The 1,153,433-nt window shown below is 33.1% G+C and overlaps 16 protein-coding genes, 1 long non-coding RNA gene and 1 other non-coding gene across 31 annotated transcripts; 11 read left to right on the top strand and 7 right to left on the bottom strand.

Annotated features, from left to right (window-relative positions):
* Positions 1-7,140: 7,140 nt before the first annotated feature.
* LOC128202370 (limbic system-associated membrane protein-like) lies at positions 7,141-80,642 on the top strand. Of its 2 annotated transcripts, none has more exons than XM_052902507.1 (10): positions 7,141-7,374; positions 9,139-9,365; positions 20,506-20,633; positions 39,866-40,073; positions 56,680-56,853; positions 65,352-65,480; positions 69,695-69,833; positions 77,782-77,930; positions 78,634-78,690; positions 80,270-80,642. In XM_052902507.1, exons 2-10 carry the CDS (start codon positions 9,293-9,295, stop codon positions 80,368-80,370), a joined length of 1,158 nt encoding a protein of 385 aa, XP_052758467.1. In that variant the 5' UTR covers positions 7,141-7,374; positions 9,139-9,292; the 3' UTR covers positions 80,371-80,642. The 2 variants fall into 2 exon arrangements, with proteins under 2 accessions (XP_052758467.1, XP_052758468.1); XM_052902508.1 differs by having other exon boundaries at positions 9,066-9,365.
* A 119,875-nt stretch (positions 80,643-200,517) lies between these two features.
* LOC128202374 (uncharacterized) lies at positions 200,518-202,682 on the bottom strand. Its single transcript, XR_008253743.1, has 3 exons — positions 202,546-202,682; positions 201,213-201,410; positions 200,518-200,776 (listed from the first exon to the last, which is right to left on the bottom strand). It is a non-coding gene; the product is annotated as an uncharacterized LOC128202374 (long non-coding RNA).
* Positions 202,683-229,507: 26,825 nt separating this feature from the next.
* Positions 229,508-440,210, bottom strand: LOC113510775 (protein CEPU-1-like). Of its 3 annotated transcripts, none has more exons than XM_052902493.1 (10): positions 440,122-440,210; positions 340,087-340,270; positions 266,965-267,092; positions 246,295-246,502; positions 243,946-244,119; positions 241,099-241,227; positions 233,544-233,682; positions 233,031-233,179; positions 232,303-232,353; positions 229,508-231,202 (listed from the first exon to the last, which is right to left on the bottom strand). In XM_052902493.1, the coding sequence occupies exons 2-10, from the start codon at positions 340,157-340,159 to the stop codon at positions 231,090-231,092; spliced, it is 1,164 nt and encodes a 387-aa protein (XP_052758453.1). In that variant the 5' UTR covers positions 340,160-340,270; positions 440,122-440,210; the 3' UTR covers positions 229,508-231,089. The 3 variants fall into 3 exon arrangements, with proteins under 3 accessions (XP_052758453.1, XP_052758454.1, XP_052758451.1); XM_052902494.1 differs by lacking the exon at positions 440,122-440,210 and adding an exon at positions 417,135-417,145; XM_052902491.1 differs by lacking the exon at positions 440,122-440,210 and adding an exon at positions 396,672-396,916.
* On the top strand, positions 422,186-445,990 carry LOC113510776 (organic cation transporter protein-like). Its single transcript, XM_052902488.1, has 6 exons — positions 422,186-422,638; positions 431,186-431,405; positions 437,084-437,339; positions 438,078-438,734; positions 441,991-442,172; positions 442,841-445,990. The coding sequence occupies exons 1-6, from the start codon at positions 422,475-422,477 to the stop codon at positions 443,000-443,002; spliced, it is 1,641 nt and encodes a 546-aa protein (XP_052758448.1). The 5' UTR covers positions 422,186-422,474; the 3' UTR covers positions 443,003-445,990.
* On the top strand, positions 429,515-429,707 carry LOC113510884 (U2 spliceosomal RNA). The gene has a single exon (XR_003402097.2). It is a non-coding gene; the product is annotated as a U2 spliceosomal RNA (small nuclear RNA).
* Positions 436,009-607,778, top strand: LOC113513327 (60S ribosomal protein L36). 2 transcript variants are annotated; one of them, XM_052902496.1, is made up of 4 exons: positions 436,009-436,012; positions 605,498-605,621; positions 606,184-606,276; positions 607,601-607,778. In XM_052902496.1, the coding sequence occupies exons 2-4, from the start codon at positions 605,499-605,501 to the stop codon at positions 607,751-607,753; spliced, it is 369 nt and encodes a 122-aa protein (XP_052758456.1). In that variant the 5' UTR covers positions 436,009-436,012; position 605,498; the 3' UTR covers positions 607,754-607,778. The 2 variants fall into 2 exon arrangements, with proteins under 2 accessions (XP_052758456.1, XP_052758455.1); XM_052902495.1 differs by lacking the exon at positions 436,009-436,012 and adding an exon at positions 605,202-605,343.
* On the top strand, positions 452,088-465,809 carry LOC113510667 (organic cation transporter protein-like). Its single transcript, XM_026894155.3, has 6 exons — positions 452,088-452,650; positions 456,871-457,090; positions 460,856-461,111; positions 461,445-462,101; positions 463,420-463,601; positions 465,327-465,809. The coding sequence occupies exons 1-6, from the start codon at positions 452,427-452,429 to the stop codon at positions 465,501-465,503; spliced, it is 1,716 nt and encodes a 571-aa protein (XP_026749956.2). The 5' UTR covers positions 452,088-452,426; the 3' UTR covers positions 465,504-465,809.
* On the top strand, positions 477,572-523,978 carry LOC113509217 (solute carrier family 22 member 1-like). 2 transcript variants are annotated; one of them, XM_052902489.1, is made up of 7 exons: positions 477,577-477,878; positions 501,152-501,389; positions 504,207-504,420; positions 506,785-507,040; positions 509,055-509,675; positions 517,278-517,456; positions 519,681-523,978. In XM_052902489.1, the coding sequence occupies exons 2-7, from the start codon at positions 501,226-501,228 to the stop codon at positions 519,852-519,854; spliced, it is 1,608 nt and encodes a 535-aa protein (XP_052758449.1). In that variant the 5' UTR covers positions 477,577-477,878; positions 501,152-501,225; the 3' UTR covers positions 519,855-523,978. The 2 variants fall into 2 exon arrangements, with proteins under 2 accessions (XP_052758450.1, XP_052758449.1); XM_052902490.1 differs by lacking the exon at positions 519,681-523,978 and having other exon boundaries at positions 477,572-477,878; positions 517,258-517,445.
* LOC113509302 (organic cation transporter protein-like) lies at positions 546,514-587,561 on the top strand. The gene is made up of 6 exons (XM_031907211.2): positions 546,514-546,798; positions 555,931-556,144; positions 563,357-563,612; positions 580,123-580,755; positions 583,943-584,121; positions 585,591-587,561. The coding sequence occupies exons 1-6, from the start codon at positions 546,629-546,631 to the stop codon at positions 585,777-585,779; spliced, it is 1,641 nt and encodes a 546-aa protein (XP_031763071.1). The 5' UTR covers positions 546,514-546,628; the 3' UTR covers positions 585,780-587,561.
* On the bottom strand, positions 601,795-604,783 carry LOC113513326 (MATH and LRR domain-containing protein PFE0570w-like). The gene is made up of 3 exons (XM_026897319.3): positions 604,489-604,783; positions 603,647-603,808; positions 601,795-603,126 (listed from the first exon to the last, which is right to left on the bottom strand). Exons 1-3 carry the CDS (start codon positions 604,525-604,527, stop codon positions 601,858-601,860), a joined length of 1,470 nt encoding a protein of 489 aa, XP_026753120.2. The 5' UTR covers positions 604,528-604,783; the 3' UTR covers positions 601,795-601,857.
* Positions 607,779-617,793: 10,015 nt separating the features above from the next.
* Positions 617,794-619,146, bottom strand: LOC113513339 (ribose-phosphate pyrophosphokinase 2). Its single transcript, XM_026897331.3, has one exon. The coding sequence runs from the start codon at positions 618,860-618,862 to the stop codon at positions 617,834-617,836; it is 1,029 nt and encodes a 342-aa protein (XP_026753132.1). The 5' UTR covers positions 618,863-619,146; the 3' UTR covers positions 617,794-617,833.
* Positions 619,147-620,376: 1,230 nt separating this feature from the next.
* LOC113513338 (histone H4 transcription factor) lies at positions 620,377-632,067 on the top strand. Its single transcript, XM_026897330.3, has 8 exons — positions 620,377-620,807; positions 623,293-623,437; positions 624,790-625,031; positions 625,907-626,110; positions 628,027-628,247; positions 629,231-629,551; positions 630,574-630,929; positions 631,886-632,067. Exons 1-7 carry the CDS (start codon positions 620,550-620,552, stop codon positions 630,926-630,928), a joined length of 1,746 nt encoding a protein of 581 aa, XP_026753131.2. The 5' UTR covers positions 620,377-620,549; the 3' UTR covers position 630,929; positions 631,886-632,067.
* Positions 632,068-639,207: 7,140 nt separating this feature from the next.
* On the bottom strand, positions 639,208-677,958 carry LOC113522231 (spermine oxidase-like). 2 transcript variants are annotated; one of them, XM_052902451.1, is made up of 7 exons: positions 677,938-677,958; positions 645,555-645,725; positions 644,202-644,414; positions 643,128-643,340; positions 641,690-641,881; positions 640,391-640,762; positions 639,208-639,519 (listed from the first exon to the last, which is right to left on the bottom strand). In XM_052902451.1, the coding sequence occupies exons 2-7, from the start codon at positions 645,716-645,718 to the stop codon at positions 639,270-639,272; spliced, it is 1,404 nt and encodes a 467-aa protein (XP_052758411.1). In that variant the 5' UTR covers positions 645,719-645,725; positions 677,938-677,958; the 3' UTR covers positions 639,208-639,269. The 2 variants fall into 2 exon arrangements, with proteins under 2 accessions (XP_052758411.1, XP_052758410.1); XM_052902450.1 differs by lacking the exon at positions 677,938-677,958 and adding an exon at positions 648,868-648,989.
* LOC113513111 (uncharacterized) lies at positions 656,182-688,602 on the top strand. The gene is made up of 4 exons (XM_031907110.2): positions 656,182-656,839; positions 683,078-683,163; positions 685,030-685,369; positions 686,394-688,602. The coding sequence occupies exons 1-4, from the start codon at positions 656,280-656,282 to the stop codon at positions 686,494-686,496; spliced, it is 1,089 nt and encodes a 362-aa protein (XP_031762970.1). The 5' UTR covers positions 656,182-656,279; the 3' UTR covers positions 686,497-688,602.
* On the bottom strand, positions 687,901-693,677 carry LOC113513110 (survival motor neuron protein). The gene is made up of 7 exons (XM_026897088.3): positions 693,504-693,677; positions 693,011-693,155; positions 691,671-691,859; positions 691,065-691,259; positions 690,360-690,481; positions 689,288-689,439; positions 687,901-688,665 (listed from the first exon to the last, which is right to left on the bottom strand). The coding sequence occupies exons 1-7, from the start codon at positions 693,543-693,545 to the stop codon at positions 688,638-688,640; spliced, it is 873 nt and encodes a 290-aa protein (XP_026752889.2). The 5' UTR covers positions 693,546-693,677; the 3' UTR covers positions 687,901-688,637.
* Positions 693,678-703,085: 9,408 nt separating this feature from the next.
* On the top strand, positions 703,086-716,440 carry LOC113510960 (collagen alpha-1(I) chain-like). 3 transcript variants are annotated; one of them, XR_008253740.1, is made up of 9 exons: positions 703,086-703,702; positions 704,876-704,936; positions 705,491-705,626; positions 708,322-708,450; positions 708,778-711,219; positions 712,301-712,436; positions 713,553-713,616; positions 714,376-714,434; positions 714,790-716,440. XR_008253740.1 is itself a non-coding variant. In XM_052902478.1 (8 exons), exons 1-7 carry the CDS (start codon positions 703,510-703,512, stop codon positions 713,606-713,608), a joined length of 3,147 nt encoding a protein of 1,048 aa, XP_052758438.1. In that variant the 5' UTR covers positions 703,086-703,509; the 3' UTR covers positions 713,609-713,616; positions 714,376-716,440. The 3 variants fall into 3 exon arrangements, 2 of the variants coding, with proteins under 2 accessions (XP_052758438.1, XP_052758436.1); XM_052902478.1 differs by having other exon boundaries at positions 703,086-703,696; positions 714,376-716,440; XM_052902476.1 differs by having other exon boundaries at positions 703,087-703,702; positions 714,376-716,440.
* A 50,973-nt stretch (positions 716,441-767,413) lies between these two features.
* On the top strand, positions 767,414-990,961 carry LOC128202366 (uncharacterized protein K02A2.6-like). 3 transcript variants are annotated; one of them, XR_008253739.1, is made up of 2 exons: positions 767,414-768,289; positions 768,806-768,895. XR_008253739.1 is itself a non-coding variant. In XM_052902452.1 (2 exons), the coding sequence occupies exon 2, from the start codon at positions 988,373-988,375 to the stop codon at positions 990,155-990,157; it is 1,785 nt and encodes a 594-aa protein (XP_052758412.1). In that variant the 5' UTR covers positions 768,271-768,289; positions 987,400-988,372; the 3' UTR covers positions 990,158-990,950. The 3 variants fall into 3 exon arrangements, 2 of the variants coding, with proteins under 2 accessions (XP_052758412.1, XP_052758413.1); XM_052902452.1 differs by lacking the exon at positions 768,806-768,895 and adding an exon at positions 987,400-990,950 and having other exon boundaries at positions 768,271-768,289; XM_052902453.1 differs by lacking the exons at positions 767,414-768,289; positions 768,806-768,895 and adding exons at positions 985,949-987,025; positions 987,400-990,961.
* On the bottom strand, positions 966,833-1,144,503 carry LOC113510740 (uncharacterized). 4 transcript variants are annotated; one of them, XM_052902454.1, is made up of 10 exons: positions 1,144,281-1,144,503; positions 1,127,152-1,127,182; positions 1,124,399-1,124,459; positions 1,051,417-1,051,487; positions 1,007,192-1,007,290; positions 1,004,565-1,004,926; positions 999,130-999,349; positions 994,529-994,703; positions 976,231-976,367; positions 966,833-967,319 (listed from the first exon to the last, which is right to left on the bottom strand). In XM_052902454.1, the coding sequence occupies exons 4-10, from the start codon at positions 1,051,424-1,051,426 to the stop codon at positions 967,117-967,119; spliced, it is 1,206 nt and encodes a 401-aa protein (XP_052758414.1). In that variant the 5' UTR covers positions 1,051,427-1,051,487; positions 1,124,399-1,124,459; positions 1,127,152-1,127,182; positions 1,144,281-1,144,503; the 3' UTR covers positions 966,833-967,116. The 4 variants fall into 4 exon arrangements, with proteins under 4 accessions (XP_052758414.1, XP_052758416.1, XP_031763058.1 ...); XM_052902455.1 differs by having other exon boundaries at positions 966,836-967,316; XM_052902456.1 differs by lacking the exons at positions 1,051,417-1,051,487; positions 1,124,399-1,124,459.
* Positions 1,144,504-1,153,433: the final 8,930 nt, after the last annotated feature.

The following is a 1,153,433-nucleotide window of genomic DNA, read 5'->3' as shown; positions in this document are numbered from 1 at the left end:
GGGGGATCAAGTTTAACTGGACTGCTATACATAACCCACAAAAGGGGATTTCGATACACATTATACGATATTTCAATACCGTATTTATATTTCCTATGGGAACGATATTAAATCTGAGATGATATGTGTGTTGTATTGTTTTCGAATTGACGTTTTCTTTGGAAATATTTTCACTGTGTTTGCATCAGTTTGCATTGACGGTAAGCCGTTCTGTTAATCAATAAACAAATCAAAATAATTATAACAAGAGATAAAATTAACAAAATATATAAAATAAATTCTCATTACTGCATATCCCTATATAAGCTAAAGTTCTATTCTGATCATCTCTTTTTGTTTTCTTTATACAACTTAGAATGGCAAACAAGCTGACGGCCCACCTGATGGAAAGTGGTAACCGTCGCCTATAGACATGAGCAGTACCATGGACATAACAGAGTATACTGTTTCGCCCATGATACCCCCCATGCGTTGCCATTCCAGAGGACTCAGGTGTTATTCCTCTGTACCCAGTAAATTCACGCCATATCCCACCCTTCAAACCGAAACACAGCCATGCAAACACAACTGCTTCACGGTTGAAACACGAATGGGACAGAGGAACCTAAGCAATCGATTTTTGTACAAAGTCTCCCTCTGGTGATAGTAAGTATTTATATGGAGACATTCTATCCATATAATCTAAATATATAACATATAATTTATAGATTAAGGATAGTAACTGTAGAATGCAGTGAAGTGTAGTGTAGGGCGATCCCCGCGACATAGAGTGATGATCTCAAAAATGTTGCAGGTGGTCAACAAAGGGAAGTGTAAATGACTTGTAATTTAAAAAAATAACAAATAAATACTGCATGTTTTAATTAAAATAAAAAATCATTAAAAATGTAATAATATTAAGATATACTCGTAGATATTTATAAATTGCAGATTTATATAAATATATAATAACAATAATAATAAACTTTTATTAACAAATACAGGGTTGCACTGTTACATATTTTTTTGCCCCGACTTACAAATTAAGGTAACCTGTGCCTTGTGAGCCAGTTCCTTCCAACAGACAAGAACTAATACTATATATTTGTATCTATCTATCTATTCATTTAAGAGCTGCGCTCTTGTCGGTGGAGCTCTTGCCACTCACTACGATTTTCAGCGAGTCTCTTCACCTCTTGATACGACACGACACCAACTCCTTCCTTGAACTGCCTGATGTAACTATGTCTCGGTCTCCCTCTCCCCCTTCTTCCTTCTATCTTACCTTCTATTATAATGTTCATAAGTTCGTCGTGTCGTATCAAGTGTCCTAACATTTTTTCCCTTCTGTCCTCAATAGTTTTAATAATTTGTCGTTTTTCCTTAACCCTAAGCAGGACCTCCTCATTGCTAATTCGATCCCTCCAGCTAATTTTCTCCATCCTTCTCCAGCATAATTAATAATATATATATATGCAGAATTAATAATATTAAGTTATGATATAAACATAATAAACAGATAAAAAAAAGTTTAACTAGAAAATTACAGTTAATAAATTTTTTAAATCTGTAACGTTCAATATGAAAAAGTATAGTATTAACTTAATGTATAGACTTATTTTGTCATATATTTGTAATATCTATTTTAATTCAATAATAATTTTTCGGATTGATACCTGCTGCTGATTTTCACCACCGTACAACCCGCCATAAACTAAAGTTTCATCCCAATCATCTGAACGAGTGGCGGTCTTCAACCGTGCGTTTTTCAAGGTACTTTTTTCCACGTACAACCACTCTTTGGAATCAACTCCAAGCAGCAGTATTTCCGAACCGATACGACATCATAACCTTCAAGAAAAGAGTATATTCCTTTTTAAAAGGCAAACAGCACACCTACAATGCCGTTGGTGTTGTGGGTGATCATGGGCGGCGGTAGTCACTTACTATCAAGTGAGCCGCATGCTCGTTTGCTCCCTGTGTCGTAAAAAATAAATAAAAAATGTATGAAACTAACTCTTTTAATATAACCTTAACACATTTCATTCATTAATGACTCTTGTGAGTTCCACTATGGTATAATTTTTTTTTTCTGTAGTATTAAAAGACGTGGGCATCAAATATCTCATCGATAAACCGATAGCAGTCATCTCATCAAAGAGGGTGTATTAAATGCGAGCATTCCCCTCTGAAATACACCGCCCTTCATGAGGGAAGGTACCTATCAATTCGTTGCAAGAAAATTGATGAAATAAAAAATGCTGTGGATATTCCGGAGGATATAAATGATTTGTAGCTTCCTCATTGCTATATTTACGTAAAAATGAATTGTTATTAATATTTTCTTATTATTATTATTTATGTTTACATCGGTGCGTTAAGTAAATTTACTTGTGTCTGTTGTTATTTCATGTTATAACAATATCGTGGAGTGGCAATGTGTATATTTCATCTTTCTGATCGCAATATTTTAAGATCGGGGGGAAAGGGATTGTTAGCAATGGAGTTTGACAGCCCCATTGTTAGCAATATGCCCTATTAGGTCGACCTCCACGTGGTTTCCCCCGGAAACCATCGTGAACAATTCTTATTGAATTCGTCACGATGGGCTAACTGACCTGCTTCATACTCACCTATCATCTTTCACTGGTGCCCTGCCGGTGTATACCGATGGGGCACCAGTGAAGGCGCGGGTGGGGTTACGATTCCATTATCATCCATTTAAAAAAAAGTACGTTAATAATTGATTAATATAAACCTATGATGATTTTTAAATAAATGATTTTTAGGATTCCGTATCCACAAAGGAAAAAACTAAACCCCTATAGGATCACTTCACTATTCGTCTATCCGTTTGTCCAGACCTTTTTTTTTTAGGAACGCGTGGCGGTATCAAGTTAAAATTAATGTTATGATATTAATACTCAGGTCTGCAATGTCTTAAAGCAGTGAAAAGATCATGCTTCTAAATCGATGCGATCTGCGATCTTACTGCCATTTATGTTTCATTTATATCGCATATTTTGACATTCGCAAAGGGAATCAAAACCTATAAGGTATTCACCGTTGACCTAGAATCATTAAATTTGGCATGTAGCACAAGTAATAAAAAAATTGAAAACCGTAAATTTGTAGTTATTTCATAAAAATTTAAACTTAATGATTTTGTACGCAACCCTTGTTGCGCGAGTCCGACTCGCACTTGACTGGATTTTTATTTATTTATCACGTCTACGTGTATGGCACGAATAGAATAATTAAAGTAAAAAAAAAAAGCTACTACTATTATCCAGCTGTTGTAAAAATATTTACGTTAGGCGATAAAATGTATTTAGATTAATATCCAATTCATAAAACTATTGCAATAAAGAGTGCAAAAGTAAACGTGTAGCGAAAGGCTTCAATGAAACTTGTTTTGACATAATAGCCCGAAGTTCGGCAGTTAGCGAGGCTAGATATTTAGTAATGAGTACAAGACATAAGAGTGAGCGATTTTAATAATGAAAATTATTTATTATTTCCTTTATACTTTTGTATAAATATTGGTTATTGAAAAAAAAAACCTTTAATTATTATTACATTTTTATAGAAGTTATTATATTATATTACTAGTTTTCATCCGTAACATCGTCACTTTCATATTAGTAACTACTAATACATTTGTAAAAAAATTAATATTTCCCTTGGAAATGATATTAGGTTTCAATTTGCTGCAATCACGATAGATCTATATTTGATATACAACAGAACACAAGCAGTTAAATAATTAGAATAAAATTAAATATCAGCAAATTAAATGACCTTGTTAACATTTTTGTACACATATAGACCCTTTAGCTAAATATTATTGGAAATGCTCGCGCGGTTGACTGGAAAATATTTTTATTTGGAACTGGCCTTTTGCATGCTATTTTGTATATGTGGATTTTAGAAGTAGGAAAACTAATAAAGATTACGTTTCGATGACATGTAAAATGCAACACAAACCAGATTTTAAATTAAACCTTCAGAAACATCACTGTACAAACCGCATCTTAATTGGTGCAGCAATTTTTGTGTGATACCGAAACAAGTAGAATGATAGATAATATTAAAATAAATTACTCTATTGGCATCTGTCGGTCTTACCTTTGAGAGATTGTACCACCCTTCCCCCATATTAACTTTTCTTTGACATTTTCCATATAAAGACATTGTCTGGTTACAATTTTACTATATAAGTAAGATAAGTCCGCTTAGGTACATTAGTTACACCTTTTATGTACTTATTTTATGCCTGACATTTTTTTATATATGTTTCTATAACATAATAAAGAAATTTATAGATAAAAATAAGTAAATATGTATATAATTTAACAGCCATCCTCTTGTGACTTGTGCCCAAACGGGTGGTCCCACCTGGCAGTATCTGGCATACATAACGGGCTCCCGCACTTACTGGCCTTGTCCTAATGACCAAAGTTTTCAGTGTTACCAACTTAATACACACGAAATTGCCTTAACAGGTATAGCAAACCAGTTTAATGGCATATGTGGGCTTTAAAGTGTATCGATTGGGAACTTCAAGTTTCGTGTTGTTAGTTGTTTTCTCTGTATAACATTGTTTATCTATATACGTATCTGTATTATAATTAAACTGTAACTAGACAGTTAGAAAGAGAGCCGTGTGGTTCCGGCATAGAGTGGGCCACCCATTTCTTTCCCGTGGGTGTCGTAAGATGCAATTTTTTTGTATTGGATCAGCCGTTAACTGTCCACTGCTAAAATATAGTCTTCCCCTCTAAGGACGGTTTAATCCGTACTTGTCATGTTCGGCAAGTTGATTGGCAACCACAATTTGGGTTTTTCAAGCGACCGTAGCTCCCTTAGTCTCTTACGTCATTCACGAGAAAGAAAGAGGTGGCCTATTCTATTCCGGAACGCACATAATTGGGGAGGCCTAGGTTCAGCAGTGGACAGTTAATGGCTGATGTGATGATGATGATGAAGTAAATAGTGTTTTGTATATATATATATATATATATAACAGAGTATACTGTTCCGCCCATGATACCCCCCATGCGTTGCCATTCCTGAGGACTCAGGTGTTATTCCTCCGTACCCAGTAAATTCACATCATATCCCACTCTTCAAACCGAAACACAGCTGAAACACGAATGGGACAGAGGTAACCAAGCAATCAACTTTTGTACAAAGTCTCCCTCTGGAGAATAATTCGGTTTTTGGTATATGAAATACTAACAACAATATGAGAAAAATATGTGTAACTACTTTTTACTCGCGACTTCGTTCATTGACTGGGATAAAGAGTTACCTATATCCTTCTCTATATATGTCAAATTTTACAGTGATTAGTTAAGGCGTTAGGCGATAACAAACAAACAAAGTGAATGTGAGTTTCACATTTAACTAAACTAATATTATTTGTATGTGTTTTTTATTAATCCAATACAAAAAGATTAATGAATAATTTCAAAAACTACTCAACCGATTTTAAAAATCTTTTCACCTATAGAAAGCTGCATTATTAAATAAAGGAGATGAGCTGAGCAATAAAGGTTACACTTTATTAAAAAAAAAAAAAACTGTGCGAATCCGGGCCTAGACGCTGGTTATATTTATGTCATGAGATGTATTATAGTCATGAGATTCAAAATGGTAGACATCAGAAATTTGAAGAAAATTATTGCAATTTTTAATTACAATCGTTTCGTAAATTAAATATTAAATTATAATTAATAGTTTAATAAACGTATCCCATTAACTGATACACACTTAATTACCTTAAAATTGGTGGATATATATATATATATATATATATATATATATATATATATATATATATATATATATATATATATATATATATACATGCAGGTCTTCCTGAAATGTGGATAAAGATTTTAAAAAATTATTTAGTGTTGTTTCAAGGTGAAATTAAACATTCACGTCTTAATTAACTATATAATATTATTATATAATATTCTAAAGTAGCAATGGAATGGTCACATAGCTCGAAGAACTGACAACCGATGGGGAAGAATAGTTCTTGATTGGCGATCCTGTACGGACAAACGCAGTGTGACACTACTAGATACTAGATGGAGTGACGATCTCAAATGTATTGCAGGGAGTCAGTGGATGCAGGTGGCTCAGGACCGTTCTTTATGGCAGTCTATGGGGAGGCCTATATCCAGCAGTGGACAGGTAACATGACGATGATATGGTATATGATATGATAATATTATTTTTTTTAATAATAATTGCCATAATTAATTCACAAAACAAATAAAATAAAATATAATTTACGAAAAGGAGTATATAAGAATAGAATAGTGATTTATTAATAAAATAGATAAGGAAAAGAGATTTTAATAAAAAAAAAATCATGCAGGTTTTTATCTTATTTCAAATAAAAACATAGGAAAAATATAACTGGTAAAAGCTATCTCTTGATAATAGTATACACGGCATCTATTTATATTTTACTAACTATATCCTGGGACTTTAAACGCGTGAATCAGTATATATAGTATTCTATACATTAAGTTAGGTTATAACCTACCTCTGTACAAAGTTTAATTATCAGCGCGATTTTAAAGATGTTTCCTTCTACGAACTCTCAGTTTAAGGAATGAGCTCCCTGTCGAGATTTTTCCAAGAGACTACAACATCGGGTTCTTTAAGTAGAGGTAAAGAGATTATTTCAGGAACGACAATACGCGCGTAGTACCCCTGATATTACAAGAATTTATAAGCTATGGTAACTGATTACCATCAGGCGAGCCATATATCTGTTCGCCACTTCAGTCATATACATACAAAAAAATAACAGTTTTTCCGTGAAAGAGTAATAGTCATACATCCACTTATCCATCATTACAAACTTTCGTATTTTTCATATTATTAGAATTTATTAAACAAAAATATATATAATACAAATAAAAAAGACTTAATGCTATTTCCCCAAACAATCTGTAAAAAAAAACAAATAAGAAATCTATAAATGGCCAGTAATAAAAAAGACATTAAAAAACAAAGTATGCGTTTTCATATTTAAAGATAGAACAAAAGTTGATAAACACTTTTAATAAAATATCGCATGCAAAAAGTGGCAAACGTCACAAGCCCATAACGCGCAGCCTTCGGCGTGTTCGTAGCTACTACAGGACTTCAGGATTCAGTCAGTGTGCTACGAAACGCGGCGCGGAGCGGTCGAGTGCCACAAGCGTATTCGTTATAATCTATCGCGAAATATCGGGACTATAAATATTGAGATTACTTGCGATTTTAAATAAACACAAGTCGCTGTATACAGATTGTTCAGTGCTTGTAACATATTCAAATATCAAGAGAAACCTTTCATGAAGTTTTCTTTGTTTTGAACTGTGATAGGTCTGTAATTGTATTGAATGGACTTTGTTTTCGAATGTTTTTTCGTTTTGTGAATAATTATTCCCTCGTTGTGCCATGGATTTCAATTTAACACGACGACAAAATAATTTGAGTTATTTTTTTCTAAAACGTTTGTATGCCTGTCCAGTATTAAATTTTACAATTCGCTGCTGTAACTTTAGGATATAAATAAAAAAAGTTGCCTCTTATATTTTACAAAACTGTAAATATTAAAAAAGACTTATGTATTTTTTTTCTGTATCTTTTTCTTATAATTCATAAAATCCTCTTTAGTGTATTATTAAATTAAAACTTAATATAGGCGTAAAGTAATAAAATATATAGTGATTTGAAATAAAATAGAAAATGACAAAGTATAAATATAACAGATACATGTCAAAATCTAAACCATTAATAAATAATTAGATAGAAGAAAAAAAAATTTTGATAATCATGCATATACTAAAAACATGCTTCACTAATTTTAGTAATACCTTCATCTATAGATAGCTATATTATCGGTTATTAACATGGACTCATGGTATTTTATTCCGAAAATATGAAAAATAGAGATTTAGCATTTATATCGTTTTGATAACATCTCTGTATGAGTAGTATGAATAAAATAAAAATTATTTTCCCTCTAAGTAAAATTATAAAAAATAATTGTGGCACGCTAATGTTCTGATCTGATGTTTCAAAATCTATTAAAATATTGACCTACGTTCATGCGGACGAAGTCGCGGGTAAAAACTAGTTTTAAATACATTTTGAATTATCCGGCTATCTATGTATAATATAGGAATACTGTCATATCTTTGCTGGCGAGACAGTTATATAAATTTAGTATATAATATAATCTTGATTTAATCTACATATAATTTTTTATACACTATATACAATAAGTAATATAATTGATTATACAAAAAATAGCAATCAATACTGTTTAAAATATATCAAGACTCTTTTTTTACAAAATAAAATATACAGTAATAAAATGTTAACATTGTTGTTTGAGTCAAACACTCCAATTAATACAGGTCCTCAGTAAACAACAAGGAAATAGCTTCATTTTAATTGACAAATAACTGTGAACGAATTGTTTCCCATAAAAATACTGCGTAAAATTATTCGTGCTCTTTAATCTAAAATTGTTAAAAGTTTCAGAAGTACACGTTATATAATTTTATTGCGAAAAATGATAACCGGTGTATTTAAGGTGTATTTTGTTGAGAATTCTTGATTAGTGTATTATTGCATTTGTGTACTAAATTAAATTCGAATCTAATATACCTATTTATTATTAATATTATTATTCAAACTTGTGGTGCAAATTAATCTATTTTCTCTCTCTTCCTCTCTTTCTCAAATTACAGTTTAAATATTTACATGTCTTTGTTCGCGTGACTAGGATATATTTGTTTACCGAAATATAAAGTTACCTATATCCTTATGAGATCTTAATGATAAAGGAATTGACAGCAGCGTCCCTCTTAAAACATTACCAGAGGCTAACTGCGGTTGTCGACCCGCCTATCATATGTGGCACCTATTAGCATAATCTAAGAGGTTTATAAAGGAGGTCTGTGTTCAGCAGTGGACAGTTAAAGGCTGATAAGATGACGACGATACATTTTTATTTAGAAAATTAAAAGAAATCAAAATAAAGTCCATTTAATACTAATCAACAGTCAACATAAAATATTGTAAACATATTATAAATAAATCATGCATTAAATAATTTATATGACACATCACACGTAGTAATATAAAACAAAATGGGGGAATAAAATAAAAAAGAGAGAGAGAAAAAAAAACAAATAAACTGGCAGTGAACGTAATGAATGTACGAAACGACTCTGTTCGAATGAAATGTACTGTTTTGGGTGATATAAGGTGAATTGTTCATGAGGGCGGTATGAGGAACGAAAGGACATGCATCTGGTCGTTGCTTCAGGCTCTCGTGCTTTTACCCACTTTGGCAGTCAAAGGTAAGTTACCTGATAATGATAATATTTTTTATACAACTTAGAACAACTGTTTTTTTCTATTACCTTCACTTCTGAGGCCTTACGATTTTGGAATGCGCTACCCATTGACATAAAAAAAGTGTCCAACAAATTTGCTTTTAAAAATATCTGCGGATCACTTATGAAGAAGCAGCGCAAGCAGTTAATCATCGTCGTCATCATCATCATTATCACGTTTGATCTCTATCGTTGTATATTTTTATTTGTATGTATATTTTTAGGACATATTTATTTATTTAAACTTAAATGAACAGTGAATTTTTTTATACAACTTAGAATGACAAACAAGCTGACGGCCCACCTGATGGAAAATGGTAACTGTCGTCTATAGACATAAGCAGTACCATGGACTTAACAGAGTATACTGTTTAACCCATGGTACCTCCCATGCGTTGCCATTCTTGAGGACTCAGATGTTATTCCTCTTTACCCTGTAAATTCACGCAATATCCCACCCTTCAAACCGAAACACAGCCATGCAAACACAACTGCTTCACGGTTGAAACACGAATGGGACAGAGGTACCCAAGCAAACGACTTTTTTATAAACATTGGTGTATTTAGGATTATTTTTAAAAGGAGGGATGGATTTTTTTTTGAATTTTATTTAATGTTTTTGCGCTAATGATATACGCTGGCGAAGCACCAATGAAGGATGATGAAGAGAATGCAAAGGCTATTATAATTAGCTCATCGTAATGAATAAATACACCTGAAACCATGGTTTCCACATGGAGGAACTGCGGGGAAGTTGACCTGACAGGGTATATTGCCAACAATGAGGCTGTTAGTCTGCTTTACTAACAATCCCCCCGGGAAGGGATGTTCTGACCCCTGAAAAAGGGATCATACATATCCTTGTGTATAGCTAAAAGGACCGCTCGTATTCTTGTTTAGGCACAGATCATTCTAGGATGATTACCAGGGCTGGGCATGAATGTATTTTAGAATGGTTATTATAATTTTATTGTATAATTGACTTGTGTGTATTTTTATCGAAAGTAACTTAAATACTTGTATCAGTGGACAAGACTCAAGCAAGATTCTGACTGATCAATCAAAATATTTTTATAATTCTTATTAATGTTATAAATTTTATTACAAATACAACGTATATATATTAAAAAAAATATTCTTTATTGTAACAAAAGTATATTTGTGTTTATTTGTAAGTTAATTTATACAAAATCTGTTTAATTTCGGATTAGAATACCCGATTATACAAAATAACAGTATATAAAGGCAATGTATAAAATACTTACTGTAATATTATTTATTTTATACTTTGCCTAAATATTTTACACAATACCGAATACAGAGCCGGTAATGTGTGTAAAAGATGAGGGCAGGAAAGGGATACCGTTGATTTATTGGCGATCAACGGTGTAAATTATGGTTAGGAGACATAAAAAATTCAAAGACAGCCGAAAAATAGATCGGTTGAGACATTATGTTATTGCTAATAATAGAAGTATAATTATATGATTATAGCGATATATTACATTTAAGACATACAAAAAAGAAGCAATGAACAAATTAATTTTTACATTTACCAGAGTGAGACTTTGTACAAAAGTCGTTTGCTTGGATCTGTTCCATTCGGGTTTCTACCGTAAAACAATTGTGTTTGTATAGCTGTGTTTCAGTTTGAAGGGTAGGATATGGAGTGCATTTACAAGATGTAGAGGAATAACACCTGAGTCCTCAAGAATGACAACGCATGGGGAGTATCATAGTCGAAACAGTATGCTCTGTTATGTCCATGGTACTGCTCATATCTATAGGCGACGGTTACCACTTTCCATCAGGTGGGCCGTTAGCTTGTTTGTCATTCTAAGTGGCATATAATAAACATTTATAATATTAGTAAGGGTTATAGAAAAAAGCGATATAATATTTTCAGCGAGTTCAGTTTTTAGATCAAAATAACTATTTTAACTATTTGATAAAACTGAACTACTAAACAGATTGACATAAAATTTCTGTGCAATCAATCTCTAAGTATATCTTTTTAGACAAAAAGATAATTTTCCAAATTGGTATCCTTTCAGGTAAAAAAAGAATTTTCCAAACTGACTGCCTTTTAAGGTAACAAAAAAAAATTTAACCTAATTGAAAACCTCCTTATTTATGAAGTCGATTGAAAACAGAACTTTATATGTACGAATTCGATATTTATCAATATTTTACATAAATTTACTATATCTCATTTATATTATTGATTAATCCAAATATATTTACGTTAATTGAAAAATATGTGATATAAAGATAGGAAATGGCTACTAAAATCGTTTAGTTAGGCATTGACACGCGATGATAAATATTTCTCTACAATATACATATATGCAGTTATTAGGACTATTAATTATTTACAGATTATTGTAATATCTGTATATTTAGATATACTAATGATTCTATTATTGTTTATAATTACTCCTCTCCATCCAAAGGTTGCCTGGAAGAGATCGCTCTTAGCGATAAGGTCGCCCATTGTTTTCTCATTGTGATTATTTCTTGTAATTATTTATATTTATATTAATTTTACTATTGTAATCTTTTGGAGGAAACAATAAAGAGTATCTATCTATCTATCTATCTATTAATATTATAAATTAGAAAATTTGTAACAATGGATGAAGGTGTAGATGGAAGAATGTTTGTTATTCTTTCACGCAAAAACTATTTAATTGATTTAAGTGAAATTAGTTATACGGATAGGTTATATCCTAACTTAGCAAATATATTAAATTTATGTACTTCACGCGGATGAAGACATAAGATAGAGTTAGTATATAATAAATTCATAAAACGAAACAACTATATATATTTTTTGGAAATGGATTTCTTGAGATATTTTTTGTCAGTTTAACTCGAGAGATCCTTATTAATATTATAAATTATTTTCCTATTTTGAAGAGCATATGAGAATTCATTGTTACAAAGCGAGCCTACTTTCAACATTCATATTTATTTCTTTGAATGTAGATTTTTAATTTTCTGTCTTTCACATTCTTGTCCGATTTTCTTAGTAGCTGGAAAAAAAAATATTTCGAAAGAATTCCTAATTTGAATATCGAAGTGTTTAAAGTCAGAACGAACTGCCAAAATTATATAAGAGCCTCCATACACGAGTATATTCACTTTAATAAAGTGCTAGTCATCCGCTCCACGAGTTTGATAAACACGAATTTCTATCTGTAATAGCTGGAAATCTCTCCCGTATAACGAGCTGGTTCAGCGTAATCACACCGATACGACCTGACCATTTCCCCGGCCCTTTGTACGTGCCCCGATACGATTGAAACTTTTGGCTTAAAAGAATTATTTTGTATAATAATTTTATTTTCTATTTTATTTAACATTGTAGGGAAAAAATATTAAATGCACTCCTTGATATTTTAGTGGATAAAGGTGATGTTAAGACAGAAGGAAAGGTTTTTTATCCTTATTTTTTAACGCTCAAAAGGGTAAACCCTCATACCATACAGCTTAAATGGTCGCGTACAATGTGGTTTTAGAGATGTTTTCTCCCACGAACACTCAGGTTATGGAATGAGCTCCCTGCCGAGATTTCCCTAGGAGACTACAGAATAGGGTTCTTCAAAAGAGAGGTAAAGAGGTTTCTTCAAGGTCGGCAACACTCGCGTAATACCTTTGGTATTGTACATGTTACGGTAGAGTTACCGTACCATACCGTACCCGCTTACCATCAGGCGAGTCGTATGCTTGTTTGCCACCTCAAGTCTGTTTTTATAAAGATAATTTTAATTTTGAATTTTGACACGAAAATGATTGTGATAATAAATTTGCGAGTAATAATAAGCAGCGTACAGTAAGCAAGCTAAGTTATTTGACTTGAAAATTAAATCAGTTAAGCACTTTAAGTAGCCTGCCGATGGCAAGCTAATTAAACTTAGTATATCGCTTAAGGTAGTTTTGTGATGAAATAATTATAAAATCTAAAACAATCTTATTAGTTAGTTAGTTAAGTTCTTACTGTATTAATTATATATTAACAACTAGCTATGTCCTGCAGTTTTACACGCATTAATCAGTACACAAAGTGTAATTTGGGTTAAGTTATAACCTATTCGTATAATGTTGCAAAGAACATGTAAAAATTCTAATCCTTGACTTGAAAGCGAACTTTAGAAAGAGAGGTTGCAGTGTTATAGGTTTTTCTTCATGAATATTTCTCAATAATAATAAATCCGTGTATTAAATTTCAATCGGTTCAGTGGTTTTTGTGTGAAAAAGTGACAAACATATATCCTCACAAACTTTTGAATTTGTACTAGTATTACCGCGTGACTAGATTTTTTTTTAATGGATGATAATGAAATGGTAACCCCGCTTGTGCTATTGGTATACACCGGCAGATCACCAGTGAAAGATGATAAGTAAAAATGAAACAGCAGGTCAGTTAGCCCATCGTGAAAAATACACCTGGAATTCAGTACGACGGTTTCCAGGGGTAACCGCGTGGAGGTCGATCTGACAGGGTATATTGCTAGCAATAGAACTGGTAGTCCGCATTACTGATAACCCCCCTTAACGTTACTGGATTAGGTTGACATTCAGGCCAGGATTAAAAGAACCCTTTTTTTTCAACAAGTCTACTTATAACTTACTAAATAATTACTTGTTGGAAAAAAAAAAGTTTCTCTCAAAATCCCTAACAATCCCTTTCTCCCTGGTACTATGCTGTATTATTTTCTGTAACGTCCTTGATACTGTTTATGTCTATACAACGGGTACCATATTCCACCAGGCGAGCCAACAATTGTTTGCCATTGTGAGTTGTATAAAAATCTTTCTAAAAAGTTTATTTTTTAATAATCTATTGCGTTATAAGATTATTGACTGCATAGAACACCTGCATTACCATTTGGTGACAGGTAGAAGCCACCCCCGATTGACCTCGTGTGATATTTTTCGACGTTTTACCCTCTGTTTCTGTTTTCTTTTTTTTATGTCAGTTGTTTTATTGCAGTTTTAAGGCTGTTTCGTTTTATGGTATGGATTATTGGCATATTTGCGCATTATGTTGAAGCAACACACTCCATTCTCTATCTTGACTCACGCAAATGAATTGTTTTATTTTATTGTGCTCGTGTTTTTAACTTTTATTTTTATTATCTTCTGTGTATACTTAGGTTATATAGATTTAGAGTATATATAGTTTTAGAGGCATCGAGCCTCAAAAACAGGTAATTTTTTTGACAATTAGCTGACTTTGTTTTTTTTTTTAAATAATGTTCTATATACTTACGCAATGTATTTTGACGTATCGGTATTTAACTATTTAATAAATAAAATGAGTTTTTTTTTCGCATTAAAAAGCTACAGAATTTATGAGACAAAATAAATATAGAAGTTATGGAGGAATCGCTTGTAACTATTTTTTATGCAAAAATTGTATAAAAAAAATTGATCCGGTTTTCTCGAAGAATTTGTATGCAGATACTCTGTGTATTATATAATCTAAGTATGTATGTTTATAAAGGACTAATACACTTGAAATTCTCCTATAAATAGCTGACATTAAGGTTTGGTAGATAAATACCTTGGCAGAGAATTATAAATTTTGCCCACCCCCATAAAAAAACTTCAAGTGTGACAAAATTTGTTATTTTGATCTAAAAACTAAATTACTGAACTGATTTTGATAAAATTTCTATGGAAACAAACTGTAAGTATACCCTTTCAGACAAAAAAGAATTTTTCCAATCGGTTTAGAACAGAAGGAGTTATAAGGTAACAAACGTAAAAAAAAATACAACTGTATGGAAATCTGTCTTGCACTACTACTGCCCACTCACTACTTCCTATGCCACAGCGTTAGGTTGACTGGAAGAGATCTCTTTTAGAGATAAGTTCGCCTTTGCTAACATTGTTATTAACTTATTGTTGTTACTGTATGTTTTAGTGCAATAAAGAATATATATAAAATCTCTTTTTGTAGTCGGTTGATAATGGATGCAGGATCAAAATGAGCAAAATCAATTCTGCTACTAAATTTGCCAGACACGAGATTGTCGCCAATGCGTAAATTTTTCTTTGCAAAAAAAAAACTAGCAATCATTATGTAATACGAGATATTCGATTTTAATATTTTTATTCCAGCCGTTAACTGATGAATATAAGCCTTCCCCATAATGGAAGTTTTGGCAGTAGTTGCCACGCTTGGCAGGCAGGTTGGCAACCGCAGTTAGGCTTTTACAGATGTTTTAAGAGGGACACTGCTGCCTACGGTAAAAGAACGGGTGATCCATTCTATGCCGGGACCTACACGGCGATTACTGTTGCCAAATAATGATTGATATCGATATTTCGATTGGAGTTATATTCGATTATTATTAATAAATCGAATATAATTAACTAAAATACTATCAATTAATGTACATAAAGGATTTATTATTAGCAACCGATTACATTATTTTGAACTAGCCATCAATATAATCGATGGTATTGCTTGATTATTGGAATATTGCTTAAAACTTTGTGTAATTTTTTTTTTGCATTACTTTATATTTCTTATTTATTTTTCTTCTCTCTTCATACTATAGATTAATTTGAGAATATTGATATTAAACGTTAATTATATTGTTATGAGTGAAAACAACGAGTATCGATTAATTATGATCGATACCATCGTTTCTCTGTTAATCGATTTAGTATCTAGTGACGTGCAATGGAAATAGTACATGTAATGTTTGATTACCGATAATTTTGAAACACACGGAAAAACTTTTTAATGGATTTTAAATTGTGGACTGTAATGTCATTAGGTCAAACATAGTCAATCATGATACAAAGTATCACAGATATCCTCAACCTATAAAGAGTATAAATGTAGTAAAAACAAGTATTACTAATATTATAAACTAGTTGTATTTCTCTGCTTTACTTGTATAAATCGACATATAAAGTATCTTATGTGCTAAGTTAGGATATAACCTACTTGTATATAAAATTTTATGCAAATTCGTTTTGTAGTTTTTGCGTGAAATAGTAACAAATGTCCAGGCATCGATCAGTACAATCTTTCACATTTATTTTATTAATGCTAAACACTATAACAGCTTAAATAATCACTATAAAATTTGGCATATATGGGATTTCTACTATATGTACTATTTACTTATCGGATTTAGAAGAAATTTGGCTAATATTTTATCCTGGTCAGTGAATATACCCTGATGGCGGAAACTAGTAATTTATAACTTCCAATTATTTATATTTAACCGTAATAATTTGTTTATTACTTTTTAGTACTTTAAAGGTCCGACTCATTATAACGAAATTTGGTATACGTATAGCATTCGTGATGGAAAAAGATTTAGAGTACTTATCTTCATTACATAAACAGATATATAATTAATTTGCATCTCTTACAGTACATAAATAACATTAGATATTGGTACATATTTTAAAAAAAAAAAATAAAAGAATACATATATAAAAAAAAAAACAAAAAGAAAGTAAATAAAAGAGGTAACATAATTTTTCGCAAATGTGACAGAGTAACACAAAATGATCACAACTCATTTTATTGCTTTGCCCTCAAAAGAGCAAAACACTGACATTCTGTTGTGGCCAAAAGCCAGCTGGGCAAATTCTTGACAAAAAATAAATAAATAAATGATTTAAACTAATTAAGTGTGTCAATTATGAATCACTAATTATTATTTTAATTTCAATTTATAAATTAATAAATAAGAAATACCATTAGAAATAGAGTAGTCATTAATAAATTCCGTTCTAACAGAAGAAGTTGCGTTTAAAAATTAGTAACAGATAAGACCAGCGATCCAAGTCCACTATCACTGGCCAACTTACTAAATACCTGTCAAGTACTTAGTAACATACCTTTCAACTTTAAAACTTGATAATAACAAAAGGGAGTAAAGTTATCGGGTAGCTATCACCAGCGCAACTTTGAACTTTGTTACGAAGTTGTTACAGAAGGAAATTAATTGAATTATACTAATTTACATCCGACATACTACGCTCCGAGTAGATTCACAATCAATAAAGTAAATTATGGTATGCAATGACATTATGAAAATTTAAAATGAAGAACTTCCCATAAAAGAAATAATAATGTAAAAGTATAACTCTACCTAGTACCTACTATTCTGATTCATAGAATATAATGGAAAGGTCACCTAGTTTATATTTTTTTTATTTATCATACAAACATTCTCTTTAACTTTTGGATAATCATATATTAATGTTTCAATAATCTTCGTTTTTTTTTTATACAACTTAGAATGGCAAACAAGCTGACGGCCCACCTGATGGAAAGTGGTAACCGTCGCCTATAGACATGAGTAGTACCATGAACATAACAGAGTATACTGTTTCGTCCGTGATACCCCCCATGCGTTGCCATTCCTAAGGATTCAGGTGTTATTCCTATGTACCCAGTAAATTCATGCCATATCCCACCCTTCAAACTGAAACACAACCATGCAAACACAACTGCTTCACGGATGAAACACGAATGGTACAGAGGTACCCAAGCAATCGACATTTGTACAAAGTCTTCGTTGTACAAAACGGGCACGTTGCTTTGCGATAAGGAGTTTTCGGGTTCGATTCTTAGTCGGATCAACTTAGGAAACGAACATTTGTGAATTAGCTCGCATCTCGATGTTCAGGATGGTGCTCCCAAATGTCTAATACCTGACTCCCTTGAGGATCAGGCTATTGTTGTGGTTTTAGGCACTTTTAAAAATACAAAAATAAATGCTGTTCTCATTTCAATATTTTTCTTTGTTCCTATATATATATATATATATTCTTTCTTACACTTGTAAAAAAAGATACAACAAGTAGTTTGCAAGGGCAAGCTCATCTCTGAAGAGGTCTCTTCTAGCCAAATTAATGCAGTGAGAGATAAAATGATTAGCTGGCAATCTAGTATATATATATATATATATATATATATATATATATATATATATATATATATATATAGAACAACAAGCAGTACAAGGATAGATTATGTAATATATTATTATAGTCCTATAGATTTATTACTTACATAGATTATAATATAATACAATTATTTTCTAATTATTCTTGATTTAATAATGATTAAAGTTTAATATTAAATGGAAGGCTAGTGTAAGTTAGTTAAAAACAAACATAATCTTGAATTCATTGCTCGACTTAAAAATTACATTTCTATATGCAAATGGAACTATGCTTTCAGAAGACTGTCTAAACACCAGACGGCTCTAACATTCATTAACTGCGAATTTCATTATAGTTATGCTAATGATTAAACTAACAACTCACGGAACAGGAAATTGTATGAAAATTATACAATTTTCCTTAAATAACTTGTTGGAGTAGTTGCCATACTAATACAATTATTAGGTTTTATTTTTTTATTTTTACGTATGTATATTTTTTGTACCACTGTGGTGGTAAACAAGCATACGCTCCACCTGATGGTAAGCGGTTACCGTAGCCACAGATAATATAATACTATCTGTAGCCTATGAATGCCTACAATACCAGAGGCATTTTGCTCGTGTTAGATATTTATTTTAAATTATATTAATTTTCTTAAACATCTTGTGATAAAATGTGTACCTACATTTATCAATAAAAATCAGACTAACTACTTTAAATATAATAAAACGTTAAAATTGGTATTATACCAAAGTTGGTAATAAATTATTCTTGTAATGTATATAGAATACTAATTTATATTTTAATTAATTTTATAATTATTTATTGTCATGATACTTGAATAAAAAGTAATGAAATTGTAAGAACATGTGGTCTCGCTGCCTGTTCACTCGAATTCGGCCCTGTAGATATAAAAGGTCATTCCATGAGTATTTGTTTTTATAGAAGCTAGTCAAAGTGACCACGTCCCAGGTGATGGTAAGCAGATTATTTAGTCTAAACGTGAAGGTCGCCATCATAACAATTTATACTGTGTTGATGATAGTCATCTTGATAGCACACAAATGCAAATGAGGGGTCTTAATAAGACCAATAGGTGCCAAAATATTTTTTATAATTTTTGTCTAACAGTATGAATGTATGTTTATTCTGATATCACCCAAAAACCGCCGAACCAACTTGGATGCGATTTTTACGGTTATATTCTTGAAGCCCTAATTTGAACTTTGGTATATGCTTTATTTTGATACTCTATCTAGAAGTGGTTAAATTCATTGGTTTTCTTGCATCTGAAATGGTCGCTTACGAAATAGCACGCAAAAGCAAGTGCTATATAAAATTAACATAAAATTCGAGAGCGTATTGGACATGATTTAATAGTCTGTGCTTTATGAGTTAACATTTTAATTATGTATGTGATATAAGATAATGTTCTACTAAAAATAATTACAATCTTGACAAAATTAGTAGGGAACCAGTAGAAGAGTAATTAATAAAAAAAAAAAATTATCGTATTAGCCTCATAGTATCTTTGTCAGCTTTTTGATTAAAAAACGAGTGGCGTTCAGTATGCGTACAAAAAATAGAATATTTACATCATTATCGTTCTCAATTCAGGCATTATCTGTTCACTGCCGAATATAGGCATCCCTTATAAGAAACAGTCCTGAACCACCTGCATCCACTGACTCTCTGCAGTGCATTTGAGATCGTCACTCCAGTTAGTGGGGGATCGTCCTTCATTATATTACCCGTACGGGATCGCCACTAAGGAATCTCTCTTATCCATTATTTATATTTACTTTTTTTTAAATTGATTAATATCTAAAGCAATAATGATAATTAAAATTAGTTACATTAATAAGACATCATTTTGAAAGATAAAAGTTATTAACATCATAAAAAATTCAGCCTGAGTATTATTATAAAAATAAGAACTTTATTCTCGTGGTATTTGCTGTAAATCTTTATTGCACATACTTTACATTGGACACATAAAAAAAGATTTTACATACAATGGCGGACTTATCCCATAGAGGGATCTTTTACAGTCAACTTTTCAGATTGAAAGGAATCCATAGGATATTTGAAGGAGAAAATTATTACTCAAACATTTTTTTCTGATATTGTTGTCTATCCTACGTAGAACTTAATGAGGTACTCTTTGTTCCAGACTCTCAAATGACAACGAAGAAGTTTTCGGAAGAGCCCGAATTTGAACGCCCAATCGGAAATCACACTTTCTTCTTAGGCAGAGAAGCAGTGCTTGGTTGTGCTGTTTCCAATCTTGGAAAGCATAAAGTAAGTATTCGCAGATGCTTAAGTTTATTGATGTTAGAGCTATAACTTTTACTGCATTGTGTATGCAGTAAAATCATAGATCTAATGTGAAGAATAACTGTTTTCCAAGGACTTTTTATGCATATATATATACACACACATATATATATCAATCTGTATTTATATGTTACTGTATTTCACTTGAATTATTTAATTGTCATTGTATATTTTTATGTTTCTGGTGCAATAAAGAGTTAATTAAATAAAATAATAAATAACTCTCTATTTCTGATAACGTGGTCAATATCAGATGATGACAATTCTCATCACTTCTTCTCATTACCATATCATCATAAAGCATACTAAATCAGTAAAAGATAAATAATAAATTAAAAATCCTATCAATTTCATAAATTGGCATTCTTTATTTATGTATTTATATAATTATTTATTTTATGATAATTTGTTTTCCTTGTACCTATATTTATATATGTCCTAGTATTAGGTACATACGTTATTTAACATATATGTACAGGATTATATATTGTAATATAGTTTATAATTTTATTTTTTAATTCGATAAAGGTACTTTTTTAATTATACAGTACTATCATACCTACTTGTACAACAATTAGTCAATTACCCTAAGGTTGTCTTGGAAAGATCAATAAGACCGCCTTACTGTACTCATACAATTATATCGTTGTATTTGTAAATTGTCTTGCTTATTTCCTATATTGTATAATGCGAATAGAGTATACTCATTCACTCATTCACCCAAACAGTAGTACTAATATTCTCTTCTGATAAAGAAGGTGATATAGCCAGTAGTCAGGTGTTATATGTAATGAAGAAGTTCAAGGTGAGACATATCTTCCGCATTGAAGTTTCATCGATATCAAGTTAAAAAGTGGAGACTGTTCTCGAATGGCACAGACTAATAATTGATTAATAGGCCTGGATACTAAATTATTTACACGCTTAATTATTCCATCATTAGCTAATTATTCTGTTGACTTTGCCAGGTCAAAAGTACATAGTTTAAGTTTATTGAAAATCAATCTTTTGTAGTGATAATTGAGTCCGTGATGTTTAGGTATTCTGACCTCTTTAGGGTTCAAGGAGGGGACAAGGAGAAAGTTGGAGTAATTCGAATCGTGGTACGATATTGTTTGTCCATCCATCTTCAGCTATTATTATCATATCAGCCACTGGCCACTGCTGAACATAGTCCTTCCCTATAAGGGAGTGTTCAACAGTATTTTCCACGCTTGGCAGGTGTATTGGCACTTGCAGTTTTTTTTTGATGGGTGAAAATGGTATGGTTACCCCGCCTGCGCTAACGGGATACGCTGGCGGAGCACCAGTGAAGGATGATAGATGAGAATGAAAACAGGCCAGTTAGCCCATCATGATGAATTCATCAGGAATTAACCATTATAGTTTCCAGGGAGAACCGCGAGAAGGTCGACCTGGTTGGGTATATTGCTAGCAATGGGATTCTCAGTCTCCATTACTAACAGTCCTTTTCTCCCCGGCACTTGCAATTAGGCATACGTCTAACTAAAAAAGCTATCAATTTGAGATTTGGTATACCAAATTTCAAAAATTGTACTTTTACATATAGTTGGCCCACACAATTTGCAATGGAAATAAATAAAAAATATTTTGAATTTTTTCATTAGAAGGTCTAAAAAAAGTACTCAAAATTTCAGAATCGATCTAATAGTCTAAATCGGATATTATAGAAAAGGCTCATTTATGTAACACAAGTTAACAAAAACATAAAGGAAAAAAATATCTCGTCATAGTCGTAGAATACTGACGGATCTGACAAATATTACATATAAAGATCATACATATAAATACATATAAAAAGATCCGTCAGTATTCTACGGCAATGACGATCTGTGGACCAAATATCCTTCATCAGTTCAGACTAAAAGTATGAGTACTACTAGTTTACGATGTACAAACAAATACACAAAATACAATCTCTTTTTTATATAAACAAAATTGATTGCTTCAATAAGAAAATATATCTATATATATGTCTATATATATGTATAATGGGAATTGTATGAACTTACTAAGTTTGCGTTTCGACTTCAATTGTTTCGACTTCATCCAGAAGTCTTCTTCGGGAAAAGAACGATGCTTTACGTCACAACGTGTCGTCTCGTTCTCTTTCCTTCTTTCTCGTCTCTCCTCAAAAAGACTTCCGGAGGAAGTCAAAACAAATTTATCGAAAATGACAAACATAATAATTTCACAGAATTCCCATTATACATATAAATTTCGTTAAAAAATGAACATAACATTTAAAAATAAAAAAAATAAAATACATGTAACTTTTTATTATTTACACTACATAGGTTTCCGCTTCATAAAATCACAGTCATTTCCCTGAAATTCTATATGTAACAACAAATTGAAACTGTCTTCAAATAAAAAATCAATTCCTACCTGTTTACAATTCTGAGCTTTATCACAATACGAATAGAATTCATTGACTACAAAATTTTAAACAACCAACAAAGCTATTATAAAATAAAGTTAATATTTCCATTGGATACCTTTAAATTTATTAATATGAAATTATAAACACGGCGAACAATGAATATTGCCTTAATGGATAGTCAAAATTAACGTACGGTCACATTGTATGGGCTTAATGACCAATAACCTGATAGGAGCCATTACTTGGAGGTAATAGAAAACGATTTTCAGTCCAAGCATTTACGACATTAGTGGGATAGAATGTTTTTACATTACTATTAGCAAGAAGTAATGTACCGATATCCTTTACAGATTTTTTTTATACAACTTACAATGGCAAACAAGCTGACGGCCCACCTGATGGAAAGTGGTAATCGTCGCCTATAGACATGAGCAGTACTATGGACATAATAGAGTATACTTTTTCGCCCATGATACTCTTCATGCGTTGCCATTCCTGAGGACTCACGTGTTATTCATTACGTCATTGCTAGTTTTTACCTGTGACTTAATTTGTGTAATCATAAAATGTTTAATGTTTAATATTTATCAAATACAAGGCATGTTGTAGTTGCCTATAAATGTAAGAACAGTTACATCTAATCTACCAGTGTATTGTATTGAAATGTAATATCTTATGTTGGTAATCATATAAATAAATAAATGTTCAGTGACTGGAACAAAAAGTATCCTATATTGTCTCCTTAAATTTTCATTATAGAGTCTCAAAACGGGTCAGCTTTTTGTCAGCTAATTATTTCATTTTTTATCAATATTTCTATTGGCAGACGAGAAAAGTAGCAGTAAATAGCTAGTTATTATTAGATATATTATTAGCGTTATTTTAAGAGAGTATTACACTGGTGAAACTAAATACTTACATACAGAACTCACTTTCATTAGTAGAATACTTAATTAAAACGACGCCATTATTTCTATTTCACTACATGTATATATATATATATATCAATGATATCTCTTCTCTCTAACTACATTCAAACAAACTATAATTAACTACTAGTTTTGGTTCGTTACTGAACTACTATACTATACTATAATAATGAAAGTTAAAAACTTTCTTTAAAATTAATTTTTACTTACCAGAATTTGTTTTCATTGTTAGCTTTTGTAATGTCTATATATGTCACTAAACAAATTATTTTTCTTTCTTTCTTTCAAAATACTCGCAAGATTGAATATAAGAGTTCTATTTGGAATAAGTTCTATGTATTTCGCCATATGGTCCCGGCATAATTGTAGCCAATCCTTCCTTTCCTGCAGGTGTCGTAAGAGGGGACTAAGAGAACATAATGGTTGAGGGATAGGTAGCAGTGCCCCTCTTAAAACATCACCAAAGCCTAACAGTGGTTGTCAACTCGACTGCTAAGCATGACAACTACTAGCAAAACCCGTTTATGCGAAAGATATTTACAGCAGTGGACAGTTAACAACTGATATGATGACGGTGATATGTTTTACTTTATATAATAAATTCCTCTCTTTGTGTTATATAATAATTTTAAACAAAATGAATGGGTCCATTACTGCTATGAACGTTAACAAGTAAACATTACTTGATGTCGAAGAAATCGATGTTTTAAGAAAATGTTGTATGCATCTGTAATTGGTATATATGACAGTATATGCAAGCACTGTATATCAATTAAAATTTATGTTTGTATTTACACTGTCGATGTATTTTAAAATAAATAAACAGATAGAGTAAATATTTAAAAAAAAAACGAATAATTTCAGTGACAAACTTTTTGGTCTTAAAAATGTTAATAAGCAATGCACAATATCGCGTAATGTTTCAATTTACATATTAATAAGCAACAATATTAATTAAATGCCCCAATAAAACCCCCTTTTTACGACAATGATACGAATCAAAATAAAAGTCAGACATAATTCACGTTGATAAATTATTTTTTAACATCGCAAATTGTTGGTTTTCTGTTAAAACACGTTTATTGTATGCGAGTTAATAAAACCATTTTATGATTTCAGTTCCAAAGTCCACAACCGAGCTCACATAAAAATATTATGAATAGGTTAATTGTATAAAAGTTAAACAGCGCTTGAATCACCAAATTCTAGGTATTTCCTTTTAAAATCAAAAGATAGACGAATTTTAATAATAATAATTATACTAGTTCTTGTATGTTAAAAAGAACCGGCTTTCAATACATAGTTCACCCTAATCTGAAAGCCAAGATAAAATACGAATATGTAATAGTACAACCATGTATTTGTTAAGAAAGATTTGTTGAAATTTATTGCCATTCATCATCTTCCTACCCTTATCTCAAATATTATTTGGGGTCGGCGTAATATGGTTTTATCCATATTACTAAAGGATTTGGCGTATAGTTTTGCGACCAGCCGCCTGCCTGACGTCAACCCTCTTTGGGAATGCATTTGTTGGTGGTTTCTGCTACCTACGGTTTGGAGAAAAGGATTGCGGAAAAAAGGAAAGGAACGTTGGAAATGCGTAAAGGAAATTATTTAATGAGAGGAATAAGGGACTTATGTGAGAAAGGAAAGGGGAGATACTGCAGTTGCAGAAAAGACTGGGACACTGCAGCGGCCCGGGAGGCCGGGGTTATTCTTGACAATTGAAATTTATTGCTATTGTTGAAACAAAACTCCGACCGATTGTGCTTCTGCTGGGAGTTCATTAACCATCTCTACTCTTGAAGAGGCGTAACGTGAATATTGAAAATAATAATAAGTATCTTACAATCGTACTGATTGCCTGATTCTCGAGCTAGGATAACCTTTCTTATGAGGAACAAGGCAATAAACGTCCCGGAATACCCTGTCCCGAAAAGTTCAGAAAATACCAGAATTTTTTTAATAATAATAGTCTTTCAATGGTCACTTTTTGTCTACATTCCGAAATGCACAGATTCTTAATCTATTCTATTTATTTAAATTTAATGCATAGTGGAACTCTATATGCATGTGGTGGATTTAATTCCAGACAGTGTTTTCTACCAGTCAACTATTGTAAACCGAGAAATAAGTAGGTAGTGCATTATTGAATTGAGGAAGTACAAAAAGTAATAGTATACTTCATATAGTCATATATTATAGACATATAAATAGACTAATATAAACGTACGCGTAATATGTTAAATAAATAAATATATACATATATAAATATTACTACAACAAACAAATTATTGTATTAGAAGAACAAATGAAACAGTCCATGACTCAAACAGAGTAACTAGCAAGGTTAAGTTTAAAGGAAAAGAGAAAAAAAGATCATGAAGTTTATAAATTGGCCTTTTTTAAGAAATAGGAGTGCAATTTATCTGTATATTTATTTCGGAATAATTTAAATTTTAAGATTGAAGCTGTTTTAGTATATTAGAAGCTATTTTCTTTTTGAAACAAAAACACTGCTCGATGCGAAGCTAAGCATCGAATAGTGTAATAGCATGAAACAGCTACACTACCAGGATGATGACGAGTAAACTATGACGTCATTATATAATTAAATTCCACTTTCAAAGTATCGCTACACTACAATGTCTCACTCGCTTTAGTATGTTCAAATTTCTGAAACACATCTCTAACTTTAATACAGGTTGCTCTAAACAAAAGTTTATGCTAATAATTTAACCTGAACAAACATTGTGCCTTAGATAGTAGGATGTGGTTGGAATATAATATTACATGCTGTATACAAAATTGTAAGTATTCAATGTTGGTTATTATAATTGAAATAAATAAATATTATAACATACATAGGGTGAATAAATAAAAATTAAAAAGATACGTCACCTGTTTGGAAAGCAACTGAAAAAAAGTTTTAAACACAGTAACAAAATATAAAAGCATTTCACCGTATTTGTGACATATTGGAAAATAATTGGAGTAATTCTAGCATAGCATGGGTAACACCTTCCTTTCCCGTGGGTTTCGTAACAGGCGATTAAAGGAACTTGATGGTCGAGAGATTGGCAGCAGCGCCTCTCTTAAAACGTCACCAAAGCCAAACTGCAGTTGCCAACTCGCCTTCCAAGCGTGGAAACTACTGGCAAAACTCTATTGAGAAGGTTTATATTCAGCAATGGACAGTTAACAGCTGATATGGTATGGTAATTGGAATGACTAAAACAATAAGAATATATATAACCTATTAAGTAGGTTATAGACTTTAATACGCCTAGAAAGTGACAGAACGGACTTAACACCATATGGCGTTATCTACCAGCCGATACCTATCAGTAGACAGAAATAAAAGAAAATATAATTGACGGTGCAACGTAATGAACAATATTAAATTAAAACAGTAATTTATTATATACATATATTTATATCTACGCTTTTCCTTTTCAATCGACTTAAAGTAGGTTCTGAATTAAGTTACATTTATGTACGTTTGTTACCTCATAACTCTGTCAGTTTTTTTTTAATGGGTGAAAATGGATTGGTAACTCCGCCCGCGCTATTGGTATATACCGACGAGGCACCAGTGGAAGATGATAGGTGAGAATGAATGCAGGTTAGTTGGCCCACCATGATGAATTCGACAAGTATTAAACATGATGGTTTCCAGAGGGAACCGCGTGGAGATCAACCTGAGAGGGTATATTGCCAGTAATGGGGCTATTAGACCCCATTACTAACAATCCCTTTCCCCCAACTCTGTCAGTTGTAAACCGATTTGGAAAATTCTCATTTTATTTGAAGGGTATTCTTACAGATTGTTCCCATAGAAATGTTACTAAAATCGATTTAGTAGTTTTTCAAATTCAAATCATCTTTATTCAAATAGATTTGTTTTCTGAAACTCTTAATTAAAAAATTAGCTCTTTTAAATCGTCCTTTTTTAATCTTGTAGATAGTTTAGTTTCTAAATCAAAATATTTTATTATGGAACACAGTTTAATTATATCAGATAAAATTAAATAAAAGCATTATATACAAGACGAGACAAAAATAATACCTTACAAAAACCTTTAATTACCGAAACTAAATTAGATTTTATTATAAACAATAAGGAAAATCCTCAGCGCCCGTAGGGAAAAACCGTCTCTGAAATGAGGAAAACAAAAGATTCGCACCAATGTACATATATTATGTGGCTATTTGAATGATGTTAAGGCTATATTATTTCAGAGCTTTTTCTTAATATAAATAATTACATAATAAACTGTTATACGCGGTTTCGCGTGCTTGACGTCGTGTTTCCATTTTTAGCTAAAATTTACAATAACCATATTTTAGCGAATGATTCGTAAGAGAGAAAATGTTAGGACATTTGCTACAATAACACTTATGATTATTATAATAGAAGGTAAGATAGAAGGAAAGAGGGAAAGGGGAGACCAAGCCATAATTACATCAGGCAGATCAAGGAAAAAGTTGGCGTCGTGTCGTATCAAGAGGTGAAGAGACTCGTTGAAAATCACAGTAACGGACAAGAGTTCCACCGACAAGAGCACAGTTCTTAAATAGGAATGGAATGGAGCGAATGATAACGTTATAAAAATGAACCTACGCTCCAAATTTAAGGTTTCTAGACTTTATAATTTTGGCTGTATGTTAATAGTCAATCAGGATAAACAATTTTATAAATATAGATATAGCGGTCTATTTTGAGTAACTAATATGGAAGAAAGTAATAAAAATATTACTTATTAAGGAGATTGTGAGTGAATAAAAGTTGCTAGTGCTACAACTAACGTACGTGTAGTAAGTAATGATGAAATGTCTTATTTTCTTTTGATTTTTAATAGGATTAGAATTGAAGTACGCGCATCTCGATTTACAATTACTAAGATTTGGTAAATAGTTATTTACACGTACTTTGTCTTCCAAATTTTTTTGATCACTCGAACTTTATCAAACTGTACTGACTTTCCGTCTCTTACAGATTACTTACTAGAGAAAGAGATAGAATGTAATATTCTTAAGGAATAGAATATCAGCCTACTTCAATCTATTGTCGAATTTAGACCTCAATGCCTTCCAACCAATGCACTTTCTGCCTTTTACATCTCTTTTATTCCAGCTATCTTGCGTAAATCATCAGTCCCTTTGGAGAGAGGTCAACCCACAGACGTTTTCTTGTATGCGGTCTTCATTTTAATAGTTAATTTAAATGAGTAGTTACAGTATAAAATAATACTACCAACGATAAAATCTTAATTGTATCACAGTGTGACACAATCCTATGTTTCGTAGTTTCGCATATAGCAGTATTAAAATTCACAATGTGTCCCGTAAAGAAAGGTGCAGCTTGATTTTTGTGCATTGTTATGCTGTAGGCGGTGGGCCGGGGTGGATATACTGCATGAATTTAAATAAGATGCATTTGGTGAAAAGTAGCATTACAGTACGAGTATAGTACAAATAGTATTATAATTGATATTTATTTACATAAGATTGTATGCAATAGTGTAATTACGAGATAAGAAGGCATAAATTCTAAATTATCTGAACTGGCAACACGTGAGAGATATTGTGATCATCATAGAGTTTACTGTGGTATCCATGTTCTTTCCCATGAGGCCAGATATCTATTTCGTATGTATTTGTCATTTTATTTTACATTAATAAATAAAAATAAATCATTTTCCCAGCTTGGGTGCCGAACGGTTAATACTTAATTCCGAGCAGCGATCTAATAATTTACCTAAATATGTCTACTTTAGAGGACTTACGATTAAAACATGTACAGCAAAACGTGCGTGAACAAAATGGCAGTCGGAGGTTGATAACCAATATGGAAGGTTGTGGAACTTTTAACAGTAATAGTGGTGGTTTATCATCGAGTTTGAACCATCACATACATAGGTGGCGGAATTAAACAAAATAATGCTAATCAAATAATTAGTTATGTTTTTATAACTTACGTTTAGAAATTAGATATCATTAATAACTATGTAAATGTACTTATAAAGTTTATTTTATCTAACATAATGTAACTTTATTAGCATAAGAATTACTTAACGTCTCAAAACTGTAATATGGGTAATATCATCACCATAAGAAGAAGTAAATGGCCTTGAACCTTAATTTAAATATGAAGGCTTCTTTTTCAACATACGGATAAACAAGATATTTAATTTAATACTAATTACTTAATTAATTTCTCAAATGAAACACATTAATATGTTTGGTACAGCGTGATTTTAACACGTAATTACACAGTGGTTTTGAAACGAATCTCCTAGGTGCTCGCTCCCACTGCTCATTTTAAATTCCGCCCGCGGTTTCGTTCATTTTATTTTCACCCGGATGTACATACCCCTTTCCCGGGTAAACCGGACACATGGCAACCCCCCACCCGTATTTCCAGATTCGAGGATTCTAAATGAAAGTTAATCGGTGAGAATTTTTGTGGCACTAATTACAAGCGGACAAAGGAAGAGATTTTCCCTTTTGTATTTGTTTTTATAGAAAGTCTGCTTACTGCATTGTTTGTATACGCATCTAATATGGTATCCTAATTGGTAGCTAGGGAGTTTTATGTCTGTACACAATTTAGATAGCAAGAGTGTAAATGATAGATTTTTTTATTTAAAAAAAAATTTGTACAATGTGCCCTTTATCTCATCCACCTTTGACAGCAACAAAGGTGGGTCACAGCTTACTTTGTTTTGATTCCAAGAGTGAAATATAGGAGTTAAATTACTAGTAGTATGTTAATAAAAAAATTTATAACATAAGGATCGGTGAAACACACATACATACATATCTCATCATCATCATCATTTCAGCCATAATCCGTCCACTGTTAGACATAAACCTCCCCCATAGACTGTCATATAGAATGGTCCTGAGCTACCTGCATCCACTGACTTCCTCTAATGCATTTCATGTCGTCACTCCATTTAGCGGGGGTCGTCCTACACTGTGTTTGCCCGTACGCGGTCGCCACTCAAGAACCTTTTTTTCCATCGGTTGTCGGTTCTTCGAGCTATGTGACCAGCCTATACATATCTGTTACGATATAATAGATAACCTAAAGGCATTTTATAACACGTAATAATAAACTTATACAAACTATATTTATATATATTTCCCACAATATATCATTATATAAGTATTTTATTTATTTTATTTATTTACACTTTATTGCACCAAGTAAAAAGAGAAATAACAAATACAGTAAATATTAATGAGAAGTGATACAAAAGGCGGCCTTATCGCTAAGCAATCTCTATAATATATAGTATAATAGATAAGTATAATAGATCTATTACTTTTGTTTTTATTAATTGTTGGACTCACGTGTGTGTGCTTCGGATACGCCTCGGCCCACATTTGCACTATAACTATCACAAACAGTGCCTCTAATAAAATGCGCTCAAACTTTATATGCGTTAAAATACAATTCTTTACACACGAAATACAAGGGGACAACCTGATTTGAACCATTAGCATTGGGATTTTCAAATACCCATATACATTAAAAAAAAACATATCTATTACGCCTGTCTTCCATTAGGGAAGCAATTATTGCAAATTAAATGTGGTCAGAAAGAGGTAAAAAATATTGTTTCCCTATTAATATTTTTCAAAGAAATAATATTAGGCGAAAGATTGTAATAACGAATGGATGTTTGTTACTCTGTTACGCAAAAACTACTGAACGGATTTGAATGAACTTTCATACACGGGTAGGACATATCCTAATTTAGCATGTAAGATATTTTATGTACTGATTTACGTAGAAAATTCCGCAAAATATATAGCTAGTATAATATTTGACTTTATAAATATAATTATCATCTCCATTAGGATTTTTCCCATTATTCCGGGTGGACTTATAAAATTACCACCATCATTATAACAACCTATTAACGTCATTACATTACTGGGGACGGCTCTCCCGCTATAAGAGAGGATATTAACCTACTATTAGCTGCCATACTGGCCCGGGCGACGTGGTGAGATTTTTGTTTAGAGTTTTCCTCTGCTAGATTTTTTTTATCCAACTTAGAATGGCAAACAAGCTAACGGCCACCTGATGGAAAGTGGTAACCGTCGCCTATAGACATAAGCAGTACCATGGACATAACAGAGTATACTGTTTTGCCGATGATACCCACTATGCGTTGCTATACTTGAGGACTCAGATGTTATTCCTCTGTACCCATTAAATTCACGCCATATCCCACCCTTCAAACCGAAACACAGCCATGCAAACACAACTGCTTCACGGTTGAAACACGAATGGAACAGAGGTACCCAAGCAATCGACTTTTGTACAAAGTCTCCCTCTGGTAAAAGAATTAACAAAGGAGGATATGCTTTGATTTCCTAGCTGTTTCTTATTTTTATGTTATTTATTTAAATAACTTTATTGACCTAAGAAAATATGGTACAAAATGCGGAATTAATTCTAGTAGCATTCTCTACCAGACAACCTTTGGAATGAACAGAGAATCACGAATGCGGTAGTTTATTATTGGGATAGGTAAAGAGAATAATAACTTATAATGTTTACTTATATATAATAAATATTATATACAGAAATATCTTAGGGATAAAAAAAAAATCTAAACAATAAGGGTATTCTTAACTCATCAATATATCAGAGGGAGATTTTGTACAAAAGTCGTTTGCTTGGGGACCTTTGGCCTATTTGTGTTTCTACCGTGAAGCAGTTGTGTTTGCATGGCTGTTTCGACTTAAAGGGTAGTGAATTTACAAGGTACAGAGGAATAACACCTGAGTCATCAGGAATGGCAACGCATGGGGAGTATCATGGGCAAAATATGATACTCTGTTATGTCCGTGGTACTGCACATATCTATAGACGACAGTTACCACTTTCCAACAGGAGGGAAGTCAGCTTGTTTGCTAAAAAAAATTTGCAGAAACCTTATACTTATTACTTAAATTATTATAGATAGAGCATCGAGCTTCAAAACAGGGTCAACTTTTTGTCAGCTAATTATCAAATTAGCTGACTCGTTTTTTTTTTTATCAGTGTTATATGTGTACGCGCAAAATGTATCTTGACATATTATTTAATAAACAAAATGAATGTTTACGCGTTAAAAAGATGCAATAATTACATACATACATACATATCTGTCACGCCTGTCTCCCATTAGGGTAGGCAGAAACAATGGAACGCCAAATGCTTCGATTCAAACAAACCTCTTTCGCTTCTTCCACATTCATCAATCTTGTCATACACGCTCGTCGGTTACGGGTACTTTTAATTTGGCCCTTCTTCAGCACATCGCCTATTTGGTCGACATACGTCCGTCTAGGGCGGCCCCTACCGACATCTCCATTCATTCTTGCTCGATAAATCTCTTTCGTAATTCTTCTTTCATCCATCCTCTCCAAATGACCAAACCAACGCAACATTCCTTTTTCAATTTTTGTCACTACATCGTCTTTCAGTCCACACTTCTCTCTAACCACACTGTTTCTTACTCTATCTTTTAAAGTAATACCACACATACTTCTCAAAGCTCTCATCTGTACAGCATTTATCTTACTTTCATGCTTCTTCTGCCATACCCACGATTCGCTTCCATACATGAGTGTTGGTGTCAGTACTCCTTGAATTATAGCAAGGCGAGCTTTGCTCGATACATTTTTACTTGACATAATCGAGAGCAGTGCACCGTTAACACTGTTTCCCGCTTTTACTCTCCTCTCAATATCTCTATCACACTTCCCATCCCTCGTAAACAAAGAACCTAAATATAGAAACTCACTCACTTGCTCCACTTTTTCATCTCCTATCATAATCTGGCATGCCGTTAAACTTTCATTCCTCTCAAAAACCATTACCTTCGTCTTCTTCGCATTTATTTTCATACCTTTTCTTGCATACGCTTCATTCATTATAGTCACCATTTGTTGTAATTCATACTCCGACGATGCAAAAAGTACTTGGTCGTCGGCGTATAAAAGAGTCTTAAACAGAGACTCATTCATCCTGAATCCACAATTAGATCCTTTCAAATCGGTCAAGCAACTGTCCATAAATAGGTTGAACAGCCAAGGAGACGCTACACAGCCCTGTCTAACACCGCGTTCAATGCCAAACCAGTCTGTATAGACTCCATTTATTCTGACACAGGCATTTGAATCCTTATATAAAGATTTGAATGCCCGTATCAAATGGTTGCTCACCCCATACATTGCCAGTGTTGACCACAGTTCATTCCTCTCCACTCTATCATAAGCCTTTTCAAGGTCAATGAAGGCGCAGAAAACCTTCTGATGTTGAGCTAAGGTTTTCTCTGTTATGCACCTTAAGGAAAAGACTTGATCCGTACATCCCATACCCTTTCGAAACCCTGCTTGCACATCCCAAATTTTACTTTCCGTCTCATTCATCACTCTTTTAATCAAAATCCTAGCATACAATTTGCCTACAACACTAAGAAGGCTTATTCCGCGGAAATTTTTGCACTCCTGCTGTGACCCGCTGCCTTTATATAGTGGCACAATAACAGCTTTGCTCCAGTCACCTGGAACACAACCGGACCGCCAACATTTATTGAACAGCAGACACAGAAGGTTTACAATGATTTCTCCACCTTCTTTAAGCATTTCGGCAGATATTCTATCGAATCCCGCTGCTTTACCAAATTTCATAATCTTCATTGCATTCATTACTTCATCCATACTTATATCACTTTCACTGTCAACTTCTTCGTCCATTATTTCATTTTCAACATTCTTTCTTTCACTTCCACGTTCAAATAAACTTTCAAAATATCTCTTCCAATGATCTAAGACTTCCTTTTGTTCCGTGATAACATTACCATCCATATCCCTTATCACGCCCATTTTCGGATCTCTCTTTTTACCTCTAGCTGTTCGAACTAAATGCCAGAAAAGCTTTTGATTAGCTCGAAAATTTCTAGAGAATTTCCTTTCATACTCATCCTTACATTCCTCTTTCTTTTTGCTTACTAATTCTTTAACTTTCTTTTTCATTACATCATACTTCTCTTTTGCAATTTTTTCAATGTCACTTACATTACCTTGCATTCTCTTATTAGCTCTGGTAGCTAACAAATCCATCCATGCCTTTTTCTTTAGAACCACCATTTCTTTCACTTCGCCATCCCACCATACATTCATTCTCATCTTAACATCCTTCCTCTTACTTACACCACAAACTTGAGTAGCTATATCAAAGATTCCGCATTTAAATTCCTTCCAAAATTCTTCTATCTCATAGTTATCTTTCTTCAGTAGCTCTCTAAATCTTTCATTCAATCTTTCTTGATACTGATTTCGAACCTGTTCTTCTGTCAGTCTCTCTACTCTTACTCTTTCTATTTCTGACATACGAACACGTGGACGATGTCGCCATTTATTGAATAAGCCACCTATTCTCGATATCACCAAAAAGTGATCGGTTAGAAACGTCCGACATTCGTACCACGATAGACTCTTGTATCCTTCACTTTCGCTCTCAATCGTTCATCCACAACTACAAAATCAATCATACTTCTCTCAGTTTGCCTTTGCCATGTATACATATGAATCAGTTTGTGACTAAACAAAGTATTAGTCACCACCAGATTTCTCTCCAGGCATACTTCTAATAAACTTTCACCATTTTCATTCACTCTTTTATCTCCAAACATTCCTAAATTCCTTTCATATCCATCGCGACGGATTCCCACCCAGCCATTAAAATCACCTATCAAAATAATTCTTTCATTCTCCTTACATTTAGTCATAATCTCTCTTACACTATCCCAGAAATCCTCTCTGACCTTTGGTGGCTTGGACATATCTGGGGCATAAGCGCAAAGGAGAAAAATACGGGTCAAACCAACTTTCAGTCGTATCCAGAGGAGTCTAGGACTTACAAATTCAAATTCTTTAACAGATGCATTCATTCTCTCTGACAAAATAACTCCCACTCCTTGGCTGCTTCTTTCAGAGTCATTAACTCCAGACCAGTACCCAGTATATCGGTCATAAGTAGTAATAGAGCAGCCTTTCTTTTTTGTTTCACTTACTCCTAATACATCAATTCTTCTTTCACTCATCATCTCACATACTTCGTCTATTTTACTATCCATACCTCCACAAACATTCATCGTTGCAATTTGGCATTCCTTTGCCCTCTTTTTGCCATTTGGGGAAACAGGGGAGACATGACGTGACCCGTGGCATAACGCATCGCCGTCGATGAGAAATTTGTCCCCCCAGATACGATGGGACTGCCTGAGTTGCACTCAGGGACGGATTCTCCGGCAGTGCCGGTACCCTCCTGGGGTAGTTGCGTTTTAATTTCTCTTATCATTTTGAAAAAGAACTGCTCTTCTTAACATCGGATAGGGAAAGGAAATAGGTTACATTGGGAAAGGAATAGGTTATAAGGAAAGGAGGTGATAAGTGGAAAGGAACTATAGGATAATTTTATGAAAAATGGGGGATACTACAGCTACGGAGAGGACATAGGTTTTGTAACTGTAGTAGCTATGGAGGCCGGGGTTGCGTACCCGTATGCCCTTACTCCACAATCGGACAGATTAATAGAGAGGACATCCCATGACCAAATAATCTTAATTAATAAGATGTATTTTGAGTATGTGCCAGAGGGAGACATTGTACAAAAGTCGTTTGCTTGGGTACCTCTGTCCCATTCGTGTTCAACCGTAAAGCAGTGTTTGCATGGCTGTGTTTCGGTTTGAAGGGTGGGATATGCCGTGAATTTACAGGGTACAGAGGAATAACATCTGAGTCCTCAGGAATGGCAACGCATGGGGGGTATCATGGGCGAAACAGTATACTCTGTTATGTCCATGGTACTGCTCATGTCTATAGGCGATGGTTACCACTTTCCATTAGCCGTGTAGGCTGTCAGCTTGTTTACCATTCTAAGTTGTATAAAAAAAATAGTAATGCCATATGTACACAAATTCTTAATATTTTGTTATAATTATTATGGCAATGCTCTATCTATAAACTGTTTGTCTAATAAATAATGGAGCAAAATCTTAATTGACTTAACCCTAGAAATGGGAAACAAAATAGAAGTCGACAATGCAAAAAATGGCAGGATGAACTGAAACAAATTGTTGGTTACAATCAGAAAAGAGTTAGACAGAAAGTAATGGAAGTCGTTTATCAAGAGGCACACCGAACTTCGAGACATATTATAATAAATAAAAATAAATTTTAATATAAATCACACATACATATTGAATATTATTTGAAAGGAGTTTCAGGATATAAAGGCTATTGTATCATATTGTACTGTCTAATAAATAAATATTTATTGAATATATTTAACAAATTTTTCATCTTATTTCTCAATAGTAAAATTCATAATAAAATAAAAAAAAAAAGTAATTTACATTAATAAAGTCAGTGAGCAATTCAATAACGAGTGCTTTGCAATTTTTATAAAGTACCTAATTATCTTCCTGCCTTAACCCTATATCTATTGGATCATCATATTCTTTCTTCTATTATTCCTCTCTATTTGCAGTTATTTCAGTACAAATCACATTAATTTACAACACTGTTTTCATCTCTTTAAAATTAAATTAAATGAATCCATCCATTTACCAGGGAAACTTGTACAAAGTCAATTGCTTGTACCTCTGTGCTATTCATGTTTCAACCGTGAAGCAGTTGTATTTGTATGGCTGTTTCAGTTTGAAGGATAGGATATAGCAGTGAATTTACAGGGTACAGAGGTATAACACCTTAGTCCTGAGGAATGCAATGCATGGGTGAAATAGCAGTTGGGCGCAGCTGGCATCAGTAAAGCTGGATCTTCACTGGATGTGATCTGATATGATGTGTAAAATGTAATATGATTTTTTATTACTATATCAGAACATATAAATGTAAAGAAGTCTTTATTCCATGCTATATCAAAAATTAATTACTAATAATTAATATTAAAATATAAATTTTTTAAAAATTAATTTTATATACTGAATATTAAAAGCCAAATTGTAATATCTTATTATGCATTGTTTCTGACAAATATGATGCATCATCATCAAATGACATAAATATTTTTTTTTTTACTAATGAAGAATTCCACAATGGATAACAATATCACCTGATGGTAAGTGATGATGTATTTTGAGACGGAGCTCAAATATAATATTACAACAATACCTTTCATTTCTCAAAATATAATAAATAGATTTAACAATATATCCACCAAATTTTATTGTTCATTCATTAATTTTTACTCTGATGAGGATGAAGGTGCATTCAACTGTATTGTATATGCAATAATTATAAGACAAAATAAATATAGAAGTTATAAAGGAATTACTCTTAATTATTTATCATTCAAAATTGTATGAAAATGTTAAACCGTTTTTCTCGAAGCATTTCTATCTAGTTACTCTATCTAAATAATCCAAGATTTAATAATTATAATGAATGTGAAAATGAGTTAGTTTGTTACCTCTTAACGCTTTAATAGCTTAACCTTCTACTATGAAATTTGGTATACATACTATATGGAAGGACAAGGACTTAGTCTAATTTTTATCTTGATCAGTAAACATATCTTAATCATCCGTACGAAGTCGCGGGCAAAAGTTAGTTTAAAATATACGAGTAACTAAAATTCTAGTGTTTGGCACTAATTTCCACCCATAAGAAAAGAATGTTAGCATTTATACTGATCAAGTGGCTTTTTGAGTATTTTTTTGAGTATTTTTTCTCCTGCATTTGCTTATTTATTTAAACTTTATTGCCCAATAAAACGTGGTATAAAAGGCGGGCTCAATGCTAATGGCAGTCTCTACCAGCCAACCTTTGGGAAGTGCAGAAATATCTGAAGGCGGTTTAGTATAGAAAAATAAAACAATAGAAGGAAAATAACAATGAAAGGAAATCATCGTCGTGATCATCATTTCAGTCATTATCCGTCCACTGCTGGACAAACGTCTCCCCCATAGACTGCCATAAAAATAAGTTATATATATATTAATAAAATATTTTACAAATTAACTTTCTTTATAATCATCATCATCATCGTTATCATCAACTTGTTTGTTCTATGAGAGACTAAAAGTAGACTCGGTAGAAAGTGCAAGATGTTCTCAAGTAATGCATACAACTTAATACAAATTTCCCTAATCGACTGTTGTGATATTCAAGAGAAAATACCAGCCAAGTGTGAGTTGGACTTGTGCGTACAAATTATAATTGAAAAAAAAATTGCAAATAAACATGCAATTCGCAGAACTTAGACTATTTAGTATTAAGTAATCATAATAACAAATATTGTTAATAAATAAGTCTAGTACAAAATCCTCCATTCGTGCTTGTGCTATCAAGAAGCTGTATTTAAATTATAGTGTAATGATTTGAAGGATGGGATATCATAGTGAAATCACAAAGTATGAAATATAGAGAATTATACCTTATTTCCTAGAAAATACAATCCACAATGGATTGCCTTCCCATTATTTCTATCATCATCATCATCATCATCATATCAGCATTTAACTGTCCACTGCTGAATATTAGCCTCCCCTTGGGGGATTTTGCCAGTAGTTGCCATGCTTGGCAGGCGGATTGGCAAACGGAGTTAGGCTTTGGAGATGTTTTAAGAGGGACACTGCTGCCCATCCCTTAGTCGCCTCTTACGACACCCACGGGAATAGAAGGAGTGTCTTATTCTATGCCGGGACCACACGACCACTATATCTATGGACGACAATTATTATTTTTCTTTAAATGAGCTGTCAACTTGTTTGCCATTTCGAGTTACGTAAAAGAAAACTCTTTAAATTAAATATTTTTTACAGGTGGGATGGCTAAGAGCAGAAGATCAAACTGTCCTGACGATGCACGAGAGAACAGTGTTAGGTGCAAGGTACTCAGTGAACTTGGACGCGCCGATGACTTGGCAGTTAAGGATTAGACCGCTCAGGGCAGAAGACAGAGGCTGTTACATGTGCCAGATTAATACCCAACCCAGTATGAAGTGGCAGATTGGGTGTATAGATGTTTATGGTGAGTTTTTAAACTGTAGACTTGTTTTTTTATACCACTTAAGTGGCAAACAAGTATACGACCTACAGCATAGTAAGCAGTTACTGTAGCCTATGAACGCCTGCAATACCAAGGGTGTTACGCGCACGTTGCCGATCCTGAAGAGACCCTAGTTTAGCTCGCGACTTTGGTTTGAGGTAGCTTCGTTTAAAATAATATAGTTACTACTGCTGTATGTTAAAGTTTCAATATTGGTTGATTGGTTTGGTTGATATTCCTTATCCAAACCTCTGTAAATTTGGATAAACAATAACACACAAATATATAAATATCGTTTTTAATTTAGGAATCATATTCCTCCTCAATCCGTAATACTATCCCTCAAAGCATTAATCCTCATCAAACCTCAACATTCTCTTAAATGCTACTAAACCTTCCATCTATTTAGGTCTCATAAAAAGGTTATTAAGCAACAAATCCACTGTTCCATGCTGGTAACAAGTCAATCTCATAAAGAAGAAGAATATAGCCAATTATTGCCAAGTTAATCAGGCCTTATTCTATATAGTTTTCAGTTTTTATTCTTTAGTTCTTTTGTTTTCTTTTTTTAGTTCAAAAAATAGGACTCGTCACTTTATGAAGACTTATTCTAAATTTAAACTTTACGATTAAAGTTTAAATTTAGAATAAATCTTCATAACATCACGATTAAAATGTAAATTAAATCATAAAGTTTTATATAAAATATAACACGGAACGTGAAATAGTTTTGTGTGCTTATAACTAATTCAAGCATTACAAAATTAAATATTTACACGTGAATATGTTCAGGAACCAATTTTATGCGTATACTTTTGTAATGTAAATTAGACTTTACACAATTCAGTTATTACACACGTAGTCAGGATCATTTCTCAGCGTATTTCCATATCAACTATTTGGATTGGTTTTATCACAGATATAGCTTTAAATAGATGTCGCTACTGCATATAGTTTTTTAAATATAAAGTATGTTTAATGGAGCCTATATAGAATATTTGACTGTCAAAATAAAGACTAGCAGTTTCTATATGAAATGTATATCGAAATAGGTTTTTAGAATTACGTTTTATTTTTAGCCTCATTTTTTTTTTATTCCGGATACATTAATATCGAAAAAGTTTAAAGCCACCAGATGTTACTTTTAACACAACTTAAAGCACGTGGCGTACGTTATAAATACATTTTATAGCTATTTTAATATCGTGCCAAGGTTTTTTTTTTAATAAATTATAATGGAATGGTAGCCCCGCTTGCGCTATCGGTATACACTAACGGGGCACCAGTGAGGGATGATAGGTGAGGATGAAGCAGGCTAGCTTGGCTCATCGTGATGAATTCAAGAAAAAATCAGTTACGATAATTTCCAGTGGGAACAGCGAACAGGTCGACCTAATAGAGTATATTGCTAGCAATGGGGTTGCTAATGTTAAGTGACAAATGATATTAAAATATTGATGAATTTTTATAAACGACGAATTTTATGAGACATACATAAATTAATAATTATATAAATATTACTCTCTCTCTTTAAATATGATTATTTATTCTTTATTGATGACATTACAAAAAATGTCTGTTATAAAAGGCGGACTGAATGCTATATAGCATTTTCTCCCAAAATCAACCTTTAGCAAAACAAAAATTTTATTATGCGGTAAAAAATTGAAAACTGTTGTAGATAAACAATTACACGTACGTATCCATATAGAATTACAAATCATAACACGTACAATGTAGAACTAACTTTGTGTGTGTGTAACAGACGCTAAGAGTTGTATTATTTCTACATAAATACAAATAAGTAGGCATAAACTAGTATAAATTGAAAACTTCATACTCAAATCATAGCAGACGCTAACAGTCGCATTATTTTTATATAAGTACAAATAACTAGGTATAAATTAGAATAAATAGAAAACTTCATACTCAAATCTTAGCAGACGTTAAGTGTCGTATTATTTCTACATAAGTACAAATAAGTAAGAATAAACCAGAATAAATAGAAAACTTCATACTCAAATTATAGCAAACACTACCAGTCGTATTATTTTTATATAAGTACAAATAACTAGGTATAAACTAGAATAAATAGAAAACTTCATACTCAAATCATAGAAGACGCTAACAGTCGCATTATATTTATATAAGTATAAAAAAATAGGCATAAATTAGAATAAAGAAAAACTTCATATTCAAATCGTAGCAGACGCTAATAGTCGTATTATATCTACATAAGTAAAATATAAATCAGAATAAATAGAAAACTTCGTACTCAAATCATAGCAGATGCTAATAGTCGTATTATTTCTATATAAATACAATAAGTGGTATATCCACTAATAGTGGTATTATTTTTATATATTATAGTAGACGCTAATAGTCGCATTATTTTTATGTAAGAACAAATAACTAGGTATAAACTAGAACAAATTAAAAACTTCATACTCAAATCATAGCAGACGCTAAGAGTCGTATTATTTCAAAACGCAACACCGGTGCCGTATCGTTTATTGGTGTACGAGACGAAACAAGCCCCGCCGTCAACATTCATGCATTCATGCCGTAACCTCCCAAGGGAATAACCGTGAAGATATATGATTATTACGGTAGGAGCAGGCTTAGATTACGAGGTACCGCGCCCTTTCCATTCGCCTTTCTGGGGCATGTTGGCCGTTGATCGATCGGTTAGCCGGTACATGTGGGCTCCGATTTCATATTCTATTATAATATTAATGTATTCTAATGTGTTATTTTATTGGTTTTTAGGGTAGGGTAAAAGCACTTGTTTACGTTTGTCTGTGTTTTATACTATAGTAATATAGTAGATGGTCGGTGGGTTATAAAAGTTTATTATTGATGGTTGCTCTAAATGTAATAATAGGACACATTATGAACATATACAGCGCCACCTAGTTCCAAAATAAGTAGAGCTTGTAATATTGGTACTAAGACAATTGATAGTAATTAAAAAAAAAAAAAAACTACCACATATTATACATAGAAAACTTCCAAATTAATATAAACAGTTATATTTACGAATCAAGTTATTTTTACTGTACGAGGATCGAACCCATGACCTTCGGAAGGCGAAGCGCTGTATTAAAGCATTATATTACCAAGGTCGTAAGAAATGTAATTTTTCAGTGTTCATTGATGCATGATTGTTCGTTTCTTTATTACCTCATATCTTGAAAATGGTTGGATGGATTTTAATAACTGATGTAGCGAAAGATTGGATATAGCAGCCTGCGTATCATAGAATATGTACGAGTAATATACATTAAAAGTGAATATAGCGGTCGTAAAATGCTATAAAATTCGGAGTAAAAAAAAAAGTAAAATTGCATTATGGTTAAAAATGAAAAAGGCCACGTCATAGTATTTAGTAACAGTAATTAAATTTTCCATATTTAATAGAAATAATGCAATAAATATAAATAATAATTGTTAATAATTCATTAATTATATTTTAAATTTGTTTATTTTATTAAAAATAAGTCGTGTTTACATTACGTTTAGTTCTTAGGTAACTAGAAAATGTTAAACTACTTAGTTTCCAAAGAAGCCTCACCTATCAAGCAGTGACCTCCATAGCAGATTGTACTCCACTTAATCTTATCGGATTAACTTGCCCCAGCCAACCCTTAGCCTTAAAGCTGGAAAGACAACTTCTGGAAGCAATATATCCACATACACATAGGTATATTTAGCACCGTTTGATATCCCAACTACCACAGGTATGTAACATTATATACGTACAGTTCTACTAAACCTATTATACGAACTGCGGTCTTCCATAGTACATATAATAAGATATATTAACACTTTTAAATGACAATTATGTAATCTTTAAGATTGTATTAGATAAAAAAAAGAGTTCGATTGTGACGAAATAAGCTATTTGATTTAAAAATTAAAAGATGCCTTTAATTTTTTGAAAATAGAATTCCACGTTAACATAAAACTGATGAATTTATGAATCCGTTTTCTCAAAGTTGGTTGAAAACTACAAATCTTTAAAACAGCTGCGTAATTAGCTTTTGTGATAGATAGGTTTCTAGAACATTTAGATTTTTAGAATTCTGTATTAAAGGTACAAAGGGTATAATCGTAACTAATATTATTACTACTTAGCAACTACTAATGCCATAGATTTAAAATTTGGAATACTTTCAAATATTATTGACACATCGTTCATGACCGTTTATATTATAATGAGCAGTATATTTGCTAATTTAGCAATTAAATTTATTGTGTTCCATTAAACTTTTATTTTTTATGTTTTATGAGAGATTTTCTATCTCGCGATATTAATGCGATTATTTAGGTAAACTATGATTATTTACCTGAATTATCTTGATGTTTCGACCACGTTACATCGTCCGTGTTCACGAACAGACTGATTTGTCGTTGTCAGATATCCGCTTTCGAGACATAACTATTTTCTTCTACCCACTTATTGTCCACATTATATAATTGTGTCATTATACTATAATGCTGAGTGGCCACGGCATAGAATGGGTCACCCCTTCCTTTTTCGTCTGTGAAGTAAGAGGTGACTAAGGAAACTTTATGGTCGAGGAATGGGCAGCAGAGTCTCTCTTAAAACATCACTAAAAACCTTACTGCGGCTTTAAACCTGCCCGCCAAGCGTGGCAACTACCGGAAAAACTGCACTTTTTTTTTTTTTTTTTTACAACACAGGGGGCAAACGAGCATGCGGCTCACCTGATGGTAAGTGACTACCGCCGCCCATGATCACCAGCGGCATTGCAGGTGTGCTGCCGGCCTTTTAAAAAGGAATATACTCTTTTCTTGAAGGTTATGTTGTCGTATCGGTTCGGAAATACTGCTGCTGGAAGTTGATTCCAAAGAATGGTTGTGCGTGGAAGAAAGTGCCTTGAAAAACGCACGGTGGAAGACCGCCACTCGTCCAGATGATTGGGATGAAACTTTAGTTTGTGGCGGGTTGTACGGTGGTGAAAATCAGCAGCAGGTATCAATCCGAACAATTCCTCAGAATACTCCCCATGATAAATTCGGTAGAAGATGCACAGAGATGCAACATCTCTGCGCAGTTTCAGTGGATCAAGTCGGACAGTAAGGTGTTGACTATCGATAATTCGATATTGGGAAGACTTTCAGCAGTGGACAGTTAACGGCTGATGTGATGATAATGCTGATGATTTCAATCCATGTAAAATATTTACTTTACATGCCAAATGATCGTTTGAAATACCCTTTTTTTTAACATAAAACATACAGCGCGAAAGTTTAAACGTATAAAATCATTTATTTTTGGCACTTTTTACGACTACGATTGTAAGAAACCTTTTGATGTTCGAGTAAATCCGTGGATGCCTTTAATAAGTTATCCATGTAGGTATACATTGAGAATGCTAAACATGTTTGCTCAGGAATACAACGTGGAGCCTGTAATTAATTACCCTACAAAAGACGAGGTAGATTTTTATCCGGCTTTAAAAAGAAACCAGTTCTCAATTCGAACATATTTATTTTGATTGATTGAGATGAAATATAGCCTATGTTTTTTTATACAACTTAGAATGTCAAACAAGGTGACAGCCCACCTGATGAGCAGTACCATGGACAAAACAGAGTATGCAAACAATGGGAACAAATAACGAATCGGACAGAGGTACCCAAGCAAACGACTTTTGTACAAAGTCTCCCTCTGATATATAACCTATGTCCTTCCTACCCCAATTCAAATTAAAAATATCAAGACGATTAATTGAGCCGATAAGCGTTAAGAGGTAACAAACTCTTTTTATAATCATAATGCTAGTATAGATTTCGAAAATGATTATAATTTAATGATTATATTTATTATAAATGATTATGATGATGATTGCTAGGGTACCTCTGTCCCATTCGTGTTTCTACCGTGAAGCAGTTGTGTTTGCATGGCTGTGTTTCGATTTGAAGGGTGGGATATGGCGTAAATTTACTGGGTACGGAGGAATAACACCTGAGTCCTCAGGAATGGCAACGCATGGGCGAAACAGTATACTCTGTTATGTTCATGGTACTGCTCATGTCTATAGGCGACGGTTACCACTTTCCATCAGGTGGGCCGTCAGCTTGTTTATCATTTTAAGTTGTATAAAAAAAAAAAAAAAACTGTCTACTGCTAAGCATAGGCCTCCTCCATAGACATCTGGAAATTTTACCCGTAGTTATCATGTTTGGTAGGCGGATTAGATACCGCAGTTAGGCTTTGGTGACGCTATAAGAGAGACGCTGCTACACATCCTTCGATTTTAAAGTTCCATTAGTCGCCTTTTACGACACCTACGGGTAAGAGAGGAGTGGCCCATTCTATGCCGGGACCACACGGCGAAAGTTACATGGCTCTCATACTAGAATTAAAATTCCTTTTTCAGATTTTGTGTGAAAAATTGCTTTTAGTAATAAAACAGCATTACATAAATGCATATTTTGTAACAATATTCCAATAATACTTCTACTTTGAGCGCAATAAAAAGTAAAGTCCTTCAAAATGTACCACTTCCATAAGAAGTTGCAAAAGTTGGAAACGATGGCGGTCCATATTCCTTTATTTTCTTTTGGGTTGATGTTAAAATCTCCAAAATTATGGAAAATTTATTCGAACTTTGAGAATACTTTAAAGCAAAATCGATTAACTTTTCATGTTAAAACAAAACTGCTGTCTAATATAATTATGTTTCTTTACAAAGACTATTATGGTCTTCTTATCACATTTATAATATAAATGTGAAAGGGAGTTTGCTTGTTTGTTAACATATAGCGACTTAACGGTTTAATCAATAACTATGATATTTGGTATACACATACCATATAGGATGGAGAAGTTTATGGGCTATTATTATCCTAGTCGGTAAAACAAATCCCTGTCATGCAGACGAAGTCGCAGTTAAAGATATAGCTTAAGCACAATATTTCATGCATAAATTACAAAAAACGATTGATTCGCCTCGGCTTCGCACTGGTAGATAGTAAAGGTAATCGTTGAGTATCGATTATTAATCGGTAATTCGATTGTAACCACAAATAATTCAGTAATTGATAACAGTGCCAGTATATAGATTGTATCAATTTAATGGATAGTATCGTTTTGAATTGTTGGTAGTGTTGTATGAATTAAAATCAATTAGAAATATTATTAAAATATGAAAATTATAATCGTATAATCAATTAGTGTAGTAAATTGCCAAGAACAAAAATGTTTATGAACGATTAAATTAAGTAAATTTTCATATCGATACTATCGATGGGTCAACTGATATTTGGATTGTTCTGGTTTAATATTATTGATTAATTTTTTTATTTTTTTTTATTTGGTCTCCTATCAATTGTTACACTAATAAGATTCAATATTAAAATTACTGTCTATTTATACTTAGTGTACAATCACTTTAAAGGAAACACAGCATGCTAATTAACAAATAAACAATAATATGGTATAACAATCTCTTGACGTATTTGGCATAGGTATAATTTTTTAAATTCAATAGATGATTGCTTCACATAAGTTTTAGCTATTCAAATTAACTGCAATGCTTTCCCATAGAAATCTCCTTCTGTACCGAATCGAATGTGTATGTAATTTATAATCGATTATTAAGTATTTCTACACCGAAGTTTTCGTAAACAACCAGGATTGTATACTCTATGGTTAATTTATGAAATTCCAAAATCTATAACCTCCGAAGAGTTTAGCAATTTCGTAGTCGCGGTATTTGCATGCGCCGGGACTGGCCGTTGAGATTTCTTTTCCAATTTCAAACTTGTTCTGTTCTTTATTGGAGCGGGTGTCACACGGTGCGACATGACCGGCGAATTTTGTAACCGGTATTTGCGTTACAGAACCTTTTTAGTGGGGGAAGAGTGACAGATTGTTTAATTCGCTCTCTTTTCATCCGACTTCAATAGGAAGGAGATTCTCAATTGAGTTCTGTCGATTTTATCTGTTTACCTAAAATAGGAGTGCATGCTTTTTCTGGTAACTATGTATATAGGTTAAATCTTTTGTGCAATTTATATCCTAGATGGAAAACAAATTTTAATTATCTCAAAGTGTCCAGTATTTATTTAATTATAATGCAAATATATCCAAAAACTTAAAATTTAGCAGGAGTATTTCCCTATTTAGTAAACGGAATTCTCCATTTAAAAATATATAATAAAATTAGATATTGTTGAAATATTTATAAACAGAAATTTAGTGCTAATTTATTAGTATCATACTAATTTTGTCAATACTGAAGTAATTGTTTTTTATTGGCTTCAAAATGTTGTGTGTGTGACGATTGCAACTACATGACAAGTAAATAAAAGAATTGGCATTCTACATTTAAAAATTTTGAATCCAGTGTGTTTATGAAATATCTCGTTTACTATTTGTGTGTTTTATTAATTTTAAAATAAGAATATTGAAATCAGTCAATAGTAACATTTATAATGGAACACAAAATGCTAAAAAAGCTGACAGCACATCCGATAAGAAGTGGTAAGTGTCACCTAAAGACATAATTAGTATCGTAAACATTACAGAATATACAGAGATACCCATGATATCCCGAAATGATATCCAGACATTTCTGACAACTAAAGTGTTATGACTCTATATCACTGCTATGTTCCTTTAAATCGAATTCTGTCACAATTTTGCTCATTTATATGTATCCCAGTCAATATATTCCATCCACGCAGACGAAGTAACAGACTCAAGTAGTAATTTAATATTTGCAAGATGGTAACGGCAAAATTAAAATGCCAGTGAGGTGAATCTGAAAATTCTCACAACCAGAACACATGTGACGCATATTGCATTTTAAAATGAAATTCTTAAGGAAAACGCTGGGAACATCTTTGAAATATAAATAAAAATCCACATGACGGCATGTTGGGCGTAAATAAAGTTTACTCCGCTCAACACACGAGATGGCCTGGTTTGGGTGTGGAGTAATGCAGATTGAATTGATTTAGATTCGTAACATATGATTGGTTTAAACAATTTCAAAAGTAGATTTCGTTTCTCGATAACAAATATATACAAAGGCAAGATCACGAATTGATCCTGAAATCGATCGATCGATCTTTCTCGATCTAATTACACGTAAGTTAAACCGATAGGTATTAAATTAAAATACAAGGTTAAGAATCAAAATTACCAAAATAAAAATAAATACCACAGAACATACATGTCAGTTTAAAGGACCTTAGTTAACAATATGTTAAGATCAGTAAATACGAGCAACTGTCAGCCACATAGGTTCGTATTCTTAGAAATTTATAATCACTTTGTATGTAGCATGCTAAAAATAAACGCCAATTTCCTGTTTTATATTTCATCTAATTTAATACACGTCATGCTGTATAACATCCTTAATTATAGCAGTAATTGAGAAATTATAACGTTTAAAACACTTACTTTTATCTTAAAATTTTACATTCCGTTTTATTTACCTATCTTTTATATGGGAATGCTGAACCAAAGTATTAAAAACATATTAAAAATGTTTGTACCGAAAAATTATTTAGTATAATTATTATATAATTATATAAATATTTATGTAATTTGTTTTGTCTTGTATTTTTAATGAGTTAATAAGATACTGTACAATTTGACTGGGCCAACTATGACAAAAAAATAAATCTTTTTCTTGGTATTGGGCCCTAAAATGTATTTACGCGTAGTAAATTACGCTGTAGTTCAATACGTTTACACAAAAGGAAGTTCGGACAATCTGACAGCGTCGATATAAAATATTTTATGTCGGCAACCGCGAAACGTTGAAAGTTTAGCAATTTACTTTTTATTTGTGCCTACGATTTGCATGACTCGGGAGGAAATGTCGCGATTCCTTTTCCAATTTCGAACTTGTTCCTTCGACGGCAGGTCGAGGTGACTCTGTAATCTGGACGATTAGATTTTTTTTTATATATATATATATATAATATAAAGTTGCGACTTCGAGGGGAGGTTTTATTAAATTGTAACTCTTCGAGATGCAATATTCGCGTATGTTTGCGAATAATAGGATTCTCCTGCAAGGAATTCATGTTCCTTCTAACATATTTGATTTTGCCGCTGAATATGATAATGAATTGAATTTTATTTATGTCGGCTTTATTCACATTTCAAATTCGGGGATGCCTGTCTAGTTTCGAGTTTAATACGAGCCTTTATACATAAACACGGATCACGGTGGTGTCGCGATCAGTACTGCGCGACCAGCGCGCTGTTTGTTGCTACCATGAGCAGGCTCCACTACCATGCACTTGACTTCTATGTCCACACGTTGAATAATCGTGCAATATATTTATATGATTCAAAGTACATTGCTAATAAACTCTACCTTATGATTTTACTGAACTAGTTATTATCTTGCGGAAGTCCATATCACTGATAATTTGTGTGTGACTCGAAGACTGACCACCACTATTACTACCAAAAGATACCACACACATATCAATGATAGCGGATTTGAATAAAATGATTGTATTCAAATAACCAATCTACTATATCAAACAGGTACTGGAAAATAATGGATTTTTGTTTATACCACTGGGGTGGCAAACTAGCATACGGCCCACCTGATGGTAAGCGGTTACCGTAGCCTATGAACACCTGCAATACCAGAGGTATTACGCGTGCGTTGCCGACCCTGAAGAAACCTCTTTACCCCCTTTTTGAAGAACCCCCTGCTGTAGTCTCTTGGGAAAACCTCGGCAGGGAGCTCATTCCACAACCTGAGTGTTCGTGGGAGGAAACGTCTCTGAAACCGCGCAGGACGCGACCATTGAGGCATGAGGATACAACAGGCGTTAATGTACTTGACTGATGAACGTATTAAGTCGTATATAGCAAGCAACCGCGTAACTGACTCCAGTATTATCATACATTAAAGGAGTAATTGATAAGATTGGACACTTGTTACGTTGAAATTAGAACATCAGGACAATATCTTATTCACCTGGACAACTGCCACGACTGCTACGTTCATCAAAGAACAGAGATATATTATAGCCGTTCCCGGAGAATACACGATACCGTTTTTTTTTATACGACTTAGAATGGCAAACAAGCTGGCGGCCCACCTGATGGAAAGTGGTAACCGTCGCCTATAGACATGAGCAGTACCATGGACATAACAGTACACACACATGCTGTTTCGTCCGTAATACCCCCCATGCGTTGCCATTCCTGAGGACTCAGGTGTTATTTCTCTGTACCATGTAAATTCACGCCATATCCCACCCTTCAAACCGAAACACAACCATGCAAATACAACTACTTCACGGTAGAAACACGAATGGGACAGAGGTACCCAAGCAATCGACTTTTGTACAAAGTCTCCCTCTGGTAAAACCGTGCGACTGTGAGTGAAGTTGAGGAAATTCGTTATATTGCAATTAGGTTCAAAGAGCACACACGAAGTGTCAAGAATCTTTTCTTGCGTTTCAGCAGTAGCAGAACATGTTTGCAACACGAATACGGTCCATTAGATCCGTGCTGGCGAGAGAGAAATAATTCATTTTTATTTCTTTTTGTTCTCTTTATTTATTTTATGATATTAATGTTGAGTTTCAACCTATTTCTAGACGGAAAAGGTTCTTAATTCGTACAATTTTTTTTTTGTAACAATGTTACGCCATATGTAAACTATTTTTAGTAATCATTTTTGGAATTCATTAATTTCACATGAAGTTTTAGAAAAATCGATAGGTTAGTTCCATATTAATTTAAAAATGATTAAAGCTGTTGTATTTTTTTGCACAGATAAAAACTTTTTGTTATGAAGTAAAATTTACTTGTAGACTTTGATATTCACATTTGCAGTCATTTTTTTTTTTTGTGGATATACTAAAAAAGTTATAATGATATTACCTTTTGGAAGGCACATTACATTGAATGAAGTTGAATGGAAGACAGACTTTTGAATGGCAATTCAGTATGAGCAAACACAGTGTAGGACAACCACCCCACTTATTATATAACCAACACACATTAGATGGAGTCACGGTTTCAAATGCATTGCAGGAAGTCAATGAACACAGGTGGCTTAGGACCGTTCATTATGACAGTTTATAGGGGAATCCTATGTTCAGCAGATTCAGATGTTCATGATGATATATGTTGATGAATATATACTGAGTCCTCAGGAATGGCAACGCATAGGGGGTATCATGGGCGAAAGAGTCTACTCTGTTATGTCCATGGTACTGCTCATGTTTATAGGCAACGGCGCCAATGTATGTTGTATAAAAAATAAATATATATATATATACTGAATATAGTTTACAATGCAAATATAAATATTAAAGAAAAACTCAATTTCAGTATCCCAAATAAAATACATTAAACAGAATTTTCATCGTGCCTGCGATAAAACTGTTTATAATTACTCCTCTCCGTCCAAAGGTTGCCTGGAAGAGATTGCTTTTAGCGATAAGGTCACTCATTGTTTTTTCATTGTGATTATTTCTTGTAATTATTTATATTTATAATAAGTTTACTATTGTAATTTTTTGGAGTTAACAATAAAGAGTATCTATCTGTCTATTAAATACTGTATCAAAACTTCATTAAAATACAAACTATATAAATATTAGATGCTTTTTTACATCGAAAACAGGTATTTTTCGATACAAATTATCGTCAAAGTGACGGCCTCTGTTGAAGTGTCAATAAACGCTTAATTTCTTCGTCCATACAGTTAAATCCGCCATGATTGATTGACGCGTATTTGGAAACGGTTTTATATTAAAATATATAAAGATCCATGGATCATTGATCAAACGTTGATAGATCCTCAACATTTTGATAAGTGGTTGACACGATCTAAATAAAGTGAACATGTTTTTTTTATATTATATAGTTCTTTATATTTATGATTATATTTTTTTAAGGTTAAATTCATATATCGTGTAATCTATAAGTTATGTGAGATAATAACTATAACCTATTTGAATTTAATATCAAATCTGTCTAGTAGTTTTTAGTAGTAGTTAGTAATTTAGTAAAAAACATCCAAATATTTTTATGTTTATTTCATTCATGGGATCCATGAGATACATTTTTTAAAGATACATTTGCAGTTATATATTGTGGTTGCAATATCTAAGCATATATTGGCCCAATACCAAGTATATTAGGTATCGATTATCCAATATCGAATATCGATCCTTCAATATCATGAATTTGAATCAAATAAGTATTAAGTATTATTAACGTACGTTTACCTATTTTAAACGTGTTCTATCTTAGACCTTTTCATCACTTACTATCACATGAGATAAAATCAATCGAAATCGTACCTAGCGAGAATTATTATAAATGAGTATACTTTATTTATAATAATACTAATAAATACATAGCCGTGTGGTTCCGCCATAGAATAGGCCACACTTTTCTTTTCCGTGGTATTATAAGAGAGAACTAATTAATTAATAAATTGATTAATGGTCGAGAAATGGACAAAAGTGTCCCTCTTAAAATTTCATAGGCTAACCTAACAGCGGTTGCCAATCAGCCTGTCAAGCGTGGCAAAACACTTCTCTTATGGAGAAGACTTATGTTCATCAGGTCACTAGGTGACGTTTATTATTGTCCATGGGAGATACATATAAAAAAAAATAATACGAAGAGTCTAAATTAATGTAATAAAAAATATTTGTTTTGGCTAAATGCCAATTTTGTCTCTGTCCGTATGTTTCATCTGGTATCACACAAAAACTACTTCACCAAATTGGATACGGTAATCACGAGTTTGTTTTATCTTGATATTACTATTAGATTTCTACTTTACTAGATTTCTTATTTCTAAAATTCACACATACAAAGTAACGGATGAAAAGTCAGTAAGTAACTTAACATAAATAATAGATACACTTGTATAAGTACGATAAGGAGGGCCGAAAGCAATCTACTCAAAACAAGCTTAGGGTAAGGGGTTTAATCATGTATTTATTTATTTATAGAAACACCAACAGCGTACTGCAACGTGACATTCATAGCAAAACATTAAATAACATATCTAAACATTCTTACTAATATTATAAACGTTCAAGTGAGTTTTTTTTTTAATGGATAATATTTTTTTTAATGGGTGATAATGGAATGGTATCCTCGCCCGCGCTATCGGTATACACTGGCGGGGCACCAATTGTTAGGGAAGCTACATTAAACTTATAAGAAGTAGCGAGTAACATAAGCTCTAATTTAATTTTATAAAAACTATTCCCATCATTTACTTTGTTAAATAAGAAAGTATGTGTAATATATATACAAATAGGGCTCCAGAGATTCCTAGAAACAATTTACTAGAAAAGAGAACTAGAAGATTCCACAGGATTAAATAAATATTGCAGTTGCCAAGAAATTTATTATTTGAAAGTACATATACAGAGTAGAGTATCTTAACAGTAGTGCTTATGTATGTACTCTCCACCTACTAATAATTATTTATTAAACTAGGTTTCATCATCATCATTATCATATCAGCCGTTAACTGTCCATTGCTGAACATAAGCCTCCCCTACTGACGTTTTGCCAATAGTTACCACGCTTGGCAGGCGGGTTAACAACCACCATTAGTCTTTGATGATGTTTTAAGGAGGACGTTGCTGTCTATCCACCGACCAGTAACTTCCTATAGTCGTCTTATACGATATCCACAGGAAAGGAATTGACCCATTCTATATCGGGGCCATATGGCAATGTAGATGTACATGATATTATTAAGCCGTTATACGTTAATAACGTCATCAATACATCGCAGTATCCAACTGTATTAATTAATAAACCAGAATGAAATAGAATATCATGATAAATGTAAAAATAACAATACCACTAACTACCCTTATTAACTACAGCCTAAAATAAACGAAGCCGTAATTGCGCGTTACTAAATGCGTGTGTTACCGTCTGACAGCTCACGGCTCGCACGAGTCTTATCATTCCTCGAACAACGCTCATCGCATCGCGTGCTCGTCTTCACCTTAATTTTAGCTCAACAATTTTAATTAATACTATAAATCAAACAAAAATCAAATATCACCGACAAAGGTAAAACACGAAACAAGAATAAAGAGGGCCATAACGAAATTTAAGTTCCAGCCTTGAATGCAAATGGAGCTTGCCACGTATAACGGGAATGGTGAAGGAGCAAAAAGTTCCATGTTGTTCGGAGCAAGGGACGATAAATCATAGCAATATTGTGAAAATTTACTTTTTCCCCTCTCGATGTAGTAGGTGTCTGGTGAGAGAAGTTTGCTCGTTAAAAAATTGGCGGGCCCTTTGCGGCGATTCGTGCTTCTGCGTCGTTCACATTATTTTTATCGCGCAACTCTTTGGTCTGAGGCCTCCAGCGAAGTTTCAGAAGATTGTATAAGCGTTCTCATTTCCCCGTAGTCTTTACTTGGTAAATGCGTTTACGATTTTGTCTCTTTATAAAGAGGGCGACACTTCGTAGAATTTCATTTAATATTTAGTTAAATGTACAGTAAAATGACCTTTTACATTACGTGCACGAGTATATAGTGTTAGTGTGTTATACATAGAAACATTTATTATTATACATTTTTGATGGCAATTAAATTATTGAGTATAAAGGCATAAAAACTTTAAACCTCAGGAATGTTACCATTCCTTCCATGAAAGTTAGATATCATGGGTAATTCAGTATACTGTGTTATATCCTTGGTATTGGACTCATGGTCCACATTTACAGGCGACGGTTACTGATTTCCATCAGGTGGGCCGACAACTTGTTTGCCATTGGAAGTTGCATAGAAAAAATTACGAAATCTGATATTTCAAATAAATGTTTTAAAAAACAGATGTTTATATTAACCACATATCTGGATTTCCAAAACTTGCAGATGCAACATTAAAGGCTTGATTGGCATGGACAGTAAGAATGTAGGTCACGCAATTATACCAATTGGTTGCTCTTTATTGTCAGATACCCTTTAATTGAAACCAGAAAATGAGCGTCTGCGTAGATAAGTATTCTGGGTTGCGACCCCTATAACCCAAAATGCCCATCTGATTTAGAAAAGTCCCTTTCCTGAATTCCGACTGAGGATTGTACTCGGTGCTTCAAAAAATAGTAACTTTAGTGTATTTCAATAAAGTTTAGTGACAAAGTAACGGAGTTTTGTTGAAGTTATCACAGTAACACTCTCTTTAAACTAGTATAAAGTTGAAATGTTTAATCAGTTGTTAGATTTTTGTTTTTTTTTCTACTATTGGACATTTTTAAGTTATCGGTCGATTTTCCTTTAAACAAAGGTTTCCTGTAAGAAATTGCCTTAATGATAAGACCGCCTTTTGTACCTTTATGCACAGATTTCAATCTGTAACTTATGCAAATAAATTTTCTGTTATTATAGATTAATAATATAAATAAATAAGTTCTATTAAAACTATTCTAGAAGTTGGCTATCTAAAAACTTTTAAATACATAATTTATTTCACTGTTACTGCAATCACATCTTCAAGTTCAAAACGAAGATAATGTAAATAAATGGAAGCTTTATGACTTTTTTTAAAGTAACGTCTCTCTTACAGTTCCCCCAGATATCGTGAGCGATGACACATCTTCAGATGTATCGGTCCAAGAGTTGGAGAATGCAACACTGACTTGCAAAGCTACAGGACATCCTCCACCAAAGATTACTTGGAGGAGAGAAGATCACGAACCAATACTGCTAAAGAAACCCCTTTCAAGAGACTTCGACAAAGGTGAGAGTCTTTGCCTATACATATTAAACTTGTTTATGTAAATTTACTTAAATTTTAATTAGGTTTTAAACAACTTCCAAAAGGAGCTGGTTTGATCTCTATTTTTTTTTTTTGGTATATTTTAATATTTTTACTTATTATTGTATTAGCCATTAGCTGTCCACTGCTAAAGATAGGTCTTCACCACAAGGAGAGATTTGCCAGTAATTACCACACTTGGTAGACAGGTTGGCAATTGCAATTAGGCTTTGGTAATGTTTTAAAAGGGATGTTGCTGTCTATCTCTCAACCATTAAGTTCCTTTAGTTGCCTCTTACGATACCTATGTTCAGTATTGAACTGTTAACGTCTGATATAATGATGATGATTATCGTTTTTGCCATAATTGAAGATTCTATTCTTATAAAGAGTAAAATGAGTACGTTTGTTTGGAATTTGTTTGAATAATATTCGATCGAGGCAACACTCTATACAAGGGATGATCGACCGGTCGATCGCGACTATTAGTCCAGTTGAAAAATATAATATTTTGCTAATCTAGCGAAAGATGCACAGACGCAATGCTCACACTAATATAAATAAGTAGTTACTAATTGTAAGAACAATTTTCAGTTTTTTTTTTTATTTTTCCGTTTATTAAAACATAACATACTACAATACTACATAATTGTATACTGAACTATGTTGTTTCATTTGAGATTTCAAGAAGTATGTGATTTGGTAGATCGCACAGGGTTTCGTCAGTAAACAGTACATCTTGGGCCTAGTCAAGTCGGCGACCCCTGCTCTATGCCTTAAGTAAAGAAAAGATATATTTAACTAGTGATTGATTGAACGACTTGTGTGTTCTAAATATAAATATAGAACGTAACGATGCAGCAATCCATTATTATTCATTATCTACTCAAAAGATCTATCAAATAACACCCCAAAGGAATAGATAGTCCCCCTTCATATTTTCATATATGATTACCCGTTATTAAAATATAGTCTATCACTTCGTTGCTTTTAAAAGCTTAAAATAAATTATAATTTATTAAAAAAATTTAAAAAAAAAAATAAAAAAAAAAATTATTTCGTAACAAAATTGTTACAATACTAAGATCGTTGTTGTGACCTTCTAGTAAGTGTTATCACCTGTATCAGAAGGTCACGCTCCTCCATAACCATGCAAATACAAACCATAGTACCATAAAATTAAGACATAAATTATCTAATATTAGTACTAAGTATATCTAATTTATGTTCTAATAAATTTATTGTTCCTTAGGTGTCGTAAGAAGCGACCAAGGAAACTTTATGGTCGTGGATAGGCAGCAGCATCCTTCTTAAAAAATCACGTGAATGGCATAAAACATGGCGTGAATTTACTGGGTACAGAGGAATAACACTTGAGTCCTCAGGTATCATGGGCGAAAATACTCTGTTATGTCCATAGTACTGCTCATGTCTATAGGCGACGGTTACCACTTTCCATCAGGTGGGCCGTCAGCTTGTTTGCCATTCTAAGTTGTATAAAAAAAATATCACCAAAGCCTGACTGCAATTGTCAATCCGCTTACTAAGCGTCGCAACTACTGGCAAAACCACTTTATGAGAGAGGCTTATGTTCTGCAGTGGACAGTTAATGGCCAATATGAAATGCGTTATGAATAAATTATAATATCGAAGTAATAGTAAGTAACTAATAACGCAACTTTTAAAATATTTGTAGTCTAGTTTTATTTAATTCCTTATAATTGTAACTTCATTTCATATTGTATAATTATGTTAAAGTAAATGCAGTGAATACCCTTAATAGGCATGTGCATTAATATTGTATTGTATTTAATGTTTGTTATATGTGTTATAATGCAATATGCTGTTGGTGTTCCTTAAAATAAATAAATAAAGTAAAATATGTTTTTTGAGATCACAGTGACTCAAATAAATATTAAGTAATTTAGTCTAAACATTTTTTTTTTAATAAACATTAACAAATGGAAACCCCGTCTATGCTATCGGTATACGCAGGGCGTATTGACCTAACATCATTCATTGAAAGGATGATAGTTCAGAATGAAAACGTTCCTAGTAGGCCATAGATTGATTCCATTTTCGAAGCTAATTCTGTTTTCAAATTTCAAAATAACGTCTTAATACCCTCACGAGCCGGCTTACGTGTTCTAATACTATCGAGCTTACCTCCTCAACGGAGCGAGTAATGGCTAAGAGCAAGAACCGCGTCGTCCCAGCCTCCCCCGGGCGAGCAATTTGTAAACACACCTGTGTCTACATTTTGTGTTCCACATGCGAGTTTAGGTTAAACTTACTCATTAGAGATTAAAAAATTGGGGAATTGTTTTGTTTGAACAAGGTTTGTCAACAGTATTAATGACATTATTTGCATAAAAAAAAAAAATGAAAAGTAAAAAGAACTTTATTTTAAAATAAGCTTTTATTTAAATGCGTTAAAAAGATATAATTTTTCCTTTAAAAGCTTTACTTATAACGTAATTAAACAATTTATTTGATATAAAACTTTATTGCGAGATTTATGTACTCGTATTTATTTCGTTTAAAAATTTCATAATTTTTATCAATCAGATCACGTTTTGTCATTTACTTGTTTATCTGCACAGGTAAACCAGAGGGAGACTTTGTACAAAAGTCGTTTGCTTGGGTAACTCTGTCCCATTCGTGTTTCAACCATAAAGCAGTTGTGTTTGCATGGCTGTGTTTTGGTTTGAAGGGTGTGATATGGCGTGAATTTACAGGGTACAGAGGAATAACACCTGAGTCCTCAGGAATGGCAACGCATGGGGGGTATATTGGTCGAAAGAGTATACTCTGTTATGTCCATGGTACTGCTCATGTCTATAAGCGACGGTTACCACTTTCTGTCAGGTGGGCCGTCCGCTTGTTTGCCATTCTAAGTTGTACAAAAAAAATGTAAAATCTTCATTTTTCATTTATTTCACCTTTAATTTAAAAATAAAAGGTAACAAGTTAACTATCCACTGCTGAATATAGGTCTCCACCTATTGAAGTATTTTGCTAGCAGATGAGTTGGCAATCGCAGTCAGATTTTGCTGGTATTTTAAGAGAAATGCTGTTGCTCATCCCTTTATATGAAAGAAAATTTAAGATATATATAAAAAGGACTCTCTGTACAAAAGCATTTTATAAAATAAAATAAATGAATCTAAATGAAAAAAATGTATAGCTTTGAATATAGTATTAATGTGATTTGTATTGTAATTGTAATAATTGTATTTTTTTTTTAATTAATATTATTTTATATAGTAATTATTACAACTATAAAGTAACGTATCATAAGAATAAAGATAATTGATTGAATGATTGATTATCATCTGAATGATTTGATGACATTAAGTATAGACGTACTATATGGCAAGAAGGTTATTGGTTACTTCTATCAGAGTCAGTGACCAGATTCAGATTACGCGTACAAAATAGCGGGTAAAAGCTAGTAAAGATTAATTTGTATATTGTCTATTTTTCAATTATATTACCAAAACCTTTCAATAGAATCCAATGTTTTTACAACGCAAAATTTTAAAATATATACAATTTTATTACATTACATAAATTGTAAATTATTATGTTAGCGTTATTATTCCTTATAGCTTAGTGTAAATATAAATAATATTATATAAGATAATGGTAAAGATATGAAGTAACACCAAATGCTTCATCTCTTAAAATATTACAAGCTCTCTGCGCGCCCCTTATTCTATACCCCTTCTTAATTTAGGGTAAAATGAGGTACGGCAGCATCTACGTTATATGACGGTTAATGGATTTAGGCAGTATATCTACGTAGATAAAACTCTTCTTGACTCTTCTGTAAATCGTTTGTGTACTTACCAACTCTATTCCATAAACATTGTTTGAGTATACATGCAACATCTTTGTTTGTATTTATTATTTTTTGAGAAAGAAAACATGCGCGCATTTTTCGTGTAGTATTTAAGTAGGTAGTTACTACCAATTAGTTCTTTCGTATCCCTATTCACGCATACACTGACAAATCATGTGAGTCACTCATTCTAAAACTAATAGAAACCGGCCAAGTGCGAATTGGTCTCATGCATCCAGGGATCTGTACAATGATATTAATAATAGTTAAAATTGAAAAAAATTGCAAAAAAGTTCTTTTTTAACTACACGTTTGTAGTTTTCGGATTTTCCTCTTTACTGACCCACCTTTGTGCGTTTTATTTCAAATGTCATATTTCAGTGTATATTGTTAGTGTGTATAATGATGTACTCGTATATATAAAAATGGATTGTGCTCAGAGGAATTGTTCAATATGATGCCCACAGCCACTTTCTACTATCGTACGGCTCGCCATCGACAGGAAGTTCATCCTCATGTCCTACAGCCTCAATGGTCGCGTACTGCGCGGTTTCAGAGATATTTTCTCCCACGACCACTCAGGTTGTGGAATGAGCTCCCTGCCGAGGTTTTCCCAAGAGACTACAGCATGGGGTTCTTCAAAAGGGGGGTAAAGAGGTTTCTTCAGGGTCAGCAACGCACGCGTAATACCTCTGGTATTGCAGGTGTTTATAGGCTACGGTAAACACCTACCATCAGGTGGGCCGTATGTTTGTTTGCCACCTCAGTGGTATAAAAAAAAAGTGAATAAACTATATATTAATACGTGAAGCAAAAACTTTGTACATCTTTTTACGAAGGATGGAAGAGTATTAAATTTGGCACACATATAGAAGGAGTGCAGAATGCTATTTTTTTTAATAATGCATAAAAAATACATTAAATCAATAAAGGAACATTACACACACTACCTTGCATTTGACACACACACGCATATATACTCTTTTGTTTACTGTTCAAGTCTGTGGTCAAATTGAGAATAGATTAATATTGTTTGTCTTTAATATTATTTGTCTATAGTCTTTCTGAATGTCAACCATAACCATAATAAATTCATTTATTATATTTTATGGTTGAATTTCGACCACTTAGCGACTACTAGTAAAAATAAATATTAAAAAAAAAACTTCTCCATTCACCAAATCAAAACAAATTATTGAATTGATATTTCGTTAATTAACTGAAAATATCACAATTTTAAAGGTCACATGTACCTATTTATGATAATCACGTATCTTCTGCAGACAGGTGACTGCTGTATAAATTATTCCGAAGCTAAGGCCGCCCTGACTATCGTATTAAAATCGATAGTAACTACTAGGGTGGGGATTCCATACCAATTTTACCAATACACTACATTGTCCTTATAAAATTATAAACAATTTTGTTATATATATATATATATATATATATATATATATATATATATATATATATATATATATATATATATATATATATATATATATATATTTTTATTTTTAATGAATGATAATGGTATTGTAGTCCCGCCTGCGATATAGGTGTATACCTACACTGACGGGGCACCAGTGGTAGATGACCGATTAGGATGAAAGCATGTCAGTTAGCCCATTCTGACGATATCAACTAGAATTAGCCACGATGGTTTCCAGGAAGAACCTGTCAGAGTATCTGTCAGGTCGACCTCCAAATGCTCCATTGCTAGTAATGGGGCTATTTGACTCCATTACTAACAATTTCTTTCCCCCCTGACAAGGCAAGTCTGTTAGCCTCTCGTGATGAATACACCTGGAATTCAGCACAATGGTTTCCAGGGAGCACCACGTGGAGGTCGACCTGATAGAGTATATCAATAGCAATGAGACTGGTAGTCCGCATTACTAACAATCCCTTTCCTCCCTAAATATATCAAAATTATGGATATTAAAATGCTCAATGTCAATATTCAAAAGGGGGGTAAAGAGGTTTCTTCAGGGTCGGCAACGCGCGCGTAATACCTATGGTAGTGCATGCGTTCATAGGCTACGGTAACCGCTTACCATCAGGTGGGCGGTATGCTTGTTTGCCACTTCAGTGGTATATAAAAAAATTAAAAACACCGACCGTGTCATTTATCATTATAAAATTAAAAAAAAAAAAACAATAGATTTGTTTATGGAAACTATTTTTTTTTCCTAAGGACTCAGGTGTTATTCCTCTGTACCCAGTAAATTCACGCCATATCCCACTTTTCAAACCGAAACACAGCCATGCAAACACAACTGTTTCACGGTTGAAACACGAATGGGACAGAGGTACCGAATCAATTGACTTTTGTACAAAGTCTCCCTCTGGTAAATATAATCTGATGATTGAAAGTCTCCTTTCTTTTTAGTTCCTAAAAAAATTCTAAGTACTCTACAATAATCCCACTAAATTAATTTTTATCATACAGTACCGATATATTAAACATCATTTATCATGGGGAGTGCTCTGAAGAATTGTTCGGATTGATACCTGCTACAGATTTTCACCATCGTACAACCCGCCATAAACTAAAATTTCATCCCAACCATCTGGACGAGTGGCGGTCCTCCACCGTGCGTTTTTCAAGGCACTTTCTCCCACGCACAACCACTCTTTGGAATCAACTTCCAGCAGCAGTATTTCCGAACCGATACGACAACATAACCTTCAAGAAAAGAGCATATTCCTTTTTAAAAGGCCGGCAGCACACCTGCAATGCCGTAAGTGTTGTGGGTGACGATGGGCGGCGGTAGTCACTTACCATCAGGTAAACCGCATGCTCGTTTGCCCCCTGTGTTGTAAAAAAAAAATCTGATTAAAAAATCCTGCAACCATCATGTTTATTAAAAAAAAGAATTTTTATAAAAAGGTGAGTTCTTTTAAAAGTAACTTTCATTTTTCTTACTATACCTACTACCAATTCTGAAATAATTTTTCTAATTCTTTTTAGAATCTAAGAAATTTACTGCCGCGTCGTAAAATAATTTATAAATTCAATTATGAAAATAATAAATATCAACGAACAATAATTATTAAGACATGATCATAAATATTGTAACAAAAAAAATATGAAAGTAAATAAAATATGAGCATGATTCATTCATAACTGTATGATAATAGAAGATTATAAAATAATGGGTAGGATTTGTTTAATCTACTTGAAATAATATAAATGACAATCGTCACGCACTGTGATTATTAATATATCTATATTTATTAATGTCTGATATAATAGACGAATGATAAGGAAATAATAGACGTCCCTAAGGAACAGATCTATCTTTTACGTTGATCGTAAAAAATTGTTTCAGTTTTAAAAGCGTTTAAACGCTTTTGCCTATCCAAGCATGGCATCGTATTCATCTTTCAATTAAAGACAATTTAATCTTTCATTGTTTCTAATCGAATATTCAAAAACTAAAACATTTATTAACTAATTATTTAATTAGACATGCATTAATTTATTAATTAATGACATGCATGTATAATTTTACAATAACAACTTGAACTTCAATGTGGCTTTAGTAATATGACTTCTAATTAATACTTGATTGTTAATAATACATATAAAATGTTGCATGCCAAGCTGGCTGAATGTTAAGGTTACACAAAATGTATAATATTACCTAAACTTACCACATTCATCGCAATAAATTTCATTTCATTTCATAGAAAGTACATTGCATTTACATATGTATGGAGTAGTTTCTTATCTAATTTTGAGACCAACCGCCAATAGACAAAAACAAGTGCATCGTTTTATTTATTACATACGTTATGTCGTTATATGAGACGTTAACTGTCCACTGCACACACACACGTCCACACAATCCCATAAAGGGAGTTTTGTCGGTGCCACTCTTGGCAGGCTAGTTGGCAACCATAGTTTGGCTTTTGGTGATGTTTTAAGAGGGAGGCTGCTGCCCATCCCTCGACTATTAAGTTCCTTTAGTCGTCTCTTACGACACCAATGGGAAAGGAAGGGATGGCCTATTCTATGCCGGGACCTACACGGCTATTACGTACATTATACTTGAACAAGACTTGTAACAATTTTGTTAATGTAACTTAGAACGGTAGATAAACCAGCTGACAACTCACCTGATGGAAAGCGGCAGTCGTCTCTCATAGACAAGAACAGTACCATAGACATAATGCTCTTTCGCCCATGATACTCCCATACGTTGTCATTCCTGAAGACTCGGGTGTTATTTCTCTGTAGGGTACAGAGGAATTAATAGGGTAAATTCACTGCCATATCCCTTCAAACCGAAATACAGCCATGCAAACACGTTTGTTATTAATTATAAACGCCACTGTGTTTGTATGTACATTGTTAGAAACGAAAAGAGTAAAAACAGAATTTCAGATTCGTCTTCCTTGATTATGCCTCTTCTACTTCTTAATAATATCAACTAACTTTTGTTCGCCACTTCATATGCGTAAATTTTGTGACAAATTTTCACCAGATTCAAAATAAACAAAAGATACTGATTCTATTGCTTTAAGACCGCTTAATATCTATTCTTCTTAAATATCTCCCATCTACCAACATCGTTTAGTTACTTGTACTTACTTATATATTCTAATATTTATTGTCTTTATATAGTGGAGAGTTACGTGGGCAGCTCGCTCCCGCTGTGGCGCGTGGACCGACGGCAGATGGGCGCCTTCCTCTGCATCGCGTCCAACGATGTGCCGCCAGCAGTCAGCAAGCGGATCATTCTTCTAGTAAACTGTAAGTATAATTATTCTTCCGCCGTGTTTGTCTCGGCATATAATGAGCTACCCCTTCCTTTTCCGTGGATGGGTAAGAGGCGAATAAGGAAGAGCGAGGCTATCCTTCCGATGGACAGCAGCAATTGCGCAATATACTAGTATTTACCGAATAAAAATCAGACAAATCTAGAAACCATCTTGTTTTAGAAGTCGCTTAAAATAATATAAGATTACTATAGTCTAAATAAATACTCGTATGCTTTTTAAATTATCTATGTTTAATCTAGTCTTAAGAAAAATCTTCTAAAAGATAAAAGAACTATATTTCTTTAGCAACAATAGTACCTTAAAAACTTATGCTCATTTCTAACCACAATATATAATTTATAGGTATTTAATATGTTTGTCTGAAAAAGGCTTTTTGGATGAAATTGAAATAATTGTCAGAAAAGAAAAACTTAGTTTATTAAATTTATTTCATTATCCAGTTATATAGTAAACAGTATGTTCCTCTTATACCTATTTTGAAAATTTAAATATAACCAACAATTTGTCCTACATCAAACCATTTCCACCAAAGCTTAAATGTGATCACCAACCACATTTAAAGCATGACAACTACTGGTAAAACCTCCAATAAGGTAAGGCCTATGTTAATCAGTTTAGTTAACGGCTGATATAGTATGATAAACCATTTTCACAACTCATTCAGTACTATAATATTTTTTAATATTTTTGCTGAGTTCTTCAAACATTTTATCTCTCGTTCCAATGTTCTTCCCATACAATAACCATTTGAGAGAACGTCCTGATTTTCCTTTTATTGGCGTTTCCACTAGTTTTTACTCTTTCCATTTATAGCTAACAAGCGCTTCACAATCACGTGAAATGCATACAAAGAGGAACGCTTAAGGAGTCTATACACAAATGCGCGCGAAATAAATAAACGGTATTGTTTTAAAGAAACACAGGCCACTTATATACCTAGGTAACTTCTGACATAATATTTGAGATATAGTTGACAGTGATTTCGATTTTGTACCGTAAGAGGCGACTAAATGAAGTTAATGGTCGAGGGATGGACGGACTCTTAAAACTTTGTACAAAAGTCGATTGCTTGGGTACCTCTGTCCCATTCGTGTTTCTACCATGAAGCAGTTGTGTTTGCATGGCTGTGTTTCAGTTTGAAGGGTGGGATATAGCGTGAATTTACAGGGTACTGAGGAATAACACCCGAGTCCTCAGCAATGGCAACGCATGGGGGGTATCTTGGGCGAAACAGTACACTCTGTTATGTCCATGGTACTGCTCATGTCTATAGGCAACGGTTACCACTTTCCATCAGGTGGGCCGTCAGCTTGTTTGCCATTCTAAGTTGTATAAAAAAATGCCAAGGGTTAACTGCGGTTGTCAATCCGCCTGCCAAGCATGGCAACTAATAGCAGATCTCCCAATAGAGTAAATCCTATGTTCAGCAATAGATAATTAACAGATGGTATTATATAATAGACTTCGTATTCTTTAATTTTACTGAACACTACTTTATCGCAAAGATAAATAAATACATAGTCTTTTTTCTATTTTTTTTTTATATACTTATCACATACCGCGTATCCGTGTAAGTACTCCCTTATTATTGCTACGCTATGCTTGTGGCTCTTTCAGATTATTTTATTATTCTAAGAGCTTAGCAGCTTTCCACGAACGACTGGAAAATTCAAAAGTACATTAAGTTATCTCATCGGAATGACTCGCTTCATCTCGAGACAATGGCGTAGATGTTGACCCAGTTCCGCAAAGTTTTAGATTACCAGTGAATTAGTTGGTTTTGTTCACTATTATTTATTGATAGGTATAACTTATTTTCATTTTCAAGCAAATATGACGTCAAATGTTACATTCAAAATGTCTGTCCCGTAAAGGAATGTAGTCGTGAACCTTTTTTTAATTATATTAATTTTAATCATTAACTTTTTTAATCATTAATTATATTATTATACCAAGATTCTCCAGTTGCGACCACGTATAGTCAAAGAGAGTGCGTGTGTGCGTGTTTTATATGCGTGCGTGCGTGCGTGCGTGCATGCGTGCGTGCGTACGTACGTGCGTACGTGCGTGCGTGTATGTGTGCTAAAATGTTATAAACAAGTAAACTTACTGTAACATCTATAATATTAGCAAAAATTATATTGATTATTCGTTATCTCATAACCTCATAATAAAATTTTATGTCCAAATTATTCCATTTCATAGAATTATAACTCATCAGTCTCATTATACAATTTGAGAGAATGAAAAATTCAATGACTAAACTTTAGGCAAATTATCTTTGAAAAAAAGTTTCTTTTTATGAATAAGATTTCTAGAAAAAGTCTTTGTCAAATCAATTTCTTGACGCCAGGGAAAACTTACTTTTTGGAATTGCGCTAAAATTTCAAGTAGGCACCGATTCGTTTAAATAAAACAGTTTGTTGGTCTTATTCATTTTCGTTTATTTATTCTTTTGTACACTAAGGGAATCTTATAAAGGGCGGACTTAATGCCTGATGGCATTCTCTGCCATTGAACCGTACCGTTGAACACAGAGAATAGAACAGGCGGTCCATGGAAGTATCTGTCAAACATAATAAATAGAATATTATATTAAACTAGCGACCCGCCCCGGGTCTGCACAGTTTTTTTTAAGTAAGATATTCCATATGACTATGTTACTCACTGATAATGTAGATTTCTATAAATGTAAGAAGTTTTAGAATCGGTTCAGTATTTTTTTAATTATCCATTGAAGAAACAATACATTCTTCTTCTTTTAATAATATTAGTTTAGACTAGTTTTTGCTCGCGACATCTTACGTGTAGATTTAGAAACCAAAAAAAGTAACGAATAATATAGACCGCAATGGACTGGACTAGATAGACTGGAATGGCAACGTATAGAGGATATCATGGGCGAAACAGTATACTCTGTTATGTTCATGGTACTGCTCATGTCTATAGGCGACGGTTTCCACTTTCCATCAGGTAGGCCGACATCTTACTTGCCATTCTAAGTCGCATAAAAAAATCACTTTTAGATATCAAGATGAAACATACATCAGACTTTAAGTTATACCTTCAGGGAAATTGCAGTAGTTTTTTTTGTGATGCCGAAACAAATTTACAGACATAAAAAAATTTCTAACAATAATTATTTTGATATCTAATGGTCTTATTGAGACTTCACTCATTATTTTTTAAATATCTCCCATGTACAGATGTCGTTCATTTACAATTTTATTATATTAGGATGATTTTATATACTAGTTTTTACCTGCGACTTTGTCTACGTGATCAGGATATATTCAATGACTGGAATAAAAAGTAGCCTATGCCCTTCCCATATATGTATGTGTATACCAAATTTTATAGTGATCGTTTAAGCCATTAAAGTGCCAAAAGTTAACAAACAAACATACATGCAAACTAAATTTTTACATTTACAATATTAGTAGGAATAAGGATTTAGAATTGATTAAATTGCTGAAGAACAATTTCTTTCTTTCAATTTCAATCTTTCTTTTGTTGACTGTGATTCTTCTTCTTTATAAATTAATATTATTCCCTGACCTATATTCAATCTGAGTTCATGGATTTAAAAGTTACTCAACACTATCTTTTCACAGAGAGAGCTGTGGTCATTTTTCAAACTACTTTGTACTAAGTGTAAACTTTTGAAGTTTCTTTAAAGAAATGAGTTTCTAGTTGGACGAAACTACGATGCATCCGACGCGAGTGTAGAAGCATGTAATACACTTTTTAAGCGACCCCCGAAAGGAGAAGTTTGTCAATTCATCTGTATTTTTATGTACCTACTAGATATATTTGTTTGTTTAAATAAACCAGAGGGAGACATTGTACAAAAGTCGACTGCTTGGGTACCTCTGTCCCATTCGTGTTTCTACCGTGAAGCAGTTGTGTTTGTATGGCTGTGTTTCGGTGTGAAGGGTGGGATATGGTGTGAATTTACAGGGTACAGAGGAATAACACCTGAGTCCTCAGGAATGGCAACGCATGGGGGGTATCATGGTCGAAACAGTATACTTTGTTATGTCCATGGTACTGCTCATGTATATAGGCGATGGTTACCACTTTACATCAGGTGGACCGTCAGTTTGTTTATGTATATAAGTTGTATAAAAAATAATATTATATTATCTGTGACAACACTAATTGTATCTGTTATTCTCCCTACAGTCGCTCCTACAGTGAAAGTGCCAAATCAGTTGCTAGGAGCTCCTCTCGGTACGGACGTGAAGTTAAAATGCTACGTGGAGGCTTACCCTAACACCATTAACTACTGGATCAAGAATCGAGGGGAAATGTTACTAGATGGGTAAGATTTTTTTTTCTTTTTCTAGTCTGCTAATTGGCAATCTGTTCCTTATAGAACAATAATCGAATCTGCTGTTTGGATGTCAGGTTTAAATCTTGTTAATATATGATGTGGCCAATCTATTAACCGGCTCTCAATCTCTGTAAATCTTCCTACCAGTCCTTGGATGCAGTGTCTTTTTAATTGAGAGAAACTAATGCTTCCCGATCCCTGTAATTGAGCGGCCAATTCATTTCTATGCCTATTCAATCTGGACTGATAGCTGGTAAGAATATTATTTATTTATTTATTGTATATATACATCTTGTATATTTGACTTCCACGAGGTAGACAGGCTTTGCCTAGTGTCAAGTCATATTTATATTGTACCTTTGTTTAAGGAAATAAATTTTACTATTATTTTAAAAATTTTTATTATTATTATTTATGACTAGCGACCCGCCCCGACTTCGCACAGGTGCAATGCTGATACTAAATATACTACAGAATACAATTTCGAATATATATTTTTTTTTATTTTATCATAACGTTTATTTTATAAATACGATAAAATTTTTAGTGTTTCTCTACTATATTATGCATGTTTTATACATATAAACTTCCTCTTGAATTACTCTATCTCTTAAAAAAACCGCATCAAAATTCGTTGCGTAGTTTTAGAGATCTAATCATACATAGGGACAGACAGACGGGAAACGACTTTGTTTTATACTATGTAGTGATATCATATCTTCTAATGAGCAGATATACAGATTGTCACATTCGATTTGTTATTGATGTTTTTGACGTAGACGGGAGTCTTGAAGTAAATCATATTCACAATAATGTTCACACCGGTGGGCAACGTGGCCCCACCACTCCCACCCATTAGGCTCCCTATAATACGGTTGAACACAATAATGACTGGTTCATTCGTCATACTCGTAAACGGTTGCTTCTTGTAAGAACTGGTCTGTTCAATAATATTGTGATTGATTGTAGTTTCCCTCAACATGAAGTTTGTGATGATCATTGTTTCCATTCGCATTTTTTTTAGTTTTACAAAGTTAGCTTACATTTTTTTTATACAACTTAGAATGGCAAACAAGCTAACAGCCTACCTGATGGAAAGTGGTAACCGTCGCCTATAGACATGAGCAGTACCATGGACATAACAGAGTATACTGTTTCGCCCATGATACCCCCATGCGTTGCTATTTCTGAGGACTCGGACGTTATTCCTCTGTACCCTGTAAATTCACGCCATATCCCACCCTTCAAACCGAAACACAGCCATGCAAACATAACTGCTTCACGGTAGAAACACGAATGGGACAGAGGTACCCAAGAAATCGACTTTTGTACAAAGTCTCCCTCTGATAATAAATACATAATATCTGAGCTCCTTGGTTGTTTTCCACAACTGGGCAATTAAAACATTCGAAACTGGGCAGTAAGTGGGATATCCTCCAAACAGTAACACAATCATGCAAGTACGATTATTATTGGAATAGGATTTGAAAGCAAATAGAGTTCTATCAGTAAATATATTCTTCTATCACAGAATAATGATAGAAGAAGCTGCACTTCATTGAATTCTCGAATACCTACTGTATACCAAGAGCAAGAATGTTGAGCATCCACAGCACTCCCCAAACAATATCAAATGTTATAAATGTGTAATATCGTACTGAATTATAAAGGGGGGAGGGGGGGGGGGCACTTCTAAAATGATTGAAGTGAGAACGGAATTCAGCACTGTACGTTATTATGTTTCTCTAAAAGAAATTTCTTCATTTCTTAAAGGAATTTTCATAAGACTTCGTTGTATATTTATTTTATATATTGTATGAGAAATTTCGAAATGAATTTATTTATATATATATATATATATATATATATATATATATATATATATATATATATATATATATATATATATATATATATATATATATATATATATATATATATATATGTTCTTTTAGATGAATATGTTACAGGAATTTCGTAATTGAAGTGATCTCGAATTTTCTGTTCTTTTCTGATTATTTTGTCAACAGACTTCAAAAAGGAGAAGGGTTTTCAATTCGGTTTAATATTTTTTGTATTTGTTACCTCATGGTCCGTTAGTGCATGGTAGGCCTTCAGTTTAGAACTGTAGTTGTAAACTGAAGGCCTACCATGAAATGTTTTCCGAAATTTCGGGTCCGAACGAAACACAAATTTCATGTTAAAATTACATGATAGATACCGTTTAAAAATGCTAAAGTATCATTCCTTTGGACTTTTATGGTAGGATTTATGACAAACGAAATGTTAAGCTCCATTTACTGGGTCGATTTCGGTATGAACAAAAACACGAAATTGATTCCGAAAGTTCGGAATTTCATTTCATGGTAGACCCCCTGTTTCGGACAATTTTTTTTTATCTAAAAGGATATACTTATAGATTGGTCCTGTAGATATTTTATCAATTATATTATTTTTAGTTTTTAAACAAAAATAACAGATTTTGCCACTAATTGTTTCTTTTTTCTTTCTAAACACGATTTAATTATCATAAAGTGATTATTTTGCGACCGGCTGATTCAAACTTCTTAAATTTTATTTACCTTATACTTTTTTATATAGATTTACTTTTAGAATATTTTAAAACATAATTTCTACTTCGTATCTTTTGACTTTTGTCTTTTATGTTTAGTCGCTGTACAATATATTTTATTTCTCTGCTAAAATCCATGTTTTCATCATTTATTACCTCATCACAATCCACCGCTTTGTAGTACTGGCAGTGACATAAAAACATACTTATAGTTTTAATAGTAAACAGTCACCATAGCTTATGGACGTCTGCACCATCAGATTTATCACGTGTGCATCGTCAACCCTCAAGAAATGTTATTACGTCCTTTTAGAGAAACAAACATAAGCTGCAGTCTCTAAGGAAAACCCGACAGGAAGCACATTTCACAGCATGTATGTTCGCGGGAGGAAACTCCTCTAAAATGTGGTTTCGTATGCGATGGTTCATTCACAGAAATCAGTTCTGTTTTTATTTAATTAAATAAATATTCTATCTATTAATCTCATTTTCGTGTACAATATTATTTATTTATTCTCTATTGCAAAATAATACTTTGTACAAGTGGCGAGTTTAATACCATATGGTATTCTCTACCAGCTAACTATTAGGTAAAAACAGAAAGCGTATGAAGGGCAGATGTGGTGAAAAATATGTGACATAATTATAGTAACACATTGAAATAATTATATATATTACATAAGAAATGCACGTATAATACATAATCATAATATGCATATATATATATATATATATATATATATATATATATATATATATATATATATATATATATATATATATATATATATATATATATATATATATATATATATATATATATATATATATTATACCACTGAGGTGGCAAACAAGCATACGGTCCACCTAATGGTAAGTGGTTACCGTAGCCTATAAACACCTGAAATACCAGAGGTATTACGCGTGCGTTGCCGACCCTGAAGAAACCTCTTTACCCCCCTTTTGAAGAACCCCGTGCTGTAGTCTATTGGGAAAACCTCGGCAGGGAGCTCATTCCACAACCTGAGTGTTCGTGGGAGGAAACATCTCTGTAACCGCGCAGTACGCGATCATTGAGGCTGTAGGACATGAGGATGAACTCCCTGTCGATGGCGAGCCGTACGATGGTAGAAAGTGGCTGTGGGCATCATATTGAACAATTCCTCTGAGCACAATACATTGTACAGGCGGTAGAACACGCAGACTCACTCTGCGTGTTCTACCGCCAAAAACCGTGCAAAACCTTTTCTAAGACTCAAGGGTTCGCTATACCGCTTGTGAGCCTGGGATCATCGACAATTCTCATAGCTCGTCGTTGCGACAAGTAGAAAGGTTCAAGCTAGTATTTATGTGCTCCGGCCCATGTTGTTTGAGAATAGAATTCGTGACCATTGTATATCTTACAGGCGATAACTTAAACTGTTTTACCAGCACGGTGGTCTTATAAATTTATTTATATTTTTAATTTTATGAATGATTAATTTTACGGCTTTACCCCATATTCTATTCCATATCGAGTTAATAAGAAAATACAATGTATTAATTAATGTAACCCATTCCTATAAACTAGTTTCAGTTTCTTTCAGATAAAAAAAAATATGTAACCAAAAACTGAAAATATAAATTAAAATTCTCGAAAAAAGAACAACCTGTATCTGTGTCAACGGCACTACATAGTACAAGATAATATGTACATGTATTTTACTGTGTAGGTAATAGGTTAGGTAATAATAATTTACCAGAGGGAGACTTTGTACAAAAGTCGATTGCTTGGGTACCTCTGTCCCATTCGTGTTTCAACCGTGAAGCAGTTGTGTTTGCATGGCTGTGTTTCGGTTTGAAGGGTGGGATATGGCGTGAATTTACTGGGTACAGAGGAATAACACCTGAGTCCTCAGGAATGGCAACGCATGGGGGGTATCATGGGCGAAACAGTATACTCTGTTATGTCCATGGTACTGCTCATGTCTATAGGCGACGGTTACCACTTTCCATCAGGTGGGCCGTCAGCTTGTTTGCCATTCTAAGTTTTATAAAAAAAAAAAAAAAAAGGTAAATACCTATTTTATGCAATACCGCTGGTAACAGATACAGGTTGTTCTTTTTTCAATTTTTTTTAGTTATATAAAATTTTTTGTAAGAAAATTATATATTTTTTAAGCCTCTATTATATTAATAAACACACAGTATATCGATTTATTAGAATTATGATCGCTTATCGTTTGTTACTTACAACGGGACCGGCTAAAATTAATATAGGAAACATAATGTAGCGTAAAAGATGTGGGTAACGTTTCCTAATGATTCGTACTAACTTTGCCTTTTCTGATACTTCTTATATGAAATAACTGAGACTTAATGTTCGTTTGTTTTCTTCCATCTAACTACACTAGATATATTTACCGCACTGTTATGCTCTTGTAGATTGGGTTTCTGCAACTTCGCACGAGATTGTACGATACAAAACTAGGTCACATGGCAGACAAGAGATTCCTTATAAAATTAAATACTTGACTATTGAAAATAATACTTTATTCTATTGTATCTAATATATAAAATTCTCGTGTCACGGTGTTTGTTACCAAACTCTTCCGAAATGGCTTTACCGATTTTTATGAAATTTTGTGTGCATATTGGGTAGGTCCGAGAATCGGCCAACATCTATTTTTCACACCCCTCAGTGATAGGGGTGACCCACCCCCAAATATTTATTTTTTATTTTTTGAACAATTTATTTTATTTTTATTTTATTATGATTTAGCATTGAAAAATACATAAAAATTCAAATTTTCACGCTTTTACGATCAACCCCTGTCGTTTAATCGCAATTTTTATATGCCGCAATATGGTTACGCGCACATGCACACGTATAGGTATGCTTTATGCGCGCAGACAAAACATGAGTATCTTATTTATTTATTTATTTACACTTTATTGCACCAAGTAAAAAGAGAAATAACAAATACGGTAAATATTAATGAGAAGTGATACAAAAGGTGGCCTTATCGCTAAGCAATCTCCTGTGTACTATATTAGGATATAATCTATCCATATATCAAATTTCGTTCAAATTCATTTATTAATACAATATTTGCATAAAAGAGTCACAAATATCCATATATCCATCCATACAAACTTTTGCTTTTAAATATTAATAGGATTTGCTGTAACTAGTTAACATTTATGAAGCACTTTCTTTGTTCCCTTATAATAGTTAAATAATATAATAAAAAAGTTAAATAAAATGTCAATATAGGAAATGTAGCAGCCGTTTTTACTGTGACCTTCGAAGAACGTAATTAATGTAGCATTATTTCAATACAGAAATAGAATAACCTTGTAATAACAATACTAAATTAAATTCTTTGATATTTTTTGAAATTATTTTATGCATAATTAAGATGTCGTAATTTAAATTAAAAATATATATCACTATAGTAATATATATATATATATATATATATATATATATATATATATATATATATATATATATATACAACTTAGAATGGCAAACAAGCTGACGGTCCACCTGATGGAAAGTGATAACCGTCGCCTATAGACATGAGCAGTAGCATGGACATAACAGAGTATACTGTTTCGCCCATGATACCCCCCCATGCGTTGCCATTCCTGAGGACTCAGGTATTATTCCTCTGTACCCAGTAAATTCACGCCATATCCCACCCTTCAAACCGAAACACAGCCATGCAAACACAACTGCTTCACGGTAGAAACACGAATGGGACAGAGGTACCCAAGCAATCGACTTTTGTACAAAGTCCCCCTCTGGTATATATATATATATATATATATATATATATATATATATATATATATACCACTAAAGTCTATGAAATATAATTTAACATCAATGTCATCAACTTATCAGTCTTTAACTGTCCACTGCTGAACATAAGCTTCTCCTTGTGGAGTTTTACCAGTAGCTGCCACGCTTGACAGGCGGTTGACAATCGATTGGCAATCACAGTTAGCCTTAGAAGATGTTTAAAGAGGGACGCTGCTGCCCATTCTTCGCCCTCCCTTAGTCGACTCCCCCAAAAAAGGAAGGAGTGTCCTATTCTATGCCGGGACCACACGGCTAAATCTACCATACCATGCAACAGTTAAATTAGATTATAGTCAAGTGTATTTAGGCAATTGATATATATTCTTTATTGCACTTGTAAATTACAATGTTAATGCATTTATAAATGTTGTGAGCAAAGGTGGACTTATCTCTGACAGAGATCTCTTCCAGTCAACCCAATGCAGTTAGAAAACATGTTGCTAGCGGGCAGCTGAAGTGCTACAACTATTAATATTTAGTATACATAAACAAATATACAGTTAAATAAAATATTAAGATACATAATAAAATATTACATAAATACATATACTATAAATAAATATAATATCTACCTACTTATACAGTGGATGTTAAAATAAATGAATATACTACCTAGAATAGAAATTTAGTTCAATGATTTTAAAGTTTGATACATACATACATACGCCTGAGTCATCAGGAATGGGGTGTATTATGGACGAAACAGTATATTCTGTTATGGTACTGCTCATGTCTATAGGCGACGGTTACCACTTTTCTTCAGCTTGTTTGCCATTCTAAGTTGCATAAAAAAAGAAAATAAAATGTATGATTCTTCAGATACAAGGTAGAACTATATAACAGTGGTTTAAGTTGTATCTGTGTTAAGTATAAACATGTTATAACTATGTAATAAATAAATAGTAAACGTAGAGTAACTTCAACATCTAAATACAATATTTTTAGAGCTAAATTAATAAATCTATTGTTATTTAGAAGGACCTCTAAGGAACTCATTACCCAGTGGGCTTTTAAAACAAACATTAAGTTTGTTTTAGTGCGTGCAGTGCAGAATAAAAGTAAATTGCTTAACAGAATCGTTATTAAATATTATTTTAGGATCTTTCAATGTATATTATTATTATTTCGGACACTTACTGCCCTGTTACTGTTGGACATATACCTCCTCCATTAGGGTACCTCTCTTGCCAATTGTTGTCACGCTTATCAGGCAGTTTGGCAATAACTGTTCAGTTTTGTTAAGGTTTTAGGAGGGGCTCTAATGCCCATCTTTCGACCATTAAACTTAGTAACCTCTAACGACACCTATGAGATAGAAAGGGGTGACTCATTCTATGCCGAGACCACATGGCACTTCTAACATATATATTTATTTATTATTTATTACACTTTTAATAAAATAAAGAAACACTAAAATTGTTTACAAAATGGCCGCTTTAATATTCAGTAAACGTAATTGTGGATATCTGTACTTGTAGAATTAAATTAATAATCATGTATTTTCTTTGTTTTAGGCCTAAATACATAATAAGAGAAGAGAAATCATCATACAAAGTATCCATGTGGCTCACCATTAGACAGTTCTCCAAAAACGACATTGGTACATATAATTGTGTCAGTACCAACTCTCTGGGGAAGAGTGAGGGTACGCTTAGACTGTATGGTAAGTTATTAATTTTTTTGCAATTGTAAATATTAAGGGTAGCTAATATATAGCAATATCTATATATTGTAGTTAGAGTATCTATACATTATACATTGACTCAATAACAAATACGAGTACATTATCTATCAGTTATTCGCTATATAATATCGAAAAAAGAACCCGTTCGTAATGAATATAGATATCCGACTGGTATTGGCGATATCGCAATGGGTGGTTATCAATGTCCAGAAGAACTTAATACATAGAATCAGATATTACGCATCTCTAGTAGATATAACAGATTTATGGTAATGAAGGCCAAAATAAGCTCAACATGATTTGTGAAAATTTAATTTTGGAAAATATTTGTCATCTTTTTTTTTTTGTTATTTTCAATTGTCTTCAAAAAAGAAGGGTCTCAATTCCTTAATCACCTCTTACATCACTCACAGGAAAGAAAGAAGGTGGCCAATTCTGTGTTATATCTATTAAATCATAAAAACAAAATTGTTTACCAAGATTTCTTATTTCAACATTCTTCACATTTAATTTGTTTATTTATATTTAACCGAAATCACATTTCGTTTAATTTAAAAATTAAAATACTTATCACAGTTTTCAAAATGTCTGAATATTCTTGTTACAAGTGCACTTGAAACTTATTAATTTTCCATTTGTGAAATTTGTTTCTTCAATTCTAATTTTCTTCTAACGTTTACAGAAATAAAACTCAATTCTCACACAGAGGACTTCAGCAATCAAATCAGTGTCGCTGGAGGTAAGAATAAAAAGTTTTCACTTCGAATACTTACATTTATTTTAGCAAATGAAAATTAAATCCCACTGGATACCTTTTCTTTCTCTCTCAGAAACAAAGCTGAAGTGTATTAAATTTTGAAATTTTGAGGAGAATTAAAAAGTACTGCGGTTTCTAAACTTTATAGTCAGATAAATTAATGTAATTTGTTAATAAATCAATTTTTTTTTAAGCAACTTAGAATGTCAAACAAGCTGACGACCCACCTGATGGAAAGTGGTAACCACCGCCTATAGATATGAGCAGTACCATGGACATAACAGAGTATACTGTTTCGCCCATGATACCCCCCATGCGTTGCTATTCCTGAGGACTCAAGTATTATTCCTCTATACCATGTAAATTCTCTGCCATATTCCACCCTTCAAACCAAAACACAGGCATGCAAACAATGGGAACAAACAACGAATGGGACAGATGTAGCCAAGTAAAAGATTTTTGTACAAAATCTCCCTGTGGTAATTAACAATTAATTTCTAATTATAAATATTGTACAGTTATATAGTGAATATATGATAATGCTAATTATAAAAAGAGTAATTTCTTTGTATCGCGAAGGTAGAAACAAGCATACAGCCCGTCTGATGCTAATCAGTCACTGTAGTCTATGGATGCCTGTAACATTACGGATTTGTCATTATAACATAATATAAGACAACATCGTCGATCCTGAAGATACCTTAATACACCCAATAATTTATTTATGTATTTTACATTACATGTAAAGTTATGGGATAATAATAAAGTTCTCCGAATTCCTTTTTTTATTTTCATTATTAACAAACTTTAAATTTATGTCTTAATAATCATAAATTCCAATTCTGATAATTTATATTTTATTTATATTCAATTATAAATATCAAAATAAGAAAATTAGAGAAACATTATCATTGAATATTCTTTTTATTATTTATTCTATTTTAAATTAAACTGTAAAATATTAAAGTCATTTAAGAAGGTCATTAGCTATAAAATAACAAAGATGGCAGATAAATTGACAAGGACAGTGAAAAATAAGAGGAAAGAAATAAAAAAAGGGAAGCAAGGAAGAGAATATATGTGATGTTTAATGGTAGGCGACGATGCAGAAAATGAAGAAAATATATCACCATAAAATTAAGGAAGCAAATTCAAGATTATAGAATTATAAAAGTTATTGAAACAAGAGCCTGTTTCAATAGAAATTAATGAAAAAATAATCAATTGTTATTAAAATTATAATAAAAATTACTCTTTAAACGAGATTAACAACAAATTGTTTACCATTAGATGGGTTGTATGCTTATTTGCCACTTTTGTGATACAAAAAAAAAAACATTGAAATTTATCAATAGATTATCACATATTCGGATCATGTAATAGTTTACATTTTCATTAAATTACATTTAAATGGACTATATGTAAAGATAGACACTCTCGATAGGCATTCCTTGTGAGATAAGCGTATTTTCCCTCTTGTACCTCGTTTAAAATTCAAAGAATAATAGAAAATAGAATCTGTAAGTTCGGAATTCTATTAAAGCGATTTCTCCTCCCGCAGGTCTCACAGAAGCGGCAAAGGGGAATACTTGTAAGAAAATACATTTAGAATGGACGTTGTTGATTATATTCTGTTATATAAATCTATATATGTTAACATAGTTATTGTAAATAAACTGTTAAATTAACATTTTATGCTTTAAAGGTGAAACGTAATTCAATTACATGTTTCAATTTTTGTAAATATTAATTTGTAAGGACTAATATTTATTGTAAAAAAAAAACACATTACACAACGACGACTATACTCAGTAATTAGATCGTGTATCCAAAGATTCGCTTAGTACCGCCAAAATTGAACTGTTTACATCTAATTGTGTAAACTCATCGCTCGATTATAAGACTGTTTACAAAACAAAAAAAAATAAAGAATAATGAATCAATATATGTTTTATTTAATTTTTCCTCAAAACGAAATAGTACTGTAGTTTTTTTTAAGGAATAAAAATGAATTAGTAACTCCACCTATGCTATCAGTAAACGTTGACGGTATACTAGTGAATGATGATTGGGGATAATGATGTTTTTCAGGTTTTTATTTAGGGATGATAATGAAGTGATCCCGCCTATGCTATCGGTACACGGATGTGGAGCTCCAGTTAGGAATGATAAGTGAGAATGAAAGGAGGCTATCGTGACAAATTCATAAAAAATTAACCGCGATGATTCCACTTTGGATGTTGCTGGAAGAAAACTCTATTAGAGTTAATTTCGTTTTTGTACTTTTGATTACCTCTGTCATATTCTTATAACTATTGTGTACAGTAAAGAATTAAATAAATTATTTCCAGTAAGTGGAGGTAACCTAATAGAGTATATTGCTAGCAATTATTATTAATAATCCCTACTCTGCAATACAATTTCTCTGTTATAATTTGCGAATATGGAAACAGAGTACTAAAAGTAGTAAGATTCTAAATAAAATCCTACTCAAAATTAAATAAATAAAAAGAAAATTCACACTTGTCTTGTGTTGTGAGTCGTAATCCTCTTTATCTGAGTATGCAGGGTAACTTCTTTCATTCGCTCTTGTCTAGTAATCGTGCTCATTATGTAGTAAAGTCTCATGATATCTCGTCATTTTTCTCTAGTAACTGCCATTCTAGAATATTCGTGGAAAGCACCTAAACCTAGCAGCTTTATGATTACGCATCTAACCTTTTTCTAGATTTTTATATTCATGATAAAATGGCTGTATTCCATTTATTTCTTTTTCCATTCAATATGCTCTTGTCAGCGGTCGTGGTCATTATGTAGTAGAGTCTCACGATATTCCGCCATTTTCTCTATTGGCCGCCATTCAGGCACGATAGTAGAGAGGATTGTCTACCCCTAAGCCTAATTGCGTTTATATAGTTTGTCTAATCTTTTTCTCCCATAAGTAACTAAACCTGTTATCATCCTTAATAATATTATGGAATAGTAAATTTATTTTTTTGTTTGTTATCTCTTTGGTGCTTTATTGCCACGACATTTGGCATACATTTGGACAAAGAAGACTGCTTATGTTCCAGCCAATTATATATATTTCGGACTCCCGTATTATGTTTCGAGTTAAGACTATATATTTAATAATTGGAAATGGAATATTTCAAAATACAGTATTTTAGATAGATAGATAGATACTCTTTATTGTTTCCTCCGAAAGATTACAATAGTAAACTTATTATAAATATAAATAATTACAAGAAATAATCACAATGAGAAAACAATGGGCGACCTTATCGCTAAGAGCGATCTCTTCCAGGCAACCTTTGGATGGAGAGGAGTAATTATAAACAATTTGGTGGGAGGCACGATGAAAAATTTTGTTAGTTCTAAATATGGGAGATGTGATACATATAATAATATAAATATTATCCCTACTCATTAATTTATTTTTTTATTACATTAGTATTTTAGTCATTTATAAGTTCCATATTTCTAAATTTCATGCAAGAAAAATCTGTACAAAGATTTTGCTTATACAAAATAATGAAATGTGTATACAATTATTGTTATTTCTATACTATATCGTATGGGTAACACTTACTCGGCATACAATATTAAATTTGCCGTTTTTTTTTTACTCAGAAAATCCATTAGGGCTTCCATCAGATTGAAAGTTATATTATACTGAAACTTTTGACATGCGCACCTTTTGAAATCAATGAATGGAAAAATAATGTGATCGCTTATAAAGTTCAGTTTGGATCACACATAAAAGAAGTGGGAGCCTATTGAAGTATTATTAGAATTTAAAGTGCCATTCATATTTTAATAGATGATAATGGAATGGAAACCCCGCCTGCGCCGGTATATACTGGCGGGGCACCAATGAGGGATGATTGGCGAGGATAAAAAGCAGGTCAGTTAGCCCATCGTGACGAATTCAACGATAAGTTAGTCACGATAGTTTCCAGGAGGAAACGCGTGGAGATCGACTTGGTATAGAGACTAACCTCCCCATGATTAACAATCCTTTCTCCCCTTGCTTTTAATGAGGTAAGTACGGATAATAAAAATAGTGTTCATATCGCATTTCACTGGAGTGAAACAATATCACAGTTGTCAATTAAAAAAAATATATTGAACATTTTCAATAATTTTTATTGAGTATTTTATTAGTTTTCTAATAGATTATAAAAATGTTAATTATTCAATAAGATTTTGATTACACCATCACTGAAAATTTTCATTTTGATGGCAAAGAATTATTCGAAAATAACAAAAGCAAATTTATACTCTATCATTGTAGACGCAAAAATTTTAGTACCAGATTAAAGTACAATTTATTTTATTTAGTAAATAATTTTAGTACTACAATAAAACTGATTATTTGAATATAATTACTTTGTTTAATTCCGCTACCATTAGTATCACTATCACTATCAGAAGTCCCACTATCTAGTGGTCAATCATTGAGTGCTGACAGTCGCACACATATTAATGGTAGCGAAATAAAATAAAATAATTATGTTCAAATAACCATTAATATGGACTTCTGCAATATTACATAGTTCAGTAAAATATTGACGATAAATCTGGTCATTAAAATGCAATTCATCCTGCTAGACAAGTACCAATGAATTCATCGGTAGATACGTTTTCGATTCCATATGTATGAGACAGGACAATATAACGACGCCCAATGTAATGTTTATTCCCCAACATGTAGCAACAAAAATGTATTAATTAATATGTTTGCCTGCTTCTTGTTTAGTGGGCCACGTGTTACACAACCAAAAAGTAACAGAATAGTCGATTTAAAAGGCATCGTGTTTAACTAAAATTTTACGTTTTTATTTTTAAAGTAACAAACATTATATTATTCATACAAACAATGTATCAAATGGGTAAGTAAAACAAAACATTCCTACCATTTTAGAGTTGTGAAAATGACATTCGCTCGCGAATAATTCGGCTATTTATTTCCAGTCCGTCGAGGCAGGTACGCTTACACCAAAAACGAAGGTTGCATTTGATAAAATATTCAGATGGTCCATTTTTGTTCCGGCTTCCGCTGCTATATAAAATTATGCAACTGTGGTGGTATGCACTCCAGTCGCTGACTTTGATTTAGCGCAAACAGCGCGACGTTTTATAATTTAAATGTTCAGAATATTTGAAACAAAAATTCTCTGGAATATCCGCTTTTGTCAGCTCTAGTCCGACATTGTTTACATAAAAGCTGTTTAAATTGAAAATGTTAGCAAATGTTATTATGATATAGTTCGAAACAGCCCAGCCCAGGATAAGCAAGCTGAAATGGCAATGGGCTGGTCACATTGCCTGAAGAACCAACAACCGATGGGTAAGAAAGGTTCTTGAGTGGCGACCCTATATGCGCAAATGTAGTTTAGGATGATCCCCCACTAGATGGAGTGACGACTTCAAATGCATTGCACTAAATCAATGGATGCAGGTGGCTTAGAACCATTCCTTATGGCATATGATGAAGACTAGGCACTGCTGAACAGTGGACAGATAACAGCTGATATGATACTTTTCAACCTGAAATACTGCCATAGACTTAAGCAGCCACCAACTTAATTACCTATTCAGATTAGTACCGATGTCGTTCGTACAGCATTCGTACATTTTAGCTGCCCACTTGCTCACATGCTTTCTCACTGTATTGGATTGGCTGGAAGAGATCTCTTACAGAGATAAGTCCACCCTTGCTTACAATATTTATAAATTTATTATCTATGTAATTTACATGTGCAATAAAGAATGTGTACTCTTACTTTTTGAAGATTGGTTTAAGCTTTACGATGTTAGTGACATTCGCTTTTTTGAACATTTGATTACCTCTGTCATATTTGTATGTATTATTCGTGTGTAGTGTGTGCGTGTGTAGTGTGTGTGTGCGCGTGTGTGTGTGTGTGCGTGTTTGTGTGTGAGCGCGCGTGTGTGTGTGTGCGCGCGTGTGTGTGTACGCGCGCGCGTGTGTGTGTATGCCTGTGTGTAATAGCAAAAACAAATACACTAATATTTGTAAAATGTGTTTTTTTATTTTCTTTTCTTTTTGTATTCTGTTTACGCATACATTTCATACGATATTCAAATTTGGGCGATCACGTATACGACCATAATGCACTGTACTATAATATTCACTATACTGAATTTACGATATTGATATAATATCAAATATCTATTCCTATGTTACGAATGCTTGGCTGTTACAATACACATATTTAGGGTATGTATGTATATCTAACTAAAATAGGGATAACCAGCAATATCGTATTCCATACTGTTTATTTATCAATTCTGAATAATTTATTTATTTTTAATACACATATTTAGCAAATAATATAGGCAAGCTCAGATCCTTCTTTATAAATCTTGTTAGGATTATAAAAACAATAATCAAAATTCGGATCAGAATTGGCGAGAATACAAACAATAAAAACATAGATAAATAAATAACAAATACCTACCCACCATTTTGTAGTCATTTAAATAAGATTTTATTACACAAAAAAACCGAATCAATTGTGACTGAACTACTGAATTAATTTTAATGAAATTTCTACGGGTACAATAGAAATTTCATAAAAATTTTGATGCTTTTACTATAAGTAAGCAAGTAAGTACATCCTTTCAGATAAAAAAAGAATTCTTCATTTCGGTTTCTAACTGATGGAGTTGTGAGACAACAAACATAAAAAAATACAATCCATTTAAGAACCTCACTTTTTTTAAAGTCGGTTGAAAACTACTTCAATATTGACAAAACTAGTTTAAAATCGACCTGATTAAATAATAACTAAGTATGAGTTATATTGTATTGCAATTAATATAGTATCATGGGCGAAACAGTATACTCTGTTATGTCCATGGTACTGCTAATGTCTATAGGCGACGGTTACCACTTTTCATCAGGTGGGCCGATAGCTTGTTTGCCATTCTAAGTTGTAGAAAAAAAAAAAAAATTATATGCGTTATTAAATCCCTATTGAGTTCGAAACTAGTCGAGACAGTCCCGAATTTAAAACGTGAATAAAGCCGATATAAAAAATTATGAACAAAAATATAAACAACTTAGTTCTTTTTTAGCGACCCAATCGAATAGAGACTCGTTGACAATTAAATATATCTCCAATGTACTAAGAGTATATTCCTTTTTAAAAGGCCGGCAGCACACCTGAAATGCCGCTGGTGTTGTGGGTGATCATGGGCGGCGGTAGTCACTTACCATCAGGTGAGCCGCATGCTCGTTTGCCCCCTGTGTTGTAAAAAAAAAAAAAAAAAAAAAATAATATACTAGTGTACTTGTGTACTAACTAAACGTACTGGTTATATTATTGATGTATTAGTAATGCCTTTAAATTTACCTTGAAAATATAAGCAAAAACATAAAAAAAATCTAAATCATTTAAATCGCCGTGTGGTTTTGGCTTAGAATGGGCCACCCGTTCCTTTCCTGTAAGTATCGTAAGATGCAACAAAAGGAACTTGACGATAGCAAAAGTGTAATTACGGTTGCCAACCTTCCTGCCAAGTATGGCAATTGCTAGAAAAACTCTCCTTATGAAGAAGGCTTTCCAGCAATGGACATAACGGATTAAATGTGAATGGACTCAAAATTATAGGCAAATACGTAAATTAGTAACAAACCTAATCTAACAAACCATTTAATAATTAGGTGCAATTGTAAATATGCCACTGTGAATGCAAAATATTGCTGATCGTGAAACAGATCTTGTATGATTTGTTATATTCCCATGCGAATGGAATGAAATAGTAATCCGCTAACTGGGCTGATCCCCAAACCGTTACGCTCTGTTACGCCTCGTGTTATCGTATATCAAGCAATTTTTAATCCTAAATTCTCAATCCCTGATTATTCCTAACTCGACAGTTGTTCTTTAGTTTTTCATAAATACAACAGAATAAAAAAAATGTTGCTTTAAAGTGAGGAACTTATTTCAATTTTGTTGCGATAATACATGAATTTCCGTGTGGTTCCAGCATAGAATAGGCCACCCCTTCCTTTCCTGTGGGCGTCGTTCTTATGACAATAACGTAACTAAGGGAGGGCGAGAGATAATAAGTAGCGTTCTTTTTAAAACATCTCTAACGCCTAACTGCGGTTGCCAAGCATGGTAACTACTAGCAAAGACCCCCAAGGGGAGCCTTACATATGACTCATCGGGAAAATAGGCATCTCCTTATTTAAAAAACTAATAATATTTATATAGAGAAAACATTTGATTTTCCTTTTCTAATAAATAAACTCAAAAAATGGATAATCAATTTTAAGAATTCATTAATCCATATAAAGTTACATTATCAGCGAGTAACATGTGTTATATTTTATTTAGAAAAAATCACGCGAACCTGGATCGTGTTACTAGTATTAGCACGAGTATATATTGGAATTATCCCCTTTGTAATTCAACTTCTAATAGGACGAGATGAGAAAATGTAATCACAATCTTCCCCAATTTATTTCCAGTAAAACGTCTAGGTCTTAAGTAAAGTTCCTTAATTTATATTCAGTGGAATTGTAAAAGCCTGTGTAAGTATTTCTAATTAACTAATTGGAATTGTAAGTCCGTGCTACGAGAATAGCTGAACTTCGATTTCGTATATAAAATAATAGGCGGCTTTATATTACACTAGTTTTTAAACGCGACTTCGTCTACATGACTGAGGTATCTTGATAGACTAAGACAAAAGTAGTAGTACAAGAGATAAAAAGTAAATGAACAAATTTACATTCATATTTATAATATTAGTAAGGATGTAGGGATCGTTTTAAAATGTTATTCTTTGATTTTGTATCTAAAGGTGCAAGGTAAAGGTATCAAGAAACCATTATATCTAGAATCAACATAAACTGAATTTTTATAATTATTGATTTAAATATAAAGTAATACTTGAATGTCAATATTTGTTTATTTATTCATTTTTCAGTATAATTTTTCTTTCATAGGAACCTTATTCTGACAGTTACAAACAAAAAAAATTAGCAAATAGGTACAGGCGTTCTGAAGTACGCTTACATAGTTTTAGCAATTGATATTCATTTCTATAGATATAATAATGTGTTAAGATTTATATATATATATATATATATATATATATATATATATATATATATATATATATATATATATATATATATATTGAAATTTGCTGCAATACTGGTCGTGTGGTCCCAGCATAGAATGAATATTCTTTTCTGTGAGTATTGTGAAAGGCGACTTTAATAAGTAAGTAAACGGGCATTTAATAGTCAGGGGATAGGCAGTCCTTTTGAACATCGCCAAAACCTAGCTGCGGTTACTAACCCGCCTGCCAAGTGTGGAAACTACCGGCAAAACCTCTCAACAGAGGGAGGGCTGTGTTCAGCAGTGGACAAAGTTAACGGTTGATACGATAATGTAATGATGATACTGGATTTAATAATAATTTTATTCAAGTGAGATACAATTACATAAAGTACAATTTACAATTTATATTGAACGAGAAAAAAATCTGCATTACCATCAGTCCCCAAACTAGGTCAGACCTGTATCTTGGCGACTATGAGTACGGTTACCTAATATTTAGTACACTTTATTTAAACAAAATAAATAAATAAATAAGGAAAACTATGTATGTAATAATTTACACAATACTTTAGTACGAATTACCACAGGCAAAGCAGCGAAATATAGCTAGTAATGAAACTAATCCATTATCATTTTGTGATTTTAGTTTTAAGATTAGAAATGGAACTTTGAAATTTAACTAATTATGACGAAGTCAGAGCCGTTTTCTTCGATGGATTAATAATTATGAAAATTGAAATGGTAACCCCGTCTGCGATATTAGTTTATGCTGGCGGCATATTAGTGAGAAATGATAGGTGAATATTAAATCTTATTTAATGAACGACAATGGAATTGTATCGCGCTAACGGTATACGCTAGCGGCGTGAATTTACTGGGTACAGAGGAATAACACCTGAGTCCTCAGGAATAGCAACGCATGGGGGGTATCATGGGCGAAACAGTATACTCTGTTATGTCCATGGTACTGCTCATGTCTATAGGCGACGGTTACCACTTTCCATCAGGTGGACCGTCAGTTTGTTTGCCATTTTAAGTTGTATAAAAAAAAAAACGCTAGCGGAACACCAGTGAGAAATGATAGGTGAGAATGAAATAGCAGGTCAGTCAGCTCATCTTGAAGAATACACCTGGAATTTAACATAACGGTCTCCACGTGGAGGTCTACTTGATTGGGCATACTGCTCATTCAGCAGTGGGGCATTTAGTTTCCATTACTAATAATCCTTATTCCTGCCCCTGAATATAACATTAGATCTATAGATCCATGGTGGTGATTCATCACCGTCATTCTGGTTTCCATTTACTATATTATATTACATCTTACGTATTTACACCCATGTGCAAATACGGGGCGGGTTGCTAATTTTACTATAAAATCGATATCATATGAATATGGAACCTCGCGCCATACCGTATTTTAAATTATTGCCTCGTTGCTGTATGATAATAGCGCGGAAATGATGCATTATATATATATATATATATATATATATATATATATATATATATATATATATATATATATATATTGAATATAAAAGAGGATGCTGATTGACCAGACAGATCAATATGTTGATACATATATTGATAGTTAATAATACTTTTGACTGAAATGTTGTTACAGTTGTTGTTAAAACTACTTTTGACGAAGAGCGTCACTCAAACGTACTAATAACCAATAATTTTCAGTCAAAACCACTTTTGACCAACCTGTGATTTTGCTAGTCAGTAGTACTTTTGACTGGTTAAGAGTTTTCACTGCTACATAGTCATATAGTCTCGCGTTATTATTGCGAAATTGCTCATTTGTCAACTTTAGTCGCCTCGACTCGTATTATATTTGTCGTACTCTTGTTATTTAGAACAAAGCAGGAGAAAGGTCACATTTAATTACGAGTGTAACGTTGACGAAATCGCGAGTAAAAACAAGTATTTTAAATGACGGTATCGAACATTAAGTCTAAGGCGAGACTTTGCCTCCCTTTGTGTGTTCTACCGCTTGTATAACGGATTGTGTTCTGAGAAATTGTTTGAAATGATGCCTGCAGTCACCTTTTATCATCACATCGCTTGTCATCGACAGAGAATTCATCCTCACACGCTTGAACCTAAATGGTCACGTTTAATGCGATTCCAGATAAATTTTCTCCCACGAACGCTTAAGCGGTGGAACGAGCTTCCTGTTGAGGTTTTTCCAGTAAACTACATGCATGGGGTTCTTCAAAAAAGGGTAGATTAAGGTTTTTTAGTTTAGTTCAGGGTCAGTAATGCGCAAGTGACACCTAATGACACAGGGGGGAAAGGGATTGTTAGTAATGGAGACTGAGAATCCCATTGCTAGTAATATACCCAACCAGGTCGACCTCCTCGCGATTCCCCCTGGAAACTATCATGGTTAATTCCTGATGAATTCATCATGATGGGCTAACTGGCTTGTTTTCATTCTCATCTATCACCCTTCACTGGTGCTCCGCCAGCGTATCCCGTTAGCGCAGGCGGGGCTACCATACCATTTTCACCCATCAAAAAAAAAAACCTAATGACACAACACTAGGGTTGCAGGCGTCCATAGGCTACAGTAATAGTTTACCATCAGACGGGCTGCAGGCTTGTATGCAACATTTAAAAAAATAATTATAAATTATAAACACTTAAAACTTTTTTTTTATTTTACATTTATACATTGGAATATAAACCCTTACCAATATTATAAATGTAAAAATATGTTTGTTTGTTTGCTAATTTACAGCGCCTTAATGGCTTAACCAATCACTAAGAAATTTGAATGAAGAAAGCTTCTTTTTATCTTGGCCAGTGATATCCCGATCACGCGAACGAGGTCACGACAAAAGCTAGTAAATAATAAAATATAAGTTACCAATTGTAAGAGCGGTGTCCACAAACTGTAAAGTTAGCAAATACTACTGAAAATATAACTATTGGAGCCCTTACTTTCTCCGGGGAAAAGCTTACCTCGAACATTTTACAGCGGCGGCTAGAACTCCGGCGATAAAGGAAACTGGGGTTATTCGCTGTCCACACAATAAAGCGCTGCCTCGACGTTCTTATTGCAGAATTGTACGGAACCTATCTACTTAGTTGCAGTGGACCGTGTGGGCGTTTCACACCGCGATGTGAAACGCCCAAGGGTTTTTTGCTGGGACCTTTCGTAGAATTGTGTTTTTCATTTGTATAATTAAACTTTTTGAAAAAAAAAAACAACAGCTGAGTTTCTTTCCCGTTCCTTTTGGCTGAAATTGCGTTTCGAATGGGCGGTAATGAAAGAAATGGCTATTTGAAAATGCTTAAATCTAAGTTTACTTGAATAAAATATTTTTTTCTTTCTTTCTTTCTTTCAGCCGACTTCAATAAATGGAGAGGAATTTTCAATTCACTTGAACTTTTTAATTTTTGCTACCTAAGAATCCCGTCGTTCTGATTTTTTTATTTTTATCTAAAGAGAATACATTTTTATTTTGTTTCATATATTTTTTTTGTCAAAGTATTTTTTTTAAACGGAGGTTGAAGGTTTGTATGTAATTTCGTCTAGAAGTTAGAACGTGAAATTGTTTTTTGATGGATTCATCCATAAAGGAGCAAAATAGGGAGTAAAAGTTAATATGGGAGCGAGCGAAGCCGCGGGCAAAAGCTAGTAATAGCCTATTTTTGTGTTTCCTAAATGAATACATTTTTATTCTATTTTATATTTACCTGTTCTTCTGATGTCTAACAAACACTTTTTCATCAAAAAGGGTATATTTGTATCTCTTTAGAGTCGGCAACGCGTAGGTGACACCCATAGGCGTCACCTACGCGTCCATAGGCTACGTAACCGTTTACAATCAGACGGACTAGATGCTCGTTTCCCACTTTCGTGCTATAAAAAAATAGTGTTGTGTTTGTGGCTATTATTTGTTTATTTAACTCTTTATTGCGCCATAAACAAAAATATACAATGACAAGTAAATGATTTAAGTGAAATACAGTAACATTAAAACAGATTGACATATACACGAAACGGTACAAAAGGCGGTCCTATCGCTAGGGCAATATCTTACAGAAAACCTTTGCTACAGATATGGTTACCACTTTCCTCAGGAGAGATATCGGTTTATTTGCCATTACAATTTGTATGAAGAATGCGTAGTTAACTCGTACAGAATGTGGGTCTAAAGGCCCCATTGAAAGATTACACTGAGACTACCACAGAAGTTGGATATGAATGTGGTGTGAAACGCCCCAAGACTCTGCAGCAGGCTTTATTTCGCTCAATATAATTTTGTTTATGTCACAGTATATTATATATATATATATATATATATATATATATATATATATATATATATATATATATATATATATATATATATATATATATATATATATATATATAATATATTCATATGAATAGTGTTGATGATTTTCACGTCGGTTACAATTACTGTAAAAATACTTTTAAACTCTGGAAATATTAAGATTCTTGCCTAGTTTACTTCTGCCTAGCAACTCGCTCCGGCTTCACACGGATAGAGACAAAATAATATATAGCCTTTTTTTTTTCATTATTTATTTCAGCTAACTGTCCACTGCTGAATATAAGCCAAAGGGGAGTTTTGCCAATAGTTGCCACGTTTGGCAGGCGGGATGGCAACCGCAGTTAGACTTTGGTGTTATTAAAAGAGGGACGCTGTTGCTCATCTCTTTATCATTAAGTTACCTTGGTCGCCTCTTAAGACACCCATAGGACAGGAAGGGGGGGTCTTTCTATACTAGGACTATATGACAATGCATGCATGACTTTCATGACGTTTCAGTGAAATTACTGAATGCAGAGATATAACACATTAGTCCACAGAAATGGCAACGCATGAGGGGTAGGTACTGTGGGATACATTATGGTGTCTATGCTACTATTTATGTCTAAAGTAATGGTTAACCATTTCCATCAGGGGGGAAAGAGATTGTTAGTAACGGAGACTAAGAATCTCATTGCTTGCAATATACCTAATCAGGTCGAGCACCACGCGGTTCCCCCTGGAAACTGTCATGGTTAATTCCTGATGGGCATCATGATGGGCTAACTGGCCTGTTTTCATTCTCATCGATCACCCTTCACTGGTGCCCCGTTAGCGAACACCGTTAGCAGAGTCGGGGTGACCTATTTATTTTCATCTATAAAAAAAAACCATTTCCATCACATCACCCGTTAATTATTAGCCATTCCGAGTCTCCCAAACGTATTGATTGGTATAATTCGAAACAAAAAATATCAATAAATCATAATCCCCTTCGCGCATCGCAACTATAGGTACAACAAGCAAAAATTGCATCCATAAATCAGAGAATGTTGCGTCATCATTCAATTTCCACGTTCATTTGTTCCGCGAGGGAATCCCCGCTAATCCTGTGGAACGTTAATTGTGTGAGCTGGGACATGTTTACTTTACTCGGCCTATCGTCTTCATCAATCTTGTTCAGGTTGATGTATATAATTGAAACTACTGCGGTCTTATTTTTGACACGATAATTGTTACCTAGTATCATGCACAGTAGAGAAACAGGATTTAATCATTTTTTTGTTCATGTGAATCCGACATAGAATAGAATGGGGTACCTCTGTCCCATTTGTGCTTCTACTGTGAAGCAGTTGTGTTTACTGAGCTGTGTTTCGGTTTGAAGGGTGGGATATGGCGTGAATTTACAGGGTACAGAGGAATAACATCTGAGTCCTCAGGAATGGCAACGCATGGGGGGTATCATGGGCGAAACAGTATGCTCTGTTATGTCTATGGTACTGCTCATGTCTATAGGCGACGGTTACCACTTTCAATCAGGTGGGCCGTCAGCTTGTTTGCCATTCTAAGTTGTATAAAAAAAGGGCGAATAAGGGAGAGCGAGGGATAAGCAGCAGCGTTCCTCTAAAAACATGTCTAAAGCCTAACTGTGGTTGCCAGGGGAGAAAGGGATTGCTAGTAATTTACCAGTTCCATTACTAGCAATATACCCTATCAGGTCGATCTCTGCGTGATTCCCCGTAAAAATTATCGTGCTTAATTCTTGTGGAATTTATTACGATGTACTAACAGACCTGCTTTCATTCTCACCTATCATCCCTCACTGGTGTTCCCCAGCGTATACCGATAGCGCAGACGGGGTTGTCATTCCATTTTTATCTATTAAAAAAAACTGTGGTTGCCAATCCGCGTACCAAGCATGGCAACTACTGGCAAAACCCTTTAAGATGGTGGCTTATGTTCAGCAGTGGGCAATCAAAAGCTGATACGACGATGATGATGACTACAGTCTTATCATTGACACGATAATTGTTACCTACTATCACGTACAGTAGACAAACTGCAAGAGACAGGATTTATTTATTCTTTATTGACCATATAAAAAAAAAGTGGTACAAAAGGTAGACTTAATACTATGTTATATAGCATTATCTCCCAGTCAATAAGGATTGTGACTGTATTTCGCACTGCTAGTATTATATTATCTGTGGCAAAGGTTTCGCTTTAACTAACGCCACGCTACGGCCACGAGAAATAAAGAATGGCATTTTAACAAAGAGCTAATGTAATTTACTTGAAGTTACAATTAAGTAATGAGTAAATTAAAAAGCGTCTTCAATCTTACTAATGGAATAAAATTGTAAAAAAATAATGTCTGTACATGGGAGACATTTAAAAAAAATATAAGGGATCTTAATAATACTAATAGTTGGGAAAACATATTTTTTAGAAATTTTATCTGTCTGTCTATATGTTTATTTGTCTGTCTATATGTATGTTTATTCTGGCATCACGTAAAAACTACTGCATCGAATAAGATGCGGTTTTAACAGTTATACTTCTGAAAGTCTAAATGTGGTGTAATGTTATCTAGAAGTAGTTTACGTAATTATTTTTCCTATTTCTGAAATTCACACGTATGAAATAGCAGGATAAAAGCTAGTTTTGATTAAGATATAACAGATACGTCGATAAACGTAATAATGTTTTTTTTAACCAACTTAGAATGACGAACATGCTGACGGTCCACCTGATAAAAAGTAATAACCTGTAGACACGAGCAGTACCACGGACATAACAGAGTATACTGTTTCGCCCATGATATTCCCCATGTATTGCCATTCCTGAGGACTAAGGTGTTACGCCTCTGTACCTTGTAAATTCACTGCCATATGCCACCCCTTAAACCGAAACTCAGCTACGCAAACAACTGCTTCACGGTAGAAACACGAATGGAACGGAGTTATTCAAGCAAGGTTTATAGATATATTAAAAATATTTGAATTGAAAACAGCGTTGAATAGCGTTTACAAGCAGATTTCACTATGTTCTTGCTTTATACATAAAAAGCGTAGTTTCAGATGACGCAAAATTAATATGAGACTATTAATTACAAAAAAAAAAAAACAGAAATCTCTTCAAAAGTCGTGTCATAATTGCGTAACATAGTCGCAGAAAAATTGAGACAAACTGAGTAACTCTATCTTTTGGAAGGCTCTTAAAAAATTGTAGATAACAAGTTGTAGCTTTGTAGAAGGCATCTATAATCACGATTACGGCTGCCTTCGCTTTAATTAGGGCTATTACAGCGGCTGCGGGGTTACTCTCCAAATTATAACTCCTTTCGGGACATTAATTATTTAATGTATCAAGGAAAGAAATATAGATATAGATAATATAATAAAAAATATTTTTGAAAAAAGACTACCTACTTATATAATTAAAAAAATTAGACACAATGATGGTAAACAAGCATACAGCTCATCTGATGATGAACGGTCACTGTAACCTATGGACGCCTGCAACACTAAGGGTGTCAATTGCGCGTTGCCGACCCTGAAGAAATCTTAATATATCCTTTTTGAAGAAACCTGTATTGTGAGTATCTAGGGAAAACCTCAGCAGGGAGTTCCTTTCATAGCCTGAGCGTTCGTGGGAGAAAATTTCTTTGAAGTCGCACTGTCTGTGATCAGTAAATTCACTAACAATAGTGATGGTATCTTCTATTTTTTTTTATACAACTTAGAATGGCAAACAAGCTGACGGCCCACCTGATGGAAAGTGGTAACCGTCGCCTACAGACATAACAGAGTATACTGTTTCGCCCATGATACCCCCCATGCGTTGCCATTCCTGGGGAGTCAGGTGTTATTCCTCTATACCCAGTAAATTCAAGCTATATCCCACCCTTCAAACCGAAACACAGCTCTGCAAACACAACTGCATCACGGTTGAAACACGAATGGCATAGAGGTGTACAAGCAATCGACTTTATACCACTATGTAATGGCTGAAGGACTTGTATCCAAAATAAACTCCAAATAAAAAAATTGTTGTAATTGACATAGAATAAATAATGTTTAATTTATTCTTTTTTATTATCGACTGCTGTAACAGTTCTTAAGAATTGTTATACTATCAACATGCCAGAAACAGCTGTAATTAAAGGAAAATAAGGTCTTTTTTTCTATATTCTTATTTATAATGTGTTAGTTATTTATTTGTGATTAGTCAAATAAATTTAATTAACTTATTTAATTTAATATATTTATTTAATTTAAGAACGTAATTAAATGAATAAAAAATAATTAATTTGATTTTCGTTGATTTTTGTTAGCTATTTATCTTTCTTTTTTTTATCTATTTACTTTACTTAATTAAATAGGTGGACACGAATATATTACATCGGACATACTTTTAAGAGGATTTTATAATTTTGTTCATTAAATTATATTATTGAGAATAGAATAATATTTTATTTTTGTTCTAAAAAAGCTTTATGAGAAACTGTTTTTGTAATTTATTCTGACACGATATGTGGCACAGCTGAGTACGATTTCGAGACATAAAATATTCAAGATTGCGTCTCTTAATTTGACTTGGAACAAGTTCACCGTGACACAGGGATATATGCCTTTATTTTTTCTTTTATTACACAGTAATGTTATTTTAAATATATATGTATCGATATTGCATATCACAAAAGTATAACAATAATAAACCATAGAACCAAATAAGAAAAGATATAGTATTTACACTAATATTATTAAACTTAAAAACTCAACTAATTTTAAAAATTGTTTCATATGTATCAAATTGCATTATCAGAGAGTAAAATAGACTGTATATTATTTTCGAAAATTTGTCTACTCGTGCAAAGTTGGGCTAAAATACTAGAAATTTATAAATTTTATTAGTATTTTGTTATGAAATAATTCACAGTTAAGGGGTCAGAGATTAAAAAAATACATTTTGGTGTTTTCAAATCTCATACTCAGACATTAATAGGTCTTTTATAGAAATGGGCATTAAATGTTATAAGATACCGAAGAATATTTTGGATCTACATTTTAATTAATTTAAAACTGTTATTAATATATACTTACAGAACAAAGCCATTAAACGATTACTCGTATTTGAATTATAAACGTGCATGTTAGTTGACCATGTACCAATAAATGACCATGTTATTTTAAACATAGCACATTTAAATAAACATAAATGTTATTAACTGAGATTTAAAAGAGTAATTATTGAGTTTTTTACAGATTCTTCTCAATAGATTCCGAACTCAGTAATAGAATTATAAATGACGATTAAAGGGAGCTTGTAAACGAGTCTATTTATTTAAAAAATATTTTGAATTTTAATTCATACTAAAGGCACATAAAACAAAATTCAAACAGCATAAACAAGTAAAAAGTATGGAGCTAAAATGTGACTGAAAACGATACGAAACTATCGCAAAAGATTCAAACTCGCGCGTTCAGTTATTCATGTTAAGGACACTATTGCTGTCAATATTTTTCCTTTTGTGTCTCTCTTTCAGAGTGGAAATTTTAAAATGGTTTTATCGTGATTTTTCCTAGATTTACGTTCAATATATGATACATTTGATACGTGACTTGCAACGGGAACAATCTGGAGAAATATTATTTTGTTGCTTCCTATATAAGTATTTATTGTGAACGGCCATTTTCAACGAAATTTAAAAAAGGAAGCGTTTTGCTCAATACACTGCATCTTGGCTTGTTTTCGATTGCTTTCTATTGATAATTAATATAACTATTTTTGTTGTTATCAATAAAAAATGTTTTCTTTCTTTCTTTCTTTCTTTCTTTCTTTCTTTCCTTCTTTCTTTCTTTCTTTCTTTCCTTCTTACTTTCTTTCTTTCTTCCTTTCTTTGGCTTGTCTTCATTATCATCGTATCAGCCTTTAACTGTCCGATACTGTCGTACATTACAGAAGTTGTAATTTATCAGACATTATAGATATTCTCCAGACAATTTGTAAAATTACTACCAACTTACTACCAAATCAAATTTGCCATAATGCTCGATAATCTTACAATATATATAGTGGTCAGACATATAAACAAGTATAAATAAGTAATTTATTAATTCATCGCCATAATCAGCCTTCGACAGTCCAATGCTGGACATAGGCCTTTCCCAAGCCACGCCGTTGAGCACGATCTACAGTTCTTCGTTTACCAGCTACTCTACGTTGCTCCACCTAGCCAGATCGTTCGATACCACATTTGCCGATACGCGGATTCTAATCCAGAATACATATATATATACCCTTAAGTCTTAGGAGAGATTTTGCCTCACTCTGCGTGTTCTACCGCTTATACAACGGATTGTGCTCAGAGGAATTATTCAATATGATACCTGCGGCCACTTTCTATCATCGTACGGCTCACCATAGACAGGGAGTTCACCCTCATACCTTACAGCCTAAATGGTCGCGGTTTCAGAGATGTTTTCTCCCACGAACACTCAGGTTATGGAATGAGCTCCCTGCCGAGGTTTTCCCAAGAGACTACAGCATGAGGTTCTTCAAAAGGGGGGTAAAGAGGTTTCTTCAGGGTCGGCAACGCGCGCGTAATACCTCTGGTATTGCAGGCGTTCATAGGCTACAGTAACCTTAGGTAGGCTTACCAGGGTACGTAGGGTAGGCTTACCATCAGGTGGACCGTATGCTTGTTTGCCACCTCAGTGGTATAAAAAAAAATACTTCAAATATCTATTGATCGAACAAGATAGCTTGAATTGATTTATAATTATTCATATTACCCGGACATTGTGAACAATGCCCTCATTAATCACTCAGAGAATAACTTAAACACTACTCAAATAGAGAACTTAAATCCAAGTTAAAACAAAACTTCACAAAATCAAATAACAGTATACGCTACTTGAATGAAACATAAGGCAAAGCTAGTTCTGAGGATTTAGATTTCCAACCTACATAGTGGAATTATCGCTTACATAGGTCAAGGGGGCGTCTAATCCACGCGCTGGCATTTCGTGTTAGTATGGAGCTATTTCCTCTTGGAACCAGCTAGGGAAGTTATTATTTAAGTCGACGCTTGTCTTTGACGGGTTTTGTATGGTGCAAACAGTAAGAGAGACGAAATAAATCGTTAAGGTCACCTGCATTATATTATTAAGCAATTACATCCATGATTACATTGTTATGATTGTATTAAAATTAAAAAATATTTCTTCAATGGCAGTTTTTAGACAAGATGACATAAAAAAACAAATGTGCTGTATAACCAACTGGCTGTACATAAATATTTGAATTTCGAATGTTGCATTTATTACAGAATTATTGGGTGGATGACGTTTGTCAAATATTATTTTTCTTTTTTATTTATTTATGACTAATAAAAAAATTTAATAATAAATTGCAATTGCCATTCATTTGTAATGAAGGTTGTTTATAAATATTTGAATTCAGAATGTTTTATTTTTTATAAAATGTATTTTATTCAAAAAAACATCACGAGAAGCTGAAACTAGTGACAATATTAAATATTTTGTTTTCCTTTACAAATATTTTAATATATATTCTGTACCGCTATTCTACGATAGAAAGTGACGATTTATATTATTAAGTGAACATTTAACGGTCCTGATCTTGCAACTCATTTAAAATACAAATACTAAAAAGGTATTTTAAAGTCAACAAATAACTTCTCTAATTCTGAAACTCTTACAAATTGTTAAAATCATTGAATCCTATCATAACAGTTGGTAATTGAAGTTGTTGCAACAAAGTTTTTTAAGCTTACTCGTTAATTTAAATGAAAATATTTACTATTTGTCCCTTTGCATTCCTTTTAGTATTTATTATTCGTAAATTAAAATAAAAGTCGTGGATATGCTAATATTAGAAACTAGTTTTGACTCGCGACTTCGTCTGCGTAACCGGGACAAAAAGTAGCCTATTTCTTTTCCGCCCCATATACCCTGTCAGGTCGACCTCCACGCTGTTCCTCCTGGAAACTGTCGTGTTTAATTTGTCGTTAAATTCGTCACGATGAAATAACTGACCTGCCTTTTCATCCACATTTATCACCTCTCACTGGTACCCCGCCAGTGTATACCGATAGCGCAGGCGAGGTTATCATGTCATTTTCACCTGCTAAAAAAACTCACTTTCAAATCCGTAATATTTGCAAGAATAGAAATATAAAAAAAGCAAGCAAGGAAATATAATGTATGGAAAAATATAAAAACATTTTATAATAAATATATCAACAAATTTGCTATTTGTTGCTAGTTCGTCTGTGTTACATATTTCATTCAAATATATTGATAGAATAACGAATATTCAAACCACAAGTTTATAAAAAAATATATTTATAAAATTATTAAAATATAATAAGAAAAACCAACATTTTTTTACACAACAATTAACTATTAATTTATTTGTCCATTCATTATTATATAAATTAATTCATACATAACTTAAAACGTAAACAATCTCTTAAAATTGTAGTTTTTCCAAAAAAAAAAAAAAAAATGGTATTTTTTTTTATTTATGCTTAAATACTTGATAATTTAATAAATGCAAATTAATGTAAAAATATTCTTAAAATATGAATTATTAATATTTCAATAATTATTAAATGATTGAAAAATGTTGTAAGCGGACGAAACATTGAAGTTAGGTATGAATTTTTTATCTAAAACTAATTGTAACACTTACAGGGTAGCAAAATAAAAAATGTCACTATAACTGTGGTGTATAAGTTCCATGAAGTTTTCTCATTAGAATTTCCTATCAAAGCCTTTACAAGTACTTTTACATTAGTTTATAGTTAATAAAATTTTGTTACAATAGTTTTCATTGCAGTTGACTCTGGTTCTTGGACTAGGTTAAACTTATTCAGAAGTCTGCTATAGGATTTCGTGGATAAATTTTCACTACGATATATAGGCGGAACAAAGAAGCACGACATAAAAATACCTTTGTCATCCTGGTAATAGAAGAGAGGTTAGGATTGCTGGTAACAGGAACATGCAGTTCTATTTTCACTATAACATCCTATAAGGTCGACCTTTGTGCAATTCGCCCTCAAGAAACTGTCAGGAATCACCTGATTCGCTCATCAGAATAGATGTACCCTTGTTACCCTTTACTAGAACTCAATCGACACCAAGAGAACGGTTCGAAAAACCGGGGATTGGTTGTAACTGTTCCATCAATTTATCTAAGGATATAACATAAAGCTACATAAAAATATTGTGATGTATATATGTGTTGTCCCTCCTGGAAACCATCGTGATGAATTAAAATGATGACTATGAAATTGAACACTTTTTTTTGCCAGAATAATATGGGGCCGAAAATGATAAAAAAATAAAGTCTTCCATACTAATTTTACAACTAGAAACGCCAGCACGTATGCGAGGCACAAATTTCCTATCGTTTTTCGACTTAAATTTCTTTATAAAATGATTTTGGAATTCTGATTTTAATATGTTCTGTTCTTATTTTAGTATGTAATGGTTTTGTTATCATCTTGTATAACTAAATTATAAATAAATACATAATAATGCTCACATTCGTATATACATATATTCATAGAAGAAAAGAGTACAAGTAAATATGGTTATTCTTCAAGTTAAACAACTAATTGTGTGAGATTTATCCTCTTTGCCATAAACTCAGTCCTACATGCAAATTATGATACCTCTCGTTTCACCGAACACACATATTTGTGCAGCCAGCTGTACTCTGCAACTGGTATCTAATTGAGAGTTTCATTTGCAACTGTATTTGTACAATCAAACAAATATTTAACTACAGGCGTTGCTCGCCTGGGGCAGAGTATAGTGGTGTTTTTGACGTGAACTTCGATCATCAATATTACTAAATGTACACCTAGTAGACAATACCACAAAGGATTTACCGTAAATATATCGTCATAGTCGTAGAATACTGACGGATCTGACAAATATTACATATATAGATCCGTCAGTATTCTACGACTATGACGATATGGTGAATTCTTATCGAAAATTAGTTTACTTTAAAGAAAATTTCACTTCAGCATTCATAACTACGTTTTAGTTTGCATTAAAATATATATAACTTAAACAAGAATTTTTTTTTTTTATTTTGGTTCACAATTGTTATCGTATTAGTAAAAATGTCATAGTTCTTATTTTAAACGATAAAATAATTTAAAAAAATTAAGAATTAAATATTGCTGGCCACTAAGTAACTTTTCCTTCTTGTTTATAAATAAAATAACTGAGTAAAATAAATGTTTTTCTTAGAATAGAGGAAAAAAAAAACTCAATCATAACAAGACCGTTTTCTCAAAGCGTAAGCAAACAAATGTTACTGGATTAGATAAATATTCAGTTGAAATTATTATACGTTCGTGTTCAGAAGTGAAGTTGTGATATGAAATCGCAGAACCATAAGTAATATCGATGGGGTAGGAATGGGTGTTTGCGTAAGAGGGTGGTATGTAGGCGTCATAGACACACATACAAAATAGACGACGCATGTATTTCGAATTATATTAAAATGAAGCGAAACTACTTACCGTGATGTTACAAAAGTAATTTATTATTAACTAGCCCCATTTCGCGACTAAGCCTATGATAATGGCCGTATCTTTATTAATATTATAAATGTGAAAGTAAGTCAGCTTGTTTATTTGTTGCTTTTTTGTGCCTTAATAGATTAACTAATTATTATCAAATTTAGTATACAGATGCTATAAGGAATAAAGAAGGACATAGGCATATATTATATTTTTATCTCAATCGATGAACATAACCCAGTTACGTGGACGAAGTCGAGGGTAAATGCTAGTATAAACCAATACTGTGTTTCTTAATTTTTTAATTTGTTTTTACATAGACTTTACATGGAGAGGCTAAATACAATAATGAATGCAATAATAAATAAATAAATAAATATAAATTAAATATCTGCCCTGAAAAAATGTAAGTATAACATTATTTGATATACAAATTGGGGATTTGTACGGTATAAATATATTGTATTTTAATTATTCTAATAAGTTCGACATTTACACTATCTTAATTATTATATGTATTAAAGTTTAATAAATTAATTAATAAGATGTTGATTCCAGATATAATAATAAAATAAAATGAAAAATAGAAGTCAAGTAAACTATTGTACATCATTTAGAGTACACATAGACATAATGTGCAGTTGCGGCTTCTATGTACTCATAAATCTATGTCTGTGACATTTAAATGAATCCATACATACATGGTAGATATCTAGTTACTTCAATAACGTACTTCTAATTAAAATGAGGTAAATTTCAAGGTAAAGAGTAAGGAGTAAGGTAACATTACAAAATAAGAGATCGATTCCTAATGATTATTTTGTGAATAATTACTTGAATTATTTTAATGAAAATAAAAAGATTATTTCTTTTGTAATATTATATATTTCTCTCATTGGCATAGTTGATACTCGTATATTACATAGCGCCAAATTAAACCAGTCCAATCTAAATAATATTTGTAGAACAGGCATTAAATATACTTATATATTTTTGTAAATACATACATTATATACTATTAATATACATTCTTTATTGCACTTGTAAGTTACATATAAAATAATGTATTTATAAATGTTGTGAGCAAGGGTGGACTTATCTCTGATAAAGATCTCTTCCAGTCAACCCAATACAGTGAGAAAGCATTTCGTTAGCGGGCAACTAAAGTGCTACAACTATTAATCTATTAATCAAAATCTACTGAACAGGTTTTAATGAAATTTGGTACACGTGTAGGTTATATCCAATCTTAGTACATAGATAGTTTATATACTGATTCACAGTATCACTGTCCACTGCCTATAAGCCGCCTCCTTAGGGGGTTTTGCCAGTAGTTGCTACAGGCAGGCGGATTGGCGACCGCAGTTAGGCTTTGGAAGTGTTTTAAGAAGGACACTGCTCCCCATTCCTTGCCCTTCCTTAGTCGCCTTTTACAACACCCACGGGAAAGGAAGGGGTGGCCTATTCAATACCAGGACTGGTATAATGGACTCACGGCCATTAATTTACATGCTAGTTAGTATATACTCATATATATATATATATATATATATATATATATATATATATATATATATATATATATAGTATATATACTTAGTAACCCAGACCAAAAGTATGAACATGTGGAAAAGTGAAATATACGTTGCTAAGCATACATGAGGTCATGGATTCGATTATCAGCTTATAAATTGATTACTAAAACAATCAAAATAGTATTTTATGCCTGAAATCCTACTAATAGAATAAAAATGCAACAAAATCGTCGTCATCATCATTTCAGCTATTTATTACCCACTACCGAACATAGGCCTCCCCCATACACTGCCATAAGGAACGACCCTAATCTACCAGCGTCTACTGACTTCCTACAATGCATTTGAGGTCATCTCTCCATCCAGTATGTAGTTATCGTACACTGTGCTTGCCTGTACGGGTCATTAACTACTCCATATTTAAATGTAAATAATTTATATAATATACATTCGAAATTTGAAATAGAACAAAATGCATATTGTTTTCCTTTCAAATTTAGAATACTCAGGTTACTACAGCGAAGTCGCTGTGTTTCCATGGCGAAAAGTATTTTTACACCGACATTCTCTATCCAACTGGCTTTTGCACTATTGTATCACGAATGGGGTCTGCCAGTCTTTTATAATTACAGCCTTTTATAATTCTTTAACAACAATAAAACAGTATTAACACAAAAACCCGACTGAAAGCTAAAAGCCCGCCATACACGTGCGCCGAACGTTCAATGAAGTTTTATAAAAAAGGAAATAAAAGTAGGCCAGTTTGAATAAAAGGTAAACGAACTCGCCGACTGTGTTTGCGAATGTAAAATATCCACAAACCTGTGTACAGGTTGTAAAAAATCAGTGAAAAAAAAATTAAAGCCATTATAAAAAGTTTTAAGGTAAATACCTCGCATGGGAGCGTACGTCAGCTTTTTGTTCTAGAAAAAAAAAAAACAGTCTCGCTTCAGGTCAGCATCCAACGTATTTGCTATTCTGTTCATTCAAAATGTATTGATGTTGCATTCTAGATTTTTTTTTATACAACTTAGAATGGCAAACAAGCTGACGGCCCACCTGATGGAAAGTGGTAACCGTCGCCTATAGACATGAGCAGTACCATGGACATATCAGAGTATACTCTTTCGGCCATGATACCCCCCATGCGTTGCCATTCCTGAGGACTCAGGTGTTATTCCTCTGTACCCTGTAAATTCAGATTTTTGGATAATGCATTATAGAGTTATTTAGTTGTTTTTTTTTACCTAACCTAATGATTTATCACACCAGCCTTTAACTGTCCACTGCTGAACATAAGTCTTCCTCCACCATATTAAATTCCGTTCAGTCGTTTTTGCCTGAAAGAGCAACAAGCATCCATCTAACTATCCGTCGATCCATCGTTACAAACTTTCCCTAGGGGGGATTTTGCCAGTAGTTGCCATGCTTGGCAGACGGATTGTTAACCGCAGTTAGGCTTTGGAGATGTTTTAAGAAAAACGATCACTAAGTTCCCTTAGTTATCTCTTACGACACCCACGGGAAAGTAAGGGGTAGCCCATTTATTTACACTTTATTGCACCATTTATAAAATACTAAATACATTTAACTGTAATAAGAAATTATACAAAAGGCGGCCTTATCGCTAAGCAATCTCTTCCAGACAACCTTTGGGTAGAGAACATTGAGAAAAGAAAGAAAAACAAAGGGTAGATGGCGCACTATTATATATAAACAAATATATACAAAGATATATACATATATATGCATATATGTATATATATACATAAACAAATACATACATAAACATACACAAACTTAAAAGTACGAGTACACATATGTGCAACAGGAGAGAGTGACACTGGAAGATGAAGATAGAACATGGGAAAATTGTTACAGAGTTAAAGAGAGAGATAATGGACTCATTCTATGCCCGGACCACACAGGACCTAATGATTACATAGAATTAAATATAATAGATATAGATGATGACAATAATAGTTAAAAAAAATTTATATAGAAAAAAAAATGTCAAAATTTTAATTACTTTAAGATCAAGATAAGAACAAAACATATTGAATAGGTTTTTAAAATCGATTTGAAGTTGATGATAAAGTGTGTAATACACTTACTTGTACGTGGAGTTAAACTGAGAACCTCTTTTTTATTTTTTAAGTCGGTTAAACTGATAAGAAAACTAATTTCAAATTCCTCTCACAGTGCTTTTAATATTACTGTCGTGTCTGTAACCATAGATAAGTGGCATATGTAACTGTCGGTAGATACATTTTCGTTAACACTAACAGCATTCAACAAATAAAATTCTGAATACTACTGTTTGCTCACACATCCGTTAATAACAACATAAATATTGACAGATTCATTTATTACTTCTCTACTCTTCTTTATTATTATTCCTTAGAACTTAAGAAAAATCTCTGTCATATCCAAATTATTTTTATTTTTTGGAAACTTGTTCTTTTACTAATTTTATATAAAAAAAATGTATTAGTTCGTAGCTTAGTATAAATGCTAACTAACCAGGGACACCACAATTTGCATTCATATTAACTGCTTACTGAGACTAGTCCAGAAGACTTTTAAAGATTCTAAATATAAGTTCAGTTTGTTCTAATAAGCTCCACAAAGGAACTTGAAGTACATTCTTCATGTTTGCCAAGCTCGCGTGCTGGAGATATTATTGCTTTACCAGTAGGCGAGTAATAAAACCAGGTAACTAACATTTTGTGTAACATTTAAAATGCTTCATTTGATAAGATTTGTCTATGATGATCCGATCCAGCTTCACACAGGTGCAAATTTGGATGTATTTATTTATGTATGTATGCGAGTATTTCAAATTTTTATGTAAATTCTTCCCGTTAAAAATAATTAAATAATAGTAAAATGCGTCTCAATAAGTATGTAGTATACTATTTAGAAATATATATTTTTTTTATAACAAGTTATTTGTTTACTACTCCGTATACGTGGATTTCAACAGCAGAGGGAATAAATGATTTAAAATTTCTGTTATTTTCGTGTCTCTTAGTCTTATTGAGGCCCCTCTAATTATTCTTTTTAAATAATTTTCATATACAGACATCATCTATGTAGTTACAACTTTATTATTAGTTATTACTTTATTTATTACTTTATTTTATTTTAGTAAGATAATAATTATAACAGGTATCATAAGAGTTAAGCAAAATTGTCTAATTCTGACATATAACCAGAATAGAATAAGAAGAATAAAACTGCCTTAGGGGTAGGTTTATATTATTTGCAACTTGACAATGCACAATTTATAATGTATGAAATATTGTAATACTTTACAAAAGTAATTCTGATTTATTTAGAACTATAAACAAAGTAATGAAGCGACTCAAGCGATAGATAAATCGCCTCAGGTTTTTGTTGACTGGCTGTGAAAATTCTAATGTAAACAACATCGATGTATAAATTTATTTTTATTATTAGAATATTGTTTTTAAATTCAAAACTAAGTCATATTGAAATATTCGATCAATATTTTGATTAGAAACAATTATGTGAATATGTTTACATTATAAGTTATTAGACAAAACAATTTATATAATTTCATTTATAGATAAACGTAAATATTATGATTATTTAATCTTAATTGTACATAATTAAATTGTAATTTTCTATTATTAAAGTAAAATAAAAATATATATTTTATAGCTAATATCAGATACCATGTTTTTGATGTGAATCATACATCAGCGTCTAGTCCAATCTAACCGGATATTACGAGCTTGTCTCCAGTAACTCTGTGGATGTAAGTATGGATAAAAAATCGAGACTGAGTACATAAAGGTGGAATTAAAGTAGAATAAAGTAGTAGGTTTTAATTTGAAAGGACATGGTACAAAATTGTTACTATGTCTACAATTATGTGGTCGTTAAAAGCCCGTGCATAATCGACTAACATCATGCACATTCGTCATTCAAATAATCGTTTAGTGTGTAATAAGCTTTGTTCAGTAAGTGTTTTTTTTTTTATAGCAGTTTTAAACTTATTAAGAGAAGAATATAAAATATCCTTCATTTATGCTCATTCCCATAAAAGAGCTATTAACTTTTTCTAAACGATACTTTGTAACAGCGAGTTTGTATTTGTATCTAGTGTTAAGATTATTAAGATCCCTGTTTTTACGAAACAGTTAAAGATTCCTGCATATATACAACATGTTTGTGTGTATATATTGTGAAGCTAAGATGAGAATATAGGTATGTTTCTTTACGAATGATCTCGATGATTCATTAGTGATTACTGATTTTTACAATCCATCACCAATCCTCCATTTAAGGATGTCTAAAAGTTAATGTTTGGTAAACGGTGAACTGTATGCAAAAAAGTTGTTTTTAATACTTTTTATAATAATGCTCCAATTATATACCATAGAAAAAAAATCAAAAACTAAAAAAGGCATTGAAAATAGAGTAAATGAATCAATCAAATTGTGAACTCATTTCTAACCACTCAACGACGTCTGCAGCCAAACGTACTGAAGCATTTATACAAAAAATACGATGTCTAGACTCGAAGTTACATATTTACGACGAATAGTAAATTGTGTTCATCTCCTGTCTTACAATAACTACATATTTCTTTCAATTTCATTTTAGGACACTATTTGGTAAATAATGTTCGCCATGTCGCTCCCGGCATAGCAAGAGGTGACTAAGGGACCGGTTGAGAGAAGGGCAAGAGCGTCCCTCTTAAAACGTCCACAAAGGCCTAACTGCGGTTGTCATCCAATCTGCCAAGCATGGCAACTAATGGCAAAACTCCCCTTATAAGGAAGGCTTATGTCCAGCAGTGGATAGCTAATGGCTGAAATATGATTTGGTAAATAACTTCAACTCTGGTAAATGGTCATCCTTGTATAAACTTGTGAATTCATATAACGCTTTTTTTAATGATATTGATATTATTAAAGAACGCCCAAATAGGTGTTTTTAAAAAACAAATCTCTGATGGACTCACACAATTTTTACTGTTGTTTTTTTTATGTTCAGACTATTTATATTATATAATTGAAACGAAACTGTGGTAAACGATGTTGGTGGTAACTTTACTTAACATTTTCCTTTATTAATGTTTTGTAAATTTTCTTTAATTTGTTATTGTTAGTTTATCCAAATAAGTAAAAAAAAAAACTTAATAAACTAACTTACTGACATTTTCTTTATGGAGGATTTTTTATGGGCATGTGAATCTAGAGTTAATAAACCTATGTGTGACTGTAACATTGGAACTTCAAATTGAAAAAATAACTTTATTGTTTATAAAATTCTTCTATGCCGAGTTCACATGACGTTGTGATATAATTAGCACTATAGATTTAGTATAAAAACTTAGTCTGTTAGTACCATTAAATTTACCATGAACGCTACAGTCTATTCTGCGATATCTGTGGTACTGTTCGTGTACGTAATGGTTATCATTTTCTAGCATGTGAGTTCTTTTTTTCTATTTCCACTTACATAGGAAAAAAAAAAAGATTTTTTTGTAGACTTATGGTGTTAGTGTGATGTAATACTCGACATAGCCGCATTTTCCTGAACACATTCAAATCCGTCTGACAAAGAGTAAGCCCACCACCGTAAATAGAGTTCGGTATAGAAAATTTATGTTATTGTGACAAATCGGGGAACGCCTGACTTTCGACTCGAGATATATATGTATAAATTTATAGTGTACGCAAAGCTATCTGTCCCAATTTTCTAACCAAATCCACTTCTTTTAGTAAATATATAAAATAGCACTTGAATCTACTATAAATGCTGTTTACTGCAAGTACAGAGTGTCAAAGACAATAGTTTTAAAGTAAAAATTATAAGGAGACTATTTACGAAAGTCAGAATAGATACTCCATATTGTATAATAATTATTATAAAAATGGCCGAATTTTATGTTTTTTTTTTTTAATACACAATATTATAACTGTATACTGCTTTGTCTTAATATCATACTCATACATTAGCGTTCTTCAAAAAATTCACTAGTGTAGTCCACGTTAACCTTATATATAATTAAAAATTTTGTTTTGTTTTAAACTATGGAAGTCATTAGGTTATTGAAAAGGAAGATTGATAGTTAAATATGTATATCTAGTGGGGGAGAAAGGGATTGTTAGTAATGAGATGTAATGGCCCCATTGCTAGCAATGTGTCCAATAAGGTCGACTTCCAAGCGGTTCCCCCTGGAAACCATTGTGACTAAGTCTTGCTGAATTCATCACGATGGGCTAACTGACTCGCTTTCATTCTCACTTATCATCTTTTACTGGTATCCCGCCAACGTATACCGATAGCGCAGGCGAGGTTACCATTCCATTTTCACCTATAAAAAATCTAATAATAATTCACTGCCATTTTATTATTGTTTGTTTTTTTTAGCTAGCGACATCAAAGGATTTTTTTATAGTTTATACGGCAGTGGCTTCTAGTCTTTTACACTCTGTCTCCAATTGTAAGTCGTCAATATGTTGCCGATTTTATATATATAATTTAGTTTTTTTTATATTCATAAAATACAACCTGTTTTTTGTTATAGTAGTTTTTGACACTTTTTTTTTTTAAAACAAAAAAAGAAGTAATGAAAACTAGTAATGTTATAAAACAGTCCACCGACAATCCGGAACGTGTAATACTTTTGTAGAAGCTGGCAAAATTTATGTAGCGCGGTGAAACGTAGCCTTCTGCCGTGTCGAGTACGGAGGGGGGGAGGTGCACGGAATAGCATACTGCCATATAAAGCTAAAATGGAAATAAAAAGGGAGGGAAATAGTGCTCTGTCTCTTTCATACTTCCTTTTAATATTTTAAAGTAGATACCTAACGTGTAACTATCAAATAAATCTAGTATGTACGAATAGGTATATGTTAAAAAAAAGTATTTAAGTATTTCTAGTTATTGCCTTATATCTGTTATACAAGCTCTGCTTAGTCTGAAAATAGATGGCGCTGTCTAATATGACCAGAATTTTTATCAATTTATTTAAAAGCAAAATCTCTTATGTACAGATATCATCTAGCAATTTATTATATGTGTAACATTGAATTGGTTTCTAGCTGTAACCTCTTTACCGTGGTTTTACTTGCCTGAATTAAAAAGAAAGTATTCAATATATCAATGCAGGATATGTCCATTTATGTACCAGGTTCCATTCAAATCCGTCGAGCCGTTTATACATGATAGAGTAACAAAGATCCAAATATCTGTACAACCTTTCACAGTTATGTTATACTTGCAACCCGTATCTGTGTAATTATTATAAAACATTGAATTAATCTATTTATACAGAAGTTTAATTAGGATCATACAGAACATAAAACCTTCCTTAGAAAAAAAAAAAACGAGTACATCGAAATAACGGGAACTTTTTTCCTTTTTGGTGTGGTTTAAAAAAAGTAAGTGAAGAAACAGGCACGTGCTGCCAGTAACTTTTTTATACTATTTGCAGAAGTGATATTATAATGATACGATTAATTTTATACGAGTACTGTACTATAAATTCAAATATGGAATAAATCTTATTAAAATTTTAATAACACACTTTTTTAATATACGTAAAAACATTGCATGTTGAAGTTTAAAAAAAAACATTTTTTTTAGAATGCCAGAAGTTTCAAGCGAGTTTTTTTTTTGTTATTATTCTCCTTCTATTTAATACCTATTTTGTAATTATAAATACTAGGTATCCTATTATTATTTTAGGACTTAAATATTTCATATTCCTATAAAAATATAGCAGGCATCTAAACATGAAAATTTTATAGCTCCACAAACCGATAACCATCAAAGGAATCCAAACATCAGCTAAACGATGTGAAACATTCGAAAAATAGCTACGCCGAAGATGATAAGTTGCTTTCTGAAATTGCAAAGGGATTACTACTGGTTCACGCGTAGATACTACTCGATTAAATCGTCCTATATTTTTTTTTGATGGGTGAAAATGGTATGGTAGCCCCGCCTGCGCTAACGGGATACGCTAGCGGAGCACCAATGAAGGGTGATATATGAGAATGAAAACAGGCCAGTTAGCCCATCAAGATGAATTCATCAGGAATTAACCATGATAGTTTCCAGGGGGAAACCGCGAGGAGGTCGACCTAGTTGGGTATATTGCTAGCAATGGGATTCTCAGTCTCCATTACTAACAATCCCTTTCCCTATCGTCCTATATTAAGAAGTAATTTAATAAATATTATTTGAAGAGACTGCATACACTTCTGTGTGCATATTATGTAAGTAATACCTCCTTTGTTAATTCTTCTTGCAATCTATATTGATAATACTATATTGTGTGAAACAATATCGTAAATTATAACCTTTATAAGCCTTTCTCACAGTCTATATTCACTTGTAATTTCAAAAACTATGTCAACGTAAACTTTATTAAAAATATAAATTAGCGATTGCCAATCAAGGTGCATAGTATTATTTTACAACTTCATATACATATATAGATATCGTGATTTTGCATAAATCTAGAAGTGTAATATTTTTTTTTTATTTTATTTATAAGTTTACAAATACAAATACATACTATAACATGCAAGTACATTAATGTATTGTTCAGCTAAATTTGCCACAACATGTGCACAACAAAGCCGTAAAAAGGTAATATAATTCAACAGTCTCACGGTCCAGTTCACTAAAATGTAACAAGAATCTACATTACTAATTTGTATTAATTACTCATATACATACTAGCGAATAGTTATCGAGTTTCGAGTGAGAACAGTCTACACGACAACCGTTAGTACTAGTCAGGTCTAAGCCGAGGCGAGAGCATGAATCAACCCGGATACGCCTCCATACATCAGACGCTTGAGATCTCGCTTAATCCACTTCCCCGTTAAATATATGTGTGAGATATGACGTCATTCGTCACAGCCACTGTCTCCCCTGATATTGTCTGTGACGATTCCGTTAATAGGTACAATTTGACAGGAATGTCAAAAGAGTATATAAAGATTGTAGTTTAATAAAACACATTAGACTATATTGGATCAAGTCTGCCTTTTACACTATGTATATTAAAGTTTCGTTGCCGTGTAGACCTGGCATAGAATGGGCCACACCTTTCTTTCCCGTAGGTGTAGTAAGAGGCGATCAAGGGAACATAATGATCAAGGGATGGGTAGCAGCGTCTCTCTGTGAAGAAAGGGATTGTTAGCAATGGAGTTTGACAACCCCAGTGCTAGTAATATCAGGTTGACCTCCACGTGGTTCCCCCTGGAAACCATTGTGAACAATTCTTTTTGAATTTGTCACGATGGGCTAACTGACCTGCTTCACCTTCATATATCATCCTTCACTGGTGCCCTGCCGGTGTATATAGAGAGCGCGGATGGGGTTACTATTTTATTATCACCCATAAAAAAAAGCAGCGTCCCTCTAAAAGCATTATCAAAAGTCTAATCGCGGTTGCCAATCCGCCTACCTAACGTGGCAACTACTAGCAAAACTAACCTTAAGGGAAAGATCTTCGTTCAGCAGTGGACAATTAATGGCTGATATAAAAAAAATCAATAAATAAATATCTATATTACACCTCTGTGACTGTATAACACCTAAGTCCTCAGGACTCAAGTGTTATTCCTCTGTACCCAGTAAATTCACGCCATATCCTATTCTTCAAACCGAAACACAGCCATGCAAACACAACTGCTTCACGGTTGAAACACGAATAGAACAGTGGGTCTACCATGAAATGATATTCCGAAATTTCAGACTCAATTTCGTGTTTTTGTTTATACCAAATTCAGACCAATAAATGGAGTTTAACATTTCGTTCGTCATACATCCTATTATAAACATCGAAAGGAACAATATTTTAACATTTTTAATATTTCCAAACGTCATGTATTATGTTTTTACCAGAGGGAGACTTTGTACAAAAGTCGATTGCTTGGGTACCTCTGTCCCATTCGTGTTTCAACCGTGAAGCAGTTGTGTTTGCATGGCTGTGTTTCGGTTTGAAGGGTGGGATATGGCGTGAATTTACTGGGTACAGAGGAATAACACCTGAGTCCTCAGGAATGGCAACGCATGGGGGTATCATGGGCGAAACAGTATACTCTGTTATGTCCATGGTACTGCTCATGTCTATAGGCGACGGATACCACTTTCCATCAGGTGGGCCGTCAGCTTGTTTGCCATTCTAAGTTCTATAAAAAAAAAAAAAAAAAAAAAAAAAAAATGTAATTTTAAGATCAAATTTGTGTTTCGTTCGGACCCGAAATTTCGGAAAACATTTCATGGCAGGCCCTCAGAGGTACCAAAGCAATCGACTTTTGTACAAAGTTTCCCTCTAGTAACTGGTACTATTGTCCTATATGTATTTCTACCGCAAAATTTAGCTGGAAATATGTAGCTGAACTTAATCAATCATTTTTAAAATTGATGTCTGTCTTCCTGTTACCACTTTACAAGATATCAACTGAACTAATATAAAATTCATTTAAAACCATTCGGTCATTTCAGCGTAACAGAGTGACAAACAATCAAACACCTTTAAATTTTTTTACATTTAAGTAGTATCAATGTGTATATAACAAAGACGGCCTAAGAACACTTAATACTAGAGGGCGGCACTATCACCTGAGTAGAATTGTTCCAATATCATTCATAACATAGTTTACTATACTTTATGCTAAATAAATAAGCTTATATCCATAATATAAATCGCTATATTTTTCTTTAAAAATTAAAATATTGAGTCGAGTTTGTGAGCGGCTAAAACTTCCGGAGCACGGACATTAATAAATAATTAATCTTCAGCTCACGTAAGCTAGTTAAATACGATGGAAACGGCTGAAACACGCATTTAGCCTAGTTGTAAATATATACATATACACTATATACATATATATTTATTTATTTATTTAACACTTTATTGCACCAACATAACAGGATTTGTTGAACAATTTTCAATACCTATAGTGTAGTACAAAAGGCGGTCTTATTGCTAAGCAATCTCTTCCAGATAACTTTTGGGTAGAAGGAATTAAAGCATAAATAGGTAGGTGGCGCGTTAAAAAAAATAGATCTGTAAAAAATAACTACTAAAATAATACCTATAATTATATATTTTGATATTCGTCAATAAATGTATAAATAAATGAAAGAAAGAATTATTAAAAGACAAATTCAAATTATGAATGGATTGGTTTAATCAATAACTTTACTCGACGGACATATTGATTCATGTAACAATTACTTCAGTCAGCTGTAGTGTAATAAGGTTTCAGATAGTAGACAGAAATCCATCAAGCCTTGTTACTGAACTGTGTTAAATATTTCTATAATATACCAACGTGAATAAATAGAAATAACGTTACGATCCTTATATGGGAAATGAAATAAAAAAATAATTATGTGGAAGTATTTTCATTATTTGAGTGGCGACCCCGTATGGGCAAACGTAGTGTAGGACGACCTTCCATAAGATGATGTGACGACCTCAAATGCTCTGCAGGGAGTCACTGTTTGCAGGTGGCTCAGGACAATCCCTTATGGCAGTCTAAGAGAGAAGCCTATGTTTAACAGTGAACAGATAATGGCTGAATTGATGATTATGATTTTCATTATCGAATTCATTTTTTTTTATGACAGAATAACAAACAAGCTGACGGCCCAACTGATGGAAAGTGGTAACGTCATGCTACATGAACACACTATTTCCCCCATGCTATCCCTCATGCGTTGCCATTACTGAGGACTAAGATATATGCAGCTATTGCAGGATATCTAAAAGTTGCTTCGTGTCAGAAATAGGAGCGGGACAGAGGTATCAATGCCGACGACTTTGTACAAAGTCTCTCTGTAATTAATTAACTTCCATAACACTATGAATGTCTACTATTCCCTGTAATGATCCTCCATATCGCATGTGACAGATACACAATCCCATTCTCAAGGAGGATTAACATCAGACCGGCGGACGATCATAAAACCAAAGTCTAGCATAATATTGGTACAAACATATAAAGACTCCTGCCTTTATTCTTACATAGCATACCATCATATTCCTATTTGATGATCTACTATGTAAACATATAAGCTTCATACAATCATACTTACTGGTCTATTGCCTGATCCTCAAAGTAGAACGCCATCTGTTGTGAAAAATTATGTAACCAACATCAAAGAGCATAACCAAGCTAATTTAGAAAAGTTCCATTCCTAAATTGATTCGAGAATCGATCCGAGACCTCACAAAACAACGTACTTTCAACTAAGAATGGAGGTCGTCGAAATGTATTAATTAATCTTATTAAATTTCAACAATTATTTAATTATATTTTATAAAGAGTATAATAAATACTAAACTGTATAGCACAAAGGTATTTATACAGTTTAATATTTCCAATTCTCGACCTAAATTAAGAGGTAATTTACGCGAGAGCTAACCTCGTGGTCGATGCTCCAAACAAGGCTGTTTCGGACTAGACGGATGGGTCAAGTTCAAAGTTCACAGAAGGGCTGTAATTCAAAATGGTTGGAACGGTTTAGGGCCGTTTCCTATGGGACCACCCGCAAATAGTTATAGGCGTGAATGTAGGCTTACCTTGCGTGGTTAGAGTTGATTTATTGCGATAATATTATTGTTTCATATGCATAATAGGACCGTGGTTAGGAATGGAAGTTTTATCTGTTTTATTACATACTATTAAGAGACCTTTAATAATAGTAATATATCTTACTTAAATGTTTTCATCAATATAATTATATCAGCCTTTAATTGTCCCCTGGTAAACACCAGAGGGAGACTCTGTACAAAAGTCGATTGCTTGGGTACCTCTGTCCTATTCGTGTTTCAACGGTAAAGCAGTTGTATTTGCATAGCTCTGTTTCGGTTTGAAGGGTGGGATATGGCGTGAATTTACTGGGTACGGAGGAATAACACCTGAGTCCTCAGGAATGGCAACGCATGGGGGTATCGTGGGCAAAACAGTATACTCTGTTATGTCCATAGTACTGCTAATGTCTACAGGCGACGGTTACCACTTTCCATCAAGTGGGCCGTCAGCTTGTTTGCCATTCTAAGTTGTATAAAAAAAACATAAGTCTACCCCTTTGGGGGATTTTTCTAGTATTTGCCATACTTGGCAGGCGGATTCCCAATCGCAGTTAAGCTCTAGTGATGTTTTAAGAGGTTGTTGCCCATCCCTCGCCCTCTCTTAGTCGACTCTTACTCCACCCTCGGGAAAGGAAGGGGTGGCCTATTCTATGTAGGGACCACACGGCCACCATCATAATATCAGGCGTTAACTGTCTACCAATGAACGAAGGCTTCCATCATAGACTGCCTTTGTCATTGAGAAATTTTGGCAGTAGTTACCACGCTTGGCAAGCGGGTTGACAACTGCAGTTAGGCTTTGATGATGTTTTTAAAAGAACGCTGCTGTCTATCTCTCGATCATTAAATTCACTTATGTAGTTCCTCTTATGACATCCACGGGAAAGAAAAAGGGTGGGCACTAAATAATTCTGGGTTGGTCATGGCCTATTTAGTCCCCTTTAAATACACTTATGGTTAAAAGTCGTTTTAAAACCACTTTCTTTTGGAAGTTTCCTATACAATTAAAGAATATCACTACTTGAGACATTAAACATTTCAAATCACATTATCACAATTTTGCTTAGCCGAAACAACCGGTACAATGAACAACGAAATCAGAATTGAATCAAGAATTTGTATCGCACTTAGAATTATCAGCATCATACATCATACCACATTACGAGTATACTACAGGAGCCGTATCAAAGGAAATAATTAATGTTCGGAATCGTTAATCTGTAACAACCATTTATCAAAACCCATTAGGTAGATAGTGCCAAGAACTCCCCGGGGTTATCACGTCTTTATAATAAACTTGCTAATGTAATCCATGTGTTTGTCAATGATCGATGTTTGGGTGTATTGCAGTTTGCTATTAGATGAATTGCGTATCTAGATTTATATTAACTGAATCTGAATTTGGATATCTTAATTAAATATTTTTAAAACTTATATTCATTTTTTAATGAGAGGTATATCATCGTCATATCAGCATTTAACTGTTTACTGCCGAACATAAGCCTTCCCATTCGTGGATTTTGCCAGTAGTTGCCACGCTTGACAGGCGGATTGGCAACCGCAGTTAGGGTTAGAGATGTTTCAAGAGGGACGTTGCTGACTATCTCTCGCTGTTTCCTACGACATCTACGGGAAAGGAAGGACTAGCCTATTTTATGCCGAACCATGTATATATACATGTATAATGGGAAATTAATAACTGATTCAAGGATATCGCATGTCGTAAATTTTGCATTAAAATCATATTCGGCCCCCTCGCACGAATCCGAGAGTTACTACATCTTCTAAAAGACAAAGATCCACTAAGAGACCCTAGTGTCTACATGATTTCATGCGATTGTGGCATGCTACATAGGTGAGACAAGGAGTAACGCGCCGAGTAAGATCGGCACCTTAGAAAAGAAACCTTTTCACTCCTTTTAAACCCCATACGAGTATTTTAGACTCAATTTATTTTCAATCGAATTCAGAAAAAGAAGTTCGGTTTGATTCGGTTGTTTTTTTTTTTAATATATATTATCTCATAACTTCTTCATTTGTAAACAGATTTAGAAAATTATTTCTTATACCTGAAAGGATATACTTTCGGATCTGTCTTCACTGATTCGACTTCATACGGAAGTCTTCTTCAGGATTTTTAAAATCAATTTTTTATTCAACCAAACAGACAATTAAATCTTTCCTTTTTATATTAATAGGTTTAGATACATCAGAAAAGCGATGTAAATCACAACATGATTACCACTGCAGCATAAATTTGTTTACTTCCCGATTATCACGATTTGTATTTGGCGGAACTGGAGCGTAACAAACATAATTTAAATTAATTACACGCAGTATTAGACTGCATTAGCATGTGGCATTAGTTCAAACAAACTGTTGTCTATCGAGCAGGGAATTTGTTTATTTTGTTCAAATGTGTGTTAATTTAAATGTTTCTAATAAAAATATGGATTTTGATTAAATTAATTTTTTACTGTGTGTATTTTATGCATTGACTTTATATATTTCACCTTTACGGTGTTATTGGTCATACACAGTATTATCGTCTGATGATTGCGGGTTCTATTATCTTGTTTTCTATGTACAATATAATATTCGGTATATATTTATAAAAAAAAAAAAAACTAGCGATCTCTCCCGGATTCGCACAGATTAATAGAAATTACAAAAATAATATATAGTTTATGTTATTCGTTGATAATGTAGCTTTCTAAAGGTGAAAGAATTTTTAAAGTCGGTTGAGTAATTTTGAATTTATCTATTAAAAACATTGTCATTTGTCAGTTTTCTAATACCATTATTACAATATCTGCTAACTTTGGAACTAGATTTAATTAACTTAATGCTAAATGTATTCTCTCCCAGTCAACCTTATTTACCGTCTGCTGTTGAACATAGGTCTCCCTATCTTACGTCCCAAAATACGATTCTGCGGCATTTGAATCCAGCCCTTGCTCTTGAGATCGTCACTCTATCTCGCGGAGGGTCGTCCTACACTACATTTGGCTGCATATGGTCGCTACTCGAGAAGACTACGGAATGGGGTACTTCAAAAAAAGTTAAGGTTTCTTTGGGGTCGTCAACGCGTGCGTAATTCCCCTGGTATCGCATCGTAAGCTACGATAACCACTTACTATCAGGTGGGCCTTATGTTTGTTTGCCACCTCAGCGGTAAAAAATAATCTTTTTTTCCTAACGGTTTTCCATTCTACATGGCCGGAACGTATTACTATGTACAAATGTATTTTTTTTACAATCCATAGTATTATTTTATTCCATTTTTTATACCTATCAAATATTATGGTATATCTGATATCTCTGAATCCTTTCCTCAAATATATTTTATTCATCTAAGAGAGAAAAGTAAAATTTATTATAGGTCACATTACAGCAGATTTCAACTGTATGTGACGTCAAATAAAACCTAACTTCGCAATCCTCTAGAGAAATTCCGTGCAGGTAAAGGGATTTCATAGTATCCACAGAGCGGTGATTACTCTGTGAAGGTTTTTAGTTTTATGGTCAGGAAACTTCAGTGTGTTTCGTTGTTATTTTATACACTTCGGATTCTTGATACATCGACCAGTATCTAGTTCTTGAACTGAAATTAATGCTTCCAAGTATCCGTACCAAAGTAACGCTCCATTATTTGATATTTTTAACAAACGTTTTTCAATATTATTAATATTATAGTTAACTTTTTGCCTGCTATTTAGTACGAGAGGGCAGAAAGGAGATTCCTAGTAATTAGGATTAGTAGCCCCATTGCTAGCGATACGGGTATATTGCTATCTATCAAGTCGACATCCTCGTGGTCCCCCTGGAAACCATTTATTGTTATTATTTTAACTCTTAACTGTCCACTGTTAAAAATAAGCCTTCCCCATAAGGGGAGTTTTGCTAGTAATTGAGTTACCTTCACCATAAGCTTCCTTAGTCGTCTCTTACGACATCTACGGGAAAGGAAGGGGTGGCCCATTCTATGCCGGGACCGACACAGCGACACCTGGAAACCATTGTGATTGATTTACTGTTAGATTTTGTCATAGTGGGCTAACTTACCTGCTTCATATTCACTCATCATCCCTCACTGGTGTGCCACCAATGTATACCGATACTGTATGCGGGGTTACTATTCCATTATCATTAAAAAAAAAAAAAAACTTTAAACGAGATTTTAGAAGTAAGAAAACTAATAAATTAAATCAATTCTAGATGACATATCAATATAAAAAAATACACTAGAATTTAGGTTATACTTTCAGGAATACAACTGTGTAAACTGCATTAAATTTAGTGCAGTTTTTGTTTGATGCCGGAACAAATATATAGATAGATAAAATTTCTAAAAAATATTGTTTTGGCATCTATTGGTCTTGATATTATTATTAGGTAATATTAAGACCTCTCATAGCAATTTTCTTGTAACAATTTTATTGCTCTTCTTTTTGTACCGACTTCAAAAAGAAGGGAGTTCTTAATTTGGTTGTATTTTTTATATTTGTCATCTCACAAACCGTTTTGGATTTTTTTTATATACGTACAAATTGGTCCTATAGAAATTTTATCAAAATCAGTTTAGTAGTTTAGTTTTAAAATCAAAATAACTGCCTGAGCCACAGTTGATATTTATTTATTTTGTGAAATAATGTTATAGGTGATTTCCTTCGAAACGAATCTTTACGGATAAATTAATAAGACCTTGTCGGTTTTAGATAAAGAAAATAGTAATTTCAAACGTTTCTTTTAAAATTCACATAAATTCAACAATTGATTACCAAGTTCTCAGTCAACAAAAAGCGTTTGTTACTTTGATGTAAGCCCATTTCTAGTTTCCAGCTAAAATATGATGATTAGATTTTTCATTTTATAGCAAGTTTAAAGTCGAGGATCCTGCAAGATGGCAACGCTGTTTGCAAATTGCATTTATGAGAACTTAGAACTTCTTTTGCTGTAAATATGAGATTTAATATCTTTTATATGAAAAATGAATCACGCGTAATATTAATATATCATTTTACATAGTCACGAGACACAAAGAGAATAAAATCTAATATTTTCGAATGAATTAAATGATGAATAGGTTCTTTAATATGCAACTTAGAATGGCCAATAAGCTAATGACCAATCTTGTGGAAAATAGTTACCTCTAGTAATTGCGACTATAGATATTTTGGGATGGGAAAATTGAAGAGGAATAAATTAGGGATTATAGTTGCAAACTTCTTAGCTTTTTGTTCTTTACTTCGCACAGGCGGATTTCAGAAGTAATAAAACCAGACCCAGTTGTCTACCATTCTAAGTATCTTCTTCTTCTTCAAGTTCCACTCCTATCGTAGGCTGGATAACATAATGACTATCCAGATTTTTGAAGCTGCCGCTCTAAAGAGCGAGGTGCAACAGCCCAACTACTCCCGTAGGCTTCAACTAGGTATAACGCCTTTTTCCAGCACTTTCATTCTAAGTATCACAAAAAAAAAATGAAAATAACTTTACATGAGACGGTCAGAATTATATTCTAACACATAGTAAATGGAAGCGAGCATTTCCTATCAGGTACGCGGTGTCCCCACACTTCATAATGATATGTAGGTCCCAAACGTGTGTCGCCGTATATTTGGAATAGAACCGAGCTGAACATATGGTACACTAGAATCGATTCTCCATTTCCCTCATCGTTTTTCACTGTCTCGCGTGACATGAAAATCTTTACGATACACCATCGCACTATATCGGTACATGTTCCCACTCTAAGCCCGGGTATACATAACTGCGTCACGCAGGTCATGAAGCGCAATGCAGCAAGGTAGGAACTCTAATATATATTAAAAAATCATATATATCATACCATATCAGCCGTTGATTGTCTACTGTTGAATAGGCTCCCTTTATTAGGGGGTTTTGCTAGTACTAGCCACGTTTGACTGGAGGATTAACAATCGCACTTAGGCTTTGGTGATCTTTTAAGAGGAACGCTGCTACCCATCCCTCGACCATAAAGTTCCCTTAGTCGCCTCTTACGATACCCACAGGAAAGAAAGGAGTGAGTTATTCTATGCTGGGACTACACGACTAAATAAATAATTACATTAATACTTACTAATAATTATCCTAAACTAGATTTACCCGTGACTCACTTACGCAGATGAGTAACTGGAATAAACAGTAGCCATGTTTTTCTTTATGCCAAATAGTAAATGTTTATTAAATTTCTAGATCACTAGTTGATATATTAAGGACTGCTAGTCTTGATAAGAGCTTTCGACTAAATACATCTACTAGTTACAGAAGCTCATGCACTATAGTTAAGTAGAACTATAGTGCATGAGCTTCTGTGTATGCACTGTATGCATATTACGACCTATCTGTGGTGTAAAACAGTTGCTTAGGATCAGAAACATGAGTTAAACAGAAGCAACCATGCAAGCGGGGAGAAGTGATTTGGTAGTAAGGAAGTTTAATATTCCTATTGCTAGAAATTTACCTTATCAAGTTATTATTAACCCCTTTGCAGTCCTCCTTATCTAAAGTATCGTGGTTAATTCCTGATGAATTAATCACGATGGGCTAACTGAGCGATCTTCTTTTTTATCTATCATCCCTTACCTTCCTTGCCCCGCCAGTATACGCAGTTCGATTTTGTATAGTTCCATTTTTTGGGGGAAAGGATTTGTTAGTAATGGGATCTAACAGCACCATTGCTAGCAAAAACCCAATCAGATCGTTTACCTTAGAAATCTTAGCGGTTACTTCTCAGGAAATTTTTCACGACGGGCTTATTAACCTACTGTTATCCTCACCTATTATCCTTCATTGGTGCTCTTCCAGCGTATACCAGTATCGCAGACAGGATTACCATTCCATATTCATCCATTAATAGACTATTCTATTTTCATTGCATTAAAAAGAAATCGCTCAAATAATTTCTATACAAAATATCCCTCTGATGAATTTCCATCAAAATGTGCACTTTCATTTGAAAAGGTGAACTACCAACACTTGCCTGCCCATACTGCGTCGTTTATGCCTAAGTGTGTACCAGGACTAAGAGCTGCGCAAAGTTCTCGAAAGTTCCCGTGAATTGTTAGCGCAGAGATCTCTGCTAACTGCGGGCCATACGTCGCGGACTCGCCACCGTGACGGAACACTTTAAAGACACGCCACTTGGTTTCCTAATGCATGGATTGTTTTGCCGGTTCGAGCTCGTTTTTTCCCTTTTAAGGAAGTTCAAACAGTAATTTGTTATGGGGCAGTTTGGTTGACTTTTCGGTTAAAGGAAACCGGAGCAGTGATTAATGGCATCACTATACATTAAACATGAACTTTACAGGATGAGGTTCTGAAGTTTTGGGGGTTAATCGGTTATGTTATGTACTGTTATGGTTATAGTTGGGCTATATATTCTCGATTTGCTTTTATCACTACATTGTACTAGAAATATTAACAAATCTTCTTTCTAATGTAATAACTACCGGTTTAACTTACATATAATTAGATCGAGAAAGTGCTGTGAAGTAATGAATAAGAATAAGAATAAGAGTTACGAATTGATCCCGAAACTAGTCCAGCTTTCTCGGTCTAATTACACGTAAATTAATTTAGTAGTTATTGCATTAAATATAGATATTAATTAATTAATTAAAAATAAAATATAGCCTATGTTACTGACTGATAATGTAGTTTTCTCTAGATAAAAGAATTTTTAAAATTTATAAAGTATTTTTTGAGTTTATTCAAAAAAATAAAATAACATTCCGATTTTATTATATCAGTTTATATAAAATAAATCTCTATAATTATGTTATTTAATACACTGAAAAGTGGTTTATGAAAAACATTTTGGAAACTGTAGCAGTAGTAGTTCGGGACCATTCGGGACCCTTAATATAATGTGTATATACGAATATTTTGTTATCTATCTACCAGAAACTAAGGCGGGTCACTCGTAACATATGTAATTTTTATTAATATACAACTGCATGACTGTATCTTACACCACAAAATCTCTACGTCAGCAGTTTCAGTAAATATGTAGGTTTATTTCCTATATAATATAACGACTGCATTGAATAAACTATAGAATTTATGTAAACCGACCTTATTTCATGATATCCTAGTACCGGTATCAATATGAGAAATAAAAGCATGTATAAATCGAGTCCAATAAAATGTCTGAAATACGAACTGTATGGACTAATATACAAGATGGAATCAATAACACTGAGTTTATTAGTCGCTGTGATATCGCAATATCACAATAACTAGAGCAAAATAAACATAATAAATGGAATGTTATTTTTTGTATTCAGCGAATAACCTAATAAGAAATATCACTACGTGATATAGTGTTATAACCATAATAGTATAAATGCTTTTAGCTAGCTAGCTAGTGTTAATTTAATCTGCTGATCAAATTAACGCCCTTCAGATGCAGATAAAATTATTTTTAGGTTTCCATAGCGAAATGAAAAAAATTGAATTTTTACATCATCATTTGTTAATTATCTATGCAATGTAATACAATAATACTATCTATGGTAATTGACATTATTAATATGTTGGCAACATTCTTAATTAATGTTGTCTGAATTGTTACTCTCTTTTTATATACTCTTTTGTTATGGATAATATTGAGCTGCTTTAATAAAAATATATTTTTTCAAACATGCTTGGAAATGTGAGCATTATTTTGACAATCTTCTTAGAGATAAATAAAAATTGCCGTACTGGCCAGATACATGCAGGCAGCGGCCGGCAAAAGCTGTATGTAAATTCATATCTGTCGTGCTTTGCGGCCAAATAAATTACTATGTAAACTCATATCTGTCCTGTAATTTAAAAATGGAGAGACCTTTTACTTCGAAACATGGCTACCAAGGAGGTAACTAATAAAAGGTTTTATTTAAATTTCGAACTGGCTTGCAAATAGAAAGCTGTTTATTGAAAAAAAAAAAAACAAAGAAACATTATGGCACGTGAAAAATTATTATTGTTCGTTATTCGTCATTGAACTTAAAAAGTAAAATTGTGTTTTTGATTTCCGCGCATTGTTTGAGAAAAGTACTATACAAGCCTTGGCCACAACTAGGTATTGATGGACTCACGTATGTGTGCCTCGGCTACGCCTCAGCCCACATTTGCACGTTCGTCCATCAATGCCTCAGTTGCTGGCAGCTGCAGTAATATACTATTTCTTTCGTTATTAATCTGAGTATTTCAATAATATCTGCATCAAATATAATATATAAAATTGACATGACAGTGAATAGAAAGGATTTTATTTTATATTTATTCTTATTTTTTTTCTTGATAATTTTTTTCCCTTTATAATTTTTTCTTTGTTTTTAATTAATGTGTCTTCCATAAAATATAATTCCAAATATCGACAAGTTTATATTTTTAACTAAGTGAATGAGAAATTTGGACATATCACTCGATTTAATGTACATTTACATCTAAGGAAAATAATGTTTTATAGAAAAAATATCTTTATGTAATGAGTCGATGAGGATGCGAGGTACTAATAAATTAATGTAACTAGTTTTAGTATTTCATTTGCAGGACTACTCCCACTGGTCTCCGGGAAGGTCGTAACGACCAGTTACCTTCTTGTTGCGGTTGCCCTTGGTCGTACCTAATAGACTTGCAAAGCCGCAACCAACTAAAATACGCTATATGATTTGTTACTTTATTATAAGCTTCAATTAGTAGTAGTAATCGAAGAAAACAAAGTTATGAAGTTATGTCTACTTAGTATATAAAAATAGAGTATCTCCATACAGATGTAAATTTTTTCATACAATTTTGCGTCATAAATAGTTATGAATGATTCCTTTATAACATCTATATTTATTTTGTCTTATGATTTTTGCATCTTTTTAATGCCTAAATACCCATTTTATTTATTAAATAATACGTCAAGATACATTGTATGTGTAAGTATATAGACCACTGATAAAAAACGCTTAGCAGGCGAGTTGGGAACTACAGTTAGGCTTTGGTGTGGTGGTGTTTTAAGAGGGACGCTGGACGCTCATCCCTCAACCGTTAAATTTTCTGAGTGTCGTAAGAGGGACTTACGACACTCACGGGAAAGGTGGGGGTGGCCCTTCTATGTCGGGGCCACACGGTAAAGAATGGGTAATCACAATTATCATTTTTATTTATGTATTATTATTATTTATATATGTATTATTTATTATTACATTACTATTATTACTTTAATATAGGCATGGAAAAGTATATTGTATTTTAACTAGATACTATTAAGTTTTACCTTCGAATATTCTAGAGTTTTCTTTCAACTTCTCAAAGGTTAACTGTAAGAGATCTCTTTATGGGATTTTTTCCATTTATTTGGGTAAACTAAAACAAAGATTTTAGAATGCATATTTTACAATATGACTGTGAAGGAAACAAAGTATTACATCATATATATATATATATATATATATATATATATATGGAATCTCACCATTGTTCCATCCTGAAATTCATAATATAACTGAATACAATTTCCCATGAAAAAATATTAGTAAAAACAATAACAGAGCATGAAACTGGTCAATTTCGGACGAAACTTTGAAAATGTCGTATTTACAGTGTGAATACGAGATTGTTTGCATCCGTTGAACATTTCCACCAAAAAGACATGGGTCGAAAAATTAAACTTTTAAACTAGCCGTACTAACGGTGCATTCGACTGATAAGTAAGTTCTGGAAGCACAAATTTGTTGTCGTCTTCAACCTACTTCAAAAAGAAAGAAGGTTCTATTTTTTACATAACTTCATCATTTATATACCGATTTGGTTTACTTTTTTTTTATCTGAAAGGAATCTCAGGTTATGGAATGAGCTCTCTGCCGAGGTTTTCTCAAGTGACTACAGCATAGAGTTCTTCAAACAGTGTTCTTCAGAGTCGGCAACGCGCGCGTAATACCCCTGGTATTGCAGGCGTTCATAGGCTACGGTAACCACGTACCATCAGGTGGGCCGTACGCTTGATTGCCACCTCAGTGGTATAAAAAAATCTGAAAGGATATATACTTACAGATTGGTCTCGTAGAAATTTTATCAAGCTTAGTTTAGTAGTTTACTTTTTAAATCAATGTAACTGGTTTTTCCACAATTGAAATATTTTTTTTTCATGGAACACGATCTATAATTATTTGATACACGAATTTTGTGGATATATTTTAATTGACTGGATTTTTTTAATGAATGATAATGGAATAGTAATCCCGCCTAACGCCGCTAACGGTAGGTATATACTGGCGGGGCACCAGTGAAAGATGATAGGTGAGGATGAAAGCAGGTTAGTTGGCCCATAGTGATGAATTCATATAAAAAACAATCGAGATAGTTTCTAGGAGGAACCGCGTGGAGATCGACCTGATATTGTTAGCAATGGGATCTCTAGTCCCATTACTAACAATCCTTTTCCCCCCTATATGACTGGATTAAACTAATAAAGTTTAATATGTTGTTGATGATTTCACCGCAATATGTAACCACGGGGGGGAGAAGGAATTGTTAGTAATGAGGATTAGTAGCCCCCATTGCTAGCAATATACCCTATCAGGTCGACCTCCTCGTGGTTCCCCCTGGAAACCATCGTGATTGATTTATTATTATATTCGTCACAGTGGGCTAACTGACCTGCTTCATCCTCACCTATCATCCCTCACTGGTGCCCCGCCGGTGTATAGCGATAACGCAGGCGGGGTTACTATTCCATTATCATTTATTAAAAAAAAATGTAACCACATTCGTCTATACATAAGAAATGACATTATTTCGTTAAACAAGGCAAACAGGATCTTTGGGCAGCCATCCAACTCTTGTTATACAGATGTTTGTAACATTATACATTTGATCTTTGCTAACGACACAAAATATTGTAGAACAAAATGGCGGGCAATAAGATATTCAAGTTGCTTCGTTTGTAATCAGAGTAATTCACTTTGTAATGTTATTATTATTTGATTTCCTGGAACAACAGACGTATATATGTACATTTTTTATACTGATGATTTTATTATTTTTTCAAAATGGTAAAATAGTTACACCTTGAAAACAAAATGATTAAAAGGAAAATTTTGTATGAAAAATTATATACATGTCACAGGATGATACGGCTCATAGCCACTTGTCAACGTCATCACTGCCTTTTCCATCAAGTAGGTTAATTTAATTGTACACAGATATTTCACCTCTTTCCTTCAGACTGGTCGTACAGACATGACAGCGACGTTTACTTCTTCCATTCATTTCTGCTGTCATTCTCTCTATCTCGATCGCTCTCCTCTTGCAGTTCTAATTTCCGATTTCATATATTATTTTTTACATATCCCTTTGTTATTTTTTTTATACGACTTATAATGGCAAACAAGCTAACGGCCCACCTGGTGGAAAGTGGTCACCGTCGCCTATAGACATGAGTAGTACCATATAATATAGAAACCGTGCCGTAATAAGCTCTTATAATAAAGAAATTACGTAATACAGACGTCATGATCAGAATAATCAATATCTATAAATAATTCCTTATGTAGGATAATTAACCCTTATTCAGGTGTGATATTACAGGCCAAATAAAGAATGATTACACATCTTTATAAAGGTACAAGGCGAAATTTTGACTCCATCATCATCATCATCGTCATCATCATCATCATCATCATCATCATATCAGCTGTTATCTGTCCACTGCTGAACATAGGTTTCCCCTTTTTTTTATAAAACTTACAGTGACTAGCAAGCTGACGGCCTCTTCATGAAAAGTGGTAACCGTCGCTTGTAAATATGACATAAAGAACGGGGCTGTATTTTATGACAGCTTAGTATTGGGGTGATTTTGCCAGTAGTTGCCACGCTTGGCAGACGAGTTGGTAATCGCAGTTAGACTTTCGGTAATCCTTTAAGAGGGACTCTGCTTAGTCGTCTCTTACGACATCCACGAGAAAGGAAGGGGTGACTTACTCTATGCTGGGCTTACACAGCCCCTTCCTAGAATCTTCCATATTAGCCCTCAGTTTTCGACTGCCATTTTATCCATGCAGGTTTTGCGACATATATTTCATCTCTAAATAAGGCAAAAGAAGCATTTATCATTATAAATTTAAAAATAAGTTTGTTTTTTTTTTTTTGTGAAATTTGGCATACACGTAGTATATAGGGTGGAAAAGGATATAGGGTACTTTTTATTTTAATCAATAAACAAATCGCGGACAAGGTCGCGTGCTAGTAATTTATTATAACTGCATATTAAATCATTTATAAAATCTCCGATTCTGAATAATGAAAGAACTAGCATTTTCCACAAATATTGTACTCGATAAATTTTTATTCGTTTATGTTCATGATCGGAAAACAGTAATCCCATTTTATATACTTTCACCTTAAATTATCTTCCGAGACGATGGACCCCATCAAATATTTACGATTTCGACGAAGTGTTTAATCAATACGTTACCTTCCTTTTTTACTAACTCGCTTCTGAATTAGGCAAGACATGGCGTAATACACACAAAAAGAAAAAAAAATATGAATAATTTTACGAATTCTGATTTTTTTGAGACAAAGAATATCATTTTTAAAATATAAATTATTTCATTAGAATTATTTTGTTCAATTCACGTAATATTAGTATGTGTGTGACTGCCAACACTCGAAGATTTACCATCATTATTACTACTAGAAGTTCTACATCCTTCCATATTAGCCCTCAATCTCCGACCATCATTTCATCTACGCACGTTTTGCAACACGTGTTTCACCTCTAAACAAAGCATCTTCAAACAAATAAATAGATCATTGTTCGAAGCCTAGTGTTAGTCTTTTGTAGTTTGATTAATATATAACCAATGATGTAGACTCTTGGAGGATAGTACCTATTACAGTAAAATACAAAGAATATATATGTAAAAAACTATCATGCTTCTAAAAACGTCTGTAAATGCTTGCAATTGGTCAACAATATACTAAATAGCTACTGAAGCTGAGCTAGCTGTAAGATTTCCTTTTACTGTAATGAAAATCAGAGTATATATTGCTGTAAAAATAAAACGACTTCAATCGTGAATACATCGATAAACAACAAGATGTTTCTATGTAGGTAACATTGCCTTACATTACTATATGTGTATAAATATTAGTAAGGCGAGGGGAAAGGGATTATTAGCGATATATATTCGAAATGTGGTACAAATGATCTTAAATAATAATGATTTACACATTTCGCCTTATTTAGATAAGGCACATGCTAATTACTTTTTAGTGGCTTACGTATATTAATAGTCTAATAGGAGTCAATCTATAAATATTGGCAGTCGCACACGTACCAATGATAGCAGAACTAAACAAATACAATCAGGTCGACCTCCACGTCGCCCTTGGAAACAGTCGTGGTTACTTCTCGTGGTATTATTCACGATGGGTTGACTGACCCGCTTTCATCCTCATCTGTCATCCCTTACTGGTGCCCCGTCAGCGTATACCGTTAGCGCAGGCGAGGTTACTATTTCATTATCACCCATTAAAAAAAAAAATAGTGTGATTTACTATATTATGAATAATAAAAATGTCGTGAGGTCCTGTAGGTGTCATAGAGGTGAGTAAGGGGGCTTAATGGTCAAGAGATGGACAGCAGCGTCCCTTTTAAAACATCACCAAAGCCTAACTGCGGTTGCCAAGCGTAGCAACTACTGGCAAAACCCTCCTTATGGGAGAGGCCTATGTTCAGCAGTGAACAGTAAATGATTGATATGATGACAATGATAACTCTAAATTGTAAATATTGCGTATTTACATTTTTTTAACCTACTTAGAATGACCAACAAGCTGACGGCCCACCTGATAGAAAGTGGTAACCATCGCCTATGGACATGACATTACCGTGGACATAAAAGTATACTATTTCGCCCATGATACCCCCCATGCGTTGCCATTTTTGAAGACTCAGGTGTTATTCTTCTGTAAATTCACAATATTGATTATGTTATAAAATAAGCTGTTTTTTTTTTGTATAAAAACGGCAAATTTAATTGTCGCAAAACTGAAATGGGACCAATGGAACCAACATGGTAGTAAGCTCTATTAATTATAAAATAATAACTGTGGAAATCTATTCAGAATTGGCGTCGAATATTTTCGCGTAATAACTTATAAAATGAATTCAGACTAAGAACCTGCTTGTTTTGCAAGTTGCTTGATGCAAGTAGATTTTTCGCCACATAAAAAAGTCCCTCTACCATCTTGGGAAAACTCCATTACTGAACCAATTTTTATAAAATTTCTATAGAACTAATCTGAAGGTATATATATTCTTTTAGAAAAAAAATATAAATCGTTTTACAAATGATGGAGTTCTGAGGGGTAATAGAACATAAAAATGCTTGATTTAATTTATATTTTATATAGTGTATGAAATTATTGTATCTACTATAACATTCAAATACAAATTTTTGTTTATGAATAAATAAAATAAAAAATAAAAATAAAAAAAAAAAATACAACCAAATTGAGATTCTGCTCCTTTTTTAAAGGTCGGTTAAATATAAAATACATTGAAGCGAACAGAGAACTTTCTTTTTTAATTTACTTATAAAATAGGTTATTATTGTATAGTATGGTATTATGTGGTAAATATACGAAAATACATAGGTAAGGGGCATTTTAGTCACGAGCAAGGAAATGGGACGTCATGGGGATAACGGCTGTGATGGAAGACGCCCTTTAGACTGTCTGATTTATAAATTCACTTCGTCTAATAACACGTAAAAGGTATACCTTTTACGTGTATTTGGACAGTCATGGGATTTAAGATTCTATTTTTAAATAAATTCATCACATTCTAAAAGTATCATTAATTACTTGCCAGTTATGTATAAGATTTCTTAATAAACGGTAAAAATCATATAAATATATATACATATATGTTTTTTTTTAATAAGGAATCTGCTTTTTTTAACATAAATAATGTTCAAGTAAAACGTTACGATATTGTAAGTTAAAAAAAATCGATATAAATTAAATGCAATATTTACGATCATTACAAAAAATTATACTGAAAATAGAGTAACCAAATTATGCAATAATTTGTAACGATTGTTATATAACATGTGTGATGTTTAAAATTATTTAATTTTGATTTTACATAATAAATGACAAACTATTGCAATAGATGCTCTTGTATCTCTTACAATAATTTGTCATCTTTTAACACGACCTTAATGCCGTAACTAGTACATGTTGAAGTGTTCTTACAAATTTTATAAATTATGATTTTCTTAAACAAAATCCCATATTTTGAAAAGGATTATAAATTTTGTACTATTTAAGATTACTGATTATATAAATATTGAAATTATGTGCAAACTATTTGTTTGCTTGTTCTTGATCCTTTAACATCTTTTAATATACGTAAATTAGTAACAAACCTAATCACGCTTAAACGGATGAATTAATTTGCATGAAATTTGCTATCTATATGGATTATATCTTAGGTTAATATAAGAATTATTTTTATTTCATAAATAAATGTCTTTATATACTTTTACTATAAAATAAGTGTTATAATATGTTCTATATTTAAAAATCTTCCCGAAACGAATAGTGTGTAAAAGAACCGTTATAATGTATTACCTTTGTCCCTTGCCCTTGAATGTTCCCTCACCTTCCTAAAGGCCAATAACGTTCATAATGGTTCATGAATCAATGGAATTACCCGAATATTGTAATATTTCTGCCCCGCCGTGCGTAGATTATAATAGATTTAAAATGGGGAATCTACAGAGTGTCTGTTATATCAATGTGTGTATGAAGTATCATTGTATACTAGCTGTCACACGTGGTTTTACTTGCTAAAATCAGAATTATTAATAATAAAAAGAAAGGTACCATTTTTATTGAAATTTATTTAGCCTCAGAAATCTTTCACGAAATTTCTCTTTTTTTTCTTTCAAATAAATGTAACAAATATGGCCGTGTGGTCCCGGCATAGAATAGGCCACCCTTTCCATTCCCGTGAGTGTTGTAAGAGGCGACTAAAAAAGGGCCAGGGTTGGGCAGAAGCGTCCCTCTTAAAACATCACTAAAGCTTAACTGCAGTTAGCAATTCGCCTGCCAAAAGTGACAGCTCGTGGTGAAACCCGCCAAAGGGAAGACTTATGTTCAGCAGTGGACAGTTAAAGGCTGTTACGATGATGATGAAATAACAAATGATGATGATAACAAGTAACCAATGAAAATTTTGTCTCCATACAAATTGGTTACAGAACACTTAAGAATTTAATCTATTTGTATAATATAATCAATGTTTTAATCAATGCTAATATTATTAATATGAAAGTGAGTTTGTTTGTTTGTTACCTCTTGGTGCCATAACGGCTTAACCAATCGTCATGAAATTTAGTGTATACGTAGTATTGAAGTTAGAGATAAAATAGAGAAGGACATGAACTAATTGTTATACCAATCAAGTGACCAATTATGGAAAAAAACCAAAATAATTAATAATATAATTGTTCTTAAAACACCAATAATTAGGTAATTACATAATAGTTTACAAATTAAGCAATCAAATTACAAACAGTATGCCGTTTACTTATTTACACGCAAAGATTACGGCCAGAAGTCACAATTAACCTAGGGGTTACTCAAATAATATGGCGGAGTCACCGAAATTAAATTTAATTAAATAGCAAGTTGGGCGGTGGTAAGAAAATACTACAAAAGCATTTATTCCCTTCGGCAAATTGTAAAGAAGATCGGCATTCATAATTACAGGATACAAAAATGGTCACGGTAGCACGGTTATTGCAGCCATTTTGACCGAATTCGAAAAGAAGAGTATTCCTAATTGCTAATGTGTTTTTTTGATTAGTTTTTTCTGCTAAGAGTGGCAACTACCGGCAAAATGCTCCTAGGGGGAGAGTTATCTTCAGCAGTGGACAGTTAAAGGCTGATATGATGATAATGATGATGAATGGTTTTTTTTTTAATTCTTTTATCAATAGTATTTATGCCTATATAAATACGAAATGGTAGTTAGAATAAACATACAGTCAGATATATAGATAAAAAATTACGGTTAGGTTTGAATTGCTCTTGTTGTAAAGTAACTGTCGTGAGTCACACTGTATTGTAATTATATCAACTCTACTCACGTTTTAAATTCCGAGATGCTCGTCTAATTTCAAACTCAATAGCAGCCCTTATTCGTGACCACCTTTTCCTTTCCCGTGGATGTGTAAAAGACGACGAAGAGAGGGCGAAGGATGGGCAACAACGTCTCCTTTAAAACAACTTTAAACTCTAACGGCGGTTACCAATTCGCCTGCTAAATGTGGCAACTACTGGCAAAACCTTCTAAGAGGAGGCTTATGTTATATATATATATATATATAATATAATAAAAAAGTTAAATAAAATGTCAATATAGGAAATGTAGCAGCCGTTTTTACTGTGACCTTCGAAGAACGTAATTAATGTAGCATTATTTCAATACAAAAATAGAATAACTTTGTAATAACAATACTAAATTCTTTGATATTTTTTGAAATTATTTCATGCATAATTAAGATGTCGTAAATTAAATTAAAAATATATATCACTATAGTAATATATATATATATATATATATATATATATATATATATATATAATACATTAGTACTTTTAGACACTTTCCAATATTCTACAAAATTGCGAATTGAAATACTATTATTAAAATATAAAATAGGTATTATAATAACTACAGAGTGATTGAAGAATTTTCCAAGCTAGCCGGATTTTTTAATCACTCAACAGTTATTGGAATATGATGTTCATATTTTAATAATAGGTATTTCTCAAATAAAATTTTCTTTTACATTTTTATTAATTGTAATATAATGGACGTTCTACCACGATTCACTTGAAGGTTAGAAGCCTTTGTATAATTTCAGTCCCTAGCAAGTTATTATCTCTGTTTCACGGTGACCTTTCGGTGTTAATTTTGGTAAATGAAATATTTACATGTTTGGTACAACGAGTTCAATTACCCACTGTTATTATTTCCATAATCCAATGGGAATTACATTTTTAGGTTGTTATAAAAACAATTAATTATTTTGTGATAATAAAGTGATTCTCTGGGGATTTTCACCTGGATTTCATTACTCCAAGGGTAAACAATTATATTTATTTATTTAAAAATTAATGCACAGTGAAGTTATGGACATATATATGGCGGAGTTAACACCGGACGGTGTTCTCTACCAGTCAACCATTGGGCAAATTAAGAAGTAAGTAGGCGGTGCATTATTGAATTGAAAAAATGTAAAAAGTAATGTATATACACGTATATATATGCTCATTATTGAAATATATCTATTCATTTTTGGAACTACCGAGGTCTTGATGACTATCTGGATTAATTTCCAGTAAATTCGCAACGATGGATCAACTAATCTTTCACTGATACCTTACCTTTCTAAACCATTATTACGAGCTGGTGGTCTACCTGCTAATAATAATTTTATTCTATGTTGCATAAAAAATAACATTCTATTGTTTTCTTTCAACTTTTCAAAGGTTGGCTGTAAGAGATCCCTTTATATTATGGCTTTTAATGCGTCCAATGCAAATTACGTACAATAAAGATTTTTTTATTTATAAAATTATTTTTACGACTTATTTTCGTATTTGTTATAATTTATAGGCACTATGAGATTCATAGTAAATGAGAAATCTAATATCTACTACTCCATTTTTAACCTCTTGTGACTTTAAAGAGGCGGTGATAGCCGCTTTTCATAGCGAACATTGAGCAGTTAAGAGGCAAGTTCAAGAAAAATATCTTGAACAAAAGAAGTACATTTTACTCAGTAAAAAAATGTAATGAAATCGTGATAAAATACAGTAGCTAATATTCTTTCGTAGATACATTAATTTGAGAATTATAATTCTTTTACAATTCCGCATTCTAAATATTTGTATTTATATTCGTATATATAGTCGTAATATGTATTATTTCCTTGTTTGTAATGAATAAGATTATATTTCATATAAAAAAGACGCCTATATACAGATGATGGTAGTGAAATTCATCATCATTTTGATCACCATATCAGCCAATATCTGTCCACTGCTGAACATAAGCCTCCCCCTTGTTGGATTCTCGTTTTTTGTAAAACACAATTTCTTAATCGCTTTTTGAGTGAATTCTGAGGCAACAGACATAAAAAAAAATTTACTTGAATTGAGAACCTCCTTAGTTTTGTAGTCAATTGATAAATTATTTCAAATTCGATAAAACTCGTTTAACTTGTTAGCTTCTCCTTTTTTGAAGTCGGTTAAAGATGGATTCAAAATTCGTAACTTAATCATGTCACCTAAAAAAAATTGTGAAATTGCGTAAATTACAAACAACAATATTTCTCATTATAACAAAATATATAAAACGTAATTCTATCCACTTTTCCATTGGAATTTTGCAAAGGAAATTTCCGGAAATTTGTTACTATATAATTCTTAAATGTCAACCATGATATTGAGGGGATGGGACGTATAAAGAGAAAACCTAACAGCACCGTGGGACTGAAAGTTACAACGAGTACAATGCATAGACACTAAGTGCGTACAGCCAAACGGACAAGTCAATTTAAAAAAAAATATATCATACAGTTATGCAACAGGACTTTTTATGATAACATGTTACTAAACTAAGTATTCAGGACTGCATGGTCCATGAATAAGAATCGCTATGTTGCTCCTATCTATTTTATATGAAATTCTTTTAAATCAGTTCCATGAATCATTGATCGTAATTCATTTTTTTTTCTCATAATAAGAAGACATTATGTTACTATCACCATAATAGTCCGATAGGGTTTAATATAAAATTTTACTTTTCCTATACTAATATGTCGTACCTTATTCTTTGTTATATAATTATCGGCAGTAAGGAACAAGTGTTATATTTAATCCTTGCCCCGTCACTACGGGGGAGAAGGGATTGTCAGTAATGGAGCCTAGTAGCTCCGTTGCTAGCAATATGCTCTGCTAAGTTAACCTCCGCGCGGTCTCTCTGGAAACCGTCGTGGTTAATCTTGTTGAATTCTATAGGTATACGATAGGTCAACTAACCTGCTTTAATCCTCACCTATCCTTCACTAATTATCTGTCAACTATCACCAATAGCACCAGCGGAGTTACCATTCCACGATCAACCACAAAAGGTACTCCGTCACTACTCGAAAAATGTCTTAATTAATGACAAGTAGGTATGAAAACTTGTCGTGTAGTCTCGGCATAGAATAGGCCACGCTTTCCTTTCTCATGGATGTCGAAAGAGGCAAGTAAGGGAATTTATTGGCCGAGGGATGGGCAGCAGCGTCCTTCTTGAAACATTATCAAAGGCTTGAATAAGATAACAGTGCTGTGGTAGTAAATAAACTGCCATAGCATAATACTAAATTCTGATGCTGATAAGATGATGATGTACATCATCATCTTCCTACCCTTATTCCAATGATTATTTCGGGTCGGCGTAATATGTTTTTATCCATATAACAATAAGATTTGGCTTTTAGTTTTACGACCGGTCGCCTGCCTGACGTCAACCCTCTATGGGAAATTGTTACACTACATATACATATTATGTTTTTTTTGTTTTGTAAATACATAAATAAGTGAGTTGTTCATAAAGATTTCTTGCTTTCTTTCCAAGTGTGGCAACTACAGGTAAAACCCGCCAATAGGGGGAGACTTAGTGAATAACTATGGTAATATGATATGCTGATGATGAAATATGAAGAATATGAAAATACATAGTCAAATATTAAATTACTACATTTCATTGTTTGTTAAAGAAAAAGATTGAATAATCAATATACAGGTAAATCTATTGGATCTACAACCATTTAATTTCGCTCAAAGATAGACTAGAAATATTCAATTTCATGTAGATTAAAAAGTACTAAGCAGGAACATCCCGAAATTCGCATGGGGGGTATCATGGGCGAAACAGTATACTCTGTTATGTCCATGGTACTGCTCATGTCTATAGGCGACGGTTACCACTTTCCATCAGGTGGGCCGTCAGCTTGTTTGCCATTCTAAATTTGTATAAAAAAAATATTCACACAAGAACAGGACTAGTCTTGTATGAGTATGTGTGAAGTCTATTTACATTTTTATTTCCATGTATATTTGTTGCCTTTATTATGAATATTTTTAACAAAAATAGTTTTGTAATTATTTATACATCGGCTTTACTCACGTATTCATCGTAAATTCGGGGATGCACCACTAGTTTCGAACTAAATAAGGGCTCCTATTGAGTTTGAAACTAATCGGGCATCCCCGAATTTAATACGTGAGTAATGCCAACACTAATAGTTACTATACAGTATGACTCACAATAGTTATTATACAGAAATTTGCATTCCAGCAGCAATATTTCCGAACCGACACGATTCGTACAAATTCCTTATTAAAAGGCCGGCAGCACACCTGCAATGCCTCTAGTGTTGTGGGTGCTCATGGGCGGCGGTAGTCACTTACCATCAGATGAGCTGCATGCTCGTTTGCTCCCTGTATTATAAAAAATATATATAGAACAGCAATGTATTTTTTCCAATGCTCGTTTCTTTTTTATTCACCTATACCGTCCCGCTAAAATATTAACATAGACTCCTGAGCAAATCTCTACTCGAGCGTACAAAGTTTCAACGTGACAGGATATAAAAAGTATTAAAGAATCCTCCAGAGTTTAGATAGCTGAAAAGTGAAACTTATTTCATTATGCGCGACTTACGCTCAACTTGGGCGTATGGAGTACATAGAAGCTTCACGTAATACCGAGCTTGTTTAATGTGGGGGGGACTTAGAAAATTATTTTCCAGTTTGAACATTCACTTAGATGTCTTTTGAAAATTTTCACTTTATTAAAAATATGTTAAAATTTTTAATAGAATAAAATGTTGGAATGTTTTCATGTTTAGTATTACCAATAAAATAAGAAGATTTGGAATTTTTAAAAACGAATTTTAAATAACCTATTAACATCTTAATATTGAAAATGAGTTTCTTAGCATAAAAGAAGTATATAGGATAGTTAGAAGACATGAGGATGTTGACTGGGCGAGAATGTAGGATTTTTTCCATTTTCCTTCTCTCGCACAGTCTATTTTGCTTTATTCACTTACGAACATTCTAGGAATAAAGGGAAGTAATGGGTGACTGTATTCTGTTACTGTTCGAATAATGATAATAATGCTTATTCGCTCTATTATTATAAATGCAAAAGCTCGTGAGTGTTAGATGAATATTTGTTACAATTTTGTATAAAAACTAGTAAATGCATAGGATTAAATATGATGCATGAATAGGTTATATTTAATATTTGTACAAAGAATACTTTATATACTTATTTACACGAGGTAAACTGCGGAATACAGCTAGTTATATTTAAATAAGTGATTAAGTTTAGCGATACGACACGACACGATTTTATTGTTATTTTAGCGTATCGCCACTAATGTTCTATAAGTTCAATGAGGATTAAAAACAACATATACATAAGAGGATACAAAATCAAAAAGAATTTACCGAAATATTCTTAATATTTCAACGGGCCCGTTTATTTGTTAACCTCGGTGCTTTATAATAAAAAAAAACTAATGCCATGTACTCGTATATAGTAATTTATCTGAGTTCTATGTCTACCTCTTTTTCAAACATTAATATGAACTCTATACAATAAACCAAATAATAACAACTATTTAAATATGGAACTCATAAAAAATGAAGTATTTAAATATGGAACTCATAAAAAGTGTAATTCAAAACGTTTTTATTATATAATGAAATGACCTCTTTTATACATTTCCTTTACAAACGAATATGCTTCGAATAGTTGTATTTACATAATCTCAAGTTAATCTTTTTGCCATTTTTCCGAAACAAATAAAATTTTATGACTATTTTATAGGTGGTCCCTCAACTTTTATAACAGATTCCTTACTCCTACGACCTAAAGACATATTTACAACTATCTTGTTGAAGAAAATCTGTGGGGATTTTAGTTAAGGTTTGTTTAATACGAAAACTAGTGTACGTTTTATATGACAAGATTTTTATTACCTAGTTAATTTTTTTATGCGATTGTCTATGAAATGTTAGTAATATTTTGGGAGTGTATATATGTATGTATAATCTTTGATAATTCTGCACTAATTTTGTTAATTCTACTAAAATTACAGATAAGAAAGTTAGTTAAGCCGTTTGGTAATTATTCAATTACTGAACGAAATTAACTTAAATTTAGTGCACGAACAGAATCATACAGGAAATTTTATTTTACACTAATTAATATGAGCAAAGATGCATTGTAAATTGATATAAAATAAAAATAATCTTGATTGGAATTATTTCGAGTTTTTTTTTCTCCTCTACTGATGTAATGTTACTTGTTCTTTGGACGGTTCAGAAAAGAAATATCGAGCAAGTAGCTGATTTTAAAAATGTCCGCTGCTACTAGATAAGAGATGGCGTTAGTTATTAGTTTCTCCTACAAAAACATTATTAAAGTAAAAGTAACACTATATTGTGTTACAATGTTACCATACGGAGAATATAGTACCAACAAGCCCATTAAATATCATTACTAAGATCATCATCATCATCATAATCTCAGCCATTATTTGTCCACTTCTGAACATAGGCTTACTACTAAGACACAGTATAAAAATTGTATACATAAATCGAAAATCAACTATTGCAAACAAATTGCTAATGCCTTGTTTTACGCTAAACATAATGTTTATCCACGGTACGTTATTAAGCACATTACACATAAAGCCAATTGCATTATACACCGGGAATATTATGCAAATTCGCGCGGTCCATCGACTACCGGGGAACATTCAGCTATTCTCGTAAATTACAAATTTTATAACCAGTAAAAGCATCCGACCACTCCCATGTTTCACATCCATACCTATTTTGAAAAGGTGTAAAAGTTTTATGCGCAATAAAATTCAGACCTATGCTTAGATTCTAGTATGGATGATTTTATTTGATGCGCCTTTTTAATCCGATGTAAAACGCGATTTTTGTGACAGCATAAAATCTTGTATTGTCATGGCGATTTCGTTAGATGGCCCTTTTATTCTTTAATCAGACGAAATCGTGCGTAAAGAGGCGTATATTTTCAGATAATATTTTCCATTCTGAACACATTATTATGATAAATATTCAAAATAATATAAAATGTAATTTAGCACTCACAAATTATGTTGACAGACAAGTAAATATAAGATTCATTTGTGTTTTCAACACATACGTAATGACATAAATAAAATAAATATGCCTAGAGAAGAAAGAATATAAAAATGAGTTTGTCGCCCAGATTTTTTTTTAATTAAATCGTGTGTACATCAGAATTTAACAAAGTGGTCTCTGTTTAGTTTACTGTGTTGCCCTCAAAAAGAAAAATACTAATTTCTAGTTTTTTTTTTTTATAACACACAGAGTAAAAGGCATCCGACTCACCAAATAGTAACAACCGTCGCCCATGAGCGCCCGCAACTTTTCCAGAAGAGGATTTGAAAATCTGTTGCCCGTCTTTTAAAAAGAAATTTAGTCTTTTTTTGAAAGTTACGATATTGTATCGGTTCAGAAATACTGCTACTGTAAATGGATTCCAAAGCGTGGTTGTATGTAGAAGAAAGCGCAGTAGTCTAGTGACAATACTCTCAAATATAGTCTTATTTGCTAATATTTGTCAAAGATATCGATATATATAATATAAATAAGTATGATTGTATTCGTATCTACGATTTAGTTCGACGATATCTACTATTTAGTTGTATTAGTAGAACAGAACGGATTTTTCAAACCGTTCTGTTCTACCAGTAGAACAAAATGAACTTAAAGCCTTAGTTCTATTAGTATTAAAAAAGAACGGACGATGGATATTATATTAATTTGAATCTGGATTGTTTAACGATTTATTTCCACTATTTTTTTTATTATAAGGTAAGAAACCTGTTTGCGTTTCAAAAGTTATATACATATATGTGTATGTAATTTCAATTAAGAAAGAAATACTTTATAGTGACCAAACATCTGTACCTAATAAAGCATTGACATAATAGTAAAAACCATTTTATTAATAACACCTGAGTCCTCAGGAATGGCAACGCATGGGGGGTATCATGGGCGAAACAGTATACTCTGTTATGTCCATGGTATTGCTCATGTCTATAGGTGACGGTTACCACTTTCCATCAGGTAGGCTGTCAGCTTGTTTGCCATTCCAAGTTGTATAAAAAAATAAAATTAAATATGAAATCTAACAAATTGTAAATGCATTGTATTCAGTAGTACATAGTAGGTTAGTTAAGTTATGGAGTACAAATCCATAGTACCATAGTCTTTATAAATGACAACAAATGAATATTACATTATACATTTAAAGTACACTTAAATAAATGGACATAATGTTAACAGAGATTTAAAAGGGTAATTTTTGAGTTTCTTGCGGGCTCTTCTCAACAGATAACAATTTTCCGAACCCTGCAGTAGATTTAAAAAAAAATAACGATTTAAAAGTATTTGTATACAAGTTTTTATGAATAAAAATGTTTGGAATTTAATTGAATATATTATCTGAACCACTTTATATCAGATAGTTTATTCTAATGCTATTTTAGCTTCCGTTTATTCTTACAAAAACTGTAGGTACAATATGTATACTCAAAACTAAGAATACAAAGTGTTTTATTGTAAACAGGTAATGATATTATTTACAAGTTTATATTTATATGGTATTTTTCACTAAATTAAGCTGTCAAAACCGTCCATCTCTTACATTTTTTCTTAGAATACACAATAAATTGGATACGTATTTTTCTTTTCCGATACCTTCTTAGTTATCGTAGATAGTTTTTCTACTACTCAGTGTAATGAAAATGTTGTATTAATCATCGGATTATACTGTAATCACAAAAACTATCCCCAATATTTTCTGTCTTGATATAAATCATGAGATTTTAGCTAATACTCAATAATTATATTGTATTAATTAGGTACCTGATATATTATTGTTTCTTTTTTCTATTTTTACACCAAATTCCTTGGGATATAGATAGAGAGAAATCCAAAGCCATTAGAGTGCCGGTTCTATTTTTACATACATCTCCTGCCTCCCGCACTTTATTTGTTCTTCTATCTAGATATAGCAAGTATAAAAAATATAGGCTACTCTTTTACATTCTGGACAATCAATTAATACAGTCCCGGTTACATGGATGAAGTCACGATTAAATACTATTGAGCCATATAAAAAATACTAAACAAGTTAACTGTATAGTATAAAATATCACACAATGGGCACACAGTAGTGTGCTATTGTGGAATGCCCTCGCTCGGCCGTGAGCAGAAGTAGAGGGAGACACATTGCGAGACCTTCAGTCGCGAAGAAGAGCGTCATCGACCGTTCACTATATTCATGAAAACTACCACTACTCTGTTAAGAGCGTACTACTGAAGAGAGAGAGAGAGAGAGAGAATGAAAGAGAGAGAAAATACCAAGTTTAAAAACAGTACATTGAAATGTCCAGGAATCCAGTACGCCAACGATTACAAGCAAAGTTTTGCAGCTTAAATTTATAGGGAGGACGCTCAGTTATTTTTCAATTTGCTAGATCTCCGAAACTCGCTTCAAGGTAGGTAGTTTAAGCGGCGATTACGGATGGAATGCGAAACTTTGTTATTGGAATAAAAAGTACAAAATACGTTCATTGCTCCACGAAATAAACGTAGGTACTCTTCTCGCGATTTCGCGTTAATTACTTTTGTTTTCGAAAACGGATAAACTAACTACTACAATATAAGTATGTTCATAAATTTGAATTCTAGTTTTTAGAATACAACTGTTACTGTTCTCTGTAATATAGAGTAAACCTGATACCCATGACACGGGTACTCCTATTTATCTGTACGGGTATTATGAATGTTAATTTACTATTTTATCTTATCTGCCTAAAAAAAAATAATAATATATAATGCACACAATCTCCAAAAAACAATAGCTGAAAAATAAAACAAATACGCTGAACTTAAAGATGAAATCACAAGAATCTGGAAACAGGAAAAAGTTTATGTCGTACCGATAGTTCTCTCATCTACAGGTGTCATTCTCAACCATTTACACCTTAGTCTAAAACAAATAGGTCTACGAACAAATCTCTACATCTCCCTACAAAAGGCTGCCATATTAAATAGTTGCAGAATAGTCAGACAATTTTTAGATATAGATGAGGATGAAGTAGCCACCCGTTATACACAAGCATAACCTTCCATACAAACATACATACTGCACTTACTTGGTCACGTACCCGTAAGTGTAGTATAATTACCAACGCTAAAAGCTGAGAAATAAACAAATAAATGTAAATAATAATATTAATTTAATTTAATCATATTATCCTTGAATTGTAAATTATATATTATTAAATTGTAAAAATTGTAAATTGTATTTTATGCAATTTGATCTCACTTGAATTATCTAATTAACATTGTATATATTTATGTTTGTTGTGCAATAAAGAATTATTATTATTAAAAAAAAAGAAATTATTATTATTAGAATCCTTATGGAAGTAAATATTTTTTCTAAAAAATTGGATGAACAAGTGGCAAAATAAATTATACTCAGCTAACTAAATATATGAATAGGCACGCCGTGTTAAACACAAAATTGTTTTACCGTGTTTTGATTCATATTTCTTAGGGAAAATTGTTCGGTTTCGTTTATAGACTGTTAACATAAAAAATATTTCAATAATTTTCATTTTTAATAATGATTAATACTGAGTATAATGATTTAATTATATTATTATATGTATCACATCTTCCATATTTAGAACTAACAAAATTTTTCATCGTGCCTCCCACCAAACTGTTTATAATTACTCCTCTCCATCCAAAGGTTGCCTGGAAGAGATCGCTCTTAGCGATAAGGCCGCCCATTGTTTTCTCATTGTGATTATTTCTTGTAATTATTTATATTTATAATAAGTTTACTATTGTAATCTTTCGGAGGAAACAATAAAGAGTATCTATCTATCTATCTAATTAGTTTCAATATAAATTACGTTTAAGTTCCACAATAAAAAAAAAACTCATTTCAATCGTGGCAATATCAGTAATTTTAATTTCAAAACTGAACGACTAAACCGATTTCGATAAAATTTCTATGGAATAAATCTATAGGCATGTCCTTTTCGATAGACAAAAGATTTTTTTTAAATCGATTTATAATTCGTTTCTAACCATCAGACAAGCTGTATGCTTATTTGTCATCTTCATGGTATAAAAGAAACTCAAGTTATGAGGTAATAAACATGAAAAGTACACAACGGAATTTAGAACTTTCTTCTTTTTTAAGTAGGTTAAAAATTAAATACAGCAATTCGCCAAGATATCTGAAACATTAATGAAAGCTATCTATATATTATCATACCTACGTAAATATACAATACATACAAGCTATATATATCATCATAGTCGTAGAATACTGACGGATCTGACAAATATTACATATATAGATCCGTCAGTATTCTACGACTATGACGATATAAAACATACAACTGAAAATCATTATCACCTTTCTTCCGTCAGTCGGATAAACAGAAAATAATTAAAAAAGATATACACAACCTGATACGTATAAAAATATTTTATCCGACGCAGTTAACTAAACGGAAACCAATATTTTTAAGCCAGAACGCATAAAATCTAATGGGGATATGCTACACGTCTCTCCAGCGATATTTCGATATTTTATTTTCATGAATAAAGATAAAAATACTTTAATTAATAATTCCAGCCGTTGCAAGTTTAGTTTCAACTATCCATATAATAGCATAAAAATCTTATATATTTATGTATATATATATATATATATATATATATATATATATATATATATATATATATATATATGGTAATAACATTAGACAACCCATCATTTTCTATCAACATATAAGTAAGAGATAAGTAATAGGATATATCTTGCTATAGCTCGCCGTGTATGTCCTGGTATAGAATAGGCTACCCCTTTCTTGCCTGTGAATGTCATAAGCAACTAAGGGAACTTATGGCCGAGAGATGAGCAGCGTCCCTCTTAAAACATCACCAAAGATCAAACAATGGTTGCCAACCCGTCTGCCAAGCGTGGCAACTACTGACAGATCCTCCCAATTATAGGGGAGGCCTATGTTCAGAAGTGGGCAATTAATGGCTGATATGGTATATTTTGTTATTATATAGAGTTCACGATGCCACAATTGACTACCTTATCATATATCTGAACATAAGACTCCTTACCTAGGAGTCTTATGTTCAGATATATGATGAACGAGATATATGATATGAACTCAACTTGTTGAGAATTATTGAACATAGGCCTCCTAGATAGGCTCAACTCGTCAACTCTTGTTGAACATAGGCCTTTTCTATATACGGGATTTGCCAAATCAAATTTCTCGACTATTTCTATCGACTATAATACTTTTTCTTTCTTGTTCAATAATCATTTCTGAATACAGAAAAAACTAAACTAAACCTCACTTGCCTTTAGGCAAGAACTGAAATGGCGAGCTCCGGAAAAACTTTTTTAATTTTGACCATTTTTTGCAAGTTGTGATCACATTTTGTTTGCAAAATACCTGCTCAATGTATGACTTACACAGAACAGAAAAAAAAAAACAAAAGCAAAAGTCGCCCATAATAAGGCCCGTTTATTCCCCGTTAAGGGTCAAGGCACACCTGGAGTAAATTGAATTCTATGAATAAATTTCTCCTGTGAACTGCTACTCTAAGTAACGAGCTGAAGCGATAATGGCGCTGATAGATGGCGCTGAAATTGTTAAAAGATGTTTCTTAATTTGTGAAGTTCTTTCAACTGCAACAAGACTTTAACTAATAAAAAAAAATAAACTAATAAATAAACATGAAATCTACTCGTATTATTATGATAATTTTTTATTTCGTTTCGTTTTGTGAACTAAGAATCTTGTGTAAGTGAAAATATTGACAATGAATTCTGTAGCTTGTTACTTTCATAAGTTCGTTTACATGCTTCAACTTCATAAATTTTATAAAAAGTAGCAATGGTAAAACAAACTAGAGATTTAAAAAATTTTTTTCGTATTTTAGTTAAACTGAAACAAAAGATTTCTTATGAGCGCATGTGTTTTACGAAAATGTGAAATAGATATAGCTAGATAAGTAAATAGATAAATACTTTATTTGAGCCATTCATGACACACGTAAATTTACATCTGAATTCATAACATCAATTTGTTTAATAGATAAACATAAAATATAAAAATATGTTTTCGTTGGTTTTGTATGAAATATAATATAAAATGTAATGTTTGTATAATATAAACATGGTTTGGTAAAGGGATTGTTAGTAATAGGCTCTAACTGTCCCATTACTAGCAATATTATTTTATATCAGGTCGACCTTCACGCAATTCACCCTGGAAACTATCGTGGTTCATTTAAAAAATATGATATTGTAATATATCTATATAGTAATAAAATTTTTATATAAATAAAAATTAATCATCATTCATTAGTTTTACTGAAAGTCAAAAAATGACTTGACCGATCTAAATAATGATACTTTTTTCGTTTCATTCATGGTAACACAGAAGTGATTTAAAAGCAAAAAAAGTAAAAAAAGAAATGCAAAAGTTCAGTTGAAAAATTAAAATTGAAAATTTTGTACGACCTTTTTTTATCGTTCGCTTATAACTTGGAACTAGTCAAGCCCAGTTCGCTGGTAACATTTCATCGGAAACAAGAACTTATTGCCCTCCGGCCCGTAAATAACTTAATATTATTAGATTACAAATCAAACGTGAGTTTGTGTTGCTCTGATCGTATCACTAACCTTAATTTAGAATTTGAAATTTGTGGCTCGGTGTATGTGAAAGTTCTGATTGATGGCTCTTTGTACAAAAATTCAATCAAACAAAGGAGTCAAATAGAATTCAGTTTTTGAATTCTGTTTTGTAAATGTCATATGTCATTATTTGTATTTCTGAAGCATGCCATCTGCGGCCAATAGCAATTACAGCACGAAAAAAGAAATGTCTGCATGAATGAATGTTGAGTATCGTAACTCCCAAACGGATAGGATAATGCGGTGTTTTTTTTTTAATGGATGGAAATGTAATCGTAACCCCGCTTGCGCTATCGGTATATGTTGGCGGGGCACTAGCAAGAGATGACAAGTAAAGATGAAGTAGGTCAGTTCATCCATCGTGACAATTCCAAGAAGAATCAACCATGATGATTTCTAGGGAGAACCGAGTGGAGGTCGACCTGATATTGCTAGCAATGGGACTGTCAAACTCCATTGATAACAATCAGTTTCCCCCCTTTATTTGTTATTAATGGATGGAAAAGAAATCGTAACCCCGTTTGCGCTATCGGTATATGTTGGTGGGGCACCAGTAAGAGATGACAGGCAAGGATGAAGCAGGTCATCGTGACAATTCCAAGAAGAATTAACCATGATGATTTCTAGAGAGAACCGCGTGGAGGTCGATCTAATAACATACAGTACTAGCGATAGGATTGTTTTTTCTGGCAAAAATGGAATGGTTTTTCTACTTGAGCTATCGGTATATGCAAGAATCAGTGAGATATTATAGATAAGGATAAAAGCAGGTCAGAAGGCCTACGGTGATAAATTTAACACGAATTAACCACGATGGTTTGGATGGATGGTTAGGAAACCACCAACCTAATACTAAGTCCTTTTCCCCAACAAGAGGATTGTTAGACACCATTACTAAAAGTTCTTCCTCCCTCCCCCGGTGCTTTTATTTATGGCTAAAAAGTAGATGGCGTCCCTTTATTGTTAAAAAACATCTACACTGCGCTTTCCCATGTGATATCACTATTCATGAATCCTTCTTCCCCATCAGTTCTCGGTTCTACACACAAGTATTGTTACTTCAGCTTGTTTACCCTTTGGGTTATGACACTATGGTCAGTTTAGTTTTTTTACGAATACCCTCATTTCGTATTCTATCACCCAAAACAAACTCCGAACATCACTTCACGCACGCACAACAAAAATACTGTCATACTGCAAACCTCCGCCATTTTGATTTCACTTGAACAGTTTTGTAACATTTCCACGTTACAAAAATAGGCAGTAAACTATTTCTATACAATTACGATTGACAATTAGCGAGTCGTGTAAATATTAATTTGCTGTAGTCTATTTTAATATCTGTTTAAATAGAAACTAATGAAACTGGTAGATCTGTAATACGAGGTCTGTCCGGAAAGTTCGTATAAAAGTGTTCTGGAATGCGAGAAAGAGGAGTGGGGAGGCCAGGTAAGCGCAGGACCCCTTCCTTATGTCCCTAACAATGCTTCAGTTCTGGTCTGACCGCCGTGCGGTGCGAACTGGCTTGTCACGCCATCTGTGAAGTTACCTCTTAACGAAACCCCGTCGGCATGGAGCCCGCTTCCGTTGAAGAGCAGCGCGTCGTAATCAAGTTTCTCTCGAAACTCGGCAAGAATGGCCGTGAAAGCAAAGAGTGGAAGACATCCGGGGAACCACGAACAAAAAAATCAAGAAAATCCCGCTCAAATGTCAAGACAATGTTGATTGTTTTTTTCGATGTTCGGGGGATTGTCCATCAAGAATTCGTCCCTCCAGGCCAGACAGTTGATGGAAAATTCTACGTCGATGTGCTCAGACGCCTCAAAGCTCGTGTGGCACGAGTTCGTCCAGAATTGGCGCGAGAGGGGCGTTGGATTCTTCACCACGACAATGCCCCTGCCCACACCTCTCTTGTTGTCCGTGAGTTTTTGAGTAAAAATTCCATTACGGTGACCGAACACCCCCCTATTCGCCGGATTTGGCCCCGTGTGACTTCTTCTTGTTCCCAAAAACCAAATTGGTACTTCGGGGGCGGCATTTGGGGGACATAAATGAGATAAAAAAAGCTACGACGGGGCAGCTGAGAAACCTACAACCAGAGGACTTTCAAGGAGCCTTCTCACAGTGGAAACGGCGTTGGCACAAGTGCATTATGTCACAGGGGGAGTACTTTGAAGGGGATAAAATTGATTTACCTGAATAATTGTAAAATAAAATTTTTAAAAAACTTTTATACGTACTTTCCGGACAAACCTCGTATATTCTATTTTCGTAATCCCGACTAATATAAAAAACTATCTGACTCGATAAATTTCGTACCTCCTTACAGTCTAAAATGTCTATTTTTTCTATGTAAATCTTTCCGATATTTTAGTATGGAATTGAATAGAAAACATGTATTGCCAGTAAACACACAATCATAACATAAAATATAGAAAATATATACACAACAAGTGTCCCATACTAGGCAAAAGGAACCGGCTCAGCTGATGCTGTGAGTGTCCCAGCGCAATGTGAACAGCTGCACAGTGCCAGTTTTCAGCCAGTCCCTCTCCCAACAAAACACAACAAAAATGCAGAGTACCACTATAATTGATCTTACAAGAATTATTTCCTAAATAATATACTATGGTAAATAAAAAGGATGTTTTAAAGTAAAAAATATAAGTATAAAATATTATAATAATATAAAATAAAAATAAAATATTTTAATAGTTATTCTGCTATTCGGCGCGGAGACGAATCTAACAAATCATAGGACGTCAAAATCCGTCCAGCCGTTCTAGTGAATGTGTGAAAATGATGTATCTTACCCGATTTCCTTTCATTTATACATATGTGAAAGTGATAGAGAGATAGATACTATTTTTTGTTTCCTCCATAAGATTACAATAGTAAATTTATTATTAATATAAACAATTACAAGAAAATAATACACTTAAAAAAGGAAATAAGTTTGTTATCCTATAGCGACTGCTTAACTGAAACTTGGTTTATACGTGCCATACAGAATGGATGGACATAGGTAACTTTATATTCCAATTAGTAACATATTCTGGTCACGAGGACGAAGTTGCAAGCAAAAGCTAGTAAATATTTGTTTAAACAATACAACATTATCAGAATAAAATATTTTATTTAATTAAATTTACAGTTGCAGGACGCTTTGCTTGACTTTATTGTTTCCGAATCTTATTTTAAAATGAATAAGTAAAAATAAAATAAGTAAAAGAAATTTACTGTAGAAGAGACATAACAATGATGAAAATAATGTAGTGAAAGCTAAAAAATAATTAGGCAAGTACCAGTTTTTAGTAATCATACCACTTTTCTCATAGTCTTACAAATAAATCAAACGATTTATAATTTTTTTTCTATTTTTATTTGATTAAAAACAATTGGAGTCACTACTACGGTACACATAATAATACAGTAATAAGGTACACATGATCCTGGCATTATAGCAAAATGGCTAATATCAGGGATTTTTAGAATCTCATAGAAGTCACAAAGTTGTCTACTTGGAGACCTCTGTACCATTTGTATTTCTGCTGTTGAAGCTGTATTTTTTTTATACAACTTAGAATGGCAAACAAGCTGTTGGCGCACCTGATGGAAAGTGGTAACCGTCGCCTATAGACATGAGCGGTACCATGGACATAACAGAGTATACTGTTTCGCTCATGATACCCCCCATGCGTTGCCATTCCTGAGGACTCAGGTGTTATTCCTCTGTACCCAGTAAATTCACGCCAAAATGTATGTAGCAATTGTGTTTGCATGGCCGTGTTTTAGTTTGAAAAGTGAGATACAGAGGTATAACAAATTAATTCTCAACAATGTCAATGCATTAGCGGTGTCATGGGCGATACAGTATACTCTGTTATGTGCATGGTACTGTTCATGTCTATAGGCGACGGTTAACACTTTCCATCAGGTGGGCTTACCGTACTAAGTTGTATAAAAGAAATAAATAATAATTTCTTTTAAATGAATATTTATTTATTTAAATCACGTAATACCACTGGTATTGCAGGGATTCATACACTCCGGTAACTGGTTACCATCATGTGGGCCGTAGGCTTGTTTGCCACCTCTTCTTTTTCTAACTTTCCCCCATATAATAAAAAAGGTTATGGCACCCTTATGCATAAATTTATTGTAGTAATTAGTATCTTCAGCTATAAAAAAAAAAAAAAAAAAAAAAAAAAAAAAAAAAAAAAAGAAACAAATAAAAAAAAAAAAAAAAAAAAAAGTGGAGGTGCGTGTTGAAGTGCTTAAAGATTTAAAATTATTTTTTCGAATATATATCGTATTACTCGCCACATATAGATTATAAAAACAACCATCAAGATTAAAGTTAAACAAATTACATAAAACAGTGCAAAATAAAGTGAGACATAACTAAATATAGCTGAAAACTAATACGAAAGGTTACGAATTTCATAAATCTAATTATACACAAATGTGGGTATCAAAATAAAAATCGACTTTGGTATCTCATCTGATAGTAAGTGCTACAAACATTATAAAAAGATCTCCATAGACAATACTTCCATAGACAATACTTCCATAGACAATACTTTCATAGACAATACTTCCATAGACAATACTTCCATAGACAATACTTCCATAGACAATACTTCCATAGATAATGCTTCCATAGACTAGTACATAGAAATACAAGTTTGGAGCTAACTCTTGAACGATAACTAATTTTTTTGTCTAACTATATATACGGCCTTTTGACTAACTATATATATTAATTATTTTCGAATACTTATTGACTACTCTGATTCAGCAAGTGACTGCCATTTATATCGAATCAAGAAGTTGTGGATCACTACTGCAAAGGGATTGATATAGATTTAGAGGAATACTGATAATTAATATAAATTTACGTAATCAACTAATATTGAAATATAAGAATAAAAATTATATTACATATTTAAATAAATTTCAATATATAAAAAAATGGAAATTGGGAGGGATTCATTCTAGCTCATATGAATCTCTTCCTAATCTAGAAACTTCATCTCCATTGTCATCTTCATCAAATAGACTCTATAGTCTCCCAGACATATCCACTGTATGCTATAATGAACTAGAAGAATTAAAAAATATTATAGAAGATTTAAAATTACAACTAAGTGGTGCACACGAGGAAATTGATAAATTAATACTTAATAATAACAATCTACAACAAATTATCAAAAGCAAAGATCTAAAAATCAGTAAGCTGCTACATTTAAGTTCTCCTTCAACACATAGAAAAGAACATATTAAAACACCAAAACAGAAAAGCTTGACTAAGAAACAAATTGATTTCTTAGATTTAGATATACACTCATCACCATTTATAAACAATCCAATAAAAAAAGTTTATAAAAACACGGAGGAGTTTATACAAACAAGTGATAATAATGTAAGTGACTCTTGTAAGACATCAAGAATCGATTCGACGAACACAAACATACACTCAAAAGAAAAAGAAATAACAATATTAAGTACACAACAGGGTACAGGACTTGCCAGTGCTCTGACCTACTCGCGATGGAATAACAAATACGAAAAATACAAAATATCTGGATTAACGAAGCCCTATGCATCAACTAAAGAAGTTCTGAAAGAATGTCACAATTTAAAATTAACCTCTGCCGATAAAATTGTGCTAATTATAGGCGAAAATGACATTAATCCTTGCAGTATACTTATTGAATTAACAATTGCTTTAAAAACTCTACAAAACTGTTCTGTAATATTGTTGAATATATTTGAAAATAAGCACCTGAATGTAAAACTATTGAATAAAAAGATTCATTTACTGTGTAACAATTTTCGGAATTGCCACTACTTAGAAGTAAAATTAAAATCTAATGCTTATATCTGTAATAAATTAAATTTTACAATCGACTCTTTAGATTATAATGATAAATACTTACCATTTTTAAAACACAGTAATAAATGCTTGATGCCATCAGAAAATCAAGTCAAAAAAATAATACATAATACAAATTCACTTGATGAGTTAAGACGTTCTAGAACTACAGTACAGACTACTTTATTAGATTATTTCCCAAGGTCTTTATATACCCGTAAAGCTAAATTAAATAAATATCCTGCATCAGAGGTGACACGTACAGATATTTTACAAATTGACGAGAATAGTTACGTTGATGGTGCTAGGTTAACCCTGACACCACGACTGCGCAATACATCGGAAGTTCGTAATGATAAGACTTTCTTTCGAGATTAATAGTGACAATGAAAATAATATTGTAATAATGCACCAAAATATTGCTGGTATATTAAATAAACAAGAAATATTTCAAATAACTCTAGATGAATTGAAAACAAATGGCACATCTGTAGAAGTTATATGCCTTAGTGAAACTTTTCTAAAGTCCAATGATGAAAAAAACTTACACATACAGGGTTATTGTTTAGCAGATTTTTATTCCAGACCAAATCAACGACGAGGTGGTGTATGCATACTATGTAAAGACCATTACAGTTTTAACAAAATATCCATGCTTTCTGAATATGCTACTGAACGCACTTTTGAGTGTTGTGGTATTAGTATTCCACAAATGAAGTTCTTTATTATATGTATATACAGAATTCCTAAATCTGACCCGCAGTTATTTTTGAATAAACTCGAAACTTTATTAGACAAACTACGATACAAAAAAAATTATAAAATTATAATAGCAGGAGACTTTAATATAAACATTTTAAAAGATAGCAATATTCAGACTGATTATATAAGAATAATCCAAAATTATGGATTTACAATACATATCAATGAACCAACAAGACAACATGCTTGTCTCGATCAAATCATTAGTAATGTTTTCAATGTTATAGGACATACACACAAGGTAGGATTATCAGATCATGAGACATGCCAAACGATCCATGTTCCAATTCTAAAAGAACAAAAGCCGAAGAAGATGTGGTTTAAATTTAAGCGTGACCATAACGAAGACAATATGAATAAATTTGTGCAATGTTTGAATGGTTTCTCTTGGATGGAGGTTTTTGAAGCAACTAAATTAAATGACGCATTTAATTTTTTTTACGAAAATCTTATTCTTTTTTATAAATTATGCTTTCCTATGTGTAAAATAAAAATAACAAGCAAATCTAAGAATTCTGAATGGATTACGAAGGGATTAAGAAAATCATGTGTCACAAAAAGAAAATTGCGGTTCAAATATTACAAGAAGAAAAATCAAGAAAGTAGGACCCAGTATCGTAAATATGCTGAATCTTTAAAGCAATGTATATATGTAGCACAAAAACTAAATAATAAAAAATATCTAACTAAAGCAAAGAATATAAATAAGGCCACTTGGAACCTTATAAACAAACAAGATCAACTTTATAGGCGAGATAAATATATACATCGACTATATCATGACAATAAGATTATAACCAATTGTAATGACATATGTAACATTTTTAATGACTTTTATATAAATATAGTAAAAAAAATTCATAATGACAAAATAAAACCGACTAAACTTACTCAAATAAATTATCAGAAAAACAGTATGTTTCTATCACCAACAACATGCGATGAAATATATAAAATCATCATATCTTTAAATAATACAGAATCCGTTGGATATGATGAGTTTCCAACAAAGTTATTAAAAACCTGTGCACATATAATATCTCCAATTTTAAGTTATTTAATAAACTTATCTTTCATAGAAGGGACATTTCCAGATTTACTTAAAATTTCAGTAATAAAACCAATTTATAAGAAATATGACAAACAGTTAGTAGATAATTACAGACCTATTTCCTTGATACCAATAATAGCAAAGGTGTTTGAAAAGGCAATATATACAAGAATCGTTGCTTTTCTAGACAAATTCAAAATTTTAAAAGATGACCAACATGGTTTTCGTAAAGGAAAATCTACTTCTTTAGCTGCATTTAAGCTTATAAAGACAATAACTGAAAATATTGACAAGAACATTGACACAGTTGCAGTTTTCTTTGATATGAGCAAAGCATTTGATTGTGTATCCCATGACATTCTTCTCAAAAAATGTGAAAAATATGGTCTACGAGGACTTGTATTACAATGGCTAACTAGTTACCTAGAAAATCGCCGTCAATATGTCGAAATTAGTGGAATTAATGATCATGCTGAAGAAATACATTATAAATCCAAAACCTCTGTTAATGATGTGGGAGTTCCCCAAGGAACAATTTTAGGACCCCTGTTATTTATAATATATATAAATGACCTACCAAATGTAACTAAACACCAATGCACCTTATTTGCGGACGATTTTTCAGTAGTAATATCACAAACTCCACAAACAGATTTCAATACTGATATCTGTGATACTATTGCTAATGTTGTGGAATGGCTCGACTCAAATTGCTTAGAAATTAATATTGAAAAAACGAAATATATGAGATTTTATAATAAAAGACCAAAAAGTGACCAATTAATAATTACAATTCGTAAAAAATTAATAAATGAAATAAAAGAAATTTCATTTCTTGGTATTACTATTGATAACCAATGCTCGTGGAAAAACCACGTAATAAAAATATGTAATAAATTAAACAGATTTGTCTATGCTCTCTGGAAATTAACCAAATTAGTAGATCAAAAAGCAGCAGTCATGGCATATCATGGACATGTGGCATCAAACCTTAAATATGGTATACTATTATGGGGAAATTCGGTAAATATTAACAGAGCGTTTATAACTCAGAAACAATGTATCCGTGCCATCTGTAATAAGCGACCTATGACACCTTGTACGCCACTATTTAAGCAGCTGAAAGTACTCACGGTTCCATCAATATACATATTGGAGTGTTGCCTCTTTGTGAAAAAACATTCTTATTTATTTGTAAAAAAAGATGACTACTATAAATTTACTATTAGACATCCTGGAAGGCTTAAGCTACCAAACATAAAAACACGTCTATATCATAGTAACAGTTACTCATCGTGTATAAGAATTTACAATAAATTACCAAATTCACTTACTGATCTGTGTTTAAAAAGGTTTAAAGTCATTTTATGTAAATGGTTAATAACAAAATGTTTTTATACACTGAAAGATTATTTTGCAAGTAAAATGGACGACATTATATAATTGAATCTAGAATGTAGAATATTGTATGCAACACATATTTGTAAATGTATGACGGACGTAACCTACTGAAAAATAATGACATGCATGTATAATTTTACAATAATAATTTGAACTTCAATGTGGCTTTAGTAATATGACTTCTAATTAATAGTTGATTATTAATAATACATATAAAATGTTGCATGCCAAGCTGGCTGAATGTCATGGTTACACAAAATGTATAATGTTATCTAAACTTACCACATTCATCGCAATAAATTTCATTTCATTTCATAAATAAGTTAATCAATGTCGTAGCAAACAAGGACGTGACTCCTGCAATCAGAATGCATCATGAGATTTAGCTCAAACAATCACAGCTTTGAAATGTACCGTAATATCATGCATACTGTATTTATGAGACAGTGCAGTTTGAATTCAGATGTATGTGTATATTATTTATATATTTATGTTTCAGCTTGCAACTCTATTCTAGTAGTTATAGTAAGTAGTTTATTTATTTATTTATTTAACACTTTATTGCACCAACATAACATGATTTGTTTAATAAATTATATGTATTTGATATTTTTGTGCATTACATGTTTTTGTATTTTATGCACGAAAATTATTACTTCACTCTTGCGCCACCTGCCCATTTCTATCTGTTCTCCTTTAACTAAAGGTTGTCTGTAAGAGATCGCCCTAGCGATAAGACCGCCTTTTGTACCTTTATGTGTATATTTCAATCTGTATTTATGTTACTGTATTTCACTTGAATTATTCACTTGTCATTGTATATTTTTATTTATGGTGCAATAAAGAGTTAAATAAATAGATAAATAAATAGATATATTAAACTAGCTGATGCCCGTGACTTTTTCTGCGTGCTATTTGTTATATATATGGATATACCTATCTATTTATTATGTCTAGGAATACTGGACTAAAATTAACAAATGACGTGTAGTTCTCACTCTTTGCCTTAGATTAAAATGACTTTATTTAAGTAGGTTGTGTCCTATGCTGTATAAGTTACTATAGCTTTTTAACTATCGCACGGGAACTCTTTAATTTTCCATGATTAAAAGTTTCTAAATTGTTGACTAGGGATATATGGTGTCACCATGCAAAATTTCTTTTAAACCGGCCCAACAGTTTCGGAGATTAGCCCGTACAAACAAACAGACAGAGAAACAAAAAATTAGGAAATATCTGGATATGTACTATTTTACTTTTAACATTCCTCTGACACAGTTTTTAGCGTCTTTTTTTTTATATGTACATAGACATTCGAGATTTATATGTAAACATTCGACCTTTACAGTTTTATTATACGAATAGATTTCCAATTATAGAGTCCTGCTTACTAAAACGGTGAATGGTGAGCCGGGTCATCCTTACTAATACAATAAATGTGAAAGTGAGTTTGTTACCTTTTGGCGCGTTAATGCAATTACATTCGATTACACGTAACTACATAAGTTGGTGAAGGACATAGACAATTTTTCAGGTCAGGTCAGGTCAGTGAACATACATATCTCAGTCAGATGAACGAAGTTGGGAGACAAATCTAGTTGTCAATAAATTAAGGTTAAATACAAATATATATTGTTCATCCGTCATACTCGTGAACGTATACAACTCATAGATTTTATTCTGCTCTAGTTAATACTGTTTTATATGTATATATATATATTTTTTAATTATATTTGATTTATATTAGATACTAGTGATCGGACACGGGTTTGCACCGATCGATAGACTTAGTAAAATATGAATGAATAAATGAAATAATGAATAAAAATCTATTTCAATAATCCACAACGCTTACATATACTTAAATTCAAATTAATAACAACATTAAAAATATATATATAAAAAAAAGATTACATCACTACATAATATAAAATAAAGTCGCTGTCTGTCCATCCCTATGTATGCTTAAATCTTTAAAACTAGGCAACGAATTGTGATGCGATTTTTTATACTAGATAGAGTGATTCAAGAGGAAGCTATAATACATGCATAATATTGTAGAGAAACACTGGTAATTTTAAAGGTTCCTAATGTGATGTGATATAATGTGCACCCGTGCGAAGCCGGGGCGGCTCGCTAGTTTTATATAAAGTGTAGTGGAAATCAGTCAATGATATGAAAATAAAAAAGGATGCCAATTCTGCTTAAACTTCCTGCAGAAGCAGAAACGCTGATTTTCAATTAGCACCTCATCACCTAGCCCAGTCCATCAAGGTCTTAAATTAACATTAAGAGTAACATCTTAAATTAACACAAGAGTAACACAAACATGCGCAAACAATAGGTAAAAAACAGAAAATATCAGTAAAAACAATAATAACAGAAGAAGAAAAGAGCATAAAAAATTTTTACCCTATGTGTAGAATAAAACAAGTATCCAAGCCTTGACAATGGCCGTACGATAATTCACTTAATCTTCATTAATTGAGGACAAAAATTTAAAACTCAAATAAAACATCCTCCAAATATTCTTTACATATATTACACCATATACAATATATATACATATATATATACAAATATTTATAAGATATACACATATATACATCACAATATTTTTATGTAGCTTTATGTTATATCCTTAGATAGATTGGTGGAAAACTCAATGCAAATAATATAGCCCATGTCACCCGCCGATAATTTAAATTTCTATAGACTTTTTTTTTTAAATCGAATCAGTTTTTTTGAGTTTATTCATTACAAATAAGCAAATAAATAATCAAGTTTTTCCTCCTTATAATTTTAGTATAGATTAAGCCAATGTCTCCTTAGTTGCTTATTTGCGTTCTTCTTAAAAACTGTCAAAGCCTAACTGCTGTTGTCAATCCGCCTGTTAAGCATGGCAAGTATTGGCAACACCCCTCCGATAGGGGAAGCTGAGATGACAATAATATTAAAGTTGCTGTCTCAGACATAGCATGTTAAACACTATGTCTTCATCATCACCATCATATCAGCATTTAACTATCCACTGGTGAACACAAGCCTCTCCATAAGGAGAGTTTTGGCAGTAGTTACCACGCTTGGTAGGCTGATTGGCAACTGCAGTTAGGCTTTAGAGATATTTTAAGAAGGACGCCACTGTCCATTCCTTGTCCTCTCTTTATAACCTCTTAGGACATCGACGGAAAAGTAAGGGATGGTCCATTCTATGCCGGGACCATACGGCGTATACGCTATATTATCTTAGTTAAAACAGAGAGTAAAACGTAACCCAAGTGAATCACACAAAACTTTACCATTAGCGAAGACGAGTGTAACGATCACCACAACGGTGATAAATGATTATAAAGTTACTGCACTGTGTAAAATAAATAGTGCATTATTTTACTCTATGTAAAATAATTAAATGCAAGTCTTATGTATTTTCTTATTAAATACTAGTGTTCTTTATAATACTTAGTCTTACTAAGTCTGCACCTAAGAACCTTTTCCACGAAGCGAAAGATACGCAATTATAATATTTATTTATTTAATACTTTATTATACCTACATAAAATATGGCAAAGGTAATCAAATTTACTAAGGCGAGCTTAACACTAAAAGAGAATACAAACTCTATAATAGAGATTAGAGAATAGAGGGAGACTTTGTACAAAATGTAGGGTAATGAAAGGCTTACATACATATAATATAATTTTGTTCAACACAGATTGAAAAAACAAATATAACCTTTGATAAATAAAATCACATTACATACCCACAGATATTTTGCTTAGTGTAAACGATTCTTAAAAACTTTTAGCATAATCAAATGAACTTATTATACTAATGTATCCAAACAGACACCAGCAAGTTCTTGCACATTTCTATTCGGTACCAAGTATTATGATGTTTCTTGTTGAATTGAGCAATTTGGGAATGGTTCTTATGATATTAAAGTCTGCAGTCTTTAGTATTTAGTTTCAGCTAAGAACATAATAAAATAACTATCCGCAGACATATCGTTCATACAACTTCATTTTAACAAGTAACTGTAACAGACTTTGCTTGCAAGAACGAGGATAAAAGTGTCTTATGTCATACCTAATAGTCAATAGATGGGCAACAGCGTCTCTCTTAAAACACCACTAAAAGCCTAATTTGCCTCTCAAGCGTGGTAAATACTGACACAACTCCCCGTCTAGGGAAGGCTTATGTTCATCAATAGACAGTGGCTGATATGATGATGATGATGCGATTGTCTATAATGAAGATTGTGAACACAAAAAATTGCTGAATTTAATTATAGTAAAGTCAGTTATTTTTGATTTAATTATTTAATATTTATTTATTTAAACTAGTGGACCGATTTTACAATTTTTTTTTATACAACTTAGAATGGCAAACAAACTAACGGCCCACCTGATGGAAAGTGGTAACCGTCGCCTATAGATATGAGCAGTACCATGGACATAACAGAGTATACTGTTTCGCCCATGATACCCCCCATGCGTTGCCATTCCTGAGGACTTAGGTGTTATTCCTCTGTACCCAGTAAATTCACGCCATATCTCACCCTTCAAACCGAAACACAGCCATGCAAACACAGCTGCTTCACAGTTGAAACACGAATAGGACAGAGGTATCCAAGCAATCAACTTTTGTACATTCTTCCTCTGGTAAATCTGTTAATTCTGTAAGTAATTAAAAGTCTGGTAATTCTGTGGGTATAATCTCTAAATATATTCTTTCAGATAAAAAAGTCCAAAGCGGTTTACAACTTAGGTAGTTATGTATAAGCAAAAATACAACCGAATAGATTATCTCCTTCTTTTGAAGTCAGTTAAAAATATGGTCTGTCTAGTTAACGGCTCATTATGAGCAAATAAAATGTGATAGTTTTACAGATAATTTAGCTTTTTTTTTACAACACAGGGGGCAAACGAGCATGCGGCTCACCTGATGGTAAGTGAACACCGCCGCCCATGATCACCCACAACACCTACGGCATTGCAGGTGTGCTGCCGGCCTTTTAAAAAGGAATATGCTCTTTTCTTGAAGGTTATGTTGTCGTTGCTGCCTACAAATTAGAAAACAAGCCAAAGAGTGCAGTAAAGTTTATGTAATTTCGTGACCCGTTTAAGTGTTTATCATAATTTTAATTTAATTCCAAAGATTTCAACCGTGACGGTATTCTCGGTTAGCAAAGTGTTAAGGTAATTTTAGTTAAGTATTTCCATAAAGTGTAGTTTTATAAGAGATGAATGAAAACAATGTTATAAGAATATTTTAACTTTTTTTTTCGTTTTTATTGTGTATCAAATTTAAACACGACTAGAACATGTTCTCTGACTGTGACAGGTCAATGAATTAGACTAATGAGTCGCTCCCACACCAACTTATCTAAAGGAGGGAGTTGTAATTATTGCCCCATTAAAGATTCAACACACGTACAATTTTAATTAAGCTTACAAACTTTTCATGTACTTTACAGACACGTTGTACTTATCTACATACAATGAAATCGACGAGACAAAATTTTCTAAGAAGATACTTTTTTTTTATATATATTTTTCAATAAATTAAGTTCTTACTAATTTTAAATATGAAAGTGAGCATTTTTGTTATCTTTTTACGCCATTAAGAGATTACAAACAAACGCTAACATATTTAATTACTATAAAATTTGGTATACACTTACTATCTTTTTCTCTTTTCATTTAAGAGTTTCCTCTTGTCGGTGCAACTAATTCATGCATCTTCTTCCAGCCACCTCTATCCCAGGCCATATCCTTTACCTCCCTATACGACATGACACCTAGTGTTTTATTTATCTGTTCCATATAGTTATTCCTATTACTGTATGGGACGGAAAAGGACATAGGCTTCATATCCTGTACTTTTCACGCGAATGAAGTCACGGGCAAAAGGTAAAAAGTAAAAAATAGAAATGAAAAATTTTCTGCTCTGCAAATTTGTATATTTGTGCATAGCTAGTTTTAAATTATATTATATTTTTATTACGTCCAATTGAAAATTAGTAAGATAACTGCGAAATTGATATGTGAGTTAAATTATTAGAAATAATTATAATTTATAAATAATTTTTAAATAATTATACAATATTATCATACCTACTTGTACAACAATTAGTCCATTACCCTAAGGTTGTCTTGAAAAGATTACTTTCAGCAATAAGACCGCCTTACTGTACTTATACAATTGTATCATTATATTTATTAATATTTAATTTATTAATTATGTATTGTTTATTTTCTACATTGTATAATGAAAATTTATTATTATTATTTCAGCAGTGAATTGCCCACTGCTGGACATAAGTTTTTTTCCATAAGAGAAGTTTCGCCAGTAGTTGCCACGCTTGGCATGAAGATTGGCAGCCGCAGTTAGGCTTTTAGAGATGTTTTAAGAGGGACGCTCCTACCCATCCCTCGCCCTTTCTTAGTCACCACTAGTTACAACACTCACGAGAAAGGAAGGAATGGCCCATTCTATTCCGGGGCACACACGGCGAATAATGCAAATAAAGTATACTTATTAATTCATTATAAATAAGTAAATTTTTTAGTATCTTTTATTTATATTCCAACCTACGGAACCCGGAAAGTGCCTCGGTTTAATTACATCGCGTGTTGTATTAACGAATTGGCGTATTATTCAAATGTGCCAGAAGGCAGTTGGATGCAGGAGCTCGTTTGCACTCTCGCAAGAAATGGTACCTTCCGCAAGAAAGGTAATGGAATAATAATTGTGAAGCGAATTTCATGCAAATAACTTATAAAACTGGCAATATAGCAAATATGTTCATTATTGTACTAATTAACTAACAAACAGTAGGAGTATTTCTCAACTTTTTTATTTTTTGGAATTCTGAAATTTATTTATTTATTCTTTATTGTACACAAAAAATTACAAACGTTTAATATATATTAAATAAAGATGTACAACAGGCGAGTTTAACTCTGTAAGAGTTCTCTTCCAGAGGGAGACTTTGTACAAAAGTCGATTGCTTGGGTACCTCTGTCCCATTCGTGTTTCAACCGTGAAGCAGTTGTGTTTGCATGGCTGTGTTTCAGTTTGAAGGGTGGGATATGGCGTGAATTTACTGGATACAGAGGAATAACACCTGAGTCCTCAGTATCATGGGCGAAACAGTATAGTCTGTTATTTCCATGGTACTGCTCATGTCTATAGGCGACGGTTACCACTTTCCATCAGGTGGGCCGTCAGGTTGCCATTCTAAGTTGTATAAAAAAAAAAACCCTGAGTGGAAAGGAACATTAATTACCAGTTCTGAAAGGAGTTCTAAATTTGTTTTGATATATATTTTTTAGCCAATAATTTCTCGTGTTTTAGTGATAGTATCATGATATGTAAGTAGCTCTAAAAAATTTATTTTTATTTTAAAGATTATTTTCTTAGTGATTACTATCAGGTAACATTAATATGGGCTTCTTACGAAACTTACTAGACGACTTTTCTCACCTCCAAAGCATGAATCATTCAAATTTGGAATCATTTAAAAATTATTGTATTATAGATTCAGTTTTATATTAACAATTAGTACTTTTATATTTTAATCTTAGGAATTACTAAAGCAATAAGATAAAAGTACAAAAAACTAAAGTTTTTGTTTTATGGTAACATAGAGATATTTTTAACTATTTTATTTATTTTAATTATTTTTTGACATTTACAATACCAGGATAATTTTTACCTTAAATATATTTATACCTATTATTAAATACCAAATTAATATTGCGCTTATTCAACTTTTTAATATTAAGCTGACCCTAAATCAAAAATTTTTAAACAACTCTGTAAATTTTTGAAGACCATTCATTTCTCTTTTTCTTAGCGTAGACAAAATAAATAAAATGTTATCTGTGGATTTTATAATATTGTTAAGCACCCTGTAATTAAAAATATTATTAAATTAAAAAAAAATTAAATGACGCACACAAAGATTACATTATTATAAATTATTCGGAGCAAAGGCGTACAGCAGGCAAGCTTAACTTTTTAAGACTTCTCTTCCAGCAAACTCAGAGTGGAAAAGCGCTTTAATACTAATAGTGAGTAAGTAGTATACCAACTTATAATATTCAAGTACACTTACATTCTTTATTATTAAAAATCAATACGGAACCCTCGGAATTCGGATATATTAATCAGGGGAAATATACAGGGGTCGTCACCCAGCTGCATCCAAGTGCTCGAATCTGCTTATATTTGAATAATGCTGTGTTCAAACCCGCGGAGGGAAAGCTTGCCAACGGCTGGCTTATTGTGAAAGTTGTCTCTTGATAGTTTAAATTTTTAACTTCCTATATCCTTCCTTCCTATAAACACGATATATATATTTGTCTATACTTTTTTAATGAAATAATTATACTATATAAATGTCATATTTGGATCATTTATAATTTATCTTCACTTGTTTCGAGCTTTAAAGTGCAAATTAAGTCGTCCGGTAAATCTAATAAGATGATGAGGATGCAGCCTAAAAATTATTACACTAGATGGCAACACTTTCACATGAGTAGTAGTATTTTTTGCGATTGTAATTTTTTTAATTAATTTTTTTAAATCTTAAAATAAATTTTGGAATCATTTAAAAATTATTGTAAAGTTACAATAATTTTTATAATTTGTGCTTAACAATATTATAAAATCCACAGATAACATTTTATTTATTTTGTCTACGCTAAGAAAAAGAGAAATGAATGGTCTTCAAAAATTTACAGAGTTGTTTAAAAATTTTTGATTTAGGGTCAGCTTAATATTAAAAAGTTGAATAAGCGCAATATTAATTTGGTATTTAATAATAGGTATAAATATATTTAAGGTAAAAATTATCCTGGTATTGTAAATGTCAAAAAATAATTAAAATAAATAAAATAGTTAAAAATATCTCTATGTTACCATAAAACAAAAACTTTAGTTTTTTGTACTTTTATCTTATTGCTTTAGTAATTCCTAAGATTAAAATATAAAAGTACTAATTGTTAATATAAAACTGAATCTTTGAAAATAATACGTAAGGTATTTGTGAAAATAGGTTATATAAATATTAGATCAAACAATGGTTCTAATTTGAGACGAGCCGATGAAATCTCAGGATTCTAATAGAACTGCTACACCCAACTAACAAAGAGCAAGGGGCAATAGTTTTAGAACTAAAACAAGTAAGTTTAGGATTAAAGAGCAAAGACCACCGACATGAGTTAGAGTAAGTTGCTTTGTATATTTATTTAAATATATATATTATCAGGCACCTTACTTTGTACTACGTACATACAGTACTTACTTGTAATTAAGATTATTAGAAACATGTTTAAATTAAAAAAGCATTAAAAATAATATAAATAAGAAAATACTAAGGATTTAATGCGAAAACACATTGTAAATTTGAAATTTGCTTAGACTTTTTTGATGTGTATATATGTGTGTGTGTGTGTGTGTGTGTGTGCGTGTGTACATGTGTGCGTGTGTGCATATGTGCGTGTGTGCGTGTGCGTGTGCGTGTGCGTGTGCGTGTGCGTGTGCGTGTGCGTGTACGTGTGCGTGTGCGTGCGTGTGTGTGTATAGGTTGTCCAAGTAAGAATGGATAATCCGGAGACACCTCATAATAGGGCTATTGGGGATTCAAAATATAAAATAAAAAAGGTATTTCTCAGGTAGTACCCAAGTTAGGTATTTTTAAAAAAACAGCTACGAATCAAATGAATCCATAGGGTCCATCCATAACTTTTTTGATTTATAGCAATATCTATGTATATATTTTAGTTTCAATAGTTATATATTTTTTTTTTATACAACTTAGAATGGCAAACAAGCTGACGGCCTACCTGATGGAAAGTGGTAACCGTCGCCTATAGACATGAGCAGTACCATGGACATAACAGAATATACTGTTTCGCACATGATACCCCCCATGCGTTGCCATTCCTGAGGACTCAGGTGTTATTCCTCTGTACCCAGTAAATTCACGTTATATTCCACCCTTCAAACCGAAACACAGCCATGCAAACACAACTGCTTCACGGTTGAAACACGAATGGGATACCAGCTTTTAACTATCCACTGCTGAACATAAGCCTTCCACTTGGGGGGGTTTGCCAGTATTTACCACGCTTGACAGATGGATTGGCAACCACAGTTAGGCTTTAGAGATGTTTTAAGGGGGACAGGATGGAACGGGACTGCTGCTGCTCATCCCTCACCTTCCCTTAGTTCCCTCTTACGACACCAAAGGAAAGGAAAGGGTGGCCTACTCTATGCCACATGGCAATAATTTGACTATACGTCATCTATTATTGACTAGAATCAAAATTCTGTTTTCGATAACAGTGGTGGACGGTGATAACTTTTTTTTGATGGATGATAATAGTATGATAACCCCACCGGCGCTCCGCAATTGTATCCCGCTTGCGGAGCACCAGTGAAGGGTGATAGATGAGAATGAAAACAGGCCAGTTAGCCCATCATGATGAATTCATCTGGAATTAACCATGATAGTTTCCAGGGGGAACCGCGAGGAGGTCGACCTGGTTGAGTATATTGCTAGCAATGGGATTCTCAGTCTCCATTACTAACAATCCCTTTCCCCCGGACGGTGATAGTTACCATACTATAATATTATAATTACCTCATAATATTTTATGAGGTGGGCCCTTAACTTATTTGTCATTCCAGGACATCTCATAAACTTATCTTCCAATACTTATAACGTAATTTCGAAAAAGTTTGTGAATAATTAAATCCTGTTATCAAAAATCCAGGAACGTAGGAGCGTTCACTTGTTTGTTTTGAAAAAAATCTTTCTATGTTAATTCTCTTTGCTTTAAATATTCAATGAAACCGGTGTCGTTGTCAACGAATCCTCGAATATAAATTATTCTTTTGGTCGCGTGTATTAATCTTGCTGATATGTGAAATTAAATAACATTCGAAATGAACGTTTTAAACGAAATAATAAGAATTGTTTTTATAATTACATTTTTTATGCGGTTCGATTGGCACTCAAGCTATCTGTCCACTCGATAGAGAGTGATAACGGTTGAGGTCCACCATGATCAATCAATCAATCAAGTCTTCTTACCTGCCTAGAATGGCAGGTGAGGTGGGGCTATCGGGGCGAACCCCACTACCCCGGCTTCAACTCCGGAGGCCACAACCTCCGGGTCACTGGGTATAAGCCGACATAGGATGGTAAATACTCGTATATTGGCTTGGCGTCTTCTACACTACTATGATTATCGAAAGGTAGAATATTGACTATACTCAACTATAGATGGCGGAGGGGGGGGGGGGGAGAAGGGATTGTTCGTAATAGAGATTAGCAACTAACACCATTGCTAGCAATAAACCTTATCAGGTCGACCTCCTCGTGATTTCCTCTGGAAACCATCATGATTGATTTATTGTTGAATCTGTCACGATGGGCCAACTGACCTGCTTCATCCTCACCTATCATCCATCCCTTGCCACGTTTGGCAGGCGGACTGGTAATCGCAGTTAGGTTTTGGTGTCGTTTTAAGAGAGATGCTACTGGCCCATCGCTAGATCATTAAGTTTCCTTAGACACCTTTTATGACACCCACGGGAAAGGAAGATGCGACCTATTCTATGTCGGGAGCACACGTCAAATAAATGCAATACTACAGAACAATCGGAAGAATTCAACACAGTCCAGAAATACAACACGGTGCAACGCGGAAACAAAAATCACGCGACGCGTAAAAAAGCATCGTGTACCGATACAAATTTCTACGTAATTATTTCTATAATTTGGCAACTTGTGCCAGTCACACCGAGTCGCGGAACGTCAAGAAGATTAATGCTGCTCGCCTAATTAGAAAAGTTTCTAACAGCTATTTAATGACCGTTCGCAAACTAGGAACCGAACGGCTAAGTGTGACATCGTTTGCACACTACTTACTATATGTCGCTTTATGGTGGTTCATAGTTAAAAAATATATATGTTATAATTATTAAAGAGGTTTGCTGGAAGAGAACTCTTGTAGAGTTAAGTTCGCTCGTTTAAATTTCCTGCTCTCTGTCATTTATTTATTTATTCTTCATTGACCACATTATAAAAAATTATCGATACAAAAGGCGGTCTTAATGCTATATATTCCCTCTGTCATATTTTTTTATGTATTATTAGTGTATATAATAAAATATAAATAAATAGATATAGAGCAAAGAACACGAGCTAGGATATAACAATGCACTTTGTTTTACAACTGACCTCAAACAGAAAGATGTTCTCTATTCCATTGTATTGTTTTTTTTAAATTGTTACCTTATAACTTAGCCAGTTATAAACTGATTTAGAAAAATAGTTTTTTTTTTTGTTATTTGAAGGAATATTATAAATTGGCCTCGGAGAAATTTTATCAAAATTGGATTACCACAATTGAAGACGGTTTTTTTTGTAGAATACAATTTTCTTAAATGGTTTTTTTTTGATGGGTGAAAATGGTATGGTAACCCCGCCTGCGTTAACGGGATACGCTGGCGGAGCACCAATAAAGGGTGATAGATGAGAAAGAAAACAGGCCAGTTAGCCCATCATGATGGATTCATCAGGAATTAACCACAATGCTTTCATGGGAGAACCGCGAGGAGGTCGACCTGGTTGGGTATATTGCTAACAATGGGATTTTCAGTCTCCATTACTAACAATCTTTTTCCCCCTTTTTTCTTAAATGGTTGATAGTGTAATGACAACCTCACCTGTGCCAGGTTAGGCTAGCAGGGTACCAGTGAAGGATGACAGATGAGAACGATGGCAGGCCAGTTATCACTGAATCAAAATTGTTTAAAATAAAATTTAATACATTCTATACAGAAAACGACTTTACTATTCTATACTAGTAAATTCAAATAATCTTTATTCAAATATACTTGTTTACAAGTACCTTTAAATCGTCATTCTTGTATGAATGCAGAGTTCGGAAAGTTGTTATACTCGTATGTTGAAAAGAGTCTGCAATAAACTCAATGGCTATTCTTTTAAATCTCTACTAACTTTATGTGTATTTATTTAAATATACTATGTCTGAAATTACATGGTTGTTAAAAGCCTTTGCATGATCGTCATGCACATTTGTTATTCAAGTTTACTGTGTAATAGGTTGTCGCATAACATACGCACAAAAAACTTAACCTGAGACTTAAACAGAACTTCTAATTTTTTGCTTCAAATGAAATTAGTACCTAATATTATAATTATATATTATAATATTAAAATATATTATAATTATTAGCTATTCTATTATTACCTATTCTTCTAATACCTATTCTACAATATTTCGGCCTCAACAAAATAAAAACCGTTCAATATATTCATACAGTAATAAATATTCCCTTTGTGTCTATGAAGACATCATAAAATCAAATTAATATTATAATAAAAATGCTTTCATTACAAAGGCTTTAGATATTCACATTTTTGTACAATCTTTTCCTTTTCCATCAAAAGTCATCTTGTTATTTGTTTTCTTTTTTTTTATCATAAAGAGGCTTTATTTTGTACGTAAATTTTAATTTTGTCACTGAATAATTCAACAATTTTCATAATTTTTTTAAGTAACATTATTTAAAAAATATATATATAAATAATTTGTACGAGAATATGATTACGAACCAATAAACTTACAAAAGTCACTATTTAGATTCAAACAATGGTCAAATGACTTATCCTTTTATATGCTAAAATTTCTTTAACTGTCTTATAATATACTCAGATCGCTCAGTTCCTAACTACTGAGATTACCTCGTAAATGTTATAAATAATAAGGGCTTTGATCTTGAATTCTCCTACAGATATTCAAATCCTGAAGTGTCCTTTTAGCGACAAAATAACTAACATCGATATTAAAAGGATTGTAGAACTAAATTCGTCACCTTTCAAATATTTAAAAACGACAACGATAAAATTTTATATTTATGTTTTAAAAAACAGCTAAACATTTTTTTCTTTCTACCTTCAATGATTGATTTATTGCCACATACGAGAATAAAATGTTCCTATCAACTATCAAGACTGTTGTCATGCAATTATTACATCTAAAGTGAACATAAATAAAGATCAAGTATTGAAGGGCAGGCCGTATTTTCCATAAAGACACAGTGACACTACTGTCTATTAGATAGCTTGTTAAAGAAAAAGAAAGAGTTTTTTTAATATCAAGTAGGTACTGTTTTCTGTAAATCTTGATCAATCTAATTATATCTCTATTTTACGTTAGCCCTATTTACTATATTTTTGGCGATTTTGCGTCATCCCTGGTCTAAAGCATCTTATTGGATTGTTCGAACCGAAGTGGTCAGCATTTTCGGTAAGTATATTTCAAAATAATTTAATAAAAATGTAACAATTTTATTAAAAATGTCACATAAGCACTTTAAATAATTAATAACAAATCAAAATATTTAATCATTTAGATTTGTATTGTATTTAGCTTTTAAATTTGTATTAGTATTGTATGTACATCAGCGAACTTTTTTATGATCAGCCATTCCACCATGAAATGAAATTCCGAAATTTCGGACTCAATTTCGTGTTTTTGTTTATACAAAAATCGGATCGATAAATGGAGTGTAACATTTTGTTCGTCATACATTCTATCCTAAAAGTCCAAATGAACAATATTTTAACATTTTTAATATTTCCAAACGGCATGTATTATGTAATTTTAACATCAAATTTCTGTTTCGTTTGGCTCCGAAATTTCGGAAAACATTTCATGGTAGGCCCTCAGGTCTATTATCGGTTTATTTAACTTTTCATTAAGTTTTATTGAAGTATATTAAACTATGATGTAGTATAATCCATTCAAAAAATAAAATAGCACTTTCTAACTTAGACCTATATGCTGGGCCTCTTGTCCTCCTGGATACATCCATGGACTTATGCACTCTGATTAGTAGTGCTGACCAAATCGCATACTCACACCTACATCAAGATGGTATGAGAAGCGTAAATTCATTTATACCATCAAAAAAAGAGATTGCCGCGGGCTCTATAAATATGTTACAAACTTCTTTGTTGAAAAGGGCCCATATTTAAATAAGGTGAACATGTTTTTATTGACTTTCCCTAAAATATGTACAAACTTTTAGTAAACAACAGAAAGCAAACAGTACAAATCCATTTTCGTTTATATACTCGTAGGTACAAATATAGGGAGAGTCCATTTACGGAAAGTGGTTTTTTCACAGTTATAACGTAGTTAATTATGCACCAGCACTTTATTTGGATAACTAATAAAGCACTAAACCGACTTATTGTTCGTTTATTTATAGTCGTTAGTGTTTCCAAATGACTAGTTGCTATTCATATACAGGGCCGGATTATCCATTAGTGTAGGCAATTGCCTAGAGGGCCCCTATCGACTAGGGGCCCCACGCATTAATATATTTTTTTTTTTAAATTTATATATAACAAATCCTTAAGAAAATTTAAGTGCTTTGTTTTTCTTTTTTATATATCACATCGTCATTAAAAGAGTGAGAAACAGAGTGATTAGAGAGAAGAGTAATCCGAAAGATGATGTAGTGATAAAAATCGAAAAGGGAATGTTGCATCGGTTTGGTCATTTGGAGGGGATGGGTGAAAGAAGAATTATAAAAGACATTAATGAGCAAGAATGAATGGATATGTCGGTAGTATCCGCACTAGACGGATTTATGTTGACCAAATAGGCGACGTGCTGAAGAAGGGCCAAATTAAAAGTACCCGTAACCGGCGAGCTTTATTTGAATCGAATTGTTTCTGCCTACCCTAATTGGAGACAGGCGTGACAGGTAAGTATGTATGTATGTATCATCATATTTCAATTTATTTTGTAACAAATTTCAAATTATTATACGTGGAATACTGTATAGCAATTTTCCTGTAAGCGAGAGGTGCATTGTCTAGTGGCCCCGATATTGTTAAGCCGGCCCTGTATGAAATCGGTTTTGATGGATTTATTTTTATCAATACTTTCACGTGTAAATCTCTAATTTTCTAATGCTACGTGCATTAATAACATATATATATCCAAAACTGTCTAATGTACTCAACTATTTTTATATGTACATAAATAAATAATTTGCTTCCCCACGGCTTTGCCAAAGTAAAGTAAGATTTTATATCTTGATAGATCCCTACGACTCTGAATTCTCACCCATCCCTCACTCTTCCCGTCCCTAGACGGGGTGCGAAGTGTGGTGGCCTAAGCCTAGGTCCGAGCTGGCCTAGCGCCCTTGGACGCACACCGCAGTCCATAAGTAAGAGTCGACACCTCTGTCGCTCCCCTCTCGCGGGCTTGGAGTGCCATCTGCACTCGCCCCTGCATACGCGTTTGGTGAAAAAATATAAATTCCTTTCCTATAAAGTCCACCACAGCCAACAGTAAACACAGTCTTTTTTTTAATGGATGATAATGGAATGGTAAACCCACCCGCGCTATCGTTATACACCGGCGGGACACCAGTGGAATGATAGGATGATAGATGAGGATGAAGTAGGTCAGTTAGCTCATCGTGATGAATTTAACAAGAATTGTTCACGATGGTTTCTAGAAGGAACCACGTGGAGGTCGAACTAATAAAGCATATTGCTAGCAATGGGACTGTCAAACTCCATTGCTAACAATCCCTTTCCCCCCAGTGAACACAGTCAGAAAAAAAAGATCAATACATAGAGTATTTATCTGCGCTTGGGTCTATGGACTAAATGTCATTTGTATTTCGCAAGTTCAATCTCCTAGGTGTGATGGGGTGATATATGATAGGATGGATGAAACATGCATACATCATCACGGCGATGTCTTTGACGATCTTCTTAGTGCACTCTAAATTGGCACACGAGTGTCCCCGTATTAATATTTATTCTACATAATTCTATATTTCGATTTGGTTGGTAGGTTACTATGAGAAATCACAGGGTACAGAGACGTAAAATTTTACTCTTTATAAATGGTAACGTATGGGGGGAACCCATAGTGTCATTCGTAAATGTAGATAACGATTTTTTTTAATACTCATTAAAATGGCATGGTAACCCCGCCTGCGCTATCGGTATACACAGGCGGGGTACTAGTGAGAGGTGATAGGTGAGGATGAAAAAGCAGGTCAGTTAGCCCATCGTGACGAATTTAACGATAAATTTGTCACGATAATTTCCAGGGGGAACAGCGTGGAGGTTGACCTGATAGGGTATATTGTAATGTGGACTATAACCTCCCCATTACTAACCATCCCTTCCCCCTGTAGATGACGATTATCACTTACCAACATTCACATCAACATTCACATACCAACTTATTTGTCATTAGGAGTTGCATAAAGGAAATCGTAACTTTCAATAAAATAGAATATTCTTTTTTAAATGACCGGCAACAGTAACGCAATTTCTCTGATATTGCAGGCCCCTATGGGCGCCGGTAATCCCTACGTTATAGAAGACCCGTATATTATAAAAAACAATAATTATACACTCGTTATTCTTACTCTCTCTCTCTCTCTCTTCAGTCGTACACTCTTGGCAGAGTGGTCGTGGTTTTCACAATGACGGTGGATCGTCGGTGAGGCTCTCCTTCGCGATGGAGGTCCTCGCAATATGTCTCCATCTATTTCTGTTCGCTGCCGAGCGTGAGCATTCCACAATAGATTGCTGTGTGGCCGTTTTGATGAAGTCAGTCCATCGCGTTGGCGATCTACCCCGAGAACGTTTGCCTTTTACCACTCCTTGGACAATTAAACGTTCCATACAACCTTCATTCCGGATGATATGGCCTATTCTTATATACAGATATTCTTACTAGGTGATATTATAAATAGGAAAATAACTTTATTATTGCGACTAATAGTTCAACCAATTGTTGCATTACAAATATAAATGCGTTTGAAATATAAATGGAAATAGGCTTTTTTTTCTATACAACTTAGAATGGCAAACAGCTACTTTTTATTTCAGTTAATCGATGTATCCTGGTCACAGATGAAGACGTAGATAAAACATACAGTTTATTTATAAAAAAATATTGAATTTTACATATAATATAATCACCTACCTAAACGTATCAGGCATTGTAATAATATATCCTATTTCAATAATACGCTTTTCAAGCTATTTTCGGATAAATATTTTTACTCAGTTCCTAAATTATATATATAATATATGTTTATTATTTATGGAGAAAGACCTAATATTTATTGTAAAAATGTACCATTACCTGACACATAGCATAGACGTCTTAACGCCTTCAAAATAACCATTCGGGAGCTTTTCAAATAGATATTTCCCTTGTCACTGTTTATTTAGAAGACACTCATATGTTGAAGAGACCTTGTTATTTCAGGGATCCCTAGGAAGTAAGCCATCTAACTGTGACTAGTATTAGAACACAGAATAGTCTTTTTTTTTTATACAACTTAGAATGGCAAACAAGCTGACGGCTCACCTACTGGAAAGTGGTAACCGTCCCCTATAGACATGAGCAGTACCATGGACATAACTGAGTATACTGTTTTGCCCGTGATACCTCCCATGCGTTGCCATTCAGCACTGAGGACTCAGGTTTATTCCTCTGTACCCAGTAAATTCACGCCATATCCCACCCTTCAAACCGAAATATAGCCATGCAAACACAACTGCTTCACGGTATAGACGAGAATGGGATAGGAATGCCCAAGCAAAAGACTTTTGTGCAAAATCTCCCTCTGGTGTTATAAGTGTTCTTTTTCGTTACTGGCATAATATTATGATATTTTTTTTTAATAAATACTTACAAAACATAGATCAGCGTCATCTAATCTTAAATTAAGCAGAACTGCTATATTAGTATGTATATATATATATATATATATATATATATATATATATATATATATATATATATATATATATATATATATATATATATATATATATATAGTATTTAGTACATGAGTACTAAAAAAATGGTCACCCCGCTTACGCTATCGGTATACACTGACGGGGTACTAGTGATGTATGATGATGAAGCATGCCAGTTGGACTATCGTGACGAATTCAGCAATAAATCAATCACGATACTTTCCAGGGAAACTGCGTGGAGATCGACCTAATAGACTACATTGCTAGCAAATGGATTGCTCTGCTCTATTACTAACACTAGAGAATATATTTATATACTTTGCATTTTCTAAATAGAATACAGTAAGACCAATCCAAACATCTCATGAATACAAATGTTTGCATTGTACGGGGATCGTACCTGCGACTATTGGACGAAGACGCCGCTCACTTCGGCCCTGTCGTGACCGCGACGTGGTGCAATCTACATCGAAACGTCGTCAATAAAGAAACAGGTATGTAGATACTATTTAGTTGCAACTTTTTCATCAGATTAAGTTCCGATAGTGTATTTAAAGCAAGTGATTTGTAATTTAAATTATAATAAACATTACAGATATTATTGTCATTGGATAAAACTTTTTCAAATGATGCCCACAGCCACCTTTTAACGTTGCAATGCTCGCCGTCGACAGGGAATTCATCCTCATATGCTAAAACATAAATGGACGCATATAATGCAGTTTCAGAGGAGTTTTCTTCCGCGAACACTCAGGCTGTAGAATGAGCTCCCTGCCGAAGTTTTCTCGAGAGACTACAGTATGGGTGTTCTTTAAAAAGGGTGTATTGGGGGTAAAAGGGTTTCTTCGGGGTCGGTAACTCACATGTGATACTTCTAGTGTTATAGGTGTTCATAGGCTACAGTGATCATTTACCGTCGAACGAGTTTGCTTGTTTGCCACCTTTATTATAATGGTATAAAGAAAATCGATTTCAAATAGATTTCATTCTGGTAGTATTATAAATTCGAAGGTTTATAAGAATGGATGGATGAATAGATAGATAAATGGATGAATCTTTTACATAAAAACTACTGAACAAATTTGAATGAAATTTGGTGCACGAGGAGGTTATATATATATAGTATATAGGACGCTTTATATACAGATCCACGCAGGCAACGTCGCGGGATACACATATTTGAAAATAATATTATTGTACTATCGATTGTAATAAATATACAAAACCCTTGGCGAATTCCTCATTCGACGCGTTACTTTCTCAAAAGGTTTTGCGGTTGACAGATGTAATAAAGTGTCATTTTTTGTTAGCGAGGAAGGAGCGCTCTCAATTCTTATCTCATTCAAACCAATCATTGTGTTTCAATATTTTTAGAACAGACTTATTTCAATATGTTGGTGATCATACTATTACTTTTGTATTTTTATTATATTATATTATAAGTACTAGCTTTTACACGCGACTTCGTCCGTCACCGGGATATATTTACCGACCGAGATAAGAAGTAGTCTATATATATCCTCCAATGATTACCAACGCGATGGATTGACCTCATCAAAACAGCCACACAGCAGTCTTTTGTGGAATGTTCTCGGTCGGCTGTAAGTAGAAGTAGCTGGAGACGAGGATCTCAATCGCGAAGGGGAGCCTCATCAACGATCCACTATCATTATAAAAACCACGACCACTCTGACAAGAGTGTACGACTGAAGAGAGATATATATCTTACTCTATCTCATATAGTACATGTATACCAAATCTCATAGTGGTTAGTTTTTATTTTATGCAACATAGAATGGCAAACAAGCTGACGGCTCACCTGATGGAAAGTGGTAACCGTCACCCATAGACATGAGCAGTACCATGGACATAACAGAGTATACTATTCCACCTATGACAACCCTTATGCGTTGCCATTCCTGACTTAGGTGTTAATCCTCTGTACCCTGTAAATTTACTGCCGTATCTCACCCTTCAAACCGAAACACAGCCATGCAAACACAACTGCTTCACAGTAGAAACACGAATGGGACAGAGATGCCCAAGCAAACAACTTTTGTACAAAGTCTTCCTCTGGTGATTAAGTTGTTAATGCGCTATAAGGTATCAAACAAACTGTTTATATTTATAATAAGGATAATAATTTATAATTATAATAAGGATTATACTAGTTACTATAATAGGTCATCCCTTTCTCTCGTTGGTGTTGTAAAAGGCGACTTAATGATCGAGGAATGGGCGGCAGCGTCCCTCTTAAAATATTAGCCGTTAACTGTCTATCTCCCCCCTGGGAAGTTTTGCCTATAGTTGCCACACTTAGCAAGCGATTTGGCAACCGCAGTACGGCTTTGGTGATGTTTTAAGTGAGACACTGCTGCCCATTCTTCGACCATTAAATATCCTTAGTAGCCTCTTACGACACCCACGACAAAAGAAGGGGCGGACCATTCTATGTTGAAATCACACGACATAATATTTAGAGAAGCATGCTAGAGGAGCATTATATAATATTATTATTATATTATTTACAGGCTTATAATATTCTTAGCAATGCTACTGAAATAGTGTACTCATATTTTGATAAAAGTTATTAATTTAAAAAAAAAAGAGCATTTACCATAGGGAGATTTTGTACAAAAGTCGATTGCTTGGGTACCTCGCCCCATTCGTGTTTAAACCGTGAAGCAGTTGTGTTTGCATGGCTGTGTTTCGGTTTGAAGGGTGGGATATAGCGTGAATTTAACTGGGTACAGAGAAATAATACCTTAGTCTTCAGGAATGGCAACGCATGGGGAGTATCATGGGCGAAACAGTATACTCGTGTTATGTCCATGATATTGCTCATGTCTATAGGCGACGATTACCACTTTCCATCAGGTGGGCCGTCAGCTTGATTGCCATTTTAAGTTGCATAAAAATCTGCATTATTAGCCAGTAACATAGGTTACATATTATTTTCGAAAATTCGGTTACCACTTTCCATCAGGCGGGCCATTAGCTTGTTTACCATTTTAACTTGCATAAAAAAGCTGAATTATTAGCCAGTATACACGTCATATATTATTTTTGAAAGTTCTATCTACCCGTGCGAAGCCGGATCGGATCGCTAGTCTGTGATAAATAAAAATTTAATATTGATACCTAACTTAAAATGAAAATAAATGTAATAAAAGAATAAATAATACACTTTTTGTTTTCCATTATTTAAAATTCAATTTCAATTATTATTAAATTGATTTGAATTCCAAGAAGTGAGGTTGGCTTGATATTGGAAAGTTGGTGGAGCAAGAGTGGGGTTAGGATTTGGAATTGGGATTTTAAACGAACATCGAATGATAAAAGTTTTATTATATAATACTTAAATAAAATCCTTAATTGAAATTATTCCACAATTGTTTATTTATACTACTATTATAAGTGTAAAAGTATATAATTGTTTAGCTGTGTGTTTATGTTTTGATCATGCTGTGTACGCAAATTTTTGGAGGGTAAGCTTGAACAAAATATTATTATACTGCATAAATTAAAGTAACATTGTTAATTCTCTGTAATGTGTACCTATTAATAAAAAATAAAAAATAAAAGTATGTTTGTCTCATAAAATTTGATACACACACGGTATTTACGAGAAAGCCACAAGCTACTTCACTCTTTTTTTTTATACAACTCAGAATGGCAAACAAGCTGACGGCCCACTTGATGGAAAGTGATAACCGTCGCCTATAGACATGAGCAGTACCATGGACATAACAGAGTATACTGTTTTGCCCATGATAACCCCCTACGTTGTCATTCCTGAAGACTCAGGTGTTATTCCTCTGTACCCAGTAAATTCAAGCTATATCCCACCCTTCAAACTGAAACACAACTCTGCAAACACAACTGCTTCACGGTAGAAGCACGAATGGGACAGAGGTACCCAAGCAATCAACTTTTGTACAAAGTCTCCCTCTGAAACATTCTATAGAAACTATAACAAAATTCGGTAGAGTAGTTAAGTTTTTTAATCATAATAACAGGTTTTGCAAACAAATAAAGTAGTTTTCTTTTATGAAATACGATATAATTATTTTGTGAAGCAAAATGGACTGTGTTAAGAGTGTAATTACTGTTATTACTCGGGCCAATTTATACTTCTTATTTATATTTATTTAACCCCTATTGATATATGTAGGAGTAATTATGTCCTGATATCCGTATCCCTATCCGCGGATATCCGAGGGAGAAGAAAGATCCGTGTCTGTATCCGTTACTTTTTACGCGGAGCTTTTACGGATCTTTTACCTTATTAATTTTCAATTTATAAGATAAAATTCTATATATAAATAATTAGGTAGATTTAATAATCTATTAAATTCCATATTCAGAGTGTACTTTATTTTTAAAATTAAAATAATTGGCATATATATGTATAAATATTGCAAACATTTATCGTAGTAAGTTACCATATCAATAGTGCATAACTCAAAGGTACTAAATAAACTATCTGTATAACGTTATCAATATTATAGAATGTTATACCACGACTTTTATAAATATAAGAAAATGAAAAAAGGAAATATAAAAGTAATACCTGCGCAATGCAAGTCGAAACGTGTCCTGCTTGTCGTTGAGGCCGTCCGGACGTCAACTATTGTTTCAAAGTCTCACGCGCCGATACCGATTGAATAAGAAAATAAAAATCCGTATCAGTATCCACGGATCTTGACAGCAAATATCCGTATTCGGATCCGGTCCGACGCATCACTAGTGAGATGTGTCCGATAGAGTAATATACAAAATATATCAATAAAATATAGAATATATTAGTAGTAATTACTTTAATTATAATCAGACAAAATCAGTGTTATCTATAATTGGGAGAGGATACATTTGTCCGACCACAATCCGACCGCGCCGGCTTGTTTGTAATTGGAGGTTAATTGATGAATAATTTGCGGGGTTTGGAATTACAAACTGTCACTATTCTAAACACCTATTATGTATTTTCACGATGTACACCTGACGGGGTAGACAGGGAGAATTGCAGATATATTTCTTGTTTCGTATATGTCACATTATGATTAAACGTAATGAACTGGTCTGTTCTAAATAATTACAAGGTCTGTGTGGTACCAATATAGAATAAACCACCCCTTTATTTCCCGTGGGTGTCGTAAGAGGCGACTATGGGATGGCGAGGGATAGGCAGCAGTCCGCCCGCCGAGCATGGCAACTACTGGAAAAACCCCCTAAGGGGGATGCTTATATTCAGCAGTGGACAGTTAAGGGCTGATATCATGATGAGGCAAAACACCTTAGTCCTCAGGAATATCAATGCATGAAAAGTACAGAGCATACTCTGTTATCACCATGATGCTGTTCATATCTACAGGTGACGGTTATCACTTTCGTTGGACTCACGTAGCATAAAAAAATTGGCAGAATTGAAAATCTCCTTTTTGAAGTCGATTGAAAACAGCTTAAGTATTACAGTTTTTACCAATTCGCACGACAAGTCCTTATACAAATTATTTCACATAATATACAAGAATTTTTATACTATATTTTATTAAATAAACTAAAACAAAAATCGTTTCCAACTTGGAGCCTATCGTACCTTGGAATTGAACATCAAACGAAATGAAACTCCAAACAACAATGTATTCAATGTAAAAGGAGAACTCCAATCGAAATCACAATTTGCCATTCCATTGTAAAAATCGACACGTTTCAAATGGAAACCACATGGTGTGGTGGGAAATAATATAGTTTTATACATTCCGCGGCCGCGCATTCAACCTCTTCTGAGACAGGAAAAGGAAATAAACATCACTGACACATACAAACATTAAGTTCCAGATACACCCGCGGAAACAGTTGGCCAGGGCCGGAGTAGTGTCGATATAAATTTCGATAAAAGATAAACATTAAATTATAAAGTACTATAACATTTATTTATTTAAACCTTATTTACCATTCTTTATTTATCATTATTATTTATTTACGTTTAACTATAAGAAGTGTGACAATTTAGTTACCATTATATTGACATATATTACCTAATTTATAATGTTAACGGTAATGAATTTGTAATGTTATTTTTATTTTATGATTTAAATGTTATTATCATTGTTATTATTTATTTTATTAATTTCAAAATTATAATGTAAATATTGACTTGCCATTATGTGACGAAAACTGTTACATTGGTTAATAAAGAAATAAGAATATATGAATACCAATAAAATATGGTATTAATATAATATGGGTAATGGATTACTTAGTAATCAAGATAAAATACTTATATGTATAACATAAAACGGATTACATCTTAGAATTATCGGTAAAACAAAATATAATATATATACCTGTAATTCAAAGTAGATTTCTTCCTACAAATAAATAAATGAGATCAGTCATCTTACGATTAACGTAAGGCAATCTATTGTTGACTTTTTGGTCTTGCTTCTTATTTTTATATAAAGAGAAAGTAAATAATAATACAAGGAAAAAATATTTTGTTTAAACTGGTAATTAATCTATTATAAGACTGTTTGGAGAATCCAGGAGTTACTTTAAAAAAAAAATCTTTATTAAAGTAAATATTTCTAGAGAAAAGCTATAATTTTTTAGTATTTACTGTTTGATATTCAATTATTTTTTATTTATTTTGGTAATGTGATTATTGATCAATAAATAAATAACATATCGACGGTTTATAGTATAATAGTTTTTCTAAACTATTAAATTAAAATTGTAAATTTAGGGACAAGTCTCAGAAATAGTAATTCAATATCGACCCCAATATCGATAAAACTTATACCAAGTCCAATCCTGTTTCCAACCTTACCACTTACTCTAATCTCGCGTTAAACTCACCCTGTTACTAGAATATTAGTATAAGATTTTATGTCACAATACTGTGATCATTTTCATCATCATCATCATTGCCGTAATTTCTTGTCCGCCACTAAATATAGCCTCACCCAAATGACTGCTATAATATTACTATTATTTGAGAGAGGGTTTTAAGACCTTGCCAGAAGGTTGTTTACGACGAAGTACGAAGCAAAGTATTTGATATCTATCTAGTTATTGCACCTAGGTATACTTTTATTTTTGGATTATATTTTGTTTTACCGATAATTCTAATATGTTATCCGTTTTATATTATACATATAAGTATTTTATCATGATAACTAAATAATTTATCATTCATTGCTTAATATAGATCACTCTATATTTAGCTGTAAAACTCAAAGCTAAAACTCTAAAATTCACTTACACAGTTAGGTTGTTACTATAAAAAACATAAAAAATATATATAATACTACATCTATGTATAATATAATACCATGTCTTGAAAGAGAAAATCTTCGTTGTTCCCTTATACTTTCCCTTGACCTAATTATGTAAGTACATGTACAAGGTTTCTTGCAAAATAAATTATTTGATTAATTAATTATTCCACCGGTAAACGTACGACAAGACAAAGCTAACTAATTAATCTCCGGTACGAAAAATCTATGGAAAGTATTTTAAGGGTTTGCATTTTAAACGATTTAAAATAATTACTTAAATTTTAATCCGTAATATAATGTCTTAATTAATAATTAAATATATGATTGTTAAATATCTAATAAATAAATTAAATACAAAATTAATATATGTTCAATGTGAAGTATGTACGATAAAGATTTTACAATATAATACATTTATACATGTCCACGTGCACAAACGCACGCAGCCACGCACGCACCTATGCATGCTCTAATTTTCAATGTATGCATTGAAAACATTTGTATTTATAACGTATAATTGCATATCTATAAGTTTGTTTTATAAGCAACAGTTTTTTTTTTCTTATAGCCTGAGATCCAACCGTTGACATCTGAAGGTATAATACTTTTTAATACAACTTGATAAAAATATACTACAATGCATTTGGGTTGCTAACTCTCTGTTAGCCGTAACCTAATTTTACCACATGGCAACCCTTACTTGCGGCCATTTTTTTATAGGCATCCCTTTGTTGTAATAATATAATTATAGACTTTTATTTTGTGTAAATTTTATCAAAAAACATGATTGAGACACTAAACTTATTACCGATAAAAATTCATCTGACAAATCTAGATTATAGTTGAGAGCAGGCAATGAATGCATTGTACTATATTTTTGCTCATTTTTCATTTAAATTAAATTTCATTAAAAAGTTTTATACTTACTGAAATCAGAAATGAAATTTTAGAAGGCTTTAATCCCTACAAAAATAATATGGAACCAAGGAGGAAAAATGCAAAAAAAAATTGTGAAATCGATCCATAATTAGTAACGTAATCGCATAACTTGACCAAAAAAAATCATGCCAATTAAGACCATAAGATAGAACGAGATAGCGATATCCAGTGTCTTATTCCAATTTATGAACTCGCTAAAGATAACTATTCCATCGGTGGATTCCTTTGCCATTTGTCTAGGGAGCCCTAAATCTATTCAAAATCGCTTGAAAAGCAAATGGTAAGGGCGGGCTTTCTTTTTGTGTCAGTCCCAACAAAATGTCTCCTGTGAATCATGCCCACCGCACCTGACACTTACTGCTTACTGCCTGATACGATGCGATGAACTCTTAGATAATCGAGATAGTAGATTAGATTTTTTTATACAACTTAGAATGGCAAACAAGCTGACGGCCCACCTGATGGAAAGTGGTAACCGTCGCCTATAGACATGAGCAGTACCATGGACATAGCATTTGTGTTTGCATGGCTGTGTTTCGGTTTGAAGGGTGGGATATAGCTTGAATTTATTGGGTTCCAAAGAATAACACCTGAGTCCTCAGGAATAGCAACGCATGGGGGTATCATGGGCGAAACAGTCTCAGTCAGATACTCTATTATGTCCATAGTACTGCTCATGTATATAGGCGACGGTTACCACTTACCATCAGGTAGGCCGTCAGCTTGTTTGCCATTCTAATTTGTATAAAAAAAGGTAAGATATGTGACTAGGTAGCATAGAAGTTACCTTAAAACATCTAGATAGGTCCATTTTCAAAAGTCATTATTACTGTCATCATATGAGCCATTTATCTTTTCATTGCTGAACAGTCCCGAGCTACCTGCATCCAGGGACTCCCTGCAATATATTTGAGGTTGTGCTACATTTAGTGGGGAATCATCCTACACCGCGTTTGCCTGTACGGGATCGCTACTCAAGAATCTTTCTTCCCTATCGGTTGTCGGTTCTTCGGGCATTGTTCACAAAAGTGACCATTAACAGGAGCTATAAAAGCGACATGAGGTAACAGTCAAATAAATACATTCGCATTTTTATAATTCATGTGAGGACTTATCCATAAATTTTCAATTAATCCATATTTAAATGTGGCATAAATAATGTAGGCAAAAGCCTATAGCAATTCCATGAAGTTCAAATTTAATATTTATTAAAGGGATTCGTGACACAAAGTTTTTTACTGCATTATAAAAGTGTTTGGAAGAATTTTCATTATTCCAGGTAAAATTTATTTCAATCCTAATATTAACCGTCGCCTTTTCGCCGTCATAAAATCTTGGGAACTTTATAAATGCATAAATAAACGAGTTGGCTTAGTATCATGTAATTAATGATAAAAATCTTCTTTATTATGCAATAAATGTTTAATCATATTTTATCTTGTTCTTGTATCATCCGTTAACTATCCACTGCTGAACGTAGCCTTCCCCATAAGGGTTTTGCCAGTAGTTGCCATACTTGGCAGACGGGTTGACAACTGCAGTTTAGCTTTTGGTGATGTTTTAAGAGGGACGCTGCTGCTCTGTCTACTTATACAATAAATGTTAAATGAATATACTACCTACATTAGAAATTTTGTTTACTAATTTTAAGAAATGATTATTAAATTTGAAAAAAGAAAAATAAAGATTAAGAATCGAAAAAAAGAAAGTTTACTCTCAACTTTTTTTTGAAAGAGGTAATAGAAAAACTCTCTTGTATGTGGGAAGGGAGTTTACATCATAATTGGGCAGCTCGATACGAGCATGTTTCCAATAAAATGTATCCTATACAAAGGAAGTTCAATCATCTTGGACTAATCTTGACAGAATGTATATTTCGTATATTAAAAGACTTTATACCTAAGTCAACTTGTTTGCCATTCTAAGTTGTATAAAAAAAAAATCATGAAATCTGGCATACAAGGACTATTTGCGTTAGAGTGATGTACATGTGGTAACGTATGCCAATAACGTGGATGAAGTCATAGGTAGACACTAGTTTACAATATAAATAAGATTTCAAAGCAAAATTTCTTTCGATATAATTTTTCATTGCCTACAGCTTATCTTATACTTTATCAATAAATATCATACCAATTAATTATCAATTTTAATTAATTTAAAAAATAATACAAAAGATGAATGAAGTTTATTTAAGAAATAGATTTAGAGAACGCTTCAGAATTTACCTCCCGTGTTTACTTAATAAATATATTTAGCATCGGCATAATGTAAAATACGTTTAAACTTAATCTGAGACCTTTATCTTGTAGAAACTATTGTTGGTTATTTGTTGCACAACGACAGACGCGCTGTGTCTGAAAAAGCAATTTAAACTATTCCGGAGTTACTTTATAGCCCAATGTATAAGCGGAAGCGATATATTTTGCATTTATTAATCTTTTTTTTTCGAAAAATAAATTAATAGACAAATTGTTTCTTTGTATCAACAAAAAGATACGTAGATTAATAAAGTACATATAAGTAATCAAATTGATAGATAAGCAAATTTCATATTATAGATAGTTGTAATGAAAACAGAAAAATAGAAAAACTAATATATAAAGGAATATTAACATTTTATACATTAAATTGAGCATTATTTTGTGAAAATTGACATCAATAGTTGTTAGATTAGTGTTTATTATTCTCACGATTTCTAACTATAGAAAATCGATCGAAATAAACAAATTCAATAAGGAATAAATTATATAAAAAAAAAATACATATAGAAACGTATCTAACAACTTAACGTAATTAAAACATTTTTTTTTAATCAATTGATGTGCATTTGTTACAAAAAAATAAATTAATGTCGATATTGTCAAACTAAAATTAATCAGGTATATATTTTTCACTTACTGTTTGTTGTTTGTCTTTAAAAATCATAAAATAAAAACTTAATATGAAATTTTTTTATTTGATTAAAATTATATAAGACCAGATGAGACAGATTTATTAACAAGTTCTATTTAATTAGATTTAAAATTGTAAAGTAATATTTCTATAATAATTATGGTCAGAAAAAAGTAGTGACATAAATAAAACAAAAATAAAAATTATAAGACCATATAATTCTTTCTGCGTTCAACGCTCTAAGATAGCAAAAATAATTATTAATCGAGTCGGAATTAGAAAAAAATATTTCATAATATGCACCAAAAAATATAGACAAATTTAAAACATCTTTTTTTTAAACGGCTTAAAATAAATAAAACCGACCATTATCTCATACCTTGCACCACATTTTCACAACCTACAATACAGTGTGACACAAAGAAAGTGTAGTTTTATAAATCTCGCTTACTTGAGAGGTAAGAAACTTTATACGATGTTTGATTCCATTATTACTTTTTTTTTCAGTTAATCTTGCAAGCAAGTGATTGTAAACATTGCAACAGCATATATTCCGTAAGGCTTTTGAGGAAACCACTATAATCTGCGGAAGCAAGGGATAAAGGAACACTGAATATAAATAGCTTCTGGTAGTAAGCTACCTATCGTGAATTTATTTTCTAACCGCTTCACAGCCAGAACTAAGCACCTAGGTGAATACGTTATATTTACATTAGAAATGTTATATCTAGGATAGAATTTTCATAAACCTATACAAATGGAGGGAAAGGGATTGTTAGGTCTAGGATCAGATCAATCTCCTTAATTAATTACAGTGGAATTTATCGTGATGGGCTAACTGACTTGCCTTTTCATCTTTGCCTATCATCCTTCTCTGGTGCCCCGCCAGCGTATACCAATACGCAGGCGGGGCTACCATTTCATTATTACACATTTAAAAATAAAACCTATACAAATATGATAAAGAGTATATTTGAATGCGCTAATCTTTGAAACTACTATTCGGATTTCAAAAAATGTCTTTGTGTTTGATAGCTCATCTCTTGAGGTAGGTTATAGGTATTAGACATCACAACACGAATACAAGAGAAGCTGCGGGATACAGCTAGTATGTAAATAAATAGACTAATTTTTATTTTTATTTTTTAATTCTTCTTTCAGAATAAAGAAAATTTTACTACTTAATACCATGCCCTCCTAGTAGTGCTGAGGGTACTTCAAACATGCAAAAAGGTAATCTGAGACAATTGAAACTACTTCTTAATACTCCTAGTAGCTGGAATCTCGAAACCTTGGGAGGTGGAAGAGGGTATACAGTAAATAGATTAAAAATAAAGCGAATATCACAAGAGTGGGATGTGTTTGTTTACCAACAAACCGGCCGCAGCTAACTCCATCTAGTTGAAAGAACTCTAATTAATTTTTATAGGTGTTCTAACAAAACGGTATGCGTAAAATCTGATCTGGCCCATTTTATTATGGCTGTAGGCATGCTCCGACAATCCGTGAACACACTTCTATTTATCAAATGGTCCGTTTTCTTTCCCTTACCCACTCGTTACTTTTTATTGTACCGTTTTTTGGCGACAGCGTTGATAACGATAACAGTAACAGAACATTTCGTGATGTTACACTGTCTGAATAAAATGGCCGCCGTTGTGGGTGTACCCACCCACCTCTGTTGTTTATGGTATTTTTAAATTTTAATAATATCTGAAATTTAAAAAAAATCTGGATTCTATTTTTTGTTCATCTCTATTATGACGCCATAACTTGAAGTAGATGTATTCCGCGGTTTTGTCCGCATGAATTAATGAATACATAAAGTATCTTGTGTACTAAATTAGGATTTTTTTTATACAACTTAGAATGACAAACAAGCTGACGGTCCAGCTGATGGAAAGTGGTAACCGTCGCCTATAGTCATGAGCAGTACCATGGACATAACAGAGTATACTGTTTCGTCCATGATACCCCCATGATGATGATGATGATAATAAGTAAAAATAAATAACAATTGGATATCAGATGGTCAACAGTAAAAATAAGATGTACTAATAAAAATAAAGAACTCAATAAGTAGGATATGTCACAAATATAACGATAATACGTACAAATCTCCACCCTTTGAATCCGACATAAAATCCCTAACAGAGTATTATCTAAATGTATATCATGAGTTTATAGATTGATGTTGCATAAACTCTATGTACATAATAATTAATGTTTATTTTCGAACAATATTCTTCAAATTCTTCTCAGACATGAATAACGACCTCATATATCTATCCAGAGAGGTTCACTCTTCCTGAGTTGTTAGGTATATAATAATAATTTGGTCAAGCCGTTTATTCGTTCCATCCCTAATTCCAAGTTGAATGGAGGCTTTGACGCTGCCAGGGTGATGGTTATCTCATGGGAATGAGTTCTATAGAGTGCCGACTGTTATTATGAGGAGATTCGTTGACCCGTTCTAATCTTGTAATAACGCTGGGACCTTTATTTTTGGTCATTTCTTTGAAACTCAATGGAGAATATATCTAATTTGTTGAGCATAACTAATTTATTTTCCAAGTAAAATATGAATATGTTTATGTTTTATTTACGGTCTTACCACAAGAATAATGTAAAACACAATGTTGAGATACGACATAATGAAATTATATGTAAGATAAGCTAAACTAATTATTTATTAGTGTAATAAAATGATATTGACAGAGTGTAATAAAATTTTTGTTCGTTTGTAATATGTTAAGATAGACTTTATTTTGTTTAGAGATAAACAGATGTTAGATTCGTTTTTGTATTAAGACTTCTAAACATGTGTTTAATGCAAGTTTAACTTTTTTGAACTTTTTTGTGGTCAGTTAATTTTTATTACTAGTTTTTATTAACAACTGATCTGATTTTTAGAAATAAAAAGTAGCCTATACCTTTATCCACTCCATACAATATTATCTGTAATATCAAATTTTATAATGATTTAGTTATTAATACACCAAAGACTAATAAACAATTGAGCAAACAAACTTCCTTTCAAGATTATTTCATTCACTATTAGTAAATACACTTAATCAAGTCTAAAAATAGGCCAGAAGGTATAATTTTTTCAGAGAAAATGGTTTGTTTTCTTCGAATTAAGGATAACATAAATTAGCGTAACACACAGTACATTGGATCGAGAAGCGTTCACGAGATCCATCCTCCAAGACAACCTTTGCGTATGAAGAAAAATTAAGTATTGAGAGACCGTATATATATACAGTGAGTGTAGAAAGTATTCGTACACCTAGGGTTGTAATAAAAAAAATACGAATTTGATAGACTTTCTTTTATTTATCTAATTTAAATCAATACTATTAAATATTTTAACATTCCCGCACTTTGTTTATGATAATTTTTGTTTTTTAATAAAAAAAATTATACAACATAAAAATATTTTTACGTTAACTAAGCAAATAATGACAAACAAAAAGTATTCGTACACTTATAAAATTTGTAAGTAAATTAATATTAAAAAAATATTAATACTTTGTTGGACCACCGTTAGCATTGATGATAGCTTGTCTCTGCGGCATCGAATCAACTAGTTTGAAAATATAAGAAGACGGTAACAATGCCCATTCTTCGCGAAGCGCAATTTTTAGTGTTTCTTTACTTGAAATTGGTCGATTTCGAATTTTATTATCGAGATAATCCCACACATGCTCTATAATATTAATATCAGGTGATTGAGGAGGAATCTCTAGGTATTTTGGAGCGTTAAACAGGGTCCATGCTTTAGTATTCCATGCTTTATGTTTAGGGTCATTATCTTGTAAAAATATCCAATTATTGTTAAAATCCATTTGAGCTGCACTAGAGAGAAGATTCTCTTTTAAAATATTAATATACGTTTTGTGATCCCTAATTCCATCAATAAATGCAAGTTTTCCCACCCCAAAAGCACTCATGCAACCCCATACAAATACTGACCCACCACCGTGTTTTACCGTTGGACATAAATTTTCTTTCTTATATTCCATATTAGGTTTTCTCCATACCATATGATGTCCATCCGATATGAAAATATTATATTTCGATTCATCTGAGTAAATAACAGTTTGCCAAAAATGATTTTTTTCATTAATATATTTTTTTGCGAATTCTAATCTTTTTTTCTATTAATATCATTTACCCAATACTTTTTACGCGCAGTTCTTCCATGATAATCGTTACTACGTAATACGTTCCGAACGGTACTGACAGAAATATGGCAATCATTGATATTATTAATTTCTTGTAACTCTCGGGGGGCACTAATTTTTGGATTTTTTTTACACAATTTAAAATTTTCCGATCCAATCGAGGCGTGATTTTTGATGGACGCCCCACCTCTGGGTTTGTTTTTTAGTGTTTTAGTAATAGAAAACCGATCAATTACAGTCTGTACGGTTGAACGTGGTCTATTGACAAATTTTGCAATTTCACATAATGATTTGCATTGATTATGCAAATTAATAATTATTTTTCTCTCCTCTTCACTCGTTTCTTTTGCTTTACGACCCATTTTTGTAACTAAACACGTCTATACTTGTCACGAGTGCAACTAAAACGTCTAATATCTATACCTACGTATTAAAAATGACCTTGGCATTGTAGGCATATGAAAAATTCGATTGAATAAATGATTTATACAGAATTTCATTTAAAAAAGAATGAATGTACGAATACTTTTTGTTTGTCATTATTTGCTTAGTTAACGTAAAAATATTTTTATGTTGTATAATTTTTTTTTTAAAAAACAAAAATTATCATAAACAAAGTGCGGGAATGTTAAACTATTTAACAGTATTGATTTAAATTAGATAAATAAAAGAAAGTCTATCAAATTCGTATTTTTTTTATAATAACCCTAGGTGTACGAATACTTTTTACACTCACTATATATATATATATATATATATATATATATATATATATATATATATATATATATATATATATATATATATATATATATATATATATATATGGTCTCTCAATACTTCAAAGGTTGCCTGGAAGAGATCGCTCTTAGCGATAAGGTCGCCCATTGTTTTCTCATTGTGATTATTTCTTGTGATTATTTATAATAAATTTACTATTGTAATCTTTTGGAGGAAACAATAAAGAGTATCTATATCTAACTATCTATATTATATATATATATATATATATATATATATATATATATATATATATATATATATATATATATATATATATATATATACATGGCTAATCACTGAAGTAGACCTGGATATAATAGGGTATGACTGTTAAGAAGAAAATCCCATAATAATTCCAACAAACTTATCGTATATAAACCCACATTAGTGACAACACTCACTCTGAATGAGCCTTTTTCAAAAATTCTTTAGCAGAATCGACCAATGTCCTTTTATTTTCCCTAACACTACTTACAAGTTTATACAAGTTTCGACCGTTTTCACGAGTTTGAGAGTGTAGCCGAGCGAGATTCGCCGTTGAATCCAATGGATGGATGACTATTACACCGTTTCCTATCATATCTAACTTGTATTAATATATTTCTTATACAAGATATTATAAGATACATATGAATTCGAAAGTATATAGATATTTCAAGAGAGTGTTTTATAGGTACAATGATTTTATTTCTTAAAAAATATGAGGAAAAATATCAAAAAATAGTGTTCTGGGCATTTTAACTTGACAGATAAAAAAGCATAAAAAAAAACTGGAAAAACTTTTTTTTTGCATTTTGTTAAAGATTATGATCATTTAAAGTCAAAATTTTGATCCTTTAACTTTTTCAAAAATTCGATGGAGTAAAACAAAAAAACTTTGTGGGATTTTTATGGGCATATTGAACTGTAAATAGCACACTCAACATTACTGGTTTTCTCGGTATTTCCATCTTAGCGCCTGATTATCCCAAAAGACATCAAAAGCCTGTGGTGCATCGTTAAATGCAATGCCCATTTTCTCTTGATATTTCAAATTAATGTAAAGAATAATTTTTTTTTTTTTTCAAAAAACCATAGCTAATTTTTGTCGGAAATTTATTCAAGATTTCAAAATCCTCCTTAGATTCCTTATGCGATCAGCGGTTGCTGAGATATTTATAGTTAAAGATAAAAAGATCTTTTTTCATTCAAAGTTTGATATCTCAGTGAGAAGTAGTCATATTGAACTTTGCAAAAAGCAAATTAAAGCTAAATGAACAAGCTATCCGATCCATATAGTAGTTAAGTTGGAAAAAATTTTTCCAAGTTCGTAGACCAAAAAAAAAGAACCGAAAATATTTTGAAAAAAAATTTGTTTCTGTATTCATTAGGATTGTGCAAAACACGTTACTTAAAAAAATGTTTCATCATAAGATCTCAAAACTAGAAACTTTGAACTTTAAAATTCTGTTTTTTAAATTCCAATACGACCATTTTTAAGGGAAATACTTGAAAAACCTCAAAAAATTAAAAATTTTTTTTTGATCCCTTAATTTTTTCCTCTATTCTTAATATTATAACTAATATTACACATTGGTGTAAAAGAAAATAATCTTAAAAGATAACCCCGCCGCTGCCGCGTCGCCCCTTTGCACGCAGCTCCATCAGTTACTCCCCTCTTCACAAACTTTAATATAGTTTCACTTGTTGATGAATTCTGTAGGAAAGTATGTTCCCCAGCGAACGGTCTTTTATACAACTTTCTAGATTAATGGTACGTAATGTTTTTATGTCTTCATACTAATATAATGTAATTCAAATCTAGTAGGTACATACAAAATTTATAATTTTTGATGCGCTTTCGTATCTTTGATTCGAGATATTTAAAATAAAGTTTAATTATATCAAAATTAATGTTTGACGAAAATGAACAATTAAACTAAATGGATTGTAAAACTTATCAATATCGGAAATAAATCAGTGAAAATACAGCTTAACCAAGAGCAAAAAAATGCAAGCGAGTTGAAAACAGCTATCTTTAGGAAGTCACTTAAAAATCCAGCTACTATAATAATTTCCATGAATTTGACACATTATTGTCGCCATATTTTTTTTTTGTTATCAAAATGTATAATACTATAGCTTTTTATATATAATTATCTGTATATCGCGACTTCACTCGCATAAACTAGTATATAAAGAATATCTTAAGTTAGGATATAACCTATCCGTATACTAAACATTCAAATCCAATCATATCCAATAGAATTTTCGTGACAGAATAACAAACATCCATCCATCCACTCACCCATCATTACAAAATTTGGCATTTATAATATAAATAGAATTAATCCTTTTTTATTTATAATGCGACATCTTACGGTAAATACCCGAATACTCACTTATTGGGGCAAAAGAAAAAAAAATCGAAATATTTTCAATTTTAAATATTTCGATTTTTAAAATTGTAATATTTAAAAAAAAAATTTAAAATCGAATAGTTTCTCGGTATAAATAATTAACATTAATCATTTTTTTTAAATCTATCAAGTTGGTAAATTTACATTTTGCACTAAAAAAATATATATCTCTCTTTTTCAGCAACTTCTCTTTTTCAGCAATAGGAAGGAAAAGAAAGAAAATATTGAAAATAGTCCGTTCCTCGCTGCGCCGTTTATCTTGAGAGATGTACAACGTTGTATTTTACAAAATTCCCGCACAGATTCGCGAAAATTGAAACGCAAATTGCTTTTAGAAATTTTCAAACAAGCGACTGTTTTAAATTACCTGTCCTTATCAATAAACTCTCTCTCTCAGAAGCACTCACAAGTATAATACACGAGTTTAGAGCTTTGTTGAAATCATTAAGCGAATTTCTAAAGGAGAAACTTTTAAATTTGTCTGTATTTTTTTTTGTGTGTCGGTTACACGATCACGTTGCCAATTTTCTTTTGGCAATAGATAGGGTGTGTACGTTGTTGTAAGCGCGTAATAATTCTTATTATAATAATCTATGTATTTAGGTTATTACAAATAAATATCATTACACTAATAATATTTAACAATTAATACATACTTTTGTTAAATACTGTTTAGATATTTGATTAACATTATTTTGTTTCCGTTCAGCACCCAAACTGATTCGCAATTTGGATGCCGAACGGTTAACACTAGACTCTGAGCTGAATAGTGGCAAGTAAGAATAAGAAATGTTTGCAGAACAGAAACTATATATTTGTTTTTAAAATAGAAATTATAAATTAAAAGTTAATCATAATTTGCTTGCAATTAATACAGCGGTTTCTGTTTTTGGAGCGCAAATTATAAATAAATAAACAGATTTTTGAGATGAATAAACACTTATACATGACAAATAAACAGTATATTTAAAAACTTATAGGAAATTAAACTATAAATTTATTTAGAATTAAAATATAACAAAACAAACGCACAGTGGAAATGTCACGCCCAGTAAACAATAGCAGTTGTTTACATTCACGTCGCTGTTTAATTTGACATTGTGCATGAAAAGTGAATTAAGCACCGCTGACGAGGCCAATTGATTCGCGATCGTGACCAGAAATTAAACAACTATCATTTCAATTTTAAACTTTAACTCTGTTATCATAAAAAAAAGATAAACTTGCAACGGACAGGTGTTAATCACAGTTTAGACACCTTACTACCTTACTTCTGTTTATGTCTAAATATAAGAAGGTCTTATTAAAATTAAAAGAAGTTATTATAAGAATTTAACTTTTTAAATGTTATTATAACAATCTATAATTTTTTGGCACTCAAAATTACAAATAAATATTTTTATTTAAACCTTAAATTTATTTTAACACTGTTTAGATAAGGAAATTTTATATTATTTTATAGTAAAATCCTAATTTGTGTAAGGAAATCCAAAAAGTTATCCTAAAAGTCCGTAAGTACAGAGAATTTTCTTTTTTCACGAAAAATAGCTGTTTCAAATCCGCCGAGCTTTTCTAAGAATATTTGCTATCACGTTACATATTGTAGTGGCAATCATATTTTTTGTTAATATCAAATTTAAATAAGATTTTCAATTTTATACACATTTGTTTTTTACTTATTTATTCTTTATTGACCACACTACAAAAAAACTTTTGATATAAAAGGCGGACTTAATGCATAGCATTCTCTTTCAGTTTACCTTTCGAAAAACAGAAATATAGTCGTGGGTGAAACATATTAAAAATGTAGTGGGTAAATAGTTACAGACGCATCTATATTGACTCAAAAATATTTTTCGATTGCTATTTTGATTAATCTTTTTAAAATCAATAAGATGGTCTCGTGATGGTCCCGGGACTCTCGGGATAGATGTTATAATAAAATAAATATATAACAATACAACATATTATTATATATTTATTTTATTACGTATATTATGTTATCTTATATTATAAACGGAGGCAGTTCCTATCTAAATCGTCATAGGACACTAAAAATTGAATTATAACGCAACGTTACACTGGTAGCGTAAAGCGAAATCTAATTTCATGTCGAGTATTTTTTATGTCACCACAGTATAAAATAACACATAGTATTAATTTACAGGCGTCCAAAGACTACGGTAACCCCGTTTCCATCAGACGGTTCGTATGTTTTCATCCGCGCATACATAGTAACGTAAAACCTAGTAGTTTATACAACATTTTATTTTTCATAAGTAGATTTAATTCAAATAGGTGACGTGCTGAAGAAGGGCCAAATTAAAAGTACCCGTAACCGGCGAGCGTGTATGAAAAGATTGATGAATATGGAAGAAGCGAAAGAGGTTTGTTTGAATCGAACCATTTGGCATTCTATTGTTTCTGTCTACCCTAATGAGAAACAGGCGTGACAAATATGTATTTATTTAATTCCAATAAAAAACACCATTTTCTATCATTCAATGCATATCCAGATATTTTAGTTTAACTATCAAATTCTGGATCGATTTTAATAAAATTTCTATGGAACCAATCTCGAAATACGAGTAAATTTTTTTCAGATAATAAATAGAGAATTTTCCAAGTCGGTTTATAAATGGCGGAGTTCTAAGTTAACAGACATAAAAATACAACTGAATTTAAAAACCTCTTTAATAGTTGTTTAAAAATATACTATTATATACTAAACCACGAGTAAAAATTCAGCCTCTGATATTATTCAACTTCGGTAGTTTCCGATCTTCCGATAAAGGCTTTTCATTGACTATCTTTTACACTTACAACACAAACGGCAATGAAGTTAAACTACTGCATAAATTATAAATATCACTATTCTGTGGCAACATAAAGGGCATTTCATAATACCATTCCAGAGCTTGTCTGTTGTCTATAGAATATTGCATTTAGGTGAACATTCATAGGGAGTAACGTGTAAAAGTGCTTTTTGCATCGCATGCTCCATTTTACACATACTTAGTTTGTTTTTTGACTTTCATACTATCTGATCTGTATTTTATTTGCTAGATTTTCTAACCGTACAGTTTAGTTTAGTATTTACGTATTTTGTTAATGAATTTTTCAAATCAATAAAGTGTATCTATCTATTTATCTATATTAAAAATATTACTAATCTAAAGCTTGTTTATTCTAGATACATATGATATATGCATGATTATGTGTTGCCATATAAATAAACAGAAAGGAAAACAGTATATAAATAGAAATATTTTTCTCTGCACTCATTTTTTTTGTGTTATTTTGTCATAAACGAAACAAAAAATGCAGACAGTCGACAAAATATATGACATTCCGTTGCCAAATCTCATAACGAAGTAACCAACACCCCAACGTTGTTTATGTATCGAAATATTGCCATAATTAAGTTTATTGTGCGAACATAACTGCCTACTCCCTTATTTATCGCTTCCATTTCCGATCTCCTTTATTTTTTTGTTTGTTCGCCGCTTCTTCATTAAAATATTCCGTTATAGCATTTATTGTTATTTGTATATACGGAAATTGTGTGTAAACCTGAACAAATGTTGAATTTTTTAAAATATTTTGTTGTTATTTTTAAATATTTATTGTATATACAGGGATATGTGGGGAAGAATATACGAGTACAATGGCGAACTACCAAAAACAGGTGTATCGAAGATTATTTATTAGTATTTGAATTTGCTAGCTATTTTATTATTACATTTATTAAAATTGAGATGCAATAAAAATATTTAACTGCTCCTTATTAAATTTCAACATTGCCTATTTGGTCGGCGCCAAAGTATCTTGGCACTTAGCCTCTTGGAGTAAACTCTGCAAATTTACTGCCTCAATAGAGCTCTATTGGGATTCTGGAGGTAGACGCAATTTACAGCAGTAGTCATCGCAGGACTTTAAGAGGTAATTCAGGGTGTGAGTGCTATACTTACTGTTTAAGAAATGTATTTTTAAATCGAAAATTTAGTTTGAAAACAGATACTAGATGGCGTTGTTGACAATGTAAGATTCGCTGTTAAGGTCTTCCTATGGTTTGATGACCTGCCCTTAGAGAATTAATGAAACGATCCTATCATTCCTACTGTATTGTGATTGTTTCATTCGACACCATCGGTAGCAGATTTTTGACTCACGGTACCTAGTTGTTCACTTTCTGTATAAAATAGTTGTCTTACTTATAGTTTAGTTTTATACAATAATATTCTCTATAACAATATATATTTATAATAGAAAAATGAATCGCCAAATGTGTTGCTAAGAGCAAATCTCGAGAACAGCTGTACCGATTTCGCTATTTCCTTTTTAGAATAATCCTTGAAGTATGTACATGGCTGGTTCGTACGAAGAAAAAAAATTAAAAATTGCCTGATAAAGTCTAAAAAAAATCTTTTTTTATACTTCCATACAAACGATTCGTAATAATACTTAAAAGTCAATTTGAACTTTAATACCATACCATAGAGTTCAAGTATTAGTGGAGAGGTTCCGGGAAGGCAAAACAATGGAGTGACGTGGCACGGCGTGTTTTATAATTTTAATTTTTTGATATAATGTAATTGTTGACTTATTAACTTTATTTTTTCTTTTTTTTTTATATCTTACTAGCTGACCCAGCGTCCCGAATAGCGGAATAAGTATTAAAAAAAAAATAAAAAAATTAAGAATCGACTGTTGGGTGGTACGAAGTTTGCAGGGTCAGCTAGTATGTACATAATATTTTCTTTTTTTATCTTATTAGCTGACCCGACGTCCCGAATAGTAATAATAAGTATTAAAAAAATAAAAAAAAATATTACGACTTTTAGGCGGTACAAAGTTCATGGGGTCAGCTAGTTTATTATAATTATCTTTAAGAGTATATTTATTACAAACTTTTAAAGTAAATATATCACTTTTTTATAGATAAAAATATACACAGGCAGACTTATACCTTAAAGGAATTTCTTCCAGTCAACCTTGAGAATTTAAAAGGAAAAAGTATGCATAGGATTTATATATAAACAATATTTATGGTGTAAAAATAACATGATAAATTATAAATTGTTTTATTAGTAGCTATGTTAAATACATGGATACAGTTTATTTCGTACAATTAAAATTTAATTAACACGGACACTACTATTATTTTTATATTGTGATTATATGTATGGCAACATTAATAATAGACAATAGTTTAAAGTATAGATTATAGAGTAGAAAAAAAAACAAAATGGATAAAAAATAGTGTTTGAGAAAAAAAAGGCGGGAAACTCGAATAAGAACAAGCGGGTTTTTTAAATTTTTTTTATTAATTTATTAAAACTATCTCTATCAATTCTTATTATTGAATAAAATATTATATTTTCACTAAATTCAGCGACAGTAATATAATTAGCATTCATGGGGAAGCGGAGTTGTAGAAAAAGGAAAAAAAAAGATGACGATTCAGGTGATGTAGACCATGAACCTTGTAATGACAAGGATATATATTCGGAAGATACTTCTACTGACTCAGAATCTGAAATTGATAAGGCCGATAAGTATAAACCTTACTACGTCACAGATTATATTAGAAGATATCCCGAGGAATCCCCTGGGACAGAATTTGTTGTCTTTGTAGAATCCTCAGATAGTCAGAAAACCATTGGATCCAGAGACTTGCTCTCACTCTCCTCCTGTTTAAAACGATTTAATAAAGGGGTAACTTATCTTAGATCTATAAATAAATTCAAAATCGGAGTATACTTTCAAAAGCCAGACTTAGCCAATGCTTTTTTAAATAATAAAACTTTTTTAAATGACTACCATTTTAAGGCCAGTATTCCTGCTTCTTCAACAGAAGTTACAGGCGTTATTAGAAATGTACCTACAAATATATCTAATAAAAAAATATATACTATGATATCGAGTTCTAAGAAAATTATTGCTATTAAAAGAATTTTAAGAAAAAATACCTTGACTCATGGATATGTGTTACAGCCAACTCTAACCGTGACAATTACTTTTGCTGCATCTGTATTACCTGAATATCTGGATATTGGAGGTTGGCGCCACAATGTCACTCCATATATACCACCAGTTAAACAATGCTACCGGTGCTTGAGGTATGGACATTTAGCTAAATTCTGTAAGAATTCTGAGCGTTGCAGCATCTGCAAAGGTGAGCATAATTATAAAACTTGTACAACTGGAATGGAAAACGCTATTTGTGTACACTGCAATGGAAATCACACAAGTGTATCACCGCAATGCCCTGTTAAACAAAAGAAAATTGCTGAAAATAGATCTAAATTCAGACCTGCTTCTTTTGGAGATATACTTAGCACTGAAATATTTCCTAAACTGGGTAACAAACCTAAAAAAAATGTAGACCTAATTTCAATTCTAAATTCTGATAACAAGAGTTTATCACTTTTAATAGAAAGCATAATCAAACTTATTTCACTACATAACACAAAGAACACATCTATTAACACTAAAAGTGTTTTGAATGTGTTATATGATACTTTTGGTAATAGACCTATTTCACAAAATTCAATCGAGACCAATTAACTATCATACAGTGGAACGCTCAGAGCCTACTGAGCAATCGACATATTTTTACACAATTTTTAAATGAACATCATATTCACATTGCTCTCATCTCAGAAACTTGGCTAAAACCACATTACAAATTAAAAATTAAAGATTATTGTATAGAACGAAATGATTGTGGTAATAACCACAATGGAGTAGCGATTATTATACATAATAGTATTAGATATAAAAAACTTCACTCTTTTTTCGACAATTCTTTGCAAACTATAGCTATTAGTATTGAAGTTAATAATTCTTGGTATTCAGTTGTCAGTATTTACTGTCCTACCAATAGTACACCTAGTTTTACTAAAGCCAAATTTAAGTTCTTTTTGGAGTCTCTTCCTAAACCCACTATCATATCTGGAGATTTAAATGCACATCATACTATATGGGGTTGTACCTCCACTAATACAAGAGGTAAAGACATTCTTGATTGTTTAGATGAATGTAATTTGGTACTATTAAATGATAAGCAAGTTACTACTGTTGGCTCTCATATTTGGAGACCCAATGGCCTTGATTTAACTATGGTATCCCCATCCATATCATTAAAATGCGAGTGGTCGGTTCATGATGATCCGTTAGGAAGTTATCACCTGCCGACTTTTACTAAAATAAACACAAAGAACTCTTCATCAACTCCGTCAGGTGAACAACATGCTCCTATAGATGAAGTTAATAAACTTTTGTTAAATCGTATAAACCTACGTCTCGTTAATTGGGATCTTTATTCTGAAACTGTTAATCAATTACTTTTGGATTTCGAGTATGATGTCAATGAACCCTTAAACAATTACAATAGATTCTGTAAAATTATTTTGACAGCTGTGGAACGTTCCGTTCCACGTAGGAACTTATCAAATAGAGGTGCAAATACTTCAAAGAGGCACAAACATATTGCAGTACCTTGGTGGAATAACAGGTGTGCGACAGCTGTCAATGATAGTAAAGCGGCTTACCTTAGGTTTAAACAAAATCCAACTCTCGATAATTACATAAATTTTAAAAGAGTTCAAGCTGTTAAAAAGTTAGTAATTAAGCAAGTAAGACAACAGGAGTGGCAGGAATTTTGTTCCAAATTTAATAGATTAACACCAATTTCCACTGTTTGGCAAAATATGAGAAAACTAAATTCAAAACATCGTCAAAATCATTTTAAAGATATATCATGGGTCAATGATTTTTTACGCAAATATACTCCTGATTTTGTACACTCACCTTTTGATGACAAACAGTTTAATTCTGTTAATTCATGCCCAAAATTTCTCACTGACCCATTCTCAATTGATGAAATATCCAGTGCAGTAAAATCTAGAAAAGATACAGCTAGTGGCCTTGATCGCTTAACATACAATATGTTTCGATTGCTGAATAAAATAAACCTTACTAAACTCTTACAAATTTTTAACGATTTATGGAAGGACTGTATTATCCCACCAGAATGGAAAATGGATTGTTTGATTCCAGTAATTAAACCCGGTAAAGATCCTACAAATTTCGACTCCTATAGACCTATAACATTGACGTCCTGTGCAGGCAAATTATTCGAACAATTAATTAAACAGCGTTTAGAGTTCTTTATTGAAAGTAATAGTATATTACCATCGAATCAATTTGGTTTTCGCCGTGGATATTCAGCGCGCGAAAGTTTAGCGAACTTCTATGTCGACCTTAGTACTGCTTTGAATAACGATGAATATGTTCTATCTGTTTTTTTAGATGTCGTAGGAGCTTTTAACAATGTAAATTTAACAGTTCTATCTTCGATTTTATCCTCATTTCTTCCAATGAAACTTATCGAATGGATTTATAATTTTCTTAGTAATAGAGAAGTGTATGTTAAAGTAAATAGTAAATTAATAGGACCTAGGTTAAGCTCTAAAGGAGTATGTCAAGGTGGTATTCTAAGCCCGCTACTATATATTTTATATATCTATAAACTTAATTCAATTTTAGGAAACAGTGTGAACAACTTGCAATTTGCCGATGATTTATTAATTTATATAAAAGGAAAGAATATTATTGATATGCAATTAGTGTTAAATGAGTCATTAAAAAGACTTGAGAAATATTTTTCTCTTCTTTCCCTCGATATTAGTTTAACCAAAAGTAAAGTAGTTGTTTTTCATCAAGTTCATAAATATGTTCCATTAATGAATATTATATATAATAATCAAACTCTTCCAACAGACTGTAGCGTTAAATTTCTGGGGGTAATTTTTCATCAAAATTTAAAATGGGATCTATACGTTGATTGCTTAGTAGATCGTGCTTTAAGAGCCACTAATATAATAAGATCTGTAATTGGTCGTAACTGGGGAGCTGATCCTAAAATTATCCTTTTACTTTACAAATCTCTTGTTAGAAGTAATTTTGATTACGCTTTCTTTTGTTATGCCTCAGAACATAAATTAGTAGAAAAACTCGAAAAAATTCAAAATATGAATTTAAGACTTATTTTAGGTGCTATGTATACTTCTCCAATTATCTCAATGCAAGTAGAATGTAATTTGCCTCCTATCCTTCTTCGTTTACCTTCCTAAAACTCAAATTTCTCTTCAAAGTTTTTTCAGTTTCCAATAACCCACTCATACTCAAATTATTAAATTGCCCCATTTCTATGTTTTTGAATAAAACTATTGTCAATGATTTGAATTTACGAGATGAATATAACATCTATAGTAGTAAGATACTTCCTTGTTATAATGGCCTTTATGAGAGTAAGTTCTGTAAAATCAAAATTGTTATACGTAAAGACATAAAAGAAAAGCACGATATGTATGAGACTTTATCAGAATTTATTGACTACAGGCAGATATATACAGATGGTTCCAAAAATGCACTTAGCACTTCAGTGGCTTTTTACGATTTGTCAAATAGATTTGGTCACGGTTATAAAATTTCAACTTTGGCTAGTATTTACACAGCAGAAGCAAAAGCTATATTTTTAGCATTAGAATACATAGAAAAACAGGTACTATATTCGAAATGGATTATAATTACAGATAGTATGAGTGTTCTTATGGCATTAAAAAATAACACATTCATTTCATCATCAAACTACTTAATTCAAGAAATTCGTAATAAATATTATCATCTCTGTACTATATATGGAAAAGATATTATCTTCATCTGGACCCCTTCACATATTGGAGTGTTTGGGAATGAACAAGTAGACACTTTGGCTAAAATTATTAATTCAAGTGCTGCTCGTGTTCAAGATTTACCCCTTTGTTACTCAGATTGTAGTATTGGAATACATAAAATCGTTACAACTAAATGGGAGGAGCATTGGACTCAAATATTACAGACTAAAGGCAAATGGTACCGCAAAATTAATTGGCGTATTGGAAAACCGTGGTTCTGCAAAGGAAAGGACACAAACAGAAAATTTTACACCAATATTTGTAGATTACGAATCGGCCACGGACATTTCAACGAACACCTGCACCGAATGGGCATGATCGCTTCCCCATCATGCACATGGTGTAACTCAAATACAGCCCAATCTCTACATCACCTTTTTTTGATTGCTCTGAATTTGTCATTCAAAGACACATTATGTTTGACGAACTTAGGATTATCTTCAAAAAACCCGAAAATATCCCGCACTCAATCCCGATTCTCTTAAGATTTCCTTCTTGTTTCAAAGCTATTTTCACTTATATTACTACAACATTCAAGGAGCTATAAGAATACTTTTATTGAATTGCAAGACAATGATTTTTTATAATTATTTATTTTTAATTTGATAAATCCACTGGTTTAAGAAAACTCAAGAAAAGATATTTATGAAAATGTACTTACCGGATTTGACAAATGAAATATTGAAGATTATGACAATAATTGAAGCGACATTAGAAAAATAAAATTCCAGACAAATTATCTTTCTGAAGACTAGGCAGCATGGTCTCCGACCTTAGCCTGTTCCAAACGGAACAAACGTACTAAAAAAAAAAAAATAGTGTTTGAATATTGATATTCTTAATATAGATGTATCTACTGGAATAAAATTAAATAAAAATTTAATAATAGAATGTGTAAAACGTAAATATTACATAAGTGATTTTTTTTTATACAACTTAGAATGGCAAACAAGCTGATGGCCTACCTGATGAAAAGTGGTAACCGTCGCCTATAGACATGAGCAGTACCATGGACATAACAGAGTATACTGTTTCGCCCATGATACCCCCATGCATTGCCATTCTTGAGGACTCAGGTGTTATTCCTCTGTACCCAGTAAATTCTCGCCATATCCCACCCTTCAAACTGAAACACAGCCATGCAAACACAAATGCTTCACGGTTGAAACACGAATGGGACAGATGTACCCAAGCAATCGTATTTTGTACAAAGTCTAGAATATAGAAGAGTACATAATACAAGCCACCTTTCTTTCCTGTAAGTATCATAAGAGGTAACTAAAGGAACTTAATGGTAGAGGAATAGGCAGCAGCGTCCCTTTTAAAACATTTCTTAAAGCCAAACTACAGTTGCCAATCCATCTGCCAAGCGTGGTAACTACTGGCAAAACTCCCCTTATGAGGAAGGCTTAAGACTTGAAGACTTAGCAGTGAACAATCAATGGCTGAAATGAAAGTGTAGACCACTGTGACAAAGAAATTCCAAATTAATACTGCTACACAGTTTATTAGCAAATTTTTAAAAATGAAACAAAAGACTGCACGAGATAATTATATTATCTCCACTCGTTCAAATTATAACAAACAAATAATATATACAAATTAACAAAGAAGCAAGATCCAAATGCAATTTCGATAATGATTCGTACACCTTTCAATAGCCGACAGTTTCACATAATGATTGTACAATTTTTCACCAAACAAAAGCGACCCGGGCGGGGAAAAGAAAAAAAAATACGGATACGAATTGAAAACAATTACGAAGAAGCAAGTTTCGCGTGATAACGACCCGGCCGACTTTGTCAACGAAAAAGGAGGAATTTTAAGCTTTTTTTTTTCCGTTGAATGGGACCGTTGCAAAGATCTTTGTGTCAAGATTAGACGGAGTTTCAAACTATTGGATTTTCTCGTTTTGAAAATATGTGCAATAAAGTGTAAAAAGCTCTATTGAACTCTTTTTCGTTCTTCGGTGTCGATCACAGAAGGAATATCACCTGATATCATAATGAGTTACGCAACAGTTATTTATCACTAGCTGTATCCCGCGGCTTCACTCGCGTACATCTATGAGCTAAATTAGGATATAAATAGAAAACGGGGTACCAAATTTCATTCAAATCTGTTGAGTAGTCTTTGCGTAAGAACGACAAAGATCCATCTAGCCGTCCATCGTCACAAGCTTTCGTATTTATTAAATTAATAGGGTTTACGCGAAAAAAAACATATGACACAGCTAATTTAAAATACGAAACTTCTGTTTTACATCACAGAGAAATACCCATTTCCCTGTGATGTAAAACATCCATATATTTCATTTGCAGTTTTTAAAAAGGATTTTAAGCTACGAAATATTTATTTGGATTAAAAAAAAGGAGAAGAACAAAATACAATGCGTCCAACGGTGTCAACCATAGAGTACTGTTCAAAATAAATTATATAACTGCCATAATATTCAATGTACTGCTAGGGCGAGACAGTCTTGTCAATTTTAATGAGACATGCTAAAACAACCATTCAGTCTGATCCCTTGCATTCAATATAAAATGTTGGACGTTCAGATTCTGTTCATCTGATGAATTTATTTATTTATTAGTAATATTTACTTAGTTTAAAACCGCATGACTGTGTTTTAGTCTCGAAGGAATGACATAAAAACTTAGTTTTCAGGAATGGAAACGTATGAGAGATGTTGGAGTCGATTCTGATGCGCCATTTCTCTGAATCCATCACAAAATTTTGAATGTAAACTTGATAATAATGAAATCTTTATTTTAATGACAAATATGAACTAAATCTAATAGATTTAAGTTAAAATTATTATAAGTGTCGTAAGAGACGACTAAGGGAGGGCAAGGGATGGGCAGCAGCGTCCCACTTAAAACATCTCCAAAGCCTAACTGCGGTTGCCAATCTACCTACTTACTATCTTGCCTACCAAATATGGCGACACTGGCAAAATCCCCCTAAAAGAAGGCTCATGATTGGCAAATGATTAAGTGAGTTGTTAACTTTTTTTTTTGTTGGATGAAAATGGATTGGTAACTCCGCCCGCACTAACGGGATACGTTGGCGGAGCACCAGTGAAGGGTGATCGATGAGAATGAAAACAGGCCAGTTAGCCTAACATGATGAATTCATCATGAAGAATCAATCATGATAGTTTCCAAGGGGAACCGCTTGGACGTCGATCTGGTTAGGTATATTGCTAGCAATGGGATTTTTAGTCTTCATTACTAACAATCCCTTTCCCCCCTTTTAACTTATTTGTTATTGTAAATTACATAAAAAAAAAATTACGAGAGAGAACACAATTAAGAGGGGAGGAATTATTGTACAAATACTAAATACTATGACAATGGCCCCAATATGTACTCCCAGAAATTGTCTCAGCAATTAAATATAATTTTATTAATGATAAATCAATTGATATGATCGTACATTCTAAAATTAAAATCAAATAATGGTATTTTACATTATTAATATATTGAACATCGAATATGTATTAGACAGGAATATATATAGTACAGGGATTTCTTATCTATATACATTATGCCATGTTGATGGAGTCCAAAATACATTTACTCATTAATATAGTGCACGACAGTGTGAAAGCCAAGTTTTATTTTTCAGAACTAATCTTGATGAAATTTTTTGTTAAACCATTTTCAATTAAAACAGTTTCGACTGCGGCTCAAAATCCCTTTTGAGAAATTCCCATTGGGAAATGTACTGGGATATCTAATTTATATATAATACTACAATACTCTTTGAGTGAAAATATCTAAACATTACGATGAAAAAATTACGACTTAAAACGGATATTAATTATTAAATTATATATGCAAGAATATTTTTTTAAAACAAATTATTTAAATCTAAATGTAACAAATAGAAGAATAACCAAAAAACGAATAAATAAAGATGATGGAACAGTTCATACAATAGTTGTAAATAGTTTTTCTCTATTAAATATCAAATTGTCTGGGTACGTTTGTCCCATTTGTGTTTCTGAAGTGAAGCAGTTGTATTTGCATGACTGTATTTCTGTTTGAAAGATGGAATATAACTGCGATTTTACAAGCTACAGATGCATAGTTCTCTTATCCTCATAAATGGCAACGCATGAAAGGTATCATGGACAACACAGTTTACACTGTTATGTCAATAGTATTGTTTATTTCTATAGGCGACGATCATCATTTTCTATAGATGGGTCCTTAGCGTATTTGCTATTCTAAATAGTATAAAAAAATCAGTACCAATTTTCAAAAGTTGACATATTATTAGGTTAAATATAGTCTAGCGTTCAGTATTAGAAAATTACATATTTTTTTAATATTATCATAAAAAAATTAGAATGATGAAAATTTCCAATAATATCCATCATTAGAATTATTATCAAAATACCGCATAATTTCAATATAACCATACACTAATTATTAACAATGAAGTACGAGTATTTCCCATGGAGCTCATTATTAAACCTTGAATTGATAGATTTTTATTCCATTGAAATAACATTTTCCTCATTGTACATTAATTATTTATGCTATATTAGACAACTTGGCCCATTTTTTAATGTTTTTCATTAGAATTGATTTATATACAAATCAACTGGAAGTGCTCGCAACGCCTATTCAAGTAAGCAAACGTTATTTCCTACGCATGACAAATCTATAACATCGCTTCGTTCAAACTCATGAATTATTTAGTTTTCAGGACAAATATGTATTTTATACTTACTCCTATTGTTTGCTTGCTAACGGTGTGTTTTTAACTATTCTTTTTATAAACTTACATTTACGTTATTTATTTAAACTTCAATACAAAATTATATAATTTAGGTAAGTGTATATATGGCAGACTTAACAGCTAATACCATTCTCTACCAGCCAACTATGACGTAAGCTACTAATTATAGGCGGTGCATTTACTACTAAAATATGTATAAATATTGTTACTAAATATTACATACATACATTCCCTATATATATATATATATATATATATATATATATATATATATATATATATATATATATATATATATATATATATAGAAAACCATAATTCTAATGATAATAAATAAGAAAAGCAGATAAATTAAAATAATGAATAAAGACGTTACCTAAAAAAAATACAGTCAGCAATTTTCATATATGGTAATGTATAAATGGATACTTTCAGTTTTACGAATGAATTAATTAAAACTGAAGGTAAGAAAAACACAGACAAATATTCAAATACTTTCAGGCATATTCAGATATAAATGTTTCTGTTTCAATGGTTGTCTCGAAGAAATCGCCTTAGCAATAGGACCTCCTTTTGTACTTATGTATTTAATGTTTTTTTTTTTATTTGTATTATTTTCCCTATTTGTATTATTATCAAAGAAATTGAAAAGATATTTCGAGTCTTATATATATGTTACCTATATTTACTATTATTTATAATTTAACTGTGGATTCCTTTTCTAAAGACAGGAATTGTCATACAATTAAAGCATTCAGCCTTAAGGCGAAGGCTCGAAGTCTTCCGGTAAACGCTTTTTCACTATATAACAAAAGGTAAAAAAGCGATAACGATCATGCGATAGTGACGAGGGGTCTGAAGGTCTATAGCCATTGTTCACAACATAAGCATTAAATCCATTCAATACTGAACAGAGATTTAGTAGAACCTACGAAGGATTTTAAGGTAAAACAAATCTGTTAAAAAACTTTTTTTTTAATAAACAAGCTTTTGTTGACAGCCATACAATGTAGTTCACCATTGTATGGCTGTCAACATTTTAAAATTCTATCATTTATTTTAACATTGTCTACTCTTCAAGCTCTTTTATTTGATACCCATGTTAAAAGGGTTGACAAAATATATGCCATCCGCCATCTTGTGGTAGCGGCCATTTTGAATAATTACGATATTGAACACAGCATATTATAATGTAGGATTGTATTATCATCAAAACGAAGTACGTTAAATTTCAGATTGTTAAAAAGTGGTAGTAAATAATCTTGCTAGATTTGATTTGATCTAAAAAACAAACTAACACAAATTATAAGCTTAGATTATAATTGATATATAAGTTAAATAAAAGCCTCCAAATAATATAATATGTTGTGACTGTTTTAACGCAACTAGATTTAATTAAAACTTATTTTTGTACATATTGATTCCTGTATCGTCAAACTTAGTATAATATACATATATACTTCTAAATAAAATATATTAACTATATCAATATATGAAGCATGAAAAAGTGGGTAAATAGTGAATGTAAGTAACTTTAATATTAATGATAAAATAATTTTACTAAAAGGAAATTTTCCATATTTTTTAGTTAGTACCGACTTTTTATATTGACTAGTAAAGTAGCAGCGTCGCTCTTAAAACATCTCTAAAGGCTAACTGCGGTTGCCAAGCGTGGCAACTACTGGTAAAACTTACTAAAGGAGAGGTTTTTGTTCAGCAATGGCCAGTAAAGGCTGATATGATGATTAATTATAATAATAGAAAAATATTACAAACAATATAAATTAAATAAATTTATATACACTACTTCGGTCGCTTAACAGGAATACATATTGATTGAATAGAATTAATAGCAGCTTATGTCCTTCTCTATCTCAATTATTACGCGTGAACTAAATGTCATGATTATTGGTTAAGGCATCCATAGGTAACAAATAAACAAACAAAATGGGGTGAATTTACAGGGTACAGAAGAATAACATCTGAGTCCTCAGGAATGGCAACGCATGGCGGGTATCATGGGCGAAACAGTATACTCTGTTATGTCCATGGTACTGCTCATGTCTATAGGCGATGGTTACTACTTTCTATCAGGTGGACCGTCAGCTTGTTTGCCATTCTAAGTTGTATAAAAAAAATTACTTTCATTGTTTATTCTATTAGTAAGAATAAGTAATTATAACAGAAATTAATACAAACCTTATTTAGAAGAACAAACATTTATGTAACCTTCGCCAAGAGGTCACTCAACTTATCGGCAAAGGTCTTCAAAACAAATACGTTACAAACATTTATCCTAATATGAATATCATAACTTCAGCCCCAATCTTGTCCTAAGCATACAAATGTTTTCCAAAAACAAACCGACCTACTCCCTTTTTTCTATTGAGATAATGTGAAAAACAAACTTGATTGTTTTTTTTATTATCGTGGTCCATCGGATCAAATATTTGTATGTGTTTACATAAAATATTTATTTATTTATTTTATGCTACAAAGGTGAAAATCAAGCATACAACCCGTCTGATGGTAAACGGTCACTGTAGCTTGTGAACGTCTTCAATACTAGGGGTGTTACGTGCGCGTTGCCGACCCTAACGAAACCTTACTATTATTTATTTATTCTTCAATATTTATTTATATATATTATGATGTACACGAATATTGCCAATCCGCCTGTCAAGCGTGGCAACTATTGGCAATGCCCCCTAATAGTGGGAGGCCGTCAGCAATGGACAGTTAACAGCTGATGTGATGATATACCTATATATACTTAGACATCGTATACATACGTAAACATATGTATCTCTTTTTCGACTTCTGTAGTAACCAACATATTATAAAACAAATTTCCCTGCCGCGTCTATCTGTCTGTATGTTCACAATAATCTGAAAAACCTACTGGACAGATTTTAATGCGGTTTTCATTTATTGACAAAAAGATTCCTGAGTAAGCTAAAAGTGTATAATTCGCTAAAAAAAATTTTATGTTATATCTTAACAAAATATTAAATTAAATTATTTTTTAAATATGACGGTAATTGGCGATTATGTCGGAAAATATCGAAAACACTGCCTAATCCATTTGAGATATAACAAAACAATGTATGGTAAGATTTTTTTCTTTTATAGATCTATAAAAAGACTACGACAGCATATGTCTATCTTTTAAGGATAGATATATGCTATCGTATCACTATACTCATCTAATCCATATTAGACGATATTTTTACCAGAGGGAGACTTTGTACAAAAGTCGATCGCTTGGGTACCTCTGTCCCATTCATGTTTCAACCGTTAAGCAGTTGTGTTTGCATGGCTGTGTTTCGGTTTGAAGGGTGGGATATGGCGTGAATTTACTGAGTAAAGAGGAATAACACCTGAGTCCTCAGGAATGGCAACGCATGAAGGGTATCATGGGCGAAACAGTATACTCTGTTATGTCCATGGTACTGCTCATGTCTATAGGTAACGGTTACCACTTTCCATCAGGTGGGCCGTCTACTTGTTTGCATTGCTAAGTTGTATAAAAAAAAAGACGCAACAAGCTGATGTGAAAAATGTAAACGTATATGCTCTACCCGTGCAAACTCGGGTCTCCAGTATAAGTATAAGAAGTGAAAGTATCACAGACAAACATGTGTAGAAATGTAACATTAAATATTTAACAACAATTGTTTCCCACTGAAATGTCAGTCTAAATATCAAAGGTCTTATATCAACAACCTGACCATGGCATTATAAAGCATCGCTGTGACAATTTTAAACGTAATACTTGTGGTAAGTAGACAAAAACTTATTTTCTTGTCCTTTTTCCTTACGCCTACACTACACCTGTACGTTCAACTATGCAGTATTTTTAATTACTTTATAACTGACTTTTGTCTTTAAGTTCGATTCTATTTTAAATCAATTCAATAATTTCTCATAATAAGTGAATTATTACCATTGCATATTTACTTTAAAAAAATGTAAATCAATGTGAGACCAAGATTAGAGTAGGTAAATTTTGTTGATTGCAAAAATAATTACCTATTTTTTATGAATAAAATATTCAAGACTATATATATATATATATATATATATATATATATATATATATATATATATATATATATATATATATATATATATATATATATATATATATATATAAGCCAAAGTAGTATTTTTTAGAAATTTTATCTGTCTGTCTGTATATTTATTACAATATCACGCACATCTACTGCACCAAATTAGATGCACTTTCTCAATTATATTCTTGAAGTTCTAATTTCAAATCTGGTGTATTTGATACGCCTGTTTTATCTTACCATCTAGAAGTGATCTATCTTTGGTTTTCTTACTTCTGAATTCATGCGTACGAAATAGCGGGCGGAAAACAAGTTTTTTTATGTTAACGGTTGACTAGTGATATGGTAGGAAGTGAGGGTAGTAGTGTATTAACTCACAGATGCACCTTTGATTTCGCTCACGTTTCGACTTTATAGCCCACCACCGAAGTTATATAAGATTAAAGGCAATTCAATACAAAAGTAACAGCCAGCCGAGATTCCTAATCAGGTGAAAGTTCCACGACTTTCTGTACGCACTACAAGTTTGGATTAATTTCACGTGTCTTCACTAATATTGTAAATGCGACAGTCAGTTTGTTTGTTAGTTTCCTCTTAATAATTCAGTGGCTTGACCCATCGGTATGATACTTTTACATGAGTGCAGTTTAGAAGAGTTTAATGTTATTTTTTTTTATGGGTAAAAATGAAATTTCAACCTCCTGCATTATTAGTATATACTGGTAGGGCATCGGTGAGAGGTGATAGGCGAGAATGAAGTAGGTCAGTTAGCTTTCGTGACAAGTTTAAGAATTAACCACAATGGCAAATTGCTAGCAATAGAACTATTAAATCCCATTACTAATAATCCCTTTCCCACAGGTTATCTTCACCAAATTTGAATCAATTTTGACCATTCTTTTTGCAATCGTTAGAGTTTACTCCTTTATCGATGGCAATATTAATTTTGTGTCGTTAGAAGAAATTGTTTTTTTTTTGCAAAACAATATTTAGTATATACTCGTATATAATCAGTCAACCAAAAATTAATCTTTATTTTTTATTTAAGAGTTTCCTCTTGTCAGTTTACTAATCCATGTATTCTCGTCCAGTCAACTATATTCCAGGCCATATCTTTGACCTACCTATTTGACATGACTTCTAGTATTCCCTTAACTGTCCCATATAGTTATTTCTCGATCTTCTCCTTCCTCTTTTACTCTCTATTTTTCCTTCTAGTACACTCTTTATAAACAACAAACTTTCTTATTATTTTTTCTTTTATATTAAATTCTTGAGTGTATCTAAAAGTATTCAAGTTACTCGTGTACTTGCCTTTTTGAACAAGTTAAGCCTTTACTTTATTTCTTAGATTTATGAAGTTTTATACAGGGGGGCAAACGAGCATATTGTTCACCTGTAAGTGACTACCGTCTCCCATAGGTATCTGCAATACCAGAGGCATTACAAATGTGCTGCCAACCTTTCAAAAAGAAATAAGGCTCTTTTCTTAAAAGTTTCATTTAAGTGTTTTATTTTACTAAACTATATGTTATTTTGTCGAAATCCATATCACTGGTTAGTTGATTTGAATTATTTTCTTTAATTCCTGCTAGTAAAAAAAAACTATAAAAAAGTTTATCAAGTGTTACCGGTCGATAAATGCCTCTAATTATCATTAAAAAGTATATGGTAGTTTCGAGCATATTTGCGTTATTGTTTCGTAAAATGTTAAATGAACCCCAACCAAAGTCGCTCGTGTGCACTGCCTTAATAATACTGACCTGCCTGTTTCACCAAGATAGTGATGTTGCAAAGGCGCTATTCACCTCTGATTAACTTTGTTGTAAGTTTATCAGTTTGGGAAACAGTGGAAGTTTGCTTGTGTTTGATAATGGTCAACTGGAGATTAATTTAATTAAAAATTAATTTCTTGATCAACTACTCCGTTCGTACTCAGTAAATACACTTTAATAATTCATTACTGTTCCACTACTGGGCACGTCACTGTCCTGCAAAGAAGAGGCTGTTACTAAACTAGGTATGTATTTTGCCATTACTGTAAAAGACAATTTTCCATGTTTGTCCACTGTTGAACATACGTCTACCACATAGACTGCCATAAGGAACGATCCTGAGCCACTTGCATCCACTGACTCCTTGCGATGTATTTGAGGTGGTTCATCCATCTGGGGGGGGGGGGGGAGTCGTCCTACACTGCATTTGCACGTACAGGGTCGTTACTTAAAAACCTTTCTTCCTCATCGATTGTCGGTTTTTCGAGCTGTGTGACCAGCCCATTGCCACTTCAACTTGCTTACCCTTTGAACTATGTCGTTTAATTTGGTTCTTTTGCAGATACCCTCATTTCATATTCTATCACGCAATGAAACTCCGAGAATAACCTTTGTAACAACAGACCACCAGAGGGAGACTGTACAAAAGTCGATTGCTTGGGTACCTCTATCCCATTCGTGTTTCAACCGTGAAGCAGTTGTGTTTGCATGGCTGTGTTTCGGTTTGAAGAGTGGGATATGGCGTGAATTTACTGGGTACAGAGGAATAACATCTGAATCTGAATATATATGTATATATATATAACAAGTAAACATTTATAATAAATAAAATGAAGTAAAAATAATCCTTCATAAACTTTTACATTAATAATATTATTGGGATATTAAACGTATTATACATATTTACTTTGATATTTAGTTTTTTATTAGTTTTATACATGCAATATCTTTATCCGTGGGTCTGTAATCATCGAAATATTTGGCCGGAAAAAAACAAAATATTACGCATTCCGACCTCAAACAAGCGAAGCATATTTTTTGCTAAATTGGGTTAGATCTTTTTACTGCTTAGACCGGCTCCGATCTAAATTATTAATAAGGTCTTAAAAAAATTCTGGTACATCTTGAAAGAATATTAGTGAAATCTTTTTAATTAACCATAAATCTTAATATTCACGGTTAACCCAATTTAAGTGTGTAATAAATTTTTTAGCTACTTTTAAGATGAAGAGTTTTTTAATTATTTTTTGTGGCTGTGATATGTGATGACGTCACTAATACTGAACCTGTTTTAATGATTTTTTGTAATTGTAATTTGCTCCTATAGGACATTATTGAATTACCTTCTACATCTTTGTTGTAAATTCGAATCTAATATGTCTACTTAATATCTTGTCATTCATTATAGCATTGTGTTGTAATTCAAACCTGTTTTTTACAATAATAGTTATATTTTGCAATTTTGTTACTTTATATTTTTATAATCTAATTTTGTAATTAAAAATATATTTGTAATTAGATTATACTAGCGACCCGCCCCGGCTTCGCACGGATGTAATGCTGAAACTATTCGTAAATAGCGCCGCCGGCCCCCCATTATATTTCGACATCACATTAAAAATCTCTAAAAATATCAGTGTTTCTCCACTATATTATGCATGTAATATACATATAAACCTTCCTTTTGAATCCCTTTATTTATTAAAAAAAAACGCTTCAAAATCCGTTGCGTAGTTTTAAAGATTTAAGCATACATAGGGACAGACAGATAGCGACAGTGACTTTGTTTTATACTATATAGTGGTGATATAAATTTGATTAGTCCAAAAATTCGAAAATCCCAAGCTCTCATTATAGGTAGTCATCGTAATTATAAAATGCTTGATCATGATGCTTTGCCTCCTGTTTACTATGAAAATGAGTTAATTGCATATGCTAAGAAAGCAAAAAACCTAGGTGTTATAATTGATTGCAATTTATCCTGGAATGAACACATTAATGGGGTCAGCAAAAAGCTATGTTTTTCATTTCATTCTTTTAAACGAATGCAAAAATTCTTACCATTTAAGACAAGGCTTACTTTGGCACAAGCTCTACTGTTATCTCTTTTTGATTATGCCGACATATCCTACCTTGATGCAACTGAAGAGCTTTTAAACAAATTAGAGAGATTACAGAATTTGTGTATACGTTTCATATATGGTCTGCGTAAATATGATCATGTCTCCGCTTATAGAACAAAATTGAATTGGCTGCCAATTCGAAGGCGTCGAGACTTTCATATAATGTCGTTTTTATATTCCGTTCTATATAACCCTACTTTTCCCTCCTATCTTCGTGAACGTTTTGATTTTCTAGTTCCCCATGACGTGTCCTCCCGTTCGACGAAATCTCTTATCCTCAAACTCCCTTCACACTCATCTACGCGCTATAGTAGATCTTTTACCGTCCATGCTGCTAGATTGTGGAATTCTCTTCCCATATCTATCCGTGAGAGTCAATCCCTAAATATTTTTAAGAGTAGACTTAAAGAGCATCTTCTATCTCTATGAACATATATTTATTTATCTATATGTGTAGGTATATTGTATGTATATGTGTATGTATATGTAGGTTTATGCATAGATGTAGGTATATATTTATGTATATGTATGTGTGTATTTGTACTATATAATATAATCTAATTAATTTAATTTTGGCTATTTAAAAATTGTACACTGCTGTATCCGCTGACATTGATGCTCCTTTCCACTTTGGGTTTGCTGGAAGAATACTCTATCAGAGTTAAGCTCGCCTTTGTACTTTTGTTTACCTCTGTCATATTTTTATAACTAATGTGTACAATAAAGTATTAAATAAATAAATAAATTAGTTAATGCCCTACTATAGTATATCAACATATATAATTTATATATTGTAGATTTTTTATTTAAGTGGAGACCAAAAATAACGTGGATTTTATTACAAATTGGTGTATAATTAGAAATACCCCATATTAAATTGTGAAGTATTTTTAGGTGTTGTAAATATTTGACGCAGATAAAGCCACATACCATAGTTAGTTAAAATTAAGACCACAATACTTAATGTTTCTAATAATACACGAAATATATATGTTGTTAATATACTATGCCAATATAAATTATACGCACATTTCCCCTGTCCTAAAACAATGTTATCCCTAAATTGAGGTCAACATGATAATTTGAAACTGGTTCACGTTTTCTTTTTAACTTTAGTAAATAATTGCATTCAATAATACAAAGCCCGTTATTTTCCCACTGTTCAATATATCGTCATAGTCGTAGAATGCTGACGGATCTGACAAATATTATATAGATCCGTCAGTATTCTACGACTATGACGATATATTTCTCCTTTAAGGGGAAATTACTATTAACATACTAGCTAAGTGACATAGCGTAGGGATTTATTTCAATTTTTGTCTTGTACTTTTGCGAGATTAGAAGAAGTTATAACGGTATTCTTGTTTCATCACCATCTGAATATACCTACATTAAATAATATTATGCGAAACATAATCAATAATTTTTAAACATTTACTTAATTAGATCCAATTTATATAAATTAAACGTATTTATAATATTAGAGTATAAAAATTCAAGCCTCAGACAACGACACGTCCGTCCGCCACGATTGTAGGGTAGTAAAAAAGAACAAGAACATTTATTTTATGAAACTTAGAATCCTTATTAATATTTCAAATATATATAAATTAGTTTGTTAATTTCTCTCTCACTCTCTCTCTCTCTCTCTCTCTATTTTCGTCCACTTCATAGGTCGTGTTCTTGAAAGGTGTCTGTTGCCTCTCTTATGATGTTACTCCATTTCGCACGGTCTTCAACCTCTCGCGGGGCAGCTGTAATTGACAGTCCCTTAAAAGCGTCGTTAATTTATTTATTTACTATTTTTGAGCTTCTAAATGGCTGAACGAATTACGAAGACGAAGCCCATCTGATGGAAAATGTTAATTAATCGTCACCAGTAGACATGAACAGTTCCATGGACATCATAGTATGCACTGTGATACTCATTCCACTATCTATCTATCTATCCTATTTAAGAGCCGCGCTCTTGTCGGTGGAGCTCTTGCCGCTCACTACGATTTTCAGCAAGTCTCTTCACCTCTTGATACGACACGACACCAACTCCTTCCTTGATCTGCCTGATGTAACTATGTCTCGGTCTTCCTCTCCCCTCCTTCCTTCTATCTTACCTTCTATTATAATGTTCATAAGTTCGTCGTGTCGTATCAAGTGTTCCAACATTTTTTCCCTTCTGTCCTCAATAGTTCTAATAATTTGTCTTTTTTCATTCCACTAGACATGGAAAATATTGCTACGCTTAATTCATTATTTTTTAATAAAATAATTATTTTTATTCACAATGATATCTACAGTGACAAATCACAAAAAGTGATTTTCGTTCACAATGATTTAATGCCGCAATCGTTACTATTGGCTATTGGAAGTGAAATATAAATTATGTTTTTTTATGATAAGATCGAAGAAATAAAGACTTTAATGCAGTGTGATTAGGTCTCCACTCGCTCGCTCTGTACGGTCCAGTAGGCTGTCTACTGCGATTTCACTTCACGGAAGAGATACTTCATCGAGCGTAGCCGATGAGTCACGAATAAACTCGAAACCAACGATTGTCTGTAACGTAGCTGAAATAACATATAAAATTTCACTTGTGACATGTGAAATACCCCAAGTCACATTGAACCCTTCATTGTTATTCCTTAGAATAAAGGTGTTGTGCCTTGTGCCATGGTACCCTGTAATTTTACTGCCATATCGAAGGAACCGAAATATATTTACAAGAGTTCCTTCTTCGAATAATACTAAGAGTATTGAAGGCAAAAATACAGTCATTATGCAGATTTTAAATGTTTCTTTTTACTAAATTATCACGCGTGACATCTCTAGTAATTACGCGCGTCCATAGACTAACGTAATAATTTACCAGCAGACGGGTCATGTGCTTACTAACCTAGTAGTATTAAAAATAATCTACCTACCAACCTCTGGTGTACTTAATCATTAAAATCAGACACAAATATTCTTTCCTATCTATTAGTATAAAATAAAAACATCTACAATGAAGTGAAAAATCGGCGTAACGCTAAGGAGTCAAGCCAAGACTAACAAAGTACAAACAAGGTTTACAGAAAAGCTCGTTTCTTTAAGCATTTCCATTGAAAAATATAAAAGTAACAAAAGCCGTTCATAAATCTTTTCCGGTAAAGGAAAGAATGCGGTTGTTTTAAACGTGTTTTGAGGGTATTATTATATTATTATGCATTATTGAAGCTTAACCGTTGCAGTGGTTAAGTTATTTTGCACCATGTCTAGTATTTTTAAAGAGTGATGATGGAATGATAACCCCGCCTGCGGTATTGGTATATGCTGGCGGAGTACCAATGAATGATGATAGGTGACGATGAAGTCAGATCTGTTGGCACATCATGACGAATTCACTAAGAATTAACCACGACAATTTCTAGGAGCGCTGGCAGTGAGGGGGGGGGGGGTTGTGTGGAGATTGACCTGATAGGATATATTGCTGGCAATGAATCTATCAATTCCCGTTGCCAACAATCTCTTCCAACTCTAGTATTAGGTATACTGAACTATATCAATTTGGGATAGGGGGGGGGGAGGATTGTTAATATGGTAGACTACCAGTCCCATTGCTAGCAATATATTCCGTCAAAACGGCCTCCATATGGCCCCCCTGAAAACTATCATGCTGAATTCCTGGTGTATTCATCACGACGGGCTAACTGATCTGCCCTTTCATTCTCACCTATTATCCCTCACTAGTGCCCCGTTAGCGTATACCTTACCTTTAGCGCAGACGGGGTTGCCATTACATTAATAAATAAATAAAAATAAAAAATAAAACAACATGTATCAACTATTAATTGTTCTGTGGCTGTATTCCCAGAAACATGTATAGTTTACTATAATATATGGTTTTTTAATAGAATAGCTATAGGATTAATTTAAGATTTCGTTCCATTAAAAAATAGTAATTTATATAAATTAGTATGAAATCTACATAGAAGTAAATATATTCGATTTAAAAAATAATTATCAAAATTTGTAAAAAAATGGGCAAAGATACAGAAAACTGAAAGAAAACAACGATGTATATATGTATTGATGTGTTTTCTGTGTTTTCTCTGATTCCTAAAGAATACTATTTCAATATATATATATATATATATATATATATATATATATATATATATATATATATATATATATATATATATATATATATATATATATATATATATATATATATATATATATATATATATATATATATATATATATATATTTATAACAAAACAGCAATAAACAGCAAAAAATAAATAAATAGATATTATAATCTTTAATTTTATTATTTTTATTAGAAGATCCGCGAACTATGTCCTCATATTTTATTTACTCATTTTTTCTTCGTGGTCCAGCCCCTACTACTTGCACTTCTATAATATGATTATAATAAACTTCATTTTTAAAGAATATTCATTTATAAAGAACAAATTAATAAAAAACATTTTTATTTTATCAATGATTAAATAAAACATTTTTATAGATACAGATTTAAATAATATTCATCATCATCATCATCCTCATATCAACTGTTATCTGCCCACTACAGAATATAGGCCTCCCCATAGACTAATACGATCCCAAGTTGCCTGTATTCACTGACTCCCTGCAATCCATTTGAGATCGTTACTCCATCTAATAGGTAGTACTCCTAATACCTTTGCCTGTACGGGGTGGCCACTAAAGAACTTTCCCAAAGGTTGTCGTTTTTTTTAGTGACCAGCACATTGCTACTACAGCTTGCATATCCTTCGGGATATATATATATATATATATATATATATATATATATATATATATATATATATATATATATATATATATATATAATTTCATTAAACAACGATATTTAATAATAATAATTTTTATTTTTTATTTGAATTCAGAAAGCGGGCTTGTAGATCTACAAGCAGTTAATAGTTGAATATAATTAAAAAAAAAATACAATTGAACTGCGAACTTCTTCCTTTCGGAAGCATTTTATAAAAGTACACATTTTTTTCTAATAATAAATTAAGCGAAAACTGCTGTAGTTATTTAAATGCAACGAAGGTGGAAGTGACTAGCAGATTCTATTACCTTGGCCTGTGGACAGCTAACGTAATTTTTTTATGACAATGACATTTAAATAAGCATAGGGGGAGCGCCAACACCGAGACACTGATTAATAATAGCAAGTGGGTCCCATAAATTTAAAATATTCACTTTCTGACAGTGACCGGTTCAAACCTTGTATAATACAAACATTTTTATTCCTAAGCACCTCTCTTAGTATCGGTTTGGGCATTTTATATGAACCTAAGCATCTATTTAAAAATATATACAAGTGTACACTTATTTGCTATAGTACAAACTATATTTATTTTATAACTAGATGGCGCTATATCTTAGAGTTATTTATTAAATTCAATAATTTGCCAGTATTCCCATTCCTGTAACATGATCTACTATCCACCTACACACTGAATCCAGGAAATGCCAATAAATTAATTCATCTTTCTCGAATATCACAGTTACTCGAAAATTACTCTATTTTCAAAGGTGCCATTTGAACAAATGGTACGGTTAGTTATTCCAATAGTTACACGCATAGACGAATCTAAGAAAATATGAAGAATATTGTGAACGAAATAAAGGGTCGGGTCAAAGTAACTTACGCGCAGAAAGTTTATTTTTATCTTGGCCTGGACCCTTGGAAAACAAATTTCATGAATAAATTTTTCCTTTGTAAACAAATCGAGCGGGCCATATTAAATTAAGGCCCTCTTGTGACGGAGAATGCAATAAAAAGGCGAGTTTTAGCCGATGTACGTGTTTACACGTCGCTTTGGCTAACTTTGAGAATATTAACGTTGATCGAGCGAAACAATTTCCAATATAACCCATATGGAATCTGATAACTTTATTTCTATGCGCTGCAAACTATTGGAAATGTGGTTTTCAAAGTTCAATAAGAAAAACGAACACTAATATTGTATTTTGAAATAAATTTATAAAATCTATCGCCTATTTAAATTATTTTTAAATCAAATATTAATCGTAAAAATAAATTTGTTTTATTGTATAAATCTTACCGTAATTGTTTACTAAAAATTTTTTTTAGATTCTGTCACTGTCAATTTATTACCCAACAACACACTTCAAACCATAAGGAGATGAAAACATTACTTCTAAGGACATCTTAAAATGTATCCATGAGATGAACTTACAAAAGTGATTAAACAAGAAATGTCAAGACAGGATCGAGATTTTCGATAGAGGATTTTATCACTTAATTCTGTCTGCCTATATCTAAAGGACCTAACGTAAAAATATAATTGCATTTATTAACAATTCAATTAAATATCAAAACTGATATGTCTGTAATACATCACATTCAATGTACAGATTTATTTCTGTTGAATCTGTTTTCTTTTCAATTTATGTGTTACGTAGAATTCAAAGTACCTATACACATGTTGGGTTGCATTTTTCAATTAAAATAAAATTGTTTAAATTTAAACGAAACTGAAATGTGTTTCACTAACAAAACTAAATTGCTACCAGTTCGTTTTAACATTGTTCAATATTTCACTGGTCCGCGCAAATAAACAATAAATTGTACAAATGTTTCAGTCAAATCAGTGACGTAAAGCGATGATAGCTATTCAGTAGAACACGAATGTTCCAAGATGTTGTAATTATAATTCTACAACGAAACTTGAAGTTTTAAAATTCATATTTGGATTATTAATAGCTGCGCTGAGTCTCTATCGCCGATTTCAAGTAAGTTGACTTCTATTATATCTTATTTTTATTTTTTTATGAAACTTAGAATGGCAAACAAACTGACGGCCCACCTCATTGAAAGTGGTAATCATCGCCTACAGACAGGACATGGACATAACAGAGTATATTGTATCACCCATGATAATCCCCATTCGTTGCCATTCCTGAGAACTCAGGTGTTATTCCTCTGTACCCTCTAAATTCACTGTCATATCCTTTTAGCTTTGCACTTTGAAAGTACAAAGTTTCAAAGTTTAAATAAATATGTACAAAAAATCGTTTATAAAAACCTCCTGTATATAATTTCACTAATACCACTCACGAATTAAATCGCAGTAGAATTAAAAACTCGGCATATTGCACCATCTTTTTCTGATTAGTATCATCAAAAAGAGATAGAACGCCCGTCTAAATAGCAACGCTAAGCTTCTTATATTATCGCAGCCTCCCAACTCAGGAATAATCCCTCTTGTAACTGCTTTTTTATTCTTTTCCACGTAATCGCTAATGAGGAATAATAGAATGCTAAGGAGATATTTTCTGCTTTCTTTGCCTCCTTACAACAATTAAAAGTCGTTCCTGGGAATATAAATTTAATTACAATTACACGGCAGTATCTGGACCATATCGGATTGCTTTGGTTATTCTGTACAATTCTTGTTACCGATTCTAACGAAATTTGTTTTAAAGTGTATCTATCTATATACATGTATATCTATTTAATTAATTCAAATATAGAGCAGTATTGTAATCCAATCCTGCCATTTAAAATGAAGGTAGGTAAACTTTTTTAATTTTGTACCTACTCGTGTTTCTGTCGAGAAGTAAACTTCGTTGCATGGCTGTATTTGACGGCCAAATTACAGGATACAGAGGCATAACGTCTTTGTACTCAGTAATGGCAATACACGAGGGTTATCACAGGCGTCACAGTTTATTCTTTGATGTCAATAGTATTGCACATGTTTATAATTGACAGTTGCCACTTTCCATCAAATAGACCGTCAGATTTTTTGCCATTGTACGTATTAAAAATAATAATATCTGATATCGTGGTGATGGATCGGGCACTTTCGAGTGTGTTTTTGGTGGATGTCACCATGCCGCATAACGAGATCCTCGTGAAAGCCGAAACCGAGAAAAAGAGAAAATATTTCGACTTGGCTCACGAGGTGACCGAAATGTGGAGGGTGACGTCCACCGAAATCATTCCAATCGTTTTGTTAGTAAACGGTCTTATCTTAACTAGTTTGGAACAACATCTCAGACGGTTGGGATTCCGAGGCGGCTCACTCCCGGGAGAGATGCAGAAAGCGGTGCTCTTAGATACTGCCCGCATTGTACGCCAGTTTCTCTCCCCGGGGCCCTGAACCCTGACTGTGCTTCTGTCGGGGGTTAGTTGCCATCTCCTTTCCTTAAGACGGGAGATGTGAATTTTTGTAAAAATTAAAAAATAATAATAAAAGTGCTTGTGAATTATTATAGTAATAAAAGGAAAAAAAAATCATATTAACAAAACAAGAAAACACTTGATTAATATAAAATTAATTCCAATATGTTAATTCTGTTTTAATTATATGATAGCGAATTAATGAAATTAATTTGTTGGTACAGTAATTACTAGAACGTGTTTAATAACGACGCAGTAACGAACCGAGTTTCATTTATGATTAAAATTAAAATGTAATATCTCGATTAGATATTTCTATCTTAATGTTGTAATTATCTTAAACCACTTCAAGAGAGATATTGAAATGAGAGATGTTCAACTCGATATTTTAACTTCGGACGAGATTCGAACATACACCATAATAATATGATCTTTAAAAGTAATAAGATATGAGGATAACATAAGCATCATAGTGTATGCTGCAATATCTATAGATGATGATTTTGCTAACATTTTTTTTCTAACCATAAGTGCTGCTGACCAAAAATGGCCTTTACAGCTTCACCGGACGCGTGTACAGAGGCAAGTGTAGACGGCACTCCAAGCCCGCGAGAGGGGACCGACAAAGCGCCAGCTCTTTCTTATGGACTGCGGTGTGTGTCTAAAAACGCCAGAGTGGCTCGCACCTCGGCTTTTTTTATTGGATGAAAGATTGGATTAATGAAACAACTAGAAATAAAGCTAAGGCTAAATAAATTCGAATCAATCACCAGAGGGAGACTTTGTACAAAAGTCGATTGCTTGGGTACCTCTGTCCCATTCGTGTTTCAACCGTTGTGTTTGTATGGCTGTGTTTCGGTTTGAAGGGTGGGATATGGCGTGAATTTACAGGGTACAGAGGAATAACATCTGAGTCCTCAGGAATGGCAAAGCATGGGGGGTATCGTGGGCGAAACAGTATACTCTGTTGTCTATGGTACTGCTCATGTCTATAGGCGACGGTTACCACTTTTCATCAGGTGGGCCGTCAGCTTGTATGCCATTCTAAATTATATAAAAAAAATAGCTAAGAACATTTTCTTCCAGACTATCAAGGATGAAAAAATTAAAATCTAAACATCGATTTGGAGCTAGGATCACAAACGGACATATATTTTACGTAAACATATTCTAACTCTCAATTGAAGTAAGGGGTTGAAAGTACGCTAATGACTTCGATTTTACCCACTATAGTCCTTCAGTGGGTCACTGAGTACACACTTGGCCCGGAAAACTGAGAATGGCAATTATTAATCCTTTAGGATCGAACTGTTAGACATTTCTTTTTGTTATATTTTGAATTACATGCTAAGAAAGAGTTCAGATTAACACCTGCTACTGAATTTCTTCATAGTTGCTATGTGGTCCTGACATAGAATGGACCACCTCTTTCTTTTCCGTGGATGTCGTAAGAGGCGACTAAGAGAACTCAATGATAGAGAAATGGGCAGTAGTATTTAGTTTAAAGATATCAATTTGAATAAAAAAAAAACAAAATAATTTAAAAAATATTCAAATCAACTTTTATACTTATCCGAGTAGTAAGCATTATTTACTACTCTCATTTTCATATATAATAGAGTTAGTATGTCTTAAATACTATACAATTAATTCGAGTAATTGAACTTTTCTTCAGATATCAAAAAATTTTATAACTTTGTGTATGTGTTTATATGCATGCATGTATGTATATACACATGTATATGTATGTGTGTATGTATATATACATGTATATGTATGTGTGTATGTATATATGTATATGTGTATATAAATAATAGCATATAAGTGTATATAATGAGTAGGAATATATGTATGTACATTATTACTCCTCTCCATCCGAAGGTTACCTGGAAGAGATCGCTTTTAGTGATAAGGTCGCCCATTGTTTTTTCATTGTGATTATTTCTTGTAATTGTTTATATTGATAATAAATTTACTATTATAATATTTTGGAGGTAACAATAAAGAGTATCTATTTATCTATCTAACTTCATCACTTCTCTTCCCTAATCCTGACTGGGAGAGGATGCTTTTGGCATTGATATTACCTTGTACATAGGTATTTTAGTAAACAATAAATAAATACAATCTACTAAACAACGCACAATACATTAGCAGACTGGAAATAAAAATAAATTCATAACCTCAAACGGTTAGGCTTACAAGGCAGTAAAGCGCAACTACACGACGCAGTAAAGAATTATCTTCAAAGATAAAGAACTTAGTGGCATGTTATGTCCGGTTTTACTGCTTTCTCTCAGTTTAAGGCTGTAGTTACAATCTACGGAAAGGATTAGGGGATGTTTTGTGATAGCCACATAATGTTTTACGGACACACCGGTATGAGCGTCGTAAAATACAATTACAATGTATTTTGTGTTTTAAATTAAACATTAAAAGTACATTGTTTAAACTTCATTGATTAGGTGGTCTGTTTATATTGATATACAATAAAATGCACGATTAGGTCTTAAATAGAGCGTATTAAATAAATTAAAAAAAAAAGGAATTAAATGTATTCAGTAAGAAATTATTTTAAAACAATTTGTTTTTATGCAACTTAGAATGACAAACAAACTGACGGTTCGCCTGATAGAAAGTGGTAACCGTCACCTATAGACATGAACAGTATCATGGACATAACAGACTATACCGTTTCAACCATGATACCTCCCCATGCGTTGCCATTCCTGAGGATTCAGGTGTTTTTCCTCTGTACCCTGTAAACTCGCCGTTATATCCCACTCATCAAACCGAAACATAGCCATGCAAACACAACTGCTTTACTCTCCCTCTGATAATAATTGCTTCTTTAAATTGTTCTCTTAAAGATTCTCGACTAATAGAATAAATCATGTGACAGTCTCTTTATGTGTTGCCATTCACAAGAGCTAAGATAAATTTCCTGTAATCTTCAAATCAAAATACAGCCTTGTAATCATAATTGGTTGGCAACAAAAACGCTAACAGGTGAATAAAACAAAGAAGTACATTAAATGAATCCTTCTAATTGTACATGAAAATGAAACCATGTAATTTTATATTTGCGCATTTCAGATGAAATTTCTCATCAAATTTCCAATAACCAATTATTTGAAATGAGTAGGTACAAGCTTGATTCTCAAGTATCATATTTCTAGATTCATTAATTTGGTATTTTTCGATCCTTGTCACCCTTTAGTCTCAAATATTTCTACACTGCGATCTTTGTACATAATGGCCTTTGACGTTTTGTTACCCCAAAAAAATGTTACTTGTCATTCGAAGTTTGAAAGAATTTTAAAAGATCCAAATGTGATTTTTAAAACTTATGTTCATTTTTAACAATGTCTATATATATACATATATATACAACGGGATATATGTATACTTACTTTGTCTGTCATTCTGGACAATTTTTGCGTAAGTCTTCTTCAGAGGGTGTACGGTGCTTTGTGTCACAGCGTCTCTTCTCGCAGTGCAATTTGTAGCTCGCAGAGCCCGTGCCGTTAGGGGCACAAATAAAACAACAATTTGATAAATTAATTTTTTAATTCATTATTTTTTCATACTGTTTCATATTTTATATTATATCGGATATGCAATTATTTATGTAGAGTGTGCTTATTATATAATTCACTGATATAATAATATTTAAAGTATAAAAACGGGAAAGCAATTTAATGATTTCTGTAAATTACAATTTGGAATTCATAATGCAAATACTTTACAATAATGAGATAATAAAAATAAAAGAACCGAATTAAAGTACACTAATTAATAATATATATTTATATTAATCACTTATTATAATATTTTTTATAATATAATCCAGCATTATTATTAAATACTACATAATAAATATTACTATTTACATTGTTGAGCAATCTCATGAAATACCTATTTAATAGTAATAGTAATAATTTCAATACAGTCTTACTTGATTATTGGAATAATAAAATTATTAAAACATAAACAAAATATAAATAAAAAGCGAGTTTCGTAAATAGGACTAATTATTTCATATACCAATATGAAAAATTAAACAAGTATTCTAATGTGTATAACATCTATAAACAAAAGTGCCAGATTATGTTACAAAAAAATCGACTGAAATGTAGGTTCATCAAAGTTTCTGATCATATCAGATAATATAATATTTATACATAGAGTGAGAAGCAAAGCACATATTGTCATCATAGAAATGCTTTGCCTATTAAGATGGTGTTCCGAAAAAAAAACGACTTCAATTGTGCCAAAACCAGTAATTTTTATTTAAAAACTAAACTCTTGCAACGATTCTGATAAAATTTCTATTCTTTAGATAAATAAAAAAATTCCAAATCGATTTACATAACTGATATTATGAGATAATAAACATAAAAAATATATATAACCGAATTCAGGTTCTCTTCTTTTTTTTTTAAATTAATTTAAAAGATGTTTAATTTAAAAGAAGTAAAATTTTTATCTTTTTTTTTTGTTAACTTTTTAACTTATATCGGCAATGACAATCTATTTACCACTTTTTATCAGATGAACCGTGTTTATCATTATAACTTGCATAAGAAACCCTCTCTTACTTTTATAAATTGGAGTAGTAAAGCAACAAGGAATTAAAGAGACCTATGATAACAAAGTAACATATATTTACAAAAGCAGTTTAAACTCTCTATTGCGTTTATGATTATTCTAAAATTGACTATTTACGTACATTTTTCTTTTTTTTTTTTAAAGTTAGGGAGTATTATTATTCTTTTAAATTTGAGTTCACATTTCATTAATTTGAAATTCAAGGGTGAAATTATTAGATATTTACTTATGATGATTATAGTATTTTATAATTCTGAGGGATACGGGAAGGTATTGGTATTTTATACAGAGTAAATTACTTTGAATCCATAACCCAAATTATAAAAACTAGTTATATTTAGATTAAAAAAATAACAGCTAGAACTAATGTTATAAGTATTCCAAATTATATAGTAAATTTAAACTTGGAACTGCAGAAATAAAATGTAAAAAGAAATAATTAATAATAAATTACAACGAATATATAAGAATGAAACCGGAATACATTATCATTAATTACATTGGATGGAGACAATAAAATTATATATTAAAATTGTACATTTTAATTTAAAATCATATGAATATTTACACGCGTTTTCACTGATATGTTAATTTAACACAAAAATAACATTTATAATAAATAACACAGTGATAGTCCTCGCATTGTTTTTATTTGAATCACTATGAGCTGTTTTTTGTTTAACAGCACCTTCCGTTAGACCTGTAATCAAATAGTTATTTGTTTAGGTATTTTCAAATGTATATAAAAATTAACTATCGTGAATCGTACTGTATTGTAATTATTTATGTTGATTTTACTTACATTTTAAATTCGGGAATACCTGACTAGTTACGAACTCAGTAGGAACCCTTATTATTGCGTTTAGTGACTCTTGACTCAACCGTACACCGCGCTTCTATATAAGAGCAATTGAGTACGAATCTAGTCGAGTATTCCCGAATTTGAAACGTAAGCAAAGCCGACACAAATGGTTACAATATTATATTCATAATCAAAATGATTTCTTTTTTCATTATAATATATTTCTTTTCCCTATAAATGCTTCATTCCTCTTTTACCAACTTTCTTTATTTACTCCCAACGTTCCCCTCCTTTTTCATCAATCCATATCGTAGGAGATGGATATCACCAAACAATGCATTCCTAAAGAGGGTTGACGTCAAGCAGACGGCCGATCGTAAAACCGAAAACTAAAACTTTGGGTATTATGAATAAAATCATATTACGTCGATCCCAAATAATTTGGACAAGGCCAGAAAGATTATATCATTATTAGCAAACTTGCCATTATATTTAAAATTAATTAGTATGTCATTAAAGCAAATCCCTACTAATTCTCTAACATGGTAATCTTTCAAAATTGCTTTTAACAAGATGGTATAAAATAAAAAAGATTTTCAAAAGTTTATAAATTTTAAAAAGATTTTTAAAAGATCTATAGGCGACGGTTACCACTTCCCATCAGGTGGGCCGTCAGCTAGTTTGCCATTCTAAGTTATATAAAAAAAATACATTTTGATTATACATTTTCTACTACTAAAACAACTAATACATTTGATTTTTTTGTAAACTAAGTAACAATACGAATAATTCGATAAAGTTTCTCTTAAACAATGTTCTTATTTTAAACGTGCTTAAAAATACAAATTGCTTAGTATAAACAAAGTATTCTATTTTAGATTCTACGTTAAAAACACAAGGATTGATTCACTTCGCCATAACAAAGCAAATTACAGATTGTAGTAGAGAAATGTTTGCCACATGCCTAGAGAGATATTGGTAAAATATTAATTACTTACCGCCCACATTTACTTCTGCAGCGGATTGTAAGCTGGGATACAGCTTTATTTCTGGAAAATATAAAGTAACAATGTATCTCTACTATCTATACGAATATTATAAAGAGAAAAGATTTGTTTGTAATGAATTGTTTGGAATGAAGTCAAATACTACTTTATTGATTTTAAAAATTCTTTCACGTATAGAAAGCTACTTTATCAGCCAGTAATATAAGGTATATATTACAAGGTTAAATTGCTAGCATAATATAAAATCGAAATATTCATCATTATTTTAAAACAGTAAGCACTGAGAAACATAAGTACAATACAAGAGAAAAAAATTAAATATGTTATACTAATTTTATAGCTCATCTAGACACGCCTTGTTAATATAGAAGGCTCAAAACTATGTTTTTGATGAATTTTAATTTCAAATTGGCTAAAACAGGTTTAAGAGAGGTTTGACGTTTTTATGAATAAGTGTGTTAAAGTGTCTGAAAATGATTTTCTATATAATATGTAAGTAATAATGTAGAAGATATTCTCACAATCTAAGGATTAAAAATATATATGTAACATTTTTTGTACGCAATTTCGATAAGTGCAGTATACTAAATAGACTAATATATATTTCAATATTATCAATTGCGTATAAACAGTCTGTTTAAAATTCTGTAAAAACATAGTCTTTGTTATATAGAGATCGATATTTACAGTTCAAAATGTTAATACATAAAATCACGTACCATAAAGTCTTAGTGTTCCCTCGCCTTTCCCAAGCGAGTTTGTACTCACACAGTTGTATGTGCCTATATCACTCTTAACGAACTGACAAATGGTCAGCTTCATCACCACTTTGTATGATGACCTCTCCTCGTATATGATATATTTTGGCCTGGAAAAAGTAAATAGTATTAATATCGTTTTAAATTTAAATCAATTTAGCATATTATAAACAACTATTGCCGTGTGGTCCCGATATAGAATTGGCTAAGCCTTCCTTTCCCGTGGGTGTCGTAAGAGGTGACTAAGGAAACTTACTGTTCGAGGGCTGACAGCCGTGTTCCTCCACTGTATATTACAAAAACCTAACGCAAAAACTACTAAACGGATTTGAATGAATTTAGGCACAAAGACACATTATATCCTATTTTAGTGCATAATATTATTTATATATATTGATTCATGCCTAGTCGTCCATGCAAAAACTGTTTTTGGCAGTTAGGTAAAAAGTACTATAAAATATGCTTTTAATTTACCCATCAAGAAGCATCTCTCCCCTATTCTTGAGCCAGTAGTTGATGGTATTGGGGTATGCCTCCACAGTACACTCCAGCACCACATCGGTACCCAAAGGAGCGCCCAGGAGCTGATTAGGTACTATCACTGTTGGGGGAACTGTGAACAAAAGAAGCCATTATTTCTTCCTATACCTTTATTTGAAAGAAAGTACATATATAAGGTAAAATCAAAGTTAATATAGATAAAGACAGAAACATGCTCTTTCTGTCTTTATCCTGATTACGTGAACGAAGTCGTGGATAAAAGTGTATTTCCTATCAGCCTCTAACTGTCCACTGCTGAACATAAACCTCCTCCCTTCGGACATTTTGTTAGTAGTTATTACGCTTGGCAAGCGGATTGGCAATTGCAGTTAGGCTTTGGAGATGTTTTAAGAGGGACGCTGCTGCCTATCTCTCGCCCTCCACCAATCGCCTCTTACGACTTTCACGAGAAAGGAAGTAGTGGCCTATTCTATAAGAGCCCATACAGCTATCAGTATAACACGGATAAAAGTGTATATCTTCAAGAAGGCAAAAGTTCAACACTTTCTCTGGTGAGCCGTCAACTTGTTTGCCATTTTAAGTTGCATAGAATAAATAAAAAAAAAATTTGTCCCTCAAAAATTGCAATTTCGATCGCTAAAAAAGGAATTCTGTTTTTATCCCTAGAGAGGAACATACATCTTATTAATATAATAATTCTAACGAAACGATTTCTATACATGACAGGTATTTAAGAAAAAGTAGTATAAAAGGTTCTTAATAATACAAACTAAATTTTAGCAATTTAACTTTTTTGTCTGTCTGTTTGTTCCGATACACGCAAAAATTATTGTACCAAATTAGATATATTTTTCACAAATGTATTGCTGAAGGTTTTAAAATCTAGTATATATTTCATATTGACAAGTCTTTTAGAAGTGGTATATTTTTGGTATTGGTTTTTCTATTACTAAACTTTATGGGTACGAGTGGCAAGCAAAAGTTACTTATGATGAAGTAAGTTTTTATTTGTTTAATATCTCTTAGCGCCATAAAGAATCAAGCAATAGGAAATTTGGTACATAAAAATTTTATACAGTAAGTAATATGAAGATCACTATAAGTTCTTAACTGATGAGTCGGGTCATTGAGTTCCCCTGAAATATGGTTGAGCGCAATGACGGCTAGTTCATCCGTCATACTAGTGAACGGGTGCTGTTTATGAGGACTGGCCTGCTTACATTTACTTATTTACTTTCCATTGAATAACACACATACAAGTAAATAGAACTCAATGATAATTACAATCACAGTACCCATACAAATGTAAAATATAGATAGATAGATAGGTAGATACTCTTTATTGTTTCCTCCAAAAGATTACAATAGTAAACTTATTATAAATATAAATAATTACAAGAAATAATCACAATGAGAAAACAATGGGCGACCTTATCGCTAAGAGCGATCTCTTCCAGGCAACCTTTGGATGGAGAGGAGTAATTATAAACAATTTGGTGGGAGGCACGATGAAAATATACTTGTACATAATAATTTGAAAAGAGTAAATGTTGAGTTTCTTACGAATTCTTCTCAGTAGATAACAACATTCCAAACCCAGTTGTACAATCATAAAAAATAACAATTTAAAAGAGCTTGTAAACAAGTCTATTTGAACAAAAATATTTCTACTGTATTCTATTTCATTTTTGCCACTTGACTAAGCAGTTCTAAAAATATATAGCTTATTGAGCAAGCACATAACTCCCTAGTCTATTTGTCATGACTCGCGAGACGACAGACAGTCGCAAATCTGGTTTTCTCTTGCCAAAACAAACCTCAAACTACAATTTACAATTTAAACTAGGTACATACTATACAACCTACATGCTACACAGCTGAAGGGTTACGATTTAATTGTTGACGAAGCTTATATAAGCCCTTTACTTACAAGCCTGCTTTCTCTGCTAATTGATCCGAATTGTATTGGTTTGATTAGTTTATTGTTATTTAAATTTATATAATTTATTTTTCTATCTGTTCTCCTTCAACCAAAGGTTGTCTGTAAGAGATTGCTCTAATAATAAGACCGCCTTTTGTACCTTTATGAATATATTTTAATCTGTACTTTATACTACTGTATTTAACTTCAATTGTTTAATTGTCATTGTATTTTTTTTATGTTTCTAGTGCAATAAAGAGTTAAATAAACAAATAATTAAATAGATTTTTATATAAAACCGATTTCGATATTTCTTTTTAAAATTAATAGGGTTCACTCCGATCAATATTAATTTTGTCGGAATTTAAGTCACTGTTAGACATGCTTTTAGATCTTTTCGTGAATTCATAAAAATAATATTTAATTCTTGTTTATACTATTTATGAACCCAATGCTTCGCTCGCGTGAATCAGTATATAAAGTATCCTATATCCCAAGTTCTAAGATTCTTGAGTAGCGACCCTGTACGAACAAACGCAGTTTAGGACGACCTTCCACTAGATGGAGTGACGACCTCAGATGTATTGCGGGGAGTCAGTGGATGCAGATGCCTCAGGACCGTTCCTTATGGCACTGTATAGGGGAAGCTATATTCAGTAGTGGACAGATATGAGATGATAATGATGATGATGATGTGCCATGTTAGTATATATCTTAAATCCAAGTTATAACGTATAGGTATACCAAATTTCATTCAAATCCGTTCAGTGATTGCTACGTGAAAGCGAAACAAACATCCATCCCTCCACCCATCGCATTAAAATATTATTAATTAATATTTAATTTTGAATACTTTAATAATGCCAATAGCAATAAATTAATTTAATAAAGCAAAAAATAAAAAAAACGTTGTAAAATGCAAAATAACTTAATTACTTTTTTTTTATTGTACAGACCTTAAAACAACATAAATATTACAAATAAAAATAACATATCGGCTATATCTTCAAGAACAATTTATACCTAAAAAAATTTATTATTCTTTAATAAAATAATTATAATTTATAGTTATTAATACAATTAATTTAATTATTATATATTTACGAGCATATAATTAAAAAAAAATAAAAGTTGAAATTAAAATATATTATTATTTTGTAATGATGAGCCAAAAGAACGTTGCTAATAGCCCAATAATTATAAAGCTCAATCTCCGACATTCCGAAGCAGTAACGAGATTGCTTTCCGATCACGAAAACGAGAAGATTCCACGAACGGCACCGATCCGACAAATCATGATTATTGGATCGATCAAAAAACCAGTCTAAATGCATTAAAATGGAACACTCAACTTAAATGATCCGGGGTTCTCCGAATAAAATTGGCCAATCCGATGAGTGGGGATTTGGTGGCAGTTAGTGTACGGAAGGCAATGTTCTGATAAACTTGGGATTGATCCCGGTGGCGGGTTTCGGGGTTCGGGAACCAGGACGGCCGAAGAGCCGTGAAATGCGCTCTCCGTCGTTTCGCGTTAACAGGAATTCGAATTTCAATTTCTTGTTTTTGCAATTTTCATTTTTATTGTAATTGAGAATTGTACGGTTCTTTCGTTCTAAATTCAAATTATACGAATTATTTACGTAAACTTATATTAAGTCGCCAGTATCAGTATTGTTCATTCTTTTTTGTAAATTGAGTCTGTCGTCATATATCTTTCTTCATGATGTGTATGTTATTTAAGGTACTAAGTATCAAAGAACTATGATTTTCTCTTAATTAGTATTGTTAGACAATTTCTTCTTTCTAGTTAACAAGATAAACTGAAAGAAATTTCTTTAATAAGCCTACCCTTATACGTCGTACAAATATAATTTATGTATATATAACTCGCTATCTCTTCAAACTTTATCCCCCCCCCCTCCCAATTAGAATTTTTTTCTTGTAATAAAAATGTAATCCTGGTAGGTATACTGGGCCCATTTTTTTTCATAAATTTTTCAACCTTAGTATAAAATATAAATTTTCATCATTATGTAAACTATTATACAATATAATGATTGTACATTGACTTTTTAACCCCTCGGGTATCTGATTTTACATTAATTAATACAAGCATCTAATATAGGCCTAATAATAAGATCATTGTAATTAATTATACATAATATATTGAACTTTGATAAATAATGTAACTTATAGCTGATAAGATATATGGTTATTATGGTAATACACTGTACAAAGGCATTCTGCATGGATAATTAATTAATTTGTCGCCAATCAGTTTGCTCGGAAGCTGTGTTGCGCCCTCTGATTATGTATATCGCAAACACTTTATGATAAACTAAAATCCATATTTGTTATAAATCTTAATGTTTGACATATTTTGTATTACCTAATAGCAATTAGTAGGTGAATACTGGTGTTTATTTTCTCCTATTAATTGTCACCACCCTAAGCGAACACAGAGACATAGTCGACGAATAAGACCAACCAAAAAGAAGACATTCCACTCTTGACGGTTGGCCGCACTATTTATTTATTTATTACATCAATTGGATGAGCTTTACAGTATCCAAATACGATAACTAAGGAAAGCATCAGTACAATAACATACATAAAAAGAAATAAATAAAACAATAAATAAATAAAAAAAGGTAAAATAAAAAGTATAATATAAAAAAGATTTAACTAGAAATGACGTTTGAGCCTAAATCTCTGAACACAAACACTCTGTGGTCATCCGACGAAACTCCAGCTAGTTGAAGGCACTATGGCGGCTTACTAGTGTTTTTTATGATACATTTGAAGGATCCGATGTTATAGAATAAAGAAAACAGATCACGTTACCTCTGCATAACGATTTAGAAACTAAAACTACTATGAGTTAGTTTTATCTAAATAGCGGTGTTTATATATAGTTTATAGAAAAAAATATAGTTAACCCATCTAGTATATTTATTCTTTACGCATAATGCTAAACATCTTTGCTTATAATGAACCAGTTTGAATCCTTTTTGCACACATTTAGTTGCTGTTTTATACAGAATATTATGTTTAAAAATGTTTTCAAATTTTTTATTTTTAAGTATTTCTGTGTGGTATACATATCATACCGACACGAAGAACTTATGAACATTATAATAAAAGGTAAGATAGAAGGAAAAAGGGGGAGATGGAGACCGAGACATAGTTACATCAGGCAGATCAAGGAAGGAGTTGGCGTCGTGTCGTATCAAGAGCGGAAGAGACTCGCAGAAAATCGTAGTGAGTGGTAAGAACTCAACCAACGAGAGGGCTGTTCTTAAATAAGATAGATAGATACACATATCTATAACTGTTTTACTTCATCAAACATTACATTAAATCTTCATACAATCCACTTTACATTACATCCCATCAAACAAACATAATATAAAACTTTTGAAAGTTGGTTGAAAATAGTACCACAGTCAAAGCCGTAAACAAAGATTGTCATAAACCAAGCTAACCACTAAAATATTCCGCATATATGAGGTCTCTAAACCAGCTTACGGAACGCCTCAGTCAATGGCAAGGAAGAGTCAATTATACGGTAGGGCGGCTTACAAGAGGGAGATCAATTCGGGTTTATCGCGATTCGATGCTGGTATAAGTGTTAAGCGAATCGACAACTTATTTTGTCAATATAAATATATATACTAGCGGCCCGTCCCGGCTTCGCACAGGTGAACATTTTTACATTTTAAATAACAAATAAATAAACAATAACCACTATTGTGACATAACGATAGTAGTTGGACATTAATAAAGCGAAGTTTTTTGTAGTTATTGATATTTTCTTCAATGTTGTAGAACATACTTTTGTTCTATCACCAATAGTTTCAGCAGCGCACGCGACGAAAGATATTTTATATTATTTTTTTACACCTTGAGTTACGTTACTAAAGTTTTATTAAGGATTTTTTCTATCTTAATCTTTTTTAGCAATAAATACAGCCTATGTTACTCAGGGTGAATGTAGCTTTCTAACGGTGAATGAATTTATGAAATCGGCAAAGTAGTTTTTTAATTTATTCATTACAAACATACATACACACAAAAATACAAATATTTCCTCTTTATAATATTAGTGTAGATATATGTTTATTTTCAAAGACAAAATAATTATTCATTTTTATCAACAAATAATGTTTGATGCCTGAATCATAGACAAGAGAGTTCCCACAAGTCGAGAATCTCACTTTTCATTGATTCATGTTTTTAATACCAATATTAAGCGAATAAACAACTTATTTATATATATATATAATAGTATGAATAATTAAATATACGAAAGTATCTAATCCATTATTTGGAATCGTAACTTTTTTATTTCTATGCGTAGAAATTAGTTTGGTGATTTTTTTTTTGTAAACTCTTGTTTGTATTAAATTTTCAATTCGCGGCCATCTTATAAATTAAACCTGTACATTAGTTATATTATATCGATGTTAACTAGATGATAGTTTAATTCTATAGATGGCAAAGGTAAGATTAATTTTATTTACGTATTAGCTATGCTTAAGTATATTCATCCGCATAGTAAGTTATTATGGTAGACAGACGAAGACAGTATTATGTGTAGGGTACTATATGTACTGATACATAAGGAAATGATTCTCCATTAGCTTGAGTGTATGTTACCGATTTTGATAATTCTTTTTGCTATCGATAACATTTATTCCCGTGTTGGTCTTGAATTTATTTTTCTGGTTAATTTACCTTGTATACAATGATAGATAAAAAAAGTATTTTTGGCCTTTTTCGGGATACTTGGAATGACAATAAATGATTTTACTGTGTCCCTACATAATTAAATATTAGTTTTTTTTTATGGAACTCAGAATGACAAACAAACTGACGGCCCATTTGATGAAAAATGGTAACTTCCACCTATAGGCATAAACAACACTATGGACAAAAACACAAAATGCACTGCAACGTTCATAGTAACCTTCGTACGTCATTGTTTTTGAGAACTAAAGTGTTATGCACTGGCATACTGATACACTATAATTTCACCAATCATTCGATAAGGCAAAAACTTCATTTCATTCCATCTTGTTTACTTCATACTTTTCATTTAAATTCATCTTAATTCATCTCTTTCATCCCTTTTATGCCATTTCGTTCCATTTCTGCCGTTTCATCCTATTTAATTTAATTTCAAACCGAAACACAACAATGCAAGTACCAATGCAAAAACAGAAGTATCTGAACGGATAATTTCAGTGTAAAGACACCCTTTGATAATTAAATTACTAATTACTGATAATTATAGTTAATAGATGCGATCCTGTTACCCCCTTTGATAAACTAATCACTGATAATGGGAGAAAGGGATTGTTAGTAATGGAGACTAAGTGCTCTATTGCTAGCAATATACCCAACTAGGTCGCCCTCCCCGTGGTTCCCCTGGAAACCATCGTGCTAAATTCCAAGTATATAATTATCACGATGGGCTACTGACCTGCCTTTTTTTCATTCTTACCTATCATCCCTCACTGGTGCCCCGCCAGCGTATACCGTTAGCGCAGGCAGGTAACATTCAGTTATCATCCATTAAAAAAAATCACTGATAATGTTACTTACAGTTAACATTAAGTGTGATCCGCTTGCTGACTGCTGGCGGCACATCGTTGGACGCGATGCAGAGGAAGGCGCCCATCTGCCGTCGGTCCACGCGCCACAGCGGGAGCGAGCTGCCCACGTAACTCTCCACTGTACAAACAAACATCTCGTTGTAACAATCGAGGATAAATTACAAATTTGAATATGCTCCATAAAATACGGACTTGTTGAGTATTACTGTCTTTTTATGTTAAAGTTAATAGTCAACAAAGCCCCTGATTTGATATCCCCTTCCTATCCCGGGGGTGTCGTAAGAGCCGACTAAGGTACGGAAAGGGATGGGCAGCAGTATTCCTCTTAAAATATCTCTAAAACCCTGACTGCGGTTGCCAATCCGCCTGCCAAGCGTGGCAACTACTGGCAAAACCCCTTAAGGGAGAGGCTTATGTTCAGCAGTGGACAGTTAAAGGCTGATATAATGAATACCGCTGATTGCCTCATTAGAGAGTATAAAAACTAAAAAAAATATATCAATTTTTTTTTTGTATACAACTTTACTAACTATAATACTTTTTTCCGTGACAGAAATAGATAGATAGATAGATGGATAAACTTTTTGTTTGAGCCATATAACACACGTAAATTTACAAATGAGTTTATACAATCAAATTATTTGCACTTTTTAAAATAGTTCTTTGACTGAGATAAAAAGTGGTCTATGTCGTCATCTTGTATAGTTTTTTTTTATACCACTGAGGTGGCAAAGAAGCATACGGCCCACCTGATGGTAAGTGGTTACCGTAGCCTATGAACACCTGCAATACCACAGGTATTACGCGTGCGTTACCGACTGAGTGTTTGTGGGAGGAAACATCTCTGAAACCGCGCAGTACGCGACCATTGAGGCTGTAGGACATGAGGATGAACTTCCTGTCGATGGCGAGCCGTACGATGGTAGAAAGTGGCTGTGAGCATCATATTAATCAGTTAAGCCGTTAATGTGCTTAGAAACACAAATAAACTCACTGTCAGATTTATAATAATAGTAAGGATGTTGATTTTGTGTTAATAGACAAAATTTGTTTAATTTATCTGCCCAATTTAATATTAGTGAAAAACATGTAGATGGAGAATACTTAAGAAAATCAAATTGAAATTATTGCATTCATATAAAAGACTATCTTAGATATGTAGTATATAGATGTCAAATACAAGTAAGTTTAGTAATAAATAATATATCAATATTTGTACCAAATCTATTTTTACGTTCCTTTTCATTTTCCTAAAGAGATATCTTCTTGATAAAATGATAAATTTTGTTTCAAATAAACTCTGACAGTTCTCTTTTATTTTCAATATCTGGTTATGTTAAATGTCTCAAAGATTTGTATTTCTATTTTTGAATTCGTTGATGAATTTATATCCTTTGATCAGTGGCTCAATATTTCAAAACATTAAAATAATATTCTAAATTAAATGCTGAATTCTGATAAAATATATCAAATAACGTTTACAAATTCGAGCCAGAATCGTGTTTCTACCTTGAAACAGCTGTGTTTGCATGGCTGTGTTTCGGTTTGAAGGTTGGGATATGGCGGTGAATTTACAGGGTATAGAGGAATAACACCGGAGTCCTCAGGAATAGCAACGCATGGGAGGTATCATGGGCGAAACAGTATTCTCTGTTATGTCCATAGTACTGCTCATGTCTATAGGCGACGGTTACCACTTTCCATTAGGGAAACCGTCAGTTTGTTTGCCATTCTAAGTTGTATAATTAAAAAAGAAATAAAACACATGAATAATGAAGAGACGGTCTCCTCTTCGTTTGTGTGGTATTACAAACCCTTCAGTGTACAAACTAATTTTTTATAATTTCATCTTCCTATGATTTTTTAATTTTATCTAGTGTTCTTAATACAACAAACCAACAAGAATCACCAAGAATGAGCGTCTTATCAGCCGTATTAAATAACTGCACGCCATACACAAGTTGTGCGTGGTAATTAAAAAAAAAATACTAGATAATGTACACAATATTCTTTTTAAAAATGCAAGCATTTTGAATTCGTTGTCTATGCAAGGCATAAGGTTATGTTCAACAATAGACCTTAAATAAATACTACAATATTTATGAGGTCATCGCTCCTTATAATGAAGGGTTTCTGTTTGTTTATAAGACTCTTCCTATCTATAATCTAAATATTTCTATCGATCATCGATTCCTTGACTAAGTGGCTGACCCAATTGGCTCTTCAACTATTGATCTTTCAGACTACTTCGGTTATTATTCTAGTTCTATTAAGATTGATTTCTGTGACACTTGAATATATAATAACAATAGCCTCAGTTAATTTGTTTTCCATAATAAATCTTATTATAAACATAATAATACAAACTTTTACTTAAAAAACGTTCATAACAAATTATCGCAACATCGTAATTATGTATCAATATTCAAAAACAATCGAAATTTTCTATCTTTTTGATTGATTATTTAAAAAGCAAAAATTATGAACGCTCTAACTTGCTTTTAGTATTTTTAGTTCAAGTTTTGCAAACTACATTATGACCAATTCTTCATAAGCAATGTCATTGATATTTTTCATACCTTTATTTCTAATGACAATCTAATATGCAATACTCAGTAATGTAATAGTTACAAAATGGCCGCCGCCACAAAATGGCGGATGGTGTATATTTTATTAATCCTGTTAATTTGGGTATCAAATTAATAAAAGAACTTAAAGAGTGGGCAGCGATAAAATCATTGATGCCTTTTACTTGAACGACCGCTGCCAAACAAAATAATTCATGTAAAAAATATTGTTAAACAGATCTGTTTTGTGACATATTACAAATGCTTACCTTTATAAAAGTCCCTTGCTCCCACTTTCTTCAACAGCATTAATTCGTGGTCTTCTCTCTTCCACGTTATTTTTGGAGGTGGATGTCCTGTCGCCTTACATATCAGCGTTATGTTATCCATCTCGTGGGCTGACACGTCCGCTGATGTCTCTTCATTTATTATATCAGGAGGAACTGTTATAAAATAACGTTAGTTGCCTTTTATAAAATTACTTTATTTATTGCGTCGACTTTTTTTCTTTATTTATAAACAAAAATTATACTGTTTGTAACAGAATTCATAAGAACATTATATATGTTATGCTTTATATAAAAACCCTATAGATACCTTCTCTTTACGGGTTCTCAAGGTTGACTGCATGAAATCCCTTTAGGGGTTAAGTCATTTTCGTAATAACCTAATATTGTAAGTGAAAAGTATAAGTAAATAATATTTACATATATTTGAGTAGTATAAGTTTTGTAGTTTTATGTTTAATTTAAATATATGTTTCTAAAATATATTTCTTTTCATTATCGATAAAAATAGGTATTCTATTTGTATCAAGAGATGATAATTTCGAATTTTTATTTGATAAGCCATCAACTTATTTGGCAATAGTAGTAAAAATCTACTTTCTTTTTATTTGGGTGATCAAGAAGATATTTACCATGATTTAAAAATTGGTTTAAAAACAAATAAGTTTGAAATTTTATGTAGTTTTTTTCACTTAGTTATTGATTCCATAAAGTGTTTTAGAAACTTAGGTACATTTAAAATAATAAAAATTTTAAATTAATTACATTTATTTTAATTTGATTTTATTTAGCAATGTCATAATTTAACTGAATGTACTTAAAGGTGTCTCATAAAAAGCAGTTCAGAAATACCTCATTAAGAGTAAAATAGGAAATGTAACATACTTAGAGGACTACGTAACAAGAGGAGTGAGGATTTAATGAGACGCCATGTTGAATGCAACAGATTTTATAAGCAACAGCATCTACATTTTAGCAGCTGACACAGTATAGCGGTTTTACGAGTACTCGAGCGTATCACCCTTGTCGTTTGTTCGGATCAGTGCTATTTACATAAACGAAGGGAGTATAGGGGATGTGGCACAAGTGCTACTGGGTTTTATTGGCTTTTAACTTTGTGGCCTTTTGATGTTAGTACATCGTCGGCAACTTAAATAATATTGAATCTAACAACTTCTACATAATTTATGTGGACTTTACACTATCAACATTGAAATTTTACAACGTGCACGCTCCTACATTGAGGAATATATCATTTTTATTAAATCTCTCAGTTCGCCAAGTTACAGCGCCACCTCGAAGATATAGTAAAAATTCAATATTGAAATCCATACTTCAAAACTCGGGGAGTAAAAAAAGAATAACCTCCGAACTAATTTGAGGAGTAAGCGATAAAAGTTGCCTCCCCCCGATGGTTGGGAAGTAACGCTGTGATTTATTTTTCCCGACAAAAATACTTTCCCACTGTTTCCATTCGGGACGTTTCATTGATATTGAGTTTTGTTCTAAGTTCGACGTAAGTACTTTGAAATGTTTTGAAGCTTGAGATCGGTCCTATCCTTAATAAGCTTAAAGACTTCCCTCCGTTTTATTTTTACCTATTATGCGTTTAAAGAAATCGTTCGTTTGAAGTTTCTTTTGAGAACGTTCACGGTTGAATACACCTTCATAAAGTTTCTAATTCGGTTTGTTGCTTTCTAATTTACTTAAATTCTCTTTAGGCTCACTTAAGAAATATATCTGTTTACCAATTGTAAAGCACCGTTTTCATGATAATTATTTATTTATGATTTCATACTATTAGATGTTTTTATTACTATGACCGACGAATCCAACTCGACTGGGCAGCGTTCGAAAAACTACGCCATATCTTTTCATCCAAAATACCTCAAACTTTGAAGACGAAGGTTTTTAAGCAGTGCGTATTGCTAGTATAGTGCGTATTGACTTATGGAACCGAAACATGGTCCTACATGATTGCCTGTATGCAAAACTTCAAATTATTCGGCGGACTATGGAGAGGGTTATGCTTGAAGTTTCTTTGCATGATAGAATCTGAAACGAGGATATCCGCAAAAGAACCAAAGTAACTGACATAGTCCGAAGAATAAGTAAGCTGAAAAGGTAATAGGCTGGCCACATAGCTCGAAGATCCAACAATCGATGAGGAAGAAAGGTTCACGCTAGATGGAGTGACGACCTCAAATGCATTGCAGGATTTATGGGGAAGCCTATGTCCACCAGTAAACGAATAATGGCTGAAATGATGATGATCGCGCTATGATATTAATAATATAGAGATTACGGTTTTCTTTTTTTTGGATTTCTTACCATATACATCTATACAACCAATCTGCCACTTCATGCTTGGTTGAGTATTAATTTGACACATATAGCAACCCCGGTCTTCAGCCTTCAGGGGTCGAATTCGTAGCTGCCACGTACTGGGGGTATCCAAGCTGACTGAGTACCGAGGACCGAGGACAACTCTCTCGTGCAATGATAGTACTGTTTGATCTTCAGCTCGAAGCCACCCCACCTGTTAAATAATGTTTGAAATTTAAATATAATTTGGTAAATTTGATATAAAAATTTAAATTATTTGAATAAATTAAAAATATTAATAGTAAAAAAATACCCTCGCGTAAAAATACTGTAATCCCAAATGGAGTAGTCGAGGTTATTACTAATATGACGTATTATGCGACGTACCGATATTTTGCGGGATATACTATTTTTTTATAATTAAAACAGCAATTTTCTTTGCAGAACAAAATCCTGCGTATCGTATTACTTATCTCGCGTCATATAGTTTCATGCAATACCAATTTCTAAATTCAAATATTGTATATTAGATACTAATAAACAATCGTAAGCACACAAAAAAAATATTTGGTCATTTTTAAAAATAAATTTATTAAGATTGTTCACTAAATAAACAATATAAAAAAGAAAAACTTTCAACAGAGTATTTTCTTTTTATTTTTTAATATGAAAAATGTTGAAAGGCCAAAGGATATACCGTACAATCAATTGTTAAAGAAATGATTCTATGAACGTAGGAGGTATTTATTTAACAGGTGAAATATGGCTTATGTAAGCCTCAAAATTTTTGTTATGGGGATCACAAGTTGTTATTAACTCTTTCATTGGGTCTAAAATATATATAAATTATTTACCAAATATGTGAAGTATAAAAAATATTGATTTTTTTATTTAGAGAACGCACAAAAGTCAAAGCAGGCAGTGTATAATAAAATAATTTATTTATTATAGAACTTATTCTAAGAATGAAATTCCAAATGAGAAAGACATTGTCCTTAATCGAATGTAAAAATTGTTTAAGTTGTTTTTACTAAGATAAAAATACCAAAATTGTTTAATAAAATATCCCAAAACTATTTTTAAAACTTATATTCCTTTTTTAATAATATATAAATGGATAACGGGAAAATAATGAATATACTACTTATCATTTGCGACAATTGTTTCGATTTCCTCTACAAATCTTCTTCAGAAAAGGCTGAGTACAATGTTTACATCGCGAGACGCAACGTTGAAAGCACCATACTATAATTATCGGATACGACATAGTTCATTAAATTCCTTTTATCCAATTATATGTTACCCTATAGCTATCACTACGCAATGGTAATTGCATCTGTGTTATGTATAAGCATGTTATAACTATATAATAAATAAATAAAATAAATATTTTATACGTAGTAAATGTATAAAGGTCAAAGAAGTCAGCGCACATATAATTAATTAATTATTATACAGACTTATTCTAATTACGAAATACAGAAAGAGAAATATAACACTCATAATTGAATGCAGAAGTTGTTATGACTTATCCCAATAGGTAGTTGCAGGAATATTAACATCTCGACCTACTAACAGCAACTTTATATTTAGCCTAGGTCACCATTTAATAAATAAATAAAATAAATAATTAATTTTCATTTAGGAAACGTATAAAGGTCAATGAAGTCAGCATGCATATAATCAATTAATTACCATAGAACTTATTCTAAGTACAAAATACAGAAAGAGAAATATAACACACATAATTGAAAGCAGAAATTGTAACTTGTCCCAATATGTACTTGCACTTGGAATATTTACATCTCGTCCATGAACAGCAAATTTGTATTAATTTAGTTTACCGTTTAGTAAATAAATAAAATAAATAACAAATTTTTACGTAGTAAGTGTATAAAGGTCAAAGAAGTCAGCATACATATAATTAATTAATTATCATAGAACTTATTCTAAGTACAAATACAGAAAGAGAAATATAACACTCATAATTGAATGCAGAAGTTGTTTTGACTTGCCCCAATAGGTAGTTGCAGGAATATTTACATCTCGACCCACGAACAGCGACTTTGTATTTAATTTAGTTCTCCGCAGTCGAGGTTATATCATAAGCTCTCTGAATTTTAAACAGTCAGTCTTAAGTACTTAAGTATTAAACTATACGGTATGATAATAAATGTATTTATTTATCAATTTACTTATCAATTTCTCGTATCTGTAAGATGGAATGATCAATCTTCTGTGTAGTGACGGAGGAAAATTTGTTATTGGCATACGAAGACGGGTACTAAGTATAATATATTTTTTTTATACAATTTAGAATGGCAAACAAGCTGACGGTAGGTCCTGATGGAAAGTGGTAACCGTTGTCTATAGACATGAGCAGTACCATGGATATAACAGAGTATACTGTTTCGCCCATGATACCCCCTATGCCCCCATTCCTGAGGACTCAGGTTTTATTCCTCTGTACCCTGTAAATTCACGCCATATCCCACCCTTTAAACCGAAACATAGCCATGCAAATACAACTACTTTACGGTTGAAACACGAATGGGACAGGGCATAGCAGAATAAGAGAAGATAGCATTTAAAATAATTTTTCTATCCATTTAAAAAGACGCATATTATATATTACCATTCAAAGTTGCATAAAAAAATCTCTAATATGTCTTTGTCCATAACTAAAAGCTCCGTTCGTATCCTAAAAGCCCCTTTTATATATACGAATATACGATAATATAAAATAGAAAATAAATAATATAGGCCCCCAGCTACTCTCCAAAAGGTTAAAGGATTATTAATAATGAGGTGCAACATATTATTGCTAGCAATATATCCTATCAGATCGAACTCTACATGTTTTCCCTTGGAAACCATCGTGGTTAATTCTTGTTGTCGTTACTATGGGTCAAATGATCTAATTTTATCTTCACCTGTCTTCTCTCACTGAGTCTTCCAGTATATACTGATAACACAGGTAGGGTTACCATTCTATTTTCACCCATAAAAAAATCAGTCCATTCTGGGATGAGCACTGTTCGAATTTTAGCTTTATTAAAACATGTAATAAATTTATTACATGTTTTAAATCGAAATAAATAAAATCCAGGCAACATGGTATAGAAACATGTCGCCGGTAGGTAAAAATAGGCTAATATTCTCATTTTATGGATATAAAAAAACGGATGTTGAGATGTCACTGATCAGTAAACCACTGATATGAAATAGATTATATATAGTAATAAAAATTAATAGTTTATAATTACAGGCGTCATTTTTCGAATTATATTTCTTTCGTTAAAATATTAAACTTTGCTAGAAAATTCTAAAACAATTCCTTTAAATAGTTAATGATTTGAATTTTATTCTGTAATATAGATAAATAGGAGGGACCCATGCCCAGTAGGGAAATAAAACGTAAATGAGTTGTTGTGGTAATGATAAAACTTATCTATAATTTAGGAGGGTGCCGTGACCTATTTAGTGGGAACTACCCCGCGATAGACCTCGAATGTAGAAGGTAAACTTTGTTAATTTAAATTCTCTACCAACTCTTCATTGATAGTAAACACCGTTGAGCACCTAGGCCCTGGTTTCTCATAACTTGAAAGCAATTAATGCGCTAAATGTTTATTGCTGCTGTTATTAAATTATTAATAAAAATTAAATACCTAAATATTTTAATTAAAATTACTAAAAAATATAACAATATCTCTCTCTCTCTCTCTCTCTCTCTCTCTTTATTTCGTTATGAGCGCGTGTGTGCGTGTGTGCATGTGTACGTGTGTATATGTATGTGTGTGTGTATGTACATATTTGTGTGTGTGTGTGTGTGTGTGTGTGTGTGTGTGTGTGTGTGTGAGAGTGTGTGTGAGAGAGAAAGAGTGCATGAGTTCGTGCTTATGTGTACCTATAATAATTGTATTCGTACACAAGTAATATATGTACTTGTATTAAAGTATTACAGGAAAAAATATTTGTGTCCTGTAAACAATGTTGTTGCCTTTTAATTATTCTAGTCTATTATAACTTAATTATAATTTAATGCATTATTGCAGCTACAATATAAAATAAAATTAATTATGCTTGAAATTTTAATAGAAATTAAATAGTATCAAATATTATGTTAGGGCACAAAATTTAGCGTGAAATTTCTATTTTGTTTGTGAAAATTAATGGATCGCTAAAATTAATTTTTGCTCAGCGAGACCTTTATCTGTAACAAATATTGTTTGAAATAATAATTAATTTTGATTTTAATGGCAACATAAGGCTTTCTGTGAACGAGAAAATAATTCTTAATTACAATTAAAATAAAGAAATTCACTTATATTTATTTATTTTAATGTCAATGAAATAAAATTACACTACACTTAAATATAAGTACACTAGATACTTAGATATAAGTAAATAATACGTTTCGTGATATATTCGAAAAACAGTGCTACCACACTTTTTCATTATTGTTGCAAGCACAGATTAATTAGTTTATTTTTATTTATTTATATTAGCATACAATCATAATTAGCCCGAAATATAAACAAGCTGAAATCAATTGAAGATAATAAATCTCGAAGAATCGACAACCGATCGGAAAGAAAGTTTCTTGAGTGGTGACCTCGTACTGGCAACCGCAGTGGAGAACAACTCCTCACTAGATAGAGCGACGACCTTAAATGTACTGTGGAGAGCCAATGGATGCAGGTGGTTAAGAACCATTCGTTATGGCAATCTATAGAGTTATGACCACGTTCAGCAATATATATATATACTTTAGTTATGATATATAGTATAGTATATATCAATGATACACAAGACACAAGATAGCCGTGAACCGCACTCATGAATAAGGACTCCTAGCGGTTCGAAACTAGTACGGCATCCCCGAATTTAAAACGAGAGTAAAGTTGATATAAATAATTAGAATACAGTATGATTTACGATGATTATTATTTGACTTGAATTGTAATAAAGTTTATGGAACTCTTTGCTTGATTAGCATTTAATTGATACTCCTTTACAGATACAAGTACAACCAACCAACATTGTAAAAAAGTCGTTTGCTTGGGTACCTCTATCCTATTCGTGTTTTAACCGTAAAGCAGTTATGTTTGCATGGCTGTGTTTCGGTTTGAAGGGTGGGACATGGCGTGAATTTACTGGGTACAGAGGAATAATAACACATGAGTCCTCAGGAATGGCAACGCATGGGGGGTATCATGGGTGAAACAGTATACTCTGCATAATGAATTAGTTGCACCGACAAGAGGAAACTCTTAAATGTATAGCCAGTGTACATGTATATTTCTTTGATATCTAAAATTCGTACTGACAAACAGACACGCATTCGTTATTTTTTTATATAATTAATGAAAATTTTACAAGTCAATTTATACCCCAACTCTAACAGTACTTTACTGCAATCAGGCACATTTTATCGCGGGCGGCATTACACCGCGTGGTTATAGGACAAATTAATGGCTCCTGTCAAATTCCTCTCACAAAATATGGGGGAATAAAGGATTTTGAATGGGTGTAAGTGATGTTACTTGTTCCGTGGGGCAGATGGAGACATATCTATATAATGCGGTGTAGTTGAAAGGGTATATGAGATTCAGCGATATAGTACCCATGAGAGGGAACAGTATTTTTTTTTCGACATACAGAGAATGAGATATGAGTACAATTTTTTTAATATTATGAACGGGTTTTTTTTTAATAATCAATTTTGGAATTATGATTTGTGTTCCAAAAAGAACCCAAATCAATTATGGATGATTTTTTTCAGTCTCCATCTAATCTATATCTTTTCAATTTTCCAAAAAACTGAATTATGAGGTTCACACGGAAACCAAAAACATGACAGTCAATACAAACCATATAGATTTTATTTATTATTTTGACCAGCTAACTGTTTTTTAATTCTGAGATTGAATTATTACTTTTTTTTGATTTTCTATAAAAATAGTATAATGTGTAATAATAATAAAATCGTTGTAAAGCGGATGAATGATAACAAATATATAATTTTTATTTTTAACCTGTCTATAATTTAATTAAGATTAAATTTTTATCATATTTAAAAACAAAATTTAAATATCTTCTAGAAATTTTATAACATTTTTTTGATACAAAAATAAACAAGTTTGTCATGAATTAAAATTGATAAAACTGTTAATTTCAGATAGTTTCTATAGATAAACCTTATAAAATATAAATATGTACAATATAAAATAACAGTAGAAAAAGGCTTGTCATGTATTTCCAAGCAGCCTAAAATACAATAAAATGTTTAAACATTATGGCTAGCTGGCTTTACTTACCACATTAATCATAGGGCTCAGACAAAACCTTTAACATTAAAACACCGGCAAGAAAACCCAGAGGGAGACTTTATATAAAAATCGTTTGCTTAGGCACCCATATCCCATTCGTGTTTCAACCATAAAGCAGTTGTGTTTGCATGGCTGTGTTTCGGTTTGAAGGGTGGAATATAACGTGAATTTACTGGGTACAGAGGAATAACACCTGAGTCCTCAGGAATGGCAACGCATGGGGAGTATCATGGGCGAAACAGTATACTCTGTTATATCCATAGTACTGCTCATGTCTATAGGCTACGATTACCACTTTCCATCAGGTGGGCCGTCAGCTTGTTTGCCATTCTAAGTTGTATAAAAAAAAACATAGGGATTTACGGTCTGCTGTTGAACATTAGCCTCCTCCTATTAGGAGGTTGTGGCAATAATTGCCATGTTTGGCAAGCGAGTTGGTAACCACAGTTAAGCTTATGGTGACGCTTTAAGAGGGACCCTGCTGCTCCTCTTTCGACAATTAACTTAGTCATATAGACTATAAAAACATTAACAGTACAACTAAGTAAATAATATACTTATATTAACGTAACATCAGTGATAAACTATGTAAGTGAAAATTGGTGCAAGAGAAACTTTATACCGGGCGGTGGATAGAATTAAGCTGTCAACGATGTATTTAGTACCTGTTACTGCAAATTGAACTTTGGACTCGAGCGAATGAAATTTCGTACATAACAAGTCACCAATAAATTACGTTGTTACATCGAAAATGGTGTATGGTTAGAGAAGATAATAACCATTACGTATAGAAATCGTATATCACGATAATGTATATCTCTATCCGACTGTCCTCCCACTATCCCACAGTTGTATTCCGCAATACGTAATGTGCACACGCGTAAATATCGGGCAACATAACAAATGACGAATGTATCACAGCGTGAAACGGGCTGTTATCTCGTGACGTACATTGCGGGGCGGCCGTTCCCCTTTATTTCTTGTACATTTTATTGCTCCATTGTTGGTACAAGTGAATGATGGCCGCTTTGCCAGGGCTCCGCTTTTGTATACAACCTTCACGTCTCGAGGAGCGTTTTCAACAAATTCTGACAGGTATCATTAATTTAATACGCCGCGGGATGGTACAATTTCTTATGATAACGTTTAACAAATATTATTTTTAGTTTTCCCCATGTAGATTTGGCATGAATTTGATATGTTTGATTCGATTTATTGTTACTTGCTCGTACTTTGTTCTTTATTTCAAAATTAAATGTTCTATAGCATTTAAATTAACGAATGCAATAATTAGAGCACTTTTAATATTAGCATCAATGTATAGCAGTTCTGAAGATGTCTCACATTTGTAAGTAAATCTGAATGTGTTCCTTGTAAGAAGTACTATTTCATGTACTGGTGCAGTGGTGTATTATTGAAGCAAATTGGACCACCCGCGATATGATGACAAGCATTTATATTTGTAGAAAGGTTCCCAAGTACGACGGATTATCCACGATTAATAAATTTGTCTTCAGAATCTCTTGTGAAATACGACGATTTGTTATCTTTTTTTTTTTGTTTCCTATTCCTTTATAGGCTCTGTAAACAACGTCTTTAATTGCAAAATGCATTATTCTTTTACTATTTTCCTCTTCAGATTGTTTTTTTTTTTCTGTTCTAATACTGAATTGTTTCTGATGAGTGTTCTATTGATTTTCTCCTTCTATTGAAATTTTACCTCAGATATGTCTGATATAGCTTATTTTTTTTTTATTTTTTAGTACACCTACTCCTACTATATTTTTACTGTGGGGAAAGGGATTGTTAGCAATGGAGTTTGATAGCCCCATTGTTAGCAATATGCCCTATTAGGTCGACCTCCACGTGATTCCCCCTGGAAACCATCGTGAACAATTCTTATTGAATTTGTCACGATAGGCTAACTGACCTACTTCATCCTCACCTATCATCGTTCACTAATGCCCCGCCGGTCTATACCGATAGCGCGGGTGGGGTTACCATTCCATTATCACCCATTAAAAAACTTTATTTTTACTGAATTTCCTACTAATATGACTACCCAACTGATAACTTTTCTTTCCTTTTTATTTAATATATTATCTAAGAAATAATTTTTGTAACAAGCATGCAATGTTACCCATTTGCATTTTTGTTGTTTTTTGTTAAGAGAGCGACTGGCTGAAAACTAGCGCTGTGCAGCTGTACACATTTCACTGGGACACGCACAGCATCAGCTGAGCGAGTTCCTTTTGTCTAATATGAGACACTTCTTACATATATAATATTTTTGTATTTTCTATTGTAATTGTGATTTTCTGGCAATAAATATTTTCTATTCTATTCTTTTCTGTTATTATAAACCTGAATGTTAAGGGATAGTTGTTTGTTACTCTATCACGCTAAACGGTTGAACTAATATACATGAAATTTTAATTCATTGACAAAGCATACGTATACGTAAGGTCATACATAGCTTCAAGAAACAATTGTACATAAAAGAATTCAATATATATATATATATATATATATATATATATATATATATATATATATATATATATATATATATTTGAATGCTATATATATATATATATATATATATATATATATATATATATATATATATATATATATATATATATATATATATATATATATATATATATATATATACGAACCAATTAAAAGTTATGTGTATAATTATGAGCAATTAATTTAATTTCAGTCCAGTCCAACAAGTAGGTAAATACTGTAAAAACTGTTTTGTTCCTACTTGTTGGACTGACTTTTTTAATATATATATATATATATATAATATATATATATATATATATATATATATATATATATATATATATATATATATATATATATATATATATATATATATATATATATATATATATATATATATATATATAATAAAAATACCATCACAGTGTGTTTTATAAAGTCTACAACGCTTTTTAGATTTATAGAAGAAGATATCTTTTAGATTCTCACTTTGCATGGTTTATGTATTTTACATTTGTAGGAGACGGAAATTACCGCGATAATTTAGGTGAACTATGACACAAATAATATAATACTTTGATTAAGATAATATCATGATTTTTCGACAAGGTTACACCGGCAGACAACCGAAGACATGACAGCGTCTCCTTAAAACTAGTAGAGAACGATAATCATTTTCCATCGTGTGATCTGTCAGCTTGTCAAATATCTATGTAGTTTATTGATTTTTTACGTGCTAATTCCATAATTATTATATTCCATACATTCAAACTTCCTCAAACAATGGTTACAAACGTCGAGCATTCCCGTACATTGACCCTTACATTAATATAGTTTATAAACGATTCTAATTTATCAGATTTTAATAAAGAAGGCCCTATGTAAACGTGCAAAATTACCGCTAAAACGTGGGATGGTCTTAATAACTGTTTGTTTGAGATGATAATCATATTTCCTCTCTCATATTAAGGGTTATATGACCCTATAAAGATATATTAAGCGGGTGGAAGTGGCAAGATACTTTATTAGATTATATTTACGTTTCATTAAGCGCTTTTACGTGCTGATTACGGCATAGGACGAAGGGGAATTAATTAAGAAAATACACCTATAGAAAAACTTATCTATTTGTAATAAAATATTATAATTACCTATATATAAATATATGTTACTATGTTAATCGTGTACATCGTGTCAGCCGTTAACTGTCCAATGCTGAACTTAGGTCTTCCCCTTGGAGTGTTTCGCCAGTAGTTGCCATGCTTGGTAGGTGGTTTAGTAACCTCAGTTAGGCTTTTGGTGATATTATAAGAAGAAAGCTGCTGCCCATCCCTCGAACATTAAGTTTCCTTAATCACTTCTTACGACATTCACAGGAAAGGAAGCGGTGACCCATTCTATGCTGGGACCACACGACCCTGTTATTACTAATACATAGGATATTTTTTTATACAATTTAGAATGGCAAACAAGCTGACGGCCCCCCTGATGGAAATTGATAACCGTTACCTATAGACATGACCAGTACTATGGACATAACAGAGTATACTGTTCCGCCCATGATACCGCCCATGCGTTGCCATTCCTGAGGATTCAGGTGTTATTGCTTTGTACCCTGTAAACTCACGCCATATTCCACACTTAAAACTGAAACACAGCCGTGCAAACAACTGCTTTACGGTTGAAACACGAATGGGACAGAGGTACCCAAGAAAACGATTTATACTAATTCTAGTTCTTTACAGTGAAAATACTGAAGGATAAATAACATTAGAGCCATGTAATAAGCGTCACATAGTTATCAAGTATGTTTGTATGTAAATTAGTTGAATAGGAACTTGCACGTTGATTTATAGACCGGAGATGCCAGTTCTTCGAGTTCCTTTACTGGGAATAGCCCACTTTGTCATACTATGTCTGTCCATAATAATTTCTAAGTTCAGCTTAGAAATTCAAAGCGAAAATTAATGTTCACATATAAAAATTATGATAATTATATATAATGTAATTGATTTAATTTTTTCTGTTTAGAAATTGTCACAATATTGTACATTCCGCTGACATTGATGTTTTCCACTTTCTTTGTTGGAAGAAAACTCTGAGTTAAGCGCCTTTGTACTTTGTTTATTTATATTCTTATAACTATTGTGTACAATAAAGAATAAAATAAAATAAAAAAAATAATTGCTATTTAGCTACTAAGATCAGCATACAAATGCACTACAATATATATATATATATATATATATATATATATATATATATATATATATATATATATATATATATATATATATATATATATTATATTAAGCTTTAAAGCACTAAAACATACAGTAGCAATATATGTAAATATATAAATATATGTTAATAACAATGTTAGCAAAGGCGAACTTATCTCTAAAAGAGATTTCTTCCAGTCAAGCTAACACAGTGGCATAGTAGTAATGAGCGGGCAATATAATATAATGTGCAAAAAAAAAATTATATAAATAAAACATATATATATATATATATATATATATATATATATATATATATATATATATATATATATATATATATATATATATATATTTGATAAATAATATGTACTTATCAAGTGGGTGTCATCATTATCAGTGATCTGTATAAGTTATTCAATTTCACTCGAATTTCTACCACTATTAGATGTGCTTGCGTGGGGGTTTTACTGATTGAAATATTCGTCAACATCATATCAGCCATATCATTAGCTTATCGACCGTTAATTGTCCTCTGCCTCCCTTAGAGTATATTGCCATTAGTGACCATGCCTTGCAGGCAGGTTCTTCAAAAGGGGGGTAAAGAGGTTTCTTCAGGGGCGTAATACCTCTGGTATTGCAGGTGTTCATAGGCTACGGTAACCACTTACCATCAGGTGGGCCGTATGCTTGTTTGCCACCTCAGTGGTATAAGAAAAAAGATGCAATTGCGCTTTGATGACATTTCAAGAAGGATTCTGCTGCTTAATAAGTTCCTTTAGTCTCCTCTTACGATATGCACGGGAAAGGAAGGGGTGACCCATTCTACACCAACACCAATTTGTATTTCTACCGTGAAGCAATTGTGCTTGCATGACTGTATTTCAGTTTGATGGGTGGGATATGAAAGTGAAATCACAGGGTACAGAGACATAACACCTTAGTCCTCAGAAATGGCAACACGTGATGCTATGGTACTGTTCATGTCTGTAGGCGACGGTTACTAATTTTCATCAGGTGATCCTGCAGCTCGTCTGGTATTTTAAAGTGTATAAAAAAAAATATTAGGATGACTGTATATATATATATATATATATATATATATATATATATATATATATATATATATATATTTATATTATGCAATATTAGAATGGCAATCAATTTGATAGCCCATCTGATGGAAAGTGGTAACCGTCCAAATCGAAACACAACCATACAAATACAACTGCTTCACGGTAGAAACACGAATAGGACATAAGTGACCAAGCAAACGACTTTTATACAAAGTATCCCTCTGGTAAAATTATTCTTCTATTCAATAAGATAGATAATTAAAGTGCTGTTGGGGCTACCTCGCTTTTGTAGCGCCTTCAGCATATTTGCTCAATATCGCGTAGATGACTACTACGCTATAAGGAGAAAGAGAACTGCATCATTGCTACATAGGGTTAGGACAAGCATCAACAACATTCTAAAAGTAATAGGCGATAAATATAACTCGTCTATAATTGGGCGTTTCATTCAGATGCTGTTCTAGTCGGCTGGCTCACATCTGAGTGAACTGCTTTAATTCATTTGCTTTTCTTTTTTACTAACATAGTTTGTAAGAAAACTGTTACTAACAAAATGGACCAAATTGTAGTCTGAGTAATAAAGTATATTATTATTATTAATAATATTCATCAATCCTCACAAAAGTGTATCGTAATAGTAGAATATTAATAAGGATTTTAGCAATACCTATCTCAATAGAGGTTGGGGAGCGTCTACAATTTTCAAGTAAGTATTACATTACATAACATTACCCCGGACTATTGCTATTCGGGGCCGTTGTAACTTTTGGCCCACAATAAAACAGCGCGTGACTAAGGATTTAAATGCAGCATTTAGCGCCAAATCAATTTGGAGATCGCGCGTGATTCAAATTCCTCATTTCCTTTTTTGAAATGAAAACCATTTTCTTAGATTGGGTTTGATATTCGGTGAACGCTATTGATATCATTTCTTTTAATATTTTATGAATTACTAACTGTATCCCACAGGTTCTTCCGCACGAATCTGTGTTCTTACTTAATATAATGAAACTTTTATATTTAATAGTAGCAGCAGTTATATAAAAAAAGCCGTCGCAAATTATTCATTCAGTGATTTTAATAATGTTTAGCTAGTGTTTGCCCACACATTAATTATCTAGACTGTACCTGTACCTACTATCAATTTTCGTTACCACTTCCCATCAAGTGAGTGGTCAGCTGACTTGTCATTCTAAGTTGCATAAAAAAAAACTTATTTCAAACATTCCATATATTTTTATTTATACCAAAAACCAAAAAAAGAATATTATAATAATATAATAATGGAATAATAATAATAAAAAAACTAATTATACCATAAAAATAAATATTAAAAATGCAGTATTGCGTAATTTGTTACCGCTCTGCAAAACTGAGATGAAATTTTGACATGTTCATGTCGCATTACCATATTATAACTGTTGTTATATATATTTAATTACTAATTGTAGCTATAACCAGAGGGAGACTTTGTACAAAAGTCGATTGCTTGGGTACCTCTGTCTCATTCGTGTTTCAACCGTGAAGCACTTGTGTTTGTATGGCTGTGTTTTGGTTTGAAGGGTGGGATATGGCGTGAATTTACAGGGTACAGAGGAATAACACCTGAGTCCTCAGGAATGGCAACGCATGGGGGGTATCATGAGCGAAACAGTATACTCTGTTATGTCCATGGTACTGCTCATGTCTATAGGCGACGGTTACCACTTTCCATCAGGTGGACCGTCAGCTTGTTTGCCATTCTAAGTCGTATAAAAAAAATATAAGATTCCTTAGAAAATAAAAATAAATATAATATAATATAATTTTAGTTATTTCAGCTTAGAGATGTGACGTGTATGTTAGCCAAAATTTCTATCTGTGTTAACCTTTTACTGTCTAAACATTATAAAGTAAATATTAGCTTTGTTTGTTGATTTCTTAGCTGACCGTCATCATGAAATTTGACATACACGTGGGTAGCATTTTGTATGGCGAAGGACATAGGGCAATCAGAAGAAGCCGTGGGCATATTTACCTTATTTATACCTTTATATATACAGTGTCTTATGTATAGTTGTGCTATAGCAATATTCATTTAATTCCAAAGACTATAACTGGCGATATATTTCCTTTAAAAAGTACTCGTATAATATTATTTTTTATAATGGAGTGAAAATTAAAATAAAATCCTTCTGTACTATACACTAGGAAGATACCAGTGAGTGATCACAGACAAGTATGAAGTCAGGTTTGATAGTTCATCATGGTGAACTTATTTGGAATTAACCACGGTAGTTTACAAGGGTTCCACGTCCAATTAAGAAGGAAGACTAACCGCTACATTACTAACAATCCCCCCCCTCCTCCAAATACACTATTTATCCTGAGGAGTTAAAGAATATCCCTGTAAATGAAGATCGTTTCAAAATTATTAACACTGACAGGAGCAGGCAGCGGATTACAAGAAACAGTAACTACAATAGATTTAAAAAGTCCGCATTGCCGTCGGTTGTAGCTTGTAATAGGTGAATTTACTGGGTACAGAGGAATAACACCTGAGTCCTCAGGAATGGCAACGCATGGGGGATATCATGGGCGAAACAGTCTACTCTGTTATGTTCATGGTACTGCTCGTGTCTATAGGCGACGGTTACCACTTTCCATCAGGTGGGCCGTCAGCTTGATTGCCATTCTAAGTTGTATAAAAAAAAATCAAAAGCATTCATCAGAACAGCTGTTGACAGTTCCCCGCAGAATATAAGCCTTCCTCATCAAAAGAGTTTTGCCAGTAGCTGCCACGCTTGGCAGATGGGTTAACAATCGCAGTTAGAATTTTAGAAGTGTCTTAAGAAGGCTGCTGCTGCCTATCCTGCTACCATTAATTACCCTGAGTCGTCTCTTACGACACCCACGGGAAAGGAAGGGATGGGTTATTCTATGCCGGGACCACACGGCCAAAATCAAAAGCAACAATGTACAAGTGAATTTATTTGTTTGTTATCTCTTGACGTTTTCATGGATGTGCCAATCGTTAATACTATTTGGGATGGTGAACATAAGTTACTGTTTATCCCGGATAATCAAGAAATCATGAGATTAAAATCACGGGCAATTATACTCGTAAGTAATAAATGAATAAAATCATGTCCAGCAGTAAGCATTGCATTACTAAAATGATGATAACTTCATTTGAATTTAAAGCAAAAATTATTCTAATTAATGTACATTTAACATAAACATTTCGGGAGCATTCAATTTATAAATTAAACCGATTACAAAATTAATTTGGAAACGAAGCGATATTGAAAGCGGATTTCAATGTGCAATAATTAACATTAACAATATATGTGTTTCATTTCATTTCAACCATTGTTATTATGCAATTATAATAATAATAAATTGAAATATTTTTTAAATTAATATATAGTTTTTGAAAGCCTCTTAATAAATGTAATTTATTTATTTTTTAAATTACGAGATGCATTTACGCTTTATCTCACCTCACCTGATGATATGTGATGTTAATATCTAGGATGGGGGGAAGGGATTGTTAGTAATAAGGAAGTTAATCCCCATTGCTATCAATATATCCTATCAGGGCCTCTAGACAAGTGGCAAGCGAATTCGTCGATGGAATCGACATCGCTAGCCAGTCCGTGAGATAGAATGAGATAGCAACGCCGGGTGACTCATTCCAACTCACGGACTCGCTAGCGATGTCGATTCCATCGACGAATTCGCTTGCCATTTGTCTAGAGGCCCAGATCGACTTTCACGCGGTTCCCCCCTGGAAACGATCGTGATTAATTTATCGTTGAATTCGCCGCGATGAGCTAACTGACCTGCCTTTTCATCCTCACTAGTCACCCCTCATTGGTGCCCCTCCAGTGTATTCCGATTTTGCAGGTGGAGTTACCATTTCATTACTATTTATTAAAAAAATATCTAAAACGGAGCAAAATCTTAATATAATTAAGAATAATACATAGTGTAACCATACGGTTTGGCGCATGACTACTAGGAGAGCAGACCCCAAATGTACTGGGACAACAACCAGAAGAAAGAAGAAGAGCTACGTAGCTAGTCTTACGTAATTCTAGCAATTACGAGTGAATGTAACGGTTTGTAAAGACTTATTTGTTTATTACTTAATTACACATAAACAGCTGAACAATATGATATATAATTTAGTACATAAATAGACCATAATATCTTAACACACAAACTACTTCCTCCAATTTGCATGCAAATGCGTATAAATAAAACTAGTTATACTCTAACATAGGCTGGTTGATAATACTGAATCTAAAATATTCAAAAAATATCGCTTCTCTTTTTTCGACAGTCGGGTAAAAATAAATGACTAAGTAATTATTCAGCATATCGGATAATGTTATTTCCGTTCACTGAATTTAATGATACTGAATTTTTTACATTTTTACAGCTTTTACGGATAGTCTGCCTGTAATAGTTTCGATTTTTCCTATTTAGGATATTTTAGTAAAGAGAAAAAAATTTCAGGCAGACAAAATATTATATCAGGTACATTTAGTGATATTTATTAATATCAATATATTTATTTAATACTAATTTTTAACAAAGAGACTTCGTTCGCATGATGTAGACAATAGAAGAATTATTTTGTTTAACACTCGAACATTGACTATCTTTACGTTGCAAAATGTGCGTGGACTAAATAGCGATCGGAGACTGATGGGAACGAAATGTAAAATGCCATACACAAAGCCTAAGAGATTTTTTTTGTATATACATATTTGAATGATAATTAAATAAAATAAAAATAAATAAATGTACTATGTACAACGCTGTTTCTATTTGTTCATATAACGTGTACATTACCAATCCATGTAATGGCACATGAATTATTGAAGTAGCCATACAATTGAGATTAATGTCTACTCTTTAATTAGAACAGTAGTTCGGACACAACAAATAAACATTAATGGCTTAGTTTTTTTATTATGGCCGTGGTTTTTGTTGCTGTTTATACGTTCGGAGATAACTTTTTGTAGACCAACATAAATATGTACTAACTAGCCCTTTTTACAGTAAGTTTTTTTATACAACTTAGAATGGCAAACAAGCTAACGGCCCACCTTATGGAAAGTGGTAACTGTTGCCTATAGACATGAGCAGTACTATAGACATAACAGAGTATACTGTTTCGCCCATGGTACCCCCCATTCGTTGCCATTCCTGAGGACTCAGGTGTTATTACTCTGTACCTTGTAAATTCACTGCCATTTGCCCTTGAAACTGAAACACAACCATGCAAACACAACTGCTTCACGGTAGAAACACGAATGGGACAGAGGGGCCTAAGCTAACGACTTTTGCACAAAGTCTCCCTCTGGTATAATAAAGTAAAGCACTGTCTTATTATTTTTATGTGATTTAGAATGAAAATAAGCTTATGTTACACTGATGGAAATTAATAACTGACTTTAATTGAACTTGAACAAGTACCAGGGATATATAAACTGTTATTATAAAAGGAAAGATTTTATTTCTAAATAGCTGTATCCCGCGCCTTTACCCGTGTAAATAAGTATATAAAATCGTCATAGTCCTAGAATACTGACGGATCTGACAAAGTTTACATATAAAGATTCGTCAGTATTCTACGACTATGACGAAATATCCTATGTGCTAAGTGTAAGTTAGTCGTGTACCAAATTTCTTTCAAATCCATTCTATAGTTTTAGAGTAAAAGAGCAACAAACTATCAATCCATCCATCGTTCAAATTTATATTTTATTAAAAAAAAATTAGTCATCTTCTAACTATGCGATGCCGGGGCGGGATGCTAGGCAAAAATATCATTTACATGGAATTTTTAACAATTCAATTTTACACTGAATATCAAAAAGGAGTAGTTTCAGTTTTTCTTAAATATCTCGCATATATAGGTATAATCTAATTATAATTTTATTATTTTAGTAAGATAATAATAATAGCCTATAGCATTTAATTTTTGCAATATAATATTGTCCAATCTTGTAAATTTAACTGTAATAAATTAATTGTAAAGTAGAGCGTTATAAATCCATGAACGCTCTAGTTATAGAATAAACTCACTGTCAAGCTTTTTCTAAGTGACTACAGCATGGAGTTCTTTATAAAATCAAAGAGAGAAAGGTGAAGATATTTCTTTAGGGTCGGCAATGCACGTGTAATGTCTCTGATATTGCAGGAGTTCATAGGCTACGATAACCGTCTACCATCAGGTAAGTTATATGCTTATTTGCCACCTTCAGTCATATAAAAAATATCCCATCCATTTTTAATATTTAATTCCTATTTTACTAAATGATACAAAACGAAACAAATTCCCTTACAACATTATGTTGCGGTACGAAACTATGATATACGAAAATTATGGACACCGCAAACAATTTTCGATCGTAAAATTCGAAGTACATTATAGTTTATTACTTGCCCATCATTTAACACCCGACCCATTTGCTGGAAACTACTATTGGTTCGGGGCCCACGGTACTCCACGGAATTGGGTAGCCCACTAAAACATGGGCATCAAAGCAAGAAAGCTATAACATGTGAATATTGAAGATAGTAGGTACTATTTTACACCGAACTAAAGTAAGTAAAGAAACGTTATGGCTGTGCAATATTCTTATACGAGCTGTACACCGCGGTTTACATAAAGTTTTCTGTATGCGAAGTTAGAATGTAAACTATCTATGTACGAAATTTTATTCAAATCCGTTTAGTAGTTTTTGCGTGATAGCGTAACAAATATCCATCCATCGTTACAAACTTTCATGATTATGATGAGTTCATAGAATCATTAAAAATTACTATTAAAAAATGCTTGTAATTATTTTATTTTATTTATTTATTTCAAGTAAACAGTTACATAGACAGTATATATTCTTAAGGCTGCGAAACTGCATTGCAGTTTGTCTGCAGCTTTGCGCCCTAGTACATACAGCTTTTTAAACAATTATAAACTTATATCCTAATTCTATATACTAAACTTATATCTTTATACATACATATACACAGATATGCATGTATACACATATATACACATACATATACATACAGACACACATACATATACTAATACTAAGTGGATGTTTATGTATAAATAATTATTAAAAATCTATTATTATATCAATAGTTAACTGTCCACTGCTGAACAGAAGCCTTTACCATAAGGGGGGTTTTGCCAATAGTTGCCACGCTTGGTAATTAAGTTTACTTGAACAAAAAATGTTCTTATACTTTTTCTTTCGTATTTATACTATTAGTATAAAACTTACTAAAATTTTAATTGTGAAAGTATGATAATTTGTTACTTCTTGACACCATACCAGCTCAACCAATCATTTATGGGATGGACAAGGACATAGACTACTATTTATCCTTGTCTATCAACAGATCTCGGTTACGCGGAAAAAGATGCGATAAAAATTATTATAAATATAATGTACATATAATAGAGTAATTAGAGGAATTATTAAAATAATTAAAGCCATAATAATGCCACTTTTATAAAGATTTTTTTACAAAAGTTTTAGTACTTTTGTCCCATTGTGTTTGTGCTGTTTTGAAATATCTTTTCTTATGCCTGTGTTTCAGTTTGAAGGGCCTTGAAATTACAAGATACGAATGCATCTACCTTCATCTTTAGAAGTCACTACCCATAAGGAATAGAAGCATCACTATGGGTTCTTTAATATCTATGGTGCAACAGTTATCAACTTTTTTAAAAATTATACTTCTTTTTTATTAATTGAAGACAATTTATAACTGGCGTTTAAAAGGTTATTCTATTTTAATATCAAGTACACAGTTCTATGTTTTGCCATCAGTATACAGGTGAACATTACGTCAAAGTTAATGGCCGCCGTAATTCGAGTAACTAGGCAATAAACAACGAGTAATTACGGTTCTCAACGTATTAATGCCGCATCCGTTGAGACGGGCCAATTAAAGTTTTAGCTCCTTGTAAGGTTCTCCCTTGATTGCACAAAAGAAACATTAGAGGATATTTTAAAAAGTTTTCTTTTATTCTAAATTTAACTTTAGGTAGTTATATTACAAAAGTGGATATAGTAAGAGATGTTTGATATTTGATCCTTACATATATCTACGACTGGCCACCTAATAGACGACTCATATAGACTATGGACATAACAGAGTATACTGCACCGCCCATGATACCTCTAATGCGTTGTTAGTCCTGAGGAATAAGCTGTTACTGCTCTGTACCCTGTAATTTTATTGCCATACCATATACACTACTTCACGCAGAAAAATGAATGGGTCAGAGGTGTCTAAGCAGAAGACTTTTTACAAAGTCTGTCTCTGGTAAAATTAAATCTTTCTGCCTACCAAACGAGAAGAGATATATTAGTACTAAACTGTAGCTATATAATACACTCAAGTGAAGGTTTATGAAAAATACCATAAGTTTTAGACAAATCGCTACTATCTTTTTAAGGAAATTCAATGAGATCGTTAAGAAACGAAACCTATATCACCTATGAAACTTACTTTGTGTTTCCCCAAATTGATCACGGAACAGCCGAGGACTGCTTCTCGGCCGATGTGAAAGGTGTGATTGCCAATTGGACGCTCGAACTGCGGCACGTCCACCAGTTTACGATTCGTCACATGGGAATCTGCAAACAAATGGAAAATAATATATTAAATTAAGTAAAATTAAAACAAAACTACTAATAATATAACTTATTACCAAATACACCTATCACAAATATTTTTATTAAAATATTTTACGTTTTAATTTATATTTGTTTGTGGTGAGAAATAAATAATTAATAAAAAATATATCATATTATTTTTGCACCAAATACGTTATGCTTTATATACAATTCTCCTTTCAGGTTCTCAACGTTGACTGGAACAAATCCCTTTAAGGGATAAGTCCGCCTGTGTACGTTTTTAAGTGAATGCATATAAGCGTATAAATAAACAAGATATCAAATAGTAGAACAGAGTAAATTTAAAAAAAAAAAAATTTTTTCAATTTATTTATTATATATAAATGTGTGTTTGGTGAGTCTTACATATTTTCCAATACACTTACGAAGAACCACAAAAACATAAGTAGTACATCAACACCAGAGGGAGACTTTGTACAAAAGTCGATTGCTTGGGTACCTCTGTCCCATTCATGTTTCAACCGTGAATCAGTTGTATTTGCATGGCTGTGTTTCGGTTTGAAGGGTGGGATATGGCGTGAATTTACTGGCTACAGAGGAATAACACCCAAGTCCTCAGGAATGGCAACGCATGGGGGGTATCATGGGCGAAACAGTATACTCTGTTATGTCCATGGTACTGCTCATGTCTATAGGCGATGGTTACCACTTTCCATCAGGTGAACCGTCAGCTTGTTTGCCTTTCTAAGTTGTACAAAAAAAAAAGTTTTTATAATTATATTATGTACTGTCAAAATTAACAATTTTTATAGTTTGTAACGATCAATGGATAAATGTTTATTACTCTTTCACGCAAAAACTACAGTACGGATTTGAATGAAGTTTGGTACACGGGCAGATTATATCCTAACTTAGCACATAGGATCTTTTACTGATTTACATGAGCAAAGCCGCAGGATACAGTTAATATTAAATAAACACTAACATTGTAGTTCTGTGTAATTTGTTACCGATCTGCAAAACTCTATGGCAATACAGTGAAACAAGTCCAGCTGTAAAATTGCAACTACCTCATATATCATAATATCGCTGTAATTATCAGTAATTTAATAAATTACTGACTCAGACAAAACAATTGGTTTATTAAACTAGTTATTACCCGCGACTTCATTCGTGTGACCGCGATAAAATTTAACTTATGTCCTCCTCAATTCCTAAGTTTATTATTATAATCTTATGAAGGAAATAATAATGAAATAAACAATAAATTTACTAAAGGGAGACTTTTCAAAAGTCGTTTGCTTGAACACCTCTATCCCATTCGTGTTTCTACCGTGAAGCTGTTGTGTTTACATAGCTGTGTTTTAGTTTAAAGGGTGACAGTGAATTTACAGGGTACAGAGGTATAACATCTGAGTCCTCAGAAAGCGGGGTATAATGGGCGATACAATATACTTTGTTATATCTATGATACTGCTCACGTCTATAGGTGACGGTTACCACTTTCCATCAGGTGGGCCGTCAGCTTGTTTGCCACTGTAAGTTGCATAAAAAAAGAGTATTTATCTATCTATTACAAAATTAAAATATAAATAAAAAAAAGCCATACAAAATTATTAAACACACTTTTATTTATTTATTGGAAAACCAATAGCTTACAATTTATAGCTTAAAACAACAACAACAAAAAAATATACACTATAAGGAATCAGCGTCGCATGCAAATAGTAAAGTAAAATCATAAAACATCCGAAAGAGTGTGTACACTGCAGCGGCGGAAGAGTGCATACGAATACGCGCTTGTCCGCTTGCCTGTACTTACGACACATCCTATACTACCTCTATCAGATTATAGGAGTGCTACATACGAAGTGGACAAGCTATAATCTGTGGCGTATTTAAAATTAATGAAAGGAAACCGTACGCTGACACAGCTGGCGTGTTATATGAATATTTTAAGAAGTAAGAATGCAATCGCTTGGCTTCCTATTTAGAACTATCGATCCGATTTGTGGGTTCAGCTTATGAGTGAGTTGTACAACATGTGATATACATACATATACCTACTAAAAATTATATTAAATTATAATACATAGTATGAATAGGAATATATATATTTTTTTATTTTTTTTACTATTGGGTATATATTTTACATATATATACAGGGTTATATATTATATAGTATATCTACATATAGTATTCTGTAAGACGGGTAATCCTAGTACCGACACCAGTTAGGCTGTAAGGTATGAGGGTGAACTCCCTGTCGATGGCGAGCCGTACGATGATAGAAAGTAGCCGCAGGCATCATATTGAATAATTCCTCTGAGCACAATCCGTTGTATAAGCGGTAGAACACACAGTGTGAGGCAAAATCTCTCCTAAGACTTAAGGGTTCGATACCGCTTGCAAGCCTGGGGTCATCGACAATTCTCATAGCTCGCCGCTGCACTGAGTCGAAGGGTTCAAGCTGGTATCTAGGTGCTCATAAGTAACAGCAATACTTCATATGGGGCCGGATTTGAGATTTGTAAAGCATTAATCGCTGATCCGGCGTGAAGTAATGTAACCTATATAGCTGTAAACTTTATTATGTTGTCATTTCGTGAGAGAAATAAAATAAATAAATATAGTTAAAAATCTTTTTTTTTATTTGATAAATAAAATACTTATAATAATTTTCCTTAATGTTTTACATTTTTAACTTCCCTAATTATGCAAAACTATCATACCTACATGTACAACAATTAGTCCGTTACTCTCAGCAATAAGACCCCCTTACTGTAATTATTGTATCGTTATATTTTTTTATTGTCTTATTTATTTCCTACTAGCTGTTGCCCGCGACTTCGTCCGCGTTTCCGTCGTTTTTCGTAAAATAAGTAGCCTATGTCCTTCCTCACGGTTCAGTGGTTTTAATGTAACAGACACGTTTCCCTTCACTGCTCTGCTCCTATTGATCGTAGCGTGATGAAAAGTATACTATAACATGCCCAGAGCATGAAGAATAATTGTACCAAGTTTCATTAAAATCCGTCGAGTAGTTTTTGTTTCTACAACGAACATACAGACAGACAGACAAAAATTTTACTGATTGCATTTTTGGCATCAGTATCGATCACTAATCACCCCCTGATAGTTATTTTGGAAATATATTTCATGTACAGAATTGATCTCTCTACAGATTTATTATAAGTATAGATATAGATAATACAAATACAAATAAAGTATACTTCATTCATTCATTCATTCATTTACTAAAGTATTTTCAATCAAAAAAACTAACACATACAATTGTTTCACAATTACTAATAACCATAACACTAGAGTTATATATTAAAATAGCTAATATAATACCGCATTACCAAAGAGAATTAATAAACACAAAATTGTCTAAAATCGTGCTAAATAACTATGAACCAAACACTTTCAGAACAAAGGGTCTGGTGCAGCTGATAAAGGGCTGGATAGTAATTACCAAGGGTCGTTCCCCTAGCTTTGTAATTACAAGCTCTTATTGCGCTATTGATCTTGTAACGATTACTGGCGAATGTAGATATATAGATAGATACTTTATAAAGTTTTATCAGAGGGAGACTTTATACAAAAGTAGTTTGATTGGGTACCTCTGTCCCATTCGTGTTTCAACCGCAAAACAGTTGTATTTGTATGGCTGTGTTTCGATTTGAAGGGTGGGATATGGCGTGAATTTACAGAGTACAGAGGAATAACATTTGAGTCCTTAGGAATGGCAACGCATGAGGGGTATCATGGACGAAACAATATACTCTGTTATGTCCATGGTAGTGCTCGTGTCTATAGGCGACGGTTACCACTTTTCATCAGGTGGGCCGTTAGCTTGTTTGCCATTCTAAGTTGTATAAAAAAAAGTAATATAACTGAAGATGATTGCAGTCCGAAAATCCAAAACTTGAATCTCCGCATAAGGATATGAATTCTTAAAATCATATTTGGAAGATTTAGAAAGTATTCAGTGCTGAAAGCCGTGTCTGAAGCATTTGTGTAGAATAAAGGTAGCTTAAAAATAGTTTTAATGCGAAACGATAAAATCTACCTGATCGAACTGCCTATTTAAAAACTGAAAAAGGTTTTTTTTTAAGTAAATGTTACTAAAGTCACTGTTAGCTAATCAACCGAAAACAGTCATTTTGGCTTGTTTTTTGATACTCAATGACCTGTCTTGATGTATTTGTGAGATTTTTACATACATACCGATTCTAGAGATGTACCCCTTTCATTCATAAAAACTAAGACGTCCTACAAACCTATTATAGCTACTGAAGTGTTTTGTTACCTTCTTTCAAATTGAAAATTTAGCGCAAAATAAAAGACAAAACACTTCGATAGCTAAAATTGATTTTTGAATGTTTTGACGTTTTTATGAATAAGAAGTTAATATAGATCTCTCTAAGAAGGAGGTAAAAGGAATTATTGGTAACAAGCACTACTAGTTCAATTGCTAGCTACATACCTTCTCAAGTTGATTTCCACGCACCTTGGAAACCATCGTGTTTGAATTCTCGTTTAATTCAACTGGCATATCTTTATCCTAACCTGCTACATTTCACTTGCACACAAGTAATGTAAACCAGATACGAATATCATTATGTAATTTAAAATTATTACATTTAATTTATTATCATTTAGTGGCGTTATTTTTCATTCACAGTGATATTCCTTGTGACAAGTCACAAAGAGTGATTTTTACTCGTAATAACTTAATGTCAGACTCGCTACTGTTTAGTATTGAAAGTGAAATATTAATGTCAGATTATGTTAATTTTGGGTCTAATATGAAATGACATTTTGTCAGTGATTCTTTTGCCTACCTATATCAAATCTTTTTTTTTATACAACTTAGAATGGCAAACAAGCTGACGGCCCACCTGATGGAAAGTGGTAACCGTCGCCTATAGACATGAGCACTACCATGGATATAACAGAGTATACTGTTTCGCCCATGATACCCCCCCATGCGTTGCCATTCCTGAGGACTCAGGTGTTATTCCTCTATACCCAGTAAATTCTCGCCATATCCCACCCTTCAAACCGAAACACAGACATGCAAACACAACTGCTTCACGGTTAAAACACGAATGGGACAGAGGTACCCAAGCAATCGACTTTTGTACAAAGTCTCCCTCTGGTAAACTCTCACTGTTTACATGGAATATGTTTAAAAATATATATTAATTAATGAATCTAAATTACTTTATAAATATTACATTTTTTATTTAATTATTGTATATACCTTTTTGAATATTATTAATTTATTTTCATTATAATTAATGTATTTACAAAATAACTACTCGTCGTTGAACGACTAATAAACAACGTAGTAATCAATGAATATAAAAATGTCGATACCCTTTTGGAAAGGGCAGTTGAGTTCAGAAAGTGTACGCGAATGGATCTGTAAAATACAATACTATTAAAACGAGCAGACTGTTATTTTATATCGATCACTCTAGAATCAATTATATTTTTTTTTTTTTTAATAAGAGCGAGCAAATAAATTTTGCAGTGTGATAAAGTATTTATCTCTCACTATATAAGATACAGTCGACTGTCTGACATGGATTCACTTCGCTGCTATGTACATACAACTGATTACAGAATATCAGTGTTTTGCTCTTTTTAGGGCAAAGCAAAAAGCTGAGTTGTGGCCATTTTGTATTACTGTGGCACACGCTTGAAGAAAAAAAAAAAAATTTTTTTATTTTTTTTATTTTTTGTACATGTATCTTTTTTTATCTATTTTCACTTTGCATTTGTGTCTGTTGCTGTTTGTGTGCTGTAAGTGATGCAAATAAATTATTTAACTATCTATCTATCTATTACTCACGATTAAATCCAAACGCAATAACTTTTATTCATAAAATATATTAATCTTCTGGTTACATAATACAATTAAATAAATCTTTAAAATAATTAATATACGGTATTAACAAGTTATTTGAAGGTTACGATTTAGTATAATTTATTAAATACCAACATATTTGCAAACGATTAAAACACGATGTCAAAAACCACAACCCACAACCAAATTTCAGATATAATTTAATTTGTACTCGGTTAATTTTATAGTAGGTATCCATTGTTCTCAAATTCTTAGTCAAGTCGATTGAATATTGAATAGTTATGGAATTGCTTGAATTATATGTATCTATCTATACAGGATGAAATTGGAATAATTAACATTCTTTTAGTGAAATTAAATATTCACCACCATTCATCAGCCCTTAATTGTCCACTGCTGAACAAAAACCTCCTCCATAAAGAAGGGTTCCGCAAGTCTTTACTATCCTTGGCAAGAGGATTGGCAATTACAGGCAAGGTTTTTGATGATATTTTAAGAGAGACGCTATTACTCCTAATTTCAATTATGGTTTCTTCCCATATCGGCCTTATACTAATTTTGTAATGCAGCCTCTGTTTCTATTTGTCAATAGATTTAATTTTTCATCTTAAAGGACATTCTTACAGATTGATCCCATAGAAATTTTATAAAAAATGATTCAGTGGTTTAGTTTTTAAATAGAAATAACCATTCAATGAACATATCCCAGGCACGCAAACAAAGCCGCAGGTAAAAATTAGTATATAATAAATTATTCAAAGCAAGTTGATGTCGATTTTGTCAAGTCACAACATGGCCAATCAAGGTTATTTCTTAGTAATCCTCACTCGTTTCAGTAAAGATATCTCGGTCACGTGACAGATAAAAAAGTTTTTTAAAATTAATTTACTCAAAATATATCATTACGTAAACACTGTTGTAGGGTTAAAATATTACGTGCCGCTTGCACGTAATATTTCAACCCTACATCCCTATACATCGTTCATATCAAATTAACTTCGATTCAGAATTACAAAGTGCGAACGGTTACAACACTTACAGCGGGCAATAAACAAATTAAATATAAATCATATTAAAACTTTTCATGTTACATCGGTTTTCAGTAGATTACATTGTTGGGAGCGTCCAGTTGGGGATGAACTACCTCACCCCTCACTCCGGAGGTGGAATCATCTGTAACAGAATAGATGTATACATGAACAGAGCTCCACATAAATTGGTCCTCGTAGTTGGCCCCTGAGCAAACAATTAGCGAAAGTTAAACATAGATTCGACCCAAACTCGAACTATGGCGATTCCTCATTTGGCTTTGATGGGTTGTGGATAGATAAACGTAAAACCCGTATCATTTTGTTTACCTTCCATGAATTTTACTAGGAGAATGAAAAAAGTTAATAAACCAAATTGTAATGTTTGTATCAAATTAAATAATTTTCAACATATGATATCTGAATGTCAAACAATGGAAAACAAACGGCCTTGAAATAGAAATATAGTCCTAATAGACAAGACATTGAATTATTTTTAAATATACTTAAAAAATAAAATACTTACATTAATATTAATATACTCAAGCAGAAGGGCGAAAAGTAATTGTTAGCAATGGAGTTTGACAGCCCCATTGCTAGCAATATGCCCTATTAGGTCGACCTCCACGTGGTTCCCCCTGGAAACCATCGTGAACAATTCTTGTTGATTTCGTCACGATGGACTAACTGACCTGCTTCATTTTCATTTATCATCCATCACTGGTAACTCGCTAGTGTATACCGATAGCACAGGCGGGGTAACCATTCCAATTTCACCCATTAAATATAAATATATATATATACTCGCAGATTCACATTCCGAAATGGCAAAATCTTTAATTGCTATATTTTTGTATTATGTATTCCCTCTATTAAAATAAACTACTAAAGTATTGGCTATATGATCCCGGCATAAATTAGGCCACTCTTTCTTTTCCCATGGGTGTCCTAAGAACCGACTAAGGGGGGGCGAGAGATAGGCCGCAGCATCCCTTTTAAAACATCTCTAAAGCCTAACTGCGGTTGCCAATCCCCTTGACAAGCATGACAACTACTGGCAGAACTGCATTATAATTATTCATTTGAACAGTGAAATATTATTTATATTTCAAAGTAAAGAAATAACAAGCAATTAGATAAACAAACAAATTTTCGCATTTTTCGCATGTACAAGCATAATAATTAGTAAAATTTCATGCGAGCAAAGTTGCGGAACACAGCTAGTAGTTTATAAACAAACTGATACGAAACTTTCTAAGTTTTTGACATTTTATGGCCGCCATATTTTATAAAATTGTCCTTTTGTAGTCTACAATGGGACCGTTCTCACAATTAAGATAAATATAAAGTTATTCTATTACTTTATTGTCTATTGTTTGTTATTTAATGAATAATTTAAAAAAAAAAATATACCTACATTATTATTAAAATCCACGAAGCTTCCCAGAAATCAGTACTAACGTTTTCTACGAAAATTCTTTAGCAGGCTTTAGTAAAATTTTTGAATTCATTATATGTCTTATCTTCAAAAATAGTTCAAAGTTTTACTGAAATGAGTACTCAACGTAGATAAATAATTAAACTTGAATAAATAAATTTCTAATATCATTGTGATGGACAGTCTTGGTAGTGTAGTGATTTAATATTCCACCTTATTTTCAGTTCAGTTTGATACAAATCACAAATCTTTGTATTTATGAGCACGACGTATTTTTTTAATGCATAATAAATTAAATGATAACCCCGCCTTCGCTAACGGTATACGCTGGCGGGGCACCCGTGTAGTGTGATAGGTGAGAATGAAAAGACAGGTCAGTTAGCCCATCGTGATGAATACGCCTGTAATTCAGTACGATGGTTTCCAAGAGCGACTACGTGAAGGTCGATCTGACAGGGTTTTACAAATTGCTAGTAATGGGACTGGTAGTCCGTATTACTAACAATCCCTTCCTCCCGACTGTTCGTATTAGGATGGGAGTTATATATATACCATCTGTCTACTGGTGAACACAGCCCTCTCTCATAAGGATGGTTTAGCCAGTAGTTGCCGCGCTTGGCAGGCGGGTTGGCAACCGAAGTTAAGCTTTGGTGACCTTTTAAGAGTGGCGATGCTGCCCAAGACTGGACTTTTAAATTTCCTTAGCAACCTCTTACCACAACCACGAGAAAGGAGGAAACAGACCATTCTATGTTGAGGCTACATGACTAACAAACATAAAAAATATACTCAAATTGAAAACCTTCTTATTTTTTAAAAAAACTTTATCAAATACAAATTTCCAATCATGTCTAAATGCAGAAATATTCGGACAAATCAAGTAGCTAACTATAAGTAAATGAAAAACATTCTCAAATACAAGGTTAAATACTAATATTCCAGTACAAACCAACTAACTAGCTATGAGTAAATTAAAAACGCACTTAGACGCAATATTCTAATCATAAGCCTAAATGCAGAAATCTCCGGATAAGTCAACTGACTAACTATGAGTAAATGAAAAACACTCTCAGACGCAATGTTCTAATCATAAGTCTAAATGCAAAAATCCCCGGATAAGTCAACTGACTAACTATGAGTAAATGAAAAACACTCTCAGACGCAAAGTTTCTAATCAAAAGTCTAAATGCAGAAATCCCCGGATAAGTCAACTGACTAACTATGAGTAAATGAAAAACACTCTCAGACGCAAAGTTTTAATCAAAAGTCTAAATGCAGAAATCCTCGGATAAGTCAACTGACTAACTATGAGTAAATGAAAAACACTCTCAGACGCAAAGTTCTAATCAAAAGTCTAAATGCAGAAATCCCCAGATAATTCAACTAACTAACTATAAGTAAATTAAAAACACTTAAAATTTTAATCAAAAGTCTAAATGCAGAAATCCCCGAATAAGTCAACTGACTAACTATGAATAAATGAAAAACACTCTCAGACGCAAAGTTTTAATCAAAAGTCTAAAGGCAGAAATGCCCGGACAAACAAAACACTATCAGACACAAAGTTCCAATAACAATATTAAATGCATAAATTCCGGTACGAACCAACTAGCTAACAATGAGTAAATGAAGAAACACGTCAAAATCCGATAACATTTGAATTTCATAAAACAGATTTAAAGTGAAAGTTCCTGCGAGTTTACAGCCGAAATGCGATTTAATGTAGGCAATCAAAAGCCTAACATAATAATTAACGTCGACACTAAAATGAGGAATGTAATTGCATTCCAGCTACGTTTCGTACCGCGGAACTGTTCGCTAAGTCACGCCACTAGCTTAGCATACTCGTTTCCATTATAATACGAGATCAATTGAGGTCGAACGTTAATTTAATTGCGAGTTATTAAAGTTTAAAGAGAATTAATATATTTTATAATTTGCTGTTTGTATTGTTATCTCTTAAGGGAACATTATTATATATAGTATTTAAAACACTTGTACTTTATCCCACTATTTTTATTAATACATAAGTGTTTAATAAAAATGTAATTTTGAATTTTAATAAATACGTATGAGAATGAAATTTCGAAAACAGTAAATAAAGTACAAGTATTTTAAATAATATATATTATATAGTCAACAATATATTTTAATCAATAAAATGACTATTTTAGGGCTAGTTCGTCTTTTTTTTTATGTCTGCATATGTGAAAAATTAATGCAATTGATATGAATGAACTTTTATATTTTCGTACGTGATCACGATATTATCGTGTGAAATTTTTAAAATGCCTGTATAATTATAATTGCATACTTTTTGCTCTCCTATCACATCATAATAATGAAATTTTAATCATAAGTGTTAGGGTAAATTATAAAAGTACCTAATTATGCCTATGCTATACTATGTTATGCGCCTAAACTATGAGTTAACTTAGAAACCTCAATATCTCCAAATCAAATTTCACATGTTACTATTGATTGCGAAGATTGAAATCTGCTAACATTATTTAATGTCAAGTCGACCTCCACACGACCTCTCCTAGAAACAGCAACGTGGCTTATTCTTGTGACGATGTAACGATGGTTCAAATAAGCTAAATTCATCCTCACCTCATATCTTTCATTGATACCTCGTGAGTGTAAATCAATACCATGGGCGATATTACCGTTCTATTTTCAAGCATTTAAATAAGTCTAGCATGACGTGTGACAATGGAAACAGTAGTTCGCGCCCGTGACAGCCACCTCCTGTCACGGTGACCGAGTCAGCACCTCCTGTTAAGCCTTCCAATGCCTTAAACGTGGATATAATTGTAACTAAATTAACGTTTTCGCCTTCCGTTTTTCACGAAATTAGAATTTCACATTCCAAGTGGAACTGTACTTTTGTTGGTTTGATTAATAGTTGGGAAAGTTTTTAATTTGTTTACATGACCTTCATATAAACGGGTCGCAGACTATTATAGAAAAGAGGGTAGTGTTACCAGAGGGAGTCTTTGTATAAAAGTCGATTGCTTGAGTACCTTTGTCCCATTCGTGTTTCAACCGTGAAGCAGCTGTATTTGCATGGCTGTGTTTTGGTTTGAAGGGTGGGATATGGCGTAAATTTACTGGTACACCTGAGTCCTCAGAAATGGCAACGCATGGGGGGTATCATGGGCGAAACAGTATACTGTGTTATGTCCATGGTACTGCTCATGTCTATAGGCGACGGTTACCACTTTCCATCAGTTGGGCCGTCAGCTTGTTTGCTATTCTAAGTTGTATAAAAAAAAAAGTGTATTGCGCAATGTGCAGAATGTGCAGTCTCAGGTGTTATTCCTCTGTACCCAGTAAATTTACGCCATATCCCACCTTTCAAACCGAAACACAGCCATAAAAACACAGCTGCTTCACGGTTGAAACACGAATAGGACAGAGGTACCTAAGCAATCGACTTTTGTACTAAGTCTCCCTCTGGTACTAGGATAGTAGGAATAAAAGTACTTCCATATTACAAATGTTATCATAAACAAATAATAAAAAACCTCATAATAATCATTTTTTTATATTACTTTTTTTTATAAAACTCCTATTTGGTAATAATATTTATTATTATTATTTTTTTTAAAAACTAGAGATATTTTTGATTCACATAATCAACAACCGTGATAAAAAAATCGTCAGCGTTTACCGTTTCTCGTTAAAAACTGGTTTGATAAATAAAAACCCCAGTAAACGGGTGGCGCAGGTGAAGCGCGCTTCATTCATAAAAAATATATATATTACACGTCATCCTGCACATTCCCCTGATAAAAAGTTTCGCTTTGATAATATATGGCTACAGGGATACTTCGTGAAGGTACCTAATCTGCCACTTATTTTCTCTAAGATAAAAAAAATCTTTTAAAATATTTTAGATGTTTCATTTATTTGTCCAACAAATGGTTAAAAATAGAAGAAAATATGTAAAATTTTACGTTTACTAATAAAAAATCAACATATTGTAAAAAAAATTATAATTGCCATGTAGTCCTGGCATGGAATGAGCCACCCATTTTTATCCCGTGGGAGTCGTAAGAATCGACTAAGGGAACTCAAGGTTAAGAGATGGCAGCAATATCCCTCTTAAAACATACCAAAGCCTAAATACGGTTGTCAACCCGCCTGCCTAGCGTGGCAACTACTGGCAAAACCTCCCTTATGGGGTAGGTCTGTGTTCAGCAGAAAAGAGTTTACTGCTAATATGGTGATGATGACTATATAAAGTCATTTGCACTGTATAAATATTTGCAAAAACATACATACCTACATACATATCTGTCACACCTGTCTCCCGTTAGGGTAGGCAGAAACAATGGAACACCAAATGCTTCGATTCAAACAAACCACTTTGTTCTTCCACATTCATCAATATTTTATTACACGCTCGCGGTTACGGGTACTTTTAATTTGGCCCTTTTTCAGCACGTCGTCTATTTGGTCAACATACGTCCATCTAGGACGGTCCCTACCGACATCTCCATTCATTCTTGCTCCATAAATCTCTTTCGTGATTCTTCTTTCATCCATCCTCTCCAAATGACCAAAACAAAACAATAGACAAAAAATCACAATATAAATAAAAGTGAACGTAAGTTAAAACAGTCAAAATAGCTAAAACAACCAAAACAGCTATTTTAATAAGGGAAAAATATGTATAGAAAAACATATATAATAAATTTATTATGCTAAATTTGAAACAGATAACTTTTAATTACAATTAGACGCATTTTGTTTGTTTTAAAATCAGAACTATATTTGTGTTTCATAAATAAACAGGTCTAGAATGTAGACTTTACTCCTAAACAGAAACTTAAATTCTTTATTTCTTTTTCGTCTGTCAGAAAAATTAATATGAGACTAAAATATAAATTAGAAAAAATATCTACACTTGTTTTTACTATCCAATACTCTAGATTCAGTGAAACATATTCATCTATAATATATAATAATTATTTCTTTTGTACTTTATTATAATTTTTGTTGCACAATACATAAACAAACAAATATATACGATTTGAATATCTAAAGTCACTTATAATTAAAAATTGTATTTCACAAAAAAAAAATACTTCTATTGTGACAATATCAATTATTTTGACTTCAAAATTAACATCTGGACCGATTTTTTATAAAATCTCTATGGAACCCATCTGCAGGTATGCCCTTTCAGATAAAAAAAGAATTTTCCAAATCGGCTTACAACTGACGGAGTTATGCGGTAACAAACATAAAGAAAAAATACGAGTACAACAGAATCTAGAACCACCTTTCTTACGACGTTAGTTAAAAATAAAAAAAAATCTTTCGCCTATCCTAAACATTTCTTTAAAAAGAAACTCATCATTATTGATACGCTATAACAAACTCCTAGTTTGATGCTTCACTTACAGAGGTTCGTAGGCTTTAAAATGGATACTAGAAGACCCCATGGGTCTGTGTAACTAATAGCTAGTGTATCTTCCCTTGCAGGGACAGGTCAAACTCATTACAGTACCTTTTTGCATTGAATATTTTATTTCTATTGTATACCCTGACAGAGTTACTCCCACATTAAGTGGGATGTCGTAACTCTGTCCCTTTCTACAGTTTATTGTGTATTCTAGTCGTGAAATTTTGATTTTCATAACCGTGGGTGGCTATAAGTCGTAAACAGTCTTGGATATCTTATATATAGTAATATAAAAAAAGTTATAAATAATCTACTTTTTAGTATCACATTTAGTATAAGATTTTATCTTTTGATCCCATTCTGGTATATAAGCAACGGGTATCGCTTTCTATCAGGTGAACCATCAGCTTGTTTACTAATCTATGTTTTATATAAAAAAAAAAAAATAAAGCAATATTATTTTCAGTCACACCCATAACTCAGGGTAATAAGGTTGAAAATGAGAATTTCAAATTATGCCAATCCCGTTACGTGACGCATAAATAGGGAAGTAGGCAGTTCCATAATGGCATTTTAATTTATTACAAGAGAGTGATTTTCAAGTTTCTTACTTCTAAATCATTTTAGTAGAGTGATAATTTTTTATTTATTTTCATGATTTCCCTGATTGGGCTTACTTTGCAGGACGGTAAATATGAAATCAAATTAATGAATGACTGTATATTTATATATCAAGAAATGAGTGTTTTATAATTTCATATATAGTTGACTATATAAATGTTCTCATTCTAATTGTTGTATTTTTAATTAACGAAAATATTTTTTTAAACAAATGGTTTTTAAATAAAATGTTTACTTTCAAAATTATCCCACTAATTTACTAAGGTTAATCTTTTTATTAATTTAAAATTTAATTTAAAGTTTCTTATTTAATATTTCAGCCGTCAACTGTCCACTGCTAAACATAAGCCTTCCCTATAAGGGGAGTTCTGCCAGTTGTTGCCACACTTAGCAGGCGGGTTGGCAACTGCAGTTAGGCTTTTAGAGATGTTTTAAGAGGGACGCTGCTGCCTTCCTCGACTATAAGTTTTCTTAGTCGCCTGATATACATGGTATAATTATTAAAAATATTTCACACTTTGTAAAGAAGAAAATAATAAAGTATTTAATAATATATTTTTAGTCATAGTCACCAAATTGTTTCTTTTTAAAAAAAAATATAGCCTGTATCACTGAGTCACAAGATAATATAAGACATTCAATGATGTGTCATACATCCAAGTCTATTTAAGCATTCATAAGTTATAGCGGGATAAAGAAACATGAACATTGAAAACATTGCACTCCTTTTTTTGGGGATACATGTAAAAATAAACTGGTTAAATGAAGTAAAAGATTCCCACTCGAAAATCCACAGGAAAAATCCTCATTACAATATCCTCCTCACGTATGATCGAGTATTCTCCATACTCTCAATTTCCTGCACTCGAGCGAATAAAGCTGTGTTAAGTACTGCACTAGAGAAGATTAAACAATTTCCACGAAGCTTGTTTGCAGTTCTGTACCGAGTTGTATGTGGTTAATTAAGAAATATCGGTAACATGTAACGCACTTACAGATGTTTTATTGTATACTTATTATGTTTCTCGCTCGTTTCTCACTTATCACAATATCTCAGTATATAGATTGTTACGCATCACGCACGGGCGCTTATTTAGTTTTGTATTTAGTTGTGGGTGTTTAATTGTGGTATTGGTATTTATACCTTGAAGTTACAATGTCATATATAATCGTACATATATTTATTAATTATTTTGAAGACTTGGCAAGTTTCTCATTACATATGAACAGGAAACCATATTGGTCGCCGATATGGTTGTCAACATGGTAATTTCCTCAGCTCTATTAAAATGTTATGTCGGAGTTTTTTTTTTAAATGATACCTAGATTTGAATTACAGTATTTTCTATTACAGTATTATTTGTATTATTAATGTTGCATTAAAGCATTGGGCAAATCTATAAGAATCACCAAAGAGATGTACACATTATAAATAAATAAATTTTCTCTCAGATCTTATTAAAAAAGTTCGTGACCATTATATTTTATATATTTTTTTCAATAAGTAAAATGACTTGAGATGAACAAAGAATTAAATAAACGGTTAAAGTACAAAAGTATCCACGACGGTAATTATTAGTGGTACAGTCAGAAGTCACTGACAACTTTTGCCGTTGTGGACATTCACCATAATGGCAAATATAGACAGACAGACAAATAGTAACAATCGATATGTCGTCGATTTATTCTGTGTTATTGTCGTAGAAAGGAAAAAATATAAAAATGCTTGAGGCATTCGAAATCTAGATATGGAGGAGAATGTAAAGAATAAGCTGGACTGAAGAAATAATGGACGAGGAAGTCTTAAAAAGGGCGAATTTTAACAGAACATTAATAAAAATAATAAAGAATAGAAAAAGCAACCTTTTATGACATGACGATTTTTTAAAGAGTATACTAGAAGATAAAATAGAGAGAAGAAAAGGAAGGAGAAGACTGAGAAATAACTACATGGAACAGATAAAGAAAACACTTAGGAAATATTGTCATATTGTATAGGGAGATCAAAGATATGGCCAGGTATAGAGCTGACTGAAAAAGAATATATAAATTAATTGGTTTGACAATATGAAATTTTAAAATAAAAAAAAATCGTCGTAGAAAATTAAAAGCGTCTCCATACATTTGCATATTTTGCTCTCCTATTATATCATAACGAAAAATAATACGAATGTCATACTACGATACATACAAATATATACTATTTTAGGGCAAATAATAGAAGCGCCTGTAGGATGCTAGGTCCCATGTTCCTTAATATATTCGAAGTGACTACGCTCCAAATACGTTAGGTGCACTCTGTTAATAATAGGCTTGTGTTCATTGTCTAACCGTCTACTTGAGATCTTCTGCAGAATTAGAATGGTTTCTATATTTACACAGACATTCACCTTAGATCAAGATAAAATAATTATACTAACTTGTTTTATTTTGTTCCTCTAATGTCATGTGGAGTTAAGCAGCAAAAACCGAAAACGTAAAGTATCTTACAAACCTATTTTGGCTATTGAAGTAAAATGCTTATTATATTTAAGTAAAAATCTTTAATTCATTTATTTTATATCAAATTTTTAATAAAAAAATATTGGAAAATTAACATTTTCAAACTATTATTGTTATAAGAATTTAGCATAAAAATTTAATAATAAAAATTAATTTCACTTTACGAACAAAATATGCTTTGCATTGAACTAAATGGTTTATCTTAAAATCAAATACAGTTTTTAATTTTTTCTCGCTTTCACATTTATTTTATTTATTTATTATTTCTTTTTATATACTTTTTATATTATAAACGCGATAGATTGAACGGACTTGTACTGAAAGGATTTTAATGAAATTTGGTACATGAGTAGGTTATATCCTAACTTAGTATACAGAATACTTTATGTACCGATTCACGTGGGCAAAGTCATGGGATACAGCTAGTGTCCATAAAAAAATAACCTAATCGCATTTCCTCGTATTTCACAAAATATTTTTTTACTAAACTAAAAATAACATTACAATTCGGAGCCAATATTCATGTCCGTCATGTACATAGATTAGGTATGTTCGCGTGAAACTACATAGATAAGCGGTTTTACTCACACTCTAATTATAGTCGCCATTTACGAGGGTTAATGGATATGCCACTGCGCGATTCCGACCAAGTTCTATATTGGTAGTTTCATTTGAGTTGTCCAGGTGCGTCGTCAGATAAAGGATTAGAATAGCCCATAGTCTCACTACAAATTGCCATAGACAGTCATTATCCTTAACAATTTTATGGAAATAGCAATCGTGCTACTAATTCCTGCTGGTATGATACCCTACCACAATTATGGTCAATAAACTTCCATAATTAACTTGTGTTAAAAAAAAAACCTACTTCAATTGTGTTAAAACCAGTTATTTTAATTAAAAAACTAAACTACTAAACCAATTCTGATAAAACTTCTATGGTACCAATTTGTAAGCATATCCTTTTAAGTATAAAAATAATTTTCCAAATCGGTTTGCAGCTGACGGAGTTATGAGGTAACAAATATTAAAAAAGAATTGTAACCAAATTGAGTACTTCCTTTTTAAAGTCAGTTTTCAATTGAACGTTGTTTTTTGTGTATGTGGATATTAACGTATGTATGTATACTAGTTAATATCCATGCCTCATTCAAGCACTCTAATACTTCCCTAAGATTTACTGGGAAAGAATGCTTTTAACATTAAATCCGCCTTGTACACATATCTTTATTAAGGAATGAGCTGCCTGACGAGATTTTTCCAACAGACTATAACATGGGCTTCTTCAAAAAAGGAATAAAGAGGTTTTATCAGGGTCGACAAGTAATGCTCCTGGTATTGTAGGCGTTCATAGGTTACGGTAACTGCTTATCATCAGGTGAGTCGTATGCTTGTTTATTATTACCACCTTAGTGGTTTAAAATAAAAATATTACGGGGTATCTTAGCTGATGGTATTAGTTTTTTTTATGTGTGTATGTAATCTAATATGGCACATCAGATTAAATTTGTATGAAGAATTTTATTAGTTGATTTACGTTATTGTGGCTATGTTACGCAATTACGTAGCCAGTTCTGAACTTAAACTGAAATTTTAATAATTATTTTTACAATGTTTGCTTCCGTGTTGGATCCATTTACATTTTATGATGTATAAATCGCTGTTTTATTTCTCGCAGCAAAAAGTGTTTGTTGTGAAGCAATATTTACACATGATATCCCGTACTAAAAGCAAATATTTTTAATGTATCTACATAATATCAAATTGCTCATTAGTGTTTTGTCACGTCAATATTAATTATGTCACGACTTAAAATTTACATACGATTCTGCATTCTAAATTCAAATATTTTCAATTTAATGTATCTACATAACATTTCATTGTTCATTAGTGTTTTGTCACATCAGTAGTGATTATGTCACGAATAAAAAAATATACATACGATTCTGTATTCTAAATTCAAATATTTTAGTTTAATGTATCATAGAAATATATTGTCATTCACCAGTATCTACGTTTTATTCCGACAATTATGATTATGTGGCGAACCAAAATTTACAAACAATTCTGCATTCTAAATTTAAATATTTTCAATTCAATGTATTTGTTCAGATATGTTTTGTTACACCTGAATTTGTTCATTTTTTACGAAGTAAAATGTTAAAAGGTTCAAATTATTAAACATTTAGGTATGGATGTTGTAAAGGATTCATACGTTTTATAAATGTGTAGGCAAATGTTATTTCCTTGCCAACACCAAGCCCTCTGTATGACACTGCATGATTAATGGCCGAGTACCGCTTTAAAACAAATTTAAATAACATTTTTACAATTCATGAATTATTTATTGCCGTCATGAAATTCAAATTTTGCTTTTATACGTGTTTTGTTACTGAAGTGTCTTGTATTATCGATTACGTATTTATAAAATTCATGAGGTATTATGTACTTTTATATGATTTATTTTATATAAAAATGCTGAAGAATAATTACAATATAATGAGACAGGTCGACTTCATACTTTTTTATTTAGATTAATTAAATAAATATTTTATTATTGTTTTATTATTGCACTGACCTCAAATACTCGTAGTCAATTTAATGTAATAGGCAATGATTATTACTTATAAAAATCTTACGAGGAATCTTTGTTTATATTGTCAAAGAGGTAAACGAGCTAACAGCCAAATAAAGGGTTCACTTCTTATCAGGTAACCACTTCGTGAATCGTAAGACACCGGCCTCTTAATAACTTATAGGTGTGTTTTTTTCAAGATCTTTATATTGTAGCGGATTTCTAATATAAAATTATTGTAATAAATACATGTAAGTAAATTTTAAACTTTCGCGTTATTTATACATATTTTAAATACGACGTTTCGACGTAGATTTTACCACGTGATCAGGACAGATTTCTTCATCTTGTTAAATATGTGACAATTACTTTTAATTAAAAAAAAGGAGATTTTAAATTTGTTTATATTTTTTTATGTTTATGTTTAACTTATAACTTCGTTAGTTAAAAACCGATTTGGAAAACTTTTTTTATTTGGATTACTACAGATTGGTCTCTTGGAAAATTTATCAAAATCTGTGTAGTAGTCAGTGAAATCGAAACAACTGCTTTTGTCACAACATTAGTTTGAAAATTCAATTCATGTATTTAGAATTATAATAATTTTAATATTGTGGCATGAATGAAATAAATAGATTTATACGTACGTATGTAAATACCTGCCTACTTCAATTATAACGAAATACGCCGATTGAATACAAGATGTGCCGCAGACATATTAGATTGATAATATTTGTGGGAAATTTTGATATTCATAAATAAGAACGCGAAATTGTATGTCTGCAAATAACTTTGCATTGCTTTGCTTTGTAATAAGCAGTTTTTTTAATAGCACAAAGGGCAAACGATCATGCAGCTCGGTAAGTGGCTACCGCCGCCCATAAGCACCCTCAACACCAGAGACATTGCAGGTGTGCTGCCAACCTAATAGTATATGCTCTTTTCTTGAAAGATACGATATAAAGATTTTTCCTGCAAAGAAATTGGAAGTTAAGTATTTAATTTGATTGCTCTATGAATCTCGAATCGATTTCAATTGCAAAAAGAAATATTGAATTCGATTCACAATCGACGCTGTAATCACTATGTGAATGCATTATTAACTATAAATCGAATTAGCCTATAAAAATATTAAATTGTATTTTTATTAGCTATAAAAACCTGTTTTTTTCTGAACTGGCTAAAAAGGGAATATTCAGAACCTATTTCTCTGAAATCCATCGAAAAATATTAAATTTACTTCATCACGAAACCCGTTAAAATATTATGTTTCCATGTATTTCTTTACTTTGTTTCAATGGGGTAACCCAGAACCATTTATCATAAGCCAAGCGCGATGATATTGACATTGGAACAACAATGCTTTTAACCTATATCTCGTATGGAAACAAGGATGATGAAGCACTCCCGTGAAACAATGGGCGTGATGAAGATGCTTTTCGGAAAAGAGTACTTTTGAACATGGTTTTAAACCGACTTTTGGAAAGAAGGAGACTCTCAATTTGGGTGTAATTTTTATGTTTGTTACCTTTTTTTTATAGAACTTAGAATGGCAAACAAGCTGACAGTCCACCTGATGGAAATGGAAAGTAACCGTCGCCTATAGACATGAACAGTCCCATGGACATAACAGAGTATACTGTTTCGCCCATGATACCCCCCCATGCATTGCCATTCCTGAGGACTCAGGTGTTAATTCTCTGAACCCAGTAAATTCACGCCTAAATACCATACCTAAATACTTCGTCAGTTGTAAACCGATTTTGGAAAATTCTTCTTTTATCTGAAAAGATGTACTTACAGATTGATACCAAAGAAATTTTATCAAAATAAGTTCAATAAAGTTTTTAAGTCAAAATAGTTCGTTTTACCATAATTGTCCTTCAAGTTTCTTTTTTTTATGAAACAAAATCTTAATTATAATGAACAGTGACCACTCAGCAGAACAGCCTTTACTGTATAGTCCAGAAATCTTACAAAACTTTTGAATTTACAATACATTACTATCTCTTATTTGGGTTTGTGCTTTGGATGACGCTTAAAGCTGTCGTACGGTAAGCTACGTCGGGGACTTTGATGTGTGTTCGGAACGAAAATGGACTAAAAAGATAGAGAGAGAGAGATTTGAGACCAAAGGGTAACACTTTTACATAACTATTAATATTAAAACACATGATTTAAATATTAAAATATACAAAATTTTAAAACATCATAATTTCAGCCTGTATCCTTTTCCAATGTCTTCCGACATACGGGATCATCTGCTTTTCGCCACTCTAGGTTCTTTTCATTGTGGGGCTAAGTCATCAAGGTAGGCCAGCGTGACTACGTATTATTGTTATTTATCTCAATTCTTTAAAGAATTAACTTAAAGTATAGTCTATTTGTAAATAATAAATTACATGTCCTCGCTAATATTATAAATATAAAACTGAGTTTGTTTATTTGACAATCTTTAGAGTTTGGAATCAGAATATCGTGTAGGATTTCATTTATTCCTAAGGAACATTGATAAAACTTTCTAAAATAGACCTAATAGGGCAGAATCTTGGGGGAAAAGGATTGTTAGTAATGGAGTCAAATAGCCCCATTACTAGCAATATATCCTGTCAGGTCGACCTCCACGTGGTTCCCCCTGGAAACCATCGTGAACAATTCTTGTTGAATTTGTCACGATGGGCTAACTGACCTACTTCATCCTCACCTATCATCCCTCACTGGTGTCCCGCCGGTGTATACCGATAGCGCGGGTGGGATTACCATTCCATTATCACCCATTAAAAAAATAGGGCAGAATCGTGCAACTACAACAATAATATTAAAAAAAAACTTAATAAGCGACTTCCTAAGAAATCTTTGGAGTGCTCTAGAAATTTTTTTGCTAAAACTCGCTCCACGACGTTAGTACTTCGAAAGCATCCACTAAGTAATTACCGGTCACGAGCAAATTACTCACGGAGGACCCCAGTCCATTGTTTAACTTTGCCAATTACATGGCGGCTATAAACTGACGGTAGGTAAGCGTTTATGTGCCGGATTTGTTGCCGAATTTTTGGGCTCGTCACCGTGAAATTGCGGATTAGCAAAATATTTGACGGCGCTCCGACCTAATTTATTGGGAGGCATCAATATTACTTTATTGAATAATTGATAAATCTTGTCCATAATTCTGGGTGCCTAATACTCAGTGAATGACGATTATGTACTCGCAACTCTGTATAGGCGACAAGTTTAATTTTAACTGTCCCAGTAACCTGTCCCAGCTTCGCACGGTAATGTAGGGGATATGCTTATACTCTTTGCATCAGCTTGTGGCGTCATGAATTGGATTTAAATGTACCATGTAATAATACCAATAAATAATATTACCAAACAAAAAAAAATCCGCCTTTTGTATTGTACAAACTTTTGGACTTAATGCTAGTAGCATTCTCTACCAGTCAACCTTTGGGATGAACAGTGAAACATGGACACGGACACACTTTACTTTATTATTAGGATAGGTAAAGATAATAAAAGCTAATAATGTATACCTATACACAATAAATAAAAATTTGCATAAATAACATAAAATGATGATTATAATATACAAACATATATATAAATATATAAATGCATATATAAAATATAAATTATATATAAATAAAATTAACTGTATCTGTCTGAATAGTTTATATGGTACACATAGCATAATGAGTATATACTTAATAGATGAACATACGCTATTGCGTACTTTTTTTAAACCTATAAAAGAGAAATAATCCTACTATACATTGTTTTGTTATATCAAAGACAAGCAGTATTTTCGATAACCAATAGCCTTCCAACCAAAAGCTTAACTGCAGTTACCAATACACTGCCAAGCATGGCAACTACTGGCAAAATCCCCCAATAAAGGGAGGCCTATGTTCAGCCGTGGAAAGTGAACGGGTGATATGATGATGATGATGATCTTTCTTCATCTTAGTAAATTAAGTGTTCACCAAATTTTATGAGTATTAATTAATCTGTTAAGCAGTGATGACAAACAAACAAACTCGCTTTCTCATTTATAATATTTGTAAAGAATCACGCGGGCGAAGTCGCATGTTATTATTATATTAGCTAGTCATATGTAAATTCTAGCTTCGAACAAAGCTTATCACCGTGTAACAAAACCCCTCCAACACATTTACCCGAAATCTAATTGAAAACCCAAAACTGCTTGCATACGGAACTCCTTAAATCTGAAACACAACTTCAAGTTTCATGATAATTACTTAAGTTAAACAACAGAAGGTCGCAAATTGGTGACACTATTTAATGCGAAGTAATTTTCGTGGCCGGGAAATCAACATTTTGATTCAGGGTATTTATTTAGACAAATGCCGTGTAGTCCCACGGGAAAGGAGTGGTGGGCCATTCCTTTCCCGTAAGTGTTGTAAGAAGCAATTAAGGAAACATAATGGTCGAGGGATGGGCAGCGGCGTCCCTCTTAAAACATCGCCATTTAAGATTTACCAGATCTTATCTGGTATCTTATATGATATCAGATTTATCTGGATTTACCAAAGGGAGAGTTTGTACAAAAGTCAAATACTTGGGTACCTTTGTCCCATTCGTGTTTCTACCGTGAAGCAGCTATGTTTCAGTTTGAAGGCATGAATGGCAACGCATGGGGGGTATCGTGGGCGAAACAGTATACTCTGTTATGTCTATGGCGACGGTTACCACTTTCCATCAGGTGGACCGTCAGCTTGTTTGCCATTCTAAGTTGTTACCAAAACTTAATTGCGGTTGCCAATAGGCCTGTCAAGCATGGCAACTACTGGCTACCCCCCCCCCCCTCTTAATAGTCTTAATAGTCACACTGATAATTTATTTACTTAGATTAAGAAAAAGTACATCAATTTCGTAAAATCTAATATTATGCTTTGAAGGGTGGAATATGGCAATAAAACTACCGGGTACTGTAAGGTATAATATCTATTTATTAAAAAATGTCTAACCTCTAATAAACCACACAAATTCACACACAAAAAGTGACAAAACAATGTAATAATTAAAGTAGATTCGTAGAATTATTCACTTTTTTGAACGAGGGCGGTAATTCTTGGGAATAGCAACGCATAAGGGGTGCAATGGGCGTCACTTTGTATGCTAGGTTGTTCATGCTGCTGTTCATATCTATAGGTGACAGTTACCACTTTCCATCAGGTCACCGTAAACTTGTATATTCTCCTGATATTATATTAATAAAAAAGGGTATATTTTCAAATAATTTTTAAACAGAAGGAGGTATTTAATTCGCTTGTATTTTTTATATCTATTTGTTACTTTACAATTTCGTCATTTATAAATAGATTTGGAAAGTTCTTTCCTTATTTTTTTTTAAGGAACGCTTACATCTATCGTAACTTAATAACTAAATATATACAATAACAATAAGCCAAGTAAAAGTAACCACATAAAGTTACCGAAAATTGAATTAGTTACAGTCTAGATAATTAATGTGTGGTCAAACACATATTAAACATTATTAAAATCACTGAGTGAATCATTTACGATGTTTTTTTTTATGTGAAAGCATAGAATAGAAATTTTACAAAAATCGGTTTAGTAATTTAAGTTTAAAATCAAAATAACTATTAACATAATTGGAATAATTATTTTTTGGCGTGAATTTACAGGGTACAGAGGAATAACACCTGAGTTCTCAGGAATGGCAACGCCTGGGGGGTATCATGGGCGAAACAGTATACTCTGTTATGTCTATGGTACTGCTCAAGTCTATAGGCGACGGTTATCACTTTCCATCAGGTGGGTCGTCAGCTTGTTTGCCATTCTAAATTGTATAAAAAAAATACCAGAATTTTTTTAATAAGATTTGCTCGTTGTTTCATTGTATTGTTATTTATACCTTTATTCTTCATTTGAATGCTTGATAAATGAGTAATATGTAATAAATACAAAGTAATTATAACAGAATGTAGTTGGTAAGCCCTACTTGACCCAGCCAAGTGTCGGTCGCAAACCTTATTACCGTGTTTAATCCTCTTAGAAATACGCTCTCCTTGACTTCACTCTTATAGAGGTTACTGGGTCTTTCCATTTAAGAGAAATATAATTACTGATCTCTAAATGTTTGCATTATAAATTAAACGACAACTTAAATTGACTTTTAGTACAGATTACAATATTAATTTAATGAACGGTGTGTATTTGGACTAGCGACCCGCCCCGACTTCGCACGTTGTATTATTTTGATATATTTCTTATTATATTTTTTATTTTTCATAATTTATAATAAGTTTACTATTGTAATCTTTTGGAGGAAACAATAAAGAGTATCTATCTATCTATCTATTTCTTGGTTTAGCGACATTAATTATGAAAATCTAGTTTTTGTTAACTTGGTTAAAAATATTGAAGCCTGTATAAAAATTATCATGTAAAAAATAAAAGGTTTAGAAGAAAAACATAATTATAGTACAATGAGTACTGTTCTTGTTAAATAAGGAAAAATAAGTATTATAATACTGAAGATTCTAAAAAATACATACATATAACAACAAATAAATACATAAAATAATTTTTCAAATAGTCTTTTTTTTAATCAAAACAAAACGCGCTCTTTTCAGTGTTGCAAGTAATTGGAATAAACATTTCCTAGAATAGTTCGATTTTTAAATTTGAATTTGGAATTAATTTTTCGGATATATTTAACTATTAATAACAGAACAAAAAAAAAGTTTTGTACTACAGATCATAGAGGTTCTATTCTTTTTTTTTTATTTACTAAATTAATCTTATTATATATTTTGAACTGGAGCACAACACTTCAGGTAAATCTTAAATGAACTAGTGTATCTACCATGAGATAACAAAAAGCCCCAATGGAAAGTTCAAATATTTCGTACTACGCACGTCATTAGGTATGGTCGCTCCATATGGACTTTACCTTCGGACTGACTGATTTGTATTTGAAATGTAATATTGTAAGTCCTTTAGACAAATTCGATTCGACCAATAAATTAAATTATATAAATCAATACAAACTTGGATACATGTATCGTTGGTATACAAAAATCTTGAATTATAATTTCAAATTTGAAATAGGCCTACAGTTATTAATATTAATGTTACAAACTTAAGGGATCTTAAAACCGCAGTTGATTCTTTTCTCATTCGATGTTCGATTATTTTCTTGGATTGTACTAACAATATTATTTTCATTAATTTTATTATTGAATTTAAACGAAAATAAACACTTCGATATTCAGTTTCAACAAATTAATAATTTTATTTATTTATTTTAATATTAATGTTACATCTGGAATCAACAATTTATATCTAGAATATTTATATGTTATGATTGTATGATGAACCAATGATGAACCAAACAATGTTATGATTATTTTTGAGGGTATTTTTGAGATATATGTAAAATAAATTCGATGGAGATACTTTTTTTTTTTTTTTTTTTATGCGGCTCACCTGATGGTAACGTCACCCACAACACCAGCGGCATTGCACTGGAAGGAATATCTCGCTTGAAGGTATGTTGTCGTATCGGTTCGGAAATACTGCTGCTGGAAGTTGATTCTTATACTTATTTGAAACGTCGCATCACTGGAAATTCTCGCAATAATTAGTATAATAGGGTTTTGTTAGTAGTGCGGACTACTAGTTCCATTGCTAGAAATATACCCTGGCATGTCGACCTCCAAGTGGTCCCACCTGGAAACCATCGTGCTGAATTCCAGTTGAGAGATATCACGATGAGACTGACCTACTCTTTTATTTTCACTTATCATCCCTCACTGGTGCCGCGCTGTTGTAAACCGATATCGAGAGCCGATTTACCATTCAATTATAATCCATTAAAAGAAAAAAAATAGTGTAATAAAAATAATTAAAAATTAAAATTTTACCAGCAACTTTATCAGTTTGACCGGGATTTTTGCACTGATAAAAAGTAGCCTGTATCTTCATTTTATATAATACATGTAGTGAAAATTTCATAGTGATTAATTAAGCCGTTAAGGTGTTGTAAAGTAACATACGAACAAACTCACATTCAAAATTATACTATTAGTAAGAATTTTTTTGAACGCCACTAAAACTAATTTTGGGTATAAATATTTAACAATAACAACATTGAAATAGCCATTTTATGTTACAGTATAAAAGTTCAAATTCATATGACACGAAATAGGTAAAAATAAGAACGATTGAGAAATTTTATGCATTCGAAGAGCCACGGTGACGGTACATTAGACGCAATCAGTTTCATATTTATCGGTCCAGCGGACTGTAATAGGCTTGAGAAATGTAAAAAATATTTCTTATTCCCGAAAACTGTCTAGTTTCCATCGTATTTTCATATATTTTACATTTGATACCCGTTGAGCTTAGATGTACAAATAGTTTTGTTTATATCCATAAATTCGAACGTTATTTTTTATTTATTACACACACACAGCTAACTACTGACTTACTTACTGTTTGTAAACGGATATCGTGGGTTGTGGTTAACAGTTTTAAATAACAGCAGTTATTATATTTTCCTTAGAACAATAATATTATAAATTGAATTTATAATCTGAATGAATTTATATATTGAAATTATAATCTGAAAAAGATCTCTTCCAGTCAACCTAATCTAGTTGAAAAGCTAGTTGTTAGCGGGCAACTGAACTGCACGAGTGCTGTACGAACAACAATTTATATTCCGAATAATGAAGTATTAATTTATTATATATGTATAAATAATATAATTATTAATACTAATCAATATATAAGCTACAAATAAACATTTAAAAGAAATATCATAATATTGTATCTATTACATCCGTCCGCGTGGTCCCGGCATAGAATAGGCCACCACTTCCTTTCTCGTAGGTGTCGTAAGAGGCGGCTAAGAGAGGGCGAGGGATGGGCAGCAGTATCCCTCTTAAAAGATTTCTAAAACCTAACTGCAATTGCCAATCTGCCTGCCAAGTGTGGCAACTTTTGGCAAAACCCCCCAAGGGAGATTATGTTCAGTAGACAGTAAAGGCTGATATGATGATTCTTATAAACTTTTTTCTCCCTCTTAGGCCCCTCTTTAGGGGGTCTAAAGGGGAGGCTTATGTTTAGCAGTGGACAGTTAAGAGCTGATATGATGTACCTATTACATAAGAAATAAATAAATTAAATATGACACGCACAATATATTTTATATAGACAAGGCCATAGACAAATGTCTATGGCTTTATCTAGGCTATGTCTGTGGAAATCCACAAATAGTGAAAATTTAATTTTCGAACACTAAACTGTCTGCGATGTTCAGAATAGAAAATTTAAAATACCTATTCCAGTACCAGGTCAGTACCTAGCTACCTAGTATATACCTATTCCCGGTGGCACGATAACGAGGTGACCGCGTCCCAACCGCACATTCAGCAATTCGATCAATTCCAGAGTGCTTGAATATTATCCAGTGTAGATACCTACTGCAATTAAAAATTTATATCCTACTGTATCTATAACGAGCATCTATTATCTATAAAACTAAAGAGTAACTAGATTTATTATCTATTTCTTCCAAAAAACATATGCAGTTATAATGGAATTTTACCGGGGGGTAAGGGGTTGTTAGTAATGGAGACTGAAAATCCTATTGCTAGCAATATACCCAACCAGGTCGACCTGGAAACTATCATGGTTAATTCCTGATGAATTCATCATGATGGGCTAACTGGCCTGTTTTCATTCTTATCTATCACCCTTCACTAGTGCACCGCCAGCGTATCCCGTTGGCGCAGGCGAGGTTACCATACCATTTTCACCCATCAAAAAAAAAATGGAATTTTATCTTAGCTATATTGGCCGTGTGGTCCCGGCGTAGAATGATCCACCCCTTCCCTTCCCGTAAGTGCCATAAAAGACGAATAAAAAATACAAGTGAATTGATAACCTCCTAGTTTTTTATATTATCTACTAGTTTATCCATGACTTTGAAGCCTTTAATGACCGGGAACGACCAGGAGGTATTTATTGACCGGCATAAAATGTAGCATGTATGCTTCGTCATCCCAAATATTGTTTATTAAATTTTATTTCTATGAGTTTAACCGTTAAGATGTCAAGAAGTAGCTGCGGCGTCTGTAAATATATATTCTTATTTATTATAAATGTGAAATTGATTTTGTTTGTTACCTTATAATGCCTTAGCAACTTAACCGATCACTATGGAATTTACTATAAGCATACTATATGGATAAAAGGAGACTTTTTTATTCCGATCAGTAAACATATTCCGGTCATGCGGATAAAGTCGCAAGTAAAAGCTAACTCATTGCTTCATATTTTAAAGTAACTACCGGTTTAACTTGCATGTCTCATGACTAATAATCACGTATTGATTCCGAAACTAGTCAAGCTTTTACACGTAACGATACGTACGATCTAATTACACGTAAGTTAAACCGATAGTTATTACATTAAAATATAATATGTGCTTACGAAACTTTTAACAATTAAGTCATTACTTCATTTTTCATCAAGTCGGTTAATTAAATTGTACGTAGTTATTTCATCGCATTCTCTCAGATTAGCCGCTCATCTCGGCAGTGACTCTCTCTTATATATTTTTACTGTCATTCTTATTATTTCTTGGGCGTACACCGCAATCCATCGGTAAGAGTCGACACTTTGTCGCACCCCTATCGGGCTTGAATACTGTCTGTACACGCCCCTGCACTCGCACGCGGTGAAGCTGTAAAAGAGATCTCTGACCAACAGCTATTACAGCACGAAAAAATCTTTCTATCTCAATCGCCTTTTTCACTCCTTATTAGAAACTCATTAATTATATCTTTTTTTATACAACTTAGAATAGCATACACGCTTACGACCCACCTGACCATACGTGGTAACCGTCGCCTATAAACATGAACAGTACCATGGACATAACAGAGTATACTGTATCGCCTATGATACCCCCCACACCATGCGTTATATCTCTGTATCCTTTAAATTCACTGCCATATCCTTTCAAACTGAAACACAGCCATGCAAATGACTGCTTCACGGTTGAAACTCTAATGGGATAGAGGTACCCAAACAAGCGACTTTTGAACAAAATCTCCCTCTTTTTTTTATATACAACTTAGAATGGCAAACAAGCTCACGGCCCACCTGATGGAAAGTGGTAGCCGTCGCCTAGAGACATGACAGTACTATGGACATAACAGAGTATACTGTTTTGCCCATGATACCCCCCATGCGTTGCCATTCCTAAGGACTCAGGTGTTATTCCTCTGTACCCTGTAAATTCACGCCATATCCTACCCTTCAAACCGAAATACAGCCATGCAAACACAAATGCTTCACGGTAGAAACATGAATGGGACAGAGGTACCCAAGGAATCAACTTTTGTATAAAGTTTCCATTTGTTTCTCGTATATATAGTCGTAATATGTATTATTTCCTTGATTGTAATGAATAAAATTATATTTCACATAAAAAAGATGGCTATATATAGATGATGGTAGTGAAATTCATCATCATTATGATCACCATATCCAGCCCAAGCAATCGACTTTTGTACAGTCTCCCTCTGGTACTTTCTACTTATTATCTATACTTCATCCTTTAATTACTGTTAATTCCTTTATGTATAACATGTACATATATGAAGCAAGTTCTTTTAATAATTATTTAGCCCAAACAGCTATATAACAAAGTAATAATGTCCATAAGAATTTAACCCTTCTTTGCATGATTTTTTTTAATGGTGAAATAAATCAAGGTGATATAACTCATGTTCAAAATTAAAGGAAAAATGGTTAAGAAAATAAATTTGACAGCTATGGTTTTTTTCTGCAATGGACATTAAAAAGATATCCATACATGATCAACTTAAAGTGAAATTGTTCTTTTATGTAATTTTTGAGCATTCAATGTTATGAAGGAAATTTCCACCAGTATGCAAAGAAGGGTTAAATAATGCCTACATTTATTGCAAAGGCTTGGAATGGAATTCTATATTAAGGTTTTCAAACCACAGTAGGACAAGTCCAACGTCTAAGCATATTCCGATTTAAACTCACCTTTTCGGTCTGTCTTAATTTTAAGATTACACAGATATAGACATAAATAAATACAAACATTTTGTAATCAATACAAACGTATTGATCTGAGTGGTACAGCAAATTTCAGGGTATTTCTGAGTGTCGATTCAGTTTTAGAATCATCGTAGAGAGAGCCATTGGTTTGAAAAAAAAATCGGGGTCATTTCTACGAAATACTCTATCTGTATACAATTGATCAAAGCATACGACCCAAGCAAGTTAAATAAAAACTCGTGAAAACGTAGCGGGCAAAATTCAATTTCCTCTACATTAGCAAATAAGAGTATTAACAAACGATCCATCGATAAGACATACACCCGCAACTGGGTCTTCGCCATGATAACGAGTTGTATTCGTGCCAAGCCCACGTCTTCGGCAATTTACTCAAGCCTTGGAAACAACCATGTACATACGTGCCCACAATACTACCGAGCCATATCTAGAATCTAGACATTTTATTTACAATTCCATGTTTATTTTCAACTCGCTTCAAAAAAGAATATTCTTAATTCGCTTGTATTTTTCTGATGTTTGTTACCTCAGAATATTTATATTTATGAAACAATTTAAAAAATTATGTTTTATCTGAAATTACATAAGTAGGTTCAAGTGTCCCTGCTAGTGGGGAGACTTGGCACATATTTAAATTTTAATTAAAATGATAATAAAATTTTACCTGCCTACCTAAATATTAAAAATTTAATTATGCACAAATGTGCCTACTAAAGTAAGGTATCTCAAAAATGTATAATCGATTCTCAAAAACCAATGAACAAGAAATTATAATATTATATATAAAAAGCGGTTCCACTCTCCCGCACTTCCTCTATATCCTTTCAAATTAGTCACATAAAAATTTTATCATAATTTATTTATTACTTTAGTTTTTAAATCAATAAAACTGGTTTTGGCGCGATGGAAATCAATTTTTATTGTGTATTTATATATTTATTTATATGAATTTGTACATTCACTTTAGAAATATTAGGTCAAAACAAAAATATACACAGGCAGACTTAACATTTAAAGAATTTCTTCCAGTCAACTTTGAACGTTTGTAAAATTAATCTTAAATTTTATAACTAATCAGAAATGAGTATGGGCTACAAATTTCGAAATGAAAGTATATTTTGTATACAGTGATTTTAGGTACACTCGTAAACCCTCATTTATAAAAAGCCATAGCTTTGTTCAACTAAACAAAACTTACTAGTATTCAGTCAAACACTTGGACCAAAATTTCAAAAAAAGTCACTTGTTTGCATACCTCTGTCCCACTCGTATTTCTGATACGAAGCAGCTATTATTTTATAGCTATGTTTTAGTTTGAAAAGTGGAATATAGCAGTGAAATGACAAGGTACAGAGAAATAGCATCGGAGTCCTCAGAAACTGCAACCATGAATATCACATGTCCTCCATTTTATTTATGTTTTTAAACAACAGTTGCCACTTACTATCTGGTGGCTTGATTGCCATTCTATGGTACCATATAAAAATTAAGACTATTGTAAAATGAAAAGACAAATCATGTTCAGAGTCATAATTATAAAAATAATATTAAAAATTTATTTTATCAGGTGGTTCGTACGCTTGTTTGCCACCTCAGTGGTATAAAAAAATCGGTTGAAAATACGTCCTCGTAGTATCAGTTCATCCCGCAACGTTAGATATTTGATGTTTTTATGATTAAGGGAGTAAATGTATCATTAAACAATAAAATTTTAGGATACGGGTCCAAGTCATAACATCTTAGTCGTCAGGAATTGGTAACACGTGAAAGTCCACATGTCTTTATAGACGACGGTTACCACTTACCGTTTGGTAGGATGACAGCTTGTTCGTTATTGTCATCGTTTCTCCTATTAGATTTAAATTGATATTCCTGGTTTCCTTTGCGGCCCCCATATTTTTTTTTTTACAACTTAGAATGCCAAACAAGCTGACGGCCCACCTGTTGGAAAGTGGTAACCGTCGCCCAGAGTATACTGTTTCGCCCATGGTACCCCCCATGCGTTGCCATTCCTGAGGACTCAGGTGTTATTCCTCTGTACCCAGTAAATTCACGTCATATCGCACCCTTCAAACCGAAACACAGCCATGCAAACACAACTGCTTCACGGTTGAAACACGAATGAGACAGAGGTACCCAAGCAATCGACTTTTGTACATAAATATATAGTTCTTGAGTTTAGTTTCGAAATCAAAACAACTACTAATTTTGCTACGATTGAAGACGGTTTTTTTTAGAACACAATCTTTAATTTTTTTTCTTATTTTACGAAGTAACTTAATTTATTGTAATAAATTACCCCTCAAACGTCGAAGGTAATTGATGGATGCAGGTGCCTCTGTATCACTCGTCGTGGTAGTCTATATTCATCAGCGGAAGAGAATGGACAGAAATAATATTATTGTTTTGTGCAAAGGCAAAAATCGCTTCTTATACTTAGTTGCATTAAAATATTATTTCGTCATACTCGTAGAATACTGACGGATCTGACAAAGATTACATATAAAGATCCATCAGTATTCTACGACTATGACGATTAACAATAAAACAATTAATAATTATTTATATTTATTTACAGATATCATCATCATCATATCAATATTTAATTGCCTTTATTTGTCCACTACTGGACATAAGCCTCCTCCTTGGGAGGTTTTGCCAATAGTTGTCACGCTCGACAGGCGGGTTGGCATCCGCAGTTAAGCTTTAGAGATGTTTTAAGAGGGACAATGCTGTCCATCCCTCGCCCTCCCTTAGTCGATTTTTACGACACCTACGGGAAAACAAGGGGTGGCCCATTCTATACCGAGACCACACTGATATACATATATAAAATAATATAATTATTTATTGATATTTATAATTAGTTATGTGACGACGTTATTATAGTATGTAAATAATATTTAATTAATTTCATTATCCATTAACTATCCACTGCTGAGTATAAGCCTTCCCCATAAGGAAAGTTTTGTCAGCAGTTACTACGCTTGAGATATCGCCTGATATTATTATAAGGCAGTTAGAATTTTAGAGATGTATGAATTGAAGAAAATGAATTAAGAGGGACTCTGCTCTGTCCATTCCTTTATCATTAAGTACCAGAGGAGACTATACAAAAGTCTTTTGTTTGGATACCTCTGTCCCATTCGTATTTCAACCGTGTAGCAGTTGTGTTTGCATGGCTGTGTTTCGGTTTGAAAGGTGGGATATAGCGTGAATTTACAGGGTACAAAGGAATAACACCTGAGTCCTCAGGAATGGCACGCATGGAGGGTATCATGGGCGAAATAGTATACTCTGCTATGTCCATGATACTGTTCATGTCTATAGGCGACAGTTACCATTTTCCAACAGGTGAGTTATCAGATTGTTTGTCATTCAAAGTTGCATAAAAAAAGGAAAAGAAGTAATATATAGATAGTGAGTTCATATTTTATTGTAAATTTTTTATTGTATTGTATATACTTTACATTGAATACATTGAAAAAACTAATATACAATAGGGGACTTATCCCATAGAGGAATTAGGTTTTTATACACGTACTATGTGGGATAGAGAAGGATATAGACTACTTTTTATCCGGGTCAGTAAATATAGACGCGGGTAAAAACTAGTTGAATATAATTTTAACTTTTATTTTACATAATACATATTCATATCTAAAAATAATATCCGCCGGATATAATGTAGATTATAGAGGTTAATTATGTTTAATTAAAGTCCCCGAAGTCCTAATGATACGAAATTATCTCTCGTAATATTTACTGAAACGTTTACGAGGGGAAAATTAAATTAAATTCAAATTTGGAATGCGGATTTTTATTAAAAACGATATCAAAGAAAATTTAAAAAAATATACAAATAAAACTTGATTAGAAACAATTCTGAATCGTTTTTTTTTTTTTTTAAATAAAGAATAAGTGATCCAATGCCTTTGACATGCTCCTAATGATTACGAATATATGGTAATTCGGGATGCATTAATTTGTATAGACTAAATTAGTGTCCGTTAGAGAAATAGTTGGAAAAAGCTTTTTAAAACTTTTCCAATATTATACATACATATATACTAACAAATATAAACTTAGTAACATTAATATAAATTCAAAATAATAAAGCAATAGTATTAAAAATATTTAAAAACTATTAAAAGTTATATTTAAAAAATAAATGTCATTAATACCCTAATGATTATTAAAAAAAAATAAAGAGAAAATCGTTAAAAATTATTAAAAACATATATCAAAGACAGTGCCCTGTAATTGAATAAAAATTTAGTCACTGAATTTTCGTTAACGACTCTTTTAATAGTCATTTTTAGATAATCGAAAGATAAAAAATTATCGAGCAATACAAATTAAACTTAATATCAATAAAGAACAGTAATGTTCTATATTAAAAATCTTTCGTAACAAATTTATGATCACTTCGCTTCGTCATGTTATGTAATACGTATTTGAAAGTACCTAAATATTAATACGCTAACGCTTTATTGAATTTTAAATTTTATTAATTTTAATCTCTAACTTTTCTAATTTTATATTTAAATTTTTTAAACTCTAAATTAAAAATTATATTTGTTCAATATAAAAGTTACATTTATATTCAGATTTATTAATTTAAAATTATTCTTTTGTTTCATAAAAAAAATACAGTCTGAAATGAACGTTATTAATAATACAATAAGGGTGTTTATTATGTTATATACTGAAATTATTCTAAACATTGACAATTTATGCTTGAGATGTAACAAGTCTAGTTTAAGTTTTGACATATAATTGATATAAATAAAGACAGATGAGTTCACTGAAGTATCACAATATATGGCTGTTTAATTATAATTTTGAACACAATATATTAATATTGGAAAGTGAACATAATCTGTACATACATATATACAACCTTAATGTTTTTTTTTAATTGGTGATAATGGAATGGTAACTTTGCCTTGCACTAACGGTATATGCTGACAGGACACCAGCTAGGGGTGGTAGGCGAGATTAAAAGGCAGGTCAGTTAGCCCATCGTAATGAATATACCAGGAATTCAGCGTGATGATTTCCAGGGAGGATCACGTTGAGGTCGACCTGATAGGGTGTATTGTTAGCAATGGGTTATTTAGTCCCCATTACTAATAACACCTATAGCCCTAACCTCAATGACTAGGTTATAAAGTCATCATCGTCATCATCATCATCATATCAGCTGTTAACTCTCCACTGCTGAACATAGGCCTCCCTCACAAGAGGGAGGTTTTGCCAGAATGAAGTGACTAGTAAATCAATGGAACAAATGCTATTACATACATACATTAGGTACACACCCATTAATGTTACTTAATAATCGATTATCAATCACTCGATAGTCTTCACTCATAATAATGTAAATATCAATTACTTTATCGATAGTATCGTTACTATTGATTAAATCGATATTAAGTTTGTACAATTAAATCGAATATAATCTAGCAATAATATCAACAGTATTCCTATTAGTAGCTAGATCAACAGAAAGTGTTGTAGTATTTGCTATCACTACTATCAACTAATTGATAGCATCTTAGTCGATTATAATTGATTATTTCTTAGCAATCGATTATTTGTCCTTTTATGTCCTGGCATAGAATGAGCCTAAGGACTTAGGATGGGCGAAGGATGGGCAGCAGCGTCCCTCTTAAAACATCTCCACAAGCCTAACTACTGTTGCCAACCCGCCCGCCAAGTATGTCAAATACTGGCAAAACTCCCCTTATGAACGCTTATGTCCAATGACAATTAACGACTGAAATAATAATAATATTCGATTATTCAAATGTTTCATTATATCAATCGATTGATATTATTTTAATCGATTATAATTGTCATCAATTGATTATATCAGATTATAAGATATTTGAGACTCCAATCGAATCGCCGATTAATAATCGATACCATTCGATTGTAAGGCAACAATGAACATCCATTTATACCGGAAGTCTTGTCTCGTGACGCGGCCTGTTCCTCAATTATTCACCAGTAAATTAGGAGTAATTGGTCAAGGGAAGCCTTGATGCAATCTAGATAAAAGCACCGCACTTAGATCAACATTGCCAACGAATGCTCGAACTTTACTGCTTCAATTATAATATAGGTACTATATCTACCATATAAGTATATAATCCTTAAGTACAGGATTTACCTATTTAGGGAGCAGGCTTTCACCTATATTTAAAAATATTTGTAACATTTATTTTGAAATAAACTTATTATTATTATATTCTTTTTTTTTTTGTGTTTTTGCATGTGTGAATGAGTACATCATGAATTTTCTGATATGTTAGTATATAAACTATTCCTGTACAAAATTTCAATTAAATCTTTTCACCAGTTTTCGCATGATTTAGCAACAAACATACAAATATTCAAACATCCAATTATACAAACACTTTATTTTTAATTTACTAACTATTTACGTATAATTAGATCGAAAGAGTTAGACTAGTTTCAGAATCAATTCGTTTTCCTTAGTCATATGTGATTGAGACGCGAGGACGAGCCTGACACCTTGTCTAGGCCCTTAGTAAAATCGGTAGTTATTAAAATAAAAAAAATGTGTGCTCACCAAACTTTTAACAATATAATCCAATCACATTCACAAACTTTCACATTTATAAAATTAATGGGTAGAACAGTAGTATTACTAATAATATAAAAGTGACGGTAAGATTTTGTGTTTGTTTGTTCTTGAAACTTTAACGAATATTAATCAAGCGTAAAAAATGTAGATATAATATATTAATAGGTTACATTTTGTCGTGTTCTATGCTATGTAATTCTGGCATAGAATGGGCGTTACACGAACGAAATAATCTTAGATTACTACTCCTGTTTCTTCTTTAGAAACATTATGAGTTTGGAGAAGAGTTCATTTTCCACCTCTTCCGACCTTAATAGCTCATCTAAAAATTATGAAATTTGTTTTTTACGCGACAACTGGAACTGAGAAAAAGACGAGCTATATTCAATCCCAATCACAGGGGGGAAGGAATTATTAGTAATAGAGACTAAGGGTCCCATTGCTAGCAATATAACCAACTTAGTCGATCTCCCCGTGGTCCCCCCTGGAACCCATCGTGCTAAATTCTAAGCGTATTCATCACGATGAGCTATATAACTGACCCGCCTTTTTATTCTCACTAGTGTTCCGCCAGCGTATACCATCAGCGCAGGCGGGGTTACCATTCCATTTTCAAACATTAAAAAAAAACCTAATCGTACGAACGAAAACGCAAGTACAAACAAGTAAAACATAAAAAAGGATCACATAAATAAATATTGAGACGTCTGCAAATCAAACACGTATACAAACGTCCCTGTCCACAAAACCATATATTCAAATTCAGGCACGATAAATGTATACGAAATACGTGCTGCGGCCCACTGAGAGCAGATCAATCTTTCTTACAAACATTAGTCGGTGACACATCAAGCGCGCATCAATCACACGATTTGATCCCGAGAATATTTCAAGAAAACACAAGGTGCGAGGGGAAAAAAATGTAATAGGTATCGTGATGACAGATAGAATAGGTAATTTGTCGTCCACAGATGGGGGACAGATATCCTTCTTGCGAACGGTGCACGAATAAAAACAAACACGAGCCGAAATACCGTATTTCGTGGTTGGATTATGCGTTATAGTATTTCGATTTAACTGTCCGTGCGCCGTCGTTTATCGACGATACGTTATAATAAATTGTCTGGAGACTACACGTCATAAGTAGATATTATTTCGAATGAAACAACATATAAAACGTGACATAACAAAATTACGTGTAATTTTAGACTTTACTATACTTATTTAAAAAAAAATGTTTTTATTGTTACCTGCAATTTACAAATGATTAAATTTCGACACACTACAGGTAATTATAATTTTTGTACATGTCAAATTATTTACAACATTTAATATCAGTAATTAATTAATTAATGAGTAGCATTTATTTGCATTACACAATATAGGAAATAAGCAAGAGAATTAATAAAATATAACGATACAATTGTATAAGTACAGTAAGGCGGTCTTATTGCTGAGAGCAATCTTTTCATGACAATCATAGGGTAATGGACTAATTGTTGTACAAGTAGGTATGATAATACTGTGTAATTAGGAAAGTTAACAGTGTAAAATATTAAGGAAAATAATTATAAGTACCCCCAACATTAAACAAAAAATTTTTTTATCTATATACAATATCCTCGCGGTTCCCCCTGGAAACTATATTGGTTAATTCCTGATGAATTCATCATGATGGGCTAACTGGCCTGTTTTCATTCTCATCTATCACCCTTCACTGGTGCTCCGCCAGCGTATCCCGTTAGCGCAGGCGGTGTTACCATACCATTTTCACCCATAAAAAAAAACTATATACAATATATAATTCTATACATATATGTTGGACATGTACCTAATACTAGAGCAAATATAAATTTGTAGCCACAAGGAAAACAATGTAACATAAAATAAATATTTAAATAAAGAATGCTAATTTATCACATGAAGAACCAGTCAGATAGAGAGAAGACAATCTTTTACTTGTCGCTTGAAAGCATCGATAAATTTTGCACTTCTAATGACAACAGGTAATGGATTCCATAACTGAATGCTGGAAATAGTAAAGGAACTGTGATAAAATTTAGTGGAATAAAAAAGTGTCATAAGAGAAAGGTTTTCAGAAGAGCGTATTGTATATATATATATATATATATATATATATTGTATATATATGTAATGGTATTTCTCTCTCTATCTGTATCTACTGCCTCTATTAAAAATTTGATTTCGCCCCATCCATCCTCCTGCAATACGTTTACTTGTACGGGATTTCCACTTAATAACCTTTCTTCCCCATTAGTTCTCTGTTCTTCAAGCTATAAACTTATCTAACCTATTGTCACTTCAGTTTGCTTATCCTTTGGTCTATATTTGTCAATAATTGATTTGTAATAATCCTATGATTACAATAAATGCGAGAGCTTGTAATGATGGATGAATGCATGTTTATTACTCTTTTCATGCAAAAACTACTAAACGGATTTCAATGAAATTTGGCACACAGGTAGATTGTATACTAACTCAGTACTAACGATCCTTTATGTACTGATTCACGTAAGGAGAGCCCCGGGTTTTTTTTTATACAACTTAGAATGGTAAACAAGCTGACGGCCCACTTGATGGAAAGTAGTAACCGTCGCCTATAGACATGAGCAGTACTATGGACATAACAGAGTATTTATAGACTGTTTAGCCCATGATACACCCCATGCGTTGCCATTCCTGAGGACTCGGGTGTTATTCCTCTGTACCCTGTAAATTCACTCCATATCCCACCCTTTAAATCGAAACACAGCCATACAAACACAGCTGCTTCATGGTTGAAACACGAATAGGACAGAAAAATAAAAATATAATATTGTGGCCACCAGTTAATATAGTCTCCGCAATATATGGAAATGAACGGTACGGTTCAGCCGAATTTTATGAACTGATAGTCAACCTTCACTAGTACTAGTCACTAGTACAGTACCAGAGGGAGACTGTACAAAAGTCGATTGCTAGGGTACCTCTGTTCCATTCGTGTTTCTACCGTGAAGCAGGTGTGTTTGCATGGCTATGTTTCGGTTTGAAGGGTGGGATATGGCGTGAATTTACTGGGTACAGAGGAATAACACCTGAGTCTTCAGGAATGGCAACGCATGGGGTTATCATGGACGAAACAGTATACTCTGTTATGTCCATGGTACTGCTCATGTCTATAGGCGACGGTTACCACTTTCCATTAGGTGGACTCTTAGCTTGTTTGCCATTCTAAGTTGTATAAAAAAAAAGTTGGAGGGACTATAAAAAGAAGAAGAAACCAATACAGTGAGAGCATATAAATTTTGAAGAAATTTTGGAATAAAATGAATGTATTAAGTTGATCTTACTAATTATTTCTTAATTTACTATTAATTATTAAATTTATAACTATAATACTAGATACATAGAATACTATATATAGAAAAACACATCGTTACAACAGAAAATACAGAAATATTATATATAAATAGTGTCTCATAGTAAACAAAAGGAACTAGCTCATCTGATGCTGCGAGTGTCCCAGTGCAATGTGTACAGCTGCACAGCGCTGGTTTTCAGCCAGTCGCTCTCTTAACAAAATGCAATAAAAATACAAGCGAGTACAACTGCAATTGTATGTTACAAGAATGTACCATTATATATATATATATGATAATATCGTATACCTCTTATTGTAACGTCCTACTTTTTAGCGATAAGGTCGCCCATTGTTTTCTCATTGTGATTATTTCTTGTAATTGTTTATATTTATAATAAATTTACTATTGTAATCTTTTGGAGGAAACAATATAGAGTATCTATCTATCTATCTGACGTTATAGCAGTTTAAAAATTTTCTTTTGTCGTCTTACGATGGATAAATAAAAGTTTAATTTCATATTAATTAAAAAAAAATGCATATCTATCAGTTCTCTAACAGTCTAAAAAAACGAGAAAAGGGATAGTATTGAAGTCTAACAACCCCACTGCCTATCAGATCGACCTCCACGCAGTTCCCTCTGGAAACCATCGTCACGATGGGCTAGCTTACTTGCTTCAACTTCAACTATTATCTCTCACTGGTGCTCTTCCATTATATACTAATAACGCAGGTGGGCTCATTATTTCATTTTGACGCATTAAAAAGTAGCTTTAAATTCACATTACAAGCTCCACTTAGTTGGAGGGAAAGTGATCAATAAGTGCCCCAATGTTAGCAATATACCTTATCAGGTCGAGTTTCACGCCGTTCCCTCTGGAAACCATCGTCAGAAACTATCATCGAAAACTAATAGACCTGCATTCATCCTCACCTATCATCATAAACTAGCGCTACTATAGCTACTACCATGGTACTCTACCAGCATATACCGATAGCACAGGCGAGGTCACAATTCCATTTACACTCATCAAAAAAATTCTCCACTTCTTAATTTTAAGTAAAAAATATACATTTTAATATAAATTCAGTAAAATATCAGCATAACACGTCGGGGACTAAAACTAAAGTTTCTTGTGTACGTCACTAACAATTGGAACTAAAAGCTAATATTTTAATACTTGTAAACGCAACTCACACGTTGTAATTTATTGTGGCAATTAATTCCCTTCTACAATTCGTTCGTTGTAACCACTGACATTAAATTTAATGAATCAACACCCAGCCTTCATTCGCAGCCAGGGTTGTCAACTTGCAAGCTCGTTATTTTAATATTCATGTTATTAATTTGGATTATTATTGCCAAATATACTTCATTTTCTGTTTTAATATTAAATTACTGTCTGATATTTTTTATGAAACTTACGAATACAATGGTATATAAGCTAATGGCCTATCCAATGGAAAATAATAATCGTCGGCTAAATTACGCAAACTTATTATACGTAATAGAGTGCAAAAGAGAAAGGAGAAGACCGAGAAATAACTACATGGGACAAATAAAGGAAACAATTGGTGTCTTAGTGGATAATATAATGAAATGATAACCTGGTGGGCGCGAGGGAAGGGAGGGAAAGAGATTGTTCGCAATAGGGTCTAACTGACCTATTGCTAGTAATGCACCCTATCAGGTCAACCTCCACGCGATCTCCCCTGGAAACCATCGTAGTTAAATCTAGTAGAATTCGTTACAATGGACTAACTGACCTGCTTCCATCATCAAAAATATGGCCTGGAATAAAGCTGGATAAGAGGAAACTCTTAAATAAAAAATGCGCTTTACTGCTAAATAAGTATATCTTATTTTATCACGCTGCCCAGGTGGCTTGGAATACTTATTTTGAGTTATCTTTCTCTTAAAATGTTATGTCTGGGAACGAAAAGGAATGATGACAAATTGTATGCTGACTTCATAACTGCAAAGTTATGGGGTAGTCTGTAACGTTATCAGGAATGACAACGTATTTGACGTATCGTTAGACCATGGTACTCTATGTTTATATTTTCAACCGATTTCAAAAAAAGGGAGGTTATTCTCAATTCCGTTATCCTTTTTACAGTTTGTTGCCTCAAATCTCTGTCACTTATAAACCGTTTTAGAAAATTTTTGTTTTATCCCAAAGGATATACTTACAGATTGATCCAATAGACATTTTATCAAAATCGGTTTAGTTGTTTAGTTTTTAAATCAAAATAACTAGTTTTGCCACAATTGAAGTAAGTTTTTTGTAGAACACAACATTAATTATCCGGTATTATATTATTTCTAACTGCGATTGCCAATTCGTCTGCCAAACGTGGTAACTACTGGCAAATCCTTCCATCCTTAATAAAAAGTTATATTAATCTAAAAAATGGCATATAAAATACCATAAAATAACCGATCGGTTGAATTTTTGTCGAAACTTTATAAAGATATTAGGCACGTAATTATCATTTAAGTATATAATATAATATAAGACCGGATTCATGAAGAGTTCCAATGAAAATTATATACGGGAACTACATAGTTAGAAGCGGGTAACGCCGCGGGAAACGACTAGTAGCTAAATAGAATTTAATATAACTTGGTACATAAATAGACAATAATTTTATTATCCTAAATTAAATTACTGCATAACCATTTATCTTATTTATTTTATTTAACGTGGGCGAAGCCGTCGGACATGGCTAGTTGAATAATATTATACAATGTAGGGCAAGGTTACTGACAGAGACATTAAGTTATGACGTCATGTATATTCCGTTATAGCACGATGCGTGTGACAGACCAATAAAACCATGGATAAAAAAAAACTTACAGATTCGTCGTAACATAGAAAATATCTGTTTTATTTATTATATTGACATTCGAAACCAAAAACCTTTCTCAATGGAATGGTAACCCCGCCTAATCGATATACACTGGCGGGGTACCAGTGAGGAATGATAGGTGAGGACGAAACGGCTCAACTGGCCCATCGTAACGAATTCTACAATAAATCAATCACAGTGGTTTCCAGGCGGAACCATGAAGAGGTCGATCTGACAAAGTATATTGCTAGAAATGTGGCAGTTAATATTATTAGAGAGTTAGTCCCAAAATAAAAATACAGTTTTTATTGTCGAACAGATTTGAACTCCTGACATTTACATTCTACTGCTCACAACTGGACATAAAAACTCTCCTACCATAAAAGAAAATAAATTTATGATCGAAGCATACTTAATCCGTAATTAATCTCAAAACTGTACCATAACTTCTCCTGAGTGGATTCTTTTGGATAAAAGTAATCCATTTTTTGACTGAATAATGAAAGCTAATAAATTGTTTAAATCAGATCACGTTAAGAGCTAACCCTGGACGAGAAAGACAAAGAGAGACAAATCTTAATCTATCCTTGTCGCACACAGAATTAACCTCGTTTTATTATCTTATCTAATATAAGAAAATGATAACAAGACGACGTCTGTAAAAAGGCGTTATTTCTGAAAATAATTAAAAAGCTTTTGATATCTATTGTTATTTTTAAGATTAATAAATAAGATCTATAGAAATTTAAACTACCATATTTAGATTTTTTATCAGTCTATTTGTTTGTATATTTGCTTGAACATCATGCAAACACTGCATCTACTAAATTACGGTTTTGACAGTTGTATTCTTAAAGATTTAACTTGAAATCTGGTGTATGTTTTAATTATATAAGTCATTCAGGTTACCAAAATCACGAATGAAGTAGCTGTCAAAAACTTGTATTATTATAAAATATTTCTTATATAGTTTCGTGCCTCTAGTCACACTTTTTATGATTACTCTTCTCCATCCAAATGTTTTTTTTAATGGGTGATAATGGAATGGTAACCCCACGCGCGCTAACGGTATACATCGGCGGGGCACCAGTGAAGGATGATAGGTGACGATGAAGCAGGTCAGTTAGCCCATCGTGACGATTTCAATAAGAATTGTTCACGATGGTTTCCAGGGAGAACCACGTGGAGGTCGACCTAATAGGGCAAATTGCTAACAATGGGGTTACCAAACTCCATTGCTAACAATTCTTTTCCCCCCCATCCAAATGTTGCCTGGAAGAGATCACTCTTAGCGATAAGGCTGTCTGTTTTCTCAGTGTAATATTTTCTTGTAATTGTTTGTATTTATAATAAGTTTACTATTGTAATTTTATGGAGGAAACAAAGAATAACTATCTGTATATCTATTCTATTTTCAAATCTACCCTTTGTCTACTTTAATCTATTACTCACTAAGCCCACCATTTCAAATGATTACTTTGAACGAATTATTAATTTGAAATTGTAAGTTCATAATCTGTTATCTATGTTCGCTTTATAATTTCAAATTATAATCTATGGAAGCCCCTCATGTATTTCTTATTACCCATTAGCCGTACTCCATTCCAATCTACCTAATGGAATTCCTATCCTACAGATGCGATTTCCGTAATCTTGCGTGATTTTCTACTGAATGAAGTCATTTGGCTAATTCGCTCGGTTGGTAGCGCTTCGAATAAAAAAATCTTAACGTTCCTCCCTTAACAGTATCTCATTTTCCTTTTGATCAATTTGAATAAGGATTCCTGTCTCATTTTTATGTATGTAAAATTTTATCTATGTGATAACGGAGGAATACGATCACTTTTTTTTTCGTCAAGCATTATACTGTGAGTGGCGACTAGAAAATAAAATCCTAAATTCCGAATGACAAAAGTAACGGGCATTTATACATACAGCTATAGTAATTATATATAATTTTAATCTATTTCTTTTTTTTTTTTTTATGCAACTTAGAATGGCAAACAAACTGACGGCCCACCTGATGGAAAGTGGTAACTGTCGCCTATAGACATGAGCAGTACCATGGACTTAACAGGGTATACTGTTTCGATGACCCCCCCCCCCATTGCTATTTCTGAACATTGCTATTCCTTTTTGAGGACTTTATGTCATTGAAATATGAATATATTAAAAACTAAAAACTATATTATTATTACTAATTCTCTATATTCTTCTATATTACAATATATTCTATATTATAATATAATAAATAATTATTTTATATTAAAATATATTAGTTTTGAATAATTTAATTATTTGACGTAAAAAATAGAATTATATATTATTATAGCTACATATATAAAGGTCCTTTATATTGCCTTGGTTACTCGAGAGCCCGGGATTATATTTTCTAGTAATAACTGTTGAAGAAAAAACATGGAATAAAATGCTATACTTACACCTTTTGGCCAATTTTTTTTATGCAACTTAGAATGGCAAACAAGCTGACGGTCCATTTAATAGAAAATCGTAACCGTCGCCTATAGACATGAGCAGTACTATGGACATAACAGAATATACTGTTTCGCCCATAATACCTCCCATGCGTTGCCATTCCTGAGGACTCAGATGTTATTCCTCTGTACCCTGTAAATTGACTCTATATAGGACATATATGGGATAGAGCAGGACATAAGCTATTTTTATTGCGATTAGTAAACATATGTATTATCACGGTCTTGCGGACGAAGTCACGGGTAAAAACTAGTAATATTATAAAATTAACGAGGAAAATAATTGCTGAGACTCATACATTAATTGGTTTAAAGTTAACACCGTTTAATTCAATACTGATATTGTTTTCGCCGGCGGAGTTATTTTACTGTCGCTTGTTTCAAACGAAGAGTGACAAGCGTAAAAATAAGCTTAAAGAATGAAAATTTCATTATTTTGTCGTGTTTTATCACAAACTTGTCTGTTTGAGATTATTGCTACTAATGGCCTTCACAGATAAGCGACAATTTTTTAATTAATGATATTGGAACGGCAACCACGCCTGCACTACCGGTATACGTTAGCAGGGCATCAGTGAAGGATGATAGGTAAGGATGAAACAATAGGAATTTACCATAATAGTTTCCAGAGAAGACCGCGTGGGGTCGACCTGACATGATATGTGTATTACTGTGTATCCTGAATAAAAAGTAGCCTATGTCTTTCCCCATTCCATATAGTGCATGCACCTATACCAAATTTCGAAATGAATAATTTAAGACGCTAACAGGTAACAAACTCACTTTCATATATATAACACTTAGCCTTTCCCGCGACTTCGCCCGCATGGCCGGGATATGTTGACTAACTGAAATAAATGACAGCCTAGTTTTTCACGCCTTATAACATATTTATACACAAATTCAAAGTGACTCCATTATGGCGCTAAGAGGTAACAAAATAAACTCACTTTCACAATTAGAACATTAATAAGAACTATCTTTTAAACGCGACTTCATCCATGTAACCTGAACCTGGTATCTGCGATTTTCTAATATAAAATTCCCCTTGACCAAACTAAGTTTACCATCCTCAATGATTGTAGAGTGGAGATCATTAATTTCAACAATCCACAGATAGTCTGACCTTACTCCGTATCTCTGTGAACTATTTGTCACAGAGTATTATCTTAGAGAAGGCCGGGGCACGCACTGGCTTAGCCCTTCGCTTGCAATGAATTAATTGCCGTGCCTAGATCAAAAGATTTATGTCATAAAGTGATTAATGGACGTTTGCGCAGATGATGCGATTTCCTGAAAATAATTTAAGTTCTTTACTTTACAATTTAAAAAGCGATCACTGTTTTGAAAATAATCAAACAATTTTTAATGTTTAATAAAAGTTAATATATAATACTGGGATATGGCGTGAATTTACTGGGTGCAGAGGAATAACACCTGAGTCCTCAGGAATCGCAACGCATGGGGGGTATCATGGGCGAAACAGTATACTGTTATGTCCATGGTACTGCTCATGTCTATAGGCGACGGTTACCACTTTCCATCAGGTGGGCCGTCAGTTTGTTTGCCATTCTAAGTTGTATAAAAAAAACTCAACGAAATATTTAAATTTAAATGATGATGATGAAGATGATGATGATGATGATGATGATGATCTCTGGTAGAAATTTTTTTGGCAGAAAAAACTTTAGTTTATTCTGTCTTCTTAGCCGAACCAAACCAAATCATAAAACTATCTTTACATCAGTCATATCATATAAACATAATACTTTTATCGAGATGTTCAAAACTCCGAAAGAACAATCATGACAAAATAGGTAAATGTTAATGGTTATGCTAACATATATAAATATACAACAGATTTTATAATTATACATATAACATATATGTGTATAACAAGATATATACAATTTTAAAAGCGATCACCGTTTTGAAAATTAATCAGTTTTTAATTTTCAATAAAAGTTAGTAATCATATTATTATTTATATATATGCAATGAAATATTTAAATTTGAATGATGATGATAATGATCTATAGTCGAAATTACTTTACACTAAACAGAGTTTTATTCTTCGAAGAAAAAACAGCTGTTCTAATCATTACAACTTGAATATGGAAGCAACATTACCATGTTGATATATAAGTAAAACGGCCCTATTGGTTACAAAAACAATTATTAAAATTCGAATCGTATTCATGTAGTATAAAATATACATACAAAAAAACATTTATGATTTGATAAGTTCCTGTTTTAGGAAATCACTTAAAACATTTAAATCATATCAAATAAACTATTCGTATTAATTAACAAATTATTATTTTTATATAACTCTGTTAAAAAATCCAAAAATGCTATTTAATTAAATAATTAAATTACTTGAACAAAATACGTATATAGTTCCACAAAACAGTTACTACCACCGGAGGACACAGTAAAGCACTAACAAAGAGAGTAAAAAAGGGGCAAACTTAAAACCCATTCGGGGCGGAACTTTAACGCAAACAACCGCTCGCTTCCGAGCCGGTTCGGAACTTACGCGATCACGTCCGCGGAAATGGAATTTTAAATCCGCACATTCTGCTTAGTGTTGCTTTAGTTTGCGGCCTACACGCTGCTGTTCACCGGTATTGTACTGAGAGCAATTTCGTTTCTAAATTTAAATAGTAGACACTGCAATGTAATGAATATTACAAATTAATATTTTATACAGTTATTTATCAGTATCTTAGAGCTTAGACTTTAGAGCTGTAAATTTAGTTTTTGATTTCACTTCGCTTTTGAACGACTCAATTGATCGGCGTAAAACACACTACACATAGTATTTAGGACGGAATAGAACATAGGTCACGTATTGGAACCTAATAGTATGGATGAAGTCGAGAGTTAAAATTAGTATTGTAACTGTAGAAGCTTATAAAGATCATCATCATCATCATACCAGCCTTTAACTGTCCACTACTACACGGCCTACACGGCCTAAACTTATAAAGATATTTACTAATCATTGTAATTAAAATTTTGAAAAACAGGCACTATCACCTATTCGGGGCGGAACTTTAACGCAAACAACCGCTCGCTTCCGGGTTCGGAATGTCCGAAATGGAATTTAAATCCGCACATTCTGCTTAGTGTTGCTTTAGTTTGCAGCCTACACGCTGCTGTTCACCGGTATTGTACTGAGAGCAATTTTATTTCTAAAATTAAATGTACACTATAAAATAATGCATACAACAAATCAATAATTTGTAATTTAAAAATGTATAAAACCCCAGTACCATGAAATACATAGTTTCTCCTAAAACCATCGAGTAGAAAAATATTTTCATCGTCTCCTTTACAGTAACAAAGGCCGATACAACTGTTCCAAATTTCAAATAAATGGTTAACAGTTAATGGTTTACGGTTAGTGAATACTGGACACCGATTAGTAATTAGTGGTTACACGTATATGGATATACAAACGTAAATTCACCATGCTTGTTTATTACCATTATAATACGGAACCCTATGCTAACGACAATTTTGAAATTGGAACTAGAGTGAAAAATTAATAATTTCAATAAATCGAAGATAATAAGCTATAAAGTACCTTAGTGTACCATCAACCCAGTGGCTTCCCGCCTTACGAATGAAACAGAGCGTACACTTAGTGCGCGTAAAATTGAATACGCAACGAAAATACGTCGCCATTCATCCTGCCGCGCGTAAAATATTTATGGCGTACGCCATTACGAGCCAGTGACCGGTTTTATAGATGTACTAATGCAGCTTCAGTGATGAATATCTCCTTGTATTAACTTAGCACTGTTTGAAGCTGGTAAGCAGTTGAATTATTATGTTAATCTTTGTTTTCTAGAGATAACATGTCAGAGAACACTTGAATCTACAGTCTCAGGGTTCTTCAGCACTGATGGCCGTATTACAATTTTTTTTATTTTTTTTATGTAAATTTTATGATGATTAAAAACAAATTCAAATCTAAGAAATTCAATTTATATTGAATACTAGCTTTTATTCACGTTACCTGAATATGTTTATTGACCTGAATAAAAAGTAGCTTTTATCCTTCGTCAATTCACATAAAACGTGTTCACCAAATTTTATAGTCATTGCCTAATAAGTAACAAAGAAACTTAGTTTTATATTAATAATAGGTATTAGTAAGGATCATGTACATTATCATATACTATACATATACTATACATATATAAAGGACTAATTATAATTTAAAAATATCCCAATATTGAATAAATATTAGAATTATATAAGAAAAATCGCTTATCGTTTTACTTATTTCAAATCACTTTTTTAACATTTACATGTACAATACATGTATAACAGTATCCTCCCGTACGCGCTCTATTACATCCTAAAATTCCACTAAAGACTCGAAGACTCCACGATCAGACAGTGCGAATGTCCCGGATAATTTTCTCGGCGTCTTAATTTGGGCTGGCCGTAATTAAAGAGCAAGCCGGAGCACGTCAAATTAATTACATCTATTCAAGATAATCACACTGCAGAATAAAGAAGGGTGTTTTTTTTTTTTTATTTCCCTTGCCAGGAATAACAAGCTTAAATTAAAAAAAAAAAATCTTTAAAATCTCGTAACTTGATAAGCTAAAAGCCATTTAAATGCTTACTCAGTAATTAGAGATAAAATAGGCTAAAGAGGTACGTAATCTAATTTGAGGAAATAAAGCTTGATAAGAAGAAATCGGGATGGGTCGAGGGATATTTGCCAACTTTGATTTTAAGAAGGTGTCCTAGTAAAAGGCGAGTCGAATCAGTGACCTTGTGGCAAGGTTCTTGTCTTGTTTTCTTTAGTGTGTCAAGTCACATGACCTCTAGATGCACATTTGCTGCTGTATTATAAGATCTCAGTAACATTATAAATTAGCCAATGTATCCCCGATGACCATAAACAAGCCGACCATGTTGTCACTAGTCTTTCAATATGCATGATGTAGCTTCGCCACTGGAGAGTAGAAACTTGACAACTTATTGGCAACTTGGCCAGACAACCGTTTTATATTTTGTATTTTTATAAAATGCATATTCTATTTGATCCACTAAAATATTCGTAGAAACATTCGCTTTACTCACAATGGTTGTTCGTGAATCTTCAGATTAATTAATACGCATATCGTTTTTTAAACAAAAAATAGTAACTTCAATCATAACAAAAACAATTACAAATGACAAGATATTTATCTAGATATGTATCGCGTTGTAGTGACCATTTTCATAATCATATCAGTCATTAACTATCCACTGCTGAATATAGGCCTCCCCTTATTGGATACTAGTAGTTACCACGCTTGGCAGGGGGAATAACAACTGCAGTTAGGCTTTGGTGATGTTTAAAGAATGACACTGTCACCACAACTCTGTCGCCATTCCTCGAACTTGAAACCGCAAAAAGAAAGTAATTTAAAAGATCTTCTACATGTAATATAATACTTTATACACCTTTATAACACGAGAGAACTGAAAAAAGAGAGGGTTGAAATATATAAAAAGTTGATGTAAAAGCATTAAGAGATTTAATAAGCCCGCTCGCTTTACGTTGTACTCGTACTTTACGAGCTACACCTATTTCATACAATGGGAAGGTACGAAAAAAATCACGTGCCGTTATCAACGCCGTTTAGCGGGCTCGCACACCAAAATATTTCATTTATCCTTTGACGTAATGAAAACAGGAGTTTCCAACTTTCCATCCCTATTCAACGAGAAGGAAACGCAAAGATTTATGAAATTCGTGGCTGAAATCCTCGAGGCGGGCCCGTCGCTGCAAACATTGTAAATGGTTGTATGTGGAATGTATGGTGTTGCATGAAATATTTTGGCACGTCTGATACCCATGGGAATGTATATAGAATTATTAAAAGCGGGATGATAGCGTGACAGATCTGTTTACCCCATAAGGGTCTGGAGTAAAGGAATATGGATGGCGTGACTTTATAATATTCGGTGACTTTATGATATAAATAAATAAATAATAGTTTATTCAGCAAATTTTTTCTAATACATGATAATGGAATGAGGGTTATCATTACATTATCTGTCTTAAAAAAAGATAAATAACTGTAGGGTAATAGACTTATATAATAATTTAATTACGTAATCCTAACTTTATATATACATGATATATTCTTTAGCAAGGTTGTAAGCCTTTTAGTGATAAATAGAAATTAAGCACAAGTACTTATAGTTCATTTTATTTAGATATCATACTATTAAATCATATATTTACTTATTTTACTTTGTATTTGATATATAACAAATAATATAACATAAATACCCAACTTCTGTTAATCCATTGACACTTATTTAAATATAGCTTCTTTAGGACTTCCATCAACAATAATTGTGATATATTTTATATAATGACCACGTGGTTTACTATACTTGTTCACTCTTGATACATCAGGGAGCTCCGCTCTGTTCAATGGTTGGACAAGAAGTGTCTCCCCACCTAAATAACAATCTTTTATATCTACAAGGCCATATTCAATGATTTTATCATTTATATATTCTTACAGTTTCATTACTTTTTTTTAAGTATCATGATTATAAATAATTATAAAAACAATTAAAATATAAATTAGTGTTCTATATACATTACAAGAATAATTCATTACAAAAATTGGTATAATAACAATTTTAATATTTTATAATATTTAAAGTAATTAGTCTGATTTTTATTAATAAATGTAGGTACACATTTTGACACAAAATGTTTAAGAAAATTGATATAATTTAAAATAAATATAATATCTAACAATGCGCATCAATGAGGGGCATATTCGAAAGATAACAGTTTTAATATATTCGAAAATATATATCTGACCGATGAGGGCGATATCGAAATGGATGATGACCTTTTTCTACCATTAATCTCCAGAAAAACCCAATATATAGATATCAAGTCGGTATTCATATTACCCATGCCTACTTCACATCGAAAAACTGTAGCTTCAATTATGGCAAAATTATCATCAGTTCGACACGAGAGTAAATATTATCAAGTATAAAAATTAAAATCAGTTTAGAATTGATATTGTAATTGCTTAACATTGGCACAAAAAATTAGATAAGTTAAGAATCACCTGTTGGAAAGACACGACCTTAAACAAACGTCACTAATATTACAAATGTGAAAGTGAGTTTATTTGTTTGTTATCTTAACGATTCAACTAAACAAATGAAATCTAGTGCACATAGTATAAGGAAGAAGGCAACTTCTTATACCAATTAGTATTACGATCACGCGGACTAAGTCGCGGATAATAACTAGTAACTAAAAATAAAACTAGTAAATAAAAAAGAAGGAAAAAAAAATATTGGATTCATGGTGACCCCATATAAACAAAGAGTATTGAACTACTCCCCCACTAGAGGAAACGACGATTTCAAATGTATTGCAGAGTCAATGGATGAAAGTGGCTCAGGACCGTTCCTTGTGGCAGCCCATGTGGGAAACTAATGTTCAACAGTGGACTGATAACGTTTGATATAGCAATTATGACAAATAAGGAAAACGACGCGACGAGGAAGTAAAACTACGGCCGATACCACCTCGAACATTCCAACAATGCGTATAAAAAGCGATACCAACAAAATTAATTAACACAAAACCATCAAATGTGGAAAGTCCAATGGAATTGAAACATTAAATCTGTCGGCTGCGGACAATTTACAACTTTTCCTAGCACGCGTAACGACTAAGGTTTTGTTCATTAATGCGTCATTTACGAATATTTAATAGGGCCTTTACATTCCGCTCGCAAAGTTCAGCTGTTTTACAGCTAATCAAAATTCAACTATGCTAATTTCAAAACTGTAACACTATTACCCCAGTCGGCGGTTTCACATGTACGGGAAGCATTTGGGTTATTAAATTGTTGTACCCGGTTCGCATATTTTGACAATTGATACATTGTCCCACACGTCGATTGGCGTATGTTGAATTGTGAATCCAATATTCTACGCGTTAATTCATATTTTCGATTGACATTTCGTAATAAGTAAATCAGTAATTAATTATCAAAATATGTCATCGGCATCACTTGAATTATTTGTTGTCCTTTGAAATTTAAAATAATAATATTCAAATTTATTATACTATGTACATGTATAATATACAATAAATAAATATTTATTTATTTACTAATTTATTACAATGATGTCACTACAGGTTCTGGCCTAATATGAACTCTTACCTAAGCAGAATACGATAATAAAAATGTGCGATAGATAGTTCTGTTAATAATAAATATATATATATATATATATATATATATATATATATATATATATATTTTTATTAGTACTTAACAAACAACAATCCTTATTTGTATACTCTCATTAATGAGGCCACACCAATAGAACTCACAGACTTTATAGTGCCTAAAGTTAGAATCATGGAGCAACAAAAGGCAGTGGTCGCTTTATTTCACTTAATATTTAACTCCGACATAATGTCTTAGATTTAGCACTCACATTGTTATTTCTGTAGTTATTTCTGCCAAATCTAGTCTACAATATAATATGTTAGTCTGTCGATTTATATTCCAATAAGGATATGATTTAATACATATATAAAAGACCACCGCTGCCCATGATCACTCATAACACCAGAGGCATCACAGGTGTGCTGCCGTCCTTTTAAAAAGGAATATTCTCTTTTCTTGAAGATTATGTTGTCATATCGGTTCGGAAATACAGCTGCTGGAAGTTAATTCCAAAGAACGCGTGGGAGAAAGAGCCTTGAAAAACGCACTGTGGAAGACCACCACTCGTCCAGATGGTTGGGATGAAACTTTAGTTTGTAACTACAAATATATAGAACATTAAGGCATTGATAAAATATTATATTATTAAAATTTGACGAATATATTAGCAACTCCTTAATTCGTAATTTCTTATAACTTGAAGTTTAAAACTATGTAGGTAGTCTGAATCTATTTCTGGCAATTTCTTTAGAGGCATAAATATCGTTATATCAATAATAACGCTGAAAACATTCAAAGGAAATAATTTTCGTTAGACAAACTAAAATTCTTATTAATATTATAAATGTGAAAGTGAGTTTATTTGTTTGTTACCTTATAGCGTCTTAAAGGCTCTATCAATCACTATGAAATTTGGTATACGCATTCTATATTTTTTTTTATCCAACTTAGAATGGCAAAACAAGCTGTCGGTCCACCTGATGGAAAGTGGTAACCGTCGCCTATAGACATGTGTCCAGTACCATGGACATAACAGAGTATACTGTTTCGCCCATGATACCCCCCAATGCCTTGCCATTCCTGAGGACTCAGGTGTTATTCCTCTGTACCCAATAATTTCACGCTCGGGTTGGAGAAGGATATAAACTACTAGTAACTTGGTCGATTGCTTGGGTAGTAAACATTGTGTTTGCATGGCTGTGTTTCTACAGAGGAATAACACCTAAGTCCTCAGGAATGGCAACGCATGGGGGTATCATGGGCGAAACAGTATACTCTGTTAACGTATGAATTAATAGGCGACGGTAAATCAGGTGTGTGCTTGTTTGCCATTCTAAGTTCTATAAAAAAAAAAAAAAAAAAAAAAATACTAGTAACTTGGCCAGTAAACATTCTGTTTTCTAAAAGGCTGAGTCTCAGCCTAATATATGAATTAATGCTAAACTGTGTGCCTAATTAACTTATACATACATATTTTGATTATAAATACATTGTTACATTTTTCGATTTTACATTAATACATTCCGATCGCCGTATGGTCTCGGAATAGAATGGGCCTACTCCTAACTTTCCCGTGGGTCTCGTAAGAAGAGAATAAGAGATGGCAGCAGCGTCTTATCGTAAAACATCACCAAAGCCTTACTACAGTTGCCAACCTGCCAGCCAAGTTAGCAACTACTGACAAAACCTCCCAATAGTAGGTGTTCTATATTCAATAGTGGACAGTTACCGGAGGGAGACTTTGTACAAAAGTCGTTTGCTTGGGCGCCTCTGTCCAATTCGTGTTTCTATCGTGAAGCAGTTGTGTTTGCACGGCTGTGTTTCGGTTTGAAGGGTGGGATGTGGCAGTGAATTTACATGATACAGAGGAATAACACCTGAGTCTTCAGGAATGGCAACGCATAGTGAATATCATGGCAAAACAGTGTCTCTCATGTCTATAGGGGGTGGGCCGTCAGCATGTTCGCCATTGAAAGTTGCATAAAAAAAAATTACGGCTGATCTGATGATATCCCGATCACACAGACGAAGTCGCATTATAAAAGCTGTATAATATTATTAAATATACTTTTTATTACCGCTTCCTACCATTTTAATCCAACACAAACTCCGACTACAGTATATGACAGGTTAATAACAACTAAACAACTTTACGGCTTATGGTAACTTTATAGCAGCTACAAATGTCACATAGAGTTATTATATGCATTAGCCGCTAAATTATGTTTGTACTTCAGAATTATAAATAATAACTATTAAAATATGCACTCTTCAGAACATTTTGGACTATTCATTTGTGTACCAGAGCATCATAAGTAAGGAGGTTTTTCATTTAATTTCAAACTAATCCTGTGTATACATATACAGTTTACAATGTCCCATTTTGATTTGTTCAAAAATAAAGAAGACTTTCCTAGTAAATACACTAGAAGACATTGTAGTAAATTTGTATTACCAACAAAAAAGACATCTTTATGTAGTTCCAATTGTTATTCCATGGCAGTCAGGATATATAACAAACTGCCAACAAATCTTAAAAACTTAAATTATAATAAATTTTAATAAAAGAACCACATAAATGGCTAGTAATATAAGTGTTGCTATAGTGTCCAGCAATATTTACAAAATATACAATATGGACACATTATAAAAGATTGACATTTCTGTATTGCAATTGTTATTATATCTGTACAATTAACGTTTAAAAATTTGACATGTTATTTTATTATATTATTACATATTAAAAAATTATTTTGGCATAACTTAAGTAATGATTGTTGCACGTCAGTAATGACAAAATGTATGAAACCATTATAAAACTAGCATAATGACCTTATTGTACCACATTTTTTGCAATAAAATTCATTCATTCATTCATTCATTCATACATAAATAGTGATCTCGCCCGAATTTGCATAGGTAAATGGAATTTTTCAAAATAATATATACTCTGTATTATTCGCTGATAATATAGCTTTTTACAGGTGAAAGAATGTTTAAAATCGATTGAGAAGTTTCTGAATTTATTCATTACAAACATACAATCAGGGGGGAAAGGGAGTGTTAGTGATGGAGACAGAATCCCATTGGTAGCAATATACCCAACCAGGTCGACCTCCTCGTGGTTCCCCCTGAAAACTATCATGGTTAATTCCTGATGAATTCATCATGATGGGCTAACTGGCCTGTTTTCATTCTCATCTATCACCCTTCACTGGTGCTCCGCCAGCGTATCTCGTTAGCGCAGGCGTGGTTACCATACCATTTTCTTTACTCTTTTTAATATCTATACTGATATAGATATAACTATAGATAAAAACATTTCAATAAAACCAGTGAAACAAAGTAAAAAATGTTTGAAGAGTCCTTACTATTTTTACTAATTGCCATCTGGGTCTAGCATAGAATAGCCCACCCTTTGCTTTCCCGTGGGCATCGTAAGAGGCAATTAAAGAAACTTAAGGTTTTTTTTATACAACTTAGAATGGCAAACAAGCTGACGGCCCACCTGATGGAAAGTGGTAACCGTCGCCTATAGACATGAGCAGTATCATGGTGAGAACTCAGGTGTTTTTGCTCTGTACTCTGTATATTCACAGCCATATCCCACCCTTCAAACCAGAACACAGGCATGCAAACACAACTGCTTCACAATAGAAACACGAATTGGACAGAGGTGTCCAAGGAAACGACTTTTGTACAAAGTCTCCCTCTGGTCTAAAAGATGGACCGCAGCATCCCTATTGCAAAGCAAAATCTATTTATCTACTTGTAAACATAATAAAATTGTCTACAAAACATCTCATTATCATCGACGTGTTTTGGCACGATTAAAGTTATACACTCGAAACATATTATACTCCTTCCGTGTACAGTAGGGCAAATATGAAGTCCACTAGCCAATTAAGCAAATTAAATATTTACGTTTTCAATTAGTATAATGCAGTCCTTACAGAAGGGTAAAGTATATAACCAAAGGCAGAATTAAATTGGTTTGCGAGGGAACCCGGGAAGTTCGCGGATTGTTCTGAACTGAACTTGGGAACTGTCAGTTCATTTGGCTAAATGAGCTGTGTCGGTTACTAAAACTATGTTTTACAAAGGAAATTGCCTATACATAGTACTCAAAGTATAAACTCGGAGTATATATGTCGCTGCGAAATGTGGATATTAGTTATTTCAAGAAATGCCTAGAGATATTACGAAATCCCGAACGATCTTAAATAATTTTAATCTATTTCACTTTTTTTGCTGGAAATAATCTGTATATGTATTTAAAAATTATAAAATTTTCATCATGCCTCCGATCAAACTGTTTATAACAACTCCTGTCCATCCGAAGGTTGCCTGGAAGAGATATTTTTTAGCGTAAAGGCCATTCATTGATTTTTTTTTTCAGTGTAAACATTTCTTGTGATAGTTTGTATCTATCTGTAATAAGTTTTTTTTAATGGGTGAAAATGGAATGGTTACCCCGCCAGCATAATCGGTATACACTAGCAGGGCACCAGTGTTGAATAATAAGTAAGGATGAAGGCAGATGGTTCGGCTCACCATAAAAAATTCAACAAGAATTAACCACGATGGTTTCTAGGGAGAACCACGTGGAAGTCGACCTGATAGGGTATATTACTAGCAATAGAGCTGCTAGAACCCATTATTAACAATCCCTTTTCCCACATCCATAATATGTTTACAACTGCAATCTTTTGAAAAAAACAATAAAGAGTATCTTACTATCTTTTTTGTTTTTTTATACAACTAAGAATGGCAAACAAGCTGACGGTCCACCTGATGGAAAGTGGTAACCGTCGCCTATAGACATAAGCAGTACCATGGACATAACAGAGTATACTGTTTCGCTCATGATACCCCCCATGCGTTGCCATTCCTGAGGACTTAGGTGTTATTCCTCTGTACCCAGTAAATTCACGCCATATCCCACCCTTCAAACCAAAACACAGCCATGCAAACACAGCTGCTTCACGGTTGAAATACGAATGGGACAGAGGTACCCAAGCAATCGACTTTTGTACAAAGTCTCCCTAAAAATACATAATATATCCAGCACTGTTGTATTGTATAACATGAATAAATAATAATATTAAATGATACAATGAAATGAAATACCCACGTACCCTTCCCTTTGTATGGATATGACAAAATATTGTAATAACAAACTTCTTTTGTATAATATGATTTATATAATATTTTCCTACTATAAACGTAAAGGTTTGTGAGGATATATGGATGAATATTTTTTACTATTTCATGTAAAAACTACTTAACGTATACGAATGAAATTTAGTACACGAATAGGTTATATCCTAACTTTACACATAGAATACTTTATCTTCTGATACATAGGAACAAAGCTGCCGGATTAGTATAGAATTTAATAAATTAATCATTGTTATTATTTTTTCCAGATATAAATTAATTAACATTTAAAATTGCAAATACTATTGAAAATGTATATAAATTTTCCCTTTTACTAGATTTAGCTTAATAAAATAATATACTAGTGAACATATTCATCATCATCATCATCATATCAGCTTTAAACTGCTCACTGCTAAACATATCTGCCTTGGAGGATTTTTCCCAGATTTTGTTAGTTGCCATGTTTAGTAGGCGAACTGTCAACCGCAGTTAGGCTTTAGAGATGTTTTAAGAGGGAACATATAATATTATAGATTTTGTAACATCATTATGTTTTCGAAAAAAGATATGTAATAAAATAGAACAGTCACAGTCTTTCGTGATTTCGTGAAATTTCTAGATATTTCAAAGATCTCCACTATCCTCGTTTTCGCTGCAACATCAACAATATTGCTGTGGATTCTTGATTGATGACTTTGTACCAGCGGAATCTGCTAGTAGATTATAACATGTTTACAACATAATATCCTCAGACTAGTCATTGTCAGTGGTTTTGCTCACGTTAATCTCTTGACGAATGATAACTAACGACTAGTTTTTTCCTGCGGCTTCGCCCGCCTGAGAAAGCATATAAAGTATTCTATGTGTAAAATTAGGATATAACTTACCCGGGTATCAAATTTCATGCAAATCCATACGGTACTTTTAGCCTGAAAAAGTATCATCCATCCATCATCGCAATCTTTCGCATTTATTATATTAATAGAATTATTATAGGGGTCCTTAAAAAAGAGGTAAAGAGGTTTTTTCAGGGTCGGCAACGCGCTCGTAATACCCCTGGTATTGCAGGTGTTCATAGGCTACGATAACCGCTTACTATCGGGTGGGGTGTATGTTTGTTTGCACCTTAATAAAATAAAATAAATTATTGTATTATATATATTTATAAATTTAAATAAATTTCAATGCACAAATATATTTATATATGGCAAACTTAATACCTAAAGGCATTTTCTACCAGTTAGCCGTAAAACAAACAAAGAATTATTATTACATATGGGGTTAAGACTTATTAGTAACTTATATTATTATCGCTACTATTATACAAAATCAGGTCGACCTCCACGCGGTCTTCTTAGAAGAGAATATAATTGCGCACCTTAGATGGATTGACTCGGCTGCTTTTATCACAGGAAAGTTAATAACAAAAAATTTATTTCATTTTTTGGTGTAGATCAGATACGAACATACAAACCTTGCGGTCCATGAATCGAAGGTCTGCATCACTAAGCTACGATAATGTCGATATTCGTAAAAAAATATTAACCTATTATACTATATTACCTTTGTCCCGTTCGTGTTTCTACTGTCAAGCAGTTATATTTGCATGGCCGTGTTTCGGTTTGAAGGGAATACGGCAGTGAAATTACAGAGGAATAACACCTGAGTCCTCAGGAATGGCAACGCATGGGGGTATCATGGGCGAAACAGTATACTCTGTTATGTCCATGGTACCGCTCATGTCTATAGGCGACGGTTACCACTTTCCATCAGGTGGGCCGTCAGTTTGCATAAAAATTCATTCATCATCATCATCATTCATCCATTCTAAATTGCATAAAAAAAAACTTCGCCACGGTCTCCCCCACAAGATAGATTGCCAGTAGTTGCCATGCTTAGCAGCCAAGTTGACAACTGCAGTTAGGCATCAGTGATGTTTTAATAAAGTAAAAAGATATTGATAGGAAATAATTCGACGATAGTTCGACTGGTATTTCTCTATTAAACTCACATTTTGTACGTGCGACGTTATATGTATCTCGATACCTTCATATAAGCGTTCCATAACATATTACAATTTACTGAATATCAACATATGATTCATTTCTCTGAAAAAGTTTCACTTCACGCATAATAAAGATACCCTTTGATTTTTACACGTATCTACGGTATGGCATCTTATAACAACACATTTTTAACATTCGACACAAAAAGATGTGTGTTATTAGTTTGACAAGTTTATATATATATTATGTGTCTATGCCATCGTAACTCCTAAACGAATGGCCCGATTATAATGCTGTTATTATCTATTTTACCGAATTAGGTGTTATTTTGAGGGAGTCCATATTACGGGTTATTTGACTAGAATTATTTAGTTTAATTCCGGTACCGTTAGTACGTGTGTTACTGCCAACACTCGAAGATTGACCACCACTGTTACATCTAGAAGTTCCACAATCTTCCATATTACTCATCTATATCCGACTGCCATTTTGTTCACACACTTTTTGTTTACTATTTACCTGTAAAAGTTTTATCATTGCGATATGTACCGATAGTGTTTTTGAAATAGCTGGGCCAATGACGTAATTTTTTAATTTAATCAATTTTTTATTTAAAGAAAAAAGCTTAATTAAAGATTTTGGTAATGGGAAAAGAAATTAGAATTGATGATTTTGTGACTGAAGGAACAATAAAATAGTATATTAACATAAACTTTTTGCTACAAACAAAAAAAGGTATCAAAAATATATAGCAAAAAGACAAAGAATAATATAAAAATACAAATCCTTACCATCATTATAAATATGAAAGTGAGTTTCTCTGTTTATTACCTTATAGCGCCTTAACAACTTGACTAATTACTATGAAATTTTTTATCCCGGCCAGGAAACATATCCGGATCACGCGTACGAAGTCGCGGGTAAGAGCTAGTAAATATATAACAAAGCCCGACTTACCATGCCAGAGACAGATTTCTTGTCAAATTAGCCGGTTTTCTACAAAATCCTTTTTTAAATCACGCTGAGAAAATTAGATTCCCAATATTTACAAACAAAAAATACAGATTTTTTTTTAAATCTGTAAAAAGGTAGGTAGATCCGTGACTTCACTCGTGGTTATTATTTACTCTAATAGAAATTTATTATATAATACTTTTGGCTATTATATGTTATATGTATAAGAAGTTAATGTAAATAAAATTCAATTACGACAACATTAGCTTGCTATATCGGAAACATATACCGGGAACTAAGTTACAAGTTAGTGGCAATGATCCAAAGGTTGCCAACAGCTGGCGTACACCATACATTATTATTGTTTTCATATCTACTAAACATTCGATTTGCAGTACATATTATGAGAGTCTGTACATAAAGAACTAACCTACAATCACAATCCACCTTAGTCCATGCATTGTCATTCCTGACACGCATGGCCACGCATGAAAGTTCTGTTATGACTGTTCATGTCTATAGGTGACGCTTACACTAAGATATTATATTAGATAATAATTATATATATATATACGGATTTTGGCGGTTTATTTTAATAGATAGAGTGATTCAAGAGAAAGGTTTTTATGTATAATACATGCATAATATAATAGAGAATAAATACTATAATAGATAATACATGCATAATTACCAGAGGGAGACTTTGTACAAAAGTCGATTGCTTGGGTACCTCTGTCATTCATGTTTCTACCATGAAGCAGTTGTGTTTGCATGGCTGTGTTTCGATTTGAAGGATGAGATATGGCGTGAATTTACTGGGTACAGAGGAATAACACCTAAGTCCTCAGGAATGGCAACGCATGGGGGGTATCATGGGCGAAACAGTATACTCTGTTATGTCCATGGTACTGCTCATGTCTATAGGCAACGGTTACCACTTTCCATCAGGTGGGCCGTCAGCTTGTTTGCAATTCTAAGTTGTATAAAAAAAATGTATATTATAAACTCTAAATGTGCCACCGAATACACAAACATGACAGCTCCCAAACCGACATCGAAATCTCATTTGCAAAGCAGTGAGCCTGGTCCCTGCCACCTTATCACGGAGGTCGTTAATCAAATTGTCTAATAAAATGGGAGACACCAATTATAGACGGAAAATGTTGGTGCAAAAATAGGAGTGCTTATTGTTAAAGAGAAATCCGAGCCGATCCAAAGCGCGGTTTACTTAAACGCCCCGTCATTTCCTCACGGTCCGACTTAATTTGCGAAATGAAAAAGTCGACCGTTTCCTTTTTTTTTCTAATCTTGAGAAATCTGCTTTAAATAAATTAGAAACGAGCACGCTCTGTGGAAAAACTTTGTTTTAATTTCCCCTTCGGAAAATATAGGAGACTTTTGTGATAACATAATATAGTATAGATTGGTACTTCGACGGTGCGCCCGGGACGTTTTGATTGACCGGGATAAAAATGGTCCTATATATATATATATATATATATATATATATATATATATATATATATAGGAATATATGTATGAACATATCCCGGTCAAAACCGTGTGATGCCAGGGTAAATTGCTAGTACTAAATAATTATTTCCTTATACTTGCCTATATTTACCATGTGGTTCCAGCATAGAATAAACCTCCCCTTCCTTTTCCGTGGATATCCGTAATAGGCGACTAAAGGAACTTAATGGTCAAGAGATAGGCAGCAGCGTCCTTCCTAAAACAGTACTAAAGTCTAACTACAATTCTCAACCCGCCTGATTAAATAAATAATAGTGTACATTGTTTATTAAAATTTGCATTATTTTTAATTACTTAGTAATATTTTGTAGTCTATCGTTTTGAAAGGATTTGCTGATTATTTGTTTAGAATTATTTTGTTTAATTCTGCTATATTTAGTATGTGTATGAGTAAAGCCAACACTCGAAGATTGACTTCCATAAATAAACAGTGACACACATTCTAATGTTAGCGGAATTAAACAAAATAATTCTAATCAAATAACCAATGATCTGAACTTCTCCAAGATAACAGCTAAGTAGTATATGTATGTGTGTCTGTATGTATATGTATGTGTACACATGCATATCTGTGTATATGTATGTATAAAGATACAAGTTTTTAGAATTAGGATATAAGTTTATAATTGTTTAAAAAGCTGTATGTACAAGAGCGCAAAGCTGCAGACAAACTGCAATGCAGTTTCGCGGCACTAAGAATATATACTGTCTATGTAACTGTTTACTTGAAATAAATAAAAAAAAATCTAATAATTAATATTTAATTATATATTTTTTTATTTTATTTTGTTTTTATATAAAAATATATTATCTGGATAGAAAATTCCATATTTATTCTAAATACGTTTATTTGACTATACTAGTGCTATAATAAAAAATATCTTCTAATTTGAATTCGCTAGTTTTATATGGTCTATGAATCGTGGGTTTCTTGCATATCAATGGTCTAGAAGCTTATTATTTTACTCAAGGATGTCTCAAAACTAAAAATATCCTAGTAATTTAGAAGAAAAATGATAAATACGATTCGTGACGTCACAGGAGAAATATTAAACCAGCTTTGTGAAGCAACTTAAATTGCTCCACCGATTTATGTTACCTAATATTTTTCCCCCTCCGCCAGTTTTAATGAGTATTCTGTTTTGTTAAGATCTTTTCTTTTATTTCATTCGAATTGAAACGACAATAGCCACGGCCATTTTATGGTTTTATTACTAAAGTTTGGTGACTAAGTATTCGTTTATTAGTATTGTTACTGTTATTTGATTATAATTCCATTCATATCGTAACATCAAATCGCATTTGAAATTGTGTAGCAATTTTAAAAGCAATTTGATTTTGTGTTATATAATTGTACGGTAATGGAATCTGTCTATTAATATTATTATATTTAAATAGATATTAGGACAGGTTGTTCTACATACAGATAGACTCGGACAGTCCCCTGTCTTCGGGTTTCGGTGACACGTCATTATTTATCAAAATCCCAAATTTATAAAATGATTTTAAAACGCACTTCCTGTTACTGTCAACAGTTTTTTTTTTCTTTTTATTTTATTATTTGTTTTTTTTTTTTTATTTTATAAATATAGATCTATCAAATGGGAAAGAAATAAAATCATTAAAACGAAGAAACCGAAGTTTTCGCTCAGATTAAATTTTATCCTCAACTCCATCCAATTATAAATGAAAGTTATATTGAATCAAAGCTCTAAATTTAGATATGAAACTCTATAGATCATCTTTCATTATTTTCCAAAATTATCTTGCAAAATAATAATAATTTTCCAGTCAATTTCTGTCGTTCGGTAAATTCGAAATTAAATTCTAATTATATTGTATTTACGGCGACGTTTAAACGAGAACAAGTTCTCAATTTGACCGTATATTTGATTCCACTTCTAAAATGAGACTAATGTTTTATATATTAAATGAAAATGTTTGTAAAGAAGTTGCTGAATTACAGATAAATATATGAATACACTTTATTGACTACTAGCTCTGTTCCCGTATTTTTATATGCGAGGATTTTAGAAGTAGGTAACTATTCCTAGATGGTGTATCATATATATTTTATATGTAGGTACCAGATCTTAAGTTAGACATTCAGAAAAACATTCAACTTGCACACAGACAAAAATTATATAAAGATTGTTTTAGACTTAACTTCTCATATTTTTTTTAAATATATCTTATAAAGATATCTTTTAGCTACAAATTAGTATATTAGAATTAATAAGATAAAATAATGAGTGTGTAAATTAAGACTACCATGGATATCATAGCGTATTCTGCGGTTTCTATAATGCATTTTCTGTCTATACGACGGTTACCACTTTCCTGTGCCGTCAGCTTGTTTTAAAATAAAAATTACATCCCAATATTTTAATATAAAATAAGTAAATATAGGGACTTAGATAAGCATATAAAATATATTTGCTATTCTAAGTTGCATAAAAAAAATTAAATTGCGAACAAAGCCTCAAATTTTAGCTAGTATAATAATTGTCTAAATTTGTAGTCCCCGAACACTGAATTTATTAAGCCCACTAAGTGATATTGATTGACGTCTAGTGACGTCAGCACGAAGTCTGTAGTTTTGGCGTCAAGCCAGCATGGGTGTCAAAGCTAACCCATTGACTATTAGGAGACACAGGACATGACTTACTAAGCTCTATGAGCTATAATCTCCATTGAAAATGTTTGAAAATATGTTAGATAGATAAATTCCCCATAAATTAATGTTCCCTCAAAGAATACAGTAGTAAATCTGGCAAAAAGAAATAAAATAAAAAGCATTAGGCGATTGCTAAAGTCACTCGATTACTGTGTGGTCCCGGCATAAAATGGGCAACCCCTTTCTTTTCCACGGGAGTCGTAAAATGCTAGTAAAGGAATATAATGGTAGAGGGATGAGAAGCAGCGTCCCTCTTAATTATCTTCTTCTTAAGGTGCCATCTCCTACCGGAGATTTACGTTCATCATGGTGATCTTGACCTTATCCACTGCCATCCTGAAAAGGGATCTGGTGCTCATTCCGAACAACTGCCTTAATTTTTTTTAACCAGGAGATTCGGCATATACCTGATCTTCGGCAACTTTGGACCTTTCCCTGTATAAATCTGTCTGCAGAAAACTGTATTTTCTATTTCGCATTATGTACCCTACGTACAGAAATTTCGCCGTTTTATAATGTAAAATTATCACCAAAGACTAACTGCAGTTGTCAACCCGCCTGCCAAGCATGACAATTAGTGGCAAAAACCCCCTTATGGGGGAGACTGAACATAGTTCAGCAGTGGACAGTTAACGGTTGACATGGTGATGGTAAGTCAATATATGACCAAGTTAGCTGAGTAATTACCTAATTACTATACCTATAGGATTGAGTTTCCAGTATCTTCCTTATCTTGCGCTTGTATTTTTTTTATACAACTTAGAATGGCAAACGAGCTGACGGTCCACCTGATGAAAAGTGGTAACCGCCTATAGACATGAGCAGTACCATGGACATAACAGAGTATACTGTTTCGCCTATGATACCCCCCATGCGTTGTCATTCCTCAGGACTCAGATGTTATTCCTCTGTACCCTGTAAATTCACGCCCCACCCTTCAAACCGAAACACAGCAATACAAACATAACTGCTTTACGGTTGAAACACATGAATGCCCAAGCAAACGACTTTCGTACAAAGTCTCCCTCTGGTATTGTGATCCTTTAAAACATGGTGTCATATATTTAAATACACTATTGAGATTTAACTCGAGTTCAAATCCTGCCAATAATAGAGGGTTATATTTTTCAATTTAAATACATATAATATATAAAGAAAATCAATTACGATATATTGGTATCAGTAAGAAGTATTGAGGTTAGTAACATATAGCTTTAAAGAAACAATTACCAAAATAGCCCAACAACAACAAAAGAACAAAGTAAAAGTATACAGTACTTGTATATTTAAACCCATTTATTAAACCAATTTTGGTTTCTATTAAATAGGTAACGGAGTATTTGCATAGGACTAGAATAACAAGTGAGTAGTTCATCAAATTAATTTTCAGAAATTAATTACACTGGGCCTGTCACAACACAAATCAGATCGTTTAAAATCAACTCGGGCTTCTTTAATAAATCTTTCTAATTATTATATACATATGTACCAGAAAAAGACTGTACAAGACTCTTCATGGATAACTCTGTCCCATTTGTGTTTTTGGAGGGAATCATGCTATTATTATTTCTATTCTTGCATGGCTATGTTTCAGTTTTTTATACCACTGCCTATTTGCCACATACTGCCTACCTGGTAAGCGGTTACCGTAGCAATGAACGCCTGCAATATCAGAGGCAATACGCGTGCGCTGCCGATCCTGAAGAAACCTTTTTATCCCTTTTTTTAAGAACTCCATGCTGTAGTTTCTTGGTAAAACTTCGACAGATAGCTCATTTGTTAACCTGGGCGTTCGTAGGAGGTTTAGTTTTAAGGGTAAGATATGGTAGTAAAATTACATTATTCGGTGGGATAACACCTAAGTCCTTAGAATAACAACGCATGAGGGGTACCTTGCGCATCACAGTATATACTGCGATGTCCGAAATGCTATTCATGTATATAGGTGACGTTCGCCACTCTTAATTAGATAGGCAGTCGGCTTATTCGCCATTCTAACCTTAATTGCACAAATCGGGGTTTCATGTCAGGCTCCCCGTTTAGATTACCGAACCAAGGAGCCAGAAGTCAATTCCAAATAATAGAACGCTGCACCGCATACTCACGATTCCGTGCATTCTGTTTAGAAACCTAACGACTAGTCAGACAGTAAGAGTGAGATAAATTGTATAAAAAACTGTTTAAATACAAAATAAGATAGTGCTCTATAATAAAATCAACTTCATCGTGGCGTTTTGCCTGTTATTTTAATTTTAAAACTAAACTACGATACAGATTTTGATAAAATTTCTAAGAGACCAGTCTATAAGTATATCTTTTAAGATAAAAAGAATTTTCACAATCAATTTACAACTGACGAAATTATGAGGTGACAAATATAAAAAACACAACCGAATTGAGTATCCTTCTTTTTTAAGTCGGTTGAAAAGCAACTTCAACCGTGATCATTATGGGCAACATATAGTAGGAAAGGATTCTTAGTAATGGTGACTAGCGTCCCCGTTTATTAACGGGGACGCTAAATTAAATAAAAAGAATTATTACAAGTGGTTGATAAACAAATGCTTTTATCATTATCATATCAACCTTTAACTGTCCACTGCTGAACATAAGCCTCCCCCTTAGGGGGTTTTGCCAGTAGTTGCCATCCTTGGCAGGCGGGTTGGCAACCGGAGTTAGGCTTTTACAAATGTTACGCTTTTACAGAGGAACGCTCCTGCCCATCCTTCCACCATAAGCTCTTTAGTCACCTCTTACGACACCCACGGGACAAGTTGGAGAGGCCCATTCTATGCTGGGATCGACGAACGATACTTATTGTTTGACATTAATTAATAGATCAGATTATTTATAATTTTATTACTACTGTGTATTGTGCTTTTTAATATTAATAGATTTATAATTAAATCCATTATTTCAATAACAAGTAATTTTGTATATAATTCAATTTTGTATGAAAAAACTGGCTAAATATGTAGTGCATATTATATATATATATATATATATATATTGAAATATATATATATATATATATATATATATATATATATATATATATATTTCCACATTTATTGCAAATAAATATTATTATTATAATATATCGTATCAAGTGTACACATGGTTACTCCTGGAAATAAAGAAGTATATTTTTGATAAAAGTGCCAGAATCCGAAACGAAAATATCTGCGAAAAAATTAATCGACTGAAGCTGAAGTGCCAATAGGCTAGTTGTATAGCTTGAAAAACTGACAACCGTGAGGAAGAAAAGTTCTTGATTAGTAACCCTGCACGTGCAAACGCAGTGTAGGATGACCTCCTCCTCTCCACTAGATAGAGCGACGATCTTAAATACATTGCAAAGAGTAAGTGAATGCAGGTGGCTTAGGACCGTTCCTTATGGCAGTCTGTGGGGGAGGCCTATATTCATCACTGAACAGATAATGGCTGAGGCAATGATTTTTTGATGAATTCATCAAGATGGGACACTAATCAGCTTTTAATCTCGCCTATCATCCTCCACTGGTGCTACACCAGCGTATACCGATAGCATAAATAAATTGTCAAGTTCAAATATTTATTCAAATATACTTGTTTACAAGCACTTTTAAACCGTAATTTTTATGAATGCAGAATTCGAAGAAGATCCTGCAAGAACTTCAACAGTTACTCTTTTAATTTCATATTATCCATTATAAAAAAAAAAAGGTTCATTTATGCTGTTAAAATTTACTATAAAGCAAACCGTTATTACCATTTCAAGTCAAATAAAAAAAGTATTCATATGAAATAATTTCAATAAGAAAATATAATAAAAATCAAGTCCAATAAATAAGTATGACAAAATGGATTCACCGTTATGTAGGTACATACCTATGAAAGATTCTTTCCGATCTAGTCAACTGATAAATTACATAAATAATTTCCCTTTACACATCGTTAAGCGAAACGTGCCATTTTATATCACTGAACATATAATAAAATTAGAAAAGACATATTACAGATTTTTTTCGAGATATCGTAATAAGAACACAATTTTGTATAAAAAACTTGCCTTTTCTCACGTGCATAGCAAGCAATATACATTATGTATTACGTTAGGATTTAACCTACATGTATGCCAAAATGTATTCAAATCCGTACAACCGTTTAAGCGTGATTAAGTAACAAATATACACACATCGCTTTCACCGATTGAAGCATTGTCAAAAATGTATTTACCATATATACAAAACAGTATACTCTGTTATGTCCATGGTACTTGTCTATAGGCGATGGTTACAACTGTCAATCAGGTGGGCCGTCAGCTCGTTTGCTATTCTAAGTTGTATAAAAAAAAACTATTAAAATATGAACAGTAACAACATGCATTATATTGAAATTAGTATATCAAATATGTACATATTTTATGTTCTATTTTCAGGGTGTCACCTCTACAACTTATAAGCTTATCTTTTTTTATACAACTTCTAAATTGACTAAAAGAAAAACATTTTTAGAATCTTTGTCTATCTATGTATCTGTTATGGGGGCATGTAAAAACAGCTGCATCAAGTTGTGTACGTTAATAGTTAAACATTAAAGTCGAACTTCATGTAAACGTATGTTTTATGTTGATGCTCCGTCTCGAAGTGATCTATTTTATGAGAAATTTTATACTATAAGACAATTATGATGAATTAACAATCAAGCTATGAAATTAGCTGCATGTGACCCTTCCTTTATACAAAACAATACGCGCACAATACACTTTTTTTTACACCACATGACATTTTTTCTTTGTAAACCACATTCACGCAACACTACACACACAAATAATACACACTTTTACACTAATTATTGCTGAACTTCCAGTGATGCGACGTTTCAAATAAGTATCTCCATAGATTTTATTTTTATATTTTACTAGCTGATCCCGTAAACGTTGTTTTACCACTTATTACGAAATATAAAAATCGCAATTAAAATACAGGGGTTGATCGTAAAACGATGAAAATTTTAAGTTGTATGTATTTTTCAATGCTAAATCATAATAAAATAAAAATGGAAAAATTTGTCAAAAAAATAAAACAAAAATATTTTGAGGAGGGTCACCCTTATCATTGACGGGTATGAAAAACAGATGTTGGCCGATTCTCAGATCTATCCAATATGCACACAAAATTTCATAAAAATCGGTAAAGCCGTTTCGGAGGAGTTTGGTAACAAACACCGTGACACGAGAATTTTATATATAAGATTTTCTATTTAATTTAACCTACCCTCCAAAAATAAGCGTAATATTGTCTGGTATACAAATTGGAAATCTGTAATTGGCTAATGTATGGTGTAAATTTAATATTTTTAAATTACTCTAGATATAAGCTGTTAATTCCAGATGTAATATTAAAATAAATTTCATTAGGTTTCCTTACTTCCAAAATTCGCACGTACGAAAACGCGAGCAAAAGTCAGTTACAATATATAATAATAATAATATAATATACAGTATGTAATAATATAATACAATAGAAAAAAACCTTACCTCTCGTAGCGATGGTTGGTAACAGCACGAAACCTTGGAGCACGGCCCAGAATAATTTCTTATACATCTCCATATTCCGATTCGTGTTCACGGGCACATTTCCACATTATTGGTTTATATTTCTCTCCTTACGTCCCAACACATTCGTAACAACCTTTACACTTTCACTTTGGCTGCATCGCATCTGAAACCAAATAACATTATTTTGCCAAGCTTTTATTTAACTTGCTTACAAATAGATTTTGTTCGACGAAATTTAATTAATTTTTCTTAACATAAAACTGTTTGTTGGGAAGCAAAAAAATACATATTCTTTATTTCAATTTAAAAAAAAGCATATAGCGTTTAGTAAACTTGTTAATGAGGGTGGACTTATCTCTGAAAGAGTTCTCTTCCAGCCAACCCAGTGGAGTGAGAGAGAAAATGATTAGCAGGTAATCTAGCGCAGGAAAGGTTCAGTAAAGTCGTTTGAGCCAGTGATATGAGAAGTGCATACGTTTATATATATATATATATATATATATATATATATATATATATATATATATATATATATATATATGTGTGTGTGTGTGTGTATGTATGTATGTATAAATAATATGAAAAATAGCATTATTTTGATTAAAATGTAACATCGTCGCTTTGAGCAAAGCTAAATCAAAAGCTGTGATTAATCTCTTTAAACATAGACCCGGCACCTTTATGTCCTTAATATTGGTATTGCATGTGTAACTAAATCAGACAATGACTATTTGTTAGGTCGTGACCGCTACATTTTAACACACATAGGTACGCGGTTTGTTTTTTGATGGGTGAGAATGGTATGGTAACCCCCCCTGCGCTAACGGGGTACACTGGCGGAGCACCAGTGAAGGGTGATCGATGAGAATGAAGACAGGCCAGTTAGCCCATCATGATCAATTCATCAGGAATTAACCATGATAGTTTCCAGGGAGAACCACAAGGTCGACCTGGTTGGGTATATTGCTAGCAATGGGATTCTCAGTCTCCATTACTAACAATCCCTTTCCCCCTTTATAGGTACGCAGTTAGTACTAGAATAAATAAATGTGATAAACAATATCTACTCTTAGATATCTATTAGATTTTCGTGCATGGTTTACTATTTATAAGAGAAAGCAATGCTTACACTAATGAGAGAGAGGCGTGATAGATATGCATGGATGTATGAGTTAATGTATCATTTAGAAAATATAGAAACATGAAGATCTAACCCCAAAAATTTATGTATATTTTATCTTCATACACTATCTGGAAGTGATGTGTTTCATTAGTTTCCCGACTTCTGAAAATTACGTATACAAAAAGCTATTTAATCTCTATAAATATAAGAGCGATAACTGTTCAATAGAACAACGCTTAACAGCATTTTGAAGATCGTAATATCAAATATCACTTCTTATTATTTTTTTAATCTATGTTCGAACAATTTAAAATAATTGTCACCTGATAATTGTTTATAGTTCGGAGGACACGCAAAGTGGTTATCCGGTAAGTCGTACAGTAACTTTTGACACTAGAGAGCGCCACCAGCAGTAGTAGTAATCTATATTAAAGCTAGGCAAATGCAAAGATACATAATATATAAGTTACATATTCGTCATGATATTTCTACTGCCAGCAAACTCATTACATATGTCGGACTAGATATAGTATGAATTTTTTACCCGCCTCCCGGTCAAAGTCGACATATGATGCTATACGTACGTATACGTACGATCATATATTTAGCATAAACTTATAGTAGCAGATTTTTTTTTAATGGATGATATTGGAATGGTAACCCCACCCGCGCTATCGGTATACACCGGCGGGGCACCAGTGAAGAGTGATAGATAATATAATTGATCTGTAACATATAATTAATATGCAAAAGAAATAAAATCGAAGATAATACACAGCTTTTTTTTTTTTAATGGATGATAATGGAATGGTAACCCCACCCTCGCTATCGGTATACATCGGCGAGGCACCAGTGAAGTCAGTTAGCCCATCATGACGAATTCAACAAGAATTGTTCGCGATAGTTTCCAGGGGGAACTACGTGGAGGTCGACCTAATAAGGTATATTGCTAGCAATGGGGCTGTCAAACTCCATTACTAACAATCCCTTTCCCCCCAGCTGAAATTTATTAAAAGAATAAGCTATAAGATGTACGTGATCTATGTGAATTGATAAGTTTCGTGAGTAAAAATTTCATCTTTTACGTTGTTAACACAAATAAACAATTTACATTTCAAAAACAAAAGGTGCTTTCAAATGGTTTTTATTTATATTATATTCACAATCATTTGACTTAAGCTCCCATAGCATTGAATTGTATCAAAGGTTTGAAACGTTCAATGAACTCTTACAGAAATAATTATTCGGTAAAGATCTTTGACTATTGAATGAATAGAGATTACTGAATAGAAGCAAAGACAACATTCAAATGTAATATCTTAGTTTGAATACAAAATATTTTTGTGGTATTAATCTAAAATGTCTATATAATTTACTAAGCTTAAAGGAAGACTGTTTTATCATCTGTCGTTATCTATTTCGTTTTAATCATTAACCGTTGTACAAATACAAGTACATTTTCAAATAATATTAAAAACAACTACAAAATAAACCGATTTTTTCACCAGAGGGAGACTTTGTACAAAAATCGATTGCTTGGGTACCTCCGTCCCATTCGCATTTCAACCGTAAAGCAGTTGTGTTTGCATGGCTGTGTTTCGGTTTGAAGGGTGGAATATGGCGTGAATTTACTGGGTACTGAGGAATAACACCTGAGTCCTCAGGAATGGCAACGCATAAAGGGTATCATGGGCGAAACAGTATACTCTGTTATGTCCATGGTACTGCTCATGTCTATAGGCGACGGTTACCACTTTCTATCAGATGGGCCGTCAGCTTGTTTGCCATTCTAAGTTGTATAAAAAAAATCTTTTTGTACTTGTTTTTAATATTGAAATATATGAAAAAAGATACAAAATAAACCGATGACATTCATTCGTAGACACGTTAGATTGAAGATATTAAATACTTTTATAAAATATGTTTGTTTTTAGAATGCGAAATCAACTGTTGAACATAGGCCTCTCACATAGATTGCCATAAGGATCGGTCTGAGCTGCCTACATCCACTGACTTTCTACAATGCACTTGAAGTCGTCACTCCATTCAGTAAGGGGGAGGGGATTACCCTACACCACCATAAATAATGATATCATTGTATCCATATTCCAAGAAAATAATCACCAGTTTAATTAATACAGAAATGTAATCGAAACTTCTAATTATTATAAGATACTCTAATAAGCTTTATTGTACTTAAGAATGATTATTGTAACGGTACATTTCGTCAAAATCCATTTGGATAATCCGTAATTCATTGAACATTCAAGCATTTAAGCATAAATTAAAACTGAAAATAGATTTCAGAATAAAAGATAAGCAAGATAAAATACTCATTTTAATTAATCGTGTGATAAACGAAAATTCTTAGGTTGGTTTTCTGAAAGATTGATCCCAAAAGGTAATCTTTGGATATTGAGAGAAAATATGTACTTGAAAAACGTAGTAACGTGTTCAGCAACGTTGTGGTGTATTCGAAAATATAGTTTAATAATATTCAGAAAATATAGTCATAAAGATATGTACATTGTATTTTCAACCAACTACAAAAAAGAAAGTATCATTTTAGTTGAATTTTTATTATAGGTTGTGTAATTTTAAGTTTATACATTACAAACAAACAAACAAATCTTTCCTCTTTATACTATTAATATGACAATGTGAAAGTGAGTTTGTTCGTTTGTTACGTCTTAATAGCTTAACCAATTACTATAAAATTTAGTATTCTTTTATAAGAACTTTTTTTTGCAACACAGGAGGCAAACGAGCATGCGGCTCACCTGATGGTAAGTGACTACCGCCGCCCATGTTCACTCACAACACCAACGACATTGCAGATGTGCTGCCGGCCTTTTAAAAAGGAATATGTTTTTTTCTTGAAGGTTATGTTGTCGTATCGTTTCGGAAATACTGCTGCTGGAAGTTGATTCCAAATAGTGGTTGTGCGTGAAAAAAAAAGTGCCTTGAAAAACACACAGTGGAAAACCGCCACTTGTCCATATGCTATAAGCTACTTTTTACCTCAATCGTTGAACATATCTCGGTAATGCGATCGAAATCATGGATAAAAACTAGTAATCTATATGTGTAATAATTCTTGTTTAATCCCCTACTTTTACAGTAACTAAAGCAAAGCACAAGCAACTTCTCTCGTGTTGCAGGTGATCGTGGGCGACGGTAGCCGCTTTCTATTCGGTGGGCCGACTGCTCGTTTGCTTCCCTAACAATAAAAAAAAACTAATTAATGATAAACCGGATAAACTCTTTTAATTAATACTCTGCTCGTTTTGGAACTAGATGGCGCTGTGCCGGAAAAATTAACGAAAACGCCGGATAAATTAAAAAATTAATAATATAAAATCAATTGCAATTTAATCCCAAGTAATAAATTAGAGTATTAAATCCATCACAATTAGATCTCCTTCATAAATATGTCAGACAATTGAAGCTAATTACTCCATTGAAGAGGAAAGTTATACTGAAAATTACTCCAAGGAAATTGTCGGCCAAAACGGAAAGGGGCCAGGCGCTGCATTTAATATAAAAACATAATTAATGATGCCACTTTTTTCCACTCTTATTTTTAATTACGACAAAAGAGATTATTTCCAACTGTACCCTTTCATTTGAACACAATGCAAACGAGGATGATATTTCTTCACTTATTACTTTATTCATTATATTTAGGATTCCGTCTAAGAAATTGTTATTGGATGTAATCATTTTCTTTTTGACGATCTCTCCTTTTAATACCGGAAAATGACAAATTTTATTGCAACCCCTTTTCTTATTAGATTATTATGAGAAGAATTAACCAGAGGGAGACTTTGTACAAAAGTTGATTGCTTGGGTACCTCTGCCCCATTCGTGTTTCTATACTGAAGCAGTTGTGTTTGCATGGCTGTGTTTCGGTTTGAAGGGTGGGATATGGCGTGAATTTACTGGGTACAGAGGAATAACACCTGAGTCCTCAGGAATGGCAACGCATGGTCCCCCATGCGTTGCCATTCCTGCCATAGGCGACTGTTACCACTTTCCATCATACTGTTTTGATGTTACCATTTCAAAGTTTTTTAAATCTTTTTAAATTATATTATAAAAGAATGTTAAGGCACAGATATAAATTTATAATGCTATACCATGTTACGTCAGTACCTGTCATTGATCATCGATTCTGTAATATACAGTAAATGGGCTGTGTTAATAAATTTCTTTTTATTTGCGATGCGCGTTAAACAATCAGTTAATCACGTTACCTTCTAATAAATAGTGGGTTTGCGTGCAACTGTAACTAACACTTACCTCGAGGTTTATTAACTGGAAATAGAGTTATTTTTAGACTCAAGATTACGGCTCTAGTATAAACACAAAAGTTCATTTTTTTCTTCATATCAATAAATATTACTTTACTATTGTAGTTGTAACTTTGAAATAAGTCTACTAAGATTTTTTATATTATAAATGTGACAAGTACATTTTACTTTATAATAAAGCTATTCTATTACCTATTTATTTTCTACTAGTTTCTCGGCTTTGTCTGCGTGACCTGAATATGTTATTTAACCAGAATAAAAAAGTACCCTATGTCCTTCTTAGGGTTCCGCACTCAAAATGTACAAAGGAACCCTAATGGTGCATCTTTGTCCGTCCATCTGTCCGTCTGTCATAGCGTTATATCTTAGCAATTACTAACACTGTCGATTTTAAATTTGGAATAGATATACACATATTACAATAGAAATAATTAGAAATAATAATAATTTTTTTCGGTAGGGAGTCCCAAATGGATACTTAAAATTTCAAATTAAGCTACTATCCAAGTAGGATACTATAAGAAAGGGCTTCATTTTTATATCTATAAGATAATGATTAATACGTAATTTACTTATTCACTCGAAACGGGCGATTTACAAAACGTTAACCGTGAAATACGCGACTTGCGGTCCCGACGCAATCTGTGGTCGCTGAGACCCCAAACCGTAACAATTTAACACGCTGTCGCTTCGGTAAACAAGACAAGTTATCGTTCGGTTTTATGGTTTAAAAGTTTGTTCACAACAGTATTAAATAAATAAAATAAATACAATTAGATTAATTCATGATTATCATATCAGCCTTTAACTGTCCACTGCTGAAAGCCTCCCCCTTGGGGAGGTTTGCCAGTAGTTACCACGTTTGGCAGGCGGATTGGCACTAGATATTTTAAGGGATATTATTATAAATAATATAGACAATGGAGATATTTTGAGAGGGACGCTGCTACCCATCCCTCGCCCTTCTTCAGTCGCCTTTTACGACACCCACGAAAAAGAAATTGGTGGCCTTTTCTATCCGAGAACCACACGGCCGTATCAACCCTTAACAGTACTCGCTTTTTTTAAATTACTCATCTAAATGCGTGCGTCATCACATACGTTTACCCAATATTCGGTTGTATTTTTTATGTTTGTTACCTCATAATTCGGTCAATTGTAAACCGATTTGGAAAATTCTTTTTTATCTAAAAGGATATACTTACAGATTGATTCCATAGAAATTTTATCAAAATCGATTGAGTAGTTTAGTTTTTAAAACTAAATAACTAATTTTAACACAATTGAAGTTGGTTTTTTGTGTGGGACATCTTCATTCATTATTTATTATTTAACAGCTAGTAGCATAAATAGATTTATAGATACTCTTTACTGTTCCTCCAAAAGATTACAATAGTTAACTTATTAAATATAAACAATTACAAGAAATAATCACAATAAGAAAACAATAGGCGACCTTATCGCTAAAAGCGATAAGTAATTTACTTTTATTACAAAATACTCAATGTTTTACTATTTTTTTTTTTAGTTATAACTTAATAAAAGACAATAAAAATAATCGGTCGACAACTATGGTTTGTACAGCGTCCAAATCAGATTATTTTTTTTAATAAAACCGCCTTTTAATTTTTAAGTAAAAATATAAAAAAAATTTTTACTTACGTCTGACTTTTCATCATTTAACAGACTTTTTATCGGTTGGAGTTAAGATTTAATATTTTTACTCATAGCGCACTATAAACTCAAAATAAAACATTTTTTATGCAACTTAGAATCGCAAACAAGCTGACGGCCCACCTGATGAGAAGTGGTAACCGTCGCCTATAGACATGAACAGTACCATGGGCATAATAGAGTATACTGTTTCGCCCATGATATCCCCCAGCATTGCCATTTCTGAGAGCTGAGATGTTATACCTCTGTACCTTGAAAATTCACTGCCATATCTCAGCCATCAAACCGAAACACAGTCATGCAAACATAACTGTTTCAAGGTAGAAACACGAATGAAAGAGAGGTACCCAAGCAAACAACTTTTCTCCCTTACTATTACTAAACTATTCAAATGACTTGGTACAGTGGTTAATTTTATTTTTTCTAACATTGATATATTATTATATTTCACAATATTCTAAGAGAGAAAAGGTAAAGAAAAACATTTTTAGTTATTCACTTCAACAATACAGAGCTAGAGTTTCAATTAGCAGTGGTTTTAGAATCCTGGAAGGATAACTAAAGTTACCATATTTGATAAGTTATTGTATTATGTATGTTAGACGTATAAATAATATTTTCTGGTAAAAATAATTATTAAAAAAAGTATATACTTACGTAAATACTTGTAATATATCATTGAGTCCTGATGTAAATGGCGATTCAAAAACTTGACGGTAAGTATTCACGTATTTATTATAGAGAATTAGATATATGAGGCACATCGAGCCGTATACAATATTATACACGTAAACGCGGGACGATACCAGAGAGAATAGAGGTGTGTCATAGACCAACAAGGCAATAGACAATTGTATATCTAACCGTAGGAAACCTAGGTTTTTTTTAATGGGTGATAATGGAATGGCAACCCCACCCGCGCTATCAGTATACACTGGCGGGGCACTAGTGAAGGATGATAGGTAAGGATGAAGTAGGTCAGTTAGCCCATCGTGACGAATTCAACAAGAATTGTTCACGATGGTTTCCAGGGGGAGCTACGTAGCGGTCGACCTAATAAGGCATAGTGCTAGCAATGGGGCTGTCAAACTCCGTTGCTAACAATTCCTCTCCCCCCAGGAGACCTACGTTCCCCAGCGCCTCGTATCCCATTATCTATTTACAATATCCCGGTCCAATTAGACTCTTCGCGAGGTCTCTATTAGCTTTGGGAATACATGGATAATCGACAGTCTTACATTTAAATTAATAGAAATATTTTGAAAAATATACGTAGTGGGAAACCTTACTCCTGCACGAGTATTTTTAAGGGCATGACCTAATCTCAAACCAAGGTGAACTTTTTTTTTATTTATAAAAATGGAATTGTTCCACAACTTTTGTAAAAAAACTTTGGATGTTTACTAAAAAAATGGAATTTCAATAATGTTCGTAGATGTCACCGTGAATATTTTGTTTGCTTGAAGTATTGTCTACAAGATTCCCTAGGCTGTATATTAAAGATTGCTCGTATACTTTTCTTTTTTGGTGCTTTGTTAATAAACGTGGAGATACCTCATAATAAAATGCCATATCTAAGTATAGAATCTATAACAATTTTATTGTTTTATCTTTGTCAATAGTTTGATCTCGATATTTTATATTTAAAGTTTTGGTAGCCGTTGGTAAAGTTTGGTAGGTAAGAGTATTTTTATTTTTATATCAGCCATTAACTGTCCACTGCTGAAAATAGGCCTCGTCCTATTGGCGGATTTTTCCAGTAGTTGCTACGTTTGGCAGGCGGATTGGCAACCGCAGTTAGGCTTTGACGCTGCTGCCCATCCCTCGACCACTAAGTTCCCTTAGTCACCTCTTACGACACGCACGGGAAAGGAAGGTGTGGCATATTCTATGCCGAGACCACATGGCGAATAAAACAATTTTGTTTAACAAGTGTTTTATTAATTTATTAACGATAAAATAAATATACGTATGTATATATTCCCAGATTCTCCGAATATTTCCCACCAAAATATCCTAATTAGTTTCCGAAAACCAGTTAACTGTTCTAAATCTTAAAAAAAATATTGAAATTTCAAAAATGGAATGATTTTAAAAAGCAAAAATAAGACCAACAACATCATGAGCATTTAGAGGGACAGACGGCTCTCAAAAAACTGGCCATTAGCCGCTACAAAAAGGTTAATCACATGGATTAACGCAAATGGGGAGTCGCGTGCCTGTAATTGGCTTTTGGAGAAGGCTTTTCGTTGTAGTTTAAAAGAGTCAGTAGGTCAACATCTCCCAGAAATGCCATTTTTCTCTTAAGTGTCACTTTAGTTACCCCGAAATGCATTGTAAGCCGCTGAAGTATTTTGCCGTTATTTGAAATTATTTACCATACGCTACTTAAGTACCTTTATAAGTTATCCATTATACTATACTTAAATTAGGTCAAGTTAATAGTGAATAAATCTCATAAAAAAATTACGAATCTCCGATATGTGAGTAAATATATAAAGGAATCGTATGAACCTGGCACAGATTTTTCACTCCTTCCTTTTCCATGCGTGTCGTAAGAGGTAAGGGAATTTAGTAGTCGAGGAATGGACAGCAGCGCCCAGCGTCCCTCTTAAAACATCAAAGCCTAACTGCGGCTGCCAACCCACCTGCCAAGCGTAACAACTACTGGCAAAACCTCTTAGAATGGAGGGGGCCCGTATTTAGCAATGAAACAATTAACAGCTGAAATGGTGATGATGATATAAATCGGCATTATAACTAACCTTATAATGTTTAAATTACAACAGGAAAATTTTCTACTATTTTATTTTAACTATTTTTTAAACTAAAACTACTTTAATTAATAAGGCAGAGAAATTACATTTCTTACTAATAAATATGAAAGTGAGTTTGTCTGTTTGTAACCAATCAGCACCTTAACAGTCTAACTAGTCACTTTAAAATTTGGTTTACACGTAACATATGGGATGGAAAAGAATATAGGCTACGTTTTGTCCTATTCATACAGACGAAGTCGTGGAGGAAACATGACATTGTTTGGTGTATAAATTGGGAATCTGTAAGTGGTAAATATACCATATATTAAATGTTAATATGATTTTTTTTAAACCATCGAGGTCGCAAACAAGTATAGGTCCGACCTGATGGTAAGCGGTTACCGTAGCCTATGAACACCTGCAATACCAGGGACAATACGCGCGCGTTGCTGACCCTGAAGAAACCTCTACCACTTTTCTGAAGAAGAAAGAATATTTTAATTATTCTATTAATCCAAATGTAATAATAAAATAAATAAATAAATATAAGATAATAAAAAAAGAAATATTTTTTTAAGTGTAACCATCTAATTCCGACAATAATCAAGTGGGAGACTGCAGAAAAGTCGTTTGCTTGAGTACCTCTGTCCCATTCGTGTTTCAACCGTGAAGCAATTGTGTTTGCATGGCTGTGTTTCGTTTGAAAGGTTGGATATCATGGGTTAAACAGTATACTCTGTTATGTCCATGGTGCTTATGTCTATGTGGGCCCGTTTGCCATTCTAACAGTAAGCAAACATTGTTCTATACTAACTAACACTGATATCTTACACATACTATCGTATATTTTTTGTCAATACATGCATATACCAGAAAACAGCCACATTGATATAGCTATGACTGGGGGGAGAAGCGATTGTTAGTAATAGAGACTAAGAGCTCTGTTGCCAGCAATATCCCCTGCCAGGTCGACATCACCGTGGTCCCTCTGAAAGCCATCGTGCTGAATTCTAAGTGTATTCTGACCTGCCTTTTTTCACTGGTGCCCCGTTAGCGCCGACAGGGTTACCATTCCATTATCATCCATTAAATATATATATATATATATATATATATATATATATATATATATATATATATATATATATATATATATATATGTGACTATGAATATACACATGTTTGTATTGTGTGGCTTTCGAAACCGAAACAATCGAAAGGTAAGGTGGTACTGCTACAACCTAGTGTTAGCCATTTTGTGCCCAAATAGTGAGAAAAATGTATTAGTTTGGACTAGACATGTATATTTGACATTTGAGTAAGAATCAAAAAAGCACCTGTCAACCCTGCTTACCAGGGGAAAGGGATTGTTAGTAATGGGATCTAACTGACCCATCGCCAATACACTCTATCAGGTCGACTTCCACGTGGTTCTCCCTGGAAAGCATCACAGTTAATTTTAGTGGAATTCGTCAGGATGGGCTAACTGCTCTGCTTTCATCGTCGCCTATCATCCCTCGCTGGTGTCTTGCCAGCATATACCGATAACGCAGACAGGGTTACCATTTCATTATCACCCATTAAAAAAAGCCTATATAGCCTATATAGAGAAAATATTAAAATTTTCTACTGTAATTTTTTACCATCAGGTGAGTCGTATGGTCGTTTGCCACTGTGCTGTAAAAAAACTGTGTCAGTCACTTAAGGGAAGAACTTTAGAGAACTTTTTTCATCAAGTCAAATCTATCGCAATCACAAGAAAAAAAAAACCTACCGCTACATTTACACTATGACGTTGTTCTATTCCTTCTGGTTAACAGTAAATTCAGTCATGTCATCGACGTCATATGGACTTAAATGGGTCTTACAATTTAATTAATGGTCTTTTTAGGGATCCGGCGAATAATTTGCACGATTTTTTCGATGCTATTTTTTTTAATATAACACATTAAATAAATTACGAAAATAAATATAGGGCATTCAGATACATTCGTCTTAATTGTAATTATGATAAACTAGCTGCCCAATCTGGCTTCGCGCGGATCTATTAATGAATAAAATGAATTCAAACTTCGCTCACTCACTTTTATATAAAGAGATTTTTTAATCTGAATTTCTCAATTTCTGTTAATACATTATTCAAACAACAAAAAAGATTAAAGTAAATTGGTTCAATCATTCTGAAGTGACGTGCTTACAAACTTTCGGCAATTGATTTCTATTTATATAGAATTACTAGCTGACCCCGTAAACGTTGTTTTACCACTTATTGCGAAATATAAAAATCGCGATTAAAAGACAGGGGTTGATCGTAAAACGATAAAAATTTAAAGTTGTGTGTATTTTTCAATACTAAATCATAATAAAATATAAAAATGGAAAAATTTGTTAAAAAAATAAAAAAAAAATCATTTGGGGAGGGTCACCCTTGTCATTGAGGGGTATGAAAAATAGATGTTGGCCGATTCTCAGATCTACCCAATATGCACACAAAATTTCATAAAAATCGGTAAAGCCGTTTCGGAGAAATTTAGTAACAAACACCGTGACACGAGAATTTTATATATAAGATATTTGATATCAGTTTGTTTTAATTATTTTCACCCTTAACATGTCGTAAGAGGAGGTTGCGGAAATCAATCAGAGCAAAAAAATCGAAACAAGACCCCTAAAGCATGCCCAACAGTGGGCCTTTAATGGATTGTAGGAATGGATGGAAATATTATTAGTGATTCATGAAGCAATAATCATTTCACATACAAAATAGTCGTGACAAAATTAATATCGATAAAAAAAATACCAAAACCGGTTTAAATTTAACAAAAATATCGCATAACACACACAAACAATAACAGGATTGTTACTAAAGGGAATGTTAGTCCCCATTGCTAGCAATATGCCCTGTTAGGCCGCCCTCCATGCAGTCCCTGTAGGAACTATCGTGATTTATTTATTATGAATTTACTGCGATGGGATAACTAAGCTTCATCGTTCCCCTCGTTTCATCCTCTACTAATGCCTCGCTACTACTCGCTACTATACACTGTTAGTACAGACGGAACTACCATCTCATCTTAGTCAGTTAAAAAAATTATCAAAAATCTTCAAACTAAGAAATCATCACCTTTTTAACAATTCTGGTGAATGTATAACGAGAACTTTTCCATTTATACTCAGATACTCTTTAAATCGTAACATAAGCTTTAAAACATTTTACAACCGTTTCCATTTTCTCACTCATCAGTTGGAAAAGTTTTATTTCTTTATGCATTAAAGTTCTAAAGTTACTAATATAATGTATTGCTGTTCAGTAACGAACGGTCGATGAAACTTTAAACGGACGTTTACGAGTTTTATTGTTTTCTAAACATTTCCTTTTCCTGTCTTGTTTCATGAAGTAACGTTCTACTCTACGATTTAACTGCTATGAATGTTGAATTGGTATTGTTTTCAACCTTTTTTAAAAAACAGATTTGAAATTTAACTGTAGAATTATCCGATATCTTCGTTAATTGAAAATTTACTTTATTTTTTTTTTCCGGTCTCAAATGGATTTGTCCCCGTGTTGTTTTTTTTATAACACGGAAGGACAAGTGAGCATGCGGTTAACTTGATAGTAAGTAACTACTGCCGCCTATGAGCACCCACAACACCAAAAACATTACATGTGTATTGCCGATCCTTTAGATAGACTATGCTCTTTTCTTAAAGGTTGCGATGTCCTATCGGTTCGAAAATACTGCTGCTAGAAGTTCATTCCAAAAAGTACGTGGAAGAAAGTGACTTGAAAAATACATGATAGAGGACCGCCGCTCATCCAGATGGTTGACATGGAACTTTAGTTTGTAATGGGTTATACGATGGTGGTAATCAGCAGAAAGTTCGTCGTCCGCATAGCAATGAATATAATTGATTTGTAACATATAATTAATATGCAGAAGAAACAGAGTCGAAGATAATACACAGCTTTGCGGGACACCAGTATTCACAGGTTTTAAATCTGAGCATGTTATGTTGACTACAACCTTCATGCTTCGATCCTAATGTCTTATACGTTTGCCCCATATTAACTTTGTTCTGACTAAAGACTACTTATTTATATTAAACAAAATGTTAAATTATTTACATAATTGAATGTGTTTACTTCTTTAATTTTCTCCACAATAAATTTTGACATAAATCAATATCTATTATACTGCATATACACAGTTAACTAATACATAATAAAAAAATATATAATTCTCATTATTGATCTTCTAAGAAAAACATTTTGAAATTAATAACCTCTCAGCCTACTCTTTAAAGAACTATGGCCTTAAGTACAAATACATAATTATCAATACGATTACGTAATTCAATTTAATTATATTGCAAGCTTAACTACGTTATCAACTTATATTTTATGAGACTCGGTGCACAAAATTTGAAAATAATTTACCCGTCTATGTGGTAAATGTAACTTCATTTTCATACGTATTAAGTCGCGAATAACACATATATTACGGGGGAAAACCCTAATCCTTTCGAATGAATGAAAAAAAGAGTCGTTCGCCGCAGTTGTGACGTCATAATAGTAAGCGATAAAATACTCAAGGAAAACTCATGCTTAAACGGCATGAAAAATAGCCTATTAGGAAAATCCGGCAAAACGTGGCGCAAAGAGAAAAAGTACGAACAAAAACTATTCTTTCCCATTTCACGGCTCCGTGTTCGTGAGAGCGTTTTTAGTGTGATTTAGTTATTTTGATTAATCAAAGGATTACGTGTGAATATAAATATTATAAATAAACTAAATAATAATAATAAAAGAAGAGGAAATATCCCGACTTGGCACGAGGTAACCGAAATATGGGGGTTACATATACTGAAATCTTCCCAATCATTCTGTCGGTGAACGGTTTTATTTTTTTATTTTTTTTTTCATTTATTTAAGAAAACTAACAGTGACAAAATAAAGAATAATACATAATATTAATCAAAAAAAACATTTAGTAAATTTGCCACCAACACCATTTACCACAGTTTCAAATATAATACAAATAGCTTAAGCAAAGAAGAACAGTTAAAAATTACGTGAATCTTTTACAGATTAGCTTTATAAAAGTGCTTGGGCGTTCATTAATAATATCAACATCATCAAATAAAGCGTTATATAAATTCACAAGTCTATACAAAGGTGACCGTTTTCCAAAATTTGTACAACAGCGGCTAGTGGCAAAAAGACTATTTAGATAACGACAATGCACTCTAGTAAGTATTCTATAACACAACTTATTAAATCCCAACAAGTCTGGAACAACACCTTATACGGTTGGAATTATGAAGCGGCTCACTCCCAAGAAAAATGCAGAAAGCAGTGTTTTTAGATACTATCGTCATAGTACACCGATTTCTACCCCTGAAGCCCTGAATCCTGACCGACTACGCTTCTGCCGGAGGTTAGTTTGCCATCTCCTCTCCTTAAGAAGGAAGATGTGGAATTTTTATTTAAATAATAACAATCATAACACAGCACCGTTTAATCCACTAAAGAGAGCTCGCACTATAAGTACAACAGATACACATAAATAAATAAATAAAATACGAATATAATTTGATAAAATAAAGAACCCACCCACGTCAAAGTTAAAAAAATATAAGGTGGTTGCAAGCAAGTTATTTTAATACAGATACAAACATTGAGAGTGAAACTTTTTTCGAAAGTCATTTAAAAAATAATATTAGCCCAACAAAGGAGTAAACCACATCAATTATATATGTATTATTTAAATTACTTCAGAAATAACAACAATTTATCGTTTAAAGCTTTCATAACTTTAGCTGTCAATTTTCAAAAAGAATTATATTTAATTTTTAAATGATTATTATAAAAAATATCTATTTCGTAGAACTAAAACGTTAACAATGTAATAATATTTTAATTTTATTAGCAAAAGAGTATATGAAAAATTTCAAAGCAAAATATGAATTAGATGCAAAGTTTTTAGTGATAGATTGGTATATTATTATGAAAAAGTATTCTATGAGTGTAGTATTAGTTCATAGTCAGAGCATTTTTAAGCAGTATTTTTTATTGTTAAACTTGCACTTTTAACAGAATTTAAAACTTCCTTTTCTTTCATTATTATTAAAAAAAGAAAATTGTTCTATATTTAAAAACGAATAAATACCGGTGAATTCAGAAACTCCTTTTTTTAGATGTCGTTTAAAAAATCGTGTTCTATATTTGAAAACGAACGGTTGTAAATGTGGGTCATCTGTGAAATATATGTTAGCATCATCTACGAAGTCTAGAGCCTAGACACGACGACGAAATTGGCTGTCCTATCCACGAAATATATTGGTATATCGCAAACTTATGTATACGGCTAAAATACACCTTATTACTGGGAGGTAAGTGCCAAATTTGTTTACTATACAGTCAGTTGTATTTGTCAACTGTATAACCGTTGCAAACATACCAGCACTTGGAACGATGGTGCTAGAATAGTACAAATAAATTACACTATAATAGTTCGTACGCTTTGAACTAGGCACACAGTTATGCCTTGTAGATACTCGTATAAATATGCCCATATCTACATGTAAAGTTTAAGCGCATCTTTGACATTTCAATTTTCAATCGAATAAATTAATGGTTACCGCTTTCTATCAAGTAGGGAGGCAGGAGTCAGCTCAAGTTCAGTCATTGGCGTACGAAAATATCTTGTAATTTTTTTTTAGATAGATATAGATAGATACTCTTTATTGTTTCCTCCAAAAGATTACAATAGTAAACTTATTATAAATATAAATAATTACAAGAAATAATCACAATGAGAAAACAATGGGCGACCTTATCGCTAAGAGCGATCTCTTCCAGGCAACCTTTTTTACCTTAGCATGACAGGCCACACCATCCTGAGCAAACATAGAGACGACATGGTGTGATGGTCCCCCCCTTTGCCTATGTGTACCCCTTTATATATTAACTACCCTCTAAACTAAACCTACACATGGAAAACCTACAAAGCCTAAGAAAAGCCTACGAAGGCTTTACCTAATGAAATCTATGAAAATATAATGAAAATCTACCCTAAAGAATGGCCTAACACCCTCAATATAACCCCATACCTATATTGCCTTATACACCCCAAACATCCTATGAATCATATAAACTCTTACAATAAACACTTAATATTGAACAGATCTTATAGTAGAACACTTGATCATTTGGCCAGATAAATAAAAGTGTGATCGTCTAGTAATGTAGGACCCGTTGTGTGTGTAATAACCAAAAGGTTCTTTAATTGGTATATGATAGGAGTTAAATAATGAAGATGATTTATAAATCTTTAAGGATTAAGAATAATTAATGAATTATACTCATAATTCATGTAACTAGGAAGTTATGTTAATTTAATAGTAAATTACAGAATAACTGTAATAATAAAAAAATGGGGGAGCGGTCGGGCCCCTCACACGCCCGGACCAGTGGAAGACTTTCCAACTATCTATAACTCTTCCTCCTAAAAGGTAGGGAAGGGTATTACTATTTATTAATGCACTCTGATGGTAATAAGGGAATGAGTATTCTCAGTTCCAAACCAAACATATGTACATTTACTTCAACATTACAGTGGCTCCACTAGCCCCACGATGCTTCCAGTATAAATTGGTGTTTGCCAGAGGCAAAAGGATCGGAACTGAAATCCCAGGATCACTCCGACACGAGAGCTTACTCATGGGCGATGACCCTTTCAGTCCTATATGGCGACATAGAGATCACCCACTAACAGTACGAAACTGTTTCCCAGCGTCACCCTGTTACGAGCTTACTCAATGGGGGTTTCCCTTCGGCTCCACAAGAGATCAGACCAAGAAGCGAGATCACCCAGACACCAGAACTTACTTTGTTGGGACATAACCCTTCGGCCCTATAATGTGACATTAGAGATCACCTGTGAAGACAGTCCGATAGAGATGAAGATTTGTGTGATAGGGGATACCTTCCACACCCTGGAATTGGCCAAGCCATATAATGTTGATAATTGCTATATCATAACATAGCATTGTCAATTTAATATTATTTACTTAATACCAAGAATACTCAAGGTTCAAGTTAAATCTGTTGATTAGGCCGGAGCCTAAGAACGAGTAGTCCAACCCATAGGTCGAGAGCTACTAAAAGTAATGAGTGCTATTGAATGAACTATAAGTCCAGTCAATTATATATAATATTATTGTTGATTAACCACATTGTGAATTAACCAATTATTTATTCAGAGAGATATATCTAAAGGAACTATAAGTCCTTTAAAAGACACTGATTAATCACAAGTTAACAACGTCTCGTGAAATAACCAGTTGGGTTTTCTATAAGTTTGAGGACACTAAGTCCAACAAGCTATTATTGTGTTGAGAGTAATAGAGATCTTTTGTAATATTTGTAGAGGTTTGATTAATCACATTGTGAAATAATCAGATTAAATAATTATGTAGCTTTATAGAGAGGACTATAAGTCCTAATTGGTTGTTGTCATAAGTACTGATAAATTACACATTAAAGTGCCAGGTCAATTATTATATATAGGTATATAGGAAGGACAATAAGTCCTATTTGTGTATGTTGTAGTAGTAGAGGCAATATTTTGCATAATTATAATGTGAAAGATATAGATTAAATATATATTTGTATAGAAAGGACAGTAAGTCCCATACAATTATTGTAGCTGTATTATAGTTATACTATATCTACTTCCTTTTGGTGTCTTAGTAAAATCTATTTACTAAGAGGATTTCTTAGATAAACAAATGTTCTAGTTTTAAATCATTATGATTAAATCCCTAAGAAATTAGGTCTTTAAATAATTATCATATCATTTAAGTGAAATTTCTCATATAAATAATTCCAATATTTCCCCCACAGTTATTATAAAATAACAGAAAATTATATAAATTTTCTATAGACTTAGATATAGAATCATAACGTGTATAATCTCCTTTTGTTTGACATCTGTCACATTAATGACGTATTGAATGACGTATTGATGTATTGAATTGAATTTTGATTATCTATCACAACTGTCAACGTAACAAATACTAGCAAGTTTGTTTATTTGTATTTGTTTAATATAATTAAATATAAAATCATCATATATCAACCGTAATATATAACTAAAATATCAGTGATATAAATAATCATGGTTTACACCAGTAATAATTAATAGTATCCAGCAATACTGCAGTTTTATATTCACATCAGTAGCCAAGCCAACTCTCAATTTCAAGAATGAACAGAAGATTAGAAGTTTAACATTCTTATTGCAATTGTACTTGCAATAACATATACACACAGTACCAATTATCAAGAACATTCCTCAAATACATGTGTGGTGAAGATTTTCCCAATATGCTATCTATTTGATTTCTAACCTCTAATGTAAATTTATTAAAGAAGTGAATAATCAGTGTTAGTGTTTGCTTCATTAATATTTAAAGTAATTGTCCTAACTTGATATTAATAGGATAATATCTCCTTGGATACAGTCCGACAAACATATAACTCAATAATTAAATTTATAAAATACTAATATTATATTTTACTACTTGTATATCTCCATACTATTCCCATAAACTATTCAAACATGTATATTAAATATAAATCCAGTAAATATTCACTAATATTAACCCTGTCTGAACTTGTCTAGTCAATATAACATGAACAAACAACACACACAAACCTTATCGCCAGGACAACTTCCTTTCTAAATATGAGTAAAATACATAACTCATACTTGTCATTTAGTACTAATTTTATACTGTACCTCATACCTAGTTAAGAGTAACTATAGTCAGAGAATCTTTTAATACTTTTATTACCATTAGGAAATAAATCCCCACCTATAATATCAGCACAATCAAATATTATTAGTAATCAGTAATACACACAGAGTTGTTATTATCAGCTTGCTTACTACAACAAAATCAATATTAAAGTTTATAATAAATCAAGACAAAATATCTATTTAAACAATATAGGCTTGTTTACCATAAACATCCCACCTTTACATGAATTTATCTACTAACACAATAATGTATTAAAAGTAATACATTCACATAAAATCACTTGCAACAGTTAAGCTGTTTCTCTGTATATCTGGTGTAAAACAAATCCCCACATGTAGTCATGGATAATCAAATATAGACTAAGAATCATTAATCTGGTCGACCGAGTAATGGTATAAAAACACTTCACCATGAAGCGTTAAGTATGAACAGATATTCCAAACCAACACTGTAATAGTGTAATAAATACAAATAATTCATCATCATCATCGTCTCAACCATCACTAACCCACGACTGAACACAGGCAATTTCCACCGACTGACACAAGGAACAGCCCCACAATACACATAAAACAGTCACTCCAAACAATGGAGGTAGCCCACACCGCACTTGCATCCACAGGGCCGCCACTCAATAACCCCTCTCTCTCATCAACGGCCGTTTCCCCAGCAATGAGACCAGACCATAGTCACTTTAGTCTATTATCCTCAATAAATAAATACTTTATAATAACTAGATATGAAACTAGTTAGTATTGTAATAGTTCAATAGTTGATTCAATAAGTATTTTCCAAAACTGGACAATTAGAACATTGAATCAAATTGATGAAGTTCTATCAAACGACCATATAATTGGATTTTGTATATGAGTAGAATAACGTAAGTACTTAAATTATATTGATGTAAACTTTGTTCAAATGTGATTGCATTTAACGATATACGCATTACCTAAAGGTATATGGACTCGACTAAATACGTATTTTAATAGTTGTTGGGAAAATATTAAGTATAGACTTTGTCTGTGATCACAGTCAAAAATCTAACTACGTAGTAATAAATGGAACAAGCTCACCGGATTCTCCAGTCTTCTATTGATTAATTTCACACACTTAATCCATAGTGATACACTAAGATCTCAAACCCCTTCATTGAACCAGTCCCTCCTAGATCTATATCCTAGTTATTTTTTTTATTTTCTTGCGCAGTTCCTTAAAACACGACTCCCGCGCCATTTGCCGTCCTTTTTTTTTTTTTTTTTTTACTGCGCAATTCCTAAAAAGCGACTCCCGCGCGCCCGCCGATCTGCCGGCTCTCCCTTTTTTCCTTTTTTTTTTTTCTCTTCATCTAGTATCGTCATAGATTATCTCACCGAAGAGTAGATATTTCAATAATCGGATTTAGCCTATTATTCGAACTGAACTTTTCTTTAAATTCAATTTAATTATATGTTAACGTATTTTGGTATTTCCTATTAAATTGATTATCGAATTTATAAAACTTTAAAGGCTCTCATAAACCTTATTAAACTGTGTTGTATGCATCCTTTTTACACCTGATGAGAAAAAGGTAAACTATAATTTGGTTAATATAAAATATAATATATTTTTGTTTAATGTATTTAATTTTCTTGTGACGTCCACTACATTTTGGAAACACATCAAAGGAGTTTCCCTTCTGTGTCAATATTTCATATATGGTAACGTCTTCTCTGTATACTATTGTGAACCTTGACTTTAAAGTTTGTTTATATTAAATAGCTCAGCTTTCGCAGCGGTCACCCATAGGAACCCCTGTTTCTTTTCTATGTACTTATGGTATTAAACCTATTGTACTATAGGCGAACCGTCACAATGGTCCATAAATTTTTCATGATACTGTCATTGTAAAGTGCGATAATTTATTCAGAGTTTGTTCTTTTCAGTTTTAGTTGTAAGGTTTTATGTATTTGTTGTTAAGCGTGTTGAGTCTCTCATCCGAGAAATAGGTATTGGCGACCCGCGCGCATGCTAAAGGTTAAGGAGTTAAGGGGCCGCCTGAAAATCACCGCCATATAGGTACATCTCGCTGGAGATGTACATATGTAGCAACAGCTGAGGCGGCTCCTATTACCAGCAAAATTCATTGTTTGTTTTTTTTTTCTTTTTTTTTGTTTTAATTTTTTATTTTCTTAATACTGGTAATAAAGGTTATCTATCTACTCGTATCTATCTAAATATGACCAAGCGAAAAGAGAACGTCCCGCTTTCAACGGTTGAACGCATTATGCCGGCTCACTAAGTGCTTTTTCACGTATATGGTATGTGCCATCATTATCGTCATCGTATTAGCCAGTTGTCCACTGTTGAACATAGGCCTTCCCCATAGACTGTCATACTGAACAGGCTTCCTTATGGCAATCCATCGTTATCCAATCGTTGCCACGCTTGGCAAATGGGTTGGCAAACGCAGTTAGGCTTTTGGTGATATTTTAAGAGAGACAGACGCTGCTGCTCATCCCTCGACCATTAAATTCCCTTAGTCATCTATTACGATAGCCGCGGGAAAGGAATGGGCAACCCATTCTATGTCAGAACTACACGGCATGTTATATATAATGGTCATAAAGTACTAAATATTTTAAAGTATTATTTAGAACAACACTAGTATTTACTAGTGACTTCGTCCGAATTATGTTAATATTTTTTTATACAACTTAGAATGGCAAACAAGCTGACAGCCCACCTGATGGAAAGTGGTAACCGTCGCCTATAGACATGAGCAGTACCATGGACATAACAGAGTATACTGTTTCGCCCATGATAACCCCCATGCGTTGCCATTCCTGAGGATTCAGGTGTTATTCCTCTATACCCTGTAGATTCACGCCATATCCCACCCTTCAAACCGAAACACAGCCATGCAAACACAACTGCTTCATGGTAGAAACACGAATGAGACAGATGTACCCAAGCAATCAACTTTGCAACCCGTGCGAAGCCGGGGCGGGTCGCTAGTAATTTCTGAAGAGTCAACCTGTAATGCCTTACCATCAGGTGACCCGCATACTCGTTTGCCCCTGTGTTATAAAAAAAATACCCATATAGTGGGTAATCTAACAACAAAATAAAACAAAGTATAATACAAGCATCTATTCAGTACGGTACCAATTATAAGCAGGAACCCATTTCCCTGGGATTGACAATAAAAACATCTGGCATCGGGAGCGGAAATCGCGGAGACTAAATAATTGGACTGTCAACCCTGCAAAAACATTGATATTGTTACCTCAAGCTGAACGTCTGCAATCTGCATTGTGCCGGAGTCCCGGTGTTTTCGATGAACTAAAATAAAAGAGTACTATGATTCTTATAGAAACTGTTGTTAATCCTTACAAATTTTATAAATCTATGATTATAGATAGATACATAGATATATAGATACTCCTTATTGTTTCCTCCAAAAGATTACAATAGTAAACTTATTATAAATATAAACAATTACAATTATTTATCGCTAAAATCTCTTCCAGGCAAGCTTTGGATGGAGAGGAGTAATTATAAACAGTTTGATCGGAGGCACAATGAAATTCTAATATTTCTTAATATAGAGATATATTACATGTAATAATGTAAAGTATATATCCCTACTCATTATATACACTTATATACTATTATATATATATACACACATACATATATATGTATATATGTATGAAGCTTTTGGAGGAAACAATAAAGAGTATCTATCTATCTACATAGATAGATACTCTTTATGGTTTCCTCCAAAAGATTACAATAGTAAACTTATTATAAATATAAATAATTACAAAAAATAATCACAATGAGAAAACAATGGGCGACCTTATCACTAAGAGCGATCTCTTCCAGGCAACCTTTGGATGGAGAGGAGTAGACATAAATAATTTGGTGGGAGGCACAATGAAAAATTTTGTCAGTTCTGAATATGAAAGATGTGATACATATAGTTATATAAATATTATCTCTACTCATTATTATACATACACACATACATATACACATATTATTACAGTTATGATATATAGTATATGATTATAGTTCTTGAGTGTTGGAAGGAACTGGCTTACAAGACACAGGTTACCTTAGTTTGTAAGGCAGGAAAAAAAAATGTGTAACAATGTAGTCCTGTATTTGTTAATAAAGGTTTATTATTATTATTATATTACTATTATTATTATGAATGCAGGCGGCTCAAGGCCGTCCTTGTGGCAGTCTATGGGGAAGGCCTATGTTCAGCAGTGGACAGATAATGGCTAAGATGATGACGATGGTAATTATAAATCCACAATTCACAATTATTTTTATATTATTTCAAAATGTATATAGACCTATTTGATTTATTTAAATGGTAAAATTGTACAAGAACCGGACTGTAAATGGCAATAAATATGTACTTATTTAATTAGTCACTCATTGATTACCACGAAACAAGCCTGCGTGCCTAGTGATTAATAAATCAATGATACGTGAATTGTGTACATGCATTTTTGTTTGAATAAAGTGAATTTATATATATATATTCTTTATTACACTTGTAAGTTACATATAAAATAATGTATTTATAAATATTGTGAGCAAGGGTGGACTTATCTCTGACAGAGATCTCTTCCAGTCAACCCAGTACAGTAAGAAAGCATTTCGTTAGCGGGCAGGTGAAGTGCTACAACTATTAATACATAAACAAATATACAGTTAAATAAAATATTGAAATATATAATAAAATATTACATAAATACATACACTATAAATACATATAATACCTACCTACTTATATAATAAATGTTAAAATAAATTATTATACTACTTACATTAGAAATTTCGTTTAATGATTTTAAGATTTGACAGTTCAATTTATAATTATTATTAAATGTGAAAGAGATACTGCTTATTTGTTTGTTGCTTATTAACGCCTTAACGACTTAACCTATCATAATGAAATTAAGTACAGAAAAAAGAAAAAGGCATAAGCTATTTTTTATATCAATGAAAATATCCTGCTCATACAAACAAAGTCGCAGGGGGGAAGGGATTGTTAGAAATGAGGTTAGTCCCCATTGGTATCATATATATTAGCAATATACCTTATCAGGTCAACCTCCACGCGGTTCACCCTGGTAGCCATCGTGACTAATTTATCGTTAAATTCGTCACGATGGGCTAATTGACCTGTCTGTTTACCTTCACCAATCATCCCTCACTGGTGCCCCGCCAATGTATACCGATAGCGTAAGCGTTACCATTCCATTATCATCCATAAAAAACGAACTAGTACTTGCAGTTTTCAAGTTTTTACCTGCTCCTTAACCCGAATGATGGGGATATCTTTATAGACAGGAATAAAACTAACCTATGATTTCTCCATCACAAACGCCACGTGAATACTAATGTTCGTGACGATTGAATGATACGTTCAAACAAACAAACTTACGCTAGTTTTTTTTACAACACAGGGGCAAACGAGTATGCAGCTCACCTGATAGTAAGTGACTACCGATGCCCATGATCACCCACAACACCAACGGCATTGCAGGTGTGCTGCCGGCCTTTTAAAAAGGAATATGCTCATTTCTTGATGATTATGATGTCGTATCGGTTCGGAAATACTGCTGCTGTAAGTTGATTTCAAAGAGTGGTTGTGCGTGAAAGAAAGTGCCTTGAAAAACGCACGGTGAAAGACTGCAACTCGTCCAGATGATTGGGATGAAACTTTAGTTTATGGCGGTCTACGGTGGTGAAAATCATGTACATGTACTGTATTTTTTTTTTTAATGGGTGAAAATGGTATGGTAATCCCGCCTGCGCTAACGGGATACGCTGGCGGCGCACCAGTGAAGGGTGATAGATGAGAATGAAAACAGGCCAGTTAGTCCATCATGATGAATTCATCAGGAATTAACCATGATAGTTTCCAGGGAGAACCGCGAGAAGGTTGACCTGGTTGGGTATATTGCTAGCAATGGGATTCTCAGCCTCCATTACTAACAATCCCTTTCCCCCATACATGTACTCTATTAATAAGGATAATATAACGTTAACAACTCAACCAGTCATTATGAATTCTAAAATTGTTATTACGAGTACAAACACTTATAGAACAAAGCCTATTACACATTAAACGATTACTTGAATGACAACCGTGCATGGTGTTCGATCGATCATGCATGGGCTTTTCGTCCAAGTCAGTGAATATATCCCGAAGTCGCGAGTAAAAGCTAGCAATCTATATATACAATTCGTCTTTTTTTTACAACACAGGGGGCAAACGAGCATGCGGCTCACCTGATGGTAAGTGACTACCGCCGCCCATGGTCACCCACAACACCAACGGCATTGCAGGAATGCTGCTAGCCTTTTAAAAAGGAATATGCTCTTTTCTTGAAGGTTATGTTGTCGTATCAGTTCGGAAATACTGCTGCTGGAAGTTGATTCCAAAGAGTGGTTGTGCGTGGGAGAAAGTGCCTTGCAAAACGCACGGTGGAGAACCGCTACTCGTCCAGATGGTTGGAATGAAATTTTAGTTTATGGCAGGTTGTACGATGGTGAAAATCAGCATGTCTAATAGTAAATCGGTTACCTAAACCTGTGTTTCTCCTAAAAGCATTGTGCTGTGCTTGAGTTGCATTGAGTTCAGATATTTGACACCTCAGACCTCAGAAATAGCATACAATTTTTAAGCATTAGTTGCTACGATGCACAATCATTTCTTTCTTTACTGAAACTTTATTGACCAATAAAATGTGGTACAAAAAGCGGACTTAATGCTATAGGCATTCTCTACCAGTCAACCTTTATCATGTGAGCTATCTACTGCTTATTTGCCATAAGGGAAATTTTACTAGTAGTTACCATGCTTGGTAGGCGGGTTGGTAACAGTAGTTAGGCTTTTAGAGATATTTTAAAAGGGACGCTGCTACCCATCCCTATACCATTAAGTTCCCTTAGTCGCCTCTAACGACAAACACGGGAAAGGAAGGGGTGGCCTATTCTATGCCGGGACCATATGGCAATTATTTGTCATCAAAGTTAAAATTTGATGAATACAATCTTTTCGAATTAAAAAAATAATAAAATTGTAATCTAAAAAAAACTACTTCGATTATGGCAAAACCTTAAAAAATTATATTGATTTAAAAACTATTAAATCGATTTTGATAAAATATCTATGGGTTCATTCTGTAAATTTATATCTGAAAACCGATTTAAAACTGACAGCAGTTATAAACCGGTTTTTGAGAACTAAATATTATATAACTCTGTAGTTAGGAAGTAACAGACATGAAAAAATACAAGCGAATTAAGTACCTCCCTCTTTTTGAAGTCGCTCGAAGAGAAAATCACAAAAAAATATTTTGTATCTCAAAATAGATAAGTCAGAATACAATGGACGGTAATATTCTCTTGACATTGATGTAAGTTTTTATTTCGAAATTTCGACAGTTATAAATCATAAAAATGTATTTTTTTTTTCTTTATTATCCGTACATTCCCAATATGTCATGCCTTTAGAATTTGACGGAGTGGTAACATTTCGACAAACGGTACACGCAGTAATGTTAGATAATATTTCTTACCTTTTTATAACACACTTTTTTGATAATATTAGCTATATTTGTGCTAACACATATACGAGTATGATATGGCATTTAATTTACAGGGTACAGAGGAATAACACCTGAGTCCTCAGGAATGGCAACGCAGGGGGGTATCATGGGTGAAACAGTATAATGTTCATGGTACTGCACATGTCTATAGACGACCTTTCCATCAGGTGGGCGGTCAGCTTGTTTGCCATTCCAAGTTCCTTAAAAAAATAACATATTTATGAAAAAAAAATTGAACAATCTTGCTACAAAACACGGATCGAAAAAACGATAACATATTAAGCCTTCTATAATAACTTAGTATAGGGGACTCTAAATTATTCTATAAAGATTTCTTTTTATAAGTATTCGGTTTCATTAGGAGAAATGATTCCAAATATTATTATTTCACCTAATATACAAATATCTAACTTCTTTTATATAAATAAAAACAAATTGTCAAATGTAAGCGTATCACTTTAATTCTTCTTTTATTGTCTTTATAAATATTTAGACAAGATTCGTACGAAAGAAAATGTTTGAAAAATCATCCGGAAAAGTTAAAAATTGGATTTAAAAATTTCCATATAAAAAAGTTTGTGAGTGAATGAGATAGAAAACATTGCAGAGATCTCCACAACCGTGCAAAGCCGCGACAGCGGAAAATCACAAAGATTTATCTTTCATCTAGTTTGAAGAACTTATAAACAAATAAATAGATAGATAGACACTTTTTACTTTTTCTCTCCAAGAGATTACTTAGGGAAAACAATTCAAGAATAAAAATTGTGATTGCAGGATTTAGAAAGGATCAATTTTGTTCATACTTTCTTCAGCAACGCTGTCGACTGTTTTATTATCGCCAGATTTAAAATTATTGAACCGTTTCGGTTTTACCCCACTACTATTATAGATTTCCGTTACTCTTTCATGCAAAAACTACTAAATGGTTTTAAATGAAATTTGACACACAGGTTATATTCTAAAGTAACATATAAGATACTTTATATACTGATTCGGATAAGAATAGTTAAGGATAGAAGATAATAAAAGACTGAAGAAGTTCTTTGTCATCGGACAAGAAAGGGGCGACAAAACAACTACTGATTGAATATTAATTTTATTGTTAAATTGCTTGTTATGTTACTTTTTTTAATAAAGGCTTATATTATTATTTTACGTATCGATATATGCGAGCGAAACCGTGGGATACAGCTAGTTCCAAGTGAAGTCAATTATTTATTTACATAAACATAGGTATCTAATTACATGTTTTTATATATAAAAATAGTAAGCATCTTTGTTCCATAATTATTGGACATACAAATATTATAAAATCCTTCACCAAAATTATTAAATACAATACTAATTATCAATTTAAAAAATATAAATCCAATTATTATATATTGCTTAAATTAGACATTCAACATTCAATCAATGTCACAGTCATGAAAAGTGATAAAAAAAACAAATACACTAAAATTGATGAAAATACGTTTCAAATTCATTTTATATCAAGCAATAGAAAACTATAATAATTAAATTAGATTTTCCTATCCATGTAAATACAAATTCAAATACTAGTAGTAATCACAGATTCTAAACAAGTAGTAACTTGTACCCGCCGTATTAAGCACAGTAACATCCAACAAATCTGCGTTGGTCGCGTTTAGGCTAGACTTAACGAGCGCCAACCGTAACTTGGTAACTTGTAACTTCTCAACTTATACCCTGAAGGGCATTTCGCGCAACAGTTACGTAACATAGCAAATATGAATATTTTACTCTGCCTTTGTAACCGTTTATAGCAGGCACCCTCATTCGAGTTTAGCAGTCTTGGATATTTCACGTAACTTTACGCTTACTAGAAATACAATTCCGAAATATATATTAGGTATATTTTGCTGAATTAGTAGGTATATTGTCTGTGTCAATATAGATTCATGAAAATGTAAAAAAACGAATAATTGGCCTAAACATAAAACAAACTGCTAAACTCGAATAAGGTTCATTTGAGTTTGGCAGCCTTAGATGTTTCACGTACTTGTAACGGTATGCTTACTAGAGATACAGTTACAAAATATATACTAGATATATTTTACTGAATTAATAAGTATATTGTATGCTTCAATATATATTATATAATAGAAAATATAAATAAACGAATAATAACTTGAACATAGGACAGATTATTAAACTCGAATGAGGATCATTAGAGTTTGGCAGTTTTAGAATTTTCACGTAACTATATGCTTACTAGAGATACATTTTCAAAATGTATACTAGGTATATTTTACTGAATTTGAATATTGTCTGCTTCAATGAAATGATTCATGACAATGTAAATAAACGAATAATTGGCTAACTGCTAAACTCGAATGAGTTTGGCAGTTTTAGATGTTTCACGTAACTATATGCTTACCAGAGATACAATTCGAAAACATATTATGTATATATATATATATATTACTAAATTAGTAAATATATTGTATGCTTCAATATAAATAATCGTTTCAAACATAAGACACTTTGCTAATATTTGATAGGAGTATGTTAGGAGAAGGACAAATAAAAAATATTATTGACTATATATATATATATATATATATTATATATATATATATATATATATATATATATATATATATATATATATATATATATATATATATATATATATATATATAAAATTGTTAACTTTTTATTAAATCCATGTCACTGGTAAGATCATTGGAATTTCGAAAATCATTTAAAAAAAAATAAGTAAGTAATATTTTAAAGTAGCTATAGATGGAAATAATGTTACCTACCATTTATAAGACTAAGAATTAACGGAAAAAAGTATCCTTGGCTTTCTTATCAGGAATCTTCACGGCTCGACGTCCTTTCATGGGAGGTAATGGTTCAGTAGGTCCGAACAACAAGAATGGCCCTTACATTTCTTATCTGCGTGTCTTTAAACTTCGTTCTTAACGACTTACTTACTTACTAACTTAAGGCGCCTTACATTTGTTTTATTCTTGTCAAATGTAGAGTAAATTTTAGTGAGATATTTATATTTTAAAATGAAGATATTTTATGGCCTATATGTTTAGATAATCACTTAATTTCGTTTAGACTGAATGCAGTTGTATAGGATTTCGTGAATGGATAAATCATCTTAGATTAATTTCTTTATTCTTTTTTGTACACAAATATAATGTTAAGAACAATTAATTTTAAACATAATGTACAAAGGCGATTTGTTTTTGATTTTTATCGTACTATTAAAAAATGGATGAATTATATAAATGCCCCAAAGGAATTTATATTCGCGAATAAAGTCCTAAATTTATTTTTTACTAATCACCTAAATTTATTTGTTACCAATCTGAGTAGAACCCATAATAAATTTAACAATTACTCTTTTAAATCTCTGTTAACATACGTATATTATAAGTACACATATATTTATTTAAATGAAAAATATATAGAAAAATATATATCTAACATGGTCATTAAAAAGCCCGTGCATGATCGACTAACACCATGCACGTTTATCATTCAAGTAATCGTCTAGTGTGTAATAGGCTTTGTTCAATAAGTGTTTTTAAGAGCAATTTCCAAAATATTCTTCGGTATCTTATTAAATATATTAGTAACTTAAAATATAAATTTATATATCCACATTATTGTACGTATATATGTTTCTATATGTGTTTAAAAAACGAACAGAGTTTCGTGCCTTTAATCAAACAGTTTTACTCATCTCCATCCAAAAATTGCCTGGAAGAGATCGCTCTTAGCGATAAGACCGCCCATTGTTTTTTTAGTGCAATATTTTCTTGTAATTGTTTGTATTTATAATAAGTTTACTATTGTAATCTTAGGAATTCTGGAGGAAACAATAAAGAGTATCTATCTATCTATAACATTTAACGCCCATCTCATAAAAGACCTATTAAATTTTTCTAAACGATACTTTGAAACAGCAAGTTTGTATTTATATCTAGTGTTAAGATTACGAAACATTTGAAGATTAAATGAAAGTCATATACTTTTGTTTTTCCTTAAATACGAATATAACTGTAACATAGTTCGAGTCGTCCACTAATGTATAGTAAAACGAGATCGTTATTTGAAACGGTACACTCTGAGTGAATACCAATGAATTCTCAGTAGGCATTCACCCAGCCGATAGCTTGTAAAAGAGCGAACATGCGGCCGTGTGGGAGCGCGGCCATATTTCATAGGGATTCGTGATTTATATCCGAATGTTCCGGTTAGTCGGCTAAACAAATTGATTCAATATTTCTTTGTGAACTATTTACTGGTATGCATAACAATTATGATGGCAATTCGAGGAGTTGTGCACAGCCATTGTTGTAAGATTATTTAATAGCTGTATCCTGCGACTTCACCAGTGTGTGTCAGTACATAAAGTAATACATAATACACATAACCTATCCGTGTACTAAATTTAATTTCAATCTGTTCAATAGTTTTTCCTTGAAAGAGTCATAAACATCCTTCTATTCTCATAAACATTCACATTTATTTACCAGAGGGAGACTTTGTACAAAAGTCGATTGCTTGGGTACCTCTGTCCCATTCGTGTTTCAACCGTGAAGCAGTTGTGTTTGCATAGCTGTGTTTCGGTTTGAAGGGTAGGATATAGCATGAATTTACTGGGTACAGAGGAATAACACCTGAGTCCGCAGGAATGGCAACGCATGGGGGATATCATGGGCGAAACAGTATACTCTGTTATGTCCATGGTACTGCTCATGTCTATAGGCGACGGTTACCACTTTTCATCAGGTGGGCCGTCAGCTTGTTTGCCATTCTAACTTGTATAAAAAAAAATTATAAAGTGGGAATTCAACTTTTCTCTAAAAAAATTAATTTAATTCGTAAATATACACACAACTATGAACAGTGAGATGTCTGAGAGATGATGATGAGAGAGAGAGGCTCGAGGCTCTACCTATATAATTTAAGATTACAGGAATTTATGGGTAGTACAACTACTATTTACCATATTGCGGAGAAGGTAAGGTTTTAGGTCTCCAGCGACAGTACAGACCAGCGTTGAATGGTCCATAATACAAAACCTAGTGAATAATAGTAAATCCAAGTAAAATGGAACCTGATTCCATTGAAAGTGATACTAACGAGTAAAATGTATGCGCATACATTTCGCAATGTTGCTGTGTGACGTGCTAGTCGTGGTTATATTATAGCTACTTGTATCGTATATATTTTATATTAGAAACTTTGTACAAAATTCGTTTGCTTTGACACCTCTGTCCCATTCGTGTTTCAACCGTGAAGCAGTTGTGTTTGCATAGCTGTGTTTCGGTTTGAAGGGTGGGATATGACAGTGAATTTACGGGGTACAGAAGAATAACACCTGAGTCCTCAGGCATGACAAAGCATGGGTGGTATCATGGGCGAAACAGTATACTCTGTTATGTCTATGGTACTGCTAATATGTATAGGCGACGGTTACCACTTCCCATCAGGTGCGCCGTCAGTTTGTTTGCCATTCTAAGTTGCATAAAAAAAATATTCGCAAATTCTATTTATCCATGTAAAGCCAGGCCGGATAACTTGTTAAATATAAATAGAACTTATATACTTATACCCACTTTTATACATAATATATATATATATATATATAATAAGTTAAACCCATGAATTATGTAATTTACGTAATGAAAGGACTTACAGGAACGGTACTCTATCGAAAATACGCAATAATATCGATGCTACGGAATTACGTTGAAAATATACGGCTATTTATTACGTTCTTGCCCCAACTGTGGAAGTTAAGAACTAACAAGTTATTGAGTTATTAGATATATAATTATGGAGTATAGTTAATTGATTAACGATATATTGTTTTTATAAGCGCATATTATCATGTATTGTATTATATATTTATATATTGTGTCTATAGTCTGAATTATGATTAATTGTCTTGCTTATTTCGTATTATTATATTGTAATATGCAAATAAAATATACTCATTCATTCATTCATTCATTCAATTAGTGATTATATTAATGATTATTATCATCGTCATCATCATTTTATATCGTTAAACACACAGGTTTCCTCCATAAGGAGAGTTTTGCCAGTAGTTGCTTGACAGACAGGTAGGCAATCGTAGTAAGGCTTTGATGATGTTTTAAAAGTGACTCTACTGTCTTTCCCGCGATTCTTAGTTATCTCTTATGACATACATGAGAAAAGAGATGGCTCATTCTACGCTGGGACCACATGGCAATATATAGGGTATAACACCTGAGTCCTCAGGAATGACAAGGCATGTGCATGGCAATGTATATTAAAATATTATAACTAGTGCATTTGGGCTGAAGATATACCCAAACCAGATTTTGGTTTATAAAAACTAAAATTTTATACTTTTTTTTTATTTTCAAATAAACACAGAACTATCATAAAGAAATATCGGTACCAACATGGTGTACGAACTGTCTACATGACAATGTTCATAAAATCCTTTCTGCTAAACTACGTCCAATCGCCTAATCACTTCATCACCGTGTTAAATCAATGGCTCACTAAAATCATGGGCGACATAGTTATACTCTGTTATGCTTATAGTACTGTTCATGTCTATAGGCGACGGTTCCAACTTTCCATCAGCTAGGCCGTCAGCTTGTTTACCATTCTAAGTTGCATAAAAGAAATCCTTAACGGGAAGTCTAATTTTACAACATAGAAAAAGATTGTGTCCTACATAAAAAGGGACTTTAATTGTGACGAACCTAGATATTATGGTATTAAACTAAAGTACTGATTGATAAAATTTCTATAAGTATATTCTTTCAGGAAAAAAACAATTTTCCGCATTAGTTTAGAACTGACTTAGAAGTAGTTAGGAGGTAACAAATTTAAAAAAATAGAACCGGATTGAGCACCACCTTATTTGAAATCGGTTAAAAAGAAAAAATAATATATGTTCGATATTTCATATATTAATACAGAATAAAAAACTTCTAGTAGTAGTATTTCCGAATCAATACGACATCATAATCTTCAAGAAAAGAGCATATTCCTTTTTAAAAGGCCGGCAATACACCTGCAATGTTATTGGTGTTGCGAGTGATCGTGGGCGGGAGACACTTACCATCAGACAAGCCACATGCTCGTTTGCGCTCTGCATTATAAGAAATAAATAAATAACAAAAACACGTACTTCAGTGAATAGCCAATGGGACTCTCACTCAGTACATACTGTGGTATTTTTAAATACCACGACGCTGATTTTCAATGAGGCCACCAAACCTGAGACAGCGTTCATTTACTCAGGAAATAAGATGAATAGCGAAAACAGTAAATAAGAATATAAATTCGTATGTTTCCACCGTGAACCGGAATATACCCGGAAAGTTCCGATCTACGCGTAAAAATGTGCGTAAAAGTTTGATGAGATCGCACTTACCAGGATAACCGGTTGAGATACGGCGTCCTGTATTATTAGTGCCTTTTTACAAAATACGATACTCCACAGCTCTACTCACGCGTTTAAAGATTAATTTATTAAAAATATTAAAGCACCTGTTTCACAAAGCGATTATATTCTGATTTATAAAAAAAAATAGTTATATCTATTTTACTTATTTTATCTATATTACTGTATTTAACATAAATTCATTGTATATTTTTATGTTTCCAATGCAATAAAGAGTTAAATAAATATTTATTACATAGTTATGCAGCGTAGTTTTACCGTGTATTTCAATTAAATTCAATTCAATCATTTATTGCTATTACATGTTGTAACAATACGAGTATAGGTCTTAAGTTATTAAAAGTAAAGAATCAACATGAACCCTGGAAGGGCACAGAAATTACACTACGAAATTACATTTGAAAAGTGTAATTTCGTAGAGATATCGGCCATTTAACCACGAAAAAGTTAAACTTGCAATAGACAGGTAATCAAGACATGTTTAAACATCTTACTATAAACGCGTATCTAACATCAGTTTACGTCTAAACAAAAAAAAATTTTGTTAAACACATGTTTTAAATATAATTTAATTTTAGCTTTAAAACCATTAGAATGTACCACACCCTGTTCCTATTATGTACCTTCATATATATAAACAAACAACAAAAAAACACACAATTACAATAAAACAAAATAAAGATGTTGTACCAATATACTCACATTACAAAACTGTTCGTAACCACTAATCGTATCGGCGAATGTGTTTACGTAACTTCCTGCGCAAACCGTTCACCGTTTCCGTTACGTTTGTCGTAATTATTTACCGCCTCTGAACGGAACGCGTGTACCTGGGTCACGTAAATCTGTACTATAATAAAATCGGCTAGGTCGAAATGTCTGTACGTTGAATGATTATGAAATGAAAGGGGCAAAGAGGTTTTTTTTTATGGAGAAAATGGAACTATGTTCTATAATAAGCATTCGTAAAAAATTTTACACCTCTGATACTACTGCTGTCTCGCGGCTTTTCCCACGTAAATTACTATAAAACATATCCTATGGCGGTGTGGTATCGGCATACACTAGGCCACCACTTCTTTTCCTGTGGATGGCGTAAGAGGCGATTTCAATTGTGCCAAAACCATTTATTTTGATATAAAAACTAAACCTAAAAAAGGTGTATTAAGGTTTCTTCATTGTCGGCATAGTCCTAGTGCTGCAGGCGTCCATAGACTATAGTGGCCGTTTACCATCAGACTGGCTGTATGCTTGTTAGACACTTTTGTGGTATAACAAAAATTACTGAACCGATTTTCATAAAATTTCTATCAGACCAATCTGTAAGTAATATCCTTTCAGATAAAGGAAGAGTTTTCCAAATCGATTTACATCTGACGGAGTAATAATAATATAATAAATCAATCTCTTTATTTTCAGGTATATACCCATACTTTACAATTACATTATTAATTATATAAACTATTATTTTTTTTTTAAATACACATTAATTATAAAATACTAATTTAAATTATTCCATTATAAAATCTTTCGTCGTCAGGTATGTAGTAAGGAATACAGTCTTTACAGTATGATTACTTGTTGTCATTAAGTAATCTTTGATGAAATTTTGCCTTATAATAATAATGTGGTTGCAAACAAAAACAATACAACCGAATTGAGAACGCTCTTCTTTTTGAAGTTGGTTAAGAATACTTTTTATTGAATTTTTTTAACTTTATTATCATTATTATCGCTCAATTAAAAAAAGGAGATTCAGCCAAAAATTATGAGTTGAAAACTTAGCTGTTACTCTTTTTTTCAACCGCCTTTCAAAAAAGAGGATATTTTTTTATGTTTGTTACCTTATAATTTCATCAACTTTTATAGAAAATCCTTTTTTGATTAAAGCAACTGGTTTTGCCACAGCTGATATCAGGTTTTTTTTTTTTTTATAAAACAAACCTAAATTCGTCATGGTCGTAGAATACTGACGGATCTTTATATGTAATATTCATCAGATCCGTCAGTATTCTACGACCATGACGAAATATTTTTTTCTAAAGAAACTCTAAAACATCAGAAGTAAAATTTTTACATGTTTGTAATTTGCTGTATATATAACCCGGTTACACAGATAAAGTCGCGGACAATACTAGCTGTACTCATAGAAGAAAATATCGTCTGAATATACCGCAGGACCCTTTTATTGTTACATTATGTACAAAGGCCGATATGAGGGTATAATTGATATGTTGTCATGGTACGTTATATTATTTCTTATTCCATAAAAATATAAGGAAAATCAGCCAACTAATATTTGTTATTTATACAATACTATGTGTGTATACAATTTCGACGCTGTGTAGTCCCAGCATAGAATGGGCTGCCCCCTTCTTTCCCGTGGGTGTCGTAAGAAAGGAATTTAATAGGATACGTAGTAGCATCAGGGATGTCCTTCTCTAGAAAATTGTCTGATTCTAGAATACGGGTATGCGACCCCGGCCTCCGGAACCGCTGCAATGTCCCAGTCCTTTCCGTAACTGCAGTGTACCCCCCTTTCCATTCCCACATAAGTCCCTTATACCTCTTATTTACCAATTTCCTTTACTCATTTCCAGCGTTCCCTTCCTTTTTTCCTTAATCCTTTCATTCATACCGTAGATGGCGGAAACCAGTAACAAATGCATTCCCAAGGAGGGTTGACGTCAAGCAGGCGGCCTGTCGTAAAACTGTAAGGCGAATCTTTTTCTAATATGGATAAAGAACATATTACGCCAACCACAAATGATAATTGGGAGAACGATAGGAGGATGATGATGATGAGATGACCTACCTTTTCATTCTTACCTGTTATCTCTCACTCTTGCCCCGCCAGTGTATACCGTTAATAAAGGCAGGGTTTCTATTCCAATATGATCCATAAATAAAATCGTCATGGAATTTGGAGAAGAACATGGGCTACTATTGATTACGATCAATCGACATGCCCCGATCACGTGGACGAAGTCACGAGCAAAAGTTAGTGAATAAATAAAGAAGTTACATACTTCTATTCCAATACATAAAACTACGAGACATATATAGTAATATAATAAAGCTAGGAAATATTATATTTTCATAGATTTTTCCTCCCAAGGGCATTAATAAGCTGCATTGCGCCTTATAACACATTTTCTGACTAGTTATAGTAAAAGAAATATTGATTTCCATACATCGTCAAAGGCACGACAATATCCACTTTCTGTTCTAGTTATAAATACACAGTTGCTATTAGCGTGTGACATGCAGAGTTTATTTACATGAGTTTAGTTACTAATATGTAGTACTTGCCACTTGACGCGTAAATATGTCGAATAAGAACTTCATTAGTACGAAATACTATAATCAGTGCATGTTGTCAGTGATAACTTGCGGAACCGAAACATGGTCTTCTGTTAGCCCTATACAAAAGCTTGAACTTGTTTAGTGTGCTATGAAGGAGGCTATACTCGAAGTAAAATGTATTGCGTATAATCCGAGATAAGAATCTCCACAAAAAAAAAACCGAAATGACAGATATTGTCCATGGGTTAAGCAAACTGAAACAGCAGTGAACCGGTTACATAGCTCAAAGAATTGTCAATCAATAAGGAGGCAAGGTTCTCAGGTGGCGACCCCATAGACAAACGAAGTGTAAAATCGTTTCCTACTAAATGTGGCGACAAATCACTGACAAACTAAAAAGGTAAGTGAATGCCCGTGTTTCTGTTTATTTTATAATTATGGCGATTACAAGTGGTTTTTTTAATGGAGGATAATGATGTGGTAATCCCGCTTATGATAACGGTATACGTTGGCGGGGCAAGTCAGTAAACCTATCGTAATGAAATCACTTGGAACTGAGCACGATGGTTTCCGGGATGAACCTCGAGGAGGTTGACCTGACAGCTAACTAGCTAGCAAGGCGGTTACTAATCCCCATTATTACCAATCCCTTCTACACTCAATTAAAAAGGTTAATTTCGAAAGGATCGCCACTGATACCTATCAATACCATGTGTAACAATTCGCCGTGTATGCCTCAGCATAGAATGGACCACCCCTTCCTTTCCCGTGAGTGTCGTAAGAGACTATTAAAAGAGGGCGAGCGATGGGCAGTAGCGTCCCACTTAAAGTACCTCTAAAAGCCTAACTGCGGCTGCCAATCCACCTGCTAAGTGTGTCAACTACTAGCAAAACTTCCCTTATGGGGAAGACTTATGTTCAGCAGCGGGGAGTTAACAGGTCAAATACGAGTAATAATAATAATATCTATCAATACCAACGATTCCACTTGCCACTTACCATAAAGTAGTCAAGTAAGCTAGGCGAAATACTAATGACAAGCGCTAAGCTCGTGTAAACAAGACATCGTGGATTTACAGCGCAAAGCAATTTGTCGCGAGAAGTCGCGCCCCCTATTTCTAGCACGTTATATTATTTCAATATTTATAATGGGGGCAATTTTTCAACTGTCGCTGTACCGCTCAAATTTCGCTCCATCACGTGCGCTCCATTTATCTCAGCAAAAAAAAACTCAGTCATGAAATTATAAAAACTGAATAAATTATATCTTCTATCATTTGTATTAAACTTATGTACTGTCATTTAATATTATAATAAATCTGTTGGAAACACTAAACTTAATATTACACTATGACAACTCAAAAATTGCCTTCGCTCTCTTCCGTTACAACAATATAAATTGGCTAGGCCAAATAAATATCTTCTATTTAATAAAAAGCGTTTCAGAAAAAATTAGGCCATTTTTCAGCTATTAACAGAATGCAGTTACAGTGTAGTCAGTTGTCACGATTGTCTAATATTAATATTGATGTTAACACGACCTTAAACAAATTCAAATCCACTTTGTATAGATTCTTTAGTTTAATCAGCTTAATAACAGCATGGCATGTATCATTGCACATATGTATGTATAGATTATAAGTGTACAAATCTTTCAAATCCAAAGTATTACTGTAGTCTAACTATTTATTGTATAACTACGAGTAGTATTATAGTTTTTATAAATTTTCATCCTAATAATAATATATTATGAATACGCGTGTCGTGGCGGCCTTTAATTGAGGCAGCATTTTATAATGTAACCTTATTATAATGTATTTTAAGTACATATAAGTATATGCTTTGTTGGTTGTCCTTAAATAAATAAATAAACAATCGTCCAAAGTCTTTGTGGAAAATATAATTAAAATAAATATATATTGTGAATTTAAAAGGTGGTTTTGCAATATAAAGTACAAATTCCAACAAAATCTATTCTAATATTATTTATTGTTATTCATTCATACAAACAAATACATATATAGAGCAGTGACTTAAGATATTTACGGAACTCAGTCACCAACTTTGCTTGCAGAAAGATTCTGATAAATCTTGCAGTTGAAGGACAAAAGGAAGCAAGTCAGCAAACGATAATACCATTAAAACAGAATTTAGTGTTATACATTTGATAGGATCGGAAAGACAGAAAGAGTGAAGTAAGTAAAGCTGAACTAACACGTCACATTTTTTTTATCGATGCAAAGTTAAGAGTCTTAAAATTAAAGTGACACAACATTTGATGGAGCGGTTTAAAAGAGTTAGTGGAACAGCCCCCCCCCCCCCCCCTCTCCCAAATACATTGTTCTCTAATTCCTAAATAATGAAAGCTTGTACTAATTGATACTAGGCACTTAATAGGAATCAAGATCAGATCGATTAGAATAACAAAGAAGCAAGAAGAAGAAGCAAGCTGAAGTGGTAATTGGCTGTTCACATAGCTCGAAAAACCGACAACCGATGGGAAGAAAGGTAACTAAAATGATGATGATGATGAGATGAATTAGGTTAAAAATTTAACCTCTTGATAGCTCGATCCAGGAAGGTGGGAAATAGTAGTAATGGAATTTGTCACGATGAGCTATTCATCCTGAGTTCATTCTCACCAATCATCTCTCACTGGTGCCCCGGCAGCTTACACCGATATCGCAGGCGGGGTTACCAGCCCATTTTCATCTCATTGCAGATAGCTCGATATGACGGGATTCGAACGTAACATTTTGCAACCCATTATTTTAAAATGCATGCAATGCACACTGCTTTTGCAATTTTAAAATGCTGTACAGCTTTTAAAAATATTTTCAACTAGACTGTGCACGCGACTTCGTCCACGTGCAGGGCCGTGCCTGACGGGCGTTCATTGCGTGCACCGCACGCAGGCGGCCGAAATTAAGAGGCGGCCAAATCGTTACAAGTTGTTTACTGGGCCGATTTCGGTTAACCAAAAACTGATTTTTTTCCCGGTTTGATGCCCTGTGTATAATAATAAACATTAAAAATTAAAGTAGTTTTTTTTAATGTTATCCTGGGGGCGGCCATACAGACTGGCACGCAGGCGGCCATATACCCAGGCACGGCCCTGTCCACGTGAACCATATATTTATATTGGCCGAGACTAAAAGTAGCCTATATGCTTCGCCATCCCATATAATATATACTGTACATCAAATTTCATACTGATTGGTCAGGCCGTTAAGGTACTAAGAGCTTATACAAATAAACAAATTTGTACAATTATTATTTTATATATATGACTTTAATATTACAAACTAGATATATCTCACGGTTTTACCCACGAGAATCAATATATAATTTATTATATGTGCTAAGTTGGGATATAGCTTATTCACTATCCAAATTTTCTTCAAATTCGTTTAGTAGTTTTTGCGTGAAAGAGTAACACACATACATCAATCCGTCCTTTGGTATTTATGATTGTAAATGCAAAACTTTTTACATTAATCGGTCCGAATGTAAAAAGTTAATAGAATGTAAAGAGAGTTTGCTTGTTTGTTTGTTCGTTTGTTTGTTACCTTTTAATGCTTTAACAATTTAATCAATCACCATGACATTTGATATATACATGCTATATGGGATAGAGAAGGATAAGATAAATAGGTAGCTATCCCCGTCAGTGAACATATCCCGATCATACAGATGAAGTTGCGGGTAAAAACTAGTATACGAGTAAATACAACTTGTTCTTATTATTGCGCGTCATATATACATGCACTATAGTACGTAGCCTCTTACGTAGGCGGATGTAGCTGTAATCTCCACGCTTGCCAGCCATGTTAGAGATTGCAACGTTAGATTTATGAACAGGCGTAGGTATATTTTTTGGTGTAAGACATATCTACAACATATATAGGTCTACATACGACAGAAAATGTTCTACCAAAATAGATATAAATTTAAAAATAAACTTATATTTTTAGTACGCTATATTTTACTATTATAAGACTTAAAAACATTTTTATTATATAATTTCTCTTAAATTATGTTTTTTTTTAATAATAATAATTACAGTAATAAATAATTTATTTCAATTCAAGTATAATTATCAATCATTCATAAAAAAATATTATAATAAAAACTAAAAAAAGCTAAACTTCTTCAAAACAGGGATAAGTGGTTTCTTCAGGGTTGGCAACGCGCGCGTAATGCCTCTGGTATTGCAGACGTTCATAGGCTACGGTAACCGCTTACCATCAGATGGACTGTATGCTTGTTTGCCACTTTAGTGGTATAAAAAAGGCAAAAATGTAGTAATATGCAATATCATACTATTACATTTAATACTGACATTATTATTAATTTATTAATATTTCTAATTATTTCAGATTAAATTAATTCTAGTAAAAAGGAAATTTAATTTTCATTCATGTATATAGAAGAAGACTAATAAAAACATACTTCGAATGCATATTATAAAATCCACAGCTTCAATATTAATCGGTATTAAATTCGAACACTGCTTGTAGGAGATGCTGTCTAGTATGTAAGTATTTAAGCTGGTATCAGCTTAATGGGAGCCTGTTGGCCAACTAAAAGTTATACTCCAATCTTTATCCTTATTAAGCTCTGTATCCTTTTGCATTATTAATTTTTTATTAAACGAGACGATAAAACATGGCGGCTCATAAGTATAAAATTGTGAGAACGTACGCTGTACACTCGAGAAACAATTGAAAACATAATTAAAAATTGTGTCCCAAAGCCGACTTTAAATGTAACCAGTTATTTTTATCTGAAAACTAAACCACTGAACCGATTTTGATAAAATTGAAACCTTTCAGATGACAAAATATTTTTTTCAAAACGGTTTACCAACTAACAGAGTTATTAAATAACAAACATTAAAAAAAAATGCAATCGAATTGAATACCTCTTTTTTCTTAAAATTGATTGAATATATTTTGAGCACAGCAATAATAAATATAGGTGTTTATATATTTCATCATCATTGTGACAAATAATTGAATTGAGTGAAAAATATATTGTTATTTAATCGTAAATTATTAAATAATAAATAATTTGCGTTACACAGAAAATAAACTGACTTTAGTCGTGGCAAAACTAATTATTTTGACTTCAAAATTAAAATACTAAACCGATTTTTATACAATTTCTGTAGAACCAATCTGAAAATATAATAATAACCTTATAGATTAAATTGTGAGAGTTGTGGGGATACCTTACTAACTAAAAGCTAACATAAAACCCACCGTATTGTGAAGCTGCTCCTTTTCGTAAGTCGATTGAAAAATATAAGTGAGATTAGCACTAATCCAACAATTATCCCGCGGGATTGTGAATAGCTCTCGCAATCTGTCGTGCCAATGATTACGTTATGAATGTTCAACATTAAATTATTTCGTTAATTCGAGCTGTCGACTGTAAAATCACTCAGTCGAGATTTCACGAAATCCCAAGCGATTTGAATCGCGGTAAATTACAATCAGTATTTCTATTGATCTAGAAGTATCTTTATGCTTTAAAGTGTAGCTTAATTGAATTATAACAAATAAATATGAATGAATGAAAACTCTTATACACTTATCACTATTTTACATATATTATAATATATATATATATATATATATATATATATATATATATATATATATATATATATATATATATACATATATATATATATATATATATATATATATATATATATATATATATACATATGTATGGATGTATGTACACACACATAACATAAAGGCAAGATAAAGAGGCAAATATATGTATTTGTATTTTAATTAATATTATGGGCAAAGTTTATAATTTAAATTTATGTTTCACATATTGCCCAGTTAATACATACAGGCCACATATTAATATCATATCAGCCGTTAACTGTCCACTGCTGAACATAGGCCTTCCCCTATTGGTGGGTTTTAGTAGTTTCCACGTTTGACAGGTGAGTTGATAACCGCAGGCCTTGATGATGCTTAGAGAGGAACGCTACTGCCCGTGCATCGAACATTAAGCTCCCTTATTCACCTCTTACAACACCCACAGGAAAGAAAGGGATAGCCTATTCTACACCGGGACCGCATGGCCATAAATACAGATATTTGAATATAATTTAAAATCGTGTATAAATGTACAAACAATCCAATTGTAATCATTGTAGGTTGACATATAGTCCATTAAAGGAAATAATTGCACGCGTGGGACTAAATGCAAATGATAGTGCTCGGCTATACACAACGATAGATGTCGTGCCAATATTTTAAAATGGCGTAAATCTATTAAACTGCTTTATAAAAAGAAATCTGTTGACAATGTTTTTTCTACCAACCATATGCACATTCTATCAATATTATAAACGTTTAAGCTTATATGAATCTACTGAATTCAATTCAATTCAAAATATCTTTATTCATGTAGATCTATTAGAGAGGGAGACTTTGTACAAAAGTCGATTACTTGGGTACCTCTGTCCCATTCGTGTTTCAACCGTGAAACAGTTATGTTTGCATGACTGTGTTTCGGTTTGAAGGGTGGGATATGGCGTGAATTTACTGGGTACAGAGAAATAACACCTGAGTCCTCAGGAATGGCAACGCATGGGGGGTATCATGGGCGAAACAGTATACTCTGTTATGTCCATGGTACTGCTTATGTCTATAGGCGACGGTTACCACTTTCCATCAGGTAGGCCGTCAACTTGTTTCCCATTCTAAGTTGTATAAAAAAAAAGACTTATGATATGTCAAATCTACCGTCAGTTCGGAATGATTTCGAAATAAGAAAAACTGACAAGTAACTCAGCTCGTATTCTTTTCAAATAAATATTATATATGTTTACAATAATACAGATTCATTTTTAAATTCAAATTTGGTAGAATAGAGTGACCACCAGCATATGCTATTGCAAAAGCAAATAGTCAGTGTTCGTAACCGAATATATTTAGAAGAAATTTGCTACACGAGTAAGTTATATCTCAACTTAGCACATAGAATACATTATATACTGATTATAATAAGAGCAAAACCAGGAAATACAGCAAGTATTTAGTCTTAGGATTCACTCGTGTGCTCAGGATATTTTAATTGACTGCGCTATGAACTATATTATTATCTTATTTTATCAGATCAACAATTCGTTTCATCTGAAAAATACTTAAAACAAAATAATCAGTAATCATCATTTCAGCTATTATCTGTCCACTGCTAGAGATAGGCCTACCCCATAAACTGCCATAAGAAACGGTCCTGATCCACCCGCATCCACTCACTGCCTACAAATGCATTTGAGGTCGTCACTTCATCTAGTGGGGGGTCCTCCTATACTGCGTTTACCCGTAAGGGGTCGTCACTCTAGAAACCTTTCTTCAAAGCAAAATAATATGTAAATAAATTTTATATTATAAATTCTAAGTGAATTTATGTTATGCTAATTTTCGAAATTGAGATCGCGGAACCTACCGAGCTTTCAAAACCGAACAGCGATACGAAACAATGTCTTACAAATTGATAAAATGAAAAATTCCATTTGTATTCTAATAAGGCATGAAAAATATATACAGTAGAAAAAGATACAAGCAAAATTTATACCATTTCAAAAAACATGAACACAAATCTTAATTTCCTTTCACCATACATGTATTCTATACAAAGGCGAGTAATCCACTCTCGCAAAACCATATGGGATTTTAAAAGATTTCTAAGCATCACTCCAAAGAGTATGACAAAATACATCATTCAACAACGGAAAACCTAAGGGTCTAAGGGTCCCTTTCATTCCAATAGAGTAATTACATCAAGGGAGGTTTTTCTGTGAACAGTCCTAATTTCAGCAAATGAAAATACTCAGAGAGGCCCCTTGGCATCCATTTGTGGCTCCTAAGTCAACATTTTAATCAGATCTTTATATTTTCTTGCGGAATATTTTCACTAAATGTACACTCGCAGAAAAATCATCCAGGTACGGAATTTTACACAAAATTGAAAGTAAAATGTGAGAGGCGACCGTATGTGCTTATTTTTTATTTTATTTGAGAGTAGTTTAGGATTCCGTAGCCAATTGGCTATGTCGGATCCTTTATAATTATGATATTTTTCCACTTTAGTTCTTTATACTAATATTATCACAACTATAAAAAAATATACATAGTTCATTATTATTGCATCATCATCATCATCTTTATCATCACTTGAACCGTTACTGCTGAATATAAGCTTTCCCCATAGACTACCATGAGAAGCGGTGCTGAACTACCTGTATCCATTGATTCCCTGCAATACATTCAAGGTAGACACAAAATCTATTAGGGAATCGTCCTACACTTACGTTTATACAATGTTTCCAATCAAACACTTTTCTTCCCTATCGATTATTGGTTCTTCGAGCATTATAAATGTGCTGGAAATAAACTATAATGGCTAGTGTATAACTAGTAACAAATCTGCTAATTCCTGTTATAACAAGCCTCAATAATATTCTATATGAAAAAGAAAACATTGGTCTATCGCTACAGCACAACTATAAGGGTTAATAAATTCAGACGATTTTCATCTTCAAAATACATTTGTCACTTTAATTGACCAAACTATTGTGTTAGTTTAACGAATAAAAATAAACATAATTCTCCATCGAAAACATGTTATATGCTTACACGAGTTCGTGAATAACTTGATTTGATCAAAGGTTGGTGAATAATTGAGTTTTCGCTAGCTTTGTCGTCGAGAAATTGTAATGAATGAGTAAAATTTGGTATTGCCTTCTTCTTGTCAGTGGTAAAATTAACGAGGTGGGGGTCGTTCACCCCTGATAACGTACTAGTACTAACGCATAGCAATAACTAGATAAAAAATGTAAGTTCAAAAACTAAAAGCCGATTATTAGAAAATCACTCCCTAAAAAGTATGAAACAAAATGCTTATTCTCATCTGAAATTTATATGTACTAACTATATAATACTATACAATATAAAAAAAAATACAAATCGGTTTATAACTGACGAAATTATAACTATATGACGGAAATATAATTATAGTAACAAACATGAAAAAATAACCACTGAATTCAGAACCTCCCACTTTTTAAAATCGGTTGAAGATGCTACTCTTAGAAATTGATGCACATAAATCTACCCGTAAATATTTTTCTACTATCTCACCCCTCATCTTTTGCATTAAATTATAAAAAACTTAAATTTTGAAAGTCGAAATTATTTTATACGTTATTAGTAATCAAATTTGATAATATACAAGAATGTTTCTGTCGAGAATTTACAAATTTTACACTTAAATATAGAAGGAATAGGATCTGATAGAAAAATATATTCACAGAAAATACAGTGAATGCCTTTATCAATCCTCGATAAGTCATAATACAGCGAATATCTGAGGGACAATAGTAATTGTGCAGTGTACCCTAACAAAACGGCCAACAATGGACCACAAGCAACTGACTAACTTGTATGAAAGCGGATAAGATGCTTCACTGCTTCAGATATATTTGAAGTGTTCAGTAGATATTGGCGTTAGATCTTCGAGAGAGTTCCATGGTAATTCTATTGAGAAACTGACAAACTAATAATTTACTCTTTATTAGTACAAGTATATAGTGAGATGGCCCGGTACACTACACTCAATTATTATTTATTGGCTCCCCATAAGGGGAGTTTGCCTGTAGTTGCCACGTTTGGCAGGTAGAATGACAATCTTAAGCTCTTAGAGATGTTTAGAGGGAAGCTACTACCCATCTCTACCGTTAAGTTACCTTAGTCTTACGATACCCATTAGAAAGGAAGAGATGTTCTATTCTATACTGAGACATTACTGGAAGTGTGATCCCAGTAGCTTCTCTCTTAAAACATTACCAAAGCCTAATTATAGTTGCCAATCTGCCTGCTAAGCGAAATAAGCTTTTTTTTATACAACTTAAAATGGCAAACAAGTGACGGCCCACCTGATGGAAAGTGGTAACCGTCGCCTATAGACATGAGTATACTGTTTCGCCCATGATACCCCCCATGCATTGCCATTCCTGAGGACTCAGACGTTATTCCTCTGTACCCTGTAAATTCACGCTATATCCCACCCTTCTAACCAAAACACAGCCATGCAAACACAGCTGCTTCACGGTAGAAATACAAATGGGACAGAGGTAGCCATGCAATCGACTTTTGTACAAAGTCTCCCTCTGGTATGATAAAAATGTAACAATTAATATAACTATTATCATTATTTGAAGTTTTACATTCATCATATAGTAATAGTAGAACTAGTACCTCTGACTACTCCATACAGGATTGAAGTCGTACCTATATTTATATATTTAGTTGGAATATATTTTATTGGCTATAATAAATGTCTTTATATTTGCCATATTGTCATATGGTCGTGTGATCCCGGCATAGAATAGGCCAACCTTTCCTATCCCGTGGATGTCGTAAGAGCCGACAAGGGAGGGCGAGGGATGAGAAGCAGCGTTCCTCTTAAAATATGTCTAAAGCCTGACTGCGTTTGCCAATCCGCTTGTCAAGCGTAGCAACTACTGGCAAAACTCCCCAACGGGGAAACTTATGTTTAGCAATGGACAGTTAAGGGCTGACAAGATAATGATGATTTGTCATATTTGAATATCTTAAAATGCCATTTTTTAATCTTATATATATATATATATATATATATATATATATATATATATATATATATATATATATATATATATAATATATATATATAATTATGTATATATATATATATATATATATATATATATATATATCACGCTGGAGGTGTACATATATAGCAACAGCTGAGGCGGCTCCTCAAACTACTACTACCAGCACAAATTATTTTTTTTTTCTTTTTATTATTGTTTTTTTTTTAAACTGGTAATAAAGATCATCTGTCTAAATGTATTCTTTCAGATAAAAAAGAATTTTCCAAATCGGTTTAGAACCGACGAAGTTATTAGGTAACGAACATAAATATAATCGAACTAAGAACCATTCGGAAATTGGTCGATAAATAGACATGCCAATATTGTTTACTGAAACAATACAAGATGTAAATTATAAAAAAAGCAGATTATACATTAAAATTTCTATTATTTATTTATAAAAGCTAATAATACAAAAGCTGAAAAGCTCTAGTGGAATTGTGAAAATTTCCTTTTGTCGGACGCGCTAATGAAATGGGAGTGATCCGAACATTTACGGCATGATTCAGCCATAAAATTAAGCATTTTAAATTGCACAACGGAAATAATATTTAGTCCGTTCATTGAATAATGAATAACTATAAAATAAGCAAGAGATATTTTTTTTTATTTGTTTTAATAAAAAACTGTTAAAGAGAGAACAAGTTTTTCAACTGATCCTTGAATAACCCGTAAAAAAGCCAAAAAGAAAAATAATTTCAAAGGCAAATAATTTTTGGTCTTATAAATTGATTGTAATTTTTTTTAACTGTCGCTAACTGTCGCTGTAGCCTTAGATATGTCACACAAAATTATGTAATCTATGGCTATTACTATTACACAAAAAATCAAATAATTCAAATGAAAAAAAAAAAATTGAATAAAGTTATTACGACACACATAAGCTGGAAAAATGTTGGGACACTTGATACGATACGACGAACTTATGAACATTATAATAGAAGGTAAGATAGAAGGAAGAAAGGGAAGAGGGAGACCGAGACATAGTTACATCAGGCAGATCAAGGAAGGAATTTGTGTCGTGTCGTATCAAGAGGTGAAGAGACTCGCTGAAAATCGTAGTGAGTGGCAAGAGCTCCACCGACAAGAGCGCAGCTCTTAAATAGGAAAGATAGATAGATAAGCTGAATGACCAGGGTGCTTTAACTTTCTTTTTGAAATAAACAGATCCGAGGTTTTCCCAAGAGCCTACAGTATGGGGTTCTTCAAAATGGGGGTAAAGAGGTTTCTTCAGGGTCGGAAGTTTGAATGATCAAACTTCTAGATGCTTCTTACATAAAGACACTATAAACTCAGTTTAGTTTATAGAGGGTTGGACAACGTACCTTTTGACTAGCAGTAAATGTTATTTATAAATATTTCAAATTTGATATTTAGTAACTTTTATTCTGACTACGAAATCGAATACTTACTTATCTGATACAGTCTTGCCATGTTTTTTTTTTACTACCTTCCAATGACTGATCAATCCACATTTAATTAGTGAAATTTAATATTTGTCTCGAAATAGTTAGTACATTAGAGTAATAAATTTACCAGTATATTTATTTATTTATTTAGCTTCTTATAGACCATTCGTTATTTATTTATTAGATGGACAAGACGGCTTTACAACAAAACATCTAACGACATCAATACAAACGGATTAATATCATGCCAAGTTGCAAGGCCAGATATAACTGCATACAGTATGATAGGTAAATCTTATACATATTTAAATATCAGTACATGATTAAATACTTATTTATTTATTTATCTTTATTGCACAATAAAATTATTTACAAGTGGAGGGCTTAATGCCATATGTCATTCTCTACCAGCTAACAACTGGGTAAAAATGGAAAGCGTATGAAGGGCAGATGTGGTGAAAAATATGTAACATAATTATATTAACTTACTGAAATAATTACATATAATAATACATAAAAAATACATAATTACTACTTATAAACATTATTTAAATTTTAAATAAAAACTGAACATATAAAAATGATATTATAATTATACGATATTTTAGTGAAAAAAAAAATTATACATCATCATATATCATATCACCATCATGTGAAGTGTTCACTGCTGAACACAGGCCTCCTCCATAAGAGAGGTTTTGGCAGTATTTGCCACGCTTGGCAGGCAGGTTCAGAGGGAGATTTTGTACAAAAGTCGATTGCTTGGATATCTCTCTCCCATTTGTGTTTCAACCGTGAAGCAGTTAATTGTGTTTCGGTTTGAAGGGTGGGATATGGCGTGAATTTACTGGGTACAGAGGAATAACACCTGAATCCTCAGGAATGGCAACGCATGGGGGGTATCATGGGCGAAACAGTATACTCTATTATGTCCATGGTACTGCTCATGTCTATAGGCGACGGTTACCACTTTCCATCAGGTGGGCCGTCAGCTTGTTTGCCATTCTAAGTTGTATAAAAAAAAAAAAAAATGGTGGACTTTGTACAAAAGTCGATTGCTTGGGTATCTCTCTCCCATTCGTGTTTTAACCGTGAAGCAGTTGTGTTTGCATGGCTGTGTTTCAGTTTATTATGTCCATGGTACTGCTCATGTCTATAGGCGACGGTTACCACTTTACATCAGGTGGGCCGTCAGCTTGTTTGCCATTCTGAGTTGTATAAAAAAAAAAGGTTGACAACTGCAGCTAGGCTTTAGAGACATTTTAACAGTTATATCTACAATCGTTACATATATACATTCAAATAATATAAAGCTCTTTCATTGAGATTTGATTAAAAAGTCTTGTTCAACTTTTAGTTGACATGAAAAAGTTAAATATAAAAAGTTGACGAGTTTTGTAACATTTTCTCGGCGAAAGTTTTATAATAATCATTATAACGGTTCTTGAACAGTATTATACAAAAAAATATAGGTGTCTTATTTGATATTCTGTAATTATTTGAATAATAAATAAGATAAGCGACAAGGAAACAGTAATTTGAAAGATTAAAATAAAACTATTTTAAATATTCAGTATATTTGTATTTCAATTTATTAGACGGTCTATGAGTGGTCCCGTAAGATTGACGATTTTTACAATATCTATCTGTTAGACAACTGCTAGTAAGAAACATTTTTATACTACGATAGAACTGTATGTATCCACCAGAAGTCCAAATAGTCATATATATCTGTGTGTGTGTTTGTGAGTGTGCGTGCGTGTGTGCGTGCGTGCGTGCGTGCGTGCGCGCGCGCGCGCGCGTGTGTGTGTGTGTGTGTGTGTGTGTGTGTGTGTGTGTGTGTGTGTGTGTGTGTGTGTGTGTGTGTGTGTGTGTGTGTGTGTGTGTGTGTGTGTGTGTGTGTGTGTGTGTTCTGAATAGATTTAGTCAGAATATTAGATACAGAATATTAGAATAAGCTATAAAGATTTGGACAATAATTATCCTGTGGTGATGGAATCATAATGTAATATGTCACCGCTCATTTTCTTCTCAAAATATCGTAAGAAGTAGGCATAAGTAACATAGATACCGATCTACATATTGAGTTTCTCTCGACATTGATGGCAGAAAAAACCCATTTCCATCTCGATATCGCCCATTTCGATATCGCCCATCAGGTCAGATATCAATTTCGAATGTGTTAAAAGTCTATTATCCAATATTATTTTTTGAATAACAGACTTTTAACATATTCGATATTAGATCAGTATGTAAATATTATAACTAAAATATATAGATACTAAAGGTGGGTAATATATAAATATCACCCACCATTAGTAAGAAAAGGCAAAGTGAACAGAACAATACATACGTAACTGTGTGCGTGCTGCGTCATTCAATCGCATTAAGATAATGTAATCTGTTTCCAAAGAACTTAAAGAAAAAATAAACAAGTTCTCTCGAAATTATCGTACAAACACAAGTAAAGTATTAAATAACAAATCAAAACGTTCAATAAATGAATCGAGTCTTGAGTGGTACTACTATATATACTATAGATCAGATACTTGTTGGAGACTTTGCATGGCTGTGTTTCGGTTTGAAGGGTGGGATATGGCGTGAATTTACTGGGTACAGAGGAATAGCACCTGGGTCCTCAGGAATGGCAACGCATGAGGGGTTATAAAGCTCATAATCTTATTATTTTTCAATTACAAATTAATATTTCCCCAATTTTTTTATTTAATTGAACATCCATCAGTAAAGCAACAATTTATATATATTCAGTTTTTCTATATGACTAATGATGTAGGTACACTAATGCCTATTATTTAACCAAAGTATTGGATACATAATTTTGTTTATTTCTCCGATCCTTTCCCATAGTTTCAATGAAACTTAAATTTAAATTCCACGATACTAACTTGAGGCAACGCATGAGGGGTATCGTGGGCGAAACAGTATACTCTGTTATGTCCATGGTACTGCTCATGTCTATAGGCGACGGTTACCGCTTTCCATCAGGTGAGCCGTCAGCTTGTTTGCCAATCAAGTTGAATAAAAAATAAAAAAAAAACTTTGTACAAAAGTCGTCTGTATGGGAATCCCTGTTCCCTTTGTGTTTCTGCATGAAGCAGCTATCTTTTGCGTGACTATGTTTTGGTTTCAAGGGCAAGATATGGTAGTGAAATTATAAGGTACGGAAACATACTCGTAATATCTTAGCCCTCAAGAATAGCAATTTTTTTTTTACAACACAGGGGGCAAACGAGCATGCGGCTCACCTGATGGTAAGCGACTACCGCCGCCCATGATCACCCACAACACCAGCGGCATTGCAGGTGTGCTGCCGGCCTTTTAAAAAGGAATATACTATGAGAAAGTCTCATACCATGGTTGTCACAAAATATCCTGCGACGTCCATGGTGCTGTTCTTGTCTATAAGCGACAGTTAGCTTGCTTGCATTTCTAAGTTTCATAAAAAAGTGTTTGTTGTTTACATTTTTTATTATGTTCTATTAAAATAGACTGTATCATCTATTTCGATATTTACATAAATATTTTAATACGTTAACTAGCTTAGTATTTCACTCAACTTTTATTTTTTTTATACAACTGAGATGGCAAACAAGCATACGGCTCACCTGATGGTAAGTGGTTACCGTAGCCTATGAACACCTGCAATACCAGGGGTATTACATGTGCGTTGCCGACCCTGAAGAAACCTCTTTACCCCCCTTTTGAAGAACCCCATGCTGTAGTCTCTTGGGAAAACCTCGGCAGGGAGCTTATTCCACAACCTGAGTGTTCGTAGGAGGAAACATCTCTAAAACCGCGCAGCACGCGACCATTGAGGCTGTAGGACATGAGGATGAACTCCCTGTCGATGGCGAGCCGTACGATGTTAGAAAGTGGCTGTGGGCATCATATTGAACAATTCCTCTGAGCACAATCCATTGTACAGGCGGTAGAACACGCAGAGTGAGGCAAAATCTCTCCTAAGACTCAAGGGTTCGATACCGCTTGTGAGCCTGGGATCATAGATTGTATGCATATCTGTTCTAAGAAAAACTCGAAATAAAATCCCACACCATGCCGTCTGATCAGCGTGGATAATAGTAAAGTATTCCTCTTATTCATAAAATTGCCAAACCTCTCGCAAACCTATTTTAGCTATTTAACTATTTTGTCTCTTTCTTTTATACTATATTCCCAATTAGAAAGACACCGATAAAAAATAGATAGATAGATAAATAGTGTATTTGCATTACTTACAGCACACAAACAGCAAAAGACACAAATGCAAAGGAAAAAAGATAAAAAAGATACATGTAAAAAAATAAAAAAAATAACAAAAACAAAATCAGAATGCATAAAATTAGTAACAATTTTTTTTCTTCATGCGTGTGCCACAGTAATACAAAATGGCCACAACTCAGCTTTTTGCTTTGCCCTTAAAAGAGCAAAACACTGATATTCTGTTGTGACCAAAGGTGAGCCGCGAAATACCACTGAAATACTTCAGTAGTTAAAATTGATTTATGAATATCACTTACTACTACTGCTGGGGGAAGGAATTGTTAGTAATGCAGACCACCAGTCCCAATGCAAGCTATATACCCTGTCAGGTCATCCCCCACATGGTCCTCCCCTGGAAACCATCGTGCTAAATTAAAGGTGTATTCATCACGATAGGCTAACTGACCTGCCTTTTCATTCTCACCTATCATCCCTCATTGGTGCCCCGCCAGTACATACCGATAACGCAGGCAAGTATACCATTCCATTATCATTTATTAACAATAACTACTGCTATGCCAAAAAATATGTATGACCTTAATAATGACAATGTCTCTAGAATCAACTGATTTCGAATACACTAGTACTCTCCCCCTTCCAGAGCAAAATAGAATAAAAAACATACTTCTATTTCACGGTAGAAAGAGGCAATGCAATGCGTAGGTATATATACCCAAGGGGAGCGCGCAAAACTTTACCACTATTCTCATTTCCCCGGTATAAATGTAACCTAGTGGAATATAAGCTTTATTACGTTTCCTTACGAGATAGACAGACAAACAAAATAACCATAGTGCTGTATTATATGAATTTACCCTGTAAAAAATTTTCTATTAAAAAATAACATTAATAGAAAATTAAATTAACAACTTCTAAAATCAGAAAAAAGATAATTCATTTTTTTATGTAACTTAAAATGGCAAACAAGCTAGCGGTGCACCTGATGGAAAGTGGTAACCGTCGCCTATAGACATGAACAATACTATGAACATAACAGAGTATATTGTTTCGCCCATGATACCCCCCATGCGTTGCCATTCCTGAGGACTCAGCTGTTATTCTTCTGTACCCTGTAAATTCACTACCATATCCCACCATTCAAACTGAATCGCGGTACAAACAACTGCTTCACAGTAAAAACACGAATGGAACAGAGCTGGCTAAGTAAACGACTTTTGTACAAAGTCTCCCTCTGGTAAAACTTAATATAAAAACTGTACTGTCCTAACTATTTATATGCACCAATGAAAGATTGTGTTTCATAAAATAAAAAAAAAATACAGTTGTGGCTAAACCGGTTGATTTAAAAACTAAACTACTGATTTTGATAAACTTTCTATGGGACCAATCAGTAAGCATATCCTTTCAAATAAAGAAATATTTTTTCACATCAGATTACAACTGACGAAGTTATGAGGTTAACAAACATAAAAAAGCAACCGAATTAAGTACCTCCCTTTTTTGGAATCGATTGAGAATAAAAAGCAACACTGAAAAAAAAACAAACATATTGTATTTTGCGTAATCATTATTGCAACGGTCAGTTGTACAGTTTAAAACATTTTAAATTCATAAATAGAATACATCAAATAAAAGTATATAATAATTATATTTTAACAAGGAAATGTTCTATCTCACTCATACAAACTAATTTTTAATACGAGAGAAAGGGAAAGCACTTACTAATATAGATTAAATCCGTTTATCGAGTCTTTTATAAATAATATAGCAACTCTACGTAGCGATAAGACATATTAACAATTTACAACGCAACGCTCCACTTCTCTATTAATAATATCAATTGTACCACAAAAATATAACGTACATTGTATTTAAAAGTTAATTATTATATTATTCGACGACTTTATTACTCATTCATGGACTTACAGACTAATCTAGAACTCATTTATCAAAATTAAATCCAAAGCTTTTTATTTTATTGTAGGTACAATAGGTTGGTGAATGTAATTACAGTTTACTTATTCAAGTGCTTCAATAATAAATAATGTTAGTTATTTGTATGTTTATTGTTATATTATTTGACAGGAAACAGGAACTTACCTTCAATATATACGGTTTAATAAACGTAAACCGTTATTGTAACCACAAATCACAAATACCACAATAAAATTATCACTATTCTTCGGCAATTTATACCATATATATATAATATTTTATATGCTATACATAAAATGGTATTGCAATTCTATTAATTATTAATAATATAATATGTATGTTTATATTAAAACCGGCGTTTTTGACGTAAAACCGCGTACAGCCTTCGTAGACTCGTATCGACGCTACGAAGGGTCGTAGCAGACTGTTTGAAACATTCACAGCTAACGAGAGCTGCATGTTTTGTTTTTAATATATTATTACGTATGTTTGTAACTTTATTTTTAAAGTTTGAATTGTAGTTATTGGTGATTGTTAATAAATATATAGAGTTTTGAAGTAAAGAATTGATTGTGCATACCAGTAACGCCATCTATTGATTTTTTAGGAAATGAGAATTTATATACTTTATCCGAATATTATAAAAATGATGTTAATATATTTCCGGGTTATTTATGTACATATGTGTATATTAAGATTTAAAATACAACATATAGGTAAAACGGCTCGACAGATTGTAAGAAATGAAGCGTCGTTAGGAAGACTTTTAACATTTATTATATCTGTGTATACAAAAATTATGCTGAGTAACTAACCCATATATAACGCACAGCCGAAAACACTGAATCTAGAAATTTGAAATTTTACTGATAATTAGTTCTTTATATAGCGTAGACGTAGAATAAGAACGGAATTTTGTAAATTCAGCTCCTAAGGGAGTGAAACGGGGGTTGAAAGTTTGTATGGAATTTCGTCATTACTTTGTAGAAGTTAGACACTTGAAGTTTTAGATTTATGATCTTGTTTTAAAAAATTAATATGTTTATTGGTTTTGAATATAATTCAAATACCGAAAAATAGAAATATGGGTGTAAATTTTATATAGGAGTTATGTAATAATTGAAAGCTATAAGTACAAAACTTTAATTTTAGACTTTTGATCAAAATGTGACCACTAAGCGAAAAAGTAATTTCTGCGAGAAATCAAATACTATAAGCGAGCGAATCCGCGGGCAAAAGCTAGTGTATATGTAATTTATAAAATATTTCTTTTTTATATTGTCACGTTATACAGAAAATGCCGTAATGTATTAAAATACCAAGTTCTGATAACGTATAAAAAACTATCCCGTATAAAATTACAATACTCTGTAATCAGTGACTAAATCCGTACAAAAACGGTTTATATTTACGCAAAATGTCATATTTACTTAACCTTTTAAAGGTTTTTTTTTTATAAAAAGCTATTATTTTAACAGACTCAACGACTTTGATAGTCTAGTGGGTGGACACATCGTTTTATCTTCGGTCGCTGGTTCGATCCCCATATCGTACCATACCGTATCAGCCGTAACTGTCCACTGCTGAACATAAGCCTTCCCCTATTGGGGGGTTTTACCATAGATGTCATAAAAGGAGACTAAGGGAGGGCGAAAGATGAAAGAGGGCAGCAGCGTCCCTCTTAAAAGATTTCTAAAGCCTAAATGCGGTTGCCTATCCGCCTGCAAGGCATGGCAACTACTAGCAAAACCCCCCAAGGGGGAGACTTATAATCAGCAGGGGACCATTAAGGGCTGATATGATGATGATGATGATGATGATAATATTGAAATAACTATATACAATAATAATGTGGACGCTTAAAAAACTCAACTTTCTATACCTACTTACTTGTTCATGCCTATAGGCAACGGTTATTACTTTACATCGTGTGTCCAATTAGCTTATTTGCCATTTTAAGTAACATAAAAAAGGCTAAATATTTTCATTACTAAATGCCTATGATCCTAGTAATTTAAATTCTTCTCTATCTCTTATAAGATTGTTTCAATTTATCAAACTTTAAAGGTAAAAGATTAACAGATAAATATGACTCCCTAACTTTTGGGATAAGGTGGATACCCTTGGGACGTTAACGATTTAAGTACTTGCCGATTTCAAGTTTAGTAGGTATGTTGAAGTAACGTACATTGAAAAAGTTTGCCTGTAGACGTTTCTTGTGGATATTATGTTACAAATATTATAAATAAGAAAGTTTTCTGTCAAGGTTTTTCCCAAAGATTACAGCTTGGGTTTCTTCAAAAAAAGGTAATGAGGTTTCTTCAAGGTCAGCAACATAGGCTATGGTAAGAACACCACCAAAAGCCAAACTGCGGTTGCCAACCCGCCTGCTAAACGTGGCAACTACGGACTAAACCCCCACGAGGAAGGCTATATTCAGTGGACAGCTGATATTATAATAGACTATGGTAACCGTTTACCATCAGGTGATCCGTATGCTCGTTTGTCACCTCATTGCTATAAAAAAAAAGCTTGTAAAGATGTTTAAATTGTATTCCTGTTACACCGAAATAAAAATTCTTTTTTTTTATTTAAAATAATATACTTACAGATTGGTTCTATAAAAAATTTAATTTTTAGACCAAAATAACTGGTTTTGTCATATTTGAGGTCGGGTTTTTTGGGACATAATCTTTAATAATTTATAATTTATGTATATATTTATTTTAATTTCTATTTAGCACTACTACTGCCCACTCACTACTTCCTATGCCATGATGCCAGATGTATGTTTTAGTGCAATTAAGTATATATATATATATATATATATATATATATATATATATATATATATATATATATATATATATATATATATATATATATATATATATAATATATTTGAATATTTATTACTCGATCATGCTTCAATAGCTGAATAGATATGATTGAAATTTGTTTCATAGATGGACTATGTACTGGACTAACACAGAGTAATTATCATCTCAGCTGCTGACAGTCCACTGCTGAACATAAGCCTCCCCCATAGACTGCCATAAGGAACGATCCTGAGCCATCTACATCCACTAACTCCCTGCAATGCATTTAAAGTCGCCAATACATCTAGTAGGAGTCGTCCTACACTACGTTTGTCCATATAGGGTCGTCACTCAAGCACCTTTCTTTCCCATCGGTCGTCGGTCCTCCGATTATTATAATTCATATGAGCAAAACCGAAGGAAATAATAAAGTTTTATATCACGTTTCTAATACCAAGGTTTTTGGCTGTCACTCAATCAAATGTCTTTTCATACAGCTATTTTCCTTAACTTCGCCCACATGTACCCATGTGGGCGAAGTAAATCCTTTTCCCGTGGGAATTTAAAAATTCCCTGTCTAGTTGCTCACTTAGTTATATAAGATGGTAGAGGGTGCCATCTATATATAAATAGTTGTAGTTTTTATTTATTTATTTAAGGCAAACAAACAGCTAAAAAAATACATAATTATAATACTTAAATAGTAATTTGTTAGTCACTAGAATTTGCACGAAATAAAATACAAGTAAACGAAACACAAAATTAGACAATACTAAATTAAACAAATATAAACAAAATTAAACAAACAAATACGATTGAAAACTACAGGAACATTGTCAATAATAATGCTCAGAAGTTAATAAAACATTTTTTCAGTTTTAGTAATTTTTACACTATTGGTAATAGTTTTCATCCTTAGAAACTAGAGTTAGTATTAATTAACAGAGTATCAGAAAAAAATCATAAGAATAACCAAAAAATTCCAAAAGAGTTTCTGCCGGAAAAAGGATTGTTAGTAATGCGAAATACAAGTGCCATTGCTAGCAATATACTCTGTCAGGTCGACCTCCCCATAATCCTCTCTGAACACCATCGTGCTGAATTCCAAGCGTGTATTCATCATGGGCTAACTGACCTAGCTTTTTCCCTCACTAGTACCCCATCAACGTATCCTCTTAACGCAGGCAAGTTACTTCTAGTTTATCGTTAATTAAAAACCACTTTCCATCAAGTGGCCCGTCAGATTGTTAGCCATTTTAAGTTGCGTTTAAAAGATTAATTAAAATTTTTGGAACGAAAACACAACTGGCCCTCTAGACAAGTGGCAAGCGAATTCGTCGATGAAATCATCATCGCTAGTGAGTCCGTGAGTTTTTTTTTTTATGGGTGAAAATGGAATGGTAGTTCCACCTGCGCTAACGGAATACGCTGGCGGAGCTCCAGTGAAGGGTGATAGAGAAGATTGAAAACAGGCCAGTTAGCCCATCATGACGAATTAATCAGGAATCAACCATGATAGTTTCCAGGGGGAACCGCGAGGAGGTCGAACTGGTTGGGTATATTACTGACAATGGGATTCTCAATTTCCATCACTAACGATTTTCCCCAGTCCGTGAGTTGGAATGAGTCACCCGGCGTTGCTATCTCATTCTATCTCACGAGCTCGCTAGCGATGTCGATTCCATTGACGAATTCGCTTGCCACTTGTTTAAAGGCTCTATACTTGTATCTATACCAACCAGAGCAGTGAAGGGAAATGTTAAAAATGTCCACACGTGCGACGCCGGGACGGGCCGCTAGTCATAAATAATATTATAAAAACCAGAAAGAAACTTTACTATCAATTTTCTTGTTATAGTTCTGCCAATAAAACCAAGGACAAACATTTTCCTTGGTTAGTATATGTCGAAATCCACAAAGGAATTCTATTTTTAATAATATAAATATAATAACTAGCTTTTACCCGCGACTTCGTCCGCCTGTCCGGAATGTGCTTTTATATTCTTCTCCATCCCATATAGTATACGTTTATACCAAATTTCATAATGATCGATTAAGTCGTTAAGCCGCTGTAAGGTAACAAACTAACAAATAAACTCACTTTTACTTTTATAATATTAGTAAGAATTACTAAGTGCCACACTATATAAAATGATTAATCAAAATTGGTTAATTTTATTACAAAATTTATGTGAACAATTGGATCGATAAAACATTAATTTTAGAGTAAATAAACCTGCAGAGACAGGTCAGCAAAAAGCAGACGATAGGACCATTCACGTACAGATTTCAAAATGGTCTCGAATGGCAAACTCGACTTTAGTTCACTAACGAATCTCTTTGTTACACCTGCTAAACATGGATATAGGAATGAGATACGCTATTGGTGGATTCGGTTGTCTATAGTTTCAACTTAGTAAGGATGATCTGTAATACAGTGTTAGGGCCGCAATATCAATCTACTAAACTACAGTTAACTTGAACCATAACAAGATGTTATGTATCGATTAAACTATTTTCTTAACATCAAAACTTTAACAGTTTATTTATCTTGAATTAATTTATTATTAATTTACAGTACCAAAGTTAAAGCGTAAATTTTACATCTCAAAAAAACTAGCAATTTCTCACATGTCAATAGTAATATTGACGAATGATGATTAATGATGATTATTCTTATTTTAAAATAAATAAAATATACATATTAATGACGAGGTAACGATCATAAAAATAATTAAACTCTTTGAATTTCTAAAACAAAATCGATATCTTCGTTGATGCTATATATCGTGAAAATTCTTTTTGCAAATTTAAAGATATATGTAGATCATAGCAGTTTATGGCAGTCTATAGGGAAACCTATGTTCAGCAATGGACAGATAAAGGCTGAGATGAGGATAGGATTTATTTCCATCTTCATTCCAAATTAATTTAATCAAGATTAGTCACTTTTTTTCACAAAGTCTTAAATTATGTAGAACTAATGAACTAATTAGTTATTTCCTGCCTTGCAAAAATAGTAGTGAGTGTTAATTAAAAAACGTGTAATTTTTCTATTTAATATCAAATTAAACCAAAGTATATAAGTTAACTGTCCATGATATTATAATTCGAATGAGTCTAAACTTAAATTTACCATGAGATTATATATTGACTTCTATTGACATTAGTCAATGGAAATTTAACTGTAGAAGTACATGTTGATACATGTAATATAAGAAAATTGTGTGTGGTTTAAACCAAAACTGATGGCACGGACCTAGATCCCTGATGTGTATTCTAGGCAGATAGAGCCCTGTTTGAATTCGCAGTGATTGTATACTGTACGTTGTATGTTGTCGATGGTATATTGAGATCTATTATTATTATTATTATAACGGAGTGCAGTTATGCAAAAAGTATGTAAATATTTCTTTTTTTTATGCAATTTAGAATGGCAAACAAGCTGACGGCCCACCTGATGGAAAGTCGTGAACATCGCCCATAGACATGAGTAGTACCATGGACATAACAGAGCATACTGTTTCGCCCATGATACCTCCATGCGTTGCTATTCCTAAGAACTCGGGTGTTATTCCTCTGTACCGTGTAAATTCAATGCCATATTCATGCCTTCAAACCGAAACACAGCCATGCAAATACAACTGCTTCACGGTAGAAACACGAATGGGACAGAGGAACCCAAGCAAACGACTTTTGTACAAAGTCTCCTTCTGGTATTTTACATTTTTAAGCGACTTCAAAAGAAAAAGTTTCTCAATTTGTCTGTACTTTTTGTAGCTATTTTACGTGATTACGTCACCAATTCTGAACTGATTCTGTTAATTATTTTTGCAGTTAATAAGATTTTCACCATAGAGAGAGTTAATACAAAATTTGTCTGCTTAGATACCTCTTTCCCATCCGTGTTTCAGCCGTAAAGCAGCATAACATCTTCATCAGCAGGAATAGTGACGTATGAGGAGTACCACGAGCATCACAGTGTATTCCGCGATATCTATATCTATCTATCTATCTGTACCACACGTATCTGTAGGCGTCCACTTTCTATCAGATGATACTGCTCAAGTCTATAGGCGACGGTTACTACTTTTTATCAAATGGGCCGTCAGCTTGTTTGCCATTCTAAACAATATAAAAAAAAAAAAATACTTCCATTTTTGAAACAAAATATACAGGTCATAAACGCCTCATTTCCCATTCTTTATTACGTAAAGTTTAGAATATTTAAACGACTTACAAAAGAAGACCACTTACCTACTAACATAACAATAAAGATTTGCTTTGATTTGAAAAAGATTCTTAATTCATTTGATTTTTTTTTTATAAATAAGTAATATTTAGTTTCAAATTCTATCCATACTGGTTTAGCGACAATTAAAATTGGCATCTCCAATAAAAAAAAATTACTTATTGCGAATCAAAATTTTCTTCTAAACACGTCTAAACACATGATTCCAAATTGAAAATTCTCAGAAAAAATTAAATTGTAAAAACTTATATTGATTTTTTAAAGGAATTTAATTTGGCAATTTTAATCAACTCGTTAGCGACTTCACGTAAAAATGATAAAATGATTTAAAAAAAAATCTAAGAACAGTCATATCCGAGTATTTCTAGCTTCGCGAATGGTGTTAAAGTTTGAACGTGGCCATTATTTTAGGCTTTGCTGACCGTCCCCTCGTTACCTGAGATTTATAAAAAGGCCGCTGTAAAACCACGACTGAATTTTAGTCACCAAAATACATGCTGTTTTTACAAAGATTTTATTGCAAATAGCTAAGATTCTAGTTAGCGGTAGAGGACATGGAATTTTTTTAACTTGTTTTGAAAGAAGAAAGAATTGTTAGTAACTATAATTGTTAAAATCAGTGAATTCGACACTTAAAGTATAGTATTTAAAGTCAACTTTCAAGCGGTGTTTACTTGAAATCATAGTGATTAATCCTTTATGAATTCGTCTCGATAAGCAATTGTCATGACCTCATTCATATCTGTTATCTCTCATTGATGTCTTACCAACGTAACTTAATACCACAAATGGTATTTTGATTTCACTTTCATTCATAAAAAAGTCGACTTCAAAAGTACCTACTACTTCAAAAATACTGTTAAGTCTCTGGTATACCTCGAGTATTAAATAATTAATCAAGCATATTCACATACAGTGTATTTTGACGTAATATTTAATAAATAAAATGAGTTTTTATGCATTATAAAAATGCAGATAATATGAGACAAAATAAATATAGAAGTTATAAAGGAATGACATGACTTTTTATCACATAAAATTGTATGAAAAAGTTTACCCGCTTTTGTCGAAACATTTGTATGGAGACACTCTATCTATATAGACATCTTGAAGGTTTAAACTTTAGATTATATAATTTAAACCTTACCACAGGGAGACTTTGTACAAAAGTCGATTGCGTGGGTACCTCTGTCCCATTCGTGTTTCTACCGTGAAATAGTTGTGTTTGCATGGCTGTGTTTCGGTTTAAAGGGCGGGATATGGCGTGAATTTACAAGGTACAGAGGAATAACATCTGAGCTCTCAGGAATGGCAACGCATGGGGGGTATCATGGGCGAAACGGTATACTCTGTTATGTCCATGGTACTGCTCATGTCTATAAGCAACGGTTACCACTTTCCATCAGGTGGGCCGTCAGCTTGTTTGCCATTCTAAGTTGTATAAAAAACAAACCTTCAAGAAAATACACTTATAATTTCTCTGATGTTGTAAGTGCCTATGGGCGGCTGTAATCACTTACCATTTGGTGAGCCGTAAACTCGTTTGCCCCCTATGTTATAAAAAAAGATCGTGCCCATAACTTGCAATAAGATCGGAATATAGGCGAGCTTGAAACAAATAAATATATTGTAATCAGATCTGGTTATTATGTATATGAAATACTAGTACTGACACTGAGAAATATTATGTCATCGTGTTTAGAAATTTCACTGCCTTTTCACTAAAATTTCACCCTTCTAACTGAAATACAGCCATGCAATCATGCGATCCATTTATAATTCATAAAAGGGCCTAATTGAATAAAAAAAAGATACAAACGGAAAATAAACTCGTTGACTTAACACCGTCGCGAGTCGAATCAATATTGACAAAATTTTTCACTCCTGAGACGGTCTTTATCCCGGCTGATCTTAACCAAACAACTGGCAACACCTAATCGATGTCTTAAAGATTTAAATGCGTCACGTATCCCTCTGGCGGGACTGACTCGCCCCTAAGCACGGAGGGTTGAAACTTCTTGACGGGCCCCTACTACGGGATTAACGTTGAGATTTTCAATGATAATGTTTAACAGCTACTTTTGTATGGAAGTGTAGATACTACAAACTCATTTTTATATATTTATAGCCATGTAAATAAAACAGAATACAAATCAATACATTAATAATATAAATAATACATAACACAACATTAAATTTGTACTCCAATAACTACACTGCATAGTATTTAGCTTTGCAACAAGTAGTTATTGTTAAAAAAGGCAGTTTCAATCGTCATAAAATGAATGTAGGGCCTCCATGGAAGTAAATCCCATCAATAGCAAAATGAATTGTAAAAATTAATTCAAAATTAGTGACGTAATCACTTAATATAACTCCACAGTGTAAGTAGTAGATTTTATACTACAATGAGTTCAAAAAATAGACAAATTGAGTAAATTTAACCATCCTTTTGGGAAGTTGATGAAAATTTTGTTTTATTACTTCCTCTAAATACCTATCTATACTTAAGCAATTGTAATGAACATTGTTGTATAGGTTGGTAGTATTTGAGATAAATAAGAACAAAGTAAAGAATAAATATTAGTATTATTATAATTAATAAACAAGTGTACAACTTATTAAAATATTGTGTAGGTATGTTCAAACCAATTAGTGTAGAAACAGAGGTCTTAGCCTACACCCCGAAACTCTGTATTTTAACGTAACATTATCTCATGGCACATTTTGTAATCTCATTAGCTGCAGCTTTTACTTCTAAATCGTGTCACAACCAATTAACAAACACTTAGTAGGGGCCGGCGATAAACTTCGGAACTCGTTCCGAAACTAACTTTCTCGAATAAATGTACCAGAAACCTTTGAAGGTTTAATCGAAATTCGCGAGCCCCGAGGACCGCGTCCGCCAGATAAAGCGCAAATTTTAAACAAGTGAGAGAATGTGATTAAATATATTGGAGTACCTAAGAATGAGATTATTATATTTGCAATTTGTATTAAAAAGTTAGACTCGTCTAACATTTGGGCGGACTTGATGGAATATTTTCTTAGAATATTATATAAGTTTAATAAAATTTGATAATTTATTTTTGGAAGACTTTTTGGAAACTTGCGTGATTGTGTTTTGTAGAATTTTTAATATGTTTATATATAATTAGAATGATTACTTCTTATAATATAACTTTTGTTCTGCCAATGCTTCATAATTAGTTTTGATAAATTTTTAGATATTGTCAATCCAATCTTTGCAAAAAGAGACCACAAAAATCTTTGCAAAAAGTATTGTATTTCCAATTTTGTATATTTGTAAATTTAGCGAAATTAAATTTAAAATGTGTACAAAAATTGAACATAGTAAGATTTTTGTACAACTTGCATTTATTTTATTGTAATAAGAAGAGCAACATAAACTGCGTCCGTTACCTCTAATATATAATGCACGAGAGATGTACCATACAAAATATAGTTTTTATAAAAATTTAAGTACCTACATATTTATATTTGAATAACAAAAATTTCAAAGATAAGCAGAATTGTGACAGTATTATAAGAGGCCCTTTTGTTTTTTTAACATATATATGTTATATACATATGTTTATAATATTATTGTTCTACGTGAAATTGCACCCGATACCTTTTTATCTTCCCGATTAAAAGCATTCTATATACAACGAATAAATTTAATCGTTCTAAAGTTAAAGGAATGTAAAAGGCGAAAATAATCATGTATTTCTCGAAGCTTTTCGCTTGGAAAAATTCAAACTGGAATTACTCTCATGAGAGAAGATAAGATAAAGTTGTTACAGGAATTCTAGCTTTGTTCAAATATATTCTTTATTTGTACTAAAATGTTTATCAACATAAAATTGAAATACAGGTACCTATATAAGTAAAGCGTTGTAATAACGGTTTGGTAGTCCGTAAACCAACTTTTTTTTGAAGTCGGTCGAAAAGAATAGTACTCTTTAAAAGCCAATATTTACAAAATAATTTCGAAACGTTGTCTTCTCGAAATTATTTTCTACTTAAAAAAAGTTGGTTGTCAATTGTCTTATATTTTTTTTTTTTGTTTGTGACCTTATAACTCCGTCAGTTCTAAACCGATTTGATAAATTTTTGTTTTATCTGATAGGATATACTTATAAACTGATTGATTTATTGATTGATTTATTAAAATATCTATATTTTATCAAAATCGGTTCAATACTTTAGTGCTCTAAAGTGTGCTAGTAAATCACAAAAATTGGTTCTAAAATCGGTTTTTTTATGTAGGTCGCAATGTTTAATATTTAATATTTTTTTTAATATTGACGTTTTTTAAAAGAGTTTAGTAAAAGACATTCTCAAAATTTGAAGTGAGTTTGATCATCTTTTTGGCAATTCATTAATTCATATCAGCCGACTGTCCACTGCTGAATATAGGCGTCCCCCATAAGGAAGATTTTGCCAATAGTTGCTACGCTTGGCAAGAGGGTTGACAACCGTAGATAGGAAAGGGTTTTTTTAGTATCGCGGACTACCAATCCCTTGCCCTACCAGGTCGACCTCCGCTTGGTTCACTCTGGAAACCATCGTGTTAAATTGAAAGTGTATTCATTATGATGGGCTAACTGACCTGCGTTTTCATTCTCACTTATCATCATTCACTGGTGCACCGTCAGCGTATACTGTTAACGCAGACGGGGTTACCATTCCATTGTCATCCTTTAAAAAAAAACCATAGACTGTTAGTGATGTGTTAAGAGGTACATTGCTGCCCATCTCTCGACTATTGCTTAGCTTTGAATAGCTTTGGAGATATATTTGAGTTTATTCTTGTCTCATTCTCATTTATATAAATAAAAATCAACTGCCAAATATATGTAAGCATATCATTTCAGAACAACTTACACCTATTTGTCTATTTTTTTTGTTTTTTGTAATTGTCAGGACAAATTTTGTTTGAAAGAAAAAGTGTATTCGTGCGAAGCCAAATTGGGCATCTAATTTAACATTTTTTTTTTATTTTGACTCTCTCTTTTGAAGTAAGAACATTAATTTTATGTATTGCATATATTGCCATATGAACATATTGTAATGGCTTATTAATAATGCCTTGATACGAAATCAGTAAGGCAAATTTTAATGGTCAGTTGATTAGAAGTATTTTTTATTAACACTATGGGGACTTAACCCAATGACAAATACAATTTACGAGTACCTGCAAAAATATGAATTACCTGCAATTTTACATCGCATTAATTCGCGATAGTATATTTAAAATATCACCAACGCGAAAGTTTTGAATTATTTTGTTTAATTCCACTACTATTTCTCTGCAATAGTTTACTTCCGTATTGGACCTATATTAATTATGCATAGTACTTGTTAGTTTTTATAGAGTAAATTATTAATCTCTCCATGTGGTCCCGGCATAGAATAGGTCACCCCTTCCTTTCCCGCGAGCGACGTAAGCGTCTAATAAGAGAGGGCGAGGGATGGGCAGCAGCGTCCCTCTTAAAACATCTCTAAAAGCCTAACTGCGGCCAACCCACCTGCCAAGCATGGCAACTACTGGTAAAACTGACCTTTTGGAGAGGGTTTATGTACAGCAACGGGCAGTTAACGGCTGAAATAATTATTAATCTCTACTACAATACCACAATGAGAGCCTGAGATCAGAGTAACTCCGTGAAATTATTTGCATGTTGCTACTTTCCTTTGTGTGCAGTTTAATTATGAACATCACAGCAAATCTAGCCAAGCATTAAATTTGACTACACTGACTAGTCTAGTGGACTTAATAGGCAAGATTTCCTTGTTATATTGCCATAATTCTATTAATGATTGTAGTGAACCTAACAATTTATCGAGCAAGAATGAATGGAGATGTCGGTAGGGGCCGCCCTAGACGGACGTACGTTGACCAAATAGGCGACGTGCAGAAGAAGGGCTAAATTGAAAGTACCCGTAACCGACGAGCGTGTATGAAAAGATTGATGAATATGAAAGAAGCGAAAGGGGATTGTTTGAATCGAAGCATTAAGCGTTCCATTGTTTCTGCCTACCCTAATGGGAGACAGGCATGACAGATATGTATTTATGTGAACCTAACATTTCTATGAAAGCTCTCTATTCAATGGAACTCGGAGAACGTCTTAATAAACCATGTATAAACTATAAAAGCCGTGAATGGCCGTGTGGTCCCGGTAAAGAATAGGCCACCCCTTCTATTCCTGTGGGTGTTGTAAGAGGCGACTGAAGAAATTTTATGGTAGAAGGATGGGCAGCAACATCCTGCTTAAAACATCTCTAAAAACCTAACTGCTGTTGCCAACCCGCCTGCTAAGTATAGTAACTACTGCCAAAACTCCCCTTATAGGGAAGGCTTATGTTTAGTACTCTAGACAGTTTATGTCTGATTAAAAGCTATATCAAAAACCGGATATCAAACCTCAGATATATCAGTACCAGATATCAGAGGACACTTTATAAAAAGGTCGTTTGCTTGGGCACCTCTATCCTATTCATGTTTCTACCATGAAGCAGTTGTGTTTGCATGTCTGTGTTTCGATTTGAAGGCATGAATATGGCATTGAATTTACAGGGTACAGAGGATACCACCTGAGTCCTCAGGAATGGCAACGCTTAGGGGGTATTATGGGCGAAACAGTATACTCTGTTATATCCATGATACTGCATATGTCTATAGGCGACGGCTTCCACTTTCCATCAGGTAGGCCATCAGTTTGTTTGTCATTCTATATTGCATAAATAAACTGATTATGTCTCTAAACGATGATTGTCATTTTCCAATGAAATACACCGTCAACTCATTTGCCATTTCATGATATATAAAAAAAAACCATAACGATTTTCAGAAAGAAACTTAACATGGTACTAATGGTCCGCTAAATCCTTTTATCTTACTGTAAATGCCACAATACAGAGGTGAATAGATAGATAAATACTTTTTATTGTTTTCTCCAAAAGATTACAGTAGTAAACGTATTATAAATAAATAATCACACTGAGAAAACAATGGGTACTCACGCGGATAACTGTACAAAGCGTCCCTCCAGTAAAACAGGAGAAAATCACGGCCACTGTCTGATAATTATTCAGGGAAACTCCATTACCAATTCGCTTGTAGAATAATCAAATCAGCAAAAAAAATATTCCGCCAAAAATAAGCTAAAGAAAATACTCTTTCAGTCTTCTCATCTTTTAACTTCCCGTAACAGCAATATTTCAACTGCTAGCTTAATTTTACGCACAATTTACTTTATTACATCGTCCGAGTTCTTACACAGATATATTTATATCGATCTCAATCGAATATAAAAGGTTTTATTTAGGAAAACGTATTATATATTAACCAAAAATATTTCTCCTATTTTATTCTGTCCGAACATGTCTCCCCCTGTCAAGAGAATTGATTTCCCCTTATACATATTTACACAATATGTTTCTTATTGATTTTGCTCATATAATAGTGGATCCATTTCATTAATACTTTTATATGATATCTTTATGTGTTATATAAATAACAATAACATTTTGCTTCATAGAAAATAGCTATGTACTAACAAACATGACAAAAGACGCCAACTTCAATACCCCAAAATTCAACTAAATAAGTTGGATAATAATTTAAAGGTACTCTTGAACTGTAGGAGAAAAAAATATACATTAAATAAGATTGTGTTTTACAAAATAAAAAGTACTACAATTGTGGCAAAACCAATTATTTTGATTTACAAAGTAAAATAGTGAGTCGATTTTGATAAAATTTCTATGGAATCAATCTATAAGTATATTCTGTCAAATAAAAAAAGAATTTTCCAAATTGATTTAAAATTAAGAGACTTATGAAGTAACAAACATAAAAAAATACAACGGTATTTAGATTTATTCTTTCTTTCTAAAATTTGATCTGAATTATGTACTAATGGGAGACTTGAAATGCCATTCGAAATATACCTGCGTGATTTTAAAATGTAGCTTGTAAGTTAATTATGTATGTAGTAAATTGTTTTATTTACCATTAATAATAAATAAAAAATAGTAAAAAACTCCCATAGAAGTTAACATATCTACTGCAAAAAGTGTAACTAAATTTTATTTTATATTAAAATTTAGCTACACAATCATGTAACATAAGCATAAAAATGCATACAAAATGGAGACTTCCTTTTGGAAATCGCTTAAATAAACTAGAATGGAGATTTAAGTATATTAAAGAAATAAACTCTTTTCTACCACAAATCTTTGCCAACTTTAAATAAACCTTAGTTTTACAATAAAGTGTTAATAAATAGAGAAGTTCTCGCGAAATTTGCAGACAAAACCTATCATTCTGAAAATGACCATCATGGTGTAATCGACTCTGCAGTTAGATAAGCAATCCCTTGAATTATATTATGCATGCTGAAGACACATAATCAATAGCCATAAATCAGAGCATTCAATCCGTCATAGCACATATCTAGTCTTCAACGGGTATTAGGTTCAATAATCGTCGCCCTCAATGGTAGCATGAGACACGTAGTGGTAGGACACTACTGTTAGTGTGAACTTCAGACAATTTTACATCTTAATATATATTTTATATTAAACGAATAATTAATGAAATAGTAACACCTCTTACGATATTGGTAGACTAGATAAGAATAAAAGCAGATTCGTTCTCATGGTGATGAATTTATTAAAAGTCAACAACGATGGCTCCCAGAGGGAACTGCGTAAAGGGCAACATGTCATTATTCAATAAATGTTCTGCCAATTAAACCGAACATTTTTCCTACAGCATAAAGTTCGAAAATTACAAAAATTGAGCTTCCCATGCTAACATAGCATGTAAAGCTGCCAGATTTGTATGGAAGATTCAAGTTTCAAAATAGTTTATACAAGAATTTAATCACTATGCAATTTTAAAGAACATTGCTATTGAAAACTAAATATAATATCTTTATTCTCCATATATAACTGGGAAAGTACGATGTTCATAATTTAAGTGGTCGTAAACACAATAGATTACGCAGATTCTATAGCCGTTAAGGCTCTGATGCAGAACTAATAATAACGGAATTCGATTCTGTAGCGATTTCATAAAGCGATACTGCCACAATACTGTCTCTTATTACACAATATATGTTACGACTCAGGATAGATTCAGGATAAATTTTTTTTCATACAACTTAGAATGGCAAACAAGCTGACGGCCCACCTGATGGAAAGTGGTAACCGTCGCCTATAGACATGAGCGGTACCTTGGATATAACAGAGTATACTGTTTCGCCCATGATACCCCCATGCGTTCCCATTCCTTATTACTCAGGTGTTATTCCTCTGTACCCTGTAAATTCACGCCTTATCCCACCCTTCAAACCGAAATAATAATATAATATAATAGCAATAAATAAATGAATAAATGAATAAACACAGCCATGCAAACACAACTGTTTCACGGTACAAACACGAATGAGACAGAGGTACCCAAGCAATCGACTTTTGTACAAAGTATATACTAAGCAGAAACCCAGTTATCAAAAAACGAACAAAAAATATAATAAGAAATCTCTTAGATTATTCGTTAATTATCCTAGTTTGACAAATAGCAATTGTTCTGAATGTGTGGTATTAATTATTTTATTTGAATAACTGATTAAATAAAAGCATTTCTTTTTATACCGCAAAGGTAGCAAACAAGTATATAGCCCGTCTTATGGTAAACGGTCACTGTAGTCTAGGGAATATAGTCGAAATCTCGAAAAATACTTTTTATATTTTTATTATTATAACGCGATTAATTAAGGCAAATGTGAATAGTTCATTCGTGGACCCGCGAGCCCCATCTTAGACCACATCATCCCTTTCCAACAGGTAGAAATGTGACCGATGGCGAGATCCTTCAATAGTAAAAAAATCTGAAAGATTCGACCTCCAAGCGGATCCCCCTGGAAACCAGTGATTAATTCTTATTGTATTCATCACAATGGGCTAACTGACTTGGTTTCATCTTCATGTATCACCACTCACTGGTACCTCGCCAGCGTACACCAATAGCGCAGGCGGGGATACCGTTCCATTATCATCCATTAAAAAAATCCTCCAAACCGAAACACATTCGTGCAAACACAGCACCTCGCAGTAGATACACGAATAGGATAAATATTCGCAAGTAGACGTGGCTTTAGTACACAAACCTTTTGGTATATTTTAAAAATGCTTTGGAAACAACTCTATTTAAATAAAGGTTCTTTTTTCCATTGTGTATTGCATAGCATGGTTAATACATGAATAAACAATGACTGTACCTGTAACCACCTTCGATCGATATATTGAGTTTTTATACAACAATAGACCAGTAATGAGGTTTCTGTTCCGTTTGATATTCTACCGTATATTGATCTTCTCTAAAAGTTTTTATTAACTGTACCTATGGTTTCTTTTACCTATATTTTGAAATTTACTAATACATTGTGTATTAGTATGTTTACATTATATAAATGGAGTGTATAGATGACAATGATGCTTATCTTCACTATTTATTTTTATTTAAATAACTTTATTGTGTAAAAAATAAATGATTAAAAGATACTGGTGGTAATTTAAGCCAATTTCTTTATTCCTAGATAAATATGTAGGAATAAAAAGGTTGGCTTATTTATTGTTTATTAACAACATTACAAAAAATGTTTGGCAGAAAAGGCGGACTTAATACTAGTAGCATTCTCTAACAGTCAACCTTTGGGATGATAAGTGAACACGAACTCTTATTGTTTACTTTTATTTATATCTGAGAATAGATATATTATATTAAAAAAAATAGTTACCAATTCAAATCGATATCGACTCGATCCAGAAAAGGTCGATTTTCGAATTGACCTTTTCTGGATCGAGTCTTTGAATTAGAGAATTATATTAGAGAATTATTTTTAATCATATAGTATTCTATGAATATGACGATATTACTTGCAATACTGGAAAGATGGCATTTATAGTTTTAGTTTAAACAAATATTCAGTTAGTGGTAAGTGGTATTTAACTAACTAAATTCTTATTCTCATTCGACTATTAAATTCAACTGACGATATCAGATGAAATTAGTAGTCGAATGAATAAAATCAGTATTCGTTTGATTTAAAAATCATTCGAATAAACTCTATGAATTGTTCAGTCGAATAATTAGTAGTCGAATTAGTAAAATCACGCATCGCTACTCCAAACTTATTCCCGTTTTTAATCCTTGTTTCTTCGGATGAGTTAATATTCAATTTCACTAGTATAATACTCCCATAAAAAGATTATTAATGATTTAGATATAAACTATAAAGACCTTTTTTTTAATGGATGATAATGAATGGTAACCCCACCCGCGCTTTCGGTATACACCGGCGGGGCACCAGTGGAGGATGATAGTTGACGATGAAGTAGGTCATTTAGCCCATCGTGACGAATTCAACAAGAATTGTTCACGATGGTTTCCAGGGGGAACCACGTGGAGGTCGACCTAATAAGGCATACTGCTAGCAATGGGGCTGTCAAACTCCATTGCTAACAATCCCTTTCCCCCCAAACACCTATATTCTAACTACGAAACGCAGTCACGAATGCAGCAAATAATAGATACGTCTTATCGGTTTGTAGACAATATAGCTGGGCCACAAGATAATAAGATATAAGTCAATTGCTCTATTGTAATTTGATATCACGTTTTTTTAATGTATGATAATAGAACAATAACCCCACCTGCGCTATCAGTATACGTAATCTTTTGGAGGACACAATAAAAAGTATCCATTTATTTACACCGTGTGGCCCTGGCATAGAATAGGCCCTTTTTTCCAGTGAGTATCGTAAAAGGCGCCTAAAGGAGAGCGAGAGATGGACAGCGTCCCTCCTAAAACATCTCTAAAGCCTAACTGCGGTTGCCAATCCGCCTGCCAAGCGCGGCAACTACTGACAAAATTCACCTGAGGGAGGCTTATGTTCAACAATGGACAGTTAAAGACTAATATAATGATGATGATGATAAAATTATCACCAGAGGGAGACTTTGTACAAAAGTGGATTGTTTGGGTACCCCTGTCCCATTCGTGTTTCTACCGTGAAGCAGTTGTGTTTGCATGGCTGTGTTTCGGTTTGAAGGGTGGGATATGGCGTGAATTTACTGGGCACAGAGGAATAACACCTGAGTCCTCAGGAATAGCAACGCATGTGGGGTATTATGGGCCAGACAGTATACTCTGTTATGTCCATGATACCGCTCATGTCTATAGGTGACGGTTACTACTTTCCATCAGGTGGGCCGTCAGCTTGTTTGCCATTCTAAGTTGTATAAAAAAAAAATCTATCTACACGCTGGCGAAGCACCAGTGAGGGATAATTAGTGAGGATGAAAAGGCAGGTCAGTTTTAGTCCATTGAGATAAATACACTTAAAATTAAGTACGAAGGTGTCATAAAGTGACCGTAAGGAGGGACTTGACAAGGTATATTGCAAGCAACAGGGCTCCTAACCCTTTCCCCGTTCGATATCATGGTTTTTTTAATGAATGATAATGGAATGACATCTCCGCCCGCGCTAACTGTATACACTTGCGGGGCACCAGTGAGCGATGACAGGTGAGAATGAAAAGGTCAGTAAGCCCATCGTGGTGAATGCACCTGGGTTTAAGCACGATGATTTCCGGGGGGGGGGGGGGAGACTTCGTCCACATGACTAGAATAAGAACAGATTATATCCTTCTTCATCTCATATACTATATGTATAGCTACCAAATATAACCGACTCTAATAATCGCTATGAAATTTAAAAGATATGGCAAGAAGTAACAAACAAACATACCTTCATATTCATAATCATCATCATTATATCAGCCTTTAACTGTCCACTGGTGAAGATAAGTCTCCCCTTAGGGGATGTTACCAGTAGTTGCCACGCCTGGCAGGCGGATTGGCAACCGCAGTTTTTTTTATAGATGATATAGTAACCCCACCCGCGCTATCGCTATACGCTGATAGGGCACCAGTGGAGAATGATAGACTAGAATGAAACAGTTAGCTCATCGTGACGAATTCAACGAGAATTGTTCACGATGGTTTCCAGAGGGAACCACGTGGAGGTTGACCTGCTAGCAATGGGGCTGTCAAACTCCATTGCTAACAATCCCTTCCCCCTGGCAACTGCAGTTAGGCTTTAGAGATATTTTAAGAGGGGTGCTGCTGCCCATCCCTCGCTCTTCCTTAGTCAATTCTTACGACACCTATTCGTGGCCTATTCTATGCCAGGACCACACACCATATTTATAATAGTAGTAAGGAATTAAAACTAGAAATATATCCTGTTTTTCAAGATATTATTTCAAAACTTCATTTGCGCAAGATATAAATACCTACTTATCTCAGTGCTTGTTAGAAGATTGCATATTTTGTTATAAGAACTATAAAATATAGATTGCTTATTACGTAGGTCGCTGGTAACAAGTTCTCGTAACAAGCTCCGTGAATGCTCAACGGATTCGTATAAGGATCGTACTTTTGTTCTCTTTACTGCCTTCAGTTATTATCTTACCATGTACGGAGAAGTCTGAAAATAATGAGAATTAGTAATGTTATTAGAATGTGAACAATATATTCCAATACTTGTGATAGTGACTCATTTTAATAATATCCTATTATTATATGTATGGGGGAAAGGGATTGTTAACAATGCAGTTTGACAGCCCCATTGCTAGCAATGTGCCCATTAGGTCGACCACCACGTGGTTTCCCCTGGTAATCATCGTGAACAATTCTTGTTGAATTCGCCACGATGGGCTAACTGACCTGCTCCATCCTCACCTATCATCCTTTACTGGTGCCCCGCCGGTGTATACCGATAGCGCGGGTGGAGTTACCATTCCATTATCATCAATTAAAAAAAAATATTTTATGTACTGTAGTAAATGTTATGGATTTTAATGAAATTTATACCTTTACTTAGAAAATAGGATACTTTATACACCGATTTATAATAATTTCAATTCCATAAATTGCCAATTATTAATCATAAAATATGTCATATCCTATGATAATCGATAACCATATATTATAGGGGGGAAAGGGATTGTTAGTAATGGAGACTAAAAATCCCATTGCTAGCAATATACCTAATCGGGTCGACCTCCACGCGGTTCCCCGTAGAAACTATCATGATTAATTCTTCATGATGAATTCATCGTGATAGGCTAACTGGCCTGTGGCAAAGATGGAAAATTATAATGTACCTCTACAACCAATCAACGTCTCACAACTAGCTGTGGGTCTAACTTTATAAAAAGAGTATTAATTTACGTACAGCATAATATAATCACGGGGGGGAAGGGATTGTTAGTAATAGAAACTGAGAATCCCATTGCTAGCAATATACCCAACCAGATCGACCTCCTCGCGGTTCCTATTGGAAACTATCATGGTTAATTCCTGATTAATTCATCATGATGGCCTGTTTTCATTCTCATCTATCATCCTTCACTGGTGCTCCGCCAGCGTATCCCGTTAGCGCAGGCGGGGCTACATACCATTTTCACCCATCAAAAAAAATATATATATATATATAATCACGGTAGCCAAACACTTTGACATACGATTTTATTTCATTTTGTTTTCTACGCTGTTCTATTGCGCTTTGTTAAGTTAGCTCTCTTTATCTCTCTTTATCTCTTTATCTCTTATTTATTTGTATACTTTATTGCATACGCTGATAATACACACATACACATAATGCGAATTGAAAATATTGTAAAAGACAAAAGGCGAGTTTATATTGTAAAAGTTTTCTTCCAGCAAACTCAAAGTGGCAAGAAGCATCCATGGCTGCGGGTATTTATTATCTTTCGCTCTATAATATCGTAAAAATGAAAAATAGTAGTATATATATATATATTGTATATTCACTCTGTTTACCGTCCAGACAATGATAGATTTTGTTCCACGAAAAAAATACGAACTTCCATAATAGCAAAACCAGTTATTTCGATTAAAAAAAAACTTCTGAATCCTTTTTGATAAAATCTCTATGGAACCAAACTGAAAGTTTTGAATAAAAAAAAATCCCTATAAATTTATAGTTATTTAGAAACTAATAGGGACTTTTTTGACCCGTCCCCGCTTCTTACACAGGTACGATACTATTTGTGTAACTTTTAAGCTATTCAACACATTTTAGTAAGGCTGGTATTTTGGTGTTTTCTTTTTTATACAACTTAGAATGGCAAACAAGCTGACGGCCCACCTGATGGAAAGTGGTAACCGTCGCCTATAGACATGAGCAGTAGCATGGACATAACAGAGTATACTATTTGTGTAACGTTGCCATTCTTGAGGACTCATTGTTATTCCTCTGTAACACATATCCCACCCTTCAAACCGAAACACAGCCATGCAAACACAGCTGCTTCACGGTTGAAACACGAATGGGACAGAGACCCAAGCAATCGGTGTGTGTACAAAATCTCCCTTGGTACAAAAATTATTATAAATACTTACTTTGCCGTATAAACCTGGCATAGAATAGGTTACCCCTTCCTGTCCCATGTATGTCGTAAGTAGCGACTAATATAAGGCGAAGTATGGGCAACAGCGTCCCTCTTAAAACATCTTCAAGGCCTCACTGCGGTTACCAATCCGCCTGCCAAGCGTGGCAACTACTATTACTACATGGCAAATCACCCAAGAGGGAGGCTTACGTTCAGCAGTGGATAGCTAAAAGCTGATATGGTGATGATGATGATGATATACTTACCAAAATAGAAAAAGCTTATAGCACTCAAGGATATAATATACCTTTATAACAATTAAAGAACTTTAAAAATTTTATCAATAGTACCGAAGATTAACTCCAATATCTAAACTCTAAAATATTATGGTAACTATAATAGTATAGTCTTAGATTATATAGAAAGAATGTCTCCGTACAAATGCTACGAGAAAAGCGGGTCTTCTTTTTCATACAATTTCGCGTGATAAATAGTTATGAATGATTCTTTTATAACTTCTATACTTATTTAGTCTTATAATTTCTGCATTTTTTTTTAATGCGTAAATATTAATTTTATTTATTAAATAATAAGTCAAGATACATTGTATGCGTTTATAATAATAAATAAATAAATAATAATAAATAATCTTTATTTCACTCTTTGTTACAATATAGTTTGAAGTCCCTAACTCCCGAGGTAGGTATAAAAAAACCTGTGTTTCAGGAGTTAGTGCCCTCTTCCATATATTGTTGTTTTACATTTTTAGTATAACAAGTTAGTTAGTATAGAATACTGATAAAAAAAGAGTCAGTTAATTTAACAATTAGCTGACTTAAATTTGGCCCATTTTTGAGGTTCGAGGCTCTATCTATATAATTAAGAGTATATAGTTATAATGTAAGTATAAAGTATATAAGAAGAGATGGTGTTCTGAATTGACAAACAAAAAATATAACAGAATTGAGAATCTTCATTTTTGAAGTCGGTTGAAAAAAGGTATTCTTCTCTACAGATAAGAATAGAAGTGTTGTCCTTTCTGTCTGTGTGAACAAAGCCGTTGGGAAAATATAATAAGATGTGCTTATGTATCCACATACTCGTTCGTGTTTCACTGACATGTTCGTTATCTTTTATCGCTTAAGCTACAACTTGTTGCTTTACACAGAAATGTCGATTTAAAATCAGTGCTTTTCTTATAGGTATCCATTTAGACATAGACACGGGATCAATTCTTTTTAAATATGTACATTCATTTATATCATAGATTCGTAGATGATGATAAATTCTAAAACTTAATTAATTCTTTCTACAAAATATCAACCGTTTTCATGTCGGTTCTGATAATTTCTGTAAAATATACTTAACAAACGCATAATACTCAGATGTAAGGTGTGCATGTGATTATTTGCATATTTTTTTTTTTTTGATTCTGTCTTTTTTCTTTTCATCTCTACCCAAAGGTTGTCTGGAAGAGATTGCTTCAGCGATAAGTGTAATGATAAGTAATTTAGATATTTCATAAATGCATATATATATATATATATATATATATATATATATATATATATATATATATATATATATATATATATATATATATATATTGCATTATTCTTTTTAAGTGTTGCTATAAAAAATAAATACATAAGTCATACTAATAATAATGATAATTAATACTACATTCCACTCAAGGTTTGCTGGAAGAGAACTCTTACAGAGTTAAGCTTGTCTGTTATACATCTTCATTTAATATAAACTTTAACTATGTAATTTTTGTGCAACAACAATAAATATTATTAATATTAGTAAGATTATAATCGTAGCTGGTGTTTCTTTTAAAAAAACGATCCAAACCTAATAATTACGGGATGATTTAAAAAGTGGATTCTAGACCTACTTTTTTTAAATTTATTCATTATGTTTTATGGCAATACATAAACGATTTTATTGAGTTCATTGAGATTATTTGACTTAAGAAGATATATAGGTATAATTTTTTGCCTGCAATACTATTATGACTCGATTAATTCTAAACTACTTAGTATATGTACTATTTCATTACCTATTAATATTGAAAGTGTGTTATGAATAAACTGAAATATTTTAAGCCTATTTTATTATCCTATATACTTAAGAAATGGCAGTTCTAATGATGTTGATGGTATATTGAACTCTATTGAAATACAGTTGTGTATAAACAGGTGTAACTGTACAATAATGTATCAACGCTTGGTAAAGCAAAATGGATTAACATAATTAAATTTTGTTTTGTTCTGAGCCGAATGATCTAGATGGTGATGAATGAATGAAGACTGACAAATGAAATTAATTGCGACCTAACCAAATTATAAAATAGACAATCCTTTAAATTTCCACACGTATAAAAAAATCATACAATAAGTGACAGCGAGAAACATTTTATAGCTAAATAGTGAAATGCGATGTAAAAATCATTTAAAGATCAATTAATTTAACAAATTTGAATTTTGAGTAATAAAGGAGTATCATTAATAATAATAATAATTTATTTTCCAGAAACATAGTTGCATAATATAATGTTACAGTTTGTTTTTTAATGTTCATAATGAATCGGTTACTTTATAATCTTAATACAATTAACATGTCATACATTCTAATATTAAATTATTTTAAATTAATCTTTATACTAATATTTGGGTCAATAAATTATATTGCTATTTCATTGCGCTATCACTCATAAAAAAAATATGCAATCTAAATACATAAAAAACTAGTTTCTGTTTCTCTTGTAATTTTTTTTTATTTAAATTTGGAATTATTTTATACTTTTATACGTACGTAACTAGGTGTTTATAGTACAACAATGAAATTTGACTCTACGTATTCAGTAAATTTTAAAATATATTAAAAAATATTTAAAAGATTCTTATTTACTTTTCATAAACACTTAATTCTTATTATCATAAACAGGACAATAATCATATATTATAGCTCCACCAAAATTCCAAAGAGTCACACCACTATTTCTATTTCTTTTCGTTACATTGAATTAACTATTTCCGTCTCTTTTAGCCATGGAAGTCGGCCAGTTATCTGTAAACTTCACTGATATTAGCCGGTTTCTATTATTTATTTTCGTTCTCACACAGTTGCAACCCAGACGTTTGTAAATTCAACGTTGCCGAGTTGGATTTTAAAAATAAATTAGCGCAAATAAATTTCGCGCCCATTTTAACCGCGCATGCGTGTTGTTTTTACAAAAGTCATCGACACGTTGTATACTACACGGCGTTAAGATAAATGCCAAAAAAAACTGCTAATACGTAAATAATAAAACGAAACATGTTAGTAAACAATTAAAAGAAAAAAAGGTGTTCATTTAAAGGCTGATTTTTCATCAAGTTTCACTCATAATGGTTAAACAATATTCAGTTATCGGTTTAGATGCAATCTTGACGGAATTGGGATCATTCGGAAGATACAATTTAGTGAATTATGCTTTTCTTTTATTCCCGGTATTTTTGGCTGGAATATATGGATCTGTTTATGTCTTTGAAGCACCCGATATAAGTTACAGGTGAGTATTAATTTAATGAACATACTATTTTATGAAATGTGTAAATACGTGTGTTTATTGTGTAAGAGGTTATATTGGACTACTAATACAAATACAACATTCGTAATTATCTACGTACTTAATTATATAATATCAATTGAATTATAGTAATCACAGATAGCAAAATTATAACACTTTTGGTGCATTTCAAGGTTATAAAATCGAGGTCTAATCACGCCACTAAATTTTAAAGAGCGCATGCGTAGTTCTTGTAATAAGAGTGCCACAAGGGTCAACATTTTACCCAGTGCTTTTTGTTACTTTTTCCTTTACCCGTGGATGTAATTATTTGTATATATATATTTTTTTTTGTAATAGGCCTTTATTTTTTTAGCACAAGTATTTAATCCATATCGTGCAACGAGGACAGTGAGATTATAACATACGGAGTTAGTATGTAAAGGTTTCAGCGCACAATATTGGCAACACATAAACTGTGTCAAAGGCGTCATTGACGTTCACATTACTAGAACTACTGTAGGTAATAGTTACAACTTTCGATTAGATCTACCATGTAATCGGAAGTTGTAACATGCTTGGTTGCATTCTTAGTTGCATAAAAGATAGAGAGACGGTGTTCTAAACAGAACTAGAAAATACTATTATTATTATTATTGTAAATAAAACAACTGTATCTGTTTTGTAAGTGCTTGTCTTGGAAGAGACTGGCATGTTATATTGCTAAGAGTGGAAAATTTTCCATAAGGCTCTTTTCTATTTATTTTTAGCTCTTACCTATTGTTATTCCCGTGAAACCCCATTCTCTCCAATTTCGATGAGAAATATTATATTAATACTTATAGCAGTAAAAGATTTTTAGACACAATTCTACACAGTGCCTACAATTATGACATACTAGCTGTCTCCTCTAGTTTTGTCCGCGTGAATCAGTATATAAATTATTTTATGTGTTAGGTTAGGATATAATATATCTGTAGTAGGAGTAACAAACACACCTACACACGTCTAAGCATTTAAACAACTTTCAAAAATTTACATTTATAATATTAGCAAGATTAATATTTATTTATTTATTTTATTTAAATATACTTAATTATAATATATATATATATATATATATATATATATATATATATTAGGTATGTGAAAAAAACAATCAAATAGGTAAATCCTACTCAAATAATGTGCTCACCAACAAACTGAATAAAATTTTTATTTATATATATATAACTAGCTTTTACCCGCGACTTCGTCCAAGTTAACAAACAAACAAACTCGCTGTCACTTTTACAATATTAGTAAGGATTAGTAAAGATTACGTAGTGATTTCATTGTTTTGTATTCGGGTGAAGTATTCTCATTTACATAATTTACAATTGTCTTCATGGTCAATTCGTATTCATGACCTTTATCATCAGACATCGAGCAAGCAAAGGCAGGAAATTCCTAACTGTCGTTTTCCTCACTGTTAGCCTATTAACAATTGCTGTGACTAATTTTATAACTGAATCAAATTTAATAGATAACGTTGTTTAAGCTTGTTATATCATTTACTTCGCTCCTATAAGTTAGTGGCTGGATATTCTGCGGGTCTACCATGAAATGAAATTCCGAAATTTCGGACTCAATTTCGTGTTTTTGTTTATACCCAAATCAGACCAATAAATGGAGTTTAACATTTCGTTCGTCATACATCCTATCATAAAAGTCTAAAGGAACAATATTTAAACATTTTTAATATTTCCAAATGCCATGTATTATGTAATTTTAACATCAAATTTGTGTTTCATTTGGTTCCGAAATTTCGAAAAACATTTCATGGTTGGCCTTTTTTTTATATAAAAAACGCCATCTATTATCAAATAGTGAAACTACTGAAACCAAATAAAATATTTATGTAAAAATTCTAAATTTCACTTGAGTGTATCTAAAAATTCATTTAACTTAATATTGATTACCGCGCGTACTACACACGGAGGGAATATTATATACAATCTTACTAATTATATATATAATACTAACGACCCACCTTAGCTTTATATAGGTTGCAATTATTGTATGGATATCAATTTTTAAGCGACTTCAAAAAGTAAGAAATACTTAATTCGGTTGTATTTTTATATTTTTGTTACCTCATTAGTCCATCAGTTTTAAAGCGATTCGAAAAATTCTTCTTCCATCTAAAATGATACACTTTGTCACAGATTAGTACCATAGAAATTGTATTAAAATCGATTCAGTACTTTGATTTTTAGATCTAAATAACTGGTTTTGTCATAACTGAAGTTTTTTTTTTTTTTTGTGGAATACAATCTTTAAATATTTGTAAATAAAATACAACATTTGTTATCCATAATAAAATAGTACTTAAGTATTTTTTGAGTATATCCATTAGATTACTTATGATCTCGCCCAGCTTCGCATGAGTAGATAAAATTTTGGAAAATAATAAGAATATTACTCTCTGATTATGCAGCTTTCTATAAATGAAAGATTTTTTTTTAATCGTTTGTATTGTTTTTAATATTACTTAACTTTATAATATTAGAAATACTTTAGAATGCCGAGGTTTTCCCAAGAGACTACAGCATGGATTCTTCAAAAGGGGGGTAAAGAGGTTTCTTCAGGGTCGGCAACGCGCGCGTAATGCCTCTGGTGTTGCAGGCGTTCATAGGCTACAGTAACCGCTTACCATCAGGTGGGCCGTATGCTTGTTTGCCACCTCAATGGTATAAAAAAAATATTACTTCAATTCATAAAAATTAGATATTTTCATTACTATTCAATATTGATTCAAATACGAAAGGAAATCGTTCAGCTTCATAACTGCCTATTAAAGTTATTTCTTTGGAATCTTTCTGTTTCACCCTAAGTACATTAATATAATGTCATTACAATGACTTACATAAATGCCAGACAACAATATTGTTTTATAACGTGAGAAATCAGACAATGAACATCTGGGATCGTAATGACGAATATTCGAATAAGAAAACTTTGCGGGACGACATTATATTTTTAAATTATTCGAATTAAATTATTTAGGCGAATACTAATAGAATGATAATTTTTTAGATAAATTTTATAAGCGTTTCGTTTATTCAACCGAGTTTCTTATTTTTATCTACCCCAGTTAATTTTTATAAAAAGAATATCACTAAGTTAAGTATGCATCTAATCATAATTGTTACAATAAGTAAATATTTATTCTTGAGAATAATAAAAACGAATTTTTGATCCTTAAGCCTTCAATATATTTATAAAGTTTTGAAGTAGGTTTAGTTTTAAATAATTTTGTTGCAAACATGTGACAAAGTTAAAATAAGTACAAACATAAATACTATTCTAAGTTAAATAAAACAATGTACGCAGCATTGGCGTACGTATTTGTTTATACAAGTATATGTGAAAATAATAAAAAACACATTCGAAAAGTATACTTAATTGAATCACATATACTTGTAATTACTGTTGCATTAAGATTACTAACCCAAGTTAATAAATAAATTAGAGATAGAATTACTAGATAAGTTGTCATCCTACAAACGCCTCAGGCAAATACAGGTTAATTACTTTTTTTTGAAATAGCGTTTAATTATGACTATCTGTATCCCGCGGTATCTTTACCCCGTAAATCAGTGTATAAATTATGCTATATACCAAGTTGGAATTTGTCTATCCATGTACCGAATTTCATTTAAATCCGTTCAGTAGTTTTTGCGCGAAAGAGTAACAAACATCCATTCAACCATCCATCGTTACAAACTTTAGCAGTTATAATATTAATAGAATTTTATTAATAAAAACCCGTCACTGTAAATAATAATTAATGGACTGTAATTATCAATATTATTGCCTTGTGGTCCTGCCATAGAATGGGCCACCTCTTCCTTTCCCATGGATGTCGTAAGAGGCGACTAAGGGAACTTATTGGTCGAAGGATGGCAGCAGCGTCCCTCTAAAAACATCACTAAAGTCAAACTGCGGTTGGCAACCCGCCTGCCACGCGTGGCCACTATTGGCAAACCCTCCCTTATGGGGAAAGCCTATGTACGGCAGGAGACAATAAACAAATGATATAATGATACAATTGTGTGTTGAATATTCAATGTACGTAACTAACCACATATGGAGGAAAGGAATATGTTATTAGTAATGGGGTCTAACGGACCCATTGCCAGTATTACACCCTATCAGGCCGACGTCCAAGCGGTTCCTCCTGGAAACCGTCGTGATTAATTCTTGTGGAATTCGTCACGATGGGCTAACTGACCTGCTTTCATTCTCACCTATCATTCCTCACTAGTGCCCCGCGAGCGTATACCGATAGCGCAGGCGGGGTTACCATTCCATTCTCACCTATCAAATAAAAAACTAACCACATGTAGCGTATAACCACGTATAGAGTATAACTACGTTACTAACTATTCTAAAGACGTTTCTGACTGTTGATGATTCATCCAAATCTAAATAATAAATGTTATGATCTAACCTCTGAACAATAGTCATCCATACATACCATCCAGTTTCAAATTTAATAGAGCTTGTACCATAAGAATTAGACAACTGATCTTCTTTTCATTTAAGAGTTTCCTCATGTCGGTGCAACTAATTCATGCATCTTCCTCCGGCCAGCTCTATCCCAGGCCATATCCTTTACCTCCCTATACGACATGACACCTAGTGTTTCTTTTATCTGTCCCATGTAGTTAGTTATTCCTCGGTCTGATAGACATACAAAAATGTGTACAATTTATTTAAGGAACACCTACATTATAATAATAAAACACCCGGACTAATACAGACAGATATAAATGTTTGTATTAGACGACGATTGTAGGCGAGGCAGTATGTTCTGCCATATGACCAAGGTCGTCCACCTACTAATAATAATTTTAATCATCGATTAATCTATTTCACAGCCTTTTAGACTGTGATATTAGCGCGCAAGGAAATCATATGAAACTGCCTCTTTGCAATCATGTTTGTTAAAGGCTGTAAGGTTGAATTCTCGTCAAAAAACATGACTATCAGCCGATAATTGTCCACTACAATACATTAATCTCCCCCATGAGAATTTTGCCAGTAGTTGCCACGTTTGGCAGAGGAGTTGGCAAGCGTAGTTAGTTCTTAATTTTATTTTGCATACCACTATCTTATCTTAAATTATTTATTTATTATTTAATTTAACATAATCAATTCACGTATCTAAATAGTAGAGCCAATATAAATAATATTTACCATTGAATGTTAAGGTCACAACTGCCACTACCAATCATAGAACGTGACTGATAAATTTAAGTCATACTTAGGTATTTTAGTTTAGAAGCTGTATTATAAGTAAAAAAAAAAAATACAGTATAAAATTCTGTTTTTAAATATCATATATATATATATCATGTCTAGAGGCTACGGTTACCACTTTCCATCAGATGGACCGTCAGCTTATTTGTCATTCTAAGTTGCATATTTTTTTTATGTTCTGATCAATAAATATACGTGTACAATAAGCTATTATCTTAATCTAGTATATTTTCTTCATTATTACGATTTAGCACCTAGATACTTAATTACAAACCACTTCAGTACCATTCAGGCTTTATTAGCAGATTGTTATGGGCCAATTCATAAGAAGAAGCAGATTTATTTCTTTATAATAAACAATAATATAATAGTAATGCTAAATATATGAAGTAAAGAGAAAGACCAACGCCCTTATTCGTAAAAATTATAACTTATTACAAATTTATTTTAGCTGTTGAACTGTTTTGTTGCTTTCTTTCAAATTGAGAATGTAGCATAAAGGAAAGGGACAAGTCAATAAAAATATCCCAGTCACGCGAACAAAGTCGCAGGTAAAAGCTTATTATTTATTATAAAAGGTTCCAGTGTTTTCATTTAAGAGTTTCCTCTTGTCAGTGCAACTAATTTAAACATTCTCTTCCAGCCAGCTCTATCCCAGACCATATCCGTGACCTCTCTATACAACATGACACCTAGTGTTTCTTTTATCTGTCCCATGTAGTTATTTCTCGATCTACCCCTTCCTCTTTTGCCCTCTATTTTCCCTTCTAACTAACAATCACTAGGCCACGAGTAAAGCCAATATAAACGATTCTAATGACATAAGTGCTTGTAAACGAGTGTAAATAAAACATTTTTGATTGATTGTTTGGTTATTGGTATTGATGGCTGACAAAATAAATAAACTTCAATAAAAGGGACAGTTTGAAAGAGCGCAGAGTGCTATTGTAATTTCTCCCTTGATGTGAATATTGAAAGAAAACACATCGATTTTAAGTGGGGATTCAATTAAAATAATGAAACTTTATATTTTGTTTCCAAATTTATCTTTAACGCTTATTCCTTCTTCGATATTGATGCTATAGGACTATGTTATAAGATTACCTAATATTTTTTATTTACATTCATATTTTATACTAAATAATTTTTAGAATTTTTGTGTTTATTACCCAATAAATAAATTGAAAGCGTTTTCGCCGTCGCGTCAAACTTAAAATCAAATAAATATGCTATTTTAAAATGATCTATTTCATTGTTTTTATTTTTACTTCGAAAATCTAAGACTAGCTTTTATACTAGTCTAGATTTTTTCGTAATTATGTTGCCCGTAAGTTTTATAGTGTTTATGTTATAGCTAGATAACGGGTGCAATGACCGCCGGCTTATTTATTATTTCACCATTTACTGTTATTCCCTTTTCTGGCTAAGCTACGTTAAGTGCATTTGTTAAATGAATCTTTGAACAGTCTTTATTCTTGGAAAGGAATTAGTAACAGTATCAGTAAGTTTCTACAACGCGATATTAAGATTTTCTTCAATTTGATGACCCCTTTGCGTTTGCGTTACCTGGGTATCGCTTCTCGGCCTTTTGGCTAAGATCAAAGTGTAGTATCTTTTCTTATCAGCTTAATATCTGAAAGTTCCCTCACTGAGGGACCAGTATATTAAACTGATTTTTGTAAACCGACAGGATGTTCGGGGCTCGCTCCAGTCCCGTCACGAGTCGGCCCGGCATTGCAATGCCGCCGGGATTGGCCCACATAATATTTTATACTACATATTTAACTTATTCTTGCAAATCATTCTTTTTAAACATGTTATTAAGCGTGTCTTTCAGACTTATAGAAATTTTAATTTATATTTTGTCACTGCATTCCTCGTTTACATCAATCACCGATTCCACCTACACCAATTTTAGAATATTTATTCTTTTTTGCAATTACATTCAAAATTGTGACTTGTTATTTTTTCTAATTTTGTTACAATTTTCAAAGTTTGTTTATTTGCTTTTTTTTTGTTACTTTGGTCTGTGCAATCAATTGAAAAATGTTATAAAAGTTAAATAAAAGAATGGCGAAGCCGGACAGGCATTTGATGTTTCATACATTATAGAATGTACAAATGGTTTTTTACTAGTTCCATCGACGATCAAAGCCTCCATTTTTTTACGAGACAAAAAACTTGAAAATAGTTAATGTACATAAAAATTTATACAATAATTCAGTGGCCTGACATTTAAATATAGACTAAACTAAATATAGATTAACTGTTATACTCAAACTTTATTATACCAATCAAGTAAAGGTACAGTTGTTATTTACCACGGCCCGCTTATCACTTGCACCCTGCTATCAGGAACACCCGGTCTGACCCCGGGCGATCAATCATGGGCAGTCATCAAGCGACTGGTATTAATTATATTACGTACCAATTATATCAATAATATTACTATTTTTCTTTACTAACTATTGTAATATTTGGCATTTTTTAAATGCTCCAATGAAATTAGAGTTTTATCCTTTCTTTATATTTACGAGCACTCTCTCTCTAATATTAACTGATAGAATATTAACTAACTAATACTATAATCATTGTGATCATATCAGCCATTAACTTTTACCAGTAATTGCCACGTTTGGCAGGCGGGTAAGCAACCGCAGTTAGGTTTTGAGGATATATTGAGAAGGACGCTGCTGGCCATCCCGCGATCATTAAATTCTCTTAATCACCTCTTACGACACCCACAGGAAAGGAAGGGGTGGCCCATTCTATACTGGGACCACACGGCACTTTACTAGACATATATGGCTATAATTTTCAAATACCAGAGGGAGACTTTGTACAGAAGTCTTTTGCTTGAGCACCTCTGTCCCATTCGTGTTTCTACCGTAAAGCAGTTGTTTGCATGGTTGAGTTTCGGTTTGAAAGGTGGGATATGGCAGTGAATTTATAGGGTACAGAGGAATAACACCTGAGTCGTCAGGAATGGCAACCATGGTTGCCATCATCATATCATGTATATATACATATAAAAGCGACTTATTTGCTTTACAAAATACGGATTACATCTGCAGAATAGTTAATTATATATTCTGAGTCTCAGGAATGCAGAATAGCAGGGTGTTATAGGCGACAGTTACCACTTTCCATCAGTCAATATTATAAAAAAATTAACTTTGTTACCATTGAAGTATGATTATCGCGACGCGACTCTTTGATTAATCCCACTATTTCTTGTTTCAGATGTCAAATCAACGAATGTGAAAATAAAGGAAATGATACATCATGGCTTGCGTACGCCATACCGAAAGTGAAGGATGAATATTCGAAGTGCGAAAGATACCCATTACGTGACAATGTAACGTGGAGTAACGCGACGTGTACGGACAGTGTATTCGATGCCTCGAAAACAGAAGAGTGCTCTTCGTACATTTATAGCGACGAAGATTCGGTCGTGAAAGATGTAAGTAGACGAACCTATTATAATTTATGGTCACACCGATATATATATTAGGATGTCCCTTATTTTTCAAACTTTTAATTTTTTAACGCATACGTATTAATTTTGTTCGTATGTTCCTCAAACACTCGGAAATACATTTTTACCTCATTTGGAGAACGATAACCTGTGCCGACTTGCATCGAAACAAATATTATATATACATATCATCACCATATCAGACATCATCTGTCCATTATTAGACTTAAGCGTCCTCCATAAGAGGGGCTTTGTCAGTAATTGCCATGCTTAGCGGGTTAGCAACCGCAGGTTTTTTTTTATAGGTGAAAATGGTATGGTAACCCCACCTGCGATAACGGGATACGCTGGCGGAGCACCAGTGAAGGTTGATAGATGAGAATGAAAACAGGTCAGTTAGCCCGTCATGATGAATTCATCAGGAATTAACCATGATAGTTTTACAGGGAGAACCGTGAGAAGGTCGACCTGGTTGGGTATATTGCTAGCAATGGGATTCTCAGTCTCCATTACTAACAATCCCTTTCCCCCCTGGTAACCGTAGTTATACTTTTAACAGGGATGCTTCTGCCCAACCCGTGATCATTAAGTTCTCTTAATCACCTCTTGCGACACTCACGGGAAAGGAAAGGGTAGTCCATTCTATACTAGAACCATATAACAATATGTACAAGTATATATACTTTATTGCACTTATAATTTACATAGATAAGACAGTTATAAATATTGTGAGCAAGTGTGGACTTATCTCTGAAAAAGATCTCTTCCAACGAACCCAATGAGAAAACAAAATTAGCGGGCAACTAAATCGCACGAGTGCTGTACAAATGAAATTAATTGATATCTGCTTTATCAAAAGGTACCTTAGATTGAGGATCAGGAGATGAGTGTGATTATATGATGCTTGTTATTTTTATTAAAATCCTTAATTATTATAAACTAATTAATCTGACAAACATTGTCTTGTTCAAATGTCAAGATGCCTTGTGAGATTAACATTTACGTGGTCTCTCTGGAAAGTATCATGGTTATTTTGAACCGCTGATGATGAAGTTGGATCAATCGTCCACCGATACAACGCCATTGAATATCATCAACATAGATGAATACTCCATCCTATCTTCATCTGTAAAAAAATCTTTTCAGTAATCGATAAATAATTGTACTAGCCACATAATCGCTTAATACGCAAAAAAAAATACTACAGTAATTACTTTCATATCACAGTATTACTTTAAATTACGATTTGTTGACTCGATTAAATAAAAAAAAAAAAACCTATTATTAAAACTATTTTCTTGAGTTTTATCGTAAGTACATTGTGCCTCGTGAAACACGCGAACGATAAATATAAAAAATTTATAATAAAACATTAAAAATGATATGTTTTCATGTGTTGATAATAGCTAATTCAATAAGGCACGAGACATAAGTGATTGGCCGATAAGCGGAATTCTGTACAAGCAGGTGATTGACCGATAAGTAGGGTTGCCAACCACTCAAGAAATAGAAGACTTTATAAAGATGTACTTTGTAACCGTAAGTAGTAAACTTTGTACGTTTACTATATGTAAATCCATTAGTATAAGACAATTGAGATCAATCACAACACAAAATAATTATTGTTAATTACACAGAAACCTACTTCAGTCGCGAAATCCGTACGAAATTAGCAAGACCGATGCGAGAAAATATTGTTAATTGTAAATAAAAACACAAGTAAATATGTACTAAACTGATAAGGATTATGATGTGCATACATAAAAAATACAATAGAATGTTTCAATACAATATTTCTTTCGTTTTTTATTTACTTTTTTTCTATAATCTATTTATTTGTTTTAAAAAGGTTAGCAACCCTACCGATAAACTGTATCACGCGATATTTTCGTCTGCAAACCACGCTACATGACGTAGCCAGCATCACGTACCCATATATACACCTATCACTATAATATGTCAATTTTATCTTTTCAACAGACTTCAACTTTATTTAATTCAATTTATGGAAACCAAAAAAGAAATATGAATACAATTAAAGAAGATACAATAATTTAATATTATGATTTGTAAATAAAACAGCGACATAAATTTAAAATTATTATGGGATGATACGAAATCAAACCCTATTATTTTTAAAAAGAAATATCATAATTTATACATACATACATATCTGTCATGCCTGTCTCCCATTAGGGTAGGCAGAAACAATGGAACGCCAAATGCTTCGATTCAAACAAACCTCTTTCGCTTCTTCCACATTCATCAATCTTTTCATACATGCTCGCCGGTTACGGATACTTTTAATTTGGGTACTTATAATTTATTACCACAGATAATGTAATACTATATGCACACTAGCTATAACTATCGCCTTTTACTATCGCACCGCTCGCCATCAGCAGGAAATCCATCCTTAGAACCAAAATGGTCACGCACAGTGCGGTTTCAGAGGAGATTCCTCCTGCGAACACTTAGATTTCGGAATGATCTTCCCGCAGAGGTTTTACCTAGAAACTACAGCATGGGGTTCTTCAAAAAGAACGTAATAAGGTTTCTTAAGAATCAGCAACGTGCGCGTGAAATTCCTGATAGTGCAATATCGTCATAGTATTATAAAAAGATTTAAGTTTGTATACCTACAAATAACACTGTACTAGTGGTATAGCGTAATCTAATCAGAAACATAGACCTAGTACAACATCAGGTACTTGACTAGACTGTAAATGCATTCACGTAGACAAAACAAAAAATCGGTTACACTACTTGTAGTGTGTGCGTGTAATATAAATGTGTGCATGTGACAACGCTGAATAAGAAATTGATGTTGCAATAATTTACAACTGATTTTTGATAACATTTCTGACCAATTGTGGTTAACCCCCCATTCAGGGGGAAAGGGATTGTTAGTAATGGAGACTGAGAATCCCATTGCTAGCAATATACCCAACCAGGTCGACCTCCTCGCGGTTCTCCCTGGAAACTATCATGGTTAATTCCTGATGAATTCATCATGATGGGCTAACTGACCTGTTTTCATTCTCATCTATCACCCTTCACTGGTGCTCCGCCAGCGTATCCCATTAGCGCAGGCGGGTTTACCATTCCATTTTCACCCATCAAAAAATAAACCTCCCCCTTCAATACCCCTATCAAGAATTGTATGAAAAAAGATAATGATTGTTTATGATGTGAGAATTGATATGACTGAATTGCAATGAGAATGTCTAGAAGACAAAAAGAAATACAAATATCAAACTACAAAATAAGTTTCAAATAAAGGGTAAAGATACGAGTAATTTCAGGATGATTCACACTAAGATAAATGCAAAGACAAAATTGTTGATTACATTATTATTGCTTGTAACGAATTTCACATGTCATAAATAGCCTTTGTAATTTGTTTTTAAATTTAAATTTAAAGAGTTAAAGTTATAATTAATATATTAAGAATATTAAATGTATACGTATACTAAATAAATTATTAGTATGGCCGCTGGAAAAGCAAAGTACATAAAGCGATATTTAGTAAATTTTACAAAAAACTTGCTATTATGTAAAATTTACAATTTTTGCTTTTTTGTTAATTTTACAAAAAAGCAAATTTTTTGTCAATTTTACAAACGAAACGAAACTAAAGACGAATTATTAACAAAATATAGTAAAAGTCTGAATCAATAAAGTTGTTAATATCTTTGTAAAAAATAGATGGCGACCAAAAATTGTAAAGCGTAATTCAAAGAGACTTTTGTAGATGGCAATTTTGCGACTTAACTAAAGTGCTACCAACTTGCTTGAATTATTTTAATTAAATAATACCTTTCGATAGAGAAAAAAAAATTTCGATCATATATATATATATATATATATATATATTAAGCTCTACCTATATATATATATATATATATATATATATATATATATATATATATATATATATATATATATACGGTAGAGAATCATGGTATTAATTTTGCCACTTGTACAAAGTTTTGTTGTGAAATAAAAAATAAATATATTAGTAAAATAAAACTTTTACGATTTTATTTTATGTTTCGGATACAATTTTTTATTTTATACTAGATAAAATTTAAAATTGTATCCGAAACATCAAATAAATATCTATGAACCCGAAATTACTTAAAATATCAACATTATAGATCAATTCCCCTTAGAATTATTAGTAAAACTATTACAAACAGCAGTTGTAAAACAGATAACAAGGAGATAATTTCAATGCCACTTAAGTACACAAAGATAAGACATCATAATGATGAAATCTTTGTCAACTGCCTCGACACTATATATTTCGAAATTAGGTCCTCTAAGATAAAGCGTTTAATACTATATACAATTCTAAGTAAATAAAAGCCTGATTACTATAAAAGAGTTAGAGGCTATTAAGAAAAACTACAAACACTTAAACAATACTATTACGATCTCAAATGCCAGCAATGAGTCACGGAATCGAAACATAGTCTTACACATTTAGTCGTATGAAGAAGTTTCTAGTTGCTCAGCGAGCTATAGAAAGGGCAGTGTTCGCAGTTTCGCTGCGTGATAGAATTCAAAATGAGGATAATATCCGTAAAGTAACCATAGCAAAATAATTATAATATGACCTTGCAACTGAGAAACAAAGATCGACGTTTACAATTCATTTTGTTGTATATTCTATTACGTATTTACTTAACACAAGACAGAAATAAAGAATAAAATGTAATAAAACTAACTAGGCAGATTTAATAAAGAGATTAATAAATATCTCTATATTATATACTTGGAAGTCAAATAAATATGATTGATATAAAATTAAAAGATATTTAAAGGAAAAGATAGAAAGAGGTATCTCAGAGCATATTATTTGCTCTGAGATACCTCTAACAAAATCTAGTCGCAACGTCATTATCGTCCTTTCACTCGTCGACCAATCACATTGATATCTTGTGTCTCTTTCACTCATCACACTTAATCTTATTTCATTTCTGTCATTCGTCTTCTAGACACATGCAACCATATTCAAATAAATACATTTTAATATTTAAGTTTTTTGGAGTCTCTAACAATTAAACTAACCTGAAATATATAAGTGGAATATCTAATGACATTGCCTCTAAATAACAGCTAATGAACTTTTCTATTTATATTTACTACACTTATATACTTTTACTATATTTTGCATTTTTATCGTATTATAAACAAATATAATACCCTATAAATATTTAATAACATCAAATATTGTTCATAAAATAGTTGACCTTGTCATTATCATTTTAATAATGTATACTGAAGATTGTTGATATTTGTTAGAATTTGGAATTCGTCCTTATTGATGAAAGCTAAAAATATTACTTTCTCAGATACAATGAAAAAACCATGCGAAAGGAGAATTTTTCTTGTAAATATTTTAATAATATCGAGTACAAAGAGAGTCCACATTATTATTCAATATCAATAAAAAAAAGTATTTAATAATTAATATCAGATAATACGTTGGTTATAACTTAACTACTCGTAGATAAAACGGAAAACACATCATTATAAATCATAATTATTTACAATCGTATTTTATCAGTATCTCTCTGCAAACTGCTTATTTGCATGTTTATTAATATTAAAAATTTAATCTACATGGATCTTATTGTATTTTTTTTTTGTTACAGTTTAACTTAGGTTGTCAAAATTGGAAAAGGGCGTTAGTAGGCACGATTCACAATGTTGCACTATTTGTCTCTTTGCCTCTAACCGGTATAGTATCAGATCGATATGGTAGAAAGTTGGCGTTAGCCGTAGCATCACTTTTTAATGGCCTCATGGGACTATTCAGATCATTTTCATCGAACTACGAGATGCTTTTGGTGTTTGAATTTCTAGAACCAGCTTTAGGAGCTGGCGCGTATAGTACTGCCTTTGTATTAGGTAAGTTGATATCAAAACTTGCTTTGGAAGCAACAGATCATTGACTCGTTGCAACAAGTTCTTTAGATTGTGCCAAATTTTTAATTGATCCTTAATAATAATTTGTAATATATTTTTTACGTAACCTTGAATGGCAAACAAGTTAACAACTCACCTTATGCAAAATAATATCCGTCGTCTATATTAACGCGAGCATTTTCATTCCTGAAGATTAAGGAATAATAATTTGCCATTTATCTGATCGCCCTACAAACATACATAATTCTAGGGGGTAAAAATATGTTATGAATTATATTTTGATGTCAATGATACTAATGCGGACAACTATTGTATAAAGTTTCGCTGTCTCTCTGGTAAAACTTGTAATATGACATTATCTTTATATACTTACTTGACCGGATTTGCCTTAAGATATTTGAGACCTTTAAGAATTCATAAAGCGAAACCAGTCAGGCATTTGAAATATTAATCATAAAAATAAAATAATGCAATATTAAACTTTAATCTAGTTGTATGGATTCAATTCAAACATTTCCACTTCAATGTATAGTTTAAGTATAAAAAATACAATTACCTTATTAACTTTATAATTGAAAACACTTTCATATATTTTATCATACATATAGTCTGACCGATTTGGCCATTATTTTATCAGGAAATATGTTTTACCTTTATTCGATCACTAATAATAATCTCGTGAATAAAGTCTTATATTTTATATGTTTCATGTTGTTTTAGCTATGGAACTGGTCGGCCCTAAAGGCAGAGTATTTGGAAATACACTGATAAATATAGTTTATGTTTTTGGCCTTATAACCTTAGCTGCTCTGGCCTGGTGGTTACAGAACTGGCGACATTTACTTCAAGTCATTTACACACCAGCTCTACTAATTTTCTCATACCTCTGGATTCTGAACGAAAGCGTCCGATGGTTACTCAGCAAAGGCAAAAATGAGAAAGCCGTTGAAATTCTGAATAAAGCAGCTAAAATGAACAAAGTGGTATTATCTGAAGAACTTCTAGCACCAATATATGAGCTTGAGAAGATTCCAGCGTATCACGATAATGAAAAAGAAAGTTTAAGTCATACTAATAAGAAAGATGTGCAATCATCAATTTTGACGCAAGTGATTAAATCGAGTATTATAAGGAAAAGACTTGCTGTGTGTTCGTTTCTGTGGATAACGTGCACGTTTGTTTATTATGGACTTTCAATTAATTCAGTGTCGCTAGCTGGTAACAAATACGTTAACTTCATGCTGGTAGCTTTTGTTGAGATACCAGCAAATTTTGTATGCCTATTAGTGTTAGATAGATATGGAAGAAAAAAAACATTGATATTAACTTATGTGCTCAGCGCTTGCCTTTGCATCAGTTTATCATTTTTGCCTAAAGGTAAGTTACATAGACAATCTTATATAAAGTAATCTATTAATTTCTTTAATTAAAAGCAAAAATAAAGATAATTAAAATACAGTACAGTAGTAGAAAAAAGATTTATTCTTATGAAATCTATTATGCTAAATACTAAAGATTGTAGAACAAAAGATACAGGATCTTATCCTGTACATTTTGATCATGTGCCACTTTGAAAATATATATTATAACAAACTAACAGCAGTACCTATAGATCCTCTTCTTATCAGTATTATAAAAAACGCCCTATTGTCTAAGGCGACATTATCCATTCTAACAGATGTTGTATCGGCATTTAACTGTTCGCTGCTTAACATAGCCTCCCCCATAAAGGTAGTTTTGCCATTAGTTTCTACGCTTGGCAGGTAGATTAGCAACTACAGTTTGATGTTTTTAGAGGAACACTGCTAACATGAATATAAGGGGTGATCTATTCTATACAGGGACCTACACGGCGGATGTCGGTGATCCAAATAGATGTATGAGATATAAATATTTTAAATCGGTACATTTTATTTGTTTTAATTTTATAATGAAGTCACTGTTTATTTTTTTCAAGCAAAATCTTTATTCCTATCGTTCGTTTATAGAACCGTAAAGTCATGTTATCATTTCCCTAAACAGTTAAAATTTACATACCTGTAATTTTATTCAAGCCTCTTTCAAATACTCTCAAGATTCACTGAACGGCATTTCTGATCCGTATAAATCCGCCTAACTTCTCAGTATCTCTCTTATGTATATTTCTAGTTTCTGTGTATATAATATAAAATAAATACTTTTAAGCAAACAAACAAACAAACTCTTGGAATCAAATCAAAGGAACCAGGCTTTAAGTCTTATAACAAAAGCCATCTCATCTAATCTCACATCCAAACATAATTTGACGTCAACAAAAGGCAAGTTGATAATCCGAAAACAATTTACGCTGACTTGTAGACATTGAGTTTGGAAGAAAGCAACACCGCTGTTTATTTAGTGATCATTGTTTGTCCAACAGACTGAATTAATGGAATATTTAAGTTAAGCCGATTTCGCGGTACTTGTCCTGTTTCAATCCGGCTTGGCTAATCTATAAGATTATAGCGCTATGGCGAATTGGTGATATATTGGGATGCGTTTATCTGTTATAAATAAAGACACGATCTCATTTCGATGTTAAATTTTTTTAATAGCCATAGACTATAATGCCTGGCATTATCTTATTCTTATCTGAAAGTGGAGTTCCAAAATAAGATACCTTTGCCATTACAAAAGTAATATCGTAGTGTACGGACACCGTTAAGCGGCGGAAATTTCGTTTGTCCCTATTTTCTAATAACGAAGATGAAGCGATTACAATATTAAAGAAGGTACGTGCACTTACTTGAAGGAATCTCATACGCCACACCGCTTTTCACCTTGTCTTGATTGGATCTATTATAGATGCTTGTTTGGTAGGTTTACACAAATATCTTTAAAATATTCACAATATTTGAATCTTTGATATAAAGAAGATCTTCTAGTTCACTGTACGATTATGTGGTCTTAATTCGCGACGATACGTGATCTCAAGTCGACTGCAAGGGCGAGTTCACTAACTGCCCTCCAACTTAATTATAATGTAATCGCTTCATATCCGCGAGATGCGTGGACATTCGATTAAGAAGCGGTAAATTGATCGATTGAAGCATCGTTTGGGACAATACACGTAGTCTAAAATTAGGAATGCCTGAAGGATGTTATATTATGTGTAATGTTTACTGGAACAACCATGATGTTGTTGTATATTTCTGTCTATTTAAAATAGTTACCACTTACTATAAGACCCATTTGTTCATTCGTAATAATAAAATTCTGCGACTTCAAAGAAAATGGAGTCTCAGAATTTTAAGAAAAGATCTGTCCTTAACGTCTAACGGTCTTTATCCAAATTAAAATAATATTAATATTGACAATAAGGAAATAAAATTTTAATAACAAATTTTTTTGAATATTCTACCTATCTGTCACCCTGCTAAACGAGTTTTCCCTATATTTTGCCACAGTGTAAGACTCTTCTTGGCACCCTGAGCTACCTGCATTTTTCAACGAATCAATGCAAATGCTCCAAACACAGAGCTTCGCATTTTTAGCAGCTCACTGAGAAAATCCTCATATGAACCTCAAAAACATATGTCAATGCCGTATATTTATCACTGGCAATATATTAAACTTGTATTTTAAACTTTATATTTACAAACAGAGCAAAGATTTTTCTTAGAAACAATTAGATATGTCGCCTAACCGTACGTCCTCTTTTAAACGAACAAGAAGCTAATATATACGGATAACATTACAAATAAACATTAATGCTATTTCTGCCATATTAGACCGATATCTAGAGACATTGAACAAATAAGGAAATACTTGATAAGTTAACGTCAACAAATTATATAGCTGAGAAGTCTCTAGCAAACGTGGAAAAGTATCGCCTTAAACAAGATTTAAAGTTGTTTATTTTCTAATAGTCTGAGATCTCGCCATTGACTTTTACAGGCTTTTTAATGAGCCTTTGTTTAATTAAAAGATGAGCTAAACTATAATACAATGCACTCGAATTGTCTAACGACAATAGGTCGCGATCGCTTTTAATTAAGAACGGCATAATCAATTTAGGTAACAAATTGCATATGATGAATTAAACAGCATTGGAAACGCGATGGAGATCACAAAAAAGAAAACAAATTATATCTGCTTATTATTAGCTGCAACATAAGATAGCAATAGGTGAAAATAGTTTTTTTTTTTTTATAACACGGAGGCAAACGAGAATGTGGATCACCTAAGTAAGTGAGAACCGCCAGCCATGATCACCCACAACACCAGAGGCATCGCAGGTGTACTGCCGGTCTTTTAAAAAGGAATATGTTCTTTTCTTGAAGGTTATGGTTAGATAATTTTGGTAAATTATTATAGTTTTTAATAAGATTTACACTAAATGGAAATATATTCTTTTCCAATACAGGATAACAGAAGGTTATTAGGTTATATTATATTTACAATTTTGTGCACAATTCATCGCCAAAAATTCATTATGCTATAATTAATCCAAGTTAATGACGGCCATTTGTCATTAGGCAACCCAGGTGCATTGTACATTTTCCTCTGTCTTGCTTTCAAACCAAGTTCCAATACCTGCAGAAGTCAACAGCGGGATCTTAAGCTATACTTATAAACTGATCGTATAGCTTTAATAAATGTTTTTTTCTTGCAGATCAAAAATGGTGGTCGCTAATCCTGTACCTCGCGGGCAAGTTTTCTATAACGGTGTCGTACAGTTCTGTCTACGTTTACGTATCGGAGGTGTTCCCGACCAGTGTGAGACAGTCATTATTAGCAATTTGCTCATCGACGGGAAGAATTGGTTCAGCTTTGGCGCCACAGACGCCGCTTCTGGTAAATTTTGCTGGTTATTAAGCAAACAATTATTCGCATTAGAAAACTTGTCATTTAAATTATTTGCTACATGTCCTACTCGGGTTTCTGCTATAAAACAGCTGTATTTACATAGCTTCTTTATATTGCCGTGTAGTCTCAGCATAGAATGATCGAGGGATGGGCAGCAGCATCCCTGTTACAACATCATCAAACCCTAATGTCCAGCAGTGGACAGTTAATGGCTGATATGATGATGATAATTTACATGGCTGTGATTGATGTGGTTTAAAGAGTAGGATATGTAATATAGTAGATAAGTCATTGTACCCTTATTCTCAGGAACGGTAATGATTAAGTACTACAATGAGCGTCACGGAGTATTCTGTTATGTCCGTGGTGCTGTTCATGTCTGTAGGCAACGAATACTACTTTGCATCATGTTATCTGTTTATCTGTTTATATAACTTGTTTGCCAATTTGTGTTATATAAAAAAAAATATTTTTGACACAATTTTCAAAGAACACAAATAAGAAAAAGAAGAAGAGAAATAAATACAAAATTATACCAATTATAACAATTGAGGTATTTTTTTTTTCGAATAGATATACTTATTCTGTTAACGATAGAGATTGTTGACACAAAAAAAAATATTAAGTAATAAATAAAGTAATTTTTTTTTCCATAGGCACAGTACTATGACAACTTGCCATCGATATTCTTCGGGAGCATTTCATTAGTGGCCAGTATTTTAGTGTTCACCCTACCAGAGACAATTAACGTACCTTTACCTGACACCATAGAGGAAGCAGAACTATTATCAAGAAAAAAGGAACTGAAGAATCCTTAGAAGAACCAACCATAAAATAGGATGGATCTTATATTTTAAAAACTCTCCAGTACAAAAATTTGTCAATGAATTTCCAAAACTATGGGTGATATATTTTTAAAGATGTTTCTAAAATGTATTATGCCAGTAAATACTGTAATATAAAAAGATCTAGTAGCAAATACGTTTGAAAAAAAACAATTTCCTTCAATCTGCTTTAATTTTCAGTGCAAAATATAATCGTAGTCATTTTTTTTTTGCATTTATTAAAGTGCTATGCTGCTAAATTCACAAAAGTGCTAAATAACTATCATACTTGTGAAAATAGAAGTGTAGATCCTGGCATAGAATGGGCCACCACTTCCTTTCCCGTGAGTGTCGTAAGAGGCGACTAAGGGAACTTAATAATCGAGAAATAAAAAAAAGCCTAACTGCGGTTGCCAACCCGTCTACCAAGGGTGACATCTATTGGCAACATCCCAAGAGGAGGCCTGTTTCAGCAGTGGAGAGTTAACGCCTGAAATGATGATGAAGGGAGAGTTGATAATTTTGTTATTTTGCTTTAAAATTCATACACCTGGATTGTACAATTTATTGAGATTAATTTAAAAATAAAAATTGTAGGTATGATTTTTATTTTACACTTTATTTACACAACACGACACATGATGTGAAATGAAAATCGTAAAAAATAACCGAAAACACATTTAGCACAAAATATCTACTTTATAAATATTTTTTCTCAATTTTCCTATAATTCTTAATTTTTTCTTATTTATTTCAGATACTGTTTTTTCTATATCATGAAGGTAGCAAACAAGCATACAGCCCGTCTGATGGTAAACGGTCACTGTAGCCAATGGACGCCTGCAATACTAGGGGTGTCACACACATGTTGCCAACCCTGAAGAAACCTTAGTACACCTTTTTTGAAAAACAAAAAAAAAATTGTGCAATTATTTGACTCAAAACGGTACATCTCTTTTCTATATCTACTTATATTTTATACACAGTAATCGATTAAAGGCAGTATTTCAAGAGTATGTATCAAAATAAAATAAAATTAATTACATTTTGTGATGCATGTATATTATGTCTAAATCTACTTTTACAAGCTGTGCTGAAGTCTATTTGTCTATTTTTTCTGTCTTTTTTTTTTTTGTAAATTAAAAGTAACCATATTTTATAGTAAACCTGGCCATATTAATATAATTTGATCATTCCAATTTTTATTAATTAAGTAAGAATTGTTTTTAGACATAGTTATTTGGATAAGTTATGTTTTATAAATGTTATTTTACATAAGTATGTAGATGTAATATTTTTTGTTAATATTAATTAATATTTTTAAGTTATATTTTGTTCATATTCGCTCAAACTTACCGAATTTGTTCTAAATAGTGATTAATTTCATCATTTGGTCTTATTACAAGATATACATAACTACGAAACTGGTAAATTTTTTACTTAATAAAACAAAAAGGATATGCAATTTCAGAAATGAAATAATTACCAAAGTAAATATCCATACTTTATTTTAATGTAAAAATACATTTCTTTTATTGTTTTTTTTTAGAATAATATTATTTAGGGTAATTACAAATTACTCTTTGGATAAATAGAAGTATTTTATGAGTACATTGGTTTGGTACATATAAAAAAATCCAAGTATTACACTTCCATACAATAGGTATAATTAAAATTATACTAAAATTAATTAAAGAAATAAACACTTCTCATACAACAAGGGAAGAATAAAATGTAATACTTAATGAATTTCCATAATGAGCAATTTTTTTTTTTTATTTTATAACAATATTTACGATGGTTTGAATACAAACGTCGTTTTATTAGAAATGGATTCAATATGCTCAAAAAAAGTGTTATATTTTCAATGCCTTTTTTAGTCTGTTGTTATGTTTTACATTTTTATATCAATATTTCTTTTTTCGTCAAAAGAACTTGTATCCAATGCCTTGTAGAATTATTGTATTATATATTTATTGCTAAATTATGCTTTGCGATGGCGAAAAATTCTTTTAATGTCCTTTCTTTTATATAATTAAAATAGTGTTAATTTTTAAAGATAGATAATAAGTACGCTGTGTTCTTATCATTGCCAAATATTACGTGTATGCCAAATTATTAACTCGCCAAACGCTATTAAACTTAAAGGCTTCCATACAAATATACAAATCACTTTCATATAATATTTGTTAGAATTTTATTCATGTTACGTAAAAAATTTGCCATACACACTAAGTTGTTTTCTTTTACAGTACTTTTTATTATACTTTAACTTATTTACTAGTTCACTTTACTTCCAATCCACGAGACCCTTTCTTCAGGATTTTACTGACCCCAACTAGTACTAATTACTGGCCAAATTGGCAGGCAGAAACCAGGTCCGTAGTTGGGCAGCAATTTTGCCTGTCGAATTACGACAACTGAATTTAGGGTTTCTATTAGTTTATATAGGTATAAAACTGCTAATTTGAATTTAAATAAGTGATACTGCAATTGGGTAATAATATGCTAGGGTTTTTTTTATACAACTTAGAATGGCAAACAAGCTGACGGCCCACCTGATGGAAAGTGGCCGCCGCGTATAGACATAACATAGTACCATGGACATAACATAGTATACTGTTTCGCCCATGATACCCCCCATGCGTTGCCATTCCTGAGGACTCAGATGTTATTCCTCTATACCCTGTAACTTCACGCCATATCCCACCCTTCAAACCGAAACACAGCCATGCAAACACAACTGCTTCACGGTAGAAACACGAATGCGACAGAGGTACCCAAGCAATCGACTTTTGTACAAAGTCTCCCTCTGGTTGTAACAGTTTGTGTAAAATTTTATATAAAATAACCAGTCTTTCATTATGTAACTATTAAAACGCATTTTATGTATATAACTGTGCCAACTACTCTGTGTGTTGTATTTTTTTTTTTGCAACATGAATGAATTTTATTAAAATGATTTTGATATCGATTTTAGAACTGATATTTTATTATTATTTCCTAATACAACCTGCTGCACATTTTTTTTTTAAGATTAGGCAAAAAAAAACTAAAAATTATCAATTATTTTGTCCAATCTTTATGAAATCATTACTTTCACATCATTTGGAAATTTAGGTGTACGAGTATGTTGACTCGACGAATTTACCAGGAATTAAAGATGATGGTTTCCAGTTAGAACGTCGAGTTTACAAAGTATATTTCCAGTAACGCAATCGCTAATCTCCCTTAATAGTAATCCTTTTCAAGATCTGAAAAAAATAAGATTGTTTCAAAAAAAATTACTTTAATTGTGGCAAATCCAGTTATGTTGATTTAAAAACTAAATTACAGAACCAATTTTCTTACAATTACAGAATAAAATTTCTATACGACCAATCTGTATATACTTCCAGATAAAAAAGTATTTACCAAATCGATTTACAGTCTGTGAAATACAAAATAAACTTTTTTAGAGATGATTGTAGAATGATGACCTCGTTTGCGCTATCATACACGCTGTTTAGGGAAACTGTTAGACAGCTTTTCCCAAAGTGGGCATAATGAGTTCCTACAAACCACAATGATAGGGAAGCAAAGGAATTTTTAGCAATGGGGTCTAACTGATCCATTGCTAGCAATGCACCCTATCAGGTTGAACTCCACGCGGTTTCCCCTGGAAACCATCGTGGTTAATTCTAGTGGAATTCGTCACGATGGGCTAACTGGTCTTCGTATGTATTATAATTATAGGATTTGTTTTCACGCCAGATCTGATATGTGTAATTACGAAATACTTTAACTTCATTCAATTTAATATATATATTTATTTCAATTTCTCCCTTTTTTTTTATTTCACTTCAGTTCGAGTATTTTTAATCTTCGCTAACTTTTTGCACGTTACTTTGTACGCGTACTCGTACTCTGAAATTGTTCAGAAGTAAAAATATGAATTAAATAAACCACTTGGCATATCAAAATACAACATACACCAGTTTTAAGTTAGACTGTCAGGAATACAACAGCGAAAACTGCATTCAATTTGGTGTTATAGTTTTTGTGCGATACCGCGACAAAGATACAAATAAAAGAGACAAAGACAAACAATATTTCTAAATAAAACTGTTTTCTTCTATTTCTCCTGTTAATTATTAGACATTATCTAATTACAAGAAATAAGACGTAATTTGCAATTGTTTAAACGCCTGATCAAAACGAATCAGCAATGTTGTGGTTTCCAAGTATAATATATACGAGTAAGTGAAAATAACAAATGGGCGATATGTCTTCTTATAATGGAATAAAAATCAAATAAAAAATGGTAACCTCGTCTGCGCAGACAGGGTTTTTTTATTATTTCAGCCGTTAACTGTTCACTGCTGGACATAAGCCGTCCCCAAAAGGGAAGTATTGCCAGTAGTTGCCAAGCTTGGCAGGCGAGATGGCAACCGCAGTTAGGTTTTTAAAGATGTTTTAAGACAGACAGGGTTGCCATTATATATTTATTAGTATTGGTATATGCTGGCGAGGTACATAATAATAAGCGAGGATAAAATCAGATCAATTGGCCATCGTCACAAATTTACAAAGAATTAACCATAATGGTTTCCAGTGAAAAACGCGTGGAGGTTGAGCTGATAGAGTAAATTAGCAAAGCTATTAGTCCGTTACTGACAATAAATCAACCAAGACCTCACAAAATCCTAATGACATCGCTAGAGTCTTCAGTAAATATTTTGTATACTTGAATTCTGACAAAAGTTCGCTAGATATAAATACTGCAACTGATAAACGACTAACCTAAATAGATGGTTACCCTCTATATACATATATGAAACCTGTATCAGAATATGAAATGAAAAAAAAAAAACAATAAAATCATTAAATAATACTAACTAGGAAGGAACTAAGAAGGGTACGCCGAAATATCAACAGGAGTAATAAAATCTTGCGTACATGAGATCACTCCTGTACTAACGTACCTGATAAACTTATCATTTGAACAAGGATGTTACCCAAATATGTTAAAATATTCTGTAGGAAAGCATTCGTATAAAAAAGAGACTTACAAACGTAAAATAAATAACTATCAACCGATAACTCTAATACCGGCGATATCCAAAGTATTTGAGAAATGTATGCTTTAACAACTTACAAAGTTTTGCTTTAAATACGATATCTTAAATAAGGAACAATATTAGTTTAAAAAAAATAAGTGGACTACATAAGCTATTTCCTCTGATTATAGACATTAAAAAAAAACAGATGAAAAAATTGACTACTGCTTTATATTTTGACCTCAGGAAAGCTTTTAACTACGTTTCATATGACATTTTAATTAGAAACTTAAATACCATAGATATGAGAGGTTTAGCTCTTGAGTGGATCTCTTCATTCTTAATAAGAAGACAATAAAAAGTTCTAATAATAAAACTTGACCAAAAAATTAAAATAAATCATAATACGTCTGATTATAATAAATAAATAATAAATCAGAGGTTCCACAGGACTACATTTTGGGTCCTTTTTTATCTTTAAAATATATTAATGACGCATGTATATCTTGCGACGTCCAGTTTTGCGGTCATCTGGAGGAGAAGGCTAAGATAGCTTCCAAGAAGTTAGGAGTGCTCAATAGGGTGAGACGATATTTCATGCCAGAACACCGCCTGAAATTATATAAAGCCCAAGTCAGGCCGCATATGGAATACTGTTCTCACCTGTGGGCAGGAGCGCCACAGTACCAACTCCTTCCGTTAGACCGCATTCAAAGTCGGGCGGCTCGAATTATCGATAGTCAACGCCTTACTGTCCGACTTGATCCACTGAGGCTGCGCAGAGATGTTGCATCTCTGTGCATCTTCTACCGAATTTATCATGGGGAGTGTTCTGAGGAATTGTTCGGATTGATACCTGCTGCTGATTTTCACCACCGTACAACCCGCCACAAACTAAAGTTTCATCCCAATCATCTGGACGAGTGGCGGTCTTCCACCGTGCGTTTTTCAAGGCACTTTCTTCCACGCACAACCATTCTTTGGAATCAACTTCCAGCAGCAGTATTTCCGAACCGATACGACAACATAACCTTCAAGAAAAGAGTATATTCCTTTTTAAAAGGCCGGCAGCACACCTGCAATGCCGCTGGTGTTGTGGGTGATCATGGGCGGCGGTAGTCATTTACCATCAGGTGAGCCGCATGCTCGTTTGCCCCCTGTGTTGTAAAAAAAAAAAAAAAATGTAATGCATCATTAATGTGTATCATTTGCCAATGACATATCTATTGTTGTCGCATCCGAAAATCATAAGAATAATGAAATTATAAATAATCAAGTTAACATTAATAATAATATTGAATCGGTGGTTGTTTGGTTACAAAACAACAATTTACATACAAATATGTCTAAAACCATCAATATACATTTTAATACTGGTAGACTTCAATTATACAGATTAGAAATAAAATATAAGAAGGAAAAAATATTAGGAGTGAATCACAAACAATTTCTAGGTGTTTATATGAACATATAGACAGAGAGATTAACTGGCATACTCAAATAGAAAAAGTATGTAATAAGCTAGACAGTTTTGTGTATGCCTTAAAAAGAATTAAAAATGTAATTGATTCGAAAATAGCTATTACCACATATCACGCGTATATTGCGTCTGTTATTAGATATGAGATAATTTGCTGTGGTAATACTTTGAATCATCATTGTCACCAGAGGGACACTTTGTACGAAAGTCGATTGCTTGGGTATCTCTGTCCCATTCGTGTTTCTACCGTGAAGCAGTTGTGTTTGCATGGCTGATATGGCGTGAATTTACAAGGTACAGAGGAATAACATCTGAGTCCTCAGGAATGGCAACGCATAGGGGGTAACAGTATACTCTGTTATGTCCATAGTACTGCTCATGTCTATAGGTGACGGTTACCACTTTCCATCAGCTGGGCCGTCAGCTTGCTTGCCATTCTAAGTTGTATAAAAAAAGACATTATATCAGCGTTTAACTATTCATTGCTGAATATAAGTCTCCCCCTTCATGAGGATTTTGCCAATAGTTACCACGCTTGGCAAACGGATTGGCAACCACAGTTAGGCTTTAGAGATGTTTTAAGAATGACGCTGCTACCTATCCCTCGCCCTCCCTTAATCACCTCTTACGACACTCAAGGGAAAGGAAGGGGTCGCGTTCTATGCCAAGTCTACACGATGGAATACGGGATTAAACCCGTAAAATAGTAACAAATAACTTTCCATCCATAATTTTCTTTAATTTTTTTTTGTATTCATAGTAGAAGTAAGACCTAATTAGACGAATACCGACGATGTATTTACTATACATTTTTACTAGATAAATCTTATATTATTTATTACGCCAATTACCTAAAGATATTCACAAAGTCAATAAAAAAGTATGAAGCTCATCCAACCATTATTCATTAGGTACCAATGTTATCTATATCTCAAGTACCTACCTTGATCTCAGTTATCATGAAATTATATATTTCCGCTGATTTATCAAACAATTATATAGATCAAATACTAACTATTGGCTATTAACAGTAAATATTATTTTCAGTTATCTATCAGTAGACAGAACAGTTATGTCGCGAGATAACGAGGTGTAAGGTACAACTCAATTGTTTACACAGCCGGCTGTTATAGAAAATATTGATTAATTCACAGGATTCCGTGGATTTAAAAATGAAGCACATTTGTTTATGCGTGACACAGTGTTACCATATTAAAACTGCACTTTTTTTTTATTGATAGGGAGGCAAATGATCTAAGGTTTTTAGATAGAATAGGTTTGGATCATAACTGTAATCAGTTATGTAATGTACATCTATAAAAATGTTATAACGTTTACTTATAACTCAGTGTTAAATGATGTTTACAATGTAAGGTTGGCAAACTGCGTATTGATAAATTTTTGTATTGTTTTCTATTTAATGGTTCATTTCTGTTTGCAAACTGTTATTGTAACTTATAACAAATAAACAAATTGTTCGCCATATGAATAGTAACTACCCTCGCTTCAACACTTACAATACAAGGGTTTTTTTTTAATAAGTGATAATGGAATGGTAACCCTACCTGCACTATCGGTATATACTGGCAGCTCACCAGTAAAGAGATAGCATATGCAGATGGAAACAGAATAGTTAGCCCATCCTGACCAATTCAACTAGAAATAACCACGGTGTTATCCAGAAGTAACCGCGTGAATGTCGACCTGATAGTATTGGTAGTTATTGGGCTAATTGATCCCATTATTAATAATCCCTTTCCTATTATATAAATAAAATTACTAATGTTCTCAGCCTTTATATTGTATCGTATGGAAAAAGCCTCGAAAACGAGCCTATTCTACGCACTAGCACACATAATATAATATTATACTAGTAAAGGAAGAAATGAGCGCAATGTACGACCAGATGATGAAAATATGAATAAATTCCAGTTCTTTGGATATACGGTGATAGAATGATGAATTATGCTTATACTTACTTATCAATTGATTAGTTGCAAATTGATATGAATGAATTAAAAGTACCCATAACCTGCGAGCGTGTATAAAAAGATTGATGAATGTAGAAGAAATGAAAGAAATCTGTTTGAATCGAAGCATTTGGCGTTCCATTATTTCTGTCTACCCTAATGGGAGAAAGGTGTGACAGGTATGTATGTATGATATGAATATATTAGGATTAACTATTAGACTTTCCATCATGTCCGAACTAAAACCCAATGACGAAAGAACACAAAGTGTATGTCATCGATAAATACATTATCTAAAACTACCGTCTGGCTTATAAAAATTATTTTACTTATTTACTACGTAAATTATTTTGTTTCAATAGAGAGGTAGGTAATGTCTGAAATCGAATAATTAAATCTATAAATCATTTTACTAAGATAACAACATAAGTCACATCTATCTCCAAGTACATAATTTAAAAAGTAAAGCAGTTTTGCTCATTCAAACATCTCTATTTCCTATATTATTTACAGGAACGGAAGACAGATAACGGTTTTAAACAATATAAATGGATATATACTCAAAGAGTATAAATATAAAATCGACTCTTACGCTTGCCATCTCACCACTATGCATTGATATTTTTATCTCGTTTCGTTGCAGGCAACTTAGTAATATCGTATCCCTCGACCACAACCATTCAGTTGTCGTTAAACTTCACTGATAATGTTTTAAGTTTTATATATTTTAACTCATAAACAGCTGTAGTTCGTACGTTTATAAATATATCAGTGTTTATTATTTTATACAGTATAATAAATGCTACATATGTACGTCGCGTAATATTTATAAATTCGCGTGTTCACAACAGTGCAAATGTGGCTTCGAAGTACTTCACTGGTTTCATGAGCACATTTATAATATTTTTAAATAAAAATAATGAACTTAAATGGTACTTAAGCAAGTGGTGTATCCTCAAGTGATTTTTAATTATTTATTTTTGTACAAAATGCCTAAGCAACGTTCAGTTGTCAGTTTGGATTTGATTTTGGAAGAATTGGGTGATTTTGGTAAATACAATATATTGAACTACGCATTTCTTTTGTTCCCCGTCTTTTTGGCGGGAATGTATGGATTTGTCTACGTTTTCGAAGCTCCAGATATAAGTTACAGGTATGTTTATGTATGTATTTAGTTTTAAATTACACAGCTATATATGTCATCATCATTATCATCGTATCAGCCGTTGTCTATACACTTCTGAACATAGGCCTCCCACATAGACTGCCATAAAGAACGGTCCTGAGCCACCTGCATCCACTGACACCTTGCAATGCATTGGAGGTCGTCACTCCATCTAGTGGGGGGTAGTCATACACTGCGTTTACCTGTAGGGGATAGCTGTTAGCTACATATATATACATTTTGTTTAATATGTTTATTTATATATCTTCACGTAGGTTAAACAGAAGAAAACAGCTGCTAAAATATCTATTCTTATATGTATATATAAAATATCTCATTGCTTCAACGCTATACGTGATACATATGGTAATATTTATTTATTTAATATAATATTGACATAAACAAGAATTCAAACTATAAATATATGAAATCACAATAATTGTTTTGATGATTTTCCTAAAATTTTTGCATCATATACTACTAACGATTCCTCTCCGGCTTGTGAGTGTGGATAGAATTTTCAAAAATAATATATAGTAATATATAGCCTACAGTACTCGCTGACATTGTAACTTCTTATTAACAGACTTGAAAAAGGACGAGATTTTCGATTTAATTTTACTCTTTATATTTATTACCTGAGCACTCCCTCAAATGTAAACTAATTTGGAAAATCCTTTTTTTATCTAAAGGGATATACTTACAGATTGTTATATAGAATTTTCATTAAAATCCTTTTAGTAGTTTAGTTTTAAAATTAAATAGTTTCACCACAATTTTTATTTTATAATTATTTTTTATTTTATAATTAGCTGGCTGGAGAAAGATGCATGAATTATTTGTACCGACAAGAGGAAACTCTTAAATGAAAAGAAAAGAAGAATTCAAATGTTATTATTATTTATTTTATTAATTTCAAAATTATAATGTAAATATTGACTTGCCATTGTGTGACGAAAATTGTTACATTGGTTAATAAAGAAATATAATATTATATATAATCGAAGTTGATTTTTTTTAGTGGAACACAATTTAGTTATCGGTAAAGGAGTTTTTGAGTTTATTCATTATAAACAAACAATCAAATATTTCTTCTCTATAATATTAATTTAAATAAACATCATCCGATTAGTTCACTATATTGAGTACAATGATCATACACAGCTGCTTCGTACTTAATGTATGATCTAGTTTTATAAATCGTATTTATTTTAAAATTTTCCATCCATACAGCTTACCAGAGGGAGACTTTGTACAAAAGTCGATTGCTTGTGTACCTCTGTCCCATTCGTGTTTCAACCGTGAAGCAGTTGTGTTTGCATGACTGTGTTTCGGTTTGAAGGGTGGGATATGGCGTGAATTTACTGGGTATAGAGGAATAACACCTGAGTCCCCAGGAATGGCAACGTATGGGGGGTATCATTGGTGAAACAGTATACTCTGTTATGTCCATTGTACTGCTCATGTCTATAGGCGACGGTTACCGCTTTCCATCAGGTGGACCGTCAGCTTGTTAGCCATTCTAAGTTGTATAAAAAAAAACGAAAGAAGTCGTACGATGACGGAGTCAGAATAAAATTAGTCAACATGCCATTCTATCTCTAATACATTGTAAGAGGAGAACCGATTGTGATATATATTGTACATATATACATATATCCTACGGGTTCATTCATTCTTCAGTCCATCTCACATCATCATCATCATCATATCCGCCTTTATTTGTCCACTGCTGAATGTAAGCCTCCCCTTGGGGAAGTTTTTCCAGTAGTTGCTACCGATTAGCAACCGCAGTTAGGCTTTAGAGATGTTTTAAAAGAGACACTGCTGCCCATTCCTCGCCCACTTTTAGTCGACTTTTACGACACCCACGGGAAAGGAAGGGGTGGCCTATTCTATGCCGGGGCCATATGGTTAAAAAAACTATAGATACTGTATATGAAACAGTGCAAGAGAAAGAAAATTTAAAGCAGAAATTAGGACAAGCAACATGGCGAGTGTGGTAAAGTTACCTAATACTCATCTCTGTGAAAATTTTCTTACGGATGGGGTTTTTTTTTAAAGTCAATGGAGTAATAACCTCGCATGTAGTATTTGTGCGCTGACGGATTATCAGTGAAGGATAATAAGCGATAATGATGATACATGCCATTTGGTTTATCACCACAAATTGACCGAGATTTACCTTCGGCTGTTTATAGAAGATACCACGTGGAATTCTTCTTAAAAAGATATTATTATTATATCAGCCGTTAACTGTCCACTGCTGAACATAGGCCTTTCCCATAAGAAGAGTTTTGTCAGTAATTGCCACGCTTGTCAAGCGTGTTGGTAATCTTTGGTAGTTTAAAAGGGAGGTTGCTGTCCATCCCTTTTCCTTTAGTAGTTTAAACACCCAAGGGAAAAGAAGGGAAATAACGCATCATTAATATTATCATTAATGATCCATTCCTCGATTTCCTTTAGTTCTCTTTGTCGCCTTTTAAGATAGGTGCAAAGACACCTATTCAGTAGAAGGAAACAGAAATTGGGAACGCTGTGCACTATTTAAAGCAAACAACCGGAATAAGTACATAATAAAATATTAGTTTAAGATTCTGATAATCTGTAGATAGGGCGTGTCAGTGATCCGAAATTCTAAGATCGAATCGTACCCTAAATTCCTCTATTTTTAAAAATGTATTTAAAATTAAATCATTTAAAAATTGATTGTCACTGCAAATTCTTCGTAATATTATCATTAAAAAATCACGAGATGGCGCCACATAATCCGAATAACCTACATTCTTGATTATCGAACTGCAATATTCTACCCTATATTGATCCCAACTACCGATTGCGGACGAATATAAATTTTAACAAAATATAACATTTCGTCGCCTCGATTAAATCCAACTTTCAATAAATTTATTCGTGCTAAAATCAGCTCGTTAATTTAGAAGCTAAGACATATATAGACACAGACTAAGACTGTAAACTAATATCATTTCTTTTTTAACGTCATCGATTAATAATCTTATTATGGTGCAGTTGTACATATAATTGTATCATGGTATTATGATAGAATAATGAAATTTCAAATTCGATTTCCGGTTGGAACAATATAGATAATAAACTTGTCTGAATTTTTTCGAATGTTGATATACCTTTAGATATCTGTTGCCTGGTTCTTCGTTATAAAGGGTAATTTAAAGATCAGGCTATGTGTTTCTGTGAAAAAGAAAGAAAAAGGACAAGTTTTTTTTTTTTATACAACTTAGAATGATAAACAAGCTGACGGCCCACCTGATGGAAAATAGTAACCGTCGCCTATAGACATGAGCAGTACAATGGACATAACAGAGTATACTGTTTCGCCCACGATACCCCCCATGTGTTGCCATTCCTGAGGACTGAGATGTTATTCCTCTGTGCCCAGTAAATTCACGCCATATCCCCCCCTTCAAACCGAAACACAGCCATGAAAACACAACTGCTTCACGGTTGAAATACGAATGGGACAGAGGTACACAAGCAATTGACTTTTGTACAAAGTCTCCCTCTGGTAAGTTCAATAACTAATCAAATATATTTTTGAATAATCAAAATACTATTGCCTGCATACAGGCAATGTCTTATACAGTATAAAGTCAGCATTTGAAGCCTTTGTCTCGGCTCTAGTCACGTTGCTTTGGCGTATCAAACATGACACGTGCTGTGTAGAGTGGATCTGCATAGTTAGAGACTAAAGGCATTATAATACCTCTGCGTCTACACAACGACGCTATAAGCCTGCGAACAAGAACTGATACACTGTACCTATAGCAATAATAAAATTGTAAACTTAAACATTACTGGCGACTACTGGCAAAACGACTCTTATTGGCGACGTTACGTTCAGCAGTTCAACTCTGAAGATCCGTCCGTATTAACATTTTTTTATGCAACTTAGAATGGCAAACAAGCTGGCGGCCCACCTGATGGAAAGTCGTAACCGTCGTCTATAGATATGAGCAGTATCATGAATATAACAGTGTATACTGTTTCGCCCATGATACACCCCATGCGTTGCCATTTCTAAAGACAAAGGTGTATTCTTTTGTACCCTGAAAATTCACACAAATGTGACATAGGTGCCCAACCAAAAAATTTTTGTACAAAGTCTCCCTCTACTAAAGTTTAATTATAAGTAGTAATTATCTAATCAAAATCTTTTTTTTATATTTCAGATGTCAAATTAACAATTGTGAAAATACAGAAAATAACAGTTCATGGTTAACATATGCGATACCGAAAGTGAAGGATGAATATTCGAAATGCGAAAGATACCCATTACGTGACAATGTAACGTGGAGTAACGCGACGTGTACGGACAGTGTATTCGATGCCTCGAGAACAGAAGAGTGCTCCTCGTACATTTATAGCGACGAAGATTCGGTCGTGAAAGATGTAAGTAGACGAAATTATTTTCAACAATGTTGTCATATCATTCGTTGAAATTTAATTTTATTGTTAGTATCTTATAAGAAATACTGAGCAATTAACGCTGAACTATAATTGAATGACAAGTTAAGGACTTTGTACAAAAGTCAACTTACAAACGACTGCCTCTGTTCCATATGTGTTTCTACCAATAACTATGTGTGGCTGTTTTGTGGCTGCATAATTTGAATTTATAGGGTACAGAGAAATAGCACCTAAGTCCTCAGGAATGGCAACGCATGGGAGGTATCATGGGGGAAACTGTATACTATGTTATGTCCATGGTACTGCTCGTGTCTATAGGCGACCGTTACCACTTTCCATCAGGAGGGCCGTCTGCTTGTTTGCCATTCTAAGTTGTAGAAAAAAAATATCAAGCTTGAAATAAGTTACATGTAAGATGTGAAGTCTACACGCCAGCTACGTAGCTTCACAAATTATTCTAAATGAAATCATAGATAGTTACAGAGTTCATCTCTTCATTTCTTCATGAGTCATCGACTGAACTCGATTTGCAGTGAAATGAAATCGCAGCTGACGGCGAATATACACTTTATTACATTGCATTAAAGTCTCTATTCCCTTGTTCTTATCATAAAAATCATATTTCATGTTACTTTCAATACAATATATCATAATAATATTCAATATATAGTTAAATAAATACTTATTATTTTTTTCTTCAAAAGATTACAATAGTACACTTATTATAGATACAAAAAATAATCACAGTGAGAAAACAATGGGCGGCCTTATCGATCTCTTCCAGGCAACCTTTGAATGGAGAGAAGTAGTTATAAACCATTTGATCGGAGGCACGAAAATTCTATCATATATTATATATACTATGTAGTAGCAGTGCGATGTTAAGACATTGAGAGCCAAAATCACTGTTATAATTTTTCACAGGTGATATCATGATGAATACAAATAATAATTTCACAAATATGATAATGAATTAAATGTAGCCATCATTTCCATAATAATAATTAGATGAATCGAATACGACAGTATTTTTTTTTATACCTCAAGGGTGCCTAACAAGTATACAACTCGTCTGATGCTAATAGGTCACTATAGCATATGGACGCCTGCAACACTAGGATTGTCACGTTGCCGACTTTAAGAAAATACAAGAATAATAACACACAAGTGTCATATTTTAAATTTTATTTAATTCTGTATCCAAACACAATAAACAAAAATATTTATCTATCTCTCTAATACAAAATACAAATAGTTTATTAGAATAGTTTCATTGTTTTCAATCTATTCTTTATAAAAATTAAATGAACATAAAAATATAAATGCAATTTACTAAACTATCGAGACGCTTTTAATAAGAGTATTTCGCTAAAAAAAAACTACATTAATAAGTTAATAAATATTTATCTTCATTCTGAAGCAAATCTTTTAATATGCCTTCCATTCGTGATAAATGAGAGTTTTTAAATATAATTTTTTTTATATGTTGTTGTATTCATGCTTTCCTGGGTGGGTGTATTGGAAGACTGTAAGGCTCACCCAGTGGATGTAATAAATAAATAAATAAATAAACTGGATCGGATGGAGTTTATTGAATTAGATAATTTTTTATAGCTTATCTAACAAGAATAGTGTTAATTAATGTTTCATTTCAATAAATGTATAAAATGATAAAACGGTTAAACATGGAAAACTTTACAACTTTCGTATATTTCTTTATCTTAAGACAAATTTGTCTGAGATGATACGTTCATAAAACTTAGTTATCTCGATAGCCCTAATTATGTATTTGAATTGTCACTCATATAGATAATAGGCTATATAGACAAGACTAATGGCTGGGCTAAATGGCTTACATGTTCTTATTGCCCAACGAGAGATATTAATATTTTTTTATTTTTTATTTTTGCGCATAACTTCGTCCGTATTCATTTGGAATACGGACCACCAGAAAGAGACTTTGTACAAAAGTCGATTGCTTGGGTACCTCTGTCCCATTCGTGTTTCTACCGTGAAGCAGTTGTGTTTGCATGGCTGTGTTTCGGTTTGAAAGGTGGGATATGGCGTGAATTTAAAGGGTACAGAGGAATAACATCTGAATCCTCAGGAATGGCAACGCATGGAGGGTGTCATGGGCGAAACAGTATACTCTGTTATGTTCATGGTACTGCTCATGTCTATAGGCGACGGTAACCACTATCCATCAGATGGGCCGACAGCTTGTTTGCCATTCTAAGTTGTGTAAAAAAAAAATAGATCTCTTCTAGATGGAGTATCATTTCTAGCTGATTTCAAGATAAAAATACATCAGATTTTTAAATTAAATTTGCAGTACATACGGGTACTGAGATTCTTACGTTCCGCCTTTTCGTCGCAATGCCAGGGCCAGGGGTTCGCTCTCGCATTCAACCGTAATCTGACACCTAAGAAAATATTGATAACTTATGAACTTTGTTCCATAAAGCTCATAACTTATCGATAAACATTGCGATCTTTATATTACGTGTTAAATATTTTTAACTTATCATTTAAGAATTTTCATTTGAGTTCGAGTACAGTAAAATAAATGTCTACAAAAATATTTAGATAGATGCTCTTTATTGTTTCCTCCAAAAGATTACAATAGTAAACTTATTATAGATACAAACAATTACAAGCATAATTTAATATATTATATATTAATAATTTAGATATATTATCTTGTTCTACATTAGACCTAATTTATTCAAAACATTCCGCTGCCCAATTCTAAATAATATTATACCAGTATGTCAAACAAAATAAATAAGATAAAAATTTCTTTACAATCCTTCAATAAAACCACAAAATAAAAATAACTATATCTAGTAATACTATAATATATTTAATATAGATATAAAAATTCATACTTTTATATTAATACCTAATAAAGATAAAATAAATAGACCATCATATCACAGCGATATAAACTCTCAAATTGAGGTATGCTTGCTATATAAGTACACTGTACAATGTAGGATTTTTGTTAAATACATCAATAAAATACATAGAAAACGTTCGTACCGAACATCCAATACAAACAGTATACCGTAATATGTACACGTGATTACAGAGATTTATTTATATTTTACTGGCATCGAACCCACAACTGTCGGAAGTTGCCTTCCGCGGTCATGAATATCAATAAAACTACTTAATTTACGTATAATATAATTTGTAATACGTATGAAAAGTTCGAAATTTGAGGTTAATTGATCAATCTGTTCTCTCCCCAATTGTATTTACAATTTTATTGATAATCATATTACCATCCTAAATAAATATCATAAAGCCAATGTTTGGAAAATTAATTTGTTCAATCTATTAAACAATACAAAGTTTAATAATAAACTTAACCTAATTTATTTAACATTCTTTCAACATATCAAATCATTACTACTATACATGATTAAAAGTACAAACTGTTTTATATGCTTTTACATTGATAACACACTCGTAAATACTAAGTAGGATTTGTAGGATAGGATAATAATTTTTGGGCAATAAAAGGCCCATTGTTAGAATTAACGTCTCCGATTAACGTGAAAACCATCGCGGTTAATTCTTGTTGAATTTGTCACAATGAGTCAAGTAATCTACATTCATTCTCAAACATCATCAACAGATAGCGTAGTGATAAACCTACTATAGATCTGCTGATTTATACTAATTAAATAAGTCGATCTTAACTATGATATACGCTATACACAGTTTTAACAATAATTATAGTTCGATTTAGGTTGCCAGGATTGGAAAAGGACTTTACTTGGAACAGTACACAATGCCGCCCTAATTATCTCGTTGCCTCTGACTGGAGTTGTGTCAGATAGGTACGGAAGAAAGTTGGCATTATCGGTGGTGTCTCTTTGCAATGGCATAATGGGACTGATCAGATCATTTTCCGTGAACTACGAGATGCTGTTGGCGTTTGAGTTTCTAGAAGCAGTTCTAGGGGCTGGAGCCTACAGTACAGCCTTTGTTTTTGGTAAGTTTCATTATATACTAATAACTACTATAGTAGTAACTACTCGCTGCTTGTCTTGCCTGTAACATCGTTTACTTTCTAAACCTTTATATTTTTCTTTGTAATTTAGAAACTTTACAACTGTAACTCTGTAATTTATAAATTCAAATTTCTTCTTTCCTCCTTCAACCACAACATTCTTCAACCGTCTTCAACAGAAGACGATTGAAAAGTGTAAAAAACCATTTTGTGCAGAGTTTATGTGATTTATAAATGAAATCAAGTCTTTGAAATTAATTTAAATAAATTAAGAAAAGAAAGTTTTAAATAAGGTGTTCGTATTTGTTGTTTCAGCTATGGAACTGGTAGGACCCAAAGGCAGAGTATTTGGAAATACTCTAATAAATTTAATACACGTTTTTGGTTTGATGACCCTATCAGGCCTGGCCTGGTGGTTGCAGAACTGGCGACACTTACTACAAGTGATTTACACGCCGGCGCTACTAATATTCTCATACCTCTGGATTCTAAACGAAAGTGTTCGATGGTTTCTTAACAAAGGCAAAAATGAGAAAGCCGTTAATATACTGCATAAAGCCGCTAAAATGAACAAAGTAGTTTTATCTGAGGAACTTTTAGCACCATTATATGAACTTAACAAGGTAACAGCATATCACGATACAACAAAAGCAAGTGAAACACATAGAAGTGAAAGAATTAAGGAATCCTCGTCTTTAATGCAAGTGGTAAAATCTAATGTAATGAGAAAAAGAGTTGCCATATGTTCATTTCTGTGGGTAACATCTACATTTGTGTATTGTGGACTTACAATTAATTCAGTTTCATTAGCTGGAAATAAATATATTAATTTTATACTAATAGGAATTGTAGAGATACCTGCTAACATTGTATGCCTGCTAGTGTTGGATAAATTTGGAAGAAAGAAAACATTGATCTCATCATATTTCCTAAATGCTTGCTTTTGTATCGGCCTATCTTTTTTTTCCAAAGGTAAGTTTTAGTGTAATGTATAGGTATTCCTGTATATTGAACATCTAGTTGATTAATCAGCATGATACTGGTTTAAATAGAAAAATACCATTTTATATATATATATATATATATAAACCATTCGATGCAAAGATAAAAATTATAATACTAACCTAAAATAATCTGACCCAGTCAAACATTGATATAAATATTTTCGTTAAATAAGGTATTTATGTCAATATTGTGTAAACATTTTTTTGTTTATCTTGTGTGAACTGACTTTCATATGAGTACTTCGCTTGACCTTCTAGTATCTCATTCATGAATTACATTTTTATCATATCTTCAATATTATTTATAATTTTATATACTCTTTTCGAGATATATCTCCAAACGAGATTTGCTACTACACCGATATATCCTTTACTTTTTTTTTTTATTCAAGTTCGTATATGTTTGACTTCTAATGCTCTCTTTTTAAATAATCTCATATTTAGCATTAGTCATTTCCCAAAGAGGGTTGACGTAAAGCAGGCAGCCGGTCGTAAAACTATAAGCTAAATCTTTTTGTAATATGTTAAAAAACATATTACGCCGACCCCAAACAATAATTAGGATAAGGGTAGGAAGATGATGATGATATAGCATTAGTCACATCTTAAAACTCAAAGATTATGATGACATAACACTTTCGATCTATTTCCCTCCAAGCTATTATAAGATCTAATAAGATTCATCTGATAGAACGTCGTATCTACCGCCTATAGATAAATTAGTAACATGGACATCATTGACTGAACTGTAACGCTTTTTTTTTATACCACTGAGGTGGCAAACAAGCATACGGCCCACCTGATCGTAAGCGGTTACCGTAGCCTATGAACGCCTGCAATACCAGAGGCATTACTCGCGCGTTGCCGACCTTGAAGAAACCTCTTTACCCCCCTTTTGAAGAACCTTATATTACTTCTCATACATATGTTGTTCCTGAGAACTGAGTTGTTATATTTCCGTACTCAGCAATTTCAATAACATAATTCCACCTTTCAACATAAAACAAAAATAAATACATACGACTGAAATAAATACGGATGGTATAGACGTATTTATCCTTTGTGATATAAAAAAAGTATAGATTTTTTGTAAAAGTCTGTCCCTGATAATTTCTTGTACTTCTTATCTATATATCATTAAGTTTCTTTATAAATATATCTCTATGTAAAGTTCCCTACGAGATAAGCTGAAATGACTAAATTACAAAAGCTTTTTATTGTTACATAAATTTTTTCTTGCATTGCTTCATTCATTTTGTTCAATAATTGAATTTCTCTTTACACAGATCAAAAATGGTGGTCACTGGGTTTTTACTTGTGTGCTCAATTCTTTATAACAATGTCGTATAACTGCATCTATATTTATGTATCAGAAGTGTTTCCAACTTGTGTAAGACAATCCTTACTGGCCGTTTGTTCATCAATAGGAAGAATTGGTGCCGCTTTGGCTTCACAGACGCCTCTTCTGGTAAGTAATTAATAAGCATCAGTTTGTTTATATACTTTTTTAGAGTTCCGTAATATGGAACTCTTGTAGGATTACTCGCGTGTCTGTGTGTCCGTCAGATAAAGCCAATTTATTCCGAAACTACTGGATCGACTGAGTAGAAATTTGGTACGTATATTTAAGAGTCGCCGTGTAGATTCCGGCATAGAATGGGCCACCCTTTCCTTTCCCAAGGTATTACAATATCGTAAAAGGCGACTGAGCTTATAGCGGAGGGATGGACAGCAGCGTCCCCCTTAAATATCTGTAAAAGCCTAATTGCGGTTGCCAACCAGCCTGCCAAGCGTAGCAACTACTGGCAATACTCTCCTTGTGGGGAAGGCTTGTGTTCAGCAGTGGACAGTTAACAGATCGTTATTATTATAATAATTAATATTATTATAATAATAATAAATGTAAAAGAGATTTAGACAAAAGGAGACTGTATGCACAGGTGGGTCGTCAGCTTGTTTGCCATTCTACGAGTAAAATGCATAAAAAAGGTCTGTGACCTAATAACAGACATGTAATGTAAATAAATGAATTTTGTTTATTAAAATTCACTTGAGAGCAAGATAATATCTAATAACCTATCTACCTATATACTTGTACGTATCACTTCTTCGTGTAGTCTCTTCCCGTTAAAAAGATATTATTACCTATTAATAATATCTTCTTTGTACCTATTATTACCACATAAACTGCATAACTTGGCGTAGTGTTTTACTTCTTCTATCTTCTGTACTAACGTGTACTTCATTCCCCTAATAGTATCTTGTAACAGCATGCAAGATTACTTTTGACGCATTCGAATTCATATAAATAGAAAACACGTCAAATAAATGTCAAAGGGTCGGCAACGCGCACATTGACACCACTGGAATTGCAGGCGTCCATAAGCTACAGTGACCGTTTACCATCAGATGGGCTGTTTGTTTGTTCGCTACCTTTGTGATATAAAAAAATTAGTATATGTTAGGTATAGTAGGGTCCATTTGATATTTATTCGATATAGATAGATAGATAAATAATTTATTTACAATTTATTCACTTACAGCACACAAACAGCAACAGACACAAATGCAAAGTGAAAAAAGATAAAAAAGATACATGTACAAAAAAATTTAAAAACAAAACAAAAACATAATCAGAATGCATAAAACTAGTAAAATTTTTTTTTCTTCATGCGTGTGCCACAGTAATATCAAAGATTATCCCGCTGAAAACGAAAAGGGATAAAATGCATTATTTTTTAACTAGGCTACATTATATTTAACCACGGAATACAGACATTGAAGCCATATTTGTATTTTTTTTATACTATTTTTGTGACAAACTAGCATACGGTGCATTTGATGGTAAATGGGGTTACCGTAGCCTATGGATAAAAAACCTTAATACGCTCTTTTTAAAGAACCCCATGCTGTAGTCCCCAAGAAAAGCCTTGATAGGAAACTTATTCTACAACCTGAGTGTTCGCGGGAGGAAGCTCCTCTGAACCGCACTGTGCATGACCATTCTGGTTCTAAGGTGTGAGAACGGATTCCCTGCCAATTGCAAACGGTACAATGGTAAGAGGTACCTGTAGGTATCATATTGAAAAGTTCTTCAGAACACAATCCGTTATTTTTTTACTTTGTATGCTCCATTTTTTTTTTCATCTTTATAAGCGAGAAACTGCTACAGGTTTTTTTTTTCTTTTCCCAGGCTTACTACTACGCGCAACTGCCAGCGATAAGCTTTGGCAGTATGGCGTTAACAGCCAGTATTCTAGTATTTATATTACCAGAGACAATTAATTTACCTTTGCCTGATACCATAGAGGAAGCAGAATGGTTATCAAATAAAAGAAAAAACGTGAACCACCGTGAAAGATGGACTTGATGTGATAATGTATAATTTATAGTTTAATAAGAAATCAAATATTTTTTTTTATTAAGCGATGATTATAGAAAATTCATTCTACAATTTTTGTGAATCCTCCTATGCACTTATTTGTATTTTTAAGGTAGTATAGTAAAACTAAGAATTATTATTTTATTTAGCTAAAAATCTTATATCTTTAAAATCATTTATATTTATGACTACGGATCATTGCACTAAGTATGGCACGACACACTCTTGACTGATTTTAGCTTTAAATTCGACACTGAAATTTAAAGTCTAAGTATATTTCAGAGTTTTATTATATTTGTTTTTTTTTTTAATACAAATCATTTAGACTTTATTAGTAAGCAGAATATTTTATGAAATTTATTACAATGTCTATCTACGGTGTAAAACTATATCTATAACAATAAAAATAAAACATATTTCTCGATACATAAAAGTTGTGCACTCACGTCATCCGCATATATTTTCATCGGGCAATACTGTAACTAGTGAAGTGCCAGGTCAGGCGATTCGAGTACTCACTCGAATACCTACTAGCTACTTAAGTATATCGAATGCTCAATGTTTATAAATGTAATTAAATGATACACTATCTGTCGCGTAAATACTAGTCATGTCTTTATTATATATTTTTTTTTATTTCTACTAATTTTTACTCGTGATTACGTCCGCGTGACTGGGATATATTCATTGACCTGGATAAAAAGTACTACGTGTGTACCAAGTTTCATAGTGATTGGTTAAGCCGTTAAGGTGCTATGAGGTACAAACAAATAAATTCACTTTCATATTTTTAATATTAACTAGCTGACCCGGCAAACGTTAATCTGCCATATAAATATTTTTTTCTAGATAGGGACACCCTAATCACCTAACGGTATAAAATATATTTTACGATCTATTCTCATACCTATCAAATATACACCACCGTGACACGATTTTTTATATATAAGATAATACTTAAATTATTAAAGAAAACTTATTAAATAACTCATATTGTTTTTTCTTTAAAAGTAAAATTTTAAAATAATTATTACTCGAATCTAATCAAGTACTCGAATACTCAAACAAGTACATATCCGAGTCCTCTGACGCCGAATAAATATTCGATTATTTTTTTATCGAGTTCCAATATATTCGAATACCAAACACTTCAATATATCAACTTGAATACATCACTAACTGTAACAAGACTACTACTAAAGTCGTAATAAATCATGGGGTAAAGTTTTCTCTCATACACGTCTGTGTTTCTTAAGAGGTTCGTAGCTCTTAAGTGGTCTGAATCAAGCACGTTGATTTTGGCTTGAGTCAAGCTTGATTGATCGTCTACAGCATTTGTCTGATGCTTGAGTCAAGCACTAAGTGCTTGACGCGCACTTGGTATGTAATTATATTCTGTGGACCAATATTTTGCTATGAAAGCAATAAAAACCTGTCAGTAACACACTTTATATACTCGCATCTTGAATACTCTATAAATTAAATTAATTGCATTGGTCATAAAATTTATAAAAAAAATTAAAAGAAATAAAAATAAATGTCGTCTTGACCTGTGTATCAATCTACTTGATTAGTTTTTAATCGACTTTAAAAAAGGAAAGGTAGTTTAATTTTTAACTCAAAATAACTGGTTTTATACCTATAGTCGATTTTAATGAACGTTGTAAACGAGTCTGTTGTATCTGTTTAATCTAGCTTGAGACAAATGATAATTCTTATCTGGATAAGAAAAAATGGAATCAACCGGCCAAATCAAATATTACTAAAAATCTATATAAAAGGCAGATTTAATGCTATATAGCATTCTCTCCCAGTCAACCTTTGGCGAAACAGAAATGTAATTATGCGATGAAATTTTTTTAATTTTTTTTTTAGATAAACAATTACACGCACGTATCTATATTGGCTTACAATTCATAGTACATACAATGGAGAACTACTGCACATTATGATTACATAAATATACAAACATGAATACATTAAACAAATATTAGTTAAATAAATATATATCATAAATACGTACATACAAATAAAAATATAGATACATACACGATTATATAATACCAATAAACAACGATAGAGATTAAAGGTGATGAAGATGATGTACTGCTCTCACAGCCTCTTCAAAAAATATTCTTAGACTTTTTTTCCTAAAAGAGAGGTCTCAACAGTGAAGAAATTGGTAAAAAAAATCAAAACGATGTATAGAAATAAAGAGAACGAGAGGGTTGTTAAGTATATATATATATATATATATATATATATATATATATAATGTTATTAAAACTTTAATGCCTACGTTAAATGTATAAGATAATAGTAATAAAATTAAATTATTGCTATAACTATTTCACTAGGCACTTACAAAATAATTGTTATAACCGATGGAATCTTTTCCTTTCAACGTTATTATAATAATACCGATATTAAACTAAATGGTTAATAATAAAATTTCTTTCTTGTATTTGACACAACTGTTACTAGACACACACACACATACAACACACAATAGGCACACTAAAATCTATTTGAAAAATAAATTATTTTTCAAATAGATTCTAGTGGAACGATCTTAAGACTTCTTTAATCTTGGAGCCAACATACTTACTTGCACGCAAACAACTGATTTCTCTAGATAAAATATTGCGTACAGATTAGATACCCTTAGCTGAAGGACTTTTAGATAATAAATCATTTTGGCCATTCAGACGTGACTGAGCAAGAAAGCTCCGAACACTTAGGACCTTCGCAAACGAGGGACAATCCTCTAGTTGTTTGTCCTTGTCTGTCAAATTAACATATAGATTTGTACTTCGTAAAAATCCTGCCTCATTTTGATATCGGTTAAAAATTATAACAAGGCTATAGAATTAACTTCTCGACATATGTTATTTATCTAAATCATTATTAATTTTAATAGATAAAAAGAACTTTAATTCGTTAACCCCACTTCACGGGGGTGAAAGGAATGTTAGTATTGAGGATTAATAGTCCATTGCTAGTAGTATACACTGTCAGGTCGACCTTCTCGTCGTTACTCTTGGAAACCATTGTGATTGATTTATTGTTAAATTCGTCACGGTGAGTTAACTGACCTGCTTCATCCTCACCTATCATCCCTCATTGGTGACCCGCCAGTGTATACCAATAGCGCAGGCGGCGTTAGCATTCCATTATCGTCCATTAAATAAATCCACTTCATGTAAATATATGTATGTAATAAAATATCAATAGAAGGTGCTTTTTAATCGAAACATTTCGCATTTAGAACCGCTTCAAATTATTTCGCTATCCGAAGGAACCATAAATATTTTCCGATATCGCCCCGGTAACATCCGATACCACGCTACGTGTATAAAGCTCGCGTGCGAGTAAATAACTAAAAACGTAGCGATTAGATACCTACCTACCTACCAGCACAATTAAAACAACTATATTACATTGAAAGATACCATTTGTAAATTATAAACACAGACGTTCTATTTTTAAATGGTTTTCTATTTAAATTAAGAACCCATTTTAAACGTAATTACCTACACAGTTTTAAGACAAAGAATATCTTATGGGATCGATGACTAAATTTAAGACAAGTGGTGGAAATCCAAAGAATTACAATCTGAAGTTATTATGTCTATTAACACTCAAACCATGTGTTAAAGAGACAAAAAGAAGCATTTTTTCTGTAAACTAATCTTTGTAAAAATTAGTAGCACCTGACAATCTTGTCCATTCTTCTCAGCTGAAAGGTCGATGGACCGCTTTTAAGATCTAAAGGTCCGAATTTGTCGTCAAAAAGTATTAAAAATTAAACGGCAAATTTGTCGTCAAAATTATGTCCGTCTTCTTATCGGTCTTTTGTCTAAGACCTTTTGTTTTGTCCCAAGCTGTCAGTTTTTAATTGTAGAATGCCTTAGCGGCCAGCGAGAAAATCAGTCAAAGAGGCCGCAACATCAACTGAAATTGAATTCTAGAGTAGGCGATAGATTCATAAAAAATTACTATTCAAAAATGTCTATAATTAACTCTAACACGTCTGCTAAGCATTGCAACTACTGGCAAAATTACTATCAGAATTTCTTTAACATGTTTTGCGAAAAACACAACAAGATAACACACCTGCTACAAAACGTGCGTAACTGAATAACTGAATAGCAGTCGGAGATAGTGGCGGAGCACCAGTAATGATAGGTAGGAAGCAGGTTGTACAACTTAACTTGTTCATGGTAATATAATATTGCTAGTAATGGGGCTGTCAAATTACATTGTTAACAATCCCTTTCCCCCCAATATGATATTGTACAACTGTAATGTTCACTTTCGCACGCATTAAATAAAATAATTCTAATCAAGTAACCAGTGACATGGAATTCTGCAAAACTAGGTGTTTTGTAAAAGATATAGATAACAAAAAAAAATTTATTGCCAGAAAGACACATAGTTATAGCAGAAAAATTATATATAAAAAGTGTCTCATAACAGACAAAAGGAACTGGCTCAGCTGATGCTGTGAGTGTCCCAGTCTCCAGTGCAATGTGTACAGCTGTACAGCACTGGTTTTCTGCCAGACCCTCTCTTAACAAAAGTACAAATGGATACAACTGCAATTGCTAATTAAAAGAATTATTAATATATAAAATAAAAAAGAAAGAAAATTATAAGTTGAACTTACAACACAAAATTTATCATACTACACATACATGTTATTATATAATATTTTTTATATATGAAAATCATAATAGTACACCTTGCCTGCGCTAACGGGCATTGATACGGACGTGCAAATGCGGCCGAGCACCAGTGAATCAATGGGTGATTTATGAGAATGAAAACAAAAACACAATTAGCCCATCAATGATGAATAACATCAATAATTAATTTTTCATGATAATGTTCCATTGTTTTTTTTTTTTCAATAAACAACCGCGAAGCCAGTTCGAAATGGTTAAATAAAACCTTTTATTAGTTACCTCCTTGGGATGTTTTAAAGTAAAAGGTCCATCTATTTTTAAATTACCAGATACGAGTTTACATAGTAATTTATCTGGCCGCAGATACATTTTCATACATGTTAGCCGCTGCCCGTTATAAATACATAATATTTTTTATATATTACCTGCTATATTACACTAAATCATAAATATATAAACAAACCTTATTTTATTTTTACAAACCAATATAATGCTAATCCTTTTAGAATATATATATTTTTATATCTATCAGCTTCTATATTATACATACTGTAATACTCATAGTAGAACGTGCATACACATATATTTATGTTACATAATGACTCACTCGGGCGAAGACTGATTTGAGTCATATCCGAAATCAATTAGCACAGATTTAAAACTAATGCAGTATTGGCAAATCTAGATCGTAATAAGGTTCAATAAATAATTATAGAAATCAAACAGGATATAGTCCGTAATTACGCAGATTAACTAACGGTTACATACTAGTTCGTAATCTTTATGAATTCACAGATTCATTTTAGGATCCCGTAATTTTTTTTTTTAAGCCGAATGATTAGGACTTTACCAGAGGGAGACTTTGTAAAAAGTCGATTGCTTGAGTACCTCTGTCCCATTCGTGTTTCTACCGTGAAGCAGTTGTGTTTGCATGGCTGTGTTTTGGTTTGAAGGGCGGGATATGGCAGTGAATTTACAGGGTACAGAGGAATAACATCTGAGTCCTCAGAAATAGCAAGGCATGGGGGGTATCATGGGCGAAACAGTATACTCTGTTATGTCCATGGTACTGCTCATGTCTATAGACAACAGTTACAACTTTCCATCAGGTGGGCCGTCAGCTTGTTAGCTATTCTAAATTGCATAAAAAAAAATGACTTACAAAACTTGATTTTTATTTATTTATTTTATTAGAACTTCGCAATACTTCGTTTTTTTTTTTTCACTTAAATAAATATTCATTAAGTACTATTAAGCTGTCGTATTTATTTACTTGATACATTTTCAAGTTAACAAACTACAATACTGTTCAACTTGTCTATAATTAAATAGCATACAATTTCACTTTCTCGTGGACAAATAATAAATTTCAATCTAAACTAGTTGCTGTAGGTTTGATGATGTGGCCGTTACGACCAAAAGAAAAGTGAAAATATGTTGAAAGAACACGACCAGTTTTCTCACAAGTTTACTGTCATCTAGCAACTTTGTATGCGGATTCTTTGGACGTCGGATTTATTAAAACGGTCTGCTGATGTCCAATTGAAACACAAAGAAAAAAAAAACTATTTATTGTTGATATTATAAACGTATTGTTGTTACTAATTTCATTTAGAAAGTGCTTTAGTGACAATTTATTTACATATATTTTAAATTCACAATCGGAACTTAACGCGATGTAAAAGCCTTTACAGGTAAATAATACATATATACCTGCTTCTTTATTGCCGACGTTTCGATGTTGATTACACCAAATTATGGTCAGCAAGACAGCAGCAGTAGACAACAAAAAGTAGGTATGTAGGTACTTTTAACCTGTAAAGACTTTTATATCGCGTTAAGTCCCGAATGTGTATTTAAAATACATATATATACAAACAACGTGAAAGATTAAAATTAATTTGTAAACAAATTTGTTTGTTTTTCATCTTCATGCTCCATCATCATCTATTATCTCGCACTGGTACCCCGCCAGTGTCTACCGACAGCGCAGGCTTTGTAACCATTCTACCATATTATCATCACCGAATAAAAACAACAAGTTCACCATACCGAATTACATAAAAATTTCAATCTCACTTAATTAAACAATTCTAATTTACACATTAAAAACCTGAGTTTTTAATGTGTAAATTATTATTACACATTAAAAACTCAGACTATTGGCACTTTGTTTTTAGAAAAATTGTCCATATCATTTCTCACGAATTGCCATTTTACGAAGAAAATATATAAATATATATAATCTATTGTTTCCTCCAAATGATTACTGTAGTAAACTTGCTATAAACACAAACTATTACAATAATACAATGTAGTTTCTCAATTTATATACATATGTATTGTTTTTATACGATGTACGAGTATACAACATTGTTGTGAAAATGGACGTAAATGACTGCAGCAGTTTTTACTGATGCAGTCATTTACGAAGCAAATTGTTATTTGTTACTGTTTTTATTCTTAATTTTTAAATATAGTTTTTTTTTTTTTTAATTTTTAAATGGCTGGCCAGCTACTCCTGATATCGATGTCAATCCAATCTAATGTACATGACAATTTTGTACTGCACTCATGAAATAACAATTAGGAATTAAGTTAAAATTGGGATCGATTTGCAAGTTATTTTACATTAAGAAGTTACACTAAAATGCATTGTTTTATGAATAATAATGGAATGGTAGCCCCGCCTGTGCTATCAGTATACACTGGCGGGGCACTAGTGAAGATGAAAAAGCAAGTCAGTTAGCCCATCGTGACGAATTCAACGATAAATTAGTCACTATACTTTCCAGGGCGAGCCGCGTGGAGGATGACCTGATAAGGCATAGACAGCGATGGGGACTAACCTCCCCCTGTTATTAACAATCCCCCTGCACTAATATGCATTTATCTGAACATAATGGAACCATTTTGTTGCGAGTATTGCAATTCGAGAGTGTGAAACATTTCAATTCCGAAATCAATCTATTGGAATTTATTTATGACTGAAAGCGATTTAAAAATAAATTGATAAACCTCACTTGTGCTATTGGAATGCTTTGGCAGGGTACCAGTGGAAGATGGCACATGAAGATGAAGTCACTTCAGCATTATTGCATCAGGATATCAGCCATTATCTGTCCACTGCTGAACATAGGCTCCTCTCATAATGATGGGAGGGAAGTTTTTTTTTTGTGAAAATGGTATGGTAACCCCGCCTGCCCTAACGGGATACGCTGGCGGAGCACCAGTGAAGGATGATAGATGAGAATGAAAACAGGCCAGTGATGAATTCATCAGCAATTAACCATGATAGTTTCCAGGAAAACCGCGAGGAGGTCGACCTGGTTGGGTATATTGCTAGCAATGGGATTCTCAGTCTCCATTACTAACAATCCCTTTCCCCCATGGGAGGGAGGTTACCAGTATTTGCCACACTTTTCAGGCAGATTAGCAACCGCAGTTAGGCTTTGGTGATGTTTTGAAAGGAACGCTGCTGCTCTTCCCTCGACCATTAAGTTCCCCTTGTCGCCTATTATGACACCTACGGGAAAGGAAGAGTTGGCTCATTCAATGGCGGGACCACACTCCAATTATTGCGGCTTTGCACCTTAAGTACAGATAATATAATACTACACTAGTATTCTATGCCGGGCCGTGTGGTCCCGGCATCGAATAGGTCACACCTTCCTTTCCCGTGAGCGTCGTAAGAGGCGACTAAGAGAGAGCGCGAGATGGGCAGCAGCGTCTCTATTAAAACATCTCCAAGGCCTAACTACGGTTGCCAATCCGCTTGCTAAGCGTGGCAACTACTGGCAAAACCTCCCTACGGGAAGGTTTATTTTCAGCAGTGGACAGTTAAAGGCAGATTTGATGATAATACCATAAACAACTTAACACATTCAGTGAAATCCACAGTATTATGTCTCTATAATGAGAAAAAATAAATCTCACATCTATGAATACATCATTTATATACTGACAAGAACATGTGCGCCATCTGTAGAGTCACCAGTGACTCTATTGTTACAAAACGTATTGCATACAATTGTATACACTATTGTGTCCACGTCGACTGTGTGAACGATGATTAGTTTCAGTGTGTTACATGGCTGCTGGTATTTTTTTTTTAAATGTATGATAATGGAATAGTAACTCCACCTGCGCTAACGATATGCGCTGGCGGGGCACCAGTGAGGGATGATAGGTGAGAATAAAAAAAGCAGGTCAGTTCAGTCAGGCCATCATGATGAATATACACTTGGAATTCAGCACGATGGTTTCCAGGGGGGACCACGGTGAGGTCGACCTAGTTGGGTATATTGCTAGCAATACGGCCGTCTTAGTCTTCATTACAAACAATACCTTCCCCCTAGTTACTGTTATTGAACAAAAACATTCTTTTTTTAATTTTGTAAACTCTGATATAGATAAATTGAGGAAAAAAGGTTTTTGAGTGACGACCGCGTACAGGCAAACACAGTGTAAGATGACTCCTCCCCACTAGATAGAGTAACGACCTGAAATGCATTGCAGAGGGTCAGTGGATGCAGGTGGCTCAGGACCGTTCTTTATGACAGTCTATGGGGGAGGCTTATGTACATGAAATGATGATGATGATGAATGATAATATAGATAAGTGTGGACAAGAGTTTCGTGATACGATCAGCGAAATATTCTAAACGAGATTATATCTATTTTACTCAGCAAAAAAGCTACTTAAAATATAAATTTTTGTATAGAAAAAAATATCCATACTCCACCGTGCATTTCTTCGCACAGGTAGATAGAATTTTCAAAAATAGCATGTAGTCTATGTTATTCGCTGAAAATGTAGCTTTATATATATGAAAGAATTTTTAAAATTGGTTAAGTAGTTTTTAAGTTTATCCATTACAAATAAACAAACAATCAAATCTTTCCTCTTTATATTATTAGTATAGATAAAGCCCATAAGTTTACCATGCACTTTTTTTTTCTTTTAATAGATGATAATGGAATGGTAATCCTGCCCGCGTTCTTGGTACACACTAGCTGGACACCAGTGAGGGATGATTGATGAGGATGAAAAGATAGGTTTGATCATCATTAATTGTCACCGTGACAAATTCAACGATAAATTAGTCACGATAAGTTCCAGGAGGAACAGCGTGGAGGTCGACCTGATAGGTAATATTGTTAACAATAGGGACTAACCTCCTCATTACTAATAAACCAATCTCCCAAGTTTTGCATGCGCTGATCATGGCTACCTTTATGACTATATCACGTGTGATCACGTATGACAAATCATATGCAACGACGAACTATAAGAATTGTCGATGATCCCAGGCTTACAAGCGGTATCGAGCCATTAAGTCTTAGGAGAGATTTTACCTCACTCTGCGTTTTCTACCATTTGTTTAACGGACTGTGCTCAGAGGAGTTGTTCAATACGATGCCCAAGACCACTTTCTACCATCGTACAGCTCGCCATCGACAGGGATATGATGGTGAACTACCCTCACATCCTACAGCCTAAATGGTCGCCTACAACGCGGCTTTAGAGATGTTTTCTCCCATGAACGCTCAGGTTATGAAATGATCTGAGGTTTACCCAAGAGACTACAGCATGGGTTTCTTTAAAAGGGGAGTAAAGAGCTTTTTCAGGATCGGCAACGCGCGCGTAATACCCCTGGTATTGCAGGTGTTCATAGGCTACGGTAACCGCTTACCATCAGGTGAGCCGTATGCTTGTTTACCACCTCAGTGTTATAAAAAAAAGTTGCTTATAGTTCTCAGTAGATTCTATTTTAAGACATGCAAAAGAAAAATAAGCCACATTCACTTATTAGTGGGGAAGTATATTTAGAAATGACTAAGTTTGTTAATTATCTACAGATACTTGTTACAACTAACACTAAATAACTGGCAGACAAATTCTAGGCAAACATAACTTGGGATGACGTCACTGATATGATAGGAAGACCTGCAAAGACGATGTTCAAAGGTGAATAATTTTTTTCTTGAACACACCTTTTTTTGTATTAGGCAAAAAAACACTGCTCTGTAATTAATGAATAATGACTAATTTGTCATTTCTCATTTAATGCGTATTGGAATTGGATAAAGATTTTTTTTTAATCCCTTTTTCTGTAAGAAGCGTTTAAGGGATTATTTATTTGCATTACTTACAGCACATAAACAATAACAAAAATGTGCATCTCACAGTGAAAAAAGATAAAAGAATACATATACAAAAAATAAAAAAATGCATAAAATAAGTAACAATGTTTTCCCTACATGCGTGTGCCACAGTAACACAAAATGATCACAACTCAACTTATTACTTTGCCCTCAAAAGAGCAAAACACTGATATTCTGACATAATGTGGCAACTACTGACAAACCCTCCTTATGGGACAGGCCTATGTTCAGCAGCGACCGATATGATATGATGACACGGATAAGCTATATCCTAATTTAAAACATATGGGGGAAAGAGATTGTTAGTAATGGGGTGTAATGGCCCTTCAATCAAGTCGACCTCCACGCGGTTCCCCCTGCAAAACATTGTGATCAAGTCTTGTTGATTTCGTCACAATGGGCCAACTGATCTGTTTTCATCCTCACCTAACATACCTCACTAGTGCCCCGCCAGTGTATACCGATAACGCAGCTGGAGTTACCTTTTATTTCACTCATAAAAAAAAACTTAAAACATAAGATATTTTAATTGACTACCTGAATTACAACTAGTACAAATAAAAAGCTTAATTTGAAAAAAAAAATATTTAATAGTACCTTACCTAGATAATAAAAAAAATATGAAGTACCTACTACATAAAAATAACATACAATTAGGTTAATCTACAATAGTTCATGATATGACACATTCATGAGTAAATGAGCTGTAAGCTGATAGATTATTTAAATATCGAAATATAATAGTCTACAAAGTTTATAAATAGACTATTTCAAGATAACCCAAAAGTAAGCCATTGACACTTAACTAAAATAGGTACGCTTTATCAAGGTCATCACGTACATTACCGCTAGATGCAACATTGTTCACAGTAACAGTCATTCAATAACTTCGGTTGTTGCCCTTGCAACGATCAGAAATGTATTTATAAATCCTCAATGTACCGCTATTAATCACCCCCAAGTGAGTGCAAGTTAGCTATCTACAATGCACATGGTGCATACCCTCACCACACGATATATTAATAAACCAATCCGCACACGAAGCGTCAATGATAACGTACACTGCTGCTCAGATAAGATTATTTACAAACTTCTTGTACAACAAAACGGAGATGTAACACGTGTCGCCAATAACCCCAATACGTGTTAAGAAAGCAGCGTAAGCGCGTAACGCCATAAAAATGACGTTCGTGAGTGGACGGCTGGCATCGACTTCGACCAATGCGGGCGCGTTTCACACAGTTCCACACGCGAACTCAATATCATAGCACACAGTTTGCGCTAACCAGTTGCGCGTTTCTCCGGCCGGTCTTCAAGACGTATTATAAATATTAATTCGTACATTTAACCGGCGAAATAAAGAGTTTCACAATCATTTCTGAAAGAATAAAACTTCTGTTTCGTGTGAACACGTGTTTTTGAGGTTATAGACTAACTAACGTTCAACATTCCATTATGTTGGTGCTACCGTGAAATGGGTCATGGTGTAACATAGTGTTGCATTACTGTAAGTATTTTCACTTTTGTTGCTATTATATTTTTACTATTGCACCGGTTAACTGCGCACGGGTTTTATTTAGAACTTTCATCAAATGTTATCCAACATAATCGCGCCGCCAAATGTAGCGTTAGCTACTGTTCATTTTTTAACTACTGTACTACATAGATGACATATTTAAGTAGACAGTGCATGCGCTTGCAAATCAATGAACTCCTAATACTTTTTTTTTTTAATGGATACTTTTTTTTTTATTAATTACGATGACGAGGCACGAATGCGAAATGATAGATAAAAATTAAAAGGCAGGTCAGTTAGCACATCGTGATGAATAGACCTAGAATTCAGCATGATAGTTTACGGACCACTTGAAGGTACCATCACCACATACCACCTGACAGGGTATAGTGCTAGCAGTAAGACTCGTAGTCCGCATTACTAATAATCCTTTCCTCCCCAATATTTCGTAGTTGGGTCTAACCAACCTTCACGTCTATCATGAAAACGTCTTCACCTCTAGGTGAAGAGATGAAAACGATTTTTTAATTAATATAATGTAATATGGAAAGATCAATATTACTTTGCTAATAGTTAAATTATAACTACATTTTTTTCTAGTAAATGTAAAGGATTCTGTAATAACATTATCTTATTTAAAATCGTGATTAGGTTATCGTTCTTTTTAATTTTTTTCTTTTTCTTTTAATCATCAATTAGATAGCTGATCTTTTATGTTTTTTTTTTTGCTTCCTTTTTCTTGCATTATTCTTAGCAACTGCGGTAGCGGCTGTATTTCGTTTTGAAGGGTGGGATATGGCAGTGAATTTACACAGTATAGAGGATTAACACCTTAGTCCTCAGAAATGGAACGGCATGGGGGGGGGGGGGTATCATGGGCGAAACGGTATACTCTGTCATGTCGATGGTACCGATCATATCTATAGACGACGGTTACCACTTACCGTCAGGTGGGCCGTCAGCTTGTTTGCCATTCTAAGTTACATAAAAAACGAAACAATAGAGAGTAAGCCATTACTTACTATTATTGCGAAAACTTACTTCGTTCCTTGCATTGGTGACAACATCATTGTATTCAGTTATATTAGAAAAGTTCCGTTCCATTATGTATGAAAATGCTTTTTTTACAAAGGTTTTACATAAAAACAATTATAATTTAGTGGGTACCGTTACTGACTAATGTTGTCATTAATGTACCTAAAATAATTATCATAGGGGAAAGGGATTGTTAGCGATGGAGACTGTGAATCCCATTGCTAGCAATATACCCAACCAGGTCGACCTCCTCGCGGACCTCTCCCTGGAAACTATCATGGTTAATTCCTGATGAATTCATCATGATGGGCTAACTGGCCTGTTTTTATTCTCATCTATCACTCTTCACTGGTGCTCCGCCAGCGTATCCCGTTAGCGCAGGCGGAGTTATCATTCCATTTTCACCCATAAAAAAAAAACAGTTATCAGAATGGAATTACTAGTTACTGTATACTACTAACAATAGACATCCAGTTGAACTCCTCACAGTTCTCCCTTGAAACCATCGTGGTTAATTCATGGCGAATTCGTCACGACGTAACAACTGAACTGACTTCATTCTTACCAACGTGTCATATCTCGTTGTGCCCTATCAGTGTATACCGATAGCGTAACCAAGGCAACCGTTCCATTTTCAAACCAAAAAAAAAATCAACGATGTAATTCAAATATAGTATCTTATAGCTGTGATCTATGCCCGTAATTATAAGTTAATGAATGTACTTTTATATTCTGTTACCTTGTAACTGTTACTTTTTGGCTGATGGCTTTCGCCAAAGTCACAATAAATGAAAAAAAAAAGTTAATGAATGTAAATGCTTCTCCATTTAAAATATTATAGATATTCAAAGAAGAAAATAGGCTTATTTATTAATATGATTTATCGGATCTTCATATAAAAATTATACTCGTATGTGTTAATCGAATTTTGTTTCCATCTTAAACGCAATTTAGCAGTTTTTTATTGTACAATATAAAAATATTGGCCAAATATTTGTTCACAAATATGATCTTGGCATCTTCAAACCACGACCGGTTCACTAATTGGGATCACAAAAAATACATGCAACAAAAAAGGGCAGCTACATCTTAAAGTTGGGACTTTAGCTGGTGCTCAAAATAAACTACTCAATCTTGATGTAAAATTACAATTCATTTTAATACAATGTCGTTGCGCAGTTATATACGTAACCATATATGAGTACATATATGGAGATCTGAGATATTAGTTGAATTCCGCTAGAGACTACAAGTTCATATTCTCGTGCATGTTGCTATTATGATTTATATTAAACTAGATAGAGCATGACTATTTCATATAGATCTTAAATGAAACAAGGTCTGCCAGATATATCTCTCACTATATTTTGTCTATGTCAAAAGCAAGTTTAAAAAAATTGCCTTTCTTAAAACGTTAAATCTGTCACTATAAAAGCTATTATATATAAAAGCTAGACTTTAAATAAATTTAATAGTACAGATATGAAATAATTTCATTGCATATTAATTGTAATAAACATACAAGTTTAAAAGATTTAGTTCAAACCTAATTATAAATTGTATTCCACATAAAAAAAAACGATTTTAATTGTGGCAAAAACAGTATTTTGATTTAAAACTAAACTACTAAACGGTTTTTTATAAAATTTCTATAAGACGAAGCTGTAAGCATATCCTTTCAGGCAAAAAAATCTTAATCGGTTTACAACTGACAGAGTTATGAAGTAACAAACATAAAGCGTAATAAAGGAGTGACTGTTGAGTTTCTTACTGGCTCTTCTCAGCAGATAATAACTTCCCGAACACTGCAGTAGATTTAAAAAAAAATTATGATTTAAGAGTGTTTGTAAACAAGTCTATTTGAATTTGAATTCAACCGAATTGAGTACCTCCTCCTTTTGGAAGTCTGTTAAAAACCCTAATCTAAGGTGTCAGTTCTCTAAATCTATTCCTAACATTAATATTCCAATCACATCAAAGTTCTTGTTGTAAGGTCCATTATGAATTAATTTTCTAATAGATTTAAAACTTAATTTTAGTTAAGTAATAGTCCATAAAATAGAAACTTCACGATATAATCAAATTAAAATTTTAGGTTAAGAGAAATTACGCCTCAGAATCGGTCCCATTCTTACACTGCAATGTCTTTGTAATACGTTACTAATAAAAAATCAAAGATTGGCTTCACTTAAGGTTCCAGTTTCGTTGCCCAGTTTTCATCAATTGTCACATAATCAAAGATTCACACTACCATTTTCGTTCCAATTATAGGGTATCTATTATAACCTTCAAATTTTAAGGCCAGACTATTCTAAAATCGTAATACGTAACTGTCTGATATTTAAGAATATTAGGTGGTATTTAATAGAGATTAATAAAAGAATCTGAAATCCGTTTCTTTTATGCTTTAATTTTTCTTTTTTTCATTTCAGTTTTAGCTACCTTACTCCTATTAAAAATGTTCCTCAATTCTGTCATTTAGACCGACAATTTGATAACAAACAAACATAAATTAAATTAATACAGGAGAGACCAAAAGATTTAAAAGATAAACTAACTAGTAGCAATTATTAATTTTTCATTTTTTGTAAAACAGATTACAATCATTGGCATTGGATTAACCTAACAGCATCCAAGTATTAATCAAATCTTTGATCTAAATTTATATTTACTGGCACTTTTACTAAGAGAGACAAATGTTACTGTGATACCAGACAATTCAATGGTCATTCCAAATTATATCAAGACTAGAACTCATTTCAAAGTCCCATATATGATTTCACTTCGTTTCATTCGTTTCAAGTGAATACGTTATACGTATTTGAAGCGAAAATCTAGTTTTTGATATAAGTCCAGACAATGATGTTATCAAATATAGTATCACCTTGCAGTGATATAATAAAATGCTATTAGAGATTTTGCAATTCTTAAAAATTTCAAAGTGACTGTTAGTTTTCAATGCAATTAGAGTGTTAACACACACTTTTAAACTCAACTTGGATCTGCATGTTCTAAGTTATGGCCCCAGATGCCTTTTACTTGATTTTTCACATTGTAATCTAGCTAGAAGACTATACAATTGATGTAATTGCAAAATAAAAATTTGCAATTATGGAGGTATTTCGTGGTATGTGGTAAGAAAGGTATTACGTTTGAATGTGGATAGTTATTAATGCAAAGGAAGACATAAAAAGAGATGGATGTACTATGGGAAAAATGACATAATCCGAAAGGAAGTGACTAGTGAGATGACTGTAAACAGAGATGAAGAGAAGAAGAAAACATATTACGCCAACCCTAAACAGACATGGGAAAAGAGCAGGAAGAAGGGGACTCGGTTTGGATCAGAATGTTCGGAGTTGTGCCCTCAGATGGTTGTTACTGTGTTTTTAATAAATATAATTTAAATATAAAATAAATTATATCAATTTAATATAATTGCAAAATACATATTTTGCAATTATTGAGGTATTTAGTACTAATAAGTACTTATAGTGCTTTGATGTTCTCAATAATATTATAAAAGGCTTGTGCACACAAGTTACGCCATCTGTGTTTAATTCCCTTAGAAAGTACAGAATGATGATTACTTTATTAAAATTATTACGTACATCTGTCAAGTTTATATTTACTTTTAACTTGTTTGCCAAAAAACAACCACTTTGTTTATCTTATATTGTATGTTTTTATAATATTATTTATACATTTAATAATGTCTGAAGTTTATTCTTTAACATTATTGATATACCAAAAGTGTGTGCAATAATCTTTGTTCTTTTGAAATATCTTATAATTTTGTCATTCGTATGTTCGTTTCATTAAATTCTTACCACAGACAAGTTAACTTATACTGATCCATTGTTCTTAACATACTGAATCGACTATAACTATTATAATTTGTAGCAAGGTTTACTTTTATACCAACTTCAAAATAGAAGAAGGTATACAAAAAAATAAATACATACGTATATTACAAATCTCCTCCTTTATTAAGTTATTTAAAAATATAAACCGAAAACCTAAAATTTGTATGGAATTTATGAAACTAATACAGGCGTAAACCCTATCAAATAAAAAAAAAATAATCCATGTAGGTATATTATATATAGCAAAAATGATCGCGATTAACGCGGTTTTAGAAATGTTTTTCGCACGAACACGTTATGGAATGAGCTCCCTGCCGAGGTTTTTCCAAGAGACTACAGCATGGGATTCTTCAAAAGGGGGTAAAGAGATTTCTTCAGGGTCGGCAATGCGCGCGTAATACCTCTGGTATTGCAAGCGTTCATAGGCTACGGTAACTGTTTACCATCAGGTGGGCCGTATGCTTGTTTACCACCTTAGTGGTATAAAAAAAATATTAATTTTAATTCCACATAAAAATTAAAGTCGAAGCGACAATCTGAAACCTTCCTTTTTGAAGTCGGTTGAAAAATTAAAAGCAACTGTTTCTATCTGAATTCAAATGAGCCGATCACGAGCTACGGCAATGCGCATGATAAATGAAGCAGTGTGAAGTCAAGGATATTATTACTGTTTAGAGCTGAGAGTCATACATTTTGAAATTAGCTTTATAACTACACGTCATCTATCTACTAATCATTTCATGTTCAAAACTGGGATGATACAGCAACGACAATTTAATGATTTGCTTATTTTCCTTTATTTTTCTATAATGTTTTTTTATATCTAGTTTCTTTTGTATATCTAGTATTGTCTTGTAAAAAAAAAATTAATATACATACAATGACGGTATATTATCTAGTGATTACAATCTAGTTGTTTGTATGTCTATTTTGGGACTTTTTCATAGTGGCTACTGGTTAATTTAGTAGTGTTTGTAGTATGAGTAGTATTTTAGGTGAAAACCATTCCATATTAGATGTTAATTGTCCACTGCTAAATATGGCCTCCCCCTATCGGGGGGGTTTCGCCATTAGCAGTACCGCGCTTTGCAATCGGGTTGGCAACTACAGTTAGACATTGGTGATGCTTTAAGAGGGACGCTTCTGCCCATTCCTCTACCGTTAAGTTCCTTTAGTCGCCTCTTACGACATCCATGGGAAAGAAGGGAAGGGGGGATTCTATGCCGGGACCACACGGACTACGGAATTTATGTAATCATTCTGTAAATATTTTATTATTTTGTTCAGCAAAAAGGCCAAACTTCATAAAATTAATTCAAATAGACTTGTTTACAAGCACTTTTAAGTGGGGAGAAAGGGATTGTTAGTAATGGAGACTGAGAATCCCATTGCTAGCAATATACCAAACCAGGTCGACCTCTTCGCGGTTCTCTCTGGAAAATATCATGGTTAATTCCTGATGAATTCATCATGATGGGCTAACTGACCTGTTTTCATTCTCATCTATCACACTTCACTAGTGCTCCGCAAGCGTATACCGTTAGCGCAGGCGGGGTTACCATACCATTTTCACCCATAAAAAAAATAAAAAAAAGCACTTTTAAGTCGTCATTTTTTAAATCTACTGCAAGGTTCGGAAAGTTGTTATCTGTTGAGAAGAGCCCGCAAGAGACTCAACAGTTACTAGTAATATAAAGATAGTATTAGAATGAACTCTATCAATCGTAAAGGGAATCATCAAAGTTGACACATAACTGGCAAAGGTTATCTTTTTTTTTATACTTTATGTACAACAGGTGTGTCGCGTAACATTGAAGTGTACAGTAAAATTAAAAAAAAAATTCAACAACGGTTGAGAAAATTGTGTCATACAGTCTTTAACCTATAAATAAGTATCTGAATTCGCTATCAGTTTGTCCAACATACGGAAAATCTTAAAAGGCAATGTGGTGTCTGGTGTTACGTTTATTTCAGAATATTAGGTTTGCCCAATGGTTGACTGGTAGAGAACACAGTCCGGTGTTAAGTCCGCCGAATGTACGTAGAATTTTACTGTGTATTAAACTTTAAATGAATAAATAAATATTTATAAATGTCTGACTCTTTACATTATGTAGAATAAAAAAAATACGTTTACGCGTACATACCAAATTTTCTCTTTATTTATTTCTATTTTTGAACACTTTCTTAATAATGTAAAAACTTTTTTTTTAATAGATGATAATGAAATGGTTACCCCGCCTACGCTATCGATATACACTGACGGGGCACCAGCGAGATATGATAAGTGAGGATGAAGCAGATCAGTTGGCCTATCATGACTAATTTAACAATAAATTACAATAGTTTCCAAGGGAAACCGCGTGGAGGTCGACCTCATAGAGGGTATATTGCTAGCATTGGGATTATTAATTATTAGAATCTACATAATTTCAAATCTATCAAGTTATCTCAGAGTACTGTTTTGAGGTGCTTTTTCTTTACGTTTGCATAGAAATGAATGGATATTTTATGAAATGTAATATATAAATAAATATATTTTTTAAATTTAGTAATCTATGTCAAATCTATACTTATAAATCATTTGCCCTAACTGACTATTAACGCACAACCAAAACTACTAAGTTTAGAAAGTTGAAATTTAAAACATAGGTTTATTTTATAACATACGAGCAAGTATCCGCTATAAAAAGATTTTTGAAAACTTCAACGTAAAGCAAAAACACAACACTATGCCGCGGGCAATAGCTATATAGTTTATATATATGTATATATATATACATATATTTAAAAAGTTATATGTTCGATACATATAACTTTTTATAAATTTAAAAATATCAAACTATCAACTACGCTTTCTTATTACGACCGGTTAATAAACAGGTGAAATTAAAACAGGTGAGATTTTCTCTGTCTTACAACGAAAAAGCAATTTGAAACACTGTCTGTCTGGGGGGAGGGATTGTTAGTAATAAGAACTAGCAGTCCCATTGCTAGCAATATACACTGTCAAGTCGACCTCTACGTGGTCCCCCCTGGAAACTATCATGCTGAATTCCAAGTGTATTTGTCACGATGGGTTAACCGACTCGCCTTTTTATTATCACCTGTCATCCCTCACTGATACCCCGCCTGCACTAACGGTATACTCGTACGCAAACGGGGTTACCATTCCATTATCATCCATTAAAAAAAAACACTGTCTGTCTAAACAGTGATTAAGAAAAATCTATGTTATTAAATATAATTTAGTCGGTGTAATAATGTTTATATAATTAATTTTTATTAGTCCTATTCTATGCCGTGTAGATCCCCCGGCATAGAATAGACCACCCCTTACTTTTCCGTGGATGTCGTAAGATGCGGCTGAGGAAGCTTATGATGGAGGGTGGATGATACGCAGTAACGTTCCATTTAAAAATATACTCCATAAGTCAAACTGAGATTGCCAGGGGGGAAAGGGATTGTTAGTAATGGAGACTGATAATCCCATTGCTAGCAATATACTCAACCAGGTCGACCTCCTCGCGGTTCCCCCTGGAAACTATCATGGTTAATTCCTGATGAATTCATCATGATGGGCTAACTGGCCTGTTTCTATTTTCATCTATCACCCTTCACTGGTGCTCCGCCAGCGTATTCCATTAGCGCAGACGGGGTTACCATACCATTTTTGCCCATAAAAAAAAAACTGAGATTGTCAAGCCGCCTGCTAAGCATGGCAACTATTGGCAAAACCCCCTTATGGAGGAGGCTATGTTCAACAGTGAACAGTTAACGTTTAATACAATAATGTACTAAAACCAATTAAATAGATTTTAAAGATATATCAAGATAAAACCTATACCAGATTTTAAGTTAGGCCGTCGGGAATACAACTGTGTAAACCGCATTCGATTTAGTACAGTAGTTTTTACGAGATGCCGCATCAAACATAGCAACAGACAAATAGACAAAATTTCTAATAATAATTACACATTTCAAGGTTCTAAAAAATATTGTTATATATATATATATATATATATATATATATATATATATATATATATATATATATATATATATATATATATATCCCTAAATAGCTTATTTTGCTCTTACTAAGACTCTCATAATCATTTCCCTTCAATTAAATTAATTTTCTATATACAGATATCTTCTAGTTATAATTTTATTATATTAATAAGATAAGATAATAAATACGAATGTTTGTAAGAATAGATGGATGGATTTTTGTAATACTGTCATGCAAAAACTACTGAACGGATTTCTATACCCACCCATATATTATATTTCATCCATAATACAAGCTCTACTTAGTTTAAAACTAGATGGCGTTATGTAATAAGTTTAACGGTTTTTATTTATTTATAACTAGCTGTATAATAATTACACATTTCAAGGTTATATCATGTGGTTTGTACACTCCCCACCAAGTGACCTTGACTGAGGTACACACCGCAGCATACCGAGGAACTGCGCATCACTAATTTCGAGTTACAACGTCATAATCTAGAATAACAGACAATTGTTGGGAGCCAAATTCAAAAGAATATATATATATATATATATATATATATATATATATATATATATATATATATATATATATATATATATATATATATATATCCCTAAATCCAACCTCCCACGGAATGTGCGTGATAAGGAACTAGAAGACACCACCATATATTTTTTTTTTTATTTGGAATACAAGTATTTTACTGAAAACGGTAAAAACTCAGACATATATAAATTTATGTGATTGTTAATATTGTAGAACCTAATTTAGAGAAATACAATAATGAGATTTTGGATAAAACCGCGTTAATATAATTACATGGTTTCATTGACTTTATATGTGCATTAAATAAATAATCTTGGCAAGAACCCTTCGTACATGCACATTAAGTATAACTTCATAAAAAAATTACTGTCTCGAAAAATTTAACATGACTTTGAGTTCATGACAGCAACAAACAACAGAATGAACTCACAAAAAATATAATTACATTCAAATCAATAAATAACCTTCTCCCTTTGTACCAACTAGATTCTATTTTTACGTTTTCGATGAGTCTTTTTTTTTTCAACCTTTTTTATGTTGCTTGAACACATGAAGGATAAAAAATCGGTCAACGTTTTGTTTAGTTGATGAGGAAATTTTTTTTTGTTTTTTTTTTTTAATTAAGTACGTATAGAATAATTTATGGTTCATTGTTCATCCAATGACCTTGCATTGACATTTAGTATTAATGTCAATTTATATGGAATTTTTTTTTATATTTTATAGCTAGTACAAGGTTGTTATAGATATTTTTAATTTAATACTTAATTATAAAATTATCATTATCATATCAGTCTTTAACTGGGGTGGGATATGGCAGTGAATTTACTGGGTACAGAGGAATAACACCTGAGTCCTCAAGAATGGCAACGCATGGGGGGTATCATGGGCGAAACAGTATACTCTGTTATGTCCATGGTACTTACTGCTCATGTCTATAGACGACGGTTACCACTTTCGATCAGATGGGCTGTCAGCTTGATTGCTATTTCTATATTTTGCATAAAAAAAAATGTAACTTTGTTTTAGGAAACAAAAAAACAGAATTTTCCTTCTGTTTTACTGTTGCACCTATTGTGTGTTGCTTAAATAGTCGCCTCCCACGATCTGCATAAATAATGTCCAACATGCTAATATCTCACATGTCTAAGAGGAATAACTGACACCACAGGTGGAATAGCGATGTCTTGTAGCAAGCCAAATAAGGCCGTCATTGCAGTCACCTTCGGCACAGATATTGTAATCCTTCGTACTAACTGTACATACTCACAGATGCAGTATAATTAATACCTAATTATGTATAAAACGTGGGTAAATGAAATAATCAATAAATTCATTTGTTTGCGCTTTATAAATAATTATTTAACAATATTTAATATTTTTATACATACTAATAATAATATATTATGAATACGCATGTCGTGGCGGCCTTTAATTGAGGCAGCATTTTATAATGTAACCATATTATCATATATTTTAAGTAGATATAAATGTATGCTTTGTTGGTTGTCCTTAAATAAATAAATAAATAAATTTAATTTCAATAACACGAGACATACCTAATAATATTTCTTGGAATGCATTACTGTATATGTGATGCATGATTTATCATTTGAGTATTAAAGTAACAAATCCTGTCTGTTCTTTCTGCAAATATAGAATTAGACGATTCTGTGAAAACTAAGTGCCCTTGGACTTGATATTACAAAATCTATTTAGTGATACACTTTCAAACACTACCTATTGTGGGTGAGAAAGGACTTTAGTATCGAAAGATGGTATCTTGTGAAGGTAGTATAATTATTAAAAATATACTGTATTTAAACAACTAATTTTATTATTTTTAAAAACTAAAAAAACAAACTAAGAAACAACTACAACATGTTGACAAAAAAATTATTAACATAAAAAAATTAAAAGAAATAACCAAAAAGGTACATCTTGCATACATATGATACCATTTTTATCATGTTTTTCTAATGTTATTTCAACATACATACATAAATTTTGTATAGGAAGTCCGAATCAAAATTTACGCGAAGTCAATTTATTTCTATCGAGCCTAATTTAAGAACAAAGATGGCAATGATATGTACCTTGGGAATAAAAAAAATAACTTATTTACTTTAAAAATATCTTTGATTCTTTGCAATATTATAAATATGAAAGAAACATTACGGCTCAACCAATTATCATGAAATTCGACATACACATAGTACAAGTTTTTTGGATAAAAAACGACATTAGACTAATTTTTATACCGATCAATAAATATGCCCCTAGTATGTACCTATAGACACAGCTTGTTATTGTTGAAATATTAGCAAATCAATTAAATGAGTAATAAGTTCATTCGAAAAAAGAACACCTGATATGATAAGCATTACTGGAAATTTTAAATTCCGTAGACAAATTAAATGTATGTCTATACCTATTTAACTGAACTAATAAAGAAAAAAACAACAGATTTTTTGTTTGTAATGAATAAAATCAATAAATAAAAAAAAATTGCACCTAGAATAAGCTGGTTTATTAGCGAATAACATAGCCCATGCTTAGATTAAATAAAACAAGAAAAATTTTATTAGCTAATTTGATGTTTGGCTGACTAGAAGTTTGACGCAATTTTTTTTTTTAATTCAGAACAAAACGCACCTTTCCCTCAGTGTTGCAAGTAATTGGGTTAAAAAATTCCCTGACCAATTCGTTTTTTTTTTTATTTAAATCGGAAACTGTTTTTTCTGATAAATATATATTTGTACGTATTGCTTATAAATTAATGTACATGTAATAATTACAAACTAATGTATTATTTAAAATGGCGATCATTTTCAACAATTCAAAAACGAAAATATATTTTATGTCTCTACTTGGATATAAATAAAGTATTAAGTAAAGATAAGTATCATAATCATTACATATCATTATGCACTGTTTATTTCGTTTTTTTAAATATATACGAAGAATATCTAATATATAAAATTCTCGTGTCACGGTGTTTGTTACCAAACTCCTTCGAAACGGCTTTACCGATTTTTATGAAATTTTGTGGGCGTATTGGGTAGGTCTGAGAATCGTCCAACATCTATTTTTCATACCCCTCAATGATAAGGTACATTCCCCTTTATATTTTTGTGACAAATTTTTGTGTTTTTATTTTATATATAAGCATTGAAAAATACATACAAATTCAAATTTGCACGCTTTTACGATAAATATATATATATATATATATATATATATATATATATATATATATATATATATATATATATATATATATATAAATAACAAATATACGTACACATATATAAGATATACTATATTATACACGAATATGACAATAACAGATAGTCCTTACTGCGCGGATAAAGTATAAAAGCATAAACTTTTTTTTTAATATAGTGAGTTTGTTATCTCGTCGTGCTTTAACGGCACATACAGCCTTCACAAAGACATACACATACTAAATGGCATAGAGAATAACATATGCTGGACTCCCCAATGGAGAGGGGGAAAGGGATTGTTAGTAATGGAGACTGAGAATCCCATTACTAGCAATATACCCAACCAAGTCGACCTCCTCGTGGTTCCCCCTGGAAACTATCATGATTAATTCCAGATGAATTCATCATGATGGGCTAACTGGCTTGATTTCATCCTCATCGATCACCATTCTCTGGTGCCCTGCCAGCGTATCCCGTTAGCGCAGGCGAGGTTACCATTCCATTTTCATCCAATAAAAAAAAACTCCCCAATGGAGAAACATTGGTAGGGGCAAATGGAACTGGCAATTTTTATCCCGCTTATTTTATATTCAATCACGTGAACAAAATCGTTGTCAAATACTAGTAATATAATACTTATCTGATTAATGAATGAGTAATGTACAGTTATTAAATAATAAAACAGCCATTAAAAGGTTAGAGGTGTATTAAGGAATTAGCTGACTTTAATCCCACGTAATGGACAATTGACCAATTAATTAATTCAGGTAACAAGATTAAATTCAGTTCAGTGCGCGCCATGAGCCAAAAGTATGAAATATTAAACACACCTAGTATTCTACACCCACTTCGACTGAAGCCCAGTACTAGTTTAATAATTTAGTAGATTGGCGAGTGATTAAGTAGATAAACGTATTACAACGTAACAATTTTAATTGAGAAAATTTTCAATAATAGTAAGTTAACATCTGAGCCCTCAAGAATGGCAACGCATGGGGGGTATCATGGGAGAAACAGTATACTCTGTTATGTCCATGGTACTGCTCGTGTCTATAGGCGACGGTTACCACTTTCCATCAGGTGGGCCGTCAGATTTTTTGCCATTCAAAGTTGAACAAAAAAACGCTTTATTTATCCTACCTGTTTCTTTTTTTAATCACGATATCATACCATATCGGCCGTAAAATATCCACTGTTAAACATAGGCCTCTCTTTATTAGGCAGGGGTTTTCCCAGTAGTTGCCATTCTTGGCAGGTTGACAACCGCAGTTAGATCTTAGAGATGTTTTAAGAGGAACGCTGCTGCCTATCCCTCGACTATTAAGTTACCTTAGTCGTCTCTTACGACATCTACGAGAAAAGAAGAAGGGCCTATTCTATGCCGGAATTACACAGCAATTTTTTATTATATTAAAATATATTTACAACGTCGTAACTCCTCATATAAAGTGCTAGTGCATGTGCACTAATCATTTTCAGGGAACACTGATGTACTCAACACCTGGCTTCTCACTTAGTTTTATGTTCATACTGTAAACTTAAGTGTAATAACATAAATACGTCAACTTATTTTGAGGTTTCATAAACGTAAATGATGATTTTTTAAATGTCATATGCTTAGAAAATAATTGAACAAGAAAATGGAAAGTTGTAACATCTGGTAGTAATAGTGGTGGTCAATCTTCGAGTGTTGGCAGTCACACGCATACTAATGGTAGCGGAATTAAACAAAATAATAACAATATAATTTGAAATGATTCTAAAATGTTTTAAAATAGTTTTAAATAAATATTTCCTCATAAAAAGTTATTATACACTGCGGGAATTTTTCAATGCGAACATTTTTTTTTATACAACTTAGAATGGCAAACAAGTTGATAATTCATATAAATACCTTGCATTTCAACCTTAAATGCTAACGTACATTATTAGTTGGTTAGAGTGTAATGTATTTGAATAGATGCATAGATCTTGCTATAAACTGCCATGAAGAACCATCCTGAAACACCCGCATCCACTAACTCCCTACAATAATATCTAAGATCATCGCTCTATTTAGTGGGGATTTGGTCTGCACTGCGTTTGCCTGGACACGGTCGCCAATTAAAAACCTTTTTTCCTATTATTATTTCATATTATTTATTACATTAAACACCGTTTACAAATCATGTATGATATTCCACTTAATATATGTATATCATTACTATGTACTTTCAAACAAAAATAGCTTTAGGCTTATATATAGCATATTAATCACATTTTTAACCGACTTCAAAAAAGGACAAGCTTCTCAATTCGTTTGTATTTTTTTTAATTTAACTTCATCAGTTATAAATAAATTTAAAAAAAATCTTTTTTTTTCTAAAAGTACTTTCAGATTGGTTTTATAAAAAAAAAAATATCAAAATTGGTTCAAGAGTTTAGTTTTTAAATTAAAATAACTTGTTTTGATACTGAAATGAATTCGTTTTTTTTTTATGAACACATTCCTAAATTATCTTATCAAAAAATATTATATCTAATAATATTATTCACGCGTCAAATTGAAATAACTTGTTTACACTCGAATATGGCATATTATATTATCCCCGACTTTATTAATTTATTGATTGACAGGTATATAGGCATAAAATAAATGTTTACATTTTTGTACCACGTGAATTAAGTATGTTCACCTAGGTACCTAATAAGAGCATGAAGTTTCATATTAAATTAGCTACACAGTATAGTATGCAATTAATGAATATACAAAACGAACTTATTTATCATAAAAAATATCGCATCATTTTTGATAAATAAAATGGTAGGTTTTAAAGATTTTTGGTTTTTTATAGTAGTTATTTTTTTTGTTTTTGAAAGTATCAAATGTCACCAGGTTATGGAATGAACTCTAACTGTCGAGATTTTTACTAAAGATTACAGCGTAAAGTTCTTCAAAAAAGGTTTATTTAAGGTAGGTAACGCGCGCGTAATGCTGATGGTATTGCAGGCATTCATAGGCTACGGTAACTGCTTACCATCAAGTAGGCAGCTTGTTTGCCACCTCAGTAGTATAAAAAAAATTACGTTTATAATATTGTATTTATTATGTAGAATCTTAAATACGCATTTTTATCTTTTTTATAATACTTAGAACGGCAAACAAACTCATTGGCCCATGTGAGGGTAAGAGTAATAATAATAAAATAATAACAGTAATAATTTATATCTGTCCATTAATAAGTATACAATAAAAATGTTGAACATTTTTTATTTAAAAGACAAACTTATACTAAGTAAAAAACATTCATACTGTGCCATAAAATTAAAAGAGAATAAAATAAAAATTTGCATCACGTTGAGAAAATTTATCTAACAACGACTTATGTATTGATCAGAAAAAAAAATATCCAAATATCCTCCTGTATCTGCCAAAGAAGAAAAAATAATCCCTGGATCCACATTTAAATCAGAGTTCTAGGTCCAAACGTATTTACATTTAAGAGTCGTAAAATATATGAAACAGAAATTTAATTTACATATATATGTATATGCGACTTGCAGTGTAATAATTTAAGATTGTATTAAAAAAAAAAAACTACTTCTGTTATGGTAAAACCAGTTATTTTAATTAAAAACGAAACTACTGATTCGAATTTGACAAAATTTCAATGGGGCCAATCTGTAAGTATATCCTTTGTGATTATTGTAAACGAAATTATGAGGTAACAAACATAAAAAAAACAACCGAATTGAGAAGTTTTGCTTTTTTTTTTACAACTTAGAATGGCAAACAAGCTGACGACCCACCTGATGGAAAGTGGTAACCGTCGCCTGTAGACATGAGCAGTACCATGGACATAACAGAGTATACTATTTCGCCCATGATACCCCCCATGCGTTACCATTCCTGAGGTCTCAGGTGTTATTCCTCTGTACCCTGTAAATTCACGCCATATCCCACCCTTCAAACCGAAACACAGCCATGCAAATACAACTGCTTCACGGTTGAAACACGAATGGGACAGAGGTGTGCAAGCAAACGACTTTTGTACAAAGTCTCCCTCTGGTAAACTTTTCGAAGTCGATTGACAAACAAGCTGACGGCCCACCTGATAGAAAATAGAAACCGTTGCCAACAAACATCAACAGGTAAATGATCAAATTTCGCCAACTTATCGCGGTAAATACTAAGAAATATCAACAGCAATACTTATATAATCGTGCTTTGTTTGTCTAACAATATAATACAGTTGTAAAATACAAAATAATGTCGCTCTGAGAGTACTGGACGCGTGAGCAGAATGTATAAAACTTCATACAACACCCATAGCGCATTGTTCGTAAATGAACTTTTATGAGATAGTGGTCAGGGAGCATTATTTATTACAGTTTTACAACTTGTACAATAAGATTATTTCTGTATAAAAGGTGTATTGTATTACAACAAAAGAAAATAGGTAAGCTGTACCCATGAAATTGTGTTATTGCCGTATCATTTATATCTATCTATATAACACACGACTATTGTGTCTATCCTTTTATCTACAGTGTCTATTATAATAATATTTGGATCATCAATTTAAAGATCATTATCTATCGAGTAGTCATTCGCGTACAATACTAAATCATATTTAATTATGTCCGTTCTATTCATGCGGTGTCCATGAAAATAGGCTTATAATAGTTTTGTTTATACTCGTATTTATAGCCTTTTCTATTATTTTTTTTTAATGCAATGAAATAAAAATAAGATGTTCGTAATTACAACTTAGCACTGAAACTTGTTTTTTTAATGTTTTTTTTTATACAACTTAGAATGGCAAACAAGCTGACAGCCCACCTGATGGAAAGTGGTAACCATCGCCTATAGACATTTCGCTTCTTAAATGCGAAAGTTTACTGTATTTATTATTTATAATTAGCAATAAAGTATAAATAAAATAAAATCATTAAAATTTATATAGATATTTATTTTTTTATTATTGGTTGTTTTAAATAAAATTTGGTACATAGAGAAACTATATATGATATAAATATACAACATACAAATACGGTTCTAACATCATCTCCATGCCCTCTCTATCTTAACGTATAATATGTACCTAAATCTCTTGATTTTTTTTATACTACTTAGAATGGCAAATAAGCTGACGGCCCACCTGGTGGAAAGTGGTAACCGTCGCCTATAGACATGAGCAGTACCGTGGACATAACAGAGTATACTGTTTCGCCCATGATACCCCCCATGCGTTGCCATTCCTGACGACTCAGGTGATATTCCTCTGTACCCAGTAAATTCACGCCATATCCCACCCTTCAAACCGAAACACAGCCATGCAAACACACTGCTTCACGGTTGAAACACGAATGGGACAGAGGTACCCAAGCAATCGACTTTTGTACAAAGTCTCCCTCTGGTGAAATTAATTCATTTACTTTTATATAATGCATCCCTTACCTACAAACTTTGTATGATACTGAGTTGGAAGCCATGTCACTTGCCATACAAGACCCATTCCAAATTTATCAATAACAACCGTATAGTGTATATTAACTTACTGTATACATAGACATATACCGCGAGCGAACACGTTATCGAAAGATGTTTTGATATCGGAATTACTAAACAAAACTCCGGGACACAAAATATTGTGGAAAGTATATCGCAGCCAATCTACTTCCTTGCATCATCAAATCCTTAAATCAACTATTGACTGTCCACAGCTGAACATAGGTCTTTCCTAGAAAGGGAATTTTGCCAGTTGTTACCACGCTTGGCAAGCAGGTTAGCAACCACAGTTAGGCTTTGGTGATATTTTACGAGGAACACTGCTACCTATCCCTCAACTATTAAGTTATTATGCAATGCATGAAGACAGGTTGGCAATCACAATTAGGCCTTTGGGGATGTTTTGAGAAGGACGCTGCTTCCTCTCCCTAGAGCATTCACTTCCCTTAATCGCCTCTTACAAGGGAAAAGAAAGGGTTTTTTTAATGGGTGATAATGGAAATGTAACTTTGATTGGATGAAGCAGGTCAGTTGGCCCATCGTGGCGAATTCATCAAAAATTGTTCACGATGGTTTCCAGGAGAAACCACATGGAGGTCGACCTAATAGGGCATATTGCTAGCAATGGGGCTGTCAAACTCCATTGCTAACAATCCCTTTTCCCCAGAAAAGAAGGGTTGGCTTATTTATTCTATACCGGGACACGACTTGTGTGCCAATTAGAAAAGTGATATATCACAGAGAAATTAATCGACACTGTAATGGATCTCGAGGTAGAATCAACCTAGTCTGGCCAGATATCGTCTTAGTCCCCCTCCCCTCACCCTGACCACAAAAAAACAAGGTCACCGTGCTGAAACTAACTGAGATGCCCTTAGGAAAGTTTTTTACGATGCTTAGCAACGTAAACAAAAGTTACCTCGAATTTGAAGTGATTCTTTACTGATCCTATTGATACAACGGCCCTCTTGTCCCTCGGCGCCCCCGGATACCACCCGATCCCATCCCCCTTCCCTTCAGGTCAGTACTGTCTCGTAGGTCAGGACCCGCGAGTACTGCATCTGATACTGCAAGTATTCATGAGTCGCGGTGACCGCTTACCTGAGAATTCCCATCCCTGTATAACTTATTCAGTTTCGAAATTCTGTCAATGTCAGTTCGAGTTAATATTTGATTTTTAATGCAGGCAACATTTTGTTGACCTGGCAATAATGCTTAAACCGTGAAGGGGAGCCAAAATGGAACAATAAAAAGATATATCAATTTTGAGTTTGATAAATAATAATATAAAAACTATATCTATCTATACTTATAATAAATCTGTAGAGAGGTCAATTCTGTACATGAAATATATTTCCAAAATAACTATCAGGGGATGATTAGTGATCGATACTGATGCCAAAAATGCAATCAGTAAAATTTTTGTCTGTCTGTCTGTCTGTTTGTATATTCGTTACAGAAACAAAAACTACTCGACGGATTTTAACGAAACTTGGTACAATTATTCTTTATACTCCTGGGCAGGTAATAGCATACTTTTCATTACGCTACGATCAATAGGAGCAGTGCCATGAAATGTTACGTTGGGAAAACGGGAGAAGTTACTCCATTTTTAAGCTTCCGTCACGTGTGCAGCCTTAATGGCCACTTTTTAAAATGTAAAAATGTCCATCCGTGCGACGCCGGGACGGGCCGCTAGTATAATATAAAAAATAACTAATAACAAAAAAAAAAGTTTATGTGGCCTGTACTCCACATTAATTTTAATTTCTATAATTATTAGAAATTAGTATGTATAAAAAATTGTTGATGATAAATGATGATGATGTAGATCCCTAAGCACAAGGGCAATTTATTTTCTAACCTGCTACTAACTTACTGTTTAACCAATATTATTAAGTACCACAGGAAGAGAATACGGATCATGACGATTATCAAAAAATATTGTGCAACTATTTTATTTATTTACCCAAATCTATTAAATTCTTACTGCTAAATTAATTTTCCATTTTCTCTCTTCATTATTTGAATGAACGAATGAATGAATGAGTATACTTTATTTGCATTATACAATATAGGAAATAAACAAGACAATTAATAAATATAACGATACAGGGGAGAAAGGGATTGTTAGTAATGGAGACTGAGAATCCCATTGCTAGCAATATACCCAACCAGGTCGACCTCCTCGCGGATCTCCCTGGAAACGATCATGGTTAATTCCTGATGAATTCATCGTGATGGGCTTACTGGCCTGTTTTCATTCTCATCTATCACCCTTCACTGGTGCTCCGCCAGCGTATCCCGTTAGCGCAGGCGGGGTTACTATACCATTTTCACCTAACAAAAAAATAAAATTATATATATATATAACGATACAATTGTATAAGTACAGTGAGGCGGTCTTATTACTGAGAGCAATCTTATTTCTATTTCCAGCTAAATTATATTTATCATTACCTATTAAAGAGAAAAGCCCCTTATCTCCTTTCATTATTTCCTCATTTTTAATTTTTACTAGATTATACTTTTACGAAACAGAAATTTATCTTACAGGATCTTAGATATAATGATAAAATATACTATAAGATAACGCTGTAGGTTTATACCTCACGCAGTCTGCGATAATCAGAGCATTCAATGTGACGCAAAGTCACGTCAGCGTCGGATGTTCGGTCTGCCACGGAAAGTTGACTAATACCGAACACTAATGAATCTTATTTCTTTATTATTAGAGTCTAAAGTGATTATGTTCAATATATTTTCTTGCTGATCGTAATATGTGCATGGCCAAGCTCATACCGTCACGTCTTTAGACATAATAAAAAAGTAACAAACTGATAAACTGAAATTGATGCTCGTTTTTATAATTAGAATCAAATTTGCGGCATTTCTTACTTTTTAAAGATGATGTACTAAGGAATTAATGATATTATCTTATACGTAAACATCTACGAAATACATTTTCTCTTAGTACCGGGAGGAAAGGGGCTTAATGGGATGGGAAGTAATAGGGTCCAACTGTTTCATTCCTATCAGGTTAATCTCCACACTATATTCTCTGGAAACTATCGTGGTTAATGGTTGTTGAATTCATCACTAGGAGCTAACCGACCTGCTTTCATCCTCGCCTATCATCCCCCACTGGTGCCCCGCCAGTAATAATGACTGTCTTTATTGAATAATAAATTACATACATTTAGTTAGATCTAGTAGCCACCGAACTAGGCCGAGCCTGTAATTCAGTGGATAGTTAAATAACTTCCTTTGACTTAATTATTTATAAAATACGTTATAATATCGAAGATAAACACATTCAAATTTGCAGTGTCTAAAATACTTTTAGTGCTACATAGCTTTTTTTTAATGGGTAAAAATGGCATGGTTACCCCGCCTGCGCTATCGGTTTACACTGGCGAGGTACCAGTGAGAGGTGATAAGTGAGGATGAAAAGCCAGGTCTGTTAGCCCATCATAACGAATTGCATGATAAATTAGTCACAATAGTTTCCAGGGTTAACCGCGTGGAGGTCGACCGGATATGGTACTTTGATAGCAACAGGGACTAACCTCTACATTACTAACAATCCCTTCCCACCCAGTGCTTTATAGTTAAATGTGGGTAGGTTTCATATTAACTCTCTTACAATTATAGTTTACCCACTAGTTAGATATATCAACAGTGCAAGCGGGCTTACTCATTTTAAACCATCAAAAAAAGTATTTATTTTTTATACCTAGTTCTTACATATATACAACTTAAAATCTTGATATCATTCTATCAAGTTTAAGATAAAATATTAAAATAAAAGTACAGTTGTGAATAGAAATTTTTCTCTTAATTTTATCTCCTAAAAATATCAATTGTAATTTGCGATGTTATTGTGACCAAAATCTTATTGACACAATTGTAAGTTGTTTTTGTAAATGAATCTATAATTTACAAAAACAATACACAATTGTATCAATTTCCTCGAGTAATACAAATTTATTTTTCTGATACATCTTATCTAAACATTTTAAAGAAAAACATTTTACAAAAATACTTCTTTCTAATGTGGTAGAACTTTTAAGTTAAACATTTTGCGGAAACTGCACTAAAACTCTTCGATTGCACTTAGTAAAACGTTTCGTTTAATGATCCACAATTCAAAGTTAAAAGTTCCAATCTTGGATCACATACGTCTAGATGGAGCACGAAGTGTTAATATACGCCTCAGAAAACAATCCGCTAACTGTTGGTTGGCGAGTCGTTTTTTATATTGAATATTCAATTGTGCAATCTTTAGTACGTACCAAAGACGCAAAATATAGTATCGGTTATTTATTAATATATTCATTTACTTATGTTAGGCAACTATACTAATAATGATATAATACTTAAATATACAAACTAACGAAGCAATACATTATATGAATTTAAATAATTATAATTGGAGTAGTAGCCTACTCAATCTCACTTTCCTCACTTTTCCTCAAGCGCTGGATCATTTAGACCTGATTCATATAACACCTGAGTCCTCAGGAATGGCAACGCATGGGGGGTATCTTGGGCGAAACAGTATACTCTGTTATTTCCATGGTACTGCTCATGTCTATAGGCGACGGTTACCACTTTCCATCAGGTGGGCCGTCAGCTTGTTTGCCATTCTAAGCTGTATAAAAAAAATGTAGACCAAACTTGTGGTCTTTGAGTAATACGTAAATAAATAAAAATAATTTTGTATAATAAATGCCACCAATTGTGAAATTAATACAATTATAAAGGCGCGCCATTTGAAAATTTTAAACTGTTTTCATTCGACTTCAAAAAGAAAAAAAGAAGGTTGTTCTTAATTCGGTTCTATTTTTTTTTTTTGTTTGTTGCCTCATAACTTCTTCAGTTATATACCGTTAGGTTAGTCCTGTGGAAACTTTATCAAAATCGGTTCAGTAGTTTAGTTTTTAAATCAAAATATCTGGTGTTGCCATAATCGAAGGCGTTTTTTTTAATGGTACACAACATTAAATTATTGTTTAAGCATTTTTAAGAAGACACTCCATCTAGAATTTATTAATTTAGATATCAATGTCTTCCAGGACACGAGCACAGCGGGCTTTGACGGGCCAGAGAATCAGATAAATCTACAAAAAGAGTCTACCGTCAGCCAAACATGGAAGAAGGGAAGAAAGAAATCAATCTAGACTCAGTATTGGAGAGTCTCGGGCCGTACGGCCGGTACAACCTATTGAATTTCGTACTGTTGTTGTATCCGATATTGCTTAGTAGTTTCTTTGAATGCGGATTCATTTTTGAAGCACAAGAACAAACATATAGGTAAGTGAGAGTTTATTTATTTATTTAACTCTTTACTGCACCAAAAACAATGACATATAAACAATTCAACTTAAATATAGTAGCAGGAAGTACAGATTAGAATAATAATAATATTTATTAAATAATAATAATCATATTTATTAAATCTAAAAATGCATGTTTCAATTTTACATTTGTTCCCAAAACTTCACACTAGGATTTCCTGTGTCGTGAAGTCTTGGGCCATAAAATTGAAAATATATACATAAAGGTACAAAAGGCGGCCTTATCACTCAGGCAATCTCTTACAGACAGCCTTTGGGTAAAGGAGAATAGATAGAAGTGGGTAGATGCCGCAAAAGTGATTTAAAAATAAATTTAAATTAATAATATTATTAAATTATTTTATAAAAATTACAATCATAATACATATATAAATAGGTTTTATAGTAAATTTAAAAAAAAGTATATTAACGGTTAGACTTTCCCGTCGCATGGTTTACGGTTTATAAGACATGGGAATTAACGCGATCGTTTACATAAAATAAAATAACATACGACACCGGTCTTACTCGCGACCACGACCGGTGTAAACTGATAGAAACGTCGAGATAAACCAGGTAAATTATTACAGTTTACCTAAATGATCACGTTATATCCTCCCCTTTCTTATCTAACTATATATATATATATATATATATATATATATATATATATATATATATATATATATATATATATATATATATATATATATATATATATATTTTTTGTTGGGTGAAAATGGTATGATAACCCCGCCTGCGCTAACGGGATACGCTGGCGGAGCACCAGTGGAGGGTGATAGATGAGAATGAAAACCGGCCAGTTAGCTTATCATGATGAATTTATCAGGAATTAACCATGATAGTTTCTAGGGAGATCCGCGAGGAGGTCGACCTGGTTGGGTATATTGCTAGCAATGGGATTCTCAGTCTCCATTACTAACAATCCCTTTCTCCCCTGTATCGTTATATTTATTAATTGTCTTTATATATATATATAACAAAAATTAATATGTTTATTGGCTTTTGAAGAATTTACTCCTAAAGGGCTGTGAAAAAGGGGGTGAAACTTAAGAGCGAGCGAAGCCACGGACAAAATGTAGTAAACAGTAAATATATTGTCAATTCCTATCCGTTTAAATATAACTCTAATGGTTTTTATTCGGTCATTATTTATCTTATAATTATGTTTAACAACGACAGATGCTAACTGTAATAATAAATCGTTGTGTACTATCTTGATCGATTGATTTATTAAGTTTATCTATGTACAATATTTAATTCAATATTTACACTATATACGTAATACAGCAATACCACATAAATTTATTTATTTATTTATTTATTACATCTACTGGAGGAGCTTTAAAGTTACACAGTAAATGTATTGGGAAGAAGTAACTGTCATGTATTCTTTATCCGACTTAAAAAAAGGAGGAAATTATATGTATATCCTACTGTATATTTTTTATGTATGTTCGTTAATTTTTTTAAGTTTTTTTATTCCTTTATAAATGTGACAATCAACGGACTATGGAGAAGTCTATGCTCGAAGTCGCTTTGCGTAATAGAATCCGAAACGAGAATATCCGCAAAAGAACCAAAATATCCGATATAGCCCGAAGGATAAGCGAGCTGAAGTGGCAATGGGCTGGTCACATAGCTCGAAGAACTGACAATCGATGGGGTAAAAAGGTTCTTGGGTAGCGACCGCGTACGGGCAAACTTACGACCCCCAACTAGATAGAGTGAGTCAGTGGATGCAGGTGTCTCAGGACCGTTCTTTATGGCGGTCTATGGGGGAGGCTTACATCCAGCAGTGGACAGATAATGGCTGAATTGATGATGAAATGTGACAATGCCGCCAAACCAAACCTATATTTTTTTTACAATTACATTTTAAATTGGTAACTTGGGACCATATATTTTTAATTCCGAAAATCTTCTATAAATAAAAGTTTTTTAATTGAACAAAATTTAAATTTAAACAGTAAAAGCTGTTGCTTACCAAAATATTTGAATACTTATTCATATTTATATATGTATACGTATTGACATGTAACGGTACACTCTTTACACTTTGTATGTTTTATATTCGTATACATATATTCATTATTAATAGCTACCTGCCCCGGCTTTACATGCTTCTTAATGCCCCTGGTATTGCTGGCGTTCATAAGCTACCATAGTATCAGTTACCATAGCTTGCCATCAAATGAGCCGTATGCTTGTTTGTCACCTCAGTGGTATAAAAAAAAAGAAATAACATATGTACTATTCTACAATATTTCAAACTTTTTTTTTTCATACAAACCTTATCCTAACAGTTACAACACAACAAAAAACAATTGGCCAAATAGAAGTAGCTGTTCTGAATCTGTATATAAATTACGTATATATATACATATACATATATATATATATATATATATATATATATATATATATATATATATATATATATATATATGTGTGTGTGTGTGTGTGTGTGTGTGTGTGTGTGTGTGTGTGTGTGTGTGTGTATGTATAAACTGAGAAGCAGAAATAATCTAATTTACTATAAGTTTGCAATTTCTTAATTACTTACCATACCATATAAGCCATTAACTATCCACCGCTGACCATAGGCCTTCCTCTATTGGAAAGATGTGCCAGTAGTTGCCACGCTTAGCAGACGAGTTGGCAACCGCAGTTAGACTTTGGTTATGTTTTAAAGGAACGTTGCTGCCCATCCCTAGTCCCTAATCCTAATTACTTATTACGTATTTATTAAACTAATATTTTAAATTTTTAGATGTGAAGTCTATGGCTGTGAGCAGAGGTTCAATGACACGTCTTGGATACAATACGCTATACCGTCTGACCAAAATAATAAACCAGAGAGCTGCAGAAGATTTGCTCCGGTCAATAACACGAGTTTACAATGTCTACCAGAAGATTTCTCAACAAACAAAACACTGCCGTGTGAAACCTTTGTGTACGAAGAGGGGCGATCGTTTGTAAAAGAGGTTTGTTTGATAACTTAAAAAAAAATTAATAAAACATCATGTTTGCATTAATAACATATACAATAGATTAAGAGAATTCAAGATTTTTATCGTTAATTCATTTATCATTTTATTGATACATTTTATCAATGATTTAATCGCATTTCTAACTTAGTCCCAACTGATGAAGAAAAGTCACTTAACATTAATATGTTTTGGTTAATTATTCATCGTGATTTTTCGTACTATTTACATAATTATTTGTTTTTTGTTTTATTTTTAACCGTGAAGCAGTTGTGTCTGCATGGCTGTGTTTCGGTTTGAAGGGTGGGATATGGCGTGAATTTACAGGGTACAGAGGAATAACACCTGAGTCCTCAGGAATGGCAACGCATGAAGGGTATCATGGACGAAACAGTAAACTCTGTTATTTCCATGGTATTGCTCATGTCTATAGGGGACGGTTACCACTTTCCATCAGGTGAACCGTCAGCTTGTTTGCCATTCTAAGTTGTATAATATATATATATATATATATATATATATATATATATATTGAGTAAAAAAATTTACATGCGAAAAATTCAAATTCACAGCTGTCAAAATTTGTTACGCCAGTAGATCAGTTATACTTAATGGTACTTGTCAGTCAATTAATCAGTCAATCAGTTTTGTTTAAAATAATTAAAATAAGTTTTAAGTTTAATTTATTTAAATGAAAAAACATGACTATATTGTAATAAAATAAGTTTGGAGTCACATGCAAATTCAAGTTAAATAAAAGATTGAAATATTCAAAATGTAACAAACGGCACTGTATGGCACTTTTTGTATGATTATAATAAAGTAACATTTTGTATATCTTAGTTAAATACGAGTAAAAGATTGAAATATCCAAAAAATCGATTTTATGGCACTTTTTATATGATTATAAAAAGTAACATTTTTTATATCTTTTTTCAAAGCATTTTTTTATATTAAAATTGTACGTGAATAAAGATACTTTTAAAGTTCCAACTTCTAAAGTAGGACGATGTTTTGTGAACGTATGTGATGCCACTTCACCGCAAAGAACTAATGACTGTACCGATTCCTACAAATGAGAGGTCGTTTTGTATATTGCATACCTATGTAACAGATACAGTTGTAAAAGTAGTGGAGGGAGACTTTGTACAAAAGTCGATTGCTCGGGTACCTATGTCCCATTCGTGTTTCAACCGTGAAGCAGCTGTGTTTGCATGGCTGTGTTTCGGTTTGAAGGGTGGGATGTGGCGTGAATTTACTGGGTAGAGAGGAATAACACCTGAGTCCTCATGAATGGCAACGCATGGGGGGTATCATGGGCGAAACAGTATACTCTGTTATGTCCATGGTACTGCTCATGTCTATAGGCGACGGTTACCACTTTCCATCAGGTGGGCCGTCAGCTTTTTTGCCATTCTAAGTTGTATAAAAAAAAACTATATATAATATAATACTACTAATAATAATAATATAAACAAATATTTAATTATTATTTGTTTCGAGTAGAACATAACTTACGATAATGTTTTTTAAAAAAAGAAAATACTCAAATCGCAGGAATACTTTTTTCTTTACGCAGCTTAAAATGCCAAACAAACTAATAGAGGGGGAAAGGGATTGTTAGTAATGGAGACTGAGAATCTCATTGCTAGCAATATACCCAACAAGGTCGACCTCCTCGCGGTTCTCCCTGGAAACTATCATGGTTAATTCCTGATGAATTCATCATGATGGACTAACTGGCCTGTTTTCATTCTCATCTATCACTCTTCACTGGTGCCCCGCCAGCGTATCCCGTTAGCGCAGGCGGGGTTACCATCCCATTTTCACCCATTAAAAAAAAAAACAAACTAATTGAAAATGGTAATCATCACCTATAGACATGAACAGTAACATGGACACAACAGAGTATACTGTGTCACCCATGATACCCTTCATACGTAAATATACCTGAAGATTACAGTATTATTTTATTGTTAAAAGTTACGTAAGCACACATTGTATTATATATACATATACTAAAAAACGTAAATATGTATGAAACTAAAAGGAGACGAACAGCAATGGATTTTTCAAATGTTCTATTCTATTAGTAGAATCTTAGAACTATACTTGTACAGTCGATGGCAGGTTCTATTAAAGTCTGTCTCAAAAAAAAATAAGTTTCCAATCTTGATACAATTTATAAACAACAAACATAGAACACATTTAAAATTTGTTAACATACACATTTAACAAATGAATCATGGAAAAATAATTTGAAAATAATAATAATTAAATTTAATTAAAAATATGATTTATTTAAAATTGTAAATGTACACTGCAATGAAATAACAATCTAAAGCCCTTGTTACTTTTCAGTTCAATTTAGGTTGTCAAGAATGGAAGAGAGTATTGGTCGGTACAATACACAATTCTGGAATGTTCCTAGCCATGTTGTTCACTGGCGCCATCTCTGATAGATTCGGTCGAAAAGTGGCAGTGGGTTTCGCATCATTCGCCAGTCTTATATTTGGTTTCTCTAGAGCGTTTTCACCGAATTATTTAACTTATGTGGCGTTACATTTCTTAGAGGCCGGATTGGGTGGTGGACTATATCCTTCAGCTTATGTTTTTAGTAAGTACCCTTTACCTTATTAAAACAATTTACGTTATAAGCCGCGGGCTACGCAAATGCCGCATAGCTTCTTTCTCTATATTCCTGACTACGTCTGTACCAAATTTCATAATAATTGGTTGAGCCGTGGAAAAAAGGTTCTTGAGTGGCGGCCGTACAGGCAAACGCAGTGTAGGACGTCCCCCTACTAGATGAAGTCCTTATTAAAATAATTCAGATTATAAGCCGCATTGCTTCTTTCTTTATACTTCGTCTGTACCAAATTTCATGATAATTGCTTGAGCCATGGATGAAAGGTTCTTGAGTGATGACCCCGTAGGAGCAATCGTAGTGTAAGACGACCCCCTACTAGACGAAGTGACGACCTCAAATGCATTGCAGGGAGTCAGTAAATGCACTTTGCTGGCATGCATTAAATGGCTTTGTACCATTTTTTAAGGCCTATATTCATCGGTGGACGGAAAATGGCTGAGATGGTGATGACGATGGTTGAGCTGTTAATGCACCGAGAAATAACAGTCATACAAATTCACTTTCTTATATATTATGTGTATATTATAAATATGAATATTGTAAGGAAAAATAATAGAAGGTAAACAGTCTTATTAGCGTTATATAAAAAAAACACATATAGGTACTTATTATCATTCTGGTATCATAAAATTAAATACTAATTTATTATTTATTCTTATAACTCTGTAATTGTATCCATAATTCTATGTATGCATCGCTAGAAAACTTCAAGATTATAAATATTTATATATACTAAAAAAAAACTAAAAAAATTACTCACAATTACTCTATGTTAATATTTATATATTTTTTCCTTATTTCTAGTATATAATATATACAATGAAAATATTTTTAATTATATACTAATCTGAAATCCGAGTAAAAAATATCACACAAAGTGTAGGTAAAAATAATACATAATAATGCATTAATTTTCCTTAGCACGAATTGCATAATTATATAGAACTGCAGCTGTAACGTTTGATTATGTCCTAATTAGACCGAAGCGGTTCATATCTTAATATATAACTTTATTTACGTCATTATTATTATTTTTAATGAGTGAAAATGGAATTCGAGAGGTATTCCACGGAATTTCAGTTCCAGAGGAAACCGCGTTGAGGTAAACCTGATAGGGTAAATATTGGTAACCAGGATTAAGGTGTCGTGCCTCTGTACCCGGTAACCGGACGTTAACGTCATCCCATCCTTCAATCCGAAATACAGCTTTGCAAATAATTTACAGCTTTATGGCTGAAACGCAAGCAGACGACTTTTGTATAAAGTCTCTCTCTGGTCAAGTTTACTCCCTTAATAGTTTGATACAATTTTAATTTCATATTATATATTTATTTCATCGACTATAATTTTCAATCGACTTAAAAAAAAATGTAAATTCTCAATTCGGTTGTATTTTTTATGTTTGTTACCTCATATTTTCAACATACGCTTGTCGTACTAACTTAGGGTTCAATTCTCCCCTCAACAGAATGTTATCATCGTATAATAAAGTCGTAAATGTTGACCATAATATTAACATCTTTGGTAATTCTTTAGTGCAGTTTACTAGACTTATTAATAATATGGATTGGTAGTTAGGTCTTCTCTAATTGTATAATTGTTACTTAGTATACATTGACGCTTATCTGTGAGAGCTGTATACACCACCTACACCTTTAATTGATGTGTTCATATAGCCTTATGCTTGGTAGTGCGGAGTGAGATGTTTTTCATTTTTACTTACTTATAACATTGTACATTGTCTGCTTAATTGTTGTAAGCATATTGTTGGTGCGTCTTTTATAAATAAATAAATAACTTCGTCAGTTGTAAACCGATTTGGAAAATTCTTTTATCTGAAAGTTTATATATAGATTGATCCCGTAGACATTTTATCAAAATCAATAGTTTACTTTTTAGATCAGTATAACTAATTTTGTTACAATTCAGGTCGGTTTTTTTTTCTTTAAGTATTATATTAAAAATGTATTTTCTTTTTCAGTTATTGAATTGGTTGGTTTGAAACAACGCGTCATTGTATCCGCCATGTGCAATATGACATTTGTTATTGGTGTCGTATTGATCGGCCTACTGGCGTGGCTCGTTGACAACTGGCGGACGTACATCCTTATTCTATACTGTCCAGCTATCATTGTGGTTATATATATATGGTTCACGAACGAGAGCGCCAGATGGTTGTTAAGCAAAGGCAGAAGAGACGAAGCAGTCAGAGTACTGAAGAGAGCTGCCAAAATCAACAACCTCGATCAGCACAAACTCGAATTGGACTCATTGGGGGATCCTCTGCTTAAACCCAAGAATCAGGTGCACGATAAAAAGTCTCAGTTCTCGAAAGCGATTCGCTCCAGTATAATATGGAAACGACTGATGATATGTTCATTCCTATGGTTGACGTGCTCTCTCGTGTATTATGGATTGTCTATTAATTCTGTGTCACTAAGTAGCCACAGATATGTAAGCTTCATGCTCGTAGTGCTGGTCGAGATACCGGCTTATATTGTGGTCGTGATCGTGCTGGATAAGTACGGAAGGAAGAAAACTTTGATGGCTACTTATTTGACGTGCGCACTCATGAGTATCCTGTTTGCATTTTTACCAAGATGTAAGTATTAAGAGACGAATATACTATACTAAGATACTAGATATTCATATTTATTATATGTATATATATATATATATATATATATATATATATATATATATATATATATATATATATATATATATATATATATATATATATATATATATATATATATATATATAATGGTCATTAATAACCATATTATGTTGATATTTGTATTTTATAACTGCTTAAACATCTTCAATTTGAAAAAAAATCAAAATTTTTTAACAAATTATTTTTGTAAAGGATAATTGTAGAGGCGTTAAATAAGTATCTATACATATAGACTTTTATACAATATGAATCTTTTCTGTCTTTATACAATAAGAATGCTCATCATCATCATGTCAGCCTTTAACTGTCCACTGCTGAACAAAAGCCTTCCCCTTGGGGGGTTTTGCCAGTAGTTGCCACGCTTGGCATTTAAAGATGTTTTAAGAGGGGTATTGCTGCCCCTCCCTCGCCCTCTTTAGTCGCCTATTACGACATCCACGGAAAAGGAAAGGGTGGCCTATTCTATGCCGGGCCGACACTGCGATAAACACTAAGAATATTGTTTCTCATAAAATCCGAGTTGTTAACTATTGAAATTTTTGCATTAGATGAAGATTTTTCTCTAAATAAGAAAAGATACCACAAAATAAAGTGAATTGTAATGCTTCACTATTGACTAATTACTTGACAACATTTATACATTTTACTCGTAGTGTTTGAAACAAGTGATATACCATAAGTAACGAAAACCCATATTTATTATTCTAAATATTATTAGTGCCTAATAAAAAAAATTGTTACTGGACGATGTCTATACAAAGAAAACATAAAAAAGTCTTTGTTAGAGGTTTTAGTAGGAATAATAAATTAAATTAAATTAAAATGTATTTATTGGAACCATAAAAAATTACAATTGTAGGGTAGTGTACGATAACAGCCACATTAGTTAAAAATAAAAACAATAGAAGCCAAAAAAATATATTTTTAGTAATCTTGTCCGTCTGTCTGTATTTATATTTGTTTCGGTATCATCATCATCATGTCGAAACTGAGGAGACTATACAAAAGTCGATTGCTTGGGTAGTTCTGTCCCAATCGTGTTTCAACCGTGAAGCAGTTGTGTTTGCATAGCTGTGTTTCGGTTTGAAGGGTGGGATATGGCGTGAATTTACAGGGTACAGAGGAATAACATCTAAGTCCTCAGGAATGGCAACGCATGGCGGGTATCATGGGCGAAACAGTATACTCTGTTATGTCCATGGTACTGCTCATGTCTATAGGCAACGGTTACCACTTTTCATCAGGTGGGCCGTCAGCTTGTTTGCCATTCTAAGTTGTATATAAAAAAAAACTGCAAAAATATACTTTACACAAATTTTATCAAAGTCGGGTCAATAGTTTAGTAGTTAGTTTTTGAATCATATTTTGATTTAAAACTTGAACTGGTTTTGTAACAATAGAAGTAGTTTTTTTTTTTGGAACGCAATCTTTATTAATAGTTTAAATTGGAACCTTAGAAAAAATGTTACGTAAAAACATACACAAAGTCATAGCAATCGTTAAGCAACTTTATAAATATGTAGCGAATTACTGACATATTTCACATACAAAAAAAACCTTCATCTATGACCTTGAATTACAGATTATTCCCAACACCTATACCTAACAAAAAAATAATTCGTCAGTTCCTGTAATTTTCGTTTTGTATGGGACGAAAACGCCATAAATAAATACAGGATATGTCACGATATCACATTAGATACGTATGGTGCAATACCGCTTTACAACTGTGTAATTTGAAAAATAATACCATTTATCTATATAAGACACTTATAAAAAAAGTAGGTCAAAGTCACAAAGTCAGAATCTAGAAAGATATAGAACTATTTACATGTGTAAAGATAGTACCTAATTCTTATAATTGGTACACTTATTTATAAGTTTAATTGCTAGATAATACTCACAGTTACGTATTTTTTTTAAGTTTCTCCAAAACACATTGCCTCTATTACTATACATTTGTAAAGATATACAACTTTTTTTTATACAACTTAAAATGGCAAACAAGCTGACGGCCCACCTGATGGAAAGTGGTAACCGTCGCCCGTAGACATGAGCAGTAACATGTACATAACAGATAATACTGTTTCGCTCATGATACCCCCTATGCGTTGCCATTCCAGACAGACATAACAGAGTACACTGTTTCGCCTATGATACCCTACTCTGTAAATTCACTGTCATATCTCACCCGACAAACCAAAACACAGTCAAAAATAATTTTATTTGCATAAACATATGTATATAATAAGTACATAGATATAATATTTTACAATCTTAGATTATATAGAGAGAGCATCGAACCGCAAAAACGGGTCAATTTTTTAATAGATAATTGTCAAATTAGCTGACTCATTTTTTTTTTTATCAGTGTTCTATATACTTACGCATAAAATGTATATTGACGTATTATTTAATAAATAAAATTAGTGTTTACGCATTAAAAAAACGCAGAAATTATAAAACAAAATAAATATAAAAGTTATAAAAGAATCACTCATAACTATTTATCATGCAAAATTGTATGAAAAAGTTGATCCGTACTCGAAGCATTTCTATGGAGACTGTCTATATAAGTGTACGATATATACTTATGGTAACACATATATTTACACAAAACACTCGACTGGAACACAGGTATGCCTGTAACTACGAATAAAACTGTCAGTTAATCTCATATTAGGTTTGTTGGAAGAAATCTCTTTTACAGACTATTTCACTATTATATTTGTTATTCTGATACAATGCCTTTTTTTATCTACAATAAAGAAAGAAAAAAAAATATTTTACTATTATTTTTATTACAATACACAAACTATTTATAAATTTATTTCCTAATAACACTCATCATCATTATCACTCATCATCAATTTCGTGACATTATTTATTTATTTTTTATCATAAGTCATTGTTATTATAAAGAAGAGACGAGCTATTTGAAACAGAAAAACTTGTAACGCTACGTCCTCTGTCATCTTTTTGCTCGCCCGTTTTTTTTAAAGTTCGCTGCTAATTTCTGTTAGTAATTAGTAATTTTAAAATGTCCTTAGCAATCATGTCCATAAGTTATAATGTTATTAACAAATACATAATACTAATTAATATTCCACTATTGGACACTTGGCCATGTGGTCCGGTAAGAATAAGTCCGGTAATGCCACCCCTTCCTTTCCCATGGGTACCGGAAGAGGCGTCTAAGGGAGGGCGAGGGATGGGCAGCAGCGTCCCTCTTAAAATATCTGCAAAGCCTAACTGCGGTTGCCAACCGGCCTACGAAGCATGCCAACTACTGGCAAAACCCCAATAAGGAGAGGCCTATGTTCAGGCAGTTAAAAGCTGGTAGCATGATGATATTGGATTTTATAGTCTCTTCTTGTAAGAGAAGACGGTTATTAGCCCATTATTATGCTGGCGATTAGTTCTCAAGTTATTTAAAAATAAAAAAAAATAACCCAAATATTACTAATGAGAATATTATATATTTATACATAATGTATATTACGAATGGGGGGAAAGGGATTGTTAGCAATGGAGTTTGACAGCCCCATTGCTACCAATATGCCTTATTAGGTTGACCTCCACGTGGTTACCCCTGGAAACCATCGTGAACAATTCTTGTTGAATTCGTCACGATGGGCTAACTGACCTACTTCATCCTCACCTATCATCCTTCACTGGTGCCCCGCTGGTGTATACCGATAGCGCTGGTGGGGTTACCATTCCAATTATCACCCATAAAAAAAATATTACGAATGTTTAATTTTGTATTTTTCTTTTGTTTGTTATAATTTACTTAGAGATGCGTAAATATTCATCGGCATATGCTTAAATATTAATAAAATATATATTCTATGACCCACGTGGGTCATATACCTATATCAATTAATCATATTGATAATTTCACAAAGTCTGCTTGTATTAAAATATTTTAATTAATTAACGAAGAAACCAATAGGCATTGCCACTGAGTTCAGTATCGACTGACATTAAGATAAAATTATTAATTATGATATACAAATTGCAAATACATCTTCACTTGTACCGCTGTATTAAGGTTCACACAAAAATTTACAAGCAAGCGTCCCTTGTTAAATTTTAATTTGTGATAGGCAAGAAATTCATTTTTATTTTTTAACCAATAAACGACTCCAATTCTTAGCTAAATTATTACATTAAGACACAAGTAAACTCTTTTAATTGAAAATAAAATCATGAAAATTGTTTCCGAATTGATAAATATATCGAATACCTGTACATAAGACATACATAAAAAAATAAATAAAACACCAATCAATTGAGATGAATAAACTTATATAATAAATAAATACATAGTATATAATATATAGGTTCAAAATTGACAAAAATATCACGTACATGTACTAATACTGTGAAATAGCAAAGTATAATACTTTTTGAAGTCGATTCATAAAAAGAAAAACATATTTCCCTAGCACTTGTATGACTTATGACGAAGGTAAAAAGAACGCAAACTGGTTGATACCGCATCAAACTGGATACACCGGTACTTTATTAGAGGCGCCTACCATAAAAATAAGTCGACATCGCTTAAACAAACAACCCTGGCCTACTTTATAGGAATTTAAAAATTTGTATCCGGTTTATTGGACGCTATATTATATACTAGTAATCCGGCCCGACTTGGCACGGGTAGATAGAATTATAACGGAAATTTTATGAACTTACTATGTTTGTAATTTATGACAATTGTTTCGACTTAATCCGGAAGTCTTCTTCAAAGGAAGTACAGCGCTTTGCATCAAAGTGTCTCGTCTCGCATGAAACGAGACATACATACAGACTTTACATACTTAGCAAACGCAGTTATTTTTTTATCGTATTTTGGGTGATATTTCAAGAGGGAAGATGCTGCCCGTCCCTCGATCATCCTTTAATTGCCTCTTACGACACCCACGATGAAGAAGGAATGAATCGAATCAAAATAAAGCCGATGTCAATTAAAACTCTTTTAAATCAAATTTAAGATTAAAAATTTACGCGCACTTTAAATAACTGTTTAAATGTACATCTGATCTTTTCATTCTCAAAGGAAATTAGAAATATTGCGAGTAATTTTATACTATTCCCCTTATGGGGAAGATGATGATTTATATATATAATTATATATATATATATATATATATATATATATATATATATATATATATATATATATATATATGATAGGAATCTCGAGAAATGAGAACCGAGTTGGGGCAATATAAGAATATGACATTATCAATAATGAGATATTAATTAAAAAAAAACGCTCAATGTAAATGCCCTGTACTTCACACTCAGCATAACAGTCACATTGAAAATGACCGAATCGAATGCCGAGCCAATGACACAACGCGACGAACAATTCACACCTTCATTGGACCTGTCAATGACCTCAATTGAAATTATCAATTGCCTTCAATCACGTAATATCAATTGATAATCACTTGAATTGGATTAATTTTAAATAGACCACGATAATAACTACTTAATTTTCTACTTGCCTCATGGCTGACTGGTTAACCATGAGGACTTAACACCTAATGGAGAGAACTCCATTAGGTGTTAAGTCCTCATATACATATATACATATGTACACTTTCTTATATAATCGTGCATTGTAGTTTAAATAAATAAATTATCAATCATATAAAATTGTTAATTCTTATTGATAATTTCGAGGACATTTAGAGACGTCTTAACTAATTGTAAGCAACTACTCAAAATTTTACAAACTCGGGACCGTTTATAGTTATTATTTTTGCACTCGGAGAATCTACTGTCATAGCCAGAACAACCATATTTTGTCACAATTAAAGTCAATTTTGTTAAAACAAAGTCTTATATAGTGAGGAGAAATCTTTCTCTCATAAAATGTGTTGTGAGTGTGTTACGCGGATGGGTGCATGACTCAGAAGTGCTAGAGACAATCTAACTGCAAGTACCGAATGTTATGTTAGCGCGCGCCGTCATTCGGTTACGTTTAATATCTCGTCAGTCAGAACTAACCTACTCCAGTACGCTCCCTTAATTCGCGCAGTACAAGTATTAAATGATATATAATATGTAACCTCATTAATGTTTTTAATAGTGTCCCGCCAAAGACATTAGAAGCGGCTCAGAAATTTCTAGAATCGGGTTAAATACCATTAATATAATTTTGTATGTAAGCAATTTTTTTTAATGCATGATAATAGAATGGTAATCCCGCCGGCGCTAACGGTATACGCTGGCCGGGCACCAGTGAGGGATGATATGTGAGAATGAAAAGGCAGATCAGTTAGCCCATCGTTATGAATACACTTGGTATTCAGCACGATGATTTCCACGGGAGACCACGTGGAAGTCGACCTGTTAATGGTATTGGTATTCCACATTACTAACAATCTCTTCCCCCCTTTATGTAAGCGCTAAGGTTTGATTTTTTTTTTTTACTGTCATAATGTTATAATTATTTTAATGAATAAATAAATAAATATTGCAGTGGATAATTTTTTTTTTTTTTACTGTAATATACATAAAAATAGAACTAGTAGGGAGCAAAACAAGGTTCATCGGTTCAGTTAGTAATTCTTTAAACATTACTTGATAGGCACTCAAAACCTTGTCCTACTATATTTAAGGTTTATAATCTCAATATGTAATTAAAAAATATCTTACACCATATCATAAAATATATTTTAATATCATATTTATAAGTTTAGTGATATGACACAAATATTACTCTATAAACATTTATTTTACACTATCTGTAACCCCCGTATTTGTTTACGTGAATTAGAATAAAAATGTTTGAATATGTTACTTCAGCTTATACTATACCAGGCTATCAAATTTCCTTGGAATTCAAACTCTAATCCCATTTTAATAATTCTATTTATACTCAACTCGGTTTAGTCTATTAATCTCATATTAATTTTCCCGCGATTTTTAATTCTAAATATAAGTATTAGTACTACTTACATACGTACTTAGTAGTACTTAATTCAAATTTAAAATTACTAATGTTCAGTTAGTAAACATCATATCAAGCGTTAAACTGCTAAACGTAAGTCTCTCCTTTGGGGTAGATTTTCCAGTAGTAATTACGCTTTGTAGTAGGGTTAGAAACCGCAGTTAAGCTTAGGATAGGTAGGATAGTTAGGATTAGGGTATTTTAAAAAGGATACTACTGCCCATCCTTCGGCTATTAAATTAAATTATTAAATCACTAGTCGCCTCTTATTAAAAAAAAAACCACGAAAAGAAAGTGGTAATCCATTCTATTCTGAAACCACACGGCAATATTACTACAATTTAGTATTAGTGATATTTAGTTCAAATTTATTATTGTTATTGGTGTACAAATAGATTTAAATTAGTAATAATTTCTTAACTGTTTAATGATTTTTTAATAGCAAATCTTTTGCTTCTTTTGTCACGTTACGCCACCGTTGTCCGTGTTGCCATTAGGCGCATACAAACCTGAGACGATTTTTCTAAACAGATACCGTTTGGTGTGCACAGCTGACTGGTGGTCCATACCTTTGTACCTGATCGGCAAGTGGAGTGTCACGCTGGCGTACAGCTCAGTTTACATCTACGTATCAGAGGTCTTCCCCACCAATATGCGGCAGACTCTGATCAGTTTCTGTTCCACTGCTGGAAGGATAGGCTCATTGATAGCCCCAGTGACACCCCTATTGGTAAGTTCACTTATTTTATACTAATATATTTATTTGTTTATTCGTTCGTTAGTTTATTCGTTTATTTATTTATTGTTATAAAGATTTATTTTGTAATAACTTTGTAATGTCTTTTACATGTCAGTAATAATGAAATGTGTGATACTAGCTTTTGCAATAGTACCATGTCATCTTATTATACCCAATTTTTAACAATTTTGGTCCATTCATTCAGCCACTGTTTAAACATATTTCATATTTAGTCATATCGTCATAGTCGTAGAATACTGACGGATATATATATATATATATATATATATATATATATATATATATATATATATATATATATATATGTGTGTGTGTGTGTGTGTGTGTGTGTGTGTGTGTGTGTGTGTGTGTGTGTGTAATCTTTGTCAGATCCGTCAGTATTCTACGACTATGACGATATTTCAGTGCAATATACTATTTATAAAATCAGAGGGAGACTTTGTACAAAAGTCGATTGCTTGGATACATACATACATATCTGTCACGCCTGTCTCCCATTAGGGTAGGCAGAAACAATGGAACGCCAAATGCTTTGATTCAAACAAACCTCTTTCTATTGCTTGGATACCTCTGTCCCATTCGTGTTTCAACCGTGAAGCAGTTGTGTTTGCATGGCTGTGTTTCGGTTTGAAGGGTGGGATATGGCGTGAATTTACTGGGTACAGAGGAATAACACCTGAGTCCTAATAAAAATAATAAATACAGTGAGTTTTAATGAGAAATATGAACATACTTATAAGTATATATAACCGCCTGTACTACAAGTATGGAATTTAAATATGTATGTATTGTCTGTGTGACCGGGTTATGTTGTATTGTAAAATCTTTATTGGACATACAATGTAATTGTACATAATTTACTTTACATTTTACCTAACATTTGTTGTGCGTCTTATATAGTACGAATGTATTAAGTTTTGTAGTCTTTGGTTAAGCTATTTAGGCGCTAAGAAGTAATCAACTAACTCACTTTCACATTAAGAATGTATACAGTACACAGACCTAAAAATGTTAGTTCAAATCTGGCCAACATTAAAAACTATGTGTTTATACCAAATATAAATTAATATAGTTATATTTATTTCTTTATATGTGTAAATACATTATTATTATTTATTATAATAAGTCTCTCGTTTGTTATAACTAGCATTCTAGACAAAAAAATAATTAGGCAAATTGAAACAATAATTCAGTTAAAAACACCATTAAAACGTCGTTAATCTTATGATAACTTTAGAATAAGGAAAAATCTGTTTCTTTTTGCAAGGCTTTTATAATTTAATGATCCAAGTTTTTGTCTCATTATTTTTTTGGGTGACATCTTATAACGTCAAATTTCATCAAAGACACCTAATACTCGTTTAGTCAAAATCACAATGTTGTTATACCTAATTATTTTCATCGGCCTCGAATTCTTTGTAAAATCATCAATGTTTTTTGTTAGTCGGAAATTATTTTGTAAATTTATAAAGGATAATAGGTTTAAGGTCTGTGCTCACTATGCCTATACTATGACCGTAATAGACCCACGTCGGATACTAAACTAAGCAACGACATTCTGCAAAGCAACTTCTGCAATGTATCAACAAAATATTATATAACTAACAACGCGTCACAATACTATGCCTTACCTATTAAAGTATGTGTATTTTCCTGTTTGTTTTGCAATGCTTAGATTCACTACATTATAGACCGCCGGCAGACACTAGTTTAGCAACCTTCCTATACCATGCGCTACATGTCTCGCTAAAGATCCTCCAGTGAAGACTGGTGAAGAATGGGTCTAGTGGATGTTGTTCCTTTATAATAATCTATGCAAAAAATCTTTTCAAACATATCGCGACGCGTCGACATAATTACAGTTGTAGTATGATACGGCATAGTGGGCACCGAGCTTTAAAATTAAGGGTAGAAAATCTCATTAGTCGATATTAAAGTTATAGTTGTTGATCATAAATGAATGGTATAAAAGTTACCTATAACTTTTATATAAAAATGAGAATTTGTGTTGTGGAAAATAAGTATCTTGAATTTTTGATTAGGTCAGTGATTTCCAAACTGCAATCAAAGAGGTATAAACATCGATCTGTGAACACTTGTATCCAATTATGGCCAAAAAATATCTTATATTTAATATCTAAAACTATAATTTCTTAATACTAAGACTCATTTATAAATAAATTTTTCGTTGCAGTCTCTCTATCATAAATCGATGCCGACAGTGATATTCGGCGCGATGTGCCTCATATCCAGTGGACTGGTGCTCCTACTGCCGGAGACCAGGAACGTCAGACTCCCTGACACAATCGAAGAAGCCGAGGAGTTGTCTCGAGTGAAAAGAAAATCGCCCGTTGAAAATGAGTTGTGAGAAATTTAGAACTTAGGCCCTTTTTCATTGTTCCTTTATTTTAATTTTTTTTTTTTTTTTATTGCAATCTATACCCACTACTTAGTTTACATGCATGTTTAATAAGTCTTGAGTCTCGTTGTATGTAATTTCCTTTATTTGCATACCTACTTGATCATGAATTAAATCCGTTACCTCAAGGTTGTCTTGAAAAAATTAATTTTAGCAATAAGGTCGCCTTATTGTACATATAGAACTGTTTCTAAAGTGTCTATCTATTGTGTTCTTTTCTTATATTTATTAATTAATTTTGCTTCAAATCAATTCTGTCAATTTAGTATTGCATTATGCAACGTACATAAGTATATGAAAGTTTAAATATACATATTTTTGTATTAAAACTGTGAGTTAAAATGTTATTTATTTAGGTGCTTACCTACATATTATAAATTGTAAAATTTTTCTGGTTTTTACAATAATGAGAGAAAGAGAGAGCAGAGTTAAAGGCAGTTAGTGGTTACAGTGCTGTTTTATAAATAGCCTCCTTCGAGCAACAATAATATTGTTGATTGAATGAGGCAAGGAGGAGGAGGAATCAAATGTACTTTTTTACATATTTTATAATTTGAATAACACGATTATATATATTTATATATGTATAACTAAATTACGCTGTCCGCTTCAAAGCTCATTGTTTCAAAAGTAATACAAATGTAAACCAGGTATCTGTACAATATATGTGTATATAAGTAAATATATTAATATTAATTTACAATGCAGTCACATTGAATTAATCATACGGAAATCGTGTTTAGAATTCAGATTAATAAAAATATAACCTTATATTGTTTCAATTAAGTCTTAATTTTAATTGATAAAGCTCGGATATAAAGTTGATAATGCAAAGTTCATTGGCCCCATTGTCTTTGATCTGAATAGCAATAGGTGTATATTACTAAAACATTGTTACGATCAATTCGACCTTAAATGTTGTTGCTTAAGTCGTATATTGCAATAAATTAATTTTCTCTAATGTTGCTGACCTTGACTATGATAATGAACTTGACTTAATATACATATACTTTATATACATGTTTGTATAACAAAATTGTAAAGTAAATAAAAACATCAAGACTTCTTTTTAGAAATATGTTTTTTTATAGAAGTAGATAAAAAAAGGAACACATTATGAATATGATTAATGTGACAAAGTATTTTTGGATTTTTGGAACCTACACGATTCACCATAAAAGTCGTACAAAAACATTCATAAAAGAGAACAATTTAAGTTACAGCATTATGTGCAAGAACTTCGTTCATTTTATTATCTCTTTTTGCCAGCAACTCAATAGGTCTTCATAAGCCATTGTAACTTTTGTAACAAAGTTGTATTATGGATGTTACAATAGAATTGAAGAGGGGCCGTTCTACAGACATGTAGTAAATTGTAACTTTATGTCGCATCAACAACGTACTTAACTCGAATGCCTGTCATTATTCTTATATCTATTTAATGAATATCATTAATATTTAATATCTCCAAACGTATTATGTATAATATACTTAGTTATATTACAAAAAAAATCAATCACCGGAATTACACTCTGATAAAACATCGACTAAAATGGCAGATCCCTTGAATAGACATAAGAAAGTCTTAGAGGTAATAAGTAAGAAAAATTTTGTGTGATTTTCTTGTAAACAGGGTATGAAGCGATGGTTTTGTTATATTAGAAGCGTGAGAATATATGTAAAAAAAAAAAATTATATTAATAAAATATGTTTGAACTTTCAAATCGCATAAAGACGTGATATTATTTATTTAAAAATAATAAATTTGCCTCCGTAGTCAAACCTATTACTTGATACTTATACATTTTTATGAGTAATCAAACAAAAAACGTCTGAGGGCATAGCCCTAAAACATACTTAAGGCGATCAGCTTATACCGACAGCGCAGACGGGGTTATCATTCCATTATCATCGATTTAAAAAACCTACCTGCCACTAAGTCATGATGATTATCAATGAATATTAGTATCTAAATTAGATACGTTTTATACTATTTCCGATTTTGTTACATTGTGTTTACTCTTCATGTAAAAGTTGGTGTAAAATGTAAAAACGTTTATAATATAAATATATATATAATATTATGTAAACATCTGGAAGTTCAAAAACTTATAAACTCCGTCTTATTTATAAAAACTAAAATATTCTGCAAACCGATTAGAGTGTTTTGTTACTGTTTTTCACATTGGGAATATAACGCGTAAGAAAAAGACAAAACACATCTACAGCTATATTATTCGGTTTATTAGACGTTTGATGTTTTTATAAATATGCAGATAAAACTGGTGACTGACTTGCATCTTTGGTCTTAATGTAACATGTTACGATGCGAATATTCGATTCGCCATAGTATTCGATACTACCTGATAAATTTACAGTAGACTGAATAAAATATCAACCTTGGCAATAATTTCCATAATGAAAACTACAACAGTATCACAGAGACTCAGTTGTTGAAACTATTTTTGAAAGATGTCGATTGTAAAATCACTAAATTGTAATATTATCGAATCTTATATATATTTTAAATTTAAAAATCGACTAGTTTCGAGAACATAGGCGACCCTCAATCATAAGTGGTTAAAATGCGAACTCAAACCTGACTAAAACTGAATCTGATTTCATGTATTAAATCTCAGCAAAAAACATAAATTAATTTTACAATTGGCAAATTTGTTGATAAGTAATACATCAATACAAACTTTAAATAGAAATCTATAAATTTGGTAAAACAAATTCTCAATTTTGACTATATTTGCTTAATGATATATAGTTAAGTAGTTAATTTTTGAGATTCGAACCATTGATAATTCACATCTTTATCTATACTCGTATTCTCATTATGAAAGTTACATTTTATAATAAAATTTAGGTCAGTCACTAGCTTTATACATTTTGTAATTTTTCATTACTTAATTTTAATTATACTAAAATTAAGTAGTGATTTCTTTGAAAAAGGCAAGAGTTAGTGATAACGTTGAATTAAGCTATTTTTCAGATTTAGTTTTAATAGTATTAATTTTATACTTAATATATAAATATAAGCAGTATTTTATGTATTGTAAGTCTATAACACATTTAATAGTACTTAGATGGGACCAATTTAATATTAATTAATTATGGTAAAATCAGTATCAACTGCATACGCATTTAATTAAATTCAGATTATTAATATTATCGCCCATTTTCATTCACATAATAAAAATATATTTTGCAGTATACGCTTCAAATCTACTCGGATATTGACCTATTAATTAAATGTACCTAAATTATTGATATTCATGTAAAAACTTTAATCAAAACTTAAATGGGCAAGCATATAAGCTTGTCTTAAACGTATTTATTTTAGACAAACGTTTTTATTTAATATACTTAAGTAATGCAATACACCTTTATTAATTGTGACAATATTAAAAATTAATTATTACTTAATTAAATTACAGTTTCATAAAAATAATTTAAACCTTTATAAATTATACAGGTACTAATCGGTAGTAATTACAATGACCTATAAATCTTGACATTTGAAACGATAAAATGCAGCAGCGTTGCCAGATTAGGTATTTTTAATTAAAAAATTAAAAGGGTGTGGAGGAATTTGGGTAATTAAATTTTTTTTACATTCGTTTTTTTGTCATTCACATAAACGTATAACTGTAAAAAAATGGGGACAAAGTGAAGGAAATCGTATCAAGTATGGGATTTTTTTTTCATATTTTGGTAGTAATAAAATTTCGCATTTGGCAACACTTCCGTTATGGAACATCACAAGAAATAATTAATAATTACTACTATAATATCAATGAAGGTAATGGGTCAATACCGAAATATAAAAGCTAGTTCACATAATTAATTATGCAAGCACAAGTCAAATGTGAAAATAGATAGGAACTACTTAAATGGGTGCTAAAATCTATCGATCATTTATTATCTGAAGGCAATAACTTAAAACCAATCGAAATCCATCTTCCCTTAACTTCTATTATTTATTACACTTTGCTTACTTAAAATGTGTTATCAGTACAAACGAACACAAATTTCACAATTTTGAAAATAAACTTTTAAAAATATAATCTGTGTATTTTATTTAAATCCTTGAAATAAAAAAAAAATAGAGAAAGTTTTAACAAAACTATTAGAAAAATGACGTAGTTAAAAAGGAAGACGAATATTACGAAATTCTGATAAACATATATGGAGAATTTTTACCATAGCATACCATATCGACTAAGGGCACTTAATGGGCAGCAGTGTCCCTCTTAAAACATCATCAAAGCCTAACCACGGTTGGCAACCCGCCTGCCAAACGTGACAACTACTGGCAACACTCTCCTTATGAAATGAAATGAGGACTTGTATCCATGGTCATTAATAAATTAAAAAAAAAAAAAGAAATTAAATGAAATTTATTGCGATGAATGTGGTAAGTTTAGATAATATTATAACCATTTGTTTTATAAACATTTTGTGTAACCTTAACATTCAGCCAGCTTGGCATGCAACATTTTTATATGTGTTATTAACAATTACTATTAATTACAAGTTACATTACTAACGTCATGCATCTTATTATTTTTCACTCCTTTACGTTAAGTCATACATTTACAGGTAATACAATACTCTACATTCAAAATTGAATTATATAATGTCGTCCATTTTACTTGAAAAATAATCTTTCAGTATATAGAAACATTTTGTAATTACCCATTTACATAGAATGACTTTAAACCTTTTCAAACACAGATCAGCAAGCGAATTTGGTAGTTTATTGTAAATTCTATGGCCAAGGCTTATGTTCAAGAGTGTTAACATCTGAAATAATAACAATAAAAATATAGTGGATCTATTGTAATAGTACTCGTAGTAGGATAGAACCCTCCTCCTGGAAACAAACCCACAACACTCAGTAATAAGACATTTAAAACATTTGTTATTGTGTTTTTACAAGCATACAGCCCGTCTGATGGTAACGATCATTGTATGCTGTGGATGCCAGCAATACTACTGGTGTCCCGTCGTGTTGCCTATCCTGATAGTGAAGAAGTATCGAAGAAATGTGTAGAAATAATAGCGGTTCCCCCTGGAAACTATCATGATTAATTTCTGATGGATTCATCATGATCGAATCACGAAGTCGCAGGTAAAAACATAAAAATACATAAATATATATCTTTCCTTTTTATATGAAAAAGTATATTTGTTACTTTTTAAGATCTTAACCAATCTCTATGAAATTTGGTATACACATACTATGGGATGAAGAAGGACGCAGTTATTATCCCTTTCTGGTGTAAATAGCCCGATAACGCGGACAAAGTCGCGGACAAAAGTTAGTACTGACATAACATAAAACTATAATATGTTCCTTCTCAAAAGGATTAGTTGAGAAAAAAATAAAAATCCTTCCATACATTTTCACATTACTATTCCGTGTAAAGCCAGGAAAATGAGTACGGAGAAAAATCTAATCCGATTTTTACTTGTATCCATTGAAGTATTATGTACAAAAATATAACGTATATAAAAGTAACTTACTTAGAAACATATCTCAATATACTACGCAGCGAGGGGAAAGAGATTGATAGCAATTTAGTTAGACAGCCCCATTGCTAGCAATATGCCTTATTAGGTCGACCTCTATGTGGTTCCCCCTGGAAACCATCGTGAGCAATTCTTGTTAAATTCGTCACGATGGGCTAACTGACCTGCTTCATCCTCACCTATCATCCTTCACTGGTGCCCCGCCGGTGTATACCGATAGCGCGGCTGGGGTTACCATTCCATTATTATCGATTAAAAAAAAATACTACGCAGCTCAATTAAAAAAATAAAACAATTATTTTGTAATTTCGATGACAAGGGGGAAGGGGTTGTTAGTAATGAAGACTAAGGGCTCTATTGCTAGCAATATATCCAACCAGGTCGACCTCCCCGTTTTCAGTTTATTACACTATGAGCTTATTCTGAGACACATGGTGCTGCTCGTGTTTGTTAGCGCCAATTACCACTTTCCATTAGGGCTTCCTCAGTTCGTATGCCATTCCAATTGCATAAAAGTTTCTAAAATAATTTATTCATACTTAGAGGCCCATTCCAGTCGATAATTTTACAAAACAAACATATTAAATTTACTCTAAAATATATGTCAACATTTTCTCCATACTTCTTGCATCTTGAAGAGATCATGCACTTTACATTTTAAGCATAGTCTGTCATCGTTGACGGCTAGCACCGCAAACCGAATTTGAAATAAAATTCAACAACTAAGAAATAAAGTTAATAGAACAGTCACTATTGCTGCTACTCGTATGAGGGTGGCGCCCTCTAGTATCAAGAGCAGGGGTGGGCAATAAATAGCAATTTCTATATTTTATTTACAATATACTGGTCCGGTAACAAATATGTTAAAGTCTGTATACCAAAAAATAATATTGGATAACAAACTGTTAACATATTCTAAAATATATATCCGATCAATATGAGCGATATCGAAATGAGTAATTTTTTTTTCCATAATCAATGGAGGAACCCAATATATAGATATCGGATCGGTATCCATATGACCTATGCCTAATCAAGAGATTCCGGAGGGGAAGGGATTGTTAGCAATGGAGTATGACAGCCCCGTTGCTAGCAATATGCCCTATCAGGTCAACCTCCACGTGGTTCCCCCTGGAAACCATTGTGAACAATTTTCGTTGAATTCGTCTCGATGGTCTAACTGACCTGCTTCATCCTGATCTATCATCCTTCACTGGTGCCCCGTCGGTGTATACCGATAACGCGGGTGGCGTTACTATTTCATTATCATCTATAAAAAAAAATCAAGAGATTCCAGATAGATTTGTTCTAAACATAGTCCTTTGACGTGATTTACCGGATATATGTTCCAAATATAAATTTTAAAATTCAAAGTTTTTATGTGATTTGATCTTAGATCCTCTAAAGTGCTGTTAAGCGTTGCCAGTAATATGTTAATATACCTATATATGTAAGTAATATAACAGTTATAACACAGGACTGCTTCATACAAACAGTAGTCATTAAACCACAGCATAGGAGAAGGGGTTGTTAGTAACATGGACTAGGAGTCCCATTGCTAGTAATGTACTGTACATAAAATTTTAATTCTTGATGAATTTATCACGATACACTGGTTACCATTCCGATAACATCTATCTATATATCTATACTTATAATAAATCTGTAGAGAGGTCAATTCTGTACATTAAATATATTTCTAAAATAACTATCAGGGGGTGATTAGTGATCGATATTGATGCCAAAAATGCAATCAGTAAAATTTTTGTCTATATGTTCGATATAGAAACAAAAACTACTCGACCGATTTTAACGAAACTTTGTACAATTATACTTCATACTCCTGGGCAGGTTATAGTATACTTTTCATCACGCTACGATCAATAGGAGCCGAGCAGTGAAGGAAAATGTTGGGAAAACGGGAGAAGTTACTCCATTTTTAAGCTTCCGTCGCGTGTGCAGCCTTAATGGCCACTTTTTGAAATGTAGAAATATCCACCCGTGCGACGCCGGGACGGGCCGCTAGTCCATAATAAAAAAAAATAGATTACCCTAATGCAGGCTCAATCGATCACCATACATACATTCACGTAATATTCGTCAAGGAAAAGACCAGTCTTCACTAGACCGTTTCATATGAATAAATGAATAAATAAATAAAAGAAACTTATTGCTAAATAAGCAAAGTAGACTTAAATGATTAAAAATGTTAAATACAAAAATCTGTTTTATTTATAAACATATCCAGATTTTCCTATAGCAATGTTCGACTCCTACGAATCGGATAGTTTTCCGAAACGTACGACTAGGAAATTCAACTTTATCCACAGAACTTCTGCGGTTTACCGATATTCGGAAATTGATTTTTTGAGGACTCTCTTTTGTTGATAAACTCTATTCAGAATACCGAATGAATCTTCCACTAAATTGGGCATATTCTATTCGACAGGGCGAGATTTTTTATTTATTTATTTATTTTTTTTTAGGGCGAGAATTAAGAAGTACTTCTAAATTTGATAAATTTATTTAGAAAGATTTAAGTGTTCACAGCGTAGGAAGTGAAATAAATTATTTAATTAAAAACGAGTTCAATTCTGTTATTTTCATTTAAAAACTACTTAATTGGTGTTGATAAAATTTCTATTAAAAAAAATCTAAATCGGTTTAGAACTGATGGAGTTATGAGGTAACAAAAAAAAATACAACCGAAATGAAAATCTCCTTCTTCTTGAAGTAGGTATGGGGGGTATCATGGGCGAAACAGTATACTCTGTTATGTTCATGGTACTGCTCATGTCTATAGGCGACGGTTACCACTTTTCATCAGGTGGGCCGTCAGCTTGTTTGCCATTCTAAGTTGTATAAAAAAAAAAGGTTCATAAAAGAAGTTATTCTTAGAAATAGTAATTTTTTAATAAATAAATAATAATAAGACATTTTTTACCTCATATTTTCAATAATTTAATTAAATTATAGAATATATGCCTTCTTTTCCCGTGGATGTTATAAAAGGCAACTAAGGGAACTTAACATTCAAGGGATAGGCAGCAGAGTCCTCTTATAAAATCTCTAAGGCCTAACTGCGACTGCCAACCCGCCAGCCAAGCGTGGTAATTACTGGCGAAATCCCCCCAATAGAGAAAAGCTTATTATTTTTTTGATGGGTGAAAATGGAATGGTAACCCTGCCTGCGCTAACGGGATACGCTGGCGGAGCACCAGTGAAGGGTGATAGATGAGAATGAAAACAGGCCAGTTAGCCAATCATGATGAATTCGTCAGGAATTACCATGATAGTTTCCAGTATATATATAGATATAGGGCCGTGAGGTCCCAGTATAGAATAGGCTACCCCTTCCTTTCATGTGGGTGTCGTAAGAGCCAACTAAGGGAGGGCGAGGGATAGACAGCAGCGTCCCTCTTAAAATATCTCTTAAACCTGACTGCGGTTGCCAACCCGCCTGCCAAGCGTGGCAACTACTGGCAAAACCCCATAGGGGGAGGCTTATGTCCACCAGTGAACAATTAACAACAGATATGTTATATATAGTTAGCTGATCATTTTATTTTACTATTTTTCAAACTCGACACGCTATCTATGTTTATATTGACTGCGGTTACCAACCCGCCTGCCAAGCGTGGCAACTACTGGCAAAACCCCATAGGGGGAGGCTTATGTCCACCAGTGAACAATTAACAACTGATATGTTATATATAGTTAGCTGATCATTTTATTTTACTATTTTTCAAACTCGACACGCTATCTATGTTTATATTGTCTAGTTTAAGAGTAATACAAGAACATCATGCATTCAACACATAGCTTCCTACCCATCTATGTTAATGAAAAACTACACGAGCACTTCTTTCTATTTTCTCATTTAAAACCTCACGCTTTTTCTAACAAAAGGTATTTTTTGGAGTGTGAATGCCGACTCCTGTGCTCTTTGCTGCTGTCAAGATGTAAGAATATTACTTTGCACTGTTTACATTTATTTGAATAATGCAGAAACCCACTTCGTGTTCTCGTAAAAATTTTACGCTACAAATTTCGTTAGTTTTTATTATACCAGAATTTTTTTGTTTTTGTATGGAATTGCTCAAATAAATACTTAACTTAGTTTCTTAACGAAGTAATAAATTTAAATTCTTAATTTTGCTATTAGCTTTCAAAGATTTGCATTTATCATATGTATACCGTTATCCGATGTAATATTATATAAAAAAAAAGTTTTTGTATGACTGTTTGTAATGGATAAACTCAAAATTATTTAACCGATTTTAAAAGTATACAATATTCATCTATCCATCTATCCTTACAAATCGCATTTATAATTTTAACTAACTTTTACCCGCGACTTAGTCCACGTAACCAAAATATGTTTACTGACCGAGATAAAAAGTAGCCTATATCGTTCTCCATCTTATATAGTATGTGTATACTACATTTCATAGTGATAGGCGGTATAACGTAACAAACAAACATATAACATTTGTACTTTATTGTACATAGAAATTGCATTGTTATAATTTATTTTGAATAAATATGTACAACAGGCGAGCTTTGTAAGGATTTTTTTTCCCTTAGTGGAAAAGAAAAACTCATTATTACATTTATAATACATTTTTACATTACCTATCGATAGATACGTTATCGCTCACCCATGTTAGAACGATACAGAAACATTTAGCATCTTGATCTTTCTCGTGCGACGCTAACTTAAACGTATCTGTCAGAGAATTAGTTTACTATTTCGAGACTGAGGAAATACACATAACAAAATATTAGTAAAAGAGAAAAAAAAACTCTAAATTAAAGCTTATATTATAACGTCTAGCCTACAGTATCCAGCAGTAGGATATTGACATTATACGGATTTAATGTAGTTTTAATTAAAATATCTAAACTCTGATATAAAAAGGCACACAGACACAGAGTAGCATTGTATACAAATTAAATTAAAAAAAAAACCTATGCAACCAAATTGAATGAACACTGACACATCATACTGAAAATGACAACAATCGGTAAATATAGCAGCAGTACATAATTATATAATATGCATATCTAAATATAAAATGCATATTATAAATATATTTGTTTAAGAATTATAAAAAACCAAGTGTAAAAACAAGGAAAAATTTTATAAATACTTATTAACTATAGGTACCTACAGGTGTTAGGGGGTTTCTGAGTTTTTTCCAACCAGCAATTTTTCAATTCAATCATTGACAAATTACTAGTTGTAAAAAAATTAAAGGTAGGTGTTAGAACACGAACAAGGAAAAATGTATTTATTTTCCTTAAAATATTTATAAAAACACGAGTCTAGGTCAAATCAAATACAATTACTGTTTATATATTTACAATTATTAAAAAAAAAAGTTTTTCATGTACTAAAACATACTTAGTGTTTTAATAAATGCTTAGATTATAAATAAAGTTTGTCTAAATGAATATACTACTGATAGGTACTCAAAAAATAAAGCAACACTAGCTATATATTTAGGTTCCTTTGACTTAAAAAAAAAATACTTTTGGCGGGAAATTAATATTAAAAGTTTTCTTTGCACAGAGAATACAGACGTCGACCTTTATGAAACTGGTCAAATATTTTTTATAACAACTTTATTGTAGAGTAATACAAATATTTTTCTAATAATATCAATGACATAAACATAAATTCACGTTATATTCGCAGTCGCATCTTTATTTAATTCGTGCGTCTTTCTTAACCTGTTAGATTCCTTAGAACAATTACTTTTGGCGGGAAATATAGGTTATCATCAAAACATAGAGTAATAAAGAATAAATACAAAGGTCATGTCATATCCGTAGTTGTATGTTTCTTAATCTATGTATGTTACAAGACAGGGCAGGGTATCAGGAGATGCAACAAAGCCGCAGTTCCGCGGCGCTCGCCGCTTTTGTCCGGGACAAGCCTCGGGTCACAAGGGGCCGAAAATATTGCACTTCTCATAAATCGCGCGCTAGAGCTGTGAAATGATACCGTTGGTATTATTTGATACTGTTGCAAAATTCTAAAATAAAATTTAAATATTTACAAAAAAAATGTTATGAAATTTTTAGTTTATTCTTATACCAAAGAGAGACTTTATACATAAGTATTAAACTTGAATACCTCTATCCCACTCGAGTTCCTGTCGTGACGCAGCTACGCTTGCACGACTTTGTTTCGGTTTAAAGAATTCGATGTGACAGTGAAATTACAAGATACAGAGGTATAAAACCTCAGTCCTCAGGAATGGCAACGCATGAAACGTATTATGAGCTACACAATATACTCTCTGATTGTTCATGTCTATAGGCGGTGATTACTACTTTCTATTAAGCGGGCAATCAAGTTTACTATTCTAAATGTTATAAATACAAAACTGTAAGTATTTATGATTTTCTAAAAAAAAACTTATAAATATGTAATTAATATAAATATACAATTTAATTATCTTTTAATTTACTCATCTGTGCAGAAATAAGAAAGTATTCTTGCAATGCAGTGTGTTATATGATGATAGAAAATATATTTTAACTGAAAATCATTGCTCATAATGATACTATTGTATATATAATACTATGTTATTATCGACTTACTACTTTGATTTATCTCTTTAATCGTATCAGTCATTCTTATAATTATTATTAAGATAGCAAAGATAGTAATGTTATTATTTTCTTTATCCATTCCCTCGCATCATTCTCCAGGATGTACAAGTCTGCTGGATTACTCTCGTTCTTGTATAATGGACAATCTTGCACAATGTGGCCAATGGAGTGGCCAAAGCGACATTTCTCTGAACCTATCCTAAATTCTAAATTTCAATTTGATGTCACAGGGAAATCTTTATTCTTTGGACCAATATGAACTAAGTGCCTATTATTTTTTTTTTTATTTCACGAAAATATGCAAATAAAATTAAATTTAGGTTAAGAGATAACTTTAGAAAAATAACGCTTTAGAATCGATTCCACTGTTTTGTATTGTACTATCTCCCTCTGGTTTTTACAATCTAGTGTCACCCAATCCCGTCTTTGTTAATAATTGATTTAGTTACGATTAAGTTTAGTATTACATTTTTAGTTCCATTACATTTTTTGTAATATTCGATGTAGTCCCAACACTAGTACAAAAAGACTCTTTGTATGATTAGAAGTGCACGATCAAAATTACTCTTCCAACGCAAGTCTCGCGTTGATGATCTCAAGCCGTGCTTAGGAAGAGACGTTGCTAAATCGCTAAATAAAAACAAAAACTACAAAAATTCTAGATAAAATTTTTGAATAAAAAGTGCATAGAATCTAGTAGAAATGTTGGATAAACCTAATACAATAGATGGGGGGGAAAGGGATTGTTAATAATGGAGACTGAGAATCCCATTGCTAGCAATATACCCAACCAGGTCGACCTCCTCGCGGTTCTCCCTGGAAACTATCATGGTTAATTCCTGATGAATTCCTCATGATGGGCTAACTGGCCTGTTTTCATTCTCATCTATCACACTTCACTGGTGCTCCGCCAGCGTATCCCGTTAGCGCAGGCGGGGTTACCATTCCATTTTCACCCATAAAAAAAATAAAAAAACAGTGGATGGGGGCAACTATGACAGAGAAGTAGTCAATTAGCCTATCGTGATATATTCTACAAGAATTTACAACAATGGTTTCAAGGAGAAACCGCGTAAGCGTCGACTTAATATGGTATATTGCTAGCAATGGAACCGTTTTTTATGGTGAAAATGGCATTCAATTTTAATATTCCTGAATACGGAATACACTGGCGATGAACCAATGAAGAGTGATAGATGATGACAATGAAAACAGGTCAATAACACCATCATGACGAATTCATCAGGAAATACCCACGTTCGTTTCCAGGGTGGACCGCGTGGAGATCGACCTGATTGAATACATAATCCTTCTCTCCCCACAATGGAGCTATTAGACTCAAACTATGTCTTTCCCTCTTTATTAACGATTGGTAATATGCAAGCAATACCCCTGCAAGGATACAAAAGCAAACAATGTATGTGATTACAGTTGTAACCGCTTACCGTCAGGCGAAGAATATTTATTTATGTAATTCACTTTTTTGCACCAATATTACGTTCTAGCTATATCCCGTGGCTTTGCTCGCATTAATCAGTACCTATCTGTGTGCCTAAATAAAATTTATTACAATCATTCCAGCCGTTAACTGGAAGTTTTGCCATTAGTTGCCACGCTTGGCAGGCGGGTTAGCAACCGCAGTTAGGCCTTTGGGGATGTTTTAAGAGGGACGCTGCTGCCCATCCCTCGCCCTCACTTAGTCACATGGTAATTAGCACAGCGTGATGAATTCGCAAGAAATTAACCGCAATAGTTTCCAGAGGAGCGCGTGGAAATCTACCTGTATATTGCTAGCAATGGGGCCGTTAAACCCCATTAGCAACGATTCTCTCTCCGCCCATCCAATTAGATTCACTTAGTCTATAATAGTATGTAACTTAACATTAACATTGCAAGCAACTTAATGATCAGTGTCCGTTAACGATGACTGGGTGGAGAGTCCACATTACACCATATCGGGCCTGGAAACTTGTTTTGTAGCCATCCACCATACAGTTAGCAGTTATTTTTGTCCCAGCTTATTAAAGAAGAGTGGCTACACATTACCAGGAATGATGTTTATTTCTAAAAGCCACAACACACGCGATACTTTTATTTGGCATCGATAATCGGCGATGCAATCGCTATTCGGAAGCTTAACGATAAATCGGAGGCCCTATTCGATAATACACACTCCGGTCGCAGCGATCAAATTGGTTTTTAATAGCTCGATGCTAATTTGAAGTTTAACTATATATATAAATAATAATATTATGATACATGAAATGGCCTAGCCTTAATGAAGGCATTTACTTCCAGCAGCAATATTTCTGAATTGATACGACATCGTAACCTTCAAGAAAAGAGCATATTCCTTTTTAAAAGGCTGGTAGCACACCTGTAATGCCTTTGGTGTTGTGGATGCTCATTGGCGGCGGTGGTCACTTATCATCAGGTGAGCCGCATGCTCGTTTGCCTCTCGTGTTATATAAAATATATACCTATATTTTCTAATCCGCGTCACTTGTAATATAATTATATAATTTGGCAAAAATAAAAGAAATCGTACAATTTTGCGGGAAAAAAAAGCATTTGAAATTTGAGAAATAAATTAAAACTTGCGTCTGGAAATCCTGATTGCAGTTTAGTGACGTTATTCTTTCTTTTTACATAATCTTTTGACTTTTTTTGTAAAAAGCGATTTGGATACAGCAAACAGACACGTATAAATTAAAATTTGTTTTACAATAAAAATCATTTGCTATCAAAAACGGAAGAATGTAATCGAATTAAAAAAAAAATCAAAATTGACACAGAATTTACGAAAATATCACTTAAATAATATACAAAGGACACACGGGTAAGTATCGTGTGTGATGTAGCCCTAATGATATTTTTTATGACCTCGCCGTGTTTCCTTTACTGGAATTTAATTTTTAACTACTATTTTTTATATCGAATTTGTTTTGTAATGTTCCCATATTTGTACTATGACTCAGCAATCCCTGTTGTAATGTTTTGATCTAACTAGTCTAAAACTAGCAAACAAATAAGATGCAATATTTAGCATTCATTAATGCTAAAGATAATGCATCCTATATAAAGTTTAAATATTATGGTGTAAAAAAAGAGATATAATCCATTATTATGCACTTATATATTTCTTTAATGAATGATAATAGTGACCCCCCCATGCGCTGACGGTACACGCTGGCGGGGCACCAGTGAAGTATAATAAGGGAATTTGAAAAAGCAAGTCAAACCATCGTGACGAATACGTCTGGAATTCAGCACGATGATTTCCAGGATAAACCACATGGAGGTCGACCTGATAGGGTATATTGCTAGCAATGGGACTGGTAGTTCTCATTATTAACAATCCCTTCTTCCCCTATGCTAAGAGCATATTAGAATTTTAATTGTAAATGCACCGCGTACTTAATTTTTTTTATTTACTTTATAGTTGAATGACTGCTTGTGAACGCTGTATGTATGTATGCAGTAATGCATATTTATTTAAACAAATAAACACATTGCGTACTGCACGTTATACACATGTTTGCTCCAAACTTGTTTTCGAAACTAAACCAAAAAAAAATCTGTGCGTATTCAACGTGTTATTGACCTCACCGAATGACAGGCCCAAACAAAAAAAAATATTTACATGGCCCCTCACATAAATCAGCTTATTAAGATTAATATATGTCTTTCCTTTGTACTGTCATAAAAAAAAAATATACGAAGATATCGTTTAATGTTGCGGGAATGTCTTTTTTAACTTTTTTTCTTACTTATTACTTTATTATAATTATTTTATTTTATTTTATTTTAATAAGGCACACATAACAAATTATAACCATGTTAGGTTTATATATAGGTAATTATGTTTTTTATACTGGGTTACAATTCAAAAACATGTGTACACAACATCATTAACATTTAGACATAACATTTAAATTTCGATACGTGGATAACACAATAATTAGTAAACATTATAAATAATTTACATTAAATGAAATTTATACCATTAGACTATCACCACACAAGAAAAACAGCCCAGCCATCCTAAACATGAATTACATCACTAAATACTAGTAAAACTACAAGTTCATGCCAAATGACCCATGCACCTCCTGAATGATGGCAGCTATCAATGAATGAACAATAAAACTCACTATTGTTCATTTATATAGTTCGCCTAGATTTCAGAAATAGAAAATCAATTAAATAGAAATTTTCTTGATGGGATATCATGAGACACATCAAATTTTAAGTTAGAGGGAGATTTTGTACAAAAGTCGATTGCTTGGGTACCTTTGTCCCATTCGTGTTTCTACCGTGAAGCAGTTGTGTTTGCATGGCTGTGTTTCGGTTTGAAGGGTTAGATATGGCGTGAATTTACAGGGTACAAAGGAATAACACCAGAGTCCTCAAGAACGGCAACGCATGAGGTCATGGGCGAAACAGTACACTCTGTTATGTCCATGGTACTGCTCATGTATATAGGCGACGGTTACCACTTTCCATCAGGTGGGCCGTCAGCTTGTTTGCTATTCTAAGATGTATAAAAAAAAGACAAATAGTAGAATAATTCTTGATGCTGTCTCATAAAACATCAGATTTTAAGACAGACCGTCATACACACAAATATAAAAACCATAATCTCCAATTTAGAGCACTAGATTGCATGATACTGAAACTAACAGACAGACAAATGAAAAAAAACCTTATTTATTTATTCTTAAATATGGAGGATATTAATGTACGGACATCGTTTAGTTATAATTTTATTATATATCTACTTATCCTACGGTAATATCAATAAGGCAAAACATGTACATAAAGACGTAAAAAAGGTTATTAGCACTCAACTTTCCTGCCTTACATAAGAATATGCAAATGTAGGATCAAATATTCGAAGAATTGGAACGAAGAAATGTCAATAATTTAGTAATGAATATTATTCTTGTGTGTGTAGTGACAGAATACTAATATATACGTAGTGTCACTATTCATTTTCATCCTTAGGATGTCGTAATAAAAGCTTTCTACGAAACAAAACAGTATGCCAATGCAAGTAAAGTGAAATACGAAGTCATACCTTATTCTAAACCATTTGGCAAACGTAATATTAGTAAAATAATATCTTTCTCTTATATGGACAATTAGAGAACATATTTCTCCCCCTAGACTGTCATAATGAACAGTCCTGAGCCACCTGTATCCACTGACTCCCTGCTATGCATTAGACGTAGTCACTCCATCTAGTGAGAGGCGTCCTACACTGCGTTGTTTTTTTTAATGGATGATAATGAAATAGTAACCTCGCCTGCGCTATCGATATACACTGGTGGGGTACCAGTGAAGGATGATAGGTGAGGATGAAGCAGGTCAGTTAGCCCATCGTGACAAATCCAACAAGAATTGTTCACGATAGTTTCCAGGGGGAACCACGTGGAGAACGACCTAATAGGGCTTATTGCTAGCAATGGGGCTGTCAAACTCGATTGCTAACAATCCCTACACAGCGTTGTTAAATGTTAAATGTTCACTTTGTGTCAACATAAAGTTCATGGTCACCATGTTAATATCGATATTGCTTAAACCATTAAAAGATTATGACAGATATGTACTTCCATCTTTAAATACGTATCTTGTTTCATCATAATATATACAAGTATTTAGAATTTACTGACAAAACTGATAAACAAGACGCATCTGCTTATTATTAATAATATGAAGGTATTTGTTTAAAATTGCAATTTGATTCCAGTACAAGTAAGTATTCTGGTAGAGTACTTCTACCATATCGTTGGCCTCGCTCCAAACTAATATATAATGATATTAGAAAGCCATTCGTGCTGACACGAATTTTATAGAGATGGCACAAAGATTGCAGTTGGGATTTAAATTAATAGCCGTTGGGAATAAATTAAGTATACGCAATTAAATAGGATATGTATTTATATATCTATAAGGCTGATTCACAAATGAAATATAAAAAATTGAGTTGAGTAATTAATTTTTTTTTTTTTTACTTTAGAAGAGTACTTTTATGATTATTGTGGATTTTTTTTGTTAAAATGGATTAAAAATTACCTAATGTCTGTACCATTATAGTGGTCTCAAGTTGTTTTGAGTTTTGACAAGATGAGGGATTATAACTAAAACTCAAAAATGAGAGAATGATAAACAAGAACAACAATTTCGTATTCTTTTTTAAGAATCGGCTACGTAATAAATGCGAAATTTTATAAAGATATTTGTATATTTGTTCCTAAAATAACAAATTTAAATGGCTGAACAATTTTAAATGGCATTTGGTATTCAGGTAAGTCATATCCTAACTTAACTACTTACTTAATATACTTTACACACATGAATAAAAACTTGGGAATCTGAATACTAGTAAAGTAACAATTCAGTGGTGATACAACACTACTCATTTCATCACCAAGATACCATAAGAGACAACTAGAGAAAGAAAACACAATACACTAATACAAAAAGAAATGAAACCGTACGCCAAAACTTTATCAAAGCTTATATGTGTACTAAACCTCCTCGCAGGACAATATAATAGATCCATATTTTTTATATTTTTATTTTCTTTTAATATTAGAGAAGAAGAGTTAATCACAATCGTTTTCAGATAGAACCCCATGGAGTTTGAGCTGATAAAGTATATTGTTAGCTATGGCTACCTTCCTTTCCCTTGTTATGAATATTAGTAGCGTAATTCGACTGCTTGATTTTTTATTTCAGGTTCCCGCCACGCTAAGAAGTCTCTAAAAAGAGCGATTCAAGCAGATTTAAGGCCCAATGGAGAGCAATTTCATGGGGTACACGCTGAAATTAGATACGTGTTTAACGTGTACACGGAGCCGCACTTAGTTCGCGCTGATTTATCCCCCGTTTGGGACAAGGAAGTAACAGTTCCGCTGTATGAGCTATAAGAGATACGCTCTCGAAAACTGCTAATCAAATGTAAAGAGATCAAATTTTTCTTTCTCATACTTCAGGTACTGCTTTCTGAAACGTCAAATTATTCAGTAGTAAATAAAGTCTGATGCTCTGAAATGATCCTGGCATAGAATAGACCACCCTTTACTTTCCCGTGGGTGTCGTAAGAGGCGATTAAAGAAATTAGACAACAAGATCGAGGGATGGGCAGCAGCTCTCTTTAAATATTACCAAAGCCTAACTGCAGCTGTCAATTTACATGCCAACTAGTAGCAGAATTCCCAATAAGGGGAGACCTATGTTCAATAATGGGCAATACGGTTGATATATAGAGACTACATGATTAATAAAGAGACTTAAATATTTCAATATATTTATGGTTATGTTAAATGAATGTATGTTTTTTTTTTTTTATACAACTTCAAATGGCAAACAAGCTGACGGCCCACCTGATGAAAAGTGGTAACCGTCGCCGTTATTGGAGTAACAAGACTCATTTTGGCAGTAATACTTAAAAATGTAAGTAAATTACTCTAATGTAAGTAGTACCTCTGTTTCATTAGTGTTTCTACCGTGAATCAGTTGTGTTTGCATGACTGTTTCAGTTAGAAGAGTGGGATATGGCGTGAATTTACAGGGTACAGAGATATAACACCTTAGTCCTCAGGAATGACAACATATAAAGGGTATCATGAGCAAAACAGTATACTCATAGTACATTTCATATTTATAGGCGACGGTTACCATGTGGGCCGTCAGTTTGTTTACCATTTTAAGTTTCATAAAAAATTCAAAAAAAGACTAATATACATATGCTAATAAAATTATTTACTGTTACCACTTTTATTATGTTATTTTGATTAAACATTTTATATTCGTATTTTTTTTTGTGTTTTTAGTTTGTCTATGAGACGTCTGTGGTCACAAAACAAAAAAATTAAAGATTTTTTCTTTCAGATAAATAGTTAGCTTGTTTGCCATTCTAAGTTGTACTCGTATAAACAAAAAAAAAATTGTATTCTTGCTAAATTTCTTTTTTTAAACTCAGTATCTTGTAAATTCAGAAAAAGAATGAAAAAATACATATTTTCTTATCTGTTCTAGAGGCACAACGTGAATATATGGGTTAAATATATATCGTTATTCATTTAGCAAGATTTTTAGGTAACACGCTTATGAACAACGGAAAATTTATAAATCATAAACTCACTACGTGTTTTCAAGCCTACAAACAAAATGGAGAACTAATGAACAATCATAGACATGGATACTTTATTAAAAAAAAAATAGAACAATGTTACCTTACACTTTTACATGAAAACATACCGTTGAATGTCTAACATTTCCAGAAAATTCCCATTGCACGTATATGACGTGTACATATTACAGTTTTTCCTTAGATTAGAAACTTCCAGATGGAGTGACTTCATTTAAACGCCCCTCCAAAACAGGTCAACTCTTCTATCTATGTGTGTGAGAATAGGGATGCCAGAATATAAATATAGTCATTAATCAATAAAATGGAGAAATATATATTACTCTGAGATTATATAGATGAATTAATACACATGCTTCGCTAATAAGGGATCAACTTTCTTATCAATGTGTGCGTGAATAGAGTTACCATAATTTACATTTATTACTCATTATATTGGACAAATTATATTGAAAGATAAAATAGAAAAATAAAAACAATATAAGGTGCTTAATAATATAATTGAATGAACAAAATAAATAGTACATAAGGATTGGTAATGATGCTTATCATTACTGTCATTTATATCTTATTTTTAGAATAAACTTATAATGTTTTTTCGATTTAAAGTTATTGAAAATTGCCGCTATTATAATTAATACATGTATATTAATTTATAATCAATATGAACATACTTATATTTATATAATATCAGACAATTATTTCATAAATTAATATAAAAAAAAAATTACTTTGTCTAGGAAATTTTTAATCTAATTACTTGCAACATTAAAAAAATGGCGCGTTTTATTTTCATTTTAAGAAAAAATTTGTATTCCAAACATCAAAGTTGTTAATTAAATTCACAACACTTACATAGACACTCTGCACTATATCTATATAACCTACTAGTATCTATGTATTAGATTGAAAAATAAAAATGATACAAAATTCATACATATATTTTTCTTACATATATAAAATTAAATTAACAAGACATAATGATTCACAGTGATGCTTATCTTCATTAATTAAAATCAGAGAATATATTCAAAATGTCATTATTAATACATATATATATAATATGTGAATTTATTTCATTTAAGAAAAATTTGTTCCTAATTCAAATTGAAAATATTCACTACAATTGGGTTATTTTTAATTAAATTACTTGCAACACTGAAAAATAGCTACCTTTATTTTTGTTAAAAACAATGCCAAATTCAGTCAACTAAACGTTACATTGAATTTTGCCCTCTTTTCAAGAACCGATGTTCTATCTTGTCATATATAGTCTAAGAGTTTGTCATAATACCATTTGATCCCAGTTCCTCCGCACCTCGTTGCGAGCGCATACATTTGGAGCTACTTTACGGATAACAATCCCTCAGAGTCAAAAAGTTTCAATCCCACAAAGAGCTCTTTCTAAAGGATAGAAAAGTTTAGTGTTGGACCGTATAATATCGATAATATGACGTTATCTTTAAATAAAAAATCACGCTCCCGTATTTTATTAACTACTAGCTAAAGCCCGCGACTTTGTCCGCATGGGATTTGTTAATTCTGTATAGTATGTACTCGATGTATGTACCTACCTATTTATTATATCTGGGAATACTGGACCAAAATTAATAAATAACATGTCGTTCTCACTCTTTGCCTTAGATCAAAATGACTTTACTTAAGTAGGGTGTGTACTAAGCTATATAAGTTACTATTGTTTTTAACTGTGCCACAGGGACTCTTTAATTCTCCTTGATTAAAAGTATCTAATACTTTTATCGGGGATGTAAGGTACTACCGTACAAAATTTCATATCAATCTGTCGAACATTTTCAGAAATTAGCCCGTACAAACACAAAAACAAACAAAAAATATTAAAAAAGCTGAATGTTTTCTATTTCACTTCTAACATCCCCCTAATTCGGTTATTAGAATTTTTCTCTATGTACCGACAATCGACCTCTACAGTTTTATTATATGTATAAATTACAAGTAATGTTTACGTGTTTAGTAAATAATTACTTAGGTATTTTATATTATATTTATTTTATATCATATAATATTAAAGACTGAACTAACGTCATCTCTTGAGTAAATTAAATAATTTATCCAATTTATTTATCACGATATACATTATTATTAGAGAGATAATTAAATATTTAATTCACGACAATTCAACAAAATAATAAAAAAGAATCATGCATAATATGCTCACAGCCTTAATCCTAGATGAGGTAATAGCTTATTAATAGTGTATATCAGTATTCTTATACAATTCGGTGATGCCTACTATCGAATAATGCGGATTTTCTATATTTTGTCAAGCATATTTTATATCTGTATGATGACAGAGACGTAAAGTCTAAGAAAATAATTTGTAATAGAAGAAATACTCTAAATAAAAACTTATACCAAGCCACTAGTCAGCATTGGCACAGTAAACTAAATCTTTTTCTCATAAGGAGTGACTCATGTCCATCAGTGGACCAAAAATACTTTTTTAATAAACGTCTCAATATGATGAACAATGTTTGCAAAAAATCTTTTAATTGACTAACATTCTGGAAATATGGTCATTAATCAGTAAATGTATGACCTATTTGGAGACAGTCATGACAAATATGTATGTATGTGTGTATGTAAACAATGAATGTTATTATATAATAAATGTAGAACTGAAGTTGTTTGTTTGTAACCTAATAGTACCTTAACGTTTCAACTAATTGTAATGGTATACACGTAAAATTTGTTATGGGGCCTTCCCCATATTAATACTCTTGCATAAGTTAATTTTTATCCCGATCTGTCAACATATTCTTGTCACGGAAACGAAATTACAGTGAAAACTAGTAGGGATTGTTAGTAATAAATAGCCCCTTTACTACAATATACCCTGTCAGGTCATTAAACCATTTTTAAATCTCATCAATCTATCAATCATTAATCTAAATCCATGACTAATTCTAGTTGAATTCGTCAGAGAGGCTAACTGATCTGCTTTCATCCTCATCAGTCATCTATCACTGGTGCTCCGCCAGTGTATACTAATAGTGCAGGTGGGGTTGCCATTCCATTATCACCCCTTAAAAAAAATTGTAGACAATAATTACTACATTATTTATTTAGCTAGTATAATGTGAATTTACTGAGTACAAGGAATAACACCTGAGTCCTCAGGAATGGCAACATGGGCGAAACAGACATACACTGTTATGTCCATGGTACTGCTCATGTCTATAGGCGACGGTTACCACTTTCCATCAGGTGGGCCGTCAGCTTGTTTGACATTCTAAGTTGTATAAAAAAAAATAGTAATTTAAATAGATATTATCGATAATTTAACATTAGTCGCATCACTAAGATCACGTCCACAAGTGCAATATCCGATACTAGGTTCACATCAACGGAATAAAACACTGAATCTCTAGCGCCGCGAATGTGTCATGAACTAAAATGGAAATTGTATTACATTGCTTTACAAGTACTATCCTTATTATACTATGAGACTACTATGGCCTGTTTTTAATAATACGAACGATATTATTCATTAAAATGATCTATGGATAGTTAATAAATCGATGCGAATTAATAAATAATCAGTTATATATTTATATTAAGTGTGGTTAAAAGATTTTTTTTTATTGTAAAATTATGTATGGAATCAACAGCTTATATCTAGAATAATTAAAAATAGATAGATAAATAAATACTCTTTATTGTTTTCTCCAAAAGATTGCAATAGTAAAATTATTATAAATATAAACAAGAAATAAAAATATGATATTTATACCATATACATATTAGCCATTTATTCCAATCTCAATTTGTATACCAGACAATATTATGCTTATTTTTATAGGGTAGATTAATTTAATAGTAAATTAATAAATTAAATTGATTTAATCTACCCTCCATAAATAAGTAGTAATTATCTTATTCTTTACTACATTTTTCCTGTATAAATCATTATATAAAATGTCCTATCTGATAAATTAGGATCAAACCTATTAATTAACCAAATTTCATTCAAAACTGTGCAGCTGTTTAAGTGTGATTGAACAACAAATGAATATTTCCATAACTAAAGACGCAACTTTTAAAATATTTTTAGTCCAGTATTAATTCCTTCAAAATTGTTTACTTCATTTCATACTGCATAATTATGTCATAGTCAACAACCGAATAGAGAAGCTCCTTCTTTTAAAGTCGGTTTAAAGTATGGTTGATTATTAAGAGAGTCTCCTCCTTTATGAAGTCGGTTAAAGTACTTAAACTACGGGAACACACTATAACACCATAAATAACTATTCGCGGTTAAGTTCTTACAACATCTTCAATTTGGGATAAGGGCTAACCACAATAATCTAACTGTGATTTATGATCCGTGTTGGTTAACCGCCCGCTCTTATAGTTACTTGGATGTGGCAAGTCTACATTTAATTTAGCTAACTAATAAATTCAGACTTGTTCAAAACAAGCTAAATGACTGTATTTCAGTTTGGAGGGCGAGATATGGCGTGAATTTACAGGGTACAGAACAATAGCACCTGAGTCCTCAGGAATGGCAACGCATGCCGGGTATCATGGGCGACACAGTACACTCTACTATGTCCATGGTACTCATGTCTATAGGCGACGGTTACCATTTTCCATTAGGTAGGCCGTCAGCTTATTTGCCATTCAAAGTTGTATAAAAAAAGCTGTATCCTGTGGCTTTGCTCACCTAAAAAGGCACATAATGCAGTAATCAATCAGTATCCCATTTGCTAAGTTAAAATATAAGGATCAAAGTACGTATTCCTCTAACAGCTAACATCCATTACAAAAAATAACACTCTTTTAATAATAGTAATGTTAAAGTTAACTGCATACAGTTACTGGGCCTTTATGAATTATTATAATATACATATATATATATATATATATATATATACATTTTTTATACAACTTAGAATGGCATTTCAGCCATTATCCGTCCACTACTGGACATAGTCCTCCCCCATAGACTGCCATAAGAAACGGTCCTAAGCCACCTGCATCCACTGACTCCCTGCAATGCATTTTAGGTTGTCACTCCATCTAATAGGGGGAAGGCCTAATCTCTATTAGCTAGATAACTTTTATTTACCAACTATACCGGTTGTGTTGAACATAACGAAATATAAGCATAGCTATACTGCTATTATTCGAATTATTTTTTTACTAATTAATCTTTAATATACAGTATAATTATCTTATAATTATATATAATATATATATAATTATATGTGCAATCGATGGCTAACGTCAGCATTCTCTACCAGTGAGCCATTGGCCAAACAGAAAAATAGATAGGCGGTACATCCATGCATTAAATAATTGTCGGGCCGTCAGCTTGTTTGCCATTCTAAGTTCTATAAAAAAAAAAAAGAAAAAAAAATGAAATAATTAGATAATATTATACTTAACAGATTCATATGTCACAAATATATAATTTAGTTTGTCGTAGATTTTTTTATGCAACTTAGAACAACAAAAAAGCTGACGGCCCACCTGATGGAAAGTGGTAACCGTCGCCTATAGACATGAGCAGTACCATGGACATAACAGAGTATACTGTTTGTCCATGATACCCTCCATGCGTTGCCATTCCTGAGGACTAAGGTGTTATTCCTTTGTACAAAGATAATTCACTGACATATCCGACCCTTCAAACCCTTCAAATTGTTAAAAATGGAGATTAGTAGCCCCATTGTTAGCAATACACCCTGTCAGGTCGACATCCTCGCGGTTCCCCCTGGAAACTATCGTGTTCTATTCCAAGTGAATTCATCACGATAGGCTAACTGACCTGCCTTATCATTGTCACCTATCATCCCTCACTGGTGCACTGCCAGCGTATACCGATAGCGCAGACGGAGTTACCATTCTATTATCATCCATTTAAAAAAAAAGACCCTTCAAACCGAAACAACTAACAAGGTATTCCTATCATCTGAAGGTTGTTCGAAAATTAAATGGACACACATTTTTTTTTTTATGTTTGCCAGACTCGAACTTACAAACTTTGCGATCTAAAACGAGGGTATACCAGTGAACCACAACGCTCTCATAGTTGTTATAAGTATCGTTAAGTATTACTTTACTACAAAACCTAACAAAAATCTAGTAACATCACTATCAAAAATTAAACAAACACTAAATAATCCTCTACTATTACTATACTAAACTAAAATAGTTTTAAACCGATAACTTGGCCCAATGATTTTTACATCGATAAAAACTATAAATCGGGGAGCGAGCGACCACTATCGATCGAGTGTCGGCACTCGCGCGCACGTCGCGTATCGATCCGCATTACGCTCGCAGTAAATCAATAAAGTTTATAATAAATCACTATTATTAAAAGAAAAAAGTGTGCAAATAAAATTTTTGAAAAATGGATACCGATAAAAAAAGTGAGGAGGTCACAGTTGATGATATCCTATCGATTTTGGGACCGTTCGGAAAGTTTAATATTTATAATTTCATTTTAATATTGTTTCCTGTATTCCTAGCTGGGATGTATTCGTCTGTATACAATTTTGAAAGCATGGACTTGGATTATAGGTGGGTATATTTATATTACTTACCATAAGTGTATGTTTACATAAAGTTTCATACATAACATTATTCTTCAAATAATCACGGTCACGAAATTAAAAATAGAAAAAAAATAAGTTACTTTTTTTATGAATCTGCAATTATAATAATGTCTTTATTTCCTTAATCAGTATAATTTAAATACTATATGGAAATTGTTTATAAAAAAATACGTATTTTAACAAAAGTAATAATTAAACAAAAGAAAATATATGTTAAAAATATTACAATTAAGTTAAATGTAATGTCATTATAATTTAAACAAAATATTTAAATAGAAATTATTATTATTTAAAGGCGTGTCATTTTCAAGGAGTAAAAAAGAATTTATTTGAATTGATTGAAGACATATATATATATATATATATATATATATATATATATATATATATATATATATATATATATATATATATATATATATATATATATATATATATATATATATATAATAAAAATACCGACAATTTAAGTAATACTTTATTTATTATAATTTAAATGTGCCATAAAAATTAAACACATATATTTATCTATATAGATATATAGCTTAATAATATTGTTCTTTTAATTTAATTATATTTTTACAACTTTAACAAATGATCTCATCTCATTTATCATCATTCGTGTTTTTTTTTTTATATTACAATTATAAACTTAACACACGACCATCCTGAAAGCAAACCATTTCAGTAAAATAAACTAATACTGTACATTTGTCGAGCAATCCAATGTAAACGTTACGAATGACACTCCTCCAAACGAATAATTTCCACTTTTTTTTAAAAGGTGGAAAAATATTTATAATATTATATTTTTTTTTATTTTAAAAATACTCAGAATAAGAATAAATAGTCTGATATAACAGAAATAGAAAGTGATCGCAAAATATCGAGCAAACTAATACACGATCCCTATTATTATACATAATTAACGCGGCTAAGTTGCGATCGGAAACGAAGGAGGTTAAGCAAAACACGGCTCGCTCGGCAAATGGATACTTGACCGTTTACGACCGCTAATATCGTATTTGAGAAGGCGTTATAACTCGAAAATAACTGTTAACATTTAAGCCGTATACATAACTGTATCTACAGGGTGAAATCGAATATGTGTGCGTCTTTTTAAGTAGACATGGGTAATATGCGTACTGCGGGGGCAAATGGATTGTTAGTAATGAGGTCTAATAGCACCATTGCTAGCAATATACCATCTCAGGTCGACCTCCACGCGGTTCTTCCTGGAAACCATCATGGTTAATTCTTGTCGAATTCATCATGGTGAGCCGACTGATCTGCATTCCTTCTTTTCTATCATCTTCCACTGGTGCCCATGAAACCCACGGAAAAGGATGGCCCATTCTATGCTGGCCATCCATAATAACACTTACCGTGGTCCTGCCTGCCAATAATGGCAATTATTGGCAAATTCCTCCAAGGGGGAGGCCTAAGAGATATAGACAGTAAACAGGTGATATCACTATATCATCATACTAACACAACACGAATAATTTACCATTTTTTATTTTTTTATAAATGGGATTTCTATCTTAATTTGTTTTACATTGTGGGTAGATTCTTAATATTACGTATCCCTTAACTTACATTACATTTTATGTATGACTTAAATTTCACCTTGTATATATTCTTTATTGCACTAAAACATACAGTAATAACAAGAAGTTAATGAGAATGTTAGCAAAGGCAAACTTATTTCTAAAAGAGATCTCTTCCAGTCAACCTAACGCAGTGGCATAGGAAGTAGTGAGTAGGCAGTAGTAGTGCTAAACAGTAACTAAAATAAATATTTACATCAGACTCTGAGGTATTCAGAGAAAAAAAACGAAGTTCAAAAACAATAATATAACCTTTATAATGACTGTTACATGGCAGTAATGACAAAAAATGTGAAATTAGCTTTTGTAATATTACCATTTTACTATATTGTACCAAATTTTAGTAAAAAAAAAAACTTAATTCATTCATTTATTCTTTTTTTTTTTATGCAACTTAGAATGGCAAACAAGCTAACGGCCCACCTGATGGGAAGTGGTAACCATCGCCTATTTACTATTCACTACTAACTAAAAGTGGTAACCATCGCCTATTTACTATTTACGTGACTTCATATATTTATCATTAACATTAATACTAACAATACAAATAAGGTTAGGTACGTTTTAAAGAAACTATTTGAATGCACTCTTTACTTAAGGCGTATTCACAGCGATAAAGTCTATCAATATATTACTAATCAACATGTTGAAGTAATTAAAGTGGATTGCGAAGACGTGACCTGATTAGTTGAGTCCTATAGACTGGCTAAGCGACGAATCAATTCAAAATATTTTTATTCATTACACCATTAGTAAATTACCAGAGGGAGACTTTGTACAAAAGTCGATTGCTTGGGTACCTCTGTCCCATTCGTGTTTCTACCGTATTAACCATGATAGTTTCCAGGGAGAATAGCGAGGAGGTCGACCTGGTTGGGTATATTGCTAGCAATTGGATTCTCAGTCTCCATTACTAACAATCCCTTTCCCCCCTCTGTATAAGGTTAGGACCTTTGTTACGCGAGTAACATATTTTAAAAAGTATAAAAACTCACAGCTTAAACGCCATTCCACATTGTTGAAAATAAAAATATAAAGAACGTACCTACATTAATAAAAATGGTAGTCATTGATCAATGATTCTGATCTGGTCGCATTGATCATGTTGCGGAACATAATCTCCATTATTTACATAAAGTCATTGCCACCAATGATCAGTATATGCATATCATCCTTGTTTATTAAATACGCATTAATACTATAAAACGTCTGTATGATATGTTTTTAGAAGTGGCCTGCCAATGATATTAGAAGCGGCTCTGACATATCTGAAGTTGGGTTAAATACTTTTATTATAATTTAATATGTTAGCACACTAGGTTTATAATCCAGAGGGAGACTTTGTACAAAAGTCGATTGCTTGGGTACCTCTGTCCCATTCGTGTTTCAACCGTGAAGCAGTTGTGTTTGCATGGCTTTGTTTCGGTTTGAAGGGTGGGATATGGAATGAATTTACTGGGTACAGAGGAATAACACCTGAGTCCTCTGGAATGGCAACGCATAGGGGATATCATGAGCGAAACAGTATATTCTGTTATGTCCATGGTACTGCTCATGTCTATAGGCGACGGTTACCACTTTCCATCAGGTGGGCCGTCAGCTTGTTTGTCATTCTAAGTCGTATAAAAAAAAGTTGTAATTATTTTTAATGTATAAATAAATAAATATTAAGTTTAAAACTGAAACCAGTGAACCAGATTTTTAAAGAATACATTTTTATATAACGATTTAATTAAAACGTCAGTAAGATCAAAACGCTCACGCCATAGCCGTAAACATCCCTTATGAATAAAGGCTCCTATTAAGCTCAAAAGCAGTCGAGCATCCCCAAATTTAGTACGTGAATAAAACCAATATAAATAATTACATGACCAAATAAGAAACGTGGTCAATTAATTTGGTGGTCAAATACTCTGGTGAGGGGAGGAAGGGATATACCCAACCAGGTCGACCTCCTCGCGGTTCCCCCTGGAAACTATCATGGTTAATTCCTGATGAATTCATCATGATGGGCTAACTGACCTGTTTTCATTCTCATCTATCACCCTTCACTGGTGCTCCGCCAGCGTATCCCGTTAGCGCAGGCGGTGTTACCATTCCATTTTCACCCATCAAAAAAAAAATACTTTGGTGATATACAATAAATTATTAAAATTTTTTATACAGAAAAAATTTTTTTGAAAATGGCGCGATAGGATGAATTGATACTTATGACAATTTTTTGTTACACAAATTGCCATTGCCAACAGTATTATATGCCCCTTTTGTATACCTTGTAATTGTTTGTTTAAATTGAAATCTCGATATAAAAAAACGACGTGTTGACTTATTGTTGAATAACTTGATTTGAACGTTTTCTCGTACTTCGTGCTCCATCTATATCTATTTTTATAGATATTTTAAATTTTTTTAAAGATATTTTGTTATAATACTTACGAGGAACTTTGGGTTTGCTTAAGCAGTGGTTGGTTACTTTTTTCCCCGACAGTACTAAACGGAACCAGTCAGTAGACATTCTCTCAATGTCATTCTCGTGACAAAAAGATACGTTCAAGTCTTCGAATGATAAAAAAGTGGAAGAGAAGTATTTGCGCCGACCTTAATTAGATGTGACATGTAAAAACCAAAAATAAACTTTTTAATTGCAACTTTTGTAATTTTTCCATAATATACCACTCTTAATAGGGTGATATCGAAAATGTTAGTTTAATCATACGGTAAACCATTTCGAACCTTCCATACAAACACGATGTATTCAACTCTTAAATTTCACTTAATTTACTTTCTTTTTCTTACTAATTTCTCAATTTCTAAGAAATACACAAAACAATATTCATATTAAAAAATCAAAAATGTTTAATTCGTTAGTATTTTTTTATAAGTATTTAAATGATTCTTTACGCGATCAATAATTAATGGTTATGAAATCATAGTATTATTTACTATACTTACTAAGTAGTGGTGACAAAATTTAACGTCATCATCCAATGATGATGATGATTAAACATATGAAGATTAACCATCTTGTGCCAGTGATGATGAAGTGACTTCAGTTATTTTTGTCAGCCATAAAGACAAAACTAAATTGAATGCTGTTTTTGCAATGTTCCTTAAAGAAACTCTATTTTAATTGAGTATTGAATTAAATATAGGTTAAAATTATAAAATAATTATAAGGCATTCACTATGTAAGATTAATTGTAAAATTTTATTATTCATCAATCATCAATCGTGATAAAAGTATTTAGGTTCTATTATATTTTTACGTTACATTTATCGTGTCATACAATAAATATACTTATACATAAAGGAGAATGGAAGTGAATGAACTCAAGGGTAAGGTCAATGTACTTATTTTAGTTTCCCTTCTATGTATTTATGAAACCCCACAATTACAGCTGAGCGAATTCCATTGTATATTCAGTGGTAATTTCGGGGAATGTTATAAAACCTTCTGAAAACTTTTGGTCATTTGTTAATATGTAAATCAGTCGGCACATAAATTTCTTCTATTATATACGATAATATATATATATATATATATATATATATATATATATATATATATATATGTATTCCCTCCGCTGCTGAACATAGAATACAGCTGAATATAAAATACATTCACATATAAGTCAATCTGATAGGGTGTATTGCTAGCAATGGGGCTGTTTAACCCCATTACTAGCAATCCCTTTTTCCCAGTATCTCAGGGTTGATAGATGAGTGTAAGGCTCCCTTACTGGTAGAAACCAGTTTATTTGCAAATTAACACTTTTCACAAATCTTATGAAAAGGAAAACAATGGCGGACGTATTAAATTCGCAATCTGGTGTTTATTTCTACTATAAATTTCTGTAGACGTAATATTAGCAAGCCTAATATTATGCGGAGCAAAAGAAAGTACAAATCAAAGAGCGAACTTTTTTAAATTATGCCCCGAAAGCTGATCCCGAACGTTTATAAATATTTAGCTCCGGGTTATTGAGTTACTTAGTACGGCTACGGTAACCTTGTTTGACATTCAAGACTGGTTTATTTTACTTTTATTTTTCTCACTTTGTATTGATGTATGTGTTAATGTAATGTGCATACTTCATCCATCATGAATTCATTATAGCATTAACAAAAAAACGTTGTCCTTTTTCTCGTTTCAATACAACAGCATCACGACTTGTCATCTTTATGCCTGACGAGAAGGGACGAATAAATATAAATTTGATACAGGTACTTTTTTAATTATACAATACTACCATACCCACTTGTACAACAATTAGTCCATTACCCTAAGGTTGTCTTGAAAAGATTGCTCTCAGCAATAAGACCGCCTTACTGTACTTATACAATTGTATCGTTGTGTTTGTAAATTGTCTTGCTTATTCTCTGTATTGTATAATGCAAATAAAGTATACTCATTCATTCATTCACAAATTTATTTATAATAGTATGTTTAATTCCTGTATCGCTCTGCTAAGTGGCACTGTAATTAATTTAAATAATTAAAAATAATTATCCAATTTTTATTTATCACAACTATTTGCTGTTATGAGGAATCATTCCTCGAGACCCTCTCGGAATAGGTAGAGAGTACATCTCAATCCTTACACACGTCTCTTTGTTCATAATTTTTTTTTATTTCGTAACATGCATACGTGTTAGTTCCAGAGACGTTTAAATCTATCCTCAAATTCCCTACTTGCTGTATCCAGAGACTTCACTCGCGTTTTTTTTTTTATACAACTTAGAATGGCAAACAAGCTGACGGCCCACCTGATGGAAAGTGGTAACCGTCGCCTATAGACATGAGCAGTGCCATGGACATAACAGAGTATACTGTTACGCCCATGATGTCTCCAATGCGTTGACATTCCTGAGGACTCAGGTGTTATTCCTCTATACCCAGTAAATTCACGTGTGAATCAGTCTATACAATTATCCAATGTTCTAAGTTAGTTAACATATCAATGTATCAGATTTCATTTAAACCTGCTCAGTGGTTATATAGAAACTTAACAAATATCCATCCATCCTCGCAAACATTTGCGTTTATAATAGTTTTTTTAATGGGTAAAAATGGAAATGTAACCCCGTTTATGCTATCGGTATACGCTGGCGGAGCACCAATGAGAAATAGCTGAAAATGATAGCATGGGGTCTACCATGAAATGAAATGTCAAATTTTCGGACTCAATTTCGTATTTTTGTACATACTAAAATCGACCCAATAATAAATCTTAACATTTTATTCTTCATAAATTCTACCATAAAAGACCAAAGGAACAATATTTTAACATTTTTAATATTTTTAAACAGAACGTATCATGTAATTTCAACATTATATTTGTATTTTCGTTCGGTACCGAAATTTCAGTAAAATGTTTCATGGTTGACCCTATAGTCTCTAATCTGTAGTAGACCCTTAGATCAGCTGGCCCATCGTGACAAATTTTAAAAGAAGTAATCACGATGGTTTCCAGGGGTATAGGATGCTATATAGTATAGGGACTAATAGGATACAAAGGTATAAGGGTAGCAATTGCTAGCAATTGGGTTATTACACACTATAACTAAACAATCCTTTGCACTTCCCCCCATTTATAATAATAGTTAGTATGATTTCTAGTAATAAATAAATAATAGATAAATACACTTTATTGTTTCCTCCATAAGGTTACAATAATAAACTTATTATAAATACAAACAATTAAAGAAAATATTACACTGAGAAAAAAATGGGCGGCCTTATCGCTAAGAGCGATCTCTTCCTAGCAACCTTTGGATGGAGAAGAGTAATTATAAACAGTGTGACTAGAGGCATGAAACTCTGTTCCTTCCTTTAAATACTATAAATATAGAGTTATATCTCTAAATATATAAATGTATATTTTATGTTATTGATACATACTTAAATAAATCCATGTATATACACATAAATATATAAATACACATACATATATGTATAGTTACAAAAATAAAAAATAAAATGAATGTTAGTATCAAATAGCTTTTTTATTTATACAACTTAGAATGGCAAACAAGCTGACGGCCCAACTGATGGAAAGTGGTAGCCGTTGCCTATAGACATGAGCAGTACCATGGACTTGCTCATATATACATGGACATGGTTTCGCTCAGATAGAAGTCCTTAAGTTTTGTTTTAAAGCTTGGTAGGTACTTTGATGGTACTAAATTGATAGACTATTTGTCATATAAGACTTTTGAAATGTACTGGTGCCTTTAGCTGGAGGCTCCCAGATGACCTCAGATTAAGAGAAAGAATCGTATGGAGGAAGTCAAACCTCTCCTAATATACAATTTCTGGTTAACTCGTAGCGATGCTCCTTGCGTGACTTCATTTTATTCTCACCTATTTTATCCTATATCTCATAGATAGGTACGAACTAGCGTAAACATATTACGACTTAGTATTCCATTTTCATCCATTAAAGAAACAAGTTGGAGGGAGGGAGACTTTGTACATAAGTCGGTTGCTTGGATACCTCTGTCCCATTTATGTTTCAACCGTGAAGCAATTGTGTTTGCATGGCTGTGTTTCGATTTAAGGGTGGGATATGGCGTGAATTTACGGGGTACAGAGGAAAAACACCAGAATCCTCAGGAATGGCAACGCATGGGGGTATCATGGGCTAAACAATATACCCTATTATGTCCATGGTACTGCTCATGTCTATAGACGACGATTACCACTTTCCATCAGATGGGCCGTCAGCTTGTTTCCCATTCTAAGTTGTATAAAAAAAAAGTTGTACCAAACATGACCAGACATAAATAAAACATAGGTACAAGTACGTTTTCCCTTCTTTCTTCACAACGCTCAGTTAATGTCAAAGGCTAACAGTAACTTATATTATATTACCCATAAACAGTTGTATACTAGATGAATACTAAAACGTAACCATCTCTTCATACCTGCGGTTTTTACTCAATGCCGTAACAAATAGCTAAATTGTTATTTTAACTGACGTCCTTGCATTAACGCCGCATTGTTATTTACATAAAATAGTTACAATTGTTCGATATAAAATTTATGGGGGCCATCATTTTGCTTTGACCACTAATTTTTCTTTTATCACTATCATATAAAATATTATACACCATCCAGTCCCAAACTAAATACAACATATACTATAGAAACTATCGTGATTAATTTATCGTTAATTTCATCACGATGGGCTAACTGATCTGCCTCTTCATCCTCACCTATCACCACTCACTGGTACCCCGCCAGAGTATACCGATAGCGCAGGCGGAGTTAACATGTCATTTTCACCAATAAAAAAAAACAGCTGATATAATCATGATGATAGTTCGAGTAGTTTTTCAGTTGTTTTTTCAATGTTTATCCATTACAAACAATCAAACATTCCTCTTTATAATCATATAATATTAGCATAGATTCCAAATACTATCGAAGCAATATACAAAGATCCCCATAATAAGAGGCGTGTTCATCCACAGTATTGTTACAGGTGTGCTGTCCCGGAGTGTGGTGATGATCCGTCATCTATCAACTTCACTATACCCCACGACACCGACGGGACTCCATACAAGTGCATTCGGTATGCGACATTCACCAACGCCAGTTACACGAACGACACTTGCTCACCGGAACACTTCGACTCGTCCAACGAGATCCTATGCGACTCGTATGTCTATTTCGAGGATCACTCTATTGTTAAAGAGGTAAGTGGTTTAATAAAAAAAACATTAAATTTACTAATTATATATACTAGCTTCTACAAGCAATTTCGTATACATGAATTTTCAAAATCCTTTTAATGACATAAGCAAATAAAATCCACATCAAATTTTAAGTTAGACCTTAAAAAATTCAACAGTCAAAATTCACATCCAATTTTGTGCAGTAGGTAGTTTTTGCGAAATGAAACAAATATACAAATTAATATAGATTTTCAAAATAATTATTATAATTAAAGATTATGTGCCTCAAAAAAAAACTGAGTTCAATTGTGACAAAACCAGTTATTTTGGTCTACAAATTAAACTACTGGGCCGAATTTGATAAAATTTCCATAGAACCAATCTGTAAGCATATCCTTTTAGGTAAAAAAGTAATTTTTATTATCCAAAAAGTTATATTTTAGAATTGACCGAGTTATGAGGTAACAAACATAAATAAATACAACTAAATTGAGATACAACCAAATTGAATTCTTTTTGACGTCGGCTAAAAATTGGTTTACATTTAGCGAAGTTCGAATAAAATATCAATAAAATAGACTAACTGTGCACCTTTTACTAATTCGGTCTAACGTAGTGAACTCTACATTTAATATGTACATACCTAAATAAATATATCAAGACATAATATAACATACCAGAGGGAGACTTTGTACAAAAGTCGATTGCTTGGGTACCTCTGTCCCATTCGTGTTTCTACCGTAATGCAATTGTGTTCGCATGGCTGTGTTTCGGTTTGAAGGGTGGGATATGACGTGAATTTACTGGGTACAGAGGTATAACACCTGAGTTCTCAGGAATGGCAACGCATGGGGGGTATCATGGGCGAAACAGTATACACTGTTATGTCCATGGTACTGATCATGTCTATAGGCAACGGTTACCACTTTCCATCAGGTGGGCCGTCAGCTTGTTTGCCATTCTAAGTTGCATAAAAAAAAACATAAAGGTAGTAAACATTTAATAAATCAAGTTGTGTACCATTCCAGGTAGGTACACGTAGAATTTTATATAAAGACTTGACATGAAGGGGGAAGTAGGAACTTGTATTTGCAATGTAGAAATTTTATTGCACAAACATCTGCTGATTCAAATGGTTATGGACAGTTCGTTGTGGAACTTTCTACATGTTTACTATAATATTATATATTTATAGATAGATAGATAGATACTCTTTATTGTTTCCTCCAAAAGATTACAATAGTAAACTTATTATAAATATAAATAATTATAAAAATAATCACAATGAGAAAACAATAGGCGACCTTATCGCTAAGAACGATCTCTTCCAGGCAACCTTTGGATGGAGAGGATTTATATTAACTACAACTCAATTAAACCATCTGTTACTACCAATATCGTTAATAATTTTAACTAAACAATGTCAGATTATTAAAGTAAATAATTAACATTAGAAATAGAAAATTAGATCAGAGTATAAAGTAAAATAAGTCGTGTGGTCCCGATATAAAAATAGGACATCCCTTCCTTTACCGTGGATGTCGTAGGAGGCGATTAAAACAAAACTCCCCTTTGGGGAGGCCTATATTCAACAGTGGCCAATTCACAGCTGATATAATGTAGTAAATATTTATATTAGTCTATTTACTTAGTATGTGTACTAAAATTAAGAAATTTATTAGTTTAAATAAACAAATATGTACTCCCAATTGACACGGAACTGAATTTAATATTATTTCTGTTATTTATTCACAATATTAATAGGATTCTGTCAGTATTAAGATATACTATCTGAAACGTAAATTTTAGATCATATCTAAACTTTTTAAAATGTTTTACTCATATCTTGTCCGACTTACAAAGGAAACACAGAAGGACTATTTGTCCGCGGACTAAACGTCCGTCCCATCTGTGCAAACCATTATCCTTTATTCTTTCATTGTATTCAGATCTAAATATCGAGCCGCGCTCATGAGCACTCTAATAACTGAAATTACAACTCCTTTTATGTACTACGGAAATTATTATTACAATAATCAACAATACTTAATTCGACACGTTGGTTTCTGACAAAATGCACCGTAAATATATGGACGTAAAATTAATTTTACTATGACACTCGTCGGTCATCAAAATTCTAAATCCAGCAAAAAAGTGCCAAGGTATTTATATTTTTATAAATACCTACATAATTTACATATAATGTAGATAAATACATCGGTGAGAATGACTGAGTAAAGTGCCGCATACAATGGTTTCAATCCTTACTAATTTCACAGTACAAGTTATAGTACTAAAGTACTACCAGAGGGAGACTTTTTCTTTTAATGGATGATAATGGAATGGTAACCCCACCCGCGCTATCTGTATACACCGGCGGGGCACCAGTGAAGGTCAGTTAGCCCATCGTGACGAATTCAACAAGAATTGTTCACGATGGTTTCCAGGGGGAACCACGTGGAGGTCGACTTAATAAGGCATATTGCTAGCAATAGGGCTGTCAAACTCCATTGCTAACAATCCCTTTCCAGGGGGGAAAGGGATTGTTAGCAATGGACCAGAGGGAGACTGTACATAAGTCGTTTGCTTGGGTACCTTTGTCCCATTCGTGTTTTTACCGTGAAGCAGTTGTTTGCATGGCTGTATTTTAGTTTGAAGGGTGGGATATGCCAGTGAATTTACAGGATACAAAGAAATAACACCTGAGTTCTCAGGAATGGCAACGCATGGGGGGGTATCATGGGCGAAACAGTATACTCTGTTATGTTTATGATACTGCTCATGTCTATAGGCGACGGTTACGACTTTCCATCAGGTGGGCCGTCAGCTTGTTTGCCATTCTAAGTTACATAAAAAAAAACATATTAAAATGTAAGGTAGAAATACAATAGGCATCAAATTTTGTCAATAATAATGGAATATCGATTTAATAAAATCTCTAGTACTCTCATTTTAATACACTATATTAATATGGCTCTAAGTATATTAGGCTGCATACTTACGATACCTATCAGGAGAATGGATTGGAAAAATCCAAGTCCACTAACCTGACGGTAATTTCTATCATCAAGGCTTTACTCACATTTATCGGAAATAAAAAAAAGCTAATCAAAATACATCAAAATTTTTTTTTGCATATTTCAGTCTGAAAAGTATTTTTAACCGACTACAAAAAGAGAGGTTCTCAATTTAGTTATATTTTTTTATGATCGTTACTTCATAACTCCGTCAGTTGTAAACCAACTTAAAAATACATTTGTTATCTGAAAGGATATATATATATATATATATATATATATATATATATATATATATATATATATATATATATATATATATATAGAATAATATCAAAATCGATTTAGTAGTTTAGTTTTTAAATGAAAATAACTGGTTACTGCAACAACTGAAATAGGTTTTTTTTTTTTCTGAAACACAATCTTAATTAATCTTATTCTAGAATAAAATCGTAAGTTATATATGAATTTATATTTATATTTAAATTTGTATAACAATGGCAACGCACAGGGTCCACAGTATCCCCACGTGTTTCCTGACAGCCGTGTCGCTTCGGTTACAGTTCGCGGTTTAATGTACAGATCATGGGGTCCAGTGGTGGCGTTAGGGATATTTTTATTGGACACTGCAATAGCTTTAAATAAATATTTAATATTTTTTATTTCTTAAAAAAATAAGTAACCACATAAATAAAATTATAAAATTAATTAAAGAGAAGTTAATTAAATTACAATTTAATTAACTTCTCTTTCTATTGAACTGTATACTACTACTCATATTATATTATTACTATTATATATTTATACATATTCTTTTATATTACATACATTATACATGTTAATATATAAATAAATTACTTCTGAACTTTAACCTTCAAACACTTGCACTGAGGAGAGTTTGAACTGCAACCACGATTCATTGCAATCGTATAACTTAAGCGCATTACAGCGCATTGATTCAGTATTGAGACCGTATTCACACCACAACTAACGAGACTAGTGCACCACAAAAGCGAAGATTGAGCTGTAGAGATACCCACCTTTATACCTTATACCTTTCCCAAAGTAGGCGATAACGCCCCCTTGTGGATGCTGCAGGCCTAAAGGGGGTAAGAGACATAAAAAAAATCGGGGCGTTGTGTAGAGGCTTGGGGAGGTGATTTGTTGATCTTGAAGTAATAGTAGTTTTTAAGCAGATGAAAAAAATGGGGGCGCTAAAAATTATTTATTCTCAAAGTGGGCAATAGACAAAATAAGTTCGGGAACCCCTGCCTTATGCAGTCTACTTACTTCCATGTTTACCTACTATCTGTATCATGTAACTTCACACACATGAATTAGTATATAAAATATGTGCTAAGCTAGGATATAACCTAGCCTTGTACAAAATTTTATTGAAATCTATTCAGCAACCTATTAACTATTTTGATTGGCGACGGAGTTTACATTACTTTATGTAGATGCTTTAAATTACAAATCTCTTTGACTGGAGGGAGAAGGGATTGTTAGTAATGGGGATTAGCATCCCCATTGCTAACAATATACCCTACCAGGTCGACCTCCTCGTGGTTCCCCCTGGAAACCACCGTGATTAATTTATTGTTAGATTCGTCACAGTGAGCTAACTGACCTATCCTTTTATCCTCACCTATCATCTATCACTGGTGCCCTGGTATATACCGATAGCGTAGGTGGGGTTATCATTTCATTATCATCCATTAGAAAAAAAAACTCTTTTACTAATGATTGATTTAAACCCCCAAACAAACACTCAAATGAACCATTGGTATCTTGATTAACCATTAACACAGGATATTTTCATCTCAATTCAAGTCGATAAAACCGCAAGTTAATTAATTAAATTATTCATTAAATTGTTACAAACAGGACAAACTCAAGCCGGCCCTGTGACGGCCATCTATCACAAAATCCCGCAGTAATTGCGATTTCACACTGCCACCATCTGAACCATTAATGAATGAGTCACGCGAATATTCATTCGTGACCGAGCGTGCATGTTTTAATTCTGTTTTCTCACTTGAATCGACATATGAAAACTTCGAATTTCAAATGACTAAATTACAATAGAGTGAAAATTTCTAACACTTTAAAATTATAATATAAAATCACAAAATCTAGCCATTTCCAAAGCCGTGACAACATGTTCTTGTGCTCTTCGCGGTTCCCATTGGAAACCGTCGTGCTCAGTTTCAAGTGAATTCAATACGATAAGCGAACTTATCTGCCTTTTCATCCACATTTATCATCACTCACTGGTGCGTTTCTTGTGAAGTATTTAGTCGACATACGTCCGTCTAAGGCGGCCCTTATCAACATCTCCATTCATTCGTGTTCGATAAATCTCTTTCGCAATTCTTCTTCCATTCATCCTCTTCAAATGGGCAAACAAACAACGAATACCATTAAAGCAAAAATAGAAAAATAAAAATAATTATAGTGGATAACGTTCATTTAATTACTTATTATTTAATTATATTTTTTTTTACAAATTATATAAAATCGGGGGGAAAGGGATTGTTAGCAATGGAGTTTAACAGCCCTATTGCTAGCAATATGCCTTATTAAGTCGACCTCCACGTGGTTCCCCCTGGAAACCATCGTGAACAATTCTTGTTGAATTCGTCACGATGGGCTAACTGACCTGCTTCATATTCACCTATCATCCTTCATTGGTGCCCCACCGGTGTATACCGATAACGCGGGTGGGGTTACCATTCAATTATCATCCATTAAAAAAAAACAACCTATTCATCCATACATATCGCACATTCATACAAAAACATACAGTCATTTCTGTAAGATAAAGAAGACAATATTCTATTAAAGTATATATCATTTCTACAAGTAATTACTGTAATTGGTGTACAGTTTTTTACAATCATCATCAACATATCAGCCGATAAGTGATGAAAAAAGACTTCATCATAAGGGGGGTTTTGTGAGGCTTGTCAAGCGGGTTGACAACTGCAGTTAGGCTGAGATTTTCCAAGCGACACCTGTGACCCGTCCCTCGACTATTAAGTTATTTTACAATGAATCGTCATTCAAGAAATCATAAACAATTCGTTGTAAATAATATACCTATGTTACATAACGACTTCATATAATCTTCAACACAATGCAATTTCCGATTTAGCATTATAACTCTAATTTATAAATAAATATACCTTCATCTGTTCGTAACATAAATATTGTCATTGTGCATCATTATTATTATATTAGGTTATTTTTTTTTATGCAACTTAGAATGGCAATCAAGCTGACGGCCCACCTGATGGAAAGTGGTAACCGTCGCCTATAGACATGAGCAGTACCATGGACATAACAGAGTATACAGTATAAGGTTCCGTGTTCATCCATACCTACTACATGTAATATCATTATTGTTCAAAACTTTTTTAATATGAACATAGATCTCTACTTAACATAATTTATATGAAGTAACTTGCCTCATAAGGGGGGAAAAGGGATTGTTAGTAATGGAGACTGAGAATCCCATTGCTAGCAAAATACCCAACCAGGTCGACCTCCTCGCGGTTCCCCCTGGAAACTATCATGGTTAATTCCTGATGAATTCATCATGATGGGCTAACTGGCCTGTTTTCATTCTCATCTATCACCCTTCACTGGTGCTCCGCCAGCGTATCCCGTTAGCGCAGGCGGGGTTACCATACCATTTTCACAAATCAAAAAAAAAAAAACTTACCTCATAAAGATTACCTCATTTATACCGATTTATTGCCCAATTTCAGATCAAACCGATAATAATTTTGGTATAAAAAATGCGATTAGGTAAATATATATACGGCTGTCACAAAAAATCATTAAGGTCGAATTAGTTTGCCAGAGTTTTTGTCAGTTGTCCGCCATCTTTATTTTAAATGGTTAGCATGCTTATATTTATCATAAAATAAAAAAAAAAATCTTACATACGCTTACACTGTTTATTAAAATCTATCCAATTATTCATTATTTAATTTATATATTTTGTATTGTATTGTAAAATCTTTATTGTGGCAAAAAATTCAAAATTATAAATGTAAACTCGAAAATACTTTTTTTCTAATCAATAGTCGAAAAGAAGATCTAGTAACTACTAACGAATGTTGTTACTAATAGAACTAGTTACTAAAATAACTTGTTATTACCAGAATTAAAAGTTACCAGTTACTAAAAGAGCTATCCCTTTTTCCAGTTCAACCTCGCCTGTCAAGACTGGAAGCGTTCTTTGGTAGGCACCGTTCACAATGCAGGCTTCTTTGTGGCAATCCCATTGGCTGGATTGCTATCGGACAAATATGGCCGACGACTCGCCATAGTATTCGCTGCTGTTACATCTGGAATCTTCGGTGTGATTAGAGCGCTCGCAGTTAATTATGAGATGTTCGTTGTATTTGAATTCTTGGAGCCGGCTTTTGGTGGTGGAGTGTATACTGCTAGTTTTGTTCTAGGTAAGTTTTTGAATACATTATTATTATTTCAACCGGTAACTGTCCACTGCTGGACATAAGCCTTTCCCATAAGGGGAGTTTTGCCAGTAGTTGCCACGCCTAGGAAGCGAGTTGGCAACCGCAGTTAGGTTTTTAGAGATGTTTTAAGATGGGCGCTGCTGCCCATCCCTCGCCCTCCCTTAGTCGCCTCTTACGAAACCCACGAGAAAGGAAGCTGTAGCCCATTCTATGCCGGGACACACACGGCGATTATATATTATACACCGTATGACGTATATTATCTTGAATATGACATATCTGTGTACCAAATTTGATCCAAATTCGTTAAGCCATTAGTGGAATTTAGTAACAAATATCTTTAAATTTTTTTTACATACTTTAATTATGTAAATCTCATAAGGACTACAATGTCCGCTTACCATTACCATCTCACAAGCTATATGTTTGATTAATACTAAATAATTAATTTATTTATTTTTATTAATTAGATTAATCTTGTATATAAAAAGACAAGAAATAAATTAAAAAATCCCATGGAGACTGATCTAACGTATTTGCGTAAGGAATAGCTAGATTTATATAAAAGTTAACTACCAGCCAAAGCGCTTACAGCCTAATCATGAAATCTCTGGAACTATAAAGCCAAGAAACTTGGAAAATACACAGAAATTCTTCATATAATTATATTACGAAAGGGTTTTTGGGAATACCTAAGGGAGATAGAGTAAACGTATCCCGTATAGGCATAAAGCCACGAGGTTTTATTCTAATCTAGTTTTGGGTAAGTACTAGAGATGGACAAAAATTAATGTTAGAATCGTGAACGATACATAAATATTAATATTTCAATTATTCGATTCTCAGAACTAAATTATTTATGCTTTTAAACACCGTTCATTTCAAATTACATTCATATCACAAAATAAATATTATTTTCATACTATAGTATTCTTTCTACGAATTATTTCCATTTGATAGTTGTATTTCTTCGAAGTTTGTATCCTTATTGTTGACTTCCTGTATCGTGAACAAGACATTCGACAGTTTATTCAATTAATTTATTATTAGTTGTCGTGGCTTTATAAATAGAAATGTCGAAAATTCAGATTAATGGTTGTCAGTAAATCATTCAAAAGGGGTTCTTCAAAAGGGGGTAAAGAGGCTTCTTCAGGGTCGGCAACGCGCGCGTAATTCCCCTGGTATTGCAGGCGTTCATAGGCTATGGTAATCACTTACCATCAGGTGGGCCGTATGCTTGATTGACACCTCAGTGATATTTAAAAAAAAACAATAATAGTTTCATTACATTTTCTTCAAATTATCTCTCTATACTAGATGCCTACTTTACAATAAGAATATTATATCTATAATTATGTCATTGCTGTGTGGTCCCAGCGTAGAATGGGCCACCCCTTCCTTTCCCGTGAGTATCTTAAGAGGCGACTAAAGAACCTAAATGGTTGTGGAATGGACAGTAGCATCTCTTTTAAAACATGTGAGTTTCGGTTTGAAGGGTGGGATATGGTGTGAATTTATTTGGTACAGAGGAATAATACCTGAGTCCTCAGGAATGGCAACGCATGGGGGGTATCATGGGCGAAACAGTATACTCTGTTATGTCCATGGTACTACTCATGTCTATAGGCGACGGTTACCGCTTTCCATCAGGTGGGCCGTCAGCTTGTTTGCCTTTCTAAGTTGTATAAAAAAAAATCACCAAAGCCTACCTGCGGTTGTCAATCCGCCTGTCAATCGTAGCAATTACTGACAAAACTCCCCTTATGGTGAAGGCCTTTGTTCAGCAGTGGACAGTTAACGAATGATTTGTATGATCAATAATAATAAATAATGTCACATAAAGATCTATATAATATTAATATCAAGCTTTAAACACGTAAATATACATATATAAGAACCACAAACATCTATCTATCTATCCTATTTAAGAGCTGCGCTCTTGTCGGTGGTGGTGGTGGTCCACTCACTACGATTTTCAGCGAGTCTCTTCACCTCTTGATACGACACGACACCAACTCTTTCCTTGATCTGCCCAATGTAACTATGTCTCGGTCTCCCTCTTCCCCTCCTTCCTTCTATCTTACCTTCTATTCTTATATATTCTTTATTGCACAAAAACATACAGTAACAACAATAAGTTAATAACAATGTTAGCAAAGGCGAACTTATCTCTAAAAGAGATTTCTTCCAGTCAACCTAACGCAGTGGCATAGGAAGTAGTGAGTGGGCAGTAGTAGTGCAAGACAGAAATTTAAATAAATATTTACATAAATTATAAATAATTATATATATACACACATGCATTCACATATATACATACATACACATACACATATATATACATATACACATACACATACATATACACACATACATACACACGTTAAATACAACATATAAATATCAAATACAAGAGAACACAATGATGACAGTCTTCTAATCATTTTTATATTTAAATTAAATTGGAAAGATAAAATGATTTTAATCTTTTTTTTGAAGGAACTGCTAGACGGGCTATTCTGAATATTCACGGGAAGTTTATTCCACAGCTGTACAGCACGATATGCAAATGAGTTACCCATAAAATGGGTTTTACAGCAGGGAAGCTTCAGTACCCTGGACTGGTTCAGACAAAGACGTCTAGGTCTGGAAGGAGGAGGTAATAATTGGAACCGGGAACGAAGGTAGGAAGGAGAATTGGGATTATTAAGGATATTATATAGGACCGCTAGGACATGTGTCTCATGACGATGTCTAATTGGGAGCCACTTTAAACGAGTGCGGTATTCCGAGACATGATCATATTTTCGTAAGCTGAAAATAAACCTTATCGCTAAATTTTGCAACCGCTCAAGCTTATTTAGCAGCTCCTCGGTCACATCTAAGAAACAGACATCGGCATAATCCAGAATGGGAAGAAGAATAGATTGTGCAAGCATAATTTTGGTATTGAAAGGGAGAAAGTATTGGAGACGTTTGAGAGAGTGATATGAAAAGTACATCCGTCTACTAATGTCATTAATATGAGAGGTCCACGACAATGTACTATCCATAATAAGTCCTAAGTTTTTCACTTTATCAGTATAAGATATCTTAGTACCCTCGTATACCAATGGAGGAATCTGAGACCATTCCAACTTACACCTCAGCCTGCCACTACCGACAATCATAGCTTGAGATTTGGCTGGATTAACAATAAGACCAAATGATTTAGCCCAGGAGTGAATAGCCAGTAGATCATCGTTTAGAGCTGAAGTTGCCTGTGTAACCTCAGACAGCATAAAGTGACGATACAACTGCAGATCATCCGCATACAGATGGAAGGGAGAAGTAATGAAGAAATATTATTAATAAAGATAGAAAATAATAAAGGGGAAAGTACACCGCCTTGAGGCACGCCAGCAGTTAATGAAGCCCAGTTCGATAAACCATCATTGGTTCTAACACACTGCTGGCGGCCGAAAAGAAAAGAAGAGAACCATTCGATAACTGGAGTGGAAACGTTGACTGCACGAAGGGTTAATAGAACATCAAAATCAACCGAATTGAAAGCATTACTGAAATCCAACAAAACAATTGCAGTCAATTTTGTGCTATCCATAGCCCGACGTATGTCCTCTGTAATATTAAGAAGCGCTCCAGTAGTGCTATGAGAGGGTCGGAAGCCCGATTGAAAGGGGCATAAAAGGTAGTTGGTGGAAAGAAATTTAAATAATTGGCTGTGAACTATAGATTCTAAAACTTTTGAAAGAATGGGAAGAATAGATATGGGACGGTACTGGGAAAAGCTAGTCGGATTAGTAGATTTAGGAAGTGGTATGACGTAAGCCTTTTTCCATTGTGATGGGAAGACATTATGCATGAGAGAAAAGTTAATTATGTGAGTGAGCACAGGCAAAATAACATCCAACACGGGAAGGATCATATCAAGGCTCACATTATCGCTACCGATAGCTTTAGTAGATAATGAACGAATGGTTCTCTTGACAACATCTACAGTCACCAAGCTAAAAGTGAATGGAGGACAATCGGGTGGGACAACATTCTTCTTCGTATTAAGTGTTCCAACATTTTTCCCCTTCTGTCCTCAATAGTTCTAATAATTTGTCTTTTTTCCTTAACCCTAAACAGGACCTCCTCATTGCTAATTCGATCCCTCTAGCTAATTTTCTCCATCCTTCTCCAGCACCACATTTCAAAGGCTCTAAGTTTATCCATTTCCTTCCTTTTCTGAGTTAATGTCCACGTCTCACATCCAACAAAGAACAGATATAGGTTTTGATAAGCCGCAATATCTTTTGTTAAAAGGATTGTTAGCAATGGAGTTCTGTTGATGTTGAATTGAAGACACTATGTACACAGGGGGAAACTAAAAGATTTAACAGCCTCATTGCTATATACCTATTAAGTCGAAATATCGTGAATAATTCTTGTTGAATTCGTCACGATGGGCTAACTGACCTACTTCATCCTCATATCATTTTCACATGTATAGATAACGCGGGTGGGGTTACACATTATCATCCATTTAAAAAATATCTTTTGTTATCTTACCACAAACATAGACGGTACAATTATTTAAGTACGTGACTACAACAAGTTGATTAAGCTGCTAACTTGATCTATTCGAAAACTAAACAAATTAATAATACACTGTTTGCTTTAATATTACATACAGTTATCTTTTAAAGGTAAACACCTTCCCGCATTACACCCTTTCGAAAATACTCTTCGAAAATTTTTTCGACATACATTTGAGGTAGGGACTCAATAACAAAATTTTGCTATAGTAAATTAGACTCTAATTTAGTTAATTTAAAGCAAAAAATTACATGCAATTGCGGGATGTATTTGAATACATATATGTAGTAATAAGGTTTTTAAAAATAATCTTTAGTTTTTAAATCGATACCTATTCAATAATACTGATATTATTGCATTTAGTTCTCTTAGTTCTTACTGTAGTAAGAACATTGTGAAAGGCATAGATAAAGGTCGCTGTTGATGTAATGAACACGGAAACTAAAACATGTATATAGTATGTAAATATTGTAATGTTATCGGCACGTTTCCTGATAATTGACATTAAGAGATACACACTACACATAGTTCAAAATACATTATATTCTGTGTACATACTGAAACTGAGCAGAGATGTTGCATCTCTGTGCATCTTCTAACGAATTTATCATTGGGTGTGCTCTAAGAAATTGTTCGAATTGATACCTGCTGCTGATTTTCACCACCGTACAACCTGCCACAAACTAAAGTTTCATCCCAATCATCTGATCAACCTTCAAGAAAAGAGCATATTCCTTTTTAAAAGGCAAGCAGCACACCTGCAATGCCGTTGATGTTGTTCGTGCCTGTCGTTGGTCACTTATCATCACAAGTAAGCCGCATGCTCGTTAACCCCCTGTGTTGTAAAAAAAACATAATTTCTTTTTTTTTAATGAATGAAGATGCAATGGTAACCTCGCCTGTGCTACCGGTATACACTGGCGGGGTACTAGTGGAGGGTGACATATGAGGATGATGACAGGTCAGTTGGCCTATAGTGACCAATTGAATAAGAGTTAATCACTGTGGTTTCCAGGGGGAACCACGTGGAGGTCGACCTGATAGGGTATATTGCTAGCAATGAGGCTGTTAAATCTCATTACTGACAATCCCTTTCCCCCCTGTGTACATAGTGTCTTCAATCATCAACATCTAAATAGACTACCTCCCTGAGAATAGAGCGACATTTCAAAGCTATAGAAATCTTATAATTGTTGACTTTTATGACAAACATCGAAGGGAACAAACGATACATACAAGAAAGAAAGGTTCTCGAGTGGCGATCCCATACGGACAAACTCAGTGTAAGACAACCTCCCACTAGATGAAGTGACAAACTCGAATGCATTTTTTTAATGAATGATATAATGGCAACCCCGCCCTCACTAACAGTATACACTGGTAGTGCACCAGTGAGGGATGATAGATAAGAATGGAAAGGCAGATCAGTAAGTTCATCGTGATGAATACACCTGGGTTTCAACACGAAGGTTTCCAGTGGGGACCACGTGGAGGCCTATATTGGAGGTGGAGATAGTACATTGTGTATTATATATAATATATATCTATCTATTTATATGTATTTACTTATATATATTTTTATTTAATTATTTATTTATACCTATTGGTCTTTTCAATTGTAAAGACATTTTATTTATTTATTTTTACTATAACATTTAAGTCGATTGGTACACATGTATGACTGTAACTACTAATGAACTGTCAGTTTTCTCATATTGGGTTTGCTGGAAGAAATCTCTATTGGAGATAAGCTCGCCTTTGTGCACTATTATGTTTGTTTTTACATTTTAATAACCTTTTGTGTACAATAAAGAATAAAAGAATAAAGAATATATATTGTTATAGGCGTTAATGGATGCAGGTAGCTCAGGACTGTTCTTTATGGCTGCCTATGAGAGAGGTATACGTTCAGCAGTGAACGGATAATGGCTGAGATGATGATGATGATGATTACACACAGCCATTTTTTTAAGCTTTTATTCAAGGCTTAAGTCGTGTGACCGAGATTTTTTTTATACAAATTAGAATGGCAAACAAGCTGACGGCCCACCTGATGGAAAGTGGTAACCGTCGCCTATAGACATGAGCAGTACCGTGGACACAACAGAGTATACTGTTTCGCCCATGATACCCCCCATGTGTTGCCATTCTTGAGGACTCACGTGTTATTCCTCTGTACCCTGTAAATTCACGCCATATCCCACCCTTCAAACCGAAACACAGCCATGCAAACACAACTGTTTTACGGTTGAAACACGAATGAGACAGAGGTGCCCAAGCAAACGACTTTTGTACCAAGTCTTCCTCTGGTGTTCGCTAACTGAGATGAAAAATAACTTGTGTGTCCTAATGTTTAAAAATAAGATTAGATGATATTGAATATATAATAATGTCTTTTCAAAGTTGACTGTAAGAAATTCCTTTGAAAGATATACAGGGCGACTTGCCCTGTATACATTTTTGTTATAACCTAATATCTATACTATATGTCAATGTACAAAAGCATATAAATAAAGTAAATAAATTCTTCGCTAATTCTGAATTAATTTCGATATTTTTTTCGAATTTAGTCAAATTTCGTCATATTAATTCGTTCAGTATTGAAATACATTATTGTAGCACAAACTCTCAAATCATTTATAGGATTTTATTTTTTGACGAACAAAGAAAATCAGATAGTTCCGCTAAACCTCCATGCGGGGAACGTTCAAATATGGAACACGGGAAAAAATACACTTATAACCGATTTGAGCGCCCCAAAAAATAGTTTACACTCAATATTCCGTGAAATTCGTATCATTCAATGTATTGAACGAAATTTCTTTTAGGAGGAAAATAAAAATCGCGACCTCAATGTGCAGAAATAAATCGTTGATTTGTCGAATGAAATACTAATACGAGTGCGTTCGCTTTCGAAACTGTTACCTCTTTTGCCGCAATACTATTCTTATCATCCGTGTTGCCGTGACAAAATGACGGCCAATACTTGGTGATAACACATTATACTATTATGAAAACATAGGCAACGTTTATTGTATCTATGTATTAAATGTGTACATAGATATCAAATAATTGCCTCACTAGTAATTATCGTATCAATATGCTATGGAAAGAAGAGACTTTGTACAAAAATCGTTTACTTGGACACCTCTGTCCTATTCGTGTTTCTACCGTGAAGCAGTTGTGTTTGCATGGTTTTGTTTCGGTTTGAAGGGTGGGATATGGCAGTGAATTTATAGGGTACAAAGGAATAACACCTTAGTCCTCAGAAATGAAAACGCAAGGAGTATCATGGGGCGAAACAGTATACTCTGTTACGCCCATGGCACTGCTCATGTCTATAGGCGACGCCGCAACGGTTACTACTTTCCGTGAGGTGGGCCGTCAGCTTGTTTGCCATTCTTAGTTACATAAAAAAAGATTTAAAAAAGTATAATATACTAGTTTAAACCCGAGACCATCAGCATGACTTCATTAGCGTGACCGACGTATGTTTTATTTTTAATTGGTGATAATGGAATGGCAGGCACAGGCAATAAAATATAATCTACACTAATATTGTAAAGAGGAAAGATTTGTATTTTTGTGTGTATGTGTGTAATGAATAAACTCAAAAACTACTTTGCCGATTTCAAAAATTCTTTCACTATTTGAAAGCTACATTCACCCTGAGTAACATAGGCTGTATTTATTGCTAGAAAAGATCATTTGTAAAATTTTAGTAACGTAACTCAAGGTGTACAAAAATGCTATAAAATATATATCGTCGCGTGCACTGCGGAAACTATTGGTGATAGAACAAAAGTATGTTCTACAATATTAAAGAAAATATCGCGATGCTATATGTCCAACTATTATCGTTATGTCACAGTAACCACTTTTTAAAATGTTGTAAAAATATCAATCCGTGCGAAGCCAGAACGGGCCGCTAATAGTTTTTAAACGATATTTAAAAAACGAAACTGATTTTTTTAATTTAAAAGAGAGTGACAAAACATTTCAATAGCTAAAGTAGGTTTGTGGAGATTTTAGTTTTTATAAATAACTGAATAAATGTTTATTAAACTTAATGATAATTGGTTAAGTAGTCAAGGATCTATGGAATCCATTAATTCTAGTAACATTTACAATTACTTGCATGTTTCTATAAAATAAATTATTCATATAGTTTAAAAAAAAATGGACAAAACCTAATAACTGAGCAACAAGAAAACCTAAGCACATAAAAGAGATGATATAATTGGCATGATTAGTACCTACCTATTGAAAAGATGTGGCAACATACCTTTTGTAGGTCATGGTGTTTTAGCACTTCGGACAGTGTTTGCTTATTGTAGGGCCATTAAAATATTCGAAACGACTGTACCTGCGTGTTTAAATAAAAAACCGTTATATAATATGTTTCTTGATACTTTTGCATGATAAATCTTATTCGAATAAAAACAAAAAACTAACTTATAATAAGTAATTTCCAAATGACTTCAAAAGAAGAAGGTTCTTAAATCGGTTGTATTTTTTTATGTTTGTTACCTCATAACTCCGTCATTTGTAGGCCGATTTGGAAAATTATTTTTTTATATGACAGGATATACTTACAGATTGGTCATATATATATATATATATATGACCAATCTGTACCCATAGAAATTTTATCAAAATCGGTTCAGTTCAGTTTCAGTTTACTTTTTAAACCAAAATAACTGATTTTGCCACATTTGAAGTCAGTTTTTTTGTGAAATACAATCATAAATTTTCACTACACAATATTAAACCAAAATAAAACTACTGTTATGCAATATGAGATATACCAATAAAGAAGAAAGCCAATGAATAGAAAAAAATATATTTTTCTCCCCATAAATTTAAAATAAAAACATCTATAACCGTAACAAATTGGGGGGAAAGGAATTGTTAGCAATGGAGTTTGACAGCCCCATTGCTAGCAATATGCCTTATTATGTAGGTCGATCTCCACGTGGTTCCCCCTGGAAACCATCGTGAACAATTCTTATTAAATTCGTCACAATGGGCTAACTGACCTGCTTCATCCTCACCTATCATCCTTCACTAGTGCCCCGCCGGTGTATACTGATAGCGCGGGTGGGGTTACCATTCCATTATCATCCATTAAAAAAAAACCGTAATAAATTTTACTACAAAAACTGGATAAAATTGGATCCTGTGGAAATTTTACTCAAACATTTGGTAAAAGTTGTGTTTTATCCGGGAACAACTTTACACTTAACAAAAATTACCTTATGGGTACATCAGTCCCACTCGTGTCTTTATGTACAAATAACTGTACTTGCATTGCCTGTTCCAGCTTAAAGAGCGAATTATGACATTGAAATTACTGAAGTAGGAAAAAAGTAATATAATGTTTTAATTTACCAAAAATTTGTATTAGGCGGTAGTCACTTACCATCAGGTGAACCGCATATTCGTTAGTCTCCTGTGTTAAAAAAAAATATTTCATAGAATAAAAAAATATGCATTTTCATAGAATAAAAAATTATAAGTTTTGTTTTTTTTTATTATTAATTATTATACATTTTTCATACAAATACATACATAAAACATAGATTCTATTTAATGTTCTATCCAAAAGATTATAGTAGTAAACTTAAACCAAATAATAAAACAATAAATAAATAGTAAAATAAAATAAAAACATAAAGTTGCATTTTAAGATCATGTTTTTAATAATCAATAATCATTCTCTCGAAACCTGTTATTGTAGTTAACAAGTATATTCCGGTTAAAATTGCGTACAATTAATTCAGTATATAAAATATCTTACTCAGTTATGTACATATTAACTGTACAGTTAATACATCCAACCTTGACTATTTTAGGGTCAACATTCAATTCCGTAAACGATTCGATCAGTTTTTTGTAATTGTATAATGAAATCCTTTGTTTGTTTCATTTCTATAATTTGAGTAAATTTCCGTGGAGGCAACGAACGAATGGGTACACAATACTTAGAGGAAGTTCAAAACCGCAAATAACTGTTACAAGGTGATATAGCCGGCAGAGAAAGTGAAAGTCATACGTTGGAAAAAGTAAAAACTTTTTTAAGAGCGAATATATGGATTTAAAAACTTTTTCAATACAGTATTTTATCTTTAAAGGCAGACAACAAAGAAAAATTTATGTACAGTGTAAAAGATGATACGAGAATGTGTAGAAAGAAAATTAATATAAAAAAATATAAGGGCAATCTAATATTTTTTTTATACAACTTAGAATGGCAATCAAGCTGACGGCCCACCTGATGGAAAGTGGTAACCGTCGCCTATAGACATGAGCAGTACCATGGACATAACAGAGTATACTGTTACGCCCATGATACCCCCCATGCGTTGCCATTCCTGAGGACTCAGATGTTATTCCTCTGTACCCTGTAAATTCACGCCATATCCCACCCTTCAAACCGAAACAAGCCCTGCAAACACAACTGCTTTACGGTTGAAACACGAATGAGACAGAGGTAGCCAAGCAAACGACTTTTGTACAAAGTCTCCCTCTGGTATAATGCAAATTAATAAGCATAGCTAAACTATATTAAAAAAATACACCTCATCATTTTGCAATAAAAATATGTATAATACATTCTAATAATAATAAAATATAAACATATTTCGACATCATTGTCTAGTCTAGCCTATTTTATATAGTAGGTATCTATTATAAATAATCCATCAGATGCACTTTTTAGTTTGTGTCATATATACATAGATAGATACTTTATATTGTTTCCTTAAAAAAATTGCACTATTATACCTACACACAACAATAGGGACGTAAATGTACTGTACTCACCCCGCCATCTCAATTTAATTTACATTTACAGAAAACAATACTCGTAATACTATTTTGTGAGAGAAATATATATACTTACCTATTACAAATATATTTACTTACTTATTATTTACAGAGCAAGATGTTCTCTTTATTTTTTTTTTGAAAAAGATGAAACATTGGTCTACGATAATACAAAAAAAAATTTGGTTGTTTGTTACTTCTTATCGCCTTAACAGCTTAACCAATCACTATGCAATTTGGTATACACATTCTATACGAGATGGAGAAGAACATAGACTTCATCCCAATCAGTGTACATATCCCGGTTACGCGAATGATGCCGCAGATAAAAGCTAGTACTCTTTGTATTGTATTTGTATTGTTTCCTCCAAAAGATTTACAATAGTAAACTTATTATAAATATAAATAATTACAAGAAATAATCACAATGAGAAAACAATGGGCGACCTTATCGCTAAGAGCGATCTCTTCCAGGAAACCTTTGGATGGAGAGGAGTAAACAATTTGGTGGGAGGCACGATGAAAAATTCTGTTAGTTCCAAATATGGGAGATGTGATACATATAATAATATAAATATTATCCGTACTCATTATTATATTAGTCTTAATTTAATTAGTCTTAATTTAATTACTAAACATTTAAATCCGTCGTTCACCTTCGCTTTCCGGCTCATTACTTCGTCGTAACTAATTGCTGTTTTTGCGCGTCACAGCAGTTTCCGTCCGTTTCATTTTAGGCACTTTCTTACCATTGTGTCCGTGGTGTATAGCAGATGACGCATGACTGTGGATGCTTAGAGGAAAATATCGCCATAAAATACTTCCTCGTACAGTGTAAAATAAAAATATTTGAAATACGAAAATCAAGTACAATCAACATTATCAAATGTTTTTTTTATACCACTGAGGTGGCATACGAGCATGCAGCCCACCTGATGGTAAGCGATTACCGTAGCCTATGAACGCCTGCAATCTCTCTCTTCAGTCGTACACTCTTGGCAGAGTGGTCGTGGTTTTCACAATGACGGTGGATCGTCGGTGAGGCTCTCCTTCGCGATTGAGGTCCTCGCAATATGTCTCCATCTAACGCCTGCAATACCAGGTGCATTACGAACGAGTTGCCGACTTCTCTTTTTGAAGAACCCCATTCTTATTCATATCTTGAAAAAATATCGAAAGGGTTATACCAAATACCTGAGCGTACGTGGGAGAAAACATCTCTGCAATCGCGCTGTACGCGACTATCCAGACTCTAAGGTACGAGTGTGAATTCCCTGTCGATGGCGAGCTGTACAATAGTAGAAAGTTGCCGTGTGCGTTATACTGAAAACAATTAAATATCTTTTTTTTATGCAACTTAGAATAGCAAACAAGCTGACGGCCTACCTGATGGAAAGTTGTAACCGTCGCCTATAGACATGAGCAGTACCACGGACATAACAGAGTATACTGTTTCGCCCATGATACCCCCCATGCGTTGCCATTCCTGAGGACTCAGATGTTATATAATATAATAACCTGGTATTCTACTTGTTATTTTGTAAATTAAATTTTATCGAGACATGCTATATGTTTCATTGAAACTTAATAAAAATGTAAAAAATAAATAATTAATCTGACCATAAAACAATCTACTGATGTCCAATAGTAGTAATTACTGTTGTATCAGCCGTTAACTGCCCACTGCTGAATATAGCCTCCCCCATAAGAAGGGTTTAGCCAGTAGTTGCCACGCTTGGCAGGTGGCTTGGTAACCGCAGTTTGGCTTTTAGTGATGTTTTAAGAGGGACACTGTTGCCCATCCCTCGCACTCCTTAGTCGCCTCTTACAACAGCCACGGGAAGGAAAGGGTGGCCTATTCTATGCCGGGACCTACAAGGCTGTACCACCACCTCACAATAATATAATACAAATAAAAAATCAATTAAATGCTAGAACATTACGAATTGTAATTAATCTCATTTTTGGCGAGTAACCACCAAAAGGAGACTTTGTACAAAAGTCGATTGCTTGGATACCTCTGTCCCATTCGTATTTCAACCGTGAAGCAGTTGTGTTTACATGACTGTGTTTCGGTTTGAAGGGTGGGATATGGCGTGAATTTACGCATGCGGGGTATCATGGGCGAAACAGTATACTCTGTTCTGTCCATAGTTCTGCTCATGTCTATAGGCGACAGTTACCACTTTCCATCAGGTGGGCCGTCAGCTTGTTTGCCATTCTAAGTTGTATAAAAAAAAATAGTAATTCTATAATAATTTCAACAAAACTTGATTACCTTTTAATAATAGTTCTACTAAAACAGGCTATAAACAGTTAATTTACAGCGTTTATTAAAATTAATAACAAATAAAACAGATATAAAGTATGGATATGTACAAGGACATTTGGCAAATTATATTAGAGGCATAAAAATACTAGTTTCAAAACAGTATTGCGACGTCAATCACTGTTATATAATGTACATCAATATAATATAGGTATCTGTCTAATATATGATAATTTGTGAAGACGTGTGAAAGTTTTTGAAGCTATAGACATTTGTATATTTACTAATTTATCACTTATAATGCATCATTACAAACACATTGAGACCGAACATTGAGAACCGAATGTAAAGTATCACACACAAGCCCAAGAGGTTTAAGTGATACTAAAAATCCAATTTTTTTAATGTATTTATGTATGATAATTAAATAAATAAAAAAAAAAAAACTTTAAAACAATGAAATAACAAAACTCGCATCTAAACCAACTTGCAAGCACTATATAGAACGACCTCCACGTTACAGTCACAACCATAAAAGTATCGCGTAGTCGATAGAAGCCAGTAGCTCGGGACAGTACTTTATCGTGAACTGTACTTTTTACTCTTCTTCTTCGCTCCCCTTCTTCTTTGAAAATTATATATATCTTACTCGCTGATAATATAGTTTTTTATATGTAAAAGAATTTTCAAAATCGATTGAATAGATTTTAAATTTATTAATTACAAACAAACAATCAAGTAATTTCTGTTTATAATATTATAATATAAATATGGATATAGATACTCTACCTCTCAAGGATTTTAAAATTATCATGAACAGAAAAAATACTAGTAAATTTATTGACATCACAAAGTAAATATTTAAAAAAAAATGGTATATATTTGTATTGTAAGTAATATTTGTTTAATGTATTCATATAAGTATATTTATATGATCATAATGTAATTCTCCATTGTATATATGTATTATATAATTGGTGAGTCAATATAGATACGTCTGTAGCTGTTTATCTATAATAATTTTAAATTTTATATATTTCAATCTGTATTTATGTTACTGTTTTTCACTTGAGTGATTTGCCATTATATATTTTTATTTCTGGTACAGTAAAGAGTTAAATAAATAAATAAATAAATAATATTACGAACTACACTAATGATAGACTATATTATATTAATAAGTATAATAATAAAGCGCTTGGTTTGTCTTATTAAATTATGTACAATTTTCTAGACACAAATTTTTAATTGTAAAATCAACTTTTATTAATAAAAGCAAGAGTTAAGTTTTTAGTTAAGTTTAGCTAAAGAGAACGGACAGTTCTTCTTAACTAAAATTACATTTCCAATGAGCTTATAAAAATTATTATTTAAAAATACTTGTAATTATGTTTTCTTCATTAAAGAATAGTTTTTATTTCCACTCTCGCACAAAACTTTTAATTCTCCATTTCAATATAACCCTGTTTTTTTTCTTACCACAAAAAAAAAAACACGAATTTCCTATAAACAATTAACAACTCATAAAATAAACTAAACAAAAAATGTGGTAAAAAATTATGTGAGATGGTTATCTCGCATAATTTTTTTCTACTTTGTAATAGGTAAGTAGTAACGTCATCTAAAAAATAGTAAACAAAGTATGTATAGAACACAACTTTTCATACGCACAACGGCCCAAATGAGAGGCTAAGTGCGGAAAATGGAGTCCTATTTTTACATGTATAGAACACGTTATCCAATGTTCTGTATCTATTTTGGAATGTCAGTAAAATAAATTCTTTATCTACCAAGAGGTACCTAAATTAAAAAAAGAAGAAGTTTCTCAATTCGCCAGTGCAAAACTAAATCTATAAATAAACGATTCCGCATTTTAAATTACTAATGTGTGTATGAAATACTGGCTGAATCCTGCAGCTTTACCTGCGTGAATCAGTATATAAAGTATCCTATATATAAAATTAGGATGTAATCTACCCTTGTACTAAATCTCATCCAAATCCGTTCAGTAGCTTTTACGTGAAAGAGTAACAAACATCCATACATCCATCGTTACAAACTTTACCACTTATTATAATTATAAGCTATTGTAATCAATTAAAAAAATAGTACGTTTATTCCTTTTAAAATGATAATAGTAACATTACTTATCTAGTTACATTGATTTTGTTGCTACAGCTGTTGCTATTTTTTGCGAACCAAAACTACTTGTTATATTAAAGAAATATATACGTAGTAATAATAACAATAATATTTATTGACACCAAACTTAAGTAGATAATTGTACAATCATAATATTAATCATTATCTGTCCACTGCTGCACATAGGCCTCCCCCATAGACTGCTATAAGGAACGGTTCTGAGCCCCCTATACTCACTGACTCTCTGCAATGCATTTGAGGTCGTCACTCCATTTAGTGGGAACTATGCTACAGGATCACCGTACGCTTGTATGCCCTCACAGGATCATTGTCGCCTTCGAAGTAGAAGCTGGGGTAATGGGGTACGCCCCGAGGAATCTACCTCGCCCGCCCACACATCATCTGGCGGGCAAAAAGAAGCCCTTGATTGATTGACAGGATAACCAGTCAAGAATTTTTCTTCTCCATACTGTCGATTCATTGAGTTAGTTATACAATACGTTGCATTAATCTATTTAATATAAAGACTGCAGTTGCCAACCTGCCTGCCAAGCATGGCAACTACTGGCAAAACTTATGGAGAAGGCTCATGCTCCAGCAGTGGACAGTAAACGGCTGAAATGATAATAATAAAATCATAAATATTAAAAGACTATATATATTTTGTTTCAGCATTGGAGTTGGTCGGACCAAAGGGCAGAGTGTTCGTCAGTTTGCTATTCAACACCATGTTCATACTAGGTGGCGTGACTGTCACCCTCTTATATTGGTGGCTGCAAAACTGGAGATATCTCTTATTCATAATCTACACTCCATCTGTATTTGTCATCATTTACATGTGGACTCTAACAGAGAGTTTCCGTTGGTTCTTCAGCAAGGGGAGATATGAAGAGGCACTCAATGTGCTAAGTAAATCAGAGAAGATAAACAATGCGTACATTTCAAAGGATCATTACGATCAAGTCGAGAAACAAGCCACAAAACAGAGAGACGCTAGGAAATGCGAGTCATTGGAAAGCAATCAGTCTTCATTCAAACAAGTCCTTACATCATTGATGATATGGAAGAGACTGTTCATATGTTCCTTCTTGTGGATATCATCTACTCTAGTATATTATGGACTATCTATAAACGCTATAGAACTATCTGGTAATAGTTATGTAAATTACATAGTGATAATAATAATAGAGGCACCAGCAAACGTATGCAAACTGATATTTTTGGATAGATACGGCAGAAAGCGAGTTATTGCGATAGCGTATTTCTTGGCTGCAGTGATTTTAGTCACCTATGGATTTGTGCCAGGTAATTATTATTTATTTATTCCTCTTTATTTCGTTGTTTTAAAGACTATCATTTATGGGAGCGAAAGAGGTTTGTTTAAATCGAAGCATTTGACGTTCCATTGTTTCTGCCAACCCTAATGGGAGACAGGCGTGCCAGATATGTATGTATGTATAATTTAACAGCATTTCTTAAAAGCATAATGAAAAAGTAGACTTGAAAATTTAAAATCTATCATTTATTTATGCATCAGAGAGAAATTATATAAAAATTTGCTGAATGAGTACGTCCAGTCAATTCTTGATTCTGCCGCAAAGCAATGTATTTGTAAGGCTGTGTTTTAATTTAAGACATAACATCTTTAGCAGTAATTAATGATAACGCATAAGGTGTACTATTTATATCACATATGTGATACTTACAGTCTGTGATGTTTACAGAGACTTCATGTCTGTAGACGAAAGTTACCGTTATCCATCAGCTTGTTTGCAAGCTGGATTAAAAAAGCTGTTAATTGAAAATAATGATTATCTAATAGAAATAATGACAATCTTATTAAACGTATCATAATTATTTTACATTTTCAAGTGTAGGTAGGTACTTTTTTATAACTATTTTATGATCTTTCCTTGTATTACATTTTTTGCTTATTTAAATAGGTATGTAAGTATTATGTTGATAATATTCTAGTTTAAGAAGCTGGTTTTTTACAATATGTACATTTAAAACCTCTAAATACATTGATTTATTTAACAAATAATTGCGTCACTGCGAGTAGGTAGGTAGGTAGGTAAGTACCAACATCAACATATTAATGCTAATATAACGATCATAGGCAAAAAGTTGTTTATTAAAAATATATGACCACAATTATGATAGTAAAATCTACTACGGGTCTTTATATAATTTATATTTAGTAAGATCTATATATATAAAAATTAATCGCCATTCGTTAGTTTACTAAAACTCAAAAATGGCTTGACCGACTTGAATATTTTTTTATTTTGTTTCATTCATTTTAATACAGGGGTAGTTTAGAAGAAACAACAAGAAAATATGTCCTAAAGTTCAGCTAAAAAAATCCAGAAATTAAAATGAGTACTTTATTATGGGACTCGCTACTTCGAAATACTTTTAATAGATGGCGTTGTAGTAAAAAATATCTTGCTTTTAACCAAAAAAAAAACATTCACATCACAAACTATGTGATAATCCCACCCATTAAAATATCCTCTTTTTGTTTTTTTTTTTATTTTATACAAAAAAAAATTTATACATGGTATAGATATACATTTACTTAAACAAGAAAACCCACGACTTCATCTGCGTTAACACTCTGAGTTCACTACCCGGGGTAAAAACAGTCTATATCCTTCTCCATCACAAATAGTACGTGTATACCTGATTGGTAAAGCAGTTAAAACGCTAAGAGGTTACAAACAAACAAACACACTTTTACTTTTTAAGTTTTAGTAAGGATTATCATTACTATTTATTATATTTGAAGAAATTAAACAGTAGCATAAGTAAAAAGAAGTTCGCCGTTTGGTCCCGGCATAGAATAGGCCACCCCTTCCTTTCCCGTGAGTGTCGTGAAGAGTCGACCAAGGAAGGGCGAGGGACGTTCCGCAGCGTCCCTCTTAAAACATCTTCAAAGCCTAACTGCGGTTGTCAATCCATCTGCCAAGCATTGCAACAACTAGCAAAACCTCCCTATGGGAGAGGTTTATGTTTAACAGTGGACAGTTAAAAGCTGAAATGATGAAGATGATGATAAATAGGAAGCCTTAAAATGTGAATAGGACTCTATTTTCCGCGCTTAGCTTCTCATTTGGGCCGTTGTGCGTATAAGTCGTGGCTAGTACAGCCAATCTAGCTAATATTTAACAATCACCGTTCCGAAGATTTCTAAACGTTGATGGGCCACAGTCTCATATTCCAGGATTACGTGAGCAGCTTCTTCGGCGTCGAAACAGCCTCGACATAGAGGGCTGTCTGTGGCTCCTATTGTGTATAAATGTTTGTTTAATGGTCAATGGCCCGTTATTGTCCCTATCATTATTTTAAGGTTTTTTCTGTCTAAATGAAAAAATCGTTAATAGGAAGCCTTTCAGGGCTCCTTTAATTTTGGAGTACATAAAATAAAACTTATAAAATAACCTGAACATTATACAATAACAGACAAATAGACAACAACATAAACCTATTTGAACTATTTACTACGACGCATACATTAGATTAACGCAGTTACTATGTTAATCATGTTTACGTATCTCAAATACCTATAAGATATTAAATATTTTAAAGTCAATTTACATACCCGTTTTAATATGGTACTGGCCCTTTCTACTTACCAGTCTGCGTAAGTATATCCATATTACAGTTAGTTCTCACCTTCATTTCATCGCGTTTATTAAACGTGATTCAATCGTGATTAATTTAATTAATTAATAGATTAATTTTTTTTATTATATAATTATTCTAGCCTTAATTATTTACTTCTCAAATTTTCTTTTTTGTACAACGAAGATGACAAACTAGCATGCAACCGGTGTGATGGTAAACAGTCACTAGCTTATAAATGCCTGCAACACTATGGATGTTACGTTGCCGACCCTAAAGAGATCTTAGTAGATCCTTTTTGAAAAACCCCATACTGAAGTCTCTAGGTAATAGCTCGGAACAGAACTGTATCCTACATTCACGATATATCCCGTGAAATGAAAATGCAATAAATTATTGAATTGAATTGAAGCCGCACTGTTCGGTCTATGTCCTCTTATCACTGAATATAGAGGACTGTTAACTGTATAATGCAGGATACCTATTATTAACAATATGTGTTATTGGTCATAACTATGGTGGTAGACAAAATATGACCACCATATGATTCTCTCTAGAAATCATTTTATATTTTTATTTACTTAAATGACTATCATATCGTCATAGTCGTAGAATACTGACGGATCTGACAAAAATTACATATAAAGATCCGTCAGTATTCTACGATTATGACGATATTTTCTCTTATTGAACAAATAAAGTTATTTAAATAAATATAAAATCATAATGTATGGAATGTATGAATCAAATTTCTTCATTTGCATACAAATCATATGTATATACAACAATAAATAGAGCAACGAAAATTTGCATACAAAATATGAAATTAAGCAAATGTGTCATGAATTTTTTATTTCTTTTCTAGCTGGCACGTGGTCGTTAATCGTCTATTTGGGCGGGAAGTTCTTCATAACCTTAGCTTACAATTCACTGTACGTGTTCGCCGCTGAGGTCTTCCCAACGAACTACAGAACTACACTGCTGGCTATATGTTCTACGATTGGAAGGACAGGATCTACTGTCGCTCCACAAACTCCTCTACTGGTAAGAATTGATGTGTTTCGACTTGAAGGGTAGGATATGATGGATAGATAGGATATGACGGTGTAATTACAGGGTACAGAGGCATGTCACCTTAATCCTCAGAAATGAAACCGCGTGTGGGTTTTTTTTTAATGGATGAAGATGGGTAACCTGCTTGTACTTTCGATATACACGTACGGGGCACCAGCGGGATGATAAGTGAAAATGAAAGCAGGTCAGTTGGCCCATCGTGACGAATTCATTAAGAATTAACCATGGTTTGGTAACTATGGGGCTGCTAAATCCCATTACTAACAACCCTTCCCCTCCTCCGCATGAGAAGTACCATGGACATTGTAATATACTTTACTATATCCGTAGTCGTCAGGCCTATAGACGGTTACCACTTTCCATCAGGCAGACCGTCATCTAGTTTGCCATTCTTAATGTTATAAAAAATATATTTTTTCACAGTCGAGCAGTTTGAAGAATACTGTAAGTTAGTATTTGCATTATTGAGTAGATTTATACAGTAATTATTATAATTCATTAAACATAATTGCTGCAAATAAATTAATTTAAACATTAAAGAGTCACGCAATTTACTTCGATCTTTCCTAATGGGAAGATGTAATGAGATCGTGATATCTCCGAATCTATTGTGTCGTGATAATCTATAGAAAGTAAAGGTTGAGGATACTTCGTCACATAGTTTCATTTCATCATCATATAGGCCTTTAACTGTCCACTGCGAACATAAGCCTCCCTCTTAAAGAGTTTTGCTAGTAGTTGCCATGTTTAGCAAGCGGATTGGCAACCACAGTCAGGCTTCAGAGATTTTTTAAGACGGACGCTGCTGCCCATCCCTCGCCCTCTCTTAGTCGCCTCTTACGACAACGAAGGAATAGACAACAACGTTCCTCTTAAAATATCACCAAAAGCCAAATTGCAGTTGCCAAACCGCCTACCAAGCGTGGCAACTTCTGACAAAATCCCCTTATGGGGGTGTCTGTGTTCAGCAGTGGACATTTTAACGACTGATGACAGCAATATTACACCATCTAAATCCCAAACACAAAGTTTTATATTATGGATATTAGGTAACTGATATGTACTTAAATACTTTTTTTTTTATATATACATATACTTATACTTTATTCGCTGACATTGATGCTCCTTTCCACTTTGGGTTTGCTGGAAGAGAACTCTTTTAAAGTGTAGCTTGCCTTTGTGCATTTATTCACCTATGTTATATTTTTATGAACATACTATCGTTACTACAATAAAGTATAAATAAATAAATACATAGAAAGGGGAGAGAGGAGATGGAGACAGGCGTGACAGATATGTATGTATATATACATAGAAAATACCCAGACTAATACAAACAGATATGTTCATGAATACAAAAAATTGTATTGTGCGGAAATCAAACCTGCAACTAACGGTGATCAAAGTCATTTATTTTAATTAAAATATTTTATTTTCAGGCGCGATACTACGACAACCTGCCGACCATACTGTTCGGCGTGATGGCGGGCCTGTCGTCCTTCCTTGTTCTCACTCTACCCGAAACAAACAATATGAAACTACCGGACTCATTAAAAGAAGCCCAAGATCAAGACAGAGCACCACGAGATAGTGAAGATAAAACGACTGTAACTAAAACTAGCCTATAATAGATTAAAATTATAAATATTATAATAAAATGTACTGGAAGAGTTTGCTCAGTAAAAATGGAGCCGCTAAGAAAGATAGTAGGCGAAATTATATCTATTCTAATTATACCACTTTCAACCAAAGACTTTTCAGCAGTTTCTAAATGGTTTCATAGTTAAAGAGCTTCTACTATGTATTCATATACTAGCTGTATCCCTGTGTCTTCACGTGCGTGGATCAATACATAAAGTATCCTATGTGCTGAGGATATAATCTACGCGTATACCAAATTTCATTCTAAGCCGTCCAGTAATTTTTGTGAGAAAGAGTCACAAACATTTATCCATTCATCTATCCCTCCATGAATACAAATATTCATATTTATAATATAAATGGGATATATTAGAATAACTTTTTGAAAGTTTTGAATTGAAGGTATGAATAAAAAAGTAGTGAATTGGATATGAAGGCATACGTAATACCTTAGTCTTTAAAAATAGTACGCATAGGGTTGATTCTGAGGTACCATTCCCTAAACTTAACACCAAAATGACAATTTTAATTAAAAGACAGTATAACAAAATCATTATGATATCGACCATAGAGAATTAAAACAGTTCAGATGCAACTCTACTAAAATAATTTATACTAGTCTTTAAATTTATCATTTCTCTGTCATTTCGAATTACAATTTTTATTTTAAGAATAGAAAATGTGCTTTAATGTCGATTCTAGTGTATGCTATTCTTGTCTATAGACATACATACAAACACACATTTACCTCACGCCTAGACAAGGACTAGTAATTCCCATTAAATAGGCTGTGAGCTCGTTGCTATTCGTAGTAATTTTCGTAGATTTTTTTACAAATATTACGATATCAGGGCCTGTGTACAGAGTATTTAAATAGGGATAGATCTCTTTGGATAACACAAAATAAATATCCGAAGGTCAACAATTCATTATAAAAAATTAGAAGTGTGTTAATAAAATCTACATTAAAAACGCCTACTACTGGATAGTTTTAAATAAGTTTATTATTATTATTATTGCATATAAACCAGTTTCTTTATACGCAATAGTATACCTTATAATATTTTCAATGAAACAGGGTCTTATTTTATTGTATTATTTAAGGATATTTCATAAATAATAGAACTCAATTTTACTGGGCAATATCTTGTAAGTACTTATAGAAAATTATTTTCTTTACTTCAGTATGAAAATAATAAATAGATAATAAGAAACAGTGTTGTGATAAATTTAATACATTTATTAAAAGAGTTAGTTTGTAGGTTTGTTAGAATTATAGAATTGTGTTGAATAATGTTAGTATAAATGTGAATTAATAGATACAAAACAATCAGGTGACTGTAGTTGACTGTCCCTCGTATTCCTAAGACATTTATAAAAACTATTTTTTAAAACATATGTTCATTTCATATTCTTATTTTCTCTTGATTTTATGGAATTTGTAATTTATCTTTATAAGTAGAAATACTTAGATATATCTCTGGTAATATGGTAGTTGGTATGATGAAAACGATCAGGGGGTCTACCATGAAATGAAATTCCGAATTTTCGGACTCAATTTCGTGTTTTTGTTCATATCGAAATCGTCCCTGTAAATGAAGGTTAACATTTCGTTTGTCATAAATCCTACCATAAAAGTCCAAAGGAACGATTCTTTAGCATTTTTAATATTTTTAAACGGTATGTATTATGTAATTTGAACATCAAATTTGTGTTTCGTTCAGATCCGAAATTTCGGAAAACATTTCATGTTAGGCCCTCAGGTGTTCGGTTTCATATAGAAATATAAACCTTTTTTTTTTTTTATAATGATAAAATCTTGTAGCAATCGTTCTCACTTATCTTGTTTTGTCGGTTATATAAAATTAATTCAAGTAAAGCTAGTTTATAAACCTCCTTGGACACTCATTTCCAAATAAAATATATATGTTTCATGCAACATATATGATAGTACATACAACATTGATAAAAGTTAAATATTACAAGTATGTATCTAGATTTTTCCCACAAAAAAAAAACATCAACTTCAGTTTATAAATGATTAACCCAGATAAGCCTGAAACTAAAATTTTCTGAAAATTTTGAAAAAAGTTACATTATTTAGTTTATTAGATCTTATGCAACATAAAAAAAAATATGAAAAAAAAAATTAAGTGTAAGGCTTTCGGTATATGTAGGACAGTAGGATAATAAGAGGAAATAAAAGACCATTTATGACAAAACAGAATTAATCAAAAAGTGTAGTTTATTAGATAACTATTGATTATATTACCCATTGTTATATGTAATTTACTAGATTAACACTTTTATGAATGTAATATCACACACTCCATTTTCCATTCCTTTTTTGTAGGAACTTCAATATAAAAAGTATATAATAATACTCTTCCATGGAAATAGGATTTGGAAAAAAATATTAAGTTATTCCATCGACTATCACCAGTTTCACCACAAAGGACATATAGAAATATAAACCTTTTTTTTTATAATGATAATTAATCTTGTCAGTGTCAATCGTTCTCACTTATCAGAGAACAACTTGTTTTGTCGGTTATATAAAATTAATTCAAGTAAAGCTAGTTTATATTGGATTGCCTCCTTGGACCACATTTCCAAATAAAATATATATGTTTCATGCAACATATATGATAGTACATACAACATGTGACCAAAAGCTTAAATAATAGGTTTACCTTTTATGTGCTGTTTGCAGCCATGTCTACCATAGTATCATGGCCTCATCTACACTGTAATGCTCTTCAAGAGGAGAAAACTCTAAGAACTTTTTATTTAGAAGTGTAACTAGGGGGCGTACTTTTGTGTATTTGTCTTGCAAATAATTATCATTGACATGAAGGTGGCGAAAAATAAAGTCAAATCTATCCCTAGTCATAGCCGAGCTGATCAATTCATTCTTTGTATCAGGGGAGTTTTCCCAATACATTCTTCTACGAGCCGATGAAACATTTCATATCTTCAGTGGTTATGTCTCCAGGCAAATTCTTTTTGACAGCATATTTATTGCTCTCTGATACCAACAACGAAATAACATCTTCATCTAAGAAGTTTTCAAACCACTCAATTGGGCGCTTATCTTGGCAAGCGCCTTGAACATCTGGCCAATTCACGGGATTTTTTGCCAAGTCCCGTTTTCTCCATGCGTAGGTACGCCTACGTTTAGTTCGACCTGTAGAATCAGAAGGTTCTTCTTCTGTATCACTCACCATAATCTGCCCTTGAATCATTACTTCAGCCGGTTGAAGCAGAATGTTTCGTGGCAAATTATTCAAAGTTACATTATCTTCTTCACCCGAATCTTCGTCAGTGAGACAGTCAGGATCAACAGGAGGAGGTAGAATACATATCAGTCGTTCTCTATAATCTTCTTCATTATCAGAAACATTTTCTAAAGCATCTAAAATTTCATGCGCAGCTAACGGTCTGTAAAGAAAAAGTTGTATTATTGTACTAAAATCATGTATATTATCCTACTGTCCTATATATAGTACGCTAGTATTTGTAACAAGTTATACGTAATTTATTTATATTATTTTGCTAGAATATTTATTTAGTACAAAAGTTAAGGTTATCAACTAGATATTAACACAGAAAAAACAACTCACGAGTAAAATAAAACTTTTTATACATACCTGTCATTTGCCATGTCTGCAACGCACTTTTATTACACACTTATAAGGTAAAATATAAGGTAAAAACTGTTAAAATAACTGTCTTTTTATTTTTTCTAATAAAGCTGACACGTTTCTTACTGCAAATCATAAGACTAAATAATCTTAGATAAAGAGGGTATTCTGATATTTTTTTTTATTTCTACTGTCCTAAATATAGGACAGTAGGCTTATCTGGGTTAAGTAGATAGAACAGTATTAGAGACAGACCTCCTTCTTTGCGGAAGTCGGTTGACAAAGACGAGAAGCTTTATATTCATTGAAAACCCAAATTTGATCATCTAGTAATCTGTGAATTACCTTTTTCAATTTGTACGTATGAAATGAAGTTAGTCTAATATAATTTACTAGTATTGGATTGAATTCTGATTAAGAAATCAATACCTAAACGAAATTGAATAGAGGTACCACTGATATAAGATTACTTTTTTTTTTTTATCAATTTATCTACAGCAATATTATAAAATATTTGAAGGAATCAAAAATTGCTCAGGTAATTTAGATAAAGTTTCAATTGGATTAGGTTTCAATACATTTTTATTTAATTAATTTTAAACTTTCGCGTTGTTTACACATATTTTAAATACACAATCAGGACTTAACATCGTAGTCATGCCAGGACAATCCACGTAGAAACGTCAGCTAAAAAAAAGTAAATATGTAGGTACTATTTACCTGTAAAGGCTTTTACACCGTGTTAAGTCCCGATTGTGTATTTAAAATAAATTTTTATTTGTTGTGTCGAATGAATATAAATTTTAAAATAGCCCACCTACTTATAGAACAGAATAGAGTAACATAATTCACACTAATATTATAAAAGAGGTAATCTCTCCATTTATATAGTTCTGTCAGGATACGTGATCTCCAAAGCTACTAAACCCATTGTAAAAATTCTTGTCTAATAGAAATATAGGTAGCTACACTTTTTATGTATAAAATAAATAATATTTCCTACGGAAATTGCCACGGGAACGGGAGATAATAGGTTTACACGTGCGAAGAAGAAATAGAATAGCTAAATATATAAATTACCAATATTTTTGCTTTGAAGTACATAGTCTTTGTATTTATCAATTATTCTACAATGTGTAAAATAAATAATAAGACCTTTTATATATGAATATGTATTGTAAGTTATATTTATTACCTAATTAAAATTCTAATATATATAAGCATGGTATTGCTCATGTCTATAGGCGACGGTTACCACTTTCCATCAGGTGGGCCGTCAGCTTGTTTGCCATTCTATGTTGTATAAAAAAAAATAAGCTCACGGCTAACATCCCTAATAGGGCAGTCAGAGGCATTTGTATAACAAAAAAACAATCATTATGATACTGAACAACTTCCATCAAGAAAGATACCTACTTTATTTTTATTTTACGTATTTTATTTTCTTCGAAAAAGAAACAGTATTTTTAAAACTAAAAATGAACATATATAAATCTATAAATCGTTTATATGTTTTCACGTATACAAGACGTACTGTACGTAGTCATATCTGCCTTTTTTTTATTTTATTAATTAATATGATAAAGGTTATGTACAATTTAGATTCATATATGTATATTTGGGTATATCAATCTTGGTCAGAAACATTTTCAGTAAAGTTTTATTCAAATGAGAGTTTTACTACGAACAATATATTATTACTTATATTCATGTGAAGTAAGTACAAATTAAATATCTTTAAATTTAATTACATAATTTTATATTGCTATAACAATCTCGATATAAAATCTTAAACTTTGATAATTATCAATAATGTACGGAGGCAATGGTAGAGAGATTAACACATTAAAGAAAAACATATGCCCATAGTACTCACTGTTCATTCTATAGGCAACAGGGATGGGTAACAGACTTTTAACATCTTTTTTATATCTTTTTTAATTTTATCTCTAACTGCATTGGGTTGGCTGTAAGATGTCTCTTTTAGAGATAAGCCCACCTTTGCTAACAAGTTGTTAAACCAATCGTTGTATCTTTTTTTCAAGTGCAATACATCATCAATCGTGATAAAAGTATTTAGGTTCTATTATATTCTTACGTTACATTTATCGTGTCATATATATATATATATATATATATATATATATATATATATATATATATATATATAATTTTGGGGAATGTTATAAAACCTTCTGAAAACTTTTGATATATATATATATACAACAAGCCCATTAATCCCGTAATGATAAACTAGTGGCATTAAGTGTTCTAAATGCTGTATCATACAACTGTTTTGTGAGTTAATATGTAAAGACGTTGCGTACTCTAGCACTATATTCAAGTTACAAAACACGCGTCCAATTAAAAACGTGCTCTAAAACTGTGCAATCTGTGTATGAAATATGAAATTATAAATATGATATAACAGTTACTACGTAAACCTACTCGTAAAATTTTAAATATGTTTGATTATTGTATTATTTTATTATGTAATTAAAAAGTTATGTAAATGTTAACAGTTTTGTGTTGAAATATTTATGATCTCAAGTCACACTGAAATGAATTTATAATAATATTTAATCAATAGAGATTAATATGTATATATTGCATAATGTAAATAAAATATATATCTAGCTATATCAGTATATAAAGCCTATTTGATCTGCTTTAAAAAATTAGACCTCAATTCACTAGGATCCACATGAAGATCCAGGTGATTTTTCTTTCTTTGAACGAGTGGCGAGAAATTTAGTTAAAATATGGTAACCCTTATCATTATTTGAATCATAAATTTCTCTACTGTTGAACTTAAACATAGCCTACTGAAATAAAACTTTATTATTCAAGCAAGGTGTAAAATTTCTCACCATTCCATCTAATTACTAAAGCATTTCGAATTAGACTTAATATTACAAATCATGATTTGTTTTAAGACAATATCCATATTAAACATAAGATGTTTTGTTGCAGTATCCGGCCGTAATGCTCCTCAAATATTGGATCTAAATTGCGTCCTCCATGTACCCTCTTGTATAGGCATTCCGTCACCCGTATCCAATAGCGAGGACGGGATGCCTTAATGATTGCACCGCGAACCATAAAAAAAAAAAAAAAAACATAAGATGTTATGAAACGCCCAGGCTTTTATTATTTCAATTTCTGATACTACAGTAATTTAATATACATATGTACTCATAGAACTATTTTAGTTAGAACTACAAAAGCACTTTCAATAAAATCGTAACAGTACGATGACTTCCAATACTTTGGAGTCAATAGATTCAGGTAAATTAGGACCTTAGTTAATTTTAAACTTAGGCGTTGTCTACACATATATTTTTTTTATACAACTTAGAATGGCAAACAAGCTGACGGCCCACATGATGGAAAGTGGTAACCGTCGCCTATAGACATGAGCAGTACCATGGACATACTAGAGTATATTGTTTCGCCCATGATACCTCCCATGCATTGCCATTCCTGAGGACTCAAGTGTTATTCCTCCATACCCAGTAAATTCACGCCATATTCCACCCTTCAAACCGAAACGCAGCCATTCAAACACAACTGCTTTACGGTTGAAACACGAATGGGACAGAGGTACCCAAGCAAACGACTTTTGTACAAAGTCTCCCTCTGGTAATTATATTTTAAATACACAATTAGTACTTAACGGGATGTAAAAGCCTTTACAGATAAATAGTACCTACGGAAGCAAGTTCTTTATTACCGACGATTCGACGTGGATTGCACCACGTCGTGGTCACGTCAGAACTATTTACCTAAAGATTATACCAGTACAGATTATATCAGTACAAGAAGATACCAGTGTATTTAAAAAATTAAAACCTTGATTTGGAGGTGTAGCACTCTTTAGTTTGTTTTTTTTTTTTATATATGTATAATTTTAATCTTTGTTGTGTGACAAAGTACCTGCAAGTTTTTATACAACTGCCCAAAAAAAGAATGAAAGAATGTGATGATTTCAATGATCATATACATATGTACTCATATAAGAGTTTCTTTATTCCACCTTAACTTCTAAATGCCTGGTCAGATGGAATAATATATATATATATATATATATATATATATATATATATATATATATATATATATATATATATATATATATATATATATATATATATATATATATATATATATATATATATATATATATATATATATATATATTTAATAGTCGATTTTTAAAAGGGCAAAGTCGTGTTCTTTAATTCGCCAACAAATTGTACTATTACTGTACAATTATATTCGACCTACCTTTTATTTCGTGTCTACGACTGTGCAACAATATATTTGTCCTCTGTGACATAATCAAACCTCCATTCTAGTCACGTACGTTTTTTAATTTCAAAACGGGATTATAAAGTGACGTATTATTTTTTTAAAGAATCCCTTCCGCGACGTTAACAACCATATTACTTAGTAATTATGCGTTCAGTACGTGATCCCATTTAGTCCACAGAGACGTGACCTGCAGAATAGACGATAAAAATAATAACTACGTATCTATGTATGCGTTTCGTAACAAATATTTCTACTCGAGTACAATCACGTACGTAATTTTTAATTAAAAATACGAATATATTGCTTTATTTTAGACGTGGTTGTTCTATCTAATTTGAATGAAACTCTGAGAAATCTATACTAATATTATAATCTAAAAAGGAATTTTTTTTATTGTTTTTTGGAACGAATAAACACAAAAACTACACAACCGTGTTTACAAATTATTTCACCTATGGAAAGCTACATTATCAGCTAGTAATATAGCCTATTAATTGTTTTCGAAATTTCTAGGTACCTCTGCAAAGCTAGTTTCGATCACGAGTGATTGGATAAAAAGTTATAAACATTAGAAAAATACATTAATATGAAAAATACATTAATATGTAAAAATGTTTGGTTTTAAATAACATTTCATATAAAGTTTTAATATGCTGAGAGAGAATATTTTTTGCGTCCATAATACATGTACTAATAAATGAATACCTAAATGATTATTATTGATAAAGTACCTACTCTTGATTCATATTCATAAATTATTAAATTAGTTATTAGGAGTGTAAAAATGGTTTTATTAAAAGAACGGTAATATTTCAAATATATCACTTGCAACCACTTTTTCCCATCTCTCAGAGCAATATCATATCTCTTTTGAGGTAAAGACATAGATGTAAGGTTGACTGAGAGAGAAACAGGTGATAATCGGACGGTTGTCTGGTGAATACGCATTATGTCCGTTTCCTTGTACACATACATACATGTACTAATAAATGAATTTTTCTTTCACCTAAATGATTATTATTGATAATCCCCAGTTACGATACGATGTAAAAAACCCTTTTTTTTATGTCTAGCTAGCAGCATTTCACTTGATAATCGGCGTTCAATATCTCTCGGCTTTAATTCGTAACCAATTATTGTTTAAATCATTCCTAATGATTTTAAACGATGTGAGACTACTTGCTGAGTGACTTCTAATGTTAGAGCAAGTTCTTTTTGTGTTTGAGATGAATCCTCCCTCCTCTGCATCCTCGTATTTTTAATTCTTTGTCTTCTACGTCGAAATCACCGTTTTTAAACTTTTGAAACCACTTCTTGTCACGAGAACATTCATCTTTGTCTTCTAAAATCACCGTTTTTAAACTTTTGAAACCACTCTCGACACGTTCTCTCACTCAACCATATGCTTCTACGAGCAATTGATGCGCCTTAATTATTTAATATTTCAATTTGGCTCAAATTTTGATTTTCAAGTTATAAAAATTATATTTTACCAATATCAAATCAATAATATTAATAGGTTATGTTGGTCTTGAATGTCGAAACTATTTTTTAAATCATCTGCAAAAGCTGTCCGTGCCGCGCCATCCACAATAAAACGGCGGAAACTTATTTGTACTCCTAATACTTAATCTGCACTTGTCTAGACGGATCAGTTGTCAAGAACATTCAAATAGCAACTTCAATTATTTCAAATTAAGATTGGTTTTAAATTTAAATAAAATGTTATTAATGTTACTTGCAATATATTTTCAAAAAAAGGACACATATTTTCCTTCCCAAAAAAGCTGGTACTCGTGAGCGACAGTCATCATTTCGTTTACCATCAGATGAGCTTGTAACATGACAATTTTAAGTCACAATATCTAATAATTTCTAAGAATTCTTCTTCAGCAGCTTCTGGATTTTTTTAATTAAAAATAGATTAAACAAAATACCTACACAATCATAGTACCAATTTTTATAATAGCTATTTTTATTATCTCATCTCTTGAATGTCATGTTTTTATGCAACTTACAATAGTGTCCTTCTTTTTTACCAACTGACGTGATAAAAAGTAATCATCATCTGTAGACATGAACAGTACCATAGACCTTCCAAAATATGCTGTGACTCCCATGGTATCCTTTTCCTAAAGTCTAAGGTACTTATTAATCTTTAAAATAAAATTAAGATCGAGGTAAATACAGCTATATATTTAAATTTCAATAGGAAAAGCGTTCTTTTTTTTTATTAATAGTTATTAATCTAAAATTTAAGTTAGTTTAAGTTGCATCTATCTTTTACATAATTTATACTTGTGTATACCACCTAATTACTTTCACCTGAGCTCCAGCATAAACCCTATGATAGCCTGCATGTCCCTACAGGTGTATTTGCATACAGAATTTGTAATACCAACGGATAGCCAACCTGACCTACAATTAATTGCGGCGCTGATTCAACGACGGAATGCCTAATTGCATACCAACACTGCACTTAACAGATGACTTGAAGTAATTTATGACCGCCATATTGGATTTAGTGATTGATGATTTGATTGTGGCCAAGTCCTGGTGATAAGTTGGGTCGCCATACATCACGTAAATACCATGTGATAAACTATGGTTGCTTTGGAGTAATAGCTATATAAGAGATACTACATACATTTGCATATATGGTATACTAGTATACTCAGGTTTTAAGTAAAATTGATCAGATGTAAGATGTTACCTTTTTTATGATATTAAGAATGACAAACAAGCTTGCGACATATATGATATTATTAGCATTCTTGAGTACGTAAAACACAGCTATACAAGCATTGCTGATTCACAGCAGGAAGACGAGTGGGAGAGACGCATACATGCATTTTTTTTTACAAATACTCTCAGTGGTAAGTTGTAATGTCGTATAAAAACAACTTATACGTACGTATTTAATTATTTATTTATTTAAACTTTAATGCACAGTAAAATTCTATGTACATTTGGCGAACTTAACGCGTATGTATTTGTCTTAACTTTTCCTCCATCTTTTAAATTATGTAATTTGCAGTATGTGTATTAGAAAAATTGCTTCATTATGTATGGTAATACGTTAATATCTTGCTCTTATGAAACCTTTTTAAAAATACTCTACAAAATATCTGAATTTCTAAAAAAATCACAACGAAATATAATTTAAATTAAAAAGAATAGAACTAAAGATTCGTATGAAAGTTCCTAGTCTATTTTACCTCTGTCCCGCCAAAAGGCAGAGTTTGCAATAGTGTTCATGTTCATTACAGCGAGTGACGTTTTTCCGCGATTCCGGTCCGGGAAAGTATTAAATGCAAATAACTGTCAGGAGTCGGGTACCCACGGGAATTTTATACTTTTTCCTGTACCTACTCTCTCACGCTTCGCAATAACTTTTTCCTCTTCTATTTCGAATCGGTTGACGACTTATCAAGTCTTTTTTGATATTCTGTAGTACATAGTCTTTCTTTTCTTTTCTACTATATTTAAAAAAATATGAACCATAGATAATGGTACCAAGTTAGCTAGTAACCAGATAACGTATCAGAAGTACAACAGCTAATTTTCAAATAGGTGCATTTGCCACACAAACATTTTGCAATATACAAAGCATTGCAAAAAATAATATATCTTTATTTTTAAAACTTATGTTCATTTTTTATTCGATGTTTACGTACATATGTAACCGAAAATTAATTAATAGGAGACAAGACCCTGCGACGCAAAGCGCCAAACGCCCCCTAAACAAGACCTCCGGATGCAGTGGAAACAATTGTCGAAAACGACAAAAATTTACACAGTGAGTTTATTAATATCCTATTGCATATGTATATAAACATCGAACATAAGATATCTACTACATAAGGTATAAGTCCTGAAATCTCAATAAGAAGTATCTGTACCAACCTCAAAAAAATAAAATCAAAACTTTAGACGATCTTACTCAAGTTCGCTGCAACGAACTGAGTGAAAAGTAGTGATAAAACATTTTTTTTTTTTATGGGTGAAAATGGTATGGTAACCCCGCCTGCGCTAACGGGATACACTGGCGGAGCACCAGTGAAGGGTGATTGATGAGAATGAAAACAGGTCAGTTAACCCATCATGATGAATTCATCAGGAATTAACCATGATAATTTCCAGGGAGAACCGCGAGGAGGTCTACCTGGTTAGGTATATTGCTAGCAATGGGATTCTCATTCTCCATTACTAACAATCCCTTTTCGCCCAGTAATAAAACATTAAATGAACAAAAGAGAAACCTACTTTTTATTTTCTATTTTTATTCAACGGTAAATATATTCATGTATTCAACCAAAAAGGCCTAAGGGTTCCGTTGCAAAAACTTACAAATTGTTTTTGTCAGAATAACGTTTGGCCTTTGACTCCGGTTTCGTCCATTTTTTGCGGACCGTATGTGTTAATACAAGCCATATGAAACAAAGTTTGTGGTTCTTGTTTTATTAGGTTTGTTTTAGCATAAAAGAAAATATTTATAGTCTTTGACGGCTATAATGTAGTTGATCTTTTCATCTTTAGTAGGGATTGATATGATTTTACTATCTTTTTAAGAGACTTAAAAAAACTTTCTAGGGGTTAGGTTTCTAGGGGGAACCGCGTGGAGGTCGACCTAAAAAGATATATTGATAGCAATGGAAACTAGCCTCCCCATTATTAACAATCTTTTCCTCCCCTAGTGTCTGTGGGTTAGGAACGATACATTATAGGGCGTATAAAAATTAGTCTTACATTAGAAATCGATTGGTAAATAGCAAGAGAGCGTCATAGTCTTTCGCCATGAAATTTTAAATGACAAAATTTTGATTTGAAATCATCACCTCTACTATAGCAGTATGGTTAATTCGTAACTCACCTGACTTCATCATCAGTCACTGGTGCCCCACTAACTTAAACCTATATCACAAACAGAGGTACCATTCCATTATCGTGCATTAAACAAAAACCTGAGTTAAAAAACAAACAAAAGGTTAGCAATGGGGTCTAATAGCCCATTGCTAGCAATATACCCTGTCAGGTCGATTTCCACACAATTCCTCCTGTAAACTATCGTGGTTAATTCTTTAATGCATGAGCTAACTGACCATTCATCTTCATCCGTCATCACTCACTGGCACCCCGCCAACCTATACCGATAGTGCAGGCATATCATGTCCTTTCCACCCTTTTAAGAAAACCAACAACTTAATATGTCCTTTCGGAAGAACATGTTAAGCCAATTTTCAAAAAAGTAGAGGTCTAATTCCATTTTTGTGAATTATGTTATTGATTGTAAACTGATTTTGATGGATTTTTGTTATATCTAAAGATGTACTTTTATCAAGCTTAAAGGTGGTGTATTTTTAAATTACTTCAAAAAGCAATATCTGAATTCGAGTTCATTCGTTAAACGATATAATAGCATTACATTTTTTTTTAAAGAAAATAAACCATTTATTCATTCATAATAAATAAGAAATAAATTACGATATATTTTTTTTTTTTGATGGGTGAAAATGTTTCCGCCTGCGCTAACGGGATACGAAAATGAAGGGTGATAGATGAGAATGAAAACAGGCCATTGATGAATTCATCAGGAATTAACATGACAATTTCCAAGAACCGCGAGGAGGTCGATAAATTACGGAAAATTCTCAGTCTCCATTACTAACAATCCTTTCCCCCTAAGTCACGACGTTGGCAACCCTATAACTAATTTGCCGCGGTCACAAACACTTCTAGAAGGCGATACACACAAATTGCTTGGCTGCAGATTGCAATATCAACAGCAAGTATTCAGTAACGGCCCTTATCTCACGATCTGGATTACAATTCAACCGCATTGCAACGTTATCGCACCATTGCACTATGGCGAGTCGTAATGAAGCATTCCTCACGTGCGCAGCGATTTATTGCCGTCCCCCGGCTAAATTGCGAATGTCACGAGAACAGAAGTGTGGCCCGTGGACGTAGACATTTTACAAATATGCATACGGAACTTGTATGCTATGATGGATGCTTGAGACAACAGTTAATATAATGGAATATAACAGAAGTAATGTTGTATTAAAAATTATTAAAGACACTTCAATTGTGACAACACCATTTTGATTTAAAATCTAAAGTACTAGACCGTTTTTGATGAAATTTCTATGGGACCAATCTATAAGCAGATAAAAAAAATTTTCCAAATCGGTTTGTCTGACGGAGTCATGAGGTAACGAATATAAAGAAAAATACATACGAATTGAGTACCTCCTTCTTTTTGAAGGTTTAATATTAAGCGCTGTTTAACTCTTATCAAATGAACACCCCGGCCAGATTCGGCGTTTGAATGTCGCGCCTGTTTTTATTCTACTATTCAGAAGTTAAATAACTACCAAAATTTAGTAGTTTTTTGCTCCGCAAAGAAAAAGCAAACTACTAAATAAATATGGGACCAATATGGAACTAATCCACTATTGATCGCAAAAAGATTATCAAATTCAGTTCAAAATATATCTATCCATACCATACCATATCAGCCAATAATTGTCAACTGTTAAACATAGGCCTCCTCCATAAAAGTTTTGCCAACAATTGCCACGCTTGGCAGGCGGATTGGTAACCGTAGTTAGGCTTTGGTAACGGTTTAAGGACGCTCCTGCCCATCCATTAACAATTAAGTTTCCTTAGTCGCCTCTTACGACACCCACGGAAAGAAAAGGGTTGCACATTCTATGCCGCAATCACTAGGCAATCCATGTTCTAAATTTCATGCAAATCTTTTCAGTTGTTTAAGTTTTACAAATATTGAAATATCTAAACATCTTCATAAATTTTCACATTGATTTAACATGAAAACAATCTCAAAATGTGATTGAATTAATATAAAAGAAGTCCCTTAATATTTTTTACTATTCTATAGGTTGAGCCAAGTAATCAAACAATAGAACAAACAATTTTGGCATATCTTCATATTCATTATAATCACGTCATCATCATCATCTCAGACACTGTTGTCTGATGGTGATGAATGAAATGTGAATAAAATAACAAATAAGTAAAAAGAATTTTAATTATACCAAAGGGAAGCTTTGTACAATTTGTAAATTCGTCTGCTTGGGTACCTCTGTCTGTATGTCCCATTCGTTTCTGCCGTGAAGTAGTTATTTGCATGGCTGTCTTTTAATTTGAAAGATAGGATATGATAATGAATATTAACAGATGACAGCCGACAGAGTATACTCTATTTTGTCCATGATACTGTTCACCTCTATAGATGATAGTTGCCACTTCCCATCAAATGGGCCGCCAGCATATTAACCATTCTAAGTTGCATAAAAAACCACTATATAATAATGAAATACAAGCTTTTACCAACGACTTATACAAATTTAGCCTATATGCTTCTCCATCTCACATGTGTATACCAAATTTCATAGCTTAACCGAGGTTAAGTTGATAAGTGGTAATAAACACACAAACTCACTTTCATATTTGATTATTTTTTTTTTATGCAACTTAGAATGGCAAACAAGCTGAAGGCCCACCTGATGGAAATTGGTAACCGTCGCCTATAGACATGAGCAGTACCATGGACATAACACAATATACTGTTTCGCCCATGATACCCCCATGCGTTGCCATTCCTGAGGACTCAGGTGTTATTCCTCTGTACCCTGTAAATTCACTGCCATATCCCACCCTTCAAACCGAAACACAGCCATGCAAACACAACAGCTTCATGGTAGAAACACAAATCGGATAGAGGTGCCCAGGCAAACAACTTTTGCACAAAGTCTCCCTCTGGTAAGGATTACACATGGGGGGTATAATGGGCGAAACAGTATACTCTGTTATGTCCATGGTACTGCTCATGTCTATAGGCGATGATACCACTTTCCATCAGTAACCCATTTTATGGTCAAAAGAAACAAGTTTTCATGTATTATATTTTAAATGATAAAATTTTATAAAAGAAAAAAGTACAAATTAAGATTATCACTAATTATGTCAAACATAGAAAAGCAGATTAAAGGATTTCATGTACTAAAAATAAACAGTATTTATCATTTTTTAAATGTCATATAATTTAATAATTAACCAATATAACAAAGTTGCCATTTAACTACCCATCATCAAAAACAATCTTTTTACCTTGAAATGGCAAAATACCTGACTGGCGTTTCTTAGCTTCCCAAGATGGGTGTAATTTTTCTTGTTTATCCTCATTTTGTTCAGATTTCCTATCACTAAACTTATCAAATCTAGTTTTTTTACTATCATTAGAATCTGACTTATTATATGCATTTTTTGATACTTTATTCTCATAGTTATCAGACTGATTATTAAACTTATTTCTATAATTCAATTTACTATCAAATTTATCTCCATTACTGTAACTATTGTTATTTCTAAAATGGTTTTGTCCAGGTTTGATTTTAGGAACATGACCAAACATGGCAGCTCTTCTTAGCTTTCTATTGCCTTGTTTGTGGATTTCCTTAATTTCATCGGGTTGTCTAGGCTCTGCAACTGACATATAATTTTCTCCTGTGGCTGTAATGAAAAATGGATCTACTACCTTTTTTCCAGCTGTGGGAATTTCATCTTCATCTCTTTTAAATTTCCTTAATAAAATCTTTTCATTAAAATTCTTATTTTTGTTACTATCTTTCCCTTTTTTCTCTGTATTTTTACTGTTCTTTAAAGCTGTCTTATTGGCCTTTTCAATATTACTCTTACTATTATTACAGGAAAGATCATCAATGTCATTATCACTCTTGACTTTATCAGGTATAAATCTTACAAATTTCCCAATACTAGCAGGTAATTCATCATTATCCTTATCTGAATCTTCATTACTCTCTTTACCTGTTTTTCCTCCTCTCGTCTTTATTTGTTTTTTTACATTTTTCTGAGCATCAAAAACTTCATTTTCTAAATCATTATTTAAGGTTAAGTTCTCTTCATTAGACAAACTACTTTGATTGTCAGAAGCAACTTCTTCATTAGACTCGTCTTCATCAGATAATCCCATTTCATCAGATGTTGCATTTTCATCTAATTCTTTGCTATCATTATCCATTTCAACATCCTCTACTTCCCAATTCCCTTCTGAATTTACAATTTTTTCATTTTCTATGCCCTTCTTCTTTTTATTTTTATCTTTAGCTTCTTTTTTAAGCTTTTTCCTCTCTTGTCGAGACATAAACAAATCTGCTATAGGAATGCCAGCGAATCTACCTCGGATAAATTTGTATTTATCCTGCAATGATTTATGTAACAATAGTCTTGCACATGCTTTATCTTGGTCTACATTTGGCTTATTCAAATAATCATTTAAATTTCCTGTATGTGTTATAATAAACTTTGCTAAATCTTTTGGTTTTATTTTCTGAAAAAGTAAATAAAATACAATAAATAATATTGTTTTATTTTAGAGAAATATTATTTCACCAAAAGCAATCAAGCATGTGTTTATGACTAGCTGAGAGTATTATCAATATTAATGTGGTTGTATTACATTACATTTAAGCTGTTGGTTATATTGTTTTTTGTATATATCATCATTTCTCATTTGGAAATACAGAGAATTTTGTTATTATATATCTCAATACTATTATTAGCAGGCGAAGGTATTGTTAGTAATGGGGTCTAATAGCCCCATTACTAGCAATATACCCTCTCAAGTCGACCTCCATGCAGTTCCTCCTGGAAACCATCATGATTAATTCTTGTCAAATTCATCATGGTGGGCCAACTGACCTGCATTCGTTCTCACCTATCATCTTTCACTGGTGCCTGTTGGTGAACAACAATAGCATGCCTGTCCATGCTATTGTTGTTCACCAATTCATTTTTACCATTTCATTTTTACCCATTAAAAAAAATACTATTATTATAATATATAATACCTTTAATATCAAAACTTCTTTAACAGCAGACTCTGCTTTCCTCTTTAATTTTTCTTTCTGTTTTTCAGGAGCTTTTTTCTCAGTAAATGTTTTTGCTTTTCTCGTTAGTTTGTGTATAATTTGTATTCTAGCTTGATTTAACTTCTTCTTCAATAAAATTACCTGTAAATTTTATAATAGCACAAAATAATATATTATTATTATACACATTTATTCCTATCTTATATTAAAAAAACAACATTTTATTTAGTTGCAAACTATACATGTAGTCTTTTTAAAAGATATAACAGTATAACTAAGGTATAATTTAGATTATAGTTTATATATATACTAGTCCAATCATCATTATATCTTTAGTGGTATACCAAGACTGATAGTTTATCCTGTTAGTCAAATATTTATCATACTGTTACCATACTTCTCTCTTACTAAACTATAAATCTGTAACTATAGTGCTTAGTCTTATCTGAAATATTAATTATATTCTTTTCTACTTTTATTTTATAATAATAATAGTTTGCTGTGTGCAAATAAAGAATAAACATTAAATTATAAAAGTAGTATAAATATAAATAATAGAAAATTTGTAGAAACCGAAAAAAAAATTGAATGCTATATTTTAATTTATTGGAGTAGTTGTTAACATTTGTTGTCAATAAATAAGCAAGTGATCATATATTGAGAGTCCCATTTGTTAATATGTGCAGCCTAGTATTTCATTTTTTTTTTTATTATCGTCGAACGTCTACAACTATTTAGACATGTGCATACAAAAGCTCAGTAACAAAAAAGCTTTTCTAATAAAAACAATATAATAAAACAATATAAGAGATATGTAGTACCTCATTATTAAAGGCTTGTTTAACTGCACCGACTTCCATTTTTTGAATGTTCAAATTAAATCCCAATTTTATTTAGGTTATGTTATGGTTTTAGACATTTTCTTTTTCATCATAAATTGATATAAACTACTAAATATAACGAGTACTGGCGACTTTTTTTGTGTATTCTTGTAACTAATTTACGTACAAGATAATTAATTCACTGCATAATAAAAAATACAAAAATATGTTCGCATAAATTCAAAATGAAATTTAGCAAATTAAAGGATCGAATTTTATAGATTAAAGTTATTGTCTTACTCTGTGGTCTTCTGCCTGTCAAATTGTCAAATTGTGTCATAACATCAAAAGATTTCAATTGCAATTCTATTTACAATGTCAAAAAAGCACAGATTAAGAATCTAATCGCATTTGAATTTATATAAAGATAAACTTCATATTTACAAAAAGTGTATTTATCACGTCTTCATCAGTTGGAAAAAAAGACTAATAATGACAGAATTGTAAAAACATAAGAACAATAGAAATATAAAAATATGACAGACAGAATATGATGGCCAGTTATATAAAAGGCGGATTGTGATGGCCAGTAATACGCCACATATATATAAAATATAACCATACAATGATTGCTAATTGGTAGGTAATTGTTTAGTGTGCCTTTAAGACCACAGACATAATTATTTCCGTGTTAAGGATGTTTATTTTACATATTTTACTTTATAGTTTAACCGTGTACGGGTACTTAACTGTTATTTTGTACACATGACATTTATTTGACATTTCCTATCTAAAGCCTAATAAATAAAAAAAAGTTTAAAAAAATTTCTTTCGTCGGATCTGTCAATCCGAAAAGTAGGTGATATTTTCTTCATAATCAAATTTATTAAAATCTATGAGATCTTTAGTGTATTTTAGTATATAATATTTATTTTACTCTACAATATCAGTAAGCTTTCCGGTAGTGCTATTATTTTCTTATATAAAGTTAAGGTGTTTATTTTTACAGCATGGCTCCGCGATTTGAAATTGCAGTCGGTCTGCGAAAAGGCCACAAAACAACCAAAATATCTGCCGGCAGAAAAGGTATTACAGACAAAGCGATAAAAATCAGACCGGCCAGACTAAAGGGTGTAAGTATTTATTATTCTTAATGAAACTTACTAGGTTATGTTTATATACATAATAAGTCCTGAACCTGGTTAATATAAACGGATTGTCTTCATACGTTTACATTCTATTTTGTAAGAGCACTAACTGATCAAAATAATTAATTGTTATATTTATATAGATAAACCCTCTTCATATAAATTAAAACCTCTTAACAACTTAAACACTGTTTTGTCATGTTCTTTCAAATTGGGAATTTGTTGTAGAAGAAAGAGACAAAACAGTTCAATAGCTAAAATAGATTCATGAGAGGGTTGACTTATAAATAAGGGAGAAAATTCAATACAATTGTTTATTCATAAAGATACTCATTAATCTGTATTAGATATACTTAAATATGCAATACATAGTCTACCATACCTTAAAACTTTACTACTTCAAGTATTTATTATAATTTCTACTATGGTTATATGAAATATTTTGCAAGCTACCACTTTTAACTAATAGTAATTTGTATAGACAAATATGTTTAGTATTTTCAATAATTTTTTCATTTACTATATATTTCTTTAAAATATTTTTCAGTTGCAAACAAAACACTCCAAGTTTGTCCGTGATCTGGTACGAGAGGTAGTTGGCCATGCTCAATATGAAAAGAGGGCTATGGAATTGCTTAAGGTATGTATGTTAATAACTAGCTGTATCCTCCGGCTTTGCCTGCATGAATCAGTATATAAATTTCAACTTATCTGTATATCAAATTTCATTCAAATTCATTTAGTAATTTTTGCACATTTATCCTTGCAGTTTTATATTTATAGTAATAGTAAGATTTTGGATTGACTTACATTGATATACAGAAATAAAAACTATTTTCTCTAACAAAAAAGTGTTATACTTGAAAATGATACCAATTAAATAGATATAGTATAAATTGTAACATTTAATAAGATGTTGTAAATTGTAATATTAACTGAATATATAAAACTGTTTAGAAATTAAACAACATGACTTATAAGAATATATTGGCCCCTTACTAAATAAATGTTACTGTTTGATTGTAATTAGTTTTAATGTAAATTTATTATTTAGAATGTGGGTACATTTACAGTACAGGATTCAAGATTCCAAATTCCAGACCAAATACCTCGGCATAATCTATCAGAGATCATTCTTACATAATAATTTGAAAGACTTAAGTAATTGTATTTTGCTATTATTAACCCTTGACACTCCGCATGTTTTGTTCCTCTGCCTACCAACAACTCCGGCCCATTTTCGCAGCGAAATGAGCGAAAAGAAGGATTCTTATTTTAAGTGAGAAAAATTACATGTGCTTGTAAATGTTTGAGATTTTATTTATTATATACATTTGCAGTTTCTTCTTGTCAATGAGAGATAAATTTTAAATTTTATAATTCACCATGGTGTGATACCTTTCGAAACAATCTCCCACGTGCATTCTCGGTTTACTTGGGCAAGTGTCAACTAATTCTTCCCGCGATTCTTCACTTTCACTTTCAATAACTATCATTCGTCGTCTCTTTGGTAGTATAATTTCGGAATCAATACTTGAAGTGTCAGAATTATAATCAATATTGTCTTCCACAATATCTTCTAACATCGGAAAATCCAACACATCTTCAATATCACTCAAATCTATATTCTCATCACAATAATTATTTTTCTCCATACTGCTAACAGCAAAATGGGTAAAAAAATTATTTAATCGTAACAGTAAAGAGACTGAGAACGTTTTAACAACAGATAACAATTGCCATCGCCAACAATTTCGTAACATCTTAAGTATATTCATTATAAAAACATTGGGCTCCGCAACGGAGCCTGCGGAGTTGCGGAACAAATTACTGACGGCTCCGTAGCGGAGACAATGGACCGCAAAGAGTTAAAAAAATGTAGCAATATTTTTTGCTAAATAACGCAGGAAGAATAATAGACTACATAACTATTTTAACTTATGGAATCTGTATTATTTTTCCAGGTGTCAAAAGACAAGCGGGCCCTAAAATTCCTGAAGCGCCGACTGGGCACACACATCCGCGCCAAGAGGAAGCGTGAAGAACTGAGCAACGTGCTCGCGCAGATGAGAAAGGCGGCCGCGCAGGCGCACCACGCCACCACACACACTAAGTGAACCATAATAAACTAATCTAACTCCATCTAACCGCTTTTTATTTCTTACTGTATCTTTCGCCCACGTAAAACCAGCACCCTTAGATATATGGCAAACAAATGTAATCAATCGTCAATTTATTTATTTGTAATAAATACAGGTTATTAAGTTAGCTTTATCCAGAAATTTCACAGCTCATGCTCTATTCTAACAATAAAGTGTGCAGAGATTTAAGAGGAAAATATATTCCTTAATCTTGACTAGAAATTAATAAGTAAATCGAATATTGCCATACATGGGTGCTATTTCTCTAAACCTTATATCATTAATTTGATAGTTTCGTAAAAATACTGTTTTATATTATTAACTAAAATTATCATTATTCTGACTTAAGAAAATTAATTCATATTAATTTTAATAATAAATATTCACTGTAATAATGAACTAAAGTTTTAATTTTAGAGACAGATTCAGAGAAATTTTGCCTTAGAATAAGCTTCCTTTCTTAGTTCAGCTCCAGGCTTACTATGGCCATGGCCGTATTTAGAGGGAGAACCAGGTGAGCTTTACCAACCCAAGAATCTAGTATCCACCTCAGAATGCGAGCGAAACTTCCCAAAGACATGTGGAAAATGATCTTGAATACATCAATTCCTGCAAATACCGCGTACGAAAAAAAAAAGTTAGCAACATCTGATGTTTTGTCTTACGCCTACCCTAACAACGTTATCCTTTGTTTAGCAGGACTATTATTTCATAATTACTAAATATTTTACCTAAAACATTTCAGAATTGTATGAAGAAACAACATAGGTACTTGTTTTTTTAAGATTTTTACAGTCTCTGATAAGTCATACAATTCACTCGATTCTGAGTCGCATTTCTGTCAATTTAATATTTTAATTTGATATATTCACGAGATTTTTTTTACTAAAAAACAATGAATTGTTATTCTCTATATAGATTGGTTTATGTACTTCACACGTATCTTATATGTTTGTTATAGATAAATAGATGTTGTTAGCGACTGCTTACTTTGACTGCCTAATTTAAATGTCAACTTTTTAATTGTGCTTAAAAGTAAATATGTCGTCACTAATTGTGTTTGTATCTATCCTGTAATAACATTGTAACAAGGAAACAAAGCGATATTACTGTTTTATGTACCATCATAAATTCACAATATTTTTTATCTAAGTCTATTCAAAATGTAATTAATTCATATTGGTTTTTAGAATAAAGATTCAATTACAATTGGTATCATTTCATTTGATATGAAATTGCAATTTATATTTTATAAATTTATATTTTAAAGATAGATTTAGAAAAACCGCGTCTCAGAACCGGTCCCAAAGCATTGCTCTTAATTATTACTATTTCTATCTATACTTCGTTATCTGTATCTCACAATTTCACGAGGGGAGAAAGAGATTGTTATTAATGGGGTCTAACAGTTTCATTGATAGTAATGTACCTCGTCAGGTCGATCTATATGCGATTCCCCCCAGAAACCATCTTGGTTAATTTCCAATGAATTTGTCACAACGACTTTCATACCAGAGGGAGACTGTACAAAAGTCGATTGCTTGGGTACCTTTGTCCCACTCGTATTTCTACTGTGAAGCAGTTGTGTTTGCATGACTGTGTTTCTGTTTGAATAGTGGGATATGGCGTGAATTTACAGGGTACAGAGGAATAACACCTGAGTCCTCAGGAATGGCAACGCATGGGGGGTATCATGGGCGAAACAGTATACTCTGTTATGTCCATGGTACTACTCATGTCTATAGGCGACGGTTACCACTTTCCATCAGGTGGACTATCAGCTTGTTTGCCATTCTAAGTTGTATATAAAAAAAAATCTCATTCTTACCTATAATTTCTCACGAATGTATAGTGATAACGCGGCCGGGGTTGCTATTTAATTATCATCCCTTTAAAAAACATGTCACGATATTTCGTTCCATAGAAATATGGTATTACCTCTTAGCAATTTATCCAGTAATGAATTTACACATTTGCCTCCAGTAGGTTATTCAAATTTTGCCGCCACTACCAACTTCTATAATTCTGTATTCTAGTTCAATTAATTATATTAATTACAATTTTTATATAAATGATTTTGTAACTTAATTATTATTGAAAAACCTTGCAAAAAAGATGCCCACATATTTTATTTACCACCCCGTAAATCTGTCAAAATAGGCTCCAGCCTATTCAGTACCGTATGTATCAGCCTTCAATTATCTACTGCTGACCAAAGGCCTCCTTCTTTTAGGGGGTTTTGCCAGTAGCTGTCACGCTTGGCAGGCGGGTTGGCTACCGCAGTAAGACTTTGGAGATATTTCAAGAGGGACGCTGCGCATTTCTTAATCATTAAGTTCCCTTAGTCGCTCCTTACGACACTCACAGGAAAAAAAGGGATAGCATATTCTATGCCGGGATCTCACCGCGATCACTAATAATAATAATTTATACAACAAAAATATATATATGCAATTACAAGATACATATTCATTACATATTAATTTACAGTGTTTCTGGCCTCTATACTAGAAAAATCTTGTGTCATGAAGGTCAGGTTACTGTACTTTTTTAATTTTTAATTGAATTATTTAATTTTCACTATTCAGCACGCCATGTCTATATAATTGTCAAGACTATATAATTTTTATTTAATCCCAATTCGATGAATCAGAGGTCACCTCTTGCAATTCCGCGGTTTACAAACATGAATTTAAACATTTACTCAACAGACTGGCCGATCAGTTTTACTTTATATAAAACAAGAAGTTCTATTTTTGTAAATTTGAAAAATATATCTTGATTACCACATTATAATTATGACAAATGTATAAATATGTACGGGGATCCTACGGGTCGAGACGATAACCCATATTGATAAGAAAGGTAAAGAAACGTCAATAGACCAGCAAATCTCTTGAAAACAATTCAAGGTCAATACGTCAAGTATTATAATAGATTCAGAACAATAACAATATCAATAATTATCAAATAAATGTTTTTTTAAGTTGCTACAATGTCATCACATTAAAAATATATACTGAAATTTGCAGTTATACCGGTATTGATTCTAAGGCACGATATCGATTTTTCTCTAAATTTCAATATCTTAAAGTTTAAAGTGTCAATTTTATATTGCAACAGAATTTAATGTTATTTAATTCTTTATTGTACACACTAGTTTTAAGAATGAGACAGAGGTAATCAAATGCACAAAGGCGAGCTTATTCTAATCTTTATTCTAAGGACCAATATAAACTAATTTTCTAATAGATTTAACCAGTGGGAAGTGATTGTTTGTAATGGAAATCCAACACCTCTATCGCTAACAATATACCCTATCAGGTTTTTTTTATGGATGTATACGCTGGTATACAGGTGCTTCTGTGAGGGATAATAGGTGAGGATAAAAAGGCAGCTCACTCTGAATTCAGCACGATGGTTTTCAGGGGGGACTACGTTGAGGTCGACCTGACAGTATATTGCTAACAATGGGGACTGGTAGTCAGCACTACTAATAATCCCTTCACACTATCAGGTTGACTTCCACGCAATTCCCCCCTGGAAATTATAGTGGTTAATTCTGTGGAATTCGGTACGATGGGCTAATTGACCTGCTTTGGGAATGATGGGTCCTCACCTATGATTGATGATGATAGGTGGCATCCTCATGTCACCTATCATCCTTAAAAGGTGCCCCCGCCAGCATATACCATTAGCGTAGGTGGAGTTACCATTGCATTATCAACCATTAAAAAAATTCTTTATCGTACATCAAAATCGAAAGAAACAATATTTTGTCAAGCATTTTTTTTTATTAAACGCAAAAAGATAGGCGTCTATTGCTATCGTTTTTTTTTTAATGGGTGAAAATGGTACGGTAACCCCGCTTGCGCTGACGGAATACGCTGGCGGAGCACCAGTGAAGGGTGATCGATGAGAATGAAAACAGGCCAGTTAGCCCATCATGATGAATTCATCAGGAATTAACCATGATAGTTTCCAGGGAGAACCGCGAGGAGGTCGACCTGGTTGGATATATTGCTAGTAATGGGATTCTCAGTCTCCATAACTAACAATCCCTTCCCCCCATTTCTATCGTATTATGTAGATATAATAATATCACAGGAGAGACGCCTACTTGGAAATTGAAATTTGAGACACTTCGAGATAACGATGCATAGGTATAAGCAGTAAGTAATTATACTCTCTTATATGACGTCAAACTGAAATTAACCAACAGTTTACTTTGTCCTAAACATTAAAAACATAGATGGCAAGAACGAGTCAGTCGAATGAATAGATACTCAAAATATATTTGATATCTGTACACACACACATCCGACCAGTCTTATGGTAAACTGCTATCTTACTATGTTATAATATATATATATATATAACTGTGCATGAGAGATATTTCAGAAATATTGATATGACGGGTCTTCATAAGTGCATTATAAACGAAAACCTTTTTTTTTCATTTTGTCCGTTTATATGTTTGTTTCTGTCCGTTTATATGTATAGAGTTTTCCTGTATGTTTCTGAACCAAAATGTTTTATCATTCTCATCAGCTTATCTACTGCCAAAATAAAATAAAACATATTGTTACGCCATAATATGGATTCATTAAACATTGACATTTTTAAGTATATTCTGCTGTAGTCTTTAAAAAGTTATAAATTTTGGGATCTCGCAAATTATCTATCAATAAAAAAAATACACACCTACAATCAAAAAAAAATTCTGATTGAGGCCTTTGAGCCGGGGCCCTTTCGTGTCGGGGGCCCGTGGCATTCTGTCAGCCCTGCCACCCTATTGTTACGCCACTGGGTTAAATTGCATTTTGTATATTCAACTTCGTGTTTTAGCAAATATATATCTAAGTAGTTAATATTTATAAATATAATAAATAGATTACAATCATTTTCTGCTAATTAACAAAAACAATAATATGATATCACATGTATTTGAGATACAATAGACATGCTTATATTTTAATTTTAATTAACTGCAAATTATAAATATAATTGTGAGAGACTGATTTAACTGTAGGTAATAATTGGCGAGCGCCAATACTGGGGTGAGATTTATTATTAATTATGGAGGCGTCGATGAGGTCCTAGCTATACCCTGTCAGGTCGGCCTCCACGCGATTCCTCCTGGAAACAACAGTGATTAATTATTGTTGAATCCGTCATAATGGGCTAACTGACCTGGTGGTCTATCATGAAATGAAATTCTGAAATTTCGGGCTGAATTTCGTGTTTTTGTTCCCACCGAAATCGACCCAGTAAATGGAGCTTAACATTTCGTTCATCATAAATCATATCCTAATAGTCCAGAGGAACGATATTTTACCATTTTTAATAATTTTAAACGACATGTATTATGTAATTTTAAATTCAAATTTCTGTTTCGTTAGTCCCTGAAATTTCAGAAAATATTTCATGGTAGGCCCTCTGGTTTCATCTTCACCTATCACCACTCACTAGTGCCCTATCAGTGTATACCGAAAGTGCAGGCGGGGTTACCGTTCCATTATAATCCACTAAGAACTCGCCAATACTTCTAAACCAATAGTGATAAATTAATCATCGTAGGTATGTGATACCATTAAAAATGTTAACTTGCTGAATTCCGTAAACGCTCTACAGAGATAGGTCTGGACCATCTCTGTTATATGATTTGAACTTGACTCAATAACGGTATAGCGAACTATTCAACAGTCAATGGCCGACGGAGAGACGGTTTTTTTATGCCTCGAGCTACTTGACTACTTATCAACTACGTAATTATTGCGAATGTATTTATGAACCAATGTTTTAGTAACAGTCATAAAATATATTAATATAATTATTCTAAATTTATAAGTTATTGACATGATTGCAAACCTAAAACGAACCAGTTATTCAAAATCATTTAGAAGGACAAGACAAGGTTAAAATGTTTAAGGTCGGTCATTGAACAAAATTGGACACGAAATACTAAATGATACTAGAATCGATACTTGTCGTATAAATTGAAGCGTCGCTTTTCATGGACTTCATGGGTGTAGGTTTTTTTTAATGTATGAAAATGGATAATAGTAGCCCTGCCTACGCTATCAATACAGTCTGGCGGGACAGGAAGGCAGGTCAGTCGGCTTATCGAGAAGAATTCGACAAAAATTAACCGCGATGGTTTTCAGGGGGAACCGCGTGGAGGTCGACCTGATAGGTAGGACAGATATTGATAGCAATGGAGCTGTTAAAATCCATTACTAATAAGCCCTTCTCCCTCATGGGTATAGGTGTTTTTTTTTTTTTTTATGGATGATAATGGAATGGTAACCAACCTGCGCTAACGCTATTTACTGGCGGGGCACCAGTGAAGGATGATGGGTGAGGATGAAAAGGCAGGTCAGTTAGTCCATCTTAGTGATGGATTTCACCTGGAATTCAGGACGATGGTTGATGGAACACTTGGGGATCGACCTGCCAGGGTATATTGCTAGCAATAAGGTTGGTAGTCCGCATTAGTTACAATCTCTTCCCCCCCCCCCCCATGGATATAAATAGGCACTTTAATGTCTAAACGGAGAATGCTATTTATAAACAAATTTATTTTTAATCAAGGGTCTAAAACACTAATAAAACACCAGCGCGTTTCAAACCCTTGATTAAAAATAATTTAGTCTTTTTTTAACGCATGAAGACGGAATCATAAATCCGTTAATGCTAATAGCGAACAATGGCGGGTCGCCAGTAGATAATAAAGTCGGGTATTTTTTTTTTAATAGATGATAATGGACTCGTAATCTCGCCTGCGCTAACGGCATACGCTGGCGGGTCACCAGTGAGGAATGATAGGTGAAATTGAAATAGCAGGTCAATTAGCCCATCGTGATGAATACATTTGGAATTCAACACGATGGTCACCAGGGAGGGGCAGGTCGACCAGGTTGGATATATTGCCAGCAATAGGGACCTTCCTCCCAGTATTAGAAGGCAACAAACAAACTTACTTTTATATTTATAATATAAATATAAAAGTAAGATTTGGTCCAGGGTCTATTGTTAGCAACAGAGACCAGAGGTAATTTATCCGAAATGATTGACATTTCCGTTACTATTAATCCCCTCCCCCCTTATCCTCCGCCCCGCTACAGTCTTGGAGTGTTACGATATTATATACACAGTTACAGTTACGTTTGTAATTATGTAATACCTGATAGTCACGACAACCGCCTACAGGTAGACGGACAAATAAACAATGAACGCGGGGGGCGCCGACCGATCGAACCCGGGACTTTATTTACGCAAAACTACGTATCCACCTATGAGAACGTCACGCCATATCGATTCCTAGAGTTGCCATACATCATATAAACACTTCTTCTAAAAATAACAAACTATTTATTTCAGTACTTAAAGCGAAATTTCCATTGATAGTTTGCTGTCGTCGGACGTACGGCGCGCCCACAAACAATTTACATCATTGCGCGCCGACCTCGCGGGTCAAGTTATTGATATAGTTTATACTATGATGTAACTCGTATAACGAAACGAGTACTTTTATTCTGTACCTACACTACACGTGGGTACGTTTGTATTATCCGGCTTTAAGAATGGACGACATGTTGATCCACGTTTTTATTGAAAAAAAAATCACTGTGATATATATTACATAAGATTTATAATCATTCACCATCATATATTGTGAATGTGAATAACCTATGCATTTCTAAGTATTTACTTAGAAAAAGGTTCCGTAGCCGAAAAATATTGAATTTTCTACCCAGTGGCGTAATTATACCATTTGGGGCAAATGCTTTTAATGGGGCCCTATCAGTAAAAAAAAAATACTTTTCAAATAAAATAAAATATTCAGGTACAAAGTAAAAAATAAAAGTCAAGACTCGCCACCTCTTGAGCCGGGGCCCTTTTGGGTCGGGGGCCCGTGGCATTTTGCCAGCCCTGCCACCCTATTGTTACGCCACTGTTTCTACCAGTAGATATTAAGCAACTATCTTACCTAACCTTTGCGTAGTGTAACCTCCACAAAAGATTGACTTTAAACTTTAGTTATACCCTAAAAATCTTGTATTAAGTAGAGTAGCTTTCAATAAATAAATAGATAAGTACTATGCATGTCTACGTCTAATTATTGTAATCACTATAAAAACATAGGTATGAAGAGTTTATAAAAAATATTAAACAACCTCCCTATTGATGTTATGTATTACGCGCGACGATCTTGAACGATTTTTCTTTATATAAGAAAGTCACTCATTCATACAAGATATTACATACGTGTACAAGACTTGCGTCAAGTACAAAAACCAAATTATAGCTCTGTAACAAGATATATATTTACATATGATTACCTAATAAGTAATCTTTGTATAAATAAATCTGAAATCGTAATGTGAACAATTATCTAACAGATACGTACGTAGATAGCTACCTACTGTAGATGTCTAAAAATATAGTAATTAAAAACGAAGGGCATTAATATAAGTTATCTATATTTGATATATTAATAAAGATCTTGCATGTTTTGTTATAAAAATGCATTATAAAATATACTTACTAGATTCTTTTTACTAAGTATATTTTGAAGGCATTTCACTTAAGGGAAATAGACTCGATTGAAATGTCAAATAGAAAGAAATACTTAACATATTTTTTTATTACTTAAATTGTAGGTATACAGACCAAATATACATAATAATAGTTTTATAAATTTAGAAAAGAACTTTCATACAATTTACAATAGGCAACATGCCAATTTGTAGAGTATCTTTATTTATAATTGCTTGCCAATTACTTAAGAACAACAATGTAAAATTATGCAATTTAGATATTTAACAAAATCTCAATTTGTAAATAGCCCAATACAAAAATTGTTTGGATATATGATTTATTCCCCTCTAAGTACATTACTATCTCCATGAGTTTTTATTATAAAGGCCACATAATAATGAATTAACTTTTCCATATATAGATTTAAACTTACACTAAAAAAGTACAATTAAATTCATAGGCTAATTCAACAAGATCACTGTATATTAATAAAGCAAATAAACTTCTTATATGAACTAAAACTGCATTTGAGATACATAATAAAAAGACATTTTACAGTAAACAAAACATAGTGTCTTTTGAGAAGATAATCTAAAACTAAATATTATCAGATAACTCCATCTTCACTAAGAGTGGCAGGTATTCCATTAAAATACTATAAAAGTATTAATTAAAAATAAAAATCCCCAACACAATTAGATATTTATCACACATGTATAAATTTGTTTAGGTGCACAATTTCTGAGAACACTTTTACATTGTGATTTAAAAAAAAAGTAATTTCTATGAAATATTTTTTTAATCACAAATGTCTCAACTAGCACATTTAAGCCTACAAACAAAAATGTATGAATTGAAAACTCAAACAGATAACTACTTTTTTGTGTTGGAGGTTAAAAACAACAGTAAATTTATCTAGATACTAATAATAAATGCTTAGTTACAGATAGGAAAGTATATTTCATTCAAAATATGGCAAAATTGGATATTATGTTGATTCCATTTCCTTAAAAATATATTTAATGAAATAATATAAAAAAAAAATTACATCTTTTTAATTTGTTCAATTCCTTTGTCTATTGCCCAAATCTATTAATTACAAAATAAATTTATTGCAAGTTTTATGTTTTTTGAGTATCTTTTCTTACTACCTTCAAAACATTAACATAATGTAACATAAGCAGTTCATATGTTACAACACAAGGAGCACTGCAGTAAAACAACCTGGCAATGAAAATGAGAATATAAAATTCATTTCAATTCAAACAAAATTAATTACTTATTATAAGTTGGAGTTACAAATTCAAAAAAATATAATTCATTACCTTTTGCAAAATTAAGTAGTTACATGAAATGTCTAATTATATTTAAATATAAATTTATTTCATTTAGCATACTCCTAACACTCCATTACAACAATGTGTCACATTTCTCATTTGTGTTAATCTTTCATTAGTACCTTTTATTAAACATAAACAATTCTACAAACTAAGTAAAATAAAAATATAAAAACTAATATGGAACATTAGAGAAGAGATATGATACAGATTCCCCATTGTGTGTACGCCTCACAGCCTCTGCTAACATCATTGACACATCAATACACTGGATCTTGGGGCACTCCTGCATGTGCCTTTCTTGAGGAATCGTATTTGTTACCACAACTGCTTCTAAACATGCGTTATTGATCCTCGAAATCGCTGGCCCCGAAAATATGCCATGTGTAAGAATAGCATACACTTTTACAGCACCTGCTTCAATTAGCTTTTCTGCAGCATGACATATAGTGCCACATGTATCTGCCATATCATCAACCAGAATTGCTGTGCGGTCCTTCACATCACCAACCAACACCATACAAGCCACCTCATTGGCCTTTTTCCTTTCTTTATGAATGAGAGCAAATTCTACATTCAAACGATCTGCAATGGATGTAACCCTTTTAGCACCACCAGCATCTGGAGACACTACAATACTAGTTTTCCAGTCAGGAATGTTTTCTTTTATCCATTTCAACACAGCTGGTTCAGCAAAGAGGTTATCCACAGGTATATCGAAAAATCCTTGTATTTGGGAAGCATGAAGATCCATAGTGATGATATGGTCAGCACCAGACACCGAGAGAATATTGGCGACGAGTTTAGCTGTAATTGGAGCTCTACTCTTATCTTTTTTGTCCTGACGCGCGTAAGGGAAACAAGGTATGACGGCGGTCACTCGCGACGCTGATGCAATTTTGCAGGCATTTATCATAATTAAAAGCTCCATCAAATTATCGTTGATTTCACCACTGCCACTCTGAACTATGTAGACATCTTCACCGCGCACGGATTCGCCGATTTCGACGCATGTTTCCATGTTGCTAAATTTTTTTGTCACCACCTTTCCTAAATCAATGCCGAGGCGATCCACGATTTTCTGTGCCAAGTCCGGGTGTGAACTTCCACTGAAAACTTTGATGTTCGGCATCCTGGTAGTTAGAGGTAGTGCGTGGTTGTCTAATTTATTCACTACGTCCTCGAGGTTTACCGTTGATTTCATTCGCACGAGAGACCGACACTAAACAACCTCTCTACCGTCAACAACGTAATGTGCGACGATAGCAACAAGATGAACTATTTAATAAAATTATCAATGACTTTATCACAAATCAGTGGCTCTGACAACGTGGGCTGAGGACCGCCGCGTAGCGACGTAACTTAAATACGCATCACACTTCACGCGCGTTTCTTCACCTTGCCTCGGTAACAAGAGTTGCAAGTTTTTTTATTGAAATTGAATAGAATTCCCTCGCTCGTAATTATGTAGATTCGCATTTAAGTTAAGTATTGCCAGATAAAATATACTGGAATTCATCAAAAATTGAACCCCGTGTAACTTAAATTCGCCTAAATATTTTTTACTGTAATATAGCCTATTCTACCCCCCTTCACACATACTCTTGAAAAACTGATTTCAGTTGTGACAAAACTAATTATTTTTAATTAAAAACTAAACTGCCGAACGAATTTTGATATAATTTCCATGAAACATTTTATATTTTTATACACATACTTATAAATTAAGTATGTACATAAAAAATATAAAATCATATAAAAAAAATAATTTTCCAAATCAGTTTATTACTGACGAAGTTATGAAGTAATAACCAAAAAAATGTAAATGAATTGAAAAGCTTTTTGAAACCAGTACAGCCATATATAAATATTTTTAATAACAAAACTTGAAGGGGAGAAGCGACTATTACTAATGTGTTATATTCCGTGACTCCGCCCACGTGAATCGATACATAAAGTATCTTATGTGCTAAGTTAGAATATAACCTACCCGTGTATCAAATTTCATTAAAATCTGTTTAGTAGTTTTTTCATGAAATAATAAACATCGATTCATCCATCATTACAAACTTTCGCATACGCCACCTATTTGCCACCATTTCTAGCAATAATGGTATTTCGTAGAAACCATTATTTTGTGATTCATTATGATGAGCCAACTGATCTGATTTTATCGTCACCCACCATATTTTAGTTCCACTGGTGTCTGCTCGACATATATTGATATTAAATCTTACGTTGGCCACCAAACAATTTTGTAGTAGACATGGCCCACCTGGTACCTTCTTGAAATATGCCTAAGGTTACCATTAAATATGTCAAATCAGATCCACAAGAATTAACCACGATAATTTCGAACCACGCGGAATAGGACCTAATAGAGTATATTGTTAGCAATGGGGCTGTTAGACTCCATTATTAACAATCCCTTCCTCTCTAAAAACATATTCTATAGTATTTTTTTTGTTAGGAGTATGAGTTATGGATATATTTGTGTCTTATCTATAATGATGTCGTTATTAAGCATCTTATTTGCTGTAACTTTTTATTCTGCATAATATATCTATTTTCAAATTTAATATTGCTTTTTGTTCTCTACTTTAATACTCTCTCTACGCCGAACACCTACCAATTAATCATTATACTTAAATAGCCTGTCGCAGTCTGTTGAAAGTCTTTCTAATCTGTGCTACAGAACACCTTTGCTCTATTACATCTGTGCTATTTATTTTGACATTTAAGGATTTTGAAATATTTATTTCCATTTCAGTTAAAGTTTTTGATTCTTTTTCTTTTTTATTTTGATAAATTATATACCTATATGTTGTAACCTACTACAATGTTGATTCGTTTAATTTTAAAGTGAAGTATATTTTAAAACCTTTTTAAAAATGGAGAAAAAAATAAATGGATTACCTGAAAATGTTGAGAAGTCTAATCATGGTCAACAAAAGCTTATTCGCTGTATGGACTGGCTGCATAAACAAAACAGCCTAGAGCCAAAAAAACAATTTCAGCAGAATAAAAATGATATACAGTTCATAATACAAACAAATGCAGACAGGAAGAACTTTCTATTGTCGGTGGCCGAAGACGAAGCAACTGTCCCCGCAGGAGTGAATGAGCCCGCTGCCGAACCTAAGAATGTGGTATGTTAATTTTAAGTTTTCTAATCTTTTCAAACCACCATTATTATTTCACAATTGGGAATTTCCAACGACCACCGCTTGCTTTGTTTTTTTACTTGTTATTCTTGTTTTTATTTCCATTTGTGATTTCCATTTATGTATGTGTTAATATGGGTATCTCTTAATTTGGCTACTGTTTAGAAATTTGCTAGTTGTTGCAATGATAATTTGCTATATTATATTCAATATATAATCTAGTCTAAATATACATGTTATCTAAGGTCTGGCAAGAAAGATTTGCAGATAGGCTGAGAGGTAATTTAGTATCATTATGTAATTAGAGAATATATCCAAACAGCTTGATAATCAAATTAATTATTCAAAAAGGAACACAGTACAGAAAAATAAACTTATAAATAGCTAACAAATACAGTGGATTTTTTTTATTACCACCTTCGATGTAGTGGCTATTTAGCTATAGCAATATTAAATCTAAGTCCCATGAATTTGGAGCATTCTTTAGTATAAAATTCATGTGACTATAATGATTTTGGATGTAACACCAAGTTTGGGTGTAGCAACTGTTTTTAATGAATAATTTGTAGTAATTTCTTAGAAATCCCATGCAGTTATTGTAGCTAGAGTAGGCTGTTAAAGACACAAGGAGCCTTCTTTTGTTTACATCCACACAGATGGTCAGCAACTGTGGTGACATTTATCCTTTGTTTATAGATATGTATTAGCTAGGTAGGTAGGTACATACTTAGTGTATGTTTGAGATTTAATTTATGGTTCAACTACAAATTGATATTCTGAGTAGCAAGTGTGTTTAGTAAGCTTTCGAATATGTATAGCTCCTAGATTCCTTTGCCTGTAATAGCTTCCAGATAAAACATTAAAATTACAGTGATCCCTTTATCATTGTTATACCTGAAATCCACTGTATATGAATGTTCTATTCAGTATATGTATTTTATGGTTACTTTGATTAATTTAGAAAGATGAGTTATTAAGTGTTCATATCAAAGTTTACTGAAGTATGGAAATGTCAAAAACATCAATTAATTTTCCAACATTATAAGACAATTATTAATAGGTATAGGTTATATGTCTATTCTCTAAATGTAATATGGTCTGTACTATTTGTTTTGTAGAGATGTATATTTCCAATGGCTCAGTTATAACTGACTATATTAATAAATAAAAATTATTTTATAGACAAATACAGTATACTAAGACAAAAATGGTGGGCAACATATTAACCTAGTGTTTGTAAAAATGTGCTGGTTCTTGTTATTATATATTATTATTTATATTATTTGTAAGTAAAATTGCCATCTGTTGACTTGCTGTATTATATATATTTTGTTCTATGTCAATTGTTTATCAATTTTCTTTTTTTTTTTTTTATAAACAACTACAATTGTCATTCTAATTTTAATTTTTTAGTAAACCAACAATTTATTGCATTACATGCATAAACATAGATGTGATTCTATACTATCCATCCATTGAACATAAATACTCATCTTCACATGGGGCCTCCAGGCCTCAGTTTTATTTATTTATTATCTAATTAAAAATAATGTGAATTGCTTATTTGAAAAAAAAAGTATTGGTATTGAACTTTTATTTAATGGAAAGAAAAGTCTTTAATTAATTTTTCATTATTATTATTATATAAACACAATATAAGAGTTTATTTTTCTATTTGAATAAATACATGGTAATGTATTATATGTAAATTGTTTACATGGTAATTAGTAAATATTTTTGTCTATAATTTGTACTTTCAGTTTTTATGGTTAATTGTAAAATCAATTTTAATAATAAAATTATTGTTTTTTTATTAATGGTAGCAGATGAAACAAAATAATTTTAATCTATCTAATCAGTGATATGTACTTCTGCAAAATAACTTTAGTAAAAAATAAAAAATAAATCAATAATGGTAAAATTGTGCCATGAATTGTTACAATAACCTTTATTAATATGTTTATCCTGGTAAGGTTATTGACACCTCAGATACAGTATGTTTCCATTCTAGTTGTTCTTATTCTAGTGTCACAAACATTATTTGTATGCTGAGATATATGTATATATATATAAAGAATTAATATATTAGTAAAAATTATCAAACATGTTCATGGAGCTCACAGATATGAATGATGAGGTAATGATTGCCATTTTGCATTTTTTTTTATGGATGATAATGAATGCACTAAGGTATACACTGGCAAGGCACCAGTGAGCAAAGATAGGTGATGATTACAGCAGGTCAGTTAGTCCATCGTGACAAATTTCACTAGAATTAATCACGATGGTTTCCAGGGGGAACCATGTGGAGGTCGACCTAATAGGATGTATAGCGGGCAATGGGTCAATTAGATCCAATTACTAACAATCCCTTTTCCCCCTGCTATTTTCCATTAGGTTTGTTTACCATATTAAATATTGTAAAAAATAATATGATTCTTAATAAATATTATATATATTATGTTTCCAGCCATTACATAAATTACGTGTGGAGAACCTGAAGTTAGAGTGTGAGTGGCAGGCTTGTCAGTGGCACACTAGCAACTATGATATGTTCCAGAAACACATTAAAGGTCACATTTCAAAGGTGCATGTCATAGAAAATGATGGAGGTGGTAAGTGAATTTTATTCATTACTATGATTTCAACAAAATGACCCGATTGATTGGTTGGGATAAATAGTTGCCTAAATATATAATAGTGTGTGTGCTATACTGAATTTTATGAATGATTACTTGATTGGACAGGATGGACAGAATATTGATTAAGAGGTAACAAACAAATAAATTAACATTTATAATCTTTGTCCAAGATTGGACCACTTTTATACATTTCTGTTTATGGATTTAAATTTTATTATTTTTTCTATCATCATCATCATATCAGCCTTTAACTGTTTTTTAGCTGTACACAGTGGACTTTGGAGATGATTTAAGAGGGACTTTGTTGCCCATCGTTCGCCCTCCTTTAGTCGCCTCTTACGACACCCACGGGAAAGGAAGGGGTGGCCTATTCTATGCCGGGACCACATGGCGAACTTTTTTTCTAGAATGTGTCATTTTTCTATTGTTTGATCTTTCACTGTTCGTTTCACCTTTCCATATATACTGCTGCTATCCATTGTTTTCCTATCTTCATTTCTAACCTTATTAACAATAAATTTAGTAGGATTTGTGCAGGTTCATTGAATGGTCTAGGGGAATTAAAATATTTTGCAACTTTTTTCTTGGTTTTTATATTCATAAATATATTTTCTTGTTGCTTACTCTAGGAAACTGGAACTGGGCAGTAGAAACTTACTGGAATATGTTCTACCACAGGGAAACTTTATGTAAAAGTCATTTGCTTTGATATCTTTGTCTTGTTCATATTTCTGCCCTAAAATAGTTGTGTTTACATAACTGTGTTTCAGTTTGCAGGGTGGGATATAGCATTGAAATTAAAGAGTACAGAGGCATAACATCTTAGACCGGGGGGAAAAGGATTGTTAGTAATGGAGACTGAGAATCCCATTGCTAGCAATATACCCAACCAGGTCGACCTCGCTGTTCTCCCTGGAAACTATCATGGTTGATTTCTGATAAATTCATCATGATGGGCTAACTGGCCTGTTTTCATTCTCATCTATCACCCTTTACTGGTGCTCCGCCAGCGTATCCCGTTAACGCAGGCGAGGTTACCATACCATTTTCACCGATCAAAAAAAAAAAAAACATTTTAGACCTCAGGAATGATAACTCGTGAAGGTACATCATAGGCATATGACAAAGTATACTGTGTTATATGCATTAGTATTGTTCATATCTATAGACGAGTTACCACTTTCCATCAAATGGGTCGTCAGCTTGTTTGCCATTTTAATTCGAAATTAATGGATCTACGCAAATAGTTTTGTTTTTCTTTAAATTACGACTTTTTTTTTATATTATTTTAATTAAACTATTTTTATTTTTAAATATATTTTCAGTGGAATTTGTTTGTCTGTGGGATGTGTGTGGTCACAAAACATCAGATTTGGAGGAAATGACCCGGCACGTCAACTTTCATGCTTATCATGCTCGTTTGCTTGCTATCGGCTTCAATGCCCGTGCCACACTGAAATTATTGAGTTGCAAGAAGGATTCCACCAAGAGGAATCAGTTGCCACCATTGAAGAGCAAGCATTGCTGCATGTGGATTGATTGCAATTGCACTTTTAATGCTATACAGGTATTGTATATTTTATAATGTCACCTAGAGCAGCTAGGAAGAGATTGAGAGAGAGAGTGTGTAAGAGACACTATACTGTGCTTTGAAAGCATCCTCAGCTACAAAGTACTTACTCCAGATAGGTACCTGATACCTGGGCACCAGTGAGAAATGATAAGTGAGGATAAAAGCGGGTCAGTTAGCTCATCGTGATAAATACACCTGGAATTTAGCACGCTGGTTTCCAAGGGGTACCACATGGAGGTAGACCTCGTTGGGTATTTTGATAGTGAAGGGGCCCTTAATGTCTAATATTAACAACAAAGAATCCTCCCCCCCCCCCCCCCCCAACTTCTATCTTTGTCAAACCATCAAGTTATGGTACTCCCTTCTGGGATCTGTGTTTCCTGCAGATTAACTTAGATTTCTGAAGGGAAAAGGATTTTTAGTTGGTTTAACTGCCCCCCCCCCTTGTTAGCAAAGTAGCAGTTCCCCCTGGAAACTATCGTGCTTAATGTTGAATTTGTTATGACTACGGCTAGCTGACTTACTTCATTTTCACCTATCGTTTCTCACTGGTGTCCCGCCAGTGTGTATCGATAGCGCAAGTGGAGTCACTATTTAATTTTCATTTATTAAAAAAAACGGGGATTTTTTAAGAGCCATATTAGCCCTCAATCTCCGAGTGTAATTTTGTTCACGCACAAACTCTATAGAAGGTCGTGGAACTTCTAGTAGTAACAGTGGCAGTCAGGCATTGAGTGTTAGCACACACATACTAATGGCAGCGGAATTAAACGAAATAATTGTAATGAAATAACCAGTGATATGTACTTCAACAAGATAACACCTAGCAAAGTAAAATATTTTCTAAGCCATTTGTGATTGCTTTGCAGGATTTTTTCGATCACATGAGGTTGCATGTGAATCGCTGTGAAACATTCGTGTGCTCGTGGGCGGGATGCGGAGCCAAGTTTCCTCGTAGGGTGCTCCTACAGATGCACGTCAGGTCGCACTCGGGAGAGAAGATTATAGCCTGCTACCACTGCGGACAACGTTTCTCATGTAACAGAAAGTTAAGCGATCATCTGAGACGACAGGTATTATGACTTTTTAATGATTTTATGAATAAGAAAGAAGGGCTATTTATTAATTTATTTATTTTAAAAGGGTTGTAACTGTTTGAGTAAATACAGATATTAATTTTAATCGATATATAAGGCTTGCATTTTGCATTTACACCAATTACAGATGCACACAACATTTTCTTAAAACATAGATTTCACATTAATAACAATTGATACTAACAAAACAATTAAAAAAAAATATGACATACAAGTGACAGTGACAAGATAAGAATACCAGAGGGAGACTTTGTACAAAAGTCGATTGCTTGGGTACCTCTGTCCCATTCGTGTTTCAACCGTGAAGCAGCTGTGTTTGCATGGCTGTGTTTCGGTTTGAAGGGTGGGATATGGCGTGAATTTACTGGGTACAGAGGAATAACACTTGAGTCCTCAGGAATGGCAACACATGGGGGGTATCATGGGCGAAACAGTATACTCTGTTATGTCCATGGTATTGCTCATGTCTATAGGCAACGGTGACCACTTTCCATTAGGTGGACCGTCAGCTTGTTTGCCATTCTAAATTGTATAAAAAACAAAAAAACTAAAGTAGAATTATTAAAACAATTATTAAAGTTATTGAAACAGTGTACACAGAATCAGGTAATAATACTTCATTATAAAATTCATGGTAAATATTATGGGAGAATTTTTAATATTTTATTCCTGAATGCTTTGGGAAACAGCATATTGGATTATTGTTCTATAAGGATTAGATTGCCAATGAGCAGATTAGATAAAGAAAAAAAAAGAATCCCTTGGAATGGTCGTAAAATATATTAAGATTGAGAGACTTATTACAGGTATTGTATTTATTGATTAACCTCGAGCCAGAGGTATGCAATTGCAAATTAGTTTTGTGTCTGGGGATTTTAAAGATGGCTATGCATTTGTTACGGGCATTTAATTTAAGAGCACGTTCTAGTAGCCCTTGGCACATTGATGATTCATTAACTTAGGCTATGGATAAATTGAGGGAGGGAGTCAGTGGATGCAGGTGGCTTAGGATCGTTCTTTATGGCAGTCTATGGGGGAGGACTGTGTCCAGCAGTGGACATGATAATGGCTGAAATGATGGTGATGATGTACAAATTGAGCATAGTATTCTATTTTTGTAGAGATGCCTAGAATACATGTTGTGCTACATGTAGAATACTTGATAATATTGAATGTATAATCTGATACTGTAGTTATTTATTTATTTATTTAAAGGAACACCAACAGCATATTGTATTATAACACATATTATATAAAATTAAACAAACAAACAAAAATAAAAAAAAAAACAAACTTTAAATATAATACAATATTAATGCACATGCCTATTAAAGGTATTCACAGCATTTGTTTTAAAATAATTATACAGTGCTAGAAAATGAATTAACAATTATAATGAATTAAATAACACTAGACTACAAATATTTTAAATGTTGCGTTGTTAGTTATAGAAATATACATGTAACCTAAGTTGTGAGCAATATCAGTAAATACGATATAAATTAATTAAGTTATTATATATATATATATATATATATATATATATATATATATATATATATATATATATATATATATATATATATATATATATATATATAATTAGAGATATATATATCTTTATATATATAGATTATTAGAGTACATTATTACATTATTGTGTTTTAGCAATTTATTCATGTAGAAATTCGAACTATCATGCATTATATCGATTTCAAGTAATTTGGAATTAATTTTATTGTATGACGATGAAATCCTGGCCAGAGGTTGATGCAGTCCTAGGTTTGTTCTGTAGCGCGGTAAACTGAATGCTCTAGTTATAGAGTGTCGAAGATAATTTAGAATTGTATGTATAAACATGAAATGTGTAATGATGTGGTTGAAACTGGTAGAACGTGTACCCGAACTCGGGGTACCGGTGCTCGGCGTGCGGCGCGTGGTGCGCGACCGAGTACCTGGTGCGCGAGCACGCGCGGCAGCACGTGTCGGCGTACGCGTGCGCGCTGTGCGACATGTCGGCGCCGTCGCCGGCCGCGCTCGCGCACCACGTGCGCTACCGGCACCTGCGCGGGCCCGGCGCGCGCGCGCACGCCTGCCCGCACTGCCCCTACAGGTACCGTTGCCACTTACCACTAACGGACTCGTCGGGGCCGGGGGGTTGTTAGTAACGGAGACTGCAACTTTTTTCTTGGTTTTTATATTCATAAATATATTTTTCTCAAACATGCTTGGAATTATGAGCATTATTTTGACAACCTTCTTCGAGATAAATCAAAATTGCCGTACTGGCCATATATATGCGTGCAGCGATAAATTATTATGTAAACTCATATCTGTCCTGTAATTTAAAAATGGAATGACCTTTTACTTTGAAACATGGCTACCAAAGAGGTAATTAGTAAAAGGTTCTATTTAAATTTCGAACTGGCTTGCAAATAGAAAGCTGTTTATTGAAAAAAAAAAAATAAAGGAACATCATGGCGCGCGAAAAATTGTTATTGTTCGTTATTCGTCATTGATCTTAAAAAGTAAAATTTGTTTTTGATTTCCGCGCATTGTTTGAGAAAAGTACTATACAAGCCTTGGCCACAACTAGGCATTTAAAAACTCACGTATGTTTGCCACGGCTGCGTCATCTGCTTTGATATCTTTTCTTGTTCGTCCATCAATGCCTCAGTTTACGCTGTGTTTCGCTGCAGTAATGTACTATTGAAATTGTTGCTTACTCTTAGGAAACTGGGTAGTAGAAACTTACTGGAATATGTTCTACCACAGGGAAACTTTATGTAAAAGTCATCTTTGCTTTGATGTCTTTGTCTTGTTCATATTTCTGCCCTAAAATAGTTGTGTTTACATAGCTGTGTTTCAGTTTACTGTACTAAATCAACGAATGTATATATTTGCTACTTTTAAATCCCTTTAATTTCCTATCTTCTGTTTTGCTACCCACAATCATATATTTTATATACCGCTATACTACTTACAAGTCAACGAACCAAAAACTACCAAAATTCCTCCAAACATATTTCATTTCTTTCCAAAGTTTCAAGTATAAACATTTTTTTTACTAATATTTCTTTTATTAATATTTTCCAGAGCGGTGACGAAATGGGATCTACAGAAACACATACCAACACACACGCATAAGAAACGGAAACGGCCCAAATCAAAGAAGTCTTCAGACATTGAAAAGTCTTCGGAGATTGATAGGTCATCAGATGTAGACAGTGATAAAGATCCGTCTGAAGAAGAGAACTCCGATTTAGAAGTACAGAAGAATGATAAGCCGAAGAAGAAGTACGCGTGTCACATGTGCCCGGAGAAGAATATGAAAATATTCTCCAGAGGGACAAGGTTGACCACACATTTGGTCAATGTTCATGGCGCACAATGGCCGTTTGGGCATAGCCGATTTAGGTAAATAATTATTTTATTAATCAATCAACATTTTTAAAAGCTTAATAACTCTTCTCTATTCAAAAATTTACCACAAATGTTTTTCAAAAAATTAATAAGGTTAACAAGATTTTTATTAAGAGGAAGACAGAAAGAAACACATGGATAGATAAATTTAATTGAATATATTGTACATCGCCCTCTAAGCACAGGGGTGTTATGGTTGAGAGTAAAGTAGGATAGACAACAGATAAACAAAGTAATAAATGTGAATACATTATATAATACAGAATAATAATATTAATAATATTTATTAATTTATATGTTTTTGTACATTCATTTATAAATTATAGGTTATAACAAAAATGCACATAGTTGGACTTATCCCTTTTTTTATTTATTTATTTATTAAATACAAAAAAAAAAATTACAACAGCGAGTACATTGGACCCCGCACTAGGAGAACCTGTATCGCGGGAGTCCATATGAGATTACCAAGACACGGTGATTTACAAATATAAATTAAATTCAAAGAGATTTCTTCCAATCAATCTTGAGAATCCAAAAGGAGAAAGTTATTTTTGTAATTACATCCAAAAAACTCGGTGTGCTCAATAGAGCGAAGCATTACTTCACGCCGGATCAGCGATTAATGCTTTACAAATCGCAAATCCGGCCCCATATGGAGTATTGCTGTCACTTATGGGCGGGAGCACCTAGATACCAGCTTGAACCTCTGGTATTGCAGGCGTTCATAGGCTACGGTAACCGCTTACCATCAGGTGGGCCGTATGCTTGTTTGCCACCTCAGTGGTATAAAAAAAAAAAAAAATTACATGTAAATTATATGTTGGCAACACTGAAATACAAACAGAATTTCTTATTTATATAAATGTTTGTGTTGTTCAGATATTGATTTTGCAATCTCTGGAAAGTCTAAGATTATCACATTAAAGTCAGATTTTTTCCTGTATTTAGACGATTATATTTTTATTATTTAAAGCCCTAAATTATTTTTGATATTGTGCAATTGTTTTTTACAGATATCAAATAAGCGAAGACGGCATGTACAGGTTAACAACGACTAGATACGAGTTTTTGGAGGTTTCCAAAAAAATTGTCGACGGCTATAGCTGGCCTAAAGGATCTCTCAACAATGAATTCGAGTTCGATTTGAAACAAGTCTCCGAAGCCACGGAGACTACGCCTAAGAAATTCGAAATTGTTTTGAAAAATGCCAATGGGGAAGATGGTGAAACGGAGGTGAAGGAAGAATCAGAGACAAAGGTTAAAGACAATGAGGAAGCCTGTAGTAATGCAGTCGAAATTACAATGTGTGATGTGGATGAACATGGAAATATAATAAGTTCAGAAGTAATCAACTCACATAAAATATAAGGTACATTTATGTGAATAATATATTTTTTTATTAAACTTAGAACGGCAAACAAACTGGCGGCCCACCTGATGGAAAGTGGTAACCATCGCCTATAGACATGAGCAGCATCATGGACATAACAGAGTATACTGTTTCGCCCATGATACCCCCATGCGTTGTCATTCCTGAGGACTCGGGTGTTATTCCTCTGTACCCTGTAAATTCACTGCCATATCCCACCCTTCAAACCGTAACACAGCCATGCAAACACAACTGCTTCACGGTAGAAACACGAATGGGACAGAGGTGCCCAAGCAAATGACTTTTGTATAATCTCCCTCTGGTATATACTACTATTACATATATATACATTAGAATTCTATGTAGGATAAGCTCGCAGCAGCAGAAATCAGATAGATAGATACTCTTTATTGTTTCCTCCAAAAGATCAATAGTAAACTTATTATAGATACAAACAATTACAAGAAATGATCATAGTGAGAAAACAATGGGTGTCCTTATAGCTAGAAGTGATCTCTTCCAGGCAATTAGTATTCAGGCATTCTCTATAATCTCTCGGTGCAAGAATTGTCGTTCCCTATGCTTTTATTATAGTCAATTTTAAACCATCCCATTTTTAGTACACATTATTAATAAGAATTTTTGGGTTTTTACATGATTTATTTTATGGTGAACGCAATATTTACCTCATTCAACATTTCGACTAGGTTTTTTTTTAAATGGATTTATAATGGTTTGGTAACCCTGCCTGCGTTATCGGTATACGCTGGCAGAGCACCAGTGAGGGATGATAGGTGACGATGAAAGCAGGTCAGGTAGCCCACCGTGACGAATTCCATTAGAATTAACCACGACGGCTTCCAGGGGGAATCACGTGGAGGTCGACCTGATAGGGTGTATTGCTGGCGATGTGTCAGTTAGACATTACTAACAATCCCTTTCCTCCTTTCGACTAGGTTGCCCTAGCTGTGGTTACGAGCAGGTCGGAGTACAGCAATTTTATTCCCGATAGATGGCAGTAATTTCTTCAACTACTATTACTGGATTGCCTTAAGTTTACTTGCTGATGACTCTTGACTGATGGTGCTTAAAATCGTGTTATCTGGAGAAATCAAGTTAATAAACTCACACTTGTCAACTTGTCATTTGAATTTACTGTTGATTCGTTACTGTTACCGTTATTGTGCATATATCGTCATAGTCGTAGAATACTGACAGATCTGACAAATATTACATATATAGATCCGTTAGTATTCTGCGACTATGGCCATATGTACAACGTGAAATACTGACAGAATAATTAATATGCCTGCAAAAAGGCGTAACACGTTTGTTTTTAATAAAATTAAATTTATATATCAAAAATCTCGTATCACGGAGTTCGTGGTCGTACTCCTCTGATATGGCTAGACCAATTTTTATGAAATTTTTCATTCATATTTGGTAGGTATAAGAATAGGTTTTAATGGATTATTTAATGGAGGATGCTTTTGTACCTAAATTATATGGCAGAACATTTTCTCTAGATAAGACCTTATCAGTCTGAACATAAGCCTCTCCCTTGGGGGGTTTTGCCGGTAGTTGCCACGCTTGGTAGGCAGTTAAGCGACTGCGGTTGTCAATCCAATGATTAGATATGTTTTAAGAGGGACGTTGCTGCCAATCTCTTGCCCGCCCTTAGTCTGCTCTTACGACAATCATGGGAAAAGAAAGGGTGGTTTATGCTGGGACCACACGACCATTAAAGGTTATAATTACTTAATAATAATTTATTAAAATAATCAACTAAATTACTTCACTACGTTAATACATCATCTATTCCTAAAGATTTCTCAAAGCTCGCGAGTTGTATTATTTTTTGTTTGGCAAGTATTCGTTTTAGGATTGCTAATGCCAAGTTATGGCCTGTAGCCATTATGAAATACATTGGTCCATTCCATATTGTTGTACCATATGGTACTTTGTTGTCGGATATATTTTTAAGTAGAATTAGGGATATTTCTTTTATGTCGATGACTTTAATGGAATCTTTCTATGTATAATGTTAACCAGGCACAAAAGTGAGGACTTTCAAGAGAAATCATAAAAGACTATCGTAACGGATATTTATGTGAATTTTTAAGATTACATATATATATTTTTATTTTAGAAATAAGTATCATATCTTTTACTTATGTAGATAAAAATGAATTCATAAACGCTATAGCATATATTCGTATGTAAATTTGGATCCCCTTACCTTATCACTTACTTAACAAGGTATTATTTTGGGACAGGCTGCACACTGGCATAGGGTTTTATTTTGATGTCATGTTTTGCATGGATTCTATCTTGTGGGGGGGAGGTAGGGGTCCGAGGCGGGGGGGGGGAGTAGAGTAAATAATCTACAAGAAACTCAATGCTCAATGGTATGGTAATACATATTCTTATGCTGTTACGAAATTGTATAAAATTAAAGAATATCCCATGATTGTAATTATATAAAGTAAAATATTTTGGTCATTTATTATTTTTATGTTGAACAAAATTATATTATGTAATCCTGTAATAAGTTTTTGTTTTTTGTGTTATATTAAAATTTACTTTTTTTTTATTTATCACTTAAATGTCCCGGCTGATTCCAACTATGCAGTGCTGTTAATTAGTAAAATCTTAAAGATTTTTTTTAAATAATAGATTATGTGACAATTATTGTTCTTGGCTTTATATCTGTATGTTTGATACTCGTTTTTTTTTTAAGAATAAAATATAATTGTGAAGTGATATACTTGTTTGTGATCAATTTATTGTGTAAATAACAAGTACTAGTTTTATTTTGTAATGTAACATTTCTTGAACCTGTGAATAAAATTGGATTCTGTGATTTTTATATACGATTTTTATTATTAGATAGATACTCTTTATTGTTTCCTTCAAAAGATTACAGTAGTAAATATATTATAAATACAAACAATTATAAGAAATGATCACATTGAGAAAACAATGGGCGACCTTATCGCTGAAAGCGATCTCTTCCAGGCAACCTTTGGATGGAAAGGTGTAATTATAAACAGTTTGATTAGAGGCACGATGAAAATTCTATCATTTTGTCTATTCTATTATAGGCATAGAATGGGTCACCCTTTCCCGTGGGTGTCGTAAGAGGCGACTAAGGAAGGGCGAGGGATAGGCAGCAGCGTCTCTTTTAAAACATTCTTAAAGGCCTAGTTGCGGTTGCCAACCTGCCTGTCAAGCGTGGCAACTACTAGCAAAACACCCCTTATGGGGAAGGCTTATGTTCAGCAGTGGACAGTTAACGTCTAACATAATAATAAAAATTTTTGTTCATTATGTTCTAAATACATTAAAATATCCTCAAGATTGAAATAGGGGAAGTGAATTGTATAATACATATATTGAATGTTTTAATTAGCATTCGTTATCATATGTATATATAAAATTCAAAGAGAAATTTTGGTGGATAGACTGCAGTAGTTACACGAGACATTCAATCTTAGCTCATTGTTTTTTTCTTGTGTTTATATGTACAGTCAGAAGCTACGTGTGTTTATGTTATTTGTCACAATTATATGTTTTGTATTTTTTTTTGATGGGTGAAAATGGTATGGTAACCCCGCCTGCGCTAACGGGTTATGCTGGCGGAGCGTAGGGTGATAGATGAGAATGAAAACAGGCCAGTTAGCCCATCATGATGAATTCATCAGAAATTAACCATGATAGTTTCGAGGGAGAACCGCGAGGAGGTCGACATGGTTGGGTATATTGCTAGAAATGGTATTCTCAGTCTCCATTATTAACAATCCCTTTCCCCCCTGTGTTATATTATTTCAACCGTTGACTATTCACTGCTGAACCCTACTGGCACCACACGTCACATTTAGGAAATGAATATTTTTAAAATGGTTGTGTTTTAGATGTTTTGAAATTTATCCAATATAGTAATACATGTAGTATGTCCAAACGTTGCTTATCTGACTTCTAAGTTTACTCATTTACATATGTACATGTGTCTACGTGTACATACGTACGTCATATCTCAATTGTTGCGTTGATATCTGTATTTGTATTTAAATATCTTTGGTTCCGATAATTTTCTTATCGATTTATTCAGTCTATAATATTATCTATAGGTAAATGTATAAATTTGATATACGTGTCTGATATGAGACAGTACCTAATCTTAAGTACCATATTATTATGACATTAATAGAGCTCGTAAATTTGTGGCCTTTATATAAAAATATATAAATTTACAGATAATTTTTGTTGGGTATGGTGGGCTATAATACACTTGAAGTGAGACGAAAACTAAATTTAATTAAGTATATCGACGGTTGAAAGGCAAAATTGACTAAGCGACAAAAATACCTAAACTGAGTTTTATATACCATTCGAATCGCCTGATTTTTCTGCGTCGATTGGTCTAGGTTTTAAAATTCTACGATAATTTTTTTGTCGGTTAAGTACTGCGTGATTTTAGCTAAATTTACAATTTTATGTTTACTTAGCGACAAAAAAAATGTCATTTAAAGAATATTTGCTACTTACGCCATTTTAAAAGTTGAAATATGGATTTATTCAATTTTTCATATCTTTGCTTTCACTTTTATTTGCAAGTAGGAATTTTTATTTGTTATGAAATTTCGTTTTTATCTGTTTTAGTATATTGTACCTATTTAAAAAAAATATAAATAATTTGGTTATGTAATTTTACCTGATGTAATATTTTGTGATATTGCAATTTATGTAATTTAACTAAAAATAAAATTAAAGTAAATTATACCTTAGATATTTTTACCTGTATAAAAATATGTTTGCTTTTAGCGGTATATATTTTTACTGCATATATTTGACTCGTTGAAATGAGTAAAAATGGCGCTTAGATAAATTTACCAGTACGCGAAATACAAATATTATATTTGGCAAATAGAAAATGTGTATGTGTTTATTACCATTGACATTGCAAGCACGATAATAGATAACACTGCATCAACTAAACAGGTGGCAATTCCTGGCACTACTATTGTATCGATTGATCATGATTATAATATCATAACGTTAAATAAATCTGATAACTCTGCATCAAATATATATAATTACGAAAATGAGAAAAACTCACGTTCTTTAACATCAGACCATGATGCACCATCTACATCGACCGGTTTGAGTAAAGAATCCAATGAATTAAATCCAATTAAATATAAAAGAATACCTAAGAAAGATGTTAGTTATATTGATTATATATCAGATCAAGAAGACTTTTCCATATTTTATGGCATAAATAATTCTGTTTATTAAATAAAGAAGTAACCTCTGAAGATGATAATAATATACAATGAAATAGAAGAAAAATAATAAGAAGTAAAACGTACTAAAAAATAACACTAAAACTAACGATGGTAGTCCTGATAACCAAGAACTAGAAATTATCGGAGAATCTACGTCCAAAGCTAAAAAATTAAACCTAAGAAAAGAACGAACTAAAAATATAAAATCTGGTAAAGAATATATTACAAAGACTGGTATAGTTAAAACAGCGCCTAATACTTGCTCTAGCAAAAAATCTGGTAATAACTGTGGTTCTCTATCTGAAGTAAGAAGAGGAAATTTTTCAATGATTTTTGGGATCTTGACCAAACACGTCGCCGTGATTGGTTAGTATCTATGTCAAAAAAGGATTCATCAAACGTAAATGTACAGACACTGATAAGCGCAACTACACTATTAAATATTTTATTAACAAAGGCGAAGGTAAAAAGTATGTTTGTCAACAATTTTTAGTAGCTACTCTGAACATTTCTGATAAAATAATTTACAATATTGTAAAAGATTCTACTTTTGGATGCACGAAAGAAAATATGAGAGGGATATCTGAACCCAGAAATATGTGAAACCGCTTTGGCCACAACAGAATATCAGTGTTTTGCTCTTTTGAGGGCAAAGCAATAAACTGAGTTGTGACCATTTTGTATTGTTACGGCACACGCACAAAAGGAAAAATTGTACTTGGTTTTATGTATTTTTTTAATAATTTCTCTTTTCTCGCTTTTTATAATTTATGTGCTTGTAAGTAACACAAATAAATTATATGTCTATCAAATAGAACTAAAAAAAAACTACTATAGATGCTGTTAAGAGATTTATCCAAAAATTACCAGCCCTTGTATTATAGTAGAAAACTGGCAGTATACAATATTTGCTTTTATGAAAATGGAACTCGTAATGTATTCTGTTACTATTGGGATGAAACTAATGGCAAACGAGGATCAAATAAGATTGTATCAATACTGAACAAATATATTAAATCTGTAGATACCAGAGGAAGTATCAAGCAATTACTTTTATATTGTGACTGTTGTCCCGGTCAAAATCGTAATCGTACTGTATTAGCAATGTTGCATTCATCACTACAGGAGTATGAAAATATTAATACTATTAAAATAAACTTTCTCTTGACTGGTCATACTTATATACCCGTAGATAGATTAAAGATAGAATATATTAAAGAATACAATTGTTTACCCACCATCTCAATGGTTTACAATTTTTGCATATTAATAATCTAACTGGAAAGATAAGTAAGATTTGTATTATGACTTTCAAAGAAGGATAAGCAAAACGTTAAATATAAAATATTCGTGAACACTAACGCTTCTTTTGATACTGAAATTCAATTTAAAACCAAGATATCTCTTTTATCTTGTTATCGATCGCAGCTTCCAATATCAAAAGCCAAATATGATGATCTAGTCAAACTTTTCACAGACGATGTTATTCCTAATTGCTTTGTTAGCTTTCCATGTGCAATAAATATCAAAGACACTCTAAACTAATCAGATATTAAAGATTGTGATTTTAATAATAATTAATTAAAATAGTTTATTAAATTAATTATAATAAAAAACCAGATAACCTATTATAACTTAAAGACAAAAATTAAAGACAGGTTTTAGATAAATTATGTGAAAGCAAAATTAGTCTTCTTATATTATGAATATTTTTGTTAATTTTATAGTATTATTTATTATTATTATTACATTATAAATAATTAATAATAATTAGTTTAAAGTCAGTTTGGGATAATTTTAGGAAAATTTATTAACTAAAGATACATATTCTGCTAACACAACAATCATACAAGAACTTACCTAGACAATTTTACTTGATTTTGTTCAATCTAATGTACGTCTTTATATAATTGTACTTGTAAGGAGATTTAGATGAATCAGGATAACGATATTTTTACTCGTTTCTGTTAACTTTTTAGGTAAATTTATATAATTTTACCTGTAACCAAATCTAGGTATTTTTTATCTAACCGACATAAAATACTTCAAATTTTAGTCTGGGATAACTTTCTTTGATATCAAAAAATAACAAGAAATATATGTTTTCCGTAACTGTTAAAATTATTTCGATATGTCAATCAGGTAAATAGTTATGATTTTTTTTTCAAAAATTTCAACTTTAAACCTCAATTAAAATTTTAACTTTGTAAAGTTTATTAAATGTCGCTTAGTTAAGGTTGCCTTTCAACCGTCGATATGTTAAAATTAGTGCGGGGGAAAAATGTAATCAAACTGTACGGGAATCAATATCAATAGGAGCGCCCAGTAACTACGTGCGAGCACGTCGACGGCACTTATTCGATGTTCCATTACGAAGAACAGAGTTCGCTAAGCAGGCTCCCCTATCTCTTGCATTGAAACTACTCAGTGATATTTTAAGCCAGTATCCGCAATTGGATGTATTTGCCTCCAACTTGCTGGAGTTTCGTCGAGTGACCACAGAGTATTTGTGTTCAGACGTTTTTTGTTTCAGTTGAATCTTTTTATATTATGTTTTGTTTAATATTTTTGTGCAATATTCCTTTTTATATGTTATTGTACTCATGCTTTCCTGGGTGAGCGTATTGGAAGACTGTAAGGCTCACCCAGTGGATGTAAGAAATAAATAAATTAATAATTTGTCGAATTAAAGCCCTATCCTGTTAATATTATGAATTCGAAAGTTTGTAACGATGATGAATTGATGTCTGTTACTGATATTTATTTCATACACATGAATATAGGCACAGATAATATAATACTATACTAGTGATACAGGGCTACATCCTAACTTATCACGTAGGATTCTTTACTCGAATAAATTGCTTACTAATTCATTCATTTGTAGATTAAAAAGAATATCTGAAATCTTATGAAGAATAATTTGCTAAGTATGTATAGAAAAAAGAAATAGGTATACGATACATTCGACAAAAAAAAAAAGAAAGAAATATAATCATAAAAATAAAAAAATTTAATGTTTATTTTCAATATAAGTACATAATTTGTTGTTTCACTTAATATCTAATCTCTTGAAACTCTCGATGAGTCGGTCCGCTTCTCGGAACCCAGCTTCCACGGCGCCATGCACGGAGTTGTGCCGGTGGTGGGAGGTCGCCTCGCCTCCAAAGCACACCACCGGGAACTTGTTGGTGCGGTACAAAGGCTCACTGAGAAGGATCGCGCTACTTCTATTCTCTTCTGAGGCGACGCAGCGGTATGAGTACGCGCCTCTCGCTAGAGGATTTGAAGCCCATTGCGATCTGATAAGAAGAAATATTTACTTACATTTTTGGGATGGCATTAGCTTCTGACATACAGTTAACGCTAATTTGGGAGTCAGGACTTTATGTAATTTTATTGTATATAGGTCAATAAAGTAAATACTCCTTATTATGCATATGGGTGGGGTAAGGAATCATTAGTAATGAGGTCAAACAGCCCCAATGTTAGCAATATACCCTATCAGGTTGAACTCCACACGGTTTCTTCTGGAAACCATCGTGTTAATTCTTGTGGAATTCATCTAACTAACCTGCTTTCATCGAGGGGAAAAGGATTGTTAGTAATAGAAACTGAGAATCCCATTGCTAGCAATATACCCAACCAGGTCGAGCTCCTCGCGGTTCTCCCTGGAAACTATCATGGTTAATTTCTGATGAATTCATCATGATGGACTAACTGGCCTGTTTTCATTCTCATCTATCACCCTTCACTGGTGCTCCGCCAGCGTATCCCGTTAGCGTAGGCGGGATTACCATACCATTTTCATCCATTGAAAAAAAAAACCTGCTTTCATCCTCGCCTAGTTATTTGTTACTAGTGGTTTGCCACTTTATACTGATAACGTAAATGGAGTTACCAACTCATTTTCATCGATAAAAACCATGTGTTTTTCTCTGGAAGCTATCGTGGTTGGTTTTTGTTGCATTCACGATGGCCTAACTGATTTGCTTTCATCCTTTCCTATCATTTCTCACTAGTGGTTTGCTAGCTTGTACCGATAAAGCAGGTGGGGTTAACGTTCTATTATCAGTCATTAAAATATTTATATTTATTGTTATATAATACACTTATAATATATACTTATATAATATACTTAATGATTATAAATTAATCATTAGAGCTACAAACCTTATAACTGATTTTATTGGAGTCACATCAAATTGTTTTTTAAAAACCACATTGAGCAGTTTCTGAATCCCATCCTTTACGCCTTCTAAGCTTACTTTCTCCATCAGTTCAGTGCCGTTTCCGTATGTCCAAGCTAGAAGAACGTTAGGTTGATGATCTACCGTCCAGAGACCATATATTTCCGTGATCCATTTCTCGTCGGCTGAAAACTTGCTTTTGTCTTCTTCCCGCCATAACACTGTGAAGTTGGCAGTTTTTGGAAACCATGGCCTCTCGAATTCAATGTAAATCTTGCCCAATACGGCCAATTGGAGATTATTAATAGTGTTTATTTTTTCTTCTGGCAGTGAAGGGTTGAAAAGTGTATTGTGTCTGAAAGAAATAATCATATTGATATATTTTATAAAATTATACCTGAAGAAGGTACATAAGTTTAAAATAAAAAGAAATCGTATTATATCCCCATATCTATGAACTTTTGTCAGTTTTACGAATAAATACATTGTTTATAATTATTTTTTCTTTTGCAATGAACGGTTGATCCGTGTGGTCTTGGTTTCGAGTGGGCTGCCCATTCCTTGGCCATGGGTGTCGTAAGAGGCGACTAAAGGAGGGCGAGTGATAGGCAGTAGCGTCCCTCTTAAAACATAAGCAAAGTTTAACTGCGGTTACCAATGCACTTGCCAAGCGTGGCAAGGACTGGCAAATCCCCCCAATAGGGGGAGGCTTAAGTTCAGCAGTGGACAGTTAAAGGCTGATATAGTGATTAAAAAGTTGTCAGTGTTGGAGAACTGGACTGTGGGTTTCTTGAGTGAACACTGGACTGTGGGTTTCTTGGATGTACGAAATAAAACTTATTGCAAAGATAATACAATACACGTCCATACACGGTGCGAGAGTGGACGGAAGATAGCTACAATCATACTATTAGTTACAAACTTCCTGTTGGAGTTTCCAACAGCCAGAAAGACGGGGGAAAGGAATTGTTAGTAATAAAGCCAAATAGCCCCATTACTAGCAATATACCCTATCAGGTAAACCTTCACGTGCTCCCCCTGGAAACCATCGTGGTTAATTCTAGTTGAATTCGTCAGGATGGGCTAACTGACCTGCTTTCATCCTCATCAGTCATCTATCACTGGTGCCCCGCGGTGTATATCGATAGTGCAGGTGGGGTTACCATACCATTATCACTCATTAAAAAAAAAAACAGCCATAAAGATGTAATTTTTATAGATAAGACTGCCCCCTTTTTCTGTGTGATTTTCCTATTAAGTTGTTCATTGTAATATGTCTTACCTTTCTTGTAAGACGCCTACAGACACCGTGACAATCACACTCTTGGCTGAATAAAGACTGCCGTCTGTACACTTGACATGCACCAGTGGGTTATTGGAGTCGAGCCCTGGTTGATTGGTGCCCCAACGGATGCTTTCTACTTCCTTGTTCAATAGAATCGGCACTGGTATCTCTTTTGAAGGGTCTGGGTATCTGTTCTGCAAAATATTAACAATGGTGTTAATACCTATAGATCATAAGCATATTATCGTAATTTCTAAATAAGTTAAAGCTTCAAATTACTCAGTGGGCTATGATGAAGGCTGTGCTTGAAGTTTCTTTGCGTAATAGAATCCGAAACGAGGGTATCCGCAAAAGAACCAAAGTAATCAACATAGCCTGAAGGATAAGCAACCTGAAGTGGCAATGGGCTGGTCACATAGCTCGAAGAACCGATAACTGATGGGGAAGAAAGGTTTTTAAATGACACTAGATGGAATGACGACCTCAAATGCATTGCAGGGAATCGGTGGATGCAAGTGGCTCAAGACCGTTCCTTAAGGCAGTTTATGGGGAGGCTTATGTTCAGCAGTGGACAGATAATGGCTGAGATGATGATGATGATAACGATATTGTTCCTTTCTTTGAAGTTAGTATGACAGAGACTACCATGTGGGTAGCTTCTATTTCTGTCAAATCGAGACTGTTTTTTTAATGGGTGATAATGGAATGGTAACCCCGTCTGCGCTATCGGGATACGCTGACGGGGCACCAGTGAGGGTAAAAGGTGAGGATGAAAAGGCAGGTCAGTTAGCCCATCGTGACGAATTCTATTTGAAATAACCACGTACCAGGAACCACGTGGAGGTCGACCTAATAAGGTGTGTTGTTAGCAATGTGTCAATTAGACCCCATTACTAACAACCCCTTTCCCCCAATCGTGTACGTTTTCAGCTATCAATAAATTTGTGTGTGTGTGTTAATCTATTAATAAGTAGATATGTTTTATCAGAGGGAGACTTTGTATAAAAGTCGTCTGCTTAGATGTCTCTGTCCTATTTGTGTTTCTAACAGGAATCAACTGTACTTGCATGGCTGTATTTCAGTTTGATGTGTATGGTGGAGAATTAAAAAAAATATCGGTAGGGGGCACATTTATTTATTTATCTTTTATTTATTTATTTAGACAGGTGGAATTTGCCGATGGTATAGTATGCCATATAGGACGGAGTTACAAAAATGCATCTACTTTTCCATGGAATTATTGTAATAAATGAATGAATGAAAACTATTGTTCCAAAGAATATACAGAAGAATCTATTATAAAAACTTTATGATGTTCATGTGTTTTCCAAAAAGCAAATGGATCATCTGCTGGAGAGGAATTTAAAATTGTGTCTGGTAACAGAAAAATCAAAATTTTTATGATGTCATAAAAAATGTCATTTGACTTTGCTACATACTCAATAAAACGTCCAAAATTGTTTTATATCCTCTGCCTTTCCAGTTTAGAAAGACCTCGCCGGCACATGGCCAGCACTCCTCCAGTCCCTTTAGAGATTTGCCCCTACGAGGGTCCCTCTGCCCACCGACGTGGTTAGACCTTTCAAACCACTCCACGAATGTTGCAGTAAGCTGACCATTGTTTTTTAAAAGCTCGTTGGATTTAGCTCTAGAAAAAAAAAAATGCAATCGATTGTTAATGTAAGAAACTAAGCGTCACTCATTGGTAGTTTTTGAAAAGATCATTGGTTGAGGTCTTTCATTGAAAACATTTACATTCAGAACGCGAAGTTTTGATTTTTTTAATACTACCGAAAGTAGCAAGCAAGCATACCCGTCTGATGGTAAACGGTCACTGTAGCCTATGGACACCTGCAACACTAGGGGTGTCATGTGCGCGTTGCCGACCCTGAAGAAACCTTAATATAACCTTTTTGAAAAGATCCCTATATTTCATTTTGTGTCTTTAAGCGGATTTTGTTTCGCAAAAGTAGTTTTTTGGGACAACCCAATAGTCATAAAATATAGGTACCAATGCGGGAGTCAACTGTATTGGTTACAAAAAAAATATTAATTAATATTCCCAAATAGGGTAGGCGTCAGGCAGGCGCCAGTCATAAAATGAAAGTCAAAACCTTGTGTATATAAATAAAAACATATTAAATTCTTTTTTATTAGGTTGACCTATACTGGCTCTAAATAATCTGGAAAACATGATGTTTGATTTATTGTTAATCTATTAAGTCAAAAACTTAAAAATAAAATAAATGGGTTATTTTACTACTTCATTACTTACTAAATGAAAGTAGTTTTGTACCTATATATAGCTTCATCCTAATTTATCATTCCTCAACTTGCCTCACCAGTGTATACCGACAAAACCCCCCAATAGGGGCAGGCTATGTTCACCAGTTAACGGTTGATATGAAGATATTATCATATATTAAAAAATTTAATAATACAATTATTAATAATTTATTAATATCAATTCAATCATTTTTTAAAATAGTTGAATATAAAATTTACTCACGCCTTTCTGACACATTCAGAGATTGAATTAGAGTTGTTTTTGTCAGCTTTCGCGACCTCATCATTGAGAGCTCCTATGATGGTCGCACCCTTTTCTCTATCCACCAGATCTCCGTTGGACAACACGTAGATATTCTCGAAAGGGTCCTGCCTTCCCAGCAGATCCAACGGGTTTGTAATCTCGAAGACTACGTTGTCTTTTTCACCGTGACACCTGTTGGGAAACTCATTAATGGACATAATAAAAGAACAGTGTAAATTAAGTTAGTGGTAAGCAGATTATTCCTAAGGCAAACTAGTTACCTACAAAGGGGCGCGCGCGCAAAAATATTAAACAAAGAAAAAATAACATAATTAATGAATGTGTCAGTAAATATCTATTAGGGGTGGGTAATATATAATATAGCAATACCTATATATTTTAGTTACAATATCTATGTACTGATCCAATAACGAATATGTTAAAGGTCAGTTATCCAAAAAATAATATTAGATTACAGTCTTTTCGTTTGCATACATTTTCGAAAATAGATATTAGACTGATATAGCGATATAAAAATTGGTGACGATCTTTTTCTTTATCATCAATGTCCACAGGAACCCAATATATAGATATCGGATTGGTATTCATATTACCCATGCCTAGTACCTACATACCGGGCGGAAAGGGATTGTTAGTAATGGAGACTGAGAATCCTATTGCTAGCAATATACCCAACCAGGTCGACCTCCTCGCGGTTCTCCCTGGAAACTATCATGGTTAATTCCTGATGAATTCATCATGATGGGCTAAGAGGCCTGTTTTCATTCTCATCTATCACCCTTCACTGGTGCCCCGCCAGCGTATCTCGTTAGCGCAGGTGGGGTTACTATACCATTTTCACCCAGCAAAAAAAAAGTACCTACTTATACAGTATAAAAGATATTTATACAATTTATCCAAAAGCCTACATGATGGAAAGTCGTCATCATCTATAGACATTAGACATGGCCAGTACCATAAACAACAGAGTATACTGTTTCATTCATGTACCCTTCATGCGTTGCCATTCCTGAGGACAAAGGTGTTATGCCTCTATACCCTGTTTTGTATTGTCATATCCCACCCTTTAAACGCAACTGTTTCACGGTAGAAACACGAATGGAATAGAGGTACATAAACTGTTTACAATTATTATTTACAGGGCTCTAATCAAATTGTTTATAATTACTCTTTTTGCCCTAAATGTTAAATTTTCCAAATCGGTTTATAACTAACGGAAATACAAGGTAATATGTGTAAAAAATACAACCGAATTGAGATTCTCGTTCTTTCTGAAGTTATTTGAAAATACATTTATATAAAATATATTACCAAGCGGCGCCGATGTCGACGGTGCCTGACGCGAACGGAACTGTACATATTCTGCCCCCGATCCTGTCGGCGGCCTCCAGACCCAGAACCTTCAGGCCAGCGTCGTGCAACCGCCTGATAGCTGCGACGCCGGACGCGCCACATCCTATCACTACCACATCCATTAGTTTCCTGGAAAGAGAGACGAGATGATGACTTAATTGACTTCCTGTTATTAAAAGGATTTTGTTTGTATGTATGCATGTGTGGATTTGAGCGGGAGTGAAATGTTTTTTTTTTTAAAGATGAGAATTGATGGTAACCTCACCTGCACTATCGATATACGCTGGCGAAGCATCGGTGAGAGATGTTAGGTGAGGATGAAAGCAGGTCAGTTAGCTCATCGTGACGAAATCTACAGATATTCATCACCATGTTTTCCAAGGGGAACCGTTTGGAGGTCAACCTGATAGAGTAGGATACTGCTAGCAATGTGACGGTTAGACTTCATTACTAACAATCCCATCCCACCCAGGGTAGGATGGTTAGAAATGCGATCTAGCGACACCATTTCCAGTGATCTAACTAGACGACCGCGTAACAGTCGCCTTTTGAAAACATCTTGGTTAACTCCTAGTGACTTTATCATTTAACTGATTTTACTTCATCTTTATCTGTAATCCATCACTGGTGGCCCACCAGGTCAAACCAATATTGCAAGCATAGTTACCATTCCATTTTTATCCTATACAAGACAGTCTACTTGTTTAAAATTGGTAACCGTCGTTTATAGATATAGGTAGATAATAACATGAAATATATTGTGACATCAATGGACTTCTGATATTGCCATTCCTGAGGACTTCAGTGTACTTGTAACTTCGTACCTTGTAATTTTACTATCACATCTCAACTTTCTAATGTGTGGCATAACTCGAGTGGCATAAACTCGAGTGGGAAAGAGGTACATAGGTACATCATACATACTCGTATCTGTCACGCCTGTCTCCCATTAGGGTAGGCAAAAACAATGAACGCTAAATCTTTCGATTCAAACAAACCTCTTTTGCTTCTACCATATTCATCAATCTTTTCATACACGCTCGCCGGTTACGGATATTTTTAATTTAACCCTTCTTCAGCACGTCGCTTTAGAAATTAGCAATACACTCTATAAGGTCGAGTTTCAGGTGGTTTTTCCTGGAATTATCGTGCTAAATTCCAGGTGTATTCGTCACGACGGGCTACCTGACTTGCCTTTTCATTCTCACTTATCATCTCTTACTAGTGTACCGTCAGCGTATACCGTTAGAGTAGACGGGGCTACCATTCCATTATTATCTATTTAAAAAAAAAAAAAACCTAAACATTCCGAACCCAGAGGTAGCATAATAAAAAATATTTCTATTCTATAAAAGTATTAGTATATATAAATACTTGAATGTTAATTTTAATATTTTTTTTTTATACAACTTAGAATGAAACAAACAAGCTGACGGCCCACCTGATGGAAAGTTGTAACCGTCGCCTATAGACATAAACAGTACCATGGACACAACAGAGTCAGAGAGACAATGTTTCGCCCATGATACCCCCATTTATCATTCCTGAGTGTTTATTCCTCTGTATTTAACGCCATATCCCACCCTTCAAACCGAAACACAGCCATGCAAACACAACTGCTTCACGGTTGAAACACGAATGGGATTTTATATGATTTGTTAATTGTTCATTGTAACTATAGAGTGGGAATAACTGTGGTCAGTTTATCATATTATAATCATCATTTATAACAGTGACTTGCTTTTATTTCATTATAGCCCTTTATACAACATTGAGGTAGAAGCTGTTAATTTAAATTTAATGTAATTGTACAGGAATATTTTTTTCTTAATTTAACAATGCTGAATTGTGAGAATAAATTAAGAACAAATACGTGGGCACAGTGGCGTAAAAATAGGATGGCAAACAGCGCAAAATGCTACTCCTCTGAGGGTTTTGAGGGTTGAGGGACGGTTTCAGAGGTCATAAGCACAGGAAGAATGTAATATTTATTTAATACATAAATTAGTAAAAAACATATTGAAAGACTTTAAATATTTTAATATTTAATTAATAATTTAATATTTTAATATTTAATTAATAATTTAATATTTTAAATTACTTTAAAAATTAGAGCAAAGTTCTTATTTTTTTTTGTAGTCACGTACCACTTTCACAATTTAAACAATTCCACGGACCTCTGTCAAAAATATAGAATATATTTTGTACTAATTAAGAGAGGAGGGATTGTTAGTAATGGGGACGTTAATCCCCATTAGCAATATACCCAGTCAGGTCGACCTACATTTGGTTCCCCCTGGTAACCTTTTCGACTAATTCTTGTTGAATCCGTCACAATGGAACAACTGACCTGGTTCAACCTCACCTATCACCACTCACTGATGCCCCACCAGCGTATACTCATAACGCAGCTGGAGTTGTAGGTTTCAATGGGGGACCACGTAGAGGTCGACCTAGTAGTGTATCGATTTCTTCCCGACTAGGGCATAACGACCAAAATAAAAAGTACCTAATTTACCCACGTTCTTCATGCCAAATATTACTATAGTTTATGTCAAAATACATGCCGATTGTAGTGGGGGATTGGATTTTCATTAATGGGGACTACTGGCCCCATTAGCTATTATATTATTATACTATAGCATTGTTAGCAAGTCGACCTACAAGGTCAGCTTGATCTACACGTGGTTATCTTGTGTTACCCGGCAAACGTTTATTGGGTGAGTTAGTATTAATACAAAATCTTTACTAATATTACAAATGTGGAAGTGAGTTTGTTTGTTACCTTATAGCACTTTAACGCCTTAACAGATAACTATGACATTTAGCATCAATACACATAGTCAAATACTATATAGATGGAGAAGGATATAGGCTGCTTTTTATCCCGGATAATGAACAAAACCCCAGATGCATTCAGAACGAAGTCCCGGTTAAAAGCTAGTAAACAATAAATAGTATTTTTTTTTTATGGGTGAAAATGGAATAGTAACACCGCCTGCGCTAACGGAATACGCTGGCGGAGCACCAGTGAAGGGTGATTGATGAGAATGTAAACAGTCCCGTTAGCCCATCATGATTAATTCCTTACGAATTAACCATGATAGTTTCCAGGGGGAACCGCGAGGAGGTCGACCTGGTTGGGTATATTGCTAGTAATGGGATTCTCAGTCTCCATTACTAACAATCCCTTTCCCCCAATAGTATAATATTAATAAAGGTTTAGTATATTCGAAAGGCTATACGTGCAAATAGAATGCATTATACTCACGCCACTGTTGCGACAGCAGTAGTACAAGCTATGGTAGCACAGAACTCGGGGTATTGTCACTTAATAAAACGTGCATCCAGCGAGAGCGGAGAGTGGTTAACTGATATATGTTTGTATGGACACAACACGGTACTTGACCTTACACTTCGTTCGAATTACGCAATTTGTGATAACATGTTAAGATGAAGAATGTATTCGATGCTATAGGGATTATTTTTTTTTTATAATATTTTCATAAGATAATTTTTATTATCTAGATAATATTTTTTTTTACAATTTTTAATGAGTTATAAAATTGTAATTGTATACGTAGATAACCTTACTAGGTAGATAATTGAGACTGAGAATCCCATTGCTAGCAATATACCCAACCATGTCGACCTGCTCGCGGTTCCCCCTGGAAACTATCATGGTTAATTCCTGATGACTTCATCATGATGGGCTAACTGGCCTGTTTTCATTCTCATCTATCACCCTTCACTGGTGCTCCGCCAGCGCATCCCGTCAGCGCAGGCGGGGTTACCATACCATTTTCACCCATCAAAAAAAAACCTTACTAGGTAGGGGGAAGGGATTATTAGTAATGCGGACTACCAATCCCATTGCTAGTAATATACTCTGTCAGGTCGACCTCCATGTGGTTCCCCTTGGAAACCATCGTGCTGGATTCTATATGTATTCATCACGATGGGCTAACTGACCTGATTTTTCATTGTCACCTATCATCCCTCACTGGTGCTCCGTCAGCGTATACCGTTAGCGCAGGCGGGGTTGCCATTCCATTATCATTCATTAAAAAAACCTAACTAGGTATAGAAATATGTTGTGTCTATATTATTATTATTGAAATACGGGCATTTTCAGGCAGAAAAAACTGTAACACTGAGGCCTTTCCATGATCTTTAGTGCTCGCCCTTTTTTAATTCGCTGTTAATTCCTATCCAATGATAGGAATTTTGAAATGTTCTTTATAGCGACGTTTTTTATCTGCTCAGGATTTAGTGTGTTTTCCAAAGGAGATATATCGTTTATGTATGAGTGGCCTACAGCCACATATTAAGTGCTGCGGCGTTTCTTCCTCATTGTGACAAAATCTGCAAACGCTTTTTGGGCAGACGCCTAGTTGGGCCATATGCTTGTTTAGTTTACAGTGTCCAGTGAGAGCCCTTGTTAATACACATATTATTTTTACTCAAAAAAAAAAAATATTGTCTTGTCTCTATAAGTTATTTATGAATTTTTGTTTCGTAATTCAGGACTGAAATAAGAAAATGGAGTTTAAAATAAAAGAGTACGATCTGGAAAAATATTGGCAGTCACACGCATATTAATTGTAGCGGAATAAAGTAAAATAATTCTAATCAAATAATCAGTAATATGTACCTTTATTTCCATTAGTCACGCCATAATTTAATTCATCTTTTTTTTTAAATATTTTCTAATACTTTCTAATATTTCATAAATAATTAACCAAGATTGACCTGATATTATTTATTACCATATTATATGTATATTATATATATATATATATATATATATATATATATATATATATATATATATATATATATATATATATATATATATATATATATATATATATATATATATATATATATATATTATAATTACATCACCATTATTAGACTAAAAAATATTTTCTACAAATAATGTATATGGTAAAATAACGTTTTACGTACGTCAGCTAGTATGTATATATACATAAAAATCAGTTTACTACTTTAATTGCTAAATCAAAAGAACTGATTATTTCATAAATGAAGTCGGTTTTTTTTAACAAAATATTGAATTATTAGTTGTTACATATTGCTGAGACGAACAACATTTTTGATAATTAACAAATAACTGGAAAATAAAATAGATACACTAAAGGCCTGTAAAATAGTGTAGGACGATCCTTTACTAGAGTGACGGCATGACATCTGTTGCAAGGAGTCAGTGGATGCAGGTGGCTTAGGTCCGTTCTTTATAACGGTCTATGGGGAAGGCTTATGTCCAGCAGTGGACGGGTAATGGCTGATATGATGATAGGTCTGTAATAATGTTGCCAGTTACCGTCGTAGTGACCGTAACACTCGACATGTACCCATTTTACCGAGCACATTTGGGATACTGACGAGCCTACCGTCGTCCATCGATCAGAGGGAGACTTCGTACAAAAGTCGATTGCTTGAGTACCTCTGTCCCATTCGTATTTCAACTGTGAAGCAGTTGTGTTTGCATGGCTGTGTTTCGATTTAAAGGATGGGATATGGCGTGAATTTACTGGGTACAGAGGAATAACACCTGAGTCCTCAGGAATGGCAACGCATGAGGCGGGCGAAACAGTATACTCTGTTATGTCCATGGTACTGCTCATGTCTATAGGCGACGGTCACCACTTTCCATCAGGTGGGCCGTCAGCTTGTTTGCCATTCTAAGTTGTATAAAAAAAAAATATTTAAATAGTATGAAATGCTTTTCAGACACATTCTTGTCCTTATGGCTAAGATAGCCGTATGCCGTGATAATATTAACTGATACTTCTTTTGACTAAGTTTTATCAATCATATAATGGTTTCTTTTACAAGGTTACACTAAAAGAAACCATTATGGCTACTTCAGGATAAGACTACCAATGTCTTCTTGGTAGGTACCTAATTTTGTTTTAACAGTACTGTTTTTAGAATGTTCAATAGATTATGTTGTATTAAAGTACCTTACCTACATTAATGATAAGACCAAAGACATTGATAGAGGTAGATGACGCGACGTGAATATGTACCTTAAGCGCGTTCATAATGAAGAATGGCAACATCACAATTAACTGTCAATTTTCAAAAAACAATCAATAAGATGAATTAAATCAATAAGATGAAATAAACTACATTATATGAGGGGGAAAGGGATTGTTAGTAATTGAGACTGAGAATTGCATTGCTAGCAATATATCCAACCATGTCGACCTCCTCGCGGTTCCCCCTGGAAACTATCATGGTTAATTCCTGATGAATTCATCATGATAGGCTAACTAGCCTGTTTTCATTCTCATCTATCACCCTTCACTGGTGCTCCGCCAGCGTATCCCGTTAGCATACCATACCATTTTCACCCATCAAAGAAAAAAATACATTATTTTACTGTTTCTGATTGATTATTTAAAAAGTGCTCTACCTACGAAATAAAATGTTAATCATGGAGTACGTTGTATTTGTGAGTACTAAATGTGTGTAAATTTACTATAGTAAGTTGCTTTAATTTTCGTCCTTAATAGTTTGCTTTTTAATTTTTTTTTATTAAAATCCAAATTCTTAAGGACGGCTTATTAAGTATATAGCTTAATAAGCAGGATGAACGTTTTAGTTTTAAATAATCAGTCAGAAATGTTGAAAGTTCTTCAATTGTTTTTGATAAATTGATAGATAATTGCGACGTTGTCACAGTTCGTCGAGCTAATATTATGAACTCTCATAATTTATTTATAGAAGATTTAGATCTAAATAAGAGAAAGAAGAAGAATAAGAGAAATATATATGGTAGATTGTGTCTTCACTATTTGTGAAACACAACATTTGTTTTTTTTACAGCTACTTGGACAAAAACAGCGAAATTTTTTGAATTTTGAAACTTGTAATTGGTGACTTTCAATATACAATTCACTATTTATCAATATTAGACTTTTAAATTTTCATACATACTGTTATAATATTAAACATGTGAACTGTGTGTTGTATGAAAAATCATCACGCTTCGGCCTATAGAGGGCTGGACGTTTTTTAACGCTCGACACTCCATCTAGATGTGATTTCAACATTTATTGAAATCCGGCGTGCAGATATAGAGTGTATATTTGTAGTATAAAAATGTTTTTTTTTTTTATTACACCACAATGGCGGAAATAAACATACAATCAGTTTGCAAAGCCAAAACCAAAAAAGGAATGGTAATTCTACACCATTAAGAGATTATAGGTGAGAACGAAAAGGCAGGTTCGTTAGCCCATTGTGATGAATACACCTCGAATTCAGCACATGTTTTCCAGGGGGAGCACGTGGAGGTCGACCAGACAGGGTACATTACTAGCAGTTGTACTGGTAGTGCGCATTACTAACAGTTCCTTCCCCTCCAATTAAATGTTTTAATTGGAGGATTACACGAGAGGGTACTATAAATATCATGATGAGATTCAATCGAGTTCCCATATAGTTATCTCCCGGTAGGCCGGAGCGGGGTGGAGGGAGGCTTACAATGAGTTTTTCCAGTGGCGTAATGAGTACAGGCAAGACTCGATTTTCAACATTCTTAGACGAGCCGTTTGCGACACGTGACGTACTTAGATCGTGGGATGGTCCCGCGTACAGAGAATGCAATCACTACATCATTTAATAATCGTCACTGTTCTTTTATTGACAAGACCATAAAACGACTGTATACAAGTATTAATACAATAAAATAAAATTATATTCTTAATGTAATATATCTATTTATATTAAAAAAAAATATCGATTGATCAACGGTGTCTATTATCAGAAAGGACTTAGGTACATTATACTGTAAAATTCAAAAATTTTACGAACTTGGTTACACAGATTTCATACAAGCATTTTTTTTGTTTAAGTGACGCGTGTCTTGTAGCGCTCCTTCTATCTTGTCCTTTTTTTATGCAAGTTAGAATATAAAACATGCTGACGGCCCACCTAATGGAAAGTAGTAACCGTCGCCTATAGACATGAGCAGTAGCATGAACATAACAGAGTATACTGTTTCGACCATGATATCCCCAATTCGTTGCCATTCCTGAGGACTAAGGTGTTATACTTCTGTACCCTGTACATTCACTGCCATAGCCCACCCTTCAAACCGAAACACAGCTATGCAAACACAACTGATTCACGGTAGGAACATGAATGGGACAGAGGTACTCAAGCAAACGACTTTTGTCCAAAGTCTCCCTTTGGTAATGGTATTATGATATCGATTCAGCTCCCTGGAAATAACCTTAAATATTCCAATATAAGTTCGGGTGTAACAAATTAAAATATTCATGACTTAAATAAATGCACAGAGCTATCTTTCTTTTCGGAAGTTATTTAAAAATCCTTTAAATTACTAAATAATTAATTGCGTTATAATTACGTATTTAAATATTGTTTACTAAATAGAACAAGTAAGGATGGAGTTTGGTATCAAATAGGTGCATACATGTTGTGGTTAAGGATATCCTTGTAACAAGATCGGATTACTGTCTGGCGTGCGTCTCGTCCGTTCGAATCTTTGCGCTCAACGGTCACAAGTTCAAACTTAACGTTAACTGATTATTTTAGTAATGGGGACTAGTGGCCCCAATACTAGTAATATCGGTAAGTTTGAGTCAATATTAGTTATAGGATAAAGGGGGGGAACGGATTATTAATAATTGGGTCAAATAGCCCCATTACTAGCAAAATACTCTGTCAGATCGACCTCCACGTGGTTCCCCCTGGAAATCATCGTAGCTAATTCTAGTTGAATTCGTCAGGATGGGCTAAATGAATTGCTTTCATCCTCACCTGTCATTCTTCACTGGTACCGTGTCAGCGTATACCGATAGCGCTGGCAGAGTTACCATTCCATTTTTACCCATTAAATGAAAAATATTAGTGACGGTTTTAATAAGGTAACTTATGTGGTAAGAGACAAGTTTTTGTAGAACACGATATGACCGCACCTGCCTGCCAGGTGATGCACATGTTAGCGCCTACTGGGGTCTGTGACTTGCGAGATAAAAGGAATTAATTCAGATTAGTAACTTTCTAGGATATTACCTGTATTATAAGGTCACGATCCTCCATAATCATGAAAATAATATATATTGCACAGCTGTGTTTCAGTTTCAAGGGTGGGATATGGCAGTGAATTTACAGGGTACAGAGGAATAACATCTGAGCCCTCAGGAATGACAACGCGTGGGAGGTTATCATGGGCGAAACAGTATTGTCTGTTATGTCCGTGGTACTGCACATGTCTATAGACGATGATTACCATTTTCCATCAGTTGGTCCATCAGGTTGTGTACCATTCTAAGTTGTATAAAAAAAAATTAAAATACAAATCATGTACGTGCCATCAAATGAAGATATAAACATTGTATGATTACATACATTGTTGTAATGGAATACAGTTTTTATGGTTTAATATGTAGGTGTAAGATATAGTCACGTTAAAACAAGGCTAACAAGATAGTAAGTTAGTATTCTGCACTATAATTAATAGTAAATGAGCAGATACAAAAATGTACAAGACACATGTAGCATTTGAAATGAAATAACTACATCTGAACGTATGACATTTAAGATTAATTGACATTATTTATTATAATTAGATCATTGTGTGTCTGCTCTAAAGAAGGAAGGTGGCGAGACTAAAATAAAGGACAGAAATATACAAGACCTTTTGTTTCTTATGGCAGTCTGTAGAGGAGGCCTATGTTCAGCAGTGGACAGTAAAAATATTTGGATATAAGAAACGTCCAACAGTTAATATAGTATTTAAAATTAACGAAGTATTCGTTGAAAATAGAAATTTAAAAAAATGAGGTAAATAGATTCAGATCACTACAAAATTTAAAAAAAAATTATGTAGGTAAAGTTATTCTTGCTTAAACATGTTCTTTTGATTAAAATATCATAATCGGTGTAGATATAGTGTAATATGTATAAAACTGACAGATTTGAATATCCTGAATAAGACATCTGAATGTTTATTATAAAATACGAGTATGTAGGTGTTAAATCAATTTAATTACAGAAAAGATATTACAATTTAGAAGCCAGTGTTAGTGTCTAATTATGAAATTGAAAAAAAAAATACGTGCTTTAACAAAAAAAAAAAAAAAACTTTTTGTACAAACCGTTCTACAACCAACCATAAATTACATCAATCTATTATCAATATCTCGGAACAAAAGGCGATCTATTAATAATGTATACATTAGACGGAGTAAATATTTACATAAAGTCTTGCACATAGCTATTCATCATATCATCTCGAAATGTGCAATATAAACAAGATAATTGAAAATTATTATGTTTACAAAACACTACTAGACTGTACCAATATTATTGTTTTGTTTAAGCAATAGATCCAATTGTCTTTCGAGTGGCATTATTCCATTGTGAGGGGAAGTTAGGTAGAGACAAACCCTTGCGGCGGGCTGAGTGCAGTGCGCACCCTGCACCGGTGTGATTGACATAATTACGCTCAGACGCAGGTAAGGCCGTGAGGGGGGCTCGAACTCCAAGTGATCTGATCAGTCGACTCGCGTACGTCGCTCGTGCGGCTGTGTCGCGTTTTACGTTAACGGAACTCGAAACCGGCCCGAATGCCGGAGAACCAGTCGGCGGGATGGCGGGTCAGGGCGTGAGAGCTGCGCCATGTTGAAGCATGCGCAGCGGCCGCCGGCGGCGAATGATGCCGACCACCGCTACCAGAACATGCCGCGGCGGCCGCACCACCACCTGCCCCTCAACGTCTCTACCTTAGACTCTTCTAAGCATTCTATTGGAGGGACGTCCGCTAGCGTCAGCCCTGGAGCGCAGCCGCCTAATCCAACAGTCGCTCCTGTGCCCGTTGTCGCTCCCATCCCAGTGGCATCACCTCCAAAGATAGCCAATGGAACTGCTGCTGGTCTACCGGTCACCAGACCGGCCACCAATAGACCGAGGAGCAACCGAGCTGCAACGGAAGAAGCTTTAACTTCTCTAGCTTTACTGTGTCTCGTCAGTTTACTCTTGGCGTTGCTGGCCCTTTTGTTTTTGCTGAAAATATCAGCGCCGGCCACGAGTGCCCCCGAGGAGTTTGCAGTGGTGTACGAAGTGACGTTAGCATTATGTGCGTTGACATTATCACTGAACCTTTGCTGTCTTCTGGTGTGTGCAATACAGTTTCTGTTCGCCGTGAAGTTGGTACACTCGCCTTCGGCACCGAACGGCCGGTGAGTTTGCCAAATTACATTAATGAATCTACTTTAAGATCATCAATCAAATTGCGGTTTCGGAGCTCATAGGTGCGCCTTAACCGTTAAGAATGTCTTCAAACTGGTTATACAGATTCTTTAAATATATGGAGACTAGTGTGTGTATACAAAATTATCTACTTAGGGCTTGTCGCAACAAGTAACGCCAGCACGTTCTATAAAACAAGAGTTCCGCGTCCAAACAGTCTTATCTCAATTCAGGTTATCTGTTACACAACGCGTAACATTAAGGAAACGCTGTTTCCGGGACGTTTTTCTAATTGGTTCATTAATCTTAACTGTTCATATCAGTATTCTTGATTCTCTGTCTGTTAACATCACATTGATTTAGCATTTATTGTATATGATGCATGAGTGCAACGAGTTTGTTTATTGATTAAACCAGTAGGCAGGTGCTAACGGTTCAGAGTGGCGGTTATTTGTGAATGGTATGGTAAAAAATATTTCGAGCGCGACGGTTGATAAAGTTGCTAGCACGCGCCTTTCGTGTTATTGTTATTTTGTCCTGTTTTATAACGAAATTACCTTATTGTTCATAATTTTAGATGATCACTTGAATACTCATATACTACATTTGGTCACTCATAATTTGAAAAATAAAATTATTTAAGCTCTTCAGCAAGAAAAGGTTACTACAAATAGGATAGGTTTTTTATAGGATAGGTATGATGGATTGCTATGATAACAGCTTCAATATCTTTTCCTTAAAGAAAAATAAACAATATTCTAAATACATATTAAAATTGACGAAGACTGAAAAACATTAGAAATATTCCTTACGGTAATGGTTATGTGCTGGGGGGGAAAGGGATTGTTAGCAATGGAGTTTGACAGCCCCATTGCTAGCAATATGCCTTATTAGGTCGTCCTTCACGTGGTTCCCCCTGGAAACCATCGTGAACAATTCTTGTTGAATTCGTCACGACGCTAAATGACCTATTTCATCCTCACCTATCATCCTTCACTGGTGCCCCGCCGCTGTATACCGATAGCGCGGGTGGGGTTACCATTTCATTATCATCCTTTAAAAAAAATAGTTACTTGCTTCAGATTAATTAATTTTTTCTCAGAATTTGAAATATCTTTTAGGGATATTTTTTTTTTTTTTTTAATTTAAATTATATTAATAATTGTATCTCGTTTCGAACTGTGTAATTTTAGGCCTAATCTTTACCGGTGTGAGTCTGCACCCTCCATTGCCAAGGCATCTTGTCTTCCGCATTTAGATAGTCATGCTAACAGTTCCAAGCTAGTCTCCGGCGACCGCATATTTCCGAGAGCAGTGGAACGCTAGAGCATTATGTTGTTAAATTGTAGTTGGTAACTATTGAAATGTAAAAATACCGGTTGGCAAATCGTCAGATTCTATGTATGAAACCGGTCTGTAAGGTCTTCCGCGGTGACTGTATTGACCTTTACGAATATTTTCAAATTAGAACTGCCATTCATTAGACACAATGCACAATAAATATGCAGAATAGTAGACAATAATAATTTAAAAAGGAAAATATAATTCTTATTTATATTCATGTCAGTTGATGTCCATTATTTTGCCATATCCATTTTATGATATATACGTAGATCAGCTTATCCTGACCTATGTTCCTATCAAGAACATTACCAGAGGGAGACTTTGTACAAAAGTCGATTGCTTGGGTGCCTCTGTCCCATTCGTGTTTCTACCGTGAAGCCATGCATGCACTACCATGCAAACATAACTGTGTTTGCATGGCTGTGTTTCGGTTTGAAGGGTGGGATATGGCGTGAATTTACAGGGTACAGAGGAATAACACCTGAGTCCTCAGGAATGGCAACGCATGGGGGGTATCATGGGCGAAACAGTATACTCTGTTATGTCCATGGTACTGCTCATATCTATAGGCGACGGTGACCACTTTCCATCAGAAGGGCCGTCAGCTTGTTTGCCATTCTAAGTTGTATAAAAAAAAAACTTTATCTCCATGTACACTAATATCAAAATTCTATCAGTTCCTTTATAAAGTTAGGTGACATTCATAAATCCAAGTTACATCGGTTACGGGATTTGCGGAGGTAAACACAGAATTGGAAATTGTGAATTAGGTATACAAAAAAGAAAATCGACGGGAATTCCGACGAGAATATTTCAAGATCATGATTCTGTAAATCTAACTGGATAATAATACTAAAATATTGAGCTATTACAAAACATGGTAATTATTTTACCCGGATGGGTTAATATTCCCTTAAAATTTTACATAATACTTTGGAAATATATTTACAATATTCTTTTCAATGAATTATTTATTACTTATTAAAAGATTATTTAATTGAGAAAATAATAAAAATATAAGATTTAAAACTTTAAAACCTATTGGGGAATAATAAACACTTTTTAATCCTGATAAATAAAATAATTTTAAACAATGTAAATGTAAACGAAGTCACGGATGTAACATGCTCTCTATCTACTCAGAATAGCAAATAAGTTAATTGCTCTGATAGAAAATGGTAATGGTCGTTCATAGATATGAGAAAAACCCATGGATATTATAGAATTGAGCATTTAACCTCTCGCTCAAAAGACACATGAGTACACTATATTCCGTAAAGTATCTTTCCATTGGTGTTTTTCAATTAATGATAATGGAATAATCCTGCGAGAATGGCGAATTCATTCAATCCATAATTTACGATGGTTTTCAGGGGGAACAGGGGGTATATAATACTAGTAATAACCCCTGATCACTAGGCTCCCTCTTCCATCTCCTTCGTGGTTTATAATGTCACAGCCATATCCAAATGTTCATATCGATACAGATTCATAGACTCATGGAAGCACAGTCGTATGGCGGTGACAAAACGTGTGGATTAGAGGGCCTACCATGAAATGTTTTTCGAAATTTCGGAGCCAAACGAAACACAAATTCTATGTTAAAATTATATACGAGTAATACATGCCGTTTGGAAATATTAAAAATGTTAACATACTGTTTCTTTGGACTTTTATGATAGGATGTATGACGAACGAAATGTTAAACTCCATTTAATGGTCCGATTTTAGTATAAACAAAAACACGAAATTGAGTCCGAAATTTCGGAATTTCATTTCATGGTAAACACGCTGATGTAGGTATCCATGCAGAAAAATGGTATATAACAAAATTACATAGAAGATAATTGTTAACAACCTGAGAGTATATTTAATTTAAATTCTGAAGGCTTTCATGTCCGGGATTAATGCATACATTGCCACTTTAGATTAGAACATAAATTGTTAAAAGACTCTACCATCATCGAAAATTCAAAAGAATCAAGATATTTTGTGTGCATGTTACGTAATGTGCATTATTTATGTGTTGATATTGACGAATGATTTTTGATAGAAAGGGTAGACCTTCCTATCAAAAAATAGGGTAGGTCTCATATATTATAGAATATTGAATTTTTTGTCGAAAAACATATTAAGGGCTTAAAAGAATATTCCAGCAAAGATTCCCAACAATTACATTTAGATTTATATTTGAATACTGGACACGAAAGGAGAATGGCAATTACGTTCGTTAGATACAAACAAACCTGTTTGAAAGACGAACACACTTGTGATCATAATTTATAGCAAAATCAGAGGCAGGTGTAGGTATTTTGTTGCTTGTTGCAGCCTTCTTATCTCGTATTGAAACGTATTCCAATAAATACATTGATGTTTTATTAAAGTCCACTACTTTGGCTTACGAACATAAGTAGCGATGTAACGAATCGTTCCAAATAACACGTTTCGGTAACGATGATTTTAAGTGCATTAAACTCAGTTACGTGGTACGAATTAACGAAAGACAAAATAAATTCACATGGAAACGTAGTACTTGGAGTAAACGCGGATGCACTGGAATGTGCGCATTGAAACCGAAAATAACTTATAAACGTGCGTAAAATAATGCGATCATATATCAAATGAATTTATAAACATTATGCATTGCAATGTTGTATTCGTAATTGTAATGTTAAACATGTTATGTTTTATATAATTTCTTATTATTAATAAACAGCAGTTTCCCGCGCTTTATCTGTTATCACTGTTCTTGTGGGAATTCTCTGGGAATTTCTTCTTAATGCCTCACTTAGGTTCTTTAAAGTACTTCTATGCAAAATTTCAAAAATATTTTATATACACCAATAATAAATACGATCAACAAATTACAATTAATGAATTTAAGACAGTCAAACTTAGCAATATGTCATTATTTTCAAACTGTTATGGGGTTTTGTAGCTGCTCGTACTGAATGAACTGTCGAGGTCACTCAGCAAATATTCCGACCGGTTTCTTATAGATACACCGGCATTTCAAAGTGTACATGAACACACGACACGAGAAGAGATTAATTTCACTTTTGTGACAACTATGACCGTTTCATGTCTTGTTTCCTGTTTGTTAGCATCGTAGGAATATTAGTCCTTTGCCAATAAAAAAAAAAACTATGTCCATAGATTTAATTTGCAAATTGTGACCGTTAATTGTTAATATACAATACGCCATTTTGTTTTTTGAAGCTGTCTAATATTTTGGCGCTAATATTGATGTGGTAAATAATGGATAATTTCGATAGCTGATAAAAGAATTGTCATGTTATTTACTTATAAATTTTTAGTATAGGTACTTATTTAGCTTTAGTTACAGAAACAATTAAAGTGTTTAAACCCATTGCTTTGTATACGCGGATTTTAAAAGTAGGAAAGTCAATGAAATAGGCCGCTTCTAGATAAATATGTATGATAATTAATATAGGATGTATCAAGATAAAACCTACACCAGTTTTTAAGCTATCCCTTCAGAAATACAACAGTAAAAACCGTATGCAATTTCGTAGTCGTTTTTGCGTTATGCCAGAACAAATATATAGGCCAACAAACCAAATTTCGAAGTAATGTTTTGGTTTCTATTACATATCTTAAATTTTTCTTAAATATTTCCCATGTATATTGTCAAGTTACATATTTTATTACATTAGTAAGATTAAAGTGGTTTCCTAATAAGTACTAGTAAATATAGTAATTAATGAATTAAATTTCTTTGTAATATTGATATAAAATAAGCAAAAACTCGTCACAAAAGCGCTTCCTTTTATTCGATTATTGAAAATTTGATACAAGTGTGTTTAAAGACGTTATTGTAAGAACAAATTTTACTTTATTGCAATATTCACTACAAACGATTTTAAAAAAAGAATGCTTTTACTTTTTTTTTTTACTACGTATGCATTGGAAACACTCATAAAGAGGCCCCCTATAGTGATTTTTGTTACTAGCTAAGTAAATGAACTGTTAATATTAAATGACATATTTGTATTGCTCATAATTTTGTAATGATAGATATGTAGCGCCGTATTGAGTAACATTATTATGAAACACGTATCTTCTTGTGTGCATTCTAAGTAGGTAGTATTTATTTAACATCTTTTTATGGTCCATGAGCATCTTATGTCTCAACTTCCTACAATTACAACATGTTATCAATTAACCTATTTTTAATGTTTAAGCCGCTCTACTTTTTATAAATATAAATAAAAAAAAAAAAGAAATCTTCGTAAGTCTACATTGTTACATAATCTATCTGTATAAACATATTATCTGTGGTATAAACAAAAAGACCGCGAAATATTCTTATCAATAGAAAAAAAAAAAATCGAATAAACTAATGCCATGTTTGCTTGCCATTTGATGTGGTGAAACATAATGGAAATCTTGTAAAATTGACAAATGCAATATCTTATCAACAATATTTCTGGCAAATTGCTCATATCTATAGGAGACGGTTACCACTTTCCATCAGGTGGGCCGTCACCTTGTTTGCTTATCTACTTACTTTTTTCGCTGTGAAACATACAAAAATTGTATAACTCTATAAATATATAATTTGATTATTTAAATGCTGTGCAAATTCAAGTCAGCCGCTAGTAAATTTAAAATGTCAAAGCCTCTAATAAAATATTGTGTTTTTTTTTATTAAATACAAAGTGGAAAAACCTCGCTCTATTGCATTATGTATCCGTGTTATATTTTAATTAAAATTTATTAGTGTATTTAGACAGATTATATTAGCATAGGTAGGTTAGGTTATAAGAAATCGTTTCATAACATGATTTTATTTAATAAGTATTTATACCAATAAGGAAATAGAGAAATTAAGCTTAAACAGAGATAAATTCAATTTTGGCAAAATTAGATTAACACTAAATTATTATATATTAAAAATAGTAATAGAAATCGATTTCTAATCGGCGAATTTATATCAAAATATATCAATGAGAATGCAAAATATAAACAGTCGAATGAAAACCTTTTTTTTTTAAAAAAACTCGGTACATATGAACAATATGACAATGTCTACGTACCTACCTACTTGTATTTATTTTGCTATTTATGTAAATCTGTCATAAAAAAAGTTAACTGATTTAAGAAACACAAATTATTTAAAGATCATAATAGTTATGAATCACTTTCTTGTATGAGTTCAAATACATTTTTCAATTCTCAGTCTCCCGTCTATTTACCTACTCTCGGGACTGGTCCCTGAACCGTGTCTAATAAACAAAAAAGAAAACTACGATAGGAGTCCTTGTAAGGTCGCTGTTCGGTCTATGAATGAATACCTCAATTATTTCCGGACGTTTTCTAAATATAATGTGTTCTCAGAAGAATTTAGGAATCTTTTCTAGAGTATTCAAGGGATTTGAATTTTTGGCTTCAATATTTAAGGTTGAAAGTTAATTTTTTCCAATCTATACCTACATTGTATTTAATTGAGTAACATGTCGAATAAGTTTGAATATAGAATCATAATTAATATTAATAACGGAATGTCTACATTTTTTGTTTTTAACATGTTGTTTGAATATAGTTTAATCTCAAATGAAGATTTTTACAAAATATATGTGATGTAAATAAATATCAATTTGTCAAAACATGTATGTAAACGTGTTACTTCAAAACGGGTGTGCGTATTTGAGTAATTTTTTTTGTTATGTTTGTAATTGTTAGGACTAAGTTGATATGATAAAAAATAATATTATAATAAAATAATACCTTTGCTGTTTGTTAATCTAGGTTATGGTCTATTTATATATCAAATTTTATTAAAATACGACCAGCCGTTTAGACGTGATCGAGTAATAAACATGTTTACAAACTTTCACATCCTACTATCCTATTAATTTAATAAATGTGAAAGTTGGTATTTTTGTATGTATTTCGATATTTGTTATTAAATTACGATTAAATGACTGAACGGGTTTGAGTGTAATTTAATACACATATAGTCCATATTCTAAGACCAAAACACACAAACAAACTATTTAGAAATAGAATAATTAATAAGAATTCACATATTAGAAGGGGAGATTATGGGTGAGGATGAAAGCAGGCCAGTTGGCCCCATCGTGACGAGTTCAACAAGACTTAATCACGATGGATTCCAGGGTATATTGCTAGCAAAAGAGCAGTTAATGGATGACAATGGTAACCCTGCCGCGCTAATATTTACTGGCGGGGCAACAGTGAGGGATGATTGGTGAGATGAAAAGGCAAGTCAGTTAGCCCATCATGAAAAATACACTAGGAATTTAGCACGATGGTTTCCAGGGGAGACCATGTGGACATCGACCTGATAGAGCGTATTGCTAGCAATGAGACTGATAGCATTGCTAACAATCCCTTTCCCTCTATATTTAGTATGTTAATTGGTACTTAACTATTACTGCTTAAATACTATACACAACTATTTATGGACAACATGTTACTACCATTTTGTTTGTGTTTAAATTTAGAATGACATTTCGTCTGTTTTGTCTGACCGTTCACTGCAATCATTATTCTAGTACCGATCTGTGTAGGATTCTTTTTAAGGTTACACGTTTTAATCTGTTTATTAACTATGTCATAAAACTGTGGTTATGGTAATGGAATCATAAATTTAATTTTAATCACTTTTTGATAGCATTTTTATGATTTTGTCGCCCTATTCAGAAAAGTTTCAATCGAAAAGAATGGGCAAGAGACATCAATGTTGCCTGTTGCTCTTTTCAAACAAAAGTGGAATTGTGTTAAGCATCTACTTACATCATAGTATAATTATGATGTTGGTAGAAATGTATCTTGCGCCTAATGTTACCTAAGTTTTAACTATCTTCCGAATATACGTAAGTGTTATCGTTACCTAGTTTATCGATTTAAAATGTTTGAATAAGTATTAATATTATATTTACTTATTTTCTCTAAAATAATTAATTTTAAAACTGAAATGTCTCTCGTGCCCGACAGTTTGGTTGTTTTTATGGCTCTACCGAAGAGCTACTTTGTCATTCTATATGATATGAACAGTAATAAAAAAGTTATTTATTTTACTAGGTGCTATCCATATTTGATGTAATTTCGCAATAAAATATTAAAGTAGGTCCTAGTCATTTCGAATAAGTATTATAAATATTTGCACATTATGTATATTTGTACAACATTATTTTTTTTTTGTATTGATACTACGTGGTAGCATAGATTCATTTTCCCTTTTCGTTATTATAATGCCAGTGCCGACTCTTAATTTAATAAAATGGTGATTCTGCTCTGTGCCCAAATCGCGAAAGTAGGTAGCATTTCTATAAAAAAATATATAAAGAGTACCTATAAGTATAATAACATTTAAAAGCGTTCATAAAAAATATGGCAATATTGTAATTATCTGCGAATTTTCAAAACAATTGAACATTTTTTAATGTTTCTGACAGTTTATATAAAAAGTGTTCCGCTAGCAAACTAAAACGTTAATCATGCAATAATATTATTTAAAAATAGTTACTTAAAGTTTGAATTTTGATGGCAGAAATGTATTTAAAAAATTTTTAAAGCAAAATTTGATATTTTGTATGTAGAACGCTTTTAAGTGGTAGATTTATACACAATGTATTTTATGCTACACTTTTTAGCTCGTTAGCAGAGTTTTTTTAAATAATAATAATTAAATAATTTCATATCAAGCAAAAGGAACTGGCTCAGCTGATGCTGTAAGCATCCCAGTGCAATGTGTACAGCTTCACAGCGCTGGTTTTCAGCCAGTCGCTCTCTTAACAAAAAACAACAAAAATACAAACGGGTACAACTGCAATGGCCTTTTAATTGTTAATTGCAATGTCGCAAAACGCTTCGTTATGAACGCATTTAAAGTACATATTCACGTCGCGCCGTCTACATCTATCAATGTCTCCGGTCTTATCAATCATGTACATACAGGGTCGTAGTTAGACAAAATTTAACTTTTTGATAGGGCAGAAGCCATAGTTAAGTGATTTCGAAAAAGCGAATCTAATTGTTTTTGGGGTCTTTCATTATAAGATAGAGCATTGGGCCTTGTGGGCCAGCTAAGGCCATGTGTACATACCTATATCCACCTACCTGCCTACTCCTATACCTATTTGTGTACATATATATAGTTTAACATATCAGAATCTTTTTAAGTATAAAAACAAGAAGAATTCATGCGCCACTTTAACATAAATAAATTTAATGTTGGTCATATTCAATCCATGTTAGCTGAACTTAAACCAGAAATTTTTTAACATCTGTGTAAATTATTGATGTCCATTAATTCTTCTCTTTCCGCGTCTAGGGAAAGTAGGTAAAGTTTTGTTTGAGAAATCAGTTCAGGATACGATAGGACTGATATACCTGAAGAAGGTATATCAGTCTTATCGTATCGGCTCTTAAAATAATATATAAAAAAAAAAGTATAAAAACGGTAAACATTATTAATTTTTCTAATTACAATTACGACGTTGCCACAACGACGTTGTTCGGTAAGCTAAAGTTATGAACGCTTTTAAATAACTATGTCTACTAATCTTAATCGATGTATCTCGAAGTCGAAACCAATCAATAGGCGTGATTCATTACCGCTTTAGTTTATAAATACTTAGCACGTGAATTGGGGTTCAACGGCATTGTTAATGAGACCATTATGTTAAGTGGGCGCTTCTATAATGAAAATGAGTGTTAAATAGGATAAAAATGAGGTGAACAACTTTACTTTTGTATACTGATTAGTATTTTTTTTTGATGGGTAAAATGGTATGGTAACTCCGCCTGCGTTAACGGGATACGCTGGCGCAGCACCAGTGAAGGGTGATAGATGAGAATGAAAACAGGCCAGTTAGCCCATCATGATAAATTCATCAGGAATTAACCATGATAGTTTCCAGGGGGAACCGCGAGGAGGTCGACCTAGTTAGGTTTTTTTTATACAACTTAGAATGGCAAACAAGCTGACGGTCCACCTGATGGAAAGTGATAACCGTCGCCTATAGACATGAGCAGTACCATGGACATAACAGAGTATACTGTTTTGCCCATGATACCCCCCATGCGTTGTTACTCCTGAGGACTCAGGTGTTATTCCTCTGTACCCAGTAAATTCACGCTATATCCCACGCTTCAAACCGAAACACAGCCATGCAAACAAAACTGCTTCACGGTTGAAACACGAATGGGACAGGGGTACCCAAGCAGTCGACTTTTGTACAAAGTCTCCCTCTGGTATATTGCTAGTAATGGGATTCTCAGTCTCCATTACTAACAATCCCTTTCCCCCTTATTGATTAGTATTAGGTTGTAGATTAGTAGGTAGGCAGTAACATAGCTTTGTTTTTTTAGTGTACGCTGGCGGGGTACCAGTAAGAGTTAATAGGTGAGAATAAATGCAGGTTGGTTGGCCTACCATAATGAATTCAAAAAGAATTAACCATGATGGTTTCCTTGGGGAACCGCGTGGAGATCAATCCGAAAGGGTGTATTGCTGGTAATGTGTCAGTTAGACCCCATTACTAACAATTCTTTTTAAAGGATGAAAACGGAATGGTAACCCCGCCTGCTCTATTGGTATATTCTGGCTAGGTGGTGCCTAGCCGGGTGAGGGATGATAGGCGAGGATGAAGCAGTTCAGTTCGTCCATCGAGATGAATTCAACAGGAATAAACCATTGTTTTCCAGGGGGAACCTCGTGGATGTTAATCTTTTAGGGTATATTGCTAGCAATGGGATTACTGGTCCTCATGACTAACAAACACTTCTCCCCGGAATAGATAGTTTTTTTAATGGATGACAATAACCCTGGCTGTGCTAACGGGATAAACTAGCGAAGCACTAGTGAGGCGAGGATAGGTGAGGATTAAAAGGCAGGTCAGTTAGCTTGTGTGATTAATACACCTGGAATTCAGCACGACGGTTTTCAGAGGGGACCATGTGGAGGTTGATCTGATAGGAAATATTGCTAGCAATGGGACAGGTAGTAAGTATTACTAACAATCCCTTCCCCTCGGGAATAGGTAGTTAAGTATATATATTTAATAGGAATAACAATTATGCATATGCGCAGACGTTTATACATTTTTGTCCGTCATAAAAGCACATTGAACTGTGTGGGGGCGTCCATGTGTTATATGAGTTAAAACGGAAATTCGGAGGCAAAATTTCACCAAATCTCATTAGAGGAAACAATTGGGGAAGAACTCGATGCATTACACCAATAATTAAATAATATTTTACTGAATTAGGTCTTATCTTACGGAAGTCCATATTACTGGTTATTTGATTTGAATTATTTTGTTTAATTCCGCTTATATTAGTATGTGTGTGACTGCCAATACTCGAAGATTGACCACCACTATTACTACCAGAAGTTCTACAATCTTTCATATTAGCAATCAATCTCCGACTGGCATTTTGTTCACGCATGTGTTGCGGCACGTGTGTCACCTCTAAACGAGGCATCTTTAGGCAAATTATTAGATCGTTGCTCGGGGCCTAGTGTTAACTGTTCGCCACCGGGGAGAAAGTGATTATTAGTAATGTGGTCAAATAATCCGATTGCTAGCAATATACCCTGTTAGGTCGATCTCCACGTGATTCCCCCTGAAAACTATCGTGGTTAAGTCTAGTTGAAGTGTCAGGTTGGGCTAACTGACCTGTTTCATCCTCATCTATCATCTGCCACTGGTGCCCCGCCAGTGTATACAGACAGCGCAGGCGGGGTTACCATATCATTATCACCCATTAAAAAAAAAAACTGTTTGCCACTCAAACTGCTATAATATTAATTAATAATTAATAAGTAATTAATGGATGTTCTCTAGACTATTATGCAGCCAAAGAAGTACTTTGATTATACCAAAGATAATTTTATCTCTTCCAATCTTAACAGATAAAGGGTTCTGTAAGGATTCTAAGTATAAACACAGTGACCATGTAGACACAAAACAGTTCCGCTCTGATAGCACTGTGTGTAACTCAGAAGTCGTGGCTTATGATTTTTGTTCTAGCTAGAATGTGTTGTGGTCACGCAATGTAATTGACGCTTGAATCCCACAATCCGACATGCTACAGCTCTTTTATTTACATAGTGCAACCACAATAAACTTTAGACAATGAAGACAATTACTTGGGACATAATTAGGTTGCACTTCGAAGGTGATGAAAAATAATATTGTGTCTTTAAATGTTTTTTTTTAAAGCTAGTAATACTAGATAGATAGATAAACTTTCTATTTGAGCCAATTATGACACACGTAAATTTACAAATAAGTTTATATAATCAAATTGGGGGGAAAGGGATTGTTAGTAATGGAGACTGAGAATCCTATTGCTAGCAATATACCCAACCATGTCGACCTCGTCGCGGTTCTCCCTGGAAACTATCATGGTTAATTCCTGATGAATTCATCATGATGGGTTAACTGGCCTGTTTTCATTCTCATCTTCACCCTTCACTGGTGCTCCGCAAGCGTATACCGTTAACGCAGGCGAGGTTACCATACCATTTTCACCCATAAAAAAAATATATATACAATCAAATTATTTACACTTTTTAAAATATACAACAAAAGATAAAATATGAAAATATGGTTTCGCCATGTGTGTCGCAGTGATCCAAATAGGCTACAGCTCAGTGACGGTTTTGCTTAAAAGCAAAGCACTGATTTTCAGCTGCAGCCTGAAGTTAGGCTACACGGATGCGTACAACAAACCCAGAGCGTAACCTGTGTAACTAATTTAACAGCCAAAGATAAAATTGTATTATATAGATACATACTTACATAAATGATGCATAAATAATATATTTCATTAATTAATTAAACATACAATATAAATAATTCACCACAATAATTATTATGTTGAAAGCAGTCGCTGCCAGGCGACCAACCCAAGTTGGTCTACTTGATACTACATAATATAATAGTGTTTAAGGTAAAACACCGCAATGGAAGCGTTTTATAAGTGAAAGATTCTCCGTCTGTCGAGGAGGACTAACCTGGCATCGGCTTCGTGAATTTTTCTGCTGTAATTGATCGGCAGTTCTTCCTCAACTCCTATATACACGCACACACAAGTTCTTGCAGGTTCTTCAGGGCACATACAGTTTAAAACGCACAAATAACATTTATGTTACAGGAGCAAGCGTTCACCGCACACGCCTCCATTCAGTCAGTACTCTTTTTTTTATCTCTATTTTTTTTTTATTATATTATTTTTTAAATTATTATTAAATAGTAGTCATTTAATAATTTTGGCTCATTGAATATACAGAAAATATGAGTAGCTATATTACAAACACAATTGGACCGTCATTTGGACCGTTCACCGTTTGCTGAACATAAAATCCCTCCAATGACTGTCAGGGATGATCCCGAGTCATGTGTATCCTTTAAATCATGGTACGCATGTCATTTGATGTCATACTACAGGGGCTATACTATAAAATGTATATAAAATCGGCGACTGGATAGTCATTCTATATAAAATCTTCGTTCTCCATGGCCTGTTGTATCTTCAAGTTATTGTCATATCATTTTGCTGGTTTTTTATCACTAACTTCCTTTTGCAAAGATCTCTTCTCGGATTATATAGAATATGTTCGATAATATATCTGTCTATTGCTCGTGGAACGTCTGGAGCCCTACCCATCAAAGATAAATCACTACGGATGAGGTAAACTTGCATATTTAAAAAGATATTACGTTAAAGTCGACGATTCCAGTTGATACATGTCGTTACGTAGGAGGACGGTCACGGTCAGCATTCGGGGTCAACCGTGGGTAAACTAGCTTACCCACGCTGTTTTGTTCGATTTTATTGGAAACACGGAACGGCGGAATGCCGATTAAGTAATCGGTATACATAATTGCAATTTTTTTATGTATCTAATGAGACAAAGACATTCTTACGATAGGTAGTAAGCTATATGCCGTAAATTATTGTTCTCGGCTGAGTTTTACGAATGAGTCAAGTGAACGAATGCATAGATGACATTGGGGGAAGGGATTGTTACTAATGTAAATTAAGGGTCCCTTTGCTAACAATATACCCAACCAGGTCGACCTCCACGTGGTCCGCCCTGAAGATCATTGTGCTGAATTCCAGGTCTATTTATCACGATGAGCTAATAGGCTAATTGACATGTTTTTTCATCGTCACCTTTCACCCTACACTGGTGCCCCGGCGACATATACCGTTAGCGCGGGCGAGGTTATAATTTCATCGTCATCCAATAAAAAAAAATAGCTAACATTCATAATTCGAAAGTAGTCATCTATTGTATGTAAGGTACTATAAGTAGATATTGTATTTTTTTAATTGAGGAATGTTTACAAAGTCTCCCTGTGGTAATAGTAAGATTAATAAATTTATAACATAATTAGAAGTTTACACAAGATAATGATGATGAAATCATTAATATATTGTAGAATAATTTTAAATCTTTCATTCAGGTAGGTGCATAACTTAAATTATAAGGAATATATGTAAATCGGCAAAGTAAAAGAGAGGAAATACATATAATAACCTATATGACAGAGCGAGATAGACAATTGGGCAAAAATTTTAACAATATATTATGCTCGAAGGTGATTTGGCGGGAGAATGAAGAAAACAAATTCAAATTTTTACTTTTTGAATTGTAATTGAATAAGTTTTAAGTGAATGTAGTTTGTTAGAAGCAAGTGTGCTGTATTTGAATATAATAAAAATGAGGAAAATAAACCTGAAAATTGCAAATTTTTCATGTAATTACTCTGTAAATATTTTTTAACCTTTAAATGCAATATTCTAGAACAATGAAAAGTATTTTGTACAAGAATTGGTAAAAAAAGATATCTAATTTAATCCAAATAAAGTACCTAACGTCGCCAAATTTAAATTAAAATTATAATAAATATGTAAATTTTCGCTATTTTTGCAACTTCAATTCTTTGCAAACTGGGGGAAAAGGGATTGTTAGTAATGGAGACTGAGAACCCCATTGCTAGCAATATACCCAACCAGTTCGACCTCCTCGCGGTTCCCCCTGAAAACTATCATGGTTAATTCTTAATGAATTCATCATGATAGGCTAACTGGCCTGTTTTCATTCTCATCTATCACCCTTTACTGGTGCTCCGCCAGCGTATCCCGTTAACGCTGGCGGGGTTACTATACCATTTTCACCCATCAAAAAAAAATTCTTTGCAAACTCAGATCTGTCACGTGTAAACATTTACAAAACACGCACACTAGTGTAATCATTTTCTTGTCTCATTCTTGTAATTGTGTTGACAGTCTGTCAGTACGTAGTACGTTATATTACGTCTATGGTACATATAAATCTATCTAATTAAGGAGAAATATAACACATCCATTGATTTTCACACTGTATTTAGTCGTTTTTGAGTCTTACGTACATACATACATATAAATACATATAAATATTCGTACTTTACCCGTACCGGAACCAATACAACATGTCCTTTCGCATTTTAATAGGTATATGTATGCAAAATGTATAAAAATAATAAGTGACTAAGGAAATTGAATGATCGATAGATGGGAAACAGCGTCCCTCTTAAATCACCACCAAATGTCTAACTGCGGTTGCCAATCCGCTTTCCAAGGCAACTACTAGCAAAATTCCTCAAAAAAGGTAAACCTATGTTCAGCAGTGGACAGTAAATAGCTGATATGGTATAGTATTGTATGTATACAAACAATAATATAGACTCTTGTGAGAGATATTTAAATGACCAAAATAACCAGTATTGGAATGGACTTGTGCACTGAGGACCTTGGCCTAAATCCTTTTGTTTGTCTTATTCATTACCATTATGCAATGTGGAATGCTCTTCTTAAGTTATTAAGGTTGAAATTGTTTTATCCTCGTGGCGGACCGTGACACTGTTTACATACTGGGAATCTTCCTTTGCCGTTGTTTTCATTGCAATTTTATTTTTATAATGCTCATCCGTATCTAATTACGACAGTATCAAAAGATGTTATTAACTATTTTTTTATACAACTTAGAATGGCAAACAAGCTGACGGCCCACCTGATGGAAGGTGGTAACCGTCGCCTATAGACATGAGCAGTACCATGGACATAATGAAGTATACTGTTTCGCCCATGATACCCCCCATGCGTTGCCATTCCTGAGGACTCAGGTGTCATTCCTCTGTACCCAGTAAAGTCACGCCATATCCCACCATTCAAACCGAAATACAGCTATGCAAACACAACTGCTTTACGGTTAAAATACGAATGGGACAGAGGTACCCAAGCAATCGACTTTTGTATAAAGTCTCCCTCTGGTAAAATCAATATCAGCGGGTGGAGCGGTTTCAAACAAAAAAAGAACTAGACTGATGTTTACAAATAGCTATACATATATAATATACATATACATACATATATAAACGCAAATAGATACACATACATACACACATAATTCCTAAACATACAAATAAATAAATATAAGTTCAAAAAGATAGAAGATGCTTTTTAATATTAATATGCTAAAATTTATAAAATCCAATTATAATTTATTCGCTAAGCTCATAGAGAATAATTAATATTTTTTAATAAAAAAATATCCTATTTATTATTTTATTTAACATTTAATTTATTTTATTTTTAATATATCTAATGCTTGTATTAAAATTTCGGCTTTCGAATTGTAGTTTTCAAGTCTGATTTTTTGTAAATGTTAAAATGAATATATTAAAGTCTACTTTTAAAAAACATTGAAGGATCGATTCTCATGGATAGGCATGGTAAGAGAATTTCACTATCTAGCAGCATGGACGGTAAAGGATCCGCTATAGCACCTATCATATCACATAATATATCATGTTAATTAAATATAAAAAAAATGCATAAACCATTTCGTTAAAGACAGTGTAAATTGATATAAGACGCTATGAAACATTTTTCAAGAAATCGACGTGTCTGTCTCACATTTCTTATAAATATACACGGAAATATATGTGGTTTTATTGGAATTTAAAATTATCTCTTAATGCTATAAATATAAGGTTCAAAGTATGTGGCTTATGCAGTACACGTAGAATTATGTGGTTACGCAAAGAAAACATACAAACGTCGAAGGTAAAGTGATACAATCGATAATAGACGTCATTTATTATCCAATGACATGTTCATTAAATATTAAATTTTAAAGAAAGTAAAATTTTTAAGAAATTAATTATCTAATAAAAAAAAAATTGTGTCATTTTTTTTTAATATACGTAAAAATAGATTTTCATTACATTGCTCCACATTTGATAGAGAAATTGGTGGATGTATATAAAAAATCTACAGGCGAATATAGAACCTCCATTTTTAAGTCGGTTAAAAACAAACAACTCCTATCGTGTTGCCGGTGTTTATGGGCGACGGTAGCCGCTTTCTATCAGGTGGACCGTATGCTTGTTTGCCTTCCTAACAATAAAATAAAGTTCCTTTTTCTAAACTGCTATAAATCGTAAAAACAGACGGCTTTATTGATGAAAAATAGTAGCTAGATAGATACTTTTTATTGATATAACAAAGATTACAATAGTAAACTTATTATAAATATAAACAATTACAAGAAATAATCACAATGAGAAAACAATAAGCTGTATCAAGATACAGCGATCTATTCCAGGCAACGTTTGGATGGAGAGGAGTAATTGTAAACAGTTTGATCGGATAGTAGTATATTTCTATAACATCATGGACGTAACATAATAATAATAATAAACTGTGACGCCATTCGAATGAATACAATCCATGAAAATTAGGAATTTACATCTACTTATTTTAAAGAGAAAAGATTTGTATCTGTGTGTATGGTTCGTTGGTTGATTCTAATTACACATAACTACACGAGGCTTTAAGTTCAGCAACTTTTTAATTTCCTTATGATGATGTAATAAATTCGCCATTCGATATGAATAGAATCCATGTAGATAAGTATTTACGTCTACACTAATATTATAAAGAGGAAAGATTTGTATTTTTGTGTGTATGTATGTTTTTAATGAATAAACTCAAAAACTACTTTGCCGATTTCAAAAATTCTTTCACCATTAGAAAGCTACATTCATCCTGAGTAACATATGATTTATTTATTTATTGCTAGAAAAGATTAGGGATCCATACTAAAACTTTAGTAACGTAACACAAGGTGTAAAATAAATGCTATAAAATATCTTTCGTCGCGTGCGCTGCGGAAACTATTGGTGATAGAACAAAAGTATGTTCTACAATATTGAAGAAAGAACTTCGCGATACTATATGTCCAACTATTATCGTTATGTCACAATAACCACTTTTTAAAATGTTGTAAAAATGTCCACCCGCGCGAAGTCGGGACGGGCCGCTAGTTATTTATACAGTGAAACAATTTCATTCTTCACATTTAAAATTAAAGGAAACTACTACAGTGTTATACTTTTAAAATATTTTTAATAAAAATGTTTTGTATCTATTTAAATTACAGTGTTTTTGATTTATCATCGTTTGATATGGGGTTTTCCATAAAATAAAAAGTATTTGGTGAGAGTTCCGTTATTTTAAAAGTTTAGAAACCCCTGATCAGCAGTAAGCTTATAATTTTATTTTGAATAAATATCTTTATATTTGAATTCCTTTACACCTTGCAAAAGTATATTGAAAAAACTCATGTCATTGTTGCTTTGGAATTCCGAGGCTGCCTCTATATCCTTTTATTCGCCAAGGAGAGTATCTTGAAAGCAAAAAAGGTTAGCACGCAATATCTTCTGTCCCATTTTTCCAAATAGAGTAAGAAAAAGACAGAAGTTCTAATGATCCAGTTCAAAATGAACGTTCAATATTTACTGTTACAAAACCATGGAATGCTTAACCGAGATTGATAACTTAATGAATAGGTACTCTCGTATGTTGTATTTAATTTTTTTTACTATTACTTTCGATTTTTTTATTATATTTAATAATAGATACACAATTAACTACATTTCATATATATATTAGTTATAGTTCAATATGGCTGTATAGGTACTTCATTTAAATTTGGGTTCGATTCCCGCCATGGTTTGATTTAAAACATAAATAATTATGTTTTAAATCAAATCACACTAGTTGTGAGGTAATACACCTACGCAATGTTTTTAAATTTTGCTTTAGATATAGGTACAATATACATGTAACTCCTCTTTTTACCGCATCACTTACACTTTTAATAAAGTATTTCATGAATTAGATCTCTCTTATGTATTCCTTTATATTTTAAAAACATAAACAATGATGTATATTTTATTAATATTTGTTTGTTGCCATAAATAAATAAATATAGGTATATTGAAATTGTCCGATTTTAAATGTCAAGGAATGGATTTAATTATAAATCGTTACATTAGAATGATCTAGATAAGGTCGAAAATGAAAGTAGATTTTTCCTATTATTTAGCACTCGATTATAATATAAGTAATGTAATAAATGACTATCTGTATAACATTATTAGATGATAGCGTATTTCAATAAACAAACAAATAAAATAATTACAAATTAAACCACAGAAAACTGTAGCAAACATATTTTTTTTGGTATAGGTTAGGTTACCAACTTTTCGTGACTGAAGCTCAATTCCAACTTTCATACATTAATAAAACTCCTATTTTAACAATTACGCCTACCACTATACTAGTCTAGAACAAATATTTCCAGATCCATCTGGAGATATGGAATTAAATGTAAAAAAGAAAAAAAAACAGCCGGCCAATTATTAGCTGACGTGTTCTTACTGATAATAAAATAAACATAAATAAATATGAATATAAATGACAGTGGAAATATATAATTCAAGTCATAAACAATTATAAAATTTATTAAAGAAATAATACGAAAAGTGCGCCGTTTAAAAAAAAAAAATAAGCCATTTTTGACGATAATACTTTATCTAGATGTAGATTAGATCTAAATATCAGTGTGTAATAAAAATGTGTCGATTTCCTATATATATAATTGGTGTAAACTATAGCCCAACAAAATAGTAGCGCTAATAACTGAAGTGTACATGTATAAATTAGTAACGTCTAAACAGCTGTAATCGATTATTGATCAGAAAATATTCCGTATCAATTGATTATAATAAATGCTTATATATTTTTACTTTTCGAGTAACACTTTTCCATACTTTCTAAAAATATTTGTAATTTTTTTATCGTTGTTTTGCGAGTTCGACTTTTTTTTATAAAGTATTGACTGTAACATAGATTGAGAATTCTCTTTCTACGGATTTTAGTTAATAATTACGAAAATGACTTCTATGCAACATAAAGTTTAAATTTAAAAGTAAAGTTTTTTTTAACAATTTAGAATGGCGAATAGGCTGATGACATACCTAATGGAAAGTGGTAACTATTAGACATTAATTATTACATATTTTAAAAACACATTATATTTTTTGACTCAAGTGTATCTTTTTAAAATCTACATTGCAAAGTACGACGTAGAAGTATATATACGAGTACTTAATTTTAAGTTCGAAAAACTGTGAAAAAATTTGGTGTGTAATAAAGGACTGTTGTAAAGAAGGAAGGTACAATATATATATAAAAAAAAAAACTGCCGTAAATACCAATAATGGCGCCAAATCTCTTCCCGCCATTTTATCCGGTACGCAAACAAAATGAACAAAATCCCACAACTCCGTGGCTCAACTAGCTGGCGTGGAATGTTCTTATGCCTTGGCATGTTTATTATACCCACCTACCTGTTGCTTGTAATTTCTGTTGTAGAGAATACCCGTGCGGAGTAGGAAACCGGTTGAGTCAGCTGACAAACGAAAATGGCGTTGAGTTTGGGACGCGACAAAGTGTTACGGTGCTGATAAGTTGATAACGTAATCTTATCCTGAGTGCTTGCTTATTTGATTTTAATTGTTGAGTACGTGGTGGTACATAAGTTTAATAATAATATAGATAAATCAGACGACCTTCGTCCGTGCCACAGTTGAGTTTTGCTTTAGGTAAATAAGACTTTTTGGATGGTTCGGGAATTAGGAGTGAGCCCTCTGATAATGATGCTGTTTGAATATCCGTATAAATAGTGACCAATTTCTTGTTAGAATAACAGCCTCTTACACGAAAGATAGTGATCAAATTTACCTACACGTCGTTTAAGTAACGGGCATGGTATAATGTGTAATATAAGCGGGTATGGTATACCGTTGCGTTTTGTTGCTTTTTAATTAGTTGAAACCATAACATAACATAAGCCGATCATAAAATACATTGACTACCGAAATAACTAGTTAAAAATAGGAACATAATATCATAAACGAAGCAAGTGAACTAATTTGATTTACAATAGACGGTATTTTCATATAAAATTAATAGAATTAATAAATAAGAATATAAATAAAATGAATCAGCATATTTATAAATATTATTTATAACAACTTTATGTGGCAGAGTACAAATGTTTGTCTAATGTTAATAAATTTTTATTTCTGTTACCATTGCTTAAATTTTTTTATGCAACTTAGAATGGCAAACAAGCTGACGGCCCACCTGATGAAAACTATATCTTTTGCCTTTTATTTGTATAGGAATATAAATATTGATTCGCTTTATAACAAGTTCAATATGACGATAAATTATTGATTTACATGTAAGTATGGTTAAATATAAACAATGCGAATAAAAATGCGAAAATAAATGAACGTTGACATAAAAAGTTAACGTTCTTTGTGGGTGGGCGGAACCTGTTTTACAGATCTATAGACTGAAGTGTCTACTGTCATGTGTTCATGCTTCATAATCAAAGATAAGGGATATTATATATTATATTATGTTTTTTAAAACTAGTTTTTTTTTTTGCTTGTGACCTCGTACGCGTGTATTTCAGAAGAAGGAAAACCAATGAAATAGATTATATTTTGATGACGTATTAAGATAAAACATATCAGTTTTTAAGTGAGATCATCAGGAACACAATACAAACCGCATCCAGTTTGGTGTAGTTGTTTTTGCGTGATGCACTAACAAACATACATATAGACAGGCAGGCAAGTTTAAAAAATACTGTTTATAGTTTTTGTAGCATTAATTTTTTTTTCAAATATCTCCCATGTATAGAAATTGCCTAGTTATATTTTATTTTAGTAAGATAGTTTGTCACTACTGGTCTGTTATACAACAGTTGAGTATGGTTTGAAGATCTCAGCCTAAACCTCTGAATTTTTCAAATTCATACTGGATCATTTAATAGTGATTGTCACTTACTTCGTGCTTCAGAAAGCACGTGAACTATCATCCAATAAATCACTTTAAAAGGCTTTATGTACAACGATGGCGGCCTAGAAACTCTTGATAGTACAGAGTCCATCCTCACATCATCATATGATTAGTAGTAGTATTTATAGTATAAAAAAATATTAGTGTTATTAACGCTAACACCATTTTAAAAAAGTCTAACTCTAATAAAATTTGCATGACAACTATCACATATGGATAAAATACATGTAAGAACACCTGCACTTGAAACCAGCCAAGCGTGACTGGCCGTTACAAAGTGGTAAAGTCGTTGAAAACCACTATGCAACTGACACTTGCATTTACGCTGTTCAGACCGTTATTTATAAATTTCTTTATACCTAATTAAAATTAAAAAGTGATAGTTTCAGCAAATATATAAGTAATACAACCTCGTTTAAGACTGGCGTGGGCAGTGGTGGGTATGTTGTTTTAATTTTTAATTAAATAGTTTAAGATTATTTTATAGATTCAGGTTTTAACATATAAAATATTGTCTATTCGAACTTTTTCGATTTTAAGAAAATCGGTAAGTAGCTACGTAATTACCGAATATAAAAACGAAAATTAATTTTAATTCATTGAGGAATCTGCTTCAATATTTTTAAGAAATTATTACGAGACTAATATGGTATTAAAAAGCATCAAGCAGGAAAAGCAAGGTAAAGTGGCAATGGGCTGGTTACATAGCTCGAAGGACCTACAACCGATGGAGAAAAAAGGTTCTTGAGTGGCGACTTTGTATTGGAAAAAGCTGTCTAGGACGACTCGCCACTATATGAAGTGATGACTTCAAATGTATTGCAAGGAGTCAGTGAATGCAGGAGATTCTTTTTTTTCATGGATGATAATGGAATGGTAACCCCGTCTGCGCTATCGGTTTACACTGACAGGGCACCAGTGAAGGATGATTGGTGACGGTAAAAAGGCAGGTCAGCTAGCCCATCGTGACGAATTCAATGATAAATTAGTCACGATGGTTTCTAGGGGGAACCGCGTGGAGGTCGACCTAGTAAGGTATATCGATAGCAATGGGGATTAACCTCTCCATTACTAACAATCCCTTCCCTCCAATGCAGAAGATTCAGGATCGTTCTTTATAGCAGTCTATAGGGGAGGCGTATGTTCAGCAGTGGATGGATAATGACAGAGATGATGATGGTGATGGGATTAAGAAATCATCAAGATATGGCCCACAGAAGGTAATGTGTAAGTGGCATACATTAAAGTACGCTATTCGAAAGACTACTATTTTATTTTTTTAATCCATTTTATTATAATCAAGGAGAGAGTCTCCACCATTTTGAAATCTGTTAAGAATCATGTTAACACGTAAAAATATAAAATGCTGCAATCAACGATCATAATATCTGATGGCGGGCAGTGACATGCAACCCAATAATACAAGCAACCAACCAAGTTGCGATGTCCCGTCGCCGGCGCAGTCTTCTAAACAGGAATCTAATCAATTCAACAAGGTTATACACCTTGGTGAACAGGTGTACGGTCCGTTACGTTCCGTTCAAACGAGTTTGGGAATCGAGTTGTTTTAATGTATCATTTATCAATTTGCTCATATCTAATGTGCAGTAATCACCGATGATGAGTTAATGAAGATTTTTGCGGTGAAAACAATTTTTTTTTGTGTAAATTGGTGATTAGTAATTATGACGACTTTAATGTCGCACCTATATCCTCATTGGTATATGGTATTGATATCAGGTTTGATTCTCGATTGAGACACTTTACGAAACAGTTTCTCCTAAATTCTATACGAGTTCTGATATTTGTTGCGTGATTTCTTCTAATTTTATGTTATGATTTATCTGAATTTACTGGGTACAGAGGAATAACACCTGAGTCCTCAGGAATGGCAACGCATGGGGGGTATCATGGGCGAAACAGTATACTCTGTCATGTTCATGGTACTACTCATGTCTATAGGCGACGGTTACCACTTTCAATCAGGTGGGCCGTCAGCTTGTTTGCCATTCTAAGTTGTATAAAAAAAATCTTATTTTAAACATCATCAGTTCCATTAATATAAGTATACAGAAATAAATGAATTCTTATTAGAAAGAGCATATATTTTTTCAATAGCAACAAATAATCATACAGCCAGTCTGATGGTAAATGTCACTGTAGTATATGAGAGTCTGCGACACCACGGTCACGAACGCGCTTATCAAGGACCTCATGGTAAAACTAGGGAAAACCACGACTTTTTATCACAAACCATCTAAAATCTTGTAACTGTAACTGGAAAAACTTTTTAAACGTTATATTTGTAATAGAAAAATTTTCAATTTTAATATGTTGCAATTGCAAAAAGAATTGTCAGCAAGTCTCATCATCATCATCATATCAGCCGTTAAGTGGCCACCGCTGAACATAGGTCTTACCTATAAGGTGTAGGGGGGGGGTTGCCAGTAGTTGCCACGCTTGGTAGACAGATTGGCATCCGCAATACCTAACTGCTGGTTACGTATCGTGAAGATGGACACTGCTACATATCCCTCGATCATTAAGTTTCCTTCGTCGCCTCTTATATATATATATATATATATATATATATATATATATATATATATATATATATATATATATATATATATATATATTCTCTATTGCACTAAAACGTACAGTAACAACAAGAAGTTTATAATAATGTTTTTTTTTAAATGGATGATAATAGAATGGTAATCCCACCCGCGCTATCGGTATACACCGGCGGGGCACCAGTGAAGGATGATAGGTGAGGATGAAACAGGTCAGTTAGCCCATCGTGACGAATTCAACGAGAATTATTTATGATGGTTTCCAGGGGGAACCACGTGGAGGTCGACCTAATAAGGTATATTGCTAGCAATGGGGCTGTCAAACTCCATTGCTAATAATCCTTTTCCCCTCTTTATAATAATGTTAGCAAAGGCGAACTTATCTCTAAAAGATTTCTTCTTATGAAACCCACGGGAAAAATGGGTGGTTCATTCTATGCGGGAAACACACAATATAGCTGTGAACATACGGCATAGCAAGTTATATAATCAAGATTCATATACCTAATTGACATAATTATGAATAACAATATTATGAATTGTTTAAAATGAGCGATATCTTACGATATGGAACAGCTTAACTGCAGCTTAAGCAGTGAACGTTCTACGCACTAAACTATTTCCAAAAACATTAAAGCACCTATTTAATTTGTTTTATAAAATTCGCTCGCGATGCGGTTTAGTGCGGATTAGATATTTAGACAGTCTCATTCTGATTCACTTATCTGAATAAACAGAAAGTACGGCAGCGTATATCTCTTGAGATAATGATTTAAATTAATTACAACAGGAGACTGTATAAATAAATCAGGTCGACCTCCTTGTGGTCTCCTCTAGAATATGCAATAGTTTGTTGAATCTGGTTGAATTTGGCAACACAAATACGTAGGTTTTATACAGTCAGGTTAGTTGGCCTGTAGTCAACCACCCCTGGTCTGTATTGCTTTCCATCAAGCTGGTCGTATGTTTATTTATTACGTACGTCGAATAAATAACATATATTGTATATTTATCTGCATTTTCTATTTCTTACAGGTCCAACAAATACCTTCAGAAATCAGCAATAACAAGGGTGTGCGCTGTTGGAGGATTCTTTATATCAATACCTGTATTTTTAACAGGCAAGTACCCACTTACATCCTCAATGTAAAGCACAACCATTGGCCCACCGCTGTTGGTATATCCTGAACGATTATATGACAATTCGGGATACAATACGCTGTTCAGATTTATCCGTTGAAGAACTTGTATAAAGAGCTCTTTAAGTGCGCATTTTACCAGAGGGAGACTTTGTATAAAAGTCGTTTACTTGGGCACCTCTGTCCCTTTCGTGTTTCTACTGTGAAGTAGTTGTTTGCATGGCTGTTTTTCAGTTTGTGAATTTACAGGGTACAGAGGAATAACACCTGAGTCCTCAGAAATGGAAACGCATGGGAGGTATCATGGGCGAAACAGTATACTCTGTTATGCTCATGTTTATAGGCGACGGTTACCACTTTTCATCAGGTGGGCCGTCAGCTTGTCTGCCATGCTAAATAGAATAAAAAAAAATTTTGTACTTCCAAGAGGGCTCCTCCCTTTTGGAAGTACATATTTTTTGTTACAAATATAGCTTGTATTTTTCATGTTTATTACCTTTTAATTCCGTTATTTATAAATCGAATCGTGAAATTTTTTTTTTACTGAAAGGATATACCTACAGCTTGGTCCCATAAAAAATACATCATATCTATTCACTTAGTTTTTATTTTTATTTAAAAATGGTGTTGCCACTATTGAAGGCGGTAGTATTGTTTATGAACAAGTTTTTTTTTTGGTTTAAGAGTTTCCTCTTGTTGGGGCAACGAATAAATTTTCCGTATATCATGTCATTTTACTGTTTATTTTTTAATGGTCATAAACATTGCGCCAAGTCATAGGTTAAAGTTATATCAAGTAATATTTCTTATGGGGTTTATATAACAAACAACACAACAACATCAGCAATAGGTTTTTTATTCAATTTAAAATGGTAAACGAGTTGAATGTCCACCTGATGGTCTGATAGAGAGTCAACCGTCATTTATAGACATGAATGGCTACGGACGGCACAGTATTTACTGTAACACCCATCAGATTTAAAAGGCTGAGGCAGTGTGTTTTTTAAGGTAAAAATGCAGTAGTAACACCGGCTATACTATTGATATACGTTGTAGGGGCACTGGTGATGGATGCTAGGCGAGGATGTAAGCAGTTTAGTTAGCTCATTGTGACAACAAGAATTCAGTAAGAATTAACCATCATGGTTTAACCCTTATAAGACCTGAAGTTTCAAATTTGATACCGGGGTTATAAATCGCATTAGGCGCCTACAATCGACTTTATTTTAATATTTGGCTGTTTACATGTAACCAATTTTTTTTTTCAAAATAAATATAAAAATATCGTTTTGATTTTTTTTTACTATTTTTCCCCATTAGTAAACACAGTAAAGGGTACACTTATATATTTTTTAATTTGATTTAAAAAAAATCAGGCTTTTAAGGGTTAATAATAGGATTTATTGCAATAAATGTGGTTGACAAAAATGGAACTACAAATATTATATGCACTACACATTCAGCTAGTTTTAGCATGCAAAATTATGAGGGACCTTTAGGACTTTCAAGGGGAACTGCATAGCGGTTGACCGAACAGGGTATATTGCTAGTAATGGGGCAGTTAGAGGCCATTACAAAGGATGCCTTTTCCCCGAGACAGTTGGTTAAACCGGAACACCTTCTGTTGGTCACCACTTCGATCCTCGCATATGTATAATAATTTATTTTTATATTTCCAGACAAATCTGGGCGTATTATATATACAATCAATTACAGATAGTATACAGAATTCGAAATAATTAAATTAATTTAAGGGATAGTCTAATACCCATACAGTATCATTGCTTAAATTGGCACTAGATGGCGTTGTCTGGTGATATTAATTTTCGACTGTTTTATTCATTCCAGGTATAATACTATACACATTTATCCAATTCCATTCGACGCCTGCGATAGTGACTTCCGTCTTCATTGGCGTTGGCATCATATTCTGCGGGTGCGCTATGGTGCATAATGTGTTCGTATGGCAGAAGGAGAAGACAAACTTAGTCAAAGCATTTAGAGCTCCTGACCTGAACGCGACAAATGCAACCTCACCAAATCTGAACACCTCAAATGGTGTACTGTTGGGTAATGGCCATTTGAACAATACAGGCTTAGGAGGAAACCTGAGCTTCCACAGTATGGCTGGGGCGCCGTATACTCATCCAATTACACTGCTGCAGCAAGGAGGACCTTATATCATTAGGTAACAGAACTAATTTTATTTGTATTTTATTTATATTTCAACCGTGAAGCAGTTGTGTCTGCATGGCTGTGCTTCGGTTTGAAGGGTGGGATATGGCGTGAATTTACTGAGTACAGAGGAATAACACCTGAGTCCTCAGGAATGGCAACGCATGGGGGGTATCATGGGCGAAACAGTATACTCTGTTATGTCCATGGTACTGCTCATGTCTATAGGCAACGGTTACCACTTTCCATTAGGTGGGCCGTCAGCTAGTTTGCCATTCTAAGTTGTATCTATAAAAAAAAAAAATCTTATAAGTACGATCTAAGATAGAAATTTCGGTAATCAAATATTCATTTGAATGACGAATGAATGTCATTTATCAACGTATGTCCTAATGACAAAAATATTCCGTTTTACTAATAAAATAATAATTTTTAAAAGGATATAGATACACTCCGCAACTACATGCCCCTCATTTAGCTGAATTCTCATTGTGGCTTTTTTATGCAATTTGAAATGGTAAACAAACTGATGGCCTTACCTGATTGTAGAAAAAAGAAGTAATTGCCACCAATAGACACCAACAGTATCATGGATGTCACAGAATACACTGTGATGACCACGATACCCCACAGAACTAAGGCGTGCTTCTATATACCAATAGAGCAAGTGATAATCTCCGCTTTTAGTATATGCTGAGGGCTGATAATCCGCTTGAATGATGATAAGTGGGAATGAAGTCAGATCTGCTATCATTATCATCATTAATAAGCCGTTAACTGTCCACTATTGAACATAAGCCTCCCTCAGGAAGGGTGTTTTGCCAGTAGTTGCCACGCTTGACAGGCGGATTGGCAACCGCAAACCGCTTTGGTGATGTTTCAAGACGAACGCTGCTGTCCATCCCTTTAAGTTTGCTCTAAATGAAACTAATAGGCGTTGTTACCTACAATTTCTATCCTCCCCCTGTGCATTGTAATTTCACTGCAATATCCCAACCTTATTTACCATATCTTTATACTGTGCTACCTGTCGACAGGCCACCGACGAGTACGCCGCCGGGCGAGGGTGCTGCGACGCCGGGCAGCCCGCCTGCTGTCGACCTCAGTCATGACACACACGAGCTCAGCACGCTCGTCTGACTGTTCGACGGTTGCGTATGGACTTTATTACCGAGACATTAAATCGAATTTAGAACGATAAATTTGACGAAATTAGGATCTGAATGACATGTTTTAGCTCGCTCACCGTTCGCTGTTATGACACGCGTTAACTCAGTACGCTAGTGTGTTCGCTCGGTCGATACGTATCTGCATTATGGATGTTATTTTTAAGCCATTAGAGGTGAATTTAGCATACCAAACTTGTCAATATTAGGATCTGAAAGGAATTGTTTCCAATTACGTGTGTTTAAATAAATTTAATGTTTTTTTTTTTTTTAAATATCGAACGAGTATGTTCGATACCACTATTTAATAGTATATGTGACATTACAGAAATTGTACAATACTCAACTTTAAGTCAATTTCATTTTATATCCTAAGCTGTTATTAGTTGCATTTGAAATAATTTTGGAGAAATTCACAATTGCTATTTCTATAATTGTGTAACTCATTCACACAGGAAATTGCTCTGAAATCTCAAGTGATGTTTGAAATTATAATAAGCAGATTATCTACGAAAATGTATCTGGAAAATTATTCTGATTGAAAATACCTACTTTAATTTGTTTTTTTTTAATCTAGCAATTTTTTAAAATCATTGACAATTCAATATTATTTCTCATAACATTTTTAAATGCCACCTTATTTCGTTTTAATTTCATGGAAAAACTTGAATAATTTGTGCATTTTTTGTTGTTGAAAGTTTTCAAGAATTACAAGTATATACGTATTGTGGTAATTGTAAATAGTATTACTAGACTATGTTTGTGTTGCCAGAATTTGCCATGCGTAGATTAATAATATAGAAATACAATATATTTCAATTGTCTTATTACACAGATAATATTAAAATAACACGCAGGACTCATTGGCATTTATTTCAATCTTGTACATTTTTATGAATTTCTTTTAATGATTTTTTGTAACTACTATTAAAATAATGTCGGGTTGATTACAATTTTTATTTCTCTATTGCAGCAGCCACCATGTTTGTCGTGTCTATTATTTTAACTTTAGTTAAAAAAGTTTGTATTATTTCTGTCTTTTTTTTTTTTTGTTAATGTTTAGCACTATAAATTTAGTAGATTTAACTCTTTGGAATCGATTTTTAATAGCAATAATTATATTCAGTTTATAATTGAGCTGAGTATATTGACGTTATGATAGGTTTATTTTTTTTAATCTATTAAAAAAACTAGAACAAACTCAATAGTCACATTAAAAAATAGTTTTTTTTTTTTTTTGTGAAATGTCTCATAGTGTTATTTCAACCTAAATTGAGAATATTTATATAATGTATATAATACATATTTTGACATATAAAATATGTATATATCAAAATACGGAATGTATATTAGTGTTATATAATTAAAAGAAAAACAATTTTATTTAAAATTTATTACTCGAATTAATAATATTGAGCATTTTCAAGAAACATTAATATATATACATTTCTATCTCTGTCGTTCATTATATATAGTAATGAGAGGGACAAAGACGACACTACGCATGCAAACTGCCTGTTGAAGAACGATATGTAACTTTAGTAATAAAAATGTGAACCCACCAATCAGTGATAGAATATTAACAATGCGACTTCAGACCAATAAAAAAGTATAAACTAGATATCATATTATAAAAATAGTTAAATCGTACAATTTTCGATATCATATATAATCAAAATAAATACACTATCTTATGTATTCGTCATCATGCACACATCAGCACTTGTCATTGTTCTATTTTTAATCTATGCTTGTCTAATTTTTTTTGTAAAGGTATTGCCAGCATAAAATTTTAAATATCAAGGATATTCTGAAGCAACTTTGAAACTTTAATAAAATACTTACTGAAAAATGCTAATATTTTTCAGAATCTGTAATTCCATAGTATTATTTATACTTTTTTCTTGGTCCGAGTATGCAACGAAAAAATCATTAATGTATCAAAATGTAAATTTTGTACATAGTATACACAGGAAACTGGAGGCATAATTTTATTTATTGTTTACATAATAGCCACATTTCTATTTTTATTTGTTCAATTTATGTGAGTCTAAAAATAAAATAAAAATTATTTAAAACACGTATTTTTTTTTATTTCCTACACAATATTGTTTGTTAGGGATTTCTTCTGCCATCTCGAGCTCTGGAAAGAAAATATAGATACACATCAGATACCTAATAATTCCTCTGCCTACCATAAAAGCGACTTTTTTATGTAACAAGAGTGGCAATAAAGCATATGATTCACCTGATAGTATGTTAATAACCCATGAAGTCTTGCAACACCAGAAGTAACACCCATATGTTGCTTTCTATTATAACTACAATTACACTATCCAGAACTTTCGTTCTCATATCCCACTCTTTAAAATACAGTCATACTTAATAATACATAATAAAAAGTCAGACAAATTGAGAATTTACTTTTGGAATTTGTTTAAAAAGGAAAGAAGAAAAATATTTTTATTCAAATAAATTTAAGCATTTTTTAATAGTAATTTTTTTTTACTCTACCGGCCATACAGAATCAGAGGGAGACTTTGTACAAAAGTCGATTGCTTGGGTGGCTCTGACCCATTCGTGTTTCTACCGTGAAGCAGTTGTGTTTGGGGGAATGGGGGGAATGGCATATCATGGATGTAACAGTATACTCTTTTATGTTCATGCTACTGCTCATGTCTATAGGCGACGGTTACCACTTTCCATCAGGTGGACCGACAGCTTGTTTGCCACTCTAAGTTGTATAAAAAAAAAAGCAAACAAACCTTTTAAGGCCCTGATAGAGCCCTGTGTAATATCCGCTCATGTACCAACTAAGCAGCATTGAAGATATTGCCTGATCTTCGGAATCACTTCTGTTTGACGATTGGAAACCTAGTGGTGGCGGGGGAGGCAACGGCATATCGTTTGAACCATGCTGTGGAATTAAAGAAAACTCAGATTAATATTTTTTTACAACTCGAAATGGTAAACAAGTTATTAGTCTACTGATATTTAAAATTGTATTCCACAATAAACAGTTATTTAGTAGATTTAAAAACTAACCTATTGTACCGAATTTGATAGAATTTCTATGGGAACAATCTGTAAGTATCCTTTCATATAAAAAAATAGTTATCCAAATCGGTTTACAACTAACAAAATTCTTTTTTTTTAATAGATGATAACCCCCGCGCTATCAGTATACACCGGACAAGCACCAGTGAAGGATGATAGGTGAGGATGAAGTAGGTCAGTTAGCCCATCGTGGCGAATTCAACAAGAATTGTTCTCGATGGTTTCCAGGGGGAACCACGTGGAGGTTGACCTAATAAGGCATATTGTTAGCAATGGGGCTGTCAAACTCCATTGATAACAATCCCTTTCCCCCCCAACTAACAAAGTTATAAACAACATAACAAGATGAAGGTAACAAACATGAAAAAAATACAATCAAATTGAGAACCTGCTTCTTTTCGAAGTCGGTTAAAAAGTAATTACAGTTCATATAGACGTTAAATAATATTACCAATATACTAAAATTGTAACTAGACAACCGTGAAGTAGTTGTGTTTGCATGGCTGTGTTTCGGTTTGAAGGGTGGGATATTGCATGAATTTACTGGGTACAGAGGAATAACACCTGAGTCCTCAGAAATGGCAACGCATGGGGGGTATCATGGGCGAAACAGTATACTCTGTTATGTCCATGGTACTGCTCATGTCTATAGGCGACGGTTACCACTTTCTATCAGGTGGGCCGTCAGCTTGTTTGCCATTCTAAGTTGTATAAAAAAAAAAATCTTTTCTCATTTATAATATTAGTATAGATAAACTAGTGAATATAAAGATAACTTACATTCGATAACATCGTCAAATTAGGCACCGGCAGTGGCAGTTCTGGGAGTTCAAACCCATTGATATACTTATTTTGATTATTCTTTTTCTTTTTTGCTTTCTGTTTTCTACTGAATGATCTTTCTGTAAAAATAATATTTAATTATTAATAAAAAAACTTTATGCTTAAAAAACATTTTTTAGTTACCGGAGCATTCCATCTTTTTCTTTTGTATTAATTTCTTAAAGGTCAACTTATATATTAGTTTATGTGGTAATAACACTAATATTTAAGAACAAATTCCTGTCACATGAACAAAGTTACCATCATATCAGCCTTTAACTGTCCACTGCTAAATATAAGCCTCCCCCTCTCCCCCTTGGGGGTTTTGCCAATAGTTGCCACGCTTGGCAGGCGGGTTGGCAACCACAGGTTTTAGATATGTTTTAAGAGGAACGCTGCTGTCCATCCCACACCCTCCCTTAGTCACCTCTTACGACACCCACAGGAAAGGAAGGGGTGGCTTATTCTATGCCGGGATCATGAACAAAGTGCTGGATACAAACTAATAAATAATATAATAAATGATCACATCCATAATGGAGTGATTAGAGGCATTTAGTAAATAAATATATCGTCATAGTCGTAGAATACTGACAGATCTTTATATGTAATCTTTGTCAGATCCGTCAGTATTTTACGACTATGACGATATGATTGCTCTACCTTCTTGTGTGAGGTCAGGATTTGAAGTGCCTTCATCTCTGCTAGTCCCTAACTCCATTTGATCAGGCTCTGATGTACTTGCATAAGGATTTTCGACTTTATCTTGTAGCGCCTCCTCAATCTGCTTAGTCCTCTCATTCTTACCTAAGGTCGGCTTTAATGTACTTATAGGCACAATTTCTGAATTCTCATAACCTGGATAACAGGAAGGAAAAGGGATTGTTAGTATGAGGACCAACAATGATATTACTAGCAATATATCCTAGCAGGTCAATCTCCCTGTGGTTCTCCCTGGAAACCATTGTGGCTGATCCATTGGTGAATTTGTCACGATGAACTAACTGACCTGCTTCATTTTTACTTATTATCCCTCACTGGATCCTACCTATATACCTATATACCTAGTGTATAACGATAGCACAGGTGGGGTTACCATTCCATCATCATTCATTAAAAAAAACCTTGATAACAACAGTACAAATATTTTAAATAGGATTTTGTCTCTTTCACAAGCTATATTAGGAGACAGAGCACTTATACAGGTAAAATATGATACTATTAGTCTATCTATTTTAGTTAATTTTATGAAAAAGAAGTTATGTTTACCTAAAAATCTTACAACACATTCTTTTTCATTTAATATTGTCAATATGAAGGCTTCATATTCACATCCATCCTCTTCATACACTGCTCTGCAATGCATTCCTGATTTCCATTTTGTATTTGATTCCTTTTTTTTACCCTTTGACAAACTTGGCTTTGCAAAAATTTTCTCTTTTTTGTCATCAGGCTGACCTGAAAATTAAAATATGAACAAAAGTTTAAATATTATAAATACAACAATCACATATTAAATATATAAAAATCCCATGTCAATATGTCAATATGCATGGTAATCTCTGAAACCTTGACCAATTTTAGTGAAATTGTATAAATGTGCACTGTATGCTCCAATTTGAGAGAGGATAGTTTAACCTGATAATAAAATGTATCCAGTAGATAGTAGTAGGGTGCAAAATCAATGTTGGCCAGGTCATCTAATAATGAAAAAACCACTAAAAATGAACAAAAATTATAGACACTAGTGTTATTCTGTTACATTATGTTAGAATCATCATATAATCATCATATCAGTTGTTAACAGTACACTGGTGAACATAAGCCTTCTCCTTGGGGGGGTTTTGCCAGTAGTTGCCATGCTTTGTTGGCTTTTACCACAACCTCAAAATAGGAAGGAACATTCTATAGCAGGACGGTTTTTGTTAGAATAACACAATTTTATTGTAAAAAGGTATTGTTAAAAGTTATGACCTAAATACTTATGAGTAATTCTTACTCAATTTATTACTCTATTTTCTTTTTGAGATATTTCTCACCATTTTTGTTATCCCCAGGATGTCCTAAGATATGATTATAAGACATGAGCACACTACATCCAATATAAAATTAAAAAAAATGAAACACTTGTGTTGTATATCAATAATTCTGTGTTAGTGTCTTTCTAGAACTACCCTCAATTTTATAACTTTTTATGGAAATAGCTATAATTATGTATGGTATTAATATATAGTCCATCATCACTTGCAATACTTGATTAACAATAAATGATGATGTTGAGAAAATTAACAGCAATAATGTTAAATGGATAAAAATGTTACTGTAACCCTGCTTGCATTTATTGTTAGTGGGATAAGTTTATTGTGCCAAATTCTTCAAAAATTAATTAGGATTCAATAGACAGTATGAAGGTTGATACAATAATGTACATTGCTAGTAATGGATCAGCAGGGCGACTTTATTAAGATTTACATTTCCCCTCCATTAATGGTTTTGAAATGGACAATAATATTATTTTACCTCTTTACTGTGTATGTCTGTTGTTATTTGTGTGTTGTAAGTAATTCAAATAAATTTACATTATACTCAAATTTAAAATAATTACCTACCACTATTTTTCCGTTGTGTATTTGTAGACATTGCAATTCTCTTGGCTACTTCTGCATTGGCGATTCGTAAGGCTTTATCATATGCATCGTTGAGCTTTCTGTCATCCCAGATGTCTTGTTCATCATCATCACCATCAGATTCTGACTGTAACAATTAATATCATATATCACAAATTTAGCTGTTAACTGTCTACTGCTGAACATAAGCCTTCCCCATAAGGGGAGTTTTGCCAGTAGTTGCCATGTTTGGCAGGTGCGTCCGCTACCGCAGTTAGGCTTTTAGAGATGTTTTAAGAAGGACGCTGCTGCCCATCCCTCTATCATTAAGTTCCTCGAGTCGCCTCTTATGACACTTACAGGAAAGGAAGGCGTGGTCTACTCTATGTCGGGACTATACGGAGCAACAAAATCATACATACTTAAAGTGAAGTTGTATAAAGTATTGTAAAGCGAAGATAAACTTTTGTTTAAACAAAACCAATTAAACACTTACAACGTTCATTCCCTTAACGTATAATACTTCGTTATTAGACATTTTTAATTATTGAAATTGTTTCTGGAAAATTTTGTGTAACACGCAAAAAATATAAATATGCTTTTTTAATTTTTAAAATATTTTATAGTAAATCAGAATAGAATTTGACTGACTGATTTGAGTTGTGAAATCAAGCAACATGTCAGTCAACAAACAAAATGTAAATGTCATGAACCTTCCTGTCTTGTCAATGTTCATAAAACATAGAATAAGAATAATGCTACCAGAGATAGTGATAAGGTATCTGCGTAAAATATATAGATAGAGCATTGAATATTAAAAGTCGGTCAACTTTTTGTCAGGTTATTGTTAAATTAGTTTATTGTTTTTTTTGTTATTAGTGTTTATTATTTACATATATGACGTATCTTGAAGTATCTATAATTAATTATTTTATAAATAAAATAAGTTTTTGCACATTAAAAAGGTGCAAAAATTATAAGACAATAAATTGAACTAATAAAGGAGTCATTACAGATATCTTCAATCTTAAAGACAAATACAATTACAAATATTTATATATTTTTTTAAAGGATTCGCGCCAATTTTTTAGCGACGCGAGTATTCGAAAAAAAAATTCCCACAATCGAATAAAAATTTTCGATATGAGGTGAATTTTTTCATTAACAATTGAATTATTTTTAAATTGTGGAATCATTTACGTCTTGCATTTAATGATAATAAGATGATTAAATGTTTTATACTGTAATAATAATGTAAGGTAATTCTTCCTTAGAATATTATTTGATCGGCTTTCCCTCGAGAAATATCGGATTTGACATACCCAGAATAACGTAACTTGATTTTCGCTCGAAAAATGTTCGAATTAGAATTTTTTCTCGAATTCGTGTTTGATTCGAATGCACGAAAATTGGTCTCGTATCACGCAACAGAAAATAAAAATGTTGACTCGCTTTTTTCAAAGCACTTGTACGGAGAAACTCTATCTATATAATCTAAAGTACTTATGTAGAAAGTGAGAGACTATGGTGATTTTTGATAAAAACAAACAGTTGCAATAAGTAATCAGAGATATTAAATAAGTTAGGTAGTCGTAAATTATACAACATTTAATGTGATCCATTTTGAGGAGACATTTGAACCCTTAAATTAAATATATTGGTACGTAGTAGGTTATATTAACTCCATGTTTAAACCTATCTCTAAAATTTAAATTTAAATTTGATACCACAACAACTATGTATCTGAAGACCAACATGAACTAAATTTCTAATAAATTTAAGTACTTTATGAATAAGTAAAGATTGTGTTGCACAAAAAAACAAACTTCAATTGTGTTATCACAATTGAAGTAGGTTTTTTTTTTTATACCAGTTATTTTGATTTAATAACTGAACTACTAAACCGATTTTTATAAAATTTCTGTAGGATCAATCTATAAATATATTAGATAATAAAAGAATTTTCCAATTCGGTTTAGAATTGTTGGAGTTATGAGGTAACCACATTATTATAAATTTGTGTTGGTTTATGATGGCTCTTAAAATTGTGATTTCGCGATACTATCAAACATTAGATTAAGGGATACGTAGGTTTTAGCGGTGGGTGCATCCGAATGATTTTGTTACAATAAACAATAATCGAATAATTAGTAATTATTAATATTATAATTCGACTACTAAATTAGTAATATACTAATTTCTGTATTCGAATAATTTTACTAATTAGTAATCAATCAGAATAAATTCATAATTCAAATTCAAAATATCTTTATTCATGTAGGTCTATTACAGATTCTTAAATACGAGTATATCAAATCTACCGTCAGTTCGGAATGATTTCGAGATGAGAAGAACTGACAAGAAACTCAGTTCGCATTGTTTTCAAATAAAGAGAACATAGTCCTTATTATTAATAGTCGTATTACTACTTAGTAAACAATAAGTAGGTATGCTCTCGAACTATTTGTTTTTATTCGATTCCCTGGAATATTTTTGAGTTTATCATTTTAAATTATTTAGTCATCTTGCATTACATTTTCTTTTACAGGCCTCCTCCTCGAGAACCGTTCTACTATATCGTTTAATGGTTACTCGAGCTAGTTGCCTACTCCCAAAATTAATTTGAAACAACTACTATTCTACCGGATAATCAATGTTTTACGAACCTAAATAAATAGTGATAGACAGATACTATTGGGGGAGGAAGGGAAGGGAAGAGATAGTAAAAGGAATTAATGATCCCATTTCTAGCAATATATGTTATTAGGTCGATGTTTACGCGGTTCTCCCTGAAAACCATTGTGGTTAATTCTTGATGAATTAATCACGATGAGCAGACACCTAATTTCATCCTCATTTATCATCCTTCACTGGTGTTCTGCTAGTGTATAACGATAGTACAAACGGTGTTGCCATACCCTTTTTATACCATAAAAAAAAGACAGGCACAATTCTTTCTCTATGTTCATAAATAATGGCGAAATATTTTTCCACTTCTTCGAAGAAATCTGTCCCCGTCCAATATCTTAATGAAAATACGGAGCTATAAGTAGAATCCTAACATTAGCAACGATTTATTGGACCGTTTTTGGGCATGTCCTGTCTTTCAAACGTCGAATATTTTGTCTCTCAAAATGTTTTATATTGTGCGCGTACACAGACAATTTGAGATATTGTGTAGTATTGTAGCCAAGTCTAAGATCGTCGACATTAAGCGCAGATTAGTGAATAAATCGAATAAACAAATTTATAATCATTGGATAAAATAGCGCCATCTAACTAAGCAAATATTTCAAATAATTTTTAAAATGTGATATAATTCGTGTATTATTAGTATTATTGTGATATGTCTGTAGCTAAAGAAAATGTAATATGGAAGAGAATATAATAAAAAAAAAAACATTTTATAGAATTTCCATTGGCCACAAATATTTTTAGTTCTCGTCCAGTAGTGGGGTTCCAGTGGGTTGTTATAGTGTAGTATATATATGGGAATGTTAATATTTCAAATAATCACTGTATGTGCATATACAAGTAAGAGTAAGACTTAGTATTATTTCGCATTTACGTTTTTTAACGATATTTTTCCAAGAGCAATATGTGGGGTCGAGGAACGGTAAAAAGCTTTTAAGAAGATTGTATCAGTCGGTCTCTCGCATCTTTATGGGTGGTTTTTTATGACATAAATATCGTTGGAATGCCTTCGGAATCAGAGCCCGATAAGTGTTCCGTTCGGAGTGTATATGTGAAGTTGAGCTGTGAAAACCGAGTATTGGTAATGACGACATTGTGCTCATTCATAAGTACTTACGTCGTAAAACGTTTTCAATAGACATACTTGTTTTAGACATATTTTAACGTGTGAAAATGAAATAGTAACCCCGCCTGCGCTATGGGTGTATTATGGCGCCAGTATCAGGGCACTAGTTTGGAAGGGATGAATTTAACAATAATTAACTACAATAAGTTTTCAGGGGGAACCGCGTGGAAGTCGACTTGATAGGGTATGACCCAATCAGTGAAGGGTAAAAGGGATTGCTAGTAATGAGTTCTAATAGCCTCATTGCTAGCAATATACCCTCTCAGGTCGGCCTTCATGCGGAAATGATCGAAAAATCATGGTTATTTCTTATCGAATTCGTCATGGTGTACCAAATGATCTGCATTCATTTTCACCTATCATCTTCCACTGGTGCCCTGTTGGTGTATACCAATAGTGCGGGCAGTTTTACCATTCCATTATCACCCATTAAAAAAGACCCGGTCATATAAATTAATAATCCAATAATCTCTTACAACTAGTAATCAATTTCTGGCTTTCTCGAGCAATAGTTAAACTTTTATTTGTGTTCTACATATTCCTGGTGAATACGTCGTAGGCAAAAAAATTGGTTTATAATAAAAATGTACTTACTATGTAAATTTTTAAATTTGAGTTAAAAAAGTATTAATATCAATGTTAATAAATAAATAACTGATTAATTATAACTAAAACAATGTAAATGCGATTAAATTGTCGCCCTCTAATGTCTATATACTTCAAACATTGTTAATTACAAGCTCTCTAATTCACATTTCCTTATTCCAACGGACAGAAGGGACTTGAAAAGATTTCATTATCATTTTGTCAAGAATTACTACCCTTCAAAGAGCGACATTTCTGAAGTATTCACCCCGAGATATCGTCAACGCATAAATACAAAGTGCCTTTCATTTCCTTCGATATTTTTTTTTTTACATTTTTTCTGAGATCGCTATTCGCTGTTTTCAGAAATAAGATATAGTTATTTATTTATAATATATATTACATAAATACCCACAACACTACACTCAGGTCCGTCTTTTCTTAACTCTGACATATCTTAGGTGTGCAGCATCTGAGTTTCATCTTCAGATCATTTGTTAATCAAGCGGACACTTAGAATGTAAATTTTTTACTCAGAATTACCGTAAATTTTATTTTGTAAATTAATCCAACCGGATATCGACTCCATAATGGAGGACTTCAAATATTTCTTATAATTTTATTATATGAGTAAGAAGGTACAACACTGAAATATTCTTTAAAAAAAAAAAATTTCTTCCTAATACCACACCCCGGTCGCTTAATACAAAACGTTACGATTCATAATTATCACAACTACAGAAATAAGTAATGTCTGTACATGTAACAATGTAATGTACATGCGTGTCGGGGGGAAAGGGATTGTTAGTAATGGGGTCAAATGGACCAATGGGCTAATATAATAGTAATGACTAGCAATGTATCCTTTCAGGTTAACCTCCACGTGGTTCCCCCTGGAAATCATCGTAGTTAATTCTACTTAAATTCGTCAGGATGGGCTAATTGACCTGCTTTCGTCCTTATCTGTCATCTACCCGTGGTGCCCGAAAGTGTATACCGATAGCGCAGGCGGTGTTATCATACTATTATCACCCATTAAAAAAAATGTATATTCATGTGTAGTAAGTTACTATATATAATAATACATAGCGGGAAAAGCGCGCGCTTTGATGTATTGTATAATGTTGATTGTTGTAACGTTATGCTTTTCATATTTCGTAAAAATTCATTTCAATGTTTATTGAAACGTAGACGAGAAATATTAGAGTATGTTAGCTGACGTGTGTTTGAGAGTAATACACTTACAATTTTTTTTTTGTTTTTATTATACAATAGACAAACGGGCATGCGGCTCACCTGAAAATCAATTTAATAAATTGTAATGATATTACAGAATTATAAAAAATATTCATCTGCGTTAGTTAAATAGCATTATTAAAGAATCCAGTCGACTCCCGGTACGCAGCAAACCCAATATAAACAAAACAAAACACTTTGCCTCATGATATTGTGAAGGCTGTTCTTCGAGAGGAAATTAATTTCCGGATGGCGAATTCGCGACAAATAACGTTTGTGCATCTAAGGTTTGTGCGGATTTGTGTCGGACAAAAATAAATACGTGTTGGATATTGTATTATTCATTATACCCACTCATTGTTTGTCTTTAATAATAACGTTGCCCATTATTATTTCAAATATTATATTGTAGTGTCCATGAGGAAGTTATTTTTGACAATTCAAACCTTTATGGATAAAAGCGATGAAAATTCAATACTTGTGATTTTTTATTCGTGAAAATGTGTGTTATTTAATATTTTTTATACTACTTTGTGACAAACAAGGTGGTAAATGAGGTTACAGTAGCCTATGGATGTCTGTAACACCAGGGATATCACGCGCACGCTGCCAATTCTTTACAATGTAAATATAATATATGGTCTAGTTTGGATATTTTGTAAAATTACAGATAATATTATGATTAAAACATAAATTTATTCCTCATTAGCTGTAACCTGTGCTTTTTCTTCCTGAATCAGCGTATAAAGGATCTTATTAGCTAATATAACCTACCTGTGTATTAAATTTCATTCAAAACCGTTCAGTAGTTTTTCCGTCAACGAGTAACAAACTTTCGTCCATTCATCCATTGTTACAATTACATTTATTATACTCGTATTATCAGGATAATTTATACTGTCACCTTTAAAGTAAGCTCCTTGGTTTAAAATACTAACTGCATGATAAACCAAGGGGCTTACTGAGCACTTAACACAGTTCCCCATCACACATTTCGTAATCTGATCGGCATATGGTTTTCAACTCGTTCAGCAAATTTTCATAGCTTTCAGTCAGTCAATTGAAAGTACATTTCTAGAAGTGTTAATTTTCAATTTGGAAAAAGAGCTATTTCTCCATCAAACATTTTACCAGAGGGAGACTTTGTACACAAGTCGATTGCTTACCGATAGGTACCTCTGTTCCATTCGTGTTCCAACCGTAAAGCAGTTGTGTCTGCATGGCTGTGTTTCGGTTTGAAGGGTGGGATATGGTGTGAATTTACAGGGTACAGAGGAATAACACTTGAGTCCTCAGGAATGGCAACGCATGGGGGATATCATGCGCGAAACAGTATACTCTGTTATGTCCATGGTACTGCTCATGTCTATAGGCGACGGTTACCACTTTCATCAGGTGGGCCGTAAGCTTGTTTGCCATGAAACTAAATTAAACAAACTGTTATAACTTTTTATGGAAATAGTACATTACTGCAGCGGCCAGCAAGTGAGGCATTGATGGACGAACATGCAAATGTGAGCCGAGGCGTAGCCAAAGCACACATATGTGAGTCCATCAATGCTTAGTTGTGGCCAAGGCTTGTATAGTACTTTTCTCAATCAATGCGCGAAAATCAGAAACACAATTTTACTTTTTAAGTTCAATGATGAATAACGAACAATAATAATTTTTCACGCACCATAATGTTCCTTTGTTTTTTTTTCAATAAACAGGTTTCTATTTGCAAGCCAGTTCGAAATTTAAATGAAACCTTTTATTAGTTACCTCCTTGGTAGCCATGTTTCGAACTAAAAGGCCCGCTGCCCACATGTATCTGGCTAGTACGGCAATTTTGATTTATGTCTAAGAAAGTTGTCAAAATAATGCTCACATTTCCAAGCATGTTTGAGAAAAAGCTATTATTATGTAGGGTACTGACACATAGTCTGTCATCAGTTGTAATATTTAATTTACAATAAAAAAGTAACAATTTGTGTTATTCCTTATTTGATATATAACATGTTTTTATTCTACAAGTTTGAATATTTATTTTCCTTTTCGTTGTTATTTCAAAAGTTATAATGACTTCCATATAAATTATTAAACTTGAGAAAAAATAAAATAAAAGAAAATAGAACTTGTCTATGATTAAAAGCGAACTTTTGTAAAAAAAAAAGGAAAGGGGCATTCCATAATAATCCGGATATTTGAATACAAGCCATACTCAACCGTACCTTGAATCGTTTTATGTAACTCTTAATTAAGCTACCTACTGTTTAAATTTATATTTTCATTTATTTATTTTGATCGCTATCACGAATAAGAAATTAGGAATATCTCAGAATTTTCACAATAAACTAATGCTACAATAGTGTTGCCTAACTGAAATAAGATCCATTACTTACCTTCAAAAAGTTTTTTAATATCCTACGCTACGTTAGATTTTCCATTGCTAAAACCTAGACTCTGATTGAAAAAGCAGGTAAAAGTTTTATAGCTATCTATACAAACTTGTATAAAAGTGAAGTAATGTTTTTAATCTATTAATTGAATTATTTTAGGCACTATAACCTTTATTACTTACTTATTATATATATATATATATATATATATATATATATATATATATATATATATATATATATATATATATATATAATTTAAGTATATAAGCTAAGCTTATATTTTATTAGCGATGTGGCTCTACTTTGCACAATTTAAAAAATAAAATACAACATTTATTATAGGCTGATATTATTTTTATATAGGCTGTCTATCATGAAGGTGAAAATTTTTTTTAAATCTGTTACCTAAATATTTTTTTAGTTTATCTATTCATTACAAATAAAAATATAAATATTTCCTCTTTATAATATTAGTTTTAATTTAGACATAGAGGTATATATTAAGTCATCTGAGTAATTTTTTCTACGTTTATGTGCTACAATATTATTGTTATATTTTTATGATCTTTTAATAATAGACGGTTTATTTAATTATTGCAGATCCTTTATTCAAAATTCAGACATTATTATACTATAATACTATTTAACCAACCAATCAGTATCCACCTCTAGTGATGTCCCATATACACTAGTGATATGATCTTACAACAATTATACTGGATACCGGAATCTTAACCGAAATATATTCCGATTTAAATTTAGTAAAATATATGTTCTGTAAATATAAGACCGCAGTCCTGTGGAGTAGTACGTCTATGAAAGGAACGCATGAGTGTTTTATAAGCATCTGTCTAAATTCTAAGAAGTTTGTGTTATTGTTCATGTTTATCAAGTAAAAATGAATACTTTTTCCAACGTGTCATGAATTTAAAAAAATCCAACTATGATAGATGAACGCGTTATTATCTAGTATAATAGATATGTGAATGTTACTGCATGCCTGAATGAAAAAAATTGCTTTTCTCGCTGCACTTGTTAGGAAAGTTAGAAATGCTGACAGGATGGTAGTAGAGTGTGAAAGTAAACCCGTGGCTCAGGCACTACGGCGAAGAGGCGGAACACTGTTGAATTTAGTAAGTAATATCAATTATGTTTCCCCCAGAGCGTGAGGTCTCCATGACAGATTTATCCATGTAAAGAAAAGGAAAGTTTGAAAAAATATAAGCACCTAAATTGTTTATATAATTGTTACATTATACATGGTACTATTGTTTTTTAATCGAGTAATGGATTAACATAACCTTCAAGAAAAGAGCATATTCCTTTTTAAAAGGCCGGCAGCACACCTGCAATGCCGTAGGTGTTGTGGGTGACCATGGGCGGCGGTAGTCACTTACCATCAGGTGAGCCGCATGCTCGTTTGCCCCCTGTGTTGTAAAAAAAAAAAAATTCTATTTTTCTGGGAAAAAAAGCATTAGTTACAATCTAGAAATAAAGTTATTATTATTATATTATTAGTAATAAAATACAATACTAATTTATAATAGCATTTTTAGTTTTTTTCCATATTACATTCTATTTCCATATGCTGTACAGAGGCAGAACTATGGAAATATGAGCAAATTTCAGCATTCTCAATGATTTATCTCAATTATAGAAATTATCGATGGTTTCAAATATCATATCAACTCAGACCAAAGATAGAATATTTTCTTTGTTTTTTTTTAAAGACAGATAAAGTCAAAGCATTCAATAGATGGAGCATAGTTAATTAATATAGTGTGTTGCTCGTTGTATTTATGACGTTGTCTATGCATTAGAGAGGGATAAACATATAAAAATGCTTCTGCCTTTTGAAAAGTTTGTAAACGTCCAATTTAATATGTCACAGTATACTATATACTGTAACTCTGTGGTTAAAGTCAAATATGCAGTAGTCAAAGTCAATAATTTTAGTATTCATTGACACTATGTTAATAAAACTAGTAAAGGCAGCATGGTCTCCGACCTTAGCCTGTTCCACAACGGAACAAATGTACTAGAAAAAAAAATAAAACTGGTAAATAAACCTATACGTTAATTTCGAAGTGTCAAAACAAAACAAATTATAAATTTTTAATATAATACGTTTATCCTAAAAATATTTGCATCGATATGTCGCCTTAAAGACTTATTTCCTTTATAACGTAACATTTATATTCTAAATTTAATGCACTGATTCCATAGATTTTATACTACGGTTTTTGTTTGAAATGACAAGTTTTGCGTTGCGCAGTACACTTTCTTATTGTTCTGTCATTCTGTTTTTTATATGAAGGGTTTTTGTTTATGTTTACATTGTGTTTTCATAGTGTTTTATGTTGATTATGAATGTTTGATAATTACATATGAAAACTAGTGTCCTAAATAATATTTATTTTATACTTGTCGAGGACTTAAAACAGTGATGAAATAGCACTTACAACCAAAACTAAAATATGACTTCAAACAAGCGGAATAACAAACACGACGATTGTGGAGTCACCGAAAATACGGATTTAAGTGATAATAGTGACAGTATTTATAACTCAAACAAACCTAGAGTAAATGCCAGTAGAACTGATGATAACGAAATGGATCATATACAGTTATCTCCAAATACTTATGAGGGGTCAAGAAAAAGACGTAGGAGTAATTATATCTTAATCATAATATACTTTACTAGTTTTTACGAGCGATTATTTGTATATCAAATTTCATAGTAATTGGTTAAGCCATTATTTTTTAATGGATGGTAATGGAATGGTAACCCTGCCTGTGCTAACAGTATAAATTAGTGGGGCATCTGTGAGTGATGATAGGTGAGGATGAAGCAGGTCAGTGGGCCTATTGTGAGTAATTAAAAAATTAATCAATCACAATAGTTTCTATGAGGAATCATGTGAATGTTGATTTTATAGGGAATATTGCTAGTAATAGGATTGTTAATTCCCATTACTACTAATTCCTTCTCTCCCCCTGGTTAAGCCATCAGGTGCTATAAGGAAACAAAAAACTCACTTTCACATTTAAAATAATTGTAAGAATTAAGTTATTTGTATTACCCTAAAATTAGTAGTAAAAATCAAGTGGAAAAAATGAGATTAAATATATTTAGGCCTCATAATATTTAATTTATGAAATAGTAATATTACAGAAAAAATATTATATTTACTTTTAAAATGCACATCATTTTTGCGCCAAATATTTTGTATCATATAATGTTTTATTGGATGATAATGTAACTCCGCCAGCAATGTTGGTATGTGCTTGCAGGGTATTAGTAAGTGATGATAGGTGTGAATGAAAAAGCAGGTCAGTAAGCTTATTATGAATACACCTGGAAGTTAGCACTATCGTTTCCAGGGGGACCACATGAAAGTCAACTTAACAGGGTTTATTGCTAGCAACGGGACTGGTAGTACTGATTACTAATAATCTCTTCCCCCCAATAATGACATGTTGTTTCAGTGTTTTATAATAATTAAATGGTGAACCTTATCTGTGTCTCTAATGTTCTAGTAAACATTTATAGGTGAGAATGGAGCTAGCTCAGTTGGCACATCATAACAAATACAATTTTAAATTTCAAAATCTTATTCTGTTACTAAGATTTAGTATCAGGTTTTAGTTATTTATAACATAAATACATAAGCAAGTGCAGTTTATCACAGATGAGTAAATAACTCAATTTCTGAATTGATTTTCAGATTTTTGCAATTATTTTACTCTTATGCTCATCCTATAATATTTTTTTATGATGAAAGATGTGTTGTTTTAGCAAATGTGTTTCCAATTAAGTAATATTGATTAATCTGTACTTAGGTAATAAAATTGTATCGGACAGTGACCACAAACGTAATGCACAAGAGCCACCTGTAAAAAGGTAAGTTGTTTTTACATATAAAATATATCCAAATAAGTAAGTACATTTCAAATTTTTATACTACATTTTCATTTGGAATATTATTATTATGATATTTTTTCCAAGTAAATTACTAGTGGTATGCATTTTAATTTCAACCAACTTCACAAAGAAGTAGATTCTTAAATTGGTTGTATTTTTTTATGCTTGTTACAGTTCTATACTGATTTGATAAAATTATTTATCTGTAAGGATATACTTATACATTGATCCTATAGAAATTTTGTCATAATCCATTTAATAATTTAGTTTTACCACAATTGAACTCTGTTCTTTTTTGTAAAAAACAATCTTTAATTATTTGTACTAAATATGTAATGTTTTTGATTTATATGAATAATTTATTCTCATCCACTTAAAGTTTCCTATATGTTTGATATGCCAAGTATGGCAACTACTAGCAAAACCCCCCCAAATAAGGGGAAGCCTATTTTCACCAGTGGACAGTTGATATGTCAATGAGTACAGTGTGTGTTTTGTTACTATATCCATTAGTTGATAATTTATTTTAACAGAGAAAAAAGTACAAATGATACACCATGTAGTTCCAATCAAGAAGCAGATTCACAGGAGTTGTACGGTTTGAAACCAGAATATGTGAAACATTTAAAAATCACACCACCTCTCACTCAATGGGTATATGTTAACAATGTAAGTATTTTGACTATTCACTTAGTTTCTATTTGTAATTTTTACCAGTGTGAGACTTCGTACAAGTAATCTGTTTATCATGTATGTCTGGCCCATTCGTATTTCTGCTATGAAGCAGTTGTTCTTTTATGGCTGTGTTACAGGTTACAGAGGTATAACACCCAGTCATAATATATTCTGTGATGTCTATGGTGCTGTTCGTGTCTTTAGGTGATGGTTACCATTTTCCAGTAGATGGGCCGTCAGTTTGTTTTCCATTTTATATTGCATAAAAAAAGCTATGAAACATAGCACCTCAGTCAGTAATTAGAAATGAGAAATGAGTTTATTTGCATTAAACAGTTTAAAATTATTACAAGAGCCACATGTTATTATTTTGGCACCTGTTTAATTGCCTTAAGAGATGTAGGCATGCAAACATTTTTCATTTTATAAAACAAAAGTGGTAAACAAAATTATAAATTGATTATATTATTTAAATTGACCTTACATATTAAAAGTCTAGATTATAGTACATCATGTCACTTATACATATATCTACACATAACAACTAATACAATAAATGTATAAAATAGAAAAATTTCAATAGTAGGGGTAAAATAATTAAAATGTCACGCTTAATATTCAAGACATAAAGAATGCATTTAGTTAGCTCTTTTTTAAATTTAATCAGAGGCAATACCTGAATGTCAGAAGGTAACTTATTAAATATTTTTTGTGTCATAAATGAGACGATTTTTTGATATAGTGTCAATGAACTTTTTAGGACAAGTAGTTTATTTTGTCTCTGTGTCCTGACTGACTTGTGCCTTTATATCCCCATGTGAATAAATCAGGATATTGCTTTACAAATATACAGATTTCTAATATATATAAGCAAGGTGAGGTGAGTAAACCAAGTTTCTTAAACAGAGGAAGACTTTGTACAAAAGTCGTTTGCTTCGGTATTTGCATGGCTGTGTTTCGGTTTGAAGGGTGGGATATGGCGTGAATTTACAGGGTACAAAGGAATAACACCTGAGTCCTCAGGAATGGCAACGCATGGGAGGTATCATGGTCGAAACAGTATACTCTGTTGTTTCCATGGTACTGCTCATGTCTATAGGCGACAGTTACTACTTTCCATCAGGTGGACCGTCAGCTTGTTTGCTATTCTAAGTCGTATAAAAAAAATGCATTTTTTTGTGCTTTGAAGACTGTCGATTTCGGATGAGTTCCCCCATATAATCAACCCATAACGTTGTACTGGCGATACAAATCCATAATATTCGTTAAGAGCAGTCTGAAGTGAAGAAATTTTCCGAAGTTTGTATAGTGCGTAAACGAATTTATTTATTTTTTTGCATACACTGTCGATATGTGCCTTTCAATTTAAATGATATGTATGTCTAAGGTAATACCTAGAAACGTAGTAGTATCCACTAAGTTTAGTTTATTTCCATAATGTATAACATTTATACTTAGCTTAGGACTTGAATATGTTTTAAAGTTAATGATTTTAGTTTTTATTAAATTTATTTTTAATTTATTAACATTTAACAACTGTATTACTCTATTTAATGCAGCAGTAATATCGTTTTGAAAGGTTTCTTTATTCTTGCATTTACAAAGAAGCATACAGTCGTCAGCAAATAGGACAATTTTTTTTTCAACATAGTCTGATAAATCATTAATATAAAGCAAGAAAAGTAGTGGTCCTAAAATGCTTCCCTGTGGTACTCCGTTTATATTAATTTTTAGTTTAGACCGTTATGAAATGAGCATTGTAATGCATGATGGTTACCATAGCCGTCACAGTATTCTGTAATGTATTCTGTATATTGTTAATTTCTGTAATCAATGGTTATTTTTTTTCATCAAGTGTTATATTATTTGCTACTCTAACTTGCATAATGAAAACAACTCACTTGGATTTAGAATTTTAACGTACCACTTGCTTATTGGTACCATTATATGGCTTTAAAATGTATACACTAATGTAACACTAGGGTTACCATTCTTTGTCCCTCTCTGGAACCGGCCTCGTTCTTTTTCTTCCTGAATATATAACTTACATGTTATCCTTCGATAATGGAATGTTCCTGGGGTATTGAGATCCACAACATTGGTTGAAGAAGACTGAATGATTCTTTACGTGTTTTTTTACGATTTAAATGGTAAACAAGCTGACGGCTCATCCAGTGGAAAGTGGTAACTGTTACCGACATTTTTTTCATACCACTGAGGTGGCAAACATACATACGGCCTTCCTGGTGGTAAGCGGTTACCGTAGTATATGAAAACTGTAATACCACAAAAGAAGTAATAACAGGCATTACGCGCGTGTTGCCGACCTTGAAGGGACCTCTTTATCCCTTTTTTGAAGAAACCCATGCTGTAGTTTTTTTGGAAAAATCTCGACAGGGAGTTTATTCGATAACCTGAGTGTTCGTGGGAGAAAACATCTCTGAAACCACGCTGTACGCGATCATCTAGGTTGTAAGATATGACGGTAACCTTCCTATCGATGGCGAGCTGTGTAATGCTAGAAGGTGGCTATGGGTATCATATTGAACCATTCCTCCTGAGCATATTCATTTATATACAGCAAGGACTGATTATTATTAATATTTTTTTTTTAATAAATATTATCAACTCTGTAAATTATTAAAAGTCAATATTTTCTCTATGCTATGATTTATTTTTTTATCAACAGTTCAGGTGTGATAAGACAGAATTGAAAGAGTTATTGGAGTTGGCGGGACATGTCGTCTCCTGCACCGTTGTTCACGCTCATTCCAGATATGCCAATGTTATGTATAGTCACCCCTTGGAAGCCGTACAGGTACGTATTAGAACAGGTCGACGTATAAGTAGTATTAAATGCCAGTATGCACCAAACTTTACATGTAGTAATTTGTAGTAATTTAATTGATTAATGGTTTCATTTCGATTGCAGTATAGTAATATTTTTTTCTATTTGTTTTTTATTAAATTGTATGCTGTCTACTTTGTAGTAACTTCTCTTTAGTTGGTGTTAAATTTGGATATTATTTTACCAATCACCATGAAAATATGTAGATAAGCTAGACTATGTTTACCGAATTTTGTTAGTATTTTTATTTTGTAATATTGACAGCATGAGCAAAGCTAATAGACTACATTTTTTCAGGCTATATCAATGTTAAATGACCGGAAACTCTATGGTCTCAATTTGAAAATTACTATGATAAAATATCCAAATAACACAGTTCTCCTACCAAGAGGTCTTACTGATATAGGCAATGGTTTTGGACTTAATGGCAAACCTTTAAGGGACGTTGCGAGAGAATATGAAAAGTTTGTAAATAAACAACCTTGTTTGATAAATAAATCTTTATTCAAGTCCCTTGATTCGAATTGTGGACAAAATGACAATGACAATCGACATGTTAAAAGAGAAAAACGTTGCGATAAAAAGGAAATAAAAGAGGAAGGTAATAATTGTGAAGTATCAACAAAAGCGATGGAATTTGATAATATAATAGCCTTCATAATTAAAAATATGGATGATATAGTTGACAGTATCAATATGGACTGTGGTAGTGATATTGCAGAGAAAAAAAGCATCAACAAGGAAAGTAAACGTGAAGATAGTAATTCTATTAAAGAATCTGATAAAGAAGCAACCACCCAAGGCAAGGATCAAAGTATTACAGACAATCAAAAAGACAAAGTAAATGTAGCCAAAGCAATACCTCATAAATCAGATAATAATCCATCAAACTTGTTACCATCAATGTCTACAAAACCTGTTGATAGTCGTTATGAAGAGACACAGAATACGCAGAACACTTTTACGGCGTCACTACAGCCACAGACACAAGGAATTAGTCCCATAGGAGAGAAGGTAGAAGATGTTAAGTCACATGGTTCTATTAGTACCATGGCTGAAACCAGTGGGTCTATAGGTAGATCTAATTGGCCTATGAGTGGGCCTGCTGGACCAATAGGTCCGTTTGGTCAAATAAATGGTCCAGCATGGCAGATGAGTTCCAATAGTTCCATTGGTGGTTCCAGTTGGTCCACAGGTGGTGCAAGTGGTTTAATGGGTGGTCCTACGGGTAGTTCAAATGGTTCTATGGGTGGCTCAAACGAACCGATGAGTGGCCCCAACAGATCGATGGGTGGCCCCAACGGGCCGATGAGTGGCCCCAACGGACCGATGGGTGGCTCCAACGGACCGATGGGTGGCCCCAACGGGCCGAAGACTGACCCCAATGGACCGATGGGTGGCCTCAACGGACCGATGTGTGGCCCCAACGGGCCGATGAGTGGCCCCAACGGACCGATGGGTGGCTCCAACGGACCGATGGGTGGCCCTAACGGACCGATGAGTGGCCCTAACGGACCGATGGGTGGCTCCAACGGACCGATAGGTGGTCCCTGTGGTCCGAATGGTGGCCCCAACGGACCGATGAGTGGTTCCAACGGGTCGATGGGTGGTTCTAACGGACCGATGGGTGGCCCCTGTGGCCCGATGAATGGCCCCAACGGACCGATGGGTGGTTCCTGCGGTCCGATGGGTGGCCCCTGTGGCCCGATGAATGGCCCCAACGGATCGATGGGTGGCCCCTGCGGTCCGATGGGTGGCCCCAACGGTCCGATGAGTGGCCCCAACGGAACGATGGGTGGATCCAACGGACCGATGGGTGGCCCTTGCGGCCCGATGGGTGGCCCCAACGGACCGATGGGCGGTCCCTGCGGTCCGATGGGTGGCCCCAACGGACCGATGGGTGGCCCCAACGGACCGATGGGTGGCCCCAACGGACCGATGGGTGGCCCAGGCGGTCTGATGAGTGGCCCCAACGGGCCGATGGGTGGCCCCAACGTTCCTATGGGTGGCCCCAACGGTCCGATGGGTGGCCCCAACGGTCCGATGGGTGGCCCCAACAGGTCGATGGTTGGTTACAACGGACCGATGGGTGGCCCTAACGGACCGATGGGTGGCCCTAACGGACCGATGGGTGGCCCTAACGGACCGATGGTTGGACCCAACGGACCTATGTGTGGCCCCAACGGACCGATGGGTGGCCCCAACGGACCTATGGGTGGCCCCAACGGACCGATGGGTGGACCCAATGGACCTATGGGTGGCCCCAATGGACCGATGGGTGGCCCCAACGGACCGATGGCTGGCCCCAACGGACCGATGGGTGGCTTCAACTGGCCGATGGGTGGCTCCAATGGGCCGATGGGTGGCTCTAATGGTTCCATGGTTTGTCCTATGAGTGGCTCAAATGGTCCCGGTGGGCTCATGAGTGGACCCAGCGGTTTTATGGGTCGCCCCAATGGGCCTATGGGTGGCCCCAATGGTTCCATGGGTGGCACCAACGGGCCCATGAGTGGCCCTACAAGTACGGGTTCTATGGGTGGTTCTAACAGTCCCATGAGTGGTACCAACAGTCCAAATGGTCTCATGAGTAATCCCAATATACCTATGGGTAGTTCCACTGGTCCTATGGCCAGTTCTAGTGACTTTGTCTCTAGTCATTCAGGGCCTATGTATGGTTCTGAAGCATCTATGTCTGGTTCTAATAATTCCATACCTTCCTCTACGATCCGTCTACAAAATGTAAGTATTTATTGAATATTACATATCATTATTATTATATATACATACTTGTAAAATATGTATAGTATATGAAGCTTAAAATTCTATTTTTTTTAATGTCTGAGTTTATTTATTGCCATTTAGTATAATAATTAAAGATAGCATAGCGTTCTATTACACACAATGTGAGCAATAGAACGATTATAAGCAAGATTGGTTATATTTTTTTTTACAAAAGTCGTTTGCTTGGGCACCTCTGTCCCATTCATGTTTCTACCGTAAAGCAGTTGTGTTTGCATGGCTGTTTCGGTTTGAAGAGTGGGATATGGCAGTGAATTTACAGGGTACAGAGGAACAATACCTGAGTCCTCAGGAATGGCAACGTATGGGGAACATCATGGGTGAAACAGTATACTCTGTTATGTCCATGCTACGGCTCATGTCTATAGGCGACAGTTACCACTTTCCATCAGGTGGGCTGTCAGCTTTTTTACCATTCTAAGTTGCATAAAAAAATTTTTTTTGTCTCATTTTGAATATACTTTTATATTTGGATGATACCAATTAGTTGGCAATTAAAAGTCCATGGTATACGCAATGAATATTCCATTAAGATTAATTTACACTGAATAAAAACGATATGTGTTTTACCTACATTATAGTACTGAAATATATATATATATATATATATATATATATATATATATATATATATATATATATATATATATATATATATATATATATATATATATATATATATATATATATATATATATATATATGTTCAAAATTAAAGGAAAAATGGTTAAAAAAATAAATTTGACAGCTATGTTTTTTTTTTCTGCAATGGCCATTAAAAAGGTATCCAGACACGACCAACTTGAAAGTGAACTTGTATAATTCTTGGCGATTCAATGTTATGATGGAAATTTCCATCATTATGCAAAGAAGGGTTAATCAAATTAATTAGAGTTCACTGTCAGAGAATCGTAATGTAAAAAATTATTCAATTATTTTTGAATATTTACAGATAATTCTGACTTTATTACATTTCGGTAAATTTCGATATAAGCTCTTAAATTGTCACTTTGATTTTCAGTTGCCGCCAACTGTAACCTTTACATTACTCTGCAACAAGATGTCACAGTGCGGTCAGGTGATGTCTCTGCGATTGGGGTCACCTGGGTGTGCCTTCGTGAAGTTTAATCTTCCAAAGCATGCTGATGTGTGTTTCCGTATCCTTTTAACATTTTGAAATATGAACTCGATTTTAAATTTAGAATATTTTTTTTTATTAATCCGAGAGATGGCGAGGATCATTTTACGTTCACCACAACAGTAACAGTGGACAAACGACTCTGATCCCCTGTTTTGTCTGTCTATCTGTCTTATCTAATGTAATAATTACTGGTTTTATATAGAAAGAAAAATCTGTCAAGGATAGTCAGGCTCGTGTTCGCGTTACAGTCGCTCATGACTAAGGATCACGAATTGATTTCGAAACTAGTCGAGTTTTTTTCATCTAATTACACGTAAGATAAACCGGTAGTTATTACATAACATGTTTATGTTTGTTCCGGCATCACACAAAACTACTGCATCAAATTGGATGCGGTTTACACAGTTATGTTTCTGAAGGCGGAGCTTGAAATTTTGTGTATGTTTTATTGTCTACTTTCAATATTCATACGTATCCGTTGTGGAAAAAAGCCAGTATGTATTAGGGAGACTTTGTACAAAAGTCGATTACTAGGGTACCTCTGTCCCATTCGTGTTTCAACCGTGAAGCAGTTGTGTGTGCATGGCTGTGTTTCGGTTTGAATGGTGGGATATCGCGTAAATTTACAGGGTACAGAGGAATACCACCCGAGTCCTCAGGAATGACAACGCATGGGGAGTATAATGGGCGAAACAGTATACTCTGTTATGTCCATGGTACTGCTCATGTCTATAGGCGACGGTTACCACTTTCCATCAGGTGGGCCGTCAGTTTGTTTGCCATGCCAAGTTGTATAAAAAAAAATATGGATAAACTCAACAAATGCTCAACCGAATTTAAAAATTCTTTCACCTATAGAAAGCTAAATTATCAGAGAGTATATTATTTTCGAAAATCCTATCTATCCATGCGATGCCGGGTCGAATCGTTTGTTCAGTACAAAGTCATATAATTAGTAAACATTCTAGTCACTTATCATAATGAAGCACTGGTTAAGTATATTTCGATGTACAAGAATGTTAATCAAATGTATAATTAATAACTCATTAGTGGCAAGACTTTCCGATAGTCGAAACGAGTAGCTCTTGATGTTCCCAATAGTGTTGATGAGTTTCCTTAACGGATATCGCAGGACGCTTTAATAACAGCTATATAGAGGGGCGCCGTATAGAGGCCACGTACGTGTAAAGGCGATGGTAAGAATGCTAATATCTTTTAGTTACTTATATGATTATATATACTAGCGGGGTATTGACGCGCATGTGTTTTCCTTTGTATTTATGTGTAAATTAGCACTATATATATATATATATATATATGTACTAGCCGACTCAGTAAACGTTGTTTTACCATATACATTATTTCGAGAACTATACATGAAAATTTATCCTACTACAATTATTATATTCGATTGTCATCTATGCAATCCTATTTACCATATATAAAAATCGCGATACTAAAAAAATATAAATCGTAATTTAATAAAAATATTTGAAATTTGAATTTGTATGTATTTTTCAATGCTAAATCATAATAAAATAAAAATAAAAAATTTTGACAAAAAAATAAAAAAAAATATTTAGGTCACCCTTATCATTGAGAGATATGAAAAATAGATGTTGGCCGATTCTCAGACCTACCCGACATGCACACAAAATTTCATAAAAATCGGTAAAGCTGTTTCGGAGGAGATGGTAACAAACACCGCGACACGAGAATTTTATATATATAATCGAACCCAAATATGTTTTTAAACACGAAAATATTTATGTAAATACTTTTGAAATTTGTCAATCAATATTTATGTAAAAGTTTTAAATAATTCACCGCTACAGATAGTGGACAACAATTATACATAGGTTAATTTGTGTTCAATTCATCTTTATAAATATTAGAGTTATAGATTTAAATAACACAGACATATAATTTTAAAAACTTGTATATTTGCTCTGCAGACCTCCCAAATTGGACAAATTTTGGACTGCCGACCACGTGATTTCTCCGTCAGTGGGCTGTAAGTAGGCACTTGTATTGAAAGAATGGCTTAATATTATATAAATATAAGTATACTAATAAGTTAATATTAAGTTTTTTTTTAATTTTAATAAAAATAGCATAGATATCTATAAATTAATTTTAAGTTATTTTTAACTATAATTTATCGTCACTGCAACCGTTAACTGTACACTATTGAACATAAGCCTACCCCATAAAGGGATTATTGCCAGTAGTTGCCACGTTGGCGTTGCAACCGCAGTTAAGCTTGAGGGATGCTTAAGAGTGATGCTGCTGTCCATTAAGGACAATTTAAGTGTTAAATTTGAAATGTATTTTATAACTGTTAACAATACCAATTTTTTTTATTTAAGGGTGACTATTCACTAAAGGCTGTTGAAAGTCGATATTCTTCCTCAGGGAATTCATATATTAGATATATTAGATATTTTACTAAGAAATAACAATTATTAGAAATAATGTAAGTAATGTTAAATTTATTTCCAAAAGAGATCTTTTACTGTCAATTTAAACATGGTAGCATAGGAAGTTAATCAATACATATAATAAAATCGTAATTGGTCGCTGTCTGTACATAGAAGATATATAAGAAAACGTATTACAGGAGGAGTATATGAACGCAATAGAATCTGAAATATTGATTTTTAGAATTTTTGTCTGTATGTCTGTACGTTTGTGCAAGCTAATCTCAGAAACGGCTGAACCGATTTGAATGCGGTCTGCTCTATTAAACATTTAGTGTTTATTTTATTTCAACCGGTTCATAAATAAAAAAGGTATATCAATATAAAGAACCACATTTGAAATGGCTGAAACTTCTTTTATTATAAGTATTGATTTTTGAAAATTCTGTCTATTCGTGCGAAGCCGGGTCGTATCGTTAGTTTATTAATATGATTAATAAATTCACATATGTCATATGTCTATTATTTTAGATTGTTTGTGTTTAGGATAAGTTTATTTGTAGCATTTAGAACTAAGTAACTATTGTACCATGTAAATGGTTATTTATTTTTAAACCTTATTTCATCAATGTTGAAAATTATGTGCAGTGTTCCATTTTAGTTTTTTGAGTACGATCCTAATATTTAATATAAAAAATATCTATTTAACATATGTGTAGTACATTTGTTAAATACTACTTAACAATTTAATACGAGTAAGTAATTATATTTTACATTAAGTTTAATTATAATTAAGTTTTTAGTCCATAGTTTTGTCAGTAGGTTAACCCTTCTTTGCATGTTTTTTTTTTTGGTGAAGTAAATCAAGGTGATATAATTCATGTTCAACATTAAAGGAAAAACGTTAAAAAATAAATGTGACAGCTTTGTTTTTTTTTCTGCAATATACATTAAAAAGTTATTAAGACACGATTAACTTAAAGTGAACTTGTTCTTTTATAAAATTTTTGGACATTCAATGTTATGATGGAAATTTCCACCATTATGCAAAGAAGGGTTATCCCTATTGTATATACCTAACCTAACGTACATACTTATATATTTTAAATAAATAGTTATATTTATTATTCCTGAGCTACTAATATTTTCTGCATGTTGTTTAAGTACTAAGATATAATAAATAAAGTAGTAAAATAAGCGAATACAAATATGTGATATAAACAACATGTTTTGTTTTTAACCATTTTTTATACTGGTATACTAGCTACCTATGTACTTTTAAAAGAATAAGTTGGAATTGAATAAGCCTATTTTTTCCATATATTGAAAAATTGCTATAAAGCCTGACTCTTAAGTGCTAGGGGAAGAGGGATTGTTAGTAATGGGGTCTAATTGCCCCATTGTTGTTGCTAGCAATAAACCCTAAGTATATTGCTAGTAACGCATTAAATTTAAGCATAGCATTAAAAAAATCTAGACTTTTAAGTGTTACGAATATGTTACTTAAAATCCCATTATATTTTACTGTTTACATACGTCATTACTGTCTTGGATACCCATAAAAATTATAAATAAATATATATTAACTATAAATCAAGAAGTTTTATTTATTAATCTACATGTTTTTCGTTCCCGTGGTTTGTTCTTAGTGTATACTATTGTCACCATAGACTTAGTATAACCTACCATCTAAGACTCCAACTATAGACTGCAAAAGTTCACGACCTTCGAATTTGACTGACAAAAATATTGTTAAAAATATTGTATTATTGAATAATCAAGCCGGCAAGATAAAAATTTCGGAAAAAGAAGATATATATTTTTCCAAAGAGGTATTCGAGCATAGATAAAGAATTATAAATTTCTGCAGATGGCTTATTTAGAAAGCTTCTTGTGCTAAATTATTTGACAAATAACTAAGATTACCTAAACATAAATCTGATTAATGTACCAGAAGCCATGTAATATCAACTGCCTGTGAAATTGGATTGCATACCTACTGCCTAATACTGGTCGCAATTGGTGGCTTGTATTTCAGTAATTGGTCGTAGTTGCTGATTGAATGGTTCTGCAATTGTAATTAGAGCAGACCACTTGAAATGTCCGGTTTGAAAACGTTCATGATCAAATATAAAGTCAGTTTCAATAAGTTTTAATGAAAATGTTGGTAAACGAATAATTGACCCGATCATACAAGGCTGAGTTCCAATTTTAGCAGTACCACTTGTTTTGCTGCAGAAATTCAAGTAGCTCTCGTAAACCATTTATAAATTATTTTGTTCAATGTCCACAAGATTGTTTAGGACCATTTTTTATGGTATTTTATGGGGATATTTGACGGACAATAGATTTTTTTAATGGATGATAATGGAATGCCCGTCTGCGCTAACGATACATATAGGCGGGGTACCAGTGAAGGAAAATAGATGTTGATCAAGCAAGCAGTTGCTAATCTCCATTACTAACGATCCCTTCTCCCCGATACTTAAGGGGTACCATTGACGTCGCAGTGTATCATGTAATATCCATGCTGCTATTTATAGTTAAAGGTGATGTACCGGTTTCCATTAAACGGGCCGTAAGCTCATTTTATATTCTAAGTAACATAAATAATAATATATCAATATAGCAACTATTATATGTTTTTTTAAGCAACTTAGAATGGCAAACAACCTGACGGCCCACTTGATGGAAAGTGGTAATCGTCGCCTATAGACATGAGCAGTACCATAGACATAACAGAGTATACTGTATCGCCCATGATACCTCCCATGCGTTGCTATTCCTGAGGACTCGGATGTTATTCCTCTGAACCCTGTAAATTCACGCCATATCTCACCCTTCAAACCGAAACAGCCATGCAAACGTCATTGCTTTACGGTTGAAACACAAATAGAACAGATGTACCCAAACAAACGACTTTTGTACAAAGTCTCCCTCTAGTATGTATGAATACCGGCAACTCGCTGATGCCTATGTAAATCCTACTAGGTTTTTAGGTACGGCATATACGGTACATTGTGTGTGTATCGAATAAGTATGTACTCGTATGTTGAAAAAATAATTAGAAAAAAATAATAAAGTGTAACAAAGGAAGCAAATTAAAATTTACCAATTGTTTAACAACGCAAACATGTGAAAATCACCTCAAAATAAATCTAAATTAAGGAGAAATTATGCCAAGTGTATTTAATATTTAATTGAATTATGTCCTGCTCGTGATTTCTGGGAATTAATTACGTCAATTCTAATTAAGTTGGTACGTAACCAATTACATTTTAATTTGTTTGCTTTCCTGATTTTTAACGCCACATTTTGTTGTGTTAGGCCAAGGTTTCATTGAGTAATGAATCGATAAGAATTTTGAATATTAGGTGCGTAAATTATCATACTAAGTGGTATAGCTGAATGGGTAGGTAACTCTGTCTCTATCATGTTTTGCTGCTGTAGTAGGTGTGCTTAAAATTTCAGTCTAGAGAACATTTTTTTGTATACATATGAATGTAGACCTTTGGAATGGCAACATTAAATATTAGAGGTATTATAGTGTCGTTATCAACAAATCAGTCGTTAACTGTCCACTGTTGAACTACCCCATAGGGGGGTTTTACCAGTAGTTGCCATGCTTGACAGGCGGGTTAATAACCGCTTTGGTGATGTTTTAAGAGGGACGCTGCTGCCTATTGCCTTGCCCTTGACTATTAAATTCTCTTAGCCGCTTCTAAGTTACTCACAGAAAAGGTGGCTCATTCCAAGCCGGGACCTATAATTATATAACTACTCTATAAGGTGAGCCGTAGGATCGTTTGAAATTCCAATAAATAAAAATTTTGAGTACTGCCTACTCCGTAAGGACATGGTGTAAGAATGGATATGTATCTCTGGCCATGAAGAATTAATTAAAGCAACAAAGTGGTTCATACTGGCACAGTTAATTATGTTATTGTGTTTAGAATTTGTATTATTTATAATCTTTCATGTAATTTTTTTTTTTAATGTATTAAGTCTCATATTTGAAAAATAGACATTGGCCACTCGCACGAATGCTAAAGTAAAATGAGTAAAGGGGCTGCCTGAATATCAGCGCTGTATAGGTGTATTTCGTTGGAGGTGTGATATATACCAACAGCTCTTAATATCACCAAAATGTATGTTTTTTTTTCTTTATTGTCGTTTATTTTAACTGAAATTAATATTGTTTATTGTTGTTGGTAATAAAGGATTTATCTATCTTATATTTTATTATTATGTCATTGCATATCTAAGAATAGACAAAAGGTACCGTATAAATACAATTTAGTGATTATTCAATTTATGTGGGCGTTAGGAATCTATAGGTTTGTAAATCAATAGTGAATTGTTGTTGCGTTGAATAGAGTTTCCGGTTCAGATCGGTTTTCTAGTAGAAATCGTATTTTGATAATACCGTATCACAACAACAATATAAATATTCTGGTCTACAGCTTATACAGTGTATATCCTTACATTAAGTTTTACAATGTTCAATAGAAGATAAAAACAATGCAATGGGCTGATCTTATTAAAACGATCACCTAACAGTTCATTGGTGTATGCTTTCGTGTCATCAAGAACAGAAGTAGACGGAGACATTATGGAGGCCTCAAGATTGAGGTTCTTGTAATGTTTCCTTGTAGATACAAAGAGATCTTCATTAAAAATAAATTGCTGTTATCATAAAAACCACGATCTCTGTGTAGTGTACAACTGAAGATATAATATTTTTAGCAAATATAAAAGATCTACAGTTTTAAATATTTTAAAGAATAGTGATCGGGAGAAGAAGGGATTTTTCGAAAATTTTTTTGGACATTACTAATTCCATTGCTATTAATGTATCCTGCTAGGACGACCCCTGTCCGAAACCTTAATTAATTTCTGCTGAATGCGTTACAATGGTCCAATTGTTTTAATTTCCTACCATCCTTCGTTGGTGCTAGTAGACTAATACCACAGACATGGTAACCCTACCATTAATAAAAACATCTTAATAAAGACGTGACCCTCGGGTCCTAAACTAAACCTCTTACAACAGTAAAGTTTACGCCTCCGGTGACTCGATAAAAATTGTGAACAATAGCTCTGTAATAGCGGATTATGGAAATGAGTTTTTTCTCCCGTCGCCGACCCGTATAATCTAGATTTAGAATTCCACTCGTTTCAGCGCGGAACTGCTTGCTAAATGCAAGTTAGTGTAAATCTGATGCTGTTCTAATGGCTAGTAATACTCTTTCTATAATAATATAGGATCGATTTTGAACAATTATGAGTAGAAGGTATTCATTGTACTCGCGATTTCTCGTGACCAGAACATATTCAGGTATTTACCAGAGGGAGATTTTGTACAAAAGTCGTTTGCTTGAGTACCTCTGTCCCATTCGTGTTTCTACCGTGAAGCAGTTGTGTTTGCATGGCTGTGTTTCGGTTTAAAAGGTGGGATATGGCAATGAATTGACTGGGTACAGAAGAATAACATCTGAGACAACATCCTCAAGAATGGCAATGCATGGGAGTATCATGGACGAAACAGTATACTTTTTATGTCCATGGCGACGGTTATCACTTACCATCAGGTGGGCCGTCAGCTTGTTTGCCATTTTAAGTTGCATAAAAAACAATTCATTGACCAGAATAAAAAGTAGTCCAAGTTCTTTTCCCTCCTAAAGTTTATTTCATTTCCACAAATAACAGTGTATGCACAGATTATTTACCTTTACACAAAAATATAAATATTGTAATTTATTGGAAATAAATAATAAATAAACTAAGCTGTAGCTTGTATCTTAGACATCAGGTTTGGTTATATAATATCTCCGTTTATCAAATTTCATATTGATTTAGTTGAATTATCAAGATCCAAGAAGAACGAACTCATAAGGATTTACTATCATTAAAAAGTCTAAAAATGTTATGCTTATCCGTTTTCGATTCAGTTTCAATAAGTTGTTCAGTTAGCAATTGCAGAACTATTTTGATTGAGCTACCGATCAATCGCTCAATTCGTAGTCTCATAACTTTAGGGATTTGCTAAGATAATACATACATATTATTATCACAGTTAAAGTAATACTTATTTTTTTTAATGGATGATAATGGAATAGTATATCCGCCTGCGCTATCGGTATACACTGGCGGGGCATCAGTGAGGGATGATAGTTGAGAACGAAAACGTAGGCTAGTTAACTCATCGTGACGAATCTAACAATAAATCAATCACGATTGTTTTTTAAGAGGAACCACGAAGGGGTCGACCTGACAAAATATATTGCTAGAGTCCTATTTACTTGGTAGTGTTGGTGGTGTTGTAAATGAGATAAGATTATTAGTTTTTGAGGGACTTTTAAAAGTAAGTTTTCAATTCAATGGTATTTTAATGTGTATGTTAGACGATATCTGCGTCAAGTTTAAACAAATTATAATAATTCTTTTCATAATTTATAGGATTATATTCATTCTACTATAACTATTCATGTGGTCCTGGCATAGAACAGGCCATCCTTTCCTTTCCCGTGGATATCGTAAGAAGCGATTAAGGGAACTTAACGGTCGAGGGATGGGCAGCAGCATCTCACTTAAAATATTTCCAATAGCCTAACTGCGGTTGCCAAGCGTGGCAATTATTGGCAAACCTCACTTTGTGGGGGAGACCTTACTATTCGTGTGGGTCAAAAGTTTCTAAGCTGCATTCATAATAAAGAAGGTTTTGTAGCTTACCAGACAACTGTTTTACGTGCCCTTCATCATTTAAATCATTTGTCCATGAAGCACGTGACAAATGACATGAACGATTTAAACATGAATTTGAAACTGTAGAGGTTTGGGTTTCGATCTCGGGATCCCTGAACCGCAGTCAAGTATTGTCCGACCGTGCTGTCACCGCTATTTCCTTACTAATTTGTCACGATTGAAGTAGGTAGCTGTTCTTTTGTGGAACAAGATCAATTACATGTTTTCAAGAGGGCGCTTCCCGTAAGGGTGGTGTCACTCTGGTAACATCAGCTGTATTAGGCATTTATTATATTATATTATATATATATATATATATGGAATTCAACATGATGGTTTCCGGGGGGGGGGGGGACCACATGGAGGTCGACCTGACATATATTACTAGTAATGGGACTGATAGTCTGCATTTTAAACGGTTAACGTTACAATAACCGGATCTTATTAATATAATAAATGCGAATGTTTGTAATGGTAGATAGATCAATAGAAGTATGGATGTTTGTTACTCTTTCAAGCAGAAACTACTGAACGGATTTGAATAAAATTTGATACACAGAAAGGTTATATCCTAGTAGTTATCATAATAGTGCACAGAATACTTTTTATCAGTACATAAATAAAGTGAATTAGTATTCAAAATTAAGGCTAGTTATTGATATGCCCCAGGTATATGAATAATGTTGGCGTCTGATCCCGGCATAGAATGGACCACCCCTTTCTTTCCCGTGGGTGTCAAAAGAGGCAACTAAGAGAACTCAATGGTCTTCAGCGTTCTTTTAAAAACATCACCAAAACCTAACGACGATTGTCAATTTGCCTGCTAACCGTGGTAATTACTAGCAAATCTTTCTTAAAGGGGAGGTCTATATCCCTCCCCCCAAGAAGGGGAGGCCTATATTCAACAGTATACGGTTAATAGCTGATGTAATGATGATGATGATGATGATGATGATATTAACGATTGACATTGACATGTGATAAATAATAAATTATTATTTAAAAAGTGAATTACATGTAGGTATGTATCTCTATTGTTATATATGTATTTATTATTTATTTATCAATTATTATTAGAACGTCTTTTGGGACACAAGTAGATGCTATTGTTAACGTATACTTACCTACGTGAGGATTGTCTTCAAAAGGTGCTCTTCGTCTTAATTATTTCTCAAAAGATTCAATGTATGCGGGTCTCTCAAAGAACCGAGGCTTTGATTCCTGAGAAAAAGGAAATATCATTTTAAAAGGGATCTGAGTTAATGAGTGCTTATTTAACGGCTCACAGAGTATTTAATGCTCAAATAGCTATCTAAAAATAAATTATTTGTATTGTTGATTAGGTGGATTCCGTATTATCATTAAGTCATAATTATGACTTCAGTTACGCCGTGTGGTTTCGGCATAGAATAGGCCACCGCCTTCCTTTCCCAATCAATCAATAAGGGCTTCTCATGCCCGCCAGATGTTGTGTGGGCGGGCGAGGTAGGGGCCTCGGGGTATACCCCTCTATCCCGGCTTCAACTCCGGAGGCGACGACCTCCGGGTCGCTGGGTTCTTCAGCCGGCATACTCTGGTGGTCTGTGTATGCCGGCGTGGTGTCTTTTCCTTTCCTGTGGGCGTCGTAAGAGCCGACTAAGGGAGGGCGAGGGAGGGCAGTAGTGTCATTCATTTCAGTTCATTCATCATTGTAATATATGATTTCACACATTTTGTCATTACTGTCGTGCTACAGTCATTACAAAAGATATGACAAAATAATTCTTTAATGTGTAATAATGTAAATGCTTATGTCACAATTTTAAACATTCCTGGACACTGTAGTAACACTTATTTGCATGTTGTGGTTTCTGATGATAATTCACAGAAATAGAGATAGTAATGTAATGTAAATTGGTCTCTCTTTACCGCGTTTAGCCTCATATTTGGGCCATTGTGCGTACGATGTGTGAATAGAGACAGTAGAGATTTTTATTGAGGTTGGAGTGGATTTTTTTAATATAGGTAAAGATTACGCCAAAACTAACGGTGCTCTATTGGCGTATTTGAGTTTATTTGGTGGAGTATGTGCGCTCTATTGTATTTACTATTATGACTATAAGGGGTAATGGAATATGTAAGGATTCACCTCGCCTTAAATTGCCTGAGAGGACAAAAACAGATCTGCCTGACAAAAAGTGTTTCCTTCTCCTCGTTATATTTTCTTTTAAAGTATTAACAATTATGACAAGAACTAAAATCCTAACATAAGTAGTACTAATTAAAGAAACTCATAATGTTAAGGCATCATGAGTTATAAGGCAGGACAGGGTACGGTAAGGTAGGACAGGGGTCAGTAACATAAACTTTATTTCGCTTTTTAATTGTTAATTTCAGGCTCTATTACCTACTTTATACTCTGTAATGTTACTTCCAATATCAATTCTATCACTCAAACCGAAACCGTACTAAAAATATCATCTCTTATCATGTTTTATGTAAGTAGTAACTCCGAATCGATATTTAGCAGGAATTAATTAAGGCCTATTGCATTTCCATCAAACTTGCTACATTTACTTAATACTTAATATGTTCTGGAATTCTATTTTTGAAATAAATTTCCATTTTCATCTCTTCGCCGCTCCCTGAGTCCGTTATTAAAATGTCCCTTTAACTGATATGCACGTGCCTCCAAATATAATTTTGTACTTACAAAATTATTACCATCTTAAATATTTTATACTATTTATTTATTTATTTATTATTTCTGAGACAAGCTTATAGCTATAATAACTTAATAATTAAATATATATAACAACCATAAGCTAATTAAAAGATACCACATATAGTTAATGAAAATTAAATTAGTTACAGTCTAAATAATTAACCCATTACTTCCCAAGCATCGATATAATAGGATGTTTTGGTTCTTATATTTAAATTAAGGTCTTAGTACATTAAAAAAAAATATAAAAAAAAAAATAAAAAAAATGTATTGCTACTTGCTGTTACCACCTGTCCTATAAATATGACAATGGGAATATATGGTCAGAAATTAAGAAAGTACACAATTATAAAAAAAGTTTTTTTTTTTAATTTTATTCGAAAGATCACAAGAATATAACTTTCTATTTAGTTTATTGCTTCAAGCCTAGCTTCGATATAAACTTAGAATAAGTTTGTCTATCGAATAACGCATGAGAAATTGACGCAAAACTAAAGCAGTTATAGTTCTGTTTCAAACTTTATCTGCAGTCCATTTCAATAGCTCCAAAAAGTTTGCAAGCGTTATTTCAGTTTTTAAAGAGAGAAATTTAATATTGTGATCATTGTGGATAATGTGACAATTTGTAAAATTATTTAACAATTTACAATAGAAGACAACTATGTCTAATTATGTGAGTGTAAATCGAATAAAAACTTTTTTTATAAATTCATGCAATTGAGATTGTATTATTAAAAAAAGTCGGTCAAGTGCGAGTCGGACCAACGAGGGTCCCGTACAAAATCATCAAGTTTAATTTTTTTTGTGGAATAACTACAAAATTACGTTTTAAGGATTTTTCCTTTACTTGTGCTACATGACATCATTGCTTCTTGCCAATTTTTTTTATACAACTAAGAATGGCAAACAAGCTGACGGCCCACCTGTCGACGTGACGTGCCATGGACATAACAGAGTATGATACTAGATGGAGTGACGACCTGACATGAACTGCAGGGAGTCGGTGGATGCAGGTGACTCAGGACCATTTTTTATGCTAGTCTATGGGGGATGCTTATGTCCAGCAGTGGATGGATAATGGCTGAAATGACGATGATGATGATATTTTCAAAAGTATATAATTGTGGTATAATATAATAATCATCATACTATCAACACGGATTGTCTTCAGTGGAATCAATACATATAATAAAAACGTAACTGGTCGCTGTCTGTACATGGAAGATGTATAAGAAAAACTATTATACGGGGGCTTTATGAACGCAATAGAACCCAAAACAACGATTTTTAGAATTTTTGTCTGTTTGTCCGTGTGTCTGTTTCTTTGTACGTTTGTGCACGCTAATCTCAGAAACGGCTTAACCGATTTGAATGCGGTTTTCACTAATGTATTGCCGTTTACTCCACTTAACATTTAGTGTCTTTTTATTTAAATTGGTTCATAAATAAAAAAGTTATACGAATCTAAAGAATCACATATAAAATGCTATAAAATAACCGATCAGTTGAAATGACTGAAACTTTCTTTTATTATACGTATTGATTTACGAAAATTCTGTCTACTCGTGCAAAGCCGGGTCGGATCGCTGGTATAGATAATAATGACATTAAATTACTTGGTCAGCAGTTATGTGATAGCAAACAAATAAAAAAAATACAGCTCTCCGCCATTTTTAATTAAATTGCGATATAGATTTTGTTTAATGCAATAATTATAATATGAGCAAAGCACTACAAATTGTGGAGATTGCAAATTTGGAACGTTGGAAATGCTAATTGACGACTGTTTGAACAAATGGAGAGCTTTTCCAAACATTGGTCATTTAGATAACAAAGGCTGATTGTTAACTAAATATTATGCTGTTGATTGTGGATTATATCGTATCTGATGAATAAATTGGGAATTGTATCAAATAATATTGTTCAATCTAGATATTTACCGTGGATTCATCATATCAACCTTTAACTGTCCACCGCTGAAGCCTTAGGGATTTTGCCAGTAGTTGCCACGCTTGGCAGGCGGATTAGCAACTGCAGTTAGGCTTTTTTTTAATGGGTGATAATGAAACTGTAACCGTGGCTATGCTATCGGTATACGCTGACGAGGCCCCAGTGAGGGGTGGTAGGTGACGAAGAAAACAGGTCAGTTAGCCCATCGTGACAAATTCCACTAGAATATAATCCATTAGGATAAACCACGATAGTTTCCAGGGGGAACCGCGTGGAGGTCGTCCTGATAGGGTGTATTGGTAGTAATGGGGAAATTAGAGCCCATTACTAACAATCTCTTTCCCCCCCGCAGTTAGGCTTTAGAGATGTTTTAAGAGGGACGCTGCTGCATCCCTCGCAGTCCCTTAGTCGATTCTTACGACACCCACGGGAAAGGAAGAGGTGACCTGTTCTATATCAGAACCCCACGGTGAATTTTACCGTGGATTAGTGTACACGAATTTGTTGTTACCTGTGGGTACTTCGAAAAGTATTATTTAATGGATGTTTCCGCAACATTAAGTTAAAATTTGCATGTTTAATATTATATAAATTGAATAGAGTATTCTATTTTATCCTATAACGAATACGTGGATGGAATTACATTTTATGTAATTATCTATGTAAAGGAATCTATATTGAAATAATTAACGACTCTGTCACACAAATAAAACGACTTCAATTGTGACAACATCAGATATTTTTATTTAAATACTGCGGGAATCTGTAAGTAAAGTAAGATAAAGAATTTTGCAAATCGGTTTAGAATTGACGGAGTTGTGAGGTCGACAAAGAAAAAAAAAACCGAATGCAACTTTCGCCGATTGATCTTACGTGACAGAGGGCGAGTTAATATTAAAAATTTAGGCTAAAGCGCTCGAGCTAGTTTCAAAGCCACTTATAATTAAGGATCACGAATTGATCCCGAAACTAGTGAAGCTTTCTCCATATAATTATATGTAAATTAAACCAGCAGTTATGACATTATCATTTAGGTAACAAGACTTGATAGTTGATAATATTAAATCTGGTGAATGAATTTGAGAATGAATGAAATAACTATATTCAAACTTGTTACCAAATTGAAGAGGGATACTCACCAGAGGGAGACTTTGTACTAAAGTTGATTGCTTGAGTACCTCTGTCACACTCGTGTTTCTACCGTGAAGCAGCTGTGTTTGCATGGCTGTGTTTCGGTTAGAAGGGTGGGATATGACGTGAATTTACTGGGTACAGAGGAATAACATCTGAGTCCTCAGGAATGGCAACGCATGGGGGGTATCATGGGCGAAATAGTATACTCTGTTATGTCCATGGTACTGCTCATGTCTATAGGCGACGGTTACCACTTTCCATCAGGTGGACCGTCATCTTGTTTGCCATTCTAAGTTGTATAAAAAAAAATTGAACATTCAATTCTTTATCCTTAGAAATTTACACATTTATATAATTAATAAGATTATTACAATAAAGTGGCAATTAATTTAAGAACAAAAGGCTGTTCTCAATCTGTTACTTTGGGTGAAAGTGCTCGAACTTTCACATATACCCTTGATTTGTGCCTCTATGATCACAAGAGAATTACCATAAAAGGGTCTGCTGAGGTCCGTTGACATTGTCCTGAAACTTTCTTTTGTGCCCGTCAAATATAAGTTTTATGGAAAAACTTTATTTATTTAATGACTTATGAAGAACGGGGTTTGAAAGCTTTCGAAACGACTACAGTGTAGGTGTTATATTATAGTTAGCCGACCGTAGCCTACCTACAATCTTGAATTTCAATTTTAAATATGATTTACCTGAACTCTGAGATTAGACAATCAGACCAGTTGTGGGTCTTCAGAAAATATTAAATAAAAATAATTGTAAAGAAATAAATAGCCGTGTGGTCTCGGCATAGAATAAGCCACCTCTTCTTTTCCCGAGGGTATTGTAAGAGGCAACTAAGGAAGGACGAGGTATGGACAGCAGCGTGCCAATCCGCTTGCGTTTGCCAAGCGTGGCACTGGTAAAATCCCCCAAAGGGGATGCTTATGTTGAGTAGTAGAAAGTTAAAGGCTGATGTCATGATGATGAAATAGGTACCGATAATATACTATAATTGTAGTTGTCTAGATTAAAACAGTTATGGGTTTTCAAGGGATATTCATCATCATGTCAGCCATTAACTATCCACTGCTGAATATAAGTCCCCCCCCCATAAGAGGGACTTCGCCAGTAGTTGTCACGCTAGGCAGGTGCATTGGCAACCGCAATTAGGCTTTGGTGATACTTCAAGAGGGACACTGCTGCCCTTCTCTCGACCATTAAGTTAACTCTACAACCCGTCATAAACTATATCCTTCCCAACCAACTGGATGAATAGCAGTCCTCCACCGTGTGTTTTTTAAGACACTTTCTTCCATGCACAAGCACGTTTTGGAATCAGGTTCTAGTAGCAGTATTTTTGAACCGATATGACATCGTAACCTTTAAGAAAAGAGCATATTTCTTTTTAAAATGCCGGCAGCATATTTGTAATCTCTTTGGTGTTGTAGGTGCTTATGAGCGGCGGTAGTTACTTACCATCAGTTGAGTCGTATGCTCGTTTGCACCCTGTGTTACAAAAAAAAGTTGAGTTAGTTGCCTTTTACGACACTTAAGAGAAAGGAAAAGGTGGCAATTTTTGCTGGGACTACACGACGACTTATGTTTTTGGAAAAAATAGTCAGTTTCATTAACAATTTGTTTTATTAAAAAGTTAAATGATCTGCATTTCATTCCAATATATTTTGGTAGTCTATGAGGGAGGCTTATATTTAGCAGTTGGCAATTATTGGGGGCAATGATGACGATGATTAAGCACATATTAATGAATGGAGATACGAAATATAATTTATTTTATGATACTTAGAATAGTTAACAAGCTGCTGGTCTACGTGATGGACATTGCAGAATATATTGCAAATCTCACGGTTAGTTGATACTTCACTTGTTGTTATTCCCTTAAACTAGGATGTTATGCCTCAATACCCTGTAATTTCACTACCATATCTCAATTCTCCCTTTAATTTGATATACAAGCACTTGCTTTAGCCAAAAACATGGATGCAACAGAGGAAACATGCAAATGACTTTGTACAAAGTCACCGTCTGGTACAATGTACGTTTTGCACAAAGTTATAGAAGTATTTTAAATAAACCGATCTCGCTGTCTTACTGTAAACTCAAAGGTTTAGTAATACAAATCACTCCTAAAACAAGAGTGGCAATCCATTATATTCTCAGACCGAGAGATTAGCAAACGGCACCTCTCCATTTCCGCAATTAAACTTGCAAAATCAATTTGTCTCTAACTCCAAGGTGACTGTCGCGCAATGAACGGGTGCCAAGTTGCGGTCTCAAGTATTCAAGTTCACAACTATATCGCAACTTGTGAACATTTGATTGACTTAGCCTTTGTAATACAAATAAGCTATTTGAGTTATTATAATTGAATACATTAAGATTGTTTTCTAATACGAATATAATTAGATTTGTTTTTTTATGGATGATAATGGAATTGTAATATCGCCTACGCTAACGTTGTACGCTGGCGTGGTGTCAGTAAGGGATGATAGGTGAGGATGAAGATGCAGATCAGTTAGCTCATCGTAACGAATACACCTGAAATTCAGTACGATGGTTTCTAGGGACCCCGACGAGCTCGACTTGATCCTTATCAAGTCTATTACTAGCAATGGGACTGGTAGTCTGTATTACTAACAATCCCATCCCCCCAATGGTAATAAGATTAAAGAGGGTTTACTTTTCTACTAATATTAGGTTGCATTTACAGTTGCTTTGCATAATAGACGGTTAGGCTGCGATCCACGATTAGAGTCATTTTTAAGAAAGTAATGGTCTAAATTGTCTGAGGTCAGGCTATTTTTTTATTATTATATTTTCAAAACGTTTGATGAACAGTTTCTCAAAAAATAAAAAGCCTTGCAAATGTCACACAGCGTCATTGACTTACAAACTAAGCAGTCGGTGTTATATGTGTGTACTAAACAATTTATAAATATTCTTTGCATTTTTTTCAAGTAATCATAAGTTTAATATCATCAGCATCATCGCTTCAGCCATTGTCTGTCCATTGCTGAACATAGGCCTCCTCCATAGACTGCCAGAAGGAGCGATCCTGAGCCACTTGCATCCACAGACACTCTACAATGCATTTGTGGTCGTCACTCTATCTAAAATAAGTTTAATATGAATGTTGCGTATTATACTAACCCGAATAATCATTGAAACTGTATTTAAATTCTTTATCATTTATTTATTTATCAAGGCACACCAACAGTGTATATATAGAACTATAAAAAAACCATTTATATAAAGTTAGATTTGACACAAATACCTATAAAAGGCGCGCACAACATTCATAATTTAACTGGCATACTTAAACTCCTAAGAATAACCAAGATGAAAAGTAGACATTAAATAAATGTGCGTTTATAATTTGAGATGTGTTCCACATTGACAGCAACATGGGTAATAAAAAGTATACATACATATCTGTCACGCCTGTCTCCCATTAGGGTAGGCAGAAACAATGGAACGCCAAATGCTTCGATTCAAACAAACCTCTTTCGCTTCATCCACATTCAACAATATTTTCATGGGTAAGCACTCGTTAAAATAGTAACTTCTGGTATTATTTTCCTCACGTTATATAACCATCATTACATATATAGAACTCATTGTATTATATGACGATCGATTAAAAATAAATAAACACAGTATAAGATCATCATCATCATCATATCGGTCATTAACTTTTCACTGCTGAATATAGGTCTCCTCCGTAAAGGAGGTACACAGTATAAGAGGCTGTGTTTTGAATTCATATAGCTATTATATATATGCACAATAACCAATAGTGGAGAAAAATTAAAGTTATTATTGGAAACTAGAAATTTATTTTTTTTTTTTTATTGACCACATTACAAAAAATGTCTGGTACAAAAGGCGGACTTAATACTATATAGTATTCTTTCCTAGACAACTATTGGCAAAACAGAAATTTTATTATATGGTGAAAAAATTACAACACATACAATAGAGAACTACTGCACATTATGATTATATAAATAAACATACATGAATACATTAAGCAAATATTACATAAATATACAAATATGTTATAAAAATACATACATACAAATATAAATATAAAAATATACTTACATACTTATAGATTATATAGATTATTATTTTTTAACATATCAAATTTCGAATTTCGTAATAATAAATTAGTAAATATCAAATTTTGTAATAAGATTCAATTTCAACTGAAGCTTTGATTGATTACATCACTGGATCTGATTTCCATAATTGATTCGGTGAAAAATAGGTACCCATATTTGATTCGATTCGTTTCAAATGAAAAATACCATCACATTGACTAAAGTGCCCATAGAAGACTATCTTATTATCGTTATAGCCGAAATAAGGGAAGGTTTAAAAACGAAATTTACACATAAAAGGAAAGAATTTTCGAAAATATATCGTCTGGTATGCGCACACTATTGCCAAACTTTTTCAATTTTCAAAAAAACTATTATATTTGGATACGAAATTTCATAGGGATGGTTCGTAATAGTGTAAGATATATATATATATATATATATATATATATATATATATATATATATATATATATATATATATATATATATATATATATATATATATATATATATATATATATATACGCGTAAATATTATATAATTAGTTATATATAAACTTAGTCTAGTTCTTTTATTTGGACATCGTCACAATACTGTACACCGCTCTATTCGCTGACACTGATGCTCCTTTCCACTTTGACTTTGCTAGAAGAGAACTCTATTAGAGTTAAGCTAAAGCTAAGTTAAATATTAAATAAAACCACATTAAACCCTTTTGAGGTCGTTTGAAAAAATACAGTTTAATTATTCGAATAATTTAGTTTAGTATAAACAGCAAGTTTTTCGTCGCCTGCATTCTATGTTCGAGCCACAATGCACCGTTGTGCTCGAAACATTGTAATGGGAAAACTTTCCTTGCATATCGAAGCACTGACCGCTTACGAACTTTTAATGTAGATTTTTCAAACTTTCCTTTATCGATATTGGATAAATCGCTTAGAAAGTGGTAACTGGCAATTTATGCGAATCTGTTTCGGGGAGTTTTGAGAATAATTAACTTGTAGGTAGGTTGCTAACTCGTGGGAGGTAATATTTGGATTTATATTATCTACTGTAAGAGAAAAAGTCGAGAGTTTTCGAAACTTAGGTTTTTTAATAAATGATATCAAACCAGAGGAAGACTTTGTATAAAAGTTGTTTGCTTGGTTATCTCTGTCTCATTCGTGTTTCTACCGTGAAGCAGTTGTATTTGCATTGCTGTGTTTTGGTTTGAAGTGTGGGATATAACAATGAAATTACAGGATACTGAGGCACACCGAGTTTTCTGGAATGGCAACGTATGAATGGTATCTAATGATACTGTTCATGTCTATAGACGACAATTACCACTTTCTATCAGCTTGATTGCCATTTGCCGAAGCAAATTCAATCGTGAATGTGTACCAATACTGTATACCAATATTCGGTATATTGGTAAAACCTAGGTTTAACTAATTTTAGGATTTTAGGATATTTTTTCTAACGTAAGTTGGCAAATATGCGGAATATAAAAAAAATTCTTTTGAGACTTTCACCAAACCAAACTTTATGTTGGTAAATCCTTAAATTTATTAGTTAAACCGTATATAGTAAAACTAGTATGTATGTAAACATACACTGATTTATGATGGAATAATTCGTAGATATCTTATAGATTTTTTTAATGGATGATAATGGAATGGTAACTCGGCCTACGCTAACGGTATACACTGGTGAGCCACCAGTGAGGGATGATAGGCGATGATGAAAAGGCAGGTCAGTTAGCTTACCGTGATGAATACACTTTGAATTCAGCACGATGGTTTTCAGGGGGGACCACGTGAAGGTCGACCTGATAGGGTGTATTGCTAGCAATGGGACTGATAGTCCAAATTACTAACAATCTCTTCCCCCTCTGATATCTTATAGTTGGAATGCGAAATCGCATATATGTGCATTGTACTTGGCAACAAAGATATATTGAAAATATTTAAATTTAGAATGCGGACTCGGATGTTTAGATATAAGTATAATTTGATTCACGATGACCAGTGTTTGACTCGATGAAAAACTATGACATCTTCCTGGTCACAAAATATGGGATTAACACAGGAGTAAACCTTTAATTCGGTTTGATCATCAAATATTAAAAGAATTTTAAAATTAAATTCATTTTTGATTTCTACCTAAATTTCAAATGAAAAATATGAAATGAGAAATACCTTTTTTTCGGAAGTCGCTATAAAATGAAATGATGATTCCTTGTGCATGTGTGTGTGATTTATATACCAATGAGGAATTATAGGTGACGTTGAAGTCAGGTCAGGCAGAATTAGCACTCTGCCACTTACTGATCTTCTCTGAGAAATAAATATAAAAACAATAATATTATTATTCTATTAAGTTGGTCAATTCTATCAACTGTTGTGTTCTAGTTGTTTTCATTTCCTTGTCTTGTGCCATAAAAATATTTATTACCCTTTTTATAAGTAGCTATTTTTTATAGTAAGGGCGCCGCGAACGGTGAAAGTTTGAGAAATAAGGATATAAAAAAAATTCTAGGTCTTCGTGAAATCAATATAACTTGTTTTTTTTTTATACCAAAGTTGGCAAACGAGCATATAGTCCGTCTGATGGGAAACGTTCACTGTAGCCTATGGACACTTGCGACACTAGAGAAGTCACGTGTGCGTTGCCAACTCTAAAAAATCTTAATATACTCTTTTTGAAGAACCCCATATTGTAGTCTCTAGGAAAAACCTTGGTAGGGAGCTCATTCCATAGCCTGAGCCTTAGCGTGAGAAAATATCTCTGAAACCGCACTATATGTGACCATTTAGGTTGAGGTGTGAGGATATATTTGATCTATTTGTATTCGAAATTACGATTTAAAATCAAGCGGCAGTCCTTGCATAGAATCGCAAGTCGCATCGCCTGTTAATTTACATGTAAATATCACATGTTATTTACATAGATAATATTAAAGTAACAGATGCTCGAAACTCATTTGCTACACATAATATCTATTGACAATTCAATGTTGTTTACTATGTGGATGGATATGTATTAAAATATATCTTTCTTAATACTCGCACGTCAATATAACAATAAAACATTTACATACTTTGTTTCTTACATCTTAGAATTTGGGGGGAAAGGGATTATTAACAATGGAGTTTAACAGCCCCATTGTCAGCAATTTGTCCTATTAGGTCGACCTTCACGTGGTTCCCCCTGGAAACCATCGTGAACAATTCTTATTGAATTCGTCACGATGGGCTAATTGACCTGCTTCATCGTCACCTATCATCCTTCACTGGTGCCCTGCCGGTCTATACCGTTAGCGCGGGTGGGGTTACCATTCCATTATCACTCATTAAAAACAATCTTAGGGTTTATGGTTTCAGTAGAGGTTAATCGATATATAAATAAACGAATGACTGACTCGATTATAAAACAGTTTGCTAGTGTTTAAATACAGTAGGTAAAATCAATAAACGATCAATTTATTGAATGTTTCGATCTTTAGTAATACCATATTGAGAGTGTTTTTATGATAATTTCAGTAAATCATGATTAATTTTCCGTTAAATTGATATAGAGGAAAACAGGTTATAATCGGATCTAATTACAGATATAAAATTTTTATATTATTATATCTGTTAATTGTGTATTGCTGAACATAAGCCTTCCCCTTACAAAAGGAGTTTTGCCAGTAGTTGCCATGCTTGGCAGGCAAGTTGGCAACCGCAGTTGGGCTTTGATGATGTTTTAAGATGAACGCTGCTGTCTATTCTTCGTCCATGATTCTCCAAATCATAATTCTAATTTAATCCGAATTCTTATATAGGTATCATTAATATTGAACATAAAAATAGGCATTTACATTAAAACCTTGTGACCGCGATCTCTTTACTTTAGTCTCATTACTTACAAAAGAATAAAAAAGTATCAATGCTCCGAACAACCGATTAAAATTCCTGCTCCCTCTCTTTTTCCTAATCAGTGTCTGACAAATTCACTTCCGTAGATGTTCGACTCTAGATACCTACGATCGGATTAAAAAAGAGGGATTGGGGTGACGCAATAACTCCCACCCTTATTGGATACTAAAGAATCGAGATAACGTCCTTTCAGCGTTGCCAGATGTCATTTTTGATTTCTACCTAAATTTCAAATATTTTCTCTCCAAATTGTTATTGCGATTCTCTTCACTTTTAGGAAGAAAGAAGAAAAAAAAGCGATGCCTTTCTCTGTACTTGAGTTTACGCTGACGTCTTTACCTTACGCATATTGTTGTTGCTTTTTATTGTCCTATATTTATTGGTATATTTTGTATATATACCAATAAAGGTAGGACACCTATATACCTCTCTGGTATAGACCTGTATACCTCTCTGACTTGATTGCTATACTTATTTTTTGTCCCAGTTCTCTTGGGTCATTAGTAACCTCGATGAGACGTACTGCGATCGTCCAATAAAAATGTTTTGTCTTCAAATTCTATGGACATGTACATGGTTTCATGGACTCCTTTTCTACAAACATATATATTTATATACACTTTACACGAACAGAAACCTTTAAAAAAATTATTTAAATTCTTCGTACCTATTGTATTTTTGTCTGAAAATTTCTTGAAAATTTTTTTCTCTTAAATTTCACGAATACAAAAAAGTTTACCTACAAGTGAGAAACAATACCCAATCTGGCAACGCTGCATCCATCGCCGAATGAATTTATATTCGGTCGTAATTTTTTTCTTACTTGTAGATATCTTATTAGATTTGAAAGTCTCCGTTTGATGGGTGCTTTATCGGCTTTATAATAACGACCTGTCAGCTTACTGCGAATGGTGCATTATGGTATTGTACTGATGGATCCGTATTGAAGGTTATTCAATTATTAAAAGCCCATGCGTAGGCATTATAATGCTTTTTAGAAAACGTATTGGATGTCTTTTGAGAAAATATTTTTTTTGTATTTTAGTATACTTTTATAGCAACAAAGGTGAGTTTCATCGGCTGGATAGTTAGTTTCTTAGTCATTCTAAGGCGTATTTTTTTTTTAAATAGTCATAAAACATTTTAACATTTGGTATGTTCGGCAGCAAACATTACTGGCTGGACAGAAAGAGTGCATAATAAATTATTTGTGTTTTACACAAAATCGATTTCACTTGTTACAATACCAGTTATTTTAACCTTATAAATAAACTATTAAACCGATTTTGATAAAATTTTTATGAGTCCAATCTGTAAGTATATCCTTTCAAAGAAAAAAAATAATACAATCGAATTGAGAACCTTCTCCTATTTAAAGTAAATAACATAAAACTAAAAATCTTTTGTTTTAGACAAATCTATATTGTATTGTGATGTTTTTTTTGTTATGTTAAATTGTGTGAAATTGGCTTACAGATTTGTATTAATAAAACATTATGTCTTGGTAATATTTTTATAGAATATTGCGGAGACCTAGTGCGAAGTCCAATGTATTTGTGTTTATATATTTATTTTAGAGTGGGTAATATCTATATATTGTAGTTACAATATCTATACAAATATTAGCCCAATAACAGATTTTCACCTCAGATTCACCAGAGGAGACTTTGTACAAAAGTCGATTGCTTGGGTATCTCTGTCCCATTCGTGTTTCTACCGTGAAGCAGTTGTGTTTGCATGGCTATGTTTCGGTTTGAAGGATGGGATATGGCGTGAATTTACAGGGTATAGAGGAATAACACCTGAGTCTTCAGGAATGGCAACGCATGGGGGGCATCATGGGCGAAACAGTATACTCTGTTATGTCCATGGTACTGCTTATGTTTATAGGCGACGGTTACCATTGCCATTCTAAGTTGTATAAAAAAGAGATGTATTAAATATCACTTACTGAATATATTAAATCTAAAAGAAGTACTCGCTTATAATGTTTATAAATATTCAAATGGTAGTGTTCTGTAAGAGAGTGCCCTAGCGATAAGACCGCCTTTTGTACCTTTATGTGTATATGTTAATCTGTATTTATGTTACTGTATTTGACTTGAATTATTCACTTGTCATTGTATATTTTTATTTATGGTGTAATAAAGAGTTAAATAAATAAATAAATAGTGTCATATACCGGGAGATAATAAACTCTGCGTAAACAAATAATTATTTACTATTACTTTGAGAAAATATTTTTGTAAAAGTTTCAGTAAAACTCCTTGAAAATTAATTCAGACTGACGAGTAAACGTTTAGTTGTGTGAATATATCGAAGAGGGCAGAAACATTTCTCTGCGCTAACATTTTTTTTTAGAATGCAGGTATAACTTTTCTACGGAAAAAATGGACAGTTCTAACTTGTTACTGGCATCGTTTAAGTTGATTACAAGTGTACAGCGTAGCATATAGTGTCGGAATTAAATTCTAACTGTCTCGATCATTCCCGTCGGGTAGTTTCGGAGTTAGTCACCGACCCAATACAATTTTATCGTAAGTAAAGAGTAAACTAGGTCAGTGTTCTTACTCCTAATATTTTGCTGACTGTTCCATACAAGTTGGTTCGAATTTATCACAATATAACGTATTTGATGCCACTCCGGGGATCCATTTCGCCATCTATTAAGGATAGTAGACTCTATATTTTTAACCTATTTCTTTTCGGGTGTGTATTCTTTTATGCAACTTAAAATGGCAAACAAGCTGACAGCCCACCTGATGGAAAGTGGTAACCTTTGTCTATAGACATAACAGCATCATGGACATAACAGAGTATACTGTTTCGCCCATGATACCCCCCATGCGTTGCCATTCCTGAGGACTAAGGTGTTATAGCTCTGTATCCTGTAAATTTACAGCCATATCAAAACAAACCACATATACCATAACCATATTCAAACCAAAACACAGCCATGCAAACAAGACTGCTTTACGATTGAAACACGAATGAGATAGAGGTGCCCAAGCAAACGACTTTTGTACAAAGTCTCCCTCTGGTAATGTGAGTAAGTTCGAAGGTTTTGTGCATCGTTTTAAAACATTAATTGTATTTTTTCATCTGACACTAAGTGACTACCTCCTCCAATGAACACCCGCAGCATTGGAGGAATTGGCAGTGTTATTATTATTATCATATTAACTATTAATTGTCGGGGGGAAAGGGATTATTAGTAATGGAGATTGAGAATCCCTTTGCTAGCAATATACCCAGCCAGGGCGACCTTCTCGCGGTTGTTCTTGGAAACTATCATGGTTAAATCCTGATGAATTCATCATGATGGGCTAACTGGCCTGTTTTCATTCTCATCTATCACCCTTCACTGGTGCTCCGCCAGCGTATCCCGTTAGTGCAGGCGGAGTTACCATACCATTTTCATCCATCAAAAAAAAAAAAACTATTAATTGTCCACTGCTGAACATAGGACTCTTAAGAGGGACGCTTCTGCCCAGCCCTCGACGGTAAAGTTTTCTTACTTATCTCTTACGACTCCTATGGGAATGGAAGAAATAGCCTATTTTATATCGGAACCACTCGGCGGACGTTACGCCTTAATACGAGTACCTTGTAATTTCATTGCTATTTCTTATTCTTAGAAACGAAACATAGGCATAACACTGCTGTTTTATGGCAGAAATAAGATTTGAACCCAGTAGTTGCCTATGTAGACTTTGTACAATTTTCTTCAGACTGATTCACCATAGATATACTTTATACATAGTTATTTGGATGGGTCTTTGTCTTATTTGTTAATTGTCTTTTGCCCGCGACATCATTTGGGTGACCAGAGGGCCTACCATGAAATAAAATTCCGAATTTTCGGGCTCAATTTCGTGTTTTTGTTCGTATCTAAATCGACCCAGTTAATGGAGCTTAACGTTTCATTCATCATAAATCCTATTCTAATAGTCCAGAGGAACGATATTTTAATATTTTTAATAATTTTAAACAGCTTGTATTATGTAATTTCAACATCAAATTTCTATTTCGTTCGTCCCCGAAATTTCGGAAATTATTTCAGGATATACTCGTATTCACTGTTCGGGAAAGATGTTTACGTACCTCTATATCCTATATGGTACGCTTATACTAATAAGATAGGGATTGGTTATGCAGTTAAGTTGCTAAGACATAACAAACCGACGGTTGTTAACCCGCCGGCCAGGGGGGAAAGGGATTGTTAGTAGGAGACTATGAATCCCATTGCTAGCAATATGCCCAGCCAGGTCGACCTCCTCGCGGTTCTCTCTGGAAACTATCATGGTTAATTATGCGTATGAGTCTACTAGGAACGGCTTATCCATACAGATATCTTAAACCGCGGGATATCGTTAGGGTAACACATAGGATCTATGAAATGATGGTATAAGGCAGGGGGAAGCACAAAAGATCCGTATGGGTCGACGTGCAACGGCTTAGCTGACCCCATATGCAAAAATAAGATAACATAAGATCATGGTTAATTCCTTGTGAATTCGTCATGATGGGCTAACTGGGCCTGTTTTCATTCTTATTGATCATCCTTCACTGGTGCTCCGCCAGCGTATCCCGTTTGCGCAGGCGGGGTAACCATTCCATTACCATCCTCTAAAAAAAAACCCGCCTGCCAAGCGTGGCAACTACTGACAAAACCCTCCAAGGGGAAGGCCTATGTCCAGCAGTGGACAGTTAAAGGCTGATATGGCGATGATGATTAGGTATAACACCTTGGTTTTCAAGAATGGTAACGCACATGGGTGTAGTCACCATGTATTTGTGTCCATGGTTCATGTTTATAGAGCCGTAGTTGCCACTCTAGTTGCATTTAACCCTTTCAGATCCAAGTTTTTTTTTCTTTCAGATTAAATATATTTTCTTGTTTTGGAGACAAGCCATCTTGCCGGCACGCACGAGACTACTGCACTACCTAACCGCTAAAATGATTTCTTATTTGCTGGTTTAGAATCTCACTATCATGTTATTTATATATTTAATTGCGCGCGGTTTTAAATTTTTTAAAGTTACAATATATATTAAATCACTATAAGTATTACGTGTGGGTAATATACAGCAATATCTGTATACTGCAGTTACAATATCTATATATGTGGTTAACAAAAATATATCAAATATCGGATAGAAGCACCCAACGGATATGAGTATAGATATCCCGCTGATATTGACAATATTAGGATGGTGGATGACCTTTTTTGCACCGTCGGTGTTTAGAGGAACCAAATATGTAGAGATATCGGAGCGGTATTAATATTAGACATGACTAATAAGTATTTACAAAATGAAAGCTTATTAAATTTAAGCGACTCTATGAATATCTTTCATTCAGTTAAAAACCACTGGCTTTTATATTATAAATGATGCATTTTCCATGATTTACATGGTTCGCTAATGAAAATTTATTTTTAATTCGAGTTGCGGTGAAAATTTAACACTTTCGTAGCACTCCGCCGGTACGGAACGTTTCTTTTATTCTTATTGGACGTTTTTCTTTTGGCATTTTGTGCTCGGTGTTTTTGTCTCGCTTAATTACAATTTCATTAAAAAATAAACGCAAGCAGTGATGGAAGTAATGCTGGCTACCTCATAATGTATATAAGACATTTAATGAAATAAAATATTGATTGTTATGTACATTTGTTTCTAATAATCCTATTAATATTATAAATGCGAAAGTTTATAACGACAGATGGATGGATAGATGTGATGGATAGATAGATATTCTTGGGATATTATTGTTTCCTCCAAAAGATTACAATAGTAAATTTATTATAGATACAAACAAATTGCAAGAAATAATCACAATGAGAAAACAAAGGGATGACCTTATCGCTAAAAGCGATCTCTTGCAGGCAACCTTTGGATGGAGAGGAGTAATTATAAACAGTTTGAAATTAAATTAAATTAATTAATTAATTTAAATGATCGATTTTAGAATTTATTTGGTCTAGTTTTAGATTATATAGACAGAGTGTTTCCACACAAATGCCTCGGAAAAAAAAGCGGATCAATTTATTTATACAATTTCGCCACAATTTGGTATGCAAAATTTTTTATATATATAATTACGAGAACGAGAAAATAAACTAGTCAAATAATCTGAAAATAGTTACCTTATATATACCTTTTAAAACATTACAACACGGTTGTCCTGTGACAGTTTTACAATTAAATGTTTGAAATTTGCATTATTTGACAGAGCAAAATAAATATAGACTATATGTTTACTTAATAATAGTAAGTTTTATGTATTACAGCCAGTTTTCCTTCCTAAATTGGTCGATAGGTGTGCAAACATACCTAATCTTGTCTGAAACATTCTTGCTGATAAACTATCAAAAAATATTTGTAGCTAGCTCCGTTTATTTCCTCAGAATGTTGACAAAATAATGCTGAAAGCGAAATCTATATTGGATTATTTCACTCCAATTATATTATCCTCTCTCGATTAATATAACTAGTAGTTATGCCGTGATTTCGTTCGTGGGGATTTGGAAAATAATTTATATGATGGAAATGTTTTATGATAGATATTTAATTAATTTGCATTACTTACAGCACACATATAACAACAGAAATAGATCATAGACACTGAAAAAAGCATGTTTTGTTTGGATTAAAAAAAAATGTCTCAGCTACTAGCTGGCAACATGTTGACTCAATTCCGATACTTGATGCTCTATCCATGATCTACACAATACAAAATATTATGATACACATCATTAATAGCCTTTGAGATTCATTCAATATTGACCTTTCATACAGATGCCATTAAATCGAAAACCGCAGCTAAGGCACCCCGATGATTAAATATATAGCCGCTCGTCTATCAGGACTTAATAACCCGTCTGTCCGTTTACAGGTGACCAATCTTCTTTTTCAATTCCCCAAAAGGTTTCCCTGCGGAGTTATTGCGAATGGAATAGTCATTGTGGACTATTTCAATTTTATGCTACTCTGACTTTCGAATGCCCGTTCTAAAATTGTCGGACATAAATAGCTTAAATAAGGTTTAGATTTAAGGGAAATGTACAAATAGAAATTGCATAAAAACACTCAGTATACAATATCATTCATTCTATCATTCATTTTAGTTAATATCCGTCCATTACTGGACATAGGCCTCTCCCATAGACCGCCATAAGGAACAATCCTGAGCCACCTGCATCCGCTGACTCCCTACAATGTATTTTAGGTCCGCACTCCATCTTGTGGGGGGTTGTCTTACACTGTCCTATACAATACAATAACAGCTTTTTACTGTCTACTGATGAGCATAGATCTCCCTCTATTGGGGGGATTTTTTAGTAGTTACTACGCTTGGCAGGCGGGTTGGCAACCACAGGCTTTGGTGACCATTAAGTTACCTTTTAAGACACTCACAGGAAAGGAAGGTATGGTCCATTCTGTGTCGGGACCACACGGAAATTATATGATAATATATATTCTAATATAATATATGATACAGATGTTAAGATAATTCTTTGAGGTATTAAGGCGAATAAAATTAATTAAGTATTTATTTATTTATTTCTAAAACTGCACATATAAATACGCGAGAGGCACTGGTCTCATAATAGTTAAGTAGCTGTCGCTGTGAAAAGAGACACTCATTTTTCGAAACGCTCTTAAGCCGATGGCTTGCTCAGTGAAATATTTGGGATTTAAAAGTAGGACGGAGGACGAGCGGTGAGGTTTTAGTATATTGGTTTTATCTATGGATGAAGTATAAATTCCCGCCAATTTTTTATTTTTTAAAAATATTTCTATCTATTCCTCTACAAATGAAACTTTTTAGAGTTTTTATGTTGTATTTATAGTTGTGAAATAGTTTTTAGGATTTCAACTTTATAATAAAACATACAGTTAATTACATCAGAGTAATACACATTTGAGAGGTAACATTGACAGATTAAGAGATTAACAAGGTTACAAATCACATGTTTCGAGAGTCGTATTTTTTCCTGAGTGGTACATACTACTTTGTTGTCTGTGATGAATTTATATTACGGTATAATATATGACACCTTGCATTTATTGTTCATAATAAAGTTGTAATTATTTTTTTAATCGAGTAGTAAAAATTTGTAATTATTAATATTTTGAGCATTCTTAATCGAATTTGAAAATGAAGAATGTTCTCAATTCGACTGTATTTGTTTCATCATCATCATTGACGACGAGAGATGTTGCTGTCCATCTCTCACACTCCCCTAGTCGCTTCTTACGGTAGCCTAATTTATGCCGGGACCACACGGCAAAAATGTTTTTGTTTGTTACCTCATAACTCTGTCAGCTCTAAACTGATTTGGATTTTATCTAAAAGGATTTATTTACAGATAGGTTCCATATAAATTTTATAAAATAGGTTCAGTAGTTAAATTTTTAAAGTAAAAAAAAAAAACTGGTTTTGTTACAATTAAGTCGGTTTGTTATGGGACAAAATCTTTAATTATCTTTGAAATCAAAGAATTTACAATTAAAATTATAAGTAAATTATACAATTGTAAGTTAATTTTAAATTTACAAAAAGTACACATGTATTCATTGTTAAATTGTATATGTTATATATTATCGTTATCGTAATTTTCTAATGTATGAAGTTATGTATTTTTTTATAAAACTCAGAATGGCAAACAAGCCGACGGCCCACCTGATGGAAAGTGATAACCGTCGCCTATAGATATGAGCAGTACCATGGACATAACGGAGTATACAGTTTCGCCCATGATACCCCCCATGCGTTGCTATATTATATTCACGAGAAAATCTAATGATGTCAGTATCTTCTATATATATATATATATATATATATATATATATATATATATATATATATATATATATATATATATACGAATTCGTTTATTATAATTTATTTCTTTATTGTAAAATTATATAATATCTTAAAAAAAGAACTATATTCATTTAATTTGCATGCCTAATATTAGCTAAATATGGAACAGTCTTTTTATTATTGAGTACTCTGTATCATTAATTCAAAGTAAATAAATTATTTCGATAATACTATGTAACATTATCTATACTGTTATACGGTACTATAATATCTGTGATGTTAGGATTAGTTTCTTACGAAATGTTGCATTTTCACGAATTAACGCGATTACCCCGCGGACGTAGTCGCGAGCATAACAAATGGGCTACATTATGTCCCCGGAAATTCAGCCGGGTGCAGTAGGAAACGTGTTCACGCGACTGAAGCCGCGGCAAATCACTAGTGATCCATAAAGCACTTAGTTGATTGTTGACCCAACCCATAGCAAAGACTACGGCACAATTTCTATTAAAGGCATTTTGTTTGAAAGACCGCATTAATATCCGAGTTCCTTATAAATGTGTACGCCATTTTCTTTTTTATACGTCATTATTCATGGCTCATTAGAGTTTCGGATAACTTGTTAAAAGGAAAGCATTGTTTGGCCACCTCAGCGGTGCAGTGGCGAAGTATCAAAGTATAGACATTTGGAATTTACAAGTATAAATGATGCGTAAAAATGAAGATCCGTGTTTGTTCTCGGTTGAGGCAATTTAGTGTAAAATTTTTAAAATGCAATAAAAGTTAAAAAAAAGCTTTTTTTTTTATAATATAGGATTAGGACAGGACGACTTTAAGGAATAAGCGAACGTTGCGATTGTTGGTAACCTAATATTTTTATAGATTTTAAATTGCATATATACAGTCTATCATGTTGAATAGAGCTGTTGGAAGAGATACATGAATTAGTTGCCCCGACAAGAAAAAACTGTTAAATTAAAAAAAATCAGGTTAAAATCGAAATTGTCGTTTTTTTTTGTTTTAAGGAGAGTTGTAACAGCGTAATTAATTTTTTTTTTCCAAAAAGTAACAAAACAAGTTAATTGTAACTTGAAAGTTGTTTACGTTCAATTTGTTTGGTATACTCATTTTTTTATCTTTAGCTGTTGTTTGGGAAAACTGTTAAGTTCTGTTAGTAGAAATTTCTAACATAATGATATAATCGTCTTATCAGCCGTTATCTGTCCACTGCTGAACATAATCCTCCTCCTATTGAGGGTTTACTAGTAATTACCATGCTTAAAAATGATGGTGATGTTTAAAGTGGGACGCTTTACCACAGGGAGACTTTGTACAAAAGTCGATTGCTTGGGTACCTCTGTCCCATTCGTGTTTCTACCGTGAAGCAGTTGAGTTTGCATGGCTGTGTTTCGGTTTGAAGGGTGGGATATGGCGTGAATTTACAGGGTACAGAGGAATAACATCTGAGTCCTCAGGAATGGCAACGCATGGGGGGTATCATGGGCGAAACAGTATACTCTGTTATGTCCATGGTACTGCTCATGTCTATAGGCGACGGTTACCACTCTCCATCAGGTGGGCCGTCAGCTTGTTTGCTATTCTAAGTTGTATAAAAAAAACGCTGCTACCCATCCTTCCACTATCCTTACACGGCTAAATTAATTAGTACGGCTCATTAATACCGCACATTACATCTGAGTTCATTTTTTAAAGTCGATATTTTTTTACTGGATTACATTAATACTTAAGTTATTAATATTCATGTAATTTGAGAAATTGCCCCGTCAATTCACTGTAATATCTAAGCAGACATCGTAACAATGTTCCGGCAGTTAGAACACATTAACCAAAGTTCAGGGTTCAACTCTATCTGAATGTTTCCCCAGCCCTGACCTTTGCCTAAGTTATCCCTTCGGCGCTGGAAATTAACTTAGTTTAACTGTAAGCCGAGTGATGGAGGGAATATATTTTTTCTAACAAATTGAAGCACTCAAATTGAAATTGCAAAAGTCTATTTCTTGTTATAAAAATTAATGCTAAATTTAAAAATTTTGTGCACGCGAGCAGTGTCTGAATTGTTTTTGATGGCTTGATAAATGAAATTGTAAATTACTGAACACACTTTCTGATTTATTTCTTGTAACACACTGATAATTACAATATATATATATATATATATATATATATATATATATATATATATATATATATATATATATATATAGTATATATATATATATATATATATATATATATATATATATATATATATATATATAATTTACTGAATTACATCACTAAGACACGCTTCCTCAAGCGTGAATGGAAGAGAGCTCTAAACATAGATACGCCTAACTACATATATTTTTTACTATGTAGATCATAGACTATAAGAATATTATATTGCGTAAATAATTTTATTTTTCAAGTATATATGGCCGTTTTTATTATTTACCATGGTACAGCTCAATATAGTACGATTTTAATGCAATGATACAATTCCATTTGTTTTTTAAGAATAAAGAAAAGTATTCGTCGAAAATTAAATAACCCTACAAAATCTTACACTTTTTGCTTTACTATTGTAGCCTAGAAAAAATCAAACGACGTCGTGCCGTATTTTGGTCATTTCTAAAAACACTCTATGCACGCCTGCAACACTAGGGATGTCACATACGCATTGCCGACCTTTACTAAACCTTGATACTTCCTTCCTTTTTATATTCTTTTTTTATATATATAAATATATTTTTGTGTTGTTTCTTTATTATAATTTTTAATATATGATTTTTTTTAACCCCTGTGTGGGTTTTGTCGCATATTTCTGTAAAATAAAGTTTTTTTCTTTCTTTCTTCTTTTTAAAGAACCCCATACATACTGCAATTACATTAGTTGCATAAAAGAAAATTTAGGAGTAAGTATATTTCCCGTAACGAATCCACGTATTCATCTATAGATGTGACATATTAGAGACGAACTAAATAACTTATAGAACAGATGTGTAACTAGATAGGGTTGTCACGTGCGCGTTACCATAATATACCTTTTGAAAATAACCTCATATTTTTTAAGAATTCCACACTGTGACCTCATTTTTTTTTTACAACACAGGGGGCAAACGAGCATGCGGCTCACCTGATGGTAAGTGACTACCGCCGCCCATAGTCACCCACAACACCAACGGCATTGCAGGTGTGCTGCCGGCCTTTTAAAAAGGAATATGCTCTTTTCTTGAAAGTTATGTTGTCGTATCGGTTCGGAAATACTGCTGCTGGAAGTTGATTCTAAAGAGTGGTTGTGCGTGGGAGAAAGTGCCTTGAAAAACGCACGGTGGAGGACCGCCACTCGTCCAGACGGTTGGGATGAAATTTTAGTTTATGGCGGGTTGTACGATGGTGAAAATCAGCAGCAGGTATCAATCCGAACAATTCTTCAGAGCACTCCCCATGATAAATTCGCTAGAAGATTCACATAGATGCAACATCTCTACGCAGTTTCAGTGGGTCGAGTCGGACAGAAATGCATTAAAATATCTGGGGATGAGTACATGTAAGATTCTCGTAACAAATCAACATATTTATCTATGGATACATTAGAAACGGACTAAATGACTTACGGAACGGATGTGTAGCCACGCTTTGAGTCTATCTCTAAACAGTCCACTGAACACAGTTAATCGTTCTAGCTGCACGCCGGCCGCTCTTATCTAATTAGTGGCATCCTCTGCGAAGTCAAACAGGACTTATTTGCTGTGCTCTGCTATAATTCTGTAGCGAAAAGATGCAATTTAGGCTTTTATAATATTTAAAAACGTAAAGGTAATATATATTAGTTTATTGTTTAAAGTTTCATATCTAAGTACTGGACTAAGTGGCCGTGTGGTCCCAGCATAGAATAGGCCACCCGTTCCTTTCCCGTGGGTGTCGTAAAGTCGACTAAGGGACGGCGAGGTATGGGTAGCAGCGTCCGTCTTAAAACATCTCTAAAGCCTGACTGCGGTTGCTAATCCGCCTGCCAAGCGTGGCAACTACTGGAACAACCCCCCCAAGGGGGAGGCTTATGTTCAGCAGTGGACAGTTAGGGCTGATATGATGATCTAAGTACTATAGTAAGTATATTAGTCAGATTAATTGATTGATTGTGTATTTTTGTCTAGAATATTCGATTAGTTTTGAAACTATCCTGGTTTCTTAATCATCACGAATATTTATAATATTGTTCAATAAAGACATCATCGTCATTATATCATCCTTTAATTGCCCGCAGCTGAACATAAGCCTCTCCCCATTGTCAGTAGTTACCGCATTTTACGGATTGGCAACTTTAGTTAGTCTTTGGAGGTGTTTTAAGAGGATCGCTGCTGTCTGTACCTGGCCCTCCTTTAGTTGCTTCTTTCGACATTCACGGGAAAGGAAGAAGTGGGCTATTATAGAATAAGTCACTTTTTCCTTTCCCATGGATTGCCGGGATACACACGGGAATAAAGACATGTTATTTAAAAATATTTCGAAATGAAAATAACATTTTAATTCCACACTAGAACTGATTATTTTCTCGTCAAATTAAGTTACTTACTAGAGAGACACTGAAAATCTTGAACTTAATTTGAAATATAAAATAAAATAATTTAATTTATCGACCTATAGTTATATATTCGAATGAGTGGTCAATTCTCAATAAAATCTTTAATTACCATGCTGGCTATGTGGTGTGGTATAGTATTTTATTGCAAGTTTGCTTTGTTTTAGTGCATTTGTGTATTGTCCTCATTGTAGCTTTTTTATATCCTGGGAATGAGTCACCCCTCACTATATTTTAAAGATAAATTGTTATTTACATTTACGTTTTACATTCTGATGACATGCTAGGGATAATTCATACCTAGTTTTTTTATGCAACTGAGAATGGCAAATAAGCTAACGGCCTACTTGATGGAAAGTGGTAACCGTCGCCTATGGACATGAGCAGTACCATGCACATAACAGAGTATACTCTTTCATTCATGATACCCTATGCGTTGCCATTCCTAAGGACTAAGGTGTTATTCCTCTGTATCTTGTAAATTCACTGCCATATCTCACCCTTTTGTGCGAAACATAGCAATGCAAACACTACTGCTTCATGGTTGAAATACGAATGGGACAGAGGTACCCAAGCAAATGACTTTTGTACAAAGTCTTCCTCTGGTGGAGTTAAACGTCGAGTCACCACTCTTTTTTATATCCATCACTATTGGTGATGTATTATGTATATATTCCAATAACCACATAGAAAATGGTGAAGGTACTGTTTTTCTATTAAATAGTAGTACGCCATTCTCTTATCGTTTGTACCAAAGGCTTTTAAGATAACCAAATAATTCTAAGAAGATCACTTTAGTTAAAGCTAAACTAACGATGTAAATACCTAATACCAAATACAAGCACATAAGTACGTTTAATAGAACAGTAAAATTATATTATTATAGTTAAAGTATACAAGATAAGTTATAGAACAAATATATACTCGTAATCCTACTATATCCTTACTTATAATTGTGGCAATGAATTTGTTTGGATTTATGGTAGAAGGTATTTTTTTTATTTTTATATTACATCAAGAATGAACAGGTTATATTTTTAGAATAATTTAAAAATATTATATTTAAACCTTACATTAGCCAATTACAGATTCCCAATTTGTATATCAGAAAATATTGTTTATCTTTCGAGGGTAGATTAAATTAAATTGAAAAAAAAGAGATAATTATTTGAAACGTCGTATCAGTGCAAGTTCAACAATAATTAGTGTAAAAGTGTGTGTTATTTGTGTGCGTAATGTTGCAGTGAATGTGGTGTACAAAGAAATTGTGTATATAGCGTGTATTGTTTGTATAAAGGAAGGATTATATGTAGCTAATTTTATAATTCGTAAAGCAGTTGTGTTTGCATGGCTGTGCATATGGTGGGATATGGCGTGAATTTACTGGGTACGAAGGAATAACACCTGAGTCCTTAGGAATGGCAACGCGTGGAGGGTATTATGGGCGAAACAGTATACTTTGTTATGTCCATGGTACTGCTCATGTCTATAGGCGACTGTTACCACTTTCCATCACGTGGGCCGTCAGCATGTTTGCCATTCTAAGTTGTATAAAAAAATTAAATAAAAAAAACTTTAACAATTCATCATAATTTTCTAAATTATGAATATTTAATTTTTGTGTTGTAAATAAAACATATCTACATATTCATACAATTGGTATTGGAGAAAAGTATGCTGGATTGATAAAGCTGAAGGTGAAGAATTAATAATCACGAAAATAGATATGCCCGTAGGATTTTTGAGGGAAGGTTATAGGTTAAAGTTACCACTTTCCATCAGGTGGGCCGTCAGCTTGTTTGCCATTCTAAGTTGTATAAAAAAAAGGCTGCCTTTTATCTTAGTCAATTAACGTACACATGTAAGTATTGGATATTTGTTATTCAATTATATTTAAAAAAATAAAAGTTTGAATGAATTTCGGATGCTTATAAAAAATTATATACTTGCATGAAAAAAAAAAATCAATTTATAAAAATACGTACAAATAGACAATTGTAACTGGCCATAATTTCTTTCGAGTTTTTTCCAATTTTAAATTTCCCGCGCGAAAGTATTGCAATAATAATTTATGAATCCAAATATGAGTTGTATATTTTTGTGCGTACTTCATAGAGTTACTGTTTAATTAATCATCCAGAGATATTTAAAATCCTTTTATTTCGTTTTAAAGTTGACAGACGATGTCAAATGTTGCTAGTCATGGTATACTTAGCAGAAGCAGAAATCAAAAGAAATTAGGTCACACTGAGATGGCGGAGAAATGGCGGGCTTTATTGTTAAAAGGGATCTCTTCCGTACGATCTTTTGTACGCACCCTCTTAAATTTGAAGTGTAACTACAAATAACCTAAACATATATACATTAATGTTCATTACATTACACCTCTAAGGTAACACTTTAAAGTTTTGTGTGCGGTAAAGGTAAGGTACCTTACCTTTTAGAGAAATGTTTTATATGAGACACCTAAAATTTAACACCTGGGTCTCTTGGAATTTATCGTACCTACTTACCATCACTTATGAGAATATGGCAGTGAAATTATAGTGTGTAGAGGCATAACACCTTAGTCCTCAGGAATGGCAACGCATCAGAGGTATCATGGGCGACACAGTGTACTCTGTTATGTCCATGGCACTTTTATGTCTATAGGCAACAGTTACCATTTTCCATCAGGTGTGCCGGCAGATTGTTTACCATTTTGAATTGCATAAAAAAATTAAGATATGGTGTTATTTTGTGTAAAAAAAGTTAATTTTTAACTTATAGTTATGTAGGAGTTCTAGTCTAGTAATTAGAAATAAGACAATTAAGGTAGAAATTCCTGAGGACTCAGGTGTTTCCTCTATACCCTGTAAATTCGCGCTATATTCCATCCTTGAAATCGAAACACAGCCATGCAAACACAACTGCTGCATGGTAGAAACACGAATGGGACAGAGGTGCATAAGCAAACGACTTTTGTACAAAGTCTCCCTCTGGTAAGGATACACACAGACATCAGTCTAAATAAAGTCTTAGTGCGGAAATTAGAGCCCAATTTACAAGGATAAGAATAGTAAGAATTAGTGGTGATAGATTTCCCCACGATTCAACTTAATCCTTGATGCAATATTGTTATTACTGGTTGTTTGTTTATAATTTTCTCAGCAAACGACTTCAAAAAGAAGCACGTTCTCAATTCGGTTGCATTTTTTTTTATCTTTGTGATATCTTAACTCCGTCAGTTGTTGAACCGATTTTGAAAATTATATTTTTTTTTTTATCTCAAAGAATAAACTATATATTTTTATTTAATATTAATGTGTACAATAAAATATAAATGATTAAAAATATATATACTTTCAGATTCTATAGGGCCGCCTATAGAAATTTTATAAAAATCTTTTCAGTAGATTAGTTTTCAAGTCAAATTAGCTGGTTTTGCCATAGTTTATGTCAGTTTTTTTTACAGAAAAAACATTAATTTATTTTACTGGATAATCAATCATAATAAAATGTATACATATAGAAATAGATATAGAAAAAATATATAGCCAAAAGATACATACGTACATAGTATTATTAGGTTAGGAGAGTGACATAAATTTATATTTTTTATTCCTATCAATCAATAGCTAAGACATACAGATTAAGTTTTTGTTAGTTTGTTTATTGTTTGTCACCTTCTGGGGCCTGGAATTTAAAGTATAGTGGTATTTTCGTAGTATTCAGAAGTATTACTCTTACACTTTTTATACTGTGTCAATACTCTCTATCAAACGAACAAAATCGAGCAAAAGTCTAGTACTGAAATATAATAGATTTGTTCTCGATGATTCTATAGTTATATCTAGATATATATTTTTATTATTATAAGTATTATTTTTTATTTTTTCTTTATTCAATAACAACCCACTGGCTAATTATTTGTCGGTTTGCCCAATAGTTAATTGGTAGAGAATACCGTCCGGTGATAAGACCATCAAATGTACATAGGTTCACTGTGCATTAAAGTTTAAATAAATAAAAAAAAAAAACTTATACTCACCTATTAATACATACATTTTAAATCTTATATTTACGTAATTTATCTAAATTCAGTTAATCTAATTATTAGCATACGTAAATTTTCTGAATCTGATGGGTTTTCTAGTTAGGTAATCTCGTCTTAATTCCATTTTATATGTCGATTACAAATGGTACATGAAATGAGATTTTTTGAGCCTAATACCCTAGGGATAGGTTTAGATGTAGGTTTTCAGATACCCAATTCTTCTTTTTTCGTTTAATCTTAATTGGAATTAACTAGGGAAACCTATTTTTTACATAGTCATTAAAAACGTACTATGCCTACACATTACATTTGATGATTTTGACCACATGCTATTTCTGTCGCACACACATGCACACGTGGACTCCCATGCATATGCGTACAAACACGCACACACGCAAACACACGCAATGTACGCAAATATGCACATGCACATACCCATACACACACACACATACCCATACACACGACTCGCCCATGAACACAATAAATAGTCCTACAGTAAACACAAAAAAAAATGTAACTGTCATGTCACGGTGACGTGTAATACACATTTAAAACTGTATATAATTTAATAGATTCACTAGATATAGGCTCGACCTATACGGGGATCGTAAGTCAAGCAACCTGAGTCCTCCTGAGTTCCTGAGTTCTCAGGAATGGCAACGCATGAGGGGTATCATGGGAGAAACAGTATATATACTCTCTTATGTCCATAGTGCTGCTTATGTCAATAGGCAACGGTTACCACTTTCTATAAGGTGGACCGTCAGCTTGTTCGCCATTTTAAAGTTGCATAAAAAAATAAAAGCAATTCTGTATATCATATTTCTTTAACAAAGTTGTCTAATTTCGGTGAATTTTTTTAGTTTCGATTCTTTAGAAACGTTGATTGCTTCGAAATATAAAGGAAAGAATTATATAAAATACTTTATACTTTGTTTTATGGACTCGAAGTCGAAAGGGCTGATTAAAGTTGGACAAAGGTCGCAGCTGTTGAAAATCATCCATTTTCTCTCCATTGGCGTTAGTAGAAACAATGAAATGCACCAATTTAAATGTACTACTTTTGCCTTCTTCCCATCGTATCGGTGAGCTTGTAAGAATAGATTTATAAATCTATTTATAAAAGGTTCTTAATTGAGTTATTGAATGGGCAAACGCAGTGTAGAATGACCACCCAATATATCGAGTTTCCTAAATAAAAGTTTACGTTATAAGTTTACTAAATAAATGAAAGTAAAATAAATTTACCAGAGGAGACTTTGTACAAAAGTCGATTGCTTGGGTACCTCTGTCCCATTCGTGTTTCAACAGTGAAGCAGTTGTGTTTGCATGGCTGTGTTTCGGTTTGAAGGGTGGGATATGGCGTGAATTTACTGGGTACAGAGGAATAACACCTGAGACCTCAGGAATGGCAACGCATGGGGGCTGTCATGGGCGAAACAGTATACTTTGTTATGTCCATGGTACTGCTCATGTCTATAGGCAACGTTTATCACTTTCCATCTGGTGGGCCGTCAGCTTGTTTGCCATTCTAAGTTGTATAAAAACAAAAAGATAAATGGAGTGACGACCTGAAATGCATTGCAGGAGGTCAATGGATTTTAGTGGCTCAGAACCATTTAAACTGATAATATTAATAGATATCCTATTAATTTTATAAATATGAAATTTTGATAGTATTTTTTTGTTTTTCCAATTCTAAACCAATTTTCTTAATGTTATTGATGTTATTTATTTTGGTATTAGTTTTAAATTAATTTTATTAGGATTAAAGTTGAAGAAGATTTTAAATCATAGTATATAGTTTCAAGTTTTTCAACCGACTTCAAAAAGAATTCGGTTGTATTTTTTTATGTTTACTCTATCAGTTATAAACTGATTTAGGATTTTTTTTTATTTGAAAGCATATACTTATAGATTGGTCCCATAGAAATTTTATCAAAATAGGTTCTGTAGTTTAGTTTTTAAATTAAAATAACTGGTTTTGCTATAATTAAAGTAGTTTTTTTTTATATAGAACATAATCTTAAATTATCAGTCGAAGTTATTCAAATACATTTTTAAATTACAACCTCAGTTTAACTTCCGACCACTGATTTCCCTTTTTGGTGTTTCCTGTTTGTCTTTTGAAATTTTGAAATTTGCCCCGTTAATCGTAAGCTGTTATTTTTCTAACAACTTTGAACCGTAATGATTGTTTTCTCAGAATATTTGGTAGGTATGTGATATCTAGGATTTTTTTTATACAACCTAAAATGGCAAACAAGCTGACGGCCCACCTGATGGAATGTGGTAACTGTCGCCTATAGACATGAGCAGTACCATGGACATAACAGAGTTTACTATTTCGCCTATGATACCCCCATGCGTTGCCATTCCTGAGGTGTTATTCCTCTGTACCCAGTAAATTCACGCCATATCCCACCCTTCAAACCGAAACACAGACATGCAAACACAACTGCTTCACGGTTGCAACACGAATGGGACAGAGGTACCCAAGCAATCGACTTTTGTACAGTCTCTCTCTGGTAATATCTAAGATTCTGAAGTTATGTCAAATTAAATATAGAAATTATGTATAAAAATAACTCCTATTTTTATTTGACGAGCTGTCATTTAATGTTATCTTGAAAATGTATAAAAGTCCGTTCATAATTTTAATCAGCGAATGGAAGTTTGTAACATTGATTCAATTATCTGTGATATTTTAGCTAAAATGATCATTTTGGGTGATTTATGAGAGTATTCACGATTAGTATGTGTTATTTACAGTTCAACTTTGCTAAAACAGCAGAATATTAATGTAAATATAGACATTTGAGAACGAAATGTAAAGTATCATACACAAGCCAAGAGGTTTGAGTGGTACTAAAAAATCCATAGTTTTGTTGCATGCTAATTAAATAAAAAAAAAAAAAAATTGAGAATATTCACAAAAATGTATATTGTGTACTAACTTTTGCAATGATAATGTTCGATTATGAAAAAAGAGGATTCCATTTTGACTTATCAGCAATCCAGTATAGGAAAATTGTCCATTTTAAAGTGATTGTAAAAGACAAAGGGTAGTTTAACTGTAAAAAAATAACCAATAATTGATTTTGCAAACCATAGGGTTTACTACCATAGTTTCATTAATTTTGGTCTTCACTACAATGTTATGAAACAAATTTTCAATACGATATCCTTTCTTTGCGGATTATATTAATTCTTGGAAAGTATTACACAATATGACTGAAAATACTACCTACAAAGATTTGTATGTTATTGGATATGGCGATATATACTGAATATTAAAGGACAAATTGTAACAATAGAATATTTCTGGAAAAATATTATTATTATTAATATACAATATGGCTCAAAGAACCGACAACCGATGGGGAAGAATGGTTCTTGAGTGGCGGCCGCGTATGGGTAAACGCAACGACGACCCTCCACTAGATGGAGTGACGGCCTGAAATGCATTGCAGGGAGTCAGTGGATTCAGGTGGCTCAGGACAGTTCTTTATGGCAGTCTATGAGGGAGGCTTATGTCCAGCAGTGGACGGATGATGGCTGAAATGATGATTATATACGAGTACAATATTTCAACCAAATCAGTGTAGTTTTTAAGAATATTTTTTATAATCGATGACATTTGGCGGCGTAGTGTGCCGGGTCGTTGGACTCCCTATAATATGATTGAATACTATTAAAAAATGCTTATTATTAAGTTTCATCACCATCATCATTTCATCCATTACCCGTCCACTGCTGAACATAAGCCTCTCCTATAGACTGCCATAAAGAACGGTCCTGAGCCACCTGCGTCCATTGACTTCCTGCAATACACTTCAGGTCATCACTCCATCTAGTAGGGGTCGTCCTACACTGCGTTTGCCCTTACGCTGTCGCCACTCTAGAACCTTTTTCCCCTATCGATTGTCGGTTTTTCGAGCTATGTGACCAGCCCATTGCCACTTCAGCTTGCTTATCCTAAGTTTACTTAAATATTTTTTTTTTATTATTATTTACTGCCGTTTAGGTGTCACATATAAATGACCATTTTAGACACCATAATTTTTATTTAATATTTTCTAAAATTCGGTCCTTGAGTATTTCGTTTAATTTAATTAATCGGCACGATTAATTACTCGCTGGCGGAGTTGCGTTTCTGATCATTAAATTTGATTTACTATCATAACGAGAACCAGTTTTTTGTAAACAAGCATTAGCCAGTGGAACTACGCAGTGGGAATACGGGTAATGGAGAAGAAGTTGCATCAGATGGAAACGTTTTTTTAAATCACGTCAGCTAGATTTTTTTATAACACTCAGCCACTATATCACAGGCATTGCATGTATGTTGCCGACCTAACACACACGTGCAATGCCAATGAATGGTAAAAAAGGAATGTTTTTTTTTTTTTCTTGAAGATTACGATGTCGTTAATATTATGAGATGTTATTGTGAAAGTCTACAAAGCAGCGTTGTCAGATACGATATATTTGTTCACAAATTTTCAATACTTTTTCTCCTAATTTATAGGATTTTCCCAACTTTTACCTAATGGCAAACTTGGCTTGTTCTCTTTACGTTTGATCACATGACCACAACAATGTGGACGACAAAAAAAATGCTGTTATCTCTACGCTGACTTCTTCAAGTCATACTGCTTGATTACTACATTGAATACATTTATGCAGTATTAATTATTTAAAAATTATTATACTATATTTGTAAAAAAAGTTCTTAAACATCTCCACGCCAATTTTAGTTAAAAATATTTTTCCTTACAGGATTTCGCAGTTTGGATGCTGTAAGGTCAACATTAAGTTCCGAACAGTGATTTAATAATTTGCCTGAAGATGCCTCGTTTAGAGTTGAAACACGTGTCGCAACACATGCGTGTTATTCAATGACAGTCGGAAATTGAAGGCTAGTATGGAAGGTTGTGGATCTTCTGGTAGTAATAGTGGTGATAAGTTGTCGAGTGTTGGCAGTTACATAGATACTAATGGTAGAGGAATTTAACAAATTAAATTTATTAAATAATCAATCACACATTTGTACCTAAAATTGTGAACTCCCCGTCTAGCAACCCTGCTTCAAGGGTTCTTAAAAAAGAACAATTTTTACTGGAAACTTAGTGTAAAAGTCATTATTACATGTCCAATGATATTCATGGCAGAATAACTTTCGTTTGGCGGTTATCAGTATATCAAATTACGTTCTAGTATTATTTGATTATGCTAGTGGGTAATTCTATTTCCTTATGGTAGTTATGTAAGTTGATTATCTACGGAGTTAATAGATTAATTAATACTGCATGAAATTAAATGTAGACAGTAGACGATATATGTCAAAGTGACAGAACGGAGATGGCGCTGCAGTCGGTGTAAGCATTGGCTCTTGTTAAGTTTATTTGTCTCTAAAACTTGTTCAGAAAAACTCGTTTCAGAATTAATATTATTACAACTAAAAACGATGAATGCATATAAAAAAGAATGAATGAAAACTCTATATTGCTCTCTTTAAAGATGATAATGGAATAACGCTTGAGTCCTCAGGAATGGCAACGCATGGGGGGTATCATTGGCGAAATAGTATACACTGTGATGTCGATAGTACTGCTCATGTCTATAGGTGACGGTTACCACTTCCCATCAGGTGGGCCGTCAGCTTGTTTGCCATTCTATGTTGCATAAAAAATGATACAGATAATAAATATTAACAATATGTATCATATGTATGTAAAAAAAAGGATGAAGAGTACACAGGATACATATGATTCTACGTTGTCGAATAGGAAGCCATTTAAGTTGAGAGTAGGGCTGTCATCACCTTATTTGTCGACACTGGATAAACACGGCAAAAACCCCGAACTTCTGAAAAAAAATTTTTTGTAAGAAAAATGAAAACATTGTTATATAAAAACAGGGTTACTGTGGATGAATTTTTTAACTAAGACTTATTTCAATTGATCGTCTACCTGTAAAAAAACTTGGATTTCCCTTAATAACAAAAGTGTCTTGGTGTAACCCGGATACTTTTCAAAAACCCCTGCCGGACGGCCTCCGGACGCCTTTCAAACTAGGACAAATTCGGGGAATTCCGGACAGATGGCAGCCCTAGTTGAGAGCAGTATGATGAGATGTCTTCGTATTTACGTAGGCCAAAAATAAATCGTATAGCATTATTGAAGAGACGATGTAATTAATTCCAAAGCTCTTCATTCATGTCAGTGCTACAAACATTAGCATAATCAAGTACAGGCAGCACTTATGGTCGGGACAATTATTAGTTTGTTTATATTTTCATTAAGTACTATTGAAACAGATTGTATCTGGTATTTTATAAAGTATTTATAAAATAGAGGACAAAGTTTTTTTGTACTAAGAGGAGTGTCTATGACATTTTCCACGTGTAACTGTTCAGACTTCACGCCGGCTGGTAGAAATCTCTGGCGACTAGAAGGCTGGCCTATACTTTGGTCAACGCATTTCTATTGCTATTCAGCGTAGAAATGCAGCAAGTCTCCTAGGTACCCTACCAGCTGGCAATGATCTTAAGGAAATTTTTTATCTTTAACTATTTAAATTTATTCCATTAGAAACATTTATTTAGATAGGTATCATGTATAAATACACAGAATGTATAGATTTTTTTCTTCAAAATATTTATTTCCAATGTGATTATAATCATGAAAACGGTAAACTGAAGCTTCGAACAAAATACTCCAATGGAGAGGAATGTGTATTCACTGTTGCTATAATAATTAAGATAAGAACAATTATGTGAAATTGTATCGCATTTAACGCACCCACTGTGGCACCTCTCGCTCTAGTAATGAGCTATGTCGTTTATCTCGTGTAGCTATTTCTTAATTCAAACGAAATAATTATGTAATTATGAAGTGAGTTGGATAATTTTGTTGAAATTACGACGTTTATGCATTCATTATTCTTAGTTTGTATTTATTATACTTTATGCGCAGCTTGCAGTAACAGGTTATTGATATTTCGTCAGTTTTTAAGCGTCTTCAATCAAAAGATCGTCTGATAGATAGATTTTTTATTATTCCTTTGTTTGAGAAAAGATCACAATGAGAAAATAATGGTCGATTTTATCCAGTGGCGGAAAACGATGGAATGGCAAGATGGAGATGGTCCTGGGGGCCTTCAAACGCCTCCATTTTCCTTATTCGCATTCCATGTATGTTTATTTAAATTTAAATGTCACTTGCAATATTCGAACTAAATAAACATAAAAACATACAAATGTGAAACAAAAAAATAGGTTTGTTGTGATTGGCTGTGATTACATTAACTTCTTTCTTTCCTGTGGGTGTATACTTCCTTAGATTTTGGTTTTATATTATTAATCTTGTGTGAAATTCATGTTTCTCATATTATTGTGTTTCGAATGGAGCAGTTACTTTTTTTCTGCAGAGAAAAAACTAATTGTTACGAAGTAAAATCTTTATGTAGGCATAAATGCGATTCGGTATTCTATATTCAAATATTTATAATTATTAATGGTGGGTATTTGAGAGTCATTTCGTCGTTTATTGGTTTGTGTGTGTATATCTTATGTATACATAATTAAAGCCGCAAAATTTTCCTCAAAATTTTCACAGGGTTAAGAATATATTAAAGGATTCAGACGTGTATGACGTTAAAAATAGCTAATCAAATCCACATTTTAAGCTGAAAAATTACAAGAATATTTAAGATTACTATTATTTACAAAACGAATTTTTATATTGCGTGGAATTTGTGATAATTTTAGTATCAACTGAGATGGATATCACTATTTTTGCTTTGAAAATCTGAATATTGTAACACTAAGTCCAATAGAAACGTTTTCATTCACGATAATATCGTGATAACTATATATTTTATCAAGAACATCGACATTTCATTTAGTAAAGTGGTTAAATGTTTTTGGGTCAATGAAAGTGCTCGGATCTCTATAGAATATATTTACACATGAAATATTTGAGTTGTCAATATGTTCGTAATGTGTGGTGCTCCATTAATCTTTATTAGATAATATTATAAACTAGTTTCTAGCCGTGATTTCGTCTACGTGACATTGATTGACAAAAAGAAGATTAAAACTTGTATTTTTCATAAATAACCTATTTTGTCTTATAGGATTAGAATAGAATAGAACAGAATGGAATAGAATAGATAGGATAGGATAGATAGAGTAGAGTAGAGCAGAATACGAGTAGAATAAATTAGAAATAATTTTCATTCAAATAGATTTGTTTATAAACTCTTTTAAATTGTTAAGTTTGTTGATCATACAGTTGGGTTTGGGATGTTATCTCCTGAGAAGAACCCGCAAGAAACTTAACAGTCAAGTTACTGCGACTATAATTTATAATTAAGTTCTACTTATATGATTCTTACTTAGTCTTTATTAATGTTATAGGTATATATGAAAGTGAGATTGTTTGTTTGTTACCATTTAGCGTTTTAATGGTTCAGTTCATTGTTATGAAATTTTGGTATCTACATACTATTTGGAGTAAAGAAGAACTTAGACTATAATATATTTCGATTAATCAACATATCCCAATCACGTGGACGAAGTCGTAAGTAAAAGCTAGTTTATCATGTGTTATAAAAAAAAAACAGGTTTAATAAAATTTTTAGACTCGTGATCAATTCGGATCAAAAAATATTTATTAAAATCCATTTTTGTTTAAAATTGCACGTTATGTACAAGTTCATAAATTGATAGTATTGTTTTTAAAGCTCTATCGATATTATTTGATATTAGTAAAAAAAAGTTACGAAAAATATAATAATAGGAATCGACCGATTATAATCGGTTAAATAACGTAGATATATAGTACATACCGATACTATTAATGTAATCGATAGTGTCAGTCATTCATGATGAATACCATCGATTAAAAATCGATTATTAAGCAACACAACCGCTTAAGTCTTTAGCATATTCTTGGCACTCCCATTGTGCACACTATACGGTAATTTCCGTAAAGATTTTCTAATATCACAATATCTAAGCATACGGGATAAGAGCTCTACAGCACTTTAGTTTGAAACTTTTCAACATTGGATACTTACATGTATTGGAATATATAAGCATAAGCATAATTTTTAGAGTAATATTATAATGATAATAAAAACAGTTTTTAAACTAGTCTTATGTAGACACACAAACGCGCGCACGCACGCACACACACACACACACACACACACACACACACACACACACACACACACACACACACACACACACACACACACACACACACATATATATATATATATATATATATATATATATATATATATATATAAAAAGTCAACAATGTATGTTAACAACAAGTCAATAACAATGTTAGCAAAGGCGAACTTACCTCTAAAAGAGATTTCTTCCAGTCAACCTAATACAGTTGCATAAGAAGTAGTGAGTGGGCAGTAGTAGTGCAAAACAGAAACTAAAATAAATATTTATACTAACCAATTAAGTAAGGTTTATGAGTTAATCAATTTTAATAGAGGTAGAAATTTAGAAGATATTACTAATTATGAAAATAAAAAATAAAATACTATTGGACATATCACACATCGCCATCTAGTCTCAAATTAAGCAGAGATTATAATATGGATACTATGTAATGTTAGGAATATATACTTAGAAAATATTCAGACGAATACAAACTCTTGAATGCATGTTTTAAATTTGCAGGGATCTAATCTGCGACCATCGGAAGGTGAAGCATATCGCGTTATACTATTAAAAGTGTATTAATTTCCCTAAGACTATTTGGCAATATAAAAACATTAAATACCAATAATATAGCTTTACGATCCACATAGATTAGGAAGTTTAAAAGCGGTATGCATGGTATCTGACAAAAAAGTATATAATTAATTATGCATAAAACTCAAAATAAAAAAAACATATTTTTATCTGGTATCACGTGATCCAAAATGATTTGGAATATATGACACGTAATATGGAAGCAAACAGCAAGTCATTGATTTTCCATTGGGTTCTTGGTAGCGGTGCATGAATCATTCAGATTTGCGCGAATTCGTTATTTGAATAATTAGTTACCTAATTGCTAATTTTATTATTCGACTGCTAAATAATTGAAAATGTGGGGCATCTAAATGACAACATTGAATTCCAAGTTCAGTTTGGTAATTAAGATCGTTATAGAATTAAAATATTAATTTTATAATTTTAAAATTAAATACATGTAAATAACAATACGAATTTAGATAAATAAAAATACATGTTTACCTACTTACATGAAAATTATCTTTACAAAAGAAAACATTTGAATCGTTCACTATATAAGCATTAGGATTTCTTTTCCTTTTATGGCCTTTTTCGGCACACTGACGAATTGTTTTTCCGGTGTTTTTATAGTAGTATTTGTGCACACTGGCACAACACACCATTTGTACTTTGTAATAGTACATTTTCTTTCTTGGGAAACAGTAGAAATTAACAAAAATAAATACAGGCTAAACTAGTATGTCACTCGATAATTGTTTACTTTCTTGTGACGTCATTGACGCCATATTGCTAAAAGTTTCGTTACGACAACACTTGTAAATACTTAAATTGTACTTTTTTATTTCTCATTTTTTAAAGAAGTACTGATGTGAATTAAAAATGACTACTTTTTGGGGGTTTTATAAACACCACTAAATAGACTGTGATGGTTTCCAGAAATCGGTCAAATAAATTACTATATAATATACTAATTACTACCAGTAAATCTCATAAAAATATTAATTCTTTTCCAGGTAGTTTAAAAATTAAATACCTATAATAATTCTCTTTGGCTGGAAATTGTCAAAATAAAAGTTAAATTGTACAAATAGTTTTAAGATAATAGACAATGTGTTCTCAACACATCATAATGACAATTAAGTATTTACTTTATTGTTAAAAGTTTCATAAGCACGCATTATATTTTAATGTAATAACTACCGGGTTAACTTACGTGTAACAATTATATATACACATATGTTAGTTGTCTATGTAATTCCTTCCTTCTTCTTCCTCTGATAGCTACTGTAACAGTAATTGTGTGTGATATTATTATTATTTCAGCCGTTAACTGTCCACTGCTGAAGGGAAGTTTTGTCAGTAGTTGCCACGCTTGGCAAGTGGGTTGGCAATCGCAGTTAGGCTTTTAGAGATGTTTTAAGAGGGACGCTGCTGCCCATCCCTCGCCCTCCTTTAATCGCTTCTTACGATACCCATGGGAAAGTAAAGGATGGCCCATTCTATGCCGGGGCACACATGGCGAGTGTGATATTAATAGACTATATAGGACAGTTTATTTATCTAAGCTTCCACAAAAATATAAAAGAAATGGAGTGTGTTAAATATGTGGTTATAAACGTCACCAATACGAGTATACCAGAAGCAGTACTCATTTAATCTATAATTTTACGGCTTTGGAAGCTGGCCTTTATGTGCAGAATAATCTGTGACAATGTTACCATACGATGATCTTTAATACAATATTAAATATCAGATCAGCGGCTGACTAAATGGATGTTAAATCAAAATAAAACGCCATTACCATAAACAACGCGGCTTCGCAGAAGTAAATCCCACTTGGCATGTAATTTCGCTGAAATCATTTATCAGGTTTGCTATAAGGAGTAATATGCGTACATTACACACATCTCTTATAACGAAATGTTATGCCTTATTTTCTTAGTTAATTATATTTTATCTAAAGGTTTTCTTTGTAATAAATTTAAATTGTAGGATCTTTGTAATTAATTAGTTGACGGCAATTTAATTATAATGAATACGTTTAATAAATTTACTACGTTGACGTCTGACAATTGTCTCGCTTCGTTGAAAATGTTATACTCGTAACGTCTATGTTGCGTATTTTGCAGCGTTTCGTTTTTTTTTATACAACTTAGAATGGCAAACAAGCTGACGGCCCACCTGATGGAAAGTGGTAACCGTCGCCTATAGACATGAGCAGTACCATGGACATAACAGAGTATACTGTTTCGCCCATGATGCCCCCCATGCGTTGCCATTCCTGAGGACTCAGGTGTTATTCCTCGGTACCCTGTAATATCACGCCATATCCCACCCTTCAAACCGAAACACAGCCATGCAAACACAACTGCTTTACGGTTGAAACATGAACGGTCGTAACAATATATGTAGTATTTTTTTATATTATTAGAATACTTCTAGACATCGAATATAAAAAAAATCTTATAAAAACGATTATTCAAGTATTCATCATCATCGTCATCATCATCATCATGTTAGTCATTAATTATCAATTACTAAGCGTAGACCTCTCACACAAGGAGGGGTTTCGTCAGTAGTTGCCACGCTTGGCAGGCTAGTTGGCAACTGTAGTTAGAATTTTGTGATGTTTTAAGAGGGATGCTGTTGTCCATTCCTCTATCATTAAGTTCTCTTAGTCGCGCCTTATGATTCCCACAGGAAAGGAAAGAGTGGCCCATTTTATTCCGGTACTACGCGGTATCTACCGCTCAAGTATTGGCCAATGTTAATTTTTATACAACTAAAGTCTATGCAACTGAGGCAAAGATGTAGAGAAACAAAATGTTTCTTATCTGCGCAGATTATTAAGAAACAAAAACGAAAAATGATTATTTTTACTATTTATATAATAATCACCCAGAGTTACAAATTCATGTCAGTTGTTACACGTGTGTACGATGTGAGTCTAACGCTTGTCATTTGAACAAAGCCGCACGCAATGAGGGTTTGGATTTTGTGGTAATATTTTTAATATAAAGGGGTCTAATAAGGGGATAAATGCACGACACGATTCCACTATCCGATCGGTTGGCTCGACATTTTGGTTTGGGATTGGACATCCCTGATTTCAGCATAGAATAAAGCTGTAAGTTACAATTAGTTAAATAAATTTTAAGTTATTGGGGGATAATGAATTGTTAAAAATGGGGATTAGTAGCCCCATTGTTAACAATACACTCAGTCAGGTCGACCTCCTCGCGGTTCTCCCTGGTAACTATCATGTTCTATTCCAAGTGAATCCATCACGATAGGCTAACTGACCTGCTTTTTATTGTCACCTATCATCCCTCACTGGTGCCCCGTCAGTCTAAACCATTAGCGCGGGCGGGGTTACCACTCCATTATCATCTATTTAAAAAAAAATTAAGATATTTTTTGTTATAACTATTAGCACAGTGTGAAAAACAACCAGTGGTCTGAAACGTTTGGCACATCCTGGAAGACTGCATGACAATTCCACCTAGACATGTTTAATAGACGGGGGAAATGGATTGTTAGTAATGGAGACTGAGAATCCCATTGCTAGCAATATATCCATATATAGACCGACCTCCTATATATATATATATATATATATCGACCTCCTCGCGATTCCCCCTGGAAACTATCATGGTTAATTCCTGATGAATTCATCATGATGGGCTAACTGGCCTGTTTTCATTCTCATCTATTACCCTTCACTGGTGCTCCGCCAGCGTATCCCGTTAGCGCAGGCGGGGTTACCAAACCATTTTCACCCATCAAAAAAAAAAAAATAGACGACTGTTAAATGCGTTTTTTAGACTGTGTTTCTACGCGATGACACAATAGGCCAACTAAAATATACACAACTCAATCACGTTTTAACTATTGAAAGCGTTGTTTATCACCATTAGTAACAGTTGCCAAAAGTTTAACACCCATGTCAAAGTCAGTGTGTGGATGCATCAGCGAACCGTAAAACTCGAACCCTGACCCTTGCAAGCTCGTGCTGACATTTAAAATAAACGTCGGAGGAAGTTTAGTTGCGTATTCACGCAATTACCATTGTTGTACTCGACTAATATTGTATTAGGTGTCTCTATTTCGATTTGAAGGGGATACGATAGTATAATTACAAGGTTCGGAGTCATAAATAATTCTTGGTTACAGATGGGCAAAGCACCGGGTTTAAACCCGGTGCTTTGAAGGGTTTTTACGTATTTTTTTGAAAATATGTAAGTAATACCAATAAATTATTTTTATAAATTGTATTGATCAATTCTACAATATTAAATAAAACGTTAACTAATAATATTTCAGGAAATTTTAAAAATCTATATATAATAAAATGAAAGTAATTAATTTTCAGTGTTTTCATGTTGCAGTTGATCAACATGTTGGCCTTTTGCTTCCCGTAGATACTTTAAAATTTCTTCATAACACCTCGTTCGCACACATGGCCGTATATATTTAAATTCTTGAGCCACTAACAGTCCGAAATACTCATTTCTTTTATCCTCTTCTCCATAAATTAAGCATTTAGAACAGTTTGTTTCTTCTTTCAGTAAATTTTCTTTTACTTTATCCTCGTTTTTTTTCTTTGTTGCGACGACGCTGGGTAAATCATCTGGACACTGGGTCTCACTATCGCCAAATATATTTGGAGATCGGCTTCGGCTACGGCTTGGCAGACATTTTTTTCTTTCTACAATTTTAAATTAAATTTATTAGAATAAATGCTTCGAACACACGCGATCTAAGTTTTTGTGTTTATTATACCTTACCTACCTAGGTATAAAAAGAGTACTTACGTAGATTTTCTTTTATTAACTGTTTTATACGAAGATCTTGATCTCTCAAATTAGCATCCATTTTACTTCCAGTGATTATCAACTAAATTAATAATCCACAAAGTATTAAATAACGTTTTTATGAAATATTTAGCACAAAAACAATACCCTTTAAATATCGATCGTCAGTAACTGTGGCTGACTTACCTATATTCTAGCAAGCAGGACTGCCAGATGTGAAGGGGAAATCCCCAATAAATTGTTGCATGTGACTGATGATGTGAGCATGTTCGTTTCATAATAAAAATGTTGCCAGGTAACCAAAAAGTCGTATGTTTTTTGCAATTACGATCATAATCTTTACGATCGTACATTAAAAAATAGACAAATAATAGTATGAGTACGATTTAAATCGTATATCTGTCAACCCTGCTAGCAAGACAGCGACAAAATCACGTTGCATAACAATGTAGCCCAAGCTTATATCTTATGAAATATACGGAAGAGATACGGACTTAGAAAAAACAGAAATGTTGTTCTTTGTGGAAGTCATTGATGAAATTCTATGTATTTTAGCCCGCAAACTTTCTTCAAACAAAAACAGCGCCATCTAGTATCGAGTTCTGTAATTATCTCTTTGTTTATGGATTTGAAGTAAGACCGCCACGCATGCAATACATTATGACTGGGGATTCCCCTATTCGTCGACGCTGAATATGAGGCGACGACAATCACTGTCAAACGTGTTCACTATTACTCTGACTCTGGTAACGTGACTTCCTGGTAACGTGTTAGGTAGGAAAAGCAGTAAAAAAGTGCATATTAAGGGAGCAGATTTGAAATAATATTTATACTTAACAAGAAATAATTAAAGGTAAGTGGATTTTTGAATGATACAATTATATCATGATCACTTAACAATTTTAACTTAAAATTAGATGTATTATTACAAGCTTTTATTTAGCTTGCGTTATGTAAATAAAAGTATGTAGGTATGTTCGTATGTTGATGCAATTATCCTCAATCCTCAACCGACTGGGATAAAATTTTCCATACACGTTTATTTTGGATGATAGTGCATAGTTAGCTGAGAGTCGTCATTGGATAATAATGGTGGATAGCCTAAGATGTGTACTAGATATTTATTTTTAACATAATATGCGTAAGTACCTAATCGAATTAAAGAAGTTGCTGAGAAAAATACAGAACAATACGATAATAAACTAGCGTCTGCGTTTAATCCTCCGAGGAGATGTAATTTTTTTTTGTATTTATTTTATTATTTTTTTAATAAATTTATTGTAAATAACAAGAAATAATCATTGTAAAAAAATAGGCACTCTATTGTTGAATTTTCGTCAGACCAACTAATCATCGTTCATTTTTTTAGGTTCAATGGGGAGACCTAAAGATTTACGCATATGGGAGCACTACCGTACTTTACCAAACAAGTCTGTTTCTTGCAAGCTTTGTAATAAGGTTACAAATTCAGTAATTGCCAAAATGCTTCAACATCTTATCACTTGTCCAAAATCTCCAGAAACATTAAAAGACTCTATGAAACTTATAAAAGATAGCTCGTCCAAAACCAAAATGTCTGGACTGTCAGAGATAGAGACAAATGATTCTTTTATAAGCCCCTCGTCGTCTGCTAACACTACAATAAATGCTGAGTTTCAAGACACCGATGATCATATAAAAACAGAATTAGCGAGAGCTATATTTGTAACAGGGACGCCATTATCGATGGTGCAACATCCTTTATGGATACAATTTTTCGAAAAATTGCAACCAAAATTTAAAATACCTTCACGTAAAGCTTTAGCGACAAAATACTTAGATAAAATATATAGAGAAATGCGTTTTGAGTTAAATGAGGAACTAAATGCTTGTAGTTACTTACACCTTCAGTGCGATGGCTGGTCTAATTTAAGAAATGAAGGAATAATAAACTTTCTTATATCAAAACCTCAACCTGCATACGTTAAAAGTTTGAATACAGAAAGTAATCCTCACACTAGTGAATACCTTAGCCAAGAAGTTGAAAAAGTAATGAAAGTGTATGGAGCAAATAAGTTTCTTGTACTTATTGGCGATAACGCTAGAAATATACAAAAGGCATTCGAATTAACAAAACTCAAATATCCACATGTTGTTCCTCTCGGTTGCTGTGCACATATCCTTAACTTGTTGTGCCAAGATATTGTAAAGATACAAGAAGTAACTGTGTTTATTATGCAAGCCATAAATATAATAAAAACTGTTAAAAGGAGTCAACGATTAAGTTTGTTGATAAAATCAAGGCAGGGTGAAGATTCTACACAAACACTAAAATTGCCTTGTGCTACAAGATGGGGAAGTCATGTTACTTCGTTAAAAAGTTTGAAAGCAAATAAGATAGCTTTGCAAATATTAACAGTTAGAGAAGATGTGGTAATTTCAAGAGATATTAAAGATTTAATTCTAAGTGATGATTTCTGGACGAAGACAGGGGAATGTATAAGTATTTTGGAACCAGTCACTGAAAGCATATTTTACTTAGAGAGCGACCAGAATCGTTTGCATCGCACATACATTACATTTAGAGATGTACAAGCTAAGATACGTTTTGCATTAAATGAGATTTCGACATTGAGCGAAGAAGCAAACAGCAGATTCTAACATCAGTATCTTCAAGATGCAATATGGCAATGAGGCCAATACATTTTGCAGCATATATTCTAGACCCCAGGACTCTAGGAGTCGAACTTACTCAAGAGGAAGAACTTAAGGGTATGGAGTTTATCTACAATTTAAGCCAACACTTAAGTTTGTCAAATGTAATGGCAGATTTGGCGTGTTATAAAGCTAAAGAAAACTTTTGGGCCAGAGGATTTGTATGGAGCTCATTAGATAGCATTGAGCCCCTAATATGGTGGAAAGGTATTTGTGGTTCCACTGAGTTAAGCAAAGTAGCGATTCGTATTCTATCAGCTCCCTGTACTTCGGCAGCCACTGAGCGTTCCTTTAGTATCCAAGGCTACATACATAATAACAAAAGAAATCGACTTACAACTGAAAGAACTGAAAAAATTTCATTCATTTGTTATAACTGGAATTTAAACATAAAGCTGAATGCGAGGACATTCAGTTTAATGAAGAAAATACCTTAGAAGCTTTCATTGAGCAAGTAAATGAACATAACAGTTTAGACGAAATAGAGCCTATCGAACCTATACAATTCATCGCTTGTAATAACTCTGAATCTGACAGTGATTGACTGTAGTTTTACATTTTACTTTCATCTCTTTCTTAATAAACTCAAAATCAAATTAAAAGTTTTTTATTCTGTAGGCTGCATAATAATATTGTCTATGTCCAGTATAGTGGACGTCTTGCGGCTGAGATGACGATGATGAAGTACAAAATCATAAACACCCAAAAATTTGGGTGTTTATGGGGTTTAAACCCAATAAACCCAAAACACCCGGTTTTTACCCACCAGACTTTAAACCCACCCAGGTGGATTGCCCATCTCTATTCTTGGTTCGAAAGGATGGTAGTGTATGAAGGGTACCGTGCGCATCACAGTGTATTTTTAATCGACTTCTAAAAGAAGCAGATTTTCAATTTGGTTGTATTTTTTGTTGTATGTTATCTCATAACTCCGTCAGTTGTGAATCGTCATCGACTTAAAACAGGAGATTTTCAATTTGGCTGTATTTTTGTATGTTTGTTATCTCGTAACTCCGTCAGTTGTGAATCGTCTGTCAGGTACAAATCTGTAAGGAAATACTCACAATTTGGTCCCATATAAATTTTATCAAAATCGTTTCAATAGTTTAGTTTTTAAATTGAAATAACTAGTTTTGGTGCAATTGAAGTCTGTTTTTTTGTAGAATACTTGATGATTATTTATTTACAGATATTTTATTTACAGAAGTTGATAGATTCATTTGCTACATAAGGGAGGAAGGTCATCAATATTTGAGTAATAGCTGAACGAAAGTCTGACATAGCCAAATTAAATAGACGAACATTTTATACGTATTTAACTAACTTTACAATCGATGTCGGTTAGATCTTGAATAAATCAAACACATTAATGAAGCTGATTGAATTGGTAAAGAGTGATGATGATGTGAATGTGAATGATTGGTATATCTATTAGAATTATTATTTATTTCCTTTGTTCTCCATTGAACGTTATATTTTTATAGAAAAATCGCTGTCTCGTCTAGCGTCGTCTATAACAATTTTGTCTTTGAAATATTTAAAAAAGTCTTAGTGCTTATCATCATCATCATCATCATCATATCAGTCATTAACTGTCCACTGCTGAACATAGGACGTTTACAGCAAACATCACATATTAGCGCTTATGGTTGTCTGAAATTTCTGTACTAAGTTTCCAACTAACTGGTTTTGGTTGTGTATCAGTTTGTTTCTCCTTTTATAATACCAAGTGATTTTAAGGAATTCTTAATTAGATTGTTACAGTAAGTAATTTAATAATTATATACCTTTGATATTTTTGTGCAATATTAGGTTTTTTTATTTTATTTTATGCACGAAAAAATTATTAATTCACTCTTGCGCCACTTACCCACTTCTATCTGTTCTCTTTTAACCAAAGTTTGTCTGTAAGAGATTGCCGTAGCAATAAGACTGCCTTTTGTATCTTTATGTATATATTTCGATCTGTATTAATGTCATTGTATTTCACTTGAATTATTCAATTGTCATTGTATACTTTTGTTTCTAAAAAAAAATTTTTTTTTAAATACGTTACGCCGTGTCTTAGTTGGTTCAGATCTGATTTTAATGATTATCTTTACAATAAACAGGTTTATTTCTATATATTTCTGTGGTGTCTCGCCATTTTTAGAGTCGGTTTTTTGGTGGAATTGTTACATGTATATTGTATAGAACGCACTAATACTAATATAAATGAATAAAATACATCGTATGTAAGAATTTAACAGTTGAATTCAATAAAACTAGTGTCGAATGGTTGACGAGGGTTACAAAGGATCGTTTAGTACCTACTAAAAAGATTTACTATTTGTCTATAGTTAGGCTATTGGAATGTTGTATATTATTGTTTTTAAAGGCCGGTTTAGTATATGTGAGGAGAATCCAAATGTTTAAGGAAATGATCACAGAATAATCATCCGAGAAGTTAAATGACTTTTTAAAAATGACCTGACATCAGCGGTTCGTCTCAGGGTTATGGGAATAAAATATGCTATATTCAAGAGATCTTTTATGAATTTAAAATCAAGTAATTTTTTATACGGGTTGGGTAGAAAGAACTATCTGGTACATAGGTCTTATCTAGAATTCAACTTTTGAAATTTATTTGACATCTTTTATTTTTGTAACTGGTATGATATCTTATACATATGACTGACTGGTCTGTGAATTTTGGGTCGAGTCATGGTTGAACACGAAAGTGAGTTCATGGTCCTAGCATTATGGCGAGACGTGTACACTGGGATTCTGCGGTAGGATTCTGAATTTCAGGTCTAATTCTTTTAGGCGAAAGAGCGACAAACCGGCATGCTGTTCACTTCATGGTAAGTGAATACTGCAATCCATGGACATTGACGACATCAGGAGAATCGCCAATGCGGTCTTTTAAAAAGTATAAATTTTTAATCTTAATATTATTATATACTTATTACTATTACCAGAGGGAGACTTTGTACATGTTGGATAAAAAGAAGGGTAAAGGACAAACCTGGTTCACTTAGTCCCCGCGTGTAGGTTTTTTGTGCGCGTTCTCGTTCTCTCTTCAAATTATCCAATACTTTTGTTGATTTGCTTAAGGTGTCACTGTATGTTGCGCGGAGACCGAGGCTGATTGAATAATTCGCAACTGGCGGAGATTTATTCGTGATCTTAGCGGAACTTGACCAGCTCGACACGCAGTTGGATTATAGACTGATTTTGTCCATCTACCCCCCAATGTGATCCCAGATTTGATAGGGAATATGGATAGGTAAGAAGGGTAGAAGGATATTGCGTTCGGAAATATTTAATGCATATAATGATGAGATTACATTAACCAGTACAAAAGTCGTTTGCTTTGGCACCTCTGTTCCATTCGTGTTTCTACCGTGAATTAGTTGTTTTTGCATGACTGTGTTTCGGTTTGTAGGGTGGGATATGGCAGTGAATTTACAGGGTACAGTGGAATAACGCCTGAGCCCTCAGGAATGGTAATGCATGAGAAGTATCATGGGCGAAACAATGTATTCTGTTATGTCCATGATACTGCTCATATCTATAGGCGATTGTTACCACTTTCAACTTATAAGGTGGGCCGTAAGCTAGTTTGCTATCCTAAGTTGCATAAAAACAAATTATTAGGTTTACAAATTATTACCTAATCCGAAAGTTCGTGACTATCTATAATATATATAGATGGATTTTTGTAACTCTTTCACTTAAAAACTACTAAATGGATTTTAATGAAATTTCATACACGGGTAGATTATATCCTAACATAAAGCATTGGGGACTTTAAATAATAAAATATGCGAGCGAAACAGCGGCATATAGCTAATGATTAATAATGATAACTCGGTACAACCTTATAGGTATATATAAACCTCAGCAACGTTTATCTCTTTAATTAACGTCTGCCATCGACAGAAGATCCTATTAGAGCGCTGGCATTGTCCTTCGTCTGTCTAACTAATGGGTCGAAATGCGGAAACAATACAATTGCTAGGTCCTATTGAGTATTGCGATCGGTGCGTTTGTGATATTAATTTCTCTTTGTTTTAAATGGATTCTAATTAGACGAAATGACGGATTGACGAAATGGACGAAATTGTAACAAATTGCATTTTTTATATGATAATAAATTAATTACTTTAACGAATTCATGCTTATTTTTTTCCTGATGTTTAATGAAAAAATATATTTATTTATAATGTATATTTTATAGATTGTAGATTTTTTTATGTCCATTCTTTTTTTTTTATAACATTTAATGGTAGCAAGCAAGCATACGTCCCATCTGATAGTAAACGAGGTTATCGTAGGCTAGTATAGTATTATCTGTGCCATATGCTATGGATATCTGTAACACCAGGGTTGTCACACGCGCATTGCCGACCTTTAAGAAAATTTACCAGAGGGAGACTGTACAAAAGTCGAATGCTTGGGTGCCTCTGTCCCATTCGTGTTTCAACCGTGAAGCAGTTGTGTTTGCATGGCTGTGTTTCGGTTTGAAGGGTGGGATATGGTGTGAATTTACTGGGTACAGAGGAATAACACCTGAGTCCTCAGGAATGGCAACGCATGGGGGGTATCATGGGCGAAACAGTACACTCTGTTATGCTCATGTCTAGAGTATATATATATATATATATATATATATATATATATATATATATATATATATATATATATATTTATATGCTCACGTATTATGCTATTAATAATACTATTAATAGAAATAATCTCTTGTCTGTTTTGAAGGTACGATAGCTAAAAACCCTTTTACGAGTATATTAGTGATTTAAAAGTATTTTGTTCTTCTATTTTAAATCCACCAAGAATTTCATTTCACACCATCTTTCTAAATATTAAAGTCGAGATTACGTTTAAAGAAGCGGGGATGGAACGAGAAATTTGAAAGGACCGAAAGGCAACCGAGCTTGAAATTAAAAACATAACGACATGTATAAAATATTGTCACATTGTTTGGTGTCAATCCAGTTAGTTTTACTTAAACAGGTTTTTGTACGTATTAGAGTGTTATTAAACTAGAATTCAGTGATTGTAGCATGAACTTATCTATCTAATTCACCTAAATCTATATCTAATTCGCCTAAAGAAAAAAAAAAACACTTTCCATCAGATGGGCCGTCAGCTTGTTTGCCACTTAATATCGTATAAAAATACTGACATAAAAATTTATTATTACTTATTTATTCCTGACTGGATTCGCCATTTTGCGACTGTTTTGTTTTACTAAATATATTTGGAATTACTAGGATTTTAGTCGAAAACTAGTGTTATTTGTGTTAACTATCACTAATTTAGGAGCCTTAATCTGTCCTCTCAAATTAATTAAAATTGGTTTATTTTTGGACAACAAAATTCTTATTCGTGTTTCTACCATGAAGCAGTTGTGTTTGCATGGCTGTGTTTCGGTTTGAAGGGTGGGATATGGCGTGAATTTACTGGGTACAGAGGAATAACACTTGAGTCTTCAGGAATGGCAACACATGGGAGGTATCATTGGCGAAACAGTACACTCTGTTACCTCCATGGTACTGCTCATGTCTATAGGCGACGGTTACCACTTTCCATCAGGTGGGCCGTCAGCTTGTTTGCCATTCTAAGTTGTATAAGAAAACATAGTATATTATCTAATTTTTGAGTCAATATAGATATGTAACTATATCTATTTCAATATTTTTCATTGCATAATTATTATTATCTTTTTCCAAAGGTTGTCTGGGAGAGAACGGTATCTAGCATTGTCTGCAAAGCAAAATTTTTTTTTAACGTGGTCAATAAATATTTTATTTTCTTATCACCTAACTATGAATTTATTAATTATAAATATACATATATAATTAAAGTGATAATACCGTAGTCGTGACTCTCAGTAATGATAAAATGGGAAAGAAGAAAAATTGGTAACACATACATACATATATTGGCTCAACATATATATACATCACTATACGTTATCGTAATCTTCATTATTGATACTATTTACAGCACAGTAAACTTTAAAGTTATTTAATAATCCAGCTGATTAGTAATTTAATACACCGCTATTGTACAGTACAAGACGTTATTGTATTTTTATAAGTATTTCTATGTCGGCTAATTTGCCGTGTCCCCGGGCCATACGTAATTTACTTTGTTTCTCTTGTTCCTAGCTGTGTTGGTAATCATCCAAAAATGTAATTTTCCTCACAGATAAAAAACTCTTTTGTCGTGAGATGTTTTTCTGCACGGTTCTATTTTTTTTTCCAACAGCTACCGAGCATACTGTGGGTGGTGCAGGTCAACTTAATGAACAAAGAATTGAAGTAGTTTTACAATACACGATGGGTTTGTTGAAATTTTTATTAATACGGATTCGAAATGTGTGTGCAGTTGGTAAATGTATCGAATAAAGACACGGTCATTATTGTGTGCAGAAACTCTTAGGTTAGAGATAGAAAGTGATGTGGGAAAATGAGTGAGTAGAAGAAATTACTTTTGCTTCAGAAATTGAGACATGACAGTGCTTCATCAGTCTACTCGTGAACACGACTGGCGTAACTTGGTTGAAACTTCGAGATAATTTAGGTAAATTATCATAGTTTACTTAAATTATCTCAAAAAATGAGAAATATTTAAAGAAAAGTGAAATGGGCTAGGAGAAATTTGGGAATATTTTTGACAATTTTGTAAATTATACAGCGGTATATAAATACAACAAAATATTATATTAAACAAATAAAACAAAAGAAGAAGGTAAGAGAAGTTAAGTGAGAGAAAGGACTTTTCCCTCGTTCACTTTCTGATTAATATAGCAAAATATAATTAAAATCTAAATATCGACTGAAATTTGTACTTGGGCAACAATGATTACCCATTCGTGTTTTTACCGTGAAGCAGTTGTGTTTGCATGGCTGTGTTTCGGTTTGAAGGGTGGGATATGGTAGTAAATTTACAGAGTACAGAGGAATAACACCTGAATTCTCAGGAATGAAACACATTGGGGGGGGGGGGGGTATCATGGACGAAACAGTATACTCTGTTATGTCTATGGTACTGCTCTTATTTATAGGCGACGGCTACCACTTTCTATCAGGTGGGCCGTCAGCTTGTTTGTAATTTCAAAATGAAAAAAAAATGAAGAAATCGTATGGATTTGGAGTAAAAATATTTAATATTTGGGTAAAAATCAGAAATAGCATCTGGCAATCCTGCATACATGTACAATTTGAGATGAAGTATGACATAGCTTATTTTATTTTTGTGTTTGTATTAATAGTTAAATTATGATCATGTCTATATTTTTTTTTTTTTATTTATTCTTTATTGTACACAGAAAAAATTACAACATATTATATATATAAAATAAAGATGTACAACAGGCTATCTATATCGAGCGACATATATCTATAGATATATGTCGCTCGATATTGCCACGGGAGAAGAGTAGTATCACTGCATAGATCTTTTTTTAGAATTAAGTCCATTATTGCGTTATGTTCATGATGCATAGATAATGCATACCAGTGAAAATTGTTTGAAGAGGTACCAGACCTCTATTGTACCGATATTTCTGTTGTGTGGTAGCTGTATGTGCATAATTGTCTTTCGGTTTGAAGTTTGAAGTATGGCAGTGAGATCACAGGTATGGATGTATGGGTATGGAGGCATAACACTATTTATAGTCAGGGAGGAGAAGGATTATCAGTAATGGGCTCTAACAACACCATTGCTAGCAATATACGTCATCAGGTCGACTGCCACGTTGTTCTTCCTGGAAAACATCGTGGTTAATTCTTGTCGAATTCTTCACTATGAGCCGGGCGACTTGTCTTTAGCATATATCGATAGCGTAGGCGGGATAACTATTTCATTTGCCCATTAAAAAAATTGATAAAAAAAGGTATGGTTCTCAGAAATGTGAATGCATTCTTTTTTGACCATACCATGGTAACCCCGCCTGCGCTAACGGGATACGCCGGCGGACCACCAGAAAAGGGTGATAGATGAGAATGAAAACAGGTCAGTTAGCCCATCATGATGAATTCATCAAGAATTAATCATGATAGTTTCCAGGGAGAACCGCGAGGAGGTCGACCTGGTTGGGTATATTGCTAACAATGGGATTCTCAGTCTCCATTACTAACAATCCCTTTTCCTCCAATGGGAATACATTAGGGGCACCATGGGTAGGTATTACAGTATATTGTTGAGTATTTCTGGCGCTTATCTAACAGGTGGCTACCAGTTTATTTGCTATTCTAAAAGTCACAAAAAACAATTTTTAATAAGAAATCGTGTCGTACCCTAAAAAAACCTCTAGCACCCACGCAGTTTCTTTGTAACCCGGATGCGGTAAAGTTGCGCTATCCCTACATTACCCATCATCTAAGTTTATAGTTTGATTTTATGTTGCTGTACCATTTATTCTATAGATATCTCGCCTACATTATAGCTACAAAGTAAATTATCTTGCACCCTGCTTTCGACGTACAATGTTATCTGTATAAAATAAAAAACTTAAGTATAAAATTTATAGAAAATTATTAAGGTTACCTTTTACCCGATTTTCCGAACCGATACGACAACATAACCTTCAAGAAAAGAGCATATTCCTTTTTAAAAGGCCGGCAGCACACCTGCAATGCCGTAGGTGTTGTGGGTGACCATGGGCGGCGGTAGTCACTTACCATCAGGTGAGCCGCATGCTCGTTTGCCCACTGTGTTGTAAAAAAAACCCGTGATTTTGTCTGTGTGGCCGGGATATGTTGATTGACCAGGATAGAAAGCAGCCTATGATAATTAATTAACATAGGCTGCTTTCTATATATAGGCTGGTAGTTTCTAATTAGCTTATAGTTATCATGTATAGTTACGAGTAATTATTAAATTATTACAGCTGTAAGCTTCCTTAAAAAATAATAAATAATTAATTAAATAACTAATGTAAATAAGCAAACAGCGTATGACCATTTATGGGAATGTTAGTGTGGTCCCGACATAGAGCAGGCTACCCTTTTCTGTCCCGTGGGTGTCGTAAGATGCGACTATGGGAATTTAATGTTTGAGGAAGGAGCAGCAGCGTCCCTCTTAAAACATAACCAAAGTTTAACTGCGGTTGCTATTCTGATTGCCAATCGTGGAAACTATTGGCAACATTCCCTTATAGGGAAGACCTATGTCCAGCAGTGGGCAGATAATGGCTGAGATAATAAATAAAAAATAATAGTGTACCGTATTTGGTAACACATTACAGGTAATATAGGTATAGATAAGAGGTAAAATATTTAAGAAAAAAAAATTCATATCTACTAAAATACTGGCATTTTTCAAAATGCGACATTTAGTTTAACGAAGACGTAATGGACCTAATAATGTACTTTTATAACATTCTAAGAAACACTTCGCTGCTTTCAACTTTTAGAAAAAAAAAAAAAAACAAAATTATGATTTACAGATGTTTTTCGCTTTTAAACATGTCAGTGTCATCGCACTCTATTTCTGGAGATTTTATGTAATTACGACGAAGTAATAAAAATTAAATTACTAAGTTCGGGAAAATTTATTTCGAAGAGATTAGTAAAGATATCTTATCATCCTAAATTAGAAAATAAATATTTTTTATATTTAGGTTCCTCGAATGCAAATTTACAAATCATACTAATATAATAGAATTGTAACTAGAGGATTTCTGTACTTGGGAGACATTTATATGAAAGAAAAATTTTCAGGGTCGGCAACGGACGCGTAATACATCTGGTATTGCAGGTTTTCATAGGCTACGGTAACCACTTACCATCAGGTGGGCCGTATGCTTGTTTGCCGCCTCAGTGGTATAAAAAAAGTCTTAATATAACTAATAGAAGTGAAAATAATAAATAAAAAAAGTCTGTCTATTGCTCTGTAGGAGCGACTAAGGAGGATAAGAGACTGTTAATAGTCTATTTGCAGTACATATTACTCGATATGCCCACATTTCGTTAACTATATTTAAATGCAAAGCGGCAGAGGCCGAGTCTACTGCCGTCATTACAATTAACTTGGTTTTTTTTCACCCCTATATACACCATCACTAGTCATCATCATCATATCAGTCATTTCTGTCCACTACTATTTTTTATGGGGAAAATGGTATGGTATCCCCGCCTGCGCTAACGGGATACGCTGGCGGAGCACCAGTGAAGGGTGATAGATGAGAATGAAAACAGGCCAGTTAGCCCATCATGATGAATTCATCAGGAATTAACCATGATAGTTTCCAGGGGGAACCGCGAGGAGGTCGACCTGGTTGGGCATATTGCTAGCAATGGGATTCTCAGTCTCCATTACTAACAATCCCTTTCCCCCCAATGAATGGTTTTGAGCCACCTGTTTCCATTGACTCCGTTTAATGCATTTGAGGTTGTCACTCCATCTAGAGGGAGGGTTTGCTCGTACGGGGTCGCCATGCGAAAATCTTTCTTCCTTATCGGTTGTTAGTACTTCGAACGATGTGACCGGCGCATTGTCACTTTAGCTTGCTTATATTTTGGGTCATGCCGGTCGCTTTGTTTCTTTTATTCTTATATTCTCATTTCGAATTGTGTCACGCAAAGAACCTCCGAGCAAACCTCCAATGGTAAATAAAACTAGAATGCTGGTCGAAAATTTAAATAGACATAAAGATTTTAATGTTGGGCAAAATTCGAACACACAATTTTTGCGATAAAAAAGTACTCTAATAATTTCTTCTCGAAATCGGAGTACTGTACTACTGGGTCGCGACGCTTAACTTCTTCAAGTGATAAACTTCGAAATAGGTCGTTATTCGCTTTGTTCGTATTTAACTGCAGTACGAGTCCAAAGGGACCAGACCGCATGTACAAGAACTTATCGTTTCTATTACGGGACGGAACATTGATTTAAAAGTGGATAAACTGTAAGAATTTTATTACTGAAGAAATATTGTTAGGTTCGATTTGTAAAGTGATATTTACAACCTGTAACCTGAGCTTTTGACCAGAAATTAGGACAGATGTATCCTCTAGAATTGTTAATCCAGGATATAGTTAATTTCCGCATATTCTTCATCGTTGCGCTGTCATTTCGGCTTCGGTTACTGGTGTAATCCAGCGTTAATGACTCCTTACCATGTTAATTTGCAAAAGGATTTTATACAATTTACCCTTTCTTTGCCAAGTCATCTGCTAAGCGTGACAACTACTGGCAAACTCCCCCCCCCCGTATGGAGGAGGTTTATTCAACAGTGGACAGTTAATGGCTACTACGATGACGATCTCAAATGCAGAGAGTCAATGGGTACAGGTGGCTCAGGACTGTTCTTTATGGTAGTCTTAGAGAAAGGTCTATGTCTAGCAGCAAATAATGAACAGACGAATAATGACTGAAATGATGATGATGATGATGATGATCTTTCTTTTATACTGGTATATTTTGCTTATGACATTTTAATGATAAAGTTTTATGATGTTTAAATCTAGAGAATATGACTAAATAAATTTAAATTAAAATAAATAAAATTAATGATCAAGTTACGCAGAAAATGAATAGTTTTATACGAGATATCACGTAGGTCTTCTTTATTTAACCTCTCCCCTTATTTAGGATCGTCTTGTCATGCACAAGTGAGGTTTCATTTAACTTGTTCGAAGTTCGATATTCTGCTTAAACTTCTAAGTAAGATCTACATAAATAATTGATTTGGAATTAGAACTAAAAAATATAAAGTTTTCTACAAAAAGTTTTTAATAACTTAGATCAGTGTTTCTCAAAGTGTAAGTCGCGATCCTCTGGATAGGTTCTAAAGCATCTACAGAGAGGTCGCGGAAGGTCGCGACGCCGTATCAAATCAGAGCAATGGATGTCTGTTTTAGATATTTTCTCTTTTCTTTTCTCCGCTACCCAAAAGCCGTCAGGAGGAGATTCCTTTAGCGATAAGACCATCTTTTGTACATAAGTGTAACATATATATTTTTGTATTATTGTTTGAGTGGTGCAATAGAAAGTAAATGGCTCTCTATCCGTCTTCGTCGTAACTGGCACATCCTTTCCCTTCTTTACTCAATTCTCTTTAATCCAGTTACACCTCATTATTTAAAAGAACGTTTTATGTTTCTTGGAGAGAGCAATTCTAATTCTTATTCTTTACGTAGTACTGACAACCTCCAACTCATAATTCCTACCCATTCTTCCTCTTTCTACTCCAAATCCTTTTCCGTGCAAGCAGTTCGTTTGTGGAACTCACTCCCTACCTCTATATGGTGCGCTCAATCGTTGCCCATTTTTAAAAACTTAGTTAAAGCCCACTACCTATCCTTATAATCACTTAGTCCTACGTATTTCCAGTTTTATGTGTGTTATATATATGTGTATTAATATGGTATATTTGTATGTATTTATGCGTATATATGTATATGTATGTATATATATTTATATGTGTATGTATATATATGTATATGTTTGGTTGTATGTGTTTATTTATGTATGTATATGTATATGACTATGCTGTCACAAATATTATTTTTTACAAATCTATCTTTTTTAACGCGCCACCTACCTACTTATGCTTTAATCCTTTCTACCCAAAGGTTGTCTGGAAGAGATTGCTTAGCAATAAGACCGCCTTTTGTACTACACTATACGTATTGTAAATTGTTTTAACAAATCATGTTATGTTGGTGCAATAAAGTGTTAAATAAATAAATAAATAAAATAAATAAATAAATAAGTATTTAATTATGTATTATTTATTTACTGTATTTAATCGATATCTAACTGTGATTATAAATAAAAATATACAGATTTAATATTTGAAATAAAATACAAATAGGAACCGCAGAGGGTCGCATAATATTTATACATACTAAGGGGGTCTCACTATGAAAAAAGATTGAAAACCACTGGCTTAGATTCATTACTTTATTGCTGAGTAAAGAACTCTTTCAGATTGGTTTTGCTGTTGGCTCTATAATTTTGTAGAGTCAGTTCTCTAAAGTTAAATTAATGGCAAGTTAGAAACATTTTATATAGTTGTTATAAACAGTGTTTCTTTTTTATTTGTTTTTTTTTAAATAATAGAAGTTGTCAATTCAAGTATATTTTTTTGCCTATAACGTACGATTAAATTTATTTGTTTATTATTTTGCGTATTCTAAACCAATTTAGGTAATCTTGTTATTTTTCATAGGTAGATAAAGTGTCTATATAATATTATTAAGTATATAATATTGCAGGTGTTCATAGGCTACGGTAACCACTTACCATCAGGTGGGCCGTATGCTTGTTTGCCACCTCAATGGTATAAAAAAATGTGGGAGACTTTTTTTTTATACCACTGTGGTGGCAAACAAGCATACGGCCCACCTGATGGTAAGTGGTTACCGTAGCCTATGAACACCTGCAATACCAGAGGTATTACGCGTGCGTTGCCGACCTTGAAGAAACTTCTTTACCCCCCTTTTGAAGAACCCCATGCTGTAGTCTCTTGGGAAAACATCGGCAGGGAGCTCATTCCATAATCTGAGTGTTCGTGGGAGGAAACATCTCTGAAACTGACTTTTATATTGTAATGTTATTATGGATATATCTTACTTTATTTATGAATTAACTTATAAATATACTCGTATTTAAAAAAATTGTACAAAAGTCGTTTCCTGTCTCATTCGTGTTTCTATCGTAAAGCAGTCGTGTCTGCATGGCTGTATTTCGGTTTGAAAGGTGGTATATGGCAATGAATTTACAGGGTACAGAGGCATAACACAGGGCGAAATAGTATACTCTGTTATGTCCATTAGACATATTAGTCGCCTATAGACATGAGCAGTACTATATACCGGGGGGAAAGGGATTGTTAGTAATGGAGACTGAGAATCCTATTGCTAGCAATATACCCAACCAGGTCGACCTGCTCGCGGTTCCCCCTGGAAACTATCATGGTTAATTCCTGATGAATTCATCATGATGGGCTAACTGGCCTGTTTTCATTCTCATCTACCACCCTTCACTGGTGCTCCGCCAGCGTATCCCGTTAGCGCAGGCGGGGTTACCATACCATCTTCACCCATCAAAAAAAAATACCATATACTATTATTACAAAAGCTATGCTTTTGTCCTCATAAGTGCTTTTGGTTTAAAAATTTTCTACTTATATCCTAGTTAAAATATGGAAATCATACATTTTGTTCTAACTTAAATAATCAAAGTTTCAGGTTGCAGCTAGCAATAAGCAACAAATAGTATTAAGTAATAAAACCTCAGTAATTTAACACTTAGACCTTAGTGTGATACATACGTGTATTTGTGTGTACATATATGTGTGTACATGTGAACCAATTATAATTGAGTTCACATCAATGTTTACTTATAATATTCCATTATTTTGAATGGGTCTTAATTGGATTAATTCCGTATTCATATTTGTTCTTACTTAATAAGATTATAATAAAAAAAAAAATAGAAAATTTTCCCTTAAATTTAGACGACTTGTAATATCTTTCATGGATATTTCAATGAATATAAATTGTATTTTTAAATTTCACAATCTCGCCCACGGAAAATTCAACATTTCCTGTACCCTTATCCTATCTTACTAATATAACAAAATTGTAACTAGATTCTGTCTGTACATGGGAGTTATTTAAAAGAATCCATATTAGAGTTAGTTGTTGTGTAATATTTACCTTATTAATGTATTGGGGGTATTCATAATTCCAATACATGTTAAAATAGTAATTTTCAGAAATTTGGTCTGTTCGTCCGTCGCTCTATCTATGTCTGTATGCTTGTTCCGTAAATACGCAAGAAAATAAAAAAAAAAATACGGTATTTATATAATAGTTTTTATTTTGCTGCAGAGACTGTTTTTTCCTCGCAAAAGAAACTACAGCTACAACTATTACATAAGTAATAATCGAGGAATAATCAGATCAGAATTGGCGAAGTAATCACGCAAAATAATAACATAAATACGACAAACAAGACAAATTGATAACTTAATACTTTTAGATGTCGCTTAATAATAAAGGACATAATAGAAATAATAATAGAAATAACGATGGATGCGGATTTACGGATTATGTATTAGATAGACTCTGTAAAGACAAATTGTAATAAGCGCCATCTAGCGAATATTCCAGGAAAGTAAAAAAAATTAAACAAAATGGCAAATGACATAATACGTAGTGCAGTAAATGATACGGTAATACAGTTAATATCACATTGATGTATTTTTAACGTGTTTTATATTTTTTTTTTGTAACAGGGGGCAAACTAGTATGTGACTCACCTGGTGGTAAGTGACTACCGCCGCCCATGAGCACTCACAACACTAGAAGTATTGCAGGTGTAATGTCGGCCAAATATCATATAAAAAATAGAAAATTAAACAAAAAGTTCTAAATGTTAACCAAATAAAATTTCTGTCTATTCTGTGACTTGGTCAAATCGTGTCAACTTTCTCTAATTTATTAAATATATCATTTGACGCAGAAAAAAATCTATTTTAGTGATATATTATATTTAGATATATCATATCAAATATAGTGGTGTTAAAACATATTGCCTTTTCAGCGTCGTTATATTAGATTCTCTGAATTCACTTCTCGGTAATATACAAAACGATTCTCGTAAGGTATTAACCGAGTAAATTGTCCAGACAAATAAATCGGGTTCAGACCCGTTTATCTTGCCGTACGTTTCGTGAGTAAAATAAACAAGTTATATTATATGCAACGTCGACATATCTGTTTACTTAACAAATTATTGCAAGTATTCCGAGACAATTTCTGTATGGCTGTAGGAACGTTTCGTATAAGTTATTGCGGAATTATGTTTGTGACATGTTGTGTCTTTAGATTTATATCGTAACTAGGCTCTTGCCCATGGTTTTGCTCGTATAATCATGACAATAATGTCATAAATCTTGTTTAAATTAATGTCAGTTGAAAATTATGATGGAATGACATTCGTATTTATGTAACTCATTATAATTTGTTTTTATAAAATTAATTTTTTTTATCTGAATTGATATGAGATTTGTAGTATGCGATGTTGAGGGCCTGCAATGCCGCTGGTGTTGCGGGTACCCATGGGCGGCAGTAGGCACTTACTATCAAGTGACCCGCATGCTCCTTTACCCCCTGTGTTATAAAAAAATGCTATACATGACATCCATTCAAGGGTGCGCACAAATAATTTAACTGTGTTGACACCTTTTTAAAAGGCCGGCAGCACACCTGCAATGCCGTAGGTGTTGTGGGTGACCATGGGCGGCGGTAGTCACTTACCATCAGGTGAGCCGCAAGCTCGTTTGCTCCCTGTGTTGTAAAAAAACCTGTTATTTTTATTTAAAAATGAAACTATTAAACCGGTTCAACTAAACTACTCAACCGATTTTGATAAACTTCTATGAGACTAATCTATTATATCTTTTTAGATAAAAAAAAAGAAAATTTCCATATCGGTTTAGAATTGACGGAGTTTTGAGGTAACAAACATAAAAAATACTTTTTTTGAGAACTCGAGGAATTGAGAACCTTCTTCTTTTTGAAGTTGGTTGGTTCTCACCAGAGGGAGACTTTGTACAAAAGTCGATTGTTTGGGTACCTCTGTCCCATTTGTGTTTCAACCGTAAAGCAGTTGTGTTTGCATGGCTGTGTTTCGGTTTGAAGGGTGGGATATGGCGTGAATTTACTGGGTACAAAGGAATAACACCTGAGTCCTCAGGAATGGCAACGCATGGGGATACCCCCCATGGGCGAAACAGTATACTCTGTTATGTCCATGGTACTGCACATGTCTATAGGCGGTGGTTACCACTTTCCATCAGGTGGGCCGTCAGCTTGTTTGCCATTCTAAGTTGTATAAAAAAAAAATTTGAATACCGTCAAGTGTCAGAGACTGTAAAGTATTTAAGTTTTAAATTGGCCTGATAATTGTAGGATAATCAAGTTGTGTACATACCTATAAAGTTTATTTTGCCATATCTTTATTTTAATTTTGTAATTTTTTTTATTTTGCTATATCTCTTTTCTTCAATTTAGAAAATAATATAAACAAAATGTAGATCTTGAGTGTATTTTTCTACACTAAAATCAATTTAGAAATTAATTTTATTTTTGTTCCACTGTTTAAATTCCAAAAAAATACATGTTTTAATTCGGAGAATGTCATGGGATTTGATGGTACATTTACGAATATTTCTTATTTCATTTCTTATTTTTATTTAAATTAAAGAAACAAAGTGCACAGTTATATTTAGAGTGGAATGTCCCGTGGGACTGTCCATACTAAGGCTTATTTACAAATATTCCTGATTCGTGGTACATCGTTGACTTTTCCAAGGAAATCTTAAGTTTTATAGAAACCTTGGGATTTGCCAGTTTAAAGTAAAACTTATCAAAGGCTTCAATCGATAGATAAAGATGTGTATGCACGAGAGAGTGAGCGACAATACAAATTACGTTATGTGCTCGCATCGTGTACTGTTGACCCTTGTCACGGTTTTTTTTTATGGATGATAATGGAATGCTAACCCCACCTGTGCTATCGGTATACACTGGCGGGGCACCAGTGAGAGAAGATTGGTGAGGATGAAAAGTCAGGTCAGTTAGCCCATCGTGATAAATTCAACGATAAATTACGTCACGATGGGACAAACCTCCCCATTACTAACAATCCCTTCCTCCCCCGGTTGGTTTCTTATTGTCAATGGACCACTATTATGAAATTATTAGCTATATCTCGTGGCTTTGCTTGCGTGAACTACAAGTACATAAAGTATCCTATGTGCTGATTAGGACCTTATTTATCCGTGTACCAAATTTCATTAAAATCTTTTAAGTAGTTTTTGTGTGAAAGTGACAATTACCTCCATCCATCAACGGATGGATATCCATTCTTGAAAAATGAATGTAAACAAATTTAAGTCAGTGATAAAAAAATAAAATGTAGAAAATAGGAAATTGCGTCTCACTTCGCATATTTCATGTTAATATAGCTTACATTAGTACACGATTTATTTGATTTACGTGTACTTTATAAAAAAAATTCTTATGTTACTCACTTTAATAATAATAACTCAATTTATTTGCTTTTTTATTTCTAAGTGACTTTAAAAAAATCTTTTCTATTGCTTTATATCGCGATCATGTTACATCTATGTTGTTTTCGTATATTTTTATATATGTGATGTTTACTTATAATTGTTAGTAAATGCAGTATTATAACTTTAGTAAAATATCAAAATATCATTGTAAATAACATTGGTAATTCCAAAAATATGCCATGATAAACATCATAAGAATATCGTAAGTGTAATCATCATCATCTGAACCATTATCTGTCTACTGCTAAACGTAGATATGGACTATATATATATATATATATATATATATATATATATATATATATATATATATATATATATATATATTTGAATTATTATTTAAGTGGTTCAATAAATAAATAAATAACAGTAAATAAATAGATATTAGTGACGTAGTAGTGTGTATAGCCACAAACAATTCATACCAATTAAGATCCACTGTCTTTTGGAATCCGTGTAACAACATCAATCCATAATATTCCCGAACAAAGGAGCCATGAGCGTGAGTCATGAGAATATTCTCATGTCAGCAATACCACCTTCCTGTGACGGCGAGTTGTTATACACAAGAGATTGACAATACAAATTGCGGGACGCCGCGCCGCGCCGCTATCGCGCCGGCTGACCCTTGTCACGTTTGCCACTTTTGTCATCAATATGGCCCGCGGCTTAGATTGTTCAGACGAGATACTTGAACGCCCACGTTCCGGTATTGTTCTTGAATATCAATTAATTAAGCGTCTATGGGACACGTGCATGATCAGCGGTGAGCAATTAATGGCTTACATTGTGATGATGAATAATTTATAGTGAGTTTAAGATGGAAATACTATAAAGATTACTAGCGGCCCGTCCCTACTTCACACGGGTGGACTTTTTTACAACATTTTAAACACTGATTATTGTGACATAACGATAATAGTTGGGCATATAGTATCGCAAAGTTTTTTGTAGTTATTGATATTTTCTCCAATATTGTAGAACATACTTTTGTTCTATCAGCAATAGTTTCCGCAGCGCACGCGACGCAATATATTTAATAGCATTTTTTACACCTTGAGTTACGTTACTAAAGTTTTAGTAAGGATCCCTAATCTTTTCTAGCAATAAATATAGCCTATGTTACTCAGGGTAAATGTAGCTTTCTAATGGTGAAAGAATTTTTGAAATCGGCAAAGTAGTTTTGACTTTATTCATTACAAACATACATACACACAAAAATACAAACCTTTCCTCTTTATAAAATAGTGTAGATGTAAATGTAGAGAATGAAAAGTTGTTTGAATATTTTACTGAATCTTGTGGAAGTCCATATCACTATTTGATTAGAATTATTTTGTTTAATTCCGCTACCATTAGTATGTGACTGCCAGCATTCGAAGATTGACCACCACTATTACTACTAGAAGTTCTACAACCTTTCATATTAGCTATAAATTTTCCACTGACATTTTGTTCGCGCACATTTTGCGACTTGTGTTTGCGTCTGGCATCTTCAGGCAAACTATTAGATTGTTGCTCGGAGCCTAGTGTTAACCGTTTGGTGCCCAAATTGTAAATCATATGGAAGGTTGCGGAACTTCTGGTAGTAATAGTGGTTAGTGGTCAATCTTCGAGTGTTGGCAGTCACACACATACTAACGGTAGCGGAATTAAACAAAAAAGTTCTAATTAAATAATTAATGCAAAATTTTATTAAATTAACACTGAATATTATTTATTTATTAAATTATAATACACCTGGAAGGTGTAAATGGCAGACCTAATACCATATAGTATACTAGTTGATCGTAGACAGAAAACAGAAAATATAATTGACGGTGCATTACGTTAATGAACAAATTAAATCAATAATTAAAAAATAACACACACACACACGCACGCACGCACGCACGCACGCACGCACGCACGCACGCACTCACGCACGCACGCACGCGCACACGCGCACACGCGCACGCGCACACGCGCACACGCGCACACGCGCACAGGCGCACAGGCGCACACGCGCACTGGCGCACACGCGCGCACACACACACGCGCGCTCACACACACACACACACACACACACACACACACACACACACACACATATATATATATATATATATATATATATATATATATATATATATATATATATATATATATATATATATATATATATATATATATATATATATATATATATATATATATTATAATAATACATAATATTACTATCATTATTTAAATAAAAGCGGTAACAAATTGAAACATTCAATTTATTAGTTATTATCAGACGTTTTATTTACTACTACTGGACAGACCGTCGAGGCAATTATACGTTTGCTTACATTTTCATTAAATTTATTGAAATGAGATGTAGATCAAAAAGAGCACTGAAATGTTTCACACAGTGGCATGAAAGGCCTCTTTAAGCACTTGAGCTTTCACGGTCTGACCTAGAGTGCATTTGGTGTGAAACGCGTATAAATCCAAAGATTTCTTTGTTCCCCTCAAACTTATAATACGTTAAGGAAAAGTCTATAAATATGTCTATGTATTTTTTTGAAACGTAAATTTAAACAGATGAAATAAAAGTATATATTTATTAGAGGGACACTTTGTACAAAAGTCGTTTGCTTGAGCTCCTCTGTCTGCTGATGGGGGGTATCATAGGCGAAACAGTACACTCTGTTATGTCCATGGTACAGCTCATGTCTATAGGTGACGGTTACTGCTTTCCATTAGGTGGGCCATCAGCTTGTTTGCCATTCTAAATTGCATAAAAAAATGCTCAAAACTATAAATCCATAAGACAAATTGCTGATATCCAATAACATTATAAATAAATAATATATTAATAGGTTAAATGTTTCATTAACCTGCTTTTATCTTTTTTTTTATTATTCAAAAATATTTATTTACAAAAAGTTATTATACACTATTGGAATTATTCAATGAGAAAATTTAATGATATTTGTTTTGTTTTAATATAATAATGTTTTATTTATTTTGTGTTAATCGACTATCGCGTGTATACTATAAAAATGTACTTATGTGTTGTATATAATATTTATTAATAAATTGCTGTGCCCTTCCAGGGTTCATGTTGGTTTTTTACCTTTAATAGCATAAGACCTATATTGTTACAACGTGAAATAACAATAAATGATTGAATTGAATTGAACTATGTAATTAAGTTGATATAATTTTCTTTTGTATACATATTGTTAATCTTTATAATCTATATCATTCTTTGAAATGTATGTAATACAGAGTTTTCGTCCATTCACATATATTCCTCACTAATTTCGGTTCGCAATTGCCAGATTTATGTAAGGGAACACTCCTAAATGTAAGGTAAATGTTATATTAGTCATGTTTCTGGAAATGTTTCAGATATTTACAAAGACACGTAGGTACGTGGCATATTGTCGTGAGAAAACGAAGAGTTCTTGTTAGTTTGGAAGGGTTTCTTGTTTTTGAAAGAATAATCACATTCCTGCTGTACAAAGAAGAATATGAAGAATATTTACGGTATTTTATATTAGGTGGTTGATAGAACAGTGACATTTGTGTAGCCAAGATTCGAGAATAGTTACATATGGTATGTTTAGATTATATAGATAGAGCGTAGAGCCTTAAAAATGGCTCAATTTTTTGTCAGCAAATTGTCAAATTACGTAATAGTTATAATATTTTACCTTGTTTTTCATTTTAAAATAATATCGTATCTTGTAATTGGATGTAAATGATATAGAAAAAAACTGTTCTTCAGTAAAAATACATACAAAAAATACATAGTATTAGATACTTTTTCTGTGACTTTGTTCAATAACAATAGAATTAAGGACATTAGGACATTATTTTTTTCTTTTTTTTTTTATAACAGGTGCAAACGAGCAAAAGGCTCACCTGATGATAAATGTCTACCGCCGCCCATGAGCACCCGTAACATCAACGGCATTGCAGGTATGCTGCCGGCTTTTAAAAAGGAATATGCTCTTTACTTGAAGATTACGATATTGTATCGGTTCGGAAATACTGCTGCTGGAAGTATTTCCGAACTGGATGAACTAGAAGTATTTTCTTTGGAATCAAAGAGTGGTTGTGCGTGAAAGAAAGTGCACACAATTTACATATACTCTGCGCATTATAATATGGTGTGAGTAACAGCTAAAGAAAGTTCTAGAATAAATACTAAAACAAAACAAAATATTTGATCATGCATGAAAATCGATCAATTATAACTTTTGCACTGATTTTGAATTAAAAAATCCTTCCCAGCATAGTTTTTAGACAGTAAAATAAGTCAAAATTTCAGCTGTTACGCATACAATGCTACAATAGAGTGTAATAACTATTAAAACAGCGTAGCAGCATTAATGTCACAATGAAAGTGTATCCTTTGAAAAGCCCACATTACAAACTGTTTAGAATTTGTATTATCCATTTTGGGGCGCATATGTTTCTTTGTATGGTCTCTCATACATTAAATCCTAGTTTGAGAAGAGAAGAGAAGCAAACAGCATTATTGTATAAGTAAGTTCACAGGCTATTGTTAACTTTGCAACTGAAATCTAATGGTTATGAATATAATAACTGTTTAACAAACTTGGCAACAAACTTTGTCGAGTTAGACTGGATTGTAGCAATGTTTAGAGAGTTAATTAATACCAATAACGACTTAATAGTTAAAGTAATATATTATAAGATTTTGTCCTATCAAAAAACTTCATCGTCATCATCATTAAACTATTTTTAAAACTTATGTTTGTTTTTAACCATGTCTCTATACATGCACAACTTTGTCGTGTGGTCCTGGCATAGAATAGGTCACCCCTTCCTTTCCCATGGGTATCATAATAGGAGACTGAAGTAATTTAATAGTCGAGAGATAGACAGCAATGACCTTTTTAAAACATAAAAGCCTAACTGCGGTTGCCAATCCGCCTGCCAAGTATAGCAACTACTGGTAAACTCTCCAGTGAACAATTAACGACTGATATGGTAGGGTTTATAATATCAATAGTATTATTTATTTATTTATTTAACTCTTTATTGCACCATAAATAAAAATATACAATGACAAGTGAATAATTCAAGTGAAATACAGTAACATAAATACAGATTGAAATATACACATAAAGGTACAAAAGGCGGTCTTATCGCTAGGGCAATCTCTTACAGACAACCTTTGGTTAAAGGAGAACAGATAGAAGTGAGTAGGTGGTGCAAGAGTGAATTAATAATTTAATTTTAAATATCAAATACATATAATTTATTAAACTACTTACGATAACAAATAATTACCAAAAAACTCTCCAGTTGTTAGTTGAATCCATATTAACCATCCAGGTTGTCTGTAAGAGATTGCTTTTAGCGATAAGGCCGCCTTTCGTATATGCACATTCTGTATAAATACTCCTTGTATACATCTCTACTGTGCGCAATAAAGAGTTTATTATTATTATTAACCTTAATACGAGTATATTACCTTTTTATCCTACATGTTTAATAAATTAAAAATGGCGGTGGATGAACTAAAGCCGGCCATTATTCACTAAACGATTACTTGGACGATAAATGTGATCATTTTAGAGTAATGTTTTTTAATATTTCGAGAAAAAGAGATTCAATTATTTCTCCAGAACCTTACCGAGGAATTAAATCCCTATTCTTGTGGCGCTTTATTGTCTTTTTAAAATACACTTTGAATGACAATGGACGGGTATTTTTATTTTATCTTCGCTTACAAGTGGAATATCGAAAGCTTGATTGTGACCTTTGTGTTATATAAATTCTACCCATTAACTAGTAGAAAATACTCAACAATGGATATCGGGAATTTAATGAACATATTGAAGGTCCCCCCTCCCTCTCCTTCAAGGGGGGATGCTTATGTTCAGCAGTGGATAATTAAAGGCTGTTATGATGATGATGGAATTTATTTAATTCCCCATATTCAGTAAGGTATATTAGAAAATGACCATAAGTTTTAAATAGAAGTAGGAAGTATTATTACCATATCGTAGCACGTCAGCCGTTATTACAAGGTTTTGTACCACCAACAGACTTAAGATGTTATTTTTAAAACTTATTATTTGTTTTTTTTTTTATATAACTTAGAATGGCAAACAAGCTGACGGCCCATCTGATGGAAAGTGGTAACTGTCGCCTATAGACATGAGCAGTACCATGGACATAACAGAGTATACTGTTTCGCCCATAATACCCCTCTTGGGTTGCCATTCCTGAGGACTTAGATGTTATTCCTCTGTACCCTGTAAATTCACGCTATATCCCATTCTTCAAGCCGAAACACAGCCATGCAAACACAACTGCTTCACGGTAGAAACACGAATGGGACAGAGGTACCCAAGCAATCGACTTTTGTACAAAGTCTCCCTCTGGTAAAATTATTATGTTCAATTCCGCTAACGTTAGTACGTGTGCAATACTCGAAGATTGACCACCACTATTTTAAAACTAAGAAAACCAGAAAAAAGATGACGTACGGAGATTTTCGGGTATGAACCAAGTTATACATAAATTAAACTGGTCGTTATTACATTAAAATATAATCTGTACTTACTAAACTCTTAATAATATAGATAATATATAACTTCAGTGTTAAACCGCAATTTTTTCTTTTAATGCCCAGCCTCATTACACCATAAGATTATATTGTAATAGTTAATTTCATTAGATTAGAGCTATGGAGAGCTCGGAGTTTCTTTGCGTGACATAATCCGAAACGAGGGTATTTGAAAAAGAGTCAAAGGCGCCGACATGGCCCGAAGGATAAGCAAGCAAAAGTGGCAATGAACTGGTAACATAACTCGAAGAACCAACAACCGAGGGGAAAGAAAGGATCTTGAGTGGCGACTCTGTATGGGCAAACACAGTGTAGGATGATCCCCACTAGATCGAATGACAACCTCAAAAGCATTGCGGGAAGTCAGTGGATACAGGTGGATCAGGTCCATTCTTTATAACATTCTATAGAGGAGGCTTATGTTCATCAGTGGACAGATAATGACTGATGATGATGATGATGATGATGATGAAGATTTCAGTAGAGTAAGTTTACATTTTTTTACATTATTAAATATCAGTATCGATCAGAATATTTGAAATCCCGTATTGGCATTCATAAATATATTTTTTTTTTATGGCTACAATGGGCAAAGGTCAATCCGATCTGCCGGAACTATGATAGATTTATCGATATGTCAGCGCAGCAGGAGACTGGACTTTGTCGTCGTCTACCATGAAAGATTTATGTTTTATAGTAATATTTCTTTTCATTTTTATCAGTTAGCTTTTTATTACTGGATATTGTACGTCAAATGTTTAAGTGTTAGTACTTAAACAAGGACGTGTGGTAAGAAAGAGATATGAAGGTTTTTTGAATGCAACTTAGAATGGCAAATTAGCTAACGGCCCACCTGATGGAAAGTGGTAACCGTCGCCTATAGACATGAGCAACACCATTGAAATAACAGAGTATACTGTTTCGCCCATGATACCCCATGCGTTGCCATTCCTGAAGGCTCAGGTGTTATTTCTGTGTACCCTGTAAATTCACGCCATATCCCACCCTTCAAACCGAAACATAGCCATGCAAACACAACTGCTTCACGGTAGAAATACGAATGGTGATGTTTATGTTATCATAGACTTAGTATAATGTACTAAGGCCCTCCTGTTTCTGAATCATAAGATTTTTTTTTTCTATTTCTCATACCAATGTTTTTTTTTTCTTGTTTGAATTTTGCACTGATCCTCGTGGTCATAGATGAAAATCAGTATTTTGCTGACTAATTTTCCATACTGAGCGTTCAGCACTGTTACATTACTGAAGTACACATACGTGCAGAAATATTTATATATTTTGTTTGTTATTTTGTATGTTCCAAAATTTATTTATAATGATTATTGTTGATTGTATTTTGACTGTAATTCGACATGTGTGTGCTTTGGATGCGAACAATTTTTTCATCTATCTTAGGTATTTATTTAATAATTAGATACAAAATGGATGACAAAAGAAAAAGATGAAATCTGCAAACGTAATTTTGGTCCACTTTTTATTTATTAAATTTTTAGGTTGGGTTGGAGAATTGTTATTAACTAACTATACCCGTGGCTTTGCTCTAATAAATCAGTAAATAAAGTAACTCATTAGTTAAGTTACGTTATGAGCTACCCATGAACTGTTCATTCAAATCCGTTCAGTTTAAGGGTAATTGAGTAACAAATATCCAAACATCTATACAAATGCATACATTTATAATATTAGTAGGGCACTATGGTTCAGTGTAGAAACTCATCTATATGAAAATAGCTCGAACTTTGAGCGTTATTGGTTAACGATCCACCACCTGCGAGTGTGGCAATCTAGCCATATTTCCTAATAACGGTTGGCCCTCTATCATTACTTAATATCAGTTTTAGTTCTGGTGCAATTTGAAAATAGCACCCATTCATTTGAATTAATATTAATATAATAATATTATTCACGGATGGTCGTGTCAAGTCATTCTAGAATAAAATTCTATAAATTCTCCCATAATGCTTACCATAATTTCTTTAACTAATAATTTTGACTCTGTGTACACTATTTTTATAATTATATGTTTTAAGTATTCTTATGTTATCTCTTGTATGTGAGACAATGTTGTGTACATATGTAATTGATGTAAATGCAATATGCAAGCCCTGTATATCAATGATGTCTGTATTAACACAGTCAATGTACATTTTAAAATAAATAAATAAATAAATAGAATTATAACTAAACCATGTTTGTATATAAGAGATAATTAAGAAAAAATAATATGTCAGGTCTCAATAACATCAATAGATGCAAAAACATAATAAACAGAAATTTTGTCTGTCTGTCGTTGTGCCTATTTATATGTCTATCTGTATGTTTGTTCCGATTGATAAAACCTACTATATTAAACGAATGCTGTTTTTTTGTGTTTCTGAGGGTCTGAATTAAAATCGGATATAATGTTTTATTTTGATATCCCATTTAGGAATGGTTTATTTATTGGTTTTTCTACTTCTGTGTTCAACAAAAAACAAAATGCTAGTATAAAATAAAACTTTAGCTTAGATTGTTTGACTGTTAATTAATGAAAATTATATTATTTTACTCAAAACACAGTCTTACAAGTACAGCTGCTTTATGGCAGAAATATGATTGGGACAGAAGTACCTAACCAGACAACTTTTAGTATACAGCGTCCTTTTTGTAAATGTATATTATGAAATGCGATCACTAGCTACTAATTTATTATACGCTTCGTAAAAATCAAACAGCACCCGATCAAAATCAGAACGAGTTGCTAATTCAACAATAAAATTATTATATATTTATGTATATGTGTATTTATACGATTAAATATAATGTAATTAATTTAATTTTGTCTAGTTTGTTTGAAAATTGTCACAATATTGTACACCGCTCTACCCGCTGACATTGATGCTCTTTTCACTTTGGGTTTGCTGGTAGAAAACTCTATTAGAGTTAAGCTCGCCTTTGTACATTTACTTACCTCTGTTATATTATTATAACTAGTGTGTACAATAAAGAATTAAATAAATGAAAACTTTGTTTTGCGTAAAATGAATTTTGTCACATTATTTTTTTTTAAATAGAAAAGGTTACCACTTTCTTTCCCTTGGATGACGTAAGAGGCGACTAAGGGAATTGAATGGTCGAGGATTGAACAGTAGCGTCTCTCTTAAAACACCACCAAAATCTAACGCCTGCCAAGCGTGGCCAACCCCCCCCCCTCTCCTCCAGGAGGAGAGCCTATGTTGAACAGTGGACAGTGAAGTGTGGACGGTTAATCTTCATCAACATTTCTTTTTTATATCAAAGTGCTATAAAGCTTAAACATGCTTTCGGACATATTATATCTCAAAGTCTCATTTAGTATTCAAGATATATAACCACATGAATTTGAAAGAGGGATTACTGCCACTGTGTTTTAGTTAGAATAATTCATTCTCTAGAAAATTAGTTGAATATTCATTTCAAGTGCTCAAATTTGTTAATATTTATCACAAGTGTTTGGCACGATTAGTTTTAATCTTTATGACAAGTGGACAGGGATGGATTGGGGCACGTAGAGCCTTCGGGCGATGCCAGTTCTAGGGACGTTCCCCGCCTACGATGGTAGGTAATAAATAGATAGATACTCTTTGTTATTTCCTTCAAAAGATTAGGTACAAAGTAAACTTAGCAAAACGCGTCTTATCAAATTCTTGTTATATAAATTGTTCGCTACTTCTTCATATTTTTCAATATTTATCGATAATTGGTTGTAATCAGTGATATTTTCTGTGTTTATTAAACAAACGTTTATTTTAGTATCTTGCTTGTATACAGGATTATGGGTGGATAATGTTTATATATTTTGGTTAAAATATATATTTATATGGCGTGGGATATGGCGTGAATTTACTGGGTACAGAAGAATAACACCCGCGTCCTCAGCAATAGCAACGCATGGGGGGTATCATTGGCGAAACAGTATACTCTGTTAAGTCCATGGTACTGCTCATGTCTATAGGCGACGGTTACCACTTTCCATCAGGTGGGCTGTCAGCTTGTTTGCCATTCTAAGTTGTATAAAAAAGAATATTTATTGGTTCAATAACGTTAAGAGTCTGCTATCCAAAAATATTATAATATTAGATAACATACTTTTAACATATTTGAAATAAGATATTCGATCGATATGGGCGATATCAAAATGGGTGATTTTTTTCTTATAACACAAGGGGCAAACGAGCTTGCGCCTCACCTGATGCTAAGTGACTACCGCCGCCCATGATTACCCACAATACCAACGGCATGATGACCTTTTTTCCGTCATGAATGTCCTGAAAAATCCAATTTATAGATATCGAATTGATATTCATATTAACTACGCCTGTACAGGATATGATCCTTCTGTATACTAATTTTCATTAGTTTTCTTTAAAAAAATTACGAAGTAAGAAATATCCAAATGTCTTCTTTAACATTTGTTGAGCTTATAAACAGATTTTGATATGTAATATATATATCTTTAGTTGAATAATAACTATCGTGTGTACTATATTGTAATTATTTATGTTGGTTTTACTTACGTTTTAAATTTGGGGATGCTTGATTTGTTTCGAACTCAACAGGTGCCCTTATTCATTAGCGCAGTTTATAGCTATATCATGAGCGACCGCATATGCAGGTGAAATATGTTTCGCAAAACGTGCGTGGACTGAATGGCGGTCGGAGATTGATGACTAATAAGGTAGTAAAAACTTCTGGTAATAATAATAGTAGTAAATTTTGTTAAAGTGTTGGTAGTAGCACGCATAAAAATAATAATAGTAGCAGAATTAATTAAAATAATTCTGGTCATCTAACTAATGGTTTAGGTGATTTAAATCTATTATATTTAATGTGGTTCATGTCAAAAAAAACATAAAAACAACTATGTTTAAATGTTAACATTTCTATAAGTTCCGTACCAAACAAAGATAAAAGATAAAAAAAAAAATAGAAAATAACAATTACTATAGAGTCAAGCACTAAAAATGATTTTTTTTCTGTCAAAGTTCATTTAAATCGTTTAAAATGTAAAATAAACTTAGTTCTCTATCATTCTCGGTAATTTATTATCACAAACTCATAAGACAATAGAATTCTTGTAGAAAATTAACTAAATTTATCACTATCACGATGAAAAGTAAAATACTTTTAAATTGCTAAGACACAGTTTGGGATTAAAGCTAAGTCGCTCTTTGACTTGTCTGAAAAACGGCCGTAACCTCAGTGGAGCTCATTAGAAAGCAATTTTGCGTGGACCGCGGCATAGCATTAAGGAAGCTACTACAGGCAAATAGCGTCGTTTGGCAGTGCAGAGTAAACGATAACACAGTAGGCAAATTTCACGTTATCTATCTTGCGAGAGTGGGTAGTTGTTAACAGCGTTATTTGAGAAGAGTGGACTAAATACCGGGCACGATAAAGTATTTTTATACATTTATACATCTAGTTTTTACATATATATATATATATATATATATATATATATATATATATATATATATATATATATATATATATATATATATATATATATATATATATATATATATATATATATATATATATATATAATTCACACACAGCTATATTAACACAGATCAGAAGGTTGTCGTATAAAACATAGTAACAGAAAACACAGTTAAAAAATGATAATAATAAAAAAATTGCGTTATTTGAACATTAAAACATGATCTGAACATTATAAAGACAGTATAAAAACGTAGAAACGTCACTTTTAATTGACTTCAATAAGGTCTCAATTCGGTTGTTTTTTTAATGTTCGTTTGTTGACCTTATAACTCCGTCAGTTGTGAACCGATTTGGAAAATTCTTTTTTTATCTGAAAGTATATACTCACAGATTGATTATATCGAAATTTTATCAAAATCAGTTTAGTAGTTTATTCTTGAAATCAAAATAACTGGTTATGACAAAATTCAAGTTGTTTTTTTTTTGTGATACACAATCTCGAGTTATTTTTAAACTAATATTATAAAAAGCTAAGTTTCAATTTTTTTTGTTTGATAATATAATGGATAAATTCAAAAAATACTTAAACTATTTACAAATTCTTCACCTATAGAAAGCTACATCTTTAGTGAGTAACATTCGTGTGAATCCGGGGCGAGTCGCTGATTTACTAGTTTAGTTTAACGCACTTTTGTTAAACACTGTTTATTTTTTCTATTACTATTGTCACAATTTTTGTGTATCTCTTGATGCAAATAAAAAGTTTATCTATCTATCTATTTAGTTAGATTGGCAATCGGACGAAGCCCAAATAAATTATATCTTGAAGGCATACGTCATCTGACTCCCTAGTGTGAGTTTAACACAGATTTCCACTACAAATACGTTGGCGTATGTCGATAAGTTTGTATGATAATATTAGTTTCCAAAATTATCCGCTGGAGGCATATGAGTACATAGTTACGTTTTCTACATAAATTTTAGACGTAAAAATTGTATTAAAAAATTGTTTTAATCTCACACTATAAATTATTTCATACTATTTTTTGGTTACAAGTGTTTTTTTAATGGATGATAATGGAATGCTGGGTACTAGTGAGGAATGACAGGTGAGGATGAAAACAGGTTAGTTGCCATCCAGAGGGAACCGCGTGGAGGTCGATCTGACTGGGTATATTGCTAGCAATGAGGCCGTAAGTACTCCTTACAATCCCTATTTGCCCATTTGTATACGTAAGTAGTTGCTTATGGCGATGTTATGATATTTTGGGAAAATTTCGATAGGGAGCTAATTCCACAACCCAAAAATTCGGGGGAGTAAAGGAATGTTAGCAATGGAGTCCAACAGCCCTATCGCTAGGAATATACCGTATCAGTTCGACCTCCACATTATTCTCCTTGGAAATCATCATGGTTGTCACACCCATTACTTCTGACTGGTGCCCCCTAATGTGTATCGATAGTTCATGCGGGGTTGCCATTAAAAAAATTCAAGAGTTGAAATAAAGGTAAAAAAAAAATCCTCACAAAAACGCTAAAAAAGTTTACGTTTATTTTTAATTGATATAGTTTTATTTTGTCGTTAGTCTCGCATTAATTCTAATATTAAAAAAGTAGCTTTTTCTGCGAAGCCGAATATTATACACGTATTAAAATAATAGCAAAACTTCGCTCGTAAAATCGTGTTGCGTACCGCTGTCCGGAATGAGACATTTGGTTTTTTATTTCATTACACTGTGTCACCGTGTACGAGAACTGAAGAATAGTATCATTAAAGTGAAGTGGCATTTGGGATGAAGTCTCGCACGAGTAGTTCGGATTAAGGTATAAGAAGACTTTATAGCTTTACGCACAAATAAGTAGTATTGTATTATGGATATAGATAATTTATATTTCTTTTTAATAAAACATTATATTTTTTTTATGAAACTTAGAATGGTAAACATGCTGATGACCCACCTGTTGGAAAGTGATAACCGTCGCCTATAGACATGATCAGTACCATGGACATAACAGAGTATACTGTTTTGCCTATGATACCCCCATGCGTTGCCATTCCTGAGGACGCAGGTGTTATTCCTCTGTACCCAGTAAATTCACGCCATATCCCACCCTTCAAACCGAAACACAGCCATGCAAATAAAACTGCTTCACGGTTGAAACACGAATGGGACAGAGGTACCCAAGCAAGCTTTTGTACAAAGTCTCCCTCATATTATAGTAATAATATTACAGTAATAGTATGCACTATGTACTCTCAACGAATCTACCAGAGAAAAAGAATTTATTCATATCTAAAGAATTTACCAGTGGGAGACTTTTGTTTAGTAGTCATTTGCCTAAGGACGTTCGTCCCTTTCGTGTTTCTTTGTGAAGCAGTTGTGTTTATATCGCTGTGTTTCGGTTTGAAGGCAATGAAATTATAGGTTACGGAGGCATTACACTTTAGTCCTCAGGAATGGTAATACAAGAAGAGTATAATGGACGATACAGTGTACTTTGTTATGTTCCTTTTTATAGGTGATGGATACCACTTTCCGTCAGGTGGGCTTGTTTGTCATTCTAACTTGCATGAAAAAAGAATTACCAACATCAATATTTTCAAAGTGAGTACCTCTTTTTTATTATGTAGAATGAAGTAATATAACAAAAGATCCTATGAAGAAATTTGTATATAAAATATTTCCTTGTAATTTTTTTTAAAAAAGTGTTTCAAACTCCACTGTATTTTTTTGTTACTTAAAAAATATGGTTCACCGGCTTGAATCAATTCTGATTAGGTACTCTTTGACCTAAATTATTTTTGTCAACGTTGATGTAAGTTTTATAGATATATAATATTTATTTGTACAAGTCATAAATTGTAGGCAGACAAATAAACCCAGACTGATTCATATTTTATAGAATCAGTACATCTACAGATAATTTTGCGTTCACATCTGCTATCGACCATAAATTATGTAGGACATACATGGAGAGCTATTAAATGTGATTGAGTATATAATAATAGGCTGATCCAATATATAAATATATACATGTTATAATTATAACTCTAATATATAAAATATAATGAGTTTACTGGGTACAGAGGAATAACACCTGAGTCCTCAGGAATGGCAACGCATGGGGGGTATCGTGGGCGAAACAGTATACTCTGTTATGTCCATGGTACTGCTCATGTTTATATGCGACAGTTACCACTTATCATCAGGTGGACCGTCAGCTTGTTTGCTATTCTAAGTTGTATAAAAAAAACTAATATATATATATTATACCTAGATTTTTTGATACCACTAAAGTGGCAAACAAGCATTCGGTTCACCTGAAATTAAGCGGTTACTGTAGCTTATGACAGCCAGCAATACCAGGTACGCGATCATTGCCAACCCTGAAGAAACCTCTTTACCTCTTTTCTAAGAAACCCCATACTATAGTTACTCGGAAAAATCGCGACAGGAAGCTCATTCCATAACCTGAGTGTTTGTGGGAGGAAATATCTCTGAAACCGCACTGTACACCACAATCTATTAATTTAGGTATAATTTCCCTGTTGGGTGCGAGCTGTATGATGGTAGAAATTGAGCGTGGATTTCGTGTTAAACAATTCCTTTGAGCACAAGAACACGCAGAGTGGAGAAATATTTTAGATAGTAGACCATTTAATATATCTTTGATTAAAATTCAAAATTCACTAAAGTAAACCTTATGTAGTCTCATAAAGGTTTTAAGCGTCGTGTTTCGTAGCTATTTTTAATCAATTTCAAATTGGAAGAATTTTACAACTTGACGGGATACCATCACCAAATCTTACTCACGCTGGTTTCGGTTATTATTTTTGTAACTTTAGTAAGGGTTTTTTTTTTGATGGGTGAAAATGGTATGGTAACCCTGCCTGCGCTAACGGGATACGCTGGCGGAGCATCAGTGAAGGGTGATAGATGAGAATGAAAACAGGCCAGTTAGCCCATCATGATGAATTCATCAGGAATTAACTATTATAGTTTGCAGGGGGAACCACGAGGAGGTCGACCTGGTTGGGTATATTGCTATCAATGGGATTCTCAGTCTCCATTACTGACAATCCCTTTCCCCCCTCTTTTGTAACGGTTCTATCTTGATTTAATTGCTTACATATCGTTGCCGTATGGTCCCAGCATAGAATAGGCTACCCCTTTCTTTTCCGTGTGTGTCGTAAAAGGCGACTAAGGGAACTTAAAAGTCGAGAGATATTCAGCAACAGCGTTACTCTTAAAACATCAGTAAAACCTAACTGCGGTTGCCAATCTGCTTACCAAGCGGACAACTATTGGCAAACCTCCACTTATAGGAAAGGCCTATGTTCAGTATTGAACATTATATTTTTTTTATCAGAATATAAAATAAATATAAGTACATATATCTGAAATGATTTTTAAATTATTACAATTTGTTTTGTCTCTTAATATAATGGCATACTTTTGATTGTTAGAATGTAAAATTGACCCGCATTGCACAAAGAATATGAACCTGGTAAGTTTTTCGAATGCAACGGGAATTATTGATATTTATAAGCAAAAATGTGCAACTCAAGCCTTAAAGCGATAAGGTAATTTTACTTGTGTATTGTTGTGGTTTTGAGTGAGGCAACTAAATTATTACATGGCCTCTATGGGTGCTACCGATTAAGTATCAGACTGTATTAATTTATCACGACATGTAATTGTTATTTACAGTGTTATTGTTAATGGCTATGTGTTTTATTTGCACTTATATATATATATATATATATATATATATATATATATATATATATATATATATATTATGAATATCTTAAGGTAAGTACCAGAGGAAGACTTTGTACAAAAGTTGATTGTTTGGGCACCTCTGCCCCATTCGTATTTACCGTGAAGCAATTGTATTTGCATGGCTGTGTTTGAAGGGTGGGATATGACAATGAATTAATAGGGTACAGAGGAATAACTCCTGAATCCTCAGAAATGGCAACGCATGGGGGTACACTATACTCTGTTATGTCCATGGTACTGCTCATGTCTATAGGCAACGGTTACTACTTTCCATCCAGGTAGACCATCAACTTGTTTGCCATTTTAAGTTGCATAAAAAAACTTGCCACTGAACTGATTGTAGTTGGTTTTTTTAATTACTACATATAGACTTGTTTTAATAAAAAAAAAACGGTATATTTTATCAACATTTTTATCCATTAAAATACAAAATAAATTCATTCAGACTAACAAACACAAATTCGTCAAGTTTCTTATGAACACAACAAGGAATATTAACATCTGCGAGCGAAAGTCTCTCGTCTGTGCAGCCCAAGCCTTAACTGCGATAAAGCTATCTTACTCTGTATCGTTGCGGTATTGAGTGAGGCCACTAAATTATCACGTGGCCTCTAGGGGCAATACCGATTAAGTATCAGTCCGTATTAATTTACCATAATATGTCACTCACAGTTTTATCCCCAATGGTTATATACTTTGTTTGCACTTATATTATGTATATCTAAAGTACTTGTTACTGAACTCTGTAGTCGATTTTTACCTACTATATTAAGATTTGTATTTATTAAAAACTGGTGTATTTTATTGACTTTTTGTACTTTAGAATTTAAAACAGACTTATAATGTATAAAGTACATAAATTCGTTAAGTCTCTGACGTACTCAACAGGGAATATTGACACCTGCGAGCGAGTCTCTCGTCTGTGCGGCCCAAACCTTAACCGTGATAAAGTTATCTTGATATCGTTGCGGTGTTGAGTGAGGCCAATAAATTATCACATAGCCTCTAGGGATGATACCGATTAAGTATCAGCTCCTGTTAATTGGCCATAACCCTGTATGACTGTTAGTTACGGTGTCCTCCCTAGTGGTTATATGTTCAATTTGCATTTATAAATGTCTACAGGTGTTTGCAATTTGATTCGATAATTTATGAAGAGCTTAATGCAATATTAGTAACGTCAGATTTATTTTATTCTACATAAAACACAGACTTCAGTCGCTTCAGAATTAATTATTTTTATTTCAAAATATAACTATTAAACCGATTTTGTTAAAATTCCTATTGGACTAACCTGAAAGTATATCCGTTCGGATAAAAAATAAATAAAAAAAGAATTATCCAAATCGGTTTACACGCTGACGGAGTTCTGAGCTAACAAACATGAAAAAAGAAAAAAAGTACATCTGACTTGAGAACCTTTTGAAGTCGGTATTAGTTTTATGAGTAAGTACTTAATATTAGATTACTATGTCTTTGTAATTTTTTTTTCAAAGTAAATAAGTTAGTTACTTATCGGAGTTATGAAGTAACAACAATAAAAAAAAATACAATCGAATTAAGAATCTCTGTTTTTTTTAAGTCGATTGAAAAATGGCAGAGTAACCCAAGATTTACGCAAGAGTTACATGTAAAAAAAGAGATGTCGTCTCGTTTTTTGTCAGTTGAAAGGGGAAGTTAATGATCATATATACAATGCGAAGTCAATGTATCACATACTAATGCACATATTTTATTCTTTTGTCCGTCTATTCCGCTTTTGTGGCGCCAACAAATGTCCTCTTGACTATGACGACACGCTCGGTGGTAATAAATATATTTTAACGATTTGCCATTACAATGGAGATTTCTTAAGGTATATATATGTATATTATATATTTTGATTTAATAATAATGATTATTTCTAATTATAATATACGTATTTTATAATTTGACGTAAAAAAATAATCGGAGTAATTTTTTTATCATATCATCATATCAACCGCTAATTATTTAATGATACATGGAAGGGATTGTTAGTAATGGGGTCTAACAACCCCCTTTCTAGCAATATACCCTATCAGGTTGACCTCCACGCGGTTTCCCCTGGAAACCATCGTAGTTAATTCTTGTGGACTTGTCACGATGGGCTAACTGACCTGCTTTCCTCCTTGCTCCTGCTTTCATCAGTCACCTATCACTGGTGTCCCGCCAGTGTATACCGATAGCGCAGGCAGGGTCTCTATTTCATTTTCAACCATTAAAAAAATAGTAATCTCGCAACTATTATCGCAAATTGAAATCAATACGGCTTCATTTTTATATATTTGACTTGATCAAGCGTAATATATTTATTTGATTATTATGGCCCATCAAAATGTTTATGAGAACGTGTGAAAATAAGGGCGTTGTCTCATCAGGCTGCTACGTGGAGATACCTATAAAATTAACAGCATAAAACTCGACACAAACAAGTGTAGTAAAATGTTAATGTAGGCTCCGGAGGTATACGGATTTAGTAGTAAACAGGTGGAAGGAACAAGTTGTATGTGCGCCAAGTATGTTTGATGCAGTTGGCATATTGTTGTGACATGAAACACTTTTTCACGGTCTTTGCAAAATATTTAACTAGTTGTTTTAACAGTATTTAATGTGTATATCCGCAAATGTGTATTATAAGTAGTATTTATGTGTTATATGTGTATTTCTTATGTATTACTATGTATAATTATTTCAGTATGTTGCTATAATTATGCCACATATTTTTCATCACATCTGCCCTTCATACACTTTTTGTTTTTACCTAATGGTTAGCTGGTAGAGAATGCCATACGGCATTAAACTCGCTATTTGTACAAAGTTTTATTGTGCAATAAAGAACAAATAAATAAATAAATATAATTACATTTTTGTTGGTTGACTCGGAGAGAATGCTATACGTTTTGTTTTGTTTTATACAACTTAGAATGGCAAACAAGCTGACGGCTCACCTGATGGAAAGTGGTAACTGTAAATTCACTGCCACCCTTCACACCGAATAGGTAGGACAGAAATATACTTTCTGTCCTACCTATTCGAAATATTTTAATTGATCTTTCAATAAGCGTGAGTTAAGTAGGCACTTGACGGTTGAAGAAACTTGAAACCAAATTGAAAATTCGAAAGTCACTTAAAAGCAAACAACTTAAAATGTTCAATTTACCTTTACCCATACGTATTCTTTTATTTGTGTGTTATCTAATACCTTCACAAATTTTAAATCGGTTGACAATATACTTTTATAAATTTATTTATGTAACAAAATATTAATTATAAATATTGAAATGGTCGACAGATCGAATTGCTAAATATAATAGTGTGACAGCAAGTCGGCATGAAAGTATCGGCATAAAAGGACATGTTTCTTTGGTTCGTTTATTAAAAAATAATGTCAGATGAAAGTATACAAAATAATCGAGTATATAATATGAAAGTGAATGGATACCGTAGGTACAGTACGTACGTGTACGTTAATTACACTTATTAATTAATGAATTTATTTTTACATCAACAGTATGATCTCCACTATTTATATCTCTTAGAACATGTTTTATTTGAGGTGAAAAACAAGAGACTCCGGAACTGGTGTGGCGAATATGAAAGTGGATAAAATAAAAGATATTTTTAATGAGAGATATCTTTACAATACGTTCTTCTCAACCTATCTCGCAAAACATTTAGTATGAAGATAAATAGATAATAATATTAAAAACTTTTACACAGCCCTAGCAAAATAAAATAGTAATCCTAATTTCTATAATATAAATGGGAAATAAATTTTTCATCCATTCGAAATACATTGATTGCTTCTTTGCTAAGCTCGGCCTAAGTAGATACTTGAAAAATCTTTTTTGCCAAGAGGTTTAAGAGGGTTTTAGAAATATGAATTAGTTATTAAGTTACTATTATTTTGTTACATTTAACTATTTATAGAATTCCGAGAATACAAAAAAGACGGCATCAATTTGACTGTTGGCTTCATACGAGTAGTTACTCTCTCGAATGTCTGATGCCATATTTAGATATTTTTTTCTTTACGATATTACATACCTACTGCAAACGAAAAATATGAATTCGTGTTTTATATGTTATTTTGTTCATATTTATAGGCTTTGGAGATGTTTTAAGAGGAACGCTACTGCCCATCCGTCGCCGTCCCTTAGTCGCCTCTTACGACACCCAAGGGAAAGAAAAAAGAGGTTTTTTCTATGCAAGGACTACACGTCTAAACTTATAATTTTAGTTTTAATAATATATATAGGGGAGAGAAAATTATTAGTAATGCGGACTACTAGTCCCATTGCTGGCAATATACCTTATCAGGTCGACCCTCATGTGGTCCCCCTGGAAACCATCGTGTTGAATTCCAGGTGCGTTCATCACGATGGACTTATGCTTATGTTCAATATAGTTTGTCAAGTTATGGCCGTATTTATGAGGTATATTTAAATGATATTTTTAAATTTCAACAAAGAGTTTTAAGAAATATTGTATCTGCATGAATTAAGATTTTTTTTATGCAACTAAGAATGGTAAACAAGCTGACGGCCCACCTGATGGAAAGTGGTAACCGTCGCCTATAGACATGAGCAGTACCATGGACATAACAGAGTATATATACAGTTTCGCCCATGATACCCTTCATGCGTTGCCATTCCTAAGGACTCGATGTTATTCCTCTGTACCGAGTAAATTCACGCCATCCTTCCATGTGGGCCATCCCTTTCTTTCCTGTGGGTGTCGTAAGAGACGACTAGGGAACTTAATGGGCGAGGAATGAGCAGCAGCGTTCCTCTTAAAACATCATCAAGCCTAATTGCGGTTTCCAGTTCGGCTGCGAAGCGTGGCAACCGATACAATAACATAACCTTCAAGAAAAGAGTATATTCCTTTTTAAAAGGCCGGCAGCACACCTGCAATGCCGCTGGTGTTGTGGGTGATCATGAGCGGCGGTAGTCACTTACCATCAGGTGAGCCGCATGCTCGTTTGCCCCGTGTTATAAAAAAAAAAACTATTGGCAAAATCCCCCAATCTATGGGGAAGATCTATGTTCAGCAGTGGACAGGTAACGGCTGATATGATAAAATAAAAAAAAAATATAAAGTCATATTCTGTGAGCACACAGATATGTTAGTAATAAACTATTACAAAAATCGAACAAAGCCGGGCGAGTCTCTAGTATTTTACTGTTTGTAACATTTCCAGCATAATATGTGACACTTGACAATATGTGATTTTATATCTATGGCGCGCAGGTGTGAGAACAATGTAAATAATCTTTACTACATCGCTTTGTTGACATACAAACAACTTATAAACAAGTAGCCTGAGGATGTACTTTATATAATTCACGTAGTATTTTTATTTTAAATAGGTCTCACTCACGTTTCTGCCGTGAAGTCAGGGTTGCTAGATACGAATTACGATTTTTAGCCAAACGTCAAATATTTTTGTCCAAATCGATATGATTTCCAATCATAAAGTTGTATTGTTTTTCACTACGTTTTGCAATCAGCACAAAAGTGAAATAAACCCATCCCTTTTATTTTTACTTGAAATTCTGTTTTAAGACATATGTCATTTTAGCAATTAATTTTCGATTTAGGTTTCGATTTTTCGTGAATATTTTTGCCAAAACCGACTAAGATTATATTTATCCCTGTATTATTCATGAGGTTCTTCAAAAGCCCTTTTTTCAAAAAGGGCTTATTAAGTTTTTTTTTAAGGGTTGGCAACGCGCGTGTGACCTCCCTGGTGTTACAGATGTCCATAGGCTGTTTAGCATCAGACAAGCCGTATGCTTGTATCACCATAGTAGTATAAAAAACTCAAAGATGATCTTATTTCAGATAAAAAAATATATTACAATAACGAAAATAAAAATTACAAGAAATAGGCCATACGGAGAAAATAATGGAGGGCATTTAAGCTAAAAGCAACGTCTTCCACGAAATATTCGAATGGCGAGGAGTATTTATAAATGGTCGGCCTCCTAGAGAAATGGCAAATGAATCTATCAATAGATATGTTTACGTTGCTGTATGCATCAGATAGAAAAATACATCGGATATGCCATCTATATATATTGCCGTGTGGTACCAGCATACAGGTTCTTTCCCGTGGATGTCGTAAAAATCGGCTAAGGAAGGGGGAATGACGGGCAGCAGCGTCCCTTTTAAAATATCTCTAAAGCTTAACTGTGGTTGCCAATCCGCCTGTCAAACGTGGCAACTATTGGCAAAACCCCCTCAAGGGGGAGGCTTATGTTCGGCAGTGGACAGTTAAAGGCTGATATGATGATGATGATATATATATATATATATAACGGGAAATTATAGAACTTACAGTATTTTTGCCATTTCCGACAATATATAGATATCAGAAAAAAACTTACAAATTAAAATTTAGTTTTTAAAATAACATGAATACCAATGCAACGAGACGACATCCTGCGACGCAAAGTTCCGTACTCTTCTTGGGTACTTCCGGGTGGAGTCGAAATAATTGTCGGAAACAATAAACAGTAAGTTCATAAAATTTTCGTTTACATATATAATCATTATTATCATTTATTTATTTATTTTACACTTTATTGCTACAATTATAAAATAAATACCGTAAATTTTAATGAAAGTGATACAAAAGTTGGCTTTATCGCTAAGCAATCTTTTCCATACAACCTTTGGGTAGAGGACATTGAGAAAAAAGACATACAATCATATATCATATCAATCAATCGTCATAGCAATCATTAATTGTCCACTGCTGAATATAGGCTTCCGTCATAAGGGGGGATCAAAAGTTTTGCCAGTAGTTGCCATACTTGACACGCGGGTTGGCAACCGCAGTAAGGCTTTGGTGACGTTTAAAGAGAGACGCTGTTGACTATAGCTCGACCATTAAGTTTCCTTAGTCGCCTCTTATGACACCTATGGGAATAAAAAGGGTAGCTCATTCTATGCCGGGGCTACACTAGAATAAAAAAAAATACAATTTAAAAGATCTTTAGCCTATTTAAATAGAGCTTATTCTGACTTTGATATAAAAACGAATACAAAGTCTCCTTGCAGTGATGACATATTTTTACATTTTACATATAAAACGGTTATAAATCATACAATTTTTGTCCAACCAAAGGATATTCTAACTGCAAACGTCCGAAGATCACGAGTCAATTTTATGGATATTGCCCTCATTGTCATAAAATGTTTTATGATTACAATTTCTCATTTGCCGCATCCATTGGTTATGGGTTTATGAGCTCGTTTAACACTTTCAACATAAAATGTACGCCGAGAATAGCTTACTCTGGATGATCCTGTCGTAATGCTTGACGCTTATCAAGTGGGTTTTAAGTTGAATTTAAGTGAACAGCGTCGTACGTGTCTATTACCTAGTGTATTAGTTACTCTCTTTATCTACACGATTTCCATAATACTTTTCGTGTTAGTGTTTTGGTTTTATTTTATATTATTATGGTGACAAACAAGCATAAGGTTCGTCTGATGTTCAATGGGGTTTTTTTTTGCGTGAAAATGGCATGGTTACCCTGCCTGCACTATCCGTATACACAAGCGGGGTACCAGTGAGCGGTGATAGGTGAGGATGAAAAGGCAGGTCAGTTTGCCCATTGTGACGAATTCAATGATAAATTGGTCACAATAGTTTCCAGGGGGAACCGCGTGGAGGTCGACCTGATAGGGTATATTGATAGCAATGGGGACTAAACTCCTCATTACTAACAATCCCTTCCCTCCTGCCTTGTTCAATGGGGTTATCGTAGCCTACTAGGCATTGCCGACCCTTAAGAAAACTTACTTTGCTCTTTTGAAGAGCGATATGTGGCAGTGAAACTAGAGAGTCCTTTATTAGTTTTTTTTTCAACAAACTTCAAGTAAAGTGGGATGTTTTAAATGCGGTGGTATTTTTTTACCTCATTACTCTGTCAATTGTAAACCGATTTGAAAATTCATTAACAGTCTCGAAAAAGTCTTTATTCATAGAAAAAAAAAATTTTATTATCAAAAATAAAAAATAAGTTTGAAAAAAAGAACAATCTGAATCTATAAGAACAGCTTTTGCTGTTGAAACAGATTAACGTACTGTATACAAAGGCTGACTCTCTGACTTAGCTTACCAAACATGTCTATAGGCGACGGTTACTACTTTCCATTAGGTGGGCCGTCAGCTTGTTTGCCATTCTAAGTTGCATAAAAAAAACAACTTTCCAATTAAATGCAATAATCACAAGCATAAAAAATGAATAAGTATACTTTATTTGCAATTTACAATATAAGGAACACGCAAGATAATTAAATGTAACGATACAGTTGTATAGTAAGGCGGTAATATTGCTAAAAGCAATCTTTACAGACAATCTTAGGGTAACGGACTAATTGTTGTACAAGTAGGCATGATAATATTGTATAATTAACAAAGTTAACAGCGTAAATCATTAATGGAAAATAATTATAAGTACCTATTATAAAATTAAAAAAAATAAATTATTATTTATATATATATATATATATATATATATATATATATATATATATATATATATATATATATATATATATATATATATATATATATAATATGTACCTAGTAATAGAACAAATATATATGTAAATGTAATTATAGTAAATATAATCACATATAGCTATAATAATATTCTGTTCAAGATTGAGAAAATAATTTACTAATTTAATTAAGAACGAATAACCTGATTGTTTTGAAAATGTATTAATTGAATTAACTCCTTCACAAGAAGATATAAAATTATTAAGGCTTCTGGGTATATGCTAATTGAGTTAAATACATCTTAATTAACGATAAATATAATTAGGATCGAGCGAGCTTATAATTTATTGATTCTTCAGATCGTTAATTAATATATTTTAGTTATTTAATTTAATTTCAAGTAAGTAATGGGTACATTACTAAAATTTATTAATTTAATTAACAATCAGGTATTCTCACACTGTGTAGAGGTCTATGTAGTGTGTGAAAAGATGTGATTAGTTTAAACTACGTCTATGTTGAGAAGGAATAATAGCTTAAGATCTCGCCACTAAATTTTTCAGGTATAAAACTTTTTAATTAAACTTTGCTTAAAAGAAGGATGAGCAAAAATATAATACAATGTCGGTGTGTTATATTTTTGGTTACCATGTGAAAATAGGTGAAAATTTTAGTAAATTTGATTGTCTCATCATGTTTTCTGATAACATTTACACCAAACGGAAGTTTATCCTTTTCTTTTTTTTTATAACACAGGGGGAAAATTGCTCATTTTCCCCCGTGTTATAAAAAAAAAGCGGTTCATCTGATAATAAATGACTACCGCCGCCCATGATCACACACAACACCAACATCATTGCAGGTGTGCTGCCGACCTTTTAAAAAAGAATATGCTCTTTTCTTGAAGGTTATAATGTTTTCTATATACAGTAACCTATGAAAAGTGGCCAAAAGTAACGGTTGCCAGCATCATTTGTTAATTTAACAGTTAATTCGTTAATTTTGGTCCAGTATTACCTAACATAATAAATAGGTAGGTATATACATCGATACATACTAAACAGGAAAAAATACCCACGCGGACAAAGTCGTAGGCCTCAGCTGGTAGAATATGCTACAGGTATAATTAATTGTGTGGCACTTATACATATACATTGATACATATACGTTTTCGATCATGGCGACCGCTTTGATTCCGCTATTATTAATCAATTGTTTGCTGTTCTTGGCGTTGGTATAAACTCGGATGTGGCTTACATGGCAAATCTTTTTAAAAAAGGTTCTTGGATATAGCGGGCATGCAAACACAATTGCTGTTGTAATGATAGGTCGTAACTTGCATCCAATTGAGAAAGACGTGATATTTCAAAATTATTAATATTCGATTTTGTTAGAGCTCTCCATTCAAGCCGATTCTTAGCTTGTTACTACCAATGGGAACGTTCTATTCTACAGTCTTTTATGTGCCTTTGCCACATATTCTTGTACTTGGGGATCTTACTTTATTATTATTGTTTTATATGACAGGGCAGGCAGAATGGTTTGTATGCTTTTGTTTTTTTAAAGTGTTGCCATATATATATATATATATATATATATATATATTAATGGATGATAATGAATGAATATATATTGGTACTGGGTTCCAGTGAGGGATGATAGGTAAGAATGAAAAGACAGGACAGTTAGCCCACCGCGATGAGTCTAACAATAAATCAATCACGATGGTTTCCAGAGGAAACCACGAGGAGGTCGACCTGACAGAGTATATTACTTGCAATGGGGTTACTAACCTCCATTACTAACATTCTCTCCACTGCCATACATATTTGATATGAACAACTAAACGATATAGGGGTGCTAGATATGTAACAATTATTAAATATCTATTTCTCAAACATGCTTGCAAATGTGAGCATTATTTTGACAATTTTCTTCGAGATAAATCAAAATTGCCGTACTAGCCAGATACATGCGGGCAGCGGCCGGCAAAAGTTGTATGAAAATCCATATCTGTTGTGTTTTGCGGCCAGATAAATTACTATGTAAACTCATATCCTGTAATTGTCCTGTAATTTAAAAATGGAATGACCTTTAACTTTGAAACATGGCTACCAAGGAGGTAAATAATTTTTATTTAAATTTTGAACTGGCTTGCAAATAGAAAGCTGTTTATTGAAAAAAAAAAAGGAATATTATGGCGCGTAAAAAATTATTATTGTTCGTTATTTGTCATTGAACTTAAAAAAGTAAAATTGCGTTTTAGATTTCTGCGCATTGTTTAAGAAAAGTACTATACAAGCTTTGGCCACAACTAGGCATTGATGGACTCACGTATGTGTGCTTTGGCTACGTCTCGGCCCACATTTGCACGTTCGTCCATCAACGCCTCAGTTGCTGGTCGCTGCAGTAATGTACTATATAAACCATTTCTAGCAAGTTCTCTCATAAACATAAACAATAACAACAGTAAAAAACAATCTAAAGAAAGAGTAAAAATAAAATCAAACTTTATCACTATGTGTAAATCGAAAGATTTATTAAGGTTTTACACGAACACGTTCAATCTGAACCCGTTTATTAGTTTCCACTTCAATATTGTTTCATCTATCAACAAAACAAAGTGGTTGAGAACGACCTCATTCAGCTCACACGTCATGTTATTTCAATTCGGTATGCCAAAGCGTCGTTTTATTTGCTTGTCTCAAATACATACACTCGACACGATGCAGCCTGTGATGTGACAGAAATATTGGCTTTGTGTTTGAAAGTTTCATATTCGATTTACATATCTGTGTATTGTATGTACGAATCACTGTAATATAGTTGTCATGTATGATTTAGAGAATTCTATATATATACTCTATGTGTTAGAGCATGGTACAAATAATATGTAGGTGACATTTTAGTATTTTTAACATTTTTTTTAATGGATGATAATGGAATGGTAACCCCACCCGCGCTATCGGTATACACCGGCGAGGCACCAGTGAAGGATGATAGGTGAGGATGAAGCAGGTCAGTTAGCCCATCGTGACGAATTCAACAAGAATTGTTCACGATGGTTTCCGGAGGGAACCACGTAGAGGTCGAACTAATAAGGCATATTGCTAGCAATGGGGCTGTCAAACTGCATTGCTAACAATCCCTTTCCCCCCAGTAGTTATTACAGTAAAATAATTGGGTTGTACAAAAATTATTATTGTTATAATTTTATTTTTATATATTATCTTGTATATAAAATTCTCGTGTTACGGTGTTTGTTACCAAACTCCTCCGAAACGGCTTTACCGACTTTTATGAAATTTTGTGTGCATATTGGGTAGGTCTGAGAATCGGCCAACAACTATTTTTCATACCTCTCAATGATAAGGGTGACCCTCCACAATTTTTTTTTTTATTTTTTTAACAAATTTTTCCATTTTTATTTTATTATGATTTAGCATTGAAAAATACACACAACTTTAAATTTTCATCGTTTTACGATCAACCCCTGTCTTTTAATCGCGATTTTTATATTTCGCAATAAGTGGTAAAACAACGTTTACGGGGTCAGCTAGTAAATATATATATTAATCATCTACACTCATTTATTTCATGTATAAGTTTATTGTGGTTACTTCCCTGATAAGTGTTTTGCTATATTTTTTATTTATGTGTTTAAGGAATTGTATGTTTTTCTAATAAAGTTAAAATAATAAAATAAATAGACTGACAGATTATCTCATGAAAGCTGATCGCCCAGAGAAATGAATAGCACAATGAACATGACATAGAATATTGTTTTTTTTCATATAATTAGAATGGCATACAAGTTGACTGCGTACTTGATAGAAATATGGTAACCGTCGCCTAAAGGTATCATGGACATTTTCCTTCTCTTATTATTTGCAATCGGTTCTTATCAAAACGGCGATTAGATAGTATCTTGTATGAAAATTAGTTTTGCCAATAGTTGCCACGCTTGATAGGCGGATTGGCAACCGCAGTTAGGCTTCAGAAATATTTTAAATGCGACGCTGCTGCCTTTCTCCCGCCCTCCAATAGTCGCCTCTTACAACACCCACGAAAGGAAGAGGTGGCCCATTCTATGCCTAGACTATACTGTTGAATTTTTTTTTATACAACTTAGAATGGCAAACAAGCTGACGGCCCACCTGATGGAAAGTGGTAACTGTCACCTATAGACATGAGCAGTACCATAGACAACTTATGAGTATCTTTCATACCACTTTCGGTCAGGCGGGCTGTTAGTTTGTTTGTCATTTTAAGTCGCGTAAAAAAAGTAATTAAAAACTGTAACCTTTCCATGATCTTTTGTACTCGTAAGTTACTGTTTGTTTTTATTTAAGTTCGCTTTCAAATGTATTGATTTGCTGAGACGTTCGAGTTATAACGGAATCTACATATATTATGAGTAAGTAATTAATTATTTTGTAATATTTTCATTATTTTTTGAGTTTCATTGTTATATTTTGTTTATGATATATGTATAATAATGAAAAAGTACAATCAAATAGAGATGTTTACAAGCTTATTATATTTTAGGTAAAAAGTTTATTAATTTTAGAATAAGATTTCTATGGAAATATATAATTGAATCTCTCTTTTAAGAAAATCGAAAGATTTATTACGAAATATTAAGTAAAACTTTTCTTGTATTATTCGTAAAATACTCAATAAACGGTTAATTGGAAAAATAGTCTGTAGAAAACAATATTTTTAGAATATAATGAATTTATATCTTGTGGAGAACTTGATTTTTAGGATTTTATTTTAAAGCAACTACACTAGTATTAAGTGTAGTAACCTATATTTATTTTATCTTTACAAGACCTATGTATAAAAAGTACAGAATAGTAAAAGAATATTTATAAATAAAAAATGTAGGAAGACACAACTATGTATTTATTTATTTATATGATTTTATATATTCACTTATATATATTAAGTTATAATAAAAATGTACACAAGTGGACTTGAAAGGGGAAAGTGTCTATAGGGTTTACAATATGGTGTAAAAATACTTTAAATAAAAATAAAAATACATTATTTTAGTACCTATATAGCCAGTGATAGAGTATAGATAAATAAAATTATATATATAATATATATTTACATATAGATACATATATAAATATAAAATGAATGTTATACATATAAGTAACCCAATTGTCTAAGTATCTACTCTTAAAAATAATATACTGGTTGTAATTTAATAATAAGATATCGTACGAGTAACTAAAGTATAGACCAAAAATAAATTATTTTCTAGCGTCATGAAATAAATTAAAACAAGTAAAAGTTAGTTTTGGAAAAATACTACATCTGTTAATATTTATATACATTAGCTGCTAAGTTTAAAATAAAAATTAAATATTTTTGTTTTGCACACCGTAAGGTAAAGAATTAAAAAAAAAAACCTTTTACTATTCAAACATCGTATTTATCGCGAAATAAATCTTGTGTTCACAGAGCATTTCGTACTTATGGCGGGAAGCGAAGTGCTGTAACTTAAATTTTACGATGCCCACCGAAAAATCCACGGGCATTTCAGTAGCAGCATTTTAAAATATTAGGGTTGTAACCGGTACTTTCGGGTGCGGATTGTCGGTGTTCCCCGCCTTGATTTTTGTGTATATCACGTTAATTGCCGAGACAACTACATTAAGTTGCGATAGAACAGGTTAATCAAGAGACATTAAGAGACACTGTACGAAAAAATGTAGGTGTTCCGTTTTCGCCATAAAAGAGATACGAGGAAAATATATGACCAGGTTTTTAAACTGTTTTCGTTGTGAAATATGGCTATAATTATTGAGATGAAATGGAAAAATACAAGTTATGGTTCAGCGATAGTACTGAAATATAGAATACAGAAATATTTTTTAATTACCAGAGGGAGACTTTGTACAAAAGTCGACTGCTTGGGTACCTCTGTCCCATTCGTGTTTCTACCGTGAAGCAGGGGGATATAGGCGGGATATAGCGTGAATTTACTGGGTACAGAGGAATAACACCTGAGTCCTCAGGAATGGCAACGCATGGGGGGTATCATGGGCGAAACAGTATACACTGTTATGTCCATGGTACTGCTCATGTCTATAGGTGACGGTTACCACTTTACATCAGGTGGGCCGTCAGCTTGTTTGCCATTCTAAGTTGTATAAAAAAAAATTAAGTAAACTTACATTAATGTATTTTTGAACAATTGTTTTTTATGATTCCACCGCCCAGTCGGAATAGAGCTTCAGATAATAAGAACTATTCATATTAATTTGAGATTTGGATTCGTTATAAAAGAGTATTATATACTAATACTTTTTAGACTATAAAAATATATATCAAATAGAAAATTAGCGACATATTTGCATAATTTACATACAAAATATATGCGAAATAAGAATATTTTTCTTTTCGAAACCGCGAAATATCTTTTTAATAGAATTTGAAAATAATTTTTCAATATTTCTGTTAGTAAATTAAGCTTTTCTAATCACTTGATTGACAAACAAATCAACAGCTCAATTGATGGAAAATAATTGTTACTAATATTAGAAAGGTGAAAGTGAGTTTGTTTGTTACCTTATAGCGTCTTAATCAATCACTGTTAAATTTGGTATACATGCACTATATGGGATGAAGAAGTATATAAGCTATTTACCAGAGGGAGACTTTGTACAAAAGTCGATTGATTGGGTACCTCTGTCCCATTCGTGTTTCAATCATGAAGCAGTTGTGTTTGTATGGCTGTGATTCGGTTTGAAGGGTGGTTATTTACTGGGTACAGAGGAATAACACCTGAGTCCTCAGGAATGGCAACGCATGGTGGGTATCATGGGCGAAACAATGTGCTCTGTTATGTCCATGATACTGCTCATGTCTATAAGCGACGGTTACTATTTTCCATCAGGTGGGCCGTCAGCTTGTTTGCCATTCTAAGTTGTATAAAAAAAAATTATCCAGGTCATTAAACATATCCCGGTCAGGCGGATAAAGTCGCGGGTAAAAGCTAGTTATATTATATGTATATAAAATTGGAATCAAAGTCATCGCAGAATACATTTCCGACCAATTGGACAGTTCATGGATTGCCAATATGCAAATTCCTAATTTTTAAATTCCATTATCTCCAATTATGATCTCAATTTCACTAGAGCAGAGTTAACATTATAATAATATTATTTTAATTCATTTAACCTTTGTAATGGTTAAAAAACGAATCATTTCCATATCAAAGACGCTTTTATTTACCTTTATTGGCAGGTGTTAAATTAACTCTTCAGCAAAGTTAATTTAATTATACTCAAGATACTAACGGACAGAAAGAGAGTTACAAAATTAACATTGTTAAATAGAAATATTTAATAGAATGATAACGGTGTAATTTGCCTTTGTTAAGCCACTTTCAAATTGAGAAGTGTTACTGGTTAGTCGATTAGAATTATTTTGTTTAATTCCGCTACCGTTAGTATGTGTGTGACTGCCAACATTTGAGGATTGATTTATATTATTATTAATAGAAGTTCTAGGATCGAAGTGTTCCTCAAATCTTGCCAGTCACACGTATACTAATAGTAGTGGAATTAAACAAATTAATTGTAATCGAGTAATTAGTGATATGTAGTTCCGCAAAACAACGCTGCATTCAGTAAAATATTTCTTAATTCAAGTTAGTCGCTTCCTCTTCTACCTTCTACTTTTCTTCCAAAATTCCATGCCATACAAGGAGCACCAACATCTTGCCTCTTCTATTAATTAATCTTTCCTTTTCTTTTGTGTTCTTCTCTCTTTTACTTTCATCGACACTTCTTCGTTCGTTACTTTTTCTGCCCAGGTTTTCTTCTTCTTTTTTCTAGTTGTCCTAGTTGTGTCAATTATAGCTAAAGTTAGTTAAAGGTAAAACAGGATAATTCGATTAATTCAATAAATTTATAAATATTACTATTTTGTGTACATTTATATATAGTAGTGTAGTACTTATGTATATTAGAGCTATAAAATAATTTTGGCTAAAACAAGCTAAAGGGAAAACTGGCCAATACACTTCATTAAATAAATTGATAAGGATTTATAAATGTATTAAATGAAGTGAATTGAAGTGAGTGAATATTTTGTGGAGGTATATTATAGGTATAAAATAATATTAAATCGTTTTGTAAGTTGAAACACGTAGCTATCTAGACATCAAAAGGTAATTTATGTTCGAACGATAGTTAGTGATGTGTATTAATAATGTATACAAATAATGTTGAAATTACATGCTAAGTATCTGATAAAAGTCAAAGAGAGACTTCTTTTGTAAGGGATCTTTCGTATGTAACTTGTATACAATATATAATAGAATAAAAATAATTATATATATATATATATAATTATTTTTATTATTATCTATAATATATTATAAATTTTGCCTATATTATATAATATATTGTATTTATTATTAAAATAAACTTAAGTTTTAAAACAGACAGAAAAAACTTTTAATACATATATATAATACAAAAAAAATACAATTGACTTGAAAATCTTTTTGGAGTCGTATAAAATAAACGTAATTGCAATAATTTAAGATTGGATTCCATAAAGAAGGCATCTTTAACCGTGACAAAATTTATATGCGGCTAATATGTGAGAAAATCCAATCGAGTATTGAAATATCTTTTAAATTCAATATTAAAATGACGGAGATATCGTGTTATACACACATACACTTACATGGACGCACACATTGACGTATGCACGCACAAGCACACGCACACGAATACGCACATGTACATACACACACATATACAGTGAAAATTAGTTTGCTTGTTACCTCTTCACGCTTTAACGATGCAACCTTCTTCTTTTCATTTAAGAGTTTCCTCATGTCGGTGCAACTAATTCATGCATCTTCCTCCAGCCAGTTCTATCCCAGGCCATATCCTTTATCTCCCTATACGACATGATGCCTAGTGTTTCCTTTATCTGTCCCATGTAGTTAATCCTCGATCTTCCTCTTCCTCTTTTGCCCTCTATCTTTCCTTCTATTATGCTCTTAAAAAAATCGTCATGTCGTATAAGGTGGCCCAGCATTTTGTCTCTTCTTTATTATTTCAATCAATGTTCTCTTCTCGTTTACTCTCTTTAACGATGCAACCAATTATCATAAAATATAGCATGCATATATAATACTATTTGGAGGTTACGTGGGTTATTTTTTATTTATCCTTCTTCCTTCCTCCTCAACTTAATTCCCAATGAAAGTTAGTAAAAAAACAATTACGAACTGATAAATTCATGATTCTTGAAATCACTTAAAAATAAACATAATTTGAAAAGACTATTACAAAAAAGAACTGCTATTTCAATCGTTACGACATTTATATTGTGCTATATAAATTTTATAGGAGTAAACCCTCTTAAAATAATCATATAAATCGGTACTGAATCAGCAGAAATTTTTAATTACATACGTAAAACAAAGCAGTTAAATTAAGAATTTACTGAATTCGCTTAAAAATAAACAAAAGTTAAAAAATTACAAAATTTACCAAAAATAAACATAGCTTAAAGTCGTCTATTTGGATATGTACATACATTTGGCTGACCTGTAAATAATAGGTGCTTACTTTTTTTTTTTATACAACAGAATGGCAAACAAGCTGACGGCTCATCTGATGGAAAGTGGTAACCGTCGCCTATAGACATGAGCAATACCCAAGCAATCGACTTTTGTACAAAGTCTCTCTTTTTTTGTACATGTCAAGTTATTCACAATAATTAATACTAATAAATAACTATAAAAATATTAAGATATATTATATATTATTATAGTATGACTTTCAACAGTAATTTTTCAATAAACATTTTAAATAGTTTCAAAATTATTTTAAAATTCATTATGTGATCAGTAATTCAATGACTTAAAACTAATTTCAGACTAATTATATGTTTCTTGTCATGTTAACATTCTTAAAAGAAAGCAAAGACGTCGCTAATCGATCGCTGTCCCTAATAAATCGATCACATTATAAGAACATCGTGACAGAATTCATTAATACGGCGCTTTCCAATGAAACTCCGGTGAGTCCGTAAATCTCTTCGCTAACATCTGGAGTAGGCACATAGAATTCTGCAAATGGAAATCTAATAGAGATACAAATAATTTGAATGCATACTGTATATATCATTTAATTTTCTTTTAATTATTACGCATGCATTACGATAATATATATGTTAACTATATATCAAAAAGAGCATATTCCTTTTTAAAGGCCGGCAGCACACCTGCAATGCATCTGGTGTTGCGGGTGTTTATGGGCGGCGGTAGTCACTTACCATCAGGTGAGCTGCACACTCGTTTGCCCCTGTGTTATAAAAATAAAATTAGATATTCTGAATAGTTTAGATTATTTTTACAGTAAACTATTTTTAAGTAAAAAATAATATAAATATTTAAATAATTTAGCATACATACAAAAAAGGCAGAGTAATCGAGAACCTTTCCTTTTTTAAATTAGTGAAATAAAAAGAAAGATATAAGCAAGATAACCTCAAATTATACAACATTTTCATATCTTTATCATATCATCCTTTAACTGTCCACTGCTGAACATAAACTTCTCCTTGAGGGAGTTTTAGATGGTTTGGCAACCGCAATTAGACTTTGGAGATGTTTTAAGAGGCTTTTGCTGCCCATCCTTTGGACATTAAGTGTCCTTAGTCGCCTTTTACGACACATGAAAAGAAGGGGTGGCCTATTCTATACTGGGACTCCACGAACATTTTCAATATAATAGGTAATAAACAATCTGATGATTGTAAACTTATTATATATATACGTATTTTGTATATGAAGCGATTTTATATATCTATATATATATATATGTTTTATTATGTACAGATATGTATGTATTTTGATTTTAATTATATGAATTACTTTGTATATATATCAACATATTTATTATTTTTTAATTGAGACAATTATACTGTTTCCTCTTATTATTGTACGCACACTGCTCACTGTTAATTAATGCTCCTTTCCACTCAGGGTTTGCTGAAAGAGAACTTTTACACAGTTAAGCTCGCCTGTTGTACATTTTTATTTAATATAAATTATATGTTTGTAATTTTATGTGTACAATAAAGTATATAAATACATAAATAAATAAATAAAGGATTCTGTAAAAAAATATTTCTTTCAAGCTTGAAAATATGTCTACAATTAATAACTGCTGTTGATGGCACACAATGCTTACTTATCATTAAAGATAAAGTACATAAAAAAATATCAAATCCCATCAAAATCTTTGAGGAAGAAAAGGGAAATCCTGCCGGAAAAATTAAAGGCCATACTTTATCGCTTAGAAAATCTCTTGAAAATATTTCTCTCTTCAAAAATTCGTAATGATTTAACTTGTGATTTTATGCCCATTGCTTTTTAATATTCCGCTTGAGCAAACCACTGTAGAAATATAAATCTAAACTTGATTCTTTATTTATTTAAAAGCTCAAATGCTGTGGCTTGTTGTATTTATCTGAATTAAATTCTGTATTAATTAATTTTTAGTTCCAGGAATAACTTGTTTTATCTGGAACTTAATACAAACTCAATTATTCTAAAGTAAAATAAATGAATAAAAAAAAATACTGATCAAGCAATATCGAGGGTTTTAGGATAGGTTAATAAACTAATTTTTTTTTTTTACATTTTTTTGCACAATTTTTTTTTATAAATTGTAATTTTTGCTTTATAAACTTCGAATATATGTGGGATTTTTTTCACATTTTTTATCTTAGTCGAAAACTATGTGGTAAAAAGCAAATAAAAGCTAATCTTAGAATTATTATTATTTTATTAGCCACTAACTCTATATATACCTATAACTCTAGTATATAGACCTCCCCCATAAGAGTGGGTTATGCCAGTAGTTGCCATGCTTAGCAGGCGGGTTGGCAACCGCAGTTAGGCTTTTAGAAATATTTTAAGAGGAACGCTTCTGTCCATCTCTATCTCTTACGACATCCTCAGGAAAGGAAGAGTTAATGTATGTATAATAAATAGGATATACAGGAATCAAATTCGTAATTATTCCATGGTGAAGCAGTTTGTTCTCAAACAGCGCACCATAAAGATCGTCAAGGAAATAGATAGAATCTCATCGCATAACACCCGAGGGACTAACAGTTTCGTCGCTCTCTCGTCGCATTCGTCGTAAAGTAAAATGTCAGCGTTAAAGCACCCTAAGGATTTATAATTTTTAGCTCCATCTGTGTGTAATCTACTTTTTTTTTATATATGACAATTTTTTTCTTCGAAATCGGTGTTTCAAAAATACGTTTTTATTTAATATATTTTTTTCTTTTTTATTCTAAATTAGCATCTGTCCGTGGAAGAAGAATTCTGCGTGATTAATAGTTATGAGTGTGTTTGCGCTTGAAGCTGAGAAGTTCTTGACGAAATAAAATAATTGTCCGTGCCTCAAGTTTTATAATAAATTACAATAAATACAAAGGTACGTGTAGTCTTAGCCGTTAACAATATTTGAATGTTTGACCTTCTAGCGGTTAAACGGTCTATGTCTATGGTTCTAATATTGCAAGTGCGAAAAATTTAACTTTTATTAAAACTTCTATAATGTCTAATCTTGAACAAGTGTTTTTTTTTTAATTTCTATATTTATTTTATTTTAGTAAAAATTAATTTTATTTATTAAAAAAATTAAACACAAATACATTACGTGCGTAAGTATATAGGGCACTGATAAAAAAAAAATCAGCTAAAAAGAGTCCGTTAATTTGACAATTAGCTGACAAAAATTTGACCCGTTTTTGAGACTCGATACTCTATCTATATAATCTAAGATAAATACATTAAGTTGTTTATTTTATGCGCTGTTATTTCAATAAAAAAAGTTTAATGGAATAAAAAGTTTCTTGCGGACTCTTCTGAGTTGATAACAACATTCCGCATTCAGCCGTAGAATCATAAAAAAGTAACGATTTAATAGAGTTTGTAAACAAGTCGATTTAAATAAAGATAATTTCTATTCTATTCTACTCTAAAGATATGACGAGATGATATTTACCAGAGGGAGACTTTGTACAAAAGTCGATTACTTGGGTACCTCTGTCACATTCGTGTTTCAACCGTGAAGCAGTTGTGTTTGCACGGCTGTGTTTCGGCTTGAAGCGTGGGATATGGTGTGAATTTACAGGGTACAGAGGAATAACACCTGAGACCTCAGGAATGGCAACGCATGGGGTGTATCGTGGGCGAAACAGTATTCTCTGTTATGTCCATGGTACTGCTAAAGTCTATAGGCGACGGTTACCACTTTCCATCGGGTGGGCCGTCAGCTTGTTTGCCATTCTAAGTTGTATAAAAAAAAGATTGTTTTATCAATATTCCTTTTTAAAATAGACTATAGTATTTTATATTACTGATAAGTGATATTTCGACTGTTGGAAACTCCAACATAAAGTTTCTAAGTAATAAGGGTGGAAAATATACAGTAATATCTATATACATTTGATAAATAACCAAATTAATTAATGGTTTTTTTTTGTAAGCCCCTAAGGTGTAATATTTCTTCTGCGTTGTCCTAAACTTTGTTATTATTTTATCAAATCTATTCTTAGAACGAGAGAAGTACCCCCAATGTCAATGTGAGCCTGTTGAAGTGGATTATAACTGTTAGGGTTGAAAAAAATTTTGGTTAATATCAATGGCTTCGACACTATAATGATAAAAGACAGTATACGAGTACAGTGAGATAACAGTCGGTAGAAGTCCATTATCCACTCATCCATCATATACAGAATTAGTGCTGCTCCACAATGGATACAGCTACGTTAAAAAAAAAACTACAGAAGCTATTTTCAAATTAACTAGGAGAAAGCCAGAGAAATTTTATTTATTTATTTACATTATTTTTATCTAATATATAAAATTCTCGTGTCACGATGTTTGTTACCAAACTTCTCCGAAACGACTTTACCGATTTTTATGAAATTTTGTATGCATATCGAGTAGGTCTGAGAATCGGCTAACATCTATTTTTCATACCCCTCAATCATAAGGGTGACCCACCCCTCAATATTTTTTTTATTTTTTTTACAAAATTTTTTATTTTTAATTCGTTATGATTTAGCATTAAAAAATACATACAAATTCAAATTTTCACGCTTTTACGATCAACTCCTGTTTTTTAATCGCGATTTTTATATGCCATAATAGGGTTGGAAGGTGGCAATCGAATATAATAATTGTAGTACGAGAAATTACATGCATAGTTCTCGAAATAATGTATATGGTAAAACAACGTTTGCCGAGATAGCTAGTATCATTTATAAAAATATAGCAAATTTTAAGAATTTTTGGGTAGAGTACATTGTGAAAAAGACAAAGGATAGGTGGCTCACTATTATATATACATAAATATATACATAATAATACATATATTTGTACAACCGGAGAGAGTAAAGGACGAAGATGAAAAGAGAATGCAGGAAAACAGTACTTAAATCCCTTTAAGTACTGTTTTCCTGCATTCTCTTTTGGACTCTTTTTTTTCTTTATCTGTTCATATACAAATATATAAAATTATTATAATTTATAAAATGTTAAGATCCTGCGTTTGAATGTTATTCACTTCTGATATCCTGTAGTCAATATAAGCCATTTATACTAGTCTCTATCTGGAATCTGTGATCGAAATAAATGATTGATTTATCCCTTGGTTTCATTGACTAGTTAGCAATCAACCACATTGCAATTTGCATTAAAATTCATCACATGTCCGAGTGACGTGCACTGCAAACGAATACGATTTTGTGTTGATTTTTCAATGAGCCTGATTGTCGTTTAACATTACAGTTAGTTTATTTCAGTTACTTGTACAATATTGTATGGATTTTCAGGCGAGTATTTTGAATTGTTCTCCTAAATTTCGATGTCAGGTTTTTGTCTGGTTTCTCATAAACAACTGCAGTTAGTTTTAGTAATTTCTCAATGCTTTATAAAGTGTTCCTTCTTCTAGCATAATATTGTATTATGCTAGAAGAAGAAACTACTAGTGCAGTTTCGTTAATTTCTTTACAGATAGGTGTAGATTTTACCTCAGATACTTGATGTCTTATTTTTTATATAGTATTTCGATTAACGACACTAATTTCTCTGTAGAATATCAGATAAGTGATCTAAATTTGACCCTTAGTTTTTGTCTGGTTTCTCACATAAGATATCTCAGTTTCTCGTTGTAAGAAAAAAGCTATTTTACGTTTATTCCGCTAATATACAAAGAAGTATATATACTAGCTGCTACCCGACTTCGACTGTATAACCAGGATATCTGTACTGACGTGAATAAAAACCGTCTCTGTCTATCTATCACGTACGTACATACGTCTATCATGTACGTATATATCAAATTTCATAAAGATTGGTTAAGCAATTAAGATGTTATAAGGTGAGAAACAAACTCATTTTCACATTTATAATATTGGTGAGAATATACAAGTCCATAAATGACAGTAATCACTTATAATCAGATGGTTGGAAACATAATGCAGAAAAAAGGTTTTTTTTAATGAGTGAAAATGGAATGGTAACCCCGCTCGCGCTATCGGTATACACCGATGAGGCACCAGTGGAAGATGATAGGTGAGAATGAATGCAGGTCACTTGGCCCACCATGATGACTTTGATAAAAATTAACCATGATGGTTTCCAGGGGGAACCGCGTGGAGGTCGACCTGAGAGGGTCTATAGCTAGCAGTGGGGCTATTAGACCACATTACTAACGATCCTTTTCCCCCCAAATAAAAAAAGATTTAATTATTAGTATTATCATGTTATTATTCGGGCAAAAATCGTATTTAATACGACGCAGGTCCCTACTGGCGCCGTGACTTAGACAAATAACACTCAAGATTCTGACGTTCGGCATCCATCTCACGGATTACATGAAAAATAGTCCCCAATACCGTTACAGACTGTCGATAACGAATTTTAAATTCGTTCCCTGCGTTTCGTCGCTGAATTTTTTTTTTTTTTATATTGATCAAACCCTGTATAATTCGTCGATTCATCTTCTCTGTAAGTAATTTTGATGCTTGATTCTTTTGGGAAATTAGTATTTTTTTCTATCCGTTGAACTACTTTTACAGACGACGCATATCGGAGTTCTGTAGTTCGCTATTGAAGAGCGAATTCGTGTTGCTAGTTGTAAAATAAATAAGGACGGATATAGGAAATCAATGGTATGACAAAGTTGTTGTTTGGATTCTAAAAAAGAGTACTTTCCATCCAATTAGAAACATAGACAATATTGTTAGTAAGCTGTAATAAAAAGTCCCAGCCTTTACCAGCGGCCGCGAAACCAAACAAAAACAGTGGGTGTACTGCGAAACAAAAGCGGAAATGCCTTGGGCTTCCAATTTATCGCAAACGAGCGTGTTTGAAAATAAAACCTGTTTTGTTTAGCTCAAGAGCTATATAAAACGGGGTTTTATTAAAGCAATTGTTTTCATTTTTTCACTCACAAAGCACTCGCCGTTAGCACTTACTGTATCGGGGACATGGTTTACAAAGTGGTCAGAACGAACAGAAGGCGTACCACGAAATATTTTCACAAATTTTGGGGCCTAACGAAACAAACATTTGTTCGCTATATTTACTAGGCCGTGTGTACCCCGACATAGAATGGGTCATCCCTTCCTTTTTCGTAGGTCTCGACTCGTATAAGGCGATTAAGGGATAGCGAGGGCTGGGCAGCAGCGTCCCTCTTAAAACATCTCTAAAAGCTTAACTGCGGTTCCCATCTCACCTGGCAAGCGTGGCAACTACAGGCAAAACTCCCTTTATGGGAGAGACTTATGTCCAGCAGTGGACAGTTAAATAATAATAATTTACTAGACCAATTTTGATTTGAACAAAAAGAATGAAATCGAATCCGAAAATTCGCAATTACATTTTATGGTAGACCCCTGAATTCTTTAAACATCTAATTATTCGACAGTTACACCATCTATTGGACTTTTTTGGTAAACATTAATATCCTTTAAGCAAAATATTCAACGTATATTAAACATAAACCTCAATATTCATAAAAGGAATTTAGATTCCGCCTCTAGTTTCCTTTTATGCATTACCGGATAGAAATTCTTGAACTGTACTTTGGTATTTCCTAGGAAATATTTTTAGTGGATGCCTGGAGTGCACATAGAATCTATTTCCGGAATTTCGAATTTCTAGTTCCAGTACTTTTAATGTTAGTTGACAGACGCGCTATGATGTTTTGTTATGTAAGTATATATAACTTTTATACGTCAGTCTAGTGATTGGTTTAAGATATATTATTATACATTTTTGAAAACTGTAGTAGCAAGTCCTTATTAATTTGTTAGAAAGATCAATTGACTTTATCCACATGCATTATACCTTATTTACTGGTAAGTAGGGTAACTCTATCAGTATTTATTTAATTACATATTTTTGCTGAGCTTTACAAATTTACCAATGCATTAATAAAAACTAAATACATGGAATAAGCAAACTCAAACAGAACACTTTACCACAGAAAATATGGTTCAGAATGCCGTAGAGAAAAGAAATAATTGCAGTGATAATGAAAACATATTACAGTTAACAATTAATAGACATGAAATTTTAGATCAACAACTAGAAAAACAAACAGTCAAACACAAACTATGTATTTTGAGTTCCAATAATACTAATAATATATTATTAAAAACAGAAAATACATTTGAAACCTTTGATATATGTCACTATGTAACACCAAATTGTGGAATAAAAGTACTTTTGAATGGAATAAGTATGAAGCTGAAGGATTTTACAATGGAAGATTTCTGTATTATATTAATTGGGGACGAAGACTTCAAAACAACAAATGACAACTTTAATCTCATTTTTTATATTAGAAATATGCTTAGGGAATTAGAACATACAAACATAATAATATGCTTACCAACTTTTAGATGTAATAATTTTTCAAATATGTTTAATTGGAGAATTGAAAATTTTAATAGTTTATTGCATTTGGACTCCCTAACATATGAATACGCATACATTCTCGACTCTAATCTTAATTTATCATATGGACATAGAATGTTCCATATACATAGTACTGGTTGCATAAATGATTACGGGATTCGAGTTGTTTTCAAAGATCTGTATAATTTAGTAAAAACTTTGCAATTACAAAATAACTCTGACTTGTCATTGAACAATAAATATGTAAGCGACAATATGGATTGTAAGAATGAACATCAATCAGAAAAAAAATTTTTTCGATGACAATTTTCTATACATATTACATCAGAATATAGCAGGCTTAATTAATAAATCTGACCTTTTGTCTGTTTGTATAGATGAACTCTTAGAAAAAAATTTAAATGTTGATATTATATGTATAACAGAGCATTTTATTATGGCTGGATATGAGAAGTTCTTTTATATACCAAATTTCCATATGGCTACTTGCTTTAGTAGAAAAGGTAGTAAGAGGGTGGAACATGTATCCTGATAAAAAATGGACATCAGTGGAAATCACTGCCTAAAATAACTGAACTTTCCATATCAGAAGTATTTGAATGTTGTGCAGTTGAGTTAGTCGCTCATGATACTGTTATTGTATGTATATATAGAGTTCCAAAAGCAAATAATTTAGATATATTTTTTCAAAAACTAAATAATATATTGGAAGTAATTTGTAGAAAAAGTCGTAAAAACATAATTATTGCAGGTGACTTTAACATTGATGTATTGAAAAAGAACGATCTCACCTTAGAATTTGAATGTCTACTTTCAACTTATAATCTCAAATTAGAAATTCGCCAACCCACGAGATTAAAAAGTCAAACATGTATTGATAATTTTGCTCACAATTTAGGAAATAAGTGTAGATCAGAAATTATAGATTTTGCACTATCTGATCATACATCTCAGTTATTAAAATGTCGAATAAAAAGAACATTTACGAGTATCAAATATTGGCGCATTAAACGACGTGACTTTAGCAAGGATAACATGACAAAATTTATAGATTGCTTAAAGTCCTACAATTTTTCTGACATTTATGATACTAATGACGCAAATGAAGCCTTTAATATTTTTTTTGACCATTTTAAACTTTTTTATGACTTATGCTTTCCAAATAAACTTATTACTAAGAAACCGTTTAAAAAGCCAAAGTGGATATCGCGTGGAATTAAAGCTTGCTGTAGAAAGAAAAGGAAACTTCTATGGGATTATAGATTTAATCCAAACGATACAAGCAAAGACGCCTTACAAAAATATTCTAGAAAACTTAAAAAAATTATTAACCTAACTCAACGTTCACAAAATAGTCATAAGATAAATATGTCATCGAATAAAACTAAAGCGACTTGGCAAATAATAAATAAAAACAAACAAAGTATAGCTAGGAGTTCCATGCATTTAGTAAAAAAAGAAGGCAAAATTATCTGTGACCCACAGGCCATATGTAATGCTTTTAATAACTTTATTATCGACAAAGTTACACCTATACTGAACTCAGGAAATAAGGTTACGAGTACTATAAAAACAAGTAAAAATTCAATATTTATGGCGCCTAGTTTACCCCATGATATATTAAAAATTATAACACACTTAAAAAACACTAGCAGTGTTGGCATTGACGAAATATCTACAAAAGTTGTAAAAGCTGCTTCAACATACATAGCCTCACATCTTAGCTATATTATCAATCTCAGTATAAGTTCAGGTACTTTTCCTAAAATTTTAAAAACTACAATTGTAAGACCAATATTTAAAAAAGGGGATAAATATTCAATGGAATGTTATAGACCAATTGCATTGCCTACAACATTTTCAAAAATTTTTGAAAAATACATATATTTACAAATATACGAGTACTTTGAAAAACAAAATCTATTCACATCAGATCAGAAAGGATTTAGACGCAACAAAGACATTAACTTAGCAATTTATGATTTCTTGTACACTGTTTTGACAAATATGGATAAAAGTACACCGGTTTGCTCCATTTACTGTGATATGACTCAAGCTTTTGATTACGTAGACCATAATATTTTACTTCAAAAATTATATGTATATGGAATCAGGGGTAATGTTTTAAATTTACTAAAGTCTTACCTTACTGACAGGAAACAATGTACTCAAATAAATAAAATAAATACTAGAACCAAACTTGAAGAAACTTATATTTCTGACCAGAGAACTGTCTTGTATGGTGTTCCCCAGGGTAGTGTTATGGGTCCATTGTTGTTTATTATATATATAAATGATCTACCCAAAATAACAAAGCAACCTATGTCACTTTTTGCTGATGACAGTACAGTAACAATAGAATGCCAAAGTATTGATGAGTATGAAAATGATGTAAACCAAGCTTTGAAGAATATAGTTAAATGGTTGAATAATAATAATCTAAAAATAAATATTAATAAAACACATATAATGCATTTCAGTCAAAGGACTTCTTTAAATACTATTGGTGCTTGTTACCTTAATAGTGATATTAAAATTGTAGAGAATACAAAATTCCTAGGTATTATAATAGACAATAAATTAAACTGGAAAGATCATACAGATGAATTATCCAAGAAATTGAGTTCTTCGGCTTATGCTTTAAATAAATTGTCTCCTACAGTAAATGAATCAGCGCTCATTACAGCGTATCATGGTATCATGGTATTAAAAATATTACATTATAATAATACAGTAATAGAAATCATAATGATAACAAAAAAAAAATCTAATTATACTTAAAAAAAAAAACATAAAAAATGCAACTCTCCGTAATTTGTTACCGCCCTACGAAACTCTGTGGTAGTACAGTGAAAAAAGTCTAGTTCTGAACTCGCTACTACCACGTTGAGCAGACGTAGCGTCCTCGTGAGTGACGCCTGATCAGCATGGAATGTCATGTTGAGTGGTGGGGCAAATATTCCATGATTACGATCATGCTTACCGAGTTCTGGGACAGACCTGCTAAAACTATACTATAAATCTATGTTAATATAAAGAGCAAAGATTTAATCGTTTGTTTATTTGTTTGTAATGGATAAATTTAAAAACAACACAACCAATTTTACAATTTTTTTTTGCCTATAGAAGATATGTCCTACCTTGATCGTGTAGTCTTGGTATAGAATGAGCCATCCCTTCATTTCCTGTATGTGTCGTAAGCGGCGACTAAAGGAACTTAACGGTAGAGGGATGGGCAGCAGCGTCTTAAAACATCTCTAAAAGCCTAACTGCGGTTGCCAGGGGGGAAAGGGATTGTTAGTAATGGAGACTAAAAATCCTATTACCAGCAATATACCCAACCAAATCGACCTCCTCGTGGTTTCTCCTGGAAACTATCATGCTTAATTCCTAATAAATTCATCATGATGGGCTAACTGGCCTGTTTTCATTCTCATCTATCATTCCCCACTGGTGCTCCACCAGCGTATCCCATCCATTCCATTATCACCCATAAAAAAAAAACCGCGGTTGCCACCATGTCTGCCAAACGTGACAGCTACTGGCAAAAGTCTTCTTATAGGAAAGACTTATATTTAGCAGTAGACAGTTATCGGGTGAAATGAAATTGAAAGTATCAGAGTAACATAGGTCATCATTTTTGAAAACTTTAACTACCCATGTAAAGCCGGGCTGGATCGCTAGTTTTCCATAAAAAAAAATCCATAATAATATCATAGAAACCAATAAAGATGGTCGTGGGTTATGAAACGACTTTTAACCGTTACATTTGACATGGTTATAATTTGACAGCGGCCCTCCAAACATTTCTATTACAGCAAACAACAGTTACAAAGAAAAATAAATCAGCGGAATTCGTAAAAATGGCGGATTTGCCTCAGGGCATCAATTTATCTCATTTCACAGCCGCATTGTAACTCATTGGTTCTGATGTGCCCACGTCGGTAAAGGGCACAAAGTGTAATTTATTTGACAAAAGAGGTGAATTATAACCATTGATTGTTATCAAACCGTATGAGCTTTTATAATTTAACATCGTAATAAGGCACGGTATTGTACGATTTTATCGTAACGATATATTTTTTTAAATATTTTACTGAACTATTATTATTTATTTTACCAACATTATTACTATGAGATATTCCATAACCTTCCATATTAGCCGTCATTTCCGACTGCCATTTTGTTCACGCACGTTTTGTGGCACGCGTTTCTGTCCTATACTCTGGTAAATTATTAATCGCTGCTCAAAGCCTAGTGGTAACCGTTCGGTATCCCAATTTACGAAATATTTTTTTACAATAACTTAAAATAAAACTTAGCAACTTAGAATGGAAAACAAGCTGATAGGTCTATTGATTGGAAGTGGTTACCGTTGCATTATATACATGAATAGCACCATGAATATAATAGAATACACTAATATGCCAATAGTGTATCTCACAGGAGGAGTTATTCGGAAATTGTATATTAATTATAGAATTCCGAGTAGCAAACCCCTCAACTACACGTTTCCTATAACATTTGAAATAATATGCAACAAATATTTTAAGTTTTGACCTCATTAAACTAAAATCCGAATTGATCAACACTGAATTCTATTTATATGTGAAATAAATCTTAAATTGAATAAATAAGTATATATCACAGAACATGTTATACAATGCTATTATAGATTATTTATGTATTTTATGGAGTTATTTAGTCCCAAATCAAATAAAGAGTGTATAATTTATTTCAATAGAACTTAATGGTAGTGTTAACAAACGAATAACTGATAACAATAAGACAACCCCTGGGTGGGGGGAAAGGGATTGTTAGCAATGGAGTTTGACAGCCCCATTGCTGGCATACTGCCCTATTAGGTCGACCTCCACGTGGTTACTCCTGGAAACCATCGTAAACAATTCTTGTTGAATTCGTCACGATGGGCTAACTGCCCTGCTTCATTGTCACCTATCATCCTTCACTGGTGCCCCACCAGTGTATACCAATAGCGGGGGTGGGGTTACCATTCCATTATCACCCATTAAAAAAAATAAACACTGAGTCATTACTCTATTTTACTTATTTTCAACTGCATTAAAAAAAAAAAAAAAGAGTTCTATTTTTTTAAATTTGTTACTTCATAACTAGGTCAGTTCTATTCCAATTTCGGAAATCCTCTTTTTATCTGAAAGTACATACTTACAGATTGCTCCCATAGCAATTTTATCAAACTCGGTTCAGTAATTCGATTTTTAAAACAATAGAACTAGTTTTGTCACAATTGTAATATTTTTTTTTGTGAAAGATAGCCTTAATTATGTTGTTTTTATGAATGATAATGGAATGGTAACTCCGTCTGCGCTATCGGTGTACCAGTGAGCGATGATAGGTGAGAATGAAGCAGGTAATTTAGCCTATAGTGGCGAATTTAATAATAAATCAAATCACAATGGTTTCCAGGGGGAACCGCGGATGGTCGACCTGGTATGGTAGCAATAGGCAATGAGGCAGTTAGACCCCATTACTAGCAATCCTATTCCCCCCTGTTCCTATATGTTAAACCGTTCAATATATGCCCAATTTCTTTTGTTCTAGTTGTTTCGAATTGACATGGGTCGAGCTCTGTCGTGGGTACTGGGCTTCAATTTGCCCGTTGGAGGGTATTCGTCAGTTATAGTGAAATGATCATCGGTTCAATAAATACTTATTTTTCGAACGAGTAAACAGTAATGCGAATGAAACGTGTCGGAAAGGAATTGTTATACCTAATTGTAAAATGCTTGGTGGATTTTGTATGATTTCATGTGGGTGATATATATATATATATATATATATATATATATATATATATATATATATATATATATATATATATATATATATATATATATATATATATATATATATATATATATATATATATATATATATATATATATATATATACTGCGGTTTTGCTCACTTTTCTTTCATTTGCATGAAATTGTATAACTTTAAATAAAACACAGAATATAACTGAAGTTTTAACATAAAAATGGGCAGCATATAAGTGGCATTTTTTGTGAAAGTTACCATACTAATCCATAGCATATCAATTATATTTATAATTGATTGGTATGGTAGTATAAAATATTTATTATTATATTATATTTCTATTAATATATAATGTATTGTAATGTATGTATTCTATAAGGTCCAGTGTGTTATAAATTTAATGCTGTTTCTCGAGTGCTACCTATCGAATGGTGGCCCCACTGAAAATTAGCGCTGAAGCACCACGCTGCAGCTTACGCTGAGTGGACAGGGACCATTTCAGCTGCAACCAAATTATTATTATTTTAATGTATAAAGTTGTAATTAATTGTTTTGTAGCTAAATAAATGATTATCAACAGTTTACTATCCATTGTTGAATATAGGCATCCCCTTACTACGGAGTTTTGCTAGTAGTTGCCACGTTTGGCAGGCGATTTGGCGACCGCAGTTGGACTTTGGTAGTGTTTTAAGAGGGAGGCTGCTGCCAATCTTTTAACCATTAAATTCTCTTAGTTGCCTCTTACGATGCTCATGGGAAAGGAAGAGGTGACCAATTGTCTGCCAGGACTACATGGCAAAACTTAGGTATCTTTTAATTATACCCTTCTTCTGCTTAACGCTAAATATGCATTATAGAGCTCATCATCATCATCGTTATCACAGTCATTATCCGTCCACTGCTGGACATGTCTCCCCCATAGTCTGCCATAAAGAACGGTCCTGAGCCACCTTTTTTTTTAACGTCTGGAAATTGCTTTATGCAGACCCATACACCTTGTGGGAGGTGAATAGGTACTGTGGGAATCCCCCCGTAAGGTGGGGGTGTACCCACCAAAAACCAGACGATATACCCTCGAGGTGCCATATGTCGGAGACATGGGTTCGCTTTCGCACTCACCACATCAGGTCCTGAGCCACCTGCATCCATTGATTGCCTGCAATGCATTTGAGGTCGTCTTTTCATCTAGTGGAAGGTCGTCGTACACTGCTTTTGTCGGTACAGAGTTGCCACTCAAGTTTCTTTGTTCTATTTATAGGGTTGTCATAAATTTATTCACGTTTAAGAAATAATTTACGATATGATACAACTCATTCGACATAATATGTACTTACGAGAGAGCAAAACGCGAGCTCTCACTCAGATGTCTGTCCGAAATAAGATGCCAGGCCTGGCTTATTAAGCTCAAAATAGGACGTGGGCCGTCAGCGGGCCAACCTAGTTATTATTATTAAATTAACAAGAGTATTGATTCAATTTGGATATAGATAAACAGATAGATATATACTTTATTTGAATCATTTATTACACACGTAAATTAACAACTGAATTCATACAATCTTATTAATTAAATTTTTTTTTAAATATAAACATGTATCGTGTAGTCAAGGCATAGAATAGGCCACCCCTTCCTTTCCCGTAGGTGTCATAAGAGGCGACTAAGGGAGCGCGAGGGATAGGCAGCAACGTCCCTCTTAAAACAGCCTAACTGCTGTTACCAATTCGCCTGCCAAGCGTGCCTACTGGTAAAGGGGAGGCTTATGTTCAGCAGTGGACAGTCAAAGGCTGATATGATGACAATGATCTCCTATATTAAATTAGTAAGATAAGTTCTTTATTATATGTATAATTAGCGACCCGTCCCGGTTTCGCAAGGGTGGACATTTTTACAACATTTTACAAAAAGTGATTATTGTGACATAACGATAATAGTTGGACATATAGTGTCGCGAAGTTTTTTGTAGTCATTGATATTTTCTTTAATATTGTAGAACATACTTTTGTTCTATCACTAATAGTTTCCGCAGCGCATGCGACGAAAGATATTTTATAGCATTTTTTTAGACCTTCAGTTACGTTACTAAAGTTTTAGTAAGGGCAAATAATCTTTTCTAGCAATAAATATAGCTTATGTTACTCGGGGTGAATGTAACGTTCCAATGGTGAAAGAATTTTTGAAATCGGCAAAGTACTTTTTGAGTTTATTCATTACAAACATGCATACATAAGCATAAAATTATGGGCTCCATTGTAATTTTTGTTTTTGTAATTGTTACTTTTCTGTTTCATAGTTTCACTAAAAATGTTAAACAACAACATAAGGAAGAGGGCACTAACTCCTGAAACACAGGTTTTTTTCATACCTACCTCGGGAGTTAGGGACTTCAAACTATATTGTAACAAAGAGTGAAATAAAGATTTATTATTATTTTTACTTTTATTTTATTCTCGGCTAATTTGCCGGTTTTCTCAAACAACCCGTCCCAAAAACCTTTGGAAAAAAGAAAGCTGAGATCACAACCCCTTTAATTGCGTGCGTATATGCAAAAATGCATACACATATATATTACGACATATATACTTTACTTTATATTATACATAGTACTTTATATTATTCTCAATTTCGTGTATAATATAGTATATGTCATATATGTGTAAGTATATTTGTTATTCATATATATTTATTCGTTTATATATGTAATTTTAGTATGTATGTATATCAATAATTAGTAATACCGCATTCGAGTATTCTGACACTTCCCTATGGTTGACTGGGAGAGAATGCTTTTAGCATTAAGTCCGCCATGTACACATATTTGTACTAATGAATAAATAAATAAATAAAAAAATATATATTATTTTTATGCTTCATAGCTCTATATGTGTGTGTGCGTGTCTGTAGTGGTGTGATGTGGTGCATCTTGTAAGATTAATTATTGTATTTCCTAGTACTTTACATATTATGGCCGAGGAATGGAAAAATTATTATTATTATACACACAAAAATACAAATCTTTCCTCTTTATAATATTAGTATAGATGTAGATGAATCTGTCAATAGGCACTAATAAAACACAATTGAATTACGTCCACTTTTGCAATATGACAATTAGATCTCTCTACGTAATTATACTGTGTCAGGAATTCCTATTGGCTATTCATCGAAGTTCAATTTATTTCAATTAGATTTGTTTAAAATTAATTGTATTTCAATAGGTTTAGTCGTAATTGAATTCAAACAGACCGGAGTCGGTCGATGGAGTTTTTAGGGATTGGCGCTGATGGTTTTAATAGCAGATAATATTCCTTTTTAAAAGGCCGGCAGTACACCTGCAATGCCGCTGGTGTTGTGGGTGATCATGGGCGGCGGTAGTCACTTACCATCAGGTGAGACGCATGCTCGTTTGCCCCCTGTGTTGTAAAAAAAAATAACCGGTTAATATTACCTGTATAAATGTAAAAGCGAGGTTGTTTGTTTTAATGTAACGACTATAAGTGGAATTAAATTTCCATTAATCTCTACAAGTGGAATAAAATTCCACTCTTATCTCGCAGTTGGAAAACATTGGTAGGGACAAGTGGAACTGACAAACAAGACGACAAAGCAGTGTAATAATTAAAATAGATTTGTAAGTGGCTTTAAATTTTATGAATAAGGAGCTATAGTATTTAGAATAGAGATGAATCTGCCTGTAACACTAAACTTAGACAAACTAACTTTTAAACATTAATTGCGCACTTATTTCTTAAAAGAGGGCCTTTTTTAATCGTCATATTTTTTTCTTACTTTCCCTTTAAAAGTTTTTACTTTCTGTTGTAGTCAAAGGTTTAAATACCAGAGGGAGACTTTGTACAAAAGTCGATTGCTTGGGTATCTCTGTACCATTCGTGTTTCAACCGTGAAGCAGTTGTGTTTGCATAGCTATGTTTCGGTTTGAAGGGTGAGATATGGCGTAAATTTACAGGGCACAGAGGAATAACACCCGAGTCCTCAGGAATGGCAACGCATGGGAGGTATCATGGGCGAAACAGTATACTCTGTATACTGTTTCGCCCATACTAAGTATACTACTTTCCATCAGGTCGGCCGTCAGCTTGTTTGCCATTCTAAGTTGTATAAAAAAAAAGGTTGTTCTCTTTACTCTTCAAATGCAGTAAATTATTTGATTTACTTATGTATTTATTTATGTATGCAAACTTATGTTTTTTATATATTACAAATTATGTGTTTTAGTATAATTATATGTTTATAATGTATGTTGAGTATTATTTTATATTTTTTTATTTATTGAATGCACCGCCTATCTTATGTTTTTATTTACCCTGTAGTTGTCTAGTTGCGAAAACATTCGGTGATAAGTTCGCCAAATGTACATACAATTACATTGTTTAAAGTTCTTTAAAAGTTCGTTGACTATCAGCAGATTTACCAGCGAATATGCCAGATACAATGCAGATTTGTACAGTTAAACGTCATTGTATTAGTCATTCTTCGACTAGATATAAAACTGAAATATATCAGGTTGTTTTAATATAAAAATGGCATGGTAACCCTGCCTGCGCTATCGATATTTAACTATTCATTGCTGAACTCTCACTCACTCACTTGCCTGCCAAGCGTGGCAACTACTGGTAAAACTCCCCATTAATAGGGTGGGGAACATTTTAGCAGTGGACAATTAAATTAAATCAATTAATGGCTGATAGTTGATAATAATAGAAAGATACGAGTAGATAATATTTTTAATATTCCATATTTTTTCCAAGACACATTAGAATTCCTGAACGGTTGAGTACAAAACATATTTTATTATAAAGCTGTTATTGGTTATTAATTTTTTATTTCAATAAATGGCAGCCACTAATATCCAAGTAGCGGTATACACGGTTTCGCTTTTAAAAACCTATTCAATAAAGTAAGAGTACCCACGTCCCAGTATAACATTAACAATGCAATACTTTTCAAGGCAACAGTTAGAAGCGAAAAAAATATTATAATGTAATTTTATTGCGTTAATGAATTATGTCGAAGTTTGATTGATATCCCCTGTCGTATTTCTAATACGAAATTTATATTCCGTTTGCTTCTTGATAACGCTTTATTGTGCAACTAGCTTTTATCCGTGACTACGTCTGAGTAACCGGGATATGTTTATTGGTAGGGATTGTAAGTAGCCTTCTCCATCCCATGTAGTATGTGTATACTAAATTTCATAGTGATTGGTTAAGCCGTTTAGGTGTTTTCTTTTTTTTTATGGGTGAAAATGGTATGGTAACCCCGCCTGCGCTAACGGGGTACCAGTGAAGGGTGAATAATGCGAATGAAAATTCGTCAGGAATTAACCATGATAGTTTCCAGGGAGACCCGCGAGGAGGTCGACCTGGTTGGGTATATTGCTAGCAATAGGATCTCAGTCTCCATTACTAATAATCCCTTTCCCCCAGTCGTTTAGATGTTGCAAGGTAACGTAATACTTTCAAATTTACAATATTAGTAATAGTACTAGTATAGTATTATATTATCTGTGGTAATAGTAAAGATAAAGTATTTACCCGTCTGTGCAAGAAAAGGGAGTTGTGTTCTCGGTTGTATGTAAATAGTTATGTGTGGACATTTGGCGCAATATGTAATTTTAGATGACTTTTAAAAATTCACTGTCTCTAGACTCTACTACTCGTAAAATTCGATATGTCTATATTTTACCAAGCATATTAGAATCAGATGTATCTGAAGGCAAGCACACCATCAGACACGTTTACCAATTGGGAGACTTTGTACAAAAATCGTTTTCTTGGGCCCTTCTATTCATGTTTCTACAGTGAAGTAGTTCTGTTTGTATGGCTGTGTTTCGGTTTGATGGATTTTTTTTATACAACTTAGAATAGCAAACAAGCTGACGGCCCACCTGATGGAAAGTGGTAACCGTTGCCTATAGACATGAGCAGTACCATGGAGATAACAGAATATACTGTTTCGCCCATGATACCCCCCATACGTTGCCATTCCAGACGACTCAGGTGTTATTCCTCTGTATCCTGTAAATTCACGCCATATCCAACCCTTCAAACAGACACACAGCCATGCAAACGCAACTGTTTTACGGTTGAAACACGAATGGGACAGAGGTACCCAAGCAAACGACTTTTGTACAGTTGTAAGTCCCCCTCTGGGTTATATTTAGATAAAAAAAAAAGTTTTTATTAAATCGGTTTTACAACTGATTGAGTTACGAGGTAATAAACATAAAACACAACCGAACTGAGAACCTTCTTCTTTATGATGTCGGTTTAAAATAATACAAGAACCTCTAAAACTGCGTCGTGACATGATCGATTTACTGCAAAGTACGCTTCCATCTTTAATGCCATGATTATATTGATTCTCAACAGATGCTAACAACACAATATCAAAATTAATTTCTCAGCGTCATGTCGAGCAAGCTGGGAAAAATAAGAGGGAAGGCACGCTCGACATCAATCAGCAGTCCAACGTTAACTCAATCAATCATCGCGTCAATTACGTGTGCTTTATTAATTTAGCCCCCATTCCGTTGCCGATATGTGTCTAGTTCATTTTCATCGTATTTTCTGGAATGATCTGTACCAGTGTTTTTCAATGTTTCTCATGACGCGACCCCCTTATTATGTAAAAGTATCTTGTGACCCCCTTAGTAGGTAAAATATCTTGCGACCCCCTACTACGGTTTCAAATGTGTATAATTTCCTTAGCCGTCTCTTACGATAACCACGGGAAAGGAAAGCCCATTTTATATCAGGACTACATGGAAATTATAGCCATGGCCCTCATAATAGTACCATTTACCATATACATCTAATAGAATGACTTATAACTGTAACACATTTCATAAATAAATTTCTATGTTAAATAGTCAGGCATCTTATCAGCCTTTAATTGACACTGCTGAACATAAGCCTCCCCGTTGGTGAGTTTTGCCAATAGTTGCCATACTTGGCAGACGGATTGGCAACCGCAGTTAGGCTTTAGAGGTGTTCTAAGAGGGATGCCGCTGCCCATCCCTCACCTTCCCTTAGTCGCCTCTTATGACATCCACGGGAAAGGAAGGGATGGCCTATATAGAATAGGCCATCCCTTCCTTTCCCGTGGATTTCCCTTCTTCTTCCCGACTTCCCGCTGGGGCCACACGGTTAATGATTTTTTTTAATGGATAATAATGAAATGGTAACCCCGCCTGCGCTATCGGTATACACTGGCGGAACACCAGCGAGGGATGATTGGTGAAGATGAAAGGGCAGGTCAGATAGCTCATCGTGACAAATTCAACGATAAATTACTCAAGACGGTTTCCAGGGGGAACCACATGGAGGTCGACCTGTTAAGGTATATTGCAATGGGGACTAACCTCCCCATTATTAACAATCCCTTCCCCCCCGGCTAATGATATTGTGAGTGATATATACGAAACATATCATTTACAATTTAACAGAGACTCTAATTTACGTATGAACTTGCTTTTGCCCTTCGTATCATGAGCTAATTAGAGGAGCGTTAAGAGACGTCACGTAACATCTATCCACTTAATTTTATAAGCGTACAGCGTATAAATACGTACTAGAGCATGGAACCGGTTCTTACCGATTTTTTTAGAACCGGTTCTAGGAGATAGAAAACGAACAGATTGTAGGAGACTGGGAATCGATTCATTTGATTCTCTGGAAAATTATCTTACTTTATTATACATTAGATGGTGTGTCAAGTTAAAGTATACAACAGATTTTAATGAATGAATGAGTATACTTTATTTGCATTATACAATATAGGAAATAAGCAAGGCAATTTACAAACACAACGATACAATTGTATAAGTACAGTAAGGCGGTCTTATTGCTGAGAGCAATCTTTTCAAGACAACCTTAAGGTAATGGACTAATTGTTGTACAAGTAGGTATAGAGGTAGGTAGATAGTGCTGTATAATAAAAAAAAATTAACTTAAACCTTCAGGATTACAATCATGAGAATCGTATCTAATTCGGTATAGCAGTTTTTGCGTGACGTCTGAATAAACATACACACAAATAGATGGACAAACAAAATTTCTAAAATTATTGTTTTGACTTCTATAGCTCTTATCAATGAAATGAAATGAGGTATTTATGAAAAATTATATATATATTTATATAAATATATATATTTTTCATAAATATCTCCCATGCCCAAGAATTGTCTACTTACATTTTTATTATATTAAAAAGAGTTTTCTTAATTATATTATCTTATTGAACTAGATAATTATATCATCAGATCATATTAGCCATTAACAGTCCACTGCTGGACATAAATCTTCCCCAGGCGTTTTGCCAGAAGTTCCCACGCTTGGCAGGCGAGTTAGCAACCGCAGTAAGAATTTTAGTGATGTCTTAAGAAGGACACTACTGCCCATTTCTTCACCATTATTTTAATGATAAAGTTTACACCATGTGTGTTTGTGTTCTGATGAACGGCGGTAATTATTTACAAATAATGCAGGAAAGACTAATAAACAAAAATTTATTCCGCGCTACTTACATTTTCTAAATAAAATATTCATTTTCTATTTTCGTAATAATATATACATTGGTTACTGTTGTGGGATCACAAATGGGATGCCTCAGCGGTGACCAAGTTTATCAAATTGTTTCTTTTATTTATTTATTTTATTGTAAGGTAACTAATAATAGGCAACGATTATATTACTAACAAATTGGGCTATTGTAGCCTGCAATAAAGATTTTTTTATGCAACTTAGAATGGCAGACAAGCTGACGGCCCACCTGATGGAAAGTAAATAGATATGAGCTCATGGACCATGGACATAACAGAGTATACTGTTTCGCCCATGATACCCCCCATGCGTTGTCATTCCTCAAAGGACTCAGGTGTTATTCCTCTGTACCCTGCAATAAAGATATTATTATTATACCATTGTTTTTTCGTAATTTTATTTCAAAAGTCTCTTCTATCTCATATATATGGTTTAATTATCATAAAATAGATTTAGAACCATATCGAATGAACAAAGTATTCGGTTTCGAGTAGCTATCGAAACCGAATAACCGAATAACCGGTTTTTGATAAAGTGATACGGTTCTGCAGCCCTAGTACTTACGTACGTACACTGCATATTATACGTTACGCCGATGAGTAATGTGAGATACGCCGCTCGATTACGGCAACTCGCTTTCAGAGTTCAATATTTCAGAATAAATAACGGTAGTGTTGTGCATGCGCTTTGTTATTTTTCTGTCCGTTTGCCAACGAGGTGATTTGTTATACAATTAGATATTGTATATTTATTTTACCGTCTGGTCCTGGAATAGGCCACCCCTTTTCCTGTAGGTGTCGTAAGAGGCGACTAAGAGAACTTAATGGTCGAGGAATGAGCGGTAGCGTCCTTCTTAGAGCATTACCAAAACACATCTGCTGTTGCCTATCCAGATAGGACCAAACATGGCATCTACTGGCAAGGCCCTCCTTGTGGGGGAGACTTGTGTTTAGCAGTGGACAGCAGACTATATCAGCAGTGGCTGATATGATGGTAATATAATATAATAATAATATAGTATGATAAAATATAATTAAATAATATAATTGATATATTCAGTAGTAGCCTGCCAAAGATATTAGAAGCGGCTAAGAAATAACTAGAGTCGGGTTAAATACATTTATTTATAATTTTGTATGTTAGCACACTAGATTTATAACATTGATTTGGCTTTTGCTGTTATAATGTTATAATTATTTTTAATGAATAAATAAAATAAATAAATTATATAAAATTATATAAAAATACACATGTATAACCAGATTGGTATATACATGTGTATTTTTCTTACACTCGTGCTTGTATGGAGAGATGGAAGCCTTTGTGTAAAAGTAGTCTGCTTGGGTACTTATGTTCCACTCGTGTTTCTGTTTGTTGTTTATTTTTAAGTACGTTTATGCTCGATTACGGAAGAAAGTAGGTGTTCATGTTGTAACATTTAGATTTTCTATTCTAATGTAATAACTACCGGTTTCACGTACGTGTAATTAGATCGGGAGAGCTCGGGTAGTTTCGGAATCAATTCGTGACCCTTAATCATATAATAAGCTTTTTCCTAGTTCAGAATTTTACTCTGCATGTTTTATATTTTACAAAAGATAGGAATTAAAGCGATTATTTAGGTAAATTATAATAATTTTACTGGTCGGTATAATCCGGTCGAAATGTCGAGATAATTTAGGAGAATTATCATACTTTACTTAAATTTCCATTTTCTTTTTTAATGTATGAGTTTACTCTTCTCAGGGCGACTAATTCGTGCATCCTTCTCCAGCCAGTTCTATTTCAGTCCATATTTTTGGCCTCCCTATACGACATTACACTTAGTGTTTTCATTCCATGTAGTTATTTCTCAGACCTTCTTCTTCTTCTTCTTTTCCTCTCTACTTTTCCTTCTAGTTTACTCTTATCTCTTTAAAATATAAAAAAATGCACATTGAAAGTCTAAAAATTAATATTTTCCTAACTTTTTCAGCAATCGAGCAAAAATGTACTTTGAAATAATAATAATAATAACAAAAATGGAATAATAAATAAAACGTGCTTAATAATAAAAATTCCGAAGGCGTGGTTTTACGAGGGGCCATCGAAAATATTTCAAAGCATTTTTTGCATTACTAAGTGTAAAAATGTTAATCAAATTTTAGCTAATTTCTTTTACACATCCCTAATTACGTGTCGCGACCCTTTTTAATATTAATGCAAGCTTATTGCCTCGGACATACATGACGTAACGTATGCTAACTGATGTTTTAAATGTATACAAGAACGACGTGAATTCCTGATGAGTTTCACTGCGACGTGAAAGTTTTTAAGTATTCTTTTATCTTTTATATTTTTAAACTAAAAGGAGACTATGTAAAAGTCGTCTACTTGGGTACTATCTAACTCGTGTTTCTGCAGTGAAGCAGCTGTGGTACATGGCTGTACTTAGATTTTTTTTTATACAACTTAGAATAGCAAACAAACTGACGGCCCACCTGTTGCCTGGGTTGCCTATAGACATGAGCAGTACCATAGACATAACAGAGTATACTATTTCGCCCATGATACCCCCTATGCGCTGCCATTCCTGAGGACTCAGGTGTTATTCCTCTGTATCTAGTAAATTCACGCCATATCCCACCCTTCAAACAGAAACACAGTCATGCAAACACAACTGCTTCACGGTTGAAACACGAATGAGACAGAGGTACCCAAGCAATTGACTTTTGTACAAAGTCTCCTCAAGGATGAAGTGTGGGATATCTATTTATCTACTTTCACGCTGCCCCATGTCGGGTAGACAGAGAGAATTAAGTGAAGAGTGATATATGACAGTGAAAATAAAGGAGATGGCAATATAACACCATAGTTTTCAGGAATAGCGCCATATGAGGGGTATTTATTTATTAAAGGCAAAAACATATATCAGATGTTAAGTCCCACCTTCAGAAATACTGTGATCTGTGAAGAACCGTATTCAAATTAGATCAAGTATTTTTTACGTGACACCTGTCACCTACAGACAGACAAACAAACGAAAAACCTTATTGATTTGATTTCTGTTACTTTTATTAAAATTCTCCATATCAGTTTCTTTTAAATATATCATACGTAAAAGCATCATTTAACTATAATTTTATTATATCAGTGAGATAAAAACTAAGAAGATATTTCCAAACCTATTGATTTATAGTATAAATCAATATAAATATATATATTTTATACTTATGTGGGTCTGTTATTAATTTATAACTATTTTAGTTATTATTTTATGTAAAGCATAATGTAGGTACCTACATTATATTCTACCAGAAAAAAGGGTTTGATAAGTATGTATGTATTTTACACGTTTTCAACAAATGTGAGTCTATTCTAACAATTAAGTTTTTAACGAAAAAGCTACTTTTATTATTTTAATTGTAATTAAAAAAAAAGTGAAAAAAAAAATTATTAAAAATATAAAATTTTTATGTATTACATTTTTAACAGAAAGCCATTATGAATGTCAATATTAATATCTGATATCATATAGAAATACCAGAACAACGGCTGTATAGGTTTAGTTCTTTTGCCTTCACTAATGACGAAGAAAACAGAACTAAAAAAAAAGAGTTTTAGTTCTTCTATACTTCAATACTAATATTATAAAGAGGAAGAACTTGATTGTAGTCTATTCATTTATTTGTATTGTATAAACACAAAAACTATTCAATCAATTTTAAAAATTCTTTCACCTACAGAGTCAAGCTGTTTAAAACACTTGAACGCTAAATATTCACGCATTGCTGACCTTTTTGATATAAAAATTTTGAGTTACATACAAGTATAAAAGTTATAATTTTCCATCAGATGGGTCGACAGCTTATTTGTCATTCTAAGTTGCATAAAAAAAGTAAGCAAAAGTCACGTACCTTCTCATAATCGTACGGTATTTAAATGGGATGTAAAAAAAAAATATTTGCAAGCTGTCAAGATGATGATACTAATTGCTGTGATGGCAACTCTCATATTTAGATCACGTAACTCGTTTATTTTCAACCGATTTCAAAAAGAAAGAGGTTCTCAATTCGGTTGAACTTTTTTTTTGTTTTTTACCTCATAACTTCGTCACTTACAAACCGATATGAAATACTTTTCTTATCTGAAGGGATATACTTACAGATTGGTCTTATAGATATTTTATCAGAATCAGTTTAGTTTATAACAAATTTTGTTAAAATTAAAGATTTTTTTGTAGAATTTTTTTTTTTTTATACAACTTAGAATGGCAAACAAGCTGACAGCTCACCTGATGGAAAGTGGTAACCGTCGCCTATAGACATGAGCAGTACCATGGACATAACAGAGTATACTGTTTCGCCCATGATACCCCCCATGCGTTGCCATTCTAAAGACTCAGGTGTTATTCCTCTGTACTCTGTAAATTCACGCTATATCCCATCCTTCAAACCGAAACACAGCCATGCAAACACAACTGCTTCACGGTAGAAACAAGAATGGGACAGAGGTACCCAAGCAATCAACTTTTGTACAAAGTCTCCCTCTGGTATTAATTATATATTATATGTAGTATGATTACGTGGACCAAAAAGTGTTTAAAAAAAGTAAGCTTATATCTCACTTATCAAACTAAAATATCGCCCTCAAGCAAGTTGCTCTACAGACGATTTTGTAGTCTCTCTGGTAAACTACTAACATTTCACATAAATCACCGTTCAAATTACCAGCTACTGTTCAAATGCCGCCATTTTGTTTTACAATATGTACTTGTGCACGTACAGCTTGCGTCTAAAGTCACGATTGTATGTATTTTTAATTTTAGAATCTTTTTAATATTTATACTTTTTTTAAAAAATCTTCATTAACTAATTTCTTGTATAAAGTTTGGATTAGAATACTTTTTAAAATTCAAATTTTTAAAAAGTGAACCATATGCTGGCATAGAATTTTGTTTTACATGTATGCATTGGCGACATTATTCTTTTTCTATCATTCGGAACATCAGTACGTTTGTCTCTCTTACAATAAAAACAAAAAAAAAAAAAACAGTAATCATTATTTTTAAAGTCAAATTGTTTGTTACATTTATTATGTATATGCATACATATGTTATTATCACTACTTATTGTAAAATGAAGTACCGCTTTCATGATTCACTTACTGTTCATCCTAAAGGTTGACTGGTAGAGAATGCTACTAGCATTAAGTCCGCCTTTATACTATATTTTCATTTGGTTAATAAAGTCATTTAAATAAATAAAATAAATTGTAGGATACAGATAATGTATACAATAGTTCTCAAGAATATTTTTAATATCATTGAGGTGGAAAACAAGTATACGATCCACCCACGTAGCCTATGAGCGCCTGTAATACCAGGGCCATTACGCGTGCATTGCCTAACCTGAAAGAACCTGTTTACCCCTTTTTTTTAATTGTTGTAGTCATTGTAAAGTACAAGCATAAGTTACAAAATACTCGATGATATTCGCAGTGCTGTTTATGTCTATAAGCAATTACTATAACTTTTTTATCAAAGGTCTTTGTAGTAGTCAACCCTCAGCGTATTTGCCATTTCAGGATATATAAAAAAAATAAGACATAAAACTAATTTACCTAATTAAAATATAAAAAAGCAACGTCATAATTCTTGGCGTTATTCAAAGAAATCTTCATTTAGTTTATAAAAATTAATCCTATGGGAATATTTTTAAAAAGAATATAGTATAATTAAATGCAAAAGAAGGTGTTTTTCATGCAAAAAAATTAATTAGTGTCTATTCAAATGTTAATATCAGTATTTTTAAATGAAGTGCGTTCTAAGTATAAATCTCTTTTCAAGAAAATTTCAAAGCAGTTTTTAATTATTATTTTTTTATAATATACATGGTAACCTCACCTGATGATAAGTTTAGGGCATTGCACGCGTGCTGTCAACCTTTTAAAAGGAATATGCCCTTTTATTTATATTTTAATTGATTTTAAAATTATATTCTCAATTCGATCGTATTTTTTTTATGTTGGTTACCTCATAACGAAAAATGGACTCAGGTTGTCTGACATAAATAAATAAATAAAGTTAAAAAACTCCGTCAGTACTAAAACGACTAGGATTTTTTTTTATCTGAAAATTCGTGCAGTCGTTTAGTTTTCAAAACAAAATAATTGTTTTTACCTCAATTAAAGTCTGTTTTTCTATGGAACTCAATTTTAAGTAACTTATGACTACAATAAGCAAATACGTCGAATTCTCTAAAATGTTTAAGACTTTTTTTTAAATTAATATTGAGGTTATTTTCGTATTGGCCCATATTGATTTTGGCACGAATAAAACTATTATTTTATTTAAGAAGCAAAAGATAATAATTCCTTAGCAAAACCTAATAATAATAATACGCAGGTTATGGAATGAGCTCCCTGCCGAGGTTTTCCCAAAAGACTACAGCATGGCATTCTTCAAAAGAGGGGTGAAGAGGTTGCTTCAGGGTCGGCAACGCGTGCGTCTCTGGTATTGCAGGCGTTCATAGGCTACGGTAACCGCTTACCATCAGGTGGGCCGTATACTAGTTTGCCACCTCAGTGGTATAAAATTATTTTATTAAAACACCCATTTTGAATTCAAATATTTACAATTAGTTGTATATTGCGGCTTCACCCATGTGAAAATATCTTGTCTTCTGAGATAAAATATATTTAACCTACCTGTATATCTGTTCAGTAATTTATCCTTAAAAGAATAACAAACATACTTCAATCCTTACAAACATTCGCATTTATTATAATAGTAGGATATATCTACAAAATTTATTAAAATGAAATAAAAAAAAAAAAAACTCACCGTCGATATGCGTGTAATAGTGATTAAAGTCACTTTTTTAGAAGCAAAAGTCATTCACTACAATTATTTTTATATAGTTTTATACGCTGTCACCCTTCTTCAGTTAGAATAATAAGTCACTTAATATTGTCCATGTCACGTTTAACAAAAATAAACATTTTATATCACAACCACAAAACACATCTCTCCGCCTGAAAAAATAAATAATAGCCCACCCTTTTCGTCCCGTATCATGAAGAATATGAATAAAAACGTGACAGAGTGGACAGCTTTTTACCTAAATCCATTTAAATGTGTAGCAGATTTGAGAATATGTAGATCTAATATTGTAATGGATATTCATACTTCAGAATGTTATAAGAAAACTAGCTGACTCGGCAAACGTTGTTTTACCATATACATTTCTTCGAGAACTATACATAAAAAATTATCCTACTACAATTATTACATTCTCTATATCTATTGCGGTATATAAAAATCGCGATTAAAAAACAGGGGTTGATCGTAAAAGAGTGAAAATTTGAATTTGTATGTATTTTTCAAAGCTCAATCATAATAAAATGTAAATAAAAAAAATTGTCAAAAGAATAATAAATTTTTTTTTAGGGATGGGTCACCCTTATCATTGTGGGGTATAAAAAATAGATGTTGGCCGATTCTCAGACCTACCCGATATGCACACAAAATTTCATAAGAATCGGTAAAGCCGTTTCGGAGGAGTTTGGTAACAAACCTCTGTCCCATTCGTGTTTCAACCGTGAAGCAGTTGTGTTTGCATGGCTGTGTTTCGGATTGAAGGTTGGGATATGGCGTGAATTTACTGGGTACAGAGGAACAACACCTAAGTCCTCAGGAATGGCAACGCATGGGGGGTATCATGGGCGAAACAGTATACTCTGTTATGTCCACGGTACTGCTCATGTCTATAGGCGACGGTTACCACTTTCTATCAGGTGGACCGTGAGCTTGTTTGCCATTCTAAGTTGTATAAAAAAAAAACACTGCGACACGAGAATTTTATATATTAGATTATAGTTTTCTTTATACTGGAGAAACTTTATTTCTTTTTATATACGACATTATCACAAAGTTACGTCTTAAAACTTTTCAGTCGTCAAAGAAAGGAGTTTAAAATTCAACTGTTTTTTATGTGTTTTCACTTAAAAATTTTTAGGAAATTTTGATGCTATTATTTTTTACATTAATTTGTAATTTTATTTATGAAACTAGCTTTTGTCTGTTACTTCGTACGCGTGGGTTTTAGAAGTAAAATGTCTAATGAAATGTATCACGTTTTGATGGCGTACCTAGATGAAATATATACCAGATTTTAACTTAGACCTTCAGGAGTACAACTGCGAAAACTGTATCCAATTTGGTGTAGTAGTTTTTGCATCATGCATGAACAAATATACATACAGACAGACATACAATAAAAAAAAATTGGCTACTTTTGCCCTTATTGAGACCATACAAATATTTCTTTCTTAAATATCTCCAATAATGTATAAATTTAATTTAATATCTAAATACGGGAGATAAATGAACTCACTGTGTTTTTGTCGTTTCTGATAATTGTTTCAACTTCATTCAGAAGTCACCAGAGGGAGACTGTAAACTATTGCCCCCTGGAAACTATCGTGCTAAATTGTAGGTGCAATTATCACGTTTGACTAATTGAACTGCCTTTTCATTCTCACCTATCATCTCTTACTGGTGCCCCGCCAGTGTACCATTAGCGCGAACGCGGTTACCACTTTATCATCCATTAAAACAAAGACCATCTAATTAAAAGTGCAGTGTAAACTAAAAAAGTTAATAATAGAACATTATGTAAAAATATTAAATAAATAACTTTGGTGTGTGGTTAATTTTTTTTTTATATTAAACAAGTGCCTCACTCTAACAGTACTCGTGCTGTTTTTTTTATACAACTTAGAATGGCAAACAAGCTGACGGCCCACCTGATGGAAAGTGGTAACTGTCGCCTATAGACATGAGGAGTACCATGGACATAACAGAGTATACTGTTTCGCCCATGATACCCCCCATTGCATTCCATTGCGTTGCCATTCGTGAGGACTCAGGTGTAATTCCTCTGTGTCTAGTAATTTCACGCCATCCTACCCTTCAAACCGAAACACAGCCATGCAAACACAACTGCTTCACGGTTGAAACACGAATGAGACAGAGGTACCCAAGCAATCGACTTTTGTACAAAGTCTCCCTCTGGTTATACTAAAATCTTGAATTTATTTACTTTAAGAAAATAAAAATTAGAATTTAATATACTATATAAAATATCTAAATGACAATAAAACTCGCATTAAAATCAGTAGCGTGGATTAGAAATGAGTGGATAAATAGATTGATACGGATAAAGACTTCGTTTAATACTATTTTGAGATTTATTTCTTTCGAGATAAGAGTGAGATCCATTTGGATAGCAAATTTCGTTGAAGTCAATTCAGCTGTATTTGAGTAACAGACGTCCAAATACCCACAGCAATAATACAATACATAATATCACTAGGATTAAATAAAATTTACATTTTTTTTTGTACATTCTGTTTATTAAGCTGATCTATGTATATGTTTGTGTTAGAGTGAGTGAATTAAATTACGTCACATTACCAAGTAATGTACGCAAATTGTATGGGATTTTTTAATACAACATTTTAATAATATCCCGAGGCAGAGATTCTGTGACACTGTTTTGATTGTATATTTCGGTTATTTATAGGGTCCTATATATTACGACATTAAGTTTCAAGTGAATAATGGATTTGTTTGAACATCACCGAAGTGTAACAGCGGTTGTCAATCCGCCTGTCAAATTTGGCAACTATAGGGTGAAAATATGTTCAGCAGTAGACAGTTAATGGCTTATATGATGATGATGATGATGATGATGAATAAATGAATAGGTTAGTATCCCTGCTATTGGTATGTGCTGGCAGTATATATAGTGAAGTAATTCTTGGGCACCTCTGTCCCATTCGTGTTTCTAACGTGTAGCAGTTGTGTTTGCATGGCTGTGTTTCGGTTTGAAGGGTGGGATATGGCGTGAATTTACAGGGTACAGAGAAATAACACCTGAGTCCTCAGGAATGGAAACGCATGGGGGGTATCATGGTCGAAACAGTATACTGTGTTATGTCCACGGTACTGCTCATGTTTATAGGCGACGGTTACCACTTTCCATCAGGTGGGCCGTCAGCTTGTTTACCGTTCTAAGTCGTATAAAAAAAAAGAAACGGTTGGACTAATATTTGTAAAAAAAAATTATACATATTTGGTAAGTAAGAAAATAGGTGGTAAAGTATATTTTATACTGCTAGGTGATTAGGGTGTCTTTATTTAGAAAAAATATATAGTAGAACAACCTTTGCTGGGTCAGCTAGTGATATATTATATATATAAGGTACAGATACATACCCTTATATATATAAGGTACAGATAAGTAAATGTAGTGGATAGGTAAGGGATGTTAGATAACAAATGTTCTAGAAATCAATATTTTGCCTGCGTTTAATATTTTATTTACGTGGTTAAAATAACACATTTAAACAGCGATTCCTTTCAATCTAATGCACCAATGACAAGAGACATCAGTATTGCCACATTCTGTGCAGAGAGATATTTTTTACTTTTAAATTTTGTGAAATTTTTGGTAATTACCTATACTTTACCACCTATTTTCATACTTACCAAATATGTATAATTTTTTTTTATAAAAATTAGTTGAACCGTTTCTTTTTTTTTATACAACTTAGAATGGCAAACAAGCTGACGGCCAACCTGATGGAAAGTGGTAACCGTCGCCTATAGACATGAGCAGTACCATGGACATAACAGAGTATACTGTTCCGCCCATGATACCCCCCATGCGTTGCCATTCCTGAGGACTCAGGTGTTATTCCTCTGTATCCAGTAAATTCACGCCATATCCCAACCTTCAAATCGAAACACAGCCATGCAAATACAACTGCTTCACGGTTGAAACACGAATAGGACAGAGGTACCCAAGCAATTGACCTCTAGGTGTGACTACGAAATACCGTTAATGAGTATATTAATTAATATTTCTTGTACAAATTGTATTTATTTACTAAACATACTTGCAATTGTAATATTTATAATCGCTTTAAAAATATATTGTCCTATTGGTTTTAAATCTAATTGGAAAATACAAAAATGTACAACAGAAAGTAATAGAGACCGAACAAACGATACCATTCATTTTTGTGAGAGATGAAATTGTACGGTGCCGTCGTATTTATGAGAGCTAGCACGAAATTGGCTGCGGAATGTGGGCATTTTTGAACAAAACAATTAGTGAAACATTTAAATTGGTATACATTGGTATATTCTTTTTTTTTATTTTAACAAATATTAACAGAAATAAGAAATAAATAAAATAAATAAGAAATGGTTTAGGGATGGGTAGCAGCGTCCCTCTTAAAATATTACCAGAAATTAACTGCGGTTGTCAACTGTTCTGTCAAAGGTGGTACCTACTGGCAAAGCCCTCCAATATGGCGGAGACTTATGTATAGCAGTGGACAGTTAACGGCTGATATGATGATGATGATGATGACGATGAAAAATAATTGTCGACTGTTTTTTGACTGTTTTTTGTCTTCATTACAGTCTACTAAACAGTAAATGGCCGTGGGACCACACGGCATAGAATAGGCCACCCCTTCCTTTCCCGTGGGTGTCGTAAGAGTCGACTAAGGGAGGGCGAGGGACGGGCAGCAGCGTCCCTCTTAAGACATCTCTAAAAGCTTAACTGCGGTTGCCAACTCAACTGCCAGGCGCGGCAACTACTGGAAAACCCCCCTAAGAAGGAGGCTTATATACAGCAGTGTACAATCAAAGGCTGATACGATGAAACAGTAAATAATAAATAATCATGACAGAATTTGTAAAATTAAATGCACGCAACCAGAAGTAGAAAGCAGCTGATCAGTCATATGCTGAATTGACCAAATAAACATTTGCTCGGAACAGCAAAGCAGCTATTTAGGAAGCAATGTAAATAATTTAGTTTACTCAGGACTGTGTTCTTGAGTGCCCTCTAATTAAATACCTAAATAGTTCATCCGAATAGTTGAATGAGACTGTCTAGCAAATGTTCTGTAGTTTTAACTATGTTTATATCTTATTTAGTTAACATTTAGGCAATCGTTTTGGTTACATCTTAATTTTCAAAGATTCTTTTGATCGTGTGATCGGAATGTATTTTTTTTTATGGGTGAAAATGGCATGGTAACGTCTGCGTTATCGGTATACACTGACGGGCCACCAGTGTATATCGATAACAGTAATGATTGTTTAAGCCAAGAGGTAGAGGTAGGTAAGGGTAAGCTTATGTTTTAAGAGGTAAGAAAGAAAAACAAACCTACATTAACATTTATAATATTAGTAAGGACAAAGATTTATAATGACCAAAATAAATTACGTAATACATCTTTTATTAAATTTTTTATTTACTAATTATACATAGGTATATAAATTAAAAAAAAATGCTATACCTATAAATTATCAAAGTTCTCACTTTTTCATCAAACAATAAGTATTTTATATGATAGATTGATAGAATGTCCCCACTTACCAATAATGACTGGACATTATCCCTTAGTAAAGCTCTTTTTATGACTCATTTTTTATGTTATCTAAAAATCATTAATTACATTAAGGCTTATAACGAACTACTAGTTAATCTGTAATTAAATACTACTTATAAAAAAAGCGAATGGCCTCTCACGCGTTTTAAAACGACCTTTAAGAAATGGCTCCTTGACAAATGTTTTTACACTATAAATGATTTTATTGATGTGAAATCATAGGCTATATGAGAAATATAGCCTAGTTCTCGTTGTAGTCTTCATAATATAATTAATTCCAATTGTAAATTATTTAATACTTAATATGGCATTCTATGTACAGATTTGTTTATTGTACAATTATTTATATATTGTACAATTAATTGTTAACTTAAACTACATTCATATAATTTGCATGCTTAACATTAGCTGAAATAGAAGAGATAGAAGATAGAGAATAGAAGAGGCAAATGCTGGGCCACCTTATACGACATGACGATTTTTTTAAGAGCATAGTAGAAGGAAAAATAGAGAGCAAAAGAGGAAGAGGAAGACCGAGGAATAACTACATGGGACAGATAAAAGAAACACTAGGTGTCATGTCGTATAGGGAGATCAAGGATATGGCCTGGGATAGAGCTGGCTGGAAGAAGATGTATGAATTAGTTGCACCGACAAGAGGAAACTCTTAAATTAAAAGAAAAGAACATTAGCTGAATATGAAGCTGTCTACTTTTTAACTGAGAACTTTGTATTACCTATTCAAAGCAAATAAAGTATTTTAATCTATTGTATTCTTAATCTATATTGAATTAATTTTTAGTCAATATTCAATCATTTATTTGTATTATTTGTAGACGTATTCCGCAATTCCGCAGATATTTCTTAACCGATTTTGATATTTCTTTATGGCATCGCTAATTTACTCTTGTAATAGTCTATATTAATTTGGTGATTATGAAAATTTGTAGTGTATATTAAGTATTATAATGTTCAATATTTTACCAAAATATACGAATGTCTGAATACGTTAATATTGATAGTGCATTATATATTAAATAAATAAATACCAGAGGGAGACTTTGTACAAAAGTCGATTGCTTCGGTACCTCTGTCCCATTCGTGTTTCAACCGTGAAGCAGTCGTGTTTGCATGGCTGTGTTTCGGTTTGAAGGGTGGGATATGGCGTGAATTTACTGGGTACAGAGGAATAACATCTGAGTCCTCAGAAATAGCACGCATGGGGGGTATCATGGGCGAAACAGTGTACTCTGTTATGTCTATGGTACTGCTCATGTCTATAGGCGATGGTTGCCACTTTCCATCAGGTGGGCCGTCAGCTTGTTTGCCATTCTAAGTTGTATAAAAAAAAAGATAAATAAATGAATAAATGAGTAAATAGGCAAATAGGTAAATAAATAACAAGACTTATACATTTTTGGAAGTGCGTTTTTTTTTAAGAAAATCTGTTTTTATGAATATTAATGCACGTGTGAACAATAGAGTGGAGTTTTTAATGTGAACACTCGTCAGTTTAATAAATTATAAATATTTAATAAAATAACCAATTATATAATGAGTTGAATTAAAGATTATTAATATTCATATTCCTTTTTTTCTTTTAATAAATATAATTTAAAACATATAATTCCTTTAAAAGAGTTATTCTAAAAATATTTGTTAAAGCACTCTATCTAGATGTTATTGTTCTGTGTCTTCTAAGATTTTAATTAGAAAGTATCCCAAAGTGCGAGTAATTTAACGTGCAATAATAAAATCAAATTATAAACATTGAGCCGTTAAAATTACAAAGTATAACAAAATATTGCGTAAAATAAGAAGATTTATTAAAAATAAAGATAAAATAACATCGTGAAAACCTGTTAACGTGCAAAAGTACGTAAATTACGCCGCTGGAGTTCGCGAAATACCTAAACAAATTGAAAGGCGCAACATGACCCGACAGTAAAGAAGTAAGATAATTATCCAAGTAAATAACGAGTCCATACATTTTTCCCTTTGTAAAGACAACAACCACTGTTTGCTCAGTCGACACAATCAAAGGACACAATTTTGTTCATTAAAAACTGTGGAAGAAAACATCTCTTGCTGCTAGCCATTTTTATGGATATTATTCAGGGATGACTTGTCTTTCATTAGAACAGTACAAGTCTATGCAATTATTTTCTTTTTTTTTTTTTTGTTCTTTTTATAAAATAATGTATTAGCATCAAAGATTTTGTGAATAAATACGAGTATAAAGTTCACTTTCGTAGTACATACCTATCAGAAGGTTTACCATGAAATATTTTCCGAAATTTCGAGGATGAACGAAACAGAAATTTGATGTTAAAATTACATAATATAAGCCGTTTAAAATTATTAAAAATGTTATTATAAAATATCATTCCTCTGGACTATTAGGATAGGATTTATGATGAACGAAATGTTAAGCTCCATTTACTGGGCCGATTTCGGTACGAACAAAAACACGAAATTGAGCGCGAAAATTCGGAATTTCATTTCATGGTAGACCACCAGATTAGAACAGCGGGTCTAACATGAAATGAAATTCCGAAATTTCGGACTCAATTTCGTGTTTTTGTTCATACCGAAATCGGACCAATAAATGGAGTTTAACATTTCGTTCGTCATACATCCTATCATAAAAGTCCAAAGGAACAATATTTTAACATTTTTAATATTTCCAAACGGCATGTATTATGTAATTTTAACATCAAATTTCTGTTTCGTTTGGCTCCGAAATTTCGGAAAACATTTCATGGTAGGCCCTCAGTTTTATGCTCGTGACTTCGCTCGTATGGCCGAGATGAAGACAGGATCTATAATTTACTAAATTTTAGAATGATTGCTGGAATTATTAAGACGCCAAGAGCTTCAAAGAAACACGCATTGGTAGGTACTTTACAATAGACTTAAAATAGAAGGAGGTTCCCAATTCGTTTGTTATTTTTTATTATTGTTACCACAGAACTCTGTCAGTTTTAAGTCGTTTTGGAAATTTATTTTTTTGTCTGAAAGAATATACTTACAGTTTGGTCTCATAGATATTTTAACAAAATAGGTTCGGTGATTTAATTTTTAAACCAAAACACCTTGTTTTGTCAATTGACGTCGATTTTTTTATAGGACACACTCTTCAATTTTTTATTTAGTATTTTTTACATCTAAATTATATATTATACTTTTACACTATACTACTTATATATTATATTCTCTATTTAGTCAATTGATCTTAATACTGTTTGGATCCTTATCTCATTAATCTGGCTCGCACCTAGAATAGAAGCAAATTGCTTTATAAAACGAGCTTCCATTATTTTCGATGGTGTAGGTATATGCTAGGAATAATGAAATAGATATATTTAATAGTAGCAGAAGTTTTATAAGAAAAAAAACATCGCAAATTACTTATTTATTGATTTTAACGACATTTAGCCTGTATTTATTTTTTTAACATTTATTATCGTTTTTAATTTCGAAAAAGGAATGTTGCGTTGGTTTGGCCATTTGGAAAGGATAGATGAAAGAATTATGAAAGAGATTTATCAAGCAAGAATGAATGGAGATGTCGGCAGAGGCCATCCTAGACGAACGTATGTCGACCAAATAGGCGACGTGCTGAAGAAGGGCCAAATTAAAAGTACCCGTAACCGGTGAGCGTGTATGAAAAGATTGATGAAAGTGGAAGAAGCGAAGGAGGTTTGTTTGAATCGAAGCATTTGGCGTTCCATTGTTTCTGCCTACCCTAATGGGAGACAGGCGTGATTGATATGTATGTATACATGTATGTAATTATCTAGACTGGAAGTAACTTAATATTCGTTAATTATATGTGGCAGCTATTATTTATATGTGGGATATGGCGTGAATTTACTGGGTACAGAGGAATAACACCTGAGTCCTCAGGAATGGCAACGCATGGGGGGTATCATGGGCTAAACAGTATACTCTGTTATGTCCATGGTACTGTTCATGTCTATAGGCGACGGTTACCACTTTCCATCAGGTGGGCCGTCAACTTGTTTGCCATTCTAAGTTGTATAAAAAAAAGCTTCTATTTAGCTTATTATTGTTATGTATAGTTAATTATTAAGTTATTACAGTTGTAAGCTTCCTTAAAAAATAATAAATAAATAAATAGATATTATTATTATTAATTTTATTAAACGCTGCCCACAGTGTACGTGGTGAACGTAAATCTTTATAAACTTACCTTAGAATTACGTTAATGAAATGTAAATAACGATAAAATACTGTCTGTTTGCTTTTATGATTACGTTTATATTTTAGAAGGAGTAGCGGGTAATGGAATTACTTTTGTATTATCGTTCACTAGGCCTGTAACTTTTTTTTTATACAACTTAGAATGGCAAACAAGCTGACGGCTCACCTGATGGTAAGTAATAACCGTCGCCTATAGAAATGAGTAGTACCATGAACATAACAGAGTATATTGTTTCGCCCATGATACCCCCCATGCGTTGCCATTCCTGAGAACTCAGGTGTTATTCCTATCCCATCCTTCAAACCGAAACACAGCCATGTAAACACAACTGCTTCACGGTAGAAACACGAATAGGACAGAGGTGCCCAAGCAAACGACTTTTGTACAAAGTCTCCCTCTGGTGACATTTGAAAATTTTACAAAATTGTTTACATTATAGAAATATTAACTAAAATTCTGCTTATTGAGAAACAAAATCTACTTCATTCTACTTCATATAATTAACTATTAAAGAGTAGTGAATGTATTAAATACACACATCTTATTTTATATATTTTTTTTTTATTTTTATTAAGGAATTTCTTGGCTGACTTTTGGTTTCAACAGAATATTGCTCTTTTGAGGGTAAACCAATAAACTAAGTATATTTGAATATATATATATATATATATATATATATATATATATATATTTTTTTTTTTTTTTTTTTTTTCCCAACTGATTGACAATTAAATTTATATATTTTTTAAAGGATTATAAAAATAAAAATAGTTTATTTTTATTTTGTCTGCAAAACTGCATTTTGTCGACCGATAAATTCGGTACGCTGCAACGAAATCTTCCGATTTATGGTTGCACTGTGGCTGGTGGGATCGTATCTGTACATAAATTGCAAATGAATTTCTAATACCACAATTTTATTTCGCTCGTTACTTATTTGGAGGAACGAGTTCTGCTTAGGGTTTACGTAGAAGCTACATATATTATTAGGGTTTACGTAGAAGCTATATGGGTTGATCCAGACGCGGTTGATTTCTTCAAAAAGAGCATATTAAGGTTTCTTTAGGGGTTTTTTATTAAGGGACGATAATGGAATGGTAACCCCACCCGCGCTATCAGTATACACCGGCGGGGCACCAGTGAAGGATGATAGGTGAGGATGAAGTAGGTCAGTTAGCCCATCGTGACGAATTCCACAAGATTTGTTCACGATGGTTTCCAGGGGGAACCACGTGGAGGTCGACCTAATAAGGCATATTGCTAGCAATGGGGCTGTCAAACTCCAATGCTAACAATCCCTTTCCCCCCAAGGTTTCTTTAGCGTTGGCAACGTGCACGTGATACCCCTAGTGTTGCAGTCTCTAAACTACAGTGACTGTTTACCGTTAGATGGTTTGTATGCTTGTTTGCCACCTTTATTAATTATTTATTTATTTTACACTTTTTTGCACCAAGTAAAAAATAATAAATAGAGTAAATATTAATGAGAAGTGATACAAAAGGCGGCCTTATCGCTAAGCAATCTATTCCATACAACCTTTGGGTAGAGACATCGAGAAAAAAGACTAAGGGTAGTTGGCGCACTATTATATAGATACTAATGTATACAAACAAACACATACCATCATACCAGAGGGAGACTTTGTACAAAAGTCGATTGCTTGGGTACCTCTGTCCCATTCGTGTTTCAACCGTGAAGCAGTTGTGTGAATTTACCGGGTACAGAGGAATAACACCCGAGTCCTCAGGAATGGCAACGCATGGGGGGTATCATGGGCGAAACAGTATACTCTGTTATGTCCATGGTACTGCTCATGTCTATAGGCGACGGTTACCACTTTCCATCAGGTGGGCTGTCAGCTTGTTTGCCATTCTAAGTTGTATAAAAAAAAATACACATATACTATACTATTAATAGGGCCGTTAGATCTCCATTACTGACAATTCCTTTCCTCTGGCAGGCAGGTTGGTAACTGCAGATAGCCTTTGATGATGTTTTAAGAGGATTTTAGGAGGATTTACGTTGAGATGCTGCCCATACTTTTAACTATTGAATACCCTGTCGTTTAGCTTTTTAAAATTTTTATCACACAACTGTACTTGACGGACCTGGCCTGGCCGAAATCTCAATATACATACCTAAAATGTGTAATATTTTCATAACGGACGGGACAGTGCAGCGAGATAGAGTTTGCGTTGGTACGCTTCAATCAACATGTTAAACAACCATCGCTACGGCTCTGATGTCCTAGTCCTGTGAGTCTTCATATTTTACGCATTTACACATTATTGTACTACTTATATAATAAAATTACATGATGTGTGTATGGGGTCACGAAGGGTCTCAATAAGAGCAATAGAAGCAAAAACAATGGCATAAAAATAGAATAAAGGAAACTTAAATGATAAAATAGACAACTTATAGGTACACACATGCACATAAAATCATATTGCTGAAATAAAATTAATTAGTTAAAGTAAATGCTGAAAGAACAAATATATACTGAAAATAACATTATTAGTCATACAATTAATAATTATTTAGGTCACACAAAGCATTATTTCTTGTGGATTATATACTTCCTCCATTTTTTGAACATTATTCCTTTATTCATTTTATGTTTTAATATCTTAAATGTTCTCCTACGCTAGCTGAAATCCCTAGCAAAACCCCAACTAGACCTAAATCATTTAGCAAAATCTATTAATGTTTGAATACCTTGTGAATTTATTATTTGCAAAACTATACCTAGCTATTCGCTAAACCTAATGATAATTGTTCTTTCGGTTCCAATAATCTTTGCTAGCTGAAAACCCTGTTAAAACCCTAGCTATTCCTATATCTAATCCAAAATTGAATTTAAATTATTAAAATTAAATTTGGTAATAATTAAACTACTCTAAGCTGATTGATTCTTATTCTAAATACCCTGAAAATACGAGGAAATAATATAGGTTAGTACAGTCAAGAAAACGGAACGGAGTCACTGGATTACGCCAACCTCGAACCTGCTACACGCCAATCAGGTACCAGCAGTCAGGAACCCACATCACGCTTACCAGGAATCACTCGCGATTTACTCCCAAATTTAATTAAATTTATTACTATAATTCAAATTTTTAATAATATAATTTCAAATAAATGAACCAAGCGAATCGGGCAGGAAATCAATGAATTTCTATGAATTTATATACGCAAAGCGCCCTCTTCATGTAAAAATGTAGAATGTTTTCAACTTCCTACTCTTCTGTAAAATTTGACAGAGAAATAATTAATTATAAGTCCTTATTGTATGCCTATAAGTTCACTAAATCCTACTCAAATTTTATTAAATATTATAATTTATAAATTTTGTAACATATATGATTTTCATATGAAAATAGTAGTTTTATTAATTCAGACCATTATGACATACATTTTTTTTTATACCACTGAGGTGGCAAACAAGCATACGACCCACCTGATGGTAAGCGGTTACCGTAGCCATTTTGAACATCGATTTAACAATGCATCAATATTAAACATCATAAATTAATATTAAATGGACATTCATATAGTGTTAATTTTGTTAGATCGTTTTTAGCTTTATACATTTTCTATAAACTTTAAAATATTAATTTATTATTTAAATTTCTTGTAAGTTCAACATCTTTTCACAAGATGGCGTTAAATGTATTTTTACACATATGGCGAATCGTTACACGGTAGTCACTTACCATAAGGCGAGACGTATGCTCGTTTCTTATAAAACCACCCCTAAAATGTTTTTTCGTAGTTGTTCAAAAACTATTCATGAATAGAAGGATATTTGACACAAGCGACATAATGTTATGTCACAGCCTCGTGACAAACGACAATGATAAAAATCAGCATAAGAATTACATAGAACGGGCTATTCAGAGCAGGGCTATCGTATCTACTTTTCATACCTAATAGGTGTGGCGTTCGAATAAAAATGTTACTTTTTAACACTATTATAAAGTTCAATTTGCAATGGATAGTGTATTGAATTCATTTTGTATAATTAGGTACACCATAAAACCGTAATAATTACAGGACAACGACATTATGTTGTCACTATATTGTTAATTAAAGTGTTGTAAGGCTGTAGTTTAGTGGAAATTTGTAAATAAATTTTAATTGATAGTTCCTGAAGAAAGGGTTCAGGGTATGTAACGGATATTGTAGAATAAATTCTAAATACTGCTAAGTTTAACCACGTACGTGTAGAACACTTACTTTCCATTTTAAAATAAATAGGATTCTGAAAATGGAAAATAAATAATTTATTTAGACAAGAGCATTTATTTAGACATTATGATTTCCTAAAAAAAAAAAATTAAAACAACGAATCAACGAAATTTTATCCCTATCCTATACTAAGTCAATGAGTAATCTCCATAAAGTACATAAAGAATTGTTTTATCTTACATTGAATATAATTGGCGTGAATTTACAGGGTACAGAGGAATAACATATGAGTCCTCAGGAATGGCAACGCATGGGGGGTATCATGGGCGAAACAGTATACTCTGTTATGTCTATGGTGCTCCTCATGTCTATAGGCAACGGTTACCACTTTCCATCAGGTGGACCGTCAGCTTGTTTGCCATTCTAAGTTGTATAAAAAATATATATATATATATATTTATACAAATAAATTATACGGCATAATAATATTGAAGTCTTATTTCAGTAAACAAAATGATAGACCACGCGCTGTTAGACTCAGAACTATGTGTTCTCAAAGATAGTTTACATTTCATTTCGAGTTTGCATTCAAATATTCATAAACAAATAGTTTGTAGCTAAAATACTCACGTGACTCGAAGTATTCCAGCTTTGCATTCGAGTTGAAATTGGAACTGAATATATACTTGTCCTTGGCATGAGAATTGAAGACGATGCGTCGACAAAATTATAGAAATTATGGCGGTTCGTTAAACTTAAGATGATCTCCGTTTGATGCTTTTGACTGGATTTTTCAAGATAAGAGCATTAATCTCGTTGGTTATTTCATTTTTATATTCATATACTAGCTGTATCCCGTGATTTTACTAGTGTAAGTTAGTACATAAACTATCCTATGTGTTAAGATATAATCTACCCATGTATTAAATCTCTTCTAACAAATTTTTGACAGCAAAAGAGTAATAAATATCAATCCATTAATTTTTTATAGTATTTTATATGTGATTCTTTAGATTGATATCATTTTTTTATTCATGAACCGATTAAAATAAAACAAACACTAAACATTAAGTGGAGCAAACCGCAACGCATTAGTGAAAACCGCATTTGGATCGGTTAAGCCATTTCTGAGATCAGCGTGCACAAACGTACAGCCAAAAAGATATACAGAAAAACAGACAAACAGACATAAATTATAAAAATCATTGTTTTGGATTCTATTGCTTTCATAAACCCCCTTTATAATAGTTTTTCTTATATATATCTTCGATTTACAGACAGCGACCAGCTACTATTTTATAATATCTATTGATTGATAAAAGTGATATGGTAAATATTATATGCACGGATATATCTTATTATTTATTAAAACCAAACAACTTTTTTTATACAACTTAGAATGACAAACAAGCTGACGGCCCACCTGATGACAAGTGGTAACCGTCGCCTATAGACATGAGCAGTACCATGGACATAACAGAGTATAGTGTTTCGCCCATGATACTCCCCATGCGTTGCCATTCCTGAGGACTCGGGTGTTATTCCTCTGTACCCAGTAAATTCACGCCATATCAACGCCCTTCAAACCGAAACACAGTCATGCAAACACAACTGCTGCACGGTTGAAACACGAATGGGACAGAGGTACCCAAGCAATCGACTTTTGTACAAAGTCTCCCTCTGGTAAAAATACGTATAAATGAAGGATAAGTAAGTGGAAAATGACAGGACTAGAAAAACATGTTAAGGAAAATTATTTTATTCTTTTCAAGTAATGTATGTTAGTAAGATGTCTCTCATATGTTCGTATTTTAGACATTATAAAAAATAACAAATACAAAGCCATTTTAAGATAATCTACGTTTATGTCAATGTATTATTCTTTCTACGGATTATGTCTGAAATGATGACAATGATGATTTTTCTCTCTATTTTTCCGGGTCATCGGTAATCCCTAACAGATAAGTATGAATAAATCAAATTACTACTCGTTTTTTTTTTCATTTTATTCAGATTTTTTCACCTAAATATTAGAAAATTATCATTTGTTAATTATGTAAATATTTATTATTACTACTAGCGGCCCGTCCCGGCGTCGCATGGGTGGATATTTTTATATTTTAAAAAGTAGCCATTAAGATGCTTTAAGAATAAAAAGCTTCCGTTGCGTTGCACACGCAAAGCTTAAAAATGGAGTAACTTCTCCTGTTTTCCCAACATGAATCCCTATTGGTCGTAGCGTTATGAAAAGTATACTATAACCTGCCCAGGAGCATGAAGAATAATTGTACCAAGTTCGTTAAAATCCGTCGAGTAGTTTTTGTTTCTATAACGAACATACAGACAGACAGACAAAAATTTTACTGATTACATTTTTGGCATCAGTATCGATCACTAATCACCCCCTGATAGTTATTTTGGAAATATATTTCATGTACAGAATTGACTTCTCTACAGATTTATTAGATTATAGAAGAGTATTACAGAGTGTAGAAGATAGATTATGATTTATGTTTTGCACTACTGCTGCTCAATCACTACTTCCTATAAAAGATCGATTTATATATCGATCGAAAGAAAAGATCACTTTTAAAGACAAATTGATCTTTGTTTACGTTATTACTAATTGTTATTTATACTTTATATTTTAGCGAGATATACATATATATAAAAACATTTTTAAAACATATCGAAATATTTTATTCGCTATTAAAGCTATTATACATATAAATAGAAAAGGAAAACACATTAGTAAATAAAGATCTACAAATACAAAGTATACGAGTATAAACAAATATATTAAATTTCCACGTTTCTGAAACAAAGTCACTAAACGTAAGAAAAATATACTTGTATTAACTTATATTGAGATACCTTACTCAGCTGTCTTTAACAAATTCATACGCCTACATGCCAAAAGGGTCGCAATGAATATAATATTTTATCCTTTAGGACATCTTACGAAATGAATTAGTGTGGCCACCCTACTTTCGTTTGAACGTGCACACATCCTCTGAATGGATCCCAACGATGTCACCTGAACAGAAAGCAAGATTGATGGGCCACGTACCTCCGATAAACGCGTTAATGTAGCCTTACCTTAGTAATGAATGAAAGAAACTCCGCTCATTTTGTGTAACGACCTGTTATGTGAAATTATACCTTAAAAATTCAGGGTTAAGGTTCAAATTGAGTTGTACTTGAAGTGCATTAGGCAAATGGAGTCCAATGGTTAAATACAGTGAGATATTCTTGTGTATGTATTTTTAATATTTAGATATGATATTATAATTTATTCACGTTATATTTATGATATTTTAACAAAAGAATTTTCACTGCATCAATTTTTAACCTTAGAGAAATATATAGTACAAATAAAAAAATTTACGTATTAGATTAGATTTAAGGTTCATTTTAAAAGAATACTTTAAAGTCTCTATTACATTTAAAGCTGTATCTGTCTAGAATCTCATAAATCCTAAAGAGCGTAATGCTTTTTGCTATTCTTTCGTTTTAGAGCTTTTAGCAATATCGACAATGACATTTCAACTGCGGAGTTTTTAAATTTATGTTCTAAATTAAATGTCATACTTCTTGACATTGGTGTTAAATTTAAAGCTGGATAAATTTATTTCTTAAAAGTATTTTATTAAAGTCTAATTTTGAAAGTTATACAGCACTAACGTTGCCATTTGAATGTAGAAAATTTATTACGCAATACTTACTAATATATATTATGAAATGTGAAAGTGTGTTTATTTGTGACTTCTGAACGCAAAATAATTAAAAGCAAAAAAAAATACAGTTTATGGGATGAAGAAGGACATATATAAGTTACTTTTTAACAAGATCAGACGATTAAGGTTGTGTTCCACGAAGAGAACGATTTAAATTGTGTCAAACCAGTTATTTTGGTATAAAAACTAAACTACTGAACTGCTTTTGATAAAATTTCTATGAAACTAACCTGGAGTTATATCCTTTCAGATAAAAAAAGAATTAACCAAATCGGTTTGTAACTAATGGAGTTATGAGGTAACAAATATAAAAAAAAATACAATCAAATTAACTACCTCCTTCTTTTTGAAATTGGTTGAAGATATATTCCAGTTACGTGGACAAAGTCGATTAATAAACAATAAATTAATATAATTTAGTCTAAAGTCCTAAATTTTTTTATCAGTCTGTATATTACCACATATTAAATTGAAATGAAGCCGGGATTACACGGCGTCTTTTTTTATATATCAGAACATAATTTTTACTAAATTAATCACGGACTCAACAAGTCCTGTGATTAATTTAATTTAAATTATTTAATTTTAAACCGTATGTCTGTGATAAATAAGTTATTTATTAATTAATATTACAAAATTCCCTTCGAGTTTTTCATTAAAATTGAGCTAGATATTTCAAAGGAAATACTTTAAATGCTTTTTCTAGACATTTGTGAAACGTTGCTCTGTGATGTACTGAAAAAATTGAACAAAGAACGAACAAAGCGTTGTTAGAGAAGTGACCCCTTATACAAAAGAAAAACGTCATAAACCTATTTTAGCTATTTCGCTGTTTTGTCTCTTTCTTTAGTGCTGCATTTGTAATATGAAAGAAAATTATAAAATACTATAATAGTTAAAATAGGTTTGTAAAATGTCTTACTTTTTATAGGATAAAAATCTCTAAATAAAAATAGATAAGAGGTGTTAAATTTGTTGCTTTGGAAATTGTTAATTATTTTCAACAAGAATTGTTCACAATAGTTTCCAGGGGGAACCACGTGGAGGTCGACCTAATAAAGCATATCGCTAGCAATGGGGGCTGTCAAACTCTATTAACAATCCCTTTCCTCCCACAAAGATAAGGTTATCTCTAATAAGAAATTTCTTTCATCAAATTTTTTCATATGAACTAAATTGATATTTAAAAATAAAAATAAGCAGTCATACAATTTGTGTACATTGCATTAAAACACTTATTTGTAAGTTGAGTACATACAAAATATAATATAAACAAAATATTAATTACACAAAATGTTTAATTGCTGTGTGTATGATTCAAGTCTCATTTTGTTGACTAAAATATACCTTCTCGTTCTAGTTAAATTAGGCGCGTAACAATTTTAAACATTAACATAAAGGACTCGAATATCAAAAGACATTGCCGCGTTGGCTAAGAAGAGTATCTTAATAATTAGGCACTCTCAAGCTTAAAGGTAATCGGTTTCGCTTTTGATCGCAAAGTCGGTAATGGACTTTCAAAGAGATAGTATGCTTTTACATAAATATTCAGTGTGCAATATTTAATTTGCTTAATTTTTTGTAGAAAATCAAGTCCTATCTTAAGTTTTATCTTTTACGTGGGTGTCGTAAGAGGTGACTAAAGGAATTTACTGGTCGACGGATGAGCAGCAGTGTCTCTCTTAAAACATCGTCAAAGCCTAAATGCGGTTGCCATTCCGCTGGCTAAGCATGACAACTACTGGCAAAACCCTTCTTATGGGGGAGACCTATATTTAGCAGTGGACGGTTAAAGACTGATATGGTATAATATAAAAATTAATGAGATACATACAATAACCATTTACCATCAAACAGGCTGTGTGCATGTTTTTTTTAATGGGTGAAAATGGAATGGTGACCCCGCCTGCGCTATTGGTATACTCTGGCGGGGTACCAGTTAGGGATGAATAGGTGACGATGAAAGCAGTCATCGTGACGAATTCCACTAGAATTAACCATGATGGTTTCCAGGGGAACACCTGAAGGTCGACCTGATAGGGTATATTGCTAGTAAATCTATATTACTAGTAATATACCTACTTTGTATTCATAAAATAATAGACATCGCAATAAGGTCAAATCTTTTTTTCAGTTGGAAAAAATATTACCGTTTTTAGTTACATTTTATTGAACTAACTATGAAACTGAGTGGATGCTATCATTATTTTGTCGTGAAATAATAATGATTATATTGTTTTTTATTTTAAAGGTAAGATAGCCAATGCAGAGTTAGTTCGAGTTAATCGGGATTTTATTTATTTTTTTTATCTTCATATCTATTACCATTGGCATATTTAACATTATTTTCTAGGGAAGGCTTGGCCCCTTAAAAGGCACATATATGTACTCTCAGTTACATGTTTCTGAGCAAAATTGAAAGCTCTGCTCGCTGAATTCTGGTGTGAGCCCAACCCCCCGTTAAATACGTCTATATCTATTACCGATTCTCTTTTATTTAGTCAACTTGTGAGTTGAACTCACTCGCCAAGAGTTCCGTACATAAAATAATTTGTAAATATTTAAGTTTTTTTTTTTCATAAAAATATTGGATCAGTAGGCTAGTTTTTAATTTTCTGAGTTTTCCTTATGAACCTTCTAGAAAAAGAGAAGATTTTTTAATTATTTCCATTGCAATATGTGTGTACTAACAATATCAAAAAGTGTATAAAATGTTAACTCAATAGCATTAGTAGTTGCTTTAATTATAATTCTGTAACAGACGGACAAAGCCGAACGCACAAAATTGCATCATAAGTATTTTTTTATACCATTTTAGTAACTTTAAAAACTAGAAAAAATAAACCTAAATAAGAATTAGCGCAAATAATCAAAGAAATCTAGATTTGTCATAGTACTTCATTTCCGAAACTAACTTTAACCACGAGGCAAAATAAGATAATTTTCAAATCGCACCAGAAAGCAATTCAGTGGTACATTGGAAATTAAAGCAGGCAGTGATGGTCGCACATGTGGAAATGCAAACACGCCGATTTGCGAGCCGACACCCGGAACCTATTCAATAAAATGCGATGACAAAGTAAATATGTTCGGGATTGATGTATTTGCATATTCTTGCCGATCGAGTATGATTCAATTGCTCTCAGTTAAATGTGTTTGACGATTTGAATGGTGGATTTTAAATTATTACCGCATTCTTCGTATAGAATAATGAAAAGCAAACCGTTCGTGGAAATAATGATTCGGCGAAAGAATAGTCAGCGGAAAATACTTCTCGATCACGTTCCGTAGATTCAAAGATCTATTTCTTTGAATACCTAAATTTTGAATTATTCAAATTTATATTTTGATCATTTATAAAATTGATTGTCAATTTATTTTTATTTTTTTATACTAATGTTCATTTTTTATTCGATGTCTATTTAGCTATATGTATATGTAACGGGAAATTAATGAATTCACTGTGTTTTTGTCGTTTCCAACAATTGTTTCGACTTCATCCGGAAGTCTTCTTCAGGGGGCGTACGGCGCTTTGCGTTACAGTGCGAGTCGAGATGCAATTGTAGGAAACGACAAAAACACATTGAGTTCATTAATTTCTTGTTACATATGATTGTCATTTGATTAAAGATTCGAAATACATGTAAGTTCAGGTCCGGAAAGTCATATCAAAGGCTTCCACGTATTAAATACGGCTTAGAAACTTCGTATCCTTATAGTATATGTATAATATAATAATAGGTAGTATAGAATTGAAACTACTGTCAAAATTTACAGGGAAGCCTACATACAGAGGAGCCTATGTTCAGCAGTGGACAGTTAAAGGCTGATAATAATAAAGAGAACTGTAAAAATAGGTATTTCTAAAGTCTTACGTTGAAAACGTTTTATACAAAATGAAATAGCGTACCTGTAGGTATCTTTGTAAGAAAATATGTAAAATATTTCTATTAAAAAAAAAAAAGAAAAACGATTATGAGAGACCGTGTTTGAGTAATGACAGATAAACTTCGAGCGGGGTTTTGTTTCGCAGTTTTTATATTCCTATAATATGTTCAATAGAACATAATAAAATTGTAATTAAGTTTTGTTGAAGTTCTTACAGATAAATTTTTTTTATACCGCAAAGGTGGTAAACAAGTATACAGCTCGTCTTACGGTAAACAGTTACTGTAGCCTGTGGACGCCTGCAGTACTAGGGCTGTCATGTGCGCGTTGTCGACCCTGAAGAAATCTTAATATACCCTTTCTGAAGAACCCCATACTGTAGTCTCCAGGGAAAACCTCGGCAGCGAGATCATTCCACAGCTTGAGCGTTCGCGAAAGAAAATTCCTTTGAAACCGCATTGTACGTGACCATTTAGGTTCGAACGTGTAGGGACGAATTCCCTTTCGATGGCACCTGCTTTAAATTAAAATGTTTGTTTATAGATAGATAGATAGATAGATACTCTTTATTGTTTCCTCCAAAATATTACAACAGTAAACCTATTATAAATATAAACCATTACAAGAAATAATCACAATGAGAAAACAATGGGCGACCTTATCGCTAAAAGCGATCTCTTCCAGGCAACCTTTGGATGGAGAGGAGTAAATATAAACAGTTTGATTGGAGGCACGATGAAGATCCTATTATTACTAAATATGGAGAAATTTACAATACATTTTAAATACATAACATTGAAAGTAGATTGCTATTGTCAACTTAAATAAATAGGAAATATATATTATATCATAATTTATAAACCCTTTTAACATAATAATATAGGTACGAGACAAGTATCATTGTAACATTTTACCTACATTATATTTTTTGGTATCAAAAAAAGGGAACTATTGGAGCGGCAGTAAAACGATCTAAGGCTCACCTTCGAGAATGTCACCCGAACTATACACTTCAATGGATGAATTGTTCAAATTTAACCTTTCTCGGCCATCTATACTGGCATTTCAGTCAATACTAGAATATTGAACGTTCCATTCGTTTTCTGCTTCATATTGTCAGCTTTGTAGTGAATAGCTTGACAGAAAGAGGCGTTTTACGTTTTATGGCAGGTACAGTGCTATATCTAGATGTGATCTATGCTTATACGGCCTTGATGTAACCTTTTATATATGTATTTCGAATAATTAGTTTCCTAGGTCACATTTATGTGAAAAATATTTATTTTTTGCATACAAAAATCTTGTTGTGAATTGATGAAATTAATTTGAATAAAAAAAAAAACCGTTAATCTTGTTTGTACCAGGGAGGTGGCAAACAAGCACACAGACTGATGGTAAACGGTTACTGTAGCATATGGACGCCTGCAACCTTGAATTTAATTATAAAAAATAACCTTTAATTATAAAATCTATAATTATAAAATAGTTCATCTTAATTTATTATCAGAAATACTTAGTCTAGAAAGATAAAATTTGAAATTTATAGATTTATTTTATAATGTATTGATATATGTATGATTTTGGTAAATTTCAATTTAAAGGGGGAAACGACTTCACGCATGCAAAGCTTAAAATGAGTGACTTTTTTAAGCACTCTCTTCCACGCACAACCATGCTTTGGAAATAACTGCCAACAGCAGTATTTCCGAACCGATACGACATCATAACCTTCAAGAAAAGAGCATATTCCTTTTTAAAAGGCCGGCAGTAAATGCCTTTGGTGTTGTGGGCGCTCATGGGTGGCGGTAGTCACTTACTATCAAGGAAGTCGTATGCCCGTTTGCCCCCGTATTATAAAAAAAGCTGCTGGCAATAGTTAGTTATATATATTAATTATAAAACATAGTCTTTAAATATTTAAAGGGAAGGTTGATGTTCTATAAAACTTACTTCTTAACAAGTAAAATACTTGTTTTATACAGATAGCTTTCCCAGAATTTTACAGTAGAAGGATTTTCTATGAAATCTGTTACAGCTGTTCTGTTATAAATGAACGGCAATGAAACTTTATAACGTAGTAATATTACTAACAGATATATCTATAGTTAATTTAAAATGACGAAGGTGCTACTCATTTCAGTCCTGTAGTAACCGTGATTTGGTGCAATCCACGTAGAAACGTCAGCAATAAAGAAGCAATTATGTTTTTTTTTTTGTAAATGGATGATAATGGAATGGTAACCCCACCCGCGCTATCGATATACACCGGCGGGGCACCAGTGAAAAATGATAGATGGGGATGAAGTAGGTCAGTTAGCTTACCGTGACAAATTCAACGAGAATTGTTCACGACGGTTTCCAGGGGGAACCACGTGGAGGTCGACCTAATAAGGTATATTGCTAGCAATGGGGCTGTCAAACTCCATTGCTAACAATCCTTTTCCCCCCGAAGCAGGTATGTTAGGTACTATTTACCTGTAAAGATTTTAACACTGCTTTAAGTTCCGATTGTGTATTTAAAAAAGATATATCTATATTGAGTTCAGGAGACTTATTGTTTCAAGTATATATATTATAACATGAGTACTATGAGCATTATAGATTAGGTTATAAAATCCATGATACCACTCATACGTTACCATTCATAAAGGTTATTATGCTATATTTTTGTACCTTGTAATTTCACTGTCATACCCCACTCTTTATATCAAAACACCCTTTATATCAGCCGTCAACTGTCCACTGCTGAACATGGTATTGGGCGGTTTTGCCAGTAATTGCCACGTTTGGCAGACGGGTTGGCAAACGCAGTTAGATTTTATATTATAATTATAATATATTCTTTATTGCACTTGTAAATTACATTGTTAATGCATTTATAAATATTGTGAGCAAGGGTGGACTTATCTCTGACAGAGATCTCTTCCAGTCAACCAAATGCAGTTAGAAAACATGTTGTTAGCGGGCAGCTGAAGTGCTACAACTATTAATATTTAGAGTACATAAATAAATATACAGTTAAATAAAATATTAAGATATATAATAAAATATTACATAAATACATATACTGTAAATAAATATAATACCCACATACTTATACAATGGATATTAAAATAAATGAATATACTACCTACAATAGAAATTTAGTTAAATGATTTTAAGGTTTGACAGTTTAATTATAAAATTTTAATAGTGTTTTAAGAGAAACGCTGTTGTCCATCTGTCGATAATTAAGTTCCCTTAGTTGTTTCTTACGATGTTCACAGGATGGGAAGGGAAGGCCCATTCAATACTCGAACTACATCGCGACATACAAACCGTAACACATGCATAGCTATTTTACAGCAGAAACATTGATAGGACAGAGGTATCAATGTAGGCAAATTTTGTACCAAACTCTTCCTGGAATAATTCCAAGTGGCAAAATTCAATTCCTCTTCAACAACGTATGTAATTTAACTACTTAATATAATTAATAATTAACGTAATTACATTAGAAAAGTGAACTAACTTTTGGCATTTACAAAACCTTTGTGTGATATTAAACTTGTTCGGGGGATGTACGAGTCAAAAGTCAATTACAGCTTTGTTAACTTGTTAAACGCATTAATCGTTTTAGGTAACGATGGGGGAACTCAGGATTAATTTAATCGTATTAAAACTTACTGATCCTTGAGTGAAAGTGGGTTGGGTGCTACACAATCAGGTATTGTGACGGTGTTGAAAATTGACAAATTTTATAATTTACAGTTATCATAGAACGAAAGTCAGTGAGAGGTAAACGCCGAGTTCAAAAGTTGGTTAAGTTGCGTAAAAGGTTATCTTAAGAAGTTTTGTAAGGTATATCTTAACTTTATGTTTTTCTTGCAAAGGTACTACAGTATTTATAAGCCGTATAGTAACGATCCTATCAATTGGAAAATTTTCGTATTGAATGTTTTTACATCTGATGTCTGTCGTAGTTCTTCTCTTCTTTTCATTTAAGAGTTTCCTCATGTCGGTGCAACTATTTCATGCATCTTCTTCCAGCCAGCTCTATCCCAGGCCATATTCTTGATCTCTCTAAACGACATTACACCTAGTGTTTCTTTTATTTTTCCCATGTAGTTATTCCTTGGTCTTCCTCTTCCTATTTTACCCTCTATTTTTCCTTGTACTATGCTCTTAAAAAAATCGTCAAGTCATATAAGGTGGCCCAGCATTTTGTCTCTTCTATTTTCTATTAATTTAATAAATATTCTTTTCTCGTTCACTCTATTCAGGACTTCCTCATTCGTTAGTGTTTCTGTCCAGCTTATCTGCAGCTGTTGTTCTTCTTGTAATGTCAAAAATAAATTTTAACGTAATAACGACCGGATTAACTTACACGTACTTTAGTAGAGAAATTTGACTAGTTTCGGGATTATCCGGGACTCTTAATTATAAGCGGCTCTGACGTGAGCGCGAGCCTGACTCGTCATTTTCGATTAAAACACATGTAAGCTAATCCGGTTGTTAGTGTATTAAATTACAATGTGTACTTACAAAACTTTTAACAATCAAAACTAAGTTATTTTAGATTATTAACATTACGACAGATTCTTTAAGGTCCAGACCGAGAACAAGGTTCATCAATTAATCAATTACTCTATTTTTACTCGAGGTAACCTTTTTGCATTTTTGAAAAAGATTTACATGTATATATAAAATCGACGAATACAATTTTATCAATGATAAAACTATTTTGTTTTAGCCGTGAAGTTCCGGCATAGAATAGGCCGCCCCTTCATTTGCCGTTGGTGTCGTAAGAGGCGACTAAAGGAGCTTATGGTGGAAGGACGGGCAGCGGTGTTCCTCTTAAAATATCACTAAAAGCCAAATTGCAGTTACCAAGAGTAGCAACTAATGACAAAACTACCCTTATGAGGGAGGGTATGTTCAACAATGGACAGTATAGGACTGATACAACAACCATATTGTTTTAAGTTATATTAGATAAACAATTTCTAAATTCATAATACGATTTTATAAACCACTAGCTTTTTTCCGCGGTTTTTACCACATAAATCGCTATATAAAGTATCCTAGTATGTTAAGATATAATCCGTTTAGTTGCTTAAGCATGCTTAAGTAATAAATATATAAATAACTTTTCAAACTTTCACATTTACAGTATTAAATTAGATTTAAAGTAATGATATTTTAAATTTAAAGTACTAAATTTTTCCTTACACGGTTGGAGATTTCAGTTTGTTTTTAATGTCAAACGTGCGAAACTCAGCTTTAATCCTGCCCGTGAATCCAAGTGGCATTATAAGAAGCGTTCTTTGAGCACTCGTAAAACAAGGCTCTTGTCTCCGAGCGTTCTCAAGTGGAGTGCACACTCGCACCTGCAATATTGAGTCATTCATTCTTTTACAAAAATAAAAATATGAATGTACCTATTGACGATGTTACAAAGACTTTTACTTTATACAATTTGTTACAATAAAATCACAAATATTTGAAGAATTCTTCAACTCTTTGAAGGAAATAAATCTTTACTACATACTTTTTACTTTACTATTATATATATATATATATATATATATATATATATGTATATTATTTTTTGTTTATTTGTTTGATACATTAAGACGTAAGATGTAGATTAAGATTAAAATGTAATTCTAAGGAGTTATAATAGTTTAAGCAATTATTACGAAATTTGGTTAACATATGCTATATGGGACGGAGAATGACATAGGCTTAGGTTTGACTTTTGACAGGGATAATGTCAACAAACTCCAATTACGTGGTTGAAGTAGCGGGTAAAAAATTGTGTAAAATAAAAAAAAATGTCTTATTACTCTTTTACACTAAAATTACTAAATGGATTTTAATAAATTTGACTTGTTATTCCTATAAACAAACCTCGGTTACGTGAATGATGTCGTCCGTCGTAAAAGATGTGTTAAATAAAAAAAAAATGCCTGGTTGCCTGGTTGGTTGAACTAGCGCTGATCGAAAGAGAGTTAATCGAAGACAATCCTAGTTATATTTTTTACTAGATCATAGACTATAAGAAACTGAGATCCCGGCCATTGGGAATAACTTATAATTAATTGAATTGAATATAAAAATAAGATTTAGACATGTTGAAGCATATAATATTGTGTAAATATCATTATCATCATTTCAGCCATTATTCGTCCATTGCTGGACATAATTCTCCCCTATAGACTGTTATAAAGAACGGTCCTGAGCCACCTGCATCCACTGACTCCCTGCAATGCGTTACAGATCGTCACTCGATCTAGTGGGGGGGTCGTCCTAGACTGCGTTTACCCGTACGTGGTCGCTATTTAAAAACCTTTCATCTCCATCGGTGTGTAAACATACAGTATCATAAATTATACGTCTAATCTGCCCATTCTATGGAGTTGGAATAATTTAGTATGCGTGTAATCTTTAATAATCTTCTGCACAGCTGTATCACTGGCTCCACGAAGCTCGAGGCGGTTTCTCGGAATCCAGTGAGACATTCAATACGTATCATAGCTGTAAGATGGGAAACTACACCAGTAATGTATTAGCAAGGCAAAGCCTCCAGTAATCTTTTATACAGTGTCGCACAAATTCGAATTTTTATATTTATTTCAAATTAGCCGTGTCTTTCAGCTTTGTCTTTGAGAAATCTAATAAAATGTTACTTATATAAGTATTTAAAATTATGTTTATTTAAACTTCAATGCATAATTATATAATATAAGTAAGTGTATATATGGCGGACTTAATATCTAAAGACCTTCTCTACCAGTTGCCATGAGGCAAGCAGAAAATTAAGTAGGTGGCGCATTTACCAAAAAAATAAGTACAAATGGTGTGCGAGCGTGCGCGGGCGCGCGCGCGTTTGTGTGTGTGTGTGTGTGTGTGTGTGTGTGTGTGTGTGTGTGTGTGTGTGTGTGTGCGCGTGTGCGTGCGTGCGTGCGTGCGTGCGTGCGTGCGTGATTGCGTGCGTGTGTGTGTTTGCATTTTTTTATTATTTTCTATTTTAATACGTTAGGTAGTTAGTTATGTTTACATGTTCACAATATGGACCTCTTTTTTATATTTTTTATTTATAGATTTAATTTTTTTTTCATTTTTAATTTTTCTTTTATATGTAATTTTTTTATTGTTTAATCTTTCACTGTTCGGCTTACTTTTCTGTAATAAGTATACTGCTCCTGTGCACTGCTTGCTTTTCTGTCTTCACCTCAAATACAAACAATATTCTAATACATAGTAGTACAATTGCAGAGTGTCAGTGATGATGGCTTAGGACCGTTCCTTTTGGCAGTTTATAGGCTGCAGTGGCCATTTACTATCACACAGGCTATATGCTTGTTTTATGGTATAAAACTTTTATAGTATAAAAAAAGTCTATGAGAGATTCAGTAGTTAGTGGACAGATAATGGCGGACATGATAATAATGGCAGTAGTACAATTAAAATTGTTTTAAATTTCTATCCAATGTTATCTTTCATTAATAAGTTCCCACGTTTTATCAACATACACCTCTTAGTTTCCAGACAAAACCAATTATATAGAGAAAAGAATTTTTATTACTCAAACATAAGTGAATCAATGATAACGTGAACGCTTTGTTCAGATAACAATCCCTACAATATTGCACGCCCACAATCGGAGCTAACCTTGTAATTAATTTAATTGAATCATGTTTTTGCATTTTATTACTGCTCTGGTTTTTATACAATCATTTGTATGCTGGAAGCTTGCTTTGCTGCATGCCTGTACCGTTTCTATCTTTATTATTCAGATCATTATCTGTGTCAGTATTAAATATTATAGGGTGATTCAAGACAAGGAAAATATGAGTGCTCAGTCTATTTCGGTCACGTATTTGACTCGCAATATTTCTGTTTATCGTTTTGCTTCCAATTGTAATATCATTTTGCCACTATATAAGATGTCTTTATATAAATATATCGTGAAATCAATACACCTTTATACAAAAATCAAAATACGAACAGTGAATTACGTCTTACATTGGACTACATATTGATTCTGGTAAAATACACCAGAACTAACTAACTGACAGTAGAAATGAAGTATGAAACCAAATTTCCACTTCCTATTGTGTGATTCAGAAAAATTCTAAGAGAACAAGATTGGGATACTGTCCTTCTACGTCATGCCTAAGAGAGTGCTTGTACCTTTTTAATGGGATTTATATATATATATATATATATATATATATATATATATATATATATATATATATATATATATATATATATATATATATAATAATATTTATATAGCATAGTCAGATAGTTAAACTCTGTATTTACATCAATAAATACATATAAATTTATAATATTTTAATTTTTTTTTTATAAAATCTATCAAACTATTTAGTTAAATTTCTAATACAAACCAAATTGATTCAAATTTGAATGAAGGCGCTACTGTCGCCGCCTATCGAGAGTTACGTTCGCTAGAACAATACTTCATCAAGCACGAGCATGTTTTTATTTATTTTGTAATTAAATAAATTACCAAGTATCTAAATATGAAAGAAATACTTTTTTTTATACAACTTAGAATAGCAAACAAGCTGACAGCCCACCTGATGGAAAGTGGTAGCCGTCGCCTATAGACATGAGCAGTACCATGGACATAACAGAGTATACTGTTTCGCCCATGATACTCTCCATACGTTGCCATTCGTGAGGACACGAATTAAATCACCTTGATTTATTTCACCAATAAAAAAAATCATGCAAAGAAGGGTTAATGCAACAAACATCATCATTATTAACACAGCCTTTATTTGTCCATAGCTCAACATAGACTGTTACAAGGAAAAGTCTTAATGCAACAATTTACAGGGTACAGAGAAATAACACCTGAGTCCTCAGGAATGGCAACGCATAAGGGGTATCATAGGCTAAATAGTATACTCTGTTATGTCCATGGTACTGCTCATGTCTATAAGCGACGGTTATCACTCTCCGTCAGGTGGATCGTCAGCTTGTTTACCATTCTAAGTTTTTTTTTTTATACAACTTAGAATAGCAAACAAGCTGACCCAGTAATTTCACGCCATATCCCACCCTTCAAACCGAAACACAGCCATGCAAACACAACTGCTTCACGGTTGAAACATAAATGGGACAGAGGTACCCAAGCAATCGACATTTTGTACTAAGTCTTCCTCTGCATAAAAAAAAATAAGTACTAGTGTGTGTTTGTGTGTGTACTCATTCATTCATTCATTCATTTCATTCATTCATTTCATTCATTCATTCATTCATTCATTCATTCATTTCATTCATTCATTTCATTCATTCATTCATTCATTCATTCATTCATTCATTCATTCATTAGTATTAACTTACAACATTAAGGTTTTTTTATCCGATAAAAGGGATGTAATTGGTTAAATTAATTAGGCAACCCTGTAAAGATGTCTGAGGGCTTTATATACTATAAAGACGTCTCAACAGCCTAGAAATTTCTAAAATCTGAAAGCGCCATTTTCCCACGATAAGTAGTAATAATAACCATCTTTGATAATATTATCTTTATAACGTTATTATTATAATTTCACATTATAAATGAAAATTGTATCAAAATAATTTGTCTACGTAATATCACAACATTTAATAGAATATATATATAATATAGAATATATATATAATAGCGAATATAGGCTTTATAGTTTATAAGAAACGAGATCATTTAGGTAAACATCAATAATTTAACGAGTGTGATACAAAAAACATTACCTCACTATAGTGTGCAGTCGGTATATGCACCGAATAAAAACACAGTAAGTGTTACGTACAGAAACGCTCAATATAATGACACAATTTGTGTAATGAAAGACAATGTGTGGGTAGAAGAAAAAACTTCTGCCTCGGAAGCGGACACATAATAGCTCTACATCAGTCTACTCGTGACCACGGTCGGTGTAACATGGTCGAAACGTCGAAATAATTGAGGTAAATTGTCATAGTTTATCTAAACGATCGCGTTAATTCCTATCTTTTATAAGCCATAAAACATGCAGCGCGAATGTCTAAAAGACAATATAAGTTCACAATTGAAGTCATTACATATTAACCTGACCTACTTTCTTGTATTCTTTTTTATTTTCCTCCTTCAGTTTCTCCTGTTATATGTGTATTATTAAGTATGTATATATTTATTTATATATACATATATATCATAATTTCAACCATCCGTCCACTGCTGTACATAAGCCGGGGAGGCTTATAGACATAAAGAACGGTCCTGAGCTGCCTGCTTCCACTGACTCCCTGCAACGCATTTTAGGTCGTCATATATATATATATATATATATGCATCGACCGCATGGAGGTCGATCTGATAAATATATTGTTAGTAATGGAACTAATAAATCCCCATTATAAACAGTCCCTTTACCCCTGTATGTATGCATTAGTATCTATATAACAGTGCACCATTTACCCTTTGTCTTTTTTCTCAATGCCCTCTACCCAAAGGTTCTCTGGAAGAGATTGCTTAGAGATAAGACTGCCTTTTGTAACATTCTCATTAAAATTGTGTGTATTATTTTTCTAAATAGTGCAATAATGTGTAAATAAATAAATATAAATAAATTTATTATTAACTGAAAATCATTTGTAATTATTATCCATTGTGTTTCTAAAATAAATAAATAAACCGTTGTGAACAGATAAGAATTGTATCCAATATAATTTAATTCATAATATTCATGGCAAGAGTGAAACTTCTCAAAGATAAATGTCCCAGAAATGAAACGGCAGAAACAAAGCCTTGTTTATACAACTCTCGCAATTTCACCTAGTTTACAGCCGCGCACGATCAGATGGAAAATTTGTGTAGATGTTACCGGCAATATTATGTTTTGTACTAAAAATTTTTTTTAATGGGTGAAAATGGGATGGTAAGCACGCCCGCGCTGTCGGTATATACTCGTATTGACGAGGCACCAGTGTTCTTGTAATTGTTTGTATCTATTTATAATAAGTTTACTACAGTAATCTTTTGAAGGAAATAATATAGAGTATCTATCTATCTATATATCTAAGTTTATATAACTAATTATTTATTTTGTTTGTGTACATATTGTTAATCTTATAACCTGTATCACTCTTTGAAGGGAACAATATACAGTTCTCATTAAACCATTCATTCATTATTAATAATCAATGATATCCCTTCCCTGCTCTCCTTTACATACATTACTACCTGCGTATTCAGTATTATTATATAGAATACTTGGGGAAATTAATAAAATTATAAATTAGTATCAAGAGATCCAACAAAATTAGAGGTATCATACTGTAGAAGCAAACTTTATCATAAAAATTGTTATCTAATAACAATCAAAATTTATAACAAAATACCAAAACGTATACGAGAACTCCCATTTAAAAAATTTTAAGATTCATTAAAACATTGGCTTGTTGGGGAGTCCTTTTACAGCGTGCAAGAGTTTTTGATACAAAAATGTTTACCCACTTGAATTACCTATCGTGTTACAATGCAGCTGTTGTCAATAGTCCATGATTTGACAATGACATTTCTTTTTTTATTCTTGCCAAGTGTTCGACATTTTTGATATATTTTTTTTATATAACGTTACGAATTTTAATGACTCATTTAATTAACATTTATTCTTTTTAAGTTTTAATATTTACATGTCTAATTATGGCGAAACATGAGGACTTATACTTATTGTTTACATCTATACACTTACCGTGTTTCTTGTAAATAAATAAATAAGTAAAATAATAATATTAAAATTTCATACATTATTTAAAAGTTTTAGGTATTCTTTATATTGTCTAGATATTGCACTACCGGTATATATAGGAATACCGGATTATACAGACTGGCGGTAACATAGACACTAAGACAAAAGTGAACTGCACCACGATATATTTGTTCAATTGAGTCTGCAGTCCATAATATAACACTAAATTTATACGCTCGTTCAATTTTTATATCTTTATAGGGAAACATCTCTCGTCTTTATATTTTCTTTACGAGGGAACATAATATTTATTATACATTTCTATACTTTAAATCTCGGTAGGTTATTTGGAATATTATTTTTATTTATTTAAACCACTGAGGTGGTAAACAAGCATATGGCCTACCTGATTGTAAGCGGTTACCGTAGCGTATGAACGCCTGCAATACCAGAGGCATTACACGCGCGTTGCCAACCCTGAAGAAACCTCTATACCCCGTTGAAAAACTTGAAAAACGTAAATTTATGAAATAAATACTTTTTCTTATGCAAGTTAGGATGACAAATTAGGTGAAGTCCTATCTAATGGAAAGTGGGATCCGTCACAATAAACTACACCATAGATATTACAGAATAGCTACACTGTTTTCCCCACAGGAAACCTCATGCATTGGTATTTATAAGGATTTTGGCGTTAAACGTAAATCCTTTGTAATGCAATCACTTTATTGTTAATAAATGCAAATGGTGCAGGATCGAGTTTTATGGCATAATATGGGGGATACCTATGTTCAATAGTACACAATGGATAGGGGTGATAAGTGATCATCATTATCATCATATCAGCCTTTAACTGTCCACTGATGAACATAAGCCTCCCCCTCGGAGGCCTTTGCCAGTAGTTTTCACGCTTGGTAGGCGGATTGGCAACTGCAGTTAAGCTATGGAGATATTTTAAGAAGAACGCTGCTGCACATCCTTCACCCTTTCCTTAGACGCGTCTTACGACACCCACGGGAAAGGAAGGGGTGGTCTACTTTATGCCGGGACCGATACGGCATAGATAAATGATGATTCTTTAATTTAATATAGAACCCTTGGCGTACTGGTGCGTCATGGTCGACCATTTTTCAATAGCCGCCAGACATTCACATATGCCTAGACCTCAAAGAATAAACTTCACTGTAAGGAACTAGGAAAATAAAATTTTAAGCCACAGAGTATAAACACAGTTTTCCAATGTCATACTTTTTTCTATTTATTTATTATACAATATTGTTTTATATCGTTACAGTAAAAGTATATAAGATGTGATGCATCTATGTAACAAACTTCAAAGTGATGACCTTTAATGAGTTTATAAAAATGGCTCAAGATTGGTTCTTCATCATCATCATCTCAGCCATTATCCGTCCACGGCTGAATATAAGCTTCCTCCATAGACTGCCTTAAAGAACGGTCCTGAGCCACCTGCATCTACTTACTCCCTGCAAATGTATTGCAGGTCGTCACTCCATCTAGTAGGGGTCATCCTACACTATCTAGGAATAATAACTGCATTTAGGGTTTGAGTGCAGATATATAAATATAAAGTTACACAAGGAAAACTTCAACTTTAAGAAAAATAAAAAAAAAAATCTAACTTTTTGTATGTACTAGGTAGATTTATCTACTGACACCATTTACGCTGTGGCAGCACTTAGCCCATGTTCCCACAAGTCAAGGGCGGCGTTTCCAAACGGTTACCCTTCGGATGGGGCTGAAAAGCAATCGCTCGTGAACTGCTGCTCTTGAAATTTACGATCACTGAATATTTGGGTACCATACAACACTGTAAATATTGATTGTTATGCACGATAATGTACTTCAAGTATTCATGATCGAAAATTATTGCTAGCTATTTTCCATAGCTCTGCCGGCGTGAAATAAACTTTTAACCGCCTCGATAGACATGTTAATGCCCATACTGTCCAATTTATATGACGGAGAAAAAGTGTTTATATGTTTGTTTTGTTTATCTGTTTACACACAACCTAGTAATAAATATAAATATAACATAACTCAATAATTGTTTTTTTGTTTAATTAGTTAAACTGTTTATTAAATTTTATTAACTTGGTAAAATGGAGACAGAATATAAAACAATAGTTTACAATATAATTACTTTTTGTAAATCAAAATTATCAAAATTCCACCTGTCAAGCGTGGCAACTACTGGCAAACCTTCGTTTATAGGGAAGCCTTATGTTCAGCAGTGGACAGTTAATAGTTAAACTAATAATAATATATAACTAATAAATCAAAATAATAGAAAGAAAATAAAACAAATACAATTTAAAATTGCCGTTTTGAGTCAAAATTATAATAATAATTGTGTATTAGCAAATTCAAAATTGTTTTACATGATATTCTGGCTTTTAAAGAAGAAGAATTACGTTTTAAAAACTGGGTACTCTTTTTTTGATGGGTAAAAATGGTATGGTAACTCCGCCTGCGCTAACGGGATACGCTGGCGGAGCACCAGTGAAGGGCGATAGATGAGAATGAAAACAGGCCAGTTAGCCCATCATGATGAATTTATCAGGAATTATCCATGATAGTTTCCAGGGAGAACCGCGAGGAGGTCGACCTGGTATGGTATATTGCTAGCAATGGGATTCTCAGTCTCCATTACTAATAATCCCTTCCCTCCCAAACTGGGTACTATCCACATATAAGAACAAATACAATTAATTTATATATACAGATACAAATACCATACATACACACATATCTCCTATTGGGGTAAGCAGAAACAATGGAAACCAAACGCTCCGATTCAAACAAACCTCTTTCGCTTCCTCCACATCCATCAAATCTATTCATACACGCTCGCCAGTTAAGGGTACTTTTAATTTGGCCTTTCCTCAGCACGTTGCCTATTTAGTCGACATACGTCCGTCTAAGGCGGCCCTTATCAACATCTCCATTCATTCGTGTTCGATAAATCTCTTTCACAATTCTTCTTCCATTCATCCTCTTCAAATGGGCAAACAAACAACGAATACGATTAAAGCAAATAAAGAAAAAATAAAAAGAATTATAGTGGAAAACGTTCATTTAATTACTTATTATTTAATTATGTTATTTTTTTACATATTATATAAAATGTTTATTTATTTATTTAAATAACTTTATTGAGCAAAATAAAATAAGTACCTTATTATATAAAGGCAAACTTAATGCGAGTAGCATTCTCTACCAATCAACCTTTGGGATGAACTGTGAATCACGAACGCGGTACTTCATTATTGGAATAGGTAATGAGAATAACAACTACAAAGGAATATACATTTATATCTACAACTTAATAGATATATAAAATATAAATAATATATAATACTTATTTAGTTGTTGAGTAGTTACTATATCTCATAAGATTTATCGTAGTTTATATATATATATATATATATATATATATATATATATATATATATATATATATATATATAATATATGGATATCTAGTAACAAGTTACTTAATTATTTATCTCATAGTTTTGTTTATGTTGATATATATATATATATATATATATATATATATATATATATATATATATATATATATATATATATATATATATATATATATATATTTCCAGAACATTGTGTCCCTATTTTTACGCTTTCTGTTTTACCTAATAGTTAGCTGGTAGAAAATACCATACGGCATTAAGCTCGCCACTTGTAGAAAGTTTTATTCAAGTTCAATAAAGAACAAATAACACCTGAGTCCTCAAGAATGGCAACGCATGAGGAGTATCATTGGCGAAATAATATACTCTGTTATGTCCATGGTACTGCTCATGTTTATAGGCGACGATTACCACTTTCCATCAGATGGGCCGTGTATACTCTGTTATGTCTACAGTACTGTTCATGTTTATAGGCGACGGTTACCACTTTCCATCAAATGGGCCGTCAGCTTGTTAACTATTCTAAGTTGCATAAATTATATAAATAAATAAAGTATATAAATAAAAGATAATGGTTAACTATACTATTTTTACAATGAATTCTGAAGGTGAGCATGGACTCTTCATTCATAATATTTTCAGTAAAGTAGAATTAAATATAAATATTGTCTGCTAATAAGCCAATTACAGAAGCATTACAGATATTTGCATTTTATTATTAATCGGATAATGATATACATTTCCTCGTATTTCTGCCTTCATTACGTAGGTCATTATCCTGTTTGCCATTTCAAGTTGCATAAAATACTTATAAATAAATTAAAAATTGATTAATTTTTTATTGTTAAGAAATATGAAAGTTTTTTACTGATATATATTTTACTCAAATATTATATATAAATTTTCGTGTGGTCCCTGCATAGTATGAGGCACTTCTTTTTCTGTGGATGTCTTAAGAGTGACTAAGGGAATTTAATAGTCGAATGATGCGTATCAACATCTGTCTTGAAACGTCGCCAAAGGCCTTACTGTGTTTGCCAACTCGACTGCCAAGCATGGTAATAACTGGCAGAACTGCCCTTACGGGGGATGTTCAGCAGTGGACGGTTGATGGCTGATATGGTGATGATGATATATTGCTAAAAATATTATGAAGTAATTTTCCAAATATATAAATAATATATCCCAGTAAGGTAATATAAATTTAAAAAAATTAAATGATTTTATAAAGAAGATCGTTCTCAGTTCTTTTTTGTATTTTTTTATTCGCAATTTAGAAAATTATTTTTCCATTGACAATGTTTATTGCTGTATTATATTGTTACAATTGAAGTAATTGATTTTTTTAAATTTTGATTAAACCTTTAAAATTAGTATATACTTTGTGAATCATAAAGTTTCTTTCTATTCGCATTCTCGCATATTACTTATCAATGTAGTAAACATTTTTACCTTCATTTAATTAAGGATATTATTAGGGAAATATGTAGATCATATTATAACAATTTATTCATTTATAAAATAAAATACTAAATACTTATCAACATGTTGTAGAAGGGGGGAAAAAGATTGTTAGTGATGGAGACAGAATCCCATTGCTAGCAATATACTTGTCCAGGTCGACCTCCTCGCGGTTCCCCCTGGAAACTATCAATGTTAATTCCTGATGAATTCATCATGATGGGCTAACTGGCCTGTTTTCATTCTCATCTATCACCTTTCACACCGTGCTCCGCCAGCGTATCCCGTTAGCGCAGGCGGGGTTACCATACAATTTTCACCCATCAAAAAAAAAATGTAAAATATTACTGGCACTACAAACAAATAATCATAATAATAGTTTTATCAGCAGTAAACATTCACAATAACTTTGAAGACGATTTCCATAGATGTTAAGAGAATAATACTATCGGAACTCAGAACTCAATGAAGCATAGAAAATTCAATATTAAATATTATTGCGTTTGTTCTCGATACTTCAAATCAAACAAATAGATTAAATCGTTTAGAACTCATTTCAGTGCACGCCTTTGATTCAGTGAGCTATGAAATTCCCTTTTTACCTTAATCGCTACAATTTTTATTAAGTACTATTACTTAACGCACCATTGGTCAGTGGCACGTTTTAGAAATAGGCATTTCTTTTATTTTACACTAACGACCCGCCCTGATTTTACAAAGTCCTCATCCTCATAGCCTTATTCTTTTGTTTAATGCTCTGGTACGAAGTATTCTTGAATACGGTTCTGTTATATGGTCACCTTGCTATAAATGTCATTCCGATAAATATGAATCTGTTCAGCGAAAATTTAAAACATTAAATCAATCATATATATATATATATATATATATATATATATATATATATATATATATATATCAAAAAACAACGACTAGAAAAATTTAATGTTACTCTCTTATCCACCAGATGAAAACAGATCGACTTACTTACTTTACACAAAATAGTTCATTGCCATATTCACTCGGCTTCTCTACTCTCTGCTTTGATCTTCAATATAAAAACTATAACGGAGTTCAAAAACATTTGCACTCTGCGTTTATAAGAACAATACATCGTATTACAACCCGCTCATTCGTATGTGTCGTACTTTTAATCAATTTTCAGCTAAATGTCCTCAAATTGATATTTTTAACTCACGTCTAAACACCTTCAAAAACATTTTATAATCAGCCATCAAGTCTCTTTGACATATACTCATATTTTTATATATTTTTATTATTAAAATGCATGTACTTCATTGTTATTTATCATAAATATATATGCTTTCTTTATATAATTTATAATTTAACATTGTTTGCCGACTGCTTTAACCATGCTGTGTGTACACCTGTCTGGGTCTCAATCTAGTTCAAACTATTATCTTTATTTACATTATTATATCTTATTATGTTTACAATGTTATTGATTGTAACCTGTGGTGTATACCTTTAATAAAAAAAAAAAAGATGATATACAAAAGATGTTTTTTAAAATTAAACTCTATACTTTTTTTTGTGCAGTCTATATAATTTTCATGTACAGTTCATGATATCGCTGAGAATGTTTTAATGAACTGTTATAGATGGGTAGTATTATATTATATTTATTTATTCTTTATTGCACAATAAATACTTTGTACAAGTGGCGAGCTTAATGCCATATGGCATTCTCTACCAGCTAACCATTAGGTAAAAACAGAAAGCGTATGAAAAGCAGATGTGGTGAAAAATATGTGACATTATTATAGTAACACATCAAATTCAAAGTCGATTGCTTCAACGAATTTTCTTACATTTCCATTCGTGTTTCAAATTTAATGAAATTGCAATACTTGTGTTTTTTGCATAGGCATATTTGAAAAAAAATATTTGGTTTAAAAAAGAAGGGTAAGATATAGTTTGTGATCTTACTGGGTACAGCGGAATAACACCTGAGTCCTCAGGAATGGCAACGCATGGGGGTATTATGGGCGAAACAGTATATTCTGTTATGTCCATGGTACTAAAAAACATTAAATCAATCATAGAAATGCACATATAATACATAAATATAAATATATAAATATATATATATATATATATATATATATATATATATATATATATATATATATATATATATATATATATATCACACATCAAAACAACGATAAGCACTATGAGATACAATAATTATTGAGTAACTTGTAACTAGATATCCATATATTGAATTCTTCTGAATATTAAATCATAGAAAACTGTTAATCAAAAACAAGAGTCGTTTCAAGATGGCGACTACTTGACTAAAAACAATAAATAAACAATTAAAAATATATAATTAATAAATTGTCAACTAAAGTGTTAAACATGCAAGAGGCTCGTAAACTGTCATATGTCACAGATTTGAAGCGTAGACACCTATTTACTATTCAAAGAGCTAACTGATAGAAAACTTTTTATTTTAAAACATCCCATCTAGTCCTTGAAATATAGCTATTAGATAATATGAATAGACTAGGTAACAAAAAATCCTTTATTTAAAATGAACGAAGCAAAGATTAGGTCGCGGCGACCTAAGTCCCTTCCTAGATGGCGCGTCTGAGCCATTTGTTACGATGTAACCTACGCCAGGTGCAGACTTTTATTGAGACGAATGGCCGTGAGACGGCATGCCATCACCTGTGCACCACCTACTTAGCTTAGCGGTGTTTTTATAAGACTTTTTACTCACTGAATTTCTACTGTTACGATTTATGTTTACAGATCCGCTGTTCCGTGAAAATTATAACGGACAAACCTTGGATTATATAGATAGAGCCTCGAGCCTTAAAATGGGTCAACTTTTTTTTATCAGTGTTCTATATACTTACACACACAATGTATCTTGATATATTATTTTTATTAATAAAATGACTATTTACGCATTAAAAAGATACAGAAATTATCTTTAAAGTTATAAGGGGATTATTAAGTTTATCTAATAAATATAATAATCAAAGAGAGGATAATGCAATAAATTTTAAAGTCATCGCCGGTAAAACAGTTCAAATTAATAAAATTATTTAACCTACAATTAAAAATCGATTAGTAAATTTATTAAAAAAATAATTAAATATAATAACATCCTACTGACAAAACTACTTCCAAAACCCCCCAAAAGCCTAAAGGAGGAGGCCTATGTTCAGCAATGCACCATTAACAGCCGATATGATGATGACCAGAGGGAGACTTTGTACAAAAGTCGATTGCTTGGGTACCTCTGTCCCATTCGTGTTTCAACCGTGAAGCAGCTGTGTTTGCATGGCTTTGTTTCGGTTTGAAGGCTGGGATATGGTGTGAATTTACTGGGTACAGAGGAATAACATCTGAGTCCTCAGGAATGGCAACGCATGGGGGGTATCATAGGCGAAATATGTCTATAGGCGACGGTTACCACTTTCCATCAGTTGGACCGTCAGCTTGTTTGCCATTCTAAGTTGTATAAAAAAAAAAAGATGATTATACAAAAGATTTTTTTAATTAATAATAAACTCTATTTCCTGTTGTCGAGGCGACTAATTTGTGCAGTCTCCTCTACTCGATTTTCATGGCTTAAGCTTGTTAAAACTTGAAATTGTAACCGCACGCAACCACGGTCGCTCACTAGTTTTAATGAACGTAAAACGTATATTGAGAAAGGATTTACCGCTATTATATTAAAATTATTATATTTTAAATCGTCTTCTTAACCTTACTGTCTTAATAACCTTACTGGCTTTGTAAATGTCTGTAGGAGACGGTGAGATGTAACTTTGTATTAGAGTTTAGACTAGATACTTGTCTGCCGTTACCACAAGTGTATAAAATTAGTAATTATTAAATTAATGGAAAATTAGAGCTGAGGTGAACCTCTTGACTTAGTTTAAGATCTTAAAATAAGTGTAGAGGTTATATAAATGTTATATCTAGTGGGTTTATTAAACAATAAATTTATTTCAATATTAAATTTAGAAAGTAGAAGAAATTAATTTCAACGAATTTTCTTACATTATTGAAGTAGCGACTCGTACTAATTTGGCATTGGTGCAAATTAATATAAATTTAATGAAATTGTAACTAGACGACGTCTGTTTTTTGAAGATAGGTACATATTTGAATAAAAATATTTGAGATGCCTTATAAAAAAGCGACCAAAAGCAATAGTAAGAATTGTTTGTAATGGATTCTAACATAGACCTATTGCTAGCAATATACCGTAACAGGTCGACCTTCAATCGTTTTCCCTGGTAATCATTGTAGTTAATTCTGGTCTAATTCTTCACGATGGCCTTCATCCTCAACAATCATGTATCATTGGTGTCCCGCTAGTGTATAGCGATAGCGCAGGCGGGGTTTCCATTACATTTTCACTCATTAAAAAATCATCCAGATCCTAGTCAATTCAGAAAATTTCGTTCCCTAAATTGGCCTAACCGGGTATGTAACCCAGGACTTCATTTATGCAATACAGCGTGCCTAATATTGCGTTACGGAGTTTGTTTATATAAATTATATAAACTGTTATCCATTTTGGAATTGCATCAACTATTGTGAAGCAAAGTGCATTCAATATCTGGAACGATGCTGTGTGCAAATACACAGAAGCGAGGCGTGACTTGGCAATAATAGGCCTTACAAATGACGCGCCCAGATGTCCAGTACAGTATAGCATCCATTATACATCGCAACATACGAGTATTTATATTATATTGTGATCATTGTTGATGCCTGTAGGAGATGCTCAGTAAACAGGCAGGTGGGTTATGAAAGTGCAGAAAGCAAGAGATGTATACAAGGATAGAGACCTTAGATTCATCTTCTTTGCACAGCGTTTATTATCATAAAAAAATTAACGTGAAAACAGTGAGGAATTAAAACCTTTTGGATTATAAAATTATCGTATGATCCCGGCATAGAATGGGCCACTTCTTCCTTTCCCGTGGATGTCGTAAGAGGTGACTGAAGGCATTTATTGGTCGAAGGATGGACATCAGTGATTGCGGTTGCCAAACCGCCTGCTAAGCCTGGTAACTACTAACTAAACTCCCTATGGATTAGCCCAATATTCAGCAGTGAATAGTTAACGGCTGATATTGTATGGTAAGGATGAAAAGTTTATCAAAATTTATTCAGAATTCATAGAAAAAATACAAGTAAATAGAAGAATCTCCTCTTTTTAAAAGTCAGAATTATAATAATTATCAAACCTGTTCAATCTTTCGATTATTCACTGCCACTAAATAATAATTTAATTTCAAATTAATTTTACATTACAATTAAAATAATCATTCCTGTCAGAAAATCTTGATTATATTAAAGTTTGTTTAGAGAATAAAGGGTACCAAATGACAAATCCAAGCTTCGGAATCGTAATGAAAATTTGCTTTATACCAACCACAAATTTGTTTGCTACGTCTCGGGAAAACGTTATGTAAATTGTAATTTGTCATTACCTATAAGAAGTTATTGTCGCATAATTTATTAAAATTCGAGAGACTTAAATATAAGACAGTCTGTTACCATATTTATTAACCATGAACATAAATTTAAACAGGTACCTCACACTACGCAGCTTTGTCAGCCTGTTTTTTTTTTAATGCCTTTCTTACTAGTGAAGGAAGCTGAAAGAGGAATTCGGATTGATACCTGCTGTTAATTTTCACCACCGTACAATCCACCACAAATTAAAGTTCTATCCCAACCATCTGGATCAATGGCAGTCCATCACCGTGCGGTTTTCAATGCACTTTTTTCATGTATAAAACTGTTTGGAATTAACTTCCAGCAATAATATTTACAAACCAATACATCATAACCTTTAAGGAAAGTGCACGTTCTTTTTTAAAAGGCCGACAGCACACCTGCAATGCCTCTGGTGTTGCGGATGATCATGGACACCGGTAGTCACTTACCATCAGGTGAGCCGCATGCTCGTTTGTCCCCTGTGTTATATAAATAAGATTAGCTACCAGCTAATAGAAATTATTTTTCTAGTGCAAAATTGAAGAAATTAGGAAGTACAAGTTTTATTTTTAATATCACTAACTATCGTAGCTAATTTTTTTTTATAAATAATTAAGTCAATCGTCGTCATCATCACATTATCATAGACATCTCCCAAAGCATAATCTCTCAGCAATAAGACCGCCTTACTGTACGTATACAATTGTATCGCTGTGTTTGTAAATTGTCTTGTATATTTCCTATATTATATAATGCAAATAAAATATACTCATTTATTCATTCATACCACTGAGCATGGTCTTCAGCTCTTCGTTTTCAGAACTTGGCAACCACTATACGTACGTCATTCGTATTTTACTATACACAAATAGAAATGTTATTTTCAAAAACTTCTCGAGCCAATTTAATTTCGAAATTGGTTTGTGAGATTATCTCTTCGTATGTATTTGAGTTTCTGGACAAATTTTATTTCTAACAATAAACTAAAATGAACTAAACTAAATGATAATTCAGGTTTACTTTAAAATGTTTTCCATTTATATACGTGCGTGTGTGCGTGTGCGTGTGCGTGTGCATGTTCGTGTGCGCATGAGCGGGCGCCTGTGCGTGTGCGTGTACGTGTGTGAGTGTGTGTGTGTGTGTGTATGTGTCATATTGTACGCACACTGCCCGCTGGTAATTAATGCTCCTTTCCACTTAGTACTTACTGAAGAGAACTCTTACAGAGTTAAGTTCGCCTGTTGTACATCTTTATTCAAAATAAATTATAACAATATAATTCTTGTATACAATAAAATAATAAATATAATAATATTAATTTATATTTTAATTACTTCTCGTACATACTTACCAATCGTTTTAATATCAATATAAATACAAAACAATGCTGTCGTCAAGCCGTACAATCCCCTCCGAGATCCGCAATACTTCCAATCTTTTGTTAGAGTTCCACGTCATAATTCCCCTGTGAGTGAGGCGCTTAGTATTACATCTGTGTCATACGCTGTTATTGTTCTTATAAATTACTATAGATGTGTAGAAAATACACAATCTACTGACTAAGGAAATACCCATATATTTCCTTCCTGGTGTATTCGTTATTCCTTTATTCCTGGTGTATTCTTGTGGTATTATATTACATCTATCATCATGTAATTACGTTTTTTTTGAAGAAACATTATCAATAAAAGCTTGTACCAAACTGTTTCACGGTTTTAGGCTTTTATTCGCCTCGACAAGTATTTTTTCTACTGGCCCATATGTATATGTGAAACTCATTTCATGATGAACATTTTAATTAGCTATTTTATTTATGTTAGTTTTTTTTTACAACACAAGGGGCATGCGGCTCACCTGGTGGTAAGTGACTATCGCCGCCCATGATCACCCACAACACTAACGGCATTGCAGGTGTGCTGCCGCCCTTTTAAAAAGGAATATGCTCTTATCTTGAAGGTTATGTTGTCGTATCGGTTCGGAAATACTGCTGCTGGAAGTTGATTCCAAAGAGTGGTTGTGTGTGTAAGATAAGGAAAAACTGAGATATTTAATTTTTCTTCCAATTTTTTTGTCATGAAATGTTTAAAAAAAATTCGCTGTATTTGTCCAACTATTCTCGAGATTTGCGATTTTAGCTCGATTAATATTTATGTATTCATTATTATTTTATTAAAATCGTTCTTTTTTAGGGTTCCGTATCTCCAAAAGAAAAAAGGATCACTTCGTTGTCCGCCCGTCCGTCAAAAGTTTTTCTCGGGAACGCGTAAAGTAGTCAAGTTGAAATTAATATCATATGCTCAAATGTGCAATCTCTTAAAGCAGTGATAAATCCAAGTTTCTAAATCGACGCAATCAAATGATACGGCCGTTTATGATCCATTTATATAACATATTTTGACATTCGAAAAGGGCATCAAAACTCATAGGTTTTGATTCCCCTTGACCAAGAATCATGAAACTAAGCAAGAAGTAATGTCATGTAGTACATGGTAAAGGAAAAAATCCGAAAACCGTAAATTTGTAATTATTACACAAAAAAATCTTAATGATTTTGTACGGAACCCCCGTTGCGCGAATCCTACTCGCACTTGGCCGGTTTTTTTATCAGGTTACACTTTTGTATGAACGCTCATAATTCCTCCGTCACACAGTATCCGTTTTGTGAATTTATATTTCAGTATAGAATTTGTATCGAAAATCCGGCGCGCGTACATGAAAATCATAAATCAATCATGTGTTATTGAAATTAATATAAAAACGTCATTTTTGTTTGTGAATTTCAGATATCTATCTCTATAAATTTCACAAATATAACTCAACGCTAACGCTACAATATTTGGAAGCTGGAGTTTTGTGTAACATTTCTGGACAAAGATCAAATACAATAAAAATTGTTATTTGTTGTTGTAGATAAGTTTAAAATACTTTTAGTTACATAAAATTAAAAGTAAAAATAAAAAAATCCATATAAAAATGACTTTATTTGTAGCGAAACTAGTAAATTTTGATTTAAAAACTAAAATATTTAACCGATTTTCAAAGAAACTCTATGGGTGGTCCCATCTCTCATCTGTATATCCTCTTCAAATAAAAAAAAGTATTCTAAATCGATTTTCAATTGACGAAGCTATGAGGTAACAAATATATGTATAAAAATAGAAACGAATTGAGAACCTTCTTCCTTTTGAAGTTTTTTTTTTTATACAACTTAGAATGGCAAACAAGCTGACGGACCACCTGATGGAAAGCGGTAACCGTCGCCTATAGATATAAGCACTATCATGGACATAACAGAGTATATTGTTTCGCCCATTATACCTCCATGCATTGCCATTCTTGAGGACTTAGATGTTATTCCTCTGTACCCAGTAAATTCAACCATATATCACCCTTCAAACCGAAACACAGCCATGCAAACACAACTGCTTCACGGTTGAAACACGAATGGGACAGATGTACCCAAGCAATCGACTTTTGTACAAAGTCTCCCTCTGGTAAATCCCCTCTGGTAAAAAAAAATTGGCGAATCCCCTATCGATTGCAAAAATAAATCTTGAAATATTTAAAAGTAGAAAAGAAATCGTGTAATTTATACACAAAAAATGCACATAAGTTAAAAACTATCACTTTTTATGTTTTTGCATAAAATCTGATAGCTTTTTTAATTATATTTAATACACGAATTGCAGATAGTTCAGGAGATACTAAATAATAATGATTATAGTGCGAATCGATCGCTTAAACGGCGTCTACAAAGGAATAGAGTACCCGAAGTGAATAGACAGGTTTTCTGCCGTACATAAAAGGAGTGACGTACAAAATTGGAGTGTTGAAAATGAAACTGAAAATTACTGAATTCACGTCCTGATTTATTTCTTGTAAATACACAGACAATTACAATGTCAAAATACATTTTATCTTTATAATTTACTGAATAATCGATAGTACAATCGTTAGATATACGCTCGCTTCCTCGAGCGCGAAATGGAAGAGAGATCTGAAAATAGACAATCCTAGTATATTTTTTATTGAAATATTTAAATTGAAATCTTGCCCATAAATACGAGATTTTTTTTTATACAACTTAGAATGGCAAACAAGCTGACGGTCCACCTGATGGAAAGTGGTAAGTTGCTCCGTCGATAGGACAGAAATAAATCATACCATATTCCAACGCTCGCAGTCAAATATACTGCAGTTGCGTATCAAGGGAAATGTTAATATTGTACTAGGAAATGGTAATTCGGTGTTATATATATCGCATACGAGTATAACCTTTCGATCCAATGATAGAGTTAAAATACAACAGGGTTAATTTAGAGGTGATTTCTCTAATCCTATCTCTAATATTAATATTTTAATTTGAAAGCAACAGTTTAATTTTTCTATGGATTAAATTTTTAATAAATTTAAGTTAAATGTGTTATATATTCAGATATGAAAAAAATCCAGAAAACAATAATTTCGCAAAATTATCAACAAATCAATATGTTTACGCTTTAATATGTCTAAATCTCGTATTTAGACATATTGAAGCGTAATCGTACCAGAAGGAGACTTTGTACAAAAGTCGATAGTTTGGGTACCTCTGTCCCATTCGTGTTTCAACCGTGAAGCAGCTGTGTTTGCATGGCTGTGTTTTGGTTTGAAGGGTGGGATATGGCGTGAATTTACTGGGTACAGAGGAATAACACCTGAGTCCTCAGGAATGGCAACGCATGGGGGGTATCATGGGCGAAACAGTATACTCTGTAATGTCCATGGCACTTCTCATGTCTATAGGCGACGGTTAGCACTTTCCATCAAGTGGACCGTCAGCTTGTTTGCCATTCTAAGGTGTATAAAAAAAAATCCCTGGACCGAAGTCAAGTTTTGTCCGACTGAGTTCTCACTCTTCTAAAGTCGTTTAAAACCATAACAATCGCTAACTAGTATAATTAAACCAATGAACAACCGGCACGCTCCAACTTAATCAATCTCGCAACGTACCGTAAGATTGAAGTTATGAATATCCAACTCGAAGTAGCATTAGTATGCATTATTATCAGAAACGTGCAGCCGTTCCAAGTCTATTTGCATAAACGGAAATATACTTATAAATAGCTCCGCTTTAGCTGCTCTCGTCTATATTTTGTTTTGCTTGATTTTTTTAAAGTTTCCATTGAAACCGGAGAACGAGTTTTCATAGATTTTTTTTTATACAACTTAGAATGGCAAACAAGCTGACGGCCCACCTGATGGAAAGTGGTAACCGTCGCCTATAGACATGAGCAGTACCATGGACATAACAGCGTATACTGTTTCGCCCATGATACCCCCGTGGTTGGCCCATGATTCGTTGCCATTCCTGAGGACTCAGGTGTCATTCCTCTGTACCCAGTAAATTCACGCCATATCCCATCCTTCAAACCGAAACACAACCATGCAAACACAACTGCTTCACGGTTGAAACACGAATGGGACAGAGGTACCCAAGCAATCGACTTTTGTACAAAGTCTCCCTCTGGTAAAAACTAATGGAAAAAACCCCCAAGGTGGAGGCTTAAATTCTGCAGTGGACAGTTAAGACCCGATCTGACTTCATCCTCGCCTTTCACCCCTACTCGTAATGGGGAAAATATAGACAATATACCCTACCCTACCTTATTCTACCCTATCAGGTCGACCTCTACGCAATTACCCTTGGAAACCATCGTGATTGATTTATTTTTGAATCTGTCATGAAAGGCTAACTGACCTGCTTCATCCTCGCATATCAACCCTCACTGGTGCCTCGCCAGTGTAGTGTATACCGTTAGTGTATGCGAGGCTACCATTACATTATCATGCATTATATATATATATATATATATAAGTTATACAGTTGTATGTATAATATATAAATAATAGTACCTATTTGTAATTAACGTTTCTTACGAAGCGTGAATTCACGCCAATCTGTGGCTAATTGTATTTAGAACTCACGAGTTTTCGCTACAAATACGAGATATTTGATTATCCCGTAGAACTGTTTGATTGGTATATTTTTATCTTTGAAATTTTAGACAGACATAAAGTTTTCTTTGTATTTCCAGTTAGACTTTCAGCGTAGCTCGTTAGTACGTGTTGAGTTACGGGAATTGCCGAAAATAAAGGAAAACATCTTTTATCATGCAAATGTAAAATATTGGCCGTTACGTTTTTCTGACAGCTCGACATGGAAAATTATAATAAATGCCAATAAACTATTTATATATAAATACACCTACAAAATATTAAAGTCTTATTTACAAATATACTCAATATAAATGTGAAAGTTTTACTTATAAATACATTTAATGTACATTTAAAAGTTTGTAAATATTTTGTTTATTTAAACACAACGAGAAAGAGTTGAAAGATTTTAATAATTAAATTTTTGATAATCTTCATCATTATCTGTCCACTGATGAACATACACTGCAATTCCTGCCGGTCCTGAGGCACCTGTATCCACTGACTCCTTGCATTGCGTTTGAGATCGTCACTTTATCTAGTGGAAAGTCGTGCTACACCAATAAACTATTTACCTAAAATAAATGTGAAGTTTTATTTATAAATACATTTAATATAAATTTTAAAGTCTGTAAAGATTTTGTATATTTAAACAAAATAAACAAAAAATAAAAAAATAACAAATTTAAAAATAATAAACAAGTGAATAGTAAAAATAATTTGAATTGAATTTTTTATAATCTTGAAAATTTTGTGGTTTAATATACCGCTTTATAATCCAATAGTCACGATTTCGATCCTTCACAATATAAATATTACAATTAATGTTTTCATGTGTGTCTATTCATATTGGTCTGTTTCCTTTATATAACATCATAACATGTATATATTAATTAAAAACATCTACCTATTAGTTGTTTAACAACCATAGAACAAGCTCTGTTTAGTTTGTAACTTTTGCTTGTTTGCCATTCTAAATTCCATAAAAAAAAGATGGCGCTGTGTCCAGTCCCGTAGAATTTATTATTATTATATAAGTTTGTTGGAATGGTGAACCTAAATCGAGAAGAATATTTTTATACCAATACATGCGGTAAAAGAAAGAAAGAAAGAAAGTAAATAATCTTTATTGCATTGAAACATATAGTAATAATAATAATTAGAAATAATGTAAACATAGGTAAACTTATCTCTCAAAGAGATCTCTTTCAGTAACTTAAAATATTGAATTACACGACTTACATAGTAACACAATTGAAATAAACAAAAATTACGTCAAAAAATACCAAAACTAACCCTATAGATACTTTTTCCTTTCGGGTTTTTAAGGTTGCCTAGAAGAAATTATTTTTAGGCATAAATCCGCCTGTATACATTTTTGTTATAACCTAAGATTAGATTAGATAGACCTAAGATTAAGAGTGAATGTACAAAAGCATATTTTTTATAATAGAAAGTAAACAAGCAATGTGGCTCACCTGATGGTAAGTGACTACCGCCGCCCATGATTACCCGCAACATCAGAGGCATCGCAGGTGTGCTGCCGGCCTTTTAAAAAGGAATATGCTCTTTTCTTGAAGGTTATGTTGTCGTATCGGTTCGGAAATACTGCTGTTGGAAGTTGATTCCAAAGAGTGGTTGTTCGTGGGAGAAAGTGCCTTGAAAAACGTACGGTGGAAGATCGGCACTCATTCAGATAGTTGGATGGAACTTTAGTTTGTGGCGGGTTGTATGGTTGTGAAAATCAGCAGTATATAAATAAATAAATAAAATAATATTGTAAGCCAAAAATAAACAAATATATGGATACAAAATTAGGAGAAGCTTGGGATTTATTTTATTTATTTACTTATACACTCACCCTCTTAATCAATTACTCATTGACTCGCTCTCCGAGCTGAATATTTGCGCAGCTTTATTTTTTATTTCAGGCGACTACATAATTAATAGAAATACTAACATTTACCGGTGACTTAGTCTATTTTACCGGGATATTTTGATTTACCGGGTTAATTTGTAGTCCATTAGCACAGTTTGCCGTATGGTCCCGACATAGGATAGGCCACCCCTTCCTTTTTCGTGAAGACGGTAAGAGGCGACTTAATGATAGAGGGATCCTTATTAAAATATCATCAAAGGCTAACTGAGGTTGCCAAGTTGACTGCTAAGCGTGGCAACTACTGGCAAAACCCCCCAAGGGGGAAGCTTCTGTCCAGCAGGGGACAAACAGTAAGTGTTTTATATTATTCTCAATTTCGTGTATAATATAGTACATATCATATATGTGTAAGTATATTTGTTATTCATATATATTTATTCGTTTATATATGTAATTTTAGTATGTATGTATATCAATAATTAGTAGTACCGCATTCGAGTATTCTGACACTTCTCTATGGTTGACTGAGAGAGAATGCTTTTAGCATTAAGTCCGTCATGTACACATATTTGTACTAATGAATAAATAAATAAATAAAAATTATGATGACGATATGTAAGAGAAGCAGTTCTTTAAACTTAGCACCGACTTTGAACTGATTTTGTCCTTTAAATTAAAAGTCTAATATTAGTTTATTTTATGTAATATTTAATTATATATTTTAATATTTTATTTAACTGTACATTTGTTTATGTAATAATAGTTGTAGCACTTCAGCTGTCCGCTAACGAAATGCTTTCTCACTGTACTGGGTTGACTGGAAGAGATCTCTGTCAGAGATAAGTCCACCCTTGTTCACAACATTTATAAATACATTATTTTACATGTAACTTACAAGTGCTATAAAGAATATATATTTATTTGTCGCGTTTTGGTTCATGTTAAATCTTTTTTTTTAAGTCGATTTATTTTTTTTAAAGATTGTTTATTCTTTGAATTTTGAAAGGGCGTGCCACGTTGTCGTAAACAGTTTATACCTCTAACAGCATTTGTTAAGCAGTATGTGTAACATCGTTAAAAAGAATGACGTTTTGCTTAAAATTCAGTATGTAACGGACACAGCAGCGAGCGGCGCGTCTAGCTATGTAGATCATCAGCTTTACTGGGAATGTCGCCACATTGTCTACATTAGGCGGGGTGTATTCTGCACTATAAATACTTTGGTATGTCGTATACGTAATTATTAATACGAACACCTTACTAAGCCTACTGTTATTAGAGTGGGATTAGTAAGGTAGGCAGTAACTATTATCCTTGTTAATATTACACGAGTAAACTAGCTGTATCCCGCAGTTTTGTTCACGTGAATTAGTACATAAAGTGGTGTTTTTTTTTAAAAGGTAGGTCAGTTAACGTATCATGATGTATACACCTTGAATTCAACACGGTCGTTACCATGGGGGACCACGTGTAGGTCGACTTGACTTTTTTTTTTTTATACTACTTAGAATGGCAAACAAGCTGGCGGTCCACCTGATGGAAAGTGGTAACCGTCGCCTATAGACATGAGCAGTACTATGAACATAACAGAGTATACTATTTCGCCCATGATACACCCCATGCGTTGCCATTCCTGAGGACTCAAATGTTATTCCTCTGTACCCAGTAAATTCACGCCATATCCCACCCTTCAAACCGAAACACAGCCATGCAAACACAGCTGCTTTACGGTTGAAACACGAATGGGACAGAGGTACCCAAGCAATCGACTTTTGTACAAAGTCTCCCTCTGGTGAGTATATTACTAGCAATACTCGGTATATTACTAGCAATGGGACTGGTTTAATATATAGCAATATCTATATATTGCTGTTATAATATCTATAAGTATATTAGTCCAAGAATGGATATATTAAAAACAGTTATCGAATTTATAATAATGAAATGAACAACCCAATCGGAATTAATATAATTATCCGATCGTTATGGGCGATATCGTAATGACTGATGACCTTTTTTCCGCCATCAATATCCAGAGATACCCAATATATAGGTATTGCAGCTGTACCGATATCTATTACCTGTGGCTAACATAAAATATTTTATATACTAAGAGAGGATATTAGCTACCCGTGTTCCAAATTTCATGCAATTATGTTTAGTACTTTTTGCGTGAAAAAGTAAGAAACATCTATGTACTTATTTTTTTTAATGAGTGATAATGGTATGGTAAGCTCGCCTGCTCTATGGGTACGCTGGCGAGACACCAGAGAGGGATAATAGGTGACGATAAAGGCAGGACAGTTTGCCCATCGTGATGAATTCCACTAGAACTAAACACGATGGTTTCCAGGGGGAACCGCGTGGAGGTCGACCTGATAGGGTGCATTGTAAGCTATGGGTTACTAACAATCCCTTTCCCCCATCTACCTATTCAACAAGCCATCTATCTTTACTTATAATATAATTAATAGGACGTGAAAATGTGTTTGTTTGTTAACAACCTTTTAAGGTTTTAAAGGCTTAACTAGTTACTAGGAAATATACTACACATGTATATACTTTATGTATTTTTTTTATTATTTATGTTATCTCGCTTTTTTTGTATATGTATGTTGTAAGTTGTGTGCTGTATGTAAGTAATGCAAATAAATTATCTATCTATCTATCTACTATATAGGATGTAGAAGGATCACGGTCACGCAGACGAAGTCGCAGTTAAAAGCTAGTCATGCATATGGTAAATGTATTTTATTTGTTTTAAAGTAAGAACCTTGAAATTACTGTAATTAGTTATTTTAACAAAATTGAAGACGCGGTTTTTTGCGAATCAAAATCTGCTTGTTACAGGTAAAGGGAGGAAACTTTTTGCCCAAGAAACTTTAGAGTATCAGTTATTTCTTAGAATTGAACAAGTTTCGATTTCATAATTCATTCATATTTATACTTTAAGAGTTTCTGGTTAAAGTTGGATAATAGACTGATGTAATAATTAAATTTCTTCGAATATCCTTCCCCGTGTAAACATTTCATTAGCAAACTCCCGGTTTTGTTAATGAAACATTATTTGTTTTTACCGTAACGTTAGCATGAAGGTTAATTAAAAATGTTTCCAATTATAATGAACTGACAACAAAATTCATTCTCGTATCTATATCTCAACTTTTTAGCTTATCTAATAAAGTATTTTTTTTTACAACATCCAACGGCGAAGAATTCGCCGCATGTGCCTCGGCGTAGAATGGGCCACTCCTTAGATTCCAGTGGGTATCGTAAGAGAAATCCCTAAGACTAAGCGACTAAGGAAAGGCGAGGGATGGACCCCTCTTAAAACATTTTAAAAGCTTAACTGCGGTTGCCAATCCGCCTGCTAAGCGTGGCAACTACTGGCAAACTCCCCTTATAGAGAAACCTTATGTCCAGCTGTGGAGTTAACTGCTGAATAATAATAATAAAAATGGCAATGAAGCTAACGACTCATCTAATGATGAGTGGCCACTTATAAATACTGAACATCATCACGAGTGATGCCTATTCTACCCTTCACACATTGCCATTTTCGAATACTAACAGAAACACGTATGGAACTAATGTATTTAAGTATAAATTAAAAAAATTCTTAATCGATAAATGTTATTATAATGTATGTGAATTCTTTAATGATAAAATTTGACAAAACGAATATTTATTTATATTTATTAACATCATTGTGACATCGTTCTTTTATTCTTGCCTGACAATTATTATTTATTTAAATGTATTTAAAATTGTAATGTGATGACGATTAATGGTGTAAAATGGACTTGACTTGTGAACTATCTGTGTAACTACATATGTTTGTATGCCGTACAGGCTAAAAATATCGAACGATATTATATTGTCAACATCTGCATGTATTTATACGTATGTTTTACAAATAAATAAATCTTGAATCATGGAACTCATACAAACTTTATATGAAGCCTTTTTTTGATAGACGATAGAATATTCTAGAGTTAACCGTAATAGTATTAATCCGCTGTCCGTATCTACCGATTTTGAGTTAAGCTATAAAATTATATTTTATGGGCTTTCGAGATCACATCGCCATCCCGTCTCGTCGAGTTCATAACTAACCAAGATATTAAATATAAACTAGAAAAAAAACAGGCGATATCAGTTTATGAAAGTAGCTTAAAAATAATATTAAGAAAGATTTCCTTTCGTTTAAAATATGTACTCGACAAAGACAGAAGAACTTAATATATAGATAGGTACGGATCGGTATCTATATTTTTTTGATGGGTGAAAATGGTATGGTAACTTCGCCTGCGCTAACGGGATACGCTGGCGGATCACCAGTGAAGGGTGATAGATGAGAATGAAAACAGGCCAGTTAGCCCATCATGATGAATTCATCAGGAATTAACCATGATAGTTTCCAGGGAGAACCGCGAGGAGGTCGATCTGGTTGGGTATATTGTTAGCAATAGGATTCTCAGTCTCCATTACTAACAATCCCTTTCCCCCTGTATCCATATTACCCATGCCTAGAATACACTATTTGTTTGTTTATTATGTTACTGATACAATTTTTTTATGTAACTTAGAATGGCAAACAAGCTGACGGTCCACCTGATGGAAAGTGGTAACCGTTGCCTATAGACATGAGCAGTACCGTGGACATAACAGAGTATACTGTTTCGCCCATGATACCCCCCATGCGTTGCCATTCCTGAGGATCCTAATGCCATCCTAATAGTCCCCCGCAGGGGTGAGAAAGTATTGTTAGTAATAAGGACAAGTGATTCGACAGCCAGCAATATACCTTATCAGAACGACCTCTACGCGGTTTGGAAACCATCGTGGTTAATTCTTAATGGATTCGTCGGAATGGACTAAGAGAGGGCCTGTTGGATAAAGCTAAATTAAAATAATCTGCAACACGAAAAGACATCGGTCTTGAAGTTTTTTTAGTAGACTGTCAATTTTAAAAAGAATTAATATTACCATACCATTGAGGTTATATACTCTAACACGCCGCCTTAATCGCAATGGTAATAATAGTCAACAAACACATAAAACTATAACACTGTATAATACAGTTGTCAACTAACGCATTTGTCTACAACATGTAAGCCTAATCCCGAAAAAAATTTTTTTTGATGCTTTTCGACAGAGAGAGGCTTTGTTAAGACGTCAGCAACCATCTGATTAGCGACAGGTATCTAATGCTCAGCGCACCAGCCCAATCTACATCCATATAACCAGTAACATTTAATCCTAACTGTTTATAGTTAAGACAATAATCAATGGCCTCTTTTAAATAATGTAAAACTCTTTTCGCCGCCTTCCAGTGAACTTCGTAATAACAATTGTCAAATTGACTTAACACATCCACTGCATGCACTATGTCTGGACGGAAACACACTGCTACATATATCAGGCATCCAATTAAACTCCAAAATATTCTTGTGTTGTAGGTTTTCTTTGTACATCCTTGATAAATTTGTTTTCTAGGAATGCAACATCTCTTGCGATGATTACTTTAGTAGGACATGCTGAATCTATTAGACGATATCCCTTACTCACTTCACAATAACCTATAAACATAAACATCTTCGTTTTAGAATCTATTTTTTTACGTTTATTTACAACCACATACGCTAAACATCCAAAAACTCTAAGATGTTGAATATCTGGCTTCTGACCACTCCACTTTTCTTGTGGTGTAACTCCACGAACTGCTTTTGTAGGTGACCTGTTCTTTAAATAAATAGCTGTCCTGGCGGCTTCAGACCAAAATTCATCACCAAGACCTGCCTCACGCAGCATACACCTTACTGACTCAATAATAGTACGATTAGCCCTCTCGGCTACGCCATTTTGCTGCGGACAATGCGGAATTGTAGTTTCATGGCATATACCATGGATCTCCATAAAATTTTTAAATGAATTATTTATATACTCACCCCCGTTGTCACTTCTCAAAACCTTAATATTTTTATTCGTTTCATTTTCAACAAGTGCTTTAAATTCTTTGAAACAATCTAATACTTGATCCTTAGTTTTGATGAAATAACCAAACGTCTTCCGCGAAAAATCATCAATAAAAGTCAATAAATATCTAGCCCCGTTTATTAAACTTTTAGGCAAGGGTCCACACAGATCAGTGTGTATCAACCCTAATACGTCAGATGCTCTATTAAATGATTTTTTCGGAAAAGGTAATTTTGGTAACTTACCCTCTATACAGGTAACACACGGTTCATACTCATTACCATACGAGATTCCATCTGCCATTCCACGCTTCAGCAATCCCATACTTTTAGCATTCAAGTGTCCAAGTCTACGATGCCACGTGTTTTGATCAACACGCTTACCAGTCGACACAGGAAACGCTGACATATCTGACGTTGTTGACGGCGGCGACAATATCACCGCATTTTTCCCTTGAGCTAGAGAAAGATCGAAATGTACAGTTTTTGTATCAGTTACTCTATGCTGAACGTTACGTGAAATTTTACACATTTGTAATTTATACAAACCATTCTCCCTTCGTGCAGTCGCTATAATATTGTTACCTAGCAGAATTTGACAAAAATCACAAGAAAATAAAATTTTATACCCATCATTTGTCAATGCGTTGACTGACAACAAATTACATGACAAATTCGGTACAAATAATACATCATTTATATGTTTTAATCCCGCTTTGACTAAAAAGTTTGTACTACCACGACCCGCACTACGAAGTATTTCACCGTTCGCTACAGTAACTTGTACATTTTCGTCCGGTACAAAATCAGATAAAATATCGACACTATTACACATGTGACAACTCGCGCCTGAATCAATGTAAAACGCATCTTGCCGCATAGTCGTCAATAAAGCAGATACCATCGTAGCCTTTACCGATGAACCGCTGGATGTTTCGGTTTTCTTAGTAAACCTGCTAGGACAATCCTTTGCATAATGTCCAGGTTTCTTACAGCGAAAACACCTTATCTGTTTCTGTTGACGTTTCACCGCTAACACTGTCTCAGCCGGTTCCGAACCGTCATTACGCCGTCGCAAATCCTCTTGTAATAGTTTCATTTTTACAAATTCGCTAGATAACTTCAGATTAGAATTTTCCAGTGCCATAATTAGTGGATCATAGTATTGTGACAAACCACTTAGCATTATTACAGCCAAAAATTCATCATCTAACGGAGAGCTAATGTCGACCAGTTGTTGAGCAATACTACATATTTGTGATAGATACGTCTCCATGTCTGCAAATTGTTCTAACTTTAGACTAAAAAGTGTACGTAACAAACCCAGTCTCCTTGTAAGACCTTTATCCTCGTACGCTTTTTCCAAGTTCTCCCAAGCTTCATATGCAGTCAGGGCATTCTGAACATGTACAACAGCCATTGGACTCGAGCTCAAACAAATTCTCGCTAGCGCCTTCTGTTGTTTTTTCCTGTCATTGCAACGAGGTTTTCCAGCATCTGTCCGTTCTATGCAGTCCCACAAATCTTCATGCAATAGGACCATACGCATGTTGAACTTCCATTGGGTGTAATTTAATAGCCCATTTAATCTTTCTATAGCCGGAACAACGACCGAATTCGTAGTCGCCATTTTTCCTCAAATCGCTATTGAAAATTTACTTTACACCGTAAATCGTCACCGCAAGCAAATACAGTGATTTTAAATTAAAATATATTCATTTTACGCTCTGCTACCATGTTGGATAAAGCTAAATTAAAATAATCTGCAACACGAAAAGACATCGGTCTTGAAGTTTTTTTAGTAGACTGTCAATTTTAAAAAGAATTAATATTACCATACCATTGAGGTTATATACTCTAACAGGGCCTACGATGAAATATTTTCCTAAATTTCCGGGACGTATGAAACAAATTTGACGTTTAAATTACGTAATGCATACTGTTTCAAAATGTTAAAAATGTTGAAATTTCGTTATTTTGGACTATTACGGTAGGATTTATGATGAATGAAATGTTATGCTCCATTTACTGTGTCGATTTCATTATGAACAAAAACACGAAATTGAGTTCGAAAATTCGAAATTTCATTTCACGGTAGACCTCCTGATCTGTTTTCATTCTAATCTATCATCCCTCACTGGTGTCTCGCCAGTGTACCGATAGCGCATGCGGGATTTTTTTATATCATTCCATTATCATCAATTTAGGAATAGTCCCCCGCACAACCGGCGCTCGGATATAAACTTGATACGGACGTATAAATATATATGTATATATATATATTGTCGGATATTATACGTATCTAGATGTTCGATATATTTCGTTTTATGGTCGCCGACAAGCCTTGCCACAGAATACTGCATATTGGTTACACATTTTGTTAGGCAAATCTCCACGCCTGAAGTTTATGCTTTCTCGTCGTTCCGGAGATTTTCTTTGTTTGCCATTTGCCGTTTGTTTATTTTAGCTACAGAGATTCGGGACTCCGAGTAATTTATGCAGGCATTTCTAATTTGTGCGAGACCTCCAAACAGGGATTCCTTTACATAACTATAATGAGTTTGTCTGCCACGAGGTGGCGTGGGTGGTAAGAAGCATTTTTAAGAATACTTTATATTTTTAAGAGACTTAGAAACAAAGGAGCTTCACAATTAGACAGCTTTATTGCGTGTATTTTATACGACGTCATTGTCAATTATTAATTTGATTTTAATGATTCTTTTTTCAATCGAAATGGTTTGTTATCATCTTCGTTTTATAGTAATTTTGCCAAATTTTTATTATTATTAGTTTGAAAATAGTTTTTTTCCGTTGTTCGCGTGATCGAGATGTTACATTGTTTAAACAGCTTAATGTGTGTGGTAGGGGCCTACATAGGCTTATATGGCCTATATGGGTTAAGGCCTTAAGACTCCGAAGAAACTTACTTTTGTCTATATTAATATTATAAAATATAAAAATTTTATTGTTTGTTTGTAATGAATAAACTCAAAAATTTACGATTTTAAAAATTCTATCACCTACACAAGGAATATTTACCCACAATTCTATCTACTCGTGTAAAGCCGGGACGGTACACTAGTATTTAATAATTTTAGCAAAGATAATGGTGTCTTGTATTTTGTATTTTATAACCCTAGTATAAGTCGATTGCTTGGGTACCTCTGTCCCATTCCTGTTTCAACCGTGAAGTAGTTTTGTTTGCATGGCTGTGTTTCGGTTGGAAGGGTGGGATATGGCGTGAATTTACTGGGTACAGAGGAATAACACCTGAGTCCTCAGGAATGGCAATGCATGGGCGGTATCATACTCTGTTATGTCCATGGTACAACTCATGTCTAAAGGCGACGGTTACCACTTTCCATCAGGTGGGCCGTCAGCTTGTTTGCCATTCTAAGTTGTATAAAAAGAAAACAAAAAACCTCAAAATTAAAGGAGATGTAAATAATCCTCATGCAACATTTGTATCCATAAAATTTAATTAAAACCTCTTAAATTACTGGCCGCAAAAAGTTTTACCCTTTCTACTCGTATTTTGGGAACAGAAACCCTCAATATGCCTTCGAATACACGCCTTGTTATCTTTGAATATAATACCTAATTAATAATAAGTAAGATAAATTTGTAATGAGGTAATCTTGTTTTTTATTTTCATATTAAAAAAATAAAATAAAAAATGGTGTCTTTCACCTGTATATATCATATAATTTCTCCACGACATTCCTTTAGCTCGTGTTATTTGATTTTGCGGAGGGAGGGGGTTTGTCTGTCAAAATAAATCCAATGATGTCCTAAAATTGATTAAGGTACGATGGGATTGACGTGCCTAAAAGGACAAAAGTCACTAAATAAATAAAGATACAAAAAAAAAGAGTATGTCTAATCTGGAAGCCTAGAAATTCGTCAGTGTCATTCTTATATGGCTTCGAATGTTAATTAAAAATGTTTATTTTGTCTTTAAGAAATTACATGTCATTATAACTTAAAAATAAAGAGAGATTCTCATATCGTATGTATTTTTTGTGGCCATGTTACGTAATTAATTCTGAACTTTGATTATTGCGCAATTGATAGAATTTACCCAGTGTTGGTCCCAATATTAATATTTGATTTATTGAGAGAATTAAACATTGACTTTAAAATATTTAAATTTAATATCTGTGTGCGTGCGTGTGTCCATATGTACGTGTGTCTCTCTGTGTGTGTGTCTCTCTCTGTGTGTGTGTGGGTCTGTATGTGTTTGTGTGTGTGTGTGTGTGCGCGCGTGTGTGCGTGTGTGTGCGTGTAAGAGTATGTTTGTGTGCATATACATGGTAATTTTTTTTTGGTTTAGTAAAATGTACTTATTTACTACTAAGAACCTATCAATCAAATGATTCTCTTCTATTGTTTAATATTTTTTCTTTAATTTGTAATCAAATATATAGATATTAACTTACTTATTGGTAAAACGATGAACCTCCAAATATATTTAATTGGTTATGTTAATTATACGTAACTGACAATTGACATAATCAATCTTTATTTGCTTGAACGTAGTAATACCAAGTTCTAATTGCTTAATGCACAAAACGTGTTTGCCTCATACTACAAAATTAAATTGGTTCCTATTTTTTTAATACTATTACATTGTAACTTTACGTTATCATTAGTTATGCATTAAATTATATTAAATTAAATTATATTGTATTATAGTAGATACAACTAGATAAACTTTTTTTTATTAGTTGCTTCTTGCACCAAATAGCTACCGCCTTTTTTCTTTCTCTACTCAAATCTTATCTGGGTTATCTGGAAGAGATTGCTATAGCGATAAGACCGCCTTGTGTACTTCATACGTGTAATATATATTTATCTTTGTATTATTCTTTAAGTGGTGCATTAAATAGTAAATAATCATAATGAAAATAAATAAATAAATTTATCATAGGGAGATATATATACAAAAGTCACCTGAGTGGATATCCTTCTCCTACTCGTGTTTTTGTCAAGAAAGGGAAGGTGAAATGATAGAGTGTATTATTGGGGCTGTTAGACCCCTAATTAGCAATACCTGGGGGGAAAGGGATTGTTAGTATTGGGGATCTAAAAGCCCCGTTGCTAGTAGTATATGCTATCAAGTCGACCTCCACGCGGTTCTCCTGGACACCATCTTGATTAATTCTTTATGAATGATAATGATTTACTATGGACCAACAGACCTGTTTCATCCACATCTGTTATCTCTCACTGGTGCCTTGCCTATCTATACCGATAGCGTAGACGGGGTTACCATTCCATTATCATTAATTAAAAAATAAAATTGGACATACCTCTGTATATTAAATTTAATTAATATCTGTTTAACCAATTAAGAATGTTTGAGTAACAAAAATTTAAATTTATTAACTATCATAATACGATATAATAGTTAACGTACAACTTGAGCCATTATTTTTAATCCTGTATCTGCCTTATAAGCGAAAGCATCTAAAATTGCAAATTAAGTTAACAAAACCCAAATAATCGCGGTATCGAATAAATCTATCGGGCCAATAGAGTGGGCCGGTACTCAGGGGACGGTCGAGTTAATTGGACCGCCGCCGGCGAATCACTAATTGGAACGTTTTCTTTATACTAACTTCTATCTGTTCTGTTCTGTTCTACGCTATAGTTGAGAGGGAATTTATATAAATAATATCTCGCAGTAATAATCGCAATGAGGAAAAAAATAGCGGTTTAATTCGGATCAATGCTACAGGAAACTTTATCAATGCTAAATTATTAAAATGAAATAGTTCCACATACATATATAACATGCTCGCCGCCTGCACACACACACGCACACATACGTGCTCGCATATATACATAAACACACCCACACACACACACACCCACCCACCCACACACACACACACACACACACACAGAGAGAGAGAGAGAGAGAGAGAGAGAGAGAGAGAGAGAGAGAGAGAGAGAGACATTTAAAAATCGCTATTTTTTTTGCGGATAAAAATTTATTTGTGTTAATTTTTTAATCTCCCTCTGACTGAATAATAGGAGAACTAAGAAAGGTGTATCATTGTACTCTACTCCTCAGTAGGAGAACCAGAAATACTACGTTGCTGTGCTTCTAATAATAGGAGAAAGAGAAATTTTATATCCTCCTTCTCCTACCAGTATCAGAACTTAGTAGAACTAAGAGCAAATTGAAGAAGAAGAGAAATTGTTTACAGTAATAAAATCAAGAATCATCATCATTATCATCATCATCATCATATTAGCTTTTAACTATCCACTGCTGAACATAATCATCTACCTTAGGAATTTTGCCAGTATTTGCCATGCTTGTCAGGTGGGTTGGCAACCGCAGTTAGGCTTTGGAGATGTTTTAAGAGGGACGCAGCTGCCCAATACTCGCCCTCCCTTAGTCGAAAATCAAGAATACATCTAATTAATCTTTTTAAAATTCACGATAGTAACCTTCGTTCGAGTTACTATCTATCCCCTCTCTCCAACTATCTATCCCCTCTCACCGAACTGGTTTTGCTTCAAATTCTTTTCTTCTACATACTTCACGTCTTTGGAACGCGCTTCCTGATGCCATTAAGAGACTACCGACTAATCTGTCTTTAAAAAAAAAACGTTCATGCTCACTTTTTTTCTTTATCCGAGCAGTAAGTACTTTATATTATTCTCAATTTCGTGTATGATATAGTATATGCCATATATGTGTAAGTACATTTTTTTTATACAACTTAGAACGGCAAACAAGCTGACGGCCCACCTGATGGAAAGTGGTAACCGTTGCCTATAGACATGAGCAGTACCATGGACATAACAGAGTATACTGTTTCGCCCATGATATCCTCCATGCGTTGCCATTTTTGAGGACTCAGGTGTTATTTCTCTGTACCGAGTAAATTCACGCCATATCCTACCCTTCAAACCGAAACACAGCCATGCAAACACAACTGCTTCACGGTTAAAACACGAATGGGACAGAGGTATCCAAGCAATCGACTTTTGTACAAAGTCTCCCTCTGGTGATTTGTTATTTGTTGAATTCTCATTTGTTATTTATATATATTTATTCGTTTATATATGTAATTTTAGTATGTATGTATATAAATAATTACTAGTACCGCATTCAAGTATTATAGTGGGAGTGTAGTAAATGTATTGTATTTACTACGTGAATTATAATTTACCTTAGGAGATAACAGTATGTACTGAAACTCGCCCAAGCTGATATGGTTAGGCTGTAATTATAAACTCCGATCAAAGGCCTCCATTTCGTAATTATATTATCCCATATTCAATTACAAATATATATTAAATATATAACAAATTATACAACAAATTTTTCTTTTATAAAACCACTAGCGATTCTCCCCGTTTTCGCGTGGGTTTTTGAAAATAAAATATAGCTTACGTTAGTCACTGATAATGTAGCTTTCTACAGGTGAGGGAATTTTTAAATTAAAAAAAAATCCCATTTGTGTTTCTATCGTGAAGTAGTTGTGTTTGCATAGCTGTGTTGCGGTTTGAAGGGTGGGATATGGCAGTGAATTTACAGAGTACAGACGAATAATACCTGAGTCCTCAGGCATGGCAACTCATAGGGAGTATCATAGGTGAAACAGTATACTCTGTTATGTCCATAGTACTGCTGATGTCTATAGGCGACGGTTACCATTTTCCATCAGGGGGGCCGTCAGCTTGTTTGCCATTCAAAGTTGTATAAAAAAAAATAATTCTGTTAAGTATTTTTTATTTATTTTTTTATTAGAATTACAAAAAAAAAATCAGTTAAGATAACAATTAATGATAAAAATAACTTCTGTATTTTTATACCATAAAAATCCCATTACTGGTTATACGGTTCCCATTATTACTCGGTATGAGTCTGTCCCATAAAATGGGGTTTACTATTATTGCTGTTCACCTCATTATTGTCATTATGTGCACTATTGTGAATATAAACGAATACTTTATGGTTTACTACTCGCTTTTACCTGCGGCTTCGTCTGCGTAGCCAGGATATCGATTGACTAGAATAAATAGTAGCCTACGTTTATATTAATGCTATATACTACTTGTACACCAAACTACGTGACGATCAGTTGAGCCTTAAAATATAAGAAATAACGAACAAACAAACTGACTATCACATTTACATTTCACGTACTATAACAAATGGAGAAGATTATAGGTTACTTTTTATTCCACATAGTAAATAAATCCCGGTCACGTGGACAAGGTCGCGTGTTAAAGCTAGTACTAAATTTATTTCTTTATTAGAAACCAACGGCGTTACAGTTAGGATTTACATACTAGTATTTAAAATATTAAGGCTATTATTATAAAAGTACAAAATTGGTTTACGCAAAAAAGAAAAGTACAATGCAGACATTCTATTATATATATACATTCTATTTATACTATATATTTATAAGTTTACTTACATAAAACCAGAAATTCTATGATTCTTGAAAATCAATGTGCTATTGAAATTTAGGTCTAGTAACATGACCTTTGTTTGTTTCTCTACAAAATTAGTGCAGAGAATGTATTTCCCGAAAACTCGCATGAACGCAAAAGACTAGGATATGTCTATTAAAATGATGTAAGAGATAAAATTCGTAAGGATCGAATTCATAGACATATTGGATAGTCCGAGAAGAAAGTTAATTCGTCTCCGCAGGTTATTAGGTGGATAATATTATTTAGGGAAATTTTATAAAATGAAACCACGTTCTAATCCTGTTTCTATCCTTACGGAGCCATTTTTTAATTACATTTTTATTGTAATATTTAAATAGTTTTTTTTACGATTGATTTTTTAGGATTGATATCTATATCGATACCTATATATATGTCTTTATACAACGATATATATATATATATATAATATCATAATAGATTGTTACCACGCGCGCCGTTTAACATGGATGCTGGACAGTAATCTCATAATACCGTTGATGTGCGCATTACCAGAAACAACGGTCGGTTATCCAGGTGGACGAGGGCGTAGTAAATCAGGGATTTCCCGAGAAACCCCAATCTGTACCTGCCCTGGTAATCTTTTGAGTTTCAACATTTTGATGTTCGAAAATGTTCGTCCCGTTCATGCAGGGTAATCGTAGATTTTATTGAACAAGGTCTGTTAGAATAATGTATTTTAAATAATTAATTTAAACACCTAACATGATACATTATATTATATATGACACCGAAAAATATTTTGGATCAACCTTTTAATAAATTTAAAACTATTACTAAAAAAACTTATAAAACGAAGCCTTTTAGATAGATAGATAGATAAACTTTTTATTTAAGCCATTTATGACACACGTAAATTTACAAATGAGTTTATACAATCAGATTATTTACACTTTTTAAAATATACAACAAAAGATAAAATATGAAAATTTGGTTTCGCCATGTGTGTCGCAGTGAGCAGTCGCAAATAGGCTACAGCTCAGTGATGGTTTTGCAAAGCAAAACACTGATTTTCAACTGCAGCTTAAAGTTAGGCTACACGGTCGCGTACAACAAACCCAGAGTGTAACCTGTGTAACTAATTTAACAGCCAAATATAAAATTGTATTATATAGATACATACTTATATAAACGATGCATAAATAATATATTTCATTAATTAATTAAACATACAATATAAATAATTCACCACAATAATTATTATGTTGAAAGCAGTCGCTACCAGGCGACCAACCCAAGTTTTTGTTTAGTTAATAAATGCTGTTTTAATAACTTTTTAAAAATTAATTTGGATGAACTATTACACTCTAAATGATTTATTACGGAGCGGTGGACTGCGATGAGGTGATGAAATGATGTAGACACGGAATTTAGTAGCGAAATAAATGTATTAAACAGCAAGCAAGGAACAGAACAATGTGATATATATATATATATCAAAAAATATAAAATTGAAATTACAAATAATAAGAACATTCTAAAAGTAAATGTATATAAAAAAGTATAATAATGTTTAAAGAGTTTGCATCGGCCGGTCGCCAATATGATTACTTGAGTGACAAGCGTGCGTGGTGTTAGTCGATTTAGCACGGGCTTTTTAATGACCGTGTAATTTAAGACATAGTCGTCACTTAAACAAATATACGTCAACTTATAATATAGGTATATGTTAACAGAGATTTAATAGAGTAACTGTTGAATTTCTTACGGGCTCATCTTAACAAATAACAATTTTCTGACCCCTGCAAAAGACTTAAGAAATGACGATACTTTGAATTTGGATTAAGTACTCAAACACTGATTAAGGTACTTTATCTATGAGCTGAAACTGTTTTTATTTATTTGTTATTACAAAAATTTATTATAACAGAAAATGTGTTATATTGGCATTCAAAAACTACATAAATTTATATTAATATTAAATATTGCATATTGAGACTATTCCACTTGTATTAACGTCCAGTATTTCTGTCTGAATTTAGAATAAAGACCTTTTTCATTTTGACTAAGCTGAATAACATGCATTCCTTTTACCCCTCACCTTTTTTTTTTTAAATAGTATATTTAGTACAACTATGTAAAATTTAAGTTGAACGCCAAGTAACTTTTTCTTTGTCTTATATTACAGGTTTTAGTGAAAACCGTTAGCCGTTAAGTTGTTACCAGTTGTAAAAACAACAATGTATACAAATACATTTTCACTTCTGGCTACTTCTTGTTTTTAGTCAAATAACGAACTCAGTTTTACAATCCATTTCTGAGTACCATACGACATTTAAGATTTATCCTTTATACTAAAACTTTGGAAGATCGTTACAATTTGTTTAATAAAAATAAATTTTTATTTATTTATTTATTATAAACTTATTGTCTGTAGTATTCGAATAATAATTTGTTATAATAATAATAATAATAGGTTGTCTGGAAGAGATTGCTTAGCGCCGCCTTTTGTATTACTTCTCATTAATATTTACTGTATTTGTTATTTCTCTTTTTACTTGGTACAATAAAGTGTAAATAAATAAATAAATAAATAAATAATTTGACTATTTTTATATAAATATAAAATATAAATATTATTATATATATTACTTATTTACTAATATTTGGCAACTTTATTCGTATAATCGGGATATTTTTACTGATAAAAAGTACCCTATATCATTGTGGGCGAAAGGACTGTATGCTGGTATGGAAACACGTTGTTTTAGAAAGATAATATAATTATATAAAAACATACAAAGCAAACCAACGGAGCAAAAAAGCGAACGAAACAAAAACTAAACTGACACAGACTTCAAATTATAAACACAGCATCTTTAATAAATTTAAAAAAGAAACTAAAAAGGTGCGTCGTGCACAATCATTCTCTATCTCATATAGTACATATATACAAAATTTCTTAATTTATATTATAGGTTATATTTTTAATAACTACTATTATTCCAAATATTATTAATTCCTACTTTAAAACAAATAAAATGTATAATGTATGACCACTGCAGTGTAGGCTCGGCATAGAAGCGACTAAGGGAACTTAACGGTCGAAAAATTGGCAGTACCTTCCAAAGTCTAACTGCCGTTGTCAATCCGCCTGCCCAGTGTGGCAACTACTGTCAAAACCCCCCCAAAGGGTAGGTTTATGTTCAGCAGTCGACAGTTAAAGTAGTCATTTCACTACAGAAACACGAATGGTCTGTCCCATTTATGTTTCCATATATATTTCCGAACCGATACGACAACATAACCTTCAAGAAAAGAGCATATTCCTTTTTAAAAGGCCGGCAGCACACCTGCCGTAGGTGTTGTGGGTGACCATGAGCGGCGGTAGTCACTTACCATCAGGTGAGCCGCATGCTCGTTTGCCCCCTGTGTTGTAAAAAAAAAGGCACAGAAGCAAGCGTCTTTTATACAAACTCTCCTTAGGTATTGTATTACAAGCTAATTGAATTTATTCTGTTCAATAGAAAGTACTTGATTGTCACCTGGAGCCAATAGTTTATTAACACTTCTACTAGTTCTATTACCATAAAGTCCTAGGTATATTTTCACTTAATTGTAATTTTCTCCGATCGTTAATACAATCAATCAAGTCGATGCGGTGTTACCATCTAACTTAATTAGTGTTCACTCCATTTCAGAGGCTTACTTAAGTAATTTGCACTTGGGTATCAAAACAGAAAATATTTATTGCCTAATTAATTGAAGTAGATTAAACTCGTTAAAAAACTTGGCTACTTGAGACCTATGGGCGTGAAAAGAACCATAAATCTATTATTGTATCTTTATGAACATATATTTTATTATCTATATATATGTGTAAGTATATATTTATGTCTATGTATATATGTATTATTTATTATTAAAAGATGAACTTTTTCAGGCAAAAAACCTATGACACTGCGACCTTTCCGTGATCTTTTTTGCTCGTCCTTTTTTAAAGTTCGCTGCTAATTCCTATTAGAGATAGGAATTTTAAGATGCTTTTTGTAGGGATGTTTTTTTCTCCTCAGGATCTAAAGTTTATTTTCCAAAGGACATATATTTATATATAAAAGATACATATATGTAAGTATATATACGATTAAATATGATATAATTAGTTATGTATAAATTTAAGTTTGTGTAGTACTTATGTTTGAAAATTATTACAATATTGTAAACTGCTCTACCCGCTGACATTGATGCTCCTTTCCACTTCGGGTTTGCTGGAAGAGAACTCTTTTAGTTAGCGAGTTATTCTCGCCTTTGTACATTTAATTACCTCTGTCATATTTTAATGTATAATTAGTATGTATAATAAAGTTTTAAATAAATAAATAAAATACCACATATTACACTATGATTCCCATGATACTTCTCATGTGTCGCCATTATAAAGGATTCCATATAAAATAAAATTTTACTGCCATACTCTTCAACCCAAATTAGACACAGCCATGTGAACACTGCTGATTCACATTCAATTTAGCAGATGATTTTTGTACAAAATCTCACACAAGAGGGGGGAAAGGGATTGTTAGTAATGGAGACTAAGAATCCCATTGCTAGCAATATACCTAACCAGGTCAACCTCCTCGTGGTTCCCTACGGAAACTATCATGATTAATTCCAGATGGATTCATCATGATAGCCTAACTGACCTGTTTTCATCCTCATCGATCACCATTCACTGGTGCCCCGCCAGCGTATCTCGTTAGCGCAGGCGGGGTTACCATTCCATTTTCATCCAATAAAAAAAAATCTCACACAAGTTATAATAATAATTAAAACCTAAGTTATTATTTGAATTTAGAACGCAAAAATCGTGTATGTATGCAAGTAAATTTGTTAAATTGATTTATTCTTTTTTGCACCGAGGGAGTTTATTCGCGTGTTCATCTCATATGAATTGAAGCTGCCTTTTTGCTTTAAGAGCAAACAATTGCTTGTTGCGAAGCAAAATCAACTTGGAGATGAACACACATGATTTCGCATTACAAATTAAAATAGTTTACATATAAAGTATCTACAAAATATGTAGGCGTCCATCGGTGTTTTAACGCGATTAAAAGTCTTTGTTTTCGCAGAGCAGAATGTATTTATTAAAAATGTGTTTATTAAGCATTTATTTATTATAATTGTATCGTGCTGGCAGCCACCATAACTATAGTTAAAGAGTGTGATACTTGTGCAAATTTAGTTAATGGACGTTAGTAAATTCCTTAATTATCGAATTAGGGATTTTAGTAATGATAGTTTTAAATTTAAAAAATACATAAATTATATAGATAAATAAAATTAAAAAAAAATCGAACTATTAAATTACAATTAGAAAATAAATGTACTTGCATTGAAATCGAATTATTACAAATAAAAATATAGCTACTTAATTATTTTATAATGGCAGCCATATTTGTTCACGAATTTGAGTTGTGTCAAAACCATCCGGCTAATTCCTAATTACCTAAATTACATTTTTCCGGTATTCTAAAAAAATCCAACAAAGCGACATAAATAATTATGAATTATTTTGTAATTATTGTATAAAGTAGCTATAAAAATGGAATTTTATATAAAATAGACCTTCATACAAACGATAAAGAGTCTATAGTAGGACTAACACACCGTTTCCTAATGGAGAATATGTAACCCATATTAAAAGATTAACCTATAATTATGAGGGTAGAAATACATTCAGAAAATAACAGTTTTCATTTATATCCCGTGGCACTAATCAACAGAAACTGTAGTACCTTCCTAATGTTCCTCAAATATTGCGTCTAAACTGCGCCCACCGTGTACCCTCTTGTATAGGCATTCCTTCACCCGTATCCAATAGCGAGGACGGGATGCCTTAAATACTGTACCGCAAACTATAAAAAAAAAATCAATGGAAACTTCCATTACCTTTTCTAAAAATATATGCTCAAACTTTATCCACGATAGCATAGTCAATGGTGTTTATGAAGATTGGACATTTCACTCTGTTTTACTGTCGGAAATTTCACTAAATACTGTAACATTTAATTAGATACCTGTCTGCCATCCATATATGTTATTTATTTATTTATGTATTAATGTTATATTATTATTCATTTACTTTTATTATTTACATATGTAGTTATATAGAGCTGTTTTTATTGTATTATATATTCAATTTTTTTTTACTGGGTATTATTTAGTTTATCTTTAATTGTACGGTTATTACCCTTATACATTCTACAGTTTTCTTTCAGCTTCTCAAAGGTTGACTCTAAGAGATCCCTTTATGGGATAAGTCCGCCATTGTATATTAAATCATTTACCAGTGTTTAATCTGAGTAATGTACAATAAAGATCTTACAATACAATACAATATGTTTCCCATTAGGGTAGGCAGAAACAATGGAACGTCAAATATTTCATTTCAATCAATTCTTTTTTGCTTCCTTCACATTCAACAATCTTTTCAGACACGCTCGCTGTTACGAGTACTTTTAATTTAGCCTTTCCTCAGCACGTCGCCTATTTCGTCGACTTTTATTACTTTTAATTTTTGACTATATTAAGCAAACCTGCAAATACCTAATAATGTTGTATGCTCAATGTTGCTTTTCTATATCAGTTTGATCTTCATGGTAACTAGTAATGTAATATCTCAGACATTTAAATGTATGATAGGTATTATATTTATATTAATTCCATTTAATCTGTAATAAAGAACATTTATTATCGTGCATACCATAGACATTCAAATTAAGCATTTTCCAAAATAGCGTTCCAATCATCGTCATCATCATATCAGCCTTTAACTGTCCACTGCTGAACATAAGTCTCCCCAAGGAGGGTTTGGTTGGAAAACTAAAGCGAGTTAGTATGAACGAAAAATGGAAATACCTATACCCAAGCTCATTACGTCGCCACTCTTGCGGAAATTGGCTCTAAATCACTCATGGAATCTGTAGTGAAATTCGAGTTTTACTTTATAGATTAGCATTGCAGGTTTGACTATTTAAGTGATTTGTTTGTAAATTAAAATTTTCTTTCACCTGAACTTATGCACTTTATTCTATTAATCATCTTTAAGGATATCATACCCCTTCTAGATAAATATCAAACAAATCTATCAAACAGAAACGTAATTACTACCGGGTCCATTAGATAAAATGAGAAAGAGACATCCGGTGTCTTGTTTTTTCTCACGCCTGCACTAACCGAATGGAATCTAGTGACAGATTCCTTTGCGATTTGTCAATTGTGACCTAAGAACAAAGAATTAAATAGAAGAAATGATAAAATAAAAACAGTAAATCATATGTTTGCCTCTTTCTTCTTATACAAATATAATTAGCAAAAAAAGGACTAAGGATATACTATCAATTGCTATTTTTCTCAATTCATAATTGTGTATGAGATGTATAATTTATATAAATTCTGTTTTTATTGTATTACCACACAGATATTTAAATGTATAAATATGTATATATTTAAATATTTATATGTACAAATATGTATATGTATAAATATGTATATCTATATTTATTTTAGGTAGATGTATTTCAGTAACCCCATTTCACGGCGACAACCGCGACATAAAAGTAATTATAAAATACAGCTACATCGGTAACATTTTGAGAAATTACATCACGTCCTTCCCGTCATCCGAGGCAAATATTTTATCAGCTGACGATAAAAATCTACGTCATTATGTGCTATTTCATTTGTCATTCCCCGTACTACCGCTCTACGCCGGTGAGACACAAAATGATACTTTACGAGTTACGACGTTTTATCTTTAGGTCGTGTTTTTTTACGACACGACAAACACTGATGACTTGCTAAATATTTTTTGTGTAAATTAAAAAAAAATGGCCATGGCCGTAATCCCTAATAGGATAGTAAGAGGCATTTAACAGGTGTTACTATTTTTTTTTAATGGAGGATAATGTATTGGTAGCTCTGCCTACGCTAACGGTATACGCTGGCGGGACACCAGTGATAGATGATAGGCGAGAATAAAAGGACAGGTCAGTTAGCCCATCGTGATGAATACATCTGGAATTCAGCACGATGGTTTCCAGGGTGACCACGTGGAGGTTGACCTGGTAGAGTGTATTGCTAGCAATGGGACTGATAGCCCGCATTACTAACAATTCCGTCGTCCATTCTATGCTGGGACCACACAGAAAATTATATATATATATATATATATAAAGATCTCATTCTTTAATTAATGTGTATATAATTATTTTTTATAAAAACTTAGTAAAATATAGAGAAATATAACTCGAAACAAGTTTTTGTTTTTCGACCATTCAGTACAAACTTTGAATAGGATTTTAATAGAAGTATTTTTCAATATCAACGTTTGGTTTTTACGTAAATCGAATTACTGGGCGGCAGTTATGCAATTAAACTTATACAGCCATGTATTTTTTAATAACTCATATTTATATTTCTCTTATTTTAACACTAGCAGTTTTCGCAGTTTTTCTCGCGTGAATTTAATATAAAGTATGCTTCTACCTAATGATTGATTGATAGCAAATGTCATAATCATAAGTTGACCAGTTGTGCATGTTTTATATTATAATAAAAAATAAAATAAAGAAATAATAAAGCATTTGTAAAGTTGGGATATAATCATGTTTTATATTATAATAAAAAATAAACATTCAAATATTTTCATTAACATTAAAAATAATTTTTCTGTTGTACATTATTTATTTATTTTATTTAGATTCATTAAAAATAATTACATTATGACAGCAAAAGCCATATCAATGTCATAAACCTAGTGTGCTAACATAAAAAAAATCATAATAAAATTATTTAACCCGACTCCAGAGATATTTCTGAGCTGCTTCTGATATCTTTGGCAGTAACCTGATGGTAAGTATTGATCAGTATTCATCAGGTTATGGGCCCAGACGAGTATATTGGCACTAAAAATTTTATCGTGCAGTAGTTATACTACTTATAAGAAAATCAGCACGGACCTACCATCATCAATCACTTGCAGCCCGCCGGTCACATTTCCACTCACGTCACCGTCTCAGATTAGGGGCAATCCTCTCTGCTGTCACTTGTGCAATTGGATATCAAAGACTGAAGAAAAATTGACTTCACCGGTCTGCTTTATCTTCGGCCTCATTTTGAGCTGCCATAAAAATTATATTTTCCCTTTTATTAATTTTTTTTTCTTTTATTTGAATTAAGAATTTAGTGTATTAATAATATAAAGTATATTTGATCCTTTTTTAAATATGATATGCTATATTAATTTTATGATTTATATGTTGTTTTATATTTAAAAATGAAATAATCAAATGAGAAAACATTTTATTCATTAATTTATGTGTGTTTAAATTTGGCTCAAATAAAAATGTTTATCTAAATATCTAAATATATCTATATTAAATATGATATGCTATATTATCATAGATTCTTATATCTTATTCTGATTAGTTTTAAATTTAAATAATTTAAATGTATTCATAGCTGTATTTTTTTTTCTAGTAAAAGAAAATGTAAATTATAACGAAGTCGCGAGCCAGTAATTATAATAGCTTTTATTCGTGACTTCGTCCGTGTTACTATAATACTTTCACTGACGGGGATAAAAATTAGCCTATACCTTTACCATCCCATATAGTATCACCACCATTATCTCAGCCATTATCCGTCCACTGCCAAACATAAGCCTCTCCCATAGTCTGCCATAAGAAATCGGTCTTGAACCACCTGCATCTACTGATTTCCTGCAATGCATTTGAGGTTATCACTCCATCTAGTGGGAGGCCCTTCTACACTGTGTTTGTCTGTGCGTCCTTTCTTCCTAATCTTTGAGCCATGTGACCAGCCCATGACTACTTTAACTCGCTTATCCTTCGGGCATATTCATATAGTATATATATACTGAATTTTAAAGTGATTTAAGGTAATAAACCAACTAATTAATCAACCTATCTTTTGCCTTTTTGCTCAATGATTACCCAAAGATTGTCTGGAAGAAATTGCTCAGCGATAAGGCCGCCTTTTGTATCACTTCTCATTAACATTTACTGTATTTATATTTTTTTTACTTGGTACAATAAAGTGGAAAATATTTTTTTTATACGACTTAGAATGGCAAACAAGCTGACGGCCCACCTGATGGAAAGTGGTAACCGTCGCCTATAGACATGAGCAGTACCATGGACATAACAGAGTATATTGATTTGCCATTGATACCCCCCATGCGTTGCCATTCCTGAGGACTCAGGTGTTATTCCTCCGTACTCAGTAAATTCACGCCATATCCCACCCATCAAACCGAAACACAGCTATGCAAACACAACTGCTTCATGGTTGAAACACGAATGGGACAGAGGTACCCAAGCAAACGACTTTAAAAATAAATGACTACATGAAATAAAAATAAATGAAATAAATGACATAAATAAATTACTTTCACATTTATGATATAAATAAAGACAATATTATTCACAGTAATGTTACAATTTAATTTGAAATCAAACAAAGCTGTAAAAATAACTCGTTAAAAATTTGGATGAGCGTCTTACGCAGCTCCGCAAATGACGGATAATAACAAAACGAACGATAGATAATCTAGAGACATCTCCGGACAGAGTTAAGCTTCTTTTGGCAGATGAATGACGTTTTTGACTTTATGTTTAGCGAGGTCTTGTCCTAGTTTGAGAATTCGTCGTTAAAATTTCATTAAAGTATAATCACAGAAATTACAGTGAGAAAGTTTAAGCGTTTTAGCGTTTTTTTTTTTTTATACAACTTAGAATGGCAAACAAGCTGACAGCCCACTTGATGGAAAGTGGTAACTGTCGCCTATAGACATGAGTAGTACCATGGACATAACAGAGTAAACTGTTTCGCCCATGATACACCCTATGTGTTGCCATTCCTGAGGACTCAGGTGTTATTCCTCTGTTTCCTGTAAATTCACTGTTTTAACTTACCTTCAAACCGAAACACAGCCATGCAAACACAACTTCTATCGTGAGAAACACCAATAGGACAGAGGTGTCCAAGCAAACGACTTTTGTACAATGTCTTCCTTTGGGGGAAAGGGATTGTTAGCAATAAAGTTTAACAGCCCCATTGCTAGCAATATGCCCTATTAGGTCGACCTACACGTGATTCCCCCTGGAAACCATCGTGAACAATTCTAATTGAATTCGTCACGATGGGCTAACTGACCTGCTTAATCCCCATCTATCATCCTTCACTGGTACCCCGCCGGTGTATATCAATAGAGCAGGCAGGGTTACCATTCCATTATCACCTATAAAACAAAATGTCTTTTTCTAGTATATCGCCGAAATATATGTAATTAATATTAGGAGTATACCTAAACAAATTGTTTTATTAAAAAAAGAAGGTATACCTTTTATTTTAAACAATAAACTTTATTTAAATAATTTATAGACTTTGACTGACATTACATATGTTGAAGCATTACAACAAATATAATTTACACTTAATTTTAAATTATGTAGATAAAGTGTCTCCATACAAAACGCTTCGAGAAAAGCAGCTCAACTATTTCATACAATTTCACGTGATAAATAATTATTAGTGATTCCTTTATAATTTCTATATTTATTTTGTCTTATAAATTTTCCACTTTTTAATGTGCAAAAACTCATTTTATTTATTAAATACGTCAAGTTACGTTATACAGAACACTAATAAAAAAAACGTATCATCTAATTTTTTAACTAACTAACAAAACATAGACTCCTTATGAAGTTCGATGCTCTATCTATATAATCTAAGCATTTACTAAACAATAGTGTTTGAGTTTTTTTTTTAAACTCCGTTTAAATTATTTACTACAATAATAAAAGTAATAAGCTATTTAATAAATAACACAGACGATTAAACAAATAGGTGTTGCTGCGATAAAATTACAATAAAATAAATATTAATGCTACAATGATATTTGTATTGGTAATTGGGCATTAAAGTGAATGCATGAATGCGATAGCCAATTATTTATTTAGCGTAATCCGTTGAATTAAAAAGGTAACAAATAAAGAGGATATAATGCAATGATTTTATATTGTCAAATTTAACTATCTATTAACCAAAGGGAGACTGTGCAAGTCATTTGTTTAGGTATCTCTATCCCATTCGTGTTTTTACCGTGAAGCAGTTGTGTTTACACGGCTGTTTTGGTTTGAAGGGTGGTGATATGGCAGTGAATTTACAAGTTATAGAGACATAACACCTGAGTCCTCAGATATGGCAACGCGTAGGGGTTTTATGTGCGAATTAGTATATTCTGTTATGTTCATGTTTATAGGCGACGATTACCACTTTCCATCAGGTGGGGGGAATGGATTATTAGGGATGAGGATTTGACATCTCCATTGCTAACAATATACCCTATCAGGTCGACCTCCACGCGGTTCCCCCTGGAAACCATCGTAGTTAATTCTTTTGAATTTCGTCACGATGTGTGAATTGATCTGCTTTCATTCTCACGTATCGTCCCTCATTGGTATACCGATAGCGCAGGCGGAGTCACCATATCATTATCACCTATTAAAAAAAAAAAAAACTTTCCACTAGGTGGGCTGTCAGCTTGTTTGCCATTCTAAGTTGCATAAAAAATTAATTCCGTAAAATTGCATATGTTTTGTTCTCCTATAACATCGTGCCGTACCGTTCATAAATTATAAAGACGTCTATTGTGAAATTGCTTTCGGAAACAATGTTTTGTTCCTACCCACAGAGTAAGTAATCACTATGTTATGGGTCGTTGCTGCTCGCATATCAGCAAAACTGAAAATAAATCTATGCAACCACCTGAAAGTAATCAACATCATAAAATAAATGCATATTGATAGTGTTGTAAAAATATGTAATAATATGGCTCCTATGTAAATGAAATTGCTGTTAGTTTATTTATTTTAGAGATATTAATTTATTTATTTATCTATATGTACACTAATGACTATTTACATGTACAGCGGGCATGGGTTATGTGCATACGGCGGTTTCTACCTGGAAACTGTGGGTACTGCATAGAGGTATCGATTCCACCCATCCCTACCAACTTTCCTCCCTGGGAGGTAAGAGTGTAATTTTGGTATTATAAAAGATCTAACTACTTTACGTGGTGAAAATTTCAAACTGGTCGCATAGATTTCAAAGAAATGTACTTTCGTTCGAAATTACGCAACCCTGAACAGCGTTAATATTTTTTTTTTTTCTTTTATTGTGGCGTTCACCCCGATATTAGGGTATTTTGCCCGTTAATATATTAAATGATTCTAAAAGAAATCAATTCTTTAATTGATTAATTTGAATTTAGAATTCCTTCTTCGACGCAACATATTATAATTAAAATCGGCCAGTATCAAAGATTAATGGCCAGTAATTATTACTACAAACATCTTTTTAGTGTTGAGCATATTACCTTAGGTCAGTAGACCAATCAGTAATGTGGTTAAAGTATTAAAAGAGTCGAGAAAATGACGTCTCACTGACAGAGTTTAGGTACATTATTTAAATTTATTAAACATTTTGCTTCAATATATGCATTTCAATATTTTAAATTATACATCGAAATGCTTTAATTTTGAAACCTTTTTTTATTAAGTTCCGTTAGACGACGCCATATTTGTATTTTGTTTTAGTTCATTAGACTTTATTTAGTTGATGTTATTGATTGGAAATATTTTAAAATATTATTTTATACAGGGTGTAAGGGACTGGTTGGCTAAAACGAAAACAGCTGATTCTAATTTATAGCTTGAATCAGATGCCAGATTATTTTCCCACCGGAAATGCATCAAAGCCATATAATTAACGATTCTTAGTTTGACACCGCGTAATGTATTTTAAATTATACAATCCACACGACGCGTGATACCTACAATGCACGCTTTTTCATAAGTAATTCTGTACGCTTGTGGCGTTGACCTTACTCAGCTGTTTGCGCGCGTCGGGGTGGATTTATTTACATATATTGTTTTGCTGGTTTTTGGTATTTTATAGTATTTCACTATAAAATATTATTATTAGTTTTTAGTTTTTATTTAATGACATAATATATTTTTATATTTTACCAGAGGGAGACTTTGTACACAAGTCGTTTGCTTAGGTACCTCTGTCCCATTCGTGTTTCAACCGTGAAGCAGTTGTGTTTGCATGGCTGTGTTTCGATATGAAGGGTGGGATAAGGCGTGACTTTACAGGGTACATAGGAATAACACCTGAGTCCTCAGGAATGGCAACGCATGGGGGGTATCATGGGCGAAACAGTATACTCTGTTATGTCCATGGTACTGCTCATGTCTATAGGTGACAGTTACCATTTTCCATCAGGTGGGCCGTCAGCTTGTTTGCCATTCTAAGTAGTATATAAAAAAAAAATATACAGATATCGGATCGGTATCCACATTACCTATGCCTAGTTAGAATAAAAGGAATAAGTTTTAGTAATAAATGTGTTGACATATAAAAATATGCAATAACGTCACTCGATCATACATATCACATACATAAATAATCGATGATATAACTTATATTTCATGTGTATGTAACACCTGGGACTCGGTGAATAAGCACAGCGTATACACACTCTTTGTTGTTTATCTATTGTCTCTGTTAAGTAAATGGGGATATATGTGTGTGATCTCCGAGACTCCTTGTTGCTTTTGATTTATTTTCTTACCATACTAGCCACCCGCTTCGGCTTCGCACGTGTGCAATATTTGTTGGCGTAACTTTTAAACTGTTCTACACGTTTTAGTAAATCTGGTATTTTGGCGTTTGTGAAGCACTACATTAATATTTTATATGATTTTAAAATGAAGGGCTTGTAAAATGTATATTATTTTTAACACAAAAATAGTTTATTTTTTGGCTAAAATATTAAACTTAGATATATGGTGTCTTTTTTGTTAAAGATAAAAGAAATGCATATTTTTACTATTGATTTAATTCCTTTATTTCCACCGTTCAAACCGTTCAGGCAGTGCACGACTTATTGAAGAATTTTTGTCGACTTGAACTACATTTATTGTAATTATTTATTGGAAATATATATTTACCAAAATAAGAAGTATAAAGTAAGTAGTTTATAACAGTCAGAGATAATATATTTTTCTAACAGTGAAAGGATTTTTCAAATCGGATTATTAGTAACGGAGATTAACTCGAATATCCAAACTCACAACATTTACCTCTTTATAATATTAGTATAGATTATTTATTTCGTTATTATTACCTCTTTGATAGACATTTTCGTATTTCGTACATTTTATGTTATTTTTTAGAGTTAATTGATATTTTAATTATTTATTATTATTTATTTTATATACATATTATCATTCTAAATATAAATCCATTATGTATGGACATAATGTAGAGTGATGTAACATAATTTCCAATTTAATATTGTAATGTTAAATTAAACAATATAAAATTGTGTCACAATATTAATTAGAATTTCGCTGTATTTTTATAAAATATAAATATTTGCAAGCCTACATCGCTTAAGGTAATTAAACAGGTGCAGTTTGGCACCTGTTTAATTACCTTAACACTGCATGGCTGGTGTCAATAATTTTATACTATTTAATGCAAATAAAATTATTTCATTTCATTTCTGTCTTGTTTTCACTCAGTCCTAAAATTAGTAAAAAACCATAAATCATTATCCGTATATGCTATTAAGAGCACTCAATTACTCCAATCAAATAAATATGTTTTTATGCACATTTTGAAATAAACCCACTGTCACTGCAATTTGTATTTGCAATCGACTTCAAAAAGAAGGATATTTACAATTCGGTTGTACCTACATCTTTTTTTCCTGTATATTATACTTCAAAAATCTGTCAGTTCTGAACTGAATTGTATTTCTTTTATTACCTGAAAGGATATACTTACAGATTAGTCTCAGGAGACTTTGTACAAAGTAGATTGTGTTCCATTCGTGTTTCTACCGTGAAGCAGTTGTGTTTGCATGGCTGTGTTTCGGTTTGAAAGGTGGGATATGGCGTAAATTTACAGGTTACAGAGGAATAATACCTGAGTCCTCAGGAATCGCATGGGAGGTGTCATGGGCGAAACAGTAGACTCTGTTATGTCCATAGTACTGCTCATGTCTATAGACGACGGTTACCCCTTTTCATCAGGTGGGCCGTCAGTTTGTTTGCCATTCTAAGTTGTATAAAAAAAAACTAGTTATATCACATTTGAAGTCGGCTTTTATGGTACCCAATTTCTATCAGTATCAAACTACCGTCTCATTAGTAACTGGACTACCATCTTAGTCATCATATCAATCGTTAATTATTCATTACTGAACACAGACCTCCTCCTATATAGGGCGGTTTTGCCAATAGTTGTACGCTTGGCAGGCAAGTTGACAATACGGTTTTTTTTTAATGAATGATAATGAAATGGTAACCCCACCCGCGCTATCGGTATACACCGGCGGGGCACCAGTGAAGGATGATAGGTGAGGGTGAAGCAGGTCAGTTAGCCCATCGTGACGAATTCAACAAGAATTGTTCACGATGGTTTCCAGGGGGAACCACGTGGAGGTCGACCCAATAAGGTATATTGCTAGCAATGGGGCTGTCAAACTCCATTACTAACAATCCTTTTCCCCCCCCGACAATACGGTTGTCAACTACGGGTTAAGCTTTGGTGATGTTTTTAGAAGAACAATGCAATCGATCACTCGACCATTAAGTTCTCTTATACGCGTCTCACCACACTAACGGCAATGGAAAGGGTGACTCTTTCTATGTTCAACTCTTTTTTTTTTTTTTTTTCTGAATGTGTTTGCTGTTGGCCGTGTGTGGCCTTTACAGCTTCACCGGACGCGAATGCAGGGGCGAGTGCTGATGGCACTCCAAGCCCGCGAGAGGGGAGCGACAGAGGTGTCGACTCTTTCTTATGGACTGCGTGTGTGTGTGCGCCTAAGGGCGCCAGAGTGGCTCGGCCTCGGCTTAGGCCACCGCACTTCGACCCCCGTCGAGGGACGGCGAAGGGTCGGTACGTCTGGGTGGGTGAGATTGCGACGCGGTTGTTATGCGCTCGGTGTGTGATCGCGCGCGGACCGTGTGTCGCGAGGGTTCTTCGCCCCCGCCGGCGGGGGCGGTGTGTGCGATGTGTGGGTGTGTTTGTAGGGGCTCTTGTCGAGGGTTCCGCGGTAGGTAGGGAGGGAGACGCGTTTGCCGTCGTAGTTGGATCATCGGGGTCCAAGAGTGCGTGCCTCGGGCGACGACGTTTTGGAGCGACGTTCTCTATGGGGGGTTTGTATTTGACCGCTCTTACTATGAGCGGATTTGAATGGGACTCGGCTGAGGCAAAGTAGCGTCGAGACGCTTGCTTCATAAATTGCCTTATAGTGGGTATTTTGAGGTCGCGGTGTAGATCCACGTTGCGCATATACCACGGGGCGCCCGTGGCCCGTCGCAGAAATTTATTTTGCACCACCTGAAGGGGGTGAAGTAATGAAGGAAGGGCGTGGGCGAAGACGACACTAGCGTACGTCATCACCGGTCTTATACATGCTTTATAGAGCGTCAGCTTTGCGTTAAGCGACAATTGGCTGCGCTTGTTAATAAAGGGATGGAGGCGTCCCAGTATAAAATTGGCCAGGCCTCGGACGCGCTTAAGATGAGATGCGAAACTCAACTTGGAATCTAGTGTCACGCCTAGGTATTTGGCTTCGTTCGTCCAGGGGACGGGCGTGCCAAACAGCTGAATAGAGGCGGGAAGGGATGGTTTTCTTTTGGCCGTGAAAAGCACGGCGGCGCTTTTATCTGGGTTGACTTCGATGCGCCATTTTCTGAACCAGTAGGCCAGCTCGTCCACCGCCCGTTGAAGCCTGTTGGCTGCACAGGCGGCCGACGTGCTGTCCACATATAGGGCTGTATCATCAGCAAAGAGGGCGATGTGCACTCGGGGCTGACGCGGGATGTCGTTGGTGTACAACGAGAAGAGGGTGGGGGAGAGGACAGCGCCTTGAGGGACGCCGGCTCTAATCGGTCGTGCGCTGGAACGCACTCCATTGACGCGATAGCGATATGACCTATTGGACAAGAAGGCTCGTATGATGTGCACGAGCCTGTCTGGCACTCCCATCTTGTGCAGTTTGAAAATCAAGCCGCTGTGCCAGACTTTGTCAAAGGCCTTCGCTACGTCGAGAAACAGGGCACATGTGACCCCGTTGGATTTCAGGTGTCGGGCGTTGAGGACGTGTTCTACTACACGATGTACTTGATGAACAGCTGAGTGCTTGGCTCTAAAGCCGAACTGCTCATCGATCAGGATTCTATGTTCAACTCACGCAGTACGGTTATTAAATAATATTATAAACATCATTGATATATTTAGTAGTAGCCTGCCAAAGATATTGGAAGCGGCTCACAAATATCTAGAGTCGGGTTAAATTAAGGCAATTAAACAGGCTGTATATGTAACAATTAGGCTACGGTAACCACTTACCATCAGGTGGGCCGTATGCTTGTTTGCCATAAAAAAATATACATTTATTATAACTTTGTGTGTTAGCACACTAGATTTATAACATTGATTCGACTTTTGCTGTTATAATGTTATAATTATTTTTGATGAATAAATAAATAAATAAAATATTAGAACCATACGACGATTGAACTATACTACCGAAATATCACTATTAATACAAAGCAACATAATAATCTCTCACTTACGAAAAATATTCATAGAATCCCATGCTTTTATTCAGTTATTCAAAAACCATTGAGAGTGACATAACGCCTGATGAAGTACAGCTGCGAAAAACACTCTCTCTATTATTGTAATGAACATAATAAAATATCAACAGACCGCGGAATGGATTGATTGATTTAGATTGATTAATTAACACGTTCTGCGGTTTTATTTGGTTGAGTACTTATTTACTTGACTTCAGTTAAATACATCGATGCAGATATATAATAAAATAATTCAGAAGAAAAGGTGTTTTTTTTACAACACAGTGGGCAAACGAGCATGCGGCTCACCTGATGGTAAGTGACTACCGCCGCCCATGGTCATCCACAACACCTACGGCATTGCGGGTGTGCTGCCGGCCTTTTAAAAAGGAATATACTCTTTTCTTGAAGGTTATGTTGTCGTATCGGTTCGGAAATACTGCTGCTGAAAGTTGATTCCAAAGAGTGGTTGTGCGTGGAAGAAAGTGCCTTGAAAAACGCACGGTGAAGGACCGCCACTCGTTCAAATGATTGGGATGAAATTTTAGTTTATGGCGGGTTGTACGATGGTGAAAATCAGCAGCAGGTATCAATCCGAACAATTCTTCAGATCACTCCCCATAATAAATTGGGTAGAAGATGCATAGAGATGCAACATCTCTACGCAGTTTCAGTGGGTCGAGTCGGACAGTAAGACGCCGATCGTCAACAATTCGAGCTGACCGAATTTGCATGCAGTCTAACGGAAGGAGTTGGTACTGTGGCGCTCCTGCCCACAGGTGAGAACAGTATTCCATTTGTGGCCTCATTTGAGCTTTATACAGTTCCAGGTGGTGTTCCGGCGTGAAATATCGTCTCACCCTATTGAGCACCCCCAACTTTTTGGAAGCTATCTTAGCTTTTTCCTCCAGATGACCGCAAAACTGGACATCGCTAGATATATCGACGCCAAGAATCTCCAGACTCGACTTATTATCTAGGGAAGTGCCCTGAAAGTGCGGAGATCAAACGGCATCTTTTTTGCGGTGAACGCGCAGACTTGTGTCTTCTTAGGGTTGAAGTGTACTAGGTTGAGGGATGGGCAACAGCATCCCTCTTAAAACATCTGTAAAAACCTAACTGTGACTGCCAACCCGCCTGCCAGGCGTGGCAACTACTGGCAAACCTCCCCTCATGTGGGAGGCTTATGTTCAACAGTGGACAGTTAACGGCTAAAATAATAATAATAAAAAAAAAAATTAGCTCACATTCAATTCTGTTACGTACTGTGAGAGGCAAACCATTATATGTAACAAATAAATAAATTAGATATAAACATCATATTTATAATTTATTTAAAGAAAACATAAAATATTATTGTTAGAAAAAAAGTTAATTGAAATTTGATATGAATGGAATTATTCGTAACAGAAATCTAATTAAAAGCTATGAATAAAATAATGTACTCATAATGAAAAAGTAAATTAAAATTAAGGTTAATATTTTTTTTTCTATATTCACAATATAATAATGAAGTGCTGAGAGCAAAATCTTTAGTGATAAACTTGCAACGTCGCAGAATTTCTCTTAGTCCAAAAATAAAATAAAAAACTGGAAGATTTTTATATTTATTCAACTTCGTCTAATATTTATTTATTTATTTATTTAAACTTTAATGCACAGTAAAATTACCAGTAAACCGTCAACCGTCATTGGGCAAACCGAGTAATACGTAAGGCGGTGCATTATTGAATTGAGGAAAAATAATACTTGATATATTCATATAATATAAACATATAAATAGAGTAATATAAACATACGCCTAATATATTAAATAAATATATACATACAATAAATACATACATACATAAATAAATACAAACATTTTTTTTATGGGTGATAATGAAATAGTAACCCCACCTGCGCTATCGGTATACATCGGCGGAGTACCAGTGAAGGATGATAGATGAGGATGAAGCAGGTCAGTTAGCCCATCGTGACGCATTCAAAAAGAATTGTTCACGATAGTTTCCAGGAACCACGTGGAGGTTGACCTGATAGGGCATGTTGCTAGCAATAGGGTTGTCAAACTCCATTACTAACAATCCCTTTCCCCCCTAAGTACACTTATAAATTATTATAAAACAAAACAACTGTAATAGAAGAACAAATAGCAATCTATGACTCAAACAGAGTAACCAGCAGGAGAAGTTTAAAGGGAAAGTGTTTTTTAATAATATCTAAAATATAAGAATTTATTAAGTAAATACATTTAATGTATGGATAATGATGATATTGCACTATGATTTATGATTCGTCAATATTCTCTACGCTATGACTAGAGCTATATTATTGTAAGATAACACGAGTACAGCGTATATAAATGATTCTGATATGGAGTGGCATTAAGGATGCAGTTTAACACATAAGTATGAGCGGGCTATATATTATTATTTATTCTACTAGTAACTTTAGCTCGCAATTCAATTAATTTTAATTTAGATGTAGATGACGAATCAGGACAAAACGCACACCAGATTTTTGCCAGAGGGAGACTTTGTTCAAAAGTTATTTCCATGGGTGGGATATGGCACTGAATTTACAGAGTACAGACGCATAGCAATTTAAAGGGGGTGTCATGGGCGAAACAGTACACTCTCTTATGTCATAGTACTGTTAATGTCTATAAGCAACGGTTACCATTTTCCATCAGATGGGACGGCAGCTTGTTGCCAGTGTATGTTGCATAAAGAATTTGAACCTTGAAAGTGTGTACTTTCAAAGATGTCTATAGACGTTTTATTAATAAATATCTCTTATATATATATATATATATGTATAAGAACCATAAATCTATCATTGTATCTTTATGAACATATTATTTATTATCTATATATATATATATATATATATATAAAGATATATATCGTGTAATAAGAAAGAAAGAGGATCACAATTCGATTGTATTTCTTTTATGTTTATTACATTTTCATTAATTATGAACTCATTTGGAATTTTTTTTTTTATCTGAAAGAATAGATTTTAACAGTGCTCCCATATTTTTTTAAAGTCTGTTTATTTAGTAGTTTAGTTTTGAAATCAAAATAACTGGTCTTTCCATAATAAAAGTAGTTTTTTTTTTGTAGAATACAACCTTAAATTATTATGTATGTAGGTACTATATATATGTAATAGTATCGCATTAAGTCTTAAAAATGAATTATCTCTTAGAGCAGAAACAACAGGTTTATAACTTTGTCTCCGCTAGCAATGAGACTATAGCCTATCGTAAATATACGAACCCGTGATCGATAGACATTATACATGTCGTTCACTTTGTAAATGAATAGAGTATTAATATAGGATACTGAATAAATCGTATACTACAAATGTCAGGATTATGAATAATTTTATTTGTCCGTTACATCGAATCAATTAATAATTATGTACCTATTATATAGCATTGAAAGTTTACCTTGGAATAAATTTATGAAATATATATGAGAAGTAATTCTTACTTTTATTGTTAGGTATAAGATACTAGTTCTGAACTACGACCTCCTCCGTCTAACAAGGACGTAATACCATCATCATCATCGTATCAGCTGTTATCAGTTCACTGTTGAAGATAGACCTCCCACATAGACTGCCATAAGAAATTGTCCTGAAACATATATATCCGCTGACTTCCTGCAATACTTTTTTTTTTATATATACAACTTAGAATGGCAAACAAGCTGACGGCCCACCTAATGGCAAGTGGTAACCGTCGCCTATAGACATGAGCAGTACCATGGACATAACAGAGTATACTGTTTCGCCCATGATACCCCCATGCGTTGCCATTCCTGAGGACTCAGGTGTTATTCCTCTGTACCCAGTAAATTCACACCATATCCCACCCTTCAAACCGAAACACAGCCATGCAAACACAACTGCTTCACGGTGTAAACACGAATGGGACAGAGGTACCCAAGCAATCGGCTTTTGTACAAAGTCTCCCTCTGGTACATCTGAGGTCGTTACTCCATCTAGTGGCCATCGTCTTAAACTGCGTTAACACGTACGGACGTACGGGGTCGCCACTCAAAACATTTTCTTCTCCATCGGTTATCGGTTTTTCGAGCTATGTGACCAGTCCATTGCAACTTCAGTTTGTTTATCTCTCGGACTACAGCGGTCACTTTGGTTCTTTTGTTAATATCCACATTTCGGATTTTATCACGCAAAGAAACTCCGAGCATAGTGATTAAGTTTAACATAGTTTTTAAGTACACTTACTAACAAAAATGGATCCTAGTTATCTAAAATAAATAAATTAAATTAAATAGTCTTCTTCAAAGCTCGCTGAGTAACTTAAAACTTTTGCATACGGGCAGCCATATAGGACTATGTAAAGATATACATACAAGTATTGATTGACTAAAATATAGAGTTGCCTATGACCTTTACAAACTAAATAGTATGTAAGTTTTGAATATTATAACATTTGGGTGGTAGTTTTTGTTTGTAATGGGGTGTATGGGCTCCATTGCTACTAATACCTTGTTCATTCCTACTGCTGATTTTCACCACCGAAACTGTATAAATCTCAAGTAAGGCCACACATGGAATATTGTTCTCACCTGTGGGCAGGAGCGCCACAGTACCAACTACTTCCGTTAGACTGCATTCAAAGTCGGGCAGCTCGAATTGTTGACGATCAGCGCCTTACTGTCCGACTCGACCTATTGAAACTGCGTAGAGATGTTGCATCTCTGTGCATCTTCTACCGAATTTATCATGGGAAGTGCTCTGAAGAATTGTTCGGATTGATACCTGCTGCTGATTTTCACCATCGTACAACCCGCCACAAACTAAAGTTCCATGCCAACCATCTGGACGAGTGACGGTCCTCCACCGTTCGCTTTTCAAAGCATTTTCTTCCACTCTTTGGAATTAACTTCCAGCAGCAGTATTTCAAATCCAATACGACATTATAATCTTTGAGAAAAGAGTATACTCCTTTTTAAAAGATCGGCAGCACACCTGCAATAACTCTGGTGTTGCGGGTTATTATGGGCGGTGATAGTTACTTACTACTAGGTAAGCCACATGCTCGTTTGCCTCCTAAGTTATAAAAAAAATAATAACAGGTCGATCTCCACGTATTCCTGGAAATCGTTACCTTTCAAACATTATATTAATACTTTTATTTTATTTTTTGTTTAACTCTTTATTGCACCAGAAACATAAAAATATAAAATGACAATTGAATGGTCGAAATACAGTAACATAAATACAGATTAAAATATATACATAAAGGTACAAAAGGTTTTATCGTTAGGGCAATTTCTTACCAACAACAGAACAGATAGAAGTGGGTAGGTGGCGTAAGAGTGAATTAATAATTTTTCATGCATAAAATACAAAAACCTATTTTTTTTATTGTACTATATATTCAATTTTTAATGGATATTATTTAGTTTATCTTTAGCTGTACGGTTTTTTACCTTGTACATTCTACAGTTCTCTTTCAGCTTCTCAAAGGTTGACTGTAAGAGATCCCCGTATGGGATAAGTCCGTCATTGTACTCGTATATTAAATTTTTTAATGTGTCCAATGTAAATTATGTATAATAAAGATTTTACAATATAATACAATAAAATACAACACAACACAACACAACACAAAACAACACAACACAGCACAACACAACACAATACAATATATTGAATTTTATGCACTAATTATAAAATATCATTATATACATTTTGTATGTATATTTGCACTTGCTCGATATCGACAGGATGTGATATGTCGTATCGAAATTCAATTTAGTGTGCAACACTTACACGACTTTTCACTTCGTGAAAGCAGAAAAAGTCAACTAAATGGAGGTTTATTTGAGGATTTTTTTTATATTTACCACATAATACTTATATAAATAAGCTTTATGCTATACTAGTTTTTACTGGTATTTTTTGGTATCTCTCTCTGGTAACTTCGTTTGTGTAACTGGGATATGTTTATTGATTAGAAACAATAAGATTGTGATCTACAAAAAAATCTACTCCAGTTGTGAATAAATTAATTATTTTGATCTAAAAACTTAATTAGTGAACCGATTTTGATAACATTACTACGAGACCTATCTGTAAGTATATCCTTTCAGATAAAAAAAACAATTTCCGACGATTTACAACTGACTGCAATATGAGGTAATAAACATAAAAAAAATTGCAACTGAATTGAGAATCTTTTCCTTGTCTAACATCATGCACATTTGTCATTTAACTAATCGTTTACTATGTAATAAACTTTGCTCAATAAATGTTTTTTTTTTTTAATAACAATAGATCCAAAATATTTTTCGGTATATATTTTTGTCCATTTAATATCCATTCCCATAAAAGACCTATGAATTTTCCTAAACGACACTTCGGAACAGCAAGTTTATATTTATATCTAGTGTTAAGATAGTATATCCTTTGTTAATTTGTAAAAAAATATATAATAAATAGTAGTAGTTTAACACATCTTTTTCTAATTTTTTTTTTCATTAATTAAAGAGTAACTTAACTGTAATTATCTGGCTCAAAGGATATCTCTGGCAATCCAACGCGGAAATGCCGCAAGTGTCATGGGGACCTTTGGGTCGGGTACGGATCATGAGTGGGACTGATCATTAATTTTTTTTTTGTGATTCTAAGAAGTATATTAGTTTTATATATATACTAGCTGACCCCGTAAACGTTGTTTTACCACTTATTGCGAAATATAGAAGTTGCGATTAAAAGACAGGGGTTGATAGTAAAACGATGAAAATTTAAAGTTGTGTGTATTTTTCAATGCTAAATCATAATAAAATAAAAATGGAAAAATTTGTTAAAAAAATAAAAAAAAAATTTTTTTGGGGAGGGTCACCCTTGTTATTGAGGGGTATGAAAAATAGATATTGGCCAATTCTCAGACCTACTCAATATGCACACAAAATTTCATAGAAATCGGTAAAGCCGTTTCGGAGGAGTTTGGTAACAAACACTGTGACACGAGAATTTTATATATCAGATTATAGATTATTTATTTATTTATTTATTTAACACTTTATTGCACCAACGTAACATGATTTGTTAAAACAATTTTCAATACGTATAGTGTAGTACAAAAGGCGGTCTTATTGCTAAGCAATCTCTTCCAGACAACCTTTGGGTAGAAAGAATTGTGTAAGTAAATAAGCTCATAATTCACATTTATTGATACTATGTTTAGATGTTATTGTAAAATCTTTATTGTACTGAATTAATTATGTATTATGTAGAATTGTATGTTAATATTATAATTTATATAAATTATTTGGGTATATTAAAAATAAATAACAGCATAAAAAATAGTAACTTTATCTAACTTTTTACAAATTTTGTTCTTCTTTCTTCCTTTGTTACAAATTTTAATTTTCAATAATATTATTTGTTTTTTTTTGTGTGGTAATTTTGAACTTTTCTCAAGTGATATAATCGAATAAAAGTCTTTTATACGTATATTACTAAGTTTTATTCAAATTATCAACTTGATGTTTCGAGTATCAGTGTCGCGTAATTTGTGAACTTTGCACGCTATGGTGATAAGGTTCAGCGCACGTGAAACGACTTTTAAATCGACAAAATCCTATATCTAATTTTTTTATGTAACTTAGAACGGCAAATAAGCTGACGGCCTACCTGATGGAAAGTGGTATAAAAAAAATTAAAACAATATTGTTAATAACAGTATTAACAATAATGTTTTAATTTTTTTTTAATTACTTGGAAAGTGTAGTATATTTTTTTTCTCAACTGTAGCTGTATAGAATTGAAACCCCAAAACGAATGGTAAATATTCCGGAATTATTTCAATAACGTTAAATCATACATAGTAATAAATTATGAACTTGATTTACTCTTGAATATTGGACAATTAAGTTTAAAAATAAAATGTATAATGTAAAACATATTTTTTTTTTTATACAACTTAGAATGGCAAACAAGCTGACGGCCCACCTGATGGAAAGTGGTAACCGTCGCCTATAGACATGAGCAGTACCATGGACATATCAGAGTATACTGTTCGCCCATGATACCCCCCATGCGTTGCCATTCCTGAGGACTCAGGTGTTATTTCTCTGTACCCAGTAAATTCACGCCATATCCCACCCTTCAAACCGAAACACAGCCATGCAAACACAACTGCTTCACGGTTGAAAAACGAATGGGACAGAGGTACCTAAGCAATCGATTGTTGTACAAAGTCTCCCTCTGGTGAGGAACAGGTCGACCTGAAACCATTGTGGTAAATTTTTTATTAATTCATCACGATAGGCCAACTGACCTGCTTCATCCTTATCTACCATCCCTCACTGGTACCCCACCAGCATATACAGATAGCGCAGGTTGGGCTATCATTCCATTATCATCCACTAAAATAATCTAATAGTTTGGTAAAATTCACCTTTGAAATAAAACCTTAGTTTCTTTTGAAACATAATCCTTTCACAAAATTCCATCGCAATAAATGTGTGTTCGACCTAATATCATTACATAGTTACTCGTTCGTCTGTCGGGAACAACGATCTAAGTACGACATTGTACCACTTCAATAGACCAAAGAATTCGCGTGAGGCACGCCAGACGTTCCAAGGTTAGAAACATACGGGATTGTATTTTGGACGGGACCGACAATATAGAAATGCTGTTGATTAATGAATGAATGAATATTATCATAATAATTTCAATAATCTACAATATTTAGATTGCAAGTGATAACAATATTAATAAAATAGAAAAAAAAAAACATTTATAAATAAAGTTTAGTTGAAATCGGACAGTGTTATGAAAATGAAAAAGGATGCCAATTCAGATTAAAGTTCCTGCAGAAGCAGAAATTCTGATTTTATATTAGCACCTCATCACCTTACCCGGTCCATCAAGGTCATAATCGATCCATCTATATCGATCTACTGCTAGATCACTTATTCAATGTCGTCCGTCGATCCTTTAATTTGTTGACTGTTTCTTTAATAACAGCGGACCGGGTTCTCTAATAATAATAAAAAATAAACATAATTAATAATCAAGTGAACCTATTTATAGGCATTTTTGAATAGTTATTCTTTTAACCGTTTGAGTGCCGACGAGCGCCATCGTGCTCGTGCGCATTGTAACTAAAGGCGCCACGAGTACCATAGCACTTGTGAAATCAGTTGCTGTTTAACTCGCTGTAGAAAAATTATTAAAATTGGATAATTTTTGTAAGAGATACAGTACAATACGACAAAGATTTCTTCATTTTAAAGTAGATATGAGTAAAAATTTATAGCATTAAAACGGTTAATGATTGTATCGCTTAGTTTAAATGATAGATTCAAGATAACTGAACATCTTCATGTTACAAGAATATTACTGTCCTCACACAAGCAAAAAGTTGGTATTGCAAGTATTTAAAAACTGTGGTAGCTATGTACTATCAAAAAGTATAAAAAATATATTACAGAAACTATAATGATATTTGTTCGTATGTTTTCAGATAAGCGTGCATGTGGAAGGAATTCAGCAAGTAAACTTCACTCATACGTTTTTGTGACTGTGCTTTTATGTATATAATATATATACGTTACATATATGCGTGGGTTATATCACGAAATGTCAGAATATAATAATATATATTTATTACTAGTGCAGATTTATTCGATAATACCGCGGCTTTGTCTTTATAGTCAGTAATCTCAAGTTCTAATTGGTATACTCAAAATCACTTCTTATCATACAAAGAGTCTCAAAACTCATAGATACCAATTTCAATTGATATTAGTTGTAATATAATTATGATATATATAATATATAATTATAGCAAAAAATAAGGTTTAAGTAATTAATTATATTTCTTTATATACTTGTATCTTTAACTTGATGACTTGTTTCTCACGTCATCGTTCAGGCGAACACAATATCTCGTAGAAACTTTTGAAAATCCTATCTTATCCGGTTCGAAGGACCAAAAATTTATAGCGGTTTCTTCATTTTAACGAAACTTTAAGGTGATAAGATGGATACAATGATGACATAAATTATATTTATTGAGGGATAGAAAGGGTAAAATAATATTACTAAATCCACCTAATACGTTTTATATACTGATTTTATTGATTAGTTCTATACTTCCAATGTATATTGAAAATAAATTAGGAATTCATGGTCGAACATACAGTCATCGATATATAAAAACCCCAAGATGCACGTTCATAGACAAAAAGCCGGTACTAAAAACAGAAAGTAATGGTAACTCACGAGGGGTACCGTGGGTTTTAATACTATTTGATGTCTATGGTGTCGTTTACGTTTATAGGCTATGGTTACCATTTTTCATCAAGTGGGTCAATAGCTTGTTTGCCATTTCAAGTTCAATGAAAACGAAATTATACATTTATTTTTTATTTGCAAATGATTTTTGTCAAACGTGCCAAAATATACCTACAAGTTACGTAAAAACGTGACGTCCTGATACGAAGTTTTGCATTATAGGTAAATAATTATGTAACTCATTTACTTTCTTACGAACACTTTTTAAGAATTTAAATTTAAACAATGTGTATATGTGTGTATTTGTATATGTATATAATTTTTATATATTTTTAATTTTCAAAACATGCTTTTTAATTACAGCTCTATCATACCTACTTGTACAACAATTAGTCCATTACCTTAAGGTTGTCTTGAAAAGATTGCTCTCAGCAATAAGACCGCCTTACTGTACTTATACAACTGTATCGTTGAGTCTGTAAATTGCCTTACTTATTTCCTATATCGTATAATTCAAATAAAGTATACTCATTCATTCATTCATATATAAATTTATATTTATTACACACAACTAGGAGTCCATTTTTTATCAATACGTATATTTAAAAACTTGAAACACATTTTTGTACGGAATCGTGTGTCTGAACAATATTTTATATCAATGTCCGAAGAAATTCGATCGTTCAAGGACAGTTGTTATTCAATTTAATATTTATCTATAAGTAGTCAATACTACATTGGAATATATACGGATAGAAGGAATACCACCCACTATAGCAAATGTCTTATGTATATAAGAGAATGTGTATGGCACTTGTATGTTCAATCAAATCGATATAATCAAAAATAACGGAAAACAAATTTAATGAGAATCCAGTCACTATGGTGATGCAAATAAAGGTGCATTTACATTAAACCGGCGAATTCTGGTTCTTCATTAGTATTGTTGCGGGTTGAATTCAGACGACGAAGTTGGTAGAGACATATACTTTTAGTGACTTTTAACTGACTCTCAACTGAGTTATAACTGACGATGTTGACCAATAAAAATGGTCTTATATACTAAATACAAATATAGGAAATTAGATATAAATGGCGGGGCGATACATTAATCCAGTACGTGCAGTGCTAAATTAGCAATTTAGCACTTCTCGTACTGGAACTTCTTAATAATCAAATAATTTTATTACTACACTGCATGCATAAATATAAATATGACTCTATAGATATACCTCCCTTTGAATAGAAAATACACAAAATTGACAAATTTAATTTACGTTTTAAAATCAGCATCATCAATCAGCACACTTTTTAAGTAATTCTATTTATATCTGAACTTGATTTGCCGTGGTATAGACTGTAAGACAACGTTATAAGACCTTGTACTGCAGCAACGTGTTGGATAGAACTAGTTAGAAAAACAACAGACGCATATGCGTATACACACACCCACGCACGCACGCACGCACGCACTCAGTTACTCACTCACGCACATTTACCACATACAAAGAGTGATACCTACTTATAAATGTAGTGTTTCCACTTATCTACATATAAATTCAATATATTAATTAAAGAATGAGATCTTTACCGATATATATATATATATATATATATATATATATATATATATATATTTATTCTTCGCATTTAGCAATAACAAATTTGTATACTACTTAAAGTCAGTTATGAGTAAAACGTAAAAACGGCACTTGAAATAATGACATGTATATAAATAATTTGATTTGACGTTGTTACCGATCAAAAAATACAGGGTTCAGGTCAAGAACACAAGAGAATCCGAACACTGCTTTTCTAATAAAATCGCTCTTGTATCCATTGTTATCTCTCTCTCTCTATCTTTGCTCGTTGAAATAGACCACTTTTTTATGGGTGATAATGGAATAGAAACCCCACCCGCGCAATCGATATACACCGGCGGGGCACCAGTAAAAGACTATAGGTGAGGATGAAGCAGGCCAGTTAGCCCATCGTGACGAATTCAACAAGAATTGTTCACGATGGTTTCCAGGGGGAACCACGTTGAGGTCGACCTGATAGGGCTAGCAATGGGGCTGTCAAACTTCATTGCTAACAACCCCTTTCCCTCCAGTAGACCACTTTACAGTGAGAGCATTAAGCAAGACCTAGGTCTCGCTCTATGCTTTTTAATAGTTTGGTGTAACTGCGTCTTTACAAGAAGTGGATTTTCACAGTACTTATTTGTTCAGTGGATTCGATGTAATCAGAAATTTCGAGAAAATATAATAAGGTAAATATACTACATAAATTATGTTTGTTTTTCTTATTTGTATCTATATTACATATTGAAATTGAAATATAACCTCAAACATTTCCTGTATTTGTTCTTTATTAAAATATCGTAGTTTGAAGATAACTAACGTAAATTAACGCAACTGTTACTTGGGATTTAGATCTGTAAGCATATCAGCAGCATGCATAGCACTAGCATAAAAGGAATATTATTATAATTTTTTTTATGCAACTTAGAATGGCAAACAAGCTGATTGAAAGTGGTAACCGTCGCCTATAAACATGAGCAGTACCATTGACATAACAGCGTATACTATTTCGCTCACGATACTTTCCATGCGTTGTCATTCCTGAGGACTCATTCTTAAGGACTTCTTGAGGTATCATTACTCTGTAACCTGTAAATTTCAATGCCATATCCCACCCTTTAAACCAAAACATAATTCGTGAAGCAGTTATGTTTCGGTTTGAAGGTATAACACGAATAGGACAGAAATGCCCAAGTAAACGACTATTGTACAAAGTCTCCCTCTAATAAGTAAAGTAAGTTTGTTAAGTTTGTGCGTAACTTAGAAATGTGCCTTAACTTTAACCAATTGTCCTGACATTTGGTATACACATAGTATTTGGGGTGGAAAGTGATAAATATTTAAATAACAAATACTTCAATATTGTACGTGACTTTATGTAGTAAAGGATCAAGTAAGCATAATTCACCTAATTCCCTTGACCTGGGGGGAAAGGCATTGTTAGTAATGGAGACTGAGAATCCCATTGCTAGCAATGTACCCAACCAGGTCGACCTCCTCGTGGTTCTCACTAAAAACTATCATGATTAATTGCTGATGAATTCATCATGATGGGCTAACTGGCCTGTTTTCATTCTCATCTGTCACCTTTCACTGGTGCTCCGCCAACGTATCCCGTTAGCGCAGGCCACCATACCATTTTCACCCATAAAAAAAATCCCTTGACCTTCTCTCCCATACTGTCCTGTCACTCGGGATAGACTTTCTCTATCATTTGGTTCTATTATTCTTCTTTTCAAGAGAGCTTATTATTATTTTTTTCTTTTTTATTGCCCCTGCGACATAAGAATAGAAGATTTGGATTTCATAAAATAATTCATTTTCAAAATCTCTACATAGGCTCATTACAGAAGTTTAGATCCTTAAAATTTTTATTTATAATATAAAGTCACCAATCCATACTAAAGCATTTATTATATACTCTTGGAATTAATCTCCAATGATAATAATTTAATCCAAACACGGATATTCATAGTTATAATTTAATCCAAATGCCTAAACCAAATATTAAACCCACGATATATTCAAAATGTAAATCATGTATTCAGTTCGTGTCATATATTATAAGCCGTTTTAACTGAATTATTTTGTCTTGTAGTATAAATGATAGGCGAATAGCGATTTATTTGAATGTACTACGCTACTGATGTTGACGCTATATATATATCATCATCATTATCATCATACCAGCCGTTAACTTGTAGCATACATATAAAATTACATATTTTATTAATTTTGTAAAAAAACACGCAACAAGCGTAAATATTATATATATATGTAATACGGCCGGTCGCGCACGCAGCTTGTTTGTTGTACATATGCGCGCGCATGACGCGCAGGCGCTCGGCGCTCACGGGTTGCGCATGCGTACTCGTATATCGCAGGAATGTTGTTGTTGGCGCCACGGCACATACATGTCGTCTTAATACTTATACGTTTTTTTTATGTTTTCTATTGTTCTCCTTCTGTACTTGTATTTATACTTTTTTTTTTTTTAAATTACTGTATTAATAAACATTTACATTCTACAAATACCATTGCTAAAAACTGTCTACTGCTGAACATAGATCTCCCCTTATTGGGAGTTTTGCCAGTAGTTGCCACGTTTGGCAGGCTAGTTTTTTATAAGACGTAGAATAGCAAACAATTATCTCTTATGAGAAAGACATATGAACAGCAACATGGTCGTTACGAAATACTCTGTGATACCCATGGTACACCACATGCGTTGGCATCTTGAGGACTATAAGATAATACCATAGTCCTAAGCATTAAGCTTCCGAATACAATAATTTCAACGACATATTCACCCTTTGAATCAAATTATAGCAGTGTAAGCATAATTGTTTCACATCAGTAACACAGTGGTATTCAAGTTGATGACTTTTGTATACAAAAGTTTAAAAAGATGTTTTTTTTGTAATCTTACAAAATGAAGGTTAAACATTATAAATAATCCTGAACACCACGAAGTACCAAAACAAGCAAAACTTGTACTACTGTTACTAGATAATTAATATGTAGATAACTAATTTAGATAGGAGGAAGGGATTGTTAGTAATAGGGAGGTTAGTCCCCATTGCTATCAATATACCCTATCAGGTCGACCTCCACGCGGTTCCCCCTGGAAACTATCGTAACTAATTTATCGTTGAATTCGTTACGATGGGCTACCTGACCTGCCTTTTCATCCTCACCTATCACCTCTCACTGGTACCCTGCCAGCGTATACCGATAATGCAGGCAGGGTTGCCATGCTATTTTCACACAAAAAACTAATTTAGATATTTTTTGCATTTTTCATACTAAAAATATTAAATGTAATGTTAAATGGTAATGTAAAAATACTAATGTCAATGATCAGTGATTAACAAAGAAAGTACACCAGTGCAAATGGATAAAAATTGGAAATGAAATCCAACACTAAAATTAGCTATTTAAATGTAAGCCAATATCCTGTTTTTATGGTAAGAGACCTATACCTAACAGGGGCTTAATTGATACGTGTTTCATATTAGAAAAAAAAATCAAATCGTTTTCAGGAGGGGGAAGGGATTGTTAGTAATGGAGATTGAGAATCCCATTGCTAGCAATATACCCAACCAGGTCGACCTCCTCGCGGTTCCCCCTGGAAACTATCATGGTTAATTCCTGATGAATTCATCATGAAAGTCTAACTGGCCTGTTTTCATTCTCATCTATCACTTCACTGGTACTCCGCCAGCGTATCCCGTTAGCGCAGGCGGGGCAAAAAAAAAATCGTTTTCGGCGAAAAAAAGCAAACATCGCTATCGCTTGTAACATAGTCCCAATTAAATGGAAGAAGAACTCAATATATTAAGAGAGCACTTCCTGTAAGACTGGCAACATCTGCATTTACTTGTCAATTTTGAAACAAAATTAAACGAAAAAAAAAACGAAATTAAATGACGTTATAACATATATACATGAATTTATATTAAACGTGACGCATAGACATTCTTTATTACACATAGCTCTTGAATGTCTATGATCATTATTATTATTATTTCAGCCGTTAAATGTCCACTGCTGAATATAAGCCTTCCCCATAAAGGGGTATTTCACCAGTAGTTGTTAGTTATTGAATTAAAACTTTACCAATACCGTCATTACACAAAGCTACAGCAAAAAAAAATAAGGTAAAATCTACTGGAACAAATAGAGAATTGTATTATTCAGTAAATTCAGTTATAACCTATCACAAAGCAGTATTTTCCAGTCCAAATGTATTCGTATATATACCTTGATTTCATATCTCATGGGATTCAAAGACTTATTTTAAAAATAACCGGCGTATCCACTTTCCTGTCGGTATGGATCAGATGAATATTTTTCCGATATATTCTTCTTTTGTCTTTGTTGTACTTTATTTTCTAGTCTGAAATAAATCTATAAGTATATTGAACAAGCTAGATTATTATCCACAATGCCTACTTTAATTATTACCATATATATATATATATATATATATATATATATATATATATATATATATATATATATATATATATATATATATATATATATATATATATAGACTTACATAAAAACTTTATGGTACATACATTTGGCTAAAATAACGAATAACATAATATAACCTAACGTAACATAAGTGACATGAGCAGTACCATGGACATAACAGAGTATACTGTTTCGTCATGCGTTGCCATTTCTGAGGACTCAGGTGTTATTCCTGTACTGTACCCTGTAAATTCACTGCCATATTTCACCCTTCAAACCGAAACACAGCCATACAAATACAACTGCTTCACAGTATAAACACGAATGGGACAGAGGTGCCCAAGCAAACAACTTTTTTACAAAGTCTCCCTCTGGTGAATATTATTCCTCTGTACCATGTAAAATCACTGCCATATCCCACTCTTCCAACCGAAACACAGCCGTACAAACACAACTGCTTCACAGTATAAACACGAATGGGACAGAGGTGTCCAAGCAAACAACTTTTGTATAAAGTCTGGTAGCCTAAACCCTCTGGTGAATGCGGTGATGGTGATGGTGATGGTGATGGTGACGCTGATTTAAAAACAACTTAAGTACTTAATTAGTTTAACAACTTTATTAGTTTAAGACTAGATGGCGTTGCGCAATACATTCAATGATATTTATTTATAATCGTATAAATTTACTTGATTAGAGCAAAATTAAATAGGGATTATATGGCAGTTGGCAATTACACTAAATTAGTTGAATCAACATAATAGTTAGAAATGCAGGCTGTCTACATAATTAATTTATGAATATTTAATAAAAACTACCGTGTTAATTCCAGTTGGAATTAATTTTTAGCATTATCATAGATTAGAGAGACAGACCATATGAAGCTATATATTAATAACATAATAATACCTCTATTTGTAATAAGGACGTTTCGTATTAAACATTCATGTACTAATTTGGAGTACAAAAATAACTTTTTTTGTGAGTCGGCACTTCAATAAGAACAATTTCATTTGTACAACTTTTTAAATCACTGGAAACAAATTGGAAGTAAGCGAATAAATTGGAATATAGCAGCGAATAAAGGGTTGAGTATTTTTGTTATAAAATATATTTATATTGTATACCTTGGTGGTTTGAAACTTTCCAGGAAACCATAGACGAGTAAAAGAAAGTTCTATTTTCAAATCAGTGAAATGTAAATAATTAATTTAGTAATTTTATTGAAAAATTTGTTTAGTTTAAAAATATATCTGTTTTTTTTTTTATAAATAAAAACGGCATTATAACTCCGTCTGTACTATTAGTTTACCTTGGTGAGTTACCAGTGAGAGATGAAATCAAGTTAGCTGACTTATCGTGAAGAATTTACCGACAAGTAAGTAACCACGATGGACTTTAGAAGAGACCGCGTGGAGGTCGACCTGTCAGGATATATCGCTACCAATGTAGTCGCTAGACATCATTGTTAAAAGTGGTACTGTTCATATGTGACCGACGACATTTGCCATTTATTTGCCGTTTTATGTATAAAAAAATCGGAGAAACGATAAATTTTGTCTGTATTGGATTTGAAAATAAACGTGGAAATACAAGTGATACCATCGCTAGAATGACAACAATCAATGGAGTTACACTGATAAGGTTATCTGGAACCGTGCAATCGAGATCCGACATCCCGAAATACATGAGGTTATTGCTCTATCTATTAAGATGTACATATTGATTTTTGACACTCTTTTAGGTAACGTCCAGAAGACTGTAATTTCTAATTCATGTGTTTTGATATATTTGAACGTACGTTACCCTATATATTTGCAAATTCTGAATCGATTTCAATAATTTTCTTTGAATATGCTTATTGTTTGAGTATATATAATTATTGTGGGTTGTTTTTATTAAACATTATAGAAGAAAAATAAAATATAAAAAAAAAATTGGAAAATATTTTACTATGCAAATGAAGAAATAGAAGGCCGATAAAACTATCAATACTGGTTAATTTACGGGGTACAGGGTAATAACACCTGAGTCCTCAGGAATGGCAACGCACAGGGAGTATCGTGGATGAAATAGTATACTCTGTTTTGTGTATAGTACTGCTCATGTCTATATGCGACGATTGTCACTTTCCATCAGGTGGGCCATCAGTTTATTTGTCATTCTAAGTTGCATAAAAAAAATTAGTTTACAACAAATAATTTAACTTTGAACGCTAAAAAAAACAATGTTTAAATTTTTCTCTATCTAAAAATAATAATTCCAATTCTATTGTAAAATTCAATAACGTACCTCTTGATTTTATAGATTCCACCTTGTTTCTTGGAATCACTCTTGATGATAAAACTCAATAGGGTCCTCGCATTCAAAAACTTGCAACTAAATTAAGTTATGCGGCGAATGCTGTACGCGGGGTTAAACAGAGGGAGACTTTACCAGAGGGAGACTTTGTACAAAAGTCGATTGCTTGGGCACCTCTGTCCCATTCGTGTTTCAACCGTGAAGCAGTTGTGTTTGCATGGCTGTGTTTCGGTTTGAAGGGTGGGATATGGCGTGAATTTACTGGGTACAGAGGAATAACACCTGAGTCCTCAGGAATGGCAACGCATGGGGGGTATCATGGGCGAAACAGTATACTCTGTTATGTCCATGGTACTGCTCATGTCTATAGGCGACGATTACCACTTTCCATCAAGTGGGCCGTCAGCTTGTTTGCCATTCTAAGTTGTATAAAAAAAAAAACAAACAAAGGAAATACTAATATTGAGACTGTCAGATTAGTATATTTTAGTTACTTTTATAATATAATATAATATACTGCCTATTGAATATGATTATGGGGCTAAGAAGACAATATCCAAAACATATTTTTAAATTTAAGTAAGTAAATATTCTCGCTGCAGCTTCACAATACGCAAACGTTTTGTATATACGCAGGAGTCTTCAACCGTTTCTTAAAAACAGGGGTATTAATAATCTTAACACTAGATACAAATTTTACTGATTTTCACCATCGTACAAGACGCCATAAACTAAAATTTCATCCCAACCATCTGGACGAGTGGCGGTCCTCCATCGTGCGTTTTTCAAAGCACTTTCTTTCACGCACAACCATTCTTTGGAATCAACTTCCAGCAGCAGTTATTTCGAACCGATACGACAACATAACCTTCAAGAAAACAGCATATTGCTTTTTAAAAGGCCGGCAGCACACCTGCAATGCCTTTAGTGTTGTGGGTGATTATGGGCGGCGGTAGTCACTTACCACCAGGTGAGTCTCATGCTCGTCTGCCCCTGTGTTGTAAAAAAAATTCACACTTGCTGTTACAAAGTATCATTTAGAAAAATTTAATAGATCTTTTATGAGAATAGTCATTATATGTTTTAATAAGATACCGAAAAATATTTTGTATCTGCTTTTTAATAAGTTTAAAACTGTTATTAAAAACACTTATTCAACGTGTTGGCTTTATTCATAGACTTTTCCCGTGCTTTTGATACCCTAAAACATGCACAAATAATTACTAAACTTGATGAGTCTGGTGTACGTGGGCCTTTACTCAACTGGTGCAAGAACTATTTACAAAATCGTAAATTCACCGTTAAAATAGATGATGTATACATAATCATGTACCAGTAACTGAAGGTAACACAAGGATCTTAAAGGTCCGCCGCGGTTGTCTTATGTTAATAATATGCATAATATCTTGAAACACAGTTCATGTTACCAATTTGCAGATGATACGTGTCTAGTATTGTCTACAAAAATATTCAAAAAGCACGAGACCTTCTACAATCTGATGTCAATGTCCTTCTTGAATGGTGTCATGATGCCGGATTGGTATTAAATCAATTAAAACACAACTTTTGATCAACTAAAATCACCCTATTTAAATATTTCGTTCTCTATATAAACCTATCATTGCTCACAACCACAAGTGTCTACATATAACTAATGAAAGGAACTTTTGCAGCTGCCCCGCTAAACGGTCAAGGACAGCCAAACATATCTTGGCTTAACTATGGATAGTAAGTTTAATTGGAGTAAACACATCGAAAAAATTTGTAACAAATTAAGACAATTTTTAGCTAATATAGTCATCCTTAGACACCGAATTCCCTTTAAAGTAAAACTGATGCTGTATAATTCATTGGTCGAAAAAAAAAAAGTTCAATATGGGTTGTCAAGTTATGGCCACAATAAAACATATTTAAATGATATTTTTAAACTTCAACGTAGAATTTTAAGAACTATTGTATCTCCCAAAATTAAGATGCAGTATTATGACGATGATACTGGTCTTTTTCGACATTGCAATATTTTACCTGTACATCTACAATTTAAATACACATTTCTTAAGGAAAACTTTTTTAACAATAAATATTGGAACGAAATTAATCATGCTGTATATACGAGGGCGGTCGCACGGAAGCAACTTTGTACCAATAGCGCTCGCGTAAATAACTGTTATGGTGAGCGTACGGCTGACTACCTGGTTCCTCGATTTATTAATGAACTACCCACCGATTTTAATATTACTAAAACATCAAGTGTAAATTAAAACGATACTTCTTGCATGGTTTTAATACATATATTTTAATGTATTTAGTACTAATATAAACCTACGTGGTTTCTAAATGCTAATGGAACATAAATTCTGTAACTTGTATTTTTATTGATAATAAAATAAAAAAAAAAAAAAAAACAAAGCCTATTACACGCTAAATGATTACTTGAATGACAAATGTGCATGATGTTAGACAATCATGCACGGGCTCTTTAATGACCATGTAATTTTAGACATAATACATTTAAATAAACACACATAATATTAACAGAGATTTAAAGAGTAACTGTTGGGCTTCTTGGCGCGCTCTTCTCGACAGATAACAACCTTCCGAACCTTGCAGTAGATTAAAAAAATGTCAATTTAAAAGTGCTTGTAAAAAGTCTATTTGAATAAAGTTGATTTCAATTTGAAATCACTAATTATTTATAACTATAACACTATTAAATATATTTCGTATTTACGAAGGATTTTCTGCAACATCCGTATAATGAAGGATTTGTATAAAGACGCAGGGACTAGTTTGCTCTAATACACCAAAAATAAAAAAAGAAAAATAAAATGAAATCTTTTGAACACAAAATTGCCACCATACACCTTCGAAAAGGGTCACAGTATAGAAAAAAAAGTTAAGAAGGTTCCGTTATCACACAAAGAAGTACTTATGTCACTAGATTCACTCCAATTTATTTGAATGACGAGAGGAACCCAAATATTCATCTGAATTTACGAAGTCACTTTATATTCATCTCTTATACATATGCTGAACTTATCAGGGATCGAGTATCTACTATCTTAATAAAGTAGGCAGTTGATATGCAAGAGTTTTTCATCAGAGAATCTTTTTTTTTATTTATAAAATATCTTATCAAAGGATTTAAGTACATATATTTGAATGTGTTATACTTTTTTAGATTTAGTATTTTATTTTTTATTTTATTTATTTAAACTTTAATACACAGTAAAATTCTATGTACATTTGGCGGACTTAACACCGGACGGTGTTCTCTACCAGTCAACCATTGGGCAAACCGAGAAAAATGTAGGCGGTGCATTATTGAATTGAGGAAAAACAAAGCAATACTAGGTACATTCATATAATATAAACATATAAATAGACTAATATAAACATACATCTAATATATTAAATACATAAGAGAGAAACTTTGTACAAAAGTCGATTGCTTGGGTACCTCTGTCCCATTCGTGTTTCAATCTTGAAGCAGCTGTGTTTGTATGGCTGTGTTTCGGTTTAAAGGGTTGGATATGGCGTGAATTTACAGAATACAGAGGAACAACACCTGAGTCCTCAGGAATGGCAACGCATGGGGGGTATCATGGGCGAAACAGTATACTCTGTTATGTCCACGGTACTGCTCATGTCTATAGGCGACGGTTACCACTTTCTATCAGGTGGGCCGTCAGCTTGTTTGCCATTCTAAGTCGTATAAAAAAAATTAGGAAATTTATTTTATATTTTATTTTGCACATTTTTAACAAATCGATGGGCCAAATGGATGCCCACACATGGATGACTACGTGCTGACATATCAAATAAACCTTGGAAAAGACGGAAAACTTTGACATGGGATAAGGATAAAGGTAAGGCAAAGTCCGCGCTCTGTAATTTTACCGTTTATCCACACATATTCTGCCGTTTAAACTAAAACATACGAGCGAAGTTACTTGGCGGAAGAAACATGAGAAATTTTTATATAATATAAACAGCACCATATTATATTTTTTTTTATTATTATTTTAATTGGCACTTTTCACCCAACTTCGAAAATGGAGCAATTTTTTTTAATGTCTGTTATCTATAACTCCATCATATTTAAACAGATTTGCATTTTTTTTTATTATATAAAAGGGTATACTTTCAGAATGGTTCCATAGAAATTTTATCAAAATCGTTTCAGTGGTTTAGATTTTAAATCGAAATAATTGGTTTTACATAATTGAAGTCGGTATTTTATTGTAGGACAAAATCTTATATTATAAAAAAAAAAAAATATGAATTTCTATTGTGAACCAGTAATTTATATACCTAATATACATTTAATACACTTTCTTTATTTTACTTCATTCAGGATTCAAATGTGTTTCTAGATTGGTAAATACCCAATGTGAGGTTACAATGGGTAATTAAATCTCCAGAACAAAAAGGCTTCAACAGAATTATCTACTAAAATTTCCACTATTCCCCCTTAAAGTATTCAATTTGGCATTTGTTGTTTCGCTGACCTTTCATCTGTTGCGGCTTCCCCTGTCCAGGGCTCCATTAATATAAATATATAATGTCCCTTTCGGGACAGCTCGGACAGCCATGTTTTATTTACCAATGTGTAAATTAAATCGTGTAAAACATTGTATTAAATCAAGCCTATTAAGGTATAGTCCCTTCTTTGCATGTTTCAGAGAATCTTTAAAGGCTGAGAGCATTTTAAAATAATCTCTCTCCACCCACGTACTGTCCCTGGCATTTAGGCGCCCGAATATTTATATACCATTTTAAAATTCATGTTTTTAACGTATTTAAAATTGTATGAAGTTCTGTTTCATTGTATTTTGCATGAATGTTACGAAATGTATCTAATAATTTTATTAATATAAAAAAAAATTACTTTACAATGGCTGTATATAAAAGTTATTGAAAAAAAAAAAGACGGAAGCGGTTTTAATAGAATCAGTAGAAGCAAAACAATGATTTTTAGAAATTTTCTCTGTCTGCTGTCGGTCGGTCTGTTTGTTCCGACATCAAGTAAAAATTACTGCACCAAATTTAATGCGGTATTCATTATTGTATTCATAAAGGTTTGCCTTTAAATCTGATGTATATTTCATCTTCACACGTCATCTAGGAATGATCTATTTTATTAGTTTTCCTACATTTGAAATCCGCGCGTACAAAGTAGCGGGTAAAAATCTAGTACATAATATAGCATTAACATTAAGTAAGCCTTGTACATATACATATACTTATGAATAAATAAATAATACTATACCAGTGGCGATAACTTTGCAGTATGCTGAACTGATTTTGAAGCAACTTTCGCTTTTAGACAAACAACATAACAACGTCTCTGATATAATACCGTGGGCCGTAACCTTGTTATCACTCTAAGCTAATAATAATTTAAGGTTGCGTTCCACAAAAAATAAACCGATTTCAGTGGTAGCAAAAGCAGTTAATATAATTTAAAAACTAAATTTCTGAATCGATTTTAATAAAATTTCTTCATGACCAATTCAAGTATTCAGATAAAAAAAAAGATTTTTCCAAATCTTCAAAAAACTCCCTTTGTGGAGAAGGCTTAGGTCCAACAGTGGACAGTTAACGGTTGAAACAATAATATTTCTAAATAAGATTTTAACTGGGCGTCGGTGATAGCGTGGGTGTAGGTATCAACAAGACCTAACGACGCATGTCGACCGCTACCACAGACACGCGCCGTTGCAAAGTGACATACCTCCGCGAGACAGCTAAAGCATGATACTCTCATTTGCATACATTTTATAAAATAAACCTTATACACTTGGGAATTGTGTACAACATCACTTATCACACGTCTAATAATAAAGGACACGTTCATATACGTATCCTGTTAGATAGTATTCCTCATTCATGTTATTTCCAACGCGTATATATTATTCAAGATAGCACAGATGTGGTATTATTAGAAATACTACAACTGTAATAATAGGAAATAGTATTTTGTATTAAATATTGTGTTACATACTAAAAACGGCGCTGGTAGAAGAGGAGGGCAGCGACAATAATAAAATAATATATTGAGAGAGGCTTACCAGTTTAATTCCTTGAGACGTACACAATATTACTATTGTTTATTGACATATTGTTATTACAATATGTCAATCAAGAAGAAGCAACAAAATAAGTATCAAAAGACATATTCAAAATATAAAAATATAAATCTACAAAAGGTAAACTTATATAAAAGGAGGTCTGTCGCCAACACATACATTGATCAGCTGTATATGTCTTCTTCAATTTAATTTATTATTATTATTTCAGCCGTAAACTGTCTACTGCTGGATGTAAGCCTTCCCCATAAGGGGAGTTTTGTCAGTAGTTACCACGCTTGGCAGACGGATTGGCAATCAATTTACTAATAGTCATAAATGGTATAGTAGGTTCATTCAAAAGTTCATGAGAACAGAATAGAATAACTTTTACACACGGGTTGGTTAAAACTTAACTCTTAAAGAAAAAAAAAAATAAATCCCTTAAAAAAATACAATTTAAACGAGAGCTATTGTGGATTACAAGTCAGCCTAATGCTAAAACCAGAGCTAGCAGTGCTTTATTTTTAGCCGAGGCCACAGTTAGACAGACAATAGAGTACCTACAATACCATCAATAACTCGTATTAGGGTAAACAAATATTTTATTGTGTTATTCTTTAGGTGGTGCAATAAAAAGTAAACAAATAAACTCTTCTGTTTATGTCTGTCTATCTTTATTAGATATATTGTATGTAAATACACCGCTGTACAGTTTACAAGTATGAAAATAAAAAAATTATACTCAAATCTCTTCAACTCCATTTTACATTCTTCAAATATTTCCCCATGAATGTAGTTATACCAAAATATCACGAATGGAATTTTTTTTAGCCAAAAATGCGAAAAAAATACCTAATCTGGCAACACTGACTTATAACGTGTTTTTTTTTATGCAACTTTGAATAGCAAACAAGCTGACGGCCCACCTGATGGAAAGTAACCCTCGCCTATAGACATGAGCAGTACTATGGACATAACAGAGTATATTGTTTCGCCCATGATACCCCCCATGCGTTGCCATTCCTGAAGACTCAGGTGTTATTCCTCTGTACCCAATAAATTCACGCCATATCCCACCCTTCAAACCGAAACACAGCCATACAAACACAACTGCTTCACGGTTGAAACACGAATGGGACTGAGGTACCCAAGCAATTGGTTTTTGTACAAAGTCTTCCTCTGGTAAACGTGTTGTTGTTAACAGTTAAAATTATTTTGTAATTTTATCTGTTACTAGCAGTGCATCTATAAATAGATATAATAGTTCAAAAGACCAAAGCTCTTTACAGAACAGTTTTGAATACTTGCTCCATGCCGGGACATATCAGTCGCACTAATGTGGGTTGGAAATGCCTTGGCTCGTTCATACCATTACTCAAAGACTGATTGATTAGCTTTTACTATAATTAAAATGCTTGCATAGTACGATGTGACTCTAAATGTAATCGGCGGACAGTATCCTTTTTAACTGGATTATAAAGTGTTGAAAATAAGGTTTCATAATATCATGTCACTTTCTCGATGTTTTGTATGGAGTCGAGTCATGGACAATAAGAGTAAAGGAACGAAAAAAGATTGATGCTCTCGAGACGTGATGCGGGCGAAGGATACTGCGAATTCCCTGGACAGCAAAGTGCACGAACATATCCATTCTAGCGCAACTCCGAATAAAAGATAGGCTCTCGACAGTTTGCTATTAGAGGATTCTCGGATACTTCGGTCATATTACTCGTCGGCAGTCCGACATTCTTGACAAGCTAATAGTTGTAGGCAAGATAGAGGGAAAGAGACCACGCGGACGGTCATGTAATCGTTGGTCGGACCAAATAACCGCCGTTATGGGACTATCAATTATAGCTGCCCTGCAAGAGGCCACAGACACCTTTCAAAGACATGACTTTCAGTAATGAAATAGATAAAGAGAGAAAGAGAGAATATCATGTCGCAAAAAAGAATTTTCTTAAAATAATTCTATAACAATATTTCACCATTATCTGTCAAAAACCGTCTCTTTTATATTACACAAAAAGTCTATAAATTGCAATTTTTGTTTCTTCCATTCGATGTATCAATCATTTTGTACGGAGACAAGAATGTTTTATTATTTTAATAATATGTACGAGTGATTCTGTCGTTTTGGCCTTTATATGTAATTTGTTCAAATAAAAATGTTATAAACACACCGGAGCTCAAAAGATCGAGAATGGTATGAAACTTTTCAAATGATTTCGTTGTTTGTACAAAAGAAACCAAAGTAAATTGCGTGTTATTTCCAAAGACATAAAACTTTCATTTAGTCAGTGTACAAGTATACATACATACTCGTATAAATTATTTCGTATAAGCTGCAAAAAATTCGAAATTCATTTTTGCTATCACACCCATAAGAAGAATTGAAAAATACTTGAATTCTCCATCCTTTGAAATCTTTATTATACTCAAGAAGCAAACTGATTTCGAAATTTAAAAAAAATTAGAGTCTTTTAACTAGAAAAAAGCAGAAACATAAACGTATTTGGAAATTCAGTGATGTACTCTCAGATCAAAATGAACTTTACGAGAATGACATACATACATATTTTCCTCTTATCATATACAGTATCCTGAATTACAATCGAATCTCTTAGGAGAGTTCCTGTTTGCTGAGTTTTATACTGAGACAAAGAAAATTCTTTATACCCAGACATAGTGTCTATTTGGCATTATCTTATGAACGTTTTTTCTCGTGATAAGATCTATATGGTTAGCATAACGTATATACAAGCTCTTGTGTTAATGTGCTTGTTCTCGACCTTGACCCCTTCACTAGGAGTCCCGTAGGAATCCTCCTTCCCTATATTTTGTCTAACCTTTATTCTGCTTTTGAGGATCAAATTTTTATGGGCATACTGTGATCTGATTAGATCTTGCGTGCTTTTCTATCTCATTCTACAATTGCTGTTGTATATATTTTTTCTTATAACCCTAGCGTTACTAAAAAAAACCCTATAATAGTGTCTACAATGTCAACAATCTGATGTCTCTCAGTTTGATCTCATTATCTTTCAAGAATAATCCAAAGCAAAAATTACTTTGAGTTTTTTTTGTATTCAGTAGTTTGCTCGCGCTTGGCTTTGGATAATCCACTTGAGATTCATAATGTCAGCGTATTTTTAATAAGTAATAAACTGTTAATATTTTAGCTTTACTTGTCATTCTTCCTCTTTTTCTAATAAGAATATATTAAATGATATCATACTTATTATTAGTCTCCAAAGTTTTCTCCCTAATAATAAAAAAGCAGGTTAAGTGCGAGTCGAGTTTAAATTTTTTTTTGTATAATAACTACAAATTTACGGTTTTCGGATTGTTTCCTTTACTTGAACTACATGACATTCCTTCTTGGCAAATTTCATGGTTCTAGATCAACGGAAAGTACCTTATAGCTATTGATTCCCTTTTCGAATGTCAAAATATGCGATATAAAAAAAACCGCCGTATCTTTTGATTACGTCGATTTGAAACTTGATTTTTTCATTGTTTTAACAGACTGCAGAATTGAGTATATGATTTTAATTTCAACTTGATACCTGCACGCGTTCTCAAGAAAAAGAGTCTTGACATACAGACGAACGGACAACGAAGTAATTTTATAAAGACTCCGTTTTTTTCATTTGGAGGTACGAAACTCTAAAAAGTTACTTCATTATAGTCGGGTACTTACATAGTTTTCTATGTGCCTGAAAAAAAAATTAAACAGAACATTTCGTGGTTTCTGTGCCGTCGTAAAAATACATGGTGTTTTTATGATTCATTATTCACTTAAAAGGGTCAGGCTCAAGCAAAGGTATAAAAAAATTTCACCTTCCGTTTGCATAGGTATATGGGTGCACTTAATTATATTTTTTAGGTTTTGTTATTTTTTTGACTTGAGCATTTTTGATAAATCCCTTACTGTAGTCATTCAGTTGAAAATATTGATTCACTTTCAAATTGTTGCAGGATCGATCTTTGCACTATACATATATTTATTTATATTCCTGAGTATTTTATAGATATTGCAATGTATTATCGTGTATGTATGTATATTTGTATATGTAAGTAATATTTGTGTAATGTATTCACGCATTATACAAATAAAAAATAAATTCAATTATAAATATTATAATGTATTTTAATTGTCCATTTTATATATTATATAATTTGTGAGTCAATATAAATACGTCTGTAACTATTTACTCAAAATTATTTTTAATATATTTCACCGCATAATTACATTTCTGTTTTTTTCAAAGGTTCAATGATAACTAGTAATAAATCCATCTTTTGAACTCAATTTTTTTTAATGTAGTTAATAAAGAATAAATAAATAAATAAATATATATCTGTATTATTCTGGATACTTTTCTGTGTATGTATTTTATATATAATCTTTATTTCACTTGTACATTACATAGATAATACATTTATAAATATTATGAGCAAGGGTGGATTTATCCCTGACTGTAATCTCTTCCAGCTAACCCAATACAGTGGGAAAGCATGTCGTTAGCAGGCAACTATATATATATATACAGAATAAACTATATTATCTAAGGCTAAAATATAATTTAACATGTGTTATGAAAATAAGCCGCAATTAAAACGAATAATAAATAAAACAATTGAATATACAATGAAATTTTATTTCCCAGTAACTATTTATAATTTATCTTTTTATAATCAAACTCGTATTTACATCTAAACTCTCATATCACGTAGGTAACAATACCACAAAATTATCCTTAATTAGGCTTTGTGCCGTCAACGTACAAGCTAGGGCTGCGAAGAGAATCACAGTTTTTAATAACGACGAACGCTCCGTTATAATTAACACTATTAATAACGTTGTAACCGTTGAAAGTGATGGCTGCTGATGTGATCTAGTCCCGGCGTGGAGCTCAGCAAGGCTTTCTTCTGGAACAAACGGGTCTGGGTTAGTTAATTAGAAACTATTGTTTTGTTAAATTTTATATAATGTGTATGGTGATAGGTTAACCCAACCGAAATCTAGTACAGCCTTTATACTAAACCCACGGATACGTGATAGATTTAATGTTAGAATATTGATATTTTTATATTTCCTCTAACGTTCTTTGGAGAATATTGTTTTATCTTGTAAACTCTGTATTTCTATTATTTTCTATTTATGTTATATCCCGTATTACATATACCATAATCCGTTAAGAGATTAAATCCTATCTCTTATTAATTTGAATGTTAACAGAATTCAACAGACAAAAATAATACTACATAGAAAACGGGTCAGGCTAAAAAGCTTACAAAAGATTTATCATGATCATCATTAAATTGTACTGTTGGGTGAAGGTTTTTCTTTGTTACAGAAGGGTTTAATTACTTTATATATTGTAGGCTATTTTTAAACTTTTTTACGTAGTTACTTTTTTATAAAGCAGCTATATAAAAAAATGTAAAACTTATTATATTATAATTATAATGAAAATACGTAAAACTTTGCTCCACAAAGAAAAATCTACTTCAATCATAGTATAACCAGTTATTTTTAATTAAAAACTAAATTACTGAACCGATTTTGATAAAAATACTACATGACTAATTTAAAAGTGTATATTTTTAAAAATAATTTTTCTAATCAATTTATATATGATGCAGTTATGAGATGACAAACATGAAAAAGAATTACAGCCCAATTGAGAACCTTTTTTTCTGAAATCGGTTGAAAAACACCTAGTTATTATAGTTTTGTTGTCAACAGTTGCTACTGTGATGAATGTAACACTCAATTTACCCTCATTACGCCTAGCTTATTCGAATTCAACATGGCAGGGCTCTAGTTTCTCAGAATTATTAGGTTAGTTAATGACCATTTTCATCACTGTATTACGTTACAGAGAAAATTGGATAACTTAAAATTAAATAAGTGAAAATAACAAGTTAGCATTTAGCTGCTAATATTTCAAATGTAAAAGTTTATACGGTGTTTGATATTTAATTACGAATTAACGGTTAAAATAATTTCAATGGAAGATACATAAGTAGGTCATATCACAAACTTTTTTTAAGTATTATTTCGCGCAGGTTAAATACTTAAAGTTGATTGAGCGTATTATTTTGATTGATGATGATAGAAATTCGAAATAAATCGTCTATTTTTCATTATACTATTTATTATAACTTCAGAGTTATTAAGGCTTCAAAAGTCAAATCTTCAAGAGTGAGATAGAAATACGGGCTCTTTTTTATTAAAATTAAAATATTAATTAAAATTTATGAGATATATAGAAATAGAAATATTTTGTAAAACAAAAGTTTTGTCAAATTGAATACAAGAAATTACCGTTAATGACGCGCAGGCTGATAATCGCATATAACAGACCAGGCCAGATAAGAGGCGACTAAAGGATCTTAATGGTTGAGAAATAGGCAGTAATGTTCCTCTTAAAACATCTCTAAAAGTCTAACTATTTTTGCTAATCTGTCTACCAAGAGTGGCAACTACTGGCAAAATCTCTTATGGGAAAGGCTTATGTTTAGCAGTGGATATTTAATGGCTGATATGATGGATACGATGGTGCGAAGATTCTGAACTTTCTGCTGCCAAAAGTTTTCAGACCTATTTTCTTTAAATTGAAAGAAAAAAAAAAGAGTATCAGAGCGACGTTCGACTCTGTATAGTATAACAGTAATATTGTTGACCCAAATTTATTTCTTCAAGCAGCTTCTAAAAAAAGTCATTACTCAATTCGGTGGTGTTTTTTATGTTTGTTACCTCATAACTTCGTCAGTTATACATCGATTTGACAAATTATTTATTTTTATCTAAAAGGATATACTTACAGATTGATCAGATGATACAGATTTTTATCAGAAACGGTTCAGTAATTTAGTTTTTACATCAGAATAACTAATTTTGAGATAATTGAAGACGATGTTTTTTCACACAAGCTTAATTATTTCTGAAGTCAATCAATCTAGATTTTCAGTGATAAAATGTATTTTACATACATTAAGGTAAAAAAAGACGTTAGTTTGAGAATATTACGTCAGTGACTAGAATGTTGACTATATAACGTAAAGTACTACATATAAGAAAAATACACTTAAAATAAAAAAAAAATAATTGAAATAAAAATTTCTATCCAAATGGAAAATAAAAGATTCGGGCAACATGGAATCAAGGTTTACCTCAAATACAGGCCTCTGTCACATTGGATATAATAACGTTTATATATAAATACTCATAAATACGTTCATTTAATTTACACATAGATTTTAAAGTAGCTGAATTTTTTTCTATATCTATTGGTATTTTAAATAGAAGCCTATTATGTGTGGTTACACAATATTATGTATATTCATTTACTGCGTTAATATTTCTAGATGGTTGCATAGATATCTTTTCCAATTTCGTGAATATAATGGTAGTGTCGATTCTTACATAATGTTAGTTAATTGAAACAGAAGGAAGTAGGGCTTGTTAAGGTTTCTTAATAATCGGAAAAGCAAGCATGATATACCTGATGTAACAGGCATCCATAGGCTAATGTAACCCTGTTTACAATCAGACGGGGCGTATGCTTGATTACTACTATAATTGTATATAAAAAAGGAGATTGGTACGTGAAAGTACAGGAAGAAGAGGCTTTAAAAGAAATACAGTCCTTGTTTTTTAAGTAGTTGAGTATTAACTACATTATCATGCTATAAAAGTATAGGACTAGTTGCCTACAGAATTAAAAAAACATTAAAAGTATTCCTTATTTAAAAATAAACTGATAACTTGGTTATTAAAAAAGAACATTTATATGTATTTATATTTTCATATTATATTTACGATGTATATTTTAACTGGTTACATTATTTTCATATTATGCCTAATAGTGTAAAATTTACACACATTATATGCAAACATAATTTGTAATATTGTAAACGAATAAACGATTGATTAATTGAAGTTAAATAACGTATATTCTAATATTGTGTACCTAAATATTCGAGAAGCACAAATTGAGTGATTACAAAACAAAAATTGATTCTTAATCTTTTAAATCAAAAATTAATCGAATATAACTAGTTAAAAGTTAATTTTAAAATTAAACCTTACATGAGCAAATCACAGTAACACAGTAGAAACGCAGAACTTACACTGAAAGTCAATACTTTACAGATTTAGACAGTAAAATGAATTATTATTTTAGGCAACTTTCCAAAAAGTTTTAGCGGTTTTTAGGAAAAAAACTTGGCAAGCTCACTTTTATACAGTCATTTGTAACTAAAACGTTGGCCAATCTTTTTACCAACAAATTGTCCAGCTCGACAATTCTCTTTTCAAATTGCCTCATCTTTTTATGGCTAAGCGGTTTGATCATCAAGCAATTCGTTGATATATCTATTTCCATTTTTAAATGCTAATGCCTTTACTGATTATTACAATTGTAAAGGTTTTTTTTTTTTGCCACGTTTTCACAGTTAAAATATTATTGTATATATGGTATTAAATTTAAATAAACATTTATTAGTAGTTCATTTTATAAGAAAATTCTGAGGAGAACCCATTAATAACTCTATGCTACAATGCCCTTCTATACTCAGATTTAAAAAAAATAACAATCTATGAAATATACTTTACGTATGAAGTTTTATGCTGGATTTAGGTGCAATTGTACAATTTACAGTTATTGATTTTCGAAAATGAATGTTCTAACTTTTCCGGCGATTAAATTCGAAGTGAAATGTACTATATTATATTTTTTTTTATCGGCTTTACCCACGTTTTACTCGTAAATTTGGGATGGCCGTCTAATTTTAAACTCGATAGGAGCTTTATGACCCAATTCATATTCATTCCTTATTTTTTTTTTTTAATTAAATGAACTGAAGTATTGATTTTGAAATATTTATTTATTTATGACAGAGGATAGAAATGTTAGAATTATATAATTCCTACTCACATAACCTAGAAACCCTTGAATTCCGTGCAAAATATCAAGTTTCTAGATTTAGTGAAACTGTAAGCTCAGGAGTTACTGATATATTATAGTCAAGTTTCCGCAATTAATATGTTACTGTCTGTTATTTAATAATGTAATATAATAATTTATGTTATTGTGTCAACCAAATAGGCGACGTGCTGATGAAGGGCCAAATTAAAAGTACCTGTAATTAGCGAGCGTGTGTAAATAGATTGATTAACGTGGAGGAAACGAAAGAGGTTTAGGATCTAAGCATTTAGCGTTCTATTATTTCTGCCTACCCTAATGGGAGACAAGTGTGACAAATATATAATATATAATTGATCTATTAAAAACAATGATTATTGTAATGATATTTCAGTGTAGTCCCGGGATAGAATAGGCCCTTTCTTTCCCGTGGGTATTGTAGAAGACGACTAAAGGAGGGCGAGGGCTGGGCTGCAGATTCCCTCTTAAAACATCTCTAAAGCCTAACTGCGATTGCCAATCCAATCCGCCTGCCAAGCGTGTCAACTACTAATAAAACCCTACTTGGGGGAGACTTATGTTTAGCGGTGGATAGTTAAATCTGATATGATGATGATGATGATTATAATGATAGGATTAATAGTCATGGGACCAGAAAGGTAATAAATTCTATTAATAGTAAAAAATAATGATCTAAATCGGTTAATTGGTAAAAAACGTATACTTAATAAAACAGTCGAAGTAAGTCTTTACCTTTTTGATATTTTACAAAAATAGATAAAAAATAAATAGATAGAAAATTATAGATTACAAGTTTATCAAACTGGATAGGTGTAATCATAATTGCGAAGCAAACCGGCCGAGCATTTCACTCGATGAAGTTTTAATATAATTACGAAAGAGTTCCGGACGAATTATTAACGCAACTCAGTTAATTTGATAAAATATTAATTTCTCTAGTCTTGGCCAATTATTAGTCCAGTTAGCGAAGCGTGACTGCTATTAGTGAACTTTGCATTGGCCTGTTTGCTTTATCTCCTCAAATTGCTGCAAATCTATTAATATTTCATGTCATCTGCGTATTATATTATATTATATATAATTTAATACAAATATATTAAACGACAGCTTTTGCTTTTAAAAAAAAAAATTATAAGCAAAAATGTCCAATTCATTACAATTATTATACAGTCTGCACATGCGTCTTGTTATTACAATTATAAATACTCTTATTACCTTCTGTTTTAAACGGAACATGTCAATAAAAGATTTTATAATTTTATATAGTATAAACGAGATTTTAACATATAAAAAAAATTTAGTCTTTCATAAGATAGCTTACGTCTCATGCCAAGCTTTGAACTTAAATTACGTTAGAGTGGATGTATCTATCAATATGTATATTGTGAGACCATATGAAAGATTATACTCTAAAACTGCTGACAATTAGTGAGCGTCTATAAAATTGTCAGATTTTTGTTTAATGGATTATATTATATTTATTTATTTAATACAAAAATCGACAGCTCTTAAAAAAACAACTTACATGCTGCTCTTATAAATACAGTCAATAAAGATTTTAATTGGCTAAAGCGGGCACCAGTCAGGGATGAAAGGTGAGGATGAAAGAAACTATGTATGACAATGAGTGTCCATAAAGTCCAGTTTTTATTTAATGGATGACAATGGAATGGTAACCCCGCCTGCGCTATCAGTATACTCGTATACTGTCGGGGCACCAGTCAGGGATGAAAGGTGAGGATGAAGCAGGTCAGTAAGCCCACCGTGACGAATATAACACAATAAATCAATCACGATGATTTCCAGGGAGAACCAAAGAGGTCGACCTGACAGGGTATATTGCTAGCAATGGGGTTACTAATCCCCATTACCAACAATCCCTTTTCCCATCCATAAAGTCAGGTTAATTAATATATACAAAATAAATAAAATCTATGTTGCCACAGTTCAGATATTCACAGCAACGATTAAGTAATACAATATTACGGTAACCATATGTACAGAGGTATAGATGTATGAGTGGCTAGGGTAGTGTCAATTATAGTGTGATATATATTAAATATTCAACCGTAAAGCAGTTGTGTTTGCATGGCTGTGTTTCGGTTTGAAGGGTGGGATATGGCGCGAATTTACAGGGTACGGAGGAATAACATCTTAGTCCTCAGGAATAGCAACGGGTACCACGGGAGAAACATTATACTCTGTTATGTCCATGGCACTACACATGTCTATAGGCGACGGTTACCACTTTCCATCAAGTGGGCCGTTAGCTTGTTTGCCATTCTAAGTTGTATGAAAAAAAAACTAGCTTTTACCCGCGACTTTGTTCGCGTGACCGGGATGTTTACTGACTGTGATAAAAAATAGCTTATATTCTTTTCTATCGCAAATAGTTGTTTTATTAGCCGTTAACTGTCCACTGCTGAACATAGCTTCTCTCATTAAGGGGGTTATGCCAGTAGTTGTCACGTTTAGCAGACGATTTGGCGACTGCAGTATGGTTTTTAGTGATGCTTAAAGAGGGACGCTGCTGTTCATCCCTCGACTTAAGTTTTTTTAGCCACCTCTTACGAAACCCACGGGAAAGGAAGGGGTGGCTTATTCTATGCCGGGACCATACGGCTTACAGTGCTCGTTTATGTTTAAATGCGACAATTTAAAATTATAAAACTAATTATTCGTTTTAACTACGCATAAACTTTTTGTTTATTTTTATAATAAACTGAACATTTTCCATTCACTATTAAATCATGAAAATGAAAATCGTTTAGCGGACAATGGAAAGAAGGGAAAAATAAAGAACACGAAGTAAATTGAATTAGTCTTCGAGTTGTTGGGTTGTTGTAGGGTGAACAGTGGCATGTGTCATTCAGATATTTAATCAAGCGATAGCTCGGTTGATGGTGAAGACATATTGAGTGGAGATTCGTGTTGACGGGAGGTCTTGGTGATATATAGTCAAACAATGATCAGAAAGTATTCACTGCTTTTATTTTTTACAAATACAAATGACTTTATTGTGGATCATAGGTCAAATTATGGTAATACATCAGTTAAATAGTATCTCCATGTCCTGCTATATAAGCGTACAATATATGGAACAATTAACAGTATATAAAACATAACATTTAAAATTATACAGTGAAACAAAATATATTTATATGAGACATTATTTTTTACTAATGATGACTATTTATCTTTATCATTTTACATAAGCACATCATGATTTCCAAAAAAAAAAACGTAAATAAAGGATTTTTAGAAAGAGAAATATTTTAGTGTAAATTTTTGTAAAAATAAAACAGCATCGCGAAATCTAAATTAAAATACTTACAATATTTGTGTGCACAAGTGTATGTCGGTATCTTTTAAAGATACTATGTATATTTATATATTTATGTTATTTGTCATAGTACGTGTCAATATTGGAGTTGCTTTTATTGAGTAACATATATTTATATAGTGACCATATATCAGAAGTGTAAAACGTATACAATTTGTATGGAATTGCTCTTTAATTTTTCGCGACGATATCGTGAATAGACAAAAGTGTCGTCATACAATTATATACATTATCTTTCACTATCATTATCGTGATTGTTAGGAGTGTGTTAGGTTGACTGGAAGAAATCTCTTTTAGAAATAAGTTTGCCTTTGCTAAATTTGTTATTAACTTGTTGTATATAGTAATATTTATATTGTAATATATGTTTGCTAACATAATATATTACAGTAAGCCATGTAGGTCCCAGCATAGAATACGCCACCCCTTCCTATCCCGTGGGTGGCGTAAGAGGCGACTAAGGAGGGCGAGGGATGGCCAGCAGCGTCTCTCTTAAAGCATCTCCAAAGCCTAACTTCGTTTTTTTTTTTGATGAGTGAAAATGGTATGGTAACCCCGCCTGCGCTAACGGGATACGCTGGCAGAACACCAGTGAAGGGTGATAGATGAGAATGAAAACAGGCCAGTTAGCCCATCATGATGAATTCATCAGGAATTAACCATGATAGTTTCCAGAGAGAACCGCGAGGAGCTCGACCTGGTTGGGTATATTGCTAGCAATGGGGTTCTCAGTCTCCATTACTAACAATCCCTTTCCCCCCGCCTAACTGCGGTTACAATCCACCTGCCAAGCGTGGACACTACTGGCAAAACCCTCAAGTGGGAGGCTTATGTTCAGCAGTGGACAGCTAAAGGCTAGTATAATGGTAATGAAGATGAGCATTATGGACCCTATTGGACGCAGCAAGTAACAATTGGAGAGATAGCTTTGATAATCGAATTATTTCATACAATATTAGTAATAAATTCGAATGTAAATTATATTTAAATGAAATAATATATTTTCTTACAATATAACGACATTTTACTAGATGTCGTTATATAATTCGTGCTTACAATTCATTACATTTATATGATCTGTATTTTCTATTCTTATACTTCATCTTTCAACTCATTTGTAATCATATTACGAACTTTTTTAATACAACTTTAATACTACATTATAATAATATTATAATATATTCCGGAATAAATATCACTTGCCCTATCTTTCCGTTTCCTCTTAGTACTTTGTTTATGTTTTCTTTTATTTATATTCGTTTACTGCCATTATTTTCTCTCTTAATGTAGTAGTTATTTACTGATTCAGAACCTGAGTCTTAATTTACTGACAGGCAAAACTTTACTAATAACACGATGGTAAATATGTCATGTGGATATAAAATAAATGGGGGCCGTTGTAGCAGAAACACAATTTTATGGTAGAGGATTCCGTTAACAGGTATGGCTTCGAAGAAATCACGTAATTCCGTGAGCATTAATGCGTTCAAAAAGGTTAACTGCGTAACTTTGTTGGGGAATTGAATTAATTAAATTTTCGTACCGTTGAGCACGTGCACGGAGACAGTATGCGACCTAGCGCCGCGTACGGCACACGTGTAATTCCCTGAATCACTTGTGTTCACACGCGCCAGCCGGAGGAGACTATCAGCGCCGCCAGCCACTTGTTCTGTTTTGACGCTGCAAAATAAAAATACTCCAATTAGTTCTCTCAAGTGAAATTGCAGTCGGAATTGTGCGGTAGAATCATGAAAAGTAATACTCTTTTATGATACTTTGAATGATAAATGAGAGGATGGTTTTAAAATAAAATTGTAACCGAGATTTACCTTATGATTATTTAAAAATAATTAAGTTTACTTATTTACCTGGACTGGATGTTATCTAGCGAAAATTGATTAATTAAACATTAAATTGATTAATTTGCCTGAAGATGCCTCGTTCAGAGGTGAAATACGTGTCGCAAAACGTGCGTGGACAAAATGGAAGTCTGTAGTAATAGTGGTAGTCAATCTTCAAGTGTTGGCACTCACACACATACTAATATAAGCGGAATTAAACAAAATAATTCTAATCAAATAACCGGTACTATTATCATTAGCATAAGTTAAAAAACCGCCCTATTAGCTGCCAATCTTTAACCGCTGTTCGATCCTCGCACGTTTTGCGACATTGATAACGAGGCATCTTCAAGCAAATAAATCAAATAATGAATTTAATAATTAATTAAAGTATTAGTATTATAATAATAGTAGTCAATTTTAAAGTGTTGGCAGTCGCACACACACTATTGGTAGCGGAATTAAACAAAATAATTGTAATTGATATGTAATAAGTTTACTTAAATAAATATTATTTTTATTTTTTCATCCAGTGATTCTTTGGTTGAGATCGATTTTTGAGGTAAGTTCATTCTTGTCGATTGATATTGCTTTTTGAAGTCTTATTTTTTTTATTGAATGATTTATAGTCTATGGTTATCGTTTTACATTAGGGCAATTGTCTGATATTTTGTCATACCAGGTAGTGTAAAATAAATTAACTAATATAGCGAAAAAGCTTAAAGTGGTTTGGATGCATTACCATAGAGTATACCTTTATCGCGAACGTTTATGGTTATGGCGTTTATGGTTTATGTTTATGGTGTATATGGTTTATAGTGCTATAAGGCCAGGTACTTTCAATTTGTGGATGAGAAATTTCAAATATATAACACATAATGAGTACAAAAATATAAGACGCAAAAATGAGCCACTGCTAAACATGGGTCTCTCCCAGAAGGGAGTTTTACAAGTAGGTGGCACGCCTGCCAAGCGTGTTAGCAACCGCAGTTAGGTTTTGGTGATGTTTTAAGAGGGACGCTGCTGCCCATCCTTTGACCTTTAAGTTCCCTTAGTCGCTTCTTACTAGCAATAGCCCCTAATAAGTCAACCTTCACGCAGTTCCCCCTGAAAACCATCGTGAATAATTTTTGACGAATTCATTCTGATGGGCCAACTGACCTGCTCTATTCTCACTTGTTAATCCTCACTGGTGCCATCGATAGTACAGGTGGAGCCATCATTCTACTTTAACCTATTAAAAAAAACCCAATGGCAAATACCAGGAAGAAATGGCATCCAGTGTTCTGGCTTGGGACCGTCTCCTATGGTAGTCTATAGGAGAGGCTTATGTTCAAAAATGATAATGAATATTTGCATTTAATTAAAAATCGATTCTAATATAACGTCTATTTATAAAAATTAATATAAATTTGTAATATAAAATTTAGTAATATTTAAAAATTTAATCAAAGATTTATCACACGTCTAATTGGATACATTAAAATCGTATGAGCCGTATATTAAACCCCGAGATACAGCCTTTTGGACTCATAAATTAGGTCCATTTCCCATCCAGGTACAAGCTGTGGGTTTAATTTATCACATGGGCTGATTGCGGATTGATAGATTGTGTATTGCCACTGGACTATTGTTACGTCAGTTTTAGAGCTGTGCCATTTCAATGTTATCTTGGCGTAAATTAGAGATTCTATCGTTCAATAACTAAACTAGAAACTATTCCATGACGATGGAACTTGTTTTTTTTTTTCAGAGCAAAAAACTGCAATAATTATTTGTACTATACCCAGATTTGGTAATGAAGGATGACTCCTCGTTCTACATTTAAACACTTGAAGTGACTTTTTTTGCAGAATATAAATTTACTTATTTCATTTTTTTATCTTGTGTGACAAGTGTGACAACATGGGTCGATATAGAATAGAATGGAATCAAATGAAATAGAATAGAATCGTTGATATCGATTGGAATCGTTAAAATCGAATGTTATCGAATGTAATCGAATTGAATTGAATCGAATGGAATCGAATAGAATCCAATGGAATCAAATGGAATTGAATGGAAATCGAATAGAATTGAATAGAATGGAATATTTTTCATATATAGTTATATATATCCGGTTCATGAACATGAACTGTAAATAGTAATAAATATTAAAATTATAAACGATTCTAATATTTATTAATCAGAAATGTTTTTAACGAGGGTAAGTGTGAGCAATTTTTAATAGATTACATTTGTAAACAAGAACGCTGTTAAAACCAATTAAGCTTCTAATACACCACACAATCTGTATTCACATGCACACTTTACAAAGAATGCTTTGTTACCCAAATTCAATGGTAAAGTAATGTAGCGCGTAATGGAAATTTAATCATGCTTTTGTTGGAAATCGGGGCAATCCAGCCACACGTACACCCGCAGCATTGAAGACGAGAATTACTGCGACACATCGTAGTGACAATGAGCGGTAAAAGTCCATGCAATCTTACGGGAAAACTACGTCTTGGAACTCTTAATTAATTTCATCGGAGACAATGAACTACTTACGCCTTCTACGTGGTTAATGGTTTTTTTTTCTTATAAAACCTTTGTATTGACTGTTGTTTATTTTATTTTTTATGTACGTAATCGAATTTGAGATATTGTGGGCTGGGGAATGGTAACGACAACAGGTTTTAGCGACGTGATATAAACTGATATTATAAAGTTCTAAGATTTTTTGGATGTTTGTTTATTGGTACGTAATCGATAAACTTAAAAACTACTTAACTGTCTTTTTTTTTTCATGTAGAAAACTATATCATCAGCGAAAAAATAAATTATACACATATTATTTAAAAAAAAAACTAGAGATCCCTACGAAATTTACCATAATGTGACCCAAGGTACCAATATAATCCATAAATTAATATACTATGTGTTTATAGCATCTACTCATCATTACCCACAAAAAAGTCTGCGAGGCTATGTATGTTAAAATTGAATGGCAACGCATGGGGAGTATCATGAGCGTAACAGTATACTCTGTTATGTCCATGATACTGCTCATGTCTATAGGCGACGGTTACCACTTTCAATCAGGTGAGCCGTCAGCTTATTTACCATTTTAAGTTGGTTTTCGAATTCTAAATTCAAAAAGATGAAAATGCCTTTTATTAATAATAGCGGGAAGTTGGCAAACGATACGACTTAAAAGTAGGTTTGTTCGTATCGGGGCATTTTTTTATTTTTAATAAATTTATATTGATTCCATAGTCGCTACACTTCGACAAGCTGTCAAGAATAAAATTAATAATTCTGATGTTAATATGAACAAAGGATATGTCTATATAATCTGCGAGCGTTAACTGTAAGGATTGATGTCAGACACAGGTGGAGTGGAGGAAATGAGTTTTGTATTGGAAAAATAATCAAATCCACCATACATCATCAGGGAAATTGCTTTTTGAAAATTAAAAAATACGAAATCGAACGAGCCGCTTTTTATAATATATCAACTCATTGTTTACTCTACAGTAACCTAAATGTGTGTAAAAATAAGTAACATGGCAACTACTGGCAAATCCCTCCCAATTTTAAACTGGCCCCGATCCTTCTGATAGTCTATTGGGGAGGCCTATGTTCACCAGTGAACAAATAACGACTGACAGTTTTAAATACACAATGTACTTTAAAATTTTAAAATTCTAAGAAATATTAAAACTAAATAGTTTCTTTAACGAAACATGAGTCGATAAATGACAATAAAATCTGTTAATATGGGAGATTGCTCCCACGCGTTATTTCGGCGAGTCCAGATTAAGTTAGAAATTCAAAATATTTGTTTCAGCAGGAAATTTCTGTCCTAATGTATTATATAGTTGAGTAAATTCTTATTTTTACATATAGCTAATAGTTTATATTTCACCTCATATAACGACCATAGTTAGGGTTGCCAGATGTGAATTTGATTTTTACCCAAACATCAAATATCTTTTCTTTTATCCATGCAAAATAAAAAGGTAATTCCTTCTATTTCTACTTTTTCCCCTCTCTTTATTACATCTTCTGCATTTTAACCTTCATTAACATAATTTACTGAACAATTATCCAAAATTTCATGGTTGACAAATGTTTTTTATATCAGGGGAGTCATAATCCCATTATTGACTGCGGGAAACCTCTTCAGCTGTTCTCTAGGGAAAATCCACAGACGCAATACTTCACGTCTGCCACTCAATAGATTATACGATGTAATTAAATGCCTAATGCTCCGATTCTTTCGTAATATACCATTGTACCGAAAGTGATATTTCTTTATAGGATGGGTTTTTTTATACAACTTAGAATGGCAAACAAGCTGACGGCCCACCTAATGGAAAGTGGTAACCGTCGCATATAGACATGTATACACATAGACGTGTAGCAGTACCATGGACATAACAGAGTATACTGTTTCGCCCATGATACCCCCCATGCGTTGCCATTCCTGAGGACTCAGGTGTTATTCCTTTGTACCCAGTAAATTCACGCCACATCCCACCCTTAAATTCGAAACACAGCCATGCAAACACAACTGCTGTACGGATGATACACGAATGGGACAGAGGTAACCAAGCAATCGACTTTTGTACAAAGTCTGTATATATAGTAACCTTATACCGGATAATGATTGGTACATATCATTATCATCATATCATGCGTCAACTGTCCACTGCTGAATATACTCGTAGGCCATGAAGGGATTCGATGACTCCACGATAACTATGTATCAGATATGGGTTGAAATGGTATGGGCAACATCGAAATATTATGGACAATATTTTTTTTTGCCATCACATTTCTACATATTCTCTCGTTCGCTATATAGTCTAGTACTACATTATGATGGATTGAAAAAAGAATTATAAAAACAAATATTAGAATCGATAAAAAAAGTTCAGATACTTTATCTTTTTTAAGTCTCTTAAAAACACAAGGAATTTTTTTTTCACAAAAATGAAGGCTGTATCAAATGGCGGGTACAAACAGCATCTCCTTTGTTCTTATCCGTAAATTCCTACTTAAAACACATTTCGTAGAATTGCCTTAAAATATAAGGATTATTTATAAAAAATCTTTTTTAAAGAGTAACTATGTATGTATATATATATGTATGTATGTCCACCGTGCGTTTTTCAAGGCACTTTCTCCCACGCACAACCACTCTTTGGAATATATATATACGACAACATAACCTTCAAGAAAAGAGTATATTCCTTTTTAAAAGCACACCTGCAATGCCGTAGGTGTTGTGGGTGATCATGGGCGGTAGTCACTTACCATCAGGTGAGCCGCATGCTCGTTTGCCCCCTGTGTTGTAAAAAATATATATATATATATATAAAAGCAATAAAAGCGTTTTTTTTTTATTGGACAATATAATTCCGTTATTAGCTAATGGAAACCTAATAGTCAGAAAAAATAAGATGAAAATGAAGTCATTTTAGTTGTCTCATAGTGATGAATATAACGATAAATAACCGGCAGTGTCGAAGGTGACCGCGAGGAAGTCGACCTGACTACCCTTCCCCACAGTAATAAGGTTAACCTTAAGAAGGTTCGGTTTGATATTGAGCTTCAGTTAAATAAATACCACAATTTTGAACTATTCATATTCAAACGTTATCGCATTTTTTATGTGTGGTAACATTACTACACGTATCTGTCATTTTTCAAAAACAATTAAACAATTATATTATAATGTCGTATGGTCTCGGCACAGAACAGGCTTCTTTCTTTCCTGTGGGTGTCGTAAGTTGTGACTAAAGGAACTTAATAGTCGAGGGCTGTGTAACAGTGTCCCTATTAAAACATCATCAGAGTCTAACTGCGGTTACCAACCCGCTTGCCAAGCGTGGTAATAACTGGTGGAACTCCCCTTATGGGGGACATCTATATTCAGCAATGGGCGGTTAACGGCTTATATAATAATAATAATAGAATAATAATACGTAAAGAATAATAAAACGTACAAGTTTGTTAGAATGTGTGGATGGACGTTTATTGTACCTTGTGATTGTAACATTAAGGTCGATTCTAATGCGCCATTCTCTAATCTTATCTCTCAAATAAAGTTTCAATTTTATATTACAGGGAGGAAGGGATTGTTAGTAATAGGGACTACTCTGTTAGGTCGACCTCCATGTAGTCCCCCCCTTTTTTTTTTTTTTTTTAACGTCTGGAAAATGCTTTATGCAGACCCATACACCTTGTGGGAGGTGTATGGGTACTGTGGGAGTCCCCCCGTAAGGTGGGGGTGTACCCACCAAAAACCAGACGATATACCCTCGAGGTGCCATATGTCGGAGACATGGGTTCGCTTTCGCACTCACCACATCTCCGACGGCAGCGACCCGCCCCTTGATGGTAAGAGCAGGTCGCCTCTGTCAAGATAGGGTGAATGGCGTGCTCACCCTACCACTCGGGGGATGCGCCGGTATATAAGCACATCCCCCAGGACCATTGGGACAATACCTTCCCACAGGTATCACCCCGGCCCCAGTGGGGAAGGAGGAGGGGCGGAACTGGGCACGCCCCTTCTTCTGCGTCTGACTCGTCTGCGGAGGATTGACGGTGCGAGAGTGGCACTCTCCCGCTCCCTTTCCGCCGCCTCCTTCTGCGACATGACGGCATCGCAGAAGACGAGCATTGCTTCCCACGATCTCTCACTGCTCACCATCCGCCGGACTACGGCGGGCAGCGAGAGATCGGTCCCCACTACCGCGGACTAGTCACGACGCTCATCGGCATACACTGGGCACTCCTCCAGCGTATGCTCCGCCTTGTCCTGGTCCGCTCCACAGGCATGGCACTCCTCCGTCGGCTCCCTGCGCGCGATATGACACAGATATCGCCCAAAGCACCCATGCCCGGACAGTATCTGTGTCATCCTGAAGGTCAGCGGCCTTCGCCGCCTATCCATCCACTTCTTAAGAAGTGGACGGATAGCCTCGACGGTCCTCCGGCCGGCCGATGGCTCGACCAGCCGCTGTTCCCACTCCCGCTGCAGGACCCGTCGAACGTGGGACTTCCGCAGCGCAACTTCCAGGCTGGAAGGCTCGGCACCCTGACGCCTCCGCTCCGCACGCCACTCGTAGACCGACGCACAGGCATTGGCCTCCAACTCCCAGGGCGGCGAGCCCGCCATCGCACATGCCGCCTCCGTGGAGATAGTGCGGTATCCGCGTATAATGCGGATCGCCATGGCCCTATGTGGCCTGTTTAAACAGGCCACATTTTGCCTACTCAGGGCCCTGTTCCATATCGGGGCCCCATATAAGGCCATGGACCTCACCACCCCAAGGTAAAGGCGGCGTGTGCTCCCTCCTGGCCCTCCTATGTTTGGCAGCAGCCGGCTTAGAGCACCGGCAGCCGCCATAAGGCGGGGGCCAACCTCTGGAAGTGCCTACGGAAGTTCCAGCGACTGTCTAAGTCAAGCCCCAAGTACCTCATATGGGGCTTGACGACCAATCTCTGGCCACTGACCATTATGTGGGCTCCCTCTGGTGGCGCTCGTCGGGGTCTGTGAAAGCAAAGTACCTCCGACTTCTCCAGCGCCACATGGAGCCCAAGGCGACGCGCACGACCGACGACGAGTGCCACGCTTGCCGTGGCAAGACGGGCAGCCTCCCTGTAAGTGCTCCCCTTGGCAACAACAAGCGTGTCGTCTGCATAGCAGACAACATCGCTGCCGGAAAGTAGAGCACCCCGCAAGTTCCAGTCATACCCGATGTCCCACAGGATCGGTCCCAGCACCGACCCCTGTGGGACACCACGCTGCATCTCCCTCGACGCTACCGCCCCATTCTGTCCCACGCAGTGCACTATTCTGTGCTCTAGGTAGGTCCCGATTACGTCCCGCAAGTAGAGAGGCACCCGATGATATTTTAGTGCCTCCCTAATGCACGCGAATGGCAGGGTGTTGAAGGCGTTCTTGATGTCAAGCGACACTGCCAACAGCACCCCACCGCTGGACGTCGCCTCATCCGAGAGAACCCGAACACGAGCGACGGCATCAATGGTGCTCAGACCCGCACGAAATCCGAACTGCCTCGGGCTGAGGCCGGGACCTACTTGGGACAAGTGTTGGGTGAGGCGACCTGCTATTATTCTTTCAAACAGCTTGCCAACCTCCCCCAGCAATACTATGGGACGGAATGCCGAGGGTGCAAGGGAACCGGCGGGGTGCCCCTCCTTCCGTAAGAGGACCACTCTACCCATCTTCCACTCGTCGGGAAATCGTCCCGTCTCTAGGCACCTGTCGAACAGGTCCCGGAGACGGTCCCCTAGGGCGCCCAGGGCCAAGGCTAGAACGCGGCCGGGTATCCCATCAGGCCCCGGGGCGGTGTTCTTCGCTCGGAGCCTATCCACAGCCGCTGCAAACTCCTCCTGGGAGACTCTCATGGCCCCTACAGCTCCAGCACCGCTAACCTCATGGCTCCGCGGTAACATGGGAGGGGGTGTAAACTCCGGCTGCGCTGGGAAAAGCGCAGCCAGTACCTCTTCCAGCTGCTGGGGCGGGATGCGTTCCGCTTCTGGGGGCGCCCAGGGGCGCATTTTGCCCCTTACCGTACGGTACGGGCGCCCCCATGGATCCTTATCGAGAGTTTCGAGAAGCTCCTTCCTGGCCCTCTCCTTGGCGCTGGTGATGGCTAGCCGCAGGGTTTTCGTCTTCTCCCGATAGACCCTGTACAGCTCAGCTTCCTCCTCGGCGTTGCGGCCTATCCTTCTGCGGCGGTACCGCGTGTACTGACGTCGAGCGGCCCCCAGTTCATCTCTGAGGGCCGCTATCTCCTCCGACCACCAGTACACCTGTCGCCGAGTAGGAGGGGGACCGGCTCGAGGCATTGATGCATCACATATCTGCGTCAATACCTCCGTGAACTGGTGTGCCTCCCCTTCCACCTCCACAGGCCTGGGACGACTGTCTAATGCCCAAGCCTGAACTAAGGAAGCCTCCACCAAGACGTCCCTATCAAGACGCCTCAATGCCCATTTGGGGAACGTCGGGACGTGCCTACCCCCCGGTGATCGAGGGCCGGGGCCATGGACGAGGGGAGCACGTCCAACCGAATGTAACGGTGATCAGACATGGTCTCCACCTCGGCCATTACTCTCCAGCCCCGTACCCTGTGTGCGATTGTAGAACTGGCGAGCGAAATGTCAACCATCGACTCGCCATTAAATCGCACACACGTGGCAGCTGACCCGTGATTTAGGACCACTAAGCCAGCCGCGATCGCCCAATCCTCCAGGAGCTTGCCGCGAGCAGTGGTAACCCGGTCGCCCCACGCCATTGATCTGGCATTTGTTGGGTATTTAAGTATAAAAATAGTTATAATTGATGTAGGTACTTTGATATATTGTATGAGTCAGTCGCGCAATAAACGGAGTAATAATCACACGGGTTTTATTTATCAGTGGCGACGAGGATTAAAATAGCAAAAAAAAAAAACAATGTCAGTGGGAAAACTAAGTGAGTTTGACGTGCAAGAGGGCAATTGGAAGTTATATATAGATCGGATGGACATGTATTTCAAGGCAAATACGGTTAAAGATGAACTGAAAGTACCGACACTTATATCGGTGGTTGGTGACGCGGCCTATGAACTTATGGTGAATTTGTGCAGTCCGAGTAAACCGTGTGAGAAAACATACAGTGAACTAGTCTACACAGTGCAAAAGTTTTTACAACCGAAACCGTCGGTGTTGGCGGAGCGATATAGGTTTAGACAGTGTAGGCAAAGTAACGGTCAGTCAGTTGCACAATATTTGGCGCAGTTAAAGAAAATGGCGGCCAATTGTGAATTTAATTTAAATTTTAATGAAAATATGAGAGATCAATTTATTTGTGGAATATTAAGCGACGGAATCCGACAAAGGCTGTTTGCAGAGGAGAAGATAGATTTTGAAAGAGCACTTTCATTGTCGTTGTCTTTGGAGGCGGCGGAGCGGGACGCTCAGGTTGTCGAGAATAAGGAAGAAGGAGTTTCATACTCGTATGTTGCAAGGCAGGGCAATATCACAACGCGAAATAAACTTCACGAGTCCAGTTGTTGGGGGTGTGGTGACATCCATCACACGTATAAACAGTGCAAGTTCAGAGACTATGTCTGTAGCCGTTGTAACCAAAAGGGACATCTACGGAGAGTATGTCCAGTAAAAGAACAAGGGTTATATGGAGATGATGCGGCGTGGACGGCTGGGCCCCGATATCGCGTTCAGCGGGGAGCTAATATCCAGCGCGGAAGGGGCGTCCAACGTAATCAGGAGATACGGAGCCGGGGGCGCGGTTATGGCACCGGAAACAATGCGAAGCGACTCGATAGCAAGGAAACTAGCCAGGCCCGGGCGTATTGGGTGCGTGAGGGTTTCGATGCGGGTCATCAGATGGAACATCTGGAGGAAGCTGACGGTAACGCGTCTGACAGTGATGAAGCAGTATATCAGATGTCTTTAGGACAATATAAACCGGTAAGCGTGACAGTTTGCATTAATAATCGAGTCATCACCATGGAAGTCGACACGGGATCGGCTTTGTCGTGCATAAGTGAAAAAATGTACACAGAATTATTTTTTGATATTCCGATAAAGCCTTGTAACTTAATGTTAAGATTCTATGATGGTAGTCGAATAAAACCTGTTGGATTTATCGAAGTAAATGTAAAATATGGATTGTTATATAAAACTTTAGATTTGTATGTTATAAATAGTGGTACGACTAGTTTACTGGGCCGACAGTGGTTGGCGGAACTCGATATAGATATTCCTAAAATATGTATAAATAATGTTAGACAGGATAATTGTAAATTGAATATTAATGATTGTAAAAAAAATATTATTTCCAGATATTCTGAAGTGTTCGAGAATGGGTTGGGGTGTTATACGGGCGAATGCGCCGTTTTGCGCCTGCGGCCGCATGCGCAGCCCGTATTCTGCCGGGCGCGACCGCTGCCGTATGCGTTACGAGAGCGGGTCGACGCCGAGCTAGATGCTATGCTGAGCGCCGGCGTCATCGAGCCCGTCGACCACTCTGATTGGGCTACACCGTTAGTAATTGTTCATAAAGCTGATGGATCTTTACGTTTATGTGTCGATTATAAGGTTACACTAAATCGTGTCTTATTAGTTGATAAGTACCCTGTGCCAAAAATCGAGGACTTATTTGCGAGATTAAGTGGAAGTACTATATTTAGTAAATTAGATTTGTCACAGGCATATGCACAAATACGGTTATCTGAGGACTCCACCGACCTCACTGTTATCAATACACATCGCGGTTTGTTCAAATACAAACGACTTGTCTATGGTTTGGCTTCAAGTCCGGGAATTTTCCAACGAATCATATATAATTTGTTAAAAGACATACCACATGTTACGATATTCTTTGATGACATCTGTATAGGAGGGCGAACAGAAGAAGAGCATATTAAAAGTTTGATAGCTGTGTTAGAAAAATTGAAGAGTCATGGACTTAAAATAAAGAAACAAAAATGTAATTTTTTTTCGAAGGAAATAAAATATTTGGGCTACATTATAAATAAAGAAGGAGTTAGGGCAGACCCGGAAAAAATTAATCCAATATTAAAAATGAGGGCTCCTGCCAATGTCTCAGAATTAAAATCATTCTTAGGAATGATAAACTTTTATGGAAAGTTTATTAAAAATTTAAGCAGTTATTTGAGTTCAATGTATGAGTTGTTAAAAAAAAAATAAAAAAAGTGGGTTTGGTTAAAATGTCATCAATCAGCATTTGAAAGAGTTAAATGTTTATTAAGTAGCAGTGAGGTGCTCGCTCACTATGACGCATCTCTGCCGGTGATGGTCACGTGCGATGCGAGTGCACACGGTATCGGGGCAGTGCTGTCGCAGAGCGTGCCCGGCGGCGGAGGCAGTGGCGCGGAACGAGTCGTAGCGTATGCTTCGCGCGCTCTCACGCCTGCAGAACGCAACTATAGCCAAATACATAAGGAGGCTTTAGCTATAGTTTTTGCTGTAAAGAAATACCACCAGTATTTGTATGGTAGGCAGTTTGTGTTGCGGACCGATCACAAACCATTAGTTAGTATATTTGGCCCACGTTCGGGTATTCCCAATATGACAGCCAGTCGATTACAACGTTGGGCCCTCATATTATCAGCATACGATTTTAAAATAGAATATGTTTCGTCTGAAAATAATACAGCCGACGCGCTTTCGAGGCTAATAGCTGCTTATAAGGCGGAGGGGGAGAGGGAGGAAGACAGTCCCGAGCAGACTTATTTACACTTCGCAGCAGATGCTTTCCTGTTAGATTATAATGATGTAAGGAAAGAAACAAAAAGAGATCCCCTACTAAGCAGAGTGCTTAGACATATTCGGGAAGGCTGGCCTACTAATAATGAAATAAAAGAATTACAACCTTTTTTCAATCGTAGAAATGAATTATATACCGAGTTAGATTGCATCATGTGGGGACATAGGGTAGTGGTGCCGTACAAACTTCAGACGAGCGTTTTGCAGGAGCTACACGAGACACATATGGGAATAGTAAAAACGAAGAGTGTCGCGCGCAGCTACGTGTGGTGGCCGGGGGTGGACGAGGCAGTGGAGCGGCAGTGCGCCGCGTGCGCCACTTGCGCCCAAGTAGCGGACGCTCCGCGTGCACACCAAACGCGCTCGTGGCCCTGGCCGAATAAGCCATGGTCTAGAATACATCTCGATTTTTTAGGGCCAATGGGAGGTGTTAAGTATTTAGTGATAGTAGATGCTTGTTCAAAGTGGGTAGAAGCGATCAAAATGAAGTCTACTACAGCTTCACAAGTTATATATAAATTAAGAGATTTATTTTCTAGATACGGAATTCCTAAGCAGATAGTGAGCGATAACGGACCGCCTTTTTCGAGCGAGGAACTTATGCATTTCTGTAAATTTAACGGTATAGAACATCTATTTTCAGCTGCATATCATCCTGCGTCTAATGGGGCGGCTGAAAATGCGGTTAAATTGTGCAAAAAGGTGATTAAAAAAGCGATATTACAAAAGGTAGAACCGGAAACTGCATTGAATCGATTTCTTTTGATGTATAGAAATACAATACATAATACTACGGGTGACAGTCCGGCTCAATTATTTTTAGGTAGATCCATTAGAACGCGTTTGGATTGTTTAAGACCTGATAGGGAGAAACACGTGTCAACAGCACAACGCAAACAGGAACTGGCGGCTAGGGGGACACAGAGGTATTTCGAAGTGGGTGATAGGGTATGGTATAGACAGTTCGGCACAAAAACCAAATGGGGAGAAGGTATAATATTAGAAAAATTAGGCAGCACTGATTATAATATTCAAACTAAGGACAAGTCCATTAAACACAGGCACATAGATCAATTGAAAAGGCACGATATAGACACACAAACTAACGGTAACACGGAACGTAAGGATTCATGGCTGTGTCCAGAATTGCTATCTTTGCCTATCCCGGGTGAAAGTGAGGGGTCGGAGGGCTCGAGGGTGCCGCTAGCGGGGCGGGCGGCCAGTCCGGCAGAATGGGGGAGTGCCAGGGAGCGTAGGCTACCAGTCCGTTATGGATTGGATGAATATGTAACGATCTGGAATCAAACATAATTATGTAATATAGATTTTAATCATAGTATATTTTATTCATAGTATATAAACGGAAGGGTGAATATGTCATTGCATAAATATTGTGTTTAAAAGTTAATTAAATGATTATTAGGAATTAAGGGTGGAGGTGTTGGGTATTTAAGTATAAAAATAGTTATAATTGATGTAGGTACTTTGATATATTGTATGAGTCAGTCGCGCAATAAACGGAGTAATAATCACACGGGTTTTATTTATCAGCATTGAGGTCACCGAGTACCATCACAGGACGTGTTGAAAATTGTCCTATAAGGGCTCCCAACCCATCTATGTACTGCCCGAACTCAGCAAAACTCCTGTTGGGAGAGAAGTACACCCCGACGACAAGGATTTCCCCCCAGCTCACGCCAACGATGCCGGACGAACTGAAGAGACCCGCGGCCTGCGGGGAGGTAGGTTTCCTACCAACACTTCCTACCGCAACCAGCGCATCAGTGTCGCCAAACCAGTTATCCCCTAGAGGGATAAACAGAGGCTCGGCGGCCACAACCAAATCCACTCCCATTTCTGCGACGCTCTGAAAAAGAAGATTTTGAGCGTCGCGGCAGTGGTTCAGATTTGCTTGTAGGATGCGATGGTGCATTTATCGAAGTTCCATCGCCTCCTGCACACCCCTCTGGGAAGGTCCAGCGGTAGGGGTCATAGTTGGCCCTCTTTTCCACCCCTGAGGGGGAGTACAGGTTTTTGCCCCCACTCGGTGATGTAGTCCCCCCTGGAAACCATCATGTTCAATTCCAAATGTATTCATCACGATGGGCTAACTGACCTGCCTTTTCAATTTCACTTAACATGATTCACTGGTACCCCACACGCGTATATCGTTAACGCAGACAGGGCACACCATTCCATTTAATTATCAACCATTAAAAAAAAAAAAAAAAAAAAAAAAAAAAAAAAAAAAAAAAAAAAAAAAAAGATATTTAAACGAAATATTTATTCTAAGGATCGATATCAATTTATATTTTAATACTTTTAAATAAAAATTATTATAAATTACAAGCTGATCGTACAAAAAACAGTTATTTCAAGAAATTATTAAATTAAAATATTAAGTAAAGGAATAGGTTTAGAGGTACCTCAGTACAAAACCCATTGTGTTTTTGTCAAATAATATTTTATTTTTATATTTAGTACTATTTCACGCTTAAACGGCTGAATGAATTTGTATGACGATGATGATATTGTTTAATATTGACTTATAACACAAACACTGCTACGCTTCACGGAAGCTCCTAATTTAAATAATTTAATTAATACGTAATTAAATATGATAATTAGTCTGACATCAGAGGGCGCTACCCTCACACGTGTACGAGTAGTGTGCCCGTAAATCCACCCACGTGACGGTGATATTTGTACTGAAAGAATGGGTAACTTTAATTTGAGTTTGAACCAAAATATTGTGACGTCATGTATTATAACTTAAGGGGACAAGGGGGTAATAGAGAGACAAACTCACTTTGAAGTTTATACTCGAAATATTAAGGAGGGATTAAATGTCTATAATTTACTATTTGTGTTGTGACTTCTTAATAGACCTTCATGATATCAATTATCTATCTATATCTGTTGTCAATTACATTTCTATTTCATTAAGAACTAGCTTTCACACGCGACTTCGTCCGCATGACTGGAATATATATATATTGCTCAGGATAAAAATTAGCCTATACCCTTTTTCATCCCACATAGTAAATGTATCCCAAAATTCATAGTAATAGATATATAGTTAGATATATAATTTATTTGTGTAACTTACAGCACACAAATAACAACAGACATAAATAGATATACACAGTAAAAGAGAGAATACATATACAAGAAAAGCAAAATACATATAAGTAGTAACAACATTTTCCTTTCATGAGTGTGCCATAGTAACACAAAATAATCACTACTCAGTTTATTGTTTTGCCCTCAAAAGAGCAAAAAACTGATATTTTGTTGTGGCCAAAAGTGTTAAGCCCTTAAAGCGCTATAAGGTAATAAACAAATAAACAAATCCATTTTCACATTTATAATAGAAGTACCTGTTAAAATGTTCTCACAGTTTATTTTGAAGAGATCAAGGGATTCAATAAATTAGACCTACCTAATAAAGGATCGAGTCCCCAGTCCATAAAATCATATAAAAACATGATCCAATAATCCAGTCTAAAACTCTAAGCTTTCACTAAAAGGCTCACAATAAATTGAAATTGACTATCAACTATAACATTTACACTATGACCTCACTATATGCGAATTGGGTATTAATAAATAATGATGTTGCCCTATACTTACGCATACTGCCCTCTATTTACGCTTATACATTTTTACGCTAGATCGAGCTATAAAAAGTTTGCTTTCAGATTAGTAATTTTTTATTGTCTGAGAATGCACACCCACTGCTTGGAATCAACTTCCAGCAGCAGTATTTCCGAACCGTACATCATAACCTTCAAGATAAGAGCATATTCCTTTTTAAAAGGCCGGCTGCACACCTGCAATGCCGTTGGTGTTGTGGGTGATCATGTGTGGGTATTTTAATGAATCGAGAAACCTCGACTAGTTTCGGAATCAACTCGTGATCCTTATTCATGAGCGGCTATGACGCGGCGAGTGATCCAATTACACGTAAGTTAAACAGGTAGTTATTACATTAAAATAGAATGTGTGCTTATGAAACTTTTAACAATAAAATTGTGAAAATAATTGCCGAAATCGGTTTAAAAATTAAAAAGATAATCAACGCTAGCGATAGATTCCGGTTTCGTACAGGTAGATAGATAGAAAGGCCAATTAGTGTATTATATTAGCTTTAACAGGCAAATATTTGATATTTTGAGTTACATTAGAATAATTGTCATAGGGATCTTTATTTTTTTTTTTGTAAATATTACTTTTCTTAATCGTTATTAATATAATTTTCTGGATGAAATATTCTATGTTTGTGATATCGTCGAATTGAGGACCTTACTTCGTTTGAAATTGCTTCTTCTTTCGAGACAATAGGCAACCTAAATACATTTGAACCAGAACTTAGCGACTTTTTTTTTAGGATGGCAAACAAGCTGACGGTCCACCTGATGGAAAGTGGTTACCGTCGCTTATAAACATGAGCAGTACCATGGGTATAACAGAGTATACAGTTTCGCGTATGATACCTCCCATGCGTTGCCATTCCTGAGGACTCAGCTATTATTCCTCTGAACCCTGTAAATTCACTACCATATCCCACACTTCAAACCGAAACACAGCCATGCAAACACGAGTGCTTCACGGTAGAAACACGAATAGGACAGAGGAGCCCAAGCAAACGACTTTTGTACAAAGTCTTTTGTCCCTCTGACTTCTGGTCCTGGTTTGAAGTCACGGAATATAATAAACATACTAAAATTTACATCGTTATTCTATTCACCGTCTTCCTATATATTTGAACGAAAATTCCGCAAGTTATGGCGTGTGATTGTGTTAAACACAATGGAAGCCGCACGCGTAAACAAACAAACTTTGATGGTTCAACTTGTGACACGTGTAAATAGAGTTAGCGGAGTTTATAGGGGATCAGGTACGTTAACTTAAACGCGATTATGTACGCATTGTTAATGGTAAAGATTTTAATATTTTTCAATAACTTTGTTAATGTTTTATTTTTATATGGATGGAAGACTTTGTCGTGTAATTTCGGCATTGAATAGGCCATCTCTTCCTTTCCCGTGTGGGTCATAAGAAGCGATTAAAGGAAGGCGAGGGATGGACAGCAGCGTCTCTCTTAAAACATCTCCAAAGCCTAACTGCGGTTACCAATTCACTTACCAAACATGACAACTACTGGCAAACCTCCTTAAGCAGGAGGCTTGATTTTTTTATATTTTTATTTAATAAAGAATCAGAAGAAGATTTCAGAATTTTATTAATTTTTCTTTTTTTTATTTCAATTTGTTTCAATTTTTTTAATAATTTATATATGTGTTATTCTCAAATAATGTGATACGGGATAGCTTTTTTAACATCTGAGTTTTATTATTGACAATGTTTCTGTAGTTTTCAATGGTTAATTATTAATAAAGTTTAATTTTGTGTTTCCTTTACATGCATTATACATTTGTGCAAACTTTAGTGGCTGTTAAATAATTATGAAAGTGTATAATTATGTATTCTTATAACTGTTTGCTTTAAATAAATAAATAAACAACATTTCTTTAACTCTTAACATTCTTTTGTTTCGACATAAACAGGCGTTAGACACGCTTATGTAGTAAAACTTTCAAACATACATTAAACATTGTCTATCAAAAGTTTATATTATTTTGTAATAAAACGGTTATTATGATTGAAAGAAAATATTACCTGATGCCTCCTCTAGTCGTGTCAGCATTAAGAGCTCTGCCTTCATGCAGCCAAGTCAGCAAAGCCGGCGTTTCCACGTGCCGAGCTCTGCAGACCAGTGCCAGTGTGGATTCAGCCTCGTAGTATTTCTCCAAGAGGGGCGCACCTGCCTCGTCCACCACCCACACTTGTGGTGCTGAGAACAACATAATAACATTCATTTATATATATAGATTATTATCTGTTCATTGCTGAACATAACCTTCTCCCTTGGGCGATTTTACCAGTAGTTGCCACGCTTGGCAGGCGGATTAGCAACTGCAGTCAGGTCTTAGAAACGTTTAAAGAGGAACGTTGCTGCCTATACCTCGCCCTCACTTAGTCGGTTCTTACGACTAAGGAAAACTCTTACACCCACGGAATAGGAAGGGGTGGCCTATTCTAAGCCGGGACCACACGGCCAATTTCGTATTCAAATTCAAATAGACTTGTTTACAAGCATTTTTTTTAATATTACTTTTTTATGAATGCAGGGTTCGAAAAGTTGTTATTTAGGTATTGAGAAGAACTAGCAAGCAACTCAACAGTTCCTTTTTTAAATCACTGTTAACATTATCACTGCTGTTATCACTGGGTATTTGTTTATAATTATTTCATTTAATTCTGTTTTCATTAGTATTCGTGTGGCTGCTAACACTCGAAGACTTGACTATTATGATTATTACCAGAAGTTCAACAAAAAACAATAACCATAGTTGTTTGCAATCTTTGTGATATAAAAAAAATATATTATAATTTATTTTTATGATTTACAGGAGACGGGTATTAATGCGATTATTTATGTAAACTATGACAATTTACCTGAATTATCTCGATATTTCGAGCAGGTCACTAGCCACGGTTGCTTATACACTATAAACCGTACAATGCGAAAATCTAAAAGTTTATACATTTTTGTTATTCAACTAAGAATCTCAAACAAGCTATCAGCCGGCCTAATGGACAGTTGTAAATGTCACCTAAATCTCTCTTGAGGGATTCCAAGTTATATTTGGCAGGAAACACAGAATTCCATAACTTGATGATGCTATAAATATAAGAACTAAGAAACTTTTTAGTTTTTGTATGAATCTGATTAAAAAAATGGGATCGATACTGGGATAATACGTCCTATTTTTAAATTTACCTCCTAACTTAATATTTTAAATTAATAGTTCCATGAAATTATTATTTTATGGATCAACATAAACTAAATACATGATAATTTTCGACATAATTCTATAAGAAATTTGCTTTAAATTGGTACTTAGAATAATAAATCTTACTGTGATAATTATTAGTAATTTATCAAAAATTTAATGCATTTTTGATAAATATAATTATTGAAGGTACGATAAACTAAATAAAATAACTAAATAAAAAAAAAATAATACAGCAATAACCTCCAACACTGAAAATGTCAGTTTACTGCATCGAATTAAAAGTCCGACTATTTGGATAATAATTATTTAACATCAAATCTATTCAAACTAACTAACTAAAGTCTATATTTAGCATATTATTATAATCTTATGAAGAAAAAATAAAGAGTTACATCTATTTATTATCAGGTCTACCATAAACTTATAAATAATATAATAATAATAATTAATTTGCTCGAAATATGGTATAAATGCTCTTAAATGATAATAAGCTACACATTTCGCCGTATCTAAAGGCATGCATATTTTGTCTCAGCACATGCTAGAGAACAGAAGAGGCAAAATGCTGGGCCACCTTGTACGACATGACGATTTTTTAAGAGCATAGTAAAAGGAAAAATAGAGGGCAAAAGAGGAAGAGGAAGACCGAGGAATAACTACATGGGACAGATAAAGGAAACACTGGGTGTCATGTCGTATAGGGAGATCAAGGATATGGCCTGGGATAGAGCTGGCTGGAAGAAGATGCATGAATTAGTTGCACTGACAAGAGGAAACTCTTAAATGAAAAGAAGACATGCTAGTTTCTTTTTAGTGGCTTAATAATAGTCTAATAGGAGTCGGTACATAAATATTGTCAGTCACACACATACTAATGTTACCGGAACTGAACAAATACATAACAAGTCCTAAATATAATAAATGGTATACAATACAATGAATTTATACATTTACATACATACATTTCATTATTTTAAAAAGTAATTTATTGAATAAAAATTTTATTCCAGTAACCATTTTTTTAATCGTAGTTTAAAGTGACTTACTGGCAGTTCCCTTATTGATTTTGATATTTTATTATATTATTAACCAGAGAGAGACTTTGTACGAAAGTCGATTGCTTGGGCACCTCTGTCCCATTCGTGTTTCAACCGTGAAGCAGTTGTTTGCATGACTGTGTTTCGGTTTGAAGGGTGGGATATGGCGTGAATTTACTGGGTACAGAGGAATAACACCTGAGTTCTCAGGAATGGCAATGCATGGGGGATATCATGGGCGAAACAGTATATGGTATGTCCATGGTACTGCTCATGTCTATAGGCGACGGTTACCACTTTCCATCAGGTGGGCCGTCAGCTTGTTTGCCATTCTAAGTTGTATAAAAAAAAATATATATATTCTAATGGTCATTATATTACAATTTTGTTGATGCAATGTGGTTCTGCAGATGGGCATATTCAAACTTGTGGGATCTCTTGATGTAAATTTATTCATACTTGAAAGTTTTGTAAAATCTTTTGTCGTGACTAACTGTTAACATATAGTAAAAATACTAAACTTTTTAGCTGAAATTTAGAACATAGGTTTATTATGACGAAAGTATCAGTTAAGATTTTTTTTTAAAAGAAATTAGAGTGGTTTGTCTATATAAATTAGAAATTAAATGCTGTTTGATAGCAAGCGCATCACTTGATAACGGTTCTAAAGGCTTGATTCAGCACTTTTTTTAATATTCGTAAAAATTCGATTAAGATTTGTAGAAAAAAAGATAATTTGGAAATGATAACAAAAGGAAAAGGGTTTAATCGACTTGGCATTTTTTTAATGTTGTCAGTGTTTAAAACAATATATATTCCGTCTAAGATTTTTATGCGAACGCAATGGAATTTTGATACAACAACGTCTATTGGGTCAGCTAGTCAAATATAAAAAAAAAAAACTGGCCAGGTGCGAGTCGAACTCAATCGCTCAGGGTTCCGTATATAAATACATAAATATCAGATAAATCTCTTTTATTGTGTACTAAATAGACTTCTAATAATTATTATTATTGACAATATAATTCGTGATTTCTTATTTTGGGTCATAGTTTTATATAGTTAAAATTTGGAACACATAACTAAGTTTGTTTTTAGAGGATTTATGATAATATCTCAAAAACGATGCTACATAGAAACAACATTTTTAAACTATAATTCTTATATAATATAAACTATAATTTATAATTAAACTATAATTCTTTTAGATTTTTCGCTTCAGAAAATTAGAAGATAAACAATATTAATAATAAAATATTTTATTTGTTTTTAATTTTATTTTACAAAAAAATCTCACATTTATCTCTCATTTTCGATCATGACTATAAAATTACATAGCATAAAAAGAAATGAAAATCAATTTTAAAAGATTTTTTTTCATATGATACCCACTTGGATTAATAAAACAATTTTGAAATTTTGAGTATCCGTTTTGGATTTCCTAACAAAAAAATAAACATATTTTTCCAATAATTTCTATTGCAATATATATATGCAGGCTAATAATATGTAAATTTAAAATTTCAGATTGATAGCATAAGTAGTTGGTGAAATATAACGCTGTGACAAACGGATAAACGGATAGATCGATGAATGGACAGTCGCACCCTAAGGGTTCCTTTGTACCTTTTTTTTTGATACAGAACCCTAATGACAAGGAGTGAAAAGGCAATGGGGCAATTTAAAATTGTCAGAACAAAAATAAAGTAACAAATCGAGTTAGCGAAGAAAGGATATTTTATAAATTGTTACAAACTTTCCAAATTTTGCCGTTTCCAAGTTTATATGGAATTTATGAAATAAATTTAGGAAACATCAAATTCTAGCTTAAAAGATAAACTTTAAAGCGCAGACGTTAATAACCTAGGAGATTTTATGAAAATTACCAGCCTACAGTTTTCGATGAAATTTTTTAAAAAATATTTCTTCCCACAGTGAACAAATGGTATTGTTATAAAAACTTTTAAGCGACTAATTACGAAAGTAATTTGAAATTTGCTAACAATTGCAAGTACACTTTTAATAAATTTTATTAATTTTCTTATCGATTTTTAAACACGAAGCAAGTTCGTACAAAGTCAGCGGAATAAAAAGTGTAAAAGTCGATTGCTTGGGTACCTCTGCCCTATTCGTGTTTCAATCATGAAGCAGTTGTGTTTGCATGGCTGTGTTTCGGTTTGAAGGGATATGGCGTGAATTTACTGGGTACAGAGGAATAACACCTGAGTCCTCAGGAATGGCAACGCATGGGCGAAACAGTATACTCTGTTATGTCTATGGTACTGCTCATGTCTATAGGCGTAGGTTACCACTTTCCATCGGGTGGGCCGTCAGCTTGTTTGCCATTCTGAGTTATATAAAAAAAATATATTACAATACTTACTGTTAACGTGCAAATAAGTTCTGCTGACTCTTGGCGGGTGTGTTGATATCTGGCACTCGTATACTCCCTCATCGTCAGGTTTGACCTCCCTGATGAGGAGCCTCCAGTTTCCAGGATACCGCTTTGCAACTGTCACCCTGTTGTCAGCAGCATAAGTAATGCCACCCACCGTGAGTAGCTCTGGCATCTCATCTCTACCTCTGCGACGGACCCAAGATACCTGAAAAGAGGTTTTTTTAAAAAAAGCCGGTCAAATGCGAGTCGGAGTCGCGCAACCAGGGTTCCGCACAAAATCATTAAGTTTAAATTATTTTCTGTGAAATAACTACAAATTTAGTGTTTATGGATTATTTCCTTTATTTGTGCTACATGATATTGCTTCTTGTCAAATTTTATAACATTTTTTTAATAAAAATATTATAGCCCGGCGACCATACGATTATTTTTTACCTGTATTATACAAAAGAAAAAAAATCAATTAAGCCATTATAAAGAAAGGAGATCGTTCAATAAGTATAAACCAACATTTATACAAACACTTCAAAAGGCAATTAACATAAAATTGCATTGACTGACAATTGGATAAATTGTACAACGCGAAGTACATATTATATGGAGGACTTTAGCCATTATGACTCCATTAATTAATCGATTCCCGGGTCGACATATTTTAATAACAAAGAAGAAGTGATATAAGGCAAATTTAATTTTTTACCAATTTAAATTTAATTTCATAATTATGTGAATAAATCATAATTTTAAATTTGTCGCTTTTATTGATACTTTAAATTCATAAATGCTAAACTAAGTTTTAAACTCGATAGGAGCACTTATTCATGAGCGCGGTCCACGGCTGTATCACGAGTAGCACCACGCGACCAGCGTGCTGTTTGTTGCTGCTTGTGTGTGGCCGAAGGCAGTGGTAATAGTGGTGAGGCCATTTATATATTACAGTTTATTTACTTATTTATTTAGTTCGAAACTAAATAAATAAGTAAATAGTTACAGTGTAGTATGACTCACGATAGTCATAATTCAACAAATCTCTTTTAGAAATAAGTTCGCCTTTGCTAACATTGTTATTAACTTATTAATGCCAAAGGGAGACTTCGTACAAAAGTCGATTGCTTGGGCACCTTTGTCCCATTCGTGTTTCTACCGTGAATTTACAGAGTACAGAGAATAACACCCAAGTCCTCAGGAATGGCAACGCATGGGGGATATCATGGGCGAAACAGTATACTGTGTTATGTCCATGGTTCAGCTCATGTCTATAGGCGACGGATACCACTTTCCATTAGGTGGGCCGTCAGCATGCTACTGTATGTTTTAGTGAAATAAAGGATATATACACGTAAAAAATTTCGAACTCTTAGTCATCAAACTAGACTAATCTGAGATGCCTTATTAGACTATATTATATTATTATTAACATCATCATTTCAGCTGTTATCTGTCCATTGCTGAACATAGGCCTTCCCCATAGACTGTCATAAGGAACGGGAGGGTTCCTTATAGCAGTCTACCATTGGGGGAATTTTGCTAGTATTTGCCACGTAACCGATTGGCAACCATGGGCCGCAAAAAAGATGACGCTCTTGTTGATGATTTAAGAGGAAGGCTCATGCCCGTCCCTGGACCATTAAGTTCCCTTAGTTGCCTCTTACGATACCCACAGGAAAAGAAGAGGTGGCCCATTATGTGTTTGTCGCTACTTGTGTATTGAACATCACAAAATATTTATAAGTATAAAGATAAATTGGGAAGAAAGGGATTGTTGGCGATGGAGTCTGACAGCCCCATTGATGCCAATATGCCTTAATAGATCGACCTCAACGTGGTTCCCTATGGAAACCATTGTGAACAATTCTTGTTGAATTCGTCACGATGGGCTAACTGACCTGCTTCATTTTCACCTATCACTCTTCACTGGTGCCCCGCCGGTGTATACCAATAGCGCGGGTGGGGTTACCATTCCATTATCACCCATAAAAAAAAACTTGACTTTATGGACACTCATTGTTATACATAGTTTCTTTCATACATGCACTTACATTACTTGCGTATACCATTCCATTATCACCCATTGAAACAAATATAGATCTTATATATAAAATTCTCGTGTCATGGTGTTTGTTACCAAACTCCTCCGAAACGGCTTTACCGATTTTTATGAAATTCTGTGTGCATATTAAGTAGGTCTGAGTATCGGCCAACATCTATTTTTCATACCCGTCAATGATAAAGGTGCCCACCCCAAAATTATTTTTTATTTATTTAACAATTTTTTTTATTTTTATTTTATTATAATTTAGTACTGAAAAATACATATAACATCAAGTTTTCATCGTTTTACGATCAACCCCTGTATTTTAATCGCGATTTTTATATTTCGCAATAAGTGGTAAAACAACGTAACGGGGTCAGCTAGTAGAACATCTTGTCTATATTTAGATAAAAAAAAAAATCTTACCAAAAATGATTTCTGAGTATTAGTCAATAGATAATTAAATATTGGTATGAAGTTAATGAAAATCACTTTGAAAAGTATTCTTTGTTGATGAAATGGGACAATTAAAAGAATGTCTATAAATGGCATTTTAATTAAATATTGTTTTTCTACAAGTAAGCATAAAAGCATTTTTCAAAGTAAAAAAAAGTCACGTCGTTATTTCACGAATACAATACAAAATAGGAAAGATAATCAATATATATATATATATATATATATATATATATATATATATATATATATATATATATATATATATATATATATATATATATATATATATATATATATATATATATAGCGTAACTGGTCGCCGTCTGTACATGGAAAATATATAAGAAAAACTATTATAGGAGGGCTTTATGAACGCAATAGAGCCCAAAACAATGATTTTTAGAATTTACGTTTATTTGTCTGTACGTTTGTGCACGCTAATCTCAGAAACGACTTATTATCTGTTATTTTCATTAGTTATTCTAATAGCGAAGTACCGCATTCGTAATTCACTGTTCATCCCAAAGATTAATTGGTAGGTAAATAGATAATTTATACTATTACAGCACACAAATAATAATACAAACATACACATAATACAGATAAAAAAAAATTTGTTTTTTTAAACATATACTTTAAAAGTAGTAATCTATTATTTGAATTTTAATAAATGCAGAATTCATAATAATTTCCACTGCGTAAGGTGCCTATTACAGAACACCAATAATAATAGCTAATCATTGTTAGATTTATACCACAAATAATAGGAATAAATTTTCTTTCAAATAATAATTGTACGATTACGTACATTCTAGTTTTCTTTCAGTAAAAGCTGACTGTAAGAGATACCGATTGTATATTAAATCATTTACGTGTTTAATACGATAAATATTTTACGATACGATACGATACGATACGATATATATTATAACCTTTAGTTTCTAAATAGTTATCTAAAGTTAATATTGAATTACACTTTCCACTTATGTCAGTCTATTTGGAAGGCCTACATTCAACAGTGGACAGATAATGGCTGAGACGATGACGACGATGACTTTCCACTTTTAGTTTAAAAAAAAGTTGCTGCGAATTTGCTAAATTAAAATTTTGTGTTATAAAATAAAGTAAGGAAAAGAATTAGTTTTTTCCTTTTTTAAATTAGTATTTCACTCACATTTTTAATTACCTTTCCTGTGATAGCTCAAGTTTTTTTATAAAAGAGACCAGAAATAAAATTTCTGCAATTCGTCTAAAATAATTTTTAACTTTTTTAACATTTTTCGTGGAACTTTTAGTATTTTATTTAGAACCTTAAAACGAACGTTTGTACATCAAAAATAACATGAAAAGTATCCCAAAAACTACTAACTTAAAATTTTTAATATCAAATTATTTTCATAAAATTTTTTTTAACAGCAATATTTTTAACTATCTTATATATTATATATTTATAACTATCTTCGTGAAACCTGTAGAATCTAATGATCGAATTATTGGAACTCGTCAAGGCATGTTACGTACTCAATATATTAAGACATTCGTTCTACACACAGTCCTTTTAAAAACTCCTGGTAATATACGTAAAAGCTGATACCTATAATTTTTCTAGTACATAATACTTTTCAAATGAAATTACGGGATATAGAGGCATTGCGCCTTAGTCCTCAAAAACGGTAACGCATGAATGGTATCATAGGCGATACAGTAATCTCTGTTATGTCTCTGGAACTGTTCATGTCTATAGGCGACGGTTGCCATTTTCCTTCAGGTTAGGGCTAAAGAAAAACCAGGGTTGGTTAAAGAAAAACCACTCACTTCACTGTACCAAGAACTCCAAAAATGCCATTACGAAATAAGAAACTGAATAACATTTCATAACGCTTCCTAATAACAGTTAGAACATTTTACATTTCTTTGATTGCATCTCATAAAAGTTGCCGAGCCATTTTAAATCGGGTTTCCAACGATGGTTACTCCGATCCCTATAATTGTCTGAGTGGAATGTAATTCCTGGATGCTTTTATAACAATTCTCTTATGCCATTAACAAATTTTAAATGACTGTTATCTTGATTGCTCTATTAGTAGTAGCGGTTGGAAGTATTCCAATGTAATTTCAGTATTGCTTCAAAGCATATTATTGTGCTTGTATTTAATATAAATTGTTTGTATTTGTTCTAGATCTGGTTGCAATTCAGTAGAAAAGTCAGATATTATTATAAAACTAGTATTTACTGTTCTTCGTGCTCTGTAATATTTCGTGAGTTTTATGATACTTAGAATAGCAAAAAAGTTGACGAGCGACCTTATGGAAAGTGGTAACCGTCGCCTATAGACATAAGCAGTACCATGGTATACCCTTTCGCCCATGATACTCTCCCATGCGTCACCATTCCTGAGGACTAAGGTGTTATGTCTCTGTTTTCTGTAATTTCACTGCCATACCCTACCTTTCAAACCGAAACACAGCCATGCAAACACAACTGCTTCACAGTGAAACACGAATGGAGTAGAGGTACCCAAGTAACGACTTTTGCACAAAGTCTCCCTCTGGTTAGTAGGTGGTTAAATTTATGTAATTTCACTGCCATATACTCACTCTTCAAATTGAAATACAAACGCAGCTGTTTCACGACAGAAAAACGAAGGGGAAAGCCTATTAATTAGACGACTTTTGTTTCCCTCTGGTATTTGTAGATAACGTAGTTTTAGATAATTAAATTGTATTTTTTTTATTATGTATTGTACACAAAAAATTACAAACATAAATATATATAAAATAAAGATGTACAACAGGCGAGCTTAACTCTGTAAGAGTTCTTTTCCAGCAAACCCTGAGTAGAAAGGAGCATTGATTAATTATATCTTAAATATTCCGACAATAATGATTTAAATAATATATAGAAAGCCAAATAAAAGGTAAAACTCACAGTTTTATCCAAAAGGAGACTTATTCTGCAATTCAAATAGGCATCCTCGCCTAATTGTATCGTAGTCTTAGTAATATTTCCCTCTGGCGTGTCTTCAAAATTTGGTCCATATTTTCTGTCATGGTCGAAATATGTATTCTTCACAGACACCACGTGTGGTACCATCTCGACTTTGGGTATAACATCTGGTTGGGTTACGTCAGTTGGCTTCTGTGACGCTTGGGGTACTTTGAATGATTTTGTGCTATCAATAGTTGAGTTTCCCAGTTTTAACATGACAGGCGCTGGCGCTATGTCAGTGCTGAGCGCGTAGAATGATGTGACGGTTTGGTCTTTCTCCGTGGTAGATGAAGAAGGGTTTTCTGAAAAAAAAAATTAATACTATTAATATACTAAGTAAAATATTGTCTGATATTTTTAGGACTTTTCAATGGACATATAACACTAAGAGATAAGAGTATTAATGTTTTTTTTTTAATTAAATAAATTTAATTATAGGTATTTTTGAATAGAAATTTCTTATGATTCTACTTCCCATTCAAATGCATCTCTGTCGCTTGATTTTACAAGTTTATGTTAACATGTTTATGGCCAAATGGTCCTGGCGTAGAACAGGCTACCACTTTATTTCCCTTGAGTGTTGTAAGAAGTGACTAAAGGACCGCGAGAGATGGGCAGCAGCGTCTCTCTTAAAACACCACCGAAAGCCTAACTGCGGTTGCCAATAGGCCTGCCAAGCGTGCCAACTACTGGCAAACTCCCAAGGGGGGACTTATGTTCAACAGTTGAAGTTAGTTAAAGGCTGGTATGACGATGATGTCATCATGATGGTATCATGAGCGAAACAGTATACGCCGTTATGTCCATGGTACTGCTCATGTTTATAGGCGATGGTTATCACTTTCCATCAGGTGGGCCGCCAGCTTGTTTACCATTCTAAGTTGTATAAAAAAAACACTTTTTGTTCTTAGACTTACAGACCTATTGTGCTGCTTGAAACTTGTCTTCAATCTAACAGTACAGATGGAGATATAAATAATGATACGTAAAACACAGATAAAAGAGTATATACAATTATTATTCAGAATTAATATTACGTACCAGGTACAATATCTCGTACGCCATGTAAATGGGTTCGTTAACCTTGTAATCTTGATGTTGTAGTATTAATTGGTGTATTTCGTGTTACATAATTTAATCCTAACATATTCTAGTTCGCTCTATGTGTCCCGGTATAAAATAGGCCACCATATCCTATCTCGTGGGTGTCGTAAGAGGCGACTAAGGGAACTTAGTGGTGGAGAGATAGGCAGTAGCGTCCCTTTTAAAACATCATCAAAGCCTACTTGCAGTTACAATTGGAGAAACTTGAGTTCAACAGTAGACAGTATACGGTTGTTATGACAATAATGATGATGATAATATAGCTTTTAAATTAGACCTTTGAAATATAACTAAAAAAATTCATCCAATTTAGTAGTTTTTGTGTAACAAACAGACATACATACAAAATTTCTAAATAATACTCGTATTATTTTGGCACCTATTGGTCCTATTAAATTGTTTTATTAAATATCTCTTATGTATATATATCGTCTCGTTAAAATTTGATTATATTAGTAACATTAGATGAATAACAAATACTCAGTAGATATGAATAAGCATCTATTAACCCAGTTATTGAGTAACTTGATATTAGAACAGAATCAAGTGATGTAATTATAACAATAGTGGGTAGCGTAACGTTATAATTAGCTCGTGAAACCATAGTAACATTTTATGTTACGATAAACAGTTTTAACAAATACGGAAACGAGAATGTTTCGTATTTTCCCTTTATCAGTGAAAGTAATAAAGGTTACATTTAGTGATAAAAGTAATTACTTGTATATATTAAATAAATATATAAGATTTCATTTTACAAAATAAAACCGACATCAATTGTGGCATAAAATTGTTGTGAGACCAATATGACAAAAAGGAAAAGGGTGTCAATTCGGTTGTATTTTTTTATGTATGTTACTTTAAAATTCCATAATTTAAAAATCGAATAAAAAGTTCTTTTTTGTCTTTTTTATCTGAAAGGAGACTTATATAAATTATATCAAAATTGGTTTTTGGTTTAATTTTTGAATCAAAATAACTGATTTTGTCACGATTTAAATTGATGTGTTTTTGTGGAAAATAATCTTAAGTTATCTAATACATAATTTTAGACTTCATCATCATCATCATCACATCAGCTGTAACTGTCCACTGCTGAACATAGGCCTTCCTCATAAGGTGGGGTTTGCTAGTAGTTGTCACGCTTAGCAGGTGGGTAGGCAACCGTAGTTAAACTTTGATGATGTTTTAAAAGAAATCGGTAGAGAAATCGGCAACGCACGCGTAATACCTCTGGTATTGCAGGTGTTCATAGGCTACGGTAACCACTTACTATCAGGTGGGCCGTATACTTGTTTGCCACCTCAGTGGTATAAAAAAAAACAGTTATCCATTCCTCGACCATTAGTTTCCTCTAGTCGCCTCTTACACACACACACACACACACATGAATTTATATACATGTTCATGTTCTCACATGATGAATTTATATACATATATATGACTAAAAATTTGAGACTTACCAGTAGTAAATTGGCACACGACTATCTGGGTGAAAAAGAAAACCCCTGCACTCCACATAGCGCCTGAACGAGGCTCTGCCCCACGCGGGGCTTCATAATCTGTAACAAACAAATAAATAAAATGAATAGATATTATACGTATTTGCAGTTGTGTTTGCATGGCTGTTTCGGTTTGAAGGGTGGGATATGGCGTCAATTTACTGGGTACAGAGGAATAACTCCTGAGTCCTCAGGAATGGCAACGCATGGGGGATATCATTGGCGAAACAGTATACTCTGTTATGTCCATAGCACTGCTCATGTCTATAGGCGACAACTTGTTTGCCATTCTAAGTCGTATAAAAAAAAGCTCAGCAGCTGGGAGGAAAAGTATTGTTAATAATGGACACCAAGGGCCCCATTGTTAGCAATACACCCTATAATGCGGTTTCGTATAGAAACCATCATTGTCCATCCTTGTTGAATTCGTCACGATGAGCCAAGTGACCCTCTTTCGTCCTCATCTATTGATATCCATTCAGATGGTTTTTTTTAATGGATGACGATGATACCTCCGCCTGCCCTATCCGTATACGTTGCCGGGGCGCCAGTGAAGGATGATAAGTGAGGATAAAGCAGGTCAGTTTGCCCATCGTGGTGAATTCATCAAAAACTAACCACGATAGTTTCCAGGGGAAACCGCATGGAGGTCGACCTGTTAGAGTATATTGCTAGTAATGAACCTGTTAGATCTTATTACTAACAATCCCTGTCTCTCTCCTCTCAGGTGGTAGTGTCAAAAAAAAGCAACGGTTTAAAATATTATACCGGAGGGGAAAACTTTGTTCAAGATTTATTTGCTTGGATACATTAGTGCCTCTTGTGTTTCTGCCATGAAGCAGATACGCTAATATAACTGTGTTTTGATTTAAAGAGATACAGTGAAATTATAGTGCGGAGACATAACACCATAGTCCTCAGGGATGGCAGTAACATGAAGATTACTGTGGGAGTTATAGAGCATTCATAATGGTACTGGTGCTGTTCATACCTATAGCCGAATTTTACAACTTTCCATCAGGGGGGAAAGGAATTGTTAGTAATGCGGATTACCTCCACGAGGCCCCCCTGGAAACCATCGTGTTGAAATCCAGGTGCATTCATCACGATGAGCTAACTGACCTGCCTTTTGATTCTCACCTATCATCCGTTACTGGTACCCCGCCAGTGTATACTGTCAGCGCAGGCGAGGTTACCATTTCATTATAATCCATTAAAGAAAACTTTTCATCAGGTGGGCCATAAGTTTGTTTACCTCATTGTCAGTACAGACAGTACTGTACACAGTATGACTCACGGTAGTCATTATTTAACCATCTAAAAGTATTTATGATAAAAATATTTCCATTACATTTCATCAAATACGGCTGTAAGTATCAGGCTACAATTAATATTAGGGAAGAGCTATAAATAAAGCCTTATAGTTCACGAAAATATTAAATTTCTAACTAAAGCTTCAAGACCTTCAGACCTTCAAACACGTGTTCCTATAATAACGACACGTTAATAAATCCTGTAACTTTTACCGAATTTGTCATGGAGAGTGCTCTGAGAAATTGTTCGGATTTTCACCACCGTACAACCCGCCACAAACTAAGTTTCATCCCAACTATCTGGAAGAGTGGCGTTCCTCCACCGTGCACTTCATCATCAAGGCACTTTCTTCCACACACAACCACTCTTTGGAATCAACTTCCAGCGGCAACATTTCCGAACTGATGCGACATAATATCCTTCAAGAAAAGAGCATATTCCTTTTTAAAAGGCCGGTAGCATATATGCAATGCCTCTGGTGTTGCGGATAATCATGGGCAGCGGTAGTCACTTACCATCAGGTGAGTCGCATGCTGATTTGCCCTCTGTATTATAAAAAAATAATCTATTATATGGAGACGACTACTGACCATGTAAGAAAAGTTAACAAAAAAGTTGCCGATATGCATTGCCAAGTCCGCGCCCTTAATGTGCATTACACTACAACAAATCTCCAGTAAACTACCTACATTCATGTCAATTTAACTAAAAACAGCCTAAATATTTAAAATGTATTCAAATTAATAATCAAAAGAAAATAATAAAAACTGTTTCTTACTTTTTTCCTTTGAATATTAATTTTAATTACAGGTAGCTAAATTACTTTTCCTTTGTCCTATTTAGTAATTTTATGATCGATCGAGAAATTTCTTAAAATTTAGCTCGAACCAAAGTTAATTGTACTTTGTAAAGTAATGAATGATTCTAGATGTTTCTGGAACAATTAATCAATTATTGATAGGTTACAAATTATTACTAAAGTATCAAATTAAATTTGATTTCAATTGAAACTTGCTACAAAACTTTTTTATTATAGGAATGCAAAGGAGCTGCCGACTTATCTTATACTGCTGTTTTTTTTTTTTAATTTGTTAACAAAATTTTTGATGAATTTTATATTCATATTTATTTACTAACTTTTTCATCTGCGTGGTCAGGTATCCCATCGTATCTCCTTCTCTCGTCATGATATTGTATTGTATTTGTAAGTATATTTGTATTTGTCTACATATTTTCTATATATTAGTGTAGTAAGTGCTTACAAAAAAGCCCAAATTACAAGATTTGCTTAGTTTGCAATTAGATAACCCTATCTATCTATTTGTGTTTATTTATTTATGACACCATTCCAGAAATATTCTTCTTTATATAGTACTTCGCATCTTTGTACTTCATTTGTAATGAAAAGTGTAAATCCCATCAAAAGCATAAAACGTAATAAAATGCCAAGTCTCGCAATACGATTCTTTCACTATAAAACTTTGTGAGATCTCATATGAAACTAAGTCAGTTATTTTAGTTAGTGTCTATGGAAACACCGATTCAAATAACTTTGTTATAAATTGTTGTCTCAACAATTACCTATCAACATTTATAGTGACAATATTAGATATCGAGGGGAAAGGGACTGTTAGTAATGGGGTCTAACTGACCCATTGCCAGCATAAATCAGGTCGACTTCCACATAGTTCCCCTTGGAAACCATAGTGGTTAATTCTAGTGGAATTTGTCACGACGGGCTAACTGACCTGCTTTCACCCTCACCTATCATCCCTCACTGGTGCCCCGCCAGCGTATACCGATAGGGCAGACGGGGTTACCATTCCATTATCATTCATTAAAAAATATTAGACATCTTTATCTCTATAATAATTATAATAGCTTGGCCATTGCATAACAATATATTCCACTAATAAATTACCATAAGTAATATTCATTTATAGTCATAGTACCGTACAATTGCATGTATGTTATGGTACGGCTGCGCTCAACTTGGCGGGAGCACTGCCGTGCCCCCTAATTATTTTAACGTTTGCTCTTAATCATTAAAAACTTAATCAAAATAGAATTCAATAACTTTGTTATAAGTTTTAAAAGATATCCCTAATGTACGCATAATTTATGTAAGAAATTCGAAATTTAAACATAAACATAACAGTCGACCTGTCAAGATGTTTGTATTTTATGAATGATTGATGCTGATTAATGAATGATCTGCATAGTGCTGTTTCACATGAAAAGCTAATCTCAGATCGACTGAACGTTCGAAGTTTTTAATATTTACGAAGGAAGTTTAATCTATAGATTAAAATTGATTAAGTAAACTGAAATTTAAACGGCAATTGATATTGTATCCCTTAATTACGGATTTAAACTTGATTATGGTTAAAGTTTGTTTAAAAAATTATAGTCTTTTATAATTTTTTAATGAAATATTTTACTTGTGGATATAGAATTAAGTTTCTGTCTGCATAGATAAGTGTTTTTAACACAATTAGGATCACATACGTACAACGGCCCAAATGAGAAGCTTATTGTGGAAAAAGAGTCCAACTGACATTTAACACATTTAGAAAAATCGTAATAAGTAAATCAAGTTTTTCAGTAATTATTTTATACTGACTATTTTGTGTGTCTTTTTTTGTTATGCAACTTAGAACGGCAAACAAGCTGACGGCCCACCTCAAGGAAAGTGGTAACCGTCGCCTATAGACATGAGCAGTACTATGGACATAACAGAGTATACTGTTTCGCCCATGATATCCCTCGTGCGTTGCCATTCCTGAGAACTCAGGTGTTATTCATCTGTACCCTGTAAATTCACTGCCATATCACCCTTCAAACCGAAACACAGCCATGCAAACACAACTACTTCACGGTAGAAACACGAATGGGACAGAGGTGCACAAGCAAACGACTTTTGTACAAAGTCTCTCTCCGGTATATACATATCAAATTGCTATGAACTCCATTATATTTGCGACCTGTGTAACCGGATAAACTTTCTCCGTCAGCCTAATTGCATTACAGCTTTACTATGCAAATTTATTCCCACCTCAAAGTAGACTGTCATCATCCCTTTTTACTGTGAACACGAATTATCAAGCAACACGGTGAATTACCTTTCTAATTGTTACAACTCGTGACCTTTGCACTTAATTTTAAGTGTAAAATACAAGTTACGGACGATCGTGGCTTAAGCTTTATTTTTATTTATTTATTTTTTTGATATATTTACAAGGAACATGGTAAGTGTATAAATGTTAACAATATATATATATATATATATATATATATATATATATATATATATATATATATATATATATATATATATATATATATATATATATATATATATATATATATATATATAAATATGCTTTACAAGAAATAATCACAGTGAAAAAACAACAAACAATGGGTGACCTTATCTCTAAAAGCGATCTCTTCCAGGCAATATTTTAATATATGTATAATTAACTATTTTTATAAACATAAAATGTTTACAGTCCAAATAAATCATCTTATTAAATATTTCAAAGTGTTTTATATTTCCTTGGAAACATAGATACAAATATACAAAGAAAAAATAAGAGTAAAAATAAACAGAAAAACCATTAATTTAGAGATTTTTTTTTCTAAAATATAACATGATAATGTGGGAATGCAAGGATTATGTGGTCTATGAATGCAATCAAACGAAGCAATAAAATTTTCCTCTCAATGATTTGACCGTTCTATGCTGGCTCACTAAGTGTTTTTTCACACTACCCTTGATTGAATAAAATAAATATAAAATCTAAATGCCATCTTGATGACATCGTGTTATTTTATGGACACATTTTAAGTTTTAGTAAGGTCTAATGATAGACGTTTGCAGTATTACCAACGTAATCAATACCCATTTAATAAACATTTGTTATGTGGTCCAATAAGCTAAATGAAAATAAAATGAGTGGCTTTATAATACGAAGGCATTTGATTACTGATCTTGACTATATAGTCAACCTTTTGTGAGAATTATATATTAATTATATATAATATTTTATTATAATAGAAATGTCCTTCATTCAAATAGACTTTTTTACAAAGCTTTTTCAATTTTTTTTTTGTTTTTTTATACCACTGAGGTGGCAAACAAGAATACGGCCCACCTAATAGTAAGCGGTTATCGTAGCCTATGTACGCCTGCAATACAAGAGATATTACGCGCGCGTTGTCAACCCTGAAGAAACGCCTTTACCCCCCTTTTGAACAATCCCATGCTGTAGTCTCTTGGGAAAACCTCGTTATTTATAAAAAAATAGTTATCTCTGAGTTCAGTGCGTGAAAAATGAAAATGTATCTACAATTTGCTAGATCACTTTTAATATTATTTTTAAAAAGTGGTATAATTTTACTCAACTTTATTAAACTAGCAAACTTACCGTCATCAATGTACTTATTAATAAAATCAAGAGACAATGCTATAGCACCGTTTAATAGCAATAGTATAAACTATAGTTTCAATTCTACTATTTACTGTTAGACAGTAGAGAAATAACATCTGAGTCCTCAGGAATGGCAACGCATGGGGGGTATCATGGGCGAAACAGTATACTCTGTTATGTCCATGGTACTGCTCATGTCTATAGGCGACGGTTACCACTTTGCATCAGTGGTGGTGGTGAACAGTCATCACTTCTCATCATCATAAGGTGGACCGTCAGCTTGTTTGCATTTCAAAGTTGCATAAAAAAAACTATTAGACAAGTAATATAACATAGATAATGGAGAAATTTAAACCCTTTAAATTAGCTCTCATTACATTGCAAATAGTTTGTCAAAAATTGCACGATATTTATTGTCATTCATCATTTTGGACATGTTTTGAATTATTTAAAAGCGATTTGCGAGCGAACGTTGGTCCTCTGCAGAGCGATTCAGGAACTAAAATTAGTATTTTAAATTAGATTAATCTTTTTCTATTATATCACTAATTACACTGTCTGTTAAAGAAAAGGCTCAGACTGTAAAATGAGGTATGGAGTTCTTCAACAAGAGTATATTAAGGTTTCTTCAGGGTCGTCAACGCGCACGTGACACTCCTAGTGTTGCAGTCCATAAGTTTAACTGACTGTTTACCTTCAGACGGGTTGTATGCTTGTTTACCGCTTTCTTCATATAAATAAAACGTACTACTAATACACTTAGTGATTAAAAAGCAATTATGCTCCACAGTAGCATTATTTTGAACTTTTTAAATGATCACAAAATGATCGTGCAGCGCATATTAAGTAGATAATTATCAGTCTACTTCTTTTTAGATTTTTATTATAATATGATAGAGGTTTTGGAAGTTATTTATTTATTTATTCATTAGTACATATATGTGTACATGACGGATTTAATGCTAAAAGAATTCTCTCCCAGTCAACCATAGGGAAGTGTCAGAATACTCGAATGCGGTACTAGTAATTATTGATATACATACATAATAAAATTACATATATAAACGAATAAATATATATAAATAGCAAATATATTTATACATATATAACAGTTACTATAATATACACGATATTGAGAATAATATAAAGTACTTACTGCTCGGATAAAATAAAATAGTGAGCATGAATGTTTTTTTTTAAAGACTGTTTATTCGGTTATAAAAGTTATTCTCCTCTAGACGCTTGTCCCTTGAACCTTCGTTTTAATGAAGTTCAGTTTAATTTCAGCAGCAAACCTAGCGTTTTATCCAGTAAATGTTACGGAATTGGCACGCGGGCTCAGATGTAAATTGCTGAATCTCATAAATAGTGTTTTGTGGTAGCGCTTTGCGCTAAACAATTTCAAGGCCGCAACATTGTGAAATTCAGTTTACAAAATATTTCTTGTTATCTCCGTTTAAAGCATAGAATATGCCAGCATTTATTTTATTGCCTACGTAGGTATTTAACCAAATTACAACAGCAATGTACAGCTATAGTGTTTTGTAACATAAAATCTGTTGAATAAACAACAATTTTTTTATCCATTTATATACAAATATATATAAATATTGTAACTAGATAATGTCAGAATATTTATTTATTACTACGACGTCATTACAGGTTCTTGCATAATACGACAACGTTTAACATTTATAATACCTGTTGTCTAGGTTTTACGTAGTGATTTGGATTTTTGTCACTAGATGTCATTATATCAAATTTAATACATATACTGGTTTTCATTGCTTTCACTGGATCTAGTCTCTTTTACCTGTATCTATGAAAGGGGGAGGAGAGGATTGCTAATAATCTGACAACCCCATTGCTAGCCATATACCCCATCATGTCGTCGTCCACGTTCCCCGTGGAAACCAACGTGAAATTTTTTTAATGAATTAGTAACGATAGGCTAACTGACCTGCTTCATCTTCACCTATCATCGCCCACTGGTGTCCCACCAGTGTATACCGATAACGCAGGCGGGTTTGCCATGTCATTATTACCCATTAAAAAAAAAAAACTTTACCTGTGATATGATATAATGTTACATAGCATTCGAACAATAAAATAATGACATTTCTGTTGAATTTCTTCATTGAAGAATTAAATATATCAATTTCGCTGTCTTTTCTAATCATATTAAGCAGAAGGACTGATCTGGTTATTGGCGGGAATTACTGGAGATTATCGCGCGAAGAGGGCACCTCGAGCAAAGACGGTTGGCGCCTTCTAAATACATACCCTTGTACTCGAATTCATAATAAACTTCTCATAAACCTAGATTTAGCTATTGATCTGTTTTGTCTATCTTTTGTGCTAAATTCCTAATCTTTTTTATGGAACTCAAAATGGCAAATAAGCTGACAGCCCACTTGATGGAAAGCGGTAATCGTCGCCTATAGACATGAGTATCATGGACATAACAGAGTATACTGTTTCGCCCATGATACCCCCCATGCGTTGTCATTCCTGAGGACTCAGGTATTATCCTCTGTACCATGTAAATTCACTGCCATATCCTACACTTCAAACCGAAACATAGCCATGCAAACACACGGTAGAAACACGAATGAGACAGATGTGCCCAAGCAAACGGTTTTTACACAAAGTCTCCCTCTGGCGAGAAATGGAAATTAATTTGAAAAAAAATAAAAATAAATGATAAAAAATAAACTAATTTGGAAGAAAGTAACAAAACAGTGGAATAGTGAAAAGAAGTTTGTAGAAGGTTTTAGTTTTTATGAACAAGGGACATAGTTTTTACCCTTGTTCGTAGGTTTTTACCGGTGTCAAGTTCGAGAACGACAATGCAGTATCTCTTTTAATATAAAATAGGTTAAAAAAATACTAAGAGAGCTCAAAAGAGAGGAGAAGCAATAAAAACTGAAACAATAATTTTTAGCATTTCTTTTTATCTGTCTGCCTATCTATTTTTTTTTTTTTACAACGCGGGGTGCAAACGAACATGCGGCTCACCTGATGGTAAGTGACTACCGCCGCCCATGGTCACCCACAACACCTACCGCATTGCAGGTGTGCTGCTGGCCTTTTAAAAAGGAATATGCTCTTTTCTTGAAGGTTATGTTGTCGTATCGGTTCGGAAATACTGCTGCTGGAAGTTGATTCCAAAGAGTGGTTGTGCGTGGGAGAAAGTGTCTTGAAAAACGCACGGTGGAGGACCGCTACTCGTCCAGATGGTTGGGATGAAATTTTAGTTTATGGCGGGTTGTACAATGGTGAAAATCAGCAGCAGGTATCTATCTATCTGTATATTTATCTATCCGTATATTTATTCAGATATTATGTAAAAATTATACTATTGGATATAAATTGGATACAGTTTCCATATGTGTGTATGATTTATCCCAAAATCCGTACGTACGAGGTCCGGGTTTAATAAAATAAAATAATGTGAGTTAATATATTTTTTTTTTTTACTTCTTATTGAAACTGAGTAAAGCTTTAAGTCGTCCTTTAATTTTGTTACTCGCTGGAAGAAAGGGGATGGGTCTGATAGTAATGCAAATGCGATCGTTCGTATTACCATAAACAGACGATTATGGTAATTCGCGCAGGACACGTGGCCAATACATCAATGTTCGATGGAAATGGAAAATCTTTATGTAGATTGACGGACAAAACGGGAGTTCCAGTCTGTAGATATGATAATGGGTTGGGAAAATTATTTGGAAACAAATGTTAATGCGTCAGCTGATTCAGTAGTACAGAGCAGCTTTGGTCGATAGATAAATATCATAGGTAACTATTTATTTCGAGATTATTAAATTTAAAGTAAATATCTTATTATTTAGCTGTAAGTTTTATTTTGTTGTCATCTTGTGAGAGAAATAAATATATATTTACTTACTTACTTATTAATATTATTATAAATATGAAAGTTTGTAATATAGATAGATAGAAGAAAAGATGTTTGTTAAGTCAAGTACGACAGTAGTGTCTTATTAAATTTTATTTATAACTTCATGTACGTATTCCTACTTGTAAGGATTGCGTACGTAAGGTCATAGATAAAGCTGACTACACACTAACTACTGTTGCTAAAATGTTAGTTTTAAATCGAAGTGACTAAAATACACTCTGTATATGAAATAGAAATCTTCATCGTTCTTTTTAAGTTGTTCTACTAGTGAAAATGCTCATTTTCAACAAAAAAACACGAGTCGAAGAAACAAAGAACAAAAAATTTTGAGCCTTCCATACTATACAGAAGCTGTTTCGACTGTAACCATAAATCCATGGTTCATATCCGGCTCGAAGGACCAAAAAAAAAAAAAATTCATATCATGATCTTGAGTGTATTTGTTGTAATTTTTACAAGAACGTCATGATGACATGTATCAAATAAAAACATTTTTTTCTTATTGTAGACGTATAAATAGTCAATAAAGAATTTATATATTAATTATTAATCGAACATTTATAAATACATTCGAAGTTACGAGTAGTATATTTAACTTTTTTATTGTTTCGTAATTTTTGTTTCAACAATTTCTGTTCTAACATATTTTCTAGCATAAGTAATCTACCCATTACCTAGTTAGGTGTTATTTATAATACTTAAAATGGCAAATAAGGCGGCCCACCTGACAGAAAGTGGTAATTATCGCTTATATACATGATCAGCACTACAGGCATGATAGAATACCAGTATACTCTATCATGTATGTAGTATATAGGTATAGTATATATGTATATAGTAGTACATATTAGTTTGTTTAAATATAATTATTTTTTTAATTCCCTAATTATTAGTATGTGTGAGAATGCCCGTACTCGAAGATTTACCACTACTATTACTACCCGAAATCAAAAATTAATACTATTCAAATGACTAGTGACTTGGTCTTCCGCAAGATAAAACTTAGTTCAGTAAAATCGTGGGCTTTATAATGTATTCTACTATGAAGCCCACGATAACCTTCATGTATTGCCATTCCTTAGGATTTTGGGATTATACATACGCAACCCTGTAATTTCACTGCCATACCCTATTCCCATTAAAACAGTCATACAAGTGTATAGTTACTTTTGTATTCAGCTAACGATTTTTAAATCACCTTATGTATACAACGTCGTGTGTGTAAGGCTTCACACAGCTACATGCAATACACTACACCAAAGTGACAATGTCACGATCGCGCGGCGACCTAGTTTCCCATGCTTTTACACACAGACACAAGGCTGCGAATTACACACAAGTACGTTACACTACAAACTTTTAAGTCGTGTGTTGATCGCTTTACACGATTTTGTATTGGTTTCGTACGCTTCTAGAATTCGCGTTATAAAACTTGTTTTCACGTCTTCAAAGTTACTCTCGGATTTTATAAGTTGGTTTCGCGTCTTAAAAGTTGCTTGGCCTCCACATTGTTCCCTGTGGAGTGAAAAGCAAAAATAGAAAATTCAAAAATAGAAATCATTATTATTATTTCAGCCGGTAACTGTCCACTGCTGAAGATAAGCCTTCCCCATAAGGAGAGTTTTGCCAGTAGTTGCCACCCCTAGCAGGCGGGTTGGCAACCACAATTAGGCGTTAGAGATTTTAAGAGGAACGCTGCGGCACATCTTTCGCCCTCCCTTAATCGACTTTTAGGACACCCACAGGAAAGGAAGTGGTGGCCTATTCTATGCTGTGACCACACGTGAAAATAGAAATGTGTTATATAATTTGATTAATATAACAATGTTATATTCCTTACTTATATTATATAAAAGTCGTTTTGTTTGTTGCCTTATAGAGGCTTAACGGTTTAACCGACCTATTAGACTTTCAATGAGAATGTCTGGCAGTTTTTTGTATTCATTTATACCTTTTTAAAAATAGAATAATATTTAACTTTTGTTTTACTTTTTACACTTATATTACTCTCTACTGCTCTAATTAAAAATACCTGTCTTTTTTATTACTTAATTACTATGAAATTTAATATACACGTACTGTATGCGATGGAGAAGGACATAGGCCACTTTTTATCCCGGTCAATAAACATTTTCCGGTCACACCGGTAAAAGTTACTTTGTTTATACCTAATTGGCACAATTACAAATAGTTTTAGTGTAATGTAAAAATGTTTGCATGGGTGTATTTCGGTTTGAAGGGTGGGATATGGCGTGAATTTACTAGGTACAGAGGAATAATACCCGAGTCCTCAGGAATGGCAACGCATGGGCGTATCATGGGCGAAACAGTATACTCTGTTATGTTTATGGTCTATAGCCGACGGTTACCACTTTCCATCAGGTGAGCTGTCAGCTTATTTGCCATTCTAAGTTATACAACTTAAAAAAACAACCAGTCTTGTTACGTATAATTATTTGAAAAATAATAAAAGATAATAAAAAAAAAAAACAAAAGTCAGATTTAAATTAAAAAATATATATATATAACTCTTTACTAATATTAATTAAAAAAAAGGCAAGTTTCAACAACAGTAGCTCGCGTGCGGTCAGCCTAAAGTGACATAGCGTTGTCCAATTACCTTAAAATTACTGCTTTAATAAATGAAAATCCGGAGAGCCTTAATTTTAACCTCACCACACGAACGGCTGGCCGTTTGAATAATTGAAACGCACTCAACAGTACAGCTGGAAGTGTACAGGGCACGTGATTTGTACGTGGGCTTTGTAAAATTGGTAATCGAGATGAATTTTTGTGAGGTAGCATTTATTAGATTTTTTTTTTTAATATTTGCCATAGTAAATATTCTTGTTATAGCCTTTTATCTATATAAGACAATTACTCATAAAATATATAATACGTATTGAGCATGTAATTTGAAGGTGAGCAATGGGTCGGTTCCCAATTTTACAAATTACAATAACAAACATTGTAAATTGTAAAATTTGGAATTAATGTGTTGTTTTTTTAATTGGTACAACCTATAATTTTATTATATATTTTCATGGCCCATAAAGTAAACTATAACTGTATAAATAAAAGTTTTTTGAAAATAATGAGCTCATGTAATACCTTCTCGCTAATCTCCGAAACTACTCAACCTAATTTAATGACATGTAATTCTTTTTAATTATTAAAAATTTCGTGAGCGCACATTATATTTTAATGTAATAACTACCAGTTTAACCTACATATAATATGATCGAAAAAGCTCGACAAATTTCGGAATCATACTCACGCTCGCGTCACAGTGAGCTAAGGATCAATACTAAGGATCGCGAATTGATTGCGAAACTCATTGAGCGTTTTCAATCTAATTACACTTAAATTAAACCGATAGTTATTACATGGAAATGTAATTTTTTGCTCCAACATGACAAATAGGATAGTTTTTATCCAAATAAAAGACTTTCAATAAAAAATTGATTTAAATTTGGAACGTAAAGATTTAAACCAACATTTGCTAAGTCTGTTAATAAACAAATTTAAAAAGAATTGTTCTTATTGTCAAGTGCTTAGTTCTCTTACCGTAATATCAAATCAGTACATGAGAAGCGACACAGCTGTGCATACAATACTGTTATTGATAATAGTAACTTTGCGTAATACATCGCATTCATAATACAGTAGTGGGAGAGCGAGCTAGTTCTGAAAGTGTCGGTGTAACGACTTAACAACGTTTTTAATAATTGAAAATATGTTCGACACAAAAAAACAGACTTCTATTATATCAAAACTAGCTATTATTAAACTCCGAATTATAAAAAATCTATGAAACTAATCTGTAAGTATATCCGTTTAGATAAAAAAATTCTTAATCAATCCACAACTAGTTATGAGGAAACAATATAAAAAAAGTTGAGAAACGGTTAATACTAGACTCTGAACAGCGATCTATTAATTTGCCTGAAGATGCCTCGTGTAAAGGTGAAACACGTTTCGCAAAACGTGCATGAACGAAATGATAGTCGAAGGTTGATGGCTAAAAGCTTATAAAAATGGGAAAAGGAATGCTGCGTTAGATTCGGGCACGTGTAAAAAGTTTAAGATGAAAGGTTTATGAAATAAACATACAATACACATGTGGAGTTTTCTCTGTAAGAGAGAGTAGTCAGGAGGTTCCAGAATCGGCATGTGTGGGGAGTAATCTTTTTAGATTATAAAAGAGTAAAATTTTGTTCCTCTTTTTATAATCAAATGGACTTACTCTACTCTTGAGCACAGAATAGATAAGTCAAAATAAAATACAGTTCAAAATAATATTTTTACTATGCCTAATACAGTATATTATTTAGATATATTGTGTATATGCACCGTATTTGGATTTTTATGTAGTCACCATTAGCTTTTTTGTGAAAGTTTTTATAATCTGTATTACTTGTAATACAGGTTTAAGACCTAGTAAAGGCATTAGCTCTTAAAATGTTCTGCAAGTAGTAGGTCCTTAATTGTTTGTGTTGTGAAATAAGTATATCTGTTTGCTACTATTATACTCAAATATACAATTTGATAAATTCAAAGAAACTCTAATTTTTGCTTTTGAATGATTATTGTTGGACGAATTAATGGGAAATCGACTGTATTGTAAGAAGTTTACTTAGTATTCAATCATTCATAATAAGACCAAGTTTTCGAGATCTATTAACGATGATTGATTAAAATATAATATAATTTATTTAATAGGATTTTAGCAATTTTACGCTTATCTATAATTCATGGCTGTTTTAATGATCTGATTCCCTGTTTTGGTGTAGTGTAAAAACAAAATGAAAAAAAAAAGTTGTAATCCCAGATGGAGTAGATAAAGGAATTTGTCAAATGTCTTCGTTGTAGTGAATATTCATGACAATTATGGGTTACTCTTAAAATTGTAACGCTGTTTGCACATTAATTATTTAATTTATGAAAACTACTACAAAAAAAGAAGCATTTTTTTATACCACTGAGATGGCAGACAAGCATACGGCCCACCTGATGAAAAGTAGTTTACCGTAGTCTATGAATACCTACAATACCAGAGGTATTACGTGTGCGTTGCCTACCCTGAAGAAACCTCCTTACCCCCCATTTGAAGAACCCCATGCATGGCAAAAGAAATTACAAAAAAGCATCTCTCTAACTCTCTCTCTCTCTTTGTGTGTATATGTGTGAGAAAGAGAGAGAGAGAGTTTGTGTGTGTGTCTTGTACATATGTTTATTCTTGCATATAAGGAGAAGAAAGTAAAGAATGTGGGATGATACTTATAGATATAAAAAAATAATCTATTTCGTAAATACCGTTACAAGCTTATATAAACAATATTGTAGACAGTCGTACTATTTATCTAAGGTTACAACAAACCAATCGAATATTGGCAGTCAAGATGCCTTCTGTAATACGAAGTAGGTTTTATTTTTCTCTAAGACTGACGTCAAATATTTGGTTTGGCATACAAATATTTGTTCTGCCCCGAATTCTTTTATGAGAGGGCTACACGTAATGTTAGCCTAAATGTATGGTGGAATAGAGATAATCCTTTCATTGAATATATTTTTAATCATAAATCGATTTACAAACATAGGATAGCAGATTTACATAATTTTATTTATTTTCCTTAAAAGCAAGCGATATATTTTTCCCAAGATAATTTAAGGTCTTTCTCCTATTATAATGTTAATATAATATTAAAGTATTTAAATATTACATTAAAGAAAGAATTAACTTTTTTTAAAAAAGAAATAGTGAAGATATTGCATAACATACATATTATAAAAATTCAATCTAATTAAGAATCTGTATTTAAAGTCGGTTAAAAAAATATTATGTATTTGGGTAAATACTGTGACTTTAATTAGAATTAAATTCTATTTATATACATTAATAAGTGGAAAATAACAATTTTCAAAGAGGGTTGACGTTAGGTAGGCGACCGGTCGTTAAACTATAAGCCAAATGTTTTTGTAATATGGATAAAAAACATATTACGCCGACCCCAAATAATAATTGGGATAAGGGCAGGAAGATGATTATGAATAAGTGGAAAATAAACAAGCAAACATAAGCAGACTAATCCTCACGAGCAACACCCGTTCACGAGTATGACAGATAAATCAGCCATCATTGCGCTTAATTATATTTTAAGTAAGTCAACGACCCAGTCCATCACCCCGCTAACAGTAAGGTCCTTATAGTGAGTGTGACTAGCTTCTTCATATCATCATATTAGCCTTTAACTGTCCACTGCTGAACATAAACCTCTTCCTTAGGGGGTTTTGCCAGTAGTTGCCACGCTTGGCAGGGGGTTCGGCAACCGCAGTTAGGCCTCATAGCAGTGAGATGTTTAAAGAGGGACACTGTTCCCCATCCCTCGCCGTCCCTTAATCGATTCTTACGACACCCACGGGAAAGGAAGGGGTGGCCAATTCTATGCTGGGACCACATAGCAATGACTAGCTTCAAGTTACATGAATACATTATGAGTACAAATTAATCTACCTATGTGATTATTAAAGGCTAATAAATGGGATATTACATGAATTAAATGACAATTCAGGTAAGAATAATTAATACAATAATTTCAATAAATTAATACAATATTTATTTGTTTACAATTTATGGCACAGTGATTACTGATGGCTGCTGAAAACAAATTAATTTAGATACTGTAAAAGTTAAGTTGTTCGGGCAGTATCCAAATTAAAACTTGTTGGATACACTGTACACATTTATTTAAGTAAGACACTCGGATTGATATACTGGATAGACTAGATTTACAAGAATTTTTAAAATTTAAATTTAGAAGAAGCGAGTAAAGGTAAATTAGAGAAGAATATAGTTGTTTTTTTATAGATTACAAATAAGCAAAAGCAAGCGTGCATTTGCCTGAGGCGCGGTCGGCTGTCCATTCACAGTCCAATACAAATCACGTTGAATTATATTCCTTACCATACATATGGCCACACAAGTTTTAATTTACATATAATACATCTAATTAAATTATATTTTATACTTAGTTTTTCACTGACAATTATTTTTGTTACTTTATTATATATAATATAATGGTTGAATGAATATTAAATAATTTTTAATAACATACATGTAATACGTGTTATTACATACACAAACGCGCGCGCGTGCACACACACACACACACACACACACACACACACACACACACACACACACACACACACACACACACACACACACACACAAGCGCGCGCGCGCGCGCGCGCGCGCACGTACGCACGCACGCACGAACGCACGCACGCACGCACGCATGCACACACATACGATCAAAGAAGTACATTTTACAAAACATGAAAAAAAAATATACACATTAAAATACACCGCTCAATAACTAAATGCTTCATAGACGGATTACATTGAAAATATTTTAATATAGAAAGAATATCGAATAATGAGTTTACAAAAATAAATTTAGCCTTTCAGCAAATACTTTTTTTTTACTTCAAATAAAAAGACTTTAATACGAGTATGTACTATAATGAATAGGGGAAAAATTTATCAATTGCAAAAATATTTAAAAACAAAATAAAAAAGAAGAAAAAGACTGCTTTCATAAATCGCTTAACTACTGCATAATTTATGTTGTATCTGTATATTCCCATACCCGTTTATTGTTTCTTACTTATTCAAAACTTTTACTGTTCCTTCCTTTCGGTCATAGATAATATATTAAACATTTTTCTATTAAACACAAAAACTTATAAAGCGACTAAGTACATATAAAACTGTAGCATAACATTGTCGTGTCCTTCCTAAAACTTTACTTTTTATGTCCCTTTTTTTTCGGGTCAAATTATACATTAATTTCCTCACAGGAAACACGCACAAAGAAGATTCCGAGCAGTATAAAGCATACGAAATAGATATTGCTTACTGCCGCCATGCTTAACGTTTCCATTATTTACTATCGTTTTATGGTGCCCATGGTTTATGTATGACCCTCACAATGTGTCTATTATATGGGCGAGAATTTTTCATCGTCGGACATCGACTACATATTCTTTATTTGTTACAGGATATAAACTTCTTTGATCAAAGATATAACAATAAAACGGAGTGACGATCGTGTCTGCATTTGATATTTGGGCTTTATATTGTCTCGAATATATTTGAAGGCAATAAAAGAACGAAGCGAGCACTGAAATGATCACTGATAGGGGAGAATTGAAGAGAAAAATGTATTATGCTGACCTCCAATAGTAGTTAGGAGAAAGGTCATAATGATGCTAATTTGAAGTCTATAAAACTGTTAGGTATAGAGAGATAAATCCTGGCTGACGTCACTGTGGAGATGAGGGGTCAAGAAACTACAAATCGCAAGAAAGTAAACAACTACTATCATATAAAAAACAAAATATCCAATACAAATACATTACACGAATTATTTGAAGTAATATTGCCCAATTTATGTGTACAAATAATTCTTGTATGATCATTGGGAAAATGTTTATGAAAATTCGCACATATTTATCTTCACGCATAATTCCTTGTGGGATAGGCAGAGAGATCATAAACCCCTTTTCTATGTGAAAGGGCGATAAACGAGCGTGTATTACCTGATGGTAAGCGATCACCACACCCCATGGACTCTAACGACATCAGGGGGATCGCTAATGCGTTGCCGGCCTTTAAAGAGGTATACATTTTTTTTAAGGTCTCCGCGTCGTGTTTATCAAGAAATGTCGCAACCAAGTTGCTCTTTCTTATTATTTTAATTATATATGTTAGTTCTTGATAAGCAATCTTGATAACAACTTCTTAAGTTTTACATTGCGATGTACACTTTACTCTGTATATATTGTTGTAAATTATAGCTGGTATTATATTATATCTTTAGCCGTGTGGTCCCGGCATAGACCACCCCTTCTGTCCCGTGGGTGTCGTGAGAGTCGACTAAAGGAGAGCGAGAGATAGGCGGCAGCGTCCCTCTTAAAATATTTCTAAAGTCTGACTGCGATTGTCAATTCGCCTGCCAAGCGCGGCAACTACTGGTAACCTCCCCCCCCCCCCCCAACAGTTAAAGGCTGATATGATGATTATATTATATCTAGTAACTGAATATTATTTTAAATACACAATTTGTTTATTTATTTATTTATTCATTAGTACAAATATGTGTACATGGCGGACTTAATGCTAAAGCATCATCACAATCGGGACTTAATGTGATGAAAATGCTTTTACATGTAAATACGTAGGTAACATACCTGCTTCTTTATTGCCGATTTTAAAATTAACTTATTATTATGACTTCATTTACAATATCTTCATTTTTGTCTTCTCAATAATTAGTATTAAGATTTACTTTGATTAAATACGATAATTTCTCTACCAATTCTTGTAAAAGACATTTTCAATCATCCTATAATGTTACGTTTAAAGTATTATTAAATATTTAAAGCGTAAATAAATATTTTATTTTGTGGACTTACATTTTAATTTATATTATAACCATGTATCACACTTGTAACTCTAAACAATTACGCTCACTTAAACCTTTCTATTATTAGTAAATATAAACAGAATTTATTTTATACATAAATTCCGCTATTTACTTTCTACCCTCCATTGTATACGCGAATAATCTACCATCTATCTCACTCTAACATACTTTTTTTTATATTGTCAACCTACAAGTATATTTTTAATGAAGTGTTAAGCTGTCAACATACTGTCGGACGCGTCTGTCAATCGCAGCTGAAGGACGCAATCTATATAGTATATTTATATATAATTGTGTGAACAAAAGACCGTAAATCATCATCATGAAATCATCATGAAAGATAATGTCCAAAAATGATCTGGCTTGGCTGATGATTAACACACACATACACACACGCTCGCCGAGTAAGGGCACAGACAAAGAGTTAGATAACCAACCAATCTTGGTTACTTATCAGTCGCGTCAGTCAGCCACGACTGACAGACGACATCCGACAGTATGTGTTCAACTTTAATTGTGGACCAAATATTAAACCAAACTCACTCAAGTAACAGCTCTTGTCGCGACAAACGTTGTCAACTTGATAGGCTCTTACCGTTGAGACCATGAAAGGAACCCATTACCTTGGAAATATCCGTGGAACATCGCGTTTTGATACAATAGAAAAGTTTTTGCAATTTCCGACTAAAAGACACTCGGCTCCAATAAACCGTAAAATACTTCCGACGTCGGAATTGGCGTGTTTTTACAGCGCTGACATCTTGAAAGCCCAATCTCCATTATGTTTGACGTATCCGCAGGAACTCCATTTCGTGTTGCACTATCGGCTGCACTTCCAGCCCATTTAATGGGCCAGAGCTTCGAGAAAGGTCGCTGTCTATACAAATGAAGTTTTCGAATTGAAGCCTTAATATAATGGAGTCATTGCTAATTAGAAAAACAGAAAGATACATATATATTTATGGATATATGTATGTAATATGTAGTAACAATATACATATTGTATACATATTTTAGTAGTAAATGCACCGCTTAATAAAATTTCTGCTTGCCCCATGGTTTACTGGTAGAGAACGCCATTAGGTATTAAGTCCGCTGTGTATTGTGTATACTTACTTATATTAAATAATATATATATATATAAACTAGGAAAACTTTATTAAAACACTAAAATATAATTTTGTAATGTGTGATTATAAATAGTGAAATGAAATAAAATTATATTTATTTGCTGTGAATGTGGAACATAATAGGCTCGAATTAACGATAATACGTAGCTTTCACATTCAGCCAGTGCGGCATGCAACATTTTTATACATACTTCATAATATCATGACATTTTTTTTTATCATAAATCGAATCAATCAAAGATATAATATATATGATATTATATCTATGATTGATAAAGATATAATATGTATGTTACATATGATGTATAAAAAATACAATATAGTAAAAATATTTATATATTATTACAGCATTCCTCTGCAGTTTTGTCTAAATATTTCAGTACTATAACCAATACTGTGTTTATACTAATGAAAAGGAAATTCGACTATACATTTTAAGCACATTAATCAAAAACCCACTATACACGTAATTATTTCCATAATTGTTGCATTTAAAGTCATTTAAAGTTCAAGTTAAATGAACAAAATAATAACATATATTATGAATTATATTTTAACAAAATAAAATTCATATTTTTTTTATAGGTGATAATGAAATAGTAACCCCACCCGTGCTATCGGTATACACCGGCAGGGCACCAGTGAAGGATGATAGGTGAGGATGAAACAAGTCAGTTAGCCCATCGTGACGAATTCAACGAGATTTGTTCACGATGGTTTCCAGGGGGAACCACGTGGAGGTTGACCTGATAGGGCTGTTGCTAGCAATGGAGCTGTCAAACTCCATTGCTAACAATCCCTTCCCCCCACTATACTCATATTATAGAGCATATAATTATTTAATAATCAAATTAAATTTCGTTACGTACTAGTAATAGTCTATATTTTACAGCTAAGTAGTAACATTCAATTAATATTGTAAAACACATCTCCTATAATATTTATTAAAAGCAATTAGTTCTTACCATCAGATATGTATATTATGACGTAATTTGGTAAACTAAATTAGGTTGAAAATCCCATTATCTACTTGCTGAGTGGGACACCCTAATAATGGATGAGTTTATTATTAAACTTGACAAGAGATTCTAAATCAGGGTCAGGGAATCCTGTTATAATCAATATCAAAGTAGCTCGTATGTTTGTAACTTAGCTCAATATATGACAAGTGTCTGATATAGACAATGAGTGATGAATGTGTGATAAATTAATGAAGTATTATGTGATTAATGATAGGTGATAAGTGAACAATAAATTAATGATCTATGATGAGATTAATGATGATGATTAACAATCATAATTGATTAACAATCAGCAATTAATGATGGGTAGTGATTGATGAATGAAAAAATTGTAGTTTGGGATTCGACCACCCCTAGACTGCAGTCAAGCGTATTTTTATTGTATACTAAACTGAATGGAATGCGTTGTTATGTTTCATGTTTATTATTAACATTAATTAGTAGATTTAATTGATATAATTTTGTTTGAAACAAAGTTAGAGTGGAAATAAACAACACCGTGAGAATGGCAGTCACGTATTCACTTAACAGCCAGTAACCTAATTAATGACAAAACAAATATTCTAAAGAGAGAACAAATTTAAATAATTAAAACCGAATACAAAATCAGATAATCGAGTTTAAATGTCACAATTATCAGCGCACGTGTATGTTGCCAAATTAAATATATAGATAGCATTGACATCTATTCATAAATACTTTACTTTAAAACAGTAAACAGTGTCAAAATTTGGATACACGCGGAAATTAGAAAAAACACTTAACTGAAACCTGATGGAGCAGCGTTTTCGTATAAATCGGAAAAGGTTTCCTTTAGCAAAATTACGAATATATTGCCAAAGACAATATTTACATATATTTAACCTATGTACATAGTTCGGTTAAATAAATATTACACTATTTTCAGTTTTATTGTAACATAACATTGTATTTGCTTAATTCGGTTTATGTAAATTAATATCTTATTGTACGTGTATATTCATTTTTTTAAATTAAAATAGTAATTATTGTAATTGGTATTACAAAAACAATAACATTAAAAATAATAAAAAAAAAACAATGGAAATAGTATATTCATTAAAATCACGTAATATTTGTGACAGCTGAATACAGCTGACCATCTATGGTTTTTAGAACTCGACAAGTTTGGTACCTACGTATTAACGTAAATCTTCCAATAAATTTGTTTTAGTTGTTGACGCCTTATTGAGCGTTAATGAATAACACTCCATTATAAAGGTTCAATAGTGTTATTGAACGTTTTAGCTTAAGATCTCTTTAAATCTTCAAAAGGGGGGTAAAGAGGTTTCTTCAGGGTCGGCAACGCGCGCGTAATACCTCTGGTATTGCAGGCGTTCATAGGCTACGGTAACCGCTTACCATCAGGTGGGCCGTATGCTTGTTGGCCACCTCAGTGGTATAAAAAAAAAAAAAAAAAATCTACAGTAAGATTTTTTATGATATTTTTTTTTCTTATGTGTATATTATATTTATATTGTGTATTGCCTTAGTGTGTTACTATAATTGTCACATATTTTTCACCACATCTGCCCTTCATACGCTTTCTGTTTTTACCCAATGGTTAGCTGGTAGAGAATGCCATATGGCATTAAGCTCGCCATTTGTACAAAGTTTTGTTGTGCAATAAAGAATAAAATAAAATAAATAAATAAATGAAGACTGGAGGACGTAATGATGAATTCTCTGCCGATGAATATGTGAGCGATGATATTATAGACTATGGCTGCAGTAATACGAGTATCGAATGACTTTTCAAAAGAGTCCATTGTACGAACGATACAACAGAACAGAAAGATACATAAAAGGAGGCAAAGCATCGACCCAAACCTACTGACTCGATAATAAAGATAACTTCTTAGATAGATAACATTACAGATGAATCCGTCTTTCTAGAATGCTCAACATTTTCGTCTCTATTCGCATGCTACCAACCTTAATCTATTAAGTCGGATCCATTCCAATAGAATTAATGTAACCGTGACTGTAATGGGATAGAGTTTAAGGATTTCCGCAAATAAACACAATCTATTTCATCTCGTTCCACGAATGTGATATAATGACACGAATAGATCACTATTTATTCGACTTCCTCTTTGTTACCTCTTGGAGTCTTAATGGTTCAAGCAATCGTCTTAAATGGATAAAGGAGGATATAGAAAATAAGCTACTATCCCAGTCACACGGTACTTCCCCACCATGCAAACGAAGTTATGCGTTTATAGAAGTGTCTTGATTTAAATAAAATGATTATAAAATAATAATTATAAAATAATAATAAAATGATAATATTTGCAGTGAATATGGTACAAATGGATTGGAAATAAAGGAATAGAAGTAATGATCAAAAGTGGCGTTCATAGTTAGCCAGTTTGGCATGCATCATTTTTATATATAATTTATAATTATCTTAATAACATATTTATTTATTTATTTATTTTACACTTTATTATACACACCTATAATACATAAAAATATCACAGAGGTAAGTAAACGTACAAAGACGAGCTTAATTCTAAAAGAGTTCTCTTCCAGCAAACCTAACGTGGAAAAAAGCATCAACGTCAGGAGGTCGAGTAGTGTACAATATTATGACAATATCAAACAAAAATATTTTTTTTTCATTTACGTATTATGTCCCACTGATAGCTTTGGGATATCATAGGTTAAGATCTTCCCCATCTGTATACAAAACTTTCTGTTCTGCGCCATCTCTAACCACTTCTTTTTAAATAAGTCTAAATAATGTTAATATTATCAAGAAAAACGATATAATTATAATCTTTTTTGATAGTTAATAAAAAAAAATTAATCGTATATTTAGATATTTTTAATGTATATATTTTTTATTTTAAAATATAAACACATTTGGCTACAACCAATGTTGATACACCATATGTTAAGTAACAACATGGTGCAAGATGCTGCATTAATATTTTATTACACTATCCATTTCTATTATTTATTACTTATCATATCTATTGTAAAAAAAAAAACAATATAAAAATAATACTCTCAAATTTTACACAAATTTACTCTATTGTAAATATTAATGTGGGCTTTACTATAAGATTAAATATTTTATAATAGAATCACTATAAAGAACAATATAGAAAGAATACTATTAAATTTTACACAAGTTTACTTTATCGTAATTATTAATGTCGGCTTTATTATAAGATTAAATATTTTAAAATAGGTCCATTGTAAAAAACAATATAGAATGAATACTCATAAACTTTATACCAATTTATTCTATTGTAAATATTTATAGCGGCTTTACTATAAGATTAAATATTCTAAAATAGGTCCATTGTAAAAAACAATATTCACAAATTTTACAGAAATTTACTCTATTGTAATTATTAATGTCGGCTTTACTCACATTTCGTCAGTTCGGGGACACCTGATCAGTTTCGAAATGAAAATAAATTCGCAATAATTACAATACAGTGTGAATTACAATAGTTATTATTCAACAAATTAGATACCTATTCAGTTGTATAATAAGACTTCACATAATAATATTGCTGTAGTTCTAAAATAATAGATTTTGGAATACAAATATCACAGAACAAATAGCCAACACGCGCATCTGAATAACGAAACAGTATGAAAGACTAACGACCGCACAAACAAAGACAAACGAAATGTTTGCTGCTTACGAAGGGAGTAAACTTGTCTTGGAGTTTTATATATATAATTAAATTAATATTTAAAACGTTCTTTATTTAATACAATGAATTAGAATATGTTTGGAGACGATAGTGAATGATTGTTTCTGGTTGCATCATCTGGGATTAATCGTAAGCGTATTGTTTATCATATGGTCGCAGCATAGAATGGGCTACCCCTTGCCTTCTTATGAGCATCGAGAGAGGCGACTAAGGAAACTGAATAGTCGAAGGATGGGCAACGTTCCTCTTAAAATATTACCAATTTCCAACTCGCCTACCAAGCGACTACTGACAATACTTTATTACCAGCCAGTGTATACCGATAGCGCAAACGGGATTTCTATTCCATTATCACCCATTAAAAAAAAAGACATGCGGCTAGGTAGAGCGATGACGTACTTAGAATTGCTAGTAGTAAATGAACGCGAAAATCCGAATATCGTGCTCAGTGGCGTGCAAGAAATACGAAGCAATGATTGCTTTTAATTGAGCAAAATATGAATTTAGAAGTTCAGAGGATTATACTGAGAATTTAGGACTTTATTGGTGCTTATAGTTTTATATTATATCAATTAAACTTTGTAAATGCTAGCTATTTTCCAGCTACTTAATACATGCATTTTAAACGTAGGAGAATCAATGAAACGATCTATTTGTAGATGGCATTTCAAGACAAACCATATATCAGATTCTAAGAGAGATCTTTAAAAACACTACTATAAACACAGCATTCAATTAAGTACAGTAATTTGTGATGCTAGAATAAACATACAGACAGCCAGACAGAAAAAAAATTCTTAAACTTATTGTTTTTGCCTATACTGCTCTTATCAAGATCTCTCATATTATTTTTTCTTAAATACATCTCATGTACTAACATCGTCTAGTAATCATTTTATTGTATTAGTAAAATAAACATATACTGTGATTATGGGCAAATTATTGTATTACATTTAATATTTATACCCATTATAAAATCCAAAAGAAAATAGTATCATTGTACTTCTATAATTGTCGTATCAACAGACAAAATTTATATTTGATATAATTTACTGAAATGATATTAAACTGCCTTAATAAGCACATAAATATTTGAATTCCAGTTGTATTCATCACAATTAACTGACCTGTTTTTTCAAACTCTCCTATCTTCCTTTATCATCATGCCACGCCATCGTATACTGTTATCGCAAGCGAGGTTATCATTTCATTATCATCCATTATAAAAAAAAATTAATAAATAAATAAGAAAATGTTCCAAATAACATAATATATTCCAGAAACATAACCTCCTTTATTCAGAAGAAGGTATTACTTTTGATAGGCGTTGTTGAAGACAGTCTATTTTTGTTTGCTTCCACTGTTTATTTCGAGCTATATTTATAGCAACAAAATACTACTGAAACAGACTTATTTGATATTTTATGAATATTTCCCACGCTTAATCTTATTTATTTCCTAAAAACATTAATAATGGAAAATAACATTAAAACGACTTACTGTTTCTAACAGTTCCATGAATACATGTGCTTAGTTGAAAACCAATTAACAGACTCATTGTTTAAAATTGGTCACCGATGCAGTGTGAACAAAATAATAGGAAATAAATAGATTTTGCTTCGCAACGAGCAATTTTTTTCTCTGCAAAGAAAACAGCAGTTTCACTCGTCGCGAAATGAAAATGGCATCAAAGCAGAAATAAATTCACTCTATCTACTGCAAGAAAGCATTATTCGCGAAATAAAAGAAATCCAAATAAGCTGGTATTAAATGGAATTCCTAGGACTACGATTTATCAAGAAAATGTATACGATTCTTTAATAATATTCCAGAAAACATTATAAATATAAAGACACTGAGACAATTTAAGAGTGTACTGTACAAATGCTTTTTGGACAAACGTTATTATTTAATTAAGAACTTGTTATACTGGGAAAAAATCCCCTATAATATTATTATAGAAGTGTATGTATCGTGAATTTTGATTTAATTATTGATACTTGTATTAACTTGTAAATTTTATTCGGTCATATTGCACGTCGACAGTCCGACAATGTAAGCTAATGGTTGTAGGCAAGAGATAGAGGGAAAAAGACGACGCGGACGATCACCTAGTCGTTGGTCGGACCAAGTAACCACGGTTAAGGGACTGTCAATTGCAGCTGCCCTGTGAGAAGCTGAAGACCATGCGAAATCGAATAACATCATAAGAGAGGCAACAGACACCTTTCAAGGACACGACGGTAACGAAGTGGACGAAGAGAAAGTATTAAAAAACTATTTATTGCTTTCTATGTACTGGCTGAATATGGAACTGTTTACTTATCCAATAAGAACTTTGTTATCACCTATTCAAAGTAAATAAAATTTATCTTTATAAATAAAACTAATTGTGAAAATCGCCTCTGAATTTGAAGGACGCAGTCGCGTACCACATTCACAAAAACAATTCAGATGAAAACTTCCTTCATTTGGGAGTTGTTTAAAAATGTTTATTCATTACAAATAGCACATCAAAATGATTATACAATTGAAAACTTGCCTTTTGAATTTGTTTGTAAACTTTACAAGAATGTAAAACAATCAGCCGGTCCTGAAATTTACCTCCCTCCGTTGCGGAATGTTTGAGGAGAAAGTTTTACAATGTCTAAACGGATTTTAGGCTTTTTGTCTCTTGTCTCCAGTTTTCTTTGGCAATTTGCAAACGTTTCTGATTATTTATTCTGATTATTCTATAGTTTCAGGTTTACTTTGTCATTTCAGATACTTCTCGGTCCCTTGTTTTGACGCAAGTAACCCAATTATTTGCTACAAAACAATCAGTCTAAAATCTGTGGTTATAACGTCTATTCGCTTTTAAGTCTGTTTATTTATGTTTGTGTTAGTGTATATGTATGCGTACGTGCGTGTGAACATATTTGCACACAAGTGTGCATGTAAGCATTAGTTCGTTAGTGCGACATGCGTGCCTGTGTGCATAAATATGTGTGTGTGTGTGTGTGTGTGTGTGTGCAAGTGTGCGTATGCGTGTGCGGGTTCGTGTGCGTGTGTGTGTATATATATATATATATTTGCAAACTCTATTCAAATGTAACACTAAATAATCAGCTAGTCCTGAAATTTATTTTCGGTACCAAATATTTGAGAAGAAAGTTTTTAGATGTCTAAACGATTTTAGGCTTTTGTCTCTTATCCAAGATAAGGTCTTAGTTGTCTTTGATAATTTGAAAATGTATTTAATTATTCATTCCAATTATTCTATAGTTTCACATTTACTTTGTCATTCGAGATACCGCTCGGTTCGTTACTTTGATAGGAGTAACCTAATTACTCACTGCAAACCAACTAGTCTAAAATCTGTGGTTTTACATCGTTTTCAGTATTGAGCCTATTTTTAAAATAAACATACTCGAATTTATTTATGCAACAATCGTGTACGTGAGTGCATGCATATGTGCGGGAATGCGTGGATACCTAACATACATACGTGACTGCCTCTGTGGATATGCCAAAAATTGAATACACTTCTGGTTTTAGTTTTGTTTAGAGTATTAACTTCTTACAAACAGTTCTATATATTTATTCTGATTATTGCATAATTTAAAATTTACTTTATCATTCCAGGTACTGCTTGCTTTGTTGCCGCACATATATTAGTAACAGACTGTATAATTCAAATATAATAGTGTAGTATACACCAATGTATCCAAAGCTCGATATCTTCCACGATTCACAGAGTACCTTCAAGTATAAACTATTAAATCACATTAAAGGCCATCACAAAATCTAAATATCTTCTTTCCCTTTTTTTGAAGTATTTTTGTAAAAAATACAAATAATTTAATTAATTACATATTTCCATATATTAAGTTTATTTATTAGTCAATGCTGTCTACAACTTTAACTGGTATACATATATTACCATGTTTATATGAATTGTTGTATTGTAACGAAGTATATGTAACACTATCGATGTAAGAATAAATAAATAAATATAGTATATATGCATTTGTTCAAATTAAGTTCCTCTAAGGAGAAATAAAAACGTTTAAATAGGTCTACCAATGTATCCCATCCCGTGAAGGGAACATGTAATAAAATAAAATACACGCATGCTTGTTCAAGACAACTCGATTACATTGTCAACATGAGCCATAAATAAAATTGCGGACAAGTGTGAATGGAATTTGAGGAATTCATCGCCGTTACACCATAAGGATTTATTTATTCATATGATTATTCTAAGAATACGTGAAAATTCAAAATTGTTGTTTTCTTTTTGCTTGTTTATCTATGAAAGTAGAGTCCAGATTTACGATTGTAAATATTTAAGGCTGGCAACTTGCAAGTTCTGTTATTTGGCATAACATGATTAAATAGTGAAATGAATTTACAAAAAATTATAAGAGGAAAACTTTATACAAAAGTCAACTGCATGAATATATCTGTCCCAATTATATTCCCTTTCTTTGAAGAACTGATAACTGAACCGAAGATTCTTAAGTGGCAACCTCAGGCAATGTAGGACGACCCCAAACTAGATGGAGCGACGACCTCAAATGCATTTCAGGGAGTCAGCGAATGCAGGTGGCTCGAGACTATTTCTATGGCAGTGTATAGGAGAGACCTATGTTCAGCAGTGAATATGGTTTTGATGATAAAAAAAAAAAATATTCAGGCAAATTAAGAACTTGATCCTTTAAAAAAAAAGTAATTCGATGCATTAATCAATATTGCATTTTTTGTTTTTTATTACACTACAATTTCACTCTTGGTTTTATTACACTTGATATAAATGACAGAAATACAAATACGCAAATATTTTCATGTTATACGGCAATATGCAATATGAAGGTAAATTTCTATCCAGACTAAATTGCTAAGATTTTATTTGCCTGTAATAAAGTTCATACCAGGCCCATTCCGAATATGTACTTAAATTTCATATCTTTGATCCCTTCAATTAATGCCGCTCTTATTCGAAATGTTCTCGAGCGGCATTCTTCTCTCTCTTTCTTTCCAATAAATTACGATAGCGACCAATTATTGGATTGAGCTTGTTAGGCGGTAAATACCGGTTCTCTTAGGCTAGAGTGTGTGAAGGCAACTCCTTTTGGGATTTATTAAAATCATTATTGCCAGATCATTCTTTTATTGCCCTTTCAATTGGTAACAAGTATAGGTAATACTTTTGTCGATTATACGATACTAGCTATTTTCCGCGACTTTATTCCACGCGAATTATTATACATAAAATTTATACAATGTCATCATCATCATCAGCTTTTAACTTTTTACTGGTGAACATAAGCTTTCCCCTAGGTTTACCAGTAGTCACTATGCTTGGCAGGCGGATTGGCAACCGCAGTTAGGCTTTGGAGATGTTTTAAGAGAGACGCTGCTGCCCATCCTTCGCCCTCCTTTAGTCGCTTCGTAAAAATGTTTACATAGATTGAGTTCTTGTGATAAATATAGGCTTATATGAAATGTCCTCATAGTGGCATAAGAACGAGAATTTGTAGTTATATTGAAAATTCTACATGTGAACCTCTGTCATACTTGTGTTTTAGCTGCGAAACAGCTGATCTTGCATGGCTGTGGTTCGGTTTGAAGGGTCGTATATAGAAAATACAATCCCGGGATCCCGAATGACAAAGGCAACGGAACCTTACATATGCAGATATAATTATTATGTATAAATTTATTGTATATATATATGTTTGGCAAGAAACTATATAAAAGGCCAGAAATACATAGAGGCACGATACTTTATTTATTTAAATAACTTTAATACCTGAGTCCTTAGGAATAACACCGTAGGCATATGTCTATAGGCGACGGTTACCACTTTTCATCAGGTTTTACCGTCAGCTTGTTTGCCTTTCTAAGCCGTATGAAAAAAACATAAAGCATTGCATGTATTCTCGTTGTCGGATTATTTACAAAACAAATTAATGCAGTATTAAATAAAATCATTCAGAGAACAGTAAAAGAGTGGAGGCTTCAAACGAATTGGGTTTATATAGCAGAATCACGCGAAATGCTCATTTCGGCATTCCAATAATGCCATACTACGTCACAGTGGCTTGTAATAAATACAAGTGGCATGAAATATAAGCTAGCTAGCTATACGTGTATCATGAATGGTAATGAAGGTAGGTAACGGATCACTGTTTTAATTAAATAAGAATATGGAATAATTCAACAACAACCGGCAACCGATGGGGAAGAAAGGTTCTTGAGTGGCGACCCCGTACGGACAAACGCAGTGTATGACGACCTCCCACTAGACGAAGTCATGATCTAAAATGGATCAGTGGATGCAGGTGACTCAGGACTGTTCTTTATAGCAGTCTATGGGGGAGGCCTATATCCAATAGTGAATGCATAATGGCTGAAATGATGATGTTTATGATGGAATAATTATTTAATATTCAAACAATTCAATGCTGTATGGCCCCAATTTCTTTTCCTGTGAGTGTCATAAGAGGACCCTAAGGGAACTTAATAATCGAAGGATGGGCAGCAGCGTCCCTCTTAAAATTCACCAAAACCTAACTGTGGTTGCCAACCTGCTTACCAAGCTTGTCACCTACTGGTAAAACCCCCCTTATAGGGAAGGTCTACGTTCAGCAGTGGACAGTTAACGTGTGATATGAGGGAACAATTAGATAAATATTTTTTGGAAATTAAAGAAAATTATAATTAATGGAAATAATGGAAATTATATTTCGATTTCATTAGGATGTTTTCTTCAGTGAGACAAGAGACATATTCTCGGCGTGTGAGTTCAACTCGGACTTGAGCGGTTCTTTAGAAGTCATGAAACGAAATGTGTACGTACTATATGGTAAAAGTACATAGGCTATAACAAGTCCCGATCATGCAAACGCAGTCATAGGTAAAAGCTAGTAAACTACATAAAACATCTTCTACGCCTGGGGTTTCCAAACTTTATTTTATGTTACAAATTTGTTGTTAATAATGGAGATTAATTTATTTTAGAATTACATTTTAGGAATCCCTGCTCTACGCGACTCTAATATCCAATATTTGAGTTATATTTTTAAAGTTATCCAATTCTACCATCCTAATAGCTAATATACGCCAAGCTCCCATGTAACAAACAAGCAACGCAGATCCAATAAACTAGAATAGATTATTTTCAAGTCACGTACAGTATCTACTCTATTAGCCAGTATAAGGGAGGCGTGGATTTCTTAGGCAGTTACTTACCCTTTGGTGATATAAATGCCTATTCGATTATACGGGCCGGTTACCGAAAGGGCAGCAAAAAGAATTTATCCAAAGTGGAATATGTTAAAGGATTATTGCCCTTTGTCTTGAAATACATTCTTAACTTTCTCTATTGTCTTTGGGAACAGATGGTTTGTAGACAAAGGCGTTCAGAGAAAAAAAGTTCTAGATTCTTTTTCAGTTCGACTAGTCTCCGATATCAGCTGTTACAAGAGTACAAGCTCCCAACTTGATATTTTATGAAGGGGACTGTACAATTGGATAACGATCCATTCTACAGAGAACATTTCTAGGTATCTACATCTAATAACCTATAAGATTATTGAAGTAGCAGTATAATAAAAAAAAAAAACACATGCCATAAACTTTTTGAAAACAAATACAAGTTAATAAGGTATTACAAAATTTATTTACTACAACATTTTACCAATAACTTCATCCACGTGGTCAGGATACATTTTTTATTTTATTATCTTGTAAATTATAGTCTATTTTTCTTCTCCATCGCAAATAATAGGCGAGAAATATAACTCGCCTATAATTAGGCATTTCATTCAGATGCTGATCTAGTCGGCTGGGTCACATCTCAGTGTATTGGTTTATTCGAATGCTAATTTTTTCTTTACTAACATAATTTGTAAAAAAATTGTTGCTAACAAAATTAACCAAATTGTAGACTGAAAATAAAAATTACTATTATTATTAAATAATATCAGAATTCACAACGATTGCTTTATAACCTATGCCTAAATCTATATTCAGGGGGGAAGGGATCGTTAGTAATGGGGACGTTAGTCCCCCTTACTATCAATATACCCTATCAGGTCGACTTCCACGCGGTTGTTCTGGAAATTATCTTGATTAATTTATCATTGAATTCGTCACAATGAGCTAATTGACCTGCCTTTTCATCTTAACCTATCACCTCTCACTAGTACCCCAGTGTATACCGATAGCGCAGGCGGATTACCACGCCATTTTTACCCATAAAAAACCTATGTTCAGCAGTGGACAGTTACAGGCTGATGGGGTTATATGTTTTGTTACAAATATTCGCAGGTAATTCATTAATTATTGATGGCAATTTAAATTAGAATAAGTTTCGGCGTGAATCCATTAGAAAATTTGTTCATATTGGCCCTTACAACAAAGATTTCACTGTAATATCAGATTGAAATTCTGATTTTAAAGATAGGTTCGGAGAAATGGCATCTCAGAATCGAGCCTATTGTTCCGAATTATACTTCCACAATAACAGAGTTCATTGGCCAATTACAATTAAAGTTACAACAAAGACGAGTCAATGAACTCTAAAATAATATGGGCAAATATCACGAACCTTGGTTTAGTTATTATATATTTCGTTAGATATAAATAAATATTTTGATGTAAGCGATTATGATAATTACATATATAAAGTAACGTACATAGATAAAGTAGACTACTAATATTTTGTTTCCAATTATATTTTATATATATATATTGACCTTCCTATACGACATGACACCTAGTGTTTCTTTTATCTGTCCCATGTAGTTATTGCTCGGTCTTCCTCTTCTTCTTTTGCCCTCTATTTTTCTTTCTACAATGCTCTTTAAAAAATCGTCATATCATAAATGATGGCCTAGGATTTTACTTCTGCCTATATGCATATATAATATATAGGTATATACCAAAATCTTTCATTAGAAATGAAAAATAAAGTAATCTAATAAGAAAAAAAATAAGTTAAAATGTCAACATTCCTTTTTGAATTTAATTTGTATTTCTCAATTATTGATTTATAGATTTAGATCACTTCATTAGGTTTATTACGAGAAATCTCTAAAGTTTTAGATATAAGAACACACTTCACTAAATAGTTAATTGTTAATCAATTTCGTTCTTTTTTGAAGCAATATAAATATATTATGAATCCTTACTAACATTAAATTACATTTAAATGTCAAAGTGTGTTTGTTACAAGTTACTATAAAATTTAATATACCCGTACTATATGGCATAGAAAAGGTTTTTTTTTTATTCAATACATGATAATGGAATGGTAGCCCCGCCTGTGCTAACGGTATACCTACGCTAGCGGCGCACCAGTGATGGATGATAGGTGAGTATGAAAATGCAGGTCAGTTAGCCCATCGTGCTGAATTCCAAGTGTATTCATCACAATGATTTCCAGGGTAGACCACGTAGAGGTCGATCAGCAGGGTGTATTGCTAGCAATGGGACTGGTAGTCCGCATTACTAACAATATCTTTCCCCCTTGATAAAGAAGTTTATACCCTATAGGCCGTAGCCAAAAAGGTATTTTTGTCCCGGTCAATGAATATATTCCGGTCATGCGGGCGACGTCACAGGTAAAAGGGTTAAAAGTTAATAATAAATAAGTGCCACACAGTCAAATTAATTCTCGTATGGTTCTCAAGCCAGGATGTGTTGTGAGGAATCACGCATGAACAATTAGGTCACGTTTCCCAGCCAATTTAGAAAATTTTGTTTCCTATACTGGCCTGAAAGAGAATCGAACTCGGGGAAGCCAAGTGCCTACCGTTACGCCACAGAGATCGTCCAAAAAAAAAAAAACTTTTGAAACAATTATAAATTATATAAAGTAAATTACACTCCGACTCTGGATCCAAATTTAATCAACCTTAATTAAGCTTCATTTGCTCTAATTTAAATAAAAAAAAAATACATGCTAAATACATAACTGATATGGATTAGTCTGTCATTCGAAATAGGGGAATCGCCAAGTATATAATACTTATCACTATGCTGACGTGTGTGTGTGTGTGTGTGTGTGTGTGTGTGTGTGTGTGTGTGTGTGTGTGTGCGTGCGCGCGTGTGCGTGCGCGCGTGTGCGTGTGCGTGTGCGTGTGCGTGTGCGTGTGCGTGTGCGTGTGCGTGTGCGTGTGCGTGTGCATGTGCGTGTACATGTGCGTGTGTGTGTGTGTGTTTGTGTGTGTGTGCGCGCGCGCGTTTGCGTTTGCATTATTTTTTAATTAAATAACAATTTAATTTACTTAAAAAGCTTTGCTTAAAGAAATCTCTTATTAAATTGATCTTAACATTATGTTTGTGTACAATATAGAATAAAAAGTTTTTGTATATCGCTAGCTGCGACAAATAGAATCAATTTCTGTACCGTTTATTTGCATTTCTGGAGACTATTATCAAGATTTATACGAAACGCAACGATATTCATACAGGAACAAATGTGGCCGTGTTAACACAAGTTCCCGTATATCCTCCCACCCATTAGTGTAGCTTACAAAGGATCCCCTGAGATAATCCGGCATTTGACTGACGCGTCACTATATCACCTCTGAGTGGTGTAGCGTGTACGATAATGGTACACTCACCCATTTTTGACGTTTATGAATTAATGTTCGCGTTATCAGATCTCATTATTTAATTCGTCTTTTTTTTTTCATTTATTCGTTTTGTAAGATAGTATCTATGGACAGAGAATAGACAATGGTTCGTGCCAGTTACTATACCGTACTGATTTACATGATTGTAAACCATTTTGCTTAAAGGAAAATACTCGTATATTTAAAATAATATCGTCGCATCTATATTTTTTTTTAACAGATGATAATGGAATGGTAACCCCACCCGCGCTATCGGTATACACCGGCAGGGCACCAGTGAAGGATGATAGGTGAGGATGAAGTAGGTTAGTTAGCCCATCGTGACGAATTCAACAAGAATTGTTCATAATGGTTTCCAGGGGGAACCACGTGGAGGTCGACCTAATAAGGCATATTGCTAGCAATGGGGCTGTCAAACTCCATTACTAACAATCCCTTTCCCCCGTCACATCTATATTGTAAATCTGATAATCTTTTTTCGCAATTTGAGATATTTTTCTTGTTATATTAACTAACGTTCCGCCTCGGGTTCACAGGGGTATGTAGACAGAAATATAAATTAGCATTTTATATTAAATTTGGCCGTGTGGTTCCAGCATAGAATAGGCCACTTTCTTTTCCATGGGTGTCGTAAGAGGTGATTAAGGGGTCTTAATGGTCGAGGGATGGGCAGCGGTGCTCCTATTCATTACTAAAACAAACATCACCAAAATCTAACTGCGATTGCCAATCCGCTTACCAAGCTTGGCGACTACTGATCAAGCTCCGGATAAACGGAGGCCTATGTTAATCAGATAACGGCTGATATGATGGTGATAATGAAGCACTTCCATTATATTCTGAAAACATTCTGTCATATAAAGTAGCCATATTTTTTTGCCAAATTTATAAAGTAAATACCCTGTATGTCTACTTATTAAAAAGAAATTTAATATTAGAAATAATATAATTTATACAAAATAATCCATTAATTAGATATTCATGATTCAGTTTCAAGAAAATAAAAAGTAAAATCTATATAAAAGATTATTTTAATAATTAGTATGCTTTATTACTTGCTGCCAAATTAAGATTATATTTTTTTGTAATTTAACGTCTTTATAATAAATAAATTTAATACTGAAAATAAATATTTAAGATTTGACTTTTTGAGGTAAGTTTTCCGGTAATTAATTAATAATTAAAACTTAAACTTTTTTAATTAATTATTTAACAATGCACACGACCACTTTCTAATATAATACAGCTCGCCACCGACAGGGAGTTCTCCCCCATACCTTAGCGCCTCCACGAACTCTTACGTTATGGAACTAACTCCCTAACGAAGTATTTACAAAAGACATAGGGTTTATAAAAAAAGGGTAAAGGGATTTTCTCTGGATTGACTTACGTTTAATGCCCCTGATATTGCAGGCGTTCATAGGTTACGGTAACCACTTACCATCAGGTGGATATATACATGTTTGTTCAGTGATACAAAAAATAATTTTAATTAATTAACTAAAGTTTATTACATTAATTATTTAAATTTTATTTCAATAATTAATTAATTAATTAATTGTTTAGTAATTTATAGAAATAGCATAACAACTTATCGTGTCAAAGGTCTTAAGATCTCAAGGGTCTCTAAAATTTAACTACGAGTACCTAGTCCTGAAACAATCAAATAGATTTGTTTACAAAACAAAATTATAGCGAAAGTTTGTGAAGATGTTTGTTACGTCTGAATGGCTGAACGGATTTCAACGAAATATCTCTCTCTCGAGTAAAGATGAGGGTTATAGGAAGTGAAATACAACAGACAAATAAAATTTATCACGTAAAAAATAGCCTCCGGGAAAGTAAACATTTGCCGTGCGGTTATCGAGCCTTTTTTGCCGTTTCGTTTCCCCCATATTGTTTTTAATATAATATACACATTTTGAATTTCACTTAAAAAAATAAATCATGCCTCAATTTTGCAAATATTTCTCTTAACGGATGATAATAGAATGGTAATCCATTCTGCGCTATCTTTATACGCTGGCGGGGCACCAGTGAGGGATGATAGGTGAGGATGAAGCAGTTCAGTTTGCCTATCGTAACGAATTCAACAATAACAAGAATCGCTTGGAGGTCGTTCTGATATAATATACCCTATATTGCTATCAATAGGGTCGCTAACTGTTCGTCTAACTAACGATCCGTTTTCCCTTTGCAAATATTGTTTAACTACCAGATTACCTACTTTATACTAGGAGAAGACTATAAATATAGGGGGAAAAAGGGGGAAAATGCCATGTCATTCTCTACCAAGTAACCATTAGATAAAAATAGCAAGTGTATGAAGGGCAGATGTAGTGAAAAATATATATCATATTTTTACATACTACAATAATTATAAAATATTTTTTTAGTGTTATACGCAGAACACAATAGAAAAGTCGTTTGCTTGGGCACCTCTGTTCCATTCGTGTTTTTACCGTGAAGCAGTTGTGTTTGCATGGCTGTGTTTCGGCATGTATGGCAGTGAATTTACAGGGTACAAAGAATAACACCTGAGTCCTCAGGAATGGCAACGCTTGGGGGTATCATGGACGAAACAGTGTACTCTGTTATGTCCGTGGTACTGCTCATGTCTATAGACCACGGTTACCACTTTCCATCAGGCCCACGTTCTACGGCCCACGTCAGCTTATTTGTCTACGTTGCATAAAACAAAACACTTTCAAATAATCCTATATATTTGACCATTTCTCCATGAATAAAGTAATACTTTGACAAAAAAAAATGTTAACGCTTTTTTCATAGTTTCGTAACATATGTTACAGACGATGTGAATTTCAAGTTACCTCGATCTACTTAAAAGAAAATAGGCGATTCCGGGCACCTGCTTTAGATATTAACAGAATATAAAATGGATGCTTCTTTCATATTTTTTTATTCATTTTATCTAATGTATTCGTACTTGGAATTCTTTATTACATTTCTTTCTAGTTAATTTAGATGTTAATTAATTAAACTAGTCAAGTTATAAAGAATAGAGATAAATAGAGACTTCTAGAATAATATAATATTCTATTCATAAATGTAATTAACATTAGTGGTCTCGATTATTCTGTTTTTAATTAGTAAAATTCTAAAAACTAAATTGTAAGGTTCATTCATTCGCTCGTACAGAGTAACGTACAATAGAATAGAAATATTTCTTATTTAAATAGACCCTTTGAAAAGATCTTAGGAGTCTTTATCTTTTATGATTCATTCGAATTCAGAACCTTTATATATATATATATATATATATATATATATATATATATATATATATATATATATATATATATATATATATATATATATATATATATATAGTATATAGTATATAAGTGACTACCGCCGCCCATGGTCACCCACAACACCTACGGCATTGCAGGTGTGCTGCCGGCCTTTTAAAAAGTAATATGCTCTTTTCTTGAAGGTTATGTTGTCGTATCGGTTCGGAAATACTGCTGCTGGCAGTTAATTTCAAAGAGTGGTTGTGCATGGGAGAAAGTGCCTTGAAAAACGCACGGTGGAGGACCGTCACTCGTCCAGATGGTTGGGATGAAATTTTAGTTTATACACTCTTTATTGCACTAAAACATACAGAAATTATAACAATTGGTAATAATGAAGCAAAGGTGAACTTACGTCTAAAAAGAGATTTCATTTATCTATAGCAAATTTTTTAGGGGCATCTAGTCATAAATTAAAAACTTATCAAGCTGTACAAAGTACACTTTAAGTACACCAAAGTCGCATCTTTCTTATATTAAGATATAGTATAAAAATTAAACATATTAAATTATAATGTAAATAAATTCATTAATTGATTGATTAAAATAAACACCTATAACCAGCGTGTAATTTGTAATTTTTCCTTCCTTTTCTGTAGGTGTCGTAAGAGGCTACTAAAGGAACTTAAAGCTCGAGGGATGGCAGCAGCATCCCTCTTAAAACATCACCCTAGCCTGCCAAGCATGGCAACTACTGGTAAAGCTCCCCTCATCGGGAAAGCTTGTTCAGCAGTAGGCAATCAACAGGTGATATAATAGTAATAATGAATTTGTAATTACTTGATCTCTTGATGACATCAATTATACTGGGGGATAGGGATTATTGGCAATAGAGTTTGACAGCCCCATTGCTAGCAATAGGACATCTATTTGGACGACCTCCACGTGCTTCCCCCTGGAAACCATCGTGAACAATTCTTGTTGAATTCGTCATGATGGACTAACTGACCTGCTCTATCCTCACCTACCATTCTTCACTGGTGCCCTGCCGGTGTATACCGATAGTGCGGTGGGGTTACCATTTTAAAAAAAAACATCAATTATACTGAACACCTTTATTATTGAATGGCCAGCAATTTAAATTGTGTCGCGTCACAGAGTAATTTATTACTTTATTCACGTTTATAAATTGACATCTCTCTAAATGCTTTAAAATAAACATCGTTTCGCATTCAAGCGGCGAACAGGGCGCGTAGATTTTCAGCCGTCACTCGCTCGCAGCGGTGACAAATTTAGTCGTTACGCGCCATCTCGCGGAATAATAATGATATCTCTTTTTGATTCTAACTTTCGTCAGACATTACTAAAATACAAAATTATGTTTGGTAAAGAGATATTTTATTACTGATAACTGGAGCAATTATCAATAGATCGTCTTAGAATGTCTAACTAATACATTCCATTGTGACATTTTATAATTAAAATTGTGTTCCACAAAAAAAATATTACATGAATTGTTAAAGGATTTTCAATAAGTATACCATATTACGAAAAAGAGTTTTACTGCTAAGCTTTTAAATAATATTTGGGTAGAAAAAATAGTAACAATAAGTATTGTTAATTATTAGAAAATTTTAATAAATAATTTAAACAAAAAGGTCATTATTAGAGTATTCGGACACTTCCCAAAGGTTGACTGGGAGAGAATGCTTTTAGAATTAACCTCGTAAACATACATTTAATAAATAAATAAATAATTCATAATTATCATCGCAATTGGTCTAATTAGTTAAAATTTTATTTTTGGTCATATATTTTTATCTTTTTGGGAACTTTCTAAAATATTACCAGTATTTTTTAATATCTTATGTCAATTCTGGAATTCTTTTTGCAATGACTAAGGTCCCCTTCATGTTGGTCACATATTAGTCACAATTATAATTTAAATAATATCAACTATGACCTAATTTTTAAATATAAAAATAAAAATTGCAACATTATAGATTTCTTTTATTAAATCAAATAAAATAAAGTAATTAATTTGCATATATAAAATATCATAAAGGATTATAATAGTATAGCATTTATTCTGCGAAATCAGCCCGTATACAGGCATGCAAAATACATTTTAATTGACAAATTTAATATAGATATTATTGGAATTAAATAGAAAAAACCCTATTAATATAATAAACCAGCGGGGGGAAAGGGATTGTTAGTAATGGAGACTAAAAATCCCATTGCTAGCAATATACCCAACCAGGTCGACCTCCTCGCGGTTCCCCCGGAAACTATCATGGTTAATTCCTGATGAATTCATCATGATGGGCTAACTGGCCTGTTTTCATTCTCATCTATCACCCTTCACTGGTGCTCCGCCAGCGTATCCCGTTAGCGCAGGCGGGGCTACCATACCATTTTCATCCACCAAAAAAAAAAAAAAAAAATATAATAAACCAGCTGACTCCGCCAATTTCGTATCGCTTTACAGCCGATTCTTAAATTATTTGTTTTTTTTTTTTAGTATTTATTCTGATATTCGTTGTGTGTATTAGTTAAACGAATGTTACTATCATATAAATATTGACAAATATTGACATCAATATTTATACGAAACTAACGTCACTCGATTGTTTTGCCTTCCCGAAACCTCTCTCCTAACACTTGAACTTTATGGGTATGGTATTAAAGTTCAAATTGACTTTTAAGTATTGTTACGAATCGCTTATATAGGAGTAAAGAAAAGTGTTTTTACACTTTTTCTGGAAATTTTTAAATTTTTTTCTCTCTGTAACCCATAACCATCCTCGTACTTCAAGGAATATTTTAAAAAAGAATTAGTGACATCGGTTCAGATGTTTTCGAGATTTGCGCTTAGCAACACATTCAGCGATTCATTTTTATATTATAGACGTAAAAAATTCTAACAAACGGTGGACGGATTTACATATTTTTGTTACTATTTTACGCAAAAACTACAAAACAGATTTGAATGAAATTTGGTACAAGAGTAGGCTATATTTTAACTTAATATATAGAATATTTAATGTAGTGATTTACGTGGAAGTCTAGTCTTAGTCTAGGAATAGGGTACAGAAGAATAACACCTGAGTCCTCAGGAATGGCAACACATAGGAGGTATCATGGGCGAAACAATATACTCTGTTATGTCCATGGTAGTGCTCGTTTGCCATTCTAAGTTGTATTAAAAAAAAAGATCAAAATTTAATTTCACAAGAAATAATTAGAAATATATGGTCAATTCGTCATGGTCGTAGAATACTGACGGATCTTTATATGTAATATTCGTCAGATCCGTCAGTATTCTACGACTAGGACGAATTGACCATTTTAAATTGCATAAAAAAATATAGAATACTGCAATAAAAATATGTGGTTGTTACATCAATTTGTTACATCCAACGTTCATTAAAATGAACATCAAATCCTTTTGTGAGGCAAGATCTCTTACTAATGAAAAAGATTTATCAAAGACATTTCATACAATGGTTTCCTTTTGTCTTTAATTTCTATAAGATGTCGCGTTCTTTAACAATACCATGAAATGATCTATTAAATAATTATAATTGAACACTCTTTATCTTCGAATGTAAAATGTATTCTTATAAAGGATAAACAAAAATATAGCTTACTCGATGGTATATGGTTATTTTTGAATTGTGTTTATGGGAGTTTACTACTACTACTGTTATTCTACACATTCTAAATCTTCGACCAAACAATAAGATGCAGAATTCTTCTACAAGGTAAGATTTTTTTTAAAAAATCTATATATATATATAGTCTATTTATAGAGCTACCAGAGGGAGACTTTGTACAAAAGTCGATTGCTTGGGTACCTCTGTCCCATTTGTGTTTCAACCGTGAAGCAGTTGTGTTTGCATAGCTGTGTTTCGGTTTGAAGGGTGGGATATGGCGTGAATTTACTGGGTACAGAGAAATAACACCTGAGCCCTCAGGAATGGCAACCATGGGGGGTATCATGGACGAAACAATATACTCTGTTATGTCCATGGTACTGCTCGTTTGCCATTCTAAGTTGTATTAAAAAAAAAGAACAAAATTTGTATTTCACAAGAAATAATTAGAAATATATGGTCAATTCGTCATGGTCGTAGAATACTCACGGATCTTTATATGTAATCTTTGTCAGATCCGTCAGTATTCTACGACTATGACGAATTGACTTTTAAAATTTTTAAATACCGAAAAAGCATTAATAAGCAGGAATTCCAAAGTAAATTTTATTATCATAGAATTACATCAGTAATTCGAGTGGTCGAATATAATTTATTTTTATTTTTTAATACATTGTTTTTGTGCTCTTGGAAAATAAGATTTTTTTATTTTATTTTTAAGGGCTTTCACCTTTTTTAGGTACCCCTTTGTATTCTGAACTGATTTCTCAGTAGAGATTTTATCTACTTTGCCTACTCACGAAAAGAGAGGAATTAATAGACATCAATAATATTTCTTAATATTACAGAAACAAATTCCGCCTCTAATGTACGCACACTGCCTGCTGGTAATTAACGCTCTTTCCACTCAAGGTTTGCTGGAAGAGAACTCTTACAGAATTAAGCTCGCCTGTTGTATACCTTTATTTAATATAAATTATATCATTGTAATTTTTTGTGTACAATTAAGTCTAAATAAATAAATAAATAAATAAAAATAATATACAGAAATGTTTAAAAATTTATGATTTAGTTTCAACAAATACAGAGTGAATGACTTCATATATAGTCTATTTAGGTAAAGATAGCGCACGCATACTCCTTTTTCCATCGAGTTAAATTAATAAATTAAGTTAAAATGAATTTAATTCATACATACATACATACATATCTGTCTCGCCTGTCTCCCATTAGGGTAGGCAGAAACAATGGAACGCCAAATGCTTAAATGAATTTAATTCAATATCTAATTATCAAAATTTCCTTTATATAATTACAATATTTTTTATTAACCAATTTATAATATGATATTATATTAGTGTAAGATATTGAAACGAAGGTGCAATCCATATTAACGTTTGCTGAAAAATATCCAAGTTAAGACACGTACGTGAGAACAAACTGTCGTTATCTGACGAGATATAAATGGGGGCAGCGTGCGAGGGACATACTACGACATGACAGACACAAGATGGTGACAATTAGTTTCGAAATGTCAGAGGTGGTATATTTGCTATTAACTCGAATTTATATTTTTCTCGACAGATATGATACTCCTATTTTTAAGCTAATTATATCTAATCATTAAGTATAACTTACCATATCCCATTGCCAGTTTATTTCTGGAAACAACACTATTTTCGTACTTTTTTTTAACTGGAAATCAGTACCTGAAAAAAATAAAACGTCAATCAATAATAGAAATTTAAAAGATTTTTGTGTAAAACTTAAAAGACACATTGAAAGTTTCTGAATGAAAAAACCGGACAGATACCATATCAAAAATTTTAAATTATCGTAAGTAGATAAGTAGTAAATAATATTACTTGGTACACTAACTCAAGCGTGTATGTTCAGTCTTACGTTAAATATTACTAAACAGAAAAAATATTTGTACGCTTTTATATGCCGCATCCATTAACAAGTATGCCTTTAATATACCCAGTGCTATCTCTCAGATGGTCCAGTGTAAATGGACTAAATAATATGAACAAGGTACACACACTTAACACAAATGTTACCTCTAAGTATGTAAGTACATATTTGTCTATTATTTTTTCAATGTATATTTCTTGACGAAACTAAATATTTTCTTTTTATGCGACAGAGGTACCCAAGCAAATGACTTTTTTACAATGTTTCCCTCTGGTATATCTTATTATTTGTTTTATGTGGAACAAATTTTTGAAATAAGGACCCATCAACTCGTTTTTCTTTCATGTATATTCATAGAGTATAAATATGGATAAACAAAACTCTGTATAACATAAAACTCTGCACTCAATTGTTCTTGGTACCATTTGCAATGCTAATAAGCCACAGGGCCGGACTAAACCACTTTGGAGGGCCCTAGACGCTGCTAATTTATGTATACTCTGTTTTCTCTTATTTATCATTCGTTTAATAATAATATAGATATATAAATAGATTTAACACATAATTTTAAACAACTTCCGAAAGGTCCAATCAAATCTAATCATTTATTTGCACTAAATGGTTGCATTTAAATAAAGGCACAGCAATAAAAATAAAAAGATACAACAAAAAGATTTATTAATTCATCATTAATAATATACATTTGAATTTCTTTATTACCTTATAGCGTATAAACGGCTTAACCAATTACTATTTACCAGAGGGAGACTTTGTACAAAAGTCGATTGCTTGGGTACCTCTGTCCCATTCGTTTGCATGGCTGTGTTTCGGTTTGAAGGGTGGGATATGGCGTGAATTTACTGGGTACAGAGGAATAACACCTGAGTCCTCAGGAATGGCAACGCATGGGAGGTATCATGGGCGAAACAGTATACTCTGTTATGTCCATGATACTGCTCATGTCTATAGGCGACAGTTACCACTTTCCACAGGTGGGCCGTCAGCTTGTTTGCCATTCTAAATTGTATAAAAAAAACTATGAAATTTAGTATACGCGTACTATATAGAATGGAAAAGATTATAAGCTGGCTTTTTACTTCAATCAGTCGACATATATAAGTCACGCGATCAAAGTTGTGGATAAAAGCTAGAATAAAAACTTCTTGTGTTGATCTCATATTAATTTAGTAACTATTTATGCTGCCCTTTTTCTTTGCTAAGTAATATTACTTATTCACTTTATGATATTGTTGTCTGGTTTTAGTCAATTTTATCAAAAACCCATCAGATTTTGATCTATCATCACCTTCTGAGTTATTTGCGTCAGTAATTCCTGACATTTTCGTACAGTCCCGGCATAGAATAGACCGCTCTTTCTTTTCCCGCGGGTGTCGTAAAAGACGACTAAGGAAGGGCGAGTGATGGGTAGCGTCTCTCTTAAACCATCTCTAAAGCCTAACTGCAAATAAATTACTTGCCAAGCGCACCGGAAAACCCCGCCAAGGAAGAGGCTTACGTTCAGCAATGAACAGTTAAGGGTTAAAATGATGATATGATGATTTATAGGTACTGTATACTTGCTAAGATATATCTCCGACTCTGTTTCTTCTGCATATCAATGATATGTTACAGATAAGTAATATTCATTGCTATGCAGACGACAGTACAGGAGATACATTATATACCGGTCATGCAAAGATCTCGCGGGCACATACCGATGAGTGCCGGAATAGACTTGTGTCTGAAATCGAAACTTCACTCCATCAAGTTTTGATCTGGGGTGAACAAAATTTTGTCCAATTTAACCCCAAAAAGACACAAGTCTGCGCGTTTACCGCAAAAAAGACGCCGTTTGACGTATCTCCTCACTTTCAGGGCACTTCCCTTGATAAAAAGTCGAGTCTAGGAATTCTGGGCGTTGATATATCTTGCGACGTCCAGTTTTGCGGTCATCTGGAGGAGAAGGCTAAGATAGCTTCCAAAAAGTTAGGAGTGCTCAACAGGGTGAGAATATATTTCATGCCAGAACACCGCCTGAAATTATAAAAAGCCCAAGTCAGGCCGCATATGGAATACTGTTCTCACCTGTGGGCAGGAGCGCCACAGTACCAACTCCTTCCGTTAGACCGCATTCAAAGTCGGGCGGCTCGAATTATCGATAGTCAACGCCTTACTGTCCGACTTGACCCACTGAAACTGCGCAGAGATGTTGCATCTCTGTGCATCTTCTACCGAATTTAGCATGGGGAGTGTTCTGAGGAATTGTTCGGATTGATACCTGCTGCTGATTTTCACCACCGTACAACCCGCCACAAACTAAAGTTTCATCCCAATCATCTGGACGAGTGGCGGTCTTCCACCGTGCGTTTTTCAAGGCACTTTCTTCCACGCACAACCATTCTTTGGAATCAGCTTCCAGCAGCAGTATTTCCGAACCGATACGACAACATAACCTTCAAGAAAAGAGTATATTGCTTTTTAAAAGGCCGGCAGCACACCTGCAATGCCGTTGGTGTTGTGGGTGATCATGGGCGGCGGTAGTCACTTACCATCAGGTAAGCCGCGTGCTCGTTTGCCCCCCGTGTTGTAAAAAAAAAAAACTGTGATCTTTTTTTTATATAAAACCAGCTATACTCCGCGAAATTATTCACGTGAATCAGTACATCTTATGTGCTGAGTTAAAATATAACCTACTCGTATACTAAATTTCATTCAAAGCCATTTAGTAGTTTTTACATGAAAGAGTAACAAACGTCCACCCATAGTTACAAACCTTTGCAATTATAACATTATTGGGATAGAATTATAACACTTTTTCTTTTAACATTAGTTTTAAATATCGAACGAAACAAATTCATTACATAAATCATTTAACATTTAAATGTGATTCAAAATTAAAAGGAATTAATTAAGGAGATTATAAATTCAAATGAGTTTGGAACACAAAACTTGATGGCAAAGAACATTTGTGATTAACACAAGATGACCCTTCTCAAAATCTGGATAAACTCAATGCGTGGCTGGAATAATAAACTGAATTTGGCAGAGCGTAGCAGCGAGCAGTGCCAAATGGTACGACAATAACACTATTCTCCTAGATGGAAGTCATATCCTATGGAATGAATTTTTTAAGTTACTTTCCACTGTTTTTGGGTGTATACTTCTATTGTTTTTCTTTAGTTTCAAATTGTTTTTATGTATTTACAAATAAGCTGACAGTCATCAATCTCTGTTCTAACGAAAGAAAGACTCGTGTTTCACCTCGAAACGAGGCATCTTCAGGCAAATTAATAATAATTTATTAATTTAATTTAGAGGTAAAATACATGTCGCAACATGTGCGTATACTGAATAACGGTCAGAGATTGATGATGACAAAAGTGTTACGGGCTGATATCTTCAACAGATAAAGTACAGAACAGACAGAAAAGTAGCTCAATTGCCTGGCTTTATCTGGCAAATAAATTAAAATTTTAGATAAAAAAAAAAGCCGTTGACAGATTCGATGCAATTTAAAAGGTTGTCCGTTAACACATAAAAAAGGAAACTTACGTTTCTTAAAGTAAGCGAATTGACAAATCCTGGGGCACCTCCAGTATTGCCATCTATCGCTTCACTAATTATTTCTCAAATGTTGGTAACACGCATACTAATGGTAAAAGAATTAAACAAAACTACTCTAATCAATCAACCAAAGGAGACTTTGTACAAAAGTCGTTTGCTTGGGCACCTCTGTCCCATTTGTGTTTATACCGTGAAGCAGTTGTTTGCATCGCAGTATTTAGATTTGAAGGGTAAGATATGGCAGTGAATTTACAGTGTACAGAGGAATAACACCTGAGTCCTCAGGAATGTCAATCATGAGCGAAACAGTACATTCTGTTATGTCCATGATACTGCTCATGTTTATAGGCGACGGTTACCACTTTCCATCAGGTGGGTCGTTAGCTTGATTGCCATACTAAATTGCATAAAAAAAAAACAATGGTATGTACATTCACAAAATAAAACTTAGTTCAGTCAAATATTTAGTAATCTGATGTCATAGTCCCAAAAACTTCAGCGGACCGAGAATCTCTTTCCTTTATAAGTAGCTTAAAAATCAGGCACAGGTCTCGAATCACACGTAGTCTCAAACAACGTGTTTGTACTAAGGTTATATATGCTTCCAACTACTAAAAAGCCATTGGGAGCCCTTTAAGGGAAGTAAAACTAGCAAGATAGTAGATAACACACGGATTTTACGGTTCACAGCACTGTGCCCTCAAGTGACGAAGTGACTACGTGCTCAAATATTTGAAAATACAGAGTTACGTATTTTCTGCCCATCCTATTCAGAGACAGGAATGATACAGATTGTGCATTACAGGTTTTTGTATTTTGTGCACGAAAAATTATTAATTCACTTTTGTGCCACCTGCCCATTTCTATCTGTTATCCTTTAACCAAAGGTTGTCTGTAAGAGATCGCCCTAGCGATAAGACCGCCTTTTGTACCTTTATGTGTATATTTCAATCTGTACTTACGCTACTGGGTTTCACTTGAATACTTCATTATTATTGTGTATTTTTTTATGGTGCAATAAAGAGTTAAATAAATAAATAAGTGCTTTTAAACAAGGAGGAAACAAATATAAAATCAAACATAACCGGTACACAATACCTTTTTCTCACTTGAATAAAAAAGAATGAATGTAAGCAAGACAAATTTCAAATATAAATCATGTTAACCACGTAACTGTCTTGAACAAAAGACGAAGGAAACATACGTAAAACATAAGAAAACGATTTGGAAAGGGAGTTAAGGAAATATATGGAAGCTTTATCCCTAAAAACTACGCACTAAGCTGGGGGAGACTTAAAAAATTCAATCCCGCGAGTTTGTAAGTTTCGCGTAACGGTGCCCAGGTGGGCCGTCTTATTTTGCCACTGTTGAGTCGAACCTAACGAAATAAATACGATGCGGTCAATCGAATTGGTAATCTAAATCGAAAGTCCCTTACTATTGGTACTTAGATTATATAAATAGAAAGAAAGAAAGAAAACATTTATTGACAACAACAAAAAGTACATAAATTATGAATTAAAAAACAAAAAACTTTACATTTATTATTGCCAACGTGGTCACCACTCAGCATGTGCTGCAGCAATTTAATTGCTACATTGCGCTGATATTCTGTGGTGCCCATACGTGACATTACGAACGACGACAGCAAACATATATATATATATATATATATATATATATATATATATATATATATACATACACATATATACACATACATATACACACACACACATATATATATAAATAATATCTCAATATACATGTTTCGTGATAAGCGGGTCAACTTTTTCATACAATTTTGCTTGAAAAATTTCTGCACCTTATTTATGCGTAAAAACTCATTTTATTTATTTAATAATTAAATACAGATATGTCAAGATACATTATGTGCGTAAAAATAGAACATTTGTAAAAAAAACAAGTCAGCTAATTAGCTGACAAAATATTGACCCGTTTTTTAAACTCGATGCTCTATCTATACAATCTAAGTAGGGGAAATTAATTCGATATCAAATCGTGCACTTTGGTTTTTTTAATAGATCATAATGGAATGGTAACGCCGCCTACGCTATCGGTATACACTGACGGGCCACCAGTGAAGGATGATAGCTGAGGATGAAAAGGCAATTCAGTTAGCCCATCGTGACGAATTCAACGATAAATTTGTTACGATAATTTCCAGGTGGAACTGTGTCGAAGTCGACGTGATAAGGTATCTTGATAACATATGTATATATGTATGGGGACTAACCTCCCCATTACTAATAATCCTTTCCGTTATCACAATGTTACCACAGTATAAGTAATACTACTATAGAACTTGGGCTGTATTTTATTTAAAAAAACTGTGCAAATCCGGGGCCGGTTGCTAGTAAAATATGTAGCTGATTTTCCTGTAAAACGTAATTAAAAAGTTTATATCAGACCAAAGGGAATCATCGTTATGCATATAGTTAGCTAAACTCTTAGGTATTTAATTTCCTAAGACGAGGGAAGGTGGAGTTTTTTTAATAACCCTTTCAATTCTTAGAAAGTTCCCTTTTAAAGTAAATATTGCTCTAAGAAGTTGATATTAAGGACCCAGAAAAATGTATGTTTTACTTACAACATTGATCTTTTACGTTCTTTTGTAGCGGAAATAAAAATCGACAAGTGTGAGTTGAACTTACATAGCGAGGGTTCTTTGAAATTATAATGTTAATTATAGGATTCTGTAGTTAAATAACTCAAAACGAAATGTGGGAAGAAATTGTTAGTAACGCGGACTACCAGTCCCATTGCTTGCAATATACCCTTGTCAGGTCGTCATTCACGTGGTCCCCCCTGGAAACTATCATGCTGAATTCCTGGTGTATTCATCACGATGAGCTAACTGATCTGCCTTTTCATCTCACCTATCATCTCTCACTGGTGTCCCGCCAGCGTATACCGCTGGCGCAGGCGGGGAAACCACTCTATAAAAAAGTCACCCATTACAAAAAACTCAAAACAGAATTGACCAAAATACTAATAAAATATTGTCGAATTGAGAATCACCCACTAAAAGGAGCAAGTTCTCTATTCATTTTTATTTTTATACTAGCTTTCATCCGAGACTTTGTCCGCGTGACGGGATATTTACACTGGCAGGGATAAAAAGTAACCTATGTCCATCTCCACTCCATATAAACTACCCAAAGGTTGTCTGGAAGAGATTGCTTAAAAATAAGACCGCCTTTTATACTACACTACACGTATTGAAAATTGTTCAACAAATCCTGTTATGTTGGTGCAATAAAGTGTTAAATAAATAAATAAAAATAAAAGTTTAAAACATAAATTTAACACAATTATAGTTTAAAAAATAAAACTATAATTGTGATGATCCATTGTTACGAAAAAATACGCACAAAAGTAAACTGTACGACTTCTTATAAAGTCTTAGATGAAACTATTGTAAGTAGTTACAGTGATAATTTTTATCCTCCAGATCCTTTATACCTCTTTTTAGTAACAAAACTCTAGTGATATTTTGTAAAAGAGACGTCTGTACATTTCTCTATCAATCTTAGAAAAGGTGAGCCATTTTTATCCTACAACACCTGAGGTGACACATTGACAGGCATTTATTTGGGAAAATAAAGGCTGATATTCGTATCGTATAAGATATTCTGTTCTACATTACTATGAAATATTGAAATTCAATATAATATCTTTTTATCTAATATATTAATTTGGTATTCATACAAAAAAAAATTGATAAAACGAGCCAAAAATATCTTCAACTCTCTAGGAAAAGACTTTTTAACTGCTTCTGAAAGGAACTGTTTGACAATTTAATTGTATTTCTTTATGAAAAAAAAGCTAATATAAATAAAGTTTAAATAAGCTGATTAATTATGTTATATTTATAATTATTTATTTATTACATTTATTACATTATTCTTACCTGTACCTTTCCTGCACTAGATTACCTGCCAATTATTTTTTTCTCTCTAACTACACTAGGTTGTTTGGAAGAGATCTCTTTTAGAGATAAGCCTTCCTTTGCTGACAAGTTGTTAAACTAACCGCTGTATCTATTGTTCAAGTGAAATAAAGAATATATATATTAATTAAAATTTTATCAACAGCAGCGTCCCTCTTAAAACATCGACAAAGACTAACTGTGGTTGCCAACTTGCCTGCCAAGCATGGCAACTACTAACAAAGCTCCTCTTATGGAGGAGGCCTATATTCAGCTGTGGACAGTTAACAGCGAATATGATGATAATGTTGCTGTTTAAGTCTACAGGTGATGGCTACCATTTTCCACCAAGTGGGCCATTAGGTTATTCTAAAATAAATACTCTGCTCCAGGGGGAAAGGGATTGTTAGTAATGCTAGCAATACACCCTATCAGGTCCACCTCCACGCGGTTCCCACTAGAAACCATCGTGCTTAATTCTAGTGGAATTCGTCATGATGGGCCAACTGACCTGCTTGGCGGGAATGGGATTGTTAGTAATGGAGACCGAGCATCCCATTGCTAGCAATAAATCCAACCAGGTCGACCTCCTCGCGTTACCCCCTAGAAACTATCATGGTTAATTCCTGATGAATTCATCATGATAGGCTAACTGGCCTGTTTTCATTCTCATCTATCACCCTTCAATGGTGCTCCGTCAGCGTATCCCGTTAGCGCAGGCGGGGTTACCATTCCATTTTCACCCATAAAAAAAACTGACCTGCTTCATCCTCACCTATTATACTTCACTAGGGCCCCGTCAGCGTATATCGATAGCGTAGGTGGGGCTACCATTCGATTATCACCCTAAAAAAAAATACTCTGCTCCACAGTTTCTTAGTATCACTATCAGACTTTAGAATAAAGTGCCTCACTAAGAAAAATTCTCTCAAAATCAATTCGCTAAGCAAACGAAGCTAGCATCCGTTTCCAATTAAATTTATGTTGACGGAATCGTAAATTCAAATATTGATTGTAGGCTTTATTATTCCAAGAATAGATATCTAAAGATCTCTGTTTTCATTTCCGTGCTATTATATTGTATCATTGCTTCCTTTATCCATAATATCATAAGACACAACCACGGGAGTAAAATACGATACTGTAAAAGAGAAAAATCGTTACAAAAGTCGTTTGCTTGGGCACCTATGTCCCATTCGTGTTTCTACCGTGAAGCAGTTATGTTTGCATGGCTGTGTTACGGTTTGAAGGGTGGGATATGTCAGTGAATTTACAGGGTACAGAGGAATAACATCTGAGTCCTCAGGAATTGCAATTTATAGGGGGTATCATGGAGGAAAGAGTACACTCTGTTATATCCATGGTACTGCTCATGTATATAGGCGACGGTTACCACTTTCCATCAGGTGGGCCGTTAACTTGTTTGCTATACTAAGTTGTATAAAAAAAATCTATTGATCATGAAATCATATTGTAAAAATAACTACTTTGTGTTAACTTCATGTTTTTTTTTAATAGATGATAATGGAATGGTAGCCCCGTCTGCGCTTGCGTATACACGAGGCACCAGTGAGGGATGATAGGTGAGAATGAAAAGGCAGGTCTGTTAGCTTATCATGAAGAATACACTTGAAATTCAGCAGAATTATTTCCAGTGGGGATCTCGTGGAGGACGACCTGACAGGATATATTGCTAGCAATAGGACTAATAGCCCACATTGGTAACAATCCCTTTCCCCCCATAAACTTCAAGGTAACCGATTATCTGTAGTACTAGGAAGGCTATTTTAATTTCTATAAGTATGTATTTGCCAATACGAATCCTGTTTCATACAAGACAGGATCAGCCTAGTGTAGGAATCAATGTTAAAACTTTTTTTTTTTTTTTACAACACAGGGGGCAAACGAACATGATCACCCACAACACAGCATTGCAGGTGTGCTGCCGGCCTTTTAAAAAGGAATATACTCTTTTCTTGAAGGTTATGTTGTCGTATCGGTTCGGAAATACTGCTGCTGGAAGTTGATTCCAAAGAATGGTTGTGCGTGGAAGAAAGTGCCTTGAAAAACGCACGGTGGAAGACCGCCACTCGTCCAGATGATGGGGATGAAACTTTAGTTTGTGGCGGGTTGTACGGTGGTGAAAATCAGTAGCAGGTATCAATCCGAACAATTCCTCAGAACACTCCCCATGATAAATTCGGTAGAAGATGCACAGAGATGCAACATCTCTGCGCAGTTTCAGTGGGTCAAGTCGGACAGTAAGGCGTTGACTATCGATAATTCGAGCCGCCCGACTTTGAATGCGGTCTAACGGAAGGAGTTGGTACTGTGGCGCTCCTGCCCACAGGTGAGAACAGTATTCCATATGCGACCTGACTTGGGCTTTATATAATTTCAGGCGGTGTTTTGGCATGAAATATCGTCTCACCCTATTGAGCACTCCTAACTTTTTGGAAGCTATCTTAGCCTTCTCCTCCAGATGACCGCAAAACTGGACGTCGCAAGATATATCAACGCCCAGAATTCCTAGACTCGACTTTTTATCAAGGAAAGTGCCCTGAAATTGAGGAGATACGACAAACGGCGTCTTTTTTGCGGTAACCTTGTACTCATACAAATATACTTTAATATTAAATACATTTTTACTTTTTTTAATGACTCTATAACAATAATTAGGGTCTATTTCAATCATATTTATGCAAATAAATTAATATTATTATTTTTTAAATTTCACTAAAATTCTCATCTCCCCTCTTAAGGAGAGGAGATGGCAACTAACCCCCGGCAGAAGCACAGTCGGCCGGGGTTCAGGGCCCCAGGGAGAGAAACCGGCGTACAATGCGGGCAGAATCTAAGAGCACCGCTTTCTGCATCTTTCCCGGGAGTGAGCCGCCTCGGAATCCCAACCGTCTGAGATGTTGTTCCAGACTGGTTGGGATAAGACCGTTCACCGACATAACGATTGGGATGATTTCGGTAGATGTCACCCCCACATTTCGGTCACCTCGTGAGCCAGGTCGAGATATTTTCTCTTCTTCTCGGTTTCGGCTTTCACGAGGTTCTCGTCATGCGGTATGGTGACATCCACCAAAAACACCCTCGAGAGTGCCCGATCCATCACCACGATATCAGGTTTGTTCGCAAGAACGGTCCTGTCCGTGATGATGGATCGGTCCCAGTAGAGCCTTACGCTGTCGCTTTCGAGGACCGGCTGGGGCTCGTACTTATAGTACGGCAACCTCTCATTCGCGAGGCCGTACTTCAGAGCTAGCTCTTGATGGAGTATTTTGGCTACCTGGTTGTGCCTGTGCAAGTACTCAGTGTTGGCAAGAGCTGAACAACCCGAAAGCACATGTCTGAGTGACTCTCCGGGATGGCGACATGCCCGACAGATGTCCTCAGTGCCATCCTTCAGAATGTGCTTTCGGTAATTGTTCGTCTTAACCACCTGATCCTGTATTGCACAGACAAAACCCTCGGTCTCTCCGAAGAGATCACCGAACTGTAGCCAGTGCACGGAGGTCTTCGTGTTTACGTACGGCCCGTGAAGGGCTTTGAAGAACCTTCCGTGCAACTCCTTCTCTTTCCATACGGCCTCCCGCTGAGAGGTACCCAAAACTTCGGGTTTTCGCCAGTCCTCTTTAGCCAGAGAAAGAGGGGTGAATCCTTTGTCACATTCTATGACCTCTCTATGCAAACCCTCGTCTATTTTCTCCAGAAAATATGTCCTGAGGCTGTCAACCTCGCGGTTGTGCATGGTCTTAACACTTAACAAGCCTCGACCACCAGCCTTCCGCGGGATATACAGCCTCATGACTGACGATTTCGGGTGATGCATTCTATGGAGGGTCATAGTTGTGCGGACTTTCCGATCCAGGGCTTCGAGATCGGTTTGAGACCATCTGAGCACGCCAAAAGTGTAAAGGAGTACGGGTATGACCCAGCCGTTATAAGCTCGGATTTTATTGGCGCCCGACAAAGAACTTTTCAGTACTCTTGTAAGGCGCGCAAAAAATTCCTCGCGGACTGACTGTTTCATATCCGTCTCCTTCACACCGATGTTTTGTGACATGCCCAGATACCGGTATGTTTCAGCCTCGGAGAGGGTTTTAATATTAGAGGGATCTGTGGCGATCCCTTCAGTTTGAGTGACCCGTCCCCTCTGCACATGGAGGACCGCGCACTTGTCTATTCCGAGCGCCATCCTAATAGAGCTGCTATAATCGTTTACGATATTTAGCAGCTCCGTCAGGCGTTCGACGCTCGGAGCTAGCAGTTTCAAGTCATCCATGTACAGAAGGTGAGACACTCGTGTACCTCCTCTCCGATACTGAAATCCAGTCCCCGAATTCTCCAGCAAAGTACTGAGTGGATTCAGGGACAGGCAAAACCAAAGTGGACTCAAACAATCGCCCTGGAATATTCCCCTCTTTATCTCTATCCGGTCAGCGGTATCCGTCAATCGCTCGCCCTGGATAGTCAGGATCGTCGTCCACTGCCCCATGCATGCCTCCAAGAACACTCGAACTGTACCGTCGATCTTGTACAGCTCGAGTATCCTCCGGAGCCATGAATGGGGCACGGAATCGAACGCCTTTTTATAATCTATCCAGGCGGCGGAGAAATTCCGACGGTTCCGCTTGACCACGTGGCCAGCGACAGCATCAATGAGGAGCAGCTCCTTCGATCCGCGGCTACCGCCCCTGCATCCATTCTGAGCGCTAGATAGGATCTTATTCTCGTACACATGACGAGAGATCTTAGCGCTCAGAACGGATGTTAACGATGGATCCGCGGTATCGTCCGTCTTAGGAGCTAAATGAGTGATCCCGGTTGTAAGGAAGTTCGGAAGCGTCCTGTTTTCGAGGGCACTCTGGAATTGCACGGCTAAGGTCGCATGGCTGGCCGAGAACGCCTTTAACCAGTAGTGCTGCAATCCGTCGATCCCCGGACTTTTCCAGTTCGGAGCCCGACGGATCGCGGCAACCACGTCTTCCTCCGTAATAGCAATGGCGTTCATCGGCGTTATTCGAGCACATGCTTCCTCAACATCGTGCATCCATGCGCCCTCCTCATGTTCCACAGGTTCAGACCACAGCTGTCTCCAGAAGGCGACGAAATTGGCTGTTTCGGGTCTTTGTCCTGTGGGCTGTAGTTTTGGGCGCTCCAAGTTCCTATAAAACTTCCGTTGATCACTCATAAAGAGGCGATTCTGTTGATACCTCTCAACCCTCTCAGAGTACCGTCGGAGTCGCTTCCCCCATGCAGCGATCTTCTGCTTCAGTTCATCTATGCGCTCCGTAAGTTTGTGCCCGAAGTCCGGCTGGAACAGACGTACACCTGTCCCAGCAAAGGCCTCTTTTACGGAGCGCATAATTCTCGGGCGTGTGTTGCCCTCCCTGAAGCAGAGCAGTCTACCAATGAGGACTCTGGCCTGGGCGATCCGTCGTTCAATCCTTCTTTTCCAGGCTGGTTTCATATTATCCCTTTGGATATTACGTCCAGCCCGGGGCATTTTTGCGCCGGTATATCGGCATACTGCCAACGCAGCGCCAAACAGGATTGAACTCGTCTCTCCCAGGTCACCGCTGCCCTCAAGGTACTGAGGCAGCAGTCCATTTGTGGCCTCAATGGCATCCCGCGTCGCCACATTTAGATATATCCGGGGAAGCTTCGGTCTCTCTTCGAGGGGAGTTCTTCGGATCTCTAGAATCGCCTCGTCTAGTATGCTCCTCATATGCTCTATATCCTGGGAAGTTGTTCCGTCCGCATCCGCTTCTGAAAGCGTTTCGGCAACCACCTCTACGCTAGGTAGCACGTCTGAGATGGGTTGCTCTACGGTCGCGGAGTTTGCTTCTGGAACAACTTCACTTCGCAATCGTTCGAGTTCGGTCGCGCTAAACATACCAGAGCGCTGTATGTACCGAACTCTGTCGGCTAGGTTCTGTTCCGAGACGATTATTATAATTATTATTTTTATTTATTATTATTCTTAGACTTTATTATCTAATTAATTCATTTATTTATTACCTTACTATTAACGTACTTAATGTAAATAATTAACAAATAATATTATTTAAATTTATTACCTTATTATTATTATTATACTCTGGCTATGTATTAAAACTATTTTTTTTTTAATTTCATAACTACTTATCACCTAAAATTTAAAGAGCGTATAAACAAATCTATTTCGAAATCAATTAAATCAAAAAATCTTTTCAGTCGAGAAAGATATTTATGCGCATTGCAGGACTACCGTCAGTGAAAACAAAGTGCTTGATGGAGCGCAAAAAAGGCCATCGCTTACAATGTAATATATGATGATTCACACCTATTGACTTGTCAGTATGTTACTCTTTGATTTCCCATGACGATAATGAATACCATGTAGTCCCATGACGACAATAAATAATTCCCCAATAGATAAGGTATCTATTGAGGAATTATTTATTGTCCTTAATTGTTCTTTTAATCTCTAACCGATTTCGCGATTCGTTAATTAGGACTTTGTTTTCAGTTTATTTACTAGTTATGGATTATTCACATTATTTGATTTATTTACTTTACACTTTATTGCACCATTTATAAAATAATAAATACAGTTACTTATAATGAGAAATGATACAAAAGGCGGCCTTATCGGTAGCAATCTCTTTCAGACAACTTTTGAGTCCTCTACTCAATTATATATATATATATATATATATATATATATATATATATATATATATATATATATATATTTATATATATATATATATTTACTACTTTATTGCCCAGTCGTCTAAAAACTAAATATAATATATATTTATAAAATAATAATAGAATATTCTACAGTAATAGTAACAATTTGATTTTATTATTTCGACCTTATAAAAATTTAACTACATCGTAATTCTAAATCGTAACTAGAAATGCGTAAAAACCGATCGTGAATAAACTGCGAAATAGTCTTTATAACTCGAATGAAATTGTTAATTTCAGGCAGGTGTTGCTTTTTATATATTTCGCAATACACTAAACTATTTATTTATTATTGCAACACTTAAAGAATAATACTAAGATATATATATATATATATATATATATACTAGCTGACTCGGCAAACTTTGTTGTACCATATAAATTTTTTCGCGAACTATGCATGAAATTTTCTCGTACTACAATTATTATATTCGATTGCTATCTTTCAACCCTATTGCAGCATATAAAAATCGCGATTAAAAAACAGGGGTTGATTGTAAAAGCGTGAAAATTTCTATTTATATATATTTTTCAATGCTAAATCATAATAAAATAAGAATAAGTAAATTGTATAAAAAAAAATTGTCAAAAAATTTTAAAAATATATATTTAGGGGTGGGTTACCTTTATCATTGAGGGGTATGAAAAATAGATGTTGGCCGATTCCCAGACCTACCCGATATGCACACAAAATTTCATAAAAATCGGTAAAGCCGTTTTGGAGGAGTTTGGTGACAAACACCGCGACACGAGAATTTTATATATTAGATATATAAATAAATTTAATTGTATAATAAAAAAGCTAAAACTCTCATGTTACTAAAATAAATGCTATTTGCATCATATACACACCTTACATCTAAGTTCATTAACAGTATATATTACATAAATATGGAATATATAACATATATTTAAATATATACATATTTTATATAGTCCTTAAATATCTCATAAATTCAAACGCTATTAACCAACTTCAAAAAGAAGACACTCAATTTAGTTGTATTTTTTGTACCATGTACTTTACCATATCAGCCGTTACATGCCCACTGCTGAGCAAAGACTTTCTCTTACTGAATTTTACCAGTAGTTGCCACATTTGACAGGCAGTTTGGTAACAGCAGTTAGGCGTTGTTGATGTTTTAAAAGGGATGCTGCTGCCCATCCCTCGACCATAAAATTTTGTTAGACGCCTCTTAAGTTTGATATCAAACTTTTATATTTTAATATAAAGTTTATTATATATATAAAGTTTTATATATATTATATTTTATATATAAAGTTTGTCTGTTTGTGTCACTCTCAATTTTACGTTTATAATATTAGGGTGAAGCTTTTACATTATATTATCGTATTTCTATTTCTATTCTATTCTATTTTGTTTGGTAGATAACCTTCCTACTTTTTATAGTTAGAAAGCCAAACGAGCAAACGGTCCACTTGATGGAAAGTGGCCACCGTCGTTCAAAACCACTTGCAACACGAGGGGAGTTGTTCTTCTGGTTTTTTTTGTTCTTTTGTTCAAGGTTCCCTCAAAGAAAGTATTCGTTACTTGTAGATGTTTCTGAAACTTTAGTTGTCGCTACAGCTTTATATTGGGGGGAAAGGGATTGTTAGTAATGGAGACTGAGAATCCCATTGCTAGCAATATACCAGGTCGACCTCCTCGCGGTTCCCCCTGGAAACTATCATGGTTAATTCTTGATGAATTCATCATGATAGGCTAACTGGCCTGTTTTCATTCTCATTTATCACCCTTCACTGGTGCTCCGCCAGCGTGTCCCGTTAGCGCAGGCGGGGCTACCATACCATTTTTACCCATAAAACAAAAAATAAAACAGCTTTATATTTTTGATAGTATAAAGTAAAATTTGCTAATAGAGAAATCTACTAATTGATTGTAAATACAGTACATCCACGAATTTTCTATAACGTTAAAATTCTTAAAAATGGATTTTAAATTGAAAAGAGAAAGTTATAACGGGCTATGCGAGATGCGGCCTGCAGTGCGAGGTGAGACGCTGTGACGCAAAGCGCCGTACGCTCCCTGAAGAAGACTTGCAGGTGAAGTCGTAACAATTGTTGAGAAACAACAAAAAGATAGTGAGTTCATTAATTTCCCGTTATATATGTATATTTAGACATCGAATAAAATATGGATATAAATTTTTAAAAATAATAAAGGGAAAGTTGTTGAAACGCAACTTTTTTATTGCCATTTTACGCATTATATTGCTAATTATTATAGACCAACTTTGATGATTCTTTTTATCAAAATTTTCTTATAGGTCAGTATCTAAATAAATTTTGCTTTTAACAATAGGACGTAAACCTTTTAATCTTATTAATATTATAAATACGAAAGTTACTAACAATAGATCGATGTTTGTAACTCCTTCACATAAAAACTATTAAACAGATTCAAATAACATTTGGTACACGGATAATAGGTTAATAGTAATAGGTATACTTAACTAAGCTTACAGAACATTTTATATACTAATTCCGGGCGACGCCGCGTAATACAACTAGTCAGATATATATCTACTTATTATTATCACTTTACAGGGTACAAAGGAATAACACCTGAGTCCTCGGGAATGGCAACGCATGGAGGGTATCACGAGTGAAACAGTATACTCTGTTATGTCATGGTACTGCTCATGTCTATAAGCGATGGTTACCACTTTCCATCAGGTGGGCCATCGGCCATTATAAGTTACATAAAAAAAATATTAACAATAATAACTAAAAATATTGAATTCCAATTTAGAAGTTGCATAAAAAAAGAAAAAAAAACTTTGTTGTTATGAAATTACTATACATTTGTATATTGCGAAGCTTTTTTTAATGTGAAAATGAAACTATGATCTCGCCTACGCTATCGGTATACACTGTCAGGGCACCAATGTGAAAAGATAGTTGAGGATGAAAGCAGGTCAGTTAGCCCATCACTTCGAATTCCATAAGAATTAACCACGATGATTTCCATTGGGAATCGCGAGGAGGTCGACTTGGTTAGGTATACTCGTATTTATAGCAATGGGCATTTCAAATGTTATTACTAACAATTCCTTTGATTTGTAACATGTTTATCCTACTTCGGACACCAGTGCTTCGCAATACAATAACTTATGTAACCTTTAAAAATAAATCTCTTTTAGTAACTTACATTGAATATAATAGATGTACCACTGGTATTGTGAAGAGAATAAACTAGTTTATTATCACTAATATTATATTACTTACAAACCGCTCCGGCTTCGCACGGATGGACATTTTTACATTTTAAAAAGTGGCCATTAAGGCTGCACACGCGACGGATGCTTAAAAATTGTGTAACTTCTCCCGTTTTCCCAACATTTCCCTACACTGTTCGGCTCCTATTGATCGTAGCGTGATGAAAAATATACTATAACCTGCCCAGGAGTATGAAGAATAATTGTAGCAAGTTTCATTAAAATCCATCGAGTAATTTTTGTTTCTATAACGAACATATAGACAGACAGATAAAAATTTTACAGATTGCATTTTTGGCATTAGTATCGATCACTAATCACCCCCTGATAGTTATTTTGGAAATATATATCATGTACAGAATTGACCTCTCTACAGATTTATTATAAGTATAGAAGATAAGTCCTTTCCTCCTTATATTGTGAATATACCTAGATTTAAAAAAAAAAAAGAGGAAAAAGATAACATTCGTGAAACTCATTAAATTAACGTCGGAAAGTACGAAAACATTTATCAAAGGCAAGACGAAGAAATTTTAATCTTGTGACGATCAACCAAATCCAAATAAACACAATATTCCTGTACACAACACGAGTGAAACACATTGTGTACTTGCGCAACAGGGACGAATTCTTCGAATTCAGGGTCGAATTTTTATATTCCCACGTAATTGTTCGCTCGCAAAAAATGAGGGCGTAAAATAATAAAATTTTACTGAACTATATACGGATAAAAAACAATAACGTGAAAATTAAAAAGAATATATATTTGGATTGGATACGTTTTCCCCGTGTTGTCTATAACAATGAAATCAAAATATTTTTACTAATACATTCAGCAGAATATTTTTTATATTAGAATTTAAAATACACTGCTGGTTTTGTAGCTTTGTTCATACAATATGTGCATACATATATATATATATATATATATATATTTCGGCGATTTATGATAAATAAATTTCTTAATTTAATTTATTATAAATAAAATTGATTTATTATAACTTAATGTGTTATTTTAAATGATTGCTATTTCTTTTTATTACCAGATCGTTCGCCATCGACAGGGAATTCATCCTCATACGCTAGAACCTAAATGGTCACGTACAATGCGGTTTTAGAGAAATTCTCTTTCGTGAACGCTCAGACTGTGGAATGAGCTCTGTGTCGAAGTTTTCTCTAGAGACCACTGTATGGTATTCTTTAAAAAGGGTGTATTAATGTTTTTTTTTTTTTCAGAATTGAAAACGTGCACGTGAGACCAATGTTGCAAGCATCCAAATGATACAGTGTAGCCTATGTATAACTGCAACACTAGGGGTGGAATGGTAAACGGTAAATACAGTGGCCGTCTACCAGCAGATGGACTGTATGGTTGTTTATCTTCGCAGTACAAAAAAAATGTGCTCCACTTAGAAAAATTCAATCTGTAATATTGAATTAATGTTATTAAATTATTCTTAGCGCTATACCAGCGCCCTCTGCACCCTTAGTCCGTTCGTATACAGAGTGTTGTTTGTTTAAAGCGATAAGATTAAATCCGCGACCCAAGTTAAAGCCTATCTTTGTTAATAAAATAAATTCGCTCGTAAACTGACGGTCTGTCTGTTACATCCGTATTATTTCGTATTAAGTTTTATGATGCAATTAATCTTCGTTAATAAGATAGGTATCAAGTAAATTAGATTTATAATATTGTTTGCGACTGTATTTTTTCGTTTCAAGTTTTGAGCCTTCGATAGCAACAAAGAGCGTTTGACAGTTCAGTTAGTTAGTATGGATGACTCAAAATAGTACATCGTTTTAAAAATTTAAAAGTCATTTTCAACATTCTGACTAATATGTTCTGTGTACGTGCTGCGTGGTCCCAGCGTAGAATGAGCCACCCCTTCTTTTCTCGTGGGTGTCGTAAGAACTAACTAAGGGAACTTAATGGTCGAACGATCCAGAGGTGGGTAGTAGCTTCCCTCTTAAAATATCATCAAAACCTAAATGCGGTTGCTAAACCGCGTGACAAGCGTGGCAACTACTGGCAAGACCCCCTTATGGGAGAGGCCTATGTTCAGCAGTGGACAGTAAAGTGACATTATTGTAATGATAAAGTCGCAGTTTAATACTAGTAATTCAGAAAACACAACACCAGGATATAAAAATCCGTGCCATAGATGTAATTGTTTGCAACTTATACATACTGGGGGGAAAGGGATTGTTAGCAATGGAGTTTGATAGCCCCATTGCTGGCAATATATTAGGTCGAAATTATACATACTTGAAGATAATGATACATTAAGATAATTATACTGTAGGTACAAAATTTAAGAATGCCTGCTATGAACAAAGGTAAAACCAGATATCTTTTGTTCGTAGTTTTACCCCGTTGGAATTTTAATCCCATTTCGCTCGGAAGTCTTCTATTTTACTCAAAATTAAAAGTACCTTTAAACGAATAGCTATAATAAAAGATCTATGAAGTTATTTAAACCTAAACAAACTTTCATTATTGATAATTATATAAAATCAATATGTTCACTGAACATGAACATGTCTGAACATGACTGCCATTCATTTATATATGTTTATTTTTTTATTCATATATATTCGTATTTTACCATATCTTTTTTTTACTATTTGTTACGTTTTAATTTTGATATTTTATTCAAAGGGACGAAAACGTTTGCAACTTAAAATGGTAATTAAATATAATTAATGCATTTTGGACATGTTCATGACATATTTGAGTATAATAACCATTCATTTATATATGTTTATTTATTTAAAAAAGTTCTTAAAGTTTTTCTATAACAATATTAAATCTTTTTATTTAAGGTATACCCATAGCTTACATTCATTACGGTAATTATTTAATTAAAATTATTTACTTATTTTTAATTAATTCAGTTATTTATTTATTTATATATATTTTACTACTTCTTTTTCTTTTATTATTTGTCGAATTCAAATTTTCAACATTGTTTTTGAAATGGATAAAAATATTATAGTGACTGCACTATAGGTGAAAAAGAAGGCAGAGTGTTGTGTTGTCTCTTTCTTGTATGATTAATTCCTAATTTTAATGAAATATATTTTATTTATGTAAAATAGTGTTATATTTTTTTATTAAATTGATTATACTACAGTGGTAATCCTGCCTGCGCTAACTGGACTACGTTGGCGGGGCATGAAAATGGGCAGGTGAGAATGAAAATTTAGGGAGTTAGCCCATCATGATGAATAAATACATTTGGAATTCAGCACGATGATTTCTAGGGGGGACCATGTGGAGGTTGACCTTATAGGGTATATTGCTAGGAATGGGACTAGTAGTCCGCATTACTAAATAATATACTTCAAGCTAAGATACTCTGTGTTATCAGGAACTAGGCAACTAACATCTGGAGAGAAAATTCAAAAACACCCAGACCCGAGTCCATTCAGAAAAGTCCATTTCCAAAATCACCCGACCGATGATAGAACCCGGGACCTCAAATCAACGTACCTATCACTGCTATTGAGATTCTCAATGTTAATATTAAAAAAAGTAACAGTCTGAGTCAATATTAAAATTGCTCTACCAACAGCAGCTATTAAAAAACATTAAGCAAGTTTTATAACTTTTCAACCACCTGTAGATATTGCGACCTCGTAATATCTGTACATTCGAGATCATATTGTAAACGCTGAGATCTTAATTACGGTCACAAAGTTACGTTTATCAACAACTTAATAACTTCAGTCTCCATATGAAAGCTAGATCGACTAACGTTTAATACAATAGTAGTAGCGATATAAAGTCCCACTCATACATACCCGAGTCATGTGCTTCTGAGCTACGAACCGGTCGTCTTATTTTTTTTTTTGCAACTTACTTCAAAGTGACTTAACGCTATATATAGATGATAGATAGATAGATACTCTTTATTGTTTCCTCCAAAAGATTACAACAGTAAACCTATTATAAATATAAACAAATACAAGAAATAATCACAATGAGAAAACAATGGGCGACCTTATCGCTAAAAGCGATTTCTTCCAGGTAACCTTTGGATGGAGAGGAGTAATTATAAAATATGTATAATAGAAAATAATATAGGCTACTTTTTATCCTGGTCAATGAACATATCCCGACTACACGGTCAAAATAACGAGAAACAATTAAGTTTATAGAAAAGTTACAAAAGAAACTTTTCTCAGTTCCTGATTCGAGCAGTCGGAACAGTGTGCATGATGCCTAATACGACTGAATAGAGAACATAAAGATCTTGAAAGCTACTGAAAATATTAGTGTCTATACTTTCTTATAAATTTATGAGAAAAATAATACTTTAATCCTATTATATGGACGGATGGAATGACCGATATTGCACCATAAAGATTCCTTATAATAAAATAAGTATAAACTCTTAAAAGTATAAATTCTTACTAATGTTAACATAAAAAATACCTATTTAACTAACTATATTCCACTGCTTCTTCCGCTCGAAGGCGAAAACACATAAGGTAGCGTATGGACTAAATTGCAGTTAAAGATATTTACCTACTCATGTACTAAATTTAATTCAAATCTGTTCAGTAATTTAAGCGTGTTTTTGCTCATGAAGTAATAAATATCCTTCTATCCATTCATATATCTATCGTTACAAATTTTACATTTATTATATTATTAGGACAATAGGATGTTAGAGTAAGTTAGATTTTTTTTTTGTTTATTTATTACGTCTTGCCACCTAAACAACTCAATCAGTTTCATGAAATTCAAGACGATGGAAGATTGAGGAGAAATTATTATTTCAGCCGTTAACTGACCACTGCTGGACATAAGTCTTCCCCATAAGGGGGAGTAGTTGTCACGCTTGGCAGGCGGATTGGCAATCGCAGTCAGGCTTTAAAGATATTTTAAGAGGGACGCTGTTACCCATTCCTCGCCCTTCCTCTTCTATATGCACTATTCTGAACACATGGCCATTTCTCCCAATTATAAATGTATTGTATGATTTTACATATATTATGTATTTATATAATAAAACTCCTACAAGTCTACAATTCGCCTTGTGTTCCCGAAATACAATGGGCCATCCTATTCTTTCCCATGCATGTCGTAAGAGGCGACTAAGGGACCTTAATAGAGGGATGGGCAGCAGCGTCTCTCCTTAAACATCACTAAAGCCTAACTGTGATTGTTAATCCGCCTGCCAAACGTGGCAAATACTGGCAAAACCCCGCAACAGGAGTAAGTCTATGTTCAGCAGTGAATAATTAAAAATTGATATGATGAAGATGAAGTCTATAAAAGAACTATCTCTTAGTGATTTGAAACATTGAAATCTTTCGATTTAACTCCTATTTCCAGGGGTGTAGATATTATATATAAAAATAGAAGAGAGTTTAAGCCCACGCGTCGTGCTTGTTCCAGAAATCTCCCGTTCTCAAGGGAATATCAAAAACTCTTTAATGGATACGCGTAATAAAAAAAATATTTCCTTTTCTATGTTGAATGTAGCCATGTTACTAATATTTGTAGATTTATTTATTTAGTGCACAAAACAGTTTTACAACAAAATATTTAACTGCATCAACACAGACTATGTATCTTGGCAAGTAGCAAGGCCAGATATGAGTGCATACAGTAAGATAAGCAAAATTAACAAAAAACCTTATATTCAAACATTATTAATACATTACGACTTTATTGAATACTTTTTTTTATAACACAGGGGCAAACGAGTACGCGGCTCATCTGATGGTAAGTGACCAATGTCGCCCATGATCACCCGCAATAGCAGAGGCATCGCAGGTATGCTGCCGCCCTTTTATTAATACTTATACATACTTTACTGTTACCCTTACCGGGCGTTATTTATAAATATTAATTAAATTTTACATTTAGACATACTATATGGATATATTTACGAAAATAAAAGTATTTTTTCGCAAGTCAGGTATCAAAAGAGAGAAAATTCTAAAGTTTTCATAATGCTTTAAGAAGGACTTTGCATCGGTGCATTTTATTTGTTTTAAAATATAAAAAAGAACTGATTTGGTTTACTATTTCTTAAAAAGCAAAATCTATTTGAAAATCTTATTGATATTTTAATTAATTATTATAGCATATAAAAGCTTCTCGTACCTGAACTCATAAACATAATACCTGGTGATATTGCTGTAGCAAGGTTAGACCTTGCAACCAAGTCTTCGAATTCAATGGAATAGCACGCGTAAGACGTGCTTATAAGACATGTCAGTCTAAGGCAAATGTCACATTTGGCGGATTTTTATGCAGCTCTAAATAAATAATAATAAGTCTGAATTTCGAGTTAGGATACCCTATTTTATTAGGTACTATGCATCGAACATCTGTAAATATAACCCAGAACACCCAAACCAGAGCCTTTTCAGAAAAGTTCATTTCTTAAATTGATCCAAGCGAGAATCGAACCTAAGACCTCAATTGATCAAAGTAACATGCCTGCCAATTGTAGACACATGAGTTAGTATGATCGCTACAGAGGTCGTTAAATGATAAAGCACAAAACATAGTATTGGGTACATCTTCTAAGCACGCTTAAAATAAGAATGCTACTACCGATGCAAACAACAAATGGACTGTCCATCGAGTACCAAAAACATGCAATGTCAATTGCTGACCTTCCGTCGACAGAAGATCGGTGAGCGGACGACGAAGCAGCTGAGCACAGAGAAATCGCGGTAGTCCGTCGACAGAATGACCGAGATTCTCAAAATGTATCGAACAAATTGTGCAGTCAGATGTATTGGCATTCCAATTTATAAAATGCTATTCAGGCCTGCACTTTCGGTGTACGGTGTTTTGGTGCCAATAATTGATGACTTCTTTTTTATTCAAGAGTCTTCTCTTCTTGGAACAACGAATTTATATATTCTCTTCCAACCAGATCTGTTGCATCTCTTCTTTCATCTCCCTATACGACATGATACCTAGTGTTTCCTTTATCTGTATCGATAGATAGCTAATTATGTAATTCTTAAGTATTATATTCCCCAAAAAGGCAGATTTTAGTGATAATATTTAACTAATATGAGATGCGACTTTTAATTTAGGTGACTTAGAGGTCAGGGCAATTGGATAATAGAGACCAGGAATTCCAGTTCTCTTTTATGCAACTTAAAATGGCAAACAAGTTTTCGGCCCGTCTGATAAAAAATGGTACCGTCACCTATAGACGTGAACAGTACCATGGACATAACAGAATATATTATGTCGGCGTTGGGACTGTATTGACGTAGACCTAACAAACTAAAGAGGCTGCTAGATCACATGATTGACAATTATTCTCCACTTTTGATGTTCTTATTCGAAACTTTCAAGAAGGATTTTGGAAGATTGGCGAAATGTGGCACTAGCCTTAAGTGCCGTGACCGCTACGGGATGGTACGGTCGGCTACGCCGTTTACGATGGCTCGTAAATCACGTGTTTCAAGCATTCCTCGAATGTTTTACTGTCGAAAAAACCGGGTTAACCTATGTACGGATTGTTGGTACGTTCTCAAAGGTTACCAGATCGGGTTTCATGAATTTTTGTGTGTTTTTCCAAAGGATGTTTTTTATCGTATAAGTTTTGGGCATACTTATCGGATGCCTCGAAATAAAAAGATATATAGGTAAAGTTTATTTTTTACCTACTTATTCTTAGAATGATGTAAGAATAATATGCAATTAAAGTGTTTGCTTGCAGCATAGAATACAAATGTACGAGAAAGAAAATTCACAGTCCAAATGTACATAAATCCGATTAGCTAACTAGCAGTATGTGGTAAGAGTCGCATGCAAGACGTCGCAGTGGAATATTGATGAGTTGTTTATATTACTTGAGATTTTTTATGCAACTTAGAATTGCAAACAAGCTGGCGATCCACCTGATGGAACGTGGTAACCGTCACCTGTAGACATGAACAGTATCATGGACATAACAGAGTATACTATTTCGCCAATGACATCCTCCATGCGTTGTCAATCCTGAGCACTAAGGTCTTATTCCTCTGTACGCTGTAAATTCACTGTCATATTGTCTCCTTTCAAGCAGAAATACAGCCATGCAAACACAACAGCTTCACGGTAGAAACACGAATGGGGTAGAGGTACCCAAGCAAAAGACTTTTGTAGAAAGCCTCCCTCTAATAATACACTACATTATCTTTTATATAAAAATATAAATTGATTTAAAATAAATCAATAAAGCAATAGCTACTGTTAAAAACAACTTTATACTAAAGAAGTATTGTATTTTTAATTATTGATCATGACAACAATATTAAACTTTAGAAACTGCCACTCCTGCTGCTGCTGTTAATTACCTGTTAAAATTAATTATGATAAAAATATAGTTACAATACATTTAGATTCCAACCATTGCCTGTTTAATTTATACAACATATACAAAAAAACTAACAACACACAGCAGTAAAATAAAAAAAAACAACTTTGACAGTCACACAAATAGTTTTGCTCCACGAAAAGAACACTGACTTGAATTGTGGCAAAACTGGTTATTTTGATTTAAAAATCAAAATACTGAAGCATTTTTGAGGAAATTTCTGTTGAACTAATCATAGATGATACTTTCAGTGTATTCTTTAAAACAAAAAGAAAATTTTCCAAATCAATAATGCGAATAAATAACAGTATACCGAGGTAACTGAATAAGTACAAAAAAGGGCTGAATTGAAAGCTTTTTGTTTTATGAAATATATTAAAAATGTATATAGAATCAACGTGAAAGTGTGCTTGGTTGATTACGGAAATAATTATACGAAAATCGATTCAGATTAAATGACGTAATCAAGTAACGTATAAAAAATAGTTAAAGATCGTGTTACTCAAAATAAACCAGTTTTATAGCATAACTAGTAATTTTGATTTAAATTATTTAACAAATTTTAATAAAATATCTATAAAACTATCGTTTCAGATAAAAAATAATTCTCCAAATGGGTTTATAACTGACGGAGTTATGAGGTAACAAGTATATATTTATATATATAAGCTAGTATATATTTTATTATCACAAAAATACAAGGTTACAGAAATTATGTTACATTAGCATTCAGAAACCACGTAGGTTTATATTAATACTAAATACATTAAAACTATTTAAATTGTATTAAAATCATGCAAGAAGTATCGTTTTAATTTACATTTGAGGAACTACATAGCCGTACGCTCACCATAGCAGTTATTTACGCGAGCGCCATTGGTACAAAGTTGCTTCCGTGCGACCGCCCTCGTATATACAACATGATTAATTTCATTCCAATAGTTTTTGTTAAAAAAATGTTCCTTATATATATATATATATATATATATATATATATATATATATATATATATATATATATATATATATATATATATATATATATATATATATATATATATATATATAATAGGAGTTAAATAAAGTCAAACTCTATAAAGAAACGAACACACATCAATACATAGAATTTGGATGAAGCAATAAAACTGGGGTCAACATGTTATTACAGAATGAGCTGTAAATCCACCCTCCTCTATAAAAATGAGAATGACGGGAGGGATCTAGGATACTTCCGTTCAATTTATGTCAATAGTGCGTTTAAACTTAATGTAAACGATTTGACATTAAATTTAATCTAAAAAAATAATTCGCCGCTTTTTCTTGTTAAATTGCGTTAGTTTTTTGTCAAAATTTTTTCGGCTTTACACAAATAAATAATTTTAAGAGTGTTGATACTCAAGCTTACCGAATTGTGTCAATATATATGAATGAATGAATGAATGAATGGTTTATTTTCTCTTCACAAAAGGTAAAAAGGTATAAAGTGACAACTTGAGGTACAATTTGATATGAAGGCCAATTTTGTGAGAGAATATCGGAATTGATTACCAAATTTGTAAAAACAATTCAACAACTTTCAGTATTTCTGATTAATTTTAAAACCTTTATCACGCTATCACTGGGTATTTCAATTTAAACGACAATCAAGCATTCAAAACCTTTCGATACAAAATATGAAATCGATACAAAATTTTTACTGATAAATTTATATGCAACTTGCTTAAACAAAATGCACTAGGAATGGGACTTAACTATTAAGTTTCAATAACAATGGCCACCTTGTGGTGTGGTCCCGACATAGAATGGGCCACCCCTTTCTTTCCCGTGGGTATCGTAAGAGGTAGCTAATTTAGTTTCCTAAATAGTCGAGAGATGAGCAGCAGCGTTCCTCTTAAATTATCACCAAAACTTAACTACGGACGCTAACCTGTCTGCCTAGTATGGCCACTACTGGCAAATCCCCTTCTTTATAAGAGAGGCTTGTTAACAATAGATAGTTGACAGCTGATATCGTGATAGTCATATCATCAACAATAACATCAGATCAACTCTTAAATAGTTGATTTTTTTTTATAACCGTTTATAATTGACAGATTTACAATTAGGGATGTATCATTAACTTTTCAAACGAAGAATTTCAACTTTCATTAACCAATATAATTAAAAAACTGCCTGTTTCAATCTATTCCTTTTTTAAACCATAAAAATTGCAAATAAGCCTACAACACGTCTGATAGTAAATGGTAACTATGGGCGCTTGTAACACCAGAGGTGTCACGTGCATGTCCCGTTCAACCCAAAAGAAACCTTAATACGTTATTTTTATAAACATTTCAAACGAGATTTGTTTACAACGAGTTAGAGCCGATCCAGCCGGTCTATATATTAAATATCAGAACAAATCAGAGAGTGCACGCATCTATGTTTTTCTTTTATGTATTTGTTATTTTATTAGACTTCCTCTATGAATAAATAACGACGTAGCTTGCTCTTTCAGAAATATATTCGAGTGTATAACTATACACAAGTTAAGTAACGCGTATTTCTGAGAGGCCTCGCTACAAACTTGGGGCTACAAACAAAACGTACATTCTCATAATATATGTATATATTAGCCCTAAACAAGTAAAGAAGGGGCAAACATAAGCTTCTAGAATTGTAAACATGCAATATTGTGAACGTGGGAAGCAATCGTGCTAAATATACAAAATTATAAATTTATTCTGTAACCCTAATGGTGACTCGGGTAGCAATGAGTGAATAATATGTATGTTATTTTGGAGATATACTACTAGTATCATAAATAAATAGTTTTCGCCGGCGACTTCGTATGCGTGAATTTTTGAAATCGGAAACCTATGTAATAGACCGGTGGGAGGGATTGTTAGTAATGCGGACTACCAATCACATTGCTAGCAATATACTCTGTCAGGTCGACCTCCACTTGTCCCCCCCCCCCCCCCGGAAAACATCGTTTTTTCTTATGCAACTTAGAATGGCAAACAAGCTGACAGCCCACCTGATGGAAAGTGGTATCATCACCTATAGACATGAGCAGTATCATGGACTTAACAGAGTATAACTGTTTCGTCCTCAGGAATAGCAATGCATAGGGGGTATCCCTATGCATTGCCATTCCTGAGGACTCAGGTGCTGCTGATTGCTTTGTACTCTACAAATTCACTGGCATATCTTACCCTTCAAACTAAAACACAGCCATGCAAACACAAGTGTTCCACGGTAGAAAAAAGAAATGGGACAGAGGTGCCCAGTCGTAACAAAAAAAAAATCTGGCAGTACAAGAATATAATTCCATTTGAAGTATTATTTTCAAAGGCTTATACAAATTTACAATTTCATATTCAATTCACACGCCAAATCGGTAAAAAAAATCGTTTCTATAGAACATGTTATTTGTAAAAATAAATTATGCTTATTTTTACAGCTTATTTTTTTAGTACTCTAAAATATATATCAACAACCTTTTAACAGGTAAAGACCACTAGTGGCAAAATGGAGTAAAGGCGGGCAGCACTTGTCCATAATTTTGATAATCAATTCCTATATCGGTGGTAATAAAAATACAAAGACATTTTGTTTTAAAAATGAAGAAAAATAATTATAAGTTTACACGAAAATTTCAGAGAAAACAACTATACTTGTTAAAAAAATATTTATTGTTTAAGAAGTTGTAATCAATAAAAATAAAAAGTTTTGTAAATGAAAGTTTTATAAAGCTAAAATTTTGGATTTTTTTTTCAAAACTGGCTACGAGCCGCATAGATAATGGTTGCTAAACGTTACTCATATATACGGAATGAAGTCTAAATCCTTATCGATACATAAAACTGAGAATTTACGTATGTATGGAATGCAGTAAGCGTCGCCTATAGACAAGGAAATCACAGAGTACGCTGACAACCATGACACCCCTTATGCTTCCTGAGACTTATAGGTATTTATGCACAGTTTGAATGTCAAATAGATAACATTAAGCTCCGTGCAGCGATCTATTAATTTGCCTGAAGACGCCTCGTTCAGAGGTGAAACACGTGTCGCAAAACGTGCGTGAACAAAGTAGCATTCGGAGACTGATGGCTAATATGGAAGGTTGTGGAACTTCTGGTTGTAATAGTGATGGTCAGTCTTCGAGTGTTGGCAGTCACACACGTACTAATAGTAACGGAATTAAACAAAATAATTCAAATCAAATAACCAATAATATGGACTTTCCCAAGATAAGACCTAGTTCAGTAAAATATTTGCTTATGGTGTTTTTTTAATGGATGAAAATGAATGGGTAATCCTGCCTGTGCTATTTATTTACACTGGCGAAGTACTAGTGAGGTATGACAGGTGAGGATGACGCAAGTCAGTTAGTGTTATCATGACGCATACAAAATTAACTACAATTAGTTTCCAGGAGAAATCGCGTTGAGGTCCATCCGATAGAGTAGAGACCCCATTAACTAACAATCACTTACTTCCCCTAATACTATGGTTTTATGCCTCCATACCCTGTAATATTCACTGCCATAGTTTAAACTAAAATAGAACAGTTACTTCACAGCAGAAACATGAGTGGGACAACAGTGCTCAAAGATAGACTTTTGTGCAAACTAACTCGAAGATAGTTACTAGTTAAGAGACTTCTGACCAATTTTCTGATTAGTGCCCCGAATATTGGCATTGCAGCATCCCTCCATTAGTGGCGGGTAATGACTACTATCTGATGTGACTACTTGACCTTTACTACCCCAAGTAAGGCTTTTTGCACACTGAGAAAATTATTTGATTTGATCCTTACTATAATATGAAAATAAGTTGGTTTGTTACCTCTTAGTATTTTAACGTCTTAACCAATTGTCCTTAAATTGGGTATAGATGTAATATTTGGGATTGAAAAGGACATGACTATTTATTACCCCAATCGATTAATATCGATGTTTAGGAAAAAAACAGTAAATAAAAAATTAAAATTATCGACTACATAATATGATTCATAAGTTGTTTAAACTGTGTGCTAAATTAGGATATAAAGTATCCGTGTACCAAATTTCATTCAATTTTGTTCAATAGATTTTACGTGAAAGAGTAGCAACGTCTATATATATATATATATATATATATATATATATATATATATATATATATATATATATATATATATATATATATATATATATATATATATATATATATATATATATATATATACGACTTTTTTTCACTTTGTACACAACACCATTTTTAAAAGGATAACGAATTAAATACATATTTATTTACATTATTACGTACTTTAACTTTTATAACAAATTAAAAATTGTAACATTTTTATGGAAATCAAATTAGCTATAAGTATTATTTAAAAAAAAAAAAAATTTTTAGGTTGTTATAAAATAAAATTATTATCATATAAATGTTTCTGTAGCTTTACCCCCTTTTGAATAAGTACATAAAGTATTATATGTATTAAGTTAAATTATAAACTACTCTCATACCAAATTTCATTTAAAACCAATTTGTCTTTTAAGCATGAATGAGTTACAAATATCCAAACATCGTTACAAACTTTCATATTTATTATATTACTGGGAGTGCTGTGTGTACCTCAAACCTAAGGGTGAAATAGGCCAACTTGGATATTACGGTAGTCAATGACTGGTGATTCCTCCCATCATAATTTGGCACCAGCTATCGAAGCAGCGCTTGATTGACGGTTATATACGTACTTACCTTTGTATTTAGGTTCATTTTTGATTGCATTTCCATTATGTTTACTAGATATCCTGTTTTTCGTGCCCTTGGATCTATAAAAGGTATAAATCCGTACCTAGATAACGAATATAGTTGTATTTTAGGACACAGCTTTTATGTTTATTTACCCAACTCCTAAAAAAAGAGGGTAATGTTTTTATAGATGTATGTATTCATAATGCCTTTGTAGGTTTGTAGGTATATATGAACTCAAGCTGGGACTTGGATTAAAAGTAATTAGGAAAAAATATGGATAGACTGATTGAAAAATCTGTCAAACGATTATTACTTTTTTACAATATATGTTTTTAAATTCTAAATATAAATTATTAAATTATATTTTTAAAATATTATATTCTTTTTAAGAGACAACTGTTATGTTTTATTGTAGTGTATTTCATATTTTACAATTTATTATTATTTTTTTATTTATTCTTTATTATTATTTATAAACTTAGTATTGATGTGAATACATCGTTCAATTTATTTAATTAAATCGTTTCCACCAGTTTATATTATTAGTAATGGTGTGGCCATGGAGAACCAATACCCACAATTGGGTATACAAGAAATCTACCGGGTCAGACGCATGGCGACCTGGGTACACTCCAGAACTTGGTTGCTACCTCCCTTATTGCAACAGTACCGAATAAACTGGCTCACTCACCTTATGTACTTATATGCTTTCACGTAGGACGGCCGGTTGAACAGCAGCAGTTCCAAGATGGAGAATGCGTAGCAACGCGAACTGTCTCGCACCATAAGACACTAGAATCCACACACTTCACCAGTGAATAGTACAAGTATCCATACAGTTTTTGTCACAACACAAAACAGAAACGTTCAGGGTGCAACTTGAATGTAGGTACCGAAGCCCTTTTGAGTTTTTATAAGTTTTTAAATTAAACATGGCAGCGATAGAAGCTGCGAACGGAGACACTCGGGCGCGTCGACATCACCGAACCGCGCGAACAAAACCCTTCGTTCCTATTTGCTGTCGCCTCGCCATCGTCGGGCATGCGCAGAAAAGCTGCACAGACATTCCGCACGAGATTTGAGTGAGCCGTATGCAACACCCACTGCAATATGGAATCGCAATCAAGTTACGACCCAAACAAGTAATATATTTAGTTTTTTTTTTTTTATCTAAATAAATTTGGCAGTAAGCTGCTCTAATTTGTTGTTAAAGCAAATATTTTTTTTATTTCATTACCCTTTTATGGCGAGCGAAAGATTAAACGAGTTCCACGCAAAAAAAGGGCTTAATTACAATATTTTTAGCAATAGGTTTTTCTAGATACTCTAAATTTTTATTATTCTTATTTCTACTGAAATAAAATTGTGAGTAAAGGTCAAAAAGTCTGTAGATTAGTTTTTTGTTTGCGATTATTTAAAGCAAGTTTTATTGACAACTTCGTGTAGGTAATCGAAATTTTTATTGTTAGTAATCGACCCACTTCTTTAAAAATGTGTTTCACAACTGCTTCACAGTGAGGGGAAGGGATTGTTAGTGATGGGGACTACCAGTCCTATTGCTAGCGATATACCCTGTCAGGTCGACCTCTACGTGGTCCCCCCTGGAAACCATCGTGCTGAATTCCAGGTGTATTCATCACGATGGGCTAACTGACCTGCATTTTCATTCTCGCCTGTCATCCCTCACTGATGTCCCGCCAGCGTATACCGTTAACGCAGCCAGGGTTACCACTCTATTATCATCCATTAAAAAAAACTACTTCACAGCAGAAACTCAAATAGAATAGAAAAACCCAAGCAGACGATTTTTGTATAAAGTCTACCTTTTGTATAAATCTTCAACTAGTCGTATTTAATTGGCGAGCCATGTCCATTACGGTCCACATTTTCTATTGTAAAAATACAAAGTAAATTGAAAATAGCACATTAACAATGTTATGTTCCACGGAAGTTCATTGTGCTTACGTGCTGGTTTTGTATCGAATGTTTACTGGTATTGTTTGTGTTTCCATTAGTCCATTCCACAATTGTGGCTAACAAGAAGCTGATAATATCTCGATTGATTTTCAATTCCAAATGTTATATTATATTTACATGTTGTCTACATAAAAGAACTTCAATTATGGTAGAATCATGTGGTCCTGGTATAGGATGGGTCTCTTTTTCCTTTACCGTAGGCACAGAATGGGCTTCCCTTCCTTTATCGTAGGTGTCGTAAGAGAAATCTTTTTCTTTGTACAACTTAGAATGACAAACAAGCTGACGGCCCACCTGATGGAAAGTGGTAACCGTCGCCTATAGACACGAACAGTATCATGGACATAACCCCCAATCCCTCGTTCGTTAAGGTAACTTAATGAACAAGGGATTGGGGGTAGCGTCCTTCTTAAAACATCTAAAGCTTAATTGTAATTGTCAATCCACCTAACAAGCTTGGCAACTACTGCCAAAAAAAAATGGAGAGGTCTTTCAAGTAAAAACTTTTTTTATGCAACTTAGAATGGCAAACAAGCTGACAGCCCACCTGATGGAAAGTGGTAACCATCGCCTATAGAGATGAGCAGTATCATGGATATAACAGAGTATACTGTTTCGCCTATGATACCTCCAATGCGTTGCTATTCCTAAGGACTCAGATGTTATTCCTCTGTACCATGTAAATTCACTGCTATATCTTAAAGCCATAATTAATGCCATATGCCTACCCTTCTAACCGAAATACAGCCATGCAAACACAATTGCAGAAACACGAATGAAACAGAGGTGCTCAAGCAAACGACTTTATACAAAAGTCTCCCTCTGCTGCTAATTACTGAACGAATGTGAATGAAATTTAATACACGGGTAGGTTACATCCCAATTTAACACATAGAATAGATGCTTTATGCAAATAATATGTAAATAAATTCTATCTATTTAATTTTTTTTAAGTCGGTTCAGAATTTGCTATGTACCTAACATTGTGTAACATAACCTCAAGAAACTTAGACGATTCAAGAATATTCACATTTAGGCAATCGCTTGTAAATAGACTTGTTCCAAACGCAATCTCTTTACGTGATGTTAATTAATTGGTGCTCAATGATTAAGCCCCATCGTCGATGGTAAAACCGACATTACAAGACCACTCCGATCTGAAAGATTCATCCCACATAATTACGTGGGTCCCATTAATGACTGCCAATCAGTTTAGAGAGTGAAAAGGAAAAATCGGAGAGAAAAACTTATCAATTACACGCTTTTTAACTATTTTTTTTTTACTATTTTTTTATTTTCATTGTTACATTTTTATATTATTTAACTATTCCGAGTAAAGTACATTACTTGTAACTAATCCAAATTTATTACACGATTGCTCAAAAAATGGATATAATGTTTTCAGGATTAATATGTGTATGTATGTGAATTTATTTTATTTATTCTATCAAAGTTTTATTTAAAAATTTCATAAAGCCTTCATAATAATTCTTCTTATATATCTTCCATGTACGGACAGCAACCAGTTACGATTATATTATATGTATTGATAATATAAAATATAATTTCTAATTAATGAATTTACAGGGTACAGAGGAATAACACCTGAATCGTCAGGAATGGCAGCGCAAGGGAGGTATGATTTGTGAAACGGTATACTCTGTTATGTCCATGGTGCCGCTCATATGTATAGGCGACGGTTACCACTTTCCATCAGGTGGGCCGTCAGCTTGTTTGCCATTCTAAGTTGCATACCTCATAACTCCGTCAGTTGAATACCGATTTAAAAAATTCTACTTTTATCTGAATGGATATTACTTAAATTTTCATAAAGTTTTTCATCAAAATCGATTTAGTAGTTTAGTTTTTAAATCAATCAACTAGTTTACTCTCAACTAAAGTTGGTTTTTTTGTTGGACACAATCTTCAGTTCCACTACTGTTTTAACATTTGAAATTCCTATACAGTTATTTGTATAAGAAGTTTAATTGTACTTGGTTACAGATTCAACTTGCCGGGATCGTGGGACGTCATTAACATTGTATTCAGTAGTTTGTATGACAAACTACACAAACTTAAAGTAACTAAGACTGCAAGTCAATGCGACATTGTTAACACAACCAACTAACAATATCTAGTGAAACATAGTGAAACATCTTTCCTAGTCATTAATGACGAAATTTCAAATCACAAACATAGAATATATATGTATATATATATATATATATATATATATATATATATATATATATATATATATATATATATATATATATATATATATATATATATTTATTATTTCTTAATAGAAACAACTATACTGTTTCCTCCTTTTATTGTACGCACACTGGTAATTAATGCTCCTTTCCACTCAGGGTTTGCTGGAAGAGAACTCTCACAGAGTTAAGCTCGCCTGTTGTACATATTTATTTATTATATGTTTGTAATTTTTTTTGTACAATAAAGTAAAAATTTAATAAAATAAATATAAAGAAAAAAATTACATTTCAACTACATCTACTTGGAAAGTATCTATCTACTGTGTTATCAAAGGAACTGTCTTTTATTAACATAATAAAAAAAACTACAGATAGAAAATAATATGAAAATCGTTTCCTTTATGTCAGTAAAGCTATAAAAGACAACTGCTTCCAATAACGATACAGAAGTTTGAAGAAAACATCAGTAGCGCATTCACTTCTGATTAAAAAAGACGTTCTCTCGCACTACCTAAGTTTTTTCATCCAATTTGATTCACAAACTGACGATAGACTATGATAAAGTATATAATAATTACCTATAGAGCTTCTTATATACTTAAAATGACGAACAAGCTGACCCACCTTATGAAAAGCAACAATCGTCAAGAATGGACATCAAAAAATGCTTTCTAAATTCCTTGGTAACTTTCATGTGCTAAGAATTATTGTGTTTTTTAATTAATGAAAATTAAATAGATAGATAGATAATTTATTTGAATTACTTACAGCACATAAAGAACAATAGATATAGAGATGGTACTGCTCATGTCTATAGGCGACGGTTACCACTTTCCATCAGGTGGGCCGTCAGTTTGTTTGACATTCTAAGTTGTATAAAAAAAAATTATATCAAATTTTTATAAAAAGTTAACACACTATAGCCTATGGGGAAAGGGACTGTTAGACCACTCCACACTCCAGAAATGTACCTTCTTAAAAAAAAATGGTTTTTCCTTATACTAGTATATAACATTTGGTAAATGTTATTTACTACGTCACTTGTTGTAAATAATGGTAATGTAGTGTACAGTGAGAGAAAGTTTTCAAAATGGGCCACGCAATTATACCAGGCTATAGGCATTCGCATTCATCTCGCTGCTTTTACGTTATAATGTTGCCCATATGAAGAAAATAAGTTAAAAGCTGAAGCGTTTTTAGAATATCCTGGAACTGTAAAATTTTATGCGTCACTGTCTAAATGTTTTAAATATATTAACTTCTCAACTGTGCTGGAAAAGGTTTTGAATCAAATTAAATTTATGAAATTTGATATAGTAAGAAGGTTATATGGCGATACTATGACATATTAAAAATATATAGTTTATATATATATATATATATATATATATATATATATATATATATATATATATATATATATATATATATATATATATATATATATATATATAAGCTAATCTGTCTCTGTAATTATTCTAAACATAGCAAAGATTATTGTTAACTATTATTACTAACATTTTAAACATATTCAGTTGCTAATAAAATTATTTTAAAGATTTAAATTGGATAAATGGTCAAGTATCTATACAAAGAAGGGATCCAATAATTTCTTGTTAGCATTTATTTATTTATTTTAAAAGGTACATCAACAGTGTAAATACAAATATTAATTTTATTTAATTTTTTTTTATGTAACTTAGAATGAAAAATAAGTTGACGGTCAACCTAATGAAAAATAATAACCGTTGCCTTTAGACATGAACAGTACCATGGACATAACAAAGTTTACTGTTTCGCCCATGATACCCTCCATGCGTTGCCATTCCTGAGGTGTTATTTCTCTGTACCCAGTAAATTCACGCCAAATCCCACCCTTCAAACCGAAACACAGCCATGCAAACACAGCTACTTCACGGTAGAAACACGAATGGGACGAAGTGCTCAAGCAAACGACTTTTGTACAAAGTCTTCCTCTGGTAAAATATATATAACAATAATATAATATATTTTCTTAAAACATCGATTTCACATTAATAACATTGACATTAACATAACAATCAAGAGAAAAATTATTAGCTGTTATAATAATAACATATAATAGCAAGTACAGAATTTTATTCTCAATGGAAAAATTAAATATTATACAATTATGTCTGTAAATAATGTAATTTAAAATGCTTTACACAGTTTTATGAAGGTAATTGTAAAATTATAAAATCAACTAATTTCTCTAAAGAAATTTTATTTTATAACAATAAATGATTCAAAGTTAACGAAATCAATTTATCATTTCTTAAACTCAGATTCAATTCAATTAAATAGTTTCAAATATCAAAAGGCTATTGTATCAAAATTGCTTACTAACTTATAAATCAGAAATTCTCTTTCAATTCGTAAAGCGATGAATTAATATATATTGTCTTGATTATAAATTAAATAAATAAATTACATTATCTCAATGTAATTTATTTAGGTTTTTGTCTACTACTTCGTACACGTGATTTCAGAAATAAAAAAAAAAAAAAAAAAACAATAAAGTAAATTATTATTAAGTATTATGGTGTCTGTCTTCAAACCAGACCCCTACAGAGCTGTCAAAGAGAACCCTTGCTTCGTGCACTTTAATCATTCATCTCACACATCTATCTTATTTTGAATTAATATCTTACTTAAAAAATATATATAATCCATCTGTTTCACCATCATCATCTCAGTCCTTATCCGTTTACTGCTGGACATAAACCTCTCCCATAGTTAGGGGGTTTTATCAGTAGTTATTATTCTTGGCCGGTGGATAGGCAAACGCAGTTAGGCTTTGAGATTTTTTAAGAGGGACGCTGTTGCTCATTCCTCGATCATAAGTTCCCTTATTCGCCTCTTACGACACCCACAGGGAAGGAAGGGGTGGCCCATTTTATGCCGGGACCTACACAGCGATAATCCATTACGGTTAATATAGATCTTCTTTAATAATATTTAAATTTTTGCACTATATATCCGTTTCGATAACCTTTCCTCCAACATTCTTTCTACGCGCGTTATAAACGCTAACTGAATTTTGTCGTGAAAATGTAATAGTTGGAACAAAAGGATTACGTAGTAAGCACAATATTCTAACTTGGAAATTATTAACTCTAAAGTTAAGCCCCGAGGCGCGACGTCTAACCGCAAACAATAGAGGCGGTGCTAATGACTGTCAGAACTCGGGCAGTTCGCTTGTAACTTGCGCCGTGGCAAAATGTTCTCACTCGTTTATCTGTCATGAGTTGGCAATGCTCTTGAATGGCGTTTGCCATGCGTCATCGTTCCTGCCGTCATTACCTGAACAGGGCTGCCTATCGCGGAACATGTCAATAAAGGCTTTTTGAAACCAGAGCACTTTTTTGGAGCACCCAGCTAAATAAAGCTAGAGGCAGTAAGAAGTTTTCAATGAGATAACAGTCTCATACATATACACAAAAAAATCAGAATACTACAATATAAATAAACATTTGCAAGTATTATAATTCATATATTATATTTTTAATTCAGTGGAGTATATTTTTCTGGCATTATAAAATGATTGATTCCATATCAATTGATTTATCAGCAAGTGATACAATTTATTTCAATTCACGCCACAAGACCAAACTTTAAAAGTTTTAGTATAAAGCACCTTTCAGGCAAAAACACGATCCACTAATGCCTTTAAATCAAGTTTAAGGTAATCGATTTTCAATTTAGTGATATTGGTATTTAATTTTTAAAGAGCTTATTCTTACAAATATTCACTTAAATAGTAAAATATCAAGAAAATATACAGACCAATAAAAAGCAACACAACCATAATAAATATTTGTTATTGTACAAGAATCAAACCCACAACTACATGACCATAAAATTCATTATTAAGCAACTAAGCTCGAGGACATTATTATAAGTACAAAGGAGAAATGATTGCGCAAGTCTACAGAAGCAGTTCTGAATGAGTGATCATTGATAAAATAAAGAAATTCAGAAGAAAGGACTAATTAAGAGCTCTCGGTACTGACAAGCGTGATGGAACGGATAAATGTAGAGAAATTAAAGGAAGTATGTCAGGATGCGAGTAAAGGAGAACTGTACCTATTGACTCCAACAGGAAAGGTGAATTTCGAATAACTTTAAATAGACTATTTACAGCCTGGAAAAAAGTTGATCTCGAAAAATAATTTGTCATTCCAAGTTTAATTTAGGTAATGGATTTGCAGTGGAATTAATTCTGTCCCGTTTTAACTTACAGATTGAAATATACAAGTAATATACACGTAACTTTTTGCTGCAGCAGCATTAACAAATTCTTTCTCTTAGTATATTCATCATCATCATATCAGCCTTTAAACCTCGCCCTTGGTTCAAGTAGTTGCCATGCTTGGCAGGCGAATTTGCAACCGCAGTCAGGCTTTGGAGATGTTTTAAGAGGGACGCTGCTATACATCCCTCGCCCTCCTTAATCGGCTCTTACGACACCCACGGGATAAGAAGGGATGGCCTATTCTATGCCGAGACTACACGGCGAAATATACAAAATTACTTACGTCAGAAATTATTAAATTAAATATATTATATTAGTAAATTATTGTATTAAATTATTTACTTCAGAAAAATAACAGCTCAGGTTTAAATCTCGGTAAGGATGGGTTAGTTTTGCAAATGAACCTTCCAAATTTATTTATATGTGAATGACATTTAATGTCAGAGATGAAGATGCTTACACTGTAGTAAAAGGCCTCTGTTGCTCGTCAGAAGAAAGCTTTATCTACCTTCCAAAGCAACAGGCGACTGTCAATCATTTTTAAATGGGCCAAACATAAATTTGAAGAATTTAATATTTTTTCTGGGATTTGATCTTGGGATTTCTAGACTATAGACAAGCATTGTACGACTAAGCTGTCACTAGTTTAATTTGTTGCTATCTAGATGGATTTCCCTTCTTTTATATATATGTATATATATAAAATACAGGGAGGCAAACATGTATGCGGTTCACGTAATGATAAGTGACTACCGCTGTCCATGAGCACCTGCAACACCAAAGGAATTGCAGGTGTGTTGCCAGATTTTTAAAAAGAAAAATGCTCTTTTCTTGAAGGTTACGATGTCATATCGCATCAGAATATTTCTTCTGGAAGTTGATTGCAGAAGAACTATTTACAAATTATGTGCGTGAAAGAAAATTATCTAATACCGGCACTCATTCCGAGTGTTTGGGATGGAAAATTAATTTGTCACGGATCACACGATGGTTAAATTCAGCAGCAAGTATTAATTCAAACAATTCGTCAAAATCTATTTATGCATCATCCTATACTATTAGTATAATTATTTTGTACAAATATATATTTTTATAATTTTATTATAAATATAGATTGTGTTCCTCAAAAAAATCTACTTTAATTGTGACAAAACTAGTTTTTTCTGGATCTACAAATTAAATTACTGAATCAAATTTGATATCCTTTTTAATAAAAGAAGAATTTTCCAAGTCGATTTAGAATTGACGGAGTCGTGATGTAACAAACAAAACAAAAAAAAAGCAACCTTTTTCCTATTGAAGTTGGTTCAAAATATAACATCGAGTCTAATGGATCTACCAAGGCGTTGACGGTTAGTATCAACACCATTAATACAAACACGTCTTGTAACAAGATCTTAATCCACATACAGTAGAATGTACAAATATACAAGATGAATTCAAATCCTATTCATTCTCAACCCTACCGCACCCTGTAGGTGTAATATTAAGACTCACCGCAGTACTTGTGGAGTAATACACTTTTATCACATCTGTTCGCATGACGTTAACAAATTACGAATGAAATGTACATAAACAACTATATTTCATGTACATTTTTTGCAGTATTATATTTGCGATTATATTATACTATGCTAATGTATAATATAAGTAATATAATAAAACTGCAATTAGATGATATCAATACACGCCTCCCAACAAATTGTTTATAATTACTTCTCTCCATCCAAAGGTTGCCTGGAAGAGATCGCTCTTAGCGATAAGGTCGCCCATTGTTTTCTCATTGTGATTATTTCTTGTAATTATTTATATTTATAATAAGTTTACTATTGTAATCTTTTGGAGGAAACAATAAAGAGTATCTATCTATCTACACGGGAGATATTTAAGAAAAAATATTATGAGAATGGTAGATCGTCAACAGACATCAAAACATAATCTTTTAGAAATTTCGTCTGCCGGTATATTTGTTCCCATTTGACACAAAACCTACTACACCAAAATGAATGAGATTTTCATTTTTATGTTCCTAAGGGTCTAACTTAAAATTACACGATTTCTATACATGGAAGATATTTAAAAAATAGTGATATGGGTATCATAGATTGTCTATAGATAACAATACGAGTACAATAATTTTTAGAAATTTTATCTATCTCTATGTTTCTTTCCATATTATGCAAAAACTACTGTACTAAATTAGATGAGGTTTTTAACTTAAAATCAGGTGTACATTTTATATTGATCTAGAATTGACCTACTTCATAAGTTTTCCCATTGCCAAAATTCACGCGTGTGAAGCAGTAGCCAAAAACTAATTTATAATAAAATTCAAATAGCTTTTTTCAAAAGAATTCTCAATTTGTCTGAATTTTACTAAGATATGTTGCCAATTGTTGTTCAAATGTCGATATGGTTTACTATCATGTAGGTTATGTTAATATTGTGTCAACTGAAGTTACCATTATTGTTTGTGAAGCAAAAAATTCTTGTGATGAAAAAAATGTAAACATAAACACAATCAGGATCCTTTAATTCAAATATTTTAAATGAAATAATATAAAAAATAAAAATATCTCATTTTTCTTCGGTGTATTCATTTACTACTGAAATCATTATTCTTCTACCAATTTCTCAATTCAGTTGTATTTTTTTTATGTTTGTTACCTCACAACTCCGACTTTTATAAAAAAAAATTAAAAAATTTGGAAATTTCTTTTTATTTTATCTGAAAGGACATACTTTCAACATTCTAACAAATCAATTCAACAGAATAGTTGTTTAAAGCAATTTATATTTGCCACAACTGAGACGATGTTTTCTTGTAAAACAATATCTTAAATAATTATGAGGCAAAATGCATTTGTTTATTTCCCACAGGCAATCTCAGTCTATATTTTTTCCCATTTATTATTAATATAATATTGTTTATTTCGTCTCATTTGCTTCAATATCATAATAATGTTATTTATACAAATATCCAATATCATAACTCATTAGATTCAATAACAATATTTATATCCAAACAAACAATTACAAGCAGTTAATACATATGTATACATCGCCCCGTAACATTCGACTCCCGCAATTACTTCCCAGAAACTTGTAAATAAACATTAATATCAGAAGTACTCAATATTTAATAGCAAGTACCTACTCTATAGAACTGCGGTGTCAAGTGTTTACTTGATGTCAGATTCGGCTCTTTGAGAATCACTTAGAAATTATACCAGGACTAACGTTTAATGAAGATCCAAACTATCTCTTAGTTTCAATGTTAAAGTTCTAATTTGACGTAATGCTTATATAAATTGAATTATTTATAATATCTTCTTATAAGTACCTAAACGAATTTTCTAGAATTTTTCCATTACTAACAACCCCTTCTAGGTTGTTAGTAATGGAGGCTAGTAGCCGCATTGCTAACAATATACCCTGTCAGGTCGACCTCTTTGTGCTTCATCTTCACTTATCATCTCTCACTGATGCACCGCCAGTGTATACCGACAGCGTAAGCAGGGTTACCATTCCATTATCATCCATTAGAAAAAAAAGATTTTTTTTATACAACTTAGAACGGCAAACAAGCTGACGGTCCACCTGATGGAAAGTGGTAACCGTCGCCTATAGACATGAGCAGTACCATGGGCATAACAGAGTATACTCTTTCGACCATGATACCCCCCATGCGTTGCCATTCCTGAGGACTCAGGTGTTATTCCTCTGTACCCAGTAAATTCACACCATATCCCATCCTTCAAACCGAAACACAGCCATGCAAACACAACTGCTTCACGGTTGAAACACGAATGGGACAGAGGTACCCAAGCAATCGACTTTCGTACAAAGACTCCCTCTGGTGTATTATTATTGTTTATTTTGTTTGGTGTTGCTATTATTCTCATCGTTAGAAGTAAGAATTGTCAAGTAGACCTCCAGGAGATTCGTAGTAAACTCTCATAAGTACCCCTGATTTCAATATATATATGTTTATATATATATATATATTACCTGAGGGAATCTTTGTATAGCAGTGATTTGCTTGGATACCTCTGTTTCATTCGTGTTTCTACCGTCAATCATTTATATTTGCTTGGCTGTGCTTTGGTTTGACGAGTAGGATATAGCAGTGAATTGTAGAGTACAGAGGCATAACACCTCAGTTCTCAGGTACGGTAACGCATTAGAATTATCATGAGCGACACAGATATCTGTTATGTACATGGTACTATTCATGTCTATAGGTTACCACTTTTCATCAGGTGTCAAGACTGTCAGCTTGACTGCTATTCTAAGTTGCATAAAATAATTTACAAATTTACATTCCTGAGGACTCAGATGTTATTCGTCTGTGCACTGTAAATTCACGCCATATATAATATACGCCAAACTGAAACATAGCCATGCAAACACAACTGCTTTACGGTTGAAACACGAATGGGACAGAGGTACCCAAGCAAACGACTTTTGTACAAAGTCTCCCTCTGTGTGTCATCATCATCATCATCATCATGATTTCAGCCATTATCTGTCCACAGCTGGGCATAAGCCTCCCCCATAGACTGCCATAAGGAACGGTCCTGAGCCACCTGCATCCACTGTCTCCCTGCAACGTATTTGAGGTCATCACTCTAACTACGTGTAATACAAATTAATACAAGAAAGGTCATAGGGCAACACTACTTTTTTTTATCAATGAAATTATATAAAAAAAATTTCATCGGTGTATTTCTTCACGACAGCTCATTGTTTTTAAACGACTTCGAAAAAGGTTCGAGAACCTTTTTTGAAGTCGTTCAAAAAAGGTTCTCGAACTCGGATTCGGTTGTTATTTTTATGTTTATTACCTCACAACTCCGCCGTTTGTAATCGTCAGTCATAGAGCTCCACTATTTGAGGTTACATGTAATTTAGCTTTAGGGCTTCGCTTGACAGTTTAACAGAATATCTCCTTATACCTACAGAAAGATATAGCGTCGCTACTACACCTGCACCGCAGCTTAGGTTAAATTTGATAGCGCTCTGGGGACACCTTGGCTTTATACAAAATCACTTTCTGAATTAAAATTCTCTCGCTTGCCCGTTACAGCGTACCCAAATATATTTCGGTACATTTAATTTGGGAATATCTACAGGTGAATGTTACTTAACTAATGAAATTCCATGAATGTAATAAATTTTTACTAAAGGTTGACATTGTACAAAAGTTTTCTGCGTGGATAATTGTTTCACTCGTGTTTCTCCTATGACACATCTTTGATTGCATAAGGGTGACATAATGCCAAGTTTTGGGAGGGAAGCAATTTCTAGTAATGAAGGCTAATGGCCCCATTGCTAGCAATATATATAATCATCCTGTCGTCATCATCATGGTGTCCTACTAGTGTATTCCGTCAGTGCAGGCAGGGTTACCATTCCATTATCCATTAAAAAATATCAACAAGAACAAGACATGGTCGTATTTATACAAATGCATAAATAAAACATATGTACAAATTCTGTAACGGAGTTCTGTAACGCATGGGGGATATCATGGGCGAAATAGTATATTCTGTTATGTCCATGATACTACTCGTGTCTATAGACGATGGTTACCACAATCCATTAGGTGGTTATTTATTTAATATAAAATAAAATTATTGCATGACAAATCTATTTAAAAATGAACAATTATATGTAAAATCATTAAATATAATCTGACATCTAAATTGACATTAATGCATGTATACTAGCTACCTATCAATAAAATTTTACTACACCCAAACAGGGTTTCATGTATGTACTTACTCTTTATAAAAACGTTGTAACAACTCGATATTATGTATATGAATGCATTATTATAATAAATAAATAAATAAATGAATAAAACTAAAATGATTCGGATATATTAATAAAATATAAACGTCTAATATAATTTTCACTTGTTTGAACTACCGTAGAACTTTTTCATTTCAATATCCTTCTCGTCTTTACATATTCTGAATATTGCTGTTCTTGCTTGTATAATAAAGACATGAAAGTATATACGAAATACTAGCACCACTGTTGCACTTATTTCCGCGAAGCAACGATTCGTTTTTATTATCACTGTTAGTACGTTGACCTTCTTACAGGAAAAGGTCAATGCAATAACATACACGAGAGGCATACTCCACTAATCTTCAGATAGGGGAAAGCGGAAGATAAGCGGATCAAGCCATAGTAACACAGTATAATCAGTGATATCTAACCGGTTTCTAAGTTCAACTGAGATACAGTTAACCATGGAGATAATATGAACTTTTTATTCTTTAAATTCACAATCGGGACTTAACGATGCGACAATGGTATTATTTCTAGGTAACTCCCATATTATGGGTGTTACATGGGTTGTAATCTTGTTTGATACCTTTGTGGTATAAAAAAAAACTAACTCAAAACCTTTTGTCGTATAATTTTTTTTATTATTATAATTTTATCAGCCGTTAACTATCCACTGCTGGACATAGGTCCTCCCATAAGGAGAATTTTGCCAGTAGTTGCCACCTTTGTACCACACAGGTGAGTTGGCAACCGCAGTTTTTTTAATAGTTAATAATGGTATGGTGACCCGTCTGCGCTATCGGTATACTCGTACACTGGCGGAATACCAGTGATAGATAGTTAGCCTATCCTGATGAATTCAACTAGAATCAGCCACGACGGTTTCTAGGAGGAACCACGTGGAGGTCGACCTGACAGGATATATTGCTAGTAATGGTGCTATTTGAAGCCATTACTAACAATCCCTTCCCCCCCTGGCAACCGCAGTTAGGCTTTGGTAATATTTTAAGATGGACGCCTCTGCCCACCCCTCGATATCAACTTCCTTTAGTTGCCTCTTACGGCATTCGTATGAAAAGAAGGAAACATTATTTTAAATGCTTAGTCTGAATTATAACTCAAGCCCTAAATGATCTTTGACAATCTAAATATTTACCCATGAATCTATTAATGACTTGACTCCCTAGACAATAGTACAAACGTATATAATTATAATAGTTTATTTACTCAAATATAGGCTTTGCAGATGGTATATATTAAAGTAATTTCGCCTCCATATTTTACCATGCAATAGCTTGCAAATCTATTATCTATTGTATGTATTGATAGATTAATTATCTCTAGAGAATTCATGAGATAGAATGAGTTGGGGACGTGTGCTGTCTTGTTCTTTGTAATGTACGTTGACCGATGCGAATCTATAGACTAGCCTTAGCGCGTGACTTCGTACGCTTGTATTTTAGAAGTTTTATTCCCTTAGAGGTTGAACCTTCAAAATTCCTGTCTTACGGACGGACGGCCCACCTGATAGAAAGTGGTAACCGTTGCCTATAGACATGAGCAGTACCATGGACATAACAGATTATACTGTTTCGCCCATAATAGCCCCCATGCGTTGCCATTCCTGAGGACTTTCGGTTTGAACAGTGGGATATGGCGTGAATTTACAGAGTACAAAGGAATAACATCTGAGTCCTCAGGAATGGCAACGCATGAGGGGTATCATGGGCGAAACAGTATACTCTGTTATGCCCGCATTACTAACGATCCCTTCCGCCCAAAATTACAGATGGGCTGTATGCTTGTTTGCCACCTTCATGGTATAAAAAAAAAACCAATATTATCATAGTTATAAAATATTTATTACACCAAATTATGCTTTAATTCATTACAATTGGTGTACTATATAAACTCGGTACACTCGCATATGGCAACAGCTTTAATCTCACATCTTTGTCAACGCAACAAAAGAGCTTTATAATTCGATGTAGATTTAATCAGGGGGAAATTTTGTACAAAAGTTTTCTGCTTGGGTACAAAAGTACCACTTGTGAAGCAGCTGTGCTTACATGGCTATACTTTGGTTAGAAGAGTTTATTTTTTATTTTTTATCTACCTAACAAGTTGATGGCCTACCCAATGGAAAGTGGTATATACTGTTTCATCCATGATACCCACCCATGCGTTGCTATTTCTGAGGACTCATGTGTTATTCCTCTGTACCCTAACATATTTTCGACATATTTTATTTACATATATACACATATATACGTATTGTTTACAAATTAATATACTAGTATTAATTAATATTTCGGCCATTTTTTATTATCTGAAAACAAAAATATATATTCATTTTATACTTAGATATAAATCAAAGTGATCAGGAAAGATCATTATGAATTGTTAAGCACTATTTACCCCGTTATTTCTAAAATATTAGTAAATATTTTGTATCGTTTTTATTTTTCAATTTTACAATATACATTTTTCCCATATTCATAGTAATAACAATACATTATGGTATCCCTAATTACGCACCACAGATTAAAAAGTCGAGTTGTTTTTGTCGAAGTATTTATAGGGAAACACTCCATATAATTAATCTAAATAATGTTTAGTCAAAAATATTTATATTAAAAAAACACGGAATCGTATTTTCTAGTAAATTTCGCTTCGCACTAAGCAGTTTTATTTAGACTAAAATACAATGTATACTTCAATCATTGCAGCATTAAAATTGGACGAGAATGAGAATCGACCTTACCCAAAAAAAAAATTAAATTCCGTTTCGATCTGAGAATGTAGTCACATTAGATTATGTAGATAGAGCATCAAGTGTCATAAATGTGTCAAAATGTAGTCGTCCAAAGTGACGTTTACCTTATTATTGTTAAACATAATAAATAAAGCTTTTTCAATGTTACCAGTAATTGAATTAAATGTTTCCCAGATGTGGTCTGGTTTTTAAATGAGGTACTGTTTATTCTTTTATAATATAAATATGCATATGTATGAATTGTATATATATACGATTGCCAATTTCAATTACTTAAAAATGAAAACATATTTTGTATGTGTACTTATATATGAAAGAAAATATTCAGTAAAGATAAGCATCATTACTAGTATTACTATAGTATGTTGTATTACTAATGTGTACAATAAAGTATAAATAAATAAATCATTACTAATTATTATGCACTACTAAATTTGTTCTTTCAAATATTTTCGTAATAATTTTATATAGTTTTTATCTTTTAATTTAACTATACAATAATATTAGTCCCATATATTGAATAAAAAATGGAGATTATGGTAACCCTATTTACGCACACATGGACAAAAATTAACCTGTTTTTGACAGAACAATCTTTTGGAAGAAACAATAAAGAGTATATATCTGTCTGTCTATCTATCTATCTATCTATCACGTAATCCTCTCTATCTATCCCCTCTCAGCGTTTGGTTTCGCTTCAAATTCTTTTCTCCTAAATTCTGCACGACTCTGAAACCATTAAGAGACTACCCACGAAATTGTCTTTAAAAAAAACGTTTATGCTCACATTTTTACTTTATCCAAACAGTAAGTACTTTATATTATTCTCAATTTCGTGTGTAATATAGTATATGTTATATATGTGTAAGTATATTTGTTATTTATATATATTTATTCGTTAATATATGTAATTTTAGTGTGTATGTACTAGAACCGCGTTCGAGTATTCTGACACTTCCCTATGGTTAACTGGGAGAGAATTCTTTTAACATTAAGTCCGCCATGTACACATATACGTACTAATAAATAAATAAATAATACAGCTACAAAATATAAACTTATTAAGAACTCCCTCCCTTTGGAAATATCTAAAAATAACTATCTCTAAAACAATCGTGGAACAACGTGAAACATTAAACAAAACGTCCAATCACTCTTAACATGTCCACCAGATTAATTCCAGCAAAAAGAGCCCTGAATAGCAAAGACGTCCCGCCTTCGCTAATTCATCAATTTGATCCCGGATAAAGAACTTTTTGTTTCCACGTCATGCCTCCGCTAATACTGTGGCTATGTATTGTGGACAGTCTGTCTATACATACTGAATATTTCAACGTGCGGATTACTCGACGTTCATTAATTGATGTCATCTCCTATTAAAGTTTTTTGATAATACCTTTTTAATATATGAATAAGTGGCAAAGCATTTTTTTTTAATAGATGATAATGGAATAGTAACCCCGCCTGACCATTGAGGTACCAAACAAGCGTATAGCCCACATGATGGTAAGCGGTTACCGTAGCCTATGAACGCCTGCAATACCAGGGGCATTACGCGCGCGTCGCTTACCCTGAAGAAACCTCTTTATCCCTTTTTTGAAGAATATTTATTATATTATGTATGTATTGCAATACTCTCTTCTAATAAACTAGCAACTTCAGTGGATATCTTTTCGTTTAATCCGCTACTGAAGTTATTCCTGCTCGCTTCACCGGCCTATGATTTTTTTTTTATACAACTTAGAATGGCAAACAAGCTAACGGACCACCTGATGGAAAGTAGTAATCGTCGCCTATGAGCAGTACCATGGACATAACAGAATATACTGTTTCACCCATGATACCCCCCATGCGTTGCCATTCCTGAGAACTCAGGTGTTATTCCTCTGTATCCTTAAATTTACGCCATATCCCACCCTTCAAACCGAAACACAGCCATACAAACACAACTGCTTCACGGTAGAAACACGAATGGGTCAGAGGTACCCAAGCAATCGACTTTTGTACAAAATCTCTCTGGTAATGTTTATGTTTGAGCTTTGCAGGCATGGACGGTCTGCGATATTCTGGGATCATGTCAGAGAGGATTCCAGAGTCTAACAGCTTGTACTGTAAAGGATTTGGTGTAAGAGTGGGAGTCGTAGATAGGTAATTCCAATGTATGATCTTTTAGATAACGTACTCGGGGATCAGGGACTCTGAAAGAAAATCTCTCCAGATGTAATCTGGAACCGATGAGGCAATCAAAACAACTGCTCGCAGTGTGACTATTTGTTTGCCATTCATAAAAATCCATTTAATTGTTTGGCTGTTTTGTTTTGTTTTAATTGTTTGAGATGCAGGTAAGTAATCCTGTATAAATATTATAAATTTAGAACGAAACAAATTGTCCGTCATAGCCAGTAGAACAATAAATGTAGGTAGGTGCTTTTAGGCGAAGACTATCTAGCTCGCATCAAAACGTTATCTCCCAGAAAATGGGACGTTCCCGGCATCACCGCATGTAGCTGCTGAATAAATAAACTACGTATTTTAGGCGAGTTGCGTGGACTGAATCTCTGACCTAATATTCTAGGTGTTGTGCCTGTAAAATTCTACGTCATTAGGTATGTATATCTGCCTTACATTTTTTTTATAACTAGTTTTTACCCCCCACTTCATCCGCATGACTGAGATGAGAAAGAAATATACTCGTACGTCCTTCTAAATCACGAGAGTATTGTGTACACTTTCTGGAAGTTATGCAATATCTTCGCCGATTTCGAACCTATTTTACTTATTATTTTTGCATTCAATAAGATTTATTACCTTGTTGATTCATAAATTATTTTGTTCGCTATAATTTTTTTTTTTGTAAATGATTTCTTACGATATTATGACATCATCTTAATCATCATATCAGCCATCCATCGTGCATTGCTAAACATAAGTCTTGCTTGGCAGGTAGATTAACAAACGTAATTAGGCTTTGGAAATGGTAAGAAAGGCTGCTGCCCATCTTTCGACCATTTGTTTCCTTAATCGCCTCTTACGACATCCACGGGAATGAAGAAGCTGGAACATTCTATGCTAGGAACACACGCCATATAATATATTATATGTTTACATTTATTTATCTTTATTTGATAAGTTACACATACGGCGGACATAACACCATGAGGCACTTTCTACCTATCAACCATGGTTGGTGCATGGTCTATTGATGGCAGTACAGAAACAAGCTTACAATATAATTGTTGTATGAATGTATGAACCGTTAACTTTCTACTGCTGAACATAGTCTCCCCTACAAGGGGGCTTTGCTAGTAGTTGCCACACTTGGCAGGTGGCTTGGCAACCGCAGATTGGTTTTTGGTGACGTTTTAAGAGGAACACTACTGCGCATATCTTCACCTTACAAAATAATTAGTAAAAGATTGTATACAGATATGTATTTATTTTGACTTTAATTGTATGAGTTACTTATATATGTCAAGAAATTTATTATTTTTTAATAGAAACATCTATAATGTTTCCTTCTATTATTGTACGCATACTGCCTGCTAGTAATTAATGCTCCTTTCCACTCAGGGTTTGCTGGTAGAGAACTCTTACAGAGTTAAGCTCGCCTGTTGTACATCTTTATTTTATATATATTATTATTTGTATTTTTTTGTGTATAATAAAGAATAAATAATAAAAATAAAAAATAAAAGTAAATACATTTTAAATACAAACAAACTTAACAGTGTACATATGCATACACTAACATAAATATACAATATTAATGCATAATAATAAAAAAGCGTAGTGAAAAAGGAAATAAAAAGAAATAATACATTTACCCATTTCTTTCTCCATATTACTTGGATATATTGATTGACTAAAAAAAATGTATCCTATGTCCTTTTCCATTCCAACTACTACATTATCGTCATGTCAGCCTTTAACTGCCGACTGTTGAACATAAACCTTCCTTAGAGACTTTTACCAGTAGTTGCCACACTTGGCAGGCGGATTGGCAACCGCGGTTAGGCTTATGGAGATGTTTTAAGAGAGACGCTGCTGCTTATCCCTAGCCCCCCTTAGTCGCCTCTTACGACACCCATTACATATATATCATATTATTGGTTTAGCCGTAAAGGCATCAAGAAATAACAACAAAGTCCGCTGCAATATTAAAAGAAAACACAAGATATGCCGCTTCCAACCAACCGTTGGGTAAACTTGTCGAACTCGTCAGTCACTCGTGCATCCGGTACCCGGTCTAGTGTGGGGGCACCCTAAATTGCCGATATTCCAGTCGGCCACGCGGAAACAGGGGCGAACGGATGGGACAAGTGCCCGATAGTGGGACAATCTGCGGAATTCCGGACAACTATCGGCTTTCGTACGTTTTTTCTTTCGTCCATTGTTGCTCGCAAATCAGTGATACGATAGTTCAAATCGTTGCATATTCAAAATTATTATATACTCCTTGATACTGCATATTTAATTTGGGTACGAGTTTTTTATAGTGGTTTAAATGACTAAGAAGCAAAGAGTTTCTTTAATGGAAAACGGTATCTGTGGCCTATGACATAAAACTTGTTAGTAATCTTACTATCATATCTTACTAATATATTAAAATTGTAACTAGATATTTCATTGCAAATCATATGAATGGTCTTAATAAGACTAATAAATGCTGAAAACGTAACTTTTTTGTCATTTAAACTGTTTGTCTGATATATGATTGTTTCATTAGAGGGAGACTTTGTACAAAAGTCGATTGCTTGGGTACCTCTTTTCCATTCGTGTTTCTACTGTGAAGCAGTTGTGTTTGCATGGCTGTATTTCGGTTTGAAGGGTGGGATATGGCGTGAATTTACAGGGTACAGAGAAGTAACACTTGAGTGAGGAATCAGGTGTTATTCCTCTGTACCCTGTAGGAATAGGAATGGCAACGCATGGAGGATATCATGGGCGAAACAGTATACTCTGTTATGTCTATGGTACTGCTCATGTCTATAGGCGATGGTTACCACTTTCCATTAGGTAGGCCGTCAGCTTGTTTGCCATCCAAGTTGTATAAATAAAAAATCATCACACACCAAATTAGATTCAGTTTTCATAGTTGTATTCTTTAAGATCTAATTTAAAATCTGGTGTATCTTTAATCATAATACGCCGTCTGTAGTCTATTACGTTGGTCTTCCTACTTCTGAAATTCATACATGCAAAGTAACGGGTAAAAGTTAGTATTATTTTATATATGCAAGCTAGGGTTCTACCACGTCGTATACAGAAGTAATATTTATATATGCAACATAATTTTACCTAGTACATCTACAGTACAGGTAGTATCCGTAGAAGAGGTATCATAAAAGTGTAGCAAACTTTAGAATACTTTCTGGGAAGGAAGTCGAGAGTCTCCGGTAACGGTGTGCATGCTTAAGACTTTTATACGTACATGCAATGAATGCAGTGAAATTTCATGTAACTATCTTGAGGAAGGAGTAAACTGAGCTTCCAGAATATAAATTATTAATGTAGATGCAAAATTTTTCTAGGTATTCTTGTACCTCTTTTCGTTAAAATATGTGTAGCTAACCAGAGCAGATTGGATTATTTCAAAATATTATTTGCAGATAATCAACATCCCAATAAAAAGCAACCTAAAAAGAAAACAAATTTTATAGACATAGCAACATTAAATATGCTTACACTAAGAACTAATGAAAAACTTCTAAAACTAGAGATAGCATTGCAAAATATCAAGTAGAACATCCATGATCTATCCATGATCTGAGTAAAGTGAGAAAAATTGATACCACAATTACAGAATTTAAAGACTTTCCTGTGTTTTATTAGGGGAACAAAGGGTCAATACGAAGTGGGTTCTATGGTTAGAGAGGCACTGAAAAAACACCTTTTAAAATTTAAATGTATAATAGAGAGGAATTCTATATTCAGGTTGATTTTACCAGGTTACAAAAACTATTGGACCATAATACAGATATATGCACCAACCGAGGTTGCAGATGAATAAACGTAGAATCAATTCTATGCTAAACTTTCTGATGTAATTGACAGTACACATAAAAATATTGTAGTAATGGGAGATTTATATGGCAAAATTGGGATACAGACACCAGGAGAAAAACTAATAATTGGAAAGTATGACGTGGGTAAAAGAAATGTATATAGCAACAGTTTAGCTCGAGTCAAACTGCTGAGCTGAGAGAAATATTTTCAAAAAGGAATTAGACAGGACATCTCTCAAGATATTTACCACTGTGATAAAAATAGGGATGTCGTATGTCATGAGGTAATAGTAAATGGTATACTACACTGACAGAATGGATTCTTCGAAAGAGAACTAAAAGGAAAAGAGGTCAGCTTAGAAAGAACTAAGGACAGTAAGGAATAGAAAAAGTTTTAAAAATATACAAATCGGCAAATCTTTACAAACTTTCACATTTACAACATTGGTAGGATTTACATCTGTGCGGAGATAACGGAGTTTAGAATTCAACAAATTAAGTTCAAATATCTTCATTATTTGTACAAGGACTATGTATATACATAGATATATTTATAGAATTTATTATTACACAACTCAAATATTTCAATTCTGATATACTTTAATCTCGGTATAACAAGATTTGTTTCTGTACTCGTCATTCACAATATAATATTTTATAAGTAACTAACTCTTCACCCGCTACTTCCTACGCGTGGATTTTAGATGGAGTAAACCAATGAATAAATCATTTTATCTTACTTTTATATAATTAATTATTCTTTTTGTTTGTGTACATATTTTTAAACTTTATATCTGTATCATTTTTTGAAGGGAATAATGAAGTGTTTTAATTATTTTTTTATTTATACAACTGTATGTTAGTGCAAAAACTACTGCATCAAATTAGATACGATTTCACAGTTGTATTCTTTAAATTTAAGTGTATGTCTTAAATGAATGAAAACACCAGATGGAGATTTTGTACAAAAGTCGATTGCTTTGGTACCTCTGTCCCATTCGTGTTTCAACCGTGAAGCAGTTGTGTTTGCATGGCTGTGTTTCGGTTTTCAGGATGGGATATGGCGTGAATTTACTGGGTACAGAGGAATAACACCTGAGTCCTCAGGAATGGCAACGCATGGGGGATATTATTGACGAAATAATATACTCTGTTATACGCATGGTACTACTCATGTCTATAGGCGACGGTTGCCATTTTCCATCAGATAGGCCGTCAGCTTGTTTGCCATTCTAAGTATACTACTTAAAAAAAATGTAATCTGTAATTCAAAATTTTTGTAATAATAAATACTTATTTGTATAGCTAAAATTACACGATATATCACGATGTAAATGTATTATAATAAAATGTATTAACACGTCCATTTATGTAATAGGCATAGTAATATTAATTGTAATACACATAATAAATCGTAGACATATAACCTCGCAGAAGGAGAAATCACATCTTGGTACACGGCACGGGACTCAAAATTGATGGGTGTCCATCACGCACTTGCCTGTTTTTAATAATACAGCGCCGGAGGCCGTCGACGCTGGATCAATAACACGAGTTGGAATCATTCTCATTATTTATTTACAATTGTTATCACGCCGCGTGAGGGATGCCGCCGTATTGTTTTATGTAGGTTGAAATATTATTTTTTAACCACGTTCAATTGAAAGTGGTTATGAGCTTATCTGTATTTGCTTGCATTTTGTATGCCAGATTCTAGTGAATAGTGTGAACAATATTTAAATATTATCTATTTATACTATCCTTTTTACCACTTTTCAAACAAAATAGAATAATTTGTATTTTTTTTTATACAACTTAGAATGGCAAACAAGCTGACGACCCACCTGATGGAAAGTGGTTACAGTCGCCTATAGACATGAGCAGCACCATGGACATAATAGAGTATACTGTTTCGCCCATCATATCCCCCATGCGTTGCCATTCCTGAGGACTCGGGTATTATTCGTCTATACCCTGTAAATTTACTGCCATATCCCACCCTTCATACCGAAACACAGCCATGCAAACACAACTGCTTCACGGTAGAAACGCGAATGGAACTCGATTCAGGGTAGCATCTTTCCATAGATTTAAAACTTATGCTCCTTTATATTCACTCTGTCAAAACATTGCTTATTGCCAACCCTAATACGCATCATACAATAACAGTTTCATAGTAACATGATATTTTCTCATTACAATAAACAATACAGCAATAAAGTATCACATTATCTTATATTAATGATATCATCGAACCGCCTTGGGGGCGGGTTGATAAATGACCCATTATTTCCTAACTATAGATTATTCGCAAATGTACAAACACGTTACCTAACTGTTGACATATGAGAATTCCCGCGCACCAGCACGTCTATACGCGACACGTGTCAATTTACACTGCGGTTATGTAATAACACGTTAATCTATTCAACCTGTTTACCTCAAAGGAGGAAGTTAACGTAATTATACAACGGTGAGTCGACGATACGCGTGCCGCTTTCGTCAAATCAATATTAAGGCAACTCGTTAACTGACGGTTAACAGGGTAAAGGTGACCGCAGTTTAATTCGCTTGAACAAATCGTTAAGGGCTTGATTAATTGGACGATTGTTTGATTTGGTATTTCTTTTAATTAAGACAATTTTATTTTATGACTTCAGATATTTTATGTTAATATTAATAAAATAATTATTTATATTTGTTTTATAACACCAGGGGTAAAGAAGCATGCGGCTCACCTGATGGTAAGTGACCACTGCCGTTCATCACCTGCAACACCAGAGGCAATGCAGGTGTGCTACCGGCCTTTTTAAGAATATGCCCTTTTCTTGAAGGTTATGGTATCGTATCGGTATGGAAATACTGCTGCTAGAAGTTGATTCGAAAAAGTGGTTGTGCGTGGAAGAAAGTGCATTGAAAAATACACGGTGGTAGACCGCCACGCGTCCAGATAGTTGGAACGGAATTTTAGTTTGTAGTGGATTGTACAGGGGTGAAAATCGGATTATTTCAAACTTATTTCAAATCTTAGAATATTATCCATAATTTTATTATTAAAAGGATTTAACAGTAGAAAAAATGATAGGTAGAGAGTATTTAAACGTAAAATAATTTTACAATTTTATTTATTTATTATTTATACTTTATTGTACACAAAAACCAGAGGGAGACTTTGTACAAAAGTCAATTGCTTGCAGTTGCTTGCAGTACAGCCATGCAAGCAGTTGTGCTTGCATGGCTGTGTTTCGGTTTGAAGGATGGGATATGGCGTGCATTTACTGGATACAGAGGAATAACACCTGAGTTCTCAGGAATGGCAACGCATGGGGGGTATCATGGGCGAAACAGTATACTCGGTTATGTTCATGGTACTGCTCATGTCTATAGGCGACGGTTACCACTTTCCATCAGGTGGGCCGTCAGCTTGTTTGCCATTCTAAGTTGTATAAAAAAAAAAATTACATTGTTGTAATTTATTTTGAATACGATATACAAGAGGCGAGCTTAACTGTTACAGAGTTAAGATCGCCCTTCTAGCAAACCCTGGAAAACCCCTTTATTGTACGAGTATTTTGTTTACTAAAATTTATATTTATTAAGTATTTTCCACGATTGTTTCCTTTGAGTCCATTTTGACATATACGAGTATAGGGATATATCGTACGCTCGCACCTCTTTATTCTAATATTAAATCATATTTATTTTTACTCCACGCAACTACCATTTACTTTGAATTGTCACTACTTTATTGGGGGGGGGGGGGGGGGGGGGGGGGGGCTGGTGTCTAAGATACAAGTTACGACTTAGTTTAGGCTCCAGATCTCCCACAAATTACGATAATTTTATCTATACATTGTAATTTGTGGAGATGAATAAACTAATTTTATTTATTTTATTATTAAACTTTCGTTTGTATATAATAATAATATTATTTAAAACCCAATAAAGTTGAGAGCGTTTGTGTTCTATACTAGTTTATTTAGTAAATAACTTAAAATTGTATTCCCCAAAAAAAAACCGACTTTAATTATGGCAAAGCCAGTTATTTTGGTTTTAAACTAAACTACTGAAGCGATTTTTATAAAACTCCTACGGAACACATCTATAAGTATAACCTTTCAAATAAAAAAAGAATTTCTCATATCGGTTTATAACTGACGGAGTTATGGGGTAACTAACATAAAAAATACAACCGAATTGACAAACTTCTCTTTTTTGATGTCCGTTGAAAAGTTTTACAATCTAGACTCTTAAAGACTTAAAAAGAGTCTTAAATTTAAAACAAAAACTCTGATGATTGAAACTTATTTAATATACTAAATAATTTTAAGATACAATAAGATGTAATGTTAAAAATGTAAATATATGTAAATATTTTCATATAGTGTTATGTCTTTACTTATAAAAACCATGGAACAATAGTGTAAAATTTATTATACATTCAAATATAAATATATTGTGTAAATTTAATAAATTTAAAACGCTTGCGCACACTTCAGGTCCTTTGAAAGGGGATCCATTACTCATTCTCATTGTACTTCGATACCGTCACTTGCAGTACGTTTTCAAGTTAGCTTCTATTTTTCAAACTCTTGAATACGTGTCTCTTAGATCGATATGAATTAATGAATGCTTAAATTCTTAAATCTAAGTTTCATCATCACTTTAGGCATTTTCCGTCCACTGCTGGGCATAGACTTCCCACATAGACTGCCATAAGGCACGGTCCTGAGCCACCTGCATCCACTGGCTCCCTGCAATGCATTTAAGGTCTTTTTTTTTTAATGAGTGATAATGAAATAGCCTACGCTATCGGTATACGCTGGCTGGGCATCAGTGAGGGGTGGTAGGTTTTTATACAATTTAGAATGATAAACAAGCTGACGGCCCACCTGATGGAAAGTCGTAACCTTATTTTTTCGTAACCGTAAAATATTTTTTCTTTCAGAATGAAAAAATGAAAAAACTTGCTAATAGTCATTATCTTTACTAATATTATAAATTTCAAAGGAAATTTGTTCATTTCTTTATTACTTTATAATGTCTTAACGGCTAACCGGTGAATATTTAAATATCTTATAGGCTTCATTTTATCTCGGTCAGTAAGCATATCCTGGTCACGTAGACGGAGTCGCGGGTAAAAACTAGTAATTAATGTTTTAAAATAATCTCCTATTTTGATTATTTAATTTCGAACTCGAGACTTAAATAATAACTTAAATATAAATGAATGAAATAACAATAAACGAACAAATAACAAAAATCAGTTTTTGACTTCTGAATATATGTATATCTCCCTGTAAACCAGCATCATAAGGAAGAACCATTCGAAATCCATTGATTCCTTCCACCTTATTTGAGCTCGTTGCTTTATACTACTCGATGTTTTCCTGTACACAGACACAGGGTTGTCACCTGAGGATTTTTTTATTATCAATTCTCGACCATTAAGCTTACATATAGCTACTTTAGTTTGCTGATCTTGTAAACTATATCAGATATTTACATACGTGATTCTTCTATACGGATATTTACAATAAAACATTAGCTATTATTTATTACAAATAATTTGTTATGAATTAATTAATGTAGCTTATTCACGACAATTTCTACTTCGTGAACTTTGGAATTTTTTTTATAACTGACACTTAAAATAGTAAGTTTTACTGTTTTAAGCGTCACTTATAAATATATAGTTCAAAAGCTACTTTTACGGATAAAAATATTATACAGTATAAAGATAATGTGTATAGTTATAATAACGCGTTTTTTTTAATAACAGTTAAAATTGTTTAACAGTTATTACAATTTTAACCAGCTATTTAATGAACAATTTGTTTTAAAACTTTACAGTTAACGTAAAATTTAAATTCAAGATCAAAGTACAGATAATTAGGATATAGCAAACGTCTTTTACTTGATAAGTATTTTATTGTCATATTAGTTATGATATTAATTATACTCCCATAGTTATGTGGCGATTAAACGAACATAAAGTCTGATAGTGGATGATTACAAAAGTTTTTATATATATGAAGATAAAGTACGCGTTCTTTCTGGAAAAAAATAATTATAACAATCTATACTATGTGCCGTTCATGTCTATAGGCGACGGTTACCACTTTCCGTCAGGTGGACCGTCAGCTCGTTCACTGTTCTATGTGTCATAAAAAATCCTGCAACTGATATTTCGTACAAGGTTATTTTAACAGTTTATGGTACAATATACATTTTGTTATTATGATAAAAGTTAAAATTAATACTAAATAATTAAATTGAGCATATGTTTAACAATATTGTTAAGTGAACACTTTGATTACATTAAAAATGTTAATGGCTTTGTTAGTTACAATGTTAACAAAGTCGTTAACGATCGGTTATTTTGAAGCTAATATACTATTATTGTTAATGAAAAGAAGTTTCAGTAGCTTGTTATAAACGCCCGTAAACAAAATAACGGTTATTCAGTGTCCCAACTTTAGTGTTGTAATTTGCAGTTATTGTGTAATTAAGTGAAGGGCGAAAACGGCTATTATTATAAATAACGTTGCAAAAATGAGTTATGTCAGTAATAATGATAGTGTGGAAATGATTTAGGTCATTCTCAGTGTTTCAAGTGAAATGTTCAACTAGTTATTATTTTCAATTCAATTTTCTTCTAAAATTTAGCTGAACTCGCGACTTCGTCTGCGTATCTCGGACAAATTGATTTACCAAATGGTACGTGAACGTGAGTCATTAAGAAGCTAGGGAGAAAAAGTAAACAAGCTTACAATTATAATACAAATAAGAATATTTTTGCTTTTTAAATTGACCATATTGAAAAGACTCTGAAAATCGTCAACTGCCAGTAGTTACTTGGCTTGTCAAGCGGATTGGCAACTGCAGTTTGGTTTATTATGATATTTTATGAAAGACGCTGCTGCCCATCCTTGGACCATTAAGTTCTTTTAGTTGCCTCTTACGACTCCCATGGGAAATGAAATTGTGGCCCATTCTATTTCGTGACCATATGGCAATAAATATAAAAATTGTAAAGTAGATATGATCCAATTAGTGTATACAGATTATTAACGATTTAAACAAACTAACCGTAGCCTTATAAAGTAATAGATTTCTATGGATTCCAATAACAATAAGCAATTTCGAACATAATAAAACAGTTGTCAAAGACAATTCCTCACGCAAAAAACTTCAATGGCCTCATGTGAAATTCTGAAAAGAAATTCTCGCTGGAAAGCAGTCAGACACCTCATCAATCAATTTAAGTGAGAAAAGAATGAACGCAAAGAAACTACGACATACGCTAGACCCTTTATTCTCGAAAACGTCAAACGACTAATAAACCTGCTTTTTTATTGCTTTTGATGTCTTTTGTCTTTTACTTTCGAGTTATTTTCTACAATTTGAAAGGGTTAGATTTTTATTTTAATACATTTTATTTTAATTATTCAGTACATTATAACTATCTATATAAATAAAAATCAATTGCTCAATAGAAGTACATTACAATTTTTTTTTTTAATTGAGTAAGTAAGACAGAAGACAACTGTAAATGGGACCGAAAATTCATTCGGTCTCATTTTCGATATTAATATACGTGCGAAGCCGGGGCGGGTAGCTAATATGAAATCAAAATTATATTCTTTAAAAGACGTCTAAATTGAGGTTTTCAATTTGCTTGTACGCAGTATCTTTGCCACTTTTGCCCCGACTATGCTGATTTATTTAAATCGAAATATGTTATGTTAAACCAAATCTATCAATCGTTTATTAACCAATATTCAATATAGATCGACAGAGCATAAATGAAACAGTAATCCAGGGACGGATTAACTTTGTCGGAGCCTCTAGGTAAAACACGTCTCGTTCACAAAAAACCTAATAATATTATTTCACATATAATATTTTCAAAATCGTAACGAAATATTTAGTATGTTTATATATTTAATACTTTTATTGAGGATTTGTTAAATACGAGTATTTAAATGTTATTTTCACATAAATAAACACTCTCGAATAAATGAATGAATGATTTTTTTTATTCAAATTAGAATGTCAAACAACCTGATGGAAAGTGGTAACCATCGGTTATAGACATGAGCAGTACTATGGACATAACATAGTATACTGTTTCGCCCATGATACCCCCACGCGTTGCCATTTCTGAAAACTCAGGTGTTATTTCTCTGTATCCTGTAAACTCTTCACTTCCATATCCCACCCTTCAAACCGAAACACAGCCATGCAAATACAACTGCTGCAGGATAGAAACACGAATGAATGAATGCAAACTCTTTATTGTTCCCATTAATGAACGATACAGATTATAAAAATTAACAATATGTACACAAACAAATTTAATAATTAATTACATAAACTTAATTACATAATAGCAAATTAAAAAAGCAACAATGCATGACGTTATCAGTAACTAGCGATCTCTTCCTTCAACCTTAAACATTTATTTGTCTGGGCCCCGGGTCCATTACGAACGCGGGGCCCCTTGGCACTTACCTACACTGCCTAATGGACAATCCGGGCCTGTAGTCATCAACTAACCATCTGTTTGAAATCGTATGTACCTACGTCTAGAAGGGGAACCTTTTCTCCCTATAGACTTACAAGGCATTACTACGATATTATTCACACTTACACCAAGAAAGTCTTATCCGAAATTCCCAAAGGAAATGGTGATAAATGATTTTGCGTAGGCAAAATCAAAGTTAACGTTGTATGAAAATATATAAGTATTACTAAAATTTATATAATTTTTTTTATACCACTGTGGTGGCAAACGAGTATACGACCCACCCGACGGTAACTGTGGGCTATGAATGCCTGCAATACCAGGGGTATTTCGCACGCGTTGCCGACCCTGAAGAAACCTCTTTACCCTCCTTTTTCCTCCTCATTCCATAACCTAAGTGCTCGTGGACGAAAACATCTCTGAAACCATATTGTACGCGACCATTGAGGCTGTAGGGTATGAGGGTGAACTCCCTGTCGTCAGCGAACCGTACGATGGTAAAAAGTGGCCGTGGGCATCATATTGAATAATTCCTCTGAGCACAATCTGTTGTACAAGCAGTAGATCACGCAGAGAGAGGCAACACCTCTCCTAAGACTTAAGGGTTTGATACCACTTGTAAGCCTGAGATCATCGAAAATTCTTATAGCTCGTCGTTGCACTGAGTCCAAGTCCTGAGTTCACGCTGGTATCTAGAACATTCTTTGAAAATTTCGTTTCTATTCACTCAGCCGCTTTGATGTTGAACTAGAACTAAATACACAAGTTCAAATATTCATAGATTTATTAGCACAAAGTCTGTTACAATGCTAGCATTTCTGTTTACGAACTCCCGAAGTTCTTGGCTAAATAGTAAATGTCTTAACTGGAAATGGTTATTAGCAAAACATTGACCCGCCATAATATCGGTTGAATACTCTAATAGTAATCAATTATGTATTCGAGTTTAATTAAAACTAGTTGTTTCCCACGGCTTTGCCTGCGTAAATCAGTATATAAAGTATCGTATGTTTTAAACAAGGTTAACAGAGGTTTTCCCAAGAAACTACAGCATGGGGTTCTTCAAGAGGAGGGTAAAGAGGTTTCTTCAGTAACTGTCATGCTGAACATAGCTTCCCACATTAGACAGATTTTGCAATAGTTGACACGCTTGGCAGGTGGTTTGGTAATCGTAGTTTTGCTTTTGGTGAGCTGATTGATCCCCCTAATTCAATGCAGAAAAACATGATAAATGACGTATTTGGAAACTTTTTTTTTATACAACTTAGAATGGCAAACAAGGTGATGGAAAGTGGTAACCGTCGCCTATAGACATGAGCAGTACCATGGACATAACAAAGTATAGTGTTTCGCCCATGATTACCATTACTGAGGACTCAGGTGTTATTCCTCTGTACCCAGTAAATTCACGCCATATCCCACCCTTCAAACCGAAACACAGCCATGCAAACACAACTGCTTCACGGTTGAAACACGAATGGGACAGAGGTACCCAAGCAATCGACTTTTGTACAAAGTGTCTCTCTGGTGACTACGTATATACAAATCTATTAATAAATATAAAAAGAATACCAGTTCCACTAATAGGTATGCACAAAAGATTTAGTTATGACGGACGTATAACAATTTGCTAGTTCATTCAACGCATTACGCTAATGACGGCCTAGAACATCCTGTGCAGTCTATTTATCTCGTGACTGACAGTAGCCCACTAATATTGTACGATGGAAAAATAGTACAAACTTGCTTTAACAGATAAAGAATTGTACAAACTTATCAGAGGGAGACTTTGTACAAAAGTCGTTTGCTTGGGCACCTCTTAGTTATGTTTGCTTGACTGTGTTTCGGTTTAAAGGGTGGGTATGGCAGTAAATTTACAGGGTACATTATTTACATTTATTTATTCAACTCTTTACTGCACCAAAAACAAAAATGTATATACTAACCGAGGCAAATACCAAAGCTGTTTAATGTCATCTTCAACAGCAGTTTTTAATTTTTTTTTGTTAATATTTTAGGATTTAATAGCTAATGATTTATTATTTTATAATAAAATGCATTAGTCAAGACATTTTACCGTCATCAATCCTTAATCTCTTAAAACGTCACCAAAGTCTACCTGCGGTTGCCAACCCGCCTGCCACGAGTGGTAATTACTGACTAAACCCCTCAAGGGAGAAGTCTATGTTTTAAAAGGGACATTTGACTGCTGATATGATGATGATCATGAATCCATTATTATTATAGTTATATCTACTTCGTCATCTCTCAAAACAAACGAAAACCCTAAGTTAAGGATAAATACAATTATAATTCAGACATCATTGCTCAAATTTTCGACTGAGTGAATGTAAATTACAGTACAAATATTTGAATACACTTTTCCGTTCGCTCGAGCCTGAGCTCTGGGGTCTTAATCAAACGTAGATAAAGACATAGACGTTGGTACCCCGATTCATATGAAAACTAAGCATGTAAATGCACTATTTTATTCGTCGTAATATCACAAAAGTAATATTTGGTGAAATAAAATAAAAAAAAGTTTGACAAGTGGAATACTTACTCAAAATGATACAAACATTTTAAATTTCATCGTATATTTTGTAAAAGACAGGAGTTTTTGTGATCATTTAGGTATGTAATTAGGTTTGTAAAGAAGATAAAGTATGATTACAATATATCGACCTTTCGACGAGGTTTCACCGACATGATTGAGTAAAGTTGTGTAACGCTGTCATGTCCCGCTTCCAAAGCAGAAGTATTTCTAGTCACTCATTCTCTCACATCGCACTAGTTGTGTTACTATACTGAGGGTTTCTGCACACAATACTAATATTATACATATGTATATAATCGCATGATATAATTCAAGCAAATTATGATAGTTTACCTAATTGATAACATTTTCATCTCTTATCAAACATAAAATATAAAATAATATGCAAAACGTTTGTACCTTCTTTTATTTTTAAGATAGAAAATCGACAAAAAACGTAGAGTCCCTCATACTATAATAATTAATTATTGTATATATATATATATATATATATATATATATATATATATATATATATATATATATATATATATATATATATATATATATATATAAATAACTTTTTTTATTAATTTATTTTTACCATAAAATATAATTTCGCTCAATCTTAAGTCTGTTACTAACAAAATGGATCTTGTTAATAATAAATAATTTTGAATTTGAATAAAAACCAAAATAACAAACAAGCATACCAAAAACTACAGAATTTTATAATGACCTTCTGCTTACTATTTACATTTTCGACACAAAATCGTCTTTGAAAACCAAATACTTTCATCATTAAATTTTTAACAGTAACCAAAGAAATCTACCAAAACAACTAGTTATAATGCGATTGAAATACACTCCTCGCAAAAATTAAGGGAACATAAAAATTTTTGAAATTTTTGGGTGATTTTTAACAGGCTGTATTTCAGTGAAAAATAATCGTACAGGAAATTTAAAAAAAGGGTTTTGAAGCTTGAAAACTCTAGTTTTCAGATTTTTTGGTGAAAAAATTTTTTGAGCTCCGGTTTCCATGCAATTCTTAAACAAAGCTGAAAATAAATTTTTTCTTAATTTTCTAGGTTTCGTTTTTCACTCTATGGGCATGAAAAAATTTTTTCGAGCTACTCCATTGTATAGGTCTCTTAGTGTGTTTATTCAGCTTCAAAAATCGCTTTGGATGGCTCAATTACGACCATTTGTCTCCGAGATATCGAACTTTGAATGTAAAAGCATCCTTTTCCATTCAACTGCTAATATCTCTGGAACTACTGGTCGCACAGCAAGCGGGCGCCGAGTTTCTTTATCTGCATAAAATTTTCTTGATTTTTTTCGATTTTTTTTTGATAATGAATTTTTAAAAAACAAAAAATTGAGTAAAAAGTGAAAATAAATGAAATTATTGATTTTTGAATGGATTAGGATGAGTTTAAGGGACAAAAACCTTGTTCCCTTATTTTTTCCAAAATTTCAATCAATTGGTCCGGGAAAAACCGTTGAACCGATCGCTCCAGGAATTTATTTCTTTAAGGAACAATAGACTGTAAAATTTTCCTCAAACCTTAGCTTTCCCGCCCATATTAAAGATACAGCCAAGTAACCAAAAAAGGAGATATATATATATATATATATATATATATATATATATATATATATATATATATATATATATATATGCTTAATTGGAAATTTTATGCAGATAAAGAAACTCGGCGCCCGCTTGCTGTGCGACCAGTAGTTCCAGAGATATTAGCAGTTGAATGGAAAAGGATGCTTTTGCATTCAAAGTTCGATATCTCGGAGACAAATGGTCGTAATTGAGCCATCCAAAGCGATTTTTGAAGCTGAATAAACACGCTAAGAGACCTATACAATGGAGTAGCTCGAAAAAATTTTTTCATGCCCATAGAGTGAAAAACGAAACCTAGAAAATTTAGAAAAAAATTATTTTCAGCTTTGTTTAAGAATTGCATGGAAAACGGAGCTCAAAAAATTTTTTCACCAAAAAATCTGCAAACTAGAGTTTTCAAGCTTCAAAACCCTTTTTTTAAATTTCCTGTACGATTATTTTTCACTGAAATACAGCCTGTTGAAAATCACCCAAAAATTTCAAAAATTTTTATGTTCCCTTAATTTTTGCGAGGAGTGTATAATCACAGCAATGGCGTGCTAATTACGAACTCATTAGAACAAAATCAAGTGGCACAGAGTTACCAAAAGTCAACACGCGAGTCCTGAATATTACCAACAATAACTCGGTAATACAGTAATGTACGGGGAAGTGGTGTCGTGTTTACCAAATTTGGCGAAGTGTCAAAGTTTCGGGACCGGCAACTTCGTGATAAGTAAACTAAACAAACACTTCGATAGCGAAAATGCTTCCAGAAATTATTTACATATACCTACATAATTTGTAGACTTCGCTTCTAGGTCTAGAGCAGGGGTTCCCAAACTTATTTTGTCTACTGGGCAATAGAGAGTTTGAGAATAAATTATTTTTAGCGCCCCCATTTTTTCACCTAATTAAAAACCATTATTACTTCAAGATCAACAAATCACCCCCGAAGCCTCTACACAACGCCCCCATTTTTTTCTGGGTCTCTTACCCCTTTAGGCCTGCAGCGCCCACAAGGGAAAGGCTGGTCTAGAGAGTACAATTTAAGTAAATTATACGTCTATGGCCATAACTAGGGGGTGGGAAGGGCATTGAGGGGCAATGCCCTTTGTCAAAAGGCCCAATGTTCACCTTAAAATGAAAGAACCAAAGAAAATTTTACAGATTCGCTTTTTCAAAGTCACTAAATTACTGCTTCTGCCCTACCAAAAAGTTCTTATGCCCTACCTAAAACTTGGGTCTAGCTACTGCCCTGTATACATCTGAAGAGAATCTAAATGCGATTACAAGAGGTAGGTATATAAGTAAAATTATGGGGCAAAGTTTGCGGTCGCTTGTTTCGAGACAATTAACGAATAAACCTATTTACTTATAGGACACAGTAGCTCTAACTTTATTGTTAAATACGCTAATATTAGGCTGTTTTTCTTGTGTGGTGATAGTTTTATGGTTTAAATTTCATTTAATGTAAATTATATATAATGTTTACTAATTATTATGTTATCCACGTATCGAAATTGAAATGTTATGTCTAAATGTTAATCTTGCTGTGTACACATGTTTTTAAATTGTAACCTAGTATAAAAACCATAATTACCTACATATATATAAACCTAACATGGTTATAATTTGTTATGTGTGCCTCATTAAAAATAAAAAATAAAATAAAATAAAAGTACATTAAAATTAAGAAATATAATGTCAACAGAGATTTAAAAGGATAACTAAATCGTGCATTGTGAAAATGTATAAACATAAGATTAAATAGTTTAGGCTTTAGATTGAAACAATTAAACTTTCAACCCATTTATGATAATAAATAATTTTGATCTTAACTACTTAACCAATTTTGATAAATTGCTAAATGACACCAATTTAAAAGAAAGAATATTTATCAATTCAGATAGAAAAATAATATCCCAAATCGGTTTACAATTGACGGAGTTGGGATTTGGGGGAAAGGGATTGTTAGTAATGGAGACTGAGAATCCCATTGCTAGCAATATACCCAACCAGGTCGACCTCCTCGCGGTTCTCCCTGGAAACCTGGTTAATTCCTGATGAATTCATCATGATGGGCTAACGGGCCTGTTTTCATTCTCATCTATCACCCTTCACTGGTGCTCCGCCAGCGTATCCCGTTAGCGCAGGCGGGGTTACCATACCATTTTCACCCATCAAAAAAAAATTTACGGAGTTATGAAGTAACAAACTTAAAGAAGATACAACCGAACTGAGAACCCCTTTTTTTTAAATCGGTTGGTAGATGTTTTTTCTCTATAGTTAACTTTCTGAAATTATAGTTGTGTCATTATTGGACCCATATTTATTTGTTTATTTCTTATTGTATTCCGTAATATAATTAGTAGATAACATTTCAATTATGGACCCTGTTGGACATAGCAAGTAGGAGAGAGGAGGACAACACTTTTTTTCACCTTAGAAATAGTCTAAGGATCTGTTACAATATTATCCAGTCATTGAAATTGTATCACGATAGGTACGTATTTTCTTATTATTATTATTATTCATTATTTATGTATTGGTGTGTATCTATTCATATCTTAATTGTTATTAGTATTATATAGTTATTTAATATATTCAGTATTTTATAATTATTTATATTCATATTGTAGAATTAATTAATAAATAGTTTAATATTTTTTTTTTATACTACTTAGAATGGCAAACAAGCTGATGGCCCACCTGATGGAAACCGTCGCCTATAGACATGAGCAGTACCATGGACATAACAGAGTATACTGTTTCGCCCACAATACTCCCCATGCGTTGCCATTCCTGAGGACTCAGGTGTTATTCCTCTGTACCCAGTAAATTAACGCCATATCCCACCCTTCAAACTGAAACATAGCCATGCAAACACAACTGCTTCACAGTAGAAACACGAATGGGACAGAGGTACCCAAGCTATGTCTTAAATCATTATCGATTCTTAATTAATTATTTATTTATAAATTACAAGATAAATAATTATAATACAATTCTTGTTTTGCCTTTAGTTATATAATATTTCGTCTGTCACAAGCAGCATTTGTGGTTATCATATTCCATCAGCCGTGTGTGATCCTTCGTCGTGTGGTCTCGATATAGTCCACCTCTTCCTTTCCCATGGGTATCGTAATAGGTCTCTCTGAAACATCTCCAAAGCCTAGATGCGGATGACAATCCACCTGCCAAGAGTGAAGTAGCTACTAGTAAAATCCTCCAAGGGGAAGGCTTATATCCAGCAGTGGACACTTAAAAACTGATATAATGATGGTATCCCATCAGCCTATATTCCATTCTAAGTTGCATAAAAACCTTTCATTACTATTCTTAATATACTCTTATTTTTGACGCAAACAAAGTGATGAGTTTCAGTTACTTGAAACTGAATTTTGAATTTTTATAGAGCAATTCATGCAGAAATGGCAAATAAACCCACCTAATAGATACAGTAACACACAATTAACGTCCATTATAGGCTATTGTTAAAGCAAACACAGGAGCAGTGATTGTTGGAAATATATTGTAATCGTCTGCCAGCTTGTGTTACTATACTACAACCTGGACATTTAACCCTTATTTGCATAACGGTGGAAATTTTCATCATAACATTGAATGCCCAAAAATTATATAAAAGAACAAGTTCACTTTAAGTTGATCGTGTCTGGATACCTTTTTAATGTCCATTGCAGAAAAAAAAACATAACTGTCAAATTTATTTTTTAACCATTTCCCCTTTAATTTTGAACATGAATTATATCACCATGATTTATTTCACCAATAAAAAAAAATCATGCAAAGAAGGGTTTAATGAAATAAAAACTGCGTATCTTAGTAGTTCACTGCATGGCTGATGATATCTGTAAAAGTATAAATTTACATATACCGAGCAATATACACCGGACGGACGGATAGATGAGGACAGAAAACTTATATTTGTCAATCGCATAAAAAGTTTATACAGGCGTTTAATAACTGCCGAAGTAAACGAAGCGAAAATATAGATAAAATTTATAGAAATTATAGAATTTCAAGAAAACTTCTTTAATTTTAAAGTTGCTTATTAAAAGAGCAGCTAGAAATTTATTACTTCTTCGGTGTATACATTATTTATTTACTACCTATATACCGAGGCTTAATCTGCGTGTATCAGTATATATAATAAGCTATGTGCTAAGTAAGTCGCCGTTTAGATCCCGGCATAGAAGAGGCCATCCCTTCCTTTCCCGTGGCGTCGTAAGAGGCGACTAAGGGAACTTAATGATAGAGAAAAGGACAGCAGCGTCCCTCTTTTTTTTTTTATGCGTGAAAATGGTATGGTACCCTGCCTGCGCTAACGGGATACGCTGGCGGAGCACCAGTGAAGGGTGATAGATGAGAATGAAAACAGGCCAGTTAGCCCATCATGATGAATTCATCAGGAAGTAACCATGATAGTTTCCAGGGGGAACCGCGAGGAGGTCGACCTGGTTGGGTATATTGCTAGCAATGGGATTCGCAGTCTCCATTACTAACAATCCCTTTTCCCCCGCAGCGTCCCTCTTAAAACATCATTAAAAACCCAACTGCGGTTGCCAATCCGCCTGCCAAGCGTAGCAACTACTGCCAAAAGCTTATGTTCAGCAGTGGGCAGTTAACAGCTGTAATGATGATGATGTGCTAAGTTAGTATATAACCTATCCGTTTGTCAAATTGCATTTAAATCTATTCAGTAGTTTTTGCGCGAAATAGTAACAAACATTTATCAATCTGTCCATCCATCCATGGTTACACACTTTTGTATTGTATTGTAAAATTTTTATTGTACATATTTCAAATTAAGCACTGATAAATGATTGAATATACAATGGCGGACTTATCCCATAAAGGGATCTCTTACAGTCAACCTTTGAGAAGTTGAAAGAAAAATATAGAATGTATAAGGGTAATAACCGTACAATTTGTATTAATTTGTATTAATTACATCAATAGAATAATATTAAGTAGGAACCTAATATTTAAAAAAAATGTTTTTTTTTTATACAACTTAGAATGCAAACAAGCTGAAGGTTCACCTGAAGGAAAATGGTAACCGTCACCTATAGACACGAGCATGTACATAACAGAGTATACTGTTTTGCCCATGATCCCCCCATACGTTTCCATTTCTGAGGACTCAGGAGTTATTCCTCTGTACCCTGTAAATTCACGCCATATCCCACCCTTTAAACCGAAACACAGTCATGCAAACACAACTGCTTCACGGTTGAAACACGAATGGGACAGACATACCCAAGCAAACGACTTTTGTAACCACAAATTAAGAATGCTTAGTAGAATAATCTAAAAATTCTAGTAACAATTATTATTCCATGTCATAATTGTACATTACTTACATCGTGAGAGAAGAATAAAACTCTATTCTGATACCATGTTGATGATCAAACAAAGTCATACCTGAAAATAATATTAATAATTTTAATAAACAGTAATTAGGTTGCAGTAACCAGGTACCATCAGACGGGCTGTATGCTTTACCACCTTCGTAGTATAAAATGGTCGAGATTACCATCACACCAATTGCCTGACCCTCAAGACATCCGGTGTTATTTTTAATGAATAAAGATGAAATAGTACCCTCCGTAGTTTCATTAATATTGGAAAATAATGGAAAAAAGATCGATGGTAATGAAATTAGATCATTTACAACATTAACGGCTTTCAGGCGAGTCCGTAAGTCATTTTTAAATTCTTAAATTGACATTTTAAGAGGCGCTTCTGTCGTACAGAAAGGTGATTGATGAGAATGAAAACAGGCCAGTTAGCCCATCGTGATGAATTAATCAGGAATTAACCATGATAGTTTCCAGGGGGAACCGCGAAGAGGTCGACCTGGTTGAGTATATTGATAGCAATGGGATTCTTACTCTCCATTACTAACAATCCCTTCCCCTCTCCTACCATTGTAATATATCTAACTTAATCTCTAACTAAACTTCCAGTACTACTACATTTTATGCCAATGAACATGTCCCAGTCACGTGAACAAAATCGCAGGTGAAAACTAGTATTAGTACAAATAAAGCTATATATTTTGATTATTAAACAGAAATAAAGGAAAATATTAACCCACATTACCTTTAATCCTACATTTTAACAAACACCTCCGCGTATGTTCGTTTGATTCGAAGCACGCTTCCTCTGCCGTCTACAGTCAACATTTACTGCATAAAATATCCATGTTGTGTGTTGCTAAATATTGAAGCAGCCATCTGGCGTAGGCGGCAGTCACGAAATTTATAATTTAAAACTATTTTTAGACCTGGCGACATTTTTAAATTCTTAAATTGACATTTAAAAAGGCGCTTCTGTCGTGGTTCATAATTTAAAAATGTTTTAAGCAGCTTGCTTATACAAGAATTAGATATATGATGTATAGTTGAAATCATAATTACGTCGTAATATATTAATAAAATACTCGTAAATTAGTATTGGTCCTGGGGTAGAATAAGCCACCCCTTCCTTTCCTGTGGCTGTCGTAAGAGGCACCAGAAACACAGGGGGCAAACGAGTATGCTCACCTGATGGTAAGTGACTACCATGCGGCTCACCTATTGGTAAGTGACTACTGCCGCCCACGATCACCCATAACACCACACACAAGGGGGTAAAGGGATTGTTAACAATGGAGTTTGACAGCCCCATTGATAGCAATATGCCTTATTAGGTCGACCTCCACGTGTTTCCCCCTGGAAACCATCGTGAACAATTCTTGATGAATTCGTCACGATGGGCTAACTGACCTACTTCATTCTCACCTATTATCCTTCACTGGTGCCCCGCCGGTGATACCGATGGCGCGGGTGGGGTTACCATTCCATTATCATCCATTTAAAAAAAAACCACACACATAACCACAATATGGTTTTGTCGTAATTGAAGTGTTTTTCACGAACTTTTTTATTAATGTAACCCAAGTAGAAATGTAGGTGTTATTCGAGACCAGCTTAATAATACTTTCCATGAAGGCATCCTTTAATTATTTAATACATATTCCCATACAATCGTCTACTGATGAGAACTAGATATCAGTATAGTCTTAAGTAACAATTACATAGCAAACTGTCTATATAATTATTGATAATGGCACGCTAAATATAATAGGTAGATAAAATTTATACTAGAAGAATAGAATATACACGATTACTACTGGCTATCTTTCATGACATCGTCGGATATTATTGTTAAAGTATTAATTATTATAATGGAGCGAATAAATAATTAAATCAACACTGGCATATTGAAGTAACATAATAAAGTAATGTAAATGAAAACAGTATTAAGGACATAACATTTGCACGCCTATGTATGTATGGCGAAACATATACTTATGTTTTTTTATATATCTCATGTTTCAAGTGAATAATAAATAAATAAATGTATTTTATAGAAACCCTGAGTTGCCAAATACATTTTTTTTTATCTTTACTTGTCTGTTAAAAACATTTTGTCCATATCGATACAATTTCAAAAGACTTCCAGGTGAATTTGAAACAATTGTGGGAAAAGATAAACATGATATATATATATATATATATATATATATATATATATATATATATATATATATATATATATATATATATATATATATATATCATATCAGCTGGTAACAGGCCTTCACCTTGAGGGCTCTTGGCCGTAGTTGTCACGCTTAGCAGGCGGATTAGCAACCACAATTCTGTGCTACGGTAATTGCTTACCAACAGGTGGGCCGTATGCCTGTTTGGCACCTCAGTGGTATAAGAAAAATATTTTAAGAAAAAAGAAAGGGGTGGCCTACTCTATACCGGGACCAAACTAGAGGAAGGCTTATATTCAGCAGTGGCCAGATAACGGCTGATATATATGTATATAAGTATCAAAAGTAAACAATAAAAAACTATAATCCAGGAGATACCCAAATTCATTTGGTCTAACTCTGCCTTCACAAGTATTTTAAAAAACAGTGACTTACAATTAATAAAGAAATAACTGTTCAAAATAGAGCCTTAATCCCTTTGTAATAAAACACAGATTGTTTACAATATTGGAGTCCGTCATTATTATTTTTCTCCCACCTTAGATTAACGAAAAAAAAAGTACTGACCGAATGGAGGCGTGTGCGTGGACGCTTGCTCCTGTAAAATAAACGTAATTTGTGTGGTTTAAACTGTATGTGCCCTGAAGAACCTGTAAGAATTTGTGTGTGCGTGCATATAGGATTTGAGGAAGAACTGCCAATCACCTACAGCAGAAAAACTCACGAAGCCGATACCAGGTTAGTCCTCCTCGACAGACAAAATCTTTTCTTTATAAAACGCTTCCACTGAGGTGTTTTATCTTAAACACTAACACATAATTAAAAAGCAAAAATCCACAAAAAAAGTTCCAAACAACAGAATCTGAATTGTCGAAAATATGGTGGAATGTACACCTTTTTCTCCTTCCTTTAATATGAACCCAAATTATTTTTGTCAACTGTAGAGCACTCGAAAAATAATGATAGACCAATACAATGCAAAATCAAAATCAAAGGATATTTTTTTAAGCCTCCCATATAAAAGGAAAAACCCCGCTTCGACAGACAAAAAATGGGAAATGAAATGAAATTCATAGATGATATTTCTTTTTCCTTATATTTTTGCATATAAATACTACAATCTCCCACAGTCTTGCTTAAGCAAAACGGTTCGCTGCATTTAGATATGTTTTATTAACATTTAGAAAAAACAGCATATTAAGTGATCATCTAATAGATTTATACAACTTAGAATTGTAAACAAGCTGACGGCCCACCTGATGGAAAGTGGTAACCGTCGCCTATAGTACATGAGCAGTACCATGGACATAACAGAGTATACTGTTTCGCTCATGATAAACAATTTAAATATATTTATTTATACATATTATTTAACTTTCCGTCATTACTATTTAAATTGTTCTGGTATATTTTTGTCATTGTTTCACGTATTTTGTTCAATTATTAGTTATCGCCATTTTGTAACAACTGTATTGTGAAACGGAATATAAATTCAAATATTTCATTTATCAGTTAACTTGTAATTCTGGCCTAAATCTATGGTCAATATTATATAGGCAATAGAAATTAAAAAGAATACCTTATCATCTTATCGCAAAAAGAAACATAACCTCAAAAATAATTATTCGGTCTTAAACCGCATTAAACCTAGAAATTTTGGGAGTCTATCCTTAGACTATGGACATGTGCATGGTTCAGTGATCAACTTCGTTCTGTAATGAAAATTGCTTAAATCCATAGTTTATTTCAGTGTAGTGTAATAAAATAGATAATGTTTCAAGATTTATTAGTTACATAAATTTATATATGAAATATAAATTATACAATACGTATAGTATACTTTCCGTAAAAATAAATTCTACAATTTACCAACCGACCGACCAATCTTTTATCAACGTAAAAGACATTAATTTTCTATGCGCTTTCTCATATATCGTTGAAATGCATTAATGCGGGTGGTTAACGACTCGAGAATGCAATATCTTTTTGGCGTGCTTTATAACGGAAATAAATATATACATAAATAAATAAATCCTAGTAATCCAGTAATATCTTCTAATTTTATGATAAATATATTTTGATCTGTAAGAAAAAGCAGCGACTTTATTACTGCATACCTCCTAATACATTATTAATATAAAAATAAACCTCTATTAATAAAAATAAAATCATATAAATCGAATCTGTATTAATGGTTTGAGAAATATTTTTATAAATCCAAACATACACGTATCTTAAACATTTTAAAATCCGATATACTTCGAGGATTTAGAAAAAATCTACTTCAATTGTAGCACTACATACCACTTATTTTGATTTAAAAACTAAATCACTAAACCGATTTTCCGATCCTTTCAGATATAAAAAGAATTTTCCAAATCAGTTTACAACTGACGGAGTTATGAGATAAAAATATAAAAAAAATGCTAGCGAATTGAAAAACCACCTTTATTTTTCTCGTCCGTTGTAAATATAGAGAGAAATAAAAAATATCAATACCAGAGGGAGACTGTACAAAAGTCGATTGTTCGGGTACCTCTGTCCCATTCGTGTTTCAACCGTAAAGCAGTTGTGTTTGCATGAATTTACAGGGTATAGAGGAATAACATCTGAGTCCTCAGGAATGGCAACGCATGGGGGTATTATGGGTGAAACAGTATACTCTGTTATGTCCATGGTACTGCTCATGTCTATAGACGACGGTTACCACTTTCCATCAGGTGGGCTGTTTTCGTTTTTCGTTTCCGTTAGCTTGTTTGCCATTCTAAATTGTATATAAATATATTATTTTTTGTTTATATATATATATATATATATATATATATATATATATATATATATATATATATATCCGTCATAAATACATTTGAATTTACAACGTACTTCATTACGCGATCGATTGAAGATTGCCAAAATAATGTCGGACATACATAAAACGAACTCTCGAAGAGTTATCCATCTCGACATTATTTTGATGTATGATCAGAGAGGGAAGCCCGTCAAAAACCTTTCTAAAAACAATGAATTATTGTTTCTTTATATATTTTGGGGGATCATTATTCAATATTTTCCACGACGATTGAACCCAAGCTGTAAATCTTATTTGTGTCTATTTCGCTCTATACTATTATTAACTAACCCCCCCCCCCATCCATATTTTCTTAATATAAGTAAAATATTTAACACAAAATTAATAGGAAATCGAATTGGTAATAATGGAGACACTATTAACGGGGACTAGCGTCTCCACTATTAACCAACATGGTTAATTTTTGATGAATCCTTCACGATGGACCAACTGGTTTGCTCCACTTTGCAAAAGTCAAATAACGATCTCTGTCCCATGTGTTAATTCTGTGATGAATCTTTCATGATGGAACAACTGGTCTGTTATGTCCATATCATTCTAAGCGACGGTCCACTTTCCATCAGGTGGGCCGTCAGCTTGTTTGCCATTCTAAGTTGTATAAAAAAATCCCTCTCTGGTCACACATTCACGTACACATCACACGTCCCTCTTATCATCACCAAAGTCTAAATGCTGTTGCCAACCTGCCTACCAAGCGTGGCAATTACTAGCAAAGCCCCCCATATGGAAGAAGCCTATATTTATAGTTCGTAACACTAAGTACTTTTTCATGCTACGTTTAAAGAAACCAAGGTATGAAGGAAATCGTTATATCTTCCGTTAACTATCCACTGGCCTCCCCCATAAAAGGAAACGCCAGCCAGGAAAATAAGCCAGTAATTGTCATGCTTCGCAGCCGAATTGTCAACCACAGTTACGCTTCGATGATATTTTAAGAGGGACGCTGTTACCCATCCCTCGTCTATAAAGTTCCCTTAGCCGCCTCTTACGACACCCACGGGAAAGGAAGAGCGACTACACGGCAATGAAGGGAATACATCAATTCAATAATAAAAAAAATTACACAACGAAATACAATCCACGCATTGCATCCCTAGCGTAAACAATAGCAATAACTCCTTTACCTGAACTGATTGCTTAATGACCCGAAACGTTGCTTCGATTGATAGCAAACTGCCTTTTTATGGCACATACAGGGAGTAAAAGCGATTATAATACCGTTACCTGTATTCGGACAATGTATTGTGCAAACTGAAAAGGTTTCGATAGTTCGGGTTTTAGGGATGTACTAACTTTTCGCTGGTTAGGATTAGGTCGATTAGGATTATTTTGTTTTATTCCGCTACTATTAATATGCATGCGACTGCCAATATTTGAAAATCGACTACTATAATTATTAGTGATGTTCTACGACTTTCTATATTAGTCATCAATCTCCGACCGCTATTCAGTCCACGCACATATTGCAATACATCTTCTACCTCTAAACGAGATATCTTCAAGCAAATTAATAGGTAGTTGCTCAGAGCCTAGTGTTGTCCGTTCGGTGTACAAACTGCGAAGTCTGCTGCAATATAGTAGCTATTTGGCACAAGAAATGTATCAAATAAAAAAAAAATAATAAAACATATGTTATCGTCATTTAATAAACAGTCAAGGAATTGACTAATTTCTCCCCACTACAACATCCGCCACGCCGTAAGCGGGAAACAAGTATTAGACAATGAAAAAAAGGCGGTTTAGACGCTCGACAGAAACGGAAGGGAACACATCGGCCTCTGTGTACGATTACTAAGTATAGAATATTCAATTTCATTTATAATTAGAAAGTACCGTTATGATTTATTAAACTTAAAATTCATTAGTTATGTTACTGATTAGATGTGATTTATAGAATTGAAACTTACCAACTAGGTTATTCAAAAATATTAACGTTATAATTGCCTAATTAGAATTACAATGGTCTAAATTTATTATTGTCCTAATTTATATACATAATTATTGATTATAGGGTTGTTAAAATTGTCAAGAGGGTATTCAGAATATTATGACTTACTATGTGATATGTTAAAATAAATGTATTAATCCTAAAATTGTTTTTACATTTTATAATAATCAAATGCTTACCTTACATGCATCTAAATAAATAATTCTTATTCCGGATGTGTACATATATATATGTAATTATTGGAAATAACTAACAAAATAAACTAATTTAATTCCCATTATTAATTTATTTGAGTAAACTGTATAAACACTGGGTGCCATGTTGTATAAGGAGGTCAAAGATATAGCCTGGAATAGAGCTGGCTGGAAGAAAATACATGAATTAGTTGCACCGACAAGAATGAACTCTTAAATTAATAAAAAAAAAATAGAGTTACATATTATTGTTTATGATGGACATAAATTTAAACTTATTGATCAAGATTAAAAGTGGCCATATCTCTTCCAGTATAAATGCTATATATCAGAATTTATATTTTTTTACGTATCTAAAAGAGCGATTTATTGAGGTGTGGTTTCAAATCTCGTCGCCGACCGCTGCAGTAAATGATTGGGGAAACGAGGTTTTCTAAATTGGCTTGGGTTTGGGCTTTAGGGGTTTAAAAACGACGTTATAAATATACGTCTTCGAATCAATATTGCGTAAATACATTTTTTTATGCAATTAAAAATGGCATTAAAGGAAACGACTCACCCATGTATAGCCACGTATTACAAACGTTTGCTAAATATGAAAAATAATTATATTACGAAACACGATAACTATCTAATCTGCTAATGATTTAAATACATTGTAGTCCGTCAAAAAATAGATAGATAAATAATTTATTTGGATTACTTACAAAATACAAATAACAACAAATAAAAATAGACATAAAAAAAGAAAAAAAAGTGTGGCTGGCTGTACAGTGACAAAGTTAGCAAGTCATGATTGATTCAATAAGAATTAACCCAGGATAGTTTCTTGGAAGAACCACGTAGATGTCAGCTTGATAGGGTTTATTGCTAGCAATTGAGCTATTAGATCCCATTACTAACACCTCCATTTTCTTCATGTTGTCATTCCTGAGCATTGGGGTGTTACGTCGTATTTTTTAAACAACTAAGGTACTTTCATTTCACTTTTTTATTTATTCTTATAATTATAAAGAATTTTTTTATAATTTTTACTTATCTGTTAATAACTTTTTGTCCATATCGATACAATTGCTGGAAATGATAAACATCGTAAGTTTATAATATATATATATATATATATATATATATATATATATATATATATATATATATATATATATATATATATATAACTATATTGTCAATGTTAATATATATGATAATTTTGTATTCAAAACTTATTCTTCTTTTTAATCTTTAGTTTTAATTTTACTTTTTTTTTTACTCTCAAAAATTGCGAGCGCCTGAAAATCAGTGCTATACAGCAACTGCTGAGGTGATTCCTATTACTAGCAAAATATACTGATATTTTTTTCTCTTTATTATTGTTTATTTTAATTGTATTTTTTATTGTTGTTTGTAATAAAAAATCCATTCATCTATTTATCTATCTGTCTATCTAATTTCAGTGCCATATCCCATACTTTAAACTGTAACACAGCCATACAAATACAGATACTTTGCGCCCATGCAGACAAAGGACAAAGCCCCTTATTATAATTAGCTTTCTGTTCTGAACTATTTAAAAACTAATATCACGCCTCACAGGAGTGCATATCTAAATTTCATGCCCATATTAATATTCTCTACCGACTAGAACGATTTTACACTGGGGATCGTTTTAAATAACGCTTTTGTATATTCCACACATAAAGTTGTTTATCATATCCAAATATTGCAAAGGCAAAATTCGGGCCTTTGTTTTATTGTTGAGTATTTATTGGTTTTCGAGGGCGTATTTGTTTTCTGTTATCCGAATACTTCACTTTGACTGGGTGAAGGGAAATTTTATAATGTCAAGTTTGTGCCAACACTCGATGGAGGGGTTGCATGGCAATTTATTCAGATGCCGCGACACGACAAATCAAATCAAATATCTTTATTCGTGTATGTCTATTGCAGAGTTTTGTGGTGTTTAACTGGTGATGATGATGATGTAGGTAATGATGATCGCTTTATTATGATGTCGATTTGAAACTACGTTTATTCTTTTAAAAAATACTATACAATATAAAATAATATGTACTTTTATTGTGTTTTTAGTAAATTCGTATTCAAAATAAATTTCATTTAAGTAGGTTTATACATTTTTTTAATCACAATGGCCAATCAGTTTTTTTTTATGGTTTGCGGTACAGTATTTAAGGCATAGGGTATATTGATAGCAAAGGGGACTAAACTCCTCATTACTAACAATCCCTTCCCCCCTGGCCAATCAGTTTGGTAAGTTGGTTTTATTCCTTTTAGTTATTAAGTAGTAAAAGTTATTATTAGTTTACATAGATCAATTTATGAGAAAATGATTAACATTTCCTCATAATTTGTTCAATATAAATATGTATGTAAAGTAGTTAGTAAACTTATTAAATCCTTGTTACTATCAATTAGAATTAATAAATGTAAAATGTTGTGTAATTATTACGTCTTAGCGCTTTATTCACTTTAAAATTCGGTACATACGTACATTGGCTACTATTCAAGCGGCTTTAAAAGAAATAAGGTTTTTAAATTCGACTGTATTTTTTTATTTGTGTTACCTTATAACTCCGTTAGTTCTAAACCGATTTGAAAAGTCTGTAGTAAAATTTAAAAATCCGTAAGGATCCTTACGGATTGGTCCCGTAGAACTTTATCAAAATCGATCCAGAAGTTAGTTTTTTAAATCAAAATACAAGGTTTTGTACATTTTTTTTATGGAACACAAATTCAATTGAAAAAAAATTGCTTCGACTGTACTTAAAAAAAAATATTTCGTATTTATTGTCTCCATAAATGTTAGACAAAAATAAAACTAAAGAAAAACCGTTTACATCTTATTTTCCGTGTTCTCCTTATATTCTGTATGACATTTAATCATCGTCTCAGGTTCAAAGTCAGGTTTAGATTTCCCCGGGGTCTGACCAGGTGTTGTTGGCAGTAACCTGTCATCGCGCCCACGCTGTCACTTGACATGCTATAAGTATGCATATCTCGTAATATATAATATATATATATATTTTTTAAACATTTTACCTGCTACAACAGGGGCTCCCAAACTTATTTAGTCTACTGCCCACTTTGAGAATAAATTAATTTTAGCGCCTCCATTTTATCACCTACTTAAAAACCACTATTAAATACTTCAAATTAAATGAACCAATTATTGTGAGCTATATTAGCGGAGATTAAACATTAATTCTAAACGAGTCTCTATACAACGCCCCAATTTTTTTCTGGGTCTCTTACCGCCCCCCTTTAGGCCTGCAGCGCTCACAAGAGGGCATTATTGCCCACTTTGGGAAAGGCTGTGCTACTTCCTCTACGAAGTTATTTTATAAAAAGTACTATGGTAAGCTCGAATTTTTATTTATTTCATCATAATCATATCAGCCGTTAACTGTCCACTGTTGAATATAGGTCTCTCCCTTGGGGGTTTTGTATAGCACGATAATGGAATGGTAACCTCGCCTGCGTTATCGATATACGCTGTCTGGACACCAGTGAGACATGATAGATGAAAATGAAAGCAGGTCCGTTAGTTTTACTTATTTGTCAGTTAGTTTTACTTATTTGTCAGTTAATGTTACTTATTTGTCAGTTAATGTTACTTATTTGTCAGTTAATGTTACTTATTTGTCAGTTAATATTACTCATTTGTCAGTTAATGTTACTTATTTGTCAGTAAGTATTATTTATTAGTCAGTTAGTGTTACTTATTTATTAATCAGTGTTATTTATTTATTTATTTCTAGGGAAGTTTTGCTTGAAGTCGCCGCGCTTAGCAGCAAATTGACAACCGCAGTTATGCTTTGGTGACATTTTAAGGGGAACATTGTTATCCCGTCCCTCTTACAATGCCCACTGAAAGGAATGAAAGAAAGGGGTGACCTATACTATGTCTGGTCCATACGATGATTTATTTGTTTATTTATACTTTATTAATTTGATTACGAAAAAATATTTAGTATAAAATGGAAACTTAATGCTATACAGAATTCTCTCCGAGTCAACCTTTGAAAAAAACAGAAATGTAATTATGCGGTTAAATATATTGAAATTTCTTATTTGTTGTTGTTCTTTTAGGTAAGATCAAAGCGTAGTATTATTGTTCTACACTTTGATCTTAGCTATTAGTGTTATTTTTAGTTCAATGGTACCTAAAAAAATTAATATTTAACATATTCAGTTTAATAACTACTTTAACTACGTGGAATTAGGTCGAGAAAGATCAACTAGTTTCACTGTTATAATGACTATTATTACATTAAAACATAATGTGTACTTGCACCTGCAACACCAGAGGTATTGTAGAGGTTTTTTTTTTTTGTTTTATTAAAAGTTTTATAGTTTTTTTTTTTTGTAAATTTTTTAAGACTCATGTTTTAATATATTGTTAGGATTCTAAATTGAACCCCCATGTATAACTACATAGCTGTGCGAACGCGAATAAATCTGAAGTTCACATTAGGGAGGCGTAATGAGGGAGAAAATCATATTCGATAATTTATGACCTACAGCGTGGAACTAGAACCTTAAAAAAATTATAATGTATTTTTACTGTACTGATTAAATAGTAGTAGTGAGGGAAGAGGCATAGTTGCACCAGATACATCAAGGAAAATGTCGATGACGCGTCGTATGTGTGTCGTAGTGAGTGGCAAGAGCTCCACCGACAAGAGTAGGATAGATAGATGGAATAGTAGATATATTTCTATAAAAATCTTTTTTTTTATACAACTTAGAATGACAAACAAGCTGACGGCCCGCCTAATGGAAAGTGGTAACAGTCGCCTATTGACATGAGGCATATACTCTGTTATGACCATGGACATAACAGAGTATATGATACCCCCCATGCGTTGCCATTCCTGAGGACTCAGGTGTTATTCCTCTGTACCCAGTAAATTCACGCCATATCCTACCCTTCAAATCGAAACACAGCCATGCAAACACAGCTGCTTCACAGTTGAAACACGAAAGGGACAGAGGTACCCAAGCAATCGACTTTTGTACAAAGTCTCCCTCTGGTAAAATCTTCGCTGCGTATCGATTTGAAATTGCGGAGTACAGGAATGGAAATGTATGAACAATGTCATGGGCATTATAAGTACTACGTTTACGACTATGACGTCCCCATGGACATATAAACCCATTATATGAACATGATTAGTACCATCACTGTTCATGTTCATACCAGGTTACATCAGGTGGACTGTCAGCTCATTTATCATAAACCATAAAAAGTTACCACTATAAAAAAATTTCATGCTAAAGAAATTGCTGATGACTAGTACGAATATATGAAAATAAAATGGTAACCCCACCTGATCTATTAATATATGCTGACGCAGCACCATTTAGGATTTATCACCATAGATGAGGTTGAAGTCCAAGTAATTAGTCCATCGTAATAGACTACATATAAACCATGATATGACCATAAAAACTATGAGGAACTACGAATAGGTATGTTTACTTCTAGTTATGGGGTTATGGAATATCTTTGCGTGATAGAATACGAGATGAGGATATCCGCGAAAAAACTAAAATGACTGACGTAACCCGAAGGATAAGTAAGCTGAAGTGGTAATGGGTTGATCACATAGCTCGAAAAACCGATAACCGATAGGGAAGAAAGATTCTTGGATAGTGACTCTGTACAGGCAAACGCAGTGTAGGACGATCCCCTTTTAAATAGAATAACGACCTTAAATCAGGGAATCAGTGGATGCAGGTGGCTCAGGACCGTTCCTTATAGCAATCTATGGGGGAGGCCTATGTTTAAAAGGGGACAGATAATGTCTAATATAATGGGGCTATTAGTGCCCATTATTAAAAATCTCTACCCCGAAATACTGACTTGTAACATGAATATACTTATTTTTCTCTGTGCAGTCCCTCTTTAAACTGTCGTGCTTAATCCCTCACAAAGAACCAACTAACCTGATTTCATTCTCATTAGTACTCTGCCAGCATAAACCTGTAGCACAGACAGGGTTCCAAAGGATAGAAGGGTAAAAAGGAAAAACAATTTCCGTAACCCGACACGATATACTGTGTCTCCACTATTAACAAATTCCAACCATTAAACTGCCTAAGGGTTAAACTAAATAATTACGCTTATGTAAGCGCGGTTCACCACCGCACTACGATCGAGCTTAGAGAAACAAACCGCAAGCCGTGTGCCACCCAGTCGACGTATTCGTGCCTGAAAACGTTCCTGAATTATCAAATTTTTATCTAATTTAAATTAATTATTTTATTAAATAATACCTAAGAGTATTACTTCCAAAAGTCAAAAATAGGATCATATAGTATTGTAATTTTAATATTCTAATTTTAAAATTATTAAGATGCACTAATAAATGATGAATTTTGAATTTTTAAACATTTGAATTTAGAACACGGAATTATCTGGCATGGAATAAATTTTCCTCTGCAATTCGAAGTATTATTTATTGTTTCGAAGAAGAACGACAGTGTGCCTAAATTGTGACAAGATGAATATGAGACAAGGGTACAAACTCATATAAATTACAAGATAAAAGTAAATGTATTTATTTCTATTGTTAAAATGTTAATGAATATAATGAAATGAAGCGAATAAATAATTAAATTAACGCTGATACACTGAAATAATATAATAAAATAATGTAAATAAAAACAGAATCGAACATTTACGTGCCTATGTATGGCAAAACCTTAGGTTATATAGATGGAGTATCTCCATATAAATGCTTCTAGAAAAACGCGTCAACTTTTTCATACAGTTTGCGTAATAAATAGTTATTTATGATTCCTTTATAACTTCTATATTTATTTTGTGTTTTAAATTTTGCACCTTTTTAATGCGCAAAAGCTTATTTTATTTATTTAACAATTAATAATACGTCAAGGATATATCTTGAGTGCGTAAGTATATATAACACTTAGTTAGAACACTAATAAAAAAACAGCTAATTAGCTAACAAAAAGTTGACCCATTTTTCAAGCTTAATGCTCTATCTATATAATCTAATAGTGAAATGTGTTAATGGTTTTAATGAATAATAAATAAATAAACAAAGTATTACTATTGTATTCCTTCCACGTCGCTCCATACGGAAAATAATAACTAAATTACTCTATCTTACTAAGATATTTAAACAAAATGAACAAAAATAATTAATATAAGTATTTGTATTTCGTAATTAAATAACTCTATCTAATGTAGATGTTTAAAAGAAATAAACTAATTTAATTAAATTAAATACCTATACTCTATTAAAGTTAATATTAGATTACAATATTTCCCATTATAAAAATGTAATATTTCTCGCAAACGGCTACTGATTAAAGCTAACGAAGCCGTTCAGATTGGACGTCTTTAATGCGAATTTATTTTGTAGACTATTATAAAAGAAAGCTTTAATATTTTTCTTCCTTTACAATAAGAATAATAGGTTTATCCTATTTCTTTTGGTTGTGCGTAGATAGATCAGTCAATCTGTCAGACAAATCTTTTTTTTTTTAAATAAAATTGGAATTATAGAATTACAATAGAGCAGTGTCTATCAAATGAAATCAGATGTAATTTAGAATTGGGATAAAATTTTTATTGTTTAAAAATTTCATTCTATGTCCCCTTTTAAAAATCAATTATAAGTATGTACAATAAAGTATAAATAAACAAAAATATAGTTTATATACCTATTATTTTTAAATCTTATGTTATTTTTTTATCCAATGCCTATATACATTTATAATATATATAGAAAATATAATAACTATGGATATAGATAAACACCCTTGTTTCCCCATGAGATTGAAATGGGCGAATATTAAAATAGATTGAAGTTATCCTGTTTTATTTTACATCGGGGAATTATGTTGTTTGATACATTATTTAACATTAACGAATTCAGCGGAAATTTTGTTGGTTGGATTGGTTTTTAGACATTGTTTTATGATACCTATTCACTTAGATTAAATTAAACTTTCTCTCGGGCCCTATATCTCAAACTAGTACCTAAAAGAAGAGTAAAATTTTCGAAATAGGAATTGTAATAACTTTTTTTGAAAAACTGAATATTAAATACATATAATATTTATCGAGCAAGAATGAATGGAGATGTCGGTAGGGGCCGCTTTAGACGGACGTATGTTGACCAAATAAGCGACATGCTAAAGAAGGGCCAAATTAAAAAGTACCCGTAACCGGCGAGCGTGTATGAAAAGATTGATGAATGTGGAAGAAGCGAAAGAGGTTTGTTTGAATCGAAGCATTTGGCGTTCCATTGTTTCTGCCTACCCTAATGGGAGACAGGCGTGACAGATATGTATGTATGTATAATATTACTGGCAACTTGAGTAGTCAACCTTTTTTCAATTGTCTTTAAAAAGATTTTCAGTTCGGTTGTATTATTTTATGTTTGTTACCTCGAAACTCTGTGCTGAGTTGTAAACCGATTTAAAAAAAAAACTTTTTTTATTTCCGAAATAATACTTAGAAATTAGTTGCGTGGAGATTTTATCAAAATCAGTTCAGTAGTTGAGTTTTTAAATCAAAATAATTAGTTTTGCCGCTTGGAGATATTTTACGAGAAACGCTGCTGCCCATCCGTCGCCATCCCTTAGTCGCCTCTTACGACACCCACGGGAAAGGAAGGGGTGGCCTATTCTATGCCGGGACCATACAGTAAAATATGCGTATATACATATAAAGTATATGTGTGTTTATCTTGTCCTGATATAATTATCCTGTCATACACTACAAGGACCGGGGGAAAGGGATTGTTAGTAATGGAGACTGAGAATCCCATTGCTAGCAATATACCCCGTCAGGTCGACCTCCTCGCGGTTCCCCTTGGAAACTATAATGGTTAATTCCTGATGAATTCGTCATGGTGGGCTAACTGGCCTGTTTTCATTCTCATCGATCACCCGTCACTGGTGCTCCGCCAGCGTATACCGTTAGTGCAGGCGGGGTCACCATTCCATTTTCACCCATCAAAAAAAAAAAAACACTAGATGGACCTAAACAATTTACATACAATACAATTTCAATTTAATTTGTCTCCTACTCAATTTAATTTGGTCTGAAATAGACGACATACCAATATTCCATTAATATTTATTCATCTACGCAATACAGTTCTTTAATGCATTCCATTTTTTATTTAAAATAATTTAATTAAACCTATCAAACCTGAAACGAAACCAGTTAAAATGTTAACTCCATTATTCATGAAGAGATCTGCTATTTATATATATATTAACTGGATAACGGAAATTTGATGGGATTACTATCTTTCTATTATATGTATATATATATATATATATATATATATATATACATATACTCGTATAAATGGTTTAAAAAATAAACATATGTTTTAAAAATAAGAACATTGGCCATTCAATTTTTCATATTTTTCTCTCGCTTTATATTAATGAATTTGAAAATAATATATTCTTTATTGCACATGTAAATTACTTTGTTAATGCATTTATAAATGTTGTGAGCAAGGGTGGACTTATCTCTGACAGAGATCTCTTCCAGTCAACCCAATATATGTAGTTAGAAATCATATCGTTAGCGAGCGGTTAAAGTGCTATTAATATACTATCAATATTCAGAATACAAATTATGTATTATTAACACTAATCAATACATAAACAAATATATATTTATATATGAAGGAGACTTTGTACAAAAGTCGATTGCTTGGGTACCTCTGTTCCATTCGTATTTCAACCGTGAAGCAGTTGTGTTTGCATAGCTGTGTTTCGGTTTGAAGGGTGGGATATGGCGTGAATTTACAGGGTACAGAGAAATAACACCTGAGTCCTCAGGAATGGCAACGCATGGGGGGTATCATGGGCGAAACAGTATGTGTGTGTATTGTTATGTCCATAATACTGCTCATGTCTATAGGCGACGGTTACCACTTTACATCAGGTGGGCCGTCAGCTTGTTTGCCATTCTATGTTATATAAAAAAAATATTAATAATATTAATAATTAGTTAAGACGAACAATTACCGAAAGCACATTCTGAAGGATGGCACTGAGGACATCTGTCGAGCATGTCGCCATCCCGGAGAGTCACTCAGACATGTGCTTTCGGGTTGTTCAGCTCTTGCCAACACAGAGTACTTGCACAGGCACAACCAGGTAGCCAAAATACTCCATCAAGAGCTCTGAAGTACGGCCTCGCGAATGAGAGGTTGCCGTACTATAAGTACCAGCCACAGCCGGTCCTCGAAAGCGACAGCGTCAGGCTCTACTGGGACCGGTCCATCATCACGGACAGGACTGTTCTTGCGAACAAACCTGATATCGTGGTGATGGACCGGGCACTTTCGAGGGTGTTTTTGGTGGATGTCACCATACCGCATGACGAGAACCTCGTGAAAGCCGAAACCGAGAAGAAGAGAAAATATCTCGACCTGGCTCACGAGGTGACCGAAATGTGGGGGGTGACATCTACCGAAATCATCCCAATCGTTATGTCGGTGAACGGTCTTATCCCAACCAGTCTGGAACAACATCTCAGACGGTTGGGATTCCGAGGCGGCTCACTCCCGGGATGCAGAAAGACACACTCAAAGATGCAGAAAGCGGTGCTCTTAGATTCTGCCCGCATTGTACGCCGGTTTCTCTCCCTGGGGCCCTGAACCCCGGCCGACTGTGCTTCTGCCGGGGGTTAGTTGCCATCTCCTCTCCTTAAGAGGGGAGATGAGAATTTTGGTAAAATTTAAAAATTAATAATTACATAAATACATATACTATAAATAAATATAATACCTATCTACTTATATAATAAATGTTAAAATAAGTGAACGTACATGGAAATGAAGAACATCAACTTTTTTTTTTGCAATAATTCGATAGGTACTGATAAGTGGGTAACTTAGAATCGTTCCTTACGACAGTCTATGTGGGAAGCCTATGTGCAACGATATACTATAATGGGCTTAAATAATATAATATGTAAAGCTGCCAGGAAAAAGTCGATTTGGAATACCAGAAATGTCGAAAGTACCATCTTCTATTATTTATATGTTCGACGGTATTTGTAGCGCAGTGGTAGGCATTTTGAGTACAGAAGTCTCGGGTTCACAAATCAGTCGGGCCAATTTAGAAAAGGAACTTTTCTAAATAGACTTGGATATTGCAAGACTTGGATCTCCCAAGATATTTGTTGCTTGATTCTTCTAAACACATGGTATCTTAACTAGAGGACAATGCGATTGGTGTAATTGTGTAGCAGATGTAATGTAAAAGGGTGGAGACGGATTGTTAGTATGAATGAATGAAACTTTATTTGCATTATACAATACAAGGAATAAGCAAGACAATTAACAAACACAACGATACAGTTGTATAAGTACAGTAAGGCGGTCTTATTGCTGAGAGCAAACTTTTTAAGACAACCTTAGGGTAATGGATTAATTGTTGTTCAAGTATATATGATAGTATTGAGGACGTTAATCCATTAATAGCAATATGCTTTATCAGGTCGACCTCCAAGCAGTTCGCTCTGGAAACTATCGAATTGGTCGCGATGGGTCAACTAACCTGAGTTCGTCCTCACCTATCATCCCTCGCTGGTGCCAGTTGATACCGATAGTACAAGCGGGGTTACCATTACATTATCATCCATTAAAAAGATATAATGTAATAAGTACCTACTTAAGTTACTTATGTAAAGTTACTTTATACATTACTTAGTACTAAAATATGTTTTAGAATCTGGCTGTTTGATATGCCAATAATAGAATCAATGCTAATTTTATCTTATTCTGGTCCAATTGGTAAGTGGACAGTTGAGTGGCATTTTACCGATAAAACGATAAAACAATTACAATTTTGTCGTTCACGACTTTCTCAATTACTCTTTTATTTAATGAGGACCAATTTGATAAAATTATGTAAATCTGGTTACACTCGTATTGTAGTAGTTACTTAATTTTATGTCTTAACTTTATTATTATTATTATACCAAATATCTACATAAATTTTGCAAAATTATATTCGTGCAGACGTATTTATTAAGAAATAATTTGCAATAATCTAGTCTAGTAATCTTTAAAATATTAAAATAAAATAGATATTTATTCATAATACATTCCATTAAATCTTACATTTATTTGAATTATTCTATCATACTTTTGGATTTTTCATCACAAAGTATAAATAATATAAATTATACAGATCATTTATTCATAATTTACAAAATTACAAGTCCAGTTTCAATTAACTATGTCATTTCTATTGCAAATTTGTCATATTTTTTTATTTGTTTGTTTAATTAAAATTATAGGTTTAATTAAAATTTGTCATAATATTCATTATTATCAAATATTGAAATATACTGCTTTTATAACTAACAAAAAAAAATATTTTCTGATATTCTAGAATAATTCTAGAACAAAAAAAAAATAAGGCAAGTATAAGTTTGCAATTTGCATTAATTTGTCATCGACACTAACATTTCAATAAATATGGTATTTAGTCGAACTGATTTAAACTTAATTATTATATTAAAATATTATATTTTTTGTTACTAATATTATCTCATTAATCTTATTTAAATTGCAAAAAAAAAAATTACCGACAATAATAATTTTTGAGTAGCACAATAAAAATAATAACTCCGGATCGTGTTTAATAAACTAACCTGCAAAATTCGTAGGTCATCGCTTGTCCCGGCGTCTAGAACTGTACATATTACACAACACAGACAATCACACACTATTAGTACACTGAACAACTAATTACATAGTAAATGGTGCACACACAGTGTCGGTACGTAATTTGTGAGACGAGTCGGCGCCCAGCACCTTGCCGCGTATCGTTCAAACGCGAGACAGGCCAGAACTGAGCCACGACAGAAGCCCAACCGCGCAAACTCCGATGAATGCTGGAAAGTTAATCTTGTAATAGCAAGGAAACTTTAGCGAAACATTTTGCACGAATTGGAATATCAACGGGTGCGGTTAACATAAAGTTTTGGTTTATGACTGGTATTTCTTTTTTTTTTCGTCCGCGAATCGGAGTTATTCGTGAAGATAGCGATATTTTTTTGGTCCGCTGATGATAAAGATTCGTCGGTCAACTGCTTAGGTCCATGTTATTTTTTAGACAAAAATTAAATGGTAAATCCAGCTGTATTAACGGTGAAGCTGGCGATCTAGTGAGTAATGATAAGTAAAGATAAAGATTGTCAACTGTCAAAGACTGGCAACACTAGGTTTGGTATTTTTGTAATAGCAACATTTTTGTACTCTGTCTCTCTCACAATAAACGTTGATAGTAATAAGTTTGTATTTCCGTAATTTATTTTTTCAGATCCATCTAAGCGACCATACCCATGAAATTACAGTCCATTCCAATAATTTTCTACATGGTCCTTCGAGTCGGATTTTTTTGGAGCTCGACGTAGATTTTTAGAATAGCTTTTTGAAATTTATATTGTCATCGACATTTGATTCTTCATGCATTCAGAAAGTTCTATTAAATTAGACGTTGAAAGAATAAATTACAAAATCCAAACTTGCTACTATCGACATATTTTTTTTAATAAGTGAAATAAAATAGTTAATCCATCCGTGCTATTGGTATATACTAAGTGAGTCACTAGTGGAAGATGATAGATGAGAATGAATGCAGGTCAATTGGCCTACCATGATGAATTCGACTAGAAATACCCAAGATTTTTCCAGGTCGCCCTCCATGCGGTGCCCCATGGAGGTCGATCTTACAGGGTGTACTGCTAGCAATGAGGCTATTAGACCTCATTACTAATAATGCCTTTCTTCTCACTATCAATATGTATTGCAAAAGTACAAGTTGCTATTACAAACATAGCAAATGTTATTGTTGTCAACTAACATGAATCATAATTCTTTTCAGAGGAAATGATGTGAAAGTCGACCTTTGTTGATCAAATACACAGGTAGATACGATTTTTTTTGGATGAAAATGGTAACCTTTTAGAGTGGCACCCATGAGTACTGATAGATGAGAATAAAGTCAGATCAGCTGGCACATCGTGAGGAATTTAAAAAGAATTAACCACAATAGTTCTCAAAGTTGATGGCTTGGAAGGCGACCTGTTAAAGTACATTACTAGTAATGGGATCATTAATCTTTACTACTGACAACTCACCCACCCAAACAGATCCACAATCAACATCATTATAGCATATCATAGCATCATTAACATCGCAAGGAATGATAATGATGTCACTTACATATATTCATATTTTCGTGTTATTATTTTCGTCGTATTATAAGCTACTGTTTTTTTTTAAAGAGCAACTCTTAGTTTGTTGTTTAGGGCAATAAAATAAACTATATTTGTAACTAAATCTTCAAAAAGCATTTGTTATTTCATATGAACGTCAAAAGCGACTTGGTTTCAAGTAAGAGCTTTAGTACTGAACAGTCAAAATAATCTCTTCTGTATTATTCCAAAAGAGCAGACAGCCTACAGCTACATTTTAACTGTCAAAGTCTATATTAGACGCCCAATATCGTTATATAACACTAGCGATCCATCTCGGTATCGCACGGTTTTATAAATTACTTCAAAAAGAAGGTTTCTAATTCGGTTGATTTTTTTTCAATTGATGTTTGTTGCCTCATAATTATATCATTTATAAATTGATTCCAATTTTTTTTTATTATCTCAATGGATATACTTACAGATTGCTGTCATAGAAACATTATGGAAATCAGGTTCAGTTTTGATATCAAAATAACAGGTTTAACCAAAATTGAATTAGTACTATTGTAGTGTGTGTTGTAGGTTTTATCATATTAAAAAAAGCCATGTTACTGGTTGACGACGTAGCTTTTTACAAATGAAAGATTTTTTAAAATCGACCAAAAATTTATTTTTAGTTTAGTATTATAATTATAACTATTATAATATTAGTTTTAACAAGTACCTTTATTAGGTTAACTAAATATCGTTTAATTATTAAAAATATTTTTTACCTTGATACTGGACATTAAAAATGGACCCAGTATTTAAAAAGACTCAGTTGTAGAAAAACATATTATCATAATTATTTCAACCATTATCCGTCCACTGCTGGACATAGGCATTTGGGGATAAAAGGTAATATAACATTTAAAAATTAAAACCAAATTTCACGTTCCACAATAATTTTAAACTCATTATCGGAAGCCCGTCCCGATGACAGTCTGTAGATATTTGGTTTTACAATTAGTTCAGCTTTTGTTCAGGTCCATCCATCTCGCAGCTGTTCGACCTTTGTCATATAAAAGTGCCTCGTTTATTTAAAAGTTGAGTGCTCTGATCCTGACGTCCTCTTTTTGTTTAGATGTTACAGAACCTGTTTTAGAGGCACGAGTATATCCACAGTTCAAAGTTTGAGTGCTTTAATGTTGTTCCATCTACCTGATGAGTTTCAGGGAATTTCTATATTTAAACCACAAAGTTGGTATACAAGTTTAGGATCATTCTTAAGCTGAAAGGTATATCTATGCCTGTAGTCTCAATCGCGCGATATTATTCGCTGACTTCTGCTATATGTTTGCTACATCTCACCCTTCAAACGTAAACTATCCAAGGAACAGAAAAACTTAAAATGTGCTTTAATATTTTGAGCGCTTTTATGTTACTGATCACAGTTTAGTCCTTGCATTGAATGAGTCACGCCTTCTTTTCCCGTGGATGTCGTAAGATGCGAGGATATTGCCAGTGCTATGCTTGGCACGCGAGTTAACAGCAGTTAGTCTTTTGGCGATGTTTTAGGAAGTACGCTATTGCTCAACCCTTTACGATTAAATTCCCTTAGTCACCACTTACAACACCTACAGGAACGGAAGGGGTGTCTCATTCTATGCCAGGATCACACAGTAGACTTCAAGATCTTTTCTTTGTTATTTGTCAAACTAAACTACAAATAATGTACTAATTATATAACTATTAATAATATTCTATTGTTTATTATATTATTTTTGCATCATTACTGTTACGCTTTATACACAAACCCTAGAGATACTTTCATCTTTCCAGTTCCCAAGATTGACTGGAAAAAGAAGGCAGACAAGTCAAATTCAAGTTCAAGTCACAGGTCAACTTATGTACCTTGCCTTTTTCTTTACAACCTGATTTCTTTTTCAGCTTGCAAGCGGTTAAAAACTATAAGTAGTTTGTTTGAATGGGAAGTTAGCGGGTGAGATCTGTTTCCCCAGTGAAGAAACTGCTTCGTTACTTTATCCTTACATCTTCCTTTTTTATTACTTCGTAATCAAGTGAAGTCTCAAGTATGATGAGATCTAGGTCTTTTTATTTCTGATAGTTAAATTAGAGCTGTGGTTAAACTGTTAGTGTGTGCATTTATACACGCTTTCTATGTTTTTGTTATGTACTCAGTTTCCTCCTTGGCAGTATTAATCACAAGCTGATATCAATATTAAATGTAAATATACAATAAAACCTCACCTTGCACCTCTCTACCAGAGGGAGACTTTGTACAAAAATTGATTGCTTGGGTACCTCTGTCCCATTCGTGTTTCAACCGTGAAGCAGTTATGTTTACATGGCTGTGTTTCGGTTTGAAGGGAGGAATATGGCGTGAATTTACTGGGTACAGAGGAATAACACCTGAGTCCTCAGGAATGACAACGCATAGGGGGTATCATAGGTGAAACAGTATACTCTGTTATGTCCATGGTACTGCTCAAGTCTATAGGCGACGGTTACCACTTTTCATCCGGTGGGCCGTCAGCTTGTTTGGCATTCTAAGTTGTATAAAAAAAACTGCCGTGGGTATCATAAGAGGCGACTAAGAGAGGATGAGGGATGGGCAGCACCGTCCCTCTTAAAATATCTCTAAAGCCATTGTCAATCCATCTGCCAAGCATGGCAACTATAGGCAAAGCCCATCAAGGGGGAGGTGTATATTCAGCAGTGGACAGTTAAAGGCTGATATGATGATAATGATACAATAAATCTTATACAAACAAACACCATATTTTAAAAAAGGTCGTTGACATATAAGTGGTTTAATGTCTATTGAATTTCAAAACGTTCAAGTCTGGTGCATATTTATTTTATAATTGAAAGCACGTTTCTATAGGCACTAAGCCGATGGCAATTGTTCCATGAATGCTATTATCCTGTAGACCATTAAGTTAGGACTTCAGATCCAGCCCCGTCATTGTATTGGCTCTCTAACTATTTAGTACGCTAGATAGGCAGAGAGCCAATGATAAATTCTTGAAAGGTATTATAAATATAATATGTAGCTTTTGACTATTTTACTAACTACAAATTTCATTCCTTATAAAGAATATCTCATAATATAGTTTAACCCTTAAATACCTGAAGTTTCAAATTTGATACTGGGATTATAAATCGCATTGGGCACCTACAATTGATTTTATTTAATATTTGGCTGTTTACATGTTACCAAATGCTTTTTTTTTTTAAATAAATATATAAAAATATTTTTTTATTTTTTTTTACTATTTTTCCTCATTAGTAAACACAGTAAAAGTATAAATGTACCCTTATATATTTTTTAATTTGATTTAAAAAATCAGGCTTTCAAGGGTTAATCTTATAGTTTAAATACAAGTAATGACGAGTACAGTAATACTCGTGTATTTATTTTGAAAAAAAAAACTAGCTTTTTTATATATGATCACACCTTCTTAAGTCAATACAGATAAAATATGGTATACGGGTGCGATCATCCGAAAAGAGGATGTTCATCCCTTACCGGTTGGCTGCACTATTCCGGATCACTAAGTGCTTTTTCATGCCACGTTTGAAAGATCCGAGGTTGTAGGATGAAGGGAAAATAACAGGAAAGGCCATTCCAAAATCTTACGGCGCGACTCACTTCAATGTTCTCAAACTTATGTATTTGTATGCAAACGAAAAGCTGAGAGAGAAAGAATAAAGCGATATACGAATATTCTTCCGATAATGCCTTAAGAATTACCATTACTAAAAATATTGAGTCATGACGGACTCTTTTCTAAGTTACTAGCTCTATCCTGCTGCTTCGGTCATATATAAAATATTCCAAATTAAAGATTAGAATATAACCTAATAGAGATATATACGTTTATATATATATATATATATATATATATATATATATATATATATATATATATATATATATATATATATACATTACACGTAATAAAGAATACTAGAGAATTCGTAAAATACCAAGGGATACCACGATATCATGGAAGACGCGGCATCTGTTGTCAACGTCAAAGTATTGTAAGAAATTAAAAAGGTACTGAAATCAGTCGTCTCTTGTTCTTTTAGCTTACAAGAGAATATTAAATCCCTTTCAGTAAAAAAGTAATCATCAAAATCGATTGAAAACGAACGGTATTTGTAGATATATATTTAGGTACTTATATGATACCTACCATATAAATAAAAATTACAATCGAAATGAAAAAATGTTTTTTGATAAATGAAGTTAATCAAAAAACGAAACACCGTGGAATTTTTTTATACCACTGAGGTGGCAAACAAGCATACGGCCCACCTGATGGTAAGTGGTTACCGTAGCCTATGAACATCTGCAATACTCTGGTATTGCGCGCGTGCGTTGCCGACCTTGAAGACACCTCTTTACCCATTTTTTGAAGAACCCCATGCTGTAGGCTCTTGGGGAAAACCTCGGTAGGAAGCTCATTCCACAACCTGAGTGTTCGTGGGAGGAAACATCTCTGATACCGTGCTGTTGCGACTATTGAGGCTGTAAGACATGAGAATGAACTCCCTGTCGATGGCGAGCCGTACGATGGTAGAAAGGGGCCGTGGCCATAGACTTAATTAACACCGTAGAATAAAATTTTTTATTCGCATTTAATTTATGGTATTCTACTACTTATTTAAGAATTATTAAACCTTAATAAGTAATATTGTTGTACTAAAAATAAATGCAGATATGAAAAAAAAAATATCCAAACAATACCTGTTTTCAACAGTTAATTTTATATATTTTATCTAAAGAATATTTAATTTTAATAAAGTTAAGGTCCATTCGAAAGTCTAGAAATTCTTAATTAAATCAACCCGAAGTTGCTAACTTACCTTTGAGGAAAAGTCTGTGATTACATACATAATCTTTTTATATAGTTACTTAAACCGGTGGATTATAGAAATAGTATGAGAAAATAAGGGGATAGTAGCTATCCATCAAATCCAATATGACATTATACGTTCTACAATCTACGTCCCTCGGAATCCCTTGAAATTATAATAATAAAATTACCCTTAAATTAAAATTAATTTAAAATTTAATTCAATTTGTATTCGATGTAAAAATAATGACGGTATAATACGAAACAGGGAGAAATCAGGTAATGAAAAAAACCTAGGGAGCTAAGGAATCCTAATGGAAGAAAATTATTAGAAATATCATGTCAATTTAAAATAGTAACAGTACCGAGCCTATTCCTTTAAGATAAAACCGTCAGTAAATGTTGATAGCTGTTTCCCTTAAATATTTTGATATTAAATATTTTATAAAGCAAAGTAATAAAATTAGGCGTCGCTCCAAGTGAAATTTCTATAAAACGTGTGCCAAGTGCCTACATGTCTTATCTCGCTCGGCAGTGTATACCTCACGCTTGCATTTCCCGTGCCACCTTATCGAACAGTTGATATATATATACACACGTGACATACAGCTCTTATATTCGGCAAATATAAATAAAGGCCTGCGTAAACGACAGATAATTTTATCCGCAAATAATGTTCCTATTTTTTACTCTTGCCTTATTTCACATGAGAGACAAAAATCAACTGTTGTGATGAATTCCTGGTGAATTCATCACGATGGACCAATTAACCTCTCTCAGGGGGAAACGGATTGTTAGTAATGGGATTACCTCATTGTCATTAAATATCGTTAAATACTTTTTTAGCTACTTGTTACACGAAGTTATTTTAAAACGACTAAGAAACATAATTTCCAAACATTTCTTGATCACGACGTCAGGACGTAAAGATAACAGAAACAGCCATTTACATTGCATATTACTGGCAAGTCAACCCGCCTGCCAAGCGTGGCAACTACTGACATAACCCCCTAAGGGGGAGGTTTGTGTTCAGCAGTGGACAGATAAAAGGCTGGTATGATGATGATGATAATTACTGACAAGTAATATCGTAAAATGCTTGCCTAGCTAATCATCACTGAGTGTTGTCACCAATTTTGTAAAGTAACTAAAAATAATTCAAAAGCTTCCTAAACGCAATGATAATGTGTAGTAACGATATATACAGCCAGTTACTAACGATATTATAAAATGATTGCCTAGCTACTTGTCACATTACGTTATTATGAAATTATTAAAAAAAATATTTTCAAAAGCCTCTTCAAACCGATGTCAGTATAAAAGTAGTCATTTGCCAATAATATCGTTAAAAGTATGCCTGGCTAATCATCATTCAGTGTTGTCAACAATTTCGTAAAATGGCAAAAAAAGAATCCAAAAGCATCCTGAACGCAATGATAGTGTGTAGTAACGATATATACAGCCAGTTCCTAACGATATTATAAAACGATTGCCTAGCTACTTGTCACACGACGTTATTATAAAATGGCCAAAAATATTTAATATAAAATTAGCTATTTGCCAATAATATCGTTAAAAGCTTGCCTGGCTAATCATCGTCCAATGTTGTTAACAATTTCATAAAATAACCAAAAAAAGTCCCAAAAGCTACATGAATGCAACATCAGTGTGTAGTGACAACAAAAACAGCCAGTTGCCAAAGATATCGTAAAAAGCTTTCCTGGCTAACCATCATCTCTGAGGCTTTGAGTAGAACCCTTTCTTTATCTGGAGGAAGATTTATTGGCACACTTGGTCTATGTTATTGAGATGTTTCGCCACGAATCCATTGAGACCGCCCCCTGTATAAATAACCCCACTAAAATCAGAGATAACCTTGACATCGAAACCTATACATATATATCTCTATTAGCTGTATAAAGGATAAATAATGTTGTCATATATAACTATCATATCATACATATTTTATAGCTAAAATACAAAATAGACCGATTTGACCAATCACTTTGAACTTTGGTGTAAACATACTATATATAGATGCCGTATGATCCCGGTACAGAATGGGCCATCCCTATCCTTCTCGTGAGTGTCGTAAGAAGCGACTAAGGGAGACTTTGTACAAAAGTCGATTGCTTGGGTACCTCTGTCCCTTTCGTGTTTCAACCGTGAAGCAGCTGTGTTTGCATGGCTGTGTTTCGGTTTGGCGTGAATTTACTGGATACAGAGGAATAACACTTGAGTCCTCAGGAATGGCAATGTATGGGGGGTATCAAGAGCGAAACAGTATACTCTGTTATGTCCATGGTACTGCTCATGTCTATAGGCAACGGTTACCACTTTCCATCAGGTGGGCCGTCCGCTTGTTTGCCATTCTAAGTTGTATAAAAAAAAAAACTTAATGGTCATATGATGGGCAACAGCGTCCCTTTCAGAACATTACCAGAGCCTAACTGCGGTTGCCAACCTACCTGCCAAGCGTGGCAATTACTCCCTTATGGGGAGGCCTTAGTTAAACAATGGACAGTTAACGGCTATTAAAGTATGGTATGGTACTATAATAAAATAAAGTTCTTTATACCGTCAGTAAATATATCCCAGTCACGGTGACGAAATCACGGGAAAAGTCATGTTAATTTATAAAAATTATCTAGAAATCATCATAGATTAAAAAAGATTCTCAGATTTTCTCCTTTTATCTAGGTATCTATAAAATATAAGATAATAAAATTGTTCT

This window comes from Galleria mellonella, unplaced genomic scaffold (genome assembly GCF_026898425.1).
Source record: "Galleria mellonella isolate WM207_F2 unplaced genomic scaffold, CSIRO_AGI_GalMel_v1 utg905, whole genome shotgun sequence".
Classification (NCBI taxonomy): Eukaryota; Metazoa; Arthropoda; class Insecta; order Lepidoptera; family Pyralidae; genus Galleria; species Galleria mellonella.
The sequence above is the reverse complement of the archived record's forward strand: the minus strand, read 5'-3'. Positions and strand labels throughout refer to the sequence as shown.

Excerpts from the sequence above, each read along its gene's own strand:
- LOC128202370 (XM_052902507.1), top strand. The coding sequence starts at position 9,293 with ATGAGGAACGAAAGGACATGCATCTGGTCGTTGCTTCAGGCTCTCGTG. Across the intron at positions 20,634-39,865 it reads CCAATCTTGGAAAGCATAAA|GTGGGATGGCTAAGAGCAGA; the intron begins GTAAGTATTCGC and ends TATTTTTTACAG. Across the intron at positions 65,481-69,694 it reads GATCATTCTTCTAGTAAACT|TCGCTCCTACAGTGAAAGTG; the intron begins GTAAGTATAATT and ends TTCTCCCTACAG.
- LOC113510775 (XM_052902493.1), bottom strand. The coding sequence starts at position 340,159 with ATGGAGATGTATAAGAAATTATTCTGGGCCGTGCTCCAAGGTTTCGTG. Across the intron at positions 246,503-266,964 it reads TCAATTTGGGGAAACACAAA|GTGGGGTGGCTTCGAGCTGA; the intron begins GTAAGTTTCATA and ends ATTATTTAACAG. Across the intron at positions 244,120-246,294 it reads TGGTTGTATAGATGTATATG|TTCCTCCTGATATAATAAAT; the intron begins GTAAGAAATCCA and ends ATTTTATAACAG.
- LOC113510776 (XM_052902488.1), top strand. The coding sequence starts at position 422,475 with ATGGTTAAACAATATTCAGTTATCGGTTTAGATGCAATCTTGACGGAA. Across the intron at positions 431,406-437,083 it reads AAGATTCGGTCGTGAAAGAT|TTTAACTTAGGTTGTCAAAA; the intron begins GTAAGTAGACGA and ends TTTTTGTTACAG. Across the intron at positions 438,735-441,990 it reads TTTATCATTTTTGCCTAAAG|ATCAAAAATGGTGGTCGCTA; the intron begins GTAAGTTACATA and ends TTTTTCTTGCAG.
- LOC113510667 (XM_026894155.3), top strand. The coding sequence starts at position 452,427 with ATGGTACTTAAGCAAGTGGTGTATCCTCAAGTGATTTTTAATTATTTA. Across the intron at positions 457,091-460,855 it reads AAGATTCGGTCGTGAAAGAT|TTCGATTTAGGTTGCCAGGA; the intron begins GTAAGTAGACGA and ends CAATAATTATAG. Across the intron at positions 463,602-465,326 it reads CTTCACAGACGCCTCTTCTG|GCTTACTACTACGCGCAACT; the intron begins GTAAGTAATTAA and ends TTCTTTTCCCAG.
- LOC113509217 (XM_052902489.1), top strand. The coding sequence starts at position 501,226 with ATGGAAGAAGGGAAGAAAGAAATCAATCTAGACTCAGTATTGGAGAGT. Across the intron at positions 507,041-509,054 it reads TCCTTCAGCTTATGTTTTTA|TTATTGAATTGGTTGGTTTG; the intron begins GTAAGTACCCTT and ends TTTCTTTTTCAG. Across the intron at positions 509,676-517,277 it reads GTTTGCATTTTTACCAAGAT|CTGACTGGTGGTCCATACCT; the intron begins GTAAGTATTAAG and ends TGGTGTGCACAG.
- LOC113509302 (XM_031907211.2), top strand. The coding sequence starts at position 546,629 with ATGGATACCGATAAAAAAAGTGAGGAGGTCACAGTTGATGATATCCTA. Across the intron at positions 563,613-580,122 it reads TACTGCTAGTTTTGTTCTAG|CATTGGAGTTGGTCGGACCA; the intron begins GTAAGTTTTTGA and ends ATTTTGTTTCAG. Across the intron at positions 584,122-585,590 it reads CTCCACAAACTCCTCTACTG|GCGCGATACTACGACAACCT; the intron begins GTAAGAATTGAT and ends TTTTATTTTCAG.
- LOC113513326 (XM_026897319.3), bottom strand. The coding sequence starts at position 604,527 with ATGGAAGTCGGTGCAGTTAAACAAGCCTTTAATAATGAG. Across the intron at positions 603,809-604,488 it reads AACAAGCCTTTAATAATGAG|GTAATTTTATTGAAGAAGAA; the intron begins GTACTACATATC and ends TAAAATTTACAG. Across the intron at positions 603,127-603,646 it reads AAGAAGTTTTGATATTAAAG|AAAATAAAACCAAAAGATTT; the intron begins GTATTATATATT and ends TTACTTTTTCAG.
- LOC113513327 (XM_052902496.1), top strand. The coding sequence starts at position 605,499 with ATGGCTCCGCGATTTGAAATTGCAGTCGGTCTGCGAAAAGGCCACAAA. Across the intron at positions 605,622-606,183 it reads GACCGGCCAGACTAAAGGGT|TTGCAAACAAAACACTCCAA; the intron begins GTAAGTATTTAT and ends AATATTTTTCAG. Across the intron at positions 606,277-607,600 it reads GGGCTATGGAATTGCTTAAG|GTGTCAAAAGACAAGCGGGC; the intron begins GTATGTATGTTA and ends TTATTTTTCCAG.
- LOC113513339 (XM_026897331.3), bottom strand. The coding sequence starts at position 618,862 with ATGAAATCAACGGTAAACCTCGAGGACGTAGTGAATAAATTAGACAAC.
- LOC113513338 (XM_026897330.3), top strand. The coding sequence starts at position 620,550 with ATGGAGAAAAAAATAAATGGATTACCTGAAAATGTTGAGAAGTCTAAT. Across the intron at positions 625,032-625,906 it reads GCACTTTTAATGCTATACAG|GATTTTTTCGATCACATGAG; the intron begins GTATTGTATATT and ends ATTGCTTTGCAG. Across the intron at positions 626,111-628,026 it reads GCGATCATCTGAGACGACAG|AACGTGTACCCGAACTCGGG; the intron begins GTATTATGACTT and ends TGAAACTGGTAG.
- LOC113522231 (XM_052902451.1), bottom strand. The coding sequence starts at position 645,718 with ATGGATGTGGTAGTGATAGGATGTGGCGCGTCCGGCGTCGCAGCTATC. Across the intron at positions 641,882-643,127 it reads TTGGACGTTTTATTGAGTAT|ATACCCAGACCCTTCAAAAG; the intron begins GTAGCAAAGTCA and ends TTTGCAGAACAG. Across the intron at positions 639,520-640,390 it reads CCAATAAAATCAGTTATAAG|ATCGCAATGGGCTTCAAATC; the intron begins GTTTGTAGCTCT and ends TCTTCTTATCAG.
- LOC113513111 (XM_031907110.2), top strand. The coding sequence starts at position 656,280 with ATGTTGAAGCATGCGCAGCGGCCGCCGGCGGCGAATGATGCCGACCAC. Across the intron at positions 656,840-683,077 it reads CCTTCGGCACCGAACGGCCG|GTCCAACAAATACCTTCAGA; the intron begins GTGAGTTTGCCA and ends TATTTCTTACAG. Across the intron at positions 685,370-686,393 it reads GGAGGACCTTATATCATTAG|GCCACCGACGAGTACGCCGC; the intron begins GTAACAGAACTA and ends ACCTGTCGACAG.
- LOC113513110 (XM_026897088.3), bottom strand. The coding sequence starts at position 693,545 with ATGTCTAATAACGAAGTATTATACGTTAAGGGAATGAACGTT. Across the intron at positions 691,860-693,010 it reads TACACAACGGAAAAATAGTG|GTCAGCCTGATGACAAAAAA; the intron begins GTAGGTAATTAT and ends TTTAATTTTCAG. Across the intron at positions 691,260-691,670 it reads ATGTGTTGTAAGATTTTTAG|GTTATGAGAATTCAGAAATT; the intron begins GTAAACATAACT and ends CCTGTTATCCAG.
- LOC113510960 (XM_052902476.1), top strand. The coding sequence starts at position 703,510 with ATGACTTCAAACAAGCGGAATAACAAACACGACGATTGTGGAGTCACC. Across the intron at positions 703,703-704,875 it reads GTCAAGAAAAAGACGTAGGA|GTAATAAAATTGTATCGGAC; the intron begins GTAATTATATCT and ends ATCTGTACTTAG. Across the intron at positions 712,437-713,552 it reads GCATGCTGATGTGTGTTTCC|GACGCTTTAATAACAGCTAT; the intron begins GTATCCTTTTAA and ends CGGATATCGCAG.
- LOC128202366 (XM_052902452.1), top strand. The coding sequence starts at position 988,373 with ATGGTCACGTGCGATGCGAGTGCACACGGTATCGGGGCAGTGCTGTCG.
- LOC113510740 (XM_052902454.1), bottom strand. Across the intron at positions 994,704-999,129 it reads AACTTATTTGCACGTTAACA|CACCACAAGTGTGGGTGGTG; the intron begins GTAAGTATTGTA and ends TGTTGTTCTCAG. Across the intron at positions 967,320-976,230 it reads CTCCGTGCACGTGCTCAACG|AAGAAAGCCTTGCTGAGCTC; the intron begins GTACGAAAATTT and ends CGTTTGTTCCAG.